The following is a 1,153,433-nucleotide window of genomic DNA, read 5'->3' as shown; positions in this document are numbered from 1 at the left end:
CATAATTCCTTTACTATGTGCCCTATGAAATTTATATTGTTTACTCACACTTTCCTCTCAGCTTCTCGTATATAATATGACATAAATTTCTCTCTTCTTCAATTTATGTATAATCTTTAGTACATGTAAAAAAGTTTCTTCCACTTCCGCTCCATCTACCATGGTGGTGTTTCCCTCATACTGTCCCACCTAACAGTGTAAACTAGAGGAAGAGATCAAACCAGAATGCACAATTTGCCTGTGCCATCCCAAGTGCATGAGATACACAAACATGAACTATAAATTAATGTGTCGATGCTACATATAAATTATTATGCCTGCCCTCAATGTTTTACCCCTCAAAAGAAGATGACAAATGTCCATGTAAAAGTTTCAAGAAACAACAATAAGAGAGAAACGAAAAAGAAAAGAATACACAAACGAAAATCTATAAAATGACAGTAATGTTAACTAACACCAGGAACATATCAGGTTAATAGAATAAAATGTTTTTTAATGTAGCGTTGTTAATATGTTGTTGTTGTTGACGTCCTCAGTCCAGAGACTGGTTCGATGCAGCTTTCTATCCTGCGCTAGCTTCTTCCAGTACCCACTGCAACCTGCATCCCTCTAAATCAGCTTAGTGCATTCATGTCTTGGTCTCGCTCTACGATTTTTACTCTCCACGCTGCCCTCCAATACTAAATTGGTGATCCCTTGATGCCTCAGAAGACGTCCTACCAACCGACCCCTTTTTCTAGTCAAGTTGTGCCACAAACTCCTCTTCTCCCCAATTCTATTCAATACCACCTCATTAGTTATGTGATCTACCCATCTAATCGTCATCATTTTTCTGTAGCACCACATTTCTCCGCTCAGCGACTGGGTGTTGTGATGTCCTAATCGTCATCATTTCATCCCCATCGACACGCAAGTCGCCGAAGTGGCGTCAAATCGAAAGACTTGCACCTGGCGAACGGTCCACCCCACGGGAGGCCATAGTTACACGAAAATGTACTGGCGTGAGACACTTCTTTATAGACACTTCACAGCTCACTGTGCATTGAGAACTTAAACCAGCGACATGGCATGATACACAAGTATACCAGAGACACAGGTCAGCACATCTGCGCCAAGTTTCATCGGATTTTCACTGTGGTTTCCACTTCGCGATCGATGGACCCCTAATAAACGAATAGCTCTCGTAGTAGTCCATACACTACAACTGAATTTTTTTTTTTAATTTTTGACTGTGGGGACAGTTGCGGATTGTAATTAGACCAAGCAGAAAATCAGAACAGAAGAATCGGCTTTTACCTTTACTTTGCAAAGGCCATTAATATATGTTGCCATCAGGCACGGAATCGAAGCGACATACATCAGCCGAACTCTCATTAAAACTTGTAGCGAAGTTGAGAACAAGCGCTTCGTGCCGCGATCACAATGCGCACCGGCTAGGATGAAAGACAATGGAAGGCAGCGCAGTCTGTCTGCTTTGTTTGTTCGGCGCGGCCCGCCCTGGCGGAACACTACCTCAGTCCCTCATCGATTCGTGCTCTGTCGATGACAGGTCGGCGGCGAAAGGATCGACCGCGCTGCTCGACCGCTGATCGATTGCGCAGCGGGGCGCGCTAAGGAGAGGCCAAACCGTGGCGGGCTCGCTTCGCTGCCTCGAGGCAAACTTGACTTAGAGTTTCCAGATATCCGACAGTATTTTTCCGCCGTCCATTTCTCTCCGTTCACTTCCACAGGATGAAAGAGCCGAGGAATTTATTGGAAATGTCGAAGAGTTACAACACCCGCTGACTTTCTCTTTCTTTGCCGCCGTGTTCTGTACGTGACTTCGGGTGGTGTCGGAAGATCGCGTTGTGTATTTTTAACTCAACCTCTTCAGACAGCTGTAATTCTTCCCATTCAGCTTAGTAAAAATTTGAGGTCACGGTTTTATCTTTCTCCCGTCTATTAGCGATCAGTGATTTGTTGCAAGCAATGCGATCAGTTCCATTCTTGACATTTTGGCGTTTTACGCTTCATTTTTCTGTGACATCTCTTACTCCTGGATTCCTGCACTCCAGTCTTTTCTGTTGACACATTCATGACGCTGCATGTCTCGTAGATAAGCAACAATCATTTTGCAAAGAATTTTCACGAAGTTTTCCTCTTGCAACCTCTAGGGATGCCGTCATTTGTGATTTTATCAGTTATTTTCACTTTCAGGATGTACCTGTAACACGAACACCTGTAACTCTCTCAGGGCCAAGCCCGTATGCTGTACGGGCCAGCGTATTTTGTTGATTAAAAAGCGCTGACATCACTTACTCCTGACATATCTTAGTCCTGGAATCCTGCACTCCAGTCTTTTCTGTTGACACTTTCATGACTCTGCATGTCTCGTAGTTAAACAACAAGTATTTTGCAAAGAATTTTCACAAAGTTTTCCTCTTGCCGCCTGTAAGGATAGCCCATTTGTGTTTTTATCAGTTTTTTCACTTTCAGGATGTACCTGTTACACAACACCTCTAACTTTCTCTCAGCGCCAAGCCCGTAGCCTATAAAGGGCCAGCGTACTTTTTGATTAAAAAGCACTGCGCGTTGTTTTCGCACTTCTGACTACCGATGTAAGAGGTTTATACTCTTATTTAGTAGTTGCACGGATATAAGGCGAGAACGTGCGTTTTGTTTTCGCGGTATTTTGTTCGTTATGAGTCACCGATTTCGCCTGCGGATAGAGCGCACTATAGGTATTCTGAGTTAGAGAAATGGCGCGCCGTGGTTTATCTGATGGAGAAATTGCCTATTTGTTGAATTTTGGAGAGATTGTCGATGCTCTAGACAGGGAAGACGATTTGGACGACTCGGGTGTCTTTCAAGGCAACTGCAATACACCGTTCTCAGGCACAGAACTGTAAAGTGGTGGCGGAAACTGTTTTTTCACTCGCTCTTATTAGGAGTATCGAATGCATCTTAGCTACACAGTTCATTTCAGATCAGGAAAATGACCATAACTGCTTTCCTGACCAATCGTGTCAATAGCTGCAATTAATCAATACGTACCTGTAGGCTGACTGACACAGACACACATTTCGTGCAACACTTACCACCCACAAGCAAAAAGTTTTACTTGCCGCTTATGTTATCTTAGTTCAGTAAAATCAAAGACCGCGGGAAAGTATCTCGCAGAGGAGACACGTTGTCAATGCGAATTGTTCGACAATACAGTATAAACTCATGTGGAAAGTACTGTTGTATTTAAATAAGATATTCGGCACTGATCATTATGTATTTATGAATGTATGACTTTTTTAATTTTGCGGAAGCAGAGGTATGTATGATAAAATAATTTGTCCATGTTATACTAGACATGATTTTGTTCACAGTTAAATATTAAAAAAGACAAAATGGGCTTAAAATAGTGTTAATTTTGTACACCATGTGACCTAGCTGAAAATGCCTTAGAAGTTCGTGGCGCCCTCCATTGGTTATGGTGGAATGCAATATGGTGTTGGCCCACCCTTATACTTGATGGCAGCTTCCACTCTCGCAGGCATACGTTCAATCAGGAGCTGGAATGTTTCTTGTGGATTGCCGGCCGCGGTGGTCTCGTGGTTCTAGGCGAGCAGTCCGGATCCGTGCGACTGCTACGGTCGCAGGTTCGAATCCTGCCTCGGGCATGGATGTGTGTGATGTCCTTAGGTTAGTTGGGTTTAAGTAGTTCTAAGTTCTAGGGGACTGATAACCACAGCAGTTGAGTCCCATAGTGCTCAGAGCCATTTGAACAATTTTTTTTTTCTTGTCGATTGGTAGCCCATTATTGAGAGGTGCCGATCTCGGTCGGTGCGGCCTGGCACGAGGGCGGCGCTCCAAAATATCCCAATGGTGTTCTATGGAATTCAGGACAGAGCTCTGTGCAGGTCAGTTCACTACAGGGACTGTTGTTGTCGTGTAGCCACTCCGCCAAGGGCCGTGCGTTATGAACAGGTGCTCGATCATGTTGAAAGATGCAGTCGCCATCCCCGAATTCGTCTTCAACACTGGGAGGCAAGAAGGTGCCTAAAATATCAATGTAGGCCTGTGCCGTGATAGTGCCACGTGTTTCTCCTATTATTCTGCATCTGTTTACCTGTAAATCTAATTTTTAATTCTCCTAATTTCGTGTAATTCCTAGGAAAGTTCAAGTCTTTCTAATTGGATTGTATTTTAATGAAGGCCAATCCGAATTTGCGTTGTGTTAGGCGAAACGCGCCCCATTAATGAATAAATAAACAGTATTTCCAACATTGTAACCAACACTGCTTTCAAGTAAAGAGTACAGCAATCAGTTACAACGGTGTTTTACTTCATATCTACGTTTTCGTCGCTGTGTGGCTATCTTCAGTGCAGAAATATAAGAGAAACTCAGCTTGTGACGTCAACAGTCCAGTGCTGACTACAACTGTTTCCCTGTCGAACTACAACTAACGAAACTCTTTTCTTCTCCTCGTCGCACATAAGAAATGCGAAGTCTAAGAATGTGTGTGTGTGTGTGTGTGTGTGTGTGTGTGTGTGTGTGTGTGTGTGTGTGTGTGTGTGTACGAGTGTATACAGGGTGCTCGGAAATACCCGTTTCAACTTTTAGGACATGTTGATGGTAGTGAGTACGTACCATTTTGTATAGGAACCCATGCCGGCAACATATCGTTTCCGTTCTACGACAGTTTCAATGCAGATGATTATCTCATCCCACGTGAAGAATGCACTTAGGCGAGACCCAGTAGAATTGTTGCAGTCCCTTTGAAAAGGATACTGACTCGTTCCGTTTCTACATACGCATTTGCATTACAACTTACACCTTATAGTTTACATTAGTCGACAACAACAACAACCCAGCATCTACGGTACCAGCCGCAAAGTACCGATGCATTACAACAGCGGCTCGATGTGGCGACCAACAACGTTGTTACACACTCTGTGCCTCCGAAGCATGTTCTGGTACACTCTCTCCATCCCACCTCGTGTCTCTTCAATGTCTTGTGCAGCGGCCAGAATTCGTGCCGGTAGATCTTCCTCTTTCCCTACAGGTGTCTCATAAATTAGGCTCTTCATACGACCCCACAAGAAGTAATTTATAGGGGTTAAATACGGCGATCGTGGCAGCCACGCGGTTGGACTGCCACGGCCTACCCATCTTTCACCGTACCGTCTGTTGAGATGTCTCCGGACAGCCAGTGAAAAGTGAGGTGGTGCTCCATCATTCTTAAACCACATTTCCTAACGGACATTCAATGGCACAGCTTCCACGAACGGGTCATTACGTGACGTAGGAAGACTAAAGCCGTCGCACACGGACGGTGCTGTCGAACGTTAACGTTGAGCGTGCCAAGTTCAACGTGCTGCTGAACGATCAGGAACGATGCGACTTGTGCACACGGTACGTGGGCCCCAACGTGGTATACGCGATCGCAAGGCACTCCAGCGGCAGTTTGAGGGATGTTTCTAGTTCGTAAATCAAACTTTTACCCAACGGTCGCGCCTAACATTCCCAAGTTAGCTCTATTAAAACGCACATTTCCTCCATCGTCCACGAAAAGGAAAGTACCATGTCCAATCAATAAGGACACAGGCTTACAAAAGATCCATCACATACAGTGCGGTAAAAATTTGGTATACTTCTGACCCCAATGTCATTCTCATTTGATCACTGTTCCTACCCAATAGCAGAATCTTTGCAACATTTGAATTACGAAGCTTAAAAGAAAAAGGAGCAAAATATCTTTATACAAGTTGTCCTGCAGATTAGGCCAATCGAACAAAGTCACCCCTCAAAAAAAAGTGAACTTATATTTACGTAACCTGAAATATTATAGCGTATACTTACATTAAACGAATAGTTAAGTATCAGAACCTAATAAAAACGCGAATGTTAGGGAGAAAAAAAATTGGGAGTGTTAAGACGCGAACCTCTCCGCCCCATCAAAGACTCATTGCTGGACAGAGACTCTACTCATTACTCTAAACCATCAACAGACTCAACTTCCTTAATCGTATTTTAGTACCCCTTGCTAAAAACGTTGATTAAAATTTAATTATAACAATGTACCAAGAACAATGCGTTTTGGGTGTATCTTCAGTGTGTCGCTGCCTTCAAATGGCCTACTCTCATAATACGCTCGTTGCAATAGCTATTTTGCCACGAATGTGACGTTTCTCATTATTTTATTGGAACAAATCACACAATTAACAACGGGTTTTCCAGTGATTCTCAATTTGCTGGTGCTCAGAAACGGCATATATACATATAGGCTTGAAATGAATGCCAATATGGCGCCTCACAACTCTGGACTTAAGGGAGACGGCGTGCGTGTGACGTAGGTGGCGTTGTGCCATCCCATTGGTAAACGCTCAGACGCACGCTCAGAATATCTGACATGCCAGATATTGCTCTGCACGTTCGGAAAGACTCCCGAGCGTGCTATTCCACGCTATGACGTCAGAAACTGGGCGCGCTCAACGCTCAGCGCTCGCATGCACGGTCCGTGTGCCGACAGCTTAAGTATGCGGGAGCCGTGAGATAGGATGGGAGGAGGTATGGTCCAATCACATGACCGTCCAGAATACTTCCCCACACGTTAATCCCAAAGCTATCTTCAAATCCCTGAACATTCGTGGCATGGGGGTTTTCCTCCGCCCACACATGACTATCTCGAGCATTCTGAACACAATTCCTTGTGAACCTACATTCATCTGTGAAGAGAACTCGACGTGGAAATAGGGGTGCGTCGATGGAACGGTGCAGGAACCGTGTGCAGAAGGCGACGCGTTGAGAAAAGTCTGCTGGACTCATAGCGTGTACACTTTGTAAGTGGTACGGATGTAATTGTTGCTCATGCAGTGTGTCCAAGACGGTACTGTGACTAACAGCCATTGCACGCGTAATTGTTCGTGAACTCGTTGACGGGCTATCTTCAGTGCGACGCAGTACACCACCTTCATATTCTGAAGTGCGGCGTCGCCGTGGAGCACCACCGTCCTGCCTCCTCACGGAGCAGGTACCCGTTTTTCGTTACCGTTGTGTAACTTGGGCAAACAGTTTTTGCGATGGAGTGTGACGGTGTGGAAAACGTTCGTGAAACAGCTGACTAGCAGCTCTTCCGTTATTTCCAGCTTCGCCACACACAAGGAGCACGTCTGTGTGTTCCACAAACGTGTACTGCACCATGTTTCCTCTATCGGTGATGCATAGGTACTGACTCGGTCTTACAGCAAAGCGGACAATAAGTGACATCCGGGGATCGTTTGGCATAGTACACGTCATCGTGTCTACCCTGATGCGTGCCAGGACAGGCAACTTTGGACGTTTCACTTACCCCTAAGTAGAAGTTGAAGAGGTACACATCTGAACTGAAACTGTCGTAGAACGGAAAAGATACGATTACGGATATAGATTCCTATTCAAAATTTCCTCTACTCTCTACCCTCTAAATGTCCGAGAAATTTGTAACGGGAATTTCCTGCCACAGGGTGTTAGAAAAAGGTACGGCTAAACTTTCAGGAAACATTCCTCACACACAAAGAACGAAAATATGTTATGTGCACATGCGTCCGGAAACGCTTACTTTCCATGTTAGAGCTCATTTTATTACTTCTCTTCAAACCACATTAATCATGAAATGGAAACACACAGCAACAGAACGTACCAGCGTGACTTCAAACACTTTGTTGCAGGAAATCTTCCAAATGTCCTCCGTTAGCGAGGGTACATGCATCCACCCTCCGTCGCATGGAATCCCTGATGCGCTGATGCAGCCCTGGAGAATGGCGTATTGTATCACAGCCGTCCACAATACGAGCACGAAGAGTCTCTACATTTGGTACCGGGATTGCGTATACAAGAGCTTTCAAATGCCTCCATCAATGAAAGTAAAGAGGGTTGAGGTCAGGAGAGCGTGGAGGCCATGGAATTGGTCCGCCTCTACCAATCCATCGGTCACCGAATCTGCTGTTGAGAAGCGTACGAACACTTCGACTGAAATGTGCAGGAGTTCCATCGTGCATCAACCACATGTTGTGTCGTACTTGTAAAAGGCACATGTTCTAGCAGCACAGGTAGAGTATCCCGTATGAAATCATGATAACGTGCTCCATTGAGCGTAGGTGGAAGAACATGGGGCCCAATCAAGACATCAGAATGCCTGCCCAAACGTTCACAGAAAATCTGTGTTGATGACGTGATTGCACAATTGCGCGCGGATTCTCGTCAGCTCACACATGTTGATTGTGAAAATTTACAATTTGATCACGTTGGAATGAACCCTCATCCGTAAAGAGAACATTTGCACTGAAATGAGGATTGACACATTGTTGGATGAACCATTCGCAGAAGTGTACCCGTGGAGACCAATCAGCTGCTGTGCTGCACACGCTGTACATGGTACGGAAACAGCTGGTTCTCCCGTAGCACTCTCCATACAGTGACGCGGTCAAAGTTACCTCGCACAGCAGCAACTTCTCTGATGCTGACATTAGGATTATCGTCAACTGCATGAGGAATTGCCTCGTCTATTGCTGGTGTCCTCGTCGTTCTAGGTCTTCCCCCAGTCGCGAGTCATAGGCTGGAATGTTCCGTGCTCCCTAAGACGCCGATCAATTGCTTCGAATGTCTTCCTGTCGGGATATCTTCGTTCTGGACATCTGTCTCGATACAAACGTACCGCGCCACGGCTATTGCCCCGTGCTAATCCATACATCAAATGGGCATCTGCCAACTCCGCATTTGTAAACATTGCACTGACTACAAAACCACATTCGTGATTAACACTAACCTGTTGATGCTACGTACTGATGTGCTTGATGCTAGTACTGTAGAGCAATAAGTCGCATCTCAACACAAGTAACGAAGTCAACATTACCTTCCTTCAATTGGGCCAACTGGCGGTGAATCGAGGAAGTACAGTACATACTGACGAAACTAAAATCAGCTCTAACATGAAAATTAAGCGTTTCCGGACACATGTCCACGTAACATCTTTTCTTTATTTGTGTGTGAGGGGTGTTTTCTGAAAGTTTGGCCGTACCTTTTTGTAACACCCTGTAGGAAGAACAGTATGGCAGTATGGCGCTAATTTTATAAATATATGCCATAAACAAGGTTGGTAATCTCACAGTATGTGGAATGGCTGTGCGGTTGTAGTATCATTGCAGAAAAACGCACAAATCACTTTACTGGCTGCCACACCGGTTGGGACGGCAGTAGGCCTGCCCCGTGTTTTCCCGGCCTCGCAGAGACGCCACTGCAGCGGATAGAGACATGAGCCGGCGCCGTGGTCGTCACTCAGCGCCGAACAATGGGCCACGCCGGGGATCCCCCGTACATCTCACAGGCGCGGCGCCGAAAATAACAGTCGCTTACACGGCGGGCCACGCCCTCCTGGCACTCCACGGCCCGTGTAGCCGCAGCCGACTGCGTCTCCTGTCGTTACAGCCGCCAGCCGGCAGACACTCCCAACAGCCACCAACCACCGACATCCCTGCTGCAGTCGTGCTCAACAATGCTCAGCACAGTGTGCCTACTTGCGCTACCAGTATTACGCGCAACACCGTTACATCAGCTGGCTCTCTGGTTTCTGCATTCCCCTGTCCGCGTTGTTTCCACTGAAGCCGTCAGCATTTCGTAACACTGCTAGCAGTGACCCTTTGCACGTTACCCGACTCAGAATGTTATTTCCCTGCAGTTCCCTTCGCACCGTTCGACAGACAACTGCATTCACTGACAGTGGCAGTTCATACTGAGTTTGAAACCGACTGTCAATGACAGGATCTGACACCGCTTTCCAGTCCCCGTCTGTTAGGGTCTTTTTACAACCACTGTGACCGGCCGGGGTGGCCGAGGGGTTCTAGGCGCTACAGTTTGGAGCCGCGCGTCTGCTACGGTCGCAGGTTCGAATCCTGCCTCGGGAATGGATGTGTGTGAGTTCCTTAGGTTAGTTAGGTTTAAGTAGTTCTAAGTCTAGGGGACTGATGACCTCAGAAGTTAAGTCGCATTGTGCTCAGAGCCGTTTGAACCATTTTTGAACAACCACTGTTCTTACCCAGTGTTACATGCTTGCAATGGTTACACAGTTCCTTACAGATACATTCCAAACCCATTTCACACACCAACTAATGAGGGAAGTTGATCCACGGGGTGTTCATGGACGCGTCCACACATGATGGGTCGCGTTGACCCTCTTACTGCACCACATCTTGACTACGTGTAACAACTCCCCCCCCCCCCCCCCCCCAAGAATACCCTAACACCATCTCCCGCGTACTTCGATACGATAGTTTATAATTCTCTCTAGACATTCTCCAGAACCATACCCTCTGATTGGATTTCCACACGGTACAGCGTGATTCGTTGTCCAAATCACTCGTTCGCAGCCATCCACTGTCCAGTTGCGTCGCTCTTTACTCCACCTCAACTTGGTACCAACTCACCTGGTCGATAACTGTACTCCATTCGCTGTAGCTCCCTACCCAAAGTCACTGTGCTAGGTGGACTGCCAGTAGCAATTTGATTACAAGTGATTCCTTACAGTGATTTCATGCGATATTTTACATTTTCCCATCGATAATCTAGTCGGTCCGTGTCGGTGAGTAAATGAGGTCTGCCGGGTATTGGTTCAGCAGTAGTTGTTCCTTCGCGTTTCCACATCACAGTCGCTCCACCAATAGCAGAAACGAGTAACTTTTAGAAGGACTGAAATGTGTTTGTCCCTCAGTTGCCGTCCAACGACTTATCCACATTCATTGTTACTGAGCATTCCTGACTGGCCCATTCTGCTGCTGGCACTTCTCTGCTGACAACACACTACTCCCCGCCTCGTTTTATATGAGCACACGCCTCTCTTGACGGCTAGTGGTCCATGCCGCGTTAGATGGGAGTATCGGCATACTTTTGATTTCTTTTTTGTCTTGTCAGGTCAATGCGACTCGTCAACGACCTTGCCGCAGTGGTAACACCGGTTCCCCTCAGATCACGAAGTCATGCGCTGTTGGGCTGGGCTAGCACTTGCATGGGTCACCATCCGGTCTCCCGAGCGCTGTTGGCACTCGGGGTGCACTCAGCCCTTGTGAGGCAAACTGAGGAGCTACTTGATTGAGAAGTAGCGGCTCCGGTCTCGGAAACTAACATACGGCACGGAGAACAGTGTGCTGACCACATGCCCCTCCATATCCGGAGCCAGTGACGCTTGGGGGCTAAGGATGACACGGCGGCCGGTCGGTACCTTTGGGCCTTCATGGCCTGTATGGGAGGAGATGTCTGTAGGACGAGTAGAAATTTTTGTTCTGATTTGTCACTCTTTATTATCGTTGTGGGGAAATACTGTGTTTTGTTTCCATTCTGTTTCTCGTGGACTACATTATGTGAACCTCTCTCTCTCTCTCTCTCTCTCTCTCTCTCTCTCTCTCTCTCTCTCTCCCTCCCTCTCTCTCATCCCGGTGGAGGTTCGAGTCCTCCCTCGGGCATGGGCGTGTGTGTTTGTCCTTAGGACGATTTAGGTTAAGTTCAACATGGCTCTGAGCACTATTGGACTTAACTGCTGAGGTCATCAGTCCCCTAGAACCTAGAACTACTTAAACCTAACTAACCTAAGGACATCACACACATCCATGCCCGAGGCAGGATTCAAATCTGCGATTGTAGCGGTCGCGCGGTTCCAGACTGTAGCGCCTAGAACCGCTCGGCCACTCCGGCCGGCTTAGGTTAAGTAGTGTGTAAGCTTAGGGACTGATGACCTTAGCAGTTAAGTCCCATAAGATTTCACACAAATTTGAACATTTTTTTGTCTCTCTCTCTCTCTCTCTCTCTCTCTCTCTCTCTCTCTCTCTCTCTCTCTCCCTCTCTGTCTATCTATCTCTATCGCTCTCTTTGGTGGATGTTCACACTCTGGCATTCGTCTTACATGCTCAGGGAAACTACCAAAACCTCGGCTAGGTTGCACAGTTTCGTTCAGATGGAATCTTCTCTTGTTCGATATTACTTAAGCAGACAGTTGGATTTGCAGAAATAGCATTAGTCTGTTACGTGGTCATTGCTGTGTTCATTCACCTGTGAGATCTAATGTTACACTTAACATCTATGGTTCTATACGTTCACATATGCGCTACGATCGTATCGCTCCTGAGCAAGAACTGCGACACAACCAAAAGATGCGGTACTTGAGAAATTTCGACTCGAAGAACTAATTCTATAAAACTTATATTGGAATACTATAAGCTGCCTTTAAATTTCAAGTACTGTCGGCAGTAAATTCCATTGCATTTTCCTGCACGTTTGGACACTTCATCCGTATTTTTCACTTACCACTCTTCTTGCTAGAGTGCAACATTTGAACATAATAAATATTACGTGTTGTTGTAATGAGACGGTTTGTTCTTAAGCTAATGCATACAGTCTAGTTAGACTTGATTCTAAGATATCTGTTCTTCACATGTGTTCTGTTTATGTTAGTTATTCTGATCTGGTGACATCAATGTATAATTCTTCATCGCTTTACTGGTTTTCTGTGTCTACTATTAAGCTGATGAGGCTAGTCGCTTCATTCGGGTAACGTTCTCGAATGGATTTTGCTGTGCTGTAGGAAGGTAAAGGGTATCTGAATCTTGGAAATCTGAAAATTCAGTGTCTTAAGGAGAGCCTTTCCCCGACCCATGCTTTGAGAGTCTTGGGATTCCGCAACAGGCTACTGTGTGGCGGCCGTTGTGGCCGAGCGGTTCTAGGCGCTTCAATCTGAAACCGCGTGACCGCTACGGTCGCAGGTTCGAACCCTGCCTCGGGCATGGATGTGTGTGATGTCCTTAGGTTAATTAGGTTTAAGTAGTTCTAAGTTTCAGGGGACTGATGACCTCAGATGTTAAGTCCTATAGTGCTCAGAACCATTTGAACCATATGAGCTACCTGTGCTTGGCAACCGGTACTGAGCGCAGTCGATTGGCTGCTATTGTATACTCCCTCAGCACCGGTACTGGGATTAAGGTGGCCTGCTAGACGCAGATTGCGGCTGCCGTGTTGAGTGAATCTTTCGGACTGCGTCGCCTCGGTTCTCCAGCTGATTGAAGCGTCCTCCAGGACGGATCGGACGAGCAGTTATAGATTTGCGAGGTAACATGCGAAGGAGCTCCATGAGACCTGCCTCCATTTAACTCTACCAGTTTCACTCGAGCTCTGGCCTCATCCGTGATGGCCGTTGTATGTGCCTGTCAATTGAGGGCAGAGTTTATGGAAATTCATAAGCTGTTTGCTGTAATCACTGGCTGAATTTTCTGGTCCCACACTCCAATACTTACGTCAGTTCCCTTTTGATGAACTTTTCATGTTAGATTTCTGTGTCCGAGTAGTACTAACTCGTTTGTGATGGTTAGGTTTGGTCTTCCACTTTTTCATCCACAGAGAGAGCTGTTTGGCTTTTCGCATTTTGTAAGGTTGTTTACGCACATCAGTAGGCCGTGTAGTTGGTATACATGGCGAGACCTTCGCGCCATGTTTTTGATTTCGGTACATATGCGTTGTACAGGTGGTACGAAGTGTGGCAGAGAGTGTAAGCACGGCTTCAGTGTAACGACTTATAGCAGTTCTACACCAGCTGCGAAGCGACAAGTGTGCTCTTCTAAGAGTGCAAGTAGTATTTTGTCTTGTGAGTTGATATCCCGCTCAGCTGCTCGCGAGAGAAATGCCCTGTTGATAAGTATTCACTTTCTCCCGCAGAACAGATGGAGGAAACCTCAGAAGTTTTTGACTCTTGCGGTGTAGTCACCACGGCAGTTTTGAAACTGAGGATAACGTGCTACCGGCGAGAGAATTAGCTGGTAGTAAATCCGCTTGCGGGAAGTATTAACGGCCCCCGGGGAGAAACTGCAGGCGCGCCCATTTATCCCGCCGGGGACTGCTCCGCAAGCGTAATCAAGCAAGTGTCGGGGCGGCAGTGAAATTCCGCGGCGGAAGCCGTACCTCAGCGGCGGCGGGCTGCGTGCGGTTGCGTACACGCACCGAGTGGCTTGGCCCACGCCGCGCTCGCCGAGCCGGTAATTGGATACGGCCAAAATAATTGGCCGTTCCTTATTTTCGGGACTTGCGCCGGGCCGAGATTTACGGCCTCCGCTGGCCTGCGGCCGAGACCAACAGCGCCGGCTGGGTTTACGCCCGCGCCCTATCTGTCGCATCTGCCGGCTCTCGTGTTGCGCCGCTGCGTCTGCGCTCCGGCGCTCCCGTCTGGAATCTCCTCGCAGAGTGGGCCGTACCAGCGCATGTGCCAGCTTACCTTGGCGGCTGTCTTAGACCACTGTCTCAGCAAGGAGCTCATCAAACTTAAGAAGAGGTTGCTAGTATACCAGTCCCAAACTTCCTTCTTTTTTGTACATATTTATGCGTTCGTTGTTCAGAAGCCTAAGGTTTCTACAGATCCCAAAGTTTAAAGTTCAAGGACTACTGGAAGGGCCGTACAGTCGAGTGGCTTGCTGGACGGTACAGCGTAATAAAAAAAGGGCTACCCACAAGGCTCGATATGTGGACCAATAATTTGGGACACGATGTCTCCAGTCGCTGCCGGAACTACTTGATAGCAGTACTGAAGCGAATGGAGTTGTCGCCTACGCAAGTGATATCATGGTGGTGGCTCAGAAGATTTCAGATGGAAGCGTGAAGAAAATTTGAACCACAAGTTCTCAAAGATGCATCTGTTTTGGAGCAGGAACAAAGTAACAATAGCTGAAAATAAAACTACAAAATATTCCCTAGACAGGAATCCAAACTTCATGTTCCAAAACAGTCTAGTTGCACGAAGCACTGTATGCAGATAGACAGCTGGAAAAAAAGATCCCCTGGGAAGACTTGAGAGGTGGTAAGAGCCCCCCCCCCCTCATATTTCTATCTTACTTTGAGTAATTCGATTTTCCTCTCTAATGCGGTGAAAAGTTGCTATCCTTCACACGCGGACATCCCATGCAGCGTCTCGTCACCCGTGTGGTCCGGTGACAGGTGGGTTCTGCTGATCTTGAAAGGGTTAAGCCGACGGGTGTGAGGGAGTCGAGTGGATGCTTTCCAGACGCCGACATTGTCATAAGAGCGGCGGCGACACGCCCACAGGGGCCTGACGGAGCGGCTGGGCTAGAGATTCCGTTACTTCGCAGAAACTCAGTGAAAAGCCTTTCTGGCGGGCTACGAGCGAGGCGTGGGAATGACTGGTGTTCCCAGGCAGTCTTGGCAGGCAAATTCTCGAGTTTTCTGCAAAATCGTGACTGGGATTGGCTTGCTCAGGGGATTGCTCCATGACATAGCAAAATTGGCGCAGAAATTGGCGCCAAGTATCTCCATTGGTGGAATAGTAGTGCGTCGATAATACAGTGGAGAATTTGCCGCCGGTTTTCAAGTTGCTGATTGGGACGTTTAACCACGGCCACTGTCGTGGGGGCGGGAATGTTCTGTGTTTGGCTTTTACGGGTGCTCTTGAGAGAGTCGGCTGTCGCCTTTAGGTCGGAGGAGGTTACAAGACTGCGCTCTCGCTGCTCTGGACAGCCTGCCTCCCATTGGCCGTCTAATATACTTTTATTTAATTGTAACTGTTTGACGAAGTTGCTGAAGTTTAGACTTCAACGTAACTTTCCGAGTACAGTTGGCAATTGAGCGTTCTGCGTACAAGCGTCCAATGTTGTCCGTTTTGAGCAGTTTTGGCTAAAGTTGACTGTATCGGAGCTACTGTGTGACTTCGCTTGTTAAAATCAATCTTCGTCTCCCTCAGAGGCGCATTTGTGTTGCTAGGATGTCTTTAGTCTAGAACAGCCAGACCAGGATAATTTGTTTCGATCTATACTCGCGACATTATCATCACCACGACGGGACGTCTAAGCAACCAGCCATCTCCTCCGGTACGCCAGATCGTTAAGAAGACAGGTTGGTAATACATGTCCACAGCAGTGGCAAATCAGGGAATTTTGCTATGTGACGATCAGAGCTCAGCAGAGCGCGCCTGTTCCCGTCTTTTTTAACGTGGTTCTGTCTTCGGTGTTCATTGTCTGAGTTCTCACTACTGTATCGGCAATTAATGCTAGGTTGCCTGGGTGTTTCTCTTAAGATCTGAGTTGCAAGGAATTGGCTCCACATAGAACTTGGTCATAAATGTCAAAATCTAGTTTATGGACAATTTCAACTTCACAGGATTTATTTGAGTATCCAATTTGATCCCCCCATGAACCATGGACCTTGCCGTTGGTGGGGAGGCTTGCGTGCTTCAGCAATACAGATGGCCGTACCGTAGGTGCAACCACAACGGAGGGGTATCTGTTGAGAGGCCAGACAAACGTGTGGTTCCTGAAGAGGGGCAGCAGCCTTTTCAGTAGTTGCAGGGGCAACAGTCTGGATGATTGACTGATCTGGCCTTGCAACATTAACCAAAACGGCCTTGCTGTGCTGGTACTGCGAACGGCTGAAAGCAAGGGGAAACTACAGCCGTAATTTTTCCCGAGGACATGCAGCTTTACTGTATGATTAAATGATGATGGCATCCTCTTCGGTAAAATATTCCGGAGGTAAAATAGTCCCCCATTCGGATCTCCGGGCGGGGACTACTCAGGAGGATGTCGTTATCAGGAGGAAGAAAACTGGCGTTCTACGGATCGGAGCGTGGAATGTCAGATCCCTTAATCGGGCAGGTAGGTTAGAAAATTTAAAAAGGGAAATGGATAGGTTAAAGTTAGATATAGTGGGAATTAGTGAAGTTCGGTGGCAGGAGGAACAAGACTTCTGGTCAGGTGATTACAGGGTTATAAACACAAAATCAAATAGGGGTAATGCAGGAGTAGGTTTAATAATGAATAGGAAAATAGGAATGCGGGTAAGCTACTACAAACAGCATAGTGAACGCATTATTGTGGCCAAGATAGATACGAAGCCCACACCTACTACAGTAGTACAAGTTTATATGCCAACTAGCTCTGCAGATGACGAAGAAATTGAAGAAATGTACGATGAAATAAAAGAAATTATTCAGATAGTGAAGGGAGACGAAAATTTAATAGTAATGGGTGACTGGAATTCGAGTGTAGGAAAAGGGAGAGAAGGAAACATAGTAGGTGAATATGGACTGGGGCAAAGAACTGAAAGAGGAAGCCGCCTAGTAGAATTTTGCACAGAGCACAACTTAATCATAGCTAACACTTGATTTAAGAATCATGAAAGAAGGTTGTATACGTGGAAGAACCCTGGATATACTAAAAGGTATCAAATAGATTATATAATGGTAAGACAGAGATTTAGGAACCAGGTTTTAAGTTGGAAGACATTTCCAGGGGCAGATGTGGACTCGGACCACAATCTATTGGTTATGACCTGTAGATTAAAGCTGAAGAAACTGCAAAAATGTGGGAAATTAAGGAGATGGGACCTGGATAAACTGAAAGAACCAGAGGTTGTACAGAGTTTCAGGGAGAGCATAAAGGGGAATTGACAGGAATAGGGGAAAGAAATACAGTAGAAGAAGAATGGGTAGCTCTGAGGAATGAAGTAGTGAAGGCAGCAGAGGATAAAGTAGGTAAAAAGACGAGGGCTGCTAGAAATCCTTGGGTAACAGAAGAAATATTGAATTTAATTGATGAAAGGAGAAAATATAAAAATGCAGTAAATGAAGCAGGCAAAAAGGAATACAGACGTCTCAAAAATGAGATCCACAGGAAGTGCTAAATGGCTAAACAGGGATGGCTAGAGGACAAATGTAAGGATGTAGAAGCTAATCTCACTAGGGGTAAGATAGATACTGCCTACACGAAAATTAAAGAGACATTTGGAGAGAAGAGAACCACGTGTATGAATATCAAGAGCTCAGATGGCAACCCAGTTCTAAGCAAAGAAGGGAAGGCAGAAAGGTGGAAGGAGTATATAGAAGGTTTATACAAGGGTGATGTACTTGAGGACAATATTATGGAAATGGAAGAGGATGTAGATGAAGACGAAATGGGAGATACGATACTGCGTGAAGAGTTTGACAGAGCACTGAAAGACCTGTGTCGGAACAAGGCCCCCGGAGTAGACAACATTCCATTAGAACTACTGACGGCCTTGGGAGAGTCAGTCATGACAAAACTCTACCAGCTGGTGAGCAAGATGTATGAGACAGGCGAAATATCCTCAGACTTCAAGAAGAATATAATAATTCCAATCCCAAAGAAAGCAGGTGCTGACAGATGTGAAAATTACCGAACTATCAGTTTAATAAGTCACAGCTGCAAAATACTAACGCGAATTCTTTACAGACGAATTGAAAAACTGGTAGATGCGGACCTCGGGGAGGATCAGTTTGGATTCCGTCGAAATGTTGGAACACGTGAGGCAATACTGACCTTACGACTTATCTTAGAAGAAAGATTAAGAAAGGGCAAACCTACGTTTCTGGCATTTGTGGACTTGGAGAAGGCTTTTGACAGTGTTGACTGGAATACTCTTTTTCAGATTCTGAAGGTGGCAGGGGTAAAATACAGGGAGCGAAAGGCTATTTACAATTTGTACAGAAACCAGATGGCAGTCATAAAAGTCGAGGGGCATGAAAGGGAAGCAGTGGTTGGGAAAGGAGTGAGACAGGGTTGTAGCCTATCCCCGATGTTATTCAATCTGTATATTGAGCAAGCAGTAAAGGAAACAAAAGAAAAATTTGGAGTAGGTATTAAAATTCATGGAGAAGAAGTAAAAAGTTTGAGGTTCGCCGATGACATTATAATTCTGTCAGAGACGGCAAAGGACTTGGAAGAGCAGTTGAACGGAATTGACAGTGTCTTGAAAGGAGGATATAAGATGAACATCAACAAAAGCAAAACGAGGGTAATGGAATGTAGTCAAATTAAATCGGGTGATGCTGAGGGAATTAGATTAGGAAATGAGACACTTAAAGTAGTAAAGGAGTTTTGCTATTTAGGAAGTAAAATAACTGATGATGGTCGAAGTAGAGAGGATATAAAATGTAGACTGGCAATGGCAAGGAAAGCGTTTCTGAAGAAGAGAAATTTGTTAACATCGAATATAGATTTATGTATCAGGAAGTCGTTTCTGAAAGTATTTGTTTGGAGTGTAGCCATGTATGGAAGTGAGACATGGACGATAACTAGTTTGGACACGAAGAGAATAGAAACTTTCGAAATGTGGTGCTACAGAAGAATACTGAAGATAAGGTGGATAGATCACGTAACTAATGAGGAGGTATTGAATAGGATTGGGGAGAAGAGAAGTTTGTGGCACAACTTGACTAGAAGAAGGGATCGGTTGGTAGGACATGTTCTGAGGCATCGAGGGATCACAAATTTAGCGTTGGAGGGCAGCGCGGAGGGTAAAAATCGTAGAGGGAGACCGAGAGATGAGTACACTAAGCAGATTCAGAAGGATGTAGGTTGCAGTAGGTACTGGGAGATGAAGCAGCTTGCACAGGATAGAGTAGCATGGAGAGCTGCATCAAACCAGTCTCAGGACTGAAAACAACAACAACAACAACATCCAATTTGATGTATTGTAAATGTTTCATGTGTTTTGGCTATTATTTTGAGCTATAATAAATCAAATTGTTATTTTGGACAGAACTTTAATTCTGAGTATCAGTAAACTAACCCTTTCATTTCTCACTACGTTAATGAAACTTCCTTGTATCAAAATTAATTTCTATCAAATTTAATTATTGCATGTGCCAAACTCTTTTCTACTCCACTTGCAAGGTCGATTACTGTCAGTTCGCGTTTCTTCTTAAACGATGTGCAACAGCAAAAATCGGAGTTAGATGAGGGGGGGGGGGGGGGCTTACAGCATCATTTCCTTATGAATGTTCTAGAAGAATTTAGTGTTAAATACACTGCTAGCCCCGGCACCTCGCAGACTATGTCGATTTTTATACTATGACAGTATATGCCATCTGGGGGATAGTAGATCTACTGAAACGGTTTCAACGTCGTCCACCAATAGATAGCGTAGTGCCATAGCTACCAGAGAGCTGCTGCTGCTGATGTTCCAAACGAGCCTACCTGTCCCGCGTTGGTGCAGGTTAAGCGTGGAACGCTATTCCTGCCGTTTCTGTGTTGCTGGTGTGCTTGGCACCGGCTTGAGGAGATGCTGTTGTTGGCACCTTGACTCAGTTACGGGTTATTAGTCCCGCAGCTGGTCAGGCCAACAAGCAGTTGGCCTGTGATGGATTTGGTGTCCCAGGTCCCTGATGAGCCGGTTGTGGGGCCGTTCGGTCCTCCTGTAGAACAGCCGCACTTTGTGCCCCGTAGTAACGGCATAGCAGTGTGCTCGCGAAGACGAATTGTAGAATATATTCATGGCAGGTGCAGAGCCGGCTTATTTTCTGTCTATCGATCGTCTGCTGTGTCTCTAAAGCTAGGTAATGGTACAGTAAACAGTATCAAATGCAAAAGCCGACTATTGCGAATCACCCATACAACAACCACCTACTTATACGACAGTTGCAGTTCGTCATCGATAATGAATATAGTGAGACGGCATGTCTCTTCGTTCACGCTGGCGCTTTTCATTCGCGACATGTGAATCATGTAAACAAGTTGAATGTAGGGGGCTGTGCCAATGGCCTGGCCGCCGTGGTAACACCGGTTCGTGTCAGATCACCAAAGCTAAGCGCTGTCGGGTTTGACTAGCTTTTAGATGGCCATCGTTCGTGTCTGCCTAATGCCATTGGCAAGCGGGTTGCGCTCAGTCCTTGTGAGTCCAATTAAGGGGCTACTTGACTGAGAAGTAGCGGTTTCGGTCACCAAAAGTAACGACGACCGGGAGAACGGTGACCACATGGCCCTCCATATCTGCATCCAGTGACGCGTCTCGGCTGAGGATGACATGGCGTTCGGTTGGTACCGCTAGGCCTTTGAAGGCCTATTCGTTCGGGGGACTGGGGGACTGCGCTGAGTGCGTGTGCGGTTTTTAGTGTCGTCTTTGTGTTGTTGATGACAACGCGAGCTGCAATGGAGAAGGTAAAACGCAGTGACAGCATATAGACAACTTCTCTCGAATTAAACCGAGCGAACCACCAACCTTACCGTCGCCATCCGACAAACGGAATCACCAGTACAGTGTCACGTGCCTTCACCCCATGAGACACTGCTTAGGACCATGTAATTTAATCCAAGACGTTGATGCAAGGTCCGGTCATCAGGACCTTCATAACACCACCTGTGTTTCCCGCCAAATTCTAGCGAAGAAAGTTTCCAAGAAGTACTGGTGTACATACGGCACGTATTAAAACAGTCCAAACGTTCCTACACGCTTTTGCGTTGCGGACGTTTGCGCCCTACTGTATGAAGAAGCCGAGAGAGAACCGGAAAAAGTTGGTTCAGAGCTCGGCTCCAGCTGACGGTCTGGAAATCCTGGACGCTGGACAGTTGTTTATGGCCCCGGATCTGGCACTGGTTTATCTGTGCTACAGTGGCAGGGTGAGGGGGGGGGGGGGGGGGGGGGAGACTGGGGTACAGCACCGCTCTGCGCTCGCGAGCAAAACGAAAAGCGCGTAGCGGCAGAACGGATAGGAACGTGGCGTACGGAACAGCACACGGGACGGCGAGCGAGCCGACAGCAGGGAGGTGAGGTGCAGATAGGTGGAGGCAGATAGTGGGAAAGGGTGACGCGAGGGTGACACTGCTCCAGCAGGCAGCGGCGGAAAGAACAGGGCGATGCGGGACGCACTGCACCAGCAGAAGTACTTGCTGTTTGCAGGGACGTGACCTCACGCAGATAAGAGGTCCTTAGAACTCAACACACAATGTACAGTACGAAACGGATCGTCGAACTACGCTGAGGTGGCACGTCATGCAACTGAATGCGTATACGCCGTTAATTATGATACACCCTATATATAGGGTGTGTCATAATTAATGGAGTGAACGCATACAGTTGAAAGTACACAATACAAGAAACAAAATCATGTCACTACACATAGGGTCGAAAATGCATAGCTTAACAGCTACGAGCAATTTTTCGTCTTCGATACTGTGAAACAAATCTCTTCTACTGCAACTTCTTTGCTTTCCATATTTTGGGAAGTGGTAATGTGGACGAACATAAGAAAAAAATGTCCAGCAAACATGTGGCCTAAAACGCATACCTTAAAAGTTACGAGCACTTTATCATTAGAAGAGTTGTGTTTCAAAGCAGCAAAGATGAACAAGTGCTCAAAGCTCTTAAGGAATGCGTTTTAGAGCACATGTTTACTGGACTTCTTTTTCTTGCACAGTAACAAATATTTTATGTGATTCTCGTTTTTGCAATGGTTGAGTTTCGTGAACAGCTTGCGGTGGTTAAATTGTGTTTTTTTTGGTCGGAAAAAGTGGAACAGAAACTATTGCAACGTTGCAGACGGCGTACAAGGACGATGAGGTTGGGTTGTTTTGGGGATGGAGACCAGACAGCGAGGTCATCGGTCTCATCGGATTAAGGAAGGACGGGGGAGGAAGTCGGCCGTGCCCTTTCAAAGGAACCATCCCAGCATTTGCCTGGACCGCTTTCGGGAAATCACTGAAAACCTAAATCTGTACGGCCGGACGTGGGACTGAACCGTCGTCTTCCCGAATGCGAGTCCAGTATCTAATCGCTACGTCACCTCGCTCGGTCAAGGCAATGATAAGGTTAAAACTCAAGACTCTGAATGGTTTTCCCAATTCCAAGATCGTGAAATGTCAGTTGATGACAAATACAGTTCTGATAGTACTTCCAGGTCCCGAACATATAAAGATGTTGAAAAGATATGTATAGTCGTCAACGATGATCGGTAACGGACCATCGAAGAAATAGTGAAGCCGTTGGAGGTGACTAGGACTTCAGTGCAGCGAATTGTGACAAAAGATTTGGGAATGAGAACGGTGGCTGCCAAATTCGTGCCACGACCGGTGACTGCTGAACAAAACCTAGGTTTCGTGGAAACGTGTTGTCCTTTGTAATAAGAATCCCGAAATGATCGAAACATTTTTTTCCAAAAAATGCCACAGGTGACGAAACTTGGTGCCATGCTGTAAGAGGTCCATGATTAAAGAATTTGTTGCTAGCGCACTCGAGCTGATGTAATTTCGATGGATGGCTCACGTGCTGCCTGTGATATGTAAGCTGTAAGAGAATCTGAGACCAAAGAGCAGTGTTGACTGCAGTAGGAACTGTGTAGCAGTAGCAGTAAGTAGTTGCTAGCAGACTAGTGCATCGTGTTGGCTGGGCCGGTCGTGGAGCGATGGCAGAGCCTGAGCTTTGTAGGATAAGGTAAAAGCAGCCTCGCGGATATCTAGTATTGTTATATCAAGTCCCATGTAAATGTTTAAATAATCTGTTAATAATAATCTTTCTCATAAAAAGTAACTTTTGACAATTCATTTCAATTTAAGGAATTTACAAATTTCTCCACTCCATGGTCATCCCGATTATTGTAAAGAAAAATTCGGTTTTTCTTTTTATACATGGGAAATCTATCGGGCAGCATTCCAATGAGCTGCGCCAGAAAAAAATTATTATAGGAGCAGATATATACGCGTTATCCGGCTACCTAATTGAGGTAAGAGTTTTCAGTTTATTCATAATGAATTTTCAGGGCCATGACGCAGCACTGCTGACGTCCAAAATTTACCAGTTTAAATTCACAGTCAAGTATTGAAAGGTTATTTAAGTGAGTCGCAATTTAATTGAGAGGTTAGTCACACTCTGTTATTGGTAGTTTACGGAATTTATTTATTGGGAGGTTACGCTAAATGTCAATGTTATAATTATATTTTTTTACAAGTGGTAGGTTACGGAAGTTTTCTATTGGGAGGTTACACTGAAAGAAAGAAATAATTACATTGTTTTTACTGTTGGGAGGTTACGGAATTTTTTCTGTGGGGAGGTTACACTAAATGTGAATGACATAAATAATTATTGTTTTTACTGTTGGGAGGTTACGGACATATTTTGTGGGGAGGTTACACTAAATGTTAATATTATTCAAATTATTTTATTGTGGAGAGGTTACAATGCTTTCGATCCAGAGTCAAAGCAAGAATCAAACCAGTGGAGGACTTAAAGTTTGCGTCGCCCCAAGGAACCTCGTCAGGTGATACCAAACATTAAAACAATCCTGACGTCTTCAGGTATTCCTACTACAACCAAGGAATGTACACTACATGATCAAAATTATCCGAACACACCCAAAAAATACATTTTTCATATTAGGTGCATTGTGCTGCCACCTACTGCTAGGTACTCCGTATCAGTAGTCACTAAACATCGTAAGAGAGCAGAATGGGACGCTCCGAGGAACTCACGGACTTTGAACGTGGTCAGGTTTTTGGGTTTCTCTTGTGTCATACGTCTGTACGCGAGATTTCCACACTCCTAAGCATCCCTAAGTCCACTGTTTCCGATGCGATAGTGTAGTGAATACATGAAGGGACACGTGCAGCACAAAAGCCTACAGGCCTACCTCGTCTGTTAACTCACAGAGACCGCCGATAGTTGAAAAGGGTCGTAATATGTACTAGGCAGATATCTATCCAGACCATCATACAGGAATTACAAACTGCGCCACGATCCACTGCAAGTACTATGAAATTTAGGAGGGAGGTGAGAAAACTTTGATTTCATGGTCGAGCGGCTGCTCATAAGCCACACATGACGCCGGTAAATGCCAAACGACAACTCGTTGGTGTAAGGAACGAAGACATTGGACGATTGAACGCTGGAAAACATTGTGTGGAGTGACGAATCACGGTACACAATATGGCGATCCTATGGCAGGGTGTGGCTATGGCGAAATCCCGGTGAACGTCATCTGCCAGTGCGTGCAGCGCCAACAGTGAAATTTGGAGGTGGTGGTATTATTGTGAGGACGTGTTCTTGGTGGAGGGTCACTACCACAGCACAGACCTACATTGATGTTTTGAGCCCCTTCTAGCTTCCCACTGTTGAAGAGCAATTAGGGGATGGCAATTGCACCTGTGAACACGATCGAGCACCTGTTCATAATACACGCCCTGTGGCGAAGTGGTTACACGATAACAACATCCCTGTAATGGACTGGCCTGAATCATATAGAACAGCTTTGGGATGTTTTGGAACGCCGACTTCGTACGAAGCCCCACCGACCAACATCGATACCTCTCTTCAGTGCAGCACTCAGTGAAGAATGGGCTGCCATTCCCCAAGAAACCTTCCAGCACATGATTGAACGCATGCCTACGAGAGTAAAAGCTGTCATCAAGGCTAAGGTTGGGCTAACACCATGTTGAATTCCATCATTACCGATGGAGGTCGCCACGAAATTGTAAGTCATTTTCAGTAATGTGTCGCGATACTTTTGGTCACATGGTGTAGATCTTGTGACGATCTTCGTAGTATTATTTCGAGACCTATCAGCCAAAAAAAGTAACAACTTTTAGGCTACCACGCCTGTCTTTAGTAAATGATTATAACACTAATAGGCCGCTGTTTCCTGAAACAACGTTCCAAAAAATTTTAAAAACTCCATACGCGAGCGGCCCTTAGTATATTCTGACTTCATGGAAGGTGCACGGTATGTGATGTTCTGTCCAGACATTTGATGGTAACGTTCCGTTCCGTTTTGTTGCTGTTCCGTTGATGTTCACTGTGAAACGACTGTCAGTTGCAAATTGGCCAATGGCAGGCAACGATGGAGTATTCCAGTTGCATGGCAGACGGACGGCATTTGATGTACCATATAGTGTGAAGAAAAGGCCATCTGACAGTGATCTTTTCTTCTGTTCTGTCAAGTTTGTTTGACGACCGTTAATAATCCTTTGGTTCGAAAATTAGGATGGAAAACACCACAGGCGAGCCCCAATGACAGTATTCCGACCTAATGGTACTCGGACACTATTTGAAGTTCCGTTTAGTCTGATCGCACAGCCATTTGATGGTGACGTTCCGTTCCGTTTCGGTTCTGTTGTATTACATTCCGCTGACGTTCAATATGAATGGTTTTTCAGTTACAAGTTCAGGACAAATAAATCCCATGGGCGAGCTGCGACGGGTTTGTTCAAATGAGTGTGAAATCTTGTGGGACTTAACCTATAAGGTCATCAGTCCTTAAGCTTACACACTACTTAACCTAAATTATCCTAAGGAAAAACACACACACACACACACACACACACACACACACACACACACACACACACACACACACAAACACACATCCATGCCCGAGAGAGGATTCGAACCTCCGCCGGGATCAGCCGCACAGTCCATGACTGCCCCGCCTTTGACCGCTCGGCTAATCCCGCGCGGCTGCGATGGTTTATTCCAACTTCGTGGAACGTGGATGCTGTCTAACATTCCATCTAGTGTCAACACACAGCAGTTTGACGTTATTATTCCGTTCCATAGCGTTACATATCCGTTGGCGTCCAGTACAAATCGATCTTTAGTTGCAGTTTTAGGCAGCAAAATCTCTAATGGCAAGTGGCGACAGGTGTATTCCGATTTCACGTAAGACAGATGATATCTTCCGTTCCATCCAGTGTGAACACAGTCACCTGACGGCGACATCCCGTTCGCTTCTATGACGTTCCGCCGACATCCAGTGTGACTCGAACTTTAGTTAGTAACGCAACGTATGAAACCACCATTGGCGAAGTTCGACGAGCATATTCTGACTTCATGGAAGGCGTGCGGCATTTGATATTACTCCTAGCTATTTGACGATGATGTTCGTTCCGTTCAGTTGCGGTTCCGATGACTTTCACTGTGAAACGACCTAAGTTTCAAACAGTTAGTTGGTGGGCTATGGTCGCTGTATTTGAGTTCGATGGGGGACGGATACCATCCTATCTTCCATCTAGCATAAACACATTCTCATTTGCCAGTGATCTCGGTTCTAGGCGCTACAGTCTGGAACCGCGCGACCGCTCCGGTCGCAGGTTCGAATCCTGCCTCGGCCATGGATGTGTGTGATGTTCTTAGGTTGTTTGTTAGGTTTGAGTAGTTGTAAGTCTAGGGGACTGATAACCTCAGATGTTAAGTCCCATAGTGCTCAGAGCCGTCTGACAGTGACCTTCTCTTCTGTTCGATGACATTCCGTTGACGTCCATTGATGATCGGTCTTTGGTTGGATACTTAGGGTAGTAAGACACCACTGATGAGCCACACTAGCTATAGTCCAACTTCACAGTGGGCTGACAGTATTTGGCATTCCGTTTAGTCTGAACGCACAGCCATTTGACGGTAACGCTCCTATACATTCTCCTCCGTTCTATGACATTTCGTTGACGTCCAGTGTGTATCGACGTTTAGTTGGAAATTTATGGAAAGAAAACCCCACTGACGAATCGCGATGGGTTTATTCAGAATTCATAGAAGACGGGCGGTATCTGACATTCCGTGTAGTGTCAATGCGCAGCCATTTTACGTTGATGTTCCGTAGCGTTCCGTTGAAGTTTCGTTAACGTTACGTTGGCGTCGAGTGTGAATCCACCTTTAGTAACAAAAACGTTCAAATGTGTGTGAAATCTTATTTGACTTAACTGCTAAGGTCATCAGTCCCTAAGCTTACACACTAATTAACCTAAATTATACTGAGGACAAAGACACACACCCATGCCCGAGGGAGGACTCCCGCCGGGACCAGCAGCACAGTCCACGACCGCACCGCCTTCGACCGCTAGGCTAATCCCTCGCGAATACGTTTAGTAAAAAATGGTTCAAATGGCCCTGAGCACTATGGGACGTAACTTCTAAGGTCATCAGTCCCCCAGAACTTACAACTGCTTAAACGTAACTAACCTAAGGACATCACACACCCATGCCCGAGGCAGGATTCGAACCTGCGACCGTAGCGGTCGCGCAGTTCCAGACTGTAGCGCCTAGAACCGCTCGGTCACCCCGGCCGGCCTTTAGTAACAATTTCAGGGTACAAAGACCCCATCGGCGTGCCGAGGTGAGAACAGCCCGCGAAGCACTTCGAAGTGAGCTATAGTAATCATAGTATTACTCTGAAGGCTCAGAGAGTCGACAAGTGAGCGTGAAGACAGCAAGCGGAAGAGGCGTCGGCCAGGCCAGGGTGTCGCGAATGCGCAGAGCGTAGCTGTCGGAGGTCAAAGCGTTTGTAGCAGGTAGGCCCGGGCTAACAGCGTAATAGCAGGCCGCGCGCGTCCTTGGCTGCCAGCCTAATAACAGGCCCGCCTGTACTCCGGTACAGCACGGCGCAAAAACACGGACGGGGGCGGTTGGTTTAGTCCGGCGAAGACCGCAGGACGCGTCACGTCCGCTCACCGCGTTTACACGGCAGCCGCCGGCGCCACGCTATACACAGCAGACGGTTTCGCTTTTTTCTTCCCTTTCCTGTGTCCGATGCCGCGGCGAGACTGGCCAGCCATTCTGCACACTGCAGACTTAAGCGGCCCGCATACAGTTCATGTATAACCCGTGCGAAAAATACCTCTACCATAGCACAAAAAAGGCGTATATGCCCTGGGCAGAGTTAGGGATGTAAAAGAAGGAAACTAACTTTTCCTTTTATCTGGCAGCTTCAAAGATATTTGAATCAAAACATCTTGACATAATTGTGCTTTCGGCTTCTTGGTGTTATTACCCATGTCACGTAATATAATGCATCGTATCAAGCGATGGTACTTGAATTACGTAACCATTACGGCACGTAAATACTAACGCGTATTCTTTACAGACGAATGGAAAAAACTGATAGAAGCCGACCTCGGGGAAGATCAGTTTGGATTCCGTAGAAAACTGGAACACGTGAGGGAATACTGACCCTACGACTTATCTTAGAAGAAAGAAAAAGGAAAGGCAAACCTATGTTTCTAGCATTTGCAGACTTAGAGAAAGCATTTGACAATGCTGACTGGAATACTCTCTTTCAAATTCTGAAGGTGGCAGGGGTAAAATACAGGGAGCGAAAGGATATTTACAATTTGTTCAGAAACCAGATGGCAGTTAAAAGAGTCGAGGGGCATTAAAGGGAAGCAGTGGTTGGGAAGGGAGTAAGACAGGGTTGTAGCCTCTCCCCGATGTTATTCAATCTGTATATTGTGTAAGCAGTAAAGGAAACAAAAGAAAAAATTGGAGTAGGAATTAAAACCCATGGAGAAGAAATAAAAAACTTATGAGGTTCAGAGACAGCTGTCAGAGACAGCAACGGACTTGGAAGAACAGTTGAATGGGATGTACAGTGTCTTGAAAGGAGGATATAAGATGAACATCAACAAAAGCAAAACGAGGATAATGGAATGCAGTCGAATTAAGTCGGGTGGTGCTGAGGGAATTAGATTAGGAAATGAGACACTTAAAGTAGTAAAGGAGTTTCGCTATTTGGTGAGCAAAATAACTGATGATGGTCGAAGTAGAGAGGGTATAAAATGTACACTGGCAATGGCAAGGAAAGTGTTTCTGAAGAAGAGAAATTTGTTAATATCGAGTATAGATTTAAGTGTCAGGAAGTCATTTCTGAAAGTATTTGTATGGAGTGTAGCCATGTATGGAAGGGAAAAATGGACGATAAATAGTTTGGACAAGAAGAGAATAGAAGCTTTCGAAATGTGGTGCTACAGAAGAATGCTGAAGATTAGATGGGTAGATCACATACCTAATGAGGAGGTATTGAATAGAATTAGGGAGAAGAGGAGTTTGTGGCACAACTTGACTAGAAGAAGGGGTCGGTTGGCAGGACACGTTCTGTGACATCGTGGGATCACCAATTTAGTTTTGGAGAGCAGCGTGGAGGGTAAAAATTGTAGAGGGAGACCAAGAGATGACTACACTAAGCAGATTCAGAAGGATGTAGGTTGCAGTAGGTACTGGGAGATGAAGAAGCTTGCACAGGATAGAGTAGCATGGAGAGCTGCATCAAATCAGTCTCAGGACTGAAGACCACAACAACATACGGCACCTCACCTCAACCTCTCGATACCACCAATATTCTAATGTGTTTCTGTAAAATAATTAACATATTTGTGTGACAACTTTCAGATATGATTTCATTAATGTAGAGGTACTTGGATACATCGATATGTTTACATAACAATGATATTATTCTTATGTGTATTCGTTGTTTTCTCACTATGATCTTTGAGGTACTTGTAATTCTGAATTTTGGGCAGTTAAGCGGTTATTAGAGAGTCATGTCTTGATCGACTTGTTGAAAAGACGCAAATTGTAGTCAGTTTATGAAATGTGAACCTTAACAGTGAAGAAGATATTTTCAAGTATTTTTTATATTGTGAAGTGATGTTCCAACAAAAGTTATAAAAAAGGATTGTAACTTAAATTCGGAGTGCTGATTACTTTTTTACATCACCATTGTTCTAACTTGCAAAAGTTAAATCTTCAAGAATGGTTTATGAAACACATCTATAAAACGTTTAAATATCGTAGAATAACACCTAGGCCTCTTTGCATCCGATCTGGGAATCATCACTACCTAGATTTTCGACGATTGAGCCATGAGTTCACAACGAGACAAGTGTGGGAAACACGAAAAGATGAGTGCCTAGTTCATGTTTGATTTCATGAAATGACTTTATTAGCTGTGCCCTAATGACACCTGGAGATAATGTAACTTTGTTGTGGCCCGAAAATGCAATATTTAGCAGCGTGAGCAACACTTAAATCATAATTAATTTTTTACTTTTGTTGTGGTAGGGTTGTTAGACTTGATACATCTCATCCCAGAAGATTCAGTTCCACCCCCAAAAATTTTATCCCCCCCCCCCCCAAGAAAAAATTGTTTTGGCTACCACATTCCACATTTATATTCCCCAGACATACTAAACACATCAAAAATGTTATACATCACCCCGGTTCCTAGAACTCCTGAAGATGCACGTTGACTGTGGATATTGTATCACAGACACAGTCCCTTTGACTATTCAGAGATGTCACTAAACCCGCCCAAAGATGTCAACCATCATGCATGAGCTGCGCCTATTAGACGGAGGGGGTCCGACAGCCGATCAGTTCCAGTCATTCCACGAGGAAGGAGGTACACGGTTCGTCTTGTCTGTACTTCAACCGTGCCTAGACGGTCAATATCGTGGTTCGATCGCGTCCGCATTATTACTTTGCGCCAGGAAGGGCTCTGAACAGCGGACGTGTCCAGGTGTCTCGGAGTGAACCAAAGCGATGCTGTTTGCACGAGGAGGAGATAAAGAGAGGCAGGAACTGTCGATGACATGCCTCGCTCAATCCGCCCAAAGGCTACTACTGCAGTGGATGACCGCTGCCTACGGATTATGGCTCGGTGGAACCCTGACAGAAACGCCACCATGTTGAATGATGCTTTTCGTACAGCCACAGGACGCCGTGTTACGACTCAGACTGTGCGCAGTAGGCTGCATGATGCGAAACTTCACTCCCGACGTCCATGGCGAAGTCGACCTTTGCGACCACGACGCGGTACAAGTGGGCGCAGCAACATGCCGAATGGACGGCTCAGGACTGGCATCTCTTCACCGATGAGTGTCGCGTATGCCTTCAACCAGACCATCGTCGGAGACGTGTTTGGGGGGGAACCGGGTCAGGCGAACGCCTTAGACACACTGTCCAACCAGTGCAGCAAGGTCGAAGTTCCCTGCTGTTTTAGGTCGGCACTGTGTGGAGCCGACGTACGCCGCTGGTGGTCATGGAAGGCGCCGTAACGGCTGTACGATACGTGAGTGCTATCCTCCGCCCAATAGTGCAACCATGTCAGCAGATATTGGCGAGGCATTCGTCTTCATGGACGACAGTTCGCGCCCCCATCGTGCACATCGTGGAACGACTACCTTCAGGATAACAACATCGCTCCACTAGAGTGGTCAGCATGTTCTACAGGCGTTAATCCTATCGAACTTGTCTGGGATAGATTGGAAAGGGCTGTTCATGGACGACGTGACCCACCAACCACTCTGAGGGTTCTACGCGGAATCGCCGCTGAGGAGTGGGACCAGTGCCTTGATGAACTTGTGGATACTGGGCCACGATGAATACAGGCATGTATCAGTGCAAGGGGACGCGTTACTGGTTATTACAGGTTCCGGTCTGTAGAGTAATCTGGAGCACCACCTCTGAACTTATCGCTGTATGGTGGTACAACACGCAATTTGTGGTTTTTATGAGCAATAAAAAGGGCGGAAATGATCTTTACATTGATCTCTATTCCAATTTCTTGTACAGGTTCTGGGACTTTCGCAACCGAGGTGATGCAAAACTTTTTTTTGATGTGTGGATATTATGGGAGCAGCGCTCAATTTGTAATGCGACATATTTCTTCCGTTAACAGAATCGTTTTATTCAGGAGTCCAATACATCTTCTTATTTTGCACTCTTTTGGGTACAAAGCCCAATTTTTCAACACAAACTCCGTTCAATGCGACGGCCTTACGCCGCCTTACTGTGATGGCCTGTATGCCCGCATAGTACCAGTCTACTGGTCGATGTCGGAGCCAACATCTTGATGCATCAATAACCTCGCCATCATCCGTGTACTGCCTCCCGCTGAGTGCTTCCTCCATTAGGGCAATTAGATGGAAATCGGAAGGGCGAGGTCCGGGCTGTAGGGTGGATGAGGAAGAACGGTCCAGTGGAGTTTTGTGAGCCTCTTCTCGGGTGCTCAGACTGGTCTGACGCCTCGCGTTGCCATGGAGAAGAATTGTTTGATTGTGATACGTCGACCACGCCGAATGAGTGTGTCCGCACGTTCCAACATTACAGGAGGCAAAGCGGTGTGCGACGTCCGGCTATCACGTGGGAGATCGGACAGCTGTGCGCGACTTTATTGCGACTATGATAGACGTCTCGCCTAGCGACCCAAAGTGTTTCGCTCACTGCCAGGTCTCTGTAGACATTCTGCAAGTGCCTGTGGATATCTGTGCCGCTCTGGTTTTCCTCCAAGAGGAACTGAAAAACATATCTCAGCTTGGAACGCAGCCCCTTTACAGAAGCCATTATGAAGGCTACGCATAGTGCCGCAACCTATCTGCATTTCATCAAACTATAGGGGGGTGAAGCGGGAATATTCCGCGACGTGCCACAACAAATTCTGATTTTCTACAACCGAAATTGGTCGAGAAATAAAATGTGTTGTTTTACTTATCGAAAACCCCTCACATATTGTGTACCATCGCTGGCGAATATCCTACATTTTGGTCACATGATCAGGGACTTCAGCTCAAAAATTGCAAGATGTAGGTGTGCGAACACTTTGCTGCCAAGAGAGCTCATGCGCTGAGGAACCAGGGTTAACTCGAAAGAAAGAGCGAATGTGCTCAAGATGCTTCGACGTAAATGTCTTCAATGCGGTCAAGGAAGTCGAGAAGCTAGTTCCCTTCTTTCGCATCGCTAACTCTGCCCAAAACATATTCGCATTTCTTCGTGCTATAATACGAGCAATTTTAAATATGGTTCCAAACTTTTGTTCTGTCATAATTTTGACATTAGACAGCCATGACTTGGCTACTGATATAGGCCGTTCTTCACACGGGTAATGGCTGATACGGTATCGGTTTTTTTTTGTCGTCTTTCGAAGCATGTTGCTTATATCTTGGCACCCTATAAGGCTTTCACTAAACAAGAGGATGACGATTAATTGCATACATTTGTGTACTTCCTTAAGAATTTGAGCCGTTTCGCAAAAATTTTGAACACGGTCGTGACCCGCGTAAAGGAATTCTCAAAAAAATTATTGTTTGCTCGTACAATCCGAATACAGCTGGATTTGTAAAAGCGAGTTTTCAATTAAATAGTAAAAGTGCATCTTTTACTTATTTGATTCATTTTAAACGGTTCACACATTCAGTCAACGCAAGAACGGAATTCTACGTGCTGCATTTAAATCATCATATTTCGACAAGGGTTAAAGATCTTCGGAGTAAAAAAAAAAAAATCATTCTGACTTCACCCATTTCTACTTACTTTCAAAGTTGCAACCAATTCTTACAGGTTTAAAGTAAAGGAGTGGCGGGCATGAAAAACCTCCCAAGAGGAAAAAATCAGAACGTTGCACATTCATACGGTACCATTATCTGAGAATTAGTTTCATACGATTTAATATGCTTTACGAAAGAGATCTGCATAGTTTACTTGGGTGCCAGTTCCGGTTCGTCCTTCAAACCTTGATTAATCCACTGTAACGTAGCTACAGTAAGACAGATGTTCGAATGGATAATGGCCGCTGGTCTGGACTAAACCATGTGCCTATCCGCTGCAGATCTTCCTGCATTTCGCTACAATTTTCTAATGCTGCAACTTATCTGTATACTGCAGCATCATTGGCGAAAAGCCGCATGGAGCTTCCGACACTGTCTACTAGGTCATTTATATACATTGTGAAAAAGCAATGTACTCATAACACTCCCCTGTGGCGCGCCAGAGGTTACTTTATCGTCTGTAGACGTCTCTCCATTGAGAACAACATGCTGTGTTCTGTTTGCTAAAAACATCTCATTCCAGCCACACAGCTGGTCTGTTATTCCATAGGCTCTTACTTTGTTTATCAGGCGACAGTGCGGAACTGTATCTAACGCCTTCCGGAAGTCAAGGAAAATTGCATCTATCTGGGAGCCTGTATCTAATATTTTCTGGGGCTCATGAAGAAATAAAGCGACTTGGGTCTCACACGATCGCTGCTTAGGAATCCATGTTGATTCCTACAGTGTAAATTTTGGGTTTCCGTCTCTGTCTCATGAGTTTTGTCACTGCAATGTATGTTGCGTTTAGAGGTTTCAAGGCTGTGTGTACTATCTTCAGACGAGATATGTTTTGCTTTGTGATGTGGCACTTTGGTAGCTAACTGGCAAAGTCAACGAGTGTGAAAGAAAAAAACGTCTCCAGGGTTGTTTTTAGTTCCACAGAAGTCATTTCACATTTAACCCGCCAGGTTTGCCAAGACCGCTAATGCGCTGCATCCTGGAATCGGGTAGGCGCGCTGGCCCCGGAGCGAATCCGCGCGGCGGATTAACGACGAGGGCCAGTGTGCCAGCCAGCCTGGATGAGGATTTTAGGCGGTTTTCCACATTCCGATAGGTGAATGGCTGGTCCCCACGTTCCTCCTCAGTTACACCACTCGCAGACATTTGAAATACGTTCGCACTATTTCATGATTTACACTAGATGCAGACAACTAGAGTAGAGGGGGTCTGGGGTGGCAGCAGGAAGGACACCCGGCTACCCCTTCAAATTAACCTTGCCAAACCTGCTGTAACCACGCCGACCCGGCGAAATCTGCAAAAGAAGAGGAAGAAGAAGAAGAAGTGAATATACATTTCATGTACACGGAAATTGAACTCTGTACAACTGCCGAAAGCTCCTTGACATAAGCAGCTTATAAAAACAGCAAAGTAGCTGTTCGGCCAGGGAGAAAATGTTCTGCTCCCGCAATAATCGTGATGCAATGTAATCGAGAAAATACAGTCGTTCAAGGCTGTTAGCTGTCTTGCATATTACGTGATTTTTTACGCATGACAAGTGGAACGTGGTACTGTGGCTACAGTACGGGCAGTAGCGACGTTTTCACGGTTCCGTCTGAGGACGCCTCTCGGCGTCCCGCCTGACCGAGATGCCACGAGTCGATAAGAGGATCGAGACGGTGGCCGAGATTATTCGGACGGCGCCGTGGCCGCCAATGGGAAGAGCGGCGCGCGTATTTCACGAGCGGCGGCGCCGGGGTAGCAATTAGGCGCGCCTCGGCCGCCGCCGAGTGCAGGGGGCGGTTCCTCCCCCGGGCACTGCTGCTCAGGTTGTTACCCTCTGCCCCGCGATGCCTTGTTTGATCTCCCCGGGAACCGATGCACTTGGCGCTGGACCCGGATGGTGCTTACAAGATAAGGACGGCGTTTATCTGCAGCGGCGGCGGCGTGACTTCACTGTGAGAGATGCACAGTGATCCGTTTGTCCCTCAGTGGAAGTGGGGAAATATATTTTGTACTGAGCAAGAAAGTGAGAGTGAAACTAGTTCACTGGTCTCACACAGCACTGGGATGGTAGTTTGACTCACAAGACATGAAACAGTCCACCTGTGATATTTTTGTCACATAACAAAGAGTTTACTTTCACCTCCTCTAAAAACACAAAAACTCCATGTTTGTAGTGTTGTATACTCATTAGGGGAACACTGCAAGTGCCAAATCCCAATTTCTCAAAAGCTTCGCTCATTGGAAGAGGGGCCAAAATAAGTGTACACGTGGCTCTCCTTATCCGTGCCGGCCGCGGTGGTCTCGCCGTTCTAGGCGCGCAGTCCGGAACCGTGCGACTGCTACGGTCGCAGGTTCGAATCCTGCCTCGGGCATGGATGTGTGTGATGTCCTTAGGTTAGTTAGGTTTAAGTAGTTCTACGTTCTAGGGGACTGATGACCTCAGAAGTTAAGTCCCATAGTGCTCAGAGCCATTTGAACCATAAGAAGATTGGAAATACACACACACACACACACACACACACACACACACACACACACACACACACACATATATATATATATACATATATATATATATATATATATATATATATATATATATATATATATATAATAAATGTGTGACACTTATTGCGAAACCCAGTTATAGTTTTACAGTTAATAGAGCGTCCTTGTATGTCTTAACTTAGTAAAAAATATTCATGTAATTACTTTCTACGAATATGGGTACACAAATGAAAAAATATAACATTAGAAATATAAGCAACCATTGTGTTTCGATCACGGGGCGCCAAACTGCGAGACGTCCATACTTACCACTGTGTCGCGATTTCGATTCACATTGTTGCGCGCTGAAAAGTATCTTAAGTTACGTCGGAAACTTTGACCGTCGTTTCCTGAGAAACGATTGAATATCTACGGATAAGTCGAGCCACGTTGTTCGCTTGTTTTGACTCCTCTTCCGCTGAGGGAAGTTCTTGGGAAATGGTACTTGCCCTGTTCTCCTCATCAGTGTACAATTCACCAAGTGGAAAACGTCGAAGATTCCACGATGAACTTGGCGGATAATGCTGTTGTAGACATAGATGTGGCGACGCCAGAAAATTGTAGTGAAGTACAGGAAGACGTGCAGAAGACCGACACTTCTTGTAGGTACTGGCATTTCGGCCTCGTCGTAAACAACTGTAACGACTACCGTAAATAGAGGGTTGGATTTTTGGGGGAAGAGACCAGACAGCGAGGTCATCGGTGTCGTCGGATTAGGGAAGGATGGGGAAGAAAGTCGGCCGTGCCCTTTCGAAGGAACCATCCCGGCAGTTGCCTGGAGAGATTTAGGGAAATCATGGAAAACCTAAATCAGGATCGACGGACGCGGGATTGAACCGCCGTCCTCCCGAATGCGGGTCCAATGTGCCAACCACTGCGCCACCTCGCTCGGTACGGTAGACTGACTCCTCACTGTTTCATTATACGATAACAGAACAATTACTGGAAGCAGTCGTAGCCATTAAATACGGGGCCATGCCGAAATGTAATGCCTCCGAATTTTTTTGCGTGGGAATTGTTAAAGCTTTTGAAACGAAACACAAACACATCTGACATCGGTGAACTTGTTCTGTTTGATGTATTTGACACCTCTTTGCATTGATAATACAATTATGGGTTTTATTTTAATGTAGCAAGAGTTGCATGGGTGCGTCTTTTCTGCAATGTAAACACTAATTCACTTTTGACGGTGGAGTCGCCATAAACATTTTAGCGCTTCCTTTACGTAATATAGGGCCTTTATAATTCCCTTATCCGACGATATCTAAAACTGAATTAACGTTTTTTTTAAATTACATATAATAATTATAGACATTGTCACATATTTCTAACATTTACAGATCGGATGATAGCAATATAACTTTGCGGGATCTAATAATCAGGATAAACTTTATGAACATTACACATATTTATTCTTCATGTCTACAAACTGATTTCTGGCCATAGTGACCGTGTTGACGAGCACAATCTTAGTGAGGAACGAGTTTGCTGATAACCTGCTTTCACCGCTTCAACACTGTCAAAGTGAAGTCATCGCAGTTTTTTTTGGGGGGGGGGGAGGGGGTTGGAAACAGATGAGAATCACAGGAATTCTTTTTATTCCATGATCACCGGTTTCGGCGAAACTAAAACCGCCATCATCGGATCTAGGGAAGATAGACACTACTATAAACGTGGACTTGGATTCCACTTATATAACACGTATACATATAAATTTAGGTACATTCCTTAGGGCACATACAGGTTAAACGTCAAGGCAGACAGTGTCGATATTAATAGTCCCCTGTAACACACAGGCCTTACAAAATTGCCCTACGTAGCACGTAGGCGTCCAAGAGATATGACATTATTAATGTTAAGTGTCTCCATCACACACAACCAGAAGCTAGGTACTACCGTAACTTCGTCAAGACTCAGCACATCCAAGAGCACCTCCGAAGATGTCCGAAGTAGCCTTGGACGAAACGTCAGGGATAGAAGACTTCCACAGACCACGGCCATACAACCCGGAAGAATTCTCGGCAGCTGAAACATCCGGTCGTGAAAGCCTTCATTGTATGTTCGTGTGAGGTGTTTTCCGGTTATACATGGTGTTCGGAAATTCCCGTTGAAAACTTCCAGGACTTGTAGAAGGGAGTGAGAACATGAGATTTTGAATAGGAGTCCATGTGCGTAAAGGTACTGTTTCCGTTCTAAAACGGCTTCAGTACAACTGTTTAACTCAGTCACTTGTGCTTGACGAATTGAGTTAGGCGTAACACAGTACAATTACACTCCTGGAAATGGAAAAAAGAACACATTGACACCGGTGTGTCAGACCCACCATACTTGCTCCGGACACTGCGAGAGGGCTGTACAAGCAATGATCACACGCACGGCACAGCGGACACACCAGGAACCGCGGTGTTGGCCGTCGAATGGCGCTAGCTGCGCAGCATTTATGCACCGCCACCTTCAGTGTCAGCCAGTTTGCCGTGGCATACGGAGCTCCATCGCAGTCTTTAACACTGGTAGCATGCCGCGACAGCGTGGACGTGAACCGTATGTGCAGTTGACGGACTTTGAGCGAGGGTGTATAGTGGGCATGCGGGAGGCCGGGTGGACGTACCGCCGAATTGCTCAACACGTGGGGCGTGAGGTCTCCACAGTACATCGATGTTGTCGCCAGTGGTCGGCGGAAGGTGCACGTGCCCGTCGACCTGGGACCGGACCGCAGCGACGCACCGATGCACGCCAAGACCGTAGGATCCTACGCAGTGCCGTAGGGGACCGCACCGTCACTTCCCAGCAAATTAGGGACACTGTTGCTCCTGGGGTATCGGCGAGGACCATTCGCAACCGTCTCCATGAAGTTGGGCTACGGTCCCGCACACCGTTAGGCCGTCTTCCGCTCACGCCCAAACATCGTGCAGCCCGCCTCCAGTGGTGTCGCGACAGGCGTGAATGGAGGGACGAATGGAGACGTGTCGTCTTCAGCGATGAGAGTCGCTTCTGCCTTGGTGCCAATGATGGTCGTATGCGTGTTTGGCGCCGTGCAGGTGAGCGCCACAATCAGGACTGCATACGACCGAGGCACACTGGGCCAACACCCGGCATCATGGTGTGGGGAGCGATCTCCTACACTGGCCGTACACCTCTGGTGATCGTCGAGGGGACACTGAATAGTGCACGGTACATCCAAACCGTCATCGAACCCATCGTTCTACCATTCCTAGACCGGCAAGGGAACTTGCTGTTCCAACAGGACAATGCACGTCCGCATGTATCCCGTGCCACCCAACGTGCTCTAGAAGGTGTAAGTCAGCTACCCTGGCCAGCAAGATCTCCGGATCTGTCCCCCATCGAGCATGTTTGGGACTGGATGAAGCGTCGTCTCACGCGGTCTGCACGTTCAGCACGAACGCTGGTCCAACTGAGGCGCCAGGTGGAAATGGCATGGCAAGCCGTTCCACAGGACTACATCCAGCATCTCTACGATCGTCTCAATGGGAGAATAGCAGCCTGCATTGCTGCGAAAGGTGGATATACACTGTACTAGTGCCGACATTGTGCATGCTCTGTTGCCTGTGTCTATGTGCCTGTGGTTCTGTCAGTGTGATCATGTGATGTACCTGACCCCAGGAATGTGTCAATAAAGTTTCCCCTTCCTGGGACAATGAATTCACGGTGTTCTTATTTCAATTTCCAGGAGTGTATTAAGTAACATTTCGAAAGGAAACATAACGAAACATCCACATATCAATTAAGCACATTTGTTGGCATTAACAGTTGAACATTACGAACCAAACAAAGTGTACATCCGGAACAGTACTGATGTATTATAACAGCGGATGCGGCGACCACCAACGTTGTTATGCCCATTGGTACCTACTAAACGCGTTGTGGTACACACTCTGCATCCCACCTGCTTAATTTCTAGTGCAGCGACCAGAACTTGTGCTAGTAGATCTTCACCTGACTCTACAGGAATATCGCACCAAGGCCGACGTGATATCATGTGACCGTCTGGTGTAATACCCGTCAACCTGTCTATCCTATTCCATACCAGGACAGGCAACTCTTGAGACTTTTCGTATCACCAGACGTGGGCGCGTTACATATCTGAGTTGAAAGGAACAGAAGCGGTGCGCTGCCGGACGTGAGTTCCTATTGAAAATATTACGTACACACTCGCCTCTGTAAGTCCTTCCCCTCTTGGTTACAAGACGCGGCTATTAATAACAACTCTTCGGCCAGCCGAGCGTAGAACTCGCTTAACTCATTATCTTCCCACTCATTAAACAATTTTACAGGAATTTGTATGAATATGCAGTTGTTTTTCTGTCCTTCGTAAATGTGTGGTTGTGTGGTCCGTCAAAGGACATTTGTATGTATTATTCATAAGGCTTTGTATCCATCTGTTTTCATAAAATTTGTGTTTCTTATGGAATTACTTTTGCCAGTCTCTTAATTATTCAAAAATCCTCAGATGTGCTCACTTCAACCTCGTTCATGAAAATCGTTTCGAATGAAATATATTCAAACGTGGGAAAACAAACAGCCTCCAGCAGAGAGAGTATTTCCTGTTTTAAGCAAGATTTCCAGCTAACAAGGTGATTTTGGTCGCAATATGTGTCTTTCGTAGCGACTAAGTTGTGTAGACTTTACCGTTGGAAGAGTCCTTTTCAATTTTGTTAGTTTTGTAGAATACAGTGTACGTCTCTATCAGCATTGCACGAATAACTTGTTATAAGAGGTGGTACATTACATCAGCTATTCCATTATATTTGTTGTAAAGATTATGGGTTTAGTTCATCTTGATTTAACTTTCGATAAACACCCCTTCAGTATTTCCTTTGAGCTGCAAGAAAGCACGATTTACTACAGCATATTCACTAAAATCAATGAGGTTGCGTTCTTATCCGTTTCCGGGTCAAACTCCGTACAAGGGGAACTTTTCAGGACATTAAAATTGGATTTATATTGTGTTAGACTGCCGCTGTGGCCGAACTGTTCTAGGCGCTTCAGTCCGGAACCACGCTGCTGCAACGGTCGCAGGTTCGAATCCTGCCTCGGGCATGGATATGTGTGGTTCAAATGGCTCTGAGCACTATGGGACTTAACTTCTGAAGTCATCAGTCCTCTAGAACTTAGAACTACTTAAACCTAACTAACCTAAGGGCATCACACACATTAATGCCCGAGGCAGGATTCGAACCTGCGACCGTAGCGGTTGCGCGGTTCCAGACTGTAGCGCCTAAAACCGCTCGGCCACTCCGGCCGGCTTGGATGTGTGTGATGTCCTTAGGTTAGTTAGGTTTAAATAGTTCTAATTCCAGGGGACTGTTGACCTCACATGTTAAGTACCATGTGCTTACAGCCATTAGTACATAATGTGTTATGAACTCACAAGATGAAGTTTAGAGGTGGTGACGCCTTCGAGAGTAATTATCGTTCTCACTAAGGCCGTATGACGCTTTGCAGTAAAGATCCCACTACGCGATTATTATACACTGGAGTTCTCACAGGAGCCTTACGACAAGCAAAAACATACAGCAGGGGCAATAACCTTGCATGTGGCGCTTTGCTGCCAACATCCAAAGATGTAACTTTGTAAACCGATACTAGAAAGAGGTAAGGTTGTATGTCCAGCGTTAAATATAATTTCGGTAGTCAGCTTGAAGGTAGACAACATCTCAACCAAACTCGCACTCGCAAAACATTTATTTACGATGACCGATTTCGGTAAAACAGAGCGGGAGCGTTCCTGTATCAGTGATGTACTGTACTCTACGACTTGTAATACGGGACGGCTGCACTTGGAGAAACACATTGTAAAGACTGGTTTTAATGTTGACAACGCATCTTGTAAGACGTGTATATTTTTATTGGCTATTGTTAAACCAAAATTTTTGAAAGATGTTTATATTTTATTAATAGGATTTAGTAGGATTGTCATGTAGGAAGTAATTTTGGTAGCAGGGAATGTCTGCACCAAAGTATTGTTGGCGGGAGAGAACGCACATTGATATAATTTTAAAAAGGGCGGGAGAGACCGCGTATGGATACATTTTAATAAAAGAGACGTAAAGACCGCTCACTGATACATTTTGTAATGGTAGCAGGGATTTTCTGCACCAGAAAGCATTGTTGGCGGGAGAGACCGCACCTCAGCGTTCGTAGGAAGTCAGTAACAAGCGACGAGTGAAGCGAGTCGGTAGCAGGTCTGAAGCGAGAGGTTGAGAGGAGCGGTGTGCCTCCCAGCCACCAGCTATGATTTACGAGAGATTATAAACGGATGTACAGAGTCATCTGCTAACTATTATCATAAGAGGAACTAATATTATTGAATTATTTATTTGAGAAACTCAAGACTAATGAAGGTATGTTTGTGCAATGTTAGTTGTAAGATTATTGTAAAAGGTAAGTCCCATTTGAACGTTTGTAAAATCATTTCATTAGCAACAGTAAATATTTGAAGAAAGTTTTCAGAATATAATTAATTTTTGCCAGCAATTTTTGGCAGCAATATTGCATTACTGATTGTAATCCATCCCAAAAACCATCAAAGTAAAAGTTTGCAAAATGTTATTGTTGTCAAGAAAAAGTTTAACTATGAATTACTTAACTTCAGTCAAATTAATCAAAGAATAACGTCAACTTGGGTAATCAATATAGCGACTTATTATGACAGACCACCAGCAGCTAGTAAGAGTATAGTAAAACAGAGTAAGTAGGCTATATTCCTGTCGCAGTTCGATGTAGCCGTCAGATGGCGATCCAGTAACAGTAAAAAAGGTAAGGAACGGTTTTGGGTTATTGCAGGTAACGCAACGACTGAGGGCCACGACGAAGAAACATTCTATGTTTCGTCAAAATAATCAGAAAATCACTTTCAATAGGCACCATTTAAATTTGTATGCTAAGATTGAGAAAGAGAATTAATTTCAAAGGGAAGGAATCATTTGTTATTATTAAGCAAGACATAGAAATCCTAAGGGAAGGTTTCATAAGTTATTGTAGAAGGGAAGTTTGCGTAATTAAAGAGATAGAGAGGAGACGGGAAGGTTTCAATCTTACATCAACTATCTGGGTAATTGATATGAACTACATGAGTTGCCCTAATTGGCCACTTGCATCAATATTTTCCGATATCGTATGATGATGATGAGCCTACTTCGCCGAAACCGGTAATCATAAATAAAGGTTTTACAAACGCAATCTTGGACGAATTTACGTCTTCTTCAAGTTGAACATTTCCATATCAGCCCTTGTTACTCAGTGTCAGGAAGTTAACCAATTTCAGTATGTTAGCTTCAGGTGTTTTGCACTATTGTCCGGCCCGAAATGCACCAAACTCAAACAGACCAGAAAATGCAGCTTTGCTGCAAACTTTTAAAAATTTGCACTGTGTTTTACTCGATTTGGAAGTATAACAATAGCTATGGACAACAGCGAAAAGAAATTCATTTCGTTATCAAGCTGTGATAACAGACCATAAGAAGAAGAAGAAGAACAGAATCTTTTTATGTAATGGTTTACTCAAAATAGGAGTAAATGCTGCATACCGGAGCATGTGACCCAATCCTAGAACACAATTTTTTTTATGAGAAAGGTAAAAGTCTCACTAAGTAACTAACTACAAAACCGAATTTAGCACTGCTTCATCTAAGTAAAGCCAACTGTCTTGCCGTAGTGGTAACACCGGTTTCGGTTAGATCACCGAAGTGGATGGGTCACTATCAGGGACTGTCGAATTGTGCCGAGTGCTGTTGGCAAGCGGGCGGCACTTAGCCCTTGCGACGCCAATTGACGAGCTACTCGATTGAGAAGTAGGAGCTCCGGGAGAGCGATGTGCTGACCACGTGCCTCTCCGTAACCGCATCCGGTGACGCCTGAGGATGACCCCGCGTCTGGTCGGTACCGTTGGGCCTTCATGGCCCATTCGGGCGGTCTTCCTTTGTTTTTTCGTCCGCATAAAACAACTTTTTGTGCATATCAGATGACCTGAAATTTCCCTCGCGTGTATCATACGGTACAGTTACGTGGAGCAAGCAGTTTCGTATCGATGTTGTATCGCTCTTGTCCCAGTGTGAATCGGCAAAGTACTAGGGGAGGTTCAATAAGTAATGCAACACTTTTTTCTGAAAGCGGGTGGGTTTTATTGAGAATTCCAATACACAAAATTATTCCCCACTCTCTTATCTACGAAACTCTATTTTCCAACATTATCTCAGTTCAAGTACGCCCCATTACCTGAATGGTCAGCGCGTTGGTTTGCCACGCACCGGGGCTCTGGTTCGATTCCCGGCTGGGGCAGGAGATTTTCTCCCCTCAGGGACTGTGTGTTGTGCTGTCCTCATCATAATTTCATCCTCATTGTCGACGCGCAGGTCGCCCAATGTGGCGCCGCTCTCAATAAGACCCGCACGTGGCGGCCAAATTTCCCGACTGGGATCTCCCGGCCACTGACGCCATACGCTCATTTCCATTTGCATCTCCGTTCAACGAGACGGCGTTACGCCACCTTACTAAGTGTGGCTACATGCCGTCTTGCTGCATCAATAACCCCCGAATACTTCATGTACCGCTTTACGCAGAGTGCATTCTTTATTGGAGCAAACAGAGTCCCGGTCGGGGCACACATTTTCAGCTGTCTCCATCGAGGTATATCAACAACACGTGTGGGCAGGTGAGGGTGCCAATTAATTATCACATATTGTAGAGAAGCTGCACGGTCATCGATTGTATCTGTTCTTTCGAGAACAGAACAGTTACTATCTTCATATATGTAGTTAAAGGCTGCCCTGCCATTGACATTCGTCATTGCAAATGCGCACAAGTTGCCCGAACTCTTACGGGAATCGTCACCTTAGGGTGCTCGAGTAATTAGTGGATCGGCAAATATCTATTAAGTACATTGCGTTTGTAGACTGTGGACAGTTGGGAATGTGGGTCTCACGGGAAGCGTGCTAGGGATAAGTCCCTCCAGTCGCCCTATTCATCTGTGTCCTCGGTGGCTCAGATGCATAGAGCGTCTGCCATGCAAGCAGGAGATCCCGGGTTCGAGTCCCGGTCGGTGCACACATTTGCAGCTGTCCCCGTCGAGGTATAACAACAACGCCTATCGGTAGTTCAGGGTTTCAGTGACTTGATTTAAACAGATTGAAGTCAGAATGTGCAAGATCTGGTACGTACTGTAAAGTGGATGAGGAAGAAGAGCGCAATGACGTTTTTTGAGCTTCCCTCGGCTGCACAGATTTCTGCGAGACCTTGGTTTGTCATGGTGAAAGAGAAATTCGTTCGCATTTCTTGAGGCGACTAGCACGTTGAATCCGTTTCCTCACTTTCCTTAGGGTAGTACAATACACTTCAGAGTCGGTCGTTGCACGACGGAGGACATCGAACTGAATAACTCCTTCGCAGTCCCGGACGAGCGTCGACATGACACTACCTCCTGAGGGTGCGGCTTTTAATTTTGTATTCGGAGAACAGGTGGCGTGGCGCCACTCCAAGGATTGTCGTTTCGTTTCCGGTTGCAAGCGGTGAACCCAAATTTCATCGCCTGCGGTTGTATTCGACAAAAAAAATTTACGGTCAGCTCCGTAAAGCGCAGATGGTCCTTCGTTGCCCTCTATGGTCTTCTGGTAGGCGGCGAGGAACCCAACGGGGACACACATTGGAGTACCCAACTGGTGAACGAATGTCTCAGCACTACCAACAGACGACCAGTTGTTCAGCTAGGAGTTTGATTGCGATCCGTCGACCACCTCGAATGAGAGTATTCCTACAGTGCTATGTGCGGCTCGCCAACACTTAAGAGATCAGACATGTCTGCGCGGCGTTGCTGCGATGACCATCTGCGCCTCGCCCAACGACTCACCGTGCTTTTGTTCGCCAACAGGTCACCGCAGACACACCGCAAGCGCTTATGACCATGAATATTTGCAGTACTCTGGTTTTCCACCAAAATAAACTCAATGGCAGCTGTCTGCTTTGGATGTACCTCCGTTACAGGCTAAGTAAAGAGCCGCTACCTGTCGGAACTTGTAAGGTGGCTCTTACGTGAGGAAGACATTTCTTACCAGTTTTAATATATTAATCTCTCTTACTGATGTATTCACGATAGTTAGGAAGTGCTGTAGTCCGTAGCCGGCCATGAGTCGGAGAGCATTTTCCAGGCTGGCTGGCTGGCTAGGTGACGAAGCGACCACATGTCGCGCGTAGTGGGGTGGGGCTCGGTGCTGGACCGTAGCAGCAAGCGTTAGCCTGGGAAATATACGTGATGGGAAGTACCACCATCTTGGCGCCAAAGTCACCGATTTTGTTTATTTATATTTAATAATTAAAGTCATTTATGACAACATCTGGATGTTTATGATTATTTATCATAATTTTGCCTCGTTAAAATTCACACCCGTTCATTAAAAATGCGTATCTCAGGAAGTACGAACTTGATCGGAAATCCACGAACTGTGACGAAACTAGTAAGAGATACGGACTGCGCGCCAAAGTCGGCAGTCGGCGTTAAGAGCTCTTCCTGTCTTGTTCGATGGTAGCCATGTAGTTTGTGACATTAGTGTTTCATTATTGATCTAATAGGAATAAAAGTGATTTTACGGCATTCTGAATGTTAATTTCGAGTAAATAGATACCCCAACGTTGATCGACAGCAATTTCGGATAACTAGGTTCCACAGACAGAGACATCCAATGCGCCAATGAAGAATCTGCGCAGGACGACATTTACGAGAGCTGCACCGCTCACAGGTAGGAGGAAATCCGACGACACGACACACCGAGGAGCATGAAGGAAGTTCCGACCTCCACTCGCAAGCCGACTTGAGTGGCCGAGCGGTTCTAGGCGCTACAGTCTGGGACCGCGCTACCGCTACGGTCGCAGGTTCGAATCCTCCTTCGGGCATGGATGTGTCTGATGTCTTTAGGTTAGTTAGGTTTAAGTAGTTGTAAGTTCTAGAGGACTGATGGCCTCAGAAGTTAAGTCCCATAGTGCTCAGAGCCATTTGAACCATTTTTTACACTCGCAAATTCCGGTTGGAAATGCTGACCTGTTATACTGTACGTCACACATACCACCCTCTACGGACTCGCGGCTAAGCTGAGTAATAACAGTATCAGTTTAGAAACGGGGGATCTTGCAAACTCCAAACCGGGAATATTACACGATATCCCACACGAGATTCCTCATTATTTCAACCGGAATTGACCGAGAAAAGAAAAACATGTGTTGCATTGCTTACTGAACGCCTCTGGTACTTTTTTTCTACGGGCTCCACCAGTGGGGGTTGCTTCTGTTTAGCACTGAGAGACGCATCGTGTATCGGTGTCGCATATCGAGTCGCCTCAGTGAGAACCACGCCTGATGGGGCGGAGCGGTGTGGGAGTGTTTCGGACACGTGGTGGACGGCGCGCCTCGCCCCTGGAGTTGTACCGGCCAGCCAGCCTTGCTGTCCCTTTCCGCCTCTGCCGCCGCTGTTCCGCGTCGCCCACGCTGCCGCGCGTGGGCCGCTTGTTTAATTTTCCGCGTCGCAGGCGAGCCATAAAGCAGCGCGGGGCAGCGCGCGCCGTACATTAATCAAAGCGGCCGGTGCTGCGCCGTGCTGTGCACTGTGTGTGCCCTGCTGTTGCCATGGTGTGGGTGGGCTCGGGGGACGCGCAAGCCGCGCGCAGCCGTAAACAACAGCTGCTCTAAAAAACGCACCCGCTGCGGCTGCGTCCGGCGTTGGCAGATGCCCTGGGCGACGAGTAAATGGCCAAACTTGTAATAAGCTCCTCCTTGTCCTGTTTACATCCGAACGGAAACAGACAGGCAAAACTGGAACATCGGTTCCCTCAGGGATCAGCTTTAGGTCCCATATTACTGTGTCAGTACGTCTTTCTCCTTACTAAAGTTTATCCAGTCGTATTGTGTCCTCTGTTGCCATGCTTTGGTAAATTTACCCTTCCTGACAAGAAAAGTGAAACAGCTGAAATACGTGGTCGGATGACAGTGTGGCCTTGAATTGTATTGTAAGGTATTGTATGTTAACCAGGGACCTAGAAACGACGGGGAGGCTCCGTCCCCGCCGCAGCCGCAGTGGTCCACAACCCCGCGACGACTACCGCAGTCCACTTCACCCCTCCACCACCCCCACACCGAACCCAGGGTTATTGTGCGGTTCGGTTCGGCCCCCGGTGGACACTCTCCTCACCCCCCCCCCCCCCCACCCCCATGGAACGTCTCACACCAGAGGAGTGTAACCCCTATGTTTGCGTCGTAGAGTAATGGTTATGTAAGCTTTCGTGGAGAACTTGTTTGCGCAGCAATCGCCGACTTAATGTAACTGAGGCGGAATAAGGGGAACCAGGTTGAATTCGCCGGGGCAGATGGAAAACCGCCTAAAAACCATCCACAGACTGGCCGGTTCATCGGACCTCGACAGAAATCCTCTGGGCGGATTCGTGCCGGGGACCGGGCACTCCTTCCCGTCCGGAAAGCCGTTGATTTTGAATACGTACTCACCGGAGGGGATTTGCATTGTTCGTCTTTAGTGTTTTTACCAAGCCTAGCACGGTATACAAATGACGTGCACAGCATCAGATGTTGAGAGATCGTTCAGAAGGGCAGGAGGATGCTGCGTATCCAGAACATGAAACGGGCCTCATTGTGGACCTCCATTTGGCCATTTGGTCGAATCGTACAGTATCCAGATTTCAGAGGCATTCTGATGTGACAGCTGGCGAGAATTATTTCGGGTTGTATGGGCGTGATCCATGGAACTCTCCTATCCTTGACGTTTCGTCCAAAGCTACGTTGGACAACTTCAGATCTCTGGTTGTGCTGAGTCTTGCCGACTGCAATGTCGACTCAGCACAACCAGGAGCACCTCCGAAGATGTCCAACGTAGCTTTGGACGAAACGTCAGGAATAGAAGAGTTCCATGGACCACAGCCATACAACCCGGAAGATTTCTCTGCAGCTGAAACGTCCGGTCATGAAAGCTTTGCTTGTACGATTTTGATGTGACAATGGGCTGATGGGGGCCGCTCGAGAAGGTGAGGCACACTCATCATCAAGGTTCCAGTCGACCACATCTGATGACCACAAAATATCGCGGTGCTGTGCACCAAGCACGTCGTCACCGCTTCAGATCTGGTCCTACCATCCGAGAAGAAATAATGGACTCCCTGCAACATTCTACGTCTCCCTGCTTCATTGGTTGAAGGCTGTCAACAGCTGGGCTACGGGATTGCCATCCTACTCATTGGCTGCCGTTAACATCACGAGGCAAATGGCTACCTTAGGAATGGTGGTGTGATTGGGAAACATGGACTGCAGATGAATGACGTCGTGGTCGTCCACTATTGCGGATGACCATCGTTGGCAAGTACGGTGGAGAGGATCCACTCTTCACGTTACTTTGCAGAGGAATAGCAGTGTTCCTGCTGGCCATATGATCCGGGGAGACATGGCATTTGACTTCAGAACATGGTTGGTAGTGTTAATGAAACATTCTCGGGTTTCAAGCCGTGTCAAGTGGTTTACTGTCCACGAGCTTTCGGTGTCAAAATTTCAAACCGACAAGTCAAAACCTTTCGGAGATTTGCGATTTGTAACATCTACGTTTTCTAGGTAACTGTAAACATCTGAAATCACTGGTTCTCCATGAATTGCTTTAAAATTTTGCATTCGAATGCTCGAATTTTTATATATCCACTGGAACGCCATATTGTGTGTGTGTGTGTGTGTGTGTGTGTGTGTGTGTGTGTGTGTGTGTGTGTGTGTGTGTGTGTGCGGAAACTTTAAAAAATATATAAATGTTGATTTGTTTAAATCTATAACCTCTGAAACCAGTGAAAGTTCTTCGCCGATTGTTTTGAAATTTTAGCACAACCAGACACTGGTACACGCGCGAGTATTTATTTACCTTTTTTTTAAAAAATTATATGTAATACGTTACATATAAATTTGATGGAAGGGAACGTTATAAAATAAACAATACTGAAACGTTGACTGCAAAGAAGAAAGTTGTATTTATGGTTTATTGATCTATGATTGGGCTATTACAACAGAGTTTGAATTTGCAATAACAATAAACATGACTGAAGGTCAGAGAAAGAGGAGAAGGAGAGATGGACAGAGAGGGGGAGGAGGAGGTGGAGGGAGAGAGGGGGAGGAGAAATTGAAACAGAGTGGGCAGGAATATATATATATATATATATATATATATATATATATATATATATATATATATATAGAGAGAGAGAGAGAGAGAGAGAGAGAGAGAGAGAGAGAGAGACGACGTCAGCCGATAGCAATCTGATTAGGAAGTCACCACTTCTGGATTCAGAAGCGTCCTCTTCAAGAAGAGAATATAACCGCCACTCCTGCCAGTCTCGGGCAGAAAGTAGAAGACGGACACCAGCAGAGAGGTCTAGAAGAGCAGTGATATTAACCACAGCCGTGACTTATGAGCGTGTGTGACATTGCATGGACCTTGTATATAGCGAGGAACATGGATTATTTGCATGTCGCCCATCGTTTGCAACAACTAGTTGTAGCCAAAGTTAAGTATTGTCAGACTACTTTATTGTAATAAAAACCATTTAATGTGATTTTATTGAATTGTCATATACCTATCCGAGAAAGTAGCATCTTTTAGGCACACTATATGAAATGTTCAAATGTGAGTGAATTCCTAAGGGACCAAACTACCTAGGTCATATCGAGCATACAAGGTATAAAAGGCAGTGCGTTGGCGGAACTGCCATTTGTGATCAAATGATTCAGGTGAACAGGTTTCTGACGTGATTATTGGTGCATCCCGGAAAGTAAAATGCTTTGAACGCGGAATTGTAGTTGGAGCTAGACACATGGGACATTCCATTTGGGAAATCGTTAGTAAATTCAATATTTCGAGACACACAGCGTCAAGAGTGCGCCGAGAACACCAAACCTTCGATAATAGCAGTGACCGACGACATTCACTTGACGACCGAGAGCAGCCGCGTTTGCGTAGAGTTGTCAGTGCTAACAGACAAGCAACACTCCTTGAAATAACCTCAGAAATCAATATGGGACATACAACGAACGTATCCGTTGGGACAGTGCGGCGAAATTTGGCAGGAAGCGGGCAACCCGAGTGCCTCTGCTAACAGCACGACATCGCCTGCGGCGCCTCTCCTGAGTTTGTAACCATGTCGGTTACACCCTAGACGACTGGAAAACCATGGTCTGGTCAGATGATACCCGATTTCAGTTGGTAAGAGCTGACGGTATGGTTCGAATGTGGTGCAGACTCCACGAAGCCCTGGATCCAAGCTGTCAACAAGGTACTGTAGAAACTGGTGGTGGCTCCATAGTGGTGTCGGCAGTGTCCACACGGTATGGATTGGTTCCTCTGCTCCCATTGAACTAATCATTGACTAGAAATGTTTATATTCTGCTACTGTTAGACCATTTCTAGCCAGACCGAGCGGTTAGTTAGCGTACTGGACTTGCATTCGGGAGGACGACGGTTCAATCCCGCGTCCGACCATACTGATTTAGGTTTTCCGTGACTTCCCTAAAATCGCTCCACGCAAATCCCGGTAGGTTCCTTTGAAAGGGCACGGCCGACTTCCTTCCCATTCCTCCTCTAATCCGATGAGACCGATGACCTTGCTGTCTGGTCTCCTTCCCCAAACAACCCAACCAACTTCTAGCCAGTCATAGAAGTCACGTTCCTAAACAAAGATGAAATGTTGATGTGCCATTTCACCAGGCCGCTGTTCACTATTGTTTTGAAGAACATTGTGGACAATTCGAGAGAATGAATTGGCCACCAAGACATCCCGACACGAATCACATCGAACATTTATGAAACATAATCGAGAGGACATTTCGTCCACAAAATCCTCCACAGGCAACAGTTTCGCAATTATGTATGGCTTTAGAGGCAGCATGGCTCAATATTTCCGCAGGGGATTTCCAACTACTTGTTGACTCCATGTCAGTGCATTACGACGGGGAGAACAACTCCGACACGTTACTAGAGTGTCTTCCATGACGTTTCTCGCCTCAGTGAACAAACGAAACATTTTTTTTGTAGAAAAACTGTGAGATACAAATTTTACAATCTTACTTTTGTTGTTGTAGTCTTCAGTCCAGAGAATGGTTTGATGCAGTTATCCATGATACTCCATCCTGTGTAAGCTTCTTCATCTCCCAGTACCTACTGCAGCCTACATCCTTCTGAATCTGTTCAGTGTACTCATCTCTTGGTCTCCCTCTACGATCTTTCTCCTCCACTTTGACCTCCAATACTAAATTGCTGATCCCTTGATGCCTCAGAACATTTCCTACCGACCGATCCCTCCTTCTAGTCAAGTTGTGTCACAAATTTCTCCCCAATTTTATTCAGTACTTCCTCATTAGTTATGTAATCTACCCATCCAATCTTAGGCATTCTTCTGTAGCACCACATTTGGAAAGCTTCTATTCTCTTCTTGTCCGAACTATTTATCGTCCATGTTTCACTTCCATACATGGTTACGCTGCATACAAATACTTTCAGAAACGACTCCTGACACTTAAATCTATACTGGATGTTAACAAATTTCTCTTCTTCAGAAACGCTTTCCTCGCCATTGCCAGTGTACATTTTATATCCTCTCTACTTCGACCATCATCAGTTATTTTGCTCCTCAAATAGCGAAACTCCTTTACTACTTTAATTGTCTCATTTCCTAATCTAATTCCGGTAGCATCACCCGATTTAATTCGACTACCTTCATTTATCCTCGTTTTGCTTTTGTTGATGTTCATCTTATATCCTCATTTGAAGGAGGGCTTAAGAGTCGTGAATATAAACATATGAGCATAAATGGAAGTCATGCAACAAAGAAACTTATTACTCTTATAGGTACAAATCTCACGACACACCTGCAAGATGCAGACGTGTTACACGAATTCCTTGTATTTGGAACTCATCATTTTTTTTTATGTCGTTGCGTTCTTCGTTGTTCCTGAGAGAATAGCAAGAATGTAACTGGCAAAAGAGAGATCAAGTTCACCGATATTTATAAATCTTTTTTTTATTGTTGAGACTCCTGTTCAACTGTTGTTGAATGATGGATCCGCTATTTTTATTGCTTTACTGTATCGCATGGCCTTCTTTTTCTACGGACACCATGGGAGTACATCACGAGTTCACAACGGGCGAAAACATAAACCGATTGATGGTGCTTTCAGTCGCAGCCCCCAGGCTGCAGTAGAGTGATGCTAATGGTTGGGGAAGTCCAGTGGAGTCGTAAAGTTAAAACGGCTGGAAATATTAGTGGCACGGGGAAAAAGTGACGCCTCTCGACTGCCGAGGCGGGAATACGGGTTCTCCACATGCAACTGTGATGCCGCTCTACTTCCATGAAAGGTCTTTAAGCGCATTATTATCTACATAATGGTCAATGTAGAGTGTGATAAATAGGAGTAGAGTTAAAGACCATATCGAGATTCTCACATGTAGTATTTACTTTTTCGTGTCCGGAAACTACAATTTGTTTTCCCAGTATTGGGCAATGTCCAGTGCTTCTTCTTTAGCCACCCACAGATCGTCGAGGGTGCATCTGTGGGGGCAGGCGGGGCATTGTAGGAGATGTTCCATGTCCTGTCGAGTGCCGCAGTCGCATTTGTCGTCGTTGTCGTCCAACAGACCCCATTTGATCAGATTAGATTTCACAGGAGCCACCCCAGTTCTGATGCGGTTAAAGATTCTCCAGGTTTTCCAATCACCAGAAACGCCGGTTGGTGGGTCCTCTCTTAGTGGATAGTAGATGGGGGGCGTCTGGATTTGAGTCTGCTGGGGCCACACTCTAGGCCAGATACTGAGTCACGGGCATCAGAGGTTTGTTTTAGCTTCTCGGTATGTTCATGGGCTTTCCTACGTGAGTAAGAGTTTGTGAAACCTTCGGCCCTGTGAAGATTTTCTATGGGGGTTGGTTTCATGCAGCCTGTCATTATCCTCCATCTTTCATTCAAGCTAATATCTACCTTCTTTGCGTGGGCGGATCTGCACCATACCGGGCAGGCATATTCGGCAGTTGAGAAGCCTGAAGTTCTGACTACGGTAGGTTTGGCACCCCATTTGCCATTGGACAGCCTTCTTATTAGGGAATAGATGTAGTAAAACTAAACATCGTAATTTGGAAGACTGAAAACTTCCTTGGCCGTTGTTACTGAAGGGAGAGTCTTGTAGGTTGTAACTCCGGGTCATGTTACTCTTCAGTTTCTTCTTACACGTTCGATGTTTCGACCCCTGTACCGGGATCTTCTGGTGTTCCCGGTCAGCTACAAGATGTGTGGGAATTAACTCAGTTGGTACGCCGCGATGGCATTTAGACACTTTTACTGTCCCAAGATGACCGGTTTCAATAATCTTTTGCTGCCATCATCTGATCTTATGGAGCTTGCTATAAAATTGCCATGTTCTATGTCTACATCTAGATAGATACTCCACAAGCCACTGTACGATGCGTGGCGGAGGGTACCCTGTACCATTAATAGTGGTTTCCTTTCCCGTCCCACTCGCAAATAGATCGAGGGAAAGACGGCCGTCTGTATGTCTCCGTATGAGCCCTAATTTCTCGTATCTTACGCGCGATCTATGTTGGCGGCAGTACAATCACTCGGCAGCTACCTTCAAATGCTGGTTTTCTAGGTTTTCAGAATAGTTGTTTCTCGAAAAGTCCTTCCTGGGACTGCCATTTGAGTTCCCCAAGCATGTCCGTAACACTTGCGTATAGTTCGAAGTTACCCGTAACACATCTACCAGCACGCCTCTGAATTGTTCGCTGTCCTAAACGAGCTCTCCTTTATAGTTCAACCACTCTTTCCTAAAATTCTCCCATTAAACCGACCATTCGCCTTCCCTACCACACTTGTCATATGCTCGTTCCACCTCATATCGCTTTGCAACGCTATACTTAGATATTTAAACGACTTGACTTACCGGTTTGATCTTCATACTCATCCGCATTAAATTACAAAATGTTCAAATGTGTCTGAAATCTTATGGGGCTTAACTGCTAAGGTCGTCAGTCCCTAAGCTAACACACTATTTAACCTAAATTATCCTAAGCCCAAACACACACACCCATGCCCAAGGGAGGACTCGAACCTCCATCGGGACCAGCCGCACAGTCCATGACTGCAGCGCCGTAGACCGCTCGGCTAACCCCATTAAATTACACTTTTCCACATTTAGAGCAGGATGCCATTGATCATACTAACTAGAAATTTTCCTCATTCACGAACATAAGCTCCTGAGTCTCAAGAAAGTTGAGTATATTATGTGAAGTCAGAACACAAAGGCACTCCCCACGTATTCATGTCTTGATGGAAATCCAGCTGATAAACTGCACAAAGTTATGAGATGCACAAAGTTGATAAAATCCTCCTCTCGTCCACGCATGTTGGCAGCGAACGTGAGTGCACAACACTTCGCTGCCGACGGAGTGAAACCGGTCAACTTGGAACAATAAAAGTATCTACACTGCGATCGCGGCTTTCGAAATGTTTTGATTTCCAGTCATTCCGATCACGTCACAGCACGGCATGTGAAACCTAATATGAAAGGTCATAGTCTCATTCACTTATAAAATGAAGATTTCCTGCGCTTTTTCTGCAAATGGGACGCAACTGGGTGACATTTTTTCGCCTACTATTGTGGGGCTGTCGTCACTGGGTAGTTAGAACCAAATGGCTCTGAGCACTATGGGACTTTACTTCTGAGGTCATCAATCCCCTAGAACTTAGAACTCCTTAAACCTAACTAAGCTAAGGACATCACACACATCCATGCCCGAGGCAGCATTCGAACCTGCGACCGTAGCGATCGCGCGGTTCCAGGCTGAAGCACCTAGAACCGCTCAGCCACTCCGCCCGCCGGGTAGTTAGACAAACAGGCAGAGAAAGAGAGGAGAAATATCTGTCAAAATATTAATTACATGCTGCGGAGATGCTTTTCCGCTAGATGTTCGTCTCTCTCGCGCCCCGTGGCTGGGTATTTACTTCCTAGAGGGCGGAAAGCCAAGAAGCTGGAAGCCCATGTATGTAAAATCTGTGCCGCAAGGCGGTGGCTGATCTATTGGCCTGACAGCAAATACAGTGCAGGCTTTCGTTCACGGCGGCACTAGGAGTGGGAGGGTGGCGGGACTGGCGTCCCAGCCGTCTGTGACTTACCTCTGCTCCTCCCCCTCTCCCTCCCCCGCGCAGGAAAGATCCCTGCTTCTCATAGCGGGCTGAGTGGACAAGAGGCCGTCGTGGCAGGAATGGAACGAGGAAAACTATCGGCTAAAAATAAAATAAAAGCGTCCTCGATCACGTTTCCACATTTTTCATTTGTTAGCAACCAGTTTCGGCCCATTCCTCAAGACAATCATCAGGCTTTTCACCGCCGCACCATTTTATATCGATCGCTGTGCTCTACTCAAAGAATGCTTTCTAATATAAAAATATCAACGCTTCTGTGCGGTCTTGAACGCCTAATCTCCACAGATAGTCAAGCACTCAGCTCGCTGGACCCAGGAATGAGAAAAACCGACCAGTTAGAATCTCTATCTGCCTATCTACCTATATCCGGATCCCGCTCCAGGTACTCCCGGGTCTGGGTGCTGACGAGTCCTCTCCACTTGGCTCGGTCCTCCCACCACTTTTTTCCTCCACTTGCTGCCAAGTCACACACCGGAAGGCCCGTGGTCACGAGGGTGCACCACCTCGTCGTAAACAAGATCTGCAGGCTTCAAGATGAGTGCATTTCAACCCAAGTAGAGAAACCTCCACCATTGTGACATCTCGCGATTCTACAGTGACTTGGGTTCGTGTTGCTGCTCGTAGTGTCACAGGTGAAGACCAGCGAGTGGAGTGCTTGGGGTAGGTGGATCTGATTAGCTTTCCTGTACTTCTGATTACTATTTATTGCGTTCACTTTGTTACTATTCGTTAAGTTCAACCAGCGGTATTTTTCCTGCCTCATGACCGCTGACGCCCCAGTTACCTGCCCTGAGGGTTAGTGTATGTAACGGCAGTGTACGTTTCCTCGCCTTGCCGCTGCTGTCCAGTAAGGCGTGTAGTTTTGACAGCTTTCTTGATTATAGGCCGTTCGTGATTCTTCTACTCTGGTGTTAGTGATTCCTTCTCGTTCTGGGCGCTCAGCACAGTATTCTGGGGGCGTAGTGCAGTTAACTGAAAGCTGGTTGTTTCAGCGATAACCACCAGCCCGACTAGACAAACATGAAAGCCTAGAGCCGCCACTGAAAACACTTCCGTTGTTACAGACCTCACCTCCTCCTCCAACTATCCTTCTGTAATGTTCCATTTCTTGGTTAACACTCGTAAGCTACTGAAATCTTTGTCTTAGTCGCATTTCTTCTGATGTACCGCAGATTTCACATTTTGTTTTAAACGCGATTGGCGTTCGTGCTTCTTAATACTTTCTTATACTGACCTCCCAGTTTTGCCAACAAACACTTAGCCACAGCCCCGTGTCACTTCACAGACTCCCGCAATGTGGAGGTGATGAAGTTCGTCGGGAAAAGTGTTTTCTTTTTTTCTGATTGTGATTAAAAAACTAAGTCTTGATACAGTTCGTCCGAAGAATTCTGTTTATCTGGGCAGTAGCTCTAGATGAATGCAGACTTCCGCGCCTGCTAGTCAAACTGTACATCGAAAAAGTAATGGGCCGACCAGTGTGACCGAGCAGTTCTAGGCGCTTCAGTCTGGAACGCGCGACCGCTACGGGCACAGGTTCGAATCCTGCCTCGGGCATGGATGTGTGTGATGTACTTAGGTTTCAGTAGTTCTAAGTTCTAGGGGACTGATGACCTCAGATGTTAAGTGTCATAGTGCTCAGAGCCATTTTGAAGAAGCAATGACGGAAGTTAAAAGGAAATCCAAAAGTTGGATTGCAATTTAGGGTGAAAGGATAGCAGTAATAAGATCCGCTGTTGACATTGCTATCGTCAGTGAAGAGGAAGAAGAATTACAGCATCTGTTTCATAGAATGAACAATATAAGAGTGCAGAATACGGGCTGAGAGTTAATCGCAGAAAGACGACAGTAATGAGAAGTCGGAGTAATGGCAATACCGAGAAACTTAACATCAAAGCTGATGATCACCAAGTAGACGAAGGTACGGAATTCTGCTACCTTGGAACCAAAACAACCCATTGTGGACGTGTCAATCCGGCTACCACAGGTAAAGACGGCATTCCTGGCCAACAGCAGTGCAGTAGTATCAAATATAGGTTTTAATTTGAGGAAGGAATTTCTTAAAATGTACAGTTGCAGCTTCGTGGAATGGACTGTGGAAAAACCGGAACAGAAGAGAATCGAAGCATTTAAGGTGTGGTCCTACAGAAGAGTAATGAAAACTCGGTAGATCGATAAGGTAGGGAATGAGGAGACTCTGTACAGAACTGGCAAAGGAAGGAGCATAGGGAAAACACTGACAAGAGGAAGGGATAGGATGATAGGACATGTCGGAAGATATCTGGGAGTAACTTCAAATGGCTCTGAGCACTATGGGACTTGACATCTATGGTCATCAGTCCCCTAGAACTTAGAACTACTTAAATCTAAATAACCTAAGGACAGCACACAGCACCCAGTCATCACGAGGCAGAGAAAATGCCAGACCCCGCCGGGAATCGAACCCGGGCGTGGGAAGGGAGAACGCTACCGCACGACCACGGGCTGCGGACTGGGAGTAACTTCCGTAGTACTAGAGGGAGCTGCAGAGGAACACACACATCGGTGTACGTCCAGCAAATGACGGAGGACTTAGGTTGCAAGTGGTAAGTCTGAGAGGAAGTAGTTGACACAGGTTTGGAACTCCTGGGCGGCCGCATCTCACCTGTAGCAAGACTGATGACACGAGACAAACTTCAGGAAAGGACAGTATCCGTACAGACTGAGAAGGTGTGTCTCGTACGTCTTGTTAGTATAATTAATGCCATTTCACTTAAAAATCCCTGTCCATGGCCAGTGCACCACAGCCGTCGGCGTTCAGTGTCTGACACAATCTATAAGTTTTTGCCTTGCATAAACTTCATATTACGTGGAGATCCTGTTTAACGTATGAGAGAAATAATAATTTAAAGAAAAGTTTTTTATGAATGTAAGTGTCAAGATCGCTTGATATATTGCAACGTTAATTTTTCTACTAATAACGATTTGGAAAAAAAACTTTATTCATAATTTACATCATATGCGTTCCCCTTTAGAAAATTCTGGTGTCTACAAAATTGTCTGCGATACTTGCTCCTCTTATTATATAGGACAAACAGGCGTGCCTTCACTACCAAATCTAAAGAACACTTGCTAACAAAAAATGGCACTAGCTCCCAAAATTCGTCTTTTGCCGACCATTTTCTAATTACAGGTCATTCACCTAAAGCCATCTGCGATAGCAACATTTTGCACACCGAAAAGAACGGCCGTGGACTAGATATTCTAGAATAATTCGAGATTTTCAAGCATTTTGCTCGAAAGGTTAGCCTCATCCTTAACGATCAGCTACAGCTAGGCAACAAAAAAAATTTTCAACGGTATAAAGACGTTACTCGATATCTGACTTCGGGTCTCCTTGTGCAGGTTGCCGAAATGTTCTTTTCCTTCTATGGTTGTCCTATGTTTTTCAATTATCAAATGTTTCTTGGCTTCACTTCACGTCAATATTGCTTTGTATAAGCTCTCATTCAGTCCTATCTACATTTTCATAATGGTGTTTTCAGGTTTTATCTTACTGTTATAAGCTTTGATGTAGACAAAATTTTACGTTGTATGCTACTATCAAGCAAACATTGTTCTCCATTATGTACCAAATACTGTTAATTGATAATCAGTTCTGCCCATATTTCATTGTGAAGTAGCCTAATTGTATCTACGGCCACTAGAGGGGGCGCTCGTTGCAGTGCCATGCTCACCTGGCCGCATTTGTTAACGCGGGCACCTCAGTCCGTTTGCAATCTGCACCACGCAAGTAACGACCAGCCCTTAGTGGCTCGCCATCGCAGTTTTCTTTATCCTAAATATCGTTGTGACTAATGCCCTTTTACCATATTTATTATTTTATAAATGAGATTAATATTGCCAGTCTTTCACGATGATTACGTACTTATACTTTATCATATGTTTTTAGTCATAATGCTGTAACCATGTTATAGAATATAGACCATTCTTTGATTTAAATTGTGAGGAAAACACTCCTAGCAGTGTTGAAACCTGGTTAATTCGTTAAAAATAGTGACCGAGGGCTGTTTTTCCTTCAATTGTAACTATTCATGGCCTCTGAACGTGCAGCCATGTACAAAATTTTGTGATGTATTTATTTATTACATCGTTTTGGCATCTGTCACCATCAGATCAAAACTTAGAACTTCGCACTTAATAAACAAGTAAATTAAGCGATATGGTGTGTTTTCACTAAATATTCACCATGATCGTGCACTCACACACGAATTTCATTGGTTCATTAATTTAACAGAAGTGCCAACTGAAGATGGGTAAAGGTGTCGAAACGTGTTTGGGTAACTGATAATAAAAGAAAGAATGTACTGTTTTGCATAAGACGGTAAGCTGATGCATAAGGGCAGTGAGAGAGGAGCTCTCCATTCCGTGAGGAGGTGGAGGGTGGAGGGTGGTTGTGCATACGGGGAGGGGCAGCGGCGCCGCACGCAATGGCGTGAAGCTGCGTGTACGCAGGCGGCGGCCTCAGGATGCGTGCGGTTGCGTCTGGGGCCGGGGAGAGGCGGGGTTGCCAGACTGCGCTGCGTGAGTGCGTGCCACGGCGCGGTGCACAGCCCCACAGCGTACGCACGTTTGTCGGAAGGCAAATGGATGCGGTGCGAACTGGGGCACTCCTGTTAGCGATTTGTATTCGCAGGCGACGCATTTATGTGCACGAAAATGACATTGCAAGAAACTGGTTACGGAATCAAGAGAGACATTCAGCTGTCAAGAGCCCAGGAGCGCGGCCAGGGTTCGTATCTGCGGAGGGGGGAGAGGGGGGAGGAGGTGGTGAGGGGGGGACAGCTCCTCTGCCCCCCAAATATAGCCTAGCACAACATCCAACCGTAACGCGACACAAATGTCTAGAATTTTAATAATAATATTAATAAACTATATAAAATGTTTTTAATGCAGGTATAATAATTGTACAGTGCTTTCGCTCTTTTCTTAGGACGGGGGGGTGTCATGACTCTCACGACCTCCACATTCGATCTGCATAACACCTAGCATGGAGACTGTCAACTGACCCTTAACATAAACAAATGGTGAGCTTCATTCCTAAACTAATATTAATGATTAATTTGTCGCATCCACTTACTGCTCGCCATGTTTCAGTCAGGTGTTCGGCAGAACGCTTATTTGATAGTCATTTACAGATTTTTGCTCTAACGCTGCGTAAGGCAACTAGACGTCTTAAATCATGATATTGGCACAGCTCTGCGTGGAATTTGCATAAGTAGATCCTGGATTTCCATGCGAATGCCTACGGCATGCATGTTGTACGCATTCTTGCACGTTTTGGCCATTTGAAGAGCAAATGCCTCGATATAACTGATTTGGTGTATATAACTGGATGAATTTAGACATTTACAATGCACAATATTTAATTTTCTGATCTCGGTGCCTATATTGCAGTAACTTACGTGATACTGCCTTTATTTATCTTTTTCTTTTTCTCATATGAATTACGAGGAAAGTGGAGAACATGAGTAATTTCGCGAATTTTGTCACCGTCTGTTAACATCATAGGGAGCTCATGCGTCCTACTTTCCACTGACGGACGCCGGTAGAAATCAGTATACTTCGTGTGAATAAATTTAAATAAAAAAGGGTCCTATTGCTCCTAAGCGATGCTGCCCCATAAACAATGAAGGCGTGAAAAGCAGTTAAAATTTTCTACTATAACTTAAAGTACGTTACATGTTTACCCCATGAGCTACGTTGTATAGTTGAAACATACTTCTGAAATAAGACAATGCGAACACGTTGATATCCTCCACTTTAAAATTTGACAATGTGAATGCCCTGATATCTTCCACATTAAGGTAAATAAACGGACAAAATACGATGATTTGATGATAATTCTGACAGCATTAATTAAGCCATACTATGGCTGGTTTCCCTATTGATAGTGATTTTGAAAACACCTGCCACGCGGGATTAGCCGAGCGGTCTACTGCGCTGCAGTCATGGACTGTGCGGCTGGTCCGGCGGAGGTTCGAGTCCTCCCCCGGGCATGGGTGTGTGTGTTTGTTTGTCCTTAGGATGATTTACGTTAAGTAGTGTGTAAGCTTTGGCACTGGTGACCTTAGCAGTTAAGTCCCATACCATTTCACACACATTTGAACATTTTTTTAAAACACCTACCCGTGACGCCGATTTAGAGATATATTGTTAGATTTAGCTTAACCACCACAACGTATTTTAAACAGTTGGGGTATACACTGTCATAGACTGTGATAATTTTGATGAAGTCGGTAGGAGTCCGCAAATTCTCTCAGCTTAATCTGACTTTGCCTAAAGTTTCTTGTCTTTAAGTATGCAGCTGTTGTTTATTGTCACGTAGAAATGGCTGTCTCTACGTAGCGAAGTGTTATATCTGATAAACGTTTGAGGCTAAGTGAAGAGAATTTGGAGACATTGGTTGTTGTGCACTTCTTCAGAAGAAAATAGAAACATGGAACTGAGTTTTGATACCGCTTATTTTAATTGTTTTGCTGTCTCACTGTGCATTGACATTGAGCGGATGGAAGCATGGTTCAAATGGCTCTGAGCACACCTGAGGTCATCAGTCTCTTAGAAGTTAAAACTACTTAAACCTATCCAACCTAAGGACATCACATACATCCATGCCTCTAGCGGTCGCGCGGTTCCAGACTGGAGCGCCTAGAACCGCTCGGCCAGACCGGCCGTCCATCACAAGACAGTCCCAACGTGATCCACAGCCAGCGTTAATCGTCCCTGTATTGCCCGTCGAAGTGCAACAGGCATCGATATCCACCGCAAAAACTGACAGCCGGCACTTGTGCAAGACAATGCACACACGGTTGTGTGCTTGGAAGCAGCACGCTAGCGGTAACACAGGTTATTAATATACTGACATTTCACATTTGCAATGGCTTATTTCGTGGTTACATTAACCTGTGGTTTTGCAGTGTTAGTCACTGAAATCTGTTTTCTAGATAAATGTATTCCCCAAAAATTTCATTACTCTACCATAGTTAATTATTTTCTCATGCTCCAAATTTTTTCCCGTGAGTGTATTTTACTAGCATTCGTAACATTCAGTTATTCCGTGTCAGAGAAAACGATGTCTCGAAGGTTCGTGTGGCTTCACCGACTTTACATGCCGTCCTTGGGTTACTTTGCCGGCCGGGGTGCCCGAGATGTTCTAGGCGCTATAGGCTGGAGCCACGCGACCGCTACAGTCGCAGGTTCGAATCCTGCCTCGGCCAAGGATGTGTGCGATGTCCTTAGGTTAGTTAGGTTTAAGTAGTTCTAAGTTCTAGGGGACTGATGACCTCAGATGTTAAGTCCCATAGTGCTCAGAGTCATTTGAACCATTTTTGAAATTGGGTTACGTTAGGTTCCAGCAGTCGTTGGTGCACCGCCAGTCCAGCCCCATGTTAGACACACACGCGCACTCGACGTCTGCTACCTACGTAGATGTGCTGCGCGCGGGTGTGTAAGGGGACTCGGACCGCCTCGCTTTGACCCGGGGCCATCAGTCAATGGCTCCCGCGGTATGAGTTGTGTGCGCCAGCGGTGCGGCCGGCCGCCGCCAAATAAGGACATAAATCTGGAAGCGGCTCGCGCTCCGCATGCACAACACAGTGGCCGGGGCCCGCGCACGCGCCCAGCGGCTCTCGCTGGCATTGTGTGTGTGTGTGTGTGTGTGTGTGTGTGTGTGTGTGGGTGGAGGGGTTTTGGCCCCGCGCACGTGCTGTGGCAGCCCGGCCGATATGTGTCGTACGGTGAGCCCGGGAGAGCTCAGTCAGCTACCGCGACATCAGTGTAAGTCACTTAGGTATGAAACATGTACGAGGTGCATTCAAGTTCTAAGGCCTCCGATTTTTTTAAATAATTAACTACTCACCCGAAGTCGATGAAACTGGCGTTACTTCTCGACGTAATCGCCCTGCAGACGTACCTATTTTTCACAACGCTGACGCCATAATTCCATGGCAGCGGCGAAGGCTTCATTAGGAGTCTGTTTTGACCACTGGAAAATCGCTGAGGCAATAGCACCACGGCTGGTGAATGTACGGCCACGGAGAGTGTCTTTCATTGTTGGAAAAAGCCAAAAGTCACTAGGAGGTCAGGTCAGGTGAGTAGGGAGCATGAGGAATCACTTCAAAGTTGTTATCACGAAGAAAATGTTGCGTAACGTTAGCTCGATGTGCGGGTGCGTTGTCTCGGTGAAACAGCACACGCGCAGCCCTTTCCGGGCGTTTTTGTTGCAATGCAGGAACGAATTTGTTCTTCAAAACATTTTCGTAGGATGCACCTGTTACCGTAGTGCCCTTTGGAACGCAATGGGGAAGGATTACGCCCTTGCTGCCCCAGAACATGGACACCATCATTTTTTCAGCACTGGCGGTTACCCGAAATTTTTTAGGTGGCGGTGAATCTGTGTGCTTCCATTGAGCTGACTGGCGCTTTGCTTCTGGATTGAAAAATGGAATCAACATCTCATCCATTGTCACAACCGACGAAAAGAACGTCCCATTCGTGCTGTCGTTGCGCGTCAACATTGCTTGGCAGCCGTGTGGTCGTCCGTCAGCATTCGTGGCACCCACCTGGATGACACTTTTCGCATTTTCAGGTCGTCATGCAGGATTGTGTGCACAGGACCCACAGAAATGCCAACTCTGGGGGCGATCTGTTCAACAGTCATTCGGCGATCCCCCAAAACAATTCTCTCCACTTTCTCGATCATGTCGTCAGACCGGCTTGTGCGAGCCCGAGGTTGTTTCGGTTTGTTGTCACACGATTTGTTGTCACACGATGTTCTGCCTTCATTAAACTGTCACACCCACGAACGCACTTTCGACACACCCATAACTCCACCACCACATGTCTCCTTCAACTGTCGATGAATTTCAATTGGTTTCATACCATGCAAATTCAGAAAAAAAATGATTGCACGCTGTTCAAGTAAGGTAAACGTCGCCATTTTAAGTATTTAAAACAGTTCTCATTCTCGCCGCTGGCGGTAAAATTCCATCTGCCGAACGGTGCTGCCATCTCTGGGACGTATTGACAATGAACGCGGCCTCATTTTAAAACAATGCGCATGTTTCTACCTCTTTCCAGTCCGGAGAAAAAAAAATTGGAGTCCTTAGAACTTGAATGCACCTCGTAGTAGTAAAAGGAAGCCGAACCGAAATGGCAGCAGGAGAAACATGAAGGCACCAATAAAGAAATGGTCCCCTGGAAGAAGTGATTCGTCATCTACACTGCTGAAAAAAAAAATAGTACACCATTTTACAGGTTCCCAATTCACTCAAGATTTATTTATGGAGTGTATGAAATGATGGGATTTACAGATAAATAGCACAAGTGGTTATGAGGTACCAGGTGTCGACCGATGCTGATGGTTCAAATGGCTCTGAGCACTATGGGTCTTAACATCTGAGGTCATCAGTCCTCTAGAACTTAGAACTACTTAAACCTAACTAACATAAGGACATCACGCACATCCATGCCCGATGCAGGATTCGATCCTGCGACAGTAGCAGCAGCGCGGTTTGGGACTCAAGCGCCTAGAGCCGCTCGGCCACAACGGCCGTCTCGGATAATATCTTCGTGTGGTGTGGTTCTTCTTTTCTTTATTTTTAATAGTGGTGCATGGCTATATTAGATTGTTAAGGGTATAAGCGCTGGTACCGTAATATGTACCCACTTCAATGAATTGGTTATTTTTTGTCTGGATGTAACGGTCTTCCCGCAACGTGTAACATAATTTGCTATCTGATGTTTTCCGCACGGTCATAAATCCATGAGTAAGGGTTCTAACCTTGGGATCATTATAGACGAACCGTTTTCCGTACACTTCCGTACCTGACTTGGTGACTAGGGGCAAATAAGCATTAATTGCTTGCTCTTGCCATATGTACCACGAGGTACTAACCTACTTAAAAACATGTTACTTGTAATAGCTATAATTATTATTCTGCAAAGGAAGTAAATACTGATTAATTTTGTTCAGTACACTTCCCTCAGTTATCAACAACAGTATTTGCACTTACGCCTGTTAACACTTCGTACATATATCGCATATCGGAGAATTTCTATGAAATATTTATAAATGACGTAGAAAAACCGTCCTTCTGAATCAGTACACTATTAGTGAAAACCGTATCAAAATCCCTACAGCAGTTACTAAGATTAGCCTGAAGATAAAGGCAGACATGAGTATTAATAAAGAAGAATTATTGGCTTGTAGATCACACCCTGAGGAGCATTTCTAGTTCATCTGTAATGAGCTACCTCGAACAGAACGACGTTCTCCATTCCAACCAGCACGGATTCAGAAAATATTGGTCATGTGAAAACACAATGAGCGGTTTTTTGAGAAGGCATAATAGAAGCCACCGATCAAGACAGACGGATTCAGCACCCTTATTAATCAAAGTACGTTCGTGCGCCGTTTCAAGGGATATTGCGACTGGATTGAGGATTCTTTGTGGTAAATCAGTACTGAAGACAGAAGGCCCTGGGTTCGATGCACAGCACGTTTATTCTTTAAAATAGTCCAGTTGGCTTACTGATACGTATACTCCTATAATCTCAGTCCAGTAGTTGTGATATTTTGACTAATTACACATGCTGGAGACGGAACCCAGAACCTTCCAGCTTCATGGCTAGCATCGCTAACTTGGAGTGGGGTTGAGGAAGGGGAGGGAAATTATGGATGACCTAGATACCCTTATGACACTGACGTAAACGGACCCAAAAAGTCCTCATAACCGAATTACTACACAACTTACCATTTCTGGATGCTCACAGCATGGCGCCCTGGACTGAAGAGTACAAACTCGGTTGCGAATAATCCAGGGGCGTTGTGGTGTCTCAGATTTTCTCGGTGTACTCCCGGATGTCGCAAAAAAAAAAAAGGTTCAAATGGCTCTGAGCACTATGGGACTTAACATCTAAGGTCATCAGTCCCCTAGAACTTAGAACTACTTAAACCTAACTTACCTAATGACAGCACACAACACCCAGTCATCACGAGGCAGAGAAAATCCCTGATCCCGCCGGGAATCGAACCCGGGAACCTGGGCGCTGGAAGCGAGAACGCTACCGCACGACCACCAGCTGCTGACGGATGTCTCTATTTTCTGCAAAGTGCTTCGATGACCGCCCCACTCGTCGTCTTTAAGTGCTGCGAGTTGTACTGTTCTCTGCTTTTCCCTGGACTCCATCCACTGTTGTTATGTCGATTTGCTTTAAATTAGCGTGCGTAATATTGTGTGATGTTGAGGTGCGCACTCCAGATACTCAAAGCAAGTAATTGATGATGGAGGAAAACTGGCAACAGCCTATGCGGTACTCTGTATTACCAGTTCTCTCTCTCTCTCTTTCTCTCTCTCTCTCTCTCTCTCTTTCCACACACACACACACACACACACACACACACACACACACACACCAGCTGTTCTGACGAGATACAATTAGGTCGAAGGGCATCGACGTAACAATTTCCTGCCAGACGACCGGATGTGTGGGGAGATTAATTATCGGCTTGTAGATTACGTCCTGACGAGCCTTCTTGTAACAATCTAAAAACGTACCAAATATTTCCCCTAGACATGCGTAATGACGCTTTGCAACTAGGTTTCACACGTTCTAATTTCGAAATTGCGGGCGTGGCGACTGATACAGATGACAGATGAGCGCATAGGCCCCCACTGGTGAGTAAGTACACACACACACACACACACACACACACACACACACACACACACTAGGCCTCAATATTTTTTGACCTGGATGTATTCCCCAAGAACCAGTATTAATCTCATCTTTATTTACTGTACGTATATACTCCGCAAGCAACCATCACTGCGTGGTGGGGGGTACCCTTTACCAATGCTATTCGTTTCCTTTACTTTTCCACTCACAAATAGAGCGATGGAAGAATCACTGTCAATACGCCTCCGTATGAGCCCTATATTTTCTTTTCGTGTATTCGGAGTCCTTAGGTGAAATTAATGTTGGCGGCAGTAGAATCGTTCTGCAGTCAGCTTCAATTGCGTTTCTCTAAATTTTCACAACAGCGTTCCTCGAAAATAACGTCGGCTTCCCTCTAGGGATTTCCATTTCAGTTCCCCGACGCATCTCCGTAACACTTTGTTCGAACCTACCAGTAAGAAATGTAGCTCACCTCTGAATTGCTTCGATGTCTTCCTTTAATCCGATATGGTGTGGATCCCAAACACTTCACCACCATTCAAGAACAGGTAGCACTAGCGTCTTAAATACGGTCTGCTTTACGGACGAGCCACAGTGTCCCAGAATTTTCCCAATAAAACGAAGTCGACGATTCGCCTTCTTTACCACAATCCTCACACGCTCGTTCCGCTCCATATCGCTCTGCAACATTACGCGCACATATACAAACAACGTGACTGTGTCGAGTAGGACAGTATCTATGCTCTATCCGAACGTTATGGGTTTGTTTTTCCTACTCATTCTAATTAACTTTTCTACAGTTACAGCTGTCTGCCAGTCAGCAGAACAACTGGAAATTTTGGAATGAGATTTTCACTTTGCAGCGGAGTGTGCGCTGATGTGAAACTTCCTGACAGATTAAAACTGTGTGCCGGACCGAGACTCGAACTCGGGACCTTTGCCTTTCGCGAGCAAGTGCTCTAGCAGGTGGTACAGCACTTTCCCGCGAAAGGCAAAGGCTCGGAGTTCGAGTCTCGGTCCAGCACACAGTTTTAATCTGTCAGGAAGTTTCAAAAGGAAATTTTGTCTAAGTCATCCAGTATTCTCTTAGAACCACTCAACGATGACGTACGCAGTGCTGCCCACCCTTTCCGCTAGATCATCTATGTATATGGAAAATAATAGCAGTCCTATCACACTTCCCTGGGGCACTACTGACGATACCCTTGTCTCAGACAAACAGTCGTCGTCGAGGATAACGTTCTGCGTGCTATTGCTTCAGAAGTCTTCCAGCCACTCACATATCTGTGCACGTATTCATCGAGTTTCCAACCAAGGTTATTGGGACGTTTGCTTTGGTTTGTAAGATATTCGTCGGAACATGTTCTTTCTACCCGTTCGCAGTCAAGAACACCTGTGCCCCACTACGAGCTTTTTTATACTTGAATGTAAATGACCCAGCTCTACTATAGGCTGAATCTCTAAAAATGAACCCTGATCTTCAGGACTGATAGCGAAATGTAAAAAAGATAAAGTCCTCTGTATGCGATCTGGTATGAAGTATCCAGAACCACTGTGTAAAACGGAATTAACCTCTAGACTAATCAAGCTGCGGACCAGGCAGTACAAAATGAAGCGGGGAGTATTTCATTGTCGACAGACAAGCGGTAATGGCAGAATGAATCTATCTGAAGATCACGGTAATTTCTAACCGGGGCTAGTCATTTGAACTGTGTAATAAATCCATTAGGGGTATTGCATCATTCATATTGGTGCTCAAGTCGACTGCTGGTGATATGACTGTGAAGTGGGAAAGCGAACCAACAACCACAGCAATTTTCAAATGCGTGTGAAATCTTACGGGACTTAACTGCTAAGGTCATCAGTCCCTAAGCTTACACACTACTTAACCTAAATTATCCTAAGGACAAACACACACACCCATGCCCGAGGGAGGACTGGAACTTCCGCCGGGACCAGCCGCACAGTCCGTGACTGCAGCGCCTAAGACCGCTCGGCTAATCCCGCGCGGCGCAAAACCAATACCAGGCAGACTTCATGTAGTGACGCACAGGAAGCGTCGAAAATCGCTGAAGCATGGTTGTACAAAACAGCATGAAATAGGGGGGGGGGGGGGGAATCATTCATGAGTTCCAAAGGGCTACCAACAGTCGAGTTAGCACAATCACTGTTTATAGGGAACTAGAAATAATGGAGGACATCGGTCCTGATAAGCTGCACATTTCTATACTTCAGGTGGTATGAAGAGCAATGAGTGATTTGGAGTGATGAATCATGCTGTACCCTGTGAAAATCAGACTGGAGGATTTGGGTTTGGCGATTGTCTGGAGAACGTCAGCTGTCATCATTTGTAGTGCCAATAGTGAAGTAGGAAGGAGATGGTGTTGCGCTGTGGATGTATTTTTCTCGCCTTATTGCGGTTGAGAAAACGCTAAATCCGGAAGGATACGAACATGTTTCAGAGGACAGTGCAGTGCTTGTAGTGGAGGAACAGTTCGGAGACAATCATAGTTTTGATCAGCATGACAACACACCTTGTCTTAACGTAGCAACTGTGGGGCAATGGTTTGTGGACAATAACATTGCCGAAATGGGCTTGCCTGCCCTGAAAGCAATGGACCATGTTTGGGATGAACTAGAACCTCGACTCCCCTTTTTGATCCCAGTCTCCAACATCACCAGCTTTCCTGGTTTCGGCTTTTGAAGCTCAATGTGCGTTTCTCCACAGACAGACAGACACCTCACTGACAGCCTTCAAGCAAAGGGCGCACACACCACATGCTATTGCCCAACTACGGCACGCTCAACCGGGGCGTCAGGGAGGGCGGTGTTGCCCCCAGCCCTAGCTCCAAGAGAAACGAAAAGAAGTGTAGTGAGGCTTTTTTCTTACAAGAAAATGATGTAGGAGTCAATACTATGCTCATTTTCAGCAGCGTCGAAACTATGCTTTTTTAAGGCTACAGGCAAAATACACGGTTGGAGAAAAATTGCAACACCAGGGAGGAATTTTGCAGCATAAACGAAAGTTGGGAGGCGTGTTACTACATCTGAGAGGTTGGTTGAAATGGCTCTGAGCACTATGGGACTTAACTTCTGAGGTCATCAGTCACCTAGCACTTAGAACTACTTAAACCTAACTAACCTAAGGACATCACACACATCCATGCCCGAGGCATGATTCGAACCTGCGACCGTAGCGGTCGCGCTGTTCCGGACTGTAGCCCCTAGAACCGCTCTGCCACCCCGGCCAGCCATTTGAGAGATTATTTATTTACGAATTTCGCGCCAGTAGCGTGACAGTAGTACTAGCAGCTTCACGAATGCTCTTAAGGTGACAAAGACGCCATTGTCAACACCTCACTGACTTTTAACTACGTCGTGCAATAGTGTTACAGGAAGCTGGATACTCGTTCTGAGCTACTGTGGAAATGCTCGACAGATATGTAGTCACTCTACATTACTACTGGCAGCGGTGCTCATAAAAATATACTGTCGGAAGAAGAACGGGCTCTAGAAGGCCACGCGGAAGTACCGAGAGGGAAGACCATCGTGTTCGGCGTATACCTCTCGCACATCGTACTACATCGGCAGCAGCATTTCGAGTAGCAGTTGGCACCGAAGAGATTCGACGAACTGTTACTAAACGACAGCTGTAAGGAAGATGCCCTGTAACGTCCATTTCGCTGACCTCAAACCACCACCATTTGCGACTCCAGTGACGTCAAGGGAGTCCTCATTGTAGGGCAAGGTGAAGGCCTGTTGTGTTTTCTGATAAAAGCTAGTTCTGCCTAGGTGTCAATGACGACCGTGTGTTGGTTAAAAGGAGGTGAGCTGAGGACTTCTAACCGACCTATCAGGATCGTAGGCGCTCTGGACCTACAGCTTGAGTTATGGTCTGGGGTGTGCTTTCGTACGACAGCAGGAGCGTCTAACTCTAAATATAGATAAATGTAAATTAATGCAGATGTATAGGAAAAAGAGTCCTGTAATGTTTGAATACTCCATTAGTAGTGTAGCGCTTGACACAGTCTCGTCGATTAAATATTTGGACGAAACATTGCAGAGCGGTATGAAGTGGGACAAGCACGTAATGGCAGTTGTGGGGAAGGCGGATAGTCGTCTTCGGTTCATTGGTAGAATTTTGGGAAGATGTGGTAAAGGAGACCGCTTATAGAACGCTGGTGCGACCTATTCTTGAATATTGCTCGAGCGTTTGGGATCCCTAACAGGTCGGTTTGAGGGAAGACATAGAAGCAATTCACAGTCGGGCTGCTTTGTTACTGGTAGGTTTGTTACTGGTAGGTTTGATCATCACCCGAGTGTTGCGGAAATGCTTCAGGAACTCGGGTGGGAGTCTCTAGAGGAAAGGAAGCGTTCTTTTCGTGAATTGCTACTGAGGAAATTCTGAGAACCACCATCTGAGGCTGACTGCAGTACAGTTTTACTGCCGCCAACTTACATTTCGCGGAAAGACCACAAAGATAAGAGATTAGGGCTTGTACATAGGAATATAGGCAGCTGTTTTTCCCTCGTTCTGTTTGGAAGTGGAACAGGGAGAGAAGATGCTAGTTGTGGTACGAGGTACCTTCCGTTCCGCCCCGTACGGTGGACTGCGGAGTATGTGTGTAGATGTAGATGTAATGCAAAATTTTACGTCAGTCTAGTGATTTGACCTGCTGTGCTGCCATTCATGAACAGCATTCCAGGGGGTGTTTTCCAACAGGACAACGCTCGCGCACGCACAGACGTTGTAACCGGATGTGTTCTGCGGAGTGTCCAACCCTAGACCTGATCGCTCACCAAATCTCTCTGCAGTCGAGTACATGTGGGACACCATCGGACGACATCTCCAGCGTGATCCACAACCTTTGCTGTATTGCTCGATCAAGTGCAAAAGGCACGGTGTTCCACCCTACAAACTGATATGCGGCATCTGTAGAACACAATTCATGGATACTTGCATATTTGCATTCAACGTTTTAGCGGGTTCATCTGTTATTAATGAACCAGCATTTCACGTGTGCAAAGGCTTATCTCACGCTTACATTAACCTGTGATCTTGCAGTGTTAATCATGCAATTCCAATCTGCCAGGAGGTTTCATATCAGAGCACCGCGCTGCAGAGTGAAAAATTCATCCTGATGGTTCTGTTACGTGTGGAACAGAGAATTGTATCTATGCTTTATAGATCTAGAAAAGGCATATGACCGGGTTCCTAGGAGGAAGTTATTGTCTGTTCTACGAGATTATGGAATAGGAGGCAAACTTTTGCAAGCAATTAAAGGTCTATACATGGACAGTCAGGCAGCAGTTAGAGTTGACGGTAATTTGAGTTCATGGTTCAGAGTAGTTTCAGGGGTAAGACAAGGCTGCAACCTGTCGCCACTGGTGTTCATATTATTTATGGATCATATGTTGAAAACAATAGACTGGCTGCGTGAGATTAAGATATGTGAACACAAAATAAGCAGTCTCACATATGCGGATGACTTAGTTGTGATGGCAGATTCGATTGAAAGTTTGCAAAGTAATATTTCAGAGCTAGATCAGAAATGTATGGACTATGGTGTCAACTTTCGTTTTGGAGATACTTATTTTATCTCAGTGGAAAAGAGATATAAACGGATTGAGTGCCAAATAGGAGGAACAAAGTTAGAATAGGTGGACGGTTTCAAATACTTAGGATGCATATTCTCACAGCATCGCAACATAATGAAAGAACTGGAAGCGAGTTGTGACAAAGCTAATGGAGTGAGCGCTCAGCTACGACCTACTCTCTTCTGCAAGAAGGAAGTGAGTACCAAGACTAAGTTATCTGTGCACCGTTCAATCTTTCGACCAACTTTGTTGTATGGGAGCGAAATCTTGGTGGATTCAGGTTACCTTATCAATAAGGTCGAGGTTACGGATATGAAAGTAGCTAGGATGTTTGCAGGTACTAGTAGATGGGAACAATGGCAGGATGGTGTGCACAATGAGGAAATCAAAGAAAAACTGGGAATGAACTCTATAGATGTAGCAGTCAGGGCGAACAGGCTTAGATGGTGGGGTCATGTTACACGCATGGGAGAAGCAAGGATATCCAAGAGACTCATGGGTTCAGCAGTAGAGGGTAGGAGGAGTCGGGGCAGACCAAGGAGAAGGTATCTGGATTCGGTTAAGAATGATTTTTAAGTAATAGGCTTAACATCGGAAGAGGCACCAATATTAGCACTGGATAGGGGATCATGGAGGAATTTTATAAGGGGGACTATGCTCCAGACTGAACGCTGAAAGGCATAATCAGTCTTAAATGATGATGATGATGATGGTTCTGATACTGTGTTGGATTGCTGTTAATACCCAACGAATGCTGAACGGATACTCGGCGCGTACTGATTGAGTGGAGAGTGGACGGTCTTATATCCGTGTCTGGAGGATTGGTGTCCACTTGGCAACTACATGAGTGACGTATGGCTGAAGCGCAACATAGTCCGTGTCGTTTGCGCCCTGTTTGCGGTCTGATCACAGCTGTGTTTCGCCTCTCTTGATGCTGACTCCGCCAAGTTCAAATGGTTCAAATGGCTCTGAGCACTATGGGACTTAACATCTTTGGTCATCAGTCCCCTAGAACTTAGAACTACTTAAATCTAACTAACCTAAGGACATCACACACATCCATGCCCGAGGCAGGATTCGAACCTGCGACCGTAGCAGTCGCGCGGTTCCGGACTGAGCGCCTAGAACCGCTCGACCACCGCGGCCCGCACTCCGCCAAGTGTGGAGCCCTCTCTGTGTACAGCTATGTACCGTACGTCCGGAGGACACAGCAGATACGAAAGCAGAGACTGCATTTTTGTATGGGTACTTCTTGCCTTGAACAGAATAGAGAGGACGAAGGCGAGGGGACGGAGAATGATACAGGTACACTGTGTTTGGTTGCATTCGGAGTACTAATGACGTTCTACATTTAAAAAACACATATCTTGCATTATTGTTACTTCATTACCCAGCACGTTACGGAGTAGACCGGTGGGTGAACACATTCTTTAATACACTTTAAGAAAAGAATGACACACCACGAAAGAATTATCCGAATGAGACGAAAATCGGTAGATCTCAAGTACATGTCATCATCATCATCAGTGTTCTGCTAAAAGGCAGGTTTTCACTTGGTAGTTGTCCATGCTGTGCGGTCTTCTGCCATCCTCTTCAGGTCTGCATAATTTCCTCTTCCCTTTATATCGTCTATCACTTTGTACCTCCTTCTTCTTCTCAGTCTTCTCACACAACCAGTCCTTCGAAAGCATCTGCTAGCAATCATTCCCTTCTCAATGACTGTCCCAACCAGTTCTTTTTCCCTTTTCTTACAACCTACTGCAGACATCTTCTCTCACCAACCCTTTTCTATACTGTTACATTATTAACTCTTTCCATCCAGCTTATTCTCCTCCACATCTCAAATGCTTCTAGCCTTTTCTCATCCTCTAGCCTCAGCGTCAATGTTTCTCTCCCATATAGTGTCAGATTTCAGACAAAACATTTTCCAAGCCTTTCCCTTAGTCCTTTATCTAATTTGCCACATAAGAGTCTCATGTACATATACAGACAAATGATTACAGTTGCAGAAAAATTGATTAATTCAAGAGACAGAGCTACACAAGTTGAGCAACTCAGTAACGCATTCGTATGCCTCTGGCCCTTATGCAAGCAGCTATTCGGCCTGGCATTTATTCTTAGAGTAGTTGCATGTTCTCCTGAGGAATATCGCACCAGATGTTGTGCAATTGGCGCGTTAGATCGCCAAACTCTCGAAATGGTTGGAGGGCTGGCTGAGGTAGCATTTGGGAAGCAACAGAAATAATAGTAGAAATTATGGCCGTCTGTGGGCAGACGTTATCTTAAGTGTACGCCCAGGATGGCTTATCGTGAAGGGCAACAAAACGAAGCGTAGAATATTCGACGTACTGCTGTGCTGTAAGGGTGGCGCGAACGACATTCAAAGGAGCTCTTCTATGAAAAGCAATGCATTGCAGCCCATCACTTGCGGTTGTTGGATCGTGTTGTGTCGCCTACTGTGGAAGTCAAACCGACACGAACAAGGAAGAAGAGAAGTTGCGATGACCCGTGGCAGGAACCCAACATCATCTGTACAAAACACTTCCAAACTGATAGAAAACGTTATTTCTGTTAAGAAAAGAAACAATTCTTAACTTCATCTACTTCCTGGGCTCCCTACAAGCAAGTACCGGGTGATCAAAGAGCCAGTATAAATTTGAAAACTGAATAAATCACGGAATAATGTACAAGAGGGGTACAAATTGACACACACGCTTGGTCTGACATGGGGTTTTATTAGAACCAAAAAATACAAAAGTTCACAAAATGTCTGACAGAAGGCGTTTCATCTGGTCAGAATAGCAATAATTAGCATAACAAAGTGAGACAAAGCAAAGATGATGTTCTTTACAGGAAATGCTCAATATGTCCACCACCATTCCTCAACAGTAGTTGTAGTCGAGGAATAATGTTGTGAACAACACTGTAAAGCATGTTCGGAGTTACGGTGAGGCATTGGCGTCTGATGTTATCTTTCAGCATCCCTAGAGATGTCGGTCGATCACGATACACTTACGACTTCAGGTAACCCCAAAGCCAATAATCGCAGGGACTGAGGTAAGGGGACCTGGGAGGCCAAGCATGACGAAAGTGGCGGCTGAGCACACGATCATCACCAAACGACGCGCGCAAGAGATCTTTCACACGTCTAGCAATATGAGGTGGAGCACCATCCTGCATAAACATCGCACGTTCCAGCAGGTGTTCATCAGCCAGGCTGGGGATGATGGAATTCTGTAACATATCGGCGTACCTCTCACCCGTCACGGTAGCAGTTACAAAACCAGAATCACGCATTTCCTTGAAGAAAAAAGGCCCGATAACTGTAGATGTGGTAAATCCAGCCCATACCGTGACTTTATCGTCGTGCAATGGAGTTTCCACGACAGTTCTAGGATTTTCGGTAGCCCAAATTCTGCAGTTGTGGGAGTTGACAGACCCTCGGAGCGTGAAATGAGCTTCGTCGGTCCACAACACGTTACTCAACCCATCGTCATCTTCCGCCATCTTTTGAAACGCCCACACAGCAAATGCCCTCCGCTTCGCTAAATCACCAGGTAACAGTTCATGCTGCCGATGGATTTTGTGCGGATAGCATCGGAGGATACGCCCAGGTGCCAACCAATCAGTAGTGTATGGAATGCCGGTGCGACGTGCGACTGCACGAGCGCTGACTTCTCCGTGCATAGACGAACCCGCTACAGTCTCCATTTCTTCCTGAACTGTCTCAGAAACATTACGCCTTGTGTTGGGTCGGCCACTACGGGGTCTATCGTCTAAACAACCCGTGGCTTCGAACTTCGAAATCATTTTCGCCACAGCTGCATTTGCCAGCTGATCTTTACCTGTTCGAATCCCCTTCCTATGGCGATAGGATCGTAACGCTCAACTAGCACATTCCCCATTCTGATAATACAGCTTCACTAAAAGAGCCTTTTCAGGTAACGTCAACATGCTGCGACTGCTAGCGCATCTGATTCTCTCTCTTCTCTCTGTCATTACAGCTCCTTTTATACACGATTGTCATACGCAGTAACTGACGTTTTGCTGTCCAGCGCCAATGGTCGGACATTTAGTGAACTTTGCTTTGTTTTCGGTTCTAATAAAACCCCATGTAATTCCGAGCATGTGTGTCAATTTTTACCTCTCTGTCTACATTATTCCGTGGCTTATTAAATTTTCAAATTTATACTGACCTTTGGATCGCCCGGTACTTTACTCTCTATTACTACTCGCAGAACGCAGGCTAAGTAACCTCTTCCTATTACTCAGTACTTATCCTCTCGAAGTCTGCGAACCAACTGGGGCTGATCAACAATGGACGACTGGTTAAGTTAGCGTTGATGGGGGGCGCTGAACCCCCTCTTCCTGGGAGTGTGGCGCTGCCCGCTCTTTCCATTGACGTGTGGGTCAGCGCCTTCTTGACGCTGTTTCGCAGCGCTGCCCTGGCCGGTGTGCAGTCGATGGTTTAGGACTGCATAGTTCGAAGCGGGACTTATCACTGAAGACAATTCTACTCCAGTCAGTAAGATTCAGACCGAAGACGTTTCTGGAGACGCCGCAGACGACGGTGGGATATCAACCTGACTACCCATACCATACAGCCTGACAACCAGGACTGATGGTGTAGACTGACATTTCATTTCATGGCAGGATCAATTAGGTTGTCATCCGCGGACTTTTATAGCACAATGGCACGTCGACAATATTATACGCTGCGTTTTGTGGCCACTCGTGGCGGGGCATCCTGGGCTTACATTTCAGCAAGATAACATCGGACCGCACACGGCGAGAGTTTTAAATGCGTGCTTACCAAACCGTGCCTTTCCCAGTTGAGGACGTTTGTAGACAGGGTCCTCCACCCATTCCGCGATTTACACGATCTGACGCAACTATTGGGCAGAATTTCTCACTATATATCTCGGGAAGACATCCAATAAATCTATGTCAATAGCTGGAGGACGAGGGTTCGATCCCGCGTCCGGCCATCATGATTTAGGTTTTCCGTGATTCCTCTAAATTGCTCCAGGCATATTCTGGGATGGTTCCTTTGAAAGAGCACGGCCGACTTCCTTCCATAATCCGATGAGACCGATGACCTTGCTGTTTGGTCTCTTTCCCCCAAACAACCCAACCCAACCTTGCTGGAGGTCGACCACCACCTTACTGACCTGCTCAATTCTTTTAAAAAAAGTAATCATTAGCTTTTCTGAACATTTACATCACATCTACCAATTTGCACCCCATTCGGATAATTTCTTCGTGATGCGTCGTTACTTTTTGTCTGAGAGTGTATGTGCCGTGATTGGAGTGTTTGACTATGTTTACCGAAGACAGCTGTGCCGCGTACATTTCTCGGAAGAATGTGACGCGTCACATACCGAAATGCGGTGTGTGTGAGATAAGGCAATGGGAGGGCGGTCGAGTTAAAGAGAGAATCGTCCGGAGGGCGGGTGGCCTGTAATTACGGGGCTCGGGGCCGGGCGGGTCCGCGCTGAATATTCAGCAGCCCGGCTCGTTCCTTATTCCCGCAGTTAGGCGGGTATTTACAAACAACGGGCGCGCCGCTCTGTTTACCCTGACCCATCGACAGGTGGACGGCGATCTCTCTGCCACCGAGCGACGTGGTGGGCTGTGTCTCGTTTACCTAGGCGCGCTCAACTTACACAGTGTCTGTGATGCAAAGCAGAGAGACATATGGCACTGTTGACTGGGACACACTGAGGAGTAGTTTCAACTCCCTAATTCGAATGATTTTAATCCTTTTCACACATGTGCTGGGTGAGTCCTTGATGTTACAAAGTTTCACAGATGATGCAGAAGGATAAATGTGTCATTTTGTGATTAAGATCCATGGTCCAGAAGCGCCCACTTGGCCGGCCGCTGTGGATGAGCGGTTCTAGGCCCTTCAGTCCGGAACCGCGCGACTGCTACCGTCGCAATTTCGAATCCTCCCTCGGGCATGGATGTGTGTGATGTCCTTAGATTAGTTAGGTTTAAGTAGTACTAAGTTCTAGGGAACTGATGATCTCAGATGTTCCATAGTGCTTAGAGCCATTTGAACCATTTTGTAGTGATCACTTGGAAGATACAAGCGAAAATCGTTCTGATACTCTGACGGTGTACCTCTACTCTTCCAAGCTCTTTGCTTTCCATTTTTTTGGGAAGAGAATCCTGTGTCGTCCGAACAAGACACAGCTAAGGGAAAAGCACCACAGGCACAATGATGCAAGGTGGACCACTGCCATAGAGATACGCCACTTGAGCGAGTTCTACCAGCGAAACGGGCGGCGCTGGGGATGAAGGTATCGACTTCGCCTCGGCCAGCAGCCGACCGAGTACACTGCTGGCCATTAAAATTGCTACACCACGAAGATAACTTGCTACAGACGCGAACTTTAACCGACAGGAAGAAGATGCTGTGATAAGCAGAGCATTCACACAAGGTTGGCGCCGGTGGCGACACCTACAACTTGCTGACATGAGGAAAGTTTCCTACCGATTTCTCATACACAAACACCAGTTGACCGGGGTTGCCTGGTGAAACGTTGTTGTGATACCTAGTGTAAGGAGGAGAAATGCGTACCATCGCTTTTCCGTCTTTGATAAAGGTCGGATTGTAGCCCATCGCGATTGCGGTTTATCGTACCGCGACATTGCTGCTCGCGTTGGTCGAGATCTAATGACTGTTGGAAGAATATGGAATTGGTGGATTCAGGAGGGTAATACGGAACGCCGTGCTGTCCCAACGGCCTCGTATCACTAGCAGTCGAGATGACAGGCATCCGTTACAGGCATGGCTGTAACGGATCGTGCAGCCACGTCTCGATCCCCGAGTCAACAGATGGGGACGTTCGCAAGACGACAACCATCTGCACGAACAGTTCAGCGACGTTTGCAGCAGCATGGATTATCAGCTCGGAGACCATGGCTGCGGTTACCCTTGACGCTGCATCACACACAGGAGCGCCTGCTATGGTGTACTTAACGATGAACCTGGGTGCACGAATGACAAAACGTCATTTTTTCGGATGAATCCAGGTTTTGTTTGCAGCACCGTGATGGTTGCATCCGTGTTTGGCGACATCGCGCTGAACTCACATTGGAAGCGTGTATTCGTCATCTCCACACTGGTGTATCACGCAGCTTGATGGTATTGGATACCATTGGTTACACGTCTCGGTCTCCTCTTGTTCGCACTGACGGCACTTTGAACAGTGGACGTTACATTTCAGATGTGTTACGACCCGTGGCTCTGCCCTTCATTCGATCCAGGCGAGACACTACACTTCAGCAGGACAATGGACGACCGCATGTTGCAGGTCCTGTACGGGTCTTTCTGGACACAGAAAATGTTCGACTGCTGCCTTGTCGAGCACATTCTCCAGATCTCTCAGCAACTGAAAACGTCTGGCCAATGGTGGCCGAGCAACTGGCTCGTCAATATGCGCCAGTCACTACTCTTGATGACCTTTGGTATCGTGTTGAAGCTTCATGGGCAGCTGTACCTGTACACGCCATCCAAGCTCTGTTTGACTCAGCGCCCAGGCGAATGAAGGCCGTTATTATGGCCAGAGGTGGTTGTTCTGGGTACTGATTTCTCAGGATATATGCACCGACATTGCGTGAAAATGTAATCACATGTCAGTTCTAGTATAATATATTTGTCCAATGAATACCCGTTTATCATCTGCATTTCTTCTTGACGTAGCAGTTTTAATGGCCAGTAGAGTACAATCCGCCAGTGACCGGACGACAACCGGCAGAAGCCTTCTCGGAAGATAAAAGAGCATCTCTCGCCCCCCTTTGTTATAGGTCATCGTCCAGGGCTGACTTAGGCAGGGAACGTCGCTTAGTGAACTCTTAGAAGTGAACAGAAAATTGCTGTAAGTTGCATTTGCTATGTACTGTGAAGTCTACATACGATTATTTGAACTTAGTAGTTGAGGACCTTCTTTGCGGTATATTTCAAGCATTGTTGCAGGCTTAATCATACTTCAGTTATTCACAAAGATATGTAAACCTTTTTAACTCATTTTTGTGACTCTGTTACTAATTTGTTGGACTGTTGTAGAACCATCGTTCCTGTTACTTGACCCTGGGGCATAGTGTGATAGTGGCAGGGAGACATTGTCTTAGCGGTGTACTGCAACACGAACTCACAAGCTCCGCCTACCATAATAACAGTGGCAACGCGGACTTCACATCTGTAGCGAGGAGATCTTTACAAAACTGGCGACGAGGATTTACGAAAAAGATACTGTGGAGCTAAACAACTAAAAAATGTCCAGTAAACATGGACTTTAGAAATCTCTCTAGCCGTTTCGAGAGGTAATAAAAATATTATCATGATATTCATCGAAATTAACCATTTTTATGCCCATGTTGTAGTTTTGCAACATCCCATTGAAGTCTCCAAAAGTAATTTTTCTCGTACATTAGAGCATGAAATTCTCATTGTTCCAGTGATCCATTTCACATCTTTCTCTCAGAGATTCCGCCCAATAACTCTACTGCGTCAACCTTTTTCCAAGAAATATATACCTGATGTCAGCTGTTTTTGAAGCGCGAAAAATCGGAAAGAAGAGCTACGAAAGAGTGAACTGACAGTGTATTTGATAGGTATGCTTCCATTTTAAATATTATAATTGCCAGATTTGTGATAAAACCGACTATTTCATGCAAGACGCTCAAATGAGAGAGCTCATCCATTTCGATTTACTTCTTGCTGCAGATCTTGGATGTGATACAATGTTCAGAATAAGACCTGTGCAAAACTAACTGAGTGAAGTATTTGGTAAAGCGCCCGCTGAACAATATCTGGCTGTTCATGAACGGATGTTTTTAACGACACCTCGTAATAACAGGAACCAGTACATGCCGAACAAGCTACACTAGTGCAGTTATAAAAGGAGTTCTGTGCATAGTCTTGTACCAGCGTTTGCTTAGAAGTTTGAGGTCGAAACAGGCAAAGAAAACTTTGTAGAGACGGAGAACCAAGTACGGGAGCTTCTTCAAATATAGTTTTATGACTGGCAAGGGATAATTCAAGATATCAGAATTATCGTATGTTTCTTGATATTTACTTCGCGTTAATTCCTTCTTTAAAGTACCTGCACTAAGAGGAGTACTACTAGACGAAACCAAACTATGAACTGTAATGTACCAGCTGTGAAATAAATGCAAAAAAAGGATATGAGCGGCGCAGAAGTTTCGGTGGTTAGTTGGAGGGATATTAAGACAGCAAATATACGAGGGTCACTCCAAAAAAAATTCACACTATTTTTGTAAAAATACAGTTTTCATTCGTGATGAAAGCGGGCAAGGCAATATTAAGGATTGTCCTTGCAGCGGCAGGCCTCGTACTGCACACACTCCAGGCAATGTGCAGAGAGTTAACGAATTGGTGACTGTTGACAGACGCATGACAGTGAACGAATTGTCACGCTACGTTGGAATCGGGGATGGAAGAGTTTGCAGAATACTGAAAGTGTCGGTGTTAAAAAAAGTTTGTGCCAGGTGGGTTCCCAGAATGTTGACAGTGGCTCGCAAAGATACAAGAAAAACGGTACGCAGCGAACTTTTAGAATAGTACGAGAGTGGTGGAGATGAATTTCTGGGCTCCGTCATTTTTCATCAGAGACGAAGAGGCAATCAATGGCGTGGCATCATGCAAATTCACCAAGAAAAGAAAATCAAAACCACACCTTATGCTGGAAAAGTGATGGCTACGGTGTTTCACGATTCCGGAGGACTCTTGCTTGTGGACATCATGCCAAGTGGAACCACCACAAATTCTGATGCATATGTGACGACACTGAAGAAACTTCAAGCTCGACTCAGTCGTGTTCGACCACATCGGCAAAAGCAGGATGTTTTGCTGATGCACGGCCACATGCCAGTAAAAAAAAAAGAAAAAAAACAACATGGAAGCGATCACAAAACTCGGATGGGCTACACTGAAACACAGCTTTACAGTCCTTACCTGGGTTCTTGTGACTACCACCGCTTTGGGAAACTGAAAGGCTCTCTTCGTGGAACAAGGTCTGAAGATGATGACTCCCTTGTGCGCACTGCCAAACAGTGGCTCCAACAGGTTGGTCCAGATTTTACCGTGCGGGGATACAGGCGCTGGTTCCAAGATGGCGTTAAGTGTTAGTTCCATCTCCTGTTACCGCTGTTTGAATCTTTGACTCCTCTATGGAGTGTGAACTTAATCGATACTTCCTTGGAGACTGAAACTACGCGTTAGACCAAGCCTCGAACACAGACCCTTGTCTTTCAGCCCCTGAACTGTGGGTAAGCTATTTCTCCGTGATATCTTTCTTTCCAGGAGTGTCTTCGGGACATCTGCTATGGGGAAATATGCACGGCCTAGAGATGGTGCCTTGGGGAATCGCAGTCACCGACTTAGCTCACGTCTATGCGTATTACACATTAAAGTCTCCCACCGCGTTTTCTTCTCTGCGCTTTAAGCTAATCTCTGCAACTTCTGTAGGGATTTTGATAGTGCTTTTACTAATAAATTGACTGATTCATGAGGAAGGTTTTGTTTATATAATGTATAGTTTATAATAAACATGGGTATGTAATACCTGTGTTGTTTTCTGTTCCATATTTGTCGTTTTGAAAAAAGCGCAGATGACTCCGGTGTGTAAGAAGGGCAAAAGAACCGACCCGCAAAATTACACAGCAATATCCCTAACCTCGGTTTGCTGCAGAATCCTTGGCCATATTCTCAGTTCGAATATAATAAACTTTCTTGAGACCGGGAAGTTTACGTCCACCAATGAGCATTGTTTTAGAACGCATCTTTCGTGATAAACTCAGCTTGTAGTTTTCTCAAATGATGTACTGCGAACCATGGATAAAGAGCAGCACACAGATTTCATATTTTTAGATTTTCGCAAAGGAATTGACACAGCGCCCCATTACAGGCTGTTAACGTAGGTACCATCATAAGGAATAAGTTTATAGGTATGTGCGTGGTTCGAAGACTTCTGAAGTAATAAAAGCCAGCATGTTGGCCTCTAAGGCGAGCGATCATCACAGACAAGGATGTAGTCAGGAATGCCGGCCGGGGTGGCCGAGCGGTTCTAGGCGCTTCAGTCTGGAACCGCGCGACCGCTACGATCGCAGGTTAGAATCCTGCCTCGGGCATGGATGTGTGTGATGTCCTTAGGTTAGTTGGGTTTAAGTAGTTTTAAGTTCTAGGGGACTGATGACCTCAGAAGTAATGTCCCATAGTGCTAAGAGCCATTTGAACCAGTTTTGTAGTCAGCAATTCTCCAGGGAAACTTCATAGCACCGCTGTTTTCCCTAAGTACATGAATGATTTGGCGGAGATGGTGGGCAGCGATCTGCGGTCGCTTGCTAATGAGACTGTGGTGTACGGTAAGGTGTCGAAATTGATTGAGTGTAGGAGGATACGAGATGACTTAGATAAAATTTTTAGTTGGTATGATGAATAAAAGCTAGCTCTAAATGTGGAAAAATACAAGTTAATCTGGATGTGTAGGGAGAACATATCTGCAATTTTCGCTTACAGTATTACTATTGTTCTGCACTAGTCAAATTGTTAAAATATCTGGACGTAATGTTGGAAAGTGATATGTCATGGAACAAACTAGCGAGAACAGTAGTGGGGAAGGAGAATGTTCGACTTCGGATTATTGGGAGAATTTCAGGAAAGAGTGGTTGACCCATAAGGGAGGCCCCTTATAGGACTCCAGTGCGACATATTCTTGAGTACAGCCAGAGTATTTGGGATCCTTACCAGGTCGGAGTGAAGGACGACATCGAAGTAGTTCAGACTCGGTCTGCTAGATTTGTTACCGGAACTTTCGAACAACCCATAACTATTAAGGAGATGCCTCGGGAACTCAAGTGGGAGCGTCTGGAGGAGACGCAACGTTCTTTTCGAGAAACACGACTAAGAAAATGTAGAGAACTGGCATTTGAAGTTGACTGCAGAACGATTCTACTGCTGCCAATATACAGTGCGCGCAAGGGGCACTAAGATAAAGACAAGAGAAATTAGGGCTCATACGGAGGTAGACAGACACTTATTTTTTCTCTCTGTCTATTTGCGAGTGGAACAGGAAAGGAAATGATAAGTAGTGGTACAGAGTACGCTCCGCCACGCAGCGTTCAGTGGCTTGAGGAGGATCTGTGTAGGTTAGGCGTAGATGTAGATGTAGTGACACTTGTTGGCGCTGGTGAAAGCGATGAATTGGTCAGTTACAGAGGAGGCGGTATATGGCGGGAAAGCAGTGAAGTATACAGACGCCGAAACACAATAGAGCAACGAAGTTTGACCAGAACGTTTATTTATTACAAATCGAAGTCTCCCATCGCGTTTTACATATGTATATGTGAAAGGTAATCTCGGGAAATACCGTGGGGATTTTAATAAGGCGTTTCACTAATGGATAGACAGTTTGGATGGAGGCTGCTTTCTATAATTCATAAGTGTTTCACGCAGACTGGCTGAGCTACGATGATGTTTGTTACAAGGAAATGAATACCCTTAGCTGCATACAGGCGTTGATATAAGTCAACGGGGGCAGTTGAAAATGTGTGTGTGCCCCGGCAGGGACTCGAACACAGGATCTCCTGCTTACACGGCAGACGCTCTATCCATCTGAGCCACCGAGGACACAGATAGTGTGACTGAAGGGACTTATCTCTGGCACGCCTCCCGTGAGACCCACATTCGCAATCTATTGTCCCGCACAATATTCATAGTGTCCCTGCACATCATACTCATTATTCGCGCTGAATAAGATGGTTCAAATGGCTCTGACCACTATGGAAGTTAACCAATGAGGCCATCAATGCCCTAGAACTTGATGAGGGGAGCGGGGTGGGGGGATTTTTTATTTTTTTGCTTAACCATTCGGCCAATTTTTTTTACTACCCCCAAAAACCTATCTAGCCTAAAAACAAAAACAAAGCTAGTGCCACCGCCACTTTCATCCTAAAGCTAACCAGGACGGCGGTTCGCCACCACTTCAGGTTCCTCCAACGAAACAAAAATTAAATATGCCTCTGAACTGTTTATAAAAAAAAATAATAAAAGGAGAAAGGAAAGGGTATAACACATTATTATATTTTATTTGTTGTTCATTTTGTTCTTGTGTATTTATTTGGATTCGAACGCAGGTCTCCTGCCCACTTTTTTATCTTTTTTTTTATTTATATAGGTATCAATGTGCGAACAGTCATAGTTAATCAAGCCTGGAAAACTAAAACAGAATGAAGACACCATCGAATATATTAAACGTAAATAACACGAAAAGAAAGCTACCACGTCGTAGTTAGGCTTCCCAGCTACTGCGTCCACTGATAAAGATTGATACGCTCTTTTGCAGTTCGTTCTGACCTCATCTGCCACTGCCTGCAACATTCCAGCTGCACGGCGGGCTGTGAAAGGCACTCCATAGGTAGTTTGCGAAGCATTGTCGCTATCTGGTATGTCTGGAAATAGCATTATGTCTCTCTTGCAAATAGAGCCAGAAGTCAAGGAAATTATTGTGTCCGTCACGACAGAGGTAATGGACTGCATGTCCACGTATACAGGTGACGGAGTTGGTTCGAGCCTTGGGGTAAAACGTCTCATCTGGAAACAATAACGTACGTGCAGTGTATGCTCCGGCCTAACTCGCAAGAGATAAGCCAGCATCTGCCGCACTAGGTGCCAAACCGGTTACGCCTCTCCACAGCTGAGGCGGTGCTCGTCAGAATCTACTGTATTATAACCCACACAATTGGGAGATTCTCCCATGTGGATATTTTAGAGACGTTCTTGCGTCACCAGCTTCCCACTAACGACTACGTACCATTGGGAAACAACGTCGGAATCAAGCATGGCATCGTGTACAGTCTTCCACACCACGCGCCACCGTACGTCAGGATATTTTAGTTCGACCACATTTAGGGGGCGGCGTTGCAGCATGTCGTGATATAGGCGTCGAGTCGTGGCCATTTGTGGTGTCGTGATCGCCACACTGCAATAACTTTGTTCTAAATAGAAACGTCCTATATAAAAGAGGGGCGATGGGATGTCCTGTAGTGGCACCGGCGCTCTTAGTGAAGCAGGTCTTAGCGCCGTCAGAAGCAGACTCGTGAGGCTCGTAGGACAACGGCGCAGCAGACATAAATGTGAACTAACATAGAGGGCAATGGCCCTATAATGTACGTTGACTAGGCCGAGACCACCTTTTTCCTTGGGGAGGGTAAGAGATACGTATCTGATCTTCAGTAACATACCAGCGGTGACGAAGTATCCTAACGACCACGACGCTGTAAGGACGCGTTCCACGACTCTTCGGTAGCACCTTTACATGACGATGATGGTCCGCCCCCGGTAGCTGAGTGGTCAGCGCGACAGACTGTCAATCCAAAGGGCCCGGGTTGGATTCCCGGCTGGGTCGGAGATTTTCTCCTCTCAGGGACTGGGTGTTGTGTTTTCCTAATCATCATCATTTCATCCCCATCGACGCGGAAGTCGCCGAAGTGTCGTCAAATCGACAGACTTGCACCAGGCGAACTGTCTACCCGACGGGAGGCCCTCGTCACACGACATTTCATTTCATGATGATGATGATGATGATGATGATGATGATGATGATGATGATGATGATGATGATGATGATGATGAAGTCCCATCTCCGAGGAGCGTAGGGGACGATGTGGGAGACACGCACCACTGTACGAGGCAAGGTCCTAGTGGAGGTGATTTGCCATTGCCTTCTTCCGATCGTAATGGTGATGAATGATGACGATGATGATGAAGACGACACAACACTCATTCATCTCGAGGCAGGGAAAATCCCTGACCCCGCCTGGAAACGAACCCGGGACCACGTGCGCAGGAAGCGAGAACTCTACCGCAAGACCACGAGCTGGGGACCCCTGGAACTTAGAACTACTTAAACCCAACTAACACACATCCATGCCCGAGACAGGATTCGAACCTGCGACCGTAGCGGTCGCGCGGTTTCAGACTGAAGCGCCTAGAACAGCTCGTCCACACCGGTCGGGAAGAAGATGGTCACATGGCCGGTGAGCCTTAACTATATACATACACTCCTGGAAATTTAAATAAGAACACCGTGAATTGATTGTCCCAGGAAGGGGAAACTTTATTGACACATTCCTGGGGTCAGATACATCACTTGATCACACTGAGAGAACCACAGGCACATAGACACAGGCAACAGAGCATGCACAATGTCGGCACTAGTACACTGTATATCCACCTTTCGCAGCAATGCAGGTTGCTATTCTCCCATGGAGACGATCGTAGAGATGCTGGATGTAGTCCTGTGGAACGGCTTGCCATGCCATTTCCACCTGGCGCCTCAGTTGGACCAGCGTTCGTGCTGGACGTGCAGACCGCGTGACACGACGCTTCATCCAGTCCCAAACATGCTCAATGGGGGACAGATACGGAGATCTTGCTGGCCAGGGTAGTTGACTTACACCTTCTAGAGCACGTTGGGTGGCACGGGATACATGCGGATGTCCATTGTCCTGTTGGAATAGCAAGTTCCCTTGCCGGTCTAGGAATGGTAGAACGATGGGTTCGATGACGGTTTGGATGTACCGTGCACTATTCAGTGTCCCCTCGACGATCACCAGAAGTGTACGGCCAGTGTAGGAGATCGCTCCCCACACCATGATGCCGGGTGTTGGCCCTATGTGCCTCGGTCGTATGCAGTCCTGATTGTGGCGCTCACCTGCACGGCGCCAAACACGCATACGACCATCATTGGCACCAAGGCAGAAGCGACTGTCATCGCTGAAGACGACACGTCCCCATTCGTCCCTCCATTCACGCCTGTCGCGACACCACTGGAGGCGGGCTGCACGATGTTGGGGCGTGAGCGGAAGACGGCCTAACGGTGTGCGGGACCGTAGCCCAGCTTCATGGAGACGGTTGCGAGTGGTCCTCGCCGATACCCCAGGAGCAACAGTGTCCCTAATTTGCTGGGAAGTGGCGGTGCGGTCCCCTACGGCACTGCGTAGGATCCTACGGTCTTGGCGTGCATCCGTGCGTCGCTGCGGTCCGGTCCCAGGTCGACGGGCACGTGCACCTTCCGCCGACCACTGGCGACAACATCGATGTACTGTGGAGACCTCACGCCCCACGTGTTGAGCAATTCGGCGGTACGTCCACCCGGCCTCCCGCATGCCCACTATACGCCCTCGCTCAAAGTCCGTCAACTGCACATACGGTTCACGTCCACGCTGTCGCGGCATGCTACCAGTGTTAAAGACTGCGATGGAGCTCCGTATGCCACGGCAAACTGGCTGCCACTGACGGCGGCGGTGCACAAATGCTGCGCAGCTAGCGCCATTCGACGGCCAACACCGCGGTTCCTGGTGTGTCCGCTGTGCCGTGCGTGTGATCATTGCTTGTACAGCCCTCTCGTAGTGTCCGGAGCAAGTATGGTGGGTCTGACACACCGGTGTCAATGTGTTCTTTTTTCCATTTCCAGGAGTGTATGTTCGGATATGTCCGAAAGAACAGAATCCATCTTCGTGTATAGATTATGTTGGTCGCTTAAATCGTGCATCTTGAGAACTTTACCGTGTGTACTGCTTAAATCGTCTAGTATTTGAAGTTAATATTCAGTTACCTAGCGTTGTTCCCTGAATCTTAATCGTAGCTCTAAGCAGTGGCCCGAACACGAAATTACAGCTACACCAGACAAGTCGTCAGACCCTAGACAGTTAGAGATACCTGTGCGAATCTCGACGGGGAAGAGAGGGTGGGGTGGGGGGGGCGGCGGCACAGTGGTGTTTAAGTAAATGAACGTGCCGGAACAGGTCCTCACCCAATATATCGTGATGAACGAAAACATTGTGACCAATGCCTTGCGTGAGAATGACTTCCTGTTGACGTGGTAGGGAAAGTACGAGGAGAAGGCAACAAGTAAAGGAACGTTTGAGAAAACAAATACTTATTCTAATGACAGAAAACTGAAACATAACTTATTTTTGGAGAGAGCCTCCCTGCGCTTCAACGCACTCCGTTCAACGTTTCACAAGTTTTTTTGATTCCGTTGCAAAAAAAAAAAAAAAAAAAAAAAGTTTTGGTTGCGCCTGTAACCAATTTCCCACCGCATCAGTAACTTCGGCATCAGTTGCAGATCATCTTCTCCTGAGCGCTTCCTTCAGTGGTCCAAACATGTGGAAATAGCTTGAAGCGAGTTCTGGACCGTGTGGCAGGTGTTCCAGCAATTCGCATCCCAACTTCTTTATTGTTTCTTTCGGTCGTCCGTTTGGCAGAATATGGCCGAGCGTTATCTTGCTGCAACATGATACCTTTCCACAGTTTTCCGCGTCGTTTGTATCTGATTGCTGGTTTCAGTTCATTCCGCCACACGTTACAATAGTTCTCATTGTTCACAGTTTCGTCATTTGGGGTGATATGAATGGCTGCAACACCTTCCACGTCCAAGAATTCTGTTAGCAAAATCTTACCAGTTGATAACTGGCGTTTAAACTTCTTAACTTCTTCTGTTCTGCTTAAGATGAGTGTTTCCAAATCATGCTCGTAGCCTTATTTTCCGGTTCGTGGTGATGCTCCCACGTTTCGTCTGCGCTAACAATTAACTGTAGAAACCCATCTCCCTCGCGATGATAACGGGCCAAATGCCTACGAGTGGTGTCAATTCCTTGCGCCTTATGCTGCGCTGACAATTCTTCGGTGCGCACTTTGCAAACACTTCCCGAAAATTTAGCCTCTCGTGTGAGATGGAATACACTGAACCATGACTGATATGTAAAGTATTGGCGGTTTCGTCCACTGTGATTCGTCTGTTTTCCATCACCCTCAACCACTTCCAGATTGTCCTCAGTTGACGAAGTCGATAGTCTGCCCGATTTTTCCTCTTCACATAGAGAAGAACTTTTCTGTATGAGATTTTCACTCTGCAGCGGAGTGTGCGCTGTTATGAAGCATCCTGGCAGATTAAAACTGTGTGCCGGACCGAGACTAGAACTCGGGACCTTTGCCTTTCGCGGGAAAGTGCTCTACCAAGGTAGGAGACGAGATACTGGCAGAAGTAAGGCTGTAGGACGGGGCGTGGGTCGTGCTTGGGTAGGTCAGTTGGTAGAGTAACTTGCCGCGAAAGGCAAAGGTCCCGAGTTCGAGTCTCGGTCCGGCACACAGTTTTAATCTGCCAGGAAGGCTCAACATCTTTCTAGTTTGAAGTGCTCTACCCGCTCGTAGGTCTTGTTTCACGGTAAACAGCCGTCGCCATACTGCGCTCGGATTCGACGAATAATTTCGGTATATTTTAAACCTTCCGCAAACATATCACGTCCCTCATTTCTTCCTTGGTGCAGATCGACAATAGAGTTGCCATGTTCCACAGTCTGCTACAATACAATGACTAACACGAGAATAAGAGTGACACGTTGTATAGAGTTGTTGCAGGCGACAATGCTTCAGCTCTGAATACTAGCGGTGTTAGCAGTCCCAACGGCTAGAAATTGCAGAAGTCCCTTTAGCCTACTTTTTGACTTCCCCCTCGTATGTAAGCGGAACGGGGACGAATTAGGGAACCACTGTAGCGACGATACGGGCGGCGGATGGGGAGATTCATAGATGTCACCGACTTTGACAAAGGTCAGATTGTTATGGCGTGGCGCCTGTGAACGACCAATTCGAAAACGGAAAAGCTGACCGGCTTTCCAAGTGCTCCTGTCGTGAGTAACTGTGCAAAGTAGTTGAAGGACGGTGAAAGCATGTGTAGGTAACGAGGTGTTGGACGTCGCACCTCATCACGGAACGTGGAGGTCGTAGGTTTGCCCGCTCGGTAAGGCAGGATATGTGGCGATCTGTGGTAGATCGGACGGTACTGCTGCAGGGACAAGTGTTATGGAGCATGCTCTTCAACGCGCATTGTTGAACAAGCGGCTCCGCAGAATGCGACCCCCATGTCTTGACGTTGCAGTTGACACGGGTTCGTCGAGATTTGGCACCGGATGAACGGAAACCTGTCGTCATTATGGATGGAAGACGTTTCTCATTACATCAAATCGACGGCAATGTCCGGATACGCCGTAAGCTAGGCGAACGGCTGCTTGAAGAATACACCGTGTCCCGGGTGCACGCCGGTGGGGTACGAATTAGGCTACGGCTGACTTTAACCTCGGCTGTCATGGAACCTGTGCTGGAAATCGATCTTAACAGTAGTGGATGACGTAAGCATTATTTGGGACCACTTGCTTCACCGAGGCGACGGCATCTACCAACAGGACGACTGCAGGTGTCACAAGGCGAGATTCTTTCCTGCAGTGTTTTTAGGAACCCGATATTGAACTTAGGGCGATGTCTAGCCCAGCAGATGTACCCCAACATAATCCTGTGGAACACATCTGTGCCACGCGGTGTTGCCGAGCGGTCTTAGGTGCCATGTCACGGACTGTGCGGTCCCTCTCGCCGGAGGTTCGAGTCCTCCTCCCTCAAGCTTGTGTGCGTGTGCGTGTGTGCGTGTGTGTGTGTGTTGTTCTTCACATAAGTTAATTTTAAATGTGTTCGATCAGCACCAAGTATTACGGAAGTGCTACGTGAATTGAAATGGGTATCCCTTGAGGGAAGAAGACGATGTATTCGCGACACGCTATTGAGAAAGTTTAGAGAAAACCCATTTCCGACACACTGTAGAACAGTTCTACTGTCACCAACGTACGTACTGAGTGTGAAAGACAACATTAAGAAATTAAGGCTTGTACGAAGGCATATAGATAGTCGTTTTGCCCTCGCTCCAAAAGGGAATTACTAATAATGGTAGAAGGTACCCTCCCCCATGCACCGGATGGTGGTTTGTGGAGTACCAGTAGATGCCGATGCCCGTTTAAGGATTTGACCTACACCTCCTTCGAACGTGAATCCGCTGACCTATTGGTTTAATTGGTCTGCCAGACAAGCTTATGTATGCAGCATCAGCTGCTAAATTTATAACAATAAGAAACTTTACATTAACTCACTAATAATCAGAGGCATTCTCCCCACTGTTCGTAATTGAACTACTGTAGAGGTATATGTACCACTAAGCTGGTATATTGAAAATACCCGCTCCTTTTCCGTCTAAACAGTTCTCTATTGTTTATTAGAGTATGGGTGATATTTGTGCAAGTATACCAATACATCCCACAAAGAAAAGATAGCCGCAGAGTGACGATGAAAGTCTAGTCGGAATATCACCCAGTCATGGTTCATGGGCATTTGCAACGCTGTAATTCAGACTCTTATTTCACATAGATGCCCTAATAAATGCTTTTCTTCCTAATTATGGATATTTTTACAGTCTAATCACTGGACCACCTGGAACCCACGAAAGACTTGTGAATAATACAGAGATCCCTCGTGAAAAAAATTTCAATTCCCCGAGTCTCTCCATATACCAACGCAAATGCAGGAATGTCTCCTCGGTGATTAAAGACTTTTCCACAAAGAATCCAAGGCATTGCTGCACCTACGTTGACCTGGACAACATTGGCAGATGCCTTCCTTCCATATTATCAACGTGAGACATGAACAAGAACATGAGAATTAAACAATCGAACTTCGTACCAGTAGTAGACGTTAAAAACGCAACACAAATTCTCATGGTAGGGGAAATGACATGTTTTTCATTTATGCCAGTGCGCTGTTTAGATGAGAGAACTAAAATTTCTCGTGAGAGGTATAATTGAAAGTGAACTTTCCAGTTTCTGTTCTAGTAACTGTGAGAGTTGTAGGGAACCGTCATAATTTAGTTAAGAGCGTCTGTTTTTACTCGTCGGCTGTCCAGAAGTACATGAATCGAGGTCTTACATGAGCTCGAATGTCGCTGTCGGTAATTTTCGACGCTTCGGATATATTCTACTTCTTGATCACCACATTTCAAAAGCTTGTATTGCGTTTACTGTGCCCGCATCTCGTGGTCTTGCGGTAGCGTTCTCGCTTCCCACGCCCGGGTTCGATTCCAGGCGGGGTCAGGGATTTTCTCTGCCTCGTGATGGCCGGGTGTTGTGTGATGTCCTTAGGTTAGTTAGGTTTATGTAGTTCTAAGTTCTAGGGGACTGATGGCTATAAAGTCCCATAGTGCTCAGAGCCATTTTTTTTTTTTGTTTACTGTCTGAACTGCTTGTCGTCGCAGGTTCGAATCCTGCCTCGGGCATGGACGTGTGTGATGTCCTTAGGTTAGTTAGGTTTACGTAGTTCTAAGTTCTATGGGACTGATGACCACAGCTGTTGAGTCCCGTAGTGCTCAGAGCCATTATTTTGCTTGACGTCGACGTTTCACTTCCGTACTAAACTACGCTCCATGGAGGCGCATTCAGAAAACTTTTCCTGAAAGTTAAGATATTTCTCTCTCTCAGAAATGCTGTACTTTCTATTGCCACTCTATTTTTTCATCCTCTTTACTCTGCTGTAAATATATGTGCTGAAAATACTTCATATTGTGGAAACAACACGTCCTAAGTTACATACGTACAGTTATCACTGAAATGCATATAAAGAGGTTTAAAATTGTTCACTTTTGCGTACTGATGGAGAGGCTAATCATACGTGCTATATTATTCTCTGCTGGATGATTTCTTTGGGGCTTAAAAGATTGGTCAGTAATTTAAATGAAAGACACATAAATATTGATGTCCAGTTCGCTAAGGTCATTAGCTGTAACCATGTGTAAATAGCTTCATTTTCAAATGCATAGCGTAGAAACAAGTAGATCGTTGAAAGTTACTTATAGTTGCTCATAAGGAAGTGCGAAGTGGTTGGATGTAGTTTAAGCGTACTAGGCGAAGCTGGTCACTGTACGGTCGTACGTTTGTAATGTCGTTACAGAAATTTCCTATATACTCAATTAATTTACGTTCTGTTATGCTGTTCGGCATTAAGACCTAGGGTTTGGGGTACCTTAGGCTGTTGCATTGCACCTACACACGCGAGTTAAGAAACCGGAACGTGATGTTAATACGCTAGCTGTGCTTAAGCTCCTGTTGAGGAATACCAGTGGAAGAGAGGTAAAGCGCCCCGTCGTAAGCGACATGAGAAACGCATGCCTGGATGGGACAAAAAGGAGAAAATAGCCCATGATGTTATCAAAGGAACCATTCTGGCTTCGCAGTAACTGATTTGGGGAAATACAATGAAACCTATATTCCGATGGCCGGAATCGGATATGAACACCATTCCCTACTAAATCGAATGTTGCATCCTTGTCCGCTAAATGTGGGCCAAATAGGCGTTCCGCGTCAGTACATTGTTACGGACTCACGACGTTTACTCCTGACAATGCGAACTTGTTACGAAGGAATTTCGACGTGCAGAAAACAGAAGAAAAATGTCAACTGGACAGTACTCACACATTCTCTCCTATAATATGTGCTGGAGCGCATTTACTGTAGCTTTAAGAAGACACATCACGAACTTCGAAGCTCGCAACAGTTATTTCTGCACATCGTACCATCTTCTACAAGAATTAACAAGCTGCCGCATTTCTCTTCTTTGTTCACTACGACTCAAAATGTGCAGACTGGTTATAATGTCCGAATAAAGTAAGTTATTTGCAAATACAGTGACAGTCGTTTTTCGCTGGCTCCGTTTTCGAGTGAAACAGGAAAGCGAATGACTAATAGTGGTAGAAGTACCTTCCACCGTGTACTGTATAGCGTCTTTCGGACAGATGTAGAAGAAAATAAAGCACGTATAAAATGACATTCTACTTACTAAAGCCATGATTGTACCACAAATGATCGCCTCTTTCGATTGTTACACATATCTCTGACTCCAGCGCGACTGACATGGTGTTCGATAGATAGATAAATAAATTAGCGTTTAAATGTTAATAAATCGATACATATTATTAGTGCAGCAGCCACTTGACAAATGTTGTGTAATAACTCAGTGTGTTTATCAAGGTCACTTGATAGAGCGCACAGCTCAGCGAAGCATGTGCCTTTTTACAAAACTTATTTCGATACGACTAACCTCTGTGTAGGCAAAACTGTAAACTTGCAAGGGGTAGGAGCAATCTCGACATTATATAACTGGTCTGAATTTTTCAGTAAACTTTATTTTATTTTGCTGTCTGTATGCAGCAACAGGACAATTTTTACCAATGTCATTTGATATGTTACGTAAGGTGTTTCACAACGACTTAGTAATATATTCATCAGGGGAAACCTGTTACTTGTTTCTCTCTGATAACAATCGTCGGTTCTGTTTCTTTTTCTACAACCGTTGATACAAGTCTAGGAACCTATTCGAGCATTTCGGTTTAAGACGTATGTGTTGTCCTTATTAAGACAATAATCTTGTTAACATACCAATAGAAAGTATTCATTTATTGAAAACAGATCTCTGTGAGGAGAAGCAGGCTATTTTAAAGAGAGTTCTGCATTTGTTGACAAAATAGCAGTTTCTCCCACTGATCTGCAGTTGTTTTGCAGGAAATCATAACTTCTGTGATTCGCCAGAAATTCTGTAGCTTGTTGTTCCGTCGACTGTCGTAAATACGCTTCATGTTAATCAGTACGAACCGGATCTGGTAGGTACGTTCTAAAGACTATACGCGCTCAGTGGCCTCGCAGTTACCAAGGTTTACAACTTATATTTAAAAGTTGCCCCTTTATGATTTAGATTTTATGAAGCCGTATTAAATCGTGTCAGGTGTCACTTGTAGCAAATATTAACAACATGTTTTAATTGTAGAGTGAGAAGTGGTTCAGAGCCAAAGCTGTTAAATATCAACAGGTTTGTTATTGTCAAGAGACACTTTACGCAAAACACGTTAGATTGTTTTGGTGCTTTAGTTACTCCATAAATCAAGTTATTATTCAGTATTCCAACTCTTCATATTTGTTCCTCGCGTTTATCTTCGGTTAATGAGAGTAATGCCAGTGTCGGCACAGAAACAAACTTATTTAAAAAGGAAGTTAAGAAGTAGAAATTGGCCAGTGCCTTCTGCACAATGAACTTAAACAACGCGGAGTGGAGATATGGTAGAAAATATAACTGCAACGGAACACTTACGTCACCTCAGAACTCTTTTACGCACTATAACGTTTCTCTTTGGTTTTCTTGTTTTCTTCTTTTCCGAAAAACTTTACACCAAAGCCCTGGAATGTAATAATAATAAATAACATATCCTGTGTCAGAGCTCAGTCTGTATCTCATTATGGAGGGATGTTGAATCACTTTTTCAGGCTAGCAGACGAGAACTGCAGAACACAAAATGGAAACCAAACATTGTTGTGACAGTCCTGAGGTCAGATGATAGGGTGTGTATAGTGCGTACAATGACTGTGGTTGAGAAATGATGGGACAAAGTAACACTAATTCTCAAAAATACGAAATAATTTGTTCATAGTGCGTGAAGTGATGAGTCTTAAAAAAGGAATCAACAGTATAGCAGAGGCTTTTTACATGATTAAACATGTTTTTTGCCACAAAGCATAAATAGAACACTATTCCACATTAGGGATAAACCAAGTGCGATTGCAATGTTTTTAATCTTTTCGTGTAAAATTTATTTTATATATATATATTTGAAAAATAAAAGGTCAAAACCTGTATTCCTTTGTGATAAAAAATACTGAATATGAGTGAAGTGGGCTACATAAGTCCCAAGATTCTATCTAGATCCACGTTTCCATTTTAGAATGATTTTTATCAGGATATAAATTACAGAAAAACTCGACAAATCAAAAATAAAACAAAACACTTTTAGTCTCCTGATAATGGCAAACGTGAAATGTCGCACACTGGTTTTCAACTTACCATTTGAATATGGCTTTGGTACACCACACACCAATGTTTTCTACATTCTGTAAAGTTTACTGAGGTATATCGTGCCATTGGATACACATTATGTACAAACCAGCTGAATTACTGAGGTGTATAGTAATGTTTAAACGATGTCTATGATGCATAAGAAAACACAGTTATTTACTTTAGACATTCTGGTAGTGGAGAAGATAGTGTTTGATCTGATTTTCGTGAATCAGGCACACTATAAACACACTGATTGCCCATAGCCTTTCATATATCTACCGTAGGGTCCGTAGTATTTTTCTCTACGTTCCGAAAGCACCTCGCTACTTGCTAGCAATACACAGATATAAGGTACAGACTGTCGAATATTCAATAGTGCATATCATGTTAGTGAGAGATACGTATCCCGACAACCACGAACAGTTTAGGAGACAGACTTTGTATACAGAAGGCTGTAGACTCCTATCTCTACTTGGCGATCCTGACTTAGGATATCGGAGGTTTCCGTAGCTTACTTCCTGCAAATCCTGCGATGGTTCCTACTATAAGGCACTGGCCGACTATCTATTCCATCCTTAATCAAACTACACCTGTAAGCACGTAAGTGCCTATATTTACGAATAATGTTCTCCTGTTCTTAAATTGTTATTCTATGACATGTCCAGTGTCGTTGTAAATCTGATCCACAGACGATGAAAACTGTTTCTGTCCCTTTATTTGTAGCTTTTGTATACATGTTGTTGTAAGCGTTAAACGGTTAAACAGAACAGAAAAGTGGAATAACAAAGAAAATGGATTCCTGTAGGGCAAGCAATGGTCTCAAATTCTGCTGCGGCCATTCTGATAAGTTTTTTTGTAGCTATCCTAAATAATTTTCAATGAATCTCAAGGTCATTGCTTCAGTCATGTCGCGCTATATTCTACTGCTAAGGTTTTCAAGTCAACTAGTGCTCCGTCACAAATGACCCGAATATCGACGGCGCATTGAAAGTTTCAGCTTTAACAAAAGAAAACGATGAAACAGCGACCTTGACTTCAGGCCACGGTCCCGAACAGACAAACACACGCCGTAGAATGCTCTCATGCTGGTAAATATTTCACAGTATAGGCTATACGCAGCCTAATTTTAGAGTTTCAACGGACAAACTATCCACGAAAATTGCTGTTATTTTCTTAAAACAGAAACCACCAAATCTGTATTGGGTCCTCGCATCACATTTTACTTTGTGTTATTCTGAAAGCTACATTGAAAGTATATGGTATTGTAATCACTGAAAACTCTTTTTGATAGCTTTTATCTTGTTTCGTGATAAAGTTTAAATCCTACTCAAGAGTGAAGATTGAAGAGATTCTACCAAGCACAAATTTTCTAATTATCTTTAATTTCTTTCAGTGACACAAAGTAAAATTGTACCAGTAGCATGAATGTACATCAAAATATACCTGTGTGTACTTTGCAGCCATGACTGAGTTATAGATCTGTTTATTTTTGCTGGTGACTTCCATAAGTGACAAAGACCGCCCTGAAACTGCTTCCCATCAGACTGCAACTAATATTATGGATTTAAAAAATGTTGCATGTGCACTGATGTTCTCAACGTGTATTGACTAGGAAAATATCATTCAGCTTTGCTCTTACGCAAGGGGAGGAAAAACAGAACCATTCTACCACATAAGAAAGAATACAAAATACCCAACAATTCTTTGCCACGGACTCCATTGTGTCTTTAAGTAATACTTGCAACATATGTTTATGGTTTGTACTTTTTCAATTCCTGTTTGAAGTTAGATTATGTTATAGTTCTATAGCAATGTGTACTGCAAGGCAAATTGAAACATTCAACTGATGGAATGCCCTTACCAACATTATGAAAGAGAGTAATGGTGAAATGCGAGGTATTAAGATTCTACTTTGTAGCTACTTTCTAAACAAAAGTCATGGCCAGGAAACACATAAGAACGGCATTGTTTGACGGTCTTTTATAATATTTTTGGAGTTTAGTGAGACGCAATATTTCTGTAACATAGATAAGTGAGTAACCTTCGCGAAACGAGGTTAACACTAATTTTTTCCTACTTGATAGCCTTATCTCACAAACAAATACTGACGAAATATTTGATACAAAATAATCATATCACAGGTATTTGTCGCCGTAACATTCACAACCAGCGGAAATTTGTGTGTGCTTTTTTTCTCGGAATGAGTCCAAGTAACATATTAATTGATTTCAATTGGCATATAAAATTACATGTGTGTTGCCGTCGTAGAGAAGAAAAATTTCTGTTGCTAATCCTCACGTCAGTAACACGTAGTGTTGAAATTCATAAATTTTAATGTCATTTTATGATGCATCGCACAATAAACAATTTCATTAGTCACACAATTTCAATGACATTTTTTGTAATATTCTAATCGTGATGTGAAATTATTAAACAGCCTAAATATTTACCTCCACCAGAAAACACATTAATTTGTTTCATGAATGTTATGGCAGCCATAATTTCATTGAGGTTACAAAAGAAAAGGGAAAGAGAGTTCTTTAAAAACATTTAAATGTCTCCACAAAAAACTTAATTCACTTGTCGTCCAATCATGATGTATGCTGCAAATGCTTGTTTTCAACAGTAAAATCGGCGGCATTGAACGTAACATCGATGAGACACTCGAAACTATTTACTGCATGCGAATACAGCAGAAAATTATAGCTGGACAATTCTTTAATTATAGAAAGAATTAAACAGGTCTTTGGAAGACCTACATTTTGTATTATAGGCACGTTTTTATTACGACATAGAATACACAACACATTTAATAATTTATGTGGGCATTTGTCTTTCTCCGAACGGTGGACGGCATTTGGACCGAGGAAAATACACTTGTTTCAAACTTACAAACTACATGAACCAATACTTTTTATTTGTATGTGATATTCCGAAAAAAATTAATTTATTTTGTCACAAAGTTGTTCATTTGATTATCTGGTAAGAGAGAATCATTTTTCGATCACTGGCAATTTCAAGATGGCAGCCTCCACGCGCCGGTGTTGGAGGAAGAGGGCATGCAGCAACTTCAACTCAGGCACAAATACTACTGCAACAACATTACCAAACCATTCTAGCCATAATGTTTACTCATTTCTGCCACTTACCGCGCTCACTCAACATAGCCGAGACCCTACCGCTATGTAATTACGCTATTTCGAACGGAAACCGGCAATTATTTTCGGTTAGAAGAAGGCCGAAAAACGGAAACGATTTCGCTGCTGTTGCCCCGCTTGGGTCCATCTTGGTCGTCCGCCCGAGGGGCGGTTGCGGTGGGAGGGGAAAGCCGGCCTGCCTCTATCATGGCGCCCGCGTCCTTCCCCCACCACCGTCCGGTCACGTGACCCGCCGCATCCCCCCTCTCTAAGCGATTCCCGTATCCGCTAACGGCCCCCACCATTGCGTATGACGAGCCCTTAGTCCAAAAACTTTAGGGGAAAGAGACGGCGAAAATTTCGTCCGTGTTGCCGACGCTATAAGGTGGATTTTTTCGCGGAGGATCTTTGGGCAGGTATGTAGGAATCAGATATACGTTTTCTTTGCATTCTGTTCAAGAACTGTGTCCTCGTTGTGCGGGGTAGCCGTATAGGACGAAAAGTCCAGCGTTAAACGCTGAGCTAGCGGCTGGGTTGCCGTGCGTAAGCTTCTCTGAAGACCGTGTGGCGTATTCTGCTGTCTGCAAGCTGGCAGTTGAGAGAATGCGGCAGTAGAGCCGCCTGCCGGCGGCTTAGTGAACTACGCTGGCCCCGCCCCCTACGACGCGGTCCGACGTTGACAAATGCCGACGCCATCTTGCTCGCGCAGCATGCCGGGAAGCGGCAACCTCATTCCTTCTCTTTCACTCTCATTGAACGTTCGCATCTTCCGTTCCTGTTCTTATTATTTCTTTGTTTTAGTTGTATATATGTACTACCTTATAGAAATGGCTGAGACTATTCACACAGTTCTACATTTTCTACGTGAACTTTGAGCTTCCCAAATGAGAAAGAAATAAACCTGTTTATATTTTGCAGGCAAATTCATCACAATAAAATTATTTAGCCTTCGAACGGGATAGTGCCTGAATAAAAGTGTTAGAAACAGGTGCCGCATGCCCGGGAAATACGTCGCCATTAACGCAGAATAGCCTTACTTTCTTGAGGGTAGATGGTATCTTCCATTTTGTGAAGGAACAGTGCTTAGTTTACTTCACAATGTATTTACGGGGATCTGTCAGTGATGTATAGGTACTAATTGCAAAATTTCAATTAGCTGAGTGTGCCATCAAATTCCATTTATTGTAGTAAGAACTGAATACTATATCTGCCCTATGAACCGTGCTGTGGCCGTATTTATTCTTGGCGAGTTTCTCCCGACAATGCTGAAATTAATTCAGTCGTTCTCTCGATGTAAGTATATTATTTTCCAGTATGCTGGTGAACTTAGGCCAAAATTGCTTTCGGTGGTACTGTCAAATTATGAACGTTGTTACCCCACGGAAATACACATACCTGAAAGAAAATTAAGACATTATGTCTTACTCTCGAGGAAACTTTCAGTTGAGATTGTTTTCCCATTCGTCTATTCGTAATGCACATAAAGGGACCATAGAACGGATATATATAGTAATCCTCCGATACGTAGTAAAGAGCAGTCGTCATTGGAAATAATGCGGGCAGGCTAAGTTTCTGTTTCTAGTCTTTAGAGTTGCTAAAATAACTCTCTGGTAATTAAAACCAAGGTTACTTGGAGATTGCTTTCGAATTTATTTATATTTATTTTCCTTTGAGGAATCTGTTTTATTACTTAATGTATCGAAACTTACAGTAGATATGGGCTCGAAGAAAGCTCAAGAATTTTTCGAAAAATATTTGCCCACGAAATATATTTTTTCTTTGGTGCGTTACTTGAGGTGATGCTGCTATTTCAATATCCGTTTCGTCTTAATTGCTTCGAGTGAGAAATATACAGCACTGTAGAATGTGTTACGGGAACATAAAGTTAATAGCCAGTTAGTTTTTGATTTTTCAGCATGCTGCAGTTTAAGAGATTTTTATTTGCAAATGATAAAAGTGAATATACAGCCGCAGCAGGAAGTAGGACATGTAAACAAATTAATTTAATAGGCCGCTACGTGGAACTGTTGACATTAGCTTGGCACATGAATGAAACAAAAGTAAGGATATCCAGAACTAATTTCACATAGAAATGGGGTTGCAAGGTATAAACGGACACGCTAGTGCTTTCAACAAAAGCTACAAGAAAAATTGTATAACTCGACGTTAGATCTCTTGGAACCGCAATAGATAGCTTGTTGTTAGACAGACTTAATTATACGAATGTAAGAAACGAACCGCTTAGAAAGAATATACCGACATCGCCTTCTCGAAATCACTATAATTCAGACGCATTGCAATAGAGGACGTCGGAAGAAAATACGGTTTTCAGAGCTTGCTGTCTGGGTGAATGATTTACGCACAGGTGATGGTAATAATTATTTTTCCTCGACACAGGAAAGACATGTTATTTAACCCATTTCCAAGTGAGTGACCGATACCGATCATTGTTCTGTATTTACTACAGTTTTGAATCACGCGAACTCTAACCACCTATTAAAAAGTAGACAGCAAACAAAAGTTTAGACTTCTTGCCAACTGAAAATTCCGGATATTTTGAAATGACATTAAAAATGGCACTACAATTTTATCTGAATAAGATTTTAAACTTATACTGTTCGAGCTACCCTATGTATTGCTGTGTTCCCCAATGTTTACAGAAATAGGATATCAGTCGAGTGGAATATGACGAAGCAAATATGATTTTCTTACCCAATAGGTATGTAATTTTTAACAGTGTTTCATAGTCCTTTAAAATATGAGAAACAATTAGAACCCATTACAAGTACACAGTAAATCTTTTTGCAGGAAGAGTGACGGGGTATGTTAAAGTTACACAGAAAGTGAGACTTCTTCCTTTCAAGAGTTTTCTTACGGTGTTACCGTCGACGGAACGTTAAACCGCATCTTACGTTGTTCAGTGAAGTACGTAATTCCAGGAGACACAATCTTGGTACAGAGAGAAGTTGCGAACAATGGTCATACGGCATAATAGCAGCTAATTAGCTTTGTTACGCTTGTCAAAAGGGTTGTTTAGAAGTGTTGTGCCACTTGTGGAACATCAGGTGTGCCAATGTTACGTGTGTTACCTAGTACGGAAAACTAGAGAGAAATCAGAAGCCGGATTTTGCATTAAAGAAAGACTTCTTAACATGTGAAGTTAGATCATGCGTTAGGGATAGGAAAAACCCACGTTTTAAAACCGATACCGGTATTTTACATCTGAATAAGCGGTATTATTCGGTAGTTGTTTCTCCTCGGTTTTATAGGCGGTTTTTTATTTTTTGTACTATAAACCGAGTAACCGATAGGAATATCAAATGGCCATAACGGCAGTGCTGAAATTTTTCGTTTTTAAATAAATCTTTTTTTTAAGGAGTAATTTTTATTCGTAAGATTTACATTGGTTTGAAATTTTGCTTTGTTATAGAAAATAAGTACGGCGCTTAGTCTTATTTTAATACCAATGTCGACAGAAAAATCCAACAAACAAATGGCATGAAGGTTAATACAGTACTGCTAATACAAAAATGTCCATGTTGCCGGGTGTAGGGGCTTACGTTCGCATATACGTGGTGTGAGCAAGTCTTGCCTTCCACCTGTATATACAGTAGTTTCTTGCTGTTGTCGCCAGACGCTCATATTGTAGAAGTCGCCAAGCCTGAAAACATATATACGTATCATTGAAGTTCAATCCTCCAATAGCTTTTTTTAAAAAAATAGAGATTTCTGTGCCACTTCTTTGTAATAATACAAGAGGAGGGAAATTACGGTAATAGGAATAGTAATAGTAATAAATTCTAAACTTCACAACAATTCATTCGCAGTAGACAGAAAAAACAGAGCTGGTAAACGAGATAAGTGTTCAACGTCCCGTTGACATCGAGGTAATTACAGACGGAGCACAAGCTCGGATTAGGGAAAGACGGGGAATAAAATTGGCCATCCCGGCATTTACCTGAAACGATTTAATGAAATCACAGAAACCCTAAATCACGATGGCCAGACGCGGTTTTGAACCATCGTCCTTCCGAATGCGAGTCCGATGTCTTAACCACTGCGCCATCTCGTTCGGTAACATAAAAATAGGATGTAGGTGTTCCACCTGTCTCTAGATACTAAGCATTTATTTTCTTGTTGTCCTTGAAAATGACAAATTAACACAAAAAATAGTTCTTCAACCTCAGTTTTCATCCTTCAGCAGTGACTATCCGTAATGCCCAAACAGTGCTATGATACTCGATCGCACCATGATGTTTGAGCCGAGTTTCTAAAAATCAGAGTTAGTATGAGAAGATTGCGGATGTTTTGTAGTATTCAACCACTTGCGGCTTTTCGAGAAAAGCGGGGAATCGTGAATGGACTATGCTTTCTTTTATCTGCCTGTTTATCATTCTGAGTCTGTGCATCTCGAAACTGAACGAGTCAAAAATTTTCAATGTTCGTTAGATTTCCACGTTTATAACGGGAAGTAATCGTAATGTAAAAAGCGAAAATCGGGTATTTTATAAACCGGTTATTCTGAGCCGTTTCGAGAGTCAAGTTAAAATGGCTTGGAGAAAAACGACATAACCAAAATCGATTGTTCCAGCGATAACTGCTGTATCTATCACACTTCCGCCCAAAAAATATGCATCGTCATCGCGTAATACGCGTTATATGCGTGTCGGTTTTACTGATCACATGGAAGAGCTATCAATCTGCGTTGTTGACCTTATTAAGAATGCTGCGTGAGTCACTGGCGTAGACAATAGGACGACGTGTTCCCGCAGCGACGAAATGACGCATTGAAGCCCACGGCGCAAATTACCGCATTGAATCGGCGATTAATGTGCAAAAGAAAAGAAAAACGAGGTGGGCACACAACAGTTGCGAAAAAAGAACCCCGGCAACGAGACTAAAAAACACTGCGAAGCGGAGACAACAATGGCGACAGAGTTTACTCAGCGTATCGCCGAGTTTCTGATTAATATTTATAGCGAGTGTGTTGCTCGCTACTTCTGCTTGTTCACGACGTTTAATTAATCAGACCTCGGCGAGGAATCTCATTTTCTCGACTCTGCTGCAACATAATGTGAATTTATTACTGAAATTTTCTGCGGCTGTGGGTTAACTTGTAGCTACTTCGTCTTTCTTACTATCTTTGACATGCGGAAATAATCGGCGGTCTCCGTTATGCGACAGTCATTTGGTCGCACGTAAACCGGCTGCGCCATCAATTTCGTATTTGGGGACTCGCCGCGAGACGAACGAACGGGAATAAAGCCCTCGGCATTCGGAAAGGCGTAAGACGTTCACAAGCAGAGGTATTTGAATTGGTTTCTATCGCGGCTTGGCTTTACACTTAAACGCTCCTTGCTGTAAAGCATTGTATGTGTGTCAAGCATTTACCAGTGATCAATGTGTGTGTGTGTGTGTGTGTGTGTGTGTGTGTGTGCATGCGCAAATTTGAGACGTCCCAAGTCTCTTTACTGCGCTGTTGAAGTACGGCTACCTACAATTTTCTTTTACGATTACGTTCTTCTATTAAGCCACTGATTATGTTATAAAATTTGCGCATAACATTTGCAGTAATAACATTTTCTGTGTGTCAACAGCAGACATTATTTTGCAGACTACTTTGTGAATATCACCGTTCACAGGTCAGAAAATATCGCTCTTGTGAAACACAACTAGCTCTGTATCCTCGCGAAGTAGTGATTGCTATTGATATATATTTTTAGACTTCCAGAAGACTGTTGACACCATTGCCCATCAGCGACTTATAATCAAACTGCGTGCCTGTGAAGTATCGTCTCTGTTGTGGGAATGGAGTCGTGATTTCTTGTCAGAAAGGTCTCAGTTCGTAGTAAACTAATTGTGAGAAAGTCATCGAGTAAAACAGAAGTAATACGTGGCATTCCCCAATGTAGTTTTACATGAATTCTGCTTTTCCTGATCTATATAAGCGATTTAGGAGACAATCTGAGCAGTTCTCATAGATAGTTTCCTGTGCTATGAAGCCATCAGATGATCAAAACAAATAGCAAAACGAATTCAAAGAAGTGCAGCTTGTTTCGTACTATAGCGAAATAGGGGAGAGAGTGTCACAGACATGACACACGAATTGAGGTGACAGTCGTTACAACTACGGCGTTTTTCGTTGCAGCGGGATTTTCTCGTGGAATTAAAATCAGCGGCGTTTTCCATAGAATGTGCATACATTTCGTTCGCGCCCACTACATTCCGAGGAGTGAGATTCCTAAAAAAATAGGAGAAATTAGAGCTCGCATGGAATGGTTTAAGACTTGGTTTTTTCCCCCACACTGTTCGAGAGTGGAACTGTAGAGAAATAGCTTGAAGGTGGTTCGATGAATACTGTGCCAGTAGTTAACTGTTAATTGCAGAGTTACCACGTAGATGTAGATATTAATGATCGAAAGCGAAGCGTGACTGCGTACAGGAATAGTACAGATAATCACGGAAATCTCCGACAATACTTCCGATGTTGTTCATGGTATATTTTCTGGCTACTTTGATAAAATGCTCGGTATTCTTGTTTGATGTCTTATCTCCATTTGTATCTGCACTGCACTGCAAATACCTGCAGAACAGTTGAAATACCTGCACAACAGTGCAAATATCGATGGTATGCACTGTGTGTCGTGTTTTTGAAAAAAAAATTTCATTAATTCACTAGGATTTTTTCTTAGAACAGTAACACGCCCCCCCCTCTCCTTGACACTTTACTCTCAAATATCTAATTAGTACAACTCGATAGCTCTATTCTGTTTCAGGTTCGTTTTAGCCACAGTGATAGTTAAGCACCCATACTACTTAGAAGATGCGCCAATTTTACAATTTTGAAAATACGACAATGAACCCTTGTACCATGTTTCACATGAAATTAACAAATTTCCAAGTTCCTTGGAATATATGTATATTTAACGTTCTTTATGGTATAAAGAATTATTTTAAAATTATAATATATATCGCGTTTTCTCAGAAACTATTCAAGAGATTTCAACAGTAATTTCAGTTTAATCTCCGTGAGATTTTCTGAATATACCGAATGAGAGAATTTTAATAATTTTTAATTATATTTCTGTAAGTACAACAAATTCAGGCAGAAGTCCAAGCACTTTGCCCCATATCTCAGCTTGAACTAAGAATTACAAATTTAATCTTGAGATATAATTTATTGGGTTTATAGAAATTAGTGTACAAAATTTCCTGATTATAGCCGTCACAGATTCTTGAAAAAAAGTACATCAGCTGTAACAAACATAATTTTCAGCGAATGCAATTTAAGGTTCAACCTAGCCTTTTTTTCTTAAGTCACCTCTTCAGAAGACTACAGATTTTTATTCAGACTCCTCTTTCCCTTTCAAGATTTCTCTTCTGGTTTCTCGTTTTCTATCTTATTTCACTTTCGAGATCTCCAATTGACTTTTCAGGTGCAGAGAGGTGTAACGAAAAAATAATCATAAATTTTTGGAGTCATTGTATCCACCTTTTTGTGATAACAAGTAGAGGTAATTTAATATTCGTCCGATCCTTAACACGACAACACGGCTTCATCTCGCACTGTTAATTATCGGGACATTTCATTAGAGTAAATATTCGCTTAACTCGTCTTAATATGCTTTGATCAGGGGCTTCAGAAAACTTACTAGAAATTAAATTGCTTCTCAGGGGTGTTAGTTTCAAAAAACTCACTACTTCCTTCTTTGTGGACCGTCTGAAGACAGTAAAGCCAGCCTTTGTGTGTCTAACATTATTGTCTTTTTTGAATGAGCAGCACTATCCATGTCTAATGTTATCATTTTATTTTAAGTGGTCATTTAGTTTTCTGACCTCAGCATTCGTAAACCTGTTTGTTAACACCATAAATACAAGCACGTAACTTTTTCCTGCGTAATACCTATTACTTAATTTAACTTCAATACTGCAATGAATAAAAAGTAGCTATGCGACGCTTTCTTCATTAAGTTTCATACCGTTACGTCAATATCTTCATACATAAAATATCAACGTTGCAGTGGTTATCATTGCATAAAGTGGGAAATCATCATAGAGAATGGCGGTCGTTTTTAGCACCCAAATACTAAGTGATAATAATTACTACATACAAAAATATTTAAATTAAATAACTGATTACTAATATCTATGTCAGAAACATTTTGTGTTGTGTGTGTGTGTGTGAATTAGGTTCGTCAACATTTAGTTGAATATTAATAGCTTTGAGGACAGAATTCAAAGCTCGGCGATAAATATTCGGTAGTTGAACTATATTAGTCGATATAGCTTTATTTTGTTAAGATTAAATAAAAACAGATTTCTTTGTTAAATCAAGGCGCTGATGGATCAGTTACATTCATTCCTTTTTATGGCATATTGTGTTTCAGACGTACAAAATGCGTATCACGATGTTCATCATATTGACGATAAGAAAGAAATGTTATCCACAGAGAGAAAACTTTCGCTTCAAATTTTTCTAATCATTACGGTATATTTTAGTAGTAATGTGAATTTTATAAAACGTTGTCGGAGTTCTAGTCCCATAAAGTGCAGAGCTCTAGGTTTCACCCTGAATTAAAGCGCTAAGAAGTCCTAGAATTTTTTGTACAACAGTGCCGTCCCGAAAGACCGTTCACCAACCGAAGTAAAATTCACAAAAGTATTTTAAAGTTGAATATACTTCAAAAGGAGCATTGCCTAACTAAATTTAGTAGATAATTATTAAATGGTAAGCAATAGAAATTTACATAATAAGTACCTCCATCTGTAGTCATAAGACTAATCTATGGGTTTATAACCTTCACAAAATTAAAACGACTGAATTACGTGTGATCGAATATTTTGGATGTAAACCTTTATGTGCAGTCACAATAAATAAATTTGCTAAATAAATATTTTTACAAAAGTAAATGAATAAAATTATTAAAATTATAATACAGTCCTCAGTTTGGATTATACAAAGCAATACAGAAACGAAACTTAAACTATCAGCTCATATTCGCGCAGTAGTTACTTAAACAGCGAAGTTATTGTGTTCGTTATGGCCGGATACAAACTCTACAGATGTGTTTGTGAATTTTTAAAATTTTCAAATTTATCAATAATGCAATTATTCTGCATGTGTATTTCTCACAGTTGGTCAACACAATGTTCGTTAAGTAGAACTAGCTTGGTTGACGTTAACTGCCTAATGGTGGTTCAGTCTGTTATGTATGTAAACGGGAAAATTTCCGGTTTCGAAATCAGCTGTACCTGTGATGTGCATACTCATCAACCACAAAGGTAATTTAGTCGTATGTTCATTGGGCCATAGAGGTCAATGTTTGTCATAACTGTAGTTTAGAATTGTCGTTGAGAACAACTTAAATGAGGGTGTCGACACACAATTCTCAATTTGTTTTTCACATACAGCGAAATATTAAATTTTTATTGTTATTAAAGTAACGAGAGCAGTTTGGAAAACTTAAAGTGTAGATTTTTTGTGTGCAATTTCTTGAAACTGTTGTTGTTATTGTTGTTTTGTCCTTATTAAAAACTGTTTACTTATGTAAGAAATGAAGAAATGTTTATTATAAAATCGAATATTGCAGCTTTCCTTTGTCTGCCGTTTATAGGTTGTAGGAACACTATGTTTGCACGTAAAATTACAGCTGTTGACATCTGCGAACCGTAAAGCAATGCGCATATTATTCGCATGCATGAAATATATATGAATGTATTTTATTACACACAGGAAACTTCTGCTGTGGTAGGGACCTAATCAGTACCGTTACTCTGATATTGGAGTTACACTTGTTACCGTACCTGATACTGAACTCAAACTGTATCAGTGCGGCACTGATGAACAAAACGATTCGAGTCTTCTGATTCAGTTTTTGCTTGTAAAGAACAAACATTGGTCGTCATTAGAAATTGAACCCAAGTATAGTGAAATATTTCAGGACGTTCACTGTTAATTTTCCTCGTGAAACGTATTGCATTTGACTATAGTTATGAGTATGTCTCATTGATCAAAAACTGTGAACTGTTATGCCTCTTCTCTTAATTCTTCTGCTGATCTAACTATAATTATTAAAAACTAATTAACCAGTCGATTAGAAGGCTCTGTGTTCGGAATGTTTCGGGGAAAAATGTCGTTCTCTATGAAGACTGTGAATTGCCTTGTAGTCCCTAAATGCTGCTACGGTATTACGAAACAGTGATGTAAAATGACAATGTGTTATCATAGCCCGGACCAGATTCATTCAAGCAGTTTCACTACGTCGCCCATTGTGAACGTGTATTGAACATTTTTATACATCATTTTAACGTTCCTGTATATAAAGTATTTTTGCCTTGTGTGTGTAAACGCCGGACGATAAGCAAATAAATGCCGATACCATTTGTAGCATTTATCGAAACTGGTCAAGTGTTTTTGGAGAATGAGGACTTTACAAAAGATTTACTCAGAGAAAAGTTGCAGTATTTCTTCAGTTTATTTTAGTTGCAGACAATCTGTTTACAATTTTAGGAACAGGAAACATAAGGCAAAATAGTGACAGTGTATTCGGATAGCTACTGCGCCTGTAAATTATTCGCATTGATCTTTACTAACAGCCTAGAGTCAATAACAACTTGGTTTCATTGTCTGTTGTTGATTGCGGGAGCAGTGATCCATCATCAGATTCCACTGCAATATTTGTATCGCTGTTACTTGTCTGCAGTAGCCTACGAGAGACGAAGGTAAACATTTAGTAGGAGCTTATATGATTACAATTCCAAATAACATGAGCTGTTCCAGGATGCATCGCAGATGAAAATAAACAGAGAATTTTGCAGTCTGAGCATGGAGCAGTACCGTAGAACGTGTGGCGATTATTAGAGCAGTCGAAGCGCCCAGTTACTGGAGTGTACTGGGCGACATAACACACTATCAAGCGACGTTTCTGGGTAGCGTCTCTAAAATGAAATCGACGTTTACATCTGCGTTCCACACGCCATTTTGTGTGACATGCGCGACTCCTAAAGGAGATAGTTGAGTGAGGCATTTGCAGTCATAATGCTGTGTGAAAGAGTTCCTTACGGAGATTGATTCTTGGGCAGAGAAATATTTCGAGCGTTCCTAAAGTATGCGTGTTGTGCCTTGACTTTTCATCTTATATGTTAGTTGCTCTATCAAGATTTTTCTCAATACGAAAAAGGGCTAGGTGATAAAAACTGTGGCATCAAACGTTCATATCTGAACATGTTATCAGCTCTGTCCAAAGATGGGAAACTAAATGGTAATGCAGAGATATGTAAAGTTCTCAATTTACTGAAACGTAAAAAAAGGATCTTTGACTGAAGGAATTATGTGTATCAGTTGGAATCAGTATATGCCAAATAGTAGGAGTAACAATAGTTAGGGATAAAAGGTAGTGCGTAGACACACCAACCAATTTCCGGACGAGTTTTTGTTAGAGTAATGAAGTCAGTTGCGGTTTTTCTAACGAAGATACCATTTAAGTAACTGGCTACTTTGGAAACATAATACGGTAAAACTACGGGATGCATGTCGCAGGCGATACTTGAAGATATCGACTACAGGCAATAAATGCAATGGCGATGGGCAAATTCTTTTGACAGTACAATACAGAGTGAAAATCCCATTCTGGAAACATCCTCCAGGCTGTGTCTAAGCGATGTCTCCGTAATACCTTTTCTTCCAGGAGAGCTAGTTCTGTAAGTTTGGCAGAAGAGCTTCCGTGAAGTCTGGAAGGTAGGAGACGAGGTACTGGCAGAACTGAAGCTGAGAGGACGGGTCGTGAATCGTGCTTTGATAGTTCAGTTAGTAGAGCACTTGCCCGCGAAAAGCTAAGGTCCCGAGTTCGAGTCTCGATCCGGCACACAGTTTTAATCTGCCAGGAAGTTTCAATACAAAGAAGTCTGTAACAAAATATCGTCATACATTTCCGGTAGGAAACGGACGTCAAAGAATGATCATTTCACAGCAGTATAATGGCGACTGCGACAGGTATCTGCGTTCAGTGAAGTGGTGTATGACGATATAGCTGAGTGGTATGGTGTGATTCCGGCGGAGGTTCGAGTCCTTCCTCGGGCAAGGGTGTGTGTGTGTGTGTGTGTGTGTGTGTGTGTGTGTGTGTTTGTCCTTAGGATAATTTAGGTTACGTAGTGTGTAAACTTAGGGACTGATGACCTTAGCAGTTAAGTCCCATAAGATTTCACACACATTTGAACATAGTGATACGGTGTTGCCTTCGGTAGAAAGAGACTTACCTAGTAGAAAGATGAATGAAATAGTGGAATGTGAGAGAAGCAGGGTTACACCAGAGAAGTAGGTAAGTGAGGTTGGCGTTTTCACTTTGAAGGAAGGCGTAATGTGAAGAAGAAGTACTGAAATCGGATCGCAACACGCTCGGGAGCGCAGTGCATGATAAAAAACAGGATGAATATTTCAAAGGTAAAATACTTGTGGCTGAATTAAAGCAGGTGAAGCTGAGGGAATTAGATTAGGAAAAGAGACACTTAAAGTAGTAGGTAAGTTGTGCTATTTCGGCGGCAAAATACCCGGTGACGGTAGAAGTAGAGAGGATATAAAATTTACACTGGCAGTGGTCAGGAAAGCGTTTCTGAGACATAACGGGATCACAAATTTAGTACTGGAGGGAAGTGTGGAGGGTGAAAATCATAAGAGGAGACCAAGAAATGAATGCAGTAAGCAGACTCAGAAGGGTGTAGGTTGCAGTAACTATTTGGAAATGAAGAGGCTTCCACAGGATGGAGAAGGAAGGAGAGTTACATCAAACTAATCATCGGACTGAAAACCACAACACAACATATTTGAAACAGGAATAATAAAAATGATTGTACTATCACGTCTGCGTTAGTGTTGCGTTGCTGGACGCGTTTCTGCACAACGTCTGCTGTAACTGGTATACGAGGCTTACGAATCCAGATGTCGTACCAGTTAAGTTAATATTATCGAGTAGAAATTAATGACGTCTACATTTGGAATTGAATGCTTCACCTGGAGTGTTGTAACCCAATACGGTACCCAGTGCCTACTGCACTCAGTGGAAACGCTGTCATGATATCTTGAGTGAACATATGGACTGTACTAATGATTACTGTGTAGTCCCACTGCGATATTTTGACGTCCATATGATACCGGAAATGTATGCCGGACGAAATGTTGTCTCAGACATTTTTTCTATGAGTCCTACAAAAAATGAACTGTGAAGCTTGAACGTGCATAATTTTTTTTCACGCTGTATATTATGGCAGTTCTGTTGTGTATCTATGTTTATACGAAGAGGAAAAGTTCATCAATATATAAATGCAAGTGTCAATGATTTCATGTTGATTTAGTTTTACTTACAACATTATGTCCGTTCGGTTCCAGCGAGCGTCAACATTATGGTGATACTAACAATTCAGCGACTTCGAAAACTGTATATTAGATTGTTTTTGGCCTTTTTCTCTTGACAAACACTTTCCACTCTTACCTCTAGAGACATTTTACTCTCGCCGAAGTCCCTTCTGTCGAGAAGGTCTATATATCGCAAGTTTCATTCAAATTGCTCCGTGGGTTCCATAACGTAAGTTTTCCTTTTTCAACCTACCTGCTAAGATACACTGTAAGATAGCTGAAAAGTATCTGGAGACCTACATTAATATTTAGTGTGTACACTTTTGGCGTTTTGACGGCTTCTACTCGGCTGGGTACACTTTCAGTGACGACTCTGAATGTCTGTGGGACAAATGGAAGGCCATTCTTCCTCAAGAGTCGAAATCAGACAGGATAGTGGTGTTGGACTAACAGGTTGCGTACGATCCCGACGTACTAACTCAACGCAGAGGTGTTCCACTGGCATGAGGGCATCTCCAGGCAGGCTAATCGATTTCAGGAATGTTATTGCCCACCAACGATTGCCTCACAGGTGCGGCTTTATGGCAGGGTGCGTAGTCACGTTGATGGCTCTGGGCACTATGGGACTTAACTTCTGAGGTCATCAGTCCCCTAGAACTTAGAACTACTTAAACCTAACTAACCTGCGACCGTAGCGTTCGCGCGGTTCCAGACTGTAGCGCCTAGATTCCGCAGCTCGTGGTCTCGCGGTAGCGTTCTCCCTTCCCACGCCCGGGTTCCGGAGTACGATTCCCGGCGTGGTCAGGGATTTTCTCTGTCTCGTGATGACTGGGTGTTGTGTGATGACCTTAGGTTAGTTAGGTTTAAGTAGTTCTAAGTTCTAGGGGACTGATGACCATAGTGCTCAGAGCCATTTGAACCATTTTGTAGCGCCTAGAACCGCTCGGCCACTCCGGCCGGCTGTCACACTGACACAAACAGTCATCGTCTCCGAACTGTTGCTCTACTGTTCGCAGTAAACACTGCTTTCGAATGTGTTCATAACCGCATTTAGCGTCCTCTTAAGCGCCGTAAGAGCAGCAAGCCATAACCACGTAAAATGGGCCCACACTGTAACACCACCTTTTCCATGCTCCACTGTTAACACTACATATGATGGCAGACAACGTTCTCCCGATAATCGAGAAGCCCCTCCACCGGATTAGCACACGAGGTATAGCGTGATTCATCATTCCAAATCACTCGTTTCGTGTCATCCACTGTTCAATTACGTCGCAGTTTACATCACCTCAGGCATCGCTTTGCAGTGACTGCAGAAATTTGTGGCTTCTTAGCAGCTGTTGGACCATTGTACCTCAGGCTTTTGTACTTCCCACTCACAGTCATTGTGCTATTGGGACTGCTGGTAGTAATCTGAAACTCATGAGTGATTCTTTCTGTTGATGTCATGCGAGTTCTTCCAACCACCCTCCACAGTACTGTCCTTCGGTACTTGATGTGATGGTTCCTTCGCGTTTCCACATCACAATCACACGACCAATAGTGGACATGGGCGGTTTTGGAAGGGTTGATGTGTCCCATATGGGTTTCTTACTCAGGTGACATCCAATGACTTGTCCACGTTCGAGGTCACTAAACTCTCCGGGATCGAGGTTGTTATTGATCCTGTATCGACAATACTCACCGCCTCCTATTATACTAACGGGTGCCTTCGTGACATCTAGCGCTCAGTTTCACCATTACATAGCCGGCCGCTAGGGCCGAGCGGTTCTAGTCGCTTCAGTCCGGAAACGCGCTGCTGCTACGGTCGCAGGTTCGAATTCTGCCTCTGGCATGGATGTGTGTGTGATGTTCTTAGGTTAGTTGGATTTAAGTAGTTCTAAGTTCTAGGGGACTGATGACCTCAAATGTTAAGTCCCTTAGTTAGAGGTCTGCGCGGATGCGGATGTCCGCGGTATTTGTTATTTGACGGATAAAATCGCGACCGGCGCGGATATCCGCGGGTCATCTGCGGATAATGAGCAAGGCATCTGCCCAGTCCGTATGTTGCAATGTTAGTTGAAAACTTCAAGTCTGTTGGCATTCTTGGAATCTTGCAGGGCCCGGGTAGAGCGGATGTCTGTTGTTCTCAGCCCCTGGCTACGACCGACGTAGCTGTACCTAAGAGACCTGCGCCTAACCAATTTACGCGATCGTGTCTTTTGTGTGGCCTGTGAAGTGCTGTCTGGGTGGCAAACGTGCCCACTGTCTACCATCAGATGGATAGAGCGTCTGCCATGTAAGCAGGAGATCCCGGGTTCGAGTCCCGGTCGGGGCTCACACTTTCATCTGTCGCCGTTGGCGTATGTCAACGCCTGTAAAACAACTAAGGGTGTTCATTTCATTGTAATTTCATTCTAACGAGCTGCATGGTCACCGATAGTATCAGTTCTTTCGGACATGTCCGAATGAACAGAGACCATATTAGTACATATAAAAAGTAGTCAAGTTGTCGCAGAAATGGCACCCTAACTATAACTATGTCATTACATACTATAATTCTAAGTACTACTGTATATTACTATTAATTACTCATTCAAAACGTAAATATATGAGGATGCGGATAAAGAACTTACGGATGCGGTTGCGGATTGCACTTTTCTTGTCCGCGCAGATTTCTACCCATAGTGCTTAGAGCCATTTGAACCATTTTTTCTCAATTCATAGGAGTATCTGGATACTTTTGACCTGATAACATAAATCGTACGGTCGGAATTGTCTCGCTTGACGCTGCATTTCTCCGTAATCCTCAATGACTTCCCCGAGGTCGGCTTCATCTGTGCGTATTGCTAAATGAAAATTGACCTCCGCCATACACTTTATAGTTGTGTCCTGGTAGTACAGAAGTGAAACAAACACGCAACAATCATTCTCGCGCGTATGTCATGACATCTAGGGTGTTTCTTTAACAGCGAGGTTTTGCAGCTGGGTAGATGGATGGTCCAGACACACCACTGACATACGAGCTATAAGCGTCCGGCCTCTGTGCAGGGAGAACGCTACTAACCTTTGGTGTCCTGAGGTCAACCGGCGTCCGACGGGCCTCGAAGAGCGCCAACTGCCAAACAACCGGCTTGTTTACAAATTCCCGCCGGCCGGCGCGATAAGCGCGTTTGACCTCAGGACTGTTTCTCAGATTAATTGGACACTCCTTATTAATACGGGCGACTTTTATTTGACTCCAAAACACGCTGCGGGAGATTTAAGAGGTGCTTTTTGTATCGCTGAATGGCGTTCTTTATAACGCCAGATTCTCGTCCGCTAGATAGGCGACATCCCGATCCTGAGGTTATTCACTTGTAGTCTGCTTTTATTTTTGTCGGGAGAGATACCGTCTCTCTGCGATAGCGTAGAACTGCTTCGATGGTGATACATTTTTCTAGTCAATCTCTTTTCCTCCTGTAATTTTTCTCGCTCTACTTTCTACAGCCGTCTGGAAAGTTTCAACGCTCCCAAACGAACGAGTCAGGGAATCCACTTTCACAGATAGATTATAGTACTGCGTGTCAAAATATGGTGTTATTACTAGTTATTGAACCATTTCGTAAGAGTTTACATTCGCCATCAGTGAACATCAGCCAGCACTATATGAAAGAAGGAAATTTGAAGTTTCTTCGCCGGGCTTTGTGGCCGAGCGGTTCTAGGCGCTACAGTCGGGAACCGTGTGACCGCTACGGTCGCAGGCTCGAATCCTGACTCGGGCATGGATGTGTGTGATGTCCTTAAGTTAGTTAGGTTTAAGTAGCTCAAAGATCTAGGGGACTCATGACCACAGCAGTTATGTCCTATAGTGCTCAGAGCCATTTGAACCATTTTGAAGTTTCTTCGCCGAAACTTTTTGTCCCCAGGCTTGTGAAACGTTTGATGTCCCCCAATACGAATTTATCTCCCTTACTAATCTCTTCGTCAAAGAGTAACTCTTGCACCCTACGGGCTCATTTATTTCTTCGATTTCCAGCAGTCTCCCTACAGCTTCTACTCTCTACACCTCTCTCAAATGCTACGGAAGGAATTACCTGATGTCTTAGCATATTTAGTTTCCTCCAGTCCCTTCTTCTTGTCGTTGCTCTCCAGCCGTTCGTTTCTTCAGAGATTCTACGGAGAACCTCTTCATTTCTTTTCTTATCAGTCCACCTAATCATCGATATTATTCTACAGAGTGTCCATGCTAAAGGTCCACACAAACAAAACCTTATAAAGAAAGTGCTCGACATGTTATGCTGCTGGGTATGTGTACAATCTATGAAACACTCTCCAAGCCGGCCGGGGTGGCCGAGCGGTTCTAGACGCTACAGTCTGGAACCGAGCAGGTTCGAATCCTGCCTCGGGCATGGATGTGTGTGATGTTCTTAGGTTAGTTAAGTTTTAGTAGTTCTAAGTTCTAGGGGACTGATGACCTCAGATGTTAAGTCCCATAGTGCTTAGAGCCATTTTTGAACCCACTCCAAGATGACGTTTTAATCATTTCATGAACTGAACTGAGTCGCACGGCGCATGCGCGCCAGAGGCAGGACACACCCATTTCGATATGTTGGCGAACTATACACAGTTCGACAGATACCTCCTGCCGTAATTTTGTTCAAAAATGGTTCTAATGGTTCTGAGCACTATGGGACTCAACTGCTGTGGTCATTAGTGCCCTAGAACTTAGAACTACTTAAACCTAACCAACCTAAGGACACCACACACATCCATGCCCGAGGCAGGATTCGAACCTGCGACCGTAGCAGTCGCACGGTTCCGGACTGCGCGCCTAGAACCGCGAGACCACCGCGGCCGGCCGTAATTTTGTAGCAGGATGGTGTTCCACTACCATTGCGATGTAACCACATTTCTCAGTGAGACGTCCCCTGAACGTTGCATCGGAAGGGGACTCCCATTTCTTGGCCCCGTTGGTCTGCCGATCTCACCCCGCTGGATTTCAGTGCATGGCGTTTAACAATAATATGTTTTTGTTGTGGTCTTCAGTCCAGAGACTCGTTTGATGCAGCTCTCCATGCTACTCTATCCTGTGCAAGCCTCTTCATCTCCCAGTACTTACTGCAACCTTCATCCTTCTGAATCTGCTTAGTGTATTCATCTCTTGGTCTCCCTCTACGATTGTTACCCTTCACGCAGCCCTCCAATACTAAATTGGTGATCCCTTTTTGCCTCAGAACATGCCCTACGAACCGATCCATTCTTCTAGTCAAGTTGTGCCAGAAGCTCCTCTTCTCCTCAATTCTATTCAGTATCTCCTCATTAGTTATGTGATCTACCCACCTAATCTTCAACATTCTTCTGTAGCACTACATTTCACAATCTTCTATTCTCTCCTTTTCCAAACTATTTATTGTCCATGGTTTACTTCCATACATGGCTACACTCCATACAAATACTTTCTGAAACTACTTCCTGACACTTAAATCTGTACTCGATGTTAACAAATTTCTCTCAGAAACGCTTTCCTTGCCATTGCTTTTCTACATTTTATATCCTCTACTTCTATCATCATCAGTTATTTTGCTCCCCAAATAGCAAAAAACCTTTACTACTTTAAGTGTCTCATTTCAATAATAATATTGTTGACAGAATAACAGTTCGAGATGTGATAGATTTGAGGCAACGCAACTACGCCGCAGTAGAGGTCGTAACACCTCTCATGGTTATGAACAGTAGGCAAGAAATGAAGTACCGTTTCGATATCTGTCGAGCTACTACAAATAGTGCCCACACCGAACTGTACCACCATTTATAAAAATGTTTGAAATCCTGTGTTCAGTGTTGGACACACAAATTCATAAAACATTAAGTTGTAAGGTTCTGAAATACAAACAAATGTTTTCTGTATATTTTAACATCATGGGCGTCATGTATAGCATCATCTGCATATACATCTACATGTACTACTGCATACATACTCCGCAAGCCACCATATGGGATGTGGCAAATGGTATCTCATACCACTACTGGCTACAGGGCAACGTTCAACGTTACCACGTTATAAATAGCGTATGTGAGTACTTTCTTATCTCATTCAAAAAACTGGTTGTTTAAAAGTTCAGTTTATACCTCAGAATTGAGGTATATTATTCTTTATACACATTGCCTGAGGATGCACCGATGAGTGGTGCGAAACCGGTCGCAGATTTAATAAAAATATTGATACAGCCAGTACGAAACTTTCTTTGGAAAAAAAATTTCCTGTTCCATTATCAAATGCAGCGAATGAAGAACGGACTGTCCACACCGGTATATGCCTCCGTAGCAGTCCTAATTTCTCTTACCTTCCCTTCGCTGTCCTTACGTTGACGTCAGTAGAATCGCACTGTACTCAGCTGGAAATGCCATTTCCCTAAATTTTCTCAACACAGTTTCACCAAAAGAACGTCGTCTTGCCTCCAAGGTTGCCCATTTGGGTCCACGAAGCATCTCCGCAACACTCGCGTGTTGATCAAAACAAGCGGTAACAAAGGTACCAGCACGCCTCTTAATTGCTTCGATGTCTTCTTTTAACCTGATATGGAGGGGGTAACAAATACTCCAACAATATTCAACGACGGATCACATGTCAAACAATGGATTCAAATGGTTCAAACGGCTCCGAGCACTATGGGACAACATCTGAGGTCATCAGTCCCCTAGAACTTAGAACCACTTAAACCTAACTAACCTAAGGACACCACACACATCCATGCCCGGAGCAGGATTCAAACCTGCCACAGTAGCAGCCGCGTGGTTCCGGACTGAAGCTCCTAGAACCTCTCGGCCACAGCGGCCGGCACTAGTGTTCTATACGGAGTATCTTGTATACATCACATACACTTTCTCTAAATTCTCTCAATATGCCGAAGGCAACAGTGCGCCTTCACTACTACCTACCTGAGTTACTCATATCATTTCATACTCCTTTCCAGATGTGCGCCTGGATATTTAATTGTTGTGATTGTGTCACGCAACGTACCACCATTTAAGCATTACCTGATAGTTTTTTTTTTGCTCATATGCATTAACTTTAATTTTTCTACATTTAGAGTAAGATTCATAATCACATCAAATAGAAACTTTGTCTAACAAGGGGAAGGCCTCAGACACGGCCAGCCGATTCTGCTCAGATTTGGCAGGTCGCTTCTGTACGACCTAAAACGAAAGGCTGTAAGATATTTTGGGTCAACACCCCCGAAATTTCGAGAAAATCACCCCTGAAGGTTATGACGAGCAATAGCTTCAAAATTGGAGGGCTCGATAGATAATTGTAAATAGAGCATTTTTCATCTTCAGGTATCGGGTCCGCAAACGCAAAAGTTTTCATAAATCGAGGAAAGAAACTTTTACAACTGCCGCTTGTGTGCCCGCATGGTAAACGCTTTTCGCCGACAGAGCCGATAGCGCAACGGCTAAGGTAAAAAAAAAAACACTGAGTGGAAGAATCAACAAACAAACTTGAACGGATGTCATGTGACTTCCGCAACGACCAAACCTAACGATCAACAACGAACAAAATGAAAAAAAAAAGAAAACAAACGTAACTGTCTGGGAATCGGAATTCCCGGGTTCGAATCTCGATTAAACCTAGCGGATGTTATTCTTTTCGTTTGCATCTTTTCCATATCTCAATTGATAGGGATAGGAGGGTTATTTGCCCACCTTATCATCATCATTCTTTATTGATTTACTTATTTTATTAACCCTCGTATCCCTATCAATTGAGACAGGGAAAAATACAAATGAAAAGAAGAACATCCGCTAGGTTTCTTCGAGATTCGAACCCGGGTTCTCCGATTCCCAGCCAGTTAACTTGGCCTTTGCGCTATCGGTGCTGTCGGCGAAAGGCGTTTACCATGTGGCTACAGAAGAGTAGGTTGTAAAAGTTTCTTACCTCGATTTCTGGGAAAGAGTGCGTTTTCGGACCCCATACCTGATCATGAAAAATAATTTATTAACAACTGTCTATCGATCCTGCCAATTTTAAGTCGATTGCTCGTCATAACATATAGGGCTGATTTTCTAAAAAAAAAAAAGCGGGGGGTTGACCCAAAGTATCCTACATTCCTAAGTTTCAGGTTGTACACAAGTGACCTGCCAAATCTGAGCTGAATCGGTTTGCCGTGTCTGAGGCCTTCCCCTTGTAAGTCATCTTGTAACCACCTACGGTCACTCAACGACGGCACTTTGCCGTACGACTACAGCGCCAATAGCAAACAGTCGCAGATCGCTGATCACAATATCCGTCAGACCACTGACGTATACAGCGAACAAGAGCTGTCGTATCATACTTCCCTGGAGCACCCCTGGCGATACGCTTTTCTCTGAAGAAGTCTTTCCGGTTAAGGACAATGTACGGGGTTCCATAACTTCAGAAGTCTTCGTCACTCACATCTCTGAGAAGCCATTCTTTAAGCTCAGAGGTTCATTAACAATCATCAGTGGAGCGCTGTGTCGTTCGCTTTCCTGTAATCTAGGAATGATGAACCTGCGTGTTTCCTTTCACCCATCGCTCGCAGGTTATCATATGAGAAAGACCAAACTGAGTTTTGTACGAGTGTACGGCTCTAGAGAGATCCGTGCTGATTTGTGGGCAAAATATTTATGTCTACAAGAAATTTACTATATTCTAACGAAGACCATAATCAAGAGTTCTGCAGCTATCTGATGTTACCGATACTGGTCAGTGATTTTTTGGGTCAGTTCTTTTGACTTGGCCGTCCGGTGTGGCCGAGCGATTCTAGGCGGTTCAGCCTGGAACCACGCTACAGTCGCAGGTTCAAATCCTGCCTCGAGCATGGATGTGTGTGATGTCTTTAGGTTAGTTAGGTTTAACTTGTTATAAGTCTTGGGGACTGAGGACCTCAGATGTTAAGTCCCCAAGTTCTCAGAGCCATTTGTGAACCATTTTTGATAACTGCAGTTCGGTTTATCTACAAGTTCCACCGTTCACTTCCTGTATTTCATGCCTACTACCTTCAGATTCTCAAAGAGTGTATTCGACTTAATACTGTCAGAATAAAATGCATGTAGACTGCTGTAGTTATTCTGAGGTGAAGAAGCTTCCACAGGATAGAGTAACGTTGAGAGTTGCATGAAACTAGTCTTCGGAGTGAAAACCACAATAACGTCTTGAAAACTACAATATTTGCGCAGAATGTAACTTAGCGAAATACTCTAGCCTCTGTTCACTTAAGTAAAATAAGTTTACAGAGATGTGTCATACAGTTGCTTTTGGTTGACAGTATGTGCGTCTCAATGATGAAATTCCTCGCACCATTCCTTCAGTTGTCGTTATACTGGATACCTTGTAGACTGAACAACTTGTTCGGTAATTTATTGCAGTGAGCCCATGCGTGTCCCCATCTGATCGATTCCATATACCCCAACATGTACGTTCAAATCTCCTTCACCCCAGTCGCTCGTTGCAAGATGGTCTCACGTGAAAGCGGCCCAAGGACGTGTGTTAGTAGGTAACCGCGGTGCACTTGATAAACTGAGCGTTCTCTTCTGTGGACGCAAATTTCGACACTCCAAACCGCAGCAGGTCACATTTCTATCCCCTGTAAAGGGTCCCATCAAAAGGAGATTCCGGCATTCGTTGCCCGAGCGTTGGAATAAGATTTTCATCGGAGAAGAATCTCTTCATCGTACCCCCGTAAATCGAGGAGTAGAGGCAGGTGTTTGCTGAAGGCTCCGTCCTTCCGCCGGTAGCGCGCGGTCTGAAGCGACGCGTGACAAAGGGTACCTACCCACTGTACCTGAGCCTTTTGGCGTTCTTACATGTGAAAACGCATCCTTCATTCCCACCTCGCGGCGGCAACCGGACAAAGGGGTGAATGGCCGTAACTCACCCCTTATTGTTGTCTTGGACGCCGCCACCCCTTCCACAGTTAGACCAGAGGGGGGGGGGGGGGGGCATCTTTGTCGCCAGGACACAGGTTCGTACAGAGCGCCACCCACTTTGCGTCAGAATAATGGGCCATTGTTCCCCAAGTTCGCCTCGGTGGTAAAACGAAAAAAAAAAAAGAAAAACGCGTGCCTTTCTTGGCACGTAAGGCTCGCTGACCCAGATCCTCCCTTTATTTTATTTTCCGCCCTCTGCTGTTGCTTGTAGCTTTGCTGACCAGCTGAATGTCCCCGCGGGGGTGCGTAGTCCCTCTCTACGATCGAACTCTCCTGGCCGCGGCACAAACCATTTCTCGAAACAGCAGTCCCTTCAGAACTTACTCCCAGCGAGGTCCAGTCGCTGTTCGAACACGATTCGTGCCGTTCCTCGCATCTTCACTGTGCCGCGGTGTCATTGTTCATTAGTTTGTCGACCGTTTAAGTGAGTGTCTTTTACTTGCGGATTTCGTACGTTGTAACCCGTCTTGTTGGCTGAAATCATCAGGAGTGAAATGGGTACGTAGTTGAGACCCATTTGTCTCAGAAGAACCTGTACACTGGAGATATGTGACACATTGGCCCTCACGTAGCTTTCAGGTGATTTCCCGCAGAAGAATGCCAGGTTGTTCCCTTCAGCAAGGGTGCTGTCATTTTGTCCTTGCTGAGTTGCTAACTCGTTTCTGATGACGTCGTTCTCGACTGTGTGTTGAACTCACCTCTCAGCACCTCTACACGTGTACAGGGTGTTCGACCACTATAGGTACAAACGAAAAGTTCGCGTAGAGGACAGTGAAACAATCAAATAATTTTTCTAACCATAGATCAGGAATCCGGTGGTTTGCCCGATACGACATGTGCACAGGTCCAGTCATGTCATTGTGACACCACTGTTAATCTGTAACGTCGTCATACATGTGAAACATGGTGGGGACTACAGCTTGTGAAACGAATATATTAAGATAATCTTTCTCACATAGTTGTCCCACTACAAATGTACTTTATAATATAGACGTCACATGTAATCAAATATCTCATTGAAAGGCACTCTTTGAGCCGTTGATAGTTCTCATGGTACACCAGCTGCTTCATCATTCACTTTGTAATAGATGAATCAACTAACTGACAGCGCAACAGAACGGCAAATATGTGACGAATGTTACACTGCTCTATTATTATTATTATTATTATTATTACTAGCTGACAAACCTGGCAATGCAAATTTTAATTAGAAATGAAAACAAAAATCGAAATGTGTTTTTTGTGACAAAGTATCGAAAACAAATCGTGTATATGTGTTCGTGAATTTATCTTTGAAATTATGAAACATGCTAAATGTGCGTATCTACAATAACAGTATCCTTTTAAATTGTGAAACACTCTTACAAAGAAACATGCATTATGTACGAATGTACAAGTTGGTTGGTTGGTTGGTTGGTTGGTTGTTTTGGTGGAAGAGACCAAACAGCGAGGTCATCGGTCTCGCTGGATCAGGGAATGATGTGGAAGGAAGTCGGCCGTGCCCATTCAAAGGAACCGTCCCGGCATTTGCCTGGAGCGATTTAGGGATTCACGGAAAACCTAAATCACGATGGCCGGACTCGGAATTGAACCGTCGTCCTCCAGAATGCGAGTCCAGTGTGCTAACCACTGAGCCACCTCGCTCGGTCAGATGTACAAGTGCAGTATCCAAATGAAGAAACACGATTCCGGACAGTTTCTGTACGCTGGGCGCAGTTGCTTCGCGAGTCTACGACGCGATTTTGTAAACGCCTGTGTGGGACTGCATCCTCCTAGCTCTGGTGAAGTCTATGATTTTCGTCTACAGCCGTTTGCGCTTAGCAGTTCAAAGTTGTCAAAAGCGATGTCTAATATCAGGGATTTCCATAAGTTGACTCGACTGTTGAACTGTGTTAGTAGTGAAGAATGAATGTATTAAAACTTTGTGAATGCTGCTTCATTTTTTTCACTTATGTCAGTGATTATGACGTCATACCTCTTCAACTATCTGACGAAGAATGATATAATTTTTCCGGTACGTTCAGGGACATATGTGAATACTGTTTGCGAAATAAGTTGCGAATAGAGATAATAGCAAAGAAGTAAAGAATTTAAACGTTGCATAATGGAACAGTTATTCAAACAGCAAGTGTTTGTGGCGCCATATCTACTGAACTGTGTGTGTGTCACCTTTACATAATTTTTTATCATCATTTAGTGGCATATTTTGACACCATGTGCAAAATGTATTGCGAACAGTGTTAGTAGCACAAATGTAATAAATTTCAACGTCGTGCGTGTTGCGGCAGTTTTTCACATGTCTATAACTCGTATCTCCTCAACTGTAATAGGCATGTCGTTGTGGTACATTGCGGTCAGCCGTAATGGTCTCGAAATGATTGGTGTCCACTGGTCAAAGGCTATATTATCGATGATTATTATTGTGAAGGTGGAAGGATGCGTATGTATTATGTGCGTGATGGCGCACCGGCACACTTTGATGTGGGTGCTCGGGAGTACTTAGCACGAATCTTCGACAGCATGTGTATCGGTCGTGGATCGACAGTAACATGGTCTCCCAGGCTCCTCGACTTAAATACGTTGCATTTTATTGTGTTGGGGATGTTTAAAAGTTCTGGTGTATTCCAGCTCTGCTGATAATGTCGATGACCTCCGGGAACGCAGTTTGGACGGTTGCCATTCGCAAGACGCCTGGGATTTGTGAACATGTACTGACACCGATGAATAAACGTGCTGACTCCTACCTACCCATGAACGGCGTATGTGTGGAACACTCGTTGGCATGTTTGTTCTCAAGTTCATTTCTGTGGTTTGGATCCTCAGTGATTCTGTTATAAGGTGTTCATATACTCAGTCGTAATGCGTTGTATCGAGGAAACCATACATTTCTGTACCTACGTTTACTGAGATAACTTCGTTATTTCATTATCCTCTGCTCGGCACTTCCGTTTATTCAGTGTAATAGCCTCACACTCCGTGTGCATACTCCTGCAATCACTGTACAGAGCAAGGCGGAGGGCACTGTATTCCAGCATTAAAAACCTGTCCTTTTCGACTAACGTATGGAGCGGAGCTGAAGTGAAGTTCTCTGTACACATCTCACCTATCATATGTTCCTTACACGAGATGCTTGATAGAAGGACCAGAAAATTAATACTCCATCTTCTGAAATACCCGATCTCTAACGTAAACTTACATACGTGGGTTAGCGAGAACATCGATGACAATTTTTCAAGGATTCTTAATTATCCATACAGAATATCTGACTCTGCTACGTACTGTACCATGTTTCGAATGTTCCTGACGTGTTAAAGCTGTATGTTACACCGGAGTCGTACCCAGAACCTTCGTCTTTCGCAGGCAATGTCCTTAGCGACTGGGTAATTAGCGGTCCGTTTCAAGAAAAGTCAGTTTTCTACGCATGTCAGTGTCAGACATCATACCTCCAGAACGAAATGTCGTACAGTGACATAAATTTTCAGGTTCATTCAGTGGCATATATGGACACTGCCTACTAAATGTGTTGCGAATAGAGATGGTAGTGAAGAAGTAACAAATTACCTACATCCACGTGGATACTCTGCAAATCACACTTAAATGCCTGCCAGTGGGTTCATCGAATCACGTTCAGAATAATATTCTATTATTCCAATCTCGAACAACGCGCGGGAAAAAAGAACAACTATATACCTCCGTCCGAGCTCTGATTTGCCTTAATTCATTATGATGATCGTTTCTCCCTATGTAGATCAGAATCAACAAGATATTTTCGCATTCGGAGGAGAAAGTAGGGTATTGAAATTTCGTGAGAAGATTCCGCCACAACGAAAAACGCTTTTCTTTTTAGGATGTGCATCCTAAATCCTTTATCATATCCATGACACTCTCTCTCCTATTTCACGTAATACGTAACGTGCTGCTCGTCTTTGAACTTCCTCAGTGTGCTTCGTTAATCATGTCTAGTAAGAGTCCCACGTTGCGTAGCAGTATTCTAAAAGAGGACGGATAAGGGCAGTGTCGACAGTCTCGTTAGTAGATGTGTTGCATTTCTAAGACTTGTGCCAACAAAACGCAATCTTTGGTTTGCCTTCCTCACAACATTTTCTTTCCAATTCAAGTTGTTCGCAATTGTAATTAATAGATATTTAGTTCAGTGAACGGTCATTAGATTTGATTGATTTGTCACCGAAGGTTAACGGATTTCTTTTAGCACTCATATGAATGACTTCACGCTTTACATTACTTAGGGTCAACTGCCAGTTTTCGCACCATAGAGATATATTTTCTAAATCGTTTTGCAATTTATTTTAATCTTCTGATGACTTTATTAACGGGGGAACGGGGAGGGGGGGAGGGGATAGGACGTCAAATGGGCCGACGTGGAGCAGGAGAGGCACCACAGGACATTTTAATTTCCACTGTCTATATTTTTACAAATAAATTCATAAAACTTTGTCAGCATGACCAGGGAGGATTCAGGATTCATACTCATACGAGTGGAAGCTCAAAAACGTAACAAAACACATTTTTATTTACATGTGAAATTTTATCATTTTTGCTCATATTACTGGATGCATTTGCTGCTGTAGGTACACTTTTCTTCCTAAGTAAGAGAGATTCTTCGATGACTTTTGCACAGTATACAAACCATAGTTACATGTGTATGAAACGCTAGAAGTTATTTAATTTATGAAAAAATGAATGAACTGTTACAGTTTAAACTTCATGTTTTAAAAATTCAAGTTTTATAGTTAATTAACCCAATTCTTTCCACAGTTTTTTAATAGATTTGGGAAATTCTAGAGTTTCATACACCTGTAACTACCGTTTGTATGCTATGAAAAATTCATCGAAGAATCTCTCTTACTTAGGAAGAAAAGTGTACCTATAGCAACAAATGCATCCAGCAATAAGTGAAAAAATGATGAAATTTCACATGTAAAAAAAGGCATTTTGCTACGTTTTTGAACTTCCACTGCGGTGAGTGTGTGTCCTCAGTCCGTCCTGGTCATGGTGACAAAGTTATATGAATTAATTTGTAAAAGTATAGACAGTAGAAATTAAAATGTCCTGTGGTGACTCTCCTGCTCCAGGTCGGCCCGTTTGTGATCCTTCCCCCCTTAAACGATAACTGACAACATCATCTGGAAAACCTTAAGCCGGCTGCTCAGATTGCCTCCTAAATCGTTTATATAGATAAGGAGCCGCAGAAGGCCTGTAACATCACCTTGGGGAACGCCAGAAATCAGGTCTGTACGCCAGTCACTACTCTTGATGAACTGTGGTATCGTGTTGAAGCTGCATGGGGAGCTGTACCTGTACACGCCATCCAAGCTCTGTTCGACTCAGTGCCCAGGCGTATCAAGGCCGTTATTACGGCCGGAGGTGGTTGTTCTGGGTACTGATTTCTCAGGATCTGTACACCCAAATTGCGTGAAAATGCAATCACATGTCAGTTGTAGCGAATACCTGTTTGCCATCTGCATTTCTTCTCGGTGTAGCAATTGTAATGGCCAGTAGTGTATCTGGATTAATGAAGTTAAACGTGGTCGGACAGTCAACGAACAGGAAGCGCTGCGCCGTGGCGCTGAGGTCAGAGCGACGGGAACTAGTGTCGAAATCGGTGATACGTTAATTGAAGACCTCCGAATGACAAGTGCTCCTGTGGTGAGCTCGGTGTACACCGGAGCGCCCGCCGTGCCCTCGGCCTGCCGCTGGCGGCAGCACGCTCGTTCCGCCGCGGGGAGCCGCCGCCCATCCGCCGCGTCTTGGCGTGCCGTGCCCGGGCCCGCCTCGCGGCGCACAAAGGAGCCGCCCTTTTGTCTGCGCCGGGCCAACCCAAGCACGCGAGTAGGCCGGCAGGCAGGCAGGCGGGCTGGCTGGCTGGCGGCGGCCGGCACTTTGCGCCGATAATGTAAGCTGCTGATTAGCGGCCGCGCCGCATAACTGCTAACGAGTCTATACGGGATCCGGGCGGCGCAGGGCGTCTCCCTCTGGCCGCGGATTCCACGGCCCGGGCTGTGCTGTGGCTGTGGCCGTCTGGGAGGCAAAGGGGCCGCGCCCATCTGCAGCCTGGCGGCCGGCGCTGGTGGCTGTTCACATCCCTGTGGTTGGGCAGGCGAGCCGACGGACTGTGGCCGATCACAGGTCCTGACCGCCAGTATCTTGTTCTGTATCCCAAACGCCGGCCGGGGTGGCCGAGCGGTTCTAGGCGCTACAGTCCGGAACCGCGGGACTGTTACGGTCGCAGGTTCGAATCCTGCCTCGGGCATGGATGTGTGTGATGTCCTTAGGTTAGTTAGGTTTAAGTAGTTCTATGTTCTAGGGGACTGTTGACCTCAGAAGTTACGTCCCATAGATCCATTTGAACCATTCGCATTCCAAACCTCTCCAAGGAGTCTCTTGTGATACTGTTTCTGAGATTCCATCCGGCGGATGGGGTCTTCGAGCCGTGTGGCCTCCTTTGCTCTATCTGCATCTACATTCACATCAATGCCGAATGGTTCAAATGGCTCTGAGCACTACAGAACTTAACATCTGAGCTCATCAGTCCCCGTAGAGCTTAGAAGTACTTAAACCTAACACCACACACATCCATGCCCGAGGCAGGATTCGAACTTGTGACCGTAGCGGTCGCGCGGTTCCAGACTGAAGCGCCTAGAACCGCTCGGCCATCACGGCCGGCCATGACTGCCGACCAGTTTACTCTCCCATGTTTTGGCAGAGGGTGCATTGTACCACTTTCAGACTACTTCATGACCACTCCAATCTGCAGTTCCACGGCGGGAGATGAGCATCTCCACTATCTGTTCAAACATACAGAGTGACAGTTAATGAACTATATGAAATAAAATCGTCGTAGATTCTGAACGGTTTACGTCAGGACGTTGAAACTGCACGGTTGGCCGTGGGGTATGATGGGAATTCTATGGTTTACAGTAGGGATGAAGCCCACTTTCATTTGGATGGTATCGTCAATAAGGAAAATTGCCCCATTTGAGGTGTCAGTGTGTGGGTGTTATGGTGACGAGCTGTGCGACCGATTGATCTGACGAGTACCCTTTGGCTCCAGCAAGAAGCAATTTCCACCCCACACTACTACAGAAGTCAGATAGACGCCCCTAATGTACCAAAAAGAAATGCCTCATAATCTTTTACCAACAAATATCTTCTGGAGTCGTCTGCTGCAAGGGAAAGACACAAAAATATTGTAATTTCTTACTTAACTACTGGAATACTTGGGTACTGGAGTATTGCTAGTTAGTGTAAGAAAAACATTAAACGAATGGAAAATATTATTTATTGCAAAATTCAAGAAAAATAAAATGAAACCTTTATTTATGAACTGATATAAAAATTTCCGGAGTCTTTTCGGAATAGGAGGTTACATTACTTCACATGGATAGGAATCCTGTTAATGACATTTATATACAATGTGTGGGAAAACTCTTTTATCCCTTTTCTTTACGAATGTTATTTACTCGCCAGAATGGCTGAGAACCGCGCCTACTCCACTTGAACAATTATCCGATTGAATTTTTCTAATCACGGTCGAGGCTGTCGCGTGATTAATGGAGTGACGTGAATGAAGTATGTTACTTCTAATGGAGGAAAGACGGGGCTCGCCTACGCTGTAGCGCACAATACCGTGAGCTGTGACGACTGCTGCCTGCATCGTTCGACATTGAAAAATAACACAACTGTATCTTTCTATCTGGACTGACCTTCGCCAATCAAACTCTCCCTACGCCTTGATGAAGTCGAGGATTCCTATCCGCCCCTAGGCTAACTTCTGGCGTGTGGCGTAATACTCCGGTCAGATAACCAGTCCACCGCAATGCCACTCACTGTTTGCTCACAGGGGCTAACTAATACTCTGTCTGTGTTCACAACGCACATTGTCGCGGCCAACACAGTGAGCAAACGCTGCGACTCAGTATTGACTATCACTCCCATTCGCTACCGACAGAGGTGCTCTCCCAGTGCAGTACTGAGCAGAGACTTTGCTGCTCGCTCTCTGCCTACACGCAAGAGCGCACTACCTCCCGCTACATGATCCCGCTACAAGAGCGTCACCGGAACGACTTTCCTCCCCGCAAAAAGCAAAAGGGTATATCATCCGTTGCCTTTCCCTCTCTCCGCCGGCTCATTGCGTCAGAAATAGTCCACCAATCAGCCTTACTCTTCCAAATGGGAGAATGGCTAAGTCAAGCAATCCGGAAATATATAGCATCTCCGTTATGCGTTTGCTGTCCACTTGTAAGAACTCTGAAACTGCGCACTAGATGCATCAGAAAATTGCATATGTTGGGGCTCTTCCAAGCAATACAGCGGGTTTTGCTTCTGACATGAACACGGAGGTCATTATCCCTTTTCTCTGGCAAAAACTTACAGGGGGAATGATAATCCACTTTTCGAGACCGAGAAGTCTCTTCACCCTCAACGGGTGGCTGCGTGATGTGCAGTGACCAGTCTCGGAATAATAGCTCGTAGGTCTGCTGCTCGTGGTCTCGCCGTAGCGTTCTCGGTTCTTGAGCACGGGGTCCCGGGTTCGATTCCCGGCGGGGTCAGGGATTTTCCCATCCTCGAAATGACTGGGTGTTGTTGTATTGTCTTCATCATGATTCATCCCCATTACGGTCGGAGGAAGTCAGTTGGAAACCACCTCCACTACGACCTTGCCCAGTACGGCGGTGCGGGGCTCCCGCATCGTTCCCCTATGCTCTGTAAGGAAGCATGGGACTTCATCATCATCATCATCATCATCATCATCATCATCATCACATTCCTTGATAGCACAGTGACAACTGAACGTTACGTGAAAGTTTTGGAAGATGTTTTCATCTTCACTATCCAAAGTGACCCTGATTTCGACAAGATGTGGTTGATGCAAGATAGAGCTCGACACCATCGAAGCAGGAGAATGTCGTATGTACTTGAGTGGCACTTTGGGTACCGCATTCTGGTTCTGGGGTACTCAGAAGCCACTGGCATGAGCTTCGATGGGCCGCCATATTCACCAGATCTGAATACAGGCGACTCCTTTTTGTGGGGCTATATTAAAGACAAGGCTATATTAAAGACGAGGTGTACGGCAATAACCCTCAAACCATTGCTGAGCTGAAAGCAGCAATCGACAGCATTGATGTTCCGACACATCAACGGGTCATGCAAAATTTCGCTATACGTCTGCCCCACATCATCACCAGTGATGGCAGACAAATCTAACATTTCGTAACCTGAATCCGAATATCTGTAGCGATGTTTGATATTGAATAAAGTGTGTGCACGCCAAAGTTAACTAATTTACTTTTTCTTTTTCAAATAGATCAATAATTGTCATACTGTATATGCATCGTGCATACTTAAGTCAAAATGGTTCAAATGGCTCTGAGCACTATGGGACTTACATCTATGGGCATCAGTCCCTTAGAACTTAGAACTACTTAAACCTAACTAACCTAAGGACATAACACAACATCCAGTCATCAAGAGGCAGAGAAAATCCCTGACCCCGCCGAGAATCGAACCCGGGAACCCGGGCGTGGGAAGCGAGAACGATACCACACGACCACGAGATGCGGACGTCCGCAAATCATTCCCTACCAGATGGTTTATGAGAGACTGTATTGTTTTACTGATACAAACAGTGATCGTCTCTGAACTGTGCCTCAGCTGTAGGCAGTACGCAGTGCTGTAAAATAATTTCGTATGTTTCCGGATTTAGCGTTTTCTTAAACGCAATACGGGTGCTACACCCTAACCTTCTAGAATAACCCCATACCGTAACACCAACTGTCCCGTATTTCACTGTTGACACTACACACGGTGACAGGTAACATTGTGCATTCATTCGCCAATGCCAAACCTTTCCATCGGATTGCCACAGGATACAGTGCCATTCATCTCTCCAAATAACTCGTTTCCATCCATTCACTGTCCGGTGGTGTCGGGTCTTTACGCCATCTTATGTACAGAAATGTGTGATATATAATAACCTGCGCGGCTGTTCTACGCCATTCTGTCGAACTCCCCATGCACAGTCATTGTTCTTGATGGACAGCTGTTTGGACTTAGCGACTCATGACTGATTACTCCCGCTCATTTCATGTTTTATTTTTGCAACCACGGTCCGCAGCGCTCGACGTCTTCCCAGTCCATAGTCATTCCATAGTCGCATCACAAGCAGTAGACTTGGGCAGCTTTGGAAGGACTGAAATATGCCTAATGTCTTTGTTAGTAAGGTGACACCCAATGACTAGTCCACGATCGAAGTTATTTCGAAGTAATTGTGGTCGCTCCTCTCCTGCTCTTACAGGTTGTTTACTGGCAACACAGTACTACCCGCCCCTGTTTGTGGAGACACGTCTGCCTCTCGTGAAATGTGGTGCTCAGTTCCGTGTAACGTACAATTGTTCGAATACTTTCGATGGGGCACTGTATTTCGCGCATCTTAAGAACGGCCGCTAAACTTACATTTACCGCACCCGTGGCAGATGACGATCAGTTGGGTTGCCGATCTTAAGGTCTTATTTTGCTCTTCTTGTATTTAATGTTTATTGCTTAGCTTTCTGTGGGACGCTTATATTGGTTCTGCCAGTCTGTATTTTAAATCCACTCTGCTCCGGCCGCCTCCAGTTATTTTACTGCCCAGATAGCAAAACTCGTTTGCTGCTGTCTCAAATGGCTCTGAGCACTATGGGACTTAACATCTGAGGTCACCAGTCCCCTAAAAGCGCCTAGAACCGCTCGGCAGTTTGCTACTGTTCGTGTTTCATTGCCTAATATGATTCTCTCAGCATCACCTGATCCAATTCCACTAAAATCCATTACCCTTGTTTTGGTTTCGCTTATTTTCATTTTGTAACGTCTTCTGAAAACACTATCCTTTCCATCCAAGCGTTCTTCCAAGTTCTGTAACTTTTATGACAAAATTACAGTGTCACTTGCATAACTTCTACATTGTTACCTCTACTCTCTGTACTTAAACGGTCTTTCCTAATTTCATCTCGCTTTCCTTCACTGAGAGTTCAAATTAAAGACAGGATAAGGGTTACTGAAGTTTATCAACAATCGTCCTTCACACACACCGTCGACGGATGGGAGTGGAATGGCGGCAATTGTTAGTTGTACTAGAAACACCCTGCACGACATACCGAAATGTGGCTTGAGAAGAATAGATTCAAATGTAAATGTCGATGAAATCACATTGCCGTTGAGTGCTGCTGCAGCTACTGTCAGTCCTTACCGGGTGGGGACGACAGCAGATGTCTTTACGATACGGACACTTGTTACTTGGCATCATGACGTCACTGGGATGTAACATTCATAATACGCTGTAGTTAAACTAAGCCTTGAAAATACTTTATACATATAACTTCAGCGAAACTTTATGTCCGATGCTCGATAAAAAGCACGAAACACCCAAAACGGGAGGGGAAAACGAAATGAAACTTCACGCCTCGCGAGGGCATTTGATGTTATTTCAGCGATTTCATAATCGAGTTAAATTTGCAAAAGTCACTGCAGTATGGTGCCACATGCCTTCTGTCAGGGTTAGATCTTTAGATCCTGCTGGCGACGGGTATACGTCAAAGTGCTGCAGACAGTTCATACGATCACGTGCCATTTGTGGGCGAGCATTGTCATGTTGAAAAATGGCGCCACAGTGCTTCGCATGAGTCGTAAAAACTGGCAGGAATCCCGTGACGCATAGCTGTGTTCTCAGACCAGTTGTGACTCGGAAGTCATACCCTATGGCTCACCACACCATGACGCAAAGAGTAATAGCGGGTTGCCCCTCAAAAACATAGGAAAAATGGGACCCCTACCCAGCTAACCACCGTATTAGCCGACGGAGGTTGTCCCGTTCAGCGCAGAACCGTCAGTGATGACTGAATACAGTGTGAATACAGTGTGATGCCATCAGCAGTCCACGCTTTCCGTTAGCGAGCTCCAGATGCAGACTTTAGTGTTTTATTGTTAATGGTAGCCTGCGCTTGGGACGAAAATTCACTAGTCCGGCTGCTGCTAGGCTAAGACCAATGGGGTAAGATGACACAGAACGCTATATCGAGTCCATTACTTCTTCTCGGATGTGGAGGGGCTACGATATGCCTGTTGCTCTATGTGGTGATCCGCACTTGTGGCGGCCACACGCGGTCTACGGGATCTTGACGGTGAGTATGCCTGCTTTCACGTTCCCATGCAGTATAACACGGGACCACTGTCACATCCAAATGCCTCAGAAATGTGGATATTGTATTATTCGACCAGACGGCCAGTTGGACACACACAATACGCTCCTTTCAAACTGTCAGGTGAGGCCTCATACGTGTACGTGTCGTCTCCTTCACAGTGATCACTAGGCATCTGACACTGTTCAACCCCACTAGATACCCAACCAGGCCTGGTGACAGTAGTAAACACGAATGACGCTAATCCACTCGGGTGACCATTCTAACTGGTACTCAAAATTGTAACTCTAATCATTTACATCCGGGCCAATGTGTTCGTCGACATCTCATGGTGTCTTCTGGGTCCTTCACTCATTTTGTCAAGCAGTGTATGTACTGGCTTCTCAGAACAGTCTAGAAAAGTTTCCCAGTAACGGTCATACGACAGTGCTTATCAGCATATTAATTGTGGGTTTCAGTAGCGATGTGCTTCACATGCAATGCTGTGGTTGTGCTATTTGTTCTCAGTGCACATTCTATGCACATTAGACTGTGCATTCCATTCTAAGTATGAAAAATTTCTTCTTTAGTTTCATAGAGGTCCGTAATGTCACCTGTGAAAATTTTCAGTGATACTCTTTCACTCTTGATCCCGCTTCTGAATCTATCTATTGTAATGGTATTGCTTTTTCGATTTATAGCCAATCTTGCGAAAGTCTGCATCCGTATATTATCCTATTTTTAATCGACTTCGTTCTTTGTTTCCCGCTCTTATTGTTCTCTCTTGATTCTTGTACGTATCGGTATGTATGGGACAGCATGTGTACCTCTTATTTTCAAACAAAAACGCCGCACATTAAAACGGATTTTTCCAATGCTCATACCTCGAGTTGTTGCTAAAAAGGTGGGTAAAGTGTTTTGGATAGCACTTGAGCTGTGGACCATTTGTACGCCGAACAGAAGGATCGTTATCTAACTGGTCATCTAACAGATACCCAAGTTTGTTTTCCAGGCGATACGTCAACTGATCTTATTAGAAACTGCTTCTATTGTTGTGGGGTGTGCAACCAGTTAAAATGATATTGGTTAAAATGATATTTCGTCATGTCCAGGCGATACTGCTAGTATGAGCGCCTTTGCAACATCGCGCCTCCTTCATATGCTTATCACTCCACAACCCCCTCCCCACTCCGGCCGCACCCCTGGTGCAGCGCGGCCCTACGGGGGGGGGGGGGGAGGGGGGGTAGAGAAGCACGAATTTGCCGAATACTGGGTGCGAACTCCGGTCCCTCAGTGATTGCGGGCAGCTATCGTAGGGCGCCGAGGTCGCTTCTCGGCCGACGTTGTGACTTCATTTGACAGACCGATTGGTCACACGTTTTACTGAGAATAGAGCATCTGTCTCTGTTGATCAAACCGTGGGTCACTCGGTATTTAAACAGGCCGATATCTAACATAATCCCAGAACGACGAGGTCTGTCTCGACACTGCCGCATGTTTATATTTCATTGCGTCCCCACTTGCTAAACACTTTTCCGCAGCCGCAAGATTCGTTTATTGCTCGAATTCGGTGCGTGTCCTGTGCATCCGACACTTTACATTGACTGGCCGAACAGTCAGCCCCACGTATTCCTTACTGCATTTACACGGAGTGCAGTAGACACGCGGTTTAAGGGGCCCGAAGTCGTCTTTCGCTCTACCTAATAGCGCACTCGTTCTCGGATGTGGGCGGAATGGTAAAGAATCCAGTGGCATCGGAACTTCTACTCAATTAATGAGTTGTACGATGCCACATAAATTTTGACGAAACTTGAGTTGATATTCCTGCGCTAATTTTATGTTTCTTATCTGATTGTCAGATTTATATTTTTATTATTTATATATTCATTTGTTATCACGTATCGAATATACATCATGAAAATTAGTGGACGCATTATTACCATCAAATGATCTGAAAAGAAATCTTCACCGTTTATAATATTTTTGTTGTTCGGTTTTAAACACAAACAAGATATCTCCTTTTTATATTTTTATATTGTCGTACAATCGAAAGTTTCTAATTTTCATCTTTTAAATTTTATAACCTTTGCTATTATGAGGTTTCTCTAAAAATCATCAATTACTTTAAGACCTTCAAAAATAATATATTAATTAAAACTGATAATTTCCAAAACAGAAATTACCTTAATCTTATTTTGACTTACGGAATGTTCTGGAACATCTAAACGTTCTATAATACGCTGTTTTCGACACCAAGCGCTTGAGAGTCACTGTAGCATCAGTCAGTGGTTTGTCATATCGTTTTGCGATTCTATTTAGAGTTGATTTACATCAGACTTGTACCAATCCACTTCAAAAAAATATCTTTGCACTCCTCGATGAGTTATAGTTGGTTTTTATCTCTGGTCTGTTGTAAAAACTATGAAATGTTAGATGAAAGTATTAATAAAAAAGAAAGTTATTAAAAGTCTCAGCCTTGTAATTTCGAAGAACCCTCAACTGTGGAAGTGGATATTAAATCTTAATATTTCCCTAGCCACTGAAGCCGTATTGAAAAGCTAAATAAAGATGTTGACTAGAATGAGATTTTCACTCTGCAGCGGAGTGTGCGCTGATATGAAACTTCCTGGCAGATTAAAACTGTGTGCCGGACCGAGACTCGAACTCGGGACCTTTGCCTTTCGCAGGCGCACAATTTTAATCTGCCAGGAAGTTTCCTATCAGCGCACACTCCGCTGCTGAGTGAACATCTCATTCTGGAAACATCCCCCAGGCTGTGTCTAAGCCATGTCTCCACAGTATCCTTTCTTTCAGGAGTGCTACTTCTGCAGGTTCGCAGCAGAGCTTCTGTAAAGTTTGGAAGGTAGGAGTCGAGGTACTAGCAGAAGTGAGGCTGTGAGGCCGGGCCATCAGTCGTGCTTTGGTAGCTCAATTAGTTGAGCGCTTGCCCGCGAAAGGCAAAGGTCCCGAGTTCGAGTCTCGGTTTGGCACACAGTTTTAATCTTCCAGGAAGTTTCAAAGTTGTTAACTAATATGTAACGTCACTTACTATGAACCTAGGGAATTATTTCTTACGCAATGGTGAGCATTACTTAGCCATGTTATTTCAGCATTTAGAATTTCGGAATAACTGAGTGAGGTACATTATTCCGTTATGTTCGGTAGTATGCCAGCCTACGCCAGATACCCCATTGTCGTACCCTCCTCGGAGTGAACTATTTGCTGGGCCTGTACTTTCCGGCTGAAAGCAGATTCGTCTCCCTCTGTATCCGATCTTGTTCAACACTCCCTTGACAGAGTTAAATCGTTCGATATTGAAGGGACCGTGAATACCAGTGTACGTAGCACAGCCTCATGCTAGACTGGATTGTGGTAGCTGGAGGTGCGGGAATACGAATCAGTGTGAGTCGATTTCCTGTGCGCTCTGTGTCCAACAGTGACCCCACCGTGCGCTTGTCTCGGACGTCCAGTCAGCGGAGAGGTGATTTAGGAAAGACGTTCATTCTGAATGTAACACCTGAAGATGACTCGAAGATACGCTGCCGAAATATCGTACTGTGTACAAGACTGCACTCGGCGGGGCAGGAGAGAGCTATGCGAACAACTGAAGACCCCAACAATCAAAAACTACCAGTGTATGTTTGTGGGAGTGAGTGAGCGCCGCCGGGCAGAATGGGACGCCCACTGCTGTGGTGGCGAGGCGCTCATTGTGCAGCGGCTGGACTGGCATTCCCGGCTGGCTTTTTCTGCGGCCGAGGCGACACGTCCGAGCGGCGGCGCGCGGCGTCACATTCCACGCGCACCGCCGTCCCGCCGGCTGGTCGCTTCTCCACTGCTGGTGGCCTCTGACCAGCCGGCGTCGCGCCGAAGGGAATCCTTTTGTCTCCCGCGTGCGCTCTCTCTCTCTCTCTCTCTCTCTCTCTCTCTCTCTCTCTCTCTCTCTCTCTCCCCTCCCACTCTGTCCATGCACACACTCTGCTTGCGAGGCGCCTCGAAAGCCTCAACTTCAATTGCGCCAGTTGTACACACTTTGCGTCGTGAATCTGACCTAAGCGAATCAAATAATTGCTTTACGGAGTACTTGCCACATCAGACGTCTATTCAGTATCAAGCTTTCCCTTACTTTCTCCGTCTTCATCGTCAGAAGGTTGTCGAAAGCCGTTAGATACGTTACTCAGTTGTCCGAATCACCGTATCTGATCAAAAGTTGACATCAATAAGGGGAGCATCCATACTTCATCTTTATGAAGACTAGAAGCCCCATTGGGATATTTTCATTTATATCTCTGAATATCTGTGTAGGAATAGCAGTCCATTGAAATGTTCCTTTATAAATACACTACTGGCCATTAAAATTGCTACACTAGAAAGAAGTGCAGATGATAAACGGGTATTCATTGGACAAATATTTTATACTACAACTGACATGTGATTACATTTTCACGCAATTTGGGTGCACAGATCCTGAGAAATCAGTACCCAGAACAACCACCGCTGGCCGTAATAACGACCTTTATATGCCTGGGCATTGAGTCAAACAGAGCTTGGATGGCGTGTACAGGTACAGCTGCCCATGCAGCTTCAACACGATACCACAGTTAATCAAGAGCAGTGACTAGCGTATTGTGACGAATCAGTTGCTCGGCCACCACTGACCAGACGTTTTCAATTGGTGAGAGATCTGGAGAATGTGCTGGCCAGGGCAGCAGTTTAACATTTTCTGTATGCAGAAAGACCCTTACAGGACGTGCAACATGCGGTGGTGCATTATCCTGCTGAAATGTAGTGTTTCGCAGGGATTGAATGAAGGGTAGAGCCACGGGTCGTAACACATCTGAAATGTAACGTCGACTGCTCAAGGTGCCGTCACTGCGAACAAGAGGTGACCGAGACGTGTAACCTATGGCTCCCCATACCATCACGCAGGGTGATACGCCAGTATGGCGATGACGAATACACGCTTCCAATGTGCGTTCACCGCGATGTCCCCAAACAAGGATGCGACCATCATGATGACGTGTTTCCATTCGTGCAGCCAGGTTCGTCGTTGAGTACACCATCGCAGGCGCTCCTGTCTGTGATGCAGCATCAGCATCACAGCCATGGTCTCCGAGCTGATAGTCCATGCTGCTGTAAACGTCGTCGGACTGTTCGTGCAGATGGTTGTTGTCTTGCAAACGTCCCCATCTGTTGACTCAGGGATCGAGACGTGGGTGCACGATCCGTTACAGCCGTGCGGATAAGATGCCTGTCATCTCGTCTGCTAGTGATACAAGGCTGATAGGATCCAGCACGGCGTTCCGTATTACCCTCCTGAATCCACCAATTCCATATTCTGCCAACAGTCATTGGATCTCGACCAACGCGAGCAGCGATGTCGCGATACGACAAACCGCAATCGCGATAGGCTACAATCCGACCTTTACCAAATTCGGAAACGTGATGGTACGCATTTCTCCTCCTTACACGAGGCATCACAACAACGTTTCACCAGGCAACGCCGGTCAACTGCTGTTTGTGTATGAGAAATCGGTTGGAAACTTTCCTCATGTCAGCTCGTTGTAGGAGTCGCCTCCGGCGCCAACCTTGTGTGAATGCTGTGAAAAGCTAAGCATTTGCATATCACAGCATCTTCTTCCTGTCGGTTAAATTTCGCGTATGCAGCAAGTCATCTTCGTGGTGTAGCAATTTTAATGGCCAGTAGTGTGTATATAACCCCAATTTTAATTAACGCCTGAAGATATTACGTATCCTCTTACACATGTAAATAAATTTGTTATTAATTGTGAGAAACGATGTACCAGCGACATTATGTATTTTTAATTATTCATGAATATTTTGTAAAGAAGTATCTATGAATTAAACTGTGTTAAGAAAACTATGTGAAACAGATCGTAGTAGGAACATTCGTTTGTCCAACGATATGAAAAAACCGAACTCAACTTGTTCGCTCTGCCTTTTGTCCTGCGCTACCTAGGAAAGCTGTGTAAGCGCTGTTGTTGAATAATTATCTTAATTTGAGGTTAAGTAGCCGTTTTTCGTTTGAAGATCCTTTTCCTTTCTGTTCACTTAACATGTGATTTTCTTATGCATCGTTTTCGATGCAGTTTCAGGCTGCGTGGCATTAGGATGGTACTGAAAAATTAACTTTTGTCACTTATGCTTACATAATGAAATTATATCTTGCCTTGAATAATGCGAGTTGTACAATGGCATAAAATTTGTTATTTGAAGTAACTTTGCTCCGATAACTTTAGTTATACCAAAACCGATTTCAAACCAGGAACTACACATATACGAGTACATTGCATGGAGGCCTCATTTTCTTTACATTCTTTAATTGGTGGGTAATCTTACTTTACCACTCATTTTCATATTCAGTACAAGCAAAGGATGTGGATTATGATTCAGGCTGTTAGATTTAAACATGATGTTGATCTCATTATGTATATTGTTAAAATTTTAAGTCATACACAAAACCTACCATATTCAACATTTTTGTAGAACGAATCACTCTTCCAAAAAACTCTACAAAGCGCTTACTGCGTCAAACCTTCGACATACAAATCCTAACTCTGAACATTATCTAACATAAACCATTTTTGAAATCATTATATATCTTCTCTCATTTACGCGCAAAAGTTTGTTCAGTGTAACTGCGCAGCGAGCGCAAGTCCTACCTTAAAGCTGTCCGCACACGTCTGCTTCCTCCGGGCACCTAGCTGCGACTCAAGAGTTTTTACTGCGAGCGCCCGTCTCTCTTAACATCAAAGATCCTCCTACTCAAAGATATTATAATCATTCCAATTTGCGGTTGGCAACTACCGACTTTATTTTCTGTATGTACCCTGATCAGATCTCAGCACATACCTTTCACTTTAATTTTGTTGTTGCTGAGAAACGCTACACCATTATTCAAAAAATGTTCGAATATGTGTGAAATCTTATGGGACTTAACTGCTAAGCTCATCAGTCTCAAAGCTTACACACTACTTCACCTAAATTATCCTAAGGACAAACACACACACACACCCATGCCCGAGGGAGGACTCTAACCTCCGCTGGGACCAGCCGTACAGTCCACGACTGCAGCGCCGTAGACCGCTCGGCTAATCCCGCGCGGCGGTACACCATTATTCCTCAAGAGCAGAAACTAGAGGTGGTAATGATGACAGACGTTAGGGTCTGTGGCGAAAATGACATTCCAGCCCTCAGAGGTGTTCCATTGTGGCCAGGTCGGCACTCTGGGCATGCCAGTCCAGTTCCGGAACGCTGCTGTGGACAAACCACTGCCTGATTTACGACAGGGTTTGCATTTCCATGCCGCTACTAACAGTCATCGTCTCCGAACTGTTCCTCTACTGAACACAGCACACAGGGCTGTAAAATGTCTTAATACCCTCACACATTTAGCTTTTTTTTGCGCGCAATAAGAGGACCGCACCACTACACTCAAAAACATCCCCATACCGTAAGGACACCTCCATACTTCAGTGGCTGCACCACACAAGACGGCAGGTAAAACACTCCACGCATCTGCGAAACCCAAACGCTCCCATCAGGTTGCCACAGGGCATAGCGTGATTCATCACTCCGCGTGACTCGTTCCCAGCCATCCACGGTCCAGTGGCGCCTGTCTTTAGGCAACTCAGAGCGCCGCCTAGCGCTAACTACAGCAATTTGTGGCTTATGAGGAGCTGCTCGACCACTGCGTTGTCCGTCATGCTTTCCAACTCCCTACGTACAGGCGCCGTGCTGGCTGGGCTGTTTTCAGCGAAGTTACTGATTTTATGAGGTTTTCTTGGACCACCCTCTGCAACGGTCGACGGTCGTTGTCCTCCAATTCATGGCTTTCGTTTAATTTATCTGTGGTTGTCCCGTTGCGTTTCAGCTATGCAGTCATATCACGAACAGTCATCCTGGGTAGCTGTAGAAGGTTTGAACCAGCCGACTGGTTGTTTGCGTTGTCCTCGTCACTTCCTTGTCATTCGTGAGTGTGACTTGATTGGACTGTCTAAAGATTAGGACTTGGTACGGGCGCTGATGACCGCCCAGTTGAGCGCCCCACGAACCAGTCATCATCATCATCATCATCATCATCATCATCATCATGGTTGAAATCTCTCTGACGGATTTGTTACTCAGGTAGCATCCAATGACTAGTTCACTAACGAAGTCACCGAAGTCAGGTGACCGAGTCTGTTGTGTCACTGCTTCTCTACTAAAAACGCAACACAATACTCCCCGCCTCCTCTTATGCCGACGCATCGACCAATGTAATAACACTGTGCCAACAGCCGTTATTTTTATATTGTTTTATTAGGCAAGAGAGGCACTCCCCTTCCACCCTCTCCACTCCGCTCCCCGGAATCTAGAGTACAGATTTTCTTTACCGCAGAATTTTCGTATACTTCAGAAGGTTTTTGCGACACCTATAATATTTAGTTTTTGTGGCATGACACGTCACGGATTTGGCCAATACCGACCATTTTAGATACTTGCTTGGAGATGATCATGCACGACAACGTTCTTGCCTGCATTACGTACTCTTATATGGCTAGAGATGGGAAATTGCACTGCACCCAAGAACGCTGTCGAACATGGTGGTTTCGGTGGTCAAGGTGTTACAGTGTGGGATGGCATAATGCTGCGTAGTGTACTGACCTCGCACTCCTTGGACATGGTACTCTCACTGGTCAGAGTGATTGTGACACCGTACTACTTCCTCACGCGCGTCTTTTCTGGAGTCCAAACGGCGGCCAATGTGCGGCTGCATCGAACAGCACTAGAAGAAGTAACTGGGTAGGAATATTGGGTTTAACGTCCTGTCGACATCGAGGTCATTAGAGACGTAGCACGAGGATGGTTCAAATGGCTCTGAGCACTATGGGACTTAACATCTGAGGTCATCAGTCAGCTAGACTTACAACTACTTAAACCTAACTAACCTAAAGACCTCAACACACCCATGCCCGAGGCAGGATTCGAACCTGCGACCATAGCAGCAGCGCGGTTCCGGACTGAAGGGCCTAGAACTGCTCGGTCACAGCGATTGGCGTGTTAAGGATGGGGAAGGACATCGGCCGTGCCCTTTCAAAGCAACCGTGCCGGCATTTGCGTGGAGCGATTTAGAGGATCATGGAAAATCTAAATCTGGCTGGCCGGCTGCGTATTTCAACCGCCGCTCTCTAGAACGTGGATCTAGCGAGCTCTCCAACTGCCCAAAATGAAATTCGGCGATTGGACTGTTATTCCCGTTTCGCCCACTTAAATCGCATCAAACAAGTATGGCATACTTCGGAGAGATGTATTGAAGCATGTGCGTACCCTTCAATGACAATCCAAAAGTCATCAACCGCGCTGATGAAGCAATCTGACGCCACACCACAAGAAACGTTTACCAACCTTGTGTCGAGCATGGGATCAAATTGCAGAGCATGCTTTGCTGTCCGTGGTGGTCACACACACTGTTTATAGCCGTTTCCCCTCTTTTGTAATGTCCAGAAGATCATCATAAATTGTGGCGACTTCTGTGTAATTTTCATTGAGTAAAAAGTATTGTCACTGTTCGTCCCACTGTGTGTAGTGTAGTAGAAGTTTTATCTGTCCAAGTTTCATGTTACTAGACAGTGACCCATCATGCGAAAGTTACTTTTGAAGTATCTGGAACTTGAAACACTTCCGCAAGAAAAATGCGAGTATGAAGTTCATCCTCTGCAATTAAGAACGCAATGAATTCAACGCATATGGTCTTCGTTGACCGTCGCAAACAAGTAACAAACTTTGTAACTACGTCCTAACAGGGAAAAAAGTTGACGACTAAACACAAGTACTTGGAATAAAAGTCTCTTTGAGGAAACAACACAGTGAAAGCTTCTACATTAAGAGTTCTTTCTCCGCTAGTTTAACTACCAAATGTTTAAGTCCTACCTCCCCTTCAACGGAGCGCATTGGAATAGATTAACACACACCTACGACCTGTACGATCTCACAGTTTGCACTCTTGAAAATAAGTCTGACAGAATACAAACAGGCCCGAGAGCACATTGCTGAGGTTCCTCTGCAGCGAAGACGGCGTGAGGTGGAGGCAGCGCTGGATCCGGGGCAGATTCTTCTCTCGGCTGGCTGCGTCATAAATGTCCCGATCGGCTAGGGCGCGGTCCTAAATACCCTCACAGGCGGAGGTACTCTGCCTCCTTATTGGCTGCACGTGACATTAGCAGAAGCGACCTGTCTTGCGGATTTACACGTCCTCTGTGCTTTGCTCCGGTGTACACGAACGCCCTCTGCAGGTCGCGCTGCTAACGACGGCGCCGGAACGTCCTGTAGTCGCAGGGGCAGAGTTGACAACCAGCCCGACATTTCTGTGTTGCCGAGTGGCGTCGGCGCCTGAAAGCTTCCGCGACGAGCCTTCTTTCCTCCTCAAGTTTTGCACACCAGTGTACCTCCAGGCAGGCATGTCTTCACTCTGGTAGTCCAAGACTGTGATACATGCAGTAAACTGTCGTTTTGTACAGAATATCTTTGTAATATGCTCACCATTCACAAAACGTATCAGAAAGAACAATATTGAAACTTGACTTACTGACAAGCAACTTTTAACTTTACGTCTCGTGAAATGATCGCAACAAGAACATAATTGATAAGAGAGCTCATAGAGAAATCGTCTACAATCATTCTTCCCATACGCCATTCAGGAATGGAACAGGAAAGAAAAGAGAAGATCTCGGTACCAATATACTCTCAGCTGCTGAGCATCGACGTAGATGTTCAGGAACGAACAAAAAATATGGTGACACCAAAATAAAACACAGTGTAAGGAAACTGTTATCAGCTACCTATAGTCTCGGAAAGGTTAAGTAAAGACCCTGTATAGTTTTGAAGAGATTACTATATCATTCTTCGTGCAATCACTGGCAAGTTCATACAATGATGGCGTACGGCAGCGATCGTGCACTTTTCAAAGTAGACCACAAACGATCAATAATATTAAGATCTGGTGACTTTGGTGGCCAGAGGACGCGCGACAATTCATACTTGTGCTCACATAACCAGCCCTCGATGATGCACGATGTGTCAACATGACTCCTGTCATCTTGTCACAGAACATCACCATTAGGAAGCAAATATTGCACCTCGGGATTGAGCTGTCGGCCAAATTAGTCCTTGGCAGCAGTGCGTCCTTACAAAGTAATCTTGCGACCCATGCAGTAACACGATATTGCTGCCAAAGTCATCTCTAACGCCCGCCATGTTTCACTCTTGGAACGTAAACTCGACCAGAAGTTGCAACGGTGTGAAACAAGGTTCATCAGATTAAATAAATTCCTTGGATTGCTCCATACTACGTGTTTTATGGCTTAGACACAATGTTCTCCTATTACAGGCACTTGCTTCACTGGTAACTGGTTCTGGAATTTCAGCTCACCATGCAAGTTCCTGATTTTGGAGTCTCCTTCGTGTTGTTTTTGTGTGGTCAGGGTTTGCGAGTGAGACATTCACTCCTGCAGTGACGTACACTGCTGCCGTCCTCTTATTTTTTCATTATGAACCTCTTCAATGACCGTCCATCACTATCACACAACACACACTTTCGTCCGAGGTATGACTTATCAGATGATATTTTACCGCTTTCCCTATACGTTTTATAAATCTCCGATGCACGTCGACTACCTTGGTTACGAAAGCACTCACCATACGAGCAGCAAAGATTTGCTGTCGTTCGAATGCACTAAATCTACATGGTTACTCTGTAATTCTCACTTAAGTGCCTGGCAGAGGGTTCATCGAACCATTTTCATACAACTTCTCTACCATTCCACTCTCGAATGGCGCGTGAGAAAAAGTAATACCTAAATCTTCCCGTTCGAGTTCTGATTTCTCTTATTTTGTTATGATGATCATTTCACTCTGCCTAGGTGGGTGTCAACAAAATATTTACGCATTCGGAAGATAAAGTTGGTGATTAAAATTTCGTAAGTAGATCTCGCCGCAAAGAAGACCGCCTTTGTTTCAGTGACTGCCACCCCATCTCGCTTACAATATCAATGACACTCTCACCCCTATTGCGCGATAACACGAAACGAGCTGCCCTTCTTTGCACTTTTTCGATATCCTCCGTCAATCGTACCTGGTAAGGATCCCATACTGCGCAGCAATTTTCCAGCAGAGGACGTATAAGTGTACTGTAGGCGGTCTCTTTAGTGGGTTTGACACATCTTCTAAATGTTCCGCTAACAATGCGCAGTCTTCGTTTCATCTTCCCCAAAATATTATTTGTGTGGTCTTTCCAACTTAAGTTGATCGTAATTGTAATTCCTAGGTATTTAGTCGAACCGACAGCCCTTAGATTTGTGCGGTTTACCGTATACCCAAAATTTATCGGATTTCTTTTAGTACCCATGTGGATTACTTCCACTTTTTTTGTTTAGTGCGAATTACCACTTTTCGCACCATACAGAAACTATCTCTAGATCATTCTGTAATTGGAATTGATCGTCTTATGATTTTACTAGACGGTAAATTACAGCATCATCTGCAAACAATCTAAGGGGGCTGATCAGTTTATCATCTAGATCATTTATATAAATCAGGAACAGCAGAGGGTGTATGATACTACCATGCGGAACGCAAGGTATCACTTCTGTTCTACTCGATGATTTACCGTCTATCACTACGAATTGTGACCCCTCTGAGAGGAAATCACGAATCCAGGCACACAACTCAGACGATACTCAATATGCTCACAATTTGATTAATAGTCGCTTGTGAAGAACGGTATCAAAAGCCTTCTGGAAATCAAGGCATATGGAATCTATCTGAGATTCCTTGTCGACAGCACTCATTACTTCATGGGAATAAAGAGCTAGCTGTGCTGCACAAGAGCGATATTTTCTGAATCCGTGTTGGTTCTGTATCAATAAGCCATTTAATTCAAGGTGATTCATAATGTTCGAGTACAGTCTATGCTACAAAATCTTACTGCAAACTGAGGTCAGTGATATGGGTCTGTAATTCAACGGGTTACTTTCTCGAATATTGATGTGACCTGTGCTACTTTCCTCTTATCTCCGACGTAACGGACAACCATACAGAACAATGTTGTGACCACGACTGACACTAGCAACGAATCGAGGTCATTGCGCAGGTACCGTTGGTGGTCGAACACAACAGCGCAACCTGCAGGCTTAACTACCACTCCACTTGTGTCGAAGCATGCATTTATAGCGGTGTCTCTGTATTTTTATCCACTCCTGAAGATGTATGAGGGGCGTTAAGTGAGTATTGAAAAACATTTTTTTTCCTGAAGTCAGGATGATGATAATTTTGAATACATTGTGGGAGTGGCAGTTTTCAATGTGTTACAAATATTTATTATTGAAACAGTCTTGATTACGATTTATTTATCAAGGTGATCGGTTTCGACCACTGCTGTGGGCATCTTCAGACCATTGAGTAGAAATTACTACAGTGATTCTCCAAGAGAACGAGGTTACTGCTCAATGGTCTGAAGATGACCACAGCAGTGGTCGAAACCGGTCACCATGATAAATCAATCGTGATCAAGACTGTTTTTAATAATAAATACAGGATGATTTTATTCAGGATTTCGCCTTATTATTCTCCACGCTTTTGGCCACATAATGCGACGATGTTGCACCACCTTACTTGGAGGGCCAATATGGCTACAGGGTGCCATTCCACTGGGCGACGCCGGAGCCAACGTCCTGTGTCAATAATGGCCCCATTACTCAGATGTTGCTGCCCGCGGAGTGCATCCTTCGCGGGGCCAAAGAGATAGAAGTCGGAAGGTGCGAGGTAAAGGGTATAGGGTGGATGGGGAAGAACAGTCCAATAAAGTTTTTTCAGCTCCTGCCGGGTGCGCAGACTCGTTTGAGGCCTTGCGTTCTCAAGCAGAAGGAGAAATTCCTTTGCAGGTTTGTGGCGACGAACATGCTGAAGTGGTTTCTGCAATCGCCTGAGGGCAGCACAGCGTACTTCAAAGTTGATCGTTGCACCATAAGGGAGGGCATAAAACGCTGTAACCCCTTCAGAGTCCCATAAGGACGTCGCCATGACTTTTCTGATTGAGGGTGAGCTTTGAACTTTTTCTTCGGAGGAGAGTTTGTGTGGCACAACTCCATGGATTGCCGTTTTGTTCTCGGTTCGAAGTGACGAATCGATGTTCCATCATGTGTGATCATGTTCGACAGAAATTGTCATGATCAGAATCGTAACGGCGAAAGTAAATCGGCACAGGTGGTCCTTCGTTGCTCGTTTTGGTTTTGTACTCTGCTGTGAAGAACACAAGAGCAGGCACACACCTTTGAGTGCCCCAGCAGCTGGTCGGGTGTGTTAACACTACCAGCAGACACATCCAATTCAGCAGCGAAGTGCTAGGTTACGATCCACTCGCACTCGAAAGAGCGTGTCCGCCCTTTAAACCATTTAAGGGGCCGCAACTGTGTGAGGCCGGCCGGCAGGCGGCAGTTCGGGCAGGCTTGTGCGACCTTGTTGCCATGATGACAGACGGTTCGCCCAATGACTCACTGTGCTTTTGCGGACCCCCAGGTCTCTGTACACATTCTGAAAGCGCCTAAGACTCTCTGAGACGTAATAGTTTCCCGCCAAAGGAAACCCAGTAACAGTGAGCCGTGTCTGGCTCAAGCTATGCATTGGATTAAACCTTGGTTGCTATTCTGTGCTTAGTCTCCCACGGTTATCGCGATTGTCATCCTATTTTCCGCGGGTGGCAGCAGCGGTGTGTATCGATATCGGCACCTTGGACTATCTTTGGCCTGGCGGTTATAGTTTCCGGCTGGGCTGTGTGCTGGCTGTTGGTCGTTTGGTGTGGAGCAGCGAGGGACTCACCACGGCGCGTGGTTTGGCCGGGCCCGCTGGCGGCCTCTATGCGGTGTCGGAATGTGTGGCGCTGTTCCCACTGCTACGAGGTCTGTGTCTCACCTATTCTGGACATGAAAGTTGAGTTTTTACTTAATCTACCAGCAAGTCAAGACTGTTCACATTGTTGTTTGGAGTTCGTTGACAGCTGTTGGGATATTCCCACGAGCAACAACATGTATTTTCAAGTTGGCAAATTTTAGGCACCCTCTGGTGGAGTTTAATTGAACTTAGTTATTTTATTTGAAGTGCACCAGCGGAATCTTCAGCCTTGTGGCCGTCAACATTCCGGTTACCTGCCCCGGCCGTTGACGTAAATTCACGTGGTGTATTTTCCTCATCGTGTTGTCGCTGTCCAGCACGGTGTGTAGTTTGACAGCTTAATGTATAATTGGTTGTGGGCGCCAATACCTTCTACGTCGTTCCGTTGAACTTCCTGTTGTGTGCTGGTCGGGTGAAGCGGAGGTTAGCTTGCCGGTGGGTCTGTTGACTGACTGTCGGCTGGGTTGTCGTCGGATGGACAGTGGTTGGGCCGACTGCCTGCCTCACCTAAGCGAGCGTTAGTGTTTGAATTCTGGGCCCACCCGCGGAACTTCTGAGTGCCCTTGGGTGTACTGCATTTCTTTGCTTGTCCTTGTCGTTTGTACTAGTATGGGTTCTGGACGATTTTTAGATTAAGGTTGTTTTGCCCTTAAGGCGTCACATGGTTTGGGCCTTCAGCCTAATTTAAGAACTCTTTCTCGTAAGGCCTTTGGCATTTTTAAAATTAATGTTATTGAGTCTTAAGTGTTGGGCCTTCAGCCGATTTTGAATTAAAGTTGTTCTGCTCTTAAGCTGTCAGATTCTTTCGGGTTTCAGCCTAATTAAGGAACTGTTTTATGATAAGGCTTTGCCCTTTAAATTTCTGATTTTGGTTTACCTTTATTTGCTATCTACATCGATTCTCTGCAAATCGCATTTAAGTGCCTGGCAGAGGGTTCATCGAACCACTTTCACAGTTCTCTATTATTCCAATCTCGTATAGCTCGCGGAAAGAATGAACACCTATATCCTTCCGTACGAGCTCCGATTTCTCTTATTTTATCGTGGTGATCGTTCCGCCCTTTGTAGGTCGGTGTCAACAAAATATTTTCGCGTTCGGAGGATAGTTGGTGATTAGAAACTCGTGAGAAGATTCCGTTGAAACGAAAAACGCCTTTCTCTTAATGATGTCCAGCCCAAATCCTGTATCATTTCTGTGACACACACTCCCATATTTCGCGATAATACAAAACGTGCTGCCTTTCTTTGAACTTTTTCTATGTATTCAGTTTTGAAATTAAAATGGTCTAGCCCTTAAAGCATGAGATTGTACGGCGCATTCAGTCGCTTATTAAGTTCCAAAACTAAAACTGTCTTTTTTTTTAATAAGATTTTTCTTGCCTCTTGTAATGTTTGATCAAATAAATGGTTGTATGTTAGAGTGTAGAGGACAGCCGCTTATTTTGGCCCCTTTTCACAATTTTAACTACCAGTCCTGTCCTGCAGGTTTAGCAGGGTGTCTCAAACAACTCTATGCTCGGAAAGAACCTCCGTTACAAAAGTCATTTTGAATGCTGTGTATAGCGCAGCCAGCTATCGTAATTTCATGCAACTACAGCGACTGAAGTGAGAATATTCCACGATATCCCACAACCGATTCCGCTACTTTCCAACAATAATTCACCGAGGTAAAAAAGTGCTGCATTGCTTACTGAATGCCCCACGTAGATCTGTTGTCATTGTTCGGCCCCTTAAGCTACGCTACCCGGCGAAACGTAGCAAGCCGCCCGCCGACTGCAGAGGGGCGGCCGAGCTGACCGTTCAGCCGGGCAGTAACGCCGCGCTCGTAGACGGGCCCTCGCCGTCGTCGTCGCCGCCGGGAGAGCGGCGTATTGATTCATCCCGGCCCGCGCGGCCATTCTATGGGCGGCTCACCCCCGCAAAAGGCTTGTCCGGGCTGGTGACCTGGCGTCACGTAAGCGCAGCCACGGACAGAGCTATCGCCGTTCAGGAATGTGTCCTCTAGATTCGGGAGAACTAGCCACGGCACTTCGGGTCTATGAAATATGCACCCAGTGAAATTTGAACCCATACAAAAACCTGTGAAATTTGCACTCAGATTTCCAGGAAAGTGGCTGCTCACTAAGCAATGGCCTACCTGGACCTAGAGTGTCGCGGTCCAAATGAAGTGGTCTCTGACTGCACCTGTACTGCAAAAGTTCTGTCCGCAATTCGATGTCTCGCGGTCGCGTTCTCACTTCCCGAGCACGCGATCCCGGGCTCGATTCCTGGCGGGGTCATGGATTTTCACCTGTCTCGAGATGACTGGGTGTTTGTGTTGTCCTCATAATTTCATCATCATTCATGAACTTGATGAGTTTGGACTGAGCAAAGATTGGGAACTTGTACGGGTGCTGATAACTGCGCAGTTGAGCACCCTACAAACCAAACATCACCATCCAAAAGTTCTTGTCGTCCCCAGTTGATCACAGCTTCAATAATCACCCTTGGTATGATTCTAACTTTCGTAGCGTTCATTTTGTGCGCCGTGCCTTGAAATATAGAGTGTGCGAGGAGGGGAGAGGGGAGGTAAATTTCAATAATTCTTTCGGTACTTGATCAGTCCATCCAATTTTCAGTTTTCTTCTGTAGCAAATCATCTCCAATGCTTCGATTCCTTTCTGTTCCAGTTTACACACAGTCCATGATATCCTTTCACCCTGAATTTTAATCACACTCCTGAATCCTTATTTTATGTAATACTTTATCAATATGTAGCAACTAAAAGTATGTTTCTCGAAAACAAAATCGGCAACCAGTTGTACAAAAGAAATCTTATTTGTTCACGTGTTTCAGTGTGCTCTTTTGAAGGATGGCAGTAGGTGCCTGAAAACTTAAGAAAAAAAGAAAACAATTTTTTGAGACTGTTGGCTGATTTTTTATTTTATTTTTCTCAACAACCCTTATTTTACTTCTGGAATTGCTTCTTTCTAAATCTTCAATGTAAACAGGCTGAAGGCCTTAGCAACTTAATTTTAATGGAACTCCGCTGGAGCCCGCGTATTAAGCAGTAAGAAGAATTACAATCAAAATGCAGATGGACTTAGCTTAAAACATTCCACGCAAAATTCGGCTGAAGGACCCTAAAAGTAGTTTTGAAATACAATTACTTCACATTCAATGGGAAAATGTATTTACAACCAGATAGTTTAGCAATGGGTAGTCCCCTCGCTGATATTTTGGCAGAGCTTTTCATCAACGCTCTGGAAATAACGTTCTTCAGTTCCAGTTCAGAATTACGCCACAAAATTCGTTATTATGCACGTTATGTTTACGACATTATCATTGCTTTTGAAGGTACTGGTCATGAGTTAGAGCTTCTCTTCAGTACTTTCAATGGTTTACATGAAAAAAATGTCCTTCACGAAAGAACTTCAGAATGAAAAAGGTGAACTTAACTTTATTGATTTAACAATTTCTTTTCAGAATAGTTCCTTCAATTTCAACATTTTCCGTAAGGAAACGTATTCAGATAATGTCATCCCTGCTGACTCAACTCATCCAAAAGCTCATAAACTGGGGATTTTTCATTCTGCCATTGACCGTATTGTAACTATCACCTGCCGATCAACAAAAAGAATTGAATATCATCAAAGCGATTGCGGTTAATAGTGGGTACAATCAAAATATGACCGATTAATTGTTCAGTAAGAAAACTTCCCAAAACTGTTCGACTTTGAGCAACAACCTCCCCACTGATAGCATAGAAGCTAAAAAATGTATTTATGTTCTTTTCTTAGGCAATATATCATATAGCTTAAAATATTAATGAAAAAATTGTATCGTCTCCTTCTGTACAGATAACGGTTTAAAGAGAAATCTTGTACATTCATTAGAGATCCAATTCATGGGTTTACAAACTAACCTGTAACAACTATCCTTCATATTATATTGGTCAAACAGGCAGAGCTGTGAAAACAAGAGATAAAGACCACCTATTAGGTAAAAAAGGAGCGAATATACACAATTCTACATTTGCTGAGCACCTACTGATAGCCAGTCAAACGACAAAACATTTAGAAAACACTGTTATCCTGCACAGAGAAGACAAAGGGCGTAGATTAGATCTGTGGGAAGAGTTACAAATTTTCAAACATCTTGAGCTCAAGGACGTTAATATACTGAACGACCAGTTGAACCTTGCTTGTAGACAATTTTGCGAAGGCTTTAAACCTGTACTGTTTATGGTATAACATTAATGCCAGTAACATTAGTGGTTTATTTCCTCAGGAAGCTATGATGCACCTTCAGTGCTTTTAGCTCACTACCCCTTCTGTAATGGTGGTTTTGTCACGATGTATGTTTGCTACTACATCGGCCCTTACGTGATTTTGTTTGGCTCTAAAATTTTATTTTTCCTGTGAATGTGTATTAACAAGATGGTTTACCAGTGTTCTTAATTCTTTCTTGACGAGAGCCATTATTGTCAGTTTTAAAGTTCTGACATGTATACCGTTTGTGGGCTTCACTAATAGAGTAATGTAATTTTTTATATATTTTGGCTGTATATGCCACTGGGCATAAGTTTCTCGGTGTAAGCGCCACCTGCCATTTTGATATATAATACATTATTTGTACCAATGCTCCCATACTGTTATAACGGAAGTGTTTTTCCTTTCCTTTTTTTATTGTTACTCTACCTAAGGACGTTATTAATACTGACAATTTACACGTTGCCTTTGCTCGCCAATTGGCACGTTTTTCGGCACGAGCGCCACCTGCCCTGTTTCCAGAGTAGCTACGCTCGCCGATTACACTCAGTCGGTTGTGAGCTCTGCAAGATCCATGAGCTATTTTATATTAAAGTGACAAACCCTAATTCTAGGACTATACACGGTGTTACAAAAAGGTACGGCCAAACTTTCAGGAAACATTCCTCACACACAAATAAAGAAAAGATGTTATGTGGACATGTATCCGGAAACGCATAATGTCCATGTTAGAGCTCATTTTAGTTTCATCAGTATGTACTGTACTTCCTCGATTCACCGCCAGTTGCCCCAATTGAAGGAAGGTAATGTTGACTTCGGTGCTTGTGTTGACATGCGACTCATTGCTCTACAGTACTAGCATCAAGCACGTAAGTACGTAGCATCAACAGGTTAGTGTTCATCACGAACGTGGTTTAGCAGTCAGTGCAATGTTTACAAATGCAGAGTTGGCAGACGCCCATTTGATGTACGGATTAGCACGGGGCAATAGCCGTGGCGCGGTACGTTTGTATCGAGACAGATTTCCAGAACGAAGGTGTCCCGGCAGGAAGACGTTCGAAGCAATTGATCGGCGTCATAGGGAGCACGGAACATTCCAGCCTATGACTAGAGACTGGGGAAGACCTAGAACGACGAGGACACCTGCAATGGACGAGGCAATTCTTCGTGCAGTTGACGATAACCCCAATGTCAGCGTCAGAGAAGTTGCTGCTGTACAAGGTAACGTTGACCACGTCAGTGTATGGAGAGTGCTACGGGAGAACCAGTTGTTTCCGTACCGTGTACAGCGTGTGCAGACACTATCAGCAGCTGATTGGCCTCCACGGGTACACTTCTGCGAATGGTTCATCTGACAATGTGTCAATCCTCATTTCAGAGCAAATGTTCTCTTTAAGGGTGAGGCTTCATTCCAACGTGATCAAATTGTAAATTTTCACAATCAACATGTGTGGGTTGACGAGAATCCGCACGCAATTGTGCAATCACGTCATCAACACAGATTTTCTGTGAACGTTTGGGCCGGCATTGTTGGTGATGTCTTGATTGGGCCGCATGTTCTTCCACCTAAGCTCAATGGAGCACGTTATCATGATTTTATACGGGATACTTTACCTCCGCTGCTAGAACATGTGCCTTTACAAGTACGACACAATATGTGGTTCATGGACGATGGAGCTCGTGCACATTTCAGTCGAAGTGTTGGTACGCTTCTCAACAACTGATTCGGTGACCGATGGATTGGTAGAGGCGGACCAATTCCATGGCATCCACGCTCTCCTGACCTCAACCTTCTTGACTTTCATTTATGGGGGCATTTGAAAGCTCTTGTCTATGCAACCCCGGAACCAAATGTAGAGACTCTTCGTGCTCGTATTGGGGACGGCTGTGATACAATACGCCATTCTCCAGGGCTGCATCAGCGCATCAGGGATTCCATGCGACGGAGGGTGGATACATGTGTCCTGGCTAACGGAGGACATTTTGAACATTTCCTGTAACAAAGTGTTTGAAGTCACGCTGGTACGTTCTGTTGCTGCGTGTTTCCATTCCATGATTAATGTGATTTGAAGAGAAGTAATAAAATGAGCTCTAACATGGAAAGTAATGTTATGTGGACATGTGTCCGGAAACGCTATTTTCTTTATTTGTGTGTGAGGAATGTTTCCTGAAAGTTTGGCCGTAACTTTTTGTAACACCCTATATTTTTCTTTCCTGCTGGCTGTTCAACTAACTTCCAAGCCATAAGCCGTCACTGCCTCTTACTACTCAATGCTAGCTCGCTACCGGAGTGGAGACGTGGACTGCGCGTCCCCTGTGTCATTAGCTGGCCGAGCGCTGGTGAAGAGAGCCGGGTTCGCACGCAGACAGCAGGCGCCTGCAGCGGCCAGGCGTCCTGAGTCGTCAGGAATGCAAGGCCGGCGCGCCGGCGGGTGCGAGCTACGCAGTGCGGGCGAGTGCTAGTGCGTGTCCGCCGCGCCGCCGCTAAATCTCTCCGCACGCAGCAAGCGGCACGCACCGCGCTGCGCCGCTGGCAGAGACGGACGGCGCACTGGAAATACACGCGCGCTTCAGCAAGGCCCGTCCCCTACCGAAATATTCTGCGCCTGCCGCGTCCGCGGAGAGTGCACATCACGAGCGCTTCACAAAAATCTCTCTTACTTAATACACGCAAAGACTACAAAGGCAGCAATTTTTTTTCCTGCACGGATTCAACTGAGCTTAAACACCAATAGAGGTGGAAGAAGAGCAGATTTGAGTTACTGGGGAGAAATCAAGGAGTCCCACAGGGTTCAATTTATGACCCACTTCTACTGTACCATATTACGTGACACTGACGCAGCCTCCGATGTTACTGCCGTCCATTAGTTTTACACACTACTGAAGTAATATTGTAATGTCCCTTCTGAAAAATTAAGAATGACTGTGCTGGTAAACTTCTACGTTATTTGATTTTCAAACAGCTGAGGAAAACTCAACGTCTCCTCTTTCTTCGTTACTCGGCATACTGCAATACAGTAAACGCCAATACTGCCAACTAAAAAAAAGAACTATTGGATGCACCAACTACTGATACGTATAGTTTGCAAATGAATGATTTTGATAGAGAACAAATGATGTATTTACCTTCATAGCGTTCTAAAGTACACATACACACACACACACACACACGCACGCACACACACACACACACACACATATATATATATATGCGATGGCCCTTCACCTCTCCTTTTCAATCTGGTGTTAGAGAAGGTAGTAAAAGAATGTGAAACATCACAACAGGGGATAACCTTAAGGAACCTACAGATTAAATGCCTGGCTTTTGCAGACGATTTGACGATTCTCACGAAAGGGTATAAAGGAAACAAAAGGCGCTATTGAAAAACTGCACGAAATCGCTTCCAAAACTGGACTACAGATCTCTTACAAAAAGACACAGTTTATGAGCACAAAGAAGCTCTCATCTCTGAACACAAAGTATGGCACGATTTACAAAACGGCAAACTTCAAATACCTCGGTGAAACATTACAGATGAGTGGACATAACAGAGACTCAGACGAACAAAGAAAGACTAAACTGGACAAGGCATACAAAGTAGTGTGGAATCATTACAACAAGAAGTCTATCTCACAAAAAGCCAAATTACTCCAGTACGACACGGTGGTGCTCCCCGAGGCACTATATGCAGCAGAGACCACACTAATCTTAGGGCCTACACGCATCAGACAACTAGAAAAAGTAGAACGGAAAATACTTAGGAAAATATCTGGCGCATCTAACAACAATGGAATATGGATCAAGAATCCTACAGAGGAACTATACAAACATACAGAGACAGTCACCGAAAAGATTAGAAAACGCAGACTACAACTCTATGGACACCTATACAGAATGCCATCACACAGGCTGACCAAACAGATCTTTGACTGGGTAACCACTAGAAACAACAAATGGGTGGCAGAGGTAAAAACCGACCTGAACCAACTCAACATAAATGCAGACACAATAAACGACAGAATAAAATTCAGAAATATCATTAAGAAAAGTAAAATACATGAGATACAATGTGACAAACGAACAGGCGTAAAATGGACCGCAGAACGCAAGCAAGATCACAGCCGGAAGATGAAAGAAATATGGGCAACCAAAAAGGCAATCAAGGTGAAGCGGAAGACACAAAGCCGACAAGATGCATGGACAGAGGACCGGAAACAGAAACACAGCGAGCGAATGAGGGAAGTTTGGGCAGCAAGGCAGCAAAAGGAACGGGCCATGTAGTTTAGTCCAAATGCCCTCTTTAAGGGCAAACCACCAATAATAATAATAATAATAATAATAACATATATATATATATATATATATATATATATATATATATATATATATATCTCAAGTCATGATATACATCTTTACATGTTTCAGTTCCTTTTTCTGGCGGACACACGTCCACATCGTCCACTTACGGTAACCTCTCAAAACTCCGCCATCTCTCTCCCCACATCCACCACTGCTGGCGGCTCACCTTCAACTGCGCAATGCTACGCGCTGTTAGCATCCAGCTGCCCAACACTACAATAGCGAATATTCCAACAATAACCCCAACCAGCCACAGACAGCACACAGCGCAGTCAGCGATTTTCATACAGAGAACTACGTGCCATTACCAACATAAAACCTGAACAGCCTACTTACAATATAAATTATTCGAATACAGAGTTTACAACTATTTCTGAAAGTGCTACAACGTTGTATATAATATACACGATCAGGTGGCTCTGGTGCCAGACCGCTTGCTAGTAAATGTGTTCGATTCTGATTCTGATAAATATTTATAACTCGCTGTGTGTAATCAGTTGTTACTTTCTTGCGTAGAAAGAATTACTATATTCGTCAGGATTCTGCCTCTTTGCTGCTGGTAAACTTTTCGGAGTATAAGGTCGTGGTCCACGAAACTCTCCTGTTCCAAACGATTCGTCCCTAACCGCGCCGGACATCTTCGGAGGCGTTGCTCCTCCTTTGAGTCTTGCCAAGTCGGCAAGACTCAACGGAGAACAACAAATTCAAATGGCTCTAAGGACTATGGGACTTAACATCTGAGGTCATCAGTCCACTAGACTTAGAACTACTTGAACCTAACCAACCTAAGGACATCACACACACCCATGCCAGAGACAGGATTCGAACCTGCGACCGTAGCAACTGCGCGTTTCCAGACTGAAGCGTCTAGAACCGCTCGGCCACAGCAGACGGCGGAGGACAAACACTTCGGAAGATTTCCAGCGCAGTTACTGACAAAACGTTAGGAACAGAAGAGTTTTGTGGAGCATGACCTTAAACTCCGAAGCTTGAGAAAGCTTTCATTCTATTATTTGTCTCTTTGTTACAGGTGAGTGACACTCCGTGCATAAACCGCATTTTCTGCATCCGGTATGTAAGTAAACTCAGTTGTCTGTACTGTCCCTGGATATTCTAATAGCAAAGTAGGTATTACCTGTACAGCAGGTGCAATATTTGTTTTAAAACTTATAGACGTTGTAATTCAATCTGTCATAAAATGCAGGTTAAGAACATTTTCTCACACCGAAATCGGTTAAAAAAGGAAAACGAATTTGAAAAAACAAGCGCTGTATTGCAATGAGGCAATGTCCTCATTAAAGTTGTGCTCAGAATTAAATGTAATGGTGAGCATAAACAGAATCGGCCCCCTCCCCTCTTCACTCTTGCCACTGTCTCTCGACAATCCCACTGTCACCCGTTACACTCGATTGTCAGCATGCTGGTAAATAAAATGAAGATAGATAATATTAGACAGCTGTTAACATAGAGTATACCATTTTATTCTTACGTTCCTACAAATCTTTCCAAACAAAATCAACTCATTAAATTATTATTTATGATTTTGAATACAGTAACAATAAATGCCCTCGTCTGTATTTAGTTCATGTTGTGGAAGCATAATTTATTCTGTGTACAACTACACAAAATAGACCGCTTTAGCTATTCTCCGTATATCATCCTTAGACTTGTGTCATCTGGCACAAGGCGATAACTGAAACAGACTGATCATGTTTCGAAATGCGATTGCAAGATCAGTGTCGAGCAGCTCTTATCTACATATAGGCCTAGAGTCCGCAAGCCAGAGTACTGTGCATGGCGGAGGGTACCTTGCGTTACTGATAATCATTTTCTTTTCCGTTTCAATGGCAAATGGTACGAAGGAAAATAGCTTTTCGTTCGAGCCTTAACTACTGTTTCTTCCTGGTGCTTACAGCAGATGTAAATTGGTGGCAGTATGGTCGTTCTGAACTCTATCGCAAATGTCAGTTATTTACACATTCTCAGTAGTATTTCGCGAAAAGAACGTCTTCTTCCCTCCAGGGATTGCTATTGGAGTTGGCGAAGCATCTCCGTAATACTCGCGTATAGGTCAAACCTGCATTCAGTTCAGTTCAGTTTATAGCCGCGAATGTTAGACGTGTTATCTAGAAACTGTAAACAGGTCGAGACGTATTCAATAATCACGGTGGCGTACGATGTTTTATATCATGTAGGTAGTAATAAATTACGATACTAGCAACCACTGATAATACCAACACAGAAATACAACAAAATAAGAACCAGTTAAAAAACATTAAATATTAACTCAAGTACCAAGTAAAATACTTTAAGCTTATAGTACTAGGTAAGTTACAGGCGGCGTCGCAATAACTCTCGGTCTGCCGGCTAATTATAACTCTAACGACTCCCAGACCGATAGCTGCTATACTGCTCTCCATTGCTGACACTGTTCCACATTGCTGACACTGGACAACTATGTGATGAAAACTATCCTGACACGGCACACCCTTAGCCTTGATGAAAGCTTCCACTCTCGCAGGCATACGTTCAATCAGGTTTCTTCGGGAATGGGAGCTCATTCTTCACGGAGTGCTGCACTGAGGAGAGGAATCGATGTCGGTCGGTGAGGCCTGGCATGAAGTCGGCGTTCCAAAACGTACCGAAGGTGTTCTGTAGGATTCAGCACAGGACTCTGTGCAGGCCAGTGCATTACAGGGATGTTATTGTCGTGTAACACAAGCCGTGAATTATGAACAGGTGCTCGATCATGTTGAAGAAAGATGCAATCGCCATCCCCGAATTGCTCTTCGGCATTGGGAAGCAAGAAGGTGCTTAAAATATCAATGTAGGCCTGTGCTGTGATAGTGCCACGCAAAACAAAATGGGGTGGGAGCCCCATCCATGAAAAATACCACCACACCATAACACTGCCACCTCCTCTGAATTTTACTGTTGGCACTAAACTCGCTGGCAGATGACGACCACCGGGCATTCTCCATACCCACACCCTGACATCGGATCGCCACATTGTGTACCGTGATTCGTCAGTTCAGATAACATCTTTCCACTGTTCAATGTTTACACTCCTTACACCAAGCGAGGCGTTGTTTGGCATTTACCGGTGTGGTGGGTGGCTTAAGAGCAGTCGCTCGACCTTGAAATCCAAATTGTTTCACCACCCGCCTAACTGATCTCGTTTGGAATTCCTGTGTGATGGCGTGGATACACGTCTGCGTATTACACATTACGACCCTCTTCAACTGTCTGTGGTCTCTGTCAGTCAAGAGACGAGGTCGGCCTGTACGTTTTTGTGCTGTACGTGCCCCTAGACGTTTACACTTCACTGTCACATCGGAAACTGTTGAACTGGGGGTGTTTAGGAGAGCGGAAGTGTCGCGCACAGATCTATGACACAAGTGACATCCAAATCATATGACAACGATCGAATTCCGCTGGTTCCGCAGAGCGTCCCATTCTGCTCTCTCTCGATGTGTAATCACTACTGAGGTCGCTGATACGGAGTTCCTGGCAGTAGATGGCAGCGCAATGGACCTAATACGAAAAGCATATGTTTTTGGGGTTGTCCGGTTACTTTTGATCACATAGTGTATGTGCGTGTCTTGGCAATTCTTGATCGTGCTGTTGACACCATGGAGTCTATATATACTCGGTCGGCCGCTGGGTCCGAGCGGCTCTAGGCGCTTCAGTTCTGAACCGCGCAACTGGCGACCTTAGATGTTTTGTCTCATAGTGCTCCGAGCCATTTGAACCATACGAACATATACTCCTATGGGTCGCCATAGCATCCTTTCTTTTGTTTTTTATTTTACTTTTCGTATATATTTTGTGTGGGTATTCTTAAGTTGCTACTATATATATTGTGTGTGTATATTTTTAAGTTTCTCGTAATTACTTTATATGTGCTTATCATACCTTATAACTAAGGAAACGCTTCTTCTGATGGTGGACGTTATTATGATAAACAGAGCGTCCACTTGAACTTATAGACTGAAAATTAAGTGGTTGAGGTTTATATATTCCATGTGCAGCCACAGTGACTCAGCTCCACATGTTTTGGTCACTTCCAACTTTTATGAGTCACAGATTCAAATGGCTCACTATGGGACTTAACTGCCGTGGTCATCAGTCCCCTAGAACTTAGACCTACTTAAGCCTAACTAACCTAAGGACATCACACACATCCATGCCCGAGGCAGGATTCGAACCTGCGACCATAGCGGTGCCAGACTGAAGCGCGTAGAACAGCTCGGTCACACCGGCCGGCGTCTTTTATCAGTGAGATTGGTTACTATGCACTCGTACACACGATGACATTTTTCAGGTCCCAGCTAATGAATCGCTGCTCTGTAACGTACCACTATATCCATCGGACATATCCCGAGAATCACCGTAATTCCTCGTATAGGTGTAGTCTGAAAGTCTCACAGCTCCGCTCCGCTGAATTCGTGTCTCCCAAGTCGAAGGCTCTGCACCCAGTCGCTGGCAGTGAAGCTCACAATTGCCTTGACATGACCACACCACGCACAACGATAATTTATCGTCAGCAGTGCCAGCTCGGGTAGTCTTATGTACAGTTTAAGCCGTTTTTTGAGTAACAGATTTTACATGTTCTTCAAAGTGTCTTTTAGCATCTAGAAGAATTCCTAAATATCTACAAACAGCACTACGTTGTACAGATATTCCGTCAAGTTTCAGGGAAGGTTTTCTCGCTTGAGAAAGTCTGCCCCTCATGAGTATATATGTGGCTTTATGAACAGCTATAGACAGTTTGTTGCTCTTGCGTAAGTGCTGCACCTGGATAAGCACTTCATTCACCTTTCCCTCAAGTCTCTTGCTCGAGTCTGCAGATACAGCTGCTAGGATGTCATATGCGTATGCGACACATCTTTAGTAGTATCGGCCCCGTCTAACGGAAGTAGGAGGGGTTCAACATTAAGATCAAAGAACAGTGGGGCCTAGAGGACAGGCCTTGATAATCTTTCTGATTACTTTCCTCTACACTGCAAGCCAATGGACTTTATGTCCACTAAAGTAATATAAAGGCTCATATGGGGCCACTGAGATCTCGGAGACGTGCGAACATTGCAGGTTACCGGAGAGCGTCGAATGCGATGTGAAGCATGAATGCTCGAACGTACGAATAACGAATCTAGCAACAAGCGTTTGACATACCTGGGTGTCTTTCTTTAATCCGACCTGTTTGGGATAAAAACATCGAACAGGCGTCATATATACATGAACTACACATTCCCAAAATCTTCTCGATGAACCAAACTCGACCATTCTCCTTCTCTACAATCGACCTTACATGCTCGTTTCATTTCACGTCGATTTGCAACGTTGCACGCCAGTATAATTGCATTGAAGCATTACAGGACTGATTTTCCTACTCATTTCCATCATCTGTTCCTTATCTGTATAAACGATTTGGGATACAATCTGAGCAGCCATCTTAGGTTATTTGCAGATGACGCTGTCATTTATCGATTAATAAAGTCATCAGAAAATCAAAACAAATTGCAAAACGATTTAGAAAAGATATGTTCGGTGCGAAAATTGGCAAATGACCCTAAATGACGAAATCTGAGAGGTCATCCACATGAGTGCTAAAAGGAATCCGTTAAACTTAGGTTACACGATAAATCAGCCAAATCTAAATGCAGTAAATTCAACTAAATACCTAGTAATTATAATTACGATTTACTGGCAGAACACTTAAAAAATGCAGGAGATATACTGAAGAGTCTCCGTACACTACACTTGTCCGTCCTCTTTTATAATACTGTTGCGCAATCTGGGATCCTTACCAGAGAGGATTAACGAATTATACTGAGAAAGTTCAAAGAAGAGCAGAGCAGCACGCTTTATATTATCGTGCAATAGGGGGAAGAGTATCAGAGGCATGATGCTAAATTTGGGGTGGACATAATTAAAACAAAGGCGTTTCTCGTTGCGGCACGATCTTGTCATGAAATTTCAGTCACCAACTTTCCCCTCCGAATGCGAAAATATTTTGTTAACACCAGTCTACATAGGGAGAAACGATCATCATATTGGAAAGCTGGGCTCGCACGCACAGATATAGGAGTTCGTTATTTCCACAAGCTGTTCCAGAGTGGAATAATAGAGAATTATTGTGAAGGTGGTTCGATGAGCCCTTTCTCAGGCGCTTAAGTGTGATTTGCAGAGTGTCCATGCAGTTGCAGATGTAGATGTACATATCCACGCGCAGTGGGCGGATGTCATCTTGGAACCTGATTGGGTGACGTGATCAAAAACATGAAATAGTCCATGTTTTGTGTGCCCTCTGTGGCGCCTGACCATAAGTGTGTAGCGACCCATTGCAGACTGACGTTCTCCTGTGCCGCCCTCTGTTTGTATGACAGTGTACTGCATCTAAGGAAGGACATATCAGCACATATGAAAAATGCCAAGGTGCACCTTCTTTAGGAGTCCATGTTAAACTGTAGGCTTCTCTCGAATTCCCCTGACAAGTCAGCTTAAAGTTTGGTGAAAGCAATAGAATACCCTATCCAATACGACCATGTCTGACAAAGCAGCTTGTTGTTCAAACTACCCTCCAATTTACTTTTCCGACTTAAGGCAAAACGTAGGGATGACACTAGAAAAGTAATCACGGTCGATTTCCAACTCCAGCCTTGTCCTGTTGGACTTCTGCTCCACATCCACATACTTCACAGATCACTGTAAGCTTCGTAGTAGAAGGCAGTCTCATTGTATCACATGTTAGTGTTTCTTTCTGTCACAGCCAAATGCGGAGGGCGAGAATAATTATTCCTTAGAGGTCTCTGTGTGTACTGTAATTGGTATGGCTTCCGTTTGCTGTCCCCATTCGAGATCTAGTATGTTCCTGGACTCCTCGCTTAATAGGGGTTCCTAAAACGCTGTAATTAGAATTTGGAGGGAAAATTGGCGTTTTCCAGACAAGGCTATTCAGAATACCCGTGACGCTTCTCCCATGAGTCACACAAACCTGTAACCATTCGTGCTGCCTTTCTCTGTACACATTCTGTATCCCCTGTTAAACACGTCTGGTGCGAGTGTCACACACTTGAGTGATATTCTAGAGTGGGTCGCTCGACAGACCCTATGTCATCGTTCCATTTCATATCCTCACAAATTATTACACTCAGATATTTGCATGAGTTGATCCGTTCAAACTGTGAGTGAATGATGTTGAAATCATAGGATACTAAGCTTTTTTCCTTTTTTTGTTTTTATTTCGTGAAGTGCATTTTTTTAAATTTCTAAACATAGAGAACTAGACGTCAATCTTGTACCACTGTAAAAATGTAAATGTCATATGGCTAGGGCCTCCCGTCGGGTAGACCGTTCGCCTGGTGTCGATGGGGATGAAATGATGATGATGATGATGCTGATTAGGACAACACAACAGCCAGTCCCAGAGCGGAGAAGATCTCCGACCCACCCGGGAATCGAACCCGGGCCCTTAGGATCGACTTTTTGTCGCACTGACCACTTTTTTTTTTTTTTTTTTTTTTTTAGTACACAAAGCAACAGTTTTTCAAGGTACCAGTTAAACATATACAAATGAGTGTTAGGTAAACAAATTATTAGAATAACATTAAATACAACAAAATATAACAACCTTTTTTTGTTTCTTTTTTTTGTAATAATTTGTATTGAAGAAACTAAAAGTACATATATATTCACTATGCAAGAGGTCTTCAAGGTACCATTCCATTTAAACATATACAAATAACTGTGAGTTAAGCAAAAAAATAAATAAATACATTAAAAAGAAAAACATTAAATACAACAAAGTATAACATATTCTGTTTTTTTTGCTTTTTTAATTATTTTTTTATTATTATTTATTTAATATATATATATATATATATATATATATATATATATATATTTTGGTCGATGCATGGGAACGTGGATAAGGGTGTTGCATCATGTGACAGGTATGCATGGTACACCCCAGCTTTGAGGGGGGTCAAGGAAGACGCTGCGGAGATAACCGGCAAAAGTTTGTCGGTAAGATGGTTTGCGGGTGAGGGTGCTATGCGAGGTCACAACTTTGTACCAGAAGTCAAGGACTGTATGCGGACCATTTTCAAAGAGGTATTCTAAAACCAGTCCTCGGAACCAGATGAGAGTATGGTGCTTAGTAAGAGGGTAGTGAAATGTCTGGGGCAACAACAAGATATCCGGGGTTACCGTCGATGGCGGGGCACGGAGGTAAAAGCCCACGATTCGTTGGATGAGGAGCCATACGTTTTGTTTCAGGGGGCACGTAAGACGGTGCTCGTCGGTGTCTTCGAGCTGACAATCGGGGCAGAGTGGGGAGGTGGCCAGTCCTATGCGATAAAGTCGACTGTTAGTCGGGAACTTTCCATAAACTAAAACATACCAGAGTGCAGACACAGACGACGGTAAAAAGGGTGCATGCACACACCCCCAAACTGTGCGCCAGTTAATGTCAGGATGCCGTAGCACCATGGGGTCGCAAGGGTTGGACAGCATAGACAAACGATAATAATCTTTTGTACGGGTAGGACGGGCGACTGGAAGATCGGCCCGAACGTAGCTGAGTTCTATGAAACAATTGGCGACGTGGTACAATAATGGAGAAATAGGTGCCACATTGATCGGTGGATCGAGAGAAGCTGGTCGGAGGATATCTAAGAGACTGCGTGTTAAGGACGGGACCGTCCCCTGCCAGTGCCGCAACAGAGTGTGGACAAAGAGTGCAGAAGATCGTGCCCGCACGTTGACGAGTCCGAGGCCACCTTTTGCAGGAGGCAATGTTAAAGTGCTGTAGCGGACTTTGAAAAGTGCCCCTGCTGACACGAAATATCCAAAGGCTGATTGGATGCGGCGGCCAAGGAGTAACGGCATTGGGAGGATCTGGGCGACGTGTACCAGTTTAGGGGCTACATACATGTTGACATAGGACACACGTTGGAGTAGGTTTAAGTTACGGTGCACTTGACCGCGGACATGGTGCCGAATCGACTGCAAAAGCCGCCGGTATGCCAGGGCCACTGTGCGGTGTGTGGAGCTCGTAAATTCGATACCCAAGTAACGAAGGGTGGTACTGACTGGGAGTGGGTTCGGCACCATAGCCGGGAGGCCGCGCCCAATGTGCATCATAGTCGATTTACGGACATTAAGAATGCTACCAGAAAGATGTCCATACTGGTGGATCCATTGGATGGCGTCATTGAGTTCCGTGGAGGAGCAGGTGAGAAAGAGGAGATCGTCCGCATAAGCCCTACAGTGAAAAGTGTAGTCACGCAAAGTGAGGCCCTGCAGTCTAGAGGTAAGTCCAGTGATGAGGGGCTCAAGTGCAATGGCATATAGTAAAGTAGACATAGGGCAGGCATCCTTGACGTACAGAGCGGCGTATAGGAATCGGTCCTACAAGCCTCCCATTGACTTGTACCATCGAGACGGCGGGAAGTAGTAACCGGCGAATGGCATCGACAAAAAGTAATGGGAACCCCATACGTGTCGCCACCATGAGGAGGAATGGGTGTCGAACGCGATCAAAGGCACTCGTGAAATCGACGGATACCAGTGCTGCACGAAGGCGACAAACCGACGCCAGTGCAATGAGGTCACGGCATTCTCCTAGGGCTGTTTCTAAGGTGGCCCCACAACCACGTGCAGTCTGCTCAGGTGAAAGGACCGTAGGTAAGACGGTGCGCATGCGCGCTGCTAAGAGGCGTGCATAGATTTTATAGTCTGCATTCAGGAGTGTAAGGGGGCGATATGCAGAGACATGAGACCCTCAATTCGGTTTAGGCACAGGTAAAAGAATGCCAGTGACGAATTCAGGTGGAATTGGGAAGGATGGAGTAAAGAGTTCCTGAATCATTTCCGTCCAGCGAGGAAGCATCAACGTGGTGAACGCCCGGTAAAACTCCACTGGGAGACCATCTGGTCCTGGTGATTTGTTCTTGGCCCCTCTGTTGATCGCATCTACTACCTCTTCTGCGGTGATTGCAGACATCATGGACGTTGACTCCGCTACGGTGAGTGTCCGGTCAGGGGAAGGACGGAGATCATCAGGAATGGGCGTCGCCATCTGTTCATCATCATAAAATTGGCGATAATGTTCAGCAAAGGCAGACACCACCGCCGCCTGTGTTGTGTGGTGCACACCATCGGAGGTCGTGATGTGGGAGACGAAGAGTCGACGTCGACGACTGTGGTCGGATGCGGCATGGATTGTGGATGGGGTTTCGTCGTGGAGGAGGTCTTGTCGTCGGGAACGCACCACGACACCATGCAGTCGTGCACGTTGAAGAGCGAGGAGACGAACTTTGGTACGTTGTCGTTCCCTATGGGTGTCAGGTGATGGAGGGAGTGCATCGAGCTCACGGAGGACGGCGTAGTAAAAATTTGTGGTGTCTCGATGCCATGCTGCTGCTTCCTTGCCACATTGTATGAAGGCCTTTCTGATCGCAGGTTTGGCACATTTGAGCCACCAATGGAATGTGGATGTGTACTGCGGAAGGCGCCTTTCGCAAGACGCCCACGTAGTGGCAATACATTGTCGGCAGTGTGGATCATTAAGGAGGGAGGTATTAAGCTTCCAGTAACCTCTGCTGCGCCACACTGACTGAGGTGGCAGAGCCAGGGAGCAAATGACGGCGCAGTGGTCCGAGAATGCAAGGGGCCACCGTTCAGCTTGGGCGACGTCATTGCCAAGGTGGGCAGAGACATATAACCGGTCCAGTCTGCTCGCAGAATGTGTTGTATAATGGGTGAAACCGGGGGTATTGCCATGAATTTTCTCCCAAACGTCCACTAGGTGAAATTCTTCGATTAAGGTGAGAAGCGCCGGGCATGGCGAATAACCAGGCATTTGGTCCTGCGGATGGAGGACACAGTTGAAATCGCCTCCCATGATAAGGCGATCATAGCGTCCAGAAAACAGGGGCGCCACGTCATGTCCGAAGAAAGTGGACCGCTGCCGACGGTTTGTGGAGCCAGACGGAGCGTAGATATTGATGACGCGCGTGTCGAAGATGGTAACAGCCATGCCTCTTCCACAGGGAAGGATTGTCGTGTCCTGGAGTGGGATTCCTTCGCGTATGTAGAAAGCCACTCCACGCCCTGATTGATCACATGTGGACGTGTATGAGTCGTAGCCGTAGACTGGTGGTAGTGTGGCAACGCGTACTTCCTGAAGAAGGGCGACGTCGACGTCAGAGGCCCGAAGCATGTCACATAGGAGTTGTAGCTTGGGTACAGTGCCGATCATGTTGATGTTCAGCGTGGCAAACCGATACGTTTGTTTCAGTGGTGGTGGACGCGCATCTACCATCACCAAGGCAAGTAAGAGGAGGGCACCGACAGGAAGTCCCGTCCCATCAGGTGCAGGGCCTCGCTTTTGATGTTAACAGGCAGCCTTGTCCGGCGGAGGCAACTCATCCGGAGGAGGGGGCGTATCTTCCTCAATCTCGTCGGCCCATGCTCCTATGCCATGGGTCCGTCCAATGTTCATGGGAATTGCGTCGTGGTGAGAGAGATCTGGAGTTGTCGGCGGGGAGACAGGCGTCTCAACCGGCGCACCGATCGTTACATTGTGCGGGGCGACCTCCATAGAGGTCCCGTCCTGCGAAATGTCTTGATTATCGTGAAAGTTGTCCGCCGACCTCTGCATGGAAATGTCGGTTGGTTGGGTGTCGTCTTCGTCGTCGCGGGTGGCGACGCTTTGAGAGCCCGTGGGTGAACGGCGACGGCGCTTGCGCCTACGTGGCGAGCGTTGTTTGCGCACGTGTTCCTCAGTGTCGGACGACGGCAAGGAAGAGCGTCGACCTGGTTCGAATGCGTCGGTGGGTACAATGAAATTGTCAAACAGGTGTTGTGAAGAAGTACTGTTCTCCTCAGCGTCCGGTGCGGGAGCCTGTTCGGCGGCAAGGTTGACAGGTGGGACGTCCGCACCGTCCATAGGTGACTGGGACGGTGGGACGTGCCGATCGGAAGGAACGGGCGACGGACTGGACGGAACTGTAGACGTGGCAAGAGCCGCTGCGTAAGTGACCGGTAGGGCGGTCATAGTGGGTGTGACGGACGCTTCCGACAACGGGAGCTGCGCGACACGTCGTTGAATGCATTCAGACCGTAGGTGACCTTCTTTCCCGCAACCGGAACAGGTTCGAGGTTGGCCGTCGTACATTATAATGGCACGGCAGCCTCCGATACGTAGATAAGAAGGCACGTGTTTCTGCAACTCGATGCGGACCTGTCTAACACCGTTTAAAACGGGATAGGTCTGAAATTGTACCCATCGTTCGGCAACATGTTCCAGAACGTTGCCATAGGGACGGAGCGCCTCGATGACGACGTCTGCAGGTAGTTCGAACGGCAGTTCGAATATTCTTATCGTCCGTGTGCCGAGACCTGCGTGATCGACGGTAACGGGTCCGACGTTGCCGTCGGAATGGCAGAAGCGCAGTCCACGTTTTGCCTCTTGAAGCACCTTGTCGCACGCCGCATCGTTGATCATTTTGACGTAGACGGTACTGCTAACTATCGACAAGTGGATACCAATTAGATCCGTTGGTGGTATCTTAACTTCATCGCGAATAAATCGTTCTACCTCCAGGGCCTTGGGTCTGGCAAAGTCAGAACAAAAGTTGAAACGTAATGTCTTCTTCCGATAGTTGTGCGCCATGGTGGTCTATAAGGGAAAACGGCACTTAACAGCGGCCGAAGTAAACACAAACACACCGTGCGCGCCTCGCCCGCAGCGCTCTGGCGCGTGACCGCCTCACAGCACTGCCGGCGGCAGACTGTGACCACTCAGCTACTGGGGGCGGACTTGTGCTACTGTGGAAACTTACCATGATATGACTGGATACTTGGGTACCCTTTTACACATAGTATAACTGTGTCATCTGCAAAATTTCTGATTCGGTTTTTAGTTTAGTTAGTTTAGTTTTTAATTTAAAAAAAAAGCACAAGGATCTGAGTTAGGGAGGGGGTTTGGGGGGGGGGGGGGGGCGGAGGAGGAGAAAGGGGAGGAGGATGAGAAGGATGGGATACCGTAAAATTTTCACGCCGAATGGCGTAATAGTTCACGACAAATGGCTGTGGGCACTTTTTACTGCTCAGTAAATATCTTCCTTCCTTCCTTCTTTCTTCAAACTGATAAAATTTTGTCGAGATTCCATACAATTAAAAATCAAAAAGCTTTCGGCCGAATGGTCCTTGGACATTATAACACTTGATAGTGATGGAGGAACACTGAGACGAAGTCTCGTGGGTTTGTAAGAACTCGACACGGCTGGAGCCTCGACATTATGAGCATATGTCGCCGTGAAACCATGTATTGGTACCGGAGTGATTGTTCTGTCTGTGTCATGGAGCAGTAACCAAATTTGGTTTCTGCTATTCATTTTCCTCGAAGGAGTTGACGATCCCATCGTACTTCTCCGGATATGCCTGATGTTAAATCGGTCGCTCTCTGACCCTCTCAGACAGTTAGCTCCCTCCTAGAAAATCCTTAGCACAGTCATTAATTTCGGTAAATCCGCCATAGAGCCTTCGTGGACGGGTCCTTATATGCAGATCTTTCCTTTTTTTCTTTTTTTCTTCTTTTCTTCATTGTAATCATTACAGCGAACCCCTGTGTGCACTACAATTGTTTGGATCCAACGCGTCTACTGTGCATGTCACACTGAGACAGCTGGATGACTTGTTTCGGGTGAATCACGAGGCACGGCGCTTGTCCACCGTGCGTTCCATCCGTCCGGCTGCCAGCTTTTGCAGTCACCTCGCTCTTCTTAACGGGAATTCCTCTTCTTCTGATCTTCGGGGAAGACTCAGCCACACAGCCTCCTGGCGTCGATCTGAAACACACGAAAAAGTGACATCTCTGTGATGTAAGGAACATGTTATCCTGCCGTCAGATGGCGTTGAGGGGCCGCGCCCTGTCGCCCAAGTTGCGGATAAATCGGTCCTCTGACCTCACCCAAGCTCAGGTCGTGCGCTCTACTCTGTTGTTGCTTCCAGAGATTTCTGAGCTAAATTTGGCACTCACTCATACCGTCACATCGCTGATAAAACACATTATTTGTGTGTATCATTTGTAAGTAGGCTGTTTAGGTTTTCTTATTGGTAACGCCGCTTAGCGCTCGGTATGAAAAATCACTGGCTGTGCTGTGCGCAGTGTGTGTTTGGTTTGCATTGTTGTCTGCCATTGTAGTGTTGGGCAGCGGCAGCTGGATGCTAACAGCGCGTAGCGTTGCGCAGTTGGAGGTGAGCCGCCAGCAGTGGTGGACGTGGGGAGAGAGATGGCAGAGTTTTGAAATTTGTAGGAATTGGTGTCATGAACTGCTATATATATTATGACTAGTGAGGTAAATACATTGTTTGTTCTCTATTAAAATCTTTCATTTGCTAACTATGCCTATCAGTAGTTAGTGCCTTCAGTAGTTTGAATCTTTTATTTAGCTGGCAGTAATGGCGCTCGCTGTATTGCAGTAGCTTGAGTAACGAAGGTTTTTGTGAGGTAAGTGATTTGTGAAACGTATAGCGTAATGCTAGTCAGGGCCATTCTTTCGTAGGGACTTTTGGAAGTCAGATTGCGTTGCGCTAAAAACTATTGTGTGTCAGTTTAAGCACAGTCGTGTATAAATTTTTCTAAGGGGACGTTTCACATTTTAATACTATTCGTCATATTAAAACTGTTACTTCTTAGGAAATGGCGACGTAAAAAAGTTTCTGTATTTGTGAAGCCATGGTCCGATGTAGGAGAGCGCCGGATGGCTGTAATCAGATCAAGTTAAAGACATGAATAAATACGATGTGAGACAATAAAGTAATGAGACTGATTTTCTTTGCAAGACGTTGCAACCCTGCAGGCTTGCGCAGGCACAATATCTTTGACCTTGGTCTATAAGCTGTTCCTAGTTCAAGTGGCACATCGATGCAAGTGCTCAGTCGTGAGTTGTTCTGTAATAAGTTAACAGGTGTTCGTGTCTCTCGTGGCGGAAATGGAACCACATAATATTGCGCAACGGTATGCCATTTATTTTTACATTAAATAGGGTGAAAACGCGACGACAATTTACGGTAAGCTTCAGAAGTCTTTTGGATAGGAGGTTATGTCAAGAGCTCACGTTTTTCGATGGAATAAAATGTTTATGTGAAGGCAGAACGAATGTTGAAGATGAAGACCGAAGTGGGCGACCATCAACCTCACGGGCGGATGTCAACTTGGCCAGGGTGCGTGAACTCGTACGGTCTGATCGAAGATTATCCGTGAAAATGATTGCAGAAGAACTGAACATCAATCGACAGACGGTTCGTCTAATAATAACTGAAGCTCTTGGTATGAGAAAGATTAGTGCAAAAATGATCCCGAAAAATCTCACACCACAACAGCAAGAAACACAGAGAAATGTGGCAGCCGATCTGTTAGACTAATCGGAAATCAATCCAGAATTGTTGAGCCGTGATATCACTGGTGATGAAAGTTGGTTTTTGCAGTACGATCCAGAGACGAAACGCCAAAGTTGGCAATGCTTCTCAAAGAGATCAGCCAGACCAAAAGAAGTTAGCATGTCAAAATCAAAAGTGAAATGCACGCTTGTGTGATTCTTTAATTCCAAGGGAATTGTTCATAAAGAGGGGGTGCCTCCTGGACAAACAGTTAACCAATATTACTACAAAGAAATTTTAGAAAGATTTTGTTAAAGAGTTGTTCTTATCCGTGCCAGTATTGCTGATAAGTGGATTCTGCATCACGATAATGCGCCATCCCATTCTGCTCTGTCAGTACAGCAATTTTTAACCACAAAACAAATTTCAGCACTACCACAGCCACCTTATTCACCAGATATCGCTCCCTGCGACCTTTTTGTATTTCCAAGAGTCAAAACGGCGGTCAAGGGACACTATTTTCAAACAACACAAGATGTCCAAAAAGCTGTCACGAGGGTCTTGGAGGATATTACAGGGGATGAGTTTCAGAAATGTTAGTGTCAATCACAGAAGCGCTGGAAAACGTTTGCGCAATCAGAAGGGAACTACTTTGAAGGAGACAACACTAAACTTGTCCGCCGGCCGAAGTGGCCGAGCGGTTCTAGGCGCTACAGTCCGGAACCGCGCGACAGGTGCGGTCGCAGGTTCGAATCCTGCCTCGGGCATGGATGTGTGTGATGTCCTTAGGTTAGTTAGGCTTAAGTAGTCCTAAGTTGTAGGGGACTGATGACCTCAGATGTTAAGTTCCATAGTGCTCAGAGCCATTTGAACCATAAACTTGTCCAAAACGGCAAGCAAAATTACTTTATTGTCGCACCTCGTATATAGATAAATACAAGGCTGGTCGTTTACCGATACCGAACTACACGTTCTAGCCAGGGGCCCTATAGGATATGCGTTAGAATGAAATATATTGTTTCATGGTACATGGTATATGTTTTGAGAGTTTGGCTGTGTTTACAAAATTCGATATTTTGCATTGGTATATCTAACACTAGTATTTTATATTTATGCCTTCTTACTTTTTCACAGATGTTTAAGGACATGCTTCATTACTTTTATCTCAATTCCAACACATCTTCCTATTGGTATCTACATGTGCATCTATATACATACTCCACAAGCCACCGTACGGTATGCGGCGGCGGGTAAGATGTATCTCTACTAGTCGTTACGCTTCCTGTTCCACTCGCAGATAGAGTGAAGGAAAAACGACCCTCTACATGGCTCCGTATGAGCCCTAATTTGTCATATCTTATGGTCATCGTCCCTTCGTGAAATGTATGTCGGCCGCAGTAAGATCGTTCCACACGCAGCTTCAAATACCGGTTCTCTAAACTCTCGCAGTAGTGTTCCTCGAAATGAGTGATTTCTGCACTTCAGGGATTCTCACACGAATTCCAGAAGCGTATCCGTAACACCTGCATGCTGATCGAACCTACCGCTAAGAAATCTGGTTGCTCACCTCTGAATTGCTTCGATGTTTCTTTGAAACCAACCTGTTGCGGATCCCACGCGTCCTATATGCGGTCTCCTTTGTAGACGAACCACACTTTCCCAAGTGACTCCCTATAAACCGAAGAAGACCATTCGCCTTCGCTACCACAATCCTCACATGCTCCTTCCATTTCACATCGCTTCGCAACGCTACGTCCAGAGACTGAAACGACGTGACTGTGTCAAGAAGCACACTACTGAGCTGTGTGCTGCTCGCGTTTGATTCCGTTCATTGCTCGGCCTCGCGATAGTGCCCTCTCGTTTTCTTAGTGTGTTCACTGGCGCCACTACGTTTGCTCGCCTTGTCTGTCCGTGAGTGGCAGCAGCAGCAGCAGTGCTTATCGATAGCTCGTACTGTGGTGCCATCTTTGGAGCAGTATCTAGTATTTTCGGGTCGTCGTGTATCGAGATAGGAGACTTAGGACGGAGCAGCAGTGAGGTCCGGACAGCCAGCACTCACCCGACCGCTGGCGACACATATGCACTGTCCGACGAAACCATGTGGTCGCGAGAGTGCATGACCATGTGGAGGACCGGATTCAGCGAGTTTTGGTTGAATGGACCGTGATATTCGAGTAGTGCAACTTTCACCAGTGTGTGTGTGTGTGTGTGTGTGTGTGTGTGTGTGTGTGTGTGTGTCCGCTCGTCAAAGTGTCATGGCAATAAGTTGTCAGTCGACGAATTATACTGTGATCTTTCCCTTGCCTGACCAGAGTCTCGGTAGGTCGTCGCGGCGGACGACGTGCATTTGGTCTTACACCACTTCTGGCTTCTCTGTGTTTGTGCCGTCTGGTTTCAGTATTGTGAGCTGTTCGTAGAATTGTTTTCCCAGATCCGTGTGTAGCTTGTGGTTTGTAATGAGCAGTTATTTTAATGCTGTCTCCGTACTGGATTTAGAGTGAGAGTTGCGAATGGACATCTGTTCGATTCGGGCGGGCAAGCGAGGGCCGCCGGCGGCATGCTGCCATTGCCGGTTCGAGGAGGGGTGGCTGCGAGAGCGACGACTTCGTTGCACACCGAACCCTGGAAGTGTAAGTTCAGTGAAGAGTTAACTGCTAATGCAACGTCGACTATTCTGAGATCTCGCCTTCGGTCGGCGGGTTGTGGCTCCCAGGGCCGCTGAGCCTGACGGCAACAAGTGAAGTGTTTCGAGACGGTTTAATATTGTAGCCGTCTTTCTCTATTTGTTATTCGCCGTTGAATTTAGTATCATTCTTATTAGTGAAGTGCAACCAGTGGTATTTTCTCCCTTATGGCCGCTAACGTCCCAGTTACCTGCCGTGGAGATAACCGTACTTTTCGGCAGTGTACCTTTCCTCATCGTGTTGTTGCTGTCCGACACGCCGTGTTGTTGGACAGCCTCTTGTATTGTACTGTGCATATTTTTTGGGAGGTCTACCTTGGTTCTAGTGTTTCCTTCGACCTTGGATGTTCTCTGAAAATGTAGTGCTGTCTGTCGTTTCGCCTTTGCCTGAAAATATTCCATCGTTGGATTGGTGTTCGGATGTTAGTTGGATTGGTTAGTCGGCCGGTCGGCGCTTAGGCTGCCCCTAGTTTGAGTTGCCATCCTGTTACGTGAGGACAACTCTTGGCTGCCTGTCTCACCTTACCTTATGTTTGAGTTACCTTCCCAGGCCGACCCTTGCAACACTTGCTGTGAACCGCTTGCCCTGATTCTTTAGATTGTGATGTTTGTTTTAAAGATGTTTGTAATTTTCTAATTATTGTTGGTGTGGCCTTCAGCTGAGCAATAATTTCACTTCTTTCCTGATAAAGCCTTCAGCCGTGTTACAGTAAGCTTTTTTTTAAGCAAACTTGTTTTAAAAGCAAGATATGTATTTTAAAAGTGCTATTTGGAATTGTTCTTCTCACTTCTAATTCAGGCCTTCAGCCGTTTGTTGTTTGAGGTATTGTTGGTGGCCTTCGGCCCTAAAATTGTGGGATTCTTTTTTTCTGTGATTAGGCCTTCAGCCGTCATAAAGTCAACTGTGTTTTTTAAGAGACTCTCTTAAAATTTTAATTTCTCTCTTAAAATTTTAATTTCTTTAAATAAAAATTATGTATTTGTTGTGCAACCGAGAGTAACAGATGACGGCCCCATCCACAATCATGACCTTCTCATGTCTTATCCTGAGAAACCAGCTCTCAACTTCCAACGCTATATCCGAACATATGGGTTCGTTTTTCCTACTCATTCGCATTAACTTACATTTTCTTATAATAAGAGCTAGCCGCCATTCATGACACCAACTAGAAATTTTGTTTAGGTCATCTTGTACGATGCTACAGTCACTGACGTTCGACACGCTCCCCTACATCACAGATTGCTACCCACCCTGTCCGTCAGATCATTTACGCATAAAGAAAATAGGGTTCAAAATGGTTCAAATGGCTCTGAGCACTATGTGACTTAACATCTGAGGTTATCAGTCCCCTAGAACTAAGAACTACTTAAATCTTACTTACCTAAGGACATCACACACATCCATGACCGAGGCAGGATTCGAACCTTTGACCGTAGCGGTCGTGCGGTTCCAGAACCACTCGGCCACAGCGGCAGGCCGTCGTCTAGTGATTTCACTGTCTCACCTGTGTAACGAACGTTGACAGACTTTTTAACTAGCGCTCGTGCCAATACGATGGCGAGCTAGAGACAAAATAAGATTAATAGAACATCTTAATAAAGATCTGTAAAAAATAAAATATAAGTAAGTGCTAGATATACAGGGTCACGCAAAAGCCAATTATTGGAAAATTCAGTACTTCACGGGATAATGTCGGTAGTGAGGTAAAAATTGACACACGTACTTGAAATGACATGAGGATTTATTTTAAGTGCTTTATCTGAAAACTACCTTGAGCAGTTAAACAGAAAACCGACTCGTGGCGATAATATATTAGACCTTCTGGTGACAAACAGACCCGAACTATTTGAATCAGTTAATGCAGAACAGGGAATAAGCGATCATAAAGCGGTTACTGCGTCGATGATTTCAGCCGTAAATAGAAATATTAAAAAAGGTAGGAAGATTTTTCTGTTTAGCAAAAGTGACAAAAAGCAGATTACAGAGTACCTCACGGCTCAACACAAAAGTTTTGTCTCAAGTGCAGATAGTGTTGAGGATCAGTGGACAAAGTTCAAAACCATGGTACAATATGCGTTAGATGAGTATGTGCCAAGCAAGATCGTAAGAGATGGAAAAGAGCCACCGTGGTACAACAACCGAGTTAGAAAACTGCTGCGGAAGCAAAGGGAACTTCACAGCAAACATAAACATAGCCAAAGCCTTGCAGACAAACAAAAATTACGCGAAGCGAAATGTAGTGTGAGGAGGGCTATGCGAGAGGCTTTCAATGAATTCGAAAGTAACGGTCTATGTACTGACTTGGCAGAAAATCCTAAGAAATTTTGGTCCTATGTCAAAGCGGTAGGTGGATCAAAACAAAATGTCCAGACACTCTGTGACCAAAATGGTACTGAAACAGAGGATGACAGACTAAAGGCCGAATTACTAAATGTCTTCTTCCAAAGCTGTTTCACAGAGGAAGACTGCACTGTGCTTCCTTCTCTAGATTGTCGCACAGTTGACAAAATGGTAGATATCGAAGTAGACGACAGAGGGATAGAGAAACAATTAAAATCGCTCAAAAGAGGAAAGGCCGCTGGTCCTGATGGGATACCAGTTCGATTTTACACAGAGTACGCGAAGGAACTTGCCCCCCTTCTTGCAGCGGTGTACCGTAGGTCTCTAGAAGAGCGAAGCGTTCCAAAGGATTGGAAAAGGGCACAGGTCATCCCCGTTCTCAAGAAGGGACGTCGAACAGATGTGCAGAACTATAGACCTATATCTCTAACGTCGATCAGTTGTAGAATTTTGGAACACGTATTACGTTCGAGTATAATGTCTTTTCTGGAGACTAGAAATCTACTCTGTAGGAATCAGCATGGGTTTCGAAAAAGACGATCGTGTGAAACCCAGCTCGCGCTATTCGTCCACGAGACTCAGAGGGCCTTAGACACGGGTTCACAGGTATATGCCGTGTTTCTTGACTTCCGCAAGGCGTTTGACACAGTTCCCCATAGTCGTTTAATGAACAAAGTAAGAGCATACGGACTATCAGATCAATTGTGTGATTGGATTGAGGAGTTCCTAGATAACAGAACGCAGCACGTCATTCTCAATGGAGAGAAGTCTTCCGAAGTAAGAGTGATTTCAGGTGTGCCGCAGGGGAGTGTCATAGGACCGTTGCTATTCACAATATACATAAATGACCTGGTGGATGACATCGGAAGTTCACTGAGGCTTTTTGCAGATGATGCTGTGGTGTATCGAGAGGTTGCAACAATGGAAAATTGTACTGAAATGCAGGAGGATCTGCAGCGAATTGACGCATGGTGCACGGAATGGCAATTGAATCTCAATGTAGCGAAGTGTAATGTGATGCGAATACATAGAAAGATAGGTCCCTTATCATTTAGCTACAAAATAGCAAGTCAGCAACTGGAAGCAGTTAATTCCATAAATTATCTGGGAGTACGCATTAGGAGTGATTTAAAATGGAATGATCATATAAAGTTGATCGTCGGTAAAGCAGATGCCAGACTGAGATTCATTGGAAGAATCCTAAGGAAATGCAATCCGACAACAAAGGAAGTAGGTTACAGTACGCTTGTTCGCCCAATGCTTGAATACTGCTCAGCAGTGTGGGATCCGCACCAGGTAGGGTTGATAGAAGAGATAGAGAAGATCCAACGGAGAGCAGCGCGCTTCGTTACAGGATCATTTAGTAATTGCGAAAGCGTTACGGAGATGATAGATAAACTCCAGTGGAAGACTCTGCAGGAGAGACGCTCAGTAGCTCGGTACGGGCTTTTGTTGAAGTTTCGAGAACATACCTTCACCGAAGAGTCAAGCAGTATATTGCTCCCTCCTACGTATATCTCGCGAAGAGACCATGAGGATAAAATCAGAGAGATTAGAGCCCACACAGAAGCATACCGACAGTCCTTCTTTCCACGTACAATACGAGACTGGAATAGAAGGAAGAACCGATAGAGGTACTCAGGGTACCCTCCGCCACACACCGTCAGGTGGCTTGCGGAGTACGGATGTAGATGTAGATGTAGATGTAGATAGCACAGCACAGCACAGCACTCCATCATCAGGCCACAAGTGGCCCAACGGCACCATCCGACCGCCATGTCATCCTCAGTGAGGATGTGGATAGGAGGGGCGTGTGATCAGCACACCGCTCTCCCGGTCGTTACGATGGTTTTCTTTGATCGGAGCCGCTACTATTCGGTCGAGTAGCTTCTCAGTTGGCATCGCGAGGCCGAGTGCACCCCGAAAAATGGCAACAGCACATGGTGGCCCGGATGGACACCCATCCAAGTTCCGGCCACGCCAGACAGCGCTTAACTTCGGTGATCTGACGGCAACCGGTGGATCCACTGCGGCATGGACGTGCTAATTGAAAGACAAAAAGTGAACAAATGATGATCAGATTGCGCTTCATATGATACCAAAGCAATACATAACAATTGATTTTTAGCAAAGACGATGCTCTTTATAGTATTTCGGCCCTCATTCATTAGCAGTACCTCTAGTCGATGAACAATGGTGAGAAACTGCCGACGGGCTTTGGATGTTAACATCCATAATAAGGCCGGACGATCGCGGTACACTTGCGACTTCAGGTGACCCCACAATCAATAATCACACGGACTGAAGTCTTGGGATCTTGGAGGCCAAGAATGACGGAAATGGCAGCTCAGCACGCGGTCCTCGCCAAAACGATGTGCGCAAGAGATCTTTAACACGGGTAGCGATATAGGCTGGAGCGCAATCCTGCGTATAATTCGCACTGTCCAGTAGGTGTTTCTCAGCCAGGCTATGGGTGGTCTCATACCCACACTCACTACAGCTCATTTTACACGATTCTCATGTGGCGTCACTAACGTGTTGCTGTCCAGAGACATCTGTCTGATACTTTCTGCACTCATTTTAGATTTCAGTAAAACCCTGTGTCATTTCAAACAAGTGTGTCAACTTTTACCTCTCACCTCACATTAACCGTGAATTAATCAATTTTCAAATGTTAACGAACTACCCTGTAGCAATGACTTGTGAACACATCCTAAATCCCATAACACATGTACTGTGGGACCCGTGAGAATGACCATGTTGTTCGATACTGGTACGGAAAAACAAAAATATAAAAAGCAACCAGTCTTGTGCATGTCTACGCAAAGTGTTAGCGGTGTAAGTACAGATATTTCTGTTCATAATTGAAGGCGGGTTACTAAAAACCGTTACATCACTATTTACTTCATTTTCAGTCTTAAGAGTTATGGCTAATACGTGTAGTGCGGTGATAAGTACGTCAAGTACGTGTGGCGCAAGTAATCCACCAATGTTTATTTTCCCCTGGGTCGGAGGTCAGGTACTGCAGTGTCGACGCATGGACGCAAAATGAATTTTCTATAGCGGCAAGCGTACTCCATTTCATCGAACTTTTACGACTGTGCAGAAACCATCACGTAGTAAATTACGTTGTGTGTTTGTGGGAAGACAGTTAAACGATTATTGGGAAAAATATGGCCAGGTACCAGTAGGACTCGAGCACTTCATTTTGTATAGAGACACTTCGTCCATTCCCGGAATCGATTATCTTGACGATTTTTTCTTGTAATCGGCATTGCGCGCTGATACGAAACTACCTGGTGGATTAAAACTGTGTGCCCGACCGAGACTCGAACTCGGGACCTCTTTGCCTTTTGCGGGCAACTGCTCTACCATCTGAGCTACCGAAGAACGACTCACGCCCGGTACTCACAGGTTTACTTCTGCAAGGTTCGCAGGAGAGCTTCTGTAAAGTTTGGAAGGTAGGAGACGGATACTGGCAGAAGTAAAGCTGTGAGTACCGGGCGTGAGTCGTACTTCGGTAGCTCAGATGGTAGAGCACTCGCTCGCGAAAGGCAAAGGTCCCGAGTTCGAGTCTCGGTCGGGCATACAGTTTTAAGCTGCCAGGAAGTTTCATGAATATACCTGATATAAATGACCGTATGTGTTGACTGTATTGACTTGGAAGAAAATTTTTGTTATACCGCCAAGCGACCATATACCTTAGCATCTGACGCAAATTTCAAATTGATATGTCTACCCGCTGCTGAGAAATAGGATTCAGGGCAATTGGATAGACGAAAGGATGGGCAACAGAGTGATTCTATGTGGGTCCCGTTTTTACCGGCTGAGGTACGGAATTCTACAAACAGCTAACACACCGAATTGGATACATACTAAGGTACCAATTATCACAATACGTGTGTATTCAAATGGCTCTAAGTATTATGGGACTTAACATCTGAGGTCATCAGTCCCCTAGACTGAGAACTACTTAAACCTGACTAGCCTAAGGACATCACACACATCCATGCCCGAGGCAGGATTCGAACCTGCGACCGTAGCAGCAGCGCTGTTCCGGACTGATGCGCCTAGAACCGCTCGGCCACAGCGGCCGGCACAGTACGTGTACTTATACCCATAACACTCTTTATATACAAATGATGTTTATCTGCTACAGGAAGGCCACAAGACACTTTGAATAGATAAGACACATTAGCTACAAATCTAATCGAATATTTTCCATACTACACTGTGTAGGCACAATTAGTAGAAGTTCATTGTTTGCTGTCCTTGCTGGTTTTGGCAAATTTTAATGGCGATCAGTGTAGATCCAGACGCTGCCAACCAACCGAACGACTGATACTGATGAAATATGAGATGTACGAGCAACGAGGCCAGCACTGGTTGCAGCGCAGTGATGCCAACAGACGCAGCTGCAAGTGCGAGCAGCACGCGGCCGCCTGCTCGCCTCTCAGCGACTTCGGCGCCCTCCTTGCCGATACTACAGGGGCCAGCGTGCATTCCTGCGCCGCGGCAGCTGCTGGCTGGCTGGCCGGCCGGCTCACTGTTCCTCGCTGCCCCCGTGGCTCTCTGCGAGCTATTTTTACTCGCGCCGCCGTCTGTGCGCTCGGCGAGATTTAAGCCAGCGTCAAACCCCGCTGCACACCGTGCGACTGCGGTCACGGCGGCATCGACATCGGCCGATCTTTTCAGATCAGTACGTCAACATGAGCGCGCTTTATACTCAGGTGGTGAAAGCCATGAGATACCTCCTAACTTCATGTCGGACATCGTTTTGCCCGGTCTAGTACAGAAACTCGACGTCGCATGGACTCGACAAGTCGCTGGAAGTCCCCTGCAGAGATATTCAGCCATGCTGCCTCTATTGCCGTCCATTATTGCGAAACCGTTGCCGGTGCGGGATTTCGCGCACGAACTGACCTCTCTATTACGCCTCATAAATATTTGATGGTATTCATGTCAGGAGACCTAGGTCGTCCAGTTACCCATAAACATTCCGTCGTTGTTTAGGAACATAAATGGCTGCAAAGTAGTCGAACATAAACGTTTCCTCCCAGATGGAGCGGAGGGCCCAGTCCATTCCATGTGAACACAGCCCACACCATCATGGAGGCAGCAGTGCCTTGCTGACAATTTGGGTCCATGGTTTCGTGAGATCTGCGCCACACTCGAACCAATAGCATGTTTTGCTAATAAAACTGCCTTTTCCTGCTGCTAGTTGCTTTATTTATCCCACACGCGTTTCGCCTTCTCCTGTTCTAAGGCATCATCACTGGGATCTATAACGATGCTGATTTGTTACTTTTAGTTATTAAACTGCTCACTTTGCGATTTTCTGTAAAAAAAAAGTAATTACTTACGATTTGCTGATCTGCGTTTCCTCACATCTGGTCTGTAGGTCGCACTACCTCTTTTATCACTGCCATATAATCATATCTTTGTGTTCTCGCCTTCCACGTGCTGTTCACCATGCTTCTCCCTCTTTTTTGTCGTGGAAGGCGAGAACACAAAGATGTGATTATATGGCAGTGATAAAAGAGGTAGTGCGACCTACAGACCAGATGTGAGGAAACGCAGATCAGCAAATCGTAAGTAATTACTTTTTTTTTAACAGAAAATCGCGAAGGGAACAGTTTAATAACTGAAAGTAACAAAACAGTATCGTTATAGATCCCACTGATGATGCCTTAGAACAGGAGAAGGCGAAACGGGTGTGGGATAAACAAAGCAACTAGCAGCAGGAAAAGGCAGTTTTATTTACTAAACAAGTATTTATTTACTTGCTGAAGAGGGTGGCCACACAAACAAACTTGTTACTACCAATAGCTATTGCCACTTGAAATAGTGACTCAGCTGACCACGGCATGGTTTCCAGGTTGTCTAGGGTCCAACTGATACGGTCAGGTGCCCAGGAGAGGCGTTTCAGGGAATGTCGTGGTGTTAGCAAATTGCATTCGTGTCGGACGTTTGCTGACATAACCCACTAACACCAAATTTCGCCGCACCGTCGTAACGGATACGTCCATCGTACATTCCGCACTGATTTCCTCTGTTACTTCACGCAATGTTGCTGGTCCGTTAGCACAAGCCGACTCTACGCAAACGCCGCTGCTCTCGATCGATAAGTGAGGGCTGTTGGCCAGTGCAATGTCCATGGTGAGAGGTAACGGCTGAAATTTGCTGCACACGGCACACTCTTAACACAGTGGATCTCAGAAAACTGAATTCCCTAACGATTCCCCACATGGAAAGCCCTATGCGTCTAACTGTAATTACCATACCGCGTTGCAAGTCTGTTAATTTCCGTCGTGCGTCCATAATCACGTCGGAAACACATTCACCTGAGTACAAATAACAGATCCGCCACTACACCGCCCTTTTATACCTCGTGTACACGATACACTACCGCCATCTGTATATGAGCATATCACTATCCCATTACTTTTGTCTCCTCAGTGTACAATGTCGCCGTTCTCTTCACCCGAGAATGCAGAATTCAGACGACAATCGGTGACATTCAGATCAGTTTTTGTTCAGTCGAATCGGCTGACATTCTCACACGCAAACTATGAACTTTGTCAAACTGTTAAGTTTTGCCCAACAGAGAAGGAATTTATGGCACCCCGACGAAGAACAATATGATAGTAACTTTGGAAACAACAAGTGAGCAAAACATTTATCGGAAATTTTAGACGTAAATCATAGCGTCAAGGAAAAATTTGTTCAAATGACAAGGCTGTCGTATCTTAAGCCTAAAGATTCTGTAATGGATCTTTCGTGGTTAATGATAAGTAGATATTGTCAACGATTTAATTTTTAAGACAAAAGGAACAGACGCCCAACGGAGGAATTATCCCAATGGGACGTAAATAGGTAGATGGGATCTATATGTACAGATAATCAATTGATTACAATTTCAGATAAATTGGAAGATTTATTCAAGAGGAAGAACCACGCAAACTGAGCAAGTCAGTAATGCAGTGTTCCACCTCCGACACATACGCATAAAGTTACTTGGCTGGCATTTAGTTTTTGTATGTCCTCCTGGTGGATATTGTCCCAAATTCAGTCCAGTTCTCGCGGTAGATCTTCAAAATCCCCGAGATACTTGGTGGCGCTCCAATCGATCTCATCTGGGGAGAGATCCGGCGACATTTCTGGCCAACGTAGGATTTGGTTAGCACGAAGACGTTGCACTGCTGCCGGGGACGCCTCCAGACACATCCTGGGCCTCGCATCTCACCAACCGGAGTAGAATTCCCTTCAGTGATGAGTCCCGCTTCGAACTGATCACCTATCACTAGCGACGGTCCTTGTAACGCGCTGGATCGATTTCAAACAAAGTTGCTACACGTATTGCTACCGAGAAAAAAATAATGTGGGAGTACATCTACATACATACTCCGCAATCCACCATACGGTGCGTGGCGGAGGGTACGTCGTACCACAACTAGCATCTCCCCCTGTTCCACTGCCAAACAGAACGAGGGAAAAATTCCCTATATGCCTCTGTACGAGCCCTAATCTCTCTCATCTTATCTTTGTGGTCTTTCCTCTAAATTTTACTGCAGTCAGCCTCAAATGCTGGTTCTCTAAATTTCCTCAGTAGCGATTCAAGAAAAGAACGCCTCCTTTCTTCTAGAGACTCCCACCCGAGTTTCTGAAGCATTTTCGTAACACTCGCGTGATGATCAAAGCTACCAGTAACAAATCTAGCAGCCAACCTCTGAATTGTTTCTATGTCGTCCCTCAATCCGACCTGATAGGGATCCCAAACGCTCGAGCAGTACTCAATAATAGGTCGTATTAATGTTTTTAAGGGGGCTCCTTTACAGATGAACTACATCTTCCCAAAATTCTACCAATGAACCGAAGACGACTATCCGCCTTCCCCACAACTGCCATTATATGCTTGTCCCACTTCATATCCCTCTGCAATGTTTCGCCCAAATATTTAATCGACGTGACTGTGTCAAGCGCTACACTACCAATGGGGCATTCAGACATTACGGGAGTCTTTTTCCTAATCATCTGCATTAATTGACATTTATCTATATTTAGAGTTAGCTGCCATTATTTACACCAATCACAAATCCTGTCCAAGTCATCTTGTATCCTCCTAGAGTCACTCGACGACGACACCCTCCCGTACATCACAGCACCATCAGCAAACAGCCGCAGATTGCTATCCACTGTATCCAAAAGATCATTTATGTAGATAGAAAACAACAGCGGACCTACCACACTTCCGTGGGGCACTCCGGATGATACCGTCACCTCCGATGAACACTCACCAACGAGGACAACGTACTGGGTTCTATAGTACGAACCAGCAACCTCATTTTGTGGTCGGGTTGATAACATGGAGGAAGAATATGGGATGGTGGAGACAGACAGAAAGAGTGGAATGGAGGAGAACCATGAACAGAACTGTAATAAATACATACCGAGGCAATGAGTCACCTAGTATTCTTACGAAATACGACTGAGAGTCGCTCACCGCACGAATATTTGCATCGGAGTTCCTAACGCCCCAAGGACAGGAAACCCCAATTAACAAACTTTGTGGAACCCGACGGTGTGACCGAGCGGTTCTAGGCGCTTCAGTCTGGAATCTCGCGACTTCTACGGTCGCAGGTTCGAATTCTGCCTCGGGCATAGATGTGTGTGACGTCCTTAGGTTAGTTAGGTTTGAGTAGTTCTAAGTCTAGGGGTCTGATGACCTCAGATGTTAAGTCCCATAGTGCTCAGAGCCATTTGAACCATTTCTTGAATGACATATCGGTGTGCGTGTGTTATAGGGACAAACAATTAATTACAGAAACAACAATAAAATCTGAGTCAAAAGACAAATCTTACGTGTCGCGTAACTCATTAAAGGGACAGTACAATGTGTATTAATGCAATTTGATTGACTCTTTAAACGTTCTAAGTCCCTAAGTGAGTACTTGAATAATTGACAGTGAAAACTGATAAGCTTAAATCAGTATTGCGGCGTATTAAAAAAACATTTACCCAAACGTAAGTGATCTATGATGTTACGTCGGACCGTTGTTAATAACTTGACGTAGCAACGGCATAGCAACGGAATAGTAGACAGCAAAATTTCATCCTCACTATGCATGATGTGAAAAACGACCGTAATGGTGAAATCAAGAATCAAGATTATATTTCATCACGGAACTAACCGGGCATAAAAATAAACGATTACAGTTTGCCAGTTCGCACGAGGTGAGAAGACTGTTGCGGACAGATAACAGAATGTTTCTAAGCCACGCGAGGAGTTGTGTTCTTACGAGAGTTACAGGTGCTGTTCCACGTCATACTGGCGGGGACGAACACCGTTACGAGTCGCGTCTCCTCCCGGCGAGTGGGGAAGGAGGGAAGGGACGTCACCAGTTGGACGGCCACAGTTTCAGAGGGTTTCGCAGCTTTGTGAGTGAATTTTTGTGTATGACATTGTGTACCAGGTCCTTTTCTTTTGTGCGGTGTGGTCTGCATGTGTATACGGTGCCTCTGCAAGGAACGTACCAGTTTCTGTACTTCCCTATTAATAGCAATTGAGGAGTAACAGATCAACAACATTAATAATGTTACGTGGCCTTTATGACTAACCATCGAAACAGCGCATTCCCATCGATCTTCGATCGGAGACGCTGAGGGGTTGTGGAAACCTGGGACAGTAGCGTGAGTCGGAGGAAGGGTGGAGCACGGGCGGCGCCGCAGCGTCTGGGGGTGGCGGGGGCGGCGCCGGAGGCAGAGGCGGGGGCGGGCGCCGCGCGACGAATCGAAGCGGCCCGCCCGCGCCGTCCATAACGATAAGGCGGCCATCGGCGTAACTCGCGGCTCCTCGGCGCGTCCTCAGTCCTTATCTGGCGGCGCTGGCGCAGCACGGCGCGCCAATACGTCACCGGGGCCCGCAAATGGACCCGGCGCCGGGCGCGGGCGGCGGTCGCCGGCCTGCGAGACGGGGGCGGCGGCGGCGGCAGGGGCCGCCCCCGAGAACCTCTCCCGTGTCGTCTCACTTCACTTTTCTCTTTGTTTATTCCTGTTCGTTAGAGACAGCGACAATGTCTAATGGTTACTCTGCTGACCAGCTAGGGTCTGTAACTAGCATCTCGTAAGGGCACACATATTGGGGCTTCGGCTGGTGTTGCTCGCTCCTTAGGCAATTAGGGTATGCACTGTTCTGTTTAAAAGCAGTAGCTCGATCAGATCCTAGGGTCGTGCCGTATACATCTTCATTCATCCCAAGTAGATAACTCGCTACAAATAATAACTTCTGTGATCATGGGATGAAACGGCCTCTGCATTTGCTCTAAACGCGAATGAACAAAGTATACAGAAATATTAAATGCCAGATACATGAATAATTAATAAGAAGGTTTCTATTTTAATGTCAGTAATGACATAACACTGAATTGACAATAAAGTCGCCAGCCGGGTTTGGCCAAGCGTTTCTAGGCGCTACAGTCGGGAAGCGCGCGACCGTTAGGGTCACATGGTCGAATTCTGCCTCGGCCATGGATGCTTGTGATGTCCTTAGGTTAGTTAGGTTTAAGTAGTTCAAAGTTATAGTGGACTGATGACCTCAGATGTTAAGTCCCATAATGCTCAGAGCCATTTGAACCATTTTTCACAATAAAGTCATCGGATACCGATATGCACCTATACACATGGCGGTAGTATCTCCTATACAAGGTGTAAAAGGGCAACTCACTGGCGGAGGCTGTCATTTGTACTTATGTAATTCGTGCGAGAAGGTTTCCAACTCGATTCTGGCCAAACGACTGAATTAAGATTTGAACGCGGAATGATGGGTGGAGCTAGACGCATGGGACATAGAGAAATCAATATTCTAGATCCACAGTGTCAAGAGTGTGTCGAAAAATACCAACTTTCAGGTATTACTGCTCACCGTGAACGATGCAGTGCCTGACGGCCCTCACTTAACGACGGAGAGCAGCGGCGGTGGTTTTTTTTTTTTTTTTTTTTTTTTTTTTTGCGTGGTCGGTGCTAATAGACAAACAACACGGTGTTTAATAACCGGAGGAATCAATGTGAGACGTACGACGAACGTATTCGTTAAGACAGTGCGCTGATATTTGGCGTTATCGGCTATAGCAGCAGATAATCGACGCGAGTGCCTTTGCTAACAGCACGACACCGCCTGTAGCGCCTCTTCCTGGGCTCATGACCATACCGGTTCGACCCTATACGACTGTAAAACCGTAGCCTAGTCGGACTGAGCGCGATTTCTCTCGGTATAATAACTGATGGTAGTGTTGCAGTGTGGCACAGACCCAGGAAGATGTAGACAGAAGTTGTTGAGAAGCACCGTTAAAGCTGGTGGTGGCTCCCTAATGGTTTGGGCAGTGCTTCCACAGAATGGGCTGTGTCCTCTGCTGCATCTGAACCGTTCATTAGTTGGAAATGCTTATCTTCGACTACTTGGAGACCATTTGCAACCACTGATGGACTGCGTTTCCAAACAACGGTTGAGTTTTTATTTGTGACAATGCACCACCTCACCGAGCCACAATTGTTCGCTATTGGTTTTAAGAACATTCTAGACAATTCGACTGAGTGATTTGGTCACACAGATTGCCTGATATGAATCCCATCCAACATTTATAGATCGTAATGGAGAGTTCAGTTCGTGCACAACATCCTACACGGCTACACTTTCGAGGTTACGGACGGCTGCAGAAGAAGCAATGTTCAGTATTTCTGCAGAGGACTTCAAATGACTTCTTAAGTCCATGCCAAGTGGAGCTGCCGATTACGCCGGGCGGAAGGAGGTGTCACACGATATTAGGAGTTATGCGATGACTTTTGACGTTTCAGTGTAGACGACATGAGAGAATTCTGTTGAATATTGCTTTCACAAGAAACAATCACAAATGAACGGAAAGTGGTCCTACCATGACCAGTTGTCTTGCACACAAAAGGACAACCTTATTAAATGCAGCAAATTTGCTTTGCTGGACTTAAGAGAATGCTAGCAGAAGCCCCCCCCCCCCTCTCAAAATACTCTACTGGCCATTAAAATTGCTACACCACGAAGATGACGTGTTACAGACGAGAAATTTAACCGAGAGGAAGAAGATGGTGCTGGTGGTTAGTGTTAACTTCCCGTCGAGGAAGAAGATGCCGTGATATGCAAATGAGTAGCTTTTCAGAGCATTCACACAAGGTTGGCGCCGGTGGCGACACCTACAACGTGCTGACATGAGGAATGTTTCCAACCGATTTCTCGTACACAAACAGCAGTTTACCGGCGTTGCCTGGTGAAACGTTGTTGTGATGCCTCGTGTAAGGAGGAGGAATGCGTACCATCACGTTTCCGACTTTGATAACGGTCGGATTGTAGCCTATCGCGATTGCGGTTTATCGTATCACGACATTGCTGCTCGCGTTTGTCGAGTTCCAATGACTTTTAGGAGAATATGGAATAGATGAGTTCAGGAGGGTAATACGGAACGCCGTGCTGGATCCCAACGGCCTCGTATCACTAGCAGTCGAGAAGACAGGCATCTCATCCGCATGGTTGTAACGGATCGTGCAGCCACGTCTCGATCCCTGAGTCAACAGATGGGGACGTTTCCAAGACGACAACCATCTGCACGAACAGTTCGATGACGACGTTTCCAGCAGCATGGACTATCAGGTCGGAGACCATGGCTGCGGTTACCCTTGACGCTGCATCACAGACAGGAGTGCCTGCGATGGTGTAACTACAAACCTGGTTGCACGAATGGCAAAACGTCATTTTTTCGTATGAATCCAGTTTCTGTTTACAGCATCACGACGGTCGCATCCGTGTTTGGCGACATCGCGGTGAACGCACTTTGGAATCGTGTATTCGTCATCGCCATACTGGCATTTCACCTGGCGTGTTGGTATGGGGTGCCATTGGTTACACGTCTCGGTCACCTCTTGTTCCCACTGACGGCATTCTGAACAGTGGACGTTACATTTCAGATGTGTTACGACCTGTGGCTCTACCCTTCATTCGATCCTTGCGAAACCCTACATTTCAGCAGTATAATGCACGACCCCCTGTTGTAGGTCCTGTACGGGCCTTTCTGGATACAGAAAATGTTCGATTGCTGTCCCGGCCATCACAATCTTCAGATCTCTCACCAACTGGAAACGTCTGGTCAATGGTGGCCGAGCAACTGGCTCGTCACAATACGCCAGTCACTACTCTTGATGAACTGTGGTATCGTGTTGAAGCTGCATGGGCAGCTGTACATGTGCACACCATCGAAGCTCTGTTTGACCCAATGCTCAGGCGTATGAAGGCTGTGATTACGGCTATCGGTGGTTGTTCTGGGTACTGATTTCTCAGGATCTATGCAACCAAATTGCGTAAAAATTTAATCAGATGTCAGTTCTAGTATAATACATTTCTCGAATGAATACCCGTTCATGATCTGCATTTCTTCTTGGTGTAGCAGTTTTAATGGCCAGTAGTGTAGTCATCCAGGACTCGCGAAAACAATCTATTTTGAGATCACAGTTCACGAAATATTCAACAGGTGAACATAACGATTTACAAATTAGCACACATGAGATAATGACTAGGAACGCACGCTCTATTCATACTCCTGTAATGCAAGCGAAAATTTAAAGCTGTGAACCTGGACCACATTCGGACCTCCAGAGTATGGCAGTGGTCGTTCACTGCCCAGAGTCTATCACCTAAACGAACAAATAACTCACGTTACCACAGGCAGGCCCGCCTTGTTCCAGAATTGGGCATAAAGTCTATTGTTTCTTTGAGCACACCACTCGACTTTAGCAGCATTCCGCCACTGTCTTCGTCTACGTCGACTGAAGGTCATCTCCACCAAAAGTACCGGGTGATCAAAAAGTCGGTATAAATTAGAAAACTTAATAAATCACGGAATAATGTAGATAGAGCGGTCACAATTGACACGCATGCTTGGAATGACATGATGTTTTATTAGAACAACCCCATAGACGCATGAAAGACCTCTTGCGCGCGTCGTTTGGTGGTGATCGTGCGCTCAGCCACTACTTTCGTCATGCTTGGCCTCGCAGGTCCCCAGACCTCAGTCCGTGCGGCTATTGGATTTGGGGTTACCTGAAGTCGCAAGTGTATCATGATCACCGACATCTCTAGGGATGCTGAAAGACAACATCCGACACCAATGCCTCACCGTAACTCCGGACATGCTTTACAGTGCTGTTAACAACATTATTCCTCGACTACAGCTATTGTTGAGGAATGACGGTGGACATATTGAGCATTTCCTGTGAAGAACATCATTTTTGCTTTGTCTTACTTTGTTATGCTAATTATTGCTATTCTGATCGGATGAAGCGCTATCTGTCGGACATTTTTTGGAACTTCTGTTTTTTTTTTTTGTTCTAGTAAAACCCCATGTCATTCCAACCATGTAAGTCAATTTGTACCTCTCTATCTACATTGTTCCGTGGTTTATTCAGTTTCAAAATTATACTGACTTTTTGATCGCCTGGTACTTTATGGTTCAAATGGCTCTGAGCACTGTGGGACTTAATGTCTGAGGTCATCACTCCCCTAGAACTACTTAAACCTAACTAACCTAAGGACATCACGCTCATCGATGCCCGAGGAAGGATTCGAACCTGCGAGCGGAGCGGTCGCGCGGTTCCAGACTGAAGCGCCTAGAACCGCTCGGCCACCCCGTCCCGTAAAAGTACTTAACGCTATGTTCTACAGTCAAGGTTTTGACTCAGCTTGACCACTTTTCGCACTAAACTGATACATTACAACCATATTTAAGCAAAGAAATGTTCCAAACTCTGGGTCACACTCAGATTACTTGCAATAAATATAAGTTTCTTCATGCATAAGTAAGCTAGTATTCTTGTACAAGTACACTCACGTTAAAAGACAAAAGATTTTAATTAAATGTTGTTTAAACAATTATTTACTTCTGCTTGATCTTTTGGTATCAACTACACGTGTGATTTTTCACTTTCAAATTACGTTGGCTTTTTTATATTGGGTTAAATAAAATAATCGGCAAAACATTCATTAAATTAGTACACAAGTAGGCCAAAATATGCGGTGGTTATGCTGTATTAAGTTGCTGCTTTATGGTAGAGGATACGATGTTCTGACTGACATTTGCAGAATCAAAAAGACACTAAAAACCTAAATTGCTAAGTCAACAAATAGATTCAGATATGTAGCTTTGAGGGGTGTTTAAAAATTGTTACTTCTAACGTTCATTCAGACAATATTTAGTCACTGAAGATTATTAACTTTCGTGCTTTTTAAAGATACTGAAAATATTATTGTTTCAGTGGATGCGCCACCCTTTTCTGAGATCGCCGATTTATTCAAATTTGCGTTTCAATATGACACTGATTTATTGTTGAATTTCTAAGAGCCGAAAGTCGCCATCTTTCAGATTGTCTCTCACTCCGTCATTTCTGGTGCACCGTCCATTCTTCTGCTAACCGAGCTACTGCTGTCCACATGCTTTTGGGATTTAGTCTTTTCCTGACAAGCGCTGTTTTCCTTTGTACCTGGGCGGGCAGGGCCGTACCGATCGTTTTGGTGCTTCGGGCTTAGCGCGCATTCTGCCCACCGTTTGGTGTTCAGCCTCCTGCCTCTGGCATGGGTGTGTGATGTCCTCAGGTTAGTTATGTTTAACTAGTTCTAAGTCTAGGGGACTGCGAGTTTGACAAGAACGAGAATGATTATCAAGGGTACACGATACCCTCCGCCATGCACAGTATGGTGCGTTGCGGAGTTCGTGTGTAGTTGTAGATCTAGAAAGTATCTACCTTGTACTTCCTCGAAAATTTAACGGGAGAGTGCTCCATCCCGTTTTTTTTCTCTTATACGGCGCCCTGCTGCGCGTGGCAGCGATCGCTATTTGCGAGGAAATACCGAACACACACTCTACACGCACTTAACAAGCTCTTCGCACCCCAGGAATTGCGTGTTGAACGCGGACCGCGTGTGGCGATGGCATATTGCAGGCCGTGAGCGCTGGTGAGCTCTGGCGGCGGGAGGGGAAAGCTACCCCTGTGCCGCTGCCTAACAGCAGAATTTTCAGGACCAGGCGAAAGCTTCATTTGGCCGCAATATCAGCATGTTTTCTTTTTTGAGTATCACTCCTCTAATTGGTGTGATGCAGCCTGTCACGAATTCCTCTCCTGTGCCAACTTCTTCACCTCAGAGAAGCGCTTGCACCCTACGTCCTCTATAGTCCTTACCCTCTACAGTTCTTCACAAACCATGACAGTTTTTCTATAATGTCATAGCACATGCTCCCTTCTTCTTGTCAGTATATGTTCCTCACTTTACCGATTCTGCCGAGAAACTCCTCATTCCTTACCGTGCTGTCTACCTAATTTTCAACATGCTTCTGTAGCGCCACACGTCAAAAACGTCGATTCTGCTCTAGCATCGTTTTCCCATTGTGCGTGATTCACTGCCATACGACGCAGTGCTCCAAACGTATATTCTCACAAATATCTTCGTCAAATTAAGGTCTGTGATATACAGGGTGAGTCACCTAACATTACCGCTGGATATATTTCGTAAACCACGTCAAATACTGACGAATCGATTCCAAAGACCGAACGTGATGAGAGGGGCTAGTGTAATTGGTTAATACAAACCATAAAAAAATGCACGGAAGTATGTTTTTTAACACAAACCTACGTTTTTTTAAATGGAACCCCGTTAGTTTTGTTATCACACCTGAACATATAAACAAATACGTAATCAGTGCCATTTGTTGCATTGTAAAATGTTAATTACATCCGGAGATATTGTAACCTAAAGTTGACGCTTGAGTACCACTCCTCCGCTGTTCGATCGTGTGTATCGGAATGCACCGAATTACGTAGGGATCCAGAGGGAACCGTGATGGACGTTAGGTACAGAAGAGACTGGAACAGCACATTGCGTCCACATGCTAACACCATTTCATTGGTCTTTTTCACTGACACACATGTACATTACCATGAGGGGTGAGGTACACGTACACACGTGGTTTCCGTTTTCAATTACGGAGTGGAATAGAGTGTGTCCCGACATGTCAGGCCAATAGATGTTCAATGTGGTGGCCATCATTTGCTGCACGCAATTGCTATCTCTGGCGTAATGAATGTCGTACACGCCGCAGTACATCTGGTGTAATGCCGCCGCAGGCTGCCACAATACGTTGTTTCATATCCTATGGAATTGTAGGCACATCACGGTACACATTCTCCTTTAAGGTACCCACAGAAAGAAGTCCAGAGATGTAAGAATAGGAGAACGGGCTGGCCAATTTATGCGTCCTCCACGTCCTATGAAACGGCCGTCGAACATTCTGTCAAGGGTCAGCATAGTGTTAATTGCGGAATGTGCAGGTGCACCATCATGGTGATACCACATACGTCGACGCGTTTCCAGTGGGACATTTTCGAGCAACGTTGACAGATCATTCTGTAGAAACGCGATTTATGTTGCAGCTGTTTGGGCCCAAGCAATGAAGTGAGGACAATGTTTCAAGCGACAAGTTTAAGTTACAATATCTCCGGATGTAACTAAAATTTTACAATGCAACAAAAGGCACTGTTTACGTATTTGTTTATATCTTCAGATGTGCTAACAAAACTAACGGGGTTACATTTTAAAAAACGTAGGTTTGTGTTAAAAAACATACTTCCGTGCATTTTTTATGGTTTGTATTAAACAATTACACTAGCCCCTCTCCTCACGATCGGTCTGTGGAATCGTTTCGTCAGTATTTGATGTGGATTACGAAATATATGCAGCGGTAATGTCAGGTGACTCATCCTGTATATTAGAGTTCTTCTTTTGGCCAGGAATGCCCTCTTTGCCTGTGCTATCTACTTTTTGTGGCTTCGCTTCTCCGTCCATCATGGACTACATTGCTGTCTAGGTAGCTGGATTACTTAATTTTTCCTACTTCACATCACTAATTCTGATGTTAAGCTTCTCGCTGTTCTCTTTTCTCCTGATTCTCATTACTTTCGGTGTCTACATTGTTCACTTTTTCTAGGTCGACAAATTGTATGTAAGTATCACGAACTTACTTCAGTTGTGTTTCCATCATGAAGCGCAACGTCATGACTGCTTTGTCCTGATCGTCATGTAACGGATTCTCAATGTTTAATTGTTATTCTGTATACAGGGCGTTACAAAAAGGTACGGCCAAACTTTCAGGAAACATTCTTCACACACAAAGAAAGAAAATATGTTATGTGGACATGTGTCCGGAAACCCTTACTTTCCATGCTAGAGCTCATTTTATTACTTCTCTTCAAATCACATTAATCATGGAATGGACACACACAGCACCAGAACGTACCAACGTGACTTCAAACACTTTATTACAGGAAATGTTCAAAATGTCCTCCTGTAGCGAGGATACATGCACATCCACCCTCCGTCGCATGGAATCCCTGATGCGCCGATGCAGCCCTGGAGAATGGCGTATTGTATCACAGCCGTCCACAATACGAGCACGAAGAGTCTCTACATTTGGTACCGGGGTTGCGTAGACAAGAGTTTTCAAATGCCCTCATAAATGAAAGTCAAGAGGGTTGAGGCCAGGAGATCGTGGAGGCCATGGAATTGGTCCGCCTCTGCCAATCCATCGGTCACCGAATCTGATGTTGAGAAGCGTACGAACACTTCGACTGAAATGTGCAGGAGCTCCATCATGCATGAACCACATGTTGTGTCGTACTTGTAAAGGCACATGTTCTAACAGCACAGGTAGAGTTGTTGTTGCTGTGATCTTCAGTCCTGAGACTGGTTTGATGCAGCTCTCCACGCTACTCTGTCCTGTTCAAGCTCCTTCATCTCCTAGTACCTTCTGCAACATACATCCATCTGAATCTGCTTAGTTTATTCATCTCTTGGTCTCCCTCTACGATTTTTACCCTCAACGATGCCCTCCAATGCTAAATTTGTGATCCCTTGATGCCTCAAAACATGTCCTACCAACCGATCCCTTCTTCTAGTTAAGTTGTGCCACAAACTTCTCTTCTCCCCAATCCTATTCAATACCTCCTCATTAGTTACGTGATCTATCCACCTTATCTTCAGCATTCTTCTGTAGCACCACATTTCGAAAGCTTCTATTCTCTTCTTGTCCAAACTAGTTATCGTCCATGTTTCGCTTCCATACATCGCTACACTTCATACAAATACTTTCAGAAACGACTTCCTGACACTTAAATCTATACTCGATGTTAACAAATTTCTTAAATCTATACTCGATGTTAACAAATTTCTCTTCTTCAGAAACGCTTTCCTTCCCATTTCCGGTCTACATTTCATATCCTCTCTACTTCGACCATCATCAGTTATTTTGTTCCCCAAATAGCAAAACTCCTTTACTACTTTAAGTGTCTCATTTCCTAATCTAATTCCCTCAGCATAACCCGATTTAATTTGACTATATTCCATTATCCTCGTTTTGCTATTGTTGATGTTCATCTTATATCCTCCTTTCAAGACACTGTCCATTCCTTTCAACTGCTCTTCCAGGTCCTTTGCTGTCTCTGACAGAATTACAATGTCATCGGCGGACCTCAAAGTTATTACTTCTTCTCCATGAATTTTAATACCTACTCCGAATTTTTCTTTTGCTTCCTTTACTGCTTGCTCAATATACAGATTGAATAACATCGGGGAGAGGCTACAACCCTGTCTCACTCCCTTCCCAACCACTACTTGCCTTTCATGTCCCTCGACTCTTATAACTGACATCTGGTTTCTGTACAATTTGTAAAAAGCCTTTCGCTCCCTGTATTTTACCCCTGCCACCTTCAGAATTTGAAAGAGAGTATTCCAGTCAACATTGTCAAAAGCTTTCTCTAAGTCTACAAATGCTAGAAACGTAGGTTTGCCTTTCCTTAATCTTCCTTCTAAGATAAGTCGTAAGGTCAGTATTGCCTCACGTGTTCCAACATTTCGACGGAATCCAAACTGATCCTCCCCGAGGTCCGCATCTACCAGTTTTTCCATTCGTCTGTAAAGAATTCGCGTTAGTATTTTGCAGCTGTGACTTATTAAACTGATTGTTCGGTAATTTTCACATCTGTCAGCACCTGATTTCTTTGGGATTGTAATTATTATATTCTTCTTGAAGTCTGAGGGTATTTCGCCTGTCTCATACATCTTGCTCACCAGCTGGTAGAGTTTTGTCATGACTGGCTCTCCCAAGGCCGTCAGTAGTTCTAATGGAATGTTGTTTACTCCCGGGGCCTTGTTTCGGCTCAGGACTTTCAGTGCTCCGTCAAACTCTTCACGCAGTATCGTATCTCCCATTTCACCTTCATCTACATCACCTATAACCCTCTATATACTCCTTCCATCTTTGTGCTTTCCCTTCTTTGGTTAGAACTGGGTTTCCATCTGAGATCTTGATATTCATACAATTGGTCCTCTTTTCTCCAGAGGTCTCTTTAAATTTCCTGCAGGCAGTATCTATCTTACCCCTAGTGAGATAAGCCTCTACATCCTTACATTTGTCCTCTAGCCATCCCTGCTTAGCCATTTTCCACTTCATATCGATCTCATTTCTGAGACGTTTGTATTCCTTTTTGCCTGCTTCATTTACTGCTTTTTTATATTTTCTTTCATCAATTAAATTCAATATTTCTTCTGTTACCTAAGGATTTCTAGCAGCCCTCGTCTTTTTACCTACTTTATCCTCTGCTGCCTTCACTACTTCGTCCCTCAGAGCTACCCATTCTTCTTCTTCTTTCCCCCATTCCTGTCAATTGTTCCCTTATACTCTCCTTGAAAATCTGTACAACCTCTGGTTCTTTCAGCTTGTCCAGATCCCATGTCCTTAAATTCCCACCCAGGCAGAGTATCCCGTATGAAATCATGATAACGTGCTCCATTGAGCGTAGGTGGAAGAACACGGGGCCCAATCAAGACATCACCAACAAAGCTTGCCCAAACGTTCACAGAAAATCTGTGTTAATGACGTAATTGCACAACTGCGTGTGGATTCTCATCAGCTCACACATGTTGATTGTGAAAATTTACAATTTGATCATCACAATCGAGGAAGTACAGTACATACTGACATTTTTGCGAATGTCCGACGGTATTTCGCCAGTCTCACACATTTAGCACCTAAACTTCAATAGTTCCTTGGTTGTTACTGCCCCCAGTGGTCCTAGAAATTCCGAAAGAATGTTATCTATCCTCCCTTCTTTATTTGATCTCAAATCTTCTACATCTACATCGATACTCTACAAATCACATTTAAGTGCCGGACAGATTTTTCATCGAACCACCTTCACAATTCTCTATTATTCCAATCTAGTGTAGCGCGCAGAAAGAATGAATATATGTATGTTTCCGTACGAGCTCTGATTTCCGTTATTTTATCTTGGTGATCGTTCCTCCCTATGTAAGTCGGTGCCAACAAAATGTTTTCCCATTCGGAGGAGAAAGTTGGTGATTGGAATTTCGTGAGAAGATTCCGTCGCAACGAAAATCGCGTGTCTTTCAGTGATGCACATCCCAAATCCTGTATCATTTATGTGGCACTCTCTTCCATATTTCGTGATAATACAAAACGTGCTGACTTTCTTTGAACTTTTACGGTGTACTCAGTCAGTCCTATCTGGTAAGGATCCCACACCGCGCAACAGTATTCAATCTATTGTAAATTCTGACTCTAGTACTAGATCCGTCATATCTTCGATGTCGACTTCAGTATCTTCTTCTGTCACGTCATCAGACAATTCCTCCCACTCATACAGAACTTAAAATGCAGTCTTTTCACCTGTCCGCTCACTCCCATGCGTTTGGCAGTGTATTTCCCATTGCATTCTTAGTGTTGCCGTAATTTCCGGCCGCGGTGGTCTCGCGGTTCTAGGCGCGCAGTCCGGAGCCGTACGACTGCTACGGTCGCAGGTTCGAGTCCTGCCTCGGGCATGGATGTGTGTGATGTCCTTAGGTTAGTTAGGTTTAAGTACTTCTAAGTTCTAAGGGACTGATAACCACAGCAGTTGAGTCCCATAGTGCTCAGAGCCATTTGAACCATTTTTGTTGCCGTAATTACATTTCATCTCGCCGAAGGTTGTTTTTTCTATACGCTTAGTCAGTGCTTATGATGTTCATTTTTTTCTTTGATTTCTTCAGATTTATCCCGCAGCCATTGCACATTGGCTTCCCTGCAGGTCCTCTTCATTTCATTGCTAAGCGACCTACATTGCTGTATCCCTATCATTTTTCTTCTGCTACTCAAGATTTCTTCGCAGTTACTTACCTTATTCCAATGTTGGTCTGTCCGACATCAGTGAGTGCTTTGTCACCTACACCTACATACATACTCCGCAAGCCACCGTACGGTGAGTGGTGGAGGGCACTCTGTACCACAACTAGCCGTTTCCTTTCTGTCCACTTGCAGACCTAGAACGAGGGAAAAACGACTATCCGTATGAACCTAAATTTTTCGTACCTTACCTTCGTGGTCCTCATGCGAAATACATGTTGGCGATAGTAGGATCGTTGTGTAGTCAGCTTCAGATACCGGTTTTTGAAACTTTCTCATTAGTATTCTTCCAAAAGGTTGTCTTCTTCCTTCCAGTAAATTGCCGCTTCAGCTCCCGAAGCATCTCCGCAAACTTACCTGTTGTTCGAAACTTCCGGTAACAAATCTAGCTGCTCGCCTGGGAAATGATTCGATGTCTTCTTTCAGTCCAATCGGGTGCGGAACCCAAACACTGGAGGAGTACTGAAGAATACCTCCCACCAGCGTCCTGCATGCGGTCTCCACAGATGAAACCACACATACCCAAGATACTCACAACAAACCAAAGTCGACGATTTCGTTTTCCTGCCACAATCCTCACATGCTCGTTGCATTTCACATCACTTCGCACCGTTACGTCCAGGTACTCTACTGGCCATTAAAATAGCTACACCACGAAGATGGCGTGCTACAGACGCGAAATGTAACCGACAGGAAGACGATGCTGTGATACGCAAATGATTAGCTTTTCAGAGCATTCACACAAGGTTGGCGCCGGTGGTGACGCCTAAAACGTGCTGACATGAGGGAAGTTTGCAACCGATTTCTCATACACAAACAGCAATTGACCGACTTTAACTGGTGAAACGTTGTTGTGACGCCTCGTGTACGGAGGAGAAATGCGGAACATCGAGTTTCCGACTTTGATAAAGATCGGATTGTAGCCTATCGCGATTGCGATTTATAGTATCGTACCATTGCTGCTCACGTTGGTCGAGATGCAATGACTGTTAGCCGAATATGGAATCGGTGGATTCAGGAGGGTAATACCGGACGCCGTGCTGGATCCCAACGGCCTCGTATCACTAGCAGTCGATATGGCAGGCATCTTATCCGCATGGCTGTAACGGATCGTGCGGCCACGTCTCGATCACCGAGTCAACAGATGGGGACGTTTGCAAGACAACAACCGTCTGCACGAACAGTTCGACTACGTTTGCCGACGTTTGCAGCAGCATGGACTATCAGCTCAGGACCATGGCTGCGGTTTTCCTTGACGCTGCATCACAGACAGGAGCGCCTGCGATGGTGTACCTAACGACGAACCTGGGTGCACGAATGGCAAAACGTCATTTTTTCGGGTGAATCCAGGTTCCATTTAAAGCATCATGATGGTCGCATCCGTGTTTGGCGACATCGCGGTGAACGCACATTGGAAGCGTGTATTCGTCATCGCCATACTGGCGTAGCACCCGGCGTGTTGTTATGGGTGCAATTGGTTACACGTCTCGGCCACCTCTTGTTCGCATTGACGGCACTTTGAACAGTGGAAGTTACTTTTCATATGTGTTACGAGTCGTAGCTCTATCTTCCATTCGATTCCTGCGTTTATCATCTGCATTTGTTCTTCGTGTAGCGATTTTAATGGGCAGTAGTGCATTTAAACTACGTGACTGTGTCAAACAGGATAGTACTAATGCTACATCCGAACACAACGGGTTTAGTTTTACTTGTCATTTGCATTAGCTTACATATTTCTACAGTAAGAGCCTGTTGCCATTCAACACACCAATCTGAAAATGTCTAGGTGACCTTGTATCAACCGACCGTCACTTAACTTCGACAACTTCCTGTACACCACAGCACCATCAGCGAAAAACTGCAGATTGCTGCCCTCCCTGTCTGCCAGATCATATATCTATATAGAAAGCAGCCGCTGCCCTATCAAACTTCCCCGGGACACTCCTGATGTTACTCTTGTCTCTGGTGAACACTCGCCCTCGTAGACAACGTACTGGGTTCAGTTACTTAAGAAGTCTTCGAGGCAGTCAAGTGTCTGGGAGCCTATTCAATATGCACGTACCTCCGTTAACCATCTGCAGTGGGGTACCGGTTCGAATGCTTTTCGAAAATCTAGAAATGTGGAATCTGCATAGTTTGCAGTATATTAGGTGAGAAGATATCAGGCTGGGTCCCGCACGAGCGATGCTTCTAAGGCCATACTAATTCGATGACATGAGCTTTTCGGCCTCTAATTCTATTCGAATTCTGCATCAAACTGATGTTAAGAATATTGATCTTTAATTTTGCGGGTCCATTCTTTTACCTTTCTTCTACAAGCAAGTCACCCGCTTTTTTCCATTCGCTTGGCACTTTGCGCTGGTCGAGAGATTCGCGAAAATACAAAACTAAATTATGGGCCAGTGAGGTAGAGTGTTATTTATAAAACCGAATTTGGATTCCATCCGGATCTGGCGGCTTAATTGTTTTAATTATTTCAGTAACTTCTCTACGCCAGGGATGTTTATTACTATTTCATCCACACGGGACTCTGAGCTATCGTGAAACGACGTTAAGTTTGTACGATTCTGCTGCGTGGACGAGTTCTTAAATCTGGAATTTAAAACTTCGGTCTTCCATTAGTTATCTTCTACTGCAAAACCTGAGTGGTCAACAAGTGACGCCATCAGAGAGGTGCGGACTGTCTTTACGTACTACAGGAATATGTAATAAAAATTGGGGGTTCCTATTAAAAAAACGCAGTTGATATCGGTTTGAACTATGGCAGCGCCATCTAGCGGGCCAACCTTAGCGCCAGCTGGTTTCCCCCTTCAAGCTAGACCAGTATCGTTCTTTGTAGTTTTTTTCGTTTTATGCTTGTTTCGTGAGATTTTTGGCCTCGTCACTATCAATGGAGCACCCTATGCTGTCGTCATTTGTGTTACTATATGCTGGAGTGTTGTTTTCAGGTGTTGACATGTAGTAGTTCTCCAATCTTTGTTCGTGTGCTGCCGATGATAAACAAATAAAATCTGCGGAATACGTTGTATACTTTGATGCCCAACTGTCAATTACTGCACGAAGCATGGCTCGTTTGGATCTTCCACTTCGCAGATCTTTGTTCTTGATTTTTGCACTGTGCGTGGTTCACACGATCTGCGAACTGTGCAGATTCCGCTGTAGGAGTTTGAAGGGTGCAAAAACAGGCGGCTGCCCCGCAGAGCTTAGCGGCCCAACGGCGGGAGCCAGTCTTCCAGCTGTGGGTCTAACGAGTCGCAGCCCGGCCATGCGTCTCTGGCGTTTGTTTTGCCACTCCTCCCCCCTCCCCCTCCCCCTCCCCCACCCCCGTCTCCCCCTCCCACAAACCTCTTTAGCGATGCGCTCCGCGTCGCCCGCTGTTGCTCATCTTCGGAATTTCTGCTCCGCGGCGTTCCTCGCTTTTTCTTGTTTCCTGGTCCCCGGGTCCTACTCCTGGAGGGGTGCACAAAATCCTACCCTTGCTGTCCGCAGCGAAAACTCTGTCAGCTACAGTCCAATTTGGTGCCATCGACACTCACACTTACTGTAGAAAGTACCCGCATCTGCAAAACTTAAGGACGAGAAAGATAATGCAATACAATGTACGAGAACCGTTCAATAAATGATGCATTAGATTTTTTTAAATTCAAAATTTAAGCGGTGGCGGGATTCGAACCCGGTACCGAGGACACATTGATTACTTTGATGACACTAGCTCACCCTTTTTTTATCTAAAGAACCGCTGAGTTAGCAGGGCAACAAAGCTCCAGAACATGGGTCTCTATATATCATCAGCATTGGCGGCCGAAGACTTCCGGCATAAGAAGTAACCTCTCATACATCTAACAGCCTTGTCAAAGAGGGTGGAGGAGCGAGTAGACGTTCAGAGCACTAGCTTGCCCTTTAGGTACGAAACTACCCCTAAAGGCGGAAAAATAAGCAGTCATCAACGGCATGGGGATGCAGAAAGCAATGCAAACCACTGCATTAAAGACACATAATGTGTATCCATAGGACATGTGCCCTGTAGCTGAAAAAGTGTCTTCGTGATCTTTCCATTGGCAAAAGATTCCGGACTGCCCTCTATTCTGGTCTCCAGGAGGGAACTGTCAATAGGGAGGTGACAATGAGAAATAGATTGAATAACGAAGGAAAACGTTCTACTAGTAGGGACGTGGAACGTTAGAAGTTTGAAACTGGTGTGGAAGCTACAAAATCTGTAAATAGATGTCAGAAGTTTGAACGTGGTGTGGAACCTAGAAAATCTGAAAAGGAAAATGTTAAGGCTCAATCTAGATATTTTGGGGGACAGTGAAGTGAAATGGAAAGAAGACAAGGATTTCTGGAGTACAGAATAATATCAACAGCAGCAGAGAATGGTAGGATGAGAGTAGCAATCGTTACGAGTAGGAAGGTAAAGCAGATAATGAGTTATTTTGAACAGTTTAGTGATATTGGTGTTCGCAGAATAGACAGCAAACCAACACCGACAACGATAGTTCAGGTATACATGCCGACGTCGCAAGATGAAGAGACACAGAAAGTGTACAAGAATATTGAGCAGGTAATTCAGATCGTAAAGAGAGATGAAAATCTAGAAGTCATGGGGACTGGAATGCGGTTGTAGGGGAAAGAGTAGAAGAAACAGTTACAGGAGAATATGGGCTTGAAACAAGGAATGAGAGAAGATAAAAACTAATTGAATTTAGCAATGAATGTCAGCTGGTAATAGCAAACACTCTATTCAAGAATCACAAGAGGAGAAGGTATCGTTCGAAAGGACCTGGAGATACGGGAAGAGTTCCGTTAGATTGTGCCATGGACAGGCAGAGATTCCGAAATCACATACTAGATTCTAAGGCTGATGTAGACCCAAATGAAAATTCAGTAGTAAGGAAGAGTAGGCTGAAGTTAGTAGACTACTCAGGAAAATCAGTGCGCAAAGAAGTTGGATACGCAAGTACTAAGAAATAAAGAGCTACGTTTGAAGTTTTTTGAGACTATAGATACTGCCATAAGGAATAGCTCAATAGGCAGTTCAGTTGAACAGGAATGTACAGCTGTGAAAACAGCAATAGCAGAAATTGGAAAGGAATCAGTAGGTACAAAGAAGGTAACTGCGAACGAGCTATGGATAACCGAAGAAATATTTTGTTAATCGATGAGAGAAAAAAGTACAAAAACATTCAGAGAAATTCAGGAGAACAGAAGTACAAATCACTTAGCACTCAAATAAATAGGAAGGTCGGGCAAGCAAAGGTGAAATGGCTGCATGAAAAATGTGAAGAAATCAAAAAAGAATTGATGGTCGGAAGGACTGAGTCAGCATATACAAAAATTAAAACAGGATGCGGTGAAACTAAAAGAAAGGGCGATAACATTAAGAGTGCAACGAGAAATCCACTGTTAAATGCAGAAAGCTGATACCTGCTAAGAGTAGGTAAAAGAAATGTGGGGCAAACATTCAAAACATTCTGGTAAATTGGCGACTTTGATGTTCATAATGCATATGGCCGTCTGTGTAAGGAATTAATGCAGAAGACTCCTGAATACTCATCAGCTTTATTCATCACTGAGACGTCACGTCATCTCATCTGACGCGAAGCAAGTTTCGGGTAATGTGGAAGGCAAAACGCAGATCATACTCTGTGATTAAAGGACGACGAATCCAGACTCACCGAAAAGCGTAAAGTTGCTGACGGCCTGTCCCTCTTAAATTACATCCCTCCCGTTCATCATGGATTTTTCTTGCTAGAAAATCAACACAATTGTTACATTAGTGATGAGTCATTAATTCTGTCAAGCAATGAACGATAGAGTTAAGTCTTCTAATAAGTCGGTGTAAATGTTCTCATATGATATATATCACTACGTTTTGTTGTTACCTTATATGATTTGGGTAACATAATGGTCTCCGCACTACAGTAATATGTTTATTTTTGTATATTTGACGTGGTATGGTCTGTTACTGGTTCTTTTTATGTCTGTATGTAGCAAAAACGAATGATAGAATAAAATTATTCAGATATGTGAATGAATTGGAAACTTAAATCTTTTGTGCCTCCAAACTCCCATTTTGTCTTACCGTTTTGTCCCTCCGAGCAGTCCATATCTTTGTGAGATTTCTATTTCCAAAGAAAAAATTAGGGAGAAGGAGAGAGAGAGAGAGAGAGAGGAGAGAGAGAGAGAGAGAGAGAGAGAGAGAAAGGGGAGGGGGGAAGGAAGTGCAGAAACAGACTGCCAGAAGAATAGCTGGACAATTGTTTTCGAATGGCAGTCACTACTTCATCAACATTAAAAAGCTTTTCGATGTCCCCCTTGTTAGTAAACGTAATGAGTCTGTTAAAAAGATATGTTGCTAATTTTATTACTAACTACACTTCAATTTCTATTGCTTACCCACATTTGAAATTAAATTCATCTCGTATTTCCTAGAAATGGAAGTTTATAGGAACTAAAAAATTGTAACATTTTAAGAAAAGCTCCCTGTTCATGTCCTAGTTTCTTTCGGCAGTTCACAATAGGATTTTAAAACAGTACGGTAGCTTAGAAGCTTCGTAAGTTTGCCGACCAGTGCACTAAAGTTTTCTCATCTCATTCTCCATTTCAGCAACACAACAGAAAAACAAATTACGCTGTAAGCTGCCTCTAATTCAAACAGCGATCACGCACCTCTCTCTCTCTCTCTCTCTCTCTCTCTCTCTCTCTCTCTCTCTCTCTCTCTCTATGCACACCACGAAGGATGAGTAATATTGTAATGCGGGGACAGTGGTGGTCAGGAGTGATATTACATTTTACCCTTGTGCACACAAAACCATTCCTGGACGATGCCAACTGTGTGAAATAGTGTTCTGTCGCGTCGGAAAACATCACCGCCTTTGGAGAAAAAACATTGTATGAAGAGATGGACCTGATGGGTCGCAGTGGTCACATAATCCCTGACAGTCATGTGACCTTGCAGAGTAAGCTTGGGACCTATGGAATACCACAGTGTGGCCGCACAAATCATCACCGAACCCCAGCCGTCTTTCACTCTTATTACGTAAATTCCACCAGAAGTTGGAAAGGTCGTGGAGCAAGACTCATCTGGCCACATTACTTTCTTCCAATGTTCCATAGTCCAGGTTTTATGGCTTTGTGCTCACATTTTCCTGTTACGAGCATTTGCATCACTGATGAGTGGTTCTGGAATACGAGACAGCCCTGTATTTCCAGCTTATGGAGCTCCCTTCGTGTTGTTTTGGTGCTGACGGGGTTTCGAGAGTGACATTCAGTTCTGCAGTGACTCCTGCAGCTGTCCTCTTATTCTACATCACAATCCTCTTCAGTGACCATCCGCTACGATTCTCAACACACACTTCTGCCCGCATTGTGACTTAGCGTATGATGTTTTGCCAGTTTCTCTGCAACCGGTGTAAACCTTCGATACGGTGCCTCGAGAAACACCAAACACTTTGATGCCTCGGTTACGGAAGCACCCACCATGCGAGTAGTGATAATTTGCCCACGTTGGAATTCGTTTAGATCCGATATAATACACTCACAGCTACAGGGAACGTTGTCCTTACGACTGATACTTGTAGCCCATTGAGGTTATTGCACAGGTAGCTTTCGTGATCAAATATAAAAGTGAATAATGCAGCACTGGCTAGCATTTCCATTGACTTTCAAGTATCTGTTTCTCGTGGTGTTTTCAAATTTCGTCGAAATCCAGTACATTAATAGTTTTATTACGGTAACACGAGGTTAACGTTTCAGTAATCTACATTTTGCTGTCAGAGAGACCGGGTATTCAGGTGACAAACCGAAAGCATTCTGCTTGCGATATGATTCCACACGTGCACAAACGAAGAATAGGATTTAAAGCTGAGACAGAGCAGGCGGTGAAAGCTTTTTTTCAACAGAAGATCGTCTCTGTTATCAAATACACTTTGCAATAAAAAATAAAGTAAAAAATAACGACTTACTACGAAGGAATTATCCAAAAGGGACGGAAATCAGTAGACTAGATGTATGTGTACAGACAAACAGATGACGACAATTTCATGAAACTGCTTGATTTATTCAAGCCATAGGTTGAGTATTACCGAACTATCTGTTCAATAACTTTTGGTAGGAAAATACTAATACTAATTCTTTACACAAGCATGGTAAAACTGGTAGAAGCAGACATGTGGGAGGATTCCAGAGAAATGTATAAACACGCGAGAAAATACTGAGCATATGAGTTATTCTAAAAGATAAGTTACGGAAAGGCAGACCTATGTTTATAACATTCGTAGACTTAGAGAAAACTGTTGACAATGTTGACTCGAACATTGTATTTGAAACTGTAGAAATTTAGAACGTAACAGGACTAAAATACAGAGAGCGAAAGGGCGTTTACAAATTGCACAGAAAAGAGACGATAGTTAGAAGGATCGAAGGAAATTAAGAAATGATTGAGAAGGGAGCGAGACAGGGTTGTTGCCCAGTCCCCGATCTTGGTTCTGAGCACTATGGGACTTAAGTTCTGAGGTCATCAGTGCCCTAGAACTTAGAACTACTTACACCTAACTAACATAAGGACATCACTCACATCCATGCCCGAGGCAGGATTCGAGCCTGCGACCGTAGCAGCAGCGCGGTTCCGGACTGTAGCGCCTAGAACCGCTCGGCCACCCCGGCCGGCTCCCCGATCTTATTCAGTACATCGAAGAAGCAATAAAGGAAACCAAAGAACTATTTGGAGAAGGAATTAAAGTTCAGGGAGAATAAAGAAAACTTTAGGTGTACCTATGACACTGTAATTCTGTCAGAGACAGCAAAGGACTTAAAAGAGCATTTGCACGGAATGGATAGTATCTTCGAAGGAGGGAGGAAAATGAAAATGAACGAAGCACTAGTTGGAAGTTTCTTGTAATACTTCTAAACTCGTGTGTTGAAGTGTCTGCTTAGTATCCGGGAAATGTAAAAAAACTTATTTTGATATCGAAGTGTGTTAATTTCGATGCAGGGGAACAGAACTACGTAAAAATTTGATTTTGTAAGCGAAATATGAGGATCTTGCGGTATACGATGCGAAATCCAGGCTATCAAGCACGTCAGACAATTCGTCTGTGAGAATCAGACCGTTTTCAATGAAATTTATATATAACGTCTGATAGCAAACAAAATGACCGAGATTAAAAGTCGTCCCTGAATGTTACTAATCTTTATCTTAGCTCTGATACAGTGATGGTGTGCAAGACTATTATTGTAATTAAAGAACAAATGAAAATAAACTAACACTTCTCACTTTCTGATAACACTTCTTGAAAATTCATTAGACAGCACTTTACTGAAATCGTTTGCTGGTATTAAGCCCCATAACTGTTATTGATATTTCAAAAAAACACAGTCAGTAAGACTTACAATGCACTTGAGCTTTGAGGATAGTTAAATTTATTAGCACACATGTGCGCAAGGAACGCTCGTATTTTCTGCTGCCTGTCACTATCAGGATAATGATGAGATTGTTAAAAATCAAATTTCATTCACCGTACTTGCGATGTTCAGTCCGAGACAGTATCTTACCAATTTTCATTAAAATGCTTCCTAGTACAAAACTTGCAGTGTACTCTGCGAGTATGCAAATAGAAGTATGAAAGTAAAGAGTGAAAAATGAGCATCTAAACTTAACGACCAATAAGTGAGAACATAGACTTCAAGTATAGGTAAGTTTCATTAAGCCATGATAATAGTACACCTTTTCATAAAGTTCTGAGGCAGAGACAAGTAAGTAAAAATATTTCTTAATAACTCTCATGTGTACAATTGCTTCCCTAGACACTTGATTCAACTATGAGACAAATCCATGTGCTTCACTATAAAATTTCTACAGCAGATTTTTAGCATACATAATGTCCTAACAATAATGGACAACACAGTTACAAATATTAAAATACTGGATTACCTTAAAAATTAACTTCGTCGTTCTTGCGTTCATATCATCTCATTTCCTCAATTTTTTCTCTGAATATATTATTACAAAATCCGTTTTAAATAATGCTGCCTCCACTCCACGGAAAGCCGGCTTCCATCGTTTTTAACCCAAGTGCATAGCCTGACTGTCCGACACACACAGCACATTGCTACTCTTTGACTTATTCTAAAATCTCTGATCTCAAATACAAACTTATAAAGAATATAATTTTATCGATACTACAGACGAGTGCACATGTTTTTTTTTTTTTTTTTAGGTTAGCGAACTCCCTCCCTAGGCCCGAGAAGACGCCTCCTGAGACGCGGCAAGGTAGGAGTAGGCAATATACAACAGGGAATAACAATATTAATGTGCTAATAGTAAACTGCAGGATCGTCTATGGAAAGGTCCCAGAACTGCTCTCATTAATAAACCGTCACAACGCCCATATAGTACTAGGGACAGATTGTTTGCTGAAACCAGACGTAAACAGTAATGAAATCCTAAAATCAGATTGGAATGTATACCGCAGAGACAGGCTGGACAGTGAAGGGCTAAAATGGTTCAAATGGATCTGAGCACTATGGGACTCAACTGCTGTGGTCATTAGTCCCCTAGAACTTAGAACTACTTAAACCTAACTAACCTAAGGACATCACACACATCCATGCCCGAGGCAGGATTCGAACCTGCGACCGTAGCAGTCGCACGGTTCCGGACTGCGCGCCTAGAACTGCGAGACCACCGCGGCCGGCGACAGTGAAGTGTTTACAGCGATAAGAAGTGCAATAGTATCGAAGGAAATTCACGGAGATCCGAATTGCGATATGATTTGAGTGAAGGTCACGGTTAAGCAGGCTCAGACATGGTAATTGGATGTCTCTATAGGCCCCCGGGCTCAGCAGCTGTTGTGGCTGAGCACCTGAAGAATAATTTGGAAAATATTTCGAGTAGATTTCCCCACCATGTTATAGTTCTGGGTGAAGATTTTAATTTGTCGGATATAGACTGGGAGACTCAAACGTTCAAAACGGGTGGCCGGGAAAAAGGATCCAGTGAAATTTTTTTAAGTACTTTATCTGAAAACTACCTTGAGCAGTTAAACAGAGAACCGACACATGGCGATAACATATTAGACCTTCTGGTGACAAACAGACTCGAACTATTTGAATCAGTTAATGCAGAACAGGGAATCAGCGATCATAAAGCGGTTACTGCATCGATGATTTCAGCCGTAAATAAATATTAAAAAGGTAGGAAGATTTTTCTATTTAGCAAAAGTGACATGAAAGCAGATTTCAGAGTACTTGATGGCTCAACACAAAAGTTTTGTGTCAAGTACAGATCGTATTGAGGATCAGTGGACAAAGTTCAAAACCATCGTAGAACATGCGTTAGATGAGTATGTGCCAAGCAAGATCGTAAGAGATGGAAAAGAGCCACCGTAGTACAACAACCGAGTTAGAAAATTGCTGCGAAAGCAAAGGGACCTTCACAGCAAACATAAACATACCCAAAGCCTTGCAGACAAACAAAAATTACGCGAAGCGAAATGTAGTGTGAGGAGGGCTATGCGAGAGGCGTTCAATGAATTCGAAAGTAAAGTTCTATGTACTGACTTGGCAGAAAATCCTAAGAAATTCTGGTCCTATGTCAAAGCGGTAAGTGGATCAAAACAAAATGTCCAGACACGCTGTGACCAAAATGGTACTGAAACAGAGGATGACAGACCAAAGGCCGAAATACTAAATGTCTTCCACCAAAGCTGTTTCACAGAGGAAGACTGCACTGTAGTTCCTTCTCTAGATTGTCGCACAGATGACAAAATGGTAGATATCGAAATAGACGACAGAGGGCTAGAGAAACAATCAAAATCGATCAAAAGAGGAAAGGCCGCTGGACCTGGTGGGATACCAGTTCGATTTTACACAGAATACGCGAAGGAACTTGCCCCCCCCCCCCCCCCCCCCTTCTTGCAGCGGTGTACCGTAGGTCTCTAGAAGAGCGAATCGTTTCAAAGGATTGGAAAAGGGCACAGGTAATCCCCGTTTTCAAGAAGGGACGTCGAACAGATGTGCAGTACTATAGACCTATATCTCTAACGTCGATCAGTTGTAGAATTTTGGAACACGTATTATGTTCGAGTATAATGACTTTTCTGGAGACTAGAAATCTACACTGTAGGAATCAGCATGGGTTTCGAAAAAGACGGTCGTGTGAAACCCAGCTCGCGCTATTAGTCCACGAGACTCAGAGGGCCATAGGTACGGGCTCACGGGTAGATGCCGCGTTTCTTGACTTCCACAAGGCGTTCGGTACCGTTCCCCATAGTCGTTTAATGAACAGAGTAAGAGCATGTGGACTATCAGACCAACTGTGTGATTTGATTGAAGAATTCCTAGATAACAGAACGCAGCGTGTCATTCTCAATGGAGAGAAGTCTTCCGAAGTAACAGTGATTTCAGGTGAGCCGCAGGGGAGTGTTGCTATTCACAATATACATAAATGACCTGGTGGATGACATCGGAAGTTCACTGAGGCTTTTTGCAGATGATGCTGTGGTGTATCGAGAGGTTCCAACAATGAAAAATTGTACTGAAATGCAGGAGGATCTGCAGCGAATTGACGCATGGTGCAGGGAATGGCAATTGGATCTCAATGTAGACAAGTGTAATGTGCTGCGAATACATAGAAAGAAAGATCCCTTATCATTTAGCTACAAAATAGCAGGTCAGCAACTGGAAGCAGTTAATTCCATAAATTATCTGGGAGTACGCATTAGGAGTGATTTAAAATGGAATGATCATATAAAGTTGATCGTCGGTAAAGCAGACGCCAGACTGAGATTCATTGGAAGAATCCTAAGGAAATGCAATCCGAAAACAAAGGAAGTAGGTTACAGTACGCTTGTTCGCCCACTGCTTGAATACTGCTTAACAGTGTGGGATCCGTACCATATAGGGTTAATAGAAGAGATAATCCAACGGAGAGCAGCGCGCTTCGTTACAGGATCACTTAGTAATCGCGAAAGCGTTACGGAGATGATAGATAAACTCCAGTGGAAGGCTGTGCAGGAGAGACGCTCAGTAGCTCGGTACGGGCTTTTGTTAAAGTTTCGAGAACATACCTTCACCGCAGAGTCAAGCAGTATATTGCTCCCTCCTACGTATATCTCGCGAAGCGACCATGAGGCTAAAATCCGACAATCCTTCTGTCCACGAACAATACAAGACTGCAATAGAAGGGAGAACCGATAGAGGTACTCAGGGTACCCTCCGCCACACACCGTCAGGTGGCTTGCGGAGTACGGATGTAGATGTTGATGTAGAGGATGAGTACATTTATCAAATTTGCAACTCCATTCTCATTTACGGACAAAACATTTAAAAATCGTCATAACAAGTAAGACTCCCGTTCAAATGATAATGGAATTTAGTCATATGAAATCTGGGGAAGGTGATGGAATTAGATTTGGAAACGAGACACTTGTAGTAGTAGATAAGTTTTGCTATTTGTGCAGTAAAATAACAGATGACGGCCGAAGTAGAGAGAATATAAAATGTGGACTAGTGGCGAGAAAAAAGTTTCTGAAGAAAGGAAAGTTCTGTTAACATCGAATATAAACCAGTGGCCATTAAAATTGCCCCACCAAGAAGAAATGCAGATGATAAACGGATATTCATTGGACTAATATATTATACTAGAACTCACATGTGATTACATTTTCACGCAATGTCGGTGTATATTTCCTGAGAAATCAGTACCCTGAACAACCACTTCTGGCCTTAATAACGTCATTGATACGCCTGGGCATTCAGTCAAACAGAGCTTGGCTGCCCATGCTGCTTCAAGACGATACCACAGTTCATCAAGAGTAGTGACTGGCGTATTGTGACGAGCCAGCTGCTCGACCACCATTGGTCAGACGTTTTCAATTGGTGAGAGATCTGGAGAATGTGTTGGCCAGTGCAGCAGTCGAACATTTTCTGTATCCAGAAAGGCCCGTATAGGGCCTGCAACATGCGGTCGTGCATTATCCTGCTGAAATGTAGGGTTTCGCCGGGATCGAATGATGTCGTAACGCATCTGAAATGTAACGTCCATTGTTCAAAGTGCCGGCAGTGCGAATAAGAGGGGACGTAGACGTGTAACCAAATGGGATCCCATAGCATCTCGCCGGATGATACGCCAGTATGGCGATGACGAATACACGCCTCCAATGTGCGTTCACTGCGCTGTCGCCAAACACGGATGCGACCATCTTGATGCTTTAAACGGAACCTGGATTCACCCGAAAAAATGACGTTTTGCCATTCGTGCACCCAGGTTCGTCGTTAGGTACACCATCGCAGGCGCTCCTGTCTGTGATGCAGCGTCAAGGATAACCGCAGCCATGGTCTCCGAGCTGATAGTCCATGCTGCTGCAAACGTCGGCAAACGTAGTCGAACTGTTCGTGCAGACGGTTGTTGTCTTGCAAACGTCCCCATCTGTTGACTCAGGGATCGAGACGTGGCTGCACGATCCGTTACAGCCATGCGGATAAGATGCCTGTCATCTCGACTGCTAGTGATACGAGGCCGTTGGGATCCAGCACGGCGTTCCGTATTACCCTCCTGAACCCACGGATTCCATATTCTGCTAACAGTCACTGGATCTCGGCCAACGCCAGCAGCAATGTCGCGATGCGATAAACCGCAGTCGCGATAGTTTACAATCCGACCTTTATCAAAATCGGAAACGTGATGGTACGCATTTCTCCTCCTTACTCGAGGTATGACAACGACGTTTCAGCAGGCAACGCCGGTCTGCTGTTTGTGTGTGAGAAATCGGTTGGAAACTTTTCAGCGCGTTTTAGGTGTCGCCACCGGCGCCAGTCTTGTGTGAATGTTCTGAAAAGCTAATCATTTGCATATCACAACATCTTCTTCCTGTCGGTTACATTTCGCGTCTGTAGCACGTCATCTTCGTGGTGTAGCAATTTTAATGGCCAGTAGTCTAGATTTAAGTGTTAGTGTCTGAAAATATTTATGTGGAGTGTTTCCATGTACAGAAGGGAAACATGGAGAATAAACATTTTGGATAAGAAGATAAGTGCTACAGAACAATGCTGCAGCTTAGCTGGGTATCTCAAGTAACTAATCAGGAGGTACTGAATATAGCCGGGGAGAAAAGAAATTTGTGACACCGCCTTACTGGAAGAAGAGAAGGGATAGATTGGTTGGAAACATTCGAGAAATCAAGTGGTCACCGTGGGGGCTATAAACGGTAGAGGGAGACCATGAGATAAATACAGCATGCAGTTTAGAAAGATGAAGGATGTAGTAGTTAATCGGCGTTGAAGCAGCTTGCACATGCTAGAGTAGCATGGAGAGTTGTGTCAAACCAGTGTTCGGAATGAAGACAACAACAAAAACAACAACAACATCAACATTCAAGAGAAATGCTGAAATACAAGCGCATGGTGCCTTGATACGATCGGCGACAGAACGAGGCGTAGAATATCGTCGACGTACCATTCTGTCATAAGGGTGCCGCGTATGACAGCCAAAGGGGCTCCTGCTAGGAAAAGAATGAGGTTCCAGGATGAAGACTTTTCAGCAAGATAATGCCCGCCCGAAGTCGGCGATAGTTTCTACTCCCTAAAAACACGTAATGCATCACAGACGTAGGCAGGTGGAGGTAATGTTATGCTATGAGAGACATTCACCCGTCCTTCTGAGGGAATGTGTGTGGAAAAATTGTTTAAATGGCTCTGAACACTATGGGACTCAGCTGCTGTGGTCATCAATCCCCTAGAACTTAGAACTACGTAAACCTAACTAACCTAAGGACATCACACACACCCATGCCCGAGGCAGGATTCGAACCTGCGACCGTAGCGGTCGCGTGGTTCCAGACTGTAGCGCCTAGAACCGGTCGGCCACTCCGACCAGGGTGCAAGAATGGTTGTGGTTTCTTATGTAATAATGTATCGCCGAGTATCCTCATCGAAATCAGCATGAATTGTCATTATTATTTGTTACGTCTAGTCTCTCTGATTTTATACTGCCGCTTATGAGATGAGAGAACTTCAACAACAGATAAATATTTATTTCATCGTAAAAGAACATCTGTGTCACAATAATAGAGCTATCGCCAGTCAGAGTGGTAGTAAAATTTAAATTGGAAGAGCCTTCTGTTAGGGGTTGCAGCGACCTCCACGTAGTTCCGCCGCCCGCCCACAGATGGCAGCGCCGTGGCGTTACGGCCACCACGGCCGTCCCTAGCGATCTGGGTGTGTATGTAGGTTGTGACTTTCCAGCACTGCAGAAATTAATGCAGTGTACGTTCTGAAACAGAAACTGTTGCTTTCATAGCTAGGAACGAGCTAGATTACAGGTTCTCAGCTGCATATTTTCAGTACGTTACTGACTTCTGGTGACTGATGGATTATGCACCAAATAGTTTAAACGTTTTAATTTAGGAACGTCATCAGTTCATCGCCGGGAACATCGTCATCTAGAATGACAGTTTATACTCCCCTGACAATTGCAGGAGAATGAAAAAATTATAATATTTAATATTTACCTTGATTTCAGCCAGCAGACAGCTGGTGTGTAGTAGCGTTGTAAAACTACCGTATCGTACAATAGACTACGATAAGTAAGAGTAACCTACGGTAGTTTTCCTAGTAGCTTTATGTCACTAAAGGAGGCACTCGCGTTGCCTGTCCATTAGGTGTATTGCATAGTTTTCGGGCGTCAGCTCATAACGACCGCTTTCATTACGTAAGCTATTACCCTAGAAAACGTAAGCGGCGAACAGTCTAGAAAGTGAGTGAGGACATACAAAGACCCTTGTAACCTTTGAAACTTTTTGTTCTGCATAGTTAGTCTTCGATTTGTTACGTAAAAATAAATAATATATTTAGCAAAATTGAAGTTGTCAATCTTTAATTCAGGTTTATTCGAAGACCGTTGATTCGTAATGTGAAATAGAGAGCTGTTGTAAAAATAAAGAAAACAATAGGGATTGATCATATGGTGCTAGAAAACGCAATTTGCTCACACTATCGAATAAAAAAAAGTAAAACAAAAATGTATCACACATCGCTTCAATACCTCGTCGAACTTATGTAAAATATTTTCTTGTTACACATAAACGAGTTTTATGAATAATAACAGGAAACACTTGCCTTTGATCGTGTATTGAGTACAATACTTGTCCACATAAAAGTAATTGCTTTGGTTACAATAAAGTGTAGAAGTTACACGATCAAGGAATTCTTATTACTTATAAAATGCAATTTACATTCTATAAATATATAAAGTAGATAATGGACTAACATTGAGCGATGTACAGTTCTAATCATGTGCAAAACAAACACCTAAACAAAAAAAAAAGTAATCTTTGGCACTCTGTCTCTCACACAGCTGATCGTCATCTCTCTAACGATTCTTCAGGCACGTAATGTGGCTCGTATTGCAAGTCAAATTGTGAGTTGTTAACCATTAAAATACTAAAACAGGTAGGTATAACATAACCACACTAAATAATAACTTAATCCACAGATACGTAAAAAAAGTAATATTTCCGATACCTTCCACACAGCAGACCCTACCATGAGAGCACACACACACACACACACACACACACACACACACACACACACACACACAGACTCGCGCACGCACACACAAGGGAATGTAAAACTACGTACAGACACCACAACAAAAAGAAGAGTCAAACGTAAGATTGCACAGCGACAGTTGGCATCAATGTACAGAGTAAACACACACAATCAGTATACAGTGAACGTGAAGCTTTCACGGGAACATATTCGAAAACGCAGTGCAACTAAGTACAACTACAGGACAACATAGATAAGATGACATCACAAAATCGTAACCAGAACCAAGAAATAATTTTAACTTTACACTCCAAAAAGTCGTTCTTAATTAACAACAAGGGACGAACAAAAACTGCAGTACAGTAACTTACCTGAAATCATCTTATAACTCACTGTAGATGCTTCATAAATAGAAAGGAACGAAACGCATGTGGGACAAAACAACAGCCGTTCATTTAGTTGCGTTGACGGACCACATATCCATCAAAATAGAACCGACTAAGGAAAGATTGAAAACGTAAAAAATGACTTATATTTTTCTTACGGTACATTGATTCCCAAAATTTTCGGCTATTTTTTGGGGAAGTCTCGAGAACGACAAAGAATTCCAGGAAACGACCTATGTTTAACACAGGAAACTTTTTCATCTGAATTGATTTGCAGCCTGAGTGAGTGAACGTTGAAAAGGGCGTCGGGCGTGACCGTAGCTGCAGCCAGCAACAAATCTGACACTGCTCCTGGATATAGAGGTAGGTGGGCCTAGAAAACCCCACGGAACAAGGCAAGACTGAAGGTAACAAAGCTCAAAATTAAAAAATTAAAGAAAATTGAAAAACTGGCTTCTCCTAAAATGATATCGACGGAGGCAACCAACATTCCCCACAGTCATAGTCTGCAAAATTTTGTTCAGAGTCGTAGCACTTAGTGAAATAGCGACTGCGTACCTCGATCTTATATCGTGTAAATTATCAAGTCAGAGTTGTGCGACTTTGTTGCTTTTATCATTCTTAAATCAGTTTCGTGAGTATGTATTTCTCCCATTTTTGGACGCATGCTTTTCAAATTATGTATTTCTCTGACCTGCAGTTTCCTTCTTTTATGCTGGGTGCTCCGCAACTTGCATGTATTTGATTAAGATGATCTCGCTGTACACCACGAACTGCTATTCAGAAACACTTGTACGGAGCGTTGGGCTCTTGCTGGGTTAAAAGGCTTTTCACGGGTACAGGAACACCAAGAAGTCTAGCAGAATAGCACAACGTCTGCAGACGGAGGAGGAATGAATGGATGTAGTTGCATGACTTCAGCTAGCGTTTCAACTGCAACCATCATGTATAGATATATGAAAATGATATCTGTTTTTTCGGGCATGTCCGAATGAACAGATACCAACTTCATATATAGTTAAGGCTAACCGACCATTGACTTCCTTCTTCTGTGGAGATGCACACACATTGACCGAACTCTTACGGGACTCGTAAAGAATGTCTGTCTCCAGTAATGAGTGTAATGGGCTGGGGCACTACGAATGTAGTGTGTGGACATAACGTTGCGAATGTGGGTCTCACGTGGGGTCGTGCAAGGGATAAATCCCTGCAGTCGCTCTATTCTCGGTGATATCGGTGTCTCAGATGGATCGAGCGTCTGCCACGTAAGCAGGAGATCCCGGGTTCGAGTCCCGGTCGGGCATACATTTTCAACTGTCACCGTTGATGTATATCAGCGCCTGTCCACAGCTTAAGGTCTTGTTTTAATTACCATTTCATCATGTATAGAATCTCTCAACGGCAATGCCACGATGATTCCCTAGTAGAGGCGTGGTTTTGAAATAATCTTGTCGGACTTCATTAGCGAATATTTTAGTGAGTGCTAGAGAGTTTGTATGGTTTCTTAGAAAAATCAGGAAGATACTTTCAGTTAGTCCCCCATTCAACTTGTAAAAGAAGTCTGACAATGAGGGCGAAATGCATTAAATTACATCTCAATATTTACATAATTTCCAGTGCTTCCGACATTTTCTTCTTCACTGTAATTTCTGTGCATAGGTCACACAACTCAGAAAAGATTTTTAGTTTAATTACTTTCGACTCGCCTTTGCAGTACGTCAGTCTTAATTGATCTCTTCTTTCTTCTTTTCTCACTAAAATTTGAAATCAGTCAAACTGGTGGCCATGGTACACTGCATCTGCTCTGATAAGTGAGCATTTGGATGAACTTTTGGTGTTAGTGTGATTATCTTCCATAGACGTTTTTTTACTGCGATGGCGTTCCCCACTCCAGCTCCACATATCTCTCGGAAGCTTTTGGCTTTCAGACGAGCTCTCCAGCACAGACAGCCAGGGGAAGATATGCTAGGGCTGAACACACTCTTACATAGCAGCTCATTTCTTCGTTTTCCTTATAGGCAGGAAAAGAGCCACAAACATTGGCTAAAATGATAATTGCAACCACCTGGACAGTAGGAGACTCTAATTCCATCACGAGAGAAGGAAGGTCTGATCCCAGCACGTTGCTCTTAATAGTTATATAGGAAGAGTACATGAAACTTTCTGGAAGATTAAAAATCTGTGCCAGACTGAGACTCGGACTGCGGACCTTGGCCTTTCGTGGGCCAGTGCTCTACCATCTGAGCTACCCAAGCACGCCCCGTCCTCACAGCTTCAATTCCGAGTACCTCGTCTCCTACTTTCCAAACTTCACAGGAGCTCTTCTGTGAACCTTGCAGAACTAGCGCTCCTGGTAGAACGAGCAAATGTTTTTCCTTTTCTGATAGGTACAAAAACGTACACAGTGAAACTTCCCCTTTGAAAATTTATGAATGATTGTGCTGGTAAACTTATACGTTATTTGATACTGAAACAGCTGAGAAAACTGAACGTGCTCAGACAGTTTCCTCTTTACTTATTCTAATCATCACTAAACTCACTCACAATATTTTTAGCGCAACGTAGTCTCACTTTCAATAATCCCTACAAAAGAATACCACTGACTAACAATAACCTATTCCTTTCATGAATCACTTACGTCACAAAAATCTTCCTTACTCGAACTATTGCAATACAGCGAGCGCCAATACTGCCAGCTAAATAAAAGTTTCTAACTACTGAGAGACATAGTTAGGAAAGGAAAGATTTTGATTGAGAACAAACAGTGTATTTATCTTAATAGTGTTCAAAAGTCATATATATAGGGTGAGTCACCTAACGTTACTGCTGTATATATTTCGTAAACCACATCAAATACTGACGAATCGATTCCACAGACCGAACGTGAGGAGATGGGCTACTGTAATTGGTTACTACAAACCATAAAAAAATGCACAGAAGTATGTTTTTAACACAAACCTACGTTTTTTAAAATGGAACCCCGTTAGTTTTGTTAGCACATCTGAACATATAAACAAATACGTAATCAGTGCCGTTGGTTGCATTGCGAAATGTTAATTACATACGGAGATATTGTAACCTAAAGTTGACGCTTGAGTACCCCTCCTCCGCTGTTCGATCGTGTGTATCGGAAAGCACCGAATTACGCAGGGATCCAAAGGGAACGGTGATGGTCCTGAAGTACAGAAGAGACTGGAACAGCACATTACGTCCACATGCTAACACCATTTCATTGGTCTTTTTCACTGACACACATGTACATTACCATGAGGGGTGAGGTACACGTACACACGTGGTTTCCGTTTTCAATTACGGAGTGGAATAGTGTGTGTGCCGACATGTCAGGCCAATAGATGTTCAATGTGGTGGCCATCATTTGCTGCACACAATTGCAATCTCTGGCGTAATGAATGTCGTACACGCCACAGTACATCTGGTGTAATGTCGCCGCAGGCTGCCACAGTACTTTGTTACATACCCTCTGGGATTGTAGGCACATCACGGTACACATTCTCCTTTAACGTACGCCACAGAAAGAAGTCCAGAGGTGTAAGAATAGGAGAACGGACTGGCCAATTTATGCGTCCTACACGTCCTTTGAAACGGCCGTCGAACATTCTGTCAAGGGTCAGCCTAGTGTTAATTGCGGAATGTGCAGGTGCACCATCATGCTGATACCACATACGTCGACGCGTTTCCAGTGGGACATTTTCGAGCAACGTTGGCAGATCATTCTGTAGAAACGCGATGTATGTTGCAGCTGTTTGGGCCCAAGCAATGAAATGAGGACAATGTTTCAAGCGACAAGTTTAAGTTACAATATCTCCGGATGTAACTAAAATTTTACAATGCAACAAAAGGCACTGATTACGTATTTGTTTATATCTTCAGATGTGCTAACAAAACTAACGGGGTTCCATTTAAAAAACGTAGGTTTGTGTTAAAAAACATACTTCCGTGCATTTTTGTATGCTTTGTATTAAACAATTACACTAGCCCCTCCCCTCACGTTCGGTCTGTGGAATCGGTTCGTCAGTATTTGATGTTGTTTAGGAAATATATCCAGCGGTAACGTTAGGTGACTCAATTTGTGACATCCCATGAAACAAATTTCCTTTTCCTGACGGACGCACGTCCAGATCGTCCGCTTATAGTCACCTCTCAAAACTCTAGCATCCCCCTCCCCATCACTGCTGGCGGCTGACCTCCAACTGCCCGACACTACAGTAGCGAATGTTCCAGCAATGAGTCCAACCAGTCACAGACTGCACACAGCGCAGTCAGCGATTTTCATACAGAGTTCTACGTAGCGTTAGCAACAAAAAAACCTTAACATTTTACTTGCAACATTGGGAATAGTGTTTGTTTTCTCCCAAGAACTTGCAAGATCGACGTGAACTATGAACAACTATGCGAACTACTTGTTCGAACTTCTAAAAGTTTCATCCACAAAGTATCGTGCGCAGCTTGATAAACACGATTTTTCCTTTTCGCTGGCAGACACCAGTATTCTCTAATTCCATCCCTAGTTGTCATCTACAAATGAAAATTTGCTTCCGTCACTTACCAGTAAATTATTTTTCTGAAAGAATATCCCTGTAGAATTCGTCGGATCTTCCGTACGTCCCCTGTATTTTCCCCTGAAGCCATGCAATTACTGTTCCGCACCTCCATGTGATGGCAACGATACTGCTACTCTGAAGAGCCAAAGAAACGTACACTAGCCTAATACGGTGTAGCGCCCCCGCGAGGAGGCAGGAGTGCCGCAACACGACGTGTGATTGGACTCGGCTAAAGTCTGAAGTAGTGACTGAGGGAAGTGACACCATGAATCCTCCAGGGCTGTCCTTAAAGCCGTATGAGTACGAGGGGTGGGGACCTCTTCTGAACAAAACGTTGCAAGGCACCCCAGATATGCTCGTTCATGTCTGGAGAGTTTGTCGGCAAGCGGAAGAGTTTAAACGTAGAATAGTGTTCGTGGAGCCACACTGTAACATTTCTAGACGTGTGGGGTGTCGCATTCTCGTGCTGGAATTGCCCAAGTCTGCACTAATCTAATGTTTCCCTTGCTGCACCCGCCATGCTTTATTTCGCTTGTAGTAGGATTCTGTAACTTCGTCTATTTCGTCGCCCCCAATTTCGATGTTAACTTTAACGCTAATCGCATTTCCGGTACTCATCATTACTTTCGTCTTACTTCCGTTTGCTCGCAATTCATATTCCGTCGTCAGTCCATTCGAAAGCTACTCTAATTCTTCCTCACGTTCACTGAAGGTAATAATATCATCAGCTAATTATCTCATTGGCTTGTTTTCACCGTAGTTTTATTCTTGACAGATACGTCGTTTGCTGGATGCGTGCACACTAAAGGCCATTGGTGATCTGTTGCTTGCCCAAATACTGGCCTGAAAAAAAAATGCAATATAAGAAAAAAGAGGAAATTATCCGAATCGGACGTGATGTACGTGTATAAACATACAAGTATTACAATTTCTGAAACATTGGGTGCTTTATTCAAAATAAAGAGCTTCATAAACAGAGCATGTCAGTAATGCGATAGTCCACCTCAGATCGTTAGAAAAGTTATTTTGCTTGGCACTGAGTGACAGATTTGTAGGATGCCATCTCGAGGGATATCGCGTGAAACATTGTTCAATTGGCTTGTTGGATCGTCCAGATTGGCGCTTCAGTCTGGAACTGCGCGACCGCTACGGTAGCAGGTTCGAATCCTGCCTCGGGCATCGATGTGTGTGATGTCATTAGGTTAGTTAGGTTTAAGTAGTTCAACGTTCTAGGAGACTGAGACCTCAGATGTTAAGTCCCATAGTGCTCAGAGCCATTTGAACCATCGACCACATCCCCAGATGATTGGACCCTGCCCATAATGCTCCAACCGTTCTCAGTTGGGGAGGGATCCTGCAATCTTGTTGGCCAAGGTAGAGTTTGGTAAGCACAAAGACAAATATCAGAAACTCGCTTCTTGTGAGGGCGGTTGGAGGGTATTAACTTGCTGAAATGTAACCCTAGGATGGTTAATAAAATGGTGACTAAAATGGGGAATAGAAAGTCGTTGACGTATCTCTGCAATCAGGTTGATATCCCACCACTTTACAGATAGTCCCCAGACCAGTTTTCGTCCTAGATTCTCATTGACTGGTATAGAGCCATCTTTGGTAATGAGCGCCGCTCCACAATGAGCCCCAAGGACCAGCGTGTCTAGAGACGTCTACAAAGCGGTGGGCTACCAAACTGTCCCCAACCATACAGCCAGAAGTGATGGTCTGGACTGCCATTTCACTTCGTAGCAGGAACCCTTTGGATGTCTTCCGCGGCGCCCTTACAGCACAGCGGTACGTCGGCAATTTTCTACCCCTCCTTTTGTTGCCCTTCATGGCGAACCATTCTGGGCCTACATTTCAGCAAGATTCACACACGAAGAGAGTTTCTGTTGCTAGCCTTGGTGCTTGCAAACTCTACTTTGGCTAGCATCGTCGCCGAATCTCTCACTAACTGAGAACGTTTGGACCATTATGAGCAGGACCCTACAACCAGCTGAGGAGTTTGACGATCTAAGGCCCCAATTGGACATGTCATGATATCCCTCAGGAGGAGATACAACAACTCTGTCAGTGTCAAGTCGAAAAACTGCCTGGATGAGATCCAGAGGTGGATCAACGCTTTATTGACTTGCTCAGTTTGTGATCATCGTTTGTCTGTACTTGTACATCACATCTACTGCATATTTTTTTGCCGTACTTTTTATTTTCTAGGCGCTTCAGTCTGCAACCGCGAGACTGCTACGTTTGCTGGTTCGAATCATGCCTCGGGCATGGATGTGTGTGATGTCCTTAGGTTTGTTAGGTTTAAGTAGTTCTAAGTTCTAGGGGACTGATGACCACAGATTTTAAGTCCCATAGTGCTCAGAGCCATTTGAACCTTTTTTTTGTTCTTCAGATGGCTTTGTACAACAAGATGTTCTTTCTCAATTCTTTGACTTTTTTACAATCTTATACATGTGCGGCTCGTTAAATGTGAGGGTGAGGGGAAGTTATATTTGCGAGGGCGGAGAGATGCACAACAACAAAGTAGATACTTCAGCCCCTCCTCCCTCTTTCCGTCCCCCTTCCCCAGAACCGTTGTCTGGATTTGTTCGTGTTAAACAACGTACCTCATGAAAGTTTGGTTTCAGTCGTTCCCGTACATGACAGTTTCTTCCACTGGCGACTAGCTATCGTGATATGACGCACGACTGTAAATAACTTGGTGGACTGAAAATAGGGGCTGTTGTTTCTCAGTTCCAAATTCTTATCGCGTGAAACACATACACATAAAAAAGTGCCCCTGAGCTAATGGGGAAGACTTTAGCGATCGGAAACGAACTTTAAAAATGGCAAGACTGAGTAACGTCGTCTCCTTTTTTGGCTTCCTCTTTGCATATTGGAGCCTTACAGCTGAGCTGACTGGATAAGGGCTTATCTGGCTGCAGCGACGACCAGATATAAGAAGAAGCTGGTACTGCGGCGTAACGAAGCGCCGTTCCTACATGCAGCAGATAAGCGACAGCTGGGCGCTGCGAGGCCGGCAGACCCTGGGGTCGGGTCGGGTCGGGTCGGGTCGCGACTGGTCGGCGTGGGAAGCCAGATACTGCTGGATGCACGATTCTCCCTCCTGAAGACGTGCTGGTCGGCGGCGAAACTCTGCGACACTGCAGCTCAAAGAGAAAGGCGTCGAGCATAGACTCGTCCTTCAGGCTCTCGCAGCGTGACTGGACGTCGTCTCAGGAGACTGGAGGGCTAAGCTGGAGGCAAAAGCAACGAGTGTTGTGTCTTCTTAAAGACGTCCATCTATGCAACTAAATGGCAGAACGTTCGTTTTGTGGCTTAGGCGTTTCTGTTCTTTTTGTTTACGACGCATCCTCAGCACCCTGCAAAATATACAGGGTGTTACAAAAAGGTACGGCCAAACTTTCAGGAAACATTCCTCACACACAAAGAAAGAAAATATGTTATGTGGACATGTGTCCGGAAACGCTTACTTTCCATGTTGGAGCTCATTTTATTACTTCTTTTCAAATCACATTAATCATGGCATGGCAACACACAGCAACAGAACGTACCAGCGTGACTTCAAACACTCTGTTACAGGAAATGTTCAAAATGTACTCCGTTAGCGAGGATACATGCATCCACCTTCCGTCGCATGGAATCCCTGACGCGCTGATGCAGCCATGGAGAATAGCGTATTGTATCATAGTCGTCCACAATACGAGCACGAAGAGTCTCTACATTTGGTACCGGGGTTGCTTAGACAAGAGCTTTCGAATACCCCCATAAATGAAAGTCTAGAGGGTTGAGGTCAGGAGAGCGTGGAGGCCACGGAATTGGTCCGCCTCTACCAATCCATCGGTCGCCGAATCTGTTCTTGAGAAGCGTACGAGCACTTCGACTGAAATGTGCAGGAGCTCCATCGTGCATGAACCACATGTTGTGTCGTACTTGTAAAGGCACATGTTCTAGTAGCACAGGTAGAGTATCCCGTATGAAATCATGAAAACGTTCTCCATTGAGCGTAGGTGGACGAAACTAAAATGAGCTCTAACACGGAAATTAAGCGTTTCGGGACACATGTCCACATAACATCTTTTCTTTATTTGTGTGTGAGGAACGTTTCCTGAAAGTTTGGCCGTACGTTTTTGTAACACCCTATATATGAGGCAGCTCAGACAGGCCACTCCATATATCACCGCCGGCCGGAGTGGCCGAGCGGTTCTAGGCGTTACAGTCTGGAACAGCGAGACCGCTATGGTCGCAGGTTCGAATCCTGCCTCGGGCATGGATGTGTGTGATGTCCTTAGGTTAGTTCGGTTTAAGTAGTTCTAAGTTCTAGGGGACTGATGACCTCAATAGTTAAGTCCCATAGTGCTCAGAGCCAGATACCATCAGAATAAAAAAATATATCGAGATGCGATTTTCGTTATTAGGTACAATGCGGTGAATGTCTTGAATTTTGCGATTTTTGTCATTTATTTACGCCTAATTATGACACGAACATTTTTTCCCCTAATGGAACTATGTGCTTTGTTCTGTGCTTTGTTCAACTTCACGACTTTCATGAAACTTGATCAAATACACTGAAGAGCCAAAGAAACTGGTACCCGTACCTAATATCGAGCACGCAGAAGTGCCGCAGCACGACGTGGCATGGACTGGACTAATGTCTTAAGTGGTGCTGGAGGGAAAGGGAACCGACACTATGAATTATGCCATGGCTGTCCATAAATCCGTAAGAGTACGAGGGGGGTGGAGATTTCATCTGAACAGCACGTTGCAAGGCATCCCAGTACTGTTCTATAATGTTCATGTCTTGAGAGTTTGGTGGCCAGCGGAAGTGTTCAAACTCGGAGGAGTGTTCCTGGAGCCTATCTGTCCTGCTGGAATTGCCCAAGACCGTTGGAATGCACAATGCACAGGAATGGATGCAGGTGAGCAGACAGGATGCTTACGTACGCGTCATCTGTCAGAGTCGTATCTAAATGTATCAGGGGTCCCGTATCACTCCTGCTGCACACGCCCCAGACCATTACAGAGCCTCCACTAGCTTGAACAGTCACGTGCTGACATGCAGGGTCCATGGATTCATGAGGTTGTCTTCATACCCGTACACGTTCATCCGCTCGATACAATTTGAAACGAGTCTCGCCGGAGGAGGCAACATGTTTCCAGTCAACAGGCCAGCGTTCTCGCTTCCCCCGCCCGGATTCCCGGGTTCGATTCCCGGCGGGGTCAGGGATTTTCTCTGCCTCGTGATGGCTGGGTGTTGTGTGATGTCCTTAGGTTAGTTAGGTTCAAGTAGTTCTAAGTTCTAGGGGACTGATGACCATAGATGTTAAGTCCCATAGTGCTCAGAGCCAAAAGGCCCAAGCGAGGCGTAAAGTTTTGTGTTGCGCAGTCATCAAGGGTACACGAGTGGGCCGTCGGCTCAGAGTTTCCATATCGATGATGTTTCGTTGAATGGTTCGCGCATGGCCCAGCATCGAAATCTGTAGCAATTTTAGGAAGGAACGATTCTCTTCAGTCGTCGTTTGTCCTGTTCTGAAAATATCTTTTTCCGGCCGCAGCGATGCTGGAGATTTGATGTTTTACCGGATTCCTAATTTCATGGTACATTGTGAAACGGTCGTACGGGAAAATCCCCACTTCATTGCTGCCCCGGAGACGCTGTGTCCCATCGCTGGAGCGCCAACTATAACGTCACGTTCAAATTTACTTAAAACTTGATAACCTGCCGTTGAAACAGCAGTAGCCGATATAACTGCGCCAGACTCCTGTTGTGTTATGTTATATAAGTGGTACCGACTGCTGCGCCGTATTCTGCCTGTTTACATATCTCTGTATTTGGATACGCATGCCTACACTTGTTTGTTTGGCGCTTCAGTGTAGTATTAAGAGAACAGCACCGCACACCACCGTTACGCCGCTAGAAGGTGAGAGTCCACAAACGACTGCCTTATTATAACAAATGTGAGCAAAGACGTAACTCAGGCGCGACTCTTGTGTTCACCTGAGCGCTTGAAGACTATGAGTCTGTGTTCTGCTGTTATAGCATTCAGGTAACTTGCTCTTAAAGCTGTTGGTACATTCAGAGTGTATGCGATAGTCAAAAAAGTGAATGCTTATGGTGAAAGTCGCCAAACTATTAGAGCAGCAGTGAGAATGTATGCTGAAGAGTATCCAGTTAGTGACAAGTATTCAAGATCTGTCTTTGAGAAGATCGTCAACGGAAGGTCTGCAGCCTGGATGTGTGGAAAGCTAAACACGTCAAGGAAAAAGAAAGAGCAACTGTCGAAAGAAATCAAACTAATGTAGCAGATGTACAGTAGCATAGAATGCAAATATTACTAAGAGGAGGAGAGGGATCAACCAAACATGTGTTCTGCCAACACCACATTAGAATACATTTCATCTTCTTCACATTTGGGTGCATCTACATCTTCTTGGCAGTGACTTCTAAAAGTGGTTACAGTTCGCCGATTGTTATTTACGAGAAGTGGAAAGTGATGCGGCATATCTATGCAAAATTTTGTTTAAGGATGAAGCATCGTTCACAAACAATGGGGAAGTTAGCTTTCGCCATACAAGCTCATCGTCAGTTGAACATCCACGCTGACTCAGATAAGTGGATAAAAACAACGCTCTTGGTCTATCAACGTTTTATCCTTGCTCTTTCAAGAGTCACATTATTGATCCCTATTTTATTGCTGGGAATCCAAAGACACTCATGTATCTTCAGCTCCTACGCTACGCTGCTGCTGCTATTGTTGGTAGCCATCCCAGTGGACATAAGACATTGTTGTGCCAACAAGACGGATGTCCATCCCATTCCGCAAATGTAGTGACTCTCTCAAGAGGGGTTTTGAACAGTCGTACAGAAAACACAAAATAGCCTTGCACGCTCACCGTACTTCGTACTTACTAACTTAAGAACTGTTGATACCTGTGGGACACTTTCTTCAAACATTGTTCACCCAGATCATGCATAAAGACCGTGATTATACTATGAGCGCTGCATAGAAGAAATACATATACGAGTTCGTCGAGAGCGTTATAAATATTACTGCCACGGTCTGTGACAAATGTAATTTTGACAGTGTCTTCACGAGAAACAGCTACAGTTTCTAAACCATCTTCCAGCTCACTTCTAATGTTTGTTCCAGGTTTTGGGCAGTCTACAAACGCCGAGCACGTTAACAGATATTTATTGGAGCACCAGTCTGAATTTGTGTAGCGCACTGTGTCAAACATGTAGTGCTTCCCTTTATGATTTAGACATAAATCATGGTACTTGCACAGATACCAGAGTGAATTGCATGCACCATGTCGGAGAGCATTTTGTCGCGCACTGTATCGGTTTCCTAGCTATTGGCACTCGAGAAGGTGTAAAATTTTTAATATCCACTGACAAGGGGAAGGCCTCAGATACGGCCAACGGATTCGACTCAAATTTCGCAGGTCGCTTGTGTACAACGTAAAACGAAGGAATCTAAGTTATTTTGGATCAACACCCCCGCATTTTTGAGAAAATCGCCCCTAAAGGTTGTGAAGAGCAATCGACTCTAAGTTGGAGGTATCGATAGATAATTGTAGATAGAGCATTTTTCATCATGGGGTGTGGGGTCCGCAAACGGAAACTTTTCCAGAAATCGAAGAAAGAAACTTGTGTAACTGCCGCTCCTGTACCCACATGGTAAGCGCTATTCAGCGACAGCGCTGATAGCGCACCGGCGAAGGTAACTGGCTGGGACTCGTAGAACCCGGGTTCGAATCTCGAAAGACACAACAAACAATAACTAATTACTAGAGCATAAACAGACGAGCTAATTACTACAAACTACATAAAGTACTCGTCATATGTCACATACGGAAGGGCATTGTATTCATTCACAAAACGTATTTCATTCGGTGCATTAACGATTGAGAAATCACGACATGTATCCGCGAGGTTTGCGACAGCCTAATGACGGGAAACAACTCTTTCCGATTGACTTCTATAAGGCTCCTGCTGGACACATTCACTCTTCCAGGTTCACGACTATGGTATGACGAAAAGGCAACCGGGACAACATAATTCTCCCCGCGTGCGTTCTGTCCCGTGCCTCGCTGTAAACAAGCGTCGCGCGGTTGGCTGTCTGTGGTCCCTAGTGAGGAATTCGCAGCACTTTTACTCGGAGTTGTTTTCCTGTGACAAGGCTTAAGAGTTTAATATTTTACTAACTCACGGCGTTTGGGAAATTAGTTTACCTACCTTATTATTATTATCATTCCTTATTGATTTACTTACCTTATTAACCCTCGTATCCTTATCAATTGAGATATGGAAAAATACAAACGAAAAGAATAACATTAGCTGGGTTTCTTCGAGATTCGAACACGGGTTTTCCGACTCCCAGACTGTTACCTCGACCGTTGCGCTATTTTTCTCATTTTGTTCGTTTCGTTCTTTGCATCTGCTCTGGGCGGACGTCGTGAGATAAACGTTTAAGTTCGTCGTTGATCCATAAACTCAGTTTTCTTTATTACAGTGGCAGCTAACCCTCTGACCGAACACGCTGAGCTACCATGCCGGCGTGAAAAGCGTTTCCCATGTGGGTACAGAAGCGGCAGTTGTAAAAGTTTCTTTCCTCGATTTCTGGGAAAGTATGCGTTTTCAGACCCCATACCTGATGATGAAAAAGCTCTACTTACAATTATCTATCGATCCCGTCAATTTTGTGTTGACTGCTCGTCATAACCTTTAGGGGAGCTTTTCTCAAAAACGAGGGGGTGTTGACCCAAAATATCTTAGATTCCTTCATTTTAGGCTGTACGCCAGCGACCTGCCAAATTTGAGCCGAATCCGTTGGCTGTGTCTGAGGCCTTCCCCTTGTGAGCCATATTGTTTTCAAGTTTCAGTCAACGTTGCCCTAAATTTAAAGAGCCTTCTCCCTCTATACTATTTAATGGCCTCAAGTTGTTAGCACATGTTTCCACACATTTGTCAGGCACTAAGTCTTTGCCCTCTTTTGAAATACACTGACAGAAGAAACCCACACATAAATATAATTAATAGAGAAATGAAATCTATGGAATAAATTTATGTAGGTGACATATTTAAGTGAACATTGCAACGTTATATGTTAATGTGCGAGATAAGCCATGGAAAATGTGAATTGCTGTTGCATTAATAATCCTTGTAACCACCAGAATGTCGAATGCCAGCATACAAACGTGCATGTACTGTGTTGTACAGATGCCGGAGGTCAGTTTGTGGAATGGAGTTTGATGCTTGCTACACTTGGTCAGTGAATACAGGGACGGTTAATGTGGTTTGTGGATGACTCCTGAGTTTTCGTCGGATGACGTCCCATATGTGCTCGATTGGAGACAGATTTGGTGATCGAGCAGACCATTCTTTCTGTCCGAAGCTGGTGGTCTTTCTGCAGCGTTCTCGCTTCCCGCGCACGGGGTCCCGGGTTCGATTCTCGGCGGGGTCAGGGATATTTCCTGCCTCGAGATGACTGGGTGTTGTTGTGTGGTCTTCATCATCATTCATCCCCATTACGGTGGGAGGAAGGCAGTGGCAAACCACCTCCAATAGGATCTTGCCTAGTACGGCGGTGCGGGTCTCCCGCATCTTCCCCTACACTCCTCGGAATATGGAACCTCATCACCACCATGCTGTCTAGCACGTAGAGAGGTTGTTTGTAGGACCTCTGCTGCCTTCCTTCTAAGCACCACACGCCATCGCTGACACCAAGACAGAACCAGTTTTCATCAGCAAACACAACAGACCTTCACCCCACCTTCCAGTGAGCTCTCGCTTGATACCACTGAAGTCGCAAATGGTGGTGGTTTGGGGTCAATGGAATGCGCGCTAAATGGCGTGTGGTTCAGAGCTGTCCATGAAGTAATAAATAACACTTCCTTTTTTCACTGTGGCGCCAACTGCTGCTCAGATTATTGCTGCACATGCAGTACGATGCTGCAGAGCCATACACCGAACTTCATGGTCATCCCTCTTGGTAGCACCTCGTGACTCACTCTCTGCAGGCCGGTGTTCTTGCGACCGCACATTCCAGTGAATACCGATGCCACGCCAGCGGTCATGTTCAGTCTCTACATTCAGTGTCTGCATTCTGAGCAATATCCCAGAAGAAACATCAAACTTCTCAACAAAAAAAAAGTTCAAATGTGTGTGAAATCTTATGGAACTTAACTGCTAAGGTCATCAGTCCCTAAGCTTAGACACTACTTAACCTTAAGGACAAACACACACACCCATGCCCAAGGGAGGACTCGAACCTCCGCCGGGACCAGCCGCACAGTCCACAACTGCAGCGCCCCAGACCGCTCGGCTAATCCCGCGCTTCATCAAGCTTCTCGTAGCCTTGTTACACGATCTCGTTCTAACACAGTGGGATGCTTGTAATGACGTCTTCGGCGGCTTAATAGCATTCTTGATTAAAATAAAGTCATTATGTCCATTCTCAAAAGTAACTAACGCTCACGACCGTTACAGCCTGCATTTAGAGGTAACCTGATTTGCATCCTCATAGTAGCGTTAGTGGCGTGAAATCTGATTAGACATTATCTTTCATGTGCAGAAACACGCCTATCAACTTCAATTTATGTCGCACAACCTCTTCTTGTTGTGGTTATTTTTTCTGTCCGTCAGGTTAGTTATCGAGTGAGGGAACTGGGCAAGTTTACAAACATGTCGTAATGTTATCGTGGTTCCTATATGAATGCTTAGAACCTGTTTACACAGTTTTCATTGCGAGAAACCTTGTATTGTGTATGAAGCTGCCTCGTAAACATATCAACACAACCTGAGCTACCCAAGCACGACTCACGTCCCGTTCTCACAGCTTTAGTTCCGCCAGTATCTCGTCTCCTAAACCTTGCAGGAAGAAAGGATATTGTGGAGGAATGGCCTAGCCACAGCCTGGGGGGCGTTCCCAGAATGAGAGTTTCACTCTGCAGCGGAGTCTGCGCTGATACGAAACTTTCTGGCAGATTAAAACTGCGAAAGGCAAAGGTCCCGAGTTCGAGTCTCGGTCGGGGGCACAGTTTCAATCTGCCATGAAATTTCATATCAGCGCACACTCCGCTGCAGGGTGAAAATCTCATTCTGCATTTGCACACAGTTTCTATGGTGGACCTGAGCTCCGTTCTGTGACTAGTATATATTCCCCATTTCTCAATTTCTCTTCAGCGTCCCTGGAGTTCGCTTTGTTCATTTCGCTGCTCCCAGCCATACCGTAGGATATCCAAACTGGAGTGAAACTACATATGCGAACATACACGAGATTATTCTGTAGTACGCTGGTTTGACAGCGCAACTTTTTCTCAGATGCAGCAGGTTAACAATCCACGTGAATGTAGACAGGCTTGCAGAAGCCCACGCTGGGCAGCGTTAACCATTGAGCTTTTGTACAGCTTATTCTTGGGCTTCCGTCGCGACAGGTTGAGCTGCTCTTGTGGTTGTTGCGGTGGAGTTAAGTGAAGGCGGGCTGGGAGGAGGATTTGTGCACCCTGCAAGAGGCATGGCGATTTAATTTATTATCTTTTTCTAATAACTGTATTTGCAACAAATTCTGCCGACAGTATCCACATATACCACCAAATGAACGTGCAAAATTATATAAAAGTGTTTCCCTGATTACATAAATTGATAACTCAGGCTAGAAGTAAGATACAAATATGAAACTGGTGTCTAATCGTTTACACACTATCAAAGTTTTAGTTTCACACATCAGTAAACATCCACATGAGCACCCTTGGTAGCATGTAGCACATCTGGGCGATATTCATTTTCCGCCCACACATTAGCCAACATCACTGGAGGGATCGATTCAACGACTGTGGTTATCCGTTGCCGCACGGCTTCAAGATCTGGTATGCGTGTTCCGTAGACCTCGTCCTTGACACAACCCCATAAAAAGAAGTCTAATGGTGTTATGTCAGGAGAGCGTGGAGGCCAAACTGTTGGCCCATCACGACCAATAAACCGCCCAGGGAAGGTCATATCGAGATAGGCACGGACGTCCAGACCCCAATGAGGCGGTGCATCGCCTTGCTGAAACAAGACATCGGGCTGATTCTGAAGCAGCTGAGGAACAGCATACATTTGCAATATGTCCAGATACACTGCAGATGTGACGGTAGCCTCAGCGAAGAAGAATGGCCCGATAATTCGATCGTGCAATAGCGCGCTCCAAACATTCACCTTTGGACTGCCTCTGGTGCACTCCATGATCTCGCCAGGGGATTGTGGACCCCAAATATGCGCATCTTGGAGATTCACTACTCCACTGACAATAAAGGTCGCTTCGTCGGAAAAGGCAATTCGTCTGAGATAACCATCATCGTCCCCAGTACGTGATAGCATTTCGACCGCAAAGTCCTATCGACGTGTACTGTCATTGGGCAACAAGGCCTGAAGGATTTTCACTTTGTATACACGAAACAATAAATGTTTGTGTAAAATGTCATGGAGAGAGCTTTTTGGCATCTGTAATTCACGTTAGGACCTGCGCACCGATTCCTTCGGACTTCGCAGAAAAGACTGCCTTACAGCTTCCACCCTGTCTGCTGAAGTTCTTGAACTTCTCATACCAGGCTTTAATGCTCTTGACATCAGCTGGATTCCTTCCAAATGTTGTCTGGAAGTGTCTCTGCACTGTGGTTGGTGATCGTGTCTCATGGTACCACAGGACACACGGTGCCTTCTCCTGACTGGTTAACATGGCTTCTTGGGCACTGCTCCTCATCCACTACTTACGTACTGCGAACCTAAAACAGAAAAAAAGTTTCATAGTTGTAAACAATTCGACACAAGTTTCATATTTGTATCTTGCTTCTAGTTTGAGTTATCAATTTACGTAATCAGGGAAAGACTTTTCGTACACCCTGTGTTACTGAACGACACTTTGTTCAAGACTTTGAGATGCGCGAAAAACTAGGTGTTTCGTAAAACGCAAATTGCCCAGAATAGAGTCTGCTGTGTTTGATAATGAGAGGACTTGGCGACTTGCAACAAACTTAAAACATAATTTCAAACCTTTTGTAAACATCTTCTCACTCACACTCTTAACGTCGGAAATTTAACACGTTAACTCATTTGTACAATAATCAGAGGATGGAGATCTTCTTTGGGAGCTCGATTCTTTTAGTCCCTTGAGTCCCAACACCATGAAAAACTCTTAATTTTAATTTTTTTACATAATCAAACTTTATTACCATAGTAAACAACAAATACAAGAAGCAACTGGCAAAAACTAAACAATCATTAGTTTATCGACTACGTAAGCGACGAATCTAACATGGAACTCGAAAACGGTTGTTTTAAGAAAGTGGTTTCACTTTGGAAGTCCGCAGCTCGTTGTCTCGCGGTAGCGTTCTCGCTATCCGAGCACAGGGTCCCGAGTTCGATTCCCGGTGAGGGATGGCCACCTGCCTCGAGATTACTCGGTGTCGTTGTGTCGTCTTCATCACCATCATTCATCCCCGTTACGGTCGGAGGAAGGCAACGGCGAACCACCTCCACTGGGAGCTTGCGCAGTACGGCTGTGCGAGTCTCCCGCATCGTTTCCCTACGCTCTCTCAACAAGTATGGGACTTCATCATCATCATCCACTTTGGAACCACTGAGACATAAGTTTTCCAACCAACTTTCGTTTCACGCGACTTACTTGAAAGCAAATTCGTGTTTTTCCTGGACAAAACTTGAAACTTCTGTAAAATATCTGGGAGTATGCGTATGGAACGATTTGAAGTGGAATGATCATATAAATTTAATTGTTGGTAAGGCGGGTACCAGGTTGAGATTCATTCGGAGATTCCTTAGAAAATGTAGCCCATCAACAAAGGAGGTGGTCTACAAAACACTCGTTCGACCTATACATGAGTATTGCTCGTCAGTGTGGGATCCGTACGAAATCGGGTTGACGGAGGAGGTAGAGAAGATCCAAAGAAGAGCGGCGCTTTTCGTCACAGGGTTATTCGGTAAGCGTGATAGCGTTACGGAGATGTGTAGCAACCTCAAGTGGCAGACTCTGCAAGAGAGGTGCTCTGCATCGCGGTGTAGCTTGGTTGCTGTCCAGATTTCGAGGGGATGCGTTTCTGGATGAGGTATCGAATATATTGCTTCCCCCTACTTATACCTCCCGAGGAGATCACGAATGTAAAATTAGAGAGATTCGAGCACGCACGGAGGCTTTCCGGCAGTCTTTCTTCCCGCGAACCATACGCGAGTGGAACAGGAAAGGGAGGTAATGACAATGGCACGTAAAGTGCCCTCCGCCACTCACCGTTGGGTGGCTTGCGGAGTATAAATCTAGATGTAGATGAACTTACGTGAACTAATAAGGCCTGAAACAAATTATAGTAGTAAATGGGGAGCAAAAACGGCCCACAAACTTATTAAATTTGGTAATACAACTACGTATGTCACAGTCGTTTCACTTCACGAAATCAGTAGTACAGATTCAAATTTACGTTTCATTAACTTCAGATGTGCTTACACGCACTGTCAGTTACTTCCCCTACAGTCGCGTAGCACAGTCGGAGGAAGAGGAGGAGAAGCAGGAGGAGAAGGAGGGGATTAGCGTTTAAAGTCCTGTCGATCAGGTCAATAAAGAGGGAGCACAAGCTCGGACGAAGGAAGGACGGAGAAGGAAAGCGGCCATATCTTTTCGAAGGAACCATCCCAGAATTTGCGTTAAGTGATTTTGAAAGCTGTAGCTGACAGCTACAATTCACAACATTCGTAGAGGTATCCCAGTGTGCCCCTGGAAGTTTCTGCCTTGCATTAGCATCGGTACTTTCATGCGATAGGCACCGGTACCTCAAATAAAAAATAAAAACGGCGGTTTCACGCGGAAACTGCCGGAGCTCAAAGGGTTAAAGAATTGGGGATTCCGTGCGTGAGTCACAACGGCATAAACAGCGGAATAACGAGCTCGTCAGGCCGCTGCCTAGTGTTCAGATGTTATCGCCGGTGGCCGACGAAAAGATCTCGAGTTCTAAACGTAAAACGGAGAGAGAGAGAGAGAGAGAGAGAGAGAGAGAGAGAGACACGACCAGCGCAGTTAGGTGAACAGAGACAGTGTGCGAGGAAATGTGTGAGTGAGTGAGAGGGAGAGAAGGATAGTTGAGCAGGGACGGCAGCGAAGCCCATAAAAGTTTTACGAGCGCGCGGGGAAGTGGAGAGCGCGCTTTTACAGCCGGACAGGACCGCCGCCAGATAACAAAACAAACGGCGCGCACTAAAGCTGTCGCCGGCGCATCACGGCGGAGCGGTCGCGTGCCGCTGAGGCACCGCTTGGCCGGCTGCCCTCTCCACGCACTCACTTAGATTTTTATGCCCTTCTTACGCGCACCTCCCGCTTTTTTTCCCCTTCTCACGTTTTTCCCATCTCTCTCCCACTTCGCCTCCTCCTCCCCCCTTTCCTCGCACCGGTGCTTCGGTCCGTCTAGAGGCCGTCTCGCGAGACGGCTGCGGAGTAAATAAACACTCATCGGAGCCGTTATGGCCACTGGAAGCGTCGTAAACGGAGCTGCTTAGCGGGCGCCACACACACACACACACACACACACACACACACACACACACACACACACACCGCTTAAAAAGCCGTCAATCCCGGCCGTAAAAGCCGCCTCCTGACACCTGTTTGCGCCTCACTGTCCCGGGACGGTGGCGCGCCACTGCTACAAGTCCCGCCACGTGATCAACAAGACGACTATGAAGTTCCCGAGATTACCTGTCCCATTTATACAAGGTGTAACGAGTATAACTGCAGATACTTTTGTGGGTGACTGAAGACGGGGCACTGAACAACATTACAACAGTATTTATGTCATTTTTCAGATTAATAGTTACAGCTATTACTAGCCTGATGTTTTTAGATTCGTTAGTACCTCCAAGTACGTGAACAACTCTTTAATGCTTATTTTCTGTTCGTCAGCAGGTCGGAGGACCTTTATACTTATACAACTTCATATATGAGCTTGTGTTTGACAAATAATAGATAAGGAAGTTGTAAGTGTTGGTGTGCATGAACAACCCAACAGCCCACCAGAGTGTAGTATCGCTCCTGTACACCATCAGCTAAGTAAAGAGGCCCACCACACTACACTGTCTCATCAAAAATGGTTCAAATGGCTCTGAGCACTATGGGCCTTAACTGCTGAAGTTATCAGTCCCTTAGAACTTAGACCTACTTAAACCTAACTAACCTAAGGACATCACACATATCCATGCCCAAGGCAGGATTCAAACCTGCGACCGTTGCGGTCGCGCGGTTCCAGACTGTAGCGCCTAGAACCGCTCGGAAACTTCGGCCGGCACACTGTCTCATCGAAAGTATCTGTACACCCTTATGTAATGCAGATTTGGCCACTAGATGTCACCAATATGAAACGAGGTGGAGATATTGTGTTGTCAGTACAGAAGAGGTTACATTGGAGTATGTCGATCGGGAGTGCCTTCGAATGTGGACTAACCGTTATGTGTCGCTTGAGTAGCATATCCATCAGAGATATTTCAACCGTTCTAAATCTGCCCAAGTCGACTGAAGGTGATGTGATTCTGAGACGGAAAATCGAAGGAACAGTCATATTTAAAACAAGACGAGACAGACCTCATATGCTGAGGGCCACTGGTAATCGAGCACTGGGGAGAATGGATGCAAAAAATTATACGAAATTATACTATAGCACTCCCATCACTCCAGCTAGGTCAACGGCTACACTATGTGATCAAAAGTATCCGGACACCCCCAAAAACATACTTTTTCACTATTTCATGTTAGGTACATTGTACTGCCACCTACTGTAAGGTACTCAATATCAGCGACATCAGTAGTCATTAGACATCGTGAGAGAGTAGAATGGGGCGCTCCGCGGAACTCACGGACTTCGAACGTGGTCAGGTGATTGGGTATCACTTGTGTCATACCTGTGTACGCGAGATTTCGACACTCCTAAATATCCCTAGATCCACTATTTCCGATGTGATAGTGAAGTTGAAACGTCTAGGGGCACGTACAGCACAAAAGCGCACAGGCCGACCTCGTCTGCTGACTGACAGGGAGCGCTGACAGTTGAAGAGAGTCGTAATGTGTAATACGCAGACATCTGTTCAGACCATCACACACAAATACCAAACGGCATCAGATCCACTGCAAGTACTATGACAGTTCTGCGGGAGGTGAGAAAACTAGGATTTCATGGGCGAGCGGCGGCTCATAAACAACACATCATGCGGGAAAATACCAAACGACGACTCGCTTGGTGTAAGGAGCATAAACATTAGACGACTGAACAGTGGAAAAACGTTGTGTGGAGTGACGAATCACGGTACACAATGTGGCGATCCGATGGCAGGGCTTGGCTATGGTGAATGCCCGGTGAACATCATTTGCCAGGGGACTTGTACACCTTGTTGTTTTGCGCGGTACTATCACAGCACAGGCCTACATTGTTCCTTTAAGCACCTTCTTGGTTCCCACTGTTGAAGAGCAATTCGAGGATGGCGACTGCGTCTTTCAACACGAACGAGCACCTGTTCACAATGCACGGCTTGTGGCGGAGCGGTTACAGGACAGTAACATCTCTGTAATGGAGTGGTCTGCACATAGTTCTGACCTGGATCTTATAGAAAACCTTTGGGATGGTTTGGAACGCCGACTTCGTGCCAGGTCTCACCGACCGACATCGATACCTCTCCTCAGTGCAGCACTCCGTGAAGAATGGTCTGCCATTCCCCAAGAAACCTTCCAGCACCTGGCTGAACGTACGCAGGCAAGAGTGTGTTAGTGTTTGCAGAAAAACAATAATATGGGATTGTGGGTGCAACTTGATGCAAAATCTTTTGTAATTTATTTATTCATTTAATTCCAAAACTAATTTTAGTGACAATACTGCATACTTACTAACATTTGTAAAACATTATTACATGTGTATTGTTTGATTCTAAATAAGCCGCCCAACGAACTTGAGTACATAAAAACCTATGTAACATACTAGTACACACCATAACTTTATCCGCGACACTACCACAAACATCCATTAGTTCACTTTTCGTAGTTGTTTACTAACAGCCACTCAGATGGCAGGATGTATGCCGAGAAAAAAGGCAACAAGAAAACATTGAAAATATGCTGGAAACAGCGGTAACAGTCGTAAAAGCCATGCAGTTACGAATAATAAATAAGGTAACATGAAATTATTCACAGAAAACAGTATTTGAAACCAAACAGTACAAATGTAATGTTTTACGATGTTCACAAGTATGCTATGTTTGCTTGTTCTAGAATCAAGGAACCCACTGTTGATGGCGGTATTGTAAATGAAACTAGTTTAGAAATAAATAAAGACGTAAAAAAAGGTGTTTTGGATCAAGGCGGACTGAAAATCTCATCTTGCCGAACATACGACTTATAATGGCTATAGCCGGCCCGTGTGGCCGAGCGGTTCTCGGCGCTTCAGTCTGGAACCGCGCGACCGCTACTGTCGCAGGTTCGAATCCTGCCTCGGGCATGGATGTGTGTGATGTCATTAGGTTGGTTCGGTTTAAGTAGTTCTATGTTCTAGGGGACTGATGACCTCAGATGTTAAGTTCCATAGTGCTCAGAGCCATTTGAACCATTTTCGTAATGGTTACAGTAATTAGGCTGAAAATGACGTAAATACTGATGTAATTCTATTCAGTACACAGCACTCACTCACAAACAGAAAAATCATCACTTACAACTGGTACACCCTGTGTACACACAAGAAACAAGTATTACACTTCGATGAGGACGTTTGTAAATAAAAGTTAGTGTATGCGGAAAAAAGAAACAGCATTTTATTTGATTGCAAGACCCACAAGTTCAAGAAGTAGATAATAATAATAACTATAACAGACTGAACAGATGGAGGAAGGTACTGGTGCAGGTATAAGGGCAGATCAAGAGTCGTCGTATCTGCGCAGTTCAGACGGTAAGGAGACCCACTGTAGATTGCAAGGACCCCTAATTGAATCCTAGACTACCATACAGTTTTTATCTGGGTGGATGTTTCAGAAAATACATTTCCTGACATTCTTACGAGGCACTTCTTGTCAGATCTAGCAATACATAGGCACAAAGATAACTCGGTGATCAAAGTGTGAGGGAGGGAGGGAGGGGGGATAGAGGGCGAGTGTGAGTGTGCCAGTGATTGATGATTCCTGAGCGTAAGCCCGCCGCGAGCGCGGGCTGTCGGCCGCAAGCGTAAACATCGCTTCGCGGGCAACCGCCGCCTCCGCCACCGCCGCCCCCGCAGGGCTAATGAGGCCGCTTACCGCCCCCGGAGGCCCACTAGCAGCCGCGCCCGGTCCCAGGGCCAATCTGCGCGGCCACCATTACTCAGGGCTGCCAACCCTTCAATAATGGAGGCCCCATTACGAGCACGTGCGCCGAGCGCGCCAGCTCAGGCTGCACCGGTAGAGTCGACGACTCGTGTGTCACGGGATCAAGCTCTCCCCGACTCTCCAGGCCTTCTGGGGCCAGCATCTGGCTGCGTGCGCTCTGTGCCACTCCATGGATTGCGCGAGAGCAAATCCAATTTGCCACTAGGGTTGCCAGATTGAACTGACAAACTTACCGGGTCAACCAGCTTTTGTTACGCCTAATTTTTGGGTAAAAGTCTTTGCATGTTGCAAACTTCAGATGACAACGGAGCATATATCTGTTTTTTACGATATCGAAGCTCTTATTTACTTTATATATAGGGACTGAAACGACGAATGAAAATTTGTACGAAGTCAGGATTCGAACCTACATCTGATAGTCACAGGGCAGGTGAGCTACCCACTACACCACCCTGCCTCACTGGCGCTGAACATCAGCACGGACTACCCTAGCATGCCTCCTTCCTTAACCCCCAAATTCCCGTACACACCTCGGAGCACTCAGGTGCTATTCCAGTACAGTTGGAAAGCGTCTGCAATGCTGTTCGAGCTTAGGAGGAACACCAAAAGGGTTGAGGCGTGAATGGGAATTTAAATTGAGGAGGGAGGTAAGTTATGGTAGCCCATGCAGTTCTGAAAAGCCACTGTGACAGGGTGGCGTAGTGGTTATAACATCTGCCTGGTGAGCATGAGATGCGGGTTCGAATCCTGTCCTAGGTCCAATTTTTCATTCATCACTTAAGTCTGCGTATTTACATCACAGATGTTTGAGACTCGAAAACGTCTCTGCAACCACACAGTTTCATTCTATTCGTTTCTAGCGTCAGACCATAAGTGATTTAATTGAGTGAACACTTTCCACGTAGGCTTCGCTGTATGGAACCGCTACTGTCACACTGGACTCGCATTCGGGAGGACGACGGTTCAATCCCGTCTCCGGCCATCCTGATTTAGGTTTTCCGTGATTTCCCTAAATCACTTCGGGCAAGTGCCGGGATGGTTCCTTTGAAAGGGCACGGCCGATTTCCTTCCCCATCCTTCCCTCACCCGAGCTTGCGCTCCGTCTCTAATGACCTCGTTGTCGACGGGACATTAAACACTAATCTCCTCCTCCTCCTCCTCCGCTACTGTCATTCTATATTACGCGATCTTTCTCCGTTTGCACGATAACGAGCCTGGTTTTGAAATTGTTCCAAAGTTTTAATTAATATACGCATTTCTTCGTATAAACAATCTTTACCGACGTCCTCTTCAATATTCATCATCTTTGCTGCCTGTACATATTTTTCATACGTTGGACTTCCTAAATCGACCTAACGGAAAATCTTAATAGGAGAGGTTTCGTAGGCAGACCTCTTTTAAGATAATCTTCGGCTCTTTCGCACGCTACGAGTGAAATGATTGGGATTCTAAAAATTGCGAACCACTCATACTTCAGTACCGAACACCGAACATGTGACTGAAATATCGAATATTTCGGTAATAAAACGAACATTTGGCAACCCAGGTCATCACTGATATTATCAACGTGTAAAAAAATGTACGTTGGTATCAAAAATGGACACGAGCTTGTACGCGATGCGCTTTAGAGACTGAAAGTCGGTACGCCTAAAATTCTTCTTTCCACTCGTGAAACGCAGGAAATCGCAGTTAGAGTTCTCGTTTGGTACAAAATGACATTTGCCACCTGTAGTGATTTCTACACGTAATGTTAATAGGCTATTTCTTTACTGTTGATCATTTATTGGATGTTCGGTTACACAGTGTACTGCTTCATGTATACCACCACTTCTTTATGTTTATTACTTCCCAAGTTCGTCTTTTCTGAGACAGAATAGAGGCGAGGAAGAGTGGTAACTTGATAACCCTCAAATGGAGTTGTGGAATCCTTTCGATACGAGTGAAGCTGTACACCCCTGTCATTCCCTCTGTTGGTCATTCTATTGATGTCGCTCCCACATTCCTTGTCGGCAGTTGATAACAGACCTGCAGACAAACTAGAAATATTGTCGGATCGTACTCTTTCTCACTGCACAGCTGTGAAGTTTGGGTGGTGGCATTATCCATTCTACGACACCGTAATTGTTATCTGTTCTCTACGTGGCCATAATTTACTTTTCAACGAAATATAATTTTATTTTTCGGCTGAGTTAGTGTTCTCATTTATTTTCAGCGTTGCTATGGTATCGAGCTCTCGTTCATGCATGTTACGTGCTTGATGCAAATCTTTTTCGGACTTTATGAGGGGAAACGTTTGAATAAGATGAAGGTAGCGATGCAAATGATCTCCAAGATGAAAATTACGCTTCTTACAATAGTGAACATCAAACTCCTTCAGAAGATAGGTGTGTCTGTAGTGAATCAGATAATGGAGAGAGAAATGAATGCAGCGAGGAGGCATCTACTTTTTAAGGCAGAAATAGGTATTAGTGGTCCTCCATGGAACCTCAGAGGAGTGTGAGATAACCAGACAACAAATTGAATATGAAAATTCGTACACTCATTGCCCCTGCAAGCAGATTGGAGCACTGGTACACTTCATTGACTGCATGGGAGTGTTTGTTTACCAGACATATGTTATAAAACATTTGACAAACCAGTCTTTCAGTGATGCGTAAAGAGGTGAAGAGAAAAACCTGGAGGAATAGTGAATATTAGCGTAAATTGTGTATCAGTTCATATATGAAGTTCATTATATACCGCTAATTTTTCAGTTCCTTAAATGAGTATAATCTACTATTGCAAGGTAAAAGGAAAACTGTTAAAATTCATTTAGAGGAAAATAGCAAGGAGATACGTTGAAGTGCAAAATATTTTCTTTGAAAGGCAGTGCAGAATCCGGAGATCCTGTCTATTTGGGTGTTCTTTCTAATACAATAAATTAGACTGAATTCTTATGTTTCATTTCACTTCATTATTACGGAGGATTGCATACACCTGTTTTCTTTTGTGATTGGTTCTCAGTTCTTGGTGTCAAACGGATGTTTCGTATTTTTATATATGCAAATATGAAATTTATTTATAAACGTTTGTGAATAAAGTAAAATAAATTACTTTTCATGGCTGAAACAAAGCGGTGTCCTTTTGGAGCCCACAACCTACCGTTTATGACATGAAGAAGTCGTAAATCCGTTTGAGAGTTAAAAGATTTTGGATTAAAGTTGTCGTAGTTTATTCGCTGATTGCTGCGTTGCTCAGAGAACGAGAGATAGTATTTAGTATAACGTTCACCTAAGTACACTGGACCTCTGGATTATACACTGTCGTTCCAAGATAAGCTTAAGTATTTTTACTTTAAGGTACTTCGTGGTTATTTTCAGCTAAAACGAATCTGAACAGTTTTCCTTCGCCTTACAGTAGTAGAATATACCGTTCTTTAAAAACACTTCGAACTCAGTTCGAAGTATATTACGTCGTTCTGTTTCAAAACTAACGATAGAAATATTCTTCCAATGCATTACTTCAATTGGTCAAACTATCATAGAGACGCATTATGAAAATTACTTCGTCATTTTTGGATAAGGATATATGTACAACTGAATTATTGCTTTTTATCTTCATATCACCTCAGAGTCCAGAAATTTAAGTAAATTAAATGCCCGAAGACAATGCAGCATCCTCAAGGACGTTTTAATGTTAAGCGATATCACAGGTCGACCATCATTGTAGGAGTTTGCGATAAGAAATTCAGACCAAATGAAACACACATGACACTGTAAACGCTGCCCAACACACAGTGTATCCCCTCCAGCGTCAACGCAGGCCGTATTTTCGTTTGCAAACGATCATAAAGGTCCAGAATGAGATTTTCAGTCTGCAGCGGAGTGTGCGCTGATATGAAACTTCCTGGCAGATTAAAACAGTGTGCCGGACCGAGGCTCGAACTCGGGACCTTTGCCTTTCGCGGGCAAGTGCTCTACCTAGTAAAGCTGCGAGGGCAGGGTGTGAGTCGTGCTTGGGTACTCAGGTGGTTGAGCAATTGCCCACGAAAGGCAAAGGTCCCGAGTTCGAGTCTCGATCCGGCACACAGTTTTAATCTGCCAGGAATTTTCAGATCACAAAGGTATCGAATGACATTTTGCGTCTTCTGTTGCAATCCAGCAATCGTTCTTGCAAACGCTGGTGCATGAATAAGCCTCCATTTCATTACGGCCCACACGTGCTCAATTGGCGAGATATCACGTGATGTTGCTGGCCAGGTCAGTTTTTCTACGCCCCGAAGGTCACTGTGCGTCGCAGCAGCCGTATGTATGCACTGTCCTGCTGAAAATCTGGATCACCTACCTGTCGAATTACTTCGAGTACATGACGGTTAGTGTTGAAGTCCCATTTTTGCTTTTCCAGATTTTCCAGTGCACTCCTCGAATCCGTGATAGGGACGTCGTTTAAGTGATTTGCCGCATATTGAAGAGCTTCCTTAATTGCAAAGACTTCGGTAGCGAAGAAACGGGCTTCCGTCGGTATCCTAAACATAGCGCTAGATAGCACATTTCCGTAGAAGTAAGAAAACCGGTGCCCTCTGTTGTTTCAAGGCCGTCGGTTTTCGGTTTTGAAGCTATTTTGACCGATGAAGACCACATTGATGGAATCAAATGGGAAACGACAGTAGAAGTTCGATCCGACCCTCTGAGCTGATAGAAGATTGTGGGCTGGCAGTTTAGTACGTCATACTTCAAACGAAATGTAGGAGGCAGAGACTTCTCTAGGACGAGTGGTATCACGTATCTTAACTGCCTGAAACTTGGAACTTGTAGGGGTACCCTCCTTCGTGGAATCCTATCGACGTACCCGTTGTCCTCAATAGAGGGCAGCGCCTCGTTCTTCCATTGGACGCCGGCCACACCTGGTGGAGATCTAATCCGGTGTCGTGAAACTCCCCGTGCCACCCGAAGAACTGTCGTCAGCTCACAGCCCGAACTGTGCGTCACTCATGCAACAAAGAAAACACAAAACAAAACACTTTGTAGTTTCCACACCTTACAATATCTTCATCTACGTATACGTGATGACTCTGTAGTTGAAATTAATGCCTGGAAGAAGGTTCATCGAACCACTTTCAAGCTATTTCCCTGCCGTTCCACTCTCGAACGCGGTGCAGAAAACACGAGCACTTAAATCCTTCTTTGAGTGCTCTGATTTCTCGCATTTCACCATGATGATCATAAATCCGTAGACAGATGGGCGCCAGCAGAATACTTTCTCAGTTGGGGGAGAAAACTGCTGGCCGAAATTTCACGAGAAGATGCTGCTGCAACGAAAAACACCTTTGTTTTGATGATTGCCGCCCCAATTTAAGTATCATCTCCATGGCAATCTCCCTTTATTTATCAATGACACAAAACGAACCGCCGTTCTTTCAAATTTCTCGACATCCTTCTTCAAGTCCATCTGATGCGGATCCCACATTGCATAGCAGTATTCCACAACTGGACTGACAGGCATGGTGTAAGGCAGTCTCTTTAGCAGACCAGCTGCACTTTCTAAGCGCTGTGCCAATAAATCGCTGTCTTTGGTTCGTTTAACTCACGACATTACCTATGTGACATTTCCAGTTTCAGTTATTCGACATTGTAACCCCTGTGTACTTAATTGAATCTAAAGCCTTCAGATTTGCGTGATTCATCGTGTAAACGAAATTTAGGTAACTTCTTTTAGTAATCACGTGGATGACTTAGCGCATTTCATTATTTAGTCAGTTGCCACATTTAACACCATAGAGATATCTTGTGTAAATAATTTGGCAATTGGCTTTGATCATGCGATGCCATTACAAAACGGTAAATGACAGCATCATCTGCGATCTAAGAGTGCTGCTCAGTTGTCACCTAGATCTAGATCACGAACACAAGAGCGCCTGTAACAGCCATGGCAAACACCAGATATTACTTCTGTTTTACTCGACGACTTCCGTCAGTTATAACAAACTGTGACGTTTCAAACAGGAACACACGAATCCAGTCGTAGAACTGAAACGGCGCTCCATAGGCACGCTATTTGAATAGAAGACTTTGTGAGGAACGGTGTCAAAAGCCTTCTGGAAATCTATAAAAAGGGAATCAATTTGACTTCCCCTGTCGATAGCACTCATTACTTCGTACGAATAAAGAACTAGCTGTGTCTGACAAGAGCAGTATTTTCTATGGTGTCTGGTTGTAAATATATTGTTTTCTTCGAAGTAATTCATAATGTTCGATGACAGTGTATGTTCCAAAATTCTACATCTGCATGGATACTCTGCAAATCACATTCAAGTGCCTGGCAGAGGGTTCATCGAACCACCTTCACAATTCTCTATTATTCCAGTCTCGTATAGCGCGCGGAAAGAATGAACACCTATATCTTTCCGTACGAGCTCTGATTTCCCTTATTTTATCGTGGTGATCGTTTCCCCCTATGTAGGTCGGCGTCAACAAAATATTTTCGCATTCGGAGGAGAAACTTGGTGATTAGAATTCGGTGAGAAGATTCCGTCGCAACGAAAAACGCCTTTCTTTTAATGATATCCAGATCAAATCCTGTATAATTTCTGTGACATTCTCTCCCATATTTCGCCATAATACGAAACATGCTGCCATTCTTTGAACTTTTTCGATGTACTCCGTCAGTCCTATCTGGTAAGGATCCCACACCGCGCAGCAGTATTCTAAAAGAGGACCGACAAGCGTAGTGTAGACAGTCTCCTTAGTAGATCTGCTACATTTTCTAAGTGTCCTGCCAATAAAACGCAGCCTTTGGTTAGCCTTCCCCACAACATTTTCTGTGTGTTCCTTCCAATTTAAGTTGTTCGTAATTGTAATACGTAGGTATTTAGTTGAACTTACGGCTTTGAGATTAGACTGATTTATCGTGTAACCGAAGTTTGAGTTCCTTACAGCACACGTGTGGATGAACTCACAGTTTTGGTTATTTAGGGCCAACTGCCACTTCTCGCACGATTTAGATATCTTTTCTAAATTGTTTTGCTGTTTGTTTTGAACTTCTGATCACTTTATTAGTCGATAACCGACAGCGTCATCTCTAAACAACCGAAGACAGCTGCTCAGATTGTCTCCGAAATCGTTTATATAGATACGGAACAGCAAAAGGACTATATCACTGCCTTGGGGAACGCCAGAAATCACTTCTGTTTTACTCGATAACTTTCCGTCAATTACTACGAAATGTTACCTCTCTGACAGGAAATCACAAATCCAGTCACATAACTGAGACGATATTCTATAAGCACGCAATTTCACTGCAAGGCGCTTGTGTGGTAAAGTGTCAAAAGCCTCCCGGAAATCCTGATATACGGAATCGATCTGAAATCCCTTGTCAATAGCACTCAACACTTGATATGAATAAAGATTCTTCTAGAAATGGGAGTTTATGATAAGGATCGTACTTAAGCGGATTATTCTTATTTGTTGGTTTGACTTTCGCAGTTTTCCAGTCTTTAGATACGGAACTTACGATGAGCTAGTGGTAATTTTGTTGCTATTTTATCGGCATACTCTGAAGGGGACCAGATTGGTATACAATCTGGACTGTTATTAAGTGATTAAGCTGCTTCACCACGCCGAGGATATCTTCTTTTATGTTACTCATGTTGCATTTGTTCTTGATTCGAATTCTGGTGTATTTCTTTCGTCTTCTTTGAGAAAGTATGTTTTTACTATTGTATTTAGTAACTCTGCTTTAGTGACGTTGCTATCAAAATTTTTACCGTGCAACGAAAGTACTGTTTGCGTCGCGTGTACTTTGCTCATGACCGGAAACTCTTTAGGCTTTCTGCCAGATTTCAAGACAGAGTTCCACTCAGGGAACTATTAAAAGCATCTCGCAAGTGATGTTCGTGCTAAATTACAAGCTTGTGTTAATCTTAGCCAATACAACGTAGAGGCGGGAAAATCGACAGTGGTTCAATCTGAATTCTGTATCACTACACACGATACATCCAGAACAATCAGTATTTCCCACCAACTTTCCCTGGCAAAGCTAGCGGAGAGATCGACGACAAACAATATTCATGTTTTAGTCTGAATTTATGGCGCGATAACTGAGTAGAATCAATGACAGCAGCGGTCTTGGATGCTAGTAGCAGAATTACAGTCAGCTGGTGGCCGGTACGTCTGGGATAGGTTTTATGGGTCTGGCGGCGTGGGTCGTAAAACGGGTGTCATAAAACACTGGCTGGCTCCATCCACTTTCGCCACAACAGCAGTCAGCTGAGGCATAAAATGCGTACTCGAACACTGCCACTCTGTTCACTCTGTGAGGAAAGAGGTCATAAGTGACAGTTGCGAGTGATATCTCAGGGAGATCGCATTCCAGACCGTGGCGCTACGTCGAAAGATTCATCAGACATAAGAGGATTCCTGTAGCAGACACTAGTTGGAGGGTTAACTTCGCACAAGTTTTATACAGTAGCACCTCAGTCAAAATTTCACCATGTGCTACACAAATTGCTATTCCGAAGATGTAAAATGTGTCTAGCACACATCTTTATTGCCGCGCGGGATTAGCTGAGCGGTCTGGGGCGCTGCAGTCAAGGACTGTGCGGCTGGTCCCGGCAGAGGTTCGAGTCCTCCTTCGGGCACGGGTGTTTGTGTGTGTCCTTAGGATAATTTATTTTTTTATTTACTTTATTAACGTATTCCTATACCAGGTTCGTTTGGCTTAAACCGATCACGGTTATGTATGCATTTACACGTAATTACCTTGCTGTCCCCACATAAAACACTTGAGGCACTGCAAATGCTTATGTCGAGGCTTGTTTTTAGCGACAAAAGAAAGATGAGTGTCTAACGTCGCGTCGACGACTAGGTTAGTAGAGTCGTAGCACAAGCTCTTCTATCCCTAACGAGAGAGGAGGATATTGGCACTGAACCTTTGCGAAGGAACCATATTGCCATTTCTCGTGACCTTGATAAAAGATTTAATACTGGATTACTGGACGAGAGTTTGAGACCCGGATCTTCCGAATGTAAGACTGTGTCGTAACCAGTGCGTAAACATCTTTTACCTTTGAGTGACGCCGTTCACTGTCGGCGACTGAAAGAAGTGTCAATCAAACAGGGGCACGGCTTCGACACAATCTACAGAAGATAATATGTCCTCTTCGAACACTTCGTAGCTGTGTAAAACGGATATTACGATTAAGTAAGGAGAAAAATAGGAAAAATAGTGTGTAGGTACCATGATGAACCTCTGTGTTACAGTGAAATTGTTGCGAGCTTTGTCTTGCCAATCCGATGAATGATTATTATACGACTATGATAGGTCGTGTCATAAGCTACTTACGCTCCATCTATTTTTCTCTTGTTCCATGTTAGACGACGACATTTTCTGATCGTAAAATTTCAAAGCAGACTATCAGTGGCAAAACTGGCCTTCCTGTCTAAGTGTAATGGTATCAAACATACGCCTTAATTTGAGGAAGAAATATCTGAGCACGTACGTTTGGAGCACATCATTGTATAGTAGTGACACATGAACTGTGGGAAAACCGGAACAGAAGAGAATCGAAGGAGAAGGAAGAGGATGATAGGACATCTGTTAAGACACCAGCGAGTTTCTTCTATGGCACTAGAGGGAGCTGTAGAGGGCAAAAACTGTAGAGGAAAATAGAGTTTGGAATACATCCAGCAAATAATTGAGGATGTAGTTTGCAAGTGCTACTCTGAGATGGAGAGTTGGCACAGGAGAGTAATTAAAAACAAAAAAAATTGAAGTAGCACTGAGGTTTATCCGGCTGTATTGTTCAGTAGATGAGATGTGTTTCACAATGGCAAAAATGAGCAATTGCTCGTAATTCGAAAGATACGTATTTTAGAACCCATGTTTACTACTTTTTTTGTGTGTTTCGGTCGATACTAACACATATGAAAGTTTGTGATTGGAGTTCTGTTAGGCACTAATTATCCTGTGGGATATGACTTTTGAATCACTCTGCATATACATTTTGTTCAGCTAATTTAACCACTACAATAACAAATATAACTTCAGCAGCTTTTTCCATGCCTCTCTGTCTCCCACTATCATATGTCGGTTGAAGTCTTTGAAGACTTTGTTCAGTACTGTATCGCAACGGTCAGTCTGTCTTTCTCCAACACTCCACTCTGGTCCTGCCTCTATGTATCTTCGGTCACTTATTCGTACGATGTGTCCTGCTCATACCCATTTTATAACCTTTACCTTTCGCACAACATTCTTAACGCCTTAGGTCTTAACTTCCTCTCCGATCTTTCTTAACGAGACCTAGGAGAGACGTTTCTATAGTTCTCCGAGACGTTCGAAGTTATCTCTTGAAAAAATCGTTTTACACCTAAGTTTCAGTCCCATATGTTCGTACGGGAACAACACACTGTTCGAAAACAACCCTTTCTAAATATTTCGGCGTTTCAGATTTAAAGACAGTTACGTTTATTTCATGTCCTCTTCCCTTGCTTCACTTGGCAGAAAATTTCAAATTTTTCCGTTCTCTTTGATTACAGTTATCTGCCTGAGTTAAACATAATCTTTAACATTTTTAGGCTTATTGTCATTTATTATTTGTCTTGCAGGTACCCTATTTTTGTACATAGTACTTATTTTTGATAAATTTATTTGAAGGCCTACTTTCCACAACCATCTGACAAATTCTTTATAGAAGACTGTAGTTTTTATTGCTGGATAGGAGTACTACGTTGTGTACAAATCGCTGGCCCTGTCAATGTTATCGCATTCATTGTAATTCCCCTTTACACGCAAATACTTTTGGGTCTAACCACCTTAACGACTGCTATAAATAATTCCGGGGACGCATGGTCATTCTGCTTTATTTCTCCTCCAATGGTAAATTCACTCGTGTGTTTTCCTGTGGTGACAGAAGCCATCAAGCTGTCACAGATATTAAAGAATACGTTTATGTAACGTGTTTTTGTACTTTGTTCGGCCAGTGCCTGTATAATTGCAGTGTGGTTCAAGGGCTCGGAAGCATTTCCAACATCTGTAAAAGCTGTGCTTAGTGGCTTTTCATACCCACTGGGTCCAGCAATTGTGCTACAACCACTGCAGTGTCCAGGTTGCTCTAAGGGTAGTCTTTTCACAATAGCAGTGACGGGACTAGTCAGGACTTCAGTGAAAACTTTACAGATAGCAGGCAATGAAGTGATGGGACGCTAATTCTTCAAATTGTGAATGCTTACGTTTTGGCGTAGAAGAATTAACTTTACTGTGTTCAAGGAGGCGGAGATTCTACCGTTCTGTAAACAAATAGTACAGATTTTAGCCAGATGCTTTTCTCCTTCCTCACCAGTAAGCTTACGTATATCAATCGCCGAACTGCATGAGACCCTGCTTTTCCACTCTCCATTTCATTTACAGATTTCCTTATTTCTTTTTTGGGATGATCTGTGGGGGCTCCTCATTTTCCTTTGCATAAGGTGTTCTCAGCGGTTGATGTGTTGTTTTCGTGTAGTTTGCTGCGGTAATACTGTATGCTCTAGGGTTTCTTCCTTATCTGTATCCGCTTTTTATCACTGTAATCTCTTTTCTACCGATCATAAGCTTTTATATTACTTTCTTGCCGGCTGCTTTGGCGAAACGGTTCTAGGCGCTTCAGTCCGGAACCGCGCTGCTGCTACGGTCGCAGCTTCGAATCCTGCCTCGGGCATGGATGTGTGTGATGTCTTCAGGTTAGTTACATTTAAGACGTTCTAACTCTAGGGGACTGATGACCTCAGATGATAAGTCCAATAGTGCTTAGAGCCATTTCAACCATTTGAATTTCTCTAGTGCTAATTTTAAGGTATTTTCATTGTCCCTTTTTATATCCACTTTTATTTTCTTCCTTACGCACATCATAGTTCTGAGTGTCCTATATTCCAAACACCTGCTTTTATTTTCATTTGTTGTCCTTCTTAACAGTACGGGCGTCATTTTGACCGTTAACTTCCTTCATCGTTTAGTAATTTTCGCTGATCCTTCTATTTCTTTTTCAGTTTTCATTATTTTTTCTCTAGTTTTTCTTCTGCTGATTATTATAATCTCATTCGGAGGGTCATCTGGAATTCCCTTTCTTTTTCGTATAATTTATCCATGTCCATAGTTTCTTTTTGACTGAGTTTCCTTTACTGCTTTCCTGGTGGATATTTGTGTTTACTTTCGCTGTTATCGGTCTGGAACTTGGTTTAAAAGTGAAACATGTTTGCTTTGTTTGTTCTGGTTTGCAATAATAAAATGTTTTCCATTAATGAAAATTGAATGTGGAAGAGGTTCAAATGGCTCTTAGCACCATGAGACTTAATTGCTGTGGTCATCTGTCCCCTAGAACTTAGAACTACTTAAACCTAACTAACCTAAGGACATCACACACGTCCATGCCCGAGGCAGGATTCGACCCTGCAACCGTAGCGGTCGCACGGTTCCAGACTGCAGCGCCTACAACCGCACGGCCAAACTGGCCGGCTGTGAAGTAGAAACAATGTTGCTAGGTCGCCTCCTCGGTATCAAATAGACTGAATCTGGAGCGGAGCTCGTAGACCTGAACGGCACCGGCTAGAGGGCGCTGTCGTCGGTGTCGGTGTCGTACTGCCACCCTACGAACTTGCACCTACGCCGTGGCATCGTAGCTGTCGATACCACACTAAGAGCCTCGTGATACAGTATTCTCCACGTCCATTTTATATTTCGCTGTTTCATAAGAAAGGTGTTTGTGATCAATAAATTATTTTCTGCAGAAAACTGATAAAACCTCCTGCCTCTTTCTTATGTCTCATCGGTTCCATGGCATCCTACAAAAACACCTTGCACTTTTGGTGCCAATATTGGCACTTACATCCTCAGTTACAAGTTTGATGTGAAGAATAAGTTCTGACTGGACGCAGAACCGTCAGTGTCGCTTTCGAAGGAACCGCCCTGCCGTTTGCCTTAAGTGACTTTGGAAAACCGCGGAAAATCTTACTCGAGGTGGGCGGACGAGATTTGAGCCCAGCGTCTGTGGAATGTGAGTTCAGTGCGTTAAACACTGCGCTACTGCACTCGGTGACTGTAATGAAACAGTACATTTTATCACGAACGAACGGAGCTACGAAACACGCAAACAAATATCACTTGTTGATATACTTTTGAACGAATAGGACCACGAGTCCATCAACAAGGCAAATACAAAAAGTCATTGACCAACTTCGGCTATAAGACACTTAGCCTTACTCCTACACGAGATACCACGTGCTGCCTGATGTCCCATTCATCCTAGTGAGGACTAAAACTATGTATTCGCCATTATTATTAATAATTTCTTGTCTTTTTATGTGTCATCTTCTTCTCATTCCTAACTACATCACCAAGCTGCTAAGTGCGTCTTAACAAAGTTCTTTGTTCCAGATCATAAGTTTGGTTGAAATTATGCTAAGCGTTCGAAAATTTAGCTTTTTTTTGTATATTAATCTCGCTCGCATCTTCTCCCCTACGAATCCTTATAATCAGTCACCCCCCCCCCCTTTCCACCAACACACACACACACACACCTTCTCTCAGTATTTTCGTATAGTAAAGCACGTACGTCACAAACTGCTCCAGCCATTGTACGACTCCCATTACATTTAGATAAATAGCATAACATAGCCGTCAGAATGCAGAGAAATTTTCTTCCGTAATTCTCATGTGAAGAACCTCGGAAAGCAAAATCCACTTTCTCGCGAAGTAATAAGTGCTATCGACAGGGAATGTCAAACTGATTCCAATTTTTAGGTTCCAGGAAGGCTTTTGACGCCGTTACTCGCAAACGACTACTTACCAAATTTCGTGCCGATCGACTGTTGCGCAACCGGATTCGTGATTTCCTGTCGTTGTAACTGACAGGAGGACATCGAATAAAACAGAAGCAAGCCGCCCGGTGTGGCCGTGCAGTTCTAGGCGCTTCAGTCTGGAACCGCGTGACCGCTACGGTCGCAGGTTCGAATCCTGCCTAGGGCATGGATGTGTGTGATGTCCTTTGGTTTAAGTAGTTCTAAGTTCTAGGGGACTGATTACCACAGATGTTAAGTCCCATAGTACTCAGAGCCATTTGAGCCCAAAACAGAAGCCATATCGGCCGTTCTCCAAGTGTTACAGGCCTCCTGCCATTCCTGCCCCACTTAAATGGTTTACATGATAATCTGAGCAGCTCTCTTAGCGTGTTTGCATGTGATGCTGTCGCTTACCATCTTGTAAAGTCATCAGATCATCTAAACTGCAAAATGATCCACGCAACGCACCTGTGTGGTGCGAGAAGTGGCCGTTGACTCTAAATATTGAAAAGTGGAAATTCATCCATATAAGCACTAAAGGGAACCCGCTAAATTTCGGCTACTCGACAAATGACACCACTCTAAAGGCTGTGAATTCAACCAAATACTTAGGGATTATAATTATGAATAACTAAAACTGGAACCATCACATAGATAATGTTCTGGGAAAAGCGAACCAAGGACTGCGATTTATTGGCAGAACACTCACAAAATCTAACAGGTCTACTGTAGAGACCGCTTACACTACGCCTGTCCGTTCTCTTTTTGTGGTGTGGCATCCACATTGGATACGATTGACGGAGAACATGGAAAAAGTCCAAAGAAGGGCAGCTCGTTTTATGTTACTTCGAAATAGAGAAGATATTGCCACGGATTTCATACGCGGATTGAATCATTGAAACAAAGCTGTTTCTCGTTGTTGCATCCTCATGAAATTTCAGTGAGAAACTTTCTCCTCAGAGCGTGAAAATATTTTGTTGTTGCCAACCTACATAGGCAGAAATGGCCATCAACATAGAATAAAAGCAGTCAGAGCTAGCACGGAAACATTTAAGTGTTAAACATTTAAGTGTTCGTATTTCCCGGGCGCTGTTCGAGTGTGGAGCGGTAGAGAAATAGTTTGAAGGTGGTTCGATGAACCCTCTGCCAGGCACTTAACTGTGAATGCCAATATAATTGTCTAGATGTAAATGTAGATGAATGACTTGTCATCGAGGTCTCTAGCGGTCGATGACGACGAGCTACATTCTTGTCGCCTAGCGTCTGAGGATGAAGACGTTGAATGGGACTGACTGTGAGACATTCGCAGGCTGCAATAACCGTTTACTACTGTACGATCGTGGCTGTCTCCCCTGGAGAGGTGTTTCGTCTTGCAGCGACCTCTGCTTGTGAATGGAGGCAGCGAGGGTGGATTTCGGAGCGCTGCGATCCGGACAAAGGGTTAACGCCCCTGTTTTACGATCTACGCTTTACGGTCTCTGACGTCACTGCAGTAAACCTCACGTTTGTAGCTGAGTTGCAGCCCCTCTAGTTGTTGCACAATCCTCCCCCTCTCCCTCTCAATCTCCCTCTCCCTCTCCCTCTCAATCTCCCTCTCCCCTCCTCCTTCCTCCTTACCACCACTCTTCTGGTATACACGTGAGCGAAAGAGAATTCAGGCGAGTGCCCTTGTCCAGAAGATTTACCGAAGTACTAATAGCGTTAATTTATCTACAAAGGACCCTGGTAGAGCTATAGAAACTCACCACACTCTTAGTTATATAGGGCGTATCATTTTAATCCATGATGGGGAATAACTCAGGACAGAGCTGAGACACAGCAATATGGTTTAGATAAAAGTTGTAGGTAGCAAAGAGGGTCACACATGTCTACTAATGACCTTGAACTTGAACGTGATTTTCAAGGTGGTTTAGAGGAGCGATCTTTCTTTTGGCATTGGGACCCTACATGAAAAGAGCGGCATGTTTTAAAAATAGAATATTATATTATTCAATGTCATGGCAATATTCTGTGAAGATCAAATAAGGAAATACGTTTTTAGTTCTAGTGGGGATTGTTTCGCAATAAAGGAAGGATACAGCTAAATACAATGCTACATACCAAGTGCATATCATTACCAATAGTCATGATCTGACCTTCTCAAGGATCTCAGTACTTCTGAGGGAATATAGTCTACTCCAGCGTATTTGCTTCGACTTCCGTCTTTCAGAGGCCACTCAAATTATTTTCACATCGTATGTATCCTCCTGTCTCCATTTACTTCTTTCAATAATACTTTACTATCTTCGCGTTTGTTTCCCTTAGCTAAGGAGTCTCTTGATATAACTTCCACCTTTCAGCCTTCTCGGCATAATAATGAGCTTCTGCCTTAGCAAATTATTATTTCGAAAGGTCTCTAACTTTCCTACACCCTATATTTATGTATAATGCATTGTCTACAGCCGTGCATTTCTCATTTATCCATTCCGACCTTGCCATATCGCTCTAGTTGTCAACCTCATCTTTTAGACACCTGCATTCTTTTCCATCTGCTTCGTTTTTTAATATGTTCGTTTCGTCAGTTACATTTAATATCTCGTACGTGTTCCAGTGATTTATACTAGTTCCTGTCTCATTTTTTAATAATTAAAACCACATGATCTTTCTGGAGCTCTAGCTGTCAATTGTAGTCAGATTTTGGACACTTTCACATATGTTTAAGGGAATCGAAACTCTCCTACTACCTCTTCTTGCAGTTGCCACTGTTAACCAACCATTACCAGTACTATTATTATTACTAGTACCAAAGTTAAATACGCATCCCAGAAAAACACGAGAACCATCAAGGATAGACGTAGAGGCAACTCATTGCAGTTTATTTTTCGCAAGAGCAACTTAAGTGCCACTGTTCCTTTCAATAGTATCAGTACTCTTGAACACCGGCAATGCCCCTCGACGTCCGTAATGTCCTATTCCGTTGGCGAAATGGCTAATGATTGTGAGTGCACCGTCACATGTAATGCTGTGATACATTTAATGCAACACGTTTGTACTCAGACGTGTAGATGTTCGTTACTGAGCGAAATTGATTACCTGATTACAAATAAAAATATTATGATCTAACACCGGAATTATAATAAAGCAAATGTTTTCTTGGATCGCTGCAACGTTTTTCGTGATTATGTCACAACGTGTTCACATACCACTTTCTATGTGGTATGTATGAGATGTGAAGGGCGAGTTAAAGAGGGAGAGGAACCAGTGAAGGCCTACCTCAACTGCTGTGGTCGCTGCCGCTGGAATAGTAAGCGCGAGGTTTATGGTTGTGACGTCAGCGATCGTAAAACGTGGATCGTAAAACGGAGACGTTAACCCTCGTTCCCTTCTCCTTCCTCACCGACACCGTCAGCTGACTTGGGAGTACGTAAAAGACACCAGCAACTCCATTCACTATTTGAGCGCGTATCAGTACAGATGTAGATATCATATGAGCAGACCAGAATTGAACACTACGTCGGCAGCGCTGACAATACATGGCTGCCAATTTCTTCCGTCCACCGTGTTCATCTTAGAGTTTTCCTAATGTCGTGTCTGTTGTAAGGGGTGTCAATCAAGGTATTAGCCTTAAAATCCTATGTGTTTTCGGGTATTTTACGAAAATTGCAGCGAAATGCGGGAAGATCTGTAGCGGATAGGCACTTGGTGCAGGGAGTGGCACTCACTCAAAAGAAATGTATTTGGGATCAGTGGTAATGAGATACACGCACTCAGTGTTGTTATTCACATTCACCCTGTGGGACAATCATCAAAACGCTCAACGTGATTGTCAACACTGTTGTTATCTGGAGGAGACCTACAATTTGGAGGTAGAGTTGGCTGCGGCGTTGTTTCCTTCCCCCTTACCGCGAAGTCACCAGTACTGTCAAATATTGTCTTCCTCTTACTGCCACGTTTCTGATGAAATGTAGATAAATGTAGATCTCAGCGTTTTTTTTCTGTTTCAGTCTCTATATTGAGCAAGCAGCAAGGTAAACCAAAGAAAAATTAGGAGTAGAAGTTAAAGGCCAGGTAAAAAAAAATAAAACCTTTGTATTTCTTTCAGAAAACAGCAGGACTTGGAACAGCAGGTGAACGGAACGGCTAGTGTCTTGAAAGAAGAATATAAGACTAACATCAGCAAAAGCAAACGAAGGCTAAGGCAATGTAGCGGAATTAAAACAGGTGATGCTAAAGGAATTACTTTCGAAAACTACATAATTAAGGTAGCAGGTGAGTTTTCTTCCTTGGGCAGCAAAATAACGGACGATAATCGAAGTAGAGAAGATATAAAATGTAGACTGAAAATGGCAAGAAAACCGATTCTGATGAAGATAAATTTGTTGATATCGAATAACAATGTAGCCCGGTCTCGAAGTGAAACAGTTTACACAAGAAGAGAATAGAAGCTTTTGAAATGTGTTGCTGAAGACTGTATTGGCAGATAACGTAACTAATAACGAGGTACTGAATGGAACTGGAGAGAAAAGAAAATTGTGGCTCAACCTTACTAGGAGAAGGTATCGTTGACAGGACACAATCTGAGACATCAAGGAATCATCGATTTAGTACTGGAGGAAAGAGATTGGTGTAAAATTCGTAGAGGGACCAAGAGACGAATACACTAACCAGATTCAGAATGATGTAAGTAGCAGCATTTATTCCGAGATGAAGAGGCTTGCACAGGTTAGAGTGCCGTGGAGAGCTGCATCACACCAGTTTTCGCACTGAAGGCCACAACAGCAACATTAACGCATGTCTTACGAAATTTACGATTACAGCTATTTTGTGTAGATATGGAATGTTGACAATTATATCACGAAATATGGCATATTTCAGTATCTTCATCAAGGGGATCTGAAATCCTGAATGCAGGATTTTTGTCAATATTTTTATTTGGTCTTATCGTTTAGCTTTTTAGAGAACATATTTATCAATAGCTGCTGCAGTTATTTGGAGGTTACGTTCTTGTTTGGTTGAAGATGATGGGATTTTGAGTTGCAATCCTGGAGTGCACAGATTTTTTTTTTTTCCTCAGTAGTGCAGACGGGTGGTATTTTAGTCAATGGGTCATTGCACAGTTTAGATTTAGACTGTGTAAGTTCGATGACTAGAGGAGGAACACATTGTTTCGAGCTGCATACGTCTCGCCTCATATAGTCTGTCTGTGAACTCAAGAGCGAGCAGCACTTTTGGTGGGGGAAGTGGCACTTCCCGGAAGAACCCTGCCACCGGTCTGCAGGGGCACCCAAAATCTCTGTTGCCCGTTACCTGTGTAGATCGCCGTGCATGATATACGTCGCTCCTGTTCGTTGGATGTTAGTTGCCAGTGTCAGTGAGTTAACTTCGTGTAATTACTGATGTACTTCGATATCCGGAAGTAATAGATAATCGTCTAGCATTGCAAGTAAATGTGCAGAATACTAAGAAGAGGAGGTATTTGGGGAGTAACGAGCATTCGATCGTCTCTAATGTTGTTACAGCGTGCATTAAAGAGGCGACCCAAAAAAGAACTTTTGGCTAATATTACCACTCCCAATCACAGGATACAATTTATGCGAACGTCAGCTTCACCTAGTAGGAAGCATAAGTAAGGAACGGAAAAATAAGCCGCATGGTTTACTGGAATCGCCACGAAAGAAAACTAATAATTTTGCGAGGAAACCCATCGGTATAGACAGTTTCAAAATCACGTAAAACCTTTGATCCGCCGGCCGTAGTGGCCGTGCGGTTCTAGACGCTACAGTCTGGAACCGCGAGACCACTAAGGTCGCAGGTTCGAATCCTGCCTCCGGCATGGATGTGTGTGATGTTCTTAGATTAGTTAGGTTTAACTAGTTCTAAGTTCTAGGGTACTAATGACCTCAGAAGTTGAGTCCCATAGTGCTCAGAGCAATTTGAACCTTTGATCCTTATGGAACACTAAATGTCTGTCTCGGTCACTATTCACCTGATTCTAAGACATATTGCTTAAAACCTGCGCAATAGTTATTCTAAACACTGCCCAAAATTTCCTGCGAAACATGTACACCGATTCTGGACTTCTGAGCAAAAAGCTCGACATACGAGGTGCGTTCACATATTAATTTTTATTTTTTCGGTAAGAACTTTATTTGTTTATCTACAGCAATGTTATCCTCTTCAAAATATTCCCCATTACATCCTATACACTTATGCCAGTGCTTTTTCCAATTCCCGAAACACTTTAGGAGCCGTTCCTTCGGGATAGTTTATAGGTCTCTTAACTGTGCATTTTTAATCTCATCCATGCTTGTAAAACCGCTGTCGTTTAAGGCCTGCATTGAAATGTTTATACCACTCGTCTGCCCTTGGTTTACTCATAACAGGCTCACCAAAAGCAATATTTACCATTTCTAAAAATGTCATACATTTTATTCCATTCGTATAACAAAATTTAATATAGATTCTCTAATTTATTTTTATACAAAACAAATTATCGTTGATGCTACCAAAGGACATGTAACCCTTCTCTCAGCTTGACAACAGAGTAAATACGTAATATGCATAACACTGAACGCATACTTTTGGGGCATGTTTATGAAGACAGTGACAAGAAAGTAGTGCAAATCGTACTAATGCAACACACAAAATTATAAATTTCTGCTTTGTTTTTAAACACTCTTCGTGTTGCAAGAATTGTTAAGTTTCAATGCAGTACTTCAAAGAAAACTTCTGCCTTTTAGTAGAGAGACAAAATAAGAACAAGCCTTAAATTCTACAGAAGGATTGCATTATATGGGGTTCGTTTTACGAATAGCAATAGAGGAAAATACATTCATATGAACAGGCATTTGGTTCTATGTTCCTAGTAGAATCCTGACTTGCGTTCTTATGTAACTATGTACTCTACAATGTTGTGTTTCGGAAGAAGCTATCGTTTTTTTCTATTCGTCGCAATAAAGGAAACAAAAAAAGTTCGGAGTAGGTATTAAAATTCATGGAGAAGAAATGAAAACTTTGAGGTTCGCCGATGACATTGTAATTCTGTCAGCAAGGGACTTGGAAGAGCAGTTGAACGGAATGGACAGTGTCTTGAAAGGAGGGTATAAGATGAACATGAACAAAAGCAAAACGAGGATAATGGAATGTAATCGAATTAAGTCGGGTGATGCTGAGGGAATTAGAGTAGGAAATGCACACTTAAAGTAGTAAAGGAGTTTTGCTATTAGGGGAGCAAAATAACTGATGATGGTCGAAGTAGAGAGGATATAAAATGTTGACTGGCAATGGCAAGGAAAGCGTTTCTGACGAAGCAAAATTTAACATCGAGTATAGATTTAAGTGTCAGGATGTCGTTTCTGAAAGTATTTGTATCGAGTGTAGCCATGTATGGAAGTGAAACATGGACGAAAAATAAATTGGACAAGAAGAGAATAGAAGCAAAACTAGAAAACTTAGGATGTTGCCATGACGCAGCTTTTAATAGTTCGGTTATTAACTGTAGTGCGAAAAATACTGTTCAGCATTTCTTGTAGATCTATACAAGGACAGTGGCAGGAAAGGAACGTCAGCGACCTAACGTGACCCGCTCAACAGGCGCGCCGTTGAGCGTGGATTCGACGCGGGCCGCCGTGTGGACCGGGATGGGCGGGCTGCCCGGCGCTCTCTTTTACGATCGCTGACGTCACAGCCGTAAAACCGTGTTTACTATTCCGGCGGCCGCCCAGACACCTGGCGTGACGTCCCGTGGCTCGTCTCTCTTCAGCTCGGAGCACACAGAGAGCAAGCGAGTGTATTCGAACGTTCGCTGACTCATTCAGAACCCCCCCCCCCCCTCTCTCTCTCTCTCTCTCTCTCTCTCTCTCTCTCTCTCTCTCTCACTGACTCACACGCACACACAGACACACACACATATAATTATATATATAGGGTGCGTTTAAAAAAATGTATGCACACTTTGAAGCGTCATAGAAAATTTATTTCCCGTTCTACAATGTTAAATTTCTGGAAATGGAAAGCTTAATGTCCAATTGGAAAAATAAATGTACTTTGCAAATGTGATTAATGTTCAAACTGGTGGCCTTTAGCATCAATACATTTCTGAGTACGAGTCGCCACTGATTCCGTACATCGTGCCAAAGTGCCCAATGAGATTTCTGCGCACACCGCCTGAATCTCATTGCAAAGTGTGTCCAGGTTACGTGGTTTACGTTTGTACACATCATCTTTTACTGTGCCCCGTAAGAAGAAATCCAGCGGCGTGAGGTCTGGAGAGCGTGCAGGAAACTCGATTGGTCTCCTACGTCCTATCCACTGGCCTGGCACATTGTGATCCAGGTATGCTCGTACGTTCCTATGATAGCGAGGCGGGGCGCCATCTGGTTGGAAGTAAAATTCATAATTACCGTATAATGCACGAATGGCAGAGAATATGGAGTCAGCAAGTACTGTTAGGTACGTTTCTCCAGTAACAGTACCTTCAAAGAGGAAAGACCCAATGAGTCCCCTTGCAGACATACCACACCACACATTTACACCAGGCAAATTCACAGCCTTTTCAACTGTAATGTGAGGATTATCTTCAGCCCAGTACACACAATTGTGCCTATTGACAGTTACATTGAGTTTGAATTGGGCTTCATCCGACCAAATTATGCTACCCATAAATCCCGGTTCACGTCTCACCATCTCCTGAACCCATTCACAAAATTCTAACCTTCGATCTGGATCGTCGTCACTTAGCTGCTGCACCAGTCTTGGAATGTACACACGAAACTTACCTTTCTTATAACGCGTAGCACACTACTAGCACTTACATTACCCTCACGTTCCGCTTGCCTTGAAGATTTTTGAGTCGCACGCTGAAACAGTTCCAAGACTGCAGTTGTGGAATCATCACTTGTAGCTGTACGAGGTCTCCCTGATCGACCTTTATGCACATCACACACTGTTCCACGAGTTTCGAATTTGTGTCGTGGACGTGTAATTGTTAACCTTGAAGGTGGTTCTGTACTAGACTCACTCCTCCACTGTCTTCGAACCGCTGCTAAATTCTCAAACTTCCAGTACCGCTTAATTATTTGCTTCCGCGCTTCAAAGCTCAAACGCACGTCCGCCATGTTGCAGTTACTTCCTTGCCACTGCTGCCACCTCTTGAAGAAACATAACATTACTTTCTCACAGATATTTAACCTTGTAGAACAGGAAATAAATTGTCTATAACAGTTCAAAGTGTGTGTACCTTTTTTTGACGCACCCTGTATATATTATATGAGAGACACGTGAAAGATTACAAAGAATGCTCAAAAGAGGCAGAATGCCTTTCTACAGGATCTCGACGAAAACTTTTTATATATACATTGGTTTAAGTACAAGTACATTGTTAATACTAGCACTTCAGTATATTGGTTTTATTGTATTGAAAATTAAAAATACGTGTGAAGTGGTACAGATGTAAGTACTCTCTACATCCGTTACGGAATGGCGTATCACACCAACTAGCTATCTTGCTGATATCTGGTGCCATCCATAAACTATTCAGTAAGGGGAACAAAATTCCTCGTCGCGATGATTAAACAAAGAGAAAAATAGTACAAAAGATAAATATTTAAATGTAATCATTTACAGTAGGCGCGGCATACACATTTGGCTTCTAGTGCTTTGCAAACATATAAAAAAAATTAATAATCGGAAGTTACCTATGTGTTTTCGAAGAACATGAAAAGAACTGGCTCACAAGGAGTGAATGTGGTGTTATTTTTACATCTTCCAACGTTTACTGTTAAATGTGGCAGTAAGTCAGACAGCATCTTAAATAGTTTCACCTTATTTTTTATTTTGTGCTACTCCTATGCAATTGAAGTATTTTAGTAGAGACCATAACTGCTATACTATGAACGTTACGTATTACGTAGTTCGTATAGAGGGCGCAATACAGTCGAGCGATGTGTTCTCCGCAAAGCCTACCTTTATTATGCAATAGTCTTCAATGAACTGTGGACCGGAGCCTGAAAAACAGGGGGTTGACGCACTAGGGCATGTATTAAAATTCTGAAATACTGATATGTAATCTAATGTATAAACGATATCGGTTATACTACGAGTTGTTACTTTTTGTACTATCTGCTGACTACGAACTTCTTTATTTTTTTGGCTACTTGCTAGCGAAATGTAGATTTGCTTTAATAAATCCTGAAAGGAAAGGACGACTGATATATATATATATATATATATATGAGAGAGAGAGAGAGAGAGAGAGAGAGAGAGAGAGAGAGAGAGAGAGAGAGAGAGAGAGACGTCGTCAGTCAAATTTTCTGTAGTGTTTCGGTAGGGTGTATCTGGAGTCAGCCTCAAACAATTAATGCTCATCACGATTTTCGTGCGACAGCCAGTGTCGACAGGAACCGATGGTTTGTTTCAAACAAAATCATTTTTAACGCATGTTTACGTGCCCATTCAATCAAAAATTAGTCTAGTGCGACATTCGCTTTATCGGTTTGTATTAACGATAATAGAAAAACCGGAAGAAAATCGGTGCGCCAGCAGCGAGCGATGGCACCGCCGCGACCCTCCGTGGTTGCTGCCGCCGTGCAGCAGCTCTGCTCAGTCGCTATTGGAGTACTGGTTTTGTCTGTAATGACAGAAGAATCGGCGCTTTCTACATCTACATGGATTCTCCGCGACTCACACTTACGTGTCTAGCAGAGCGTTCATCGGACCACCTTCACAATAATTCTCTATTATTCCAATCTAGAACAGTGCGCGGAAAAACCGAACACCTATATCTTTGCATGCGAACTCTCTGATTCCCATTATTTTAATGTGATGATCGCTTCTCCCTATGTAGGTCAGCGCCAACAAAATACTTTGACATTTGGAGGCGAAAGTTGGTGTTTGGAAGTTCGTGAAAAGATTCCACTGCAAAGAGAAACGCCTTTGTTTTAATGATGACCACCCCAAATCCTGTATCATTTCAGTGACATCCTCTTCCCTATTAAGCGATAATACGAAACGTGCCGCCCTTCTTTGAACTTTCTCGATGTTCTCCGTTAATCCTATCTGGTAAGGATCCCAGACCGCCCAGCCGTACTTTAAAAGAGGACGGACAAGGGTAGTGTAGGCAGTCTCTTTAGTAGATCTGTTACATTTTGTAAGTGTTCTGACAATGAAACGCAGTCGTTGGTTAGCCTTCTCCAAAACATTTTCTGTGTGTTCTTTTCAATTTAAGTTGTTCGTAATTGTAATTCCTAGGTATTTAGTTGAATTTACTGCCTTTGGGTTTGACTGATTTATCGTGTAACCGAATTTCAACGGATTCCTTTCAGCACCCATGTGGACGGTGTCACACTTTTCATTATTTAGGGCCCAACACTAATTTTCGAACCATACAGATATCTGTCTGATCACCTGCATCCATTCATGCCCAGTGTGGATTCCGGCGGACTTGGACAATCCCAGCAGGACAATTTGACACAGGACACGTCCATAATTGCTATAGGGTGACTCGAGGAAGACATTTAGAGTTTAAACAGTTCGCTGGCCACCTCTGGTATTCTTAATGACTTATGGACAGCCCTGCTGGATTCAAGGTGCTAATTCCCTCCAGCAATACTTCAGACATTAGTCGAGTCCTGTTGCGGCGCTTCTGCTTGCTCGCGGGGGCACTACAAGATATTAGGCAGGTGTACCAGTTTCTTTGGTTCTTCCGTGTATATGGTTCAGCTAAGCTGTTGACCTAAAATATTTCGGGTAAGTTTTAATGTATCATAATTCTGATTTCACTCAGGTAGAGTGTGAACAAAGTCAGTCCTTTTTTATAGCTCTATTGCTATTTAGAAATGGAACTAAACTAATTTTCGTTGATAGTGTCGTAGTTTCAAAAGGGACGAATACAATGGCGCTTCACTCTCCACCCTTGGTGGGTTCAAATGGCTCTGAGCACTATGGGACTTAACTTCTGAGGTCATCAGTCCCCTAAAACTTAGAACTACTTAAACCTAACTAACCCAAGGACATCACACACATCAATGCCCGATGCAGGATAAGTACCTGCGATCGTACCGATCGCGCAGTTACAGGCTGTAGCGCCTAGAACCTCTCGGCCGGGGCACCCTTGGTGGGCAACACCGGCAATCCCTTGGCAGAGCATCAGCCGAAAACATCAGCAATGTTCGCTGATACGAAACTTCCTGGCAGATTAAAACTGTGTGCCGGACCGAGACTCGAACTCCGGACCTTTGCCTTTCGCGGACAAGTGCTCTACCAGCTGAGCTATCCAAGCACGACTCACGCCCCGTCCTCACCGCTTTACTTCCGCCAGTACCTCGTCTCCTACCTTCCAGACTTTACAGAAGTCCTCCTGCGAACCTTGCAGGACTAGCACTCCTGAAAGAAAGGATATTGCGGAGACATGGCATAGCCACAGCCTGTGGCATATTTTCTGGAAACAGCCCCGAGGCTGTGGCTAAGCCATGTCTCCGAAATATCCTTTCTTTCAGGAGTGCTAGTCCTGCAAGGTTCACAGGAGGAAAGTAGGAGACGAGGTACTGGCGGAAGTAAAACTGTGATGACGTGGCGTGAGTCGTGCTTGGGTAGCTAAGCGGTAGAGCACTTTCCCGCGAAAGGCAAAGGTCCCGAGTTCTAGTCTCGGTCCGGCACACAGTTTTAATCTGCCAGGAAGTTTCATATCAGCGCACACTCTAATGCAGAGTGAAAATCTCATTTTGATCAGCAATGTTGGCTGGCGATTCCGCGAATTGCCGTTTATTGCAGCCACATTGCAGCAGTGTTGAGGGCAACGCTACTGCCGCCAAATATTGCCGTTAAACGTGCCCCTTGCGCACTGAGGTCTATCTCACCTGACACTGGTGAATAGAAGTGAGTGAAACATACATATGAATACATTCATAAGCTTTTACTAAGACGGCAGAGAGTTATCGCAGCAAGGTCGGCGAGGTTCACGGGTGCCGTCGTGAGCCAGATGAAGACGGAGTGGTTTTGCAGGTGTTCCGCGGTTCGAAGTCGCGACCGCTCGGCCGGCAGCGGACAATGCGAGCGCGCCGGCCCGCCAGCTGTGTGCAGCTGCGGCACCTGCCAGCTGCCAGCTGCCGGCAGGCGTCTCCACCGTTGCTGCCCGGGGCAGGTGGAGCTGGCCGACTCCCTATTATGCGGCCACTTGTGTTCTCCTCAGGGCCCGCTCGGTTGGCTGCAGGGATTTACAGCCCCGCCCTGGCCGCTGCCGTCGGCTCGCCCCTGCTCGGCTATTCACGGGCAAGCCCCGCCCTGTTTGCAGAACCTTCACCCCACCCCGCGTGTGCGACTCCGTCTGGGTAACTGAACTCGTATTAAGACGTCTCGCGCCGGCCCAGCTCACCCTGCAACCAGACACTTAAAAGAATTGTTATTACAATAGCGTGAACGGTGGAGTCACCCCAGGGTCGTCCTAAATAAATTCAGCCTCAGACAGGTATGCCGTAATAAGGTTGAAATACGCATTTCTAAAAGCGTCATAAACTATGAAGGCACCTGGGGAAGGCGACATTCCCACAGAAGTAATATCCTTGGGAGAACCAATCGTGCTGAACTGTTCCAGATGGTATGAGGGAAATCTGATACAGGCGAAATACCCTTAAACTTCAAGAATATAATTATCTTGATCTACTTTATCACTTCAGGTCTTCTACATCTACATGATCATTCCTACCTATGTAGGAAGACTGCGGAAACGGAAAGTCGCAACAGCACTAGTTAGAAGAATCCAATGATCGAAAAGAAGACCGTTGTTGTTTAATATCGGACAAAATCGGATTCCATATCGTACTTAGAGGAAAACTTTTATCCCTGTTAATAATATTACTTGCTAATCTAATTTCAATGGATTCTTGAAGAACACATTCCCAATAGCGAGACGCAGGCGAGATCAATTGTGTCTTGTCGTACATCACCCTGTGTCCTTCGTTAAGGCAGTGCTCCGCCACTGCCGACTTCTCATGGTGGAAAAACCGAGTGCGCCGATGATGTTCCACACACCGGTCCTGAATAGTTCCAATAGTTTGACCAATATACTTCTTTCCACAGTGACATGAAATTTCATATACCCTGGGCTTCCTCAAGCCCAAATTATCTTAACTGAGCCAAGAAGGGCTCTAGTCTGCGCTACCGGCGTAAAAACTCTTTTAGTATCATACTTTTTTAAAATTCACGAAATTTTGGATGATTTACTGCCCACAAAAGGAAAATAAGCAACAGCTTCAAAAGCATCCTCTTTTGGCTCGCGTGACGGACCAAACTCAAGATCATCGCATATTTGTCGTTCCGTAGATCCATTCTGTTTAAAAACAGTCTTCAAATGATCACCTCATCTTTCATTTACATCTACATGATTACTCTGCAATTCACATTTAAGTGCTTGGCAGAGGGTTCATCGAACCACAATCATACTATCTCTACCATTCCACTCCCGAACAGCGCGCGGGAAAAACCAACACCTAAACCTTTCTGTTTGAGCTCTGATTTCCCTTATTTTATTTTGATGATCATTCCTACCTATGTAGGCTGGGCTCAACGAAATATTTTCGCATTCGGAAGAGAGAGTTGGTGCCTGAAATTTCGTAAATAGATCTCGCCGCGACGAAAAACGTCTTGGCTTTAATGACTTCCATCCCAACTCCCGTATCATATCTGCCACACTCTCTCCCCTATTACGTGATAATACAAAACGTGCTGCCCTTTTTTGCACCCTTTAGATGTCCTCCGTCAATCCCACCTGGTAAGGATCCCACACCGCACAGCAATATTCTAACAGAGGACGAACGAGTGTAGTGTAAGCTGTCTCTGTAGTGGACTTGTTGCATCTCCTAAGTGTCCTGCCAATGAAACGTGACCATTAGCTCGCCTTCCCCACAATATTATCTGTGTGGTCCATCCAACCGAAGTTGTTCGTAATTTTAACACCCAGGTACTTAGTTGAATTGACAGCCTTGTTTATCATCTCACACTTCCCGTTATTTAGCGTCAACTGCCACCTGACACACCATACAGCAATCTTTTCTAAATCGCTTTGCAACTGATACTGGTCTTCGGATGACCTTACTAGACGGTAAATTACAGCATCATCTGCGAACAGTCTAAGAGAACTGCTCAGATTGTCACCCAGGTCATTTATATAGATCAGGAACAGTAGAGGTCCCAGGACGCTTGCCTGGGGAACACCTGATATCACTTCAGTTTTACTCGATGATTTGCCGTCTATTACTACGAACTGCGACCTTCCTGACAGGAAATCACGAATCCAGTCACACAACTGAGACGATACCCCATAGGCCCGCAGCTTGATTAGAAGTCGCTTGTGCAAATACCTGCTACGACACTCCACTCGTTACTCTCCGCGATTCTTCCAGTGCATTTATAAACCAGAGCCTTTAACAAGAGTATTTCTCCACCGATGAAATATACACTTTGTGCCGTTTCCTCCACTTTCCTTTTATTTTTTGGTATTCCGCATCTCAGTGCGTTGCACAGAACGTGCATATGATTAGTGAAACTGAACAGTTCAAATTTCTAGGTGTTTACATAGACAGTAAGCTGTCGTGGAAAACCCACGTTCAGGATCTTGTTCAAAGACTTAATGCAGCCATTTTTACTATTCTAACGGTATCAAAAATGAGTGATACTTCGACACCATAATTAGTCTACTTTGGTTATTTTCATTCGCTTATGTCGTATGGTATTATATTTTGGGGTAACTCTTCCCATTCTCCAAGGATATTTGTGGCTCAGAAACGGGCGGTTCGGGTAATAAGTGGTGCGAGTTCACGAACCTCTTGTCTGGGTATTTTGACATTGGCCTCTCAATATACACATTCCTCACTGTCCTTTCTTGTTAACAATATTAGCTTATTCCCAAGAATAAGCAGCTTTCACTCGGTTAATACTCGGCAGAAATCAAACCTGCATTTGGATCGGACTTCCTTAACTCTTGTGCAAAAAGGTGTGCAGTATACCGCTGCATCCATTTTCAATAAGCTGCCACTCGAATTCAAAAATGTTAGCAGTAATCCACGAGCTTTCGAGTCGAAACTGAAGAGTTTCCTCATGGGTATCTCCTTCTGTTCTGTCAAGGAGTTCCTTGAAAAATTAAGCTTATTCTTAATGTGTTGCTGATAGCGTTTCCTTAAACTTATGGACTGACTTTTTTCAGGTTCATGAACCTTTATTTTTATCTCTTATTACTTTTATGTTGTTATTTCATGTACTGACACATTCCGTGACCTTGGAGATTTGCTCCTTAATTTGGCTCTACACTACTTGACGTGTAACTAAGTAAATAAATAAAAAGGGAACCCTTATAGGATTACATCGCTTTCCGTATGTCTGTCTGTCTGTCTGTCTGACTGACAAAAACGTTTGTTTCTCGATAGCGGTTACGTGTATCAAGATGAAATTTATATCGTATGCTAAGGTCTACGGTCTCTTGGCGGTGTAGTAAATATAAGCTAAGTCAATGCAGCCACAAGAGAGTAAATCGAAGAAAGATGAAAGTGATAAGAGATAGCAGCAATGAAACAGCTATAAGCCTAACATCATAATTGTTGATGTCAAAGTGGGTGAAGTTAAGGAATTCTGCTACCTATGCAGCAAAATAGTCCATCACGAACGGAGCAAGGAGCACACAGACAGCATGGTAGCACTACAAGAGGGACGTTTCTGGTAAGAGAAGTCTAATAGTATCAAAGATGGGTTTTAATTTCAGAAATAAGTTTCTGTGAATGTACGTTTGAAGCACAGGATTGTATGGGAGTGAGACATGGACTGTGGAGAAAACCGGAACAGAAAAACATCGAAGCAATTGAGATGTGGTGCTGCAGAAGAATGTTGAAAATTAGGTTGGCTGATAAAATAAGAAATGAGTACGTTCTCCACAGAATTGCCGATGGGAGAAATACAGGGAAGACACTGATAAGAAGAAAGGAGAGGATGGTAGGACTGCTTTAAGATATCATGGAATAACTTCCATTGGTACTAGAGTGGAGATGTATAGGGTAAAACTGTGGACGAAGACACAGATTGGGATACAGCCAGCAAATAATTTAGAATGTAGGTTGCAAATGCTACTCTGAGATTGAGGGGTTGGTACAGGAGGGGAATTTGTTGCGGGCCGCATCAGACCTGTCAGCAGACTGATGACTCAAAGAAAGTCAGATTTTTTTATGCTCGCAAACATCCCGTTGACCTGGAATCATGAAATTTGGGAAGAAGCAAGGTTTCACAGCACAAGTGAAGGAAAAACAAATCCGAAAATTGTTAATTTGTAATTACAACGCATAAAAAATTTACTTTACGCATTAGAACTTTAGGCATTAAATTCACCATCCGTCAGAGGCGTAATAGAAAATTATTACTGCAAGGGAAGATAAAATTTAAGCTATTCGTCCACGAGACTCAGAGGGGCCATAGACACGGGTTGCCAGGTTGATGCCGTGTTTCATGACTTCCGCAAGGCGTTCGATACAGTTCCCCACAGTCGTTTTATAAACAAAGTAACAGCATATGAACTATCAGACCAATTGTGTGATTGGTTTGAAGAGTTCCTAGATGACAGAACGCAGCATGTCATTCTCAATGGAGAGAAGTCTCCCGAAGTAAGAGTGATTTCAGGTGTGTCGCAGGGGAGTGTCATAGGACCGTTGCTATTCACAATATACATAAATGACCTTGTGGATGACATCGCAAGTTCACTGAGGCTTTTTGCGGATGATGCTGTGGTATATCGAGAGATAGTAACAATGGAAAATTGAACTGAAATGCAGGAGGATCTGCAGCGAATTGACCGATGGTGAAGGGAATGGCAATTGAATCTTAATGTAGACAAGTGTAATGTGCTGCGCATACATAGATAGATAGATCCATTTAGCTACAATATAGCAGGTCAGCAACTGGAAGCCTTTAATTCTATAAATTATCTCGGAGTACGCATAAGGAGTGATCAAAATGGAATGATCATATAAAGTTTGTCGTCGGTAAAGCAGATACCAGACTGAGATTCATTGGAAGAATCCTAAGGAAATGCAATCCGAAAACAAAGGAAGTAGGTTACAGTACGCTTGTTCGCCCACTGCTTAATACTGCTCAGCAGTGTGGGATCCGTACCAGATAGGCTTGGTAGAAGAGATAAAGAAGATCCAACGGAGAGCAGCGCGCTCGTTACAGGATCATTTAGTAATCGCGAAAGCGTTACGGAGATGATGGATAAACTCCAGTGGAAGACTCTGCAGGACAGACGCTCAGTAGCTCGGTACGGGCTTTTGTTAAAGTTTCGAGAACATGCCTTCACCGAAGAGTCAAGCAGTATATTGCTCCCTCCTACGTATATCTCGCGAAGAGACCATGAGGATAAAATCAGAGAGATTAGAGCCCACGCAGAGGCATACCGACAATCCTCCTTTCCACGTACAATACGAGACTGGAATAGAAGGGAGAACCGATAGAGGTACTCAGGGTACCCTCCGCCGCACACCGTCAAGTGGCTTGCGAAGTATGGATGTAGATGTAGATAATGTTTCAATAATTAAATAAAAACATTTCATTAAATCATCTCCCTCTAGATATGTAAACTGGAGTCCCCTGCTTGCTTCTTTTTATATGTCTGGGGTAGTCTCTTCGATTTCCTGGGGCCAATATCTTGCCAGTATCGATATTGATAACAGACGAAACTCGTCGAGAGTCTAGATTCCCGTAACGGATGAACTCTCTGTATCAGAACTGTCTTTATCAGAAAAAGAGATTTGTATGTGTGTGTATGTAAGAGTGTGTGTGTGTGTGTGTGTGTGTGTGTGTGTGTGTGTGTGTGTGTCACTTCGCCTCCTAAATCACTGGAGCCATTTCAGCTAAACTTGGTACACATATCCTTCATTCTCATGCAACAATCGCTGGGAGAGTGAGATCCACATACCCAGCGTAGTTACGGGAATAAGATTTCATAAACAATGATGTTTGTGGAAGACTGCCGCATCATCCATAACTTTTGCATTTGTTACTTTTTTCTACTAACTCCATCTTCAACTAATTTGGCAAATAGTATCCACATATGCCTCCGAGTGTATGTACAAAATTATATTGCTCAAGAAATACGACGTCTTAAATACTGTGGTGCGTGAGAAACAGCGTAACGTCCGACGTTTGAATTTATTGCCCCTTCGTTACTAACTCTATCCGCAAAATATTTCGCAGGTGGATCCGCTTATTCTGCTGATTGGGCCTATACAAATACGTTATTGCACGACACACAGATCAAGAGATGTGACTTCTTTGATTTGCGTGCAAAAATTCCACATAATGCTTGAAGTTTAAATACATTTATTCTTTACTATCAAGACACTGGTACGGATTAGCCAAATTCAGGAAATCCCGTACACCTGGCAGCGCTTTTAGCAATTTTCGCAAACGGCTGTGGCCAAAAAAAGTAGCCATCTATAGGGGTATGAAGAGGCGTTGCCACAGAGACGTTCATAAAATTGACACGCTAAACAGCTACACCCAGCACACAGAAACTGCTCACGATCATGTTTCTTAGGTTGTATACTGTACCTATGCATTCGAACATCGTTTGTATTTTTGTATACTACTGTTTCGTAATTGCAGAGGTCTTTCCACGAATAGATAGAGACAAATTTTTTTCGATACTTCGCTACCAACAAACAACAGTTCTTTGTTTTGGTTTCTAATAAAAAAAAACAGGCAAAATAACAATGCTGGGTTTGTCACGTAGTAAATATATAAACAGCTATACTGTTTATTGATGTCCACCCAAAGTGGGTGTTTAGCAGCTACCGTCGGAGCACATACGCCAAAAATCCTCGCATGTACTTACTTGCCTCACTGAAATATGGTCATCACAGACTGTTATCCAAAACCCAAACGAAAACACTTTCTGATCCTGCGCTCAGATGAGCCTAGTTCATCGGGTTTTCACATCACTGGAGATGAAAAGAATGAACTGTTCAGAGATTAGCGCCAAAAGCTGTATCTTTTCAAAATAATAGTGCAATTCGAACATTGACAGGCTCATCAGATAAGTGACTTCGCAATATTTCACGTACACTTCATACATTTTCTCGTCCCCTTATTTGCAGTAGAAATCGATAATTTAGATACTCTGTTAGCCAAATTTTTAAGTACTCGTGATTCGTAAAATCAAATATCGTAAGCAATGGAGACACCTTTCGAAGAAAGTTCATGTTCTTTGCTCAGACATGCCACAACGGATGATAAAAATTACGAATGAACTAAGAAAATCTGGCTAAGTATAAGTTGATGTGGATGGGCAGCTCCTTCACAGTGTAAAGGGAAATACATGAATACACACTTGCTGTCTACAGTCATGTATTTATGTTACCATTCAGTGCCCTACACACACATACTGCGAAAACGACAGTGTATTACTCTTAATAGGACGTGAAATATGTGTTTACAGGAACAATATTAGTCTCCTATTCCCGTTAGGGATGGGGAAGCTTAAATATGCGCCGGTTAGTTTATATTGGGTTTTTCGATTATTTAAATGAATCGATTAATTGTATCCTAATACTTGATTAATTCGTTTGATTGTTGTACCGTCCTCACTTTTAGGTCTACACAACATTCTCATAAAGTTATTTTTTACGATTAAAGGATTTGTTGTCTTTTTATAGCTGACAATCGTTGCTCATTTTTAGAAACTGTATTATTAGCGTATTTTATTTTTAGTAGAAATATACACATTTTTACACTTATTAATAAAGCTAATTAATATCGTTGTTTTTAATACAGATACTATACTGAACATGTTTACAAACATCAAAATTATTCAAGATGTGAGCCGATATACAATAACTATTATAATTTATGCAATCTTCTTTCTCTGAATGAGAGTGGCATGGCGTACTTCACATGAAGGAAGGAACTATTTTGGTTTTGTTGACCCCTCTTAAGCAAGTATCGCAATATTTAGTTGATCCGATAGTTGCCTATTTGCGACACCAGTACAGTAATACGCATAAGTTCATATCTAGAAATATGTTGTTCATCGAAAATCAAGCACAGACCGAAGAACTGTTTCGCCTAGTTACATGTAAGTTGCAAGCGACAGAATTCTGCAGGCACGTTAGGGTTCTATGCTCAGAGCACAGAGTTAGACATACAAGTGGTATAGAGATCAGTGATAACTGGCAAAAACAAGAACAAAATGAAGAAATTCCAACAAAGGATTTAACTTGTAACACTATATATGCAAAACTATATATCAAAATCTTAGAATACTGAAATAATATTAGCAAAACCCATTTATAATTGGGAATAACTTAACAGAGAGGGATTGGGCGATGAGTCAAGTTTTTTCGTTATCTAATTTCGGAGTGTTTATTCGTAATGCGCAACTGACGAGCGCAGTTCCGTTTCTACATTCGGACCTGTAGTCTACAAACCATTGTGTAGGGCACTGCAAAGAGTACTTCTTACTGTACAACACAGTTCGGTTCCCCGTCCTATCTTTCACGTATGAATCACGGTAAGAATGCTTAAGTGCCCCTTTGTGGTCCATAAATTATCAATTTGTGATCTTTAGGGGGGGGGGGTTAGTTAGTTACTTGTTTCCTCCCTGACAGCGGATTCTTGAAACTTTGTAAGTTGGCTTTCTTGGGACAGTTTAAATCGTCTGCCAGCACGGCTTTCTCGGCGTCTTCGTAACACCCACCAGTGTGTCAAAGAAACCTGTGACCATCCACGCTGCGCTTGTTTCTACACATTACATAATGCCTGTCAGTCCTTATAGGTGTGAGTCCCGAACACTTAAGCATCATTTCAGGAGGGGTCACATTACTGTCTTGCAAGCCGTCTCTTTTGTAGGCTATTTACATTTTCCCAACATTGTTCAAAGTAACGGGTCAGTCACCTCCGTTGCCTATGACTACTCATTCTACTTCGTATCCTTATAAATTGTTACACCCAGGTACTTGAATGACTAGACTGTACGAGTTTGTACTAATTAATAATCACTTTTCTTATCTTCCTCCAAATATCTGTTATTCCGTTAACACATTTTCTTCTTCTGTTCATGTACCTATCTCGTAATTTTTCGACCAATCTGTAATTTTTAATCACATTTCTGAAATGTATTCTGTATTGAATGCGTTCTTCATGTATGCCTCTTTCCTTTAGATCTCCTCGAGTTGATGGTAGCCCGTTGATTCGCTTCTTCATCTACATGAGTAAACGCAGAGTTTTCTGCGTAAATTTTTCGTTAATCGTTCCACGCCAGTGGGCTCAAAAATGTAATCGCATTTCGTTATTGTATTGGCCGTTTTTTCTGTAACTTGGTAGATCTGCTCTGACTACTCCTTCACACAAATTCAATTTGGCCCAAGAATTTCCCTCAGAACTCTTCTTTCCCAATTTTCAGTGTCTTTCATTTGAGATCTGCCTCGAACTATCGTAGTTTCAGATGCGTTAAGTGTTTCTATTTTAACACAGGTGTTCTAATGCCATAGTTTTTGTGACAGAAATTTTTAATATTATTGTTTATCCGATATGAGTCCATAAGCTCTTTGTTGTTATGGAATTACTTCCTTGTTTGGTTTGACAAGGTGTTCAGTCGTAAGCCTGCATCAAAATACTATCGTCTAGTTCAAGATGAAATAATGTCTGACCTGTTTTGTTCCACATTTTTTTTAAAAGTCGGAATACTCTATATATTGATACCACGTGTTTGGTTTCGCTACCTTGGCACGCGCATTTTCTTTGATGAACGAGTGTCATGCTGCTGAATTACAATGTACTTTACAATACTGTATTAAACTTGGATCAATAATTAATGCGGTTCCTTGTGTTTTTCTCATTTCAGGTAAGGATGGCGGATGCAATTTGAAAATATCTTGTGGTAAGTTTTAATTACCTTTCATTTCCGTAACGTTATCTGCGATTCGAGAGCTTCTCAATGTTTGGTTTGGTTGGTTAGTTTTAGGGGAGGAGACCAGACAGCGAGGTCATCGGTCTCATAGGATTAGGGAAGGAAGTCGTCCGTGCCCTTTCAAAGCAACCATCCCGGCATTTGCCTGCAGCGATTTAGGGAAATCACGGAAAACCAAGTCAGGATTGCCGGACGCGGGATTGAACCGTCGTTCTCCCGAATGTGAGTCCAGTGTGCTAGCATTACGTATTTTGTTATAGCTCTTTACGCACTAAGAACGACATAACACACAGATTTTTACTTTCCCTTATTTCCATGTTCTTCCATGAATTTTTAATCATGTATGCTTGTATTTCTGTTGTTAGTTTCTCAGCCATTACGAACAATCCGTATTTTATTTTTTGATGAATCAGTTTGTATCGAAATATAAAAGACCATTAATTTAAACGCTCCTATTCAGTCGCTAAAAAGGATGCTTCATATTGAGAAATGCGCTTTGAATCGCTTTACATCTCTGTGAAGCAGTGTAGTAGTTTCTGTTCCCGTACTTCTTCTACATTGAGACTCCAATTTACAGAAACAAATTCCCGATTATCCCTTTTCTTCTGGTATTTGTTGAATCCTAACATCCGTATGACATGAAATTTATGACACTACCCAAATTACTACCTGGAGGCAGAAAGGATTTCTGTATGCCGGACACAAAATTCTGCTTTTGTACAAGGATCGGAGCCGTGACTTTCAACTGGTAGGATGACAAATAACCAATTAAACTTCCATTGTGAGATATGGGAGTTACTGTCCCTGCCTTCGAAAACCAGTTAGTCTGCAGCTATGTCACTGTTTGTATTACTAATTGTGTTTAAACACCCACATCATCTCGCATTTTTTCTAGTTTTTCGCCAAGGTTAAGCCGTCGCAGATTCTAGGAACACGAAGGTAACTGTCGTCAGTTTTGCTCCTCGAGACACATTACGTATTATTTACATTCATTTCCAAAATGCGTCCAAAGAACTCTTTCGTAATTACAGTATCTCTTCGATGTTTACCGGGCGAGATGGCGCAGTGGTTAGACACTGGACTCGCATTCGGGAGGACGACGGTTCAATCCCGCGTCCGGCCATCCTGATTTAGGTTTTCCGTGATTTCCCTAAATCACTCCAGGAAAATGCCGGGATGGTTCCTCTGAAAGGGCACGGCCGACTTCCTTCCCCATCCTTCTCTAATCCGATGAGACCTATGACCACGCTGTCTGGTCTTCTTCCCCAAAACAACCAACCAACCAACCAAATCTTCCCTGTTTAATGCATGCTGCTGAACAGTAAAATATCGAATTTGCAGTACTATGAAAACTTCTGTCACTTTTAGAAACTATAATCCCTAGTTCTGATTGTAATTTTGTGTCTCATTTCATCTAAGAACTAATATCTGGCGATATTCCTTCAGTACTTTCGTCTTTCTTGGGCATCAATCTTGTAAGCTGATATAGGCAAGCGATAAACTGCGCATGAGACATCATTGTAAATTACGTCCGTAATGCAACACCTACAATATTTCTCTGTTCTTGCGAAATCTATGGTGTTTTCTTGTATTTTCTTTTAAAATACAGTCTAAGGGGGGGGGGGGGGAAGCGACAAACCAGGGCGGAATTATCCGCATGGAACGGAAATCCGTAGATGTCAGGTACATGTACAGGCAATGAAATGATGAGAACGAAATGAGGACCCCTAGCTGCATACAGGCGTTGATATAAGTCAACGGGGACAACTGAAACTGTGTGCCCCAGCGGGGACTCGAACTAGGGATCTCCTGCTTACATGGCAGATGCTCTATCCATTTTTCTTTTTTAATCTCATTGTGTTCGTTATAGTTCGTTGCAATTGTTCGTGGTGGACGTCCCCTGACGCCCGTTGAACTTCATAATTGATCCATTCACTCAGTTTTTTTATTACAGAGGGCAGCCAACCCTCTGAACACGCTGAGCTACCGTGCTGGCGGAATTTTGTGGGACCAAACTGCTGAGGTCATCGATCCCTAGGCTGACGCACCACTTAACTAACTTAAATTAACTTACGCTAAGGACAACACACACACCCATGCCAGAGGGAGGACTCGAACCTCCGACGAGGGGAGACGCGCGGACCGTGACCAGACGCCTCAGACTGCGTGGCTACCCCGCGTGGCATCCCTCTGAGCCACCGAGAACACAGAGGATAGAGCGATTGCAGGGATTTATCTCTAGCACGCCTCCCGTGAGACCCACATCCTCAACTTATTGTCCGTCACTATATTCATAGAGCCGCTGGCCATTGTACTCATTAGTCGCTGCTTTTTGCCGATTCCCGTAATATTTCGGGCACTGTTTGTCCATCCGCACAGAAGAAGATTGTCAAATGGAGTTCAGTGAGCCTGGCTAGGCATTGATTGACAGAGTTGTTGGATGTGCTGCTGTATGATATCGTGTTAATGTATGTCCAATTGGAGCGCCAGATGGTCAAAATCCCTGGCTAGTTTTAGGGCCCTGCCCATAATGGTACAAACGTTCTAAATTGGGCAGAGATCCGGCACATTGCTGGCCAACGTAGGGTTAGTAAGAACGAAGACAAGCTGTACACATTCTCGCCTTGTGCGGGCGGGCATTATCTTGCTGAAATGGAAGCCCAGGATGGATTGCCACGAAGGACAACAAAACGTGGCGTAGAATATCATCGACGTACTGCTGTGCTGTAAGGGTGTCACAGATCATAACCAAAGGGGTTCTCCTACGAAAAGAAATGACACCACAAACCATTACTCCTGGATGTCGGGCCGTTTGGCGGGCGACTCAGGTTCGTATCCCACCGCTGTGTGGGGCATCCCCAGACACGTCTTCGCTGCTGATCAGGGTCAGTTCGAAGCGGAACTCATCACTAAAGGCAACTCTACTCCAGTGAGTAAGATACCAGGCCGAAGGCGTGTCTGGAAACGGCAGAGCGCCAGAGGTGGACCATTCCGTTACTGAAGTGCTCAATTTGTGAAGCTTCCTCTTGGCTAAAACATTCAATTTTTCTGAAATTGTAACCATTCGTTTATCCGTAAGAGAACATTACATCCACCGATTTGCGTCCTACAAGATAATTCCTTCGTTGGGTCTCGTTTTTTTGTTGTCCTAGTGTGACTTTTGCAGTGAGCATTGCTATCTCACCAACGATAAATCGAAGAGGAAATTGGTGTTTAGCTTTCCGCTGACAACGAGATCATTATAGACGCAGCACAAACTCGGATTAGGGAAGAATGGAGGAGGAGAGCGGCCGGAGGAACCATCCGAGCATTTCCTAAGCGATTTAGGGAAATCACCGAAAACCTAAGTCGGAATGGCCGGACGCTGGTTTGAACCTTCGCTCTCCCGAATGCGAGCCCAGTGTGCTAAACCACTACTCTCCCTCTCTGGTGGCCGAGCGGTTCTAGGCGCTGATGCTACGGTCTCAGGTTCGATTCCTGCCTCGGACATGGATCTGTGTGATGTCATTAGGTTTGTTAGGTTTCAGTAGTTCTAAGTTCTAGGGGACTGACGACCTCAGATGTTAGGTCCTATAGTGTTTAGAGTCTTTTGAACCATCTTCAACTCTCCCTCTTCTTCTTCTTCTTCTTCTTCTTTTGCTGCTGCCTTTATCCCGGATTGTGCGCAGGGTCGTCAGGGTTAAGTACGGATTTAGCATGGTTAATTTTAAGGGGTGGCCGGATGGCCTTCCTGCCGCCACCCTGTACCCCCCGGGACGAAATTAGTGTACCCTCAGCTGTCTGCGCCTAGTGTAAATCGCGAAATAGTGTGAATATGTTTCAGATGTCTGCGATTCGAGTAACTGAGGCGGGACGTGGGGACCAGCCCGGTAATCACCTAGTACGTCGTGGAAAACCGCCTAAAAACCAAATCCAGGCTGGCCGACGCACCAGTCGTCGTCCTTAATCTGCCGGGCGGATTAGATCCGGAGCCGGCGCGCCAACCCGAGTCTAAGAAGCAGCGCGTTAGCGTTCTTGGCTACCCTGGTGGACACTTTGAACTCTCCCTCTCTCTGTGATAAATCGAGAGGAATCCAGATCGACTCCTCTGTTTCGAGTCCGTTCCCCAAATCACCACCAGCAGCCTTCGCAGCTGAGACACTCTGCTGTCTCTAAATACTCAGTATCGCATTCCGTAACCCGTGACTCGTGTCTGCGCATATTTGAAGAGTCGCTTTGTTTACCGCCACACTCACTCACATCTGAAATAAAGAAAGCTTTTATCAGGCATTCCACAGTATTCGTACACCCTTCTTTCACTGTTTGCTTTCTTACATTCCAGTGCAGCTGCGACGTACTGCAACCTCAGAACGCGGCTGGTGCGTCTGCGGACGCGTTTATCTGAGACGCTGTCCTCCAGCACTGACCCCCTGGTCCGCTCCTGCCGGCAGTGAAAATTCCAGCGGATCGTTGGACAGCTCTTGATGGGCCGTAAAGGAGCGCGCGCGCCGATTCCAGACAGACAAGAGACGCAGCTGGTGGCTCGCAGGCGGGCCGGCAGTCTGTGATTACGGAAGGTCGCGGTCCTAACAACACTCCGTAAAAAAACTCCTCGTAAGCTCCTCCCCCACTACCACATTTCTTGTTCACGCTATTGCGCCGTATGTTCGGCAGCAAACCTGGTGTTCTTCAGCATTCATTCACAAAAAAGGAACATTAAATTATGGCGGGCGACATTTCTCTGTGCAACAGAATTAAAGGGTCACTTTTTAGAATCCTCGTAATTGTCTCCCACTGTGACACATACAGAGGGCGACCAATTATTTTCTGACGCAACGGTACACCACAGCGTGTTGTAACCGGCTGGGGTAAGTTGAGGGGGGAGGGGGGTGTTAGCCGGCAAGAGTGACCGAGCGGTTCTAGGCTTTACAGTCTGGAACCGCACGACCGATACAGTCGCAGGTTCGAATCCTGCCTCGGTCATGGATGTGCGTGTTGTCCTTAGGTTAGTTAGGTTTAATTAGTTCTAAGTTCTAGGGGACTGATGATCTCAGAAGTTAAGTCCCATAGTCCTCAGAGCCATTTGAACCTTTCTTTGGAGGGAGCTCCGAAACGCTCTTTGTCTCATTCGGCTGCGAGCTGCCGGAGAGTGAGGACATGCGTTTCCGTGAGCGACGATTTGAACATGAGAAAGGTGGGTGCCAAACTCGTCCCAAAAGTGCACATGCACATGTGATTGGTTCGGTGCCGAGAAATGTTGGAAATGTGTAAAAATGATAGTAATTTTTTAAGCTGAGTTATCACTGGTTATGAGTCGTGGATTTTTGAGTAAGACCCTGAGACAAAAAGGTAGAGTTCAGAGTGGCACATCCCATCGTCACCCCATCCCAAGAAGGCACGTATGAGCAACTCTACTACATCTACATACACCGCAATCCACCATACGGTGCGTGGCGGAGGGTACCTCGTACCACAACTAGCATCTTCTCTCCCTGTTCCACCTCCCAACAGAACGAAGGAAAAATGACTGCCTATATGTTTCTGTACGAGCCCTAATCTCTCTCATCTTACTTTTGTGATCTTTCCGCGAAATGTAAGTTGGCGGCAGTAAAATTGTACTGCAGTCAGCCTCAAATGCTGGTTCTCTAAATTTCCTCACTAGCGATTGCCTTTTCTTAATCATTCATCTAAGATAAGTCGTAAGGTAAGTATTGCCTCACGTGTTCCAACATTTCTACGGAATCCAAACTGATCCTCCACGAGCTCCGCATCTACCAGTTTTTCCATTCGTCTGTAAAGAATTCGCATTAGTATTTTGCAGCTGTGACTTATTAAACTGATAGTTCGGTAATTTTCACATCTGTCAGCACCTGCTTTCTTTGGGATTGGAATTATTATATTCTTCTTGAAGTCTGAGGGTATTTCGCCTGTCTCATACATCTTGCTCACCAGCTGGTAGAGTTTTGTCATGACTGTCTCACCCAAGGCCGTCAGTAGTTCTGATGGAATGTTGTCTACTCCCGGGGCCTTGTTTCGACTCAGGTCTTTCAGTGCTCTGTCAAACACTTCACGCAGTATCGTATCTCCCATTTCGTCTTCATCTACGTCCTCTTCCATTTCCATAATATTGTCCTCAAGTACATCGCCCTTGTATAAACCTTCTATATACTCCTTCCACCTTTCTGCCTTCCCTTCTTTGCTTAGAACTGGGTTGCCATCTGAGCTCTTGATATTCATACACGTAGTTCTCTTCTCTCCAAAGGTCTCTTTAACTACTTAGCCATTTTGCAATTCCTCTCATTTTTGAGACATTTGTATTCCTTTTTGCCTGCTTTATTTACTGCATTTTTATATTTTCTCCTTTCATCAATTAAATTCAATATTTCTTCTGTTACCCAAGGATTTCTACTAGCCCTCGTCTTTTTACGGACTTTATCCTCTGTTGCCTTCACTACTTCATCCCTCAGAGCTACTCATTCTTCTTCTAATGTGTTTCTTTCCCCTGTTCCTGTCAATTGTTCCTTTACGCTCTCTTTGAAACTCTGTACAACCTCTGGTTCTTTCAACTAATCCAGATCCCATGTCCTTAAATTCCCACCTTTTTGCAGTTTCTTCAGTTTTAATCTACAGGTCATAACCAATAGATTGTGGTCAGAGTCCACATCTGCCCCTGGAAATGCCTTACAATTTAAAACCTGGTTCCTAAATCTCTATCTTACCATTATATAATCTATCTGATACCTTTTAGTATCTACAGGATTCTTTCATGTATACAACCTTCTTTTATGATTCTTGAACCAAGTGTTAGCTATGATTAAGTTATGCTCTGTGCAAAATTCTACCAGACGGCTTCCTCTTTCATTTCTTAGCCCCAATCCATATTCACCCACTATGTTTCCTTCTCCCCATTTTCCTACTGACGAATTCCAGTCACCCATGACTATTAAATTTTCGTCTCCCTTCACTATTTGAATAATTTCTTTTATTTCATCATACATTTCTTCAATTTCTTCGTCATCTGCAGAGCTAGTTGGCATATAAACTTGTACTACTGTAGTAGGCATGGGCTTTTTATCTATCCTGGCCACAATAATGCGTTCACTATGCTGTTTGTAATAGCTTACCCGCATTCCTATTTTTTTATTCATTATTAAACCTACTCCTGCATTACCCCTATTTGATTTTGTGTTTATAACCCTGTAATCACCTGACCAAAAGTCTTGTTCCTCTTGCCACCGAACTTCACTAATTCCCACTATATCTAACTTTAACCTATCCATTTCCCTTTTTAAATTTTCTAACCTACCTGCCCGATTAAGGGATCTGACATTCCACGCTCCGATCCGTAGAACGCCAGTTTTCTATCTCCTGATAACGACGTCCTCCTTAGGAGTCCCCGCCCGAAGATTTGAATGGGGGACTATTTTACCTACGGGATATTTTACCCAAGAGGACACCATCATCATTTAATCATACGGTAAAGCTGCATGTCCTCGGGAAAAATTACGGCTGTAGTTTCCCCTTGGTTTCAGCCGTTCGCAGTACCAGCACAGCAAGGCCGTTTTGGTTAATGTTGCAAGGCCAGATCAGTCAATCATCCAGACTGTTGCCCCTGCAACTACTGAAAAGGCTGCTGCCCCTCTTCAGGAAACACATGTTTGTCTGGCCTCTCAACAGATACCCCTCCGTTGTGGTTGCACCTACGGTACGGCCATCTGTATCGCTGAGGCACGCAAGCCTCCCCACCAACGGCAAGGTCCATGGTTCATGGGGGGCAGAAGTTCATATGATGTGTAAAGTGAGTTAATGATCTCGTATTTCCCCACAGTTCTGCCCAACGACACCGTCGACGTGTCACAGGATGGGAAGGCTCTCACAGACCCTCTTAGCTACATTTCACTCCTTCTTTTGACGCCTCTGCGACGGATGTCAGAACTGCGATCACTAGGGTTTAAATCACCCTGTTCTCTTATGAGTGGCCGGGGAAGTTTTTCAGGCACACCGACGCTCCGAATCGAAATTCAAAGGCCTCAAGGGATGGCATAAAGGGCGTTAGTGAAACCAATCCCTTTCCTTGGGATGTCGATTGCCAAACATTTCGCCGCCGAAAACGACCCTTCGCAGTGCGATGAGCAAGAAGAAGACATTCTTGACGTTCTCTGACGCAACTGACGTACTCCGACGTTTCAGCCCTGCTCTAAGTACACTAAGGGCCTTCATCAGCATTGAAAGTGGCCACACCCCTTTGGGGTGCTGCGCAAACGTAGTTTTTGCTCTCTTATGCAGGCTGGAACCACTAGGGATCGTTCAATGCTATTCGCCAAAATTTCAAATGGGTCAGAAACAGCAAAGTGTTTCTAATACCTCTTTATATTTGATGAATTATTCTGATACAATTCTACTCTTGAATGACGCTTACTAATTTTCTATCTTCATACTCGCAGAATCCATGCTGAAAGTATTTCATACAATAGTTATGCCATAAGTGCATAATTATTCTTTGTAGTACTCTCTCCGGTGGTTGTCAAAAAAAAAGAAAAAAAAAAAAAGCTTCAGGGATTGTCTTCGTGCCGATTAGCCTGAGCTTTGTTTGAATAATTGTAATCTGAATATTGAGTGATTGAGCTATGACTGTGTTTCCTATTATGAATGATTGATTGCTCGAACGAACTACATAATTACATAGATAGGAGGAAAAATTGCATGTTCAAATGGCTCTGAGCACTATGGAACTTAACATCTGTGGTCATCAGTCCCCTAGAACTTCGAACTACTTAAACCTAACTAACCTAAGGACATCACACACATCCATTCCCGAGGCAGGATTCGAACCTGCGACCGTAGCGGTCGCGCGGTTCCAGATTGTAGCGCCTAGAACCGCAGCAAAGTGTCATGCTTCCGTAGTGCTCCTGTTCCATGCCCTCCTGTGGCTTGATCGCCTTGATGGTGTTCTCTAAGCATTAAACTGCAAAGTAACCCTCTAATCCCTCTCTCCCCCCTCCTCCCAAAACCCTTGGTTGCACCCACCCACATTCATTGAGAATTTTAAAAAATTTACCTTCACACATAAAACCTGTGAAGTAAGCTGAGATTCTAAGATGGTTTGTCTCAGCACCCACCTGTTTTCGAGAAAAACCACGCGTAAATGTAATGGTGCGCAAACGATTCAGAATTGATGGGCTCCACAGATAATTAAAAATTACCCATTTTTCATCATCATCATCATCATCATCATCATCGATGGGGTCCGCTGACGCACTTTTTCCAACTAAATAAATATTAGGCACTGTTCATCGTAAGTGACGCTAAAGTAACGACCAAGGCATCTGCCTAGGGAGCAGGGAACCTGTGTCGATTCCCAAATGCACTGCGCATTCGTTGTTTTTATTTGCATTTTTTCCGTATCGAAATTCGTAAGAAAAGGAGGGTCAATAATGCAAGTAAATCAGTAATTACATTACAAGTAGTAACCATCTAGTTCTTCCAAAAGAAAGTGAGGACATTGCAAAGCGATCAGGATTAAAATTTTAATTCCTTGCTGATCCACGTTGCTAGAGAAACTTATTTACCTACCTTGTTACTATTTGCTACCTCACTAACATTCCGATTCCTACCAATTTCGACATGGAAAAAATGCAAATGGGGAAAAAGACGACCGCTGCTGGACGCTTTTGGTAAACGAACAATGGGTCTATGCTCCCCAGCCCCGCTTTTGATGAACAGCGTTTACCATATGGGTAGATAAGCGACCGACAAGAAAGTTTCCTTTCTCGACTTCTAGTGCTGTTGTGTGTATCATGATGAACGCTCAGTTTTGAGTTATTTATGCATCCCGTCAATTTCTAACCGACTGAGTGCAAAATATTTAGAAATGGTTTTCTCCGAGACATGGGGATGTTAAGCCTAAATACACTGTAAGGGAAAATAAAAAGAAATTGAAAATAAAAAAAAACGACGCCCCATTAAGGAATAATCCGAATGGGACGAAAATCGCTAGATCTGACGTACATGTACAGACAAATAAAAGACAAAAATTTGAGAAAAATTGATCATTTACTCAAGAGAAAGAGATTCACAAGTTGAGCAAGTCAATAACGCGTTAGTGTGGTTCAAAAATGGCTCTGAGCACTGTGGGACTTAACATTTGAGGTCATCAGTCCCCTAGAACTTAGAACTACTTGAACCTAACTAACCTAAAGACGTCACACACATCCATGCCTGAGGCAGGATTCGAATCTACGACTGTAGCGGTCTCGCGGTTCCAGACTGAGGCGCCTAGAACCGCTCGGCCACGATTGGCCGGCCCGCTTTGGTGTGTCTGCCCTTATGCAAGCAATTATTCGGCTTCGCTCTAATTGACAGAGCTGTTGGATTACTTCCTGAGGGATATCGTGCCAAATGCTGTCCAATTGGCGCGTTCCAACGTCAAAATGCTGAGATGGTTGGAGAACCCTGCCCATAATGCTACAAACATTATCAGTTGGTTTGAGATCAGACCAAGGTCGGGTTTGGCAAGCAGGACAAACTCTCGCTGTGGGCAGGGTGGCATTATCTTGCTGAAATGTAAGCCCAGGATTGTTTACCGTGAACGACAACAATACGGGGCGTACAGTACTGTCGACGTACCGTTGTGCTGCAACGGTGCCGTGGATGACAACCAAAGGAGTCCTGCTATGAAATGAATCGGCACTCCAGAGCATAATTCCTTGTGGTCGTTCTGTATGGCGGGAGACCTCCAGACGCGTCTTGCTGATCATCAGAGCTGCCTTCGAAGCGGGGCTCATCAGTGACCACAGTTCTACTCCAGTCAATGAGATTTTCGGTTTACATTTCAGCAAGATAATTCCCGCCTGTACACGGATAGAGTTTCTGCTGCTTGTCTTCTTGCTCGCCAAACCCTACCTTGGCCTGCGAGGCCGTCGGATCTCTCCCCAATTGAAAATATTTGGATTGATCCGTCTGGAGGAATCCAACAACTCTATCACTCAGTGTCATGCTGAACAACTGCTTTCGAAACAGCCAGAGGTGGACCAACGGGTCATTGACTCACTCAATTTGTGAAGCTGTTTTTCTTGAATCCCAACTTTTCTGAAATTGTAATCATTTGTTTGTCTGTACATTCACATTACAGCTGATGCTTTCCGTCCCAAAAACCTATTCAGATAATTCCTTCGTGGTGCACCGTTTTTTTATTTATTTTTCTTAGGATGTGTCTTGACTTTTCATTTCACATTGTACACAAGCGGCGTGCCTGTTGCCTTCCACGTCTAACTTTTCTGTTTTTCCTTTTATGAAGCACCACTTTCAGTTTGAACCAATTGTGTTACGTGTATCGTATGTACAGTACAACAGTCGCAAAAAAAAAGGCAAAACCGTCACTGCGCGATAGCGTTGGAAATGTTACCGATGATGGTGCCACTAAAGCGGGGTACTAAATACAGTTTCCAGTAATTGCTTCACGAAAGAAGAGTAAATATTCCAGAATTCGAAACCAGAACAACTCCGAGTATGAGTGACGGAAGAGGAGATATCTTAGGAGTTGAGAAGCTACTCAAATCACTTAAGAAAGGCAAGTTTTCCGGTCCAGATGGTATACCAATCAGGTTCCCCTCAGAGTATGCAGACACAATAGCACCTTTCTTAACAATCATATACTTCCGCTCACTTGACGAAAGGTCTGTTCCTAAAGACGGGAAAGTAGCACAGGACACACCCCTATTCAAGAAAGGAAATAGGAGTAACTCATTGAATTAAAGACCTATACCACTGACCTCAATTTGCAGTAGGGTTTTGGAGCATATACTGTTCTTGAACATTATGAATCACCTAGAAGAAAATGACTTCTTGACACATAACCAACACGGATTCAGAAAATATCGTTCTTGTGTAACACAGCTAGCTCTTTATTCTCATGAAGTAATGAGTGCTATCGACATGGGATCTCAGATCGAACCCATATTCCTACATTTCAAGAAAGCTTTTGATACTGTTCCTCACAAGCGACTATTAATCAAATTGTGTGCATATGGAGTATCGTCTCAGTTGTGTGACTGGATTCGTGACTTCCTGTCAGAGAGGTCACAGTACGTAGTGATAGACGGTAAGTCATCGAGTTAAACAGAAGTGATATATGGCGTTCCGCAAGGTAGTATCATAGGTCCTCTGCTGTTCCTGATTTATATAAATGATCTAAGTGATAATCTGAGCAGATCCCGTAGATTGTTTGAAGATGAGGCTGTAATTTACCGTCTAGTAAATCATCAGACGATCGGTTCCAATTTTAAAATGATCTAGGGAGAATTTCTTTATGGTGCAAAAAGTGACAACTAGCGCTAAACAAAGAAAAGTGCGAGGTCATCCACATGGGTACTAAAAGAAATCCGATAAGTTTGGGTATACGATAAATCTCACAAATATAAGGGCTGTCAATTTGATCAAATACCTAGGAATTAGAATTACAAACAACTTAAATTGTAAAGACCACATAGATAATATTGTGGGGAAGGCGAAAAAAGGACTATGCTTTGTTGGCAGAATACTTAGAGGATGCGTCAAACCAACTAGAGAGACAGCCTACATTGCACTTGTCCGTCCTCTGCTGGAATATTGCTGCGCGGCATAGGATCCTTATGAGGTACGATTGACGCAGGACACCGAAAAAGTGCAAAGAAGGGCAGCTCGTTTCGTGTTATCACGCAGTAGATGTGAGAGTGTCACTGATATGATACGCGAGTTGGGGTGGTAGTCACTGAAACAAAGGCGGTTTTCTTTGTGGCGAGATCTATTTGCGATACTTCAATCACCAACTTCCTCTTCCGAATGAGTAAATATTTTGTTGACACCCACCTACGTAGGGAGAAATGATCATCATAATAAACTAAGAGAAATCAGAGCTCGAACGGAAAGGTTTAGGTGTTTTTTTTTCCCACGCGCCGTTCGAAAGTAGAATGGTAGAGAAGTAGTATGAAAATGGGTCGATGAACCCTCTGCCAGGCACTTAAGTGTGAATTGCAGAATAACCATGTAGATGTAGATGTGTTCGGTGGCAATTGATGTTCCGCCGTTTCTTTGCTTCGGAACGCTGGCTTGCGTTCCTACACTCAGTGTCATTTTCCAGGCAAGCAGCAAGCCGCAGATATATGTAGTTCGACGCCGAAGAACCTGCTTTGGAAATCGCCGAACGCCACACTGTAACACTCCGGCGAAAGAAGACATACGCACATTGCGTCACGTACGCCGGCATCACCGTGCATCGGCACGCGGGAGTAGTTATCGCCGCCTCTTGAACGCCAGTAGTGGAGTAAAAGCTTTGCTTTGTAGCGCGGTTAGTAATACCGGCTACAGGCATGACAAGGGTTTAAACGATGATGTATGATTCGGAATAGCTGCGCAATCTGTCATTGTCTAAAGAAGCACACCGAACAGAAAATTTGTGATCCGTGGGATACATCACGCTAATATCATTTAGGTAGCTCTGCCTCTAGACTCTACAGTGACAGCGATTTTCTGGAGGACGACAATCCACAAGTTTCATTAGCTTTGCCGTATTCGTATCGAGCCATTCAGTGCTGATTAAACTACCAAATTGAGGGGGTGTTGACTGCTACGATTTACTCGCTATTCTATAGGGTTCCCAACATGTTCTCTGAGATTAAGATAGGGTGATCTAGCGGGCTAGTTGATGTGTAATAGTCTTGTTGAGTGTACCTCAAGCTGGGAACATGTATGTGCACCGCTGTGAACATAGCCATTGTCATCTTGTAAAATGGAGGAGCCCGCAGAGCGCTGATAAAGGTGTAAAACAAAGAGCATCCCATCTTGTAGCTGAACCTCGTGTGTTCTCCATGTTTGAAGCTGATATATAATTACTAGCCTTTTCCCCATGGCTTTCACCGCATGTGCATTCGACATATATGCAGAATACACTTCCTCTTGCCAGTCTCGATCTCTCTGACTGGCCACCTTATCCTCCCTGCCTATCTCCTCCCAACTCTCTCTGTCTCATCTTCTGCTCATGTCTTTGCCCATTTCTTCCACCCCTCTCTCTGGTCATACCTCCTCTGACCATATCTTCTCCCATCTCTCTTTCCCATCTCCAACTCTCCCCCTCCTTCTTCCATTTCCACCTACACACTACTCCTTTACACCTACCACCTGCCTCATGCATTTCCCATCCACTCCTTTATCTTTTTTTCTCCTTCCCTCACACTATTGCATTTTCTATTCATTTCATCATGTCCTCAGCCGTGTTCATCAGGACATGTAGCCCCTGCAATACAGTTCAATAAAGGAGGCTGATACTACTCTCACAATATGCCTTTCATTCAGGGATGTTACACATCAGGGATTTGAAAATCACTTATGTGCCCCTGATGACAAGCTGCCTTGCAAAGCAGATCGATAAAGCAAGTCGACACACATCATGAAGGGCAGCCTACATGTTGGGCTCAGAAAACCTTGTCCCTGACAGTAAGCTGTCTCGCAAAGCAGGTGGATATGGTAGGCCAATACTGTTTCAACATGCGATTTGTGGAAGTTAGCCTATATGCCAGTATCTGGGAAAAATTCGTTTTCGCCCATTACTCCGCTCCTATTGGAGCTAGTAGACTATAAACCCTACAGTGCTGATACCTATGAGGCCTGTTGTTTCTGTGCAAAAGTTGCTTTAAATCGATCGAGGGGTTTTGGAAGCATCCTGGGCATACTCACACACACATATACACACTGCCTTAAATGTGTAAGAGACCAACTATATGTGAATGCTTCGCAGTTGCTGGATACATATGGGAAGTATCTTCTTCTCCCCGCCCCTTTCTTTGTTCCTTTCATTGCCCCCTCACTTTGTCCATCTTCTCGCCCTCTCCCCTCTCTGTCCATCACCTCCTCTCCCTTCTCTCTGCCCATAGTATCCTCCCACCTCTCTTCTTACCCCTCTCTCTATCCATATTCTTCTTCCCTCTCTGTATGTTCATTTCCTCCCCTTTGTTTTTCTGTGTACTCCTCCACTTTCCACTGACTTTGAGACTCGTCGGTTGGTAGGGCATGTTCTGAGGAATCAAGAGATCACCAATTTAGTACTGGAGGAGAGCGTGGAGGTTAAAAATCGTAGAGGGAGACCAAGAGATGAATACACTAAGCAGATTCAGAAGGATGTAGGTTGCAGTAGGTACTGGGAGATGAAGAAACTTGCACAGGATAGGGTAGCATGGAGAGCTGCATCAAACCAGTCTCAGGACTGAAGACCACAACAACAACAACAACAACAACAACATATGGTGTGTATAGTTAAAAATGTATAGCCTAATATAGCCTGTAATTGTCCGAATGTTCATTTGAGTCTCGTGTAAAAATTTGATGTAAATCGGTCACGTACTTTTCGAAATTTTGGGAAGCAACGTTAAACAATGACTTTTACTTGTACAGCAGTATAGATGGAAATACTCTGTCTTGAACAAGCACAGTTTATACACCCTTCACAGGGACGAAAAATCCGAATCAGCAAAAAGTAAGTACACTTAATGTACAGAGTTCACTCATAACTGACGACAGTTAAAGCATAAAAGAACAAACCAGGATAGACAGCAGAATATAACGTCAGTGTAGGATTATAACATTAGCGAAGCGAGGAAGAAGTAACATTTTCGTATTAGACCTAACATTCTTGGTTCCGTTCTGATGTTACAATCTTTGATGAGTGATGGACAAGGATAAATGCAACAATTTGAGGTCACAATAAAAAAAGTGAAAAGTTATAAGGGAAAGTCTTCATCCCCTTGAAACAGCGCATTGCTTGTTTTGGAGCACTGCTATGGGTAATAGTGTCGCTAGGATGTTACGTGACCATCGCTGATGAAAGTCATAATAGTGAAGTGAATGAAATTGTCCAATTTGTAGTTGTGTCAACGAGATCGGTCCAGCGTGTCTGCAAGGGATGGTGTATTACTTCGGCAAGTTCTTTCAGGTTTGTATAACTGCTTCACCCTACACCCATCTGAGCGTGAGCGTCCAAGTGCGTGTGTAGGTAAAAGCCCACGTTTCGGCCTGTTACCAAACTGCTTATTCCATGATGGCCAGGATCTCTGCTATCAACCTGTTCTTCATTTTCATTGAGCCACACAGCTCTCTAACGTGCAGTGCCTTCCAGGTTTTCTGAATAAAAATGAATAAGTTGAATTTTTAGCACTTTTATTTTCACGAGTCCGTCTTGATCACGTAGATTTCTTTACACTTTGTGACCGGTTTCGGCTTATCGCTATCAACAGATCGCTAAAATATACTAATATAAATCATCGTGAAGTTAAACAAGTGCACACACATTTTTATATAAAACATCGTCAAGTTAAACACGTGCCGATGATCCATATCAGAATATTTTAACCTTCTGAAGATAGCAATAAGCCGAAACCGGTCATGAAGTGCAAAGAAATCTATGTGATCAAGACGGACTTGTGAAAACAAAAGTGCTAAAAATAAAATGATCACGGACATATAGAGGCCTTTCGTCTTCAATTGATTGTTGTTGTTGTTGTTGTGGTGGTCTTCAGCCCTGAGACTGGTTTGATGCAGCTCTCCATGATACTCTATCCTGTACAAGCTTCATCATCTCGCAGTACGTACTGCAACCTACATCCTTCTGAATCAGCTCAGTGTATTCATCTCTTGGTCTCCCTCTACGATTTTTACCCTCCACGCTGCCCTCCAATACTAAATTGGTGATCCCTTGATGCCTCATAACATGTCCTACCAACCGATCCCTTCTTCTGGTCAAGTTGTGCCACAAACTTCTCCTCTCCCCAATCCGATTCAATACTTCCTCATTAGTTATGTGATCTATCCATCTAATCTTCAGCATTCTTCTGTAGCACCACATTCCGAAAGCTTCTATTCTCTTCTTGTCCAAACTATTTATCGTCCACGTTTCACTTCCATACATGGCTGCACTCCATACAAATACTTCCAGAAACGACTTCCTGACACTTAAATTTATACTCGATGTTAACAAATTTCTCTTCTTCAGAAACGCTTTCCTTGCCATTGCCAGTCTACATTTTATGTCCTCTCTTGAATTGATAAATACAGTAAGTTGAATGTTGTGATTTACAGAATAACTGTGCTGGACTGTATTAGGAATGCAGGAGGAGGGCGTAGGTTATTTTCAGCCATAAAGATACCCAACAATAAGTAATAAAATGATATTTATTAAATATGAAGAAATATTCAACTTAAACGATGCTGCTTCTTGCGAAATGTCCAGCATAATTGGCCGTCTGAAATTATTACCAGTGTTGCGACCGCGGCTTATCGATAGTGATGGGATACTCTCTGGGGCAGTGATACCGTCACCACAGACTGAACTGGTTTCCTTCCTTTAAAAAATGGTTGAAATGGCTCTGAGCACTATGGGACTTAACAGCTGAGGTCATCAGTCCCCTAGAACTACTTAAACATAATTAACCTAAGGACATCACACACATCCATGCCCGAGGCAGGATTCGAACCTGCGATCGTGGCGGTGGTTACTTTCATCTGCTATACTCGCAAGGGAACCTCTCCATCGCACCCCCCTCAGATTTAGTTATAAGTGGGCACAGTGGATATGCCTTGAAAAACTGAACATAGATCAATCGAGAAAACAAGAAGAAGTTGTGTGGAACTATGAAAAAAATAAGGAAAATATACAAACTGAGTAATCCATGCGCAACATAGCCAACATCGAGGACAGTGCGAGCTCAGGAGCGCCGTGGTCCCGTGGTTAGCGTGAGCGGCGGAACGAGTGTGTGTGTGTGTGTGTGTGTGTGTGTGTGTGTGTGTGTGAGGTTCCAGCTTAGTACTGCATTTCCTTTCCTCTGCTGTGTTTCTTTGTACCTTGGAACTCTGTTGTCCGATCCACTTTCATTTGGCCCACCCTGGAGTACTGCGATTGTGAATTTCACAGTTCATTCTAAATTTATTCTCGTTATTAATTCGAAACATCGTTAAAAGAGTAAGTGGATTGGCACGTGAGTGTACGAATACCGTGAAGAGCCTTTCTTGTGATGTTCAGTTAGCAGCTTCATGTCATATTCTACATATACACCAATATTCCGTAAGTCACCTGTCGGTGTGTGGCTTAGGGTACTTTAGGTACCATTAACTCATCTCCCCTTATGTATTCCAATCCCGAACTGCACCTGGACTGAATGATCGTCACTAAGCTTCTGTATTAGCTCTTATTTCTCGAATATTCTCGACGTGTTCATTCCGTGAGATGTGTGTGGGAGGAAATATGTCGTCCGAATATTCACGGTAAGGACGCTCTCGAAATTTCAATAGAAAACCTCTCCGTCATTCACATTGCCTCTTTAGCAACGTCTTGAGCACCTCTGAAACAGTCTCGTATCGGCTAAACGATCCCGTGACGAAATGAGCTTCTGTTCGTTGTGTCTTCTCTGCCTCTTCTATCAGTCCTCCCTGGTATGGGTCCCAGACTGACGAACAGTACCCAAGAATCGGTCCATCAAACGTCTTGTAAACCATTTCTTTCGTAGATGAATTACATTTTCTTAAGATTGTATGGATCAATCTGGCCACTGCTTTGCTTACTATTTGTTTCATGTGGAGATTTCGCTTCATGGCTATGAGCTCTATGGGACTAAACATCTGTGGTCATCAGTCCCCTAGAACTTAGAACTACTTAAAACTAACTAACCTAAGGACATCACATACATCCTAGCACGATGCAGGATTCGAACCCGCGACCATAGCGGTCTCGCGGTTTCAGACTGTCGCGCCTAGAACCGCACGGCCACTCAGGCCGGCGAAGCGGAGCAAGTTCCTTCGCATTATCTTACTGGTATCTCATGAGGTCCTGATGCCTTTGAGCTAAAAAGAGATTGTAATTGTTTTTTTTTGTTCGGCGATCGGTTATCTCAGTATCGTGTGATAATTTTAAAGGAGGACAGTGTTACGATCTTCCACGGTGAAACAATTTCGGAAGATCGAATTAAGTGTTTCGGCCTTCTCTGTGTTATTTTACGTTTCGGTGCCAATGTATAGGTGGTTTCGAACTGCTTACGGATTTTTCATGAACCTCGCATGGCATCCTATTTAGTCAAATCGATTGACAAAATTTTAGCCGGCCGCGGTGTTCTCGCGGTTCTAGGCACGCAGTCCGGAACCGTGCGACTGCTACGGTCGCAGGTACGAATCCTGCCTCGGGCATGGATGTGTGTGATGTCCTTAGGTTAGTTAGGTTTAAGTAGTTCTAAGTTCTAGGGGACTAATGACCACAGCAGTTGAGTCCCATACTACTCAGAGCCATTTGAACCATTTGACAAAATTTTACTTTCAAACTCAGTGAAAACTTCTATCATTGCTTTTCTTACTCTGATTGTCGCTCCTTTCTAATTTTGTTTGTGGCCTTAGCTGTTCCGCTCCAAGCAGTGAAGTAATGGAACAGTGCTGACGGCGGCTGTAAGTCACCTTTCCTTGGAAATTTGTAACATGTGCTTTATTTTTAAAATTAAGAGTCAGAATTTTTCAGCCAACCAGTTCCAGCTATTCGCAAAATTCTCCTTCCTGTACCTGATATAATTGTGTTTCATCCCTCAGTCTTTTATCAAAAAGAGTCCTCCAATGTGTCTGATGAATCACTACCCTTCAAAGAACGCAACACATGAAAGAGGTCGATATTCTGTATATTAAACTTAACATCCCCATTTTTAGATCCGCAGCAGGGATATGGAATTGTAGGTTTCGCTATAATAAGCATGGTACAAGAGAACAAATTTCTAAACGAAATGTCCTGTACTGTTGTATTTTGAACTCCTTAGATTGAATTTTGAACCTTTATTTAATGTCACAGTGGATAAAAATAAGAATGGAATGCGCGCTACTCCCATTAAACTTTGTCCTCGTGCTCTTCGTTTCCTTCAGCTCCACAAGAAAATATTTCGCTCTGTCTACCGTGAAAAAAGTGATTTCAATACCTTATCAGACTAATAAAAATATATTAATAACGCAAATTTTTAATCGTTCGATAAAATCTTGTAGCAGTTTCTCATGTGAAGCTACAGGAAATTCTACAACACTGCTGCAATAGTATTATAAGCATAACTTATTCTCGCAGGTGTAATACTTTGACGTGGGTTTTAATATGTTAGTTTTTACCCGAGTCGTGATAATATGCAGAGTAAAACATACGTGTAAGTAGTAAGTGATGTTGGTAGAGTGGGGACGTGTAGTGTGATGTAATACGTTGCGTATGTCTTCAGGACAATTTGGGTTATTGTACATATTAAGTCGTTGCTACCATTAACGTAAGGGTATATAGTGTGGTGTTAACCGTTGCATACCTCATGACGATGATCAGGATTTCTCGTGTGATTTGCATTCTTTGAGTTGCGTTGTGAGCTGGTTTCGTCACATGGTGTTTTGTGGACTTTAGTCTATTTGTTACTGCTTACGAATCTGTGTGTGAACTACTCGATTTAAATGTGTTGTAAGTGTGATAGTTAAGGTTTTCTTTTAAGCCTAAAACTTTTATTACTTACCCCATTCCCTTAAATGGCACAAAATTCATATATTATACCTGTAGATTTATTTACTCCTATTCAAATATTCATCTGTGGTATAAAAGGAGTTCTCAAGGAGATATGATTTCAATTTATTTTTGAAACTGTTAGTGCTGTCTGTTAGACATTTTCATCTCGAAATTTATCGAAAAGTTTTACAGCAGCATCTTTTATCCCTTCCTGTGCCAACGATAGGTTAAGTAAACTGTAGTGTAAGCCTGTCTTTCATCTCGTATTATAATCACGAAAGTCACTGTTGTTTTTAACCTGGTCCACGTTGCTGAGAACAAATTCATTACTGAGAAAATGTACTGTGGAGCTGTTATATGAATTCCTAACCTTTCAAAGTAATACCTACAAGATGTGCGACTATGAGCACCACTCATTATTTTAACCACTTTCTTTTGAGTAGTGAATACTTTTTGTGTAAGTGTTTAGTCACCCCAAAATATTATTCCGTATGACAGTGTGCAAAGCATGTTGTTATCTTGCTAATTTCTATATCCTCAAAATTAGCAATTATTCTGATTGCAAAATATGAATTTTCCAATTAAGATTCTCATCTGTATGTACATCCAAAAACTAAGCTTACTCTGTCCTGGCTACTGACTTCTGTTTATGTGTTGTATTTACTAAAGGAAATGTGGTCCTTGCAGTAGAAAATTGAATATACTGTGTTTTTTCAAAGTTCACAGCAAGCCCATTCGCAAAAAACAATCAATAACTTTTCCAAAGGCATTATGTGTATCATTTTCTATTAGTTTTCCTTTCACTGGATAGTAAATTATGCCCTTATCGTCAGCAAACAGTGCCAGTTTAGCTTCCTGATTCAGATAAGAAGGGAGGACATTCACATATATCAAGAACAAAACATATACGAGTCAAATGAAAACCTTAAGTTTGTAATAACTTATCGAAATTTCGCGCCGTTGTCCTGTAAGTTCCTAAGAGTGCTACAAACAGCGTGCAGAATGAGCTGTAGGTGACAGCATAGTGCAGATGCACACATATCGTCGCAGTATCAGTATAAAGATGGCCGCCCCACTTGCGACTTGCACCAGGGAAGAAAAGCGTTCTGTTGTTCGGTTTTGCGTAGTGAAGGTGTGAAACCTACTGAAATTCATCGACGAGTGAAGCTTCAGTACGGTGATGCATATTTGTCACAGCAGCAAGTCTACGAATGAAGTAGCAAGTTCGCAAATGGTTCGACTTCAGTGGAAGATGCTCCTCGCCCAGATCAGGCACGAGTTGTGACTCCACAGAACATTGCAGCAGTTGAAGCCATAGTGACGGAAAACCGCCGAGTGACACTAAATGACATTGCAGCATGTTTACAGATTAGTCATGGGTCAGCACAGTATATTGTGCATGATGTGCTCCAGTTTTACAAAGTGTGTGCAAGATGGGTGCCACGGCAGCTGACTCCTGACATGAGAGAACGACGTGTTGATGCTTGTGAAGAACTTCTTCGGCGCTTTGAACGAGAACGTGATGGCTTCTTTGCAAGAATCTTTACTGGGGACTAAACCTGGGTTCACTTCCACTAACGGGAAACGAAGAGAGCGACCAAGGAATGGCGCCATTCCTCATCACCAAAACGAAAGAAGTTTCGAATAGAACCATCAGCAGGGAAGGCTATGCTGATTCTCTTTTTGGACGAAAAAGGCGTCGTTTTTGAGAATTACATGCCGAGAGGGACCACTGTCACCAGTGCATCGCACACAGATCTCCTAAAAAATCATCTGCGTCCTGCAATCAAATCAAAGCGACGTGGATTGCTGTCAGCAGGTGTCCTTTTTGGAACACGACAATGCAAGGCCCCACACTGCCCGTACAACAGTTGCAACAATCACAGACCTGCATTTTGAGTGTCTTCCTCATCCACCATACTCGGTGTTTGGACCACCCGAAGACGCAATGGGAACAAAGAAGTTCAGTTCTGACGAAGAGGTACGTTACGCGGTGCATGAGAGGTTGCGCGGATTACCAAAAGAATATTTCTCTAAAGAAATTTGTGCACTTTTTAAGGGCTGAAGGACTTGCATTGAGCGTGGGGGAGAATATTTTGAATGGTGATACAGCTTTGTACCACTTCTGCACAATAAATAACATTTTTAAAAAATGTTTAAGGTTTTCATTTGACTCACCCTCGTATATCAAGAACAAAACAGACCATTAAAATTGCTACACCAAGAAGAAATGCAGATGATAAACGGGTATCCATTGGACAAATGTATTATACTAGAACTGACATGCCATTACATTTTCACGTAATTTGGGTACATAGGTCCTGAGAAATCAGTACCCAGAAAAAACACCTCTGGCCGTAATAATGGCCTTGATACGCCTGGGCATTGAGTGAAGCACAGCTCGGATGGCGTGTACAGGTACAGCTGCCCATGCAGCTCCAGCACGATACCACAATTCATCAAGAGTAGTGACTGGCGTATTGTGACGAGCCAGTATCTAGGCCACATTGACCAGACGTTTTCAGTTGGTGATAGATATCGAGAATGTGCTGGCCAGGGCAGCAGTCGAACATTTTCTGTATCCAGAAAAGCCTCTACAGGACCTGCAACATGCGGTCGTGCATTACCCAGCTGAAATGTAGGGTTTCACAGGGATCGAATGAAGGGTAGAGCCACGGGTCGTAAGACATCTGAAATGTAACGTCGACTGCTCAAAGTGCCGTCACTGCGAACAAGAGGTGACCGAGACGTGTAACCTATGGCTCCCCATACCATCACGCCGGGTGATAAGCCAGTATAGCGATGACGAATACACACTTCCAATGTGCGTTCACCGTATGTCGACACACACGGATGCGACCATCATGATTCTGTAAACGGAACCTGTATTCATCCGAAAAAATGACGTTTTGCCATTAGTGCACCTAGGTTCGCCGTTGAGTACACCATCGCAGGCGCTCCTGTCTGTGATGCACGCCAAGGGTAGCCGCAGCCATCGTCTCCGAGCTGACAGTCCATGCTGCTGCAAACGTCGTCGAACTGTTCGTGCAGATGGTTCTTGTCTTGCAAACATCCCCACCTGTTGCTCAGGGATCGAGACGTGGCTGCACGACCCGTTACAGCCATTCGGATAAGATGCCAGTCATCTGGACTGCTAGTGATACGAGGCCGTTGGGATCCAGAACGGCGTTCCGTATTACCCTCCTGAACCCACCGATTCCAGATTCTGCTAACAGTCATTGGATCTCGACCAACGCAAGCAACAATGTCGCGATACGATAAACCAAAATCGCGATAGGCTCCAATCCGACCTTTATAAAAGTCGGAAACGTGATGGTACGCATTTCTCCTCCTTACACGAGGCATCACAACAACGTTTTACCAGGCAACGTCGGTCAACTTCTGTTTGTGTATGAGAATGGGGTTGGAAACTTTCCTCATGTCAGCACGATGTAGATGTCGCCACCGGCGACAACCTTGTGTGAATGCTCTGAAAAGCTGTTATTGTTGTTGTTGTTGTTGTTGTTGCGGCCTTCAGTCCCGAGACTGGTTTGATGCAGCTCTCCATGCTACTCTATCCTGTGCAAGCTTCTTCATCTCCCAGTACCTACTGCAACCTACATCCTTCTGAATCTGCTTAGTGTATTCATCTCTTGGTCTCCCTCTAGGATTTTTACCCTCCACGCTGCCCTCCAATACTAAATTGGTGATCCCTCGATGCCTCAGAACATGTCCTACCAACCGGCCCCTTCTTCTAGTCAATTTGTGCCACAAACTTCTCTTCTCCCCAATCCTATTCAATACTTCCCCATTAGTTATGTGATCTACCCATCTAATCTTCAGCATTCTTCTGTAGCACCACATTTCGAAAGCTTCTATTCTCTTCTTGTCCAAACTAGTTATCGTCCATGTTTCACTTCCATACATGGCTACACTCCATACAAATACTTTCAGAAACGACTTCCTGACACTTAAATCTATACTCGATGTTAACAAATTTCTCTTCTTCAGAAACGCTTTCCTTGCCATTGCCAGTCAACATTTTACATCCTCTCTACTTTGATCATCATCAGTTAATTTGCTCCCCAAATAGCAAAACTGCTTTACTACTTTAATTGTCTCATTTCCTAATCTAACTCCCTCAACATCACCGGACTTAATTCGACTACATCCCATTATACTCGTCTTGCTTTTGTTGATGTTCATCTTATATCCTCCTTTCAAGACACTGTGCATTCCATTCAACTGCTCTTCCAAGTCCTTTGCTGTCTCTGACAGAATTACAATGTCATCGGCGAACCTCAGAGTTTTTATTTCTTCTCCATGGATTTTAATACCTACTCCAAATTTTTCTTTTGTTTCCTTTACTGCTTGCTCATTATACAGATTGAATAAAATCGGGGAGAGGCTACAACCCTGTCTCACTCCTTTTCGAACCACTGCTTCCCTTTGATGCCCCTCTACTCTTATGACTGCCATCTGGTTTCTGTACAAATTGTAAATAGTCTTTCGCTCCCTGTATTTTACCCCTGCCACCTTTAAAATTTGTAAGAGAGTATTCCAGTTAACATTGTCAAAAGCTTTCTCTAAGTCTACAAATGCTAGAAACGTAGGTTTTCCTTTCCTTAATGTTTCTTCTAAGATAAGTCGTAGGGTCAGTATTGCCTCACGTGTTCCAATATTTCTACGGAATACAAACTGATCTTCCCCCGAGGTCGGCTTCTGCTTTCTTTGGGACTGGAATTATTATATTCTTCTTGAAGCCTGAGAGTATTTCGCCTGTCTCATACATCTTGCTCACCAGATGGTAGAGGTCAGGCCTGGCTCTCCCAAGGCTGTCAGTAGTTCTAATGGAATGTTGTCTACTCTCGGAGCTTTGTTGCGACGTGTATGGGTATGGAAACAACTTCTTGAATCCATGGACCCTGCACGTTAGCAGGGGACTGTTGAAGCTGGTGAGACTCTAATTAAGTGGGGCGTGTGAAGTTGCAGTGGTATGGGATCCCTGGTACGTCTCTGACAGCTGACAGATACGTAAGCATTCAGTCCGATCACGTACATGGATTCATGTCCGTTGTGCGTTCCGACGGACTTCGGCAATTCCAGCAGGACAATGCGACACCCTGTACTACGAGAATTGCTACAGAATGGCTCCAGGAACTCTCTTCTGAGTTTAAACACTTCCGCTGGTCACCAAACTCTGCAGACGTGAACATTATTGAGCGTATCTGTCTTGCAACGTGCTTTTCAGATGAGACGTCCACCCCCTCGTACTCTTACGGATTTATGGACAGCCCTGCCAGATTCATGGTGTCAGTTACCTCCAGCACTACTTCAGGCATTAGTCGAGTCCACTCCACATAGTGTCACGGCATTTCTGCGTCGTCACGGGGGCATTACACAATATTAAGCAGGTGTACCAGTTTCTTTGGTTCTTCAGTGTATATGATGGCAGGCGACGTTCTTCAGACATTCGCCAAACCCAATCTCTCACATCGCATTGCTGCAGGGTATAGCATTATTCATCACTGCAAATCATCTATCTCGAGTCTCAAAGAAATGGTTCAAATGGCTCTGAGCACTGTGAGACTTGACAGCTGAGGTCATCAGTCCCCTAGAACTTAGAACTACTTAAACCTAACTAACCTAAGGACATCATACATATCCATGCCCAAGGCAGAATTGGAACCTGCGAACGTAGCGGTCGTGCGGTTCCAGATTAAAGAGCCTAGAACCGCTCGGCCACAGCGGCCCGCAGTCTCACACAGTCCCGCAGCGACTCTTTTGCATCACCGTATTGGCTGCAAAAATATGTGGATTATGAGAAAGTGCGTAAACACATTCTATGTACAGTCTACATCTACATCTATACTCCGCAAGCCACCTAGCGGTGTGTGGCGGAGGGCACTTTACGTGCCACTGTCATTACCTCCCTTTCCTGTTCCACTCGCGTATGATTCGCGGGAAGAACTACTGCCGGAAAGCCTCCGTGCGCCCTCGAATCTCTCTAATTTTACATTTGTGATCCCCTCGGGAGGTATAAGTAGGAGGAAGCAATGTATTCGTTACCTCATCCAGAAACCCACCGTCTCGAAACCTGAACAGCAAGCTACACCGCGATGCAGCGCGCCTCTCTTGCAGAGTCTGCCACCTGAGTTTGCTAAACATCTCCGTAACGCTATCACGCTTACCAAATAACCCTGTGACGAAACGCGCCGCTCTTCTTTGGATCTTCTCTATCTCCTCTGTCAACCCGACCAGGTACAGATCCCACACTGATGAACAATACTCAAGTATAGGTAGAACGAGTGTTTTGTAAGCCACCTCCTTTGTTGATGGACTACATTTTCTAAGGACTCTCCCAATGAATCTCAACCTGGTACTCGCCTTACCTACAATTAATTTTATATGGTCATCCCACTTCAAATCGTTCCGCACGCATACTCCCAGATATTTTACAGAAATAACTGCTACCAGTGTTTGTTTCGCTATCATATAATCATACAGTAAAGGATCCTTCTTTCTATGTATTCGCAGTACATTACATTTGTCTATTTTAAGGGTCAGTTGCCACTCCCTGCACCAAGTGCCTATCCGCTGCAGATTTTCCTGCATTTCGCTACAATTTTCTAATGCTACAACCTCTCTGTATACTACAGAATCATCCTCGAAAAGCCGCACGGAACTTCCGACACTATCTAATAGGTCATTTATATATATTGTGAAAAGCAATGGTCCCTTAACACTCCCCTGTGGCCACAGACCTGGTCTGGTATTCCGTAGGATCTTACTTTGTTTATGAGGCGACAGTGCGATACTGTGTTAGCTGGACTGTTAACAATACATTGGAACTCGCAAGTGATTCCTTCCGCTTGTTTCATGTGACTTTTTTACAGACACCCACCACAACGCTCGACGGTCCCTATCCGTCAGTTGATTAGGTGTCCCTGGTCTTGATTTAGCTGTAGTTGTACCTTCGCGTTTCCACTTGACAGTCACATCAGCAAAAGTCGGCTTGGGCAGCTTTTGGAGGGCTGAAATATCCCTGGTGTATTTGTTATTCAGGCGGGCGTTCGAACTCATGGAGCTTACCTGACCGAACCATTCCACTGCTTCTGCACCTCTACTGACAGCAAAAAACTCCCTGCCTTCTGTTACACTGGCGGTTTCGCCTGTCGTGACATCTCGTGCCCAATTCCCATATTACATAACGGTGTTTCGAAAAGTTTGGTCAGATATTGTTCCGAGCGAGTTGGCGCAGTGGTTAGCACACTGGACTCGCATTCGGGAGGACGACGGTTCAAACCCGCGTACGGCCATCCTTATTTTCCGTCATTTTCCTAAATCACTTCAGGCAAATGCCGGGATGGTTCCTCTGAAAGCGGTCGGCCGACTTCTTTCCCCATCCTTTTCTAGTCCGGTGGGGCCGATTTCCCCGCTTTATGGTCCACTCTCCGAAATAAACCAACCTGTTCATATATTGTATCCCTGTATTACTCGCCGTTTCCCATACATTTATTTCCACGCATTATCTTTGTTTTACATTTGTTGCTGTTCTTCTAGTACCGTATTTTCAAGACATTATCCATTTCATTCATCTGATCAGTCTTTCCTGTCTCTAATTGAATTACAGTATCATCGGCAAATTATATTTCTGCTTCCGAATTAGATTTCTTGTCCCTAAACTTCAGTTTGCCTATCAATTTCCACCTTAGTTTCATTTGCAGCTTGCTCATTGTACACACTGAGTAACGTCAGAATACACTACAACTCTCTTTCATTCTCTTCTCAATCATAGCTTCCGTTTAATGTCCTTCGCTACAATAGCAGTTTTAGACAAACTTTCGGACCCTGCATTTTATCCTAGCAACCTTCAGAATGTTGTGTGTTCCTGTCAACATTGTCAAAATCTTTCAGTACACCTACAAATACCATAAATGTAGCTTCGATGTATTGAATGTGTCTTCTGTGTCAATATTACCTCACATATTTCTACATTTTGACAATGTTGACTGCAATACTCTCTTTCAAATTCTGAAGGTGACAGAGGTGAAATACACGGAGCGAAAGGCTATTTACAATTGGTACAGAATCCAGATGGCAGAAATAAGAGTCGAGGGGCACGAAAGGGAAGCATTGGTTGGGAAGGGAGTGAGACAGGGTTGTAGCCTCTCCCCGATGTTATTCAATCTGTATATTGAGCAAGCAATAAAGGAAACAAAAGAAAACTTCGAAGTAGGTATTAAAATCCAGGGAGAAGAAATAAAAACTTAAGGTTCGCCGATGACATTGTAATTCTGTCAGAGACAGCAAAGGACTTGGAAGAGCAGTTGAATGGAATGAATGGTGTCTTGAAAGGAGGATATAAGATGAACATCAACAGAAGAAAAACGAGGATAATTGAATGCATTCGAATTAAGTCGTGTGATGCTGAGGGAGTTAGATTAGGAAATGAGACAATTAAAGTAGTAAAGCAGTTTTGATATTTGGGGAGCAAATTAACTGATGACGATCAAAGTAGAGAGGATATAAAATGTGAGTGGCAATGGAAACCAAAGTGTTTCTGAAGAAGAGAAATTTGTTAACATTGACTATAGATTTGTCAGGAGGTTGTTTCTGAAAGTATTTGTATGGAAGTGAAACATGGACGATAAATAGTTTGAACAAGAAGAGAAAAAAAGCTTTCGAAATGTGGTGTTACAGAAGATTGCTGAAGATTAGATGGGTAGATCACGTAACTAATGAGGAGGTATTGAATAGAATTAGGGAGAAGAGGAGTTTGTGGCACAACTTGACTAGAAGAAGGGATCGGTTGGTAGGACATGTTCTGAGGCATCAGGGGATCACCAATTTAGTATTGGAGGGCAGCGTGGAGGGTAAAACTCGTAGAGGGACACCAAGAGATGAATACACTAAGCAGATTCAGAAAGATGTAGGTTGCAGTACGTACTGGGAGATAAAGAAGCTTGCACAGGATAGAGTAGCATGGAGAGCTGCATCAAACCAGTCTCATGACTGAAGACCACAACAAAAACATTCCTACATTTCCCTGGAACCCATCCTGATCTTCCCATAACGTAGCTTCTGCCAAACTTTCCATTATTATGCAAAGAATTCGTATCAGTATTTTGCAGCTGTTACTTATTAAGCTGGTAGTTCAGTCATTCAACTGTCAGCACCTGCATTTTTTGCGAATATGGTTATTACATTCTTTTTTGAGATCTGAGCTTATTATTCTTGTCTCTCACAGGCTTGGCACGCACAGCACATGAAATAGTTTCTTCGTGGTTGTTCTCAAAAAGATTTTAATACTGCTGAGCGAATGTCGTCTACTACGGGTGTTTCATTTATACTTAGTTGTAGCAGTGCTCTGTCAAATTCTTCTCCCAGTATCATACCTCGTATCTCATCTTCGTCCCTCTCCCCTTTATATTGCTTTCAAGTTCCTGTCCTTTGTGGATCCTTTCAGCTCCTTCAATATTTCAGCATTCACTTGTTTGTTTCATACTGGCTCGTTATGTTACCACTTGTTATTCATACAGACGCTTCTCTTTTCTCCAAGGGAGTACCAAATTATGCTGTAGGTGGCATCTATCTTCCAGACACTCATGCATCCACCTACAGCTTTGCATTTCTGCTCTAACCATTGCTGCTCTGCCATTTTATACATTGTATCGACCTGTTTTTGTAGACGTATGTATTCACTTCTGCGTGCTTTAGTTATTGAATTTTTGTATTTCAATGTGTAGTCTGTTGGTCAGTGATTTCTTACAGGATTTTCCTTTGTACCTATTTGATCCTCTGCTGGCTTCACTATATCAGCTCCCGTTGGATTTCTATTTTATTCCTTTCCCCTGAATAAGTGAATCGTTGCCTAATTCTTCTTTTGAAACTTTCAGCAAGTTATGGTTGTTCCAGCTTACTGAAACCGCAATTCCTTCATTTTTAATCTGCATTTCGCAACCAATAAAATCATGGGCAAAACTCACGTGCTTCAGGAATCGTTTTTCAGTTTAAAGTCCGGTTTAGAAATTATGTACGCTATCCGAAACCTTCCGGTGTCTCCACGTCTCCTCCACATAATACGTGACATCTTACTATTCTTTAAAAATTAACTGTGTTCTCCGTATAGCGTTTATTAATGATTCTGTCAACAGTTGCAGTATTTATGTTAGACGTCTAGCTTCAAACCTCACAGGTTGATTCCGGGCTTGCAAAGGAATCTATAACTTTCAAAACAAGTCGCCGGATGTAAATACTTCAACTGCTGACAGAATCATTAATAAACGCTTTAAGGAATTTTACTTTGCTGGTTTTCTGTTGACAAGGTGTTGAAACTGAATTGCTACGAATTGACCATGTTGTAACTCTTACGTGTAACCTGCGCTTTTTACTGTTACGTGTAGTTCGTTATGTTGCGCAGCTTTTATTGACTACAAGTTATTTGTTTTGCCTCTATATTTGTGATGTGTTGCTGATACAAAGTATTTGGCAGTTGGATGCAAGGATTCTACAAATAGGAAATGATGCTAAAAAATTGAACGAGATCTGTAGTAATTACTCGAAGAAATACAGTACCAGCATTTTGTAAAACTTTAGTTACGACAAGAATTATTCGGAAATTTCACCCATCTTCAACTGGCGTCATACATTTATATGTTAATAGAAATAGATAAATTTTAATCAGTACCTTTCGACTTTCGTATTGAAACGCTACAGATGCTCTGGAAAACGAAGTATCTAAAGGAATTGTTATTCTGCACAGTACAGCCACTGTATTCAGAATTCAGTTAACAAAACCGCAGTACTCATGAAGACACAAATGTTAGATAGCTAGTTTCATGTTCCTCGCATTATTTGCGTGGTTAATCGTAATGATATGTGTGTAATCACATGTAAATACGCGGACATTCAGACCATACGGAAGAGATTTTTTTTTAAATACAGATGTGACTAATTCTTAGCTGCCATCTTTTACACCTTACAGAAATAGAAATTATTCTACAGGAGTGAAGAGACTGTCAACGGGAATCGTTTTTAGTTTGTTTCCAGATTTTACGCTGCTGTCTGTCAGTACATCACTGAGGAAGTGACCAAAGATTATTTTTGTGGTAAAAACAACACTCATTTTTTCTTCTGGTAATATAATTACGCACATGTTTGTTCTCTTTCAACCGCGGTGGACTATTTCCAACAAACGTCCCCTAAAACTTAGAACTACTTAAACCTAACTAACCTAACGACATCACACATATCTAAGCCCGAGGCAGGATTCGAACCTGCGACCATAGCAGCAGCGCAGTTCCGGACTGAAGCTTCTAGAACCGCTTGGCCACCGCGGCCGACTTTTAAGTTACCTCGTAACATTGTTCAATACGACATGATTGAATGAAAATACGCAAAGTATGTCACTGATCTGTCTCTCACCAAAAATTGCAATGATTCGAAATGCAAAAGTGTCTGAACTAAGTAATAATTTAGGGACTTTATAGATGTGTATGGATACAAAATTTGTTTGAAGTTTCCTCCCAGTAATTATTTCCTCGCCATGTGTTATACTCATTATTCGTGTAGATTTGTACAACTGAACACGTTGCGTCCTTTTCGAAATTGCTGATGAGACCATCTACAGAAAACCAAACAAAACAACAGTACAATTAAGAACATTACTTTCCTTTTCTTCTCTTGCTGTATGTTTATTTGGATTGAATACAATACCAGTGTCACCTTCAAAATAAGCGAATTCTGTTTGTTGTGTATTATATGGAAGTTTATGCTGGTTGTAACAGGTGCAGATACATTTATTTGTGGTATCTAATATGCACACACGTCAATGTGTTGGTTGTTTTTCTCTGTGTCGCACTGTCATCCCAAAACAAAAACACATCGAAACTTCATGACTGATGTTTCTGCATGGGCGTAACTGCACCAGTAAGTGGGCTACACATGTCAGTATATAATCATTTTGCGACAATCTGTCCACACTTCAGCATCTGAACCCCTACACATGGGAAAGAAAGCATTTATATCCTCCTCTCGCCACATGTACTTGGAGGTGGTGGTGGTTGTTGGGATGTTTAAGGGGGACTAAACATGTACTTGGAGGTGCTAACAAACTTAAAAACGTACAATTTGTACTGGCTATTATCATTAATATGCAAATGATGTTCAGTACACGACCCTCAGTCACCAATAGAAATATCTGTTCTTATATCCCTTGCGCCGGCAGCAGTGGCCGAGCGGTTCTAGGTGCTTCAGTCTGGGACCGCGCGACCGCTACGGTCGCAAGTTCGAATCCTGCCTCGGGCATGGATGTGTGTGATGTCCTTAGTTAGGTTTAAGTAGTTCTAAGTTCTAGGTGACTGGTGACCTCAGATGTTAAGTCCCATAGTGCTCAGAGCCATTTGAACCATTTGAACCCTTTACATTCTGTATATGAGAGTAACAGTAGCGGACCTATTGTTGAGTCTTCTGAGACCGCATAAGTGATTTCTCCCCAATTAGATTCTTTCCTGCTTACATTGCCTGATTTATTAAGTACAACTTTCTTCATTCTTTTCGTTGGCGGTGATATTTTCCATAGGATGGCTGTACCATCAATTCCATGAATCTCCAATTTCAGCTGAAGATGTGTTTAATGTCGAAACGCATCTTGGTATAAATTAAGCTTTGGTTGATGCAAGTATATTTTCGAGCAGTTTTATCTATGGGCAGTGAGCCCAAGCAGCATCATTATGGATAAAGTAATATCTATTAATTAAATTACGAGGAGCGCAAGGCGAATCTTAACCATGGAAAAGGTACTTTGGCGCTGACGTACGTGCCAGTGCTTGTAAGAGCAGGTGTAGAGCCGTGTCGTACAAACGCTACAGCCGTTCCGGAGGCATCAACGCGTGTCTAGCTATTGTTTGCCCCGTTTGTCGGGTATTCGTGTCGCCCAGATACGATCGGCCGATAGCGCCGAGTTTACCCACGTGACTCGAGCGCGGTTACGGCCCTATTAGCGTCACTTTTAAGAGCGCGCCGCGGTATCCAGGGCCTTAACTCGACTTTTAATGCTTCCGCGCGGCGTAGGAATTCCGAAACGAGCACTTAGTTCACGCGTATCTCCACAGCTGGCGCTAGCGGCAGTGTTTTGGTGCCGCAGCAGGGGGGGAAGAGGAATCGGACGGCTCGGCGCAGATAAAGTGAGCGCGCCGGGTGGGGGAATATCTGTGGCCGGGCGGTCGGCGCGTGGCGCGGCGCGGAGAGAAGCGGAACTATTTGGAGAGGCAGAGGCGTGACGAATTCTCCTCCCATTGGCTGGGCGGACAGACCGCCACCCCTCTCGCTCCGCTAGGCAGTATGCTCGAGAACCTGTCACAAGGCGGAATGATGGATGGCTCTTCGACCTCGAAAATGAAGCAGGAGCCAGTCGCACTGCGTTATCTGAACTTATTGGTTCAAACAGACACAGTCAATGATGTTTACTCAGTTCTGCGACACTTTCTGACACACATCTATTACTTTAAACATAGCTGCGACCGTGTCAGAATTATGGTAGAAAAAATAAGCCCCCTGTCACAAATATTAAGTCAAAATTGATCAGGTTTCGACAGTACCATGAGCGTCGTCTTCAGAATTAAACTAACTGTTCTAAAACATAGTTTGTACTGACTGGAAAGAGATGCAGTACTTACAAGTCACATTTAAAAAAAATCTAAGCTGGAAAGGCGACGTCATGAATAGTTGTAAATAAGATGGCGAGCCGCTAAGGACTGCTCGTACTTGAGTGAACAAGGGTTGCAACAAGACTGAGGTGCCCACGTTAGAAAGTGTGGGCGAGTAAACATGGTGCCATCTAGCAGCCGCAGAAACAAGTAGGCTACTGTACATTCAAAATTAGATATATGAAATTGTGATGCAGCTGATTCAGCCATAACGTAAGCACTAATAATAATAGGATGAAGTTACATATTTATCTGCTTTAAACAGAGATACATTTTGGGACGTAAAGAACGTCAGTTATGACATACAAGAAAAAGGCAAAGATGTAACAGGGAAACAACATTTCGGTAAACTGCGTGAGGAAATCTGAATCAAAGATCAAGTCGAAAATGTTTTTATTTCGCAGCTGCAGCTGTTTGTTGAGAATGAGGCCATCATGACGAGAGAGATGTTTGAAAATCTACAACTCCTCTGAAACATCTAACCTACGCCCCTTCTTTCCGGTATGCAGAATATTGTTATCGCCTCTGGCTTTAGGCGCGTGTCCAGTAATTAAGAGATGATCGGCAAAGGATGAATTTAGGGGACTGGTGCCGTTCTTTCTCAAAATGATTGGTTCAAATGGCTCTGAGCACTATGGGACTTAACTGCTGAGCTCATCAGTCCCCTAGAACTTAGAACTAGTTAAACGTAACTAACCTAAGGACATCACACACACCCATGCCCGAGGCAGGATTCGAACCTGCGACCGTAGCGGTGGCGCAGTTCCAGACTGTAGCGCCTAGAACCGCTCGGCCATCAAGGCCGGCAGTTTTAAAGAACGTCCCTACGTCTAACTCAGCGGTGATACGTAGTCGACCTCTGTCTCATAACCAAACTGCTTTTGTAGGGGAAAATAATGAGCTAAGCACGCCGCTCCACTACGCTGATTTACCCGTTATTACTAGAGTCAAAAAAAAAAGTGAGGTAATGCTGGTTCACCCAGTATATAACTGTCTTCGTTTCAAAATCTTTATTTTCAAAATATGCCTTTCTCCCTCTGAGTCAATTGTATTTAGTGATGTTTCATTCAGTGTTTCACTGACAACAAATGGAATTTTATTCATGATTTTTGCACTGACTGCTACTGGGTTCAAACATGACCCCCAACTTAAACTTTTTTTTCTTTTTACTCATGTATTCTGACATTTATGGAAATACAATAATGTCATGTTGAACAGTTGTTATATTAAACTTGTGCAACAACAAAAATATTTTTTTGTTCACATTTGTAGGTTCTTTTGCATCAGCTGTTGTTGTGCCCTTCCTAGTACGACTGGGGTCAATCTAACCCCATAAGCACATTGGAAAATCATCTCTCTCTTGTTTTCAAAGCTATTTTTTTCAAAGTATATCAGACTGTCTCTGACTCAGTTCTATCCATTGGTGTTTTGTATAGTTTTATATATAGGGCATATTAAAATTTATCCCTGGTTTCTTGCACTGAATACCATTGGGGTCAATATGACCTCAGTCTAAATGTCTTTTACTTTGTTGAATGTAATATTTATGAAAGTGTAATCATTACTGCTATACTGAACAAATGTATGTTTTTATGTTTTTTTGGTCATCAGTCTACTGACTGGTTTGATGCGGCCCGCCACGAATTCCTTTCCTGTGCTAACCTCTTCATCTCAGAGTAGCACTTGCAACCTACGTCCTCAATTATTTGCTTGACGTATTCCATTCTCTGTCCTCCTCTATAGTTTTAGCCCTCTACAGCTCCCTCTAGTACCATGGAAGTCATTCCCTCATGTCTTAGCAGATGTCCTATCATCCTGTCCCTTCTTCTTATCAGTGTTTTCCACATATTCCTTTCCTCTCCGATTCTGCGTAGAACATATTCCTTACCTTATCACTCCACCTAATTTTCAACATTCGTCTATAGCACCACATCTCAAATGCTTCGATTCTCTTCTGTTCCGGTATTCCCACAGTCAATGTTTCACTACCATACAATGCTGTACTCCAGACGTACATCCTCAGAAATTTCTTCCTCAAATTAAGGCCGGTATTTGATATTGGTAGACTTCTCTTGGTCAGAAATGCCTTTTTTGCCATAGCGAGTCTGCTTTTGATGTCCTCCTTGCTCCGTCCGTCATTGGTTATTTTACTGCCTAGGTAGCAGAATTCCTTAACTTCACTGACTTCGTGACCATCAATCCTGATGTTAAGTTTCTCGCTGTTCTCATTTCTACTACTTCTCATTACCTTCGTCTTTCTCCGATTTACTCTCAAACCTTACTGTGTACTCATTAGACTGTTCATCCCGTTCAGCAGATCATTTAATTCTTCTTCACTTTCACTCAGGATAGCAATGCCATCAGCGAATCGTATCATTGATATCGTTTCACCTTGTATTTTAATTCCACTCCTGAACCTTTCTCTTATTTCCATCATTGCTTCCTCGATGTACAGATTGAAGAGTAGGGGCGAAAGGCTACAGCCTTGTCTTACACCCTTCTTAATACGAGCACTTCGTTCTTGATCGTCCACTCTTATTATTCCCTCTTGGTTATTGTACATATTGTATATGACCCGTCTCTCCCTATAGCTTTCCCCTACTTTTTTGAGAATCTTGAACAGCTTGTACCATTTTATATTGTCGAACGCTTTTTCCAGGTCGACAAATCCTATGAACGTGTCTTGATTTTTCTTTAGCCTTGCTTCCATTATTAGCCATAACGTCAGAATTGCCTGTCTCGTGCCTTTACTTTTTCTAAAGCCAAACTGATCGTCACCTAGCGCATTCTCGATTTTCTTTTCCATTCTTCTGTATATTATTCTTGTAAGCAGTTCGATGCATGAGCTGTTAACCTGATTGTGCGATAATTCTCGCACTTGTCAGCTCTTGCCGTCTTCGGAATTGTGTGGATGATGCTTTTCCGAAAGTCAGATGGTATGTCGCCAGACTCATACATTCTACACACCAACGTGAATAGTCGTTTTGTTGCTACTTCCCTTAATGATTTTAGAAATTCTGATGGAATGTTATCTATCCCTTCTGCCTTATTTGTCCGTAAGTCCTCGAAAGCTCTTTTAAATTCCGATTCTAATACTGGATCCCTTATCTCTTCTAAATCGACTCCTGTTTCTTCTTCTACCACATCAGACAAATCTTCACCCTCATAGAGGCTTTCAGTGTATTCTTTCCACCTATCTGCTCTCTCCTCTGCATTTAACAGTGGAATTCCCGTTTCACTCTTAATGTTACCACCGTTGTTTTTAATGTCACCAAACGTTGTTTTGACTTTCCTGTATGCTGAGTCTGTCCTTCCGACAATCATATCTTTTTCGATGTCTTCACATTTTTCCTGCAGCCATTTCGTCTTACCTTTCCTGCACTTCCTATTTATTTCAGTCCTCAGCGACTTGTATTTCTGTATTCCTGATTTTCCCTGAACATGTTTGTACTTCCTCCTTTCATCAATCAACTGAAGTATTTCTTCTGTTACCCATGGTTTCTTCGCACCTACCTTCTTTGTACCTATGTTTTCCTTCCCAACTTCTGTAATGGCCATTTTTAGAGACGTCCATTCCTCTTAAACTGTGTTGCGTACTGCGCTATTCCTTATTGCTGTATCTATAGCGTTAGAGAACTTCAAACGTATCTCGTCATTCCTCAGAACTTCCGTATCCCACTTCTTAGCGTATTGATTCTTCCTGACTAATGTCTTGAACTTCAGCCTACTCTTCATCACTACTATATTGTGATCTGAGTCTATATCTGCTCCTGGATACGCCTTACAATCCAGTATCTGATTTCGGAATCTCTGTCTGACCATGACGTAATCTAATTGAATTCTTCCCGTATCTCTCGGCCTTTTCCAAGTATACCTCCTCCTCTTGTGATTCTCGAACAGGGTATTCGCTATTACCAGCTGAAAATTGTTACAGAACTCAATTAGTCTTTCTCCTCTTTCATTCCTTGTCCCAAGCCCATATTCTCCTGTAACCTTTTCTTCTACTCCTTCCCCTACAACTGCATTCCAGTCGCCCATGACTATTAGATTTTCATCCCCCATTACATACTGCATTACCCTTTCAATATCCTCATACACTTTCTCTATCTGTTCATCTTTAGCTTGCGACGTTGGCATGTATACCTGAACTATCGTTGTCGGTGTTGGTCTGCTGTCGATTCTGATTAGAACAGCCCGGTCACTGAACTGTTCACAGTAACAGACCCTCTGCCCTACCTTCCTATTCATAACGAATCCTACACCTGTTATACCATTTTCTGCTGCTGTTGATATTACCGGATACTCATGTGACCAGAAATCCTTGTCTTCCTTCCACTTCACTTCACTAACCCCTACTATATCTAGATTGAGCCTTTGCATTTCCCTTTTCAGATTTTCTACTTTCCCTACCACGTTCAAGCTTCTGACATTCCACGCCCTGACTCGTGGAACATTATCCTTTCGTTGATTATTCAATCTTTTTCTCATGGTAACCTCCCCCTTGGCAGTCCCCTCCCGGAGATCCGAATGGGGGACTATTCCGGAATCTTTTGCCAATGGAGAGATCATCATGACACTTCTTCAATTACAGGCCACATGTTACTTCATTAAAATAGTCCCAATTTGCGAGGTATGCATTACTGGGGGTCTATTTGACCCCAGTAGTACTCAGCAACACTACCAAATACTGACAGTAGGAGGGTTAGTTTGTAAAATGGTGTAGTCTTGCCAGTTGTTGGGAAAACGGGATACACTGTGTCCTAAAATAGAACAGAGGTTGTAAGCCCCATAGTCCATCCCATAGTAGGACCACAAGAGGCTGAAACTCCCTTCTCCACCCACAAGGGTGCGTTGGTCAACCCCATTTGGGAAGAGTTGCCTCTTATGCCAGTCCCATCGTTCTGGTTTACCACTGTTGTTAAGGGGGCCTTAGAAAAAATACATGGGTACATGTAAGCTAATGTAACATGTGCTATTTGAGAGAAAATTGAGCCATATTTTGCACATGATGTCAAAATGTTATTGAATATAATCTGAATTTTTTTTGGTGAAGATCAGGATTTTGCTTGCTTCTTTTAGAGTACATATTATCACGCGAGGAAAATTTTCTCAATGGGTACTTTCGTGCTGTTGGTGATGGCATAGGCGTTTGTGTTCCGGTGCATTTCCTCATTCCTTATTACATTCATTCTCTTCTTAGTCACTCTGTGCTTGTTCTTACATTCTCTCGTGTGGATGTGACAGTGTAGGTTTTTCCTTCGTGGGGGACCACAATCACGCAGATTTTTTTAAACAAATTTCAGCCATTTGAGTGTAAATTACTGACAAGTCATTTACTTAGACATCAGAATGGCTATAAAGCTGAAGCCATGACTGAGTGATATAAATGAACAATGATTTATTGTCAAAGGGTGGAAATTTCTTTAAAAAAGTACAAAGTGACCATAAATTATAGCTTAGGACTTTGATACCATTGCAGCTATTCAAGATATTGACAAATGGTTTGCAGCATGTGATAATGTACTCATGAACTTTTGTTTCCTCGTTCATGCACATCAGTGTGTGCACCATTAGAGGCACGGATAGCGTCTAGTCGGAATTCCATTTCTCTGCAGTACGATTCAAGGTCTACACCGTGACATGTCCTAATGCATTGCGAATGCGTGCCTTCAAATCCTGTAAACGTTGGTTCAGTTTACCAGATCCTTTACGAAACCCCACAGGAAGGAGTCTAATGGTGTGAGGTCAGGGGTTTGTGCCGACAATCGAATTGGGCCATCTCATCCGATCAACCTATCCAGGAACTTTTAATCTAGAAATTGACGAACATTAGTGGAGCAATCCAATTGTGGCACAGGAAACTGTCGTAACACGTCCAAGTAAAAACCACCGTTGACGCAAGCTTGATGAAAAGGAATGGATCAATGATGTCATTCTGCATCAGATCACACCCAACATCGACCTTCGCGTTTGTTCTTGTCATTTCACGTGCAACAAGAGGATGCTGTGGCCGCATATACGCGCCAAGGTTTTACCGAAGGCCTTAATGCGTGTAACAGCAACGCCTTAGAGGGGTATAGCCGTCACCTCTCATGCGAGATATTATTCGCTGTCGATCGTCTAAATTCAAACTCTCTGGTCACCGTACGGACCGATATCGTGGGACTCTCGTTAGCGCCTGAAATATATGGGCGATCCGCCCCCTTCCTCCGGAGAACACTACTTGTTTCCATAAATGACGTGTGCCAAGCCCGAATAGCTAGTGTGCTTGTCTTCCACACTCCGTCCTAAAGTTCCGTAGCATTGGGTATCGGGCGTCGTCTGTTTGAACCAGCCCACAAACTAAGCTTTAGCCTGTACCGTCCATATTTTATCTGGTTTTCAAGTTCAGTTTTGCCTCAAAATTGCGTCATCTAGAAGGAAAAAAAAGCCTTGAGTTACCTTTTCAATACTGAAAACCCTTTGTTAATATCTGTTATAGTTTTCAAACTGTTTAATTCGTAAGTTGTTAAGATAATTTATGGACACTCTATATAGCTGCTGACGAACGTCGCCCCAGTGCTACATCGAAGAACAGTTTAAAAAATGATAAAATAAAGAATCACTTCTTCGCTAGTGCAGTGTATATTAGCATATTACAGCATACTCCGAAGAAACTCTATTTCAAAATTAGAAAAGGAACAGAAGTTAGTTTCCTCAAACCAATAAAATAAAAAAAATCGTTATTCGTATCGTCCATAGTTTTTTTTAATCCGATTAAGACGAAGACCTTTTTCTTTTCAGACAAAAATTTTCACTGTGGAGCGGAGTGTGAGCTCTCTTGATGTTACCTAGCAGATGGAAAGTGTGAGCCGGACCGGGAGTCGAACCACGAACCGAATTTATCGTGAATTGTTGTTGCTGTTGTTGTTGTTGTTGTGTGATCTGAAGCAGCCACCGCGCTATTCTATTTCGTGCAGGTCTCTTCATATCCGAATAATTACTGTACGCTACATCCAGTTGAACCTGGTTAGTGTAACCAGGTCTTAGACTCTCCCTCTACAGTTTTTACTTCCAGCTCTTACCTTTGTTGCCCAAGTGACGATACTTTGATGCCTCGGACTGTCTCGCATAAACCGATACCTTCTCTTAGTCGACTTGCACCACAAATTTCTTGTCTCCCCAGTACCTTGTCGTTAGTTCCTCGCTGTACTTATCTACATAGCACGACAAAAAAATTTGTGCACCAAGAAGGGAAACTAATTAAAAGTTATCACGTTGAGAGGCAATATGATGTTATCTCAGTGATGACGAAATCTAGTCAGATAAAAAACGGGCAGTATGAGTCCAGTTAATAGTTGTGATGTCGCACCATATTGCGTCTGGATGTATGCACTAACTCGATTGGGAAGTCCGTCATAAAGTGGTCGTATCCTTCCTCGAGACAAGCTGGCCCACAACTGTTGCGACTGGTCGATGGTATACTGGATGCTGGCACTGAGACGGAGTTTACGTGAGGGCTCCACACACACGCGTTCTATTGCGGACAGATACGGGAATCTTGCTGACCAGTAGGGTACCTCTACATCCAGTAGACTGAAGGGACAAATGAAAATTTGTACCAAGGCTCCTGCTCACTAGGGAGATGTACAAACCACTACACCACCCCCGCATAATGGCTTTGCACAACAGTACGGACTACTCATACAGTGAAGACTTTCACGACCGGATGTTTCAGCTGCTGAGAATTCTTCCGGGTTGTATGGCCGTGGTCCATGGAACTCTTCAATCCGTGACGTTTCGTCCAAGGCTACGTGCAACATCTTCGGAGGTGCCCCTGGTTGTGCTGAGTCTTGCCGACACAACCAGGGGCACCTCCGAAGACGTCCAACGTAGCCTTAGACGAAACGTCAGGGATCGAAGAGTTCCATGGACCAAGGCTAATACAACCCGGAAGAATTCTCAGTACGGACTACACCAGCACGCCTGTCTCCACGCCTCAGCCCACTTGGACTGAGGTGGGAGAGGCACTGGTGTTGTCCCATGGAGTTGCGCGAACCTTCGATGTAAAGGTGATGTAGTGGTTCGTGCTCCTGTCCAGTGAGCCGGAGATGCGCGTTCGAATCCCAGTCTTGGTGCCAGCCAATGTGGCCAAGCGGTTCTGGAACCGCGCGACCGCAACGGTCGCAGGTTCGAATCCTGCCTCGGGCATGGGTGTGTATGATGTCCTTATGTTAGTTACGTTTAAGTAGTTCTAAGTTCTAGGGGACTGATGACCTCAGATGTTAACTCCCATAGTGCTCAGAGCCATTTGAACCAGCCAACCCAGTCTTGGTACAAATTTTCATATGTCGCTTCATGCTACCTACACACATCACAGATGTTTGGGACTTGGAAAAGTCTCTGGAACGGTATAGTTTCACTCGATTTGGCTTGTGGTCTACAGAGGCATATCCCATTTGCGGAGAAGAACTGCCCTGCATCAGATGCTGCCGCCTGACAGGTAACACGTGCAGACTCAAGATGTCTGTGACGTACCGTCGTGGCGTCAGAGTTCTCTGCCACTGCCAGCAGTGACCTGCAGTCATCCCTGTTGGCTGCCCATCCCATGAAATCAGAAGTAACACCGCTGTCCGCCTCCAAAATACTGGCTCAGTGAGACTTCTCTGCCGATCGCCGCTATATGCGCCGACAGTGCTCGTCCGGAATAATGCAGAAACGCGATTCGTCAGCACCATATTGCTAAATTTTACGTTATTCTACTGTAGCACAATCAGCTTAACAGCTCATCTATCCAAGTTGCTTACAAGAATAATATACAGAAGAATGGAAAAGAAAATTTAGGAATTCTCTAGATGACGATCAGTTGGCTTTAGAAAAATTAAAGGCACGAGAGAGGCAATTCTGATGTTGCGGTTAATATTTGTGGACCTGGGAAAAGCGTTCGACAATGTAAAAAGGTGCAAGATCTTCCAAATTCCGAAAAAAGTGCGGGTAAGTTACAGGAAGAGGCGGTTCATATACAAACTGTACAACAGCCAAGAATGAATGAATATGAGTGGACGACCAAGAACGAAGTACTCGTCTTAAAAAGGGTGTAAGACAAGGATGTAGGCTTTGGCCCATACCGTTCAATCTTTACATCAAAAAAGGAGTGAAGGAAATGGAAGAAAGGTTCAGGAGTGGAATTAAAAAAAAGACAAGGTAAAAGGATATCAATGGCACAATAAGCTGATGACGTTGTTATACTGAGTGAAAGTGAAGAAGAATTACATGATGTGCTGAATGGAATGAACAGTAACGAGCACAGAGTACGGATTGAGAGTAAATCGAAGAAAAACAAAAGTAATGAGAAGTAGTAGAAATGAGAAAACCGAGAATCTTAACATCGGGATTGATGATAATGAATTAGATGACGTTAAGGAATTCTGCTACCTAGGCAGTAAAATAACAAATGAAGAACGAAGCAAGGAGGTCATCAAAAGCACACTAGCTATGGCAAAAAAGGCATTCATGGCCAAGACAAGTCTATTGTTATGAAATATCGGCGTTAATTTGAGGAAGAAATTTCTGAGAATGTACGTCTGGAGTGTAGCGTTGTTATGTCAGTGAAACAAGGACTGTGGAAAAACGGGAACAGAAGAGAATAGAAGCATTTGAGATGTGGTCCTACAGACGAATGTTGAAAGTTAGGAGGACTCATAAGGAATGAGGAGGTTCTACGCATAATCGGAGAGGAAAGGAATATGTGGAAAACACTGATAAGGAGAATTGACAGGATGGATGGGCATCTGCTAAGACATGAGGGAATGACTTCCATGGTACTAGAGGGAGCTGTAGAGGGCAAAAACTGTAGAGGAAGACAGAGATTGGAATACGTCAAGCAAATAATTGAAGGCGTAGGTTGCAAGTGCTACTCTGAGATGAAGAGGTTAGCACAGGAAAGGAATTCGTGGCGGGCCGCACAAACCAGTCTGAAGACTGATGACAAAAAAAAGTAGCACCATATTCCTAAAAATGTTACCAGATCCATTTCCTTACTTCCCATCCGACACACAGGCTCTCTTACCTGTCATGGTGAACCAGAATTCCTCGCCGACAGGTAAGAGCATTTGTAGCGAAGGCCAAGGCTCAGAGTTCGAATCTTGGTCCGGCGGACATTTTAACCTGCCAGGAAGTTTCACTTGGTTGGTTCCTTCCAACAGTTTACAGTCTATTTTCTCTTTTCCTTCATCTGACTACGTGATCTATCTCTAATGACCACTCTGTCGACAAGGCGTTTAGCCTATTATTTGTTCACCCGAGAGTTGTATGCAGCTGGAGACAATACGTCCCTGCTTGGGACGTTATTGTTGCTGTGGTCTTCAATCCAGAGACTGGTTTGATGCAGCTCTCCAATCTACTCTACCCTGTGCAAGCTTCTTCATCTCCCAGTACCTACTGCAACCTACAGCCTTCGGAATCTGCTTAGCGTATTCATCTCTTGGTCTCCCTCTACGAGTTTTACCCTCCACGCTGCCCTCCAATACTAAATTGGTGATCCTTTGATGCCTCAGAACATGCCCTACCAACCAATCCCTTGTTCTAGTCACTTTGTGCCACAAACTCCTCTCCTTCCCAATCTCCTTCCTCCTCATTAGTTGTGTAATCTACCCATCTAATCTTCAGCATTCTTCTGTAGCACCACATTTCGAAAGCTTCTACTCTCTTCTTGTCTGAACTATTTATCGTCCATGTTTCACTTCCACACATGGCTGATCTCCATAGAAATACTTTCAGAAACGACTTCCTTACACTTAAATCTACAGGGTGTTACAAAAAGGTACGGCCAAACTTTCAGGAAACATTCCTCACACACAAGAAAAGAAAATATGTTATGTTGACATGTGTCCGGAAACGCTTACTTTCTATGTTAGAGCTCATTTTATTACTTCTCTTCAAATCACATTAATCATGTAATGGAAACACACAGCAACAGAACGTACCAGCGTGACTTCAAACACTCTGTTACAGGAAATGTTCAAAATGCCCTCCGTTAGCGAGGATACATGCATGCACCTTCCGTCGCATGGAATCCCTGACGCGCTGATGCAGCCCTGGAGAATGGCGTATTTATCACAGCCGTCCACAATACGAGCACGAAGAGTCTCTACATTTGGGACCGGGGTTGCTTAGACAAGAGCTTTCGAATGACCCCATAAATGAAAGTCAAGAGGGTTGAGGTCAGGAGAGCGTGGAGGACATGGAATTGGTCCGCTTCTACCAATCCATCGGTCACCGAATCTGTTGTTTAGAAGCGTACGAGCACTTCGACTGAAATGTGCAGGAGCTCCATCGTTCATGGACCACATTTGTGTCGTACTTGTAAAGGCACGTGTTCTAGCAGCACAGGTAGAGTGTCCCGTATGAAATCATGATAACGTGCTCCATTCAGCGTGGGTCGACGAAACTATAATGAGCTCTAACATGGAAATTAAGCGTTTCCGGACACATGTCCACATAACATCTTTTCTTTATTTGTGTGTGAGGAATGTTTCCTGAAAGTTTGGCGGTTCCTTTTTGTAACACCCTGTATACTCGATGTTAACAAATTTTCCTTCTTCAGAAACGCTTTCCTTGCCATTGCCAGTCTACATTTTATATCCTCTCTACTTCGACCATCATCAGTTATTTTACTCCCCAAACAGCAAAACTTATTTACTACTTTAAGTGTCTCATTTCCTAATCTAATTCCCTCAGCATCACCCGACTTAATTCGACGACTTTCCATTGTGATAATATACAAACATATGTGTTGTGTAATAAATGAGTCGTTAGTTTTGTGTTTGATTACGTAGATGTTGTTTTACTTTTGAGAACAAAAACTGAGTATTTTATGTTTATATATTTACACAAATAAAAACGTATTTGTTAGTTTGTTCAAAACCGTATATCTCCAAAAGATCTTCACCGGTAGCTCTGAAATTTTGACACATCGTTTCGTTCGAATGCGCTCGACTTTTTATATACCTGTTCCTAATGTATGTAATATATAAATGAATATATAATACATGAAGTGGAAACTTTGTTACTAAAAATTCTCAATAAGTACGCGACTCATTTACTTCAAAATTTTACTGTTTGGTGTAATAAACATTTGAAGACGTACAAACTATAGATTTTTAATGTATATATTATATAACTGTATATGCATAATATATAATAGTGAAACGATTTTAGCGAACAGAAAAGTTGTATTAATGGCTTATCAGCTTATAATTAGAATGCTACTATAGATTCTGATATTGTGGTAACAATAAACAGGACTCAGGGTCAGAGAGAGGGGGTGAAGAGGAGATGGACATAGGGGTGGGAGGAAATGGGTATAGAGAGGCGAAAGGAAGAGATGGAGAGATAGGGAGAGGAGAAGATGAACATCGAAAGGAGGAGGAGGTGGTAAACAGAGAGAGGGGCAGAAGGAGATGGAGACAAATGGGGAGGAGGAGGAGATTATAGACCGAGAGGAAGGAGGGGAGATGGACAAAGGGAGGGGGAGGGGTAGGTGGAAAGATACAGGAAGGAGAACGAGATTCGAACGTATATCCAGTTCCCATACATATTAGGAACGTTTGCTTTGTTTCTTTCTTTTCCTTTTCACCAGACTGAACAACACCAAAACATATCCGGAAACAGCTAGCATTTGTACAAAATGGTGGAAATTCTGAGGAATAGGTAAAAATAAGAATACAAGAGGAAGAGCGAAGTGCTCGGATTAAAATGGTTGTTGGACAAGGATGCAGTGTTTCGCCATACTGTTCAATCAGTACATCGAATGAATAAAAGAAATGTTCGAGAGTGAGATTAAAATTCAGGGTGAAAGGGTATCAGTGACAAGATTCGCTAAAGACGTTGGTATCCTCAGTGAAATAAGAATTTCAGGATGCCGATGAACACACAGTTTGTATTGAGAGCGAACGGAAGGAATAAGAAAGTAACGGGTATTAGAAGAATTGAGATTAACGATGAACGTAAAAATCTGGAGTCACAAAGTATACGAAGTGAAGGAGTTCTGCTGCCTTGAAAGCTAAATTACTCAATACAGAAGAGGACATTGGAGGCAGCAAACGAGGGCTCTGATGACGTAAAGAGGTCTACTAGTCTCACATATAGGCCTTAATTTGAGGAAGTAATCTGTGGGAATGTACGTTTGAAGCACAGCGTTACGTGTTAGTGAATCATGAGCCGTGCGTAGACGGGAAAAGGAGATAATCACAGCGTTCGAGACATGGTGCGGTAGAAGGATGTTGAAGATTAGGTGTGCTGATAAGATAAGGACTGAGGGTGTTCTCGGCAGAATCGGTGATGACAGGCACATTTGGAAAAGACTGACAGTAAGAAGGGATAAGATGATAGCACATGCGTTAATGCGTCGGGGAAGAACTTTCATGGTGGAGCGGACGTCAGTAACTTCCATGGCACTTCAGGAGGCGGTAAGGGACAAACTCTGTAGGTCTATACAGAGACTGTGATACATCCCACAAATAATTCAGGACGTAGGGCTTTCCGCTGAGAGAGAGAGAGAGAGAGAAACTTCTTATTTATTTTTTACTTAAACTGAAATAACTAAGAAGGTGAAACTTCTACGTTTTTACTTAAACTGCTGAGTGAAACTGAACCTACTGTCTTTGCTTTGTTCTGTCATTTCATTTCAAACAGTGACCTACAGAATTTTCCCTGAAAAAAACATCTCAATCATATTCTGTTCATTAATGACCCCCAGTATACGATTAATTAACACAATAGAATGGCACTGAACTGGAAGAAATTTTAACGATAACCCATACATTTCATAGCTCACTTACCTCACAGAAAATCTTTATGACACGAACTATAGCAGATACAGCAAGTATACAGCCACCTAAATAAAAAGATTTGAACTACTGTAGGCTCTAACTACTAACAGGCATGTGGTTAGCAAAGGAAAGATTTTGTAGAAGTGCAAACAATGTATTTAGCAGAGTCAGCCTTAATGAAGTGACATCCAGTTCAAAAAATTATATAATCTTCGGTGAAATCCAGTTCTAAAAATTATATAATCGTCAATAATTCCATTGCCCACATTTTACAATCCATGTCCAACCAGTATTAAATCTCCATGACGGGCACACGTCCAGACGGTCCGCTCCCGCTGCTTCTAACCTCCATCACTGCTAAGTATTAACTTCTAACTGCAAGTCTGTCAGAGAGAGAGAGAGAGAGAGAGAGAGAGAGAGAGAGAGAGAGAGAATAAAATAAAACAAAACTCGTCGTCGCAATGAAGTTCCCAGCGTTCCAGATGAGGTTTATGCAGCTGACTTATTCTAGCACTACTATTAAGTTAACAATTTGACAGTCGATAAAAATAATCATAGGACGGCTGCGAGTACTATGAAAATACGCTCACGGATCTAAAGTGTCCTTTTATAAAATGCTGCAATGAGGTCGATGTATTTCTAAGAATTGTGCACTAAATGGGCTGTGTCTCACAATTTTTTTTACAAGCTTTCCTTTCTTTCCATCCGTCTCGCATTTATGGCTTTTTGTTGCCAGTCTCTCCTTCTGGCTGTAGTACGAATCCTCTTACGTCTCCTCTTCATCGATACTCGTGCGGCGTAGGGACTCCGAATCAGCGTTGGATGGTAAGAAAACAATGGCAAGAATAATCGTTACAGCGCGAAAGCGAACCAACAGATATCTTTGGGAAGACAGGGCGCAGAATCACCGTTTGTTGGGGGGGGGGGGGGGGGGGGGGCGAGACTGTCTTTGAGCTCGGTTCATATTTGAGGTAGGAACACTGGGTAAAAGATTTTGGTTTAGGCCGGACCATTTGCCACATGTATAACCATTTGAACATACGTTTTACTGCAGCTATGTTATAATACATGGTGAAAAGTATTTAAAGCGACAAACTCTGGGAGGTTGTAGTGACATCAAAACAAATATTTTTCGCTAATGTCATTTTCTCCTATGAGGATTATTTAAACCGGTGGCGGCCGTATTACGCTTTTCAGTTCTACGCAACTGCTGTCCACCGGTGTAGTAGTGCATTGTCTCTGTTTACTATTGGAGCGATACACCTGGAGTGAGTACACCGATATTATTGGTGCGTACTACATAGCGCACCACAACGGACGAGCTGTACAGCGGGTTTATCAACAACAATATCCTAATCGCCGTATCCCGCATCCTACGACCTTTGCTGCTGTGTACCAACGTCTGCTTGAGACCGGGTCATTTAACAGATTACCTGGACAGGGACGCCGTCGCACGGTAAGAACACCGCAATTTGAGGAAGCAGTCTTGCAGCATGTGGAGCGGGATCCTTCAATCAGCATTCGTAAAATTGCACATAACATGGGGACGAATAAGACGAATGTAAGAACAGTCCTTCGAGAGCAATTGTTACGTCCGTTTACATCGTTTCCACAACCTGGAACCAGTTGATTACCCAAACAGAACACAGTTTTCGCAGTGGTACCTGGAACGAAAATGGATCCTACATTTCCATCCTCGGTGTTGTTTACCGATGAAGCAACGTTCGGGGGTGATGGAGTCTTCAACATTCACATAACCCACATGCCACAGTTACTAGAGCTAATCAAGTGCGCTTCTTCGTTAATGTGTGGGTCAGTATTGTTGGGGGCTGTTTAATTGGGCCGTATCTGCTACCTAGGCCATTAAATGGCAGGCACTATTACAATTTTCTCAGCAGAGCATTTCCAGACTTGCTGGAAGACGTCCCGCTCCGTACAAGACAACGCATGTGGTTTCAACATGACGGGGCGCCGGCACATTTCAGTCGTCGATTCCTGGACCGACGATTCCGAGTAACGTGGATTGGCCGAGGCGGTCCAGTACGATGGCCTGCTCGATCCCAGATATGTCCCCTCTGGACTTTTATGTGTGGGGAGTGATGCGCAACCTTGTTTACGCAACTCCTGTTGCATCAGAAGAGGATCTGGTTGTCCGGATAGTAGCAGCAGCAGGAACAATTCAGGATACTCCTGGGGATTTTGTCTTTGCCAGACAAAACATGACCTGACGGTGTATCCTTTGTTTACGTGACAATGGAGGCATTTTTCAAAATCTACCGTAATTGAAACTGGGTTGTGTTAATCTGTTGTCACTTGGTCATAAAAAAATGGAAAAGTGTTTGTGGGTTTAATTGATTTGCTGCCACATAAATCTTCCTCTACTGGTTTAAATACTCCTTATAGAAAAAAATGACATTAGGGGAAATATTTGTTTTGATGTCCCCTCAACCTCCTAGAGTTTGTCGGTTTAAATACTTTTCACCCTGTATATTAAGAAAGGTTTGAACGACAGTCAGGACCTGAACCCATGGAAATCGTACGAATCGATTAATTCCTTTTGCAAAGGATATTAATCTGGATGAAATTAATGCCCAGCTGAAGGCGTCATTTGTACATGCACTGTTCGGATTTTACATGCAAATACGTACAAAAACCCGTTTTTCTGGGAGATTTTTGAAGCGCGCCGCTTCTGCATTTTAAACTAGTACGTATCGGTTCAAACTTTGCGCTAAGGTAGATAAATGGAAAAAATCAAAACGATTTTCTTTATCCAACAATCTCCATCCGGTGTTGAGATACGATGGTTTAAAGGCAAGGCAAATGTAGCGTGTAAAATTCGTTAATGAGTGAATTGAAGGCTCGGAAACGTTTAAATTGAATCATCATATAAACATGCGTTATTACGATAAAATTGAAAGCTTGTTTTCAAAAAACTACTTTCATTCTGATTTTTTGTGCAAAATCACGCTTTTTGTGAGACATTTTTTTACGCGTACCCGTTCTATGATTCAAACTTGTGCGAATCGCTTCAAATTTTCGTAACAAATTAGACAAATACATGGAATAATGTCCGTCCTGTTCTGTGAAAGCTTTATTCTTAGCCACGATATTAGTAATATGGTTCGAAGGACAGTAAAAAAAAAAAAAAAAAAAGACCTGTACCGGATTAGTCATCTTCCGAGTCAAGAGAAATCTACATCGGTTGCCAAGCTCTGAAGGTCTACTGTCAAAATTACGGTAGAGTAAAAGTTGGGAAGCAGACTGTAAAGGCGAGGATAACCTGGGCAGAGTTAGAAACTTAGAAGAAGAGGACTAGCTTTTCGACTTACGTAGCAATTTCAAAGTCGTTTTAATTGAAACAACTTGACGTATTTTTTACAAGTTAACCCTAGTTCACCAGCGTAGTGAACTCTCTTAGCTGCAGGTTGTTGGTACACCTCCACCTTGTAGTTTATAGGTGAAGGTTCCTGATACTGCGCCCAAAATCCAGATGAGTAAAAAAATATAAAAAATAAACATGGTTCAAGTGGCTCTGAGCACTATGTGACTTAACATCTGAGGTCATCAGTCCCCTAGAACTTAGAACTACTTACACCTAACTGACTTGAGGACATCACACACATCCATGCCCGTGGCAGGATTCGAACCTGTGACCGTAGCGGTCGCGCTGTTCCAGACTGAAGCGCCTAGAACTGCTCGGATGAAGAACATATATGTAATAGCTAAAATAGTTTTCGAGGGGGAGTTAACTTTCTTAGAGCGGATTAGTTCCTGCGGGAATGACATCCTGTAACTTTATCCTTCACTTGATACGATACGTTATATTACATGACATAGGCACAAATACGAACAAGTATAAATGCATGAATATATCAAGATGCTTTGATATAAATGTTTTTGAAGATGCCAGATAAGCCTAAAAGGTAGTTCCCTTCTTCTACATCTCTAACTCTGTCCAGGACGTATTCGCGGGATGCGTTTGAAAATTGCATTATTTGCAGCGGCTGTGAAATAAGTTGAAACCAGAATTAGTATCGCTTACAGCTGAGAATTCGTCAGGGACACTCTGACATCAACGTAGTCAAAGGAAGAAAACACACAGTCTGTGATGCCTGTGGACTGAAGGTCTGTGCTGCGTTTTTCACCCGACATCGGCTTCTGCACCGATACGCCCTCACATTGTGAATGGAGCCCCAGACGTTGCCGTACTCCCGTGTCAGCTGGCGACCCTGGAGCGAGAGTGGCGGAGAAAGGGGGGGGGGGGGGGTGTAGGGGTTAACGTCTCCGTTTTACGATCTACGTTTTACGGTCGCTGACGTCATAGCCATAAACCTCGCGTTTACTATTCCGGCGGTAGCGACAGCGACCTCCGGAGTTGAGGTAGGTCCCTCATGTTGCATCTCTCTCTTTCTCTCTCTCATATCTGAGAGCGACAGACAGACGGACAGAGAGGGAAGCAGTGTGTGAACATTCTCAAAACCTGACTGCTGTGAAAATCTATATGAATAAAAATGTGAGTGTCCGTTGTTAAAAATCACAAATCCTCGAAAGTTGTTGGACGATTGCATTGAAATATTCACACAACGTTGCATTCTAATACAGGTTTGTTTTGTGATTGTGCGTGTGCGTGTGCGTGTAACTTCTTAAGATTCTTTGTAACAACGCTACCCTACTATTAAATTTATAAGAACTGTATATTACATATATTTAAGAAATAGATACGTAGAAACGCACACGTATTTCAGTGAAACGTTGTGTCAAAATTTCAAAGCATTCGATCGAGAATTTTAGGAGATTTTTTTTATTAGGAATATTTATGGTTTCTGTATAACTACAAATGTACATCATCGTTTCTTCAAAATCGCGAATCTACGAAAGTTCATCACGGATTTGCTTTGAAATTTTGACACAACATTGCATTCGAATACTCAAGTGTTTTGTATGCCTGCTGGAACGCAATCTCGTATACGTGTAATATGTATCTAACAAAAGAGGAAACCTTATAAAATTGTTTGATATCCTTAACGGTTCAAATGGCTCTGAGCACTATGAGACTTAACTTTTGAGGTCATCAGTCCCCTAGAACCCAGAACTAATTAAACCTAACTAACCTAAGGATGTCACACACATTCATGCTCGAGGTAGGATTCGAACCGGCGACCTTAGCGGTCGAGCGGTACCAGACAGAAGCACCTAGAACCGCTCGGCCACCTCGGCCGGCGATATCCTTAATCTCCGTAAATTCTTGATCAGTTTCTTTGAAATTTTGACACAGAGCCGAATTCTAATATGGGCATGTTTTTAGATATCTAATTAATATGTTATATATAGGGGAAACATATTGTTACGAAAATTCTGAAAATGTACCTTTCCGATTTACTTCAAATTTTTAGATGTTGATGTAACAAACGTTTAGACACAGTGTGTGTGTGTGTGTGTGTGTGTGTGTGTGTGTGTGTGTGTGTGTTGGGTATTCGAATGCAATGTTGTGTCATAATTTCAAAGCAATACGTGATGAACTTCGTAGATTTGCGATTTCGAAGAAACGAAGATCTGTTTGTAGTTATATAGAAATCATAAATTTTCCAAAAAGCATCTCTTCGTAAGTTCTCGATCGAATGCTTTGAAATTTTGACACAACGTTTCACGCACACACACACACACACACACACATTATATATATATATATATATATATATATATATATATATATATATATATATATATATATAATGTGTGTGTATGTCAAAACGTTGTTAGCAAACAGGAATGTTGTATTTATGGCTTATTGATCTGTGATTAAAGTAATAATAGTAGCAGTAGTAATAGTAGTACGAATAGAGAATCTGAATTTGCAGTAATAATAAAGAAGTCTCAAGGTGAGACAGAGGGACGGAGGAAGAGGAGATGGACAGACGGGTGAAAGGTAATTGACAGCCCATATCTCGTGGTCGTGCGGAAGCGTTCTCGCTTCCCACGCCCGGGTTCCCGGGTTCAATTCCCGGCGGGGTCAGGGATTTTCTCTGCCTCGTGATGGCTGGGTGTTGTGTGCTCTCCTTAGGTTAGTTAGGTTTAAATAGTTCTAAGTTCCAGGGGACTGATGACCATAGATGTTAAGTCCCATAGTGCTCAGAGCCATTTGAACCATTTGAGGTAATTGACATAGAATTCAGGAAGCAGGAGATGGAGAGAGAGGTGGTGCAGGAAGAGACGGAGAGAAGGAGAGGGATGAGAAGATGGACAAAGGAAAGGGGGAGAAAGTGACGGACAGAAAGAGGGGGAAGGAGGACGAGATGGGCAATGAAAGGGGGAATGAGGAATCGACAGAGGAAAGAGGAAGAGGTTAGGACATACGTCCAATTCCCATCCACATTGGAAACGTTTGCTTTCTCCTTTCTTTTCCATTTAAGCAGGCTGGGTCACAGCAAAACGTGGCCGAGGTGAGATAGTATTTACAATGAGACTGACCGGCCGTTAACCCTTGTTAATGAACACTACAGAAAATGATGAAAATAGCTACTGCTGACGTCGATTAAGAGGTGTGCTCGATTTACCAAACAGGAACACGTCTTTAAGGTCTAAATGAAGGATAGCAGCAAAGGTGTCTTCAGTGTTCTGCTGTAGCTCTTACCCTTCAATTTACCCTAGACATAAAAGTCAGAGGCTATCGAGGTGGCCAGGAGGTTGCACTGCGTCCGCTGACTTTCCTCTCCTCAAAAACCACCTCGTGTGACAGCAACCTAGTGGTGCATGGAAATGACAGATTCTCACATTTTCTGTGGTAGGCAGTTCTCCTCTCAGTAACAAGGGTGAACAAGTGTCGCTCTTGTAAATATGTTCCAGGTCACTTCTATTTCGTTCAGCCTGTACATACTTATACAAGTACATTTTCCGCAGTATAAGAGCTTAAGTACGATACTATTTAAGAGATGTTTCATTTTTTTATAATGACCAGGTGGTTACAATTAATTTTCAGCTCCAATTTTGGCCACCAGATACACATCTGGGGCTGTGAATGCTTGGCAGATGTATAGAGGTATGTCCATATTAAAGTATTAGGAACTGCACGTTAGCAAGCCAAAATGTTGATCTTTCTATCAACCGCCGCTTACAAAGTTAGTTCAATTTCAGCACCTGAGACGTCGACGAAATTCAGCATCCGTTAAACGACGTGAGCAACGGCTGCTCACAGCAGTGCCGGTGGAATCTGAGCAACGTGCTCCGGTATACTGGCCTTCAGACGAGGTAAAGAACGAACGTTATCCTGGTAAACCCGTTCGTTTAGATATCTCCTGAGCCGAAGGTAACATGGATTCAGCCGAGGTGATATTACAGGCCATCCATCTTGAAAACCTCGAGACTTCCTCTTTGTATTTAAAAAAGAAATGACAGTGCTGGAAAAACTTTTACGGTTTTTGATTTTCAAACAGCTGAGAAAAACTGAACGTACTCAGACAGTTTTCTCTTTACTTATTCTGATCATCACAAAACTGACACACAATATTTTAGCGCAACGCAATCTGACTTTCAATAATCCATACAAAAGAATAGCCCTGACTAAAAATAACTTTTACCTTTCATGAATCACTTACCTCCCAAAAATCTTCGTTACTCGAATTACTGCAATACAGCGAGCGCCAATACTGCCAGCTAAATAAAAGAAGTACTCTAGGCGCTAACTACTGATAGGTATAGTTAGCAAATGAAAAATTTTGATGGAGAACAAACAACGTATTTACCTTAATAGTGTTCAAAAGTCATAATATATATTTAGCAGTTCATGACATCCTGTCTTACAAATTTCCTTTTTCTGACGGACACACGTCCAGATCGTCCACACATAGTAATCTGAAAACTCCGCCATTTCTCTTCCCACATCCACCACTGCTGGCGGCTCACCTCCAACTGCGCAACGCTACGCGCTGTTTACATCCCACTGCCCAACGCTACACCAGCGAATATTCCAGTCCCACTAGCAACAGACTGCACACAGCGCAGAGCATTACCTGGCGTTACCAACATAAAAACCCAAACAGCCTACTTACAACCTATGTACATAACACATTCGGGAAAGGTAGCATTAAGCAGATCTTCCATTGGACGAGCCACATGAGGTGTTGCTCCACCTTGCATGAGAGCAGTCGTTTCCACACGGTGCAGACATCACAACACGCTAGAAAGACCTTCGTGTTTTGGCTCCAAAGAGAGAATACACCACTGAGTCACATACGATGAGTACAACGTTTTCAACACATGGCTTAACAGTGCTCAAGATTCGGCAGTTTTGCATATTCACTGCAATCTACAGTGTAAAATGTGCCTCGTCACTACGTAGAAGTTAGGCACTGGACTCGCATTCGCGAGGACGACTGTTCAATCCCGCATCCGGCCATCCTGATTTAGGTTTCCCGTGATTTCCCTCAATCACTCCAGGCAAATGCCGGGATGGTTCCTTTGAAAGGGCACGGCCGACTTCCTTCCCCGTCCTTCCCTAATCCGAGGAGACCGATGACTTCGCTGTATGGTCTCCTTCCCCAAACAACCCTACTACATAGAATGTTACTAACTTTGATCCGTGACAGAATGCGAAGATCAAATTCATAACGTTGCTGCAAGTCATGCGATTTCAATTGCTGCACCACCTGGATCCTGTGCGAGACGAGTGTAAAATACACAGCAAAATTTTCCGTACCGTTGATCAGGAGATAGAAAGTTTCGTGACCCTGCAAAGAGCATTAGCACTTCCCGGGCCACGTGTTGTGTGGTCAGTTAATAGCAGCAACTACCATTTCAATAAATCACTGTCACTGTACGCCTTCCTCTTCCATGTCCCGCACCAAGCTCACCCGTGTTTCATTATAATCTTCCTTAAACCATTTATTGATATCGGACCTCTGCTCAGTCCTTGGTGATACTGTCTCAGTGCGGCACTGTAACTGCTACCGTCCACATAAAACACTGTCTCTTCTCTGTTCACTCATATTGTGGCTTTTCAGATCATAGCGTGGATGTCATATAGTCAGACATATAGTATACAGCCCCAGATTCCCACCTGCAACTGCAACTACACTCATGCTCTTAAATTAAGGATAATTGCAGAATGTGGTGCCGCACTACGTGGCACTGCAAGAAACTGGCGCTAATAGCATAGGCACATATGGAACACACACGACACAGATCTTTAAGTCCACGGTATTGGCGATAAGTTGAGAATACCGTCCCGAAACACATCTACTACAAAACGCCACTGTTTCCGGCGCATGTACCCCGACACCAATATGGGATATGATTACCATGCACACGTACACAGGCCGCACAACGGGTTGGCATACTCTGGATCAGGTGGTCGAGCAGCTGCTGGGGTATATCCTCCAATTGTTGCACCAGTGCCTGTCGGAGCTCCTGAAGTGTTTTACGGATTTGTGCAGCGATACGTCGACCGAGAGCATCCCAGACGTGCTCGATGGAGTTTAGGTCTTGGAGAACAGGCAGGCCACTCCATTCGCCTGATATCTTATGTTTCAAGGTACTCCTCTACGATGGCAGCTCGATGGGGCCGTGTGTTATCATCCATCATGAGGAAGGTGGGACCCACTGCACCCCTGAAAAGGCGGACATACTGGTGCAAAATGACGTCCCGACACACCTGACCTGTTACAGTTCCTCTGTCAAAGACATGCAGGGGTGTACGTGCACCAATCATAATCCCACACCACACCATCATACCACGATCTCCATATAGGTATCTTTCAAGGACATTAAGGGTTTGGTATCTGGTTCTTGGTTCACACCAGATGGAAACCCGGCGAGAATCACTGTTCAGACTGTACCTGGACTCGTCCGTGAACATAACTTGGGACCACTGTTCCAATGACCATGTACTGTGTTCTTGACACCAGGATTTACGGGCTCTCCTGTGACCAGGGATCAGTGGAATGCACGTTGCAGGTCTCCGGGCGAATAAACCATCTCTCTTCAGTCGTCTGTAGACTGTGTCTGGAAACAACTGTTCCAGTATCTGCGGTAAGGTCCGGAGCAAGGCTACGTGTAGTACTCCGTGGCCGTCTGCGAGCACTGATGGTGAGATATCGGTCTTCTTGTGGTGTTGTACACTGTGGACGTCCCGTACTGTAGCGCCTCGACACGTTTCCTGTCTGCTGTAATCGTTGCCATAAACTTGAGATCACAATTTGTGACACACGGAGGGCCCGTGCTACGACCTGCTGTGTTTGACCAGCCTCCAGTCGCCCTAGTATTCTACCTCTCATAACGTCATCAATATGTATTCTTTGAGCCATTTTCAACACAGTCACAGAGCGCTGTTTCACCATGTATCAGCATTATCCTTAATTTATGAGCATGAGTGTCATTTGTTTTCCAGCGTAAATCGCTTCTGCATTAACGCATTAGAATATATACTTAGTTCCACTGCCATTCGATAGTAACAGTCCACACGATACCTCCGTGAGAAGCTGCACTTGAATTATAAATACCTGGTTCATTGTACTTGTATGGGTCACATTTATTATTTGAGTGGATTCTCACTTCTACGTTTTAAATGTGTTTGTATATGGTTTTATAACGATTTAACTGTGGCAATTATTAGTATGAAACGAAGGAGTTAGTAATGCAAACTCTGTTTCGTGCTATGGTTTATTGAAGCTTAGACGATTGTGTCGTCTTGGATATGTTTTAAGTCATAAAATATCATCAGTGAAAAAGTTTAGAATATCTGAAGCATATAACATAAGGACTTTGGGCAATTATAGAAGCAGACAAGGCACTAGGTTTCGTACTGGAGTAGTGACAGTTGGCATTGGAAGACAGAAGTACATGGTAGGTATTTAGATATTTCTTACCATCTAACTATGGTGTAATTAATTAAATACCCTAAGGAAAAAAAGACGCATCACGAAGGAATTGTCCAATTGGGACGGAAATCGGTAGATGTTATGTACATGTAAAGAGAAACAAATCATTATCATTTCAGAAATAATTTACTCCAAAGAAAGAGTTTCACCGATTGATCAATTCAGCCGTTGTGGCTGAGCGGTTCTAGGTGCTTCAGTCTGGAACCGCGCGACCGCTACGCTCGCACTCTCGAATCCTGCCTCGGGCATGGATGTGTGTGATGTCCTTAGGTTGGTTAGGTTTAAGTAGTTCTAAGTTCTAGGGGACTGATGACCTCAGATGTTAAGTCCCATAGTGCTCAGAGCCATTTGAACCACATCTGGCAATTACGCAAGCAGTTATTCGGCTTGGCATCAATTGATGCAGTTGTCGGGTGTCCTCCTGAGCGGATATCGTGTCCGATTCCGTCCAACTGCCGCGTTATATCGTCAAACTCTCGAAATGGTTGGAGGGCCCTGCCTAAAACGCTCCAATCTTTCTCAGTTGGGGAGAGTTCCGGCGACGTTGGTCGCCGAAGTAGGGTTTGACAATTAAGAAGACAAGGTGTAGAACTGGTATTACCTTGTTGAAATGTAAGCCCAGGATGGCTTGCTGTAAATGGAAACAGAATAGGGCGTAGAAGATCGTCGACGTACAGGTGTGCTTTAGGGGGCGCCGGGCATGACAACCAAGTGGGTTCCGCTGTGAGATGAAATGTCACCCCCAGACCATCATTTCAGGTTGTCGGGCCGTATGGGGGGCTACAGTCAGGTTGGTGGTCCACCGCTGTCCAGGGCGTCCACAGACAAGCCATTGTTGGTCATCGGGGCTCAGTTCGAATTGGGACTCTTACTCGATAAGAATTCTACAACATTCAGTGAGATTCCAGGCCGACTGTGCCCGACACCACTGCAGACGGGCTTACTGGTGCACAGAGGTGGTCGCCGCGAGGGCCGCCCTGAGCTCTGTCAAATTTCTGTGAGATACCTATTAGTGGCCTTCGTGGTCACGGAAGCACCAGTCGATGATAATGAATCCAGGGTTCTGAGTACCTCCAGACGACTGCTAAGTCCCCTCTAGGTTGACGCTATGTTCGGCCATGGTTCACCCATTCCAGTCATCATCGTTGATCAGTGGCATCACCCCATTGGAATGTCGAGCGATTCGCCGATTACTCTAACCGGCTACTTTGACCCCAATTACTCGTCCTCTCCCAAATGCCGCCATCTGTGTGTATCGTTCACGCGCCTGTCTGCGATGTATAGTGACAGTCCAACTGGGTACACCGAATGAAATTCGCAAAGACTTTGTATCCTGGTACTGAGATGTCCTCTATTTACTGTCCTTGCCGGCTGCGCGGTCAAATCACACTACAGGGTCACACATTCACCCATCGGCGACCATTGTTTACCGTTTTTCATTTTCCGATCTTACCTCTGTGATGGTCAATTTTTGACCAGTTTGCATACGTCCTTCGTATCACGTTTTTATTTCTCTATTTTTTGTCTTTGAGTGTATGCGAAAATGGAGAACTTAAAAATTTTCATTATTGTTGTTGTGAAATCCACAGTTAAATTACTTTTTTGTGAGTATGTTCTTTGCAAGTTCAGTGACACTTCGTCCATAACGCAAGTATACATGATGAAAAGTGATTTACGAGGCACTTTGTACGTAAATGCATGCACATGCTTTAAGAGTATAGTAATTTTTTCATAATGTGGGCCACAGGCATAATATATTTCTTTAAATATCAGTACCGCCGTTTGATTATTTTTTATTTGCAGTGTTACATTTACACGATCATGATTTGGGCTTCACAGTGCCATTGTCAAATGTTTTAATGTTATACAGTGCCTAAGATGACATATTGTCGTAATACACTACTAGACACCGGGTATTTTAAATACAACAGTACGCCATCTTAGGCACTGTATAACATTAAAACACTTGATAATGACATTGTAAAGCCGAAATCATGATCGTGTAAATGTAACACTGCAAATAAAAATCAGTCAAATGGAGGTACTGACTTTAAAGTAAGAATATACTGTTTCTCCTTTGATTGATATACGTGGCCCAATGACAGTATTTGACCGATATCAGTTGCCAAAATAAAAATACACTGTCTGACGAAAAGAGTGAAACATCTAAAGGGGTGAGACAAACCGATATGGAACTTCATGGCTAGAGGGTTTGTTTTATGTTATTTCAGTGATTATGCAATGGAGTCATTTTGCAAAGAATTTGCCATTCAATGGTTCGATTTGGGTAGGGTATCATAAGGCCGTTGTACCCTCTCCTGACGCAAGGTGACCCGCAAATTGTTGTCTGGACCTTGACATTTCCGGATATTGGCATTCGTACACTGTTGACATTCGAGCTGGTACCACACACGTTCTGTAGGGGGCATACCTGATAGAACTTGGTTCTGGCTGGTCACAGGAGTACACCAACACGAGCATTGTCCTGTTGAAAAATGGCAACGCAATAATGTGGCACAAAATAGTCCTTTTGATTACTTCACTGTTCTTCAGTTTGTCAGCCTATTTAATTTTCATCATTCTCCTCCAAACCCTTACCTCCAATTTTGTTTCGAAATTCCCCAGTGCCCAGTTTTCACAACTGCACAGAAAAATCGCTTCACACGAAGCATTTAGCCTACCTTCTTTTAACCTACAACTTCTTTTTGCTGCATAATAAGAGTTTCTTCTTCTGGAAACCTTCTTTTGTCACTGCAGTTCTTGATCTTATTTCTTTTTCACCCTTTGCGTTATCAGCTAATATGTCCCCAAATTTCTGCACTGTACAATTTGACCAGCTGTCTGTTTCACCTTTTCCTCCCCTACTTCTAGCCTCTTCATTATCAAATAAACATCAAATAAACATGATGAAGTCCTAACATAAAATGGCGAAAGTACTTGATTATTAAGTAGTGCGATGAGGATAAAATTTTGGATGTGATGGGGCTCCGTCTAGTGGAGGACGGTTTTCAATAATTACGTTGGGATGGAACGTGTTAAGCAACGGATGGACATTGATGTCCACAAACATTAAAGGGTCATACCCAAAAACCGGCGCAATGAAATTCACCAATCACAGACGTTAATATACGCGGAAATTCCTTGATTACTGTACATGCAATTTTAACAATAATAAATAATTCACTCTAGCATTATTGCTATATTAAAAGCTACATCGACGTAATTCACCTGTGAGAACTATATATCTTAATACTCATACAACATTTAGGAATTTAATCGTATACAGTAGATGTTCTCAAGATAACTTTAGCCTTATCCTTTTTTACTGGTATCTTGCCACTTACTTGTATTGAATGACGCCAAATGCATTTAGTATTAGGGCAGCACAATTTTATGATGACAGTTTGCTATTTGCCTCTGGTATCTTGCCACTTACTTGTATTGAATGACGCCAAATGCATTTAGTATTAGGGCAGCACAATTTTTATGATGACAATTTGCTATTTGCCACTAATACAGATAAACGTAAACAAGGAGTGGAGAATTCGTAAGTTGGCCTTTAAAGACTGAAATTCTATTATGTTGAACACACAGCAAAAAAAGGGTAGGAATTTTCAGTTACGTTGTACATTTAATTTATCAGTTTTTATAATGTTCAGTGGGTGGCAATCATTCGATGAACTGCCAGTACAGTTTTATTTCTTATTTTAGTTCTGATAGTTTTTTCCTTTTAATACAATTAAATCTTTTTACTTTATTTTGTTTGTCACTTCTGATCACTAATTATTTTGCAGGGATATGGCTGCAGGTTCCTGAAAGTCATAATTTTTGTTTTCATTGAAGATACTAATAGATTGTATAACGTTGTTGTTGTTGTGGATACAATAACGACAGCTCTTTGTAATGTGTTCTCACTATCAGCAATCACAGTTTCATCACCAGCAAATAATAATGTCACAAAATAATCTCGAAAAACTTAATATCCGTATCCATTTTCTCACCATGTCGTCAATATAAATACTAAAAATAATCTGAAACTGGCCCCGTTGATATTTATCAACGCCTGTATGCAGCTAAAGGTCTGGATTTCATTATAATTTCATAAACTACATCCTTGTCTTACTCCCAAATGCATCCACTATAAAATTCCCAATTTCTTACAGTGATTATTTCTGATTCTTGGTAGACGTTTTCTGCAACCTTTCTTATGAGCGGAGGTATTCCCCTTTTGTTCATTATCTCCAACAGCCTTTCCTTATTTACCACATCGAAATCTTACACATAGTCCATGAATAGTAAACGTGTCTCTCTATCCAACTCACTGTGTTTCTTAATGATTTGCCTCGTAGAGAACGTATTCTCTTTGCACGATCTACCTTTCCTAAAGCCCTTTCTCTCTATTAACAGAATATTTTGAAGAGTTACTGCTAGTGTTTTAGAATATATTTTATACCCTGCGTTTAGCACAGACATGCTATTTTAGTTTCCTCATCTCTTTCTCCATTCTTGTAAATAGGTATTACTGAAGGTAATTCCCATTCCTCTGCAATTTTCTTATTTCTCCAACATCTGTTAATTCCACTTCCTGAGTGCCCGTCATAAAAGATAATTCCCAAAGCACTGTACACAAACAGTAAGAATTAGATTATGTTTTTTTACTACGTCTGCAAGTTTTGTACATTATATATTTTATTTTTATTTCTGTGTTTACTGTAATGTATTTGCAATACTAACATTGTTAACAAAAAATGACAGTAAGATACATGTTTGAAGAGGCCAATGTCAAAATACGCAGACTCGTGAACAGGGTTCGACAAGAGGTGCGTGAACCTACACCACTTATTGCCCGAACCACCCTTTTCTGAGACAAAAATATCCTTTTGCAAGGGGAAGAGTTACCAGAAATTTTATCCCTTTTACATAAGCGAATGAAAATAAGCAAAGTAGACTAATTTTGTTGTCGAACTATCACTCACTTCAGATACCGCTCGAATAATAGAAATGGTAGCATTAAGTCTTTGAACAAGATCCTGAACGTGGGTTTTCCACGACAGCTTACTATCTGAATATCTATAAATTTTAACTGTTCGGTTTCACTAATCTTATGCCCATTCCGTGAAATTAAAACTTCAGGTTTTGTTGAATAGTGTGTTAGAAACTGTAAAAACTGAGTCTTACTGTAATTCAGCATGAGTTTATTTTCTACAAGCCATGAACTTACTTCATGGACTGCACAATTTGAAACTGGGCCTATGTTGCACAGAACATCCTTTACTACCAACCTAGTGTCATAAGCAAACAGAAATATTTTAGTTACCTGTAATACTTGTGGGCATGTCATTTATATATAAATAAGCAACAGGAGTGGCCCTAACACTGATCCCTGGGGCACTCCCCCTCCCCCCCCCCCTCAACTTCTTGATGTACCCACTCAGACTGAACATCACAGCCATTCTCAATATTGTGAATAACGACCTTTTGCTGTCTGTGGCTAAAGTAAGAGATGAAACAATTGTGAGCTACTCCCCATGCTCCGTAATGGTCCAACTTCTGGACCAATATTTTGTGATCAACGCAGTCAAATGCCTTACTTAAATAAATAAAAATTATGCCCTGCTTTTGAAACCATTTGTTTAACCCATCCAGTACCTCACAGAGAAAAGAGAACATAGCATTTTCACTTGTTAAACGACTTCTAAAGCCGATCTGTACAATTGATAGCTAGTCCTGTGATACAAAATGATCATCCCATACACAGCTTTTTCATTAACTGTAGCAAACACCGATGGCATAGAAACATGTCTAAAATTCTCTAAATTACCCCTTTCTCCCTTTTTATAAAGCGGCTTTACTACTGAGTATTTTAATCTTTCAGGAAACTGACCATTCCTAAAGGAAAAATTACAAATATGGCTAAATACAGGGCTAACATGTGCAGCACAGTACTTCAATATTCTACTAGACACTCCATTATAACCATGAGAGTCCTTAGTCTTCAGTGATCCAATTTTTGACTCAGTCTCCCCCTTGTCTGTGTCACAGAGGAGTACTTCAGACATCAGTCTCGGAAAGGCATTTACAAGGAAAGTTATGATTCCCTGTAGACACCATGTTTTTATTTAATTCACCAGCAATGCTCAGAAAAAGATAGTTAAATACTGTAAATATATCTGATTTATCAGCAACAGAGATATTTTCACTACGAACAGGCTTTATATCGTCGACCTTGTGCTGCTGACCAGACACTTCCTTCACAGCTGACCATATGGTTTTAATTTTATCCTGTGAATTAACTATTCTACTTGCATACCACATACTCTTTGCCTTCCTAATAACATTTAAGCACTGTTTGTAATGGGCTGCTGTCGCTTGATTGTGACTGCTTCTAACATTTTGACGTAATTGCCACTTTGTTCTACATGATATCCTTATCCCACTAGTCAGCCAACCGGGCTGTCCATTGCTGCTAGTACCCCGTTAGAATGTTCTAATGGAAAGCGACTCTCAAGGAGCATGAGAAATGTGTTAAGGAAAGCATTGCATTTATCATCCATGTTATTGGCACTATAAACATCTTGCTACTCCTGTTCCTTGACAAGGTTTAAAAAAACTCTCAATTGCTCTTGGATTAACTTTCCTACATCATTTGTAGTTAAATATGACATTGGATGGAGTGCAAAAGCCTTTTATTGTTAAAATTTGTGCATCATGGTCTGAAAGGCCATTCACCCTTTTAGTAACAGAATGCCCATCTAGTTATGAAGAATGACTAAGGATATTTCTATGGCTGTGCTACTGTTCCCCTGCACCCTAGTTGGAAAAAGCATAGCTGCATCAGATCATATGAATTTAGTAGATCTACTAACATCCCTTTTCTTGCACCATTCTATACAAAATTTATATTGAATGCACCACATATAACGAATTCCTGGTATTTCCTACGAAGTGAATCAAGAACCATCTCTAGCTTGAGCAGAAGTCAGAGTTAGGGGATCTATAAACAACAGCAGTTACAAGTTTAGTTTCAATAAATTCAACTTCCCCTGCACAACGTTCGAATATCTGTTCAGTGCAGTGCAGTGATATGTCTATGGACTCAAATGGAATACGGTTTTATATGTACATAGTCTAACAACCTTACCACAACAACGGTCAAAAATTAATTATGATTGTAGTGTTGCTCACGCTGCTAAATATTGCATTTTCGGGCAACAACAAAGTTATATTATGTGGCAGGTGTCATTAGAGCACAGTTAATAAAGTCATTTCTTGAAATAATGGATAAACTAGGCACTCATCTTTTCGTGTGTCCCACGCTTGTCTCGTTGTGAACTCATGGCTCAATCGTCGAAAATCTAGGTAGTGATGATTCCCAGCTCGGATGCAAAGAGGCCCAGGTGTTATTCTGCGATATTCGAAAGTTTTATAGATGTGTTTCATAAACCATTCTTGAGGATTAGACTTTTGCAAGTTAGGACAATGGTGATGTAAAAAAGTAATCAGCACTCCGAATTTAAGTTACACTTCTTTTTTTATTATTATTATTACTTTTGTTGCAGTATCACGTAACTCGTTCCAAAACATCACTTCACAATTAAAACATACTTGAAAATATCTTCCTCACTGTTAAAGTTCGGCGGCCGGAGTGGCCGTGCGGTTCTAGGCGCTACAGTCTGGAGCCGAGTGACAGCTCCTGTCGCAGGTTCGAATCCTGCCTCGGGCATGGATGTGTGTCATGTTCTTAGGTTAGTTAGGTTTAATTAGTTCTAAATTCGAGGCGACTGATGACCTCAGAAGTTAAGTCGCACAGTGGTCAGAGCCATTTTGTTAAAGTTCACATTTAATAAACTGACTACAATTTGCGTCTTTTTAACATGACGACCAAAGCTTGACTCTCTAATAACCGCTTACGCACCCAAAAATCAGAGTTACAAGTACGTGAAAGATCATAGTGACAAAAGAAAGAATACACATAAGAATAATATCATAGCAATATATAGATATCGATGTAAGGAAGTACCTCTACATTAATGAAATCTAATCTGAATGTTGTTACAGAAATATCTTAACTATTTTACAGAAACACAGTAAAATATTGCTGGTATCAAGAGGTTGAGGTGAGGTGCCGTAATGGTTACGTAATTCGAGTACCATTACAATAGCCACTCCACCACCTTGCAAGGAACTCCTTCAAAAAACAGCCAGTTCTCCTTATCTTGGTAAAGGAAGCCTCTGAACTGTCAAATTATTCAAGTGGTGCTCCGATATACCAATAATTTCAGAGTCAATGTCTATAAGCAGTTAACTAACTTTATCTCTAAAAGTGAATCGGTTAGGAGTCAGTGAAATGTGACATTACAGCACACTGTTGCAGATGACATGGACTGGCCGAGAAAGTACGGGTAACGTCCTGCAATGACTCAACGTTACGAAAATCATTGTATGTACGTTCGGCTCAACCAACTTGGTGCACATATAATTTACTATTTGGAGAGAAGCAATTTGGTGGTAAAGAACCATTTACGTCCCATTTGGAAGTTAAGCTGAAGCGTAGCTCAGAACTTCCTGGAGCAATTTTAACTACATTATGTATATACACAACTAATTATTTGTATAATTTGTACCAAAATACTGTGGGAGCAATGTATTGCTACCTCCCATAGAGGCGGGAGTGAGGTGAGAGTCTATAACATGTAAAATATTCAATAATGTCCGATATTCAGTTGTGTTGATGTACTTTAAAATATGTAGTGACATCTATAGCTTATTTGTGTTGCTCATGTGGCAGGCAGGTAGTAAGAATGAGCAGTGGAGCATGGCAGTAAGTCTGTGAGCAAGTTTCGGCACCAAAGATCATGCCACACGACGATACATCTAATGTTGTTTCTGGAGTCACAGGATACAAATTATTGGAGACTCAGACAGTACCAGCGACAGTTTTTTATCTCAAGCCAACAAGCAGTTACTGTTACCAATACGCCTCAAACGAAAGGGAAGAAAACAAAAGCGAAACTAATGCGACAGTATGAAACGCATTACCGACGTCTCCATCGACGTCAGACTGTACGAAAATGTGTCAACACAATGCAGGGTGTTGAATCTGAAGACGAAGGTCATCGTTGCTTACAGAACAGCAGGCCCTCGTAAATCTGGGGTACGATGTGAACGTCGCTTACAAAGAGTGAGGGGAGAAGTAGAACATTGCAGGGTGGTGAAGGTGAAGCATGATGTGAACTTCACTTAAAAGGAATCAGGGATTCAGAGAGCACATCATGTCCGGGTGAATCTGAGGTACGACGTGAACGTCGCTTGCGAGGAATCAGAGAGTGAGCCAGCTCAGATGCACTCTGGTGGATCTCATATATGATGTGACCGTAGATTACAAGGAATGTGGAACGAGCCAACACATCAGAGGCTGGTGAAACTGAGGTTCGATGTGAACTTCACTTACAAAGAATGTGTGGACGACCCAATACCCCACTGGCTGTTAAATCTGGGGGTCGACGTGAATATAACTGTACAGGTATGTGGCAGTTTGGCACGAGTTCACATACTGGTGAAGCTTAGGCAGGACATGAATGTCGCTAAGAAAGAATGTAGGAACGAGCCAGTGTATCACAGGCTGGTGAAGGTAATATCTGATATGAACTTCAGTACCAAGGTTGGTTGTTAGGTTAGTTGATTTCGCGGGAAGGGACCAAACAGCGAGGTCACCAGTCTCATCATACTGGTGAAAGATGGGGAAGGAAGTCGACCGTGCCCTTCTAGAGCAACCATCCCGCCATTTGACGGACCCGTTTTAGGAAAATCCCGGGACACCTAAATCAGGATGGCCAGGCTGGTCTGAACCGTCACCCTCGCGAATGCGAATCCAGTGTGTTAAGTACTGCGCCAACTCGGCCATTTACAAGGAATAAGGGGACGAGTCAGCACATAGTGGGCTGGTGAATCTGAGGTAAGACGTGAACATCAATAATAAAAAATAGGGGAAGTAGCCAGTACTTAGCGGGCTGGTGAATCTGAGATATAACGAGACCCTCACTTACAGGGAATTAGGGAATAAGCCGGCACGTCGGAGGGTGGCGGACGGGATGTACGACGTTACGACCATTACAAGGTATGAGGCGATGATAGGACATCGCTTAAGAGGAATGAGCATACATCACATGGTGAATCTGAAGTAACACGTCAAAATCGTTGACGAGGAGTAACAGAACAAGCCAACCCATCACAAGCCGTCGAAGCTGAAGTACGACGTGGACGTCATATGCAGGGAGTATGGGGACGAGCCAGCATGTCACAAGCTGGTGGAGCTGAGGCACGATGTGGTCTCCACTTATGAGAAATGAGGGTATGGGCCAGTACGTCCTGGGGTGGTGAATCTGGGGGACGACATGAATGTTGTTTACAAGGAATGAGAGACTGTGCCGGTACATGGTAGGTTGTTGAACCTGATGTATGAGTGAATGTCAATGAAGAGTAACGAGGGGACGAGTCAGCATCTCACCGTCTTGTGAATCTGAGGTATAACGTCAACACCACGTGCAAGGAATTGCGAAGGCTGCCTAATTTAAGGTATCAACGTCACTTACAAGGAATATGAGAACAAGCCACACATAACGGGCTGGTGGAGCTGAGTGTCGACATGAACGTCACTTGCAAGGAGTTTGGAAATTATCCAGTACTTCACTGGATGGTGGACAAGCTGATGGACGACAAGAACTTCGATTAAAAGGAATGTGGGAACGAGCCATCAAATCACAGGCTGGTGAAGGTGAGGTATGCTGCGAACTTCGCTTACAAGGAATCTGCTGTTGAATCTAAGGTAAAACGTGAAGTCACGTGTAAGGGGTGAGGGAGTGAGCCAGTACATCTTGAGCTGGTGAGTCTAAGGTACGTCGTAAATGCACCGTACAGAGAATGGAGGAAGGAACCAGCACATCGCAGGTTGTTGAATCTGAGGTAAGACGTGGTCGTCAGTTTCAGGGAACACGAGAAGAGAGCAGCACATCACGGGCTCGTGATTGTTGCTAACAAGAAATACGGGAAGAACCTGCGCAATGGAGGAATAACACAGCACATTGTAGGCCGGCGAATCTGAAGTATGGTAGTGAACATTGCCTACTGGGAATGGTTGATACACAGGAAATGTTTGTACAGATATGTGCGAAATATCTAAAATACATGTATGTATGTGAGAAACGTCTCTGCGCGCAGTCACGGGCATATAGCAAATCCTTAATTAAAAATATAATTAATCAAAGAGAGGAAATGTTTAATCATAAATTACGTCAGTTGCTCTGAAAACTGTAGCTGAAGGGCTGTTGGAAAGCGAGAATCACAGAAACGGGCCTGGATATGAGTATCGTAAGTAAGGCGTATTCTTCACGATGTGGGATGCTGCAATAGGTGGCAAGCAACAGGAATGGTGAGTTGCGTCACATCAGCCTTAGCATTGATAATTAAAACACATTACGAACGTTTTCAATGACCGTTACAAGATGAGAACGATGCACAAGATTGATGGTTGGTGACAATATCCTTCGCAATATACTATAAATTTTTTACTACCATGCAGTTCATCAATGAGTAGAAACTCAACAAGACCTAGTCTGGCAACAGGAAACTTTGCGGTAATAAACATCATGGATGCTGAAGTATTCCAGCACTGTACCATTTTGTTCTTAGGTATAGTGAACCGAACAAGAACGCGACATCGGTTGTAAATATGGCAGACATAATCACCTGTCTTCGTCTCAGTGTAGCTCGTGGTCCAGCATCCCACGTATCTTTGTATCGGACCTACGTTTATCTGCATCTCTACTAGTATATATGAAGGGCTTATTCGAATAGTGGTACAAGTCCGGTCTAAAGGCGCTGCAGTCATGGACTGTGCGGCTGGTCCCGGCGGAGGTTCGAGCCCTCCCTCTGGCATGGGTGTGTGTGTTTGTCCTTAGGTTAATTTAGGTTAAGTAGTGTGTAAGCTTAGGGACTGATGACCTTAGCAGTTAAGTCCCATAAGATTTCACTTTTTTTAGATACAGAGTCCTAAAGTTAAATGAGCGCTAGAAATCTGCAGTTGAGATACCAGAAATATACAAGCATATGGCTTCTTGTTAGATATGAACCTTTCTTTCTGTTTGTTTCGACCATTAATTTCAGAAGCATTGTAGACAGAAAAGTGGAGGTAATGGACTTCTACCAGTATTGAAATAAGCCCTTCATATGAAGACACGCCGGTCTTTAAGGTTGTTAGAAAATATGTCAAGAAGTTGTTGACCGATTTAATTCATATTTTTAAAAGACACTAACAAATGTCCGGACATAAACTGAGAAATGTTGTTAACAAAAATCTCGAAAAGTTCTTCACTGATTTACTTCAAATATCTACACGATGCCCTAATAAACTTTCAGACAGACCTAAGTTATATATTTTTAATATTTATTTATCGAAGTATATATAATGACTAAAAGATTTCGTTTTCGTTTTAACTACTATAGCAGGACATTTAGACCATAAGAGAGAGAGGAGATGGACAGAGGGACAGAGAGAGAGAGAGAGAGAGAGAGAGAGAGAGAGAGAGAGAGAGAGAGAGAGAGAGAGAGAGAGAGAGAGAATGAACAGAGAGATGGGGGAGGAGGAAGAAGAAGAGGAGGAGGAGGAGGACGGATAACAGGGTGGAAGAGCCGAGATGGGGTGACAGAGGGGTGAGGAGATGATGGACATTCAGACAGGGGAGAAGGGATTATACCATTGCCAAGGTCGCTAGTCATGCATAAATGAAAACTTTTCCTGTCGTAAGTAAATTGTATGATCATTGTACACAACGTGTCCCAAGTACTTGACCAACCTATATAATTTTTTTGTCCAGAACCAAAGCAAATATTGCGTAACTACCAAGTGGGCATTATCTAGCACTGTTCCCTCTCAATAACTTCATTCGTAGCCAAGATATGAACAGCAGCACGCGTTTTTTTTCTTTCTTCTAGTTACAGCCTATGTTGTTAACTGGGCATTTCACTTTCTTTCCTCAGGATCTGTTTAAACCCGCATCAAAGTGCACCATTCACGTAAACAGGTTGTTATTACATTACCCAACCACACTAATGTGACTACCTCTGGAAAGCCTGAATAGACTAACCACCTTTCGCTGCGTGGACCGCTGTGACACATGCACGAAGAGAGTCTTTGTCGTTCTAGAACGTACCGACAGGGATCTGGAGCCATTCCGGCTCCAGTGTCTTGGCAAGCTGCGCCAGATTTCTCCGCTGAGCCCAATTGACGTGGTGTCGTAAATTCCCAATTGGGTCTAAATCCGGGGAGTGTGGTGTTCAGGGGAGTGTTCCTCGAAACACGTACGTACACTGCGAGGTGTGTGACGCGTTGCATTGTCGTGCTGGTAGATGTCATCGTGCCGAGGAGAAACAAACTGCATGTAGGAGTGGACGTGGTCCTCAAGTACAGATGCATGCTTGTGTTGATCCATTGTCCATTGCAGAATGACCATCACCCAGGCAATGCCCAGGCCATGTTGGTATCCCGGGCAATGAACATGTTGACGGCCTGGCCAAACAGGCCACCAGTAAACTATCTCTGGACATTGGCCTCCCGGAGACCGATTTGCGAGCAGTCTTCCGGCGCAAAGCGTTCGCGGTTTGGGACGCTGAATAGCGCAACCTGACCACACCAAACAAACTCCGTGCTATCAAGGAAACGACGAATGTGTGGCGGTCATCCATGCAAGCCACTCGCAGGGAATCAGTTGTCCATTGTCGACTCCGCATTGCCCACACCCGGCTGACGCACAGCCATTTACTGCGCCGTGAGGACCCGCCTCTATGTCGCTGCGGGTCGGCTTTGACGGTGGTCCAGACTTTGTTGGCCTGTACACTTTAAGCGTGCTCAGGCAGACATTTGCGCTGCCTAATACTCTCCCTGCCCTTTTAACAGATGACACTGCCATGGCAGGCTTAGTTTTGCGGGCTTTTACTACTTGATCGTTTGTCATTCTTTGTGTTGAGTCTGGCCTCTGGCCTACGATTTTAGACTCGGTTTTTTTAGTGCGTTTGTAGGTGGTTGGCTTTTCCTTTTTTGTCTGTATAGTTGGCCAACCGCTGTCAGACTCTGCGTGCTTTTAATTCCTTCTGTCTGCTCTTGTCTGAGTCTTTCCTGTTCTGTGTCGTCTCCTGTCATCTCCATCGTTCGTTTTTATTCTTTGTGGTTGTTTGAAGATTTTGGAAAAAGGGACCGATGGCCCTTGCAGTCTGGTCCCTTCAATCCCACAAACCAACCAACCCAGCGACTGCCATGAAAACATTCCCCAGACCATAACGATATCCCCTCCGGCCAGAACACGTCGTACGATTATTGGACGATGATTGTTTTCAGTCTATTCGTGCCGTACACGACAACAACCATCTGTCCGATGGAACATGAAGTGTTATTCATCTGCAAAGGATACCAGTGGACGTCCAGTTGCAGTAATGGCGTGCAAACTCCAGCCTTCGTCGCCGATGGACTGCATCAGCGTGGGTGTATGAACCGACCGCCTGCTGGAGAGGCCAAAACGCAGCCACGTATGCTTAACGTTCGGAGACATTTCTGGAAGCCCGTCGGTTCATCTGGGCGGCCAGCTGCTCAACGGTTGCACGTGTGTTGGCTAGTACACATCTCCGCAGTGGTCGTGAACCCTTGTCTGCATATGCATCTACATCTACATACATACGACGCAATCCACCATACGGTGCGTGGCGGAGGGTACCTCGTACCACAACTAGCATCTTCTCTCCCTGTTCTACACCCAAACAGAACGAGGGAAAAATGACTGCCTATTTGCCTCTGTACGAGCCCTAATCTCTCTCATCTTTGTGGCCTTTCCACGAAATATAAGTTGGCGTCTTCAAAATTGTATTGCAGTTAGCCTCAAATGCTGCTTCACGAAAAGAACGCCTCCTTTCCTCCAGAGACTCCCACCCGAGTTCCTGAAGCATTTCCGTAACACTCGCGTGATGATCAAACCTACCAGTAACGAACCTAGCAGCCTGCCTGTGAATTGCTTCTATGTCCTCCCTCAATCCGACCTGATACGGATCCCAAACGCTAGAGCAGTACTCAAGAATAGGTCGCACCAGCGTTCTACAGGGTGTTACAAAAAGGTACGGCCAAACTTTCAGGAAACATTCCTCACACACAAAGAAAGAGAATATGTTATGTGGACGTGTGTCCGGAAACGTTACTTTCCATGTTACAGCTCGTTTTATTACTTCTCTTCAAATCACATTAATCATGGAATGGAAACACACAGCAGCAGAACGTATCAGCGTGACTTCAAACACTTTGTTACAGGAAACTTTCAAAATGTCCTCCGTTAGCGAGGATACATGAATCCACCTTCCGTCGCATGGAATCCCTGATGCGCTGATGCAGCCCTGGAGAAAGGCGTATTGAATCACAGCCGTCCACAATACGAGCATGAAGAGCCTCTACATTTGGTACCGGGGTTGCGTAGACAAGAGCTTTCAAATGCCCCCATAAATGAAAGTCAAGAGGGTTGAGGTCAGGAGAGCGTGGAGGTCATGGTATTGGTCCGCCTCTACCAATCCATCGGTCACCGAATCTGTTGTTCAGAAGCGTACGAACACTTCGACTCAAATGTGCAGGAGCTCCATCGTGCATGAACCACATGTTGTGTCGCACTTGTAAAGGCACATGTTCTAGCAGCACAGGTAGAGTATCCCGTATGAAATCATGGCTGTGAATCGAGGAAGAAGTACATACTAACGAAACTAAAATGAGCTCTAACATGCAAATTAAGCGTTTCCGGACACACGTCCACATACCATCTTTTCTTTATTTGTGTGTGAGGAATGTTTCCTGAAAGTTTGACCATACCTTTTTGTAACACCCTGTATAAGCGGTCTCCTTTACAGATGAACATATTCCCAACATTCTACGAATTAACCGAAGACGACTATCCGCCTTCCCCACAACTGCCATTACATGCTTGTCCCACTGCATATCGCTCTGCAATGTTACGCCCAAATATTTAATGGACGTGACTGTGTCAAGCGCTACACTACTAATGGAGTATTCAAACATTATGGGATTCTTTTCCCTATTCATCTGCATTAATTTGCATTTATCTATATTTAGAGTTAGCTGCCATTCTTTACACCAATCACAAATCCTATCCAAGTCATCTTGTATCCTCCTACAGTCACTGGACGACGAAACCTTCCCATACACCACAGTATCATCAGCAAACATCCGCACATTGCTATCCACCCTATCCAAAAGATCATTTATGTGGATAGAAAACAACAGCGGACCTACCACGCTTCCCTGGTACACTCCAGATGATACCCTCACCTCCGATGAACACTCACCATCGAGGACAACGTACTGGGTTCTATTACTTAAGAAGTCAATGTGTCGTACATGGTCCTTGTTGCACCACACTAGCCTCTGCGCTGTTTTGAAATAGAGTCATTTAACCACAGATATCTTAACCATGTTGGCACGCGAACAGTTAACAAACTTAGCTCTTTCGGAAACGCTTCACTTCTTGGTCAGAACACCAATGATCATGCCCTTTTGGGCGTCAGATAAATCGCTCCGTTTCTGCATTACAACAACAAATGCACTCTTTTTCCACGGTCACCCTGAATCGCCATATATACCCTCCAATGCTAGTCTGCCACCAGCCGTCTGTCAGACACTGCCATCCTCTTCGCCTCAACGACCGTTCATCGAACTTTGCTACGTACGGGCCTCCGCAGCAGGCGCCCTGTTTTTGCACGCATTGTCCACTGAGTGTCGAAGGGTGCCGTTTTCAGGTGAATCATGTTTTATGCTCCACCTAACAAGTATTTTATAAGCTACTCCGTATGTTGATGGGCTATATATTAAGAGGATGTTCCAATGAGTGTCGCTGTGGCATGGGCCGAACACGCGATTAATTATGGAGGCTCGACAACAGTTACATGTTGTTGTAAGTTTCAGTCCAGAGATTGGCTTGATTCAGCTCTCCATGCTACTCTATCCTGTGCCAGCTTCTTCATCTTCCAGTACCTACTGCATCCTACATCCTTCTGAATCTGCTTAGTGTATTCATCTCTTGGTCTCCCTCTACGATTTTTACCCTCCACGCTGCCCTCCAGTACTAAATTGGTGATCCCTTGATGCCTCAGAACAAGTTTTACCAACCGATCCCTTCTTCTGGTCAAGTTGTGCCACAAACCTTTCTTAATTCTATTCAATACCTTCTCATTAGGTATGTGATCTACCCATCTAATCTTCAGCATTCTTCTGTAGCACCACATTTCGAAAGCTTCTATTCTCTTATTGTCGAAACTGTTTATTGCCCATGTTACATTTCCATAAATGGCTACACTCCATACAAATAATTTTGCCCGCATCTCGTAGTAGTGCGGTAGCGTTCTCGCTTCCCTTGCCTAAGTTGCCGGGTTCGATTCCCGGCGGGGTCAGGGATTTTCTCTGCCTCGTGATGGCTGGGTGTTGTGTGTTGTCCTTAGGTTAGTTAAATTTAAGTAGTTCTAAGTTCTAGGGGACTGATGACCATAGATGTTAAGTCCCATAGTGCTCAGAGCCATTTGAACCAAATACTTTCAGAAAATACTTGCTGTCCCTTAAATCCATACTCGCTGTTTTTCTTCGCCAGAAACGCTTTGCTTTCCATAGCTAGTCTACATTTTATATCCTCTCTACTCCGACCGTCATTAGTTATTTTGCTCCACAATTAACAAAACTCAATTACTACTTTAGGTGTCTCATTTCTTAATCTAACACCCTCAGCATCCCCTTATTAAATTCGACTACATCCATTATCCTCGTTTTGCTTTTGTTGATGTTCATCTCATATCCTCCTTTCAAGACACAGTCCATTCCGTTCAGCTGCTCATCTAGGTCCTTTGCTGACTGACGGAATTACAATGTAGTCGGCAAACCTCAAAGTTTTTCTTTCTTCTCCATGGAATTTAATTCCTACTCCAAATTTTTCCTTTGTTTGCTTTACTGCTTGCTCAATATACAGATATGTAAAATCTACCATAGGATGATCAGGCGCCTTGCGGCTGGTTCCACCAAGTGTCCGCTGCTAAGAACTCGCCGAAGGCGGACGTGGCTGGCACGTGGTACCCTGTAGATTAAGTGGGCTGTTGGAAAGAAGTGTGATGATGGCTGCACACTCAAAGTTCCTGCCCTATTCGGATCTTGAATACAAACAATAAAAATGAGCTCACAGATTTTAGGGCGTGGTAGGACGGTGCAATGGTGGGTAATTTGGGGGGGGGGGGGGCGTTTAAAATTAGATACCGGCCGGTGGTTTCAGGTAGTGGAGGCGCGCCTCCTCACGGCAAAGGGTGGAATACGGGCCCCTGCAGGTGAGCGAACTGGCGCTCCGTACAAGGGCGTTAAATCAAACATCCCTTGAGCTTTTCTGGCAAGCGGCCAAGGTTGTAGCCAGAAGGACTAATTTAAAATACACGGAACGGTAAGTAGCTGACAGTTGAAAAAAAGCTGCTGAGTAATTTTAATGAGAAACTACAGGATTTTAGCGTCTCATCGGCGAAGGAGAAATTATAGTCTGAAGTCTAATGAAATCTGTAAAACTTACGTATACGTTCTTCAGTATAGGCTAGTAACTATTGATTGCACTCATAGACACATCGTTGAAACGGAATCGAAAGTTTTCCGTAAATATTGAAAAAATGTCTCTGCTATTACACTTTTGAATTTGAATAGAATATTTCTTCCTAAGTATATGACAGTGTTGTATCCTGAAACCTCTTATCACGGCCGGCCGGGGTGGCCGAGGGGCTCTAGGCGCTTCAGTCTGAAACCGCGCGACCGCTACAGTCGCAGGTCCGAATCCTGCCTCGGGCATGGATGTCCTCAGGTTAGTTAGGTTTAAGTAGTTCTAAGTTCTAGGGGACTGATGACATCAGATGTTAATTCCCATATGCTCAGAGCCATTTGAATCGTTTGAGCCTCTTTCCATATTTCGAGAAACTTCATTTTTCCGGAGCAGTTTTTATAACTTGAAAAAACTCCGCAGCACATACAGCGTGAACGCTGCCACTTGAAAATAGGATTAAAAAAAAAAAATAGAGTGTTCAGAAATTCCCGTTACAAACCACTAGGGCTTGTATAGGACAGTGAGTACATTTTATTTTGAACAGGAACCAATGTCCTGAAACCTACTATTCCCATTATACAACGGCTTCGGTTCGCATGCGGAATACGTCCACATCTTTTGAGGGAAAGAGAAAAGTCTCAGAGTAATGTTTAAGGATTATTACAAACGAATAATAATAAATTTATGTTTCGTAACGTGTCTTTTGGAATTAATTCCTAATAATTTATTGTACTGCGTCATGCCTAACTTAATTTCTTCAAGAAGAAGTTATACATCTGAATTGAAACCGTTGTAGAATCGAAACGGCACGTTTGCGGACACGGGTTCCTAGATGTTTGTAGCGGGATTTTCGGAAGACCTTATGAGACCAGTGTTGGCATGGTGACACTGTGAACAAAAGCTGCCCAAATATTTCAAATCCTGATAAGATTTCGAATTGGCACGTAAATTGGGAACTTTCTTTGAGTGGTCAGAAATGTTAAATTAGGCGATTCACTAAACGTTAAAAAGTAGTATCGCGGAACTCCAATACCAGCAACTCACAACTGGAAGCAATCAACTCATTGAAATACCTGGTGTAATAGTTCGCAGGGGTACTGAATTATATACACTCCGTCATAGGTACAGCACGTGGCAGACTTCAGTTCAGTGGTAAAATACTGGGAAAATGCAATCAGCCAGAAAAGAGGATTTCCTACAAAACACTCCCGAGACCCAGTCTAAGGACTAATAAGGAATATTGAACATAGACAAAGAATGGCAGATTGAATCTTTGCAGGCCGATTTAGATGTCGACATATTACCGAGGCTACTTAACGAGGACAGGAGAATTATATATCGATGAAATTTTGCACCCTTTTGATTTCACGATAAGATATAGTAAACTGACTTGAAACATGTATGTATGAAATATGCAATGGGGATTGGTTGTTACCAAAAATCTCTAAAGGGGCGTGGCAGATTTACTTCAAATTTCTACATTCAGATGAAACAATGAAGAAACCGAACGAAAAATTAAATGCCTAACAAACGAAATGTATCGTGGTAAACTGACTGTAAGTCCTATCGCGAGAATAAATTACAGTGGCAATACCCGTCTACCACCAGAAGTCACTAAATCGTAAAACGAGCGAAAGCGGGAGAATTCACAGAAATATGATTACAGATTCTTGTTTATTGGTTAGATGCTGTTGTTACATACGCAACGGACCAAGTCTGGCTGTAAAGAACATACTGCGGAAAGTAATAGAAAAGGCCACCATCATGACGGAGTAAGCGGCAGATGAAGACGTATTCATTTTTCGCATTCCGTCGACACCCAGTGATTCAAATATGCCCATCGATTTAAAGCGATTGCAGTTTCCGATGCGACCTGCATTCTCTATGAGCATCAACGAGGCACAGGGCCAGTCACTTTATATGGAAGATATTCAACAAGCCGGGCACGGTGGCTAGCGTTTTGTAATGAAGCAACGTATCGGTCACCATCAAGAGTCGCTTCTTCGAGTTACGTCACTCATTAATACGCTATCCCCATACAAAAAGAAACACGTTCACTCACTGTGTTAAGGAAATTTCCATCGCAGTGTACTTGTGTACGAAGTTTATGTACCTCGTTCTGTTCTCTTACACTGTCAGAAGTTAAATCGAAATCGATCAACTCAAAGGCATCGGACCACCAGATGAAATATTCACTCTTCCATTGCTCAAAATATTTCTGCATGGCTGCTTTCCGCCACATCGTAAGAAGACACCCATAGTATACTGCTCGTTCACCGCAGCTGGGCTGATAAACTTTCGTAAAATATGTTCGATGACGAAAAACAGTTCGGCATCAGCCAAAAGACAAACAGATGCTTAGTAACAACTGGGCTGTTCCGTTTATTTTTATTTTATTTTATATATATATATTTTTAACTCGTATATCACAATATGAAATATCATTATTTGTGGCTTGCGGTTGTACTGCAACATTGGTTAATCTCAAAATTTCATGAGACATGAGGTAACGTAGGTTTCATACATCCTTGTACGTTCTTTAGTCTTACCAAAATACTTTTCCGATAAGTGATCCAATAATTTCTAGAACTGACAGTGGCTCGTCACGGTAAACATTATCTACCGACGTTTGGACTACATTACGAAAAGGTTTTTTCTTGACAACTGACCCACTAATGTCAATCTGATGTGTTCCAAGCTAGGTGGTACAAGATAATAGTACACTGTTAACCACAGGGTAATTTTAGGTGATTATTCAAATGGCGGAGGAGGTCAGAATAGTTTAAAAACTTGTTTTGTCTGATAACGCCTTGGGAGGTTTAAGCCTAATACGAACACACAGAATTTTAGGGTATAGAATTTAGTCAAAGATTCTTTTCAGTTTTCCTCGGTATGTCTGACTAGCTTATAGTGCCCGGCATGTTTACTATCTGCCACACAAAGTGTTGGGCCCCCTGTCTTGTTGATACTCATAGTGAATGCAACACGCGTGGAAAACTACAATCGCTTTAAATCGAAGGGTGTATTTGAATCACTGAGTGCCGTCGGAATGCGACGAATGTATACGTCTTCACCGTTATGCAAAGGTGATTTGTTGCGCCATCTATTCTTACATTTTGGGATAAGTATCTCATTGTGTTTTTGGCGAATTCGTCTTCTATTATTTCAGCTCAGTTTGCACTGCTCCAACTTGGGCTGTGTTTGAGTACTACTCGAACTGTTCGAACAGTTTACGTCAGAGTTCGTGGAAATTTCGGGTTTTATTCGATCTTTTGACAGGCCCATGATCTGGTGAGTTTTTAGCGTTTGTAAAGTAACTGTGAAACATGAAGTAAAATATCTTCTGGGGTATGTGTTGATTGTGAAAACGGCAAGTAATGAATAAATAGGAGTTTAGAGTCATGTTTCTGTCAAATTCCCGAGCTTTCGCACGTCCTGTGATCTACTGACGTTTTGTGGGAGGATCTCCAAGACAGGCAATGCCGTTGTTTTGACTGAATGTAGACATTTGGAATAAATTGGCCAAGAAGTTCAAGATACTTTTGGTAACAATGATTCCACTTTATATATTACATACATCTATTTTTCAAGTCAGTTCACGAAATCTTATGGAGACAGTGATAGTCCTCTTGTCTTTAAGACAAAGTGTGCAAAATTTACTCAAGATCGGATTAATATTGTGTATTTGTATGAGCAAACAAACAAACGGTTACTCTTCATTTTATATAGGCCTATAGAAGACAGACAGCTAACTTTGTCGGCTGCATTTGAGCAGCGCAGACTGTAAAAATGGAACGTTTAGAACTGGGACACCTTGTTTCAGATTGTGCGTGGAAAACGTAGATGGCGGCAGTCGATTTTAGTTCACTGCTGTCGCAAAGCAGTCTGTGATTATGTGCGCTGACCACCATGGTATTAAGTGTACTGTCAGACTCATGAGGAACTTGTTTCATGAAATGATGTTGCCTGGGACAGAACGATGACATATTCTTTACCTGAAAATGAAATAAAATTGCGAAGTGCTTGTGGTTCACGTACCTAACTTGAACACTACAGAGCGTTACGCCTACACCTACATCTATAATCCGTAAGCCACCTTTTCGTATGTGACTGAGGGTAGATTTCGCTCTACTGTCGCACTACTGTCTCCGTTGTAGAAGTGGATATTGCTCAGGAATACCAGCTATTGGTAAGCCGGTATTTCAATTCGAATCCCTGTAGTTTTACCGTAATGGTCTTTTCGCGAGATTTACGTAGGAGGAATAAATATATTCACTCACTCTTCTTGTCAATGTATAGTTCAGGTTTTATTCCAAAACGTTGATGTTTTAGTACAAAAAAGAAAACAGTACACGTATTTCATATAGCACTAGAAAACGCTATACTCAGCGAAAAGGTAAAATAAAACGTAAAACTAAAATGCGTCAAACGTCATTTCAGTACTTCGTCGAACTGATATACAACACGTTTCTGATAAACATATTTCGCATTTATCCACAATAACAGGAACGCTTGCCTTTCTTCGTGATTTAGAACGCTCTACTGAGTGCAAAATAAAAATACTAAATATAATTTTGTGTACGTGAAGTGTACTTGCATCGCAATTGTTTTGGTTTCATAAAGGCGCAGAAGTTACGCGATTAACCACTTTTTATTACTTATAAAATGCAATTTATGTTCTGAAACGATATAAATAAGTAATTGACTACCGCTGAATGAAGTACGGCTTTAATTACGTAAAAAAAAAGTAGTAGTGCTCGGCTGCCAGTTTCTCTCACTGCCAGTTTCTCTCACTGCCAGTTTCTCTCACTGCCAGTTTCTCTCACACACATCCATACTACCGCTAATCATACAATTTGCTACGTCACTTATTTAGCGTACCAAAACTACTGAACCGTAGTTTTTGTAGAGTGGAACTCTAGACCACACAGATCAATGTGCAACGCGAATCTCACCGGGACTTGCCGCTTTTATTATTCCCGAGAAGCGATACGAAAGTAGGTAATTTGAAGTGGGGGCGAAAGCCATTGAACTGACACCGAACGGAATTCAGAAACTGTGAATTATTTTACTAATGTCATACGGACTCGACGTCAGTGTGTGAAATGATGGAGTTCTGCCTTGATCGGTAAAGACAAAACTTACTAAATTAGGCGCTTCCATCAATTTTGTGACGTGAGAATTGCATGCTACAACTGCAGTATTTACGCTCTGAAAAATTTGGTGACCCTGTTTCGTGGATTGCGAACAGAAAAGATCTGCTGTCTGTGAGATTCTCAATCAGTATGAGAATTCGATACTTTACCCAAAATGCAAAGGCGAGTTGTACAATGAACATGAAATAGATTGACGAGCCCTGTTAAAGAAAATATGTGGCGGTCATAATAGCAAGAAACCAAATGGAAAGTTTTTCCCTTGCCACGGAACAGAATTTTAATCAGTTTTGCAGATTTCTACTACTAATGAGACCAATCATGTATTTCCCACAGTTTTCATCCCCATTTTTATATTGGACCGTTGTTAGGTATCTGGTCTTGTCGCGCTGTGAATGAAATTTGCGAGGTATCTTCACAAAACTTACACGGGTATAGCTGATTTCGGTCTTACATGATATCAAATCAGAAACGTGATGAAAACGACAAATTAAATATTAACAAGTTAATAACAATATTATTAACAAGTACGTCTGAATGCCTCTGAAGCAGCTGACAAGAACACCCAAAACCACTCTAATTGTGTCTTCAATTTTGAATTTTGTCGCTAGTCAAATAGTTCCGCTTAATTAACTGGTTACATTTACTTTTACACACTCTTCTAGCCAGGGTGGTTTCTTGAAAGTGGTGCGAACAAATCTTAGATTTACGTTCATCACCGATTCAATGGGAAATGTCTGTCGTCTTGCATGAGACTTCACAGGAAAGAAATAGATGAACTCTCGTCTTCATATGAAAGTCAGCCGCACATAATTTTGCTTGTCCTTGGACTGTAATTCAGACTACTGTACATAATTTTTATCTGGATGCGTTGACTTACTCTAACAGACCTACTGCTCAGTTAAACTGGAGGAGAAATTCAGTCTCTCGGAAGGTGATGTAGTGAGATTATAACTTCCCTGGCTTTAAATCGACGATTTGTCAATAATTTATGCTGTTGCACAGTGATCGTCTTTCTGTAATTCAGCATTTACTCATACAGTACAGTTATAACAGCGGACATCAGATACTACTGTGATGCACTTTCACACAAAAAAATGGTTCAAATGGCTCTGAGCACTATGCGACTTAACATCTACGGTCATCAGTCCCCTAGACTTAGAACTACTTAAACCTAACTAACCTAAGGACATCACACACATCCATGCCAGAGGCAGGATTCGAACCTGCGACCGTAGCGGTCGCGCGGTTCCAGATTATAGAGCCTAGAACCGCTCTGCCGGCAATTTCACACAGACTTCTTCGTTGTTTGAATGTTAAAAAAAAATAAAGTCGATGAAAATCAGTAAAATTGGTAGATAAGGTCGTGAGTTGGAACTTCTCTGACGACATTTTTTAGTTTCACTGACCCAAACTTTTACAGAGCAGTATATTATATTTTCATGAGCACTGAAATTAAAACATGTGGTGACTATTCAGTGGTGTAATATAAAGCAATGGAAGTCAAAGGCATAGCATGCGTGTGATGAGATGTAATGTACAATGTGTGAACCATTTTAGAAGGTTATTAATCTTAGTTGTCTGCATGGACTTGGTTTTCAGTGGCGTGTAAATAGAAAAAAGTTACTCAGTGTTATAATATTATTTACAGTTGCCGCCACGTCAATTAGGGATGGGAAAATGAGACAGGTTAAAACCGATACCTGTATTTTGGTTCTGGATAACCGGCATACTTCGGTATATATTTGGTGCCGGTTGTAACATGTGTTTTTTTTATTTTTTACAAATAACCGAGTAAAAAACTACTACCCTTAGCAGCAGTGCTATTACCTTTAAAATAAATCTTTTTTAAAAAAGGAGTAAATTTTGTGTGTAATGTTGGTATTGGTTTGGAATATATCATTATTATAGAAAATGAGAAAAGCGATTAGTGCCGACAGAATCGGGTAACAAACACTTGGCATAAGAGTTGGTACATCGTTGCCATGTATCGTGGCTTAAAGTACGTGCAGTGTGCAAGAACCGTTCCCACCTCGTCTGTAAGGTAGTTTCTCGCTGTCTCATCGCCGGATACCTATGGTACAGCAGAACAGCACCAACACTAGTCCGGAAATACATTTACGAAGTAATGTAGCAATGACGTACAATGCTTCATTTGCTTTCAGAGATTATGCACATCTGCCACTTCTATGTAATAATAAAAGAGGAAGGAAAGTATGGGAACAGTAATAATCGAAAAACTGAACAAGAATTCATTCACAGTAAACAGTAGAAATAAAGAAAGGGGCTGATGTGTTGTCTGTGCCCACATAATATACATTTATCTCCTTATAGGGCATGAAAACGGACAAATTAACGTGAAAAATAAAATTGTCGAAATGCCCAAATAGTGGTATGATCCCTGATTACAACGTGGGTTTTTTAGTTTCAAAAAATAAGAATCAGTAGGAGAATGCTGGTGCCTCACAACTTTTCGAGAAAAGCAGCCAACGGTGGACGGGCAAAGTTTTCTTTTATTTGCATATTGAATTTAGTATTTTTTTCTATATGTGTTGAAACTGAGTGGGTCAATTTTTTTTCAATATTGGTTCCATTTCTGCGTTTGTTACGTGAAATGATATCGGGTATTACAGAGAAAGAGTATTTTTATCGGTTTTAACAGTCACATTAAACTGGCGTACAGCAAAAACGGTATAACAAAAACCGGTTGTTTCAGTGATAACTGCCATCCCTAAGGTGAGTAAGCAATGTCCACTTACCCCAAATATGTTACACGTTTCAATCTGAACCACGTCACTTGTTGCAGTAAAATTCGCCCTCAAGTCTTCTGCATCCATCACAGTATTTTCACACTTCTCATATATCGAAATTTTATACTTCAACAAATTCCTTAAGGGGGTCAGGTCGTCAAACGGACCGACTTGGAGGAGGAGAGGCACCAGAGGACATTTTAATTTCCATTTCGACACTTTTACAAATAAATTCATAAACCTTTGTCAGCATGACCTGGAAGGAGTCAGGATTCACACTGATAGCAGTAGAAGTTAAAAAAAATAACAAAATAAATATTTTTTACATGTATAATTTCATCATTTTTTTCATTTACTATTGGCTGCATTTGTTACTATAGTGCACTTCTCTTCATAAGTAAGAGCGATTCTTCGAAGAATTTTGACAAGCATGCAGGTCGTACTTACAGGTATATGAAACTGTAGAATTTTTAAATCTATTAAAAACTGTGTTAAAATTGAGATAATTAACTATAAAATTTATGTTTTTTCTAAACATGCAGTTTAAAATGTACCAGCTCATTCATTTTTTAATAAATTAGATAAATTCTGGAGTTTGATACCCCTGTAAGTATGGTTTGAATGCTGTGCAAAATTCACCGTAGAATCTCCCTTATTTATGAAGAAAATTGGAACTACAGTAACAAATGCAGCCAGTAGTAAGTGAAATAATGATGAAATTACACATGTAAAAAAAATTATTTTGTTATTTTTTGAACTTCCACTGCTTTGAGTGTGAATCCTGAGTCCTTCCTGGTCATGCTGACCAAGTTTTATGAATTTATTTGTAAAAGTTTATACAGTGTAAATTAAAATGTTCTGTGGTACCGCACGTGCTCCAAGTCGGCCCGTTTGACGTCCTGTCCGCCTTAAGAGTCAAAGAAGTTAATTGCTGATTTCATAAGAGACAGTGCTGTGACAGTGTTTCAGCTTAGTTTTGGCAAACAACGAGTTTCTTCGTCTGCATACGTACTACGCAAGCTACTGTACAGTGCATGGCGGCGGATGCTTCGTACAATTGTTGGACGGTCCTTTTGCTGTCCCGCTCGCAGATGTTTTTGGTTGCGATTCGCAGAATTATTTATTTATGTTAGTGATGTTTGCATCTGTTAAGGAGCGCTACCATCGCTCTGGTCACGTCGGTTTATTACATTTTAAGGGATTGAATATTTTGAATAAGCGGGTAGAAATGTGAATAGTTTACTGTTTCCGTAACCGGATTCTAGCTGTTGTATTAGGACTCCCATTTTCGTGACAACCTTCCATTTTCAGGCACCTTTGGCGAGTCTTATGCAGTGGTTCACTTCAGAATGGTAATCATTTCTTTAGAGAGACCCGCCACCAGGCGTAGGGGGTGGTGCTTCTCTTCTTAAGACGCTCAAGAGAAAATATTACGACATGTGTTCGAAGGAAGTGCACCTTATGATACCAGTGAGCTGAATAAACGCGAACTTGAATAATGCGATCTTCAAACCTGGAAAATTTCTCAGTAACACCCATAATTTGGAAAACAACGATGTTAGTTCAGATCTTTCCAAGATAGGATACATAATCGTCAGTATCAATAATGCATGATGAAAGGAAATATTTACTAATGATTGTTCGAAATCCTTTTATTTGCATGTTAACCAGAACTTGAATTAGATACTCTTTATTATAGATGTTGACTCCTGACTTCTTCAGCGTTACCTCTAGATCTAATTGATAATTTCATTGACGAAAGTACCAGAATATTGATTTCTTTTTCATACTTCCGTAAGTAAATGTCACATGGAAGTTGTTTTTTTTTGGGACAGTCCTACACACAGATGCAAAGTATCTAATGCACAGAAACGTGTAGGAATGATAATGCCATGTGCTCGTCCCTTACCCGCATGTAGGCAACTGTGTATAAATCTAGAAGTACTAATAACGGGCTCACAATATGAATGCTCTCTTAAGAACTCTATTAATAACCAGCCACGATTTGAAAATAATACTACCACTTACAAATATAACACCAGTAACTATCCAGATCCTTTTGCTGGCACTGAAAGGAGCGAAATATGAAGCCAGGAAACTATATGGCCACCTCCCTTGTGAACTACAGGAGTCTGAAGACAATAAAAATAGTTTTCAAGATAAATTGTACTGATTTCTGCTTCACTGATCCTCCTACTCCGTAGATGAATTTCAGAATAGATAATATCTCTATGTGATTGAATTAATTTTTTTAAATTTTACAGCAGATGGAGTTTTTAGCGTAAATCGCCAATATGTTATCAACAGAGAAAAATCTGTCATATTTGTAGTTCTTCCTACACGTTGTGTTGCTAGCGAGTCGCCTGCTGCAAATATTGTCAACGGAACATGCAACGGACTTACAAGAATTCTTTTAATATGTTTTTTTTATTTATTTTTATGATTCCTTGCCTCAGTGTGCAAAAACGGAACCCTTGTAGGATAACTATGTATCAGTCTTTCTGTCTGTCTGTTACACTGTCAAGGACCTTTTTTTTTTTCAGGAACGAGAGGACTATGAATTTGAAGTTCACTCACGAGATACTGCCATTAATGTTACATATTTAGATTCTCGCAATCTCACTCATCATAACCGATAAGGTAGTTCCCACTGACGTAGAACTATGAAAATTGGCAAGAAGCAAGATTCAATAGCATAGGTAAAAAACCTAAAAATCGTTGAATTGTAATTCTATCATATATAAAATGTATTTTTGCCATTAGAAAGCACATTGAGTTCATCATGCATCGAAACATAATAAGACGATCATTATTTCGTGCAACATGAAATGTAATTTGTGGTCATGTTTTAGTAAGTAAATAAAAAAATATTTTATTAGATCTTCTGTACCTACATATATAAGCTGCAGTGTGTCTGAGGAACTTCTGTTGTGATTTTGGCATGGTCTTGGAAGTCCTGGGACCGATATCTTGCCACTATTTACATTGAAAATGATTGTGTTTCTTAATTCCCAGGGTGGATTAATTAAGTTTACACAGAACCCTCAGCATTTGGGCTTTTTTTACTTCGGTTCGCTCATCGATCAGCCACACAATGCTTTGCTTGAATATTTTAGCTGTTGTTTTGTTACACTCTTTGTATCATGACAGCGCATTTTTTTAGCATGACATTTATGTGAACTTTAGTGTATTTAATGCTTCTTCATGAAAGCGAGTGAAACTGACCTGAAGGTTATCAGGTTTTAGAGATTCTGAATTTTAGAAACTAAAATTTTCAAACTTTTTAAGCACATTCGTGTTCAAACATTTCATCTAGTGCGTTGATAGTCACCTTCTTAGCCCCATAGTCCAACAGAACCAAAAAAAAGTCAAACTATCCTACTTACTGTCCATTTCGTTTTCTATACCACGGGTTTCCATCAAATTTCATTCGTCTGCATAATGATTGCTGTATGCGCCGAAATCAAGGCGTGATGTACATGCAGACATATCGCCACGCGTGGAATATTTTTGCAACAAACCAAAACATAGCGTTGTACAGGAACTGGAAGTGCGACAAAGTAAAAGAAATGCATACTAAGTGTGTGTGCCATATCGCGCCATTTCTCTTGGCACTAGTGTTTTGCGTAACCATAATCAACACGGTTTGTCAAGTTACGTGGTATGATGATAAGTTTTCGCTGACGCGAATGCGGTCTTGTGAACTGTTGTTGTAAGGAACTGAAAAGGTTGTACGGTTACGTTTAACGCTTTCATTCTGCAGTGTCGTGTTTCACTGCTTCTTTCAGCAGCATCGATTCTGCACTGTTGCAACGTCTGAAATACCCCATGTTCGAATTACTTTAAGTGTAATTTCATTCAAACAGTTTTAGCCGTTTTTTTTATATTTTTCGCTTAAGAACTACATGCACGCTTCTGGTACTAACAACACGGATACTAAAATACGATCAACGGGTTTTACAGAATTAATGGACAAGAAGAAAACTTCAGTGGTATTACAGCAGACTTCGAAATGCGAAAAGTTTGTGGTTAACTGAGATGGAAGACCCCGTTATCTTCCTCATTGCAAAATGTATAAGTTTATGTATTGTATAGTCTGTAAGTTTATTTCTTCCAAATGGGAAACAACAACTTGTATAAAATTATTAAGTGATGTAATTTTCCTTTATTTAGATGCAGCTCTTAATTAAAGCCTTTATTCCTCACTGTGTGCGTACTGACAGCTTGAAAATACTCGTAGTTGCAGGAATTAACTGATGATGTTAGACATATAGGCTTTTCCCTAATTATTACAGCCAATTACAGGAAAAATGATTTTACTTCGTAATTTTATACTTAAGAGTCGTTTCCGCGTCAGCCAATTCCAGTAAGATGACATTACCATTTAGTGCTTTGCTATTAATTTGTAGCATGCGAATAACTATTCCATTAGTGGATGGGGACATAGCGTTGCACATTCTGAGGCTAATTTGTGAATTAAAATCTATTACTTCATGACAGTAATTAAAACGAAATAGAAAACTCTTGTAAGCTGAACACTATCAGAAACTTTAAAGTATGCTTTATTACTGTCGTAGATAGTGAAAGAGAGGCATAATTACTGGTTTCAATCAATAGAATATGTGTGAATGAAACAAAAAGTACAGTATTAAGAAAAAGAACGCTACCATGCGTATCTCGATAGAATGCTACGTTTTCCCTTTCTCAACGCAATGTGTGTCAGGCTTACAAACGCAAGTATATTATCATTACTGTTCTTGGTACACGAAGCAAGGGTTCGTCTCTTTCATATGGAAAGGTCAGTGATCTCGAGATTGAATCACACAATATTGTCATTCATCTGATACGTGAAAAAAGTTGTTTCGTAACGGCGATCGACCACAGCAATCCAGAAACGTAGGAAAGATTCCTTATTACTGTATTAGATCCTGAAAGTAGCGTATAATACCGTTTTTAGTCAGTGACGACCGTTTTCATACGTTTATGTAAAGTACAGGAATACGTACTAAATTTCTACTGATATCAATAGCATCTAACCGACAAGGTACTTTTAACTTGTAAATTTGACGGCGTTAGATATTTTCTCTTCTTGGGTTGCTGCAGCCGATTGACATTGGCAGTAATTTTGTACATATCTTGACATTTTACTCATAAAATTTGTTTCAAAGTATCAGTAGGAATAGTATTGTATGATGAGATGTAGTGAACCATTAGTTCACAGCATTGAGTGGAAGGGGAAATGGAAAACACTACTCTACAGCACTTATTTGTCCTACTTATGAACACCTGCAATAGCGCGAGGACTTTTTTTCTCACGGCTACAGTGGCGTAGTAGAGGATGGACGGGACGAGGTATCAAGCCAATTCGTAAGAATGCAGTCACATCATCAAAACATCTTTTTAAAAGCACACACTATAACAGATGGATAGAAACCATGATGGAAGTGAATTTCAGTGTAGATGAAGTACCACACAATAGGACAACTGTTCAAGGAGAAATTTTTCACTTTACTTCCTGCTATCAGTTACGATAACTCAAAACATAATTTCCACTATAATTGATGAGTTTCTTTTCTTCAATGTTCCTCCAGTTCTCCGGAACCGAAACTCATTATACCTAAGATCGGTTCTTACCAGTCTTAAGTCTTATACGGAGGGTGAACCCGAACTTCGAAAACAAAATTTCATACGCTGTTCAGAGATATTTTCTGAGTATTTTGCTATAAGGGAACGATGGCCTCCGGTTCGTTATAGAGTGAAAATATAATTATGATTTATTGTGTGTTACCCCTTTTATGTCTGTCTTTGCTGTGGAACCTTCGCAGCAGGTAAGAAGCTTGTAATATGCAACCACCAAAAGGTGAAACACAAAGGACAGAATAATGTGTAAGTCTGTAAGTACAGTGATGTTTTTGCGGTCGCCGTGGGAATACTTGACCGGTTTCACACAGTTTCTTCTACCTTCTGAACATTTCTCGTAGTTACAGAGTTTTACTGTCACATAGTGAAACTGATAGTATTCCGTTAAGCTTGCTTACTGTGGAGTGACTACGAGAAATCTACAGACGATGCGCGACACTGACCGAAACCGATCAGCGTGAAATGGTAAAAATAGCGATAGACAGGCGGAAAATAAGCCCTTTCTTTTCGGGAATTATTCTCGTTTTCAAACACTTGATAACCAAGAAAATTCTTCCAGTAACTGTATATTAATCAAGGTAGAGCTGCGCAACTGGTCATTCCACGAAACTACAATTAACTGTAAAATTTATACAGTGTTTAATAATCTTCATCATGATGTTGGTTTGAACACAATGCTGCTGTATAAGTGTATGTCTAGGGAGGAAAGTTCAGTCGTGATAATGCAACTTTTTGCCAAATCGCGTTTACGGTGCATATGTGTTGTTGAGTAATATGTTGCATGATGTCGCTAGATTTTTTTCCAAGCGGCAAATCACAGACAAAATGTTTCAAACATTCGTTAGGGGAGAGTTTTGTATCCTAGGAACACCTTTCAAACATTCTACTCTAGCCACCCCTGTAATAGAACTTTAGTACATTTTCCTATTCCATTTTCAAACGATAGCGTTCACTTTATACCTGCTGCAGTCTTTTCCTAAAATTACAAAAATTACTCCGAAAAGGCTAGATTTTTCCAAGAAGCCATGTGCTTAGGAACACAACTGTATTCAAATTTAAAAGTGTTTCAATCGAGAAAATCTTGACCGTGATGTATTTAATAGTCTACTTGCGGCATTATTACTCTACTGCATACTAATACTCAGGAAGTGAAATCTGATTAAGATGAAGTATGATCAAAAATCAGTTACAAGCTTAAAACATTTTGTAATAGAAGATATTGGCCACTTACAGAGAAAACTGTTGAGAGACTGAAGAAACTGTTCATTTGGAAGTATCACGCGTTCCGTGGTAAAAACATTTTCCGCTTCGAGGTAAAAGATGGTGCGTGACTAATGAAGTACGTGTTAACATGCTAAACGTTCTGAAACTACTTTTAAAAATATATAAAATTTTACGCACCTTGTAACTATATATCTGAAGAATTACAAATCTCTTCAGACTAGTTATAAAATACTGTACAGCATTTCAATATGTAGGACTCGTAACATTAACAACCGCTGCACAAAACACAACTTCGTGTCTCACGACGACAGCAACATCAGTAGAAAATTGTGAAAACTGCAAAAGATTGAAACTCCAACCAGCTAAAACTGTAAAGCCATTCCATGTAGTTGGAGTGTATAAGACTGACTTCTTTTATTTGCTGCTGCAATATTATCATCAAAGTGTCTCATACTCACCCATCTCAAGTAGTCAGTAAAATTATTAGTGTGGACAGAAGAAGGGTAAAACAGCCTACCATTATCGTCAAAAGAGGAAAGACCTATTGACGATGATGTGATTTCTTCCTAAACATCGTACTAATTCTGCAGTAAATTTCGCAACATCTAATCAGAAAGATGGAGGTGTGTAAAAACCATGAGTCAATACTAAAAATATTTTTTCTTGAAATTAACTTTGTTGTTCTCCTGTAAGGAGGTATGTGGAATGGTATTTGTTCGCTACAGTTCTACAAGTTAAAATACTACTGCTATATTTCTGTACTTGTATTGCCACAAATAAAACGTAATGCTTGTGTATTAATGCCCCTCGAAACAAAAACTTTCGTGTTGGCACATAGAACCAGGCAGTTACCTGGTATGGCACTTAGAACCTCCTTTATAGATTATTTATTTTCTATTTTGTCTATTTTTGCGATGATGAGATGAGAATCATAAATTGTGGATGCAAATAAGTTGCATACAAAAATATATACATCGTTTTTTGACTCTCTTGACTAATGTGAGATCTGGTACTTAGAACGTTTGACTTTTCTACTCTTCATAAAGATATTGTAATGGGTCACAATATCATAGGATGAACGATTTATGTAACTTTAACTTGATCAATATTTAGGCGCTAGTACACCTTTCTTAATTCTCACGTATGTAAATAGCAGAATAAGCCGGTGTCTGAACATGGGTTTTGAGTCGAAATTCGTCACGATTGAATAAGCACTTTAAAATCAGCCTTACATTAGTGGTTTAAATTACTCTGAGCACTATGGGACTGAACATCTGAGGTCATCAGTCCCCTAGAACTTAGAACTACTTAAACCTAACTAACCTAAGGACATCACACACATCCATGCCCGAGGCAGGATTCGAACCTGCGACCGGAGCGGTCGCGCGATTTGAGACTGAAGCACCTAGAACCGCTCGGCAACTCCAGCCGGCCCTCACATTAGTGTTTACATTAGTGTCTATTAGCGATGCATTCATATAAATACATTTGCAGAGACTTAAACAGTCTAGAAATATTGCTTTAGGAAGCACAGAAACCGTCTTTTAGTATTTTATGGTGTCATTACAGTTTCGATTGGTTACCAAGTGATCGTCAGATGCCCGAATACGTCGCAAAGTGATTCAGCACCTGAACAGAATCGACAAGGCCCTCTCAATTTCCAACACTCTGACGCATTACCGATCGTTTCCTCTACCTGCACCTACCAACTACACATTTCTCACCGGGAGCGAAAGTCACTGCTTCCACTAAGAATCCAACTTCAGACGCTAGCTTGCGAGGTATGAACCCTGCCGCCAGACTATATAGACAGGTCACCGAAATTTGTCACAGAGCTATGCACAGTAACGAACAAGACTTGTCAATACTTGTTTCATATGTACACACACGAGCCAGTTCGTCACCGACACGGCAGTAGCGTGCTATTGGAGTTATTCAGTCTTTCGCGACTATGTTGAAGCTTTTTTGTTTTTGGAACAGGCGTGTTTCGCTTTTATTTGAAGCATCGTCAGTGGTGAGCTGTTTTTTCTCCCACATTATTTTCAAGCTCTCTATACGCGTTCGATTTATAGCACACGGCATTACAAAAGTTTACTACAGTCACAAGACGGAATAACTCTCATATTACTTCTAAAATTGCGACTGCGGAAGAGAGTTCCTCGAAAACGAGAAGATAACATCGCGTATTGCAAAAGAAGAATATTCTGGTGTCTGAAAATGGAATCATGAGCTTAGGACCAAAACTATCTGCCGTTAAATAAATATTTCGTTTAACAGAACTGTTTTTTACAGAATTTTCCATACCGTTGTAACTCAAAGTCTGCATAAATCACAAGACTGCTTCCTCATTCTTAATCCCACACACACTTAACGATGGCATTTTGTAAGTGAATGTACAATAAACTCACGATTAGCAAGCTGAACATCTCCTGATGCCTGTACCTACCGACTCCGCGGTTCTCAACGAAGCAAAAAATTATTGCCTCCACAAGGAACCCAACCAGAGACCTTCACTCGCAAGTCACTAAACATGCCACCGGAGCGTATAGCAAGGCGATATAGATTACTGCACTCGGCCTCCGAAATTTGTCGTACAATAGGGACCACATATTAGAGCCTTCCTGACAACACTTGCTTCACACTTGGGCGCAAACGCACACACGCAAGCGCAAGCGCGCGCGAGTTGCTAGGCAGTCATCTACACAGCAGAAGAGTTCTGTTTGTTGTATATTTGAAAAGATAAATATTTTTATGTCTGACGATGGAATTAGGAACGAAACTACCCGTGGTTAATTAAATATTTCATGTAATGAAACTGCTCTAAGCGCTTCGAGGTCGATCACATCCCACAAGAAAAAAAGACTCTACGAATTACGTGTCACTGTATACCCATACGAAAACTTTCCTAGCGGCTGAACGCATTATAATTTAGTTAATGCATCTACAAATTAACGTAAATATTCTATTATATGAGAACGAAGTTTTTCGCGACGACACCCTTATATAAAATATTGTTTCGGACTTCTTGTTGTAACTGTTCTTGGTAAAAACTCGAGCTTTCGATTATTACTATCACTGACATCGTCAGGAGCAGTTGACGGAGGCGAAGATGGTAATCGTCGAAAGCCGTAGGTTTTATCTAGACCCGACGTAGCAACAAGTCCGAGAATGTTTTCAATATTTATCGTATGATAGGAATGTGAGTAATGAACGCTCACGCGAGCGGATTTGTGTATGTGTGTGTAGTTATGTTTCTTATTTACTATGATAGCCGTTGCTCACTATAATATGTAGCATGTCATGTATCGAAAGGTGACTTTATGGATCATGTCTTGAAGACCACCACCAATAATACTAGTAATGTTCAAATGTGTGTGAAATCTTATGGGACTTAACTGCTAAGGTCATCAGTCCCTAAGCTTACACACTACTTAACCTAAATTATCCTAAGGACAAACACACACTCCCATGCCCGAGGGAGGACTCGAACCTCCGCCGGGACCAGCAGCATAGTCCATGACTGCAGCGCCCAAGACCGCTGGGGTAATCCCGCGCGTCATACTAGTAATAATAATAGTAACAATAATAAATAATTTTTTGTTAAGTTATGTTCGTGAGATTTAATCAAATTTTCTGTATAGTGTGTCGTGGTTAGATGAATTTTTTTATTGAAATACAACGTTTCGTCCCCATTTGCGGAGGACATCTTCAGAGGGAATTGTAACTTTTAAGAACGTCCGATACACATCCCGACGTCTGACAGAGTCAGAGACGTCAGTAGCTAACTAGGGAGACTGTCGGACGTCCGATAAAGCTAGATCCCCGTTTGAAGATATTTTCTAAGAACGTTGGCTTTCAATAAGTGATAGATCCGACCAGACATAGTAGCCCAGAACATTTTAACAAGTCTGACATTTCCGCCCTTCAAATTTTCCTTTTTGCGATTTTTGTTATCGTTACAACTTTAAAATCTGCCTGTCACACTAGAGTGGTTCTCGTTCTTCCCCACAAGAGCCTTACTGCCACCTGTACCTACCGATCGGACGATTCTCACTACAAACGAAGATTATTGTTCCTACGCCGACTCGAACCAGGGGCACGAGAAGCGCGAACGTCGCCACCGGACTCTATAGACGGACGACAGACAGTACTGCACCCGTCAACCGAAATTTGTCCCATAAGCAGTTGCGATAAGGAGCTGGCACACATGTCAGAGCCCACATGTCAACACCTGTCACATGCACACGGAGCAATAAATCATATATTTGTCTAATAGGGGGTAGTTTCGGTCCTAAGCCCGTCCTCAGGCACCAGAATATTTTTCTTTTGAAGTACGAGAGGAACAGCAATCTCTCGCTGCCTTCGTGAGGTACTGCTAGATGTGATGCCCCTGTGTAGGCGCGCGCCCAAGAACATCTAGCAGTACCTCACGAAGGCAGCGAGAGATTGCTGTTCCTCTCGTACTTGAAAAGAAAAATATTCTGGTGCCTGAGGATGGGCTTAGGACCGAAACCACGCCCTGTTAAACAAATATATGACACACGGGCGCGCGCGCAAGAACATCTAGCAGTACCTCACGAAGACAGCGAGAGATTGCTCTTCCTCTCGTACTTGAAAAGAAAAATATCCTGATGCCTGAGGATGGGCTTAGGACCGAAACTACCCCCTGTTAAACAAATACGATTTAGTGCTGCGTAGATGACAACTTCCCACCTGAAGAAAAGCGTGTACCTACCGACTGCACAGTTCTCAACACAGGTGAAAATTACCGCCCCCGGTACGAATCCAACCGGGGACCTTCAGTAGCTGCCGCCGGACTGTACAGACTGCAGCTGCTCACGACCCGCCGAAATTTGTCACAGAAGCGGGAGCGATAAGGAACGGACCACACATCTCAGAGCCGGCCTGTCAACACTTGTCTCACACAGTACGTCACCAACACAGTGAGGGACGGAGATAGATTGACACAGACACAAACGCACACAGACGCAGACGTACACCCCCACACAGGGGGTGATACGCCGGCAGGTAGCGAAGCGGACGGACGGACAGCCCAGCACGCGAACGCAGCGCGCGCGCCGGAGACGCGGAGGTTGCCGGCGTGGTGGGGATGGAGTGGCGCCTGTCGCTGCCGGCGGTGGGGGGAGAGGGGGGAGGAAGGTACGGCCCGGCGGGGTGCAGCGGGGTAGGAGGGGCTGCCGCCGGCTACCGGCGTGATAGCGGCGGCGGTGGGGGGCAGATAGGGGCGGCAGGGGCGGGTTATGCCTCACCGCCGGCGCCGCGCCGGTTCAGTCTTGTGCGTGCGCGCGTGCCAGGCGAACGCCATCGCAGTGCTGTGTGCTGTGCAGTCGCAACAGGAAGCGAAGCGGTCGCGCTCACCGACGGCGTCGACGACGACGGCGTCGACGCTCCCATTCCGGGCACCTCCGACTGCTGCCGGCGAGACAGCACAGCCAACTCAGTCCCTCCTCCGCCCACATCGTTGCAGAGGAGGCGAAAATAACAACAATAATAATAAAAAACAGTGACGATTTTACGTGTTCTAAAACGTCAGGTCCATAGCGACGCTACTTGCCGACAGAGCACAGTAGCACGACCTCCTCAGTGGACCTGTACCACAGTTGTGAATCGCGGAAGCTGTTATAAAACGAGGACACTTGCATTTTTGATGTCCCTGAGCAATAATAACAAACAATAACAATAAAATACTGCCATTATTACTACTGCATAAACTTTTACGCTGTCTTGGCCGCAATACGTCGTAATTACCGCAATTATCACGTCGTTATGGACTATAAAGAGGTGTGTCTACATTAATAGTCACTGTTATTACGGTAGTTATTCCTCATTTTTTTTATTCGTGTCATAATAATTGAAATACAAGCCACGGACTCTTCAGACAACTGATTGCGAGTTGGAGGGAAGCTGCTTTGCGAAATTGGCCGAGACTCCACGGTTTATTCGCGGCGTCGGTGACTACTGGCTGTGATGGAAACTGGTTGAAGCTGTGTGAATTCTACCGCCACTCTACACGACTGCACGCGTTTCGAACTGCCAGTGAAGTCTCAGCCGTGTGACAAAGTGTTTATTTTTCCTGTATCGCTCTTAAGTAGAGAAAACAGAATAGAGACAAGAGAGAAAGAAGAGGGAGACATTTGCACTGATTACGACCGTCGTTTTCTTTTTTGTTTTTCCCCCCTTCCGCTGTGGAAGCGTCTTGCTCTCTTTGGCAGATGTTGCCGATCGCGAACTGCTTCGGCGAGGACTTGTCACGAGGTGTAAACAGTGCCACGATGTGTCGCCACGAGCCCAGCTCTCGACTGCTGTGACAGTCGGTTACCACTGCTTTTATTCCGCTCGCGGCGAGTGACTGAGTACTGAGGAGCAATATTGTTGACGTCGGTTTCGAAAACTGTGCTTTTGGATTCGTGTCCAGTTGCGGCAGAAATTCTGTGGCACCGTGGAAGAGTTGCTGTAAATTTGGTGGTGAGCTCTGGTGTTTGATTTGGAACTGAGACGCGAACGTGTATCGCGGTGCGGTGTGTGCGTCAGAGCGGCCAGCCACACCCCCTTCCGGGCAGAAGTCTCTCAGCGGCAAGAAGGGGCCCACGGACTGCACAGTGTCGTCTCGATGACGGCGTGAACGGCGCACAGAGAAGACGCCCAGTGAGAATTGTATGAGTGTCTCCGGCAGCCGGGAAGCCAGAAGCTACCGGAGGGAGCCCTGAAGGCGCGCCAGCTCTTCGGGGATCGGCGCTGACGAGGAGGGGAGGTCACTGACTCGGGGTTCGCGCGAGCCGGAAAAATTTTCTCACTGTACCAAGGCAGACCGCCGAGGAGCGACTTCGTTTCGCTCCCCGCAGTCGCCGAGCCCGACAGATCCGCGACGGACTTCGCCACGATGAACTCGTACTTCGAGCAGTCGGGCTTCTACGGGGCGCACCACCACCAGGCGGCGTCGGGGGCGGCCGGGGGCGGAGGGCCCGGCCACCACCACGACCAGACGGCGGCCGCCGCCGCCGCCGCCGCCTACCGCAGCTTCCCGCTCGGGCTGGGCATGTCGCCGTACACGTCCTCACAGCACCACCACCACCACCACCACGGGCTGCACCAGGCGGCGCGCCCGCCGCAGGACTCGCCCTACGACGCCAGCATCGCCGCCGCCACGTGCAAGCTGTACGGCGCCGGCGGCGGCGCGGGGGCGGCGGGGGCGGCGGCGGGCGCCGGCGACCCGCAGGCGGTGGCCAACTACAGCGCGGGCAAGCCCGACTGCAGCAAGTCGGAGGCGACGACGCCCGTCAGCGGCGCCGGGGGCGGCGGCCACCAAAACGGCTACGCGGCCGTCGTCGCCGCCGCCAAGGACGTGTGGCAGAGCGGCGGCGGCGCGGGCGGCGGCGGTGGAGGCGGGGGCGGCGCGGGCGGCGGCGCCGGGGGCGGAGGGCTCGTGGGCGCCCCCGTGCGGCCCGCCGCCTGCACGCCCGACTCGCGCGTCGCCGGGGGCGGCGCGGCGGCGGGCTACGCGGGACTCGTCGGCGGAGACCCCGCCGCCTCTCCGGGGGCGGCGTCCGGCGGCAGGGCATCGGCTCCCGGGGGCGGGACGCTCGGCTCCTGGAACCAATGCTCCATCAACAGCTCCGTCGCGCAGCCGGCCGTGGTGCACCAGCAGCCGACCAACCACACCTTCTACCCGTGGATGGCCATAGCAGGTGAGTCGCACGCCGCCGCCTCCTTCCTGGACCCACCCTTATCACGAAACCTTGGCGGTAAATCCGTTACAAAGTGCAAATTTACTTCCCCTGAAATCTCGTGCGCCACATCTGTCGATGTAAACCCTTCATTCCCATGGCACCAAAGTTCTCTGCTCACAAACATACTGCGTCAGGTCACTTTGCATTTCCAACTGCGTTTCTTCATCACCAAACCTTGTTAGTATACGTTATCCCGTGTCTTTTCGCCTAAAACTAACAACTGTACGAGGCAGTTAAATAAAACCCCATGACTGCAACGCAGACACCTTCTTGTCCCAAAACCGCGTTATTTAAACATCAACGTACTTGCCAGTCAGGTGTATGCAGTGCTTAATTTATGACGGTATGCACCGGTATACCATACAGGTATCTCCGACGAAATTAAATCAGAACCGCAGAGTTTGAGAGGTGGTACAATAGCATTTTCCCTGTGGCTGAAGAGATGTAAAGCAATTGTTGTATACACACTTTTAAAATACGCAGAAGAGTGTTAAAGTAACGTTTTAAGAAGTGTAAATTTTAAAAACAACAGATCACAGTACCGGAATTTCTTTTTCTGCGATTTAACCACTGGGCATATATTTTTTCCCAATGTTGCGTACCTTTTTTAACCCCCATAAAAATAATAATTGCCAAGTTCTCAAAAATACGCTTCTATCTCAGCGATGACAATGTTATTTAAACAAAACTTTCTGTCTGCGAGTCATAGCTTCTTTACGGAAAAGAAGAAATGAAAGTTATCTACCGCCACACCTACTGTCGTAAATATTGTGGGGACAATCAAAGCCGAAGTTGCCTGCTCACAGAATGTCGCTGCATCGCAGTTGTAATTTCTCCCAAAAGTTCTGCGTCTGCGCCTCCTAGGCTTTGGCCCGTTTGTCTTATCACTAAATCTTGTAGAAATCATTTTACGTCCAGTGAACACTTCATGGCAATTCTCGTGACGGAAACACCTGCTGAGGTAAACATTTCGGCTAGAAAACAGCATCAGACACTGTGTAAATATTCGGTTTTGTTTTCCACGGGCCCTCAAGTGCCGGTCAAAGCCGAAGTCACCACCTCGAAAACGTCACGACGTGCGTAGATCACATAACATTATGAGAAGGTAGTTTTCCGCGCCAAATGTTCTTGGATAATTTTTTCTTGTTTTTCTTGGTGCGACAGATTTGTTCGTCCGCTCAGACTTTCGACGACACACCCTTTCCTCTCCGTTAAATCATTCGACCAACAATTGACAAAAGTAGCTCATGGCATATAAGAACGACAGTGGTGACGATAGACTAGGTTGTTGAAAGTGCACAAACGAACGTCAAATGAGAAGAATACCGATAAATATTTATTCACAGAATATTGATTAAATCCATTTCTGTCTTTTCTTACCGCCTAAAAAAAAATCATAAGAAATTCTACATGCGCGTACAAGTATTAGGATGAGCTAAAGCTTCTGAACTACTGCAAGGAAAGGTAATCACATAACATTTGCAGAGCTGCTGGGAATCGCTACATTTTTTTTTCATTTCTTTTGGATACGTAATGAAAACACAATTTACAATTTAGTACACAAGGTTCTGTACGATGGAGGAGGAAGAGCTATGTAAGCCGCTATTATTATTATTATTGACAGAATGTCGCAGTTCGTTACGAATGAATCTCTATTATGCATCACAAATCTTGTGCGAATGACAATCAGAATCACGAAATCCTTGAAAAGCTGCTCAAACAAAGTACGCAAACATTTTTAGGTTAACACCATCGCTGTCGAATGCGCAGAAGTACCCTACAGGGTAATACGTAACACACAGTTGAATGAAATTAAAACATTTCACGAAATTCGTGTCATCAGCGTGTGTTGCTAGTCCCACATTCGTATCATTGCGTGCGAGATATCATCGAGCTGAGCCGTGTCAACATTATTACTCGCAGTCATTGTGTGTGTGTGTGTGTGTGTGTGTGTGTGTGTGTGTGTGTGTGTGTGTGTGTGTGTGTGTCACCCAACTCGGCGACGTTTCCCAGAGATGTACCTTTGCGCTGAGGCACGGAGCTGTCTTTGAATTCTTACCTAACTAGCTCCGCTGGCAGTAATGCACAGAGGTTAGCCTAATAGTGGAAGTAATTAGTGTCTGCCTTATTCGAGAAAACCGCTGGCTTAGAGAAGCGTGCACGCTCTCTCTCTAGTCTAAGAACGTGCCCGGCATGTTTAGCTGTCTAAGACGCCACGTGATAAGTAATGTTCTCGGCAAACATTTAAACACAACTGCCAGTGTCTCGTATACGTCTGTGGTGCTGCGTGTGTGTTATTCTGATGTCGAATGGCGGCACACCAGTCGGCAGAAACAAACACTACGCTGAGGAGTCACAAAAGCGGTCTCTACGTCTTCAGTGGCGAGTCTAAATTGCGTTCCGTGAGCCCTAAATGACCGTTCCCGCATGAGAGTCGTTATATTGAGAAGGGAGAACGGACGATTGTACTAATTTGGTTCCAGCGATGATAAGAACAGTGGTTCTGTTGTTAGTGTCACCCTCAACGACCCGCCGAGTCTTATCGGACAGAAACAAGCATCTTCATTCACGCAACAGTCGGTTTTTGAAATTTCTACAAATGTCCAAGCGGAGGAATTTTCCTGGTATTACCTCAATATAAATGTTCTTTTGTAATACTGTATCCTATTCGTCACAGAAAAACGACGAAGAATGAAATTTAAGTAAAAGGTTGGAAAGGACCACCTTTTGTCACGGCACAGTGTTGTGTGCATGGTCAAGTAATCGCGCAAAAGCAGCCGTCCACCTGTTTAGCGTACGAAATCACAATATACAAGACAAGCGGAAACGTGTTTATGCAAACTATACCGAGCTTGTGGGTTTACAGATAGCAAAAACAAGTGACGAAGCATTCGGCGCTGGTTTGTATGTTTTATATCTCCTTCCTTTTTCTAGACTTTCCTCTGTGCGTCCTAAATAAGAAATTAATGTTTTTGGAAGAAAAAAATAATCAGTCCTGCATAAAACGAATGGAAACATTCTTCCGAAAATCTTTCAACACATTTCTGTATGAGTGTTTTAAAGTTAAATTTCACTCTTACGAAGTTTGGCCTAACGTGCTGTACAAGAAACACCAACTGCTGTACAAAGTTATCTTCAGTGTAACATTTCGGGTGTTAACTTTTCTATATTTGTCGCTCGCCGTTCAGGAAGTAATAACGTGAACGCAAGTTCGAGATCGAGAATGTGTGTTGCGCTCATTCACGTGGTTTTAGCGTTAACAGATCTAGTCATAGCGACAGTCACTTGATCTCCGTGAGACAACGTTAAAGGAGAGAAATAACGTAGTGGTGGCACGGTTTTACGAGAGAATTTTGGCGTGTGTTGAAAGATTCAGCGAAATCACTAAGTTCGAAACCTGCACCCTGATGAGGAATGCTCCAGAGAACGCTAACATATCATCGTCAGTGGTCTAGAAGTTCGGGGCATGACAGTTTCGGGGGGAAAAAAATAAAAATAAATAAACAATAAAAATTGCTGTATTCTGGTGATAACTCCCTGTCGGTTTATAGGGAGTATTTTGGTTAGACATTCTACTCTCGAATGAACTGCATTTTGCCGATATCATGTAAGAAACGATTTCTTCCCCTATATTTTGAGTAACAAGTGAGCATTAGATTTTAGGTACCCTAGATATGAAGGTTCTGACGTCTTCTGCGCAAATAGCACTGTAGTTGCTAATCTGGAATACAGGTGCCACAAATGTCAAATGCAAGCGTAGCTTCCGTCATCCCCACCCACTGAGAATGCATACGTCATGATACACACGTTCGTAGATTGGCGACTATGTAACAAACATTTCTGAAATACTTGGGAAGGGGGGGGGGGGTGGAGGGCAGCTAAATATTTTTTTAATTTACCTTCTGGAAATAATGATACTATCAGGTTTATTCTGTCACAGCGAAATAGTAATACCATATAAAGAAATTAGAAGGTTGTGGATGGTTGTAAATTGGCAAATGTACACTAAGTTTTTTCCTCCACTCAGGGTGTTGGCATAGTGGTCCTAACACCCTGGTATCTTCTACACTTCCCTCATACTGCCGCAACTGGACAGGGAGGAGAAAAGTTGGTGAACAGAAAACGCGAGTTAACCACCACTGGTCGGGGGAAGTTCATTTGCTAAGTATTCACTTATACACACAAAGTTGGAAAAGGAATCATAACTAGCTTTAGTACTTAAAAAATCCGCTGTGTGTTTCTTTGTTAGTAGAAAATGTACAATGGAAAGCTTCAGCGTCAAGACTTCAGATAATTACAATGTGGGCTGGATTGCGTTCTTCAGCGTTGGAAACAAGCGTCCTGATCTCGTTAGCACCTCAGTGAAGTTCCCTCAGAAGCAAGCTGAAGTAGTAAGGACGATGATTCCCACTTGAACACTTGTGGTTAATAATCAAGAAAATATAGTTATCTAGACTGTTGACGAAATTTGTAACTGCAATATTTAATTTAGCCTACAACCTTTAGTTCACGAGAAATGTGCAGTATGAAGAAATACCATTACTGCTTTCCACATTAATTGCGAACACATATACTTACGAATGACGGAAATTTTTGGTTAACGTGCAACATGTGTATTTTAGTTGCTAGAGAAGTATGTAAAGCTTATTACAAAGATCCCTCTGGAAAAAGAAGTTTTGTGTGTGTGTTTTTTTGGGCTGACACAGAAGCCTGTGGTTGTTATCATTAAAAAAGTTAGGAATTCGGTAATTTGTTGCAAATTTGAATTATGATGAAATCAGCTGCATTGTAGGAAGTAGTTACATGTATAAAAATTACGCTTGTTGTCAAACACTTTGTTAACTTGCTTTTGTGTCTAAGACACGAGCTCGCGCTCTTTCACAGGAATTCAGGAAACAAGCTGCAGTAGCAAGAACCTATTCGTAATGTCGCAGGAAAACCCCTTTGTTTTATATCTGTATCATGTTGAGTAGCGTCTAGTGTTAAGTGCTACTGCTTTTTCTTTGTCTCACCAGAATGTCGTAACCACTACTCCTGAAGTTGAAGCCAGAATTCGTGTTCAGAGTCATTTAAGAACGTCATCGTCTGGAGGGGATCCCTCAAGGTGGTAAAAGTCATTGTGCGTAATCTCAAATACCCAGAAAACGAATGCAGTACGATGGTAAGAAAAACAACTTAAAAAATGGAATAAGAAAAAAAAAGTTTGTGACAGACATGGAGTTCGTCGTTACGTTATTAAAATTTACTACTGTGTAGTCACTATCGAGTAAGAATTATTGGGTAGAATGTAAAGAAAGAGTCACTCTTCCAGAGCCAGGAAATGCCCCCTGCGACGAAAGAGGGTGGAAGTAAAGAGAGGGAAATTTGTGGTTCATAATCAGTGAGCATGCTTTTCTGAATGACGCCAATTCAGCGTCCAGGGTGTGAATGTTGCCGCTTCGTTCTTCAAACGGCACATCGTTTTCGCTCGAACCCCATTACAACCATTCCATCATCACCATTATTCTAAATACCAAGCCTTAACTGGGCGACTACTTCTTTGTTCGTCTGCTTCTATTCTCATGATCTGTTATCCATATATCTTCGTCAGATATCCACTGAAGTCTTTCCTAGGTTTACATCCGGCAATATGGGCCAATATTTCGTCTTCAAAGGATTTTTTATGTCTATTTTCACCTCATTGTACGACATATAAGTTTTATCTTTGTTCTATCTGTTTTTCTTTTATTTATTTATTGGAGGAACTGATTCGTTCCTCTCACGACGCTCATCCGTGCCCACATTACTGGCAAAAGTGCAGACCATTCCGCTCCAGTGCTAATAAAATTATACTTATCGGAGAACAAACTGAGAGCCAGAGTCGCTAAGAATCACTTCATGGAGGCTGTCGAGGTAAGGGGACATTCTTCAGATCCTGAGGTAGCTGGAAGAAAATTTTTTCATTTGCTGAACATGGTCGCTATTACCTCTTTCGCAGCACCTTCGTAACTGACACAGGAAAACGCCAGATTTCTAATTTCTTTGAAGGAACTATTATCGTTAGAAATGACTATTCCCAAAAAGAACAACTCAGTCAGTTCCACTATTTCCTTCGTAACATATATCCCGTCTTACATGGTCTACATCTGCATCTACATAAATACTCTGCAATGAACGCTTAAGTGATGGTAGACGCGCTTTTAGGATATTCCTCTAACGTTCCACTATCGAATAGCACGTGGAAAAACCAAACACTTCATCTTCCCAATGCAATCTCTGATTCCTCTCATTTTATTACGATGCTCGTTTCTCCCCATGTACGCGGGAGTCAACAAAATATATTCACATTCAGTGGAGAAAGTTGGTGACTGAAATTTCTCGCAAATAGCTGCCACAACGAAAAATCATGTTTGTTTTTAATATTTCCTACCCTAAGTCTCATATCATATCAGTGGCACTCCCTCACTTATATCGTGATAATACAAAACGACCGGTCTTTCTTCAAACTATTTCAGTGTACTCTGTCATTAAGGATACAAGGGTAGCAGCGCTCCAGAACAAGACGGAGAAGTGTAGTGTAGGCAGGCTCTTCATAAGACATGTTACAATGTCTAAGTGCTGTAGGAATAAAACGCGCTCTTTGGTCCATCTATCGCACGACACCTTCTTTGTAATGGTTCCAATTTAAATTGTTCGTAATCGTTATCTCTAGAATTTAGTTGAATGGAGAACCTTCAAATTTAACTCATTTCTGTTGAAGCACCTCGTACTTTTTATTGTCCAGGATCCAACGCCATTTTTCGCACCATACAGATATTTTGTCGAAATCATTTTACTATTGATTTTGATTTTCTGACGAGTTTCTTAGACGGTAACAGCAACACCTGTAAATAATCTAAAAGGGCTGCCCAGATTGTCCCATAAATCATCTATGTAGATTAAGAAGAGGAGAGAGCCTGTCAGAATTCTTGAAGAACGCCAGACATGAAATAAGTTTCACGCAGTGACTCTCGGTCAGTTACTAAAAACGGCGATCTTTTTGACAGGAAATTACGAACGCACTCGCACAGCTCGGACGATACTCCATAGGAAATCGTTTTCATTAGAAGTCGCTTGTGAGAAGTGGTGCGAAAAGCCTTCTGGAAATCTAGAAATGTGGAATCAGTTGGACATCACCTGTCGGTTGCACTCATTACTTCGTGAGAATAGCCGGCCGAGGTAGCCGAGCGGTTCTAGGCGCTACAGTCTGGAACCGCGCGACCGCTACAGTCGCAGGTTCGAATCCTGCCTCGGGCATGGATGTGTGTCATGTCCTTAGGTTAGTTAGGTTTAAGTAGTTCTAAGTTCTAGGTGACTGATGACCTCAGATGTTAAGTCCCATAGTGCTCAGAGCCATTTGAATCATTTTTTGAGCTTCCTGAGAATAAAGGGCCAGAGTGCTTGCGCCATCCGTCGGTGAATCACGTGAACTTGTCTTCTGTGTATTATCGTATTTCAACTGCTTTTATCTCGTGTTTCAATGGTTCCCGTCAGATCACCGAAGTGACATCGGGTGTGGCTGGAAGTTGGATGGGTGACCATCCACTGCAGTGTCGGCCTCTCGGCGTAGAGAGACTCGTGATGCCGACTGAGGAGCTATTTGACCGCGCAGTAGTGGCTCCAAGTCACGAAAACTGACAACGGCCCGGGAGAGACCTGCTTTTGCTTACAGCGCGCCCCCCTCCGTATTCGTACTCGATGGTGCCAGCCTGCATAGGATGACACGGCGGTCGGTCGGTGGCTTTGAGCATTCGGAGACTTGTGTACTGTATTTCCCGTACTGGAGATGGGAGCCAGCCCTGCTTTTGCCTAAACGAGCGAGGCGCGACGACCAGGCGACAGACACAGATATCCTTTGTTGAGAAACCAGCGATGCTAAGCAGTGGAGCTCGGAGCCCTGTAGCAGCGCTAACAAGACGCACTCCTGAAACTCGAGGCAGCGAGGGGGACGTGCGTTCCTAGTTTGCAGAACCTCCGTCGCTCCTCGCGGCAGCGCCGCCGGCGCCGCAGACAAACGGCGCGTGGCTGAAGACACGCACCGGCGCGGCAGTCGGACGCACCTGTCGTGTGAGGCCAGATAAAGCGGCCGCACACATCACTTCGCCACGCGCGCGCGTCGCCACCCGGGGGCAGCCTCAGTCGTCATTTAGCCTCCTCTCCCCCACCCCCTCCGACCCCTCCCACCACCCACCACCTGCCTCTGCCGTCCTGCTGGGGGACGATCTGCGCAAATGTGGACGCCTGTAGCCGCTACAAGGGACACCGGAGGAATACCAACACCTTGCCGGCCAGGTGGCTGAGCGGTTCTTGGCGCTACAGTCTGGAACCGCGCGACCGCTACGGTCGCAGGTTCGAATCCTGCCTCGGGCATGGATGTGTGTGATGTCCTTAGATTTAAGTAGTTCTAAGTTCTAGGGGACTGATGACCTCAGAAGTTAAGTCCCATAGTGCTCAGAGCCATTTGAATCAACACCTTAAGGGGGTAGCACTCTTTCGAAGCATTAACAATAGATGATCTTATTAATTTTTTTCAACAAAATTAAAATTTAATGCAAAGTCTGATGTTACAGTTCCATTCCTCACACTTTTGTTATTACGAAATTTTTGTGCCAACGTTGGACGCTCCCTGTAACCGCTGCACCAGGAGGAAGCACACTGTGCTGCCGGAACATTGGTGACCATCGGCAATTCCAGAAAACGTCCTATCGCACCTGTAACAAAATAATTTTGTAGACGTCATCTCCCATATGTATGTTCAATCAGCGTAGATAGCGTACTTGAAAAATATTAGGTTCTAACAAAATAGTGACGTGTTGAAACAAATGTCTGTTTTCCGCCCACTAAATCGAGACAAAAGCGTGCATCGAAAATAAACTTCTAGATCTACATCCACGGGGTCCCGGGTTCGTTTCCCGGCCGGGTTGGCGATTTTCTCTGCTCGGGAACTGATGGCCCTCATCATTTCATCATAATCATTTCTGAGAGTGACTAAATTGGGTTACTATCAAAAACAGTCTTGATCACAATTTATTTATTACGGTGACCGGTTTCGACCACTACTATGGTCATTTTCAGACCAATGAGTAAGAACCTCCTTCTGCTGGAGAATAGCTATCTGCGCCTAGGCTCGCTGTTTGGTCGCCTCCCCCAAATCATCCAACCGATCAACTTATTACTTACTAAATAAATTGGCTCAACGCGCCTGTAGGAAAGAACAGCGTTGCATTAAATATTTCCCGATAAAAAAAGCAAATTGTGTTTTTTTTGCGCGTTCTTTTTTGTTATTGTCAGTTTAACGTTCGTCCCAAATCGAAAAGGAACGTGACGTGTATCTTAAATACAACGAATCACTGATCAGCTTTTTAATTACGGTGATCGTACATGGAACATATTGAAGAATTCTCATACACTGCACCTGTGAAGAGATTACCTAACGAAGTTGATGACTGCACGCGCGTATATAATTAACATGTGAATTACACGCTTTTTAATTGATACAGTAACTGTTTATGAAACATATTTTACGTTTCTTAATGAAAATCAATCAGACTCTTCCTATGGTCTTCTTCCTGAACTCATTACACTGCATGACGTTGTTTCTGCGCTAACTCGTTACGCTGTACATTTGCACTGGCGACATGCTTCATGTCCATACCCGTAAAAACGTCAGAACTGTACGAAAAAAATAAGAAACAAGATGTAATAGTTGTAACTGTAAGAATCAGAAGTGTAGCCACGTCGAAAAGTTTTGGTGACCCGTAGCGGAATCTCAGTTCGCTATAAGGGACTCCTATGTATACGTCAAACACGTGGAGACGAGCCGTCATTTGTGAAACTAACAGAGTACTTAACAAAATAATCTGAAAACAGAAAGTGTGTGAATAAATTTACACTGCTACATGTAGGCTCTATCTGATTAAACAGATCCGTTTGTACTTTCTATATTAACCGAAGTACACTAGCAATTTTTTTCTATTATCTGCCGCACTGGATAATACCTTTTTAAATTACACAGGTTTGTAGAAGGAGACTACTATCGTCCTGTTATTACTGTTATCAGGGCTAAAAAGCCTGCCTTTTAAGACAACATAACTTGCGAGAACACTTTTAGCACCGTATCAGCTACCGGCAGGCGTTTTCGAATAGTCACGGATACGAATTGCTTGGTATCTCACCAGAACGTGTCATTACGTCGGTCCCCTTACGTAGTCGATCACTACATGATTAATTCGATGCGTACACGGGATCTAAAAAACCTTTTCACTATTAGTGTACGACCTTCCGAAGGCGTCGCTATCATTTGTTTCTTCGTTGCGGCGACCGCAAGTTAACCAAAATTCCTTAAGCAGGTGTTGTGCGAAAGTAATTTAGAGGTACTCGAAAATTACCAAGGATAATCACGCTACCTTGACTGACTTGTTGGATGAAATTGCTGCTTCGAAGCGAAATGAAAGGTATCTGCCCTTTCTCTCTCTCTCTCTCTCTCTCTCTCTCTCTCTCTCTCTCTCTCTCTCTCTCTCTCTCGAATGACGGCCAGTGTGGCCGAGCGGTTCTAGGCGCTTCAGTCTGGAACCGTGCGACCGCTGCGGTCGGAGGTTCGAATCTTGCCTCGGGCATGGATGTGTGTGATGTCCTTAGGTTAGTTCGGTTTAAGTAGTTCTAAGTTCTAGGGGGCTGATGACCTCAGAAGTTAAGTCCCACAGTGCTCAGAGCCACTTTTTTCTCTCTAATACTAAGCTGGGAAAGTGGAGCTGAAAAACAATCGTTCCATGCGGAATAACACACTGGTTAAATTGCTTGTATGCTGCAGGGATGATTTTAGAATGCGTACCAGCTTTCTGACAGAGGTATCTTCCTGCTTTCTTTCAGTCACTCAATACTCACACTCAAATATTGCTTCAGCAGCCCTTGGAAAATATCTTTCCGTTTAAATACTTAAGAATTGTTTGTGTTCGGGATGACGACATCGTGTCAAAAAATTAAACTTGTAGAAGTGGAAGAATATCACAGTTTTATTTTCAACTTTATTGTTGCTTCAAATCAATCTACCAATACAGTTAGCACTTCCCACAAAGACACAATCTTGATGTGTGCTACGCAAACAGCCTGTAAAAAAGACGAAAATATTTCGCCAGTTAGCGGCGGAGTATGGTTTGCTCTCATTGAAATTGCAATTGTCAACATACGGCTCACTGGCTCATCGTGTCTTACCATCCACAAGACACCGAGCGAGGGCAGATATTGATATGGGAGGCGGTATATTCTTGTAAAATGCTTCTGTTGGTTGTCGATAATTTAATTTTCTGGCACAGATTTAGCGAGGACAGCTCTGCTATGAGTAGAGAAGACCGCAGATCGTGGTCTCGCGTTCGCGTTCTCCCTTCCCGAGCACGGGGTCCCGGCTTCGATTCCTGACGGTGTCACGGATTTTCACCTGCCTCGAGATGACTGGGTGTTTGTGTTGTCATCATCATTTCATCATCATTCATGATGAAGGAAACGCTTCTATCCTCTTATACGACGAAAGAAGATCGGCGTGAACGGTCTAACAAGGTACACTGTATTTACCAACGAAACGATGTTAGACACCTATATCGCCTTGGAAAGAAAAGAACACACTATATTGGGCTTCTGACCAGTAGATGTGAAAGAGATTCAGCTTCGCGAAAGACTTAGTACAGGTTTAGACTGCAACTGGAACAGAGTTATCGTTGATCTTCTGATGGTGATGGTCTGTATGAAGTAGACAATATTAATTATGCAAAGTCTTTCAGTTAAATTTGTCCAATAGTGACTTGGAAAGATAGTAGACACACCTTCAGCAGACTTTTTTAGGCTCAGAGAATAAAAGATTATCAGTTTTCACTGCTGGGACTTTTGAAACGACGTCACGAATAGGAAAATTTTTAAAAAAGCTTCATTCCCAAATATATTTGCAAAATGGAGTAACAATAGAAATATTGTAGTTGGCCACATGGTCATCCTGATGAAGGCCTGGCGTATTAGCTGTCGAAACGTTATTACGCTTATGACGTGACACAGTTAGACACAGGAAAAAATTTTGTGGAAAGCAAATAACCAACCCGCGAAAAAATTATACGATTTGTAATGTGGTTCTCCCTTCGGACGAGAATGTTAAAGAGAAGAAACTATGGATATGGAGTACGTGCACACTGCACAGTTACTAAAAAATAAACCCCGTCCTAGCAGGCCTTGGAAAGCCCATCGGTACAGACCGGCCGGCGTCTCGTCCTCAGCCCACAGGCGTCACTGGATGCGAATATGGAGGGGCATGTGGTCAGCACACCGCTCTCCCGGCCGTATGTCAGTTTCCGAGACCGGAGCCGCTACTTCTCAATCAAGTAGCTCCTCAGTTTGCCTCACAAGGGCTGAGTGCACCCCGTTTGCCAACAGCGCTCGGCAGACCGAATGGCCACCCATCCAAGCGCTTAACTTCGGTGATCTGAAGAGTAGCGGTGTTATGACTGCTGCAAGGCCGTTGGCACTGCACAGATATTACAGTGTCCAAAGTAGCTGAAAAGATGTGGAAATGGAGTAGGGAGTTGAATGTAATCTGCAGGCGTCAGTGGAGATTGCTGTCATACGGAAGCGAACCATGCACTGTAGTTGGGATTGTTAGGGGTAAATTTAGTTGGTAACACCCCGTAGATTTGTCGAATACGTCTTAAGTGTGTTGTACACAGGCAGAGGACGGGCAGATTTTGCACGTGTGTATCCGCGCGGCATTCGAGAGGACACGTGGCTGGCACGCGCCGCGGAGCCCGCGAGGCGCAACTGTGTCTGTACGGAGAAACTCCAAAGCGCGCGGTCCCGCCAAAACAAACACCAGCTGCTCTTTCCCGACCCACCTGCTTCAGGCCTTCGGTCTGTGTATCTTCCCTCCACGCCGCTACTTCTACATACAGTATACAGTGACGAGCCGAAACATTATGACCACTGCCCTCCCGCCCCCCTCTCGAGATGTGATGTCGCTTGGTGGCAGCTCGTAACACGGTAAAGAAGATATATAAATGGATGAAAGGCGGATGGGGAATCATTACATCAACGACACCGACCGCAAATGGGGAAATCTGCTGACACAAGCAACTTCGACAAAGGTGATATTATTATTACCCAGAACCTGTGAACGAATATCACTGAAACGGCAAAGCTGGTGAAGCTGGTCGAATGTTTTGTTGCTGCTGTAGTGAGCATCTATGCTAAGTGGTAGAACGACAGTGAAACTACCACTTGACGATAAATGGTTGGAGGTCCACGACTCTTCACAGAACCTGTCATTTGGAGGCTTGCCTGCTCTGTAAAGCAGGATGGGTGGCACTCTCTGGCATCTCTGCAGAAAGAGCACAGTGCTGGTGCACGCACAAGTATTTCGGAACACACCGTTCATGGCACACTGTAGAATATGGGGCTCCATAACAGGAGACCCCTGAGTGTTAACATGTTGGTCCAACGACATCTTCAGTTACGAATGCAGTGCCCACGGGATCGTCGGGATTGTGCTGTGGATGGAAACGTGCTGCCTCATCAGATGAATCATCAGGTCGATGGTCGTCTCCACAAACGCCGTCATCTAGGCTAGCGGCGGCTCGAAACTTGTGGAGGGCCATGGACGCAGGCTGGTGGTAACAGTATTATGCCATGGGTGACATTCTGCTACGCTCGCATGGGACCTGTGGTAGTAATCGAAGACACGCTGACAGCTGTGTCACATCTACACACTTCCGTGCTTGAGGTCTTGCCCGCCGGAGATGTCATCTTCCAGCAAGATAACGATCTGTGTCTCACAATCAGAACCATGCTACTCACGTTGATGTCTTGGCCACGAACGCTATCAGGCGCCATCACAGCGTACACAAATCAGCTGTCCATTGTTTAAGAAAATTGCATGACTTGCGCGTGGACATCTGGTGCGACGTACATCCACAAACCTACCAACACACTGTCGAATCCAGAATCGGTGACGTATTGCGTTCCAAAGATGGAACTAAAAGTTATTACGCAGGTGGTCATAATGTTTTGGCTCTTCAGTATGTATACTCCGCAAACCACTGCACATTGCATGACCAGAGAGTACATCTTCCCAATATTATCAATTTCCTTCCCCATTCCATTCGCATATTAAACGAGGCATGACTCTCGATATGCCTCTGAACGTGCCCTAATCTCTCTTATCTTCAACATTACCTTACGATGGTATTTTCGAGAAATTGACCGAAAATGTCAGTTTTCAATTTATTTTTTATTTGTTAGTAGAACTCGTGGGCAATAAGTTCGCAAAGTGAAAGTGATGACATCGCACCTGAGGTGTCTGAAAAATAGATAAATGTGTGAAGAGACTTTCCTGTCACACCCACTGCCTAAACAGCGCTTCAGTACGAATTCCGTGAACAACGATTCCATGGATTACTTTCAAAAAGCTTGCACGGGATACTTCTGGAAGGCTGTATTTTATTGATCATAAGTGTCTCTGTTCCTTATCTTAAACACAAATGCGTCTCTAAATTCACTCATATGGAAACGATGCCCTAAAACCACATTTTCATCTACTACAGTTGTCACAATTACAACTTATACTTAATGATGGGAACGTAGGGAAGATGACATTGTTACAGAGAAAGGGCTTCTAGATAGAAAAGACATCATGAGAAAAATTGACTAACAGGGGAATTCGATGTATAAAATATATATGAAATTCTCGTCTTAGCGAAGCCAAATTCTGTTTCTGGCGCTAGGTCAGAACAGAATTTATTCTCCATCACCAGCACAACGAATAGAAAGGAAAAAAATCACTATCAGCGAATAACGTCTATGCCGATGTACATTTGTTTCTATAAGAAATTCTATGGCACGGAACGCTCCGCTAATGACAAAAGCCCATCGTCTAACTCATGTATTCTTTGTAATTACGATGCAAATGCTTATACACCAGAGAGAAACAGCCGCAAATATTGGGAGCGGCGTTGTGATGTCTCTAATAATTGTTCATTTCGTGCAAGCGCATTTTTTCTTACCTAATTTCCTCAATGGCTGAATAACTGCAGATTAAATTTACAGCGATCAACCACAACCAGTTGATGGCAGTTACTTTCACTTCGTCACCTTCTTGTGTCTTCACCGTGAAATGTCTGATGTCTATAATCGTCCCAGTAAATCTTTCCTTCAGGTCCTTAGTCACTTGTGACGCCCCCACATAGTCTCTCCACTCTGACTTTTCCTATTCTCGTAACTAATAACTGGCAGCCTCCTACAGGTTGCTGACACTGTGTTTATCTCGTCTCCGTAAACGTTACCAACTTGACGGCGAAATATGGATTTCTGTCGAGTTCTCTGCATTCAAAAAAAAAAAAAGAGGACTGCTCGAATCTCACATACGACGTAGCTACCAATCCGCTCATCGCTGTAAAACTGTATGTTTGAGCAGAGAATGTTCGAAACGAGTGACTAGTTTCAGTGACATCAACATCAATCGGGGGGCGGGGGGGGGGGGGGGGAATTGTTTGCTGGATGACTTACGGCGATATGCTAAAGCAGTTTCACATTATATGTCATGTTATGAAAAGACTATCAAATGCAAAGTTATTGATTGCACACATTTTGCCCTACAAGACCTTACGCCAGAGATGGCTGACAAAGACTAGAAGAAACGACAAAGTTCGATATTATTCGTTTCCTCGTCCAAATGAAGCTGTGCTTTTGCATTTTGTCTCCGACCGCTGTAATGTATCCAGGGTAGAAGTTTAAAACAAAAATGAAATGTGTCACGCTTTTCTCAGAGGCCTTAGTTTTCAGAATTTGGGTCATGGTTTCGTACAGTCTTTTCTGGTAAATGAGCAGTATTTCATTCTGCAAACTACGGCCTTTTCCGTAAACTGTTTACCGCGCCTAGAGTCTGTAATGTCTGGAGTCGGGCTATTAATCTGCTGGCCACCTGCGAATAAACTGACCACCCTGGTGAGTCACCATGAAGGAAAGTGCTGCTGGAACACCGTCATAATAAATACCCGTTTAAGAAGCTGCACTTTCTTTTCATCACTCTTTCAAGTGGCTTGGTGCGGCCCTGCACATCTTCCCCCCTTACTTCTTCATCCCCTTTCTACTTATGGTAGCTCTTGCACTGTACGTCCTCAAATATTTATTGAATATATTCCAGTCTCTGTTTCATTTTCGATTTTTACCATCTACTGCTTCCTGTAGTTCCATGGAAGTTATTCCCCGATATCTTTATACATGACTTGTCGTTCTGTCCCTTCTATTTTTTAGTGTTTCCCATACATTAGTTTGTTCACCGACCCTGCGGAGAACTTCCTCACTCCTTGCCTTATCTGTCTATCAAATTGTCAATATTCTTCTGTAGCAACCTGTAACTCTTATCATCTTGCTCTTCTCTCTGATTTTGCGGAAAATTTCCTCATTCCGTATCTGTCCGGCTAACTATCAACCCCCGTTTGCAGATCACATCTCAGACTCATTTTTCAGTTTTCCCACTGTCGATGATTCACTACAATACAATTCTGTGTTCGCAGCGTACATTCTCAGATATTACTTCCTCTGACGTTTGATACTAGCAGATTTCTCTTGTCCAGAAATTCCCTCTTTGCCTATGCTAATCTTTTTTTCATGCCCCCCCTGCTCCACCTGCCATGTGGTATTTTTCTCCGGAGCTACCGGAATTCCTGAACTTCGACTACTTCGTGGTCCCTAATTTCGACATGAAATTTATAGCTATTTCTCATAAGTGTCGTCATTCTTCGATTTGCTCTCAATCTATAATCTGTGGTCACTATCGTGTTCTTCATTTCATTCTTCAGATCTTGCGCTACTTCTTCACATTCACTGAAGACAGAAATGAATCAGCGAATCTTATCATCCATATCCTTTCATCCTAAATTTTAATCTTACTCACAACCTTTTATTTCCTTCATTGCTTCTTCCACATCGAGATTGAACAGTAGGGGTGAAAGACTACATCCAACTCTTTACTTTTAATCCGTGCACTTTGCTTTTGGTTCTCCATTTTTCGTACACATTAGAATATATGCTTGGAACCGGCAACTTCATTGTTTGGTTTTTTTTTCGTTTCCTTTCCGACGCTGCTGTAGCTTTCTCTGACTTCCGTTTTCTGTAATTCCGACCATATTTACGAGTAATATGAGATGCCATCTTTCATTATTTCTACTTCCGATTTTTATTTATAATCCGGTGAATGTTTTTACTGTCTGACTTTGCGGTGCTAGTAATGTTCTTCACAATGACACCAGAATCGATGCCAAGCTTAACGCGTTGCCGCGCGACTCCAGTTTATAATTTCACACAAAACTAATTCGTAATAACTACGCACAAATGTGTACTGTTTTGTCTTGACGTCACAAGCTAAACACACACGTCGTGACAGCCACGTACAGACACCATCTATCCGTACTGGGCTCAACCGTTGTTTACGCATTATTACTCTAGTAGTTGAAACCTCCCAGCATGTTCAAACTGTGTGCCGGATCTGGAATCCTTACGGGACTGGTACTTTTTACAGAGAGGACATTACGTAGACATGGCTTTGCCACAGCCTGTGGTACTGTATGCAGAATTAATTTTTAGTCTGTAGCGGATTGTGCAATGATATGAAACCTCCTGGCACATTAAAACTGTTTGTCACACCGGGACTCGAACCTCGGATCTTTCCCTTTGGAAAAAATGGACAATATCAGGAAAACTGAATGATTTACTCAAAAGAAAGAGCTACACAAACTGGTCCACCCTCTGGCCCTTATTCAAGCAGTTATTCGGCTTAGCACTGATTCACGGAATTGTTGGATGTACTCTTGAGTGATTTTGTGCCAACTTATGTCCAATTGAATCGTCTGATCGTCAGAATCCTGGTTGGAATGTCCTGACCATGATGCTCCAAATATTCTCAACTGGTGAGAAATTCGGCGACATTTCTGGCCTAGGTAGGGTTTGGCAAGCACGAAGTCCGGCAGTACAAACTCTCCCCGTCTCTGGGAGGGTATTATCCTGCTGAAATTTAAACCCAGAATGGATTGCAATAAAGGGCATAAAAACGAGATGTATAATATCGTCGATGTGAGTAAGGGTGCCGCGGATGACAACCAAATGGGTCCTGCTATCAAAAGAAATGGCACACCAGACCATAACTGTCGGTTGTCGGCCCATATGTCGGGTGAGAGTCAGGTTCGTACCCCATTGCCCTCCAGGGCGTCTCCAGTCACATCTTCACCAGGACTCTCATTGACTGGAATCGAACTGTCTTATTGATGAGTCCCACTTCGAACTGGACCCCGATGACCAGGCAAGATGAGACTGGTGACATCCCGGACAGTGTTGGAGTACCAACATAACTGTGGCCCGCCGTATGGTCCGATAACAAGGGCTGATAGCCTGGAGTGCCATTTCTTTTCATAGCTGGACCTCTTTAGCTGTCTGTCATCTACGGCATTCCTACAGCACCGTTGTACGCCCCGTTTCGTTACCCTTCATGGCAAACCATCCGGGGCCTACGTTTCAGCAAGATCATGCCTGCGCGCAGTTTCTGCTGCTGGTCATAAATCCTCCTGAACAGGCCACGAAGGCCCAACGGTATCGGCTGGCCACCGTGTCATCCTCAGCCCATAGGCGTCACTGGATGCAGATATGGAGGGGCATATGGTCAGCACACTGCTTTCCCGGCCGTATATCAGAGACGTGAGCCACTACTTCCCAGTCAAGTAGCTCCTCACTTTGCCTCACAGGGGCTGAGTGCACCCCGCATGCCAACAGCGCTCGGCAGACCAAATGGTCACTCATCCCAAGTGCTAGCCCAGCCCGACACCACTTAACTTCCGTGATCTGACGGGAACCGGTGTTACTACTGGGCAAGGTCGTTGGCACTGCTTATCTTGGTGTTTGCCAAACCCTACCTTGGCTAGTAAGGCTACCGGATCCTCCCCAACTGAGAATATTAGTAGGGCCAGGGCCCTCCAACGAGCTCGGTACGTTGACCATCTAAGCCGCTAGTTGGACAGAATTTAGCGCGACATCCAACAATTGGATCAGTGAATGACAAGCCGAATAACTGATTGAATAAGGGCCAGACGTGACTGAACGTGTTGTTGACTTGATCAGTTTGTGAAGCTCTTACTCTTGGGTAAACTATCCAGTTTGGCTGGGTCGTGCGCTGTCAGTAACTGATAGAGTGAGCTGGTTTGGAACCTTCCGCTGCTTTACTTCGGTGTACAAGTGAGCCACACAGTGTTTGCAGTTGTATGCTGGACTGCCGGCTGGGCGTTTAAGCGCAGTGGTCGGGTCGGGTGCAACAGGCGGCGGCACTGCAGTTCGCTGTCTGCTACACGCGTAGCGAGGCGCGCATTAATTCCGGGGCAGTCGCATAAAGGAGGCGGCAACAAGCGCGCACAACCGCCACCTGCGCGCTCGCTCCTGACGACGGCTAACAAGTGCCGGCCGAAACGCCACGGTCCTTAATGACGTGGCTGGTGCTCTCTGACAAAGAAGGAAGTGGCAGTGAGTATATAGGCTCTCATGCCGTCGACGTCGGCGTTATTACAGGTGGACTACAGCTTCAAGAGGGAAGCGATGGGCAATATATTTCGTTGTGGTCTAGTTCAAAAAGCACTTTGTCTCCAAGATGTGCTGGAGCAAATCAGAATTTTGTGGAGTAACGAGTGGCACTTATCGTTGCTGTGGGCTTCATTCCAAAGACTGATTTGATGCAGGTCTCCACGCTACTCTATCCTGTGGAAACATTTTGATATTCGCACAATTAACCAACCTGCAGCCACCCGAACCTGCTCACTATATTCATTCCATGATGTGCCTCTAAAATTTTAAGCCGACCGTTCTCTCCATTATCAAAGTGACGACTCCGTGGATAAATCACATCATCCGATGTATTCTTTTAGTCAAGTTGTCGCATAAATTCTTTTTCTCTCTTTCGTTCGATTCAGTGCTTCCTCATTAGTTACTCACTCTACCCATGCAATTGTGGGAGCGCTAAGAGCCCTAATCACATTTAACTGCAGTCTTGCTCCCACTCACTCATTTCTTCGCTACTCCTCACATTTGCTAGTGTGTAGCTGTTTAGTACGTTACTTTGTTACTAGATGGCACATGCACGGTGGGTTGTGTAAAAGCTGTGAGCTATCGAATGGGACACGACGTTTTTTAATCGATTCTTTTATGTCACGATTGAAAGAATGCATTCATTCAAGCAGACGCTTTTGGATCGATTTATATTTACATGAACTGATATTTTAGGCAGTGGTATGAATTAACTGTTTCCGAGCACAATTCTATATTTGATCATCAAGTGAAAGCAGATCTGTACAACAGACTACATCATCACATTCAAGAAGACTGATTTACTCCCAAAAGAATACGAAAGTATTTTTTTCTGCCGGCCGGGGTGGCCGAGCGTTTCTAGGCTCTTCAATCCGAGACAACGCAGCTGCTACGGTCGCAGGTTCTAATCCTGCCTCGGGCATGGATGTGTGTGATGTCCTTAGGTCAGTTAGGTTTAAGTAGTTCTACGTTCTAGGGGACTGATGACCTCAGAAGTTAAGTCCCTTAGTGCTCAGAGCCATTTGAACCATTTTTTCCAACTTTTTCGTTTCGCGGACGATGGCCATTTGAACTATTTTGATTTTTTTTTCTGAAAATTTGAAATAATGCCTAATAATGATTTATGGCCTTTGCAGAATATATAGGAGAGTATGTAAGTGACAGAGTAAAGAAAGACTGAGTAGGTGAAAGAGAGAGAAAAAGAAGAATGTAGAAGTAAGATATAAAGTGTGTGTGTGTGTGTGTGTGTGTGTGTGTGTGTGTGTGTGTGTGTGTGTGTGTTTTTGTGTGTGTTTTTGTGTGTGTGTGTGTGTGAGAGAGAGAGAGAGAGAGTTAGAGAGAGAGAGAGAGAGAGAGAGAGAGAGAGAGAGAGAGAGAGAGAGAGAGAGAGGGGGGGGCGGGGGAGGAATAAAATAGTCAGTGAAAGGTGAAAGACAAGGTGGAAACAAAGAGTGAATAAGTGGTTGGTTGGTTGGTTTGTGGAAGGGACCAGACCAGACTACAAAGGCCATTGGTCCCTAAGTAAGTGGAAAGGAGAGAAAAAGACCAGTGAGGAAGTAAGAGAGAAAGGAGAAGAGGGAGAGAGAGAGAGAGAGAGAGAGTGAGAGTGAGAGAGAAAGCGGAAGAACCAATGAACGTCTAGGTCGTAATTGAATGCTTTTCGCTGGAACAGAGCGATAATGCTGTTTGGAACTTCTAGATGACGGTAACCCGCCTGCACAGCTGATACCGCTGCCACTAGTTATCGTTATGAGCCTCGATCCCAGGTGCGCGGAACGAGTCCTCTTGGCGCCTAAAATTTTCAGCGGCATAGCGTGGTCCGAAAGGCGACGAGAGATAGTTGTGTATGTGCTCGTGATCACCACGCTGTGCGTCCGTCTTTTGGGTTTCATCTCGAACCTTGTCTTATTGCCTAAAGGAAAGCAGCACGCAGTAGTATTACAAAGGTGTCAGCCAGTTCTCCCAAACGTCTCTTTGACATCTGGACGAAATGCTCTAGCTATGGATACCCCGTTGACGAAAAGAGGTGAACTTCAAGAAATAAACAGTGTTTCCCGACAGGTGCTTGCGGGTTCTGTGAGGAAGTCAGTTTTCGTAGTTTCACAGCACGGGGAGTGATTCCACACGTAAAGGGTTTCCCGTACGAGCAATTTTCTTTCACTCGTGCTGCTTTTTTTGTTTGTGTGTTGCTCTGCTCATGCAGTTACAGCTGCGTTAAAACGCAAAGGAAAGGTAAATTGTGAGATAAGCGGGGGTAGCAGGAATTCGGCGAAGAATGCCGCGTCCTGTCTGCGATCAGCGCAGTGCGCCCGGCGTGGCGTGGCGCGGCTGTTCTCTGCAGATAAATCGGGACCGTTGGCTTCCAGTCTGATGTGTCTTGGTGGGCCGGCGAGAGGAGGCTGGGAGGGTGGGAGGAGGACATTCCTGCCGCGCCTGCGCCTTCCGGACAGCGGGATCCCCCGACTGACGCCCACGCAAAGCGGGTAGCCAGTCCGGCTTAGCTCAGGTGCGTGAGTATCGGATCAGAGACCAGCTCAGCTACTGACTGGTTAACACCGAGCGAGCGCGGCACAGTGATTAAGGTGCTACACTCGAGTTCAGATCTCTGTACAGAACTCGTAATTTCATAGTTCTCTAAAATCTTTGTAATCGAGATGTGTGATGATCCTATCAAGAAGACGGCACACGCTTTCTTGTTCAATTGTTATGCAACCGACATAGTGCTCCCTCTATAATGACAACCATGTCAACGATGCGTTACTACAACGTCCCTTCGCTTCTTATCCTCTCGCACTCTTACACTGTAAATATTTACTAATGCTTCTCTCTTTTTTATATATATACTTTTCTGCCACGAAAGTACTTCTACTCAATTTCTTCCACTGCGTCGTCTAATTTTGCAGTGTTCAGAACCTTCACGATGGACTCCTATGCTGTAAATATTTACCATAGCTTCTCTCGTTTTTGTATACTTACTCTGTCACTTAAGTACTACTACTAAATTTCTTCCACTGCATCATCCAATTGTTTATTTTTTAGTAATTATTCCCAGTATTCCCAACTGCAAAGATTTAGCATTGCTTCTTTCATTTTTGTGTAGTTTTTCTGTCCTGAAACCGGAATTACTCAATTTCTTACATTGTATGATACAATTTTTTTTATTTATCAGAAGTTTTTCCTCGTGCTATTTTTCCAGATACGGATCCCTATCCTCTATTTGTTCCTCAAGACACCTTCTACAATCTCTCGAAGTTTGTTGCAACATTTCTGGGACGCCCTGTATAATTGTTGATACGTTGTTGCTTTTAGCTGTGAACAAATTGGTTTGCAGATAGCACTGACCCGCCTGAGAGTTGTAAATTGGACACAAGTCAGGCTACACCTTGCAAGCTTAAAAATGTTTTGACATTAGTTCTGCTTGGATGACTGTAAAACTACCTATTTAACCCGTTCGTTTGTCAGTTATCTCTATGAGGCTTACTAGTCCCTCTCGCACCGATAAAATACACAAAAATCTTTAGAGTCATGGATCAGGTCTTCCGTTGATGGTCAAAAACGTCTTCTACATAAATTTCATATCGAGAAACATAAGTAGCCTCCAGCCCTTGCAGTTCCGCTGCCAGAAATAAACATTGATACGAAAGTAGATATTCTCCAGCTTACGAAGAGCATCCGATCAGGCTCTACGTTAGCCCGGCGACGTCTATTAGGTTCAGGAAAACGGAGGGAGGGGGAAGAACGAAGGGGTGATGAACAAGAAATGAAACAGAATTTAGTCATTGACCCATCAGCGCACCTGACGACAAGAGTTCGCCTCAGAATGCTACAAAGTAGAAAAGTGGGCATGTTAACAAGAATCTCACTCGTCATCTCGGATTCACTTCTCAGCACATCTAGAGTGGCGGCGACACGGAGACGGTCGGAGCTGTGTCCACACAGGGCTTTCTCGTGTAGGTAGGCCCACCAACCCCGGAATCGGCTGCCTGTTGCTTAGCCGTTCCGCCAGCCAGCCCTCACCCCTGCTAATGGGGCGCGCAGTTTGACCCACTCCTGAGTTTCCTGAGAGGGTGGCGATGTCAGGGGGGCGGAGTGTGACACGGCGGTCAGCTGATCGTGGCTCATCCACGAGGGCGTATCCGCCGGCGTCGTGTGGCTAATAATCGAGTCAGCGACGCACGGAGTGCCTCCAACGTACGATATCGGATCAAAAGATTCCGGACATCTCTTTGTAATACGTTATTCATCACTAGATGTTACGACAGGCTGGCCAGGTGGAATAAAAGAAGGCGAGGTTTACTGCTTAGTCTGTGGTGAAGCAGTAACAGTGGACTGAGTCGGTCAGGTTAGGTCATTGAGTTGGTGTCCGCCCGGGTAGCTGAGTGGTCAGCGTGACAGACTGTCAATCCTAAGGGCCCGGGTTCGATTCCCGGCTGGGAGTTGTGTTGTCCTAATCATCATCATTTCATCCCCATCGACGCGCAGGTCGCCAAAGTGGCGTCAAATCGAAAGACCTGCACCTGGCGAACGGTCTACCCGACGGGAGGCCCTAGTCACACGACATTTCCATTTCCATTGATTTGGTATGTGGAGTACCCGAGTAAGAGATCCATTAGAGATGTTTCACTGTGAAGTGGAAAGCCGAAGGAATAACGGCAGGGAAATCGAGTCCGTAGAGTACTGCGGAGGGTGACTGTAAAAGATCGTAAGGCACCAGCTGAAGGAAGCACTCTTGTTCGTTTTACTCTCACATGCACAAGATGTCAGACGGATAAAACCGCTACGGTCGCAGGTTCGAATCCTGCCTCGGGGATGGATGTGTGTGATGTCCTTAGGTTAGTTAGGTTTAAGTAGTTCTAAGTTCTAGGGGACTCATGACCTTAGAAGTTAAGTCCCATAGTGCTCAGAGCCATCAGCACATTATAAACGTTTGTCATGGCTAACAGCTAAAATATTTAAACACAGACAGCGACTTGTCCAAAAGGCCACCTCCATATACATGTTGCTCACAGGTGCTTCTTACATGATAGGAATACTGTACACAGTAGCACATTTGTGTATATTTGCTTTGATTTCTTTGTTGTCAGTAGGGATCACAAGGCTCAAAAAAGTAAACTGTGCCAATCTAAAAAAAACTTTAATTAAAACTTATAAGATATTCCTTAAACTTAGAAGTAACATGCATTAACTGTACTAATATAATAAAAAACACGACATTTGTTGTAGAAAATTAACTTCGGTTTGCTTCAGTGTGATTCTTGAGCTCGCGTCATCTTCTCTACAAGTTTGGTAATTCTCGGGCTTATATTTTTGCTTAAAGCTATTTGCTTAATATCAGTAATTTTCAGTTTAAAAATGATTCAAATGACTCTGAGCACTATGATACTTAACATCTGAGGTCATCAGTACCCTAGAACTTAGAACTACTTAAACCTAACTAACCTAAGGACATCACACACATCCATACCCGAGGCAGGATTCGAACCTGCGACCGTAGCAGCAGCGCGGTTCCGGACTGATGCGCCTAGAACCACTCGGCCACAACGGCCGGCTTATTTACAGTTGATTGCTGGACTTTTGTTTCAATTTCCATCAAAGCAGAAAGCCCTTGTTCGCATAAATAAGTTGCGAAGATAAGCATAAGATAACGCAATGGGATTTCTCGTATTTTAATTTAGGAATTTTTTTTTCACCAAAAAGTGCTCAAGAGCGTCAGGTTCAAATGCGTCCTTACAGTTTCTTTCATTTTGAAATTCTTGTGAAGCTTTTCAGGCATTAGGGCTAAAAGGGTTGCCAACCAGTTTTTGGGCAACTTCAGCTTCCGTTTTGTTATGTTATGATTACACTCGTCGGGCAACTTTTGGTGTCTTCTTATATATCTGTCCTGATCGTGTCATGATTTTCATCGTCAATGAATGCTTTTAATATCACGAACGCAGAATAATTGTTTTCGCCAATTTCATGTAATCATAACTGAAAATTGCATGTAACGGCACGAAGCTGATCCTCAAAGACAAATATGTTTGAAACGACTCCACTGAAACAAGTGATCAGGAGTGATTAAATATGCTCTGTCTTGTGACAGTTCGAAGTACGGAGGAGATTGTGGTATGGTATGAGGGTGTTTTCCGTGGTACGGGTATGGTGCACTTACTACGCTTAAGAAAATAGACTGAAATTTTAAAAACAATTTTTTTTTTAAATGTATACTCTCTTTAAAGAGCATTCTGGAGATCACTGAATCAGTCGAAGCGCGTCATTGGTCAATAAATAGTAATTGCAACTCTGACAGCAAGACTTTTTTTCTTAATCGTATATTGTGTACCATTTTCGCTGCGAGTTGGAAAAAGTTGTACGTATGTCGTCTGGTTTGGGCTCTTGAGGAAGAAGGTGTTTGCAAGTATCCTGAGACATTCAGACACCTTAATGAATGTGTCTCCAGCTAAGTTCAAGCTGGCCAGAAGGCGAAAGGTGGACACAACCTATATTAATGTCCACTGTAGGTATCCGGACACTTTCGTTCAGATAGTGTTCAGGTTATCTGTATCGCTGCCAAAAAGCAAAAAAATAAAAGTGCTTCGAGAGACAGAACCAATCTGCTGGACCTCCGGCCGAGTTTTCGGTCGCCGCTAACAACCTAAAATGAATTGGTAGAGCACATATATAACGCCTGTCAAAAGAGGCAGAGGGAAGTAAAAAAGGGAAAAAGAAAGAGAAACAATGAGCATCCAGGTAAAAGGCGCGGTTAGAGAGATGAATCGTAGAAACGAAAGCGACAGTGTTGGGGAGGGTAGGGGGAGTGGCGCCGGATCAGATGGGACTCGCAGGGAACAGGTTATGCTAATCGATAAATAAATTAATGGCATTGACGGTCCCGCGCGGCTCGGGAATCGTTCCGAAAACAGACCGGCCGCCCGGCCCATTGTGGCTGGGGCGATCTGTTACGGAAACAGCGGTACCCGTTGTAGCCGGGCCGCGGCATCAGCTGACGCTTGCGTGATTGCTCGCGCCGGGGAACGATCTGCGACCAGTGGAAAGGAGGACGTTGTCTGATTGGGAGGCCCCCTCTGGATTCAGAGTACGAAACACCTTCCTGGCTTCCTGGTAGGGGCTCTGCCCAAATAGCTGCAGGCGGTTCCAAATGCCCCTGAGCACTATGTGACTTAACATCCGAGGTCATCAGTCCCCTAGACCTTGTAACTACTTAAACCTAACTAACCCAAGAACATCACACACATACATGTCCTAGGCAGAATTCGAACCTGCGACGGTAGCGGTCCGCGCGGTTCCAGACTGAAGCGCCTAGAACCGCTCGGTCACTCGGTTCTTCTTTGTCATTACATACTCGTAACAATACGACTGGGAAGAGTGTTTCCAAACAACCTGTCACTGTCCGATTCCGAAGGTATTCCATGTCAGACGAATACACCATAGTTAAAAATTGTAGGGTTCAGATCAGATGAGAGTGGGGACAAAAAAATTGGACTATCTCTGCCTGTTCTTCTGCTAGTAAAGGTGAACAGTAGGACCGAAGTGTGCTGAAGCGGCACAATGCAATGTGTGAGCCTGTTAACGAGTGGTCAATGGACTATTTTCAAAATCATGACCAATGGTATTTTCTAGGAAGTCTGTGTACTCCTGCTTCGTTAGTCTCGTTTACAAGTGCATGGTGTCCAACTAAGCGATCACTAATTATACTGGCCTACATATTGTGGGAGCACTGCACTTGGTGGTGAGAGGAAGCAATTACTCTTAGGTTCTCACACTCCGATACATGCTGACTGTGGAAGCTTATAATGGGGCAACAATTTACAGTGAAAACTTGTTCGCCTCTGAGGGAGACGTACAATGATACGAAATTCAACCCCCCCCCCCAAAAAAAAACTCTATTCCCCCCGTGAGTGGAGAGGGGCAGCTTTGAAATCTAAAATGGGAACCCGCATTTTCTATTTCTGATCCGCGTATCACTGAAAAAGTTCTGTGGGAACCTTTTTGCCAGCCGAGGTGGCCGAGCGGTTCTAGGCACTACGGTCTGGAACCGCGAAACCACTACAGTCGCAGGTTCGAATCCTGCCTCGGGCATGGATGTGTGTGATGTCCTTAGGTTAGTTAGGTTTAAGTAGTTCTAAGTTCTAGGGGACTGGTGACCGCAGATGTTATGAAACGTCCCCTTTGAAAAAATTATACAAGACTGTGCTTAAAATGACACAGAATAATTTCAGCGCAACGCAATCTGACTTCCAAAAATCCCTACGAAAGAATGGCCCTGACTAGCATTAACCTATACCTTTCACAAATCACTTACCTCACAAAAATCTTCGTTACTCGAACTACTGCAATACAGGGAGCGCCACTACTGCCAGCTAACTAAAAGATTCAAACTACGGAAGTCACTAACTACTGATAGGCACAGTTAGCAAATGAAAGATTTTAATAGAGAACAAACAATGTATTTACCTTTATAGTCATAATATATATATCAGTTCATGACACCAATTCTTACAAATTTCAAAACTCCGTCATCTCTCTCCCACGTCCACCACTGCTGGTGGCTCACCTCCAACTGTGCAACGCTACGCGCTGTTAGCATCCAGCTGCCGCTGCCCGACACTACAATGGCAGACAACAATGCAAACTAGCCACAGACTGCGCACAGCACAGCCAGTGATTTTTCATACAGAGCGCTACGTGGCGTTACCAATAAGAAAATGTAAACAGCCTACTTACAATGTTAAGTCCCATAGTGCTCAGAGCCATTTGAACCATTTTTTTTTAACTTTTTCGTTTCGCGCACGATGGCGATGTAATCGAAAAACTCAAAATGGGTAGCAAATCACATGTTTCAAAATGCTATCCAGTGACACTTGAATTAACTCTCTCCAAACGCTGCGAGGGTAGGAGAGGAAACTATTTCGTGACTTCTAATGGGAATCCCCAAACTCAACGCTGTATTCCTCCGTAAAGACGAAAAGGGGACTGTCGGAGCGCCACGGTGGCCGAGGAGCGAACTACGACTTTTCATAAGCAACAGTGCAGTCGCATTAAAAGTTACAAAGTAATTCTCTCTACTGCCCTCGCACCGTGGAGTAGGGTGGTGGGAGGTTGTTCAAAAGTCTTTGGGTAACATTTTTAGACATACGATTTTCCACCCATCTTGATTTTTCTGATTACAGCGCCATCTGTTGCGTACCGGAAAATATGTTTCTAACGAAACTGATGTATTTTCTTTCGTAGAATCCGAATGTGCAATAAAAAGTAGTGGTTCCGATTTAAGATTTCAAAGCTGTCCCCCCCCCCCCTTTCCCCCTACCCCCACACATGGGTTGGGGTGAGATGTTGAATTTGGTATCAGTGGATTTCCGCCTCCGAGACGAACAAGTTTTCGAGATACTTCAATGTCTTCAGACCACCAAATACATATAAATATGGTGCGATGATCAAAGATGCATTCTTTCTGTGCTGATGTGCACCAAGACCGATCTCTTGCGAAAAGCCGAAACGGCGAGTGAAGGATTTATTGGTTCAAATGTCTCTGAACACTATGGGACCTAACTTTTAAGGTCATCAGTCCCCTAGAACTTAGAACTAATTAAACCTAACTATACTAAGGACATCATACACATCCATGCCCGAGGCGGGATTCGAACCTGCGACCGGCCACCCCGGCTGGCGTTTTATTGGTATGTGACGCTACCTTGCAAGTGTATAGCAGTATGAGAATTGCAAGAGTTGGACGAAAAGTATACTCCGATGGCCCATGTGGTTAATGCGTCAGCTCGCGTTAACAGGGAGATCGTGGTTCGAGTCCAAGTCTGCCACAAAATTTCTCCAATTACCCCTGATTCATTGCAAAGCACAATATGGATAACGTAATTGAAAATCGTAAAATAAGTATTTGTATGGCCGCTGCATCGGTAAGGTGTCTGTTCCTTCAGACGTCCGAATGAACAAACGCAGAAATATATATTAAATAATGTTATGTTGTGGAGTTTCTTATTACTTTTATGATGGTAAATCATTTGCCCCAATACTTTGATATTAAGGCAGTTATACAACATGTTTATGTAGGTGGGGCGGAACGCCATAAAAAAAGTTAAAAAATTGTTGTTATTAAAGCAAAAGAAGACGAGTAAATGAATAAATAGAGAGAGAGTATTTGAGAGTGCTGTGCGTGATGTATAGGCAGTGGTGTGATGACAGACGGCAGCCGACGCCGCGAGACTTCTCCAGAGTTATGGCCTGCGGTGACACGCGGCGACTGCCGTAATTGGCTCAACTGAGTCGTGTATCGGGTGGCTGAGACGGCGCCGCGGGATGTGATTCGCCGCCGCTGTGACGTCAGCACGCGGCCGCCAGTTTCTTTATTTGCACCAGCTGAAGGCAGGTGGACCAACTGTTCGGGAGGTCGCCGGTGATAACTGTACCGGGCTCGACGTCTGTCGCGGTAACGAGAGCCGCGCAGGTCTCGTACAGATCAGCTGGCGGGCCGACAATTACGCCCGCTTTCTGCCGCGCCAGTAAGACGTCACACGCCCTCCAATTACAGAGCCTGTCTTGTTTTCACTATGTAAGAGTGTGCTAAAGTTTTGCTCTGCTGCAGAGGGAGGGAGGCCGCTTTAGTGTCCATAGGGACAGGCTATGTCGCCTGAATAAGTGGGGGTGGGACGGAGGAGTATTGCTCAGTTTAGGGGGAACACCCTCGCATTCGTCGTGAATAATTTGTAAACGCGAATTCGTAATTACCTAAGAACATGGTAAGTAGTAACTACCTCCACATGTATTCTGGCAATGAGAGGTGCAGAGTATTTAAACTATATGATGGTTACCTCAAGGATCAGCTTCGGTTTCTTTCCTTTTCACTCTGTGCTCACACATCAAAAGTTTCTTCAGAACAATCCCTTTACGATGATGTTTGTTTTGTGGCCCACAGCTCCTAGTTCTCTGAGTCTAAAACCACATGATCCACTGGAAGTCGCCAGCCATGGTGGCCGTGCGGTTCTAGGCTCTACAGTCTGGAACCGCGCGACCGCTACGGTCGCAGGTTCGAAAACTGCCTCGGGCATGGATGTGTGTGATGTCCTTAGGTTAGTTAGGTTTACGTAGTTCTAAGTTATAGTGGACTGATCACCTCAGAAATTAAGTCCCACAGTGCTCAGAGCCATACGAACCATTGAAAGTCTTGGGTGTCCAATTCAAGAAAAGGTGCCACCGCCTCAATCCTCGGAAAACAGTTATATTTACATGAAATGTATTTGCAGCTACGAATACGAACAACTGACAGTTGTGTAAGGAATGATGACAGTGATAATGTGTGCCGGACCGAGGCTCTAAACCGGATTTCCCGCTTTACGCGATCGGTCGCCGTAATCGCTTCGGATATCCGTGCACTAATCACATCCAGACCCAAACTTCCATATGTCTTCGTTCCTCAGTCACAGCCTGTACTCGAACATACATTATGTAATTCCAGTTCAGTGGAGGTCATTTTAATTGAAAGTCGCTGCCTGCTATCGACGAATAAATTGTCGCTGAATCTCTCCACCAACAGAGAACGTTTGGAGCATTATGGGTAGGGCTGTCCTACCACCTCGACTAAATCATTCAGTTTTTCTGAAACTGTAATTACGTGTTTGTTTACACATTTATATCACATCCATCGACTTCCGTTTCTTTTAAATGTATATTTTTGTTACTGCATCTAGGAAAATTTAGAAGAAAATATGTTTATAAATATTTTATCTATATATAATTTCGTATTATTAACTTCTGATCATATAACCTTTTGATCACAGCAACATATGAAATACGACATTTTCGTACATATTAATTTTGTATGAGATTATTGACTTACAAATGAAGTCACCGATACCCATCGGTATCCGAAAGTTCATAATGTACATTAGGCTTGGTTACATCTCAGAAATCATCGTATAGAATTTGTGAATCAACATTATCTTAATGCCGTTTATTTACGCTTTTGTTCATAAACCGGAGACAGAAAATTTAAGAAAAATAAGAAAATGGCGATGGCCAGGCGAGACTTAGACCTAAACTACTCCTGGATGAGCGTCTGTCTACTGGACGCAACGTGGATTCTCGTTGTCTCGCATTCGGCCAGTCGGAGATCGTTCTTTGAGAGGAATTCACATACTGTCGATAACGAACGTCACGGAAAGACTACGTAAATAAACATGCCGTCTCGTGGCCTATCGAATGTCAGTTAATGGAAGTTACGGCTCGTTCATAAATATAATGGGCATAATTCCGCTGCCAGCCGGGACAGCCAATAATCTTGTTAACAAGTTCTACAGCCACTAAGTGATCAGCGATTTCTGTTGCCGCAGATGTAGATCTTGTCCTGCCATTGCTCTGGCGTCGTCATACTTAATCGCAGCTACAAACTTTCTCCTTGTGCACGCTTAAGTGGAATGTAGCCAGTTTGGACTTTGTATTCCAGTATCGCAGATGTGTGTGTATGTGTGTGTGTGTGTGTGTGTGTGTGTGTGCGCGAGTGCGCGTGTGCGTGTGTGCGTGTGTGACCCCAGGCGACGACGACAGAACATAAATTTCTTTCGTAAATCACAATTACATTCGGTGACCGTACGTTTCTCTGGTCGCGCGTGATTTACTGTTCTACTTGCTGGTTTGCAAGAGATTCTTTTGTCACGTTTCATAGGGATATGTATCACTTATGATTACGAAGTTTGTTGTTTTCTCTTTCGGCGTTACTGTTAGCCAAAAAATTAGTACGTAAGCTTTAATTGACATCTAGCTATCAATTCCGACAAGCATTTTATTTACGCAGTTGCGTCACTAACTTGGAGATCGGCGTTCCTTTTTTAAAATTTAAAATTTTATATTTTATTGAACGTCATTAACGTATACATTTGTCAGCATTTTGAAGGAGTGTTTATGGATGCACGTGTAACATTTGTTCAATCTGTGTTTTCGTAGTCAAATGAATTTTAATATATCACTGCTGTATAATGTTTCAAACACTTTCTGTCATCTTCATTCAGTGACGCGTTGCAAATGAACAGTTTGGTAAGATTTCTCGTTGTTTTTGTGACACCAACAACGCTATTCTTCTTGACGAACATTCTCATCGCCTATTGACTACATTTATCTAAATCACTGATTTCACTGTGTGATGTTTCTGTCTGTACAGCTAAGTGCTTCCCTCATTCCGTTCCATGTTATTTATATTTGTGTTAATTTTCTCGTTTCTTCTTTTTGTTATTTTTTCTGGATTTACTGTACTTTACACAGCAAAGTAGTTACGTTAACAGAATGGACTTTAGGGTAGGAGCGATCTTACTCCAAGTACCATTCAGCGTTAGTCCGAAAGCAGTTTACGGAAACATCGACAAATTAAATCCGAAGATAAGGAGAAATGTTTGTAACAACTTTGTGATTAGGCTGGAATTGTCTAGAACAATTCAACATCACTACACTTTTGTCCTCGTTTCTGTGGGTTCCCCTATTCTGTATTTTCTTCTTGCTTGCATTTAAGTCAGCTTAGGCTATTAATTATTTAATACGCCTCTTGTAATTTTCGAAAACGTGTGAAGGAATATCAAGATTGAGACTTTGTCTAAAAGAAGTGTGCATCTGTTTTTCAATTAAGTTCAGGTGGATGTTCTTGTCATTTAAAAGAATTTTTTTTTCTATGCGTGCAAATAAGTTCACAATAGCATCTTTCAGCAGAAGCAGCCTAGTCGCCCAATAATATTCTTGACGGCTTTACTTTCAAATATGTGGGACTAATTGAGCCGTTCGTTACGCATTGTAAAATATTTTACTATTCTGTAGGCCTACTGTCTTCAGAGCAGACATGTTATGGATGTGAAGGCTGTGTAAATGAAAATTACCGACGTGAGGACAAATAATAAAAACCTGTATTTTTTTGCATTAGTTAACTAATGAAAGGTAAGGGAACTCTGCTGCCAACGTCTACAAAATTTTAGTGATATCCAATACATCAAATATAATTCTATTCACAACCATAAATCAACTTACTACTTCTTCCTCAATTCAACAGAAAAGGATGTCTCAAGTTCTTGTCATATTAGTTGTCTCCTCCTTCTTCTGAATCTCTCTCCCTCTTTTTTCTAATATCTCATCTCACTTTCCAAGCCTTTCTCATTTACCCTCTTATTACGTCTCTCGTTTCTAATCTCTCCCTTATCCTTCAAATCTCTTTCCAACTTCCTCATTCAGTTTTGACAATTTTTCGGTGCTTTCGTCACTCTACCTTTTCTATTCCCACATTGTCGAGGCCGGTAGTCCAGATACAGCCTTCTGAAAAATCGATTATACACTGTAGGTACTTGTCACTATTATGATTACTATTCCTTTCCTTACCAGTAGGACCATAAGTCTTGTGGTTGTTTCTTATTAGTTTTGTCAGTTGCATCATTCGTGTTAAGAAATAAATTATGTCACATTTCCTGACAGCAGCAGTGAAGGATGCCTGGTATTCTTACCAACTGAGATAAATAAAATAACACAATCCTGCGGTCGTCTTTGCGCACGTGTAGCTTTTGCCTCCCACGCCACGCGAAGTTGCGCGAATTATTGCACGGCGCTGCAAATTACCAGTGATACGCTGTTACCCGTCAACAGATCCGCCCGCTAAATCATCTTCCTCGCCTTCGTGTTCCGCCTGACCACCGTAATGCTGACGTGGACAAGACAAGGCGATTATCATCTCCCCCACACGGCGCCGTGCCTCTAATTTATTTTTGCTCAACCCGCGGCAACAAGTGACAGACCGCGCGCTCGCCGTCCGGTTTTCCCTGGTTTTCCTTCGTCCCGTCTCGTCTATCCTCGGCGGAGCTCGGTTCCCGGTTGCGTAATGGCGCGCCCTTTACCGACGGCCCCAATGACGTATGGCCCCAAAACAAGGCCCCATACCTCGCTACTGGCCGTCCGGAAAACATCGTGTGCGCCGCGCCAGCTTCCTCGGTAATTAGCGATACTGGACACCGGAAACGTTTCCACCCAAGTACGCGAGCGGCGTCTTCAGAGAACTGGCGGACAGATGTAGAACCATCTCCTTAAGATGAAGACCAAATTGACCTGAATTTAAAAATACCCATATTACGGTACTTTTATGCCCTTCTAATGTTTCGTAAACTGTTACTGCAGTAAATATACGTGCGATCCTGTTATCGAAAAAAATTGGGATTCGATTTCCAGTCGCTTCTAGGACTACTTGCTGTAGCCATTTCTTTCCATTCCGCCAACGATTTTTAAGTATGTTGAATACCTAATTGTACCGTTGTCCTGGTCGTTTTAGATGAGAGGCCATAGTAGTACGAATGCAGCTTGGAAGAAATGTCCACATTAAGCAGCTGTTCACCCTCCTACTGGCAGAGTAAATCAGTTTACAGGCCAAAGCGGTGGCGCTCCATCAGGCCAACTAAAGCATCGCAGTGTTCCAACCACCTTTTTAGTCTACCATTATCTGCATAGTCGCAGAAAATGATGATTTATAAAACAATGTTTGCCACTATACATGTTACAAAAAGGAAACAGCAGGTCAAAAAACTGCACCATTGACATGAGAGTGCTTCGAACCCTGGTCCTATGCTTTACCACGTAGCGATGCGCTACCCCAGGATGTTTTATTCTATTTTAATTTTTTTACCTTCTACCCTTATTCATAGACAGTCAAACTCTAACAAAACTCGCTGTCATTGGAGATAATCCTAGGCTGAACAATTCGTCAGCTCAAGACGTGCAATTTTGTTTTTCCACTCCATTCCCGGCCCAAGTTCAGCAACAGTAATCCAATTTTCAAACACTTGCTTTTGCTGTTATTTGACACAGTTTTGCTTGTTTATTAGCACTGACAACTCTACGAAAATGCCACAGCTCTCGGTCGTTACGTGAAGGGCGTCGGCCTTTGCGTGGTGAAAGGTAACACCTCATATTTGGTATTCTCGGCACATTCTTGAGACTGTAGATCTCCGAATATTAAATTCCCTACCGATTTCCGAAATCAAATGCGCCCTGCATCTAGGTCCGTCTACCATTCCGCGTTCAAACGGTTCAAACGGCTCTGAACACTATGGGACTTAACTGCTGAGGTCATCAGTCTCCTAGGACTTAGAATTACTTAAACCTAACTAACCTAAGGACACCACACACATCCATGCCCGAGGCAGGATTCGAACCTGCGACCGTAGCGGTAGCGCGGTTGCAGACTGAAGGGCCTAGAACCGTTCGGCCACTGCGGCCGGCAATGTACATGTAAATAAATAGCACACTACGTGTAACCTTGGACGCAAGTTAAATGTTAATAAGCTGGAAAAGATTAACGATGATGTTTGGTTTTTGAGGCGTTCGACTGCGCGGTCATCAGCGCCCATACAAAGTCCCAATATTTATACAGTCCAATTTTTAACCCCTTCCAATCTAGTCACTGTCACGAATGATGCTGATGATGATGATGAAATGATGAGGACAATACAAACACCCAGTCCCTGGGCAGAGAGAGAAAAACAGTAATGCTAGACAAAACAGTAGACAAGTTTACTTTCACATCTCCTTAAGCTGGCTTCTCCGAACCGAGGGTCCCTATGCCAAATTATTCAGTGGAGCATCCTCTATGTACTGTTACATACCAAGCGAGGTGGCGCAGTGGCTAGCACACTGGACTCGCATTCGTGAGGACGACGGTTCAATCCTGCGTCCGGTCATCCTGATTTAGGTATTCCGTGATTTCCCTAAATCACTCCAGGCAAATGCCGGGGTGGTTACTTTGACGGGGCACGGCCGACTTCCTTCCCCATCCTCCCCTAATCCGATGAGACCGATGACCTCGCAGTCTTGTCTCCAACCACAAAACAGGCGCCCAGGTCCTGTTACATTTTTGCACACTGTTACGGAAACACGCTGTGTGTGCATATCACTATAGACGTTTTTTCGTCACCTAAGTCTGTGTGTGTGTGTGTGTGTGTGTGTGTGTGTGTGTGTGTGTGTGTCGCCAACCACGAAAGGCTTAAGACACAACAAGTTTTTGTAATACCTGTCACATTGCGTTCTAGGTACAGTATACGTCCTCGATATATCAGGCGGATAAAGTTTAGCTATTTTACAGTCTTGTCCCTTGTAATGGTTCTTTATTTATGTGACCATTACGGCACTCCAACCCCAGTTCTCGACACCAGTAATATGGTACTACTTTTCTGCGAAGTAACAGACATATTTTTGTGACAATATTCATATTTGGTTTTATTAATGTATAGGTACCCCGGATGTATCGATATATTACAGTGATAAGGTTCTTGAGTGTATTCATTTCTGTGAAACTGTCGTAATCTTTGACTTACTTGTAACCGTTTTCGTGCGAATGCGCACAGAGCAGTCTTTGTTTCACTTTGCAGAAGTTAAGTTGTTAATTCTCTTTGTAAAAGAACAGTCAAGTCTTGTGTCTGGTTTAAGTGGAAATTAAATATATGAAGATTGATACCAAAGTATTTTCTTGATGATGTGACCGTTAAGAAGACGTATATGTGAAATTACAAGAAGTTTAATAAAAATGTGGATCGTGAACACCAAGTCAAAAATTACTTTAACCATACCATTGTTCTGATCTGGGCTTGTTCGATTGTTAAGAATTTCCTGAAAAACGCATTTGTTAGGTCTTCAAATATTGCTAAAATACAGATCTGGACGTCCTAGCAGTCAAAGTGGAACCACCCTAGAATCAACAAGATGAGCCATAACGACTTCAACGAAATCAACGTGGGATCCATTCAAGATAAGTGCCAAATTAATGACTTTTTTCTACGGTGACCTCATTATCTCCATTCTGACAACACCAGCCACACTCAATAACTTTGTTGTTGCCCGATAAAGCGAACATATGCCACTTTGCAAGTGGTGGTATTGTTAGACCCTATCTTGGAAAAATTCCTGTAGGCAGCCACGCGTAGCGTTTGTGTCCAGTTTGACAGAGACGGGAAGCCACCCACCTCTCTGCAACACACCGGAGAATCACCGTGGGCAGTGCTGACCTACGGCATCCCAGAAGACTGGGGGAGCTACTAAACGCCCCGTCTCATTCACTGCGCCGCGCGTCTCCAGCTGACTTTTACGGCTGCCGGGCAGGTGATAATAGTAATTGCGGCCCGCTTTACGAGTATCGTTCACTTCGCCAGAGCGCGTGAGCTCCGCGGACCGCTAATAAGCTCGTAAAGCCAGCGCCGCCGCGTCGTAAAAATGCCGCCGAGTGTCGAGTTTTATTTAATTTCCAGGCGAGCGGGCGCGAGCGCGCAAACCGTGCCGCTTAGTATTTCATTGCCGATCCTCCGCTTACAGGTCGTTTTTGTTTCAACGGAAGCGTACAGCGAGCGGCACTCTGTGTCCCTCTGCGACGCTGGGACGCGCGTGTTCTGGCCGCTCGTGTTATGTAACGGGCCAGGATCACGGAGTTGGCGGCTAGCTCACACACACGCGCACGCGCACGCACGCACGCACGCACGCACACGCACGCGCGGCTCGGGCGCCAGTATTAGTTAGCTATTAACTTCACCGCGGCGATAAACAATTGGACTCCTCCTCTTCTTTGCCCGCGTCCCTCCCCACCACTTTGGCTCAGTGACTTTTACGACTGTTTAATGAGAGTATGAATTACTGTAACGGGACGTTTTTAAGAGCTGCTTACGGTGATAAAGTGACCGCAATTAATGCCACGAGGAATATATATATATCAGAATACATTTCGCGTATCAATGCAATTAAAAGTTTTACGACTCGGCCGGCACTATATAATGACATTTTACTGCCCCTTTCTCTCTTATTTTCCTCACACAAATACCGCACTTCTTTATTTCGGCATGATTGTTAAGTGCCCCGCGAATCATTTCGTACGGGTATGTCTGTCGTGTTGATACGTTCTTTGTGAATGGACTTGTAGGAAGCGTCCGACGAGCAGGAATGAGTGCAGCAGGTCTTATCAGCCGGGCAAAATGTTTGTTATTGTTCCGGAAGAGGTCATAAACAACTACACCCACGATAAGACTAAACCGGCGCGTGTCCAGAGCACGTCAGTAGCGGCTTCTCAGACTGCACTGACACTATCTCTGCCCTTACTAAATAAAGTTACCCTGAGTGGCAGATTTTCTCCGCTCAGGGACTGGGTGTTGAGTTGTTGCAAAAAATGTGCAAAATGTGTGTGAAATCTTATGGGACTTAACTGCTAAGGTCATCAGTCCCTAAGCTTACACACTACTTAACCTAAATTATCCTAAGGACAAACACACACACACCCATGCCCGAGGGAGGACTCGAACCTCCGCCGGGACCAGCCGCATAGTCTATGACTGCACCGCCTTAGACCGATTTTTTTTTCATTTTTTTCGTTGTTGATCGTTGTGTTTGGTCGTTGCGGACCGGCAGATTAGCCGAGAGACCGCTTGGCTAATCCTATACGCAGCGTTGAGTTGTTCTCACGTTCGTATCGTCATAGTTGACATTCCAGTAATGAGATGGTATAATGGGCACGTCCGTAAAGCCGATATATATAAAAATTGCAATAAAATTCAATGATAATTAAATCAAGAATGCCCACTAATCCTAGATGCTCTACCTGCCTACCGACTTTAACTAAAGCCCCCATGCCTGACCAAGCAATGTGATTAAAAAAATTAAATTCAACGTTCTCTGGATAGCTGTTTCCGTTCTGTGTGATGTCGTACCTCATAAAAACAAGACCTAACCATTCACAAGAGCCTCCTTCTCAGTCAACAACTCGAGCGAATATTGTGTACGACTTATCGTCCAGTTGTTGACTCAGCTTTTTTACATATATTTTTATTGTATTCTCTAGAGCCGTATTCACTTATTCATGCTGATGAGATGCTCACACCTAACATTGTTCTTTACTTGGAAGTTGAGAATAAGATTATTTTATCTGTCTCACATTGCAATAATCGGTTTCTATAAAACAACTGTGTTTTCACGCACTAGTATGTAGCGCTGTGATATATCATCCTTCTTATTCAGCTGCAGTAATTCGCTTAAACAGTATATGCGGATTTCTTATTACCCAGGTAATAGCACATTTTTATCTTCATTGCCACTTTTTTAATGCCTTTCTTGAGCAATTTTCCAATCTTTCTAAAGATTTCTAATCGTAAAACTAAAAATAATTTCTAAAAAAATTGTTCACACGTCGTAATTCATAAAACATTCGGTTAATACGTAGATCTGATGAGTATATTGGTAACTGATCATAAATGGTTGACTATATTAACGGGATATTTCCGGTTTCGTTCAGTGCACAGATGAGAAAGTAATTCTGTCCAAAGCTGTGATCTGCCAGCCTTAGCAGTGTTTCAAGTTCTTTTTTAATTTTTTTATTTATTTCTTATTTTTTACGGGAAGTTTGGCTGCAAATGTCTCCGTGGGCTTCATCAGTGTACTATAACTCTTGTAACACTTCGAATGCCCTTATAAAAATCTCATAAAGTTTTAAAGGTCACCGTGCTGTGCAGAAAAATTTACAAATATCAAGCGTAGGAACCAAAGACACATTCACCCTTACATCCCCTACCACTGATCAAAATCTCGTTTGACGCTTCGAACTGTGTGAGTATTGGGCGGAGTGTATTACTCCATTTGCAATTTTGTTTGACTTGGTACAAAATATTTCATCCTGAAGAAATAAATAAGTTGTAAAGTGAAGTCTCTACAACATTCTCTCTTCCAGAAGGGGTAGACCCGCACGCTGTGCCCTTCTGTTAAGGTTGGGGGATGATGTATTTGAGGAAGTAAGGCTGTGAGGGCACTGTGTGAATCGTCCTTGGGTAGCTCGGCTGGCAAAGCACTTGATCCTGGAAGGCAAAGGTCCCGAGTTCGAGTCCAGGCTCAACACACTTTTAATCGCCAGGGAGCTCTACATCATGTCATACCTCGCTGCAGACTGAAAATTCGTTCTGGAAATAAGTTGTAGTTGTCATCACGCAGCCAAGTAACCTACTTGTTTTAAGCAAATTTTCTGGCCGCAGTAACGCTGTCTCTCATTGATGTATTTGTACCAGGTCTACGATCATCGTTAAGATGATTACCAATGCGGCATTTGTCTCAGAAATGTGCACGTGGATTTTTAAAAGAAACTTACCGCTATTCGTTTCCACGATAATTATTGCAGTGAAAACGGTTACAAGGACAGGCAAAAAAGGAAAAGAAAAACATTACTTCGAAGGTTAGCCAGTTATCGAGGCGAAATTCGATTGGTCGGCAGCTGCAGTTGGTGGCGGAAAAAGAACAAGACGTGGGATTCCGGCTGCAGCGGTGATAATAGCTGTCCGCCTGATTGGAGGTCACCAACCCCTGAGAGGCGGCGTGCATGACGCACCCGCAGCTGGAACACGCTGGCGCCGCTCCAGCGGCCTTCTGGAGCGGCGAATGCAGATCGCGGAGCTGATTTAGTGCGGCGGCGGCTCCAGGAAGCGACGCTGCGTGTGGCCGGGCGTGGCCGCCGTCAGCCTGGAGTGCTGGAGGCTCCAGGAGCCGGTCGCGCCATCTGCTGGAGGAAGCTGCTGCATTGAGCTGTCCGGAGCACAGGGTCGAAGCAGACATTACAGGATTCTCTTGCAGATACGACTCAGCACGTCGTTCTTAATAGAACAAAATCGATTAATGGAAAAATAATTTCTGGAGTACCCACTCTCCTGGTTTTACGGACTCATTGGAACCCTACAGTCAAACATTTTCTGCTAATCTTCTTCAATAGGTTTTCTTTCCGACTGCCCAATATCTTTTCATTCGTTCTGATCCTTTGTTGTCGTTCCGTATTTGTAAATAGCGTTTCTATCGCTTGTCGTTTGTCTGTTTTTTGTTTAAATCTTATTTTCATGTTTTTCATTTTGTTTAGATTTTATGTTTTGTTTTGCAAAACATTCAGGGTTAATTCTACTTCTTTCATATCCTCCTTGATTTCCTTTATCTATCCTACTTGTTGCTTCAAGTTCCAAAGTTCCTGTAAAATTTTTCTTGGTAATCTGGTTTCCGGTGTCCTGATAATATTACCAAAAAATTAATCCTTTTTTTACCGTATAGTATCTGTAATACAGGCCAACATATTTGCCGCAATAATAACACTAGTTCTCATCAGATCACCGAAGTGCTGTCGGGCTTGGCTAGCACTTGGTTGGGTGACCATCAGGGTCTGCCGAGTCCTGTCGGCAAGCGTCCTTGTGAGGCCAATAGAGGAGCTACTTTACTGAGAAGTGGTGACGCCGGATACGAAAACTGACAACCATGGGGAGAGGCCCTCCGCACCCACTTACAGTAGCACCTGTCAGGTGAGGAGGACACGGCGATCGGTCGGTCGGAGAACAGGATTTGTAATGCATATTAGTCGTATAGTGGTCAACATTGGAGTGTGTGTAGTCATTTAGTGATCATCGTTGCTGTCTCGATGAGGCTATTCCTGAATGACGCTGTTGTGTGTTGGAAGATCCAACCCCACAATACTGTAGCAGAACGCAAGCGTACATGCATTGTATGGACGATAGGTGAAGGGACTGGTGACAGACGCTGAACGTAAATGAATGTAACGCGTTACGTGTAAGTAGTCGAAGATATCCACTAGCCTAAGAGTACACTGTTGGCTAAAAAATCACTTGAAATAGGAATTTTTACAAAACACGCGAAGAGTACCCACCTGGAGCGACCTCAAGTGGAATCGTCACGTAAAACAAACACTAGAAAAAACAGATGCCAGTCTGAGAACCATTTGGAGAATCTTAACGAAGTGTGGTTCATCCATGACAGAAGCGTCTTATCAAAGACTTGTTCGACCTATTCTTGAGTATTTGTCATGAGTGTGGGACTCTTCCGTGATGTGATTAATAGGCGTTGCATTTCGTTAAGTGGTCCTTTAGTAGCTAGGACACGCACAACAAACCCCAGCCCTAGTTGCCACAGCAGAGACACTGCGTGTCACGGAGAAGTCGGAGAGGTTTGTTGCTGAAATTCCGAGAGCGGACGTTGCAGGAAGAGTCGCGCAACAAACTGCTACCTCCTACAAACTTGTCGTCAAATGGCCATGTCGAGAAAGTCAACGCTCATGCGGAGATCTGTAGTCTTTCAGTATTCCCTCGCTATATTCCCTAGTGGAATAGAGAAGGGGCAATGAAAATAGTGGCCCGGAAAGGACCCCCCCTCCACACACTGTAAACGAGCTTGCAGAGTATAAATAAAGACGTAGATACACATCACAGCATCGCCAACGACCAACTGAGGGCGATGCTCGTTCTGCGTGATTAAATTAAGAGTATCAGCGGTCATGTATGCTTCTACATTTGTATCGGTCGTACATGCAGCACCCAGTACAACATAAGGAGCTCTATTAGCAAAGATAAAGTATGTTAGAGATGTGGTTCTCTTCTTCTTCTTCTTCTTCTTCTTCTTCTTCCTGCGCGATTAGGTTGCACGAGAAATTAATGCTAGTTCGATTTCCTTTCAGCCTAGTAATCATTCATGTGCATCGAGTGAGTACGTCACCGCTGCTCCGCCCACTCCCTCCTCACCCTCCTCCCTTCGTCCAACCACTTGATAGACCTGATTACATTCCGATTCTCTAAAATTTTTGATTCTAATTGTTTTAGGGCGTTTTTGTTTTTGTTAGTCAGAGTTGAACTTAGTAATGGTGTTTTACATATTTGAAGATTTACGATCTTGCATGATTCAACTTTAATAGAACTAGCGTTGTCGTCGACATCGTGTATGTGAAAACGCTCTAGACTCTGAAGAAGTCGTCACCGCCTACGCCGGAACGCTCAAGAATATTTCAGCCAAAATTATGTGCGACCAAATGTTTTAAAGGTGTTCATCGTACACCCCCAACTGTTGCGAGTGCGCATACATAGTAATAATAAAATCTAGAATGTATTTGGCAGTACGTCACACTATTTTGGGTAGGCTCTGGATGAGAGGAACAGTGCCTAATGGACAAAGAGACAGTCGTAAAAACGGCTTCGTTACTGTGTAACGCTAGACATTGACTGAGCAGCGAACTGGGCGCCAAGCGCGTAGCGGCGGACCGTGCTGTGTGTGATGTGCGCAGTGAGAGACACCGCAGCCGCTAGGATGAAGCAAGGCGCCTTTTTGCGCCCGAATCTTGGCGCTGGCTAGGAATCACGGCCGAGCCAATTCCGGCGAGATCGTGCGCGCAGTCGCGGTCTAGGAGAAGGCCCGCCGCCTCCACAATCTATTAACGGCTAGGGACGGCTGTCGGCTAGCCAGACGGCGTTGCCAACGGGCGACGGCATGTCTCGTGTCGGAAGCTGAGGGGTCGCTGCCAGACAGCACGGACTCTCTGGGAATGGCAATGCAGTCGACTCGCCTCACAACGCGGGCCGGCCACGCTTTGTCCACGTCACACCGCGTCATGCAACGAATGCGTCCGTCAGACTGCGCTAAGAGTCGTAGGTCTTGGTTGGCTTGTCCACATCCGTACCTAAGTGGTCGGGGTGGCTGACTAGTATGCGAAGGACCCGAGTTCGATTCCAGGCACTGTCTCGGTGCGAGGACTGGCACGGGGTGCGCCCAGCCTAGTCATGGCAATTGAGGAGCCACTTGACTGACAAGAAGCAGCACCAGGTCTGCTAACCCGACAGTGGTCGGTTGAGCGGTGTGCTGATCCCCTGCCCTCCATATCGGATAAATATGATCCTATTGGTATAGGATGACCTGGCGATCGGTCGGTAGCACCAGGCCTACTAAGCCGACAATGGTCGATAGAGCGGTGTGCTGATCCCATGCCCTCCATATCGGATCCATATGATCCCATTGCTATAGGATGACACGGCGGTCGGTCGGTAGCACCAGGCCTGCTAAGCCGACAATGGTCGATAGAGCGGTGTGCTGATCCCGTGCCCTCCATATCGGATCCACATGATTCCATTGGTATAGGATGACACGGCGGTCGGTCGGCTCCGGCTTGCCCGTCTGCCACCGCAACTGCGGTGCTTTTGGTCCGCTTGGAGACCTCGAGGAGTGAATTCAGCAGCCTAATTGGGAAGGCATTTTCTCCCTTCCGGAAGAGTAAGTTGTGTATTACGTGTACTCGTATCTGTTCAGTGTACATAACTGGAATGGATGCATGCGAACTGTGGCGTCGTTCTTGTGTTGTATGACGTTACATGCCTCCTGGTGCAACATACTCCCTGCATCCCGGCGAGAATGCGGCAGAACTGCTAGCGCCGTTGGAATACCTGCATTGGCAGACGTCTCTTGAACAATTACTGTGAGTTACGTTGTTGTTATGCGGCGTATAATAAATATGCGTGATCTGAGTTTTTCCCGGCGTACATTAATCTTGAAAATTTCTCGGTTATTCATCCGGATGGCGTCGTCCAAAAGCGATATTTCGGCAAGAAGACTTCTTGCCAAAATATCGCGTCTTTTGGACGACGCTACCCAGCTGAATACCCGAGAAATTTTCACGATAATTAAAATGCAAAAAATGGTTCAAATGGCTCGGAGCACTATGGGAATGAACATCTGAGGTCATCAGTCCCTTAGAACTACTTAAACCTAACTAACCTAAGGACAACACACACATCCATACCCTTGGCAGGATTCTAACCTGCTATCGTAACGGCAGCGCGGTTCCAGACTGCAACGCCTAGAACCGCTCGGTCACAGCGGCCGGCATTTAATGTGCATTTCCGACCATTGGTCTGCTATCTCAATATAATCGTTGGTGGACCCATTACCACCCTACATCTCTCGCTGTCAGTGAATGTTGCGCTAGTCAGCCGTTGAGACCCATGGGTCGCTGCAGGCGGTTCACCGTTGCACCAGCTGACCCACTGTTGGAACTCTCGCCGCGTCCTCTTGCCAGCGCCCGCCTCGGCTGTCGATGCTGACGCGGCTCGTCTTGGCACCATGAGTGGCATTCAGTGGCTGCCCGCCGTGCGTCGTAAATCGACTGTCGTTTAGCGGACGACCGCCAGATGGTATCGCACCGGCAACCGCCTCCATACGCGATGAGCCAGCGTCGATTTGCACACGTCTCCACATGTCATACACACGCAGAGAGAGAGAGAGAGAGAGAGAGAGAGAGAGAGAGAGAGAAGATGATGACAGACAATGGGCAAGCTTCCTGGCTTACGGTATCCACACAGACACAGAAGAGGAGGACAGAAAATGATGATAAGGAGGCAGAAAGCAAGGAAAAGAGATCACGAAACGAAGGAATTGAACACATTAGCAGCCAGTGGGCACTGATCTAAATCAATGAGGAAAGTTGAAAATTTGCGCCAGAGATTCGAACCCGGGCCTTCTACTGCATAAGCAGTTGCGCTGAACACTACGCCATTCGGATACAGTGACCACCACAACCGCGCGGACTACCCTAGCATACCTCTCTCGGACGTATTGGTATAAATCAATGCCCACTGGCAGCTAATGTTTTTAATTCGGTAGTGCCTTTTATGGTTATCAGAGAGCTGGTAAAAGTAATGAGGCTAATGAGCAGGGGCACTACATCAATTGTGTGTGGTACAAGTTGAGAATTTGGATCTGACAGCCAGCGTGTTAGGTTATTCCGCGTGGCTGTTGTCACCACTGTCTCTGGATGGTCTAGTGCTCAGCGCATCTGCCAAGTAGGCAGGAAACGCGGGTTCGAATTTTGATCTGGCACACATTTTCAACTCGCCCCATTGATATGAAGTAACAACCACTGGCAGCTCCTTTATGTTCAAATGGCTCTTTGCACTATGGGAGTTAACATCTGAGGTCATCAGTCCCCTAGAACTTAGAACTACTTAAACCTAACTAATCTAAGGACATCACACACATCCATGCCCGAGGCAGGATTCGAACCTGCGACCGTAGCGGTCGCGCGGTTCCAGCCTGAAACGCCTAGACGAGAACTGCACAAAGTGAATATTCGTGCACGAGCTGCTGTACGGAAACCAATAGCAGGGACAGCCAACGCAAAGGAGCATAAATCCTGGACGGCTGATCGGTGGACACACGCCATATGGTCCCACGAGTCAACGTTTTCGTTACTTGTAACATCTGCCCAGGTTTACGTCTGGAGAACGCCAATAGAAGCCTACAATACCGATTGCTAGAGTCCAACGCTTAAACATGGAGTTGGAAGTATCATGGTGTGGGCAGCCGTATCGTGGTATTCTACTCATCCCATCATTACTCTCAAAGGCCGTGCGAAAGCCAACGATTATTCTAACGTTTTAGGTGATCAAGTGCACCCCATTATTCAAATGTTGTTCCCCAAGGATGATGCCATATTTCAGGACGATAATGCACCCATTCACACAGCCAGGACACCACAGTCATGGTATGAGGAGCATGCAACTGAACTGCAGCATCTTCCCTAGCCAGCACAGTCTCTGGACGCGAACATTATCGAACCGTTGGAGGGTTATTGGAGCGCAGACTCCGGAGCAATTTCCGCCTCCCTCGTCACAGGGCTTAGAAGGGGTACTGATGAAGAGTGGCGTACCATTCCACTGGAGACTATGCAATCGTTATATGCCAGTATTCCAAGCAGAATCGCAGCTGATTTACGGGCAAATGGGGATCCAACCCCTTATTAACAATCCATTCTCAACTAAGTACAGGTGTTCACATTATTTTGTCTAGCTCCAGTATGCCACAAGCTCCGCCAGCTTCCTCCGTCACCTTCTTCAGCTCCCACAAATACAGTTGCGCGCCAGTACCGGCCACTTTCTAAACCATCGCCTCGGATTGTAACTGTGCGTCGTAATAAGGAAGGTGTAAGTCAGCGCGGGCCGGCGTGTGTCCCCGGGAGCTACGGGTCGACCCCTCCCGGTTTTTGCGAGGCACTTCGTTAAGACCGCGCGAGCATCTGGCGGAGGGAAGATAGTCCGCGATAAGGCGGCGCGAAACCCCAAGAAAATGGCTCATTTAGCGGACGCTACAGGACCTGGCCGCAGGTCCTCCCCCCCTCCCCCCCCCCCCCCCGCCAAGACTTCCTCCCCCTCCTCCACCCCCACCCTCGCAGCAGCAGCAACAGACTTTTGTGCTATCTGCGTGAGTTATGGCATTCCTCCGCGGGCTACGTTCTGTGCTGCTACCATACCGACCCGCCCGAAACATTCCCCGCTCGACCACCGGCGCCACACAACCTCTTCCTCCCCGTCGAGAGCAAAGTCCGAAATAAATAAGGACGGACTCGACGAAAAATCTGTTACCTCTCTCCGCGAGAGCGCGCCGCCGTCTTTTGTTGGCGCTGTTCGGTTTTTCCTCCCGGAGCGGACGTCATACGCGACCGACTGGTGCCGTATATTAGTAACTTGTAACAGAACACACACACACACACACACACACACACACACACACACCCTCGCTCCCTGTTTCTTCCTCACGCTGTCCGGACGGTGACGGATGACCTCCTGGGGAAGATGTTTAATTTTATGCACCAGCCCTGAGATGGACTACGCCGCGCGGCTATAACTATCCATCATCCCCAATAGGGCGCTGTACCGATTCGGAGAACACGAAGAGACCAGGGAAAGGCAGCGGTGCGTACTGTTCTTGCTACAGGACAAATCTCTCGTTACGAGTACGGATCACCAGCCGAGCTGACACAATCAAATGCAAAAATAAAAAAAAAATAATCAGGCAGCCAGTGAGATGAAGGTACGGTACGTAATAAAATAAAATAAACACCTTCAGCCGTCGTTTTGGTGTTGTTTCATTATATTCACGCCTGTATGGCGGCAGTAGAAGCGTTCAGCAGCCAGCTTCAAATGGCGGGTCACTAATTCTCCTCAGTAGTTCGCCTCGAAAAGAGACTTCCATTTGAGTTCCGGAGGCATCTCCATAATACTTGTGTGTTGACGGAACCTGCTGGTAAAAGATCTAGCACTTCCCTAAAGTGCTTCGATGTCTTCCTTTAATCCGACCTGCTGCGCATCCCAAACACTCGAGCACCAGCGTCCTATATGCGGTCTCCTTCACAAATGAACCATACTTTCCCAAAATTCTCTCAATAAGTCGAGCATTCACCTTCTCTATATCAATCCTCACATGCTCGTTCCATTTCGTATTGTTTCACAAAAGTATGCCACGGTATTTAAAGGACGTGACTGTCTCAAGTAGCGCAGTGCTGATGTCGTATAGCCGGCCGTTGTGGCCGAGTGGTTCTAGGCGCTTCAGTCTGGAACCGCGCGACCGCCACTGTCCCAGGTTCGAATCCTGCCTCGGGTATGGATGTGTGTGATGTCCTTAGGTTAGTTAGGTTTAAGAAGTTCTAGGGGACTGATAATCTACGATGTTAAGTCCCATAGCGGTCAGAGCCATTTTAACCATTTTTTTTTAAAGTCCTATAGTGCTCAAAGCCATTTGAACCTTATGATGTCGTATCCGAACATTACAGGTTATTTTGTCCTATACAGCCACATTAACTCATATTTTTTCTATATGTAGAGGCTGGCGTTATTCATCAAACCAATTAGTAATGTTGTCTAAGTCATCTTGTATCCCCCTGTAGTCACTCAACTTCGACACGTTCCTGTACGCCACAGCATCATCAGTAAACAACCACAGATCGCTGCCCACCCTGTTCGCCAGATCATTTAAGTAGATAGAAAATAACAGCCGTCCTGTCACACTTTGTGGGACACTCCTGACTATACCCTTGTGTCTGACCAACACTCACCGTCGAGGGGTAGCTTATAATAAGAAAGTGAAGGCACCTTGATACACATGTAGTAGTTCGCCCTTTGATTCTACGTCACTTCAAAAGTAGAGAGCGTATACCATTCGTGGTGGCCATGGAGCGCTTAACTAGCAGAAGAGGAGAAGAAATGAAATACGAGAAAAACATCTTGTCGGCAGCGAGCACCACTGCTTTACACAAATACGTGCAAGTGGTACGAGCACCGGTAATAAACGCGAGCTGTCCGTAAATCGCTTGCATGTGTTATTGCGGGCAATTCGTTGTGTACGGCCACCGGATGAGGTTAGCTGCAACACGGGTAGCGCAGCCGAGAGCCAAGCAAGAGGAATGACAGCGTGGTAACGGGCAGGCACGTGAGGAGAGGGCGGTAATATTAATTAGAAAAGGCCCCGTGATTTAGTGGGCGCCTGTCTCTGGGGGTGCCCACGCAAGTCTTCAGCCACAGCCAAGGACGCGTGGAAAGCCGGGCCCACGGCCGCCTCCCGTACACCAGAAAGCGGAGATCCTCCTGCTCTGTGAGCTGGCCGACAGTGGATTAAACGTCGCTCAGAACCGAGAGTACTCTGCGTCCCGTACCAATAAAAATCGTGGGTGCTTGATTCGGCACGTGCCGTCTATGACGAGTTGTCTCTGTAGATGACCACTGTTTGGCCCAAACCGGAAACCTTTGTAATCGTGTTCTGTAATTCCGTCTAGAAGAAACGAAAATACGTCTATAATTCGACATACTGCAGTCACCGTGTCCAGTCGAAAAAATTGATTGATGCAGGTCTCTAGGTCAATGTACCCTGCGCAATCCTCTTTACCTCTGCGTGACAACTGCAAGCTACCACTGAAGGGTCTGGCAGAGGGTACATCCAACTATACCAATTATTACATCTCCACATCCATTTGCATAGGAGCGGGAGGTGAATATTTGCTAACGTGGATCACTGCGCGATGTAATTACTCTAATCCGCCTTTCCCTCAATCGCCAGCCGGCCGGTGTGGCCGAGCGGTTCTAGACGCTCAGTCTGGACGCGTGTGATGTCCTTAGGTTAGTTAGTTTTAAGTAGTTCTAAGTTCTATGATACTGATGACCTCAGACGTTAAGTGCCAAGGTGCTCAGAGCGTAAATCGCTTACGGCAAATTCTGGGGTGGTCCCTTTGAAAGGGCACGGACGCTTTCTTTTTCCACTTCTCCACCCTTGCCTAATCCGAGACTGAGCTCAGTCTCTGATGACCTCGGTATCGACGGTACGTTAAACACTAATCTCCTCCTCCTAATCTTGCATTTAGCCGCGTGGTCTAGGTCGCCATGTCACGGTTCGTGCGGCTCCCCTCATCTGAGGTTCGAGTCCTCTCTCGGGCATGGGTGTGTGTTGTCCTTATCGTAAGCTTCAGTTAGATTAAGTAGTGTGTAAGCCTAGGGGCCGATGACCGCAGCAGTTTGGTCCCATAGCACTTACTACAAATTTCCAGTCTTGCCTTTGTGGGTCCTACGTGAGCCATACGTTGAATGTTTCAGTACACTCCTCGATTCCTCAGATTTTTAAAGAAGCCTTTCGCTGAATAGCCGGTGTCTTATCTTCAAGCCGGTGCAGGTTATCAGCAATCTCAGTCACGCCCCCACATTGCTCAAACAAACCTGTGATCCATTCCTGTTGTCCTTCTCTGTATGCCACCAGTTTCCCCCTATTAGCTCTCTTTGATATGGATCCCACACAGCTGAGCAATATGCGTCGCTCGGGTATTTTGTAACCACTTCTCTTCGTACAGTAAGTGCATCAGCCCAGTGTCCTACCAGCGAAGAGAAGTCTACCATATACCTGACTTACAGCTGTCATTGCATTTCATATTCCTACAAATTGTTACACCAAACTAGTTGTATGAGTTTTTTTATATTATTCAGACATGTTTCGACACCTATCGGTTATCTTCTGTGGGTCAAATTAATATTTCTTAAAATTACATCGCTAAATGTAATGCATTACCTTACACCGTTTTTGTACTCTTTTTTGCGAGTATAATATTGCAGTTCATTTAGCTATATAATTTTAAGAACTGTCTCGGTAAATACAAAATAAGTAAACAAATAAATAGAGTTTGCGTAAGGCTGATTTTCAAAACAACCCAGTTTTAAATCGCAAACACGGAATAACATCAACAGGAGCTTCAGACCATAGTAAAATGAGTATAATGAACGCAATAATGTGGACTAAAAACATGGTCATAGAACCACATCGAAAATTATACATAAAATTAATTAAAAACGCATGAACAATGATTTCAAGTGGAGAAAGAGTGATAGGAAGAAAAATAAGAGCTAATGAAGAAGCTGATATTGTGAAACTTTCCTGTTAGATTAAAACTGTGTGCCGGACCGAGACTCGAACTCGGGACCTTTGCCTTTCGCGGGCAAGTGCTCTACCAACTGAGCCACCCAAGCACGACTCACGCCCCGTCCTCACATCTTTACTTTTGCCAGTATCTCGCCCCCTACCTTCCAAACTTTACAGAAACTCTCCTGCGAACCTGCAGAACTAGCACTCCTGAAAGAAAGGATATTGCGGAGACGTGGCTTAGCCACAGCCTGGGGGATGTTTCCAGAATGAGATTTTCACTCTGCAGCGGAGTGTGCGCTGATATGAAACTTCCCTGGCAGATTAAAACTGAGCACTTGCCTGTGAAAGGTAAAGGTCCCGAGTTCGAGTCTCGGTCCGGCACACAGTTTAAATCTGCCACGAAAGTTTTATATCAGCGCACACTCCGCTGCAGAGTGAAAATCTCATTCAGCTGATATTATGATAAAATTATGTGACAAAGGAATGGAGTTAAAACATTACATTTAAATCAATTAATTGGATTAAAAAAATGATCAGTCTTTTTTCGATAAAGATTAGAAAAATAATTTATGCACCTGATGAGAATCGAGGCAACAACCTCCTGCGCACGAAGCTGTTACGCTACTGAGTGACACAAATATCCGTTTTTTTATTTTATTATAATTTTTTTTGTCAGTTATTCGCAAACGAGGGCCCACTAGGATGAATGGATGCAGTGTGTGATACCACCGTGTAGATAGTTTCAGAAAGTCGATCACACCGCTGCGGACCTTCACTTTTCAGTACACTCCCTCTACGCTCGAATTCTGACTTCTCCCAAGAAAAACATGCTCACAGTGCGACGGTCACAGACAGGTTACGAGTCCGGCCAACAAAATATTCCACAGTCACCTCTTCGCCAAACGCCCCCAAGACTTTGTTTGCTAAGGATACTGTGACGCGTCCCCGGCTAATGACGGAAGGCTCTTCTTTGTCCCCTCTGCCGATGCAGATCTGCTGCGACCTCCAGATAGGCGCGTGCCAGGCATTAAGGCCGTGACTTACTGCCGCGGCGCCGGTCGGAAAAGCGCTTTCCCTGTTTGTCTTGCGGGAATTAACCTGCTTATCATCGGCCGCTCATCTCGCCCCCGCCCTCCCCCATTTCATCATCCCCCTGCACCCAAAATATTATTTTTCCCCTCCTTCTGCTGCTCCTCGTCCTCTTTTATGCAAGACAAGCTATTACCGGGGTAATTAATGTCAACACGCAGGTTCCGCGCTGCTTGTTTGATAGATGGACGATTCCGATCGCATTTATGGCAGATTAATTATCGTATTTCAGATAGGAGCACAGCGTCCCGCGGTGCCGTGAAGTTAATAGCGGTTCCAGGTGCAATATATAATCTTCGTATCGCTGGTACTCGCGTCGAGGCGTGGATACGCCTACCTAGAACGTTGCTTCAGCCTCATCTTGTGTACAGATGTATCAGTAGCGATTTTTTTTCGGTATTTCGCGTCACTCTCATCTCCGTGTAACTATCAGCTCCATCGCACTGTGTATGTAATTGAAAAATATCAAGTTGCAAACCATATACTGCTTGTCCCACTGAGCTCTGTACGTTGTAACTAGAAGGTCTCCCATCTCCTGTTGTTCTTAGCGTATTTTAACTGCAGACCGCTTTGACCGAGCGCTTCTAGGCCCTTCATTCCGGAACCGCGGTGCTGCTACGGTCGCAGGTTCGAATCCTGAATGTGTGTGTTCTCCTAAGTCTAGGGGACTCATGACCTCAGATGTTTAATCCCAGTGCTTAGAGCCATTTGAACCATATCTTAATTCGACGCATGTTACGAATAACTGCTAAACCTTCACATGCGTATCTTTAGGTTTAAGTAGTTCTAAGTTCTAGGGGACTCATGACCATACGTTCCATAGTGCTCAGAGCCATTTTAACCATTTTTTTGCGTATCTTTAAAGGAATAAACATAGCTTTGGAATTGAAAATTACTTAGTTAGGAGACAAACAGCATCCACGGAACTTTTGGTGAAGCCGACAATACCAGGGGGAGTGCATACAAAACAACCACGAAGTCATCATTACTGTACGAACAACAAGTTTGTTTGCGTGGCCATCCTCCGTGGCAAGCACAGAATACTTGTTTTTTAAATAAAACTGCCTTTTCTTACTGCAACTTGATTTATTTTTGCCAGACGCGTTTCGCGTTTTCTTGCTCAAAGGCCGTCTTCAGTGGGATCTATAACGATACAGTTTTGTTATTTTTAGATTACCGAACAGTTTCCTTCGTATTTATGACGTAAATAAGTGATTACATAAAGGTGGCTGTGATCTGTGTTTCCTCTGATCTGACCTGGAGGTCGCACTACCACTTTTATTTCCGACTAAGCACAGTTTTGTATTCTAATTTTTTTTGCACTGTTCTCCATGTTTCTCCTTTTTTGTGGTGTGGTATTATTATTTTACCACTAGAAATAGCTATTTGTTCGAAACTGTGCTTTTAACAACGGAAATATTGTAGCTTCGTTATGTGCTTCCTCTTTGGTTTGTTGGGTTGGGAGCATGTAGGTAAACAAAGTATTTGTTCAATTCCAACTTCTTTTCGTGTTGTTTATGTCTGTGTGTGGGGGGGTGGGAGGGGGGGAGGGGGGGGGGAGCTGAATCGAACCAGTCTTTCGACTGAAGACCACAACAACAACAACAACACGGAGACATATAGATAGTCGTTTCTCCCTTACTGTATCTGCGAGTGGAACAGGAAAGGAAACATTTAGTAATTGTACAAGGTACCCTACGCCATGTACCATACGGCATGTTGCGGAGTATGTATGTAGATAAAGATGAACCATGTTTCCTCGGTATAGTCTGTGACTGTTTTCAAGTTCTGTCAGTTCAGGTTTTTCAGCATGTCCTTGACACTCTCGCATGGGTCAGACAAACCCGTAAGCACTCCTGGCGTCCTCCTCTGTATTATCAATATCCGGTGTTTGTGCAATTTGATTGTGGCCCCCATATTTGAGCAGTATTCTAGGAAGGGTCACAGGAGGGATTTGTGATCAATTTCCTTTGTAGACTGTTTTGCATTTCCCCAGTATTCTACCAACGAACTTAAGTCTGTCATCTGCTGACGGAGTCTATGTGATAGCTTCATTTCATGTCCCTATAAAGTCTTACACGCAGTATTTATATGAGTTGACTGATTGCAGTTATGGGTAGCCATAGGATACTATGTTGTTTGATTGTACGAAATACATAACTTTATATTTCTGTACATTTAAAGCAAGCTGTCTGTTTTTACATATCAGTCCACAGTCTGTCGTTGCATTTTCACTTGTACCTCAGTATCGCCTTGTTCTGACAGGAAATCTTTTCTCTCTTTCTGTTCCAGGTAAGTCGGCTTCGCATACGCCCGCTAGCAGCTGCTTCTGCAATCGCGGTGAGTTCCGCACCTGCAGTTGTCTGGGATGTTCCACTTGTTGCCGCGGTCGAATTTGTTTTGGAAACGTCAGTAGGAGTCTCGCACCCAGCAAAGCTATACAATTTTAACTTTGGCATCACTCTTACACGACGGTGAGCTGTAGCCCAGATGGCTGAAAGGCGATATGAAATGTGAAAAACCTACTACCACGATGTGATTTGCACGGAATGACGTGAGAGTGCCTTCAGCATTTCAAGAAACAGTAAAACAGCCGAATGAGAATGAAAACGAAAACAATATTAGTAATAATAATAATCATAATTTACGTAATTACTGTGCTGTTCTCAATAAAGTGCCTGGAAGAGGATTCAGTGAACCACCTTCAAGCTGCCTCTGTACAGCTCCATTCTCGAACGGCACGCGGCAGAAACGAGCACTTAAACTTTGCGTGTGAGCCCTTATTTCTCTCATTTTATCGTAATAATAATATTAATAATATTCGTGAACATCCTTGTATTACATATACAGCCACAGTCTATGGTATTAAAATAAACGCTTCCGGCCTTTAGCGCCCATCTTCAGAAATGAGCGGCAGTTTGGAAAGCATACATTGAATCACCAAATTCCACACACGAACAATAGGTATGAATCACATACATTTCAATTTTAAGTTACTCAGTTGACAAGTAGAACAGGCGATAAATGTTTACCGGTTTTAAGGTATTATTACAGGCTTTTATCTTTTTTTTATCTGTTCTAGCTTCTGCTGACGAACATTGAAGGCTGATACTGCTTATGACACAATCATAGTATTGTGGTTGTAACTGAAATGCAAATAAAATATTCACATTACGTCATTCAGTGTCCTCTTCAAAAATCGTACGTAGTTTACATTCGGCAAAGTAGTTTACATTCGGCAAATAATGTTAATACTTTCGTTAGTAATGGTTGAGCCTGTGATCATTCTGCCCTTAAGTATTCGTTCTACATCCTCTGTCAGTGCTGTGTGGTATGGGTTCCATAAAAACGATTAAATGACTCCGATGTTTTCCCACGAGAGTTTTGTAACCAGTGTTCTTCGTAGGCGGATTGCATTTTGTCAGTATTCTAGCAATAAACGAAATCTTTCTCCTGCTTTACATATAGGTACTTACGTTGATATCGACGTTTTTCATGAGAGCATCCTTGTATAAAATCTTGTGTGTGTTCAGTCCGTAGTTGAAACTCGAGCTTTCAAAGACTGACACCATATCCTTTTTCAAGAGAAGACTTTCTGCCAGGAGCGAAGTCTACTTCCTTTATAGTGGTGTTCAGGCTCTGATTCGTATCTACTATTATGTCAGCCAACCAATGACAAACTCGAACATCCCTGTAAAAGAAGCTGACTTCGCTCTTGACAGAAAGACATCTCCTGACGAAGAAGGTCTACATCGACATCTACGTGATTACTGTGCTAAACACAATAAAGTGCCAGGCAGAGGGTTCAATGAACCACCTTCAAGCTGTCTCTCCACAGTTCCATTCTCGAACGGCCCGCGGCAAAAACGAGCACTTAAACTTTTCTCTGTGAGCCCTTATTTCTCTTATTTTATCATGATGAACATTTCTCCCTATGTAGGTGGGAGCCAACAGAATGTCAGACATTGAAAGCTCGAGTTTCAGCTATGATTTGACGCCGTCTGAACACACACAAGATTTTATATAATCAGTTACATTACTTCGATTGATCGTACTGCCCCCAGTGACTGTTACACTCCTGTTGTGAATCGATCTTCCTGGATTATTTTCTGGTTTATAGGAAAGTATTGGTTAAAAACAGTCGTGGTTGCAGATTTTTTTTTCGACGACGCTTTTCGCCTTATTTAGGCATCTTCAGGTTATCTTTTCTACATGGATTCGAGAGGCACCAAGATCTGCATAACGGGTTCCCGTTCACAAACAACAAAACAAAAAAACCTATAACTGCAATCAAGACTGTTTTTAACCAATACTGTTGAGCACTGGTTTGCTGTTATGCCACATATGGACTGGAAAATCTATAGGAAAGTCCAATGACAGCCCACTGATATGTGGAGGCTGTGAAGCTGGTTGTCCATGGTGGAAAACCTGAACGAAACTCTATCTAGAATTAGTTACGGGTCTATTTACAAAATTACATTTTTCCAGTGCTTGACTCACTGTATGCCCGACACTTGCGTGATGGACTGTGTGACTGCGTTAGCTTGTGCCACAGAGAGACCCCTCGCATGACGACGGTAGAGCAGGTACGGAACGTGGTGTAGGCGGCAACAGCCTGTTGCTTCCAACTGGCCCGGCGACGCCGTACGCAGAGCACGGGGGCGGCGGGGGCGGCTACGGCGCCGCACACGGCGTGCGGAAAGCCGGCGGGCCGAGTGCGCTATAAAATGGAGCCGAATAGTCTATAAAAGTCCAATATCGCCGCCGTGTCTTTATAGCGCGCCGGGCCGCACGCCGCGCCGCTAGTTCCGCACGCCGCCGCGCAAAGTGTGGCGGCGCTGGCGGCGCGCCGCCTCAACCCCTCCCTCGAGTTGTACTGGCAGGCCGAAGGGCGGCGCGCCGATCGCTTGCCACTTTACTCCGGATTGCCAATTACCTCACGTCCTCAAAGGGCCAAAGGATAGCCCTTTTTTTCCCCTCCCTCGTTCTTATACTTTTAGTTCTCGATCGCAAGAAGTTTTCACTGGCTTATTAGAAGTATTGCTACATCACCTCTGTTGTTTTGTTTCGTGTTAGACGTTCATATATTTTCCTCTATGACTGGGAGGAAAAGACAAGCTTCGATGAAGTGATTTTGCCATACACTGTATCTCCTATCACGAGGGGCGTTCAGTAAATAATAGAACACATATATTTTCTGAAAGAAAATTTGTTTCATTCTCCATTCCAATATATTATTATCCACACTCTTCTCCACAGAAATCTATTTTTGAACGTAATTTCTGTTCCGAGCCACGGCCTTAATGGCACTTTAGTGGGAGGTCTTGCATGCCTGCATGTTACCAATTTACTGCTGGACATCGGAGCCAACGTCTTGCTGTATCAATAATCTTCGCTTGATCCACATACTACTTTCCGTGGAGTATCTCTTTCATTGGGCCAAACAGATGGAAATCGGAAGGCGCGAGTTCCGAGATGTATGGCCGCTGAGGAAGAACATCGAGTGAAATTTTTTGAATTCCTCTAGGGTGCGCAGACTTTTGTGAGGCCTTGTGTTGTCGCGGAGAAAGAGAAGTTGGTTTGAATCTTTGTGACGAAGATTATGCTGAAGCTGTTTCTTCTTTTTTCTGAGGGTAACACAATACCTTCAGAGCTGATCGTACCACGGTGACGGGGGACATCAATCAGAACAATGATATTCAATAAGTAATGCAACACATTTTTCTCGGTCAATTTCGATTGGAATAAAATGCGGAATTTGGGAATTTGGTGTGTGACATGGTGGAATATTCCTGTTTCAGCCGCTGTAGTTCAGTAATTTCCGATAGGTGGCCACGCTGTACGTAGCCTTCAAAGTGGCGTCTGTAACAGGGGTGCGCTCCAAGCAGCGAGCTGCCACTAAGTTCCTTTTGACGAAGAACCAAGGCACAGCAAATTCATATCGCTCGCAGAAGGTCTACGGTGACCTGGCTGTGAACAAAAGCACGGTGAGTCTTTGGGGGACGCGTCTGTCATCGCAGCAAGTTCGTGCAGACCGATCTGCCGCGTGCCGGCAAACCGCACACAGATGCGACCTCTCCAATGTTGGAACGTGCGGACACCCTCATTCGAGGTGCTCGAGGGATCGCTGTCAAACCTCGCTGCTCAACTGGACGTCTCTATTGATAGTGCTGAAACACTCATCCACAGTGTACCTGCACCAGTTAGGATACTCAAAGGTACGGGTTAGTTGGTTTCCTCGCTGCCTAACAGAAGACTACAAAGAGCAGCTGGAGTCTATGTGTGCGGCGTTGCTTGCGGATTTCGTAGCCGATCCTGGTAAGTCTGCGCGCCCGATGGCAGTTCACAAAGCTTCAGTGGACTGTCCTTCCTCATCCACCCAACAGCCGGGACCTCACACCTTCCGAGTTCCATCTGTTTGGCGTAATGAAGGTGGCATTCAATGGGACGCAGTACGTGCATGACGGGGATGTTATGGATGCACCAAGACGTTAGTTCCGATGTCAACCACTAGTGTGGTGCTACGCAGGTAATCTGACTAATTTCTAATCTCATCATACGGTCTTCATTGACTCCATCATCTGCGGATATAGTACGCTTATGAACTTGTGGTACTGTGGTGGTTGTTGCCTTCTTTGGAAGAATGATTGATTAAACGCTTCCGCTGTAGCAGTAATTAGTGTTTCTCGTCTTCTCTGCGATACTTATGAGGCTACAGTGTATTCAGAAACTTCTCACTTTATACTCATTCTTGAAAGTTTGTAAATATACTTTGCTGGCAGGGGTGGCCGAGCGGTTCTAGGCGGTACAGTCTGGAACCGCGCGACCGCTACGGTCGCAGGTTCGAATCCTGCCTCGGGCATGGGTGTGTGTAATGTCCTTAGCTTAGTTAGGTTTAAGTAGTTCTAAGTTCTAGGGGACTGATGACCTGACATGTTACGTCCCATAGTACTCAGAGCCATTTGAACTAAATACACTTTGGCGCGATAGGCGTCTCTTAGATTTATTTTTTTTTAACCAACTCGACCCTAAATAAACCTGTGACCACTCCTGCTGTCCTCCTTTGCACACGCTGGATTTTCCCTTTTGGTCCTGCCTTGAATGGGTCCACACACAACGTTCTAGCAAGGGTCACGGGAGTATTCTGCAAGCACGCTGTTTTGCTGCCTAAACGACAGTTCACTTGTTTATTTTTAGTGAAAAGCGAGCTTGACAACATTTTATACTCCCTTTCTACTTCAGTCATCAAGAAACGAAATAATAGCTATCTCCTTGCTGAAGCAAGACTACCTCCGCGTGGTGGGTTATGTATCACTTTTTTGTCCTCGGTATGAAGAAGCAAACCAGGACTGGTATATGCGGCTCTGGAAAATCCACACTCGCACCTTTTTTTTCCTCGCGCTGTCGCCATTTGTCACGCCTGGATCACTTGCAAGCTCTGCTTCCACTCCCTCGCCTGGTCAGCGGGCGGCTTCGCGTCTGCAACCCTTTTCCCCCCACCCACCCCTCCCGCCAGAACCACTCGGCAACACTAGTTCTCTCTCTCTGTCTGTCTCACGTACGTTTTTGGCTGCTTCGTTGAGTGTTCCTCGCCCTGCCGCATTTTTACACACTATCCCTGTCGCCCTCTCACTCCCCTTGCAGAAAGAGTTGCGGTGTCCTGCGGGCAGGGGCAGCGACACTCCAGAGTGGAGGTTCTCGTCGTGACGGATTGCCTCTCAGTGCCATCTGTGGGCGACCCACGCCAACTACTCGTGCTCCCCTGCCGGCGGCCAAAAAATACAGGGGTCTCCGCCGAGCATGCGTGCGTTTTCGCATCTCTTTTTGACTTCGCTACCGAAGAGCAACGGTGGCGAAAGTATAGACACGGAAATGCGCCTTCTAGTAATGTGTCAATATTTCGGGAGGTAAGGGAGAGTTGAGTTGAAATTGCCCGAAAATTTCGATTTTTAACGAGGGCCTAACACTCTATGAAAGAGAGAGAGAGAGAGAGAGAGAGAGAGAGGGGGGGGGGGGGGGGGGGACTGCCCGCATTACTGAGAACGACTTGTCGTGACGTATGTATGACCTTGGTATACACCACGACTGCGAATTGACTTGGAAACCTCAGCTACTATGTTGTTGTTGTGCACTAAGGTCCGAAGACTGGTGTCAGGCATATCTCGCGCCTGTTTCTCCTGTGCAAACCTCTTCATCTCTGCATAGCAATTGGCCCCCTACATCCATATCATTCTGCTTTCTGTATTCAAGCATTGGTCTCCCTCTACAATTTTTACTCCCCTTACTTCCATCTATCACCATATTGAACCTCTCATATCGCATTACATAGCCTGTCAAACAGTCCTTTCTTTCCGTCAATTTGTGTCTTAAGCTTCGTTTGCGCCCCAGTTTCTATCAGTGGCTGTTCATTAGCCGGCCAGTGTAATCATCGAATTTTTGGCATTCCTCTGTGGGACTACATTTCGAAAGCATGTATTCTCACCTTGTCTGAACTCTTTTTCGTCCACGTTTCACTTCCATATTTAGCTCTCCTGCCGTAGACTGTTAACGCAAAATTTCACCGCACCGTCCTAGCGGATACGTTCATCGTACGTCGCATATTGATTCCACGTTTATTGCACGCAGTGTTTCTTGTTTGTTAGCACTGATAACTCTATGCAATCGCCAGTCTTCTCAGTTGCGCCGGCCGCTGTGGCCGAACGGTTCTAGGAGCTACAGTCCGGAACCGCGCTGCTGCTACGGTCGCAGGCTCGAATCCTGCCTCGGGCATGGATGTGTGTGATGTCCTTAGGTTAGTTAGGTTTAAGTAGTTCTAACGGGACTGATGACCTCAGATGTTATGTCCCATAGTGCTTAGAGCCATTGGAACCATTTTTTTCTCGGTTATTAAGTGTCCGTGGTGACAGGTAACGCCTGAAATTTGAAATCTGATATTCTTGGCACGCTCTTGACACCGTCGATCTCGAAATATTGAATTTCTTAACGATTTCGAAATGGAAAGTCCCATGCGTCTAGCTGCTACCATTCTCCGTTCAAATTCTTTTAATTCTCCTAATCACATCGGAAACCTTTTCACACGAATCACCTGAGTACAAATGACAGTTCCGCGAAAGCACTGCTCTCTTACATGTTGTGTAGGCAGGACGGCCGCCATCTGTATACTGTATATGCATAATGCTATGCCCTCACCTTTTGTCACCTAGGTGTATACCGGCATCGGAATTACGGTGCGTTGCATATACGCTGCAGCACTGCTATGAAACTGCAAGTTTCTTATCGCCCCCAATAACAGCCGTTGGAGTACATAGCATCCGTATTCGTTCCACTCTTAGAATCTACGCTTGTAGGGATGACTTACGTTAAAGATAGAAAGTTTCGGTCGTCTCAATGCCCATCTTCAGATGTGCTACATTCGTGAGAGTCACTCAGATACAATCATTATTACCAGTAGTTCTCCTTAGTAACATCAGATGATGACCACTCCTGCTGAGTAGACTGGTTTCTCGTTTACATGTTTCCGTACGACAAGCTGCTCCCTGAGGATGAACAACTTGCGCGAAACGCTTGTGACTTACGAAAGTGATTTTCAGTCGAACCGCAGTTTGCTGCGAGGTGGTGATGCCCGCTGAACTCGCGTGTCGCTGCCGGTGTGACTTCTTTATCTGGTGACGAGGCGCTGCCGCCTGGGGGTGCGCTCGGGGGTGAGTGGCCTCTGAATGGGCGCCCCGCCGGGCCGCCGCCCCCGCACGCGCGCGCAGGAGACACTGGCCCTTTTTACCTGCCTTCGCAACTTCTTTGTCCTCTTTCCGAGGTCGCGTTTTTCTGTCCACTGCGAGTAGGTGGACGCGCACAGGTGTTTGCTAGTCCACTGCCGCTCCGACGAGCAGTCCGCCCGCTCCTGATGATGAGCTTTAGACGTAGAAACGTCTGTCGATTCAGGAACTCATGACCTCTTATGTGACTATGAGACAGCAGTATTTAGTACTTAAATGTCGAACGTGACTGTAAACAGTAACTGTAAAACCGTAGTTCAAAAGGTTCATATAGCTCTGACCACTATGGGACTTAACATCTGAAGTCATCAGTCCCCTAGAAATTAGAACTACTTAAACCTAACTAATCTAAGGACACCACACACAACCATGCCCGAGGGAGAATTCGAACCTGCGCCTGTAGCAGTCACGTGGTTCCAGACTGAAGCGCCTGGAAAAAAATGGCTCAAATGGCTCTGAGCACTATGGGACTTACCTTCTGAGGTCATCAGTCGGCTAGAACTTAGAACTAATTAAACCTAACTAATCTAAGGATATCACACACATCCATGCCCGGGGCTGGATTTGAACCTGTGACCGTAGCGGTCGCCCGGTTCCAGACTGTAGCGCCTAGAACCATACGGCCACTCCCGCCGGCAAGCGCCTAGAACTGCTCGGCCACAGCAGCCGGCTAAAACCGTAGTCTTGGGAATAAAAACCAGCCAATTAGCTGAGTGAAACTGATTTGTTAGAGAACCCTTTACCTAAGTTTCGAAAATTCTAAAATTGTCTTCTTCAAAAGGAGATAAAACGCTTAGAAATTACAATTCCGTTACAAAATATTCAAGCAAAACAGAAGTAACAAATGCGGATAAAATACTAGTAGCTAAGAGTACACATTTACTTGCTACAACTTGTGTAGAAAAAGTGCATTAAAATAAAGCCTTTTGCCTCTTGTCAAGTAAAAATTCACCTCAAAGTTGACTAATTTCATTCGTGAAGCTCTCCGTATGACTTGTTATTGTATGGTTTTTGAATTTTTACTTGACAAGAGCCAAACAGCTTTATATTAACATACCTGTTCAACACAGAGATGTAACAAGAAAGTGTGTACCAGTCGCTTCTGGTATTTTATCCGCATCTGTTATTTCCTTTATACTTGAACTTTTCGTAACCAGTATGTAAGTTGTAGACGTTCCATCTCCTTCTGAAGAAATTAATTTTATAATGATCGAAACCTAGGTGAAGTCTTCTAAGAACACTGTGTCACGCAAGTCGTTTGGCTGCTTTTTTTCGTCCTTTCCAAGGGTATTCAGCGCCAGTGTTTTCTAGTGTCATTATTTTGTCGTGTGAAGCCCACATCGAAATCCAGTACAGCGATGCGGCACTGGATAAAAGTGCTAGATAGCTATCCGGTTAATGGCAAGTTCTGATCTATACATTATTGTTTCTCCTGCTTACTTTTGGTATGTGCCGTGATAATCTTCGTAGCCCGATCCATCCTTGGCAATTCCCCCGACAGAGCCCTTACACGAGATTTACACAGAGTGGTATTTGAGAGAATCTAATCAAGATGCCAGAGTGGTATTTGAGAGAATCTAATCAAGATGCCAGTCGGGTCTTCCTCACGTAACATTTATTGAAGCTGGTTGCCAACAGATCTTACTCTTTTCTCTAAAAGCATAAGTGGCAGCTGTATAAATTTCTTGTATTGTAAATACCATTTACGGTTTATAGCATCATCACCGTAGCTGTACGTGTCAGAACAGAGTATGAAACAAGAAGAAATCCATTAAGATCAAGGTGTTATACATAAGTGGCCACAGAGCAAGGTGGAGCAGTGGTTAGTACACTGGACTCGCATTCGGGAGGACGACGGTTCAAACCTGCGTCCGGCCATCCTGATTTAGGATTTCCGTAATTTCCCCAAATAGCGTCAGGCAAATGTCGGGATGGTTCCTTTGAAAGGACATGGCCTACTTCCTTTCCTGTCCTTCCCGCATCCGATGTGACCGATGACCTCCCTGTCGGGTCCCCTCCTCCCAAGTAACCAGCAAACCAACCCACCATAAATGGTAAACATACCAGTATGGCAGTTACTGCCTCACCTCAACTGTTGGAAATCTACGGAACGGAATAGATACAAGACGTGTGGTGTCTCCAGTTTCAAATCACCCTTACGCCTTATCGTTAGGTGAATCTAAACATATCAAAGGATAACCAACCATACATGTTTGTTATGGAGAACAAACCAAAGTAAAGACTGTGGCTCCTAAACGCGCTGGGCCAAAATGACAATGTAAAGCAACCGGCAACCAAAACAATATAATCCACAGCCATGAAGCTCAACAGCCAGTAGAAAAGGAATATAAAATATTGTGACCGAAGAGAAATGTCCGCCCCCGGTAGCTGAGTGGTTATCGCGTCAGAATGTCATTCCTGAGGGCCCGGGTTCGATTCCCGGCAGAGTTGCTCGAGGACTGGATATCGTGTTCTAATCATCATCATTTCATCCCCATCGGCGTGCAAGTCGCCGAAGTGGCGTCAGATCGGAAGACTGCACCCGGAGAACGGTCTACCCGACGGGAGGCCCTCGTCACACGACTTTTTACATTTTATTACCGAAGAGAAATGGCCATCGTACTAACTTGTCGGATATCAAAATAGCAGATTTCTAAAGCCCATTCATGTAAATATACAGACGATGGAAAAGGAAAAAAAGTCTATGAATGACACGGCTAGCCAAAACTGATTTAGGGCTTAACTTGTAAACGCGACAGCGAAGAAAAAAACTGTTTCTGAAATTTGGTTTTCCTCTTCGGGAAGTTGTGCCGTATGTAGACTCAGGAGGTAGGCCTACGTCATCGGAGGAACTTGCTCGCCGTGCCGTGTCGGGGTGAATGTTCGGCCGCTTGCTCTGCCGCTGCCGGTTGCTGCTGAGAGGGCGGGCGGACGATCCCCTACGTTCGCCGCTGAATGGCGTCGCGTTTCTTTTCAGCGGGCACGGGACCCCCATACAGCGCTGGCCGCCTGGCTTTTTGTGACCCTGCCGCCGCCCCTTCTCTCGCGAGTCACCTGGCACCGCAGACCCCAGTCGGGAGTCGACGTCCGTAGCGGTGGCACCGACAACCCCGTCTCGTCACCACGCCAGGACGCCGTCTACGCATGGATCGCACCGCCTCGACCATCAGAGACGCCTGCTGCAGTGTTACAGTGCTCGCTTAAAGTGCTGTGTGCGACGGAAACTACCAGCTGTCCGCGGCAGCCGACGAGTCTCTCCGGTCACCTGCGACAAGATGCGTTATTGTGGTAGGGCGATCGACCGTAAGCTCGACACTCAGGCCTCAGTTACAAGGCATGTACTGGTCATAGCTCTTGAAGTCTGGGTCAAGTATACCTGTCAATTGCATTTAAATCTTTCTCAGTGTACTGCAGCGTCATCTTAAAAAAATTCCTAACGTGCAAACGTAGCCGACGTTTCGGCCGTGTTTTAAGAGGCACTCATCAGGAGACCGATCCAAAAGGTGAGTGGGTACCACAGCGTTGCGTTTCTAACCGTATCATAATACCAACGACGTCAAATTCCTTAAATGTTTCAAAATTTATCGTTTACTTTGCCGTCTCAGTAGCAAATATTTTTTTGATATGGCTAGTTTTGATTAAAAGTTGATCATCTTCATCTACTTCTACATCTACATAAGTACATCGCAAGGCACCATGCGGTGCGTGACGGAGGGTACTCTCTACCACTACTAGTCGTTTAATTTCCTGTTCCAATCACAAATAGAGCGACGATAAAAACGATTAATTATATGCCTTCATATGAACCTGATTTCTCGTATCTTATATTCGTGGTCCTTAAGCGCAGTGTGTGTTGCCGGCAGTAGAATCGTTCTGCAGTCAGCTTCAAATTCCGATTCTCTAAATTTCCTCAATATTTGTAGAATGAAATTTTCACTCTACAGCGACAGTGTGCGCTGATGTGAAACTTCCTGGCAGATTAAAACTGTGTGCCAGACCGAGACTCGAACACGGGACCTTTGTCTTTTTGCGGGAAAGTTCTCTACCAGCTGAGCTACCCAGGAACGACTCACGCCCCGTCCTCACAAGGGAAAGGCAAAGGTTCCGAGTTCAAGTCTCGGTCCGGCACACACTTTTAATCTGCCAGGAAGTGCCCTGAATATTGTTCCTCGCAGACGTCGTCTTCCCTCCAGGAATTCCTATTTGAGTTCGCGAAGCATCTCCACAACACTTGCGTGTTGTTCAAATCTACTGGTAAGAAATGTATCAGCTCACCTCTGCACTGCTTCAGTGTTTTCCCGGGGCGGATCACAAATAGTTTACTTTACATGTGGCAAGGGCCTTATCGACATTCGCCTGCTCTATGAGCCTCTTCCACTCCTGCCTGCCCAATGCGCTGTTTGTGCAGTTGCTGTTGCTGTTCATCCTAGTTGTGTCCTCCCGAATGTTATCCCGCCATCTGATTATGGGTCTCCCTCCTCCTCTCGTTCCTTCTATTGTTCTGCTGAATGCTATTCTAGGTAGTCCATTCTCTGTCATTCTTGCTATATGGCCTGCCCAATTCAACCTTCTCCTCTTGAGCACTTCGACGATGTTACGGTGTTTGTACAGCCCTCTTAATTCTTCATTTCTTCTTGTTCTCCATTCCATGCTATTTCCGTCGTATACAGGTCCAAAAATTTTCCTTAGTACTTTTCTTCCGAATGGTCGATTGATATAAGCCGATTTTGAACTTACTGCTAAGTGATCTTTTTCTTAGAATTATGATGAAACTAAAAAGTGTCTTGTTTGCTTTGGATAAACGGCCATCTATTTCTATATATGTTCTGTTGTTATTACTAAAAGTACTTCCTAGGTACTTGAAGTGGTCAAGTCTTGAAACTGAATCCATCTACAGTCAGAGGTGCATCTTTTCTGGTTTTCTTCATTAACATGTAATCCTCTTTTCTCAGCAATTTTATAGTAATTTTTCATCATTCTGATTAATTCTCTTTTGGAACTACTTACTAGTGCTGTATCATCTTTATAGTCAAGTCTTGTAATGTTCACATCCTGTAGCTGGATCCCTTGTGGACTGGTTTTAGAAAATTCTCTGTCGATCTTCCTTAGGACAGGGTTAAATAAAGTAGGTGAAATCGCATACTCGAGCAGTATTCAGGAATAGATCGCACTAGCGTCCTGCATGCTATTTCCATTATCGATGAACCACACTTTCCTAAATTCTCCCATTAAATCGAAGACTATTCGCCTTCCCTACCACAGTCATTGCATGCTCATTCCATTTCATATTGCTTTGCAACGTTACGCCAAGATATTTAAACGACGTGACTGGGTCAGGCATGATGCTATAAATGCCGTATCCAAACATTACGGGTTTGATTTTCCTGTTCATCTACATTAACTTACATTTTTCCTCGTGAACAAGCTGCTAGAAAGTTTGTCTAACTGATCTTGTATCATCCTCCAGTCTCACAATTGCGACAGCTTCTCTTACACCGTAGCATCATTAGCAAACAACCGCAGATTGCTGTCAACTAGGTCGTTTACGTATACAGAAAACGAGAGCGCTCGTATCACACTTTTCTACCAGGTTTACGTAGCCGCACATGAATACGACAGGTTGTATTAGCTACTTCATAAATCTGAAGATGATCAACTTTTTTCGAACCTAGCTATATTATCACCTTCAGATTGCGTAAATGGAATGTAAACAATAAAACTTGTTTGATAAATTCACCGCTCCCTGTCCACTGGTTTGTCAAGCAAGCGCGTAACGCACCAATAAAGTCTGTCAATTCTTCAAGCTTTCGGGGTGAGGCGTTGTCATGTTGATTGATCTGGTTTCTGATGGTTATTCGGGTCTTTACTGCGAATAACCGGCAGAAATCCGATTAATCAACATGACAAAGTTTGTCAGATTTAACCTCACTTTTGAAGCAACTGTCACAGTGTGCGTATCGCGTCGCGAAGTATTTTGATGCCTCTGGGAATCGGTACCAATGGAGATAAAGCATTTTAATGTGTATAAAGAAGAAAAAAACAAGAGCTGAGATAAGTTGTAATAGAAACTCCTTCTCACTAAACGTGCGCGGCGCAACATGAACACAACCATCATTTGACATCTTATAAAATTGATTGTCAATCAAAATTTCCCTCAATTCAAACAGTTTGTTTGACAAACACATTAAGCAGGGTCCCACACTACCAAATAGTTCGACAAAGAAGTTAAGTTTGTCAAATTGATTGACGTTTTCAGGGGCCTTAAGCAACCCATCGTTTCATTACGGATCTACAAAGAATAATACACACCGGCGTGTTGCTTACCCAACTAGACATATCTTAAAATGATCAACTTTAATGGAGACTAGAAATACGGCAAATACACGATCAAATTTAAATATGAAAACGGATACTAACTCTCTGGCAACAAATGCGTCGGCAATAATGTCTTAAATTTGATATAGTGAAGCATCCACTTCCCAGCTAAAGTAGTCTATGAACTGAGGAAGGCCAGTCGAAACGTTGGATATTTTAGAATTTTAAGCATTTTATGAGATGACGTGGAAGTACACGGGCAGCAGAAGCCTATGTATTTAACACCTGGCAATTTCCCATCCCAGTTCGACACTCCCCAGTCGAATATTGAATAACCGACCATTTAGGGCAAATGCTGTTTCAACGTCATTACTACCTTCTTATCATAATTATAACGTCTGTCTGCGGGGCTAAATAAAAGGCTGTTGATTAGAATGTCTTACGTGTTGAGCTTCTTTTATTTCTGCATCCCTCTCAGTTCTAGTTTGTGTGGCTTTTTTTCACATCTTTGTCCCCAATGGTTCTATATTTAAATATCCTTCACAGTTCAGGATCTCCTACTAAGGAAGTTTGGGTTGGCGATTCACTATAAACACTTCGCGTTTTCACTAGTGTGCTCATTTTATTTTTTCTTTTTTAAATAAAAGTCTTTTTACTGTCTATACTTTTGTAAATTATCGTGGTGCGTTTGTCTGAGCTATTTCTCATGCGAGATGATAGCAAGGGTCTACTTGCGCATTCGCTTGATACCTAATACTGTCCCCCTTTAGAGAATGGAGCTATACTTTGAAATACATTTTCTCTTACGTGTAACGTCTCAGCTGCAATATGAAATGATGTTTACAATGTGGACAATTATATATATATATATATATATATATATATATACTTATTGCTCACACAGGGCCTTCGATTTTTCTCATACAGTTACGTGGAGTCATAGCGACAACGAACAGGTTGTAACTAAAAGTTTATTTGCAACGAAAGCATCTGTTCCTCTTTACTACTTACTGCTTCGCACTTTATCACTACTTCGTGGTGCAGCTGCGTTAAGAAAGGGGAAAATAGTTTCATCTTGAGCGTCAAAATCAGTTTTAAACACCGACTGAATAGGTTTTGTTCTGAGTAACAGATTTTTTTTTTCTGTTCATTTGGTTTAGTTGTTTACACATACAATACTTTAATACTTCTATAAGCTACATCATTTATTTCTGATTAAATTTATGGAGATCTTTCATACTCTTGCAGCGAACACCCTTTGTTTTCGTCGTTAAAATGCAACAAAATGTCTAATGAGAGAAATATGTAAAATGTAAGTAAGTAAAGCGATAGCTTACGAATAGTTGCTAAAGGTATAGTCCCGAACTTCTTGTTGTATCTTAGTGGACAGCTTTCTGAAATCATTCGGAACCTTTATAACAACCATCACTTTTCAAAATCATTGACAACGAATGACTAAATGATATGACGTTCGAAAGCAGACTTCGTCGTCGTATTCTGTCGGTGAAATTTTCTCTATCAGGCGAATATCAACGACTACTTCATGAAGAGAGATTTAATCTCTGACCAATACATGACAACTAGAGATTTCTCCGAAACGTCGCATTCGTACAGAACTGTTTCTTGTCTGATTTCGACCGATATTATTGAATGTTGTCCTTATTGCGAACACTTAGGACACGGATATAGGACCAGGGTAATAGATTTCTATTAGCGTTTGTCTAGGTCTTTTCTGTGAGTTTCACAGTTTACTTGGAAGTCAGTCTGTGATGAGTTGCTTACGAAAAAAAAGAAAAAGTGAGTCCGGTTAATGTCTTCGTCATAGGTCGAGAACGTCCGATTGTCAATCACTGCAATATTAAATTGATGCTAACATGAACGCCAGGCTTGTTGCTTGTGTGTGGTTTAGGGACCACAGACGCAACTTCAAGGTCACACCTTGGCGTCCCAGCTGAGGTTAGGCTAGATGGCCGGAACGCGGGGTTGCTGCGATTGCTATGGACCAGCCTACCCCTGGTGGAGGGGTGGTCCCGTTGGGTAGGGGAGGAACCGAGCATCTGCCTCAGCTGCCGCCACCGCCGCCATCTTTGCGAGATGGTGGACCTCTCCCGGCTGTGGACGAGAAATCCAGGAATTCTCAGCAGTGCTTCTCCGCGAGTGCAGTTTACTTTGCTCCAGTGCAACGTCGTTGGCAATTGTCGTGCTACGAAATGAAGGTATCATCTGCGGCCGTGGTACGTTGTACCGATGGCAAGAAATCTGTGTTGCGTCGTTTGGAGCAGGCCGTACTGGCCTAGTACACAGTCTGTTCGACGACAGTTTATTGCTATCTAGGTTTGCATTCTCCAGCACGTTAGCCAGTAGAGATAAATCCCACAAAGTTTATTCAAAACAGTGACGATACAGCAGTTGTCAAATATTTTAGTTCGCTTTTGCAGATGAACACTGGCATTGTTTGTTTGTATTTTCAAGCTCTTTAATACTGTCTGATTCATTCGATCTGTTTTCTGTCTCAGGAAAGTAGTAAGTATTTTGATTATTAGCAAGATTATAGCTGTCTTAGGATCCCGTAATCGGGAAATCTGTAAGGGAGATAATCAGCTGTCCATGATAAAATGTTCTAGTAATAAGTGTATCAAATGATTTTTTTATTGTCATGTGTGGTTATCTAGTTTCGTTTCCATCTGCATTTCAGTGTCCATTGTGAATATTTTAATGTCCTCCTTATTTGTGGTAATATAATCGCCCTTTATTGCCTCATAAATTTCAGTAAGTAATTACTAATTCTTGGCAGTCTGTGTTCGCTAAATGATGAGGACTATTATTATTATTATTATTATTATTATTATTATTATTATTATAAGTGTTAAAGTAGGGCGGTGAGACGCGGAGGGGAAACCCCAAGGTTTGATCTCATTTTTTGTTGCAATTAGTACTTACTACTCCCAGAAAACTCGTTTTTTGTGCCAGTGAAAACAAAAAGATTCTCATGTGCGTATTCCAATGTGTATTTACTTATTACCTGTTGTGCTTGTATTATTTTACCACCATCCGGTTTGTCATTACCAAAACGAGATAAAATACCAAGTATGTGGTAGTTATAAAGAAAAAGGAACAATGCAAATTGCCTCATCAAGTGTTTAACGGGTACGAAATAATGTGTGGGTACTTAACACTTACATTTGCATATTAACTTGCCGAAGTAATGCGGTGTAGTAAACAGTGAATGTAAAGAGTTTGTTGCACTGATCAGTCGAAAAGAAGACGCAGAATATTTTTTTTCTTGTTATTTGGTATTTATTATGACTAATAGTGCTAAGTTACATTAAAAATCTGTAAACATAGACACTATGAAACACACAAATAATGTAGGATTGTTGCATGATTTTCATTTTTATCGTATCACCAAATGTTTGTAACCAATCATACGTCACACAGTAGTTGCAAGAATGATACAGACCGACAGAAAGAGAGAAAATTGAAATCTTTCACTAGCAATTTCCACAACGTACAGTTCTTTCGAATAAATCATTTTTTTAACGTTCTTCCCTTTTGGTTTTTGTGCCAATGAAATCCTCGCAAAACGTAGGGAATGTAAGTTTATAACAACTATCTGATTATCATTTGTTGCTTGTAATACAGTGCAAAGCGTACTGTATTGATGGACGTGTTGCAAGCCGAAGACGACAGCCTTCACTCTCTGCCTTTTTTTTTTTTTTTTTTTTTCGATAGTGTCAGACATGGACTATACGAAATAATTTCAGTTCCTACAAAAATCTCTCTATTTTGTTGTTTTATTTTTATCCAATATTCATTCTTTTTTTTCACCCGTGTCTCTTTTTACCTTTCTTCAGGTCCTTTCATACTTATTCTTTTACTCATTCTACCTGTGAATCGATCTAATTTTAAGACTTTTCTGCTGAAAACATTTCTTTCTTCCTCTAACTGTTGTGTGTTTCTAAATCCTTCTTTCTCTTTTTTTTAACTTCTGTCATCCAGCTTGTTGCTAAAAAAAGTTTGATTACTCTGTTGTCCTTCATTCTATTGAAATATGCATGAGTCCTACGATTTTACATACTCCGTCAGTAGTTCTCAATTTCTTGTGTATTATTATTATTGTTGCAGACTTTGGCCAGTTCTAGACCGCTTAGAACCTAAGGCTATGGCACAGTCTTCTTCTTTACATCTTCCCAAAACTTTTTCATGCCTCTATTCATTTGATGGCACAGTCGTAGGCTGTGATTTTTGTTGTTGGTTCGCAAATTTTGCAGTATTCATCACTAGATTAAAATTTTCCCGCTCTTGTGTGGCGTCGTCTGTGATGTTAGGTATCCTCAAATGCCTTCTTGTCTCTTTCTCTTTTTTATTTGGAAGTGAAACTGAAAATTTTCTTGCTTACCTACTGTCATTCATTCTGTAAATCTGACTGAAAACATTAATCTCCTCTTCCTTATTCTTAATCTCCTCCTCTTCTATATCTCTGTCTAAATATCCATTTTTTCCCCTTCCTCCAGTTTTACCTTTGATATTTTGTGGTACTGAACTTTTTCTAAGCGTTTTCTCTTTTCCAGTTCTTGTTTTTCACTCCTCTTATTCGCTCTAAGGCACTGAAATCCGTATTTTTCTTATTCTTATTATTATTTTGTAACACATATATGATATTTATGCTCTCCTGATTTACAATAGAATACTTAACACCTCCTTTCTCTTGTTTCTCTGACTTCAGAGGGGAGGCAGTTGCATGAACACGATACCTAACACGTTCCAGTCTCGCCCTTCATGCTATTTAAATTCGGGTTGGAAGACTGTGGGTTATTAGTACGAAGGTCGCAATTTTGATCACGTGTAAACGCGTGCGAAACCTTGCTTATTTCGTGCTGTCTGTCCCGATAATTGACTCAGAATTAGCATCTCCGTCTCTCGTAGTGATGACGGACGGCTCCCAATAACGTGTAGACGGCGTACTCCTATTTAATACGACCCTGTTAACAACGGCATCGGAACATCGGTTCAGAGGTCGCCTCGTATAGTTAGGTGTGGTCAGTTTTCCGCGCTGCTACAATCTTATGTTTAACGCGATTTATTTCTCTCATTCTCTCTCTTTGTACGTATCTCTCCCCATATGCTCCACGTCTTAGGGCAGAGTAGAAGTCGGGTCCCGTATTTCAAGACGCTCACAAGCATACGCGGCCGACCGCATCGTTAATTAAATTGATGCATTGCTGCCTAATCGCTTATCGACTCTGTAAATTAGCGCGGTGGCTATTAAATCAAACTGATATACTGGTCGTCCAAATCCCGGGTGTGCCGCCAAGCTTAAGGAAACCGCTGCGGCTCAGGGATCTTCATAACTTACACGCCATTTCGCCCTGCCTCCTTTTTTTATTCGTAGATACACAGCCACACCCTGCACATAGCTTACCGGGTATTGGAAAAGGGATGTAATGTCGTCCATACAAATTAAATATTTACTATCGACTGGATATTATTCCAGTAATGTGCATCCACCAGTTTTCATATTGTCTGAGATCCATTTTCTTCCGCTGGAAATCCCATCTAATTTACGTTTACCGCGATGTTTCTTGAGCTTTGTTTGAGGAACCAAACTACATCGATGCCACCTCTACAACACGTAAAACAGTAATTATTCTTTAAACAATAAAAAAAACTCATATGTTGTCCTTATTTGGGAATATCGCTTCTTCTTCCACTTCAGCGCCGGATAAAAAAATAAATAAAAAATCTTCCATCAAAACTATAATGTCTCTGTCCTTCAGGTCTGAGCGCTTTTCAATGTCACGCAAACTTATTACGTCTGTAATACGGGGAAAAAATTGCCGTAGTATTGCTTTCGACACCCCCAAGAAAAGCTGAGATTTGTTGTATTGTGTTGAGCGAATTTCTTTCGAATTTTTCCTTTTTCTAGTACAGTTTTGTACTTAGTTCTTTTTCAACCTTCAAACTACGTAATTTGTTTTAGCCTTGTTTTGTGACGTACTAATATTGTGCTCTGTTAATGTAACTTGGATTTTTTTTTTGTAAGGATTTCTCGCTGTCAGAAATTACGTGCTTATTTATCGGAAAATTTCACAGCTTACTAGCAGTAAGCATAATATTAGACACAGTGGGTAAAATTATTCCTGCAAGCAGCTTACCTTTTATTGGAACAGGTGCCGTCAAAAGAAATTAAATATTTATGGTTGATTTCTTAGTCTTTCAGACTGATTGTCGACTGGACCGCGGGTTGAAAATTCCGCTGTTGTAACAATTTGAGCGTTTGGTACTCCTGGCACAGAACGAGCAGCGGGAACGACATTGAATGCAAGCCGCATCAGACGAGGGGAACACTTTGCCTTATCGGTCGCCCTCATAGGTCACGGGTCACATCCAGTCACGACATTTGTTTCGATTTCACGTTCCTGACGACTGCAGTGGCGTTGTTACTCGACCGAACTGTAAATCGAAATTCTGCAACATCACAACCAAAATCCTCATAATCTTTTTTCTTCAGCACTCACAAAGCATCTTGTTAACCACTTTTGTACGTAACCTCTCTACTCTACTTCGTAAAGATGCTTCATGCCCATTTTTTTAATCACACCTTTTTTCGTACTTTCGCAGGGATAATTTATTCAAATGGGGCCCTGTGCTGAACCGTGTTGTGTAATTACCTGGCTTCTGAGACCGGGCAAACAATTTTTCATTTTCTATAATGATTCAGTGACTAAGCATAAAGTAAATGTAATATTTTCTAAAACTGACTCTGAGTCTAATCCTACTATGGGAATCATTTTCTTTTTTTGTTGTCAGATTAATTTTTTCCGCTATAGAACTTCATTCGAGGAGTGAAATAGTATTCCTTTATATCTATTCTTCAAATTTTAAGCTAATTTCACATATCAACCTTCCTCATAATTTTCTCTACACGAATTCTTAACTGGTCAAAGTACGCAGCTACCAAGATATGTTTTCTACAGACTTACTGGATAAATAAAAATATACACCGAAATTTAAGAAGAAATTATTCGGACGAAATAAATCAAAGCAATAAAAAGTTAATTTATATGAGCTGCGAAAATAGTATGCGATAATTTGCAGCGGTAGCAGAATCTTTCGCAACAACGTACCCCATCGACTTACAATTAACTTTAAAATTATCATGTGTTTTCTGACTTCCACAAGTTTCTTCAGTAATTAACGGAGTCTTTTGAAATTTAGCTTGCATTATGTCTCTAATACATAGTAGCTCCTAGTGACGAAGTAATTCCGCATTTAATGATGTTTTTCGAATCTCGTCGTCGCAAGCACGGAATCATGACAGTAGATTCGTCCGACTGTTCATAGCAAACAGGAAAACACTGTAGGTAATGATGAACCCGTATCATCAATATTTAAGTTAATTACATTTCATTTAGTGCAAACGCCTTTTTTTGTATATTTAGGTTCATAAATGCTATCAAATACTATCATAAATTGTTACTTTACGTGTTTTTGTTTATGAAATTCACAATGCACTGTGTACTTCCAAGTTTCTCCCATCGTGTAGTGCCTCAAAACATATATATTTGGTGTAGAGCCCCTTATTACATACTATGTTCAATGTAAAGTAGTATGCTTCATTTCACCAGATGTTGTAGAAAGACTGTAATGGGTATTGTTGAGGGAATTAGATGAGAAGCATGTGTGAATTATTGACTGATGTTTCTGCTTATTACCACATACATTACGTGTGGCAGAGCGGAAACAATAAATTACAATAGGCTAATGAAAGAGATTATAAGTAGAATGAAAGTCAACGGTAGTGGAATGTAGTCGAATGAAATCAGGCGAAGCTGAGGGAATTAGATGAGGAAACGAGACATTAAAAATAGTATTGCTACATGAGGAGCAAAATAACTAATGGTTGGATGATGGAGAATGTAAAATGTGCAGTAGCAAGGAAAGCTTTTTTGGAAAACAGAAATTTGCTATCACTTAATGTAAATTTTATTGCTAGGAACCCTTTTCTGAAAACTCTGAAGTGTATGCTTGTGCGGAAGCGAAACGTGAACAATACACAGTTCGTACAGGAAGAGAATATCAGTTTTTAAAGTACCGCACTACAGAAGAGCGTTAGGAGTTAGAAGGGTGGACCAGATGACATAAGGTACTGAATCGAAGCGGGAAAGTTCTTCTAAAAGAAGTGATCGGTTGATAAGGCACATCTTGGGGCATCTAGGACTAATCAGTCTGGTAATGGACGTGAAATTTTTTTTAAGACATCATGCTTTTTAATGGTTTGATACGGCCGGCCACGAATTCCTCTTCTGTGCCAACCTCAAGAGTAGCACTTTCAACCTACATCCTCAAGTATTTGTTGGATATATCCCAATTTCTGTTTTTCCATACCGTTTTTATCCTTTGCTTCTTCCTCCTGTACCATGGGAGTTATTCCCTGATGTCTTAACAATGTCCTATCTGCCTGCTCTCTCTTCTTGTCTGTACTTTCCATATATTCCTTTCCTCCCCGATTCTTCGTAGAACTTCCTCATTCCTTACCGTATCAGTCAACTCAATTTTCTATATTCGTCTGTAGCACCACATCTCAAATGTTTCGCTTCTCTTCTGTTCCAGTTTTCCCACAGTGCATGCATGCTTCACTATAATTTAATGCCTTGCTCCAAACGTGCTTTCTCAGAAATGTCTTCCTCAAATTAAGGCCTATATTTAATAATACTAGACTTCTCTTGGCCAGAAATGTCATTTCCGCCTGGGCTATTCTGCTTATTATGTCCTTGATTCGTCCGTCATAGGTTATTTTGCTGCCTAGGTAGTAGAATTCCTTAACTACATCTACTTCGTAACCGTCAAACCTGGTGTTAAGTTTCTCGCTGTTCCTATTTCTGCTACTTTTCGTTACTTTCGTCTTTCTTAGATTTACTCTCCATCCACATACTACGCACATTGAACCATTCATCCCCTTCAGCAGATCTTGTAATTCTTAGTGTAGAGGGGTAAAAATTGTAGAGCCTGACCAAGGTCTGACGATGGTAAGGAAGTGGCTGTACAAATAGGTTGCAGTAATCACGCAAAAATGAAGAAACTTGCACGGGGTAGACTAGAGTACTGTGCTGCATCTTTGGACGAAAGATCACAACACACAATATTGTGGGTATATCATAATGGTTCTACCGTTGATGCACGCCTCACTTTTTTTATTAGTGTTAAGTAAAGTATCCTTCATATTCTGACGATGTTATAGAGAAACGCTCGTAAATCATTATTCCTTGCTACTTGTCAAATACTGACTCAGCGATGTCGGCCTTCACCGATCCAGCACGTCTGTGCTGAGAACTCCGCCGCCCCCCCCCCCCCTCCCCCGCGGCCGTCGTCCTCCCCTTCCGCCACGCACACACAGACACACGCGCACACACGCAAACGCACACAGGCAGCTACGGACTAGTGTGTGCATGAGCGCGCGGGTGTGTGTATATGCGTGCGCCTTGTAAGTGCCGACCTCTCCAAATGTTATGTGCGGGCACGAACCCGTTTACGACAGCACATTGGCGACAAACACCCGGGCCGCTGAGATACGGCGCAAACTGCGCAAGGGGGGGGGGGGGGGGGGGGGGAGGAGGGAGAGGAGCGAAAAAAAAATTATAGCGGCCCGGTTATTTTATGCTTATCTCCAACGGCATTGCTTATTTTGGGAAGGGCGTGTTTGCACGGCTCGACGCCGCTGTTGGCTATCGGGTTAAGGGGAAGGGGTTGGCCCGGGGGTACAAACGCCACTGGCGGAGGTGCCGTCGCCCGGGATGTGAAGGTAGCCGCCAGCTAGCTCACACCTACTGGCCAGTTTTACTGTTCTCCGCTATAAACTATATATGGCTGACTGAAGTCTCTATGGAGCCGAGACGCAGGCCACTTCGTAGAGAGACAAACGGTGGTCGATAATTTTTTTCTAGTCTGCATCCCTTCACATTATCCTGTACCTCCTACGAGGGGCGTTCAGTAAATAATGCAACATATTTTTTTTTCTGAAAGCATACTGGTTTTATTTGAAATTCCAATACATCATACTAATCCCGACTCCTTAGGCTACAACACCATATTCTTCTACATAATCTCCGTTCAAGTTGACGACCTTATTCCACTTTACTGGGAAGGCATCAATGTCCCGTAAGTACGATTCTACTGTTCTACCTCTTGCTGCATCAATACGCTTCGCATCAACAACATATTGTTTCTGGCCGAGAGCCTTCTTCATTGCGCCAGACAAATGGAACTCGGAATGCGCGAGATGTGAGTTGTAAGGCCGATGAGGAAGAAGAGTCGCCGCACGGGATTAGCCGAGCGGTCTCAGGCGCTGCAGTCATAGACTGTGCACGGATGTTCGAGTCCTCCCTCTGGCGTGTGTGTGTGTGTGTGTGTGTGTGTGTGTGTGTGTGTGTGTGTGTGTGTGTGTCGGTACAACTGATACGACTGACAATCTGTATGTATCCGAGACGAGGCATTTCGTCCAGAGAAAAACAGTGATCGTTAATATTTCTTTTCGTCGACATCCTTCCGCTATATACCAATCTAATCTTCAGCATTCTTCTGTAGATTCGCATCTTACAAGCTCCTGTCCTCATTTTCCCCAGTGTACTGCGTATCGTCCACGTTTCATTTCCGCACAGGTTTTAACCCTAGACAGATACCCTCATAATATTCGATGTTAACTAATTCCTCTTTTTCAGTAATCTAATTCTCTCAGCATCGCCTGATTTAATTCGAATGCATTGTTCCATTAAGCTTGTTTTATTTTTGTTGATTTCATCTTATAATCTTTTCTCAATACATTATTCTTCCTGTTCAGCAGCTGTTACAAGTCGTTCGTTTGCTGTTTATGACAGAATTACAATGTCATCGGCGAAATCCTAAGTTTTTATTACTTCTCCTTGAACATTTATTCCTTCTGCAAATTTTTCTTTGGTGTACTTTACTGCCAGCAGATATCTACAACAGCACGAAAGTGAACGGTATGAGCTGTTTGTCCTGTTTGGAAACCAACTTGTTTCACTCACTGAAGGTACTCGTTGGTTTCTGCTCGCCATCCAGCTTGGCATTTTTTTTTTTTTTTTTTTTTTTTTTTTTTTGTAATGGTGACACAAAGCAGTATGGATAGCCATTACGAATGAAGAGATGGCAGTCGATATTAACCTCTTGTATGAATCCGGTTTTGAGGACTTCGGAGCCCTTCCTTGTTATGATACAGTTAAAGTACGAGCTTTTGTAAAATCACGCCAAGTTACGACATGTTCCCATAAACTGTTTTTGTGATGACGGCTGTTCTTGTCTGCAAATTGTTCGTTCTATATACAGGGTAAGTCAGGAGGAGAGGAACATGCTTTGAGGGGCGACAGTACTCGTCATACTGAACAAAAAATGCCATATAGACGTATGGCCTATTTAAAATGGTACACATTTAATATCACTTTTGTACGTTTTTCTTTAATAACTCGAAAACCACACCCTCCAGCAAAATCATGTCGCAGTAGAAAATTAAGCTACATTACATTTCCTATAAAAAAAGGTCCTGTTCATTTTTTCTCTAGAACTAACTGTTAGTGCGAAGAGAGCGCGAGAATGTAGAAAACCTCGCGTGACGCCCATGCGCCGTGACTTACGTAGTTTCTGTAGGCCAATTTGAGGTAGTTTCCCGACTTGAGAGATAAACATGCGTCCCGTATCAAACTCTTAGTTTCAACTTGCTAAGAAGCACTTCGTCTTCAGGCCACGAGTGGCCTACCGGGACCATCCGACCGCCGTGTCACCCTCGGTGAACGATGCGGATGGGAGGGGCGTTTGGTCAGCACACCGCTCTCACTGTCGTAAGATGGTGTTCTTGACCGAAGCCGCTACCTGTTCGGTCGACTGGCTCCTCAGTTGGCATCACGAGGCTGAGTGCACCCCGAAAAATGGCAACAGCGGCCTGGATGGTCAACCATCCAAGTGCCGACCACGCCCGACAGCGCTTAACTTCGGTGATCTCACGGGAACCGGTGTATCCACTGCGACAAGGCCGTTGCATATATATATATATATATATATATATATATATATATATATATATATATATATAGAGAGAGAGAGAGAGAGAGAGAGAGAGAGAGAGAGAGAGAGAGATATTTGTCACTCTTACTAAATGATCTGTCGTCAGTTAACAGAGAATCAGTAAGGCTGATATGACTCGTTACTTTTCGACACGGGTCTGCGCGCTGGGTGTTTCCTTAGCCCTCCCGACGAACTCAAAAGCGCTGCCACCTTACGAGCACGGCGTAGCCGATGACGTATCTTGAACAAGCGTAGGATGCCCGCCGTGTGACGTGGCATCACTCAAAACCTGCCGCTATCGCCGCCGCTTCCTGCTTCCCTTCCGCCCGGCAGTCGTTGACGGGAAAGATACCGCGGGCATGTGTCAGCTCGCGAGCAGCCGATAAACACGCGCGGCGACGCGAACACTGCACCTGACGATGAGTCAAGGCAGAAACGTCTCCGCTCGAACAAAACAACATGTTACTTCAAATTGGTTAGCAACGATGAAGCAATACTCACGCAATCACGCCCGGTATTTATTTCAGTTACAACTTCCATAGCGCAAGTCCCGAACTGACGAGATGAAGTGGATCCAGATTTTTAAATGTGATTCTGATAATGGCTGTGGCTGAAACGCATTAAGCTGTATATTTTGTTAAAAATAAAAATATGTAAATAGCAGTCAAGGGGAACAGTTTTATTGAAATGCACGCCTGTTCCCTTCTGAATATTGTTCCAAATAACGACGTTAAATATCATGGGAAAGTCTATGGCGACGCTACATAGACTGTCTCACACCCTGTGCTTCACATCGCTAAGGGAACAGTTCACCATAGCGATTCTTAATGCACTGAATTCCAGTTGCTTCCGTATATGAAGAATAGTCGAAAACACTCGAAGACTAAAATTCTACAATAATAAAAAAATAACGAAAGAATGACAGCTCATACGGCAGCAAATCATTGAAGCCTTCTGGAGGCTGCTCGAGGGGTGGTCATAAAGCTTTAATTATCACCCCCTAAAAAAGAAATAATGTTAGGGAAATAACTGATGAAATCTTCTCGGGTGTCGGCCCAGTCATGACATCGTCTTCTCGAGACGTTTCGACGAGTTTTCTACCCGCCATCTTCAAGGCAAGTGTCGGGCTCATGTCCAATTCGTTCCTTTTTAGCTTCTGAACCGCAAACTACTTCCGATAACGTCACAGCCCATGTGGAGCTCAGCTGGAAATAGCTCTCCCGGTTGACAAGATCATCATTTACTCTTAATACCACTGTCCATTTGATGACCGAATACCAGAACCTATTCGTCTATTCAAAAACAAACATGTGTCCTTCATTGATAGCCGGCCTTTGTGGCCGAGCCGTTCTAGGCGCTTCAGTCTGGAACCGCGCGACCGATATGGTCGCAGGTTCGAATCCTGCCTCGTGCATGGATGTGTGTGATGTCCTTAGGTTTGTTAGGTTTAACTAATTCTAAGTTCTAGGGGAGTGTTGACCGCAGGAATTAAGTCCCATAGTGCTCAGAGCCATTTGAACCATTTTCTTCCTTCACTGATGCTGCGCTCTTCCACTGCAGAGAAAAACGCTTCTCACTCGTTCTGAGCAGCGCTGCAAGTTGCATGCCGCATTCCAGCGGTTCTAACTAATTGAACATAAATCTGGTACTTCACCTGAAGATGACGAGCAGCAAACTCGTCGAAACGTTGCGAGATGACAATACCACGACTCGGCTGTTAACCCCAAGGGATTTCATTAATAAAATTCCCCAATACATGTACATCTACATTTATACTCCGCAAGCCACCCAGCGGTGTATGGCTGAGGGCACTTTACGTGCCCTTTCCTGTACCAGTCGCGTATGGTTCGCCGGAAGAACGACTGCCGGAAAGCCCCCGTGATCGCTCGAATCTCTCTAATTTTACACTCATGATCTGCTCGGGAGGTATAAGTAGGGGGAAGCAATATATTCGATAACTCATCCTTTCCCATACAGGTAACTAATTTTCATTTGCTTTCAGTTGTGGTACAGACTGATACCCCGCGCCCAAGTACAGTAGCACGTCTCTAGGGGAGTAACATTGTTTCTGCTGTTCCACCAGCGTTACCTGGGCACGGGGATTTCAATCTGTACCTCGTCTGCTGTCATGTACCTGGAAACAAAGGAAAATTAATTGCGATACTTTAATTTTTCTGAGTGATAATTATTACTTTGTTCTCCGTACAGTGGTCGTTGCAGGTAGCATTTCTGAACGCGGGAACACGTCAGCCTCTAGTGTGTGGGTGGTGTATTCCGCGCAGGACACGGGAGCACTTTGCGCCGGCCGACATTACGCAGTGGCGTGGCGTGCGCTCGCATCTGGTGACGCGCCGTGTGTGCGTCTGGTCTCCGCTACGTCTGCCGCCGCCGCCGCCTGCTTTACTGCGGTCACGTGACACGCGTGCGTAAGCTGCGCCGCGGCGCGTGCGACCTGCGGGAGGCCGCCGCACGGTGGACACGCACGCCCACGCGATTCGTGATCCGCGATCTGCCGCGTCTGGCCGGCGGAAGCCAGCAGCCCGCCTCCGGGAGGGACTCGGTTCGAATCCCTGTCAGACAAACGTCCGGCAGCATTTTACTCATTTCCGCGTGTCACACTAGCTCCACTGTCGGAATTGTCTCGTTCCACGATCGTAGCATGCACTTACCCCCATATAAAGCTCTGTCTGTATCCGAGAAGTATACTCCATGTTGTGTAGCGGAGGGTATTTGATACTACGTTTGCGGTTTCTAATGTACAAAACGATGTGAGAGGGAGAGAGAATGGGGGACTCCCGCATTCGGGAGGGACTTGGTTCGAATCCCCGTCAGACAAACGTCCAGCAGCATTTTACATATTTCCATGAGTCACACTAGCTCCACTGTCGGAATTTTCTCGTTCCACGATCGTAGCATGTACTCACCCCCATATTCAGCTCTGTCTGTAGCCGAGAAAGGTGCTCCATGGTGTGTGGTAGAGGGTACTTGATACCTATGTTTACCCTTACTAATGTACAAAGCGATATGAAAAGGAACGAGCATGGAATGATGAGGAAAAGCGAATAGTGGACTTTGGTTTAATCGAATAGTTCTAGGAAAGTGTAGTTCGTCTAAGGAGACCGTGTGGAAAACATTTCTTGAGTACTGTTCAAGTGTTCAGTGTCAAAGAAGACCCGAAACATTTCCGAAGCCTACTGCTAGATTATTATTATTATTGTTATTTTGCAGTAATTTCGATGAACACTCGAGTGTGACAGACTGCGCGGCTCCTCCCGCCAGAGGTTCGAATCCACAAAAAATGGTTCAAATGGCTCTGAGCACTATCTGAGGTCATCAGTCCCCTAGAACTTAGAACTACTTAAACCTAACTAACCTAAGGACATTACATACAGCCATGGCCGAGGCAGTATTCGAACCTGCGACCGTAGCGGTCGCGTTGTTCCGGACTGACACGCCTAGAACCGCTCGACCACTCGAATCCTCCCTCGGGCATGGGTGTGCGTGTTCTTAGTATAAGGGACCGATGACCTCAGCAGTTTGGTTCCTTGGGAATTCACACACATTTGAACATTTTCTAGTTCTCTTATGCTCTCATCTATTCGGTGGACGTGGTGAAAGATGATTAAGCTTCTTTTTTTTTCTTAATTGTCATTTGGCTGGCAGCAGTACAACAGTATATTATGCTCTGTAGCTGAGAGGATGAATAAAGTATACAAAAATCTTTTCTGAAAAATTATAGAAAATGAAATGTAAACTTTTTACAATCATTAAAATCGTTGGTTGTACGCTGAAGTTTTTAAATAGAATATTGTTATCACTTTTGAAAATAGCCATTTGTCGATAGGTTTTTTATTTTTTATTTTTTTTTAAAGGAGCAGTTGCATTTACAGGACATAAGAAGCAGGTGAGATGGGGTGTTAGAGGGGAGGGTTTGGGAAACGATGTGAGATGTACTAGTTGGAGTGGATGACCCCGGGTGAGTCCTAAGAAACTTGGGGATGAAAGGAAGGTATGTACAGTTGAAGCTAGAAAAATGGGTAGATGTCTGCAGAGATTTCGAGGTCAGCTGGGAAAATGTGGATGAAGCTGCGCTAGAATATGTTGTGGGGAGTGTGTGAGTGGAAGGGTGGTTAAACGGAGATCGGGATTTCAGGGGCACATGCATGGCAACAGTAACAGGGTTGGAGATGACAGAGGGAACGATTGGAAAGGCTTGTAGCAAGTGTAGCAAATCTGAATGCGTTCAGTGTAGAACACTAGAGGGAGCAAGGATCGTAAAATAAAAAAGTTAGCCCAGGATTAGAAAAGAAAGGTAGATTAGTGTTTAACGTCCCGTCGACGAGGGATTTATTAGAGACGGAGCACAATCTCGGATTATGGGGGTGTGGGTGAGGTTGGAGAAGAAAATTGTCCTTGGCCTTCCGCAGGAATAGTTCCGGCATTCGCCGGCTGAGGTGGCCGAGCGGTTCTAGGCGCAACAATCTGGACCCGCGCGACCGATACGGTCGCAGGTTCGAATCCTGTCTCCGGCATGGGTGTGTGTGATATCCTTAGGTTAGTTTGGTTAAAGAAGATCTAAGTTCTAGGGGACTGCTCAGTCATTTGAACCAGCCATCCCGGCATTCGCCTCAAGCGGCTTCCCGGGAATGGCAAAAAACGGAAGTCTGAAGGGCCAGTCGGGGATTCGAACCGCTGTTCTCCTCAATAGGGATCCTGTGTCTAAACTGCTGCCCCGGGGGGGGGGCGAGCGTTGTGCAAGATTTGATGGGAGTGATGGAAGTGTGGCCGGATCGGATATTGTAGATGACGGTAGGAGCCCAGTTTGGAAATGCCGAGTTCGCAACAGGATGTGACGGGGACGGAGCGGTGGCCGGTGTTTCAGAGGCTGGTAGTGTGGTGGACGGCCGAGGTGGAGTAGCCGCGGCCCACCAATCACCGGAGCGGCCGCTGAGGCGCGCGTTTATTTATTTACAGAGGCGCGCGGTTCGCTTCTTCCGTGTGACGCATGGCCGCTCGTCGCGTTTGTTGCCGTTGGCGTGCGGGGGCGGCGGCGGCTGCTCAAGGGAGGCTTCCAAGACGCATGGCGAGAGGAAGGAAGGGAGAAAGAGAGAGGGAGGGAAAGGGGGAGGAGAGAGGTTTGGAACGCTGCGTTCTGCGCCCGCCTCTGCGTGCGATACGCACCCGGGGGGCAGAGACGCGGGATATTGTTTATACAGCGACACCCAGCTGCCTGCGTTCCCACGTGATCCTTCCGACGCGGAGCAAGTAATCGCTCTGGCGAGAGAGCGCTACTTAGGTCCCCACTTCACAAAGCGCAATGTGAAGCCGCCGCGGATACCGAAAGAAAGGTATTATTATTACTTTTGCCTCCGGGACTTAAGTTAACTTGAATGTTAAACAATTATTCATTCCTTTCTTATTACCTCCTCCTTTTTCTCTTCCCAAAATCTCTTCATTCTTTGAGTTTCTTGCTCTTTCTTTTGGTCTATCCCTATTTTGCCTTTTTTCTTCTTCTATTTTACTTTAAATTTTGTGTTCATAATTTTGTTTCTGAATTTATCTCTTCTATTTACCATTCCACCACTGATTACTGCTTGTTGTAGGTATCCTACTTCTTGAAACGATTTTTTAAATGTTTACTACATCAAAAATCCTCTTTGTGAGTCTCATGTTTTTCATTCTATGTATGTAGAATGTTAGTCGGCGTTCTCTGATCATGACTGTTAGTCTTTGTGTCCTTTCGTGTAATTCTTTGGTTTGTATCTTCATCCACATACCGTCTCTGCCGACTGTTCCAAAAATGTTTCTCAGGAATTTTTTCATTCCTTTTTTTTTCTGTCATGCCTGATGCTCCGTTTATGGTCGTTTCCGAAACGTGGAGTGATTCTGGTGGTACAGCTGAACTGTAGTACCTGAGTTTGTCGTCTTTAAAATTTCTTTTATTATATGTTGGATGCTTCGTTTGGATCTCCCACTCTATTAACCTTTTGTGTTTTTTTGTACATCCCTTGGTTGCTGTTCCTTCATTCCATGTAATGAATTTTCTCATATAATATCTGTAGAACTGTATTAGCCGAGACTTCACGGAAGTATTCCAGTGTTTCTTGTCTATTCTTGCTGAGTACTGGCAGGTCATCCGTAAATGCCACGCATTTATTATTGTTATTGTTATTACACGATTATTATTAGTGATAGGACTATTAGCGAATTCTCCCAGTAAATGGAAGACGTTAAGCAAATAACTTAATCAACTTTTCTTTACGTACTTCTTCTTGTTTCAATAGGCTTCCATTCTTTGCGTGAAGGCTTGTTCATGTTCTTCCGAACACTTTGGTCCGTACTGTTTTTGTTTTTGGTTGTTCTGATGTTAACTTCCAATTTGTCTAGTTTGTTTCTGAAGGTGTCTTTAAAATGTCGGTTGCTGTTATTTTGCGTTTTGGTATTTCTAACAAATTACATTCAGCCAAGGTGTTGACTCCGTAAGAGACGATACTTAGTCTCTTATTATTTTTTGTATGCCAGACACGTTTCGCTGAATCTTCAGCATCATTAATGGGGTTTTATAATCTTTCTATAAAACAGGAAAAATTCTCTTCAGTACTTATAAACATATTAATTTTAGTTCTTAAAACATTATTTACAAATCTGAAAAACAGACACGGCGGTCGGGCGGTCCCTATCAGCCCATCCGAGTCATAACGCGCAGCTCCTATTTGCCGCTTTTTCTTAGTATAAGACACCGGCCACGCTTCGGCATTAGTGCCCTCTGTTCCTCATGGAAATGACGGCAACGGGAAGAGATGACATTGCGGTCGGTCGGTGCCATATGTGCCGGAGCTTTCCTTTTTTTACTTTTTCCTTGTGGACAGAACCGGCAACCTCTCCGCAATACGTCGGCAACAACAGCCTTCAACATTCTCCGACCATACTTCAAAACTGTTTTGCAGATGTACTGTATCAATGTTGAAGGAAGCGCTATTGCCGTAACATATGACGCGCGTAATAGTACCTTTAAGAGATCAAGTGACGCGAGCATCAGAAGGAGTCGGTGTTTATTCGTTGGAGTAGCGCGGCCGTTGGCGCCGGGCCGGTTCGTTGCGCGGAAACGTCGTTGCGTGCCGGTGTCTGCGAGCGCTGTCACTGGATGATGCATCGCATCCGCCGGGCCGCGCCGCGCTGTGCGACCAGACGGCACCAGACGAAACGAAACGCAGCGGGCCACATGCGAGCATATTCGCATGACGCCCTCGGGCCGCCTGGCGTGGCCCGGCCGTCGACGGAATCTCGTGCCTTTCTTCTACACGGAGTCTTTCTAGTCTCGTGCTCCGAACTACAGAGGCACTGCACGCCGCCTGGTTCGGGAACTCTAAGCCGCATCGGAGTACGGCGGTCTGTTACCAGCCTGCCCTCCTTCTAGCTCCAGGAGCTGCCGTATACTCCAAATAGACCTTTCAGTTTTTTTCTCCCTTACTGTTATTTCATACGCCTCGACCCATGTGGGACGAGTGCGGAGTGCTCTCAGCGGTACAATACTCCGCTCCAGCCAAGTGGATTCTTAAAAATATAACAGAGAGAGAACATAATATGAGGTCCGCTTTCGTATTAAATTAAAAATGACGGACAGCTGAAAGGACGAGAAATATATACAGTTCGAAAAACAAAACTGCAAAGTGGTGACATTCTTCTATGAAAAGGCACTAGAGTACTATACATTTGCTCAAAATCTTGAGTGCCTGCATTAGGTGAGAAGTATTGTGGGAGGAGAGAATATGTTCCCTAGAGGTGAGGGGTGTGAGTGTGAAGCTTGTGGTAGGTAGGGAAACTATGGAAATGATAGGTAGGAGTTGAGACAGATAGTGGGAACAGTGATAGTGAGAAGTTTAAGGGTGTGTTAGGTAGAGAAACTATGGAAATGATAGGTAGGAGTTGAGACAGATAGTGGGAATAGGAGGAGGAGGAGGAGGAGGAGGAGATTAGTGTTCAGCGTCCTGTCGACGTCGAGCTCATTACAGACTCAGCAATTCAAATATACCCTTCGGATTAAAACGATTGCTCTTCTCCATGCGGCTTGCATTCGCAGTGGATGTCGATCATTCCTCGTGTCAGATATTATGTAGCCCGAGCAACGTTGCACATTTAATTCTGATTCCTACACAAGCTGTGAACAGTAATAGACTACAATTACAGACATAAAATTATGATTCCTTCATCAAAGTATGGAAATGTAAAGCAGGGACGATGCGGATGCCAGAGGGAACGGCCGCCCGCCAGGGCCCATCCCGAGCCCAGCACGCAGTTCTGCCACGCACTGTACACCCTCACGCATGCACGCAGTCCGGCGCAGCTGTGGCCCGTTTAAAACGCCATTCGCGGCGCGAGTTTGCCCACGTGTATCGACCGCCACGTGGGACGAATTGCCTGTCCTGCACAGCGCAATGACGACTGCGTGGCCGGCCGCCTAGCGGCGTTCCGCCCCGCCCGCTACACGCGCCCACACTTCCTAGTCCACGCGCAACAACTAACCCGGCAGCAACAATACGAAACAGTTGGCGTTTGTGTGCTACGTCGTAATTTTCGCGTGCACATACAATACTCCACATTGGGGTCTGCGCTGTCAGAACGAATGTTTGTGCCCTTTACTTTCGCCAGCTACTCTAATCGTACCTTAGACGTTTTCATGGTGCACCCGAGACCTCTTTTCGTAACCCCTTTCCTAATACCACTTCTGATTCGTAAAGCAAAGACGCCAATATATTTCAAAAATCACGATTTGGCCCAATAGCTGTACGTTACATTATCAAAAGTAACAGTTTCCAACCAACAGCAGATCATCATCTGGGTTCTGCATGGAGTGAGAAAGGCTGTAATTATGCAGAGTGATCGTTTAGCAACACCAATACCTTTCAGATATTGTATATAGTTTTTATCTCTATACATAAAAATTAAGCTCGCGTATGTTTGCATTTGTAAAATTCGAATAGTAGTAGGTTTATTGACCTGAAATTCGAACACAATACTGAATTTGAATACTAGAATATATATATATATATATATATATATATATATATATATATATATATATATATATATATGTGTGTGTGTGTGTGTGTGTGTGTGTGTGTGTGTGTGTGTGTATTCGGATCTTCATGAAATTGTACACGCTTTACTTCAAGACAAGAGAAAGAGAGGAAGATCGTTGTCTACATGAGATTTCGTAATCTGACTTGAAAAAATATGTATGAGAAGGAAAGGCTGTTACCAAAAATCTCTAAATTTTCTTGGCCGATTTACTTCAAGTTTCTATATTCATATGAAACAGCGAAGAATATATGTGTGTGTGTGTGTGTGTGTGTGTGTAAATGGAAACGTTCTTGCTAAAGATCTTAATCGATTTACTTAAAAATTTTATACGAGACTGTAATGAAATGCAAAGGGACTTACGCTCCATGTTTTCAATATATGTAATATACAAATCTCGAAAAGTTCTTGAACTATTCACTTCAGATTTTTAGATGATAATCTAATGAAGATACGGACGGGCGTACGCTATATGTTTTTAATATGTGTAAAACATAGCTCTCGAAAAGTTCTTAGACATTTTATTTTATTTACACAAGACCCTAAAGAAAAATTGGACTGATCCAAAATACTTATTTTTATATACGTAATATATAAATATATAAAATGAAAACTTTCTTAACTAAATCTCGAAATGTTCTTCACAGACCTACTCAAAATTTTGCACAGTACTAAATTTAAAAAAAAACTCAATGTCAGAAGGAGGTTGGGCTCTGAGGACTATGGGACTTAACATCTGTTTGAGTCCCCTAGATCTTAGAACTACTTAAACCTAACTAACCTAAAGACATCACACACATCCATGCCCGAGGCAGGATTCGAACCTGCGACCGTAGCAGTCACGCGGATCCCGGCTGAAGCACCTAGAACCGCACGGCCACACCGGCCGCCTGTCGGAGGGAGGGGGAGAGGATTAGACTGATAGAGGATTTGGAGAAAATTGACATAGAGAGTGGATGGGACAAGAGGGGTTACTGAGATATGTTGATATGTTGCTGTCTTCCCTCTCCCCAACTGTAGAGTGAAATGTCATCGTGAGCCCCACCATGAAGTCTAGCGGCTCCGAAAACGTCGTCATTCGTACCTGCGGATGAGTTAAACATGTGTGCGCTGTGTGCGTACAAGCTTCAGCGCATCCCGGCACGGCGCGAAGCTTCACGGTGGTGTCAGATCTCACAGTCATGCCTGTGCGAAACCCCTTCCGTGGGTTACTTTGTAAAGGAATTCGCAGAATATGAACAAACAAATATCAATTTTTTTAGAATTTTTTAGATTTTTTTATTTGCTATTAAGTAGCAGTGAAACCACTTTCAGCCCGCTCGGTGGAGCGATGAGGACGGGCCTCCAATTTTTACCCGTCGTTCTGTGTGTGGCGCGCGGCTGCCTGGGTGTGCACCATTGGCTGGTCATTAGGGGCGCCCGCGGCCCCCGCCGCCCCCGCAGCAGCAGCAGCCGGCGGCCGCGGCGGCAGGCATTAGCACCGCCGGCACATACGTCGGCGCCGGGCGCGCGCCCCGCATACCAAGCGGCTGACGGACGCTGCGTGGGTGCCTGTCCGTCCCTCCGCGATCGCGCCTGCACAGTGGGGCGCGCGGCACTCGTTGAGAATCTCGCGCCGAGACTGTGCGGCCCGCGTTGAGTGTCTCCTCCCAGCTGTCACTGCGTCATCCGTCCGCTGCCGGTATGGCTACGAAGTCTTTCGCGACGTATTTCTTGAGTAAAAATCTCTCGGTGTACATGCCGCGTCAATTAAGGATGAAACTCCAAGCTTTCGACCACTGACTCCATGGTCGCCGTCAGGGCTAAAACTGACCGCCTTGAACTAGCGAGGTTCCCGCTTTTATATGCAAAGGACGGCTCCTGATTGGCTGGAATACGTCATAGCAACAGCGATATGGCGCGTAGTGAAGTGGTGTCCCCTACTTCCATAGATGTTGTTTCCATCACGCGTTGCTTGCAGCGCCATCTCTTGAATCAGTAGGTAAAGTGCGGGAGGTTTTTCTCTACGGTTTTTCTTTATCCAGTGCACTCTTCCAAGTGTTTCTAAGTGCATAGCCGTTGTCTCTGTTAAAGTTATTTTCGCCAAGTCTAATTTCGACTGCCTCCCGGATTACAGAGTCCCAGTAATTCGATGCGTGGGCTATTACTCTGGTTTCTTCAAATAAAATCTTATGCTTGTTAAGCAGGCCAGGTTCAGCCACAGCTGCTTTTTACAAGTACCTGTATTTCAGGTGCCGCTAGTGCTCGATGCAGCGGTCGGCAACGGTTCTTACAGACTGGCCTGCGTAATTCTTGCCGCATTCACACGGAATAGTATAAATTCCCGGCACTCTTAAGCCAAGACAGCCAAGACTATCTTTGACTGGTCTCCACATTCCCGGTATATACAGCGTGCACCTTTGAACATGGCTGACGTTTGCAGCAACCGTATACACAAATTTGAAAAATAAGAAAAAATCTGCCAGCCGGTTGCATAGATTTTCTATATACTTTGACAAGGTTTCGTCACCTCTAAGGGTGATTTCATCAGAAGGTAAGGTAATTACATGAAGAACATATCGTCAAAGATGTATAGGGATTAAGAGCAACTTTCACGCTCGAACATCCTTTAAGGAACTTCCTTTCCGAGTGAACATGAGCTGCGAACATGGAGGTGAAATCTACACAGCTTCATCTAGTATGCACAATTCAAGGTTCTGTAAAATTTCAAAGTAACTTAAGACAGATCCGCAGAGCCCGAAACGTCACTGTAAGTCTAGTTTCAATTAAAGCTATTGTGAGAGGCTGAAATCTGAGTTAATATTCATTTATTTATTCATCTGACAGATAACACGTAGGTAATACTTCCCCTGGTGCTGACAGTTTCCCCGCAATAAACACATATTGTAAGGATATGACACACACAGCCGGCCATTGTGGCCGAGCGGTTCTAGTCGCTACAATTTGGAACCGATGCGACCGCTACGGTCGCAGGTTCGAATCCTGCCTCGAGCATGGATGTGTGTGATGTCCTTAGGTTAGTTAGATTTACGTAGTTCTAAGTCTAGCTGACTGATGACCTCTCCCATACTGCTCAGAGCCACTTGAACCATTCTTTTTTTTTGTGGATATGACACACACACACACACACACACACACACACACACACACACACACGCATTGCCTCATGGTTTCGAGGGTTGCCTTGTGCACGCTATTTGGTCTCAGCAACGAGACATCCCTGGTGATTTCCGGGTTCGGTAGGTGCTAGCTCTATGGCCGGCTGCCGGGTCCATTGCTTCGGTAGCCGCCCTCCGCCTTTTAGGGCAGATTTACGGGGTCGCGCGACCTGCCGTGTTTCGGCTGTCCCGCTGCCCGGCGCGATGTTAAATGCATCAGCCGCGCTCCGACTCACACACACCACACCGGTGGCCGCAAGGAATCGATCGGTCGACGCTGCCCTGTCCGCGCTCATCCGGTCGCCCTGTGGAGTGTCACAGTGGCTGCTTGCCTATCAGCAGGACTGCGGCTAATTCACTGTGTAGGAGACTCTTCGACAAGCACAAGTGTGTTACCACGATGTTCTGACGTCGTCAGGACTGGATCAGATTTCGCCGATGGCGCGTCTGGCCCCTGGCGGGGACACTATTGCGCTGTTTCTAGACAGAAGCACTTCCTTATGTAGTGAAGACTTACAGCGCGTTGCTGGTACTTTCTCTTGGCCTTGTTTGTGAACGAGTGTCAGGCGGTACACATTGGATATTACTGCTGGCACATGTGATACTGTGGCTGTGAGATGGGTTAGAACACCACATCCGAAAATCGTTACCATCAGGAGATCTTCCTGTTAGATTAAAACTGTGTATGAACCGAGACTGGAATTCCGGACCTTTGCATTTCACGGGCAGAGTGTTTCATATCAACGCACATTCCTCTGCAAAGTGAAAATTTCATTCTGGAAACATCCCCCACTCTGCAGCTGAGCCATGTGTCTGCATTAGCCTTTCTTCCTGGCATGCGGATCTAACGTCCCGAGTTCGAATCTCGGTCCGGCACACGGAAGTTTTATGTCAACGTACACTCAGCTACATAGTGAAAATTTCGTTCTCGACCATCATCTGATTTTAACATTTCAGGTGGTTTATAACTCCATTACTAATGCCGTCGTCCACGATCTGAAATCTCTTCCTCTCCAGCCTCCTTTTCCCTTCAAATATCCTTTTTTTTATATAAGTCCTTCTTTCCTCCCTCATACATACCGTATCCACTTTCTCTTACTGCGGTTTATTACACTCAGTATGTGTCCCAGATCTTCGACTGCTAGTAGTATATCCTCATTTTTCGCCTTCTCCATCCAATTTATTCTTTCTATCCTCCGTCACATCCACATCTCAAAAGCCGCTAGAGTCTTGCTGTAACTTCGTTCTTCATTGCGTACGTATCAGCACCATACTGGAGGACACTCTGCACAAAGCACATTGTCAGTCTATCCGTCAAACCTATCTACATCCGGCCTTAGAAAACTCTCCTCCTCCTGTCTGTATTACCGTCCCGGTTTCAATTTTTGATCTGTATTGCCAGTCGCTTTCTTTCCTGTATCATATGTATTTAAACTGCTGCACATGTTTTCAATCCTTCTCCACTCAGCATTGTCTTCACACGAACATATAATGCAAATTACAACATAAGTGACAAAAATCAAGCCGGTGTTTTGCGAAAATCACAGTAACTGAGCTAACTGGTGACCTGATATATGCCATGGACAACCTTGAGGTCACCATATTGATGGTACTTACCCAAAAAAATGCTTCAGTCAAAATTTTCAGATTTTTCAGTGTCGTAGTTTGATAGCCATTTGAGAAATACATCCTATTAATTTAAAAAATGTGTGGTTTGCCAGGCTGCTCTGATCACATATGAGTTGTTACTTCTTTTAACAGTCTAAAATAGCATAACCCTCATTAGTTTTCTTCCAGGCTCAGCCCAGTGATTATATTTATTCATTCGTTTTCTGAGTAGACAGTGAATATGGTCAACTTTGTTAATACGATAATGTATTTAAATTTTTATTGATGTGTTTTGTGTGTGTGTGTGTTTGTTTGTTTGTTTGTGTGTGTGTGTGTGTGTGTGTGTGTGTGTGTGTGTGTGTGTGTGTGTGTGTGTAGAGAGAGAGAGAGAGAGAGAGAGAGAGAGAGAGAGAGAGAGAGAGAGTGAATGAGAGTGAGAGAGTCTGTGTTGGCTGAGTGATTATAGATTACTGAAGATACAAGAGGCGTTAGATGTTGCGCTGAGATGCGAGTGTAAGGGGAAGGGCGTGAGAGGTGATAAGAGATCGCGGGAGAGGAAAGGAAAGGTGCAGGGGACACATTATAGGGAGAGCAACTGAGAGGAGATTATAATGGGCAGCGGGAACTGAGTTAGGGGGAGAAGGCATAGTGAGTGAATTAACAATTTTATACTAATATAATAACACCGTTATATTAAGTCATCTATTAATATAAGTTGGTTGTTTGCGATCCAAGAAAAAAAATGTTCAAATGTGTGGGAAATATTATGGGACTTAACTGCTGAAGTCATCAGTCCCTAAGCTTACACACTACTTAACCTAAATTATCCGAAGGACAAACACACACACACAGCCATGCCCGAGGGAGGACTCAATCCTCCTCCGGGACCAGCCGCACAGTCCATGACGTGTTTGCGATCATTTATGAATCATTTCCTTAATGGTGGCCATGTAGATGTCTAGAAAAATGCTACAGCGCGTCAGAAGTTTTCAATTACCAGTCACAGATGCGGTTTTGTGGTTCAGTCAGGGATTTCGTTCCCTGTGTTGTATCATATCCCCATTCTGATAATACAACAAGTGTAAGCATGTAAGAGCTGAGCACCTTTGTTGCGTGTTTGACTCGCTGTTCGGATAGAGTGGCAGTGATGAATATCTACAACCATACTGATTTGCCATCATATAAGACGATTCTGTTCGAGCAGACCTCCTTGCTTCCGCTATCTCTGTAGAAGTCATTTTGCATTATGTACATATATACAATCATTTGAAACTTTAAAATATGTCACTAACGTTAGTCGTGGTCATTTTATTGAACTGCAACATTTCTGAGCGATACTTCACTGATATCGTTTATTGTAATTGAATCTCTCACTGGTATCGTCCGATCTGCGTGCGTTCATTTCATGTCACTGAAAGTAATTATGTTGGTATACCTTATATCATACGAGGTTTTCGTGATTTGACTCAGGCGGCTGCCAGAAAGATAGAGCATTACGACAGTTTCTGTGTGTGTTATGCACACTCGCAGAGTGTAACAGCTGATGAGGTCTTCAGTCATTTCGCATTAGCGTAAACACGGAGACGTGTCACATCCAGTGAATAAGGCGTCCTCTGGCTATGAAAGCGGCGATGGCCGGGTCCATTACCTGCCCGTGGACCACTGACGGGGTGGGGTTGGCTCGCACAGTAGTGGGGGCTCCGCGTTTCTCTCAGCCGTGTTGCCGCGTCTACAACCCCTAACGAATACGGAGCGTCCATCGGACTCACCCCTCCGTCTCACACAGCTGTTCGCGCTGTCAGAACGGGCTACGGAACAAGTGAGCGGGCTTGGCAGCGTAGGGGACGATGGGCAGCTAGCAGTGAAACGTAGGCACTAAATAAATCAGCTCGCCAAAACTCACGTAGGTATGGTGCAGACTGGATTATCCGGACCTCAGTTACATGGATTCGCGATTAAGCAGATTGTCAACAGAAAGAAAATATCTCCGTACTGTCTATACCATTGCACTACTACCCGGAAACAGTTGCAAACGTAAATGCAGAAAATGATGCAGGACCATCAGATGCGGAAGCATATGAAGATGTGGAAACAGCTTTCAAATGGTTCGAAAAAAAGACAATGTGTGATCCCATTAGCTACTACAATTAAAACGATTTCGTGATGCAGCAGCAATGAAGAAAAATTGTGTACGTCAGATTACAATTACCAAATATTTTAAACAAAATTAAACTAAAGTGGCCGTCCTATGTGACTTTTGTTACATGATTAATAGTGCAGTGTTCCACTTATTTTTAAGAAAATATGTACTGTGTCTGAAAACGTTTGCTTGATTAGCAATTATACGAAGAGCAGAAGCGGCTGAAATTAATTGTTTGAGAAGCTCAATTATATGCTTCTTCCAGTTCAAACTTTTGTTGGTATGTATACCCAAATGTTTGGAGCATTCTACCCTGTTTACTGACTCCTATTTTCGTGCTACATTGTTTGTTGTTATAACTCTATTCCTTGCACAGAACTGAGTATTTTGCGTTTTGTCAATATTTGGGGAGAGACCATTTTCAGAGACTCACTTAATAAATCTTTGGAAACTATAATTTACCAACTATACTTCTGCTTTCTTTCTAATTCAATTTACTCAGACACTATAATCGTCTGAAAAACGTACCAATTTTGCTTGTTGAATGTTAAGTGGAACGTCATATACATATAAAAAGAATAGGAGTACACCCAAAATTCAACCCTGTCGGACTGCCTTCACGATTAGTTTTTTCTCCCCTCGGTCACTAAAATTTACTATCTTTCCGGCAACGTCGGAATCGTTCAGCACTATCTTTTGCGTTGTGTTTGTTAAGTATTATTAAAAGCAGCTATGCATGAAGCCATTAACCAAAAAAGTGACGCTTTACTGTCGTCTCTATTCAAGGACATGTTTCTTTGTCTAATGTTTCGTCTCCCAATGCTTGAGACATCTTCAGAAGCTTTAGGAGACGAAATTTTAGACACAGAAACATCAACTAACGTCCTTATAACAAAAATCGACAAGAGTGCGAATAGCGACTGAGAAAGCCTTGACTCGGTTTGCGAGTTCAAAATTCTGAACTAATGTAAGAAATGAAAATATATTAAGCGGTCAGGATGGTTTTAATGGTAAAATCATATTACGGTGAATTTTCTTTTCGAGAGAGACGTATTTGTAGTGATCTCGACGTCGACTGGGTTCCAATTGTTTACCTTCTTCGCTACTGGCCATCCCAGCGCACGAGTCTGCACAAAAAATGGTTCAAATGTCCTACACTTTACCTGAACCGCCGCACATCCGCGTCTTGAGGCGCTGCACAGGCTGCACCGGGCCAAGCCAGTCCGGGCCGTTTGATTTAGGGGCGGGCGTCGCATGCGGAACAAGTGTTAATTCTCACATTTACATAAATTTACGCGGCCCGCCGCGCGGCTCTAACTGCGGAACAGATTAGATATCTCTCTCTCTCCGTGTTTCTCTTTGCGGCGCCAGGCGCACTGTGTGTTGCTTCGACCGCGGCGCCCGCCCTCTGGTATATCTTCACACCGAGATCTTTGCCTAGATTTTTTTGCCCCGCTACTTCCTCTCTTGTTGATTATCTGACACTTCGTCTCCCGTGTTGGTTATTTGGTCACTTTGCTCTTCAGCTTTCGCCTGTAATTTTAACCTACGTAGTGATATAATTAGACTGTATTTTTACCTTTTCCTTTCGCCAGCACTGGTTTACATTGCTTGTCGGCAGTTTTATGACAGGCTCGGTTCTTGCGCTTTATTACGGTGCAAAAAGACCCAGTTCGAGTCACTTACTGTATTTGATGTGGAATATTGGTTTCGTCTCCAATGCATGCCATCTTCACATCCACATAAATATTACCGACAGGGACAATTTGTCAGCGGGACAAGGCTTCACAGAATATCGGTTCGCTGCCGAATACGTGAACGTGTTCCCAGTACGAATGTAATAAATTTTCTAGACGCCGAGGAGCTTATGTCCACGAATCAGCGTGGTTTTAGAAAGCATCACTCGTGTAAAAATCCGCTTCCCTTTTTCTCACATGATGTACTGCGAACTATGGATTAACGGCAAAAACTTCTAGATTTCCGGAAAGCCTTTACCACGGGGCCCTCTGCAGGCTATTTTTTTCCATCTGTCTCATTTTCATTTTACTGTCCGATGCGCAGGCGGGACTTTAGGGATTTGCCTGCACGTATCAGTATTGTAGTTTTGGATCACGGGTTCTGACTTTTAAACTCGCTCGTAAAATTCTTGTAATTTTACATTCTTTTACTTCTAATTTCTGATAACGAGAAATATTTTAACGTTTAATACAAATTTGCGTGTTACTATGTCTTACTCCGAAGGCAGATAAGGAGGTTTAAGGTTAGATGGGTTGGTCGTGTAATTCACTTGAAGATCAAGAATCGAAATGGGGTGAAAAAAAGTTCTTGGCCACACCCTGAAGCTTGAGGTAGTTCAAAATAGTTCAAATGGCTCTGAGCACTCTGGGACTAAACTTCTATGGTCATCAGTCCCCTAGAACTTAAAACTACTTAAACCTAACTAACCTAAGGACATCACACACATCCATGCCTGAGACAGGATTCCAACCTGCGACCGCAGCGGTCGCACGGTTCCAGACTGTAGCACCTAGAACCGCTCGGCCACCACTGCCTGCAGCTTGAGGTAGTGATCAGTTTCGTAATGCAACATATTCTTATTACAATATATTCTTCTCGTTTTGGGTGAGAATAGATGTAGGAACAGTCGAACGTAGCGCTTTTTAATGAAGCGCTATGTCTTCTTCGGTATCTAAATACATTGGAATATTGGTGAAATGTTTTCACGTTAGAAACGGAGTCATGGCGTCGTCTGCTCGCGAGGTTTCTAAGTGTTTCTTTCTCGTCACCTTCAGGCGAAGTCTGAAGATGACGAGTCGAAAGGTCGCCACCACAAGACGTTAACGCATCTGACGATAGCCGTGAAGATTTTGTGAATGAAATGAACAGAGAATATATTCTTCTCGTCTTAGGTTGAAATAGTCTTAGAAACCATCGAACGTAGCGCTTTTTATAGAAGCACACAGAATTTTCCCGTAACTAAATAGATTTAAATATTGGTGAAATGTTTTCGCTCTATAAGCTTAGTTTTACCGTCTTGTGATCAAGAGGTTTCGACGCGTTTCCTACACATTAGCTTCAGAGGAAGTCTGAAGATGACGAGTTGGAAACACGTCGAAACGTCGCGACCGCGAGACGCTACGCATCCGCCTATACCCTAGCAGATTTCATCGATGAAATTCATCGAGCGTGACAGTAATCCGATTTATATGTTGTGCCGTCAGCCGTCCTTTGTTGCAATCGCTAGACGCCTATGCCGCATTTTTTCGCAGCACCGAAGCGCACAATACGGGTCTGCACTCGGTAAGTTTGTCGGAGCGCGAAGAACATCTTTTTCCGGAGCGCCACAAATCAGGACGGGCTCTCGACAGCTGAGGCCAATATAGCATCCCGGCGCCTCTTCTGCCGGATGCGCGTGGGTGCACGGCCGCGGGCCGCAGTAAAAGCGGGCAGCGGAATTTCTCGAAATAGCCGAACCCAAGAGGGCGGTCAGTACAGACCGTCATAGATGGCCGGCTGCTTGAGCACAGCTGCACTTTCGGAAGACCGAGACGTTAGCCAACATTCAGTGTCACATAAAATTTCTGTTTGACAGGAACCGTCGTTGCACTTACGTCACAGTTACCGTAGATGGCGTCCTAGTTGCTTAATTGTTTACTGGAAGTCATCCAGTCCAAAGATTCGTTTCTTTTTTGTCCATCGTGTGTACACACACCGAGGTCGATATTTCCCCGTGCCATTTCCTTGTTTTTGGAGTCCTGAAGGTAGATATTCCTGGCCGTCGGTTTTCTTCTGACAAAGAGATGCGTGCCTGGGTACAATAAAATTTCTGTACACAAACGCAAGGATTTTTCCATGAAGGCACAGTCTGTATTAACAGTTACGGCTATTATGTTTGAAATAATAAACAGTTTACTTACTCTTTTTGTTTTCGTCTGTCTTATTTTAATTTGATTACCGTTTACAGAAAGAGTAGGACGCAGTAAAGCTGTACATTCAGCAGGCGAAGAATATTTTTCGGATTCTTCCTTAAAGACAGCTTTTTAGAATCTTCTAATTAGGGAGGTGTACCCACATAATCAGTCAAAACTTCAGTACAGGCCGACGTGTTTTCTCAGCAGTCTCTTTGGTAGTGATAAATTTCGCGGTATCCTACCGTTATCTGTGACGTGCAACAATTTTGATTAGGCTCAACCGTGACTATTGTAGAAATGAACTGAAAGGAAAACACAGATTACTCTAAACATCCATTTTACCTAAGTTTCCACCAAACGTTTCGCAGCCGAATACTTCACCATCACATGAATTTATTTAAAATTAACGTAAGACAAAGAGTTATCATGAAGTTCTTGGGAGCAACCTACGGTATTACCTGGAAACGCAAGTATTAAAATAAAAATGTTAGTTACAAACACATTTTCCACTGTCGACAGCGTGATAGTAATATGTTCGTTTGTGGTCATTACCGTGTTGTGTACAACCTCTACCTACGTCAGTTCATCAAGAGTGAAGTTTCCAATTCAAATATAATTTGGAAAGCAGATCTTGATCACTGAAATGTAAATGTATTGCTGTTGAACGGTGCACTGAACGCAACCACATAAACGTGAAATAGTGCCTCCAGTTGCTCAAAAAATTTTGGTCTCGCTTTCTGCTCCAAGACAGCTGCAAAGGTAACCCAGAAAATCATGGGTGCAAATCACATATGCGACAGTAATTATATATGTATGAGGTGTTCCACAATTCATATTACACGCATCCAGAGGCTGCAGAGGGGACTTAGTTCAAATGGTTGAAATGGCTCTGAGCACTATGGGACTCAACTGCTGTGGTCATCAGTCCCCTAGAACGTAGAACTACTTAAACCTAAGTAACATAAGGACATCACACACATCCATGCCCGAGGCAGGATTCGAACCTGCGACCGTAGCAGTCGCACGGTTCCGGACTGCGCTCCTAGAACCGCGAGACAACCGCGGCCTGCAGGGACTTAGTAGACCACGTCTTAGACAGAACAACGTTTTCGCAGCAGAGCGTCGTTGTTGTTGGCGCTGGCGCCTGTAAATGAATGATGGCGAAGTATGAATGTATCAGTTTGAGTTGGGTCCCTGTACCAGAAGGAAGAGTAAAATTATAAAAGCGAAAATCATGGTGATACCTCTAAGAGTGGAATACATGTACTGGTACTGTTGGTGCCAAAATCGTAGGGAAGGCACATTTCAGAGGTGGCATCAAGGACAAAAAAAAGAAAACATGTCCAGTACACATGAGGTCTAAAATGCGTACTTACGAGCCCGCACCTCAATGCTTCTTCTTTTTCTTTTTTTTATGCTTCCTCAGCCGTCGTATTCGCCGGACATTGCCCCCTGTAACTTCTTCTTATTCCCAAGGCTGGAGGGAAACATGAAAGGGCGTCGTTTTGCCACCATTAATGAGATAAAAAACAGACTTGCTGAAAAAGTTGAACGTCATGACAAAAAGTGAATTCCAGAAATGCTTCAGAGAATGGAAAATGCGCTGGCACAAGTGTATTATATCTGAAGGGAATTACTTTTAAGGGGACAAAGTTTATCGTGCGGAATAAATGAAGAAAATTCCTTTTTGATAACACATTGTGATGGAAACGCTTTGTAAAAATATAGTGTTTGACACTGGTTGTGTAGTTCACATCTACAAACATGGTTACTGCTAGGTATCTGAGTGGCGTGATTGACTGAATTCAGCCAAGGACACCTACAAACATGGTTACTGCTAGGTATCTGAGTGGCGTGATTGACTCAATTCAGCTTATGAAGTAGGCTAACAAGCCGTGCCTAATTGAAAAGTTCAAGTGTTTCAAGCGGTCGTCCATCTCGCTCTGGTCGAACGGCTGCGTGGGTGGCAGAGGAATCGGTAGATACACATGTAGAACCAGTGGAACAGAGCAGCGGCCAGCACAGGTGACAGTGTGGTGTAGGCGGACCAGATCCAGGTCGAGACATCCAGCCAGCCGGCCGGCCCCGTAATGCCCGGCCGTCACGCGAGACTCTGACGGCGGTCCAGAGCCGCGCAGTCGCCGCCAGCGCCGCGGCTGGACTTGGCGGGACCACCCACGCCACGGGCGGCTGCGGACGTTAGTCATCGGCTGGCCCGCTGCCGGGGGACCGCCGATCGCCGGCCTGCTCGGTCGGGACTCGAAGCGGGGACTGCGAACAGACCTTGTCGTCGTGAGGTCTCGACACAGTATTCTCTCGATACTTCTCCAACCACCACATCAAACCGCCGTTTATTGTGAGGGAAACTGTGCTGTATTACGACTCGTACTTCCCACTACAAGACGTTCACACTATCTGTATTTGCATCATAACGCTACTGAGTGGTCAAGATGCTGGTGTTGTAATCCTCACCCGACCATCCCGATTTAGATCTTCTGAACTTCCAAAAAGTGGCTATTCTCAACCTACTCACGCCTCCAACTTTGTCCAATGAGCAGGTACTTCGTCTCTAATGACCAGTACAACGACGACCCACTGAAGTTCGGCCTCCTCTCTGCGTGGTTCCCCAGAGTCCTCCTCTGGACAGGAGGTCACGGCGATGGTGAGGCATCTCGCTCTTCCCCTCCCCCCCCCCCCCCCCCTCCCCCTACCTGCCGTCGCCTGCCAGCCCGTATTTCACTCCTTATCGAAGAGTGCGCCCATTCGTTTCATTCCTCTACCTCACGTCGTCTTTTTTTCTGTTCGTAGCTCCTGGAATTCCCTGCCCGCCCCGAAAGTCGCCGGCGTCTGCCTCAACGTACAAGACGGATGTCCCGCTCCCTGCAAGGACGCTTTTGAGATATTCCGTTCTCTGTTAGCTGGACTCTGAAGTATCGTCCAGAACTCTTCGTGCATTTCAGTCATTTCATCACGGATACGGCGGTTCTCATTAACTACACACACCACACGTTCGTTACCTAGGTACGAGTGTTTTACTCAGTTTTTACTGCTATAGCGATGGAAGGGCGCGGCTCGAAGATCACGACAAGCAGAAAACCCTTGAAACACAGGCAAAACATGGTTACTTTATAATTCGCATTATTTAAGAAATAAAAACTCTTCAACTGGGTCAGGGATTAATATGTAAACATAAAATCAGTGTTTCACTGTCTGGATTACAAAGTTTCTTTTTATCTACCGCGACCGGTTTCATTACTGTTTGAAAACCATCATCGGAGCTACAATAAAAAAACTACAAAGAACCTGCAGAGAACTTTGCGTAACTCAGAAGTGTGATGAAGCAACATGTATACTCACTGAAATAAGTGTAATGCGATATTCATTGAGCTAACAGATCTTGTGAAGTAAATTATTTAGGTTAGTAATCAACAAAGTCACGTTGTTGTCTGTTGCTTCACACGTCCCTGAAGTTTTACTACACTCATTACGGCCGGCCGGTGTGACCGAGCGGTTCTAGGCGCTTCCATCTGGAAATGCGCGACCGCTACGGTCCCATGCCTCGGGCATGGATGTGTGGGATGTCATTAGGTTAGTTAGGTTTAAGTAGTTCTAACCTCTAGGGGACTGATGACCTCAGATTTTAAGTCCCATAGTGCTCAGAGCCATTTGAACCATTTTTTTAAACTTTTTCTTTTTCGTTTCGTGGACGGAAACAGCACCACAAAATTATAAAGTAACACTCGGCTTGCATTCGAGAGGAACGGCGATGAAACACCAGTCGGCCCAAACTGATTCCCTGCTTCCTCTAAATCACACAACGCAAATATCGGGATGGAAGCTATGGGAGAGTCGCAGCTGACTTTTTCACAGTCTGTGTCCCTTGCCACCTTGTGCTCTGTCTCTGATGCTGTCGTCGTCGAAAGGTCGTTTGACACCAATTTTTCTTCTTTCCCAACGTTAAAAATCTTTTCAGTGATTTGTTAGCGTCATACTCCTCTTTAAACTTAAAACATTGGCGTTTGCATCCCTCTGGTGGAAGCATCGTCAACAGATTTCTGGCGTCTCTAGTTGGTTGAGTACTGACAGCACCCAGCCTCACTGGACCACAAGCATTTCTGAAGAAATCCTATAAGAAGGTTCGAAACGTGAAGTGAACTTCACTCAGCAGAGAAAATCATAAGGAAGCTTAAGAGAATACAAGCACAGGGGTTAAAACGTGGAGTGTTTATGTCGGTCATCTAGTAACCTGGGACACCAGAAGACTCCTGAAGAAGATCACAGCAGAAGGGTCGAAACGTCGAATTTTTAAATCAGTATTCAGTGACAAGGAGAAACCAGAACAATTTGGGCACATTGGATAGAACGTAAATTTTTGCACCGGTCTCCTGAAGAAGATTTCACCAGAAGGGTAGAAAATTCGAACAGGAAAAATCAGAATAATCCTAAAGACGATTTCGGTTCAAATGGTTCTGACCACTACGAGACTTAACTTCTGAAGGCATCAGTCCCCTAGAACTTAGAACTACTTAAACCTTACCAACCTAAGGACATCACACACACCCATGCCCGAGGCAGGGTTCGAACCTCCGACCGTCGCGGTCGCTCGGTTCCAGATTGTAGCGCCTAGAACCGCTCGGCCATCCCGGCCGGCGAAGATTTCGGCACGCTGGGTCGAAACGTCGAGTATTTACATTGGTCTGCAACCTTCCCAGGAGACGAGAAGACACCTGAAGAAGATCCCAGCAGAAAAGGAGTATGATGCTGTCAGATTAGGGTGAAGTTCCTATCTTCGACGAGAATAGCAACAAAAGTCTGTAGGCTTCTTTCCGTCTGGTTCCACAGAAACGTTCACAAGCGCCTAATGTTAATTATTGTGTAAATTCGCTAGAGCTACGTTTCGGAAGCCGTGGTTATCGCGTTTCGCCGCCGCAGATGGCGTGTGTGAATTTTTTACATCCCGTGTATTGTAATGGTCCGGAAAGCGGCGTATCTTGACATTGGATGAAATATGGGCGTGTAAGCGGCTATCTGGAAGGCACGCACTGCCAGCGCCGCCACGGAACGCGTGTTTATCTGGAGGCGCGGCGCGTCGTGTCGTTCGTGTCCGGTGACCGAGGACGACAGCACGCAGCGCGGCCGAAACTACTTGTCGCCGCCGAATGCGCCGGCACTGAGCGAGCAGTACGGCGTAGGCTGGTTGTAGACTGCGCCGCTATCGCTGGACGATGTTGCTATCATGCCTCGATTATCAGTCAGCTGCCGGCCAGAGTGGCCGAGTGGTTCTAGGCGCTTCAGTCTGGAACTGCGCGACCACTACGGTCGCAGGTTCGAGTCCTGCCTCGGACATGGATGTGTGTAATATCCTTAGATTAATTAGGTTTAAGTAGTTGTAAGTTCTTAGGGACTGATGACCTCAGATGTTAAGTCCCATAGTGCTGATAGCCATTTGAGCCAACCTCGCTGTCTCGTTCCTTCCCTCGAACCAACCAACCAACCCACCAATCAATCAATCATTTCAAACGCTTCAATTCTCTCCTTTCCCAATTTTCCGTGGCCCATGGTTCACTTCCATACAATTTTGTGCTCCAAACATGCGTTCTCTAAAATTTCTTCCTCTAATGAAGGCCTGTGTTTGAAACTAGTAGACTTAATTTTGATCAGGATTATCCTCGATGCCTACGCAAGTCAGCTTTTTTTGTCCCGTTTGCTTCATCTGCTTTGTGCTGTTGCGATTTCAAGATGGCACAACTCCTCCACTTCGTCTACATCGTGGTCCCCAACATTCATGATTAGTTTATTGCTAATTTAATTTCTGCTAATCTTCATTATTTTAATTTTGCTTCGTTATGCTCTGAGTCCAAAATTTTTGCTCATTGTACTGTTCATTTCTTCTATAGGTCCCTCTATTCCGCCAATCTTTTACCGAAAATAACACTGTCTAGTCGTTGACATCCTTTCACCCTGAATTTTAGTTCCGCACCTGATACTTCGTTTTATTTCCGTCATTGCATCTTCGATGTATAGGCTGAACAGAAAGGGCACTTCATTCTTGATTTTGGACTCTTATTTTTCCCTCTTGGTTCTTGTACGCATTGCATGCTACGCCACTTTCCCTGTAGCTTTCACCTGCTTTCCCGAGAATTTCGAATATTTGGCATCATTTCACTTTGTGGAACGCTATTTATAGGTAATAAATCGTATGAAGATGTGCTGGTTTTTCTTACTTCCGTTATCACGCACATCGCAGAACTGACTCTCTGGTGCCCTTATCCTACCTCAATACAAAAGTGAGTGTCATCTAACAGATACTCCCCTTTATATTTAGTTGTTCTGTAAATTATTCCTGTCAGCTACCTAGTTGCGTGAGATGCAGAGTATATGATAATTTTCGATCTTATCTGTCTTTGCAGTATTCGGGATTGTGTGGGTGATATTGCTTAGAAAGTCTTATGGATGTCTCCGGACTGTTTGTGTTGTGACGGATGAAGGTGAGGCACACAGCCTTCTCCCCCGACTGAAAAATGGTTCATATGGCTCTGAGCACTATGGGACTTAACTTCTGAGGTCATAAGTCCCCTAGAACTTAGAACTACTTAGACCTAACTAACCTAAAGACATCACACACATCCATGCCCGAGGCAGGATTCCAACCTGCGACCGTAGCGGTCGCGCGGTTCCAGACTGTAGCGTCTAGAACCGCTCGGCCACTTAGGCCGGCCTCCCGACTAGCATTAAGGGGCTGCCGAACTTAACATCTCCTGCCGACACCATCAACACTGACGCACATCCTCACTTCATGGAATACTGCATTTGGTTTGGAATGTAACGAAGGACATTGGCGCAAGGACTGGTGATCAGAAACTTCACGCCACCACTTCTCTTCCCGTTGATGGACAAATACTGGCAGCGAAAATTTTCCTCCACCTCTAAACGAACTAACTTACCTCCGAGGTAAGCGTGCGTTAGCGACCTCGCTCTACAGAGGCGGTTTGTAGAGATGATCAAAACATCCGAATAGGCCTCGGAATACCCAACGGTGCCGATTGGCCACTGTCTTATCCTCAGAAGGTGGGCGTCACTGGATGCGACTATGCAGTGCCCTGGCCTCGGCCACTTTTCGTAACAGCAGCCGTTACTTCTCACAAGGGCTGAGTGAGCGCCACTTACTAACATTGGTCGGCGGACCTGATCGGTCACCCGTCCGTGTCCTAGCCATGCCCGAAAGTGCTTAACTTCAGTGACCTGACGGCGAGGCTATTTGTCTCAGAGGTGATTAAGCACTTGAAATACCCAAAACAACATTTCCCAAGTACTAGTCATGAAGTATGAACGAGTGTCTGCAGTTTTATTTACTGGCTGCAATGTTGAGAACGGCAGCGTTCGTCCCGATTCTAGACAGTGGGTGGACGCTCAAATATGCGCAAGCCACGAGACGGCCAAAGTGCCGGAGCGGGCGGCAGCCGGGCTGCTAAGTTACGCAGCGCAGAGGCAGCTATGCTAATGACGCGTCGGCTGCCTTCCTGCGCGGGCCCGTCGCCTGCCAAATCCCTCGTCAGCGTCAGAGTCGGCGTCCACAGGTGGAGGGAGGGAGGGAGGGAGGCTGCATGACGCTATGCCAGGCGCGGAGCCCATTTCCCGGTAGCCGCAGACGGCGCTGGCCGCCGGACAAGGCGCTTTCCCCAGCTGCGCTGCTTCATCCGGCCCGGCTGTGAGAAAGTCAGTGGCACGTAGCCGCAACGCATGACAAATTGCACCTCTAACACCTCATCTTTCCATATGTTGAGATAATTCAGAAGTGGAAGCAGAAATGATATGAGAAAAATTTATTATTTTCGCAGCCATGGGAAAGTTTTCTGATCATGGATACCTGCCAACAAAAATAAATGCAGTTAAGTCCTGTCAGGGTCGCCAGAATTAATTCGCAAGTGAAAACAGAAATGCTATGCGAAAAATATTAATTTTTGCGCAACCATGGGAGAGTTTTTCTTATCAGGGATACCTGCCAACAAAAATAAATGCAATGAAGTCCTCTCAAGGTCGCCAGACGAGCACTCCGCGTGAGAAACGGCACCTCACACACCATACCTTTTGAGATTTCTAGAAACTCTCTACTGAAAACAGAAATGATATGCTAGAAACACTATTTTTTCACAGCCATGCGACAGTTTTTCTAAACAGGTATACCTGTCAACAACAATAAAAGCAGTGAAGTCCTGTCAAGATCACCACTCTAGTGCTTCGCATAAGACATTTCATCTTTTACACCACACATTTGCATGTTTCGAGAGAACACACGTTTGATAACAGAAAATATGCGAAAAACACTATCGTTTGCAGTCCTGGGAAAGGGTTTTCAGTAAGGGATATATGTATCAGCAACAACAAATACTGTTAAGTCCGGTGAAGATCGCCAATCTAGGTTACGCCACGTTTCGCAAACTCCTGGTTACAGTACAAGGCATCTGTTAAAGCGACTGCCCACAGTGTGCTTACCTGTACTCTTGTGGAGTTCAGCTTTGTGGTACGGAACCCTTACAATACACGGTTGGTGGAAGATACCGCAAAAACTCAAAGGTAGTTAGCTCGTTTTGTATTATTACTAAATAGGGGAGAGAATGTCACAGATATGATAGGCGAGTTGGGGTACCAACCACTACAACGATGGGAGTTTGTTAACTGGTTCTTCCTTCACTATTTCCTAGACCATTTACCATATTGTAAATGAAAAGCACAAAACTGTGGATGTTCTACAGTTGAGGACGATAGTATAAGTGGGAAACCGGTTAGTGATACTAAATAATAGTGTAGTACTCCCGTAATTCTGTGCTTTTCATTTCAACATCAGCATTTTTCGTTGCTGCTAGATTTTTCACGAAATTGGAATCCTCCACTTTCTCCTCTATTTTGTTGACTCCCACCCTCATAGGGGAGCGTGACCATTGTAATGTAATAAATTCAGGTCTCGTACGGCAAGATTTAGGTACTGGTATTCATTTTTTACCATGTGCTAATCGAGAGTGGAATAGTAGAGGAAATGAAAGTGATTCTATGACTCCTCTGAAAAACATTTAAGTGCGAAATGTAGAGCGAATGTGCAGATATAGATAGTTTGTTAATATTTCGCTATCGATGATGGTCATCACTACGTGCAGTAGCTGAAGAAGTGTGCAAAGCGGAACTTCACTATTTCTTTTATAATTTTTCATAATTGTCCATAACATTATTGGCTCTGTAAACTCATTCAGGTGGTCAGCTGCAGTTTATTTTCTATTCTTGTAACCACACTTAGAATGTTGCAGCTGCCCTTAGTGCTTCTGTTTCCACTTTTAAGTTATTATTATTATTATTATTATTATTATTAGTAGTAGTAGTAGTAGTAGTAGTAGTAGTAGCAGTTGTTGTTGTTGTTATTGCCTTATAATGCTAACAAAGTAGTCACCAGCATGGGATTTGATCTGAGTAATTCTTCATTATACTATGCATTTTCGTGTCGACCACAAATAGATTTCATACCTTCTGTTTCCTTATATGCCACATTCGTGTTCATTCGCAAAGTCACACAGCAGTGTTGCGAGAAAGTCTCACAAAGGATGAATATTAGTCTCGAACTCTGTAGATAATTTTTTAACACCAGAATAAACTATACAGTTTTAAACGTGGCTGTGAGACGGCAACTGGTTTGTCTAATACAGCCAACCGGTTGTCACAACATATTACTTTAACCTGGTTTCGACACATACGATGTGTATCACCAGAAAATCCAAAACAATTATCGAAAAATATTACAAAACAATTAACACACAGAAAAACCAAGAAAAGATTGTTATTATATCAAACAGATTTATCAGGAGACATTACTCACATGTAGCAACAGATGAACAGATTGACGAGCAAAATATTCTGGTCATGTAAAATATTATTTAAACCATATAAAGATTACAGTCGTTGGAACTGACATAAAACTGGTAATATATTTTGAGTAGCATGTAAATGTTCCTCTCATAAAATATGTTTGTAAAATATGCAGCTGACTTCTTCGGCCCTTAACTGACAGCTCCACTTGTTTCTTATCCACAACGTGTAACGCCACCTCCAGTGTCTGTTTTCTCTCACAACTCTGCACGGCATTCAGTGTGGTACGCCATGAAGCTACAGTTTTACTGACTATTGCCAGATTAATGTCGGTTTAAATGTCTGTAATTTTTGTATGGCTTAATATTATTTTCTTCTGAAGTATTTTATGTGACCATAGCGTTTTGCTCTTAAATCTGTTAATCTGTTACTATGTGCGAGCACAGGGTTCTCATAAGTCTGTTCTGTATAGTATCTATTCTTGGTTTTTCTCTGTGGTAACAGTTGTGTGATCTTTTTAGGTAATGTTTTGGATTGCCGATTAAGACTCCCTAGTCGGTGTCAACACCAGGTTAAAATAAAATCTTGCTTCAGCCAGTTGGTTGTGTTACACAAAATATACCAGAAGAAATGATATCGCTAATTTCATTGAAAACGAATTGAATTGTAAACACAACGGTTTAGATCAGCCTGTTTTCTCACGCGCTATGGCAGATGGAAAAAAAGCGCCGGCCTGCCTTTTGGGGAGTGCGGGTTGAGGTCCTGGCACGGTCGCCAGCTGGTGGGCGCTCAGGCAGCCAGCCACGGGGGACGCTAATTAATTTCCCGCCGGCGGCGGAAGCCAGATCGCCAGATAGACGAGCGCGACAGTCGAAAAGCGGCTTCATTTCCGCTGCACTCGGCGACTTCTTTCAGGCCGAGCAGCGAGAGCAACTGTATAATATCCGCTGCAACTGCGCAATAGAGAGTAACGGGGAGCGACCGAGCGTCTGTCTGTGTGGGTGGTGCACACAACCAGCAGGAACACTGTGCCACATCGCTTGGCCAGAGACAGCGAGGCCCTTACTTTTTGCTATACGAAAGATTTATTTGATTTAAAAGTCTTGTTATGGTAGAATTTCAGATAATTTTTTTTTCAACATAAAGGTTTCCCAGGAGGAATGATCAGTATTCAGGGAGATGATAGGAAAGATTATTCGAAGCAAAAAAGTATAGTAAACGTGGGCTTTAAAATGCATGTTAGGACCATGAGCAAGTCTTCATCTTCGATACTGTGAAACAAATCTCTTCTACTGCGCGCTTTTCGGTTTACATGTATTGGGAGATGGTAGTGTGGACGATAACAGGAAAAAAAAATGTGGTGGACATGGGCTCTAAAGCTGCATAACTTAAGAGCTGTGAGCACTTGTTCAGTAGAAGAGATGTGTTTCACAGTATTGAATATGAAGATATGCTCATAGCTTTGAAGTTATGTATTTCGGAGCCCATGTTTATGACACTCTTTTGCTTCGAATGATGGTCCCTGTCATATCCCTCAGTGCTGACTACTCACCTGGGAGAGCCTGTATTTGGTCAAACTGTTCTCGTTGGTCCATACTTCATGAAAATTTCAGTATTATATTTAAAATTATTTATTTTTGTGATTCACTTGACTGTCTTGTTCTGGAAGAGACGTTTTGGAGAATTGGCCACTATATAAAATTTTCTACAACGCCTCTGACAAAAAATGGTTCAAATGGTTCTAAGCACTATGGGAATTAACATCTGAGGTCATCAGTCCGCTAGACTTAGAACTACTTATATCTAACTAACCTAAGGACATCACACACATCGATGTCCGAGGCTTTATTCAAACCTGCGACCGCAGCAGCAGCAGCGCGGTTCCGGACTGAAACGCCTAGAACCGCTCGGCCACAGCCGCCGGCTCGCCTATCACAGCCACAAATTTATGAAAAGACAGTTTCATTTTCAGCACTCTCTGTGTTATCATGATGTCTCTTTCTCTACCTCGTGATGACTGGGTGTTGTGTGATGTCCTTAGGTTAGTTAGGTTTAAGTAGTTCTAAGTTCTAGGGGACTAATGACCCAAGATGTTAAGTCCCATAGTGCTCAGAGCCATGATGATGTCGTTTTGAAATTTTTCATTGATATTTTTTTTGTGAAGCTGTTGTGCTGAATTTGGCATCCAATTAATTTTAGTATTTGTTCATAAGATTTTCCTTCAGATCAGCATGATTTTCTGGCTCTTGTCCATACCCACAATTGAATTATGATGACAGTCATCCATTTTCCAATCAGCTGATTTCGGTGGTTTTGCTTTTTCAAGTTCTTACTCAGATCTTCGTAATACATTCTGTACACCAGCACAGAGTGACTGTGTAATATTACGGGTATTTCAGTACCAATTGAAAATGGAATGTTGCTGAAATCAGATGACCACATGAAATAAACCACTGTGTCGACGGTATATGGGAATGCAGATTTTGTGGAGGAACTTCTGTGATGAAGCCTTATTGGGCTATCAGCCGAGTCGTGTCGCCATGTTGTCGCATTGTTTCGACTAGTTTCCTGACGGTCATCTTCAGGTTAAGTGTTGCACTCAGTCATGGTGTCGTGTTATCCCAAGCACCTTGACGTTCAACTTCTGTCTTAAACTGTAATTGATTGGTGAGCTGGTTCTGAGTTTGACAAGACAAGGCTATACCTTTCCAATAGGACGACACACTGTTCAGACCAAACCTCAGGCTAGTGACTGTTTTGCTAATATTATAAGGCTACTACTACCGCTACTACACTGAGAGGTCGAAAACTCGTCGAAACGTTGCGACAACACGATGCCGGTGGCTGATACCCCGATAAGATTTCGTTAACGAATTTCGCCGAGGAGGCTTCCATTCTCGTACAGTAGACCAGCACGGAGACGACATCCAGCGCACGCTTCACCTGAAGATGACGACTCGAAACGTTGTGATAACACGACGTCACGACTCGGCGGGTAAAATTTGAAGATTTCAGCAATGAAGCTCGCCGAGAAAGCAGGGCATCAACAAGTGTAGGAGAACCAGCGAAGTGCTTGGCTGAAGATGGGGGTAGGAAACTGGTCGAAACGTTGCCGAGAAATCCTGTATTCCAATAAAGTGCCTGTAGAGCCTATAGGCGCGCTAGGGTGCCCGCGGGCGGACCGCGACCTTGTCCAACGTGGCCGGATTGCGCGCGCCACGTGCGTGCCGCCGAGCAGTAAAAGCGACGCCCGTCAGCGCCGACGTTAAAAACGACGCCGACGCCGACGGCGGCGCCGCGGCCGGTCGATGTCCAGCTGCACCTGACTGCCCCAGCTGGCCGAGCTCCGCACAACGTACGCCAACCCCAAACAACCCATTGCTTCGGGACAGCCTCAACTCCCTCAGTGGACAGCTGGTTACTCAGTCTTCGCTGAGATGCGATCGAAACCGTCCCACGTAGGACGGGTCTAAATTTGTTGTTGTTGCGGTCTTCACTTCGAAGATTGGTCTGACACAGCTCAAAAATCAAATACTTCAAATGGTTCTGAGCACTATGGGACTTAACTTCTCAGGTCATCAGTCCCCTAGAGCTTAGCACTAGTTAAACCTAATTAACCTAAGGATATCACACACATCCATGCCCGAGGCAGGATTCGAACCAGCGACAGTAGCAGCGACGCGGCTCCGGACTGAAGGGCCTAGAACCACTCGGCCACAACGGCCGGCCTGACAGAGCTCTCCCACCTCGTATATGATGTGCAAGACACGTAATATCTACATAACTACTTCAAGTGTAGGCTCCTGCTGAAGCATTGGTCTCCCTCTGCAACTTCTACGGCTCACACTTGCTAACAGTACCAAGATGACAATTCCTTGTTGCCTCAGGAGATGTGTTCTCCTACGGATTTCTTCTTTTAGCAGAGTTTTGCCACAATTCTTGATTAGTTATGTGATCCTAATCTTGCACCGAGCGAGGTGGCGCAGTGGTTAGACACTGGACTCGCATTCGGAAGGACGATGGTTCAATCCCGCGTCCGGCCATCCTGATTTAGGTTTTCCGTGATTTCCCTAAATCGCCCCAGGCTAATGCCGGGATGGTTCCTTTCAAAGGGCGCGGCTGACTTCCTTCCCTAATCCGATGAGACCGATGTTCTCGCTGTCTGGTCTCCTTCCCCAAACCAACCAACCAACCAACCTAATCTTCCACAAATCCCTAAAAGATGCCAACCACCGTGCTATCTCGGTCGGTAAAACGAGGCTGACATGATTAGAAATGTTGTACTATCCCCTTGCTTGCTCAACCGCAGCCATAGTATTATGTAATACCTCACAGAAAATTAGATGTCAGTTATCAAGTTCATTGAAGTTAATGAGCGGTAGTGTAAACAGTTCGCTAACCGAATTGTAACCGCATCTTTCATCACCGATTCCCAAAAGACGAAGTCCACTCTAGAATTTCCACATTTATGTACAGTATATAGCAGTGGTTCCCAACCTTTCTGAGATCATTACCTCTGAGTGCAGTTAGCTAGTACCCCTTCCTCCCCAAACCAAGATTATCATGTAACTTCGTTTTAGAATCAAAAAGAAATTCTATGAACCCTCACCCTTTTAAAATGACAGATCATAAATAATATTAAATTTTTTGTAAGTATCTGTTGCATCACGAACAAATGAGTCATTGAGGCTGTAGGTACGACTTATTTCGAACAATCTTTTTTTGTCTATAGAATGATGAAGCAGTTCTCAGACCATTGCAGGTGTTACCCAAAACTACTTCTCAGAAAAGAGGTAGACATTTGTTAGAAAACGAGGTACCTCTGCACCAGTCCTCTCCCTAGCGACACTTCCTTCGCCCATCTCGTGCACTTTAATTTAAAATCCACCGAATTAAAATGTGTACACTATACTGAGGAGTAATGTTTTTAGACCATCTGACTACTGGACTCATTACTTCTGAACTTGCTGCCACTGCTTTGTGTCACTAATAATAATAATAATAATAATAATAATAATAGTGTGTAGGTCTTATGACAGTGTAGTACCCATTACATAGTTGGTGTTACGTTGTCTGTTAGTGTCGTTACCATTGGGGACGGGCATAGGTTTCACGCGTCGTCCCCGACCATGACAGCGCTTGTCCGAGGCTTCATTAGTTCTGTCATGAACTAACTAATCACACTAAAAGAGGGGATAGCCCTAATAGTGGTTTGTTCTCTTCGTCACCTTTTACGACTGGCAGAACATACCGAGGGCCTATTCTTTTCCTGGGCCTCCACGGGGGATAATAGTGTGTAGGTCTTATAGCAGTGTAGTACCCATTACATAGTTGGTGTTGCGTTGTCTGTTAGTTGGCTTACCGTTGCTAAGAGAATAACGAAGCAATTCCTCATCTACTGCGCAAACTGCCTACTACTAGGAGGAGGCATTTTCATGAGATATTTAAGAATATGGCACGTACAGGTCTCAATTTTACTGTCACAGATGGAAGGTACAAACTATGTCTGTAGTGGGTGATCTCCCTAGCAGTAACCCACACAACAGTGTGTCATATGTTACAAATAATTTGGTTTCATGATCGTCAGCCAGAGTGGCTGAGCGGTTCTAGACGCTACAGTCTGGAACCGCGCGACCGCTACCGTCGCAGGTTCGAATCCTGCCTCGGGTATTGATGTGTGTGATGTCCTTAGGTTAGTTAGGTTTAAGTAGTTCTAAGTTCTAGGGGACATGACCACAGCAGTTGAGTCCCATAGTGCTCAGAGCCATTTGAACCATTTGGTTTCATGATCGAAACACAGTTGAATCCTTTTGTTTGTACTCCCTAGAAAATTACGTTTTATCCTCAGGTTTGGAACTATAGCTCTAGCTAGTCCTGTAGTGCCGTCTTCTCCGTGGTCCGGCCGGATATCGAAATGTGACAGACTGGCCAGCACTTTGCGTGTTCGGTGATTCTTCGTCTAAGCGGTTCCGAGCAGCGAAGGCGACAGAGATACAGATGTCAGTCAGTCACGCCGTGCTCGGGAGAGCCGTGTCGGCGAGGCGGAAGCGCACGACGCAGGAATCCGGCGGCGATAACGGGACGACGCGGGAGCGACACCGAAAAAAAGGTAAAAACGCGTGACTCGGGTCTCCGACAAAAAGGAGCAAGGACGGCGGCGGCGGTGGCTTTTTAAGCCAAGGCCGCGGGTGCTTTTGTCAGGTCAGCGCGCGTTCGTTCATTCTGCCGCCGGTGGGCACTATTCACGAAGCGGACGCGACTCCAGGGGGTGCCAGTCTGACCTCAAGGTCACGCAGAGTGAAACAGTCCACCAGCTAGGTTCTGGTCAGCGCTGCGTTTTGTCGCGCCACTGTGAGGGTGCGTTGTCCACCGGGCGACGTTGTGTTCATACACACACACACACACACACACACGCACAAGAGGGTGGCAAGGAGAGACAGAGAGAGAGAGGTGGGGGGGGGGGAGCAGGTGTACGGGGACTTAACATCTGAGGTCATCAGTCACCTAGAACTTAGAACTACTTAAACCTAACTAACCTAAGGACATCACAAACACCCATGCCCGAGGCAGGATTCGAACCTGAGACAGTAGCGGTCGCGCGGTTCCAGACTGTAGCGCCTACAACCACTCGGCCACTCCGGCCGGCGGAGCAGGCGTATACGGAGTGTGTTGCAAAAATACTTTTAAAAACATTGCGGACAGGCTCCTTACACCAAAATGAGGAACGCATGTCCAGAAGACATTGGTAGTAAAATGCATAAATTTAGCACTTGTTCATCTTCGGCACAGTGCAACACATCTTTTCTTTTGAACAAGCTGGGTTGGGTTGTTTGGGGGAAGAGGCCGAACAGGGAAGTCATCGGTCTAATCGGATGAGGGAAGGATGGGGAAGGAAGTCGGCCGTGCCCTTTCAAAGGTACCATCCCGGCATTTGCTTTGAGCGATTTTGGAAAATCACGGAAAACCTAAATTCGGATGGTGAGACGCGGGATTTGAACAAGTGCTAATAGCTGTAAAGATACGCATTTTAGAGCCCATGTTTGCTGGACTTATTTTCCTGGTGTGGATTAAGGATCCTCTGGTAGGACCGTAAAGGCCTGTAATTGTAATGGTGACCGAAAGAAAAATATTTGGGAGTGAATTTCTTGTACGCATACTATCACCAGAAAAACAGTGCGGCCGCGGATGGATAACATTTAAGCTGCGATTAAAATCTGTGGTATTTACCGTCGCTTAAGTGGTGGTGGTGGTGGTTAGTGTTTAACGTCCCGTCGACAACTAGGTCATTAGAGACGGAGCGCAAGCTCGTGTTAGGGAAGGATTGGGAAGGAAATCGGCCGTGCCCTTTCAAAGGAACCATCCCGGCATTTGCCTGAAACGATTTAGGGAAATCACGGAAAACCTAAATCAGGATGGCCGGAGACGGGATTGATCCGTCGTCCTCCCGAATGCGAGTCCAGTGTGCTAACCACTGCGCCACCTCGCTCGGTTCGCTTAAGTGTTGACGGGAGGATACATGTGGCAGAGTCTGTTTCTTAAAACTTACGATTTTCTCCTACACCAGCCAGCTGTTGTCGTCGTCGGTCGAGTGAGCCAGCAAATGAGCAACCTCGGATCGACCAAATGGGACTGCTGGATTTTTCGTGTTGGCCGCAGACTCCAGTGTCTCAACCGTTACACCACATGGCGCTGAGTTTCTTTATAGGACACTGGTAGGCAAATGCGTAAAGACAGGAACAGTACATTGAGCTCCCCGTTTTCGTCGTAGACATCTCTTTGTTAATGTTACCGTATGTGGCGAATGAACATTTTTTTTCTCGTGAAGTAAATTTTGCACTTACGACCAGGAGGAAGGACGCGCCTCTTGAAGTGGAGTGGAGGCTGCTGCAGCCCGAGGTGGCGGAGGCCCCTCTTCCCGTCCTCTTGGAGGCGGGGTTGCCGCGCTCTGGAGACGCTTGCGGCTGCAATATCGATTCCGGCAGCGACTGTTGGCCGCCACGCCGCGTAGTCTTGCCGGCTGGAGCTGTGGTCGCAGGTGGGCCGCAAGCCCCGCGTTTCCCAGCTCCAACTGAGGTTGGTGAGGGGCGAAGGGTGGACGGCGTTTCGGCACACCTTCCCATCTTCAGGCTCTCAGTCTCTCTCGCGAAGTACGCCGTACAGTCGACTCGATAGTTCGGAGTTCAATGCACCTAAATAAGTGAATGTTTGATCCATACTTTTGTATATGATAGAATAAAAATTTAGTTATTAAAAAATCTTTGACACAGCATAGTTACGTTCTACAAATATTACCTCTGTTAATCACGTGTAAACATTTACCACGCGCTTTTACAAACCACTTAAAGCGTTCTTCGTTCCATGAATCGGAAGGATGAAGCTGTACCAGGACTCCTATGAAGGTGTCCAATGAATCTTTGGACGAAATATCAGGAACAAAGAAGTTTCGAGGTCCACGATAATACAAGACAGAAGAGTCACTAGTAACTAATGACGCGCCGGCCGTTGTGGCCGAGCGGTTCTAGGCGCTTTAGTCCGGAACCACACTGCTGCTACGGTCGTAGGTTCGAATCCTGCCTCGGGCATGGATGTGTGTTATGTCCTTAAGTTGGTTAGGTTTAAGTAGTTCTAAGTCTAGGGGACTGATAACCTCAGATGTTAAGTCCCGTAGTGCTTAGAGCCATTTGAACCATTTGAAACAATTGTAAATCGGGAATAACTGGTACGAAACTAGCTTGAATGTTGGTACATGGTCTCTCTAGCCTAACGAAGCCAAAAGTTGTCACTAAGAACCGGCTACGGTTTTCTCGCTGTTATAGACTGTGTATTAATAGCATTTTGTAAACACGTTTTTTAAAAATGATAATTAATTGAAACCGTCAGCTGCCGACTGGTGTTGTTGAAAGACGTCGATGTGGCAGCTGAAAATGAGTGCCCCGACCGGGACTCGACCCCGCAATCTCCTACTTACAAGGCAGACGCTCTATACAGCTGAGCCACTGAGTACAGAGATGAATAACGCGACTGCAGGGACTTATCCCTTGCACGCTTCCCGTGAGACCCCCATTCCCAACCGTCCGCAGTCTACATACGGGAAGCGTGCAAGGTATAAGTCCCTGCAGTCGCGCTATTCATCTGTGTCCTCGGTGGCTCAGATGGATAGAGCGTCTGCCATGTAAGCAAGCAGGAGATCCCGGGTTCGAGCCCCTGTCGGGGCACACATTTTCAGGTGTACCCATCGAGTTATATCAGCAACACCTGTCGGTAGCTGAGGGTTTCAATTAATTATCATTTATTCTAGAGAAGCTGCACAGTCATCAGTGATATCTGTTCTTTCGAGAACAGTTACTATCTTCATACATTTTTTATTGAGTTCAGATTATCGCCTGAAGATACAGCTATAATGATGTCAAACCAGTTGTGTTACCTAATAAAGTAACCTCTATACAGCTAATGCAGCATTAAAAAATTATCATTCGTTTTGAAAAAGAAATTAAGGATTTTTAAACATTGTTTTGGCAATTTTTTTGGAAATTTCTTTACAGTATTAGTTTTTTAACATATGCTTTGGTTGTCTAGCTACAAAATAGAAGATTTTTAAACTTCAGTGAAAGGCAATAGATTCACTTAGCTGTAGTGCGAGCTCAGCTTGTGTCACACGCTGAAGGCCCCCGTCCTCTTCGTGGAGCCGGCAGACGAACTGTTCAGCAGGAGCCAATGGGAAGCGAGCAGTGCTGGCGGAGGTGTTACAGTCGGTGCTCCCACAGTCGCTCGTCTTCGGGAACCGGTCGCCGGCGACCTTTGCTGCGTCCGCGGGTGCTTCTTCACCGACCTGGCGAAAGCCGCCGCATCACTCCAGTCGCCACTAATCCTGAGGAACGGGCGCCTCTGGATGCCGCTGGCCGTCGCTTCCGGTTGTCGCCGACTCGCTGGGAAACCCGCTCCCAGCAGCAGCAAGTGTTTCTCGCGGGCCACACATTGCATTACACAAAGCTTGTCATCCCACACCTGCCTGTGAACGGCGCTACACACACGCCTTCGAACTAATCTATTTTCTGCCAGCGCATGGTTTCACGGCAATGCACATCGGTAATTTTTTTTGTCTCCATCTTCCAACAGCATCAAGTTGTTTAAAATCCACGAGCTTCCGGCCGAGCACTCATCGCCCTTTGTCAATGGGTGACTGTCGTGTAGTTGTTGCTGCCTTCTGTGACGTCAGCGGTGCTCTGCGCCGTACGTGGTAACGATTTCGACCCTCACCTGTCGCCACGCCCACTTCAGCTCACTGATGGCCTGTCTCCACGTATTGTTTAGCTGTAGGCTACCGTTCTTATTGAGGGTGCTTTCTCAGATTTTTATCTTGATCGCTTCTGAGGCGTGTGAAAGACGATGTAGATGCCACAGCGTCATGGGCATAGAAAATAAAGTATGGCCAGTTATATGTCGTAGTTGCTGGTGGATCTCCAGTGTTGTATGGCCGTAGTCCGTGAAACACTTACGGCACTAACGTTTCGGCCAGAGTTACACTGGACATCTTCAGAGGTGCTGTTTGTTCCGTTGAGTCTTGTTGCTAACTGACGGGTCGGGCGTTGGGAGGAGTCAGAAATGCTGTGGAAAAGGCGGAAGATAAAAGTCTTTGTCGACTAGGGAAAATAGCAAAATCAGTTGTAGCAGAGCATCAGTCAGGACATGTTCTCAGAAATCAAAATCTTGTCTACAGCGACGAACTATTAGCCACTGTGATATAGAGAAATCTGTGATATATAGAAATCTATAAAAATGTGGATAATTTTAACAGAAAAGAAGAAGCCATGGAACGTAGTGATATGTGGACGGTTGCACGCGGAGGGGTTCAAGGTGCTTCACTCCGGAACCACGCTGCTGCTACGGTCGCAGGTTCGAATCCTGCTTTGGGCAAGGATGTGTGTGATGACAGTTAGGTTTAAGTAGTTGTCAGTTGTAGGGGACTGATGACCTCAGGAGTTAAGTTCCATAGTGCTCAGAGCTATTAGAAACCTTTTTTGAATCTTAATAATAAACATCAAAATGGCAATACTTGCTTTATAAAACGTTCCCAGTGTGGTGACGCTCACAATCCACACGTGCCTCTTAGCAACCCAGAATCAAACTGAAGGTCAACATAACCAGTTTGATTTTGAGTTGCTAAGAGGCACGTGTGGATTGCGACACTCACACTGCAAACGTTTTATGAAGCAAGTATTGCCATTTTGACGTTTATTATTAAGATCAGGCACTTTCACTGCAGGGATGTTTGAATGCAATAACTAACTTCTGTTACATGTGAACTGTTAATTGTATTTTCGTTTTTGTATTCACTGTTGACTGACCACTACGTACTTTATTGTAGCCTATGTAGGCCAGGCTTGAAGCAGTTGGTTCCACACAAGTCGCCAAACATATGTACTGCAGCTGTTGACAGATTCGTTAATAAACGCTTCATGAAATATTAAAAAAAGTTGCTGGTTCCACGTCAGCAAAATGTGAAGCTGAAGAATTATTTTGCGGTGTTGGTGGTCAATGTAACATCGAGAATATGGTTACTATGGACGCGGAAGCTGACATTAGACTCTATACCTTAACTATATTTTACTTAAAACAGAAAATGGGATGGAAATTCAACTGTGTTAACGAATAACTCTAACTGGAATGTACCTAAGATCGTTGCACAGCATTATTCAATGCATCGAAGAGTCCAGAATCTTCTCCGCCGATTTTCTCGCTCTTCTTCGACAATCGCTTACAGATTTAACGCGACTATTTTACCCTCGACAGATTTCGTAAACAAACTGTGTGGTTTGCGAGCCAAACAAAGCCGACAGCCGCCACCGGAGAGCGCTGAGAGCGCAGATCACGTTATTGCAGCTCGTCCCGTGTGCCGACGGTGCGTGTCTGTCCTGTGCCCGTCCACGTCAGCGTTAGCCGCCTCTTCCCGTGTGAGGACGGCAGCAGGAGTAAGAGGTACGAGCTGAGATGTAGGTTGCGCCGCGGCAGAAATCCACGGCACCCGCGAACAGTTGCGCCGGCTGGCCTTACAGCTTCGCTCAGCTCGCGGTTGGCGAGGCGGGCCTAATGAGACCCCGACGGCTGATCCCGTGATTTACGCGCCTCGCTAATTAAGTGGCCAGCCGAGGCTACGTGCCGGAAGCGCACCTCCACACACGCGCACGCACACACAGAGCGCGCGTAAATTCCGCTTCGAGCCCCAGCCTTGCCTCGCGAGTATTCGGACCACTCCGGTATCCTGACCTGAGCCACGCCAGGCCGCTACGGCGGAGCGAGTCGGCCGCTTTTCTTTTTTGTCACCGCCTCGGCTACACGGCCGCCGCAACGGCTTCGCACTCCACCGAGCCGGTCACTTTTCTCGGAAAACACTTCCACCACCGCGTACCTTTCTCCGGTTCCGCAGTTCGACACTGCAGTGTCCAGTTAGGCAGCCGCTGCTCCTTCTTCCGCTTCACGAGCCACGTCTGCTGCAGTCCGCTGGCTCCGTTCAGAGGTTCGCCACCGTAAGAAGAAAATATCTGACCGTGGCTCACTCCTGGCTGGCACTGCTATTTGGTACTCCACTCAACCTTTCCCCTTACACTCTACACTATCTAAGGAAAACAAAATAATGCACTCAGAATGAGATTTTTCACTGTGCAGCGAGTGGGCGCCGACATGAGCCTTCCTGGCTGGTTAAAATTGTGTGCCGGACCGAGACTCGAACTCGGGACTTTTGCCTTTCGCGGGCAAGTGCTCTACCAACTGAGCAACCTAAGCACGACTCACGCCCTGTCCTCACAGCCTTACTTCAGCCAGTACCTCGTCTCCTACCTTTCAAACTTGACAGAAGCTCTCCTGCGAACCTTTCAGAACTAGCACTCCTCAAAGAAAGGATACTGCGGAGACATGGCTTAGCCACAGCCTGGGGGATGTTTCCAAAATGAGATTTTCACTCTGCAGCGGAGTGTGCGCTGATATGAAACTTCCTGGCAGATTAAAACTGTGTGCTGGACCGAGACTCGAACTCGGGACCTTTGCCTTTCGCGGGTAAGTGCATGACTCATCCGTCAATGCGAATTCCATTTGTGGAGACCCATTTTTTTCTAGAAGTGGAAGGGGTTAGCAACTGAAACCTAATGATCCGCAGCCACGTAGTAACTTTGCTCTTTGTTTTCTGCCACGAATCGAAGTTGATGACTTGTGGTCAGGCAATATTATATGGAGCGATGAGGCACCTTTTATACAACTGGGAGCAGTGAATACACAGAATTGCCTAATTTCGGAGAAGGTTCAACCGCGTGTTGTGCACTAAGGCCCATTGCACTTGCCGTATATGACTGTATGGATTCGCAAGCACCTTTATTCTCAGTTCGTTCTTGTTTGAAGAAGATAATTCCAGAGGTCCTGTCGGCTAAACCGTAAGGGCTGCACCTTATCGAGCCCTCATTATACGGAATGTGAACCTTGCTTTGAAAGAGTGCTACGGTGTGGAGACCGCTGTGTTTTTCGGCAAGATAGGACAGTACCTCACGTCGCCCACCCAGTGAAGAAACTGCTTAATGCAACTTCCAACGAATATGTTACTCCAGAGGTTTTCCAGATGCGTGGAAGACCACCTGATCTGAGTCCATGTTACTCTTACTAAACTAAACTTTGTGTCCTGCATTAGGGCAGGTCGATTCATGTGGGAAGCCTCGTCAGAGAGGTCCATCACATCAGCGTCTAGGGATGTGATTCCATTGGTGATTTCCCGTTGCCTTTCACTGATGATGATGATAATGAGCACAACACAACACCCACTCCCTGAGCGGGGAAAATCTCCGACCCAGCCGGAAATCGAACCCGGGCCCCTTGGCGTGACAGACCGTCGCGCTGACCACTCAGCTATTGGGGGTATGTGAATCTGGAGATACCTAAAAAGAACTCGTCTACCAGGGACACATTCGATCTCTACCTGATCTGAATGTCGGTACACAGGAACACTTTGCTCAGATTCCGCCGGAACTGCAGCCAGCAACTGTTGATAACACCGTTTTACGGATGCAGCATCTCGTCTACGTCTCCGATGTTCATACTGAACAAACTGTTGCAAGCGATAGTTAAGAATGAAATCAACATTATGCCTTTCCCACTTGTTTGACGTTTTATGCCCACTTCCCGTTCCTATCCCGTTACTTATGGAAATATTCCTATTACATATGGAAACATTCCTATACGTCATTAGTGCACTCACAGCGCCAGATTTGCACCTGGTGGCCAAAACTGGAACTTTATTTTTAAAATTAATTTATTATTTTTTCAGCATTTATCGGTTCCACATTAGCACGCCCACACTGGACATCGGAGAGTAGCTGCTCTTTAATTATAACCACCTGTTACTCCACATGCTTACTGTTGTGTTACTCACTCGCAGCCTAGCGCACCCACAGTGCCTTACAGCTCATCTCACAAACGGCGCTTCACTCCTATGACGTCAGCGCGAGGGCACTTCCGTGTGTTGTCTCCCTGCAGAGCCGCGCGTATCTCACCGTGGTACGGTGCATCCATCGCCCGCTACGCACTGACCGCCGCCTCGGTGCGCCGGAGAGCCCTACAAAGTGCGCCAGCGCCCACTGCGGCTCTGCCCTCGCCGGAGGCGCCCTTCCTTGCCTTGCCGCTCCCCGGAGGTTGTGCGGTAATGCCAGCGCCGTCGTACATCACGCTTCAAGACAGCCTGCCCGGCCGCCATAAATCCGCGATTTTTCCGCTGCTCGTAAATATCCCGCGGCCGCCTCTAATGAAGTGCTGTGTTGCCCCCTCCTGCCCCCCCCCCCCCCACCACCACTTCCACCACCTTCTTCCCCACCCCCACTTGCCATCAGCCATCCCACAACGGAGTTTCCAGTTACTTCTGCAATAGCTGCCGGCTAACCTCTCCCAAGAGCCGCAGCTGATCAGTTGTAGCTCTCGGAGGACACTTGTGTTTAAGCGATCCAGTTGCACGAGAACCGTTTTCCTCCTCTGGAATCTGTCTGAATATAATTCTTAGTAGTATGGATCTACCCACCGCCATTTTGATGGTAACATACCGTAATAGTGGCGGAAACCTTGCGATTTACTATGGCCTGAACTCGATTACACGTCGTCGTCCTGATGATGGCCACCTTCGAATGTGCCGGAACGTTGCATTATTTTATCTGACGGCTCGGTGACCCACAGGTGAATTTGATTGTTTTCGCAATGCTATGCAGTTGTGTTTTGGCGAGTTTCCTAGTCGTCATCGTCTTACATACAGATATTTCGATTCTATCTACTTCGTGCTCACGAAGTTTTTGTCCACAATTTCCTTGGTCGATCTACATCTTCACCTCTCTTCGGGCTGTAGTTCAGCATTTTACCGCGGGATTAGCCGAGCGGTCTAGGGCGCTGCAGACATGGACTGTGCGGCTGGTCCCGGCGGAGGTTAGAGTCCTCTCTCGGGCATGGATGTGTGTGTTTGTCCTTAGGATAATTTAGGTTAAGTACTGCGTAAGCTTAGGGACTGATAACCTTACCACTTAAGTCCCATAAGATTTCACGCATATTTGAACATTTTTTTCTTTGATCTTCCTCAACAATTTCACCTCTGCTACTCGTATTTTTCTGTAATCTTTCTTTTTATTCATCCAGCTCGCGCTTCCACACAACATTAATGGTACTGCCACAGGTTCATGAAATTAAATTGTTCTAGCTGTTGTAGTTTATTTCCACTTTCCTAGCAGTACAAATAAGGTGAATAGATATCCCCCAATCGCAATGGGGAACAACTGCATAGTGAAAGCAAGGTGTTCGTTGTTGTTGCTATCGATACTGGGTGTACGGAGTCTGATTTTACCGATACGTTTTGACAGCCCGTCTACCATGTGGTTATAAACAAAGTACCGCTACTCGCACAAGTCCGCTGTAGGCTGAAATTATAGTATGGCTGCGAAATTTGGTAGATATTCTAAGACGTTAATGTGGACACTATTTGCACTGGGAAAGATTATCTTGGTCGCTAGATGCAAATCTGGCACTGTGAGTGCAAGTAGGACGTATAGAAGTGGATTAGGAACGGACGTGGACAGAAGAGGTCGAACGAGTGCGACTAATAATTGCAGTTTTTAGGAGTAGTATGTTTTTAGGTTGGTTAGTATCCCCAAGTAAGTGTGTCTAGAGCAGGTTATTAATGATTACTTTACTCAGCGTGGCAGGTCAGGTGTTGAAATGTGGATGTATTGACGCAGAAAAGTTAGTCTGTACTGACAGGCACAGTCCAGTTAGTAGGGCAGTTACGGTCACGCAAAGTGACCACCAGTGTGCACGAACTTTACGACTACATGTTTTCTGCATGGCCTGGCAGTATAGACTAACCGTTTTGCGTCTACAGGTTCTGACTTCAGTAACCGACCTGCTGCCCGGTGGAAGACAGATAATTGGCTTGCTTATGCCACACATCGTGGAGGTACTACCCAATCTAAAAACATACTACCTGTAATAGCCATAAATATTAGTCTACTAATTACGTAAATAGTGATTTAATGTTGTTCAGTACACCGTCCTCCGTCACCAACTGAAATATCTGCAGTTACACTCATTATAACCTGTATGTAAGGTTCAGACTCGATCACTGTAACTAATTCAGACTTGGCAAGATGTAGCCTCTTGATGTTAAGTTAACAAATACAGTTTCAATCGCTGTGCTCTTTGTCTCCTGTTCTTCTGTCCTCTGCTCATCAACCCTGCGACTGTTTTTCAGTTCTCTATCCCAGCAAGCGCGTGGTCAGCCATGTGATCTTCGTCTTCCTTTGGGACTCCACTCCACTACTGCTTTCTTCCATTTCCTGTTGTTTTTTCGTGTAACATGCCACGGTCGTTTCTAATACAGAACTTTTACTCTTCCCACAACATCCTTAAGTCCAAGAATGCGGAAATGAACTTTCTAAGGCATGTAGGAGGATACAAAATACTGATTGCCTAACCCAGGTTACTCACCCATTTGGGTGAGAGACATTCTTTGTTATCAGATTGTAACGTCGAGAAATCTTTCGTAACGGTAAGTGACTGTCTACTTCGGAGGTTTTATGATCTGCATGAGAAGCGACTTGCCTTCCAACGGGGTAAACGTCTCAGTCGTTACGTTAATTACCGGTGAGTCTTATTCCATCCGAAGTTCTAAGAGTAGACAAGCCCGGATACCGTACTGTAAGTCTTTTGCCATGGCAAGCGCGTGCGAAGGTGGTACCATCAAGACGAATGATACAAATCTTTCTTCCAGCAGTCTTGGTTATTCTCCTTGCCTCCACGGCCTCACCAGCCGGCGTGACCGGACCTCTCGGCGTTTCGGCATTTATCGGCGGCGACACCTTCAGGACTTTATTAGCGGCAATAGCTCACGCGCCGACAGCTACCGAGGCGACTTTCGCAACGCAAACTGCGCGACGCTTCCATCAGAAACCAGTTTCCCCTCCGCGGCGGCGGTTGTCGCCTGTAACTGCCTCCGCCGTATGACGTATGGCGGTCCTAACTCTGCGAAATTGGCCTTAGCGTCGTGCCGCTAATGTGTTTAAGAGTCTCCGATTTAATATTCGCCGCTCGGCTTACCGCCAGTTTACAACGTGTTTTTCAGTGTAGTATAGCTGTGTGCTTGTGCGACGTCATTTTAGAAAGACTTCACATACATTACGGCAAAAAAAAGAAGAATAAGAAAGAAAATACCCGCGTAATGGTATTAAAGAGCGATGTCATTCGGTGCTGCTGATTAGGCTCTACGGAAGGGCGGACTTTTTTTACACTTCGGTGCGTAACTGAACGAGTCTGAGCTACCACGACACTTACCAACTAAGAAGAAAAGTCTCGCGAAAGGAGTTCGTTTGGGTGGAGAAAGTGAAACGAGACCAGGTATGTAAATTTTGCGCTTCCGTTGCAGCTCGGAGGCCTTCGAATCTTACAACGCTTTTTCGTCCTGATAGTTTGCATTTTAGATGTATATAACACATCATCCACCTGACAAGGTCTTCCCAAATTCTTATTTGTTTCTGTATATTTTCATATAGAAAAATTTGCTCTAATTCTGACCTTATTTCCGTATTTCGCTTTCGATCCTGTATTCCTGTTTCGGCCGGATTACAACGGCTTTGCTCAGGGCATGTCTTGCCCTGAGGAGGTCATTTGTAATCTGGCTGAAACGCTTTACATTTAATGTATTTTATCCTCTTGACACGGAACAACAACCAGAAAATTTTTAATCATCACGACAGTCCTCTGGAGCCTACGAAGTAAGTCCATCAGTTGTTGGAAGTTCGGTGAAGCTTTAGTTCTGTCCTTACCGACGCAATATGTCGTGGCTGCGACATAGCGCTGCTTTCGCGATGCCACAAAACGTATCCACAGAAGGACTAATACCAGCGATGATAAAATATAGCCTATGAGACGGAGTTTACTTTGTGCGCCTTACAATGTACGCGTGACTTCCGCTCACAAAGTGGGCTGCGTAAGGCGGACACAGCTGATCGTAACAACATGATGGGCATGGAATAAAGGTTTCGGCAGTTCTTCGATGTATGGAAGTGACGCTGTGAACTACCCGTGACCAGACTGTCTACTGTGACTCATTACCTGCGTTCCCACGCTGCGTCCGAGCCGTCGCTTCACCTAATTAGTGGCTCCTAATCTTCCGGCTGTAGCGTTCTTCGGATGCCAGAACCAAGTGGCCGTCTTGTGTTCGGGTGGTCTTCCGGTCAAGTCGAACAAGGCTCTTCGAGTTTTCGAGACCAACGACTGCCCACAGATATACTAATCGCTGCGTGTGCTATTCGTCCCGAGCAATCCATCAGCTTCTTCATTCGTGTGGCCATGTTGTCCGTAGTTGCTTTATAATTCTTGAGGGTACTTTTGTTCTGTCGTTGCAACTACAAATATGTGTGATTTTTTTTCACCAGACGCGTTTCGCTTTGTCATCTGTGGTCTGTAATTAAGCTATTTACATTTCGATTTGCTTTAAGATCGAAAACCAGTTCGGTAAGAATAAGTTGATTTGAAACTTACTGGCAGATTAAAACTGTATGCCGAACCGAGACGCAAACTCTGGACCTTTGCCTTTCGCGGGCAAGTGCTCTACCAGCTGAGCTACCCAGGCACGACTCACGCCCCATCCTCACGACTTTACTTCTGCCAGTACCTCGCCTCCTACCTTCCAAACTTTACAGAAGCTCTTCTGCGAACCTCCGCTGCAGAGTGAAAATCCCATTCTGGAAACAAGCTGAATTGTGCTTGATTTTGCCGTAAGTAATATTGCTAAGAGAAATGGACCTAGCATAGCTCCTCAAGGAACTCAATATTCGTTCTGTTTGCAGTCTAATTTGTGTCTGCACTTGGAAGTCCTTTTTACTTTATTGTTACTTTTATTTAATTATCTATTTTTTACGAATCAGGAAAATGAAACACACATTTCAAATGATACCGGGTGTTAAAGTCTTCCACCTAACTTGCTGTCCATCTATAGAAATGGTATCTGATTTATGACTTTCTTAACTTCAGGCCAATTTTTGTATCCTAAGTCAAGTAATGTAACGATTTTGTTAACTGAGATGGATCGAGAACAGCCCCTTAAGAAACTCTGTTTTCTCTCTGTAAGCGGAAGTATTATTTCTTTAAGAGTCAGGAAAGAGGGAGCACACAATTGAAACGATGTTGGGCGTTAAATTTTTCCACCTAATTTACTGTATCACACCGCGACAGTGAATAATTTTTGTAGCTTGCAAATTTATTCTATGCTATGGCTACACAGGAACATTTAGCAATCATTGTGCATTATAGACGAGCGTAATGAAACGACACAGGGGTGAGAATCATCGCTCATTTGGGACACCTCCGTAGGAGGGCAAGACTTAGAAACATTGTAGCGTTCGGCGTTGTTCGCTGTGCCCCACTGCGAGCATCCGTTTCGAGGTTGAGCGGAAGCTGTGTTGTGCGTCATGATCCCCGGACGTTCTTCAGGCCGTTGCCGCTCAGCTGCTGCAGAAGGTACCACGGCAGCGGACTTCCTCCGCATCTGGAGATGATGAACGTCGTCCCAGCCCCCACCAGACCCCGCAACAAAACACTGCCGTTCTCCCCCCACTACACTCCACCACCCCCCTCCCCGCCCTCTCTGCAAAGCTATACAGCACCGCTCGGGCCGTCAGCAAATCGCTACCACGTTCTAACCCTTCCTACATTCGTAACTTTGCTTTACGCAGTACTGAAACGTATGAGATCAGTCGTTCACGACATCATTTTTGGATGCACTGCAATGTACACTGAAGAGCTAAAGAAACTGGTACACCTGCCTAAAATCGTGTAGGGCCCCTGCGAACACGCAAAAGAGCCGCAACACGACGTGGCATGGACTCGTCTAATGTCTGAATTGCCGGCTGCTGTGGCCGAGCGGTTTTAGGCGCTGCAGTCTCAGGTTCGAATCCTGCCGCGGGAATGGACGTGTGTCATGTCCTTAGGTTAGTTAGGTTTAAGTAGTTCTAAGTCTAGGGAACTGATGACCTCAGATGTTAAGTCTCATAGTGCTTAGAGCCATCTGAACCATTTGAATGTCTGAATTGACGCCGTGAATGCTGCAGAGCTATCCATAAATCCGGAAGAGTACCAAGGGATGGAGATTTCTTCATAACAGCTCGTAGCAAGGCACACCAGATACGCTCAATAATGTTCATGTCTAGGAGTTTAGTGGGCAGCTGACATACCGTCGACATCTAGGTCATTAAAGACGGAGCCACAGCTGGTACTGGAGGGAGATGACTGATCGTAGTTTATTCAAAGGAACCATCCCGGGGTTCACTGTAAATAATTTAGGGAAAGTACTGAAAGAGGTTAGTTTGGTCTGCTTGGTTCATAAGAACAGATCTTCGCATACATGCCCAACGTACTGGCATAATAAGGAAAATGTGCATTTACAGCACTGTGAAGAAAACTCCTTGACATTCAGTGCAGAACTTTTATGAGGGATAACAATAACGTGATAGATGCCACTATTTTTAAGGTCTGTTATGTAAGAATTGAGTACGCTACACTCTGTTGCTGCCTAATAAATTCCAAGATAACTTAAATATAATGAAATCAGAAGTCACGGTGTCAATAAAAGCTTACTTATACATTTCAGAAGAACGGGAAGTCGACGCGTCAATTGCAAAGCGGCCGTTCCAGTTCGAAATTTTGAGGACCTGTGAATTAGTGAAATATTCGTGTGAAATGTGCTGTGTATTTTGCGTCAGTGACATTGACTGTGCAATTAGAACACTCGCGATGGATAAAGAGTGTAAAATATAAGAAGTTCAAGCTGTAAAAGTAACTAACTGCATCCCTCTATTGAGATGGTGCCTGCGTACAGATAAGAACGTAGGGAATAAGTGTGAGAGTCCAAAGCAAAAACGATTTCATTTAAGATTTGATGGGATTTTTATGAATCATTTAGTACAAACGTATAAAACGGCTCGCAACTAAGAACTCATCAGGTAGAATGATTTCTTCAGCGCATGTCTAAAGCTGCGAAAAGTAATATTTCGCGTAGTGATTCTAGACAAGCAATGAACACGACTTGCTTACCAAATTGTCCTTTAGTTTGTTGGGATATGAGATCTGGCACAGCGGGACAGCATCTCACGCACTGCGTGAGCCTTTGCATACGTAATCAGTCCGCAGCTGCGACGGGAACGAATCAGAAACGAGACGTGACGTCACAACCTGCATAATTACCTTGTGGTTTCCAGTCCGGCTCACTTGATTTCTTAGAATTGCTGGAGAGTTGTTTTCAGATTGTCTTTCCTCCTTTGTATGTTTCCACACTCCTATTTCGCAAGCCACTATTCGCAGTGATATGAATAATTACCTGCAGAACCGTTAAATTCTCGGCATGTTGCAGTGGCGTGGGAATCGCATCTGATTTGTATACTTCTGTTCCTCTTGCGTTGTCTCGACTAAACGCAGTGACGAGCTTTTTTTTTTACCCGCATTCAGAACTCAATTTCATTGTTTCGCTAGTCTGTCCACCTTCTGTTTGTATAACCTTCCACGTTAGCTGCCATTTCCTCACATGTGGGCTCATTTCAATATAGTTGATATATTTATCGTCGACGTTTTTCTGTGGTATGTTTATCGCAGTGTGAATACCTCCTACTTTTGCAGCCTGTAACGTTAGCTGCCGTTATCTTAATTGTGGGCAAAATTAAATACTGATGATATATTAAGGCTCAAAGCCTGTACTATGGTCTGTTTATCGTAAGTGAGTGTAGAGCAGCGGCGTTTTTCATGTAATGAATTTACACAAAATTATTATTATTATTCCTTGCAGGAGTGCTAGTCGTGTAAGTTTCGCAGGAGAGCTTCTGTGGATTTTGATAGGTAGGAGACGGGGTACTGGCGGAAGCAAAGCTGTGAGGATGGGTCGCGAGTCATGCTTGGGTAGCTCAATCAGTAGAGTATTTGCCTGCCACAAGCAAAGATCCCGAGCTCGAGATAGTTTTAATGCCTCACGAAGTTTCGTATCAGCACACACACACTGCTGCACAGTGAAAATTTCGTTCTTATAGGTTTATCAAAAAAGCAGCTACGTAAAACCGAGATGAAAGTTGCAAGCTAGATTTATGTGTCTCGATCTCTACGTATGACCGCAAGAAGAAGAAAAAATCTGAATTGACTGAAGGATTTCGTCGAATCAAAGGTAGTTTGAAGTAGTATGATCTCTGTGTACAACGACCATAAACAACTATAGTAACGTTGGTCCAAATACAATACTATTGATGACAAACAGCTGGAGACAGCGTTTGCCGTAAAATACCTAGGCGTAACTATCCAGAGTGGAATGACCATATAGAACAGATAGTGGGAAAAACAGACACCAGACCTAGATTCATCGGAAGAATCTTACAAAAGTGTAACTCATCCACGAAAGAAGTGGCTTCTAAGGCACTTGTTATCCCGATTCTTGAGTATTGTTCGTCCTTCTGGGATCAATATTTGGTAGGACTGACAGAGGAGATAGAATGAAATGAAACGAAATGATCGTATGGCATTGTTGCCCAAGAGGTCCCATTCGGGTTCGGCCGCCAAGTGCAAAGTCTTATTTCAATCGACGCAACATTGGGTGACTTGTGTGCCGATAATGAGGATGATGAAATGATGATGATAACACAACACCCAGTCAACGAGCGGAGAAAATCTCCAATCCGGTCTGTAATCGACCCGGGCTCGCTGCGTGGGAGGCAAGCACGATACCACTCAGCTAAGCAGGCGGACATAGAGGAGATCGAGGAGATCCAAAGAAGAGCGGCGCCTTTCGCCACGGGATCGTTTAACTGGCGAGAGAGAGTTACGGAGATGCTAAAAGAACTCCACTGGCAGGCGTTACAAGACAGTCGTTGTGCATAACGGAGAGATTTACTATTGAAATTTCGGGACAGCACTTTCCAGGAGGAGTAGCACAACATATTACTTCCCCTCACATACATCTCGCGTATTGACCACGAGGGGAAAATTCGAGACATTAGAACCAGTACAGAGTTATACTGACAATCATTCTTCCCACGCACTATTCGCGAGTGGAACAGGGTTGGAGGGATCAGATAGTGGAACCGAAAGTACCCTCCTCCACACACCATTAGTTGGATTGCGTAGTGTGATGTAGATGTAGATGCACAGTCTCCTGAGGCACAGCGTTTTATCACTTTTTTCTTTCGAAGGAGTCACTCTTCCGCGAAAATTCCAGTACAAATGCAAAAGAAAATACTGTACATACACCGTAGTATTTTGTTGTGTAAAGTGGAATTTCTTGTACCTGAAATTATAAAACGGAAAACTTGAGTACTGCAAGCCTGCATATAGCTGGCAGTCAGTATTCAGTTCATTTCGTATTTCCTTAGCGTACTCTCCTTTTCTTATATTCCCTTCTGTCTGTTGTTGTTCGCTCGCTTGCAAGTTTTCCCAAAGCCCCACAGGCGGACCCTGAGGCCGTACACACAACTATTGCGCCAACTGGGACGCCCCCGCCCTTCCCCCCCCCCCCCCCATGCCCTCCCCCCTCCCCCCTCCCCCCCCTAGCCTTCCAGCGGAATTAATATCGGCAGCCATAAATTAGGCGCTTGCGACGTCCGGCTGGACCGCGAGCTCGTAATTAATTAATTATTAATTGCCAGCCGCAGATCTCGTTCTGTCCGTCTGTTGCTCGGCATTGACACGCGCACTGCTTCTCGTAGAGGCTCATTACTACTCGCGGCAGATTGCTGATACTGCTTAACAGGTTTTTCTTCTAATCGTCTGTTTTTGTTTTTTCATTTTTATTTTTTTCTCTTTTCCTGTACCGTCTGCAGCAACAGCAAGAAACGCAGTCGCGTGACGTGGCTGCATCACGGCGATGTTTACCTACACATACGACAACTTTCCGAATTTTCAGAGATATGAGAAAACTATTTTACTTGTCACTGTACAAAGAGCAATGCTTCAATTTCGTCATGCCTTGAGTTTCGTTATTAGTGTCTGCGCTAACCTATTTCATCAAACTTTTCGATCAGGTATGTCTACTTCTGTTTTTGTTGCAATTGCGAAATAGATTCCCGAACTTAACAACAGGCAGTGACATCTCTCGTTATTCAGTGCGATAAACATCTGCTGCCGCATAGGAATAGCGTGAGCTTTGTGAAACAACATGTCTTACTGATTTTCGTGCAGAATGCTTCTAGCAAAAGCCTTATTGGTATTCTCTTTTACGCTCCTTTGCAGAGACGTTAGATGTTTTGTATGAAATTGCCCCGTTCTGCGCGGAAGTATTACGTTATCTCACAACTAAGCGAGATCTATAATGAAAGACTGTATGAGTACCAGAATGTCTGTTAGTAAATACTACTAGGTTTCTTTGGAAATTTAGATGCTACGTTCACTACTGCTCAGTCTTTTTTTGACGAAGACCGGACACTTTCCTGCATGTAGTATTACGGGTAGTTAAAAATCCGCATTGATGAAGTCCTACATTTCTCCGTATACCCCAACAACCTTTCCATCTGTCGAACGTGTTTATTACATACTCTAATCTCAGCGTGTCTCAAGTAGTTTTTAAATTCTACTGCTGCCTCTGTCAACACATACTTAAAACCATCTATTCTTCGGACATTTCTTCTTCATTCGATCGTTCTCTGTATTATTTCTTCCTCCGATACTTTAGTTGGGCACTTAACTTTTAACACGCCTCGAATCGGATCGTTTCAAATATTCCCGTTCCCCTTCTTCATTTCCTCTACGATGCAAATGCTAGTGCCATTCAACTGAAGATAGTTTTCCCTCGCTTCTATGTCAGAGTTTGATAATAGGAGACTTATTATGTTAAATGAAAGCTTCCTTATCTGTGTTAATTTTTTTAGAATATCCTCGCATCAGCCATCTTATCTTACTTCCTGGACATCAGTTTTACCACACGCATACCTGAATATCTCTGTTTACTATAAATTACGTTCCCCTGCCGCGTTTTTCTTTCTGTATGTTCAGGATAATCTCAGGAACTGCTGTAGGAATTTTGATATGGTTTTCATTACTACACTTATTGACGCGGAAGGTTTGTGTTTATAATTACAAATCTTCCGTGCAAATTAGGACTTTCCTGCTATGTGCTCCTTAAATCTTTTAAATTATAGAATTTGGAATTAATATTCACATACCTAACGTTATTCTTCGAATTTTAGTTACATGTCTGCGCAGTGGTCCGTAAATGGTCTACATATTCAAAAGCCCTTTCAGTCACTCGGATTCAATTTTCAGTGGTTTCCATTGAATACTTCATGTGATGTGCTGGAATGATACCCTTAAGTGGCCAGGATTGCTTTCTTCCTCCACACAACTGTAGCCGTTCTGAGGTAATGACCCAAATGACTCGACGTCCATGACGACTACTCACTCACCTCAAACTCATAGCCGTCTACTTATGCAGGGCCATTCAATAAGTAATACACATTTTTTGGTGAAAGCAGAGTGGTTATATTCAGTACCCGAATACAGCATATTATTCCCCATATTGGGGACAGAACCCTATTATTCAACATTATCTCCGTTCAGTGCGACGACCTTACCCAACCTTACTGGAGGGGCCTATGTGCCTGGATGGTACCGCTCTGCTGTTCAACGTAGGAGCCAACGTCTTGCTCCATGATTAACTTCCCCATCATCCACGTACTGCTGCCCGTGGAGTGCTACCTTCATTGGGCCAGATAGATGCAAGTCGGAAGGTGCGAGATAGGGACTTTCAGGCAGATGAGGAAGATCATTCCAGTGAAGTTTCATGAGCTCCTCTAGGCTGCGCAAATTTTGGTGAGGCCTTGCGTTTTGAACAAGGAGAGGTCCGTTTGCATTTTTGTGACTATGAACACGCTGAATTCGATACTTCAGATTAGCCCTCCACAGACCCAGAAGACCGTCGACATTACTTTTCCGGCCTAAGCTGTGACTTAGAACATTTCCTTCTGAGGACAGGTGGTGTGGCACCATTCCATGGATTGCCTTTCGATTTTTAATTCCAACTGATGCTGCCACGTGACACTTGTAACGATGCTAAATAAAAAATGTCACGATCTGCCTCGTTTTGCCCAAGCAATTCCACACGGATGGTCCTTCGTTGCTCCTTATCGTCTTCTGTTACGCAGCGCGGAACCCAGGGGGCGCACATCTTTGAGTATCCCATCTGGTGGACGTGTCACCACTACCAACAGATAATTCCAGTTGATCAGCGAGGCGTTTGACTGCCATCCGTCGATCACCTCGAGTGAGAGTGTCCGCACGTTGCAAGAGTCAGAGCTGTGTGCAGCAGGCCGACACGCGGGAACTCGGTTAGCACGACCTTATTGCGACGATGACAGATGCCTCGCCTAACGACTTGGTTCAAATGGTTAAAAGCACTATGGGACTTAACATCTGACGTCATGAGTGCCCTAGACTTATAACTACTTAAACCTAACAAACCTGAGGACATCACACACTTTCATGCCCGAGGCAAGATTCGAACCTGCGACCGTAGCGGTCGAGCGGTTCCAGACTGAAGCACCTAGAACCTCTCGGCCACAACGGCCGGCTGTCCAACGACTCACGTGCTTTTGTTCACTGCCGGGTCTCCGTGGGAATTCTACGAGCGCATGTGAATGTCTGTTGTTCTCTGGTTTTCCTCGAAAAGAAAATGACAAATCCCTCCTAGGAGCTCACCAAATTTCATGAAACAAAAATATTCAACGATGTCCTACTAGAAAATCCACATTTTTCAACCGAAACTGGCCGTGGAAAAGCGATCGTTGCGTTACTTACCTAACGCCACTCGTATGTCAGAATCCCATTGCTTCGCCCCCTGTCCCCCCTTCCGTTTTTACATCTAATCTCTTCCCGCTATTATCCATCTGACAACTAGCCATGCACGGACGAGACGGTGGGACTCTGCGCACGCGGTCCTGACGAGATGGGCAGCCGCGGTGTATATACTCGGCAGTACGGTAGGAGGCAGCCCAGCCGGAGACTAGGAGTTATTTATCGCGTGCCGATCGTGAATGGGCCATTAATTTCAGCCCGACGTCGCGGTCCGCGGCACCAAATTAATTTAGGGCCGGCCACGGAGCCTTTCTGGAGAAGAGAAGAGAGGGTAGGAGGAGGCTGGCATGGTCGGTAGGGGAGCGGAGGAGGGACACGGGTTTGTGAAAAGTCCCGCCGCCTAATCTGCTAGGCACATCTCGGCGGGCCCAAGCTGAAGGACGCGGGCATGGCAGCACACACGTGGCGTCTGACGTCACACAGTGATTACACAGCCCAGAAACGTTCCTAGAGGAACCTACGATAGCCGTCCACTGACGTCAAAAGCAGAGTGTACCAACGCGACGACAGGTTATCAGAGAACCGATTGGAATTTGTTGCTTGGTATTGCTGCATATCACTGTCCCACTGGTAAAGGGAAGCCTACTAATAGTTGGCACGAACCATATAGTTACAGATTACACCCGCAGGTTGTGTTGCCTTCAAATTTCATTGTTAACCCTTCTCACCGTACTGTCACATGAAATTAGTTCTCACCTGCAGATAGGCAACCCAATTACCAGGTTCGCGAAGCGGGTTGCCTTCGTGCCTTCCCGGATACATCGCGTCAGCGAATTGCACCCACGAATTGACGCGTGCCACATTAGAAACGAAGACAATATTCAGCACCTGTTTTGTGAGTTACGTTTTTGGAGAGATCCTCCTTCCATTACTGTGTGTCTCCTACCAGTATGCCTTGTAGTTTTTGCACAGTCGTCTTTCGAAACCCTGAACGGACTTGTGAATAATCACCTTGATACAATCATTTACCAACAGCCGTATGTATTGTGGAGATTTATTTTATAAACTTCTTACATGCTACCAGTATCAGCGTTACATTGATGCCGAAACTGGTAGCATATAAGAAATAAATTTCTACAATACATACGGCTGTTGGTAAATTATTGTATCAAAAAATACATGCGAGCCGTTGTCCCCACAGGACTGTGAATAATTTTCTATGGCCGTCCGCTCTGGCCGAGCGGTTCTAGGCGCTTCAGTCCGGAACCGCGCGACTGCTACGGTCGCAGGTTCGAATCCTGCCTCGGACATGGAAGTGTGTGATGTCCTTAGGTTCAAGTAATACTTAGTTCTAGGGGACTGTTGACCTCAGAAGTTAAGTCCCATACTGCTCAGAGCCAATTGAACCAATTCTCTATGTCCTATGTTCCACCCTCTCACAACCCACTTGGAGAACGGAACGGCGGGAAATATACTTTTAATACTGTTACTTCTGAAGAAAATATTTATTGAAATAACCATTAATGTTTTCGGAATGAAATTGGAGGTCAAACGGTTAAACCGTTTTCTAATTGGGACTCGAAGCTGGAACTTCAGGATTTCGTGGCCAAGTACTCTACCGAGTATCTAGGTACGACTCAGAAACTCACCCTCAACTCACTGCTTCACTCAGGCTAGTACCTCGCTTCTCTCTTCGAAGCTTCTTCATAGAAGTTATGCATACCTCGCAGGACCAACATTTACCCGCAAAGGACAAAGGTCACTGTTTCGAAACCGGGTATGGGGCATGCCGTTTTAAGCTGCCAGCAAGTTTCAAAATAACAGTCGTCATTAGAGAAAGAAAGAGTGCAATTCCACATCGGGGTAAACTGCGGAAGGTAAGAGAACGGATGCTTTTCAAAGGAACCATCCCAGCGTTCGCCTGAAGCTGTTTCGAGAAAGGAAGCAAAACATAATCCCGACGACCTGACTGTGGTTTCAGCCCAGTTCTGCGAAACTGGCGCCTTACTTACTGCTCTGCATTTCTCTGGCTGGAAAACCGTACACTCAGCCGAGACAGCTGCGGAATGGAAGCTCCCCCGGTCTGCGAATGCAACCCTCCCAGTGCCGGGGGAGCGCGCGGTGCCTCCCTTCGATGGCCGCCTAATTTACATTGGCAGCCCTGCGCGAGCGCTGTAACCTGTCACTGGCCTTTTGTTTTTGCGCCGGAAGAGTCCCGCCGCTGGAATTAGTCGATACTTGCCGCAGCTGGCTGCCGGTGGGTCGGGGGTCGGCGGGGATTCCCCCTCGCTCCGCGCACAGTAGTGCCACCGCGACTTGGCGGCCGCAAATCTCCCGGTCGTCCGCACCGGCCGCCGCCGCCGCCGCCGCCGCCACCGACGCCGCCTCCAGCGCCGTGCCGCCCAAGCGAAAAACACCTGTTACTGCGTGGGTGGTGGACGCTCTCTCTGCCGGCGGCGAGCGTGGACGCTGAAGAGCCCGGCACCGGGAAGGGCCAACGAAACAAAACAAAAAAAGAAAAACTGTGCTCGCCCGACACTGACGTACAGCCCGCGGTAAATTATCGACGAGATGTTCGATATTTTCCGGTTTTGTCCCTTTTCTCTTTTTACGTCACTCTTACTGATCGTTTATTGGGAGTAACTAATGGCTTGACCCGAACTCCCTCTCTCAGCGAAGTGACACGGGCAGATGGGTCGGTCGTTGGTCACTTCCAAAGAGGACGCCACCAGAACGGAAATTTCATTGCCGCAAAACGTGCCCAGTGATACAGCATGAGGACGAACGAGGCACAATGTTGTGAGAAACAGGGCTAGACTATAGCGTTCCGTCGTAAACGAGGCCAGGAGAGACGGAATACTAGCTCGGTAGGAAAGAGGTCGGGGAGAAAGAATCGGAAGTGCCTTTGTAGAACACATTCGGATAATTTGGGGGACACGACAGGAAAAAGGGAGCCGCAGTATTCTGAGGAGGGGGGCTAGACTGTAGTGTCATATCGACGTCGATGTCGTCAATAACGGAGCACTAGGTCAGTCAGAAAGAGGTCGAAGTGATCTTTTGAAAGGAAACATCCCAGTATTCGGATAACTGGGGAAAGTACGGGACGAAAAGAGCCACAATAACATGAGAAGAGTTTAGTGTCTCATCGATGTCATTAGGGACGGTGCAATTGGTCACCCAGAAAGAAGTCTATGTGACCATGTAGAAGGAAACATCGCTGCATTCCGATAATTTACAAGAGAAAACGAGGAACAACGTTATAAGAGGGAGGACTAGACTGTAGCGTCTGGGCGACGTTGATGACTTTGGAGACGGTACACTAGGTCACTACGGAAGAGGTCGAAGTGACCTTGTAGAAGGAAATATTCCAGTATTTGGATAATGTGGAGGAACTAAGAGACGAAAAGAGCCACAATCATATGAGAAGAAAGGCTAGACTGTAGTGTCCCGCCGACGTAGAAGGCATTAGAGACGGAGCACTTTGTAAATCAGAAAGGGTTCATGTCGGGCAGAAGGCATCGGAACAGTCCCCTAGAACTTAGAACTACTTAAACATAACTAACCTGAGGACATCACACACATCCATGCACGAGGCAGGATTCGAACCTGCGACCGTAGCAGTCGCACCGTTCCAGACTGTAGCGCCTAGAACCGCTCGGCCACTCCGGCCGGCTTCTATATAGTTGCATAGTCATACCATTCTCAAATATAAAATGTGCAGCAGAAGCAGAAGAATAAACGATGTATATATATTTTTAATATCAACACAGTTTCTCCTAAAATTTCTTCCACTCCTTTACGCCGTCTGGTACAGCAGCCGTATGTGGAACATTCGAATTAAAACATTCTTGGTTGCAACTTATTCTTTTATCAAAAACGCGTTTCGCGTTGGTGACACATCTTCAGGATATCAAAAGGGTTAACAAAATAAGCGTGCACGTATACCGACAGTCACATAACTGCTTTGAGCGCCACCCACGTACGTCCTCCGCAGACATTGTATGCAAGCCTGAGCCCATTGCTTGCCTGTGCGCTCTTTTGACGTTCCTGTGATGAGTTACTAAGGCGGCTACTCTGTATTACGTTTCAATGTGTACACTTTTTGTATGTCTGGTTCTACCAGTGCGCCATTCTGACTTGTTGGTACGGCTTCATTAAGGTACGTCTCGTTCATTTTCATCATTTATGTAACATTCTATCCCGCGGTTATACGTCATAGTAGTTCCAGAATAAGATTTTCACTCTGCAGCGGAGTGTGCGCTGATATGAAACTTTCTGGCAGATTAAAACTGTGTGCCGGACCGAGACTCGAACTCGGGACCTTTGCCTTTCGCGGACAAATGCTGTACCATCTGAGCTACCCAAGCACGACTCACGCCCCGTCCTCACACCTCTACTTCTGCCATTACCTCGTCTCCTAACTTCCAAACTTTGTAGAAGCTCACCTGGGAACCTTGCAGAACTAGCACTCCTGGAAGAAAGGATATTGGGGAGACATTGCTTAGCCACAGCCTGGGGGATGTTTCCAGAATTAGATTTTCACTCTGCACTTTCATATCAGCGCACACTCCGCTGAAGATTGAAAAGTTTCATTCTAGAAGCGTCCCCCAGGGTGTGGCTAAGCCATGTCTCCGCAATATCCTTTCTTCCAGGAGTGCTAGTTCTGCAAGGTTCCCAGGTGAGCTTCTACAAAGTTTGGAAGGTAGGAGACGAGGTACGGGCAGGCCGGCACGGTAGCTCAGCGTGTTCGGTCAGAGAGCCGTTTGGCCTCTGTAATAAAAGAACTGAGTGAAACGATTAACAAACGAATTTAACCGGATGTCATGTAACGTCGGCAACGAACAAACACAACGATCAACAACGAACAAAATGGAAGGGAAAAAAATGGTAGAGCACTTGCCCGGGGAAGGCAAAGGTCCCGAGTTCGAGTCTAGGTCCGGCACAAAGTTTTAATCTGTCAGGAAGTTTCATTATTGTAGTTGTTATTGACTAGATCCCTGCGAATTCATCTGATTCCACGCTTGTTTCTATCTTTAATAAGGTGTAAAAGGAAAAGTGTAAGGTCAGTATCAGTTCCTTAGTCACATTTAGAATCGGGTAAGATAGGACCATACCCTAATTTCTTGTCCCTATAGATAAACTGAAGATTTTCGACGAAGGCGAAACGCATTGTTAATAAAAGAATAAGTTGCTATATAGACTGTTTTTAATTCAGATATCAACACAGCTATTGAATTCACCAGCGAAATTTTTTTTCCTCGTCTTATCATTATTTTTGGTGCTGTTGATACGAGACCAACGTGTTCAGGGAGCGATTTGTTTCGCCGCGGCCTACTGCTGCTTGCGTCGCAGCGCTGCGACCCGTCAGATCGAATCCCGCAACCTGCACGCGCGCGGAGAACAAAGCAAAACAAAACAAAACAAAGCCGAATACCAAAACACGGGGCGGGGACGCCGACAAAGACGGATTGCGCTGCTTCAGACTCCACCCCCACCGCCCTCCGCCATTAATTACGCAGTCGTCCGGTGAGTCGAGAGCGCGAAAAATAAAATTAAAAAGAGGCGGAAGGGACGCAGGAGTCGAGGGGCGTAGGGGCTGGTGGTTAGCGGAGAGAAGTGGAGGGGTGAGAGCGGCTGTTTTTTGGCACACTGCCCCCCCACGCGCCGTAAGGTCAGGTGTGCCAGCGACAGACTGAGAGGTCACCAGTTGGAGGGTGTTGGACGCGCAGAAGTGGGGCGCTGTGCACGGCTGGTTGGCCCAGAACGTCGGCCAGTGTTGGCAATGAACAGCGTTTACACCGATGTCGACCTAGCGTCTCTGGTCAGTCTGATATCACCGGATCACGCTCATCTCATTTCCAGTAGCCGAGCGCGAACTACTTTCGAGCTTGTGACTTTTAGCTTCCAGCGTGGTTGCTGGTCTTTCGATTTCATGCCACTTAGCGCTGCTCATTTTTTTCAAGCACCCCCTCGTGTGTCCTCACGGCACTGAGTGGACACCATTCCATAACTTCTAGCCTATGAAAAATTGTAGGTGGTCATCGGGAATCGAAACCGATACGTCCGCGTCTGTCACCAGGATCGGTTGCCACGAAGGCGGACTTTTGTGGGGTAAAACCATCAGTGGGTTAATAAGTAATTTTTATGACTACGTTCGCAAGCATTTCTCTTCTGCAATCGTATCGCATCTCGCGCATCTCATTTCCAGTAGCCGAGCGAGACCTACTTTCGAACTAAATTTATGTAACGTGTAGCTTCCAGCTGAGTGTACAATGTTGCTCGGGTATACATTTATTCCAATCTTCTATTAGTTTATTTTCTCCTTCTCCCCATCCCTGTGTGTCTCCTCCTCAACTTTCTGTCTGTCCACTGCCTCGCCCCGCAACTCTCTGACCATCTCCTCCTGCTTCTCTCTCATTCCATCTGTTGATCTTCTCTTCTCGCTAGCTGTTCTTCTTCCCTCATTCCATCTGCTTCTCCCCCCTCCATTTGCTCCTTCACCTTCTATACATCTCATCCACCCCCCCCCCCCCCGGCCTCTAACTTGTCCTCACACTCACTCCTCACACTCTCTAAGCCCATCTTATCCTCCCATATCTCCTACTTTCTCCTCACACTCTTTCTCTCTATCTGCTGCTCCCCCCTCTCTCTGCCTACCTCCGCCAAAACACATCTCCTCCTCCTCCTCCTCTGACTATCCCCCCTGTCTGATCTATCTCCCCACTGCCCCTCTCTGTCTCTCCAAGTCCTCCTCCCCAATCTCTCTCCACATTGTGACCTGCATCATTCCGAAAACAGTATCACATTGTCATATGATGTAACACTAGACGCAGACAGATGGGGGTACTCAAAATTCCGTGCCGGGAATAGGGATGGGGCGAAGGGGTGGCGACGGGAAAGATATTTGGTCACTGTTTAGCGCTAATGTGCCAAATTCGCGAAGACGATACCAGCTACTGTAAAATAAATTGGGGAACTGTTCGGAAATTACGAAACGTCTGGAGCAGTGTGAACAAAATTTGGTGTTCATATTAGTAGCTAAAAAATAAAATCACAGAGATGACTCTGTTTCTTTAGATTTTCTATACACAACGCGTTTCTGAGGTTTTGTTCTATCATCAGGTGCCCATATCGCGTATTTGTAGATGTTTTAGCAACAGCCAAAAGAGAGAGAGATAGGCAGAAAAAAGTAAGTAAACTGTTCATTATTTCAGAAGTGATCGTCATAACAGTTAATGCCACTGTGAGACAAGATAGTCAATGGCTTCATCGAAAAATGTCTTGTTTTGCCTTCGTAACTCCTGCAGCATAATCGGAACAACCTTCGCAACAAGTGGACTCGCCCACACGATGCTGTAGTTTCTCCGGGAAGCCCTTACACGTCCTCCACACAGTCCGATCCCCATATGTTTGGAAAACTGAGGAAAGACATTTGTGTCCGTCTACATGCCTCGGACGAAGATTTGCACGCCTGGGTACAGTCATGGCTCCGTAAGCAATCGCAAACATTTTCCTGTGAAGGCACTGGCCGTCTTGCCTCAAAATGGCATAAATGTAGTGACAGATATGGCGATTAATTTTGAAATAATAAACAGTATACTACTTTTTTTCCATATAACTCGTTTTCCTTTGACGGCCCCCTGTAGGCTACCAAGAAGATGAAACGATCACATAATACCAGTACTGGAGAGGTAGAGTGGACGTGTTAAATATGTGATGGAAAGGTTTTGAGCAAGTGCAGTGCATCTTTAAAAGAAATTTTATGCAAGGTGATTCTAGAGTAGTGTTCCGGTGTGTGGAGTCCTTATCAAAGGAGAATGACAGCAGACAAGGAAGGAATTCAGAGACACGCTGCCAGGATCGTAATAAATGAGTATATGCCATACGAAAGTGTAACCGAAATGACTGAGAAATCCGTGTCTCTGCTAGAAAAACGGAATAGATATCGTGAAACTCTCTTGGACCATTGTGCTGCGTCAATCGTATACGTCGCTTAGAGAATATGGCAAGAGAGATTTTGGTGCGTACACAGATGTATATATCATGATTTTTTCCATCGCTCTGTAATGGAGTGGGACAGAAAACCGATAATATTGGTAGGAAGAATCCTCCGTCATTCACTGTATAGCGGTTTGCGAAGTGTAGCTGTAGACACTGCCGCATAAATCTGCGATACGGATGCAGCAACATTCGAATAATGTTGACAGATTGCGCGTGATAACAGATTGACACCTCTCGAAGGCGTTCAGTCGCGGTGTGGAGGGGAAACGGCGAAGCAGCTGTTTGCATAGCGCGTCGGGGGAGGAGGGGGAGGGGAGGAGGGAGAGAGAGGAGCATACGTGTCCAGAAAAAGAGCTGGAAATCTGCGCTGGAGCGACGCGATTACCATGCGACGCAGGTCGGAAGAGAGAGGGCGGCGCGCTATAATTTGTGTGACCTGTTTGAAGAACGGCCCTCTCGAGGGTAATTATTGCGCACCTACGCGTGAGGGGGATGAAAAGGGCTCGCTGGCAGTTTGCAGCACATGGTCACCCGTGCCCGCGCCGTCCGGCTCTGGCCGTTTTTAAGGTCGTTTGCCACTGTGTCTCTGCGTGCGCTCCTACATCCCTCCCTCACTGCACAGTGCACCTGATGCTGCTGTAAAAACATCCGAGCAATCAGCGTCCTAATAAACCCGTTTGTCCCGTACAGGACGCGCGGCTGCGTTTATTAGTGCGCTATTTTCCGTCAAAGGTACAGTGAACGATAGCACGGGAATTTTGTTGTGAGTGTCTATCTACAACGTTTCCTCCTTAAGCTTTCTGACGATACGTGAACAATATAAACAAACAATCTTGAGGAATTTCGCTGTGAGCCATCAGTGAAGCAGTTTCTCACAACATGCTTGTACGACTGATTCTCCAGGTCCAGACGGAAAGGCTCATGTGATGATTATTACTTTCATTATTAATTATTTATTTATTGCAAATTTTAAAGACCTGTTACCCGATATTTTAAAACGTGTCGCACACATTACGATTTTCGTTTGTCACGTTTTCCTGTTTTGTTGTTTTTCTGTTTAGTTTTTACCTGCAACAACTGACGCGGAATAAATACCTTTTTGAAAAATAACAAATAGTTCGAGGGTCTAAATAAAGTTTGATTGTTTTAAGAAGAATGAAGCAATCGCCGATTGTGAGTGGCGGTGAATACCGCGGTATGGTTGCTTCGAGTTGTTGACAGCCAGTCACAACGAAATAGTTCCTAGTTAGTAGAAGAGAAATAGTATTGCTAATCTCATGCCTTAACGTTAGGTATTCATCCATGTACAACACTGAGTGCTTTATTAATTAGATTGCTAGCACCTTCCATTACATTTATTCTAATAATTGCTGTCCTTAACTATTGTTTGACTAATATTTACAATTTGCCAGTGCATTTTGGAATGTTGCGTCTGGTTCATTATTCTAGGTGTCTTCCTTACTGTTACATCTCATCTTTCTCCTCCTCCTCCTCCTCCTCCTCGCCTCCAGTTCACTGTTGCAGCTGTCACTACTGGTGTCAGCCCTGATGGTAAAAGTTCCTCGCAGATATAGAGTTGCTTCTCTTCTTCTTCTTCTTCTTCTTCTTCTTCTTATTATTATTATTATTATTGTTTTCTTCCTCAGCCTATCTCAATTCACTGGTGGCTTTGGCCACTTCCATATGTTTCCTTTGTTTTTGAGACAGCTGGTAGCATTATGTTCCACCCACAAGTTTGACGTCATCAATCCATAACTTTTGTAGTGCTCCATTGCGTCTCTTGTGATACAGTGGTATCCTGTGAACAGTGCTAGGAGACCGATGTCATCAATCCATACCCTTTGCGGTGCCCCGATGCCTATCTTGTGGTACAATTTTATCATGTGAACAGTGCTAGGGGACCGTTTGCTGTAATCTTGTCACGCCACGTGTCCGACAAATTCCCAATTCAATTTCTCAGTTTTCTCTAGAACTTCTGTTACCTTTTTTCTCCTCCTAATACCCTTTGATCAAATCCTGTCCCTGAAGCTGTCTCACAGTACCTGTTGCGTCATCACTCGTTTGCGTGGGCTGTAGTTTACAAGCACTTGCGTAATAGTTTCCTGGCGGTAGGCTGTGACTGGTAGGTTGCACGTTTTATAGGTCTTTGCCTTTAGATTATTTGGGATATCCTCGTTGGATGAATCTTAGTTTTCGGAACATTGCTGAGATCAGTGCTATTGTGCCTGGATTTAATTAGGGTTCCGCCTCACCATACGCTAGTGGAATAAGGCATGAAATCTCTAATACTGGTACTAAGTACTCTCGGCCATGCACTGTACTGTTTTAAGGCGTAGAAGCAGACGTAGAACGAAACGCCCATAGGTCATAGGTTCGGAGGATCAACTACTCACCATTCCTCTGTCGACTGTTAATGAAAATGGGAAAAGAAAGAATGAAGATTAGAATTTAACGTTCTGTCGCCGACAAGGTTATTGCAGGAGGATTGGGTTAAAGTCGTGTTCTGTTTCTAAAGGAACCGGTCTTCTGTTTCTAATCGAACCGTCGCGAACTTTTCCGCAAGAGAGGCAAGCCACGGGAAACCTACGACTTTCTGGTTGGACGAGGATTTGAACCAACCGCCGTCCAACGTAATGCATGTCCTGTGTATTCTCACTGCACCATCCTTCAGAGTAATGGCGCTAGGGGAGAAAAACAGTTTTTTGTCAACAGTCGCTGTTAAAATGTTACACAGTAATTACGTGAGTTGGAGCCCGACTCTCTGTATTGCTGTTGTCTCTGCGTTCATTATACCAAACTAGCTGTAGCCTTTAAAACCATTTCGTAATTGCCTACGATGCAGTAAGCAGGCACGTAGTAAGATGAACACCTGATGATGCTCCGATAAAAATGGGTCGAAACGTTTCGTGTTTTCTGCGCCATCTCAGCTATCTGCTTTTGGCCTAGAATTCAGTATGACGACGTAACTACTTTTCAGTAGCTTTTAATGATGGAGTGCCTACTCAATAACTAGAAATCGGACCAGCGCGTTACTAACGATTGGAACATAGCAGGTTACATCCCGCATCTTTCTGCTATACCGGTTTTGCTGCCGATGGCGGGCGGCGAGCATCAAGAGACGGAGCGCAAGGATGAATCCAGGAACGTCACTCCGCTAGTGTCGGGAGTGTAACTCCGCAGTGGGATGGCAGACGCGGCGCGCGTAATTAGCTAATCGCGATCTAATCGCCCCGTCTGTTGGCGCTCACATAAAGCACCGCCGGCCGAGGAACGCGGCTGCCAGTTCTGCGGCCTTGGCTCTCTCCCTCTCTTCGCAGCGACTGACTCAGCCGGGCGCTGCAGCGCGAGACCTCTCCGCCGTCTAAAGCTGGCTGCCGCTGCATTCGAAGGAAGACGAACAGCTGATGACTCCGCGAAAAACAGGTGTCGAAACGTTCTTGTGTTCTCTCGCGGCAGCTATGCACCAAACAATCTGTTGATATCCTTTGTACTCATTGTGACAAATTAGGTGTAGCATCTCACACTTTCGATAGCTTTCTAGGACTCAGCGCTCAGATACGAATTAAAACTGGCGCCTGATGATGATCGGAAAAAGATGTGTCGAAACGCTGTTGCGCAGCACGCCTCTGGTGCTAACTATGACAAATAACGTGCAGCATCTCACGCATTCGATGGATTTTTGTGAAGCAGTGCCGAGATACAAATTGAAACGAGCTTGATGATGCTCTGAAAAGAGGTGTCGAAACGTTATCTTGTTTTCAGGTAGGAGTTACGCACCAAGCCTTGTCTCGTCAATGTATGACAAATTAGATGTAAAATGTCACGCATTTGAGAGCTTTCTATGATGCAGTGCCGAGATACGAAACGACCGCCTGATGGTTCTCCGAAGAAAAGGAGTCGTAACTTTCTTGTATTTGCTTGAACCAGCTATGTATTCACCAACACGCATTTCGTCAATTGTCTGTTGCCTCTGCATTGCTTATGATAAACTAGCTATGGCAACAAACCGTATTCGGTTGCTCCCAGTAATGCAGTGCCTAAACGCGAAATAAAACAAGCCCCTTATGATACTCTGAAAAATAAGTATCGTATTTACTGGGCCCAGTTACGCAACATAAACCTTGGAAGACGTCTCAACATACGGAAGAGCACAGACGAAATACCAAATAATTTCATATATTATTATAGATCTTATACGAACAACAACGATCGTTTGACTGTTGACATTCTGCTATCCAACGACTTTTGAAACTTGCTTACAACATATTTAATTAACGACAGCCGTCATTCTGTCGTCCGTATTACCCTTTTTAACAGGATCTCTACGTTCTGCAGTTCATTGTGGCATATCTAAAGATCTGGAAGAGCAGTTGAATGGAATGGACAGGGTCTTGAAAGGCGGATGTAACGTCAATATCAACAAAAGCAAAACGAGGATAATGGAATGTAGTCAAATTAAATCGGGTGACGCTGAGGGTATTAGATTAGGAAATGAGTCAGTCAAATTAGTAAATGAGTTTTGCTATTTGGGGAGCAAAATAATTGATTATGGTCGAAGTAGAGAGGATATAAAATGTAGACTGGCAATGGCAAGGAAAGACTTTCTGAAGAAGAGACATTTGTTAACATCGAGTATAGATTTGTCAGGAAGTCTTTCCTGGTAGTATTTGTATTGAGTATAGCTGTGTATGGAAATGAAACATGAATGATAAACAGTTTAAACGAGAAGAGAATAGAACCTTCCGAAATGTGTGCTACAGAAGAATGCTGAATATTAGATGGGTAGTTCATGTAACTAATAAGGAGGTACTGAATATAATCTGGGTAAGAGGAATTTGTGGCACAACTTGAGTAGAAGAAGGGATCAGTTGGTAGGACATGTTCTGAGGCATGAAGGGATCACAAATAATACTAGAGGGAAGCGTGGAGGGTAAAAATCGTAGAAGGAGACCGAGAGACGAATATACTAAGCAGATTCAGAAGAATGTAGGTTGCAGTAGATACCGGGAGATAAAGAGCCTTGCACAGGATAGAGTAACATGGAGAGCGGCATCAAACCAGTCTCTGGACTGAAGACCACAACAACAATCTGAGCGTTTAACATGTCACATTGCCTTAGCGCCAGAATACTGAAGTTCTGCGGTACGTTGGTCAAGGTCTCGCGCAGACGATTTTGAAGGAGAGCGCAGGAAGATATGGAAGTGTCGATTCAGACCTCACTTTTTCTCGAACGGACGGCCCATAGGTCGCCATAAGCGAGATTTTCAGTACAGTACTTTTGTATTGGCTGCCACCATTCACGACAGAAATTCACAGCCATGTTTCGCATACGTACCTGGGCTTTTAGACTGACTTAGGTGTGATGCTACAAAATCTCTGCTGCCATTTGTCACTCTCAGTTTGCTTCGTGGAGGCGTGTGGGAGAGACTGCAATGCAACCTCCACCACTCGCCGCCGCAGCACCTGCCGTTTCGCAAGTGGCCGGCCGTGTCGAAACGGAATTTGCATGGCGGTTTTCTAATCGATTAGCGCGCCAGCCCGGCCCTTACATACGGGTACCCGGCACTGGCAAAGCTTCGCAACAGCTCCGCCGGCCAAGTGGCAAGCAATAGGCGATGGTCTTCCTCGCTGCTTCTCGTTTCGCTATCTCGCCAGTCAGCTGCTGTTCTCTGCGCACACTACGACAAATTAGCTGTCGCATCTCAGGCATTCGATGGTTTTATATGGTGCAACACCCATTTACGGAGCACCTGATAAAGGTGCGAAAAGGCGTCGAAACGTTTCTGTATTCTTTTTGTCGGAGCTACACACCAGCCCCTGTCCCGTTAATCTGCAGCTGACCTCTGCACTCATTGTGACAAATTAGCTGTAGAATCTCACCCATTCCATAACTTTGTATGATGCGGTGTCGAGATACGAACTGAAACATGCACCTGACGATGCCCCGTAAAAAAAGGTGTCGAAATCTTCTCGTAGTTGCAGGAACCAGCTGCGTATGCACTAAGCCATATTTCGTCAGCTTTCTGTTGCCGTCGTATTGATTGTGATGAACTAGCAATAGCTATGAAAGTTTTCCGAGAGCTTCTCAATAGCTCTGACAACACAACGGCTAGCGAGAGACGATGCTATTTCTCAGTGCTTCCTAATTGGCTGCGTTTTTTTTTTTTTTTTTTTTTTTTTTTTGCCACGAGGCCGACTGGTCTAACTGATTCTAAACTTGGAACCCAGTAGTTGTTAAAAAAAAAAAAAAACTCGGATGGGTATATTGTAGCGGCAGGAGTGAGATTCCCAGAGTCTGCTGTATGTTATTTATTTATTTATTGTTCCGTGGGACCAAATTAAGGAGAAGTCTCCATGGTCATGGAACGATTCAATAGATGAAATTATAACACGATAGTAGAAACAGATAAAATGAAATATAAAAAACATATTCAAGCGACAAGTCGTAAGTTTAAATACAGAAAATCAACAAAGTAACACTGGAATTTGCTTAATTTTGTAGCTCTTTCAGGAGCTCCTCGACAGAATAGAAGGAGTGAGCCATGAGGAAACTCTTCAGTTTAGACTTAAAAGAGTTTGGGCTAGTGCTAAGATTTTTAAGTTCTTGTGGTATCTTATTGAAAATTGATGTAGCAGAATACTGCCCTCCTTTCTGCACAAGAGTCGAGGAAGTGCATTCCACATACAGATTTGATTTCTGTCTAGTATTAACTGAGTGAAAGCGCTAACTTTTGGGAATAGGCTAATATTGCTAATAAGAGACGACATTAAAGAAAATATATACTGTGAGGGCAATGTCAGAATTCCCAGACTATTGAGTAGCAGTCGACAAGAGGTCCTCGAACTTACACCACATATAGCTCGAACAGCCCGTTTTTGAGTCAAAAATACCATTTTTGAATCAGAAGAATTACCCCAAAAAATAATACCATACGACATAAGCGTATGAAAATATGCGAAGTAGACTACTTTTCGTGTTGAACTGTCACTTATTTCATATACTGGGCGAGGGGTCGCCTGGATAGGTAGAAGGGAGCTAGAGGATGCTCAAGTTCTCTCCTCGGATCTGCGAGACTGGGTTTGGTTATCATTATGTTCATCAATTTTTAAAATTGAAAAAAAAAACATCGTATCGACTTGTCAGCCATCTTGCGGCGTCGTGTTTTCGCAACGTTTCGAAGAATTCCCTACTCACCATCTTCAGGCAAATTTTGGCTCAGATCTTTCAAAAGACATGCTGCCAACATGCCATTTTCTGTTTCGTTACGCTTACGTTTCTTCACAAGACAGCTCTAATGTCCATCGTAGATATTGACCTATCAGTCTCGTTCGCTTCTAGAACCTTGTAGCTTGATCGAAGAATGAGATTTTCATCGTGCGCCCGGTGTTATTAATCGCAGGTGCGGCAGAGAATTTCCTCACTGAACCGCGGTGTAGTGGATCGATGGAGAATAATTACACCCGAGTGTAAGATCGTTCCTCTGTCAAAAACGGGCTCCCTGTAGGTCGCTAAGGAATGTTAATGGCAGCTCCGCGCTCTTAAATCGCCACCCGCTGACAGCCTGAGGAAATCAGAAACAAGGAGCTCCCGTTTTCCCCTCGCTGGTGAGACAGTGTTCCGCGGTACATTAACCGCCGAGCGAGACCTGCGACAGCGGCGGAATTCCGACGCTCGCGGTGTGTATTAAGGAGCTGTAAATACTGGTAATGTGCCGATACATCCGGCCCGAGACAATTGGGAATCCACCCCCGCGGTTCATCCCTCCCAGAGGCCTCGGGACCACCACCCTCTCGGGAGAGGCGCTTCTGCCGGGACTGCGCAATCTGGCCGCGAGATACCGGCAGGGGTCGGCGCGGTTTTTACTAACCTCTGCTGCAGCGCCCGGGCGGCGCTAGCACCCCTTTGGGGCCTGCTCTCCAAACTGGGTGGGAAACTGCCAATATCTTTAAATTCCGGCTCCCACCCCCGCTCTTACTCGCCGGGCAAAACCCCTTTCTGGTACTTAGGGCGGCTTTTTCCTTCCTGCACGGCGCGCCGTACGACGGCCGGTCCCTTTCCCGGCAACAAGTACCGCAGGAAAGGAATTGAGTGTGTGGTGCGCTGCGGGTGGAGGAGAAGCGGGGAATCCCCTTGGCCGTGTTAGAGCAAGAGAGAGAGAGCGCGGGGAGGGGGAGTGGGGGGAGTGTGTTAGCGTGCGGCTGCAGGAGAGGGGAAAAGGGGGGGGGGGAGGAAGAAGAGCTTCCGCAGCACCCTCTCAGGATCCCCAGAATAATTCGAGAGCCTGCTGGAAGTGCGTGTGAAACAATTCCCTGATTCCCTCACCCCCTCCTTTAACGAATGAAGCCAGCAGCGAGTCGACTACCCCTCACTTACTTGGCTTCAGGTATGACATTCACAGCTCATGAGCTTCAGGAAAAATGCAGGGAACAAAACAGGTCTCTTTACGTTGCCTTTAATGACCTCACTAAAATGGTCTTCACTCACTCAATATTTATTGCGCAATAATATTGTATCCATATAAGGCAACGAAGCGCGAGACCAAGAAGGGCACAATATCATGAACTTCGCGAACATATCGGCGTTCGACGATGTGCATCTATCATGTATTGCGATTGAGTTGCTTGCCTTGCAGAACATAAGCATATATTATGCAGAACGGACGAAATGTCTGAAATACTTCCAGTAAATATTTCAGTCGACCAGGGGCTCATCCGCTGCAGGGTGAATTTGTAAATCACTGTAACAACTAATTACAAATTAAACGAGTGAACTGTGTGATTTATCATGTACATGTGCTATTTTCTGGCCTGCAGTTGTGGCCGAGTGGATGTGGGTGCTTCAGTCCGAAACCACTCAGCCTTTGTGGTCACAGCTTCGAATCATGCCTCGGGCATGGATGTTTGTGATGTCCTTAGGTTAGTTAGGTTTAAGTAGTTTAAGTAGTTCTAAGTTCTAGGGGACTGATGACCTTAGCAATTAAGTCTTATAGTGTCAGAGCCATTTGAACCAACCCACTCCCGCTCCATTTTATGATTCTATTACAGGCGGCACCTTAAAAAGTTGGAACAATATCACCAACGATGCTCGGAGGATGATTCTACATAAAAGTCGCGAGAGTGGCTCCCAGGTAGCTGTTACTGCTGATTTAGCCGTGTAGCCTAGACGACAATCACTCTTTTGCTTTAGAGCCTGGGAGCTGAATGCATCTTTTGGTAGGAATTATCTCAACCACAACTAAAAAAGGAAGACAGGCCTTATATGGGCGCATTAAAAGAGTGAATCGAGAAAGGGGTACGAAAAAGATAGTGTCTTCCTACAAGAACAGGAAGATTCAAGTCGAATGGGTGAAAGAAGTACATCAGGATCGAGGGAAATAAGGGAACAGTAAACAGGGTATAGCAAATAGAGTGACAGTGGATCGATGAGATCAGAAGGCAAGGAGAAATGCAAGAGTATTCTTGAAAAAATGGTTCAAATGGCTCTGAGCACTATGGGACTTAACATCCGTGGTCATCAGTCCCCTAGAACTTAGAACTAGTGAAACCTAACTAAGCTAAGGACATCACAGACATCTATGCCCGAGGCAGGATTCGAACCGGCGACCGTAGCGGTCACGCAGTTTCAGACTGAAGCGCCTAGAACAGCACGGCCACACCGGCCGGCCAGTATTCTTGAAAGAAGAGCAGCCGAGATGATGAAGTATACTGGCGAATTAGGGTAAATCTTAAGAAATGAAGGTAGGGTGTAACAGTAGCCCACATCTGGCTGAAACAATCAAATAAATAAAAAGTGACTCTTTGAACTCTGGCCCCTCACAATAATATGTACTCTTAGGTGTGATAATTTTTGTTAATCTCGATGGCTTCCGAAGCTTTCAGTAACTTGTTTTTGATATCGTGATAATTCTTTGCCGCCGTGAATCCAGGGCCAAAGAAAACCAATCGTATCACTGCGTTGCCAAGCTCAGGGTTAAGCGTTGCGTTATCGTTACAGCGACAAGAGATGATATCACAGTCTCTGTACCAAACTCCCACAAATCATATCTGGCATGCTCCCGTGCAAATGGCCAGGACGATTAGACTATCTAAGGCGCACACAGAGACGTTTAAGCAACTATTTTGCGTATGTGAATGCAACGGGATGAAGCCCTTAACTGGTAGAATAAGTGCCCTCTGCCATACATTTCACGGTGGTTTGTGGGTGTGGACTGTCGTATCGAAACAGATGCAGAAAAGAGTTTTCTGCTTCTCCCCAGTTCTCGCATATGTGTGTTAAAAGGTACCAGAAACACCATAATGTCATGGTGATGACCACAGGGTCTATTCACTGGTTGGGTCCCTACGGCGAAACTCACGGCTGTGGGCAAGCCGGCAGTACAGCCCCTGTGTACAGTGGCGAGATCCTTCCCTTCCCCTAGGGCACATCCATTAAGGGCACGACGAATCGCTTATTAATTCCGAGCCTCGCGAGGAGATAGCGCCAGGGCCAACTGGCAGCGTATGTGTGATCACGAGCTAGGGGCGGGCTTGCTGAGCTGTCTAATTAGCCACAGACAGTGCGGGGGGGGGGGGGGGGGTGCACCAGCCGGGAAAGTAGCCGGTAGGCAGCTCTTCACAAAAGTTCAGTAAGCCCTATCTGGCCCTTTTCTCGTTTGCTCCAATAACCTGGAACGAATAAATAAAGTGGTATCATGCTAGAGTCGCATGTCCTGCAAGGCTCTGTATTGGGGCCGTAGCACTGTCGAAAGTTCCACAAAGATACAACCTATCACCAGTTTTCTTTTAACTAAAGTAAACGATAAAATGAGCGATCCTTGATGTTACACACACATTTGTAGTACGTAAACAATTTTACTGTTTTGACACGCGATGCTTACAGTTGGTATATTCCAGAATGATGTTTTCACTCAGCAGCGGAGTGTGCGCTGATATGAAATTTCCTGGCAGATTAAAACTGTGTACCGGACCGAGACTCGAACTCGGGGCCTTTGCCTTTCGCTGGCAAGTGCTCTACCAACTGAGCTACCCAAGCACGACTCACGCCCCGTCCTCACAGCTTTACTTCTGCCAGTACCTCGTCTCCTACCTTCCAAACTTTACAGAAGCTCTCCTGCGAACCCTGCAGAAATAGCACTCCTGGCAGAAAGATGGTAGAGCACTTGCCCGTGAAAGGCAAAGGTCCCGAGTTCGAGTCTCGGCCGGCCACACAGTTTTAATCTGCCAGGAAATTTCATATCAGCACACACTCCGCTGCAGAGTGAAAATCTCATTCTGGAAACATCCACCAGGCTGTGGCTAAGCCATGTCTCCGCAGTAACCTTTCTTTCAGGAGTTCTAGTTCTGCAAAGTTCGCAGGAGAGCTTCTGTAAAGTTTGGAAGCTAGGAGACGAGACACTGGCAGAAGTAAAGCTGTGAGTACCGGACGTGTGTTGTGCTTCGGTAGCTCAGATGGTAGAGCACTTGCCCGCGAAAGGCAAAGGTCCCGAGTTCGAGTCTCGGTCGGGCACACAGCTTTAATCTGCCAGGAAGTTTCAGTTAGTTTATTATTTTACTGTATTCTGTCACTTATATAAAAAGTGTTTTTTTTTTTTTTTGGTTAAATGGCTCTTTCCTTGGTTCGTACATAATAACTGGAAAACACACGACACTTACCTAATATTCTACAACATTTGTTATTTAAGTAATCATTTTTCGATCGTTAGTCCACCATCACGTACAGGTATCTTTGTATCTGATGATGGGCTAACAGTTAAAAATGTTTCTGTTGAATTTGATACAAGTGTCGCCTATTTTTCAGTGATAATTAAATATTTATCGTTCCTTCCATGTAACATCAATCCAGGAGCATATAGCTAGATGCAGATATAAAAATTTCCTCTCTTCAGCTTCTAATTTCCTTTTGTCTGATCAGTTTATTTGGTCCAAAATGGCTCTGAGCATTATTGGACTTAACATCTGAGGTCATCAGTCCCCTAGAACATAGAACTACTTAAACCTAACTAACCTAAGGACATCACACACATCCATGCCCGAGGCAGGATTCGAACCTGCAATCGTCGCGGTCTCGCGCTTCCAGACTGTAGCGCCTAGAACCGCTCGGCCACTCTGACCGGATCGCAGTGAAACGAAACATTGACTTCAACTATAACATCGTTTACAATTCACATAGAGAACTACTTTATATTAGACCGAAGTGAACGTTTTAATTAGATAACTCGAACTCAACTCTAGTTAGGCATTGAACAGTGATAGACAATTAACTTCATTCATAATTGCAAATGGACTCTGGAAATTGGCAATAGCTTTAAAGCTGACAATTTATAAATTCCCCTCTACCACCTGTGAAAGCTGCTTCCTCACGGCCTTGTTAGGAAGTGATTGTTATTGTGAAATATACCACCCTTTCGTGCCAATTTACACATTTTGATTCCAAATTACAAAATTGTTTAGAGACACAACCGTGATCTTTTGCGTGCTGCGATAATATTTGACTGAAACGGCACCTATATAGAAACTCTTTGATGTTAGGAAGCAATCGCAATGTTACGACTTATTAGAGATTTGAAATTACAACCAAACTATGGGGAAGTTGGTGTCGGTGGAAGTGAATGGGATTTATCATTAATATTTCAGTAGCAACTATTAAACCATCGAATATAATCGAGTTAATTACCACGAGTAAAGCAATATTGGTCACAATTGGTGAAGTAAATATCACGCACACGTCGAGAGTTGAGGTGAGCACTGTTTTTTGTAACGTCTTCTTTACCTAATAACAGTATCATCGCTCTATCGACTATCGCCGAGATTTAGCAAGGGCCGATCAATACTAATCTATCAAGTACCAGCTAGATAAACCGGTGACGTTACAATAGGCAACTTGAAATTGGGAGCATGTACCTCCCACAGGCGTAGTAGGTAAGTAGTGAACACGCGAAAGCTATTACTGCAACGATTAGCTTGTCTCCCAGGGGGGAGGGGGCAACTGAGGGCAATACATCCTCAAAGGAAAATTTCTCGGTTTTTTTTCCCAAAAACTTAGTGTAGTTATGTGACGTTCAACGCAACCTGCTGGTTGAGATTACACCGGAGGCAGCGACAAGGTGATACGCGTCGGGGAGAGATAGAGGATCGCGTGCGGTAAGGTTGGTTCGCACGCCAAGAGAAGAGGGTGCCGAAAATATTTATCGCACCTGCGTCGCCCAATGAGCCCCATAAAGCAGCCTGCGAGAGTGGCCGTGTGCGAAGACGCGACAGCCGCCTATGTGCGTGCACTCACGCACGCGTGTGTGAGCGCTCAGCGCTGAATGCCGCACGTCACGCACGCATCACGTACGGCCTTCGAGCCGGGAGCTGATTGTTCCGCTTCGAGTTACCAGCAGCGCAAATGAAAAACTTACTCTTCCTGTGCGTCTGCAGTTGAGAGAGCGGGGACCTAGAACAATGCAATTGTCGTAGCCTACCAGTTAAACGCCGTTCCAGAGGTTGGAAGATTAGGATTTAACGTCCAGTCCACGAGGAGCTCATTACAGCCGCGTCACAAACTGTGATCGAGGTAGGATGCGGAACTGCTGTCTCAAGGGAACCTTCCCAGCATTCACCTTGAGTGAATAGTGAATATCATCCAAGTAAGCTAGATATGGTGATTTGAACTGCCGACTCCTTGAATAACAGTCCACTGTTTCCTCTTTGATATTGTCACCACGTTCTGTGGAAGACCAACCTAGAATTCAGTTTCTCCATTCCAAGCTCGTGCTCATCTTCTATGATCTGAACGTCGACGGAACCATAAACTATAATGGTGTTCAAATTTTAGCACTAATCTTTTCGTGAGAAGGGCGTCCTCCTTCTTCCAGCAATTCCTCTGTGACGTTCTTTATCACTTTCACAAGCTGCTCATGTTATACATCTACTTCTACATACATTGTCCGCAAGACACCGCATGTGCGTGTCGCAGGGTACTACAAGTCATATCTTTTCCTGTTTCACCCGCACACAGAGCGAAGCACTTTGTACGCTCCTCCCTACGAGCTCTAATTTCTCTTTTCTTTTTTCGGATGAATCGAGGCTCTGTTTACAGCATCATGATGGTCGCATCCGTGTTTGGCGACATTACGGTGAACGCACATTGGAAGCATGTATTCGTCATCGCCATACTGGCTTATAACCCGGCGTGTTGGTATGGGGTATCATTGGTTACACGTCTCGGTCGCCTCTTGTTCGCACTGACGGCACTTTGAACAGTGGACTTCACATTTCAGATGTGTTACGACCCGTGGCTCTACCCTTCATTCGACCCCCGCGAAACCCTACATTTCAGCAGGATAATGCACGACCACATGCTGCAAGTCCTGTACAGGCCTTTCTGGATACAGAAAATGTTCCACTGCTGCCGTGGCCAGCACATTCTCCAGATCTCTCACCAACTGAAAACGTCCGGTCAATGGTGGCCGAGCAACTGGCTCGTCACAATACGCCTATCGCTACTCTTGATGAACTGTGGTATCGTGTTGAATCTACCTGTACACGCCATCCAAGCTCTGTTTGACTCAATGCCCAGGCCTATCGAGGCCGTTATTACGGCCAGAGTTGCTTGTTCTGCGTACTGATGTCTCAGGATATATGCACCCAAACTGCGTGAAAATGTAATCAGATGTGAGTTCTAGTATAATATATTTGTCCAATGAAAATCCGTTTATCATCTGCATTTTTTCTTGGTGTAGCAATTTTAATGGCCAGTAGTGTAGAAAACAATTGCGGTTCTATCAGTTTCTTGGGAACCCTTGTGTCAGACGTTCTCTTATTTGGATACTACAACCATAGCAAATCTCCTTAGTTTCAAGCCATTGTCATTCATTGAAAGATCCCAAAGTCTAGGAACTCGAACGCAGTATCCTTTCGCAGCCCGCTACACTCGTTCACAATCCTCTCCAGCAACCGATGCCTTCCATTCTCGTATTACGCAACAGAATCCGCATGTATGTTCCCATGTTACTACGCACTCCGCTAGCTAACAGCGGGATACTTAATCAGCGTGACTTAGTCCGGAGCGCAATTACCGAGTCCCTAATCCAATTAAGTCTCAGTTTCTTATGCAGACTTACTCGCATTCATCCATATTTAAGACGAGCTACTAGTTACTGTAACAAAGTGATATTGTGTCTCGGCCGTTCTGAATGCGATTACAGGTCTGCTCAGGACAACTGAAGCAATTAATATGAAGACCACTGCCCGCTCTTATTAGAAGGAGTGTAAATCAACGGCCTAGGCAGTTTTCCTAGTTTACAAGAAACAGGTTGATCCGGAGGCGCACTTGCTTGTCAGTTATCAGTCTCGTCGATGCTGGCTTTTCATTAGGATGCAGCTCGCGTGCCAACGCGACTTAAGTGCCACTAGCGGCTACACTTTCGTCAAACTTAAAACGCCGCTCATTCCCTTCTAGAAGTGTTGAGCGACTCAATAAATATCGAATTCAGCCATGAATATATTACAAGTAATTGGTCGATAACGATCTTTCACACCTATTCAGTCACTCATTAAACTTTTACATGAACGTGGAAGCGTGAGAGGACGGCAACGGAATTTCCTTGAACAGCACCTGTTTCTTCAGCCGGCTTCACGACGGCGAATCATGCATTCTGGTTTTGTTCCGCAGGGAAATTTTCTTTCGTACAGGTATTCAGATACGCTTGGTTCTTTTGATGGTTCCTACTTATAGCGAGGCAGTCAGATTAATTTATATTTAGACTCACGTCTTTCCGTAAATATTCTACGTTGCCGGCCGTTGTGGCCGAGCGGCTCTAAGAGCTTCAGTTCGGAACCGCGTGACCGATACGGTCACAGGTTCGAATCCTGCCTCAGGCATTTATGTGTGTGATGTCCTTAGATTAGTTATGTTTAAGTAGTTCTAAGGCTAGGGGACTGAAGAGCTCAGATGTTAATTCCCATAGGCTCAGAGCCATGTGATTTTATGAGGTGGGTGGCGTTGGACACTAGTGTCCAGCTAGCTTCATGCGGATGTTAGCGGTCACCTGAACATTGGCTCCGAAACCTGATCAGCGAGCGCCACCACGGAGACCATCGAGGTGTTCGCGGGACACGGCAATAAAAAAGTCGACTTGGCCACGGTCGAACGGTTCTCTCGTGGCAGGGCGGCGCTTTTAGAGTGCTAAACGCAGCGTGTCTGCAATTAAGAGCAATTAGCTCCAGTGCAGGCTTCTAGAAAGCGAGCGACCGCGGCGGGTGGCGCTTTTGCATAACTCCCCGTCGGCATAAGTCACGGGTGCGAAGCGTAAAATGTTGCGAACCCGCCTTTCGTAACCAGATTTCTCAGGACCGCCGCTGCATCTTGTAAATCTTTGAATTTTTCCCAACCAAATGATTAATGTAGTCAGGGTCCTACCGTTGTAACAACCTTGACACAGTTACAGTTCAAGAGATGAGCCATGACACGATTTAAGTTACCAGGTACCTACTTGTTCGTTGGGAGAATTCAACTCTTGGCTCAGATACCGTAGCTAAAGTACGAGTTGTAGCTACAAAGTAATTATTACAACAACAAATAAAGGCAATACCACTACATGTAGACTTAGGGGCGGACGTGATATGGTGGGTCTGTCACAGCGATATAGCCACTAGGCGCAATCCAATCCTTCTTCGCACCTGTACCCATGGACAACAAAGTGTGTCTATAGTTTCGTGGTGGCTTTTTATAGCTGCTTGTTAAATTTATAGTAAGCGAGTTACCCATTCATGCAAACGTGAACGTAAACTCCGTCCACAGTTCCTGCTGGGCATATCGGCACCGACCGCCCGCCCTGTCATCCTCTGGCAATGACGTCATTGGATGCGGTATGGAAAGGCGTAAGGTGACCAAACCGTTCTTCAGGTCGTTGTGGGTTTTCGTGGCCTGGAGCCGCTACTGCTCAGTCAAGTAGCTCACCATGTGGCCTCCCAAAACTGGACGCACTCTATACCAGTTCTCGCACCAAGGTAAAATCTCTGGGAGTACCGGGAATCGAAGCCAGGTCCACTGTATGGTAGTAAATTGCAATGGCCACCGAGCTGCTGAGGTGGACAGCCATTCGTATACCTAGTACAAAATACAGAGTATTCCGGAACTATTCGTTCAAACTAATACAAAAGGTGGAAAACATAGAAACAAATATATTCAGTTATAAAATGTCGTATCAAAACATCTTCAGCCGTCTAAATTTCCACTTGTTACATTTGTGACGTCACTGGATGCGGTATGGAAGGGCGTGAGGTGACCACACCGTTCTTCAGGTCGTCCGAAGAAGGTTGTCCGAGCCAAGAGTTAAATTCCCCCAACGAACAAGTAGATACCTGGTAACGTAAAGCCTCATCTCTTGAACTGTAACTGTGTCAAGGTTGTTGCAACGGTAGGACCCAGGAGTCGCTGAGCTACTTGACTAAGCAGTAGCGGCTCCAGGTCATCAAAACCCACAACGACCTGAAGAACGGTTTGGTCACCTCACGCCAGGGTGGTCGGTCGGTGCCGATATGCCCAGCAGGAACTATGGACGGAGTTTACTTTCACGTTTGCATGAATGGGTAACACGGCTACATGAGGCCATCTTCAGGCTCCCTGACTGATGTGTCGGTAGATTCCCACCTCTGGTCCAGTCAAAACAGGCGCCGAATTCAGTTAATAGTATCCGTAGTTTTCTTCTTGACACAGCGATCCCTCCGATCATGACTTGCCAGTGGCGTAATGTAGCTGTGAAATTGGTTGCTCGAATAAAATGACAACTGGAAATTGAGACGGCTGAAGGTGTCTTATAATGAAAAGCTAGGTCCCGCAAACGTCTATATAAAGATGGACGTACAGATATTTTGTGATGCTATTTAGATTGCGATTTAGAATGTCATTTACAGCGCCGGCATTCAGAGGAACTACTCCAATGCGCGACTATTGGCCTGTATGAACGAAGTACATAGATGGACCATTGATAGTCGTGTCCGTTCCAAGACGCCTGGCACTTCCGCAATGGTGCCAGCTGCACCACAAGCTGCCAGAAGAAGAAATCCAGACACGTGACTTCAGGTGACCTAGTTGGCTAGGCCATAAGGCCACGTGGTCCGATCCATCGTTTCCCGAAGGTGGCTGAAAGGTGATTCCTCACAGCCGTGCTGAAACTGGCTGGCATCCTACCACGATGGAAATGCATGCTTTGTCTGACACTCAGAGATACCCCTTCAGCAGGCCGCGATGATGCGATATCTCCTTCCTTTGAGGCGAAATCGAAAACAGTATAGTCCAATCAACCCGTCCCCGAGAATACCGGCCGACACTTTATGGGGAGTAGGACGTCAAACGCGCCGTGTTGGAGCAGGAGAGAGACCACAGGACATTTTAATTTCCACTGTCTATACTTGTACGAATAAATTCATAAAAATTTGTCAGCATGACCAGAAAGGATTCAGGATTCACAATCATAGCAGTGGTAGTTCAAAAAAAGTAACAAAATAATTTTTTTACATGTGAAAGTTTATCTTTTTTCACGTCTGTTGGTTGCGTTTGTTGCTATAGGTACACGTTTCTTCATAAGTAAGAGAGATTCTTCGATGAATTTTACACAGCATACAAACCATACTTACAGGTGTATCAAAATCTAGAAATTATTTAATTTATGAAAAAATCTATGTGCTGTTACATTTTAAACTTCATGTTTAGAAAAAACTCAAATATAATAGTTAATTATCTCAATTTTTACCACAGTTTTTAATATATTTGGAAAATTCTAGAGTTTCATACACCTGTAAGTATGGTTTATATGCTGTGTAAAATTAATCGAAGAATCTCCCTTACTTTCGAAGAAAAGTGTACCTATAGCAACAAATGCAGCCAATGGTAAGTGAAAAAAGGGTGATATACAATTGTAAAAAAATAAAATTATTTTCTTATATTTTTGAACTTCCACCACTATAAGTGTAAAACCTGAATCCTTTCTGGTCATTCTGACAAAGTTTTATGAATTTATTTGTAAAAATATAGACGGTGGAAGTTAAAAATTCCTGTGGTGTCTCTCCTTCTCCAATTCGTCCCGTTTGACGTCCATTTACACGGGCCCAAACAGGTGATCTGTGGATATCTGAATCTCAGTACACATTTCCAGTCAGCGATACCGACACAACAGCATATGTCAGCACCAGTAACAAAATATTCCCTAACTTTACAAGTTGACCTCATATTTCTTATCAAAATACATTTGTTTCTGTGTTTTCTACCTCCTGTATTAATTTGAAAGAATACTTTCGGTTAAGAATGCTCTGTCAATGACGGTTAGGTTACCGTTAAAGAGAGGGATAAATGGCTCGTCCTACATGTCTTCAGACACCATGAAAGTTTTGAGGGACTGACAACCACGTTGTTGAGTCCCTTTATGTTCACGATCACCATCTGGACTCGAGACTGTCTCCCGCTGACGTGCTGACATGACCCTCTGCCCCGCGACCCCGCCACTCCCCGGCGACCAGCAAAGCCGTTGCTTGGGCGAGTTCAGCTGGTGGATACCGGCAGCTGTTGCTTTTAGCTCGGCCGGCAGCTGAGCTCCGCCGCGTCACGGATGGCCGCCCGAGACGCAGGCTGGCTCCTGCTGCAGCTAATGCGGCCACAGGGCGCCGATATAATTGCCGAGCTCATTACGTGAATGCCGGAACATAAAAACTTCCGAAGCGTTCGGTACGTCAGCAGTCGCCTAGCCACCGCAAGAAGTACCGCACAAGGCACGAACGTTACGGCAAACTCGTGCAGTTATCCCTCACAAGCCTCCCATCCCCCTCCAGACCCACCAAAAAAAGCAGAGTAAGCCGTTTAGTTAAATATTGCTGAATACTATGTAAATCCCGTATCTGAAGCCACTGAGGTGTAAGGCGAGGATCCTTCGAAAAGGTCTGAGTGAGGTGGCGCATTGGCTAAAAATCCAGGAGTCGCTTGCAGAAGGAACTGGGTTCAGATCCCCAGGTGGGCCATCGTTGTGCTGCGTCTACAGTCATCTGTACTGCCTACAGTAGTTAAAGCCTAATTTTTCCTCGCTTTTTTCCTTAATTTCTCCTACTCTCTCTCTCTCTCTCTCTCTCTCTCTCTCTCTCTCTTTCTTTCTCTCAGCCATCCAGATTCATATTTTCCGCAGTTTTTGTAAACAGAATTTTAACTTTTAAAGGTAAAAGTCTGGTCGGTTTCTTTGCAAGGCTAAGGCCGATTTCCCTCCCTATTCTACCCAGTTCGAACTTAAGATCTATTATTAATGACCTCTTCATGGATAAGTTGTTGAACGCTAATCTTTCTTCCTGATGTTTTTCTTTTTTTCTCCATCTCCCCCTCATTTCTTCTGGTCTCTCTCTCTCTCTCTCTCTCTCTCTCTCTCTCTTATGCTGCCACTCTATTTCTCGCTCTGCTCCATACAACATTTCTTCTCTTTCACCTAACATCTCTCTCACTTCGAAAGTATATCTCTCTTTCTCGAGCTCTACTTTCTACTTACTATCCTACATCTCCTTATCGCCTTCAACTTTTCTATACCTGCACTTCATTCCTTACCTACCACCTCTTCTGTGGCGCAGCCATGGCCTAGAGGGGGCTGGCGCCCCACGCCACCCCCGGACACAACTGAGACGCGGCGCCCTCTGGACAGGGGCAGACAAATGCTCCCAGCAGGGGGTGGCAGGTGGGGGTTGCTGCCCTGCTGTCGCCGGACGGGCGGTAGCCCCGCAAAGACGTCATTAGCCTCCCGCCGAGACCGCGGCCATTGCTGTCTGACTCCCGATGGGGGGAAGCGGGTCACCCTATTCCAGCTTATGCTTTACCTTTTTTCCCCTGAGCATCTGTTGCTCTTATTGCGCTGCGTAGACCTTCAAAATATCTCTCTATAACTGCCTGATTAATTAGAAACTGTTCATATTTTATTATCCAACTGACAACTTGAAGGTCCCAACGGAAACAAAACTGTATGTGAACTTCGTTAAACCACCAAGTGGAACTTATCTTAGATGTAACGCCTAATGTGTTTCGTTATTGAAGTATAAAGAGTAAATAATACTTATTGAGGTAAGTAAACTTTATAAATATAAATAATATGTGTCATAACACATAGACCAGTAAGACAAGGTACTGTCTATGTGAACAAGAATGGCGACTGGCTTTTGTCGAGGGGACCCAGTGAGTAATTTAGTGTCAACTTGATGCAGAGCCGAAAAAACCAGGAGAGAAACGACATACAGTGATAACCCATTCCTTTGTGTCCACTAAGTTACCAGTCAAAACTGCCATAACATATGGACGCAGAGACAGTGTAAGTTGAAAAAAAGTCGCACATTAATAAGTCAACGAAAAAATAATTGCACACTCAACAGGTAAATGTGTTCCCGTTGCTCAATCCATGGCTGTTGCTGGTCCTTCTGGGTTATTCCTGGAAACCTCAGTCTCTGTATGTATCCCGATCCTAAAATTTTGATGATCCTGATTCTGTAGCGTCTTTTTCTATTTGTTTGCACCCTTTGGAGTTATCATGGTGTTTATTTGGCATCAGTTTCACAGTTATTTAGTCAACACTAATCGTATTTCTGAAGAATGTCTGAATTTGGTGGGTTAGCCCCTCTGGATCTATTGTTTCTACCTGTCACACAAGCTGAATTCTTTTCGTTCGCATCGTAGGCATGATAACTTCATTCTATTACTTATGTTTTTCCTTATTCACCGGTAGAGTTTTGCATTGGGTTTGGGGAGATATAGTCTGTATTTCATCCTTGGTCCTATGATTTATCATGCAACAAAGTTCGATTTATAGATCATCATCACATTTCATAAAATATTTACAGCAGCTTACATGGGCAATATAAAATCAGTTGCGACAAATAAAATAAAATTCGTGATTCGTCAGTGTTGTCAAATAGTAAGGTAAATCATATCGACGTAGGTTGTGTTCCAAAAGTGAACAGCATAGAGACAGAAGTGATGACACTTTCTGCAGGACCTGACCATCATCTTGCAGGACAATGCTAAAGCACGTACAGTGCAAGCTGTTACTGATTTGTTTGATTGTTGGGGCTGCTAAGTGCTATACCACCAACTGCACTCCTCTGACTTAAGCTCTCGTGAGTTCAATTCGATTTCTAAACTGAAGGAAACACTTCATGGCATTCGTTTCAGAACTGCTACAAACTCGTCGAGCAATAGACCGTGCAGCTCGGACTGTCAACACAATTGGCACTGCTAAGAGTATCCTAAGACTTCCGCATCGCTGGCAACGGGTTATACACAATGTTCGTGACTACTCTGAAGGTCAGTAGAACTTTGAAACACGTATCTGTTTTGTACGAGCGGTAAATAAATAGTTACCACTATTAAAGTTTCAATCCTCGTATTTGTGTTTGTACTTTTTCCGTTGCTTCGTTATCAGAGCGTACCGCCAGGTCATCTGCCGAAGATAGGTTTCCGATTTCTATCTTGTCCCGTAATCGTCGTATTCATGTTGGTTTCCATTGTCTTTGAAATTACGGTTGTTTTCTCCATTTCCTCATTACTTTGTTCAGGACTGGGTTGAACAATAGTGGCGATAATCCGTTGTTTCGGCGTACTGAGCAGAGATTTTACCTATGAATTTGGTTGGTTGATTTCGAGGGAAGAGACCAAACTGACAGGTCATCGGTCTCATCAGATAAGGGAAGGACGGGAAAGGAAGTCGGCCGTGCCCTTTCAAAGGAATCATCCAGGCATTTGCCTGAAGCGATTTAGGGAAATCACGGAAAACCTAAATCAGGATGGCCGCACGCGGGATTGAACCGTCGTCCTCCCGACTGCGAGTCCAGTGTGCTAACCACTGCGCCACCTACCTCGGTCCCATGAATTTAACTTTCGATATAAATTACAGAAATTCAAAAGAAAAACATCTTTTGTATATTGCACATTAAGGTTACTTTTTTTTGTTGTGCACCGAGACACGTTTCCCCTTAGTTACAAGGCGTCTTCACTGGTGTCAGATCATCATTTACTTCATTGTTTTTAAGCCAAACAGCTTTCTCTCAGGTGGCAAACTGGTTGAAAGTTTTCAGGTTTTCCTTTTGGTCATTGTTTCCAGCGCACAGCTCTTTCAACCAGTCTGCCACCTGAGAGAAAGCAGTTTGGCTTAAAAATAATGAATTAGACGCTGATGTTACACACACTGAAGATGCCTTGTAACTAAGGTGAAACGCGTATGGGTGCTCAAGATAAATAGACTTAATGTCAAGTATAGAAAAGGCATTTTTCTTTTTTGAACTGCTTGAATTTATTTAGAGCTGATGCGAAAATGGTCAGCCCAAGAAACTTGAAATCTTTCGACTTTCGATGTTGTCTGCCAGCCAGTGTCTGATATGTATATGGACTTACTTCATGTGAGCGACCGCTTAAACTTTGGCTGAGTAATATGTATATGCATGTAACACGAAAATACGAAAATTGGCCAACATTATTCGGTTGCTACCTAGTCACTCGGTGACTTATCCGTCGTCATCAAGTATGGGCTTCAGCCACACGACCCAAATTGCTCACCAGTGTAAACGGCAGAGGAGGCGTCTTCGGCAGAGCTCGAAACTGAGGGGACGCTCAGGAGTCGCACAGAAACGGGAGCTTCGCCCCTTAAAAGCGATATCCGGCGGCGAGGCACGTCCGATTCTTTAAATACTCGCTATCTGCCGCCGGCATCGGTCTCGTAATAAGCGAGCGCCTGCGCCTATAAATTAGGCCCGGGCCAGCGCGCGCGTATAAATCACGTGGACGCGTACTCTGGCACGGCAGAGAGGAGAGGAGCGGAGCGGAGAGATAGCCAACAGTGTAGCTGCAGCAAGGGGGAGTTGGAAGGTGGGCTCTAGGCGGTCAGGGTCCGAGAAGAGCCGGGCCAGCAGCGAAAGTCGCCGCACCGCCGGAAGGAGTGGTCGCTCGCTTAAATCATTGTCCGCCGGGCGAGAAGATTATCAATTATTTCGGTCTGAATCAACACCCACTTAACGGGCGGCGCGCCGCTTCAAGCTCGCAGCCAAAGCACCTGCCCGGCCGGGCTTAACGAGCTCACCCGCAGGGACACGCGAGGCGAAGATTGGTTCCTGCCAGGCTACTGCCAATGTGCACCGAAACTGCAGCTCTGTGGGGGTTGAGGTCGCTGTTGTAATTTAACAATATTTCTGACCAGCCGCATTAATAATCATCTTGAGATGGAAGCTTATTTTTTGCCCATTTTTCCTTCAAATAAACATGTTTGGAAAAGCGATTCCGCCTTAACCATACACAATTTTCTTCTGTACCCAAGGCAATACATTGAAAAAAATATTTTTGGTCCCAAATTGGAGCCTTGTGGGAAACGTTTTTCATGTTTTTCTTACTCACTCTGTGTACATGTTCATATATATTTTCCGTTGCGGGGTGGTACCTTATACGACGCCTTTTCCCTACATCCGTTTTTCCCGTCTTTGCTTTCCAATAAACATATTTCGTAGGAACTACTCTGCCTAGAACAAGCACAATTTTCTTCTATATAAATGCTAGTGTATTGAAATAAATAATTTTGGTTCAAAAATGGAGCCTTGTGGGACGCCTTTTCGCACGTTTCGTTACTCTGTATACAAGCTCATTTGTAGGTTGAAACCTTTTCAGCTGTAGGATGGTACCTTGTGTGACGCATTTTTCCTATATCTTTGCCTACCTTGATGGCCGTGCGGCTCTAGGCGCTTCAGTCCGGAACCGTTGGACTGCTACGGTCGCAGTTTCGAATCCTTCCTCAGGCATGGATGTGTAGGATGTCCTTAGGTTAATTAGGTTTAAGTAGTTCTAAGTTCTAGGGGACTGGTGAACTCATATGTTAAGACCCATAGTGATCAGAGCCATTTGAATCTATATCTTTTTTTTTTCCCTGAGTTTGCTTTCAAACAAAAATGTTTTGGGGAAAGGACTCTGCCTTGAGCAAACTCAAATTTCTCTGAATACATGCTAATATATTAAAAGAAATATTTTTGGTTCCAAAATGGAGCCTTGTGGGAGAACTTTTCCCATGTTATTTACTCAATCTCAATACATGCCCATACGTAGGAAGAAATATTTTTGGCCACAGAATGGTGCCTTTTGTAGCGCCTTATCGCTAAATCTTTTTTTCGCTGTCTTTGCTTTCAAATAAACATGTTTTGCAAAAACGATTCCGCCCGAGCAAACTCCGTTTTCCTCTTTATGTATGCTAACATACTGAAAAAATTACTTTTGGTTCTGGCATTTGGTTGTGGGACATGTTTTCGCATGTTTCCTTACTCACTCTTTGTACATGTTCATACGTAGGGAAAAATATTTTTGGTCGCAAAATAGTGCCTTTTCCCTGAATCCTTACATTTCAATTCTCTGCCTTACATGTCAAGTATTAATTGCTCGTACGCAGGAACAAATATTTTTAGTTACAGGGTGGTGCCTGGAGGAATCCATTTTCACTGTATCCTTACATCCGGTTTCTCAGACTTACTAACTCTACCCCGTATACATGCCCATACTAAGGGCGGAAAAAGTAGTTTGCGCTGCTGAATGGGACCATGTGCGATATGTTTCGGTAAAGTTTGATCATCATCAGTGGTGATAAATGAGATTTATTAGATGTGGAGGTGACTGGCCACGGAGTAGACGCTTCGACCTTAGATAAGAGGATGAAGACCCACTGATTTGCTTGAATGAACGTCCTATAGTTCATTTATGATTATAGAGCGATGACGGGAAAACTAAATGCGGACTGCGAGACCCGATTCGAACCAGTCTTCCAGCTATCAGTCTTTCCATGCGGATTAGAGGTGTCACCAGCACAGCGGCTGGGTGCAGTTGATCTGTCGCGTATAGAGAGCTCACCGGGCGCCAACAAGACGATGGCTATCTGGCCAGTATTTCCCGAGGCAAATCGCGTTGCGAAAGCTGCAACTTGCGCGCTAACCGCCCACGGCACCGCTGGCGACTGGCTACTGGCTAGCTAGCCAACCGGGCAGGTCTGCACGCACGTTGCTGCCGTATCTGATTACAGCCCTACCGCCGCGCGTTTTGATGCACGAGGCGCCAAGTCAGTGTAATCGCCTAATTAAATAGGCGTCCATTATGTAACGCGCCGGGGCGCAGCCGTGACTTATGGGGCACACTGTGCAGTCGCCTCGACTGGGCTGCCGGAACAGACTGTACTCCTCGCTTTTGCCGATCGTCTTGGAGATGCGCACGTGGACGTTCGATCAAGGAAACGGCTGCGTAGAACTCGTTGGCAAGAATACTTCCCCACTTCTCCAAGTCAGCTACTGCTTGTCACCTAGCGCAGTGGTCGGCAAAACGCGGATCTTCGTCCCCAAAAGTGTGCCTCTTCCAGAAAGTACCACCTGTGGGCGTTTAGGAATAGTGCTAAAGCTCTTGATCATCGGCAGTTTAAAGGATATTTAGTTGAACTGGAGAGTGAAAAATGAGGTATTCTGCTGTATAACAAGGTACGTTGATTTTAGCACAAATTAAATCGTTTCTCCTTGAGAAGAGTGTTCACCACGCAGGTCTGACGAGCGATAGGTGTGTTAAAAAAATTGTTTCCTAGCAGACGTTGCGCCTCATGTACATCAGCTTAATCGTAAACTGCGGGGTAAGAGAAACACGATATTTTCATGTTAGAAGGAACTATTTCACTCGCAAACAAAATTATGGCTATTTTTCTCTCTAGATTTTGAAAAGGATAAGATGATTAACTTTCGAAGCCTCTTGAAAAATCACAAAGAAAGTAATATTCTGATGCTGACGCTTGCTGTTTCGAGACAGCAGCTTTAAATATGAGGCAAGCTTTTCTCAACACGTTTCAGAAATTGCTGGATTTAAAAAGCAAAGAATTGTGCAGCTCGAAATTTGAACCCCCTTACGCTGATATATAAAACTTGGGGCGAAACAAATGTAAAGTCACTTCACAAGTCGTCTGCTTTAAAAGAGCTACAGAAGGAAAATACGTAAATTTTTATCACATTGAACAGTGTTTCTGGCTCATGTCACGAATTGTCATTTAGCTGTTATTGGTCTACGTACTTACGAAAACATTTTCAGGCATCAATCTTATGAAGAGTAAACTGATCGGTCGTTTTGATTGATGAGAACCAGGAATTGCGCCTAAAATTAGAAACCATGTAAAGTTTATTTAGATATATCAGTGAGCGTTGGTGAGTGAAAATGGGGATAGTGTCGAGTATTGAGAAAGATATGTTGAGGTTATATGGACATATTTAGGGGAGAAACAAAAAGAGTCAGACGAAACAAGTATACAAGACGAGTGCGAATGGGAGAGTTGGAACGGATCGATTTCAGCGAGCGTACGTCAATCAGATTAAGGATGTTTTTAGCAAAGGTCAGCTTACGAATGTCATAATAACAGTGTACTTGCCCATACAGTATCAGTTGAAAAAATCTGGCCCTCTGAACGAATTTCAATCGTTGAACATAGCTCTGTTGGCTAATGGATTTGCAGACCACTGACCTAGCAGAAGAACTTTTGTTGATACCCTTCCGTCATGATAGGACAATGGATTTCGGCGAAATAGCACTTCAGAGCAGTGAATTGGTAAGATGATGATCAGCTGGTTTCATCATCTTTGTTCCAAAGGAATTACAGTCTTCTTACAAAAGCGGTCGTAAAATCCAAACAGGCGATTAATCCAGCAGGGAAATAAAAAAAAAAGGCTAAGAAACCTGATGAAATTTAAGTAAGAGAAAATTGCGTCCATGACAATGAAGTGGAAGTATTAGCCCTTTATTTCGTGGAATGCTTTTTTTTCCGTTCCACTGTTTCAGCGCTTGATCTGTTGCTCTATAAATAAAGATACTCCTGGCATAGCACCATATTATGCAACTGCGGTATAAGCAATGTATTTGCCTGCACACCTAGTAAGTTTGAATTTGGCGTGTGCAAACGATGCAATGGGAAGTAAACAAACATGCATTACGTAAAGTAATTGCTGTAATTGGAACGGGGCACAGTTCCAGGCTCATAGATTCATCCTTTGACATGCTTTCCAGTTATTTTTTTAATATATATCTCTCTCCCTCTCTGTCTGTTAATCTCTCTCTCGGTCTCTCTCCCCCTCCCCCCCCCCTCTCTCTCTCTCTCCAACTCCTCCCCCCTCCCCTCTCTTCTTCGAATTGGACCTTCTTCGTCACGAACTCTGTTCATTTCCTGGTTTCCTCTCATCTGTGTGGGAAATAAAGTTACTTGTTGACCTCGTCACGGTACTCGGCGTATCACATCAGTAATGTAGCGACGCTCACTGGAGTATTCAGCGACTGTTTACTCGGCCACAAACAGTTCAGCAGGTGTTTCGTACCATTACCGCATGAAATAAGGAGAGAACTGAACAGCTCAACACTCCGTCGACGACGAGATCAGCAGAGTCGGAGTGTTAGCTCAAGTGGCATAGCGTACTGGTTAGTGTACATTCCTCGCAGGCAGAATGGTCTTGGTTCTAATCAAATTAGGTACTTTTAAATTATTATTTTTAAACCTTTATCGAAATGAGTTTCCACTTTTTTTTCATTCAGTTAATTGATTTAAATGTAATGCTTTTATTTCTGATCCTTTATCACGGTATTTTGATCATTGTATAACTTCTTGATTTGCTCTCAATTTTTTTTCCTTTCATTCTACTTTCATTTGGAATGTATATGCATGTAGCTTTATTTTTGCCTATCGTATTACATGTTTAAGAATGCTGCGTTATCGGTTAATAACAAAACACGAAGTAATCCATTCTTATCGAACGTGCAATGGTGTCAGGAGTGTATTTTTCGTTACATGATGTATTTTTTTCGGTGGCGAACGTCATGGAAGCATTTCAAAAGTAAATTTTTCTTGCAGTGTGGATTAAATAACGCAGATGAATTAATGGAAAGAAGGAATTATAAATAAAACGAAAATAATGCAAAAAGGAGAACAGAAATAGTTGGTGCAATAACGGGGACGAAAATATAAGATGATAAAACGGATTTATAGACAGTCCTGTAGCATTCATGGTGTCAATTCCCTCCAGCACTACTTCAGACATTAGTCGACTCCATGCTACGTCGTGTTACGGCACTTTTGCGTGCTCGCTGGGGCCCTACACGATATTAAGCAGGTGTACCAGTTTCTTTGGCTCTTCATTGTAGTTCTCTCCAGTGTACTGGACAAGTTCGAACTCGCCCCAGTGACAGACACATACTCAGGAAGAAACGTATTTGCTTTTAGAATGAATGTTCCGACTCATCTGTAAGCGTGCTTACTTACAAGAAGAGTTTTGGTCCCAGGGTGGAGCCTTGTGGGGCCTCGCGTTCACATATTGTAAGCTATTTCTGTGACCGGCGGACGTATTGACACGTGAGGTCTAGGTAAGGACGGAGTCTCGGAAGCTTGCGAGCCGGGCCTAAGCGCCTTGTGCGGGGCAGCAGAGAGCTCGCGCCTAATTCGCAGCGGCGGCGCGACCCCGCTCCGGACGGCCCCCGCGCCGGTACACGCCGTATACAAGCCACTGTTAAGCGCAGTAAGTCACGTATGCCAGCTCGTAAACATTTCAGGCGGCCGGATTTACAGCGCCGCGTCGCCCTGCTGGTTTTATTGCGCGTCACGCGGACACACAGCGAGCGGCCCGCCTGTCCGTCTGTCCCGGCCGGCAGCGCGCTGGGAGGGGCCGCTCGCCGCACTTGTTGTTTTCAATCGAATTCGCTGTCGCTTAGCGGGCCCCGCATAACAAGCCGCGCGTCGCTCTCGATTATCGCCGCGGTTTCAAATCGAGCGTGCCTCGGCAAAACTGTTCACCGGGCTGGGTTCTCGCAGCAGTGGTAAGGCATTCGTTCGGGAGGACAGTGGTTCAGATCCTCGTCCAATCATAAGAAGATAAGTTTCCCGTTACTGCTCGGCAAGTACTGGGGAAGTTCTTCGCTAAGCTGCTGAAATCCTGATGATGAACCTGCAGTCCGAAACGTGCAGTCATGAAGTAAAAACCTATAAAAAGTGAAAGAAAAGTCAGATACTCGTCCGGTCATCTAAAGATAAGTTTCCCGTTACTGCTCGGCAAATACTGGAGAAGTTCTTCGCTAATCTGCTGAAATCCTGATGATGAACCTGCGTTCCGAAATGTGCAGTAATCAAGTAAAAACCTGTAAAAAATGAAAGAAAAGTTCTTGTAAACAATCGCAAATTATGAATACATTTTGAAAGAGACAGACTGCAGGGATGGATCCCTGGGTGGAAATGGAGGAAAGAAGCCCTATGAAAATGTGTGTGAAAGTGTGTGTGTGTGTGTTAAATCTTATGGAACTAAGGTCATCAGTCCCTACGCTTAGACACAGTCCATGACTGTGTGGAAGTGCATAGTTGCCACGGTAGATGACGCTGACGAATAAGCAGATGGAAACAGTCAGGAGGGTGCGTTTATGGATGAGGTATCGAATATATTGCTTCCCTCTACTTATACCTCCCGAGAACATCACGAATGTAAAATTAGAGAGATTCGAGCGCGCACGGAGGCTTTCTTCCCGCGACTGGAACAGAAAAGGGAGGTAAAGACAGTGGCACGTAAAGTGCCCTCCGCCACACACCGTTGTGTGGCTTGCGGAGTATAAATGTAGATGTAGATGTAGAATCAGGCTGGTTATACCAAAACGAGTACCCTCACAGACACCAAATACATCACAATATATTTCAAACCATTTTAGGTCATTTGTGTGATCATGGGTCGTTTGAGACAGACATATTTGCAGGGAGGTGGCAGACTGTGCACGCACCAGATTTGGAGAACCGCCTTCTCCCGCTCCAGGCAAGTTGTCCGCCAACATAGTGTAAGCCAAAGTACGAAAGGGTGCGGCAACGCGTGATGCGACGTGTGAATGCGTGCTTTGCGTCCCGAGGAGGCCACTATGAACTTCTGTTGTGACGTGGTTGCGATGCATTCCTGTACTGTGTTCTGGGACAATTTGTTATTGCACAAGCAGCATCGATTTCTGGACTCATGTTCATAAGACCTTTTTACTTCTATTTCCAGTCAGGAATTCGTCCCTGCAGCCGGCCGGTGTGGCCGTGCAGTTCTAGGCGCTTCAGTCTGGAACCGCGTGACCACTACGGTCGCAGGTTCGAATCATGCCTCGGTCATGGATTTGTGTGATGTCCTTATGTCCTTAGGTTAGTTAGGTTTAAGTAGTTCTAAGTTCTAGGTGACTGATGACCTCAGATGTTAAGTCCCATAGTGCTCAGAGCCAATCCGTCCCTGCAGTTTTTCGGTAACACTCACCCTTTATATACAGGGTGGATTGGATATAAATGCAGATAATTTTATATGTATTACCTTTATGTACACACATAGGTGTGCTGGTTATTTTTCCTCTGTGTCAAACAGTCTTCACACGAACACGGCATATAATTAACGACCTAATGTTAACTGCATGCCCGTAGCTGCACCAGTAACTGTACTACACCCGTCAGTACAGACTAACGGCTTTGTGCTCACGTGTCCATGCTTCAGTACCTGACCTCCTGCCCGGGGAAAAATAAGCATTAATGGCTTGTTCTTGCCATACATAGTTTGAGGTTCTAAAAAACCTAAAAACATACTCCTTGTAATATCTGTCATTGTAGTCTGCAAATGAGGTAAATCGGACGCAATGTTTTTAAGTACACAGTACAGCTTGGGAGTGGGGGCTTTTTTTCGGACTGTGATGTGGGCTTCTGCTACCAAACAGTGGTACAAGACACTCAAAAGTCATACATACATTACGTATACGTGATGTTAATATTGATATAAATCCATCAGTTGACATATTGAACACACTTAACAGAAATTTAATTAAACTGTATCTTGCAGTTTCAACTGATCCTCGCAACAGTCACGATAAAGGCTGCAGGTGTAAATCGCCAAGAAGGAAGTATTTTTGGTCCTAAAATGTAGCCTTGTGGGACTCCTCTTTTAATATACCAATGTGGATGATTTCCCTGACGGGCGGACAGTAGAACTAGTTTCCCTCTCTTGGATTTGGCAAGAATAGCCACTTCGTCTATCACGAAAATGCCTGGTGGAACACTCGAAAATGAGCGAGCAGTTCGAAACTGATCGCATGTGTGAACAATAAAGAAGAAATGTAGCCAGACGAAGTTTGTATATTTACACGGGTAACAACGACCTCCTTTCACAGTCGCAGGTGTGCGAGTGACCAGCGACGCAGCGTGCCACGTGGTTGGACACCCCTGGTGGCTCCTTGCACGCTCAGGAACGCAAGCACTCGCACGTACGGCACCGGATAATTCGGGTCTCTGGCCTCCACCCTCCCCCTTCCTTTATATTACCTACCCCCACCCTCTCCGTCCTTCTTGACACACTTCACCAAACCGCTGCCTGTAGAGCAAACATGCGCTGTCTGAATTAGTCGTAACTGTGACGCCGGTGTCAGCTCTGACCACAGGCAAATCAGTGGTCTAGGAATCTACCGGGTTGTTATAATTAAAGAGCAGATGCTCACAGAGGTCCAGAGTGTGCCATAATCATCCTATAGCAGTGAAAGTAGGTAGATACTCTAACGCGTTATTGCGGGACCGATTCAGACAGGAAAAAAAAATTAGTTCCAACTTTGGCCACTAGGCGCAAATCTGGCGCTGTAAATGCATGAAAGATGTATAGAATGTGCACATAATTATGTAATGGATTAGGAACAGAACTTGGTCAGAAAAGATCAAACAAGTGAGAAAGGGATAATGTTGATGTAATTATTAACCGCCACAAAACACAGTTTATTCAATATGAGCGCCACAGAGGCCGACGAGATGCTGTAGAGCGCCAGATTTGCACGTGGTGGCCAAATTGCAACTACTGTTTTTTCCCAACGTAAATCGGTCCCACGTTAATACATTAGAATATCTGCTAGGTTCTGCTACATACGACAATTAAAGCCCACATTAGACCTCTATGAGTAGCTGCTCTTTAATTATAACCACACAGTACTTCATCACAGACATTAATATTGCTACATGATCCTGAGATGAGGCAGATAACCCACTTTTTCCGATCCTCACTATCCACAACAGACGTTGTACTGTTACCTCCAGAATTGCTACTTCTAAGGCCAATTTTAAAAAGGACGCTCCGAACCGAGACATCCATGAGGGAAGTGTGGTGAAGGAACAGGGGACGTGCGAGAAGAGGTTCTTGTCTCCCATCCCTCCCATGAAATCTGGGGTACAGAGTTGTTATTATCATATTGAGTGAATAACCATCAATTCTCTGTGATATTAAGTTTTTTGTATCATCTATAAAATTTAGTTCCTGTGCCATGCCATATCCAGAATCTAACCAGTTCATTTATATAAAACACGGGAATTTTAGGGCCTCCAGCCCTTCCACGAAAAAATTTCTGTTAACGCCCATGACTCGGAGGTCCAGATAAAATTTCCCTTACTGCAGCAGAGTGCAAACGGTAATTTGAGAGCTTCTGAATAGTATGAGATAAAAGCAAAATTGGATTGGTTCTGCAAGCAGACAAAGAATTTGTAGAGTGTTCTCTAAAGACTGGACAGGGAAAGATGAGCGCGATGACAATATGCGAACGTGGAGATGCAGACGGGAAGATGGCTATACAGGAGACAATTTCAGTTTTCAGTTGAGGGAAATACTTGAGAAGCAAGGAATGAAGCCAGATACAAGACAGTATCAGATGTAATTCTGTAATCATCACCCTTCACATGTCAACTGTGAATTATCGTGACTTGGTTTTCCTACTTCATTGAAACTTAAATATTTCGGGTGTTGGGTACCAAAAACGAAAGTGGCTTCCTACGACTTTTAACTGCTATATTTATCACTTCTGTCACCACTGGCAATATTTATCTGTGGGAAAACTGTAGTTCCTCGTAGAACCGACTGGCTATGGCACTTCAATCGTCATAAGAATGCAAGGACAAATCATAATCTCCTACAGGGCACAGTAAGGCAACGCGGTATTCAAGGAATAAAATGTAACATCTTGATTCTCTGACTGGAATAAGTATGTGTGTTGTGCAGAGCTCTTTTCACGTCGTTTCTCTGAGACTAATCCAATACCTGCTTAATTTTTCATTTCTGAATTGCAGTCAAGTTTAACTGTGTGACATGCGGCCCATTATATGAATTCAGTGCTTTTCAGTCATATATCAGCTAGCTCCAGTTGGGCCAGAGTTATTCCCAAAGGAGAATATTTAATTAGAAATCAACAGTTCTGGCACCTTCCTGACACACCAGGAACGTATCGAAAACTTTCTTTTTACCAGTACGTCACAAACAAAAGACAGGGCTCCTGTTGTGTTTTGGCGTGTTACTTAATTTTTCTAACAGAGTTAAGTCTATGATTTGGTAGACACATGTTGCAGTGAACTTCACCATCTACATGTCCGGCCAAACAGTAGGCCACCGTTCAGCAGCCAATGACTTAAAAAAAAACTGCAGAAGTTTTCTAAATAGTCCCAAGAAGTTGTATTAAGCTTGAGGGAGAAAAGCAGTAACGTCAATGTCGAACAAACACTAGCAAATGCGACTGAAATCTATGCAGTGTAATATTATTCCATTCTATTCAGTAGTTACAGTTATGAACTAAATTTACCCAACACTTCAAGGTTCTGAAACAAATTCGCAATGATACTGTCTAGAGATCAAATATGTATCACTGACTAGAAAAATAGAAGAAATTTCCAGAGTTTACAATCAGTAAGCTAGGTGGCTATATAAAGTTACCACAATTTTTCGAAGTTATTGTTTTTGCTATCGCTTGTCTGTTTATTTATAAAATCTACTTGAAAATGGGTAATGATCAAAATTGTGAGCCTATCGAACGCAGGGAAAAAACCTTCCTCTTTTTTCACACATTGGAATGATAACCAGAAGTGCTTCATAAAAGATTAGGTGAGCTAGGTACTTTTAGATACTATATGAATATATATTTTCATTTCATATTACGTGAGCAAATTTCTACCAGCAGCTCTCCGCAGTAAGACCATCAATGTACACTTAGTTTACGGCAGTTTCGTTTCAGGATTACTCAATTATACAATAGAATAGCATACTTCAAACTAAAATTATAAATAAAATAATAAGTCGACAATTATAAAACCAAATAATATTGGTGGACATATGTTTTATTTTAGAAAAAATTCCTGACTTTCTGCACACAAATAAATTCTGATAATTAAAACCACAATATTGTTTGTATTCTAAGATTTTAAGGTAGTGTTACGGTCAAAAGAGCTGCAGTATTCCGAAACAGCATTGAAAAATATTTTACCCATCTACACTGAGACACAAACATACAAACCAGGAAAAACATAACAAACTGGAAAAATAGTGTTTTGTGACAATTTAAATTGACAATACCAATAACATAAAATTAGTACTTGACAAAAATAATAAAATATGAATTTAACAGGCATTACATATGGAAAGTGATAAAACGGACGTAGTAAAAGAACTGACAGTTGTAAAAAATTACTATATTAAGTATACAGGCAATCAATAAATAAATATTTCATTTGTTTTTTTGTGATTTCCTATGTACTTAATATACTCGTGTTTTTAGTGCAGTCTGTTGTTAAAATTGTCAGTTCTATCGTTTACTCTGTGTGTCTATCACTACCCATATGTAACACCTCTTACAGACAGTCTTATTACTCTTGTCAAGTACTAATTTCATTTCAGTGAGATTGTAAATTGAAATTGTTACATAGGGAATGTATTTAGTATTACTGCTTTTCCTGGTTTGTCCCTTTTATATTCATTTACTGTTCAAATTTTTATTTTTCTAGGTGTAAGTGTTATAACCTAAAAACTGGTTAAGTAAATCCTGCAGAACATACACAATGTTGTGATTTTCATTTATAAATGTGTTCTTCTGCCAAGAAGCGATGGAACAATCAGTTACTGAAATACATTTTTCTTCTCACTGTACTGTACAGAACAGAATTCTACAGTTTGCCTGCACAGTAAAAAGATCTATTATCAATGTAATACGCAGCAAAAATGAACTATCAGTATAATTAGTTTCTCCTAATATGCAGATAAGTAAGTTGTTTCATTGTAAGCAATTGCTTGTTAGTAGTAATTAATTTTGTGTATGTACACTGAATCAGATTAATCAGATCTGGCACATAGCTGTTCGTATAATAAACGATTACTTTATCTGTCCCAAACATAAAGTGGTCTTTATTTAATGTCAACGAACCGAGGTACCATCCTTTCCTCTCCACTATAACATTAAGAGCGTACATTTTCAATAACCTTGCTTTAGAATTAATTTTATTTCTGAAAAGCATGGCCCTCTCAGGAAACCAAATCTGTATTGATGAAGTTGGTATTCCTTTTGTAACTCAGTGAGTACTTCCGCATACTGTAGTGGATTACATGTATTTGCACTAATTGTTGTGGGTAGTAATAAAGCTGGTGTACACTAAATGAAAATTGCAATGTAGAAAATTTTTGCATTTGAAAACAGAGGCTGTCATTAATTATAGACATATATCTAGGGTTATTTTAGCTTGCTCGTTGTTGTAATTTTTAGTTCATGTTGTCAAGCAAGGTTGACAACTGTAGTTGAAGGTAATACGAGAGTGTTGTATACTGAGGTAATCTGCGTTGGCAACATTTAAATACTGAAAGGAAATAAAAAATTAAAACGTCTGTTTGCATAGTCCACATCATTTCACCAGTCAAACCCTGAGCATTATTCTGTGAAAGATTCGAATGCAGAAGCAGTAAAAATGCAATGTGAAGAAGATGGATTTAAAAGTTGTGTGTGTAAAGAATTTTCTGTGGTCACCATCACCTCATTTAGTCTTTTTATTTACAGCACGAGATGTGGGTGGAATGCAATTGGCAGGAACATCGAAACAAATCGACGCAACTTGCATTGCTTCGGAGTTGCAAGGCGCTGCGTAATTTAGGCGCGTTGCTGTCAGCTGGATGGCCACGTCATCTCTCTCTCTCTCTCTCTCTCTCTCTCTCTCTCTCTCTCTCTCTCTCCTCTCCCCCTCTCTTTTCAACTCGCCGGGCCGGTAGCTCCAGTTTACGCGACGTCACAGCAGTAAGAGCAGACACCTGCAAAAATGGCACGGTTCAACTAATTCGCACCTCATCAGGCTACCACACGTTAAAACGGCGAGCTCATTCCAGAGTGTAATTACCGCCGCATTCATCAAAGCAGCGCGAAAGATAAACCACACAGCTCTCTGGCGACGTCCTTGGGTCCCTGCAGTGGGTTACGCTGCTGCGCCCTGGCGGCGCGTCCTTGAACTACCTTCAGCGCGGCTGGAGTAATAAAATAATGCTCCTCGCATCGCGTTGTCCCCTTTCACAACTGCATTCTACCTTGTCTACAAGACGCGGATACACGTCAGTGCAAACTAATCTCATTACCAGACACACAGACGACTGTTCCCCGTACAAAAAGGTACAACAAAAAGATACCTGGTGTGCTAGAATGTTGTAACGTGCAGTACAGAGACAAGGTCATCACACAGTATCATCAAATATGTGTGCGGTAATTTACACACGCAATGCTGATGAGCACTATACATTTTTCTTCTTAAGTCGATTGTTCCAGCAAACATAAATAAGATAACTGAAGCATAGACTGACTCTTTTGTTGAATTATTTCGTTGTTTTCTCCATTTAATTAAGTTCAAGGCATTTCTTTAATTGTTTACTGGAATGCAGGTAAGTAATGTTATTACAGCACAACAAAGACATGAAAGACATAAACACTGACTTAGGAATTGGTAACATTCATTGCTGCATACACAAAAAGTAAACATCTTACTGCAAGGTTTGAGAGTATTCTATGAATAAAATATCGCATACCGAAGACAGATAGTAAACATTTTTACCACAGAAGGGAAAACAAATCATGGTGCAGACAAGAAAATACATCTACAAATTATTAACCAAAGATAACTAAAATATCACGTACTGAAGATCAATGGTAATAATCTCACATACCGAAGGCTAAAAGTTTTTGCACCATAAGAGAAACGAAAGATACTACACAGAGGGAAACGTATCTTACCAAAGGCAACTAAAATACTATATACTTAAGATAAAGTAAAAATCCATTCAACTGACGATAAACAATTTCTACTGCGTAGTGAAGAACACCTCACAAATTGTTACTAGTCACAGCGAAAATTTTTGCATTTACTGCAGAGCCATTGAGAAGGTAAGAACATTTTATGTAGTTTCTGTGAATACATGTATTGAAACTTCACAGCTTTGGGGTAATTATTGGCTCATATTTGCAAGGCAAGAGAAATTAAAAGTATACTCTAATATTTAATCCTGTCAAAAATATGTGGACGTGTCATATCGGAGGCTAAATTTCATCATTAATTGGCACGAGAAAAACAAGGACGTTAATTGATTATTTGCGAGACCAATATTACTTGTGCATATCAGCCAGACAAGAAGCTTGCGAATTTACAAAACTGGAAAGAAAACTGAATTAAAGCAACTGGGCAGGATATTTCAGCATATTTTTCTTGTTTTTGTATTTTTTAATTTCGATTCTTTCTGTCCTACTAAGGTGCGGGTTTGACATTACTTGCCAGTTTTTTTTTTTTGTTTCATCTATTCCTCATAGTTCGCTAAATTTCTTTTTACGTTCTCTTATCAACTCTAATTTTTGTGAAACTTGTCCAGCACCAGTAAAATCGTTCAAACAATTACAAAAATCGAGGTGGAAAAGAATAATCCAACAGAAAAACTGAGTTCACGATCCAAGCGTGGTACTGAAAAATAGGTAGTCCTTGTATCGTCAGCTCCAGGCTCCACCCTCACCCGTGAACTGAGACAGATGTTGGAGAATGCAGTTCCTGTATTTCGCACGTCAGCCCTGACTGCAGTGCAGTCGGGACAAAACAGAGCTGTTGAAAGCGAAAGTGGGAGGCGTCGACATAATTTTCGTCTTTACGAGGCACTCACCTGGTTTGTGCTGTGCCGTTTGCGGCGGAAACGACATGGCACCGACGGCAGTGCCATCTCTCGGCGGACGGAGGAACTCGATGAACTCCAGCTGCTCCGGAGGGGCGCCCCGTGGAGGGGATAAAGGCTCTCCGCCGGCCAGTGGAGGGGGAAAGTGGCGCGGTGGTGGGGAGCGTCGGCTTTGCCTCGGCAGAGTGGTGGGGGAAACGAGGAGTGAAAACAACACAGTTCCGGCGTGGCCACGTGGTGGCAGCTGTTAAAAGTCCGCGTCAAGTGTCAACAAGCTTTTTTAGAATGCCTACTGACACCTAATTTACAGATTCAGATATTTCATGTTTCCATACGCACACACAAGAATTTTTGCCCCATTTTAACGGCAGCCACCATTCCATCAAGTGTAATTTTATTTGACATCTTTGACGTCAATACTTCGCACATATGCATGCTTGTACATACAAAGAGTATATAATATATATAGAAGATGTCACTAAGTTTTTCGTCGTTTGGCCCATGACAGCAGCACATACACAAAAATACAGTAATAGGAATAAAACACATCAAAGCATTTAATTTCTAGGGTTAACTCATTTTGAATCTGTATACAGTCATAAAACGCCCTTTTATTTCTTCTTTGGGATAATCGTATGATTTGGTAAAACACATTCAGCTGTAACTATAAAGAAAACTGCAGTAACACATTCATTTGATGGGCATTGCATAGATGGTCGAATTAAAAAAGGCTCAGAGATTTAGACTCAGGTATGGGACACCAAAAGAAGCAGATGAATCTTACTGTTTGGCCAGGAAAATAAAGAGGACCTAAATTGCAGATTGGCGATTGCGAGAAGAGCGTTTCTGTAAACGAGAATTATATTGTCATCGAATAAGGATGCCGTAGAAAGTTGTGTTCTGAAATTATTTATCTGGAGTGTAGCCTGATACACAAGTAAAACGTGGACGGTAAACAGGAAAGACAAGAGGAAAACAGAAACTTTTGAAATGCGGTGCTGCAGAACAGTGAAGATAGGTGGATAGATGGAGTAACTAATAAAAAAGTAGAGGTACATCTGTAGTCCACAAGTCCCTTCTTTGAAGAATAAACATACATTGTTTTCGACCAAGAGACATAATTAAATGAAATGAAACAGCTTTATGTTTTACTGAAGTTCAATATGTTATCCACATTAGTTCATTTAGTTCTCCGCCACACAAACATATCTTTACATCTTCTTTGTCTTCTGCCATAAATGTTTGCAATTGTACCTGATTTATTGCCACACCGAATAGATGAAACAGTCGTCATTAACAACCTGTTTATTTTAACACTGGATAAATGATAGAGACCTTTTTAGGAATATTTTTTAAGCCTAGGACCAACTTTTGTCAGTGGTGCACCAGCAAAAGCGCAATATTGGACAAGGTAATTGATCTGACATACTACACTACACTGAAGTTGTAGAGATGGCAACGTGAGGAACATATACAGGTGAAGCTTAATGATAGTTTCGTGTGGGCTTTACAAACAAGGCACTCAACTTGTACACAAAGTAAACCTAAGGAGGATTACCCACTCTACATCATCACAGTAAAAGCATTATATTGTGTACCAATTACATTTTTTGTATGTTTTGTCTCATCGTAGCGTGTTTAGTGTTGAAGACAACTGCCGTTATTTACATAGGTATATATAAAGTTCGTATGACATACATGGTGATTCCGTGATGACGTCACAGACCTTCAGGGATGATGGAGAAGATTGTGTCAATTTGAGGCAAGGAACTCTGCTCCAAAAATTAAGTTACAAACGAAAATCGTTCTGATAACTTTTTCTTATTTACAGGAACTGTCGTTGCTAAGGTTATAGGGTAGGAAACTTGTAGACGCGGCAGTGTGCAGAAGTTAAGGAAAAACTGTCCTGTAAACATGGGCTGTAAAATGTATACCTTAAGAGCTATGGGCACTAGTTCACCCTCTCCACTGTGAAATACGTCTCATATACTGAATATGTGCTCATAACTCTTATAGCGTATATTTTAGAGTCCATGTTTAGCAATCAATTTTTTCTTGTTTTGTACCGTAGTACCTCCTCCCAAAATACGGAAGACGAAAAGCTTGCAGTAGAAGAGATGTGTTTCACAGTGTCGCAGATCAACAAGTGCTAAAAATCTCTTAAAGTACGAGTTACAAAGCCCATGTTTATCGGACATTTTTTCTTGTTTCGATCCATATTTTTCTTTTTTGGCTGGTTTGATACGGCCCACCACGAATTTCTCTCCTGACAACCTTTTCATATCAGAATAGCACTTGCAACCTACTTCCTCAATTATTTGCTGGATGTGCTCCAATTTCTGTCTCCCTCTACAAGTCGTACCCTCTACAGCTCCCTCTAGTACCGTGGAAGCTATTACGTGATGTCTTAACAGATATCCTACCATCCTGCCTCTTCTTCTTGTTTGTGTTTTCCTTATATTCCTTTCCTCGCCGATTCTCCAGAGAAGCTTCTCATACCTTTCCAGACCATGCCACCACCTCTGAAAGTTACCTATCATACAGTCTTAGCAACAACAGTACTGGAGCGTGTATTCCATTGTCAGAGGTGTCACCACGATTTTCGCTTATAACTTGCGATCCGTTCGTTTCGGATGCTGTTCCTTACCTTAAGTTGGCTAATTTGCTCTTCTCCATTATCCTTGAAAGTTCATAACGTTATCTCGTAATCACCTCAAAACAATAACCTGGAAATCTTTCCCCTAGTTTCCATCCATAGATTCAGCAGCAGCCCTCGAGAAAACTTATACTCTAGTTCTGCTCTGCTTCCTTTATCTACAATAACTTTGCGTGCCAACAGCCCTACAGCCTCCAGTAGAAGAGATGCAACGCCTGCAAGTTATTGGCTACAGTGCATTGCTGGACAAGCCTAATACGTTATCCATACTGGATGAGAGGTCGTGGTTGTGAATATACATGTTAAAAAAATATATCGGCTAAACCACTTGTTTATAGTGTAAAACACTAAGACTGACGCGTTATGGAAGTCAAGCTTCCATCATCAGAATAACAAAATGTAAAAGAACCTGTTAAAACTCGCTAAAATGGAACATGCACCAGGCACAGTAAAATTGATAATAAAATTAAAACATCGTGGCTACTTCCCTTGTTGCAGCCGTGTCTTCCAAGGTGAATCTCCACGTAGTCGTCAAATTATAAAAAAAAATTCTAAAATGGTGTCGTCTATGGTGTTCAACATCTAACCACATGGCTCTCTTCTCTATCGTCGTAAACCGCCCGTGCGTCTTCGTTGATACCATACACCACGTAGCCAAACACGACACTGAAACGCAAGTGAGCTCACGCGCAAGTAAACAAGGAAGTCACAGAGATGTCTATACAAACAGATAACGTATACATGTTCCAAGGACCTCATGAAAAGATGGTATCCTGCCAATTGCTAAAAATGTAGTTACTAAAAGAAACCAGTGAAATGTTTAAAAAAGTAATTTGTATCACCAGTTAGCTGTTCATTCAGTGTGTTCTGATTATCCACGCTATGTATCGTAATTTCCAGCTGTTCTAGTCGATCCAGCTTTTTGCCTTTTTGCCTTTGTCTTGTCTATGTAAAATAACGAGATCCTGATCTATTCCCAACATGGGGTGTCCCGTTCCCCAAATAAGCGGGGTAACAGCTGACTTTCCGACATGTCGGAAAGCATCGCTATGTTCTTTGTACCGTACTTTAAAGGACCTACCAGTTTGGCCTACATATCTTGCCTTGCACGTGTTACACTGAATTTTATAGGCCACAGCTCTCTCATTTTAGAGGTTTTTTTTTTTTTAAATATTTTGACGACTACGTGGAGATGCACCTTGGAAGACACGGGTGCAACAAGGGAATTAGCCACGATGTTTTAATTTTATTATCAATTTTACTGTGTCTGGTGTATGTTCCATTTTAGCGAGTTCTATTAGGTTCTTTTACTTTTCATTATTCTGATGATGGAAGCTTGACTTCCGAAACGCGTCAATCTTAGTGTTTTACACTATAAACAAACGGTCGAGCCGATTATTTTTTAACGTGTTGGAGGAAGTTTGTAAATTCTCCTCCTGCAATATCGCGATTCTAATATCTTCCCGTAGCCCTTTGTACGGTACTAGACAGGTTCGACACGACAGCGTAGTGTCGCAATGTCTTGTAAAACGGCTGTAGAAAAATAAACGCCCCCGGGCGAGCAGCGATAGGGACCAGGGAGAGCGAGAAGGAGGTGTGTCTGTGTGTACCTGCTTGGCGCATGCGCTCTAGCGCGCCTAATCTCAGCAATTATTGTTAATCACGGATAATAAGCCTGCCCGGCTTAGCACGCACCGCTGCGGACTTAAACGTAGGTTCCAACCCCCCCCCCCCTCCCCCAAACTCCGCTACTCTCCTCCCCTGCTCAGACGGAATACCCCGGCTGGTGTAGAAGAAGGCCTGTGGCGCAGATTAAACTTTTCACAGCAATTACGGCGACAATACGGCCAGCACTGCCGCTCATTACCAGGCTCGCGTTGCGTTCTGGTTGGTAATAACAATGGACGCATTGCCTTCCTGGGAGGGGCGTTTCTAACTGGCAGAGACTGTCGTCATTTTGCCGCGTTTCTAAGACTGCTATAAAGTTTAGAATTAACGCAGTGTATCTCAGTTAAGTTGTAATGCCCCACAGCTAAGGTAAGTGTAATACCATAATAGCCTATATTCGATCTGTACATTGAGCAAGCAGTAAAGGAAACAAAGAGGAATTTTGAGTAGGAATTAAAGTTCAAACAGAAGAAAAGCCGATGTCAGCGACAGTAAAGAGCTTGTAAGAACAGTTGAACGGAATGGACAGAGTCTTGAGAGGAGGAACATCAAGAAAGGCCAAACAAGGATAATGGAACGCAGTCGAAGTAAAATCAGGTGATGGTGAGGTAACTAGATTAGTAAACGAAACACTAAAAGTAGTAGAAAAGTTTTGCTATCTGAGAAGAAAAGTAACCAATAATGGCGGAAGTGGACAGGATACAAAATGTACACTGCCATTGCCAAGAAAAGCGTTTGTGACGAAAAGAAATTTGTTTACATCGAATATAGATCCAAGTGCGAGGAAATCTTTTCTGATTGTGTTTGCCCGGAGTCTAACCACGTATGGAAGTGAGACATGGACGATAAACAGTTTACACAAGAAGATAATAGAGGCTCTTGAGATAGATGATATAAAAGAATGCTCAAAATTAGACGCGTAGATCACGTCACCTAATGGGTAGATACTGAATAGAATTGGTAAGAAAGAAATTTGTGGCACAACATGACTGAAAGAAGGGTTCGGTTGATAGGATACGTTCGTAGACATCAACGAATCATCAGTTTAGTATTGGAGGAAAACGTGGTGGGTAAAAATCGTAGAGGGAGACTAAGAGATGAACGTAGTGAGCAGATTCAGAAGGATGTAGGTTGCAGTTGTTATTTGTAAGTGAAGAGTACTGCGCAGGATAGAGTAGCGTGGAGGGATGCATAAAAAAAAATGGTTGAAATGGCTCTGAGCACTATGGGACTTAACATCTATGGTCATCAGTCCCCAGGATGCATCAAACCAGTCTTTGGACAAAAGATCAAAACAGCAACAACGCTCCATACCTACTCTGTTCCATCGTTTCCAAGTATTTTGGTACAGGACAACCCAACTTGCATCATCTGCCCCCAGATGCGGATGAAATAACTTGGGCTGCTTACCTTAAGGTGCATGAAGTATTTTCAGGGCGTTTTATTTTGTTCAATCCGTAACTCCTCTTGTTGCGTGTCGTGCAGCCAAGAAGATACTGCAACAACGCCGATGTCCGACTATCTGCGGGGCCAGAGTGGCCAGTTGCTAAGTGAATGGTCCCGGGTTCGATTCCAGGCTGGGTCGGATATTTTCTCCGCTTGGGGACAGGATGTTGCACAGTCCTTACGTTCGTACTGTCATAACTCACATACCGCTATTGAAGTGGCTGAATTTGATCGGCTCGCAAGCCAATAAAGTGGAGAACTGGAGGAATGCGATGACTTGTTGTAAGTACGATAACGTCTGAAAATTAATATCCACTCTAGAGACGATTCCAGGGTAGGAGGACTATGGGGAGGGGGGTGGCTATTCGACCTGCAGCCCCCTCCCTGAGAAATACACCTGTTCCTTCTTACTCTAAAAAATAAATTCTTTGCAACATAGCTTTCAGACTTAACAAATTTCAATCTCTTCCCTATTGCACTTGGTATGGCAGTGATTAAAAAAACACCTTCGTTTACCCTAGAGAACTTGGAGACAGCATAGTGACACAAAATTGCTATGAGCTCAGCCCCTCCCCATTCCAAGACCAAGCTCTTGGATTCGACTTTCGTCTCTGATCAGGAAAGACACTCATGAACCAATGTTTCGTTTTACTGCTATAGTGCTTTCTTAGCTATGATTTTGTTCGATATGGTTCCATTTCCTTGCCGCCGACCATAGAATCAACTCAAATTGGGGGAAAAGCAAAAAGTTTTGTATGAAGTGAGAATCATCATGTAACTTAACATTTTTCGAATTATGGCAAGTAGTGTAATTTGCAGTAGGGTACAGAAACATTCTGATTTTAACAGCCTCTCCAACTTCCAAATCTTAAATTTCCACTGCCGATATAATTTTCTTCCTTAAACCGAAACTAAACACTTAGAAGCCCAGGAATTATTTTCTGGATGCCACACCGATAGTCGAATACCACAGAAAGAAGCATAAGTATATAACCATCTCTTGATCATGTACTATTCACACTGCCTTACACTACTTTTTCTTCCAAATACAAAATCCCAATACCGCTTCTGAATGGTCGTGTAAACACTCCAACAAATAGGCTGTAACAGGAATGAGTGCAGATATTTCTGTTGGTGACTGAGGATAGTGCTCTGAACAACATTACGTCAGTATTTACTACATTTGCAGACTAATAACTGTAGGTATTAAAACCTGTATGTTTCTAGGGTTGGGTAGTACTTGCAAGTACATGTGTCAAGTGCAAGCCATTAACGCTTATTTTCCCGAGGGCAGCAGGCCAAGCATTGAAGTGTGAATGCGTGAATGCAAAACAGTCTATACTTACATGTGTAGTCCACTAAGTGGTGCAGTTACAATCTTGCTGAAAACATCAGGTAGTGATGAGGTATGTTTGTGGAAAGACAGTTCAGTGGAGAGAAAAAAACGACCTACACACTGATGTTTGTACATATTAAGGTGACACATATAAAAATATCTCCACTTACACCTGTTCCACCCTGTATATTCTGGAAATACACGTGAGAGTGAAGAGATAAAGAACGTCAATAATTGTATGAAATGGTGAAAAAATGGCTCTGACCACTAAGGGACTTAATTTCTGAGGTCATCAGTCACCTAGAACTTAGAACTACTGAAACCTAACTAACCTAAGGCCATCACAAACATCCATGCCCGAGGCAAAATTCGAACCTGCTAGCGTAGTGGTCGAGCGGTTCCAGACTGTAGCGCCTAGAACTGCTCGGCCACAGCGGCCGGCATAGGGAACCAGTAAGTGGAGCGGGTGAGGGTTTTAGCCCTCGAGTAACGTAGATTTGTTTGTGGAAAGTAGTATTCTCGAAACAAAACTTCAATCGCCAAGTCCTTTCTTTCCTCTTACAGCGATTCCTACACCTCACTTATAGTGGTGCCACAAATGACGAGAATCTTCGCAAATCAGCAACTGTGTAATACGTCGTAACAAATCGACAAGCGAGGCACAGGACTAATTGCGAGAGCAAAAGGAAGTGGCGCAAGTATGAGAGAGGATTTCTTGCGCTCCTTAGCCCACAACTTGTCCCTTATAATCTGAGTAAGAGCTGGCCTCCGAACACACACACACACACACACACACACCTACCTACCTTCACGTGTACATACAGGAGAAGATCACAAGCTAACCAGCTAGCAGCCTTGCGTAACAAGTCATTTCCAAGTGCAGGCAGGAGGAGGCAGAACTCACAGATATTGCGATACGGCGATAATGGCTGAGTAATTAACGGTGAAATCTCCATCGGAGCGGCGCGGAATGAAAATGGGAGGAACCTGCCGGCCCCGCTACAGGCCGAAAGGAAAAGACCGACAGCCTCAGCGAGATATAGGAGGAGGTTGGGAAGGGTTTAGGGGGGAGGAAAATCGAAAAGAAGCTGGAGGAGAACCGGGCGGCAGGCTCTCGGGTTTAATAACAGGCCCGGGGGGCCACACGAACAAACGGTGTGTGTGTGTGTGTGTGTGTGTGTGTGTGTGTGTGTGTGTGTGTACGCGCCCGTATTATACGTGCGTGAACGCAGTCGCTCGTGTGTTGCGAAAAGAGCGCGCGTGTGCATTACCGAGATAATCGGCCCCTTGCTCGCCCCGATCTTTTGCCTTCGTCTCGTTGTTGCGAAGCGGATGCAGCCCGCTGCGGTAAGACCGTTATAACGGCGCGATCAGTCATTAAACTAAAGCTCGCTCGCAGCAGTCTTGTTTTCGTTGCCGCTGCAGCTGCTGTCGTGTTCGCCATCTTTCGTAGCCATCGTTGTTGTTGTCGGTGGTGGTGATGGTAGTTGTGGGCGTGAAGACGTCGAGAGTACTGATCATTAACTAATGAGCCATTTGAGACAGCCTGTCAGCACTGCATGTAAAGGTCACGGGGTTCGTATCCGGGTGACGGTGTGAGCCCCTACTCTCGGCACACAGATTTCAGCAAGTTTCTTGCTTTGCTATGCAGAATGACTGCTACAGATGTTATTCCCCATGTGTGTTTCGAAACTAGTCCGTCTACTTACATTATCTATTTATAGTTCTGCATCACGAACGAAATGTGCAGGTGCCCTATAATGCTTCCGCCGCGCGGGATTAGCCGAGCGGTCTGAGGCGTTGCAGTCATGGACTGTGCGCCTGGTCCCGACGGAGGTTCGAGTCCTCCCTCGGGCGTGGATGTGTGTGTTTGCCCTTAGGATAATTTAGGTTAAGTAGTGTGTAAGCTTAGGGACTAATGACCTTAGCTGTTATGTCCCATAAGATTTCACACACATTTGAACATTTTTTGAGGACACGGTTAAATGATTTCTTATGCGTTTACTTTCTCCTGTAAGATTCTCCAGGAACGTACTAGCTAATCATGTTCGAAAATGGCGCCCCCCCCCCCCCCCAAGTTCTATACCTTTTGATACAACATATGCAGATGCTCTGCAAGATATGCAGATGCTCTGCTGTTTTTCGCTATCAGCGAACACTTCTGTAAAAGTAAAAAGTGATTGGTATGGCATGATTGGTTGTGGAAATCCCTCAAGACAAATGTTGCGCCGTCTGTTTGCAAATATTTTGATCGGAGGGCACTTCGATTACTTGCGTGTTCCTAACCCATGCCAGCAATCCTGCCGGAAAAAGGGGATCCGTAGTTTAACGTGGAGTACGAACTGTGTGTCGTTCCCAGCTTATCGTAACAATGCTGAGAGGTGAAGGCGAGCGTAAAGGCAGGCTGAAAAATTCTAGTTGCTGACCAGGATTCGTTCACGCGACTATACGGTTTTCAGGGCCTTACGTCTGAAGTAAACTGTCTATACACTGCCTCGGAGTTGATCGATTTTGATGCAACGTGTGAAGGCGCAGGGACAAGATTTACGGTCGAGAAACAGTCATGCAATTATATACCACGGTAAGTAGTCCCTTGACAATGGAAGCATTCAGTTCCTTTTTTGTCAAGCCCCGTCTGCAAAAGTTTCCTATACGGAGTTCTTCACTACGCTTCTTACCCTACTCGATCTGTTGTATGGGGTATACCTAAATTCGGTCTCTGATACAAATGTTGTAAACAGATAACTGACTTGAATATTGAGACATTGGTGAGTACAACATCAGAACTCTCACTCTCTCTGGCCGCTGTGGCCCAGGCCCTTCAGTCTGGAACCGCGCGGCCGCTACGGTCGCAGGTTCGAATCCTGCCTCGGGCATGGATTAGTGTGGTGTCCTTAGATTAGTTAGGTTTAAGTAGTTCTACCTTCTAGGGGACTGATGACCTCAGATGTTAAGTCCCATAGTGCTCAGAGCCATTTGAACCATCTCTCTCTCTCTCTCTCTCTCTCTCTCTCTCTCTCTCTCTCTCTCTCTCTCTCTCTCTCACACACACACACACACACACACACACACACACACACACACTCGTCGAGAGAGAGAGAGAGAGGGGGGGGGGGAGGAGAATTTTAGTTGTCTGTCTTTCACATTGACGATTAAGAAATACTTGTTCTCTACCTTAGTTAGAGATAATACCAGAAGAAGCAAAACTACGAAGATTTCATTTTTAGTAAAAAAATAAATTATGCTTTGTACCCGGGAAACAAAGAGCTAAATATGGGAGAGAAGAAACGAAGCCGATAACTTAGAAACAGTGCAAACAAGTACGTGAATAGTGATTCATTATATCCCAAGGCCGTTTACTTTTTTACTACCTTGTCGATTCAGACAATAATTTAATACATCTCGTAATCACCTTAGTGCGCAGTATTACCTAAACCACAGCTAGACATCCATCTCAGGAAAAAAAAGAAATAATTTGCGGAAATAGAAAGCTGTCTCTCCGAGATTAAATATGTGTCCTTGGAGGTGTTCGTAAGGAATTTAGGAGAAGAAATCCACGCGTGTCCGACCGCAAAACAGACATCCTCATCCTCCCCTCCTCCCCCCTCCCCCCTCCAATCTCTCAACAGACCTGCAAAGTTCTTGCCGTATCTCGAACTACAACCTTTTCCCGTCGTCACGTCTTTTCCAGCCCGCGTACGCTTCAATTTAAGGTACGAAACTGTTACGCCATAAATAATGGCCGGTTCGGAGTAATAACGAGTCAGAAGAAAATAACACATCTCGCCGATTAGCAGGCTACGCTAGATTGCGGAGCGGCTGTGCCGCAGCGTCGCCGGCGTCCTGCAAGCTTTCTCAGCTGTTGCAAATTATTACTTCTCCACATTCACTGCCACCCACCTTTCTTCCCCCTACGCCTCCGTCCACCGCCGTACCTCCAACCCTCTCCCCTCTCGTAGGACTCCCTATGCAGTTCCATTCCCACTTCGTTTGCGGCGACTCGTCTCGGCCATTTAAAACGTCATTTCTGCAACTGCGAAATTGCAGTGGTATTCCTGGACGCGTGCACTACCCGCTAAACTTGTCATTATGTCTAACAGCGGAGGCACGGTAGAAACGAGGATAATCAATCTGCAGTTAACGACATACGATGTCGTGACGAATGGCAATGAAACGCCTGCCTTACTGAAACCTAGCGTGGTGACCCTGAAAGGTGTGGGCTCATATCCCCGCCCTGCGTTCAAAGTTTGTGTTTTTGCGTGACTGCCTCAAATGATTTACAGTGAATGTAGGGAAGGTAACGTCGACGGACCATGAACAGTTTCTTCTTCTTTATCTTCAGTGAAATCCTCCTGCTCTAATAACAGTTAGAAGATATTGTAAACTCCGACCGAACGGGCCTCAGAAGGCCCAGCGGTACCGACCGACCACCGAGTCATCCTCACAGGCTTCGCTAATGCGGGTACATAGGGACACACCGCTTTTCGGATTGTTGTTAGTTTTCGCGACCAGATCCGCTACTTTTCAATCAAGTAGCTCCTCAGTTTGCCTCACAAGGGCTGAGTGCACCCCGCTTGCCGACAGCGCTCGGCAGACCGGAACGGTCACCCATTCAAGTGCTAGCCAAACGGTGATCTGACCCGAAACGGTGTTACCATTACGGCAAGGCCGTTGAACACACATTCTTTGGGCCTTTTTGTGTGAGCGACGGTTATCGAGGGAGCCATCGTGAACACGATCTCTGCCGACGGAATGCCTACTGAGGTAAGCATATGCTGCAGTTGTCAGTCTATGATGGCTACGAATTAGTTCCTCGATTGCCTAGACATTATCGTCTGTGGTCGATGTCAGTGTCATTCCTTCCCGGTCAGCATGACCTACGTACAGTATCCATCAAAAGTATTTTGTAGACATAATAAATTCGGAAAACAAATTTTTTAGGAGAAGCGTAAAGTGAAAGAATCTGACTACCAAATGTCTGTAATGTGTATTATATTTTCTTAGACTTACCATACAGTTATGATCTTTGCATCAGTAAAAAAACAGAAACGAGCAAATTACATAGGCTCAAAAGAGTTTTGTTAAAATTAAACAGGGGAAAAACCGTTATGAAATATTGACTAATGATGTTCTTGTCTTGATACTTGGTTGCATAGCCCTTCGAGTGTGTTTTGTGCAGCACACCTGAATGATGCACCTCAGGAATCTAATTCCATTGCTCATAAAAAGCCTCGTCGTTGAGGCATTTTTTGCCAACCTGACTTTCCAGTTGACCCCAAAAATGTTTTAAGGTCTTTCAGTATGGACTTTGTCTTGGGTATTCGAATACCTTCATTTTGTGCTGTTTCATAACTGCCTTAACATGGCCAGAAGTGTGCTTTCGATCGTTGTCGTGCTGTAATTGCCAGTTATGAGACGTATTTACTTCTCCACGAGGAATGAAATTGTCTGTTAATGTTTTACCGCACTTCAGACTATCCATTACACGTTAAATTTCGACGAGCGGATCTACACAACTTCGATAGAAAGAGCCCCACACCATGCTGCTGCCCTCCTCCGTTCTTCATGGTGGTTACTTGTTTTTCGGCCACCGATCGTACTGTATCCCACCTGAGGAGAACAGATCACGCTTGCTGTTATCCACAGAATTTTTTACCAGCCATCAGTGGTCCACGACGCGTACTGCGTGGCAAATTATAGTCTGACTTTCCTATTTTTCACACTTACCATAGGTTCTTGGAGAACGTCGGCTGCCATTCACTTCCGTAGCTGCTAAACGACGTTTAACTGTCGAAACATGGACCTTCAGTCCGCATTTTACGTGCAGATGCGCGTAAATTGCCGGTTTGATCTTTTTGGGCTCAGCCATCGAGTGCCTTTCGGATGTTCGTATCTTTTTTTTTTTTTTTTTTTTTTGGATGATTATTCGCTCCTCTCTTTTTCTCTGAAGCTAAGCCCAGACATAAGCTGTTTTCAGATGCCAACCGCCTTCAGATATTGAATGACTGAGTTTGTCCTTGACTCAGTACTGTTAAGGCGGCTTGTCTGAAATCTGCTGAATGTTCTCTAGTTTAAGGCATTTCTGTAAGCAAATAAAATATTAGAACTGGATTCTTTTTGTGCAGTTGGATATGATGCAGTATTCTTGTTCTAGTAAATACTGATAAGCCCCTTGGAAACGCTGTGGACGGCTGAAGTTCGTGCTAGGCTGCACACAGCAATCAATACCTGTAACTGCGGCGAAGTCAAGGATTCTTCTGCCTAAGGAAACTTCTTATCTTTTTCTTTCCGCGTGTAGATAAACACGCCTACCAACCTACTAATTGAACTACAAAACACTTTCAAGCGATAGCCTATGTGTGGTCTTCGTCACATTGTCGACACCGTTTCACTACTGCAATCCGCGATTTTATATTTGGTCCATGTTGTTGTTGTGGTTTTCAGTCCTGAGACGTTTGATGCAGCTCTCCATGCTACTCTATCCTGTGCAAGCTTCTTCATCTCTCAGTACCTACTGCAACCTACATCCTTCTGAATCTGCTTAGTGTAGTCATCTCCTGGTCTCCCTCTACGATTTTTACCCTCCACACTGCCCTCCAGTACTAAATTGGTGATCCCTTGATGCCTCAGAACATGTCCTACCAACCGATCGCTTCTTCTGGTCAAGTTGTGCCACAAACTTCTCTTCTCCCCAATCCTGTTCAATACATCCTCATTAGTTATGTGATCTACCCATCTAATCTTCAGTATTCTTCTGTAGCACCACATTTCGAAAGCTTCTATTCTCTTCTTGTCCAAACTATTTATCGTCCATGTTTCACTTCCATACATGGCTACACCCCATACAAATACTTTCAGAAATGACTTCCTGACACTGAAATCTATACTCGATGTTAACAAATTTCTATTCTTCAGAAACTGTTTCCTTCCCATTGCCAGTCTACATTTTATATCCTCCCTACTTCGACCATCATCAGTTATTTTGCTCCCCAAATAGCAAAACTCCTTTACTACTTTAAGTGTCTCATTTCCTAATCTAATTCCCTCAGCATCACCCGACTTCATTCGATTACATTCCATTATCCTCGTTTTGCTTTTGTTGATGTTCATCTTATATCCTCCTTTCAAGACACTTTTCATTCCGTTCAACTGCTCTTCCAAGTCCTTTGCCGTCTCTGACAGAACTACGATGTCATCGACGAACCTCAACATTTTTATTTCTTCTCCATGGATTTTAATACCTACTCCGAAATTTTCTTTTGTTTCCTTCACTGCTTGCTCAATATACATTTTGAATAACATCGGGGAGAGACTACAACCCTGTCTCACTCCATTCCCAACCACTGCTTCCCTTTCATGTCCCTCGACTCGTATAACTGCCATCTGGTTTGTGTACAAATTGTAAATAGCCTTTTGCTCCCTGTGTTTTACCCATGCTACCTTCAGAATTTGAAAGAGAGTATTCCAATCAACATTGTCAAAAGCTTTCTCTAAGTCTACAAATGCTAGAAACGTAGGTTTGCCCTTCCTTAATCTAGCTTCTAAGATAAGTCGTAGGGTCAGTATTGCCTCACGTGTTCCAACATTTCTACGCACCACCAAAACTCCACGGTGAATCAGTGTGCAGTAATGACGTTTTGCCCTCCAAGAATCGTGCTGTCCTGCGTGCTTCAATTCTGGTGTACGTCTGCCTCGTCAATTCCCCCTCCACGCTGCGATTGTTAACCGTACCGCAGCAGAACTTTGTCTACAGGAATCCCTGTACTCTCTTCTGTTGTCCAATGGCTTTAGCGTGGGACGACCCGTTAACGTAATTTACGAAGTCCGTAAGCATTTCTTGCGACAAGAGTTTGCGATTGCTCCAACGTTGTCCCAATTGTCGCACCCAGCCACAGTCCCCCCGCCCCCCTCGTAGTTCACTATCTGAGCAAGCTAGTGAGGGAAGTGATAACAGTAAGAGAAACGAATTAGGTGCAGACATCAACTTGGGCTTCGTTGCTATCGACTCTGGCGGCAGTTGTGCCTTGGGGGTGCAAAATGTCCGCGCGACATCGAACACGCGCGCGGCCACGAATAATCCCGCGTCGGCCAACGCTATTCACGGTCTCGCCTGCACATTAGCATTTTTATGCGAGCCCCGCCACAATAAAAAGATAAAAGAGTCACACACGTACACACTCACACCAAGATACAGTTGGCGTGAAAAAAAAAAGACCGTAATGAGCATAGCGGTGATTGTTATTCAGATTGGGCCGTGCAATGAAGTCTTCAATGGGCGGACTAATTTACATGGTCGCCGATCCGGGCTGTGAACATTTGGGCAGCTCGTGTACTCTGCATGTATGTATATATGTGCCTGTGTGTGCATATATATATTATTCTTTCGACACCGTCCCACGGGTTTCTCTTTTGTGGCGACCGTAATAATCGCCACGATCGTGTTCGCTCTGAAATGTGGAGGCGTTGACGACGAATAGAAGATACTGTGCTTCGAAAAAAAAAAGTTTTGTACCCAGCGGCAAATTGCTGTGCAGTCAGTTTCGCCACGTTATATCCTCCTGGGGTATACACCGAGGGAGGCCTCCGTTTCCTGATGCCGCTATCACTGATGTGACGCGCAGCTTTCGGCAAATTTCGGTTTCGAGTGACACGCAAGGCAGCGCAAATAGTTTCCTTTGACTGGAATGCAAACACGGGGGAGACTACATGAGATTAAAAATCACCAAATGAAGTCTGAAAGAGGACTGCAAAGCATATAATGAAGTTATTAGTGTACGAATCAGGAGAGCTGACCTGTAATTCAGTTCTCAATTTTCATATTTCCGTTTCGACTGACACGCAGGGCAGCGCAAATAGTTTCCTTTGACTGGAATGCAAACACGGGGGAGACTACATGAGATTAAAAATCACCAAATGATGTCTGAAAGAGGACTGCAAAGCATGTAATGAAGTTATTAGTGTACGAATCAGGAGAGCTGACCTGTAATTCCGTTCTCTCCTGTAGGGCGATTTTTGTGGCCAGCATTGCACTGGTCTGTGCCAGAATTTTTTTTTATAGGAGCAGATATGTACACGTTATCCAGCGACTTCAATGAGGTAAGAATCTTCAGTTTATTTAGAATGACGTCCCAGGGCCATGGCGCAGCATTGCTGACGTCTAGATTTGCCAGTTTAGATTCACAGTCAGTTATTGAAAGGTTATATATGAGTCACATTTTCATTGGGAGGTTAGTCAGATTTTTACACTGAGGTTCCGAAAATAATCTGTTGGGAGGTTACAAGTTGCTATAGCCTATTACCACTCTTTTTTTTCTTTTCTGATCATCCTCTCTTTTGCCGGTAATTATAAATTCATAATCCGAATCTGAGTCATCAGTTTCCACCTCGGTTCATCACTGCTCTCTTGCAACTGCTCTGAAAGATTCTTCTCAATATTGGCATCACTGCATTGTATTGTCTCGTTTCTTGCAGATTTACGGGCCATCTCTGAAGCGTGGCCCATTAAAGCGTCTCTTAAAGCATTCCAAAAAATACACATCACAAAATAAGTAACAGAAAAAATAAATTACATGTAATGCGAAATATCTGGTAAACAGACCGAACCATTTCATGCACAGTACGAAACAACTGGTCGGACTGATCGGTACATTTTATTCAGTTAATACACACGTGACAACGTGAAGCCACAAACCGAATTGCAATGCTCCTGCTGCGTAAATGATTTGTCAGTGATAAAGTGCTGCGGTGGTAAACAGAACAGTGTTGCCACATGACACATTTAGAACACGCAAAAGGTCTCTGACCGATGTTTTCGGTTTAGATGTTAAAGATGCGATTAATTATCATAAAACCGGTTGTACCTTGATTCCACAATGAAAGAGGATTAGTAGCTATAAACGGACTCTAAATTCCTTAGAAGATTTTAGCACTTTTTTTTGGTTTGAGTCATCACTTTTCTGACTGGTTGGATGCAGACCTCTTCATCTGAGCGTAGCACTTACAACTTACATCCTCTATTATTTGCAGGACGCATTCCAGTCTCTATCTTCCTCTAAAATTTTAGCACTCTACAGCTCCTTCTAGTACCATGGAAGTCATTCCCTTATGTCCTAACAGGTGAGCTATCATCCTGTCCCTTATACTTGTTGGTGTTGTCCACGTATTCAAATGGTTCAAATGGCTCTGAGCACTATGGGACTTAACATCTACTGTCATCAGTCCCCTAGAACTTAGAACTACTTAAACCTAACTAACCTAAGGACATCACACAACACCCAGTCGTCACGAGGCAGAGAAAATCCCTGACCCCACTTGGAATCGAACTCGGGAACCCGGGTGCCCACGTATTACTTTGCTCTGCAATTCTGCACAGAAGTTCCTCATTCCTTACCTCATGAGCAGACCTACTTCTCAAAATTCGTCTGTAGCACCACATCTCAAATGCTTCGATTCTCTTCTGTTCCGGTTTTCCCTCAGTCCATGTTTCACTATCATACAATGCTGTGCTCCAGACGTACATTCTCAGAAATTTCTTCCTCAATTTAAGGTCTACACTTCATACTAGTAGACTTCTCTTGACAAGGAATTTCCTTTTGCCAGTGCCAGTCTGCTTTCGATGTCCTCCTTGCACTGTCCGTCATTGGTTATTTTACTGCCAACTCAGTAAAATTCCTTAACTTCATCTACTTCGTGACCATCAATCGTAATATTAAGTTTTCCGCTCTTCTCATTCCTGATACACCTCGTTACTTTCGTCCTTCGTCCTTCTTCACATCTGTGGTCATCAGTCCCCTAGAACTTAGAACTACTTAAACCTAACTAAGCTAAGGACATAAGGACATCACACACATACATGCTCGAGGCAGGATTCGAACGCGACCGTAGCTGCCGCCCGGTTCCAGACTGGTGCTCCTAGAACCGCACAGCGACTCCGGCCGGCGATTTACATTCAATCCAAATTCTGTACTCATTAGACTATTCATTCCAGTCAGCAGGTCATGTAATTCTTCCTTCACTTTCGTCCCAGGATAGCAATGTCATCAGTGACTCGTATCATCGATAGGAATATTAGTCCACCGCCAAACTTTTCTGTTATTTCCATCATTGCTTCTTAGATGTAAGGAGTGAGCAGTAGGGGCGGAAGACTTCAACCTGTGTTATTTAAGGACGTATAAATACTCGCCGCCCGGTATTAGCCGAGCGGTCTAGGGCGCTGCAGTCATGGACTGTATGGCTGGTACCAGCGGAGGTTCGAGTCCTCCCTCGGGTATGGGTGTATGTGTTTGTCCCTAGGATAATTTAGGTTAAGTGGTGTGTAAGCTTAAGGTTGGTTGGTTGGGGAAGGAGACCAGACAGCTTGGTCATCGGTCTCATCGAATTAGGGAAGGATTTGGAAGGAAGTCGGCCGTGCCCTTTCAGAGGAACCATGGCGGCATTTGCTGGGATGATTTAAGGAAATCACGGAAAAGCTAAATCAGGATGGCTGGACGCGGGACTGAACCGTCGTCCTCCCGAATGTGAGTCCAGTGTCTAGTAAGCTTAAGGACTGATGACCTTAGCAGTTAAGGCCCATAAGATTTCACACACATTTGAAATTTTTTTTTTTTAAATACTCCTTGTCCCGTAGCGCCCTCTCTGGATGGTGGCCTTAGTTGCGCCTGAGAAGCAGGCAACCTGGCGCTCTTCCATGTACGCTCTGTCACATATCTCCCTATCGAAGCAGCGCATACCATTCAACGAATTCCGTAATTGTTTATTACATTCACTGAGGATAGCAATGTGATAGCGGTTCGGCGCCTGTGCCTATAGACCTACAGCACCACGCCCAGGCTCACACAGTGGTGAGTACGGACCAGGGCAGAGACTGGGAGTGTTTCCCAGGCGGACGGGCGGTGCGCGGCTGCCGGGCCCGGCTGCGGTCGGAGCGTTGCACTCGGCTCGCTGCTCGGTGCTTTTTGCTCGCACCGTTCGTTTTCTTTGGCCGCCGCCGCTGCCGCTGCCGGTGCCGCTGTCGCCGTCCTTGTTGCTGTCTCGCCCCGGCGCAATCGGCCGGCCGGTCTCACGTTCGAGCCCCGGCTGCGCCGCTGTCGCCGTCTAATTAGCGGCCGCGCACGACCCGGCGACGGCGGGCGGGGGCGGGGCGTGCGCGTGCGTAGCTGCGTGTCTGCGTGCGTGTCGTCTTCCTCTCCGCTGCATACAGCATCACCAACTGTGATAGTGAGAGCTTCGTGGAGGGTCACGCTTACGTGTGTCACTACACCGTACTGACAGCAAGCTGTCGTGGGCAACTTGCCTTGCCAGACGAAACTCTAAGCAACGCAGACAGGACTCATTTGATGTAAGTGTTCATGACACTGTGGAACTCAAACACTGCGTTGGCAAAAGGATCAGCAAGTTTATTCAATGCTCGTCATCTGCTGTGAAGCCATCGTACAAATGTATCACGAGTCAGGAGGGAGATTATAACCCACCAGCTGTCCATAACTTGTGATTTACTTAACACAACATGACTGTGAAGACTACATAACATCATAAAATTGATCGCCAAATGGCATATTAATTTTAAGCACTAGTGAATAGCAGAATGTAATCCCGAAACGTTTTGTATTAAATTTTCGACAATCGGTGATTTTTCACTGGTCACTCTTTCCGAACGTGTCTGGTCGCTATCGAAGAGTTACTTGACTGGTTCTGAAATGCTTAATGAAATAACATTTTATGCGTTTCCAGCTACAACTTGGTGCTTAGTAGGTACATTAAGGACATAGGTTGAACAGATATTGAGGTAATCGTGCAGTGATGAAGGGACATGCTTGAAACTAGTCACCATTAACGAAGATTGTGAACGCAACTGTGACAGGAAAATTAAGAAAAGATGTATTAATTACTTTGGTTTTTGACACACGCAAAGCCAGATATGGATGTTTGCAATCAAAGTCCGACGCTCTCTATCGGAACGAAAAAACAAAAATGTCTCGAGTGATATAGGCCAAATAATTAATATCAGCAATCTAAGCTGGAATTACCACGTGAAATATGCTTTAGGCAAAGCAGATGTCGATCTGAGATGTACTGGAAGAGTCATTTCGGCTTCTTGTTGCGGCTGACAGCTATCGACCAGGTGTGGTGTCTATCTGGTGACGTGTAACATTCAAAGTGTGCCAAGTTTAGCGATTCTCTGCCCGCAGTTGTTCGTCGGCGTGCATGAAACAAATGGCACAAACCCTTTGTAATACGTGTTAAACATATAACAGTAGTACACTCATAAAACAACAACATCAATAGTATACTGTAGCATACTGCTATATCATGGAGCCTCTCACTGTTTGTCTCTCTCTAGTCGTTTAATCCAATCCGACTCTCCATCACCCTGTGAATTAGCACGCTAATTTCTTCTGAACTGCACAGTCTCTCCAGGTCTTTCCAGTTTCTAAGCCTCTACTTCTGCGATGCCATCAGTCCATCTCATTCTTTGCCGCCCTCTCCTCCTTGTGCCTTCGATCTTCCCTAGTGTTAAAACCTTTCCCGGCGAATCACGCCTTCACATAAGATCCTTCTCATAAAGTTCCCTAAGTGCCAGATCTTCCAAGAAGCAACCTGGTTCTATTTGCTACGGTACTAACTTTTGCCGTTCATGGATCTCTAAGGCTTCCCTCCAACAAAATTCAAACCAGCCTATTCTACGCCATTCAATCATTTTTATGGTCCAGTTGTCACTTCCGTAAATCACAACTGTAAAGACCATAGCCGTTACTATACTGCCTTTATTGTGGAAGTTACGTCTGTGCATCTTAAAAGACTGTCAAGGTAGGACGTAGCCTTTGTTCCAGGTGACAAGGGAGTCTTGATTTCGTGGCTGTAGTTGAAAATAAAAACTACCTCCATCTTTCTCCTCGCACGTGCCATGTAGTGATGGCTGTAGTGGCGACAGTTTTCATCTCTTTTTTTTGGCATTCAACGTTAGTCCAGACTTTGGACGTCTGTCTTCAGGAAGATTATTTTTAATCAATCTATAGTTGTGGTGGCGACAATTTTCATCGCTTTTTGACATTCAACGTTAGTCCAGAGTTTGGACTTCTGTCTTCAGTAAGATTATCTTTAATCCTTCTACACTTTCTGTCATCTGGATGGTATCATCTGCGTAACTAAGGTTATTTATCCCAGCTATTTTAATTCATGTTTCTTCGTCATTTAACGTGACAACCATCGTAACATGTTTTGCATACAGTCAGAATAAATAAGGCTACAATGTGCTGGTTTGCCGTATCCATTTGTGAATTTTGGCTTCTTATTCTGAATGCGGCAAAGGAGGTGATCTGATACTCCAATGTATTTGAGTACTTCCCGTAATTTACTAAGGTTGATACAGTCAAAGGCTTAAAGAGTCGTCAGTTGATGAATGAAGGGATAGTTTCCTGTAAACCAGAAGTCTGCGGACACCGGTTATGTAATACTGGCTTGTGTTATGATTGCAAACAAGGTAGGATACCTCACAATTTACGCTAGTCAAGCGGCCTGAAGGTGGTGTAATGGAGCACCGAAACTGAGATACAGGTTTTTAATTTTCATTTCGTAATACCTGAATGGTGCTTAGGTTACTAACTGTGCGAGTTGAGTTCGACAGCCTGGTAACGAGAGAGCATTGTCTCTCGAAACGCGTTGTGTACACTGTAAAACAGTTGAATGCTAGCAGTTATTACAGTCAAAAATGTAGCAACCACTACCTCACATCCGTGAAGTAGATGATGTTAAATAGATTTTGAACAATGTTGCTGGTATTCCCCCAGCGTTGTTTTTAGCACTGTTTTCTAGGGACTGTTTCACTCCAGTTTCTAAAATATCTGGTTCTTTGTTGATGATCACTTTACCGAATTTTTTTAAATCATGTATATGATATCAATACTCCACCCAGTGTACAGTTAGGTAATTTCGCTTTACGGGACAGTGTTAACGGTATGAGAGCTGCTGCTATTACGGCGCCGCGGCCCTCCAGGTGGCGACGTAACTCCGGAAGCGGACCAGCGGGCGGCGTGGGTGGTCCCATCCTCCTCACAAGTATGCAGCCGGTGAGGGAGCGGGCCCTTTAAGGTCCTCCGCGCACGTCCTGCCGGCACCGCGTCCCCTCCGCTCATCGGCGCTCCACACACTCGTTATCCTGCCGCCTTATCCTTAAACCCTTACCTCAGCTCCTTGGCAGGTGATTATTCTTGACGGGCCTGTGAGGCACCACTCATGCGGGCGTAATGAGCCAGTCCTCCACGGAATACCGAACACCTGCCACTGTAGCCATCCACCGCAGTGTCTTCCCCTCTCTTCAAATGGTTCAAATGGCTCTGAGCACTACGGAACTTAACATCTGTGGTGATCAGTCCCCTAGAACTTAGAACTACTTAAACTTAACCAACCTAAGGGTATCACACACATCCGTGCCCGAGGCAGGTTCGAACTTGCGACCGTAGCGGTCGCGTGGTTCCAGACTGAAGCGCCTAGAACCACTCGGCCACTGCGGCCGGCGATCCCCGCTCTGGTCTCGCTACAGCTGTATAGCAAATCTCTACTTTTGATCCCACTAATCTGGCGGCGTTAGAGCCACATCTTGAGGGATACACATTTATAACTTACTCCAAAAGATAAGCAGTAGGTGACACAACATTCTCTGTCGCATCGAGTCATCTACTGCTTGTCGTTTGGAATATATTATGAATCTGTACCGCTGAAGATGTGGCTCTGACGGTACGAAACTAGTTGGCTCCAAAATAAAGATTTATGATACAGGTGAAGCAGTGTTATTCATCTTGGTTCAATTTTACAACTGTGGTTGTCCACAATAAAATCTCGCTGCATTCTATTTTATTTATAGATCGGGTTCTGTGGAATCACTGCTAGCCAAAGCTTCACTGGAATGGAACGAGTCAGTACATAGAGAATAATACGATGACTAGAAAATTTGTAGCCGGCCTATGTGACCGAGCGGTTCTAGGCGCTTCAGTCCGGAACCGCGCTGCTGCTACTGACGCAGGTTCGAATCCTGCCTTTGGCATGGATATGTGTGATGGCCGTAGGTTAGTTAGGTTTAAGTAGTTCTAAGTCTAGGGGACTGATGACCTCAGATGTTAAGTCCGGTAGTGCTCAGAGCCTCCCTACAGTAAAAATATAATTATTTATATCATTCACATTCAGCGTAACATAGTTGAAATACCTCCCAACAGTAAAAAATAATTATATCATTCACTTCTAGCGTAACCTCCCAATAAATGAACTCCGTAACCTACCATTAATACAATGTGACTAATCTCTAAAAAAAATTGTAGCTCACTTATAACCTTTCAATAATTGACTGTGAATTTAATCTGGTAAATTTTGACGTCAGCAGTGCTGCGTCATGGCCCTGAAACATCATTCTGAATAAATTCTTACCTCAATAAGGTCGCCGGATAACGCGTATATATCTGCTGCTGTAAGAAATTTTCTGGCACAGCGCAGTGAAATGCTGCCCGATAGATATGTCATGTATAAAAAGAAACAACTGATTTTTCTTTACAATAATCGGGATGACCATGGATTGGAGAAATTAGTAAATTCTTTAAATTGATTTGAATAATTATCAAAAGTTAATTTTTATAAGAAAGATTATTATTAAGATACTTCGTTGCTCAGGCTCCGCCATCGCTCCCCACGACCGGCCCAACCAACTTCATACACACGACTGAAAGCTACTACTACTACTACTACTACTACTACTACTACTACTACATCTACATTCATGCTGTCGTTGCGCGTCAACATTGCTCTTTACTGCATACAACACTGGTCTCTGGTCTGAGATTCTCTTACAGCTTACATATCGCAGGCAGCCCTTGAGCAAACCATCGAAATTACGAAGTGCTTTCAAGTTCTAAGGCCTCCTATCTATTTTATAATTAACTACTCAGGCGAAATCGATGATCGCCCTGCAGACGTACCTATTTTTCACAACGCTGACGCCATGATTCCATGGCAGCTGCGTAGGCTTCTTTAGGAGTCTGTTTTGACCACTGGAAAATCGCTGAGGCAATAGAAGCTCGGCTGGTGAATGTGCGGCCACAGAGAGTGTCTTTCATTGTTGGAAAAAGCCAAAAGTCACTAGGAGGTCAGGTCAGGTGAGTAGGGAGCATGAGGAATCACTTCAAAGTTGTTATCACAAAGAAACTGTTGCGTAACGTTAGCTCGATGTACGGGCATTTTTGTTGCAGTGCAGGAAGGAATTTTGTTTTTCAAAACATTTTCGTAGGATGCATCTGTTACCGTAGTGCCCTTTGGAACGCAATGGGTAAGGAGTACGCCCTCGCTGTCCCAGAACATGGACACCATCATTTTTTCAGCACTGGCGGTTACCCGAAATTTTTTTGGTGGCGGTGAATCTGTGTGCTTCCATTGAGCTGACTGGCGCTTTGTTTCCTGATTGAAAAATGGCATCGACGTCTCATCCATTGTCACAACCGACGAAAAGAACGTCCCATTCGTGCTGTCGTTGCGCGTCAACATTGCTTGGCAGCCGTGTGGTCGTCCGTCAGCATTCGTGGCACCCACATGGATGACACTTTTCGCATTTTCAGGTCGTCATGCAGGACTGTGTGCACAGAACCCACAGAAATGCCAACTCTGGAGGCGATCTGTTCAACAGTCATTCGGCGATCCTCCAAAACAATTCTCTCCACTTTCTCGAACATGTCGTCAGACCGGCTTGTGCGAGCCCGAGGTTGTTTCGGTTTGTTGTCACACGATGTTCTGCCTTCATTAAACTGTCGCACCCACGAACGCACTTTCGACACATCCATAACTCCATCATCACATGTCTCCTTCAACTGTCGATGAATTTCAATTAGTTTCACACCACGCAAATTCAGGAAACGAATGATTGCACGCTGTTCAAGTAAGGAAAAGAAAACGTCGCCATTTTAAGTATTCAAAACAGTTCTCATTCTCGCCGCTGGCGGTAAAATTCCATCTGCCGTACGGTGCTGCCATCTCTGGGACGTATTGACTATGAACGCGGCCTCATTTTAAAACAATGCGCATGTTTCTATCTCTTTCCAGTCCGGAGAAAAAAAATCGGAGGCCTTAGAACTTGATTGCACCTCGTGCATCTGCTCGAGTGCGCTAGCAACAAATTCCTTAATCATGGACCTCTTATTACAGCTTGGTGGCCAGAGCTTCCACTGATTCTTCTCGTTCTTCTTGAGCAAGCTTGTGGCCACCTGCCTTCCATTATCGGTTGAAGAAATGGTACAGCTATCGGGCTATCGATTCTCTTTTCCATAGGGTCGACTAGAGGTCTTACTCGCCACCGCTGTACTGCCTGGTGGCTATCGTTACGCCTTGCTTTTTCAGAAAAGTAGGAGGACAACTTGTTGCGAGATGAGGGAAGCGCGCTCCGTGTCGAGTCTGTCTGCAGGACCAATCGGATCGGAGCCGACCTCCGCGGACTGGTTTAGAAACCTTTCAGCCGTCAGCGGCGCGTTCGGCCGGCGGCGGACACCACAACAATGAGCGCGCGCTCGCAGCCGCTGAGGCCGGGTCGGCCATTAACATTCCCGGGCCGGCGACGTCGTCGGCGGAGGCAGCGGCCAGTATACATATATCGTGTCGCGGCCAGCGCCTTTGGGCTGTCTGCGCGCTGAGCAGATGCCACACCAGATAACCTGATTTGCGGACCCGCGGAAACCCGACCCGCCGATGGGAAACTGAGTAAATAACGGCCGCCTCCGCGGCGCGGCGCTGCGGTCGCCGCAGGTGCCAGGGCGGGTGGCAGCAGTGGAGCGGCGGGGAAGTCCCGGGCTCTTTATAGCGCCACGCTCCGGATAATGCGGCCGCGCTCATTTGTACTAATTTGCTGGGTCGCCGCTCGTAAAGTTTTCGGGTGCGCTCCGCAGCCGCCCTCTTGCCGCTTCTGCGCCCACTTAAAAACAACGAGACGCCCAGCCGGCCGGCTGATGCAGGTGTTAAAATCGCCATGACAGGCGTCGCTTTCTTTCCCTCGTCTCGGCAGGGCTCCACTATTTTCCGTTCTCACTTCAACAGGTGCTGAAGTTTTTTTGTGTAAGCGAAGCTACCGATACCGCTTTGATCTGTGAAGAATTGATGTTGTGACGTTTGACATTATCTACACCTACATCTACATACAGGGTGACAATTATTGAACGACACGAAATAAAATCGTCATAACTTCAGAACTGTTTGCGTTAGCACGTCCAAACTGCACGGTCGGCCTCTGAGCTCGATAGGAATTAGTATACATATATTGTTTAGTTCAGTGACGAAGCCCACTTTCATTTAGATAGGTTCGTCAAGAAACAAAATTGGTGCATTTGGAGCATTTAGTATTCGTATTTCACGATCGAGAAGTCTGTTCATCGTCAGCGGGCGACTGTGTGATACGCAATGTCCAGTCACGGATTAGTTTGTGTAACGTTCCTTGGTTTAACGGTGGCTACCGAACAGTACGTGAAGATTTTGGAAGATGATTTCCTCCCCATTATCCAAAGTGACCAAGGTTTCGACGAGAGGTGGAGCATGCAAGATCGGCCTCATAGAAGCAGGAGAGGGTTTGATGTACTGGAGGAGCACTTCGGGGCCCGCATTGTGACTCAGAGCTACTAACATAAGTCTCGATTAGCCACCATATTCTGCATGCAACTACTTTTTGCTCGTCTATATTAAAGACAAGGTCTACAGGAATAACCCTATCTGAGGATGGTCATTAGGGACTGAAACTGGTCATGGTCTAAAAAATTCATATTGTCCTCACCGGAGTGTGCGCTGATATGAAACTTCCTGGCAGATTAAAACTGTGTGCCGGACCGAGACTCGAGCTCGGGATGTTTGCTTTTCGCGGGTAAGTGCTCTACCAACTGAGCTATCCAAGCACGACTCACGGCCCGTCCTCACAGCTTCACTTCTGCCAGTATCTCGTCTCCTACCTTCTAAACTTTGCAGAAGCACTTGCCCGCGAGATGCAAAGGTCCCGAGTTCGAGTCTCGGTCCGGCTCACAGTTTTAATCTGCCAGGAAGCTCCAATTCATATTGTGATCAAAGACTGAAATAAAAAAAAACATTTGATCACTGTTTGTATAGGCGACCATGTCGCAGTTGGTGAAAATGTTCTTTTATAAATATACGTATATAATATTATTGCATATGGAAGTGAGGATCGGATTATTGTTTTTATCACGATGTTTTTATCATGATAGTTCAGGGGGCACACTGAAGTACTTGATAGTTTATGTGCAACCGTCTTGAAATCATTCACAGGGCCGTGCGTTTTCTTTGATCACCACCGTACTTGTTTAACTGCAATGGCACAGCCACGGAGGACCAAGTGCAATAATACCGTGGTCAGGTAATACTGGGTTCTGGTTCTTCACTCCACTTTCATTCGTGCTACAATCACATACGCGTACCTGTACTGCTGTATTCTGATTACCGTGCTACTCAAGGCCATTCCACAATAACTAGAGCCTATGCCACCAAGCCATGCTGTGTATGAGTACTCTGAGCTATTGCGATAGTACACGGAGGCAGGATGAAGTGAACTGCCAACAGCACAGTCCACTAAAAGCGCGGTAGATGTACGGCTTAGCATTCAGAAGACGCAAGTTTTTTTCCTGTCTCGATGCCTCGCGGGATCCTCGACTGTCAGGCGGCCACCGGGTTGACATTGCGCATGCGTGCATCACCCCCGGCGCTGAGTGGAAGCGGTTGCGCAGTTATCACAGCGCAGTTATCACGGCGCAGTGCAGCGTGGCTCCCGACCTGCTTTATAGGCGCCGAGCGGCGACAAATTCGCCCTCTGGCTGAGCAAAACCAGGCTCGCTAAGGGCTGAGTGCTCCAGATTCCGCGTTGCTGCTATGCGTCAGCGTCGGCTCGGAAAAAAAAAGGGATGGGCCGAGAGAGCGAGGAACAAGTGTTTGTGTGTCTGCGGCTGCGCGCTGGAGGGGCAACGCGCTTGTAAACACACTTACCGCTGCCGCCGAAAATATATATAAACACACCCACACACACAAGCGTAAGCACACTGTGTTACAAACTGCAGCAATGCTTATACCTCGATCGGAGTAACAAAGCAATTGACAGCTAGACACGGAAAGGGCTGATGTTGATTGTTTCACGGCATTCGCATGCACAATATGGGAATAATCCAGTATACACATGACTCGGTGTGTAGGGCGACCGATGGCGTGCGTTGCAGAACTGTGTCGAGAACGTGTGGGTTGTCTGGGAGACTGGGGCGCCGTAATTTGCCGCAGCTCAGAGCTCCACTGCCCCCGGGCGATCGCACTCACTGCTCGACCGCTCCAGTAATGACAGGTTGGCCCGCGGGCTGGAGAAAGTGGCGCGGCGTAGAAAGCCACACCGCCCTCCTTCTGATGGCGCAAGGCTCGTGCCGAACTCACACTCCACCCAGTATAATCTCCCTCTCCCGACTAGAGGCAAAGGTACCTCACCCTTTAACAAACATTCACAGTAACATCTATGTACTGTTTTGCCTCACAGATATATAGTGATCTTTTGGCTGCCCCGTGGATGACGTGCATAAACTGTTCACCAGTGCGCCGGTCTCGCCGCTTCCATTTTTGCAGTTATACGGGATGTTTCACACGTTATGCTCAATATTCGGGAATGTGACAGGAATGATCGTCTGAAACGAAAATATCAAGTAAACATGCTCTCTAAAACTCATACCTTACGAGCTATGGCCAGTTCTTGATCTTCGATACTTCAAAACAAATCTCTTCTGCTGCAAGCATTTTTCTTTCCATATATCGGGAAGTGGTAGGATGGACCAAGGCAAGAAGAAATGTCCAGTACACATGTGCTCTAAAATGTATACATTAAGCGCTAAAAGCACTTGTTCATCTTCACTACTTTGAAACACTTCTCTTCTAATGGACAAGTGTTCGTAACTTGTAAGGTATACATTTTAGGGTACACGTTTAGTGGACTTTTTTTCTTGTTCTGGTCCATACTATCACTTCCCAAAATACGGAAAACAAAGAGCTTCCAGTAAAATATATTTCTTTCACAGTATCGAAGATCAAGAATTGGTCATAACTCTTAAGATCTGCGTTTCAGGGCCCACGTTTACTTGACTTTTTTTTGTTTCGGGTGATCATTCCTCTCACATCCATGACTATTGACCATCAATTCTGAAATACCATATACACGGCTCACTCGCGATTGTGGCGTAACACCCGTAATCCCTCAACATCTGAAGAAACCTACTAATTCGAAAATTAACAAATCAATTCCTGAAACTGGTGTTTCCTCAAGGACCCTGTTGTTTTTTAAATGGCCTTTCCACATAGACTCTTGAACTATTTTACTTAGCCCGGTATGCGTCCATTATTTTACTGCTTCGTGGACTGGATGCAAATACCAAAGGTAGACGTCCGAAGACGTGTAATCGAGAGCGTGTGGGTCACTTCTTAACTAGGCTCTTGGTTACCTGCTTCCGTAGTTTTGCGGTCCACAGGCATGTGTTATCACGCTATTGCTACCTCAGCTGAAGCTACGCCTGCCTGAAATTATTTTTGTTTATTTATAGACGCAATTACACTCTTATGACAGAGCCATAACCGGTTTCGGCCATATAATGACCATCTTCAGATTCTGAAGGCGGCATACACTGAACATAGGTTCATGCGTTGTCTAACTTTTTCATCAGATGCCAAATGTTCCGACCTGTACATTTTAGAAATCAAACTATTTTTTTCGTTCATAAAACTCTTGTGACCTGCCGTCTACATTTCTCATGTCGTCTTGATTCCTAGACACTTGATCTCTGTAACTTCTACCACTGTGTTGCCTACTTTAACTGTTTGGTGTATTTCTGCTTTCAGAGTCTAATGGTTTGTTCTCCTTTGTTACAGGTGAGTGCAAACACAGGCAGGAGTCCAGAACGAGTACCTTCCCTTTTCGGGTGAGTGACTTCGCAACAAATAAAATCTTGAACGAATATATTTCGTAGTTATGGAGCTGTCTAAAAGAGACAATGGAGGTTCTGTGCGTCTGTTCCCGACGTATAAAGTATGTTGTTATTTGAGCGGACAACAGTTGCACTGATATGTAAAGCAATTTTTTAAATTTTTTTTATATAGGTATATAAAACTGTCTTTCCGATGAGGGGAAAATCAGGAGGGAAAATTAAGGTTTACATCCCGTTGACGACGAGGTCATTAGATATGGTGAACAACCTCGGTTTAGGGAATTATATGGGGAACGAAGTCGGCTGTCTTATTTTCAAAGGAACCACTCCTCCATTTGCCTTAAGTGATTTAGGAAAACCACGGAAAACGACCTAAATATGAATTTATATTAAAAATTAAGAAATTCCTCCAGCTGCATTTAAGGTGTCGATTTTATTTTTGCAACTAGTTTCATCGTTGTAACAACGTCATCTTCAGGACCATACACTTTTACACGTCAACGGCGTGCGGCTGATACTAGAAGTCACATGGTGAAAGGGAGATCAAAGGCAAAACTAAACGGCTGCGTCTCCTTTATTAAGAAAAACTCTGGGATTCTCGTATTTTCCATTCACCCACATAACGTCTTCTTGGTAGCGCTAAAATGGTTCAAATGGCTCTAAGCACTGTGGGACATCTGAGGTCATCAGTCCCCTATACTTAGAACTACTTGAACGTGACTAACCTAAGGACATCACACACATCCATGCCAGAGGCGGGATTAGAACCTGCGACCGTAGCGGCTCTGGACTGAGGCGCCTAGAAAAGCTCGGCCACAGCGGCCGGCGGTAGCGCTACTTTTACGAAAATTAATGTAATAGGTAGGCATGTTGCGGTATCAGGATCCTCATTCGAGACACGTTTCGAATGCCCCATCGAGTGTCCTGTGACCGTACACAGTGCTGTGAGTGGGGAATCCATGTTGGTTGCACCGAATGCTAGGAGGTGTCCGCCGTTGTAAGTTGTGGCGCGCTGCAGCGCTGAGCTGGGATGTGGCGTCGCCGGCTTGCCTTGGCGTCGTTCCAGGAAGCGACGCCGCCGCTGTGTGACGGACGGCGCCGCTGGGGCGACCGACGCCGCCGCCACCGACGCTCAGACGGATGGCCGTGTTTTCTCGACCGAAAATACTGGCGCCGCGCCGCTGCCATGCGCAGCTGTAAGAGCGAGCCAGGGGCGAGTGCCTACCATCAGTGCACGCTGGAAGCTGCCCTGAGCCAATGCCACTGCCTGATCTGTACGCGGCTGTTTCCTCTTATCTGTACAATACCTGCGTGTCCTCAGAATCGTGGTAATGACTGAATAGCCTCAGCGTTGAGAACGGCTCCTGTGTTTACTCTGATATATAGCCAGTGTTTTTATGGCGACCATGACAGGACATTTAGTATTTAGCATGACAGAAACGAAAGGAAGAGTAGGGTTACGTGTCTCATCAACAGTGATGTCATTAGAACCTGGCAGCTTTATCACTGTCAGTATGCTCCCATGTTTTCTCAGATACGTAGCTACAGTAATTATGGCGACCATGACAGAACATTTTGGTTTTAGGAGGGAGAAAGCAAAAGGAAGGAAGATATTTAGTATGTAGGGTAACGCTGCTATCGGTGGGCCAACTCTAATGGTGGGTTGACTGGCTTTTCTGTGAATACTGACTAAAGGCGGGGGATAGATGTCAGTACGTGTATTCCGTTTTGCCAAAGATTCGTCCTTTTAGTGTTGAATTGTTCCACAAGGACGCTAAACAACAATGAAAATTGTAAGATTTGCAGTAGGTTCTTAAAATTGACTGTGTGATGGTTGCAGCGACTTAGTGTTATAGTAATAGTGACTAAATTTGCGCAGCCATCATTGGAGATTATGAAGAATTCACACCATTTAGTCATTTGCGCAATACAAAGTCACGTGCTCTGCATAGAGATTAGGTGGTGTTAAGTGAGTGAGTTGCCTTGAATGAGCAACCTTCAATTTTGTCTATTCTTAGGCCTGAGTAGCCCACTATAGACAAAATATAAGTAATTTCATTTTCATTGTATGTTTTCTAGCAGTTGTAAGTGTTTTGGTAATCAGGAGAACGTGGTTTTTTCCACCTTCGAAAATATTTCAATTTTTAGCCTCTTTAGTTCCGAATACATGTTATTTGGTTTCAGGTGCCAACATAAAGCTCCTAATAATGAATATGTGAACTGTATTGATACTTATTTAGATGGAATTTAACAGCTATTATACTATAGCCCATTGACAAAAACCGGCTGGCGCAATTGAGGAAACCAGTCCATTTGACTCGGCTCGTGACACATCTTTTTATTTCTCAAATATTTCATTAACAGTGACTATTTAGGTCTTCTATATCTACTGTAGTGAAATACCAAAGATAATATTCAAGTTAACGTGAAAATAAAACATTTAATGCAATGACGTATTTTCTTTAGGCAGCCCATCGGTAGCAGCCTTTCCCTAAAATAAAAGGAAGGAAAGGCGACCAAAGGATAAGTGAAAGCAAGCGTCTCATCGGCCTTGACATCGCTAGAGATTGAACAGTCTTATTTCTGTCAGCATGTTATTAAATAGTCACCCGCTGCATTTTTCTGCGTGTATGTCAAGGCTACTGTAGAGATTTTGATACGGCTTTCACTAGTAGATAGGGGTTTCTTTATATAATTTTGTAAATATTTGCGCAAGTGAACTACACTGCCCCTCCACGTTTTTTCTGTCTGTACGTGACCACTAATTTCAGGATCTACTGTGACAATTTTGATATGATTTAAGTAGCTCACGCCAAGGAAACTCTTAGTAGGCACGACGTACTCGATAAATATCATGAACTATTTGCATGAAATATTTATAAATTATGTAAACAAACATTCCTCTCCCTTTGCATGAAATATTTATAAATTATGTAAACAAACATTCCTCTCCCCGCGAGTCTGTTTGTAAATAACTCGCCCTGTGAACGGTAGTCTTCCTTCATTGTTGTTGCTGAACTGAATGGAGACTTAGAGTGCAACATCCTATTTGACACAGCTCCTCAGCGAACATTTCTGCTATGCATCTGGACTGCACTGTCGTAGAAACCATGAAAACCATTCGCGGCGGGTCCTTTATCTTAGAGCAAAACAATATTCAGATCGACTGGTGCAGAGAGATGGACAATAAATTTGATACCAAGTACGCACATCTGATGCTGAACTGTGTGTTCTGCAGCTGAGATTATAACAATAGGTATACAAGCGGGAGGACGTATACAGCTGATGAAAGAGATAGGTGAAGCAAATGGTATCGTTAGGTGTCGTCCTAGCTTCACCATAGACACCTCCGCAAGGTGGGACTCCATAGCATGCTGTAACCGAGTCTATGGTTCTGGTACGTTAGTTGCGGTGTGGATCATTCCCAAGCTTTCCTGCGTTCCGTTCATAAAGGACAGGCCGGAAACACTCATAACCGAGACGCGGAGACTTGTCATTCGTCCTCGACGCCTGTCAGCACAGCGTGTAGGCATCTCCGCAGTACACGCCAGCTCTGCAGGTTGCCTGGTTGCGTTGACTGCCTCCTTCAGTCTAGTAATATCACGGGGTTCGTGTCGTGAATCTGCAACATACGCTGGATATTACCGGAAGTTGAAACAGGTTCAGAGCTGCAATCAGCGTACATTGCAGAGTTGACAGCCGAGTTGCTTTACTGTGCTTGTAGTCCTGGGGAGTTACGTGAAACGTTACGAGATCGCCGACTTACAGGGTTGCAAACGTATGATAATTTGATATATCAATAAAAATTCATAATAAAATACCATATAGAATCATTGTTTGTCAAGAATTAGGCGACCACATAACAAAACAAGAGACTTCGATAACAGTTACGAAAAAATAAATAAAAATTAATGTTACATGTAACTCGCCAAAAAATAATTTTCTTGGACCTAGGAAGAATGTTAGGAAATAATCTTGGCACATTCTCCAAAGTTTACAGTTGTACACATTGGATATTTCATAAAAGAAACGTAAAATCTTTTAGAATAAAGAGTGAAATATTTTAATAGTGTGAAATTGTTTTGCTGTGTAACGATAAATATCATTTGTGTTCTGTAAGGCCTCGTAGAAAGTATTGTTAAGAAACTGATGAAATCAGTTTTGGTTATGTGTGAATGCGCATTAATAGTTAAAGCTATGGCCTTGCCAAAAAGCTCTGATTGGCACGGTGATCTGATTTTTTCCATTTTTCATGCCTTACATGGCTTTAATGACAACAACATATACATCGAGAAATCCCTGTTTCCGTGGATGTCCCATTAGTTAGTTAGTTTCCCAACTTTTTCGTGTCATCAATGGCGTCACCCAACGGTCGTTTCCTTAAAACTAGGGATGGTGGTTGTAGCAGAAACAAAAGGTTTTCGGTTATACCAGTTTCTTTTTTCACGCCAGTTTAACATGATTGCTCAAAATAACCGGCTTCCGAAATAACCGATTTTCTGTTTTTTATTATTATTTCATATAATAAACGTTGTAATTAGATTGAAAAATGTTGACTTCTCAGTTTCAAGATACATAGAATCAAATTATTAAATTAAATAGGCAAATAAGAGGAAAAATTAATCCGTCCACCATATGGTACCTATCTCGAAAAGTGATAATTGTGTAGAACTTTTATTTTCACAAGTCCGTCTTGATCACATTAATTTCTTTACACTTTATGAGCGGTTTCGGCTTATCGCCATCTTCAGGTCGTTGAAGTATTCTGACACAAATCATCGTCAATTACACATCTGAGTGCATGGTACGATCTGAAGATGGCGATAATACTCAATTGGTGTACCTTGATGTCTCAGAACATGTCCTACCAACCGATCTCTTCTCCTAGTCAAGCTGTGACACAAATTTCTCTTCTCACCAATTCCATTCAATACCTCCTCATCTAATCATCAGCATTCTTCTATAGCACCACATTTCAAAAGCTTCTATTCTGTTCTTGTCTAAACTATTTATCGTCCATGTTTCACTCCCATACATAGCTACACTCAATACAAATACTTTCGATGTTAACAAATTTCTCTTCTTCAGAAACGCTTACCTTGCCATTGCCAGTCTACATTTTATATCCTTTCTACTTCCACCATCATCAGTTATTTTGCTCCCCAAATAGCAAAACTCCTTTACTACTGTAAGCCAAACAAATGCCGAGAAATATCGGTTATTCAGAACTGAAATACGGGTATGTTTCAACACGTCGGTTTTTCCCATCCCGACAAGAAACTCGTATCTCCGACATTTTGGCATGTCGGCGCGGTATCGCATTGTTCATTAATCGTGCGCCGCGCGGTATACAGTAACAGACGCGGTGCGCGGCAAGTTGAAGCACCGGCAGCGGCAGGGATCGGGTCGCCTCGCCACCCGGGCGCACCGCGGACTTCCGGCGGAAGCGGCCGCCGCAGCAGACCCTTCCTCCCCCCCCCCCCCCCCCCCCCCACCGCGTCACCGCCCCCACAGCTCCGCTCCCGCCGCAGAAGACGCGAGACGCGGCGCAGCGCCTTGAGCAAAGTTTGCTCGCCGGCGGCGGCGGCGGCAGCTCTTGCCTCGGAGTTTGCGCCGTACATCAGGCACTGCGTGGGGCTGCGGCGGCTGAGTTATCCGCCCCCACCGCCCCCGCAGCCTCCGGGAGACACACCGCCGGGCCGCTCTGCTCCACTGCGTTCTGTAGCGCCGACCCACTCCACAACACGGCGCCGCTGCCTCGCCACATACAGGCCTACGCTGCCGCACCCACCTTAAGCATACGAGGCTCTGTCGTAAATTTTCAGTTATCACGACGAAGAAAAATTATCCGAGAAGGCAGCAAAGAGTGAAAAGTCTGTTCGGTGTAGTCCCCACTATTTCAACGGAAAGTCCTTCGAAAATCCAGTCCTTAGGAAGGAGATTGATGGCCGATTGCGCTAACCCCGATCCAAAAAGCAAGACAACCAATGCCTGTGCTCACGGTTGAAAGTAAACCTCGTTAAAAATGTCTCTGAGGTGCAGGACCGCAAACGTCGTCAGCCAACCGTACATTTGACCGCTGTTAACTCCGGGTACTGCCCTGGAGGTCCAACGATGTTAACAGAGATATGAATTTGCACACGGCAGCCAACATACATAGATGTTATATAGAATCACTGGTGAGTGACGTCATTGTCACATGTTCTCACCTTCGTCAAGAAGCAGAACTGTGTTTATAACTCGCCATTAGTCCGTTTATGTTTGAAGGAGTGGATAACAAAAGAGGAGCTCAAAATTTATCTAAGTAGGAGATGGCTATACTTCTCGAATTGGTCGGCGTGAATGCATTAGTTCTTCAAAGTAAAAGAACTGACGGCTGCATTATATAAGAAGAAAAGTACAGTGTCACGTCACGATCTATTTTTTTCTTTTTTGTGTTCGTTCAAAAACCTATGTCATTTAAATATAAAATTAATCAAATAAATTTTAATTATCTCATATAATTGTCATTTTTATGAAAAGCTATAAACGTAATTCAAAAACCTTGGTTTCAGTGCAAACCGAAAATTCGGAATTAACGATCTCTTCAAAACATTGTTATCATTATCATACAGTGAAAAAACTGCAAATTAAGTTTATTCTACATTTTTTAATTTTTTGGACCAAGGCTCCCCCACCCCCCACCCCATGCAACTATCAAGAACGCTAGCACAGAGCCACACTGCCTCTCAAAATCGGTGCATCATATTTTTATACATGAAACACGGGTGGAAAACTTAGAAGTCAAATTTCTCGACAGTCTTAGAGTTTGGTCAGACTGCTTTGGAAGACGTACGCTGATGAGCCAAAACACTATGAGTACCTGCTTAATAGCTGGTTTGTCCGTCTTTGAAACGAAATACTTCACTGATCATGCGTACCAGCGATCCGACAATTTCTTGGTAGGTTTGTGGAGGTTTGTCGCATTAGATACCTATGCACATTCACGTGAATAACGGGCCGCTGATTGGCATACGGCTTCCGCGTGATTTACTCACTAACGTGAGTTCACTATAATGCTCCTCAAACCAGTGTAGCACGGTTCTGGTTCCGAGACACGGACGAAACACTACTGAAAGATGGAATCGCCGTCGGGGAAGACATCAAGCATCAAAGGATACAGCTGGTTCGCAGTTGTCAGTGTATCTTCGATTACTACCACAGCTCTCACGCAAGTTTACGAGAATGTCTCCTATAGCATACTACTGCTCCCACCAGCTTGCGTCCTTATCGCGCTGCACGTTTCAAGCCGCCGTTAACCTCGATGACTTTTGTGGAAACGGGTATCTACCTAGAGTAGCAGGAATGTGATTCAACCGAAGAGCCGACGCTTTTCCAATGGTCGACAGTCGAATCTTGAAGCGCACACACACACACACACACACACACACACACACACACACACACACACACATGAACAGTATAAAACCATACACACAACACAAAAAGAAGACGAAAGATAAACGTGCAGCGACAGTTGGCAGCACTACACACTGTAAACAAACATGTTGATCACAAAGTGAAAAATGCAAGTGAGGTAAGTGATGTGTTGTAACAAATTTAGTAAAAAACGCTGAAAATGGGCCACCTGGTGCGTGGGGGATAAAGAACACATCTCCAGGACCACACATATGGAGTCTCGCGGTTAAGGCGCTCAGTCCGGAACCGCGTGACTGCTACGGTCGCAGGTTCGAATCCTGCCTCGGGCATGGATGTGTTTGATGTCCTTAGGTTAGTTAGGTTTAAGTAGTTCTAAGTTCTAGGGGACTGATGACCGCAGATGCTAAGTCCCATAGTGCTCAGAGCCATTTGAACCATCACACATATGGACTAACGGACTGGAAATCGTAGCATAGAACGATAATTTCACCTCACGAAATTTGTGCTACAATGGTTATTTATGTTCTGAAAATCAAGACAGAAATCTGACAAAATGTAACAGGGTAATATATTATAACTATTAAATAATACATCCAACGTGTGTATAAAAAGGAACATGTATTACAGACCACTGAAAATGATTCACAAATAAAAGAACCGAAACGCGTATGGCAATAAAGAAACTGCCTTTCATATAGTAGCATAGACGGAACACACTTCCAAGAATTGTGAAGCAATAAGAAACGACGGAAAACAGAAGAAATAACGATTCTACGAAGGGTTGCACGAGTGTTTTGTAAGTAGTCTCCTCCCAAACTGCTTGCGTTTCCTAGTGTTCTACCAACGAATTGTTTTTCTGCATCTGCTTTATCTTCCGCCTTAGTAGTTCCGTGGTCAGAGCGGCTGATTGAAATGCACAGGAGATTGGTTCGATTCTCGGTACCGCCAGGGATTTTTCCTTGGTCTAAAACGAGGTGCACTAAACCTCGTACGGGCAACTGAGGTGCTACTCGATCGAACAGTAGTGGTTACAAGGCCCAGAAACCCGGCACCTTGCAACAGAGCGTAGTGCTGACTGTGTGGTCCCCCATAATGCACCGAGTGACGTCATTGCCAAAGGATGACCCGGTAGTAGGTCGGACCCGGCAGGCCAGTGTAGGGGCAGAAGGCAAAACTTTGCCTCTTGTTTATCTGCTTTACCTAAGACTGAACTTAGGTGACAATTCCATTTCACGTCCTCCTCCTATTTTAGCACACAGGTAATTGTACGAATTGACCGACACCAGTTGTGACTCAGAGATATTGCAGTAATAGGATAATGTGTCTCTGCGTTTTGTGAAGAGCTCAGTTTTATATTGGTGAATATTTAACGCAATCCGTTTACCTTTGCCAACGCACCTCTCTTAAGGTACTTCATCATCTGTCCTCAGTTATAAATATTGTTTGTCACACCATCTGATCGTGCAATGTCGATTCGGTGAATATTGTATCTTGTATGTTAAAGAAATCGACTGTCAATCTGAGCGAGTTGCGACGGAGAAGGGTATGGACTGTAAAAGCTCCCGCAGTAGTGCGAATAAATGCAGCCGCTATCGGACGGAGAACGGTCCCTCGTTATTCTCAGGTTTGGCCATGACTGGGGGTTGCCCTACCCCTTTCTCCCGGCACCTCTCGCCGTGAATCCCTCCTAGCGCCCCCTTCTTTCTTACCCCTCCCTCTCGCCCTTGCCCCGTTTCCCTCACCCTTACCTCCCTCAGGGCTCTGTTCCCTGATATCGGAACTAAATTTAACTTTTCCCAGAATACGCCGTAAATACATCACGCGGGGATTTCTGGCTGGCGCGTATAATATGAGCCGTAGATCACGCGTTGCTGGCAGGGTTTGGTGGGAGGGTGGTGAGGAGGGGGGGGGGGAGGGTAACCTACGCCGCGCAGCGCAGCCGGAGTGACGGATGGCGTGGGTGGATGGGGGTGGAGGAAGAAAGACCGGCGGTGGGAGAATGGAAGGAGGAGTAGAAAGAGGCTGGAGGAAAACGAGGAGAAGGGGGGAGAGAGGGAGCAAGTAGCGGCTGTCCTCTCTCTGCTTGCGCAGTTTGTGAGGGCGGGAATTACAAGAAGACGTGCTGCAGTTATGCCACACAGTATATATGAAGGCAACAGACGGGCACTGTATGTTCTAGCAGCGTTTCAGTGTGTCAATGACCACGATTTGATTTCATCTCTAATGCAGAACTGCTGTGCTTCAACATCCTGTCCAATTGCCACATATTCAGAACTCAAACCTCAACAGAAGCAGTAATTGGTAAACACCAAGGACGTTCTCGGCTAGGACGGCCAACCGTATATCACATCTTCGTTCTCTACCAGCTCACTGAAAAACTGAGAGAATACGGTTTCAGAAGCTTATCAGACTGGTAAAAATCACCCTGCCTGAAACATTAGATAAGATGAAGCTGGAAAACCGAGTAACTTTGAAACTTTGACAGGGCTCAAGCCAGGAGGTGGTTCATCTTCTGCCTGTTCAGTTTTTCCCTTCGTGAGACTTTCAACTCTCCAGAATTAGAATTTCACTCTGCCGCGGAGTGTGCGCTGAAATGAAACTTCCTGGCAGATTAAAACTGTGCGCCGGACCGAGACTCGAACTCGGGACTTTTGCCTTTCGCTGGTAAGTGCTCTACCAACTGAGCTACCCAAGCACGACTCACGCCCTGTTCTCACATATTTATTTCTGCCAGTACCTCGTCTCCTACTTTACAAGCCTTACAGAAGCGCTGGTAGAGCACGTGCTCGGGAAAGGCAAAGGTCCCGAGTTCGAGTCTCGGTGCGGCACACAGTTTTAATCTGCCAGGAAAGTTTCACTTTCTACTCTACTGTAACGAGCTAAATAATGGTGTTTAAGACACTACACCAGCTGACCGTTCTGAGTAAGTGGTACCTCCTGTTTCCTCAGATGTACAGCGACAGCGTTTATGGCGGCCGTGACAGATCGAAGCAAGTCTATGAATCGTTATGTTATACGAAAGCAAATGCGCTGGACCCTTATATACTGAGGCTGAAACATACGCCAGTATGGGATGCAGGCTAATAATCCCTGAGAATGGCTGGCTTTGAGCACTATGGGGCGTAACATCTGTGGTCATCAGTCCCCTAGACTTAGAACTACTCATACTTAGCTAACCTAAGGACATCACACACATCCATGCCCGAGGCAGGATTCGAATCTGCGACCGTAGCTGTCGCGCGGTTTCGGACTGAGCGCCTAGAACTGCTAGACCACCGCGGCCGGCTGAGACTGGCGAAATAAATAATTTTCAATTAAGTCAAGGCCACAATAGACATTTCAGGTGGCGCACGAGTCGATCCTCTGCAGCTCTTCATTTCGCTACAATTTTCTAGCGTTCCCAGTTTCTTATATACAATGTCATTATCTGGGAAAATCATCATGAAATTTTCAACGTTCCCATTTATAATCGACATATACCAAAACTCGATCGACAGACTCACAGAGATTATTCAGAGATACCTGTACTTTGCCATGTTCTCCAGCAGCTCGTTCCAGGGAATAATGTGATCACGATTTATTCGGTTCGTTACCACAATCACCTTTCTATCTGGGAGAATACATCCACATTAAAACAAATAATAACAATACGGCTAACGCTGTTCGAAAACCGAGCCCGAGATATAACTGAGCACTCCAGAATGAAAGGGTCTCTCTTTTCCTGACTTACTCGAGATCAAAGTCAGCTCACTCATGATAAACAACAAGTTCCTACCTGCGACCTGGAGAGGGTGTCACAAGGTGACTACTGAAGTAAGCAGGACTGTGTTGAGGGATTGTCGGAAGCACATTGGTGGCCCGCCTGACGAGGTACATATTAACACAGTCATCAGTCTTTTGATATAAGACTAATGAGGTGAAACGAGATGGAAGAGGAGGTATAGTGGCTAAGACGTCAGACCACAGCGCCCTCAGTTAGTGGTATCTCCTGTTTCCTCAGATATGTAGCGATAATATTTATGGCGACCATGACAGGACCAAGTAGGTGTGTAACTAATCCCTTTCGATGACAGCAAACGCGATTGGTCGTCGACTGGGGCTGACACATAAGTAAACAAATAAAGCAGGTAAATAATCCGTGAGACAACGGGAATAAATTACCTTCTATGCAAGTCCTGACCATGATGGATCTTTACGGTGATGACGAATTTTTCATTTGATACCGTGCAGCCCATCGGTCTCTCTTTTCCTTCCTTATTCGAAGGCGTAACCAACTTGTATTCATGGTAAGGTGTAAGGTTCAGCCCGTGACTCCTAGAGAAGGCCAGGAGGTCGGTCAGCGATGAGTTGAGGGACGGCCAACAGGCACAGCGTTGTCTCGCCTGACGAGGCGCGTGTTAACACAGCCGGCAGCCGCGGCCGGCGCCGGTCCGCATAACCTTTTGACCCCTGGCGGACTCCCACACCGCGGGCCGTGTTCGCTATTGATTGGTTTGCTTAATTGGACGGTGTTTGGCCGGCGGGCTTGATTGCTCTGGGGGCGCCGTGTCCGCCGGATTAGGGCTGCCTGGGGACGCCACACACACACACACACACACACACACACACACACACACACGGGGGCTGCCCCCGGGACCCGTGGCCGCCGCGCCAGTGAGGGGCGGCGGGGGAGGAGTGACAACTCGCCGGATATTGCCAGTGGCGCCTGGCGCCGCCCACGCTGCCGTGTCCGACGCCGCCTCCGTTGGGGGCGGCGCCGCCGTCACCGCTGCTGCTGCCGTCCCATCACTGGACGCCGACGTGGCGGCTTCTGCCGACACAGCGCCGCCTCCCGTCGCTAGAGGTGCTCTACTGCTTCCCTGGCAGTGCGGAAGGCACCGAATGCAAGAACTCGCGTCACTGCGAAAGATAAAGAATGTAACACAGTACTCTGGGCAAATCACGTAAGGATGTCCCATTTATTTGACCACCTGAAGTCGTCATTTGCCCAGAAATAACGTAAGTAAGAAAACATAACTGCAGGTAGTGTTCTCCTAACTTATATTCTCAATAAGTTAGTAGCAATTCTACATGACCTTATTAGCAACTGAACATAAGATCCGAGTTGACAAGGATACAGTAGGAATATGTCCATGTCCTATTCATAGGAAACATCTTTGGACTCACCGTAAGTGATTCAGGGTAGCCACGAAATACCTAAAACCGATAGGCCAGCGTCATTTTGAAACTATCTCATTTCGTATGCTAGTCCAGTGTCTTAACCACAGCATAATCTTGATTCGCCTGAATACGGGGTATATCGTACTCACACAAACCTTCAGCTGAAGACCGCTCACCGAAAGGAAAAAAAAAAAAAAAAGCACTCAGTCTTCAGGCCACAAGTGGTCCATCGGGACCATCCGACCGCAATCCTCAGATGTATTGTCAATACTAACGCCGGCCGGAGTGGCCTAGTGGTTCTAGACGCTACAGTCTGGAACCGCGCGACCGCTACGTTCGTCACCACTAGCAAGTGGACGATTCCATTTGCGGCACTGTGTGTTAGTGCAAGATGGCCAAAGTCAGCTCTGTGTTACGATTTTAATAACGTCATGCTTACGATTATGGTACACTGTGATTCGATTTATAACAAGTGTTGAAGAGAGGAAGTGGATTACCGAAAAAATCATCGTGCACTCAGGATTCTGTACAAACTTGAGTATGTATGCAGGAGTACTGCGCAGTTGCTGTATTGCTCACTATATGAGAAACCACCAAGTAGGTTGCACCTGAAAAGTGTAAAAATAAAGTAATTGGCTAACCAGCTCGTGGGTTCTTATTCAGCGACCAAAACAGCAGTTGTGCAGCACTTCTATTGGTTTCCGGTATATTTGTATTCTTGCTTCGTGAGTTTATGTCACATTACAAAAATGCATTGACTAAGAAGCTCAAACTTTCTACACCGACAGCGGACCGTAGACCTTAGTATCTGAGATAAATTTCAATTTGGTACCTGTATCAGTTGATGATGAAACGTGATCTCAACAGATGGACAACAGACGGTAGAAAATAATTTTATATTTGATATAATTACAGATTAACAGTTTTAGGATTTTTTTCTTTTCTTAAACTGTGACACCCTTCTTCTTGCCAAATTTCACGATTCTAGTTCAAAGAAAAGTGAAGTATAGATTTTGTTGTTTGAGTTTTCGAGTATCAAAATACGTGACATGAATGGTCGTCGCATCCTTTGATTGCAATGACTTATAACCTTAAATTTTCTACTCCGCCGTGGAAACTTGGGCATTAGTATTTGACATAAATTTCAACATCAAACCTCTATCGGTTTCTGAGAAACAGTGATCTCAACAGGACGACAGACGAACAACAAACGGTAAAAAATATTACGTTATATAATTATAAATTAACAATTTTCGGATTATTTGCTTTACTAGCACTTGCTTCATGGCAAAATACATGATTCTAGATCAAAAGGACAGACTTTGATGACTGAATTTGTATCATAATATATGACAGAAATCCCTTATCGTCTGATATCATTGACTAAGAAACTTAAATTGTTTCCATCTGCAAGGAACCGTAGACCACGGTATTTGCCATAAATTTCAGCTCGATACTACCGCATTTTCCTGATAAGAAGGGGTCAAGGAACAGACAGACAGATGAACAACCAAGTGATTCCGTAAGGATTCCGTTTTTAGGGACAGAACTCCAGATCGCGAAAAAGAGCTACTGCTGTTAGTATATCATAAGAAAGAAAGTTACAGGAAAACATTTCATGCTGGTTAATGTCGATGTGGTAGCTAAATAAGTTGGTTAATGCATAATACATTTTGAATGTAAAGAAAAATGTATGTGGGGTGATCATCTGGGACTCCCTGTCTACAAGGTCTGTAAGTGTTATTTAGGAGACAGCGCGTTGACAGTGGAAAGACTGTACAGCTCGAGTGCTCTGCAAACGTAGTTGAATGTCCCTATCTCAACTCACTGTCAATAGACTCTATTTTCAGGTGGAGATGGGAATGTCAGGGAGAAAAGATGGACGGAGATGTGGTAAACTTTGGACCAGCAGATTCTTCACTAGTATTTTTGTGTGTTGACCCCAGTAGCTAAATGGTCATAGCCAAGTAGCGAAACGAATTACTTGCTGGTCTTTTCAGGGTCGTCCTAAATATTGGCACTGTACATGTGGGGAATATTGTTGAGATCACAGTGGCAGCGAAAAGGCTGTTCTCTTAGAGTTAACTGCAGGTAGAGTTGAGTGTCTCCGTTGGTTGGTAACAGACTCTTGTTTCAGGTGGAGACTGAAGTGTGTAGGGAAAACAAAACAAACTGAGATGGCGTGGTCTCCAGACAGTCAGGCCCTTGTCTACACATTATTGATATGTGTTGTTTACTTTTGTGTGTGTGTATGTGTGAGTGTGTGTTTGCCTCAAGTAGCTAAATGATCAGCATTCTCGTAGCCAAGCATAAAAACGAGTTAGCGCATGTCCGGTCACGGTCGCCATAAATATTGTCGCTGTGCATATGGGGAAAATAGGAGAGACCACTTTGACAACGAAACATCTGTTCAAGTCGTATAAGGTGCAGATACTGTTGAGAGTTGAGACTCAACTAAGTGCTAATAGACTGTAGTTTCAGGTGGAGCTCGAAGAAAGTCTGGAAAGGAATGTGAACTGAGCTGGGGCCGCTCTGTAGGCAATCAGGCCGGAAGCCTACACAAGGACCGGGCAGCGGACAGTTAATCTTCACATCCTTTTCCTGGCGCGGAGCTGCGCAGCGCGGATTATTGGAGCGAGAGCTGAGCCGGCGGCAGCAATAATTCGGAAACGAATTATCTGCGAGGCGCCCGCATAAAGCGCTCTCCTTCGCCCATTTTTTTTCCTACCCTCCTCGCTCGCTTCGTTTCATCTATTTCTCTTTCCTCCTCCTCCTCCACCACCCCCTACTGCTTTTTAAAATATTTTTTTACCCTTTTCATTCTTTTGTGCCCGCGGAGACGAGCGGGCGCAGATTAATCCGCTCGCTACAGCACGAGCCTGAGTCCTCTCCCGCCTGCCAGATAAGCAAATCCTGGCTCGGCGCCCTGCGCGTAGCGCCGGCTGAGTTTCCATTCCGTTTCACCGGCTGTGACTCAAAACTGGCGAACACCGACCGCCACAAAGGAAAGCTTCGGGAAGGGGAGGTTGGAAAAATACAGGGACGAAGGGGCGACCCTGCAAATGCTAAAAGAGTGGCTGCTTTTCCATCTTCCTCCCAGAAACTCCTCGACATCTCTCTTGTGTCGACCGCCATCTTCCTTACACAAACTCTTCGAAAGACACTGACTATACAAAACTCAAAACGCCGTCCGAAAAAGCCTCGGAAGGCCTAACGATACCAACCGACTGCCGTGTGATCCTCTGCCGTCACTACATGCTGGAATGGACGGCACCCCACACCGTTCCTCCAATCGTTGTCAAATTTTGCCGCCAGAGCAACTACGTCTCAGTCAGGTAGCTCCTCAATTGGCTCCACAAGAGCTTAGTCCACCCCATTTATCAGTAGCACTCGGTAGGCTCTGACGGTGACCCATCCAAGTGCTAACGAAGCCCACAAGCGCTTAGCTTTGGTGATCTGATGGGAACCGGTGTTACCACTTTAGCAAGGCATACTGAACTCACTCTGCTCACAGTCATCATCATCATCATCATCATCATCGACATCAAAGGTTAGACCTATACCCATTGGCCTGTTCCGCCTGCTCTGCAGGAATCAACATGGGTTCCGGAAACAACGGTAGTGTGAATCCCAGATCGCCCTGTTCGCCTACGAGACCAGGAACGCAGTAAAAACAGGCATCCAGGTAAATACTGTGCTCCTAGACTTCCAGAAGGCATTCGACACAGTTCCGCACTGCCACCTAACGAACAAAGTAAGAGCGCACAGACTATCACGCCAGCTGCGTGATTGAACTGAAGGGTTTCTAGCTAATACACCATATGTCATTTTCAACGCTTTGAAATCTTCCGACGTAAAGGTCATTCCCGGCGTACCCCAAGGGAGTGTTATAGGACTATTACATTTCACAATATACAAGTTGAACCAAAACTCCACCGACAAGCTTTCAGATGTTGTTCAGAGATACCTTCTATTTTCGTGTAAGGCCTGTTAAAGAGTTATTGCGTTTTGTTTGATATCTTTCCGCAATTAACTCTAAATGCATAGAGTGCACAACACTGCAAATGTCGACGGTTTGTGTCTTGTCTGGAAACAAACTTGTCCCAATCACTCAGGGCATTTGCTGCTGGCGGTAGTAATGGCCACTGTCGTCTGCGCGCACACCTTTTCATTCCGGAATGCTCAGTTATATCTCGGGTTCGTTTTTCGAACAGCGTTAGCTGTACTACTATTGTTTGTTTTAATGTGGACGTATTCTCCCAGTTACAAAGGTGATTGAAGTAACAAACCGCATAAATCGTAATTACATTACTCCCTGTAACGAGCTGCTGGAGAACATGCGACCCTTCTTGCAAAGTACTCAAGAGGTATCTTTGCCTATCGAGTTTTGGTTCACGTCTTACAAAAATCAGAACGTCGAAAATTGAATGATAGTTTTCCCAGATAATGACGACCGGCCGCTGTGACCGAGCAGTTGTAGGTGCTTCAGTCCGGAATCGTGCTGCTGCTACGGTCGCAGGTTCGAATCCTGCCTCAGGCATGGATGTGTGTGATGCCCTTAGGTTAGTTAGGTTTAAGTAATTCTAAGTCTAGGGGACTGATGACCTCAGATGTTGAGTCCCATAGTGCTGTACCAGTATTGATAATTTATTTTCCTGTTCCACTCACAAATATAGTGAGGGGAAAAGTGACTATCTATATGTGTTCATACGAGCCCTAATCTCTCATATTTTATGCTCATGGTCCTTACACGAAATATATGTTGGTGCCAGTAGGATCGTTCAAAGTCAGCTTTAGATGCCAGTTCTCTAAATTTTCCCAGAGGTATTACTCAAAAAGAACATCATCTTCCAACTAGGGACTCCCATTTGAGTTTCCAAAGCATATCCATAATATGTGTGTGTTGACTGAACCTATCCGTAACAAATTTAACAACCCACCTCTGAATTGCTTCAGTGGCTCTCTTTAACCTGACGTGATGGGGGATCCCAAACACTCAAGCAATACTCAGTAATGGTTTGCGCTAGTGTTCTACATTTCGAGCTAGCTGCCATTCATCTCATCAATCAGAAATTTTCTCCAAGTCATCTCGTACCCTCCTACAGTCACTCAGTGATGACACCTTCTCCCGTACCCCACAACATCATCAGCAAACAGAGCAGATTGTTGCTCACGAAGTCCACTATCCATATCTCTGGGGCATTCCTGACGATGCCCTTGTCACTGATGAGCACTCACTGTTGAGAACAGTGACTTCTCACTGTAGAGAACAGCGAGTTCTGTTACTTAAGAAGTCATCGAGCAACTCACAGACCTGGGAACCTCTTCCATATGCTCATATTTTCGTTAATGATCTGTATTCGAAGTTACTGATATTTAGATTCATATGGGGGATTGATTTTAATCCTAAGTGTGCTCTATGGAGCCTTGCAGACTTTAGGAGTGCCACAAATCAGCTGGTGTGTAACAAGGAGTTTCCTGTCAAGGTTTCATACTTTGGTAAACTTATTTTGTAATAAATGAATGAAGAAGTAAATGAATGAAACTGTGGTTTTCTGAGTATATAATGACGTTTTATGCAAGAAATTGGGAACGCTAGAAAATTGTAGCGATATGAAGAGCTGTAGAGGATCGACTCGTGGTGCAGAAATTTACAATTGACCCCCAAAATAACCAGCTATTAGATTTTGTTCTTAAATAGACAGCAAGGTTGATGGTCACACGACTGCAAAACCATAACTGGAAACAACCACATTCTAGGAAATCTAGAAGTGTGTCTGCCGATCGATTTATAGTAGAATGAGCGCACTGTTCACTGTTGGTTGAGCGTACATTCCCCAGATTTTTTCAAGTGGGAGTAAATTTGCATTTCTTCGTATATATCCATAAAAGATCCTTGCTTCAAACGTGTAGAAACTAATAGCTGCACATGTGTACTACACTAGCGTGAGAAGGTACGCTTCAAAGCGATGGACGTCGCTGTGCCCTTCGGTCTGATAACAAGACTTAATCAAGGACACAACCAGCTCCTGACCCTTCTTCCTTTCTTTTCCGTGGGGTTGTTGTCCGAGACACCCCATCCCTTAAGAGAAGGGCGTGCGCCACATAATAACGCTACTCAATGAGAATCGCTCCTCCGCCCTCACGCACTGTGTAGTTTCTCTTTCCTTACCCGGCAATGGGAGGGACTTACAAGATAGACCCGCCCCAACCTCCGACTAAAGCACCCTCCGCCAGATAGCGACACGGCCCGTCTCTGTTTCCTGCCGATAAGGAGCGGCGCGCCCGAGCAGAAAAGTGAGCCAAAAGGGGACTGAAGAAGGAGAAAAAAAAATACTCGGCCACCCTCTGAAGCTAGTGGACGCACCCTCTTCTTTCATCCCCCCATGAGCTCAGTCAGCTATTGATTTCGATTCGTCAGTATAACCTCTGATCTGGGCTCCCCAACCCCCTTCCTCACCCTCTGAGGGGTGGGTAAACATTCGAATACACACGGGGATCTCGTCAAGTTTTTATTGGAAAAGTTGGGTGAGGGAGAGATGGCGAGGTTGGAAAGGAATGGGAGGGGGAGGGGGGGGAGGGAGGGAGAGGAGGGGATTTCTCTCGATTTGATTCCGTGATGGATGTGCATCATTTTCCATTATTGGCCCGCCATCGCGGTCGTTTAACGAGGTTATGAATCTACAGCGACGGCCAGCGTATCGTAGCGGAGAGGAAACGCAAAGATTACAGTGCTGTCGGAGCTTTGGAAACTAAAGATAAAAAACACAAAAACAAACAAGAATATTTATGTGCTGTTGTACGCGGACTGATGTAATTTATCATATATTTTCTTTCAGACACATAATGTAAGTGCCATATTTGGCATGTTTGAGCAAGTGTAAAATACTATGCCATAAGGATTGTTGAGGATTCCTTGGATTACAATACTGATCACATTAACATTGTTGGTTCTCCAGGTCCTTATGGAGTTCAAGGGATTACACGGGAACTCGATAGAAACGTTCTTCAAATACTCCTGGGATCAAATTTAGTTTCTTTCAATCCAAATGTGGCATACAGCAAAACAGTGCTTACGAGTATTGGTTAAAAACAGTATTGGTTGCAATTTTAGTTTATTTTTCAACGACGCGTTTCGCCATATTTAGGCATCTTCAGGTTATCTTTTCTAAATGGACGCGAGAGGCACCAAGATCTGGCAGTTGAAAAATAAACTAAAATTGCAACAAGTTTTTAACCAATACAAATTTAGCTTTTTGTGGTTCTATATCAGCTGAGACTAATGGTTTTTTGTGCTGAATTCGTTCCTCAACCGATCTGGCGGTCCATCTTTAATAATATCTACGTCGAATGGGTGGCAAATTGCAACCACCACCCCATTTTTTCCTTGCACCATTGTTTATTCTTCATGCATTCAATATGTACGCCAGTACAGGTACTCAACACATGGGCGTCAATAGGGGGAGGAGAGTGAAGGCTTTAAAAGTACCGTTTTCGCTAGAAATGAGTTTGTGAGTTTCGAGACATGGTATGCCATAGCAATGGTATGCCATAAGAACTGATTCTTTTTAGGTGGCGCAATAAACTTGTTATATCCTAGACAACTGACGGCTATTCACTCGGTGTATGAATAAAAACTCTCTAGTGCAGGTTCGGGGCGGCAGGGAGGGGGGGGGGAGGAAGACAAGTGCCCCTCCCCTTGCTCCTCCTCCCCCTCACTTGCGCCCTTACTGTTTTTATGAAAGATTATAAGAGAAAGAAACGTCCATACGTAGTTTGGTTGGTGCATGGCTGACTATAAAGTGTTGTGGGTGAATTCGCAATTGGTCTCTCGAGTTTTTGTGCTGTGCATCTGTGTTTAATCAGCTTGCTTTGAAAACAAAAAAATTAATCGACGTAGGCTGCCGGACTTACAGAACCATTTATAAATTTGATCTCTATTGCAGTTGACGTTTACTTATTTATAAAATCTACATTTGCGATTTAGTGTTTAAATCATTATCAAGTGCAACACAGCGAAAATTTTGTGTTTCAGTACACGTCAAAATTTTAAGAACATCAGACCTTTAAATGCTAATAATACAGGCTTCAATCTCCATTTCAGTTCTTGGCTCGTTTTATATAAATAACATCACACTATTGCACATTTTCACTGTTTGACAGCAGTTAAGTGGAGAAAAAGTATCAAACAACGAACATTTGCGTTAGTTTAATTTTATTAATAGCAGCGTTGCCGACAACGCAAATAGAGATGACGTATGATGACAGGTTCGATATTTTTAAAAAGTTTGACGTACGCTCAAGGATGAAATTTTCGCTGTAGCCCATTTGGTAACACCATAAGGCCGAAACTGCAAACGTGGATTTTATAAATCAATACATTTGAAACAGTCAGTTGAATGTTTTTGGGTACGGATTAGCAAAATGTGCAAAAAATAAATATAGTGGTTGTGGGAGGCACGTGGGACCGAAAGAAAGGAAATGTGGGAGAAAGTGTGCTCGGCGCTTAGCGCGGAATCATAAGCGCCGGCCGTTCTCTTATTTCCAGTGGTTCGTCTTTTCTTGCGCTGCTCCGCAGTATTTCGCGGAAGGGGTGCAAGACGAAGCCGCTGCCAGGGCGCGGCGCGCACCCCATCCATCTGCGCTGTCGGCCAATGGGAGGCCACAAACGGCAACCCCCCAACCCTCCAACCCCCTCTCGCAGCGCGCAACAATTCTTCAAAGCGTCCGTGGGGTGAAGGGGTGCGCGCGCATCCACCCCGCCTGCGCTGCGCCCTGGCGGCTGGTGGACCGACTAGCGTCGTCTTCGACGCTAAAGACTCCGAATAACTTGCAGTCCACATGCATGTGTACGATATCGGCCAGATTCGTGGGACTATGAGACAAATATCCTGTCACTGTCTCTAAGACTTACCCCGCACAAGCTGCGACATCGTCGCGAAAAAACACAGTGACCCTTATATGTAATAAGTTTCCTTTAATTTACGTCTATGGTCACAAGATTACCTGTTACGGTCTTTAATGACCATCATCAGATCTATTTCATAAAAACAAAGTACGCATTTAACATTTGACGACGCCACTATGGTTGCAGTACATTAGGACTTTGTTTTTGTGAAGCAGACCTGATGATGGTCATTAAAGACCGAAACCGGTAATCTGTTAAACAAAAAAGATTGTGACCATAGACGTAAATTAAAGGACGCTTATCCCGCAATTCTCCTTACTAACTGCGAAGTACAAAGGCGCTAAAACCTCACGAGTCAAAGAGTTCTACGCTTCTTCGTTTACTACCGCGAGGTGTCTTTGCTATAAGCTTTTGTTGGTCGCAGTGTTCACTCAAAGAGCAGAGACTACTTTCATTTGTCACCACCTCTACGGTGTGTATAGCGAGAAACAGCACAACTGGTGAACTGTTTACCGTTTCACTTTCAAAATGGTTCAAATGGCTCTGAGCACTGTGGGACTCAACTTCTGAGGTCATTAGTCCCCTAGAACTTAGAACTACTTAAACGTAACCAACCTAAGGACATCACACACAACCATACCCGAGGCAGGATTCGAACCTGCGACCGTAGTGGTCTCGCGGTTCCTGACTGCAGCGCCTAAAACCGGACGGCCACTACGGCCGTCTTTACCTTTTCACGCAGCGTTCGCTAAAGAAGGCTGTACTCAGCAAGACAGGTTCAGGAATTATCACCAGAGTTCCGCACTAGACTCAGTATTTTATACCTCTTCCTCCTGCGCTAAATCAACTTGTAGGAACCAGGACCTTGCTGATGAGACAACCTCTTCACGCCTCAGACGAACTCCTCTGTGTACCTTCTTAGTTACGTCTGCCACTTAAAAATTGAAAATGCAGATACACAAAAACACCTGGGGTACCAAAGACTAAACCACATTTTATTTGTAGTAGCCAATACGATAGGCTATAGCGCTGACTCTTATGATGGTTCAATGTTAAATGTTCCGTCAAGTGTCTTATATCTTACAGGTTCAAATGGCTCTGAGCACTATGGGACTTAACATCTGTGGTCATTAGTCCCCTAGAACTTAGAACTACTTAAACCTAACTAATCTAACGACATCACACACATCCATGCCCGAGGCAGCATTCGAACCTGCGACTGTAGAGGTCACGCGGTTCCAGACTGAAGCGCCTAGAACCGCTCGGCCACACCGGCCGGCTCATCTCTTACTGTTGAGTTTTTTTTCCAAACATATTTTTAAAAACAGATTTCTTGCTGAAGCTCATAGAACGTATATACCAAGTTTCAGAGGCAATAAACGAAATGAGTATTTGCGTTTGTGCTTTAGCGATCGGCAATTGACTTCTTCTTCGTTACAAATTTAAAATTTTTGGTGTAATCCGTTTTTTATTTGCATATTTGAACAATGTTGCAACTATTTAGTTTTTATTAACATTCATTTGCTGTCACTATGTTGTAGTTAAACAAATACACCTTTTGTTTACTTAACGTTAAGTTATAGTCCCTATAATTCTAAACTCAGGAGTAATAAGTTCAGTAAAGTCTTCCAGACACTTAAATTTAAATTCGATTTCAACATTTTTTTCTTTTACGAAACGGTTTTCTTGCTTTTGTTAGCCAGGTTTGTACATCCTCTCTATTTTTGCTACCGTCAGTTATTTTGGCGCCCATGCAGCAAAACTCATCAACAACTTTGAGTATCTCATTTCCTCATCGAATGCTCTCAGCTTCTCCTCATTTAATTCTACTACTTCCGCTAGCTATTTTTGTTAACGTTCACCACATGCTCACTTTTCAGTACACCGTCCGTTCCCTTGAACTTTACTGTTTACGGCCCACATTTGCTTTTGTACAAGGCTGCACTTGAGACCAACACTATCAGAAGATAATTCCAAACAAATTTGTATTAGGACTTAACACATTTTTCTTTATGAGGAAAGATTTCCTTGCCATTGTACGTGTGCATTTTATACATTCATTGTGTTTCCTGTCGTCATTTCTTTTGCTGAGCAGAATATCAAATCTGGTCTACTACTTTCAGTTCTGTCATTTCCTAATCCAATTTCCTTACCTGATTCTGATTTAGTTCAACTGTATTCCATTATCCTTGTTTTACGTATTTTAATATTCATCTTGTACTTACTTTTCAGTACACTGGCATTCCATTCAGCTGATCTTCCAACTCCTTTTCTGTCGCTGACTGTATTATAACGTCGCAGGCGAACCGTCCGTACACATTATATCGTTTTATATGTTTGCGCACGGGATAGGTGAGACCTACTCAGCAAAGCATTCCACAAGCGGACACACACACACCAACGCCCACACACGCACACTAATGCGTGCCACTTAAAGCTGAGACTTGCCCCAAACGCGGTGACCGTACGCCCTCTGCTAGCCGGTAGAGGCCGCGGCTATTCTGAGGCCCATTTAAGGCCAGACATTAGCAATTAACAGCCATTATCTCGCTCGCGGAAGGTGTGTGTAGCATGAATGTAAAGTTGAAAGGCCGCTTCCGCGGCGAGGCTGCGAGGGTTGGCGAATGAACCGTGCTCACCCCGACGCGCGAGGGGAGGCGGAAGAGAGGCATTCCGCGGAAGGGTTGAAGGGTGTGAAATTCGAAAAGGGGTGCGCTGGAGGTAGGAATTTGTCAGCCGGAGGCCGATTTTGCTTCCTCCGCCCCGACGCTTAGGCGGGGGGTTAATTTAGGCCTTTATACGGAGGGGGCGCCGCCCTGTAATGCAGAAGGGGTTGACCGACGGAGAGAGGAGGGGTTGAGTCTGTCGTGACGAAATTGGGAGGGAAAGCCGTGGCACGCAATTATCTGCACAAGTGAAGAGCGGCTCGGGAAATTGGCGACGCTGTCTCTGCACGTGTAGGGCACCGGCGTGTTTACAGAGTTCGTAAACACCATAGCAGATCCATTTTAGAACGTTGATTTTCTGCTGGTACCGAAAAGAAAAAGTCATGCACTCGTATCTTCCCAAACAAACTTATCCTGTGCTGAGTCGGTGAGCGACGAAGCTCATAGCGATCGGACAGCTCCACACACGCTCCGGAACTGCGCAGGGACCGCCAGCGGACCCAGCCGACTGCACCGCGCTGAGATATCCTCCCTGGTCCACAACAACCGACCGACTACCCTCAGAATGCCGACAACATCTAAATAAGTTGTCAGTGGAAATAACGCCAACTACACACACACACACAAATTGACAACCACTTGCATGAAGACCTGAACGATACCCAACAGTAACTAAGCACGCACGGAGACAAATCGGGAGTCGATGCACACACACACACACACACACACACACACACACACACACACATACACAGCCGACTCATGAACGACCGGCGAGCCAAAACGCGTCGTCCGGTACGACGACCGACCGACGATCCACCAAGACCGTGTCCCGGCTCAAGTGATGCGTGGCGGCAATGGTGGGGCGAGCCATGTCCACGCACACCGCACTGCTGCTCCTACCCTACTGCACCAGTGCTGCACTGCAACTCCCCGTCTGGCAGGTCCGGACTGCGCTCCAGACGCATTCCAACTGACTGGCAGCCAGAAATCGCGAACCCAACTCGCTTTACGACAGACAACGTTCGGGAAGCAATAGCAGTCGAGCAAAGATACGACGAGAGGGGATATATTGATATGCGCTGCTAGCGCCGCCCACGGCCAGGCAAAACAAACACTAGTCATTTAAATTAACGTAGTGAGGTGGAAGTATGTTAAATGGTTCATTTTGTTCTGAGCACTATGGCACTTAACTTCTGCGCTCATCAGTCCCCTAGAACTTAGAACTACTTAAACATAACTAACCTAAGGACACCACGCACAACCATGCCCGAGCCAGGATTCCAGACTGTAGCGCCTAGAGCCGCTCGGCCACACCGACAGGCGAAGTATGTTAAGAACAGGGTGTAATATACGTACATGATGGCGGAAACATGAGCCACGCACGGCTCACCACTGTTCCTCGGGAAACACCATACCTTTTTCTCGCTACTGAAAAAATTTCGATGCCACAGTTTTCTTGCTCCTGCTCTTCACATCTCCAGCATCATGCAAAGCAGAGAAAAGGGCAGTGAACGTGGATGGCATTCGCTTTACATGCAGAGTGAGGAAAGCTCGTCGAAATGGTTCCTGCATAAACAAAGCCTGTGAGCCTCTCATAGTCTCGGGGTTGTGCCGCAAATTAACTGTGCGCTCGAATAATAACACGTAATTTAGCGGGGCTGGTCGGTCCCTTAACGTGGAAGACACAGGCGACGGGGGGGAGTAACTGCTGTGAAAGGGTGCAAATCTTCAAGGAGAAGGGTACGATAAAGAATGAAAAAATAAAAGGAACCGTCGAATAACATGACATAAAGCGAAAGTAATTAACGGCACTGTGTTGGGGGGAGGAATTGAGCGTAATTTCGCCGGCAAATTACAAACGCAATAATTTGCCTTTTATGTAATATGTGCAAGGGCGCAGGGCGCGGCTGCGTCCTCAGGGGAAGTCTGCAATTTAATACCCCGGAGCGCGGGCCACCCTCTCCCTACCCCGTCTTGCGTGTTTTCTTACCCTGCAAATTCCTCCTGCCGCACGCCGGCTTATCTTCGAGTCCTCTTCCTCCTCCGCCCTTAGGTCCTCCCCTTGTGAAATAAGCCTATTAAAAGACGAGCCGCGCATATGAATTAGGACATCGTCTGCGAGTGTGGACGCCGGCCCGGAAGGGTTTCTCTGTCGGTTCGCTGTGACTGCGTTTATGTTGTACTGTGCGCTGTGTAATGGCAAGCTGTCAAGGAGCTACCCGAGAGCGCCAGGGCTCGGTGGATCCACCCCCGACGCGGCAGTTTGGACAAGCTGGTGCGCCCACCAGGGATGAGGCAGATGCTGCGAAAATATTGCGGATCCGCTGGATGGCGGCGGGGGTGCGAGGAGGTGGACCGACGAAACTTCGCCCCCCCCGACGGCGAAACTTCTTCAGTAAGGCGGACTGTTCCACAAGGAAGAGTACCCCGACCAGTTACACTTGAAGCCTGCGCAAACATGTAACTAATACATTCTGAGTGTCTGGTGGTGAATCTGTGGCTGTCAATAAGGTGCTAAGAGCGGGACGTGTTCAAGCGCTGAAATAAGTCGGAGTGTTCCACAATGACGCATGCTGGGACCAACCATTCTTTTCCTTTCCCCAATTTTTTTGTCTGCAATGCGTCCAGAGTGTCTGACTTGTAGAAAGGGAACAACGGCGAAAATTGTAACGTTTTCGGAGGAACTCTGTGGGATCCAAAAGGAAGTGTACTAGGGCCTTTAATATTTCATTTCGGTGCAAACAGCTGAGTAATAGATTCAGAATATCTGATAACGAGTACGTGGTTCACAAAAATGGCATTCGACGTGAAACCTTTAAAGTATTTAAATTAAGAGGGGATTTTCGACTACGGCCACTTACATTTCAAATTTGTACGAACGCAAAACTGTCGATGGCAGAAAGGTATTGACTTTGAAACTTCTTGAAGCGTTTAAGTAAGTTAGGGAGCTCCACAAGGGAACGTACTAGGGCCATTTATATTTCAGATCTGTATAAAATACTTCGTACCACGTTCCGCGTGTCTGGTGACGGATCTGTGGTTTGCAAAAACCTGCTAACTCGAAACGTTCTCAAATAGTTGGCGTCGGACTGGTTCACAAGGAAGTGTACTAGGACCACTTATAAACCTTTACGAACGAGTGACTAATGCGTTTAAAGTTTATGCTGACGGAGCTGCAGAAAGATGTTAACGCTAAGATTTCTTCCAGCACTGAAGTAATTCGGAGAGTTCTACAAAGAAGCGTAATCGGACCAGTAAGGTCTGTACAAACGACTGACGAACACGTTTAGAGTGTGATTTGCAGAAATCTTTTAATGCCAAAGCTTATGAAATGGTTAAATAGGAGAGTTACGCAAGGAAGTGTATTAGGACCACTTAAATATCAAGTCTGTATAAAAGACTGAGTAATATGTTCACACTCCCTAGAAATGCATCTGTGGTTTGCAGAAAAGTACTAATCTGAACTACTAAACAATTCGGTATAAGGTGCAGTGTTCCACAAGGAATCGTTCTAAGACCACTTATGTTAAAAATTCGTATTAACGACTGACTCCAACGCTCGGAGTGCCCCAGAACGGAGCAACAGTGTGTGTTCACATTCTGATTTGATACTCTTCCGTCCGAATCTCGTGTTCTCATAGCAACATTCACATCCAAAGTCCTGTTTTATTTCTTGTATATATTCGAATGTCTGTCTAGTGGTACAGTTTTTGCCTTCTGTGGCCTCCTCCTAGTATCATGATGGTTGTTTCCATCATCCTGCCCATTATTCTAGTTACGTGTTTACACATATTTTGTAATCGCTTACTATCCGATTCCTTCCTTCTTTACAGAAAAAATTGTTTATAACTTTCTACACGTCTAACCAATTTTCGCAGTCTGTCAACATTATATGAGTATGCATGGTTTCCTCCTAGAGTGGTACTGTTCCTTACGCGTGATGCCCTAGCGCCCTTTCTTGCCATAGTAATTGATTGATAATTGGATGCATCTCAATCGATGATTCCCAGCTCGATGGATCGGACAAGGGGGTCCAGTTGCACGGCCTGCTCGTTCTTCGCATCTCAACCCGTGCGATTTCTGGTTATGGGGCAATCGGAGAAGTATCGTATATGCAGAGCCCATTCCAGATGCGGAGACACCACGCTGGCAATATCTGCGCAATTGTATTAACTACAGTGCCAGGGTGATGTACCGGATAACAACACATCTGCTAGTAAGCAGCGGCCCCGTGTTCCAGTCCCAGTTTTGGCAGAAATTTTGAATCATTACTTCAGTTTTTAACATTATTGAATATAAAGCTTAGACTCATATTTTGCTCATTACTTGTCTTCTTTCTCTATTGCTTACATTTTTTTGAGAGAGAATTTCGGACATATTTAAAGTAAAGGATAGTCCTAATACGTACTTCTTTTTCTTATTGGTGCTTGAACGATGAAAAACTACGGAGCACACCTTTTTTTTTTTTTGGGAGTTCCCCGAATTGACGCAGACAGTTAGACAGTGTGTGATTAGAAAGGACGGGAAGGCAATCCACCAGGGCGTCTGAGAGCGTAGCTTGTCTGCGGCACAAAGGGGCTGCCGTTTCCAATCACACAGCGGCCGGGAGTTCATTACGGACCGGCGAGTAGCAAGGACCGGGCGGGCTTACTTAACTCCAGAGGAACTTCTGTCTTCTGCAGAGCCGGCGATGGGTTAGAGGGGGGAGGGAATCTCCGGAAGGAGGGAGGGCGAGGAAGAGCGGGCGCCAAGAGAAACACGCGCACACACACACACACACACACACACACACATACACACACAGGCCGGAGGATGCTAAGAGAAAAGCAGGGACGCCGGACCGGCGCTCCTCCGAGATTGCAGAAATCCAATCTGCGCCACTGTGTTAACTTGCCACCCCCACACGCCCTCCACCACCACCCCCATCCCCACCGCCGCCTCCCATCCCCATAGTTTCGCAGACTGCTCGCTCCGGATATAGATTGGCTCCACCAAGGGCACGGCCGGTCTGTGTGCCTCCTTTGTGGGAGCTCTCCGAGTTGGCCTCTGGTAGTCGGTCAGAGGGCGCTGGGGGGCGTGTGTGTGTGTGTGTGTGTGTGTGTGTGTGTGTGTGTACATACGCCAACTTGTTTATCTGTCGGTCATCCTGATTGATAACTGCATGTGGCTTACTTCCGCATTATGCGTGTAAGACCCGCATAGCATAACATATTGTACAGTGAAATCTAGAACAAAACACTCGCACTTTCGACTGTAGTCTACGCCATCGTCATTGCATTTAATGTATGCCACTGCACAAGACACGGAGAACAAACATCTAGTTCAGTTCTTCTCAGAGTGTACCATGGACGAATATTTACTATTTAAGACTAAATAAATATACATTGAATGTCGGTCTTCCCTGCTTGAGCGCATCAATTTGTCAAAACCGAGCGAGGTGGCGCAGTGGTTAGACACTGGTCTCGCATTCGGGAGGACGATGGTTCAATCCCGCGTCCGGCCATCCTGATTTAGGTTTTTCGTAATTTCCCTAAATCGCTCCAGGGAAATGCCGGGATGGTTCCTTTGAAAGGGCACGGCCGTCTTTCTTCCCCGTCCTTCCCTAATCCGATGAGACCGATGACCTCACTGTCTGGTGTCCTTCCCCAAAAACAACAAACAACCAACAACAACAATTTGTCAAATGTTACTGAGTTGGTCTAATTTCACAAAACTTGGCGCAAAGTAAGCAGGCAGTATAAAATCACAAAATATCACGTACTTACATGTCACTACTAATAAATCCTTGGCATCTTCAATGAAACGCTCTCTTTCAGAAAAGCCGTGGCCGCGTTTCTACATCGGCTCTAAAGACCAAGATATCGACAGGTCGTATGGCTATATGTCACCATCACGTCACATCATCATCATCATCATCATCATCAATTCGTACCTAGATAGATTTCCCTACTATACGAAGAGAAAGTGGCAGGCAGTACCTATGATTCTGACTAACTTTGCATGGAAGGATCGGTGCATGTTTGGTGCTGGCCTGAACCTGCTATTGCGACCCGTGTCGCAAAGAACACGAAGACGCGGCGAAAGCAGGGATTTCGCCACTGGAGGCTTGCGTGTTCTCGACAAGTGTCCCACCGGCTGGGCATCTTTGGTCCTTCGCCTCAGTCGAACCTAGGCGAGCCCCGCGCACCTCCTGGGTGGTGGATGTGCGCCACTGCGCGACATTAATAATTCATCGAGCAATAAGGCGCCGCCGCCCAAATAGTTGCGCGTATGTCGCGCGCGCAATATGGGTGGCGAGTCACGCCTGTGTGCGGCCCGCCGCGATATTAAAAAGCAGGGGGCCCGCCAGGGGTGCGTGCCGCCAGCACCTCACGCATTGCGTATGAGCTCCAACTCACACGCATATATACGCTACTGGCCATTAAAATTGCTACACCCAAAAGAAATGCAGATGATAAACTCGTATTCATTGGACAAATATATGATACTAGAACTGACATGTGATTACATTTTCACGCAGTTTGGGTGCATAGATCCTGAGAAATCAGTACCCCGAAGAACCACCTCTGGCCGTAATGACAGCCTTGATACGCCTGGGCACTGAGTCAAGCAGAGTTTGGATGGCGTGTACAGGTACAGCTGCACGTGCAGCTTCAACACGATACTACAGTTCATCAAGAGTAGTGACTGGCGTATTGCGACGAGCCAGTTGCACGGCCACCATTGACCAGACGTTTTCAGTTGGTGAGAGATCTGGAGAATGTGCTGGCCAGTGCAGCAGTCGAACATTTTCTGTATCCAGAAAGGCCAGTACAGGACCGGCAACATGCGGTCGTGCATTATCCAGCTGAAATGTAGGGTTTCGCAAGAGATCGGATAAAGGGTAGAGCCACGGGTCGTAACACATCTGAAATGTAACGTCCACTGTTCAAAGTCCCGTCAATGCGAACAACAGGTGACGGAATCGTGTAACTAATGGCATCCCATACTATCACGCCGAGTGATACGCCAGTATGCAGATGACGAATGCACACTTCCAATGTGCGTTCATTAAGATGTCGCCAAACACGGATGCGACCATCATAATGCTGTAGACAGAACCTGAATTCATCCGAAAAAATGACGTTTTGCCATTCGTGCGTCCAGGTTCCTCGTTAAGTATACCATCGCAGACGCTCCTGTCTGTGATACAGCGTCAAGGGTAACCGCAGCCATGGTCTCCGAGCTGATAGTGTATGATGTTGCAAACATCGTCGACCTGTTCGTGCAGATGGTTGTTATCTTGCAAATGCCTCCATCCGTTGACTCAGGGATCGAGACGTGACTGCACGATCCGTTACATGCGGACAAGATGCCCGTCATCTTGACTGCTAGTGATACGAGGCCGTTGGGATCCAGCACGGCGTTTCGTATTACCCTCCTGAACCCACCGATTCCATATTCTGCTAACAGTCATTGGATCTCGAGCAACGCGAGCAGCAATGTCGCGATACGATAAACCGCAATCGCGATAGGCTACTATCCGACCCTTATCAAAGTCGGAAACGTGATGTTACGCATTTCTCCTCCTTACACGAGGCATCACAACAACGTTTCACGAGGCAGTGCCGGTCAACTGCTGTTGGTGTATGAGAAATCGGTTGGAAACTTTCCTCATGTCAGCACGTTTTAGCTGTCGCCACCGGCGCCAACTTTGTGTGAATGCTCTGAAAAGCTAATCATTTGCATATCACAGCATCATCTTTCTCTCGGTTAAATTTCGCGTCTGTGGCACGTCATGTTCATGGTGTAGCAATTTTAATGGCCAGTAGTGTATTCAAAATATTTGTGACAGACGTGTAGAAGTGACAAAAAAAATGACTCTGAGCACTATGGGACTTAACTTCTCAGGCCATCAGTCACCTAGAACTTAGAACTACTTAAACCAACTAACCTTAGGACATCACACACACCCATGCCCGATGCAGAATTCGAACCTGCGACCGAAGCAGCAACGGCGGTTCCGGACTGAAGGGCCTAGAACCCTCGGCCACAGCGGCCGGCTTTGTCGGTATAAGAGCACACAGTGAGCTCCTACATACTGTATATACAAACATTTACGAAACTTTTTTCGCTCACAACCCCCACAAAATAATGAAAGGTAAAAATTTTACTCCATTTACGTTCTACAAGCAGTGAAACTTCAGTTTCAGACATGCGTTTTAATTCAGTATATCTTTACAGCCAACTCTACTCGCAACACGTTTTTCAAACAGTATTCCTTTATTCCACACAAAGTACTAGCAAAATTATATCATTGTTTAAAATACTTCAGGAGATATGACGTCATAAACATTAAAATACTTCAAAAAGTAGCTGTTTCGTACGTGGAAGTTCGATTCTCTGTAGAATCGGAGACGGTGTGGATTACCGGTTCTGAAGAAGAAGGGGTCCGAAAGCTTTTGACTGTTACTGATATTAAATGAAACAACAAGTTTACTGTTACCACTCACTGTTTATTTACCTCCACGATGAGTTTCAAATGTTTAAACCTCCATCATCAGGTGGATTTACATTTGTTAGTGTGACGTGTGTGTGTGTGGGGGGGGGGGGGGGGGGGGGGGGAGGGTGTTGTGTTACGATTTTTTGGAGGAACTTGTGGCTCTGTCTCCAGTAGTCACATGTTCCTTTCACTGTCGTAACACATAACAAGTATACTTTCATATTTTGTTTCGAAAAGATGACACAAACAGCGCGAGTAAATAATTAAACGCAATGCAGTGGTGCCGTTTCCAGGAGTTTGTTCGCTCGCACTGGATAACTGTCTTCCCCGAGGGGGTGTTTTTCGTCATACGTTCTATTGGTGCAGCTCATGGTAATGACGATCATGAGTGGTTTTCGCGCTGTAGGAATTTCGGCACGTGCCTGCTGCGTGCGGTGCGAACCCGGTGCAGCCCTCATTTGTACGTCAGCGCCGCCACAGACGCGTGTGGTCTGGGATGAGAGAGAGAGAGAGAGACAGAGAGAGAACACGGCCACAAATTTTGGCGGCGCACACGGGAGTTGTCGCTTCCTTTACTGCCGCAAACCACGGCCGCAAATGAGAAATTCCTGGCCATCCACAACTCAGCCGCACCGCGGTGGTCCCGCGGCCACCGTAAACACAGCACAGCCGCGCGCCGGCGCCGGCGTCGTTGGGTGACGTCGGGCGACCCGTCGTCTCCGCCATCGCAGGTGGCTCTCCGGCAGCTCCAGCGCTGGAGCGATGCTGCCGATCACTAGGCGACTCTTCTGTACGCCAACTACTCAGCGAAAAAACATTGCAACTTGTTGTATTGCACTGTTGATACGTAACTACAAGAACACTGCCGACCGGAGTGGCCGTGCGGTTCTAGGTGCTACAGTCTGGAGCCGAGCGACCGCTCCGGTCGCAGGTTCGAATCACGCCTCGGGCATGGATGTGTGTAATGTCCTTTGGTTAGTTAGGTTTCATTAGTTCTAAGTTCTAGGCGACTGATGACCTCAGAAGTTAAGTCGCATAGTGCTCAGAGCCATTTGAACCATTTTTTTTTTTGCAAGAACACTCCTCTCTACCATAGCGGAACTTTCCTGTGTATCAACGGTAGTTGACAGAGAGAAACTTCTTGTCACAAATCGGCACGGATTTAGGAAGCATCGCTCGTGTGAAACTCAATTTGCTGTTTCGTTATAACATGTCTGGCGAACCATGAACGAAGAGCAACAGACAAATACGTTCAAATGTGTGTGAAATATTATGGGACTTAACTGCTAAGGTCATCAGTCGCTAACCTTACACGCTACTTAACCTAAATTATCCTAAGAACGAAAACCCACACACCCATGCCCGAGGGAGGACAAAACCTCTGCGGGGACCAGCTGCACAGTCCATGACTGCAGCGCCTAAGACCGTTCGGTTAACCTCGCGCGACAGCAACAGACAGAATACATATTTTCGTAAAGCGCTACGTACATTGCCCTGCTGCAGACTGTTAACGATTGTTCGAGCATACAGTATAGGTTCTCATATAAGCGAGTAACTCAAAGATTTTGTAAGTGATTGGGTGATTGACTTGGGGGGAGGGGACCAAACATGGAGATCGTCGTTCCCATCGGATTACGGACGGATGGAGTCGGCCTTGTCCTTTCAAAGGAAGAATTCCCGCGTTTGCCTGAAGCGATTTAGGGTTGGGTTGTTTTTGGGGAAGGAGACCGCACAGCGTGGTCATCGGTCTCATCGGATTAGGGAAGGACGGGGAAGGAAGTCGGCCGTGCCCCTTGAAAGGAACCACCCCGGCATTTGCCTGGAGCGATTTAGGGAAATCACGGAAAACCTAAATCAGGATGGCCGGACGCTGGTTTGCACCGTCGTTCTCCCGAATGCGAGTCCAGTGTTCTAACTACTGGGCCAAGTTTGCTCGGTTTTTAAGTGATGGAACCCAGTACGTTGTCCTGGATGGCGGCTGTTCGTCGGAGACTAACCTACCAGGATAGTACGACAGGGCCGCTGGTGTTCCCTATACATGGTGAACTGCAGAGACGGTTCAAATGGCTCTAAGCACTGTGGGACTTAACATCTGAGGTTATCAGTCCCCCTAGACTTGGAACTACCTAAACCTATTTAACCTAATGACATCACACACACATCCATGCCCGAGGCAGGATTCGAATCTGCGACCGTAGCAGTCGCGCGGTCCCGGACTGAAGTGCCTAGAACCGCTCGGCCACACTGGCCGGCTTAGTTATAAACGCAATAATCACTTGCTCTATTAGTCTGGTATATGACTGCAAGAACTGTGATACAGTCCATAGCACAGCTCACGTGTATACCAGCATAATAATTAGTAGAAATTTCTCAGGTTGCTTTACACTGTCACAGTGGCGAGAGCTTAATTTCTCCCACAGGTCTCCTATATGTTGAGGTAAATACCAAAAGAATTATCCAATGCTGGTTTCTTTGCTGATAGATAATATCTATAACGTTACTTTCGGTTACTGCGAAACTCTCCAGTGTGTCAACTCCATTCTTAGAACAATCGTTTCGATATATCACTGCCTGCTCGTTAGAGCTGGACGGGATGTTAGAGAACTTTGTACATAGTTCCATTGGACTCCATTGATACGTGGTGTCTATGCCGCTGTTCTTAACGCGACACTGAGAACCATGAAAAAACTGTACAGAAACGAAAATGAGATTTTCACTCTGCAGCGAAGTGTGCGTTGATATGAAATTTCCTGGCAAATTAAAACTGTGTGCCGGACCTTTGCCTTTCGCAAGCAAGTGCTCTATCATTTGAACTACCAAAGCACGACTCACGCCCCGTCCTCATTTCTTCACTTCTCCTAGCACCTCGTCACCTACCTTCCAAACTTTACAGAAGCTCTCGTGCCATGTGTCCGCTATATCCTTTCTTCTAGGAGTGCTAGTTCTGCAAGGTCCGCAAGAGAGCTTCTGTGAAGTTTAGAAGGTAGGAGACGAGGTACTAGCGGAATTAAAGCTGTGAAGACGGGGTGTGTGTCGTGCTTGAGTAGCTCAGTTGGTAGAGAACCTGCCCGCGAAAGGCAAAGGTCCCGAGTTCGAGGATCGGTCCGGCACACAGTTTTAATATGCCAGAAATTTTGTACAGAAATGGTTTAATGGAACGTACCGATACCGGTTGCAGGCTTTGATCCGTGACGTGACGATGATGATGTGGTGTGCTACGTTATTGGTGCACAAACAGAAAGAGAACACTATCTGCTCACTTTTGACGTAACACACCACATCAACAATACGTCACGGGCTACAGCCGACATTCGCTATCGCTATGTTCAATTGACGTGTGCCTGTACTGCCGAGGGGCAGAGCTGTGGTACTGTGCTATTCAGCCGACCAGCGCGTCCCCTGCGCGAAACGGCCATCAGGTGTCCACACACAGAGTAGTGAGCGGCGAAACGCGCTCCGGCTGTTTCGACCCTGGGGCGGGAATTAATTCTAAGCAATGCAAAGTGCTGCGCCGTCCGCTCGGCTTCGGCGCCCGGGCCATTCCGTGCTGCGCGCACGCCGGGGGTTCCCCGGGGCGGTTCGTGTCCGCGCTCTGACGTGACGTCACGTCACGTGACGTGGAGGCGTCGTTTGTATGCGGCGCCCGGCGCCCTCCTTTCTCCACCGAAGGAGCTCCACGTCGGCCCGGAATGTGCGCGAGAAATCGCTGTGTCCCCCCAGGCGCCGTCCGGATAGCACCGTGGCGAACGAATTTCACGACGGAGTGCGATCTAAGTGTGGCGGGGCAGGTAGATGGAACAGTGTATCGGAATGACGAAATTATTTACGAGGGGATGAGAAGGAGGGAACGCGGTTGCCCTTGAGCTATCACGACTTAACTCTGTAGTCGAGGTTTTTTTAATACATGAATTTCGCAGGAAATAACAATGTAACACTTGCTGGGCGTGAATCGTAATTGGCAACAAGGAAGAAATAGTCCTTCCGTCATAACTGCTACTGAAGTACCTTTTCATTGACCTTGAACTGGAATTCCCTTGGTAGACTGGCAGAAAAGTCGACCTAATTCATATAACTGTTGCTCTATGTATTTTTTAGGCGCACAGCTAGGTAGACGGTTCTTTCTTTCTTTAACTGAAGCCTGTGATATACCCCATCGGTTTTAACGAAAGAGGCCATCAAAATGGCGGACATAAAGACCCATGGCAATTCAGCACGTGCCACAACAACAATTACAGTTATTCTCGTGACATCACATTCGTTGGCTATCAGACTGTCAGCTTTTTACCCAACCTAGACCCCGAGCTATGCTAGGGATTACTAATTCAAAAACTCTAAGATTTTGTCTTTTTTTCCGGATTCCGCGTTCCTTAGTTGCTACAAATTTAGTGGAGATTTGTTTCGTCTCTGCAAATAAATGAAGGCAGTTCGTGTTATACCATACTCGCTTCGCTTCTTTTATTTATGAAAAATCTTCATTGACCTGTAATACATGCTTGTTTATATTTGAAACAAATAAATTATGCAGTAGTTTGAAATATTTTACCACTCTTACTTTCGTAGCACAAATTTCATAAGGCTGTCGATTCTGAAGAACAACAGAAAACGGTAGGAAATGTAACATAGTAACATATTTGTAACTGCTACATAATGAATTCATTATACATATATAAACAATCATGTATAACTGGTCACTGATGATGCTTCACAAATAAAAGAAGCGAAACGCAGTGGCAAGAAACAAACTGCCTTCATTAAGTTGCGAAGACAGAACATGATGTTGTTGTTGTGGTCTTCAGTCCAGAGACTGGTTTGATGCAGCTCTCCATGCTACTCTATACTTCGCAAGCTTCTTCATCTCCCAGTACCTACTGCCTACATCCTTCATAATCTGCTTAGTGTATTCATCTCCAGGTCTCCCTCTACGATTTTTACCTTCTCTCCAATAATAAATTGGTGCTCCCTCGATGCCTCAGAACATGTCCCACCAACCAAACCGATCCCTTCTTCTAGTCAAGTTGTGCCACAAATTTCTTTTCTCCCCAATTCTGTTCAGTACCTCCTCATTAGTTATCTTATCTACCCATCTAATCTCCAGTATTCCTCTGTAGCACCACATTTCGAAAGCTATTGTCTAAGCTATTTTCGTCCATGTTTCACTTCCATACATGGCTACACTCCATACAAATACTTTCAGAAACGTCTTCCTGACACTTAAATCTATACTCGATGTTAACAAATTTCTCTTCTTCAGAAACGCTTTCCTTGCAGTTGCCAGTCTACTTTTTATATTCTCTCAAACTCGGCCATCATCAGCTATTTTGCTCCCCAAATAGCAAACCTTCTTTACCACATTAAGCGTTTAATTTCCTAATCTAATTCCCGTAGCATCACCCGATTTAATTCGACTACATTCCATTATCCTCGTTTTGCTTTTGTTGATGTTCAACATATATCCTCCTTTCAAGACACTGCCCATTCCGTTCAACTGATCTTCCAAGTCCTTTGCTGTCTCTGACAGAATTACAATGTCATCAGCGAACGTCGAAGTTTTTATTTCTTCTCTATGGATTTTAATACCTACTCCGAATTTTTCTTTTGTTTCCTTTACTGCTTGCTCAGTATATAGATTCAACAGCATCGGGGAGAGGTTACAACCCAGTCCCATTCTCTTCCCAACCACTGCTTCCCTCTCATGCCCCTCGACTCTTATAACTGCCAAATTGTTTCTGTACAAATTGTAAATAGCATTTCGCTTCCTGTATTATACCCCTGCCACCTTCAGAATTTGAAAAAGAGTATTCCAGTCAACACAAAAGCTTTCTCTTGGTCTAGAAATGCTAGAAATGTATGTTTGGTTTTCCTTAATTTATCTCCTAAGATAAGTCGTAGGGTCAGTGTTGTCCCACGCATTCCAACATGTCTACGGAATCCAAACTGATCTTCCCCGAGGTCGGCTTTTATCAGTTTTTCCATTCGTCTATAAAGAATTCGTGTTACTATTTTGCAGCCGTGGCGTATCAAACTGATAGTTCGGTAATTTTCAAATCTGTCAACACCTGCTTTCTTTGGCATTGGAATTATTATATTCTTTATGAAGTGTGAGGGTATTTCGGCTGTCTCGCACGTCTTGTTCATCAGACAGAACATGCCTCCACGAAATCTAAGGTTTCGTCCCCACATTCGTTGGTTGTGCGTTCTGCCAATTTACAAAGTCACCTTTTCAACCTAACCTAGGGTTGGGGCTACGCTACAGACCAATCTGTCGCCGGAATCTACAGTGCAATAAATATTATTAACAAAACAAAATATTATTGGTATTCTGTTGCCGTCCGTTGTGGTCGAGCGTTTCTAGGTGCTTCAGTGCGGAACCGCGAGACCGCTACGGTCGCAGGTTCGAATCCTGCCTGGGACATGGAGGTGTATAATGTCCTTATGTTAGTTAGGTTTAAGTAGTTCTAAGTTCTAGGAGACTGATGACCTCAGATGTTATGTCCCACAGTGCACACAACCCTTCACGCCATTTGAGTCAGTATCCTGTTCTTCTCACACAGGTATGACCTCGTACACCACATCATCATTACGTCAACAGTCAAAGGGTACCTCCTGTATCGGTTAGTTCAATTCACCCATTTCGGACGAACCTCTGCAGTAGGTTTGATACGCGTGTCTAGAGTGAAGCAAACAAGTTGACTCCTCTTTGCTAGTCCTTATACGTTTTCGTAGCTTAACAGTTAGAAAATAATAAAGAGCCAGTACTTCAACTACATCTATGCTGACAGAATCAACACCTGTCAAAGTGTCGCATATCGTCTTAACTGAATATAATCATGGCTGTATGACCTTTTTCTGGAGCCGTGGAACACTGAATCCGAGTCCCCCGGCACTGTGCAGACAACAAACGTTCTGTCTCTGACCACAGCCTCTTCTGTCCCCGCTGCGATGAAAACACGGTCTCAAATCGTAGCTACCACACTTTTATGTGCAGATTATTACGTAATTGTCCGACAAAACACAATATACGGCGAGCGGACATGTTATATATTTTTTCTCCTAATTACGAAGCTGGTTGCCTACCTAGCAAACGTAGCAAGCCGCCGAGCATAGCCGAGGTGTGGAAGCTACCGAAAAAAAAAAAAATGTTGTAGGACCAAAAAAAAATTTCGAGAACGCCATCCATCGACGCACATTTTTATTTTTCCTTTCGGCTTATGGAGGGAAAAGGGCTACGAGGTGTAGATGGTAGTAACATACACTGCAATAATATACGCACGCACACACGCACACACACACACACACACACACACACACACACACACACACACAGAACAGAGGCGTGCTCGCCCACCCACATCACGCATATAAAACTCTTTCGCGAAATTAAAACGTGGACCGAGCGAAAGGCAATTATTTTTCCCACCCCCCACCCTGATTCGCCCCGCCCGAGCCCCCCCCCCCCCAAAACCCACCCCCTTGTACCCCCTCCTCTCCCCCTACTTTTTTCGATATTTTTTAAAGCGTTCGTCGCCACGCCGGCTATATATAGATGTAGCGAAGAGCGGACGGCACCATTTGCGCCGACGCTATATACACATATATTTGTAGCCAGCGTTTTCTGCAGGAGGAAGGGAGGAGAGAGATGGGGGCGAACTAGTGGATATGATAAAATGCGCGAAACTTCACAGATTATTAACTTCGAACCGGTGATAAAGTACGAAAGCTGTGCCGCGAACAATGCAGCGGCAGAGAAATTTTTTTGGCTCACCCAGCGGGCACTCGCTCCGTAATACTTACGTCCCTGATACACGGCCATGTACAGCGGAATGCGGCAACTAGAAAGACAGTTCGCTAGTTCCGACGTCTATATTTTTACACTCTTTTTCTTTTCCTGGCGCAAATGTGTGAAAAATCCAGTTTTCAACGGATTTATTTTAAATGTGAAAAATTTCATACAAGGTGGAATTCTGTGGTGTGACAGTAGTGTATCTCTTGGTGAGATTTTACAGGATAATTACGATTCGTGCAGCAAATTCAGTTTTCAAAAATGCGTATAAATGTGGTGAAGAACGTCTCAGGCGAAAGACAACGGAAAAAAGTGACAGCTAGAACAAGGGAATTGGCATATGTGGATGAAGACTATACCGTTCTATGTTGAAATGGAAGTGAAAATTACAGGTTTATTGTAAATGATTGAGGCGATTTCTCAGATTTGCTGTGACATATTGTCACAAGGGTTTGCACCTACACTGAAGAACTGAAAACTTTTTTTCGACGTATTACAAGTTCTCTTGCGTGCCACGCTACTGATACCGCAGATATCAAGTCGATAACGAAATTCTTCCCAAGCACGGAGCAGCATGACCCTATGAATGATTATTGTAGGGAGAATTTAGTAGGACGAACCGTGGAAACTGTTGAAGTAGTGTCAACGTCTAATCCATCCGCCACCTGGAAATAGCGACAGAAGTGCGAAGTTATCTCAGTCTGTCTTCTAGGAGCAATTGTAGGATCAGTACTGGCTAGTGTGTTGCTGCATACCTCTATAAACTGATCTTCTCCGACGCCGGCTTCTACAAGATTTTCCATTCTTCTGTAAATAGTTCGTACCAATACTTTGTAACCGTGGTTATTAACCTGATGGTTCGATGCCAACGACAGATGGTGACTCTCTTATGTTGAACCCTCTTTAAACGGCAAGTGCATACGATCAAAACACTTGTAAATAAGAAAGTATTTGGAATAGACTCTGCGCTCCAGTTCGACGATATGCTTCACTGAGGAGACTCATGAGGAATAAAATATCTTCGGTATAGTTTCTTTCAAGAGGACTTGTCTAGTCAAAGCTCTGGTCTCTAATGGGTCCATCTCTAATGGCGTGACTGTCAACGTCCCTCCCTCTAGACGTCACACGGATACCATAGTGTGAGAACGGCCGCAGTTCGTGGCTTTTATTTTTCCTTCTCCGGCAGACATCACTCCAGCGTGACTCTTCTGAACAAATCCGGAGAGGTTACAGTTTCTTTTAAAGGGGATGCGTGCCAAGAAAGCGCCATCGAAACCAGGCCGAGCTCTCTTTGCTGCGTCACAACCGCTGGACGCCGTCTTCTGGAATGTCGCCCCTCCTGTCCAGGTGAGAGACAGCGGTGAGTAAAGATCGTGCTAGCTAGACAGCCGCAAGTGAGCAACAAAAATCGCGAAGCGTACTAATATTCCAGAATGAGATTTTCACTCTGCAGCGGACTGTGTGCTCAGATGAAACTTCCTGACAATTAAATCTGTGTGCCGGACCGAGACTCGAACTCGGGACCTTTGCCTTTCGCGAGCAAGTGCTCTACCACCTGAGCTACCGAAGCACGACTCACGCCTCGTCGTCACAGCTTCACGTGCCAGTACCTCGTCTTCTACCTTCCAGACTTTACAGAAGCTCTCATTATGATGTAACACATTTGCTAATATCATTAACAAATGAAAGAAAGAATTTCGAACATATTATACACTCCTGGAAATGGAAAAAAGAACACAGTGACACCGGTGTGTCAGACCCACCATACTTGCTCCGGACACTGCGAGAGGGCTGTACAAGCAATGATCACACGCACGGCACAGCGGACACATCAGGAACCGCGGTGTTGGCCGTCGAATGGCGCTAGTTGCGCAGCATTTGTGCACCGCCGCCGTCAGTGTCAGCCAGTTTGCCGTGGCATACGGAGCTCCATCGGAGTCTTTAACACTGGTAGCATTCCGCGACAGCGTGGACGTGAACCGTATGTGCAGTTGACGGACTTTGAGCGAGGGCGTATAGCGGGCATGCGGGAGGCCGGGTGGACGTACCGCCGAATTGCTCAACACGTGGGGCGTGAGGTCTCCACAGTACATCGATGTTGTCGCCAGTGGTCGGCGGAAGGTGCACGTGCCCGTCGACCTGGGACCGGACCGCAGCGACGCACGGATGCACGCCAAGACCGTGGGATCTTACGCAGTGCCGTAGGGGACCGCACCGCCACTTCCCAGCAAATTAGGGACACTGTTGCTCCTGGGGTATCGGCGAGGACCATTCGCAAACGTCTCCATGAAGCTGGGCTACGGTCCTGCACACCGTTAGGGCGTCTTCCGCTCACGCCCCAACATCGTGCAGCCCGCCTCCAGTGGTGTCGCGACAGGCGTGAATGGAGGGACGAATGGAGACGTGTCGTCTTCAGCGATGAGAGTCGCTTCTGCCTTAGTGCCAATGATGGTCGTATGCGTGTTTGGCGCCGTGCAGGTGAGCGCCACAATCAGGACTGCATACGATCGAGGTACACAGGGCCAACACCCGGCATCATGGTGTGGGGAGCGATCTCCTACACTGGCCGTACACCTCTGGTGATCGTCGAGGGGACACTGAATAGTGCACGGTACATCCAAACCGTCATCGAACCCATCGTTCTACTATTCCTAGACCGGCAAGGGAACTTGCTGTCCCAACAGGACAATGCACGTCCGCATGTATCCCGTGCCACCCAACGTGCTCTAGAAGGTGTAAGTCAACTACCTTGGCCAGCAAGATCTCCGGATCTGTCCCCCATTGAGCATGTTTGGTACTGGATGAAGCGTCGTCTCACGCGGTCTGCACGTCCAGCACAAACGCTGGTCCAACTGAGGCGCCAGGTGGAAATGGCGTGGCAAGCCGTTCCACACGACTACATCCAGCATCTCTACGATCGTCTCCATGGGAGAATAGCAGCCTGCATTGCTGCGAAAGGTGGATATACACTGTACTAGTGCCGACATTGTGCATGCTCTGTTGCCTGTGTCTATGAGCCTGTGGTTCTGTCAGTGTGATCATGTGATAATTTGACCCCAGGAATGTGTCAATAAAGTTTCCCCTTCCTGGGACAATGAATTCACGGTGTTCGTATTTCAATTTCCAGGAGTGTATTTTATTAAGATATCCTCTGTTTGTTCTCAGGCTCATCATTCAGTAACTTGGAACGTACTGGTAGTTGTTGTTTCCTTGCTTACTTTCTTATTTTGTGACACCGTATTCGAAAAACAAAACTGTTCAGTACAAGAGTGAGAGACGTTCATTGTTTTAATTCAATAAATATCATAATGTATTTTCGTTAGGTCATTTAATGAGTTAATACTGTGTTTTGCTCGCCTACATAAAGGTTGGAAAAAGACAAGGCCAATTAACAAAGTTTTCCAATTTCTGGACTGTTTCTTTTGTGCTTTACTCGAAAGTTTGTAAAGATAACGTATCTAGTTACTACACCACTGCCTTCAGTTCTAGTCGTGATGTGGGTATAAGGGGGTAATAACAATGGAAACGCAGTGGACAAGTGGGGCCTTCTTTACCTTATAGGTCAGCTTCTCGCCTGCTTCTTCCAGCATACACCAGCGGCTATACTTTCGGCCACATATGGTTTCCGAAAGTTGCTGTAAAAAACATTAATTGTAGTAAACAACATTAATTATAGTCTGAACCGCTGGCCAAACAAAATTATTACCAAAGGGACTGTCGGCTACAAATTGGACTGTAAATTCTGCAAGCTGCGTTTACACACTCGCTGAGGTAACCCTTCGTATTATGCAGTAAAAATTACCGTTTGCAAGCACTTCAGAGTTTTCCACATGCTACAAATACAGATAGATAGTATTGGCAACTTTCGAAGCGTAGGATGCTGGTACCAGAGTAAAATACCATAACACGCTAAGTCATGTATGGAAGTTGGCGGTGTAATGGCGAGGGCGTATGCGTTCTTTTTACGCTACCTGCCGGGTCAAGCATAGTAGAATACCTGCCGCTGGAAAGAACAATGGGCGCCGCGCCTGTTACAAACAGGCCGGCCCGTTCAACAAGTAAATCCGTGCAGTATAGCATAGCACAGCCATGCCATAACTCGGGGGAGTGGAAGACTTTTTGGCGCCGGGGTACCGGCTATCGTTCACGGCGCGCACAAAGGCCGCCACTGCGAGGACAAAGGGCAGATGAAGCGGAGCTGCGTTCGGTACTGAAGGCCCCTGGTGCTCCGCCACCCGCCACACACCGCGTGCCAACATCGTGTGTGTCCTGTCCCGGTCGCCAATACAGTGCACGCGGCAGTATTGGTCTGTGATGCAGCGATTCCTGCGAGGGGTTACCTGTCCCTGTAGAATAACCGACCTGCATCTGTTACTCCCCGTTGCCGTAGTTGCGTTCATTACGGAGCTCCTGGTCGCAGACGTTACCCAGTAATAGCCGACGAGTGAGATGTCACACTGGTAAGACCCTCGACTCATATATGGAAGGAGAATGGTTCAACTCCCAGTCAAAACAGCCAGATTTATATTTCCCTAAAATTGCCTAGGATAAATACCGGGACGAATTCTTTGAGTCGGCCGTAGCGGCCGTGCGGTTCTAGGCGCTTCAATCTGGAGCTGCGTGACCGCTACGGTCGCAGGTTCGAATCCTGCCTCGGGCATGGATATGTGTGATGTCCTTAGGTTAGTTAGGTTCAAGTAGTTCTACGTTCTATGAGACTGATGACCTAAGATGTTAAGTCCCATAGTGCTCAGAGCCATTTTAAACATTTTGAATTCTTTGAAAAACAACTCGGTCGGTCTCCTTTCCAATCCTTCTCAATCCGTCTTTCTGCTCAATTTCTAGTGACCTCGATGGAACTTTGAACCGTAATATTCCACGTCTTCGTTCCATCAGCTACTACACGTTAAATGCTAGCCATAGACTTTTATATGCATTAGATATTTAGTGATTCACACCGAGTTATATCCAGGCAGTCTCTGATGTCATCAACTAACCTTTCAATACTCCACTTCGCTGAAAGAAACCTAGAGACAATGGTATTTCAACAAAGTTGGAAGCTCTATCAAAAGGAATACAAAAGGAACTCTCGCTGACCTAAGTATGTTTCCAGTGGGGGTTGTTTGTCGTGCACGCTCCCCAGACTGGCTGATAACTTCCATAAGTCACACTGTCTGCATCCTTACATCGTATTCCCTGTTCTGAGAATCCAAGTAATGTTGCGAGCATTAAGTTGTAGCTAGAGGTCGTATTAGCACTTCGGCTATCCGTGCACGATGCCTGGACTGACCCATATTTCTGTATGTCATACCTTCTGCATCCTTATGTCGTATCCACTATTGCGAGAGTCCAAGTAGTATTGCGAGCATTAGGATATGAATTTATAGGACTACGATATAAGGATGTAGGCAGTGTGAGATATGGAAATTTGTGTCGCCCAGATGGGTGCACGGATAGCCGAAGCGGTTAAGGCAACCACTCGAGATAAGCTAGAAATCCGGGCCCGGCACGAAGTTACCTATGTCACTGTCGTGTAGCAGTTGTATACTTAATGCAGCTGATGTCAAGGATTCCGCAGTTAGCGAATTAACTCCGAAGAGTTTCGCACAGATGTTCAATGTCAACAGTGTCTTTTCTTTCAGATGTACATGTAAGCGTAAAAGAAACTTGCAAAATTATTTACACAGTATAGATATGCGGGTTGTGATGGCTGTTGTCATTTATGGTCAATTTTTGATTTGTCGGTCAGCATCATATTCCCATCCAAACTTTTCCAATATTAGATATTTCGACCGCTTTGCAGCAATCTTCTTCACAAATCTTCTGGTTCCACCAGGTTGCTGAATTCTAGTGATTTCACACAGTGTCATCCCAAATGCGAGTCCAGTGTTCTACCACTGCCGCAACTCACTGTGTGTGTGTGTGTGTGTGTGTGTGTGTGTGTGTGTGTGTGATATGGTATAAAGCGAGCGGAAATGCCTTTCATGTTTTACTATAGTTCGAACGCCCAAATTCTATGAGGCATACATTTCTATTCTCCCCGCACCATCTTCCTGACATTTAATGAACTGGAGACTGTTTGATACTGAAACCAGTAGAACACTTGTCTGCATCGAATCTGTTGATAACTGCTACGATACAACATTCTTACACCGTTTCACAACGTCACCGACTCGCTTATACACACACTCTTTCAACTATAGAGCAGTTAACCTATTGCGAGAATTTTTGCCCGCATTTCTTCAGTTCCGCGTTGTACCAGCTCTTACACGAGGTAAGGCGGGGGGGGGGGGGGGGGAGGTGGTAGAAGCGATCAACACAAAAGATAAGTTGCGCTACGGCCATCAAATTGGAATCAAAAGGCTACCGGGGTTGGATAGCGGAGTTAACGACCTTCGAACTGCTCCCGCGGCGAGATAGGGGTTCTGTTCCCGGTGTCGGACACTATCAGCGAGATCTCGATGCTAATCGGTAACGGATTTTGCTGCCGCGGATTTTGCTGGCGGCTCCTGAGGCCGCGCGAGAGCGCCGTTCGGCCGACGCATTAATTACTCGCTGCGCATGCGCGCCGCCGATGTCGGACCTGTTCTTTCATTACCGGCCGCTTCCCACGTGCATCGTTAATAAAATGCGGAGATTAATGGACTCGATAAACTCGGGAGCGTTCCGCGCCGCCTTACACAGCTCGACACTAACGCGCCGTGTACCGCGTTATATCTGGATTTCTCACGTCTGCAACATGGCCGTCCATCACCTGAACATCTACAACCTTTGTCCTCTCCACCGTGGCTGGCAGGACTGACGCCATTCCCGCTCTCCCCCTCCCCCCATCCTCCCGAAAATTGCTGGCCAGGCGCTTCTCTTGCCGTACCTATCACTGACGGATCCTGCTACCTTTCTGTCTAATACCTAACGCTGCTGCTCCACAGGGATCCGTTTTTGGTCCTCCCTTGATCGAGGTCTGATCACTCCCTGCCTCCTACTCACCCCAACCCAAAACACTACTCACCCCACTTTCCTCTTGTCATAACTGTCTCAGCCGTACTTCGCTTCCATCTAACATAATTTTGCTACTTTATGATGGTGTTCCACAGGGATCCGCTCTGGATCCTCATTTGATTAAGTGTGATCGGGGCCGCAAGATCTTGGGGCTCTTCACTTCCCTCTCCCCTCCACTCCTTTCAGAAACTAAACTCCTAGAGTACCACTTGCCGCATTTTTCACAGACCCATCTTACTTACTAACCGTCTGACCCCATATGTCGGTACTTGTGACATCAATCAAGCAGGATCAGTCCTGGTTCTTCCCTTCATAGTCTTCAGCGGAATGATAAACCTTTCGTCCCCTTCTCTCGATACAGTGCCTCATCTTCGACCAACACGAACACGACACTCTTCTCCACATTTATTTATTGCATTTCCAAACTTAAGACACGGCACTCATGCTCTGCAAACGAAATGTGGCCTGTGATTGCAAATAAAGAAAGCGTTTCCCATTGGTTGGTTAGCTGTTTTGGGAGGAGGGGACCAAACAGCGGGGTCATCAACCCCATTGGATTAGGGAAGGATACGAAAGTAATTTGGCAGTTCCTTTTCGAAACAATCATCCCGGCTTTTGCCTGAAGTGATTTGGGGAAAACCTAAATCAGGATGGCTGGATGTGGGTTTGAACCGTCGTCCTCACATGAAATAATTCCGTGTGACTTTTTCCATAGTCATTTGGCCTAGGGTGGCACGGCATTCACTGTTAACAAACTGGAAATGGGCCGTGGTTGTGAATATAGAAAGCCTTTCCAATTTAAGCTGTTTAACAACCATAGAAAATCACTTCAAGTTGCCTTGTACCCTTTTCCATGGTCACTTGGTCTCATATGACACGACTTTCCACGATTCACATCAGGAAGGCAGCCATTGTCTCCGAACGAGGGAAGTCTTCCCTGCTGAAGCGAGTTAATCTCTAGGGTAGAGCCGAGCAAACAGTGTCATTAGTCATTGACCATGGTCATCTTATAATACTACTTCATGCGTGGCGAAGCTACACGTTTGCCTTACAGTAATACCGAGTCGTCTTGAATAAAGTGGAAACGAAGTTATATCCACAATACAGAAGACAATTGCTGTAAGTGTGCGGGTCATGGTGTGTAACACGTGCTGCAGACAAATACGTTGTGTGTGTGAAAAAAAAATAAGAAAAAGAAACCACCAAATTATATTTTTACCGCCAAGATAGCATTCCTAGCAGCCATTTGAAACTTTGGAAACTCATTGCCGAATAGGGCACTTTTCCGCGTTGTAGTTGCTCTTGAGCACTAGACTGGGCTTTTATGTCTGATGTTTCGAGAGGACGTAAACGCCTTCTCGCAACTTTATTCTCTAACGGCAACTGAATGTTGTGGAGGAGGACGTATTGAGAAAGTTTGCTGGAAGACAATTTCCGTTGGTATTCCATCATACACTTTTTTTCCCCCAACGTTGAAAGAGTCAAAGCAGACACGAGTCCACCGACCACTGCAGATAGCTCGCACGCGACAGTCCCGCACCTGCCGCCGCCCACGGCAGCAAAACAAATATGGCTAAAGTTGGAGGCGACGCCCACCGCCGCCGACACGACACACGGGGATCGGAGATGAGATATTCCAGCACGGGATGGCAAGCTCCGCCCGCCCGCCTCCCGATTCCAGATAAAAACGGCGCAGCCCAGTCGCCGCGGCAGGAAAATTGTTTTCCAATTCTTCCGGCCGCGATCACGGAAACATCTTACGGCGCAAAAGGCCTGGTGTGGCGCATCTCTCAACCGGCGCGATTGCTTTGCCGATAGGTTTGAGAGAGGCGTCCACCCAAATCTACTTCCTCCCACTGCACTTTAAAAACCCTCTGCCACCACCCTCCGCCACTAAGCGGTGATGTACGTCACCCTGCAAAAGGAGTGAGGGGGGTGGGGGAGCATCCAATCACTTACAGACGTCAGCGAAGCGAGACAGCCAATCACTGCCTGATATTATCGGACCTACAACGGAACCCTGTGGAACATCATCTCAGGCAACAGCGTTTGAGGTCAGACGGCGAGGTGCGCCTGTGACAGGTACGGAAAGAGGAACGCTGAGGGGGTGGGGAGGGGCGGTAGGGGTGGAGGGAGGAGTGGTGGAAGTAATTCGGAGTGAAATGCTGTGGGAACTTCCGCACTAGTCAATGCTTCTCCCACACAGCGAAAGCCTCGCGGATACTAATTTCCATAACAGGCACGTCGCCTCCTCCCTGGTTCTCCCTTCCCCCACTACCCTGCCCCGCTGCTACTACTACTTAGACACCCAGCCAGTTGTATATGTATGTTCTATGTGTATCTTTCGCCAGTGACAATCGAATGCCAAGTGTTTTGAGGTCTCACTCTTTATATCGTTCATGCTGCAGGGCCGACGGACAACGTCACACACAACCACACAGACACACATATGCACCACACACGTAAATGTGTGTGTGTGTGTGTGTGTGTGTGTGTGTGTGTGTGTGTGTGTGTGTGTGTGTGTGTGTGTGTCGGAAGCCTCGCGTATTTCCAGCAGCGAGGCCCCTTGCTCGCAACTGCAATTTAGGAAATTGGCTCTGAATTGAATTTAATTTTTATGCAAATTGGGTAGGCAGTGGTAAAGTGGACGGGCCCCGGTAGTTGCACATTTATGAGAGGCGAACCGCGCTACAACGAGCCCGCAGGCCACGCGAGCGCGCGCCTCTCTACCCTTTTCTGTTTTTTTTCGTGTTTTCTTCGTCGCTTTTGCTTCATATATATATTTATTCTCTTTATAATTTTTGTTTTTCGTTTCGTTCCTTGGCCGCAAGAGGTCCGGCCGCCTTCGCAGCGAGCTCTGGGAAAATTGGCGGAGATTGGTCTCGGCAAGAGTTGTTGGCAATAATGCGGCAATCTGGTTGTGAACGGCAGTGAATTAGCATCTCAATTACACGGCAATACGTCTGTCCCCTTTTTATTTTCTCGTCGCGCCGTCTTTAATCAGCGCACGGAACACGAGAGGGGGAGGAGCAGCGTACGGCCTTGGGGTAAACACTCGTCACATTTGCTACACGCGTAATTTGATACGCTCCAGTGGAGAGAGTAACGTGATGCCTGGAATGGTTTTATAAAGATGTGACTGCCACCTGTGGTGCCACAACAGGGCAGCAGCTATGACTTTCGTGTCGCTCTGCTCAGTTTATTTTCCCATTTTTGCCTTCGTTCTGTTTGTGCACAGGAAGGAATAATCGTTCAAATCTTCTCGGGTTATGAGCCGGGCCGTGGTGTCGTTTAGCTACAATGTAACGACGTATTTCCTATCTTGTTAGCCTGAAGATGACGTGTAGGAAACTCGTCGAAACGTCCAGCAACACTACACTACCCAAAGGCTGATAACCTGGGAAGATTTTATGAATGACATGCGCTGTGCAAGCCTGCATTTCCCTATGGCGTTTACTGAGTTTAACCTCCCGTCGAAAATGTGGTGTTTGGAAACGGAGAACAATTTTGAAAAGCGGTGTGGAAAGCGGCCTTGTCTTTTCCTAAGGAAATGCCCAGGCATTTCCCTTAGGCTGTTTCGGAAAACGACGCAATATCTAAATCTTGATTAGCAGGCAGCGAATCATACAGCCTTCGTTCCGAATGCGAGTCCATTATGTTGCCTCTGTGCCACTGCGTTCGACAGGTGTAGGAAGTTTCAAGCGGTCGTATTATCCTTTTATAAACAACCAAGTCTTTCACGTCAGTTACATTTTAATGTCAGTATGCAATTTTCGAACTCAAATGTATGTTGGTTGAATTAAACCAAAACTTCGTTTCATGCACGTCAGCGAATATCGCACAATTCCACATCTGCAACAGTGGATAGATACAGATTGTGTGTCTGGCTCGAAATGAGGAAGTGCAAGTGGAAAACGTCGAATGACAAAATGTATTCGCTACCTCACTCCGTGTCACTAACTACATTGCTCAGTCATATTAATGTGACCAACTGTTAGAAGGCTGAGTAACCAATTTTGGCAGTGCGGACCGCAGGAGCAGAGTCTGTGAGTTTCTGGAAGCTACCGACAGGTATGAGGAGCCATGCCGACTCCAGTGCCTCGGCCAGATGCCTAGGTTTCTCGGTTGAGGACCCACGGCACGTACAGCCCGATATAGATGTTCCCACACAGATTTTCGATTGGGTTTAAGTCCGGGTGTATCGTGATCAGGCGAACAAGGTAAATTCGTCCTGGTGCCTTCCGAACCACGACCGTGCACTGCAATCTGTGGCACGTTTCATTTTCTGCTGGTGGATGCCATCGTGCCGAAGAAACGCAAACTCCGTGAAGCCGCGCGGGATTAGCCGAGCGGTCAAGGACGCTGCAGTCATAGACTGTGCGGCTGGTCGCGGCGGAGGTTCGAGTCCTCCCTCGGGCTTGGTTGTGTGTGTTTGTCCTTCGGATAATTTAGGTTAAGTAGTGTGTAAGCTTAGGGACTGGTGACCTTAGCAGTTGAGTCCCATAAGATTTCACACACATTTGAACATTTTGAACGACTGTACTGTTTTCCGCATCCCCCGACGTGTTTTATATACCCTCCACTGTGTAAGGGATCCGTGATCCCACGAACATAGATGCTAGTATCCGACGCCCAGGTCGATACTAGACAGGAGTCGATTGTGACAGAACGCAGTGAGACGTGTGTTGAGTGCAGAGTGGTACTAGAGAGTGTCGAGCTAGCGGTGGTGCTGGAGAGACGAGCAAGAATGGTGGTCGAGTAAATTCACCGAAGTGTGACAGATGAGCGCGTCCCCCTGATCGTCGTGGGGTGGACCCTCATCGATACAGATTCGCGAGTGACAGGACACCAAAAGTGACAAGTGCCGAATTTCGTGTTTCGCGTCAACCGCGTCGGCCAGCAACAACCATGGATTGCAGTGAGGATTGTTGTGGATGTTAACCATCACCATTGCGTGTGGCGAAATACCTAAAGTCAGCAACCAATAAGAGATATAACCGTAATTAGATGTATAAGGCGAAGGTAGCAACTGCCTCAGAATTTGTGTGTTCGTAGAAAATATACAGTTTGTACATCGCAACCTTTGTGGTCCTTAATAATAGACAAACTTTCAATCATTCCACTATTCAGTCTCAGAACAGCCGCACTCGGTTGAAATACCCCCGAAACCGCACTAGGAAAACCGATCGCCTTCATCCATTAAGCACACGGTCATATAATCATAATAACTAGCTGTTTGGCGGCTTCGATAAATTACACGAAATCGGGGGTGTTTCACCTGCTAGTGCTGTCACCTGTCGTCTGTGAATAGTGACTGCATATTGACGTCGTACAGAGGCGGTGGTACTTGCTCCTCCCAGAGTATGAAATAAGGACAGTACAAAGACTGCGCGAACGTGCAGAAAAGGAATGCGAGTAATGAAACGTTTTCGTTATTCCGAGTCCGCTGACGGTAACGAATTGGAAGAACAAGTACGTTGAAGGAAAAATGCGAGTAACGAAACGTATCAGACACTAACGAATCTTTACTTCGGGTTTGGCAGAACACTCGTTACTCAGTACCGAATAAGTACTCTGCGCAGCGGTCCGAGTCGCCACTTGCTGCCCCGCGTTGCTCTCCTGCGATCGCTGCGGCCGCGTTGTCCTCGCAGGGCCGTTCTGCGGCGGCCGCACCGCGTTGTTTACGACGCGTTCATTTGGGGCGCCATGTTTAATCTGCCGCCCCACGGCGCATCTCCCCCACCCCCGCACGCCGCCCCCGCGGCCACAGCGCTATCTCGCGCTCTCGCTGATACCGGCCTCGCACAGTGCGCTTGTGTGTGTGTGTGTGTGTGTGTGTGTGTGTGCGCTATGCGTGTTTCAGCTGACTGCCCTGCCGCCGCAACCGCTTCGTGAGTTCGCAGTTCGTGTACGCGTCACTTCTCTTCAGCAGACTCGGTTTTTCCACCCAGTAAATGCACTGCTTGCCATACTGTCAGGAGATTCTCAATTTCGAGACGGTCTTGTCGCGTCCCCCGATTGATTGTAGCGACAATGAATTGTGGGCTGCCCCCTTTGTAATGTAAGAAGTGAGGGGGAGTAAAGGCCTTCCTCAGTTACTTAGCAACGACAAGTGGGACGGAGAGGATTGTTACCAGACTAGGAAGTTTTGAAGCACGTAACTTTTAAATCGTTCAACAATTTACTTCGAACTAGATCAGCACTTGGCATTGCCTGGGTACGTATTTATTCCAGTTCTATTAGACCATCGCTGTCCACCATCGGTAGGGTGAATGGTCAGCGTCACGGATTGTAAATCCTCTGGGCCCGGGTTTGATTCGAGGCTGGGTCGGGGAATTTTCTCCGCCGAGGGACTGGGTATTGTGCTGTCATCATCATCATCCTATCATCCTCATCGACTGTAGGTAGCTAAAGTGGGGTCAACGGTCTGTCCGACAGGGGGCCCTAGCCATACGATTAAACAAAAGTCCATCCTTCCTCTTTCACAACACATCTCCTCCTCCGCTCTCACTTCTTTCTCCCCTCTGTGTCTGTCTCCTCCTTCACCCGCTTTCTGACACTCTTTCTGCTCTTCTCTCCGCCCATCTGGTCCTCACAACTCTCTCTGTCCATATGCTCCTCCCTCTCCTGCTCTATCTCCTCTTCACCCCCTCTATCTCTTCCTCCTCACTCTCTTTCTTCATATCCATCTCTCCCTCTCTTTGCCCATCTCCTCATCCCCCTCACTTTGTCCACTTTCTCCTCCATCTCTCTGTATCCACCGCCTTCTTCCCCTCACTCTATCTCCTCTGCCATTTCTCTGTCAATCTTCTCCTCCCCTATATCTGTTTCCACTGTCTCTGTTTGTCCAATTCTTCCTCTCCTTTTTCTCTCTCCACGTTTCCAGGCCCACACCAATTGCAGGTTGCTGGTTCTTACCCCCAAATTATTTCTTCAAAGATAGTAGGCAACAAATTTTTTTGAAATCCATCCAGTGGTTTAGGAGGATATGTGGAACATAAATACATATGTACATACATACATTTATATAAAATGTGTGGATATACAGATAACCTACTCGGCGAGGTGTCTACAATGGTTTTTCTCTTGTGGTTCACATGTGACATTAGCACTCCATCAATGCGTCCCACTTACTCTGGTAAACTAAAGTCTAGTCACCGGAGAAACATACCGAGCGAGGTGGCAAACTGGTCTCGCATTCGGGAGAACGACGATTCAGACCTGCGTCCGACCACCCAGATATAGGTTTCCCATGATATCCCTAAATCGCTCTGGACAAATACCGGAATGGTTCCTTCGAAAGGGGCGCGGCCGATTTCCTTCCCTACCATTCACACAATCCGAGCTTGTGCTCCTTCTCTAATGAACTCGTTGTCGACAGGACGTTAAAGCTAATATTCTTCCCTTCCAAAAACATTCAACAGTCTACATCGCATAAATATTTATTTGTTTAAGACAGCTCGTTTCGACAGACTTCCCTGTGATCTTCAGGTCTGTGACAAAGCGCATGGAATGTGTCTTATACCATGGGATACTTGAAATAAAAGTTTTAGTTTGTCATATTTCAAATATTACGTCTTAAGTTATGAGACACATTTCATGTACATACCCTTTGTTACAGACCTGAAGACGACAGGGAAGCCTGTCGACACCAGTTGTCTTAAATAAAGATATATTTATGCGATCCAGGGAGCTGAATGTTTCTGCAACCAAAATAGCTCGCTCCTTCTCAAAATGAAGAAATTGAATTTGCTTCCTTCCTTTTGACGAGACAAACACTATTATCCTACACACGAAGACGACCAGCTCTTCCGTCGCTCTGCTAGGTCATTCAGTTGCTCACCGAAATGAAACTTAAGTCTTCCTCACACTTTGCCCGCTGCTGAATCGTCAGTCACCCCCTTGATGTCGACACTTTACATGGGCGCTCCAGATGTCTAGGTGCGTTTTCGACCTTCAGCTGCTGCTTTACTTTCAATTCTACACACTGCTGCTGATTCTGAGCTATCCTTTGTGTGTAATTCCTGACACCAAAATCGTAACAGTCTTAGTGACGCCATACTCGCTTCGTAAACTGCCGCCAACTGGCGATGAACTGCAGCGGTGGACGTTCTCTTCTAAACCTAACAATCCTATTACCCATCTCACCTGAATCGGGGACCTTGTAGCCGTCAACGTCTCCATCTTGAAATTGAATTCCGAAACGCAACGGTACCTCTTGTCGCCATCTAGCGGCTACCTTTGAAGCCTTCTATCGCCTTTTGTATCCAGATGTAGAATTTAGTTCGGACTCCAGAATGAGATTTTCACTTTGCAGCGGAGTGTGCGCTGAATTGAAACTTCCTGGCAGATTAAAACTGTGTGCCCGACCGAGACTCGAACTCGGGACCTTTGCCTTTCGCGGGCAAGTGCTCTACTACACAGTTTTAATCTGCCAGGAAGTTTCATATCAGCGCACAGTCCGCTGCAGAGTGACAATCTCATTCTGGAAACATCCCCCAGGCTGTGGCTAAGCCGTGTCTCCGCAATATCCTTTCTTTCAGGAGTGCTAGTTCTTCAAGGTTCGCAGGAGAGCTTCTGTAAAGTTTGGAAGGTAGGAGACGAGGTACTGGCAGAAGTAAAGCTGTGAGTACCGGGCGTGAGTCGTGCTTCGGTAGCTCAGAAGGCAGAGCACTTGTCCGCGAAAGGCAAAGGTCCCGAGTTCGAGTCTCGGTCGGGCACACAGTTTTAATTAGTTCGCACTGTTTGTTTACGCAGCCGTGGGAGCTCTTGTTACGTTACTGGACCACCCCGTGGATGGCAGTGAGAGTGAAGACCGCGTTCGTAGTGGGATGTCGCTCTGGACTCCTGCAGCCGGAAAGTGTCAGCCGAATGAAGCCGCGCGGCCGCGGACTAAACAAGCTGTGACACGGCATCATCCCCCGCCACCCCCACACACTCCCGCACTGCACACAAAAACACACACACACACACACACACACACACACACACACACACACACACACACGCTCGCGGGCGCGGGGTAAAAATGGAGCACACAAAGCCAGGCGATAAAGAGACCTTATCATATCTGGCGGCGCGTTTTTCACCCGTCGCCTTGTTTTGTTCACGTCGCGCTGGGATTTAGCCGCCCGCTACGCCAAAAGCCTGCGAACCACCACCGAATCGCCAACACCCTGCGTGTTTGTGTGTCCGTGTGTCCGTGTCATAGCGTCACTTTGTCGGCCCACTTATCATGCTGCTCATTCCCATTTACCGTTTCTCACACGCGGAAATACAACTGATGACTCCGTCACTCGTGTCCATTTCACAAGAACCGCCAACTTTCATAGTAATACGCTTCGTTGCGCAAAACACCACACGCGCAAGTAACAAATTTTTCCAGTCTTCAGCCGCGTCCAGTGTGTAGATAGCCACGAACCTTCGGGTGAGTGCTCCTCAGCCATTGTTAAGCGGCAACCGAGGAGCCCTCGACAGAAACTTCGTGTGATGGAAGTACGAGAAAATGTTATCGAAAGCTGGGAACTGTGTCATGGAATTCTACGGTATGCATTTTAGATTCCATGTAATGAAAGATATTTTGGGACCTTTTTCACAGTATCGAAGATGAGAATTATTCATGTATGTTAAGGTGCGCATTTTAGAACCTATTTTTTCGAGACTTTCATGATTCGAATGATCCCTCCTGTCATACCCCTGAATATTGATCATTCATTTTGAGACACACTGCAGTAGGGACGGACTACCTTACGACGCTTTCTCAGTATCCATTTTTGTAAAAAGGTACTCAAATCTATATCACCAGATTGTAGCGTGAAAGAAAAATGTAACAAGGCACTTAATAATACTTCATACCAATTTATTTGCTCAAAGAGTTTAAACTGAGTAGAATGAGATTTTCACTCTGCAGCGAGTGTGCGCTGATATAAAACTTCCTGGCAGATTAAAACTGTGTGCCGGGCCGAGACTCGAACTCGGGACCTTCGCCTTTCGCGGGCAATGCTCTACCAGCTGAGCTACCCAAGCACGACTCACTCCCCCTCTTCACAGCTTTACTTCTGCCAGTACCTCGTCTCCCACTTTCCAAACTTTGCAGAAGCTCTTCTACGAACCTTGCAGAACTTTCACTCCTGAAAGAAAGGATATAGCAGACACATGGCTTAGCCACAGATGTTTCCAGAATGAGATTTTCGCTCTGCAGTGGAGTGTGCACTGATATGATGCTTGGGTAGCTCAGATGGTAGAGCACTTGCCCGTGAAATGCAAAGATGCCGAGTTCGAGTCTCGGCGCGGCACACAGTTTTAATCTTCCAGGACGTTTCGGTTTAAAGTGAGTGTCCACACATGCCGATGACATACGAGAGTAGTTGTTACTTGTGAATCTCCCACCTATTCTGCTGCTCAGCGCCTTAACTAATTAAACATTTGTTTCCGAGTAGCCGGTCAGCTACTTTAACAGCACTGATTGTTTATTTTTGTGTTTGTGTGTTGCAGGTGAGTACCCTCATTCCACACCGGCAGAGGACGCTCCGTGTGTGGTATGTAGCAACATATGTGTTTTTCTTATTGTATCTGGACCACATGTAGCATGAGCACTACCAAAGTCTGTACGGTGCCACAGATGGAGACGGGCTTTTGGATTTCAGTTTCTATTCAGCTCTAGAATATTGTTCCTAACAATTCTAGAAAAAGGTCTATAATCTGATTATACCAAATCTGCACTATACTTCAGATTCTGTTCGTGACTGCACTGCTAATCTTCGTGGCAGATAGGAGAGAAGCGCGGATGAACTGATTAATACAGCGTTACTGTTATGTCTACAGCGTTTGGTAAAAAAGACGTATTGAAAGTCTCATTTCCTCCACAATCACTATATATTGATGAGTAAGCGAGGAAAGAATGCAAAAGGTGAAATAAAGTTTCCAGATTTCTCAAGAGCTTATCATGGAGTCTTTCTTGCCACAGTCTAGCAATCTTCCAGTCTTTACTACTAAGAAATTTATACACCGTTTAATTACTAGTTTACCGCTACGCTGTTTTGAATGCAAACTGTGTTGTTTTGGGCTTTTTCTTTTGTGTCGCCGTTCAGCCTCCTGTTTTCATCATTGTGAAGTTCTTAAGACTAGCCAAGGTTGTCCTGCAAGTCTTATACTCTGCTATCGCACTCATTACTTCGCGACATGCTTTAGAATGACATTTGGTTTGAAAGTCCCGACAGTTGCTGGGAAATCCTGTCAGATTTCTCCATACCGTACGCACTAGTGTTCGATGTCACCTCATGTCTTTTCCAGTGTCCTGCTTTTCAGCTCATCTTTCCGTAACTACTTATCTCATACTACTTTCGTATTTTTGTTTAATCCTCCCACTTAATTCGCTTTCTAAAAATCCATGTATAGCACCGCATTTTGAACGCTACCACTTTCTTCTTCTTCAACTTTTCCGTCATCGACTCTGGCATAGGAATGTGAACCATTATTGAATTTTTTTTAAAGTAAACTGTCAACTATTGCTTGTTGTGGTCTCCCATCTTCTGTGTATACCTACTGCAACCTTCGTGCGCTTGAACCTGCATTCACTGACTGAAGCCGTGGTCCCGATGTACGATGTTTTCTGCCGCAATACTTTTGGTCGAGTCGGGCAATAAACTGATTTTTTGCCTCGATTCGATTCGTCACTTCATAATTAGTCATCCGATCTACCCATCAGATCCTTAGCATTCCTCTGGAACGCCACATTTCAAAAGCCAGACCCACCTTAAAACGGCCAGATCAGCATTTGAGATGCTGCATTGTGCTGAAAACCAAATTTTTCTCTTGATTATAGCTGTCAACTCATTCCGTAATATGGACTATGTTTCTGTTCGTCCAGGGCTTCATACGAAGTATCGTGTTGCCTAACAGTAGAAATACTTGCAGTAATCCTGGAAAGAACAAAGTTGGAAAAATGTACCACCCATTACGAGTTTGCTGTCTCATAGTTTCGTGTGTGGCCAACTACAAGAAGTGATGGGAAAAACCGACCAGTGAAAACCGATACCGGTAGTTTAGTTCTGAATAACCGGTATTTTTCGATATTTGTTTGCTCTCGGTTATAACTTATGGTTTTCTTTTTTTTTACTTTTTATTAATAACCACGTAAGAAAACTCCAAATATGAGTAACCCATAGCAGCAGTGCTAAAATTTATCATTTTCAAATAAACCTGTTTGAAAGAATTGTAATTTTTACACTTTGGTGTGAAATATTTCGACCGGCCGTGGTGGCCGAGCGGTTCTAGGCACTTCAATCCGGAACCGCGCGACTGCTACGGTCGCAATTTCGAATCGTGCCTCAGGCATGGATGTGTGCGATGCCCTTAGGTTAGTTAGGTTTAAGTAGTTCTAAGTCTAGGGGACTGATGACCTCAGATGTTAAGTCCCATAGTGCTCAGAGCCATTTTAATCATTTTTTTGAACCTAACAAGAGCTTCAGCGCCACGGAATAACAACATCACTCAAGAGCTCCCGTGCGAGGTGTTGACTCCGAGGCGAGGTGACAGCGGCGGTGGGGCTACAGAGAGCGTTAAATCAGAATACGGGCAGAGGCGGAGCTGAATTCCTCAGCGGCGGTGTCGCCGGGACAGCCGCCGTTCCCGAAAGTGGGCGAAGGGTTGGCTCGGCCGGTGTTGTGTCTGCGTCGCGGCGCTGGGCGTTCCAAGGCCCGCCGCGCGACGCAGACACATCGCGCCGCCGTTATCTGGCGGCCCATCTGCGCAGGCGCGCCGTCGCGGCCGCCGCTGGCCGAACCGACACGACACGGAGTGGCGCGGAGCTGGGACCTCTCCGTTCCGCTCCACACCTCTCCCTTCTACTCTGCCTATCTTATCTTCTTTCCCTCGTTCTCTACTTCTGTTTCTTCTTCTTCACCTGCTCCAGCATAAATTCAGACAATCGGCGTGTCAGACCACTGTGCAACTCACTCCTCACAGCGCATTGCGGGACGTGTACCGTACAATGCCCATATTTTGATGAAGTTAACCTACCGATACCTGACATTGGTTTCGTTCCTGGACCTTATTGTGGCGTGTGACGTCATACACGTGCAAATCAGAAGATAACAGATCACTGTCAATATCTGTTTTCCGTCCCCTTCATTTTTTAATATGGGTTATTGTGACAGAGCGATCTGTCGCTTACCCCGATGTCTAGGATAGGTTGGAAAGTGGCAGTTTGGTTGTTGGCAAAACCAGCGAATGTCAACACGAAATCCTAGTTGTGATGAGAGATCTGTGGCGTAGCGCTAGGTCTGTTTTAGGGTTAAAGGTGATATGGCGAAGCGGTATCGAACGCTTCTGTTAATATTCGTGATCTCCTTTTTTCGCTTTCATCCATTCTACAGCCAAATGCTTGTTTCAATATGTTAAAAATGGAGAACAGTGGCTGTACATATTAAAAACATATGTTGCTTTCAGCAAAGATCATAATTTTCACTTTCAGGTACTCGTGTTCAGTCCTAATGCGTTACACTTACTTGTGTCATCTCCTCTTGGTTCTTGCAACACTCTTTACGCCGTGCAGAACGTATTTGATGATTGCAGTGGTAATCCTCGCCAACGGCCTTGTCGCAGTGGTAACACCGGTTCCTGTCAGATCACCGAAGTTCAGCGCTGTCGGCTGGGCTAGCACTTGCGTGGGTGACCATGGAGTCTGCCAAGCGCTGTTGTCAAGCGGGGCGCATTCAGCCCTTGTGAGGCCAACTGAGGAGCTAATTGAGTGAGAAGGAGCGGCTCCGGTCTCGTAAACTGACACATGGCTGGGAGAGGGGTGTGCTGACCACATGCTTCTCCATATCGGCGTCCAGTGACGCCTGTGGGTTGAGGATGACACGGCGGTCGGTCGGTACCGTTGGGCCTTCATGGCCTGTTCGGACGTAGTTAGTTAGTTAGTGGCAATCCTCACACTGACGTTATTTCTGCACGGTCCTTCCATTTACCTCTATTCAAAGGATGATTTGCTGCAATGAGGGCGTATTACTGATACAAATTCTTCGAGAGGTACAGCCTTTCCACGCCAAATTCGACGCCCTTAGTTTGACAAGGACAACACATCAATCTAAAAGAAAAACACTTCATGGCGACGCGGAACTTCAGTCAGAACAAAGAGTATATACAGTACTTAAAGGCAGAGACGATCAGATAATACAGTTATCACATCCTTTGAAGAAATTGAAAGACACATGAGAAGTGGAAGGGTACACTCCTATTTACACCGGATTAGAAAGCGAAATGGACGCTTGCTGCGGCTTAGCTATAGTGAAGGGTTGTGTGCACTACGGGACTTAACGTCTGAGGTCATGAATCCCCTAGAACTCAGAACTACTTAAACCTAACTAACCTAAGGACATCACACACATCCATGCCCAAAGCAGGATTCGAACCTGCGACCCTGGCGGTCGCGCGGTTCCAGACTGAAGCGACTAGAACGGCTCGGCCACACTAGCCGGCAGTGAATAGGAACTGGAGATCAAAAACATACTCCTAAACATTCGTTTCAGCAAGATTTTTACACAGATTGAAGTGCTAATAATACATTACAAGCAAATTTTGAAAATAATGAGTTAGTTGAAGGAGGACGGAAAGTGTTAACTGCAAACGCTTTATAACGTGAAAAAAAGGATATAGTAGTATGGAAGGAAACCAGACAGTCCCACCATATATGCCAACCAATACTATTTAAATGTCAACGTAATCGCAATCGCCTGCACCACTTATTACAGTATCTACCATTGCGATTCCGACCTTACTTCATTTTCAGGTGATTAAAGGTACTGAGAACACAGCAGTCGTTAACACAGATGAAATACATGAAAAACATGTGTAACTCTGTGGCTTACGTCAGCACTCGTCACATAAACCATCAGTTGCACTGAATGGGATTTTTTATTTTTTTTAATCATTGGTAGTCTTCTGACTGGTTTGATATGGCTGTCACGAATTGCTCTCCTGTCCAAACCTTTCTTCTCAGAGTAACACATTGAACCGACGGCCTAAATTTTTTGCTAGATGTGTTGGTTGGTTGGTTGATTTGAGGGGAGGGGACAAAACATCGAGGTGATCGGTCCCACCGGATAAGGGAAGGATGAGGAAGGAAGTCGGCCGTGCCCTTTCAAAGGAACCATCCAGCAATTTGCCTGAAGCGATTTAGGGCAATCTCGGGAAACCTAAATCAGGATGACCTGACACGGTTTTGAACCGTCGTCTTTCCGAATGTGAGTCTAGTGTTCTAACCACTACGCCACCTCACCCGGTCTAGATGTCTTCCAGTCTCTGTTTTGCCCCACAGTTCCCTCTGCAGAGCCCTCTAATACCATGGTAGTTACTCCCTGGTGCCTTAGCGGATGTCCGATTACCATTTCCCTTCCTCTTTTCAGCGTTCCCCATGTATTCCTCTCTTGGCCGATTCTGTAAAGAACCTCCTCATTTGTTGTCCACCCAATTTTCAACATTCTTCTGTTGGGTAGGATTAAAACTTATCAAACTAGCCCAGTGGTTACTGAACCTGGCGGAAAAAGAACACCTGCGAAATACCGAAATGTGCCATAGAGACTCACATTCTTCTTACTTATGCTATTAATGTTTACAGCTGCTGCGATTTCACCATCTTTACCTACTTAAAAATGACGTACGCTCGAAATTTGAATCGTAGATACTATAACATAAGTAGTGCAGTCGATGGCGAACATGTCATATAAATAATTGTACACAACTGAGGGTAGATGGAAGTTTTGGAACGGAACATAGAGCTCTGGACTCTTCGGTTCGGAACCTCTTACTCAGATTTAGCGCAACGCTTCCAGTAACGCGTCCACTTTTCCTTGCCATGGCCAAACGATCCCTCTGTCCTTACCTACCTGCTGTGTGTGGGGAAGGGTTCAGCCTTCAGACACCTGCTGCAGCGACTCCCCGGCCAGCGTACCGCACCAGCGCCTCCTGACAGCCGCCGCTGACAGCTCCGCTGACTTCTGCTGTCGCAACCTCGGCCAGCTGTGCGTCTCCTAATTGGCGGCTCGCCTTGACCTCTGACCGCGGTGGCCGCGCGCTAATTGCTCCCGCCTGGCTGTGCGGTCCGGCGCGGTTTCGCAACGGCGCCCTCGCAACGAGCTGCCGAGACCGGCACAGGGCACAGGACACAGAAGGCGCGCGCCAACAGGCCCTTCTTGTTACGAGCATCGCGCCGGGGCAACGCCCTCGAAGCGTAATCCCTTCTCCAGAAAACTCGCCGCATCTGGAGGCCACTCGGCAGCAATCGAGGTACTCTGGACTCCCCGCTGCCCTCTGACCAGTACGGTCGCATACGGACGAGCCGTAGTTTTCACTGACATATTTCTCTAGTTCAGTGGTTCCCAACCTTCCTTAGACCATTTCCCCTGAGTGCAGTCAGGTAGCCTTCCCGCCCTCATGCCACCAGTCTCTCCCCCCCCCCCCCTCTCCACAAAGACACACATTATCACCTACTTTAGCACCTAACTACACTGTAGAATGACTTTTCTTGGAACACGTTTAATTTTTAAAATGATCAAAGGTGAATGATATTCAGTTTGTGTGTGTGTGTGGGGGGGGGGAGGGTGTCTGTGTGTGTGTGTGTGTGTGTGTGTGTGTGTGAACGAGAGTGGGTGGAGAGGGAGGGGTGGTGGTGGTGGTGATGGTGGTAGTGGTGGTGGTGTTAGATTGAATGATGAAGGAATTCGTGGTGCATCGCAAGTGCTTCGCACAACTCTTTCTCGGATACGAAAGGTAACTGTCCACAGTGATGGCAGACACTTGTTATAAAACGTACTTTCCTTACATCACTCCTCCCCATTGCGGCACTTGCTTCACCTGCTCAGTGCAACCCCATTTAAAATCAACCAAATTAAAATGTGAGCACTATACTCACTGTTCGTATATCACTTGATTTCTGGCTGCACTCCTTACTTCAGGACTAGTAGAAATTAGAAGGCTTCAGGCTGTTAATGATTTGTTTCTGTTCACAGCCTCTAGTGATAATAATGGTTCAAATGGCTCTAAGCACTATGGGACCGCCCGCATCTCATGGTCGTGCGGTAGCGTTCTCGCTTCCCACGCCCGGGTTCCCGGGTTCGATTCCGGGCGGGGTCTGGGATTTTCTCTGCCTCGTCATGGCTGGGTGTTGTGTGATGTCCTTAGGTTAGTTAGGTTTAAGTAGTTCTAAGGTCTAGGGGACTGATGACCATAGATGTTAAATGCTCAGAGCCATTTGAACTATGGGACCATCTGACGTCATCACTCCCCTAGACTTAGGACTATTTAAACCTAACTAACCTAAGGACATCACACACATCCATGCCCGAGGCAGGACTCGAACCTGCGACCGTAGCGGTCCCTCGGTTCCAGACTGTAGCGCCTAGAACCGCACGGCCATTTCAGTCCTAGAGGTGATATTTCCTAAGAAAGTTTCATCCCCTAAGACATATTTCTTTAGACGTCAAATACCAATTTTCATAGATCGGGCGTTAAAAAGGTTTTATAAAACAAGATTTATATTGAGCGATCTAGACGGTTTGGTTCACAGACATTTTCGCTAAACAGGTTGTCTGCAAAGGCACGCGTTCCCTATTCTAATTCTCCAACTTCTGCTGTATTATTTCATGCGGGTGGATATTTTCTTGCCCGACTGGCCTATATCGAATTAGCTAGAAATTTTAATAAGTGTAACGTGTAGTACCAAGGGCGTACGCAGCATCTGATCTACGGGGGGAGGGGAGTTACTACTGCATTTAATGTCGATACATATAGGAGTTTTCATGACAGCCGCGTGTAGCTACACTTGCTTCTCGCCAGTATGCATTACATGTGTGGGCTTCATCAGATTGATTGGAGGTGATACGTCTGTCTGTCTAGCTGGTCAAGCTCGGTGTGCGAAGATTTTTTTCCTTGGCAGGAGAGGAGTGTCGGGACAGACACGTTGGCAGAGGAATAAAATAACTGAAGCGTTCGATACCGCTTCACCTACTCGCAACTGAACTATCACCTTTCTGCCTAACCTAGACGTCGGGCTACGCTGCAGATCATCTGTCGCCACATGTGCGTTCTCAAAAAGGTGATGTAGACGCAAAAACAAAAAGAAATTGTCAGTGTTCTGTTCTCTGCGGGTTTATAGATGTATGGCATCAAGTGCTACAACGTCGTTTCGTTCTGGGATGAAGCCGACGTCCGGTACCGGTAGGTTCAGTTGACACAGGGCACCTGGTCCAGCTTGGATGAATTACAGAATTTGCGAAAATTTCAACAAAGAAAGATTTATGTGTGCTATAGAGCTACCTCATTCCTTGTGCACTTCCCATAGGTTTGCGGATCTTTGTCCATTCATCGTACTTCCATCGTCAGAGTGTGAGTAATGTACCATACAATTATGGCCGCACGTTTCCACTACATCCTGCACGTGTAGAGGTCTGCCCACATATGGCGTTTAGAGCATTGCGCATTGATGACAGGAGCAGATTAGCAACAGGGAGTGGTGGGGAAAGTGGCACATCTGAAGTGGACCGGGTGGGAGGGTTGGACTGCCGCGAGGAGGATCGTAACAAGTAGAGGATTGCTGCGAGGTGTCCTGGCGAGACAGCGACTACCGGCCGGTCGTGCCTCTGCCGGGGTCGTGCGCCACGACCGCTGCCTCCGGCCGGTCCCGTTCCCAAGCAGCGGCGCACTGGTGCCAGCAGCCCGCGGTCGTGGGTTCGCATCCCGGCAAACGCCAGCTGTTCTTGCCTGCGTTCATACACGCCCCAAACAACAACTATAGTACACTATCCTCTTGTGTACAGTAGCTGCGAACTAAACGGTGTGGCGTAGGTAACTGACTCTTTGGTCAGTGCCTCGTGTACTGACTCTGCCACGCCTGTTTCTGAGAGCATCCAAACAGCGTGAACCGTGAGCAAGGTTTCCTTCACACCTTAGGAGCCACATCTCACATCTCGCTCACTGTAATCGCCTAAGGCCTAACCCAAAAGATAGTATACAGCATTGGCTTATTCTAGCATGATAAATAAGTAACATGCACAAACGGTTTCGTCGCAAATGCAAAAGTTTGTCTTTAGTCTGCTTCAGTATTTGCTTCTTCAGCAGCATGAACGATGTCTAACCAAAATCAACAAGGTATACTATACCCGCAGGGCGTCACTATAGCAATGAATCGTTATTACAGCGCACAAAGAACACTCAGATTAACATCAGCGGTGCTGGCTGCAAACAGTATACACCAAGAAAAATAATTCCGTCTATACAATAAGCATGAATCATTTCTGAAAGATATCGCCACGACTACTGCGACCTTTAAATTAGTCACAGCTCCTGACGAACGACCAAATTCCTGCAACAGTGAACTGGAAACAGCCTAGTATCACAGCTAGACATCCATCTTTGTGGAATGCTGCTACTTCATGGTAACGTACGTTCCCACATCGCGATTCTCGTAACGCTGATGTTACGCCAACTGGAGTGGAAGACAGTTCAACACCCGCCCTGTAGTTCTGATCTCGCCCCATGGCATTATCACGCCTTAGGTCCGTTACAAAAGGCCTTGAAAGGTCGACGATTCCTATCGGACGAGGATGTGCAGCAGACAGTAACGAAGTTCTTCACGCAACAGGACATCGTGTTTTACCAAAGGGTATCATCAGCCTGCTGCGACGGTTGGATTGTTGTCTAGATGCTGGCGATTTTGCCTGATTGGCATACCGCATAACCACCAGCCAAAAGCAAGAGGGTTGCCATGTGCCACTGCCTCCGCCAGATATTCATGGTCTGAAGATGGTCTGATAAAAAGATCGAAACCGGTCACCATATTAAATACGTTACGCGGTCAAGACTATTTCCAGTATAATTATACCGATTCTGGACTGTACGGTCTTCGAAAGGAAACTTTTTGACTGTTCCTTATAACTTCTAGAGTATCAGTCTGCAGGGAAAAAGAACTTCGAGTGAAGACGACGAATTTCAAATGTAAATACCGCTAGTAAATTAAGGAAACGTTCCACTTTCAAATCACTTTTGAAAGTCACTCAAAAAATTCCGGCCATGCGATGGGCTCTACATCCGAGGAGAGGTCACTTTGACTCATGTCATGAGAAAATGGCAGAGGCATGGGGGAAGGCTTTCGACAGAATTTCATATCTCAAAGAAGTAGCTCTAAATCTACATCTATACTCCGCAAGCCACCCAACGATGTGTGGCGGAGGGCACTTTACGTGCCACTGTCATTACCTCCCTTTCCTGTTCCAGTCGCATATGGTTCGCGGGAAGAACGACTGCCGGAAAGCCGCCGTGCGCGCTCGAACCTCTATAATTTTACGTTCGTGATCTCCTCGGGAGGTATAAGCAGGGGGAAGCAATATATTCGATACCTCATCCAGAAACGCACCCTCTCGAAACCTGGACAGCAAGCTACACCGCGATGCAGAGCGCCTCTCTTGCAGAGTCTGCGACTTGAGTTTGCTAAACATCTCCGTAAAGCTATCACGCTTACCAGATAACCCTGTGACGAAACGCGCCGCTCTTCTTTGGATCTTCTCTATCTCCTCTGTCAACCCGATTTGGTACGGATCCCACACTGATGAGCAATACTCAAGTATAAGTCGAACGAGTGTTTTGTAAGCCACCTCCTTCGTTGATGGACTACATTTTCTAAGGATTCTCCCAATGAATCTCAACCTGGCACCCGCCTTACCAACAATTAATTTTATATGATCATTCCACTTCAAATCGTTCCGCACGCATACTCCCAGATATTTTACAGAAGTAACTGCTACCAGTGTTTGTTCCGCTATCATATAATCATACAATAAAGGATCCTTCTTTCTATGTATTCGCTATACATTACATTTGTCTAAGTTAAGGGTCAGTTGCCACTTCCTGCACCAAGTGCCTATCCGCTGCAGATCTTCCTGCAATTCGCTGCAATTTTCTAATGCTGCAGCTTCTCTGTATACTACAGCATCGTCCGCGAAAAGCTGCATGGAACTTCCGACACTATCTAATAGGTCATTTATATATATTGTGAAAAGCAATGGTCCCATAACACTCCCCTGTGGCACGCCAGAGGTTACTTTAACGTCAGTAGACGTCTCTCCATTGAGAACAACATGCTGTGTTCTGTTTGCTAAAAACTCTTCACTACAGCCAAACAGCTGCTCGGATATTCCGTAGGTTCTTACTTTATCAGGCAACAGTGCGGATCTGTATCGAACGCCTTCAGGAAGTCAAGGAAAATGGCATCTACCTGGGAGTCTGTATCATGTGAGTGTGTGCAGAGAGACGTAGAGCGTTCTCGTGGGGCATAACCACCTCCTAGGACAGCGTCTGTGTTAACAGCCTCCCGTAGCGTTGTCGAATTACTATCTTCACTGTAACTAACAGCTATCACGGACAGGTCACATACGCTTCATCAAGATCGCTGACCTCATGTCGTAACGGGACAGAGGGAAATGGACAATATCGTGAGGTTGGCAACCGCACCACTAAGTGCTGTTCGACAACATTAAAAAATCATTATGAGGCGGTGGAATTAACCGCCTCCGGCTAAGAGGTTGGCTCGCAAGCCCAGCAGCAGCCGCGCCCTTCGAAGGGAGTGGCAAGAAATTCGTCTGGCAACCGGCAGCCGCCCCACGCCGCCCCCGCAAGCCGAGCGTAAAGTAGCCGCCGCTATGATGGCGGCGGGGGCGGTGCCAGCACAAAAGGGGGATGAATAAATTTGCATAGATGGGAGACACCGCTAGCGACTGCCTAGCCCGGCGACGGAGAAAAACGTGCGGGTCTGCTGGTGGATGTAACCCTGAGGAGGAGCAGAGAGGAAAAAGGCGGGCAGGAAAAAAAAAAGAAATAAAGAAGAGAGCGAGGGGAAAGCTTCGGCCAACCACCGACCAAGCAGCACTCGCAGAAGGAAAGTAATCAAATAAATGGAAAGAAAGCGAACTTGTTGGGGGGTAGGGGGCGGTGGTGTCGGTAGAAGGGGTGGTCGGCACGCAGTAGAGAATTTGGTATTCGCACAGAGAGTGGAAAAAAAAACCTTCGGCTTTTATATTTACAACGAAGCGAGAAAAAGGAGGACGTTGAAGGGGGTGGGAAGCGGGGGGTGCGTGAGGCGGAAGCAGCGTTGCGAAGTGCGGACGGCGGCGGAGAATCGCGAGTGGGGTAAAAAATTACTTCGCGAGGGTAGGATTTCGGCGGTCGGTGCGTAAGGGGTGGTTTAGGAGGTTACGAGATGCCGGAGGGGCGGGAAAGAGGAGAAGTGGTGGGGGGCGGAGGGAGGGAAGTGGCCGCAGTAAATTAAGCCCGTAATGCTAATTACAGCTTGCTTTATGGATTCCCCCCAGTGCAGCTTTAACAGATGAAGCCAGGCTCCAGCAGGTTCTTCTCTGGAGTGGTCGGTGGGGGTGGGAGGTTTAGGGGTGGGGCGGAAAGGCTTGCAGACCACTTCCTTTTACCCGCCCACACACCCTTTTCCCCCTTCTCCCAAAATACCAGTAGCCTCAATTGCGAAAAAATTGTTCACTTCTTCACCCTCACACGCTATACCTATCCCCTCTCCCTCTTCAGTTACTTTAGGCGATTAAAACATGGCCCTTGCGGATAAACAATATGCTTCCTTTCTTCTCCGCGGAAACAAAAGAGGTCGCGCTGGTTAAGTCCCCCTGAGGTAGGCTTATGTGAGGAACAGCTCCGCGAAAATGTGCTTATGCTTCCCCGCATTTTTGAAATTGAAGAGAAAGTAATTACGCATTCATAGAACGTCATACTGCATAATTCACACGATGTTTCGGTACAATTTTCCATCGTCAGTTGCACACTTCTGTATCGCCGTTTTAGCACTTCTGAGGCACAGTTCCAGTGAATGAATATCTATTATTGAGCAGGAAGTGTACTGTACATTGGTGATGAAGTGCTGAAAAGTAGCAGGCAAGGGGTAAACCAGACGACCGTGTACGTAACTACCACTGTACGCATTACCCACAGTACGTAACGGACTCATTACCGACAGACATACCTCCTCGGAGACGTCTTGTCACTGCCTCGACTGACAGGTCACAACAGTACTGGGCTTTCTTTCCTCCATTCTACTCACAGATGAGATTACCTTTACGAGTAGTGGTCTCGTGAGGCTTTCCAAAACACACATGCAGGCTACGAAGAATCCCTGTGGTGTGGTGGCAGCGAACCACCGGCACCAGTACAGCCGCAATGTTTGGGCCGAGATTACTGGCGACTGTCTCGTTGGTCAAGTCATCCTACCACAACCCTTCATAAGCGGGGCACACCAGCACTTCCTGTGAGTGAACCTGCCTCCTCTGTTGGAAGACGAGCCTTTGGAGGTACAAACGGTAATGTCGCTGCTGCGTGAAGGCGTTCCAGCTCAGTGCCCTCTTGACTGTGGAGCTAAAATGCCAGTACAGGCAGAATATTTCCACTTGCCTGGCGTGCTTGCTTTCAGCCATTGACACCTACACTGTCAAAGATCTTTTTTCCTACCTTCAAGTGGGTGTACCTACCTTGGAATGCATTTCCGGCCATATGTCAATATGACCATTTTAGGCTTTTTCTGTCTGACGCAGTTGTTAGGTCGGTTATTGTTGCAACAATGGCAGATTATCAACTTTTAAGTGAGTTTGAACGTGGTGTTACAGCCGGCGCACGAGCGAAAGGACACATTATCTCCGAGGTAGCAATGAAGCGGGGATTTTCCCGTGCGACCATTTCACGAGTGTACCGAGAATATCAGGGATCCGGTAAAACACCAAAACTCCGACATCGCTGCGGCTGGTAAAAGATCATGCAAGAACGGAACCAACGACGAATGAAGAGAATCGTTCAACGTGACAGAAGTGCAACCCTTCCGAAAATTGCTACAGGTTTCAGTGCTGGGCCATTAACAAGTCTCAGCGTGCGAATCATTCAACGAAACATCATCGATATGGGTTTTCGGAGCCGAAGGCCCCTCGTGTACTTTTTATGCCAGCACGACACAAAGCTTTAAGCCTCGCCTGGGCATGCCAACTCTGAGACAAGACTTCTGATGGTGAAAATGGTCACTTGGCTCTAAGTACTATGGGGCTTTACATCTGACGTCATCAGTCCCCTAGACTTAGAACTACTTAAACCTAACTAAGGACATCACACACATCTATGCGCGAGGCAGGATTCGAACCTACGACCGTAGCAGCAGCGTGGTTCCGAACTGAAGCGCCTAGAACCGCTCGGCCACAGCGTCCAGCAGACTTTGATCACTGGAAACATGTGGCCTGGTCGGACGAGTCTCGTTTCAAATAGTATCGAGCGGATGGACGTGTACAGGTATGGAGACAACCCCGTGAATCCATGGACCCTGCATGTAGTCAGGGAACTGTTCAAGCTGGAGGAGGCTCTGTAACTGTGTGGGGCGTGTGCATCTGGAGTGATATGTGACCCCGGATACGTCTAGATACGACTCTGAAAGGTGACACGTACGTAAGCATCCTGTCCGATAACCTGAATCCATTCATGTACACTGTGCAATCCACGACTCTGACAGGTGAGATGTACATAAGCTCTGCATTCCGATGGACTTGGGCAATTGCAGCAGGACAATGCGACACCCCACTCGTCCAGAGTTGCTACAAAGTGGCTCCAGGAACACTCTTCACTTCCGCTCGCAACCACACTCCCCAGACCCGAACATCATTGAGGATAAGTGCGATGACTTTCAACGTGCTTTTTAGAAGAGATCTCCACCCCCTCGTACTCTTGCGGATTTAGGGAAAGCCCTGTGGGATTCGTGGTGTCATTTCCCTGCAGCACTACTTCAGATATTAGTCGAGTCTATGCCACGTCGTGTTGCGGCACTTCTGCGTGCTCGTGTGGACCCTACACGATATTAAGCAGGTGTACAAGTTTCTTCGGCTCTTCAGTGTATATACCAAGATAGCTCTTTTGCCGTCCTGTGCTACTCCATCATTGATTCGGCTTGAAAATGCGATATTATTAAACGAGAAGAGATGATCGTCATTTTTGCCTCACTCACTAGAGGCGACCCATCAGCGCGTGGAGTTGGCGTGCCAGCGCGGAGAAGAAACACGAGGCAGCTATGCAGCTGTCTATCGCTAGAAGAGGGACCGGACTGCGCACGCCGGCCTGCCATCATAATAATCCCGGCTGCTTTTTTGCTGGCCGCGTGTACAAAAAGTCTGTCTTCCCGGCGCGGTTCTCCGCCCGTGCCCCGACGCGGCGCCGGCTGCTGCGGATAGCCGGCCGACCGCTCGTCGTGGCTGTTTTTCGTTATTACTTATTCCGCCCCCCGGCCTCGGCTGAAGCCGTTGCTCTTATTGCGGCGACGGCCGTCACTCAAGATCCCCGGCGGGAGATTGAGGGGCCTCACCGGCCAATCGGCGCCTGCCGCCGCCCTGCCGCTGACAGGGTTGTACAGCAAGCGTCCTGGCCGAACTACTGCACTGGGTAGCAACACGTCAAAAATGTGGGGACAACAAATATGCAGCGCAAGAATGCTAAGATTCGCGGCGGTAAAATCGGATAAGTGGTTGAAATGACTCAAGCTTTCGACTGGGCACTCCCTGACCCTTTGTCAAGTGTGATATTTCCACATGACAATGTTCAAAGAAGAAGCTCAAGTCATATCAACCTCTTGAGAAATCTGTGTAGAGTGCGTAAATGCCATGAGCATACAACTGAACACTCTGTGCCCATTGTCAACTGGAGACATCACACTTGACAAAAGTGCTCAGTCGAGAGCTTGTGCCATTTTACTCACTTGAGGGGACTGAAAACCAGTGAACGCTTTATTCATCCAGCACAAAAAGATAAAACTTTCACTCTTCCGTGGAGATCCATAGTTTTGAATGTTTCTATTTGACTAATAATTGTGTGCCTGTCTAGCATTCGAACCTGAGACCTCGCCTTTGGAGTGGAATTCTGTTACCAATGAGTTATCCAGTCACAGCCTGTCCTTCATCTACATCTACATCTACACACATACTCCGCAATCCATCATACGGTTCGTAGCGGACGGTACCTCGTACCACAACTAGCATCTTCTCTCCCTGTTCCAGTCCCAAACAGAACGAGGGAAAAATGACTGCCTATATGCCTCTGCACGGGCCCTAATCTCTCTTGTCTTCTCTTTGTGGTCTTCCCGCGAAATGTAAGTTGGCGGCAGTAAGGTTGTACTGTAGTCAGTCTCAAATGCTGGTTCTCTAAATTTCCTCAGTAGCGATTCACAAAAAGAACTCCTCCTTTCCTCTAGAGACTCCCACCCGAGTTCCTGAAGCATTTCCGTAACACTCGCGTGATGATCAAACATACCAGTAACAAATGTAGCAGTCCTCCTCTGAATTGCTTCTATGTCCTCCCTCAATCCTTACAAGTTTACTGCCAATGTCGCCCTTCTGACTTCGTTTCAAGAACGTATTTTCATTTTTACTAGAGTGTGAGTTCGCGGCAGATTAAAACTTTGTGCCACATCGAGACTCGAGCCTTGGATGTAGTACGACTAACAACACGCCATCACAGCTTTACTTCAGTGAGGGCAGATAAGCCATATCTCTGTACTATCCATTCATCCCGGGGGTGCTAGTCCTGCGAGGTACGCACAAGAACTTCTGTCAAGTTTGAAGTTAGGAAGTGAAGCTGTATGAGCGGATCGTGAGTCATGCTTCGGTACCTCAATTCGTAGAGTGCTTGGCCGCAAAAGGGAAAGATCTCTGGTTCGAATCCCGTTCTGGCACTGAGTTTTAATTTGTCAGGACCTTGTACGTTGTAAATTTTCGGAGAAATAGGTGCAACCTGTAGAGAGAGGCGGGTGACATACGATGTGTACAATAATCAATACGGAACCATAACACTGGAAGAGCAAATGAGAAGGGTTCAGTTTAAAAAGCGTGTAAGACCCCACTGCAAGTCTTTCAGCTCTGCCGTTCAACCTATACAACAAAGAAGCAGTGACAGAAGTGGGGTCGAAAGTCTGTCTGAAAAGATACTAGTGCTAAGATTCGTTGATTAGATGTCCCTATATCCAGTCAAATTTCCAAGAATCATAGGACATGTTGAATAGCATGAACAATCTAATGACAACACAATCCGGAGTGTAAGGGAAGCAAAGAAAGACCAAAGTTATAAGTAATAGTAGAAATGAGATTAACGACAGAGTACGATAGACTAAACATGGAAACTGGGGAGTTAGGTAGTAGACAATGCGAAAGGATTTTGCTACCTTGGAAGCAAAGTAACACGTGACTATCGAAGCAAGGACAGTGTGAGAAGTGGACTAGCGGTAGCAAGGAGGTCAATCCTCCCTAAAAGAAGTTTCCTTCTATCAAACATAGGCCTTAGTATGAGGAAGAAATTTCTGGGAACGGGCGCCTACAGCACGCTAGTGTACAGAAGTAAATTATGGACTGTGCGGTAACCGTAAGAGAAGAGAAGCGTTTTGAGACGTAGTGTTCGAGAAAGTTTGTGTAAATAATGTGCCGATGTTACGTAAGATTTTCGCATGAGATTACTAGTATTAATGAGATGGACTGTAGTGAAAACTGTTGTGCGTCGTCGGTAATACACTGGAAAAATAATGAAGCAAAATCTCTGTGGTTTCGGCCCGCTCACCAGGGGTGATCCCTCCATTACATTAATTAAAAAACCGAACTGTTGTGCATTTGTAGGCCGTCCCATTAAATGATTGCTTGTTCCCCGGAGAGGAGGTGGTACATGTCCGTTCTGCCGGTATCTACTGTGTTAGGGTTTCGTTCTCCGGTGTCGAAGTATAATCTTTTGTTTTCGCCGGCCGGAGTGGCCGAGTGGTTCTAGGCGCTACAGTCTGGCACCGCGCGACCGCTACGGTCGTAGGTTCTAATCCTGCCTCGGGCATGGATGTGTGTGATGTCCTTAGGTTAGTTAGGTTTAATTAGTTCTAAGTTCTAGGCGAATGATGACCACAGATGTTAAGTCGCATAGTGCTCAGAGCCATTTTAATGAAGACAGAAACTTGCGATAAATTTTAACTTAGGTGTAGGACTATAAAGAACCATACGACTCTAGCAAAGAATCCCTTTAAAGTATATGCGCGTACAACCTTGTGATACTTCTTATAATGACGTTTAGGATGAAAGTTTCCATTTACCTTTAACAAATATACAATGCACCCTCCCCGGGATGCACGTCGAAAACCCAGACAAAAATAAAACTCGTCCCATACATTTACGATCATTGGTACTTGAGTTATTGCATTCACTGCTGCTGCTATGCAGCTGATTCCCTCGCAAACCCAGCAAAAAAAATTAGAAAAGTCAGATGATTTTCGAAACCAGTGGTGAGGTAAAGCTCTTTTGCAGATACTAAACTATCGCCGGAATTCTCGCAGCTCTTCGCTACTACAGTAACGCGAGCCGGCACGCAACCAGTTATAACCGGCGTCACGTCCCCTCCCTGCTTAGGCGAGGGCGACGCAGACGCGTAAATTACGCACAACGCCTCCAGACGCAACAGAGGCGCCGCCACCCCCTCAGAAAACTTGCGTATCGCCTCCCCTCCCCCCCCCCCCCCCAAACTTTCCCTAAGGGGGTCGGAGCGCGGCTAAGACGCGCGGGAGCCTTACAGGTGCGTCGCCTGGGGGACGCATCCGTCACCGCCGACACACGCACGTGCGTATCGCAGCAGCCGCGCCGCGCACCAGCCGTGGGGGCGCCTTCCGCCCTTATCTCCCGCGCTGCAAGCACGCACTTTCCGAGGGGGAGGGTGTCGTGCAGACATTTCGCAAAGGCGCCGTCCACGTTGCGGAGAATACTGCTTAATGCTCAACGCTCAGCTACCTGTCTACTTGACCTTCAGTTACCTCAGCAGAGAGTTTTCATTGACCTTGGGTGTGGGTCTGCACACGTGTCTTGGGCGAGGTCTTTCTCAGATCAAATTCAAGCACATTAAACCTAATTCAGGTTGACATTGCCGCTTCTCGTACTGCGAAAATTTCTTTTGATCGAACCAGGATTTATGTGGCAACTCCCTATTTTTTTTCTGTGGGTCGCTCTCAATCTTTTCGACTAGGACAGGGTTTCTTCTTACCACAACATGATCTTGACTGGTCCGTGGTTTATACTGTAGCTCACTATGCTTGTGACTGGCCTATGATTTACGTCGTAGGTCTCTATTTTATTTATTTATTAATTTTTTGACTAGAGTAGGGTTTATATCGTAGCTCACGATTTGACTATGGCTGGCTTCACTATTTTTGGACTCAGCTGGGGTCTGTACCATAGCTCACTAATTTTTTGAGTGGGGCAGCGTTTATGTCGCAGCACACTATCTTTTTTGACTGGGCTAACATTTGTATCGTAGCTCACAATTTCTTCGTCTATGACATATTTTGTAACATGGCACACTTTTTTTTTTAGCAAGCCAGGGTTTGTATGCCAGCTCACTATTTATTCAAAAAAATTGCTCGGCCACACCGGCCGTCACTATTTAGTCGGTTGGATCAGAGTTCACGACATTGCTCACTGTTTGACTATTCGCGGGTTTACATCATCGTTCACTATCTTTCTGACTGGGCGAGCATTTATATCTATTTTGTTGACAGGCCCAGTGTTTAAGTCGTATTTCACTATCTTCTTGTGACTAGTGCAGCGTTTATATCATAGCTCACATTCTCCTTGGAAGTGGAGGTCTTATTTGGCACTTCAAAATCAAGACATCATTGCTCTCCGATTTCTTCATTATTCCATCTCATTCTGTCCTTTTCTATTGTTTTAATCTGTGGGTATTTATTACACGGAAGACTGTCTGCCATCCCACGAAAGGCAAGATTCTGGGATTCAAGTCTACCCCCCGCCATCCGGACAGTAGAAACGGCCTACGTGTCCTTTAAATCAACTGATTGTGAACGTTAGAATGAAAAGACGTTCCCAGTTCGCAGTTGTAATTCAACTTCTCAAAGATTTATTAAGCAACTGTACACAAATGCTGGGGCAGTTCCCTCATTACGAGCAAGAAGGAATCTTCACCTCTGTGTCGAACTAAACTCATGCTTCGCCTCTGCGTATAGGGCAAGTCACGGTTAACGGGAAATATAGCTGGTGGATTCAGTTTTTCAGCTCCTATCGTAAATCGTCTTCTTTGAGGTGGTTCTAAAGGTCTAATTGATGAGTCTGTGGACAGTTTTAACACGGGCTGACGAGGTAACCCTCTCCACCTAACACGCTATGGCGTACGGAGCTAATGATTCCTGAGGAGACACCACAGTTCAAGTTTCAAACATTCGGAGCACCTTCTGCGGCCCTCTGGGAGGTTTTATTTCCTCCACCCACGCCTCCCGCGACTCGATGAAATCCCCGATGAGCTGCGGCGGCGTTTCTCCAGTTTCGGCAGTGGGCGTGTCTCGCCGGCGGCAGATTTAGGGTGTGGCCAGACCAGGGAGCGTGGCGCGTGCCGAGCGCGCCCTCAGGGCCCTTCAAGGGCCCGTTACTGCCGCCGCGAGCGACAAAGGCTCCCGCTTCCGTCTGTAGGGTCGGTCCGACGTCGCCCTGAGGACCTGTCTTGCACTGCATAATCTTAGCGGAATAAATCACAGCCTTGCCAATATAACTCTGACAATAAATTCCCTGCATACAGCGGAAGCAGTAGAATTTGTCTCAGGAGGTGTGATCAGTATTCAGCGAAATGTCAGGACGACTATTCCACGCAAAGAAGTCTAGTAAACATGGGATCTGAATAGCTGTGAGCAACTGTTCATCTTCACTAGTGTGAAGCGTATTTGTACTACTGAGCAAGTCTTCATAGCTCTTAAGATACGCGCTTCAAAGCTCTTGTTTATTGCACGCTTTTTCCTTGTTTTGGTCCACACTACCTCCTCCGAAAATACGATAATCAAAGCGCTTGCCGCTAAAGAAATGTGTTTCGCAGTATCGAAGATGGAGAACTCACAAGTCTTAAGATATGCATATTATAGCCCACTTTCACGAGATTTTTTGCTTGGAATGATGGTCCCTGTCATATCTCAGAATAAATAGTTCAAATGGCTCTGACCACTATGCGACTTAACTTCTGAGGTCATCAGTCACCTAGAACTTAGAACTAACCAAACCTAACTAACCTAAGGACATCATACACATCCATGCCCGAGGCAGGATTCGAACCTGCGACCGTAGCGGTCGCTCGGTTCCAGACTGTAGCGCCTAGAACCGCACGGCCACTCCGGGCGGCTATCTCCGAATATTGGCCGATCCTCTTGGGACATCCTGTATTCTCCGGAGTCCTTTTGAGTAAGCTACCATGTCATTACCTGCAATCTAATAGTGTGGGCTGTGTTTACATGGAATGGCCTGACTGCTAGTTATAGTAGGCCGCTTAGAGACAATCTGCTGCCGTTCACGGGCTGCATGTTGACAAACAACGATGGAATTTTTAAGGATGACAATGCTTCATGTCATTGGGCCATAGTTGTTCATGAATGGTTTGAAGAACATTCTGGACAAGTCGAGCAGTGGTTTGGTCAGCCACCGAGCTTTTATTGGACTTAATCAAGGGGTGAGATTGTGGGTAAAATCCCGCGCTGGAAGGCTGTAGAGGCAGCATGTCTCAATATTTATGGAGTGCTTCTGACGACTTGTTGATTCCACGCCACGTCCAGTTGTTGCACAAAGCAGGGCGAAAGGAGGTCCGATACTGTATTGGGGAGTATCCCATGACTTCAGTGTGTGGTACAATGTACACATACGCGTCGCCGTTTCGCAGTTCCAATCTTGTTTCTAGAGGGTGAGTCCAATGAAAATCTTAAATTTTTTTAAAAATATTATTCATTGCGCAGAAATGGTACAAAGCTGTATCACTTTTCAACATAATCTGCCCCACGCCCCATGCAAGTCCTCCAGCGCTTACAAAGTGCATAAATTCCTTAAGAAAAAAATTCTTTTGGTAGTCCGCGCAACCACTCATGCACCGCGTGGCGTACCTCTTCATCAGAACGGAACTTCTTTCCTCCCATTGCGTCTTTGAGTGGTCCAAACATATGGAAATCACTTTGGGCAAGGTCTGGTGAGTATGGTGGATGAGGAAGACACTCAACCTGCAGGTCTGTGATTGTTGCCACTGTTGTACGGGGAGTGTGGGGCCTTGCATTGTTATGATGCAAAAGGACACCTGCTGACAGCAATCCACGTCGCTTAGATTTTATTTCAGGCCGCAGATGATTTTTTAGGAGATCTGTGTATGATGCACTGGTGACAGTGGTCCCTCTAGGCATGTAATGCTCCAAAATGACCCCTTTTTCGTCCCAAAAGAGAGTCAGCATAACTTTCCCTGCTGATGGTTCTGTTCGAAACTTCTTTGGTTTTGGTGATCAGGAATGGCGCCATTGCTTGCTCGTCCTCTTTGTTTCCGGTTAGTGTAAGTGAACCCAGGTTTGGTCCCCAGTAACGGTTCTTGCAAGGAAGGCATCACCTTCTCGTTCCAAGTTGTGAAGAAGTTCTTCACAAGCAGCGACACGTCGTTCTCTCATTTCAGGAGTCAGCTGCCGTGGCACCCATCTTGCAGACACTATGTGAAACTGGAGCACATCATGCACAATGTGTTGTGCTGACCCATGACTAATCTGTAAACATGCTGCAATGTCATTCAGTGTCACTCGGCAGTTTTCCTTCACTATGGCTTCAACTGCTGCAATGTTCTGTGGAGTCACAACTCGTTGTGCCTGACCTGGACGCCACGCGGGAATATCCGAGCGGTCTCAGGCGCTGCAGTCATGGACTTTGCGGCTCGTCCCGGCGGAGGTTCGAGTCCTCGCTCGGGCATGGGTGTGTGTGTGTTTGCCGTTAGGATAAATTCGGATAAGTAGTGTGTAAGCTTAGGGACTGATGACCTTAGCAGTTAAGTCCCATAAGATTTCACACACATTTGAACTTTTTTTTTTTTTTTTTTTGCTTGGTTGAGGAGCATATTCCACTCAAGTCACGCCATTTGTGAACTTTCTACTCCATTCGTAGACTTGCTGCTGTGACAAACATGCATCACCGTACTGAACCTTCATTCGTCGATGAATTTCAATAGGTTTCACACCTTCACTACTCAAAAACCGAATAAGATAACGCCGTTCTTCCCTAGCGTCGTATCGGTCGCGGCACAGCAGCCGTCAACTCGGCGCAGGGAGCTACAACACGCGCTGCACACAGCGAGTACCGCTGGCGCCGCACACGATGTCAATAACTGGCGCAAGTGAACGCGTCGTCGCGGGGTTAGCGGCAGCGCACACACCGCTCTCGATACGGATTACCCTGGCGGCGCTGCCCTTGCCACCAGAGTGAGCAACCGTATAAGGGCGCCAACACTCTGGTTGGCCGGACCTGCGGATTTAAGCGAGTTCCCTGAGCCCGTTTAACCAGTTCAATCTTGGCCGATGACTGTTTTACTACCCGGCTGCTGGATTCACGACGACCGAACTGTACTGTGGCTTCCCTGGCTGGAAATTTGCGACGCGTCGGCATCGACCGGTTGGCAGTGGTTTGGACTTGTATTCTCTACTAGTGACTCTCATTTCTCATTGGCGCTACAGGCAGCGAAGTGTTGTGTAGTCGAGCTTAAGTTTCGTTTTGACTGACAGAAAGTCAAATAAATTTGGTTATCACGGAATATTTGTTGTGTTACAGTGCGGACATAACACAACAAGTAGTGCAAGTCGCAAGTGGGGCGGCCATCTTTGTACTGATACTGCGACGGTATGTGTGCATCTACACTACGCTGCCAGCTACAGGCCATTGTTTGTATCACTCTTAGCAACTTACAGGTTAACGGTGCGAAATATCGATTCGTTATTACAAATTTAAGGTTTTCATTTTACTCACCCTCGTACTTTCTCTGGATAGCAAGAGTTTCCTTCGCTGCATATAAGGGCGTGTAGTGTTGCGTTACGAACGTCGGTCTGTGGCGAGTGTTTTCGCCTCCAATCACGCTGCGGTTGCACCGAGGAGGGGCGCGGTTGTGAAACCGTCGGGCGGACATGTGCATGCGGCGGGTAATGAGCAGGTAGCGGCGCGGCCCGAGTCAGCAGGTGGCGAAAGCCCGCCGCTGCAGCACGCGCCTGGACCCAGCTCCGTGCGCCCGCGTGTCCGACGCCGCAGGGCTGCAATTTGGCCGGCGCCGCGGTGCCGCTAGAAAGCTACAGCCAGCTCTCTGACTACACGGGGCCGCACCTTCAGCGAGGGAAACACCTGCGACGTCTAATCAAATTGCGTGCCTATGTAGTATTGTCTCAGTTGTGCGACTGTATTCGTGATTTTCTGTCAGAAACGTCGCAGTTGGCATTGATTAAAACACAAGTAATGTCTAGCTTCCCCCCAAGGGAGAGTTACACGCCTTCTGCTGTTCCTGATCTAAGTAAATGATTTAGGAGACGATCTCAATATCCCTCTGCATGTCGTATAACTTCACGACGCAGTTTTGAAGCAACTGCTAGGTCGCTGCCGTTTGCAGAAATGAAAAAAAAGAAAAAAACAGAGAAGTAGACATGAAATCCTCCGAACAAATCCAGTATGTGACGAAATCAAACGACGGACGCATCAGATTTCTTTCAATGTGCCACTTGCCTGAGGTTACCATTCTTAGCAAAGTAGTTACTGCCAAGCGTGAAATTGCAACGTTTTCTTTTAAATTCTTGCTCGATGCGGTATAAGCAGGTTACTAGCTTATTAATGTACAGAATATCTGATAATAATGCAATACTGAAATAGACACCTCTAAAACTGGCAGTATGTTTCCAATGTGCAGCCAACGTACTGGCAAAAAAAAACAACACAGAAACATATATATTTTAAAAAATATCTGGGCAACGGCCTTGCCGCAGTCGATACACCGGTTCCCGTGAGATCACCGAAGTTAAGCGCTGTCGGGCGTGGTCGGCACTTGGATGGGTGACCATCCTGGCTGCCATGCGCTGTTGCCATTTTTCGGGGTGCACTCAGCCTCTTGATGTGAATTGAGGAGCTACTCAACCGAACAGTAGCGGCTTCGGTCAAGAATACCATCATAACGACCGGGCGAGCGGTGTGCTGACCCCACGCCCTTCCTATCTGCATCCTCGACTGAGGATGACACGGCGGTCGGATGGTCCCGGTAGGCTACTCGTGGCCTGAAGACGGAGTGCCTTTTTTTAAAAATATCTACAGTCCTAGTCCGTACCACCGTAGACGGCTTTCCTTCACCCCCTCAACGACACATGTCACTCCATTGAGCCAGCCAGTTTCAACGCTGGTTACACGATGGTGAAGTCTCAGGCTAGATGTCCATCGGAGCGCCCGAGGCGACAGCGTCAGAGAAGGCCACGAGACGGGCGGGAGACTGGAGGCTCTGCACTCCAGGGAGCGGCCCGCGCGATCGATGAGGCGAGGAGTCGCTGGCCGTCTGAGGCGAACTGTGCACTCGGCGCTCGGGGACCGTCCGGTCAGCCGCGTCTGTCGCCTCGCCACGTCTGGAGGAGACAGCGACGGCGACGGCGACGGCGACGGCGACAGAGCGTTGGCGTCCGGCCCGCACCGCAAACAATGAGGCAGCGGGCGCACAGTAGCCGACACCTGCCACCGGGGAGCGCCGCCGGGCGTGGAGGGGAGATGGCGCCGGTCATTGCTCCCAGCAGCCTCACTGGACACTGTGGCTAAGACCAGAGCTGTTTGAGTTATGCACTGTGAGGAAGCCTACGCAGCATGCCTTCACACGCGCAGAGTAGAATTTTTTTCGAGTTGCCACTTAGCCACAGTAGGCTTTTCTAGTGGTCCATGAAGTAACAGGGTGACACAGAAAAACAGGAACTTCCGAAATGCTTAGTGGCAGCCATGAGCTGTAAACAATCTCACCATTAAGTAATCGTCAGCCAGTGGGACGGTCAGGAGCATAGTGTCTTGTACCGTAGGGTGCCGGGTATCTTTCTACAACACAAATGCACACTTGCAGTTCCACGTTATTTATTTACTTGAACATATAGCTGCCATTGATAGTTATGATACAAGCTCTTCAATAATAGTCCACGTTAGAGTGTGCGTTTGCCATAAACGTGCTAGTTTGGAAAGTGCACAAAGCGAGTTGCGATGGTCTTTCAGCCTAGACTGTAATGGTCTGGTTCCCTCGACTCAATAACAAGGTACATCAGGGCTATATAATTCCTCAGGAATGAAGAGGCAAACATTCATTCTTAGTATTAACTACTGTTGTCTGCCCCTGGCAGCTAAGTGGTCAGCGCGACAGAATGTCAATCCTAAGTGCCTGGGTTCGATTTCCGGCTGGGTCGTAGATTTTCTCCGCTCAGGAACTGGGTGTTGTCCTACTCACAATCATTTCATCCCCTTCGACGCGCAAGTCGCCAAAGTGGCGTCAAACCGAAAGACTTGCAACTGGCGAACGGTCTACCCAATGGGAGTCCCTAGTCACACGACATTTATTTTACTACTGTTGTGATTCTGTTTCTCTAGAGGTAATGCGAAGTGGTTGTGACGCTACTAGATAGATTGAACTCTTTCCTTGACGCTCAGACCATAGTATTATTTAAAAATATCGTCTACGGTATACCTTAGGCTACATGCTTGATACTAGTATCAACCTATTTTTCCACATCTAGTTCCTTTTAGTATGTGCATCTCAAACATTTACGAATGTCCGAGAGAACACTGCATCGTTCTCCTTAAAACTCGGGCACTGCAGTATCACAATAAGCCGCCGTTACCAGGCAGCGACTGTCAATTAGAATGTCGTCCACTGTACGCGAACTGCATAATGTGTATACGAGTACAGTTTGTAAGTCAGAAACTACAACATATGGTAGTTTGGGGTTTGCCATGGGTCTTGTACTCATAGGCGACCGCTGACATAGAACGGGAAATCTGGATTTGAGTCCGGTCCAGCGCAAATTTTGATTGCAATCATTCCCTTACACAACTGATGGTTGTTCGTATTCGCAGGTGCGAATGCTTTTCATATAATTCAATAAGTATAGCCTCTATCGACGACTATATTTTCCACCGATCAGCTCTTTATATGAACGATAATCGGTTCAACAAGAGAATATAAGCTTTTTAAGTGTGGCGACACACAAGAATGCTGAAGAGTAGATCGGCAAATCACGATTTGCTGACTAGAACTGGGTAGAAGAGAAATATGTGCCACAGCTTGACTAAAAGAAGGGATCTATCCATCAATTTCCTTGAGTCTTTGTTCACTTCAACGCGGGGTCGGCCTTGTTACTATGGATTTGGCAATGTTAGTGTTACAGGGTGGCGGGCTGCCCTTCCCGTCGCCACACCATACCTCAGCTGTCTACGTCTAGTGTAAGCCATGAAATAGTGCGAACGGTTTCAGATGTCTGCGAGTCATGTAATTGAGACGGGACATGGGAACCATACCGGGATGCACCTAGTGGGATGTGGAAAACCACCTAAAAACCACATACAGGCTGGCCAGTACACCGGCCCTCGTCGTTAATCCAGCGGGCCGATTTGATCCGGAGCTGGCGCGCCCACCCGAGTCCAGGAAGCAGCGCATTAGCGCTGTCGCTGACCTGGAGGGTGACTAGAAGAAGGGATCGATTTATAGAAAACATTCTGAGACATAAGGGATCGTCAAGTCTAATATTCGATGGAATTGTGTGTGAGCTGGGGAGGAGAGGTTAAAAATTGAAGGAGGAGACCAACAGATGCACAGAGTAAGCAGGTAGCGTGGGGACCATAACAACAATCGTATATCGCGAAATTGTTGAATGTGTGTGGAAGTGGACTGTACTAGGGTAGACAGAGTTGCCTCTCGTCTCGCTGACGACCTCAAACGCAGGAGGTGTAACCTGGCGCTATTTGAGAGAGCGGATGTTTTGCAGGTGTTTCTTGCCGCGGGGCAGAGGGCCTTCGGAATTTTGGCAGGCGCCACTTCCGCCTTCACTGGCCGCCCTCCACGTCGACGTCTACGTCTTCATCGCGCTCTGCGCCTCGCCCGGTGTCTAAAACTACCTGCCCGGGCAACGGACCGTAAATTAGCGTGCCCCGCGGCCATCACCTGCCACTCTCGAGGTATCCGCGTTTCTCTTTCGGCGAACGACGCCGAGGAGAGGGGAGAGGGAGGCGGAGGGAGAAGGCAGACACAAAATGAGCGTCGATTTCCGCTGCGTCTACCGTTGCCAATTGGGCTCCGGCGTCATTACGTACGGTGCTGCAGCAGCTTTCACTGCAGCGAACCGACAACAGCCTCATACGATCGGCCGAGGAGATAAATCTTAATCATACGCGTGCTGTGTGTTTTCGTTTCGGTCGAGGGTGGGATTCGCATGAAGGAAGAGGCTGTTCTGTTCCGCTTTCGGCCACCTAGATTTATGTTTTTTGAAGTTCCTCTAAATCGCTTAGGAGGAATTCGGGGTGTTTCCTAGGACAAGGACGCACATTTCCCCTAAATAAAGCGCGTGTTCCATCTGTAATGGCAATGCCGTCCACCTTCCTCCACTTTCCTCATCTGTATTTCACTCCACATTTCAGTCAGTGTCTACCAGTGAGGGGTTGTTCGTTGAGCAGAACGAGACGATTTTAACCAAATGTGGCCTGTCCAAGTGCAACTAACGAAGAGTGACCTGTGCGGACTCCGTGTGTAAGACAGCGAAGTGGAAACTGAGGACACTGCGCGGTCATTCTAAGTGCAAAAGACGCCGATCAACATGGACGATACGAACTGTGTACTCTGTTATTAATGCGGAAAATGTTCAAACGGCTCCCCTTTCTCGTCAAATTCTGGGCAATCTTCTGAGAAAACGATGCCGGTTACTGTATCTATCAAACCCACTAATCTCAGAAACACATCCCTACATTTTTCAGTTAGCCGAAAAGTAAGTCACTTTAAAAGTATATTTTGGTTAACGAAACGGGACTGCAAATTTGCTTACCGTATACTTAATTTTGAACAACACGATTTCCCTTGGTACTTACAAATGAAGATCGAAGTATGCAAATTCAGGGCCATATCGGATGTAAGTCTAGGAGCGGATAAAAATCAACTGAAAGTGTCGCCGCCGGTTTAAGTAATTCTACTTTCTAGGGGACTGATTACCTCAGAAGTTTAGTCCCATAGTCCCTAGAGCCATTTGAACCTAGACAAACAAATCTTTGCATAATATTCCCCTTTGTCTTCCCACACGACAGCGTATAATGTTCTTCGGAAATTTCGTTTCTATTCACTCCATTCTTTTTATTTACCCAATTTTACGAGTACATAAAAAATCCAATCCACTGACGGTAAAAAATAAACGTTGGTGTGTTGTTTCCGCTACCTGCTTTGCCTCATCCTCCTTCGTGAGTGCTCATGGCTCCTCTTACCCTCTCGTATTCAGCACCAGATCCGATGATTGTGAATGAAACATCAACTGACAGTATCGCTAACTTTGAAATTCATAATTTCCCTCTTAGATTCGTTCTCTGCCAACCTAGACAAACAAATATTTGCACGGCATTCCCAATTGTCTTCCTACCGGATGACATAGCACTTTTTTGGGAGTTTCCTTTCTAATCACCCCCAACGTTTCTATTTACCCAGTTTTACGAATGCATCTAGAAAAACATCTGTTCCAGTGACGATAAAAGCATTTGCGGGCGTGCTCTTTCCACTACCTTACTTCGCCACACCGTTTCTCGCGTGTGTTCGTGGCCTCTCTTTCCCTCTACTCCCCTGCCGCCAGACGCCGTTCCACTGACCAGTGGCGATGCAGGCACATTCCGGGCACGCGGAACGCATCAGAGCACATCACTGCAGGCGAACGCCTGACGGCTGTCTTCCAGCATAGCTGGAATCGTCCGTCCAGCGCTGGAGAGCTTCCCCGGGGTAAACGTAGCACAGCGCTGTTGGCGTTAGTTGCGCTACACTACCCGGCCCGTCTCGTTTCTTCGAGGGAAAGGCGCAGTAAAAAAAGAGCGTGCATTCCATTTGATCCAAAGTAATCTGATATAGTTCCCCGCCACTGTCGCTAACAGGAGCACTTACGCTTCCTTTCAAAACGCACTGCATACACGAGGTGTCTCTATTCAGAGCAACCAGTACTCCAACAGCGACTAAGTAGAGCTGCTGCATGCCGCTAACAGTCAGTGCAGACCATGGCGGCAAGTAAGTCGTTTCTAGAATAAAAGTTCTCTACTGTCCCTGTTAATAGAAACAAATATCCCATTAGACTATTGGTCGTCCAAAGTTTTGCTCAAGAGCCAATACTGGAACTGCGGGGCGACGTCTCGGGCCACATATGAAAATACTGACACAAATTATCGACAGGTAGAAGCCGATCTCGGAGAAGATCAGTTTGGATTACACAGAAATAAGGGGGAAACGCGAGTCCATACCAACCCTGCGACTTCTCTTAAGACAGGTTAAGGAAAGGCGAACCTACGTTGGTAGACATACAGAAAAAAATGGTTCAAGTGGCTGTGAGCACTATGGGACTCAACATCTGAGGTCATCAGTCCTCTAGAACTTAGAACTACTTAAACCTAACTTACCTAAGTACATTACTCACATCCATGCCCGAAGCAGGATTCGAACCTGCGACCGTAGCAGCAGCGCGGTTCCGGACTGAAGCGCCTAGAACCGCACGGCCACATATGCCGGCGGACATAGAGAAAACTTTTGACAATATTCACTGACCTTCTCTCTTTGAAATTATGAAGGTAGCAAGAAGAAAATACAGGGAGCGAAAGGCTACTTATAGCTTGTACAGAAACAAGACGGCAGTTACAATAATCGAGGAGAGTGAAAGGGAAGCATTGCGTGTGGAGTTGTAACCTGTTCCCGATATTATCTAGTCTGTACACTGAGGAAGCAGTAGACGAAACCAAAGAAAAATTCGGAGTAGGAATTTAAAGTCCATGGACAAAAAATAAAAATTATGAGGTTTGCGAATGGCACTGCAATCCTGTCAGAGACACCAAAGGACTTGGAAGAACAGCTGAACTGAATGGACATTGTCTTGGAAGGTCGATATGAGGTGTACATCAAAGAAAGCAAAACAAAGATAATGGAATGCAATAGAACTAAATCAAGCGATGCTGAGAGAATTAGATTAGAAGACGAAACACTGAAAGCAGTACATGAGTTTTGTTATTTGTGTGGGAACCAGTGTCACGCATTGCCAGTAGGCGAACACCAAGGGTAATTTTTTCCGATTTTGTTTCAACCTTTTTTTGTATGGACAACATATTTGCTTTGAGGAACGGAACAATTCCGATGAGCACCTTGCCAGCAAACTCAACGTAGTGAGGTAGCAGTGTACACAAGCGGAGCTGCGCGATGTCTTGTCTTCGCTACCGTTTTGGGTAGCGAGGGTTGCATATCTGGTAGGCGCTACTGTATGCCTCACCCAAAGCAGATAACAAGGTCATGGTGTATGGTAATTGTATGAGTGTTCTCGCGAGAGCTTGTATTTAGGATGCATTTTGCTATAATCCGACTTATTCCGTGAGAAAACCACCTCCTCGCGCGAATAAAGCTGTGAAATTACCTCGGTGAGCCGGGTTCTCTGTATTTTTGTTGGATTTTCACCCACTGTTTGTACTGTACCCTTGTATTTCAGAAGCCCGGTTCAGCTAAGTGCTACCGTGTCGTAAGGGTTTGTCGTTAACATTAGCACTTAGGTACACTAAGGCAGAATAAATCCTCGAAAATTCGGAGGCGAAAAGTCCTTGTTAAGGGAACTTTCTTGTTGTTCTTTTTCTTTGGGCCAGTTGAAAACGTAATAGAAAGTGACAGTTGAAGTAGAAGTTCCGGGCTATCATACAGACGACGATGAAACGGTAATTCTAGGTAGTAATATATTTTAAAAAATCCTTTCTTGAGTGACACTTCGCCTGGTGATTTTCATGCTGGCCTCAACTTATCTTTCTTCATCAGCCAAACCCTTTAGTTATGCACAGTTCCTGTACTCATATTCACCAATTCTATCTAACCTCTCCGACATTTTACGATTATAATCGCCGTCTCAGCTCCCCCCTCCCCCCTCCCTCCTCTCCATCAGTAAGTATTTTTAAGATATTTCTTTCTTCATCAATTTTATGCACACCTTTCCACTTGTAATGAATTCTGTTATAATACAATCATGTTTTAGTTTGATGCAGGCTGTTTCATATTTTCATATCTTCTGAACTACTTTATCCTACATCAACTGAAACGTGCTTACTGTATGATTCGGTGTGGAAACAGAGGGACACACTTTCGAATTTCATGTTGTATGACTAATTGTTTACTACATTCGCCATCGTGGTATTGCACGGTAAGTAGTCTACCCCTATTCAAAAGTAACTTGGTCCTGCTCCACTTGGATCATATTTTCTATATCTACCTTTTAAATTTTTACGGTTTATTTATAACTATGCAGATTCATATCTACGCAGATACGTATCTGTTCTCTGCAGCACTCCCTAACTTGTGTTTCTAGGATAATTTTACCGCTATATTTATTACGCGAAATGTATGTACATCGACGGTGGATTGTAGTGGGTGTAGAATATGTTACATGACTTGCTTCCACACATCCGCTCTCTAAATTTTGAGGTTCGTGTCTTTATATGACTCCCAGTGGCCCTCTTGCAGAGTCTGTCACTGCAGTTTGTTGAGCTCTTTGCTGCCAGTCTAGTACTGATCACACAAATCAGTGATCAGCAACGCTACAGTTACAAAATATTACGCCCTCTCCCCCAAACAAACAAACAGACACACACACACACACACACACACACACACACACACACACACACACACACACACACACACACACACACACACACTCACTCACTTTCGCCTTCCCTTCCCTACCCCAATGCTCACAGACAGATTACTAATATTTTTGAAACAATTCTCATTTATGATTCTGTGTCCGCTGGACATTTTTTAATATATGGCATGTTTTGATCTATCTGCATCGTCTTCAGATGTATGCAGTTCCGTCAGCACCCTGTCGTGTGTGTGTCACAACTTCATATCACTGTACTACAGTACGATGTTCTGACACCGATACGACGGATTGCTGACGTAACTACATAAATCGAAGATAATCGAGAGAGAACGGAGCATGTCAGCTAATAAAAAATGTGTATCTGAGACTGAACAATGAATCAGAATTGTCGTAACAGTTTCTGTTCTCTCGCGATCAATATGTCGTCTACAGAACTCATTTTTCTATGCCACATCAACTTTTCGTATACTGGTCTACAGACAAGTTATTAGCTCCACTCTCCGTTTTAGTTATCGATGTCCAAGAAGCAGTTCACGAAGATACAGTACCTCTGTGAGTAGCGTGACCAGAAGGAAACGAATCATTTCTTGGTTTGTACTGCACGCTGTCCACTGCAGTTGTAAACACGCCGCGTCGGTGCTGCGCGGTGAAGGAGGCGGAGCAGATAAGAGACAGATAATACTCCGACCGCCCACTGCATTTCACATCAAATGCCACTCCCGTCTACCGGGAAGTATGCGCTAGGTGGCTCTGGGGGCGCCGATCGTATCAGACACGGAGCCCCCCCCCCCCCCCCCCCCCTCCTATTCCGCGTTCTGCAAAAACCTGCTAGTTACTGCCTGCGCCACAACGCCGCACATACCTGGCGTCTTTTTCTACCTCCGCCTCGCTGCTCGCGATAAGTTCTTGCACGCCACGGTAAACAGACGCCGCCGATCATAGCCGGACGCACAGTGCCTGCCGTGTTTTTATTTTCAGTCACGCATCCTTTCAGGGTCGCCACTTTTGCGACGCACGCGCTTCTCATCCGACGCTCGTAAAGCTCCGAGGTATGTCCACTTTTTTGTGTGTAGAGTGATGGCCACTCGAGCGTGGACTGTGTAACTTCAAAAGAAGTCCCAAGCACTGTAGATTAATGTCACCAAACCGCTCTGCCATTTTTAGTGTTTCTCCCTATACGTATTTTACGTATAAGGCTGTTCGCCGACAGTACTGTTATTTACAGAGAAGGACCGTCATCTGACCTCCACAAGCAATTACAAAGCGACTTGAACAGAACTGCTAGTCGGTATAACAGACTGCACTTCTTATTAAGTGAGGATAAATGCAGCATAATGCTTATAACGAAGAAGAGGAATACAATAGTATCTGATGACACGATGGCACCTCACATCCATAAAATAGGACTGGTACTTGTTGCAGACGATATTAGTGACACAGTCGTATTTTTTCTTCAAGGGCCTATTCAAATGTTTTTTGAAAAATGCCTTTCCGTTCATTTCGAGAGTTCTGAGAGGTATAGTAATTCCAACAACTGATATAGGGCGTGAGTAACAGTCAGTAAACAGGTAGAATGTGCTCTGTTTTTGGATATACACATTGATGAAAGCTGTACTGGAAAAGGCTTATTACTGAGCAGCTCAAATAGTTAAATTGAGCTGTGTTCCTCTTCATATAATTTCCAGGAAGAGTAGAACAAATATCTTTTATTTCCGTCAGTGATCACAAAACGTTTGGTCCTTAGACTACCGGTTTCCCTCAGCAATGACCATCTTCAGATCTGTTTTATAACGTGTCCTAAAATAATAAAGCCGTAGAGCCATCGTCACAAAATATACACAAAATCAGCCTAGCTTCGTCGCATAATACGCTGTAAACTAGACCACAGTCCTGGCGGAGTCACACTGTATATTTAGTTACGATGCCACTATGGCTTTATTATATTAGAACATGTTTGAAATCAGAATTGAAGATGGCCATTACTTACTGAAACCAGCAGAAATGGTTTGTGATCACTGACGGAAGTAACAGAAATTTATTCTTTGAGTAGCAGCTCGTCTTGGAAACACACGAGTCAACCTCTCAAAATATTTTGCATATTGCTGCTCACTAATCCCTTACGGAATAATTTTCTGGGCTAACTCATCACTTCCGAAGGAAATACCGACTGTACAAAAGCGAGCAGTCACCTTGTCACTCTTCAAAAAGTTTGGCTTTTTAAGTTCACCTCAATCGATAACGAAATTCCTTAAAAATATTCACCACAGATTGAGAAGAATTACAGTGTCCATACCTACAACACTACAGGAAAAAAATACCTTTATCACCCATTATTAAAGCTGTCAGTGGCTCCTAAAGGAGATCAATATGTATCAACAAGAAAGGTTGGTCATGTGACCAGTAACATAAAATTTTAAAGCAAGTTTTAAATGTAACGTAAAAGCAAGCTTTAAATGTAAGGTAATTTCCTCTGGACAACTTGCATTCCACTGAAGAATTTTTATTTGCAAGTGATAAGCCCGAAAAGATAGTTTCTGCTGAAGATGGCGTGCATTTGAATGTCAACATCATGCACGACTTGTTAATTTATTGCTTGTTTACTACTAACGCTATTTCTAACACAGTTCGCTGTGTTTGCTTATATCATTGAAAAGTAGCTATAAAATCAAATAATGGTGCGACAGATAGCTGAGGAAATATGACGTCATAAACATTGACTTGCCCGAAAAACTTGTTTTTGCTTAAAATGGAGCTCAAATTACCCACACTGTATTCATTTAGTGTATCATAACGAGAGCACTTAGAGACTTCCAACAAACTTAAAGGGTAATTTCAAACCTATTCTCAAGTTTTCTCGCTTACATGCTTAACGTCTAATATTAGACACGCCATTCATTTTTTAAGTAACCGTACGGAGGGACCTGTTTTATATATGGGAGTACGAGACTTAAAAAAATCGGCGGTTTACTGGTATGTACATATACAGTAAACTAATTCGTTCCTCATCATTTCGATAAAAACATCGTTGAAATCATCCGCAGAACTTGTAACTAACTATAAGAAGCGATATGAAATGTGGCGATTACGTCAAATCTCCATTAGGAAGTCGAATAAATGAGTTTGATTTTTAGAAAAATCGCGCAGAAGACGCAACAGTCATCAGTTATAGAGAGGTGTTTCAGTGTTTGGAGTTCTCAAAGAGTAGGCATGACATCAGCTGCTCCAGCTCAGCATTTTTGTTCTGGTTCTCCATATGTCATTATTATCCTAGCTGCCCTATATTTCCTGCACCGCACCTTACATTGAAACAGTAATCGTTAACGTCACATCCGTAGCTTCATAACAAATGGTTCAAATGGCTCTGAGCACTATGGGACTTAACAGCGGAGGTCATCAGTCCCCTAGAACTTAGAACTACTTAAACCTAACTAACCTAAGGACGTCACACACATCCATGCCCGAGGCAGAATTCGAACCTGCGACCGTAGCGTTCGCGCGGTTCCAGACTGAAGCGCCTAGAACCTCTCGGTCACTCCGGCCGGTGCTTGATAACAGCCACAGAGGTTAAAGTCAGCTGACCGCAGACTGACACTAGAAAGGAAAAGCTGTCCTGAGGAAGTGAAATTTGTTAACACCAAAGACAAAATTAAGCGTTGGGATATCTTTTCTGAAAATTATGTCGATGTCGTCAGAAACGTTAAAGCCACCGATTTTTTTTCTTTTCTTTTCTCACGCTGGCCAGTACGCGAATTCGTAGCGCTTATGAGAATATCCCTTCGATAATTTTCTGATCTCAACCAGTTTTTGGCACGTCGCCCTGCCAGTGTAATTTGATACAACCCGTCCTTTATGATCAACGACTTCCACGAAGTGTAAGCACGCTGGTTTGAATGCAAATTCCTCAAGGAACCGGATAGTGGATCAAGTCTTGCGATTACAGGAATCGAGATACATATCAAATTACTTCTCGTGAAAAGGAACCATTTTAGCCCGCGGATTTCGCGGAGATCTCAAATGGCAGTTATTTCATTATAATACGTTCTGATATTTGCCCGGAATACGGTCATAAATCTTGTACTAAAGTAGCATCCATCAGCTCTGTCCGCTGTACGCCTCTTTATCATGAAACTGCGATCGCTCAAGTGTAGTTATACACAAGATACAGCGAGCGGTATCCATACAGAAAATCACTTCTTGTCCTGCCTCTGGTGCTTCAGCCGTTGACGTGAATTTCAACCCTATTGGTGCCCCCTTGTACTCGACCAGTTTCTGAGATGTGCTGAACTGCCTGTACCAGCTCGCGACTGATTCTTTAGAGGATAAGACTTCCACGTGCAGAACAGCTTCAGACGTGTTATTGCTTTACAAGTGAGTTATTGTGTTAAATATTTGACGTTGAGAAGGCAAGCGAGAAAAGTTTAAGACTTTTGAAATTATATTTATGGTATTTTGTATGTCGTTAAGTGTTCTAAGTATCAGATACTGGATGAGTATATCCTGACTATAGAGGTATAAGCTTCTGTTCAGTAAAATCGAAGTTGCAATCAAGCGATGATGAGAAAGTGCCCATGGTTCGTAAGATACACACTTTAGAGTCCTTTTACTACACCTTTTTCCTTCGAACAATCGATCGTATCATGTCCATGAATACTGAAAATGCTCCTGGGACTACACTCAGATTGGGTTGGCTCTCGTTACGTGAGATTAAACTACTACCCACAAAAGAGCAATTGAAAGATGACCCCTATAGAATATTAATTTCTGATAAAGGTAAAAGAGTGTTTCTTTTGCTATATGTTGTTTATGAACAAACATTTTTGCTCTAGCGTACTTAGGATACACACGAGTGGCTTTTTTCCCCTATTACACTGGTTTGTTTTAATGTACAGCGCAGCGTAAGACCCCGGAGGAGACGAAGCCTGCTTTGTAGTTTGCCGGAAATCTCTTCTAGGAACAGCTTTTGCCAGCACCGGGTCGTAGCGACACAGGTCTATAGGGGACAGCGCGACAGGCAGGGCTGCCAACGTGCCGGTAGTACATACATCAGTGCCAGTCCTCCGGGGCTGGCGGTACATGCGTCAGGGTCCGACACGGCTCGTGGACAATCCTCCATCTCTCTCTGCATCTCTCCCTCTCCCTCGCTCTCCTCCCTCCCCAAACTCACTCTCTCTCTCTCTCTCTCTCTCTCTCTCTCTCTCTCTCTCTCTCTCTCTCTCTCTCTACAGGTCTCCTCTGACAGTCACCCCGAGTGGCCGGCCGAACAGGCGCTACACACACAAACACACACACACACACACACACACACACACACACACACACACACACGCACGCAGGAGAGCATGCACGACGCTCCCCACGAACGTGCGTGTGGATATACGCCCGGCTCCTGTCGCTGCCTAATTGCTGTCCCGGCGGAGTGGTGGCGGGAAGTCAATGGCCCGTTTGTTGGCAGCCCTGTTCGGCCGTGGTGGAGCTAGCTTCTCCGTCGGCCACAGGTCACGAAGCACTGCCGCCACCCTCGCAGCAGGTGCCGGCCGACAGAATACACCTTCCATAGAAACGATGTTAGTAACGGAAGTTCCTCAGGGCTTAATATTAGGACCTACACTATTTGCATTTCATACAAAAAACAATATTGTCAAATTAAGTCGTGTGATGCTAGGAATGTTTATCGGGAGATTGGGGGATAAAACATGATAGGATGGCGGTTTTCCAAAGGATGGTCAGGTGTATCTGATTTTTCGGGGTAGCTGAGAAAGCGGTGTGCTGGCCTTACGCCCCTTCATATCTTATCCAGTGATGCCTATCGGCAGAGAATGACGTGGATTTCCGTCGGTGTCGTTGGGCATTCCGAGGCCTGTTCGAAGTAAGTTTTCTTTTTTTTATGTGCGCGATGGTGCCTCGATGCTCCATGCGCTGTTTCAAAATGTGTACTGACGTCATTGCAATCGTTGCCATTTGACAATGACCGTAGAGTACTTGGACGAAAGCTCATGTCATCTCCAATTTAATTATTTTTATAGTATTTCATTATTATTTATTCAGTGTGTGGCTCTTGCAACAAACGTGTGGCGATGTTTATTTGGTCTAGTGGAATAAAAAATAGAACTGACAGACAATAAACACGAATCACTTGATCCATAAAATAGCGGTATTCATCCGAAATGAAACTTCGTCCTCTGCTAATATCTCTCGTTCTGCCATCTTAGGAGCGAACTCTGAAGAAGTTTCGTTACATATGAACTGTCCAAATATACTGGTTCAAGTAATTCACCGTGATAACATGAAGATTCATATCGAACCACATTTTTAAAACGAATTATATATCAGTTGGCTTATATTTCCTCTCACTCTTCTCATTATGGTAACTATTGTAGTTTTTATCTATGGATTGCCTGTTGTAAATGTGAATGAAATAACCAACAGTTGACATAAAAGTTTTCTGAGTACTGTGCCACGTCATAATGCAAAAAAACTATACGGCAGAAACCAATGTTTCGGTCAGTAGACCTAGAACAGGGCCACTGTAGGAGTGGCCGAAACTTTTGTTTCTCCAGTATAGTTCAATATTCAGAAAATTTTTGTATGAACTTACTCTGGACGTGGAAGCCTACGCAGTTATATAGCCAACATTACTCTCCCATCGTGAAGATATTCCGTCTTGATTAAAGCACTGACCTGGTTCCTAAATGACCTGAGACCAATTTTCTGAGGAAAAAAAGTCGTGACTATTAGAAAAAAAAAACGCTTGAGGTGCATCAATTATCTACTGAAGTTTTCCAGCGTGTTGCTTGCAACAGAAGTACGCTGTGGATTCTGTTTTTGCTAAACACTTAGTTACAGTCTCCTTTAATGAGACAAAAGCACATATGCAGCGAAGTCCTTCAACAACCCAGGCGCAAGGCGACGAGGGTCTCAGGTCACTGTGGGCTTCATCCATCCGCCGTCGACAATTTTCTTGCCTCCTAAGGAAAACAAAATGGAAAGAGAAGTGCAGAGAGAGAGAGAGGAGGGCGGGGATGTAGGGTAGGACAGTGAAAGAGAGAGGGAGAATAAAGCAAAGAACAGAAAAGGGAAAAACAGGGACTACTCGTCAGAGAGATGGGTTTGCGAAGATGGACCGCGAAGGCGGCGGTTTGCGGGTGACCCCTGATCCGCTGGGAACGCCGTCCATCAGCGCCGCCGGTGCAGTACTGTTATTACGGCGGCTGCGTCTTCATTAGCAGGCAGGTAGCGTGCGCTTCGAGGAAGCGTCCTTCGAGGGTAATTACGGATGACGGGGAGGGGAGGAGGGAAAAGGGGGGGGGGAATAGAGGGACGCATGCGCCTCTTCTCTCGGGCGCCACCTCCATTTGCCACTCTGTTACCGTGTGGGGTTTCAGCAGGTGACAGCTTTAGTGGAGGTTAACCCCATTCTCTTGAGTTGCAGTCGCAACGCAGAAATATCCAATGAGATGTATCACAGTTTGGTTGACAAAACAAAATCGATTGACTCTAAGGATGAGTATGTTTTAACCACAGTAGAAGATATCACAACCGTTGTCGTTGCTGTCTTCAGTCCGAAGACTGATTTGACCAAACTCTACTAGCTACTAAGTCCTGTGCAAGCAATTCACGATGGGGCCAGATGTAATGGACAGGAAGCCAGTACTTCTCCTGAAGATGAGGGGAGAAAACTAGTTGAAACGTTGCGACAACATGACGATACGTCGACTTGGGTGATAAATCGAGAAAATTTAAGTGGTGTGCAAGCAATTCAGGTTGTGGCCAAACATAATGGACAGGAACTCAGTACTTCACCTGAAGATAAGAGTAGAAAACTAGTTGAAACGTTGTGACAACATGACGGTACGTCGATTCGGGTGATAAATCGAGAAAATTTAAGTGGGAGTGGTTTTAATATGGGTGAAAAACACATGGCCAGGTATTCACGTAATGGTTGCAGGACATAGGTTAGAAATAGAATTGAAAATAGCTCAACAACGACATTCATAAGCAAGGGAGAGAGTTGGGGGGGAGGGGAAGGTGGAAGGGTGGGAGAGCTTACAGTTCTACCTAAATAATAATAATAATAATAATAATAATAATAATAATAATATATACTGATTCACTTGGGTTCTTGTAAGGAAAGGACATTCTTTAACATACAAACATTTTTTTTATCATAAGAAAAAAAAACACAATCTGGTCTAAAAGTACCCAAACACTCGTGTGGAATGCTGAGTTGGCCACTAGATGTCACCGGAAGCGGACCCGTCAGTATGAAAATAAGTCAGTTCAGACGTCGTAACAGCAGAATGGGTCGATCGGAACGTGGACTAGTCGTTGGATGTCACCTAAGTAACAAATCCAGCAGAGTCATTTCTTCCCTACTCGATTGTTGATGATATGGTTGTGAAGCGGAAATGCGAAAAAACTACCACAACTCAACCAATTGTAGGCAGACCTCGTGTACTGACGGACACGGAAAGTTGAGGATTTCACAGGACGGTTGTAAAACTCGTATGAAATCAGCGGAAGGAATCATTCGTGCATTGCAATGTTCTAGCAGCAATTCGGCTAGCACAATAGATGTGCTTAGGAGGTTAAAAATGGACTACAACGATCGAAGGGCTAATCATAATCCCTATTTAAGACTGGTTTGATGCGATCCTCCACGAAATCCTCTTGGAACCCATGTCTTTAGCTGTTCGCTGATTGTGTCCCAATGTCTCTCTTCCTCTGCAGTTTTTATCCTCTACACATGTCCTGTCCTCCCGTCTCTTCATCTCGTCCGTGTTTTCCATTTACCCCTTTGCTCCCAGATTCGGCAGAGAACCTGCTCACCCCTTACCTTATTAGTCCACCTACTTTTCAACATTCTTAAGCAGCGCCTTATCTTAAATGCTTCGAATCTCTTCCGCACACGTACATTGTAGATGGTGGGTTTCCAGAAATGACATGATACGCGAGCAAGAAACGTGTTCTAAAATTCTACGACAGATCACTCTCAGAGATACAGGTCTATAGTTCTGCGCGTCTGCTCGACTGGGATCACCTCGAATTGCTGCACAGAGGCGTGCGATATGAGGTCCGACACGATATTAGAGAGTATGCCACGACTTTTGTCACCTGAGTGTAAAGGCGTAGGGTCGACACATCGTATGCTGGTGTCCAGCAGTAGGTGACCGGATACTACCCACCACATAGGCTATACGGTGGCAGCTGGACGATAGTTTGCGTGTGTTTGCTGCCTCCATCTCGTGAGGTGTTTGCCGCTGTTCGTTTGCGGGGTCATCAGACTGAACCCAGAACGCCGGCGGGCTCTACCACGTTCGCCTTCCTGAGATTCCCGGCTCAGCACGACCGCTTCTCCCAGGACTAGCGTACTACTCCTCCCTCCCCCCCCCCCCCCTTTTCCTCCGCCAGCTACCATGTAAGCGCGCTGGCGAGGCAGGGCGACACGCACGCTTAAATAAGCAGGAATCCGGTCCGCCGTAACTCTGGCAGATCCGGCGAAACAGAGAGATCACGCTCGGCCCGGACCGACACGACGTCTGTAGTCTGCCGTGGCGGCGGCGCAAACTCGCGAGCTGCGGCGTTCGGCGCGTTCCCGAATAAATAAATACGTCGAGCGGGCGGGCGAAACGCTAGCGGGAGGAGGAAGAGGCAGGTGGGCGGAAGAGGACGGCCAGAGGTAAAGGAGAGGAGAGGAGAAAATGATTTGTGCCTTAATTGCTCGGCACTGCGCTGCGTAGAGTAGCCACGCTCGCTTACCGACTTTTCATTTTTTTCGCCCCCTCCTGCCCCTCTGCGTCATTACTCTCGCTTTGTCTCTCTCTCTCTCTCTCTCTCTCTCTCTCTCTCTCTCTCCCACACACTATCGTCTTCTCTCTTACATCCCCTCCCATCTTCCCTCCCCGTACGTGAAGGCATCGTCGGCAGCGGGCCCACACGCGTGGAAGTGTACGAAATAATTAACTGTTGAGATTATTACAGGCTGCAAGTCTTTGAACGCTGTATTATAGACTGCTCTCCCGTATGTATACGTGTTTCCCGTGTGTGTGTGTGTGTGTGTGTGTGTGTGTGTGTGTGTGTGTGTGTGTGAATGTGTGTGTGTGCGCTCGTGAATGTGTGTGTGTACGCGCGTCTTCAGACGTACATAAGCTGCCAGGCACTACAAAGCTCTTCTAAACTTTATTTTCATTTGTCTTCGATTTTCGTAACCTCTCTCCCCCCTCCCCTTCCGGTAAGACTCTTCCTCGGCGATGATTACAATAATTAGGGAGCAAAGTGATTCGGTTACCCCTCCAGCGTAATCGCCACGTACTTGGCCGGCACGGAACGGCCACCGAATGCTATTGGCCGCTTGAGGGATCGGTTCCAAGTGAAGTGCCCTGAATGCTCTGGTACAGGACGAGTAATTGTTTTATTTTCTTACGTGTAGTTGTAATCTTCTTTCGCCTTTTTTCTCTAATACCAGTTGCTGACCACCTCTTGGTTACTTTTTTTTTCCCTGCCACTAACTGACCGCTTGTCGTTTCTTTGCAACTCGTGAACTCATTTACCCGTATTACACCGTTTGCTGCAAGCACCGTGTAATTTCCCTACGAACATTTCATCTTACATTTTTTTCTCACACTAGTTCATTTGCCAGTTATTTCTGCTTTGGAGAATAGAATTACGACAAATGATCGTTCATAATGGCCAGTTTTCGATGCTTACTAATTTGTCCTGCACTGTTTCCGCTCTGGAATTTGTTAAAGAATCTGCGATTTCTTTCAGATTAAAGTTTCTCTTCTTCTTGTATCATCAAGCTAACGCTATTCTGTCCGCTTTCGGGAATAAAAGAGCACCAATAGGAGTACTGGGTAACAGCTGTAGTCTGTTGGTCAGCAAATAAGCAGGCACCAGCTGGTAAACCTATGAATTTACTTCACCCGTTTGGGGTAGGACCCATCTTCAAGTTGTATGAACATCTTGGTGATTAGAAACATAAAGACAGCATGTAACCAAGAGAGCTGTTATCTGCTGTAAGACCTTTGTCGCATACTGTCTTCATGTATCCATTCACCAAGATATTCACGACGATGTGAAGATGGGTTCTATCCGAAATGCGTCATATAATGACATTGATTTTTCGGCTGGTGATTTCATATTTAGTGACCGAGACAGTGATTGTGCAGTACTCCCATTGATTTTCAATATGCTTGCATTCTGCCTGCATGACCGTCTCAGAAATAAAATAAAATAAAACCATAGCATCTCACAGTGACATGTAGTACAGTATGAAAAGAACAGGAAGAAAATAAAACACTAAAAATTTTACGTTATTCTTTTGTTCCCACGAACAGTATTCTACCAGCTATGTCGCATTTGGGATACTACGGAACAACGCTGAAGATTAGATAAGTACAACGAGTATGTAATGACGAGGCAGTGAATAGAATTGGAGAGACAAGAGATTTGTTTCACAGCTTGACTAGAAGTAGGGACTGGTTGAGAAGACACATTCCGAGACATCAAGGGATCACCAATATAGTGTTGGAGTGACGTGTGGGGTGGGGGTAAAAGCCGCCATAGATCGAGACCAAGAGATGAACACAGGAAGCAGATTCAGAAGGATGTAGGTTGCAACAGTTATTCGGAGACGAAGAGGCTTGGCCAGGATAGAGCAGCATGGGGAGCTGCATCAAACCAATCTCAAGACTGAATACCATGACAACAGCAGCACCATGTCGAGCTCTGACTCCCTTATTGTTCCGTTTAAATGCAGCTCTTACTTACGTCCTGCTATAAGTTCCTTTTCTCCACAGCTCGATTTATCACCTTTTCATTATTTTGTTGAACAGCTTGTATTTTCTTCGTATCTTAGCTACACTCCACACAAATACCCTCAGAAAAAACCATCAATTGCGTTGTATATCTGATGTTAAAATTTTTCAATTTTTCAGAAATGCTTTGCCTGCTATTGTCAGTCTGCATCGTATATTATCTCTTCTTATTTTGCTGTCCAAATAACAAAATTCATCCTCCTCTTTTAGTATGTTATTTCCTAATAGAATCTAATTTCCTCATCATCGCCTGATTTAACTCGCCTGTGTTCCGTAACATTTTCTTCAATTTTTTAAAACTTTTTTCTACATCTACTTTTTTATTTTTACGCACAAAATTTTTGAAATGAAATTCTGCAATAGTTGCATTACTTTTCTTCGTGTCCTTTTTCCTACTTTTTATTTTTTATTTTTATGACCATGTTATTACGGTTACTTTAATTTTGTCATTTCCCTTCCGCTTCTACTTTTTAAATCTACACCCAGTATTACCGAAATGAAATTACATTACAGTTGTTTTACTTCTGACATTTACTTTTTCTACTTCTACTTTTTACATCTACACCCAGTATTACTGAAATGAAATTCCATTACAGTTGTTTTACTTCTGTCATTTACTTTTTCTACTTCTACTTTTTACATCTACACCCAGTATAACTGAAATGAAATTCCATTACATTTGTTTTACTTCTGTCATTTACTTTTTCTACTTCTACTTTTTACATCTACACCCAGTATTACTGAAATGAAATTCCATAACAGTTGTTTTACTTCCGTCATTTACTTTTTTCTACTTCTACTTTTCACATCTTCACCCTTAATTAATGAAATTAAACGTCTTTACACTTGTTTCAATTTTTTTTCTTCTTGTGTTTATTACCTCTACACCCAAAATCTTTGCAATGAAATTTCGATCTAGTTAACGTAGATGTGTCGGTAGTGTAGTTCGTACGATCCCGCCGACTCGCCCGCCACGCGCGACATACAGTCGGATAGCCGGCGCACACTAGGCCGGCCCTGTGTTCATCCGGCCCTGGGCCCTTGGCAGCGCGCTCGCCGAGGCGGAAAGGGTGGCCACCGGCGCCCAGATTTATTCCCCGGCAGGACGGGCCACCCTATAAATCTCCCCGAGGAGCGGCGCTCCACCACCCCCTCCCCCTGCCCCCACCCACGCACACGCGGACCCGGGATTAATGCCACCCCGTTCAACCCCCGGCCGCTGTCCGCCAAATCCTCTCCGCACCACGGCCCGGCTGGCTATCCACACGTCGTTGCTACCCGGCAAGCCACTGCCTTCTCTGCTCGAAGACCCAGGCTCGGAGTCTAGCACTCGCTTACGTCACGCGCAAATCCAGAATTCGTCATCGTGCACCACTGTCCACTGCCACACGCTTCTTACATACTAGATGGAGAGAAAAATTCGCACCCTAGTACTTCAAAAACACGCACGGATCAAGTGGGTGGGATGTCATGACAACCCCCTCCTAAAATTACAGTGTGATTCAAAAGTAAACGTACACACTTCGTGGTGGTAATGTGTGCATCAAAATGAGGGTAAACTGTCAAAAAAAGTTTTGTCTGAGACTGCTTTATTTCCGAGTTCTGATGCATAATGTCATTTGTGGTAGGCATTACATCATGGGCCAGCACAAGCTTTTGACGTGTCGTGTTCGCCTGCGTATCGACTGATGTTGCTTTTTCGACGGTGTTCCTGCACACTTCTGTCGGAAGCCACAGAATATATCAAAATTCCTTACCCTGGTAACTGGACAGGTCGAGCAGGAGCAGTTGCTCGGCCCGTCACATCTGCAGATGTCAATCCCTGGACTTATACCTTTAGAGCCGTCTCAATGAGATGGCCACTGAGACTGTAACTCAACTACAGCAGCTAACTGAAAATAGCTGTACATCTATGCACGATAAGATGAACGGAACCTGCATCATTCCGAGAACGGTAAGAATTCGAGCACGTCACGCGAACAATATTTGGAACATGTCCTCGGGTGAAAGTACAGTGTGTAGTTAAAGTGATTTTCGAGTCCCTTTGCGTCTTTGTTTTCTGAGAAGAATTAATTTTGGTTTCGTTGCACTTGCGATCCCTTCTGAACTGCAAAACTCTGAAATAAAGCAATTTCAGGTAAACATTTATTTGTCGCGTTACTCTTATTTTGACTTATGCATTACGTGCATGGAGTGTGTACAGTTACCTTTGAACTACCCTGAAAATTAATAAACTGGCAAGGATATCTACGAATTGCTAGCGAAATTTAACACAGTTACTTTTGTGAAGCGGTCGGTGGACCTAAAAAAAATTAAAAACCCGCGTCAAAGCAGTTATGCGAGGTCCTCAGAGACTGTTTGCAGTAAACATGTGAGCCGTAATCTTGGACAATTGCTTCGGTCCTACGTGTTGTTTTCTCCATTCAGGTGGGCAACGTAAGGGCTGTTCTGGCAAGAGCCCCTGCCGATATTATTGGAGGAGGTATCCCTAGATATCAAAAAGAAGATGTGGCTCTAGTAAGATAGTCTTCCCTCGTCCACTTCGCAGGGCCAGTACGCGCAGCATTGACTTCTACTTTTGGCTGTTGGTGGCTCAACCACGGAGGAGCTGAACATAGGACAGCAAAAGACCAGGACATCACCCAACCAGACTTTTTTCTCTGTGTCTACTAGAAAACGGAAGTGTATTGTACACCTGTGGACTCTCAGAAGGAATTAGCTGCAGAGAATTCTTGCAGTACTCACACACGTACAGAAAAGATCTTACATTTTACATCAAACGCAGGATGATCTTATATGTCGATAAGTGCTCTCCACTGAATCCAGTGGGTCTCATTCTCAACATTCATTGTAACAGTGTTCGCAGTAATAAAGGACTGAAACACATTTTACATTGTTTTACTGTCAACCATTCCCACTCACCTCGCGGGTCGGTGTGGCCGACCGGTTCTAGGCGCTTCAGTCTGGAACTGCGCGACCGCTACGGGTGCAGTTTCGAATCCTGCCTCGGACATAGATGTGTGCGATGACCTTAGGTTAGTTAGGTTTAAGTAGTTGTAAGTCTAGGTGACTGATGACCTCAAATGTTAAGGCCCATAGTGCTCAGAGCCATTTGAACCATTCTGAACCACTTACCTCCTGGATATTCTGTACTCATTCAGTATGTGTTTCTGACACCTCGCTGCTTAACGAAATGTATCTGATGGTGTCTCCATCGACATATCTGTCAGTTTGCGCATGAATTCTTAATCACGCTGTGTATATACTTTCCTTGCTACTTGGCACTTTTTTTTTACTGTGAAACATTTGAATTTTGGGGGAATGAGTCACGTGTATACTGACAGTACGGGCCGTCATTTTTGTCTAGCGACATCCTACGTATAGGGTCACATTCCCATGGCTGTAGCTGAACATTTAGACCCGTTCGACGCGAGAACAACTGGGAGCGAGAGCAAATGCTATACGACACTGCGGAATTACGTTATATGAGCTCGACGCTAGGCCGTAATAATATACAGACTACACCTGGGCGGTTCCTTGTATCGGCAGAAAGGCGCCGCCGACAGGAATTTTGAGCTGTGGCCGCTAGCCGCCTGGAAACCGCATACTGCTGTAGCGGCGATCTTAATTACAGGCGCCGAAAACCAGTATCGGTGCAGGCCACTGGAGCCTGGGAGGGTCGCCAAATAAGAAAACGCGGCAGTAAGTCATCGTACAGTGGAAGATAAAGAAACGGCGACGAAACTGGTTCGCGGGGAGATGAAGGACAGCCCAGCGTTTAACACGGACTTTGCCAGTGATCCATCCTCCCGTATTTATGCTGCTCCGTTTTCAGCGATGTACAGTAGCCAGTCGTTACTATGTACCTCATCCACCAGGTGAATTCCGTAATTTTATTTTCTGCTGCCTCTTAGATTGAGACCGTCCTTTATTACCTTTGCTGGCGAGTTTTCCCCTCTTTTTGTTGTTCGTTTGACAGTGCCCATCTCTCCCTTCCTCCCTCCCTCCCTCCCCCCTCCCTCTCTCTGCCTCCCTCTCTCTCCCTCCCTCCCCTGCTCCCTTTGCGAATGCGAGCGAGGTGCACACGCCCGGCGAGATATTTAGTGGACAAATCCGCCCTATTTACGACGTCGAGCTCTGCATCAGTAGTGCTGGCGTCTCCATTGGGGCGCCGTTCGTGCTCGCTGTCCACAACATAGTGTACACTGCGTAGGAAGAGAGAGAGAGAGAAATAGAGAAAGGGAGGAAACAGGACAAAAAAAAAATACTGCTTTGAAATTTTAATCACTCATCGCGTGCATTCGAGTGTTTGTTTTACTGTGACCTCGTTCATTCAGAACGGCTGTCAGCAGCTCTGTAGCTGGCGAGCGAATATTTACACGCTCCCTGATCCCGTACTGTATAGTTCAGTGTTTTTTGTGACGCGCCGATGTTTTATCGCCACGCCGGGCACGAGCTCCGAACAAGCGCCAGAGAAATGACGCGAAAAGGACGATTTTCAGCTGGTTCTTTTTCTACCTGGAATTCGCTAGTGTTTTGCGCGAAAGTGGGATAATTTCAGTATACAGTAAAAATGGTCTAGGGTCATGGTTTATTGGTGAACTGCGGACTACTTACATTCTGTAAATAGCGTTGAGATGTTAGTTGTGTGGTTTGGTTCGCGGGACACCAGAAATCAATCGAGAATACGCAAACGTGGGAATTATTGTATTAACAAAAACAAGTAAAATTCATACCTTAGGTGAATTTTTCTTGTGAAAAGGTAACTGATGGAGAGCGAATAAATATTTCCATCTACTGGGAAATTGGGTCTCACTTACGCCGGTTGTCCTGTTCTTGTTGCTCATTCCCTTGTACAAATTGTACCAGAGGCAAGCTGATGACTGCTAGAAGATGCGATACAATTTGTAGTAATTGACGAAAAGCCATAGAGTAAAGCAGAACTTATATCTGGCGTTCCCGAAGGAAGCGTTGTAGGGACTTTACTGTTCCTGATATATACAAACGATTTAGGAGACAATCTGAGCAGCTCTGAGATTTGTTTGCAGATAACGCTGTCATTTGCCGTCTTGTTTAGGCCTCATATGGATTAGAACACGGTCAAAACCAATTGTGAAATAGTTTAGAAAAGATATCTCTGTGCTGGCAAGAGTGGCACTAGATTGTAAATAGTGAAAAGTGTGAAGTCATCCCCATGAACACTAATTTTGGTTAAACGATAAATCGCGCAAATTTAAAGGCTGTGAATTCAGATAAACACTTTAATTGGAACCATCACATAGATACTATTGTGGAGAAAGTGAACAAAACACTACGATTTTAGGCATAAGACTTAGCAACTGGAACAGGCCTACTAAAGAGACTGCCTACAACACACCTGTACGTTCTCGTCTGGCGTACTACTGTGCGGTGTGGGGTCCACGTACGATAGGACCGACAGACGACATAGAAGAAATTCGAAGAAGTGCAACTCGTTTCGCATTGTCATGAAGTAGGTGAGAACGTGCCAAGGATATGATACGCGAATTCAGGTGGCAATCAAACAATGGCGGGACTTTTTCACGAAGATTTCTCCTCCAATTGAGAAATAATTCTTTTTTGGTGTCCACGTACATAGGGAGAAACGATCATCACAGTGAAAAAGAGAAATCAGATGTCGCATGCGGAGATCTAATTGTTCGTTTTTACCGCGCCTTTTAGGGTGTGGAACCGTAGAGAAATAGCTTCAGAGTGTTTCGATGAACTCTCCGCCAGGGTGTAGTAAATTTACAGAACTTTTGCGCCCGAAGGACGTTCCAAGCTCAAAAAGTTATCGACTAGAAATCTCAACTGATGACAGGTATATTTATCCGAGTGAAAGGCTACCGTTATATGAGGTGTTGGAGCATCGTTTAGGACAGTCCGCTGAAATTCGGCGTTAACGGGGTATGGGAGCAGACGAACGGTGCTAATGCCCCTACGTCGCCTGCAGCGCCTTGTGACCATGTCGGTTGGATCCTAGTCGACTGGAAAACCGTGGGCTGGTCAGATCAGTCCTGATTTAAGTCGGTACGAGCTGATGGTAGGGGTCGAGTGTGGTGTAGACCCGCCTAAGCCATGGACGCAATTTGTCAACAAGGCACTGTGGCAGCTAATGGTGGCTCGGTAATGGTGTATTGTGTGTTTAGATGGGATGGTAGTCTGGTCCAGCTGAGCCGATTATTAATTGTAAATGGCTATGTTCGGCTACTTTCCAGCCATTCGTGATGTTCGCAAACAGCGATGGAATTTTTATGGGTGACACCAGACCACAATTGTTAGCTATTAGTTTGAAGAACATTCTGGACACTTCCTGGCAGATTAAAACTTTCTGCCGGACCCAGACTCGAACTCGGGAACTTTGCCTTCCGCGGGCAAGTGCTCTGCCAACTGAGCAACCCAAGCACGACTCAAGACCCGTGCTAACACCTTTAATTCCGCCAGTACCTCGTCTCCTACCTTCCAAACTTCACACAAGCACTCCTGCATACTTTGCAAAACTAGCAATCCTGGAAGAAAGGACGTTGCGGAGACATAGCTTGGCCACAGCCTGGGGTATGTTTCCAGAACGAGACTTTGCAGCGGAGTGTGCACTGATATGAAACTTCCTGGACAGTTAGAGCGAATGATTTGGTCACCCAGACCGCCCGAAATTGGACACAACAGAGAGGTTAGTTCGTGAACAAAATCCTCCACCGCCAACACTTTGGCAATTATGGACTGCTATAGAGGCAGCATGGCTCAACACAGATTTAGTGGTAAGTTCCAATAGGACAAAACTGCTGAGGTCATCGGTCCATAGGCCTACACACTAGTTAATCTAACTTATGCTAAGGACAGCACACACACCCATGCCCGAGGGAGGACTTGAACCTCCGACGGAGGGAGCAGCGCGAACAGGACAAGATGCCTCAGACTGCGCAGCATGGCTCAGTATTTTCTGCAGAGGACGTCCAACAAATGGTTGAGCCAATGTCATGTAGAGCTGCTGAACTACGCCGGACAAAAGGAGGTCTTCAGTGTACGGCACGATCTACGGCGGTGACTGAACCCGAGCCGCGAGGGCCGGTGTGGTTGGGCGCGCTTTTAACCCAAGGTGTCTTTGCTGTACCGTGTCTGCAGCTGCCAAGGAGGAAGAGGGACGGGGAGGAGGAGGAAAGAGAAGCAGCGTGGAGGGGAAAAGAAGTACAAAAAGTTATAAAAGAAGGAAAAAATCGGTGGGAAGGGGCGCTGGTCTCTAGACGGCTGCCCACGCTGCCCGAAGAGCCGCCAGGGGTGGCGAAAGTGGCCTCCAGCGCCACGCATTGCTCCGTGTTTCAGTACCGGGCTGGACAACCATGCGCTAAAGCGACTACTCGCCGCGACAATTGTTCTGGAATGTCACCTAATCCTAGTGCCTGTTGTTTGCTATTGCTACGCCCTGCTGCATTGTATTGGGCTGCTAAGGCTCTGCAGATACGGAAATGGTCCATGGATGTGGCGATGAAAACAATCGGATGGAAACAATCGATTCAGTCGCTCACTTGTATTTTTACGTATCATTTGAATTATTCATGTGTTCTTTTGAGTGAAACCAATCCGTGCCAACAACCGAATGAAAATAATTGATTCAGCTAGTAGCACAGTCATGTTATCCCTGTTCCCTTCAGGTCTTTCTTCTAGCGCATCGACCCGTCCTGTTGCTTCATTTTTAGCTTTACTTCGAGTTTTGTAGAATTTCACAACCCTTGTAATTGATTTGGCTTATTCCATTCTTTTAACGTGCCCATAGAAGTTTAGTCTGCATTTTTTCTTATCTCACTACATGTTTGAATATTTTTCAATGCTATTGTTTCCTCTTAGTCTGCTCTTTCAAATGGTTCTAATGGCTCTAAGTGCCATCAGCTGCCTGGTTCCACCTAGAACCGCTCGGCCACAGCGGACGGCAGTCTGCTCATTCTTCAGTAGATTTTAGACAACTTTTTCGGGTACTTTTCCTTCTCTCTTGTTCGGAGATGTAAGTATATTTACAATAAACGGAATGTGATTGCTCTTGAGTGACACACATCTTCGTGCCACACAATTCTGCGAGCCAGAAAAGTGCTACTGTTGTAAGGTGAGTGTGTCATTTTGATTTTTGTTAAGTTACCGATGTGCACGTCATAGACTGAGCAAGTTATGTTACTGTTAAACGATCATCGGTCTTGTTGTGGCACAGTCTATGCCTGTGTGCAGTCTGATACATTCGAAGTCTGACAGATGTAGGACGTATTCTGTAGTGGTGTCTTGACTTATGATATCTGTTTGTTGAAGAAAGGACAGCATGGATGAATTTGATGTATAAGTCCTACACTGGAAACCAAAAAGAATATACATATAGCATTGCGCAGCTAGTATGACAGATTGATTACTGTCTGCTAGTTGATTTTTTTAACTTGCTCAGAGCTTAGAGAAAGACCATTCCACTTCCCTGAGTCACGCTTTAACATATCGGGTTGGTTAAGTTGTTTGCTTTTTTACTAAAATTCTCTGGTAACGTTATACCCTTCTTAAATAATTGTTCACTTTGTTTAGCATAGTACTGTTCAGACCAAGTTTTAATCTTTCTTTTTGAGTACATACTTCATTCTAAAATAGTTGTCGTTGAATATAATTTCATAGGAACAGCTACTCCCGTCATCCCACTTTTTACAGAAGGTTTGTCAACATGCATTACCTCATTGCACCGTATGGTATGCAACAGGTTGAATATTGTTTGGAAATTACAAAAATCTAGCTTGGCAGCTGTATGCTTGTTATTTCCCGCTGTGTTTTCGAGAAACGATGTTGCCAAGACGCGAAGTAAGCTGAATTTTACAATAGGGCCAGATGATTGCTTTACTACAGTTGCGCATTTGATATAAAGACAGATTGTATTCACACCAGGTTCAGTTCAATCCAAATTAGATTCTGTTTAGTCAAGATTAGCTTACGAGTTTTAAGTTGGATAAAAGTTTGTGAGTACATAGTTTTGATAATGCGAAGGCCTTTTCTAGAGAGGGGGGTAAATTAGGGCTAAATTTCATACAGAAACACGTAGTGGGAAACTTGCACTGTGTTAACGATATTAAAGTCTAGCGCTTGCACGCCAGTCGCGAAGGATGGAGCAGTGAGGGCTGTGAAGAAGACGTCAGCCAATTGCACACTGACCGACCCATCTTCAGGACGACAACGCAACAGCAGCGGACTCTTTGCGAAGATGGTCGAGGCCCAGTCAAACAGAAGCTTAAGACTAGCGACCTGAATAGAAGCGTTAAAGCTCATTACCTCGCCTGCATTAGAATTGTTATGCTGGAGAAGCATGTTTATTTCGGATGTCGCACTTTCCTTGCGGCACATCTATGCAATTCTCAAAGTTAAGTACTGCCATTTACTTTTCGTAATAAAACTCATTAATACGATTCGTTTGACTTGTTTATGCCGCCCGGTGTGGCCGTGCGGTTCTAGGCGCTTCAGTCTGGAACCACGTGACCGCTACGGTATCAGGTTCGAATCCTGCCTCGGGCGTGGAAGTGTGTGATGACCTTTGGTTAGTTAGGTTTAAGTAGTTCTAAGTTCCAGGGGATTGATGGGCTCAGATGTTAAGTCCCATAGTGCTCACAGCCATTTGAACCATTTTTAATTGTTTATCTAGCGATCTAGGTTTCCTAGACACCACACAATTGACGACTAGGCAGGATTTAACAGAATAGTGAAGCGCCCGGACAGGACACGGAAATGCGTGGAACGCGCTGGTGCTTGCGTCACAGAGGCAGCAGGTAGGACCTGGCTCGGACATCCCTGGCGCTATTTCGAGGTCCTGAGCCTCTTGTTCGGCGCACCCCTTCCGCCCAGCCCAACCCAGCCGGCGATGGCGCTTAACACGTCATAACACGGAGGGGGTGCGGTCTGGCTCAAGTGGGGGCGGACTGTTGCGGCACTTTGTCGTCCACCTCGGAATATTTCTGTCTGACCTCACCTCGTCCGTCGGTAGCGTGTGTGCTTCCCTGCGTGTATGCATGAGGAGTGGGAGACGAGGCAGGGGCAGGAGGGAGGTTTAACTTTCCATCGACGTTGATGTCATTAGGACCCCATTTGGGCGAAGACAGGAAAAGAAACGCAGGTCCTTCCCTTATTCTAGGAATCTTCCCAGCATTCGTTTGCAGTTTTTTAGGGAACAGGCTGGACAGATGTAAGCATCAAAGGAAGGACAGGTGTAATATCAAACTTCCTGGCAGATTAAAGCTGTGTGCCGGACCGAGACTCGAACTCGGGACCTTTGCCTTTCACGGGCAAGTGCTCTACCGACTGAGATACCCAAGCATGAGCTACCCGTTCTCACAACTTTACTTCTGCCAGTATCTCGTCTCCTACCTTCCAAACTTAACAGAAGGTCTCTTGCGAACATGCAGAACTAGCACTCCTGAAAGAAAGGAGCACTTGCCCGCGTATGGAAAAGGTCCCGAATTCGAGTCTCGGTTCGGCACACAGTTTTAATCTGCCAGGAAGTTTCATATCAGCGCACACTCCGCTGCAGAGTGAAAATCTCATTCCGGTGTAATATCCATTTTATTACGGAGATAGCTGCGTCAGATACTGCGCTGTCTACGGGCAACAGAGACATTACTCCTTGCATAAGAAAAGCGAACATTATCATTGCATTATCTCTGATATTATCTTTGTCGCCGAATGTTAATGACTCCGAGTTTGTTATTGCTCTAAAAATGGCTCTGAGCACTATGGGACTTAACATCTGAGGTCATCAGTCCCCTAGAACTTAGAACAACTAAAACCTAACCAACCTAAGGACATCACACACATCCAAGCCCGAGGCAGTATTCAAACCTGCGACCGTAGCAGTCGCGCGGTTCCGGATGGAAGCGCCTAGAACTGCTCTGCCACCGCGGCCGACGTTCTTCCTCTGATAAAGACGAAGGGAACTTAGAATTGTGAATATGAATATTGCGTATTATAACTCGATAGTAAGAGTTGTATTCAAGGAAGAAATAAACGAATGGTCGTCTCTGATAAATAATTAGGCGAGACTCGAATGTAAATATATTACTCTTCGTATTCATTCTAATTACTGAAGAAGGTTTCACTTACACTACGCCGACGAGGAGTTGAACATTGGAGACATTAGCGAATGAACCTGCAGATAAACACGGTGGCTTTCACCGAACTCATCTGCCACAGCTCTTTACAAACATATAACGATCTGACAAAACGCACACAAGGTGAGTATAGTTTTAATGGACATTTCAATACACAACTTGAAAATCAAGAATACATGCTAGTCTTGTCTATAAAACCATAAAATACTATTAAAAGTAACAAAATACGGAGATTAGCAACCTGCCACGCCCGAATAAGACGCCAGTGTGTCGAACATTGCTCCACATCGCTCTAATCTATGTCCCAGGAAGGATGGAGATGACAGGAACATTTAGTCGGAGCAAGAAATTATAGTAAACATGACCACTGATATGAATGCTTCAAAAGCTGTGAGCACTTCTTCGCTTCCAAAACTAGGAAAGAAATCTCTTCTACTGCAAGCTCTCTGCTTTCCATCTTTGAGGATGTGGTAGTATGGACCAAAACAAGAAAAAAAAGTGCAGCAAACGTGGACTCTAAAATGAGTACCTTCAGAACTATAAGCATTTATTCCGTATTGTTTCACAGTAGCGAAGATGAAGAATTGCTCATAACTCTTAAGGTACACATTTCACGGAGCATGTTTACTAGATCTTTTCGCTTCGAATGATCATTGCTGTCATATCTCTCGATACTGAACACTCAAAAATTCAAATGGCTCTGAGCACTATGGGACTTAAACTTCTAAGGTCATCAGTCCCCTAAAACTTAGAACTACTTAAACCTAACTTAACCTAAGGACATCACACACATCCATGCCCGAGGCAGGATTCGAACCTGCAACCGTGGCGGTCGCGTGGTTCCATACTGTAGCGCCTGGAACCGCTCGGCCACTCCGGCCGGCTATTGAACACTCTTCCAGAGGCACCCTATATAGCAAAGTTAATGAACTCAGGTTTATTTTCGCGTTAAGTTATCGAAAACAAAGAATCCGAAGACTGTTTTGGACACAGCAGTGCTTTGCTGCCAATGGTACTATTGCAGATGTTTATGCCCTGACCAAACCAGGTATAGAGGGAACCTGCAGTAAAGTGGACTCCGAACCATGCTACAACTGGGTATTTCAACATCATCAAACAGCAGCAGAGGTGAAAGAAGCGACAAGTGTCAGGCAAAAATCCTAAAATCGTCAGAAGACCTGTTTAAATTTTTTTATGGGATCAGAGAAACCTCATGTGATTAGAAGCTATTACGTGACATAACGATACAAATGATAATAAACCGAAGAAATGTATTAGTCCTACTCGACCATTAGATTATTAAGGGAGACTATTTTAAATATAAAATCTGCATTTGTGTACAAAAGTATACATATGAGACACAGGAATAGCTTGTAAAATTTCGTAGTTCCTCTGTCTCAGAGAAGTAGAAAATGGCCACAGACTCTTCATGGGGCTAAGGGCTAGGCCAACAAAAAATATAAATAAATAAGTAATTTTTAAAGCACTGTGGCAGAGAACTGAATCTCGGGCATTTTCGATGTCGTCTTGAATGCTAAGTAGGAACTGCCGGAGACTTTTCCAAGAACACAATGTATGTTATATTTCTGAACTAAATTACATTGTTTACTACTGATTCCGTAGTCAAGTATTAGAGTTCATGTTGTTTCTTTCAGGGATAATTGTAGGCGCAAGCGGCCAAGCCTCTTGAGCTTACCAGCGACGATTAAATCGGGCGGTCGACATTAATAATTATAGAGAGCAATAGCAGTCGTTCGTTTTTCTCGATGCACAGTGCCGATATCGTCAAAATTGCTACCGGTATCGTGACAGGACAGAACTCGTACTTCATCGGCACAGATGTTGTTGCCGGCCAAGGACACGCGCCACTTCTATAATTACTCGAGTCCTGTCTTTATTTATTTTATTTCTTCTTTTTTTTTTTCCTCGTTCTCCGCGACATGAGGTGCATACCTGTGGTATTGCGGCATCCGCTAATGGCTGCCGATGCCTCTGGAAGGCTGGGGACGGGACAACACGCGAGGAAATGCATCCGTTAACGAGTCCCGCGCCTAATTAGCCACGAGGGGCCGTCATGGACTTTACTTCGGGCGCGCAAGTACTAGATGGTGTCCAGGCGAACGGTAGGGAGATGTGGTGGGCGTAAAGTGAGGTGCATGAGTGGGTGTGCAGGTGACGGAATGCTATTAAATCTCGCGAGAGCGCCAATGTCGACCACAGTAGAGTATCGCGCACCTCGCCAGTTTATTAGTTCTCGTTGGGCGGAATCAAACCTCTAAATCAGTTTGGGGTGGTCACTCGATGGAGACAGAATCCCAAGCATCAAAGATAATGTGCTCTTATCGACGGCGTATAAACCCAGAAGTGCTAAGAAGCTCTCTTCAGTTTCAATGGCCAGCTGTCTCATTTTTCCACATTAGCATAACTCCACACCTTCTGCTTTCCACTTGAACACAACAGCACAGGCGCAGCGCTCGTCCGTCTCCGCACTACGAGATGGCGCTGTCTTAGAGACGGACCAAATTCTGCTTCCTCCGATCCGCGTATTAATATGTAACGCAGCCAATGAGATTGCTGCTAACGTAGAACCTTTTCTCGTCGCGGATCACACTCGTGTAGTGATACATGAATGCGCGAGGTATTATAATGAGTATACAGACCTCCGATTAGTCAGTCTGCATCAGGGTGCGATTTGTGATTTTACCAGTGGCGGGGATGTCTTAGGGGGTTGGTAGAATGATATATGTTACCAGCTTGGACCGTGGCGTTACGCATTGTTAAACAGCTATTTATAAATAGATGTTAATGCCGAAACTCACTATTCACGCGTATGCACTATCAGAAAATCCATCCCTTGTTATAGCTTTAAAAGTACATAATAGGTAAAGCTTATTTACAAAATCATCTACATACAGGTATACGAGAGGAATTCAAAAAGTAGAGGCACATTTGTGAAAAGCTGTACTTACTCTGATGTTAGAAAACTGAAACATATTAATAGAAAGACTTACTAAAAACTTTCAGTGTTTGGCTCCACAAATTTAAATTATATGTAAAGTTTTACTCCAGCATGTGGGAAATAAACATCCCAGGTTGGGATGCATAAAGTGAAACCAGAGGAGGGGATGGTCTGATGCAGAGGGGGGGAAATCCCCCCCCCCCATCCCCCCCTGCAAATCGCACACTGGTCTGCATTTGTCTGTACCAGTCTATAGTCAAGTTTCAGTCTGCACCTAATAAGATTATCATATTCCGGCACATAACCATGAACAGAAATGTATAGACACTTTGTCAAGTATCAGAGATATGTGAGAATAAGATTAACGTACCAAGACCGAAGGAACTTCAGATTCCCAATTGTAAACAGCATCCAGAATCAAGTTACGTTATGTCTATGCTTTTTATTATTTTAATAAATGTGTGTGAAAATTAATCATGTTCTGTTTAAAGTAGGTCACCGTCAATCTGCTACTCTAAGCGTGCAAGTGGCATTTCTATCGTCTGACCCAACGGCTGAAGATAAACACGCCACGATAAGACCACGAGACATATTGCTGACACTCGCCTACTTCGTTAGAGCGACAAGTCACACGATCTGATGGTGTGTGTACCGAGGGTCTTACAGTACGCACACCACAGTGCCTCAGTCCGGAACCGCGCTGATGCTACGGTCGCAGGTTCGGATCCTGCCTCGGACATGGATGTATGTGGTGTCCTTTGGTTAGTTAGGTTTATGTAGTTCTACGTCTAGCGCACTGATGACAGATGTTAAGTCCCATAGTGCTTAGAGCCATTGGAACCATTTTTCCAGTTTCCCCATCATGTGTGGTACTGGTCCCACAAGCTCACTGCAGACAAACACTTTGCTGAGCTGCCCCTCCCGGATTTTGTCTTTCTTCGCACAGAATGTCGCCTCGCCGACGCAGAGGCTTCCATAGCCGTAGCGGCGGCCACGTTTTCTGTCGCCGCATATATTTTCCGCCGACCGGCCGGCAGCTGGGAACGGCCACACGATTTACGGCACGAATAATTTTTTCGGGCGGCGAATAAATAAATGTACGAGGCCGGTTTTTTCTGTTCTTTTTTCGAAATTCTAAGGCCGACGCCTTGAGTCCACAGGCGAACACGACAAACGGACGAAAGAGCTTTCTCGTCGTTTCGTCCGGGCCGACACAGCTCAGCGGATCTCGCCTCCTTTAGTTGGCTTGCCCAGGGCCTCTACATCAAAAGCCGGCCAGCGCCACAATGATGGGCGGTATTGTCTTCGGGTCAACATCTCGATTTCAGTCCCAGTGGAAGAGTCACGACCTTTTTTTCACAATAGCGGCTGTTCTCGCATACGTTTCGTACAGCACTCACAAATCAGAATACAGTTACCTGTTGTTAAGTAGTTCATCGCTTCTTACTTCGCTAACCTTAACGGACCAGACAACAAGTAATAAACAGTAAATGCCCTATTATCAGAGGTCATCGGTACGTAGCCGGCTGGGGTGGCCGAGCGGTTCTAGGCGCTACAGTCTGGAGCCGCGTGACCGCAACGGTCGCAGGTTCGAATCCTGCGTCGGGCATGGATGTGTGTGATGCCCTTAAGTTAGGTAGGTTTAAGTAGTTCTTATTTCTAATGGACCGATGACATCAGATGTTAAGTCCCATAGTGCTCAGAGCCATTTCAACCATTTTTTATTATTTTATCATAGAAACACTAGATACCTACCGTCACCTCGTTACTGCAACTTGGTCAGAAATGGCTCTGACCACTATGGGAATTAACTTCTGAGGTCATCCTTCCCCTAGAACATAGAACTACTTAAACCTAACTAACCTAAGGACATCGCACATATCCATGCCCGAGAGAGGATTCGAACCTGCGACCGTAGCGGGCGCGCAGCTCCAGACTGTAGCGCCTAGAACCGCTCGGCCACTCCGGCCGGCAGCTTGCTCAAAGAAAGCCCCTGATGACAACATATTAATTTTCTTAATCGACATACTTTTTTGTGTACGACATGTATCTTGCAGAGGCAATACCAGATATTACACGGAAGATGTAGCAGCTGCGCAGGTATCACTTCACCAGTAAAGGAAATGACTAATTGAGGTATTGCCCTTTTATTCATCCACATTTTATGCTTTTTCGATATTATCACGAATGAAAAGGAGGCTACGACGACTTTACAACGTCTGGAATACTAAGCTTTGTAGTAGATTTGTTGAAAAAAATAGAGAATTTACACAACTTGTGACAAAATTACAAGGCCTCGGTAAATTACACATTTTACATCACTGACTCGTCGCTGCTAGTAGAGGACTAAAATTGTATTTGTAGTCGTCGACAGGTATGGTGGTCGCTATCAGATGTCCATCTAACTGGAACTATCGAAAACTTTTTTTATATATTTTCTCTCTCTCTCTCTCTCTCTCTCTCTCTCTCTCTCTCTCTCTCTCTCTCTCTCTCTCTCTCTCCACTTCTTCCTTCCTAAAAGTAAACCAGTCACTGAGGCTGCCGTTAAGACGCAGATTTCCTCTTTTTGTCAGGTTTTTTTTGTTCTAGTTTCAAACGCCACTGTAGGTACCTAACGTCAAAAGACTAAACAGGTGTAGCAGCCCGCGAGGTAGTGTCGCACACGCTCCTGCACCGCCGTCAGAGTACAGGGGTGACTATTTTACCAGCGCTGGAGGATCTACACCCTGTGTGGGTGCTGGCGAGATGAATGCCGTTCACCATTAATTGCGAGGGAGCGTAAATCACCCGCTTTCGTGAAGCGCACGTGTGTGTGTGTGAAAACAGAGCAAAGGGTTGGTCGTTATGGTGGGACGGGTTTGGGGGAAGGGGGTGGGGAGGCACTCTCTCCGAAATAAGCTGTCATCGATTTTTAGGCCGGTCGCCATGACGGCAGTGAATTAACGGCTGTGCCGGTCGGAGGAAACACGTCATGCGCGAGAGACGCCTATACTAATCCACAGAGGCACGGCGCGACGAAAATCCGCCCGTTCTAAGCACAGAATGCTAGAGTTATGAGGGCAAGCTCGCTACTGAGACAGTTCCTTAGTCGACTAAAAAAGGATGGCGAAGGCGTAAGTAAATATCGGGTGCTTACTTTTTTTTTTCGATGTGAAGTGCGTCCTAACAGCAAGATGCATCCTTTTCAAAAACAGTGCACGAGAATCCTCGAAGAGAGAGTAGAAGCGTTATGTGGATTGTTTGGGTGGGATTTAAATTCAAAACACAATGCAAGCCATGGAGGTATGGGGCTCAAATCAGGAAGAGGTTGATCAGAAGGCTTTGGATTTATTCTTAAGATTGATCGGAAGACTTCGGGTTTATTCGTAAGACTCTGGTTAGTTAGTTAGTTTCGTGTTCCATGTGCCGGAACAATGCTACCCCAGAACAACTGAAGATGCTTTACATGTCTTCCGTGCCACCACGTTTTTGAACAGCACCGCAACATCTAGTCTGCGCCTAGTGGAAGAAGTTCTGATTCAGTGTACAAACGTGGATCAGCAATATTACCCAGCTGAGAGTATGGTGCAGAATGACAAGCTGTTCAGTATGTCACATATGCATGCCCAAAACTAATTTTTCCTGGCAATCCAGAGGAATTAATAATGTAGCAAAGACATGTGTGCCTTTTATTTTGTAAATATTGTAAATTTATTGAACTTGGAAGTATGATATTTTTACTGTGTGTTCAAAAATGGCTCAAATGGCTCTGAGCTCTATGGGACTTAACATCTGTGGTCATCAGTCCCCTGAACTTAGAACTACTTAAACCTAACTAACCTAAAGACATCACACAAATCTATGCCCGAGGCAGGATTCGAACCTGCGACCGTAGCGGTCGCGCAGTTCCAGACTGAAGTGCCTAGAACCGCTCGGCCTCTCCGGCCGGCTACTGGTGTTAAATATGTGTATATGTATTGTCAAAGAAAATATGTTTTATTATGTGATGTGATACTAGCCAATAAATAAATAAAGTAAATACCTGTACTCATCGTCATGTTTGGACAAGAAATTGATATTTCCGTCGGATGATGACCTCAAGACTGAAACTAGTTTGAGAATTAAAAAGAACCTTGTGTGGTTTGTTACAACAAAATGTCAGGTATTAAGAGTTCACTAGCGGAGTTTCATTGACCTTGTGTCATTAACGACAATTCCTGTGAGAGAATATACTTACACTGCCATAGGATGTAACAGAGGGAAAGTATAAATAAGCTGTAGTGATTCAGTGTCGGTGACAGTGGAGGCCAATCTTACGGCGAAAAGCAACATCAGTTACTGATGTCTGCTTCCAGCATTAACAGTTCTAGCCTTTGCGACTTCACTGATTATTTGCTCTGTCTGCGACAGCAAAAATTTCGCTTTGCCGTGTCTTCCACGTCAGTTACTATGTTTGTTATTGTGAACCGATTATATAGTCACTGTACGGTCCTGACTAATGAGACACATTATTTCTTACATTATTTACACAATTTTCGAAATATTTCCTTGTAACTCTTGCACTTCAAAGGGCCCATGAGTCATGTTTAGGAGTTGACCACTAGTATGCATTAATAACAGTAGTGATCCTGAAACAGAACCCCGCATTACCCGTTAATTTAAGCACGCGCTCAGGTAATATTTCTTCCTTGTTTGTGAACTCTGGAGGACAACGAATTTGTCACGCAAATCAGATGCTTTTTGCTTCAATCGGTGATGATTCCTGTCGCCAACTTACCAGATAGCACGTCCAGCCTCCCATCTATTATTCATAGATGACGTCAGCTCCTTCACTGTATGGCGCAGACACTGAAATGATGACGTCACGCCGCTGAGGCCTCGTTGTGGAGCAAGACATGACAGCTTACTGCGACTCGGCTGACAACTGTGATTTCGTAAAAAAAAAAATTACGTTAATTTACTGCTTATTCCCAACAAGGGAGCTAGTGCATAGTTATTGCAGTTTCGCTGTACGCAACTCGGCCTACCAACAACAGCTGAACATAGAGGCGAGAGTTGCCAAAGGCAGATGGGTCCCAATGCAGATGCGCATGCGGAAGACGTTAAGCGATGGACCCTATACGAGAATAGCCTCCATACGCTTCCAGTGCTTCGGGGTTTTCTGTTCTAGAGAAATGTAAGTGGGCCGCACTTTAAACGTTAAATAGTAGACGCCATGTTATCATGTTTAGCACTTTAGGCGAGGTCTTGGCTGCTTCAAAGGCGACGGTCAGCGTCTAAGAATACACGCCGCTTGGTGCATTCTGCTTGGCGCTCCTGGCGTCAAAACTTGACCTTTGATCTCTCGGGTCGGAACTGTTGATACTAATGCAGCGACATTCGCTCGACGCACTCCGGAATTAACACATATCGGATGACATATTTCTTCTCTGAAAGAGAACTGCATGAGTCTACATATATTTCGGAATGTTGTTGTTGTCACTTCAGCGTGGAATTCTTCTTCTGACACGATGTTAACAAACGTCCAGTTATTTATTGTCCTTAGCTTTGGCAGTAGCGGTCTAAGTACAAATCATAAACAACAATAATTCTCTCCCTCTAGACTCAATTATAAAAAAGTAAATACAGGTGTGATAGTTTTACATAGATGAGGTATATCGATTTTCCACATCTGCGATATTTTTAGACGCACATTTCCTTGTAAAGTCACCTTTTTATATTTTTCTCGGGCAATGTTTGTGAACCTGGTTGTTGTGTTAAGTAGTTTTGCCTACATACATATGGTGAGTATCAAACGCTCGTCTGAAGAGAAGTAGAAACTCACAGTTCTCTCTCAAAAGAGAGAGAAAAACCTACTGGGGGTCCTGTGTGTGTTTTTTTTTAATAACCACAAAGTATTTCATCCGTCTTTTGATAAAACTGAAAATTATCAAAAATGTCATTGTGTGTGAAATATCTCTGATACTGAATCAGATTTTTGTCTGGAAGCTTTCTTTTGTCAAGTGACATGTTTTACGGTATTGAAGGGCGAAATTAGTAGTCGGACGATTTATAAACCACTATTTATCGTTGAATGCCATCTTTTTTCTTTCTCTATAGCATTTTATGCCTCCTATACTCTCCTGACTTCAGGCTCTACTTCGTCTCGTCTCATGATCTCTTCATCAAACAACTCGGGCTCCAGTATAAATTATTCTTCTGTTGCTGCCGTTTACGCTGCACTTTATCCATCACTGTTAGCTAATGTAAATTCTGCGACCATGTAAACAGCCCCGCACATTTCATTACTGTCACTACCATTCTATTTATCTAGGAGTAATGTTTTCGCATTACGTGTAATGTCATTTGTAAAGAGTAATTTTCAAAAAATGAAGTCCAGGTATACGACTGCAGAATTGCATAATAAATAAATATTGCTTCATCTCCGGGGGAAATAGAGGAAATGAATGCTTTACTGGCATGCACAAGAGGAGTGCAAACCAGAAATTTGACAGAAATAATATCCGAAAACGATCTTATGTAAAGTTTATACATTGGGAGTATATCAGCTTTTGAGAATTGATGGTTGTCCGCAAACAGAATCTTTATTTCACAAATTATAGCGAAATTTAAGGCTGTGTGGGCCATACTGAATTATTACGTTGAAACAGGATAAGACATCGTAAAAATTAGTTCTGTGTTGTGAAAAAGCTCTACTTCCCTCATTTCATGTTTCCAAACACACATCCCAGATGTAGGAACAAGATTATAATCATGGGTAACCATTTAGTTTCAGTCTTTTGTCCATAATAAGTCGTTAAAGTACTAAGTAATATACAAATTACCTCTTTACTGTAGATATAGTATCTACTTTGGTAGAGAAGAGTAATAATCAGACAACACTACAATTACACAATGTTTTTAGTCTGCATTTGCGGTAACGTGCTCCCGCAACTTACATCTGAATAACCTCTCGTTATAAAAAATGTGCGCCAGGACCACTCAACTTCAGTTTGCAGACACTAATAAAATGGTACTTTCCGCCCACGCCTGCATGTTAAATTTGATACGTTTTGGTAACAGACAGCTTCTGCATTATTGATCCGTTGAATAGCTCTACACTTTCATGGCGCAGAACAAAGGACACACACAAATAATTAAAGGTAGGTTCCAACTTGTTATATTTGAAGAAAACTTTGGAGAGAGTTTTAGATTTGTACTCTACTGATGCTTCCCAAATAGTTTCGTGTGTAATACGGTCTCTTTACTATAGATTTCATATGTTTTGTTTGTTTAATGCAGTCAGTAAAGGAATCGAGTTATTTATTATTGTGAACGGTATGCCACTTGTATGTGTTTGCTGAATAGATATATTCTTCGTTCAACATCTTAAATGCTAAACAGACTAAACACTCACCTGCTTGAAGTTACCATTACGTCACCAACAACTGCAGAAGGTATTCCGATGTGCTGCTTCTTTGTTATTGACGTTAGATCAACAGTCGCCTATTTTCTCCCTATTTTTGCTGTATGTAAATGGTATTTGTCTTAGTTTCTGCATCCAGTTTCCTTAGGCATAATTAAAATATAATAATAATAAAACGGAGAGGAGAAGATAAAGCGTCTCTATCTGGACGTTATTTTCTGAACATTTACAAGATTAATGTTAATAAAAACATTAAAAACATACTTTTGCCGGGACACAAATGTATCTTGTACGTTCAATATGGCAGTTCCGTTTGATATTCTGTGTGCTGGTGCTCGTTGTAGGTAGTATAGCACAAAAGTAAGTAAATAAAATACGGTAAAGTTGTTCGTTGCAGCTCATAAAAATAATACAGTTGCTCTTCTTAGATCTGGCGCTAAGACCACACCCAAAGCTTATCCCCCCCCCACTCCCTATAGGCGCACAGGAAGCAGGATGCTTAGATACTAAAATAAAGTGAAACAAACAATTCGTTTTGCCCTACTGTCAATGGTGTACACACCCTTTTAAAAATGGATTTACCACTGCTGACGACTTCAAATTAAACCAATATGATAATTTTTAGCAGTAGCACACTTCATGTAACTACATTTTCGTCTTGTCACATCATCAATATATTACTACTATAGCAGGAGTTCCGAAGTTATTCTGAAGTGATTCTAGCTTTAGCCGGTGACACAAATTTCAGTGCTCTTTTAACCATAAACAACCAAATTCCCATGTATATACAACTCATCTGATAAATTAAGTAAAAGAAACTATAATACGATTTATACTGCATACTCATCCTCAGACGTTATTGTTCAGTAAAGGTCGCTAGTTTTCTTGAGTAACAAATACATTTTAAATATTGCCCCTAGAGGAAAGCACTAATGAGGATGTACCGTCTCCAAAACGTGTGAGTTGAGAGATACAAAGTGTTTCACTGTAAACAGTCCTCAAAGTGTATTTATTGTTTAACTGAAGATAAAATTATCGTGACTATAGGTAACGCAAAGAATAATTTTCTACAATTAACATTATATTCTTACATATACGACACACTTAATACCGAAATTGTTATTTTCTAGTGCACTCGCACAGACATCTTTGCAATAAGTTTCGATGAAAAACATAAATCAGACAAATTCGACAAGCTTCTTGTAATCATATTCCGAAACAAAGAAGAAATGCAGTTTATAAACTGAAATGCTCCTGCCTTGGTGCAATAAAATATTTAATTTCCGGGTCCATTTCATCTCTTTCTAGTAGATACATCTTCAGTGGTTTGTTTCAGCTGCTTGTGTGAATAATGAAATTCGGTGTTTCTCTCATTTGCTGATAGGTTGTACAGAGACGAGACAACAAATAATCAAACAGAACTTAGTGTCCAAAATCGTAACATTTCTCGTATTGTGTTGGTCGCGTCGATAAGAATAAATATTATCTCCATTTTGAAACTGAATTTAAGGTATATTTGTTTTCAACCAAAGATGTTTCACCTATTCGTATTACACATCGAGTGGTCTATAATATGAAATATAATTATCTAACTATATATATTTTTGTGGGACTGAAATCAGTTTTTGGTCACACAATTTTTTTATTTACTTTAAAACCGCTTCCAGTTTATAAAAGCACCATCAAACCATCAAATCGATCTGTCTTATTAAAGCAGCAAACAAAATTTTCTAAAAAACTTGTAGCCAAGACAGTCACCGTCGAAAGCTGTACAAACATAATAATACGTGTGTTAATTGTGTCAGCTTTTTTTCATCACAGTTTCATTCCGTTCTTACATTTTTAAAATTTTGAACGTGGGTCGCTGTATATCTTAACGTGATTATGACACATTTTATATCCATATTATGCAGTGATAAATGTACAGTTTCCTAGCAGCTCATTCAGTGTGAGGACAGTGTGCTGCCAGAAAACATTACATACTTCACAACAATATATATATATATATATATATATATATATATATATATATATATATATAATTAAACAAAGTTGTTGAGTGCTGAGAATGTTTTAACAAGAACCGGTAAACCATGTTTTGTAGGAAACGAAATGTATATTCAGTTGCAACAGACTTATAATATGTGCTTCTACCTACATGGTAAACAAAATTGAAGTACCGGCGGAGAAATAATTATGGCTATGGCGACGGAGGAATAATTATGGAAATAACATTTCGATCGAACCAGACACCAAAGTAATTTATTTTTAAGAATATATTGTAATTATCCGGCATAGTCACATTTATATATAACGAAATGGGCGATTCTTAGATCTACAAAACAAATCAATTCAAATATTAGAAGTGAGGTTCCGAAGATGATAATCAAATTTAAATAGATATAAAATGCATTAAAATAAAGCGATCTCATACCATAAAATACAGACCGAGGTTCAATGCCACAATTGCTAGATTCACGTTGTGAGCGAATATATTCAAGGAGGGACCCAATTGCATTCATTCACTTTACTGTTCTTTTTGGTAGAATAATTTATGCAATACGAATTGAAAAATATATGACACTGTCTTACGTTCTGCAATATTTTTTATTTTTATTTTTAGTAAACTAATTCCTCTCCTTTCAGTCATAAATTAAAGATTAATAATAGTCCGGTTTGAAAATCAAATGAGATACTCTCTGATGCAGTAGTTTAAAATGTTTTACTTTGCAAAAAATTCAAAGACAAGCGTAGGCCTATTTATCTTTGTATGTGACATGGCGCAACAGCGGAAAACAGATTTACTAACTTGGAGCATGCTGCACATGAAAAATAGATCCCCAGCTTGTTTTACAATTGAGTTCTCCAATGTCTGTCCTATGTGGTCTCTTTATTGTTATTGAGTCGGCCATAGTGCCGCTTTAACAGTCACTGCGGGAGAAATTTTTCTACATAGGCTTTCGCCTGTATTATTACTCTTGCGCTACGAATGGATTGAAAATGAACATGTGTGTTCGAAACTACTCACACCGAACTTAACGCAACTTATGACGGAGCTACAACCATTTATTTCGAAAAGAGATTTGTGAAATTATAAATATTGTTTTCATTAATAAAGTAAAAGGTCATTATATTTCAATTCTGCCGTAATTTGCGAAAATTTTCTTTCAGTGTTGGCATTTATTTGTTTTGCAGATCTGAACCCGCCCGTGGAAACATGTCATTTCGAAGGAAGTCAAAGTGATTATGCCGGAAAATTAAATTATTTTGAGGAATGATGGTTACAAGCGTTAAGAATATTATACTAGGAAATAAGTTGTGGAGTGTTTTACATAATGTAGTTAACGAAAAACAAAATTTTAAACAAGAAAACCAAGAGATAACGACGAGATTTTCTGCCGAATTTTCGTGAGTGGAAGGGCCTGTCTCGATCTCTGTGGCCCAAATGAGGGCAAACGTTGACTCTGCGATGACAGACACGAGAAATTAGAACCTCTGTAGTTTCTTTTAATATAAACAGGTGAAAAGCATCTGAAAATTAAATACTATACTGCATTTCAGTGAGAAAACCACTGTTTGTTGAGTTCATAAAACGCCGTGAGCGCGGATCGTTGTCGGCGCAGGCAGACTTTTACGCACAGCTGACTGGTAACCGATTCGGAAGACCCCGCCACAATAGGAGCTACATCATCGAAGACGAGTTCGCAGTGATTAGAGGGCGCATCCGTTAATTATTGAGTGATGTGGGGGCGGCACTGTCGCGCTTGCTTAATCACGGTGTGTTGCGCCGCCTTCGCGGCTGAGCAGTGCGGGCGCCGGCCAATGGCAGAAGCCGGCCGGCGGGCGGTCGCTCGCCGGCAATGGCCGCTGCGCGCGCCCGGCCCATCCGGACCGCCCATACAGGCGCACTCGCAAGTCTTCCGCACTCGCTAAATTCGCCCGCTAATTTCCTCGTTCTAAAAAAAAAATCACAACGAAATATACGTTAACCTTCATGTCATGAGGCGACTTTTCTGTAACGTATATTATGAGGTGTTGTCTCTGACACCCCTTATGTTAAAAGCGAGATTTAATGAATGAATCATCTGTAAATTTTCAAATTTAGTTATTTAACATTTATTTTTACAATTATTTCAATACTGTTTAAATACTCCTCGTCGATTTTTGTTGTATTAAGTAAAATCTGTAGTATTTTACTTTTTATCATACAATGTCACGTACTTTCATACAGATTTTTTTTAATAGTACATGTAAACTGGAGGATTGAAATTTACATTTTGAAAAATTTATAGTATCTTTGCAGTTGTTAAATTTTCATATAAAACTAAATTCCAGCGTTTAATTATATTTTAACTAAAGTTCAGTCTTGATCACAACACTTATGTCTCAATAACTTAGGTGACCGGTTTTGGTTGTATTTATGTAACCATCTTCAAACCTGTGAATTAATTTTAGAAAATACTAGAGACCAATCTTAAAATAAAATGAAAAGTGTGTAACGACGACAAAATTTTATCAAGATAAAACTTATTATACCCATGGCTTCCTCGGAGGATGGTAGGCGGAGTTCTGCTCAGCTGCTACGAAGTCAACTGATGGTTATGAGTCCGGAGCATGAGCTTAAATATGCAGCGGAAGCCACGGGTAAAATAAGTTTTATTTTATGTTTTAAAATTTTGTCGTCTTTACACACTTTTAATTTTATTTTAAGATTGGTCTCTAGTATTTTCTAAAATTAATTCACAGGTCTGAAGATGGTTATATAAATATAACCGAAACCGGTCACCTATGTCATTGAGACAAAAGTGTTGTGATCAAGACTGAAGTTTAGTTAAAATATAATACTCTATTGATCACTGCTTCCAAAACTGTTTCCAAAAATGTTTACTGAAATTGTCCAGCGTTTAAGCTTGCACATGAAAATGGCATTCGATAGGACAAGAGAAAGTTTGCAAAACCGACGTTCATTGCTGGCATCTACATTTTCTTTCAGTATAAATCAGAATACATTTTTTCTATTGACGATCATTTTGAGTATTTTATTGTGCCCGACACCACTCTCCTGAAGTTCGTCCTCTTAATAATACTCTCGTTAACCAGCAGAACTGTGATCACCGGCTGTTTCAAAATCGTCGTTTCTTTTTCGTCCATATCTTGAACTATATCACTGACATGTTTCCCCGTTCACCGACTAACAACTTCATCAAACCTTGGACTGTTGAAACTGACACATTCCTGCAAAAGTATTTTGTGCTATTGTAAGAAAAAAAGATAGGTATTTCACGAGGTGCAGTCTAGCAGACCCCGAAACGTGTCAAAAACATGTGTCAGCAACAAACCAAAAATGGAGATTATGCAACCCAAAAATGAAAAACTATAGAGTTGGCGATTTAAGGAGGGAAGGTGGAATCTAGAAGCACTCAGCCAGAATATACCTTCTAGAGCGAGTTCTAAAATTCTCGCTAGGTCTGGGAGAGCACATTTCGTGATTTAAGGGTTAATGTGGATACTTGGACAAAGATCCTGTATAGCACCTATTAAATTTTAGCAAAACGAAGATCTTTAACAATGGATGAAAAATTACAGAGGAGTGGCCCTAGACATATATGGGGATTACCTGCCGAATTTACTATTCTCTCAAAATCAAATAATAACAGTTGCACACGAATATGATACAGAGTACATCAAGAAGGAAAAGTTAGAAACGTAGCTTCATAAAATAAGGCTGAACTAACAACATTTCCTACTAAAACAAAATATCTGTATATGGGACGTAAATAACAAGACATTCTCATTAACTGATATACTATTGAGGCACGTAAAATCTACAAATAACTTGGAGAGCAGCAAAGGCAATACAAGTCGAGCCTAATTGAACAAATCATTGAAGAAAAAAGGCATAGCGACTTTCCGCTACCCTATGTAATCAGTAAAGACTGAACTGAAGAACGATGGATACTACCTGTAGAAATCAGTAATATTTCTTTTATCCACAAGACGTTTCCAGTCTCTTAATGCATCATCTTCTGCTCATTCTCGAATAGTTTCTTTCACATAATGTTTGCAAAACATAGTGTCTATATTGTGTAGGTACGGTATAAAATTTTCGTAATAATATTCAGCCATTTATCAGTCAGTGCTTGATTCCGGATTTCTACGTAACTCTTGATGTATTTCGAATTTGCCACATGTTCTCTACTGTCATATCATTAGGTCGTTGCCGAGGAGAAAAAATGTTGCAATAAGCCCGTTATAACATAAATCATACGTGCTCTTTTCAAGCAAAATATTATGGTTGTTTACTTACAACATTTAGGAGAAAATGTCACTACTGTCACAGTAAACGCCTGTATATGTTTCAGGTGCCCCTATTAATTGCAGAGCTCCTCGTTTTTTTCTGATATATGATGTCCGAAAAGAAAGATGAAACTGCGATTCGTATGCACTACAGATCTGTGACAGCAGTAATATCTTTCATGGAATATTTCTCAGTTACATTATAAAGTATAGAATCAATGTATTACGAAAGAAACAATTAGGGTAGCAAAACAAAATGATGTCCTAAACCTCAGTGATATAAATTCTTTTTGCCACCTTCAGATGAAGGATTACGTTCTATATGGCGCGCATTACATACTAGTCACTGTAAGTTACGTGTCTGATTTTTAACCGTCATAGACTTAACTGCACGTTAAAAGCAGTAGCAGTAGGCCATTCACAACATTCTGCATCGTTAGTCTGTATTACTTTTTGTCGTTCACTGATCTTATGTTAGGAATATTTTATGTATGCTTCCACACTTAATTTACATTTTATGATCGGCATATATTCCTCCAATATGAGGTAAGACAGCACATCACTGTGAATTTATTACGTTTTGTGCAGATTTTGCTGCAGATAGTTCAACATGTCGACTGGAAAACAGGGCTGAGAATTTCTGCCAGCTGACGCTGGAGGCTGGAGAAACAAGAGAATCAATATCCAAACCAAATAAAAAAAGGGGTAAATCATTCTGGGCCAACATTGTTGTAAATTGATATACACGTAAACAAATGATACGATCACATTTGCTTGATGGAAGTATAACTGAAACGATGGGAAATTTCTGACAGTTCAGCAACTAGTGTATGGTGATATTTGTTAAGTAACAAAATTCGCGTGTAAACGTCTACTATATTGGTAATTTCACACCAGTGGAGCATGAGTTACAAACATAAATAAATATTCAATGAATTCGTAGCGATTTGTCGTCATCAGTTTACTGTAAAAGTCCACTGTGACGTCTCCCATTCCTGTGATTTTAAACGCTCGTGCAATAGGCGTAAACTGAAAAACCAGCATGTAGCTGTGTACTGACGTTATTAGCAAAATTTTTATTGTTGCGTGTTCCGAAACTTGCGAATTCTTTCACGGCACTAGCTAGTAATAACGCTCTAGCCATTTGTTAACCACAAACAAAATCATGGAAGCAAAATTTTTGCCAACAACGCGATGCACATTTCGTTGCCACAGTGTCAGTTTAACATCAGTATTGCTTGGAATATAAATGAAATTTGCGTCCTTCAGTGTTCTTACAGAGTGATCTATATTAAACTGAGGGTAGGCTGAAACTAATATGAGTTTATAAGACGTACAGGAATGTGCAATAACATTCAGGTGTGTAGCATTGCCGAGCTACAGAATAATTTCTGCCGTCGTGTATTTGCGTAATAGTCAAATTATTTATATCTTCTCCATTACCATCCCCTTTAAAACTGGGCAGGCCGCATTAACGGACTGCGTACAGATTACATTATCGAACGACTGTTGACGGAGATGATTTCTACGTTTGTAGAAAACACTACTTTCACTAATGAGACATTCATTCGTTATAAAAAAAAATGGCGAAGAGTAGAAATTTCAGTGAAAGCGGATGGAATAACATTTCTTGAACAACACAAGATTAGTGTTCTGTGAGAAACTGGAGAGAAACCACATTCACGAAAGCAGAAGGATTCGAATTTTTAAATTGTTCGTGACATATCAAGTTATATCACCAGCTCTTTCTTTTTTTTTTTTTTTTTGGTCTCTGTCTTTTCCTACACCTTTCTCCTCTTAGGAGAATCCGAAACCGTAATGAAAGAAGTGCCAAGCAGACGCCATGCAAATTGATGTAAATTTATGTGCAGCTCGGGAATGTAGGTTTAATTTGTAAAAGAAGTGCTTTCTGTTAATCCTGCCTTCCCCCCTCCCACTCGCAAGCAGAGCCAGCACTACCGATACGTTAATTAGACCCCTTATACCTCCGCTCGAGTCTACATAATTAATCCGGCCTGTGTTTGTTTTAATGTCCTCTTGATTACATTTGCATGCGTCGTGTGAGAAGAGTTGCTTCGCTCGCCTCTGCTTTCCACACTCTTTTCTGATACTTCTCTCCCGTTCTCCTTGACTTACTACTTCGCACACTGTCTTTCTTGTCCGCTTCGCTTCACTGTGCGCTTATTCCCGAGTTTTGTGGAGGAACGGCAGCACGAACCAATGCGCTTCAGTAAGTGCAACATTTCATTATTACGATCCATATAGCCCACGTATTGTTGTATTCTGACAGCGCAGTCAGCAACTAGTGAGCAATTTCATTTTCTTCTCACCATTTCTAGTCTTAGAACATTAGAACTGATGCTGAATTACGCGTTATAGTCCGTCTCGTACGAAAAACGAGTTTGAAACGGTGAAACAACTGAAACAGATGGTGGAACTTACAGGTCTTGTAACACGGTGTAGATCATAATGCAGGCAAAAATTGGTTTCCGATGAAATGGGGTTCATTTTTCTTAGTCGAAATCGGGGTCATTCATCAGAACTGCTACGATGAGACCCATCTTACAAAATTGAACAGGGGTGATTGCTATTCCAGCAAACAATTATGCCAGTTCAAGAGAAATTATAGTTTGAGACCTACAGAGACGATTTTTTTTAATCTGAGGAATGTCCTTGCGGAACAAATAAAATAATATGCAATTGTTATTACCTCTTAACAGTAGCGCATGTCAAAATCTATTTCGTGTCCATATCATGTATAGCTTACAACAGCTTTGAGCATCGCTGTCGTTCAACAACCGTATATAAATTTCAGTGAAGAAATAACACAGACAGCCGGTTGCAAATAATTGATTATCACATGTACCTAGTTTTCGACGACTCTAAGGATATCTTCATCAAAATGAAAATTTAAAAGCCTTGAAGTTACATTGTGAGAAGGCAACCGTCAAAGTTTAGAGCAGACGTGCTCAAGTCAAATATTAAAAATTAAAATCGTTCCACCTTTTGGAACGTACGCCTTGGAAGGAACAACTTCGTGCTACGTAACTTACCGGCTTTTAAGTTTTCATTCTGGTGAAGGCGTCCTTAGATGTGTCGAAACCTAGGTAAATGTAGTAAACAAATATTTGCAACCGGTTGGCTCTGTTATTTCTCCATTCAGCTAATAACTTCATCTTGAAATATCCTATATCCGGGGGCAAACCCGTGAAAATTATTTACAACACATCCGCCGGGAAAGCTTGAAGAGTCATATCCTACTCCTTCCTCAAATAATACTGAATCTGTTCTGACGGCAGAAGTAATACGTTACATTTTCATGTCATTTAATACAAAGTAGCTTGAAAATCGTATTCACGCGATCGTTTCAGAAGAAATACCAATCTTCCCACCTTTTTCAGTTCCAGTTTAGAAACGCTGCCATTGATTTTTATTTTTTAATCAATATAAAGTCACTGTAGTCAATGGAAACATTAATTTATTGAAATATGAGACATTTACAGAATTTGCAGGCTGTGGAGCATTACATATACAAGACAAACTTTCATTTACATTATAGGGCCTAGTGCAAATTATGTTTCTTACGATAAATGGCAAGCAAAAATCTAGGCGTAATCACAAACTGGCAGGCCCTGTTTATTCAAGTTTAGAACAGGTCAGTTGTTCATCTTCAGGCTACTAAGTGTTTTTACTTTTCGGATATTACTGATGGCAGGCAGTGCCATGAAAAAGAATTATCCCATAGATACTATTTCTCTTCCATCAATAATGCTAGTAAATATTTAACATGTTTACCAAACGCATTCTGCTAGGACCAAAGGAACTGATTCGTTCCTTCTATTTCCTTCAAAATTCGCCCGAGAAAATATTTATTGCTGAAAGCTCCACCAAAGCACAAATCTCTCCATTTCGCACTATCACCACAAAACATCTGGAAGAATTTCAGGGAGATTGCTCTCTACCAGAGATATTTGGTTGAGGCAGCAGCATGTTTCATGCGTCATGAAGAGCATTACTGACGACGAACATCGTCCAACGCTTTTGCTCGCCTCTTCCGAGGTATGACGTCTAACGTCATGCAAGGAACGAAGCGAAGGCTACGAAGGACCGGCGGTAAGAGGCAGACATGGACCAAAAAACGCCCCGAGGACGAGCACTTAAGTTTTTGTTGTTCGCTGTTTCTGTCGTGGCCACTAAGAGCACACACTATTTCATCTTGTCAAACAAGACGCACAGTACACATCTGTCTGGTGTTGCGCATCACCTCTGATCTTTAACGCGCAAATTCTACAGCTGTTCTCTATGTTATGCATCGGAAATAGCATGTGGGAATTGACTACAGTCTTGGCTATATATTCATAACGCAAGCCGCAAAACATGCCTCTTCCTTTCGTCATCACACCCACCGTCCCTTAAATTATTTGGACCTTATGTAGTGACATTGCAGCTATTAAAATTTTAAAATTTGCTGCGTATTGCAAGGACAGTTTTGGAGACAACCTTTACGTCTTTGAATTTTTGGTACTGAAGTGAGGCCCCATTCCTTAACAACGCAGAATTACAATAACCAAATCTAACTTCAGCCATCAAAGCCAGACCCACATTGTTTATTTTTTCGAATGGCTCATATGTTTCTGCTGCGTGTGTGTAGGAACTGAAGAGGTTTGCGCTGGCTTCCAGTATCCATTTGGCCTCTCGTTTTAGGCATCTCGAGTGACAGAGTTTAGGAACAGTATCCTTTCGGCAGAGGTTTTAAATTTGATTTGAACTTCAGCGATACGCATAGGACAACTTGCGAAACACATAAATTGGGCTGATCGACGAAATCTGTGAACAGGGATGTTTGAATGCGCATTCGTATGTATTATTTGGGTTTGTGTTACTCTTCTTGGACCGATGAAAATTACAGTGACACCTGTTTTGCAACAAACAGCAGCCTCATTGGTAGTAAATTCTGAGCTCTGAGAAAGTGTATTGTAAAAAATGGAGAGTATCCTGAAAGAACAATTAGAGGGAAAGACGGATACATCTTCATACCGAAAAACACATTTATTTGCCACTTCCATCATTATTTTATTTTTGTCACCTAAATTTCCGTTTAGTAGCCCACTATCCAGCAATAATTTCGTCTAATAACCGGAAACTCCGGACGCAAAACGAAATAAATAATGATGCAAGCAGCAGATGATGGCGTTTCTTTTCACATAATAATGTTTCATCAAGTACCCACAGTGAAATCTACAGAAACGATGATTTATTTACTTTCTTGAAGCTCTATCGGGCTCTGGAGGAATTTCCATTTACAATTCCGAGAGTATGCAGTTGCTTTTTGCCAAAAGACTGCCTTGCACTTTCGTAATGCGTTACAGTGAACTTAGCTGTAAGCTGTTAGCTGATAGTTTGAACATGTCATTCATCAGCCACTCCCCTAGCGAGAAGCTATAAGGTGAATTAAGATTCATGTTTATCAAATGGTTCAAATGGCTCTGAGCACTATGGTACTTAACATCTGAGCTCATCAATCCCCTAGAACGTAGAACTACTTAAACCTACCCAACTCAGGGACATCACACACATCTACGCCCGAGACAGGATTCGAACCTGCGACCGTAGCGGTAGCGCGGTTCCAGACTCAAGCGCCTAGAGCCGCTCGGCCATTGTATTTATCAGTTGGTATGAAATGCTTGTATAGCATTATTAACAAGGGTTGCTTGGACACCTACAACAAGCCTTTCTCTTTGACGGTACTTTGGTGACATATGCTTCGATGATTAATATGTGAAGAAACACACACACACACACACACACACACACACATTATATATATAAACACAGACCCTTCGAAGCAACAACCTGACCCGACCAGAATCAAATCCGGAATCCTAGGATCTATGGGTAGCAACGCTAACTGCTAGACCACAAGTCGCGGACATAATTTGCAAAAACGTATCACGAAAGAAAATCGAACTACAGTGTTTGTTTAGTGCCGATAAATGCCACAGACGTACCTTGTAAAAAGCTGAGGATATCTGATACGGACCCATCTCGTCCCACTGCCGGGTAAGATTATATACCGGTATTACACTTGGTAGACAGTAACGCACTTAACATCGAAGCACACGAAACGAGACATTTCCACATTCACAAAACACGCAGTTGTGCGGAAAATAACATGTATTTGAGCCACAAAACAGGTGATCAACCGCCTTCCCTGAGAGCACCAATAAGCACGTGTAGTACTGGGGAAAACGCTAGAAAACCTGAATACGGGAAAAGGCTCTCGGACACGTGGAAGACACGTGCTAGACGGAGGTCGACGGCGGACTGCCCACTTTGCGTGGGCGTAGCTTACACCTGCACCCTCGTGGGGCTTTTACTTCTCGCGTTTGGCCCGGCCGTCGCAGCGGGGTGCGAACGGCGCGACGACTTTCTACTTCACCTCCTTTGTGTCTGCTGCTCCACGCTTGTCTCCTCAGAGGAAGAAACACCGGAGCCTCGTCTCACGTGAGTCACCGGCAGAAGTCCACGGCGAAACACTGCATGTGTGTGTGTGTGTGTGGGATGGGGGAGGGAAGTGGTTATTACCACATTAGCGCCTCATTCAGCACAGTATCTGGGAGGAGTGAGTGGAGTTTCCCTATTCTGCTACAAAGGCAGAAGTTTCCTTCTGAACAAATTCAGCAATTTTATTTAACAGTCCGTCTTGATCATACAAACTTTTACACTGCACTATTACCGCAAAAAACAGGGTGTAACCAACTAAGTTTAGTTTGCTGACGCTAAATCTATAAAAGGCGTAGTGGTGTATAAGAAAAATAAAAATTATTTACGCGATTAATAGCCATGTATACAGGACATACATACCATGAAATATTCTGATGTAGTATCAGTGTCAAACTAAACATGTAGGTACATAGTTAGTGCTGGTGATGTTCAGAATGCGTCTAATATTTATACAAAAAACTGAGTCCAGCAGTGTGCACTATAGCTAGGGTACATGATTAGCCAGTATCGCAAATGAAGCGCTCAAAATGCGGTGTGCATAATCATTAATTAAAATTACCTCACCGGCCGGAGTGGCCGAGCGGTTCTAGGCGCTACAGTCTGGTCCCGCGTGACCGCTACGGTCGCAGGTTCGAATCCTGCCTCGGGCATGGATGTGTGTGACGTCCTTGGGTTAGTTAAGTTTAAGTAGTTCTAAGTTCTAGGGGTTTGATGACCTCAGCAGTTAAGTCCCATAGTGTTCAGAGCCATTTGAACCATTTGAAAATTACCTCACATGGCAAAACGAGCATGGAATTAGATCCATACTTACCCACATAAAAAGTGTAAATACTAGCAAAGTGAAGCTCCTATCCTGACAAAGTAAAACATACAGTTGGGCAAAAGCCAGTACAAGAAGTTTAAGAATAAAATCACATCTATGAAACTAAATCTTCCAGCGTGACAAAACAACTACCGTAATCGCACGTGTAAGGTAACTAACGAAACAGTGATTCGTAAGTAAAAAATCGATAGTCGATAATACGTCCGGAGTGCGGTCTCAATGGCGACGCGTCGTTGCTTCTCTGTATGATGTTGTTGTTGTTTTCCTCCGGCGGAACTAGCGCAGTGAGGCCCAGTCTCTCCGTCGCCGGCGGCCGGCACACACGACCGGCCGGCACACACGACCACCCGGCAAACCGCCGGGGCCCTCTACGCTGCTCAAACTATCAGGTTTCTGAATACATCCAAATAAGCATTCGTTCTGTTCAGTCAGCAGTAATTCCGGTTGGCGTTTTTAGTGTACATAAATATCCATTCCCTCGACTATGTTTAGTAACTGCCGCTTTCGCGCCCTATGCAACACTTTAAATTATACTCTACATCTCCTCCCGAATGTTTTTTTCTGTCCAAACGTTTACCGAAAGCTCCGTTATTTTGGTTATACTTATGCTCTCCAAAATGAGTCTTGGTATGCTCCCTGTCTGGCCGATGTAAAACTTGTAGTAGTCTTGGCAGCTGATCTCACAGACATTAGATTCTAAATATATGGTGCTGTTGTTGCCAACTTAGTGGCGTAGCCTACAAATAATTGTACATTTAGTTTGAAATCCTCTGTCGAAAATGCACCATTGTACGACATAGCTTGAGCCGGCATTAGCGACCGAGTGGTTCTAGGCGCTTCAGTCTGGAACCGCGCGACCGCTACGTCGCAGGTTCGAATCCTGCTTCGGGCATGGATGTGTGTGATGTCCTTAGGTTAGTTAGGTTTAAGGAGTTCTAAGTTCTAGGGGACTAATGACCTCAGATGTTCTTCTTACCCTCTGGTTCTATTGTCTCCTTCTTGTTACATATTTTTGACTTCAGTTTATTATAAAGGTTCATTACGTCGCGGTCATTGTATCCGTTTGCCTCGGCTACTTGCCTAATCACATTTAATTCTTCCACCTCGTCATTTTTCGCAGACGTCACGACTTTGTTCAAAAGAACTTACTCTCTAGCCCATTTACAAATATCTCATTGTCAGCTAAAGTACCGGACAAACTGTTGCCTATTGCGAGTCCGTCCTTTTGATAAATTGAGCAGCAATCGATATATGATGCTAATTTTCTATTAGAAACTAGAACAAAAAATGACCTGGGTTTGTAGAGGCATATCGAAAAACCTCGATTTACTTGTATTCGTGAAAATACCTCTGAAATTATGGATCAACCGTAGAAAGATCACGGACAGTTAATGTATGCTGGGCGCAGCTGATAGAGTGTCGACGACGCGGTTTTGTGTCTCCGTGGCATTTTTTCACGCATCTCAGCGTTTATGCCATCAGATCTCTTGAACTGTTTGTTGTACAATGACACAGGCCCTATTTGGGTAGGTACCTTCAGCGATATATGTGGATAACCTGCGAAATATTTTGCAAATAAAGTTAGTAGCAAGTAAGGAATACATTTAAATATCACGCATTATGTGGCAGTTTCTCACGCACCTCAGAGTTTATGACGTCACATTTCTTGAACTATGTCTGCCACCGTGATATAATTTTGTTAGTGCATTAAGCGGTATATGTGGATGCTGTCTGCGAAATTTGTTGGGAATAGAAGTAATATCACTGAAGTGATCATTTTAAAGGTCATGAATAGTACGGCAGTTTAATCACGCATCCCATTGTGTATGTTCAGTTTGGAACCGCGCAACCGTAACTGTCGCAGTTTCGAATCCTGCCTCGGACATGGATGTGTGTGATGTCCTTAGGTTAGCTAGGTTTAAGTAGTTCTAAGTTCTAGGGGACTGATGACCAAAGATGTTAAGTCCAATAGTGCTCAGAGCCGTTTGAACCATTTGAATCCATTGTTTGACATCCTATCTCTTGAACTATGATAAGTAGGTAGTTCTTACTCCCAGAGCCTAATCGATATCCGTCCAGTGGTTTAGGAGGAGATGTGGAATGCAAACAGACATTCACATAGATACGTAGACTTTAACAATAAGTATGGATGTCAAACGTGCTACCCAAGTATAACGTCAGGTAAGTTGCCACCCAACCAGTTGTCATAGTGAAAATCTACAGTGTGCTTGTCAATTTGACCAATGGTTAAAATGCACCAACTTGTTCTTACATGTACTGTAAGCTGCAGTAAGGTAATTAACATAGCCCTGCGGCAGACAGACGTAACGTCAGACACTAGTGATGTGGTGAGAAAGGGGAAGGGGGGGGGGAGATATTGGGTGGGAGGGCGCGGCTTATGTGTCAGCAAAGCAAGGAAATCACGTACGAGATGCTAGTGAGATCAGTTCTAGAGTACTGCTCCAGTGTCTGGAGTCCTTATCAGGTAGGAGTGACATCGGACTTTGAACGAAGTCAGAGTAGCACTGCGAAGATCGTAACACTTGGGCACAGCTATGAGCTGGAAATCATTAAAAGAAAGGCGTTTTTCGTTGCGACGGAATCTTATCACGAAATTCTAATCACCAACTTTCTCCTCCGAATGCGAAAATATTTTGCTGACACCGACCTACATAGGGCGGAAAGTTCACCAGGATAAAGTAAGGGATATCAGAGCTCGTAAGTAAAGATATAGGTGTTCATTCTTTCCGCGCGCTATACGAGATTGGAATAATATAGAATTGTGAAGGTGTTTCGATGAACCCTCTGCCAGGCACCTAAATGCGATTTGCAGAGCATCCACGTAGATGTGGATGTGAAATTGTAACAACTAAGCTCGAGAAACAGTAATGGGAAGCTTTGCGCTAATGACAAGTTAGTTTTCTTGAAACCTTGTTGGGTAAATTCACGGATCCTGCATTCAACAAAAAAGACTGTCACCTGCACCTCACTTTGGACTCACGAGGATTAAGGTGCATGCAGAGGCATATCAAAGTCAACGTTGGCCCATACTCGGGGAATGAGAGTAAGGAGTAGGTGTGCGAAACCCGCTTCGTCTTCCTGGGCAGTGTCGGAGTGGAGTTGGTTTTGCGTCGCCTTCCTCTGAACTGTCAAATGCGTGTCTGTGTCGAGGGGATGACTTTATAGTGTAGTATTGTGCTTGTGATGTTATGGGTGAACATAAGGGAAAGGATGAAACCTATTGCTGGTACAAAGCGTACACCTCGGGAATAGCATCAAAGCAGACGCCGATTTTAAAAGTTCCCACCAACGGACGGAACACCATCAAGTGTCAGGTGCCCCCACTTCGTGAGACTTCCGCCCCGATAGCTGAATGATCAGCGTGACGGACTGCTGTCCTAAGGGGCCCAGGTTTCTATTCCCGCCTGGGTCGGGAATTTTCTCCTTTCAAGGACTGGATGTTGTGTTGTCTTCATGATCACTTCATCCCCATCCGGCGCGCCTGTCGCCCAATGCGGCATCGAATGTAATAAGACCGGCACCAAGGCGGCCGGACCTGCCCCGCAAGGGGCCTCCCGGCCAATGACGACAAACGCTCATTTCATTTCCCTCTTGAGACACTGTGTAGAGATTTGAAATTTAATCCAGGACATTGGTGCTAGGGCTGATGATCAGGAACTTTAAACCACCGCTTATGCTGCCTTTGCCGGCCAAATACTGATAAAGTTTCATCCACGATCGGGATTCGAACAAACTTACTTCCGAGTTGAGCGTCCGCGGAGACGCATCCTTTAGTGACCTCGGGTGCAGTGGTGGATAGAGAGAGATACAGAAAGTCATTGCATCCCCCCCTTCGCTACACGAATGGAATATAGCTGAAAATCGATATTGGTGTGATGTAACACAGCCTTCCACTGTGCAGTGTCTTTGGGAGTACACATGTGGGTGCAGAACATACGGATCGAAGCAGATGCTAATAGACGGCCTCTGTGGTTGATCGGTTCTAGGAGCTTCAGTCAGGATGCGCGCTGCTGCTACGGTAGCAGGTTCGAATCCTGCCTCGGGCGTGGATTTGTGTGATGCCCTTAGGTTAGTCAGGTTTAAGTAGTTCTAAGTCTAGGAGACTCATGACCTCAGATGTTAAGTCCTATAGTGCTCAGAGCCGTTTTTGAATCAGATGTTAATATGTGAGCCAGTATTAAGACAAAGTTTAGAGTTTAGGACTTGGCCGCATCTAGACAAACGGAATTGGTAGCTAGGCGGGTCGCTGGCAAGACAGTGGCGCACACAGGTTCGCCGGGGCTTTTCTGTCGGGTCCCGCAGAACTCGCGAAAGCCCCCCGCTTTGGGCGCTTCCCGCAGCCTCTAAGCGGCCAGCGCGCTCTTGTAAGCCCGCTAAGGGCCCGCTCGTGTGCGGAGTTCCCCGAGAGCACCACCACTCGTTGTTTTCTTGCCTGCGACTCCCGCGACCGAGGCCGAACTTGCGCGTCTCTCCCTCCCTTCCTACCTCCCTACTGCAACAAGCCACCACCGCCTGCGCCAGATCTCAATGCGCACTGCATCTGTTACCGGACGAACCACGACTGAGGAATAAGATCACTTGGCTTGGGACTGTACCTCGTGGGGCTAACTAGTGGTAGAAAGGAAGTTTACATGTAGGCCTTGAAGGCAAACCATCTCTCACGAATTACTGATGATGATGAAGAAGAAGAAGAAGAAGAAGAAGAAGTCCCATACTCTTGGACAGAGCGTAGGAGAGCGATATGGAAGACCCGCACCGCCGTACTAGGCAAGATCCTAGTGGAGGTGGTCTGCCGTTGCCTTCCTCCGACCGTAATGGGGATGAATGATGATGATGATGAAGACGACACAACAACACTCATTCATCTCGAGGCAGGGAAAATCCCTGACCCCGCCGGGAATCGAACCCGGGACCCCGTCCTCGGGAAGAGAGAACGCTACCGCGAGACCACGAGCTGCGGACCACAAATTACTAAAGATCATAAATTACTGAAGAAAACGATACTTCGGACCAGTAAATTACTCAATACTCCCGTGTTTATTTCTCTAAAACTAATATTAGTTATTTCAAACTCTTCGGACAAACTGCCAGCTACAAGCAGTAAACCGGCAGCAGTGGCCGAGCGGTTCTAGGCGCTACAGTCCTGAACCGCGCGGCTGCTACGGTTGCAGGTTCGAATGCTGCCTCGGGCATGGATGCTAGTGATGTCTTAAGGTTAGTTAGGTTTACGTAGTTCTAAGTCTAGGGGAATGATGACCTCCGATGTTAAGTCCCTAGACATTAGAACCCTTTTTTTAAGCAGTAAACAACTTACAGAGAGAATATTTAAAAGCAGACTTTCAAATGAAACTGTCCCAACCAGAAACTACTGAAGAATACGCCATTTTGGACTAGCGAAGTATTCGATACTGGCATGTTACTTATTTAAAAATGGAAAAGTTATTTTTAAGAACAATTAGTGTTTTTTTCTGTAGTAACTATATTTGATGTAGACCGGATATTTCTGCACACATCTGAAATTATTTAAGTCGGTATAAAAGTTAATAACGTGGAAAATAGCATGCAAGTCGTGGGAAGTTAGTTGCTTGTGGCATATACCATTCCAACTTCTATACAGAATTTAAAAAATCTTGATAGAGAAAATCGAAATGTACACTGCTGATTGTAGTGAAAAACTGATGGAAAACTCATTATCGGGTACTGAAGCCTTTCTTAAGAAAGAGATGTCGCATTTCAAACATACACACATGTAAGATTTTTTTAAAAAAATCGCGTTTTATGTTAAAACAAAGTAAATTTTACAGAAGATTTTATGTTCTCAATTTTAGACGGAAATATTGAATAATTTCCTACCTGAAAACTTTCGCAATATTGTTTGCGAATGATAGTCAATTTGTTTACCGATTTTGTAGCACCAAAGTGAACTATATCAATTGTCGTAAATCTGTAAAATGCTTCATGCCAGTAACCTTACAGTAAAGTGCTTTTGTGATTGTGATGTCGCATGGAGGAGGTCTCATGCATATTTATCTTTTGCTAGATGTCTTCAAATAAACTAAGTGTATGAAAATAAAAGTAACTGACTGGACAGCCGTAGGAATCGAGGACTCAAGACGTAATATTTAAGAGTAGCTAGTAAATTACATCGGTATTGCTGTTCATATAAATAAATGTAGTCAAATTCAAGACATCGAAAACTAAATAGCACAAATTAACAGTGCAGTGAAAGAAGTAGTTGAGAAGTTTCTGTACTTCGGACAATAGAGGAGAACCCTTAAATGGTCAGCAAAACAAACTGAGTGAAGAGTTAAAACTGGGAGCGAAGAGAATGTTTAACTGTTTAGAAGGCGAGCGTTAGACGTGACGAAAAGTATTTAATCTATTCATCAAAATATTAGATATCACTATCCAACAGTTCGTAGAGTTATACGTCTTATATGAGAGAATTTGCACAACAGTGGGTAATCAGGTCTACAGTTTTCTTTAACATTCACTCGCGACCCCTTACTTTGAGTTCATTTACTTATTCATGCGATACCTTACCGGCAGGAGAGTGGCTACCTTGATGATAAAACCGATATCTGGAATAAAAAAATACACACAAACTCACCCACTCCTGTCGCACCCCCTCTACCTACTCCCCCACCCCTCGGATCGCAGAGTACTTTGCCAATACTTGATGCGGGGGCAGTTGGGGGTGGTGCCCCTCCCACAGGTTTTTGTCAGCGTGACTCTCGGAAGGTGGACCAGCCTGAGGGGAAGGGGTTGGGTTGGCAGGCTTGGCGGCGGGAGGGCTTGGCACTTAGTGGCCACCCTGGTCGGTGATTTACCGTCGCTGGAAATGCAGAACCAATAAGATATTGGCATCCCTTGATTTACACCCCGATCCCCAGACATTGCTGTGATCCCACGGGAGAAGGAACTCTGTATCCCCCAAAACCATCCCAGTCGTGCACACCTGCAATAATTCTCAATTAATTCGCTCTCTAGACTAGTGCTGTTGTAACAAGACACTGCCAACGAATCGTCTCATTGTAGGAAGAACAGCTTTATGGCCTGTAGTTATATGTAGCTCTAGCGACCATCACCTCTTGCATCTATCTTGGCAGATATAAACGATGAACTACGCCTTTCACCGTTATCTCATTACATTAATTCTTACAAGTCTCTTTCTCTGTCGACATTGAAACTCATAATAATTGTCGACTGTTCTGCTGCAATTTATGCTGTTGCAGCACTTACAGGATTTTGTCAGAAACGATGACAGAAGCTTTGAAATACTGATCGGATTTTAAGTACTGATTCTCTACATACGTAGTTTCGCAGAGCACTATAGATCGAATAGCGACTGGTTTCACAACCCTTTGAGAATACAGAACAACATAGGATTCTCTTTTATGATGATTATAGTTTGAAATGAAATAAGTGTGATTACTATGATACAGCATCTCCAGTACACCGCTGAATGCGAATATTACTATTAATTTTGTAATGGGATGCATCTTCTAATTCGCTATTGGATTGAGCAGACAACAGCAGTGTTAAGTCGAGGAATTCACAGTATCTAATGTTTCACGGTTATTTCACATGAAAGATTGCTCTGAACAATAAAAGACATAAATTTAAAATAATCAGCTCTCTTAAGCTTTACCCCAATCTGCCCTTCCCCCCCTAGCTCCTCAAAAAAAGAAGAAACTACTTACACACTGTCGAAGGGTGTGGATAGATGTCAAAGACGTGTCATATTTCTCTAAGAGTTTAGCAACAGTTTCCGAAGTGCAAGAACAGATGTTATGGTAAGTATCAACATTTTAGTTCTACGTATTACGTTATATATTCTACACATCTACTTTGGAGGCTAAAAGCAGTCATCCTGCTGTTTTAAAACACAGATGCACTATAGGTGTATCTTTTTTTTTCTTAGCCTTCAGTGTTCGATAGCGAGGTAGAAGAAAAAGCAACACCAGGAACGGTATGAAATTACACTGTGAATGTGTACTACGTCATATCCAATATCCCTGCTCAGTTTCGTCGTTGTTTCGCTGATGAACAGTGTTCCCCCATTACCGTAATACCCGGCCAACATTAGAAACGTATTTCTGAGCGAACAAACAGCGAAACATTGTTTCACTACCGAGTCGGAAACAGTTCACGATTGTAAAGTGACAGCAGAAGTCCGCATAACGTTCGATAACGCCTTCAAATCACGCTCTATCGCCACTAAAAACTTTACTTTCAGATAGAAATGAATAATGTAGGCCATCTTACAAACGGATATTCAATAAGTCAGAGTACGGGCCCGTTTTGTCGAATCGACTTCGAATAGGTTGTTCCATGAGCAGTTACAGTAAAGTCTTTGGTCATTTTCAAACATAATCTTATTTCTCATTCTTTACCCAGTCGCGCTCTGATGCTTGCTTAAATCTCACCTCCAATTTATGTCTGTAAGTTCTCTGTTGATTCAACATTTATTGAACAATAATCTGAATAAATTCAAACGGAAAGAAAATCAGTAGCTTTCCTCTACACATGGGTTTTACATGATACAGAATAAAAAGCAAATTTCACTTCTGTGAGTAAGGCAGCATTCGTGTGCAATTAGTGTGTCCATCAAAAAGGCATTAGTGAGGATATTTTTCGAGAGCAAAATCAATGGTACAAATAGTGACAAAGTATCACGTTTCAGAAATCTTGAAAATGATGAACTGATTTTGTAGTAGCAGAGTCCATACTAGTAGCTCTCTTTAAGTGGAACCTGTGTTTTGTAAGTATATTTGCGTATTTAGTGACGTTATTAACGTCTTACTCAAAATACAAAACAAAGATCATGTAAATGAAAATCTAAGTGTTGGTATTATCACTTTTGTTACGTCACTACATGTCTTACTAGTTCTCATAAGTGTTTTTTTCTGGGATTGTACATTATTGCCTTTATAACATTGTAAACAGCGTACTAGAAGTATTCAAGAGCGACTCATAAGGAATTAACGAAAGACGATTAGTCAGCCATGTAGGCTATATTGTACGGAACACAATAGGAAAACAGAACACACGCTGTTTCTTTACTCGTCCAACAACGGATAGTTATTATTCTCTATAGGGCGTCAAAGCATTAGAGATATCAAGTAACCAATTTCTATAATATCACTAGCGCTGTGGAGATTCAAAACTGTGAACGTTACTTTATAACAGTTACGTTAATAATTCTTCTGTTACATTACACACGCGGAAAATCAGCATTGTTTACAAAAATATGAAGCAATGGCACAGTTCGTTCAAGAAGATGCGTGTTGTCAACCTGTAAGCAAGACTGTTTTCGACAGGAGTAAACACGCTATAGTGCGTTGAATGCTTACTCGGTTGTTCTAAGGGTATAAATGCAGGATATCAGACACCACTCAATTCCGTTTTCTACACTATAGAAACTACACCAAAATGTGGATTTTGCTTATACTTACATACTAGCCTTCTCTATAACAAGCTCAATTTAAATTCGCAATTCAGTTACACGTTTAGTTGTCTCCAAAAGGTACTCTCGCAAACAACGAATTTCATCTAATACGTAATAAAACTACACCACAGTACGAATAGTAACTTTTTATACAAAATAATCTACATTCCCTTTGTACTGAGGTAAATGGACAAAATAATATCGATAAGTGAGTCCTTTACTATCTGGCGAACAAGGTAGTATTAAACTCGTATCTTTTATTCAGCACAGCTGCAGGGAAACTCGTCAGTATTTCACTAGGAACACCTAATTGCGTTGTGTATCTGATATTGGAATCGTATTCGACTTTTATTGGAATTAAGAGAAGCTGATTATCTGCTCCCTGGGATCTTGTGTCCACACACGTTCTCATTAACGTGTGAAACAATAATAAAACACACATCGTCTAATCATCGGCAGCTCGGGCAAAGAACGTGGCTGAGATATTAATTTTCGATAAATCTCGCACTAAAAGAGAATTCGAAAAAGAGGGTGAGTTCTGAAGATTCATCTCTGAAACGAAGAAACAAAAATCTTGTCTGATTTCCTCTTTGGCGGCCAGTTCACACAACAACTGCTCCAGAATTTTTTTCTTTTCTTTTTCCCGAGGACTGCCCGATTTGAAGCTCGTTTCTCTGTAAGTGTAATTTTTGTAATTAAGATTTCTTCCTCCCGGTGGCCTGCAACGATCTGATCTCCGATCGAAGATAACTGAATTTTTAATTACTAATCGTGAGCATGTTATAGACGGGACTATATATTAGTGAGCCTCGTTTGTGATATAATTAACGGCGTGTGTGTTTGTATGCGTGTGCGGTAGCCTTGGAGGACGAAATCTGTGTTATTTATCTTCCACGGGGCGATCCAGTTTAATATTACTCGATTGGGTAGTCACGATTCGTAGATGGAAAGTACCAAACCCTTGATCACTTCGTAATGAAGGTAGGTGCGTCATCAGTTCGCTTTAATCATTCATTTCGAAGAAACTTTTGTTCATCTTTCTGAATTTTCACGAAAAAATGTGTACGTTAGTTCAGAGACAAAAATTTAAAACTTTGCATTACGTTATCATGATAAGTAAAAAACATAAGAGCGTGTAAAAATGGCTGATGGGCTAGTAAAGAATTAGGGCATATGTAAAACAAAGAAAACTGTACATTTTTAGATGCCTAGTGTACGCAGGTTTATTCATCGATAATTGCTTTTAACGGAGCTTTCATCCTCTGAAGACAGTGAGTTTAGGCCTTTTGTATTGCTAATAATAGTATCTTTTTTCCCTCCAAAATTCAGAGCAAATTTGTAGGTCCCTATTCCGTCTTCCCTATCAACTATCGTGCATACATACGCTACCTTTCATGCACTAACGAAGAACAAACAGAAATGTAAATAGCGCACAATTTTTAAAGGAGCGTATCTGTATGTAAACATGCAGTGGCAACTCTTTTACTTACTAGGCCAAACGTACAACGCCTCGTTATCTTGCTTTGTTGTTTTTGGTAGCAGCAATTATAAGCGGCTTAAAAGCGGAAGCGGAAAACATAATGAATAATAAACACCTCTTAAAAGAAATATTTGTACGAAAGCACATTAAAAGCTCACATACGCTCACTTCACTTTCCAGTCTGCATTGCACACGAGATTTTTCAGCACCTTATATAACTTGCGAAACAAGCGACATAAAGACCACAGCCCAAGCAGAATTGCAGATATTGCACCTATAAAGCTCAAGCACATTTCTTGTTTAATGCAGCACTACGGGAATTCTGAATTTTGATATTTCGTTGCTGGGGAAAAAAGTTAAGTTTCGTGTAAGAGGTACACTGTGAATCGATGGGTTGCTAATTAGCCGCCGTTGTGGAAGCTTGCACCTCTAGCACAAACGAATCATTTTTTTCTTTCGTGAAATTGAAGGAAAACGTTTTCCGACGAACATTTTCACGCCTTTCGTTCCACCTTGCACGAGAAGATACTACTGGGACGCCGAGATTCAAGATGGCCGCCACAGCAACTCGGAGATGCTGAGCGCAGTGCATTGTGGGCTCGCCGCTACGGGGTCTTCGCCCGTGGAAACACGGACGCGATCAGGCGGGTCGATTCTCGTGCGAGGAGGCCGCTGCAGTGCTCGGCGCGACAATTGGTCGGCAGCTACAGTGGTGGGGGTAACATGCAACGGAAACGGCCGAACGCTACTTCGGGCGCCGCCGAGAGTGGGAGGTTTAAGCCGAGCTTCGGCAGCAGCCAGCCAGACGGAGCCCCAGGCGGGCCGTGGCATGGCCGACAGCGGGCGGGGCAAACAGCTTCATCCTCACAGACGCTCCAGCGTCCTCGGCGGAGGTTGGCTGTATCTTTCCCTACACATTCACAGTCCAGCATCTTGGCCGAAGCAGTGTGTTGCACATTTAGCGTTCCTTCTGTTGTGAAATTAAATATTTTCGTAGTTTTCAGTTTACTGAAACTTACGGAAAGGATCAACAGAGAATTTACTGTTGAAATATCGACAAAGCGTGCGTTCGAAATAAATCTCTACATAGGTGTCAGAAAGTTGTTAATTTGGTGTAATGATCGACCGTGTTCCGTTTTAACCCACTGATTAAAACTATTCTGTCATAAATTCTCTTCCATTTTCTGTTTGCCACTGTAACTTAATCTTGTGGTGTTTGTTCTATACTAAGCTTAGATTTTTTAAAATTAATTTTATCTTGGAGTGCTGTGGGGGAAAAGCGAGGACAGTTTTGGATTGTGGATCTGTTTTTCCCCTTGCCGTCATTTAAATGCGTTTCGCATAGACTGATGATAGTATGAAACTAAATGAACTTCGTAGGTTCTAAATCGTTATGAAGTCCACCATGATTGTGGAATTAGAGAATCGTAAATGATCGGTGAAAGGAAAGAGGTTGCTACAGATCAGTAACTGTTAAACGAATGTTCAAGTACTTATTCGGTCAGGCTAAGCCATAGTACGACACTAACCGACAGTCTTCCGAGAGTTTCGTCTTTATTGTGTGTTACAAAAAAATCAATATTTTTACTAGTATTAGAATTTCTAATATGAAATTCTTTTTTTAGTACACTGGAATTGTGTTGCTGTTCACTGAGAGATTAAGTAACACTGGATCTTCATCACACAAGAAAGACGTCTGGAACATTTCGACATTGTTGCGACGGTATTTTTGCAAACAGAGACTGACTGTCATTGGTGTTGCTAGACATCCTTTTCATTGAAACAATAGGAATCAATTCCAAATCTGAGAGAATAACCTCATTGGAAGTGTTCTGATCTTAGCGTCTTACGAACTTTGACCAGGACATTGCAGTTTATGGCGTTCCAGGTGAAATATGTCTTTTCCACACGAACCGTAAAAGTCATATATGAGATAGGTGCCGACGAGTATTACGATGGATCGGTGGACGAACCCACGACCATCAGATTATTTATCTGAAGCTGTGTACTCAATAATAGGGGCTACCGCTGAAAAACTTTTTACCACTGTTGGCTATGATTGAACAGCAGATTAGATATAGTCTAAGTGGCAAGACTGGTCTAATTTAAATTCAGCCGTAATCTCCCATCGGGATTAATGCGACAGGTTTGGAAAGTGCTTCAAGCCACAGAAAGATAACCGAATTAGTTGTATAGCAATAAATTCTGAATGTGTTTTAGAACAGTTACGATACATCAGCCTTCACGTGACGGAATTTAACGGTTAAAATTAAACATTTTCAAGGTAGCCCAAACTTATGTACACATAAGCTGTATAGAGTTCTGAAAAGCAGCTTTAAACGTAGATGATAATTGGTAAATTTGGCTCGTTGGTGGAGACACTGCATATTACACATTTTCAGAAGCGTGAAAAGTATACCACGTTGTAATAGCAAGAAGTGAAAAATTGTTTGGCTAGCTGAGGAATCGAAGTTGTGACCTTGCTATCTCTAATTGCGCAAATCTCAAGCACAACGTTTCGCTACAAATAAATTACTAAGTGTTACTTATTGTAAGGCAGCATTAAAGGGTTCCATTATTGACAACAGCATTATAGCTTAAAAAGTTCCAGTGGAATGGACAAATAGGGTAAATAAACTTTTCTATAGCTGAATAGCACAAAAAAGGAGAAAATAATGGAGAGATCGTACAAGTGCAAAAATTGAGTGCTACCTTAATCTAAGTTCATCACTAGAGTAGACTGCGAATCAAAGACGTGGACAAAAATCACACACAATTGTCTGCATCCTTAGAAAGTATTCAGATAAATATAAACCTCGGGACACTTTCTGGTTTTGTTATGTGTTTTTGAGTGCTATTCAGTGACACACGTGTGTTCTCTTTCCAGGAACATCTAGAACAGCATCTTTGTTATAATGCTATGGTTTTGTTGTTCATAATGTATTGTTTAAGTGCCATATTATCATTAAAAATGACACAGAATAGCTTACTTGTAGCGAAATTAAGGTTGAGACAGATTAATTGTTACATCCAGAAATAGAAATTGTAATATATACCGCTGATCCACTTCAAGCTGATGATGTAAGCTCTCAAAATTCGTTGTAGAGAAAATAAGTGACTGGGCAGATAATCGTTTTAAATTGTCTGACAGACAATTATCAACAGTCATAATTTCTAAATTCCAGGCCAACAAGGACTACTTAAGGCCATTTCAGCAGTTGTTTACTTAAATATTTTGTATATTCCGAGGATCATATTCGGGACAGTTGGCCGTTAGTAGCTTCACACATAAGACACATTCTCTCTGTGAGAAAAATAGAAACAACCGGAACCTCTACATTGCTCCATTTTAAATTTTAATATCCAACAAACCACGTACACACTATCTCCTAAGTAATAACACATCTGTGGTGCAGTAGGAAATCGAAAAACGAAGTTTTTTTACCAGAACTATCAGAAGATGCAATAAAGCTACCAGCGACACTGCCAAGTCTACGCTTGTTCGTCGTCTTGTGGAGTACTGCTGCGCGGGATGGTATACTTACCTCATAGGGTTGACTAAGATATCGAAAAAGTTCAAAGAAATGCATCTCCCGCACTGTTATACCGAAATAGGGATGTGGCAAAGGGTTTGGAGCGGCAGGTAAAACAAATGCGTTTACCGTCGCGTCGAGATATTTCTGCGAAATTTCAGTCACCAGCTTCTCATCCGAATTTCAAATTTTTTTTGCCCGCCGCCTAACTAGGGAGATGTGACCAGTGTGATAAAATAAGAGAAAGCTGTGCAGACGCGGAAATATTTTGGTCTAAGGGCTCATTTTTTCCCAAATAAGTTGTACAAAGCCCTTTTTTGTTTTACTGTAGGACCCATACGGGATATTAGTATGTACTGTCTGTGGTTGCTAAGGACTCCAATCGCCAAGCGTATGCTGCCCAATTTCTGTTTATATAAAGTAGAAATGATTACAAATTGTTTTTAAAATGTTCGTTATCTAAATGGTTCAAATGACTCTGAGCACTATGGGACTTAACATCTGAGGTCATCAATCCCCTAGAACTTAGAACTACTTCAACCTAACTAACCTAAGGACATCACTGACATCCGTGCCCGAGGCAGGATTCGAACCTGCGACCGTAGCGGTCGCGCGGTTCAGGAATGAAGCTCCCAGAACCGCTCGGCCACCGCGGCCGGCTTTCGTTATCTGCCAGCATCTTTGTTTCACAAGGGAGGTGGTCAAATAATTTCATGGCTGCATATTTTACTCCTTCCTGTGCAAGAGTAAGGTTAAGATGTGAATAGTGGAGCCTATTTACTACAGGGCAGCAATGAAGAGACATAGAAGATTGTTGATGCAACAAGAGCACTGGTATATCGTAACGTGTCCGAACAGAAACCGAACCAGGGCAGAAGAAGAGGTTCGGCATAGGATGTGTGACCTTTAGTGGACACAGCTTTGCTTTGTAACCAGCGAAAAGATCGGCTACGGCAAGTGGCCCAGCGACTAGGGCAGAACAAGACGTCTCTGCTGGTTAATTATAGTATCGGCGCCGTTGCCAGGCGATGTTTTCATTTTTAAAGCTACTCTCTTTTTTCTTTTAGTTTCCTCCTCGTCTTCCTCTTCTGTGTTGTGCGCCTCCGGCAGTGCCCCAAGCAAGCAAAGCTCTTGATATTTCTATCCCAGCTATAATTACGGGCCTCGCTCGCGTCTGCAGCGGCGCCCGAGGCGCGGGGCCGATGTCTTCAGGACGGGTAGTACACGCCGTCTCTCCCTCGACGGCCCTTTTTCAACCCCTACGCTCGCGCCGACAGGGGGTTGCTGCGCGCGAACCGAGACGGCTGTCTTTGCTTGTTTGGCTCAGCCAACGCGTCGATTCTAAGTAACTACAGGGAACTAACACGCCCTTTCGACGCCTCGCGGGGTCGCCAAATTGCGGGTATGTTCGCGACGGTCACCGAAAATCGGCAAAATTCGGAGAAGATTGAGGTAGGCCGCGAGTACGGCGCCGGAATGCAAGTTTGTTTACCTCACTCGCGACAACGCCTCCGGAAGAAGCGACTGAGGACTCTGCTACCGCCGTCATTTTCGGAAGAACAGCACATTCAGGTAATCGTTTCCGTAGTTTTGCCAGCCGTAGCTGTCGTAGGGTAGGTTAGCAATGGTCGCTGTTTTGTGTTCGGTAGCGCCTAAGAGGCTTTCCGTTCCCAGCATGCCCGTCACCAAATATGGCGGTCTACATCTGTGCTGCCACCATGTAAACTCGCGACTTGTCTTTGGATGCTGTCGAAATTTGTTGCTGTTGTCGCTTTTCTTATAGTCACTGGACAGCACGGTCATTAGCACCCAATAAAAATTAATCTTTACTTGCAGTAAAATATAATTATTCCATAGAGCACTGAAATAATATCCGATGGAAAACGTTATAAAAGCAGTCGTGATTAGAAATAAACTCCATGTTGGCTCCATTACCTGCTTATTTGCGTATTAAAAGCTACGCCATTTACTTAGCTAACACAATGCATTAGCGAGTTAAAATAGTCTTTATGCATTTCATTAGAATTAAGACCCTACATTTTTATATCGAATGATATTTTGTAAGATGAGGACCTTAAAGAGCTTTATACAGTATTTATCAACCAGCTTTCCAAGCTTATATAATTTTATGCGTTGTTTTCTGTTCAGTTCATGTTATTATGCAGAGACATTGACTGTCTGGAAATAATGTTGTGGCAAAATGTAACATGGCACTTTTCTGTCGTCTTGAATGCTGATCGCCATTAAGAAACCAACAAATCATTTACGTATACTTTGCGTGTGGTTGTAATCAGCTGCGTGTGTAAAACAAGGAAAAAAAAGTCCAGAAAATGTGTACTCTAAAATGCATGCATACCAAAGAGCTATGAGACTTTTCCAATGGAGGAGATATGTTTCACAGTAGGGAAGATGAAGTATTGCTCATAACTGTTAAGGTATTTACTTTAGAGTCCATGTTTACTGAACATGTTTTTGTTGTTTTGCTCCACACATCCATCACTGATAGTATGTCGTTGGAATTCTTGCTCACTGTGTGTAGGTTAAAAAGAAATAGTTTTGTTTTCTATTCCAGTGACAAATATCATAAAAGCTTGGTAGTACATTTCTTGAAGTGAACAAACATTTCAGAAGAAAAGTTTAAGCAATACAATATAGCGAAAAATAATATCTGTGAAGGAGATACAGGTTAACCGAACGCGTACTAATGAACATCGTGTAGCCTATACAACAGCTTTAGGGAGTTATAAACGGAAAAACCCAGCCCAGGCAAACATCGAAAGCTGGAACTCTCATAACATAGGCCTTGTGGCGTATAATACATCGGTTAGATGAAGTAGGGAAGTAATTGGACCAAGATAATGTAACAGATATTCAGCTGATTATGAAAACGGTTTTTCTTTTTGCTCATTTGAAGCTGCAGATCTCTCTCTCTCTCTCTCTCTCTCTCTCTCTGTGTGTGTGTGTGTGTGTGTGTGTGTGTGTGTGTGTGTGTGTGAGTTTTTAGAGAGGGGGAGAAGTTGTGTGCGTCCTTTCTCCTAACAAAGTATTTGTAATGTTACGAAAAGAAATTGTTTCTCACATAGCCTCCTGATGAAACAAAATATTTTTGTTGATCGTTTCTTTCAGTGACGTATGTTTTACAACCTTATGGGCACATGGAAATTTGTACTTCCAAATTCATTCCTTTTTTATTCGTCCTAAAAGATGACAAAAAGCGAGGCGACTGGGCAACAAGAAAGAAACTTAAGTCATTAATGTCCGTTCTGTGTTTTTAGCTGATACCGGCTTCAAATTGCGATTCTGTTTCGAACAGGATGAATGTACACACATCTCTTTCGGCTGTTAACAGCGTATAAGACGTCTCGGAGGAGAGAGGGAACTAAAATTAGAAGTATGACTGTGGAATCATAGGTTTTTCATTCATGTCGAACTCTAAGCAATGTGCGAATGTTCCCCATTTTTACGACCAGGTTATGTAGGCCTGTTATGTTTGAAATGCTTAAGACGCCACTGGATTATGTAAATTTATATTTTTATTGAGCAAAAATTTCTTTGATTCTGGAAATCAGTCAGATGAAGTTTCCAAATGGGGAGCGTGACCTAGTCGCATTTTGGAGCGGATTTTTCAATTTTCAACTGTAACCACAAAACAATAAGCCCGCTTGCCTCGTTATTCATTATCAGGTGCTTTTCGTAAGGTCGACGTGTTTTTCAACGTGGTGATATAAGACATGCAACTGTAAATGTGAAGATCTCGTTCGTTTTGTTCGAATTTTATCAGCGTTAGTGATAAGTCAAGACACTTCCTGATAGACATGCCCGTGACAGGAGCCGTTTGACGACAGAAATGTTGCTCAAAACGAACGTAAGCGTTTGGATGTGGGCTGCATTACCGAAGGCTAGATGGTTGTTCATGAAAGATTTTATTTGCTCTGAACTGGGCAAACTAAGGCGTCTTTATGCATACAGATTTTATCTTTCCGTTACGGAGAAAGATAAGATTTTCTATTAACAAGGACATCGTATTTCAGTTAACTTAAACGTGAACCACTACATGTGTCCAATAGTTAGAAGTAGCCTCGAATGTTGACGTTTTGAAGTTACAGAGTCGTGTTAAAGAAACGTGAACGGGTGGTTGTTGATGCAACTATTTGTACTTGGAAGGCAAAATAAATGAATAGTCCAGTAGTTAAGTGCTTACATTTTACACTGCTTTGAAAGTGGAGCTGATTCCAGTCATCGTTTGTAAGTATTGTATATGTGTATTATTCGATACAATACAAGCGCTAAAACTTGTATTATTTTATATTGGAAGTATATAAGTGTCACTTCTAGTGTGTTATATAAAAGGCAAAGCATTTATCTCATCTTAAAGTCTATGCGACAAAATTTAACTTCATGGCTTTATTGATAGTGTATGATTGCATGTGAAATGATCCAGGCACTCTTAGACAACAAGGTGTTTACTTTTTAAAAAGAGAAGAAATAATACGATGCTGGTATGAAATAACTCAATTATTTATGGTGGATACCCAGAGAGATTGAAAAAAAAATATTACCACAAGCAGTGTACGCCACGTGAACATTGATTTATGCTTGAACAAAACAAACAATACATGATATCTTTAACAACAGAAATTATTATAATGCAAAGGGATCAGAAAGGAAAATTAAGTCGAGCCTATGACGAAGACAAGTACACAGACCTACAAGCCATAATCTTGTTCTTTAAAGGGATACGCGCATAGACGTACCGCATATTAAATTACTTTTATTGGAAATCGCATCCATTTTGCGCTTTCCATGTTGCTTTAAGACGAGTTGCGGAAGCAACTACTTAGATCCGAAGAAGATCCACAGTGATCGAAACATGTAATATAATTAAAAATGTGTGACCCATGCGGAACAATAAATGAGAATTATGTTAATAGTTATTTATATTTTTCTTGTTTCCTGCTTAGTTTTTTTCCTGTATTTCGAAAAGTGTACAAAATTAATTCCGTCTTCGTGAAATTTGACTCTGAAATCCGAGTGGTTGGCACAGCACACAAAAGGCAGTTTTGTCTGGTGGCGAGGTCTTATTATGTCTCCTCTTATGCACTGTTTTTTCCTAGTATGTCTTTTGCGATATATTTTCCGCGTTTAACACCGAGGTTGATCAGTTTCCGTAGGTCAAGCATATTTTAGAAGCAATCCAAGGAAGTTGCACGATCTTCTTTTTTGCCGAATAAAATAATCACTAATTGGTGGATGAATGCCGTCTTGCATTTCGGCCTATTCATTACGGACCACATAAATCCTTCGTTTTCCTTTGGAAAGCAACATGAATTTCTCAGCTCGGATATTTTTTCTATTTGTATCTTAGGTGAAAACGCGGCATTTACGTTTTCCTCACGGGCCACCGGAAAGAACACACCTTCATCAGATTCGTCGTAGTAGGCGCAAAAAGTAAGTTAGAAATAGATAGTCTCAGTATTAGGAAGAAACGGAGTAGAAAGTTAATTATACCGACGCCCTGCATTAACTCAGCTTCCTGCAGAAAGAATTCCTATGCCCGTTAGGATGACAGATAACCGGCAAGACATAAGCACTGAAAAAAAATTGTAGGACTATATTATACCCAGTAAATGAAACCCTTTTAAATGTTTTCATGTTTCTCGCGGAAACTTGAGAACTGCTCATCATCATATATGGGACTCCTTTTATCCTCAGATGTCTGCCATTATAGTATTTTCTTAACGTATCTGTGATCAAATTAAACTTAATGTTTTACAAATTCTAGACCTAGAGCATCTATTTGCTTTCGTCATTTACCCAGTAGGATATGTAAACAGTACCAGAACACTATTTTTTAGGCCTGAAAATTGTGTTTCGGAACTTATTTCTCCTTTTTCAGGCTCAGTGTGAAACAGAACTCTTTATTAATTAGAGGGAGTAGATCACTATAACCTGTAATAACGAACTAAAATCCACAAAAGCGTGTAGGAAATGTGTGAGTGCGGTTAGTTACCGGATTTTTTCAGTTTTCATACCGCTGTTACGGAATGTTGTTCGAGGCCTAACTTATAATTCTTCTACTCAAAAAAAATCTTTAATAAACATCAACATTAGATTTAAAAATGATTATCATTTATGACACTAGGTCTTTATGAATTTCTAAACGTTTCTCGGGTTTAAACACAAGCATATTACGAACGTCATGCCATCGGCTGTACATTGCTACAAGATAGAACACAATTTCCAGCATGTGATGTTGACACTCTTTCGTTAGCCAGAAAGAATGATCTTAGTCATCTGCAAAGAAACTGGTTTTGTATATGTACTGTTTTCCAACCACTAAAAGAAAAGTACTAAAAGTAGAACAGTTGCAGAACACCTCTAGACACTCCTACAATTAGCAGAGGGCAAAAAACATGTGAAGTAAGCTGTGTCTCCCAGCACCTTCAACAACAATGATCACTTATGGTTTTTTTTAATCTTGTGAACGTTGTATTATTATAATTGTGTTAAAAAAGAGGCTATTATCGAACAAAATCGTTGCCTAAAGAAAATCTATAAACGTTTTCAGTGCGTCATATCTTGTAGTTCTTAGATATTGAAGAGAATACACTTTTAACTTTATTGTGAGTCGCTGTATCTAACGTGGATAATAAAGGTATCAGTGATAATATGGTTCATTACGTATTTCGCGTATTTGGGATACGTTTGGTGTGGACAGTTCTGTTTACATCACACTTCACTATATCTGAGATCTGGGTTGGAGCATGTCATAATTGTAGTCTCAGTTTACTGTAGCATGTTAATGTTACTTGCGTAATATATACGTATTTTATTATCCACATTCGACACATGACAACATCACAAATTTTATTCTGTGTAATAGGTGGCTTGTGAAAATGGGCAAATCCGGAAACTAATAAACCAGTAAATAAACAGCACCTTTGGTGTTAAGTATGAGCCTTTCGTTCTGTAGAGGCAAGCGTTAGAGTGAAAATAAGCCGGTTCCCGCATCCAATTATTTATGTGCCGTCCGCAAAAATGGAGTTTTGTACGTCCGTTGGCCCCCCCGCGTTTCACTCGAACCGGGAACTTCTCACCTCATTTGTACAATTTTCCGCTGGATGGAGCTGTGCAAACATCTCTTCGTAAAATTTAGCATGCTGTTTGTCACAAGTAACCGTAACGTACACTTAGTACGATAAATTTCTGTGAAGCATTTCCATGTCTGTTCGTCTATTGCGTGCCGAGAATATCGTAAACACTCTACTTCTGTAATTCTTCAACAATCATCTCGACTCTGCCACTTCTCAAAAATTTTCCCTTTCTGTCTCCTACCCAGAACGTTTTAAAACGGTGCATAATGTTGTTCTACATTACTCCTTTGCCTGCGAACAAATGTACACCCTAACTAGGGGAAAAATAAATTTAAATTTACTTTAAAACAAAGGTGATGTAACAGTGAACAAGCTGCATTTATGCCCGTTGAGCGAAAGGCTATTTTCGAATCAAAAAAATTTTTTTTTCTTCAGACATTCTTGCTGACTGTCTTGTGAATACTGCGACTAAAGAAAGACAAAAAAAAAGTAAAATATTGTACGTGTTTGTAACGGCGATTACAGTTTGCACGATAAAATTTCCAGTAGCAGTCACATATTTTTCGTTTGTTTGCTCCCTGTTTAATTCTTAGAAGGACGCAAATTTCAGTACTACATGCCATGCATGTATTAATCTTGAAGTAAATAAAACCGTAAAGTTAGAATGACGACTTGATCACTAAAAGGCATAGTGCACAGATAAAGCACGTGACTAAATCGCTCAAGCACTGTTTTCTTTGAGGGTGACGATGCGACATTTGTGAATCAAGGAAACGATTTCCTTTTTTATGACCAACCACCACTATAGTAACGAAAGCGGCACTGTCGTTGTGGCCCACACTATCAAAAAATAAATAAAAATAAAACAACGATACGCTTCGGGTAACATTTCATACAGAAGCCGACTTATTACATGGTTTAAAGGATATTCAATGTCTTTCTCAATAATTGTAAGTAATGAAGATCCAAGAGACTGATTTTTTCGAACTACTGTCATAGCTTCAAAAAAATGAGGAAATGTTTTTTACAGCACTGAAGGCAGTACATCTGGTAGTTTTATTTGCAAATGGTCAATGTGGCTACCTTTTGAAAAACGACAAATGTACCCTCAGAAATCAATTTCCTGCCTAATACTATTAATACTCGCGACTCGTCGACATTTCCTGAAAACTGAAGAATAAACAGTCTCTCTCTAATCTAACCCTGTACATTGAAGTTCATTCGGGTTACCCTGGTGGCCGACATAGCATTCCACCATGTCCTATCCAAGTCGGCACGTTTATAAGGCGTTAGCCGACAACTATACGATCGTAATGTGGTAGCGCGCCATCTTGACGGGAAACAAATTCTGTTCTACTATCCTGTTGCAACTGAGGCATTAGATAATGATCACTCATCTCCTGGTTACAGATGACTCGGTAAAAAAGAAAGGACCGCAAATTTCACTACAGCTAACAGCGCAAAAAACTTTTACGTTTGGCAATTTCTCTACATGTCTGATTACGTGTCGTGGTTTCCTCTCAACGCATATTTGAACATTTTGCTGATTCACTTTATCGCAGGTACGGAAGGTGCCTTTGTCACTGTTCACAATTTTATATAAAAAAAGGTCATCTTAAGACAATGTCTTAACTAATTGTACGCATAAGTCAGATCGTTTTTGTCACTTTATCTTAGAGTTTGCAACAGTTGCGATACTTTTCACACTGTAACACTCTGCATATTCGGTTTCAAGCTGGCACGTCTCATTGATTGACCCGCACTACGAATGTAAGACAATTTCGGTGAAATAATTCTACCAATTAACAACAGTTTGTCTCTGAGCCGGTGGCTTGCTAGATTTAGTCCTACATTCTCTCTGAACTGTTGTTGTGGATTTGGAGTCGTTGTTGTTGTTGTTGTTGTGGTCTTCAGTCCTGAGACTGGTTTGATGCAGCTCTCCACGCTACTCTATCCTGTGCAAGCTTCTTCATCTCCCAGTACCTACTGCAACCTACATCCTTCTGAATCTGCTTAGTTTATTCATCTCTTGGTCTCCCTCTATGATTTTTACCCCTCCCCCACGCTGCCGTCCAATACTAAATTGGTGATCCCTTGATGCCTCAGAACATGTCCTACCAAATGATCCCTTCTTCTAGTCGAGTTGTGCCACAAACTCCTCCTCCCCCCCCCCCCCCCCTCCAAATTCTATTCAGTACCTCCTTATTAGTTATGTGATCTACCCATCTAATCTTCAGCATTCTTGTATAGCACTACATTTCGAAAGCTTCAATTCTGTTCTTGGCCAATTCTGTTTCACTTCCATACATGACTACACTCCGTACAAATAGTTTCAGAAATGACTTCCTGACAGTTAAATCTATACTCAATGTTAACAAATTTCTTTCTTCAGAAACGCTTTCCTTGGCATTGGCAGTCTACATTTTATATCCTCTCTACTTCGACCATCATCAGTTATTTTGCTCCCAAAATAGCAAAACTCCTTTACTACTTTAAGTGTCTCATTTCCTAACGTAATTCCCTCAGCATCACCCGAAATAATTCGACTACATTCCATTACCCATGAAACAGTAAACAACACTGCACAAGTTCTGCACCATAATACAACTACGTGATGATTGCTGGAACAACTCATTCGCTCATTCCACCTAGCAGGAATTCAATGCTGTGTCAAACATTTCTGTAACTCATTTATCCTTTACAATTAAAGGCTACTTTTGTGTAACTGTCAACGGCGTTTCTGCAGTTGTTACCCCGGTTCCCGTCACGACACCGAAGTTAAGCACTGTCGAACTTGGCTTGGGAGGGTGACCGTTCGGGTCTGCCTAATGCTTTTGGCAAGCAGGTTCTCTCAGCCCTTGAGAGGTCGACTGAGGAGCTATATGTCTGAAGCACCGGCTCCGGTCTCGATAAATGACAACTGCCGAGGGAGCAGTGTGCTGCTCCATATCCGCATCAAGTGACGCTTATCAGAGCTGAGGAGGACATGGCGGTCGGTCGGTACCGTTGGGCCTTCTGAGGCCTATTCGGACGGACATAGCTTCCTTGTATAACTGATTTATGAACACCAAGTGCTCAGAAAATATCCTGGACAACCTCCAAAATGTTGTTAGTCGATTTCGTGTTCGCGCTGTCTACATATGAAGGTGTCCACACGACAATTCTCTGCCAGTGTTTTTTACCTGGCGTACTACAGCCGCATCTTGGGTGGCTGCACAGACGAAAACGATGGACAATCTAGAAGGGCGGAAAAATGAAACGCTTGAGGAGTTTTCCGCCGCGCGAGGAGATGTCCCCTGTTTGTCCCCGCACTGGACCGGCGGGCGACACCACAAAAGGCGGTGGTCGCCAACTTTCACATTCCTCGGCATTTTTCGTGGTCGGCCAGCTCCTTCCCCCCATTGACGCACGCGCCGACAAAAGCGAAACCCTCGGCCGGTCCACCTGCTAAAAAAAGGCACACCTCGCCGCCGCCCCCGCAGGTCTCCAGACTTTCCCTTCTGGTCCACCCACGTCGTCGTCTCCCCGCGTCCGGAACTCCCCCCGTTCGGACGTAGAAAAACGTCCTTTCTTTGTCGAAGGACCTAACGGCACTTCTTTCCCGTCTCTTGCTCTGCGGTAACGCGGAGACGACCTGGTAATCTTCGGACGCAGCGCAACTGTGTGGCACCGGGTTTTTCATAGACAAAACTTGAAGACAACGTTTGTTAATATTAGCTTCTGAAGATAATCACTGCTGTCGGAACGCAGTGATGGAGTACCGGGCGATAGGGACCGATATGATAGTTTCTCATATTGAGAAATGAGGAGGAGCGGACGCAGTATAACTTGTGTAATAGCGGCTTTTTCACAAGCGAAAACGGAAGATACCGTTTTTAAATATTGACCTGTGTAGATGATCTCTGTTGTCTAAACGCATTGTTCCTGTGCCTTGTGATAGGTATTCACATGATAGTTTCTCATACTGTGAAAATGAGAAGGAGCGACCTTTAAGGAATTTTTTTACAGCCAAGATCGCCTTCAAATGGCTCTGTGCACTATGGGACTTAACTTCTGAGGTCATCAGTCCCCTAGAACAGAACTACTTAAACCTAACTAACCTAAGGACAGCACACACATCCATACCCGAGGCAGGATTCGAACCTACGAACGTAGCGGTCTCGCGGTTTCAGACTGTAGCGCCTAGAACAGCTGGGCCACAGCGGCCGGCACGATCGCCTTGAAAACTATTTTTATTGACCCATTTCGAGAGATAAAATTATCATCTTCTGATCTTTAACATTATGCATTTACATATGCATCTGCCATCGTTATTTTTGTTAGACGGTGCAAATGAGAAAATGCCAATTGTATAGTTACAAACCTTCGAAAATATCTTTGGTTGCAAGTCATGTGTCATTGTGCGTTCAATAGTCATGTCAAGTCAAGATGTATAATGAAGACAAAAAGCTATGATTTTTGTTAGTTGGTCATTGATGAAATCTGCGGTTTGACTAGTATCTAGGCGTCGCACCATAAATTTCTTGAAAGCAAATAAATAAGCAGTAAAGCACTAGGCGAATAACGTTCATCTAGAGTCCGAGTCACATCATATTGTCTTGTTCATACATGCAGGGTCCTTCACTGTCGTAGATGCAAACTAAAGGAACGAATATAGGACAAAACACAACCAAATAAACTTAATAAAAGTAGTTCCAGACATAAATGCTTTCACCCTTACGGCAGGTTAGACTGAGTACATAGACACCTTGTAGCAGAGTCGCTGAGGATGCAGACTGCAGATACGCACTTTGAAGACAAACACCAAATGGACAACAGCAGGAGTGCTCCGAATACATTGACAACGATATACGATGCGTTCCAGGAGACTGTCTCAAGGGCTGGAATAAACTAATGTTTTAAAGGTGCGATAGGAATAAAAATCCGGCTGGTTGAAATCGTGGGACCGGGGAGGCCATGATATTGACGAACCACGACCGATACATTTGTCGTCAAAGCGCTGTTTACCAGTACTTAGGTATCGAGAATGATGATAAAATAGGAGGCGGGCGGCATATCACTTTATAATTTGCGGTATTCGAAAGAAACCGAGCCTTAGACATTGGCAGTGTCGTAACGTTCACACGGCTGCACTTATGCATGTTTCCAGATTTACGTTTATTAACTGCTTGTTTTATTGTCCTCCAGCTGCCCGTCCCGTTTGTACACATAATAGGCTAACATATTCTATAATCTAAGCATAATATGCAGTATGTCTTTTACGTATACGTTTTACAATATTCTGTAGTACTCCTGGTGCATTGCTCTGCTTTGCTTTATGACTAGTCCTCATGTCCTCCTTACTTGACGTCACACGTCACCTGTTGTTCACAAGCGAAAGTTTAAGAAAAAGTTTATTTTGAAATCTAGCAACATGGGGATAAATACTGCTTTGGAACTGCAGTAACGAACACATGAGGTGCGTCTCAAGCGCTGAGACACATTTAATATGCCGCATTCAGACATATACATGTAGACTTACATATATGAACTTGTCGGTCCAGTCTACGCACCACATGTAGATACACTTACGCCTACGTTTTGTGACATTCTTTGTCATCTCACTCATAGATTAGGTGTTTTGTTTTACGATTGATAGTCATATATTTGTTACGCACAGAGAACTAGTTTTTTCCTTATGGAACGACGAACATTCTGTTAATAACATCCCACAGCTCCGGAGGTGAGGAGTACAGTGGTACAAGTGTCTGAAATCATCCTCAGTGACTTCTTCCGCAAGGGCAACTAGTTTACGTCCAAAGGCAAGGCCGAAATCTGTCAAATTTTGTCATTTCGTCTTCACTGTCATGTAAACGGTGCTGAAATTAGCTACACCTTTTCTAAACCGTTTTTTCGCCGGCCGGGGTGGCCGAGCGGTTCTAGGCGCTTCAGTCTGCCTCGGGCATGGATGTGTGAGATGTCGTTATGTTACTTAGCTTTAAGTAGTTGTAAGTTCTCGGGCACTGATGACCTCAGATGTCAAGTCCCATAGTGCTAAGAGCCACTTGAACCATTGTTTGACAGTTTTTTCGAAGACCTGGGCGGACAATATTAACATGTGTTACGTTATTGTACTAATCACTTTGGGTACCATCAAAAGTCGAAAACGTTTGGTCGAAGTCTTGAAATCTTTAAGTGGACTGGACTTCAGGATACACTCAAGGTATCTTATCAGTTATTTGAAAAGCTCTGTAGACGCCGTTTCTGTCACACTAGTGGTCCAATCGATTGGCATTAAAAATGGCGGCAAGAAAAACAATATACTGCGATGTCATCGCAAGACACTTCGTTCACATACATTTAGTGGCACCAACCACTGCTCTGACGCGTAAGAGAAGGCCTGATTGTTTGAGGCGTAATCTTTTTAATTCATGGACGTGTAATCTGCGCACCTTTGTCTCGCTCGGTGTTACAGCGCGAATATATATTTCACTTTGCAGGTGGAGGCAGGACGCGCAATCGAAAGCTTTCGATAATCTTAACCGATGTCGCTCATAGGACAGTAAGCGCCGGCGGGCGGGGGCAGATCTCTGCTTGCTGGGCCGGCCGGCTCCCTGCTGGTCGGCTGTTTATGGGGCGGCGAGGTGCTAATCCTGCGGATCACGCCGCAGCCGCTTTTAGTGGCGCTGCAATCGCGGGGGTAGCCAAGTACCACACGGCTGCGCTCTGGGACCATTCTTAATCATTGCGCGCATAAAGCACACGCGACGCGACCAGAGGAACGTAACACGCTTGTCGTGTCATGGAACTTGCAACCGCTCCATCTGTATCTGTACAAACGCTTCGTTGTATACTGCATGGCAGAGGGTACTTCATTCTGTAATTCCCCCCTCAGTTCCTACTTCCACTCGCGAGTGGACAACAGGAAAAATGACAACCCGTATATACTCCTCTCCAATTTTTTATTATTCTTATCTACGTTTGGCTCTTGCTGGACAATATTATCTACAACCAATGGGCATTTTCAGATTTTTGTTTCAAATTTTCTCGGTGCACGTATTACTTTCCTTTGCTTACAAAGAAAAGTCTCAAATTCACCCCTCTCAGAGTCAATGTTAAGATGATCCAGTGGATATCCTGACAAAAACTGAACACAGATCAAGCATAAAACAGGAAGAAGGTGTACGGAACTACGAAAAATGAAGCAAAACGATTCAACCTTAAGATGTACAAGGTAGACCGAATTTGGAAAGCCAGTCCGCTGGGTTACACTGTTGGACTACAGAGGGGATATCCGTTTTCCATCCTTCCGTGTTCCCCATATATATATATATATATATATATATATATATATATATATATATATATATATATAGAGAGAGAGAGAGAGAGAGAGAGAGAGAGAGAGAGAGAGAGAGAGAGAGAGAATACAAAAATGAAGGGCATGATCCAGCCAAAATATGGTGATGTAGGGTTCTTATGCTTCCTAGAAAGTGTAATTTGGAGGAAAGTACAGTAATTTGATAAATTAAGGGATAAACAAGAACATATTTCTACTAGAATGTATATAAAAGAATGTGAAGAAGAAGGAAATTTTCGATGGAAGTTAAATAGGTGTTGGCGTTACTAAGGTTAATGTATCAAGTGAAAAACTAAGAGAGTATATTGTAATGGTGGAGTCATAAATCGGTGGCCGATGTGATTAACATGTGTTAGCAAATACTATTTGTCTTTTCAGTAGCCTGAAGGGTTACAGGGTAACAGAGTACGTACTGCGAGCAAATTAATTCATTCGACGAAAACATTATTTATCTACGACAATATATTTTCGAACATGCAACAATTAACCGCTGGCTTGATTGTAACTGGTTAATATGAATTTCCTACTTGTGGTGTAGTTTTCTAACGACTTGCTGTGTACGTTACCACTGACTAAGCGGACAGGAAACAAGATACAGATACTTGACAGTGCCAAAGTAATAGCAAAATGTGCTTAATGCACCGTCTCAGGGGGCAAAGAACGTTTTGTGGGAATAAAAACCAGTTGCGTTAACGAGCTTTTGAGAACTGGCGTTTAGCGAACGGAGCTGTCCAAATTGGGTGATATTCGTTATCACACCATGCCTACACTACCACATTACGGCCAAAAGACACCAGCTGTCAAAAAATTGCGCGAGTTTGTTTATTCGTCTGCCAACGCGCTGCAACGTTCGTCAATTTTCTTGACGAATGTGCAGTAAATTTAAATGACAAGCGAAACAATTATCACGATTGAAGCACGGGAAAATACTTCACTGTTCGCCATAAATACATCTGGAGAACACGCAATAATTATTGCAGTTCTATCAGTGATCCCCTCTCCACGACTGTGACCGAGAAAGTAAACAAAGTATGCATGTCGTGTGAGTCGCGCCGATTCCTAACCGTAAATTCCGCGTTTCCGGGGAGGACTCGATTTTCAACGATGAAGTAAAAATAAATTAAAGAAAATAGTTTTACTGGTTTTATAATAAAAAACGCCTTTTCTTGCTCCACTGTACTTTATTTCTCCCAGACGCTTTTCGCTTTTCTTCAGTGGGATCTATAAAGAGAAAAATGGCTCTGAGCACTACAGGACTCAACTGCTGTGGTCATCAGTCCCCTAGAACTTAGAACTACTTAAACCTAACTAACCTTAGGACATCACACACATCCATGCCCGAGGAAGGATTCGAACCTGCGACCGCAGCAGTCGCACGGTTCCGGACTGCGCGCCTAGAACCGCGAGACCACCGCGGCCGGCTCTATAAAGACACAGTTTTGTTCTGATATGTGTTATTTGTAGATTATAAAATAGTTCACGTCTCGTTTTTTATGAAAATAAGTGATTACTTACAGTCTTCGCGTTTTTGGTTGACATCTGCGTTTGTATCGTGAAATTAACGTTTTTAGTTTGTATATGCTACTGGCGTTCTCTGCATGATGTCAATGGAGGATCATTATTATTATTATTATCTCAGAATAAAATTCAGCCACCATTTACAAATATATTTTTATTTAGCTTTATAGTTTCGACAAATTAATTTGTCATCTTCAGAAGCTTAGTATTGGTTTAGTAGATATCAGTATCTCCTCCATAGAAGCATAATGCCAGTGATTTGTCCAAAAATGTACATATTGTATGTGATTATAGTAAACACAGATTGACAATTTACAATAACTGGACGACATCTATGTACATACCAAGCTGTTGCACTAACGCAACAGCTTGACATGTGCATGGAGGCGATTCGCCCTGTAAATTTTCAATATGTTGGCCTTAGTTCTCAATAATTAAATGCAATAGATACATTTTTGGATATATCATGGCATTATGTGTCTATGAAGAAGATATTGACATCTGGTAAACAAATACTAAGCTTTTGAGGATAACAAATTAATTTGTCGACACCGGTAACGCAAAGTAAAAATATATTGGCAACTGATGACTGAATTTTATTCTGAAATATATAATAAAGTTGCTGAAAATTACAGCCATGAATAAAATGGCAACTGATGACTGAATTTTATTCTGAAATATATAATACAGTTGCTGAAAATTACAGGCATGAATAAAATATTGTTATAGTTATTATTATTATTATTATTATTATTATTATTATTATTATTATTATTATTGTGATGAGCGCCTACCTAGACTTAAATCACCAACTGCTCCAGAGATGTTTTCTCTTTACTGTCCTCCAAATTGTTGTTTCTTTATCATAGCCCGACACTTGAATAGAAGCAGAGATGAGGGAATTTATCTGCATCTTTTCCTTGCGTCGTTTGACCAGCCTGAATTTTGCAGGGACGAGTTTACGATTAAGACTTCAAAATTTGTGATATGTAACGCGTAATTTTCTTAAATGGGGCGTACGTTGTGTTCTTAAATGGGCAGCCTTTGGTGATGAAAAACAGTCGTGATAAAAATATGAGAAAACGAGCAGCTAGTTTTATTAGACACTACACTAAGTTTGAAACATTTCCACTCATAATGACTCGTTCTAGGTAATTGGCATATTCAGTTAGAGTTGCTGATAAAAAACAAGGAAAAACTGCTACACAAAATAGCCTCACTGTATTTGAATACGCCTGCTAGAGGACTACCCCGCTTTAAAATACGCATCGACGCCAAGCGGTGTGAATGCGCTGAGTGAGAAATCAATACGGCAATCCCTCTGTACACACACACACACACACACACACACACACACACACACACACACACACACACACACAATTTACGCACACGAACGCGGGCGTGCGTGCTCTCACGCTCACGCAATTGACTCCCAGCGCACTCGCCGTCACCCCTGCCTACGAATTTTATGTTCCGAAATAACACAATATTGAAAACGGCTTTAGAAATTATTTATATGCAACAGTTCGTAAACATCGGCTGCCAAAAACGTCGCGTAAATTTACGTACCTGGAAACAGGCGTTGCTATAGCGATGACTTTTATGAGACTGGCGTGATACAGAATGTCACATCATTGCTACTTAATACCCGCGTATGCAACATAGAAGGCGGAGTTTTCTTTCTATTGAAGTTGGTCCTAGGCTTAGTAGAAACTCGTTGAAAAGCAGTTATCACGCCATTGTTGGCGGACAGAATTACTAGCAATTAAGAAGATTGTGTTGTTCGAAAAATATGATAAATCTAGTTACCGCAAATGATATCAGTTAGCGGCTGTTATGATCATCTCCTTTTTCTGATAAAGCGCGTCTGATGCGGCATTCAATAGATCTGATGATGGGCTGATGGAAGCGGATACCGGTAAACGAAATAAAACTTTAATCTGTTATTGTGTCGAAGAAAATATTAAGTGTACAGACAAAAAATCCCGATCACTAATTCTACAACAAACTGACAATTTATCCAACTACTTGTCATTTTGTAGCCATCCAAGTATATCTCAAATTTATTACTCTGAGAAATTGTGAACAAAGCGTTTTTTCGTAACTGGTATATTCCAGTGGTAGATATTTTCATTGCTTTGTAGGAAACGTCAGATGCAGAACTTACTTCGTTATATTGCTAGTCGTATTATGATTTACACTCCAGAAACAGTGAAGAGAGGGTTACTCTGCCTTAAGGTCCCTCAAGACGCTAAATTGGTTCGTTTGCGAGCTGCAGTAGTAAATCCGGTTGACCACCATTCCAGGATTTATATTCTTCGATGCTCACATTGATTCCTGCTGTTTTCGGTGGTCTTACGACATTTAACGTCGATATTCACGTCATGTTGTCCTGACCCAAGAGCTGACGATCATGTTATAAGTCCTGTTTTTTGTTTGCATCCACTGGCCTTTTATTCAGTAGACTATTACAGGATTTATATACTTCTTCCCTCATGCTTCTTAAGCTGTTTAGCCTGGCCCTGCGATGTGGAAGGTTTTCATTCACATCATTTAGTCCAGCCCCAGCGCTTTACTACTTTGTCAGTGACAGCACTAACTCCTCCAAGGCACTAGATCGGTTTGTTTGTGTTCAGTGGTGCTGAATCAAATTTGTGATCATTTTTGGTTTTACATTCTTCTATTCTCATGATGATCCAGGGTGTTTTAGGTGGCCCAGAGACGTCTGAGGATTACATTCACAGCGTTTAGTCAAACCTCAGCACCTCACAGCTGAGTCCAGAACAACATGGCGTCTATCAAGGCACTGGATCAGTTTACTTGTGTCCACTGGTATTGTATCCAATCAATGATAATTTCCGGATTTATATTCTTCGATCCACATGATAATTCCAGCTCTGAAACATCAAAATCTATGTTCACATCATTTACTCGAACTCGAGAACCAGGCGACCCTGCCAGGAGCACCTATCGATTTATTTGTGAGCAACAGTATTGTATCCAATTGATCACCTTTTCAGGACTCACGACCCTCATTATGATTCAAGTTGCTTTTGGTGGCCCTATGACATGTGAGGCTTGCACTCACAACATTTAGTCGAACCTCTGGACCTGAAGACTGTCTCAGGAACAGCATGACATCTATAAGCCACTATAGTGGGTGTTAGCATTCAGTGGTAGTGAATTGTGTTGAACATCATTTCAGGATTTATGTTCTTTGTTCCACGTGATAAATGCTTTTGGGTGTCCCTGTGGCATGAAAGGTGTGCATTTGTGGATTTAGTCCAGCGCAATGACCTGGCGACCGTGTCAGGAGCAGCAAGACAGAGCGGCATCACAACTCTGCGGATGCGGCGTACCACTGCTCACAGAGGCGCATGTGGCCCGCGCAGAGCCTCGCTAAGATACGGCAGATTAACTCGTGCTTTAGCAGTCGTATATAGCGGCGTTATCGCGCGCGCGCCATCTACAAGCCATTAGAAGCCGCGGGCCTACACGCGCACACCACACCCCGCGACGCACAGTGGCGACAAAACAATATCGCCGGCCGTGCGTTACCGCCGCTGATTGGCTTGTCGCAAGAAGCGACTCGCCGCCTCTCGTCGGACCCTTCTTCTTGGCCGAGTGCTTGACTCCACGGCAAGAAGTATTGCACACTGGGAGAAATACTCCTGTTCTACACTAAGGTTCACTTCTCTCCGAGAGAGAAGGCAGGGTGGTTGAGAACTGTTGTCGTCACTTTCCTGCGTCATTAAAAGTGAATGCTGGGCTGGTTCCAAAATTGGTACAAGGTGAATTTACTCCCCAGTCTCGTCTAACCCAATCATATTTTCTGTCTCTAATGACCCAGACTTCGACGTAACCGCAAACAGTGCAGTGTGGCAAGAGGGAAGTAGAGAATTTGGGTCTGACGAAAAGTGCGTCCGGATGGCTGAGGAGGTTACGAATCCTGCCTAGCAAAAAATTTTGTACTCTCGCCATTGCATTGCCGCAATACTCTGTGTCTCTCTCTGGATGTCATTATTTCTTTCTTCTCTCCTTCCTATCCCATTTCCTTTCTATTCATTTCACCCTGATTATTCATTAAGCTTCTAGGCCTGTATAAGCTACCACTCCCCTCCCCCGCCACGCCCCGACCCCCCCCCCCCCCCCCCCACACACACACACCTTTCTTCTACTTGCCTTCCTTACACTGATTTCGTTCTAAGTTGTATTCATCTGTGAGAAATTCATTAGAATCGTGCAACACAGGTTGTCTTCAACTGTGCAGCATGGTAGAGGTTCGGTAATGGTCTGAGTTATCTAGTGATTTTTAGTGCGTACTTTCACAACTCTGAAAGAAACTTATAACACCTGCAAAATCATGTTTGGTGACCCATTTCTCTCATTGAGACAGGCATTGTGCTCAGAAGAAAATTGCACTTTCTCTCCCTAATAACCATGACGTTACACAATCATGAACTGTAATCTTGCCACATCTCTTACACTCCAGCCAATAGTCCTGCAGTAGCTACCATTTCCTGCTGTTCTCACCTCTGCACATTTCACATGGATATCAGTCAGCTCCGACTCCTTGAACCTAATCTAATGCTCTCTTCCTCGCTTTCTGTATTCATTTACCCTCCCCCAGACGTATGCTGTAACAACCGACCAACTTTCCATATCTCCATAAACACTGGAATACCTTTACCATTCCCATTTCCTACCACCTCACAGTCCACTCATCCTTGACAATCCTAGTCCACGTCCTTTCCCAGGGTAGTTTAAATGCCCTTCCCCATCCGCACTATGAAATCTGTCCTGAGATCTATCCTGCCAGTCAGCTATAATCTGCCCCACCTGTTTCATTCCAAATGAACTCTGCAACCAACCTTTTCCCTGAATAACTGCTTTCCTATCCGCGTCTATCCCTTATATCTCGTTCCATGAACCTTCGCAATACTCACGTCCAGCTTTCGCATATCGTATCATACCATCCTCAGTCTACCTTGCGTTCAGATCCCGGATCCGCAACACTTTCACCACACAGTTTCGGAGACCATACAAATCACCACCGTCACAGCAAGCTTGAGATCGTCCTTTGTATCCATACAATGCAATTTTTCGTATTTTTAATTACTTTATTCACAGGTTGAACAAGGGGAAGTGGCTGGGGCCAGCACGCCCCCTATTTGGGGAAATTAAATAACAGAAAACATTCCTTTAATCCGTCATTTAGAAGCTCTACTAAAATTCCTCCCACGACGCAAATATTTACCGATACGCTCTTACGTTCGATTAAAACTTGTTGTGGCGTCGACACCGAAATCATTTGAGACAGTGTGATAGTTGAATTAGAGAGAGGCAGGTAATGGATTTGACGGTTTCCTTTTTGAAGCAGCTGGAATAACGGAAAACCTACATACTGCGTTCATGGATTATGTTCCTCTCGAATATGTAGGAGTTCAATGTGTCTCGTCGACATAAAACTCTTCAGCGACAAATTTCAGGATCAGTACGAAAAGGATAGAAAAATAAATAGACCTTGAACATGTGGAAAGAGCTGTGCCAAACGGTAAAGGCAGCACTAGCAAGAGACCACCGTTCCATCCCTATTGGCGAGTTCATTATTTTAAACCAAATGACACATTTTCAGATGAGGAATTGCATTTAACCTTGCGCTGTTATGTGCAGCTAAGGATAATGCAATTTGATAGTTACTTTCCTCATTCCAGTTTGCGCTTGTATGTAGTATACACGGATTTGTTGCATATCAAAATTTCCTGTGGGTGATAAAACGAAATGTAATGGCAGTGAATAAAGTGTCGTTATGCTTATCAGATTACTCTAGTTGATGATGTAAGGTAGCAAAAAACTATACTTCCAAACTTAAAGAAGTAAGATCTCGAAATGATGTCATTTGTCGCTTGTGGCAACAAGGCAGCTGAGTTAGGACTGTGTAAAGGAAACAAATAAGTAAAATATTTACCTGGTTGATTAATAAATGTTGCAGAAATCGTAATTTATCTGAAAGCGATCTATGCTTCTAGAGACATATTTAGCTATACTAAACCAGAAGGTCGACTGAGAACTGTATTCGAAAGCTCTACTGCGGTCAGAAATTACTTTTCTCTCAGTACAACGAAGTGCGAATTTCGTGTACCGCTATATGATCAATAATGTACGAATGACGAACTGGTGATTTAAGTTACCTAGCGTAGCAGATTTTGTGTTAGAGAGATTGATGGGGAAAAGAAATTAGTATAGACACGAGTATCAGCTGAAGTCGGAACATAACAAACAACGTGCAGGAGAGAGGAAGAAGTGAGCAGTATTGAGTTATTTCTGCGATGAAAACTTCGCACTTGTCGTTTGCTTGGCAGACTCTGGAGAACGCAGAGCTTGCGAAGCCAAGAGCCGCCGACACACAAAAGCTCCAGAAATCAATACCGAGCAACCCATCCCCCTCCTCTCTCTCTCTCTCTCTCTCTCTCTCTCTCTCTCTCTCTCTCTCTCTCTCTCTCTCTCTATCCGCTCCCCCTCTTCGTCTTCTGCGGGTCTTCGTCTTACAGACGATTCTTCATATCGGATGAAATTACGACCAGTCAATGTGATTCTTACTTGCTTAATGCCGTGGCAACGTTCAGAGATATAAATGCAAATGCTTAACAGGATTTTCCCACGCGCAAAAGTTTTTTCAGCATTCATCGTGAGAGGTCACTACATAAAGCTGACTTGGAGATTTGCCGATTCCTCTCAATCGCAAGTCCTGCATACTACACGAAATTAGGGTAGCGATACTAGGAGACAAAGGTACGAAGGATACCAATGCGGAATTAGATTCTACTAAGAACAACCCATTTTTTGCCGCGTGGACAAAGTTTTCGTCCCTGCGAGAAGCTCCAAAATTTGGTCAGTAGAAGTGAACTCACATATACAATGTTCTATAATATTGTCGTTGATCTAGTCACCTAAGAACTTAAGGATTTTTTGTCGCCTAGGGCAACCATTGCGGTATGTCACACTGCTCCGAGTGTAATGTATTCAGTGAGTGTTACTAGTGTATGCACGTCTTTAATAGAAATGCGACTTCGATCATGGAACTCCCAATTAGGATATTCGAGAAAGTGTCAAACATTCCACTGCCTCCATTCTGTTTATAGCGTTGGAGCCATGATAGCACAATTACGGGAATCTGGACGAGTTCAGATCTGCACAGGTATTTTTCCGTCGTTCCGTACGCAAATAAAAGTTCAAATATGTGTGAAATCTTATGGGACTTAACTGCTAAGGTCATCAGTCCCTAGCGAATAAAAGAAGATACAGAAACTCCATAATACTGACACGGATAATCTAATCTACGGCGGGAACCTCACAGCGTGCATGTAGATGTAGATATTAACTACCTGAAGATGTGATTCTGATCCATCAGAACGAACTGTAGTAAATATTTTCACTGTGCTTGGTTCGTTAAATTCGCAAAAGAAGTTGCCTAACTGGGTTGCCACCACAGCTCGCTGAAACATAAAAAATAGCTGTGATTGCATTTTTTTTTAGAATTCTTTTTTCGTACGTAATGCTTTCGTATATCTAAATTGAAAGCCGTTTTCAGAGCTAAGGAATTCACGCATGAGACTGACTCGAGAAATGTGTGAATAACAGATCCCAGCACGATATCCTGAACGGAAAATGTTCCGCAGAAACAAAAGTACAGTCAGGTGTGCCCCAGGAAGGATAGTATGTCCTACAAAGTCCTCAATATCAAATGTATCAGATAGGAGCATGAGCATGCTGACGATGTAGTTGGCAGCAGAAACATATTGTCATCGGGAGATCGGAAGGAAATTCTGAAATCCGGTGGAAAAAATTTCCACTTGTTGCAGTGGATAAATGCAAGGTAGTGCCTATAAGTAAAACCCGACAGAATCCGATAACAAGATAAACGCTGAACACTTTTAGCACCTCAGCTGTAATAAGTATTTCAGTATAATATTAAGAAAGGAGGGTATAATACTTCGAAATGAGATGAATCCCTCCGTTCACGTAAAATCATTGTTACAGAAGGTGAGTGGAAATCTTATATTTGTTAGAAGCGTTTTGTAGAGCTTCATTGCATCAGTATGGGAAATCACATACAAAACGCTAGTACTGTTCCATTGTTTGCAGTCCTTATCAAGCAGGCATGACAACCAGATCCCTGTTACTACTCTGGAATAGATGCCCATGTTTATGATGCTTGGTAACAGACATCGAAGTAACGCAGAAACTCCCACCTAGAAACGAAATAGGCCGGTATAGCCCATCGAAAGCGTAACAGATACCATGGGAAACACAAATGGCTATCCTTGAAAGAAAGCCGGTGTAGCCAACTCTAGTGGACGAATTTAAGAGAACTTCTATTTGAGGAACTCTGTACGACAGTTCAGTTGCTAACATCATTTGTTCCTCGTAGGGACGATTGAGAGTAAGGTAAGAGAGATTGGGACGTCTACAGACGTATAGAGACTTGATACGCAAGTGAAATGGGAAAGAATTTCGGTAATACTAACACGATGTACCCTCTGCCGTACAATGTGCAGGGTCGCCCGGGGTATGGATGTAGATATGTAAACGTTAAGATGTATAGATAGTGACAGGTGTAAGCGCAAATATTTTGTATTTTGTGCCTTAATATGTGCACACATCAGTGTTTGGTTATTTTCTCCACGTCAAACATGCTTCCCGCAAACAGTCCCATAATTTACTGCGTGATGTTTTCTGCACGGTCGTAACTGCACCACTGAGTGGTCTGCACCTGCAGCATAGACTAACTCTTTTACCTCCACGTTTCCACGCTTCAGCACCTAAGGTACTAACCTATCTAAAATCGTATTCCCCCTACTAGCTATAATTATTAGTTGGCAAATGAAGTGAATGCTAGTAAACCACGGAATAATATAAATAGAGAGGTAAAAATTGACACTCATGCTTGGAATGACACGGGGTTTTATTAGAGCAAAAAAAAAAAAAAATAATAATAAAAAAGCATTGCTAGACGCGCGAAAGATCTCTTGCGCGCGTCGTTTGGTGGTGATTTCGTCATGCTCCCAGGTCCCCAGACCTCAGTCCGTGCGATTATTGACTTTGGGGTTACCTGAAGTCGCAAGTGTATCGTGGTCGACCGACATCTCCAGGGAAGCTGAAAGACAACATCCGACGCCAATGCCTCACCGTAACTCCGGACATGCTTTACAGTGCTGTTCACAACCTTATTCTTCGACTGTTCACAACATTATTCTTCGACTACAGCTATTCTTGAGGAATGATGGTGGACATATTGAGCATTTCCTGTAAAGAACATCATCTTTGCTCTGTCTTACTTTGTTATACTAATTATTGCTATTCTGATCAGATGAAGCTCCATCCATCGGACATTTTTGAACTTTAATATTTTTTTGGTTCTAATAAAACCCCATGTCATTCCAAGCATATGTGTCAATTTGTGCCTCTCTATCGACATTACTCGGTGATTTATTCAGTTTTCAAATTTATACTGACTTTTTGATCGCCCAGTATTGTGTGTGTGTCATCATAGATAACATTCTCGCAAATTAAAACGCAAATTGCAGTTTTTTCAGCAATTTGCAACACCGTCGTTAGCACTGTGTGTGTCTTGAATAGTTCGTGCAAATCTCCTTCTTGGATAGTCCATAGCCACGTGCTAGGTAGTATGGCGCATATTCTCGCACTCGCTGAATGGTTTTTCAGTTTTTCCCCACCTGCGAAGCCACTACTTTCTTGCTATAATGAAACCAGGCAGAGCTCTCTGTGAATTGTTGATTAAGCCTAGTTGGTCAAGAGTTGAAAAGGTCCATTCTCCAAGTCATATCTGATAAGCATCCGAATTCGGTTAGATGAGTTTCTGACCAAGCTTTTGTGCTGGATTCCTGGATTTGAATCTCTCTGTCTTCGGGTAACTGCAGTCCTGATGTAATGACAGTTCAACTTAAGCTGCGAAGTAGTGGATCGTAAAGGAACAAAATGTGTTGCCTGACGCGGCGATGCTGTGAGTAAAGCAAAGTCACATTGGTGAGAAGTTGGGTCACGAATTCTAGGGGCGTTTCTTCGATAACGACACGTCGGAGCCTGAGCCACGTCGCTAATAACTCCGTCGTCGACGGGACCTCTTCCTCGCTCCTTTAGCACTAGATTTTCGTTTCGGTAGCGCCGGCTGTGGCACCGGCGCCGAGCTGCAGAGTGGCGAGGATAAATGGCAGAAATGAGTCGCCTGTTGCCACCAGGCCGGGCCTGCACCCTAAATGTCAGCCGCCGCTTCCACTTTAAAATGGCACCTGCCGCAGGGCTACCAACACCGCCGCACCGCCAAATACCACCGCGGTGACCCGCAGCTCGTTGGAGGGGGATCGCAGCGACACTGTTGCGGTCCCCGAAAAGGCGAGCCGAATTTCACCGCAAACAGAAACAGAGTGAAGCGACAGGCCCCAGTAATTTGCAATCGTACTACGGTAGTAGTGGCCTAAAAGTGTCTCCCCCTCTTGCAAGAACACCATTCTGTATTATTCCGCAGTCATGTTTCACCACAGTTGTGAAATCTTCATTGGCTTTGTTTATTTTATATATATATATATATATATATATATATATATATATATATATATATATATATATAGATCCATTTTTATAATATTTATGGATCTTTTAAAATAATAAACAAAGCCACAAAAAAAAACTTCGAACATACTTGCTAAGGTTCTGTTACCGTGTCAGAATTACATTGGAACAAACTCTCTTTTGTGTTTCAGCGATTTGTGGTGGCAGACAAGTTAGGCAACTCATTTTGTGAATTTAACGAACCAAGCACAGTGAAAATATTTACTGCACTTCGTTCTACTGGATCAGAATCACATCTTCAGGTAGTAGTGGGCGAAGTGTCTCCCCCTCTTGCAAGAACACGATTTTGTATTACTGCTCAGTCATGTTTCACCACAGTTGTGGCATCTTTAGTGGCTTTATATTGGAACAAATAAGCCCTCGGTCACAAATATTAAGTCAAAATTGACCAGGTTTCGAAGCTACTATGAGCGTCATCTTCAGAATTAGACTGTTCTAAAACATATTAGGTATATAGTACACTAATAAAATTAAAGTTGCAACCCTTGTTCACAGTACGAGCAGCCCTTAGCGGCTCGCCATCTCACAACTGTTCATGACCTCGCCTTTCCGAGGTAGATCTTTTTTAATATGTGGCTTGTAAGTACTGCATCTATTCCAGTCATTACAAACTGTACTTTTATTAATGTACTACATACCTATTACGTTTTAGTACAGTTAGTCTAATTCTGAAGAGGACGCTTATAGTAGCGTCGAAACCAGGTCAATTTTCACTTAATATTTGTGACCGAGGGCTTATTTGTTCCAATATAAAGCCACTAAAGATGTCACAACTGTGGTGAAACATGACTGAGCAGTAATACAAAATCGTGTTCTTGCAAGAGGGGGAGACACTTCGCCCACTACTACCTGAAGATGTGATTCTGATCCAGCAGAACGAAGTGCAGTTAATATTTTCACTGTGCTTGGTTCGTTAAATTCACAAAATGAGTTGCCTAACTTGGCTGCCTCCACAAATCGCTGAAACACAAAAGAGAGTTGTGATGCGTCACATGCACATCCATCCATCCATTTTTGTAATATGTATGGACCTTTTAAAATTTAAAGAAAGCCATGAAGATGTCCCATTGTGTAATACATGTCTCGGAGTAATGCCAATTATACACGTGTGTGTGTGTGAAATTAATAAGGTGATTTATATATGAAAAACTACCACGCTGCATAGACCCATGTAATTTCTTGAGGACACTCCATTAATAGTCGATTAATACTAGTAGTATTCATATGCTATGTTCTTAATGGATGTATCAGTCTCCAAGGCTTGTATGATGAAAGACACCGCACATACAGCGTAATACAAAATTTCTGCGTTGTACTTGTACACATATTTTATGATAGAATCACTGTATACAGTGATTGTGAAGTCACCAATACTGAGTGAATAAGCGTATTTGGATGGATGTACTTTGTAAAATGTACGTATATCGACAGCTGTTTAAGGTTCGAAGGTGAAGCATTTTACGGTTGTTATTCACTTTCTCAGTGACCTTTTTGATAACTGGGGGTTTGAGTCTGACAACATACACATACAGGGCTTAATGGAAACTTGTGATCCTCTCCTAAGTAGCTACACACGGCAGGAAACTGCCTGTTACAGTACCAGTTCACTGGGGTCTGGCTGGAAAGATCGAAGCTCTGAAATGTGGAGAGATTTCAGACAGCCCTCTTGACCATTATAGCAAGCAATGAAAAAAAAAAGCTATGTATGTTCGCTCCATATTTGACCTGAGATTGGCTGTTCCACCGACTATACGAGACTGCTTTACAGTTACTAACCAGGACTGGTATCGTGGGTATACTGAAATAAAGCAGTGTGTAACGTTGGAACAAGAAGTGTGTAAGTATCATAATTGTCACTCTCAGTCCACCTGACATATTGGTGACTTCCATCAGAGACTAGTTGAGCATCTGATGCACGAGGATCGAGGCGTCATCCAGGCACGAATTGCTTTCATGTTTGGAATTCTACAAGAGCGCGCGCGTGTCATTGCCAGTAGTCCGCAGTAGTGTGGCTAGCCTCGCAGGCGAACGTCTCACCAGCGCACACGGTAAACCTGAGCGTATGCCGTCGCCGTACGTAGTTTTCGGAAATTTACGGCGTGTTGTGCGTTAGACGTGGCTGGAAGCCGTGATGGGACTCCAGGAGCCTCCAGCACCGGCGTGGTATTCGAAGTTCAGTTCGCGTCGCCTTGCATAGGACAACAGAATGTAGTCCTACAGAAAAAGAATTTATTGTAGCATAAATAGGCAGATGAATTTGGCGTACAGACACGTTATTGGTATCTGAAGTAAGAAGAATCATAAAGTCTGAACCTTCTAAGAGCAGAATTAAACAGGACGCTAGGACTTTATTGGGACGTCGAAGAATGGAAGACGGTCATCATAGAAGACGAGCGAGTCAAGAAGTGAATATCCAGATAGGGGCAATCTCGGACATCATTAGGGAAAAACGAGCGTTCTCTTTGGATTCATCCTCAGAATGGAGCGAGGGAGGATGAGGCATCAGATAAAGCAATCTGTTGCGAACAAGAAAACCAAAGTATGTTGGATCCGAGAGGGATCTGAAATAAACTGAAATACAGGAAACGGAGATCGGCAACAGGCTGACTCACAAACAAATGTCAGGCTGCCGCAGGTTTCCAGGGAGGAATTAAATCCGAGACGAAAACTTACAGATTATTAAGAGAAGAGCGAAGAAGTTCGTGAAATATGAGGATGAAAGAAAATTCAATAAGGATAGAGACCAGAGGAAAAGCAGTTGATACGATTGAACTTGGTACTCATAAGGGCCAAACAGAAAATGACAAAAGAGAACGGCTTTCTGTTCTTGTTGACTGAGCAGTTCAGCGTTTATTTGTTGGTCTTGCATAGAGGTACTCTTTCACCATCGGCTCTGCTATAAGAGTGGCTTTACGACGGGATTACGCCACAGGCGGTGTAAATTTTAGACATGTTTACCGCCGTAAACTAAACTCTATGACTTCTAAGGCATCGTTCCAAGGTTAGCAGTCAAACGCAGCGAGGTTATACATACCACCGTTGGGGTATTTATTATGCTTTAGCATCAATGTTTCCAACAGCATCTCCTCCTCAGAGACGTTCATTCCCGCCAATTCCAGATCCTACCCTCGTCGCCTTAAAACTACCAATGTAGCTGCTCATTCTTACCTGTCTCTCTCTCTCTCTCTCTCTCTCTCTCTCTCTCTCTCTCTCTCTCTAGCACTCAGCTGCAGTGTTAAATAGGTGTAAGGTATGTTTGCATGGTGCTATTGGTCACTTACAGGGCGTATGTTAGAAACGTAAGAACAGCTTCTGAAGGCTACGTAGATTTCACCAGTATCTCATACTGAACGACTTCATACAAAAACGCCAAAACGCCACTTAAATCGTTCAGCATCTTGAGTAATTTTCCTTTCTCATTTTTACATCTAGGAAAAGGACATAGATCTATCCTTTGTTTCTTCCAAAACATAAAATTTCAGTTAACCATTTACGCCCTAAAATGTTTCCACACTTCTATATCATTATCAGTCGGAGTTTCTCTAGTGTCTCTTTGTTGCAATCAGTAATATTTATTACTGCTGCTTTTTATTTGAAGGTAAAGAAACTAAAAGCGGTGGAAGACTGTGTAGTGACCTGAAATAAAAGAAGTCCAACAAATACCGTTCAATGTAGCAATAACATATCGCATAACAAGTTTCTGATGATAAAATGCAGAAACTTTCACGTTAACTTATTTTCAAATAGGTAAATGACTCTTCACAATATGCTATCTGCTTATTTGGCCCGTTAAGTAGTCTTTCAAGAAAAAGTTTTTTTTTAATTTATAATTACTACCATTTATATGCGACTTACCACCTAGCAGCTAAGACTCTGTCCTCTACGCAGAGAAACTTCTAGATTAGCCTTCCTATTGGTTCTTTCGCCCCTCTTCCCCTCCAGCACTCAGCTATGTTACAACTGAGGACTCGTGACGGAAGCCGACGTTGTTATTCATCCCGAAGCTGTTCCGCTGGGTTCGGTTTGGGACTGTGCGCAGCCCAGCCCGTTTCAGGAATGTTAGTCTGGTGTTGTCACAATATTAAATATACAAATAAAATGAGTGAGATTGTAAAAGAGGTAATTCTCTAGCGTTGTAAAGTGATGGAACTCTGGGAGAGTGTAATGAAAGAGACCAGAATATGAACGTACGGAAGGAATTGGCAGCAAGCGAATCTTTCGGCGATTACGGTGAGCTATCAATCCGGGAGCGGGATAACTCTGATTTAAGGAGCCGGGATCGGGCGCTGCGTAGCTCGCGCGGCGTGTACTTTGCATGCGGAGTCGGCGCTCTCATTAAGCGGGCTGATTAACCGCGGGCCCTCCTGCCTGCCCAGTGACAGTGTGCAGGGTGGGGGTGGGGGTGGTAAAACCTTTCCCGCCCCCCTCCTCCCCCACCCCCACCGCTGCAGCCGCAACGCGCCGCCGCTGTACATCGCGAGCACAGCACGTGGCGCGCGGCCTTTTGTTCTGGGGCTGATTTAGTGCGAGCCGCAAATTCCCGCGGGCCTCTGCTGCCGCTGTCCCCGTGGTGGTGGTGGCGGCGGCGGCGGCGGCGGCGGCAGCCCCTCTGTTCCCCAGACCAGAGCAGAGGACGACCCCGGCCACCAACACTGTTGGTGGTATAGCTGTGCTGCACTGCTCGCGAGCCCCAGCGCGCTGTCGAGAGTCCAGTTCCGCGCTGCTGCCGAATATGCACTGAGCTGACAAGAGCCATGGGATAACTCCTAATGCCAGCTGGTGTGGCCGAGTGGTTCTAGGCGCTACAGTCTGGAACCGCGCGACCGTGACGTCGCAGGTGCGAATCCTGTCTCCGGCATGGATGTGTGTGATGTCCTTAGGTTAGTTAGGTTTAAGTCGTTCTAAGTTCTAGGGGACTGATGACCTCAGAAGTTAAGTCCCACAGTGCTCAGAGCCATTTTTTAACTCCTAATATCGTGTCGGACCTGGCGTAGTAGCAACTCGACGTGGCGTTGACTCAACAATACGTTGAATCTCCCCTGCAATAATATTGAGCATCACTGCCTCTATAGCCCTCAGTAATTATGAAAGTGATGCCTCTAGATTATGTCGCATAAATGATCCATGGGATACATGTCTGGCGATCTGAGTGACCCAATCATTCGCTCGAACTATCCAAAATGTTCATCAAACCAATCGCGAGCCATTGTGGCCAACTGTGGAGGCCCATAAGCATACCATTGTTGTTTGGGAACATGGAGTCCAAGAATAAACCTGTCCTGTGAACGAGTGGACCAGAACACCCAGTCCATTCCATGCAAACACAGTTCACAATATTATGGAGCCACCACAAGCTTACACACTGCCTTGTTGACAATTTGGACCCATGGCTTCGTGGGGTCTGCCCCCACTGTCCAACCCTGCCGTCAGCTCTTACCAACTGAAAATGGGGCTCAGCTGACCAGGGTGTGTGGTCTGTACGCTCAAGAACCAGGAGCGGCGCTGCAGTCGGCATCGTGCTGTTGGCAAAGGCACTCGCGTCGATCGTTCGCTGCCGTAGCCTACTGACGCCAAATTCGCCGCCCTGTCCTAACCGATACTTTCGTCGCACCTCTCACATTGATTTCTACAATTATTACATGCAGTTTTGCTCGTCTGTTAGCACTGTCAACTCTACGCAAACGATGCTGCTCTCGGTCGTTACGTGAAGGCTGTGGGCCACTGCATTGTCTGTCGTGAGAGGTGATGCCTGAAATCTGGTATTCTCGGCACACTCTTGGCACTATGGATCTAAGAATATTTAATTCATTACCGATTTCCGCCGTGCAATGACCCCTGCGTCTACCTCCAGCTACCAATCTGCTTTCAAAGTCGGCTAATTCCCGTTGTACAGCAATAATTACGTCGGAAATGCTTTTCACATTCATCACTTCAGTAGAAATGACAGTTGTGCCCTTTTATACCTTGTGCACCTTATAGTACCGCTATCTGTATATGTGCATATCGCTAACCCATGCCTTTTGTCACTTCACTATACAGATAGCTCCTTTGTCTTCTAATTACAGCCAGTCTGAACTGTTTCAACGATGGGACCCTCTTTTGCTGTATTTGGAGGTACTGTTTCACTTGCAATCAGTTAATATGTCATAAAAGTAAAACATATATATATGGTGTTTCAGAAGTAATGGTCAATAATTCACACTTGGTAAGTACAGGCCAAAAGTAGCTAAAAGGCTACAGTAATCATGGGTCCACAAATCTACCGTTGTCGAGATACCACACATTTTCTGTTGCAGTTCATCATTGTCTAGGAGGAGCGTTATAGCAGGTGTTCGAAATGCTGTCCATTCTTCTGAATGAAACATTGAGCTCCTCTCTGAAATGGGTTGCGAATCCTCTCACAGTCCTGGGGAATTCTGTAAATGCTGGAAGGCTGCTATAATTCACAAGCGTAATTCCTCAAGAGAGTTGTTCTCGGTAGCGTAGACCAGGTTTCTGACATGACGCGACACACTGGAATCCATATGTATCAGAATACGGCAGTATACATCCAGAAAACGGCAGTTATTAGAATTTACCAAACCATCTTCCTCATGAATCCGTAACGAATTTTGCTATCGTCATTACTAAACTTCGCTGCTGCTCCTAGTTCCTTAACGTTCCACTCTCTCAATGCTGATAACTTATATCCTGACATCATACAAGACTAGTGGTCAATCCCTACGTCATTTCCACCACTGAGCGACGCGACATAACGCCGACAGTCTACGTTCCCTGACGGAGGGTAGCCAGCCGAGGGACGTAGTCGCTCTGTTGCGTTCTTCACGTGTCTGGAGCACCGGTAGCTCCACTTGTGGCACACAGTCTTCGTGGAGGGTGGGAGGGCGCCCAGTTTACGAGCCAAAGCCCGCAGGTGTGGCCCGAACAGCGACGACTCAATCGCCATTAGAAACGCACAAGCAACCGCCGGCCAGCTCAAAACGTGCTTATTACGCCCGCGGCAGCGCGTCCCATACATCCTCCGCAGCGGGCTACCAGCGGTACAGCCGGCCGCACCTCTCAACCGGAGGGTAAGCCTCTCCGCGACCCTCCCATTTCTTCATTCTTATCTTTCGACTCCTCTCCGCTCTGACGTTTCTTGTATGTAGCCAGTGTTACAGAGTGAGATGATGCGTCGCTGAGGAGGCTCTAGTTGTATTTTGGAGTTCCAAGGTTCAAATCCGTGTCATGACAACAAGCTTTACGTTTGCCTTAGTTTTCCTATATGTCTTAAAGTCATTTGTTGTTGTCTTCAGTCCTGAGACTGGTTTGATCTAGCTCTCCATGCACATACAGTAAAGCTGCATGACCTCGGGAAAAATTACGGCTGTAGTTTCCCCTTGCTTTCAGCCGTTCGCAGTACCAGCACAACAAGGCCGTTTTGGTTAGTGTTACAAGGCCAGATCAGTCAATCATCCAGACTGTTGCCCCTGCAACTACTGAAAAGAGTGCTACCCCTCTTCAGGAGCTACACGTTTGTCTGGCCTCTCAACAGATACCCCTCCGTTGTGGTTGCACCTACGGTACGGCCATCTGTATCGCTGAGGCACGCTAGCCTCCCCACCAACGGCAAGGTCCATGGTTAATGGGGGTACCTTAAGTCAATACAAGATTAATAACTGACATCTATGTCATTAAATACGGAGTACAGACCTCATTTCATTGAGGACGAGATTGGAAATCTTTGGTAAACTTCTAGAAGTACCCAGTCTATCGTATGTACTTTATAAAAATGTACAGAAAAGCAACATCCGGATGTCTCGATGGAAATTTGAATGCACTTGTTTTTCTGTTGACTTTTTTTTTTGTCTTCAGCCCGAAAATTAGTTTGATGCATCTGTCCTGCCCTCTTTATCTCCCTCTAACTTCCGCAACCTACATCTATTTCATCCTAGTTATTGTATTCAAGCTCCGGTCTTTCTCTACATTTTTTTTACCCCCTACGTTTCCTTTCAGTACCAAATTGACAGATATCACACGATGTGTGGCATCAACCTATCTCTTCTTTCAATAAAGTTGTGCCACAAATTTATTTTCTCCCCAGTTCTGTTAGATACCTCCTAGTTAGTTACGCGATCTACTCTCCTAATCTTCAGCATTCTTGTACGGCACCGCTTTCGAATGTGTCTGTTGTCGTATTGTCTTAAATGCTTTTTGTTTATCTTTCACTTACGTACAAGGCTACAAGCTTGCCAAACACTTTAAGAAAAGACTTCCAAACTCTTCAACTGATATTAGTCCTTAAGGAGATCCTCTTTTTCAGAAATTTGGTTTTTACTATTGCCACTCTGCTTTCTATATCCTCCGTACTGCCTCTATGATCAGTTATAAGCCGGCCTCTGTGGCCGAGCGGTTCTAGGCGCTTCAGTCTGGAACCGCGAGCCCGCTACGGTTCTCAGGTTCGAATCCTGCCTCGGGCATGCATGTGTGTGATGGCCTTAGGTTAGTTAGATTTAAGTAGTTCTAAGTTCTAGGGGACTGATGCCCAAATAACAAACTCATATAACACCACAAGTGGTTCATTTCCCAATCTAATTCCCTTAGCATTGCCTGATTTAATTCTGTCCCACGCCGGTATCCTTGATTTCCTTACCTTATAACTTCCTTTCAAGATATTGTCCATTCCTTACACTGCTCCACCAAATCGTTTGCTTCTCTGACAAAATTATAAATTTATAGCCCAATTTCAAAATTTCCATTTATTCTACATGAATTTTTATTCGGTCCTAATTTTTCTTTGTTCCTTTCATCTACTGATATATATACATACATGAATGGCCCGCAATTCACAGTTGTCTGGCAGAAGGCTTATCGAACCACCTTGAAGCTATTTCTGAAACTTTGCGTAAAAAAACGAACACTCAGATCTTTTCGTGCGAGCTCTGATTTTTCTTATCGTAGGACAGTGGTAATTTCTCTCTGTGGCCGGCCGGGGTGGCCGAGCGGTTCTAGGCGCTACAGTCTGGAACCGCGCGACAGCTACGGTTGCAGGTTCGAATCCTGCCTCGGGCATGGATGTGTGTGATGTCCTTAGGCTAGTTAGGTTTAAATAGTTCTAAATTCTAGGGGACTGATGACTTCAGATTTTAAGTCTCATAGGGCTCAGAACATTTGAACCACTTTTCTCTCTCTTTAGGCGACATCTAAAAAAATATTTTCTCATTCGCAGCAGCAAGTCGTTGAGTGAAATTTCTTGAAAAAGATCTTGTCACAACGAAAAAGGCCTTTGAGTTAATGACTACCACCCCAATTCATCCATCATATCCGTTGCATTCTCTGCTCTGTTTCGCGACAGTACAAAACGAGCTGCCCTTGTTTAAACTTTTCCTGTGTCCACCGTCAATCCTGTCTGATGCGGAATCGACAACATGCAGCAGTACCCCAGAAGATGACGGACGAGCGTCTTGTAGCCAGTCTCTTTAGACCTGTTGCTTCTTCCAAGTTGTCTGCCAATTAATCGCATTCATTAGTAAACTTTACCCACAACGTCTTCTATATGATCGTTCCGGTTTAAGTTATTTGTGAGTGTAATCTCTATTTATTTGGTGAGCTAGCGAACTCGTTCTCCGGCATAGGAAAATTTAGTCCATCGCCTGACACCGACTCACATAGAATACGTCTCCGCTGGCACCTGGAGGAAGGGGTTCTGGAACCGGAGAGGGAGTCAGCGGGAGGTAGGCCTGCCGACCGCTGGTCCATTGCGGACGGAGCCTGTTGTTATTTTTCAATAAGGTCGTATTTCAGGAACAAAGAGGCGGCCGTGTAATTTTCCCCGGCGCGGCCGGCTCGGTGCGCTAACAGAAAGAGCCGTGTTATCTGAGGGACACCTCGCGTCATTGTATGGTAATGGCTGGCCCGCGGCCGGCCGGCAACAGTCATGTCGGCGTGTGTAAGGCGCGCCTCGGGAACACGCCGTGTTCACAGCGGTCCGTGCCATTACCATGCCCACGAGAGCGCACGCCCCGCTGCCAGCGCACACGTGGAGGAGCGGTCTCAAGCCCTCGGCGATCCTCTACTCGCCGCGAGGCGTTTCGACATAGTTTGCCCATCTTCAGTGGAATTTTTCCTAACTTTCCATTTTTCAGTTTGTAACACTTCTTAAACACTCTGAGGCAAAGAAGAAGAACGACGCACCACAAAGGAATGATCTGACTAGGACGGAAATCGGTAACTGCTTACATAAGGGCCAGAGATGAACCAACGCGTTATTGACTTGCTCAATTTGTATTGCTCTTTCTCTTGAATAAATCATCCAATTTTTCTGAAATTGTAGTCACTGTTTGTCGGTACATGTACAACACATTTACCGGTTTCGATACTATTCGCCGTTTTTTACTTTTTTTTTATAATGCGCTTACCGTGAGGCGTTTCGGCATAGTTACACTATCTTAAGTGAAATTATTCCTATCTTACCTATTTCAGTTTGTAACGACACTTACAAGTAGGACAATACGATAAAGGCTTCCTGTGGGAAAAAATAAGGTCTAAGGTTGTAACAAATGGAAAAGAAACGTTAGAGACCACATAACTCTAATGCGACGTCTGGATTGTGATACACCGTAAGGTAGCGGTCGGCAAACTCATTAATCAAAAGAGCCAAATATCAACAGTACACCGACTGAAACTTTTTTTGAGAGCCAAATTTTTTAAAGATAACTTCTATAGGTAGGTTATCATCGTTTAATTAATTAGAGAACACCTAATTTGGCCTTTCACTTTTGGTAATGTTCGTGCTTATTCCGCAGCTCGTGGTCCAGTGCCTCTGTGTCACGGGGTCCTCGGTTCTATTCCCTGCCGGGTCGGGCATTTTCTCCCCCTGGAGACTGAGTCTTTGTGTCGTCCGCATCATTTCATCAATCTTCAGAAAAGTGGCGAGACTGAAAACACTGGAATTTGTACGGCCGCCAGTAACACGCAGTTCAGCGCCCCACAAACCAAATATCATCATCATCGTATCAAGGCTCGTGGTTGAAAATGATGGTTCGCACAAATACGTGGACCCAAATAAGGAATCAGTAGCAAACGCAATTTTTTCAGTTGATTATGACTCAAGAATGCTAACATGTCTTCGCTTCAGAGCTTTCGCCTAAAGATAAAGACACACCAACTATGTGTGTAAAATTACCAATAAAAAAGCAAGTCATATCTAAAAGTATTCAGTTTATATTTCCTTGTCACTCTCATCACTTCAGTAGAAATTTCTGTCACTACGTGCTTCAGTTCGTTGTGACTCTTCTAAGATGAACACTTCGATATGTGTTTCCTAAGGGTAAAATAAAATTATGTCGAATATATTAGAAATTATGGAATAGACTTTTCGACAATGCATCACCATCTTCATTGCACATTTTTCTCTCTCTGTATATCTTTCGGTTTGTAGATACCCTTGTAAGTTGGACTCTCGGGTAACGGCATACGGAAAAAGATTCGAAGAACTGGGACAATAACACAGTAAACAAAAGTAGTATTGTCTTTAAACTGAAGGTTGGTATGGACATCATGGTACTGCACTACGCACGATCCTTTTAGTTTTGTAATGCCGTTGCCTTCTTCCAACCACTGAGCTGACCGACTCAGCAACGTACAGGGGCAGCCATACCTATGCTTTAACGTGGAGCCCGGACCACGGTGCAATTTGTAATACTTCACATTAACAAATCGTTACTATTGGCAAAAGAAGCAGTAAGAGGCATACAAATGATTTAGGCCCGTCCGAGGATTGTATCTCTACCATTGAACTCTTATTCTCTCTCGTAATTACTTAGCCAACGAGTCATAAAACAGAAAAATTAAGCCAAGGTTCTGTCACATCATCATCTAGATCACAACGATGACTGCCTGGTGAATGTTCAAATGTAGTGTATTTAGCAAACTGCTGACCTGTCAGTCAAAATGCTGTCTTTGGAGAGATTTACGTACTATGCGCTCTTACGTGTCGTGGCTACTTCCTGCCTTCACAATGGCAGGCACTTAATCTGTTGTTCTGGCTGCTCTAATGTTGCTATCATCATTCGAGAAGTATGTGCATATGTAGTGTTTTCATAATGTCTGGACAAGACGTGTGTCTGGTGACGAGAAACTCATTTCCTGTTTAGAACAAGGTCACTTCGCCTTATTTTTGCAGCGTGGAGACCCTACTCGAGCCAGATACTGCGGAGAGAGATGTTGGAACGCCTGTCAAGTGCGTTGAAGACGTCCTTTGCTCGAGACGAAACGTTTCACTCATAAGGAATGTGACGAAAAGCTCCGAAGTATGTACCAATCTCTTCGTGACCCACAGACATCAGGAACACATTCGAGATGCTTATAAAACTTCCCCGGCTGCCTGGGCCATAAATAACCCTCACCTGCTCATTCCTTCCTCTCTTCTCTCCTACTGCCAGTCCAGATTTTTATTCGTCCACCCTCCCCCCTCCCTCCCGCCTTCTACAATCTTTCTTTTATAACGGTGGCCTAGTCCCTCCTCCCAGGATTCTCTCTCGTCCACTGCTTGAAAAAAAAAATTCTTCCCCCCCCCCCCCCTTTCTTCCTCCTCTCCCTGCCTGCACGAAAATTATAAATGGCCGACCGTCAGATACTTTTGATTTACGGCGAGCGCAGCCGTCTATCGTGCGAGGAATGCGATGCACACGAGATAAGGTAGCGCGCTGGACTCCAGCCTGCAGGTACCTTTTTTCTACCTTTTTCCGTCATTGTTGTGCTTGTTATTATTCATCCCCTAGTTATTATTTCGGGTGGACAAGAAGCGAGCTGGTCGTCACGGGCGAGTGGCAAGTAACAGAAAGAGAGTGAGAGGGAGAAGACTGTAAATAGGAGGTGGAGCAGAGGGAAGATTGGTGAGGATACGGAAGTGGTGAAGAAGACGTAGTAGCGAGATGGAGCGTGTTAGCAGGAGAGGGGGGGGGGGGGAGGCGGGGGAATAGAAGAGATCGGAGCAACAAATTATGAAGGCCAGAGCTCGCTAATGAAAGGACAGACGCCGGATAAGCCGTAATGGAGACGTTGCGTGTGGCTTGGCTAGAAGTCGTGGTCCGCGATTAGCCGTGAGCGAAAGCGAGCGTTCGGCCATCTGGAAGCATGTAACAGAGCCGCGCCGCACCGGTGACAACCTCTGACAACAAAAACGCCGTGTCGCGAATGTTGGTGTTTGAAATCGCAACGCCCGCATCTACCTTGCGGCCGAAATTACACGGCAGTTTCGCTTCGTAGCGCCACCTACAGAAGTATTCGGACCGGCAGTGAAGTCGAAAACTGACGAGTTGGTTTTATTGCTGAAGTGAATGATGTCAGTCGGTCACCGGCATAAGACCTGAGTCTGTAGGCCATATTGTTTATCAAGCACAGAAGTCTACGAAACTCACTCTCGATATTGCGCAAATGTATTGTTGGATTACAGATAATGCGTACAGAATACTACATTCTACACATCGGTGTGGAGATCCGGAAGTATGTGACGGCGTAGCTAGTAGAGAGTTTCGCACAGCGTTAATATGAACAGGCATAACTATTACAGATTGGTTTAGTTTGTTCAGGGGGAGGCGACCAAAGAGGAAGGTCATAAGTCGCATCGGATTAGGGAAGGATCGGAAAGGAAATGAGCCGTGACGTTACAAAGGCGATTTTTTTTTTGAAGCGATTTAGGGAAATCACTGAAAACCTAAATCGGGATGGCTGGACGCGGGTTTGAACCGTCGTCCTCCCGAATGCGAGTCCAGTGTGCTAACCACTGCGCCACCTCGCTCGGTCACTACAACAGATGTGAAGTCCGTGCGCACAACGGAGAAAGCGCAAATATTGTCCGGTTTTTGTCGCTGTGCCAGCATACGTAACACCCTAAAATGAGTTTGTTTAGCTTCTGAGCTTGGAACTTTTACACCATCATATGAAAAGTGTCTGGACGCATATTAGTACACGGTGACATGGGTGCGTCCGCCTTCGCCTTTTATGGTGGCCTGAACTCTGCTGCGGTATGAATGTATGCGAAGGAAATGGCGGCCAATTTTTTCTTAAGAGCAAAAACCAGGGAAGTTAATGATAGACGCTGGAGTTTGGGTTGAGGTAAAAAAAAAATGGTACAAATGTCTCTAAGCACTACGGGACTAAACATCTGAAGTCATCAGTCCCCTAGACTTAGAACTACTAAACCTAACTAACCTAAGGGCATCACAAACATCCATGCCCGAGACAGGATTCGAACCTGCGACCGTAGCAGCAGCGCGGTTCTGGACTGAAGCGCCTAGAACCGCCCGGCCACACCGGCCAGTTGGGTCGAGGTCCACCTTCTAATTCATCCCAAGGTGTCCCATTGGATTCATGTCCAACTCTGGGTAGGCCAGTTAGTTTCGCGAAAGTTGTTATTCACAAACGATTGTCTCACACATGTTTCTTTATGCCAGAGTGCATTTTCATTCTGATACAATGATCGTCTCCGAACTGTTTGTGTACTGTACAGAGTGCACATGGTTTTAAGATGTGTTCATGCCATTCAGCATTTCGTGTTTTCTTAATTGCAGTAAGAGAATTACACTCGAGCCACATAACACAACCACCTCCGCACTTCAATTCGGGCACTACACATGATGGCAGAAGCGTTCTTCTGAACCAAAATCTTCCATCTTTTGCATTCAACCACTGCTCGGTGGCGTCACCCTTTTCATCATATCGGGCATGTTTTAGCACTGACTACGGAATCTTTTGGGTTATGAGGAATACCGATTTTCTTAAATAAATGCTTCACGGACTTGATCTCACGTCAGATTTGTGAGTCTAGAGCTCTCCGCCACTCGTACTACACCTCTGGAAATGTCTCAGCTTAGCCAGTAAATTCGTACATGGTGGTATAAGGGGCGTACAGTATCACTGATCACTCTTTCCCACCCGAGTTTTGCGCTAATGAGACCATCCTTGAACTGACTTAGTGAGCCGTCGTGTAGGAATTCACCTGTTACGTGGAGATGCTCTCGTGGTTTTATGGCCCAATGCAGAGCCGTAGCAGTGCTGTCGGACCCTCAGAGTGCAACAGTACTGTCTATTTGTAGGTAATGAAGCGAGAAGAAGGTTTTTTGCGTAAATAACTTATGCACGGAATACCATTATGGTGCGTTTATTTAAGAGTTTGGTCCGGTCTCCAAACCAACCAACCAACCAACCAACCAACCAACCAACCAACCGTCTGTAACTTCAGCGTACAAACAATAAATTTCGTATAAGATCGTACATACTTGGTTATGCAAAGTTATTCATTTACTTATTAATATCAATGTTTCCTGAAATTGTAAAATTACTGAAACAAAGTATATATGACCCATAGATTCCTCATAATATCTCAGTGGTAAAAGGCAACTTTCGCTAGCAAATATTCATTAATAACACATATTCGATTCGCGTCAGAATGTATGTACTTTCCTTCCGCATCTCTTTGCGATTTCTGGATCGGCACCTATTTCAATGGAGGGAAGCACCAGACAGCCACCGCCTCTGCAAGCCAGCGTAGGAACCTACCTCTCGCTCCTTACTCCAGTGCTGATACAGTCTCATCACGTATGTGAAATAGCAAAATTGTAAATAAATTAAAATGCGCTCTCTAAGTAAGAGGCACCTTACAGACTTCGTCCGTTGTCATAGTCAGGAGGTTAGCTTTCAGTAGGCCGTTAGGTACTTTAGTTGATCAAATGAAATCATCATCAGGAGATTACCTCTTTCAAATGAAATCATCATCAGGAGATTACCTCTCAGTAGGTTGTTACGTACTTCAGTTCACCAACTAAAGACGCCTAAAGAGATTAGCTCTCAGTAGATTGTCAGGAAATGAGGCCGACCAACTAAAGTCTCCGGGAGATAGGCTTCCAGTAAGCCCTTAGGCGCTGCAGCTGACCAACTGAAGTACGTACCAGCAAAAAATGGCTCGGAGCACTAAGGGACTTAACTTCTAAAGATATCAGTTCACTAGAACTTAAAACTACTTAAACCTAACTAACCTAAGGACAGCACACACATCCATGGCCGAGGCAGGATTCGAACCTGCGACCGTAGCGGCCGCGCGGTTCCAGACTGTAGCACCTAGAACCGCTCGGCCACTCCGGCCGGCGCCTAACAGCATACCAAAAGCTAATCTCCTGAAGATGACGAAGGAGTGCATTGCCAAAAGCACTAGACTGACAAATGGGACCCGGTAAGAACTCAGTGAAACGTTTATGCAATTCCTGTGGACGTCGTAATCCGCGTCCTCCTTGGAATTAACGAGCCCTGGACACGTACTGAATCCTCTTGCGTTCAGGAAGCAGAAAAGAGCTGCCGTTCTGGGCTGGAAGCGCTACACTGCCTGAAGCCGTAACGCGCCGTGTAAACGCTGAGTGAAAAGGGGCGGCGCTAAGCAAGTGCTTATTTTCCGCCTGGAGTCTCCAGTCGCCCGGAACCCGTGACGGTAGCTAGAAAATAAACGCGCCGCCCGCTAAATCGCAGGACCGACCGTCTTCTGTGACTAAACACAAATGAGAGACGCCGCTCGGGAAGAGGGGGCGAAGGGAGGGGGGGAGGGGGAGATATAAACGCTCGCTACCTAGCTGCGGGTCTCGTATTTGGAGGATCTTGGTTCGAATCGTCGACGCCTCATCCAAAAAATGGTTCAAATGGCTCTGAGCACTATGGGACCTAACATCTGAGGTCATCAGTCCCCTAGAGCTTAGAACTGCTCAAACCTAACTAACCTAAGGACATCACACACATCCATGCCCGAGGCAGGATTCGAACCTGCAACCGTAGCAGCAGCGCGGTTCCGCACTGAAGCGCCTAGAACCGCTCGGCCACAACGGCCGGTACCTCATCCAGATTTATAAGTTTTCCGCTGTCCTCGCGAATCGCTCGGATGGAAGTGGCGGCACGGTTGTCTCGAAAAGGACGCGAACGACTCGAAGCGAGCGACATCCTGTTTCTGAAGCCAAAGTTTTCTTCCCGAGCGACGGTACTGTGGCGAGCGCACAGTGGAGTGATGAAAGGTCGGCGACGCAGACCGAAACAATGCGGCGAGTAGCCGAAGGACGCAGAAGTCCAGCGGACAAGTCTGGAGCGACGCCAATCAGAAGCAGCGAAGTCGCGCGCCGTATATAGCTCTGTAGTTGGTAACGGTGCGGTCGCGCGCGCGACGGCAAGAAGTTGGAGAGAACTCGTGGCCTGCCGAATATGAAAGCAGACGCCGAGACCGCGACAAGCGCGGGGGATGAATTATGTAGCGGGTGGCTGCGCCCTTGTGGAGTACCGATCACCCGCCTTTCCTCCTCGTCGTGATGCATCTCGCTAATTTACGCAGGCCGCGAGAGGTCCTACTACACCTCCAGTGCGCGCAAAAGGGGGCGCACGTCGTCGTTTGCTAATTTTTAACCTTTTTAGTACACTACTGGCCATTAAAATTGCTACACCAACAAGAAATGCAGATGATAAACAGGTATTCATTGGACAAATATATTATACTAGAATTGACGTGTGATACATTTTCACGCAATTTGGGTGCATAGATCCTGAGAAATCAGTACCCAGAACAACTACCTCCGGCCGCAATAACGGCCTTGATACGCCTAGGCATTGGGTCAAACAGAGCGTGGATGGCTTGTACAGGTACAGCTGCCCATCCAGCTTCAACGCGATACAACAGTTCATCAAGAGTAGTGACTATCGTATTGTAACGAGCCAGTTGCTCGGCCACCATTGACCAGACGTTTTCAGTTGGTGAACGATCTGGAGAAAGTACTGGCCAGGGCAGCAGTTGAACATTTTCTGTATCCAGATAGGCCCGTAAAGGACCTGGATTCATCCGAAAAAATAACATTTTGCCATTCGTGCACCCAGGTTGGTCATTGAGTACACCATCGCAGGCGCTCCTGACGGTGATGTAGCGTCAAGGGTAAACGCAGCCATGGTCTCAGAGACAATAGTCCATGCTGCTACAAACGTAGTCGAACTGTTCATGCAGATGGTTATTGTCTTGCAAAGGTCCACATCTTTTGACTCAGGGATCGAGACGTGGCTGCACGATTGCACGATCCGTTACAGCCATGCGGATAAGATGCCTGTCATCTCGACTGCTAGTGATACGACGCCGTTGGGATCCAGCACGGCGTTCCGTATTACCCTCTTGAACATTCCGATTCAATATTTTGATAACAGTCATTGGATCTCGACCAACGTTAGCAGCAATGTCGCGATACGATAAACCGCAATCGCGATAGGCTACAATCCGACCCTTATCAAAGTCTGAAACGTGATGGGACGCATTTCTGCTCCTTACACGAGGCATCACAGCAACGTTTCACCAGGCAACGCCGGTCAACTGTTTGTGTATGAGAACTCGGTTGGAAACTTTCCTCATGTCAGCACGTTGTAGGTGTCGCCAACCTTGTGTGAATGCTCTGAAAAGCTAATCATTTCCATATCACAGCATCTTCTTCCTGTCGGTTAAATTCGCGTCTGTAGCACATCTTCGTGGTGTAGCAATTTTAATGGCCAGTAGTGTACTAACCGGGATCGTTCTTACAATAACGTGGCATGTGTTTGCGGGTATCGCCCATAGTGTACGATCGCCTCTCGTTCTACGTACACGAGAAATCGATCCTCGCGTGAAATCGAAATTTTTCGCGACGCCAACCTTGTGTAAAACCTGCGACCAGACCGCACCAAATCTGAGTTAAAACTCTGGCTATCGAAAATTATCACCATCTTCTTCGACGTCAGACGTTTTCGGGGAACGAAGTCCTTCATAGTGGCGTTCACGCTTGTCATTGGTCGGGCGACGTCACTTTGCATTATAACTGCTAAAGGTGGCCTGACTTCACATCGAGGGCGCGATTCGCGTGCGCAAAGGCGGAAAATCGGCGATGAGGTTGCACATTTGATCCACCACACACGCTTAAAAAAGAGATGAGACGGTAAGCCGTATGTGTCTCGCTCCTGGCCGCGATTGAGGGGTGGAAGTTGAACGGAGACCACCACCAGCTTCACCTTAAGAATTATACGCTATGCTTTCGTTTTACTTCTCTGAAGACACGATGTTGGGATGTATTGTTTCTGTGTGGTCCAAGAACTGATGCATTGCACCCTTCCTTGAGACCAGATTAAAAGTGTTTCTATAATGTTACTTAAAAACCGTCTTGATTGCAAATATTTTTATTCAAATGACCGGTTTCGGTTCATTCAGAACCATCTTCAGATCTGATATTTCAGTTACAGGAGTAACCCGTCCAAATCCAGCAGTTTTCACGTGATGTGACGTAGCATGTGAAAACTGCTGGATTTGGACGGGTTACTCCTGTAACTGAAATATCAGATCTGAAGATGGTTCTGAATGAACCGAAACCGGTCATATGAATAAAAATATTTGAAATCAAGACGGTTTTTAAGTAATATTATAATTTCACTGATTGCTGTTGTCCCATAAGACATTATGTCTGTTTTTGTAAAAGTGTTTCATTTATATATCTTCACCACCAGCGGCATCGCCTGTTATCGGTCCTAACTGACTAACAACAATGCGTGACGTAACTCGAGAAACGAACGTACGAGGTACGACGAACGTGTCCGTAAGTACAGTGCGGCAAAGTTTGACGTTAATGGGCTATGGCGGCAAGCGACCAAGGCGAGCACCATTGCTAATACCACATCCCCTGCAGCGCCTCTCTTGGTATCGTGACCATATAGGCTAGACCCTAGACGAATGGTCAGATGAGTTCCTAGCCAGCCGTTGTGGCCGAGCGGTTCTAGGCACTTCAGTCTGGAACCGAGCTGTTGCTACGGTCGTAGGTTTGAATCCTGCCTCGTGGATCGATGAGTGTGATGTCCTTAGGTTAGTTAGGTTTAAGTAGCTGTAAGTCTAGGGTAGATGACAAGTCCCATAGTGCTTAGAGCCATTTGAACGACGAGTTCCTATTGCAGTTGGTATGAGCTCATGGTAGGGTTCGAGTGTCGCGTAGACCCCACGAAGCCACGGCACCTTGCAAGATGGTGCTGGCTCCATAGTGATGGGGACTGTGGTCACATGGACAGTTGTGGGTCTGGTTATGTTCAGCTACTTGGAGAGCATTTTCAGCCATTCATGGACGTCGTAGTTCCAAACAACGATGGAATTCTTATGGATGACTATACGCCATTTCACCAGCCCACAATTCTTCGCGATTGGTGTGAAGAACATTCTGGATACTTGGAGTGAATGATTTGGCCACTCAGGTCGTCCGACATGAATTCCGTCTAACATTTATGGGATACAATAGAGAGGTCTGTTCGTGCCCAAAATCCAGCACCTGCTACTCTTTGGCAATTACGGACAGCATATTTTTGCAGGGGACCTCTAACGACTCGAGTCGATACCATGTGGAGCTGCCGCTGGACTATGCCGGACACCTCAGAGTATAACGTCAACGGTGTAGAGGCGAGCCTCGCGGGATTATCCGAGCGGTCTGAGGCGCTGCAGTCATGACCTGTGCGGCTGGTCCCGGTGGAGGTTCGAGTCCTCCCCCTGACGTGTGCGTGTGTGTGTGTGTGTGTGTGTGTGTGTGTGTGTGTGTGTGTGTGTGTGTGTGTTTGTCCTTAAGATAATTTAGGTTAAGTAGTGTGTAAGCTTAGGGACTGATGACCTTAGCAGTTAAGTCCAACAAGTTTTCACACACATTTGAACATTTTGTAGAGACGAAATGGCCAGCTGGTTAGCCTCCCTGTTCCGTTTTAGCAGTATGGACTGTGGTACTAACAGGGGGAGAATGTTCCGTGCAGCTGGTGGAGCACCATTTGAGGAAAATGGCTCTGTGGTGGTGCACAGAGACGGGGGGGGGGGGGGGGGGGGGGTCAGACAGGCCGATGCGGCGACCAGCGACTGCATGCACGTCCAGCTGCCGGAGTCGAGGACCGTCGAGGACGCATCGCCGAGCAGGCGCGTCGCCGACCGTGATGGCCCATGCGTCACTGTCGGCCGAAGCGCGCAGATTAACGGCGCCTCATCAGCAAGCAAGGCGTCGCGACGCCGAGCCGTGCCGAGCCGAGCCGCTTCACGGATTCCGCACGCGCGCGGCTGCGCATTCAGGAGCGCCGGCAGCCAGCACGCGAGTTCCCTCTGCCCTCCGCACGCGACAACGATACACACGCGCACACACTCAGGCTGCCACCAGGACAGATGGTATCGGCAGGTGGGAAGAGGCTGCCAAGAGGTGCTGAGTCGGCCGCTCACGCGTACGTACATGATTCGCATGCGCCTTCAATAGCAATCCGCATCTGCCGGCGGCGAGCTGGCTACGTCACACACAGCAGGCCGCGATTAGCTCAGGTCACTCCCAGTTCAACGTCAATACAGAGTGCTTCACCATTAATAGCATAAACTCACACAGGTGAATGCGTACTACTGGCCATTAAAATTGCTACACCAAGAAGAAATGCAGATGATAGACGGGTATTCATTGGACAAATATATCATACTAGAACTGACGTGTGGTTACAGTTTCACGCAATTTGAGTGCATAGATCCTGAGAAATCAGTACCCATAATAACCACCTCTGGCCGTAATAACGGCCTTGATACGCCTGGGCATTGAGTCAGAGCTTGGATGGCGTGTACAGGTACAGCTGCCCATGCAGCTTCAATACGATACCACAATTTATCAAGAGTAGTGACTTGCGTATTGTGACGAGCCACTTGCTTGGCCACCATTGACCAGCCGTTTTCAATTGGTGAGAGATTTGGGGAATGTGCTGGCCAGAGCAGCAGTCGAACATTTTCTATATACAGAAAGGTCCGTACAGGACCTGCAACATGCGGTCGTGCATTATCCTGGTGAAATGTTGGGTTTCGCTGGGATCGGATGAAGGGTAGAGCCACGAGTCGTAACACATCTGAAATGTAACGTCCACTGTTCAAAGTGCCGTCAATGCGGACAAGAGGTGGCCGAGACGTGTAACCAGTGGCACCCCATACCATCACTCCGGGTATATACCAGTATGGCGATGACGAATACACGCTTCCAATGTCCGTTCTACGCGATGTCTCCAAAAACGGATGCGACCATCATGATGCTGTAAACAGAACCTGGATTCATCCGAAAAAATGACGTTTTGCCATTCATGCACCCAGGTTCGTCGTTGAGTACACGATCGCAGGCGCTCCTGTCTGTGATTCAGCGTCAAGTGTAACCGCAGCCATGGTCTCCGAGCTGATAGTCCGTGCTGCTGCAAACGTCGTCGAACTGTTCGTGCAGATGGTTGTTGTCTTGCAAACGTCCCCATCTGTTGACTCAGGGATCGAGACGTGGCTGCACTATCCGTCACAGCCATGCGGATAAGATGCCTGTCATCTCGGCTGCTAGTGATACGAGGCCGTTGGGATCCAGCACGGCGTTCCGTATTACCCTCCTGAACCCACCGACTCCATATTCTGCTAACAGTCATTGGATCTCACCCACGCGAGCCGCAATGTCGGAAACGTGATGGTACGCATTTCTGCTCCTTACACGAGGCATCACAACAGCGTTTCACCAGGAAACGCCGATCAAGTGCTGTTTGTGTATGAGAAATCGGTTGGAAACTTTCCTCGTCTCTACCACATCCGCCAAACCTTGGGACATGGCTGAAATACGAGCCCAGTTATACGGGGACTTACGAGAAAAGTTTTGATTTCAATTTCGTCCATTTCTACAAGTTTTGAGCATCGTGACCCTATGAACGAGTCGTCTCCATCTCGGGTGATTACCGTCTTCTCGTAGAACCTGAGACCGTCTTGATTTTGTCTGTCCATGTGACTTAAGGTGTGACAGGATGTCACACATAAGGCCCGCGACCGTGACGTAAACTTCAGAAGACTTATCCCACTGCTGAACAGCTCGCTATAATAACATGTGTGGACAGCAAGTAACGATTTATTCCAGCGACTTATTGATCAATGGTGTAAGTCTCCTCAAGTCTATCGACTTGTTTGCTGTTCTTCCCCTCTGTCTCTTGCCTTCGATGTTTCCTTCCGTGATTGTTTTGTCTAGATTTTTTACCATCTCTTCTCACAGTGTGGCCAAAGGAATGAAATATTTTTGGCTGATGCGAGAAGAAACGGGTCTGGAAATAATGAGTTTCTCTATAATACACACATTTGCTATCCTTTCCGCGGACCGAAAGATTTCATGTTACATGCTACGTAATAATCATACAGTACATCTCCAAGAATGGTAAGTACCCATATGCCCCGTTTAATTCGCATATGGAGCAAGGGTAAAATGTCTGAAACTGCAATTTTTTTCCGTCTCTCTAGATCCACTTACGACTGTTCTTTCACTGAGGAGACACCATGAAAAAAAATCACAACATTTTTTTTTTTCCGTCCTCGATCATGAGGCGAAGCAGACGTCGAAAGTCCGATTCAATTTCAAGAATCTGACCAAGTGTCAACAGTGATGTATGTAAACGCTGCCGTCGGTATCGTCGCGACCGAAGGTGATTTTCGGCTGGTGCGAGGTTCCCACCCGCCGATGCGATTCGTCAGCGAGGGCTGTTGATGGCATATCGGGCTGTCCGGCCGAGACACAAATCAGACCCATCCATCGCCTGCCTCATTACCAGGGACCGCTGCCAAACAAACGGACGGTCCCATAAAACTGCCTCCGCCACGCGCCGCGAGCGTCATCTGCAGGGCTGACAACTTGCCAGCGCGACGCAGTTATGGCTGCCAGGCAGGGCGGAGTCCTGGCCGTCATATTTGACCCCAATCCCGCTACATTATTATGTACGAGGGTCACTCCAAAAGAAATGCACACTATTTCTTTAAAAAATCCATCTTTTATTCTACATGTTAGAAAGTTTTACGGAGTGTAGATACAACCTTTGGGAACAATATTTTCATTTCTCCACATAATTTCCATCCCTCTCAGCTGCCTTACGCCATCTTGGAACCAGCGCCTGTATACCCGCACGGTAAAATTCTGGACCAACCTGTTGGAGCCACTGTTCGGCAGCGTGCACAAGGGAGTCATCATCTTCAGACCTTGTTCCACGAAGAGAGCCTTTCAGTTCCCCAAAGAGATGATAGTCACACGTAGCGAGGTCAGGACTGTAAGGCGGGTGTTTCAGTGTTGTCCATCAGAGTTTTGTGATCGATTCCATGGTTTTTTGACTGACATGTGGCCGTGCATTGTCGTGCAACAGCAAAACATCCTGCTTTTTCAGATGTGGTCGAACACGACTCAGTCGAGCTTGATGTTTCTTCAGTGTCGCCAATCGAAAAACATCGTAGCTATAACTTCTCCAGCAGAAGGTGTAGTTTTGAATTTTTTTTCTTGAGTGAATTTGCGTGATGACACTCCACTGATTGCCTCTTCGTCTCTGGTGAAAAATGATGGAGCTATGTTTCATCGCCTGTCACAATTCTTCCAAGAAATTCATCTCCATCATTCTCGTGTTGTTCCAAAAGTTCGCTGCATATCATTTTTCTTGTTTCTTTGTGAGCCACTGTCAATATCCTGGGAAACAACCTGGCACAAACCTTTTTTAACGCCAACACTTTCATTAATCTTCAAACACTTCCATTCCCATTTGAGTTCCCGAAGTACCTCCGTAACACGTGCGTGTTGATCTGATCTACCACTAACAAGTCTATTAACTGCCTCTGAAATGCTGCGATGCCTTCTTCTAATCCGACCTGTTGTGTAACCCAAACACTCGAGCAGTAGTCAAGAGTAGGTCACAGTAGCGCCCTATATGCGGTCTCCTTTACAGACAAACCACACTTCCATGAAGTACTCCCAATAAACCGAAGTCAGCCATTCGCCTTCCTTGCCACTATCCTCAAATGCTCTTAGATCTCATATCGAGTTGCAGCGTTGCTCCAGCATATTTAGAAGCTGTGACTGTGTCATACTGTATCCATAGATTTGTTTGCCTACTCATTTTTATACATTTAGAGTAAGCTGTCATTCGTAACACCAGCTAGAAATGTTCTCTTAAGTCACCTTGTCTCAACCTACAGTCACTCAACGACGGCAGCTTCCAGTACACCACAGCATCATCAGCAAACAATCGCAGACTGCTGCCCACCTTGTCTTCCAGGTCATTTATGTGTAAACAGAACAAAATAACAACGGTCCTATCACACTTCTCTGGCGCACTCCTCACGGTACCCTTGCATCTGATTAATGCTCGCGGTGGAGGACAGCATGCTGGGCTCTTTTTTCATTTTTCTATTTTTTATTTTTAAATCTTATGGGACGTAACTGCTAAGGTCATCGTCCCCAAGCTTACACATTACTTAGCCTACATTATCCTAGGGACAAACACACACACCCATGCCCGAGGGAGGACTCGAACCTCCGCCGGGATCAGCCGCACAGTCCATGACTGCTGCGCCCTAGACCGCGCGGCTAATCCCACGCGGCATGCTGGGCTCTGTTTTACTGCATCATCAACAGTGTAATCGAAGAGTGGTGTAATTATGCGCCATTAAGTTACATTTATTTACGTTCATGGTCAACTGCCAGTCTTCGCACCAATTTTCAATCGCCAGTAGCTCATCTAACATCTCCCCACTGTATTCTGGCGTTTAGAGCTTCCGATCGACGACATCATCTTCTTAGAGCAACTTCACACAGCATCGGGCGTCATCTACTAGATCCTTTATAAATACTGCTAACGGGGCAGTCGCCCTATAACACACTTGTGATACACTCGAAATTTCTTCGGGCTTTTCATCTGCTTATTTGACCTCTTCATTCGTAGACTGACTTTCCATTTCCCATTCGATGACGTTCAGGACAGTTCTTTTGTGCTTCATGTTTCTTCTTGTTTGCACCAAATACTCTTCATGAATGAGATTTTCGCTCTGCAGCGGAGTGTGCGCTGATATGAAACTTCCTGGCAGATTAAAACTGTATGTCCGACCGAGACTCGAACTCGGGACCTTTGCCTTTCGCGGGCAAATGCTCTACCATCTGAGCTACCGAAGCACGACTCACGCCCGCTCAAGTTTGGAAGGTAGGAGACGAGATACTGGCAGAAGTGAAGCTGTGAGGACAAGTTTGGAAGGTAGGAGACGAGACACTGGCAGAAGTGAAGCTGTGAGGACCGGGCGTGAGTCGTGCTTCGGTAGCTCAGATGGTAGAGCACTTGCCTCGAAAGGCAATGTCCCGAGTTCGAGTCTCGGTCCGGCACACAGTTTTAATCTGCCAGGAAGTTTCAAATACTCTTCATGTTCATACTGAACTACCCTAACTCGCAACTCCTTGAAGGGTACTATCACATTCCGCCTGCCATTTCGCCAGGACAGAGAGAGGTAAACTGCAACCACCGATATCGTCATGGACAGTACATCATCCCCACCCTCACTACAAATTACAGGGCTGCCGACGAACCCTGGCCACCGCACAGTTCGACTCCTAATCCACCCCCTCTGCATGCCACGTGCCACAGTTTACTAACGGCCCCCGTGTGCTACCCCTACGCCTGCTGCTCTTCCTTAATAACGTCTCTGGCAAGGCCGCTGGAATCTGCAGACCTCCGCGCTGCCCAAAAGAAACTCGAAACAACTCGCGAGGTACACGCCTCCGCTGGGGAGGAGTTTTGGGAATTGCTCCCCTCGTCTTCTGCTCCCCCTTTTCTCGCATTCCTTGCCTTCTACGTCACCCTCCTCACTCCCCCCGCCACACGGCATGATTCTCTTTTCTCGTCCTCTCTCGCGTCAAGACGCTTTCCTTCATTTCTGCCGATGGCTCACCGCCCCGCGGGAGCCGTACGTCTCAAGGTGGGCGGTGGCGCCCGGGGAGTCCCCGAAGTCCAGACGGGCAGATGAGCGTCTTTCTTCTCGGCTTTCTTCTTCTCTTCCTTCTCCTCCACCTCTCCTTCGTCTTCTTGCCCGCCCCCGCGGCACTGTCAGCATAACGCGGGACATTACTGCCGCCGGACACGTGCGACCGCGGCCGAGATATGGGGTGCGTGGCGGAGGGTGTTCGGCAGGTGGCGCCGGTGGAAGCGACCTCTCCGTCACGGACGGGAGATAAATCCGGCGTCGTCGTCTTATTGAGACTGATGTCGGAGCGTGTGGGTGGGGGGAGATTAGGGGATTCTGTGCTGCGGCTGCCGTTCTGAGGCACCGCTGGATATGAGGCGCAGCTTCATCAGCAAGTAGATTCCACAACGCCTCTGTAAGTTTACACGTCTCCCTAAATACAGGGCGCATATGCACTATTTGATCCGAAGTATCTGAAACTCACTATGCGATGCTGAATTTAAAACTAGGTTACACAAGAAAGAGATTCGATGGTATAGAAGGAGGTGGGCAGTATCGTCAATAGAGAATCAGGCAGTAACAGCGGAATGGTTCAGTCATGAGACCTCAGTCGCTTCGAACGTGGTTCAATCATGAGTAACAGATTCACTTCAACCCTTCCAAACCAAGCCACTTCAAGTGTTGGCGATATGACAGCGAAGTGGAAATGTGAAGAAACAGCCGAAGTTAAGTAAAGACCAGGCAGTGTTCAAAAATGGCTCTGAGCACTATGGGACTTAACATCTGAGGTCATCAGTGCCCTAGAACTTAGAACTACTTAAACCTAACTAACTTAAGGACATCACACACATCCATGCCCGAGGCAGGATTCGAACCTGTCACCGTAGAGGTCGCGCGGTTCCAGACTGTAGCGCCTAGAACCGCTCGGCCACCCCGGCCACCCCGGCCGGCCCAGGCACTGTTCTGTGCCTGATAAATAGATTTACACTACAGGAGTTTCTAATCGTTGTGCTTGTATATTCTGTCCATCAATACGATACGATACTGCAGTGCCTCTGTCGTTCAGAAGTACGTCGAGACGTTGCTTAGGACACGCATGCGTGTCTCCTCTGTACCGGAATATACATAATGGATGTTGAACTGCGAGCTACGCAACGTTCAGAGATATGGAACTTCAGGTGTAGCCGTGAAGTGTGTAGATAGCTTCATGGTAAGGCCACCGCTCGCAATAAGCGGGAAATCCAGGTTCTATTCCCAGTCCGGCACAAATTTTCTTTGTCGCCATTTAATCATACTATTGATGGTTTCCATATTCGCAGCTTCGAATACATTTCATGTAACTGTTCATCTATGTTGAGTCCTGGTGTGAAAAAACAAATCCTCTGGCCATTGGTCTTCGGCCTTAGGATTGGATTGTTTGGGGGAAGAGACCAAACTGCGAGGTCATCGGTCTCATCGGATTAGGGAAGGACGGGGAAGGCAGTCGGTCCTGCCCTTTCAAAGGAACCATCCAGCAATTTGCCTGAAGCGATTTAGGGAAATCATGGAAAACCTAAATCAGGATGGCCGGACGCGGGATTGAACAGTCGTCCTCCCGAATGCGAGTCCAGTGTGCTAATCTTCCGCCTTACTTTCGTATTTTGCAGTTCTTACAGCACCAATGAAACTCTTGCATACGCTGAATCACCGAAAGTACGAACTACAGTAGCTGCCATATACGATTAGATATAGATTTTACTGCACTTTCATGCTTTTTAGGAAATTTATACAGTTTGTAATGACTTACTACAACGACATATTAAATTTGACGTATGCTCTAGTTTTCATCAACAAAGTTAATTTAAGTAATTTTTTGGAATAATGCTTAAACGTAGATACAAAATTATGAATTCTGTAATCTGCTTAGGGAAACATTGCGGAACAGTGGTTTTGTGGGTAAGGGTACAATGGTGGAGGGGGTGGGGGGGGGGGGGGGGAGTGAGGTGGGAGCAGCTCAGCTTCGGTAGTTCTCCCAGTGGTCCAGGATCATCTCATTACGGATTTGACCGATCTCACTGTTACACACCAAAGTACATGCTTTTAAAGAAGCAAGTCAAGTTCCGCTGCTCTGGCCACAGACTGCCAATCGGGACCGACCGACCACCCTGTCATCCTTAGTGGCGTGACTAGGGTGCGAACACCGCTCAGACAAACGTTGTTAGCTTTAGAGGTCTTACATGCTGGTAAAGCATTAGATAAAATGTTTCATGTCCACTATCTTTCTTGGGATGTGACAAAGAGAACTGGACAAGTCTGCCGTGGCAGCATACTGGCTGGAGAATGGCCACAGGTATCGTTTGAGGAGATTCGGATCTTGGTCTGGGTGGTTAAATAATGGTGTCCTGTCATCAGAAAAATTATCCGAGAGGAAATACCCTTGGTTTTCGAGCCACGTCAGCTGAGATAGAATTTTCGAGCCTTCGACACCATTCACTGATATCGCCATCGTTAATGGCTGAGCCGTGGTGTGGAGTGGACAAGGAGAGGGTACGAAATTGGCCGTATCTTTTTCAGAGGCACAATCCCTGCTTTTGTTGATTGGCGACTGCATGCAGTACTGTATGCACAACGACCATATATGTTAAATTAAAAGGAAGGTCAGCGTTGGCCGTAATATTGATGTTTTATTGATGGTTGAATCGGTTTTCGATCATATGGTAATCACCTGCAGTGCTGTACAAATTAACCATGTCTAATTTGTAGAGCACTGAAGATGATCACCATATGATCGAAAATCGATTCTGGTATCATTAAAACATCAATATTACGGCCAACGCTGACCTTCCTCTTAATCCCTACTTTTGCCGTCAGCTATTTAGGCTAACTGCGCCAACCAGAAAAACTGGATGGGCAGACGGGGATTCGATCCCGGCTCCTGTCAAGTGCGTGTCTGGTGCGTGAAGAGTTGTGTGTAGCGTCGCTCGGTTAGAAAATCTAAAATTAGTGATACGAAGGACTGGCTTACAACGACATAACGACATCTCGGGCATAGTGTTTGGAAAACTGACACCAAATTGCGTGTTTTTAGACAAGAGGGAAATATTGTAGCACTAAGCAGAAGACTGCCGGGTTTAGAAGAATTACACTCATCTCACACATCAGTGACGCCAGAGATGGATGTCAGCTTCGCCCCTGCAGAGAAAGGCGTATGCCAACCCGCAGGGCATATCAGCAGCTCGCGCCCCCAGCGCACGTTTTCCGACTAGACGTCTCATCACGTACTGGAGTCCTGTCCTACGGGGGACAGGGTGTCCCGCTTCCAATATCCGGGATACCTCCGCTCGCTTTATGCAGTGCGGCGGAATAAAGAAGAGATGCGCTGGAGGAGATGAACGCGTGCGGGGATAGCGGCAGAGTAGAACGGCGTGGCGCTGTGTCTCCAGCGCCCAGAGGTATTTTATTTTCGCGTTATTTATGTTCCCAGCGTGACGGGCTGGCAATGAAGCGGGGGTCCTGGACCCCCACGGGCAGATATTGGCAGAGGGACCCAGCGCGACGGATGCCTCGCGCCGGTGGAAGTAATAACGTGGACAGCGAGGGATGCTCGGGGGTGGCGGGGGAGGCGAGTTCTGTGAAGCCCCACCCCTACGTGGGATGCACAGTACTCGGTGCGTAGCGGAGTGGACAGTCTTGCTAGTTTTCCAATTGCCGTCTACCACGAATTTCTGCAGCCAATAAAAGTACGTCGCCCCAATCAGGAGCCCGACAAATACTAGCAGTAGGTTATAATTGGGCAGCGCGGGATTAGCCGAGCGGTCTGTGGCGCTGCAGTCATGGTCTGTGGGGCTGATCCCGGCGGAGGTTCGAGTTCTCCCTCGGGCATGGGTGTGTGTGTGTGTGTTTGTCCTTAGGATAATTTAGGACAAGTAGTATGTAAGCTTAGGGACTGATGACCTTAGCAGTTAAGTCCCATAAGATTCAACACACTTTTTTTTTAATAATTGAAGTGCAGCCACTCACAGAGGTCCATTGTGGGCTATAATTATCGTATGGGAGCCAGACTTGTAGATATGCTAATAGGACAATGCGGAACAGATGTACACTGGAAAAAATAGTTCTGAGTTTGGCCGCCAGGTGCAAATCTGGAGCCGTGGATGCAGGAAAGACGTATAGAAATATTGGCATATCTAATGAATTACAAACGGGTACGTGGGCAGCAAATGTCATACGAGTGGGAAAGGTGTAATGTTGATTTTATTAACATCTTCAGGTTGTACAGTTTTTTGAATATGAGAACCGGAGAAGTCGACGAAATACACGGCCGTACAACGAAATGATCCAAAGTTGCTCCCGACAGTTCCGATGGAATCTGAGCAACATGTTCCTGTAAACATTTTACAGTGACGGTATCAAGAAACAGGTGTCTGTTGGAGAAATGTATTCGTGGCCAGGGTGGTTATGTTGAGAAACAAATATGTAACCATGAAGAATAAAGATGTAGAATGTTAATAAAGTTTGTTTTATTTTAAGAGCTAAGAGAGACTATACATAAAAAGTTTCGAGGTGTAACTCTTCAGCACACCTTCGTAATTTTAAACAGCCATGATTTCAGATATAAATGTAACTGTGAAATACACGGATAATACAACAATAATTATGTTCTTCATAAAATAATAAATCTTACTTCAGTGTCATCCTTTGCATGTATCTGTTTGCTTGTTTCTCTGTAATTCATATAAATCTACAGTTTCATTCCAATCTTGATAAAATTTTGCACACTTCACCTTCATGACAAGAATAAAATCACTGTCTACGTAATATATGAAGGGGAGGGTTGTTACCAGAAACGTGGAAAAGTTCTTGCCAGTTTAATACAGATCTCTACACGATCCCATAAAAAAACACTTGGATGGACATGGGCTACATTTGGAGGGACGTAGACTGTATCAGATGATAAAATTTTCTCTGGCTTCCAGCCGCGTATAGCGGCCTAAAAGCCACGAGTTTTCGGTCGTTCTCCTCAGAAATTGTCAAGTGGCCACGTCACAATAGCTGACGAGAAATCGGTCGCAAGCTTGTGGATTTTAAGCCACTGGAAGCGGCAGGAAGCCGAACGAGAAAATTTTATAAGGAGATATCGCTCCGAAACGGTGCATATATAACAATTTACTTCAAAGTTCTTGGCCAATTTACCTCAACTTTCTACGTTCAGATGAAACAGTGAAGAAGATTAACAATAAATTAAATGCTTAACAAATTAAATATTTGCTGATAAACTGAATGTAACTCCTGTTGTGAGGATAAATTACAGCGGCAAGACCCGTCTTGGAGATAGTACCATCAGATGCGACATGATCGCGGCACCAGCGGAAGCTCAAGATTTCGACAGAAACATGATTGCAAACTCTGATTTATTGACTGGTTGCCATCGTTACATGTCGAGTGTGCCCTAGAAGATATTTTAGTCCGTGTTTCTCAGGTACTTATGGTATTAAAATCCACAGTGCTATGCAAACGCTAAGGCAGGTCGTGAATATGGTACCAACAAAAGTCACTAAATCCCGGGTCGATCAGGAGATCAAACAGAAACCGAGATTTGCCAAACTGTGACGTAAGCTGCTCGGACAGTGCTCAAGCACAACTCCACTTGAAACAGTGAAAACTGAGCTGAAACAATAGGAGGCGAATGCTCCGAAAATGTAACAACAGATGGAGCAACTAATTACCTTTTCGTACAGGGAAAATACAAAGTTTTGCGAAAATTAACTTAAGGAAATGAATTAAAAATGCTAATAGAAAACCATTTACTTCTTATCGAATTTTTACCGAGCGAGGTGGCCCAGTGGTTAGCACACTGGGCTCGCATTCGGGAGGACGACGGTTCAATCCCGTCTCCGGCCATCCTGATTTAGGTTTTCCGTGATTTCTCTAAATCGCTCCAGGCAAATGCTGGGATGGTTCCTTTGAAAGGGCACGACCGACTTCCTTCCCCGTCCTTCCCTATTCCGATAAGACCGATGACCTTGCTGTATGGTCTCTTCCCCCAAATCCTATCGAATTTTAACAGATATATCGTAGTTCTGATGACGAACGCTAATAAAAGAATCACACCTCAAATATCGCCTTAGATAAGAAGCGATTGCAGTTTTCCATCCGGTTTCCCTTCCCTGGAAGTATCAGCAAGGCACAGGGCCAACCACTATGTGTGTAGCAGATTTTAAACATACCGCGCATCGCTCGTCACAGCAGCTAGTCTGTTTATAAAACATAATAATATCGCTTTGGTTATGACATCAAAATTAAAGCAAACGTAGAATCACAATTTGGATCTCATTGGATCTTGTTTTGAAGTAGTCTGTATCGTATTCTCCAGCAGTGCACAGAGGCAGACTGGCCAGTTCCATTGCAATGTGAAACTGTGTTAGGATGTCTGAAGAGGGCGAGTTACATAGCAAGTCTTTCTTTTCTGGCGGCAACATTTCCAGTGTTACGCCAGCGCTGTGTTGATGGCGGTCATAATCTTAGCTGCCTGCCAAACCCACAGCGCGTGCTGCCTGGTTGACACAGCAGTCCGGAGCGCCTCCTATTCCGCGTCTGCGCGGGATTTCTTGCCCTCGGCCAGTCCGCTGGCTGTCCAATATCCTGCGACGCCACCTGCGGCCATCAGCGTCCCAGATGCCGGACTCCCCTTCTGTCCTTCGGGGCGTCACAGATGTTCCCTCGGGGGCCCTGAGTTTACCCCGACCGCCCTCCAGGAACGGTTCCTCCCTCTCCTACACCAGAATACGGAACGTCGAGACCAACTTCCCGCAATGTCCCGTCCTCAGAAGACAGCCCTCGGGGGAAGAATGGCAATCAAAGTGCTCCTTATCCAATTAACTAGAGCCTCACCTATCTGCGGCAACGGCCTTGCCGCAGCGGTTACACAGGTTCCCGTGAGATCATCGAAGTTAAGCGCTGTCGGGCGCGATCGACACTTGAATGGGTGACCATCCAGGCCGCCATGCGCTGTTGCCATTTTTCGGGGTGCACTCAGCCTCTTGATGCCAATAAATGATGAGCTACTCGACCGAATAGTAGAGACGTCGGTCTAGAATAGCATCATAATGACCGGGAGAGCCGTGTGCAGACCCCACGCTACCCCTATCCGCATCCTCAACTGAGGATGACACGGTGGTCGGATGGTCCTGGTTGGCCACTCGTGGCCTGAAGCCGGGGTGTTTTCACCTATCTGCGGTACTCGGAATGAAGAATTAGTAAAGCCACTCTCTTTTTCACAACTGCCGTGACCACATTAGGTGGATATACTATACTTAACCGGTTTCATTTCAAATGATTCGCCATCAGACCCAGTATCTTGTTACGAACTTAACCACAGAGGCTTACCCCTGTGACATTGTCAAACGAACTGTACACACAGGGTCACAGTGGCTCTCAATTATTTGCTGGAGACATCGCATGAGTATAGAATATTTAACGCTGAAGAGGCTGGTACACCTGCCTAATATCGTGTAGGGCCCCCGCCAGCTCGCAGAAGTGCCGCAACACGACTTGGGATGGACTCGACTGTCTGACGTAGCGCTGGAGGGAACTGACACCATGGATCCTGCAAGGGTGTCCATAAATCCGTAAGAGTACGAGGGAGGCGGTGGGGGGAGATCTGTTCTGAACAGCACGTTGCAAGGCGTTGCCCAAGTCGGAATGCACAGTGGACCGGAATGGATGCAGATGATCAGACTGGATACCTACGTACGAGTCATCTGTCAGCGTTGTGTCTAGACATACGAGGGGTCCCATATCACTCCAAGTGCACACGCACACGCCTCACACCCAAGTCCCTTGCTAACATGCAGGACCCATGGATGCTGCAGGTTGTCTCCACATCCGCACACCTCCGTCCACTCGATACAATTCGAAACGAGAATCGTACGACCAGGCAACATGTTTCCAGTCATCAACAGTCCAATGTCGGTGTTGACGGACCCAGCCGAGGCGTAAAGCTTGACTGGGTTTTTACACTAAATAAAGAAGCAATTTTCACTTATTCCTTTCCAACCGTACCATATTTTCGTATGTATGTACTCAGTTCTTGGAAATAGTCATCGCACACCAGAATTAATTACGAGGAGTAAGCTATTGGCATAAAATTTTGCGAATTTTGCGGGAACTATATCGCAACGTCTGATATCCAAAACCTCACTGTTGCGCCACATCACGTAACAGCTCAAGTTCATTCCGGAGGTGTTATTTCTTAGACTATCAGCCTGATGTCAACGGAGGAAAGAGAAGTAATGTTTAAATATTGTTGCACCGCACTGAACTAACGACTCCTTGAATGTTTTTGTATGTCGAGATTCGTAAGAAAAATTCAGACCGTATTTGCATAGCAGATCCTACGTATTATTGGCAAACGATGGTATTTGCTTGTGCCACAACAATGAGCTACACGCCAACTAATGTGTAAAACTGTATCGCAATCTCTAGCTATTCTCTACATCGCGTTCTGCGGGAAAAAACAACGTAACCATAATCTCGGACAACGTGATTTAGTGACCTGCAAGCAAGCTGTTGTACACTCTAGTTTCTCGTTGCTCGTTTTCTAAAGAAATCATTCCCCCTCAAATCGGCGATAAATAAGACCGCTGGGAGCTTGTACAGGTTAGAATATTTTACGTAATAACAGTGTACGATCACGGTGCAACGCACGTTTGCATAGTATGAATATGTAAGAGCCTTGTCCGCGCTTGTGTGCCATGCTATCGATCGGTTGTGTTACAAGTGAATGACGGGTCGGCCTAACGGAGCACCCGTTGGATGATGGCTCTTAGCGTGTGTGTTCCGGCTATCTGAACGGCATCTTCAGGGCAAACTCAGGTGATGATATGCTGCCGGAAGCCCGTTCCCAACGTTCCAGAAGCAAGACAAGAATGTGCCTTGAGGGAGTGAGCGGAGTCTGGGGACGAAATATTGTTGCGACGTATTCAGTAACATTACGATTCCTTGTTGCGTTCTCTGTATGCTCACGGTTGTAATAGTTCTTTACTACTGGCCAGTGTAACAACTTGACCTAAAAGCGGGTAGAGTAATAGTCTTAAGTTTCAAAGACGGGTCTTCAAATACATAGCAGTTTTTCTGATTGTCTTTGACGTTTCCATACAAGTAACCGATATGATAATATCTCTGATGTTTTCTTCACGGAGACCTTCACTTCATAAAGGTCACAGCAGCGTCCTGCGTTTAATGGCATCGACCTTGACCGAAAGTGATAGAAAGACGTGCACAGTAACATGCTCCATTCAGGCAGTAAGAGACTCTGTTCATTTACTTACCATATGCTGCGAAATACACGGTGTATCAAATAGAATCATCCGACTTACGAAAATCGTAACTATTGTGTTATATGAGATACGTGCGTAAACAACGTACTGTTCGAAAGAGTGAACTCTCGAGGTTTAAACGGTTCCCGCTAGTTAGCTGCAGTGTGCGACCACATCAGTTCTAGTAAAAATGGTGTCGGGACAAGAGAAAGCGTTTTCCGTTTTGCGCAATGCGGGTCAGTAATACCTGTTCAAGGTGACTTTCGTACTATGTATGGTATGGATCCTCCTACAGCACAGAGCATTAGACAATGGGATGAATAATTCCGAGAATCAGGTTATTTGTGTAAAGGCAAATCGCCGGGCCGTCCCTTAGTGTCTGACACAGATATCGAACGCATTCTCCATAGTTTCACGAGAACTCCGCAGAAATCCGATCGCCGTGCAGCTCGACAGCCCAAAATGCCCCCGATGTCCGTCTGGTGTGTGTTGCCTGGACGTTTACCCATGAAACCATACAAAATTCAGCTACTGCAAGCTCTTCGTGAAGGTGACAAACAACGACGAGTGGAGTTCTGTAAACTCGTTCTTGGCAAGATCGATGATTACAGTTTTCTTCCACGCTAAGTGTTTAGTGACTAGGCAACATTTCACTTAAATGGAAAGGTGAACCGTCATAATGGGAGAATATAGGGTACGGAACAACCACGTGAAGTTGTACAATATGAGACGGACTCTCCAAAATTTAATGTGTTTTGTGCAGTTCTACATCTACATGATTACTCTGCAATTCACATTTAAGTGATTGGCAGAGGGTTCATCGAACTACAATCATACTATCTTTCTACCATTCCACTCCTGAACAGCGCGCGGGAATAACGAACACCTAAACCTTTCTGTTCGAGCCCTGATTTCTCTTGTTTTATTTTGATGATCATTCCTACCTATGTAGGTTGGGCTCCACAACATATTTTCGCATTCGAAATAGAAAGTTGGTGACTGAAATTTCGTAAATAGATCTCGCCGCGACGAAAAACGTCTTTGCTTTAATGACTTCCATCCCAACTCGCGTATCATATCTGCCACACTCTCTCCCCTATAACGTGATAATACAAAACGAGCTGCCCTTTTTGGCACCCTTTCGATGTCCTCCGTCAATCCCACCTGGTAAGGATCCCACACCGCGCAGCAATATTCTAACAGAGGATAAACGAGTGTAGTGTAAGCTGTCTCTTTAGTGGACTTGTTGCATCTTCTAAGTGTCCTGCCAATGAAACGCAACCTTTGGCTTGCCTTCCACACAATATTATCTATGTGGTCTTTCCAACTGAAGTTGTTCGTAATTTTAACACCCAGGTACTTAGTTGAATTGACAGCCTTGAGAATTGTACTATTTATCGAGTAATCAAATTCCAATGGATTTCTTTTGGAACTCATGTGGATCACCTCACACTTTTCGTTATTTAGCGTCAACTGCCTGCTGCCACACCATACAGCAATCATTTCTAAATCTCTTTGCAACTGATACTGGTCTTCGGATGACCTTACTAGACGGTAAATTACAGCATCATCTGCGAACAACCTAAGAGAACTGCTCAGATTGTCACCCGGGTCATTTATATACGTCAGGTACAGCAGAGGTCCCAGGACGCTTCCCTGGGGAACACCTGATATCACTTCAGTTTTACTCGATGATTTGCCGTCTATTACTACGAACTGCGACCTTCCTGACAGGAAATCACGAATCCAGTCGCACAACTGAGACGATACCCCATAGGCCCGCAGCTTGATTAGAAGTCGCTTGTGAGGAACGGTGTCAAAAGCTTTCCGGAAATCTAGAAATACGGAATCAACTTGAGATCCCCTGTCGATGGCGGCCATTACTTCGTGCGAATAAAGAGCTAGCTGCGTTGCACAAGAACGATGTTTTCTGAAACCGTCCTGATTACTTATCAGTATATCGTTCCCTTCGAAGAAAAGGTGTTTGGTTCATTTTTCTTTGCCGAGATCACTGTTACAGGAAGCACGTATGAGAACTTTCTTTTCCCGCAGTTGGAGACTGATTCGAACCACTTCATTTGCCAACAGGATGGGGCACCGTTGCAGTGGGATCTGAAAGTGCGAGAATTTTCAAATCAGAGGATTACTGAGCAATGGATTGGTTGCACTGAACCAAATATTTCAGTCTGATATTACTGGCCTCCAAGGTCGCCAGACCTTACTCTGTGCGATTAGTTCTTGTGGGGATTTATAAGAGTCACTGTTTATGTGCCCCCATTACCAACAACAGTGAATGAACTGAGACATCGCAAACAGCATCTGTGGAAGCTGTAACTCAGCACGTGCTCGCTGCAGTGTGGTAACAGTTCTAATACCGCATTGACATATGCCATGCATCTCAAGAGGGGCATATTGAACACCTAGGAAAAGATATGAAGCAAAACTTTTTAAGTTTCCCGTTCATCAAAAAACTAGATTCATTATATATGTTTACTAGTTTCAGAAATACAGACATGCAAAATCGGATGATTGTTTTTGGTACACCATGTATTCGTGTGTGGACACGTCTGTGCAAAAGGGAGACCAAGAGTTGAATACACTAAACACACTCAGAAGGATGTAGGTTGCAGTAGGTACTGGGAGATGAAGCAGCTTGCACAGGATAGAGTGGCATGGAGAGCTGCATCAAACCAGTCTCAGGACTGAAGACCACAACAAAGCAATTCTGTCAGCTGGCCGAAATATGTTGCCTGCAAGAAGTAGTGGGCGACTTGGTGTAGCTTCAATCTAAAAATTTGTACTTTGGGAAGACTGCATTTTTTGTAGGAGGATATAATAAGACTACAATGTACTGTATTGTGTTTGAGTCCACATTTTGACGTGCCTTCTTCTTCCTCTTGTGTTCCAGGTGAGTGTGGTCACCATCACGGCAACTTCTCTTGGTTAAAGGATAGCGCAGGTGCACCCGTGCCTTACCAGTGGATCGCAGGTAGGACATTTCCTGTCTCTTTTTTTCATTTTAGTCATAGTTTCGCCTGTACTGTTTCAGTACAGTGTTTCAACGTCGAAAGGTACTACTGCGCAAAGAGAAACTGCCGCAATTTCACTGTAAGTTGAAAAATACTTCCTGCTAATTGTCGTTCGCTAAGGCAAGTGGTCAGTAGTTAACTTCCCAGAGTTCCTCCGTTGGTTTACTGCCAACTCCTCCGGTATGTTTTGCTGACAATTTCATTAGCTTCACCGACAGATTTAGGTAGTGTATTACTTTTTCCCCTTTCTCACATCTTCACTATCCTGTTAAGGTCCAGAAAAACATCTACCTTGAGACCAGAAGGAGGGTTCGAAGTAGCTGGCTTTAGAGGAGAGCTATCCGCATCGAAAGCGGGAAAACGAGAAGGCGGAAATGAAACGGCTAGAAGCCTTTACACTGAGGTAACAATAGTCACGTAATAGCGATATGTTTATGTATAAGTGGTATAAAACGGCAGTGATTGCTCACCTGTCACTTGTGCTCAGGTGATCCATGCGAGAAGGTTACCGATGCGACTACGACCGCACGACGGAAATTCATGGTCTTCGAACTCGGAATGGTAGTTGGCGCCAGGCGCATGAGACAATCCATTTCGAAAATGGTTCAAATGGCTCTGAGCACTATGGCACATAACAGCTGTGGTCATCAGTGCCCTAGAACTTAGAGCTACTTAAACCTAACTAACCTAAGGACAATACACACGTCCATGCCCGAGGCAGGATTAGAACCAGCGACCGCAGGGGTCGCGCGGTTCCAGACTGTAGCGCCTAGAACCGCTGGGCCACCGAGGCCGGCCATTTCGGAAATCGTTAGCGATTTTAATATTCCGAGATCTACAGTGTCAAGAATGGGCCGATAACACTAAATATCAGGCATTGCCTATCACCTTTGACAACGCAGTGACACATGGCATTCACTTAGCGACTGAGAGCAGCGGCGTTTGCGTAGAGTTGTCAGTGCTAACAGACAAGCAACACTGAGTGAAATAACCGCAAAAGTCAGTGTGGGACGTACGACATAATTTGACATAAATGGTTTATGGCAGCAGACGACCAACGTGAGTGCCTTTGCTAACAAAACAACGCCTGGAGCGTGAACATGCTGCTTGGACAGTAGACGACATGGTCAGATGTGAACTGATTTTAATTGTTAAAAACTCATGGTATGGTCCGAGTGTGGCGCACACCATGCTCAGCCGTGGACCCAAAGTGTCAAGAAGACACAGTGCAGCCTGACGGTGGCTCCATAATGGTATGGGCTGTTTTTACATGGAATAGACTGCTTCCTCTGTTCCAACTGAACCGATCATAGACAGGAAATGGTTCTATTCGGCTACTGGGATAGCATTTGCAGCCATTCATGGACTTCATGTCCTCAAACAACTATGAAACATTACACAGAGCCACAGTTGTTCGCGACTGATTTTAAGAACATTCTGGACATTTCGAGTGAACTATTTACCCACCCAGATCGCTGGTCTGAATTTATAGGACATATCGAGAGGTCAGTTTGTACACCAAATCCTGCACCGACAACACTTTCGCAATTATAGGCCGCTATAGAGGCAGCAAGGGTCAGTATTTCCGCAATGGACTTGTTGAGTCCATCCCATGTCGAGTTGCTTCGCCACACCGGGAGCAAGCAGGTCCGACACTATATTAGAAGGTGACTTATGACTTTCGTTACCTCAGTGTATATACGGAATGTATGGAGTGTATACACAGTGCATGTGGTGTTGTATATAAAGTAAACACTGCAGGTAAAGGAGAATGTCACCCAAACGTTTTACACGCAGCACCTACACTTCTTATTGGTTGATCTGAATCGACCTGATGATGGATGCTTAAACTACTGAAACGTCTAATGGAAAAAAAGTTACATGCGACTTTTATTAATAAATTTGTAATTTATCTCCGTTATTAGTGCATTGGGTGTAGTGTTGCTTCATCCCACCTTTGTAGAGGAGGTCGCCCAGTGTATAAAATATACACTGAAGCGCCAAAGAAACTGGTATAGTCATGCGTATTCTAATACAGAAACGTCTAAAGAGGCAGAATACGGCGCTGCGGTTGGCAGTGCCTATATAAGACAACAAGCGTCTGGCGCACTTACTAGATAGGTTACTGCTGCAACAATTTCAGGTTATAAAATTAAAGGGAATCTGAACGTGGTGTTATAGTCGCCGCACGAGCGATGGGACACCACATCTCCAACGTAGTGACGAAGTGGGGATTTTCCCGTACGACCATTTCAGGAGTGTAAGTTGAATATAAGGAATCCGGTAAAACATCAGACCTCCAACGTCTCTGCGGCCGGAAAAAGACGCGGCAAGAGCGAGACCAACGGCGAGAAAAGAGAATCGTCCAACGTGACAGAAGTGCAACCCTTCCCCAGATTGCTGCAGATTTCAATGCTAGGCCCTCAACAAGTGTCAGCGTGCGAACCATTCAACGAAACTTCATCGACATGGACTTTCAGAGAGGGAGGCTCACCCACATACCTCTGATCAATGCACGACACAAAGCCTTACACCTCGCCTGTGCTCGGCAATACTGACATTGGACTGTTGATGACTGGAAACATGTTCCATAGTCATACTGTATCGAGACGATGGACATGTACGGTTATGGAGAGAACCTCATGAATCCATGGACCCTGCATATCAGCAGCGGCTATTCAAGATGGTGGAGGCTTTGAAATGGTGTAGGGCATGTGCACTTGGAGTTATGTGGCACTCCTGACATGTCTAGATACGACTCTGATAGGTGACACATACGTAAGCATCCTGTCTGTACCCAGCGTCCATTCATTCATTGTCCATTCCGACGAACTTGGTCGATCCCAGCAGGACATTGCGACACGCCACAAGTCCAGAATTCCAGAATGAGATTTTCACTCTGCAGCGGAGTGTGCGCTGATACGAAACTGCCTGGCAGATTAAAACTGTTTGCCGGAGCGAGACTCGAACTCGGGACCTTTGCCTTCCCCGGGCAAGTGTTCTATCATCTGAGCTACCCAAGAACGACTCACGCCCCGTCCTCACAGCTTTGCTTCTGCCAGTACCTCGTCTCCTACCTTCCAAACTTTACAGAAGCTCCCCTGCAAACCTTGCAAGACTAGCACTCCTGAAAGGATATTGCGGAGACATGGCTTAGCCACAGCCTGGGGAATGTTTCCAGAATGAGGCAAAGGTCCCGAGTTCGAATCTCGGTCCTGCGCACAGTTTGATCTGCCAGGAAGTTTCAAGTCCAGAATTGCTCCAGAGTGGCTCTAGGAACACTCTTCTGAGTTAAAATGCTTCCGCTGGCCACCAAACTCCAAAGACATGAACATTATTGAGCATATCTAGGATGGTTTGCAACGTTGTGTTCAGGAGACATCTCCACCCCTCGAAGTCTTACAGATTTAAGGACAGCCCTGCAGGATTCATGGTGTCAGTTCCCTCCAGCACTACATTGGCCGAGTCTATGCGACGTCGTGATGCGGCACTCCTGCGTGCACTCGGGGGGGCTCTATGCGATATTAGGCGAGTGTACCAGTTTGTTTGGATCTCCAGTGTAGATCATACGCGTTTGCCACAGCCTGAGGACGGTGAGGGGTTCCTCAAGAGTAGCGCCGGTGTGACGCTCCGCCACGCGAGCGGGGCTGTGCGGTGTGGCACGGCAGGGGTCTCCAAACTACGGCCCGCGAGAGCCGGCAATCCGGCCCGCGTTAGCTGACCGGACATCCCCCGCATTCGGCCCGCCAAGGACCGGGCGAGGTGCCGTATTGGTTAGCACACTGGACTCGCATTCGGAAGGACGACGGTTCAATCCCGTCTCCAGCCATCCTGATTTAGGTTTTCCGTGATTTCCCTAAATCGTTTCAGGCAAATGCCGGGATGGTTCCTTTGAAAGGGCACGGCCGATTTCCTTCCCAATCCTTCCCTAACCCGAGCTTGCGCTCCGTCTCTAATGACCTCGATATTGACGGGACGTTGAAGACTAACCACCACCACCGCCACCGGCCCGCCAAATAGTTGAGGTGGTACCTATACTGCCAACAACTGAGTTTCGAGACCTATCGTGACCAATACATTGGCTAAACTTATTGTTGCGCCGCTTGAAATAACAATGCGTTGACATACTCTACCTCTGTTACTTCTTGCCACAATAGTGTTGGTAACAATGATTTTGAGATTTCGTTAACTTTGCAGGACACTTTCGTGAAGAATGTGCAGTGACACACTTTTTTTTGTCGGTGAAACACGCCAGAATAAAATACGCCAGAATTTCGGTCAGGTAAGTCCACCAATCAAAATTATCTAATTAAATAAAACGGCGATCGTGGAGTGCTTTAAACCCACCAGGTAGATCTTGGCCCTTATGACTTCGTGGAGGAGTCAATGTGACCCGCGGACTAAAAAGTTAGGAGACCCCTGTGGTACGGCGTGGCGCGACGCGACGCGACAGGTGCCCGGCGAGTGGTCAGCCTCGGCGCTTCCTTTCGCAGTGCGGCCACCTTGCCCGCGCCAAACTTCCCCCTCCGCCGCGGTACTTTTCTTCCCTCGGCGGTGGTCGGGTTTCTTGCTGCAGCGCCGCTGCCGTTTGCAGCTCGTTGTTGAGACGGGCCGCGCAGCTCTCGGCGACGCCCCATAAATAATACATCTCTCGCCGCCGGCGATTACTGGGAAGCCGACCGTCGCGGCGCGGCAAGAACACGCCGGCTCCGCTAGCTGCCGGCTGCCTGCGTGCCTGCATTCCTCCGCTGCTATCCGCCCCGCCGTCCGGCCCACTTTAATGATCTACAGTCCTTTCTGCACCTCGTTCCGCGACGTCGCCGCAAAACACTCCTCCTTCCGTGCCGCCTCCTCCTCCTCCCTCCCTCCTTCATCTGCCGTCCTCTTGCTCCGGTTTCCGTGCGCGCACACACCTACCTCCGCCGGTAGCCACGCATGCCGGACGGCGAACTGCATCGCTGCGCGACAACGCAGCAACCCGACACTTTACACTCCTGGGCTGCGCTGAACCTGCCGATTCCGGTCGTCCGATTTAATCCGTGACTCTTCCCACGAGTCACGGCACTCGCGCGCAAACTGAGCCTGACCACAGCACTGTAACAAGTTATTCTGCTTCTACATATAGACCGAAGAGCCAAAGAAACTGGTACACCTGCCTAATATCTCGTAGAGCCCCAGCGAGCACGCAGAAATGCCGCAACGACATGTGGTACGGATTCGACTGTATGATGGTCCAAATGGCTCTGAGCAATATGGGACTTAACTTCTGAGTTCATCACTCCCCTAGAGCTTAGAACTACTTAAACCTAACTAACCTAAGGACGTCACACACATCGATGCCCGAGGCAGGATTCGAACCTGCGACCGTAGCGGTCGCGCGGATCCCGACTGTAGCGCCTAGAACCGCTCGGCCACTTCGGCCGGCGATAAGACACGTCAGTTTCGTAGTTGACAGAAAGTATGCAGTGTAGAGGGAAATCAAAACCTACATACAGTAAGGACTGTCCAATGGATGTAGGTTGCAGTACTTATTCGGAGATGGAGACAATTACCCAAACTGGGCTAGCGAGCGGAACTGCATCAAACCAGTCTTCCAAGTGAAGACCACAACAACAAACAAGTGGTTGTCCGTAGTTATTGTGGCCACCTGTACACAAAATATCGTGTTAGACAACGTTCCTTTGTAGACCTCACTGGACACATCGGACACCATTTGAGAGTGTACAGTTTCTACTGCTCTCTACACCCAGTACATTGCAGTTGACAAAAGAAAACTTTCAAACACGATATTTTTTGTGCTTGACGCTATGATACTGGTGATTCGTGACCTTCCACGGAAACAGCACATAGCGCTATACTCATCATTGTAATGTTATGATTATTACGCAGTGCCGTTTCTGGCTGCAAGAGAAGTGATTTCGTAATGAATTAAAAATTGGGTGTCAGTCTTTGAAAGACCTAAAGTTCAAACTGGGTCAGGTAAGATTTTTTGATCCAACAGCCGCAGTTGCACAAAAATAATATTCATATCAATAAAATTTGTTCTCCTGCATTGCAATAAATACAAATAAAGTTGCGTAGAAGATACAGGAATGCTTGACACGGGCAACTTTCTATTTTGAAATGTATGTCTTAGAGGTGATGGAAGCACTGATGGGACAACATGCGTCTACTGGAACTTCACTCTAAGAATGAACGGACGCGAGTTACAGAAACAGTGTGGACGTAGACACACTTTACGTCAAAAAATTAGCATCATTTGAGGATATGCGAAAGTAAGACACTGAGAAGAGAGAAGAATTTTAATCGGGACCAGGGAAGGATACACGTGGTAGAGCAAAAGATGAAGGATCGTCTAATGATACCAGAAATAGGGCTTATAATCAAAGACGGACCGGTATCGACAATGGATTCTGCTTTTGCAAGAGGGTGATCTGGGTAGCTCCTCTCAGAGGGAATGATAGCACTCCCTCAGCAGGAACAGAAAGGATCATTTCTTGTCGGAGTGAGCATTGCATCATACTTCTGAACAACGCAGACAGTGCAATATAGTATTTTTCCGCCAAAACTGGGCAAGCAATTTTCAATTAAAATTTTTCCCCTGTGCGTGAATATACATAATGAACATACGAGTGCAGGTTGCAGACACACGATTGACAACGTATGGAAGTTTGGGTATGGCCGTGAGTTGTCTTTGAATAGCGTAATGGTAAGGCGACCGCTTGCGATAAGCGGGATATCTGGGTTCGAGTCCCGCTCCGGCACAAATATTCATTTTCGGCATCCCGATATGCGGCTGATGTTTGTCAATATTCGCAAAAACGAATATATCTCATGTATAGGACCAACGATGGTCATGTGCGCCAGAAATAAGAGTGATATCTGGTCCCACAGTGTGTTGATGATGGTACTACTGGAAGTTCATCCAGCAGTCGCCATCGAATAAATTTCTGCAAGACGTTATGGTGATTGCATCACCGCATCTGGGTTGGAATTTCGTCCATTGGACGGAAAGAAAGAAAGGACCCAGTATGGAAACTTGTGGTGCAATGCAGAATAATAACCTGTTACACAGAATGTTGTTAGTGGCGACGACAACATTCCTGGTACTGAAATCTGGGACAGCTAGCGCCATGGAATGCTCTTCGATAAGAGAACGCCGGAATCATCGACTCATCTGGGCTGGAATCTCGCCCACTGGAGGAAAAGAAAGAAAGGATCCAGGATGGATGCTTGTGGTAGAACATAGAATACTAACCTGTAGCACAATACTATAATGCTGAAGAAAACCATCTTAATACTGGAGTCTACGACAGTTGCCGCCATAGAGTGTCTTCCGATAAGAGGATGAGGAATTATGATCAACACATCTGGGCTGGAATCTCAGCTACTGGTTCGAGGATAGAATGTTGTGGAAGAGCTTAGAGTACAGTGTGAAGACACTACCGAAGATGAAGGTGGTAGTGAAGACCGGAAAGCCTTTCGCGTGTGCTGGAGTGGCATCGGCGCGCCTGGACTGGAAGCTCGGCCGCTGGAGGCTGAGGCTGCTGGATTGAGCCGTCGCGGCTCGGCGCGGCGCGGTGACGCAACAGCGCGCCCTCCATCTTGCGCTCGCGGCCTCTTCCCACATCCTTTTTCTCTCACCTCTTCCTCTTCTCCTCCTCCTCCTACTCCTTTGCTTTCCTCTTCTCTTTTCTCCTCTCCGGCTCTCTGTTTTTATTTTCGTGCCCCAGCGCGCGCTCGCACGCACGCCGCCGCCTTGTCCTTCCTTTTTTTCCAGCCGGACGGCCTCCCGCCGTCAGGAACAGGTCCTGGCAGCGTTCTCCAGTCTCCAGGCCGGACGCTGGAGTCTGGAGTCTGGAGCCTGGAGACTGCGATGGCGTGCCCGACACAGGCTAGGCCACTGCTAGCCTCCAGTGCAGTTTATGCCCAACTAGCCGGTGCTGGAGAACTGAATTACTGGAATCTTATTGACTGTCATCATAAAATGCTTCCAGGATGTTTAAATGAAGTGTCTAATATTCCTACAGATGGTAGTATTGGTAGAAACAAGAAGGAAAACCCCTATAATGATACGTCTGGAAACGGAAACCCTTTTGGTATAAGCACCAGCTTATCCTCTCACTGCCATCTGTCTGTTACGTATAAGAAGACCGTATAGGTAGTGCTGCATGTGGTTACTACGCATCCAAACACATCCTTCAGTCCCTGTCTTCAAATACACCTGGCTGCATTGGAATTGCGTCACATCTGTTGGTCACTCGCGCTTTTAACGTCTGCCCGATGTCGATGGATTGGGTATGCGACAATGCTCTAAAATGTTCTTATTGCCAGTAATCCAACGGAGATGAAGGTGGAGGCCATGGCACTGCACCCCCTGTATCCATCCATTGCACATGAAACCTTTCGTACTCGGGCTGTTGAACGATCCGTGAAAAATGTGATGGTGCCCTGTCTCGTTTATACCACAGCTGTTATGTTCCTGCGCGGTTTAACAATATCAGAGTTAGTAATTCATTACAATTATTCAGGCATGCGTAGTGAACAGCAACAGTAAGTGAGGCTAAACCGCCGAATACCATAAATTTCTCGTCACAACAGGTATTGGTTTCCGGACACACAATCAAAGTGACTCTTTTTCTAGTTTTGCCCAGTACCACCTCCTGTACGAATACGTGACGCGTTTTTAGGCTTTCGTGCCTAAATTAGTAGAAGCGGACCCTTAGATAATCACTTCGTTGTCTGTCTGTCTGTCTACAAGTCTGTTAAGGCCCCTTTTAGGAATGGGTAGATGTGTCCAGTTGATATTTATCTCAGGTACCAAGGTATACAGTCCCTTGGCGATATGCGAAATTTAAGTTTTTAATTCAGTGGAATCAAGAGATTCTTTCTTTTATATCAAATATTTTCATACGTGCAAACTCACTCATCGACACCTCCGGGCCGGCCGGTGTGGCCGAGCGATTCTAGGCGCTTCAGTCCGGAACCGCGCTGCTGCTACGGTCGCTGGTTCGAATCCTGCCTCGGGCATGGATGAGTGTGATGTCCTTAGGTTAGTTAGGTTTAAGTAATTCTAAGTTCTGGGGACTGATGACCTCACATGTTAAGACCCATAGTGCTCAGAGCCATTTGAACTTTCTACTTAAAACTGTATTCACTGTTGACAATTCTCTCTTGTCCTTTTTACTATTGTCTGAGAGCATTTTACATCCTCTACTTTGAACGTCGTCAGTTATTTCACTGTCCAAATAGCAAAACTTATCAACTACCATTAGTGCCTTTTTTCTTATTCGAATTCCCTCATCATCATATTTAATCCAGCTACTTTCCATTACCCTTGTTGTGCCTATAATCTAATTCCCTCACCGTCCCGTGATTTAATTCTACTAATTTTCCGGTGCTCTTGTTGTACGTACTTCTGTCGATATGGGTCTAAGGCATTCTAACTCTTAAAATTATATTCGGTGTTAACAAATTTCTCTTACTTTCCTTTTTATTGTCAATCCACATTTTACATTCCATACTTCGGTCGTCATCAGCTATTTTGTTGCTCAGACAGCAGAACTTATCTAATGCTTTTAGTGTCTCATTTCGTAATCTAACTCCTTCACCGTCGCTACACTGAATTCGACTACTTTCCTTTACACCTGTTGTACTTCGAATATAATTCCTTCACCGTCGCCTGATGTCATGCAACAACTTTCCATTGCGTTTGTTGTACTCGTAATCTGATTCCCACACCAACGCGTGATTTAATCGTCCTACTCCATTACTCTTGTTGTACTTCTGGCGATATGCATCTTATAATCTATTTTTGAAGACACTGCTCATTCCGTTAAACACAATTATTTTTGATTCTCTATTCTGACCACATAGCAAATTTGAAAATAACGTTTTCGGTGAAGTTACACTGAAGAAAGCGCCTCTTTGTGGCAGATTTACGGTGAGGTCGGCGACCTGTTTCCACTCTATCCAGGGGCCGCTGTGACGGGCACGAGGCCTCGGTGCGTTCCTGACGGTACGCCCGCTCCCAGAAAAAGAAGCAGGCAGAGGCGGCGAAAGGTGAATCGGGAGACTTGTTTGGACCGGCATTCCAGCGCCGGCCGGCCAGCCGGTGCCGACCAAAAGCTGTAATTAAAGAGAAAATATCCCGCCGCCCGGGCCACAGCACTGCTCTCGCGGTTCGCTCTTTTCGGTTGCCCTACAGGTGCTGCGAATGGCGGCCCAGTCTTGCTGGGGCAGCAAAAGCCGAGTGTGCTACTTCTGTACTCAAACACAGCCTCTCTAGCCCCCTTAAGGCCAACGGAGGACGTATTTAGACACGCAGTCAGCGAGACTGTCATCAATGTAGTGAGAGTAGCATCTTGTCGAAAGGCCGTGAGCGCTAGCGTACCGAGCGAGTTGGGGCAGTATCTAGCACACTGGACTCGCATTCGGGAGGACGACGGTTCAATCCCGCGTACGGCCATCCTGATTTAGGTTTTCCGTGATTTCCCTAAATCGTTTCAGGCAAATGCCGGGATGGATCCTTTGAAAGGGCACGGCCGATTTCCTTCCCCATCCTTCCCTAACCCGAGCTTGCGCTCCGTCTCTAATGACCTCGTTGTCGACGGGACGTTAAACAATACTAACCTAACCTAACCTAACTTGCCAGTGTTCCTGGAGTGTTTTTACCCTCTTTCCAAAACTCAGGTCGTTGTTTTCAGTTGCTTTATTTAAATGACAGAATAGCTTTATAGTTGATTCGTGGCTCATAAATTTGTATTGAGGTAATTTGTTCCCCCCCCCCCCCCCCCCCAGATGATGCTCTTATGAGAGTGGAACGCATTAAAAAAAAAAAATGGCTCTGAGCACTATGGGACTAAACATCTGTGTTCATCAGTCCCCTAGAACTTAGAACTACTTAAACCTAACTAACCTACGGACATCACACACATCCATGCCCGAGGCAAGATTCGAACCTGCGGCCGTAGCAGTCGCGTGGTTCCGGACTGGGCGCCTAGAACCGCTCGGCCACCGTGGCCGGCGGAACTCATTACATATTAAGTAAATAAAAAACAAACCATTTTCCAACCGAGACTGCCTATTCTTTCTCGGATCGGCAAATTTGTAACACCAGGCTGTCGAAAGAGCACTGTGGCGATGAGACAAGTGTTCCATCTTGCCGGATACTTTATGTGGAGGAACGGCATTGTATTTCAACGTTGCAATGAACAGGAGTAGCATACCCCTCCCCCCCTCTCCCCCCCTCGAGTGGATTGAAGAAACGTAAACTAAAAACAGAAAAAGGTACTTGGAACAAGTCTCATTAATATGCGTTTCGGAGTATTGACGTGTCTTCAGGAGCACTGACTTACTGGTACTTTACAGGGCATGATGCTTTTCCCTTTTTTGTGTTTCTTCTATAGCGAGGGAATCGTGGTTGATTTTTCATAAGTAGTGCTAGAGTAGTGCTCTGTGTGTGTGTGTGTGTGTGTGTGTGTGTGTGTGTGTGTGTGTGTGTGTGTGTGTGTCTGAAGCTGTGAGGTGAGAGTAATTGACGGCCGTATCTGTGATTTAGTGTACGACATACCAGTACCTTGGTTACGCTATAACGACTGCGGTTGTACAGTGTTTCACATTTCTGCTAGAGTATTTATTAGAAATAGCGTGAAATTGTTAGATTTAGTATGGTTTTTTATGCTACCGAACGGAAAGAAGAGCACTTACTTGAGCTCTATTCCCTTTTTCAATTTTGAGCCAAGACTGAATTCCGTCTACAATTATTTCGTTGTCGACCTGACCGCAATTTCGACGACTCCCATTCTTCTGTTTCACACAGTCAGTAGATTCTTGAGGGGCGGAAAGGGCTGCAGAAAAAGAGATTTAGTTACAAACGGAAACTTAAAACTGAGTTGAATTTACATACAAATGGGCACAGATATGGTTTGAAACAGCATGTGAAGAGAACGAAGACTACCTGAATGACGTACGTCGAGCAAAGAAACTTCGTGAAGACGGAATAGCCAGGTGTAGAATGTGTGTATTACAAGAAATAGATTTTATTGAAAAAACTGTTTACATATTCGGCGTGAGTGACCTGGGAAACGCACAAGATTGATTTTACTTAGGTTTGCCGGATTTGAATGTGAACCCAGGCCCTAACGGCAACGTGTAGTATAGCTTGCGTCTCGCGACTCCCGTTTTTAAAGAGCTACGTGCTGCTGTGACATTTTTCTTGAAGCTGCGCTACTTCTACTTATTAATTGCCCAAGATGTGAGTTGCGATCTCAGGTAATTGCGCAGGAAGGAAAGAGCGAAATTGTGTTACAAGCAGAGCGAAACGAGAATGGCTTTTGGAGAATGCTAGGTATGGAACTATACTGTGCTGACGCCTGTGTGTGTGTGTGTGTGTGTGTGTGTGTGTGTGAAGCTGTGAGGTGAGAGTAATTGACGGCCGTAGCTGTGATTTAGTGTACGACATACCAGTACCTTGGTTACGCTATAACGACTGCGGTTGCACACAGTTTCACATTTCTGAGTCTCGGCAGCGAAGAATGCCGTCGCCGCCTTACTTCGACGCGTAGTAATTGCGCAGTACCTCAAACTATAACGAGCTGCGAAGCAGTCTGAGGTCTGAAGACATTGCTGTGGTTCACAGACATAAGAGGTGAAATTTATACAAGCGGAAGGGAAACCCAAAATGGAGCATTTTGAAAGAGCTTGAGGTCCGCTCGTAATTACTCACACCGTGCACCCTATAGAATTAAGAGCGCCTGGGGAATAGTGCCAGAAGAACAAAATTATTCAAATGTAGCAGATAGCAGAAGGTGACGAAGAAATGGGAATGGTCTGTAGCGCATAAAGTTGGGCTGGAAGTCCAAGGGAAGGCGAGTCGGCTGCGAGGGCGGGCCAGCTGCTGTCTCTGCGACCAGTGCAGCAGGCAGAGAGAGAGAGACATGAGACGGCAGATTCACGGCCTCAAGGCCACCAGAGCCGGCCGGCATGCAAAGCAGGCGACGGCCCGGCGGGCATTCCGTGCTGCGACCGGCTCACTCATTACTGCCCACGTGGGGTCCACCCGTAAGAGCCAGTTACACCTCGTCACCGGTTGGCGGGCACAGTAAGTGATGAGAAGAAATGACGAGCGGTTTGGCTACCTTAAGAGAGGGCACACGCAGTGGTGCATTTGGGCACCCTGATAAATTGGACAAGTTGAGGACTCGTTCAGCTATGCACAAATGATGAGGCACTTGGCCATCTTAAGTGATTGGACAAGTGGTGCTTCGTTTGGCTACCACAAGAAGACACAAGTGTTGAGGAACTTGGCTACCATTATAAATTGATGAGTCGTTTGGCTACCTGAACAGAGAGCATAGGTGCTGATGAACGTAGATGCAATAAGAGTCTGCACAACTTATGAATCATCTGTCTGTCTAAAGATATGCCCCACATATTAAGACATTTACACAGTGTAAGAGACTGGAGACTTGGACAGTCGTTAGGCGACCTTTGTGGCGTGGCGCTTAGCAAACTTAAGAGACTGGACACATTACGACTCGTTTCTCTATCTTTAGAGGGGTACATTCATTGGGGCATTTTGCTACCCTGATAGTGGGCAACTCATCTACATTGAAGTAACGAGGCATTTGGCTACTCCAAAAGATTGGACAAATGGCGCTTTGTTTGGCTACCATGAGAGAAGATACAAGTGATGAGGGACTTGGGTACCATTATAGGTTGATCACATTAGTCGTTTGGCTACCTGAACACAGACCACAAGTGCTGATGCACTTTGATACCTTAAGAGACTGGACAGGTTATGAATCATTTGTCCACTTTAAGAAAGAGCATATGTGTCCAGACACTTGGATAACGTAAGAGGCTGGAGACTTTAGGAGTCGTTTCCCTATTTGTAGACAATCCGGAAGTGGTAAGAGCCTTGACAACTTTAAGAGATTGGATACATTATAAGCAATTTGTCCACCTTAAGAAGGGGTAAAAATGATGAGCCAGATGACTTTCTTAACAAAGGGCACACGTGAGGAAGCATTTGAGCTGACGACCTCTCACAATCCACGGGAGTAATCGTTTGACTTCCATAAGAGATGATTCATCCTCCTTTCGCCAGGATCCAAGTTTATTAAAAATAGTTTCGTCTGGCTCTTTCGATAGACGAAACTCATTAGGCGCGTTCCAGATACTCTAGATAGATCTGCAGTGTAGCACTGTTAGTGGCAGTTGAATTCAGGTAACATTGATCCTTTGTAGGCAGCTGTATTTTCTAACGCAGGTAAAACCTAATGAAACTCTTCACACAAATCTAGCTACAGAAAGGTAAGATTTCTTTACTTATGGTGGAATAAAAATACGTATTTTCTTGAAAGTTAGTCACTTCCTAACCTGCATCTGCAAAGCACATGACTGTCTAATAACAAATCTCCACTATTCAACTACATAATACATACCATACAGCGAATTTGCTTTTGTTTATGGTTGCTCATTTTTTTATGAGATGCCTGTTTAGTATGTATGTGCAGTGGGTTTATACCTGTGGCTACATCGGGACAGAAGAATGAAACGTGACAAGGGAGGGAGAGAGTGAGAGAGTGAGTGAGTGAGTGAGTGAGTGAGTGAGAGAGAGTGAGAGAGAGAGAGAGAGAAAGAGAGAGAGAGAGAGAGAGAGAGAGAGATCATTTCTCTATACAAAAAAAATGACAGTCCCTGAAAAGTTGAGGTTTTTGGAAACTTAAGCTCATGTTTTGCATGATGAAAGATGTAGTAAAACGACGGTGTCCTATTTTTTGAGAACTTCACTATCATTCGCACCATCGACTTTGGGAAACCATGGAAAATATTAATCTTCGTGTGCCATACCTTAACCACTAGGCCAGGGGTTCGCAACAAAACTTTCTCGAGGGCCCCTCATCGAGCGTGATTGGTACCTTGTCATATCACAGTATCAAGTACCTAAAAAAAGCCAAATTAAGAGTATTTTTAAACGTTCTCTGTTTTTAGTATTTAGAAAAAACATTGACATGTTCATTATTGAAAAAATATTGAGCTTAAAACTTTTTCATTTTTAACTACGCGAACTGTAGCTTCCGCGGAAAACAACGCTTTACAAATACTACTGTTTTAATACAGAATATTGAATATGTAAACAAAAGGGTCTGTGAAAGCACTGGTAATAAATTAACAATGGCCGATTGTCGTCTCAAATGCGAGTTTCTGTGAAGTGAGTGTCAGTTGTCAGCTGCAATGAGGCAACGCGCGCAGTCTAACCGCATACAGCAGAACTATTGGCCTCTATCTAATCCTAGTTTTGCGCTAGAGTGTGCTAATGTCATTTGGCTCCAAGGAAGACGCTAGACGCAAAAGTTAGTGTTCGCTAAAGCTCTGCTCATGCAGGAAGTGGCCAAAACAAAAAAGTCTGTTATAATACGGAATATATTTAATATATTTTTTGTTCTAATAGCACCTTGCGATCCCCACCGGCATAGCTCGCGGACCCCCTGGGGGTCGCGAATCACTGCACTAGGCCATTTCGCTTGTTGATGCTATTGTCACAGCTATGCTGACTATCCCCAGTCATCCTACCATGTCAGAGAACCCTCAACTGTTCCATTCTGTAAACCGGTCACATTCACCTGCCAGATGTCAGCAGGTGACTACCTTAAGATAATCAGCTCATTATACGCATCGTGGCTGAATTTAGAGTCTATGGCACTGAAAGAATTACACCCTACCTCTGATGGGGACGTGATGGGACCTCAGACTCCGATAGCGGCAACTGAATTTTCGATCGCCTCCCGGATCAGCCAGGTTGGACGTATAACTACTTCCCGTAGCGGGTGTTGACGCACCTGTCGCTGACGTGTGACAGTTTGGAGGCTGGCCACCTGTTACCAGCGCGCCCTATCTGCCGGTGAATCGCTGCCGGACCGCGGAGGACATCCGTGGCCGCGGGCGGGCGCTGTTTTGACGCGGGGGGATTCCCCCCCTGCCGATGCTCGTCGCTGATTGGCAGGCGCGCCATCGGCAGCTCTTATCAGCCCCGCAACGGCGGCTTTCGCTCCTCTTAAATTAGAGGCGGCCGCGTCGGACGCCCGGGGGTCGCGTCCGTTCCAGCTCCAGCCGGCCCGTCAGGAGAAACCGGTGGAGCGGCGGGCAGCGAGGGAAGCGCGGACGAGTGGGGGAGGGGGAAGAGGGGGAGAGAGAGGGGGCGGGGCGGACTTGAAGAGTGGGCCGTCCCGGGCGAGCATCAGATATGTTATTTGTATAATAATCAGCCAATAATTGGACATGATTGTTCCTGCCCCACCGTTCAGGCTCTTTACAATATTATATCTTCCACCCCGGGACGTTTTGCTTCCTTTGCATTCCCCCCACCCCCCTCTCCCCCTTCCCCCTTTGCCTCCCACGGGATGCAGCCTGTTTGATGGCGCCGCCCCCTGATGCGTGTTCTTAGGTTCTTGAACCCTGCTGGTTCTTATTATCTTATTTTCACTTCGCTTTTCTGTCCGCGTCCTTCGCCCCTTCTCGCTCTTGCGTCCTCTATTCCCAGAGCCGTCAACGTCACCCTCTCTCCCACCCCCATGCATACCTCCATTATCTCTTACAACTCCCTTACACCCCAACCACAGATCATTCTTACTCTGTTTTCATCGCTCAGTAGCTTACAACTGCTGTAACGCTAGGATAAGATGCTGTGTGTTGTAATGTGTGGCCCTGTGATCCAGAACCACACACAAAATCTCTAAGTCCATCTTTATACAGATAGTATGGCAGGTGGCAGTTGACGCTAAATAACGAAAAGTGTGAGATGATCCACATGAGTTCCAAAAGAAATACGTCGGAATTCGATTACTTGATAAATAGTACAATTCTCAGGGCTGTCAATTCAACTAAGTACCTGGGTTTAAAATTACGAACAACTTCCGTTGGAAGGACCACATAGATAATATTGTCGGGAAGGCGAGCCAAAGGTTGCGTTTCATTGGCAGGACACTTAGAAGATGCAACAAGTCCACTAAAGAGACAGCTTACACTACACTCGTTCGTCCTCTGTTAGAATATTGCTGCGCTGTGTGGGATGCTTACCAGGTGTGATTGACGGAGAACATCGAAAGGGTGCAAAAAAGGGCAGCTCGTTTTGTATTATCACGTAATATGGGGGAGAGTGTGGCAGATATGATAGGCGAGTTGGGATGGAAGTCATTAAAGCAAAGACGTTTTTCGTCACGGCGAGATCTATTTACGAAATTTCAGTCACCAACTTTCTATTTCGAATGCGAAAATATGTTGTGGAGCCCAACCTACATATGTAGGAATGATCATCAAAATAAAATAAGAGAAATCAGAGCTCGAACAGAAAGGTTTAGGTGTTCGTTTTTCCCGCGCGCTGTTCGGGAGTGGAATGGAGAGATAGTATGATTGTGGTTCGATGAACCCTCTGCCAAGTACTTAAATGTGAATTGCAGAGTAGTCATGTAGATACAGATGTAGTTGCGACATCTCGGCTATTCGGTATGAAATGTCGAATGGAAACATCTTCAGCCGCCAAAATTTTCAGTCATTATCTTATTTGCGCTACCAGTTTTAGCGCTACATTACGCTATCTTCAACCTCCCTGACTGACGTGTGGGAAGAATCCCGCCTCTGATCCAGTCAAAATATCTATCTAGTATCTCCGGATACGTCACTGAATTCTTACTCCGATTTAAAGTCAATCAGAGACGGGATTCTTCCGATTTGTCGGTCAAGGGCATGAAGATGGCGTAAGGCAGCGCTGAAATCGGTTGCTCAAATAAAATAACGACTGGAGATTTAGACTGCTGAAGGCGGTTTGATTCGATACTTTAACACCTAAAACATTTTTAGTTTATATCACGCCTCTATACCAGCGTATGGGGTCGACGTGAAAATGCCAGACGAAAAATTTAAAAGCTCGATGTTCAGTCCTTGATTGGTCAAACGGTTTTTTTTTCTGCCACCGTTCCCTTCATTCACCTCTGGTCATGATATGTTAATGTGAAAATTTCCAAATAGTACCGTGCTTGGTAGTTCCATGTTAGAATATAGCTCCCCTATGAATGGCAGCGGTAAGTCAATTTAAGGATCAGAGGAAGACAGGAATATATCGCTTCCAATATGACCATGTCTAGGAGAGAGGTAAGGAATGAGGAGTTTATCCCACGTATCGACGAAAAAAGTAATATATGGAAAATACTGAGAAGAAGAAGGGACGGCTTAGTAGGACATCTGTTAAGACATAACTGAATAACTGCCATAGTACTGGTGGGAGGCAGTAGAGGGTAAAAAGTGTAGAGGAAGCCAGATATAGGAATACATCCAGCAAAGGAGTGATGACATAGGTTGCAATTGCTACTCTGGACTTCAGGAGACGACGGTTCAAACTCGCTTCCCGCCATCCAGATTCACGTTTTCCGTCATTTCCCTAAATCGCTCCAGGAAAATGCCAGAATAGTTCCTTTGAAAGGGCATGGCCGATTTCCTTCCCCATCCTTGCCACAGTCCGAGCTTGTGGTCCGTCTCTAATGACCTCGATGTCGACGGGACCTTAAACACTATCTTCCTCCCCTTATTTGACTTCCATTTATACTCTATATCAACATATTTTTATTTGTCTGGAAAGTCTTACTAATTACTGGGAGCCTACATTTTACCTTCTGTTTACTTCTCCCTTCCTCACCGCTGCCAAGAACCTCGTCTTCTGCGCTTAGTCTCCCATTTCCTGATGTAACTACCCGTAACTTCTTTTGATTTAATTCAGCTGCACTCCATAACCTTGTTTTAATTTTGTTGATATTCGTATCATAACATCTTTTCCAGGCAATGTACGTTCCATTCAACTGTTCTGGCAAGTCCTTAGCCGTCTTCACACATTGACAGTATCAGATCAAAAACACTTAACATTTCTGTTTTTCTCCCTTGACTTTAAATCTCTTTCCGAATTTTCTAAATGTTTTCATTTACTGTTGCCTTTTCTGTAGAGGCTGAATAACGATGTGGATAAGCAAGAACCATGTCATACTCGCTTTTCAACTTCGCCGACTCTTGAAAAATACACCTTCAGTGAGCTATTTTATTTATTTAACACACTGATCCACCACTTACATGAGTCGAGTCTTCTCTCTTGCTACTAAATTAAGGCTCGCAATTATGAATTTCAATATTGTTCGTCTGTTCAGGGGTATTGTAATGATTGGATCTGTAACGGAAGTACAGTTTCGGAGAAGTTTGTTTCGTGGTATAGTGGCCGCTCTAACGCATCTTTCATTGTAGCCTCTGACTATGGCTTGTACAGTAGTGTATCAGCCGATAGGTAGAAAACTATCGCTAATAAAAAGAAAAAGCATTCCGTCGTCAGGCCACGAGTAGCCTACCGGGACCATCCGACCGCCGTGTCAACCTCAGTGAAGGATGCGGATAGGAGGGGCGTGGGGTCAGCGCACCGCTCTCTAGGCCGTTGTGATGGTATTCTTGACCGAAGCCGCTAGTATTCAGTCGAGTAGTTCCTGAATTGGCATCATGAGGCTGAGTGCACCCCGAAAAAAGGCAACAGCGAATGGCAGCCTGGATGGTCACCCATCCAAGTGCCGATCACGCCTGACACCGCTTAGCTTCGGTGATCTCACGGGAACCGGTGTATCCACTGCGGCAAGGCCGTTGCCCTACAATGTGCCTAATAACACGACCAAAATCTTGGCAGCTGTAGTAGGTCGCTATAATTGTCTGAATTATGTGACTTGTTGCTATGGCAACGTTCGGATTCGCAGTTTTGTACCGACCTTGAGGCTGCGTTTACTTTTGGCGTGAAAGTGCTGGGAACATAGGCAAAGAGCGCCAGGCGTCCCGGTTTGGCAACGGCAGCAACCTTTAATTCCGTCGCCCGCTGGTGGCATTTGCCGGTGGCATTTGTACCGCGCCGGCATTTTGCCGCTACTGTGCTGTTGCTGTCTTTTGTTACGCGGAACGCCGTCTGCCGCCTCTATGCTCGCTGTTGGGAGGGCGTACCAGCGAACAATCCGGCTGCTAGCACTGCGTTCCCGCCGTCGTGGAGTGTCTTCTGTACCGCACCTACATCTCCTTACAATAGCTGCAGAGACTCTTGTACACTCTGTATTATCCGCAAGACACCTTACGGTTTTTACTAACGTGTGTTCCATATGCGAATGACACATGGGAAGAATGGTTGTGGGTCAACATCTGTATTAGCCCTAATTTCTAGGGTTTGCTCTTCGCGACCTTTTCGCTGTACACATGTAAGTGCCCTGTTGTACGACTCTGCCAGAAATGCGGTCCTCCGGAATTTCATGGTAATGCACAACGTCGGCAGGCCCGGGTGGCCGTGCGGTTCTAGGCCCTTCAGTTCGGAAACGCGCGACTGCAACGGTCGCAGGTTCGAATCCTGCCTCGGGCATGGATGTGTGTGATGTCCTTCGGTTAGTTAGGTTTAAGTAGTTCTAAGTCTAGGGGACTGATGACCTCAGATGATAAGTCCCATAGTGCTCAGAGCCATTTGAACCATTTGATAATACAAAACGAACTGCCCTACTCCGAACTTTTTCGATGTCCTCTGTCAATCGTATCTGACGCGGATCTCACACCACACAGCAGTACTCCGGAAGGGGGTGGATAAGCGTAGCGTAACCAGTCTTTTCAGTAGACCTGTTGAACCTACTAACCGATCTGCCAATAAATAGCAGTCTTTGGTTTGCTTTCCCCACGGCATTATCTATGTGATCGTTCCTCTGTAAGATTTTCATAATTGTCATAGGTATTTAGTTGAATTTACAGGCTTTAGATTTGTGTGATTTATCGTGTAACCGAAATTCAGCTGATTCATATTAGTACTCATGTGAATGACTTCACACTTTTCATTATTTAGGGTCTATTACCAACATAGAGAAGTCTTGTCTAAATTGGTTTAGATCATCTTACGACTTTACCAGACGGTAAATGACAGCATCATTTACAAACACTCTAAGAGGGCTGCTCAGATTGTCTCATATGTCCTATATGTAGACTAGTAACAGCAGAGAGCCCGTAACACTTCCTTAGGGAACGCCAGATATTACTTTTGTTTTAGTTGAAGACTTTTCATCGACCACTACGAAGTAACCTTCAGCCAGGAAATCACAAATGCAGTACCACAATTGCGACTGTACTCGAAAGTCGCGCAATTTGATCAGACGTCGCTTGTGAGGGACGGGGTCAAAAGCCTTTTGGAAATATAAAAATATGGAATCTGTTCTACATCCCATGTCGGTATAACTGATTACTTCTTGAGAACAAAGAGTTAGTCGTGTTTCACGAGAACGATATCTTCTGAATCCGTGTTGGCTGCTTGTTAATGAATCGTTTTCTTCGAGGTAATTGATTATGTTCGTAAACATGATGTGTTCTAAACTCCTACTGCAAATCGGCGTTAGCGATATGGACCTGTAATTTAGCGGATTACTCCCATTTCTCGTGTATTGATGTGACTTGCGCAGCTTTGCAGTTGTTGAGAACCTTCATACCGCTTTCGCTTCGATTAACGTGCCGTGACGAAACGCACCACTCCGTTTGATCCTGTCTACTTGTTCCATTAATCCTAATTGGTAAGTGTCCCAGACTGATGAACGGTATTCGAGAATCGGTCGAACCGGTGTTTCGTCAAGCCTCTTCTTTCCGTCATTAGCATTTCCTTAAGATTCCTTCTATGAATATCAACCTGGAATCTGCTATTCATGCTTTTTGTTTTATGTGGTCTTTCCATTTTAGTCCCCCCAACTGGTATCTCTTAGGCATTTTACGGTAGCCACTTTTTCCCGTTGCCACCAACAGTATAAGCCTAATCGTACTGTTGTGCATTTCTTGGCCTACTTGTGGCCTCTGCATTACATTTACGTTCAGGGTCAACCCTGCACCAGTCATCAACTCGCTGCAGGTCCTTCTGCAGCTCTTACAGACGACCACATCATTTGCGGACAGTCTCACGGAGCTCCAACATCATCCACTTTATGATTTATATATACATTATTGTAAACAGTGACGATCATATGTCGCGGTTGCAGCGGAACCCACTGAGATAAGGCTTACCCGTGTCGTAACGTGTTCCCGGGATATATTCAATGCAGTAAATAAAACCCCATCTCCGCTACAATTTGCTTTATTTAAATAGGTCAGTTTTGAAGGATCAACGCTCCATATTCAGGTATGTTAATGTCTACAACTACAGCGACAGGGCGGAGAATAACCTTGCGTTATTAACAAACATTTCGTCAAGGGCAATCTATGTCTATAACTCATAGCTTTTGAAAATTTTTCTTAATGATGCTGTGCCTGCGGTCCGTCTGTTTTAGTTTCCTCTTTTTTTTATTCAACTCGTTTTGTAGCTACAAATTCGTTCTCAAGGACTACGCCGAAACTTTTTGGCTGTACATTCGTCACTTATAAGGAAACGAACGAAATAGTTGTCAGTTTTTAAGCTGGCAAGAGATAAACGGAACAGGTAAAGTATTATTAATGGTTGTCGTATTTGACCGTGAAATATCCGATAACACTGTACACTAATCAGATTTCTTCCTAAGTATGCTAATGGAATAGCGCTATTTTTAGCGGTAATATATTACTGCTTAGTCACCGAAAGATCAGTATCTACAGGCATGCAAGGATGGCTCTCACCAATACACGAGAAAGGAAATGGAGATGATCCGCTGAATTATACATAAATGTCCTTAACCTCCATGTGCAGCAGAATAGTAGAACATTATGAAATATCTCTATAGTCTATTGTTACATAACGGGTTCTCAGAGAGCAAGTGTTTTGAGCCCAAATGTACGCCGGCCGCTGTGGGGCCGGGCGGTTCTAGGCGCTACAGTCTGGAACCGCGCGACGGCTACGGTCGCAGATTCGAATCATGCCTCGGCCATGGATGTGCGTGATGTCCTTAGGTTAGTTATGTTTAAGTAGTTCTAGGGGACTGATGACCTCAGCAGTTAAGTCCCATAGTACTCGGACCCATTTGAACCATTTTGAACTGGTTCGTGCACCCATGTCGACTGCTGTCCAGCAGCGACGAAGGCTCCGGGCACGCCAGTATCGCAACTGGATGCCCACTGAATGGCAACAGATAGCCTTTTAAGATGAATCACATTCTGTGCTCCTCCGGGCAGATGGTCTTTGGCATGTACCACCCTTCAGCAAGTATCGGGAGGGCCCAGGACGGAGGTTGGGAATGTTCTCATGGCTTTCCGTGGTTAAGCTCCTCATTCTGGAAGGTGAAATGGATCAACCCAAGTGTGCATCTATACTTGACGACCACTTCCACCCCCACATGCAGTTCCTTTTTCCTTTCCTCGATGGCATCTACCATCAGCCAGTGTAACGTGTCAAGCAGATCGCAATGTACATGTGTGGTTCAAAGAGCATCAGGATGAGTTAACAGTACTCCCTGATCACAGAACTGCCCTCATGAAAACCCAGTCGATAATCTGTGCAACCACTTTGATCGGGGTATTCGTGCCCATGGATCTTCAGCCTGGCGTAGGTGGTCGTAGCATTGGAGTCGATGTGGTTGCACATCCCTGTTGCTACCTTGCAGAATCGCTGTGACTCTTCCTGCAGTTGTCGCTGCTGTCAACTCAATGTAAGGTGGATATTCGGGCTTTTGACAGGTGGTCACATAAATGTGGCTGGTCAGTGCTGAGCCGTCTACGATGCACAGTGGTCACACCTGTAGATAACACCAAACTCACACATCGATTGTTTAGACCACAGGGAATTAAGAGCGCGACTGCCTAACCGATCGTTGGGGCGCACGCAGCTGTAGTTAGCTGTATATGCGAGCCGCTGCTAGGAACACGGGAGAGCTGTAGTAGCTCCCGGCTTCTTCCCTGTTCCATAGTCGGTACGCTGAGCCGGTCATGTCATGTGAGGCGAGTAGCGAGCCCTAATTAAAGCGGCCTGCTAATTAAGCCGCGCTGTGACGCGACCGCACCTGCAGCTCGTTAAGGCGTCTCCTGGAAACACCGCCACCGACGCCTCAGCGACGCCCACTCGACGCCTGGCGTCTCGCGCGTCGCCTGCGCTGACGGTGGTTGTGACCGACGGGGAGGCGACTGTCTGGAAAACGTTTCTGGTGCAGCTTCTCGTGACAAGGACAGGCCTTAAAAAGAATTAGCCCTAAAATTTTAGCTGTCACACACGAAACCTGGTGATTGTGTTATTCACATACTCACTCTGCAGTACGACCCATTTATCCCAACTCTCGATGACATGACAATTTTTTTTAGTACAACCACATACAAATGAACTACCACCTAGTGACTTACGACAGGTTGTGTATTTACACTACGAAATTGTGCATATGGCTTGAATAATATGGAGGTATTACCATTTTCGCGAATTTTAAACGATGTTCCAGCATTAGAGGTTTCTAAATTTTAGAATAGTTGGTGAACAAAAGTTCTTAAAATTAACAATTTATGCTATAAGAAGACAGGAAAATAGGAGTATAGAGAAGAGGTTAGATTTGTAGAATGCCACCACCGATGCTGTCCAAGAGCGAGAACCTCAAAAAGAGATTGAGCTTATCGCTCCTGAGTAGCCACTGGCCCATCAACTACTGCTCGCCAACCGAGGTCCAGATGGCTCTGAGCACTACGGGACTTCATGAGGTCATCAGTCGCCTAGAACTTAGAACTGCTTAAACCTAACTAACCTAAGGACATCACACACATCCATGGCCGAGGCAGGATTCGAACCTGAGACCGTAGCAGTCGCACGGTTCCGGACTGCGCGCCTAGAACCGCGAGACCACCGCGGCCGGCAATCCTGCTTATCGTTTCCGGACTGAAGCGCCTAGAACCGCTCGGCCACAGCTGCCGACGAGGTGACCTCAGCATTATTTTGAGACCGTCACCCTCAGATGGCATGGTCCTACATCTAGGTTAGGGTCCGCAGCTCGTCGTCTAGCATCTAGCGTTGCTGCCTGTGGATCATGGGGTCCTGGGTTCGATTCCCAGGCGAGTTGGGGATTTTCTCTGTCCGGGGACTAGATGTTTGTATTATCCTCATCATTTCATCATCATCATCTTCATTTGTGGCAGTGACTAGATTGGATTCTGAAAAAATTCGACTGTGTAAAAATTGGGACTGTGTACGGACGATGATGACCGCGCAGTTGAGCGTCGCACAAATTAATCATCATCATCTAGGTTAGGTACCGTTTATGTTCATTAGCGTAAAATAATGTTTGCTTATTTGTGTATGTGCTTCTATTATCTATTAACTACACTCTAAGACAATGAGAAACTGTGAACCATGAAAGAATTACCAGAATGGGATGGAAATCTGTAGATGCCACTTACATGCGTTGATGTTGTGATCCTCAGTGCGAAGACTGAGTCTCAGATGAGTGCAGCCACCAATGTTTGCGTGATAGAGTAATTGTGGTGTACAAGTACAGAGAAACAGTGTTTGCGCGAGAAAGGGGGAACCAGCCCACATTCTCTGGCGCAGATGGAAAACAGTCTGAAGAACCATCCACAGACTGGCCACCACACCGGACCCCGACACTAATCCGCCTGACGGATTCGTTTAGGGACCGGCACGCCTTACCACTCGGGAAGCAGCGCGTTAGACCGCGCGGCTAACCGGCGGGCGAGATGTTAGGTTGCTGATGCTCTGAGAGAGCATGGGCGCAGTACAATATGCCTTTGCTAGTGCAATGGAATTAATTTAAAAATCGAAACGAGAAGCTGGATTGCCGGCCGCGGTGGTCTCGTGGCTCTAGGCGCGCAGTCCGGAACCGTGCGAGTGCTACGGTCGCAGGTTCGAATCCTGCCTTGGGCATGGATGTGTGTGGTGTCCTTAGGTTAGTTAGGTTTAAGTAGTTCTAAGTTCTAGGGGACTGATGACCTCAGCAGTTGAGTCCCATAGTGCTCAGAGCCATTTTTGTTCTCGAAATATGAATTTCGAGAAGATAGCGTGAATTAAAGTGGTTGGCTGGAGTAACTTGTGTATGCTACATAATGGAAATAATATTGATCTGTAGCTTTTCATTTCGCCTAACATGGCCAGCAAACCAATCAGATGGATTCTTCTAATCGGCTTTTGGCTCAGGAGCAGAAATTACATGGTTGATCGACCAAAGTTTTGGAAGTCACTGTAGACTTCCACAGCTCACTAGAACGAGTTACTGGAAAAAAAGTGTCGTATATCAGGCGCTGTTGTTTTAATGCAGCAGTGCAGTAGGTTGAGTATCCGCGGCTACGACGTGATACTGTGTCGACACATTTTTTTAAGACAACTGATAGGCGCCGCGCATAATTCGAAGCCACCGCCACCACAAGCGGCGTGCAGCGGCAGCGGCTACGTCAGGAACGACGTACATAATGCTTCAGGCCTTGTCGGCGGGCTCGGCGTCTCTGTTTTAATACCGTGTCAACTGCGAGTAACACGGGCCATTACGCTTAACTACAATGTGCCGGGGAATTAAGGGAAAAATTAAAGAAGCGGACGACAAATAATAGTAATAAAAAAAAGGCGGCGGCAGCAAAGGGAAAACAAGAAGTGGAGATCAGCTCCGCGTGGCGTGGCGCAAGGCGTGTTTAATATTCAGATCGTACGCCCGCCCGACGGGTAGCCCAACGCGGGAGCAGGTTCTCTGGGAACTCGAAGCGCAACGAAATACGAAAATAAAAAGAAAAGAAAGTAGAGGAGGAGTCGGTGAAGGTAAAAGAGGGTCAAACTTGTCTGAAATGGAGGAAGATTGGTTTTTGGTTGCGCGCTGCAAATTACAGGTTACAGGGGGAGAAAAAAATTGATGGGGGAGTCGCAAGTCATGTCAGACGGGCGGTGAAAAGGATTAAAAAGGAACGCGATAGCCGTGGAATTTCGATTTAATAACAATAATCTGAGCGGCGGTTAAGGAGATGATGGCCGGACGCGCGGGGACACCACGTGACACGGTCGCCAGTGGAATCCCGAAACACCGAGGCGACCATGTAGGCGAGCAGCGGTACAGAGGTTCGATCCCCAGGCCGGCGATGTTCATCAGAGAATTCCACATCTTCCGAAATCGTCACGGAATGTGACTAACAACGTGCCAGCTATGACAGAACCAGCAGAAAGAATAGGAATGTACACACACACACACACACACACACACACACACACAAACACACACACACACACACACACACACACACACACACAAACACTCACACACACACATCAAAAAAAAGTTTTGCGTCATTCAGGTTCCCAGAAGTCCTGAAGATAGACGTTGACTGTGGACATTGTATCGCAGTCACAGTCCCTTTGACTGTTCAGAGGTGTCACTCAACCCGCCCAAAGCTGTGAATAACCATGCATGACCACTGCCTATTAGACGAAGGGGTCCCACAGCCGATCACTTCCGGTGTTTCCACCAGGAAGGAGGTACACTGCTCGTGTTGTTTGTAGTTCAACCATGCCTAGACAGTCAGTACAGCGGTGCGATCGCGTCCGCTTTGTGACTTTGTGCCTGTAAGGGCTCTCAAGAAGAGAAATGTCCAAGCTTCTCGGAGTGAACCAAAACGATATTGTTCGGACATACAGTAGATACAGAGAGACAGGAACTGTCGATGACATGCCTCCCTCAGGCCGCCCAAGTGCCAATACTGCAGTGGGTGGCCGCTACCTACGGATTATGGCTGGGAGGAACCCTGATAGCAACGCCTCAATAATGCTCTTCGTGCAGCCACAGGACGTCGTGTTACGACTCAAACTGAGCGCAATACTCACAACGTCCAAGGCGAGGTCTATCTTTGAAACCAAGACACCATGATGCGCGCTACAGATGGGCCCAAATACATGCCGAATGGACCGCTCTGGATTGGCATCAAGTTCTCTTCAGCCATGAGTGTCGCATATGCCTTCAACCAGACAATCGTCGGAGACGTGTCTGGAGGCAACCCGATCAGGCTGAACACCTTAGACACACGGTCCAGCGAGTGCAGCAAGGCGGACGTTCCCTGCTGTTTTGGGATGGCATTATGTGCGGCTGACATACGCCGCTGGTGGTCATGGAAGGCGCCGTAACGGCTGTGCGATACGTGAATGCCATCCTCCGACTGATACTGCAACCCTATAGGCAGCATATCGGCGAGGCATTCGCCTTTAAGGACTACAATTCGCGTCCCCCATCGTGCACATCTTGTGAATGATTTCCTTCAGGATAGAGACATCGCTCGACTATAGTGGCCAACATATTCTCCAGACTTGAACCCTATCGGACATGCCTGGGATAGATTGAAAAAGGCTATTTATGGACGATGTGACACACCAACCACTCTGAGGGATCTACGCGCAGACAATCTGGATCAACAAGTGCCTTGATAAACTTCTGTTCGAGGTTAGAATAATGGAGAATTATTATAAAGGTGGTTCGATGAACCATCTGTCAGGCAGTTCAGAGTGATTTACAGAGTATCCATGTAGATGTTCGTGCTTTTTGAGCCATTATTGAGCACCTGTGTTTCTTACCGCTGGGGGCAAGCGCTGCTGTATCTTCAGAGAGACATAATGTAGTTCATAGCTGCTGACACCCCAGTACGTAGTCTTCGCGCCTGCGGAGGCGAGAAATTCCTCCGCCATTGACGGCGTCGCAAAACGCTGCGATATCCGCAGCGCCACCCCCTGGTCCGGTCGCAGCAGCAGCCGCAGCCGCGCGGGGGCGTGCAGGGGTGGTGGTGGCGAGGCGAGGGTGGGACCGAGGAAGAGCGGACCGCGCCGGGCTGAGAGAGAGCTGGTCGCAGCAAAACACGGCGGCCGGCGCTGTCGCTTGTCGACCATCGATTTCCGATGCCGCCTCACACGCACACACACACGCTGGGGCCCTGGGGAGCTGGCCGCCGGCTCTCGGCTTTTATTCATTGGCCGCTTCCATCACCCGCCGCTAGCCGAGGGCTTTTCACACACAGCGCTGCAGCCGCGGCACACACGGTCCCGTGTGGAGCTCCTAGCAGCCGCCGCGCTATATAGGCTAGAGTAGAGGGCCGTGACTAATTACGGGTATTTTTCAGAGCGGGTCCTTCCGGCACTACACCTGTCGTGTTTCGACACGATGGACCTCTCGTCAGTCAGAAGTCAAGAGACCCTATATTACGGCCCTCGAAAAGCCGCTAAGTGCATTTGTCCGCGCCGAAATGGCTGTACCGCTTCACTCACCTTTTAGGGGAGCGAGGTGTAAAACTTATGTGGCCTCTTTAGAAAAATGACATTTCATTTTTGTTGCAGTACTGGAAATCAGTATAGAGGCGTGAATATTTCTAGCAGAACTAACATCCGCGGTTGGACTGGGTAGTTTTTTTGATTGATTTGGGGGAGGGGACCAAAGAGTGAAGTCATCGGTCCCATCGGCGTAGGGTAGGATGGGGAAAGAAGTCGGCCGTTTCCCTTTCGAAGGAACCATCCCAGCATTTGCTTGAAAAAATGTTCAAATGTGTGTGAAATCTTACGGGACTTAACTGCTAAGGTCAACGGCCCTAAGCTTACACTCTACTTAACCTAAATTATTCTAAGGACACACACACACACACACACACACACACACACACACACACACACACACACACACACACACACAAGCGCGCACGCGCGCGCGGAAGGATTCGAACCTCCACCGTGATCAGCCGCACAGTACATGACAGCAGCGCTTCTGACCGCTCGGCTAATCCCGCTTGGCCATTTGCCTGAAACGATTTAGGGAAATCACGGAAATCCTAAATCGGGATGGCCGGACATGGGTTTCGGACTGCCGTCCTCACGATTGCGAGTCCATTATTCTAACCACTGTGGACTATTTGTGCACAGTGTGTATGCGGTAGTATGAGATGCAGGGTAGTGACAGATTCAGTCAAATAGCATCGCATTTGATGTCAGTCGAAGAGTATATAACAACCACTTACTAAATTCAGTAAACTTACGCGTTACGGCACTGTAATGTCTTTATGGATCAGTAACTTTAGTTTTAAATAGAAAGAATGATATTGAAGAAATTCAAAAGAATGAAAGATTATTAGGAAAATATTAGGACACAGAATTACTGATGGAGAAACTTAAAGGCTGAGAGGTAATAAAGAAGTAGAATAACACAGAGACATGAGAAAATGAAGACTTAAATTTTATGGACACATTAAAAGAGAGGCACCCACTACATTGATAAAAGAAATAGTAGAATTCTACGAAAACAGAATTAAGACCAAAACTCAGCCAATTAAATGGATAGCTGCGATTAAGGAGGGTCTTAAAGTAACCGGTATAGCTCAGTCAGACGTTACAGATAGAAAAACATTCAGGCAAAATATATTTGCTTGGAACGTTGGGCAGAGAGAAATTAGAAAACGGCCTAGAACGTCGTTGTCTGATGAAAGAAAAATTTCATTATGAAAGGAGGGAACAAATTTGGACTCAAGGGAAGGGCAAACATCAAAAGTGACAGTGGTGGATTGTACCTAACTTGGCCCTATTGGCCCATACGTGAATATTATTATTATTATTATTATTATTATTATTAATAATAATAATAATAATAATAATAATAATAATAATAATAATACAAGACATCAACGATTCAGGTGCGGTCTTTCTGTGCGCGTACGTACCTTTCCTGCAGATAGGAAACAAACATAGTTAGTTGACAGCGTATGTTGTACATAAATTACAACTGTACCAATGCCACGCACAAACAGTTGCCATGTGATGAAAAAGTGAAAGTAGGCGCATACAAGGAAATGGGACACTCTGTTTATCAAATCGTCAAGAAGCCGAACCGCTCACGTGCAGTCGTTTATAATTTAATTAGGTTTGGCATACGATAGGGACAGAACGGAAAATATGGGCAGAGTAGGCACATAAACGGTTACTTTCGCGCAAAGCAAGAGCCACAAATTGTTATCCTTCTCAACTTGTTGCTGATTTAAAATTTCCAGTAACTTGGAGACGTGTACGACAGATTTTGCCAAATGACGAAAATTATGCATTCAAGAAACGACTCGGGTACTTGATATAGCACCCAAGCGTAAAAAGGCTAGATTACAGTTTAGTGAAAAACATGTCATGGACTTGAGGATGGGCTAAAGTGATCTTCAACAATGAAAATAAATTTAATTTAGGTGATCCGGATGGATTTCAGTTTGATAGGTATGGTCTGAGAACAGAGCAGCAGGTAAGAATGAGCAGAAACTTTGGTGGCAGAAGTGCCTATTGCACTAATGGTAAGTGACGTATTGCTAGAAAGAACTCTTAGCATGTACACTGAGGCAGAATGGAATAGAAAGTATGAGGAACCAGGGGACGAAATTCTATTGTCTCAACACGATAATGCATCTGTGTGTGGTTCTGCTACAACCAAAAGTGGTTTGAAGATAAAAGTATCGATGTATTGTCGTCGTCTGCACGTAGCCCGGATTTGAACCCCGTGAAAAACGTTTGCAGAATACTTGTAAGGCGTGCTTAATGCAATGGAAGGCAATATGAGACCGTATGTGAGCTGAAAAGAGCGATAATTTCACTGCAAGAAATGCAAACCCTAACAAAATCAATGCTGAAGAGAATTCTTGAGGTAATTAGGAAGAACGCAGGTTGGACAAAGTACTAATAATGCAATAACACAACAAGACAGTGAGTGCCATTATACCAGTTTCCATCCGTGAAATGGAAACATCTCATTTTGTTACTTGTGTTATGAAAGAAACTATGTAATTCCGTCACGAGTTTGTCTTACGTTTATCTACTACTTTCATAATAAATTCGATACATTCATGCTTCAGACATTGGACATTACTTTTGTAGCATCCCTGCCTTCATAATAATTTCCACTACTGTAAGTTGGTTCTTATTATGCAGCGCGTTAAGTGTATATGTCCGTTCTCTATCGGCCTTCCATAGGGGAGCAAGATAGTGTGTTCTTTGTCTGGTTACACCAATGAAATTTCAGTTTTTTTTTTTTATATTGGTACGTGTTGCGCAAGCCACTAAGTGCATTCTTTCACGGAGAAACTGCTGTACCCTTTCTTTCAACATTAAGAGAGGAAGGTAGAAACATCTTGGTCTGCCCACAGCAATTCAGATATGTTTTTGTTAAGTTCACACACTTTGCGCAAGACACTAAGTGCATATGCCCACCATCAGGAAAAGAAGGCGAAAAAATTCTTCACACACGTACATAAATTAAATTTTCATTCTGTTAAACAGGTACTCGTTGCGCAAGCCACTAAGTACACTTGTCCGCCGCGAAAGAATTATCCGTCTTCTGTCGCTCTTAGGAGAGCGTGATAGGAAGTTGATGGCCTGGCTACATAAATTAATTCAGTTTAGTGTGTTGGAACACGTTGCTTAAGCCACTAACTGCATTTGTCCGCAGCGAAGTCGCTATTCCGCCTTGGTCTCCCTACATCTCACTTACCAGGCATCATCAGCTGACACAGTAATTCGCTGAAAAATTTTAACTCTTGTCGGATGCCTTTTATTTCGCTGCAGTTGCGAAATATGAACTGCACTACATTCAAAGATGAGAGTACTTCTCATCGTAATACAAACAATAATACAATTTACCTCCTTTAAATATTACGTGTAAGTAGCCACGTTTTTAACAGACAAATTAATTTTTTTCTTCATATGCGTTCTTTATTTGGCGACATTCACCTCCGACAAAGACCTTGATACAACAGCCAAATCATAAAGGCGGTGTTCTATAAGGTACCTGCCGCTTTATATGTTATAGATATTCGATTAGTACATTTCACTCCTTTGTTGAAACGACAATTAAAACCATTTTATAAACGTTTTCATGTGACAGCTTATACAATATTTCCACTTACAACTCACAAAATTGTCATCTTTTGGGACGTTTTCTTTTTTCTTACATAGAAACATGTTTCTTTATTTTCGGCTGTCTCTGTATTTGACATAAAGCTTCCCCTTCCAAAGCGCTTCAACGCTCTCCCAAAAGTTTTTGTAGGCTTTGTGTTACAATTAGTCGTGTACAGTTTGTTTTCATCCAGTAGTCTGTATTTTATATTGAAACAGGAAATTGTTGTTACCTAAACAATGACGTACTCTATACCTGCCTATTTTTATCCAACAATATTTAAAAAAGTAATTTCGGTATGAAGTAAAATTCTCGCACTTGCATCCAAAAATATTATTCCAGTACCCAACAGGATATTATTAACACACCATATTCCAGAAACGACGTGCTCTTGGCCATGGGGTACGCAATGATTGTGTACTTTATTTATCCAGGCTATCGTATATTTCGATAAGCTCTAGAATACTCAGTTACATTTCGTGAGGCCCGCGCTATTAGCCGAGCGGTCTCGGGCGCTGCTGTCATGGACTGTGCGGCTGATCCCGGCGGAAGTTCTAGTCTCCTTCGGGCATGGCTGTGTGTGTTTGTCCTTAGGATAATTTAGTTTAAGAAGTGTGTAAGCTTAGGGACTGATGACCTTAGCAGTTAAGTCCCATAAGAGTTCACACACATTTGAACATTTTTCACATTTCGTGAGCAATGTGGAAAGTTCTTGGCCTGCCTGTGCCAATAAAATTCTAGTTTCTTCATGTTGGTACGTATGCTCAAGCACCTCCCAAATGCATTTCTCACACTGAAACAGCCATTCGACTTCAGGTACACTATGTGGTACGATTCATATTTCTTCAAATACCGCATGTTCTCCAGAAGTAGGTCGATATAGTCTAAAATAGACACTTCCGCTGCACAAGCAGAGCCTCTATTGTGTTGTGGTAACAATTTACCAGACACCGCTACGTGAGAGATTGAGATACCCGCTTCCGGCCATCAGACACAATTAGCGTCCAGAGCGCTAATTGTAATTGCTCATTCTGCGGTGTTGTACGCGTGAAGAGTTGGTTTAACCATCGACAGAGGCATACATCAGCTGCCGCAGGAAAGCTTGTATTGGCCAGTGTCCGAGGGAGGCGGGGGAAAGTAGTTTTCGATGCGCTCGTTGCTACAACAAGACCCTGAGCGAGATACCATCGCCATCTGCTATCGGTGACTCCTGTTTCCACGCAGCCTATTTCCGCAGCCATTAACCAATTAATTTTAGGCTAGTTTCTTACATGACTAGCCACCGTGACGGTGCCCTCCGATAGTGCGTTACGCGTGTAAAAGGCACCAGAGCGGTTAGTTCTGCCAAAAGCGTGGTGCGCACCTGCGGTACTGCAATGTTACGGTAAAACGTAAATGTCGTGTAACTAGCGCCTCCCGTTGGTTAGACAGTTCGCCCGGTGCAATTCTTTCAATTTGACACCAGTTCGGCGACTTGCGCGCCGATGGGGTTGAAATGACGATGATCAGCACGACACAACAGCCAGGCCCTGAGCGGAGAAAATTTCCGATCCAGTCAGGAATCGAACCCGGGCCCTTAGGATTGACATTCCGTCGCACTGACCAATCAGCTACCGGGGGGGCGGACAATTTTACGGCGACTATGTTACTACCACTTTCGCGTTTTCCGTAATTTTCTCCCCGCGTAAATACACTGAGCCTGTTCTACTTCAGCATGCGACGATCGATCTCTAATGATTTATTTTACGTTCCGTTGTACCTGCAGCATTGCATACGTCACTACAAGGGATACTCAAAATGAAAGCTCCAAAATTAGATGTATTGACGCACTATATTTAATATTTTACACCACAGTTTTGTTTCAGCTTAATAGTATTCACCAACTGACCTTGAGAAAATAACACTGGTAAAGTTACCTATACGTAAACCGTTGCTGTTTCACGTTTACATTTGCAGTGGTCCTTTAGTTGGAATTGACGACTATACTGCATCTGTAGTAAGTTTATCACAACTTGGCAGAAAGAAATTGCTATTGGTGCAGTACGGTCGTCTCACAGAGCCGGCCGGTTCTAGGCGCCTAGCGGTTCTAGGCGCCGAGCGGTTCTAGCGCTACAGTTTGGAACCGCCGCACGACCGCGACGGTTGCAGGTTCGAATCCTGCCTCGGGCATGGATGTGTGTGATGTTCTTAGGTTATTTAGGTTTAAGTGGTTTGAAGTCTAGGTTACTGATGACATCAGATGCTAAGTCCCATAGTGCTCAGAGTCATTTGAACCTTTTATTTATTTATTTATTTTTAAATACCATTCAGAAGAAACAAATTTATCAGGGACAGCAAATGTGTGTGATCAATTAACTTTGCCGTTAATAGTTGCAATCCATGCCGCTCCGCGTAGTGTAACTATTAACAAAGTAATCTAGGTCAAGGTTTATTCCTGTTTTGCTCTGCTACGTTAAACAGATTCAAATGCTAATTGTACTGACTATCGTTTAAAATGTAAGCAGGAAGAGATTGGCAATCTGTATTCAGCGGTGCGGAATCGACGGGCGTAATACAGGGAGCACAAACAGCGTGTAAAGTTGTCGTCTTTATGGAGCATAAAATCTCCTCCGCTGATCGTCCCCATCGTAACACCATTACTGTCCTTAACTATCCGATATATCTCGCCAGTTGCTACTTTTTTTTATTTTTATGTTTTATTTTTCTTTTCTGGTCGCACAGCCAGCTCGGCGATCGTCCCACTCAATCGGCGATAAAAGCGGCAAAAGGTGTCGAGTCGGACGCCGTGATAGGCGACTAGGCAGCAGCGCCTTTAACCGGGCCCCGGACGGCTGTTAAACTTTTACGAGCGCTTTTTACGGTCGGCCCCTTGCTCGTAACTGTGCCACGGTATACTACAAGAGGATGGCCCGTAGTACGAGCAAGGCGCCGGCGTGAATGAAACGGACGTTGGCGGGAAGGGGGACAGAGCACAAGGCAAACACACGTACAAGGGTGTGTGTGTGTGTGTGTGTGTGTGTGTGTGTGTGTGTGTGTGTGAGAGAGAGAGAGAGAGAGAGAGAGAGAGAGAGAGAGAGAGAGGAGACGCCGTGGACATTTAGAGGCGATCAAATTTACGGTAACGACCGGGCGCGCTTAGAGATCGGATTTCTTTGTTTGCACAGCTGCTCGGAGCTGCTTAGCGTACGGGGCTCCGACCCGAGCCGAAGACGACTCATTTTCTTGCAAAACTCTTGGCGTTTATTTTCCGACACCTGCTGCTCTCCGTCTCTTTATGTTTATTAGTTTCCCCACGGTCGTAGCGGCACAGTTCTCTCAGCCACATTATTTACAATATTGAGCAGACTACTTGCTACAAGTAGCTGTAAACGTCTCCCTTCTGCGGAACACAGCCCATGTTTACCAGTATGCGAGTACATTTCTTGAGCACTTTCCACTCGAAAAGGGACGTTCCGGAACATCATTTCTACGCCTCCCCCGGGTCAAACAGGCATTTCTACTGTGTTCAAATAGTTCAAATGACTATGAGCACTATGGGACTTAACATCTGAGGTCATCAGTCCCCTAGAACTTAGAAACACACAAAACCAACTAACATAAGGACATCACACACATCCATGCCCGAGCAGGATTCTAACCTGCGACCGTATCGGTCGTGCGGTTCCAGGCTGTAGCGTCTAGAACCGCTCGGCCACATCGGCCGGCCTCTACTATATTCCTGATTATTGTCGCGGACCCGTTAGCCGTCTTCCGTCGTTTGATTCACGATCGCTATCGCGTCTCCCAGAAATCAACCTGGCTGGTTGATTCGGGGGAGGGGACTAAACGGCTAGGCCATCGATCCCATCGGATTAGGAAAGGATGGGGAAGGAAGTCGCCCGCGCCCTTTCAAAGGAGCCATCCCGACATCTGCCTGAAGTGATTCAGGGAAATCACGGAAAACCTAAATCTGGGTGACCGGACGCGGGTTTAAGCCGTCGTCCTCCCGATTGCGAGTCCAGACCTTTTGTGTAAATCTATTCTGACAGCAAGGATAAAGTACAAAAAATAAGCACAAAATGTCACACAACCAGTCACTACACCTGATTTTTCTTATATAAGATGCGTTTCGGAAGCATTGCTCCATCAGTAGGTAGCAGTTCCTGCTTTACTTCCACTCAAACCCGCGACGTCGAAATATGTAGTGTTTTCAGTTTATTAATTTAGTAGCGTAATGGTTTTGATGGACGAATACAAATAAATGTTTTATGGAGCTGACGTGACATATAGCCACTCCTTTACTTCACGTTCAGTACTTCGTTCGAGAGCTTTGAGTTTGGGCTTCACACATCAGTTTTTTTACTTATCCATCGATTCCTGGCTTACGTAGTTGTTACAGGTCTGCACACCATAAGATGAAAAAATATATGTATATACCAAAAAAACATATAAGTTTTCTGCAAGCCTGGAGGCTCTAAATATCTATAATATCTCTTCGTAAAGATTGAAAGCAGCAACAGTGTAAAACTCGAATGCAGAGCATAGTAACCTTTTGGATATTTCAGCATCTTTCGATTTCGCGGGTGGAATGCACCTGAGCTAAACAGCCGAATTGTTACCTGATGGCGGAGCAAAGCCTCTCAAATACGCCATGAATAAAAAAAGTAACTATGTGTATGGTGAGTGGTTTAACTGTATTTTTATACATGTTTTAAGCAGACTGTCACGAAAACAACCCATCAAACAACTGTACGTGTGAACTTTCTTCGTGTATTACCTATCGGCTTCACTGCAATCGGAGCCGTCTCCATACCGTTGAATAGTTGCCCTGTCGAAATTTTGGGACACTTATCCGAGGCAACGTCTCAGTTTTTAATGTATTTTCATAATTTAAACGGATAGTCATGGAAACAGCACGCCAAACATATGCATCACTCGTCACGTTTTTTCTTCAAGCACTAAACTGTTCCGATGGTAAACCATGGCCGTAAGGTCAGGGAGCGGTTCGTAAGTGCAAGAACAAATGTATGTATGTTTGACATTGCAGGGTAGAGGGCATCGGCTGTGGGACAGAAAAGCGACTGGAAAAGATCACTTCTTTTTTGTTTTATAACGAAACATGGGAAGGATATTGGTCGCCTAATAGTAGCAGTTAGTGCTCAGCACTCTATCTTTTCTTTAATTTCATCACTACATTTTTAATATTATTTCTTTTTAATTTTGAACTTATAATAACTTGACGTTAAGTGCCAGAAGTCCCTCACACGCCGATTTCAATGCATACCGGTACATTTCGGTTCAAATGGTACAAATGGCCCTAACCACTATAGGTCTAAACATCTGAGGTCATCAGTCCCCTAGGACTACTTAAACTTAACTAACCTAAGGACATTACACACACCCATGCCCGAGGCAAGATTCTAACCTGCAACCGTAGCAGCAGCAGCGCGGTTCCGGACTGAAACGCCTAGAACCGCTCGGCCCCACAGCTGCCGGCGTACATTTGGGCTCAAAACACTTGCTCTCTGAGAACCAGAAAATGAACTGGTTGTGTGCCATTATTGGCCGAGAGAGCTCATATGAAATGATTAGAATAACACAAAGACTCACTTCGCCGATCCAGCCGCGAATCGAACTCGGGACCCCGCGATCTAGAGACAGAGACGCAAACCACTTTTTTTTTAGTTTATTTACGTTAGTCCCTTTTCTCCCTCACATCTTCCAGTTCAAAGCCTGTCTAACCTACAGACAAAAACAATGCCTAATGCCACCGCCACTTTCGCCCTTATAGCTGAGTAGGACGGACTACTGTGACTACTACAGACCACTAGACCGCGGTTTGAGAATGAGGTCTGGCACAGATTTTACTGAGGCTGACGCTGAACTTTGTTTTATACGTTCTGAACTTTTGGTCTGGGGATAGCAAAAGGCGAAGCGTCGTTTTAGACAGGCCTAGTGTTCAGCCTAGAATGACCAGATCGGCGGCAGGACATTCCTTTTGAAACTCACGGTCGCAGCTGCGTTCGTCTGTTCTGCAAGCGGGCCCGCTTGACGGACGGCAGAGAGCGATTGCAATTCACCGATGACAATATCGCCCTCGGAATCGAACCGGCGACCCCCAGACGCGACGCGACTGGTAGCCGAGGTGGTGGGGGCGGGCAGGAGGCGGCGTGGTGGCGCCAGTAAGGGGTTGGGCGCCGGCCGGCGCCGTGGTGGGGGCAGGCTCCACCCCCGCCGCCCGCCACCCCCGTAATTATCACCCCCTGGGCAGCCGGGGCCCGGCTCGCCAGCGCCTCATACATACATATAGACAGCGGAGGACGGATAGCGGCCGCATTAGCCATGCTAAATACGCGCTGCCCATCTCTGGCGCATAATGTGTACACTGCGCGCCGACACAGCCCCTGGCGCCGGGGACGGACCAACTCCCCTCGACCCCTCACCCCTCCACAATCCACCACCCCCTACACAGGCAGCGAGAACGCGTCGCCGGGTGCGGTAGACTTCCGACACGCCACCAAAAACCACGTTTGTGTGTATGTGGGGGGGGGGGGGGGGGGGGGGGGGAACCGTATCACACGTCATGTAGCCTTCCACTTCGCACCGAGGAAAAACTCACGTCTAGCCGTGACGCTTTTTCTTCGCGGGGAGTCTAGGGTGCGGGACAGTACCATCAGAAATACTTACCTCGTTTCATTCACACTGCAACAAGTGTGACGCTCAAATTACGTCACGATCGATAGTGTGTCCACCCTGTAAACCGCAGCTCGGTTGTTTAAATATCTACCCACCGATCGGGAAAAAAATGCGTTGGGCTGCGTGTACATACTGCCACCGCCGCTTGTTGGTGCATAAAAATGGATGCGCAGTTATATATGTATACAAAAGGTGTATAAAACTAAACTTCACAATTTTGAAAATTCGTGCAGACTTCTTCATACAACTTACAGACTTAGTCTTCGAGTCATCTTCACGGAAAATAGAATTACATGAAGGAGTGGCGTATGTTCTTTCGGACACCTAAGCCGGGGACCCTAGGTTCGAGTCCCTGTCTGGCAGTCATTTTCACTCACCATTATTCCTCATAAATTTCCGATGCAGTCGATATAATTTGTTCCTTTCTTCTCTTCTCTTCCCTTTCCCTCCTGCCCCCACCACTTTCAGTTTACATAAAAGAGTTCAAGATTTGACTGTTTGGTAAAACACCTCGTATTTCCTAAATGTCCGCTTTCCACGTAAGTGAATGTGCCGAGATGCGGAAATTGCGTGAAGTCCAGGTTCACTGGACCCGACTTTTTTTTGGTAGGATGGAGGGGGAATCATAAAGGGTACCTTGTTTATTAGACCCTTACAACTTTCTCCACCAGCCAGGATCTACCACGCTAATCAATACGTCACGTCTGACATGCTGCAACGAGTTCGGAAAGATATCGAATTCAGATGCGATTTTCGCCACACAGCCAATGGAATTCACTTCTTTAAACTGTTTTGGTGTTTCTAAGGAACTTGAAGAGTTCTACGATTAAACGACACCAAAAGCATATGTGTAGCTTGAATGAATAGAGTTCTAAAGTCCTTTTTGATATACAGCGTCTAACGAGTATAGCTGCAGATATTTCTGTTGGTTGCCGAGGACAGTGTACTGAACAACATTACCCCAATATTTACCTCACTTCCGGACTAGTAATTACAGCTATTAGGAGTAGTATGTTTTTGTGTTGGCTAGTACCTCCTAGTACATGTCACAACAGCGAACCATTAAGCATTATTTTCCCTCGGGCAGCATGCCAGTTGTTGAACTGTGGTCACGTGAGTCTGCACTTACAGGCGTAGTCCACTTGGCGGAGGAGTTACGACTGTGCTGAAATCAGTAGGTAGTAAATCATAGAACTTTTTGTTCAAAATGATTCAAATGGTTCTGCGCACTGTGGGTCATCAGTCCCCTCGGCTTAGAATTACTTAAACCTAACTAACATCACACACATCCATGCCCGAGGCAGGATTCGAACCTGCGACCGTAGTGGTCGCGCGGTTCCAGACTGTAGCGCCTAGAACAGCTCGGCCACTCCAGCCGGCGACTCGTATAGGGCACCCTCCTTTGATGGTGAGTTGTATACAGAACAAGTGGGGAGAAGAGGCCATACACAGCTTGACAGGGTACTGGACGAGATACTGTGGCCACATCTTGTCCGCTTGGCTGTACTGGACACAGCAGCTTCGTCCACAGCGTTGAAGCGACGTTGGAGCGTCGCAACTGGTGTACACATGTCTGCATAGACGGTTCGACATCGTCTTGTGCGACCTGAACTGATGGCACGCATGCCATTGCGTGGGCTTACGCCGGCCAGAGCTCACAGACGCCGCAGACTGCAATAACACTGGCGTGCTGAGTGGCAAAATGTAGTGTTTTCCGACGAGTCCCGTTTGAGCCTGTCCTACATGCATTCGACGCCGCCATGGCGAACGCAATAGGGCAGAGCAGACAAACGTCAGGTGTGATGGTTTCGGGCGCCATTGCCTGTATGATGCAATCTCACCTCCTTGAGGGCAACCTCAACAGCTACCGCTACATCAGACAGTTTCGTAAAACCCGAGACACTGCCCTTCCTGCGGGCTGTTCCACATCACATACTTCAGCAGGACAACGCCCAGTTACCTGGTTTTGGGAATGTGGAAGCCCACTTCGACGGGTGCCTGGCTGTTCGGCTAACGTGTTGCCGTCGAACCATAGCTGGGATGTGGTCAGTCTGCAAATTGTTCCTTCAGGCCCTCCTGCAGCCACAGTTGAGACTTTGTGGACGTGTCTGAAAATTGTGTGGCACAGTATTCCTCACCAGCATATTTAGGCGCTGTTTGATTCCATGTCATGTCGTCTAGCGGCTCTGGTTGCAGCACGCTGAATTTTCACAGTTACAGCGAGTGTCCAGGCCTATAATCATCATTTGTGCAGTGTCGTGTCCCCGAAGAGGCGTATTGAATTTCATTGTGATCACACTTCTCTTTTTTCCAAACGGTAGCGTAGACTCTCGCTATATTTCTAACTGTTTTTCCCTCGAAGCAGGCTCCAGACGGAGAGAAGGCGAGCAACTCCCACGCAAAGACTCAGAGGGGCTACGCGCTTGTCTCTCGTCGGAAACAAGGCCGGCAGCGCTGGCTAAGGGCGCGCCGGCGCACACAACACCGCAAGGCACCCACCGCCACGCACCACTCCCCAACGCGCCACACACGGCCGCTCGCTGAGCCGAGCTGCCCTCCGGGGGAGCAGACAAATGAGACGCCCTTGTTAGCGTTATTAATTATAAACGCACAGTGCGGCAACGCTACCCCAGGGCTAGCGGAGTCTCTCAAGCACCGCTTCTACTCTCCTGCCTCGGAACACCGCTAAAGAGATTAACTGCTACGCTTCTCACAAAAAGTGCGTGGCCAAAGAAACCAAACGGGCCCCAGATTTTTTTTCAACTGTCACGTGACTGCTGAAGTGGTCACTGCCGCAAATAACTAGTAATACCAGTATATTGAGCAAGCAGTAAAGGAAACGAAAGAAAAATTCGGAGCGGGAATTAAAATGCATGGAGAAGAAATAAAAACTTTGAGGTTTTGACATTGTAATTCTGTCAGAGACAGCAAAGGACCTGGAAGAACAATTGAATGGAACGCATAGTGTCTTGAAAGGAGGATATAAGATGAACATCAATAAAAGCAAAACGAGGATAATGAAATGTTGTCGAATTATATTAGGAAATGAGACGTATAAAGTAGTAAAGGAGTTTTGCTATTTGGGGAGCAAAATAACTGATGATGGTCGAAATAGAGAGGATATAAAATGTACACTGGCAATGGCAAGGAAAGCGTTTCTGAAGAAGAGAAATCTGTTAACATCGAGTATAGATTTAAGTGTTAGGAAGTCGTTTCTGAAAGTATTTGTTTGCAGTGTGGCCATGTATTGAACTCAAACATGGACGATAAATAGTTTCGACAAAAAGAGAATAGAGGCTTTCGAAATGTGGTGCTACAGAAGGATGCTGAAGATTGGATGGGTACATCACACAACGAATGAGGAGGTATTGAACAGAGTTAGGGAGAAGAGAAATTTGTTTCACACCTTGATTTGAAGACGTGATCGGTTGGTAAGACATGTTCTGAGCCATCAAAGGATGACCAATTTAGTACTGGAGGGCAGCGTGGTGGGTAAAAATCGTAGAGGGAGACCAAGAGATGAATACACTAAGCAGATTCAGAAGGATGTAAGTTGCAGTAGTTACTGGGAGATTAAGAAGCTTGCACAGGATAGAGTAGCGTGGAGAGCTGCATCAAACCAGTCTCAGGACTGAAGACCACAACAACAACAACCAGTATTGCTGGACCCTGTTTTGATCACAAATGAGGTCGATTATACCTACACGTCGCGTCGATCTTGGGTCTGACGATTGGGCGTACTAAAATTCTGAAACTGGTTGTCAAATAAAATAAGTTTGAATATTGACGGCGCCGGCCGGAGTGGCCGTACGGTTCTAGGCACTACAGTGTGGAACCGAGCGACCGCTACGATCGCAGGTACGAACCCTGCCTCGAGCATTTATATGTGTGGTGTCATTAGGTTAGTTAGGTTTAATTACTTCTTAGTTCTAAGCGACTGATGACCTCAGAAGTTAAGTCGCATAGTGCTCAGAGCCATTTGAACCATTTTGAACTAAAATTGACGCCTGAAATCTGTTTGACATCATCTATCGAACAGCAGAGTCCCGCAACCATTGCGAAAGAGATTTACATACATTTTTCGAAATATGTCTAGCCGAAATATACCTATTCACCAGCATCTATGTCTTTGTAAGATCCGTGGTTGAACGAAGTAAGCTGTGTTTCGCACGACTGCTTTTTCGTGCATCCGCGCCGATTCTGTACGAGAAGCTTGTGCTCCTGCTGGAACGTCCCCTAATGTTTCCATCTCGTGGCGCCCACATTCTGAGGGGAGACTACACAGCACGTACTCGGTGAGGCGAGGCGAGGCCTTATCTGCTTCCCAGCGTCCACCTCCACAGAACCCAGAAGACCTTCCTCTTTTTCTTTCCCAGCAGCATCAGAGATGAAAGACGCCGTATCGTGTGAGAACCGCGCCACCTGGTGTGTTTCAAGCAGATAGCGGCGGCGCGGATGCTGTCCAGGACCGGGCTGTTTGATTTCAGGCGCGGGATACGGCGGGTCGTAGCGTTTGCCTCTGATACTTAATGTCTAGCCACACACCTACTCTACTTGAGAACTTGAGATCCTGATCGTACTCCTCTACTCCGTATTCGAACAAGCTGACCTGTCTTATTCTTGGGAAGCAGCCATGGAACACACACGTGAATTAAATCGTGAAATTATCCCCTTACTGCATAAAGTTGCAAAACTTCACCCCACTCTGCAGAAAAATATCTCCCTCTCATCCTGATCATCATCATCTTCTTCCACGTCAATCTTTATAGTGAAGTAACTTCTGAAATTTTGCCGGCGTATTTCTTGTTCTAATGCTTTACGGGTGTGCAGCTGGATTCCGCCGAAATTCGGCCACAGCGTTTCGCTCCAGAAACGTTCCGCCATCTTCAGGTGAGTAGACTAGCACTGAAGAGCCCAGGTGCATTCACGGCTTGCGAGATGTGCTGACGTCTTTCGGCGCGTGCGTCAGGTGATGACATGCGCAGGACAGCCGAGTTCTGTGTGCGGCTCTCGGTGCAGTTGAAATTTTAGCTCTAGTTTTTGGAATTCGGTAATCAAGGAATCGGTGAAAATGCGTCTCGCCGACAGTCTTATAAATCGTGACAACGGCTTTCAACTTGGTAAGAAGTGGAATCGTGTGATGAAAATCATCCATTTACAGCGGAATCGATGGGGTCATTCGATAGATATAGGTCCAGAATAACTAGATCATCTCTCACTTTGACCACCGAAGGCTACAGACAGAACTGGCAGTATGCGCACGGAACGGTATGAAGTGGAATGATCATATAAAATTAATTGTTGGTAAGATGGGTGCCAGGTTGAGATTCATTGGGAGAGTCCTTAAAAAATGTAGTCCATCAACAAAGGAGGTGGCTTACAAAACACTAGTTCGACCTATACTTGAGCATTGCTCATCAGTTTGGGATCCGTACCAGGTCGGTTTAACAGAGGAGATAGAGAAGATCCAAAGAAGAGCAGTGCTTTTCGTCACAGGGTTATTTGGTAAGCTATTGTTTAGTATGCTGATGGAGTCCTCTTCGTGTTACTCAAATGAATACCTCGATGCTGACGTCTGTTGCTAAAATTTTAGGCAACTCAAGACAAAGATAACAAAAGGAAACGTATGCCATCCGTAGTTGGGAAGTGATTGGCCACAGGGACACAGAGATAAAAGTTATAGTTGAAAAAAATTTGTTATTGAAATTAAAAATATGAAGCCAACAGCCCGTCGACACCGCAGTCATTAGAGCAGTACTACTTGTTCACTGTCATAAGAGAGGGCAAGAAATTCGCCTTAAATTATTTATGGGAACCACACATATGTGGAATCAGAAACTCTTTTAAAAACGACTAATTTTGTATGTAACTTCTAGTTACAAAAGATGGATGCAAGACTGATTTGTCTCCATGCGTACCAAATAAAAATAAAATACGTTGCCTGGGTCATGGCGATTCATAGTGAACGCCGTTACATGCATGGAAACGAGATAATCACCTAATACTTTGAAGGCAGAATATGTTCCACAAAATCGAAGCTGGGACTGAAAAATAGTTTACCTCGTAGTACTGCTCGTAATGACGGTCATAAGTTACAGTTTTAACTTTAATAAGCATGTAGATGTCTTACCCACTGCAACCACAGATCTGTAGGAAACACTGGAGGTAATACTTAGAAAGCAAGGAATCGCGAGTAGGAGGTAGTGGGGTAACGAGGGGGGGGGGGGGGGGGGGGGAGCGATTCATTAAGACTTGCCACGTACTTCGCAGTGCGATAATGTGCTTCTCGCGATCGTTAAGTACTTCAGGTTTACGAGATTATTTCAGGTTTCTAAACAGAAGCACGCGAGCTCAGAAATCACTCGCTCCTACCTGCTGGAACGCAGTAGTGGTAAGGTAAGGGGTCCTCGAATACTCTGAGTTACACGTGGGGCGCGTGAATTATTCTGTAAAGGCGGCACGTGGCATCCGTTTACGACGAGACGTGATTTCCTCCCCCCCTCGTCTGGGCAGGAGCTCAACGTGGCCGCGGACGAATCCAGTCGGAGCGAGGTGTAGTAGCGGCTGCTTAGGCACCCACTCAGTGCACGAGAATTCAGTCTCGGCACGTAGCTACAGATAAGATTCCAAATCGCACGCGTTAATCTTCCTGGTTATGTGAATCGTTAAAAGTTAAGGACCTTAAAAACGGCGTATTACATTTTGATATTGGGATGAGTAGCAAGAAATCACTGTTCGTGCCCCAAAGTGAGCTTCAGTAGACTCTTCTTCTGTTGTACAGTGTGGAGCATTTGTAGAACACCTAACGTATTTCAATAAAACTGGCATTTCACAATATTGGAAACTGCTGTGCCAGCTAGCCAAGAAAAACGACGTTTGTAAGTGTTCTCTAGCCAGACCATCATACGTCTACTGCCTCCACAGTAAGATATCCGTCACTCAACGCTTTCAACCTGTGATCAAAAATATGATTTTAAGTCTTCCGCGTTGACAAGTGTGCTAGAGCAAACTGTTTCCTTCCCGCTGCCTCGTAAGGATTGAGGAAATCTGCTCAACGATTTGGGGGAACGAAATGCCCATAACGAGATACTACGAAACCCGAAAGGCTTAAAAAAATTTCGCTCTGTACATGTTCTGCCGATCCATGTGCTCTGCAACATCGTACTGTAGAAACGACGAAATCTGCAGCGCTGTCATGGCACGCTGAAGGTCTTGCAATATTGCCGTTGTTGTGGGTCACTGTATATGGAGATCTGCTGGAAAAAACTCTTCCAACATTCCAATGGGCCGCCCCGCATTAACTATTGTACGTCAATAAAGTAAGCACATATAATATGCACAGAACCAGACAAAATTACATTTGTACTGTACTTGTACCTTCAGTGCATTCAAGCAGTACTTTCACATGTTACAGAAAGCACTATTAGCAGCTGTACAGAACAGAAAAAATTCATATGATAAACTTGAAGTCATGAATTCATAGCACTTTCATCCTTAAAATAATTTTTCAGCAGAAGCTGAAGAACAGTAATTTAGCCGGTGCCAGCTCACCTCCTATGAAGAGGAATATGACTAACTTATAAATAAATTTAAAAAATATATTCCCCCGTCATCAGAACAGAGTCAATAAACTCTGGATAATTTCGAATCTCGTAAATTGGCGATTATCTTTGCGCTAAACGGACGAAAAATAGTTGCAGGAAAGTGTGACACTGAAGGTAAATGAAAGAGATGCGGAAAGAAGATAAATGAAAAGAAAGGCGATGACAGTAGAAGGCATTAAAAGGCTACATATAATAGTGAACAGAGAAGCTTTACAAGTGCATAGCTTACAAAGCTGAATAGGAAGCGACTGAAATGCAGTACAGTAGTTAAAAGCAGAAGAGCAATGGCAGAGGTGGGTATAATAAGAAACAGGAGAGTTTTCTGCAAGCAGTATGGTGAAAGATTTGAGGAAAAGCCTGACACAGTGTTTTGTATTGAGTGCCCACCTGTACGATGCTTGAGTGTGGACAGCGCAGAAGAAAGATGGAGCAAAGATGGCGGCTTATGGGATATGGGCGTGTTGAATGATACAGAGAATAAGTCGGATTGATAGAGTGAAAAATTAGGAGGTATTGCAAAGAGTCAGATGGAAAAGACAATGACTGAGTGTAATGAAGAGAAGGAAAACGAATTGTGTAAGAGGTGCATTAAGATAGGAGGAAGCGCCCATGAAAACGGACTTACGAGGGTATGTTGGAAAGAAGATGAGGTGAAGGAGGAATAGCTTTCACATTTTTGACGGTATACTGCACGGGAGCATTGAGAAAGAAGCGATGGACCACCAAAAATAGGGACACGAAGAAGCAGCAAGAAAACATAGGACTGCAACTGATGATATCTCAAACCCTTCTCATTTGCCCGTTCGCTTACTATTCGCTTACTACTTGGGCGTTTGAATACCATGCGAGTGTAATTGTCAAGTTGACGCGTGAAATACGAGCACGACACACTGGCGAGAAATTTATGACGTCACGACACGACGACGTTCTATGCCGAGTCGAAATTTTTGCAATACGACAGCAACGGCAGCCAACACGGGCCAGAATTTCTCAGATGTACTCCTGTCTCAGACTGCCTACACAGTTTGTTTATTACTTACCATAAATCCGGCGCGGGGGGGGGGGGAGGGGGGGAGAGAATTAGCCACTAGTCACATTCCAGTCCTTATCTCGCGAGCTGGAGTACTGCTCTCGAGCGTTTTCAAGCTACCTTCTCGTAACATCAGCGCAGTTAAACACTGCTAGATCTGAAACGTCGTTACCAACTTCCGTATTTGGCTCTCGCATAGACGTATGCTCGGCGCGTGGCTCTACTGTGCTGAATTGCGGTACGTAAACCTCTCAGCGATCGGAAATGTCAATCTCCAACATTGTTTTTTTGTTGTTTTTACATTTCGACGCCTCTTTCTGACACCGATGGCCTTGCTAGACAGTGGAGAACAGGACAACGTCAGCAGCGGCTCAGCTGTTAGCAGGCGGCGGCGCGATTCGAAGGCCAAAAGAGGCGTGGAGGTACTTTCAAAACCGTGGCGTGGCCAACGCCCGACGGAGTAGAGATGCTATCTAATCCGTCTTCCGCTTCATTCGGCTCTCTCTCTCTCTCTCTCTCTCTCTCTCTCTCTCTCTCTCTCTCTCCCTCCCTCTCCCCCTCTCCCTCTGTCTCTCTCTCTGTCTCTCTCTCTCCCTCCCTCTCCCCCTCTCCCTCTGCCTCTGTCTCTCTCTCTGTCTCTCTCTCTCTCTCTCTCTCCCTCTGTCTCTCTCTCTCTCTCTCTCTCTCTCTCTCTCTCTCTCTCTCTCTCTCTCTCTCTCTCTCGCGCGCGCGCGCGCGCGCGCGCACACACACACACACACACACACACACACACACACACACACACACACACACCTTCCTGTTCTCGCCCATCCGGAGTACCTTCGCTTCGCCTCTTAATATTAACGTCACGAAATATTAAAATTAGGTTACCTCACCTTGAATACCAAATGAATTCCCGTCTCGCCACAAAACTCAACTTCTCTTCTCACCGTATCACACAAGCCCGGTACAAGAATTTTTCTCCGTGTTTAATTTTTATTTTTACGAGCTTCAGAAACAAAAAGAGCTCCTATCCACTCCATCCGCCTCACTTTCTGCTCTTCTTCCTTTTATTTATTTATTTACTTTATTTTATTTTCCTCTACATCAATCTGCCTTGCTCGTCTTTTCCCCCATCCAGCCTCCACCCCCTTCTCACCACACCTCCCCCTTGCCCACTCCCACCAGCCCAGCTATCACTCGAACGATTCTCATCCATCCAGCCCGACACGAAATAATTTTGTTAATGATAACGAAAGAGGTCGAGCAGCTGAGACAGGAAAATTACAAAAAATAGTAATACAAGTAGAATAGAGAGGAGTGGATGCGGGCCCGTCGCATCGATTTCGTGTGGGAAGAAGCCGGCAGCGGAGCGGGCCGTAATCAGCAGGTAATTTAGAATCGCTCGGACCGGACCGCGCCTATCACCGTGTCCGCTCGTCTCTCGTAAGAGCGGCCCGACGGGCTGTAAATTTTCCCGTTCGGAGTTTACGACGGGCGAAGATGGAAAGGAGCGCCGGTGCGCGCGCACACACACACACACACACACACACACACACACACATACATACACACACACACGCACACACAGACAGCGCCCAGTATCCCTGGCCGACGTGCCTTCCACGGGCGATGATTGAGTTACGACCGATCGAGATCACAATCTGAGATATCGACTGCCGCTGCTCTCTATTCGAGGGCATTGCGAGGAGTCCGGAGCGGGGTGATCGATGTGATGCGATGCCATGTGATGCGGTCCCGGAGATGGACGATGCGAATTGCTGATTACGGGGAATAAGCGCCCCGACGTTCCTTTGCCCCTACTTCACTTCTCCTCACCCCTACCCCTCTATACCCCTTCCCCCTCCCTTTTACAGCGTCACCCCCAACACCAACGCTACTACCACTATCACCCACCTCAGCACTATCTGGCAGCCTACTTTTTTTATGGTTTTAGGGCGCAAAACTGCTATGATCGTAAGCGCAATTGTGTGGCTTAGGGAAGGGTAAAAGCCGGCCGGGGTGGCCGAGCGCTTCTAGGCGCCACAGTCTGGAACCACGCTACCGCTACGGTCGGATGTTCGAATCCTGCCTCGGGCATGGATGTGTGTGATGTCCTTAGGTTAGTTAAGTTTCAGTAGTTCTGTTCTAGGGGACTGATGACCTCAGAAGTCAAGTCCCGTATTGCTCAGAGCCATTTGAAGGGTAAAAAACCGAATGAGAAGTCAGCAGCAATGGGAATAAAACTGAAGGAGGGAGAGTAAAAAGGGAAGGAAATCTTAGAAATCTCCTACTGAAGGGGGGGGTTGTATTCTCCAAAAAGGAGCTTCAAATGACCGATGTCAAATATACAGGACGCGATCGGCTGAGCGCGTGTCGTCTGCTAAAAGAGAACATACGTCGGGCGACAACAGTATACGGGCGCCTAGCGGATTAAAATAGGGGCACTGAAGTAGGTGTCTCACTGTCCACGGTTGAGAGCAGTGAGGACAAAGCAGGGGAGGATCGCCAGTTAAGAAATGTCAATGGCTAAAAAGACAGTGCTGTGGCCGTAGATACAAACCTTATCGCTTCTCTCCTAGCTCACGCTCCGTGCAGTACAGTGTGATAAGACGAAGTACGACATACGAATAAAAACACTACAGGCCATTAAAATTGCTACACCAAGAGCAAATGCAGACGATAAAACGGTATTCAATGGACAAATGTATTATACTAGAACTGACATGTGATTACATTTTCACGCAATTTGGGTGCACGGACCCTGGGAAGTCAGTACCCCGAACAACCACCTCTTGTCGTAATAACGGCCTTGATACGCCTGGGCATTGAGCTTGGATGGCGTGTACAGGTACAGCTGCCCATGCAGCTTCAACACGATACCACAGTTCATCAACAGTAGTGACTGGCGTATTGTGACTAGCGAGTTGCTCGGCCACCATTGACCAGACGTTTTCAGTTGGTGAGAGATCTGGAGAATTTGCTGGCCAGGGCAGCAGTTGGACATTTCCTGTGTCCAGAAAGACCCGTACAGGACCTGCAACATGCGGTCGTGCGTTATCCTGCTGAAATGTAGGGTTTCGCAGGGATCGAATGAAGCGTAGAGCCACGGGTCATAACAGATCTGAAATGTAACGTCCACTGTTCCAAGTGCCGTCAATGTGAACAAGAGGTGAACGAGACGTGTAACCATTGGCACCCCATGTCATTATGCCGGGTGATACGCCAGTATGGCGATGACGAATACATGCTTCCAATGTGCGTTCACCACGATGTCGCCAAACCCGGATGCGACCATCATGATGCTGTAAACAGGATTCGTCCATTCGTGCACCCAGGTTCGTCGTTGAGTACACCATCGCAGGCGCTCTTGTCTGTGATGCAGCGTCAAGGGTAACCGCAGCCAAGGTCTCCGAGCTGATAGTCCATGCTGCTGCAAACGTCGTCGAACTGTTCGTGGAGATGGTTGTCGTCTTGCATACGTCCACATCTGTTGACTCAGGGATCGAGACGTGGCTGCACGATCCGACACAGCCATGCGGATAAGATGCCTGTCATCTCGACTTCTAGTGATACTAGGCCGCTGGGATCCAGCACGGCGTTCCGTATTACCCTCCTGGACCCAGCGATTCCATATTCTGCTAACAGTGATTGGATGTCGACCAACGCGAGCAGCAATGTCGCAATACGATAAACCGCAGTCGCAATAGGCTACTATCCGACCTTTATCAATGTCTGTAACGTGATGGTACGCATTTGTCCTCGTTACACGAGGCATCACTAGAACGTTTCACCAGGCAACGCCCGTCATCTGCTGTTTATGTATGAGAAATCGATTGGAAACTTTCCTCATGTCACCACGTTGTAGGTGTCTCCACTGGCGCTAACCTTGTGTGAATGCTCTGAAAAGCTGATCATTTGCATATTACAGCATCATCTTCATTTCGGTTAAATTTAGCGTCTGTAGCATGTCATCTTCGTGGTGTAGCAATTTTAATGGACAGTAGTGTATATTTTTTTAATACCCTGACATCAACAATGTCGATTTCGACACGTACAGCTTAAGGCCCTTGAAATGACCTAACAGTTCGTCAAACTTCATTAGTTTATCAGAGTTTTCGGCTGTGCGCTGTTTTAATTAACACGTTTGTCAAACGTTAGGTATGTTTGACGTGTGTGGGACAAATACTGATTGACGGCCGTTTGGCGACCAAGTTTGTCCGTTTACGCATGCTTTTGGCAAATAATTTCCAGTTGCTTTCCGGGCTATTGCCTATAAATTTGAGGTTTTCGGTAGCATGAGGAGACGCTACGACCATCCTCGATCAGTTCATCGCCCATTACGGGGAATAGGCACCACGACGCCTCTTTCCCCCATCTCACTTCTTCTCTCACCTACCGCTTCTATAACTCTTCCGCCCTCTCTCTACAACGCCACCACCAGCACTGACGCAACTATCACCATTATATCGCCTTGTTAGCTGATGGGCCGTGCGTTTCTAGGAGCTTCAGTCTGGAGCCGTGTGACTGCTACGGTCGCAGCTTCGAATCCTGCCTCGGTCATCGCTATGTGTGATGTCCTTAGGTTAGTTAGGTTTAAGTAGTTCTAAGTTCTACGGGACTGATGACCTCAGATGTTAAGTCCCATAGTGCTCAGAGTCATTTGTTAGCTGATGTAAGTGTTTTATGACACCTGGTGGTGGTCTGTGGACCGATACTCGTTGTATTGTAAAGACATTTTTAGCAGCAGCTCCTGCGGGTGAATCGTGACTCTTTCGCACATTTACCAGATGTGGGCATCTCTACACGGACCGGTGAGCCAAGAATTTGGACCCTGACGGCAAGGGGACAGAATCGGTCCTGAGAGAAACTCTGTCGGAGGGCGCGTCTGCGCACGGGAGGACAGCGAAGAATTGCCGACCGCGTTTTGTTTACTCGCCGGTCCAGAACTTAAAAAAGAAACAGCCCGTCGGGTCCCGTTAGACGCGGTGCGTGCGCGAGAGCGTGGTCTTTGGGCTGCGCGGCTGCACCGACGGAGACAAAAGCACCCTCCGCGGACGTTACCTGGCCGCCCACCCCGTCAGCGTTCGCAACTTTCGCCGGCGCTGTCGCCTTTGCATTGTGGCGAGACCGCCCGTCGTGGCCAAAAAACGGACACAATCAGCCCTTTAGAGAGGCGGTAAAAAGCCACGGGAGACCCCCCAGCGAGTGTGGCCAAACTCTCTCCCCCTCCGTCTGCAGGGTGTCCGAAGGCGGCGTGCGGAGGCTGTGAACAAGGGACCGAGTTAAAAACCTCTGAGCACTGTGCGGCCTCGAGCCGTGTCGCAGGTCGTAAGAGGGGTGCGAGCCGGCTTGGGTGCGTACTGCAGACTGTAACTTTAACCCTTAACTACTATCGACCGTCTCTCAGACCGCTACTAAATTTTGTGTCGAGATATTTCTCACACCCCTGCAAAGCCAAATGGACTCTTCCATGTACCTTCCTACTGGCTGTCAAGCTACACGTGCCAGGATTCTTACATTGTTGCTGCTCTTTGTTTCGTAATTATTAGCCTTGAGAGGTCTCTCAGACCTACCATAGTGTCTGCGTGCCGCGTTTTTATTGCATGCTACTGTTTCTCCATGGCGGGGAAAGCTGGGCCTTCTGTGCAATGTGTGTGAAGGGAGACAGATGTCTTAACTTGCAAGATGAGCCTCAGACATTGAAGAAGTATTCGAAAATCGAAAAATGTGCACCTTTTGCCCTCCTGGTCTGAAGAGGAAAACAAGGTATCCACATCAACAGCGTGTTCAAAACGGTTCAAATGGCTCTGAGTACTATGGGACTTATCTTCTGAGGTCATCAGTCCCCTGAACTTAGAACTACTTAAACCTAACTAACCTAAGGACAGCACACACATCCATGCCCGAGGCAGGATTCGAACCTGCGACCGTAGAACAGCGTGGTGTTCCGATTTGTTTGGAGTGTCCCAGGAAGGTTTGCGTGAAGTGTTTGCAGGTGGAAATTGACTAAAATATGATTCAGTGGCACATGAGAACAAGTATTTAGTTTTTACTTGTAATTTTAGAAGTGAAATGGTGGCAAAGTTTCTCCATTCATAGACTTATGGACTGAAATATTCGCACTACATTGCGAAGTGAGTCGTAAAACTGAAAGCTGACTTCGCACACAATTTATCATAAGTCATGTCCGATTTTTCCACCTAGTTATGTTGCCAATTTGTAATATAATCCCTCTGCTGAAAATCTGTGTGTGGCTAGAGCGCTAACTATTTGCTGTTATTTTCGTAACTCATGAAATAAAAATACACTCCAGATTTCGCTTTGTTTTAATTGTCGAAGTGTTTAAAATACCGCAGTGTTTGAAAAAAAAATCAAATTTCTACAAAAGCCACCTCTAAGAAGTGTAATGAGAGACTGGAAGTCAAACTATATATATTCAGCAAAGGTTCTGGTTTAATATATCAGATAGAAAAACGCGGTCTCTGAGACCCCTCCATAGTAGTTGTGTTCCTGTGAATGACCATGGTAGTTAAGGGTTGAAGTGGAAAACGACAGCTATACATGTGCAATAGTTAGAAGAACAAGTCTGTCAGAGTACCCATTTTCCTCAGCATCTACACTACTGGCAATTAAAATTGCGACACCACGAAGATGACGTGCTACAGACGCGAAATTTTTCCAAATCCTTTATAGCAGGGGCCTCCAAACTACGGCCCGCGAGGACCGGCAAACCGGCCCGCGTTAGCTGGCTGCATTTCCCCGGTATCCCCCCCCCCCCCCCCCCCCCAATATACTGCCAACAACTTTCGAGGCCTATCGCGACCAATACACCGCGACATTGTCGAAACTCTAACTTTACAAAGCTGAAGGTCATGGTTAAAATTGTGGCTATCCACAATAGACGCACAGGGAATTCTTCGTGCGATAGTAAAAAAAAAAAAAGGAATAGTTAACAGACTAATTTGGCGAAAACATTTTAAGTAAAAAAATTCTTTTCATTTTATTCTACTCACGACTCGCGTGCAAGTCTTTCAAATGGACGCCACTTCGGCGACTAGCCTTAGTAATCAATCATTCTGGAAGACGCTTCTTAAGAGAGGTTTCACTTTCTTTTAATTACGTAGTAAAATACACATAGGAAGTAAATCGTATAAAATATTTTTATTTAAAGGCAGTTACTCGCTACAAGACTACATTACTAAACTTATTGTTCCGCCGTTTGAAATAACAATGCGTTGACATACTCTACCTCTGTTACATCTTGCAGTAATAGTGTTCCTAACAATGATTTTGAGATTTCGTTAACTTTGGAGGACGCCTTCGTGAAGAATGTGCAGTGACACACTTTTTCGTCGGTGAAATTCGCCAGAATAAAATATGCCAGAATTTCGGTCAGGTACGTCCACCTATCAAAAGTATCTAATTAAATAAAAATTGTAGTTCGTTTCAGTGCTAGCTATTCCCACAACCTCAGATTTTTGGAATTTCACCTTTCCTTTAGCCTTACATTACGGTGATAATGGAGTGCTAGGGTGCTTTAATCCGACTAGGTAGATTTTAGCCCTTATGACTTCGTGGAGTCAATGTGGCCCGCGGACTAAAAAGTTTGGAGACCCCTGTTTTGTATAAATAAAATTGTACTTACAGTTTTTCTTTTACTCTCTAGACGGTTTTCGTGTATACTCTTATGTGGCCACATCTTGAAAGACGCTCTTGTAAGTCGCAAACGAAAATTCGTCCAATTTTGTGTTGTGACTGTTTCCTTCCTTGCTTTGCCCGGTCTTGGACAGTGTGTGTTCACTGATAATTTGCTACCAGTTAAAATGTTTAATACTAAATTGTGGTAGTTTAGATGGCAAAACTGTTTATTTACTTGGTGAGTGTTCAAAGCTATACGAAGAGCTTGAAAAAAAAAAAAAGACAGTGCGCAGTATTTCGAGTGTAAGACTCTCGTCCCGACTTGGGATAGAATAGAAATTATTTTCAGGACCCACAGTGAAGGCAGCAGCTCGTTGTTAAGCTGTTCGTCTGCTCTATTGAGAGCACAGAACAGTCTTCCGAGACTGAGAAGATTGCCTTCCATCCGATTCCCAGCCGGCGCCAAACACGTCGCTCCATTAATAATTCAACAGACACGACGCCAAATTATTGGTAATTTTCGGTGCGATTTATGGCGGATTCAGCGCATGTGAACTTGAAAAACGACTAATGAAGGCTCTCTAGGAGAGGGAGAAAGTTCCATGAAGTGGAAGCCGAGACGTACCACGAAGGCGCCGAACAGAAGAACGGCGATCTCACCTGTGATCGTGTAGATGCCTCTTGTCTGCCGAGGATGTTGCTCAGACATTGTTGCGTAGCAGGTAAAAAGCACGCAACTTCGAGGACATTACACCTCTTGCTAGACTTCTATGCTTGTGAAAATATTAAGTACCGTCGTAGAACGTCAGACCAGTAGAAAATCTGAAGGCAGCATGTTATAGTAAGGAAAATAAGAGCTGATGTATGTTTGCTGAATAGCTTATGCTTTCATTCCTCCGAAAGTTACCATTGGAGCCGTCTACATTATCTGTACCCGAGACACTGTACATTGTACTCGTATTATCATCGGCGGGGTCGACCATCTATTTCGAAGATGTCTCATACGCTCTACTGAAACACATTTGGATTTTTTGAGTGTCCATACTAATTGATATTTCAGCCTACTTGCCATTCCTGCGGTCCACCTACGGCCTTAAGTTATAAGAAACTAACCATAAAATTTTTAAGTTTTTCGATGAAACTTCTGTTCTCTTCGCAGTAAAGCGTTGTTTCTTGTATACCGCTCCGTCACAGCGATATCAGTTGAGTAGTACCAGTCTCATCGTTCCAGCTTGCTCAGGTATAGCTCATCTTCTGTACCAACGTGACTGACGAAATTGGGTTACGATTACTCTAATTTTGACTCTCAATTCAATGCGAAGTATGAACGTACAACATTACGGTACTGCCTACAATTCATTGGTTTTACATTATTTTTTGCGCCACATTTTATCGGCACGTGTTACAGATAAAATACAGCGCGTATTGTTGCTTCATTGTTGTTATTGCTGTTGTTGTTATATTCAGTCCGAAGACTAGTTTGATGGGCCTCTGCATACTAGTCTATCCTCTTCATCTCAACATACCTTCTACAATTTACAGCCGCGTTTACCGTGTTACTGCGAGTCTGCATTTTTACGAGGCAGCTCTAGAAATTGAGACTTCTCAGTCGTTTAAAAATCGCAAAACTGAAGTATTAAGAAAAAATTTGTAAATTCACAGATAACATGAAGCACTGTTTTTTGACGTAGTCTCCTTCGTTCTCAAAGCATTTTATCAGCCGAGGAATAAGCTTTCTGACATCTTCATCAAAAAACTCTCACACCACCTCTTTAGACCATTGTTTGACAGAGCTCTGTCCCTCACCGTCCGTAGAAAACCAATTTCCACCAGCAAACAACTTCAGACATGTGAAAAGATGAAAAGCTGGAAGTGCCAGATTAGGAGTAGCGTTTAAGAGCTGTCAATTCTAAAATGGCTGTTATGCATCGGGAAACTATACAAAACAAATACAGCAGGATGTGTCAGATCGTGAATATACTGAAGTAACCATTGGTAGCATAAAAGAGATTACTGATTTCTTGAACTCTTCCGGCATGGCCGGCCGATGTGGCCGAGCGGTTCTAGTGGCTTCAGTCTGGAACCGCGTGACCGCTACAGTCGCAGGTTCGAATTCTGCCTCGGGCATGGATGTGTGTGATGTCCTTAGGTTAGTTAGGTTTAAGTAGTTCTAAGTTCTAGGGGACTGATGACCACAGATGTTAAGTCCCATAGTGCTCAGAGCCATTTCTTCCGGCATGTCATGTGGGTCACGATTAGCGACCTTGTATGAAAAACTTTAAGTACTGGAGAGGAGAGGCGACACCTGGAGACAAAGAGTTACTAATTGAGGAACAGTAACATGTGAGAAGAGCTGTGAATTGTTGTGCCAATGAAATGGCACTTACATTCCCGTGTTTTAAGACAGATGTATTTAATCTAACATTATTTGTCATTATGTAAGAGAAGCATAGGCTTACCCAACAGAAATGGAAGAAATTGGCTTTTTCAAAATGACATCCTAAAGATTATGCTGTTATTTTAGGATGCTCTGTGAGTATGAACAACTGCATTCTTTAGTCAGAAAGTTATCATTTTGTATATTTTTCGAGAAAAAGAAAAGTTGAGATAGTTAATAGAGCCCTTACCCGCGGAAGTCAAATACCCCAGGCTCGAATCCCGGCACGGCATATAGTTTTAATCTCTCAGGAAGTTTTATTTTTGATTTCGTTAAAAAAATTGGAACGGTGCGTTTTCCTTTGTGAGAAGAAATCGGATTACGGACCTCACCTCGCAGCTGGCGGGTTTCGGAATAGGGACACTTACTTCAGCACAGCACTGCAAGAGCTTTCGGCCATTTAGGGCCTGAACGCAGGGCATCAGCTTTACTGACAAAAGATCTCTTTGAGAGTCGTAGGATTAATATTCTTTCTTTCTGGTCATGTCTCGTACTTTCATTTCGACAACATTCCATTACCGTTGTTTTAATTTGTTGATATTCATCCACTAACTTTTCTCAAGACATTATCCAGTCTCTTCAACTGACGTTCCAAGCACTTTACTGTCTCTGTCAGAATTACAATGTCGTCTGCGAACCTCAGAGTTTTAATTTCTTCTTCTCCGACACAGTAAACAAGAAAAGGAATGATGACAGTGTGTTATATCCCGACGACGATGATGCGAATGCACTGAGCTAGCACTGCTCCGCCTCAGTCGGTGAAACAATACAGGGGGAGGAGGGTAGGCAAAACAGTTTCAGTCTTCATCTCGAAGAAACAATGGAGGTACGAAATTAACCTTTCGTTTGTTTTGCAGATACATGTCTGTACTGATGAAGTGAATATAGGCTGGGCTATTTTGTTTCGGCTGGTCTAGGGCCGTGCTAGGATACTGTGGCACGAAAATTCCAGACAACAATATTAATTAAGTAAAAATATTTTTCCGAGACGATAGCGAATACTTTAGACAACCCCTGGTATGCAGGCGGTCTGCTGGTTTGTTCCGGTACTAACGTGGTTGTCGACAGGTTCCCAGCTAATGATGCCAACGTTGTCTACATCTACATTTATACTCCGCAAGCCACCCAACGGTGTGTGGCGGAGGGCACTTAACGTGTCACTGTCGTTACCTCCCTTTCCTGTTCCAGACGCGTATGGTTTGCGAGAAGAACGACTGCCGGAAAGCCACCATGCGCACTCGAATATCTCTAATTTTACATTCATAATCTCCTCGGGAGGTATAAGTAGGGGGAAGTAATATATCTGATACCTCATCCGGAAACGCACCCTCTCGAAACCTCGCCAGCAAGCTACACCGTGATGCAGAGCGCCTCTCTTGCAGAGTCTGCCACTTGAGTTTGCTAAACATCTCCGTAACGCTATCACCCTTACCAAATAACCGTGCGACGAAACGCGCCGCTCTTCTTTGGATTTTCTCTCTGCCAAGCCGACCTCGTACAGGTCCCACACTGATAAGCAATACTCAAGTACAGGTCGAACGAGTGTTTCGTAAGCCACCTCCTTTGTTGATGGACTACATTTTCTAAGGACTCTCCCAATGAATCTCAACCTGGCACCTGCCTTACCAACAATTAATTTTGTCAGTACGCAAGCAGTGAAATACTTGGAACAGTTCAGAGCGCCGCACTTTGCTTCTCGCCTGTGTCGGCGCTCAGCTAGGGACGTCTTACCTTACAGCTCCGTGACTTTTCCGCAGCGGCGCGCTCGCGAAAAGTCGCCGAAACTTCTCTCTCTCTCTCTCTCTCTCTCTCTCTCTCTCTCTCTCTCTCTCTCTCTCTCTCCGGGGCCGGCGACAGGAAAGAGCTTCGCGCGGTCGACACTTGGCGGCGCTCGCGGCGGATGTGAATCTTTTTCGGGGAACCCCCGTCCGCCTTTTCAAAAGAGACCTACAGCACCGGCGGTCGCCGGCCGCCATTTTTTCCGCCGTCCTTCTCGAATCCCTTTCCTTTTTATTTTTCCTCCCCCCCCCTCCCTTTCCCTCCCCCACCCTCCTGCTCCTCCTTCCTCTCGCAGCTTGCCCATCCGCCTGGGCAACGCACCCTTTCCCTCCGCGGTGCGTAGCGCCAAAGGAAGGACCCTCAACTTTCTCTCCCTTCCCTCTCCACACTTTTTTTTATTCCTGCCGCTTTTCGAAGTACGCCTCCGCGGGCTTTTCCTCTTTCAGAAACTCTCCGCCGCCCGCTTTTTGAAGGACTTTGGAAGTTTATTTTGCGAGTATTTATTCCGCACCTTTTAGCGTCCGCTGCTCTGCGACTCCTTGCGGTCTGCGCCCCGCCGCTGTTGAATATGGAGATCTCGTGTGGTCGGGCTGGGGTCTCCCCGTATCTGGGGGCGGCTTCATCCCTCAAGGCCCCGCCTACTGGAGGCCAAGGAGAAAACCCTTATTATGAGGTATCTCGCATGGGTTAACTTCCGCGCTGACCAATAAGCGTCCTGCAACCCTCGTGTAACTACTTTGCTCCTCATATAATAACTGCAGTAACTCCTTCCAGCATCATGAACACGAGATGTGCACTTCGTTGAAAGTACAAACCCACAGGCATACTGTACAGTGCAGGGGGACGGGTATTTTGTACCAATAGTATAGATTTTATTATCTACTCCACAGGCGTATTGAGCTAGAGACAAATGACTGGCCACGGATATGTGCCTCTCATGGTCCTTACGCGAAACTATCTTGGCTATCACTCAATAGCATAATGGTTGCAGAGACTTCTCTACATGTACTCTGTATAGCCTCCGAAGGGTTACGATGTCTTATGTTCCAAGGTTTCCGATTTCTTTCACTCCAGCATTTCTGTTACCCTTAAGTATGGACTATACCTACCTGTTACGCAGGGCATCTCGGTGTTCAATCGAAACCGAGTCCAAAGCTTTCTCAAATTCGGTGCCTCGTTCTACACCTACATCTGCATCCATACTCCGCAAGCCACCTGACGGTGTGTGGCGGAGGGTACCTCGAGTACCTCTATCGGTTCTCTCCTCTATTCCAGTCTCGTATTGTTCGTGGAAAGGAGGACTGTCGGTATGCCTCTCTGTGGGCTCTAATCTCTCTGATTTTATCCTCATGGTCTCTTCGCGAAATATACGTAGGAGGGAGCAATACACTGCTTGACTCCTCGGTGAAGGTATGTTCTCGAAAATTCAACAAAAGCCCGTACCGAACTACTGAGCGTCTCTCCTGAAGACTGTTCCACTGGAGTTTATCTATCATCTCCGTAACGATTTCGCGATTACTAAATGATCCTGCAACGAAGCGCACTGCTCTCCGTTGCATCTTCTCTCTCTCTTCTATCAACCCTATCTGGTACGAATCCCACACCGGTGAGAGATATTCAAGCAGTGGGCGAAAGAATGTACTGTAGCCTACTTCCTTTGTTTTCGGATTGCATTTCATTAGGATTCTTCCAATGAATCTCAGTCTGGCATCCACTTCACCGACGATGAATTACACGTGATCATTCCATTTTAAATCACTCCTAATGCCTACTCCAAGGTAATTTATGAAATTAACTGCTTCCAGTTGCTGACCTGCTACATTGTAGCTAAATGATGAAGGATCTTTCTCTCCACATATTCGCAGCACATTACACTAGTCTACATTGAGATTCAATTGCCATTCCCTGCACCATGCGTCAATTTGTTGCAGATCCTCCTGCATTTCAGTACAATTTTCGATTGTTACAATCACTCAATACACCAGAGCATCATCCCATGTGCCGCGCGGGATTAGGCGATCGGTCTAAGGCGCTGCAGTCATGGACTGTGCGGATGATCCCGGTGGAGGTTCGAGTCCTCCCCCGGGCATGGGTGTGTGTGTGTTTGTCCTTAGGATAATGTAGGTTAAGTAGTGTGTAAGCTTAGGGACTGATGACCGTATCCCATAAGATTTCACACACGCCTGAACATCATCATCATCCGATGTTATCCACAAGGGCATTTATGTATATTGTGAATAGCAACGGTCCTACGACACTCCCCTGCAACACATCTGAAAGCACTATTACTTCTGAAGACGTCTCTCCATTGAGAATGACACCCTGCGTTCTGCAGTTTCTCTCTCGACTTGCCTTAATAAACTTGCGGATAGTATGCCATGACGAATACAGGAATGCAAGAGTGCAAGAGGATGTGCTGCTGGGTATTACAGATACCGGTGTGTACAGCAATCTGGACAACCACCTCTGAAGGTCTCGCTGTATGGCGGCACAACATGTAATGTGTGGTTTTCATAAACAATAAAAATGGCAGAAATGATGGTTATGTTGATCAAAATTTGTTCAAATGTCTCTGAGCAGTATGGGACTTAACATCTATGCTCATCAGTCCCCTAGAACTCAGAACTACTTAAACCTAACTAACCTAAGTACATGACACAACACCCAGTCATCACGAGGCAGAGAAAATCCCTGACCACGCCGGGAATCGAACCCGGGCGTGGGATTATGTTGATCTCTAATCCAGTTTTCTGTAGAGGTTAAGGAACTCTAGGAACCGAGGTGATACAATACCTTTTTTGATGTGTGTGTATATATCTACACCTACATCTACATCTACATTCATACACCGCAAGCCACCATACGGTGCGTGGCGGAGGGTACCTCGTACCACAACTAGCATCTTGTCTCCCTGTTCCACTCCCAAACAGAGCGAGGGAAAAATGACTGCCTGTATGCCTCTGTACGAGCCCTAACCTCTCTTATCTTTGTAGTCTTTCCGCGAAATGTAAATTGGCGGCAGTAAAACTGTACTGCAGTCAGCCTCAAATGCTGGTTCTCTAAATTAGGCATTTACGCTGACGCTGAACTGCCAATCCCTGCAACAAGCATCGGTCCTATGCGTGTCTTACTGCGTTTCCCCACACAATTTTTGTGAGAACTGCGAATGCCTTACGGCACTTAACGTTGTCGAACACGGGCTGTACCCCTCTAAAGCCTCTGCCTGCAACGCAGAGCTTCGCTGGGTCGGGCCACCGTCCACAAACGGACCCAGCAGCTTTAGCGGGGTCCGACCTCCCTGCCACTGTGCGCCAACCTTCCCAAGACGCCTCCCGCAGATTTACACTGCGCGCGCACGGCCGAACGGGGCCCGGTGTAATATCCAGCCGGCCTTATGAATATGCAGCGCTTGTAAGACGGGAAGAGCGCGGTTCCGCGGCCTGTTTGCTTATTCCGAAATTCCCTCCGTATCTGCATTGATTAATATTTATGCATAACACTGTGGCCCTACACTGCCGGCGCACTCCGCCTGCCAATCCCACGAATCCGTACTTCACCTTAGTCAAGGCTGCGCCGTCAAGAAATATCTCCGATATCACATCCGTCGCGAACTATTCGTTTCAGTATGGGATCATGTCTCGATTACGCTGGTTGCCTCTCCGGGGAATCGTGCAAAGGCTCCATTCGTCACTACAGCCGAAAGCGTTGGTTCAGATGACTCTGAGCACTACGGGACTTAACTTCTAAGATCATCAGTCCCCCAGAACTTGGAACTACTTAAACCTAACTAACCTAAGGACATCACGCACATCCATGCCCGAGGCAGGATTCAAACCTGCGACCGTAGCAGTCGCGCGGTTCCGGACTGAGCGCCTAGAACCGCTAGACCACATCGACCGGCAACACATTTTCACTGCGGTGTTCTACCCCTTCGTCCGTGAAAGACACACCGAAATTTAAAATATTTCTCATTTATTGTTTGGTCTCAGTTGCATATTTTTAATTAGATTACACGTTTCGATCCGCAATGATAATCTTAAGATCTAAATATTTGTTAGCAACCCATCTTATCCGCTCAGAAGCAAATATATGAGTAGAAAAGACGGATTACTGACACAACTATTTAGGTCTGAAGATGGTCCAGAGGGTTGGAAATACGTAATGTAATTAAAAAATGTGCAACTGAGACGGAACAATACATGAGTGTTATCTTCAATCTCAATATAGTTGCTGAATCTCTAAAGACGATTGTGTTGCCAAAAGTGAAAACGTAAACAAAAATCTTGATACGCAGCGGATTAGGAACGGCACGTGGACAGAAAAAATCAAACAAGTGTGGAAGGCACAATGTTTATATTATTATTAAATGCTGCTTGCACAATTGTTCAATAAGAGCACCGAAGAAGTAAGTTTGATTTGAACAGTATTACTGCTGACAAGATGACTCTTCATGCTCGCGCTGATTTTGGATTTAACATTTGACGATGCCACAATGGCTCCAGTATATTAGGACATGTTTCTGATGTTTCTGTAAAATAGGTCTGTAGATAGTCATTATAGACCGAAACCGGTAGTCTGATGACAAAAGTCTGTGAGCATAGACGTGAAGTAGAGGAAGTTTATTCTGTATTCGCGTCACTGTTCAATTCGCGACCGAGTCGCACCTTGTGAAACTAATCCCTCTGGCCTGTTTTTTTTTTTTTTTTTTTTCCTTCTTCTCTTGTTCTGATGATTCTTTCACGGGATCAATAGCAAGCCTAAAGCCATTGTAGTACCTTCGGAGCTCCACTGAAAGTGTTCGAACTTATCGGGCGAGGTATCGGCGCAAGAGGATGAACAGCGGCGATGGCGCAGCCGACTGGACGGAGAGGGAGAGTACGAGAAACAGATAGAGAGAGAGAGAGAGAGAGAGAGAGAGAGAGAGAGAGAGAGGACAGAGGACTGGCGGGCGAACAGAAAGCGCGTGATTTACAACCTTGTCAATGGGATTGAGGCTACGCGTAAATCAGGACCGGCGCTCACGTACATGGGTACACGCACACACACGCACACAGGCGGTACCGACAGGGTTGGCGGAGGGATTAGGCGCCGCTGATAAATCGGCTGGCGTTGCGCTTTGGTGCCAGGACATGGGACGACTCTTCCCAGTTGGCCCTCGCAGCACCAAGCACCAACGCCAGCACCAAATCCATTTACCTCCCTCGTGCCAACCCTCTGCTTCCCCCACCACCCCTCCACCACTTCCACTCTGGCCAGTTCCCCTCACCCCGCAGCCCCACCTCTCTCTCTCTCTCTCTCTCTCTCTCTCTCTCTCTCTCTCTCTCATTTCTGTAATATCACAGCCGGCATACGTCGCCAAAGCGTACGAAATCACACACACACACACACCCTCAGCCCTTTTCTCTCCTCTCCCCCTCTCACATCCCCCTCCCTCTCCTCGCCTTCTTTTTTTACTTTTTGTTCTGTGTGACAGATTAATATTTCGGAGCGAAAGGGACGAGTGAGTGAAAAAATCTATATAATTTTTATTTTTTATTTCCCGCTTCTCGAACCGATGGCTTTCGACAGGATTTATTTATAAAAGCAATATATGCAAAGCACTCTCATCTCATTCCTGCCAGATTGAACCGACATAAAACAAAACAAAAAAAATCTTCGTGATATTAAATATATTGTTTTCTACACTTCTAGATTCGTGATAAATGTGTGCCTCATTTATCTTCCTCGAAACGCGTAAATGATTATCTCCAAGTGCTGCGGCTCGTTTGACTTGCAAGCGCGTGCTTCTCCTCAGATAATTTCGAGGTTGAAGTGAAATATTCGCTGTAGTGAAACCCCAAATTTGCTATGGAGTGTAAACAATATTATACGGAGAGATAAAGTAATGGTTGTTTCTTGTGTTCGTCCTCACGAGAGCGATGGTACCCTTCAGTGCAGACATGGACACCATCTGTGGCAGCATGACGTAACGATGACGTTCGCTGGCCAATCACAAACCGTCTATGGGGTACAAATGTTCTCTGCAACAGCAATCACTATAGTCAGTTTTTTCTGATGAAGACGGCGGTGCATTTCGTCGAAGGCTCGACATTACAACAAGATGGAACGCATCAAGTAGTCGCGAGAAACTTCGATGTCAAAGCCGTATGCCCCCAGATTCTCCTTCGGGGACGGAAATGTTGTTTATGTAGCAGTCAGAGTGTATATGGTGCCAGTATAGTTTGAGAGACAGAAAGCGTACTGACCGCTATATGTGAAGGGGCCTCTCGCTACCTGGGCGATATCTGGGGATTCCCCGAAAGCAGTAGTTCGCTGGGCAGCCGCCAGGATCCCCCGCGACTGGCCGTCCCGGTCTTTACGACCCGGGGATTCGCCACCCTCTGCTCGCCGCACGCCGGTCATGCACTTTGCACCGGGAAGGTCCCAGCCTGCTCGGGAAATCTGTCCTTGCACTTCCGTCTGCGAGGAGTTTCTATTGCAACTGCAGTGCAATTTCCACCTTTGGACCCACGCTTCCAGACTTTACTGGAAGAAACCTCGTTCTCTCTACACTTGTCGAGGACTCTCAGTAACGAGGAACGCTTGTGTATCCAGACATCAACGTCTGCTTCTATTACTCCGCGAGCCACATTACGGTTTCTGGAAGGGGGGGGGGGGAGGGTTCCACTCTCGCTTCCACCGTTTCTTGTTCCACTTGCTGCGAATGGTGGGTGGCAAACATCTGTACGAGTTCATTTCTCCCTCATCTTACCTTCATGGTATATCACAAGAAGAAAGAAACGTTGGGTGAAACTTCTACGGATGCACAACCATCACTTGTAAGGCACTGTGTTACTCAAATCAGTCTGCGGATTTTACATTTTTGCTAATTTACTCATCTGTATCAATCAGACTAGGGGCTCTTACCACAAGGAAAATAAGAAAAATGTTACGTAAAACTGAAAAGGTGGATGGAGGTTAACGTAGGTGCCCAATGTTTGAGGTGAATTTCCTTAGACTACAGACTGGTCTATAAGGATATAATGGGAAGTAGAGATACTTTATTGCTAAGATAAGAGGTGATACGTTGGCATAATTTTGCAAATTAGAAAAATATGCAAATGTGTATATCCTCCTATTTCGTGTACGCAGTGACCCACAATGTTTTAGATAGCACAATGTGCTGTATATGACGGTGCTATTATAATAAACTGGCATAGTTAGCTGCCGGCTGAAGCATTTCTTATCTCCACTGCGCCTCATCATTTGAGCACACTTAAGTTATGCGACAGATAGCTCTTGAACAAAATCTAACTGAATGAAACAAACAGGAATTTAATGCAACCCTTTTCAGGTTTGCGATGTGCATGTATAAAAGTCCTAAAAATTATCGACTGAAAGTGTTTCACAATTTCGTTCCAGCTCGTGCGGTGTAGTTACGTATTGAGTACCAAATCGTATTTCAAAGTTCGACCGATATTTGATGCGGTATTGTAAGAAAAGTTGCTCTCTACTCTTCAGAAGCTCGTTACGAACATAGAGCTATTACCTTCTCCAGAACGAAAAAAAATATATTCAGGAAATAGGATTACTCAAGTATTTGGTATAATGGAAGACAAATCACATAAAGAACGGGTGAGGTAATCTTTCAGAAATAAAAGTTGTGTTGGCTGCATTAACTCACAGAAAAGATTGGTGGCGTCAGCTGTTCGCTGTATTAAGACACAGAAGAGAAGTTAGGTGACGAGAGGAGTTTGGAAATAAAAGATGTACATGGAGGCTGGAATTAAATATAGTAGCATTGCCAGAAACATCAGACCGCTTGTGCCATAACTATGTAAGCTTTTGCTGCTGGTGTCATGACGATTAAAATGCTTCTGAGTGTTGTACCGGCATTGTATAAAATTAATTATAAACTTAAAACCAACGTTTCGACCGTATTACAACGGCCCTCTTGCTTATGATTAAAGTATTTTGCACAATGACGCGGTACAATACCCATAAAAATTTCATTCATCAAATCCATAACGATTTCCATGACTGTATAATGTGTGTGATGGAAAACTGAAAACGCTTTTCTTTTCTCATTCTTCAACTTAAGGTATTTGTTTATTCTGAAATTCCCCTGCCTCAGTCCATTTTTCTTTCACCTTTCTTATTCCCCCCCCCCCCTTTTTCTTTCTGACTAATAGCAACATGCCAATTGAACAATATTTTCTAAACCTATGCTTATTTACCTCAACAGCACAACAGGTGATCCACAGAACAGAAGATAAACGTCGGCTTTCCCGGCGTATACTGTTGACGAAAAGCTCTGGCGTTTCCAGCAGTGTGGCATTGTTAATATACAGCGACGTTTTGCAAGAGTGTCTCATACATCAACTTCTGGCGAAGGTGCAACACGGATGGAAATGAGAGCTTTTCTTCAAAATAAATAATGCTCGTGAGAGTAACATGATGACTGCCTTTAAGTCGATAGATAATTAGCTCTTTAAAAGCTATACAAATGGATCGAGGTCAAATATTTACGTAGTGTTCTTTATAAAACTTTTTTGATAATTTGTAATGCCATCATGCCGTCATAGACAAACATTAACACGCTATGACTAATGCGAGACACTGAACGTGGCACTTCCTATGCTGAACGTCGGCTGGAATAACGTCGTAATTATCTTTGAATGTTGACAAGTCGAAATATTTGCTCGGTGTGACCATACACCTCTTGGTACTGGGTCTTGTTTCATTTAGTGACAGCACAGGAAATACGTAAGGCGGACACTTTGATATGAGAAGAAACCGTTCGTCGGTGTCAAAGTGAGCGTCTGAACGACGACGTTCCGTCCGGTATTTTTTTTTTAACCATCGTGAGGACGGCGCCTGGTGATTGGAGCGGCCTCTAGCGAGGCACATCCCCTACCACTTGGGCGCGCGCTTACTGGAAAATCCCAGCAGGGAAGCGACTTTGACGAATGGCTTTTCGTCACGGAAGCTAGCCAGCCCCCCGAGTTCCCTCGCCCTCTCGTTGTCCGGAATGTAATTACTGCCGTTTCGACGCTTTGCCCCGTGCGTGCTTTGGGAAATTGCCTCCCTTGATCGACAACAATGAGAAAATAGCCAATCTACTACACAATGCACTCCAAAGTTTTCGTAGAAAAGTGATACATGCTACGATCGTCAGAGGTTCCTGGTACCGGAATTCGGATTATCTCGCGGTTGTATTGTGGCCTCTTGGTAAGTCAGCACAGGTGACCACCTAAATGGCAGACCTCTCAAAATTACTAAAATTTGCCAGTCAACTATTTTGCACGTACTAGACTGATGAACCCTTCTTCATTTACCGGTCTAGTAGTGGTATCGTGCTGTCTCAACGTTTCCACGTGTTTCCTAACACTCATATTCAGGATATGATAGCCCGAAAAACCTCTGGTCTGTGAAATGCTCCGAGAAAGTTTACATTCCCTCGTATCAGGTTGTGAAAGTTTTCGAACATCCAACGTTGGAGCCGAATGTTGCGCGTATAATTCGTGACGGGAAATTAATCTACAAACCTATCTTAAGTATATGTTGATCTGAATGTATCTGCTAGGACTGCGGACTTCGCAGTGTCTGTTAGTTTATTAGTGGAATCAGAAAGAGCTGTAGAGGATTGACGCTTAGTGCAATTGAGTAAGCCGGCCAGAGTGGCCGAGCGGTTCTAGGCGCTACAGTCTGGAACCGCGAGACCGCTACGGTCGCAGGTTCGAATTCTGCCTCGGACATTGATGTGTGTGATGTCCTTAGGTTAGTTAGGTTTAAGTAGTTTTAAGTTCTAGGGGACTGATGGCCTCAGAAGTTAAGTCCCATAGTGCACAGAGCCATTTTTGCAATTGAGTAGTTGGTAAATGAAAATAGCTCTAAGCACTATGCGACTTAACATGTGAGGTCATCAGTCCCCTAGACTTAGAACTACTTATACCTAACTAACCTAAGGACATGACACATATCCATGTCCGAGGCAGGATTCGAACCTGCGACCGCAGCAGCGGCGCGGTTCCGGACTGAAGCACCTAGATCGGCTCGGCCACAGCGGCCGGCAGTTGGTAAATAACCTTGCTTCATTCTCTCCATAGCTGGTCCAAGAAGGAGAATAACTTGTTAGATCCAATATTTTCATCCATGGTGCCACATATTATTTTAGTCTACCTTTAGAACATATTATATTTTCTAAGACAGAATTATGACCTACGTTACTTAATGGTCGAAAATTAGATCAGGGACTCCGCTGGTATTCACTCTGTCTTATGCTCGCACTTGCGAACAAAATAAGAAACACAGTTCTGTTTGAATAGCACTATGGAGTTAAAAGTCTTAAGGATTAACCTTGACGTACAAGGACGGCTGCTAACATTTTTACCTGTTTTCCTTCACTAAAGTGACGAAATGGCGCAATGAGAGACGCATTTCTTCTTTAAATGAGTGACAAATAGTCTAAAACGTAGTCGATCAAAGGCTTCAAAGTTATAACGAGGTACGTTTCTCTTCTTTCTATGAGGTGCTCGCCTTATCGAACACCTTCATGCAGACACGATATATTAGAATTTGTGTTATTTTCTGGAACTACCTTGGTTGAATTCTGAGATATTCCCATCGACATAACCAAAGTTAACTCATACTCTAACCTCGCTTCGTTGGAATTACTACTCGTTTCCTTCGCTTTTTCCTAAAATTTCCTTGCCGTTCAGGTAGTGTTGATTTGGGGCGCAATACCAGCTGACGTGACAAGACAGACGGAAATGAAGCGGGTGTCTGCCTAGCTTAGGGGACATGCCCGACGTTCCATTTGATTTCATTTATGAAAGTTCGAAAAAAAACTTGGAATAATCGGCTGACATTTGAGCCCAGTAGTTCGCACGTACAGAAATAGCTGTCAGACTGCGTTACATATTTCGAGTGAAACGAAAGAAAAAACATGAGAAACTTCAAGAACTGCGCTCTTCCTTACTTCAGTGAAAGAATTGTCAGCACACAAAAATAATGTTTTTGTCGTTTGTTATCTGCCTGCCTGTCCGCCCGTGTGTTAGCACCACTTTTCTCGGTAAGGGAAGAGGTATCACTCTGAAATTCATGTCACGTTCTGAGTCCTATGGTCCCTTGGCGTTGCAAAAGTTCGAAGCTTTTAAGTCTGTCACAAATTTTGATACTGACGAAGTCACTCATCAAAATCTGCGAGGAACTTCCCGTTGGCCTAGAATCAGGAAATTTGTCAAAAATGAAGGTTTCATAGTACAAAAATCATGAAATTGTAAATTTGTCGTTATATTACACGAAAATTTTTTTTGGTCATTTCTTACCTGACTCGCTGTCCGTTTCTCCTTCTGTGAAGACTCCTTGTTCTCGGGAACGGACAGAAGCATCCCGTTCAAATTTGTGTGACATACGAAGATCTGTAGGCCTTTGGCGGTGTAATAAATGTAAGGTTCTAAGCCGGTGCAATAAAAAGATATGGATATTTAGGGCGCCTATTTCCATATCCGCAAACGCATTTATCAAAACACATAGAGTTCTTTCCGTTTGTCTAGAATAATGAAATTTGGCAAGAAACAAGATTTCACACTACAACCAAAGGAAAAAAAATTGAAAACTGTAGATCTATAATTATATGACAAGGAAAAGAATTTGTCTTTTGTTATCAGACTGTTTGTCTGTCCGTGCATCTGTTAGACCACTTTTTGCCAGGAACGGGTCTGAAAATGTTTGTTCCAGATACAACTTGAAACGCCATATCTACCTGCAGCAATCTGGTCTGGATAACTGATGATGAATAAATTCCGAAACGCGTCATATGAGCAATAAAGTCGTTACTTCCATGATATTCGATTTTTACCATTGCGGCCCTGTCAGCTTAAGTAGAGAACTACTGGTTATTCTAATAATGGTTGCCTGCCTCCTGCATGCCTCCTTTAGTCACAGTTTATGCTACTGACATTACCATATTCTCGAAAGTCTGGTGGTCTCTAGGACCGACAGCTAGCCAGTATCAAAGTCGGTAACCTCAATTGCAGGAATTGATGAGCTTTTTGGATATATAAACCACCTCGAAATATTGTCTCATAACCATTAGCAGTGTGTGGCCTTGCATGCTGTTGCATGAAATAGCCTTAGATCCTTTCGTTAGCTGATGAAACCGTCTCGGATTTTCAGCCGAGTCCTGGTGTCGTCTTTCCACAACGTTTCGACAACTTTCCTACTCGTCATCTTCAGGCGAAGGTTTTTGCTTGAAAATGGCGAGTAGGAAACTCGTCGGGAACGTCGCGACAGCACGACGTCAGGGCTTGGCTACTAACCCAAGAAGACTTCATCAATGAAATTCACCGATAAAGCCTGCATTGCCTTTAGTTAGTTTGTTCTCTGACAAAAGGATGCAGTACGTTGTTGATATGTGCTACCTGTTAAAAATTGTGGTTTATGTGAAAGAGCACTTCAGTAATTCGTGTTGAACTGACTGCCCACCACACTCCTGTTTTTCACAATGCCGAACTATCACAATGCGAATCCTACTCGCTCCTGGCTACTTTTTTAAGTTTTCCCTTATGTCCAAACAAGGAAAAGATTGCAGACGTGTGCATTGCGGGAGTTAAGGCGCACGTCTCGCGCCGTTGCCACGGAGAGGTGGTCGCTCTTTCCTTTCGCTCTCACTGCTCCCTCTCAAACGATAGGGGGATGACAAATGCTACGCCTCCTCTCCAAGCTCCCCCTGTCCCTATCTAACTCGGTTTCCTTGCCCGCCGCGAACTCTAAGTGGAAAGCCTTGTCAGTCTACCGGCAGCTAGCGCCGCCAGACCCCACATACGAACACGGTGCGGCTCGGTCCGAGATGTGTGTGTGTGTGTGTGTGTGTGTGTGTGTGTGTGTGTGTGTGTGTGTGTGTGTGTGTGTGTGTGTGTGTGGTGGGAGGGGGGGGGGGGGAGGGAAGATCCACCTCTCGTTTCGGAGCTGACGTCCCTCCGTACAGGTTTGTGTTTCAAGTAAGAAGCGAGAGCCGCGTATCCGCCGTCCACTGTACCGAGCAGAGCGAGCTCCAATCGACGCATGACGCACCGCCCAGTGGCTCGGACTTTGTCCGGTGGCGTATCGGCTCTGAAAGAGCTGGGCGACTTAGGAGCAGCTTTGGAGAAAATTTCGAGGAAGTTGTTGCGCCATTTGGCACTCTTCAGGCCGGTGCGTCGGCAGCATCTGGTCATGGAGGTGGGCAAACTCAACACGGAGACCATACACAGTGACGGTAGCGTCTCGACTAATCGATTCAGATACTGTTGCTGGACGTCAGGTCTGCAACTGGCAAGTGCATTCTGTGCATGACAGATAGAGCAACCCTGAATTGCTTTCTTTTTCTTCCCATGTACCATGGCTGCATATATATGTGCACGAGAAGAAGCAGAATAATCAATGCTGGAGTTCTGAAAAATCCTCGTCAGTCTCACAAAAGACCCCGCATCGTGCGAACAAAGGCTGGTTAATATAGCCGAAACCACTTCGTAATGCTATCTCAGAACCATTAGCAGTGTGTGGCCTTGCATTATGTTGCATGAAATAGCCTTAGCTCCTTTCGTTAAATGATGAAACATTCTCGGGTTTTCAGCCGATTCCTGGTGTCGTCTTTTCACAACGTTTCGACAACTTTCCTACCCGTTATCTTCAGGCGCAGGTTTTCGCTTGAAAATGGCGAGTAGGAAAGTCGTCGGAAACGTCGCGACAGCTCGACGTCACGATTTGGCTGGTAGCCCAAGAAGGTTTCATCAATGAAATTCACCGACAAAGCCTGCATTGCCTTTAGTTAGTTTGTTCTCTGACAAAAGGATGCAGTACGTTGTTGATATGTGCTACCTGTTAAAAATTGTGGTTTATGTAAAAGAGCACTACAGTAATTCGTGTTGAACTGACTGCCCACCACACTCCTGTCTTTCACAATGCAGAACTTCTTGGTATAACTACAGTGGATTTTCATAGCTGCAAGTTCGATTGTTCTGAGACGTGAAGTTTCCCGACAAGTGCAATCATGTTTCACCGTAAAAAACCCTACTTTTTCAGCATGCACCTCTCCATTGTGTGCAGACTACGGTAGACAGTTGCTATATTGACATTGTGTCTGAATCGGTCACTCGATGAGTTATCGTTACCTCGCCAGGTTGCGGGTTCATTAGATGCTACCTACACAACCAGTCTGGAGTGCTAAATGGCGCAAAGATTATGTAGGGATTTCTACGAACCCTGTTGCTAACCCCTCTGGTTTGACTAAAACTGATATGCCGCTTGTCCAAGTCGGAGGGACGCTCCGGAGTGTATGCATCTCTCGAAACTCGCTTCGCTGAAAATGGTTCTGGGGCTACGCCGGAAACATCACTTGTGTCATATGCGACGTACTCCGTACACGGAGAGAGATGTGGCCTGCAGAGATGAGGGAACTCGGTATACAGCTGGAAACGACCAACTGGAGTTTACAGATATGAACACTGCGCAACGAGATCCCCTTTCTGAGCAGAAACTATGTCGCTGAAAATAGTATCTCTGACAGATTAGTCGGAGAATACTCTGGCACACGACGCAGAAGAGGCCCTCTGCGATTCACATAACCGTGGTTTGCAGAGAACGGATACAGATGCAGGGGACGTGTCAATGATAACGACTGCATTTCAGACGGAGCATAATCTCGGTTTCCACAACGATGAGCAAAGAAGTGGATTATCCACTTTTGAATATTAAAGGAACCAATAAAATTTTAAAATCCAGGAGGCCACATGGCATTCTACCGTGTCCCTCGTCTACTCTCTTGTTTTCACCACTAAGTCAATTGTGAGACGAAATGGTTACACTTAAGGAAAAAAACACTTACCTGTACAGCCACGCATGGCATAGTGGGCTGTTTACATATGAGGGCTATTCGGCTCGTTGTGTGTGTCAAAATGTTCTCTTCATGGGCAGCGGTAGAAGTGAGCTGAGAAGAAACTCAGGGGGAGCCAACTACGTGCTGTGTTGTGGTGATGAAACACTTCTCATCGAACGCCCTGAAAGAGCATCTCCATTGCCCCTGCAGTGTGAGGTCGAGAATTGTCAAGAAGAAGAAACCGTAAGACAGTTACGTTATGTGGGCTGCATCAGATCGGGCGAAGTCTCTCACGTGTCCCTCATACTTGGCGGAGACACTGTTATTCTAGGCGTCTTTACGTGATCACTATGTGCTCAGAATTGAAGAGAGCGACGTGACGCGATCGACGAGGCATACTAGAGAGACTACCCAATACATCTGTGCCACACTTCATCGAATTTTTACAGTGGTTTCCATTTCGCAATCAATTGTAACTTACTTTCCGAATAGCCCTCGTATTTCGGCTGTAAAACAATTACCCGTTTCTTCGTACAGAACATTCTAAATTTTCCACAATTAATCTACCTTCTTTGTTCTCCGAACAGGGCACTGTCATTACGTTCTGCGCCATGTTCGGCATTTAAAAAAAAAAAATAGTGTTCAGCAGTAATAAGACATGGAGGGCTGTCCATTACAGACTTGAACATTGAATTCTTTAGTATTTGCCAATAATCTTGAGTTGAGGACTTCTCCTTTCTTTCTCTTCTTTTTTTTGGTGTGTTTGGGTGGGGAAGGGGACGGGGGTAATAGGTGGGAGTAGAAAGAAACGCGAATGGATTATAGTATTCAGATGTTTGTCTCATTACACAGCAGTTATTATCGAGCCGCTGATTGGTAGTTCCGCTAGGGAGTAGTTAAACTGGCATTTACATCTGAAACATTCCGAAGTTCCGCCTGAGTAATAGGAGGCCGTCATCAAGAGCCTCACAGCCGGCACTAATAACGCGGCCGGCAGCATCGCTCAGGGCCGCCTGGCTTCGCGCCAGCGCTTTTAAGCTCTGCCTCCTTAATAAACCTGCGACAGAATTATCATATTTGCCGAGGCGCGATTCATTCCGGGTCAAGCGATGATACTCGAAATCCTCTTTGGCCGTCAATTATTGTGCCAGTTAACCCAATATTCCCGCAGAAAACTGTGCTGTCGTATAGTAATGGGAAATGTAGACTCAAATCGCAAATCTTAATCCTAGGATCGCGCGGGATTAGCCGAACTGTTTAAGGCGCTGCAGTCATGGACTGTGCGGCTGATCCCGGAGGAGGTTCGAGTCCTCCCTTGGGCATGGGTGTGTGTGTGTGTGTGTTTGTCCATCGGATAATTTAGGTTAATTAATGTGAAAGCTAAGGGACTGATGACGTTACTGTTAAATCTCATAAGATTTCACACACACATTAATTCTAGGAAGGAATCGGAAGCTCTTCTCTCCAATGTGGCTCGTATTTGTGTTTGGGATAACAAATCCAAAACAGACTTAACCAAAAATTCTTCGCATGGAGGTGGTGAGTAGGAAACTCGTTAAAACTTCGTTTTAAGTCGATACTGTGGGAGAAGATTTCATCAAGGAAATTCACCGAGAACTCTCTCGTTGTAACTTCTCTACTTAAAGGAAGGTACTTGTTATTGTCAACGGAGAAGAGAAGGGACGGGGTGTAACAGACGGCGGCATCTTTGTTGATGAAAGACCCTTTTCCGCACCAGTGGACTTTCATTTCGTCCCACGACGTTCACAGAAGAAAAGTCGCCGAAGTGGAAAGACAAACTCTAAGTGGCCTCAGATTAATTCTCCTGTTTTGCCCGAACATCGAAGTAGCCATTTCGATCCACTTCCAGTTTTTCCCCTCCTTTCCTCTATATGTCTCCGATGGAAGGAGTAAATTCCTCTTTTTGCCATCGAGGTATGACGTGTGGGGAGGAAGCAGCCGTGAGATATTTGGCAGCCAATGACAGGGGAGCAGCGTTAAGAGATGGAAACGGCTCCCACCTCTCACAGCAAGAGACCCGTCACAGTCCGTTGCGGCATCGCGAGACGCGGAAGCTTATTGACGCCGGGGGGACAGAGAGAGAGAGAGAGAGAGAGAGAGAGAGAGAGAGAGAGAGAGAGAGAGAGAGAGCGCAATTGAGCGCTTCGTTTCGTAATTTCCGGTTCCAGTTTGTTCACATTTGTCAAATAGTCGCCATATAACATCAACGTGCACACTAAATGTAACTGTTGAGGTAGTCGGTCAATGTTCACGTACAGTACATTGTTTGCTAGAGTAGCAGACGGCCTCACAGTCCAGCCCAAGCGAAGACCAGTGTACGCCGAGGTGAAATAATATACCAAAATTGTGTTTATTTTACTACTTCATTTTCTTCACCCTTGAGACGCCCACTTTCTCGCCAATCCTGATTAGATACGCCTTAGAGTCTAAAACGTATATGAATGAAGCACGAAAATTTTGATTAATTTCTACATTTCTTTTACAGCTGTCGCTGTTTTATTGCGATAAAAGGGAAAAATGACGTCTCTCAAAGGTTTTATAGACTCATATTACAAGAAGTGAATTCCAGTTTACGCGTAGAAACTGAGAAATTGCGTAGGTGCCAGCTGTAATCAGTTGTTTCCTTGTAGTTCTCCTCACGTGTTTTCTTGGTGCACCTAGTTCTTTCGTTCGATTGTGTTCTTGTAGGCGAAGTGAAGAGATACACGCTTCAACTACATTCTGACGTAGCCGTAGGCTAAGACGTAATATGGACCATCGACAATGTCATGACGTATTGTAGGCAAAAATCAACAGATTCCTCAAAATGTGAATGTATCAAAAATGGGGTCCCACAGGGTTCAGTCTAGGACCCGTCATTCTTTTTAATATATGGCAATCACTTGGCACTCTGTGTTCAGGAAGATTCATAGCTCCTTTTCCCTGATGATACAAGTATAGCAATCAATCCCAGCAAATAAGAATTAGCTGAGGAAATTTTAAATGACGTATTCCACTAAAGTATTAAGTTGTAATCTGAAACTCGGACTTTCATTAAATTTTGAGAAACCAGTGTTTATACTGTTCTGTACAGTAAATGAAATAACACCATTAACAAATATAGACGTGGAAGTGAAGTGTGTTTCTAAGGCAGAATAGTGACGAGAGATTGCATTTGAAGAAACTCACTGCTGATCTGCTGAAACATTTGAGTTCAGATACTTGTGCTATTAGGGTTATCGCAAATTTTGGCGATAAACACATCAGTAAATTAGATTCCTATGCCTGCTTTCATTTCTGCTGTCGTATGGCGTTATATTTTGGTGTCATTCATCACTGAAGAAAAAAGTATTCAGGATAATCGCTGGAGGCCATCCAAGATCATCTTGCAGAGATTTATTCAAGGAACTAAGAATAGTCATGTAGCGTCATATATATAAACTATCTGAGAGGGTGATCTTCACTGTTTTGAGTTAAATCTAAATTTGGTGCACAAAGGAGTGAAATGCAGTGAAATATGCTGCCAAAAAAGTCTTTGGTCACTTATCAAATAGCATCAAAAGTCTGACAGCCAACGAGCATTTAAAAACAGATAAAAAGTATTTCTGAATGACAGCCCCCTAGCACGCAGTAGACGAATTTCTAGAATAAATTAATAATTTTACAATTACTTTTAAAAAGCTGAATTATCACGTGTAAAGAAACCTTTTGTGAACGAAATCTTCTGTGACAGAACTGTTGCATGAAACACTCCAGGGCTTCTTGCATCGTCGATCGAGCGTAAAACGTCAAACTTTTCGCAATTAACACAATAGTCTTCGTCAGAGGCAGCAGTCACTTGCCCCTGACGAAGAAGACGGAGGTCGTCGAAAGAACGAGGTTTTGCAGTGGACTGACGTGGCGAGAAGTCCAAGAACGTTTTATTTATTTCTTTTATTTAGCGTATGGCTCATAACATCGCAGCAAAAATTACAGAAACAACACGATTTAAAAAATAAAATATATATGTATAAACAGAACAATAAATAAGTTTGTATATAAGGACACCACCAATTGTAAATTTACACAAGCAGAAGAGCAATCACAAACAACCGTCCAGCTTAGATAATATATAGTCGATTGCCTCTTGGGTCGCCATTAGGATATCCTGTGAGCCACCCTCATATGCCCTTAGTGGGCATTCCTGAACGATGTGTTTGACAGCCTGTCTCTCAGCGCCACAGTCGCAAGCGGCCGAAGGAAGTTTACCCCATCTGTGTAAGGAGTCGGCGCATCTCCCACAGTTGGTTCTGATGCGATTAAGAGTTGACCAGACTTTGCGAGGGCAATCGAATCCTTTTGGTTTACAAAAGATGGATGGCATACTGTGGCAGTTTACTGCTGTTCTGCTCTCCCATTCCTCTTTCCATTGGTCATTTATTTTGAAGTTGGTTTGGTGCAGCGCCTGTGCGGTCTTTAGTGGAGGATGCCTAGACCTTATGTGAAACTGACACGTTCCATATCATTACGACGTGTCGTATTAATGATCTATGGACCAAGTATTAATCTAATCTAATCGGAGCTAATCTGAGGAAACCGCTGGACGCGTAGTTCAAAAAGCATGAGAAATTTACAATGCAGTGTTGTACCAAAACACTGAAATATTCCCGGACTAGTTAGCCGCCCCGATAAGATAGTCTTATGAAATGGGATGAACCTGTTTGGAACTTCCTGGGTTTTCCAAGCCGGGAGACGACGGCTGCGGAGCAAGTGCGCGCCGGGGGCGTCGCCGGCCACGCACCTACGCAATGTGGGCACCACGCGGCAGGGCGCCACCGTATTGCCGCACACGCACGCACGCACGGGCTGCGGTCGCGGGCCAACAATGCGGTGGTCATAACGCAGCGCACCGCACAGTGGCTGGCCGGAGCGTAATCCCACAGATCAAAGTTCCGGCGAGGACAGGCCGGCGGCCCCACCTAGGCAAAACCGGCGCCGCCCTCTTTGTCCACCGCCCTCTCTCCTCCGTTCCTCCCCCGGTCCTCTCCTCTCCGCTCCCCGCTCTCTCTCTCTCTCTCTCTCTCTCTCTCTCTCTCTCTCTCTCGCCAGCCAGCCAGAGGGCTGATTTAGTGCCTTGCGGCCGGGCGCGCGCTGCGCAAATCCTGCAGATATAAGCGCCGGGCCTCGCTGGGCCACGCCCGCTACCGCCGGCGAGAATTCGCAAACAAGCCCGGCCGTCCGCCACAGAGCCGCAGAAAGCCGCAGGCTCCACGCACCACCACCACCACATTCCTCTTTCCGCATGCCACACATTATCTCGATTTTTGTCCAGCCGTACTCGCAGCGTAACTCACTGTACTCCTTTCCTCTCTTCCCCAGTCATGTTTACGCAAGGACACACTCCGTCAACAGCTTGTGCCGGGTGACCTGGCTTGTGGGAACTGGAAGAAACGATCGAAGCAAGAAGGCCCTCTAGGGATCACAACGAGACCGTGACGGTGTGCTGCTTTTTTAAATGACCCACCTCCTCATTACTTCCCCAGAAACTTCGCTCAGTGGCTCAAATTATACGAACGCGTGTCTCGGCTTAACCGTAGATACTTGGCACCAGGCCTTCCACCACGGAGCCGCAGAAAGCCGCAGGTTCCACAGCTCCACATACAAACCACGTTCCTCTTTCCGGACGTCACCCATGATCTGGATTTTTGTCCCGCCGCACTCTCTTTTCCAGTCGTTTTCGCAAGGACACACTCTGTCAACAGATGGTGAGATACATATTGTGCTGGGTGACCGGACTCGTGGGTACTGGTTGTTGTTGTTGTGGTCCTCAGTCCAGAGACTGGTTTGATGCAGCTCTCCATGCTACTCTATCCTGTGCAAGCTTATTTCATCTCCCAGTACCTACTGCAGCCTCCACGCTGCCCTCCAGTACTAAATTGGTGATCCTTCGATGTCTCAGAACATGCCCTACCAACCGATCACTTCTTCTAGTCAAGTTGTGCCACAAACTCCTCTTCTCCCCAATTCTATTCAATACCTCCTCATTAGTTACGTTATCTACCCATCTAACATTCAGCATTCTTCTGTAGCACCACATTTCGAAAGCTTCTATTCTGTTCTTGTCTAAACTATTTATCGTCCATGTTTCGCTTCCATACATGGCTACACTCCATACAAATACTTTCAGAAATGACTTCCTGACATTTAAATCTATACTCGATGTTAACAAATTTCTCCATCAGAAACGCTTTCCTTGCCATTGCCAGTACACACTTTATATCCTCTCTACTTCGACCATCATCAGTTATTTTGCTCCCCAAATAGCAGAGCTCCTTTACTACTTTAAGTGTCTTATTTCCTAATCTAATTCCCTCAGCCTCACCCGACTTAATTCGACTACATTCCATTATCCTCGTTTTGCTTTTGTTGATGTTCATCTTATATCCTCCTTTCAAGACACTGTCCATTACGTTCAACTGCTCTTGCAAGTCCTTTGCTTTCTCTGACAGAATTACAATGTCATCGGGGAACCTTAAAGTTTTTATTTCTTCTCCGTGGATTTCAATGCCTTCTCCGAACTTTTCTTTTGTTTCCTTTACTGCTTGCTCAATATACAGATTGAATAACATCCGGGAGAGGCTACAACCCTGTCTCACTCCCTTCCCAACCGCTGCTCCCCTTTCATGTCCCTCGACTCTTATAACTGCCATCTGGTTTCTGTACAACTGGTACTGGGTACTGGGAACTGGTGGAAATGATCGACAAGGCCTTGCACGAATCACAAGGTCACCCTGTGTACTCACTTACTGATGTTTTCATGACCCTCTTCCTGATTTCTTAAGGTAACTAACGAGGAGAACACAGCAAGTGGCTACCTCAGAATTCTTTCTTCGAGGCGTTGACTGTCAGTCACGCCTCTTAGACATGTTTGTTGCCGAAGGAACACCGAGCAGTGTGAGTATAGTTGACTCTGTTAAGTGTTCCGTTAACTGACTTAATATTACTGGCCTGTCTTTCTTCCGTCTACGTCTTTTACGTGTGTATGTAAAGTTTTAGAGCGCACTTTTAGCTTCAATGTGCCTGCACCTACTAATGCTATCTACCCTACATTCAGATATAATGTGTCATGTGGCGTTTGCATCAGGGAGTCGCGCAACTGTTAACAGGAGGAAGAGCAGACGTTCTTCTGGAAGGCGACGGTTCGACATAAATGAAAGTGACATGGAGTGAGATCCAAGAAAGCTTAACACAATCTCTTATCTTTCGAATAAACAATTTAGACAAGAGGCACTGGCCCGCAAAGTATTTCATGCACCTGAATATAGGCAACACAACTTACATCTTCTGTATACTGGGTAGCGGATGTAAGTTGTGTTCCCTATCTTACGGTGCGTGACATTTTCCGTGACAGGTTTACCTTGCCTGTTCTTTACAGAAACGATTTACCGGACAGGATCAACAGGGCTACAACATTCTTCGCCAATCGTGGTTTTGTGTACAGGAAAATGTCTGCGTTCGACGATGGCAAGGAACTGCGGAAAGACTTAGAGAAAATTTCCACTTGAAGTCATTAACGTCGCCGAGTCACGCCGTACAAGTATTTAGGATTAATGTGACTTGTTTTCTTGCGCATAATACTAGGAACCGATATGAAACGGGACGATCACTTAAAATCGGCATTAAAGAAGTCTGACCTTTTAATCTAGCTGTAAATAGCGTGCTTGGTAACCGGAAGGTCACGAGTTTGAGTTCCGTTCGGACCAGGGATTTTTCATTCTGGCTTTAATCTAGACTCCACCTCGCAATGACGTGAATATTAACCAGAATTCACACGTGGTAAGGGTACACAGTAAGTTCTAGGTTCCCTTTCTCCGGTGGATAACTGGTGTCGGTTAAGGACGCGTAGTTCGTTGAAGTGATGTAAGACTGAAGGACTTGCAGCGGTTCACTGAGCCACGCCAAGTCGAATGGAAGGCTTACATTTGTTGCAAGGGTCCTGGGAAAATACTTTGCACAGGTATAGGGAATCGCACAGACGACAGTAGTGCGATCAGTTACAGAATACTGTTTCAGTGTTTGGGTTGCTCATCAGGTCAGCGTGGCAACAGACGTGGAAAGGAATTCGGAGCGCGCTGCTAAGACTGTAACAGCTGAGAGTAATTCATACTCAGAGTGTAACAAAGTACTTGGGGAACTTGGAAGAAAGACGTGATAGTCTTCGCGAAGACCCTGTTGGGTAAACTTCGAGAAGCTATAATTAAAGAAGACTGACTATTATGATGCCAGTGTCTCTTACCTCACAGAGGTGTCATAACAATAAGATAACAGGCATTAGGGCGGTTACAGATGGAAATGGACTGACTGTTTCTCTCCTTGAATACAGAAATGGAATGTGTGGGAATGCAGGCTGTCTCGGCGAATTTCGTTGATGGAATGTTCTCGGATTATCTGCCGAATTGTGGTGTCGTGTTGTCGGTACGTTTCTACGAGTTTCATACTCGTCATCTTCAGGCCATTCTGCCGCTGTAGTACCACATTGCAAGATTAGTGTTAAACATCTTCCTCATCTTTTTGTAAACCCTCGTCACCAGTTTTGTAAACCCTCATGGCCAGTTTTGTAAAGGCCTCGTCGTTTCAGCTATGGAGGCCGAGTTGCCAATGTTACAGTAGGCCGAGTTGGTGCACAACTATGCCCCAGGCTGAGGTAACAGGATAGGGGAACGAAGGTTCTATAACACTGCAACAATTAGTAACAAAGTCACACAAATGAGTTAGACGGTTTTGATACTAGTTGAATACTGGAGTCTGCAACGCTGCCTGCAATATAACACAAAAAAGGCCCTCAGTGGCTAAGTGCAAATAATCGTAGGCAAACTTCACCACACGTGGCAAATGCAATTTACAACAAGTGGCTGTTCACTTCTAAAGAGCTTACTAAACGACGTTCCCTGTCTAAGTCAGGCCTGGACGATGACCTATAAACAAGTGCGTCAGAGCTCTTGTTCTATCTTCCGAATAGAGTTCTCTCCGTTGTCGTCCGGTCCTTGGCGAATTGTACTCGACCGGGAAGTCTTCATCCTCAGCGCCGAACGTGGCGCTGGTGGAAGTCGCGCAAGTTTTCGCCTGTGGGGCTTTTCTCTGGCTGTGTCTTGTTCGGACGATAAAGCGCACCTGAAGATGACGAGTTGGAAACACGTCGAAACGTTGCGACAAAACGGTGCCACGTTTCGGCTGATAACCAGAGAATAAATCATCAACGAAAAGGAACAGATCAAAACATCGACAATACTGGATCGAAGTATTCTTCGCCACTCTTTGTCCAGTGGCTTGCGGAGTTTCCTATGTGGATGCAGATGTAGATCAGGTTATCGGGGACGGCGAACTGGCTGTCTCGGAACAGGCGGCTTCGCGTTTTGTTTCACGTGGCGAGTTGCGTACTTGCGGGATAACACGTGTCCGCGGCGCGGCTACAAGGGCGTCGCGACGCCGCTCAGCATACAGATGGACGCCGCGGCGCATGCATAACGCAGCGCTGACTGTCAGCATGCACGTACAGCGACACATGTCCCCGGGGCCGGTCGCGCTACCGCCGAACACAGACAAACACGAACATAAAGGTGTGCTGTGGAACTCCTGCATCTCAGCTGGACACACTTTGGCAGGATCGCCAGGTCTTATAGATCTCTGCCTGTACGACTGCTTATGGTGACAGTCTGCACCCAATCCGTAGCGACCACCGGGAATTCAATGGAACGTCATTGCACTCGCAGCTTTCCTGGAGGAGAAGATAACTTCTGAGAGGCTCCATCTGCGATCTCGAGGCATCCGTCCGCAGCTCGCGGTCGCGTTTTCGCTTCCCGAGCACGGGGTCCCGGGCTCGATTCCCGGCGGGGTCAGGGATTTTCACCTGCCTCGAGATGACTGGGTGTTTGTGTTGTCCTCATCATTTCATCATCATTCATGCAAGTGGCGAGATTGGGGTTAGAAAAGGTTGGGAATTTGTACGGGCGCTTATAACCGCGCAGTTGAGCGCCGCACAAACCAAACATCATCATCATCATCATCATCATCGTCGAGGCATCAGTTGTACAGTCCCACCTACACAAGTGTCCCGAAGTAAACACTACGGGGGGGGGGGGGGGGGGGGGAAATCAGAGAAACTATAGCAGCTCTGCCAGAGGCTTACCGACATATGGAGGATACGTTACTGGTACTGTTCAGAACACTACAATGATACATGTTACCCTACTACTTATTCACATTAGTGAGTCCTAAATTTAAATTTGCATTAAAATTGCAGTTTATCTTGTTATTTACTACAGGTGTGTTAATACTTCAACTATTGTTCCAGTGTGGGCATTTCTGAGTTTTACTACAAGGTGTACAACTTTGCTTCCGCTGTTTTTCCCCAAAATTTGAGGCTTTAATGAAACAAATTGGTTACACATGTATCATTCAAAGTATTTTCCATCGCTGGCCAATACTTTCTCCCATCTTTCGGGCAGTGTACGAATCCCGTGTCGAAAAAATTGTTCATCTTTTGAAGCGATCCACGAATCGATCCCATTTGTGACTTCTTCATGAGATCGGAAGTTTTGGTCAGCCAGGCCATGTGCCATTGATCTAAACAGGTGATAGTCAGACGGAGCAGTGTCTGGAGAATACGGTGGGTGAGGTAGGACCTCCCATTTTAACGTTTCCATGCACGTTTTGACATCTTTTGCAACGTGGGGTCGAGCGTGGTCGTGCTGCAAAATCACTTTATCGTGCCTCTCGCTGTATTGCGGCCGTTTGTCTTTTAATGCTCTGCTCAGACGCATTAATTGCGTTCGATAACGAGCACCTCAGATTGTTTCACTTGGTTTCAACACCTCACAGTACACGACGCCGAGCTGGTCCCACCAAATGCAGAGCATGACATCGGAGCCGTAAATATTCGGCTTGGCGACGACAGCCACTTAATTAGTTGCAGGTGGAACAGTATGTCCTCCTCACATTAGCCAGCTTTACCTGTGGGCACGCAGTTCTTCTGTGGAGTTACACAACGGTGACATCCACTTGGGTAAAACATTCAGGAGATAAAATAGTCCCCCAGTGAGAACTCTAGGGGGATACAACTCAGGAGGAATTGTCATCGGGAAGAAACGAAATTGGCATCCTACGGGTCGGAGTGTAAATGATACCTTAATTGGGTGGGGATAGTGTAGAAGATAAAAAAAACGATGCAGGTAGGTACAGCAATGAACACAGTAAGTGAATTCAGATGGATGTAGGGTGCAGTAATTATTCTCAGGTGACAACGCTTGCACATGACAGAGTAATGTGCAGAGCTACATCAAACCATTCTTTGGACTGAAGATCACAACAGCAACATAAACACACTCCAGGAGCCGGCCGATGTGGCCGAGTGGTTCTAGGCGCCTCAGTGTAGAACCGCGCGACGGCTACGGTCGCAGGTTGGAATCCTGCCTCGGGCATGGATGTGTGTGATGTCCTTAGGTTAGTTAGGTTTGAGTAGTTCTAAGTTCTAGGCGACTAGTGGGCAGAACCATTTGAACCATTTTTGAACACTCCAGGAGAATAAGGTAGTTTTAGAGATCGCCATTTAAGCTCATGTATAGTTAAATGATCGCCTAAGATGTGTTTGGGTAGTGCACCTAATACGTATGTTAGAAAATAAACGAGTAGAGACTCAAAGGAATCTGCTGGTGTATTGGCCAGTTTACTGCCTAGCTGCACTACCGAAATGCGCCACAGAACCGGGCACCTAAACGCACTGTTCATCAGTTTATAAGTACTTCATGTGTGTGAGAAAATAGTATCCCTTGACTTGTTGTTGTTGTTGTTGTTGTTGTTGTTGTTGTAGTCTTCAGTCCTGAGAGTGGTTTGATGCAGCTCTCCATGCTACTCTATCAAGTGCTAGCTTCATCATCTTCCAGTACCTACTGCAGCCTACATCCTTCTGAATCTGCTTAGTATATTCACTCTTGGTCTCCTTCTATGATTTTTACCCTCCACGCTGCCCTCCAGTACTAAATTGGTGATCCCTTGATGCCTCAGGACAGGTCCTACCAACCGATCACTTCTTCTAGTCAAGTTGTGCCCCGAACTCCTCTTCTCCCCAATTCTGTTCAATACCTTCTCATTATTTATGTAATCTACCCATCTAATCTTCAGCACTCTTCTGTAGCACCACATTTCGAAAGCTTCTACTCTCTTCTTGTCTAAACTATTTATAGGCCATGTTTCACTTCCATACATGGCTACACTCCATACAAATACTTTCAAAATCGACTTCCTGGCACTTAAATCAATACTCGATGTTAACAAATTTCTCTTCTTCAGAAACGCTTTCCTTGCCATTGCCAGTCTACGTTTCTTCTCTACTTCGACTATCATCAGTTAATTTGCTCCCCAAATAGCAAAACTCCTTTACTACTATAAGTCTCTCATTTCCTAATCTAATTCCCTCAGCATCACCCGACATAATTTGACCGCATTCCATTATCCTCGTTTTGCTTTTGGTGTTCATCTTACATCCTCCTTTCAAGACACTGTCCATTCCGTTCAACTGCTCTTCCAAGTCCTTTGCTGTCTGTGATAGAATTACAATGTCATCGGCGAACCTCAAAGTTTTTATTTCTTCTCCATGGATTTTAATACCTACTCCGAACTTATCTTTTGTTTCCTTTACTGCTTGCTAAATATACAGATTGAATAACATCGGGGAGAGGCTACAACCCTGTCTCACTCCCTTCCCAACCACTGCTTCCCTTTCATGTCCCTCGAATCTTATAACTGCCATCTGATTTCTGTACAAATTGTAAATAGGCTTTCGCTCCTTGTATTTTCCGCTGCCACCTTCAGAGTTTGAAAGAGAGTATTCCAGTCAACATTGTCAAAAGCTTTCTCTAAGGCTACAAATGCTAGAAACGTAGGTCTGCCTTTCCTTAATCTTTCTTCCAAGATAAGTCGGCATAAAAACTCGGAACGACTGAGCAGTGGCCCACAGAATTGCCGAAACCTCCGTCCACGCTGCGAGAGTGCCGGAAGTAGGAGCCACTCGGGCGGCGACGGCGGGCACCGTGTGAATTTTGGGCTCTGACACTTGCACCTCACCCGCCCCCTCTCTCTTCCCTCGCACGCCTCGGCGCGGCCTGACATTTGAGCCGCACCAAAGGTCAGAGTTGAACCCCGGCCCGCCTCACAATTGGCACCTCCTCCACGGCCAGCTGATCCGTCCGACCTGCGCCGCCGTACGTGCCCCGGAGAGGTCAGCCTGTGTCCGAGACACGCTTTCTGACCGCTCCGACGCGACGATTTCTCAAGAGTATAAATTCCAGCGCACAGCCTTATCGCAGTTTTCGTGGTAGTAATAGCTGGACCCTCCTCCTTCTACATTGTTCCCCACTGAGATATTGTCTTCACAAACACAGATATTATACCCATGGAGAGAGAACCTTAGATTCAGCCATAGTGCAACTAACATGATCGAAGTCAGTACGTACAGACACGCACCAGTTCAAAGTGGAGCATAGAAAATGATTTCCGAAATTGCCTATGCGAGCACCAGTGCTCGGGCACCTGAGGAGGTAGTTAAATTTGTTGACGACGATAATGAGAAAGGTGCCACAATGCCGAAGGACAAGGTGAGGGAACAGGCAAGCAAAGTAAAGTAGGTGGAGTGCAGACTACGCCAGGAGGGACACGATGGTGGTGGAGTGGGATTCAGGTGTTGTCAGAAGGCAGTAAAATCGAAATGTACACAGTAAAGGTCACAACACCTGGCCACATGCAAGCGGACCTCTGGGGCGGGCCAGAACCGAGGACCACTCCATTGGATGTTTTTGACGTATCTGCTCGCCAAGCTGAGGCCCGTCGTTTTCTACCAAAGTACAGACCGCCTCCTTCTCACGTAGCCCCTCAGGTCTGTCCAGAGGCCGGGTCCCTTCGTGTGTGGCCTACATCGCCCGATCCTAGTCATTCACCCACGGGTCCGGGACCGAGGTTTTCAGTAATAGCGTCTGTCTCGCCGAAAGTACACTTTGTAGCTCGACGATTTTTGGCATTTTTTTATTGTAGTATGTTTCTAGTTGAGAGGACGTTAGTATGTAATCTAGTAGGAAGAAAATTGTTGCAGGCGTCAGTAGTTTAGATTAGGAAATGAGACGCTTAAAGTAGTAAAAGAGTTTTGCTATTTGGGGAGCAAAATAACTAATGACGGTCGAAGTAGAGAGGATATGAAATGTAGACTGGCAATGGCAAGGAAAGCGTTTCTGAAGAAGAGAAATTTGATAACATCGAGTATAGATTTAAATGTCAGGAAGTCGTTTCTGAAAGTATATGTATGGAGTGTAGCCATGTATGGAAGTGAAACATGGACGATAAATAGTTTATACAAGAAGAGAATAGAAGCTTTTGAAATGTGGTGCTACAGAAGAATGCTGAAGATTAGGTGGGTAGATCACATAACTAATGAAGTGTTGAATAGGATTGGGGAGAAGAGAAGTTTGTGGCACAACTTGACTAGAAGAAGGGATCGGTTGGTGTGACATGTTCTGAGGCATCAAGGGATCACCAATTTAGTACTGGAGGGCAGCGTGGAGGGTAAAGTTCGTAGAGGGAGACCAGGAGATGAATACACTAAGCAGATTCACAAGGATGTAGGCTGCAGTAGGTACTGGGAGATGAAGAAGCTTGCACAGGATGGAGTAGCATAGAGAGCTGCCTCAAACTAGTCTCTGGACTGAAGACCAGAACAACAACATATATATAATGAAAAAACGCACGAAAAAAGGGGGAAATGGACTGCTGAATGCTACCATTTAACTCATTGGAGTATGACTCAGAATCGTGAAGTTTCGGTGTTCTAGAAGTAGGGCATATTTGAGCCTTTGTAAAGTACAGTAACTCGTAGTACATGTAAAGTAATGGACACGACGCAGTTATCGGTAATACAATGAACAACATAGTACAAGCATCCTTTTAATGGCACTAACAATAGTGTTGGCTTATACAATTCATCCTATCCTAGCCCTCTTCTTTGCAGAGGCTCTGTTCTCTGAAATTTGGTAGCTTGGTTTCTGTCGCACCTTGGTCAAAAGTTGGAGTACCGTCTGCAGGTGTTTAAAAACCTTTCTATATTGTTCACAGAAACCACAAAACGTAAATGTAAACGGCAGGCCTCGGAAATGAACCATACCCCTCCTGTATCTGATGCGGGGCGGTCGCTGGATTCTGCACAGCTAAGCTGGTAGTAATGTATAAGAGGCGGTCTAAAGTTGCCGTTGGAGACCGCTACTGTAACGTATACGCAACCTCGCGTTACTCCGATGCTGGTATATAAGCATCGACATGTGGGTAAAGGATTGGTGTGGCATTTGTGTCTTTGCAACGTGGGTGCGGTAAATGCGGAAACGTGAACTAAGGTGACGTTATAAAAAAATACGTCCAGGCAGGAGCAACGTGCTGTCATTCTCTTCTTGGTTGCCGGAGGACAAACACTGCTAGAAATCCGTCGTAGAATTAAGAATGTGTATGGGTCAGGAGGTCTGTCGAAAATTACCGCTGTGAAATGCTGTGCGAGAAGGTGGACTGCTGCTTTATGATAACGCACGTAAATGTCGTAACGCGAAAGGTACGCCCTATAGTTCTTGTCTCTCCCCATGCGATCATCACGCCTTAGATCTCCGAAAAAGGCCTTGAAAGGTCGACCATTCTCGTCGGACGAGGATGGGCAACAGGCAGTTACGAACTTCTTCACGCAGCCGGACCGAGGCTTAACCAAACTGGTGTCTTCAGTCTGGTGCGCCGGTTGGATGATTGTCTCAGTGCTCACGGCGATTTTGCCTCATTGGCATACAGAGTATGGACAATAAGGCCTTCGAACGGAAACTTTTAGATCGACACTTACCTCATTTGGCTGCCAACTTCGTGTGAGCAGTTCGTCACTTTGTGTTATTAGTTTCGCGTCTTGTATTATCAGGTGGCCCCTCGTCCTACCTCACGAGGCGGAATCTACAACGTCTGAAGCCTTCTCTCCGCAGGAAAATTTGAATTGTGTTCAGAATCTAACCCGAGACTCTGACTTTAGGAGCCAGCGATGCTAACCACAAAACAAGTGGACTGTTCTATCTCTAATGGTGATGACATTGCTAAGACGTTAAAATGTAATGTACCCCATGCCTTCTGTGTGCCTGTTATCTCTTGCCTCTAGAGGAGGAAAGAAGTGACACCAGAGGATTGGGGTGAAGTGGTGTCAGTGATTTGAGGGGGAGGGAGGGACATGCCCTCTCCCTGCCACCAGTTGGACTTAAGTCCTCATGTATTTACCGGTTCTTTAAACTCTCAGCCCCGCTGATGTTCCGCTCCGCCTGCATTTCAGATGGTAACTACATCTCCCGCAGGCGGGGGCGGAAACTGGCAAGTCTTTTGCGACTAAGTTAGTGCACGGTGGCCCCCTCCTAGCTCTCTTTGGCTGCCTGTTTTGCCTTCTTTATTTCCTCCGCTCCCTTATATTGGTAGGCCTTCGCACAACTACGCACATACGCACGCGCACTGCTGCGAATCCCCGCCAAGTCGCCGCGAGAGCTAGGGGAATCCCCCCCAGACAAAAAGAGAAAAAATATATAAATTGCGGGCCAAGCCTTGAATTTAAATGTCTGCAGATGGAGGCGGGCTGGCAGCGTCTTGCATAGACAGCTGCGATAGGTGAGTGGCGGAGGGTGGAGACGCCGCGGGCTCTGGCAGGGCGCGGTGTAGGAGGAGGAAAAGAAAAAAACTGGCCGTCGGCGTCGGAAATGAAGTGTGACGCGTGGGAGGCGTCCCTGGAAGATATGGAGGTGGGGGCTCAAGAACATAGGGAGTAGAGAAAAAAGAGACGAAAGTAGGAAAACTCCGACTAGTGGTGGTGGGGAAGGGCACTCAGGATTTGTGCATAGTAATTCAGCGGAGAGCTGTCTGTTTTGAATTTCATGAAGAGTCGTTCAGCTAGCGCCTCGTGCGAAGCTCTCCGCGCCTGTTTTCTGAGTACGGCAGGGGTAAAAAAAAAAAAAAAGTGTGAGAGTGTTGCGGAAAGGTGTGGAGAGGGTGCGAAATGGGGGGAGGGGGGGGGGGAGAAAAGGGCAAAGGAAGTGAAATGAGCAGGCGCGGAAAGAGAGGGATGAGGCAGGGAGAGTGTGACGGTGAGGAATGTCGCAGCCCCGTTCCTGCAGAGCGCAAGAAGTGGCACCCGGAGAAAGAGGCTGCCAGACTTTGCATACGAGACGGACGGCGGGATCGCCAGACGGATGGCAGCGCGGGGCTTTAATCTCGCCTAAGTGGCCCAGCCTGCGCGGGGAAGCCCCGCCGCCGTCGGTTTTTGTTTCTGGCGGCGTCAAGGGAGGGCCGACCCTCCGAAGGCGCCGCCGCTCGCCGGAGAGTGCGAAATTTAATTCGCACTCTCGCTTAAAGCGATTGATACGTCCGAGAGATAGGCGCCGAACCGCCGGAAATTTGCGTACAGTGTGGAAGTGGGACTGCTGTGGCGTTATTTATAGCTACTCGTCGCAAATGTGTACTCCGTACTTTATTAGACACATAGGAAAATTCACGTCTGTCATAGGAATAAGCGTTGCTCTTAATCATTTCAGCCGCACAATGGTAGTTTAACAGAACTTATTTTCCTCGCAGACATCTGACGGAAAATAGTCATTCATGTCGATGAAGAAATGAGAGCATAATATCCCTAAAAGTAATGTCGTATCTTCTTACAGGACGCTGTAGAGGATTTGAGCCTTCCTCCCAAAAGCCACCACGTATGACACCCTGTTAATAGGACGTGACACAGGAAGTGTCACGTGAGTGGTCTTGACGTTTCTGCCAATCCTGTTAAAGTCATCGTCAGGTATGATATTTTACTGTTCAGTGTGGTATATGCAAAGACCATTTAAAAGTATAGCAGATGTTTCGGTAACTTCTCAAATGTTATATAGTCATAGTTCACGTCGCAAGAAACGTTGGCAGCCGCCCGGGATTAGCCGAGCGGTGTTGGGCACTGTAGTCATGGACTTTGTGGCAGGTCCCGGCGGAGGTTCGAGTCCTCCCTCGGGCATGGATAAGCTTAGGGACTGACGACCTTAGCAGTTAAGTCCCATAGGATTTCACACAACACATTTTTGGAACGTTGGTAAACATAGTACAGACCTTTCATCCGATCCTCCCAAACTCATGCCACATAGGATTACAAAAGGTGTTTCGGTATTTCTCAAACATTAGGACAGAGGAGGTACTGCATATGAAGTCTACAAATTAGAAGAGCTGCGTAAAAGAACTGACTTAGATCGTTCCTCAAATTGACACAAAGAACGATGTCGATCGCGACATAGGAGTACACAAAACGTTCTGACCATTCCAAAATCTGTTATCACGTCTTACATCACGACATAGACTGAACGATCCGGGGAATTTACGTAAGAGCGCACCAAACGTTTCGGCCATATCTCAAATAAACATGAGAAAGATACCTTGTTTGTATCCGACGACACACTCAAAATAAATCGTTCAAATGGCTTTGAGCGCTAACAGACTTAACAACTCAGGTCATCAGTCCCCTAGAACTTTAGAACTACTTAAACCTAACTAACCTAAGGACATCACACAAATCCATGACAGAGGCAGGATTCGAACCTGCGACCGTAGCGGTCGCGCGGTTACGGATTGTAGCGCCTACAACCGCTCGGCCACACCGGCCGGCTTACACATCCTATATAACGCGCTGCTCAAGTACAGAATCGCTCCTCATGATGACTGACTGAGCAATCACCAAAACGCCGGCCGGTGTGGTCGAGCGGTTGTAGGCGCTACAGTCTGGAACCGTGCGACCGCTACGGTCGCAGGTTCGAATCCTGCATCGGGCAGGTTAGTTAGGTTTAAGTAGTTCTAAGTTCTAGGGGACTGATGCCCTCAGATGTTAAGTCCCATAGTCCTCAGAGCCATTGGAACGGTTTTAGGATGTGTAGTCTCGAAACATTTCAGCGGCTCCGCCAAGCGTCACCGTCAGATATTGTGCCCGGCATCTATAGAGTGTGACACAGGAAGCGATGCACATACGAGGAACGCAGAAAAGCATTAAATCAATGCCCAGCTTTAACTAGTGCCTCCGAAATGTGAGCGGTCACACACTGAGACCTACAACCGCCAGAGAATGACATGATTAACGTGGCCCGCGAACATTCATTCTGAAAATGGTGCTCGTAGCAAGTGGGTGTGGCTATTTTCACGCAGCTGTCCGCCGCACACCGTGAGGTGGTATGCGGAGTAAAACAGCGGCGGCCAGAAGGTACGGGCGGGCAGTCACTTGTTGCGGTGGACTCGGCGAGTGGACATCGGCCCAGGGGACTCGGCAGGCCGGCCAGTGCATTTGTTATTCCGATCGAGGGGAGAGCGCGTCCGGCGGTATCTGGCGCCGTATCTGTGGCGCGGCTTTGATGTGCTGCGCTCCGGCCGCGGCCCGCGCGACCTATCCCCAGCGGCTCCTTATCGCGCCTGCTCTCTATGCCGGACGCGCCGTCTGCTGCAGGCGCGAGAACGTCCCTCGAGGAAGCCGCGGCCGCAGGCACTGCCGTGCGTGCGATTATTGCCCGGGGAAAAAGAAAAACGAGGCAGCGGAACATATTGCGTCGGCACGGTGACGAGGTCGTGTTGCGGAGACAGTCACAGGAATCTCGTATGGCGTTGGAGTCCGTATCATGTAGGCATCAGCTGCAGGGACCAAACACAGAGACATGCTCTGACAGTTGTAACAGGCCCGGTAAAGGCATGACGAATCGAGAATTATCCCAGAATGAGATTTTCACTCTGCAGAGGAGTGTGCGCTGATATGAAACGTCCTACCAAGTGGTAGAGCACTTGCCTCCCGAAGGCAAAGGTACCGAGTTCGACTCTCGGTCCGGCATACAGTTTTAATCTGCGAGGAAGTTTCGAGAATTATCCTCTTGGAAGATACAGTTTTTAATGTACACAGTGTCTGTGTTCTCATCATGTAATCATGGCTGTAGAGTCTAAACAAATTCAGAGAAAAGCTACGAGAGCAGTAACAGGTCCCGTAAAGGCGTACTGGATGAGGCATTATCCTCTTGGAAGATGCAGGTTTGTACTGGTCAGTTGTAACAGGCCCGGTATAGGCGTCGCGAATCGTGAATGGACTTCCTATACAGTTTTTAATGGACACAGTGGCTGTGTTCTTATCATGTATGCAAGCCTACAGAGACTGAACATTTCAGGAGCACAGTGCGTCCATTATAGCAGGTTCAGTAACGTAGTGATGAATGTGGCATTATCCTCATGGACGATGCTGTTTCCTACCAGATTCAGCGTCTGTGTCATTTATCGATTACGTGATTGGCTCTAAAAGTATTTGACTAAGAAAATCTAGTAGTCATACTGGACGGGAAAATTCAACAGGAATGAAAGTATCATCAAATAGACCCCAAGGAAGTGTAAGAGGGCGTCTAACACTGTCAGAAAATCTAGTAGTCATACTGGACGGGAAAATTCAACAGGAATGAAAGTATCATCAAATAGACCCCAAGGAAGTGTAAGAGGGCGTCTAACACTGTCATTAGACATTAAAGACTTATCATACAGGGTCAATGGCACTGTTAGATTGGTTGGTGACTCTGCTTTTCTGTATAGGATGATATTGTCGTTGGAAGATTGTAAAGAAATACAGAAAGACTCGAATCAAATTTCTACTGGGTGTAATGAATGACAGCTGTCCGTAAACGTGTATGAATGTCAGGTAATGAATATCATTAAAGAGGAAGAACCCAATACTCTCTGAGCACGTCACACTGCAGATCCGGAAAATGGAGGTGTCTAACATAAGATCCATTTTCCGAATTTTCGAATTGCCAATGATAAAAGTATGTTTGTTGAAAAGTTTGTACTTCGAAAATTATTGGTTATATATTGCCTAAATATATTTGTTTTTCAAAAATTATCATCTTTCAAGAATTTAAGCGATCGTAGTGTAACCAACTTCGTTTTCTTCTATTTTTCAGGTAAGGACTGGCGCTTCACCCACGCCGCTGCCGTTACTGCTGTATGCAAGGTACCGTGCCAATGTGAATATTTTTCAAATGCATCAGTGCGTACTATTTCTTTCAGAGGCGGCCATATATCGTTACCTGTTTCTTACGACTAGTCGCGTCTTTACGTTCAAGCAAGAGTTGCAGATTAACATGAAAAAAAAGATTGTGCCACAAAGACGCTGTCTGAGTAGGAGCAGGTGGAATGGTCGCCGGCAGACGAGCGCTCTACATTCGCACTGGAGGGGCTGTAGCGGCGCCCTGGAGGAGGGATGAATCGATAGCGACGCTTCCGCCCTCTCGGCGGCGATAGCGTCGAGTTTGGCGAGAGTCCACATCGCCGAACTGCCGTATTACACACACTCGCGGTCGCCCGTAGTCCCACCTCGGCACATCATGTTCGCTTGCTCTGATACAAGTGACGGCTTTGCCCTGTAGCCTACCTTTACGTTTCTGCTCTCTCTTTCCTTTAACCGAACACGTCGTGGGGTTCTTTCTTTCTCCTCCGCCTTGGGCAAGGCGTAACGAGCGAGGTGGCACAGTGTTAAGACCCTGGCCTACCGGGACCATCCGACCGCCGTGTCACCCTCAGTGTAGGATGCGGATAGGAGGGACGTGGGGTCAGCACACCGCTCTCCCGGTCGTTATGATGGTATTCTTGACCGAATCCGCTACTATTCAGTCGAGTAGCTCCTCAGTGGGCATCACGAGGCTGAGTGCACCCCAAAAAATGGCAACGGCGCATGGAGCCTGGATGGTCACCCATCCAAGTGCCGACACGCCCGCCAGCGCTTAACGTCGGTGATCTCACGGGAACCGGTGTATCCACTGCGGCAAGGCCGTTGCCTAGTGGATAAGGAAAGGGAAGACTTATTTTCCTCCCCAATCACAGCTTTTGCTCCGTCACCAGTTACTGTGTCGTCAAAACCTAATCTCTTTCTTCCCTCTTTTTCGGGGAACTTTAACTGCTTTTCTTACGATGTCGTTGACGTGTTCGAAACCACACTGTCTTTTTGTAAGCTTCTTTCTGATACAGCTCTTTCTTTCCACTATTTTTAGAAGGGGGAGGGAGGGGGCGATGGAGGAGATACCATCCGCCTTGTGATTTGTTGATTCAGTCCACGAAATTTGCGTCTCCTGAGTACCAACCTTTTAATACCAGACCAGCAGTTACACACAAGTTCCCACGTTATTTGTCGTATTAATTGTACTTTCTGTCCTCCACTACTGTTTTTTCACTCTGGTGCTCCCTTCTAGTAACAAATAATTAGTTCCTTGATGTCCTACGCTTCCCGCGCCCGAGTTCCCGGGTTCGATTCACGGCGGGGACATGGATTTTCCCTGCCTCGTGATGACTGAGTGTTGTGTGCTGTCCTTAGGTTAGTTAGGTTTCAGTGGTTCTAAGTTCTAGGGGTCTGATCACCATAGATGTTAAGTCTCATATTGCTCAGAGCCTTGATGTCCTAAAACATTTCCTATCATCCTACCCCTTTTTACAATTTATGTTTTCCATATACTACTTTTCTTTTCCCTTCGATTTTGCAGAGAAGTCCTTCTTTGACTCTATTATAACTCTACCTAATTTTCATTATCATTCTGTAACACCACATGACAAAAGCTTCGATTCTCTTGATTCACGATATTCCCAAAGATCTTAGATTCGCTTTTATGCAGTGCTGTACTCCTGACTTACAGTCTCAAAAACTACTCTTTAAAATTAAAGCTTGTGGATACTGTCAAAATTCTTTTACCACAGAAAGGTCTCTTTGCCTGTGCTTTTCTGATCCCTATACCCTCTTTGCTTTGCTCGTTGTTCTTAGGTGGAGGAACTCCTTTCCTTCCGTCTACGTCTTGGACCTCAATGTTGGTCTTGAATGTTAGACTAATCCGGTTTGTTCTACTTTCCATTACATTCAGCTCTCTTGCGTTTACTTTGGGTCTGTATTTTGTGCTCAGTACACTGTTCGTGCTACTAATCCAATTCTTCTTTACTTGCACAAAGAACAGCAACGCCTTCAGAAAATCTTCTTATTATTTCCTTTCATTCTGAATTTTAATCCTTGGATTGTGGAGAGAAAACCGGAAAGAAATTGAAGAAGTGTTTGAGATCTGTGACTTTGCAAATGGTTCAAATGGATCTGAGCACTATGGGACTTAACTTCTGAGGTCATCAGTCCCCTAGAACGTAGAACTACTTAAACCTAACTAACCTAAGAACATCACACACATCCACGCCCGAGGCAGGATTCGAACCTGCGACCGTAGTGATCGCGCATTTCCAGACTGTAGCCCCTAGAACCGCTCGGCCACCCCAGTCGGCGATGGCGTTACAAAAGGCTGTTGAAATTTAATGCTGCCGCAGGAAGACGCAGAGGGCAAAAGCTGCAGAGGAAGATTGTTGTTGGGCTATGTCCAACAAATACTGGAGGACGTCGGGTGAAAATGCTATTCTACGATGAATACGCTGACGTAAGACAGGAAGACATGACTGGTTACATCAGTCCAATTTGGGGATTGATGACAAAACTCTGAGTAAACCGCACGGATGCGACATCAGACGCTCGTTGCGTGCTAATCAGTCGTTAAAACAGATTTGAAATACAATTGGTCCTAGAACGCTTCCTTGTGGAACATTCCATCTTATTTCTACGACAGAAGAAATTGCCATGACAGTACTTTTCAGGCTGGGTGATGGCATCAGAGAAGACAGAACAGAGCTGACACACACACACACACACACACACACACACACACACACACACACACACACACACACACCTTCTGTTGCTCAGAGCCTTATATTCGCTGGCGGCGTCCACGGTTTGACCTGCCGTGTTTCCCCGACGCGTTGGCAGCTATTAGTCAAGCCAGAAATGACTCCCGAATGAGGCGCATCTCCCGGCCGGCCGGTTGGCATCCCCGACCGCAGAGCGGCAGCCCATCAAATATTCAGACGGCGCCATCAGTGCTACCACCGGCCACTCGCGCCGACGTTTACGACGCCGTAAAGAGCCCCTGGCGGGTCCGCCACCCGCAGCGCACTCCAAGCGTTCTGTCGGCGTGTCGAGCTGCACTGTAGACCGCTTGCCCAGTACAGCTACGAATAGAGCAACTGTCCGCAAGACTCCACGTGTCTCCAGACATGTTACTACGGGTGACGATGAAATAAAGCGGGTGTGAATTACAAGACCATCGAATTACAGGCTCAAGCTTTAAAACTTTGAAAAAAGGGCGCACCACGGAGCTACAGGTATTATCCGAATGGGATGGAAAATAGGTAGATCTGATGCACATGTACAGAAAAACAAATGATTACAATTTTAGAAAATTTAGAAAGTGTTTTGAGGTGAAATAGCTTCACAAATTCAGCAGCCATTACGCAAGCCGTTATTCGGCTTTTTATTGATCGATAGTGTTGATGGACGTCCTCCTGAGAGGCATCGCTCTGAGTTTCGTCCAATTGGCGCTTTAGATCGTAAAATTCCTGACCTGACTGGAGGGCCCTATCCATAATGCTCCAGGTGTTTTCAGCTGGGGAGAGATCAGACGAACTTCTTGGCCAAGACAGGTTTCGCAGCCACGAAGACCATCAGCAGAAACCCTCACCGTATGCGGGCGGACATTATCTTGCTGGAATGTAAGGCAATGATGGCTTGCCATGAAGGGCAACAAAACGCGATTTAGAACATCGTCGAAGTATCGCTGTGCTGTAATCGTGCAGCAAATGACAACCGAAGAGATCCTGCTATGAAAGGAAATGGCACCTTACACAAAGACTCCATGTTGTCAGGCCGCATAAAAAGCACTCCGTCTTCAGGCCACAAGTGGCCCATCGGGACCATCCGACCGCCGCGTCATCCTCGCTGAGGATGCGGATAGGAGGGGCGTGTTGTCACGACCGCTGTCCCAGTCGTTATGATGGCTTTCTTTGGCCGGAGCCGCTAGTATTCGGTGGAGTAGCTCTTCACTTGACATCACGAGGCTGATGGCACCCCGAAAAATGGCAACAGCGCATGACGGCCCAGATGGTCACCCATCCAAGTGCCGGACACGCCCGAGAGCGCTTAACTTCGGTGATCTGACGGTAACAGGTGTATCCACTGCGTCAAGGCCGTTTCCTGTCAGGCCGTATGACGGTTGGCAGTTGGTACCCCACTGCTATCGGGGGTGTCTTCAGACACGTGTTCGCTGGTCATTGGGGATCGGAATTTCATTGAGTGGAATAGAATTGTTTTAGTCGTGAGACCCACTTCGCACTGAGCCCCGATAACCAGCTAAGAAGTGTCTGAAGACCACCCGGACAGCTGATTGTCGGCCACCGTAGGACCCAACAACCAGAACCAGGAATGATGGTCTGGGGGTGACATTTCTTTTCATGGTTGACATTAGAGCTTAGCGGTACGTCGACGATGTTCTACATCCCGTTTTGTCGCTCTACTGGGTTTACATTTCAGCATGATAATGCCCGCCCGCACACGGCTACAATTTCTACAGCTTGTCTTCGCGTTTGCCGAACCCTAAGTTGAGCAGCAAGGTCGCCGGATGTCTCCCCAGTGGAGAACGTTCTGAGTGCACCACTTGGACATAGTTTGGTACGATACCGCAGGAGAAACATACGACAGTTCTGTCAATCAGTGTCAGCTGTTTACGTAAGGGCCAGAGGTGAACCAACGCGTTGTTAATTTCTTCAGTTTGTGAAGGTCCTTTTCTTGAATAAATCATCTTCCTCGTCTGTACATGTACATCACATTTATTGATATTCGTGCCTTTCGGATATTCCTTCGTGATGAGCAGTTTTTTTTTCTATTTTCTTCAGGCAGCATAAAATCTATGTCAAACCTTTCCCTCATTCACGATTAACTGTCAAGTAAAATGCATTCATATGGTTCGCAATCAGATGATGGCTATTAAAAATGAGTGTAGCTTGGGCGCCAGTTTGTCAGTTAATTTTACAGCTTCCATAGTGCCCTAGGCGACGTTAGCTGCTGAAACTTTCTCAATGGGAAATATCGCATAGGTTTCAGGAGCAGAGACTGAACATCACAGTTAGTACCTTCACGTGATATCTGAATGTACACACACCCCTGATACCAGCAGTGTTACTTGACAATATCAGTGTCCAATACCATATGCATTCTAGGGAAAGACAAGAGCTGTCTGATTACAATGTTACCCCTACTTTACCCGCCCCGGAGAACGTTCCCAGCCGTGATTAGGTCAGGAGACACGTGGGTTCTGTGACCCAGATGCTATCGCTGGGCTGGTGACCCTAATGGGTGTCGTCCCTGCCTGCCCCCCACATAATGAGCCACGCCACGCTCCCGCCTTGCTGTACTCCTCCGCTCTGCACAAAGGCCCGGAATTCCTGGTGCGCCGAGCTAAAGCAGCGACTCGGCAGGGGCTGTTAGCGGCCTAATGTTGCGGCCGTTAGGGGTTGTCCCGTCTCGGCGATCCCGTCTCCCCCGCAACACACGTACGGCGGCGCGCTCCTGTCTCCCGGCCACTGTAACAAGTACACTTCCCGAAGTTAATGACGCTTGAGGAAATTCACTAAAGATTATTCTTACTATGGACAGAGTTGTTAACGTTTCTAATTTGCAACCCGCTTATCCTTACACTGGTAAATCGAATTTAGTGGAACGAAATCAAGCGATGCTGAGGGAATCAGATTAGAAATGAGACACGAAAAGTAGACTGTTTGGGCAGCAAAGTAACTGACGGCTGCCGAACTAGAGAGGATGTTAAAACGCACGCTCGTAAATGTAAGAAAATTGTTTCTGAAGAAGGAGAACATGTTAACATCCAATAGAAATATCTAAATACTACGAAAATCATGTGCTGATTGCTCAGGAGTGGGACGTGAGCCCGTACATCCCACTTCGTGGCTGTGCACTCTTACCGGACTGACCTGAAGCTCTGTACGCCACATTGTCTACACGTCGTAATGCTCACATAATTACCTGGACTCCCGCCAATGGGAGACTGAGACTACAGTGAAACAAAAGCACTCGCTCCGTCTTCAGGCCACGAGTGGCCTACCGGGACCCTCCGACCGCCGTGTCATCCTCAGAGGAGGATGTGGATAGAAGGGGCGTGGGGTCAGCACCGCTCTCCCTGTAGGTATGATGGTATTCTTGACCGACGCCGCTACTATTCGGTCGAGTAGCTCCTCAATTGGCTTCACGAGGCTCAGTGCACCCAGAAAAATGGCAACAGCGCATGGCGGCGTGGATGGTCACCCATCCAAGTGCGAAACAAAAGCACTGTCAGTATTATAATATATAGAGACTTGATTCGATCTAGGGAGTTTGCACGGATAGCCGAAGTGGTTAAGACGACCGCTCGCGATTTGCGGTAAATCCAGAGTGAACCCTGGTCCGGCGCAAATTTTCATGTATCAGTAATAGCTTGCAAATTTATACCTAATATATTCAGTTGGCGCAAAAGTTCGTAGTGTTTTTGTTTTGTTTCTAAATATTCCGGTTGGTATGGATTTATTTTTCGGTTGTCTTTTTTTCTATTTTTATTTCACAGTTGCTGTTTGAATTCACGTATTGTCATTTGGTGATTGTGGATGGAGATGTGGACGCTAGAAAATTGATTGGCGAGTGGAGAAATCGCAGTATTTCCACCGAGCGAGGTGGCAAAGTAGTTAGCACACTGGACTCCCATTCGGAAGGACGTGGTTCGAACCCGCGCCCAGCCATCCTGATTTAGGTTTTTCGTGATTACCCTAAATCACTTCCGGAAGATGCTGGGATGGTCTTTGAATGGGCACCGTCAAATTCCTTCCCCAATCCGATGGGACCGATGACTTCTTTGCTAGGTCCCCTCCCCCAAATCAACCAAAATTTTTGACATACTCTCCTCTTTCAGTTCAATAGAGGTCGCCTGAAACATCTGCGCCATGTATGGAGATAATGTCATTGAACAGAGAACGGCAAGAAAATGGTTTTCTCGTTTCAAGGAGAATTCTCGAGGGCATTAGTGATTCTCCACGTTTAGAAAGACCTTCGGGGTATGAATATGATCGTTTAGACGTATTAATCCTCAATGATCCACGTCAGTGTACCCGAGAACTAGTAAATGCGATGAGCTGTTATCATTTGACCATCGTGTGCCATTTACATGCAATATGAAAGGTTTAAACATAGAGTGTATTGGTACTGTAAGGTTAAGCCACAATCGCAAACGTCAGTGGGTGGCCGTAATCCATTTCATCTCGCTCGTCATCAGTTGATCCGTGAACAGTACCGACTATTGCTATCCTGTACTGTTACTGGTGACAAGAAACGGTGTCTTTAAGCTAACATAAGGGAAGCAGATGAGTGGCTGAGTCCAAACAAAACAGCATTTCGCTTTATTAAGACTTGAAGGCAACTACAAAAATAATGCTGTGCGTCGATCTACAAAAATAATGCTGTGCGTCTGATGGAACGGCGATGGTGTTGAGGACGAGGAATTGCTTAGTCGTGGTATAACCATCACTGCTGACATTTACTGTCAACAACTGAGATGTCTTGCAGACCCAAGAACAACAACCAGTAAGACTACGTGAAGTGATGCTACTCCATGATAATGCCCGCCTACATTCTGCGAGACTGGCCAAAAACGCTGTACAGGAACTGCATTGGGAAATCATTCGCCTGATTGTGCGCCCTCAGATTTCCACCTTTTCCGCTCTCGATCGACAAACCTCAGGAACTTCCTTTCCTGATCAAAATGCTCTCCTAACGTGGCTTGACGAGTTCTTCGCTTCAAAACCACTTGATTACTACGGTCGCGGAATCGAGAAGTGACTGCTGTAAATAGTCAAGGAGATTACTGTCTCTGTTATGTGTTTGCAAAAACAGACATAATGTCTTTTGGGACAACAGCAATCAGTGAAATTATAATGTTACTTAAAAACCGTCTTGATTGCAAATATTTTTATTCATATGACCGGTTTCGGTTCATTCAGAACCATCTTCAGATCTGATATTTCAGTTACAGGAGTAACCCGTCCAAATCCAGCAGTTTTCACATGCTACGTCACATCTGTTATGTGTATCTGTTACATCTATAAAACTTACGCCGGTTCTAGGTTATAGGCGCTTCAGTCCGGAACCGCGCTGCTGCTACGGTCGCAGGTTAAAATCCTTCGTCGGGCGTGGATGTTTGTGATGTGGTTAGGTTAGTTAGGTTTAAGTAGTTCTAAGTTCTAGGTGACTGATAACGTGAGATGTCAAGTCCCATAGTGCTCAGAGACATTTTTTATAAGACTTACGAAAACGCGCTACGAAGTTACACGGCCAACCTAATACTTTAAATCGGATTGTAAGCCACTCAACTGTATCTGCTCCTTCAGACGGCCAGACAACGCCCGCCACACCTGTTTCCGTCCGCGAAGGGCTGAGCGTTTTCTGGCCTCGTTTACGTCTGCGACATCGGTCTCTCTGCAGGTAACGCTGGAGTGATTTTTACCCAGGACGGCACTCGCTCTCTCAGGCTAAGCAGCGGCGAATGATGAGGCACCGACAATGGGGAGGTAACTCAGCAAGTGTGGCCGACATTCCAGGGCGTGGTGGGGGTGGTGAAGGGGGTGGCGTGGGGGCAGGTGAGAAGCAGGCGGGGCTGGGTGGCAGAAGCCGGCGCGTCGTTCCTCTCCAGGACTGGCGCGCCAGCACACAATGGACGATAAAACGGCACGCAACTGGCGCCAGCTGTCACGCACAATGCGACATGACCGCCCGCTGGTTATGCGTCACGATTCCACCTCCATCCCACCGCTCTGACTTCTACCATCTTGGATATCTGCCTCTTAGCTGTCACCGTGTCCGTAACAGTGCACAGCATCTCAACTACCGTCTTCTGCGCCGGGATACTGTACCGGTGAATGGAAATCTTCTACTGGGCCAACCATGCCAAACCGGTCACAACACTTTGCTCGTGTACCTCTAAATGCGATACTACCACCATCCACAGTGATCCTCCGTCAGCCCTCACCCTCACCCTCACCCTCACCCTCACCCTCACCCCAGGCCCTCCTTAGTACATACATTTTATATATATATATACATACCAGAGGGAGGACTCGGACCTCCGGCGAGAGGGAACACGTGTCATCGGAGGGAATTACAGAAGGCTTCGTATTACACATGTAACAAAATAATTTTGCATGAATCACTTTCAGTATATTTTCTATCAGCGTACTCAGGATAATTAAAAGATACTAAGTTCAAACAAAATGGTGAGGCACTGAAACAGATACCATTTGCTTCGCCATAAAATCGAACACCGAGGACAGACTATTGAAATTAAGCTTATCCATTACGTATAACTTCTGAAGATATCCTGAAAAAGCTACGTACCCTGATAAAGAACTACATTTAGATTTTCGGCATCAAATTCCGATCAAAATTATGTGTAACGATCTCAAGCTGTGTTCCCACCAATTTGAAAAAATACTATTTCGAGAAAAACGCGTTTAAATTTTTAAGTTTTTTTTTGTTTAGTTGAGTTGCGAGCAAACACACCTCTAGTCAGTGATCCCTCGACCATACAGAAATCCGTACAGATCCAAAAGGAGGTCCTCCTCCACCTTCTTCATGGCGACTGTGGTCCTAAGAGCCTCTTTGGAAGCTTCTGTCATCCGTTTCTCTTCCTTTTCGACGCTTTTTCGTCCGCTTTTGTGCAGAAGTTGTAACAGGCTGGTACGATCTCAAGCTCGAGCATGTGCATAAGATCCATAGTGCCTGTTAGGCCGTCGCTGAAATTACATGCTACCATGGTGGTCGCAATGTTGAATGATTTTCGGAGACACTTTTTCACCAGCCTCCTTGTACTTCGACAACGGAGTTTCTGCCGAATATTGGATGAGCGCTGCAATAAAGTGGTCATTGCACAGAACATTTTAAGCAAAAAAATCTTTTTTTTCGGAGGACTGCCTCCTAGAGCGAATTGGTGTGAAAATCCGCTGTCGTTTATGACATATTTATTTCATCGTCGTGATGCACATTTTCGTGTTAAGACAGAGATCTTTGTTCGTGGCCGACTTATCATTCTTTTACCCATAGGTTTTTCTTGGCGTCCGGCTTTTACTTTATTGGAAAATAAATACAAGCAACTCCTTTTTGGGAAGAAACTGTGAAACAGATTGCTGTAGTGATACGTAGGGACTTAAGAAAGTTAGTTACCATGTCGTCCCACGCTAAGACCATTGCGCTACCTATGTGGCGCATTGTCAGAAGAGAGTGCATGTTCCGGGTTTTTTGCAGAGAAATTTCTGTTACGCTACGGATAACAGATGGTGAGGAAATTGGGAAAATTTAGACCTACTCCAAGGTTGAAGTACGAATGACAGCACGATTCCTGTGGGCAAAACGTCTAAATTACACATAGATGCGGGGTGAAATGCTGGGATATATGGATCAGATGCAATGCCGCGTCCAACCGTACTCAAATGGTTCCGTACAATTTTACCAAGGCGGCACAGACATTGGTGGTGCAGACAAGAATGTCCATATCTTGCTCCATACAATTTTCATCATTTCGGGAAAAATATAGAACAGCTTTGGGGAAAAAGGAGTTTCCCAACGATGAAGACGTTCACCACAGAGGTTCTCCAACGAGTTGTGACGAATGATGGGGTTTATGTCGACGAATTCAACGATTCGTAGAAGATTCTGCCAGTGGTTTGCACAGACTTAGTGACGACGTTGAAGAACAGTGCTATGTATGTCACTTCGAAAGGTTATATTGGATTCAAAAAAAGTTATGTGCTCTGCCATAATAATGTGTAAGATACTTTCTAAAGTCCACCAGTAAAATGAAGCCAAAAATACTTTCTCTCGCAGGTAGTTTATAAAAATTATGGGTTTATTTAATAAGGCCACGACTTAGAGTATAAATGCTACTGCAGAAATAGTAAATGTTTTAGGACAGATTCCTGCTTGAATTGTATCGTTATATTACGCCATTGTAATAAGTTTCGAGTAATGTTGTTCTATAATTTCTTCTATGTGTTTCAAACCTATGTTGGTCGGTATGTGATCTGTTAAGTTCATACACAAATGAGCGAGGCAGATAGTTAAAAGTCTGCTGTCACCTGCTTTTACTGCACAGGTTACCTGAAATCGTCTGCTAGTGTTCTGAAGTTCGATGGATGCCAAGTTTCACATTAAAACAGATTTATTATCCGTCTTGATTACATTAATAAATCATTGTTAAAACCAGAGATTGCGGGAATTTTCTTCAAGGACATAATGTCAGTTTTTGCAAAGTTTCACTTGTAGCATTATTACTACGAGAACCTAGTCAGATGCTAAAACGTTTACGTAATTTTTCAGTAATTATTATGTTCGTAACAAAATGCTCTGCCTCGTATACATGCCATGTGCAGAATTGGCCCGAATAGTGGGACGATGTTAGGGCTGATCTCACGAGTTGGGAATAACTGATTAAATAATTATTTAAGTGAAAGAACCTTTTAATACAACATGTTTCCAAAGCGGACTAGAAGGTATACGTATTCTTAGCACCACATAGACAGTCCTGAAAAGCTCTGTTTGGGAATGTTTAATAGGTGTGAGACTACATGTACAATTTAAAACGAAGAACGTAGCTCGCATGAAATAGATGACAATGAGGAGCTGAAATATTCATTCAACAATTATGTACCGCATGTGTTCCATTTTAAATTCTCCAAATATTTTAATATCTATTAAAAATTCACAAGCACTAATTTACAGGACTACCGGTGCGAGGATTGTGAATCTGTATGGGGCTAGAAGAAATTAGATTACACATTTTAGTTCCTTTTAAAAATATGTTATATTAAAAACTTTATTTAAATAATTATTTTCAGATTATTAAGCCTCTGCGTGTCGAATTTTTCAATCGAAAAATGGCTCTGAGCACTATGGGACTTAACATCGGAGTTCATCAGTCCCCTATACTTAGAACTACTTAAACCTAACCAACCTAAGGGCATCACACACATCCATGAGCGAGGGAGGATTCGAAGCTGCGACCGTAGCATCAGCGCGCTTCCGGACTGAAGCGCCTAGAACCGCTCGGCCACGATGGCCGGCAACTTTTCAATTGGTTTCGGGCATGTCGGTGAGATTAAAACAGAGACGTGTGATAAATTTCCGTATTATTTCAGTTTCTCTTCACCGGTGCCAAACAACACATTGCTTCCTCCCAACGAATACCTCAACAAAAGATCTCGAACGCAAAAATTACAGAGAATCGAGCTCACACGGGAACTTAGCAGCGACCATTCTTACCACGAAACATTCGCAAGTGGAACAGAAAAAAAGAGGGAAATAGTTGGGGTTCGCAAACTACCTTCCGCCACAAGCCAGACTCGAGTGGGATAATATTGTACTGTCATCTAGTTCTGAGCTATTTTAAAACTGTGAAGTTTCTAACGCATAGGAAAATTATAGTGGTTAACGAAGTACCTACCGCCACGCACCAGGCAAGAGGGCTAGTTGAAATTGCATTGCCATCCAGTTCTGAGCGATATTGAAAGTTTCAAGCCTCTAGGTCATCGGGAAGACAGTTTAAAATCGGGTACAAAATTTGTACCGAGCGGACAAGAAAGCGACGTAATAAAAACGTGTTGAAAACTGCATGACTATTTCGGTATTCGAAACCAGTAGTTCCAGGATGCATCACCACTGTCGTATCCACTGAGCAATATTTCTCCATTGCTGCTCTTAGCCGCAAACATTTAAGCAGCTCCCCCCTATTCGTTTCTATGTAACATACGACTGAAACGCTAGAATCAGGAGTAGACTATAAATTTAAGCTACGACAAGAAGTGGTATTATAGTCACTGGTAACCTCGCTCAGTTTGGGCGCTCTCGTGATTCCCGTGTGCCAGAGAAATTTTAGTCTAGTAGCGTTCCCTTACCACAAAAAAAAAAAAAAACGGTAGGCCAGCCTTTTGAAGGCGTATGCCAGAAGTATTTCGGCCCATCGGCGCAAGGAATACGTTAAAAGGTTTTAGCGCTCCTCCCGTCGTGCTTTTCGCCAAGAACTGGAACAAGGACTGGAAGACAGTAGAGGAACTGGAGTACCGAGAAAAAAAAAAAAAAAAAAGCGTCTCTCTCTCTCTCTCTCTCTCTCTCTCTCTCTCTCTCTCTCTCTCTCTGTGTGTGTGTGTGTGTGTGTGTGTGTGTGTGTGTGTGTGTGTGTGTGTGTGTGTGGACGCCGTCGGGTTCAAGGCCCGAAACGACGCGCGCTGGTCATTTGCATGAAAGTCCCGAGGCGGTCCTTAATGATGCATGGCCGCCTTGGGCAGCAGCCGGGGAGCGCACAGAGCCGAATTAATTCCAGTCTTCGCTGCACCTGCAAAGTGTACTCCTCCCTCCCTCCCCTCAACACACACACACACACACACACAAACAAACAAACAAACACGGGCACATACATACACACTTTTTCTCTCGTCGTTAAACGTTATCAAAAATCTGAAAAAGAACTTGAACGATTTACTTCAGATTTGTACGTGCTACTTAATTAACTTTCTGACGAAAGAAGGCTATGTATTGTTTTAACGTATGTAACGTGTGTAATATAAGAAGGGGGAACAATCTTACCAAAATCTCGAAAAGTTATTGACTGATTTTCATCAAATTTTTTACTCTATCCTGTAATGAACATTAGACAGACACGGCCATATTTTTTATTATATATAGTACATAAATATATATGTAGTATATGAATGGGAAACTTTGTTACCATAATCTCGAAACTTTCTAGAACAGTGTACTTCAAATTTTTACATGATACTTAAATGTCCGTTCAATGTGGTATAAGCTGCACATCTTTCAAAATATATAATATATAAAAATACATAAAGTGGAGACCTTTCTACCAAAAGTCTCTAAACTGTTCTTTTGTTTATTAGCAAAAAATTTGCGTTTACAGTAAAGCCTTGAAGAAGGTATCAGTTGATACACTGGAGTAGATGGCCAGTTGTGTGTGGATCCGACCGTACATTCTCTCCCTGTCGAAAATGAGGCTCATTCTGGAATCATTTAATGTCGGTCAAGCACTGCATTGCTACTGAGTTTCCTATTCGATCTACTTTTTGTTTCTTTTCTCACCCAGTTCGTCATTGGACTTAACCTAATCGTTTAATTATTTTTTAAATGTATGTTATTTCAATTCGATCATTATTTTCCACCATAGCCCCAATATTTCCACACCAGTTATCTGTTAAAATCAACATCCATCTTTCTCCTTATATTTCCATAATCTTCTCGCACCTGTTACTTACGACACTCAACATTCACTCGGATACTGTTTTACCTTTGCGAGGGCCCTAAAATATTTTCACCATCTACTGTGGAGTGCCAGGTTAATCGTTTGTGGACGTCTAACTGATGTTTCACATGCCTCTCCCTATAACAACTTATTTCCCCACTTGTTCCTTCTAATACTCCTCCATATTGTGCTTTTACAGCACAACGTTTCTTCTTTACCCTTTCCTATAACACACGTTCCACTTAACTCACACTTGAGCAAAATCCGTAGCTCAACAACAAAGCTAAGATGGTTTTATTTGATATGTGTTATCGAGTATGGTACATCGCCCACGCTTCTGTCGTAAAAGAGATTACACGCAATAGAATCTGTTGTTCATGAATTTGCGCATATGAAATGTCACCCCAAATTGTTTTGCTCCTGTTCTTCGATGCTGAACGATCCGTTACTGAAAGTTTGCTGCACGTTTCGTCACCAACACCTGAAGACAACGCCAGCTCCAGCTACAGAAACGTTCTAGTTTCTTAGACGAGCAATCGCCTGACTTGTGCTCGTTAATAACTGGAGACAACAGCGCGGCCAACTGCGCTAACGTTTCGGAATTCTCAGTTTGTCACCGAACAAATCATTTCTGCCCACGCCACCTGACCTTTTCATGTTTTGTGACACGCCTGTCAAGCGGGAACGCGTCTCGGCGTGTACGCCGTGTCTTGTCCTCGTTTCTACGTAGTGACACGAGCCCGTCCTCGTGCATCATCCTGCTCCGACAAACACCCGGCTCTCCCACGTCTTGTCCTCCCAGCGGGGCATTTCCCTGTAACCTGACGCCGTGTTCCTGTGCCGCCTCCCAGGTCTCAACCTATCCCTTTTTTATTTAACTCTTCGTTTCTTCTCCCTCCCCCTCGTCCACAGCCCTCCCCACCCCCACTCCACCCTCATCGACTTCTCGTCGTGCGTGCTTCCATGCGCGTGCATATCACCAAACTAGGGACATCTTCAACGAGAGAAAAAAGGAAGGAAGGAAGGAAGGCCAGGGTTATTGTCCAGTCCACGATGAGGCCATTAGAGACGCAACACAGACTCGGATTGAGGAAAGAAAATTGGCCGTACTCCTCCAGAGGAACCATCCCGCCATTTGCCTCAAACGATTTAGGTAAATCATGTAAACATTAAATGGTGAGCCCCTGTGCTACGTCACTCAGTTCTCCGCAAGGAAATTCGACAGTACATCAAAGTGTCCAGCATCTATATCTGTGGTTCCCAAACCTTTCACAGATGATTAAACCTGAAGTCAAACCGAGCGAGGTGACTGTGCGGTTAGCATACTGGACTCGCATTATGAAGAACGACGGTTCATACCCGAGTCCTGCCGTTCTGACTTAGGTTTTCCTTGATTTCCTTAAATCGCTTTAGGCAAATGCCGAGATGGTTCCTTTGGAAAGGCACTGCCAATTTCCTTCACCATCCTTTCATAATTCGAGCTTGTGCTCCGTCTCCAATGACCTGGTTGTCGACTGGACATTAAACACTAATCTCCCCTCCTCCCCCTCACCCTTCCCCCCCCCCTCCCCTCCCCCTGAGGGCGGAGCTTGAGTCGTGCTTGGGTAGCTCAGGCGGTAGAGCACTTGCCCGCGAAAGGGAGAGGTCCCGAGTTCGAATCTCGGTCCGGCACACAGTTTTAATCTGCCAGGAAGTTTCACAGCATTATAGTAGCACTTACGTAGTTACTGTTGTGTCGTGCTGTCGATTAATTCATTTACCTGTTTCGAAGTGACTAATGAAGCAATTTCTGGCCTTTTGCTTGAAATATCCACTTGGAAAAATTATTTTCAGCATACATCGTGCATTTGTTACGTATTAGCCACCATGCCTCGTTTTTACGGTCAGCGATGTATGGTAGGAAGTACGAAGTGTTTGTGTACTTGGTGGAGTATGTGAGGAGCCTGCGACCTCTGCCACAGTGTGTCACGCATTAATGCGAGTGATTGATTAAAAGCTATTATTGATAATTTATGTAGTCGATAATATCTTTTTAAGAAATATAGTTGAACGACTGAAATACAATCAAACCTATTTCGTCGTTACTCGTCAAGGGGTAATCATCCCCAAGTTGGGAACCGCTGATCTACATGTACAAGATACGATCAGGAGGATGTGGACACCTGTGTGTAATGTGTATCGTGCCACTAGGTTTCATGAAAGGGGAACCCGCCAGTATAAAAGTAGGCAGTGGGCAATTAATAAGTTGCGAGCAGAGAAATAGCAATAGCAGAATTGGCCTTTCAAGAGAGCACAGTGTCTTTGGACGTAGACTAGTCACTGGATGTCACCTAAGTAAGAGGTACATCAGGGACATTTCAACGCTTCTAAGGTTGCCCAAGTCGACTGTTGGTGGGGTGATGGCGAAGAGGAAACGTGAAGGAACGGCCATAGATAAACCAAGACTGAGTAAACATCATGTACTGACAGACAGCCGCGGTCGAGCGACTATCGATAATCAAAACAGAACTGCCAGTTTGTTGAAGAACAAAATTCTAAATATCGATTATCGATACATAACTACCGCTTCAACATTCACATGTGGGAGATTTGGGTCAGATTGGTGACAGTAATAAAATGCCGGCAATGCCTCGAAATGCTAAAACTAAGCACTAGTCACAGTGCCCACGCCGGTTCCCGTCAGATCATCGAATTTAAGCGCTGTCAGGCTTGGCTGGCTCTTGGATGGGTGACTGCCCGGAGCGCTGTTGTCCAGCGGGTTGCCCTCAGTCCTTTTGAGGCCGATTGAGGAGCTACTTGCTTGAGAAGTAGCGGCTCTGTGAGGGTTGGTACTGACAACTTGCCCTCCACGTCCGCATACAGTGATGCATAGGGGCTGACAATCACACGGCAATTGGTCGATAAACTCGGGCCTCCAAGGCCTGTTCAGGCAGAGTTTGGTTGTTTTCTGTTGGACATAACAGAGTTATTAAACGCCGGGCCTTAGCGACAGAACTCAGAGGGTTGACAGCCCTCGCACAGCCGCAGTACATTACACTTATTTATGAATACGCTAACAGATGCAGATATCGGCCGATTGGTTTCTCGACAGTTGAGTTTACAAAGTCGTGGTCACGAACGGTGTCTTGTTGACGGACAAAGGCAGACTGTTGGCAGCCCTGCGCGGTATCGCCCATCTGGAGGCGGCGCCTGCCGCGGGTGGCTGGCACCCGTCCCCGCCGCCTCCACCGCCCCCACCTGTTTCCCAAAGCAAACCCCTCCTTCCCCCCTTTTTCCCTTTATTTGTGGACGCGACAGGCGCGGGCTACGAATTTGTCGCCCGCCCTGGGTGTCCTGCTAGGCGTCGCTACATCATCCCTTTTATCTGCGGAATGTTGGTACCGCTGGCCGGGAAAGGCCCGGCGCGGCTCCTTGTCTGCTTCGCCCGTGAGTTATTACCGCGCGAGGGTGGAGGCCCTGACCGCAGGTGATTTACTGATTGGGAGACCGACCCGTAAATCACCGCTATAAAGGTATGCGCGCCACTGAGAGGTCACTATATTACTGCCCATGCCTATCGCCCCGAAAAAAAAACTAGCTAATGCAACAATGCTTTCAGTACCGTGAGTCTCAGTCGGAAGAAACGTAACCGATGCTCCGATACACCAGCTTAGCTTATTCACGACTACACAAGACCGCATTTTTAAAATTTTTGTCAAACAATTTCTCAAAATAACTGTACTAAAATTAATTTGTGATACGGATTCAAAAAAATTACTATCATTTTTTTCTTTCACGTCGGGATTTTTAATCGAAGCGCAAATACTCAAATAAAATTGTAATCGATATCTGTAGTTTTATCACTGCCGTTTTTCCTTTTAGGCGTATCCTAAACATACAACAGTTGTCTTGGCAACATTACGAGTACTGTGTTACATTCAATTTTCTAACTTTCTCAGTTCTTATTTTCCTCACACAACCTTCATCCTTACTGCCCTCCTCAACATCGAATAATAATTGGGCGTCACAAGATCGAACAATAAGTGGGCGTCGCACTTACATTCCATCTTTCCTGGCACCTCTTCTCCATCTTCATAATGTCCTGGTGGAAGAGTTCTCCCAGCTCTTCATCATTATTTACGAGGGTTTAGGAAATGCACTTGTACGCTCAAGATAGAACTGAACATCTCGAAATGTCACAACATGACTTTGGCAGTGTTTTAGTAATTTGAATCTTTTTTATTCCTGAGAAGGTTTTCCTTCTTCGCGTATTTTTCTCTAACATTCATCGTACTCTCAATTTCGTTGTCCTTCATCAATTTGTGAATTTGGGGACCAACAGAATACCGAATTTTCAATTTTCCTTGACCCTGATGAAGAGAAATTTCATCGGAGGGTTGCCGAAGCGTGATCCATCTTAACGAAAGAGTTCTTACAAGTTGCTTGATCAGTCGCAGTTTCATATATTGTTGCGGAAGGAATATTCTCTTCTGGTCCAGTTTTTAGTCCCTGGCACTGTCATCAATACCTGTACGCTAGAGTGCTTTGCTTTGCCCAGCTACCCAAATCACATAAAAAGCTGGGCATTTTTGTATACCTAGCTTACTTTCCGAATAAATTTTTCATAAATGAACGTAAAATAAAATTTTGTTACCTTATGAAAAAAACTGCACGTGTCAGAAGAAAGCTAAGAACAGTTTTGAAGGCAAGGTAAAAAAGTTATTTAAGAACTCCTTTTCTTTTCTCAATCATCCGATAGCATCCAGGCGGGTGTTAGCCGAGGCTTTGCACGCATATGCACTAACATCCCATCCGCACCGAGTTAGGTAAAATTATTCGTATAAACACCGTCTTCTACTACTCTACATACACGCAAACTCATCACGTGGCCTCTGCAATTTCGTGGTTACTTTCTCCTAGCACTGCTTTAGGTTTATTCCATGAAAAGTGAAGATTTCTTAAAATCTGTAATACACCACGTTCCTTTTGTTTATTGGGAACTCAACCCGTATCCCATGATCAATCCTTCGATGTATATATGCAGGTCAGCCTGTTTTTTTTTTATTTTTATGTTAATCTAGGACTGAAAATTCAACAGACAGTGTGAGTATGATATAGTAAAATGTGACGCAACAAATGAACGTAAAAACAAAAACTCTGCAACGATATTTTTCTAAATTATTTTGATCATTTGAACCATGAGAAATGTGAGAGTCGGCTTCAGGAATTAGCCCCCTAGACATGAAGGACTGTAGCCAACTGTGCAAGAAAAGATAAGTAAAAAAAAATTGCTGTAAATCTTACTCGTCTCGAATCTTCTGAAAAGACTTTACCATAGAAGACGGTAGCAGCAACAAAGAACGAGGCGGTAGAGTGCACGTACCCTTTCAGCAGGCGGGACGTACTTTTGTGAAGGCTAGTGACAAACTGATACTTCTACATTTACCTTAAAGTTCACTGCATGAAATTTGTCTTGTATAATTCTTCGGGACTCGCCGCTTACAGCGGACAACACTACGTCTGAAAATGCTAGCAGACCGCTTACGTTACCGCTTTTATGTAACTGCTATAGTATGGACTCCAATGCTTCGTTCCAAACCTTTGGCCCACACACTGGTACCTGTGGACAGCGTTTCTTCGGTATATTACCATTAGTTGAAGCAGTGTTTTGCTCGTAACTCTTGCTCCTCTCAATCTCCTGAAGAGATTAAACCATAGTGGACAGTAGCAATGATAAAGAAAGAGGGGATAGATTGCATGTTCCTTGCGAGGTACTCTTTCAGCACGCGGTAGTTACTTATGTGAGGTGCTAGTACAAACGGACACTTATTCAAGTTCACTGAGCGCTGCATTACATTTGTCTTCTACAATTCTTCGGGACTTACAGCGAACAACAAGAAGTCTACAAATCCTAGCAGACCGCTTACGTTCCTGTTTTCATGTAACTACTATAGTATGGACTCCAATGCTTCGTTCCAAAACTTTGGACCACACACTGTTCCCTGTGGACAGCGTTTCTTCGGTATATTACCATAGGTTGAACCAGTATTTGGTACTGGTCTACAAAGCTATTGTTTACCTGATTGGTGAAAAGCACACCGGCCCGTTTCTCGCCCTGCTAGAGATACACCGAGTCAGCAGCTACGAGCCGGATCGGTATCACCAACGAAGAATGGCTGACGTTACTGTTTGTCGATGTTTATCGATACACCGCCTGTGGCAGCCATGAAATCAGACGCTGGGACTCTCTCCCTACGCGCGTGTGTGTATGTGTGTCTCCTTGTGTCCTACTATTTACGCAGTCAGCCGGCAGGGCGCGTGTAATTTGACCTCGGGGCGCCGAATCTTCCGCGTGACCTCGTCTACCCCCTACCCCTTCCCACCAACAACCAACCCCCCCCCCCCCCCACATGCACCCCGCGTCAGCTGCCACTCCTCCCGAAATAACTCACGGGGCGTCACTCGGGCAGCGTCGGTGGGAATTTGAAATTCAAATCACTCTGCCCAGGTCGGACGAATCCTGCGCTCATAACAATAATTGTCCCGTAATTATCCAGATTTGAATTTTCAAGGCGCTCGCCGCGTATTATACAACGTGACGTCCTTCTGCTCCTCTCTCTCTCTCTCTCTCTCTCTCTCTCTCTCTCTCTCTCTGTTTCGACTTCCTCTCTCCTTTCCCTCCGCGGGAACGTCCAACCACTGTATCATCCAGAGTCTCTCATCAAACCGTAGCCAGGCGCCAGGACTTGCTACACGACGGATTTATTATTTCCGTTTCGTTTTGCTCCACTTCTCCCTCCTCGGGAGCCAGTAAATTCTAATTCGACGCTGTTTTTCCCATTACTTTATTGCGGTGCCCTTCCCTCCCACTGCACCACCTCCGATTTTATATAATGATTTCCCTTACGGATAGCTGCCGCTGCTTAATGTAACGTAAAGGGTTGTTTGGATAATTGTCCCGTTTAACATAACTCTGGTGCTACCGAGTCGACCGTAAAGTAAAAGGAGTACTTTTTTCCCCGCCTCTGTCTTTTTTTTTCTCGTTTTCGTCCTCTGCAGTGGTGACCTCAAGTTGCTCCGCTAGTCTGCGGTGACGGAGACGCCGCAGGTACGTTTTGCGATATAGGCTGTGGTCGACGGCGGCTCTTTTGCCGAGCGTATGAAGTGGAGGTTCACCGCGCTTCGCGAAAAGCGGGGCGCTTTGCGAGAACCCAAGCGGATGCAATTTTTTTCTTTGTCAGTATCGTGACTCCAGTTGGAGAACACAACCTAAGCTGGAACACCTTGTCATGGTGGCTTGTTGGCCAAGTGGTTGAGTCTCAGAGCGCCGATCGATAGGTCTGTGCTGAAATCCCCACCCTAACCTACAAAGTTTTTAGTTTCTTATTGTCCTTTCATTTTTAGGCTTCCGTACTTTAATCAGTTAAAAAGGATCCTTCATAGGATCACTGTGCTGTCTTCCCCCCCCCCCCCTCCCCCCGTCTGTCTGTCCGATTGTTCGGATTCCTTTTTTTCAGAAACTGGTAGACGTGTGAAGCTGAAATGTGTGTCGCATATTGAGGTCAACTGTCCCTTGGCGGTAAAATAAACATTAGCTTCTAAGTGAGTGCAATCAAAAGATAGGGAGATATGTCACGTATTTTGATACTCGAAAACTCAGTTTTCAAAATCCACAGGCTACTTCGAAACGACCTAGAATCTTTAAACTTGCCAAGAAGCAAGGTTTCACACTATAACCAAAGAAAACTATCCGCTCACGGTTAATTTATTATTATGTCTCAGAATCAAATTCGTCATTTGTTGTCACACTGTCTGTCTGTCCGTTCGTCTGTTAAGACCCCTTTATGCTCAGGAACGGGTAAACATGTCAGGTTGAAATTTGTCACATACTAAGGCCTATCGTCCCTTGGTGGCATAACAAACGTTAGCTTCTGCAGCCAAAAGATACGGCCATTTAAGTCACGTATCTTGGTACCCCCAAAATTCAGTCATCAAAACTTGCAGGTTAGTTCCCGTTGCCATAGAATCACGAAATTTGGCGAGAAGAAAGGTACATATATGAAATTGTAATAGTAAATATATTCGTAAGGGAATTCGTAAGTGTATTACCAAAAAAAATTTTTTTTATCGTTTGATGTCTGACTTTTTCCGTCCGTCTGTCTGTTAAAAGCCCTTTATCTCATGAATGGGTAGGTTTTACTCTATTGAATGGGTAGAGTTTTCAATCTGAAATTTGTGTCACATACTCCCAATTATGGTATTTTGGAGGATTAAATATGTTAAGCTTCTAAGTCAATGCAATTAAAAGATACGGCCGTTTATGTCATAAATTTTGGTGTTACCAGATACACTCACTAAAACCTACACGGTACTTACCCTTGACGTAGTATCATAAAATTTGGCAAGAAAAAATGTTTCACAGTTCAAGTAAAAGAAAAATACCAGAAAATTGTTAATTTGTAACTTCTTGGCAGATTAAAACTGTGTGCCGGATCGAGGAAAGTGCTCTACCCAATCACGACTCACTCCCCGTCCTCACAGCTTTACTTCCGCCAGTACCTCGTTCTCCTACCTTCCAGACTTTACAGAAGCTCTCCTGCGAACCATTACTGAAAGAAAGGATATTGCGGAGACATGGCTTAGCCACAGCCTGGAGGATTTTTCCAGAATGAGAATCAGCGCACACTCCGCTGCTGAGTGAAAATCTCATTCTGTTAATTTGTAATTATATGACACAATAAATATTTGTTCTGTCACTTGGTTCAGCCGGCCGCGGTGGCCGAGCGGTTCTAGGCGCTTCAGTCCGGAACCCGCGACTGCTACGGTAGCAGGTTTCGAATCCTGTCTCGGGCATGGATGTGCGTGATGTCCTTAAGTTAGTTATGTTTAAGTAGTTCTACTTTCTAGGGTACTGACGTCGTCAGATGTTAAGTCCCTTAGTGCCCAGAACCATTTGAACCATTTCACTTGGTTCCTACTTCAAACTTGAAATTAAAAACATTCTCGAATGTCTGAATCCCTGTGACTGGTCCTTTCTAGTGTTAGTGTTGATAACAGGCAAATACCTCGAGATTCTCCATTCCCCGGATGTCTGACCTGCCCTGTAAGTACAGCAAGCTCTCGATTATCCGGGGTAACTGGGGTCTTGAAGATAGCGGATAATCAAATTCCGCTGAGGCTCCGGAATTAAAAAAACGCAGTACTGTATTAGGGATGTTACTTACAATGTCATATTTAAAAACATTAACTAACGTAATAGTGAATTCTACTTCAATCATCGTAGTGTATATGAAAATAAACCGAAGTCCGTCTCTTGTTTTACATGCTACTGAACCTATGTGGTCGTTCCGTTTCATATCTCTAAAAGTTGTTACACCCACGTATTTGTATGATGTGGCCGATTCCATTTGTGACTCATGGTACTCTAGGGTAATTTGTTTTTTTCCTTCTGAGAAGAGCTCAGTTTTACATTTCTAAAGGTTTAAAGCATGTTGTCGATATTTGCAGCATTTTTAAATCTTATCTAGATCCGACAGTAAATTTGTACAGCTTTACTCAGACAGTACTACAGAAGGGAAAACCGCATCGTCCGTGTAGGATCTGAGGTTGCTATTAACGTTGTCTGCAATGTCGTTAATATACAAAACGGATAGCAAGGGTCCCAACACGCAACCCTGTGGCAGACCTGAAGTTAAGTCTACATCCGCCGATGACTCACCATTTACGTGCCGGATTGCAGCCAAGTAGGGGAAGTCAGTAGGTGCATAGACTTAGGAGTGGGGGGGGGGGGTAGGGAAGAGTTGTGGGGGAGGTACGCAGGTATTATAATTAGGTGGACTTTTCCGGCTGCTCGTGTTCCAGAGGCGCTCCAGGAATTTCCGCGGCTGCCGCGACAAGTGGAGGAGAAGAGGCCGCCATTGTCCCTTCCCGCATGGCGGGCCGGTAAAAACACGGCAGACTCGCCCCTAATATATTAATACCCAATTAATTAGGGGCACTGCAGAACGCGGGGCTAATTGCGTGCCTTGGAGTACAGGGGGGCATTCCTTGGGGGAGGCGCCGCTGGCAGTGGATTTTTGATACTTTTTTACCAGCGCCCCCCTCCACAGCTTTGCTTTGTTGTCGCGTCGGGGAGTCTGTTTGTTGTGGCTCTCTTCATTTTTCGTCCGTGTCAGGCCGCTCTTCGCGAAGTGGAGCCTTTGACGGCTGCCAGCGGAGGGAAGCGCGAGGGAAGTTCGATTCGTTTACTTTTTCCCCCTTTTGTTTACTTTTTTCTTCTCCTTTCTGTGCAAAAGATTCTAGCCAGCCAGCACTGGAATGTTAGCGTCGTCATAACGAGTGACCTGCCGGCGACATGTTTTTACGCGGAGAATTGAGAGGAGTTAAGGAACAATATCAGGTGTTTTGTAGTGAGAGCGAATTTTATGAGGCTGTTGGTGGAATGACAGGTTGTCAGAGTTTGCAAAATGAAAAACACGTCTGAAGAGAGGTGGAGGACGTCTGTTAATGAGGCCGCTGACGATGTTTCTACTGACATACTGCGTAACATGTTACATCGTTAATTGGTTCAGTCACCCCTTTGGTCTCACCGACAAAGCTCACTTCGGACAGTCCCTTTAAACACAACTGTCCCACCTTTTTTGGTAGCTCACGTGCGCTGTTTACTGTGAGTGATAATGAATGTAAAGAGTAAACAGGCCCAAGTTCAATAAAGGGCTGAAAATCACCTATAATACGAATGAAATACAGTAGACGAAGAAAAGGGGCTGGCCGCTGTGGCCGAACGGTTCTAGGCGCTTCAGTCCAGAACCGCGCTGCTGCCTCGGGAATGGATGGGTGTGATGTCCTTAGGTTAGTTAGGTTTAAGTAGTTCTAAGTTCTAGGGTACTGATGACCTCAGCAGTTAAGTCCCATAGTGCTCAGAGCCATTTGAACCTTCCCCGAGTGAAGTCAACCAAAGGTCGTCCCCAGGTCATATTGTAATGAAGACCACCACCACAGCTGTCCGTGATTGCTCCCTGATTGACTCACACTATGTTTCCCAGTTCCCTCAACTGCCTCGTTTTGAGTGGCCAGATCATTTTTGGCGCTATAGTCACACTAATCGCACATCATGCTACATCAAGCTTCCTGTGTTCGACTGTGAGACCCTTGGCAACATGCTCCCGCCCTTTCAGAAACTTACACCAAATTGTTCATATGTTACATTACTTTATTTATCTCGTCCTTACGTTCTGCAGAGCAGTGTATCTGTAGTACTGACGTGTAGCCTCACACATCTGCACTGGACTCGCATTCGGGAGGACGACGGTTCAATCCCGAGTCCAGCCATCCTCATTTAGGCTTTCCGTGATTTCCCTAAATCGCTCCAGGCAAATGCCGGGATGGTTCCTTTGAAAAGGCACGGCCGACGTCCTTCCCCATCCTTCCCTAATCCAATGAGACCGATGACCTCACAGTTTGGTCTCTTCCCCCCAAACAACCCAATCCAACCCACTTCTGGCTATATCATTCAGTTGAGAAGTCTAACAAGCGTTTGGTCCGATACATACCTGGCACGACGTTTCACAGTCATGTATTCGGTTTGCATAGGGGCGGAGCGAAACTGTAGCTACTTTGCCACCTTCTCTATTCCCAGGCGCTGTGGCTAGCAGCTCCCATCTTTCTGGTAGACGACGCTTCTTTACCCACCTGCTGCGACGCCACACGTGGTGCGTGCGCGCTAATTGCGTCCCCTGTCGAGGCCCTGGTGTGAGAATAAATCCGGCGGCACCTTCTATTGTGCCCCAGACGGCAAGAACGCCGAAAGCCGGCGCGGTGCATTTACCGAGCGAGCTCTCCAGCGCCTGTCCGCCACACTGCAGCTAAGCTATATCGGACGTCCCGCCCAGACAATGACGCGAACCGGGGAGGGCTTTGTCTCGGTTAATGAGCGCGAAATTCCGATGGCCTTAACGAAAGTCTCTGAAAGGTCCAGTACATTCCCGCGGAGGAGGGGCCGGGTCTTCTTGGCGGATTATGCGATAGGCTCCTCCGACTTTGCAGCTGATCTCATTGTGTCGTACTGACAGTCTAGACGGCACAGATTCCAGCTGAAAAATCATTCTGATGCACTGTGTTTGTTGAGGTTCTCCTTAATCGATGGAGGAGAAAACTGGGTTTGTTCCTAACACAAGGGGGCATGACTTTGCATCAGATCATAACCATCGTCCCATAAATCTGTCTCCATCCGCACAGGCCACGGATGGCCCAACGGTACCCACCGACCACCGTGTCATCCTAAGCGACAAGTGTCACTAAATCCGGATATCGAGGGACACGAGGTCAGCACACCGCTCTCCCTGCTGTTGTCAGTTTTCGAGACCGGTGCCGCTACTTCTCAGTCAAGGTGCACTCCGCTTGTCAACAACGCTTGGCAGACTCGGTCACCTATCCAAATGCTAGCCAAGGCCGACAGAGCTTAACTTCGGTGATCTGACGGGAACCTGTTTTACCACTGCAGCAATGCCGTTAGCATCATCTCCTAAATCAGCCATTCAGCGACTGTTCACTTCTGCGCCAAACAGGGGAAAGGAAGAAAGTGATTGCAGGCCGACCGCCACGTCATCCTCATTCGTCATCGGAACCTGTATGCAGGGGGCTGCAGCACCTATGGGCCATTGTCAACGTTTCGACCTTGGAACCACTTCTGTCAACCACGTAGCTCCTCAGTTGGCCTCACGTGGCTGAGTCCATTCCTCCCACCAAGGAAAAAATCCATGAAAGTATCGGGACTCGAACCCGGGTCACCTGTATTAGGGCCTATCGCGTTGACCACTGGTGTAGGCAGGCGGAGACTTCAAATAGTGATAACTGAAATCTGAGCTCGGTTCCAGAATGCACCGTGAACCAAGATTTAAGAACAATGAAGAACTCTTCAACTGGATGGATCAACGTTGCACGGTGTGTAGAAGGTAGATCGTCATCTTTGTGAATCTGATTGTATCTTTGGTTACAGCGAGCCGTGAGCGTATAGCGAAAATTAAATTTTATGACTTCCGATCCCAGTCGTAAAATAAGTATTGTTTCATGCTCTTCTCCTTTCATACCATTTATCCTGGTGTAGTGCTCCGCGCCGACTTCGTAGTTCACCTAATTTATTTTAACTTTGTTGCCGGATATCTTCTGTCCCAATCCTCTATTAGTGAGGGACGGAAGACGTATAGCCATCTGTCTGTAAATCGTGTAAACTTTTTTCTATCTGTTGTCGTTTTTACACTCTGTGTATATTGCGTTTTCTGAGGGGGATTTTGGGAATCGGCCCAGCATTTGACTAAAATAGCGTGCAAAACCGCCTTAAAATCACACTCACGGTGGCTAGTGTACCAGGCAGATGGTCGTTAATAATTCCTGTGTATTCGATTGGTGTCTCCCTTACCACCGTATATCGCAAGCGAGTGCGCTGTGAGTTAACCTATGCGAGCAGCTCTTGCTGTTATTTTCTGCTGCGAAGTATTTACTAATTCAAACAATCAGGATGAGTATGTTTTAGGATGAGGTCCGGCTTTGGCAAAACACAATCTTGTTCCTTATCGCCAACATGTGTCGCTGCAGTTGCAGTATCATCAGTGGGCATTTATTTTATGGCTGTGAAACATAAAGAACATACTTTATATTTAAGAGCAATAAAATTAATGCCCACTGATGATACTGCAACTGCAGTGGCACATGTTTGGGATAAAAAACAAGATTGTATTTTCCTAAAGGCGGACCCCATCCAAAAACATATGTATTGTTAAAGCAAACACGGACAAAAGAGCTTCAACCTCAAGATGATTATCATTCAGGATGCGTTTCGATTCTCTCCTCATCGTCAGTCAACCATTCAGAAAACGTAATACACTATCATTATCCTTCATTTTTTTAGGCAAAAACCTTCCTACGAATACCAGCAGTGCGATATCAGCAACATTCCTCAGAATGCCGCATCGCTAACGTCTCGGGATTCATGCTGAGCGGACCAAATAATGTGATGTGTACTTTTTAATGTTCACCTGACGATGAGCAGAGGTCCGAAACGCGTAGTAAGATATGTAGTAATAATATCTGGCATGGATGTGTGATGTCCTTAGGTTAGTTAGGTTTAAGTAGTTCTACCTTCTAGGGGACTGATGAGCTCAGATGTTAAGTCCCATAGTGCTCAGAGCTATTTGAACCTTTTTTGCAACTCGGGCTTTATGCCTCAACTACCGCGAATAAAGGGAAAGAAGGAGAGAAAGAAAGGTGACTTGGGAGTAACAGCAAGAAGTTAACAATCGCCTTGACATGCCTGTGGCAAATATTTCTTGCGACTACCACCGTTGATCAGCTTTTTTGTGCTCAGGCGTCGTAAGATACGCTGGCGGTTTCATTAATGGCGAATATTGTTACGGTCTGTCCGCAACCTATAATTTGGATAGTTTTATTGTGGACCTACCCGACAGGTGTTGTAAAGCGAGAAATTACTCGTAAAGCGCCCCCGACACACGCACACACACACACACACACACACACACACACACACACACACACACACACACAGACTTGATCTCTGCGAAGCAAGAAACTGGCAGTGGTGAACAGTGGCTTGTTCAAGAGTACGGGTAAGTAAAGAAGAACACATATACGCATGACACACACACGCACACGTACACACACGTACACGCACGCACACACACACACACACACACACACACACACACACACACACACACGCGCGGTGGACACGGTGGGGCGTGTGTTGGTGCTTTTTTTATTTTTCTCTTTTTTTCGCCAGAAGGCGCTCTTATTTAGTCCGCGGCCTAAGCTGTAATTACAAGCGGACCTGCGCTGCCGGCTACCGAGTGTGTAGCTCGTAATTCCTACCTGTTCCGCTCCGGCAACTGTATCGCCCCGTGGGCGTCTTTATTATTGCCTCCTTTCAAATTTACCTCCGCCATCTGTTGACCGTGATAGCTTTTTTTTACTTTTCATTTTTTTTTTGTTTCGTTGGCAATCGGCTGCCGTGCGGAATTTTCGTGTTCTGATAGGCGGAATTCTGACAGTTACCTAATACTTAAGTCCTGACAAGACAGCATCACGCTGCCACCGAAATGGAAATGTCTCATTACTGCACTTCTCATTGCAGTGCCAGTAGCAGTCTGTATTTCCCTGACCTGTATGTCGCCCGTCTTTATTTACTGCGTGGCAGATAACATCAAGTTTCCTTAACCTCTTCGCTTCGTGGACTTAAAAAAAAAAATTATGCCGGCCGGTGTGGGCGAGCGGTTCTAGGCGCTTCAGAACGGAACCGCGCTATTGTCACGATTGCAGGTTCGAATCCTGCCTCGGGCTTGGATGTGCGTGATGTGCTTAGGTTAGTTAGGTTTTAGTAGTTATAAGTCTAGGGCATTCATGACATGACCTAAGATGTTAAGTCCCATTGTGCTCAGAGCCATTTGAACCATTTGATTAAAAAATTCAAAGGAAGTTTTCCTTTTCCTGTTTTCCAACAAATCAATTCACAAGCATGGCTCGAATGCAGAAAAAAACATTTCATTGATGACTGACTTGGGTATAAATAGTTCAGCTGTGTCGATCTTCATTCTCATTTATCGTGAAAACGTACTAGCATTTGCTTCGTCTCTTTTCTTCCTGTGTTACAGTAAAAATAGTGATTTTATTTGAAACAGTTTACTGTGCACGCTAATCTACTTTGATTTCATTTGAAACAATCAACTGCATTTGCTAATTTACCCAGAAAATAGGTTTCTTAACGTTCACATTTTCGAAATACGTGATTTCCAACACAGGTTTTTATTGGTGTTCTTGAATAGCTTTATAAATGCAAGGAAATTAGAATCATACAATAATTCGTAGATGGTAATAATTTCCTAACGTCAGTAAATATATATTTATTTTTTTTACTTTCAAAAGAGGTATTTTTGAAAATATATAAATAGATTATAGATCTGATGCACATGACTCGGAGTTGCAGCTGGGTTACCTGCATTTTGAAACATTCTTTGCGTCACGAAATATTGGTAGGCGCTCATCATTGTCAAACTACATTTCTGCAGTAGGTTGCAAAAGAACTCTAGTTGGTTGTTTATTCAGATTTTCTGCATCATCTACATCTTAACTGTCACAGAAATCCACTGTACAAGAATGTCTTCTTCTAGCAACTAGTACACATTTGCAGTTTATTATAGCTTTGCCATCACGTATCTTGTAGTTAGCCACTAGCAGTCTTTTTTGTTCAGGTGTTTTGATTGACTGAACACCATCTGTGCTACATCACCCAACAACATGGTCCATAACTGATTAAAAATCCATGCCGGCCATTTTCCTGCGGGGAATGTAACATCTGTAATACGATAAACATCTGCCACAAAGATCAACATCCCCCATGCTTTTGTTACAGGGTATCATTATCATTAGTTGTGGAACATCTCAGCTTCCTTTTCTGTTATCTGCATTATGACCCAAGGTCCACTTACGGGGACGCTCAGATAGTGTGTTATATTGTTGACATCAGCTGAATTTATGCAAACGAAAGCTAATTGTCACCATCCAGAATAGCAGATAAAAACAGATTCTTAGTGTAATGCTTGAGGATAATAATTATTTATAAGTTTCTTCGGTTTTTAGAAGCAGTCACATTCAGAGTATGACCAACTCTAAACTTAGACACGAACGTTCTTTGCAAGATTCTGCGTTCTAATGTTAAAAACTAAGAACTAGAAGGTACTCATTTGTGGATCATCGTTGTACAAGCTGAAAAATCCGCGTATTTAGGGAGAAAAAAAATGAACTAAGGTCCACATATGTCGACCGACAAAACGAAGAGGTTAACAATGCTGTGAAGAGGTTAACAGTTTTGTGGTAATTGATTCGGGACCGGGTGAGGATGCGGAGAAATGAAAGATGTAAATCGGGAACAGTCCATAACGAATAACAAACCTCTAAGTTAATATTGTGTTTTTTAAGTCAATAACTGAAAAATTCACGTAGTCTGTAAAAGTCCTGTATGTGGTGACTTTCAAGAAATTATTTTGTATTCAAAGTTCTTCTTTTCTTTAATTTACTGGCTTTCGGGATGCGTCCATAGAGCCATCTCAACGTAGGCAATATTATATTACAATTTGTTTCAACAGTTCATGGTACATGTTAGTGTAATTCATACCCTGCTACGAAGTTAGAAAGACTATACAAACAGACTGATTCGCCACAAAAAAAGATTTACGACCAAAGTACACGAAAACGAGTAAACGAGGCGGAAGAGTAACACAAGATACACTGTGGTTGTATTCTTTAAGATTCCTACCCGTAACAGAATAAGGAAAGATAAATCGCCGTTCATGTTTTTTTTTATGCTGGTTTGACGCGGCTACCACGAATTCCTCTCCTGTGTCATATCCGAGTAGCTCTCGCAGCCTACCACCTCAATTATTTGCTGGATATTTTTCAGTCTCTGTTTTCCTCTACAGTTTTTGCCCTGAACAGTTCCCTCTAGTACCAAGGAAGTGATTCCCTGTTGTCTTAACAAATGTCTTATCATCCTGTCTCTTCTCCTTGTCAGTCTTATCCACATACTCCTTCCTCCCTGATTCTGCACAGAACCCCCTCATTCCTCACCTCATCAGGCCACTTAATTTTCAACATTCGTCTGCAGCATCACACTCAAGTTGTTCGATTTTCCGTAATTCATGTTTCACTACCGTATAAAGTTTTGCTCCAAACACTCTCAGAAATTTCCTCCTGAAATTAAGGGTTATGTTTGATATTAGTAGACTTCTAGACTTCTCTTGACCAGGAATGCCCTTTTTGCCACTGCTAGTCTGCTTTTGATGTCCTCCTTTCTCTGTCCGTCGCTGGTTATTTTGCTTCCTAGGTAGCAGAATTCCTTACCTTCACCTATTTCGTAAGCATCAACCCTAATGTTAAGTTTCTCGCTATTCTCATTTCTGCAACTTCTTAATACCTTCGTCTTTCTTCGATTTACTCTCAATCCACATTCTGTACTCATTATACTGTTTATTCCATTCAGCAGATCGTGTAATTCTTCTTCACTTTCACTCAGGATAATAGCAATGATGGCTCAAATGGCTCTGAGCACTCTGGGACCTAACTTCTAAGGTCATCAGTCCCCTAGAACTTAGAACTAATTAAACCTAACTAACCTAAGGACATCGCACACATCCATGCCTGAGGCAGGATTCGAACCTGCGACCGTAGCGGTCGCGCGGTTCCAGACTGTAGCGCCTAGAACCGCTCGGCCACCCCGGACGGCGATAGCAATGTCATCAGCGAATCGTATCATTGATATCCTTTCACCTTGAAATCTAATCCTGAATATTTTGTTTACTTCCATCATTGCCTCTTCGATAGGGGTATACATTTCGAATATTCCCAATTAAATAAATATTAATGACTATATATCTAAATAAACAAGAAATGTTCTTTGCATGCTCTGTAAGAACCGTTTCAAAAACTACGGACAGATATTTGAGTTACTGTGCCGTTCTATAAGCGCTATCTAGACAGAACAGGAGAACAGTTTACAAGAACCAAGATTAGTGTATTACAGCCACACGCTTAGGTACACCAGCATTCAGACACAGACATATAGGAGGTACATAGTGACATACTGTGATCCCCACTACATAAAGATTGGAGTTTTTCGTGTCTGTGTCTGCGAAGTAACGATAATAAAAAAAAGTGGTTCAAATGGTTCTGAGGACTATGGGACTCCACTTCTGAGGTCATGTCTCGATTACGCTGGTTTCCTCTCGGGGGAATCGTGCAAAGGCTCCATCCGTCACTACTGCCGAAAGCGTTGGTTCAAATGACAGTGAGAACTACGGGATTTAACTTCTAAGATCATCAGTCCCCCAGATCTTGGAACTACTAAAACGTAAGTAATTTAAGGGCATCACACACATCCGTGCCCGAGGCAGGATTCGAACCTGCGACCCTAGCGGTGTCACGGTTCGAGACTGCAGCGAATAGAACCGCACGGTCACTTCGGCCGGCTAACGATAATCAGTCTGACGAAGTGTCTGGGGTCGTCTGCGGTACACGCTTCCACGCACGTTCATTGAGGCCGTAGCTGGGAGACACGGGAGAGAAATGTTGGTTTCTGTGTCTCCTTGCTCCCCTCCCGTTCCCTCAGCGCCCCTGTCCCAGCGAGCGAGCGCGAGATATTGTTTATGTGGCGGCGGCCGCGGAGGCGGGTCCGACCGGGCGGTGCCGTTGGTCGTTTTGGGCGAGCGCTGTGCGCGCTGGCAGGACCCCCCAGGTGGAGTCCCCGGCCGCTGCTGAGGAATGGGTCATCGCCACGGCAACCACCACCGCGTCCCTTCTGTGGAGCCGTTACCGTCACCACGTCATCCCATCCACAGGCCTGTAGATACCGGCAAGGAGATACCTGTTGACATTCTATTAGGGCATGTTTGGCAGGCGCCGCTGCCGATCAAAAGAACCTGTCACTACCCGTAAAGTCCGTAGTGTATCTTACAGTGTGTGTCGAAGGGTACTTATCCGACAACCGTCTCCTGTTCCAGCCCGCCCCCCCCCCCCCCCTCCCGCCGTCACCTAATCACATTCGCTAATCGTCAGAAGAACGAATGTCGAAAAGCCATTTGCATCTACACTACTGGCCATTAAAAATTCTACACCATGAACATGACGTGCAACAGACGCGAAATTTAACCGGCAGAAAGATGACGCTATGATATGCAAATGATTAGCTTTTCGGAGCATTCACACAAGGTTGGCTCCGGCGGCGACACCTGCAACGTGCTGACATGAGGAAACTTTCCAACCGATTTCTCATACACAAACAGCAGTTGACCGGCGTTGCCTGGTGAAACGTTGTTGTGATGCCTCGTGTAAGGAAGAGAAATGCGTACCGTCGCGTTTCCGTCTTTGATAAAGATCGGATTGTAGCCTATCGCGATTGCGGTTTATCGTATCCCGACATTGCTGCTCGCGTTGGTCGAGATCCAATGACTGTTAGCAGAATATGGAATCGGTGGGTTCAGGAGGATAATCCGAAACACCGTGCTGGATCCCAAAGGCCTCGTATCACTAGCAGTCGAGATGACACGCAACTTATCCGCATCGCTGTATCGGATCGTGCAGCAACGTCTCGATGCCTGAGACAACAGATGCGGACGTTTGCAAGACAACAACCATCTGGCCGAGCAGTTCGACAACGTTTGCAGCAGCATGGACTATCAGCTCGGAAACCGTGGCTGCGGTTACCTTTGATGCTGCAACGCAGACAGGAGCGCCTGCGATGGTATACTCGACGACGAACGTGGGTGCACGAATGGCAAAACGTCATTTTTTTCGGATGAATCCAGATTCTGTTTACAGCACCATGATGGTCGTATCCGTATTTGGCGACATCGCGTTGAACGCATATTGAGAGCGTGTTTTCGTCATCGCCATACTGGCGTATCACCCGGCGTGATGGTATGGGGTGCCATTAGTCACACGTCTCGGTCAGCTCTTGTTCACATTGACGGCACTTTGAACAGTGGACGTTACATTTCAGATGTGTAACGACCCGTGGCTCTACCCTGCACTAGATCCCTGCGAAACCCTACAGTTCAGCAGGATAATGCACGACCGCATGTTGTAGGTCCTGTGCGGGCCTTTGTGAATACAGAAAATGTTCGACTGCTGCCCTGGCCAGCACATTCTCCAGATCTCTCACCAACTGAAAACGTCTGGTCAGTGGTAGCCGAGCAACTGACTCGTCACAATACGCCAGACACTACTTTTGATGGACAGTGGTATCGTGTTGAAGCTGTATGGGTAGCTGTACCTGTACACGGCATCTCAATGTCCAGGCGTATCAAGACCGTTATTACGGCCATAGGTTGTTGTTCTGGGTACTGATTTCTCAGGATGTATGCACCCAAATTGCGTGAAAATGTAATCACATGTCAGTTCTAGTATAATATATTAGTCCAATGAATATCATTTCATCATCTGCATTTCTTCTTGGTGTAGCAATTTTAATGGCCAGTAGCGTAGTTAAAATATTAAGCCTTTGTATAGTGTATCTAATAGCAAATCCACATGTTGTTTCCAATCCCAGGCCACAAATGAAGGTAAAAAAACAAACAAAGAAAGCAAAAGAGAGAGAGAGAGAGAGAGAGAGAGAGAGAGAGAGAGAGAGAGAGAGAGAGAGAGAGAAGGGGGAGGGGAGGGCTTGGCTGTGGAGGGAGGGCTGGAGGTAAGTCTTCGTCAGTAACATATAAATTCGCTACCACTAAAGACGTCAGAGTGAAGTAGTTTGGCACCAACGCATCACACGGGACAACAGAGCGGCGCCGCAGATTCGCACCCCCTTCGGCACCCCGGTCGCCATAGCAACGCAGCCCCGCACCCCGCACCCGATCGGAATCCGCCATTAGCGGGCGCGCTGATCCAGCGCCGTCATACATCAGCGCCGCCGGCGCACCACACACGCAGATAGCGGCGCCGGGCCCGTGTGTGGCGGCGGGCTGATAGCGCCGACACGCCAGATACTGTCGTTGCCGCAGTAAACAGTGACGCGGCCGAGCTCCGCAATTAGCACCGCCCACTGTCCGTGCGCGCCGCTCTGGCGTGACGTCACGCGGTGCCGCTGCGTCCCTTGAGCCGCCGCTGATACCCGCTGAACATCGCGTCCCGCAATTCTGCATCGTACTCACCACCATTACGCGTCACTACCGGCTCCCAGAGACTCGCATATACATCTAGTGAAATGACCATGCCGAGGGAAAAGAATGAGACAAATTATGCTCACCGTCAATCGTTCCTCCACGAATGGAACAAAATGAAGTACCCTCCACCATACGTTGTAAGGCACATTCTGGGATGCAGATAATGTTATGGTCTTCAGTCCAAACACTCGTTTGACGCAGCCCTCTACGCTACTCTGGCCTGTACATGCTACTGCATGTCTGCATAAATGCTCCATCCATTTGAACTTGCTTACTGTGCTCAAGTTTTGCACACACCGTACACTTCCTTCTGTTACGTCAGTGATGATTCTTGATGCCTCAGGCTGCGACATCAGTTTCTGTTTTTTCCAATTCGATTCAGCACTTACTCACTCCTCATTAGTTACGCAATCTTCCCACCAGATCTTCACCATTCTTCTATAGCTCTACATTTCAGAACCTTCTATTCTTTTCTTTTCTATGTTCATGATTTGTATTTGGGTCTCTTGTATTGATTCGTGTTTTCAGTTAAAAATACTGGATATACGTTCCTCCTTTTATACAAGACACTGTGGGGGTAAGGACTACCTACCTATGTGAGAGGCGGGGGTTGGGTTGAAAAAGAAGCGTAGCCCACGACGCGTAAATTCCCAAAAACAACAAACTTAACACACAATTTCAAACCTTTACGAATTTTCTTTCTTTTCACATTGGCCCCTATACAACGACGAAAGCAAAAATATGTATTACTTAAATTTTTCCGCTCTTCGTGCAGTTAAAAGTATTGCGTGGGCACGACGCTATAATTCATTACTTACTTACTGCTATTACTATTACCGACACGTTTTGCAGACAGTATCTGCAAATATCACTGAGCCGGCCGACGTGGCTGAGCGGTTCTAGGCGCTTCAGTCTTGAACCGCGCGACCGCTACGATCGCAGGTTCGAGTCCTGCCTCGGGCGTGGATGTGTGTGCTTTCCTTAGGTTGGTTAGGTTTAAGTAGGTCTAAGTTCTAGGGGACTGATGCCCTCAGAAGTTAAGTCCCATAGTGCTCAGAGCCATCTGGATGAAATATCACTGAATATACTTGCAAAATTGTATCACTGAACGGCACGTAGTTCAGGGGCTCTGACGTCATTAACAATGACATGCGAGAAAAACTGCCGCATCATGCATGATATTTAAATTTATTACTTCTTTGCACCTACGTTAGTGTTGTTCGTTCATGAAAGACGATAAACACAAACGTTCGTAGCGGTAACTTCACGGTAACTCACCTCTAAATCAAAGTGCACGTGTTTATCAATATAAGCATGTGCGCCTACTGAAGAGGTAGGTGGTTAGTTCCAGCTGACGTCATCGGTCTCTAGGCTTACAGTCTACTTCATCTAAAAAAGACTGATATCAGAAAATTGAGTCCGCCTTGGTGGAAAACACCTTGATATTTGTTTATTTCTTAATTCTCCCAAACTAGTTTCGGCGGCAAATATCACCATCATCAGTGGTTTTTTTAATTGTATGCTACAGCATGTTTTAAACAATTATTGTCGCTGCCTGCGACATATTTTCTGTGCATTTTTTTTTCTATTTCCTTTTTTCACTTAGAGAACATCATGTCCTCTGCAGCGTGACATGATGACATTTATGTGGCGAACATTAATACCATCAGCCGCTTGCAGGTGAAACGTCTCTGAGATGCGCAGCTCGCCCAAGACCGCCGCCGACAGTTCTCTGTGTGGCAGCCAAAGCGCCGAAGCGGAGTGTACCTGACGATTGCGAATCACTTGGCGATGAAACGCTCGCGGTTACTGCCGTAACAGGCTATTACCGCCGCAAAAAGAACAGGAAGCGGAGGCGGTGGTGAGAGAGAGAGAGTACCCGGAGCAGGGGAACCTCCGGGGCTAAGCGTGATTTCATTACGCCTAATGCCGGGCCGGCAGTGGGCGGCGAGCGGTCACGTGCTCCGAACACGTCCCGGCCATCGCCGTCCAGAATGCACTCGCTTCTCCGGCTCCAGCCGGCTCCAGGGCATCCGCGAGGAGAGTCCGCACCGCCATGCTACTTACGAGCGCGCACCCACGCTGCCCGAGACTGTTGCTGGCGTTCTGTGGGAATTACAAACTCTGCGATATTTCGTGCAATTGGCCGTCGACCTCTGCGTGACCGTCACACTTCCGTAACTCACGACATCGTAGCAACCACTGTGCAGTCTTTCGGCTATTTATGCACTTTTATATATGCTCTCACAGTCAAGTCGGGCGTCAGACATTGTCGAAGCTACGCTCTTGGCGATGAATGTACTCTGAAGCGCCAGAGAAACTGCTATAGGCATGCGTATTTAAATACATATATAACCAGGCAGAATACGGCGCTGCGATCGGCAATGCTTTTATAAGACATCAGGTGTTGTATCGGTTACTGCTGCTAAAACGGCAGCCTGCCAAGATTTAAGTGAGTTTGAGCGTGGTGTTATAGTGGTGGACGAGCGATGGGACACAACATGTCCGACATAACGACGAAGTGGGGATTTTCCTATACGACCATTTCACGAATGTACCGTAAATATCAGAATATCAGAAATTCGGTAAAGCATCAAATATCCGACGTCGCTGCGGCCGGAAAAATATCCTCCAAGAATTGTACCAACGACAACTGAAGACAATCGTTCAGTTAGACAGACGTGCAACCCTTCCGCAAATTGCTGTAGATTTCAGTGCTGGGACATCACCGAGTGTCAGAGTGCGAACCATTCAGCGAAACATCATGGATATGGGATTTCGGAGCCAAAGGCCCACTCGTGTACCCTTTATGACTGCATGACAACAAAGCTTTACCCCTCGCATGGGCCCGTCAAAACAACAGTGGACTGTTGATGACTAGAAACATGTTGCCTGGTCGGACGAGTCTCGTTTCAAATCGTATCGAGCGGATGGACGTGGATGGGTATGGAGACAGTTGTCACACACATACACAGTTTTTATAATATGTACAGATCTTTAACGCCTCTGGACGATGGCCAATAGTGACTGAAACGTGTAATACTGAAATAGTAAAGAGCAAAAAATTAAGATCTATGTAAGTAGGTGCAGAAGTCCTTAGACACTATACACACTTCTTCAGCCGGCCGGGCTGGCCGAGCGGTTATAGGCGCTACAGTCTGGAACCGCGCGACCGCTACGGTCGCAGGTTAGAATCCTGCCTCGGGCATGGCTGTGTGTGATGTCCTTAGGTTAGTTAGGTTTAAGTAGTTCTACGTTCTAGGGGACTCATGACCTCAGATGTGAAGTCGCATAGTGCTCAGAGCCATTTGAACCATTTTTGAACACTTCTTCAGAATGAGCCAATGCAGACTGACAATGGAGATCTTCAGCTACATCACCTACATATAGGGCGATCACAAAATGGGTTGAGGAAGTAAGAAGGGATGTGAAGGAAGCTGGAATCAGCCGGAAAGAGATCTTACATTAAAAATGTATTTTTAATGAAAGTTGAAAATGGGTTCCAAGTAAAGGAAAGTTCAGGTTGTGTAAAATGAGATTGGTCCGCAGCAAAATATTTCATGCGCCTTAACTTATGCAACCCAACTTGCAACATCCACACCGAATGTGGATGACGTAAGTTTGGTTGCATAAGTTAAGGCGCATGACATATCTTTTCCCGGACCAGTCTCCTTTTGCGTACCCTGTGCATGGATTAAGATCATCTGTGGAGAGGAAGGGAGGTAAAAACTCAGTGGAAGAATGGAGAGATTCTGGAGAAAGAAGAAAAGATTAACTAGCAAACCAGATGTTTCCATTGACGCACAGTAGTCCGAAAAAATAAACTGCTATCCACAGACCTCGAAAACAATGTTTTGTTTCTAGAAATAGGGATGGCGTATCACTCTTTACTAACAAGTGGGGACAGTTTGGGTAAAAGGAAAATGTTCACCCGGAGGCTGCTGTGTAGTTGGGAGAGACAGCAGTCGACTCTGGTGCTGTTAGCAACACAGCCGATCCATTGTGCGAACTGTAACGGTGATCTGCAGCTGCGAGTTCATCGCCATGCGGCTGGCGAGCCTCCGCGGCGCTACGTCATAACGGGTATTCCCCCGCAGCACTCGCTAAATGAGTTTCGGCGCCGTCCATCAGCATTGTCATCGTCAGAGGCGACCGGGCTGGGCCGCGCCGCACTCGGCTGATGGAATTCTTAACGCGGTCCGCCTTGCGCAGCGCCTAATCCGGTTTCGGCTCATCGATGAGCGCCCGGTATAGGCTGCTACCGAGTGTGTGCATATGTCGGACCGGCGCGCGGGATCCGGCCGGCGTCGGACGAGTGTAATATGCAGATCCCGGCCATTCGCGCCGATCCCCAGGGAACGTGCGGACGCCGCGATGACAGACGGTCAATACCGAGATGGGGAGTCCCGGAAGCGGAGGCTGCGACAATTACCGCGAGACTTGGCAATTCCCCGATGCGGTTCCGTTCTGCTAGCGTACATGGCGTCACAGAGACGATGGAGAGGATTTCCGCACGGCATCAGTAGGTCAACAAGCAAAGCGACTAGCGGGCACTGAAAAGTCCAGTATCGTTAGATTCAGTTGATACATACATGCAGACTGTAGCGACGGACCAGAATTTGTAACAGGGCCGGGGTAAATACGTCATCGATGTTTTGGACTTGAAAAGGTCTCCGGAACCTTACAGTTTCATTTAATTAAAATCACCTATAACTGGGTCTCGGGCAGGATCCCACGTTTCGTCCGGTGCTGAGGTGCTGTTCCAATACAGTTGGAGAGCCTCTAGAATGCCGTTCAAGTTCAGGGGGGATACTAAGACGGCTCAGAAGAGTGAATAGGAATTTGGAGGGAGAAGCGAGGCGCTCTAGTGTAGTCCGTGCAGCTGCATCAGTTCCCATGCACTATAGGAAACCCATATCAGCACCTGCTGAATCTCTTCCAGCTCGTCTAGTTTATCAGATAGATTGTCTCGATACATCATTGGAGCTCCAACAACACGTGCTGAATCTCTGCTGACTTTTCTAGCTGCAGAGGCAGTATGTCTTCATAGTCCTTTGGCAACCGATGACATGTCCTACAACTTATCCAGGTGCTTAAACGGTGTGTCTCCCTGCTCTCATGGAAACCCGTATCAACACTTCCTGCATCAGTTCCCGTTTGTCCTCTCTGTTGTTCCAGCATTTACCACGACAAGTGACTCTCCACTGTACTTCTGGGTGGACAGCAGGTGGACTGTGCGGCTGGTCCAGGCGGAGCTTCGAGTCCTCCCTCGGGCATGAGTGTGTGTGTTTGTCCTTTGGATAATCTAGGTTAAGTAGTGTGTAAGCTTAGGGATTGAGGAATTTAGCAGTTAAGTCCCATAAGATTTCAGACACATTTTTTGGACAGTGGTGTAATGGGTTCCTTCTCGTCTAGCTGATTCTACAGTTTGTCACCATACACTCCTGGTAACTTGTCAGTACCTGCTGTATCTCTTTCCAACAAGTATAGCTGCAGCAGACAAATGTCTCCATGCACTCTTGCAAACCCATATCAGAACCTGTGGATCTCTTCCAGCTCGTCTAGCTGATCAGACGGAATGTCTCCACGCGTCGTTGGAGGCCCAGCAACACATGCTGAATCTCTCCCAACTTTTCTGTCTGCCCAGACACTGTGTCTCCAAAGTCCTTTGGCGACCGATGACAACTCTTACAATTTATCCAGTTGCTTGAATAGGGTGTCACTGTGCTTTCTTGGAAACGTATATCAACAGTTTCTGCATCGGTTCCAGCCTATTCAGCCGTTCACTCTCCACTGTACCCAAGGATGGAGGGCGGTGTGTTTCAAGGTAACCTGCCTCAGCCAGCCAATGTCTCCTATTGGAAACGCGTATCATCATTTTCTGCAATGCTTCCAGCTTGTTCATCCGGGTGTTCACGCTACTATCACGACAAAATGACTCTACACGGTATACTGGGTGGTGGTGGTACGGGGGGGGGGGGGGGTTCAAATGGTTCACATGGTTCAAATGGCTCTGAGCACTATGGGACTTAACTTCTGAGGTCATCAATCTCCTAGAACTTAGAACTACTTAAACCTAACTAGTAGCCTAAGAACATCACACACATCCATGCCAGAGGCGGGATTCGAACCTGCGACGGTAGCGGTCGCGCGGTTCCAGACTGTAGCGTGGCCGCTCTGGCCGGCTGGAGGGGAGGGTCGAGGGGGGAGGGGGGGTGCTGTTTTGAGAGGAACACTATCGCAGCTGGCGGGTGTTTCCGTGCTCTCTAGGAAACGTATATCAACAATAGAATGAGATTTTCACTCTGCAGCGGAGTGTGCGCTGATATGAAACTTCCTGGCAGATTAAAACTGTGTGCCGGACCGAGACTCGAACTCGGGACCTTTGCCTTTCGAGGGCAAGTGCTCTACCAACTGAGCTACCCGCCCCTTCCTCACAGCTTTAGCTCTGGCAGTACCTCGTCTCCTACCTTCCAAACTTTACATCTATCCACATTTATACTCCGCAAGCCACCCAACGGTGTGTGGCGGAGGGCACTTAACGTGCTAATGTCATTACCTCCCTTTCCTGTTCCAATCGCGTATGGTTTGCGGCAAGAACGACTGCCGGAAAGCCTCCGTGCGCTCTCGAAACTCTCTAATTTCACATTCGTGATCTCCTCGGGAGGTATAAGTAGGGGGAAGCAATATATTCGATACCTCATCCAGAAACGCACCCTCTCGAAACCTGGCGAGCAAGCTACACCGCGATGCAGAGCGCCTCTCTTGCAGAGTCTGCCACTTGAGTTTGCTAAACATCTCCGTAACGCTATCACGGTTACCAAATAACCCTGTGACGAAACGCGCCGCTCTTCTTTGGATCTTCTCTATCTCCTCCGTCAACCCGATCCGGTACGGATCCCACACTTATGAGCAATACTCAAGTATAGGTCGAACTAGTGTTTTGTAAGCCGCCTCCTTTGTTCAAATGGCTCTGAGAACTATGGGACTTAACATCTGAGGTCATCAGTCCTCTAGAACTTAGAACTACTTAAACCTAACTAACCTAAGGACATCACAAACATCCATGCCCGAGGCAGGATTCGAACCTGCGACCGTAGCAGTCGATCGGTTCCGAACTGCGCGCCTAGAACCGCTAGACCACAGCGGCCGGCACCTCCTTTGTTGGTGGACTACATTTTTCAGGAGCTCTCCTGCGAACCTGAAGAACTGGCACTCCTGAAGCACTTGCCCGCGAAAGGCAAAGGTCCCGATTTCGAGACTCGGTCCGGCACACAGTTTTAATCTGCCAGCAAGTTTCGTACATCAACACGTCCTGCATCACTTCCAGTTTTTCCAGCCGGTTGCTCTCGCTACTACTTGGACAAAGCGACTCTCCACTGTGCATCTTGGTGGGCAGGGGGCGCTGTGCTGCGAGGCGCCTATCTGTGCCCGCAGTCCCCGGCGCGCCATTACTCGACGCCCCATCCCCAGCGTGGCGGCGCAGCGCTGCGCATCGCCCAATCAATGCGAGCGTGCGTCACGCGTGATGCACGGCCGTTAGGAGCTCAGCGCCGTCGCTGGACGGCCTGATAATAGCCCGGCGCCGGATTAGCAGCCCCACATACATGCCCGTGGCCGGGGGCCGCGCTTCGATCCCCGATCTGCGCGCCGCAGCACAGCCCCGACCGCGGTCGGCGCCGGCGAGCTCCGGCGGCACGTTCATTACGTGCTCCGAGTAACGCGCTCAGTACCTCCCTCTTTATCTGCACAAACAAGAAAGGAATACTGAACTCTTTGACGACCCGTCGGTGTCGAGGTGAAGGTAATTTCAGGAGCGATGTGTGATAAGGCCGTTACTGTTTACAATATACAGTGAGGTGACAACAGTCATGGGATACAGATATGCACGTATACACATCAACGAACCAATTTCCATGCACTATAGGAAACCCACATCAGCACCTGCTGAATCTCTTCCACCTTGCCTAGCTGATCAGACAGAATGTCTCCATACATCACTGGAGATCCAACAACACATGCTGAACCTCTGTTGACTTTTCTAGGTGCAGAGGCAGTATGTCTTCATAGTCCTTTGGCGGCCGGCTGGTGTGGCCGAACGGTTCTAGGAGCTCCAGTCTGGAACCACGCAACCGCTGCCGTCGCAGCCTCGATTCCTGCCTTAGGCTACTAGTTAGGTTTAAGAAGTTCTAAGTTCTAGGGGACTGATGACGTCAGAAGTTAAGTCACATAGTGCTCAGGGCCATTTGAAATATTTGAACTGCAGTTAATGCGTACATTCTAAATCAGCAACAAAGTGCTGCATGCCTTCATGCCAATATCTTAGCATCCTTTTCTATCATAAGTGTAATTTCTTTTCCTTTGGTGCCACCGATCAAGAGACTTTGTATGGGAAAAAGGAGTTTTTAAAACAGCTTCTTCAGATTTAGAGCAGATGAAGTGAACTCAGTATGGAAATTAAGACTACAAATCACCTCAGAACATTTCCATTTTCAACTCGTATGAATGCTTTATATAGTGACTTGCGCAATATGTACAGTATGTTTGTTATGGGTGCAAACTGAAGGGTCAAGTAGTAATCAGTGATAGAAGCAAATAATCAAATTACATACATGTCTGGGAATCAATGGCTTCATACCATTGCAACACTGTTAACGACTACGGCTTCATTTATTTCGAAACACCTCAAGTGAGGCGTAAATTACAAAGTGATGAACTGTGCTCCTTTGATTTTATCATCGTTCGAGGTACCCAAGTGCAGGTAAACAGCGTTTGTACGACAAGTGTTGCCTCGTTCCGACTTGAATTCATTAGCTTTTCTGTGGCCGTATTTAAAACTTCGCTGCATTGCAGCCCGGCTGAGAATGTCGATGAACTGTGGGAACCATTGTGGGTAGTTCTCAGTGGTTTGGGACCACGCCTGAGATTTTTGGCCGTGTATCGGCATTAATAAGGAGACGTTGTGAAGCCTTCTACTCGCATGCATTGTAGCCGTGTGGAGGACTTGCTGTGATGTGAAACTTCCTGGCAGATTAAAACTGTGTGCCGGACCGAGACTCGAACTCGGGACCTTTGCCTTTCGCGGGCAAGAACTCTACCAACTGACCTTCCCAAGCACGACTCACGCCCCATCCTCACAGCTTTATTTTCGCCAGTACCTCGTCTCCTACCTTCCAAGCTCTCCTGCGAACCTTGCACTTCCCCGGAAAGGCAAAGGTCCCGAGTTCGAGTCTCGGTCCGACAGACAATTTTAATCTGCCAGGAAGTTTCATATCAGCGCACACCCCGCTGCAGAGTGAAAATCTCATTTTGCTGTGATGTGTTTGTCCTCAAGTGAGTATCTGCAGTTTGGATCCCAGGGTCCTGTGTTTTAAGGTGATAATGTACTCGTCGTGGTACAGTGTATCAGGTGACTTACTGGTTTCCAGACCTTCGTTTGTTTGGGTTATTTGATTTTCGTTGTTGTTTACTCGCCACTTTCGCGTATGTACCGATAATAGCTACCCGGCACTGGTGTAGACTGGTATTATTGCAGCCCGTCACGAGTTTTTGTGTAAGTATTTTGACTATGTTACAAATCTATGTCCACAGTTAGGTCTCCTATGACGACATTGCAGTATGGATGGAAAATCAGTTAAAACAAGTCTGAAGGGGTTTCAGTATTGGTATAAGCGACTGTATGGTACAGTGGCTCTCCTCAGATTCTGCCCACAGGATGAGATGAACAGGCAGGAAGTATGAGAACGCCTCTGGCGTCGTTTCTCAGAGAATGACTCATAGCGTGGAAGAAGCGACTAATATTTTCCTGTAACGAGGCCCCACGCCCGCCTCGCTATTACGCCCTCAATCGCGTCTACGTGCCGCGCGCTCCAGAAAAGAAGAAGAAGAAGAAGATCCGACCACTGTGTGTATGCTGTGGCCGACGTCACGTCCGCGACGGAGGCTTAAACTGCCGCTCGGCCGCCGTGGCCGTAATGATAGGTTTGCCGCAGCGCCGCTTAAACGGGTAATGAGAGAGTATAGTGTCGGTAGGATCCCGCGGTCTGCGCTACCTCGCCTGCAGAGATGGGCACGTGCACGTGAACGCTCAAAAAGTGAGGTTATGTTGCGCGGGCTGCGTCCGTGCGGCCACCGGCGAGAACCCCGTGCTCCGGGAAGCTGGCCCTGTTAGTGGCCGGCGCGGCAGCAGTGCCCCCACCACCGCGGCGGCGCGGACCAATCACAGAGCCGGGACAGCGCCGGGCAGCGGGCGTCGTGCGCATGCGCGATCCGAAGACCCTGGTCGCTAGCTTTGAAATTGCATTGTTGAACCCAAAATTTTACAAAAGCTGCCGCTTTTTCTTTTCACGAAATTACATTCATACTCAGTTTCGGCCTGCCTGATTTAGCAAAGCAATTCGATTTCATGCGTTTCAAAAACACGTTTCCATCTTCAGGATACCATAGATTGCATTGTGTAATATGTAGCTTGAATGTTTTTGCTTCGTGTTTCTGCGAGGTTAGCTGTCGAGTTATTCACGTCCATAATAACAAAAAAAGCTAGTGAATGTAAATACACTTCGAACTGATATTATTTTGTGATTTTAATTATAAAGCGTTAGGGTCTACACCTGCATTTTGTAAACACACATTCTTCTTAATTTTCTTATCCAGATATGTTTCAAGAAATTTGTAATATCTCCAAGGGGGCGTTATATAAAGTACACACATGTGAATATTAAATACTTGAACAAGATGAGTAATTATTGATACATGGGATTAACTTACTGTTGTTTGACATCTGCTATTTTTTCTGATTTAGTGCTAATACTCTTCTACTTCTGGAAATAAGGCCTTCCAGGAAAAACTTCCTAAGTCCAGTTCTTAATTCTTCATTGTTCTTTCTTCTTCTTCCAGTATTCCTTCATTGTTCCACAATGTTTCCTTGTCCTATCTTAAGAGCACTTGGTGCCAGTTTTCATTCCTGCCTTGGTATCTTTCCATTCTTGGCGAATTTTCCCTAAAAATACGTTTTTCCAATTCTTCTTCTTCTCTTTCCAAGTCTTTCCTAACCTCTTAAGTCCAACCGGATGTTAATTTCATTTTCCAACATATTTGAAGTTCTACTTGGTAAGTATTGTCATCCCTTCTGTAAATATGTCCAAAAAATAGTAATCTCCTCTTCCAGTTTCTGATACGTTTTCTATGTAACTTTTTTCCCAAAATACTGCATTTTGCCGGCAGGTGTGGCCGAGCGGTTCTAGGCGCTACAGTCTGGAACCGAGAGACCGCTACGGTCGCAGGTTCGAATCCTGCCTCTGGCATGGATGTGTGTGATGTCTTTAGGTTAGTTAGTTTTAAGTAGTTGTAAGTTCTAGGCGAATGATGACCTCAGAAGTTAAGTCGCATAGTGCTCAGAGCCTTTTTGCATTTTCCTGAGCACATGATATTTTTCGTGTAATTCTTCTTTTTAATATTTCTTCTTTGTCAAGCATACAGCTTGGTAATAGACATTCGCTAGTATATAGGCGCTCTGCCTTCACAAGTGTGTTGTATTGCTTTAAGTTTCTTATATAAGGCCATTTGTATATTTAGCCACACCATATACGTTTTCCGTTAGTGTATCCTTTCCTCTACAGCGGATTTTTCCAAAGCATTTTCTTGTAAAGTCGCACCCGAGTATTTGATTTTTTTTTTTACCTATTCTATTTGGCCAATATCTGTTATCAAATATTTTGGAGCACTTTTCGCATTTGTCTTAAATTTTGTGCAGCAGTGTTAAAATCTTATACACTGGTGGCACATTAGATGTAGGGGTGACAGCAATTTATGCTAGGAAGAGGGGGGGGGGCGGGAGAGGGAGAGAGAGAGAGAGAGAGAGAGAGAGAGAGAGAGAGAGAGAGAGAGAGAGAGAGAGAGAGAGAGAGAGAGTAACGAACAGTAGTGACACCAGCCTCAACCAGAACCAAGTCTTACATCCGTGTCTGGTCTTCTCCTGTTTACTTCACTTCACGGCCATGCTTTGATGGCAGCGTGAACATCAATTGAACTACGACTCGTCAATGTTGACGTTCCACGCTGCCTGTTTCTGTGGCTTCTCGCCGTTCGCGAGCGCAGAACCCGCAGCGCCGGCGCCCACGTGTGCCGTATTGACGCGCCGTCCATCGGTTCGCGTGCGACCACCGTGGTGCCAGGCACAGCTCGCCAGAATACACGTGGGAAGCACGTGGGTCCCTCTATTCCGCCGTCTGCCCAAATCAGCCAGCCGACTGCGCTCCACACTTCCAGCTGTTCGGACACATCTACACTCCATAATCCGTGGTGGAGGGTACTTCGTGCCAACATTAGCGATTATGTGCGCCTATATGTGCCCTAATCCCTATTATCGTAGTCTCTCGATCACTACGCCGCATATATAGGGTATCAACATGTAACTTCCCCTGATTTCTGAATGCAATTAAAAAAAACTAAGACATAGATACTAGCGGTTTGCGGATTCATGTAAAGAAACCCAGAAAGTTTTATTCAAAAGAGCACCTTTCTATATTGGCTCCTTTCGTAGCCGCTGTGGCCGAGCGATTCTAGGCCCTTCAGTCCAGAACGGTGCTTCGGTCGTAGGTTCGAATCCTGCCTCGAGCATGGATGTGTGTGACGTCTTTGGGTTGGTTAGGTTTAAGTAGTTCAAAGTCTAGGGGACTGATGACGTCAGGTCTTAAGTCCCATAGTGCTTAGAGCCATTGTAACCCGTAAAATGTCGTGGTTAGGATAGACAATACACTGTCTCAAACCATGAGCACACAAGCATTACTAGGGTGATGGAGGCTATTTCATCTGCAGTTATTCTGTAGAGACTGCCAGGGTCACACACAAGCGAGAAATACACAAAGTCTTTCACGTTATCTTGTAGGAATAAATCCACAGAGGTTATGTCCACAAATGACGCTGGCCACTTGGCTGGACCATCCCGGTCTATCCATCACTGTGGAATTGCTCGCTCCAGGAAGCCACGAACTTTAATACCCCAGTGCCGTAGTGCACCAACCAACTGGAAGGTCACATTTCGTTGAAGGGGACTGCTCAAGCTCATGTCCAGATACAATTTACCTGTTGCTACATACTCGATGAAAGAAAATGGTCCTACTATGCCGTCTTTCAGCAGCGCACACCACAAATGCACTTTTGTTGAGTGCGTTAGAAACGTATTTACAGAAATTTCGACGCCGAATCAGTCGCCAGCCGCTTGAAGACTAGGCAGCCCCTTCGACACTCCTCCGGTGAGGTATGTGTTGTTTTGGCTGAAGAGCCAACACCGTGTTATTAGAGGAGACCAAAAGGCACGCGTTTTAGCTCACACAGGCTGGCGTGAGGAGGGAAGAGCTATCCTGACGTGAGGTCTGGAACATGACAAGGAATTAGAATTCAGAAAGCGGACGTAGCTAGTTTGATAACTTCAATCCATTAATGATGAACGTCTCTCTTCATGGTACATGAGTCACAATATCATCGGTTCAGACGCCATAGTAACTGAATATGGCGCCTTGCTAGGTCGTAGCAAATGACGTAGCTGAAGGCTATGCTAAACTATCGTCTCGCCAAATGAGAGCGTATGTAGTCAGTGAACCATCGCTAGCAAAGTCGGCTGTACAACTGGGGCGAGTGCTGGGGAGTCTCTCTAGACTAGACCTGCCGTGTAGCGGCGCTGCGTCTGCAATCTTGATAATGGTGACACGCGGGTCCGACGTATACTAACGGGCCGCGGCCGGTTTAAAGGCTACCACCTAGCAAGCGTGGTGTCTGGCGGTGACAACACAGTATGACTACCTTAAGGTATTAGAGCAGCCGCCAGGCTCAATTGGTATAAAAGTTGCATGTGTGGCAGAGGGACCCTTCGCCGTTTTATTCAAGCGCATGTTAATGTTGCACTTCTGTGTGATCATCTCCCAGAAGAGCAGAATAAAGGACGGTTGGAAAAGCACAAGTACTCTTTGCGGCTTCGAATCACCAGCCGCTGTGGCCGAGCGGCTCTAAGCGCTTCAGTCCGGAACCGCGGGCCTGCTACGGTCGTAGGTTCGAATCCTGCCTCGGGCATGGATGTGTGTGATGTCCTTAGGTTAGTTAGGATTACCTAGTTCTAAGTCGAGGGGACTGATGACCTCATATGTTGAGTCCCATAGTGCTCAGAGCCTTTTGAACCGTTTTTGCAGATATTTCATCAGTCTAAATGATCGTCCAGAATTATCCCCAAGTTCTTTGCAGAAGGGGAAGATCTTATTTTTGAGCCTTTCATCATTATAGGTGGAAGATATTCTACGAACTGAGGAGTAATAAACTTTTTGTGGGCAACTATGATTGCTTCCGTTTTAGAGCGGTTAAGTTTCAAACGTAGGTTTTGCGGCCACTCTGATAGGGCAAACAAGGCAGCATTTGAGTGCTGAATGGTTTTCCACAAGTCTTCTGGGCTTGTTAGGAATAAATGGAAGTCGTCTGCGATTAAGTGTTATTTGCAGTTGGACACAACACTCTACACATCGTTTACATGTTATAGTGAAAAAAGTATTAGACCAAACACTGATCCTTATGGGACCCGTGATACTATCTCCCTTCATTGAGGCTATTTTATTCCGATTGTTGTGCATTATTCGTGGCATGTAAGGTATGAGTGCCAAGTGCGGCAGTGTCTTGGAGATGTATGCTTTGGTCCATTTTTATTTTATTGTGCTCTTGGAATGCCACTTCGTGCGGGCGTTGCAGCGGAGGCTGAGGGGGTTTCGGGTTTGGCCAGGCCTCCTGGCGCGCCATTTGCAGGTGACTGCGGCATCGCCCGGGGCAGCGCCGGTGCGGGGGTGGGATTTTGGAGGGGGAGGGGGTGTTGCGGACGCCGGCCGCAGCCCTATTGTTCTGGCCGCCGCGCACAAAGGACGCCGCACAATGGGCGCCGGGACGCCTGGGCCGGCGCCCAGCCGAGCCGACGCGGCCGTCGACGCCGCATGCGGCGCCCGCGGCCAGCTCCGAGCCCGCTGCAGCGCTGCCAGCAAACGGCCACTGCACAGCGGGGAGTAAACGACCCTCCACAGATGCTACTGTGTACCATACCTTTCAGAGCCCAGGTTGCATTTTATGTTTCATTTTTTTAAAACAGAATCTACTGGGATGTAAAACCTAGTCAGAAATTATTAGAAAAATTAAAACAAATTGATTTTCGTAAATATCTAGATGTGGGGTGGGCTTTGTCTCAGTTTTTTATGATACACAATCTAACTGCGTCAAGTTTTCAGTCTCCCTTTTTTATGTGATACAACCGAAAACAGTTGGCATCTTCTGATAAACAGACAGCTGGCCGTGGTGGCAGAGCGGTTCTGGGCGCTTTGGTCCGCAACCGTGCGACTGCTATGGTCGCAGGTTCGAATCCTGCCTAGGGCATGGATGCGCGTGATGTCCTTAGGTTGGTTAGGTTTAAGTTGTTTTAAGTTCTAGGGGAGCCATTTGAACCATTTGAACCTTCGTTCGAGAGTTGTTGCATGTCACCTTCAACGTACTGCAAAGTGGATGGTTCTTAAAATTCTTCTCCTGAGGAAAACGAACCAAGGGAATCTTTCTACGAGTTTCCAACATTTCTCTTCGCAATTAAGAGCCAAGTAGAATGAAGTTGGACTGTGCGGCTGGTCCCGGCGGAGGTTCGAGTTCTCCCGCGGGCATGGGTGTGTGTGTTTGTCCTTAGGATAATTTAGGTTAAGTGCTGTGTAAGCTTAGGAGCTGATGACCTCAGCAGTTAAGTCCCATAAGATTTCACACATTTGGATTGCGCACTTAACGTTAATATAGACTGTGTACTTGTTTCATTGTCCTCTGCTCGCTCCTTCCGTTTGTATTTGCAATAATCACATACCCTGTCTATTTGAAAGCAAACATGGACAAAAAGTCAGCTTAAACTGCAAGATGAATACTTCTATCATTGCTCTTTCTGATTAAGAGTGTGAAGAGGCTAAACGTCGAAGGTATTTATTCTTCTAGTCAATCCCCAGGACGGAATCAGTGAACCCCAACTGTATTGGTCTAGGTTAAATCGAAGGGTAACTCTGAGGAAGTTTTTTGATTATTTTCCAAGCGTGTGAATGAGGACGTGGATACTAGCCCGGTATTTGCCTTGTCGGATGTGGGAAACCGCCTAAAAACCGCAACCAGGCTAGCCCACTCACTAGTCCTCGTTGTTAACCCATCAGGCGGATTAGATCCGGGTCTCTCTCGCCTCCCAGTGTCCAGGCGAGATCTTCAGGCGGATCTGTTTTGATCACATTTAATCACATTGGACACACAGCTGTTTCGAGACGAGATTTTCGGAAATACTAGGACTTGTCCCTCTCCCCAGAGGTCATATTCCTGAAATCTGGATCACCGAGTCTACCAGCTGGTGTGTGGCGTGGATACGCGTATTCACGCTGTGCAGAACCCACCCTCCGCCCCTGTGTCTGGCTGGCCTTTTATTCGACGATACGGGCGTGAGAGGGAACCGTAAAATTTGCAGTCGCGAGGTCGGCCGCGCACTTTACAATGGGGCGTGCCGCTCGCTTGCTTTTGAGCGCTCCCAATGGCAGTTTGAGTGGTTACCAGACCAGACCGGGCCGGCTGAGGTGGGAGTCGGCCGCCCTAACGAAGAACCGCTCGCTGGATTCGGCAGCGCTCGAAAAATGGCAGCAACAGCAGCCGCACGGGTGCGTATTGTGCGTGGTCGCACATGCGTGAGGCGACGCGCCTCCTGTTGGGGTGAGATCCTCTGTCACTTCGCTACATGCACGCACGTCCCTGCCATCGATTGTCCCCGTGACAATTCATCGCATCGATATGATAAGTGAGGCCGCCTGTCACAATTTGGTACCCTATTGTAAATGAAAGTGAGTCGTCACAGATGAATACGACAATTGAATATGCCAAAGACACGCAGAATAGGAGATCCTGTACACAACTACTATGAAACTGTTTGTATAGACCACGTATATTGGCGTCACCAGAGCGAAAAGCAAAGTAATCGACATCTGCATCTACGTTACGGTTACGTGACCTCATCATTCAATGCAGGATTTGACCTATAATTTTGTATTGTAGTCTTCGTTAGAAAACCAGTCTATTTGCTAAGATCTCTGTGCTTACTAGTTTCGGCGATGTGTATTGCGTCCTCAGATTCATAAACATAAAATATGTATTGATTACAGACTAACTGTCAGAAATAAATAAAAAATGTAATAGGGCATACACAGCAGCTCAGTAACAAAAATTGCATATCCGTAAAACGGGGCAGTGGTACTGTATAATTTAACTACCGCTGTCCAGTTTACATTCTTAAACATTTGACTTCGCTTCATGACACCACAACAAAATGTATACTTTTGTTTTTTCGTCTTTTCTTTGCATTTATATCGTTCATGTGTAAAATCAAATTTTTTCGCATCTTTACCCCTACGGTTCTGTTTCGTAAAATATTAAATGTTCATTCTATCATTATCTAAAGTGTTTGGTTCCATTTACAACGTCCGTTTCAGATTCCAATAGAAAATGGCTTGTATATGTAAGCTACAACTGTTTGTGCAGTAAAATAAGCATCTTCTTTGCAAATGGAACACATATTCATTAATTCAATACACTGCTGCCGCCCAGCAGCACTCTCCAAACGTGGAGAAGCTAATAACTTAGTAATTCCACTTCGAACATTATTATACGAAAGGCAGATCGCGTCTAAAAATATTATATTTCGGCAAGAAAAAGGGTGCTTGAATTTGTAATGTGTACTTCAATTTTGTTAAATAACTCTTGTAAGTACCTGGTGTCCCACATACTTCGTACTGAATGGTAATTAATTTTCACATCGTGATATTTAAATGGCGGTAGAAATCGTGCCTATGCTGCTCCACGGGAGAATTAGTAATATTCAGGCTGCTACTAAGACCTGCTTGACTTTCTTGTACGAAAGAAGAGCAAGTACATCGGTTATTTTTCCGTCTCATTTGCCCATTTTTTAAAAAATATGTTTAGTTTCGATCACATTCGATGATCTTCAGATATGTGTAATTCGTAACTTTTCTAAATAAAAATATTTTTTGTTGTGAACTGAAACTGTAGTAAAATGAAGTGCTATTGTTTGTAACTCGTAAATCAGCGCTATAATCCTGAACAAGTGATGTAGTTACGGAAACGTTATCTGATGAATGTCTGATAAATGAGTCGCCAGAACTAGAACTCTCTAACTGTAGTTTTTAATTAATTTCGACAGAGTGATCAGAAAACCCAAAACCGCAGACTAAATAAGCTATCTCATAAAAATGTGTTTTGAACTTCTTGAATGATTAAATGGAATCAAACTTTTGAAATTAAGGTATGTTGATCATTTTTTACTTTTGGTCCGTCTAACTACAACAGAATGAAACCAATTTTCGTGCCATGGAACAAATTATTCCGCATTTGCAGAGCACTTAAAACACCACTACCTCCACCCGACAAACATGGAACAAGATATGAAAATAATCAGAATAAACAGCCGTAACAAATACTTTAGGCCTATACAAATACAAGAAAATTTCGGCATCTACAATGCTATTACTAAAAGCAGACATATGATAAATGAGCAAACACACATCGGTATAGACTCCCTACTACACTTACTAAAAAAAAAAGACAAAAAATCATCCCTCTTGTACATGCGGCCACATAAAGCCTAAAATAAATACACATCTCTCTCTCTCTCTCTCTCTCTCTCTCTCTCTCTCTCTCTCTCTCTCTCTCTCTCTCTCTCTCTCTCTCTGACTTTTAATCACACACATAAGCCCATAAGTGCGCGCGCGCGCGCGCGCACACACACACACACACACACACACACACACACACACACACACACACACACATCTACAGCTATCTCAAACATTACATTCGAAAGTTGGCAACAACATTCGATCTTTGGCAATAACTTGACAATCGGTAACACAAACCAAAACGTAGCATCAAAACAAGTGTTTAGTTCCTAGCGTTTTGGAGTGTGGAAAACAAAAACCAAAATGGCAACTTTAAGAACAAGAACAAAACCACAAAATGTAGAACATCACCCACTGAAACTGTAAGTAGAATTTAAAATAATATTATGCTATAGAAAAGCGAACAACCAGAACTGTTTGTAACCTACATATACATAGTCCAAAAATGTAAACTAGATAGTAAAAATTTGTACACATTAAAGACCACTGAAAACGCCTTGCAAAGAATAAAGGCGTTCGCTATTACACGAAAATTGTGTTTCATTTAATTGTAGTTAGACGGCCCAAAAGTAAAAATAATCAACACAACGCAGTGTTACAAGCAACTGAGGACGGTAGTACGACAAATGTTGAAGATGCTAAAACTTTGAAACACGGTATTTCAAAACAACTGAAATACATTGTACACCTCATAACAATTTTTACTGTGTCAAATGATTAATTACTGCAATGGTAAAGGAGCAGGAAGTCTGTCATCCTTGAGAGCAAGCCATGTGAATAGAAAACTTTACTTATTCTCGTCTGAGCAATGGAACGAACTAGCCCAAACCAATGTACAAAAAAATCCTCTTAAAGTTTCCCAAACGCATCACAATTACGCATGAGCAACGAATGCAGCAACACTTAACCCCAGAAAATCTTCGCTTGTCCAGTTAACCATTACAAAATTGTATTTCACAATTCTCCATCCTCTGTAATTTTCTCCCTGTGCTTGCTCCGCAAGCTATTTCAGAACTGCTTAGTAGCGTAGCCAAAACCCGACTCTCACACTAGCTAGCCGGTCGGGGTGGCCGAGCGGTTCTGGGCGCTACAGTCTAGAACCGCGCTACTGCTACGGTCGCAGGTTCGAATCCTGCCTCGGGCATGGGTGTGTGTGATGTCCTTAGGTTAGTTAGGTTCAAGTAGTTCTACGTTCTAGGGGACTGATGACCTCAGAAGTTAAGTCCCATAGTTCTCAGAACCATTTGAACCATTTTTTCACACTAGCTTCTCTTAGAATGTTTACTGTAATGACAGTGCTGTTGACAACCAAAGGTCACGTTGTTTGTGCTCATAACCTGTGTGGAGTGACATATTGACTATTGAAAACTACTGTTCGGAAAATGTTTAGCGTACAAGTATCAAATATGACATATCCAATGAAAATATAGAGGTCACATCACTTTTCTGCAATAACAAAAATAAATTAAAACCTTACCAGGTACGTAAACAACAGGTGTTGGCTCTGAGCACTATGGGACTTAACTTCTGGGGTCATCAGTCTCCTAGAACTTAGAACTACTTAAACCAAACTAACCTAAGGACATCACACACATCCACGCCCGAGGCAGGATTCGAACCTGCAACCGTAGCGGTCGCTCGGCTCCAGACTGTAGCACCTAGAACCGCTCGGCCACCAACAGGTGTTGTCCACACAGGGACTACACGTTATGTGTAGTTCCGTGCAGATACGACGGGTTGCTCATGCAGTACATAGATCTGAAGATGATGATATGAGGTGCAATCTAGGCGTACCGTTAAATGATGAATAGAAAAATAAACGATATACGTTTAAATATCGACAGAGCTGCTAAAGTGTTTCGGGACGAATATGTTAACTACAGTGTTACTTTCAAGCTTCCTAGCGTGGCTCATACAGTAACTGTCGTGTAAGCTCGAGCAGTTCGGAAAGAGACAGGGCCAATCCATCACGACCTGAGCATGTGGCCTCGGACAGCCAGCTATCCAACGGCCCGCGCCTCCCCAGAACAACAGATCCCGCCACCTGCTCTTTGCCACCGGCTGCCCGCTTCCGCCTCGCCATTCCCCATTGTCTCCCGGATAAAAGCGCCTTCTGCCTCCTAGAGGCACCCAAAAACTTGGCGGGCACCACCCCTCGCCGGTCCAGCGTGCCTTTTTGCCCACCTGATCTGTCCTTTTCTCCCCCCCCTCTCTCTCTCCATCCTTTGTTGTTTTGCTCTCACTCTCGGACTTCCTAACCATCCTGGAGGGGGCGGTAGGTTTTTCGGGGGAAGGTCGGGCCTAGCCGGGGCTCGTAAAACTGTCGAAGAGGGCAGAGCCGTATTCCGGCCGCGCCGTGATGTATCGCGCCTCGGGATGAGCCCTTGAAGGGCTTTTGTCTGCGCGGCCTGATGGATCGCTCTTTGCTGCTCCTCTGGAGGGTGGGGTGAGGGAAAGTACTCCGCCTTGTCCGTGAGAAGCTGGCTGGCTAACGAGCTCCACTCGAGAGTATAACGTGCAGGACCAACAAAAGTTTTCCAGCGGCGCGTCGCCTGTATCAACCCAAAATGGAACTACTGAACCGACCGATACCATCCTTCTATTCTCACCCACTCTGTCATGAAAATGTCAGACTAAAATAGCTCATCGGACTCCAATGCACATAAAATACGGGCCTGCTGCTTGTACCAGAAATCAAAACGAACGTACTGAACCTACCGTAGTCCATCTGCCTGATGTTTGTATTAGTAGGCGAAAAAGAAGTACTGAACGTACCGACACCACTCGTCTGCTCTAGCCCATGATGTCATCAAAATGGCACATCTCAGAGTTTCAACCAATTCCGATATATGTAAAATACGCTTCGCAACAAAAGTTACATCTACTTATAGTCTTAAGTCCTATTCTTAGTCTTTGGCAGATTTTAACAAAACTATTGCCTTTAAACATAACCTAGACCCAAGGCGACGTGAGAGATAAGTACGGCAGTTCACATTTCGTGTATATGTTCATTGGCTTCGGCAACTCACAACCAGCGTCGTCTTATAACCTGCCACAACTTACAGGTCAAAAATAAATCAGAAACAAAATTAATATTGTGACTGTTCCATTCCGTTTGCGCAAGTGTCACGCATGGCAGTATCATTGCGCGACAAGGAGTGTATATATGTCAATATTCAGTCGATACTGTACTACGATGTTCAGAGAAGCCACCGAAATTCGTAAGAACCAAGACAATTTTAACAGCAAAGGAGGAGAACTGAATTTAAGTTAATTTTGACCTTACTCCTAAACAAAGCAAACAGCGCCAACTTTCGTATACTATAAGCTCCGTAACACACGCGGGTGTGCTTGCGCGATCTTACGCAGTGTTCTGATGATTCTACTGTTACGTACATAGTGGGCATAAAAAGTGGCCCGGACGATTGGATACAATTGGACGTGAATGTATACATACAACCACACCCACAACAGTCACTCCCAATAGGCTGGAGCAACTAACTGCCCATATGGCTGTCCAAACGTTCGAACACATTTACACAATCTTCATGCTTGACAGAGTTATTAGCAGAGGTCAGTCTGGTCGCGGCTTTAGCTTGGCACCAAGGTCACCTGATCAGTCAGCGTGCGATTACTTTGTGTGAAGAGTCTTCAAGTCTAAGGTGTGTCACAAAACCCTCATAGTCTTCAAGAATTGCAGCAGAAGATTTCGGATGAGACTGCAGCAATTCCATCAGTCCAGCTTCGATCCGCCTTCAGCAGCCTGCTGACGGGGGCTCAAAAGTGCCAAGAGGTGAATGATGGTCACTTTCAAAATACCGGCCATGAAAGCCTTCGTGTTACGGGGAGTGGACCCACTCTGCGACGGACCTGTGTTCCGATTGCGTCCATCCATAAGGATTTACGAATTGCGTGCTTCGTATAAATTGATCGCCAGCCCAAATTTTGCTAAAGCATAACCATGAGCACTTCCGCTATCTTGTTCATATTTATGAAATCATCTCGGGTCGTTAGACTGTCGTGGCGTGGGATTGTCGCAACGTTTCGACGAATTTACGACTCGTCATCTTCAGGCGCAATGTCGAGTTGACGTGCAGTTCGTTCCTTGCAGGGCCACAGACTGCTTTGTCAAAGGCCCAAAGGGTTGGCTAGGCACTTGCCTCCTGCTCATCATTCTCCTAAACTAATTTCGCCTCCGTTAGTTTCTAAAGTTCTCCTCCGAAGCTGTCCACGTAACTTCGGCCTTTTGCGTCAATTTGCAAAGAAATGAGAAATGACCGCGGCGGTTCAGAAACGTGCGTCGGCGGCGCCGCTTTTGCGCAGATGACGACGGCCGCCAGGTGGCGGCGCAGCTGCTGCGCCGGGACCCAAATTACTGCGCCGACTGCGCCCAGATTTACGGCGCCATACGTCTCTGTCATAAGCCCGGCCAACACCTGAGACCGGCGCTCTTTTCCCCCGCGCTCGCAGATGTGAAATAATTGCCTCTCTGGCGCCGCGGCCCGAGAGGGCGTCAAACGCCATCTGGTTCTCTTTCGGGAAGGACCGTATTTACGAGCCTCCCGGTGCTCGACATGTGTCAGAGAAGTGTGAACAATCGTTGGTTGTTCACGTGTCGGCATCTCTTGTTCTAGCCCGCCGCCCTACACCGCCAAGAAACGCGGGGAGATTCAGGGGTTCCGCAAGGTTTCATCTTCTGACCTAAATCACTGATAATCGTTACGAATGGTCGATTAAATGGATTTAACTTCACTGTCACACGGTAATTTGATAAGCATGCTTTCCACCATCTTACCTGGGACGCATTAACTATCAGCGACAAAGGTTAAATGGATAGAAGTGTTAACCAGAAACAGAGGCCATTTCTCCCGTCAGTCGTTCTTCTAAAAATCGTCGGTCATTTACAACTGGGCTCCTCTTACCAAAATCTGTCACCTTGCGCCGCCCAGTGTCTATCTAGCATGTTTGCTAGAGAAAAGCGTTGAAAATCAAAGGTTCCACAAGGATTCATATTGGGACCTATATTACTGGTAGTCATAAGGAAATGTCGATTAAACCCATTGAACTTCACTGTCACGCGGTAATCTGATCATGCTACACACAGTCTTACCTGCGGTCTCTTAACTATCACTGTCTACGCAAGAAGAGCGTTGAGATTCAGTGCTTCCACAGGGATTCAACTTGGGAGTCGTATAAGTAACAACTGACGTCACTTGTCACACTGTATCATCGTCAACTGACGTTCATTAACGCATACCGCATTGGCTCTTAACTGGATGGAAATGTTTACTAAGACGCAGCATATAGCGCATATATCACACCAGTGCACCTGCGTAGCTGAGTGGTATCGTGGTTGCCTACCACGGAGCGGGCCCGGGTTAGATTCCCGGCCGTGTACTGGGTGCTGTGTTGCCATCACCATCATCACCATCATCATCATCAGCGTCGCGCAAGTCGCACTGTGCGGCGTCACCTGAAGTAAGACTTGAAATCCAGCGGCCGAACTTCCCAGGATGGAGCCTCCCGGCCATCAGTGCCGCACGACCGTTTCATTTCATTTACATCACACGAACAAAATATCACATTTTTTTATCCGACTTTGAATTATAAATTAAAACATTCTCGGAAGTTTTGACATCCTTGGGATCGATATCTGGCCAGTACCAATGTCGACAACAGGCAAAAATCATCGAGAGCCTCCACTCTGGGAATTGATAAATGGTTTATGTACATAACTACGATTGTATGGAACCCCTTCATTGCGCTAGTCGTAGTGCCACCTGGACAGTTTATTTTTAAATTAGAACCTTTTTCTTGTTACAAAGAGTAAATTTACTTTTATGATTAACATCGAATACCTAAGAGGAAACGTGCACAATAAAAAGTGTTGAAATCTCATTACAACTCGTTAAAGAAAGAGGAAACAATGAAAAGTGAGAAAGAAATACTGAACGCTTTTGCGAACAGTACAGTGGACGAAAAGTGTACTTTAAGATACATTAGAAATTGTGGTACACATGTAATTACAAAAGAAAGGAATGGAGCTTATAACAACAAAATAGAAAGGCACACAAATAAAGCGACGCCATATCTGTAGTTTTTGAATAAGCACGTATTTTTTCAATTGTATATTGTCAGTGCATATTTCAGAAGAAAACATGAGAGCAGTGTTCACTAAAAAAATTCTTTCGCGCTCGTGCTAAATGGGAAAAAAATAGTTTCTCACCCTTTTCTGAATGTAGGATGAAAATTCCTCAGGGTCTACGTCTCATTTTTACCTCACTACAGAGCGTCTGGAGGAATTCGCGGAGGGTGCTTTGTACAGTCGGAGAAGCGAATAGTTTGACACTTTCACCAGGGCGTTGACTGCATGGCTGCAATAGCACTCGCCCTAATAGTCATAAAAAACCACCTTTTTACGAGAATGGTAACTTGACAGATATGTTCGTAACTTTGAAGATGCGTTTTCTCACCTCTACTGCCCCCTGCATCCCCCTTCCTTTTTATGCCAAACCAGTTAATTCCACAGCAACGGGACCTGCCCTCGGTCCGTAATAATAGCTGCGATAACGATCTGATGTAGCCAGCATCACCATTGTGTGTGTGTGTGTGTGTGTGTGTGTGTGTGTGTGGTGTGTGTGCGCGCGCGCCATCTGTCGGACACGGCAGGGCAGGTAGAGGCGCCGATAGGGAGGTGGGTGATTTCACCCCCCTCCTAACCCCGCACCAACCCCCTACCCGAGCACCCTCTTTCCACCAGACCTGGGAGGGTGGTGCCGACCCCGCGGGTCGCGCCGAGGGGCGGGCGGGTTGCAGAGGGAGGGCAGCTCCGCCGGCGCTGCTTTGGGAACCCAATTTAGTATATTTTAATTGGACGCGGGGGCGGTGCTTCCGCGCGCCACGTGCCGCCGCCATCTTTACGAGCGCCCCCAGCCGGCCGCCCCCTCGCCCCTTCCCGCCCCTGTCCCCCGCTTCCGGTGATCACTCTTCTAACACTTCCGGCGCCACTTCCCCGATCCCAGCCTACAGCATATTCTGTAACCGCGGCCGCTTACCCACGCCGAGTTAACACCGACGCCTGTCCTCGTCGTACAGGCAAGGCGCACCCTCCCACAACAAGTGTAATCACTAACGTCTCGCATTCGGTAGGACGACGGTTCAATCCCGTGTCCGGCCATCCTGATTTAGGTTTTCCGTGATTTCCCTAAATCGCTCCAGGCAAATGCCGGGATGGCTCCTTTGAAACGCCGCGGCCGACTTCCTTCCCCGTCCTTCCCTAATCCGATGAGACCGATGATTTCGCAGTTTGGTCTCTTCCTCCAAAACAACCCCAACCCCACTGACGTCTTCGCGAGTGCCATAAAGCGAACTCACTTTTACTGTCTGTAAACAGAAGAGCGAGCAGTGCTAGCGGTGGAGGAAATCGCTCGTCCAGGTAAACGCTACAGTTGCCGAACACGCACAATAATAATAGCAAATGCCAGGAACCGCATTCTATAGCGTACAGCTGTACCTAATTTTGTTTTAAATACCTATTTCGGTCACACTCTCACCATCCTGGAATCACCTCTACCAAAGTTGTACAAACATACATCAAACGTATATAGTAACTGAACATACCGTTCAATATGACATTTTTATTGACTACTATGCGTGTCGTCGATGATACAAATCCGCTGTAGTAAAAATTATTTATTTCTAAAAAAAAAAAGCACAACCTAGTTTGAAGACGTGTACCTTTCTTCAGGTGCATATTAAAATGAGAGTCTACAGAGCGTGCATAACTGAGGTTAAAAAAGAATTTCAAAAATGTGAAAATAGTGCATCGTGATACACTTACTATTTTAACATATTTTAAACTCACTTATACTTTCTGGGCTCATATTTTAATATGCACCTAAAATGGGATACATGTCTTGAAAACGGGTTTTTCTTTACATTTTAGAAATCAATAATTTTTACAACCATAGTGGACTTTTACATTTGATGATGAACAACAGTTGTCCCGCCAAGAGAAACTTGTGGATCCTATGCGTGTATTAGACATATTAAATCCGTGTATACGAAGTGAAAAATTTTTATGGGACAATATGTACAACACGGGTGTCCAACTTCTCAGCTTACATGCCCCACACTGGAGCCACATTCGAAGAAGACGACGACTATTGTATTTTTGGGTCGCACATAATATAGTCTTAACACAAACACACTGAGGGGGGAAAAATGGAGAGAGGAACGATCGGAGGTATGACGGAGGTGTGCTAGGATTTCCAAATTGAAAACAAAATATTGATTTTATCGTAAGTTTAGGTAACTGGACATATAAAAACCGATTGTATGATACTCTCAGTCCATGGGCCGCACTGATACTTGCTTTGAGCCACACGCGGTCCGCGGGCCGATGGTTGGACACATCTGATGTGCAGTTACGATCTGCGCCTTTAAAGAATTTTTTACTATTATACGAGGGTGTGCTGCAATGTAGTGCCTCCGAAATTTTTATGTGAAAACTCGTAAAGCTTTTTAATCTAATTTTAATAATATTCTACATCTTAATCCTCAAATCTTCAAATGCTGCCTCTGACACGGATGTGTGTGATGTCCTTAGGTTAGTTAGGTTTAAGTAGTTCTAAGTTCTAGGGGACTGATGACCTCAGAAGTTAAGTCCCACAGTGCTCAAAGCCATTTGAATCATTTTTGTTCTTGTGAGATCACACCGTCGACTAACAATAGGGATGATGGGAAACATTTAGACTTGAATACGTTCACCGTACATCAGATTTTGAACAATGATACACACAAGCAGAAGGCTCGTGCCAAAATGATACACAAGAACCTCACAACTGAACGGAAGGACAATCTAAATGTGTGCGTTGATCTTCTCGGGAGGATTTCCAATGACGACGAATGGTTCAGTTGCGTGATTGTAGGTGATGATTTCACGATTTCTGAATACTTTCCTGAGACAATCCGACAAAGTAAGAAATGGCAGACTGACATCTCCTAGACCGAACAGAGCTCGAATGAACAAATCAAAGATCAAAACAACGCTCATTTGCTCTCTTTACAGGATGGTTATCGTGTATAAATAATCTGTTCCTCCGGGACAAACTGTCCACCAAGTGCTTTACAAGATATTCTTGATAGGCTCAAGGAAAGGGTAACAAGAGTGGGACTGGACATTGCACACAAGTGGAAAGTGCGTGATGACAACGCCTCATATCACACGGCCACTTTCATCACGGGATTTTTCACCTCGAAAGGCATTCCTGCTGTCCACACGCCCCCTGTTCACCTGATCTGAGTGCTTTTCTTTTCCAGAAATTGAAAAATGTCAGCGAAGGACGCCGTTTTGGGATTCTGGAGGACATTCAAAGTAATACGACCAACATGTCAAAGGCCCTAGCAGTTGAAGCCTTTCAGCCCTGCTACCAAGATGAGAATCATCGGCCTATGCTGTTAAGGGAACTGATTTGAAGTTTGAAACAAATAAAAACATTGGTAGACAAAAAAATTTGCCTCATTACTTTTCTCACACAGCTCATATTTACGGCAGCATGCATTCTGATACAGCACAGGTATTGTTCCAGAAATCGAGACGACACCTTCGTTGTGTTGTTAGTGCAGTGTCGGAAAGCAAATCGTGACGTACGCCATTTACGAGAACCACTGGACGCCGGTTAGTGGTAAAACAGACGAATCTGTTGACGCCAGTGTAGTATTTACGTGCATATCGAACGCGTCCATAAGGAACTAATAGACGCACTGCAGTCGGTAGGCGTACTGGTCTAACGCCAATGAGCCACTGCAGGGTTAAAGGTGGAGCTCTCAGAAACAATAGCCGGTCCATCAGATTCCAGCCTCTTCTCCAGCCGTGACCGCCGTCACGACTCCATCCAGAAGGGGTTGACGTATGGCGCCGGCCGGCTGCCATCTGTTTATTGGGGTCCTGGAGGATTAGCTGCGGCGATCACGACGCAATCTGTTGTCCGTAGCGGCGGCGTGTCCCGGCCATCTCGGCAGACGAGTTCATTAATCCCGCCCAGGTCTCTGGCTCTTGACTCCTCCCCCCCCCCCCCCCGCCTCCCTGCGCTGCACTCGCAACCCCCGCGACGTCGTCGCCTTTGTCGGGACGCCTTTTGTAACCCGCGGCGTCTCGCCGGCTCCGTCCAGTACTGCAGACGAAGTTTACGGGGCACTCCGTTCCGAGACGGGTAGGTACTGGTCGCCTTCGATTGTCCGCGCGTCGTGGATAGAGCGATCGGCCGCAACGTGAGTTCCTGGCTGCACTTCGTCATTGGCCGAGTACCTCTGATGAAGAGCTCTCGGGCTGGCAGGTGACTTACTACTTCATGGGGTCTCTCTCTCTCTCTCTCTCTCTCTCTCTCTCTCTCTCTCTCTCTCTCTCTCCCCCATCTTCGTCTTCGCCTGGCTTTCTCCCTTTCGCAAGGAGAGACCTCGCCCTTCACTGTACGAATTGCTTAGCAAGACCGCTCTGTTGCAACTGTGTCTTGCTTTTCTCGTTACCATCTCTCGTTCCATCTCTTCAAGTTGTAAAGTAAAATCCTTGACTGTGCACGCCCCTGAAATTGACGGAAAACGTCAGTTTTCAATTTATTTTTTATTTATTAGTAGTACTCGCGGACAGTGATGAAATGGCATATAAAGTGCCTGAAAAATAATTAAACGTGTGACGCTACCTTCCTGCCAGGCCTACTTTTTGAAGCAACACATCAGATGTAACTTTGTGAACGACGACTCCGTGAGTTACTGCCATGCAAACTTGCACAGAATATATCTAGAAGGCTGTGATATGTACCCTTGGATTTGTAAACCACCTGTAGCATCTCTAGGTCTCTAAATTCAATCATAGGACAACGTCAACCTAAAAACACATTTTCATCTATTACAGTTGTCACAACTACAACTATTAATGCTGTATTTAATGATGCGACGTAGGGAGGACGAAGGTATTATAAAGAATGAGCTCTAAGATTGCGAATTTCACTCAAGATAACTCGAGAAAAATAGATTTACAGCGCCTCTCTGCAGCTGGAAAGTCAGTCGAAGACCTGGTAAAAGAATGAAACGCAGAAAATAAGAAACCACAAGAGAAGGTTGAACCTTAGTCTTTCTTTAGACTTACATGGATGCTATTACGACCTACGTGTATAATAATATGATTTTATATAGATAGCGCGAAAGTTCTTCCAGCAGAAGTTTGTTGTAGGTCTCTTTGGCAGCAAGATGTTCCGAGCTATCGGGAAAAAGGTACGTTCTTCAGAACGTTCAGTGGAAAGATGCCACAAGCGTCAGCAGGTTTTGGAATAATAGAGCAAATTTTGGTGCATTTCTTGAGTACAGAATTGTTTATATGTATCGACATGGATTTCGGAAACAGCAGCCTTTTTAACTAGCTCTTACACCGCAAGTGCCAGAAGATGTTGCAACAAAGTTCGAGCGGTCGTAGAGGGTGTCCTGAGGAACAAATGGAGGATAGGTACCCTTAACTGGAAACTTCATTCATCAACGCTACAGTGTGTCGAAATTATAGGGGCCAGCGCCTGCCGCTAGGCTACCCCTATGGCAGCAAATGTGACTTTGTGCAGTGACAGACTGTAGGCGGAACATCTCGCACTGTTGTTTGTAACTCAGTGATCGGACTGACTGCGACGATCGTCAGTGGAGAAGATGGAGCTAGCTCCTGCGTAGACAGACCTTCTCTCCTAAGAATGCAACAGTCTGTTGCCTTGGTGGATGGCAGTAGGCATAGTTACGTGTTCCATATTTAATTGGCATTTGGAGTGATATCTAGCGGCAGTGGTGGAATTTACGAGATGGTCAGTTACAGAGAAGGCGCTGTCTCGTGGCAAAAGCAGTGAACAACCGCAGCGACTCCAGAGAGCGACGAAACGTGACCAGAATCTACACACATTACAAATTAAGGACCGCTTTACGTTTTTCTGCCTGTATATCAAGGCTAATCTCAGGCTCCCTGGAGGATTTTGATATACTTTGCACTAATAAATGGGCTGATCCATGAGGAAGATTTGTGTATATCACTACGTGGTATTCACAAGTAGTGTAGCGGTAGATACTTAGGGTTTCCTATGGAAAGCTGTGGTGGGTCGCCTGCATTTGGACTATTAGAAAAGGTGCTTTAATATTGTAACATTTTACCCAGCTTGGTGTTAATGAAATCGGCTCGTACTGTTCCCCCACGAGTTCCAGAAGCCAGTTCATAGCTGCATCCAGGCTTATGTCAGGCCATATCCACACTGCCTGGCTTGTCAACAAAACACGACTCTCCAGGTTATTACACTAGTTTCGCGTTTTGCTAGAAAAGCTGACTGGATGCGAAACTTAGGCCTTCATCATAATACTGCCTCGCAAGATAAAATACTGACGTTACCACGCGCAAATGTTTATTGCAGAAACAAGTTTCAGTTCTACGTGAAAGGGCTGCAAGGGTCATGAAGTCTGTGATGCTGATTGCGGTGACTCTAAAGGGGGAAGGGTGTATCTTCGCGTGCAGACAGAGAACTGACTTTTCGTCTGAGCGATGGGGACTCAGCGATTGCCCTGGTGGCACGTGCAGTGTGTTTTCTCTTTTCTCTCTCCGCACGCCCGTATCTGTCGCCGCGCTGTCGGACGGTCACCGACTACTGTTCGTCCAGAGCGAGAAAAAGGACGCGGCGGCTGCCTTTTCATCCTACCCGTCCTGCCGCCCGGGTGCCTTTATTTACGTCACTCAGTCGGCGTTTCCAGTTTTTCAGTTTATCGCGTTTCCCCTCCACTGTCGAGACACACACACACACACACACACACACACACACACACACACACACACACACACACACACACACACAAACACGGGACACGGAGGGAGCAGCAGACGACCTCGAGCTGTACATAGCCTATCTGCGGGCTGTCCTCGTATTGGGTGCAAAACGCTTCGACCGGAGACGACTCCCATTGCGAAGCATACATCTAGTCTCGCTATGCACCGCATATGGATGCTTCACCTCCATACCCTCCATCAGAAAAAGGCCACAGACGTCGAGGAAGATGCCAGTTATTAATGCTCTTCAGAAAGCGAAAGAGCTATCAAAATTTTGAAAAAAAAATTGTGTCACACAGTTGTGTATTTCAGGACCAGTGTTACTTACAAAATAGATGAATCGTAATGAATATAACATTGGTATTGTGCCAGGAAACAAATTTGTGGACAAAGGATGATGACAGAGGTTGATAGCATTTTGGAGGAATAAAGAAAACATGATGACAAGTAATTCAGAGTGGAGTAAAGAATTACTACAACGCAGAGAGAGACAAGAAGAGGAGGATGAATGGTCGCTATAAACGGAACGTTGTACGACTGGCAGGTGTGATGTCACAATGGTCATTCCTGCAGAACAGAGCGCGTTATCCGTAAAAAGCGTGGACGTATTTTAAGAACAAAGTATCGGAAAGTCCACGCGAGCGCAGTACTGGCACGATTGGTGCACTGGAGCATGTGTGCGGCCGTGGAATGCAATAATTGCTGGCCGGGTACGAGTGCAGGTCGCAGATGCTGGATTCCTTTCGCCGTCAATTCGCTCAGCAGGTGGCCTTCCTCAGCCAATAGGAGGTCGCGGTTTCCACTGGTGGCGATCGACAGCAGGGCAGCAGCAAGTAGCAGCTGTCGCTGGTCGTAGCAAATACGACTCTGCTCTGTTCGCTTCTGTAACATGAGCGAAAAAGGAAAGGATGAAATAATAAACCATCGTTGTCGTAGTACTGTCTTGGAATGCGTAATAATTTTGGTAGATAGTTCAAGGCAGCTCCTGTCTCTCAAAGATCGCCTAACAGAGCGCGTAGTGCAAGGCTGGGCGAAATGAAACTATCCTGGAAAATATTTCGTGCACCTTACAATAGGCTACCCTGCTTACATCATTCGCTACAGTTGTTGAATATGTCAACTGGGTTGCATATCTTACGGTGCCTTGAATATTTTCCAGGTCGGTTTTATCAAATGAAAACCTAATGTGTCTACGCAGTTGGGTGTGGGTGGGAATGGAGTTCAATATAAAAATAATCGCAAACGGCACACATTATTTTGGAATAGCAGTCAAAAACGACAGATGTTAGTGTGAAATTCACAGCTTTCGGATTGGCTAAGCTCGATGGTTGTGATCAGTTTGAGCTTTACGTCGAAAGACTTGGAATCGAATCTCTCTCTCTCTTGGTAAATTCTTAGAAATGGCTAGAGTAAAGAACGGTACCCCGAGACATTGCCTCACGCCTTTGTGTTTTGAGAAATCATTCATTTTCGTGTTCACGTTCGTTTACCATGTGAAGGATTGATGGGTCGGTAGAAGGGGTGAAACATGTAAATTTATGCCGGGCCGGAACCCAAACCCGGATTTCTCGCTTATCGCGAACGGTCACCACAACCACTTCGGTTATCCGAGCACGCCTGCAGAACCGATCCTAACTTCAGTGTATCACATAGTCACGAGCCCTAGGCTAATACAGTTCGAGATTCCCGCACGGAGAGACAAATACATATAACGTTATAGCCCATCGACGCATGAATACTAACACAGGCATTGTAACCATCAGATATTTTTTATTTTTTTATTTAAGCGTCTGATTCCCCACCACCTGAAGCTCTCAGTTACACTGCCTGACAAAAACGTGAATGGCCCCCCAAAAAAATTATCATCGGATTCCAGTGTAACAACATGGCGAGACAGGCGCCATCGGCAGTTACGTAAATGATTAGAGCTGCAACTCTCTGTGACAGAACATCCACCAGAGAACATTACTGATGTTCGTGTTTAATGTCTTTACCAGGCTTGGTAGGGTTTATAGGGTCGTGGGCGACGTTAGATTTTGAATGATTACTGTGAAGGAAAGGGAGATGCCTGCCCACTCGTTTGAGATAGCGTTATCAGCACCTGACGTTGTTCGAAAGGGAGCCAATTTCACCAGCTGGTCGAACTGTGCAGCATCCAGATTTGTCGACATTCGAATGTGTTAGTGGCTCAGCGTTGGACTGGGTGGGAACGTGAGAGCAGGCATCCCTGTCAAGATTCCAGTCGACCAAGTTTGACCACAACACGGGAGAATCACCGTATTGTGCTTCAAGCCCTTCCACATCGGCACCTTCCACCAGAGATCAAGTACAGCACCAGATGTCTAAATTTGTGAAACTTCGTCAGGTAATTGCAGAGTCTCGACTGTGGGGTCACTGAGCGTGGCGTCAGCCTAAAACAAATGACAGTCGACACGAAGTGTTCCGAACATTGCCAATTTCTAACGATCTGTATTTGGGGACCGGTGACCAAATTATCGCGCTCTTGAGATAGATAATCTATTAGGGGCTCACAGCATGTATGTACTCTGAAGCGCCAAACAAACTAGTAAAGGGACAAGTTCTCAAATACAGAGATATGTAAACAGGCACAATGCCGTATTGCGGTCGGCAACGCCTGTATAAAACAGCAAGTCTCTGGCGCACTTGTTAGATCGGTTACTGCTGATATAATGGCACGTTATCAAGATTTGAGTGAGTTGGTACGCGGTGTTACGGTCGACGCACGAGCGATGGGACACAGCATCTCCGAGGTAGCAATTAAGTGGGGATTTTCCCGCACGACCATTTCATGACTGTACTGTGAATATGAGGAATCCGATAAACTATCAAATCTCCGACATCGCTGAGGCCGTGCTGTCCAGAGGAAGTCTCTACTCCTTTCTACTTTTACGGTTTTGTGGACAGTCCTGCATCACTCATGGTGTTGGTTCCCTCCAGTACTAGTTCAGACGTTGACTCCATGCCACGTCGTTTTGCGGCACTTCATTGTATTCGCAGCGGCCCTACATGGTATTAGACAGGTGTTCAAATGGCTCTGAGCACTACGCGACTTAACTTCTGAGGTCATCAGTAGCCTAGAACTTAGAACTAATTAAACCTGACTAACCCAAGGACATCACACACATCCACGCCTGCGCCTGAGGCAGGATTCGAACCTGCGACCGTAGCGGTCGCTCGGCTCCAGACTGTAGCGCCTAGAACCGCATGGCCACTCCGGCCGGCTAGACAGGTGTACCAGTTTCGTTAGCTCTTTAGTGTAGGTTACCGGTTAATAACAAGATGGGTACACATGCGGCCCGACGAGATGCCATGCCACATTGTCAGTACTGCCTCTTGAACAAAAAAATTTGGCGACCACTACTTTAGAGAAAACCAGCCCCTAGCGCCCCCCCCCCCCCCCCGACCACCGTCCCCAGCATCCCCTCCTGTCACTCTCCCTCCCCCCTCCCCTCTCCCCTTTAGAACTTCAAAGCTAGACCAAGACAATTTCTGTCCTTTGTAGTGCACTGGGCAAGTGTTTCACTGGAGTGTGCAGACGTCTACAGCGTCGGGTATCTCCGACTGTCTCCCGACTAGCTGCCCCCATCTCCGAGGCGGATCTGTTTCGCTTTTTGTTCTGCCCACTCGTCGACCCTGCCCCCGGCCGTTGGACGGCGCGATCTCTTCCTCCCTGCGGACTTCCGAATAGGGCAGAGCCGGATCAGCGAGGCGAGCGAGCGTCCCTGTTTTGAGTGAAGGCGAGACGCGGAGGCCGGCGTCCAATTAGGGAACCGCGCGGCCGGCAGCGCCGATGGCGGCTTTTTGCAGAGACCACCGGTCGAGGCGGCGGCTGCAGACGCGGGGCGCCGCTGGCTTTCCACAGGTGCGGGATGAATGTCGATGCCGCCCGCCGGCGCCTAATGGGGTGGACCGCGTCTACAGTGACCACCGTCCACCAGCTACCAGTAGCCAAAGGTACGGGGAGAATGGGGGACGAGCAGTTGATTCGTTTGTATTGTCAAAAAGACCACATTTTATCCACTTCATTCTGCAGTATCACGAAGGTGATCGAACTGCGAAGTTCCAGAGCAGTGTTCCTGAGCCCAGAGCGAAGAAAGCGTATGACCATCTACAGTGGTTAGACGGCGGGAGGGGGGTACATCAACTATGGCGAGGCAATTTTTGATGAGTGTGCTGGCATAACGGGTACCGTGCGTAACTTGGGTGGCCTATGAGGGGCCGGCCGGTGTGGCCGAGCGGCTCTTGGCGCTTGAGTCTTGAACCGCGCGACCGCTACGGTCGCAGGTTCGAATCCTGCCTCGGCCATGGGTGTGTGTGACGTCCTTAGGTTAGTTAGGTTTAAGTACTTCTAAGTTCTAGGGGACTGATGACCTCAGATATTAAGTCCCATAGTGCTAAGAGCCATTTGAACCATTTTCGAGCCCATTAGGGTCCGTCCACCAGCTACCAGTAGTCAAAGGTGATCTTATAAGCCATTGTGCAAAATACAAGATCGAAGAAAGCATGAGGTGCAAACTGGGAAGATATTAAAAAGTGCTTTTTAAGGCAGGGATGCAGTCTTTCTCCGCTTCCGTTTGTACTCTACATCGAAGAAGCAATGAAATAAATGGAACAAAATTGTACAGGGGAAAAAAATCACTATGGAGGCACATCATTGATAAGATTCACTGAAGGCATCAGTGAACGCCACAAAGAATTTGAGCTGAATAAACAATCCAAAAATCACCTGGTATAGACTGAGAGTAAACCAAATAAATACCACGTGATGACTGCGTGTTGTGTGATATCCTTAAGTTAGTTAGGTTTAAGTAGTTCTAAGTTCTACGGGACTGATGACCATAGATGTCCCATAGTCCTCAGAGCCAAACCAAATAAAGACGAAAGTAGTGATGAGACGTAGGAAGAAGATCAGCGATAGACTTAACATCATAACTGTGGGCTGCGTACTATACGAACTGATGGATTCCTGCAAATTTTAAGTAAAACTTAAAAAAAGACGTAAAAAGGACAAAAAACAGGGCGGCACAGACAAACAGGGCATCCGTCGCTGAAAGAAAGCTGCTGGTATCGAAGATAGACATTGATTTTAGAAGAAATATCTGGGAATGTGCGTTTTGAGCACAGAATTTTATGCAAGTGAATGGTGGAGAAAGGGAAGAAAAGCGAATCTAAGCATTTGAGATGCGATGTTACGGAAGAGTACTAAAAGCTGAGTGGGCTAATAAAACAAGAATGAGATGAGGTTTTTCTCCACAGAATGCACGAGGGAAAGTGTATGAGGAAAATACAAAAACTGGTTCATGATGTACGGAATAATATACTGACATCGGGAAATACTTTTATTTTACTGGACAGACCCGTAGAGAGGGAATACTATGGAGACAGACGGAGGCTACAGCATTAGCAACAAGTAATTGAGGAGATTCAGAGTAAATGCTACTGTGAGGTAAGCAAAGTGACACGGGAAAGTGTGGCGGCTGGATCAAACCAGTCAGAGAACTGATGACCCAAAATATGCCTAAGAAAATCCGTGACATGATACAGTTACTCATGACGAAAATGTTAACGACACGAACGTGAGCAGGCAGCAGCCGAGATGTAGAAGCTGAAAGCTTCGATATTACTGTGTCAGTCCCAAGGCTTCCATATTTGGATGGATCTTTCCACTTCTCTCTCCATTGAAGTGTATTGCAGACTTCACCAGCTAGTCATACCTCTGTTTTGGTGACGTACTATTTCGACATATGGGTAGGATGGAAAGTTCGTCTCTTCCTTGCCGTTGTTTCAGTGCCGCTGTACAGTTGTTTTTCAAATCAGAAGGTTCCTTGCGCATTTGTCTGGGCCCGTGAGCTATTGTCATTGTATGCCGGATGACGGCTGTACAGAAGCAGTATGCAAGTAGTACGGGAATGCTTAACGAACTGCATGTGAATGCTACTCAATTTCTTTATATTCTACACACATCTCTTCACCCACGGTACGTCTGACACCCATATTCCGAAAAAATCCTATTTAGTATTTTCCTCCTATCTACAATTCCCTCTAATCACCTCCTACAGTGGCCCTAGTTAACCTACAACTCGTTTTAACAAACCGTCTTCGGTAAATTGTATCCCCTGTTGCCTTACACCCCTTCACCTTCACCCGCAAGTAGATATTTTCTTGCAATTTTTTTTTTTTTTTTGCTTTTATTTAAGAAAGTGCAGAAACTCGCTACACTCCTCTTTTTGACCTTTCGGACCACCAACCACATCTCTTACTGATCGAAACAGTAATGGCGCCCTTCCGCTGGCATATTACTCGAAGCTTTTACGTCGCTCAAATAATGGTTCTCAGGCTGTCGTAAGTTATTCGGAACGGCCTCGCGTGAGCGTTTTGCCGGAATTTTCTGTGTTTTCCTCGGACCTGTTATTTCCTCCGTGCGATACAGTTTCCGACAAATTATTATAGCGTGGAATACGATGGACTGCAGCGAATAACCAGCTACTTCGTGTATGCTTCCTCTACCAAACCCCTCGTTCCAAATAAGTCACAGTGTCCAGAGATTACATGTTCCATGCAAGTGATCTCTGTCTCGCATCTAATTTTAGATTTTTTAGGGCGAGAATGCTGGAGCCTTGAACTGAAACAAACTGTAAAAGCCGAATTGATGGGATCATGATAACTGTCTCTTAATGAGACACGTTACACCGTGTTACACGTAATGTAATTTAAACAGGATGACTCACTTCAGTTTTATAGGACTTTAGCATATGGCGCTTTTAAGATCAAATCTTCGGAAAAATCTGGAAGTTCAAAAGGAAAAAGAATTTTTTTCGTATTTAATTAATCTTAGCATAACCCTACTCTGTTACACTTGACAATGTTTTACGCTATACGTTATGCTCATGCCATTCTGCTCATTGCTTCTCCACGTATTCTTTCTACTCCCCCCACCTCCCCCCGTTCCCCTCTCTTCCATCCATCAGCTACCTATTTTAACCATAATTCATACCTACGTGCCACAGTAGTGTTATGTGTAGTTGCTTACGAAGCTACGTAAATAAATACACGTTATATGCAATAGTTTCCTACTGATTGTAAAATACTATGCTTATTTAGTTTTTCACTTTGTTTAAGGCCTGAAAACGGTCAACTCTGTTCGATATAGCTTTACGACAAAGGTAAATGTGCAGGTGAGACAGCAAAATCAACAGTAAATTTTAAAACAAGATGAGCATGGCGTATGTTTCAGTGAGAAAATGTGGAACTATGAATTGTATGATTCGTGGCTGAAGCGTCAGATCGCCGTAGATTTTTTTTTAATTTTCTTCCAATATTCGTCACATTTGCGATAATAGTCATTTCTCTGCGGTGAATAGTTCCGGGCCATCACAGTCATTTTCAACCCATAGCCTGAGAAGTACGTGTTATCATACAGTACACCAGTTTACGTGAGAGTAACATGATGTTCATTATTCACCACTAGAAATCATTGCACAAATACAAAGCGAGCGAGGTGGCGCCGTGGCTAGCACACTGGACTCGTATTAGGGAGGACGACGGTTCAAACCCGCCTCCGGCCACCCATATCTAGGTTTTGCCGTGATTTCCCTAAATCGCTTCAGGCAAATGCCGGGATGGTTCCTTTGAAAGGGCAGGACAGACTTCCTCCCCCGTCTTCCCCTGATCCGAGCTTGTGCTTCGTCTCTAATGACCTCACTGTTGACGGGACGTCCTCCTCCCTCCTACGTGAATTTGAAATACTAAACTTCATCTGAATATACAGTACAACGCAGCAATTTGCTTTAGACTGGAAAGAAATCGCGATGTACGCTCATGTGAAGTTTAATATTTAGTATTCAAGTAATTATTTCTAATGACAAATAATGGATATTTGGTTGCTCACATGTAGGCCCTATATTGAGGCACTGTATGACTACGCGTATGTCTAAAGCTGTGGTTTGGAAATGGACATGATGATCCGAAACTAGTCACCACAAAAAAATGACTATTCTCTCAGTTGTGACAGAAATTGGAAGAAAATAAAAATATTTAATACCCAAGTTGTTGGTCCTATCCTCCATCAGTGTGCTGGAACTTCGTAAGTCATAAAATTGTTTTCAGTCGTGCGTCGCTAGTTTCGTTTCTGCCAATGAAATGTATTCAGAGTGTTTAAAAAAGGTGTCACATACTCCTAGAGTAAAAGTTTCTACAACTATTTGTCCAGAAACCGGTGCGTGTTGAGATATGCACCGTTTTAGTGGCGACAGGTAATTTGTGTTACGAGGCAGGTTGCGCAAGAGACGGCATAGAAAATTATCATAATACTTGGACAGGTCGTTAGAGGGAGTCTTCTTCTAGTTTTGACCAATGTTGCCTCTTACGGGAATACGTGACATTTAAGAAAAAAAACACTTTGTATATGAAAAACTCAGCGTACCAATGTGGTACCGGAGTCTACGTTAAGCTGTAGGTCCGCCTTCAACTGGGTGGTCAACTCAGTTGAGAAGTCGAGGGAGGGCAACGGCAAACCACTTCCAACAGCACTACACGCACTAAAGAGCTGCCGTACCCAAACCAACCTCACGCCTCATGATCAATTTACCTGACAGAAATTGTGCCAGGATTCGCTCGGATTGGGAAAGGACAGGCAAGGAAGTCGGCCTTGCCCTTTGAAGGAAAGTATCCGGCTCTCGTATTTAATCTATTTATGGAAGCCACGTAAAATGTATTGCAGGATTTTCAGACAGGGATTTGAACCACAGCCGGCTGGGGTGGCGGAGCGGTTCTAGGCGCTACAGTCTGCCACCGCGCGACCGCAACGTCGCAGGTTCGAATCCTGCCTCGGGCATAGATGTGTCTGATGTCCTTAGGTTAGTTAGGTATAAGTAGTTCCCAGTTCTAGGAGACTGATGACCTCAGAAGTTAAGTCCCATAGTGCTCAGAGCCATTTGAACCATTTGTTTTGAACCACAATCCTCCCGAATATGAGAGCGGTGAGATAACTGCATTGTTACTGCTGTCTTGATACTCGGTCAGAAATCGCTCGTACTGGAAAACTGCTCTCATCCTTAAGTCTAAACTCCAGTGCGCGAAATTGTAGTTACTTTCAGTGAAATTGATTCTGACATTATGATGTGTATCTTGATTTTTATGCACCGTCTGTTTTGTTGGCAAACTCTCTAATTGTTCTCTTTCCGTCTTTTTTCAGGTGAGTTTTCGTGAGTTACATACACTGCAGCGTGCTGTTTGGTGAGTCATAATTACTGGGACTTAATAGAAAACTTCTTGCAGACTATACTTATTTAGCCGACACGTCCAACTTTTAAAGCCATCCTTCCACGACCAATGAACAAGCAAACCGTAGCGTGAATTTGTGAGCCACTTTTTTCGTGGATGAGTTACATTTCGTCGAGAGTCTTCCAGTCAATCTGTCTGGAATCTGCTTTTCGTACATCTAGTTTTATGTGGTCGTACAGCTATAGGTAGCTCTGGAAGATTACTACTAGGTATTTCGTGATAGTTACTGTTTCCATTGATTCGTCGCCAATAGCATAAGTTAACAGTAATGGATCTCTCCGTGTATTTGTCCACAATGCGTAACATTCACTTACGTTCAGGCTCAACTGTCACTTCCTTCGCCTATTTCGCTACAGTCTTGCGGCTCTGTAATTTCCTGTAGACAAAAGCGTAGTTACCATGACGAACACCTCGGTAACAATCGTGACAATTCGTGCCCGTATGAATTCGTACGACAGTTTCCTAATTTTCGAAAGCAAGTTGCCTTAACTCCTAGGGAAGCCCACAGGTGTGACATACTGATTACACTGCAAGTAAACCATATCTGATCGGTCTGCACTAATATCATTTCATGTCGTTGCATCCTCATGTATCCACGCATTTTGTTTCAGATCAAGCTATTTATGACATATATTCAAACGTTTCATATGGTAAATAATATATATGTTTCAGTCTACAGTAGCAGTTTTTCATTTTGTTACGCTTAAAAATATAATCGACGTGACTGTGTCAAGCACTACACTACTAATGGAGTATTCAAACATTACGGGATTCTTTTTCCTATTCATCTGCATTAATTTACATTTATCTATATTTAGAGTTAGCTGCCATTCTTTACATCAATCACAAATCCAAGTCATCTTGTATTCTCCTACAGTCACTCACCGACGACACCTTCCCGTACACCACAGCATCATCAGCAAACAGCCGCACATTGCTATCTACCCTATCCAAAAGATCATTTATGTAGATAGAAAACAACAGCGGACCTACCACACTTCCCTGGGGCACTCCAGGTGATACCCTCACCTCCAATGAACACTCACCATCGACGACAACGTACTGGGTTCTATTACTTAAGAAGTCTTCGAGCTACTCACATACTTGGAACTAATCCCATATGCTCGTACCTCCGTTAGGAGTCTGCAGTGGGGCACAGAGTCAAAAGCTTTCCGGAAGTCAAGGAATATGGCATCCGTCTGGTACCCTTCATCCATGGTTCGCAAGATATCATGTGAAAATTGGCAGTCCATCGCCAAGCGAGTGGAAGCTGTCTGGGTCAGACCCGCGCTCGTGCAGACCGCCGCGGGCCGCACCAGAATCTCCATCCCTCATCTCGAGATTGAAGGGCCGCAGCGGCCGCCATAATTGGCCCGTCAGTCATGGCGGTGAAAACGCGCAGCCGCCATTATGCAGATGGCGCCAGATACGGCGTCACGTGATGCAGGCGCGCGGGCCCCAACAATGCGGCGCATGTCAGCTGTCGGCGCCCACGCAGTGCGCCATCTGTCACCGCCCTCTGGGCTGCGCATCACGCAAGACGGAGAAAGTCTCGCGACGTACCTTCAGTCATCATCATCATCATCATCATCATCATCATCATCATAATTCCGTCTGAATGTTGCTGTAAGGAAAGGGGCACAACCCGCTTTTCTCCTCTGCTGTGAAACCCATGTATCAAACAAGAACTGAAGAAAGTAAGGGAAATGTGGAGAACAGTGACCAAATAGTTAGACACGAAGAGATATTGTTTGAAAATATTGGAAGTGAAATGAAATGATGGCTGGGAGAAGTGTGTCACAAAGTAGGTGGATCAATAAGTTAAGAAATGAGTGGAGACTCCGAAAAATGTATAAAGAAACAATACAGGTCTAAGAAAAACGGTTAATACATACGATATAAGGCATTGGGGAATAATCCCCGCGGTAAAACTCTAGAAGGCAAAGTTTGGAATATGTAGGGCAATTTAGTGAGAACTATGGTCTCAGGTGCTACTCTCAAGTGAAGAGATTGGCGCAAGAAACGAAGTCGTCGTATGTCACATTAAACCAGTCACAAGACTGACTGACATTTCTAGATACGAGAAACAAATCCCAATAACATATTTTCCAGTCATCTCACTGGTTTGATGCGATCCGCCAACGAATTCCTCCTCTGTGCCAACCTCTTCATCTTAGAGTAGTACTTGCAACCTACGTCCCCAATTATTTGCTGGATTTATTCAAGTCTCTGTCATCCCCAATAGTTTTTACCCTCTACAGCTCCCGCTAATCCCATGGAAGTCGTCCTCCGATGTCTCAACAGATGTCCTGTCTTTCTATCCTACTTGTCGGTTTTTTTTCCATATATTGCTTTCCTCGCCGATTCTGCGGAGAAATTCCTCACTTCTTACCTTATCAGTCCACCAAATTTCAACGTTAACTTGTAGCACTATCTCTCAAGGACTTCGATTATCTTCTGTTCCAGTTTTCAAAAAATGGGTTCAAATGGCTCTGACCACTATCGGACTTAACTTCTGAGGTCATCAGTTCCCTAGAACTTAGAACTCCTTAAAACTAACTAACCTAAGGACATCACACACATCCATGCCCGAGGCAGGATTCGAACCTGTGACCGTAGCAGCAGCGTGGTTCCCGACTGAATCGCCTAGAACCGCTCGGCCACACGGGCCGGCATGTGAACACTACCTTTTAATATTCCGCTTGGTTACTTGGACTAAATTTAAAGTTCACAAATTCACAATGTTCGTACCCCCTTTGTTGCATTATTATTTGTTGCTTGAAATAAGATAGTTTGCCCTTTTAAAAACTCGTCGCTGGTGATACGGAACTGTAAGAAGGCGTGGAACGCAGCTGTCTGAGGCGTGGACAGAGACAATAAGGTGGGGGACAATGGTAACGATGTAATGGCGCGATGTACAAAAATAAGCTGGCAGACAGCTGAAAGTACTACGATCTATAGCTCGACGAGAAAAGAAAAAGAAAAATAAAGGAAAGAAACCAGTGGTTTCGATCCAGAACGCAGCCGCAGTGCGTGTGTGCATGCACGCCAGTCTGCGAGACGGTGGGTTGCGTGATTCGATTCCGTAAAAGCGAAAAACCTGAATCTGTGCTCTCGTCTGCTCTCCTCGACCTTCGTCCGATCAAAGACGCGTTTTTTTTTTTTTCAGAGCCGCGCACCGCGTCAGATCGGCTCGAATGACCTCTATGAGCTGCAGTCGGAAAAAGAGCGGGAAGTCGGTAGCAGCAGAGTGAGACAGAGAAAGGCTGAAGTATGAGGAGAGATAGGGACAGAAATAGAGTGAGTGAGTGAGTGTGTGTGTGTGTGTGTGTGTGTGTGTGTGTGTGTGTGTGCGTGTGTGTGAGAGAGAGAGAGAGAGAGAGAGAGAGAGAGAGAGAGAGAGAGAGAGAGAGAGAGAGAGAGAGAGAGAGGGAGGGAGGGGTTGAAGGAGTGAGGGAGACGCTGGGTAAGAAAAGCGTGTGATGGATATTATTATTCCGGCAGTAGGGGGGAAAATAATTAAAATAATTATATGCTGCCGCTCTGAACACGATTAAACCTCGCTGCCGTAATTTGCTCGCTCGAACGCGGAGAAAATAATAAAATTGTGTGGCGGTGTAATTGGCGGAAAAAAGGGCCCGCTTCGAGATGAGGAAAAATAACAAGAAAACGAAGTGAAACAAAAATTGTAAAAGTTTGGAAAAAATGTGTAGGGAGCTACTCAGTGCAAGGATAGAAATTCCAGAGCACCACGCTACATTTTCTCATAAATTCACTCCATCTGTCCATCGTATACTACTCTAGTTCAGTGTAGCAAATATGTTCTAACTAGCACGAGCAGGAAGAAAGGTGTAATAGCAGGGAAGATTGGCGAGTTATAAGGCAAACGGGTGGCTGTAAGATTTTTAAGATGTGCGGCAGCCAGATCGCCAGGAAAAAGATACTGCCTATTAAAAAGAAACGTATTTAATATTTTGAGATTTGGAAGTATGAAGATTAAAATCTTCAGTGAACATGATCTTCGCTAGTCTAAAACACATGTCTTCTACTGCAAGCTCTTTGCTGTTACGAACAGTATAGGGACGTTAGTAAACAAATGAGGACATATTCCTCTGTTGTTGTCCGTGGATAGAGGGTGCAGCAAACATCTGTTAGTGTTGTTACTGTAATCTGCATTTACAGTTCGGCGTAAATACTCTGCGTGATCAAAAGTATTTGGAGACCCCCACTTGCGTCATACGCCTATACGTGAGATTTCCACACTCCTAAACATCCCTAGGTCCACTTTTTCCGGTGTGATGGTCAAGTGGAAACGTGAAGGGACACGTACAGCACAAATGCGTATAGGCCGACCTCGTCTGTTGACTGACAAGAGTTCTCACCCGAATCCAGTAGGACACTTTTGGGATGTTTTTTAACGCCGACTTCGTGCCAAGCCTCACCCACCGACACCGATACCTCTCCTCGGTGCAGTACTCCCTGCCATTCCCCAAGAAACCTGATTAAACGTATGCCTCCGACAGTGGAAGCTGTCATGAAGGCTAAGGGTGGGCCAACACCATATTGAATTCCAGCATTACCGTTGGAGGGTGCCACGAACTTTTAAGTCATTTTCAGCCAGGTGTCCGGATACATTTGATGGCATACTGTACTTCGCGTACCTAGTTCTGATGGGACCAAGTTGTTTTGTGGTAAGTTTGTGAAATTCGTTCTAGATCCAGTTGATCCTACTGAGTGCACTCAAACTTTGGTCTACAATTTATATATCCCACACTTCTCACTATTAATAAAATGAAGTCCCATGCTTCTTGACAGAGCGGAGGGGAAAGATGCGGGAGACACGCACCGCCGTACTACGCAAGGTCCTTATGGAGCGGTTTGCCGTCGCCTTCCTCCGAAGCATTGGTAAACTAACTATTATTTGAAGTCTCAGTTGGTAACGTTTATTTTTTCTCCAGTTAGATACAGTATCTTTTCCTTAGTTATTCGCTCCCTCTAACAGATATCATGCATCTGTAGGACCATATTTTACAACGTCTATTCTCTTCACTTCCATAGAAGATTACGCTCCAGACAAATATCTTTAAAAAATTGTTCCTAATACTGAATTTGTATTGGATGCTGAGAAGTTCGTTCCTTGCTCTTGCAATTTATATCCTCTGTACCCCGGCGCCGGCCGCGGTGGCCGAGTGGTTTCAGGCGCTTCAGTCCAGAACCGCGCGACTGCTACGGTCGCAGGTTCGAATCCTGCCTCAGGCATGAATATGTGTGATGTCCTTAGGTTAGTTAGGTTTGAGTAGTTCTAAGTTCTAAGGGACTGATGACCTCAGATGTTAAGTACCATAGTGCTCAGAGCCATTTTTTTTTTTTTTTTTTTTTTGTATTTCGGCCTCATAATTTATTTTTTGCCCGGAAAGGCACAACTCAACTACTCGTTAGTATCTAATGCAATAAGCATCGCCACATTGGATTCCACTTACATTCATCCGTTCCCTTAACCAGCTGTTCTAAGTCCTTCGCTGCCACTGAAATAATTAGAATGTCATCGGAAAACCTCAAAGCTTTTATTTTTACATCCTGAACTTAAATTACCTTCCAAAATTTCTCGTTAGTTTCCTTTACTGCTTCCCAATATATAGAATGTGAATATTCACACACACACACACACACACACACACACACACACACACACACACACACACACACACATATACAGGGCGATTCAGCAGCTGTCATTTTATGCAATCCCGCATCACAGAACAATGTTGCTGGCCATTTCGCTCTGCAGATGTGAAGCGCATTGTCAGAATGTCGTAGAATAACGCAAAATATACGAAGACAGCTTCGCCCTATTGCACAATTTTTGTATATGAAACTACTTCATAACATTAACGTGGCTAGTCATATACTGATCTTTCACTGGATTATATACCGGAAAGTTGTTACTTTCAAGCCGCCCATTTTGATATCTCCTGTTAATTGCGTTGTTTCTGATGGTGAAACAGACACTATAAGGCAACGTTTCTGAACCATTTACGAAAGACTGACTGCTATGTAAGGAATAAACTTACAGAGATATTCGAAACTAACGCCACTAAATACACAAAGAATTGAAGTATGTCTTGGTCCAAAAACACGTGTAACTCATAGTCAATCCTCACTTGTATTTTTTATTATATGGTTCTGTTTGCTAAGAGTCATCCAAAGCTCTGGCAGGGAATCTACTGTGCATATCCATTATGTGGCTGCCGCCTTTCTGAAAAGCTTTTCTGTTACAGTAGTAGTGCAGCTTGTACAAAACGACATTCGTAGCAGCAGCTGAAATATATATATATATATATATATATATATATATATATATATATATAATTGTTTGTGTGTGACATATTTCGACGTCCCTGGTTTCCCAGTTGCAATGCGCCTGAGCTAAACAACGAAACGAGCAAAGGCTCCGAAACGCATTTTAAATAACGAAACTTAAAATTTTGTGACTGGTTTCGTTGTGCGAATTTCAGACAGACGTCACGGAAACAGCTTACCAAATACAAATATGTGTGTAATTTCCAGGTATATTACGTACTGGCTGCAGTGAGCATCGTCGCGTAAAGATACCGAAAAGGTGACCAGTGGAAACCTTTTTTACGTCCATCCGAGGCGACTCCCAAACGTAACTGAAGTTAATGTGCGCATAGTTTGCAACATCTTCCAAACAGCCACACACCTGCGCGAGCAAAATTGCCCGGCGGTCGTATTATTTATGGAGAGTCGGGCAGTGTTGATGGACTGTGGAGAGAGCGAGCACGTCCAGCGAGTTGGTCAACGGTTTGTGAATAGCCCTGCGCGCGCGCCGTGGCGCGGTCAGTCGAAGCGATATTTACATAAATGGAAATTAACGCGGGCGTATATCTGTCGTGCCGTCGCCCCCCGCTAGGGCGCAGCAGCGCTGCCGGGGGCTAATTTACCCCGCTGCCGGAGGCGGGCGTTAAACTGCGTTTAGCGGTGCGGCCACACGCGCAAAAAGGGGAATCCCCGCATACGCGGTCAAAGTGATACCGTCGGCTCTTCTCTGGCGCAATTGCTGACGGAAAGAGTGTGGTCCGACTAGCTGATCATGACAGAGAGAGAAGCTCACTTCTGAATATAAACATTTTCTGGAAGGGTCGTGAATACTCGGTGTGCTCTCTTCAGCTTTGTGCTGAGCTAATTAAGTCCCATGGCTGACTGTGATAACTGCATTATGCTGTGGCCCATCGCTCGGACAGCGTAACTGGTACTGTAATTGTTCCCAGTATGTCATTATGGCCACTTATCCAAACTATGTAACAGAAGGCGTTTAGGGTTTTACGGTATAACATTCCAGCCAGTTGTTTGGCTAGTGCGACAGGTGTGGTATCGGTTTTCACTAGTTGACAATCTGGCCCTTAGTTTGGGCAGTGTGACAGGTATTGTATCAGTTTTTACCGCATGTCGTTCCAATTCGTTGTTTGGACTGTTGTGGCATTTCGAGTTTTGCTGCGGGACGCTCTGGTATATTGTTTAGACTACGTGACAGGTATCGTTTGGTTTTTACCGCATGAAACTCTGGCACATTACTAGATGACAGTCTGCCTTCTTAGTGTGGTATGTGGTGCACAGCTATATACTACGTGACACGTTATAGAGACTGTTCGCCCGATGGCATTTCCATTTTCACCTCTTTACGCACCATTACCTTGTTTGGATTAAGTGACAGGTGGCGTTTTAGTTCCTACCGCACGATACTCTGGCACGTTGTTTGGACAATGTGGTATGTGGCATATCAGTTTTTCCACATGACTCTTTGGCCCGTTTTCTGGACTATGTGATAACCGGTGTTTGTTTTTACCACATGACACTTCGGCCCATTGATTGGATAGTGTGGCAAGTGAGATACCGGTTTTTGCCACATGAAATCCTGGCACATTGTTTGGACAGTGTGCAGCTGGCCTATCAGCTGCTACCACAGGATCCTTGAGTCGTTTTTTAGACAACATAACAGAAGGCGTTTCGGTTTTTACAACATGACTCTGCAGGTCACTGATAGGGTACAGCAGCAATTAGCGTACCGGTTTTTACCGCATTACACTCCGACCCATTGCTCTCACAGTGTAGCAGGAGCCATGTTGGATTTTTGTTAATAACATTCTAGTTCGTTGTTTGTATTACGTGGAAGAGGCATTCTACTTTTATGATATAATGCGCTGTACCATTGTTCGAGCTGTCTGGAGGTAGCATTAAGGTTTTTACGGCGTGATGCTCTGCCCTCTTGTTTGGACTATGTGGCGGGTGGTAATTTGGTTTTTACCGCATGATGCTCCTGTACGTTATTCGGACTATGTGACAGGTGGTGTAATGGTTTTCAGTGTATGATGCACTGACACACTGCTCAAACATTGTAAAAAGTGGCACAGTGGTTTTTCACATGTGATTCTCCAGCCTATTACTTGGACTGTATGGCAGATGTCATAATTATTTTCAATATGGCGCTCCAGCCATTTACTAGGACGATGTCACAGATGGTGCAAAGACTTTCTTTGTGTAATGTCCCAGCCCATCGCTTAAACTATGTGACAGGTGGTTTATCGGTTTTCGATGCGTGATGCTCCAGCCCACTGTTCGGACAGGAGGCTTGTAGTCGGTGACAGATAGAGTAACAGTTTCCAACGCTTGGTGCTCTAGCCGTTGCTCAAACTGTCCTATTGCTACGACTGTGCTGCGCGTACCTGAGAAACTGTACCAGTTAGAAGAGAATACGGAATGAAGTCTAGTAAAGTTTGGGGCCATTTAGCACTTCAGCAATCATGAGTCAGCAGCATCTGCATCTTAAAACTCACCAATTCAATTACTGTCGCTCGACGCTAATACTGCAACTGAGTATTGCAGTCTCTGTGCAATAGAGAGAGGCTTCAAGAATTGGCTCTGAGCACTATGGGACTTAACATCTGAGGTCACCAGTTCCCTATAACTTAGAACTACTTAAACCTAACTAACCTAAGGACATCACACATATCCATGCCCGACGCAGGATTCGGACCTGCGACCGTAGAGGTCTCGCGGTTTCAGACAGAAGTTCCTAGAACCGCTAGGCCATACTGGCCGGCTATCTAGAAATGTCGATTTTCTGAAATGAAGTGAGTTAGCATTTTACTTGGGTGCAGTTCAATCGACTCAAAAGACGAAATCTGCTCACTACCGTGCATAAAAATTTAGCATATGTTTGCGTGAACATTCTCAACGCCGAACGCCTGTTTCGCAACTCTGGTACTGGGTTATCAAGACGTTGTTCAGCTCCGGTGCAGCCAACATCCACAGCAGACCAGGAGCAACACCCTAGCGGTCTGTTATTATACCTCCCCTGACCGCGTTCGCCGGATCTACCGGATTTATCCGCCTCTCATAAATCGTGCCAGCCAGCGAAAGGGGAAGGAGGGAGGGAGGGGAAAAAGAGAGAAGAGAAAATCAAGACGGAGAAAGTAAATTATCATCCTTTGATTGCGTGCGGCTCTGGCAGGTAACTTAATTGATCGAAACTTCCCTTTCCTTCCCTCCCCTAATCAGCTCACTTCGCTACCACCGTTCTTTCCTCTCTTCTGTGCACCATTAATCTCAGCAGGTCCGCTCGCTTTCAAAAGTACATAGTTGTGGCTCAGACTTAGCTGGCGCGGAAATAGTTTGCGGAATACTTGCACCCGTGTTTCTCGAAGAGACATAGTTTTGTATTATAAGTACCTTGGTAGAATATGTAGTCGATCATTGCTTTTCGTCTGAAGTTCGCTCGTAGGGTACGTGAGATCGCTGCTAACGAATTAAAAGTCGAAATTTCCGTACTGAGGTCTGTAATTTATATTTTTCAATCGAAATGATGGTCAAATTCGTCACTTGCGTCATTATTGCCTTCAGAAGTGCCGTTTTCGTGTTCACCACTGGGAGATAATTCGAAAAGCACAGCTTAAGCTTCCTGCGTATCTTCAGATAACCGACTACTCTACAATGGAGCACCTTCTATCAAGGAATATCCGTGCATCGAAACTATGTAGTCTCATTTCGGCATCGGATATTATTTCAGAACGTTGTCAGTCCAGTGAACTTGGCAGCCGACTATATCACATTTTTTTCAGAATTATTGGTAGAAATGATTTAGTTCTAGATTTCGTTCTACAAAATTTGACTAGTGTTTCAGCAATTCGGAAAGAACAACAATATTTAAAAAACCAAACGACATTTTTGGTGCAGATAATATTTTATGACATAAATGAAATAATGAGGGACCTATTTTTACCATTCAGCAGTGTCGCACGGTAGAAAAATGACAGTTCACTGAAAAGCGAAAATATGTGCATGCAGACACATTTGAAGTACTATTAAGGTAGTTAGAAGAAATGGAGCCACGCAGTTGAAATTTTGTAACCAACGATTTCTGATAATATTTTAATTCTATGTACATCATTACACCGGTTAAAAGGTCATAAACATACCTTCTGGAGTGCCCCCCCCCCCCCATCTTATTCTATACTGACATCTAGGCTGGATTGCTGTCATATATTAAACAGTCGACACACGAAATACGTCAGAAATGATCGTCTTCCGATTCACTGTTTACCGTCAACTGTCGCGGCACGTATCATATCGACTTGAGACTGGAATAACACCGCAACATTGGGCAACACGCCCTAGAGAAATCTACGCAAGATTTCGCGGAACTGAAGTCGGAACGCGCACCTTTGTTTTATTCTGTTCCGTGTTTTGAAGCGATATGGCCCACTGTGCGGCGTGGAGAATCACAGGAATGTTAAATGAACTCCAGCGGGAGACGCTACAGCAAAGAAATGTGTCATGAAAAAGTTAACGTTCCAAGGCGAATCGATAAACGGCAGAACTGCTCCCACAAAAATTCCACGTAAGTGTCGTGAAGATGAGAGGAAGTCGAGGACGTAGGCGGACTTTCTTCCCGAGAAAGGAACATTTGGTGAGTGAAATAGTAGTGGTATAATCAGTTCCCTCTGCCACACACCACGCAGAATTCGTCTGTAAACGTAGCGATTCCGACAGCCTTACTTTGATTACATTGTTTTAAGATTGTCTAAAATTTTTACGAGGGCAACGGAAACCGAATTTGCGTGAAATCAGGAAGCACAAAAACATCACCTAGATTTCCAGTAACTTCTTTTTTTTTAATTTAGAGTCGCTTTAAATTTACTTGCGCCATTAATACCGTCTTTGGCCACTTACGTCTGTGTGTGAGAAGTATAACGGAGCTAAAATGTGCATTTTAGTGTCTAGAATGTTGTCGCTATGGCCATATGCAGATCTGAAGTCGTATGAAAAAGGTATTGCACTTATTTTTTAAAAGGAATAGAGTATGGTAGAGGTACAGTGGAAGTTGATACACATTTTGAGCAAGTCGATCTCTAGAAATTAGAAATTCTCCTTCTTATACTGAACGTAAAACCGCGTGAACTCGTATATGTTTTAAACTTTATAGACTCATTCTTTGCAGGAATGATTTCTTCACGATTTGCAGGTGCCTGTAAGAACTAGGAAGGCAAGGGAACTGATCACTTAGCAAACAGCTTCGGCCACCGTTGCGCGCTACAGATTGTCACCTGCGCAAATTGGAAAAAGTGTACGGTCACGTTTCAGAGAAAAAAATAAAAATGTAATGAAAAAGTTTCGATCTCCGTTCTGCGTTGTTCATATCTTTTTTTTTAAAGTAAAGTGAAATTACAAAGAACGTGGGGTATGGTCGTTAAAGGGACTAATTAATCATAGAAATAAATAAAAAAGATTTTTAAAAAGTCATGATTTATTCACAATAGCTGTGCCCCAACAACAGGGGTCCTTTGCTACAAGGATCATTAATTCTGGACACGAGTCCATCATGATTGGTATCTAGATCAACACTACACTTTAACTGCAACAACATTATAGAATGCAGTAAAATGCTCAATTTATACACTGGGCAAGTCTATGAATGGCTGCAAATTGCCTCAAAGTAGCCGATCATAACCATTTCCACTCATTCCATACAAGCATTCCATTCATGCCATTACGGAGCCATTACCGGTTTTAAGAGTGCCTTGTTGACAACTTCAGTTTGTGGAGTTTGCGCCGCAGTTGAACCTACCATCAGCTCTTACAAATGGAAATTGGGGCTCATTTGACTAAGTCACGGTTTTTTCCAGTCGTGTAGGTTCCAACAGCGTTGTCATAATGGATACGTTTCTCGTACGTCCCATGTAGGTTTTTATTTGACGCAGTGTTGCTTTTCTGTTAGCACTGACAACTCTAGGCAAACGTCGCTGCTATCGGTGGTTAAGTGAAAGCCGTCGGCCACTGCGTTGTCCGTGGTGAGAGGTAATGCCTGAAATCTGGTGTTCCTGGCAGATTTTTGACACTGTGGATGGCGGAGTACTGAGTTCCCTAACGGCTTCCGAAGTTGAATGTCCCTTGCGTATAGCTCTAACTACCATGCCGCGTCGAAAGTCTGTTAATTCCCGTCGCGCGACCGTGATCACGTTCTTAATTTTCCACGTGAATCACCTGAAAACAAATAACAGCTCCGCGAGTGAACTGCTCTTTTATACCTTGGATGCCCGATATTGCCGACATCTGCAAATGTGCACACCGCTAGCCCCCGACTTTCGTCACCTCAGTGCAAATTATACGTATACAGAACCGGTATCTGTTTAGCTCCTCTCCCAGAATTTCTCTGGTCGCATACGAGTTCCAGATTCTCTGCCTTTACTGATGAACATTAGTCATAGCAAAGGGAGGGAGGGAGAGAGAGAGAGACGACGTGGTGCGGGTGGGGGGAGGGGGGGGGGGCTGTGGGCACATCAACTCGGGCAAGTTGCCGGTATTAAGTTGGCGGCCCTGCCACTGCAGACTTGTTATTAACGTCGGGGCGGCGTGCGTTTCTTACGGGCTGCATTCGAACCTCCTCAGTAATTGCGATGGGTGGGGCATGTCCGCGGAGCGCGAGCTCGAGGCACGCAAACGATCCAATTTGCCGCCGTCTTTTTGCTTTTCTCCTCGTTTTTTATTGCCCGATTGAGGAAAAACAAAAAAAAAACGAAAAGAACTGTGGAAGAGGAGGCAAAATAGGCGATTTCCGACCCGGCCGCCATTCCAAATAATTAAGTCGTTTAATTGCTGGTGTCCGCCGAGGCGACACATACACGGCACACTGTGTACTCTTCAAAACTGCGGGGAAAAGATTAATTATTTGTTAAATGCTAATTAGCTGGCTGAAATAACTGCCCGTTCTGGTTTGACCGAGTAGGTCGTCCGGTTTTTATTCCCCCCCAACCCTTCCCCCATCCTCGCCCACCCCTCACTCAGTCACACAATTTTAAGCGTTATTTAACTCCGTCTAAATTGCTCTATGCTGCTCACACATACGCACACGTAGACGTGCAGAAAAATACTCGCAAATTGTTACTGAGTGGGGTTTATGTTTATGCCGCCCTAAGCCTATATCGGGATGGTGCTGCTACCTGTAAGGCTAGTAAGAGTTTCCAATATTGTGTAATTATTTTCGTAACTAGCTTTCACCATACAAGGCGTTCTTCAGGTGAAAACTGAATATGTTGTCAGACACGACAGTTATGCATGAAATCGGGAAAGGACGCGGCAAAGTGGATGCACTTTTATTGAAACATCGATATGTTTTATGGTTTTGACAGCTAAAGAGTTTTCTTCTGGAGGAAGGGCGTATCTTGTGCGAAGAGTAAGAAAAGTAAAGTACATTTACTTTTATCTGTATAATTCCGTCATTTTTGGCAGTTTTGCCATTGTCTTGACAGCGCATGAACACGTCTTCCCTGATCTGTAGGTTGACCCAAATGCATTTTAACCGTAGATTACTTATCTGACAAACGGAACCAGCAAAAAAAAAAAAAAACTTTTTATTTGTTATAAGGTTTCATTATGTGCTATTTAGTATTTTTCCTGCTGTAGCCAGTGAAGGTGGCCATTGTGAGCCAAAATAGGCTACGGTTGTGTCATAAAAAGTGTCTTTGTCAAAAACCACAGATTTGCTCAAAAAAAGTCGTTATTTCCAAAAAGCCTTTAAAACGTCTTTTGACCAAATGACTCACGAATGTGATCAGAGGTCAATTATTACGCATTGTATGACACCGATGCTCAACTTTCTATCATTACTGTTTGAATCAGTGATATCCTTAACAATCCTTTGTTACAGATTGTGTGACTTCGGGTCTATTCATTACAGGTTGGGTCACATATATGTTCAGGATTCAGTCGTTTAGGGTTGTGTCAGAGATTATTCAGTATTGTGTTATTGAGGGTTGCGTCAAAGATACGTTCAGGTTGTGTCATGTGTCATGTTTCAGTTATTGCAAGTTCTGTCATGGATGTGCTTAGCGTTCTGTCATTACAGCTTATGTCTTGGATATGATCAGGATTTACTCACTATAGGCTGTTATGCTTACGCCCATGATACAGCCCTTACAGCTTGTTTCAGAGATTTGCTCAGTATTCTATCATTAAGGGTTGTATCACAAATGTGATTATGGTTTAGTACTCTCCAGTTATGTCATGGACATCCTCATGGTCCAGTCATTAAAAGTTGTGTGGTAGATAAGCACAAGGTTAAAATTTTGGGTTGTGTCACGGGATATATGCGCCCTTTATTTCTTACATGCATATGTGGCATTGATGCTTAAGTATGTCCTTGCAACACATGCACTCAGGGTTCAGATATTACAGGTTGTATCGATGCTCTGGATTCATTCGCCACACGTTGTCTCACAGGTATGCTCGATATTCTGTCATTAAGGGTAGTCTCGTGAATGTACTCATAGTTTACTCTATACTGGTTGCACCACGAATATCCTCAAGATTCAGCCATTACATGTTGCGTCACTGACACGCAAAGTGTTTCAAATTTTGGCTACCTCAAAGATACGTGCAAACGTTTAGGTCTTACATGAATGTATCACGGATATGCTTAGGGCAGTCCTTGCAGATTGTATCGCGGATATGCTCAGGGTTCATTCATTACAGGCTGTATCACAGATATGTCGCTGGATCTTACATGGAAATCGTTGCAAGAACAATGCAGTTTGTCTCGAAAAAAGTCTGTTAGGGAATGTTTAGAGAATCTCTACGGAAAACTCTCTGTAGAGTGATTCTGCTAACACAGTGCACTATACGCCTCAAAACAGTACGCGGCACATCTGAACGACACCTGGAGACATGTCCAGCTCCCATAACAGGCCCTGCGGAACGCAATCACACACACATTCGGTGTGATTACCTTGGCACTGATGCGTGTGACGCTTTCGTACATCGTTCAGACTGCGTTGGGAACGTTTTTATGGGGGTGGCTCGTCGCCTGCCGTGGAATGCGGAATGTGAATCGCAGTTCTGCAACTGTGACAGCAAACTCGTCTCTCCACGAGAGCGCGCTTATGAATTTATTCATACGCGACGTACGTACATACATACATACATATATGCTCACACATACACACACTCGAGCGCGTATACACTCTCTCTTGCTCTCGCTTTTTTTGTTTTATTTTCGTTTCTGATAAATTTTCTGCCGAGCGAGACAGAAGTTGAGAGGGGGTGAGGGGGTGAGGGGGGAGGAAGAGTTACTGGGATGTTAATGATCTCACGAGCGCAGTCTGGGAGCGCGTAATGGCCGCAGTTAATAGCGTTCGGCGAATTATCCGCTCGCTTTGTTGCGAAGAGGTGTGCGCTGCACTCGTAGATAAATATTAATTGAAATTGACGTAAACGTTTTAATGAGGCATTAGCATGTCACCGGTTGTAGGAGTTTGCCCCGCTTCGGCGTAGAGCGATAGAAACTACACTCTAAATCTAGCGATTGTTTCTGACCGGGCGGGTTTCAGGACGCATCGCACGCCGGTTTCGGTAATTTACCGGTTTTGCTCTGTGGTTCTGTCCAACTGTGTGGAAATTTTCCGGTTCGTATCTTTCCGTTTTTAATGAGTTCTCAAGCGATGTTCACAGAAAGAGCTTGCCAGATTCACGTGTTTGAGCTGACTTATATGGGGGCATAAAATTGCGTCCTTACGAGATGTATTGATCGCCTCATGCAAATTACGTTCGGGTAATAGGATTATGAACGACGCATTACCGAGAACGTTCAGATACCGTAATACAGCGAAATGTACGATGGAGTAGGTGACGTACATCACTTAATATTTCTGAACACCTGATGCAAGGCAGAACAAACAACTTTTGCTGCCAATATCGGTTGGAATTTTATCATCACCTTACGTGTGTGGGTTTATATAAAATATGACGTTTATCTGTTTAAAGATGTGCGGTATGGATACTTCCAGAGATTGTGCTGGTGATGTATAGTGTGTTAATAGCGCTGACTGGCAATAGTCGTTTCTCCCATCTTTTGTAAGTTGCCAGTAATGAAAAGAGTAGCACAGGATATACTTGAATCATGAGACTTGTGTTTATTGCATAGGGAAAAATGTTAGTGAAGGGACAAAAGGTGTAGACCTAATTTATAGCAGTCGCTGCAAAATATTTCAAATAAGATCACAAGAATAGTTGACAGTTTTGAAAGTAAGTGCACAATTTTTATGTAAATAGATGACAGAAATCGAGCAACATAACCAGCCGCGGTAGCCAAGCGGTTCTAGGTGATTCAGTCTGCAACCGCGCTCCTGCTACGGTCGCAGGTTCGAATCCTGCCTCGGGCATGGATGTGTGTGATGTCCTTAGGTTAGTTAGGTTTAAGTTCAAATGGTTCAAATGGCTCTGAGCACTATGGGACTTAACTTCTGAGGTCATGAGTCCCCTAGAACTTAGAACTACTTAAACCTAACTAACCTAAGGACATCACATACATCCATGCCCGAGGCAGGATTCGAACCTGCGACCGTAGCAGTCGCACGGTTCCGGACTGCGCGCCTTGAACCGCTAGACCACCGCGGCCGGCTAGGTTTAAGTGGTTCTAAGTTCTATGGGACTGACGACCTCAGATGTTGAGTCCCATAGTGCTCAGAGCCATTTGATTCGCACGTCAAAATGTCACGCATCAGCGTGCCTGACTGTATAGCGCTTGTGAAGGCCTACAACGCGAGCAATAACAGCCCAACTGCGGCTTATGGATGTTAGCGACCGACTTCACACTGGAGACAAGCGGTCCAAGTCTGCTAACAATCAAGAATCTGGTTCGAAAGTTTGAGAGAACGGGTAGTGTTCGTGATGACAGTTTCGGCAATATCGGTCGTCCAAAAAGGTGTGAATACGCCTGAAAACATCAATGAAAACTCGCGCTGTGTTTCAAACCAGCCACGTGAAATGGATCAGACGAGCTGTCGAACAGGTGGGAACGAACTGCGACACACTATGACGAATTGTTGTTGAAGACTTGCATCTCTTCCCACAAAATTGAAGCCCATCACCCATCAAGCCCTAGGGCCACGGAACGGCAGTGTTTCGCGAACGCTATTTTCCACAGAACTGACGAACAGGGCTTTGATGTGAATATGGTCCGATTTAGCGACGAAGCCCAATTTTATTTGGATGGGTTCGTCGATAAGCGAAATTGGCGCATTTGACGGACTGTGAATCCGCATTCGAGATCGGAATGTCTCTTCACCCTCAACGGGTGACTGTTTGGTGTGGAATGTACAGTCACGAAATAATCGGTGCGATATTCCATAATGGCACTGTGACTACCGAACGGTACGTGAAGGATTTGGGAGACGATTTCATCTCCATTATCCGAAGTGACTGTGATTACGACAAAATGTGGTTCTTGCTAGACACCGCTCGACGCCATCGAAGCAGGAGTCCACAGCTCGTGGTCGCGTTCTCGCTTCCCGAGCACGGGGTTCCGGGTTCGAATCCCGGCGGGGTCAGGGATTTTCACCTGCCTCGATATGACTGCGTGTTTGTGTTGTCCTCGTCATTTCATCATTACTCGTGAAAGTGAAGCGTTTGGACTGAGCAAAGGTTGGGAATTTGTACGGGCGCTGATAACCGCGAAGTTGAGCACCCAGAAACCAATCATCATCATCATCATCACCGAAGCAGGAGCGTGTTTGATGTCCTGCAGGAGGACATTGGGGACCGCAGTATGGCTCTGGGGTACTCACGAGTCACCAGCATCGGTCTCGATTGGCAGCCATATTCTTCCGGTCTGAACGCATCCGACTTCTTTTTCTGGGGCTGTATTAAAGACTAAGTGTGTAGCAATAACCCCAAAACCATTGCTGAGCTGAAAACAGCCATTCAGCGGGTCATGCAGAATTCCGCTATTCGCCTGCGCCAGATCATCGCCAATGAGGACAGGCATATGGAACATGTCATAATCTAAACCCGAATCACTACAGTTTACACGTTGAATACAGTGTGTGCACGCCGTAGTTTATAATTAATTTAAGTTTTTCTTCATGTAGTTCAATAATTGTCGCCCTGTGTAATACACGGGCATAGTGAGGCAACAAACTATCGCGCGCACATAGTGGATTAGTAAAAGTTCGAACAAAATAACAGAAGTGATGAGAGAGAGGGAGAGAAATATGTCGAAAAAGAAAAATATGAAAAGTCTCCAACGAATCGAGCGCAAACAGATGGGCAGCAGCTGTGTCTTTTCTCGTACAGTCGCAGCGGCACGATAGGCTCATCGTAAGCTTCACGCACGCGACATTCGGTCACGCGAACGCCGGGGAATTGAGTCCGCAAGAGATGGAGGACCGCTCCTCACCCCCGGGCCTCGGGAAGAAGTTATTCCGCGTCCGATTTACGAGCGCACTTTCCATTTTACATTCCGTTTCTATCATTGGCGACCGAGCCAGCGGAAGTTTTATGTAAGACACGGCCCGGGGACTTGTACACGCGTGCGTGTGTACCTCTGTACGTGTACGTCCGCGCGCGCGTGTGTGTGTGTGTGTGTGTGTGTGTGTGTGTGTGTGTGTGTGTGTGTGTGTGTGTCCGGCGTTCCCAGCCGAATATACCGGAGCTCGTCACGCGAACACTGTGTGTCCTGCGTGGGTGGAAACTGACTTACATCTGTGTGTGTGTGTGTGTGTGTGTGTGTGTGTGTGTGTGTGTGTGTGTGTGTGTGTGCGCGCGCGCGCGCGCGTGCTTTCTGTTACAGAACGCTACGTTCTCGTGTGTGTGTTTGTGTGCGCCAGGGTACGTGAGTGAGTCGTCCCCTGCGCTTCCTGTTGGCCAGTACTGGGGCAGCGGGCGTACTGCGAGCGACATTCAAGCGCGAAACGCGCAACAAACCACCTCGTCACCTGTTTTTCGCCCCGCAGTGTGTGGCGTGCCAGACGGACAACTTCATAGGTTCGGCAGAGATGGGCACTTCTATGACATGTCTATCTGCACTGCGCGCGTTTACAAACCCAGGCGTATGTATCTCCGCGACAGTGTCCGTGTGTTTGTGCATGTTTACGTACGTGTGTGTGGTCCCCCCCCCCCCCCCCCCCCCCCGGCACTGCTGCCAACTCTGCGCGCTATCGAAATCGGCCGCCCTGCCGCGCCCAGAACCAGACGCAGATACAATCTTTATGGTGCCATGTTGGCAGCCGTGTTGTCGCTCCATTTTTCGCCGTCGGAAAGGGCTTTATGTAACCGCCCCCCCTCTCTCCTACCCCTTCACTTCCCTCCCCTCTCACCTTTTTTTTGCGTACTGCCGCGCGCGAATGTATGTATCTATGTATGTTTGTCCTCTGCCCCACTGACTTTTTTTTTCAGCCTTTTCCTCTACAATTTTTTTTCTGTTGCCCCCAACTGTGCGAACACTTTTTTTTTCCCCGTTGCTTTGAGTTACAGCCGCTGATATTTTTATCGCTGTATTAGAGGATTCTTTTGCAAACACGCCTGTGCGTGCGCCCTAACAATAATACGGCCCTATCATTATTTTGTTTCGGGAGATGTGTTCATTCTTCACAAAAGCCACCTTTTTTTTTTGTGCCTTTCGGCCGCTTCCATCTCTTTCCATAGCAGAAGTATTATTCTAATTCATTTAATACAGAAATGCAGCGTGAAACAATCGCTGTAATTTTTTTTCGTGTCGGCAGGCAATTAATTTTTATCTGTGTATTTTTTTCGACGAGTAAGGCCTCTTTTATTAAACAAAAATGTGTCGACGGTCCGCGCGAGTTTTGTCATGTACCGTTCCATTCGTTATAATATTTATCAGCGTTATAAAGTGACAGTATTAAAGCCGGGATATACTGAACATATTTTGTAAATCCTCTGCGACGAACGTTTAAGAAGGGTATCTGATAATTTATTCAGGTCTGTATTCCAGCAACCAAATTACTTTTTTCTCTTCAGTCAGGAAATATGATAGGGAGCGATCGTTCACAGTGTGTCGAAAACTTACGTAAGAGTCTTTCTTTACATATTTTATTTTTTAACTTTGCCATTTCTTGAGACATACTGAATTCTGAGTTTTATTATTGTGGTACGTAACATGTATTGGGATTGATCTCTGTCGCTACAAGGTATTTATATCGCGTTGTAAAATGCGAGTCCACTTTTTAAATCTTGGAACTGTGAATTCCATTGTTTCTATTAACACGTGATCAATTAAGCACGCATTTTTCTGTCCTAGTGACTTTGCTAATTAAATTAGTACGATACTTTTCATCAACTTATTTTTTTTTTATTTTGCATTTGACTCCTAACACAAGCTGAATTCGTTCACATTATAGAAATCACAACAGCTGTTAAATATTTATTTATAAATAAATACTCATTTACAGGTATCCTTGAAGTGTTTCATTTAAAAAAATATGATTTTAAAATCTTCTTTCACTCATGACTACACTTCAGAATTACCAGCAACATGTCGACAGAATATTTCAAAACTATCTCGGCTGTCTTAGTACCTTCATTAGTAAATAATTTAAGAGAAGCATTTTTATTTCAGTGTTAATAAATCGTTTGGCACTTTAGCACTGTAATTAAAGACGGAGATAAAGACGGAACGATGCTGTAAATTTGTGCAGCGTTTTGATACTCTCCACACTACTACTTCTGGTTAACACTAACACTGCACACTTACAGAAGAGAAATCCTATGTACCTCCCAACATTTTTATTGATATTGTACGGGAAGCTGTGTGGCTGAGTTGGAAAATTGCGGGCAAAACGAGTATGGTTGTGCTATTAAGGTGTAGTGAGAAATAAGATCTAACGCACGTTATAGAACGTTGCATTGAGAAAGTACAATATGCAGAAATTTAGTGTCATTGACATTACGGTAATGCTTCCATGGACGCTAAGCAATTTTTAGCACATTGCTTCCAGAAATTTGCCTACAAGTTTTGTTCTCTTTACTGCAGTTTAACGTCGCACTGTAATCAGGGTCTTCCGTCCGACGAATAGTTTGATGCAGCTTTACACACACGCTAGTCACTGCTGTGGAAGACTCTTCGACTCTGCATAACTGCAGCGACGCACACGTAATTGCGTCTGCTCGCTGCATTCAAACCTTATTATGCTTCTACAATGATTACAATAATTTATATTTTGTCCTTTATTAGAATCAGTACACAAGAGTGATTCAGTAGTAGATGCCTTTGGGTTTTATGCAACTCGCAAAACCTTCAAAAACCATTCACGAGATATTCATATTATCTCGTTCGCTATGCGCAAGCTGTTAGTCCTACAGAAGAATCGAACAGGAGCTTTTTACGGTAAATTTAATGTATTTACACATTGTATTGGGATACTTTTTCGCTAGAGGCCATGGATTTCAAGTTAGTCAAGGAAAACGTGTTTGTAGGTCACTTTTTGTGCGTAATTCGAAAATTAGGTCTTCTAGAGAAAACATATCGCAGTACAGAATTTAACTACGTAAAATATCCTACAAAAAGGTGCTCTTCAGTTTTTCTGTACAACTAATAGTCTGCACATAACGAGCAACAGAATATGAAAATCTTGTGTGTGGTATTTGCAAGTGTTAATAGTTGCGTAAAAACACATCGGTAGGCACATCTAAAACACCATACGTACTCACTAGTTACTCGATCTACCGTTATACTCTCAGCGTTCATCTGTAACAGCACTTCACAAAAGCTTCTTTTGTATTTATTTCTGCTCTGTTTGTCGTTCACGAATCACTTCTATACAAGGCTACACTGTAGGCAAATATTTTCAGGAAAGACTAACTATTATTTGAATTTATATTCGATTTCGCAAAACTTCGCTTTACCCGAAACGCCTTTTATGCTATTGCCAGCCTGCGCTTTATTCCCTGCCTACTTTGTGCATCTTGAGTTATTTTGCCGCCTAAAATAAGAAACACATCTACTGCCGTTAGCGTCTCATTTCCTAATCTAATCTCCGCAGCATCTCTTGCTGTAATTTACCTACATGCCTTTGCCCTCTTTTCATTTTGTTTGATATTCATCTTATTATCTTATCTAATAACCAAACATTCTTTTCAACTCAGCTTCCACGTCCTGTGCTGTCTCCGACAGCCTACAGTGCTTTTTAGTTTCGCAACATGTAACCATATGCTCATAAGTATTTAGTGGTGTGTATAATCTTTTGTTCAGTGGACACCCACCTTATTAAGAGTTTTACTGTGAATATGAGTTATGAAACGTGCAACCAGCTAACTGATTAGCTGAGACGTCGGCTGTACGGCCAGTTAGCAAAAGAATGTATGTGACAAAACTATATCTACATATAAAGGGTGTCCCAGGAGGATTACTCAGTACTCATGGGTATGACAGGGGCGATTATTTGAAGCAAAATGCTGTATACGCTATTGCGAATGGTTTGCGAGATAGAACACATTTAATGTACATAGTTATTTATTTTCTGTATTATTCAATGCATTGTCAAGTTTGCACAAGTATTATCAATTGAAAAACATGAAATCTGAGCCGGCCGCTGTGGCCGAGCGGGTGTAGGCGCTTCAGTCCGGAACTGCACTGCTGCTACGGTCGCAGATTGGAATCCTGCTTCGGGCATGTATCTGTGTGATGTCCTTAGGTTAATTAAGTTTAAGTAGTTGTAAGTCTAGGGGACTGATGACCTCAGAAGTTAAGTCCCATAGTGCTTAGAGCCATTTGAAGCATTTTTTTAATGAAATTTGAATCTGGTGAATGCTGTACGATCAAGAACTTCACGTGCCGGAAAGGACCTACCGTATTTTTCGACATCACCACGAGTACTACCATCCCAGAAGCCGTAAACGTACGCTATATCAGCATATTCTTCACCAGTGTAGACAGCGCGTGTACAAACAGGGTTAACCGATGCGTCTCCCTGGTAAACTCTCAGCCTATCGCAGTATTTCACTCACAACACGACACGGACAATTATGCGTTCAATTTAATGGTTGTAAGAAATCCTGAGCAAAGAAGATTGAGAGCGATGAGGTACGTTGGGCTGAAATAGAACGCCAAGGAGGTGGGATGAATAAGACACAATAGATACGAGCCACTGGCCAAGAAACAAATGTACGTTAATAGTGCTCCACGTCGGAAACCATTTGTCATAGGCCATATTTCCTTATGTGGTCTTTTGGTTCACGTGAGCGCTCCCGTCATATTCTTGAATACTGATCATTCCTTCTGGTGCGCCGGCCGAGGTGCCCGAGCGGTGCTATGCGCTACAGTCTGCAACCGCGCGACCGCTACGGTCGCAGGTTAGAATCCTGCCTCGGGCATGGATGTGTGTGATGTCCTTAGATTAGTTAGGTTTAAATAGTTCTAAGTCGCATAGTGCTCAGAGCCATTTGAACCTTCTCGTGCACCCTGTACAATCTGCAACGCAATGTGCTCTGCTTGGCAGCTTATTAAATTTGTCGTGACATGACATGTGCAACGACTCAAAATCGAAGTCGAGAACGCTTATTCTGAACTTCATTTTTTCCCGCAGTACCTTAGATTGTACGCCACCTTCTTCAGTTAAAAAGAAGTAAAAAAGCAACAGCCGCAGTGTTTATGCGCTGCATAGGAAAGCTGTTGCGGACGACGCGATATCGCGCTGAATGGCAAACTAAACGGGACAAAACAGTTTACTTTCAGCCGTTTACCCCACTCTTTCTTTCTCTGTAGAGAAGCCCGTTTGTCGGACACAGGGAGTTTTCTTCCTTCCGGCAGCTCCTTGCACGCGCCTTATTCCGTCCGACTTCCGTCATTACCATTCCAAGGGAAGAAACAGAAAGAGAGAGAGGTATATAAAAAAAGAAGAGAGGAAAAAGTAGGACGAGGAAAAGTTGTTTGCGTAAACACAGGCATGCAAGGCGGCGGGTTTCCGGAGAGGAGCGCTAGAATTGGAATGGCTGTGCAGACGAGTTGGTAGCCGTGTATATGGCCGGCGGGCTGCGGACACGGGTAAACAAGTTGTAAAAGCGAGGACGGCAAGGTGGAAAGCTACCGCCTAGTGCAGACCTGGGGTAAAATAGTTCCTTATTTTTAATTCAGTGGTTTTTTTTTCGATGAAGTGTTCACTCTTGAGAAATGGAGGAAAATAAATCACTTAATATAAATAGGCAGTTGATCGTATTTTCTTTTCGGTTATATTGTAAAAATCACACACACATCTAATTTTAATTCAGGGTAAGAAATTAGGATTTGAGTTACATAAACGTAACACCTGCAAAAAATTTGAAACTGCTGTGTATATATGTATGACAGACTGATATAGGTAATGCTGGATATATGGCGACGGCGCCAGGACTGTTATTTTTTTTTCTCCCAGGACTTAAATTGATCTGCAACCAAGTAAATAATTTTATTTCATTGCTATGAGTACGATAATTACATCTCTCCTGCTCGAGTCATAACAAGCACTTGCACTTTTAGACTGAATGTGTATCGAAATTTAGTATACCTCTTGACTATATACTAACTATTTTTTGAGTATCTGTCTAGAATATGTTAAATGAACTGGATGGCAGGAATGTTTCTATCACGTAAACCTGTTTCAATTCTGATATTATCAGTTGATATATTGAATAATCAGTGGTACGTATATGAAAAGGTGGTATCTTCATGTTACAAGCTATCGTTTGGGCAATTAGCGATTTTATAGTTTTTTCGAATATACAATTATTATGAATGAAAAGCACCAGTTTCCATTTGTTCTTCAATATTACTTTTTTTGTAAACCGGTTTTCGGTTTACAAGGCTATCTTCAGACTCAGTAAACGTCTGAAGATGGCCTTGTAAGCCGAAAACCGGTTTATAGTAAAAGTAATATTGCAGAACAAAAGCAAACTGGTGCTTTTCCTTTATTATAATGTTGTTCTACCAAGAACAGACGGAAGATTCTGTTAATAAGACAATTATTAGTGTAATTATATAACTTAAATAGACCACAAAAGGCACATACTGTTCGCAACATTTCTCTTTTCTGGCAGTACATCGGATACGATTTTCGATTAGACTAAAGGAAGCCAAACTATTGTCGTCAGAAATGAAGCTTCTAGTAATACTAATAAAGACAGTAACTGAAACTGAAATTTCACGGAAAAGTCATGTCATTTGACTATTCTGCTGTTTTCCAAAGGTTTCAAAGACGTTAGGCTACCGTTGTGGCCGAGCGGTTCTAGGCGCTTCAGTCTGGAAGCGCGCGACCGCTACGGTCGCAGGCTCGAATCCTGCCTCGGGCATGGATGTGTGTGATGTCCTTAGGTTAGTTAGGTTTAAGTTTTTCTAAGTTCAAGGGGACTGATGACCTCAGAAGTTAAGTCCCACAGTGCTCAGAGCCATTTGATTATTAGGCTACTATTCGGGAGAAACGTTGCTGATATTCCTGTGTAGCCGTCCTAATTTAGTTTCTTCATGATTTTAATAAATCAAGAACAAATTAACGGCTGAATTCCTTCTCTATCCATATCGCTCGTAAGGTTGAACTCTGTTTTTACACACCACAGCTTCGACGAGGTTTAAGCTCTAGCTGTCCCTATTTTCATATATTTATGAGTAACTAGAGTCTGAGAATCATTGCAGGAAATATGGAAGAAAAATTTCTCTCAGACGGGGCATCAAAAGAGTAAAAATGGTCCTATCGAAAAATGCAACAAAAAAACCTGAAGAGTCGAACTGAACAAGAAGAAACGCATTCGAAACTAAAGAGAGAGTTAGGCGGAAATTAAAAGCCAGAGAAAAATATGGGTCAGGAAGAAGAATTACAAGAATATCGATGTGGCAATGATTAAAAAACAACTATCGAAACCGACTGCAGTCTATGATTGAACTTTTTACTCGAACTGAATAAAAGGGAAGTATATCACAAATTCGGGAACACTGCTCTGTCGACGGAATCCGAGGAAACAGTTCAAGCGACAGGTGCCTTTAGCTCAACGAATGGAAGAACATAATGCTACTGTGAAGCTGACGCGAAAATTAATAGTATGGAAAATGACTGCATACGGGATTCGAAATCTACATCTACATTTCGCAAGCCACCCACGGTGTGTGGCGGAGGGCACTTTACGTGCTACTGTCATTACCTCCATTTTCTGTTCCAGTCGCGTATGGTTCGCGGGAAGAACGACTGTCTGAAAGCCTCCGTGCGCGCTCGAATCTCTCTAATTTTACATTCTTGATCTCCTCGGGAGGTAAAAGTAGGGGGAAGCAATATATTCGATACCTCATCCAGAAATGCACCCTCTCGAAACCTGGATGCTACACGGCGATGCAGAGCGCCTCTCTTGCAGAGTCTGCCACTTGAGTTTGCTAAATATCTCCGTAACGCTATCACGGTTACCAAATAACCCTGTGACGAAACGCGCCGCTCTTCTTTGGATCTTCTCTATCTCCTCCGTCAACCCGACCTGGTACGAATCCCACACTGATGAGCAATACTCAAGTATAGGTCGATCGAGTGTTTTGTAAGCCACCTCCTTTATTGATGGACTATATTTTCTAAGGAATCTCCCAATGAATCTCAACCTGGTACCCGCCCTGCCAACAATTAATTGTAAATATCATTCCACTTCAATTCGTTCCGCACGCATACTCCCAGATATTTTACAGAAGTAACTGCTACCAGTGTTTGTTCCGCTATCATATAATCACACAATAAAGGATCCTTCTTTCTATGTATTCGCAATACATTACATTTGTCTATGTTAAGGGTCAGTTGCCACTCCCTGCACCGAGTGCCTATCCGCTGCAGATCTTCCTGCATTTCGCTACAATTTTCTAATGCTGCAACTTTTCTGTATACTACAGCATCATCCGCTTAAAGCCGCATGGAACTTCCGACACTACCAACTAGGTCATTTATATGTGTGGGGGACTTATTGGAAAGGCACGTAAGCCATTTTTGCCGGCATGGCCGTTTCTGTCGAGCAAATACAACAACTGCTACGATGCTGGCGATTAAAATGTTGCAGTGGAAGTAAGAGGGGCCATATTTTATGGCAGCCATGCGACTGTACCGTGTCGAACTGCGCTGACGTCACTGGTGCCCAGTCGCTGGTGGTACGCCTCGCGGCCGGTGTTTAGTATTCATAGGGACCGCTACATGCCAAACGGGCAGTCAGCGTGGTTTTATTGCCCGGGACATCTTCATCGCCGTTAATTACAGCGGCGTGCCGCTTGAAACGAACGCCTGGGAACGACATAAAACTTGGCGTCTCCATCTTTCATCCGCCGCCCTCTTCCACCCACCAGCTCTGTCTTCATTCCTTACCGGTTCCTGCGTCGCAGCTCCGTTCCCGAGAGGAGGCTTAGCCAAATAAAAGGCAACTGCTCAGAAGCCTGCATTGGGCAACATCATCGGAGACACTGTATCTTTCGGAGGCTGCATCAGGCGTTTCACCACTGTTCCAAATGTTGTGCATTTGCCGCAACCGCTGGGGACATTAAGATGCGGCACATTTACAAAATAGCAGGGAATCGTGAGTGAAAATTATTTGCATCACTTCCTTAAGTGACACAATGAGTGTCGTAACAGCGCCGTTTGTGCAGCAGCACAGCAAAAGAGGTAATGTGGAAAATGTGGCAACCGTGACAGGACTGTTTAAACTGATTTCCACAGTTCAGAAATAATGTCTTATTCAAATCACTGAACGAAGTGGTGCAGACACTTCAACACTGTACTCACACTTGCGCAGAGAGGGTTCAGTTCCTTGTCCATTTATCCAGAATTACAATCCATGTAATTTCCTCACATGGATTAAGGCGAATGTCGGGATGCTTCCCTTGAAATGTGGCTTATCCAATCTCAGGTCGTGCTCTGCCTCTACTGATAAAGCCATCGACGTAACGTCAAGCCCTAAGTATCCTATTTTTCCTCCGCCAGTTGTTGCCTACACTGACACCAGACGCATAACTGTATTCACATGTGTTCTCCCTTCAATTTCGGAAACACTTGTTCTTAATCTACTCAGACATTAATAATGAAGCCATGGCTTCAAGACACGGAGAAATCTGTCATGGAAAAATAGGTATGAAACAGTTGTAAATACAGGACAAACGGCAACTGCATCGTTCAAAATGTCGATAATAGAAACTCTATACTGACAAAGATATAAACATATTACTCTAACTGAAGGTAGGTAAAAGCCCGAAACGCGCCTTGCCATGAATAAAGGTATAAAAAAAAGTGTCTGGTTGCTGTATTACTTTAAGGAGGACAGTGATTCAAGAAATGATGTTTATATTTAATCCAGTTACAGACCGTAATATTTTGCACCAGGTGGTTAACTTCGGTCGATGATTACCGTCTTCGAAACCTGATTTGGGTATGTTGGTCATAGGCCAAAATTAATGGAGTGTTGTGCAATATTGTAGTTCATAACTGGAATAAATAAAAAAAATCTCAGTTAATTGACCCCGCAGCCATTGAGCGTTCATACCTCCATTACAAAAAATTATTTAATGCAGACAATACAGGTGTCTGTCATATGAGCGATCAGGTGATGTTTCCCAGATGTTTCGAAAAATATTTTGTTTAATTTTTACTATGTGTCAGTACCTGTAGAGATTGCTCCTGGAATAATTATGGGCCAGACGTTGTTAAAGGAAAAATTAACTTGGTTTTGGTTTTAATTTTGATACACGGTGCACTGTTTGGCATGTTTCATTCTAAAGAAGTTTGCAGAAAAACACCAAATAATTTAGTCTTAAACCGGAAGTCTGCAAATCTATGTTGTAACCTTTACTTACGGCACGTTCCCTCCACTCGGGCTTTTCTATACACATTTCGAGTTTCTAGCACTACCAGCACATCTTACTGTTCCTTGCTTGATTTTCACTGCAATATCCATTTGTCCTAAAAAATTGTAGTTCTGCATTTGTTCTCATTCTCCAGCTTTCGTACTCTCTCCCTGCCCAAAATATCGTTCTGAAAAATCGTCCTTTCCGTTCTGAAAATCTTCCATTCCGTTCTGAATATGCACCCTTCTTCTGTTATACTCATCACCCAGCCTACCGAACCGTACGTTTGGTTGCGTCCTGGTATTGGTATGAGTTGATTGGTTCCCGTTGTGGATGATCGTTAATATTACCGTCAAGGGATACAACGTTATTTCGTTTTATGAAGTGAACAATTTGACGTTTCTGAACATGTAAAGTAGGTTGCCCATCGTTGCACAATTTCTCAGCTGCACCACAGATAATTTCGGTTTCATCTGGCCTGAAGGGCATTATGGTCAAATCTATGTTTTATGTATGGGAAGGTATTGCCGGTGAGTGTCTTCAGGAGGATAAAAGATGACCTAGAAAGAACTTCTAGTTGGTGCGATCAACGGCAGCTAGATCTAAATGTACATTAATGTAAGTTAATGCAGGTGAGTAGGAGAAGCAAACCCTTAATGTTAGAATACAGAATTAGTAGCGTGCTGCTTCACACAGTCACATTGATTAAATATCTTAGCGTGACGACGCAAAACCGTAAGAAATGGAATGAGTATGTGAACATTTTAATAATGAGGGCGAATGGTCGTCTTCGGTTTATTGAAATAATTTTAGAAATTTGTGGTTCATCTGTAAAAGAAACCGCATCTCGGCTACTAGAGCGACCCGTACGGCTCGAGTGTTTGGTATTTGCGCCAGGCTGCAAGATTTGTTACCGGTATGTTCGAAGGACACGCTATTATTACGGATATATTTCAGGAATTTAAATGGGAATCACCGGAGGGAATGGGACCCATCGTTGATTAGTGTTCGAATGTTTGGGAACCGCAACAGTTAGGATTAAAGAAAGATAGCAAATCAGTCAGGGGAGGGCTTCTAGATTTGTTACAGGTGGGTTCGAACAAAACGCAAATATTACAGAGATGTCGGGAACTCAAGTTGGCATTTCGAAAAACAGTATTGAACAAAATTGAGAGAACCGACGTTTGAGGCTGGCCTCAGAACGATTCTACTGCCACCAACATACATTTCACGTAAGTACTATGGACAAAAGATTAGAAAGATTAGGGTTCGTACGGAGGCATAGAGACAGTCGTTTATCCCTCGCTCTTTTTTTAAGTAGAATACAAAACGTAATGACTTGAAACTTCCTGGCAGATTAAAACTGTGTGCCGGACCGAGACTCGACCTCGAGACCTTTGCCTTTCGCGGGCAAGTGCTCTGCCATTTGATCTACCCAAGCACGACACACGCCCCGTCCTCACAGCTTTGCGTCTGGCAGTACCTCGTATCCTACTTTCCAAACGAAAGGCAAGGGTCCCGAGTTCGAGTATCGCTCCGGTACACAGTTTTAATCTGCCACAAAGTTTCATATCAGCGTACACTCCGCTGCAGAGTGAAAATCTTATTCAAGGTAATGAGTAGTAGTGGTAGGAGGTACCCACCGTCACGCTCCATACAGTGACTTGTGGAGTATGTACGTAAATGTAAATGTAGAAGTAGATGTAGACGTACTTAAACAGCGGTCCCTCTACAATTATCACAACCTCGCTATGATTTTAGAATCTCAGTTGTTGTTGTTGTTGTTGTTGTTGTCAGTCCTGAGACTGGTTTGATGCAGCTCTCCATGCTACTCTATCCTGTACAGGCTTCTTCATCTCAATAGTGCCTACTCCAACCTACATCCTTCTGAATCTGCTTAGTGTATTCATCTCTTGGTCTCCCTCTACGATTTTTACCCTCCACGCTGCCCTAAATGCTAAATTTGTGATCCCTTGATGCCTCAAAACAAGTCCTACCAACCGGTCCCTTCCTCTAATCAAGTTGTGCCACAAACTTCTCTTCTCCCCAATCCTATTCAATACCTCCTCATTAGTTACGTGATCTATCCACCTTATCTTCAGTATTCTTCTGTAGCACCACATTTCGAAAGCTTCTATTCTCTTCTTGTCCAAACTAGTTATCGTCCATGTTTCACTTCCATACATGGCTACACTCCAAACAAATACTTTCAGAAACGACTTCCTGATACATAAATCTATATTCGATGTTAACAAATTTCTCTTCTTCAGAAAAGCTTTCCTTGCCATTGCCAGTCTACATTTTATATCCTCTCTACTTCGACCATCATCAGTTATTTTGCTCCCCAAATAGCAAAACTCATTTACTACTTTAAGTGTCTCATTTCCTAATCTAATTCCCTCAGCATCACCCGACTTCATTCAATTACATTCCATTATCCTCGTTTTGCTTTTGTTGATGTTCAACATATATCATCCTTCAAGACACTGCCCATTCCGTTCAACTGCTCTTTCAAGTCCTTTGCCGTCTCCGACAGAATCACAATGTCATCGGCGAAACCTTAAAGATTTTATTTCTTCTCCATGGATTTTAATACCTACTCCGAAATTTTCTTTTGTTTCCTTCACTGCTTGCTCAATATACATTTTGAATAACATCGGGGAGAGACTACAACCCTGTCTCACTCCATTCCCAACCACTGCTTCCCTTTCATGCCCCTTGACTCTTATAACTGCCATCTGGTTTCTTTACAAATTGTATATAGCCTTTCGCTCCCTGTATTTTGCTCCTACCACCTTCATAATTTGAAAGAGAGTATTCCAATCAACATTCTTAAAAGCTGTCTCTAAGTCTACAAATGCTAGAAACGTAGGTTTGCCTTTTCTTAATCTAGCTTCTAAAATAAGTCGTAGGGTCGGTATTGCCTCACGTGTCCCCATATTTCTACGGAATCCAAACTGATCTTCCCCAAGGTCGGCTTCTACCAGTTTATCCATTCGTCTGTAAAGAATTCGCCTTAGTATTTTGCAGCCGTGACTTATTAAACTGATAGTTCGGTAATTTTCAGACGTGTCAACGCCTGTTTTCCTTGGAATTATTGGAATCGCAGTACTGGTCAGAAGTAGAAAGAGTGAAAATTGAAGACACCAATGTGGTAATTGCCGCAGTGTCTGATTTTCCTGCTTCTGTCATTGGCGGTCCGTTGTAGTGAATATGTGGCCACTCGTTTGGGTGCCAACGCTGGGGCGATAGGCTGGCGCGCTTTCTGCATATAGGAATAATAAAAAGACGGAACGCCAGCAGAGCGGCGGCCGGCAATAAGAAGACGGCGAGCCCGGAAAGCAGCGGCCACGGCGCACCGCACGTCGGTGTAGAGCGGCGATCTCCATCGGCGGCGTGGCCTGTCCGGACGCCCGCGGGTTCGATCCTTGTCTGCGGTGGACGCCTGTCCGTAACGAGTGCCCCGCAGCCGCGCGCCGCCCACTTGTTAAGGCGAGGAGAATGCGCGCCCGGAACAGCGGGGCTCGGCCTGCGGCGAGGACACAACCCGTTGTGGGGATAGGCCGCAGCGGCCGCGTGTGTGTGCACAGCACCCCCACTTCACCCGTCCGCATTTATCTCGAGAGAGCTGGTGCTCACTCAGGATACCCTGTTCCGAAATATATTTCGTTACGCTCTCGGGTGTGAGTAAAATACGAGTGGGTCCTGACAGGGTCGCCAATAAAACGTTTATCTTCAGATGCATTGTAGAATGCCCAGTGGAAAATGCTGCAGAAACTCCGAGCAAAAGGATAAGATAACTGCTGAAATATTTACTTTGTGTTCCATCCAACGCTCAGTAGGCACTGTTAGGCGCCGGCCGGAGTGGCTGTGTGGTTCTAGGAGCTACAGTCTGGAACCGCAGGACCGCTATGGTTGCAGGTTCGAATCCTGCCTCGGGCATGGATGTGTGTGATGTCCTTAGGTTAGTTAGGTTTAAGTAGTTCTAAGTTCTAGGGAACTGATGACCACAGCAGTTAAGTCCGATAGAGCTCAGAGCCATTTGAACCACTGTTAGGAAGGTGTTTTTAAAGTACATAGTACTGTCAGCTGTATTGCGGCTATTGAAACACATAACATGTTATGGATCTTGAGTACATGTTCTGTTACGGCACCTACGACGTTTTTGTATGTTGTGTAAATAAACCAGTTCAAACTGACCTTTTTGCTGGCGTCTAACGACAAAAATGTTTACCTTGTCTGCTAAGTTTGCAGAGGAAAAATTTTCTCAAATGGCTCTGAGCTCTATGGGACTTAACATCTGAGGTCATAAGTCCCCTAGACTTAGAACTAGTTAAACCTAACTAACCTAAGGACATCACAGACATCCATGCCCGAGGCAAGATTGGAACCTGCGACCGTAGGCGGTCGCGCGGTTCCAGAGTGAAGCGCGTAGAACCGCTCGGCCACCCCGGCCGGCCCACTCAATTTTAGATTCTCCGTTTTGCTTCCCAGCCACCATCAAACAGACCTTCTCTTCTTAATTCGCATCATCCGCACGATATTTTTGGAAAGTTCGCCGCAAACTGCACTGCATTCCATCGCCGGTATTCGAACGGGGCTCCGTCAAATCGAGAGCTAAGGCATATCCTCTCTTTGCAGCTGCCCAATCGAAACGTATCCGAATAAAGTCTCACGGGCTGTAATGATGGCGTCAAAAGGAAACAGACAGTTAAAACTGAACGGGAAGGCGCCCGTTAGCTCTGCTTTCTACACATTCTCCTCCGAACGGTACCCCTGTCGATGCGAATGTCCAGTTCGCAATATGTTTGCTTTTTTTGCGGCAGTCGTTCCAGATGACCGCGCGGTCGAATTCTTCGATACGTGTGCAGTTGGGTTTGCGAGTCGAACGTGTAACGAGGCGCCGCGTATCGCACTGGCTATCGACCTGCTCGTCGACAGCGGGCGTTCCGGTCGATTTGCACGCGCGCGCCCGTGGCCCCTGGAGAGTGTCTCGTTAGCCGCCGCTACCAGTGTTCGGAACACAGAGAGTTCGGCTTCCGGGGAGAGCGTTCGCCATCCGCCGCGCTTGTCTGCCCAGCTCGCGGGCCAGATGCATCTCTGGAGCCGCCTGCACCGATTTCTCCTTCTCTCGTATCCCTTCGGTTACGGCTAACAGTAGTACATCGTTAGAGCGGCGCAAACCTAACGGAAAAAAATATCGGCGATGGGACTAGTTCGCATAAACGGTATGTGGGCCGGAGAAATTTTCCGCATTTACCGTTTGCGTTAGAGCAAAACTGACGCTTATTCCTTTTTGTTGGCACTGTCCACTCACAAAGACTCCACTCACACATTCCAGATTCCCCATATTTACCGAGCGAGGTGGCGCAGTGGTTAGCACACTGGACTCGCATTCGGGAGGACGACGGTTCAATCCGGTCTCCGGCCATCCTGATTTAGGTTTTCCGTGATTTCCCTAAATCGTTTCAGGCAAATGCCGGGATGGTTCCTTTGAAAGGGCACGGCCGATTTCCTTCCCAATCCTTCCCTAACCCGAGTTTGCGCTCCGTCTCTAATGACCTCGTTGTCGACGGGACGTTAAACACTAACCACCACCACCACCTCCCCATATTTATTTAGTGAAGTCTGGCAGTTACGTTGATTAAGTCCGATCATCTCTTACCCGAGAATAATCCGCAACGGAAGTTGGTCGAACAGCGACGAATATTACTGACCGGGGGACGAAATCTGTTCTTTTTTAGAGGAAAGTTACTCTTCCCTGATAAGTGACAAATGAACGAAAAGCCACACTCTGACAAAGCATGACCATTAACGAAATAAACTTTTTTAATACGTATTGATGGCTACCCTTATTATCTACAAGACTATCAGTTGCAATCGCAATTTTGCACTCAACCTGTGGCCGTACAGTGCTTAGAGAAGTAAGTCCTAGCCCGACTCAATCGACTACACATGACGTGCGATATTCAGGCTTTCTCAAGTCCAAGTGTGTAAAATATATGTTGCCTGATTTGTAAATAAAGTGGTTCTGGTACAACGACCTTCCAGGGGAGATTCTTGAAACACAGGTTTGTTAAAATACATTTTAACCTTTTTCTAAGCATTTTTAAAGTGTGCATGCGACGCACGTTTTGCACCACTTCAACTACGGCAAAGGTTCTATTGAATTACATCTCAAAATCTGCAATTGTAATTTTTTTTATCAGAAATACTGGTACGTCGTACCGGTGCGTACTGTCGACAAAAAATGGTTAGTCTATGCTGACAGATGTAGTCCATTTATTGGTGCAGTTACGAACGTGCACAGAATATATCAGTTCGTAGAGTTTGTGAAGTGTATGTGGGAGCCGGCCGCGGTGGTCTTGCGGTTCTAGGCGCGCAGTCCGGAACCACGCGACTGCTACGGTCGCAGGTTCGAATCCTGCCTCGGGCATGGATGTGTGTGATGTCCTTAGGTTAGTTAGGTTTCAGTAGTTCTAAGTTCTAGGGGACTGATGACTACAGCAGTTGAGTCCTATAGTGCCTAGAGCCATTTGAACCAATTTTTTTTTTGTATGTGGGAAGAATGTTCGACGCAGGAAAAAACAGCCAACACACCGATGTGTGTACATGTTACAGTACCACATATACAAATACCTGCATGTATACCCGTTACGCCCTGAATGCAGGGTAGTCAAAAACTGTCTGAAAAGCTTGAAAGGCTGTTGCAGGGTAAGCTGTGCTGAGAAATATTTGTTAAGAAAACAGATTAGTTACGTTGCCCTATTTCTGAGTTAATTAGATTGAAGATAGCCAATCAGTTCGCTGCACACGCAAATTTAAGCGCCTGGCAGACATGAAAGAATCTACACATATACCCCTTAATATATACAAAACACATTCACGCACGCACACTATATATATATATATATATATATATATATATATATATATATATATAGCTTCTGAACGGTTTGCGTTAGGACGTCCAACGTCCAAACTGCATGGTTGGCCGTGGGGCATGATGGAATTAGCATGTGGAGTATGGTTCGGTTTAGCGACGAAGCTCGCTTTCATTTGGATGTGGTCATTAATAAGCGAAACTGGCGCATTTGGAGTACTGAGAATCCTCATTCTGCGATCGAGAAGTCTCTTCACCCTCAACGGGTGACTGTGTGGCGCGCAATGTCCAGTCACTGAATGATCGGTGCCATATTTCTTGATGGGCGGTGACTACCGAAGGGTACGTGAATGTTTTGGAAGATGATTTCGTTCCCATTATCCGAAGTGACCCTGATTTCGACAAGATGTGGCTCACGAAAGACGGAACTCGACACCATCTAAGCAGTAGAGTGATGTCCAGGAGGAGCACTTTGGGGACCGCGTTCTGGCCCCGTGGTACCTAGAGACCCCTGGCATGGTCCTCGATTGGCCGCCATACTCTCCCTATCTGGACGCCTGCGACCCCTTTTTGTGGGGCTATATTAAAGGCAAGGTGTATAGCAATAACCCCAAAATCAATACTGAGACGAAAACAGCCATTCAGAAGGTCATCGACAGCATCGATGTTCACTTTAGGTCGTCACCCAAAATTTTGCTATTCGTATGCGTCACATCATCGCCAATGATGGCGGGCATATCGAACATGCCATAACCCAATCCAAATATCTGTAGTGACGTTTACGTGTTGAATAAAGTGTGTGACCGCCGTAGTTTGTACCTAATTTACGTTTCTTTTTCATGTAATTCAATAATTGTCCCCCTGCATATTCCAGTTACGCATTGCATACGAGTATATTAGCAAACCAGCCGCTGTGGACGAGCGGTTCTAGGCGCAACAGTCCGGAACCTCACTGCTGCTACGGTCGCAGTTTCGAATCTCTGCCTCGGGCATGGATGTGTGTGATGTCCTTATGTTAGGTAGAAGTAGTTCTAAGTCTAGAGGACTGATGACCGCAGATGTTAAGTCTCATAGTGCTTAGAGCCATCTGAAGCATATATTTGCCATAAAAAGTACACTCTGCCACGCATTTCAGTCTATTTCGCAGAGTATTGAAGTTGATGTAGAGGTAGGTAATGAAGAGGTTGATGGAGCAGATTGGGGAGGACGTGAAGGAGAAAATAGAGTCAGAAGAGGGCAGAAAAGTTAAACGATACACTGTGTCTCTCTCCAGCAACAAAGCCGCGCGACTCACACAAAGTGGGTGCGGGCCGGCCACTTCGTCATCGCTCGGAGACAATAATGGCGAAATAATCAAGAAAGAGAGGTGTTTCGCTGCTGGCCCGCCGGGGCGAGGATCGTTAATAAAGCCGACCGGGGACACCGCACCGCACCGAGCGGCGACTTGGAGCTGGCCGCTCGTTTACCAGGCGACCCGCGGTCCCTGTAAATCGTTCTCGCGCCGCAATTAATTGGCGCTCGCGTATTCCCGCCTCCGGTGGAAAATTAAGACGGACCTGCCTGTGTGCGCCTGGATTCTTCGTAGCCCGCGGATCTGCGGCCGGAGACCCGGTCGATAAATCCAGCCGCGGTGATTAAGTGCTACACACATCACGCCAGCCGCCTCTGCTCAGCCGTAATACGATATTAATAGAGACAACTCCCTGCTTTATGGATCCAAGGACCCTGCGCGAGTTGACGGCCCTGAGGGAGGCGGCGGGCTGGAATGTTTTCTGGAGGGACGCCGCTTGTAGTATCCGCTGTGTCCGGTCTTACATGGGCTGCTAAGTCGCTTATTGAAAGTAATTATGCTTAATGAGCACTTTAAAAAACAGCTGCATCGCAATTAAAAGGTGCACTCGCATCCACTTCTCTGACTGGATGTACAAGCCACATATAGGATGTAGACACTCATATAAATACAGGAAACTGCTACCATTGGCTTAAACTACTCTTCAAACATTTTCAAGCTGATCTTCAGATGGGGCATTTGGAAGTTACATGTGTGTTGCAGATCTGCCAAATAAAGATATGTTTGGAGACCGTGACTGTTATGACATAAAGTGTTGACGGTTTACAGCTACCAGCCTCAGATTAATGTTTTGTTACTTTATTCAAAAAAATACCGTTACCTGATCTTAGGATGGAGGCTTTCACGACCGGATGACGTACCCGCTGGTAAACATTCCTGGATGTGAGGCCGTCGTCCAAGAAAATCCTCCGTTCCTGACGTTGCTTCCAGGGCTGTGCTGGACATTCTCAGGGGCGCTTCTCCGCTGACCGGTCAGAGGTCCGAGGGGGAGTTGTATACTGTAGCAAAGGGGGCGTAGTCGAAGTAACACGTGATGACCACAGATAATCCTTGTCGAAGATAAAATTTAACTATCGATTGTCGTCTTATCAAAGATAAAATTGTCTAGCGATTCTGCAGAGCTACTGTCACTAAGTTTCATTGCCTCCTCTATCATATTAAAATTATCCTGATGCTTCTCTACATAGTCGTGGATAATAATTTGACGTTGCAGATAAAATTTCTGTTTCAAAAAACTTCACCTCGTGGTTTCCTCAATGAAGACAATGTTGTGCTACAGCTGATTTCTCAATTTTTCCTAGTCGGCATAGACTATCGTGCTCTTTTAACCATATATTTACTCTCCTCTTGGTAGTTCCAGTGTAAACTTTACCACACGTACACGGAATTTTCTATACACATGTCGACAGAGGAGGGCGTTCATCCTTCACAAGTCGGAGTGCTTGACTTATTTTCTTTGTTTGTCTAAAGACCAGTCTGATGTCATGTTTCTATAAAATATTGCCAACGTGATGAATTACTTTTTCTTTTAGTAAAAGGGGAAGAAGCTGTATTTTTGCGTCGTTGTGGTTCATCCTTTTGTTAGTGAGGGCCATTCTTTTGTAGGGATTATTGAAAGTCTGATTGCATTGCGCTAAAAGTATTGTGTGTCAGTTTAGTGATGATCGGAATAAGTAAACAGAGAACTGTCTCAGTGCATTCAGCTTCGCTCAGCTGCTTGAAAATCAAATAACGTATCAGTTTTTCCAGCACCGTCATTCTTCACATTCAAAGGGGACGTGTCAAACTTCGCCTTGGACCAAAAAGAGGAAAGTTCTGCTGAGTAGAAAAAACAACAGTAATTTTGCAGATTCTTTGACATTTGTTCCTGTTAACTGTACTTGTATCAGAAGTAACTGCCTTGGTTACGCAAAACAAGCAAGCAAGCAAACAACAACAAAGAGATGTCACCCGTTTCCGTTTTCTCTCTCACACATTAATTTTTGTATCTTTCCCTATCAGTACTATCTATACTACCATTTACTACGTCATGCATGTACCGTACCTAAACCACCGAATCGTAATTTTGGTAGTGCGATGCTGTATTCGCGCATCGAAACCTAATGTGGGAATCTTTTTTTTTTAGGTAGTCTGCTCAATGTACATACTATTTCTTTTACACCCGGTCGTTCTATTGTGGCGCTGGCGTCCTTACCGCCAGTGTCAACGCGCTTCAGACGTAATGAAGCCGACTGCTTGAACATGAGCCAATAAGCGGCCGTTCGGAGCCCTTTGTGCGCGCCGGGCACATGATATACTGCCGCCGAGCCGCTTCCCTTTCCACGCGAGTTCCATGCGACATGTCTTTTGTTTTCTTCCCTTTTTGCCGTGGCTCCCGGCTTTTGATCTAAGGCCTGCGCGCGCTGACGACGCGGTATCTTCGTGATCTGTCGCGCTGCGTCTCGACCGGCCGCCATAAATATTTCATGAGAGCTGCACTCGGCTGTACGCGTTTTATTAAGCACCGAAAAATTTTAACGAGACCGTCACCGAATTTTGTTTACGACTCGGAAAGACCAGCCGGACTCGGTAAGGGCTGCGTTCGACCACGGCTGACGGCGGCGTTTAACGCACACGCCGGGCGCTAATTTAATATGGCACACAGCGGCTCGCATTTCTTTTGTACCGTCCTCCAATTTCAGCTATGGAACGATGAGAGAATTTTCGTGGTGAGGGCAAAAGCTCCGGTTCGTCGTGAATGGAAAAACTGCAGGTATCTTGAGAATAAAATACCAAACGTTACGGTATGTACAGAGTATATGCACAGAAGCGCCAAACAAACTGGTATAGGCATGCAGATTCAAATACAGGGTTATGTAAACAGCCAGAATACGGCGCTGCAGTCGGCAACGCCTATAAAAGACAGCAAGTGTCTCGCGTAGTTGTTACATTGGTTGCCGGCCTCGGTAATCTAGCGGTTCTAGGCGCTCAGTCTGGAACAGCGCGACTGCTACGGTCGCAGGTTCGAATCCTGCCTTGGGCATGGATGTGTGTGATGTCCTTAGGTTAAGTTAGGTTTAAGTAGTTCTAAGTTCTTGGGGACTGATGACATCAGAAGTTAAGTCTTATAGTGCTCAGAGCCATTTGAACTTTTTTTTTGTTACATTCGTTACTGCTGCTACAATGGCAGGCTATCAGGATTTGCAGTCGGCGCTAGAGCGTTGGGACACAGTATCTCAGAGATAGCGGTGAAGTCGGGATTTTCTCCTACGACCATTTCACGAGCGTACAGTGAATATCAGGAATCCGGTAAAATATGAGACCCAAACAAAACTTATCCGAATCTGCGGAAAAAATTAATACTTGAGTAAACATTTGTAAAACTCTAATTCATCTCTCTCAAACCTAACCCTATGGGGAGAAAGGGAGAGTTTTAGTTTAACGAATCAAAATTTACGAAGTAAATAAGTATTTTAATTTATCCGGAACCATTTTCCACGCAAATATGAGAACACGGATTTTCTTGACTTACAGCGCCAACTACCAAGAATCAAAACAAACTTTTAACACAAAATGTACGTAGTTTCTTTTATGTAGAATCTGATAGAAATGAGGGTTTTCATTTGAAATTTTAAAACTGCATCCCGTCCCACCCCCAAGGGGCTGGAGTGGCGGGTTAATTTTGGCGCCTGCAGATGTCCCCCTCGAAAATAATCAACTTCGTATTCTACCCGTTTTTTCGTGTGGAGCTTATCTTTCGAGTTATACTGGTTGGTCAACTTAAAATCTACACCCTGTATACAAAACTTCGCCTCTATTTCAGATCTGTAAATACTTTCTTACAAGCTCAAATTTATGTGTCTACAAATACAAGTAAAGAGCATTTATCCTGTTTTATAGAAAGATAATAAAAGTCCACTGGTTATTGAAACTTGAGCGATACATGTCTGGGAACTAAAGGAAAAGATAAAAACTAGCTCTTGCTCAAGGCTGATCGTCTCCACAAACAAATCTGTTTCCAAACAAAGACGAACAGAAGAGCTTCAAGGTCAAGTAATGTTTAACTATACTGGCATCGGCGTCGATGGCACGATATAATCTATTCTTCCTCTCACTTACAGGGCTCTGATACTGGTTTGCTGAGGTGATAAAAATCTAACAAGTGGCATCTGAAATCAGTAGCTCGTCATTTAAAAGGACGTTACTCAATACTTTGACAAAATCGCGCTGTTATTCTGGTCTTAGCTCCGGTAATCGTGCAGTCGTGTACGAGACAGCGCACTGAATGACGTGGGAAAGAGTAAGAGCGAGGAGCAGAGACACAAAGACCGCATTCAGTTAGTGGCGCGGTCCCTAGGTCGCGTGTGGACGCGGCCGACTGTAAATATTCGCAAGTACTGCCGCACCACCGGGGCATAAACCAAGGACAGCGGCGCCGATGTAATCGCTGCTCCTCGGCTCCGGGTTTCTAATGGAGCTATCTCTGGCCGCGGCGGCGTAACTCACTGCTCTGCTCCTCTGATACAGGAGTGCCTGGCATTTTCGAGCCACTCTACAGGTCGTCGGAAGTAGCGCAATGGTTTGAAACACGGCAGTCGTCTGGGAGAGCGACATCGTTTGACTGCCTTCAGCTCGTCGTAACAGCTACCGATGGCGATGTGTTATTGTCATCTGGACGTCTGTTTCGACTACTTAATCCAAAAATCAGCGACCGTAGTTTGGTACACAGGTCCGTCTGAGCAGTTTTTCAGTGGTTTCTGACGGTCTTTTAGGGAAATGCTGAGCTGATTTCGAAACTGTAGCTCAGAGAACACAATACATAAATAGTTAAAATACAATAACACACAGAACGAAGGTTACGCAAGTCGCACACAGGACACGCACACAAGTGGCTGTGACGTCACAAATAGCATCCGGCCACAAAGTTAAATTAATAAAATTAAATTTGCCAAATACTGAAAAATCAGACCCATACAGGACAAGATAAACTCGGGGGAAAAGTAAGAAAGTCTAAAACGGCTGTCTCCGCAAGTATGCGCTCATATGGCGTAACTTGTTTGATCCATAGCACTCTAGCAGCGTCTGTTATTTACATTTGGGTAATGCCCGGGAATAGATAGATTTAACGTAATGCTAAGGAAAGATGGATCACCAGACGAGAATCTAACAGAGATGCTCCTCCTCCAAATGCGAATGCAGTGTCTTTAAAAACCATTACAGTGTGACAAATTTGAATCAAAAAATAAACAGGGTTTTGACAATAGCTCGAACCAGCTCTTCGCCTTCATAAAAACCGAGAAGTAAGAGAGGCAGGTACGAAGTGTAGTTCGTGTGTCAATAACAGAAAAAATTGTACCGGTTAGAGTGAAAGTAGAGAAAAATCGAAGCCAATCGACGTCTTTGCTTTCCCATCCATCTCCCATTTCCTGAGAATGGAACAGCTCCTGTACAATGTCCAAAACATTCCGTAAAAGACGCAGTTTTCACTCGAAACGAAGAGTGGCCGAGCGGTATATGATGTTTGTGCGGCGGTCAACTTTCATGAGTGATAATGGAATGAGGAGGACAACACAAATACGCAGTCCCTCGGCAGAGAAGAATCCCAAAATCGAACGCGGGACGCCTATGTACGAGAGGTAGTCACAAAAATTTAATTATCCCATCGAAACAATAAAGTTCCGTAATTAACCTTACAGGTACATGTCAGTAGGATTGGTATCCATGAAAACCACCCCACAGTATAGTAGTACGTCGGTAGGGGAACCAAAACTGAATGGCGCAGCCCTTTGTTAGTGATGGGCTTCAGTACTGCATTGGGAATTTCAGTGCGTACCTGGACTGCAGACACGTAGCTGTACACAAATAGAAAGTTAATTAAGTAACCCTCTTTTGAGGTGATAATGAAATCGTTGTTGTGGTCTTCAGTCCGGAGAATGAATCTGTTTAGCTCTCCATGCTGGTCTACCCCGTGCAAGTCTCTCCATGTGTGTATAACTCGCCAGTAGTTAAGCCGCGGCCTCCCTGTATTATTTTCAATCCACCGTACTTCTCACTATTACTAAGTTAACGATTTCTCTCTGTCTCAGGATGCGGCCCATCAACTGATCCCTTCTTTTAGTCATGTTGTATAATAACTCTCCTTTTTCGCAAATTCGATTCAGTACCTATCATTAGTTACTCTACCAACCACCTAATCCTTAGCATTCTTCTGTAGCATCAAATTTCAAAAGCTTCCACCATCTTCCTGTCTGCGCTGCTCATCCTTGGTGCTTCACTTCAGTGCAGTGGTATACCCTATCATATTCAAAAAAAGCTGCTTTGAAGATTTGAGTTAGTGTAGCATGTTAATTGTAAGCAAGCACATAGAGAAAATTATAAAAATAGAAATCAACAAAGGAAACAAAAAAATCGTGGTTCTGAAGTTCAGGTATCAGCTGACTACTTTATAGAAACCTACGCTATTACGAAATGCTACGTTAATTTTGTTATGTGTAATATGACATTAAAGTTAACCTGAAGCCCAATAGAGGAAAACATTCTCAGTGGCACACCGATGCCCATCACGATTGAGAACAGAAGTGAATAAAAAAAGATTTATAATTAGAAAAGCGTCTCATAGTATGAGTTCGCCAGCGCGACTGATGATAGAAACTCGTTCTGCTGCCGTTCCGGCATGTACGACATAGCAGCCCGGTCTTTCGAAAAATGGTTCAAATGGATCTGAGCACTATGGGACTCAAACTTCTGAGGTCATTAGTCCCCTAGAACTTAGAACTACTTAAATCTAACTAACCTAAGGACATCACACACGTGCATGCCCGAGACAGGATTCGAACCTACGACCGTTGCGGTCTCGCGGTTCCAGACTGCAGCGCCTAGAACCGCACGGCCACAACGGCCGGTCCCGGTCTTTCGCTAGAGAACATTTTCTTTACTGTTCGCGCGGGGTACGGCAGGTTGTGACGGTAGAAAATTTCAATTTTTATTCTTACTTTTGTGACCATAATAAGAGTCCAGGCTCCATAGGCAGCCAGCCAGCCGACAATAAGAAATAGTCCACCACGACGTACGGACAAGGTAAGCGGCGGAGGCTGCCAAGCATGGCTTGTTGATCAAATAACTTAGTGTTTGACTTCCTGCCAGAGGAAGCAGCACGAATCAAACTTACGCAATTTAAAGACGCAAATACCAGGGCGATAATACAGCAAGAGAGAGTGTCAGTCACGTGCGGAAAACACTCGTGTGGAACCAACTTAAGTTGTGTGCAGCTATAAACGAAATTGTCGTGTGGAACCGAAGTCATTCTTCCAGAAGCCGACCAATTAGAAAGGAGAGTGTCGTGTGGAACAGTAGGCATTCTTGTGCAATCAGTTCACTTATAAATGAAAGGGTCGTGTGAAACAAATTAACTCGTGTGCGCCCAAGTACATAAGATTCATAGCCAGTGCCGGCAGTTTGGAGATTCCGCAGCGAGACGCCAGCGGGGCCGAGTAGGCCCGTAGCAGCCGATACAGCTGATAAAGACTTCAACTACGAGAAGACGGTGGTAGACTCTGGTGGATACTCAGGAGCTGCACGTCAAGTAGGTTTAGAGTTTCATTCGAATAGTGTTGAACAGCGGCTGTCAACTTTGTCTCAGTCACTCAGAGAGAATTCAGTGCTAACCAAGAACAAGTGATTGCTGTGTACTTATTTCTTATATGTACCGGCAGTTAGCTTTGAAGTAGCAAGTCCGAATAAATAGACTGAATCTTACTAAGGGGTTTATGGTCCAATACCTCACATATGTGAGGATAAACTTGATAGAAACTAACCAATCTTTTCTGCCTATTGCAATTCTGTAATCTATTTTCAAGAAACTTACTTGGTTCAAAGCAAGGAGACTCTCTCCCTCTCATCACCGATATAAAGTTTGACAGCAATTTATAACTACCCCATTGTCGGTAACGTCCCGATTGCGGTACGCAGTTCGCACTTCATTCTGGTATAGGGAGGTGAGGCTGTGCTGGTACGCTACAGGCAGCCCTACGGTTTTGGCAACATATTCTGTGAACCAGAAACCCCTCACCCTTGCAGTTTCGAAGGTCAAGGCAGAGAACAACCGAGTCCTTCACTTCCTAGTTAAGTCAACTCTGTTGTTTCTTTTCGGCCCGGCAGTAACTCACTGTGCGTTGCTAGTTGCGGGTGAGATTGTGGGACGCAGGAGGCAGGGGTGAAAGAACTAGAAGAGGGGTGGGGAAGAAGAGAGTTGGAGAGAGAGAGAGAGAGAGAGAGAGAGAGAGAGAGAGAGAGAGAGAGGAGCAGCTACGGTCGCAATTACGCCCCACTTGAATTATTATTCACGCGCGCGGTGTCGGTAACACGCACGGCGAGTGGGGTCCGGCAGAGGGCAAGCTTAAAGCGGTCATTAACTTCTCGCAAAAAACAATAGTAAACTCGGTGGGATGGGCGGTCGATCGGGGCACCTCGTGACGACCGCGCCGGAGGAAATCGATAGAGCGAGAGATCGAAACGTGTACTTTTGTTTATCCGTTCCGCCGGCCCGAGGCAGCCTCCGCGGTGGGGGATAAATAAACGATGAGGAAAGACCGCCCGTGACAGATATACGCCATCGCGAAAGCGAGCGGTAATTAAATGATCATTACTTCGTGACGGGCGCAAAATTACAGAGCCCGGTGCGGCGGAGCTGGGTACCTCGCCGGAGAGCTGAGCTGTCCCGTCCCAGCGCCGCCGGCAGTAAAAAATCGCTGTTGGCAGCCCTGCGCAGATTAATGCGAGTCCCGGCGACGCACTGAGGGGAAAAACAGGGGGGAGGAAGGGCGGGAGGGGCGACAGAAACGGACAAATCACCGGCTCCGGGAATCAGTCACGTAATTCCGATTATCGCGTTGTTGGCTTTCCGAGGCCGGAGTTATTGCCGACCGGACAATTGCTTATCTGCCAAACGCGCTGCCCCTGCCTTGGTTTTCCATTCTCGCCTTTCTCTCTGTCTCCCCTCCCCCCCCCCCTCTCTCTCTCTCTCTCTCTCTCTCTCTCTCTCTCTCTCTCTCTCTCTCTCTCTCTCTCTCTCTCTCTCTCTCTCTCTCTCCTCCCCCTATCCCCCTCCCCATCCTTACTACCGCCATCTCCTTCGCAGTCCCCGCACCGTTACCAACAAACCGAGTTGCTGCTACAGTTTCCACATACTGTGCACTGCTACTGGAAAAAATTTCCACTTGATGCAATGACAGACAGATCTCTCTTAAATGTGAGCAACGTCAAGATAATGCCCATAATAAAGAGGAGGAAACTTTGCCAGTACCCAGTTACGAGATTATACGTTGATCAGAATGACAAAGTGGTTCACAGGTAGTTATTTACAAGAATGCTACAAAAGCTGCAGACAACCAGAAAACGAGCTCGGTCGCTCCTTCTGTTAGTTCGCATTTCACAATTACGGCCGTACAGGAGACAAATGCCGCCAATAACCTAACCAAACATGTGTCAGCATCTTCGTGCCATCATCAGCGGTTACTTTTATTCGCTTCCGTAAATGTGAACATATTTTAAGTGTTTCGGACCCTTTGTGCCACCATCATTGTTTACTTTTCCAACTTCCGTTAAATGTAAACATGTTTTAGGTAGAATGTCATTTTCACTCTGCAGCGTGCGCTGATATGAAACTTTCTGGCAGATTAAAACTGTGTGCCGGACCGACACTCGAACTCGGGACCTTTGCCTTTAGAAGGTAGGCGACGAGATACTGGCAGAAGTAAAGCTGTGAGGACGGGGCGCGAGTCGTGCTTGGGTAGCTCATATGGTAGAGCACTTGCCCGCGAAAGGCAAAGGTCCCGAGTTCAAGTCTCGGTCCGGCACGCAGTTTTAATCTGCCAGAAAGTCTCATGTTTTATGTAATATATATTCTGAGAAAATCACGCCTGAAATAGTTTTCGTCTGTGGTTTTTATTACCTCAATTTATTCTACATTTCTGGATTCTGTAGGACCCTCTTTACGTTAATCTTTATTAATAGCTTGTCACCCACAATTAGATGACGATACTGTGAGTCTGGTTGCCGAGTTCAGTAATCACTTTACCACTATGCGTAATTTTGTGGCGTGAGATTTTTCGCTACTATATTTTGCTCTTAATTTCGTAATACCCTTTCTGAACAAAATTAAATTTATAGATAAAGTGATTTTTTAGTTCACCAACCAAAAACGTAATAAATTAAAACGTCGTGCTTCATGCTGAAGTTCAATTACATGTCCAGTGAGTATTTAGTAAACGGTAAAGTCTTTCCGTTCCATTATTCTGTGGTGCTGTATGCGAAGTAAAGTCTGAAAATGTTTGAAATCATATTTAAAGTTGATTGAAAGTTACTGAGCAGTCTCATACTCAATAACTGGATAGGTACAGTCTCGGCAAATTGGCTCTCAATGTTTATGTTAAGCAAAAGCTGGTTTTTCATGCATCTCAACGTTTACGACGTCATATCCCCGGAATTATGTGTCGCTAAGTGATACAATTTTGCAAGTGCATTCAATAGTTTATGCGGATACTATCTGCAAAATGCGTTGAAAATAAGGTTGTAGCAAAGAATTAATTTATTGAAGTGTAATGCCTGATGCTGAACATTTATTGCACTAACAACGAAAATGTAGTAAATGAAATGTATTTCCTTTCATCATTTTGTGTGAAAAAAAGATTCGTAAATGATTGAAATTACGTATAATGTTTATTGTAAGTCGCTAAGTGCTCTCATTCACAAATCCTGGATATATATACAGTACGGGTAATTTGTGTGCTGTGAGTTACGTTGCCTTAAGACATAGAAGAAGTTTCTAACTGTATAACTTGACCGATAGTACACATGCTGCGAGACAATTCTGCTACCATCACCGTATCCATTGTGCAGTGCTCATGAGAATAAGGTAAGCTGACAGGCACATGCCTCAGTCATCTTTACCCCTCCATGAATACAAGAATGGAATAGGACATAAAATGCCCTCTGCTACACGCCGCACAGGCCATTGCGGAGCATATATGTAGATGAAGAGGTAACTGATAGTGAAAGAAATGATTCGAAACGCAATTGTGAAAAGGAAATACGAGTTGAAGTGAAAAACTAGATAGAAGGCTCGGTTGAAGAGTGGCGGTATATTACCTCACCAGGAGCTATAGGAGTTGATGCCAGTAACGAGGCGAGGTAGTGAGTGAGTGAGAAATCAGAAAATCAATTAGGCTCACCGACACTACTTTCCTGACGATCGCTGTTTATCGGCTCCGGCGCACGGTTTTAATTTAAAGCAGGCTTTTAATTTACAGCTCTCCCCCTTTCTTCCCCCCTCCCCCTCTCTTGGCCACTGTGCGAGGTCCAAGCCGGCCCGTATGCTCGGAGGGTCGTATTGTACTTCGCGCGACAAGAATAATAAAGTTGGCAACAGGCTCGGCCGGCGTCCATTCACTCCGGGTACTTCTGCTGCGAGAGGTAATAAAGAGCAGCGGAAAAAGGCATTCTTCAATTAGGAAACCGGCCTGCTTATCTGATGCATCTGTCATGTTTTACATTTGTATTACACCAGCCGCCTCGCGCACTGAGTTATACGGCTGCGCGCGCGCTCGGCTACCAATGCGCATCTATTGCCGGCGTTAGTTATTCAAATACAACACGCCATCTTTACGTTACGAGTCCGGCCGGCGCGTATTACGTCTCGAGGGCGTGCTTAACCCTGCCGCATCAAACGAAAGCCACCGTGGCGTCATCCCGCCATTGTTAATGTACTGGCTACTGGCTCTCGCGATGCTGCACACAATGTGTCCCTATTGTCTGTTAATTACCTGAGCGAACTCTGTTTGCAGTACCTGGAACGCGGTCTGTTACAAATGGACTGGCTACGCGCTATCGGATACGTCACCAACCTGCGCGTCGTACGAACAGGTCATTCACGTCAATGCCGCGGTCTATGTGCGGTACAATTTATTTATAGTATCTGACCAATTGGATTGGAGTACCACTTGTGGAATTGACAGCTTGACGTCACGACAGGCTGACCCACAATTATAAAAGAAAGCTGGCAGTACTGCAGCCCCGCGGGATTAGCCGAGCGGTCTCTGGCGCTGCAGTCATGGACTGTGCGGCTGGTCCCGGCGGAGGTTCAAGTCTTCCCTCGGGTATGTGTGTGTGTCTAAGCTTAGGGACTTTTTTTTTTTTGTTTGTTGCAGCACTGCGTTCTCATAATAGAGGCAGTAACAACAGAGTGATTAGGGTAGATGAGATGAGCGATTTAGAACGTAGACAAGTCACTAGACGTAACCTGTATAACAAGTCCATCAGGGATGTTTCAAACCTTCTAAAGCTGCCAAAGGTGACTGTGTGTGGTGTTACTAAGAAGTGGAAATGAGAGGGAACAACTTAGCCAAACCAAGATAAGGCAGGTCTCTCATAGACAAGAACTGTCGAGCATCGCACAGGGTTGTTGTAAAGAATCGCATGAAATCTGCGGAGGAAATCACTCGCGAGTTCCATAACACTACCAGCAGTCCAGCTAGAACAGTGACTGCGCATAGGGAGGTAAAGAGAATGCGGTAAAATATTCGAGCCGCTAGTTATACGCCACACATACTGTTAAGCGACTCTTGAAGTGGGGTAAATAGCGACGACACTGGATAACTGGAAACGAGAGATTTTGTGCGATGGATCACGCTAGAGTGAGAGGGAAGGGTTTGGATTAGACGAATCTTTCGACAACGTCATCTGCCATCATGAGTAGTGTCAACAGTGAAGTGCAGAGGAAGTGGTATATGTGTATGGGAGTGTTTTCCTTCGTTGGGGTCTAGTCCCCTTACTGCTCGTAAAAAAACTAAATGCGAAAGGATGTGTAATAGTTTTCCAGCTGTGTGTATCGCGTGCAGTAGAGGAACAGTTCAGAGACAATTGTGTTTCAGCATGACAATGCACCATGTCATGAAATGAGGCAATAGTTTGTGGGCTGCAACATTTTTGAAATGGATTGGCCTGCCCAATGGAACACATTTGGAATGAATTGAAACGTCGACTTCTCTCCAGTCTCCACTGCCCAATTTTGTTATTTCGCGTCATGAGGAAGAAAGGTGCGCCATTCCCCGGCAGACATGTAAACACCTGTTTTGAAAGTATCCGCAGCAGTGTTGAAGCTGTCAGACAGACGAAGGCTGGGCACACCCCAGTTACTGGCCACTGACAGGTGTCCTCATACTTTTGATTAGATAGTGCATCTCTCGCGTGGAGGAAGCTTGCTTAGGTAAATATTCGTACTTACCATTTAACTGGAATTAAATGTAGCACGAGCAGGTGATTTGTGGGTCCGCAGTATGTACTCAGGTGCACTTCGGATTCTTGTCCTTTATTCTGTGGCATCGAAGCGTCTTCCTTCACAAAGTAACCATCCCATCACCAGCACTAAGTTTTTGAACCTGCACCAGGAAAAGAAGTTGGCAGAAGGGCCGTTAAATGGTGATCAAATTTGACTCGTCGTTCACATCGGACCCTTTCCTTCCTTCTCTTTAGTCATGGCGTTGACTTCTTCCCACTCTCATTAACTCAGTCTCTTACCAACCACCCTCCCTCACTACATGTCCCCAGATTCCACCTCCGACACTCTGAGCTTAGAGCTCTGACACTCTGGGCTAACGCCTTAGGCCTCTTCTGACTGGCCAACTGCTGTCTACAGTCCAGTAGAGGGATCTTGGGACATGTAATCAGCATCTCATCAGTCCCTCCAGCCCTTATTGCCGTAAGATGAAAATCTTGATGCCACTGTTCCTTTATTCCGCATTTGGCGTCACAAGTCGGAATGGTCCTCTTTCCAGACCTGCTGACCTCCCTAGCTCAGCAACAATCTGGGGAAATGCCAGTCGTCGAGCCCAGATCTTCCAGCAGCGAGAGCAGCCACGCTATTGAGAAGATCGTCTTCAGTATGCCCACCTACCAAATTCATTGGCACCCCACATCACCACCACCACTTAACCCTCCTATACCCAACTTAGCTGCCTGGTGCAGGTTCCAAAATTCAGATCTGATGTCGGCATGGTTCGTTTGAGACAAACACTGGATATTTCCTTCTCCATCCTTCCCCAGCCCGAGCTCTTGCTCGTGCCGTGATGACCTCGTCATCGACGGTGCGTTAGGCCGCGATCCTCCCAGAACGCCGAGCGCTCGGGATGAGGAGGGCTCGCCACGCCCAACGGCAGGATGTGGTGACGTCACGCGTGGGGCCACGCCCCCGCCTCCGCGCGTCGTGACGGCCGCAGCCGCCGCCGCCGTCGCCGACATCCGCCTCGCCCCCGGCGCCGCTCTCATATTTATTTATTTATTTATTTATGTATTTATTTATTCGGTATTGGCCCCCGCCCGCGGGCGCCCGCCATGCTAATGAGTGACGCCCCGGCTGCGCTATAAACCTTTATCGCGCATTGTCCCGGGCGAAACGCTGCCGCCGCCGACGCCTGCGTCGCCCTCGGCGCTGCCTACCTGCAGTGGCACACCGCTTAGCCACGCCTGACGATTGCCAAGACGCCGCTCCGATAAAACAAGTATGGGCCACCCTCTCGCTGACGGGGCTCAGTTTAAAACATAACAAGAGTCAGCATCCAGAATGATATTCTCAATGGCCAGTTGTCTTCATAATCCTATATAGTATTTGGTATACCACAGGGAACCGTGTTGGGACCAGTTTTGTTTACAACGAAAACTCTACAGATAACAGACCACACTAAAAATCACTGTTTTAGAGATACAGAACAAATGTTAACGAAAGTCATCATGTAGAATAATATTTTCGATAGCCACTTCCTTCCAGGAGCGCATATAATGTCAGATATACCATAAGGAATCGTATTCGGACCGATTTTGTTCCCTGTCAAAAATATACAGGTGATACACAATGACTATTTTAGAGAAACGAAACCAGTGTTATCGAGACTCAACAGCAAGAAAAACAATCTAGAGGCCTTTTCCTCTCAATAACTACAAATAATATCAGATGTACCACAAGGATTCGTGCTGGGACCAATTTTGTTCACTGTGAAAAGCGTACAGGTTACAGACTACAATAGAATTACGTCAGCAATACCAAACACTACTGGAAATGGATGTATCAAGCCCCACAAGGACTGGAATGAGTAACTCCTGTGGATAACCTGTTAGTAATTTGCTTTAATCGTCTTTGGTTGTGCTGGTTTGTAGAGCGATATACAATCGTTTCTGAGGTCGCTTTTCACAGCATTCCCTGCGTCAGAACCTTGCAGAGATGTTTTTAGTGCAGCTAGTGGTTGGAAAGACACACATGTACAGGGAAGGGCCTACCTATAAAGGCCATGAAAATGGAAAACTTGTGTCACGGTCGGTAAGAGCGTTCGAGAGTCTGAATTGTGCGGTTCTCGCTAAAGAACTCATTGCATCGCAGAATTTGAGTAGCTGAGATCTGAGAGCTTGACGCGGATTTATCAATAACCTCCCCTCGACATCTATGTAAAATGCGCTTCCTGAGGATACAGAGTGGAGAACGCGGTTGCATCAATAAATTAATCAGCCATGTTCTACAGTGTGGAACTTGATGTATTCTATCATCCCCACTATGAGGTTTTGGTAAATTGTACAGAAAAGTGCCGTTCTAACAGCTCACTCCTTACGTTTAAGAACTGAGTTTCGTCCCGTCTAGCCGGCCGCTGTGACCGAGCAGTTCTAGGCGCTTGAGTCTGGAACCACGCTGCTTGCTACAGTAGCAGCTTCGAATCCTGCCTCGGCCATGGATGTATGTGATGTCCTTACGTTAGTTAAGTTCAAGTAGTTCTAAGTTCTAGGGGACTGATGACCTCAGATGTTAAGTACCATAGTGCTCAGAGCCTTTTTTTTATTTTTGGTTCTTCATACAGCCCGAACACCTGACTTTCTACTTCTACATCTACATGGTAAATCTGCAATTCACACTTAAGTGCCTGGCAGAGCGTTCATCGAACCATTTTCATACTACTTTTCCACGATTCCACTCTTGAACGGCTCGTGGGAAAAAACACCTACATCTTTCCGTTCGAGCTCTGATTGCTGTTATTTTATTATTATGATCATTTCTCCCCATGTCGATGGGTGTCAACAAAATATTTTCACATTGGGAACAGAAAGTTGGTGATTGAAATTTCGTAAATAGATCTCGCTCCAAAGAAAACCGCCTTTTTTTGCGTGACTGCTACCCCAACTCGCGTATCATATCAGTACTACTGTCACACCTGTGGCGCGATAACACGAAACGAGCTGCCCTTCTTCGCACTTTTTCGATGTCCTCCGTCAATCCTACCTGTTAAGGATGCCATACCGCGCAGCAATATTCCAGCAGAGGACGGACAAGTGTAATGTAGGCTGTCTCTTTAGTGGGTTTGTCGCATCTTCTAAGTGTTCTGCAAATAAAGCGCAGTCTTTGTTTCGCCTTCTCCTTCAATCCCGTCCCCAGCCATCCTGATTTAGGTTTTCCGTGATTTCCCTAAATGGTTTCAGGCAAATGCTGGGATGGTTCCTTTCAAAGGGCACGGCCGATTTCCTTCCCAATCCTTCCCTAACCCGAGCTTTCATTCCGTCTCTAATGACCTCGTTGTCGACGGGACGTTAAACACTAATCACCACCATCGCCTTCCCCACAATATTATCTATCTAGTCTCTCCAATTTAAGTGGCTCGTAATTGTAATTCTTAGGTATTTAGTCCAATTGACAGCCGTTAGATTTGTGCGATTTATCTTATACCCAAAATGTATCGGATTTCTTTTAGTACCCATGTGGATGACCTCGCACTTTTCTTTGTTTAGCGCTAGTTGTCACTTTTCGCACCATACAGAAATTCTCCCTAGATAATTTTGTAATTGGAATTGACCGTCTGATTTTACTAGACGGTAAATTACAGCGTCATCGGCAAACAATCTAAGGGGACTGCTCAGATTATCACTTAGATCATTTACATAAATCAGGAACAGCAGAGGGCCTCTGACACTACCTTGCGGAACGCCAGGTATCACTACTGTTCTACTCGATGATTTACCGTCTACGAACTGTGACCTCTCTGAGAGGAAATCATGGACCCAGTCACACAACTGAGGCGATACTCCATATGCACGCAATTTCATTAATAGTCGCTTGTGAGGAACGATATCAAAAGCCTTCTGGAAATCTAGGGATATGGAATCGATCTGAGATCCCTTGTCGACAGCACTCATTACTTCTTGGGAAGAATGGACTGCCATTCCCCTATATATACGCAGATAATTCACCGAAAACGTCACTAGGAAATTCAAGCAGTGATATAGGCAAAGGGTGGGCCCTGTATTAATGTCCACTGATAGTTGTCAGAAAACTTCATAGCAATTAGGGTACAACTGCTACTTTGTTGCGTTTCTGATGGTTTCATGTGTTCTGGCTGTATGCGGGTACTGTAATGATGGTGATTAATCGATATCGCTAGTGATAACAAAGGGCATGCCAACAGTAGCGTGTCTGCATTTCATGGAGTAAACATAATATTATTCGCCGTATGCCGGACAGTGGCAGATGCTACGGTAGTGGCTGCTGTATGGCGCTCTTCTGAGAGAAACGCCCCTGTCAGAGCGTGTAAACGTAGCGTTGCACTGGTCATGCCTTACCGCAGCGCGGCGACTGAATGGATTATTTCGAGCCGCAAAGTCGAGTGCTTAGTGTCGGCGCTGCCGCAGGCTCGCAGGCAAACACAATTGCTGGCGCGGTGGGATCGGTCAGGTGGCAGGGACTGGGGGGGGGGGGGGAGGGGGGGGGGTGCTACGTATTGTTATGTGTCGCCGCACAGCGTGCGTTACGGCGCGTGGGATCGCGCGAGATTACCGCCCGACGCTAAGAGCTTCAATTACCAACCGCGCGGACGCTATCTGCGCCCGTAAAGCCGTCGCCGGCACGTTGGCAGCCCTGATCGCGTGCAGCGCAGATAGCAGACGTCGCTACCACCGGTCCCCCAGCCTCCAGATGGCACTGCCTGTCAACGGCGCACAACGTATGTCTCTTTCTGACTTGCTCGCTCGTGGTAACTAGCTGGAGGGAATCCTTGGAAATTGAGCTCAGAGGCTGCTACGGGAATCCTGGGTGTCTGTTGGGCTGCACTGACTGGTATGTGCAAAGTTTGCGCTATTCTCTAGGTCATTTGTTCGAATGGCCATTAGGTAGAGCCGAGGGAGGTAATGTAGTTTGAACCCCTGTCCTCTCCAGAACTATGCTGTAGTATTAATATCATCTCGATTCCAAAAGCTTAAATCACTTTGTGCAACATAATCACCAATGAATGAGCAAATAATTTCGTGTTTCCCACAAGGAACGATACTTGGGCCACATGTAAGCTACTGTACGCCTGTTGAAGCGCAGAAGAGCCGCAACACGACGTGGCGTGGACTCGACTAATGTCTGAAGTAGTGCTCGAGGGAATTCCTTCCATTAATCCTACAGTACTGTCTACAAATCCGGAAGAGTACAAGGGGGTGGACATCTCATCTGCGCAGCACGTTCCAGGACATTCGGGCTGACATTTCATATGCTAAATAACGTTCATGTGTGGGGAATCTGGTGGTCAGCTGAAGTATTTAAACTCAGAACAGTGATCCTGAAACCACACTGTAGCAATTCTGGACGTGTAGGGTGTCGCAATGTCCTGCTGAAATTTCCTAAGTCAGTCGGAATGCACAATGGACATGAATGGATGCAGGTGATCAGACAAGATGCTTACGTACGTGCCACCTGTCAGAACTGTCCCACATCACTCAAATTGCGCACGCCCAGCACCATTACAGTGTCACCACCTGCTTGAACAGTCCAACGCTAACATGCAGGGTCCATGGATTCATGAGGTTTTCTTCATACCCGTACACGTCCGTCCGCTCGATACAATTTGAAACGAGACTGGTCTGACCAGGCAACGTGTTTCTACTCATTAACAGTCCAATGTCGGTGTTAACAGCGCAGGCGAGGCGTATAACGTTGTGTCGTGCAATCAAGGTTATACCATTGGGCCTTCGGCTCCAAAAGGTGATGTTTCGTTAAATGGTTAGCATGCTGACACTTGGTGAAGGCACAACACCGAAATCTGCACATTTTGCCGAAGGGTTGCACTTCCGTCACCATGAACTATTCTCTTCGGTCACCGTTGGTCCCATTCTTGCAGGATCTTTTTCCTGCCGCAGCGATGTCGGAGATTTGATGTTTTACCGGATTCCTGATATTCACGGTACACTTGTGAAATGGTCGTAGGGGAAAATCCCGACTTCATCGCCACTTCGCAGATGCTGTATCCCGTAGCTCATGCGTCGATTACAGCACCTCGTTCAACCTCTCTGAAATCTGGATAACCTACCATTGCAGCAGCAGTAAGCGATCTAACTGCACCAGACACTTGTCTTATATCGGCGTTGTCGACCGTAGCGCCAGTTTTCATACGTGTATTTGAATACGCATGCCTGTACCGATTTCTTCAGTGTATAATGCTGTATTACGGGACTGTTTCTCCTAGAACTATAGGAATGTCAGTGAGTGGGACGGATGTGCCCGGGAAGCGCTGGAAGCTGCGGAGAGTCTGGCGGGCAGGACCTCCCTCGCCAGAAGTCCCGTTTAGACGCCGAGATTTACGGCGCGGGGGTGGTCCCTCCCACCGCCGGCTTGTTGCGTCCTGCGCGCGGCATGTATTTTTAATTTCCCCGCAGCGGGCGTCGGTAATCCAATACGGCGGCTCCTCCGGCGACGCCTGCCTCCAGCGCGTCCTTGCGGCGCCCGACAGAGACGGATGGAGCAGGGGTCCGCGGAATGCGCCCCGAGGAACACCGTCCCCTGCTGGCGTGTGTGCGCGCGCGTGTCTGGTCTCAAACGAACCAGCGGCAGCCGATGAAGTACCTCCACACCTGCTACAAGTAGAGGCCGGCTTACGAGTTAGGTGGTTAGTTCAACTGCTAACCGAAAATCAGTGACACGGTGGACTTACCATAAGGTATCAAGAACAGTAGCAACAACGGGTCACCAACAGGAAGGCTGGAAAATCGGGGTGTCATTTCGCTCTTGTGCAGGATGCGCAGAGGTGATAAGTCATGGGATCATACCATGCAGTATCTTGTCGGACCCCCTTTTGCCCGGCGCAGTGCAGAAACTCGACGTGTAATGGACTGAAGAAGTCGTTGGAGGTCCCCTGGAGAAATATTCAGCGACGGTGCCTCTACAGCCGTCCACAACTGCACAAGTGTCACCGGTGCAGGATTTTGAGCACCAGCTGATCTCGTGATTATGCCCCAAATTTGTTCGATGGCAATCAAGCTGGGCGATCTGGCTGCCAAATTGTGTAGAATATTCTTCAAACCAATCGCGAAGGATCGTGGCCCGTTACATGGCGCGTTGCCATCTATAAAAATTCTATCGTTTTTGAGGAACAGCAAGTCCATGAAGGGCTGCAAATGGTCTCCAACTAGCCGAAGGTAACCATTTCCAGCCAGTGGTCGCTCTGTTCCATGTAAACACAGTTCACCACCACTATCGTATCACCAGTAGCCTGCATACTGACATCTTGGGTCCAAGGCTTAGTGGGATCTGCAGAACCAGAAGGCTATAAGCTAACCAAGTGCGCTGTACACTGCCTATCTTTGTAAATTGAAAAGAGTGATTTTTAATGAAGAAAGCCTGAGGAATGCGTGTGTCCAAGCGAATGAGAAGCTTTAATTTTGATGGGCCTGCCCCCTTTCGTACAGAGCAGCTGACAATATTATAACGCGGGATTAGCCGAGCGGTTTGCGGCGTAGAGTCATGGACTCTGCAGCTGGTCCCGGTTGAGGTTCGAGTCCTCCCTCCGGTATGTGTGTGTGTGTGTGTGTGTGTGTGTGTGTGTGTGTGTGTCCGTCCTTAGGATAATTTAGGTTAAGTACTGTGTACGCTTAGGGACTGATGACCTTAGCAGTTGTGCCGTAAGGTTGCACACACATTTGAACATTTTTTGGCCATATAGGGAATACCCAGGTCACATACACTTCCAGCTCTGACGAACATACCCAATACAAAGGGTACGTAGCGTAGCGAGGTAGAGTCAGCGAACATTTCATTTTTAACAAACGTTGTTGCCAGTGACGTGATGTTCACCCCTTCGCGTTTGATGTCAAGTCTGCGAAACATCCTTTATGATGATTACGGTCAGCCCGCATCTCGTGGTCGTGCGGTAGTGTTCTCGCTTCCCTAGCCCGGGTTCCCGGGTTCGATTCCCGGCGGGGTCAGGGATTTTCTCTGCCTCGTGATGGCTGGGTGTTGTGTGGTGTCCTAAGGTTAGTTAGGTTTAAGTAGCTCTAAGTTCTAGGGGACTGATGGCCATAGATGTTAAGTCCCATGGTGCTCAGAGCCTTTTTTCTTTTTGGTTACGGTCAACACTTGCATTGGTGACTAAAATGAAATTTAAAAACACAGTACAATACAGGAAAACAGTTACATACTCATACGCCATGTCACATAGTTTCTTAGGATTTAGTGCCCTCGCGTTACTTTTTCGTCTGCAGAGAGGCACATCGGAAGCACAATGCTGCACATCAGGGAAGTTATATTCGAAAAAACAGATGAAATGGGAAAGGAAACTGAGGGAGAGGTATTCGAAACAGTAGGTATTATCGGTCTCAGTGGAAACGTATAAGACAAAAGCGAGAAAAGAACTCTGATGGATTGCGAGCTGCAGAAATATTTTAAACTCGAAGTGCAGAAAGTGTGAATCGGAGAAGTATTAGAAGAATTTGCGACGGAATGTCTGTTCGGGAAAATTCGAGTTTCTGACACCTGGACAGACCGACGCCTGTGCTGAGATGGAGTGTGTTGCCATTTCTGCTTAATCCAAGATACTCCAGGCATCCTTTTACCGCTTTCTTTAAGGGTGTCTGTACGCTACCTGCAAAAAGACACTTACCTCAGTAACAGACTCAGGAAGTGTCACTCTGCAAAAATGTCCCTTCACCAGAAAACTCTGTGAGAAGCAAGGACAAGTTGGCGAAACTTTTGCTGTAATTGGTGCTGGAAGTAGTAGTATAGAGGACAGGTGTATGGGCAGGCAAGGAGTGCAATATATAAAACTAACTAGGTAATTTGCAACTAAAAGAGATGCTTAGGGGGTCATGATTAAAAGTGAGACAAATATTGAGATGTATGAGAGAGATTATTGAAGATGGAGAGTATGTAGTGCTTTGAGAGGAGAGATTGTTGAAGATGAAGATTATTATGTAGTACGTTAAGAGGCGGAAAGATGGAAAAAGGAAAGACCCAAGTGGACTAAGATGTCAAAATATCTGGACTAAACTTGAAACTTTATGAAAACGTAGAAAAATGAAGAAATGTTTAAGCATGGAATCGCCGAAGTAGCTGAATGCTGGTAGAAGCGAAGCTTGGCTGCGCCGCAGACTCTGCGATCGCTGCCGGGTCGGCCGGGACGGAAACGGCTCTTCGTGGCGACATCCATCTCTCGGTATTTACCATCACGAGCTGCCGCTTTGCAGGCCAATCAAATGCTAATGACACCGCCTCTCGTTACCTCTTTTTTTCTGCCGTTTATTCTCCCCTAACGCGCGCCGTCGTAAACTTTTATCGCACATTGTTCTTCTCTCGCGAAGTCCTCTGTGCTGCTTAGCACTGAAATTTATGATTCCCCGTAAGTGAATCCAGCGTCTGAATATATTACGCCGTACCTCTGTCTCTGTCTCGATCTCTTTCTCTCCGACTCTACCTTTTTTTTTGTTTACTATTTTTTTTCTCTCCCTGGGTGGCCTCTTCGAATCACTCACGATCCTCTTTCACTTGCCACGAAGAATTGTGTTACCGCCGGCGGTTGACTTACGCTTATGAAACGCTAAGCCGGAGGGCACAAATAGGCTGCAGCATCGTGGTCGACCGAGTCCGCCGCTTCGTACGTCTCTATTACACGTCCGCTGGATTTATTTCCAAACTTAATAGCGGCCATAACACCGGCTGGTGAAGCAATTGTTTAATTTTATGACAGTAGAAGTAATGTTCTCTCTTTGTTTGTTGCAGACAGTATTCTGATATTTGAACCCAATTATTTAACTTTCGGGACGTTTCGATCATTCAGTACGTACCTTCAGGCTTAGCAACTGCATCCAACATGTAACGATTCTCATATATACCTGAAATGACTGAAAATGATACCTGAATGAGAATTATGGAATGCAATTAAAACGTTAAACTTCTTATGTCAGGCACATACTAATTATCAAAATAAGTTGAATAGGTCATGTTTATGCTGTGTAAACATTGATCTCTGATTTTTGTCAGTGCTGAAAAAAAAGAGGCTGATGATATTTCCACAACAAAATTACGTGCTGCCTATCGCTGATCCGAATTTCATAGCGGAATCTCTCAGCTTCATATTATAGCAAGCTCGTTGACATGCAGCTTGTTTAATATTAAGGTTCTTTTTTCTGGTTTATTGCGCTCCATCACGATTTTGTCATCTCGGAGTAACACTTGCACTCAACTACCCCTATTATTTCTTGGATGTTACCAGTCCACGGTTGACTACCAAACACAGTTATGGTGCAGACATAGATTCTTGGAAATTTCTTCCTCAAATTAAGGCCTATTCTTCCTTTTATCATCCGCAATGTGCAAGGTAGCAGAATTTCTTTACTTCGTGGTCTCCAATACTGATATCTTTCTTCACTTTTACTGAGGATACCATTGTCATAGAATATTATCGTTGATATCATTTCACTCTGATTTTTAATCCCACTTTGGAACCTTTCCTTTCTTCTCTTCATTGCTTCTTCGATTTACTGGTTGAGGAATGATTGTGTAATAGAAGTTCCGTTCGTCTACGTCTTGTTCCGCAGTGTTATTAAGTTTATCGCTAATCTGCCGGCCTTTGCGAGCGAGCGGTTCTAGGCACTTTAGTCCGGAACAGCGCGACCGCTGCTGTCGCAAGTTCAAATCCTGCCTCGGTCATGGATATGTGTGATGTGCTTAGGTTAGTTAGGTTTTAGTAGTTCCAAGTTCTAGGGGACTGATGACCTCAGCAGTTGTCCCATAGTGCTCAGAGCCATTTGAACCATTTTTTTTAGGCTGTTGAAATTTTTAAAGATATCTGCTGACGATCGGCTGTTGAAGGTTTTCTTTCTAAGAATATCTGCTGACGATCACAAACCAGCGCCACACAGCTAATTAAGAACGTTGTTTCTGCTTTTGAGCGAAGCAATTTTTTTGCTTGTTATGAGGGACACAAACTTTATCATAACATGCACCCAAAGTACCATGGTATTACCTTAGACAGGACACTTCCTTTTAAGGAGCATTTGCTACTTTCAAGAAAGCGCACTGTTTAAGTTGATCGCAAGGACTTTGGATGCATGGTATGGCGAAGTATGTACGCCTCACAACAGCCAACGACTGTTGCCGTCCGTGACATTCCCTGGTCTGGCTAGCGCTAAAGAAGTTATTATCCAAAGCCGAGATGCACAGGCAGCCAGATAATCCGAAAGATCTCCTAACTGGAATGAATTTGTCACGAGACAGACTCCCACCTTCCTCTACAACATCCTTCAGCTACCAGCTTCGGACTTACTCTAAAGATATTTCGACTAGCAGTAGAGTACCCCCCTTCAAGGTGAGTCGGTGGTTGAGTTAAAACCATCTGACAGGCTGTGGAGAATTAAACACGTTCAGGTCAAATGTCTGCAAGTATTGTGATAGTCATCGGCAAGTAAAACTCATTTTGCGGTATTTGTTTCTCACAGACCACCGTCCTCTCCGCCATGGGGTATTCTCGATCGGAGAGAGATGTTCCCCCCTCGCTGACTACCCGCCAATTTGCGAGCGACCACCTCTAATTTTTTCGAACACCTCCTCCTGCCATTTGGAGGAGCGCAGTTGCCTCCGGGAAGGGGGGGGGGGGGAGGGGGAGGGAGGGGCGTCGCAATGCGTCCCAGGCGTACGCATCTACGCAGACACGGACTCGCCCCGGGGATGGGTACTGGACGCGGGAAATGGGGTGGTTTGCGCTGCGGAGGGTGCAGCAGGGGAGATGGATTTAGTGCAGCGCAGAATGAGGGATGACCGTCCGTCAGCATTACGGCGAGCTCCAGGGGGATGCTCGGCGCTCCTGGACCGTGGAGGGGGGCGTGGCAGCGCCGGGGGCTGAATAGCTGGCGGCGCGGGGGTGGGGGAGGGGTGGCCCGCGCGGGGGATGGAGGGGAGAGGTTCCCCCACCGCCCAGGAAATTGCCAATACAGCGGGCTGCGGACGTGTCCCCGATGCGCTCTTCCGTTTTCAGAGGGGTCGCTTTGGACACGGCGATTCTCTGCCGAATATCGTCGAATTCAGTCGATAACACGTTTTTATTTATTTATTTTTTATTTTTATGAATGGATTCAAATACATGGAAAAACTGGTAGAAGCATACCTCGGCGAAGATCAGTCTGGATCCCGCAGAAATGTTGGAACACGTGAGCCAATACTGACCCTACGACTTACCTTAGAAAATAGATTAAGGAAAGGCAAACCTACGTTTCTAGCATTTGTACAATTAGAAAAAGCTTTTGACAATGTTGACTGGAATACTCTCTTTCAAATTCTAAAGGTGGCAGCGGTAAAATGCAGGGAGCGAAAGGCTATTTACAATTTGTACAGAAACCAGATGGCAGTTATAAGAGCCGAGGGACATGAAAGGGAAGCAGTGGTTGGGAAGGGAGTGAGACAGGGTTGTAGCCTCTCCCCGATGTTATTCAATCTGTATATTGAGCAAGCAGTGAAGGAAACAAAAGAAAAATTCGGAGTAGGTGTTAAAATCCATGGAGAAGAAATAAAAACTTTGAGGTTTCGCCGATGACATTGTGATTCTGTCGGAGACAGCAAAGAACTTGAAAGAGCAGTTGAACGGAATGGATAGTATCTTGAAAGGAGGATATAAGATGAACATCTACAAAAGCAAAACGAGGATAATGGAATGTAATTGAATGAAGTCGGGTGATGCTGAGGGAATTACATTAGGAAATGAGACACTTAAAGTAGTGAAGGAGTTTTGCTGTTTGGGGAGCAAAATAACTGATGATGGTCGAATTAGAGATGATATAAAATGTAGACTAGCAATGGCAAGGAAAGCGTTTCTGAAGAAGAGAAATTTGTTAACATCGAGTATAGATTTAAGTGTCAGGAAGTCGTTTCTGAAAGTATTTGTATGGAGTGTAGCCATGTATGGAAGTGAAACATGGACGATAACTAGTTTGGACAAGAACAGAATAGAAGCTTTCGAAATGTGGTGTTACAGAAGAATGCTGAAGATTAGATGGGTAGATCAGATACCTAATGAGGAGGTACTGAATAGGATTGGGGAGAAGAGGAGATTGTGGCACAACTTGACTAGAGGAAAGGACCGGTTGGTAGGACATGTTCTGAGCCATCAAGGGATCACAAATTTAGGGGCAGCACGGAGGGTAAAAGTCGTAGAGGGAGACCAAGAGATGAATACACTAAGCAGATTCAGAAGGATGTAGGTTGCAGTAGGTACTGGGAGATGAAGAAGCTTGCACAGGATAGAGTAGCATGGAGAGCTGCATCAAACCAGTCTCAGAACTGAAGACAACAACGACATATTAAGCATCGTCAACGACTGTTAGCTGTTAAAAACGGAAACAGAAACTGTTTTTCTCTTCATTTCCTCATACGATACATCGTACCTGTGTGTGGTGTGTTGCAGTCTTAATCTTCCTCTTTCTCTTGTTTCCTCAGTCGTTCCTCCGAATGCATTAATCAGAAAGGTATTGTGTCGAAACAGGTGGCCAGTTACCACCGCTTATGTTAGACGTCAATGCAGTAACCACTCACATATGGTAGGTGGGAGCAACTAGAAATTGAGGTCATGTAAAGCTTGTCAGGGGGGACGCGGAAAACAGAGTAGTGGTTGTCGTAATGCGGGAATGGAGCGCTTTATCTGATGTCCCAGAGGGCGTGATAGTTAACTTCCGGACAAAAGATGTAAGCTTTTCCGAAATGTATTAGTTTGCAAACTGTTCGTCTGTCCGGCTTTTGAAAGGTGGTAACGTTAACCTGACTGATCTGAGTATTTACTTAAGTTTGGTTCAAATGGCTCTGAGCGCTATGGGACTTAACATCTATGGTCATCAGTCCCCTAGAACTTAGAACTACTTAAACCTAACTAATCTAAGGACATCACACAACAGCCACTCATCATGAGGCAGAGAAAATGCCTGACCCCGCCGGGAATCGAACCCGGGAACCAGGGCGTGGGAAGCGAGAACGCTACCGCACGATCACGAGCTGCGGACGTTCCAATTGTTACATATGACATACCGTAGGATATATTTCAATTCGTGTTACACAGTTACTTGTATTATCAAAATCCTCACTGCCATAAAAACGGTAGGGCATGTCGTGGATACAGTGCCAGTAAAACTTACAAGAATGCGGACATTTTAGGTACCAAAGTAATCGGAGCATAATCTATGATCTAATATTTATTACTAAGCTTCTGGAATGAAACTGGTGTATATTTTCAATATAGTCAGAACTTGAAGCCTAGGACCTGACGTTTAGGAATGCCGCAAGTGAAGCCATATTGGTTCATCTCATTCTTTTGACACTGAACTATGGCCTTCGATTATTAGGCGGCTTGCGTTCACCCCGGGTATCAACAAGGCACAGGGAAATGACGTTGCGTGGTAGATATTAAACATACCGGGCAACGCCGGGCGCTGCAGTTAATTATGCTTAAAATGGAATCGAGCTCTCGGGTCAACACCCGAAAATCCACCATTAGTTAGTGACGCCGTGAAAACCTGAGTATTTAAGGACGTGCTCAAAACACAGAATAGTTTCCTGTCTAGTGGTTACTGAATAGGCACTGAAGCTCTGTATTAATAGAGCCTCATTTCTTGTCCTAGCGTCTCTTAGCGTATGACTGTTGTTATTTAGACCACTTATCCCTTTAGAAAGAAGCTGGAATTGTGCTCGTACAATCTCGTCCCTCATTTCCTTTTTACGCAGGGGAGGGCTAGGCAGAGAAGTGTCCATTAAAAGTTGCGGCGGGTAACGATGTAATTGCGCTCCCTCGAGATAGTGGCGGTAGGCCTCTGTAATTACCTTTAAGAGCGCTTTCGCAACGCAGTGCTGTTTTATTCTGACGTCGACGCCGTAGATAACGAACGAGCGCGCCAAGGCTGTCTAGGCGAGACTGTCTGTCCGGCTTCATTATGCAAATAATCGGGGGGGGGGGGGGCATCGCCTATCCTCGTTCCCTATTGGCTGAGGGAGAGCTCGGAGATTAAAAACACTGTGCGCACATTCCTAATGACAGGCTGTCTTACCTAGCCAATTGGTGCCTATGCGTGTTCACTATCTGCTTCGTGTGTCGTGAAAATTTCTATCGGAGACGTGGAACTTTGCGCTGTTGTTTAGCTGTTTTTTTTTTTTTTTTAACTTTGCCTACATGGTGTGAAACCAGCTACGTACGTTCGGTGCCTAAGAGGTCATATCAGCTGTCGTTTTCGCGGGATCTATATTCTTCGTAATGCTCCCTTTCGTGCTCCTAGTCTGCTTAAGAGTACTAAAATAGAATCACATTATAATGCTTTATCCCCGTACACTTCATAATAACACCTTCTACAGGCCACAGTAGCACAAAAGTTAATCTTGTATTGAGCATCATCCTGTCTTGGTTTCACAAAAACAGCACACAGTCCCGAAGAAAGCTGAAATGCTGATCTGTGTCACCACCGTCAGCTCCAGTGCCACCTGGAGTACTGCAGCAGGGTATGGGACCCTGCTGGGATTGACGGAGAACATCGAAAAAGTACAGAAAGAAACAGCTCGTTTCTTACTGTTCCGGAATGAGGGAGAAATGCCTCCACCAAAGCGATCTATCAACAAATAACCAACCCTGTGAAACATAACAGTCTGTGTTTACACCAAGTAGTGAGTGTCGACAAGGTATCTCTAGTTGATTCGATATCTCGAAAAAAAATAAATTGTGTGAAATATTATGGGACTTAACTGCTAAGGTCATCAGTCGCTAAGCTTACGCATTACTTAAATTATACACACACACACACACACACCCGAGGGAGGACTCGAACCTCCCCTCCGCCGGGATCCGCCGCACAGTCCATGACTGCAGCGCCTAAGACCGCTCGGCTAATCCCGCGCGGCGATATTTCTAAATTTCCAGAAGGCTTCTCACACGTTGCCTTAAAGCTGTTGTTAATCATATAGCGCGCAGCTGTGCGAATAGTTTGGTGATTTCGTCTCGGGAAGGTCATAGTTCTCAGTACCTGACGGGAAGTAGCGTAGTGAAATCGAAGCTTTATCTGGAATTGCCCAAAGAATTGTTGTAGGCCCTCTGCTGTTCTTAAACTAATGTGAACTATTTAGGAGACAATCTTAGCTGCCCTCTTAGACAGTTCGATGGTGATAATGATTACCGTGTAGTAATGTCATAAGAAGTCCAAAACGATTTCAAAAACACGTATCTCTTAATAGGACATCGACAATTATTATACATCGTCAACGATGAAATCCGCTACCGTCGTAAAAATTAATTTATTTCCAAAAAGGAAAGCCCTAGTCGGCTTCAGGTCATGTGTCCCATCTTCAGCTGCATGTTAAAATGGGAGTCCACAAAGGATATGTAAGTGAGGTTACTATAGGTTAAAATACGTTGAAATGGTACATCCCTGCTACATGGCATGCAAGGTAGTATCCTCTTCAATCCTTTTGAGAAATGAATACTTTTTTCAACTGCAGCGGATTTTACTATTAACGATCAATAACAGTTGCGGATGTTCCGTCAAGAGAAACGTGTTTATGAAATCGTTTTGATCTTCCAATGAAGTTACTAGACGGTAAACGACAGTGTCATCTGCAATGTAAGAGGGCTGCTAATTTGTCTCCTCAGTAGTTTGTCTAGATTAAGAAAAATTCAGAGCATACAATGCTTTCTTGCAGATCTTGAAAAACGACTCCAGTTTCACTGGACGAGTTTCCGTCAATTACTGCGAACTGCAGTCTTTCTGACGAATACAATCGCACAACAGAGACAATATTCCACACGTTTGCAATCTGCTTAGAAGCCGCTTTTGACGAACGGTGTCAAAAGCCTTCTTGAAATGTGGAACTATAGAGTCAGTTTGAGATCACCTATCGGTTCCACTGTTTACTTCTTGCGAATAAAGAGTTACATTCCACAAGAACGATATCTTCCGAATCTGTCAATTGATCATTTCCTTGCAGGTATTTCGTAACAATGGACCACAGATTACCCGTTTTGAATACCTACTAGAAATCGGTATCAATTATATGAGGCGATAAGGAAACTCTATATATCCATCTTTTCTTGGATGATTGTGGTAGCACGGCTGATCAGTAGAGAATGTCAAATCAGACAGCTTTGAGTTGTCTCAATTTCTGAATGTTATTTTATTGGGTATCCAGTTTCGGCGATATATTACGCCATCTTCAGCCCTATGACCGATGTGTAGGAAGAATCCCACCATCGGTCTACTCAAAGTAGGGGACAGCATTAAATCCAGCATTCAATTCAGTCCGTAGATTTTTGAGCGTTCATCAAAATGTTTCAAGTGATCGCTGTTTCAAAAATCTACGGATACCAGTCACTGAATTCTGGCCCCGAGTTTGAGAACCTTCAGACATGTCGGTCAGGGGGCCTAAAGATGCTGTAACATGTCACTGAGACTGGTAGCCCAATAAAATAACAATTTGGAAATTCAGACGGCTGAAAGATGTTTGTTTTGGCATTCTGTAAGGAAACTCCTCGAAACTTTACAACACGACACCAGTACTAGACTGACAACTAGAGACGATTTCATCGATACGAGCAGTAGCTATGGAAGGTTCAAATGGTTCAAATGGCTCTGAGCACTATGGGACTCAACTTCTTTGGTCATCAGTCCCCTAGAACTTAGAACTACTAAAACCTAACTAACCTAAAGACATCACACACATCCATGCCCGAGGCAGGATTCGAACCTGCGACCGTAGCAGTCGAGCTATGGAAGGAATGTGATGTATGTACAGCATTGAAAAATCTTCAGGGGTGAGTTACATCCAGGGCTGTAAACACTGCAAGTGGGAGCCATCACCGCTGACACTCGCCACTGTATATCACTACAACATTCCAGCCCTCTACACTGGCAGGCTACGCTATGCCCGCACGCATTACCGAGAAGCGGCCGTAAGATGAACCTCCACATCTCCCCATCGCCGTATTAGCATTATACGCACGCCTGCCCATTTATCGGCGATCAGCTTTCCCCTCCTCCGTCCCACAGGATACAAGTTACTCGAGCAATTCCGAATAGCGCTCCCTTCTTTTGCGTAATTTTTGCGACGCGACTGGCGTCTTCAGGGAACAGGGCCCTATTCCCTCCTTATATTCCTCCCCACAGGTCCCGCCCCCGCACAGTACCGTAAATCCTGCGACGGTACTACTTCAGCCGGCGCATCCCACTACCGCCCCCTCTGCGAAAACAAAAGGAGGCGGCAAGAAGAGAGACGGAGGTCCGCTCGCGCGCGCGCAATAAAACAGGAAATTTATCCGTTTTACTTTAATTGGCTAAAACCTCTGCGGTAAAATAAAAAAAGGGAGAGGTTTGGAGGGAGGGGGTTTGGACGAGGGGTGCGGATGAATTGATGACGCAGTCCTGGGGGTTGGTGTGGGAGCGGCTGTTGGACGCGCTGACGCCGCTGTCCTGCAATGCTCCATTCTTCTTGAGTTGCTGAAGAAGTACTGGGCGAAGTGGTGGAAACGCCGATATACGAGGTGTAACGGGTAGAAGTGCAGATATATTTATATGTGATACCTTAATATCGACACACATCAGTGGGTTGGGAGTTTTTTCTCTGCATCTAGAACTCTTACCACAAACACGTCACAAACTTTACGACCTGATGTTTTCTGCATGCTTGTAACTGCACCGCTAAGTGGACTACGCCTCTGTACAGACTAGCCGTTTTGCGCCCATACTTCAACACCTGACCTGCTGACGAGGGTTCAAATGGCTCTGAGTACTATGGGACTTAACATCTGAAGTCATCAGTCCCCTAGGACTTAAAACTACTTAAATCTAACTAACCTAAGGATATCACACATATCCACGCCCGAGGCAGGATTCGAACCTGCGACCGTAGCGGTTGCGCGGTTCCAGACTGTAGCGCCTAGAACCTCTCGGCCATCCCGGCCGGCGATACACGTGTCGAATGAGTATTTATCGATGATGATGTTAAAAAATCATGAAATTTGTCGTACAAAGTAGATCGATTAACTGGTGAATGGGAAGGTAGTTCAGAGACCAGTCTATAGACCAATTAAATTAAAAAAAAAAGCTAGGCTGGTATCTAAATACACAATCCGTAAGCGATTGCATAGAGCAGTGTATTGTGTACCTGAATTACTACAGCCGTTGTCTACGTCTACGAGGGGTATTCGTAAAGTAAGGTCTACTCTACTCTATTCCAGATCTCCTGCCGCTTCACTCGTAATACTTTTAATGAGCTTACCCTAACGACATTACTAGGTATTGCGAACTCTTGAGATATCGTGGAGAATGGTATGCTAAGGTTCCGCGGATCTTCAGACATCTGTTAACTACCTGTCATTAATTATTTGTGGGGTATCGTATGTATCAGTTTATTTATGATGCTGCAGCGGTGTGTATAAATCGACGTGGATGTTAAATACACTAGCGGGTAATAGCTGAATACTGAATTTGTTATTACAAAAACGACAATGATTCAAAGCGAGTTTATTAGTTAAGTGTAACTGTTGGGAAATTTTATTGTTGCATGGAATATATTTTCGTAGTTGACAATATGAACAATCATCAGCTGTGTAATGTAAATTTGTGCCGCACCTGGGCTAGAGGCTGGATTTTCCGCTTATCGTTAGCGGTTCTAGGCGCTTCAGTCCTTAGGTTAGTTAGGTTTAAGTAGTTCTGAGTTCCAAGGGACTGATGACCTCAGATGTTAAGCCCCATAGTGCTCAGAACCATTTGAACAATTTGTCCATGCAGTGGTCCTTCGAACAATACATTTCCACATTTCCACGGTTCAATCCCGCGTCAGGCCATCCTGATTTAGGTTTTCCGTGATTACCCTAAATCGCTCCAGGCAAATGCCGGGATGGTTCCTTCCCCGTCCTTCCCTAATCCGATGAGACCGATGACCTCGCTGTCTGGTCTCCTTCCCCAAAACAATACATTTCCGAAAGGACTTTGAGTCCTAATTTTGAACAACACAGCCACTGCTGTATCGTATTCTACGGTTGCGTCGACCATGCGATGGAGAAGTTTAAATTGCGCCATTCCAAAGCGTTTAAGCGGCTTAAAAGGATCGAGAAGTTTGCAGCTAACGCTGTAATTGACCGTCGGGTCTCTTTCTCGCACACAGAGCACATACTGGTCGCTGTGTGTGTGTGTGTGTGTGTGTGTGTGTGTGTGTGTGTGTGTGTGTGGGTAGCCAGAGCCATGATGGACGCCCGCGGTGATACACACGTGGTGTAGAGCCGCCCCCGCACGTGCTTTAGGGCCTGGCGGACACGGCTCGCTAATGAGACACACGTGACGACGGCGTCGCAGTACGTCCCGCGCTGGCGTTCCACAAGCCACAATTCATGGACCGCTGTTACTTCGTCGCGCCGTGGTCCCACCTCGGTAACTCGTGGACTGCAAATAATCGCCGCTGTAGCCAAGTGACAGAAGCAAAATATAATTACCAATAATTTCTCATACAGAACATAACACTATTCTCCGTGAGAAGTGACTCTAATTTTTCGTTTCGTTATTAATTTTTCGTTTCGTTATCTTGCAAACTCTTAAATTCTAGCATCCCACAGCGTTTCCAACATAATCCACCAGAGCAATAAACGCACTGATTTTTCTGGAGTTTAAAATAGGCTTCTTTGTGTGCTGTATGATAACAAGACTTACTATATATTATACAGTCCGTGGTTTACAGGTTTCGATAGATACTGAATCTGTGCATTGTTTGCTCCATTTCTTGTAATACATATGTCGATGATGTTGGGAACGCCCGAAACTATTCCTGTGATATACCGGGTGATCAAAAAGTCAGTATAAATTTGAAAACTTTTTAAACCACGGAATAACGTAGATATAGAGTTAAAAATTGACACACATGCTTGGAATGACATGGGGTTTTATTAAAACCAAACAAAAAATTCACGAAAGACCGACAGATGGCGCTCGACAGCAAAACTGCTACCGTGACGGGTGAGAGGTACACCGATATGTTACAGAATCGCATCATCCCCAGCCTGGCTAATAAACACCTGCTGGAACGTACGATTTTTATGCAGGATGGCGCTCCACCCCATATTGCTAGACGCGTGAAAGATCTCTTGCGCGCGTCGTTTGGTGATGATCGTGTGCTCAGCCGCTTCGTTCGTCATGCTAGGCCTCCCAGGTCCCCAGACCTCAGTCCGTGCGGTTATTGGCTTTGCGGTTAGCTGAAGTCGCAAGTGTATCGTGATCGACCGACATCTCTAGGGATGCTGAAAGACAACATCCGACGCCAATGCCTCACCACATGCTTTACAGTGCTGTTCACAGCATTATTCCTCGACTACAGCTATTGTTGAGGAATGATGGTGGACCTATTGAGCATTTCCTGTAAGGAACATCATCTTTGCTTTGTCTTACTTTGTTATGCTAATTATTGCTATTGTGATCAGATGAAGCTCCATCTGTCGGACATTTTTGAACTTTTTTTTCCTAGTAAAACCCCATTTCATTCCAAGCATGTGTGTCAATTTTTACCTTTCTATCTACATTATTCCATGATTTATTCAGTTTTGAATTTATACTGACTTTTTGATCACTCGGTAGTTCGAGCATCTTGTGTAACCACCTTTCGTAGTCTGCAGAAAATTAGGAGAGGAGGTTCTGGCGGAAGTAGAGCTGTGAGGACGGGTCGTGAATCGTGCTTGGGTAGTTCAGGTGGTAGAACACTTGCCCGCGAAACGCAAACGTCCCGAGTTCGAGACTCCGTCTGGCACACAGCTTTAAAATGTCAAGAAGTTTCGTATCAGCTCACGCTGCGTTGCAGAAAGAAAATTTCATACTGTAAAGAGTAACTGTGTTCGAACGATTAATATAGACGACATACTTACAATTTTTACTATCTACAGAGTACGAAACGTGCAAAACATTCTCTTCCTGAAGCAGCTGATACTGCGCTGCGCGCGTCACACGATCGGCCGCTCCTTCGTGTCTGACCACTGTATGTGGCGCCCGCCATCCGGGGAGTACATAGCGGCAGCAGCCTGTGTTGTCTCAATCCGCCGCGCGCGGCTAGACAAGGCGCCGGGGTACGCATTGTCCGCGGCGCATTTTCGTGTCGACGCGCCGCCGGACAGAACGCAGAACCGCGGCCTCCCGAGCAAAGTGGCCCCTTGTTCCCCGAGTGCCGAGCGGCGGCAGATATGCGGCCAGCAACTCCCGGCACGCCGGCGATTGAGACGCGACCATTGTCGCGTTGCGCGCAACGCGGCTCTCCGCCCGACAAAGAGGCCGCCGTATATAAAACAGCGCGCAGCCGGCCCCATCCGTCTCCGTCCGGGCGAAACGCGCTCCCGACGAGGGAGCGCCGGCCACATGCCGAAACGTCTTTATTCGTGGCAGATGCGCGCGGCTATCTGTCTTTCCCGGCGCGCACGTCTGTGTGAACCCGGATGGCAACCGACGCAGATGTCTGTCCGACCGGAGACGTTCTTGTGACATCACAATAGCGTCAAAGAAAGGATCTCGGCCGTACTTGCGGTCAGCACACAGTGTCATGTCTGGCTACACGTGCCCTCGCTCTTCACTGTGCCCTCATATTCGCGTATCCGGTAGGGGAGCAGCAGTGGTTCTAGACAATCTGCACAGGCTACACATTTCTACGTCTGTGGTCAGTACTCACAAGGGGCCATCAGTCCTGTATATCACTCATTTGATGAGCCGTACTTACACTACTGGCCATTAAAATTGCTACACCAGGAAGAAATGCAGATGATAAACGGATATTCATTGGACAAATATATTATGCTAGAACTAACATGTGATTACATTTTCACGCAGTTTTGGTGCATAGATCCTGAGAAATCAGTACCCAGAACATCCACCGCAGGCCGTAATAACGACCTTGATACGCCCGGGCATTGAGTCAAACAGAGCTTGGATGGCGTGTACAGGTAGATTCAACACGATACCACAGTTCATCAAGAGTAGTGACTGGCGTATTGTGACGATCCAGTTGCTCGGCCACCATTGAGCAGACGTTTTCAATTGGTGAGAGATCTGGAGAATGTGCTGCCCAGGGCAGCAGTCGAACATTTTCTGTATCCACAAAGGCCCGCACAGGACCTGCAACATGCGGTCGTGCATTATCCTGCAGAAATGTAGGGTTTCGCAGGGATCGAATGAAGGGTAGAGCCACGGGTCGTAACACATCTGAAATGAAACGTCCACTGTTCAAAGTGCCGTCAATGCGAACAAGAGGTGACCGAGACTTGTAACCAATGGCACCCCATACCATCACGCCAGCTGAAATGCCAGTATGCCGATGACGAATACACGCGTCCAATATGCGTTCACCGCGATGTCGCCAAACACGGATGCCATCATCATGATGCTGTAAACAGAACCTGGATTCATCCGAAAAAAAACCGACGTTTTGCCATTCGTGCACCCAGGTTCGTCGTTGAGTACGCCATCGCAGGCGATCCTGTCTTTGATGCAGCGTCAAGGGTAACCTCAGCCATGGTCGCCGAGCTGATAGTCCATGCAGCTGCAAACGTCGTCGAAGTGTTCGTGCAGTTGATTGTTGCCTTGCAAACGTCCCCATCTGTTGACTCAGGGATCGAGACATGGCTGCACGATGCGTTACAGCCGTGCGGATAAGATGCCTGTCATCTCGACTGCTAGTCGACGGAATTCCGTCGAAACGTTGCGATAACACGAAGCCACGATTCAGCCTGAAGATGGTAAGCAGAAAACTCGTCGAAACGTTGCGAAAACACGACGCCATGACTTGGATGATAGCCCGAGTACTTTTCATCAGCTGGCAGGAAGTGGATAACGCTGTCTTAGCCCGATCTAGGCTTCTCCTTAAGTCCTCATCTCTTCAACATGCGTGAGTTATTTTCCTCCAAATCCCTTAAAAAAAATTTCCACTCCTCAATACAAACTGATGACCATTTTATTTGCAAGTGTTTATTGGGTTGGTCCACGAGGCTTGATCTCATTATTTAAATACAAATGAGGCGGCGTTTTTAGCCGGTGTCAGATTTTGATAGCTCGGAGGTGTGAGCAAGTGTGTTCCGTTTTCGGCAAACGCATCAGCGAGCTGGCTGGTAAATAAGGAGCGGAGTTATGAGGGTTGCGCCTGTTTTATCAGGCGCGCCGCGCTGTACCGGCTAAGTAAGCAAGACACTGTGCCCCACCCTCCCTCCAGACCAGACTTAAACATAATAACGGGGGGAGAGAATTCCGAGACGGCGCGATCCCGAGTCATCCGTCTCGGCGGCGGAGATACGCCGAGGAATGTGTCCCGGGGGTCCACACAGACACCGTCGTGGACGGGGGTGGGAACGAAAAAAAAAAGCAAACAAAAAAGCAGAGGAGATGCGGAGATGGCGGGCTCGTTATTTGTAAAACAGGGGGTAGGGGTGTGGGGGTGTTCTGTGCAGGGTGACGCGGCGTATGATGTCACGCGGAAAATAGGCACAGGCGCTGATAAAGACGCGCGCGGAGAAACGCAATCTCCAGATATATGGCTCGCCACGTAGCGTTTAGAGAGGAATGCGAGAGGGGGCGGCATGAATAAATTTCTCGCGGAAGATATGGTATTTCCTCGCGCTCCTAACCAATATCTAAATCGTGTTAGAGCCGGATGAAGAGCCGTTTGAGCGATTCTCGTTCGGAAGAAAGTTTCCGGCAACTTCATCCACATTTATTCACTGCCAACCACTTTGAAGTGCATGGCAGGGCGAACTTTCGGTATCATTATTGCTATTATCTTCGAGTCAGAAACACATTTCCACAGCTATCAAACATTACGTTCTGTAGTTTAATGGGTATAACTGCCGGTATTTTCATATATAGTACCTTAATATATAAACACATCTGTGTGTGTGTGTGTGTGTGTGTGTGTGTGTGTGTGTGTGTGTGTGCGTGTGTGCGTGCGTGCGTGCGGTTTCGTTTCTTTCTCTGCCTCGAATGGTCTTTCAACAAACACGTGACAAACATCAGATCTGATGTGTTTCTGCATGGTCGTACTCCACCACAAAGTGGACTATGCCTGACATAGTAGCCGGCCGCTCTGTCCGAGCAGTTCTAGGCGCTTCAGTCTGGAACAGCGCGACCGCTACGGTGGCAGGTTCGAATTATGCCTCGGGTATGGATGTGTGTGATGTCCTTAGGTTAATTAAATATCAGTAGTTCTAAGTTCTAGGGGACTGATGACCTAGATGTTAAGTCCCATAGTGCTCAGAGCCATTTGAACCTGACAGTATAGAATAACAGTTGGACGTCCAAACCCCAACACCTTACATGCCACACAGGGAAAAATTAGAGGCTTTATGTTGTCACATGTACTTGGAGGTACTTCCAACCTGAAAACAAAACAAAAAATAAATGTACAAATGCGTGTTAAATCTTATGAAACTTAACTGCTAAGGTCATCAGTCGCTAAGCTTACACTCTACTTAACGTAAATTAACCTAACACACACCCATGCCCGAGGGAGGACTTCAACCTCCGCCGGGACCAGCCGCAACCTAAAAACATTCAACATGTAATGGCTATAATTATTAATTTGGAAATAACGCATGTAATGGTGTAATGTTGTTCAGTTCACCGTCCTGAGTCAGCATAACAAAAAGTCAGCAGTTTTACGCACTCCAGCTTGTATTAAATTTGGGCAAAATTTGGCCACTTATAGTGCATTGTCCCCGGTGTGATAAAAGTCATCTGCTGCGCAGGAGTTTAAACACAGGCAAGAAGCACATGTCTAGCTTTCTGATGTTCTCCACAGTCACAGTTGACAGTCTTCTTTGTCGTACCTCGAGCTTGCCTTGTTAACCCACTCCTGGTCTCAGAGCATTCAAGGACTCCTGTGTCAGCTACCTCTTGTCATAACCAGGTGACGTAGTTTCACATACTCTCTTCCAATCAGGGGGCAGGAACTTCTTAGTTTTCCCCGGTTGTAATCTGGATATTTCATCTGTGCTTGCGATTACATCTGTTGTTCTGAAAAAACTTTTCCTCCATTTCGGTGATAGCACGTGTATTTGATGCTCATGTAACGGATGGGATACCTCTTCATCCATTTCCTTTTTCCCTTGCTCGCAGCTACTTCTCTTTGAAGGTAAGCTAGAGCTATTCCTTTCTCTTGGTAAAGGTACACGGTTGGAGTAATTTTAAAAGGGTCCTGTTACAGTTTTACATGTGTCGAAATTCATGCTTTCTTGGAAACAGATGTTTCTAGGTATTTTAGAATACCGCATTGTACCAGTTCAACCCCTGACTAGACCACCTGTAATTTCCGAGTCACTTCCAGTTTTACTTTCCGTAGTGCCATGTTTGCGTGTGAAGCCGCTCTGTTATTTTTATCCAAGATAAGATCATAGTACCTGAAATGAATCGGTCCCGACGTAAGATACTCTAAATCTATACATAATATACCGGGAGCCACTGGCGGATGGAACATATAACCAGGATTATCAGCTTTCTTTCCTCAAAGAAAAAAAAGTGTTTCTATATGCGTCTAATTAGCGCATTAGTGACATTTACACGTTGGTGGCCGTATATGATCGCACAGTTATTTTCGTTTACAGGTGGTCTAAGCGCACCGAACAAGTTTTCGTGAGAAGTACATTGCATTTCTTGCAAAGATTATCGTATCCATGACTTTTTTCAGCCGTATAGATTCTGGAGACAGAAATCATTACAGCCAACTTCTTTTATATCTACTGCTAACCGAAGGAAGAATTACATTATTGCCATGAGCGAACGTACGACACAGATGACAGAGCTATAAGACTGAAATATGGCGCTAGTATGACATTCAGCCGCAGTAATTTTGCAGAGCCCTTCTCTACCGATTTATATCCCCAATCCCACCACAGCCGCTTACACCCCTGTAATCACCTCATTTTACATAATCCAAGATGGTGTGTGGCACAACTTCTGAAATTTCGGCCCTCACCGAAAAGATTCATCCACCCTTCTCTCCTTCCAATTTCAAATTATCCATCGCAGCCGGAGGGGTCTAAAACCAAGAATCAGCTTTATATAAGGAGTGAAAGACGGCGACCGAGCGGGAACTGCAGGGGGGGAAAAAAAGATGGACTGAGACAAAAGCGACAGCGCGAATAAAAATTCTAATTAATGAAGAACAATTTTATCAGCAATTATCCAGAGAGTAGATTGCCTCTCCCTCCCGGTTCCTCCTTTCTCCCCCGCTTAATTCACCCTGCGCTCTGCGTGAGCCGATTCGCTCACGATTCCGGGACAGAGGCGCGGTGTTGGGTGGATTTGTTGCTCTCAGTGGGGGTGAGGATGGTGTGGGGGAAGGTAGGGGATAGGGGCTAAAACAAAGCATAGTCCAGGAGAGTATGGTAGGGCGGAAAAAAAGTAAAAGGAAAGAGCGGTAAATGAGGAACAGATGTGGAAGAGCGGAAGCCGGCCCCCTATCGGCGTCCATCTTAATGAGGGCGGCGCTACCTCAGTCACCGCCGCGGCCGACGAACCAATTTCCCGCCCGTGCACGAGCGGTGCTCGATGGCCGAAACGCTGCGCTGTCGGTGCTGACCGACTAGCTGTGCTGTAGCTTGTCAAGGATCGAGATATTTGCAGGTCTTTGGCGACTCGCAAAAAAATGCCTCTGAGCACTATGCGACTTAACTTCTGACGTCGTCAGTCCCCTAGACGTAGAACTACTTAAACCTAACCAACACACATCCATGCCCGAGGCAGGATTCGAATCTGCGACAGTAGCAGTCGGGCCATACCGGCCGGCCTTGTGCTCTTTGGATCCAGTTCCCCTGGACACCCAACTGCTGAAGATCCTCCTGCAGTACCTAGTGCAATCGCTTCCTTTGTCTTCCAACTGGACGAGTTCCATAACGTCATCCCGTGAGCACAGCGTAAGCCCAGCACTTTTCTGGTCTTTTGGTAATGTGACCAGCCAGTCTTATTCTCCGTGCTCTGCAAGATGTTCGACTGTTTCATGAGTTCGTACAATTTCTAATTCTTTCTACGTCTCCATGTGTTCTCGTCACGGATTGATCTAAAGACCTTTCTCATGATTTTCCTTTCAAAGACCAACAGGTTGTCCTCGTCTTCTTTGTGGTGCTCAAAATTTCTATTCTGTATAGCAATACCTGTACTATCACTGCATTGTAGGCTTTAAAGTCTGGTGTTAACAGATGTTTTGATGACAGTATCTTCTGCAGACTGAAACAATATTCATAGACAATATGTTGATTAGTTTCTTGGTTTAGTTTATTTTTCCCGTTGAACCAAGTGTCAGGGTATTTAAAATTTCCCCCTCTGTTTATGTTCCATATCCCAGTATGTAATTGTGCATTATTAGGAGCTTCTCTAGATGCTTCTGCTGCTTAAGTCTTCTCAACATTGTTCTCCAGTGTCCTCTTTAAAAAGCTGACGCTAAAAATTTTTAAAAACCAACTAATTTAGAAATAATTCCAGCGTACGTTTACGTTTTCCTCTATTCGCCGAAAGGTCACCTTACCGCATGCAATTCATTATGGATGAAGCCCTTTTTCCTACGGACAGTAGAAAAAGAAATCCGTTGAAGAAACAACTGACGCCAACAATTTAAAAAAAAGAAATAGTCCCAGCATACATCCGTGAGGTAAAAACGTTTCTGAATGTGCAGATAAACAAAGACGATACATCGCAATTCATGGACCATAGCGGTATCGTACAAAGCAATGCAAAGAAGCAAATAATATCGAATGCTGCTAGAGACTTCCAGACTATAGAAACGGCCGTCCCATAGATTGGTAGGGAAGAGCGTTTCTCAGTGGCAAGATGATCTCGTAGGTTGTGTGTTGCTTCGTGGAGAAATGTAAAATAAGGCAGTTTCATCTAAGACGAGCGTCGAATATCGCGTAGAAAACCGTTGTAGGAATGGGTAAAAAATTCAATGAAAACACAATGCAATCTAAAAATAGGATGACTTGGAAACTGTCCCTAAGAAGAAAAAAAAGTAGAGTAATCTTAACCTTTAACTGAAAAAAAAGAAACTCATTGTGAAATTGTCTGTATTTGATCAACGTATATTTTACGCAACAATGTAGATCTTTGCTTACGAGCAGAAAATTAATGTAATCAGTCAAGATGATGATACCTGACGAACTAATGCAAAACAGCACAGTCGTACCTTGGACAACAAATACTGTTATGTTAAACCTGTTGTGAGAATCTCGAAACCTTCTCAGTGCAATGTCTGCAGTCAGTCAGGTTGTGTAAAACCTGAGGGGGTAATGCAAAAGACTACTGTCGTAACTAACGGAGGACAGTAGTCTCGAAACCTAACAAAAGAGTGTCCATTTGTGTTCTATGGACCTAAGTCACTTAAAATCTTGACTCAACAGAATAAATAAAAATTGTTGCAGTTTGGATGTACAGGACAGTGTGCGTATTAAAACGCAGATCATCTGCAGCCACGTGTAATACACCACGGGCTAAAGCGAAGCAGCGGCTCAAACGGTGGCGAACGGATAGTAGGAAACAGGTAAACCTAACAAGTGCCTCCTTTCTCATAAAACGCGTGAAAATAGGAAGAAAATTGCCCCGTCCCGGATCCCTGATGCAGGGCATTTATAAACATGTGAAAGACACGTAAGGACCTTGCTATACACCGTGGACTAAGCGCTGCGTATGAAACATACTGGACTAAGGTCACGACTTACATGCACCTGTTTCGCAAAAAAAAAAAAAGGAAGGCAGAAGGTACAACTGGTCCCGACACGGATCCCTGAGGTACAATATTTGTTGATTCTCAGAGATTTTTTTGTGGAGATGCGGAGATGCGATAGCTAACAAGCTACTTATGACCCTTGTCACTGTGTCTTAATACTGCGCTCACGAGATGGTGTGAAGTACGGAACTGATGAGAATGCTTTGTCGACATTCCATCGGCTGGCGAACAATATGGTACTGTAACATTCTTCGGTCGTGTGTACGTAGATTAGCAGATGGGACTCAGTGTCTGTTCCGAAAGCATTGGAGACAACAGGACAGGAATTTCTAATGCCGTGTCACTGGTGCAGTATTCAGCTTGTCGGATGGTCCTCGTATTTCTCCACATCCTGTTCCTGTTTAGCCGTCAGACGGAACGGTTACAGGGAAACGGCGTGATCCATGAGCAGACAATATTATTTTTTTTCCGTGCGTCTGCGGCTGAGTGAAAGCTGTCACGATTCGCTCGCGTGATTGTTCTGCATTTGTTCTTTTCTTTTTCGTGTTTCCCATTCCAAATCGATGCGTACTTTAGATTAGGCCCGTTACGACTCCGGTGAAAGGAAACGGTTTTTAATTTGTTGAACGTGATTTAAGGGGCACGACTCTTGCCGGGACCCCTTCGGCGTTCTCGTTCTGACGGTCCACATCACTCCATCTCCAGACTCCAGGCGGAGGGAAAAAAGGAACGGGCTGGAGGCGGCCTCACAGAATTCACCTTCGCTCCTCCTTCTCCAGGTTGAATTATGTGTAAACCTATTTGTCTTTCAACACGGGACTGACCTTGAGTACTCTCAATCATGAAACAAAGGTTATCCTTATATAACTTCTCTTTTTTTTTTTAGCAAATATTTCCTTTTCATGGCAACCGCTAAACTTCCTGAGGCCTGAGGCTCAAAATTACCTGCCAAGTCATATTTGTGCGTCTGCTTTAAGCTATAAATTCATTCTATAAAGACAAACACTCTTTAAAACATCCGCAGAAAAGTTACAATATGAAACTTTTTTTTAACAAACAGGTACCTCAGAACACTATCATAGCCCCACTACTTTTAGCAAATATCGGAAAACACATTTTCTGAGCTGTTATAATACTTTGGACCAATATCAGTGAAATATTTGCTAAGGTGGCTTCGTAAAGATCCCCGCACTAGGCGAGATCTCTTCGTGTATGCTTGTACTGCATAGGCCACATACTGGGGTGATGTGGAGGGTATGTACATCACGTGAACCATACCAAAGCCTCGCCAGATTCTCTATATTGTTTACAAAACATCTCTGTGCTGTGATAAATCTTCTATTTCTTGTATATCTGTACTCTAAGGCCCACAGCATGGGCAGGTACCCTTACCTCTAGCACCCGTTCCAGTTCTGTTTGTAGATCCAATAAGGTGTTGCTGTGTAAGGAACTGCAATCGTTTTAGGAAGCATTGAAGTTCGCGTCCCCACTCACTCATTCAGATTTTGTTTTTATTTGGTTTCCCAAAATGGATTCAGACCTATGCCGAAGCTGTTCCCACGAAGAAAACATGATCACATACCTGTCGTATTGGAAATTGTGTCATCGACTCTCAGCTTATTTGCTTCCGCTTCGATAGTTACACTGGCAGAATTACTGCTTCTCTCTCTCTCTCTCTCTCTCTCTCTCTCTCTCTCTCTCTCTCTCTCTCTCTCTCTGTCTCTCTCTCTCTCTCTATTAACTGGAAATTCTCAAATTTCTCGTTGTGTAATGTGTATATTGTGGAGACTACTGTGTGTGGCTTGGTGGCTGACTTCTAAAATACCACACTGTCGATCCAAGGACGGCGTGTTCGATTCCCAGCTAGTCGCAAGATATGCGTCACTTATCACTGCTTTCATTCCTGGCAGTGTTTGTTAACCTGAAAAATGCCCTGTTGCACTGTGTTTCGGAACACACGTTAAATTGAAGACCCCCGTCCCCCTATAACTGCCAGGTAAATCATTTCAGTGGTCAAAAGAAGGCAACAGCTTACCACCTCCAAGTAGACATGCCTACTGACACTATGGTGTTCACACCAATCTGTGAACTGATGACTGCTTCCCAGTTAAGAGAAGGTTTTCCCTCAAACAGGCCCTTGCCTGATATCCAGCCACATCCTTGTCCATTAAGAGACTGTGCTCCAAATCTACGTACCTCGAAGTCAATGGGACTTTTTAGGGTGAAATATTCTTTTGAAATGAGCGTATTTTCTAGCAAGTTACTTGGTAAATGAAAAGAAGAAATACAAAGGCAACACTTGTGCAGTTTATTGCTCAGCAGTTTAGTGATAATTTCCCTGATGTGGACCTACAGAAACATGCAGTTACCATTATCAAAAGTTCGGTTTGAGAATGAATCACTTATGTAAATGCCATACTACGACTTCTTAGATGTGTTCTGTGTAATGTTGAAGTAAAGCCAAGTTAGCTTGCCCGCACGACTGTGCAGGAACGGCACGCGATGCTGCAAAAGGAAAACTGGCGACCATGACAGGATAGTCGTGTGTGGACACTTGGGGACTCCTGCAGCTACAGTAATACCACGCGAGTTCTGGTAAGGATTCACGACCGAGATATGGGGGAGGAGGGGGGAAAATCTAGAAGAGCAATAAAAAATTAGTAGCGCAAGTGGAAAAAAATTGAGACAAGGTATGTGAGAGAGGCAGGAGAGATAGAAACCGGCAAAGCGAGCGCGTGGAGTTTTGTTTCGCCTTTTTTCCGGCCTCTTCTCGCGGGGGAGGGGCCGGCGTTGCCTTCCTAATCTTGATGGCGGAGGCATACGCCTCAATTAGAGACTTGCGCCGCCGGGCTGGGCAGCGGAGGAGGTCAGTAAAAAGGCTGCCAGCCAAAAGGAGCAACGTGGCCGCGGAATCGCTTTAAGCCCCCAGATAGGCGAGCTGCCGGCGTGCCTGCACTTCCTTTTGTCGAAGATTATGCGCCGCAGATACGCCCCCCACCCGCACCCCGCCACACCCATTCCTCCACGGCGTCCGCAAAGTGTTTGTGTGCTCGCCAGCCGCACTGACACGTCTAGCGCGGAATGCGATGGGCGCTAGCGAGTAACCTCAAGTGCAGGAAACGTCCGTATTGCTGACATCTTAAGTTTGTTCCATTTGAATTTCTAGCAGGCGTATAACCTATAACTGACTTATTTTTCATATTATTACTGTATGGTGGAAACAAAAGAAAAAAATGGGGTAGGTATTAAAATCCATGGAGAAGAAATAACACATTGAGGTTCGCCGATGACACTGTAATTCTGTCAGAGACAGCAAAGGACTTGGAAGAGCAGTTGAACGGAATGGACATTGTCTTGAAAGGACGGTGTAAGATGAACATCAACAAAAGCAAAACGAGGATAATGGAATGTAGTCAAATTAAATCGGGTGATGCTGAGGGAATTAGATTAGGAAATGAGACACTGAAAGTAGTAAAGGAGTTTTGCTATTTGGGGAGCAAAATAACTGATGATGGTCGAAGTGGAGAAGATATAAAATGTGGACTGGCAATGGCAAGGAAGGCGTTTCTGAAGAAGAGAAATTTGTTAACATCAAGTATAGATTTATTTGTCAGGAAGTCGCTTCTGAAAGTATTTGCATGGAGAGTAGCCATGTATGGAAGTGAAACATGGACGAAAAATAGTTTGGACAAGAAGAGAATAGAAGCTTTCGAAATGTGGTGCTACAGAAGAATGCTGAAGATTAGATGGGTAGATCACATACCTAATGAGGAGGTACTGAATAGAATTGGGGAGGAGTATGTGGCACAAGCTGACTAGAAGAAGGGATTGCTTGGTAAGACACGTTCTGAGGCATCAAGGGATCACCAATTTAGTATTGGAGGGCAGCGTGGAGGGTAAAAATCGTAGAGGGAGACCAAGAGATGAGTACACTAAGCACATTCAGAAGGATGTAGTTTGCAGTAGGGACTGGGAGATGAATAAGCTTGCACAGGAGAGAGTAGCATGGAGAGCTGCATCAAACCAGTCTCAGGACTGAAGACTACAACAACAACAACTGTATGATATAACATACCATTCCCATGTCAATGTTTAAATCTAATAATCTAGCTACAAGAAAGGTGTGTAAGATTAATCGGCGACATCGGTGACGCGAACTGGGCTACTAAGTATTTGCTGGTCCCGGCGGAGGTTCGAGTCCTCCCTCGGGCATGTGTGTGTGTGTGTGTGTGTGTGTGTGTGTGTGTGTGTGTGTGTGTGTGTGTGTGAGAGAGAGAGAGAGAGAGAGAGAGAGAGAGAGAGAGAGAGAGAGAGAGTGGATAATTTAGGTTAAGTAGTGTGTAAGCTTAGGGACTGATGACCTTAGCAGTTAAGCCCCTTAAGATTTCACACACATTTGAACATACTAAGTATTTACTCAAAGATTAGTACTGAGCAGTGTCAAACAGCAAATGGGGTGTTTCAGGCAGATGATCTGATTTCAAAACTACATATTTGTTGATCAAGCATAATAAAAGCATGAGAGAAATTCAAAATACTAAATTTTTAAGTCTCAGCTGTGTCATTACATATGCTCAATACGTCCAGCAGCAGCAGCACGATCATCGTCTAGACGATAGCTAAATTCGTCATAAGCTGTAGACAAAGTATGTGCTTTTGCAGAAGTTGCGGGAGCTGTTATTCTGTTTTTTACTTCTTCTATATGACGAGGTAAAGGGCACTGAACATACTTTCCTTTGCATATCGCCACAAGAAAAATCGCTTCGAGTCATGTATGGCGATCTTGGGGGCTAAGAATGGAGGGCATTTTCTCGTGATTCCGTGCGCCCTTTCCAGCGATGAGGCTGAGTGTCAATGAGAAATTGGTGTACGTTGTTGTGAGTGTGCCGGCCGCGGTGGTCGTGCAGTTCTAGGCGCTGCAGTCCGGAACCGCGGGAATGCTACGGTCGCAGGTTCGAATCCTGCCTCTGGCATGGATGTGTGTGATGTGCTTAGGTTAGTTAGGTTTAAGTAGTTCTAAGTTCTAGGGGACTGATGACCTCACATGTTAAGTCCCATAGTGCTCAGAGCCATTTGAACCATTTTGTTGTGAGTGTGGCGGAGCTCCACTCTGTTGGAAAATGAAATCATCGATGGGCTCCTGAAATCGTGAAAAAAAACCACAGTCCGGCAGCATCTAAAGATAGCTCAACGCTGGATAGGGCGCATGGGACCCCGAGACATTGCCCAACACTCCTTTTCTCCAAAATCGGCAAGCGTGACCACATACCATATTTTCTTGTGAGGTACGAGAAGGGAAATGCATGCATCTGCTCTTAACCTCATGACATAGAAGAAGTGAAGAAGCGAATAACAGACGCCAAACTTCTCTAAAGGCAGATATAGAGTGTAAAGTTTATATGACGAATTTAGATGTTATGGTTGCTCCTGCTGGTGGACATGTAGAGCATTTCCAAAGGCAGAGAACTCTAATGTTTTGAGAGTCTTTCGCAAAGTATCCCATGTTTTTATCAATAAATATGGAGTTTTGAAATCCGAAATTCCAGTGAAAATGTGAAATGGGTGCGCGCGAGTACGTCCTCTGACTGACGTTAATGTGGCGACCTTTATGCGAAGACACATAGACCGAAATTTTAAGATCCTATTTTCATGTCATTCCAAGCATGTGTGTCAATTGTTCCTCCTCTGTCTACATTATTCCGTGATTTATTCAGTTTTCATATTTATACTGACTTTTCGATCAACCGGTACATAGCGCGACCAACTAAATGCAAAAGTACCATACGTCCTGTCAATATGAGACAACTCCTGACAATGACCACACAGGAAATTGATGAAACCTTGAGTTAACCAACAAATGTGATGTGGCGAGAAATCTGAGGTACACTTATTCGTGACAGAATTCCGCTTTTGCCCAGAATGGTAAACTTTATCCTTCTTCATAAGGCAACACCGTGCCGTTACTCGTGGACCTCTCGAAGAGACGGGGTAAACGACGAGCCGTCAGATGCTGGCTACCACACGCCCCTCATCACGGCTCCTCAGTAACTACCTCCCGTAAATCATTCCCCGCAGCCAGCGTTCGGGCCCGCGATCCATCAGAGCCCACGGGCGCTGGAGATACCCAGCGATGGCTCATTCCGAAAACGCACTTTCCCGACTCGTGACTGTTGTTGCTGTTGTTGGTGTTGTTGTTATTAACTGTGCGTGCGTGACCCGGCGCCTGGGCAGATAGCCCGCCGCGCGCTGCCAGTCAGTAATTGAGAGATCAACCTTGGTACGGCTCGTTACGCGAGCCACTCCTCATCTCCCATCTGGCCGCTCTCTCCCACCACCCGCGCCTCCAGTAATTACGGGCATCGGAACACGCCGTCGCATTCAAATTAAATTAATCTGGCCGGACCGATCGGCACGAGAACGACTGCGCTAACGAAGCGAAAACTGCCCCGGGGTCGATCGATACCCCGAGGATCCACCACCGCCAGTGGAGCTTCATTTTTTTAATGCTCGGTTCCGTACCTGGGGGGCTTCCTCTTTGCGGGAGCTTCACACAGGGCAAAAGATTAGTACTTCTCCAACATTACAGTAGCGGAAGGTACACGCAACGTCTTTACACAGTAGATTAAGTTCAAAACCTTACCGGACGACCCTTCAAAACCCCAAATACTTCCCTGTTGGGCTTGTTCATTCCATCCAAACATTTAAGTCTCAGTCCCAGGTAGGAAGCTACTGGTACAGCGTAATTACGCAGTAGATCAAGTCCATCGTCACTATGTGGTCCTTCAAGGATCCGAATCCTTTCTCACACGTCACTAGAGCAAGTGTAGAGGGATATCCCAGATCGCAATATACTGGGAGAGCTACAACATTGCCTACAAAATAGACCAGGTTAATCTGTACAAGATGGTCCTACAAAGTTCCAAAAGGTTAGGCGCTGGGTACTCCTGCTCAATACGTGAAGCATCTCTGGCTTAACCGCAGGTGACATTATTTCTACAGTTCCAGTATGACCCAGGAGCAGATCTCTCTACCAGGGGTTAGGTCCTTGTCTATAATTTAACATTAGCTTGGAAGTTGCTTCAATACCAGAGGAGGAGTAAGGATTTCAGGGCGTGCTCTCCCATTTCACTTATGCCACGGGATTGTGGTGATACATGTAACATGCCTGTAGGTGGAACCCAACGAAGCTTCAAAGGCGTGATACTCTGTGATAATTACAGATATGAATGAAGCAGTCAATTTCCATATTGATTAATCAAGGACAGTGAGACATGTGTGAAGGCGAAGGGCCATATCACATTTGTAAGACAGGGAAGCGTCCAAAATTTTGATGCTCTTGGAATAGCTCGAGGCGGGCAGCAGTACAGGTGTATTTTAGGCATTCTGACTTCAACGCCCTGTGGAGTCACTGACGTGAAATGACGTGTACTGCAAACGCCGTGGAACCACTCAATATCTTTGTCGTCGAGTGACGCCACAAGGTCTCATTCTCTCAAGTACTGTGGGACGAGTTTTAAGATGATTTGCTTATTCATCTCGTCCTCAGAAACCTTGTCAGCATAGAAATGAGATCTGTTTTCACTGCGAATGCGCTGCGAGAAAATTACCCGAATCCTTATTGGAGAGCATGAGTCTGACATTGCTTTTGACCTAACTAGAACATATGAATTTCTGTGGTACCAAGTACAACCCTGTAGAAGTACGTTAGTGTAAAAATGAGATACACCTCATCAACAGCTCGCACGAAAATGAGAGCACCGTAAAGTGGCAACACAGTCATTGTGAATTTGCAAGATGCACGGCATCGAATCCGATATACTCGTCTCTGCTGTCGCCCTTCCCAGTATAAAACAGCTGCTTCCTGACGTGGGTTTGGCACGTGCAGAAATGGTAATTGAACATTAGCAATCAGACCCTTTGCCCACTTACCACTGTCCGCCTGGCCACGCATTATGTGCCTTTGGGATGTCTTGCTCATTTAGCTGATACGCTGGTTGTTTTCCAGTCCATGTGCTAGTCACTCCGGATCGTCTGCAGGTCTTACCGTAGTGAGAGAACAGCAGAGTGAGGCGCACAGTGGTAACAAATCTGGAAGATGCTAGGAATACAAAGCAAATATCCTATTTGCTGACGTTGCCTGCTTGCAAATGCTGGTCCAAAATAGCTGCTCCCTATCGTGGGTTTGATACGCACCAATTGACAGTGATGTGCCGATTGGTCCAAGAATCGAACCCAGTACTCCCTAGTCACTGTCAGTCTGATCACCCATTTTGGTGTCATTTGGATGGCCTACGTTGTTCGGTAGTATGCTGATCGATTCACGAACCAGGTTCTTATTCGTTACTGCAGATCCTTAGCAGCCGCCACTACACTGGGAGGCGGAGGGAGATCTGGAAGGTGTCAGGAATGGAAGCTAGTACTCACCTTGCTGCTGTCACCTGCTCGCGTATGTATGGATGTCCCTGACGTGCATTTGCTACACTCTGGAGCTTGCCTGTGTGATTCAGGACTATAACCCGGTTCCCCCTGGTCACAGTCGGCTAGGTCACACGCGTGGCTTCCAGTGGGATTTCCTGCGCCGTCCGGCGGTATGCTGATTGGTTCCCGGCGGCGAAAATCTACGGCCCCATTGGAGGCGCGAATTAGTGCAGGCTGACGTGAGAAAGGCCGCATAATAAACTGGACCGGAACGACAACAAACACAGCCACCTGTGTGTGTGTGTGTGTGTGTGTGTGTGTGTGTGTGTGTGTGTGTGTGGTGATTTCAGTAGTGTTTGTACGGGCGCGGGTGGGAGGTGGGGGTGCGGGTGGGGTTTCTGGCAGCCCAGCCGGCGCTATCATAATTAAACACCGTTATCGACCAGCGGTATCTCGATAGGTCGGACGCCGCGGCGATAGTGCCCGCTGCGAGCTCTCGCAGTGTCCCGGCAGTGCATTATAACGCGTGCGCCCGCCGACACAATTTGTGCGGGGGCGTTATAAAACAGGCGCGGCCATCGCTCAGCCGGCTCCATTATGTGGCGCGCGTCACACAATTGTATCTAAACTCAATTACGCGCGCGCGCGAGCGCGGCCGAGCCGGCCGGGCGCTACATCAGCGCGGCGCAGCGCCGTGCGCTACGGCACAGTGCGGGCGCCGAACAATGACGCCGACCCCACCATTGTTTCCCTGGCACAGTGGCGGCCGGCCCGAGCCACCTGGCCGCGCCGGCGCCCGACAAGGCGTCTGCGACACCCGCGCGGAGCCCTGCGACGCACGCCTCACCCAGCTAAGCACCCGCTACACATTAGCACACCCTCTGGCAGAGAAGTCATGCCGAAAGTACACCTCGTTTCCCGGCTGACGAGGTTCCACAAGCTTCGATGTTGGGACCAGAGCAACCAGGTCAAACTCAGTGTACACAGAATAGCAAAAGGAACTGGTACACCTGCCTAATATCTGTAAGGCCCACGCGAGCACGCAGAAGTGCCGCAAGACTACGTGGTATGGACTCGATTAATGTCTGAAGTAGTCCTGGAGGGAACTGACGTCATGAATACCTCAGGGCTGCCCATAAATCCGGAAAAGTAGGAGTGGGTGATGATCTCCTCGGAACAGCACGTTGGAAGGCATCCCAGATATGCTCAATAATGTTAATGTCTGGGGAGTTCGGTGGGCAGCTGCAATTGCCGAAGTCCATCGGAATGCACAATGGGCATGAATGGTTCAAATGGCTCTGAGCACTATGGGACTTAAATGCATAGGTCATCAGTCCATTAGATCTTATAACTACTTAAACCCAGCTAACCTAAGGACATCAACACATCCATGCCCGAGGCAGGATTCGAACCTGCGACTGTAGCAGTCGCGCGGTTCCGGACTGAGGCACCTAGAACCGCGTGGCCGGCATGAATGGATGCAGGTGATCAGACTGGAATCTTACGTACGTGTCACCTGTCAGATCGTGTCTAGACGTATCAGGAATCAAATAGCTTGAGCAGTACTCTGCTGACCAGCAGATTCCACGGATTCATCAGGATGTCTCCACACCCGTACACGTCCATCCGCTCGATACAATTTGAAACGAAACTCTCCTGATCAGGCAACATGTTATTAGTCATCAACAGCCCAATCAATTCAAAATCTGTATATAAACAGTTGGTTACTTCTTTTGCAACGGAGTCATGCCGAAAGATAGTCACATCTCTGTGCTAACGAGGTATCTGAGAACAGGCCATAACTCGTGCCTGGATAGCTCACTCGGTAGAGCATTTTGCAGTGAAATGCAAAGATGCAGAGCTCGATTTCCGGTCTGGGGACAGTTAAAGCCTTCTAGATAGTTCGAAATCAGTGCAGTCTCTGCTGCAGAGCGAGAATCCGTTTTGGATATTCGTAAGCTCGATTTCCCTACGTCTGCGCTAGATACGTTTCATAGGGTATCAGATGTGGTACATACCTCGAAGCTTATTCCGAGAGACTTGGAGTATCAAATGTAACAGATTTCAGTTCTTTCACCTCAGAGTGTTACAAGAAATTTATGCATTCAAGATATCATAGAGGGAGGAATTCTAGACCAAAGCGTTTCGCTTATTGTATGTTCCAGATAGACACTGGAGAACACTATTCATCCCAAAAAATTCAGAAAAATCTAAGGTTCCACTAGGATGTCTAGCGGTTCTAGGCGCACAGTCCGGAACCGTGCAACTGCTACGGTCGCAGGTTCGAATCCTGCCTCGGGCACGGATGTGTGTGATGTCCTTAGGTTAGTTAGGTTTAAGTAGTTCTAAGTTCTAGGTGACTGATAACGTGAGATGTTAACTCCCATAGTGCTCAGGGCCATTTGAACCATTTGAAATCGCATGGAGTACCTAGATAATTGAGAGTGGTACAAGAAAATTTATGCACCTTAGTTATCCTAGAGGGAGGAATTCTAGACCAACGCATTACGCTTATCGTATAATGCAAACAGACACTGCAAGACTGTATTCACCCTAAAACTCCAAAGTCTAAGGTTCCACGAGGATGTATACGTGATGTGCCCTTTTCACTCGTTATCTACATAGTTTCAAATCGTGTAGAGCATGTAGATAACTAACGAGGTCATAGTCCAGGTTTGTTGTTGTTGTGGTCTTCCGTCCTGAGACTGGTTTGATGCAGCTCTCCATGCTACTCTATCCTGTGCAAGCTTCTTTCATCTCCCAGTACCTACTGCAGCCTACATTCTTCTGAATCAGCTTGGTGTATTCATCTCTTGGTCTCCCTCTACGATTTTTACCCTCTACACTGCCCTCCAGTACTAAATTAGTGATCCCTTGATGGCTCAGAACATGTCCTACCAACCGATCCCTTCTTCTAGTCAAGTTGTGCCACAAACTTCTCTTCTCCCCAATCCTATTCAATACCTCCTCATTAGTTACGTGATCTACCCAACTAATCTTCAGCATTCTTCTGTAGCACTACATTTCGAAAGCTTCTATTCTCGTCTTGTCCAAACTATTTATCGTCCATGTTTCACTTCCATACGTGGCTACTTACATTTAAAAAATCATATTGTACATGGATTTCAGGTCCTGCGAGAAATTAAGCTGCGAGGAGTGACTGGTTGCGAAAATGAGATTTCTGAAATTGCGGATAGCATCAAAACGGAGGTGTGATGCAAGGGTTTTCACAGCAGCCCGGACCCCACAGTAAAGTAAACGATCAAGAGGCGATTTCCAGCTTCTGCTCTGTGGAGCAGAATCGGTTTCGCTCGGGCCTTGCGACAGTCCGACACAGTGGCGCGTTGCCGCAAGCAACCGTGACGACAGTACCCATTCGTCGCAGGGGACTGCAAGCAACTTAATTGATTAATCCGTACACGGGCGGGCCTGCACCGCGGATAATTACACCGTTAAACGGGAAAACGGCGACGCGGGGAAAGGCCCGACGCGCAGAAACAAACCGACGGTCTTAATCTGGCGCCGATAATCGGCAGGGGGCGCCATTACCGGCGACGCGGCGCTGCACGAGCACCGCTCACGAGCACGATCACGACCGGACCGCGATAAGCGCGGGTCGTGTCCGCGGATTTGTTCACGGGGCCGCGAGAGCCAACCTCTGAACCGACCGCCATGGCGGCCGTTCCGCGCGCCATCTGGCGCCGGCCGCTCCGGGCCGTGACGTCACAACATGGCGTCCTGCGGGCACGGTTCCTCAGGGCTCCGTTCAGGCACCACTGTTATTTTTTCACGAGGTGCGTAAATAAACACAAAAAGTAAGGAAGTTTTCACTCCATTTCAAAACCTAAGAAAAAAATATGAAAGCACAAAATGCACTGAAATTGTGAGAGTAGTTAGATAGGGCTGCTGAATGATAACATTAACATTAGGACGAATTTTCTCAGTGCAGCAGAATGTGTTCTGATTTGAGGTTTCCTTGCTGATGAAAACTGTGCAACATACCGCAACTGCGACATGGATTCTTTGCCTTTGGCGATAAGTGCTCTTCAGGCTGAATTATCCTACCATGACTGACGGCCTGCCTTCGCAGCTTTCCTTGCTCCAGAATGCTGAACTTGCAGTGTGTACCAATCTTACAGCCAGAACACATCATTACCCATTATCTTCATTTGTCCATCTATTGATTAGTCAAAAAATAGTGTGTCAGTATTTCTTGTTTCACCATCAACTAATTTTTTGACTCGTTTGAGCATGATCACATTGGAAATGGCAAGAAAAAGTAAAAAAGATGTATGCATTATTGCAATAGAGCTGTTGTACGCATACAGTAATATTGTTGTTGTTGTTGTTGTTGTTGTTGTGGTAGTGGTGGTGGTGGTGGTGGTCTTCAGTTCTAAAACTGGTTTGATGCAGCTCTCCATGCTACTCTATCCTGTGCAAGCTTCTTCATCTCCCACTACCTACTGCAACCTACATCCTTCTGAATCTGCTTAGTGTATTCATCTCTTGGTGCTCCTCTACGATTTTTACCCTCCACGCTGCCCTCCAATGCTAAATTTGTGATCACTTGATGCCTCAAAACATGTCCTACCAACCGATCTCTTCTTCTGGTCAAGTTGTGCCACAAATTTCTCTTCTCTCCAATTCTGTTCAATACCTCCTTATTAGTTATCTGATCTACCCATCTAATCTTCGGCATTCATCTGTAGCACCATATTTCGAAAGCTTCTATTCTCTTCTTGTCCAAACTATTTATCGTCCACGTTTCACTTCCATACATGGCTACACTCCATACATATACTTTCAGAAACGACTTCCTGACATTTAAATCTATACTCGATGTTATCAAATTTCTCTTCTTCAGAAACGCTTTCCTTGCCATTGCTAGTCAACATTTTATATCCTCTCTACTTCGACCATCATCAGTTATTTTGCTCCCCAAATAGCCAACCTCCTTTACTACTTTAAGTGTCTCATTTCCTAATCTCATTCCCTCAGCATCACCCGACTTAATTTGACCACATTCTATTATCCTCGTTTTGCTTTTGTTGATGTTCATCTTATTCCCTCCTTTCAAGACACCGTCCATTCCTTTCAACTGCTCTTCCAAGTCCTTTGCTGCCTCTGATAGAATTACAGTGTCATCGGCGAACCTCAAAGCCTTTATTTATTCTCCAAGGATTTTCATTCCTAGGCCGAATTTTTCTTTTGTTTCTTTTACATGTGATACAACTCTTATTAAATGTTGTGTGTGTAACAGGCAGATTAGTTTACCCCTAATGCTTTATGAATTTCTGACACCATGTCCTTTTTTCTGACCAGGAACTTACATTTTTAGGTGTCTGGATCAGAGTACACTTCCTCGGGGCAGACTGAATTGATTATCCTCACTTTACAAAATTATCTTTCGCTCTTGTTGTTCCAGTCATGGCTGAAGTATTTATACGAATGGCACTTCCGCACAGAGCCATTTGTCTAGAGCCTGGAGTTACTGGTGTTAAGCCAATGTAAGCAAGAATCATGATTGTGGTGGCAGACTGATGTGTAGTTCAGCTGGAAGTCCAACTTAGGCTGGAATGTGACAGTTTGGTTGTGATTTGCCGAAGCCAACTAATACAAAAGCAGCGAACCTGGTTGTGGCGTGGGAGTGATCTGTAGCTTAGTCCGAAGTTGTGCTTAGCTTGGAATACGACTGTTTGCTTTTGAGCTGTCGGAACCTATGAATGCGGAAGAGAAAAATGGTGTCGGACTGACCACTAGTTTAGCTTCGGCCCTAGTTACCGTGGAAGTGACGGTTTCGTTGTGCGTTGGTCAAATTATCTAATGTGAAAACAAAAAAATAAACTATCTGTACTGCTTTGGACGCAGCAGAAACGTTAACACCCTCCATCTCCGGTTTAGTGTCGCTCCGCGAAACTGTCACAAAATTACAATGAAATGAATACCCTTAGAAGCTTGCAGACGTCGACATACCTAAATGGGGACAGATGAAACTATGTGCCTCCACTGGGACTCGAACCCTGGATCTCCTGCTTACATGGCAGACGCTCTATCCATGTGAGCCAAGGAGGATAGCACATCTCCAGGGAGTTACCTCTGGCACGCCTCCCGCGAAACACACATTGTCAACGTATTGTGCCGCACTACATTCGTAGTGCCCTCGCCCATTATACTCATTACTCGCGGCGCGTTGGCGATTGCCGTAAGAGTTCGGGCACTGTTTGTGCATCAGCACAGAAGAAGATGGTCAAGTGGCCGGCGAGCCTTAACTATGTATATACTAAGATGGTATCTGTTCTTTCGGACTGTCAAAAAAGTTCCTTCATGCGTGCTGTCTGCAGAGATATTTCCAGGTTTCCGACTTTTCGTGGTACTCAAGGGGTAGTTCTGCTGATCGTTGTCTCCAGTGATAATCTTTCGAAGTTGAACACTTTGCGGCGAGTCAGAAGTCCGTAGACCTCGGTTATGGTGATAGTGTGATTCTAGAGGCATGCCTCCATAGGGTAATAAAATATATGCTGCCACTTTCTTCCACTGATCTGTGTCCACCTATTTGATAAAAATTCTAAAAGTGACCGGGTTTTGTAGCCTCGTTTGCCACTGTCATTTGTCACTATCTCTTCTCATCTACCTATCGTTCCAACAGTTCATCGGCTCTATATTTTCTTATCACTGGGCGTCCCATTTACGATTTTGTGTCTATAAGCTAGATACTGTAATATCTGCAATATTCACTAGATGTTCTCATAAACGGCTGGGTTTAAGGCGCTGCAAGGCTATTTGAAAGAGACTGTGATTGTCCACTTTAATGAAACACATGCACGCACCGTGGAAGCAAGTCATGCTCTGACCTCTAGACAAAAGCAAAGGTGAAATCAATTTCGTAATTGCTGGCGGCACTGTGTTCCGCTAATTTAATAACGGGACATTAAGGGAATTACGGCCTTATCGAAGGCCAGAATCGCGTTTCCACAAGGCGGACGCGAGTGGTTTTTAGCCCCACAAACACACACACGTGACTAGCTAAAAACAATAAAAAGAAAAGGTTAAATGGTGCAAACAGTGTCCGATCAGACATTGTGCCCAAACTTCCACTACTTATCAATTTGGTGTGTGTGTGTGTGTGTGTGTGTGTGTGTGTGTGTGTGTGTGTGTGTGTGTGTGTTAATCCAGTCTCGAATGCTAGCACGCCGCTCAACTACCGAGAGTGGGGGAGTACAAACGAATAAAACAAAAGGCAAAGTACGTAATCGATGGCGGCAGTAGATTCCGACGTCACGACACCAGATTAAGGGCAGGAGATTAAAACTCCCGTCCTGCGGGGAGTGGAAAGAAATACAGAGTAGAGGGGATCAGAGGGAACATAGCGAAACGCCTTCGGCGTTCTGAGTGAGCGGTCACCGAATGCCACAAACAGATAGATACAGGACGTAAGACAGCGAGTGCGCGCCTTGCTCAATCGGCTGCTGTTGACGCCGTGACTCCTGCGTGGAGACAGCACGATTTGCTGCAAAAGTCGTGCGTGTTCTCGATTTTTCCGCTTCGTTGTTTTCCCTTTTTTTTATTCCGCCGTCTGTGAAGGTTTGAAGGCCGCCGGGAAGGAATGCCGGAATTTCTCCGTTCAGATATCCAGGCAACCACACTCGCGACGCCCCACCCGGACGTTAATTTTTTCCGCGTCTGTGGCGGCAGATTGAGTGACTGTGTGTGCGCACTCTCGTAATTGGCGAGACACGTCTCGCGCTGCTCCGGTTTCCGTTTGCTGTCGGTCTAGATGAGGGTACAGATAACATCCGCTTCTGTTGGCAACAAGTGTTCAAGGATGCAAGGATTACCATCTTCCACATCTGCATCTAGGCTGCTCTGCAGAACTAATGGAGGAGATGATGAAATCTTCTCGATTTACCAGCCCAGTCAAGGCGTCATTCTGCGGCGACGTTTCGACACGTTTTTTACTCGTCATCTTCAAGCGCATTGCCAAAGAACGACGCCACGACTCGGTTAATGATACTAGGAAACCTCGTCGAAAATGGTTCAAATGGCTCTGAGCACTATGTGACTTAACATCTGAGGTCATCAGTCCACTAGAACTTAGAACTACTTAAACCTAAGTAACTTAAGGACATCACATACAATCATGCCCGAGGCAGGATTAGAACCTGCGACCGTTGCAGCAGCGTGGTTCTGGACTGATGCGCCTAGAACTGCTCATCCACAGGAGCCGGCAAAACCTCATCGAGAATCGCCGAGAAAGACTGCATTCCGCCGGCCGTTGTGCCCGAGCGATTTTAGGCGCTTCAGTCTGGAACCGCGTGACCGCTACTGTCGCAGGTTCGAATTCTCCCAGCGCATGGATGTGTGTGATGTCCTTAGGTTAGTTAGGTTCAAGTAATTCTATGTTCTAGGGGACTGATGACCTCAGAAGTCAAGTCTCAGAGCCATTTGAACCATTTTTGAACATCTCTTGCAACGTCTGCCATCCAGTAACGAACGACAGGTGATCACGAGTTCCCCATACTAAAATACTCAAAATGAAATGAAATGATCTTATGGTACTGAAGGGCACTCCTTTTCAGTCGACGCCACACTGGACGACTTGCTTGCCGATGAGGATTAAATGATGAGGACAATACAATAGCCAGTCTACGAGCGGAGAAAATATCCGATCCTGCCGCGAATCGAATCCGGGCCCTCTGCATGGCAGTCAGACTTGCAAGGAGGCGGGCAGTACTCAGAAAGAAATTCCTGAACAACCTTCGGAATTTTGTCGGAGTTCTGATGCTGCAAGGTAGTTCGCATTGAGAGCAGATATGAAGAAAATTATGGAACTGAAGGTAATGAAATACCTGTTATTCGCCGTATGAGACTAATACCAGTGTGCCTTTAAGTGAAATAATAGTTTGCACTATTTATTGAGCCTTAAGATTCTTCCCTTTTTAGATACATCAGTTATCCGCTCCCAGTTTCAATGTCTGGTATCGCGAGGACATAGATCTCGGATTCGATGCCAGGCAGTTACAGGCGAGCGAGCGCAGACAAGCCAGGGGGCATCTACGAGCGTCAGCTACAGCGAACGCGAACAATTGAACTGCGGCCGGGACAAGGGGACGCGCAGGACTTTATCGCCCGTAAAGCCAGCCACACACACACACACACACACACACACACACACACACACACACACACGAGCGCGCGTGCTCACGTTGCTCCCTGGCCTGGACACGAGTGCGGGATGGATTGGTTGAGCAGTGCAGAGGGAGTCCGAGCGTACACACACACACACACACACACACACACACACACACACACACACACACACACAAAGTGCGTGCATGGGTGTCCAGCTACACAGTTCAATTATCGGCCGTCGTGTAGCCGGAGCCAGCACTCCGTTATACGAATGTGTGTGTGTGTGTGTGTGTGTGTGTGTGTGTGTGTGTGTGATGCCGAGAACAAATTCGGGACGACCCGCGTCATGTGGACACACACACACACACACACAAACACACACACAGAGTCACATGCGCACAATTCCAGTACAGCAGTCGGAAACAAGGAGCTGCGCATGTGGTAATAAATAATGAAATATAATACACCCCTCCCCCTCCCCAGCTCCACCCACGACTGACCGCTGGCATCAGCTCATCTCTCCGCCCCTCCCCACCATCTTCCATATCACCCCTCCTTCCGCCCCCTCCCCAGAATCCTCCCCTCCCCTTTTTGATCCTCCTGTACAAAAACAACGCCACCCTGTTTGTTGTGTTGTCGTTGGCCGATGCCATCCATTCGTACGCTACAAGAGCGGGAAATTCAGTCGCTTCTGTTTTTTTTTTTTTTATCACGATTAACTTTCCTCCGGAAATAAATACGACAGTGGAAATGGTACGTACAAGCAGAGTGTCCAAAAAAAAAGGTAATAAACAAAAAAGGAACTGCGAGCTAACAAAGTCCGGTAAAGAAACTGTAAAAATGGTAACGGCGGAACAGTGCGAAGGATATTTTATTATTATCCTGTTTTCTGGTTAGTTGTTATCTTCTATTCAGCGATTGCTTGTTGTCCCTTTCTGTAATTTTTATGTGGGTAACAGAGAGTAGGTGGCACTGCGTGTTTGCAGCGTATTTTCAAATAATAGACATCAACAAATATCTCTGTTCTTACCTTCACCCGTGGGCAGTCATTATATTAGCAAGTATTTGCAGCAAATAGTCCACTTGGATAAAATGGTATTTCTTCCACCAGGCAGAAGACAGAAAGATGTTTTAGTTCCTCCAATATTTGACTTTTTTCATCATCGACCTTTCTACCGTGGCTTTAGGTGTTTTGAATGAGTTTGCTTATGTCGAGAAATGAAAACGAGCGATCGGTTTGACTGGGTAGAAACAACATTCTAAAGTGAAGATCGCATAAATATTTCTTTATCTTCAATAACCGCTTTCGACGGACTTTGCTGTTATCTTGTGGTGTGTGACACAGTGCGCATAAATGGGATGTATCTCATAACATGAATCATGACGTAATGTTTCAGTAATTTTTTTTTATTTGGCATTGAAAGAAACGGAAAAGGAAACTACTCATTTAAATACCTTGAAAATGTTTGCTAAGAAATGTGTTCATTGTGAGGTGGAAATTCACGCCAAGTTACCATGTTAGTGGGTAAAGTGTAGCGACTTATAGAATAGTTTGTCAGTAATAAGACATTTACAATCGAAAAGCTACTTTTGTACTTGTCGATGTCCGTATATGTAGCGCTCACAGATGACTGTTACGTCATAAAAATCACAATACACAATAAAATGGAAAGGAGCACATCTGCTTACGTTAGCTTGACACGTTCAGTTAATTTCTGATCCTCCTTATGTGGCATATATGGTACAACTGCAGTCTAAGGCGGATCAACAGTTAGATGAAGTTGTCACGCTAAAACAGGTGTGCTACTCTGCGTTTTAATCATTGTAATTTTATAACGTAACAATCAAATGTGACCGCTACATATACGAACAAGGAGCTCTGCGATTATAAATGTTTTATTATTGGTAAGCCTTTGTATAGATGATATATTTTATCCAGTAACATGACAACTTGGCGTGAGGTTTTAGTTTGCAATCAACATGCTGTTTAAGAAAAAATTTCAAGATGATTAAAGATATAGTTTCTTGTTATGTCAAACAAAAACGATTTACTCAAACAAGTCATAATTTAGTATAAGAGGTTTGTCCTATCGATGTGCACTACGTTACACCCCTGAAGATGACAGCAAAGTCTGTCGAAACCGGTTGCTGAAAATAAAGAAATATTTATGCGATACGGCCTTTAGAAAGTCTTTTTATTGCGCGTTTCATAAAAATTGTCAGATTACAACAAATACACGCAATCTTAAGGCAGCGGAACCTTCTCGCGAATACATGCGTGTCTGCTTTATTCGTATCCTTACGAGGTACCACTACTTTAGCTGGGTCCCCTGAAAGGCTTCTTGGGTGTCTCGGCAGATGGTAATGGCTAAAGCAGCTCATGTTCCTGCCAGTAGTGAAACTGTATTGCGGGTAGGTATCGTGTTCGCACTCGAAGGGGCTACATGAAAGTGACATCCACACCTGTGCAGGAGGTTTGCTTTTAGAGGAACGTATAGCCTGTAAACAATGTTTACATTCGATCATCTCTAGAAAGGAGGAAAAAAGTAGGAGACATCAGTTTCTGATTAAGGTAAGTTTTCTGATACTTACGAGAATGTTCTTGGAAATTTTGGGTAGCGCCGGGTAAGGACTGGGTGAGCTGTTTAGGAAGGGCGATAGTGAAGAGCTGGTACCGGGGAGAGGTTTCCGCAGAGAGTGCGACCCGCTGAACTATTTCGGAGGCGCTTCTGGAGGAGTGGCAGCGGTGGGAGTCGGCTGGAGATGGTAATGAGCCGCGACCGGTTGCCGGCCTCCGGATTAAGACGTCATTGCCGGCCTCTGCACAGCATGGGGCAGATCGCGTGCCCCGCCGCCGGCGCACGCAACTTGCGCCGCACGCAACGCGAGCCAGGAATCCGGGAGCGGAGAGTCCCAACACGTGTGCTGCGCCCAGCCGAAGCTGCACCGAGCGAGCTCCCAGCGGCTTCGGATGCGGCTGTCTGTAGTGCTAGAAAGCTAGTGGTGCTTTCCATCCAGTAAGAGCGACGACGGGGAAAATGGTATCCTACACGTCTCTGGACTACAGCTAATATCCATCTCGTCCACAAGACAATACAGGGCGAACGTTAATAAAACCGACGAATTCCTGGATAGAAATAGACGAAAAAAGGTCGTATTAACATGTGTCCTGAAACCCATCGTCGTTACCGTAGACGGTGGGGACGAATCTCTGACCACTTCGTTTCTTGTGTGTGTATGACTGATGCAGTATGGTACGGTATTCGTGTCTGGAACGAGGCAAGGTGGTGTATTGTGTAAAGCCAAGCAGATGGAAACAGTCGAGAGTCAGCATGGCTGTACCGAAACAAGTTCTCTCACACACGCCAACCAAATCACACAACATTTTTAGCCCTTCTTGGGAGCCGATGGGCTGTGCGTGCACTAAATCTGAAAGATTGGTTTCTGTGGGATATTGAGACGAACAGTAGTACAAGCTCCAGGCAAGTGGCCCATCAACATGTTGTGAGCCGAAGTACGATTACGTCTATCCTATCCCTGTCCCCTGCAACTAGTGCAATAATTATCAACAGCGTATTTTCCTCTACCGGAAGGCTATTGTCTATGGTTTTTGCACCAGACCGAACCATTATGGGATTTCTATCGCCACTGGTCTTTACCGACAAGGCAACCTTTACCAGAACCGGCATCATCTATCTGCACATGTGTGCTACAGACACGGCACGTGGTCAGAGGAACTTTCATACGTCAGCGCCATCTAGCGTGGCAACGATGCTTTCGTGACATGTTCATAAAACCTGTATTTCCCGTCAGGAATCAGTCGCTGCAGTTTGTCGGTTTTATTAATTTTCACTCTCTTATAGATATACAAGGACGTCCCATTACGTTCATTGTTGGCGCGCTTGCCAGTATCGGAGAGCCCTGGCAGTAGTGACAGTACGTTAGGGAAAAATGAAGTTTGTGTTGGGGAGGGCGCTCAGCTTAGTTAGTTCTTGCAGTAACGCTGACCATCGTACTGCGGTGGCGTACTGGTTAGCACTTCTGCCCAGCAAGCAAGAAGACTCGGCGGGTTCGAGTCCCGGCTGCAGCACAGATTGTAATTCATTTCGTCCGCTTCGATCATTAATGTTCAGTATAGTGACAAAGCGGACGGTGCTTCATAGCACTGCCCGTGGTACCTGTTCCACTCCCAGGTGGGAGAGAAGGAGAAAGTGACTGCTGAAGTGCCCCAGTACGAACTCAAATCTCTCTTATCTTGCCAACAATACACCGTAGAGTGTGTGGCACAGGTTACAATATATGACTGCTAGTGATACCCTTTCGTACTTCGCCCGAAAATTAGGCGAAGCAAAAATGAATTATTGTACACGCCTGTACGGGGACGCTACCTTTCTTATCTTGTCCACAGGACACAGCCTGCAGCGCATGGCAGAGGGTACTTTGCACTATTGCTAGTAGTTCTTTTTAGTGTTCCAGTCGCAGATAGGAGTGACAGGGAAAATGTTGGTCTATATGGTGTTTCACAATTCACGTTACACTCTTCTAGCAGATGAAGTTCTATGTAGGAAAACATGTCCGGGAACATCATCCAACGACGCTACAGAGCGTGTATGCAGGGTGATTTACAGGCTATCACGAGGACGGATAAATATATGAGTTGCAGGGAAAAAAAATGAAAATCGGAAAGATTTCTCTTATCTCTGACAGTGTTATACATGTACTGGCACGGTTGTTGCTAAGAATGTAGGATATCTAACTTTCAGAGGTGGTAGTATGTAGCAAAACAAGAAAAAAATGTCTGCTGAACCTGAGCTCTAAAATACCGACCTTAAGAACTATGCGCATCTGTTCATTAGGGGAGAAACGTTTGACACTAGTGCAGATGAGCAAATGCACATAGCGACACAGGAATGCATTTTGGAGTCCATGTCCGCTAGACATTTTTTCTTGTATTTGTCTGTACTACGACTCCTGAAAGTTGCATATCCTACAACCATAGCAATAACAGTACCGGTATATGTATTCCACTGTCAGCGGTATCACACAGGTGTTCGCTTACAGATTTTCGACTTTTTCGCTTTCGATAGAGGGTCTTCTACCTCAAATTCATACATTTATCCTTCTCTCTCACCCCATAAAGTTTGTAACATTATCACGGAATAGACCTGTGTATACACACATTTACAGGCGCGGGCGCCTATAACTCTGACGCACCGTAGCGTCGTTCGATGACGTTTCCCGACAAGGGCTCCCCTGCCACCGCTAGATGTGTAACAAGAATTGTGGAACACCCTCTACATGCCTCTTTATGACTCTTAACTTCACTTGTCTTGGCCACCAGACACTGTACAGATCATGCCATACGGTACTTACCATTGACAGTCATTTGTGGGGGAGAGAGGGAGAATGATGTGCCTACATATACGCAGAAGAGCTCTAGACCCTTATCTGTATTTACCAGCACGTACACCCGTAAATGAGCCGTTTATTGTGTAAAATATGATATAAGAAACTACTGAACACTACTCTGTATTTCATTTTACCTAAATCAGTACGGCAAACATCGAAGTACATTGCAGCTCTACACAATGACTCTTCCGCAGTTTGTTTAATAACGACAAATGGTTAACACGATATAACACACACGTGTACTCGCGCGCTTGGGGAGCTTCACCTCGTACATCACTGTGCGAGGGGAGTCCCCAGACAGAGTGCGGGGCTTCCCCGCCTGCTCCGGTCCCCTCTTTGAGCCCCGGCGGCGGCTGCGCCAACCCCGGTCCCAACTCCACAAATCACGCCAGCTCTGCTTCTCCGCGCTGCTGGAAAGCTACCAGCGACTACAGCGCCACTTCACTCCACCCCCATCCCCGCCTCCACCCCCGCACAGTGTACGTAAGCGCACAGAGCCTCCGCAGGGCGCCTGGGCGCCTTACCCTTTGCGCCATGAGGGAGCCTCTGCCAAGATTTATTCCGCGGCTTTAATTGGTAAGAGAAGAGCGGTAGCTTCGCTGAGTCGGAGGCAGCAAAACCCTCTTCCCCTCCCCCCCCCTCCGCCCCCCACCGCCACCACCCTCCTTCAGCCCCCGTCCCTGCGCCTCCTTCCGTACCCTGTCACAGCCGAGTATACGCAGATAAATTATACCTCCTCCTCCACCCTTACTTCCGTTCTTGCACGGGTAGCACGTTCGTTGCGCTTTCGTCTCTGCACCACCGTCTTATTTACTGTATCCTATCTTTCAGCATACTTTTTACAGATCCGATAGATGTAGAATTCTTCTCCTTTCCTTGGCCTATACAAACGCCAAAACTAACTCCCGCTGCGGCCAGCTAAATTTCTAGTGCACAAAAATCGTAAATAAATTTGTGGAATTAGCTACTGTAGTCGTTGAATGTATCCTTGCCTTTCGTGTCTCCCCTCATACGAAGCAAGCAGTTGTCGAAAACCGCTTTATCAGCAGGTGAATCTACCGGGTGAACATTAATAAAACTGAGAAACAGCAGGGATGGATTCCTGACTTGAAATGGAGGAAAAATATCCTATATATTGTTGCCACAGCAGACGCCACTGACGAATGAAAGTTCCTCAGAAGATGTGCCGTGTGTTGATTACGAGTTGCCGGCTATGTGCTTGACTCAACAACATAGGGAAGAACGTTGACAATAGCTATTACACTCAGAAACTAAATCATAAGACTGGAATAATGTAAAAAATAAAGTATTTGAACACAAACCAGTCGTAATACTAGCCATAGCAGGCTGTCAATTTGACTGCTCCACTAACCAACTTTAGTGTAAAAAGATGGATTCCTTTGTACACGGAAGATAATCGTGCTGCATACTGCAGACGATCTGAACAAAACTATGATCTGAAGTCAGGTGTACACGTACAGTTAAGCGAGAAATTCCTATGGGGACGAAATTAGGAATAGGGGCGATTGTTTGGCCCCTTACCTTAGTTGTCGTGTACCATTTGAGTCTGTAGATACGCATGTTGAGAGTTCACTTGAAGCGTCTGGGTTATGTGACCTCTCCTGTTAGAGGCTGGGAAGACGGCACGTAAGGAACAAATTACTCAGTCATTTCCTCTCCTGATGAAAGGTACGGATGTGGCGAAAGCTCGCATGTTTGTGCAGAATGTACGACAGGAGGACACCGACAACATTTAATGAAAGAAATCCATCGTGAAAGTGTTGGCTGTTGCACCTTGTGGCCAAAATTGGTACTTACTTTTATTTTCAACGCATATCTATCTGCCCAGTTTCGCTGCCACAAATTAATCGCAGTCCAGCAGTTTAATGACAACCATCCAATACTTAGAAATACGAAACGGCCTTGCCGCAGTGGATAAAACGGTTCCCGGCAGATCACCGAAGTTAAGCGCTGTCGGGCGTGGCTGACATTTGGGTGGGTGACCATCTCGGCCTCCACGAGCTGTTTCCATTTTTTTGGGGTGCGCTCAGCCTCGTGATGCCAATTGAGGAGCTACTCGACCGAATAGTAGCGGCTCTGGTCAAAGAAAACCATCGTAACGCCCGGGAGAGCGGTGTGCTGACCTCATGCCCCTCCTATCTGCATCCTCAGCTGAGGATGACAAGGCGGTCGGATGCTCCCGATGGGCCACTTGTGGCCTGAAGACGGAGTGCTTTTTAATACTTGGTAATAATCATGTTGCTTTACGTTCTGCCGGAGATGAATGTCATGTTACACATTGTGGGTACTGTTAAAAGCCCTGGAGGTTTTGGTTCTGCCACAGATGGATACCACATTACATGCCGCAGGCACTTGTCAATAACCCTGGATTATAGCACAGATGAACGACACGTTATATGCCGTGGGTTAATAACGCTGCAGTTCTGGGTACCGCCACAGATGTATGTTACGTTACATGCCTCGGGAGAGAAGGAAATCGAGGGCTGACTAGAATCGTACAACGTATCTGTGGGTAGGTGGCGTAACATTTTAACGTACCCGGCCAGGGCAGCAGTATCGGAGCTTGCTGGTTCACGCCAGAGTCCGTCGGAGCGCGACCGGAGAGAAGTGGTAGGAGGCGGCGGCGGCGGTGTCAGTCGGGGGCGGCAGTATTTCGCTCAGGTGGTCCGCCCCGTATTTCTGGCGGCGGCGGGCTTAATTCTCGACCCACCCCCGGCGCCCCTTGTAATGGGATTAGCGGGGGCCGGCCCGACAATCAGTCGCGACAACCTGCAGCCGCCCCCGCCGCCCTCTCGCGGAGGCTGAATAATTACTGCGGAGGCGGTCGGCGGACGCCCCCGGCTGCCGCGTTAACAAACAGAAACAACGCGCGCGCGCGCACCGCCCCCCGCTGCCAGTACTACGTCTGTCTGGATAGAGCTAGTGGCCGCAGCGCGAGCAAAAGGCAGGACCTGCAACAGAGGTACGTGAACTGGCGTCTAATATGCTGTAGGCCCGACTGTTACATTCAGTACGTCCACACTTACACGTGCAGAGTAGTGCCAAGGGTATCCCTTTGTATCAGATAATAGGGTTCCATCCCAATCTATTCACGTATATACCGTGGGAACGATGGCTCCTTGAACTCGTATCTTCGTTTTCCCTACAGGAGCGACATGTAGGGGTTGAAACACATTGCTGCACCCGTTTCTCAGTGCTGCTGTTCGAAATTTTTTAAGGCTTTCTCAGTATAGTTGGCATCAGTCTTCGGGCGTTTGAGTTTATTCAGCATCTCGGTGACACGAATGTGTAGGTCAGACAAATCTGTGACCATTCGTGCGGTCTTTCTTTGTACATATTCAGTATCCCCTACTAGAGCTACTCCGTCTTATCAAAAGTACCCGGACACCTGTTAGACGATATCTAATGTGGAGGGTGGCCAACCTTCGTGTTTGTAAAGTTTTGAGCTCTACATGCGGTGCTTTCAATGAATTACCTGAATTTCTACGCAGGATCGGGACCCCATTATTTCTCAAGAACCGAAACCAGAGAATGTAGTAATGTTCGATTCTGAGATCTGGAGCCAAGACGACGTTCCAGCTCATCCCAACTGTGTTCCACTGGGTTCAGGAGGGAATGCTGAGCAGGCGAGTCTTTTTCAGAAATCGTACTGTCAAAAATGTTCAAATGTGTGTGAAATCTTATGGGACCTAACTTCTAAGATCATCAGTCCCTAAGCTCACACACTAGTTACCATAAATTATCGTAAGGACAAACACACACACCCATACCGAGCGAGGTGGCTCAGTGGTTAGCACACTGGACTCGCGTTCGGGAGGACGACGGTTCAATCCCGTCTCCGGCCATCCTGATTTAGGTTTTCCGTGATATGCCGGGATGGTTCCTTTGAAAGGGCACGGCCGATTTCCTTCCCCATCCTTCCCTAACCCGAGCTTGCGCTCCGTCTCTAATGACCTCGTTGTCGACGGGACGTTAAACACTAACCACCACCACCACACACACACACCCATGCCCGAAGGAGGACTCGAACCTCCAGCGGGACCAGCCGCATAGTCCATGACTGCAGCGCCTGAGACAGCTCGGCTAATCCCGCACGGCAATCTTACTGTCCACAAACTATTGCCTCTCATATACTCCCTCACGACATGGTGCATTGTCATGCTGATATATACAACCATCTCCGAATTGTTCCTCTAAGGTACGCAGTATACAACACTGAAAACGTGTTCCTATCCTTCCGCATTTAGCGTTTTCTTAAGCAAAATTAGGGACCACTGCGGTAACGATGAAAAGCACAAGCGTAACGTATCCTCATCCAAACTCCACAATTGGTACGATGCATGACAGCAGGTAGCTATCTCCAGTTATTCACCGGATGCGGAGCTCATCGGATTGCCACGGGGTATATCGTTCCCATTCACCCACTGGCCAGCGACGTCACTGTTTACACCTCCTCAAGCTTCGCTAAGTATTGACTACACAAAAGAGTGGTTTATCAAGAGCTGCTCGGCCATTTTCTTAGCCGCATATTCGTAGTAAATGAGCACCTTTGAGCTCACAGTTTACAACTTCCGGTGACTTCATACTTTTTTTTCCAGCCATCCTCCTCAGTGTTCGACGGTCACTGTCGGTCCGTACGTGAGATGTCTCTAGTCTTGGTATAGCTGTGGTCGTTTCTTTACTTCCGCACTTCACAGTCGTATCACCGACAGTGGATCTGGACAGCTTCAGAAGGGTGGGATTGTCCTTCATCGATTTGGTACTTAGATGATAGCCAGTGGCTAGTCTACGTTCAAAGTCACCGAGTTCCTGTGACCTACACATTCTGCTGTTCCTCCTCTCGTACTGACAGGACACAACACTCTTTGCCTCCTTTACACTGGCAGATCCTGCTCTCGTGGCATACTTTGGTTCATTTCGCATTAATTCTGATCACGTAGCACGCATTTGTGCACTGTTCTAGTGAACTGGAGTGTACCATCTGTTTGAAATACATTTGGGACTGTGTGATCATTACATCCTGTGTCATTTGAAATTGGTATTCCCTGTATTTGTATGAGTTTACTCTTTCTAATAGAAGCTCAATAACATTTCTGTGTTCTGTAAAGAAATGCACAATTTTACTTGTGTCTACATTTGAAGCAAGTCACCAGATTTTGCATCATTTTTAAATCTAGTCAAGATCTGAGTAATTTGTTGTGCACCTTTTTTTAGACTATGATTGACTAACGCCCCGATTAGGTATAGATTGTAATACTGACACTTAACCTTGATTCGCATTTTCAGTTTTTTGGTATGTGGCAATGTAAAAACATTATCTAGCGATTTTCATGGTTATTTTAATAAATTATTCATGATAATCGCGGTCTCATACTGGAGACTTACTAATATAGCAAACAAGTCTTGAAATGACGTAGACAACGTGACGGTTCTCTAATTATCAGTTCACACCACACTTGTTCAGATATTTTCAAATGTCTTGCTTATAAACATAATGGAAGATTTGTTACTTCGGCCTCCTATTCATCTTCCAAAGTTTGATATTTTGAGAAGTGTGGTGGGGGCATTGTCATCTTGGAAAGTTCAGTCTGTTGTTGGAGTTGAGTAGGGCCTACTGTAAGTAACCATCCCAGCATTCTCGAGAAGCGATTTACAGGAACACTGATTTCTACCCAACGTATTCCGAATCTCAGCAAATAGTGTTACTTAACCCGACCTCGCTATATAATTTATTCCCTGTTTCTCAAATTAACTTACTAAATAACATTCATATTTTCGTATTTGTCACGTCGTCTTCGATGGTCTTCCCCTGTCAAATAAATCTGGCTGAATTCCTTGAGTAAAGGATTGTAAGCAAGCTGTACAGGAAAATACTACCATTTATTCATCATTGCGCTACAGCTCCATTAGTAGACCCATTTCAACAGCAAAATGCGAAAAAAAAGAACGAGTGATCTGAACTGTAAATTGCGTGCATATTCTGCTCTTCCCCAGGGACTGCATAAATAATTCAGATTAGCAGAAACGGCCGCCTAATGTTATCCCGCAGCCATTACACGGCCCATATTTTTTTCCGTACTTTTTTTCGGCGCCATCTGTCAGCGGATATTGCGTCCGTGGCAGCTGGAACTGCGCAGTAAACAACCGCCTGAAGACGAGCGGGGACTTCCTGCCGAAACGCCACTATCTACTGCGGGCCCACGGCTGCCGCAGAAGTACATAAAGTCTGGACCGGTACCAAGAATAATTGGCAAGCATTAGAGCTTGTTTTTTATTTTAGTCCGCATTAGTGGGGCGGGTGCCAGAGTTGGTATTGCTACTCGATGCGCCTCGTCGCTGTAGTTTTGGGAATATATCGCCGCTGCCGTGACAAGTGTTTCGGCGCTATGCAAGCGATGCTTCTCATTGAAAGATCGTACGCCTGAAGTTTCAGAAAATCGTTGTCGTATAATGAGGATCGTTTCGTTTCGTAGAAGACGATGTTTACAGTTCAGCGCTAGCCAACTTGAGCAAAGTATGTAACTGTAACTTTGGAAGGGCTACAATACGAGCCGACATATGATACCGACACACTGTCAGAGTTCATGTTTCAGTTTATATTTCTTGAGTCACGGATAGAATATCTCGCCTGTAAAGTGACAGATCTCTAATTCAGAGTACCTGCTTTCGATCAACTGACTGTCACAGACAGAGAATTCAAAAGTGAACTTAAATTTGTCCATGGAATTAATTAGGATTTGGCAGCTGTATTATGAAATTTGTAAAACAACAATTTTTTTAGTTTGAGTCACGTTTGTACTTCGGTATTTACTGGAACGGCACTTTTCGGCACCATGCTGTCATCATCATGTGCCTAAAAGTCATTTATATAGCAACTATTTTCCACACATTACTGTGGATTTCGAAAGGACTTTTACTGTATGCTTTAGTGAGTTGAGAGATACTGTTGCCTCTGCCTACAAAGATTAATTTAGTTCCCACTAGTCTGTGTGTTGTATTATCTAAACAACAAAGACGTTTTAATTACTTGTAGTGGGAGTGCCTGCATATCCTCATCTCTCATACAAAATTCAGGAACAGACACACCGGCATCACTTCACCCTTCCTGATACATTTATTTACGGTGATGCAGTTGTAGTCTGCAAAGATTATTTTATTGTAATTTGCACTAAGGGCAATGGGCATCCATTCCATGATATTAAAAAAATGATCTCCGTAGTTTACATAAAATGGAGAAGGTATATAGAAAGGATTTATATTAAGAACTTAATACGTTCGTCAACGGCACATACTGGAACACGCTACTTAATGGCAAGTTGGAATATAACACTCTTGTTCCATAAATAGTAAAGACACTCACGGAATGCTTGTCCGATAGTAGCAAAGACAGTGAATGCTCGTCTCCGAGGGCTTGCTCAAAAGTAAAGCTTCCGAATTTTTAATGTGAAGGCTCTTAAGGCTTTTCCAGTGAAAAGAACGTTATAAATATTCTACATCTTTATTCCGGCTGTCTACAAATTTTGTTCTCTACGTAGTCACCCTGGCGACGAAAACATTTCCCCGAACGAGAGAACAGCTTGTTGATACCGGTACTGTAGAATGTTTGATAATGGAGCCACAACTTCACCTCTGCTTTCAATCGCTTCATCACTGTCAAAGGAAAGCCGTCTGAGGTTTTTTTTTTGCGTTTTGGACCCAAGGCGTCGCTTGGTTGCAGATGCGGCAGCAGTAGTGTGTGGTCTGGCATTTTTGTACTGAAGTAGTGAGTGCTCCATGTGTGGACGAATTTTCGAATTTGAAACTGCGTAGCAGCACACTCTTTCTCACCTGACATTGTTGCGTTACTCGGCGCCATGTTACACGCTAAAATTGTGAGCCCTAAAGCGGGAGAGGGTTGCAAATATGTACACAAAGAATATAGTTGTAGGTTTTATTTAAAAAGCTTTAAGAGTTCACATAAAACGCGTGCTGGTGTATTTGTTGTGTCAAAATAAGGAGCGCGTTTGGACTTACCTAGCACATTTTTCTTCCTTTCCTCGCAACACTCCTTTATTCGTTCGCTGTGTTTATGTTCTGTCAGTCCCAAACTTGGTCGTGTTGAAATTTCAGCAAATACGTTTTAGCAAATTACGGTTCTAAATTTAGATTTCTCTTGAATGAGTTCCTTCATGAATGCTGACGGCTTTTAAGCGTTTATTAACTTCTGTTAGCCAGTGCTTGTGATTACTCATCTACAAGATTAAGTTTAGAAACTTACAACAACCTACCATTTTAAAAGAATGGTCGTCCAAAGCTGGAGAAACCTACAGAAGTCCCAATTGCACCTTTTCAACAACTATGCAGTCACATTAACGAGATCACTTGTCAAATTCCTGAATAACCACCTTTTGCAGTTGGACCGCTGCGAGACGTGCGAGAACAGATTAAAAGAGATTCTGGAACGTACCGACAGGGATCTGGAGCCACACTGACTCCAGTACCGTGACGACCAGCTGCGCTGAGCTTAAGTTCGGGGAGTCTGGTGGCCAGGGAAGTTCAGTGAACTCATCCTGGTTTCCTTCGAACCCCGCTCGTATTCTGCCAGATGTGTGACCGGATGCGTTGTCCTGCTGGGGAAAGAAACATTCTACATGTTGGGGGTGAACATGGTCCCCAATGATATATATGCATACTTGTGTTGATTCATTGTGACTTTCAGAATGGCGAGATCTCCCGTGGAGCATAAAACGTGATTCGTTTCAAAATGCCAGCTGTCGCCACACAGTGGTACTCGCGTGCAAATTCCAGCCTTCATCGCCGACGAATAGCAATCGGCATGGCAGCGTGAACCAGGCTTTTTGCAGCAGAGGCACATGCCCTTAGAGAGGACAGTGAAAAACGCGACCAAAATAACAATATTAACGAAAAGACGGAAAATATATTTTTAACAAAATAACGAAAGACCAATTTCTGGATGACCAGACGGGTGTTTTAACACCGACGCTCCGGAATGTCGACTTCCCCCACCAGACCAGTAATACACAACCCACACCCTCTCCCTGGGTCGAGCCCGGGCTCCCTCGGACAGTCACTGTTCCTCAAGAAACGCCCTCCTGTCTCACCCTTTGACCACCATAACATCCCACCCCTCCCCCTCCCTTCTCCCCCCCCTTCTTGTCGGACAGAAACGCTCCCCAGAGGCCTGGCCGTCTGGCAACAGCTAACTCAGTTACGTCTCGCAAACTTAATGCGCCGCGCAGAGACGGACGCGCTCTGCGAACCAAACTTGGTACTTTATGCCCCACCCCTCGGCACACAGGAACAAACTCCCAGTCTCGCCTTTCCATTTCGCTTTGTTTCTCCCACTGTCTCCACTTTTTTTTGTCGTCCCTCCTTCCCTCTTACTCCTTTTCGACCCCAACGAGACATTACTCGCCGTTCGCGAGCCCACGGCACGGTTTTAAACCAACGTCAGTTTCGGTTTTCTTTAGTACTGCAACTCCCTCCCCTCTCCACCAGGCCCACAGCATCTTCCGTAGCGGGCTGCGTACCACCAAACTCTCCACTCACACCCCTTATTTCCTCTTCTAACTCACCCCTCTCCTCTCCCACCGCTCACTTTCTTTTTCTTTTTTTCCTTCCGTAAACCTGCTCTAACTTGCTTGATGCGGAGCGCTCGTACAACTTTCTTAATTTATCTGGCGCAGTATTTCACATCTTTTTCTTTTTATTTCTGCCCCCTAACTCACTTTCTCGGTTCTCCCCGCCCGTCCTCTTGTCTCCCTGTATTCCGGGCGTCAGACGAGACGAAGAAACATGGCCACTTCATTGGCTTGGAGCCCTCGGCCATTGTTAGCAGGGTGACAGGACTGAGGGAAAAGAAACTGTCCATGCAGCTATTTTATCTTTGCAAACTACCAATATGAAACGAGCCTAAACTATCGTAAGGCCCTAGTTTCATACATCGCCATGTATGGCAGTAGAATCGAATTGTATCTTACGTCCACACAAAAAGAAGACTTTCGAATGACAAAAAAAGTTATCCATCATTGCATATTAACGCCTAACAGTTTTCCTACCTTGTATCATGCCTCTGCAATGTGCGTCAAATGTCATCAAAACTGATCGTTCTGTAACAGTGTACAAGCAGTTCACTGCACTCCGCTTATTGCGCGTCGCTGGATGTAAACACGTGGAGCTCCCGGGCACTTTCGCTGAAAATTAAGTACAAAAATGTTTTGAGCAGTGGAAATGATTAATGTAAATGTTTCTGGATACAAATGACAGAACGCATCTGCTAAGTACACAGATCTGCAGCGTCAGTCTTCATCTTTTGTGTTAGACATCACACCGGGCTTTTTACAGCGGACGGAAACGTGTGTAGCAGACAGCACATCCAGCGCCACTGAGTTGATCGATTTTGATTAATCTTGTCGCAGGTTACAGTTTAAAACAGACGAATAATTGCATCCTAATACACCGGATCAAAAAAAAAAATGGCTCTGAGCACTATGGGACTTGATATATGAGGTCATCAGTCCCCTAGAACTTCTTAAACCTAACTATCCTCACGACATCACATCCTTGCCCGAGGCAGGAGTCGAACCTGCGACCGTAGCGGTCATGCAGTTCCAGACTGAAGCGCCTAGAACCGCTCGGCCACCCCGGCCGGCACACCGGATCGAATACTTGTTATTACGAGTAACGTTTTTTTCCCTTCCTTTTTGGAGTACATCAGTAAAATGTTGATAAATATCGATTATCAGGAAGGAAAAAAACTGACATTATGAAATCTGGCGATGTCTGCCACAGCGGAAGAGGGAAACGTAAAAAAAAAACATACACATGACTGCTTTCAGAACCAAAAACTAGAAACCATACATTACAGTTAAAAGAAAAATTGTGACTATTTACCAATTTTTTTAGGTTTGTGTTTGGTCATATTGACGTTACAGCCGTCTACGTATTACAAGATTTCTTAACACAAATATGTTTCAATAGTTTTCTTTTCAGACTTACACTCCCGTTACATTCACACCAGCATTTTTTTTATGCACCATCGAATCGCTAGTGGATAGCGAACAGTTGTCAGGAATAATCAGCTTATAGTTCAGATTTATTAAAAAGGGTCATTACATCTTCGTGAGAGCTGTCGTACCGCTTGCGAGAAGAAACGCACACGATTCAAATCTCCCACAGATTTTGTCTCAAACTCATGGCTCTGCCGTATTTTAAGGACAACTCCTCTTACCGACTGTAACTTTCCCACACTTTCAAATTCATGTGTTTTGGCTATGTCATACTGCAGCCGATAGCTTGCTTATCTTTACTGACATGCATAACAGTGACAGTGAATGTACCTCTGAAGTGAAGTTACGACCTTCAACATGCCATAAACGCTAAACCACCTCTGCCGGCACTCTGCTCTGCTGATAACGACCCCAGCAAAATCTGTAGTGTTTGCCCCCCCCCCCCCTTAGCCACAATTAACGGCCGTTCGCTCCGTCTTTCTTGCGACCGGCCGGTAACTAAGTACTGCCGACACAACTCTCAGACATTAGTCACCCGCCGGCGACAAGAAGTGGTGGGGGAGGTAAGTTCTCAAGATGGCCGATGAGGTCTTCCTACACAGCGAACAATGTGTCATCGCCTTAGCTGGCCCCCCTTCCTCAGAGATTCATAGCCGCCCTTGCGGGGACAACAACAACAATGGATGGTAATTAGAGTACCGGAGTAAAAAGACCCCACTCCGTTCGGCGTCGCCGGCGGTACAATTAAGACAGACGGGCGAGCTAAGATGTGTTTTTCGTACGGAACGACCAAGTATAGAAGGCCGTGAGAACGGCGTTATACCTCAGGGGATAAACTCAGTAGGTTAGAATGTAGCGAGTTTGGCGTTACCTGAAGTCCGCCATTTTGGTGAGCCCAAAACGTTCGCTTCTGTGGTAAGCCCCGGCGTGGAACTCGTCCTCTTTGTTTACATTGTTTGGTACAACAGTCACGTCTGAGTGTGTATTTAGATACGACTTACTTTTGTTGAAAAATACAGTAAATCAGACAGTTGGTAGTGTCATTCATTGAGCATGGCCTTCTGCCCGCCACGATTCCTAATCATTTTACTCGTATTGTAAATGAAATCGAACGACAACTGGAGTATGAGCGCGATCAGAAAAGCTTCAGTTCGAAAGCGTTACGGTCCAGAGAAGTACCACGCATTTGGTAATAACATCGCCATAATTCACGTTTCCGCGTTTGTTGCATGCACGTTTCAAAGACTATAGTCACACAACCCCTTACTTACGTGTCAGTGATTATATATATTCGCATCGGAGTCCCGATAGGTTGTCTATACCCCACGGCAACGTCCTCATATGGAAAATTTTTGATCAACACTTATTGTTCCCAGTACAAACGGTACAAGGTGCTTCCGATCATGTCCCTAAAAAAAATGGCTCAAATGGCTCTGAACACTATGGGACTTAACTATTGAGGTCATCAGTCGCCTATAACTTTGAACTACTTAAACCTAACTAACCTAAGGACACACATCCATGCCCGAAGCAGCATTCGAACCTGCGACCGTGGCGTTCGTGCGGCTCCAGAGTGAAGCGCGTAGAACAGCTCGGCTACACCGGCCGGCTGCCCTCTACACTTCCCTCTAGTACCACAAAGTCATTCCTTAACGTCTTAACTGATGTCCTGTCATCCTGTCCCTTCTTCTCCTTAGTGTTTTCCATATACTCCTTCCCTTGATTCGGCAGGGAACATCCTCATGGCTTACCGTATCGGTCCACCAAATTTTTCGACATTCGTCTGTTGCACCACATCGCAAATATTTCGATTCCCTTCTAGTCTGGTTTTCCCACAGTCCATGTTTCACTACCATACAATTTCTTTCTCAAATTAAGACCTATGTTTGATAGCAGTAGTCTTCTGTCGGCGTACTCGTACCGTAAGATGATGATGATGATGACGGTGAAACACTCGAATGACTTTAGAGCCGGAACTGCAAATGCTAGGACGGAAATAAAACAAGTCAAATGTGAAAAGCGTTGTCGTCTAGATAATTCTGCATGTCAGAGTCCCTAAAATAGCTTAAGATTATCAGGATTTTTCTCTTCATTTTCTCCCTTGTCTGTCGTACTGGCTTTATCTGCTACTTTTCGCTTACCTCTGGCAGTGTTTGTAGTAAAAACTTACGAATTTGCACTGTGGTTTAGGGTCCGCTTTAGACAGTAAGTCCTCCGTATATGTGACTGGGTGAGTCAGTTTAAAGGGGTGACCTCCATCAGGTTCACTTCTAATGAATCACTGTTGCGTTCAAAACAACATTCAGGTTGTGTTTTATATTTGAGATGGTGATGTTCGTTGACAGCTTTCGTTGTAAAACGACACCACTTATCACTACATGACTTGCAAGTTCGTAAAGATCGTGAACTTCTGTTAAGATGGTTCATGGGTCAATGATGAGAGTACAGATCTGTCGAAAACGACAATCAGTTAAACGATCTTGGCGTATTTCAGAATACTATAACCTTCACATTCGTGACTGCTTTATGTTAGTTGAGAATGCAGGCTTTCTATGCGAATGCAGCTGATGAAATCTTCTCGGGTTATCAGCCGAGTCGTTGGGGTCGTGTTGTCGATAAGTTTCAGCGAGTTCGCTACTCGGCAACTTCAGGTGAAGATGATCACCTGAAGATGACCAGTAGGAAATTAGTCGAAACGCTACGACAACAGGTCAGCCTTACTCTGGCAGCGGTGATAGTAGTGGTGGTGCTGCCTTGCGGATAGCCGCCGTACTAGCAGCGTAATTACAGAGGCCGCCCTTCTTCGACAGCGCGTGCTCCGCACGGCAGGGCGAGGGGTTTTATTTAGAGCCGGTAGCGCTTGTAACGAGAAGGAAGCGGCTCGGATGTCGATAGGCCAAGTAATTGCCCGGCAGATAAGACGCCGAATATTTCTGGACGGGGGCCCGGCGAGCCCGCCAAAGTTTCCGCCACGCGATAGATAGCGCTGCGGGCGCCGTCGCCGTTCTAAAAGCGGGATCCCACCCCCACACACCACACGTACCACTCACTCGCCGCCTGCAGACGCCGGTGCTGGCACCTGGCGCCACTGCCTCTCTCCCAGTTGTCTGCTTCCGGCATTTCCCATTACCCTCCTTTTCGATCTGCAGCTAAGGAATTAGTACCACTCGGTAATATTTCTTCGAGAATTACGGCACGAATGCCAGGACTCCTACCTGTCCTACACTAGAACAAGCACAGTAGCGAATGTTTGTGTCGTTCTGTCCACAGAAAACCTCTGTACAACTTCTTGCCTGCTGCGAAATTTGGATGAAAAGAAGCGCTTCCCTGTAATGTTTCGTGTCTTCAGATCGCTTACTCAGCTCTTTCGAGGGAAAAAAAAAAAAGATTTCGATCTTCACAAGCCTGATACCACACAAAGGTAAATTTTTCTTTAGGACAACGGACAACAACTTCCAGACATGAATTAAAATATTCCCTGTACCATAATCCGATCGGAGTTTTCAATAGGTTTCCAGTGGCCTTTCAGGAGGAAGCCATACCAAAGAAACCCAGCCTGATGGGACATCTCGTTGGGAAGGACAAAGGTCTACCTTGTTCTTCGGAGCTGGGGTGAAAGTGCGGGAACAAAAAACCAATGCAACTACGTAAGTAGATTGTCGAGTAAGTCATGTGTTCACTATGCACTTTCACATAATCAAACTTTCATTTCTTGCCCGGAACATTTTTCCCCCAGAATTACGTTAATAACTGTAGCAATGCTCCGATTCTGACCAGGCTTTGCAGAACGTTTCCGTTGGTTGTAAGGCAAGCGCGTCTTAGACCTTGCCAGTTGCGACTCCCTCTGTGTAACTGTCAGATGGTCTGGCGTTTGGCTGAAAGGTAGCGAGGCTCCAAAACGAGCGCTATCTTAAACAATCTGACCTACACTTCGAAAGAAATGTCCCGAAAAAATATTTATAAAATGAACAATCCCGCCTCGGAAGACGGGTGGTAAGTAAACGAAGGTCTCTACACAGAAAAAAGCGAAAATCCTGTCTCTTATTCGCAGGGCTTAACTCCGCTGCTCAGTCAGATCAGTGGAATTTGGCTTTTTCCGATAATGATACGTCAGATGCTAAGCGACATATAGCGACCGTGTCATTTGTACATCTAAGTGTACATACATATTTGGCAAGCCACATTAAGGCGGGCGGCTGTACCACTACTAATTACTTCCAATTGTGTTCCACTTGCAAATAGAGAGAGGGGAAAAACGACTGTCCATATGCCTCCGAAACTCATCGGCGTTAACTTTCATTCTCCTAGACTTAGACAAAATTTATAGCTGGTGTGATCTAAGTGACCTATCCTCCTGTACTTACTCAAATTTCCTGTACACCAGAGCATCATCGAACAACCTCGGGTTGCTGCCCACCCTCGGATCTTTTGTATGTATAGCAAATAGCAGCCGTCTTGTCTCTCATACCTGGAGCGTTCCTGAGTATACCCTTGCCTCTGACGAAGACTTGACGTCGAAGACATCATCTGGACTCTGTTACTTTTAAGAAGACATCGAGCCACTCACGTACCTAGGAATCTATTTCATATGCTCGTACCTTCGTTAACCGTTTACAGTGGGGCACAGCATCAGACGCTCTTCAGAAATCTGGAGAACTGCCTGTTCCCCTTGGTTCATCGTTCGCAGTATACCGCGTGAGAAAAGGGCAGGCTGAGTGTAGGACGAGCGATGCTTTCTAAAAGCGTGTTAATTCGTGGATATAAGCTTCTGGGCCTCAAGGAACTTTATTATATTCGAACGGAGAGTATGTTCAAGGATTCTGCAGCAAACCGATGTTAAAAATATTGTTCTGTAATTCTGCGGGTCCGTTCTTTTACCCGTCTTACATGAAGGAGTGACGTGCGCCTTTTTCCAGTCGCTTGGGACTTGCACTGGGCGAGATATTCGCCATTTTGTTACAGCTGATTATCATTCAAGGCCTTGACGCGGTGGTAACATCGGTACCCGTCACATCACTGTGCTGTCGGGCTTGGCCCTGCACTTGGGGTGGGTGACCGTCCAGTCTGCCGAGCGCTGCTGGCCAGCGTGGTCCACCAAGCCCTTCTGACGGCAATTGAGTAGCTACTTGATTGTTTAGTCGCGGCTCCGGTCGTGGCAACTAACAACGGCCAGCAGAGCGATGTACTGACCAATGCCGCTACGTACCCGCATCCAATGGCATCTGCCGGCCGATGATGACACGGCGGTCGGTCGGTTCCGTCGGTCCTTCCTAGTCTTGTTCGGACGGAGAGGAGAAGGACCATCATTCAACAGCTACGTGTTTGACTTCACCAGAAACAATTAGTAAAAAAAAAAAAAAATGAGACCCGTAATAATTTATCGTCTATAGTATGTCGTCACCTCGCGTATGTTCCCCAAGGTCCCTGACTCACGTCGGCAGCTTGCCCGTAACGTGTACACGGCGCGGCTAAACGCCACTTCTTTTTGCGGTACTTGAGGCGCTTTCACGAGGCGATAATAGGATTCCAGAGCCGGGCTGTTCCTTTTTCCCCGGCGGACCACGTGCAGGTGGCGGCTACGCGGCTCTGCGCACAGGCCGCCTCTCCCGGATGCCATCGGGTTCGCCGCACAGCTCCAGCCGCCATCCGCCACCCGCCACCGTAGCCAAGCGATTCCCGCGGCCCGCGCCGCATTTCTCACGCAACGCCGCACCGCGCCACACTCCTGCTTACGCCGCTAATGTCTCCTCCTCCCTCCCCCGCCGAAGCTCTTTTTCTTGTTTCCGACCGGCGCTCGGTCGTGAGATATTAATCTCCATTCGGCGCGCTTGCGAAAATCACGCCGAGGTGCGGGGGCCGGCGAAGAGCGGCGTGAACAAACTGCAGCCCAACACTCCCTGTTCATTCACCCATCGCCTCTCCACACTTCTCTACACCATCCTTTGCTACACACACATTTGCGTGGTACTCCGAATCCGACTATAGCAATAATTCCAGAGTCAAACAAACATAAGCAACGTGGAAATAGTGTTCCAGGGATAAAAATACTGTTGTCGAAGACGCGGAGCTTCGGACCTTGCATTTACAGACTCCCACATTTGACTACTCTGTTAATGTTGTTAGTAGCGCGTACACATATTTGCAAGTAACAGTTTCTGGATGACAAGATAATCATAACAAGTCGGCGAGCTCATAAGACCATTGTGACTCCAGAAACATAGCGTCTCCAACCCATACTGTTACCCGATTCTGTACTGAACAAATGGAATGGAGATCTACATCTATACTCCGCAAGCCACTGTACGGCGTACGGCGGATGGTACCCTGTACCATTAGTCATTTCCTCTCCTGTTCCACTCGCAAAATGGCGAGGGAAAAACGACTATCTATATAGCTCCATATGAGCTCTGACGTCTTATCTTACGTGAAATGTAAGTTGGCGACAATAGAACCGTTTGGCAGTCAGCTTCAAATGCCGGTTCTGTAAATTTTCTCAATAGAGTTTCTTGAACAGAATATCACCTCCGCAAGGATTCCCATTTGAGTTCCCGAAGCATCTCCGCAACACTTAGGTGTTGTTCGAACCTACCTGTAACAAATCTACCAGCCCGTCTCTGAATTGCTTCGAAATTTCCCTTTAGTCCGACCTGCTACTGATCCCAAACACCCAAGCAGTACTCAAGAATAAGTGCTTCCAGCGTCCTATATGCGGTCTCCTTTACATATGGAACAACTTTGCTAAGTCTTCTAATAAACCGGAGGCGACCATTCACCTTCCCTATCACATTTCTCACACATTCGTTCCATTTCATATCGATTTGCATCGTTACGCCCAGATATTTAAGCACGTGCCCGTGCCGAGGAGATCACTACAAGTTTGTTGTTCTTACCCGTGACTTACATTATTCCGCGTTTCTTTTGTATTTGCTCTATTCACCTGTCCACTACTCATACACTATCTCGTACTCTAGACCTTTCCTTCCATGTCGCTATGTCTTCTCAAAATACAGCCAAATAAATGTACAATTTTTTTGATTCACATGATATGGAAGATGAATGGACGTAATGATTTCGTTTATAATGGACACATACTTATTTCAACTCATTTTGTTCTCAGAATCTTGCGCCAAAACCAGAGTTTAATGTAGATCTTCCTCAATCGTAAACGAAGACAGAAAAACCGAATTTTTCAACAAATCTGACCTTTGTACTGTTCATTATTGTTCTATTCTGACAGATCTTGTTGCGTTTCTTCTTTGTCACTCGGCCTAACATCATCCGTGTTAGTATCTCACCTTCACGGCTTCCCTTGTTTACCTAAGATGAAGAAAGAAACCGCGATTCAGTTCCTCTAATTAACTCGTGAGTTGTACGTGCGCACCTTTATCAGTTATGATGAGTTGAGACTTTCAGAGATTGTTGTCTAAGCCATGTGATGAACCAACGTCGTTTACTAACTTTCCCAGGTCGGCAAGCTCGTTTTCGGTGCCAGCTAAAAGTACTGCGTCGTCGGCAAAAGTGTGTCTTATTCCTACAGGAGGTATTATTTGTCCAAATAAGCAGAAAAATTCAATAATTGTATGTCTGGAAATCAATAAGTGCTGTGATATGGGCCGTCTTCTCGTGACGATTGATGTACTTGTGGGTAGATGTAAAGCGTTTATGCATATGAGGCATTGGGATCGCTTCAGTATCAGTCTATGGGCAGCAAATTGTTAGTGACAGAGCGACAGGGCCACACACTGTAGGAAATAGATTTCTGCGCAATGAATTACTGGCGCTGTTTAAGAACGTTACCCTTGCAGAGAAAAGACAGTGGCTTATGCACGACGGGAATTGTTGGACGAAAAGCCGACCCTAGGAAGATGTTAGCTGCTTTCGATATCAAAATTGTCCGAAACCATTATAGGTAGGCGTTGAAACAACGCTGTCGAACCTGTGCGCTAGAAAAAGGCGACCCTGACAGGATCGCAAAACTGATTCCCGTAATCTGCTAAATAGCTCCCCGTACGGTATTTTCTCTTCGGTGCCCAGTAATTTAGGAAAACATGAGGCAGATTACCGGACTGGCGTTTATAACTTAGCCTTATCAGCGTGCATCATCTCTCTACATCCAACAGATCTTCGCCATGGGCGGAAACCTCGTTCGGCAATTTCGCCTTTGCAAGCTGTGATTACTATTTTCTTCCCTCACCCCCCCCCCCTCTTTTTTTAACTCATCCGCTCGTCTCTTCCACTTCCTTTCACTCCGTTGCCGAAGCAGGTGCTTCCTGATATCTGCGGAGGGAAACTGTTGGCGTGCATTAATCACATTTGGCTACCTGAGCCGATACATCAGCTCTCCCACGAGTTTTTCAGCGCAGGGAACCAGTGCTCTTATTACGGACGCATTTAAGACGGCGCTATCTCGCCTCCCATCTCGTTTCTACGTACAGCCCGGCTGTTTGACGAATTAACCTGGTCGCCCCCGGGAGCATCCGCAGCTTTCGGACTCTGCTAACTACCAGTTAGCGACCTTAATACCTGAAAGGCTGTTATTTTCTTGTCAGGGAGATCCTGGTGCATCCTTCCAAGTTCGTTCAGACATTTCTTTCCCGTGTAATCTGCCACTTTTCAGTCTCATTTTTGGTAAGACGCTGTTTGCGGATGAAAGTACTGTGGCCTCCATTCGCAAGTCATTACTGAGATTTTTGCCTCAATTTGCAGTTTTTAATACACCACTTTGTAAGATAATTAAAGTGCAGCTTTGTTAAACTGCCACGCAAATGAATCAGTATCAGTGAATGTTGAATATTCATTTTGTTAAGTAACTAGCTGGAAACAATATGAAACGTTCGTTGAGATGGTAAATGAAGGACACTGGGCTCAAATGCACCAACACAAGGAAGACGACGCTCCACGAAGGAATTACCCGAATGGAACGGAAATCGGTAGGTTTAGACAAATCATTACAGTTTTAGAAAAAGTGGACGATTTATTCAAGAGAAATACCTTCGTAGATTGAGTAAGTCAACAAAACATTGGTCTACCTCTGGCCCTTCTGTGAGCTGTTATTCGGTTTGGCCTTTGATTGATACAGTTGTTGAATGCCCTCCTTAGGATACTGTTCCAAATTCTGTCCAATTGGCCAGTCAGATCGCCAAACTCCTGACCTCTTTGGAAGCCTCTTCCGATAATGCTCTAAACTTTCTCAATTGAGGTCGATCCGGCGGTTTTGTTGGCCAAGGTAGGGAGTGCTAAGCACGAAGACGAGCATCACAAACACTCGCCGTATATTAACGGGCGTTATCTTACTGAAATGTAAGCCCTGGGTGGCTTGCCATGAAGGACAACAAAGTAGGGTATAGCATATTGTGGGCATACTGTTGTGGTGTGTGTCGCGGATGAGAACCAAAGGGGTCCAGCTATGAAAAGAAACGCCACTCCAGACCGTAGTTGCATCAATACTCCGCAAGCTATCAAAAATGGTTCAGATGGCTCCGAGCACTATGGGACTTAACGTCTGAGTTCATCAATCGTAACTAACCTAAGGACATCACACACATCCATACCCGAGACAGGATTCGAACGTGGGACTGTAGCAGTCGCGCGTTTCCGGACTGAAGCGCCTAGAACTGCTCGGCCACCGCGGCCGGCCCGCAAGCCATCACGGTGTGTAGCGGAGTAAGGGGAATGACGCTTAAACTCTCAGGCCGCTACCACGACCATCCGATTCCCTTCGCCAGCTCATGATCTGACCATCCAAGGATTCAACTGAAGTCAGTCAATGGCGATAGTAGCCAGTTGGATAACGAACCCAGCTCGTCAACTGACGCGCCGTTCCGCTCGAATCGGTCTACTCTTTCGAGCCCGCGGGTCCAGGGTGTGGCCGTCCGGCCTCTGATCTCTCTCTCTCTCTCTCTCTCTCTCTCTCTCTCTCTCTCTGAGGTACACCGGTCGTCCTTGAGGAGCTGATCTCGACCCGGCCGGCCGTCCCTCCGCCTCAACATGGCCGAACCTCCGTCGGCGGCCTATCGCTTCCTCTTCCTCTTCGGCCGCTCCTTTATTCCTTCCTTCCTTCCGTTCTTCCTCGTCGCTGCCCGCTCCACCGCACGCTTCTCCCCGTGCGGCCAATAGCGTTCCCGCGCCCCGCAAATGGCGTGCGACCCCAACATCATGTCTGCCCGTTGCTCCCAGCTGTAGATGCTGCATACCGCGGCGCGAGGCACGACTCCCTGACACTCACTAAACTCGTTCTTAAACACAATAGGAATTTTTTTTATGGAAATGATCGTTTCAAAGAGATTTCATTTTGTTGCCGAGCGAGGAAGGAGCTAAAATATTCGGAAGAGAATCGACTCAAAAACACACAGCCCCAGTAACTGGTCACTTATTTTACGATTCCCTGATCCGTCGCACGGTAGAACCAACATCCGTCACCATGCTTAATGTTCTCTGGTTGTGTATGATTTGGCAAATTAGGAAATTTGTGGTAAGGTGTTAAGGGACCAAAATGCTGAGGTCATCGCTACCTAAGCTTACACATTAACTTTAATTTATGCTAAGGATGATGACAAAACACACACACACACACACACACACACACACACACACACACACACACACACACACACACACAGAGAGAGAGAGAGAGAGAGAGAGAGAGAGAGAGAGAGAGGAGGGGGGCGGGGGCAAGGGAGGTCTCGAACCTCTGACAAGACGCCCCACAGCGCAACTACCCCGCACGGCCTGTTCGATTACGAGGGCAATGTCCGGCAGTCTCGGTCTGAGGTCACCAGTGTAGTTTTCGGAATAGTGTACTCCTCAAAGAACTTTCCATCCTCAATCTAGTCAGAGGTCGAGTGTTGACAGGAACATCCCTTACGACATGGTATTTGAGAAAGCTAATTTTTAGTCCTCAAGCATACAACTTCTTTACAATAGTAATAAAATAATGAACATGTTGAAGAGCAAGCGACTAAGATTAATTTTGATGTCTTAGAACTTGTCGATGAGTTTTTATATTTACAGCAGTTTAATACCTTCACTTTATTGCCAGAAAAAAAAATAAGGCAAGAGAGGAAAGTCTCGTGCGTATTTGGTAAACTACATAGGATTTTCAAAATAAAGCTTCACGTACGTTTAAAAACGAAAATTTAAAAATATTGTGTATTACCAGTTGCCATTGTTGCACATTTTGTTCTCGACAGCTTCTTTGACAACGTGAAATACCTGGATTATGACCAAACTGCTCTTACCAACATAGCCTCAAAGTGGAATATGATAGTGTCAGATGCAACGAAAACATTTATCCCATGCTTCTACCTATTGTGATTCTGTCATCAAAGTAGCATTTAAGATCGGAATGTTGAATAACAGTTTTAACTATGACCGTGTCTGTACCTGTAGTGGCCCATGGAAAGGACTCTCGATGGGAGAGCACTAGGAGAAAGGTAAATGTCAGCGATCCTGTGTAAGATTCGCTGACGATCCTGCTTCCCTCAGTTAACCCACGAAGAGCAGCGGGACCTGTCGAATAAAATGGACAGTCATATGAGCACAAAGTGTGGATCGAGAATCGAGAAGTGAAGAAATATGGAAATGTGAAAAGCAGCAGAAGTGAGATTAACGGTGAATTTCATAACAGGACACCACGAGGAAGACGATGTAAAGTCATTGTCCTACCTTACAACCAAGATAAAAGTGATGGATGAAGCGAGGTGGACATTAAAAACAGACTAGCGCAGCCAGGATGGCATTCCAGACTGAAAGAAGCCAACCGTTATCAAATGTAGGCCTCAATTTGAGTAAGAAATTTCTGAGAACGTACGTCTGGAGCACACTGCGGAAGGGAAACATGGTCTGTGAAAGAAAGGGAAAGAATGCGTTTGAGATGTGGAGCTACAGCAGGACGTTGGAAATTTGGTGGATAAGGTATGACGAGGTTCCCCGCAGAACCGTTAATGAGAGGAACGTGCGAAAAGGATCGTCAACGAAAAGGGACAGAATGATAGGACATGTTTTATCGAGTAGTAACTCCCATTTTAGGAGAAGACAGAGTTCACAATACGAAATCAAAATTTTTCCGGGCCTCATCCCTGTATAACATCTCTCGGTTCAGACCCCGTCAAATCGGAGTTGATATTGAGCTGTTTAAGATCATTTTCCTCTGCAGGACGTTACAGTCTTCTCCTGACCATGGTAATAATCTTTGAAAGCTTTAGTTTTATCTTCCGATCTGAAGCTGTCTGTACACCGACAAGATTTTCTGCAGATGCTGGAATACATAGAACAAACATTGGAGGATCTTATGCGCAAGTTGTAGTCTAATGAAGAGGTTGGCACAGTCTACGAATTCTTGCGGTGACCGCTTCAAACAAATCGAAAGACTGATGACGAAAAAAATCTAACGGAAGCAGGATAGCTACTGATGTTTTTAAGCAGAGACATGTTTCTCTGACATAATTTGGCCAACTACACTCGAAAATACCACATAACCTACTACTAATACGACAGGTGAAAATTCGAGTTTGCAAAAGAATGTGACAGGGAAAAAATCGAGAAACATTTATCAACAGACAGCTATTCTTGCCGGAATAAAATGGTGCCATAAGAGCGTCTCCAAAGGACTTCCGGCTAACTCAGAGTAAAAAATTACGTAATACAAGGTTAGTATTTAACGTCGCATCGACAACCAGGTCATTACAGACGGAGTACAAGTTTGCATTGGGGAAGGATGGCGCCGTCAATTTAAAATACAACGTTTTACGTCTTCCCCTTAACCTATTAAGGTAAACTGTGAAAAATTTAGATAGCTAGACGCGGGATTTGAGCAAACGTCCTCCCGAAAGCGAGTCCACTGGCGAGGACGCTGGAGAGCGCTGGCTGATTAACTCGTAGCGCCCACCTGAAACGGCGGGACTATCGAGTCGGCATCTGTGTACGCCGCCCCTAATGGAATACCGGAGCGCCGTCGGCCGTGTACCGCGCACCGGGCTGCTCCGCCGGCGCTGGTTTACGATCCCGGGACTCCGGCAACGCGAACAAGACCTCGGACGGCGCAGCAGCCAGCGCGGCTACTGTGCGAGTTCCCGGGTCGCGGTCCGCTTGTCCGCGGACTCACCTGCAGCTGGAAACCTTGTAACGCTCCGTGCCACTCTTAAGAACGCAGGAGCGCGCGTGGAGCGGACTTTGCTCCACTGGATTCTCAGTAGTGTGCCAGCGATACCTATTGCTTTTCGACATAGTCACTATACACCTATCACATTTCTTCTAATACGCTCTGACACAAAAAAATCGCATCACCAAGGAGGAGTCTACTGAAATTTCTGGCCAGTGGCATAAGAGCGGATCCAGTAAGAGGATGCCAATCATGTTTGCTTCTTTGATGTTAGTGAACAGTTTTCTTTGTGATTAGACGTGATGAGCTGGTGATAGTCAAGGATGCCTTAACGCCACAAACGCGCCATTATCAACACCTCACTGAGTTTGAACGAGGTCGTGCATTAGGGCTACGAGAAGTGGCATCTTGTTCTGCGATGTTGCAGAAAGACTTCGCAGGAATGAAGCCAATGTACGTGACTGCTGTCAGCGGTGGTCACCATTATGTAAGATCACAAGACGACCTGGTTCCGGACTGGCACATGACGTTACCGAGAGATAAGACCATAGTGTTCGGCGTACGGCTCTGTAGCAGCGATGTGAGCAGCAGTTACGGACACATGGAAATGTTACACGTCAACGACAGCACCGAGTCAAAAGCCCTGTAGCGTGCACTCCTCTGGCCCGAAACCACCTTCACTTGCGACCTGAGTGGTGTCAAGGGAGAGCCCATTGGAGGGCAGGTTGGAGGTTTGTTTTTTCCAACGAAAGCCGGTTCGGCTTGATCTCAGTGATGGCCGTGTGTTGCTTAGAAGTGAGCCAGTAGAGGACCTGCAACCAATCTGTGTGTGCTGGACGCACTGGACCTACACCGGGAGTTATGGTCAGGGGTGCAATTTCGTATGGCAGCAGGAGCCATCTCGTGGCTGTCCCACGAACCATGTCTACATATTTGTACGTCAGCCTGGTGACTCGGACTGTTGCGCGACATAAATGAACAGCATTCCATGGCGTGTTTTCCAACAGGGTAACTCTTGCCCACATACCGCTGCTGTAGCCCAACATGCTCTACAGCGTGTGTACATGTTGCCTTGAACTGCTCAATCACCATATCTGTCTCCAATCGAGCACATACGGGTTACCATTGAACAATAACTCAAGCGGTATTTACAGACAGCATTAAGCGTTTCTGTGTTGACCGACGAAGTGCAGTAGGCATGGAACTCCATCCCATAAATTGACATCCGCCACCTGTACAACACAATGGATGCACATTTGCATGACTGCATTCAACGTTCTGGTGATAATACCTGTTATCAATGTACCAAAATTTCACATTTTCAATGGCTTATATGGCGCTTAAGTTAACCTTTGATCTTGCATATTAATCCCTTAAATATGTTACCTATACAAATATATTCTCGAAATTTTGTTACTCAACATTAATAGTTTTTTGATCTTGCGGTTTTTTTTCTATCAGTGTATTTGTAGTGTTATTAGCATCAAGATTTACCGCCAAGAGCTACTCATAAAAATTCCTTTGTCATACAGCCAGTTACGGTCCATAGAACACCATCAGGTGTAAAATAATTAAAACAGCATATAAGTTCGTACAAAACCAAAGGCCTCGAATAACATGGACTTCTCTTTTCTGAAATATTGGGTTTTGTATTATTTCGTGTCTGATTGAAACGACCTTGTAAGCTGTTGTGAATATTTGAAGATACCTGGCGATGGTCTCCGGATCGAAACTTTGTGTACAATAAAGAAATTTTTACCAGCAGCTTTTGGCGTTGGATCATTATTTTTTTTTATATTTACGAGCTCAGGGGTATAACCTGCTTGAAGTATATTATTAGTACATTTGCGACATTATTTTGAGCTGAACTATTCCTGACTTTAGCAAGAACTATAAAAGTGACAACATTAACGATGCCCGACTGCGAATAGTAAGGCGAACTGTGTCCCGTCAACACCTTGCTGGTCTGAAGAGCAGGGGCCAGCTGTGGCGGGTGAGATGAGATATGGAAGCGGCGCTGTAGGCAGCGGCTGCTGAGAAATTCCAAACATCCGGCAGAACCTGTCGGCCGGCCGGGTGCGGCGGCCAATCAAAGCCTCCCCCATTAGGACACAGCGCCGGCTCTCGGCTAAACGCTGGGTGGGGGGACGGGCCATCACGCAGCCATCGCATCGGCGCTCGCCACAAGCCAGCAGCTGAACTATTTCACTCCCTATCTCAGCTGGCGTGTTCACAGAGGTACAACGCACACACATGCAACCACCACATACATAAACATACATACGCATACATCCACTCTTATGCGTATCAATGAATAAAATTTCAGCACAAACAAATTAACTATGTCTCCCATTCCCCCACTTCCTACGAAGCTCTTAGAGTGGTTTCCCTCGATAGTCGTGAAATGTCGGGACTTACGACCCTCTCCCAAGTACTTTTTAATTGAGAGCACTCTTCCCAGTCACAGTCCAATTCTACAATGACCCGTCTTGCCCACTTTGGAAGACGAAAAATATATATAACAACAAAAATGTTTTGCAGTGGAGATACATACATATGACAGTAATGATTCCTTTCCCGTCAGACCACCGGAGTTAAGCGCTGTCTGGCGTGGCCGGCACTTGGATGGGTGACCGTCCAGACCGCCATGCGCTGTTGACATTTTTCGGGGTGCACTCAGCCTCGTGATGCCAACTGAGGAGCTACTCGACCGAATAGTAGCGGCCTCGGTCAAGAATGCCATCATACCGACCGGAACAGTGGTATGCTGACCCCATGTCCCTCCTATCCGCATCCTCCTCTGAGGACGACACGGCGGTCGGATGGCCTTATGACTGAGTGCTTAATGATTCCTTCTCCCACAAGCAATCCCATCTATTGGATGGACAAGAGCCTCAGCGTGTTGTGTCAATAGTGGCTGTCACTTTACTTTGAAATATAGCGTATATGTTAACCCATTCTAACACTATTTTTTACTTTCTTGTAGAGGGAGATATTTACTAACATATCCACGTCCCAACAAAGCTTTCTACACTATTTTCAAATAAGTATATGACTCGGTAGTAATATCGTAAGTACCAAGAGTGTTTCTCGAACAACGCTGCTGTATACAGAAAAGTCACGACTCTGTAAATTTGTAGCGAATGCAGGAATACCTCAGAATCGTCGCTTGGTACTGGCTGGTGATTTACCCTCAAAATAAAGACAAGTCTAACGAAATGCATATGAATAGGCCGAATCACCCGCCATTGTATGATTAAAATACTAAATCACTCTTACCACTCACATGTATTTGATATCTGTAACTAAGCGAAAGGAGCGATGTAAAGTGGAACAATCACATGAAAGTAATCGCGGCTAAGGCAGATACCAGATCTGAGATTCACTGGAAGAATCCTCACCAAGTGTAGGAGGTGGCTCATAAAAGCCTTATTCGACCAATATTGCTCGTTGGTATGGCATCGGTATCGGGCAGGACTGGCGGGGGAAATAGAAGAGATCCAAAGAAGGGCAGTACGTTACAGGTTCATTTAGTAAGTGTGAAAACGCCATGACGATGCTCATCAACTGCAGGGGCACACGCTACGAGAGAGGCGTTCTGCATCACTGTGTTTACTGTTAAAATTTCTGAGACCGTACATTTCTAAAAGAGTCGATAAACGTATCCCCTTTTAAGCGAATACTGTCTCAACCCACGTCTAACTAAACGAGACCACGCGATGCAAGGTGTGTCCCTCAGCTGTGCATGAAATCATTACGAAGCGGAAAGCACTAAGAACGGTATCTCACATAACTCGTTACGGGTGGACTCCTTGCCGCTCCACAGACGTGCAGTCGTATACCGTGTAACTCCCTCCCTTGTTCTTCCCGGGCAGCTGTTGTTCCACGCCGGCCATCCAGATGACGTAGAGCCCCGCTCCGGAATCCTTCACATAATTCCTCGAGCCGGCCGGCCGCTGCTCCCCGGCAAATAGGCGCCAGACACGACACGTGCTCGCCGCTGCCGCTGCCGCGTCGTAAACTCCACACTCCACTGTGCGAGTGCGTAAGCGCGCGCCAGTGCTGGCAGCTTATCTTACGGCCTTGTCAAGGCCCGCCGTAGCTTACTGCGCGCAGTATACGCGCCGGCTGCAACGAGACCTCTCTATAGAGATTTCTTTCACCCGTCTACATCGCTTGTCTCACCCACGCTACAGAAAGAATGCTGAAAAATGACACTTCATACTGAGCCAGTGTCGTCAGCAGAGGAGCTCAAAACGTCTTTCTTAATTATATCGCTTTGGGTGCTAGGCCGTCTCATTCTCTAACACCAAAAACGACCGTAAGCAGAACCGACGTTTCGGCCATATTTGTATCCGTCGTCTTCATACCTTGGAATTGCTACAAAATTTGTACCATTTAAAACCTGAAGATCATAGCTACAGAGGCAGTAGAAACGTCTGTTCTGTGTACGCTTGAAAGAAAACTAAAAACAACCCGTAAACAAAACTGGCGTTGCTACCGTCTCTGTAGCGGTCCTCTTCAAGGTGACTAAACGGCCACAAAACTGCAGTAGTTTCCACCTGACGCTGATAGTTGCAAGGACGGTAGAAACGTCGATTTGGTTTGAAGTTCAATAAAGGCGACATTCAGTTTAAGCTGTAGAATTTATTAGGACAACTTGCGTGGGCTTAAAAAGCCATTGACTGTTTACACACAGCAAGGTGCCACAGGTATGAAAGTAACAACGAAATCAGACTATGAACTACCCAATGTGATTGCTAATTACAATGAAAATGTTACTGTTTATAAATCATCACGAATGGTTGCTCAGATAATGTATTTCGCTGCCTTTTTCCGACTGATGGACTTTGGTTACGGTAAACCCTGAAAAGTAGTTTCTTTACCCCTGAACTATTTATATATTCACGGACAGGTTTTAACAAAAATTACTGCTTAAGTAGAAAAATGTCGCCTTCATTCAACCACGAGCAAAAATCACGTTTTTTTTCCATCTTTGCAGCTGTTATCTTCAGGGCGATGATTCTGCATTTTGTGGCAGTTTTGCCTCCTTGAAAAAGCCAGGCGCTTAGACGCTCAAACTGTCAGTTTCGTTGATTATTGGTATTACTGTTACAAACTTACGAGGCCTAGTGCCCGAAGTAAGTTTACACAAATTAACACTGATCAGAGCCGACACTTCTGTAGCAAGTCATTTGCAAATAATCTGAGGATACACCATTGTCTGTAAATACTTATAGAAATAATCGATGGACACAGACCGCAACGACGATGAATGCGTCTGAAAAAAAGTGAGAACCAATAGGTGCTGCTACATGGTACACATGCTTGCTATATTTTTCCAGCGAAGTGACATAATTGACGTATTTATTATGCCAAATAAACTTCTGTACAATGTAACTGTTCTATGAAATAACCGTATTGTGAGCGTCAATGATGAAATGAAGAAGGTACAGAACTCGATTTACTTGTAATTTTTCCACCCTAGTAAGTGTGGAATACTGTGTGTTAATCAGTTACCTTGTGAACACTACTTGCAGTTTTAGTGGTATTGCCTATACACACAGCAAAATGCAGTGATAACGCTCTTAGGAAATGACTTATGTCTGGTATTAAAATTTACTACACATTACATGTATGCATGTAATATAGTGCTTCTGTTGAGTGAAATTTTCTTCTTAGACTATATGCTAACTCATTTTTAGTGCTTTTCTTTGTTAAAAACTACTTTCAAGAGAAGTCCGTTGTTTATACGTTTCGTGGTCACAAATTTCTGAGGTATCCGAACAGGCAGTACCTCCGTATTTCTGTTTCCTTAACGTATCTTTCCTTGTTTAAGCAATAGTTAGTTTCTTATAGTCAAAAAATTCTCATAATGAAACCATTCTACACCAAGAAAATGAAGAGAGATTCCCCTGTGCAAAGGTCGTGATGCGCTTTTCTGATTAGCTTAGCGTGATTGCATGATTATGTACGCCAGAGCAGTTAGTATTTGATGGTCGAATTTAATGAAGGCTCATTAGGATACCGATTTCTTGGTTAAGAAGTGTCTAAGCAAAGCAGTTTCTCTGTTTGTGCGTTGTGTGTAGTTGGAGACTTCGACGCACGATCAAGAGAGGAACTCCAAATACACCCGCTAATCCCTACGTACGTTTTTGTGTTCACAGGCGCCAACGGGTTGCGCCGAAGAGGCCGGCAGACATACACACGCTACCAGACGCTGGAACTGGAGAAGGAGTTCCACACGAACCACTACCTGACGCGGCGGAGGCGCATCGAGATGGCGCACGCGCTCTGTCTGACGGAGCGCCAGATCAAGATCTGGTTCCAAAACAGGCGCATGAAGCTCAAAAAGGAGATACAGGCCATCAAGGAGCTGAACGAGCAAGAGAAGCAGGCGCAGGCGCAGAAGGCGGCAGCGGCGGCGGCTGCGGCGGCGGCGGCTCAGCAGCAGCAACAGCAGCAGCAGCAGGCGGGGGCGGCGGGTGGAGGCGGCGACAACAACTAGGAGCGGTGGGGCGAGGCGGCGTGGGGCGGCGTGCACTAGCAGGTGAGTGGGCGGCCTCTAGACTCTCCCGTCTGAAAGGGGCTTGCTGAAGCCCCACAGAGATGGCGCACACATAGGTACACAAAACTACCTCTTGTAGTAAACAAGCAGGGACAAGTATCTTGTTCACAATCCGTAAGCTTCACCTGTAACTTCTATCAGAAAAAAAGTCGTAAACCATGAACAGTTCCTGCTGCCTGACTTTATTAATAACACTGTGTTCAGGATTCTGTGCCCCATCTTCATACAATGCAACTTTTGCCCTTAGTGTGCTCAAGTTTCCACTACCGTAGTTGACTGCAGTTCTGTTTACGGTAGCAGCATGACACCATTTTTGTCGCAGCAGACCTGAATGACGACTGCGACTCAGTATTCTGGTATCCTAATCCAATGTCCATAGTGCCTTTCTAGCCCCACACGTCCCTGTTTTAAGAAAGTGACGGCTTTTTGATGCACCAGAAAGTATCCAATGAACCGATACCCTCTTGAAGGCCACAGTTTCTTCCCCACGAGCGAGTACCTCAGCAGTTCGTCGATCTACGCATCTAATTTCATCACTTCTGTGGAACCACATTGAAACGCATCTAATCTGTTATTGTGCAACAGCTTAGGGACCACGTTGCACTCCCGTACAAGACTATCCTGAAAACAATTATCTTCATGGAAGATTTTATAACCCTTGTATTTACAGACGATATTAACAAATTTCTCGTATCCGAAAATCCTTTTCTTACTAGACAAAGGAATTACAGACGTTGGCTGCGAGTAGGCATTAATTAAAATCAATGAGGAAATCTGAAAGTTTATGCCGAACCGGGATTCGAACTCTGGTCTCCCACTTACTGTGCAGATGCTCTGACTACTGAGCCAGCCGGACAGAGTGGTCATCGCAGCTGCAACCCTCTCATCAGACCCAAATTCTCAACGTACACACACTCTGCTTATCCTTATTACTCGCTGGATATCGCCTATTCCCGTGACAGTTTTAGCCTGACGTGCACCTACATTCAAGAGATCATTGGCCTCTCTCTTCTTAAAAGTAAATAAATATATGAATTTTATATCATTTCTACTGTGACCATCGTCATTTTAATATCCGAATAACAAGTCATCGCCTATTTTTAGTGTCTCGTTTCCTGGTCTATCACCTCACCTTGTTGTACTGCTGTTGACATGCACCTTTTAACCTTTTTTAAAAGTGAGTTTCCAGTCCGTTCAACTGCTCTTCCAAGACGTTTGCCAACTCTGACGAAGCTACAGTTTCATCTCCAAACCGCGAAGTTTTTTTTTTCTTTACCGTGATTTTTAATTCCGTTCTTGTCTACCCATACTGATTGCTCAATGTACAGAGTTAACAATCGAGGAGAGGCTAAAACTCCGGTTCACTCCTATGTCAAGCACTGCTTGTCTTCCATATTCAGCGAGTGTCATAACTGCAGTTATATTGTGTACAAGTTGTAGATAACTTTTCGCTGCTTGTGCCTTACCCGTACATCTTGCCTTAGTTTATTTAGTACACCGCAGTCTACCACTGAAGTCGCCAGACCACAACCGAGCCTCGAATTTTCTGACCGCCCGCCGCTCTTGGCGCCTATCGCAATGCTGGGCAGGTCTTCCTGGTAGGCTGCTCTGGCGACACCTGGTCGTTACCTCGGGTAATTGCCGGGCAATAACTCGGCCGTCCGGCGCGTCGTTTGAAATTATAAAACGTCCGTTTCCTGCCCGACCGGACCGCCCAATTAAACGGCTATGCCTGCGCTCCGGTGATTCATTTACCGCTGTCGATCGTGGACAGTACAACCCCACCTGGCCTTTCACAGGCGTCTTCACAACGAACGGCACGTTGCCAGCGTTCTCTTTCCATGTCAGCGCATGCGCTTCATTTTAGACTACCACACAGCATGGTGATGTCCTCTTTCTCGCCGAATTATATAGACGAAGTTATCTACGGTTATCAGCCGTCGTGCACTCGCAACGTTTCGATGAATTTCCTACTCGTCATCTTCAGGCGAAATTGCCTTAACACAAGCAGAAACACGCCGAAAAGTTGTGAAATCATGACGCCACGACTCTGCTCACCATCCCAGATATTATCCAACACAAAACATTTCACCTTTTTACCTCATCTATCACACTTACGAACACACTAAAATAATCCGGACTAACCAATAACTTAATCAGATTTTCGCTCTGCAGCGGTGTGTGCGCTGATATGAAGCTTCCTGGCAGATTAAAACTGTTTGCCGGGACGAGACCCGAAGTCGCGACCTTCGTCTTTCGCAGACAAGTGCTGTACCATCAGAGCTAACCAAGCACGAATCACGACTTGTCCTCACAGCACTTGCCCGCGAAAGGCAAGGTCGAGTCTTGGACCGGCACACAGTTTTTTAATCTGCCAGGAGGCTTCATAACCACTAACGTATTTACTGATATATATATAGACGGAAAACTGGCATTTCATATACGTTGAGGCTGATCCGGTACTGACCATTAGCTACAACCGCGTCACTAAAGCACTTGTAGGTATAGAATATTACCACGTGTTCTCATGTGCGCTTTCAATCACCTACACTTTTAATGTCAAAAGTATTTTATCTCCACCTTTTAGTGGGTGCCCCTCCTTTGGAACGCATTTCTAGCCGTATGTCCATATGAGCTTTTTCGCTCCTTAGTCACCCAGGGATCATTTCCTGCTGGTCATCCTGTATGTAAAACGCTCCAACTCCTCGTCTCCATGATAGCTCACTTTTTTCCATTCCTGATAATTGGCTCGTGATTTATACACAATTAAGAAATGAGTTAGTGCAGTGGTTCAGACTGGGCTAAAATTCAGAAGCAGAGTAGGTCAAATCTGAGTCCTGCAATCCAAATGTATAATTTTGGTACTTCGTCTAATCCATCAATAGAAAAACGCATTTGATACCTTCCGCACCCTTACCGAGTTCCAGCTGTAGCTTCATACTCAATGCCATTAAACCCTAATATTCCTCCCATTCTTTAATGCCTAGGGATCCTGAAAGCTTTTCAGCAGACCTGTTTAGCAGCCATACCTTCATCACGGCTCCACCCACCATTCCGCAATTCATTCAACCCCATGTTCTCTATTTCCGCGAGTTCCTCACGTACCTGGTGCACGTCCTCCCACATAGAATCGACTGCCTTTAGTTACCATCATTCATCGGGATGAAAGCCAGTTGGTTCCTTGAAACTGTGCCCAGCTCCTCCTTCAGATCCTCCCTTCACCCACCCATGATGTCAACGAAACATGATGCCTGCCTCACCCTCTTCGAGCCCTGGTTCAGAAAAACGTTTTAAGTTGTCACGGACATTCAGTTATGTGTGTCAACAGCAGTTTCTTTCCTCGCGAATGAAGGAGGGGTAACAGCACTGATCCTTGTGGTAGTAAATTTTGTATAATTATAAAACTCAGAATTTTCTATAAGTTAAAAGTACTGAGTGTGAGTACAGACTCGAGCTTTCGAAGTTTTGCGTTATCGTCACCAGGAGATACTGAAGAAGGTGGATAACTTTGAAAACTTGTGTCTCTGCTCAAATTCTGCGCTGCTTGTACAGAGAGATTTACACAACACACACTCAAACCTTAATGGTCCACTGATAACTTTTTTCAGCCTGCAGAATTCACTTCGTTTAAATGTACAGAAATGTGACATGCCTCGTTTCTCTTTCACAGGTAGGGTACGCTCGCTTACTCGCTTGCATGCGTGCGTTTACGAGTGCGTGAGCATGCGTGTGCGTGTGTGGTTGCTGCGTACGAAGCGCCAGCGCCGCCACACACATACACATTCACGACCGCCAGCCGCCACTGCCGACCTCCACCTGCGCCGACTTCGCAACGACCACGCCGGCGTCGCCGGGGAACCCCCTCAAGATGCCGACTGTGAGTGCAACGCAGGGACGAGTGCAAAGGCGACACGAACCCCGCCACGTGGTGTGCACGTGCGTCAGGTGCCTCGCTTTGTTTCTGTTACCGCCTGTTACAGGTACCTCCGAGTACCGCACGCCTTGTATCATAGGACTACTATTCCACTGTATACCAATGTTCAAAGCCAGACATTTTAGCCCTTTTTGTGCTGTGCTTCGAGTAGAACGTTCTTTCAAAGCGACGTTCTGCAATTTTTTTTCCACTGTTCGAGCTTCCGAGTTCAGTTTCCCGTGCCGTGGACACACTTACAGCGAAGCGGAACTGTGGAAAAAAAAGTTCAAAGTGTTTTCAGATTACTTGATTTCACAGTACGAAGCGTGGACAATAAGCGCTCAGTTTCGAAGCAGGAGATGTGTACTTAGAAGAGAACTCACAAGTGTAGAAATGTTGTAAAATGTATCTTTCCTCTCCTTCACACTTGTGAACACAAAAGATTCTGCTAATTATTAGCCATTACTGTGTAAGAATGTAATGCATACTGCATGTGTTGTAGCGAAGTATATACTGATAGCTATTAATCGATCAATATTTGTTAAGGTGTGTCTTACATTGTTATCTGGAAGGCAGTAAGGATTCAGTCGTTCCCGGTTGGCATAAGACTTGAACTGATTAAAAAAAACTGTTGAGACAGCTGCGAACATTTGCTCTCGAATGACAACGTTAGCTGTTGATTCTGACATTGCTTGTACCTGCAGACAAAAACTTTTTTACGGTCTAAGCACTTTGCAAAGCTTTAAAATCGTAACCATTACTCCGGATTTTCGTGGTAACTGCGAGATGAACTGTGAGTTCGATGAGCTCTTATCTCTCTACTGCTCACCAAAGTTCTGGGAACCTAGCTTAAAGTCTTTCATTTGCTCGAAAATGGCTGATAAATGTGTAACTTTGACGTAAAGATCGGAGGTGACTGAGTATAATAACTTGAACCACTACTCTAAATGGCAGGACAGTTTGTGTACTTGAGGTGCTGTGGCATATCCGAGCCAAACCACGTCTCAAAATTTTCAATTTTTCCGATCTAGAGGACCTGTGAGGAAAAGACTTTTCTGTATATAAGATCGAGTGATGTCCATACTTTGGCTCTGATATGACCATCGCGCTAGAGATAGTTTTGTGGTGTAATTACAAGAAAAAACTGGCCATTCATTCAGTATGGTTCATTGTGTGAGCATTGTCTTCTTGTTTGTGTGTGTCGTACGGCATTCCCGTTTCCCGCAGATGATGGGGCCGTAGAGCGAAACGTTTTGGTACGTGCAAGAACTGGTGAACACCTAAGTGTCTCCTAAAAAGAAGGCATGTTTCTCATTTTTTCCGCAAGACTGTAGGGGCTAGCAAAGAAAGAAAATTCCTTTTGCAGCGAACGGGAGATTCCGGTTTGCCTATTTGGCCACTAATATTCCAAGGTCGCAGACATCAGAAAAAGCTAGTGGTCTCCAAAGCGACAGAAGACGCAAGAAAGTCCTGTCTCCGTCAGTGGTGGAATCGCAAATGCGTGCAGGCCACCTTAACGGTACGGGCTTCGACCCTCGTAAGGATCGAATTGGCTTCGCTCGAGCCACCTTTTTTAGCGTGGAACGTGGCGAACGGACTTGCTCGTAACAGCTGCAAAGTCTCCTCTTTCTGCTCAACGGATTCCACCAGAAAGAGGGAGGAAGACCAGCGGGGACTATTGTTGCGTTAAGGTTGGCACTACCTGTCCTCACTCGCATCGACAGCGAGAGGGACCGGCGCCGGTGTTGACGTCGAGACGTGCGTCTTCCCACACGCGTAAACTTTGCGTACGCGTGTATTTCCCTCGCTAACAAGCTGGAAGCCTGATCCCCAATAGGAGTTATGTCTCCATTGAGACGCCAGGCGGGAGCGAGATGGTTCAGCTGGAGGGACACCTCTCCCCTCCCACACCTCTCCCCCTTTCGCTGTCTCGTCAAACACGCCTTCCGGTTCCTGAAACTGCCGCCGTATCCAGGTAAACTGCGTACGTCCTTTTCAGAGACATAAGGTCCTCACGACAAAAAAAAAGTAATTTCCTCCCTCTAGTTCATAACATGGTTACTTGCTTCTCCTCCTCGTCCTCCTCCTCCTCCTCCTTCTCACCTCCCCCTCCCTTCCTCTTCCGCAATCATCGTAGCATCAAAATACTATCCAGTTGCCGTAGTTAGTGCTCAACCTGAACAAACAAAAAACCAAGTATTAATATGTGTAGTAGAGTAGGTCTTGCTTCGTATATTTTACTCGTTCAACGTTAGTTAAGAAAACAGTGTTCTCCCAGCGAGGAAAAAAAAAAACAAGTACACGTCTTATATGTTTGTGATATTTATTAAGTTGTTTGTTAAAAAAATAAGTTTTCGTTGTGTTTTCGTTTTACTCTTTTCCGAAAGCGGTTACTGTTAAAAAACCTACGCCTTCGGATGTTAAGAAAAATACTCGTATTTTAGTTTACAAACCAAGAAACCATTCTACAGAAGCTGTATACGACATAAGCATTAAGAAAGTGTATGGTTGTGATGTTTATTTATTGATCGATACGTTTTCTGTACAGTCTGTTCGTTTTGTTTGGGTGTTTGGAGAAAGTGCGTTTTTTTTCTCGTTTTGTAAAAACAAGCGTGTGATTGATGTTACGTTTTCGTTTTGCCTTGTAAATTAGCATGTATATCAGTTCTATAATTACTTTGTTTGGTTGAATTTTACGTAATATTTCGAAGATACTTTTATTGAATAACAGCCTCTTTCTTTACCTTCTTTGGATTAATTTAGATTTTAATTTCATGTATAATTCAATTGCGTTCATTAATTTTTCAAACATTTTGTAATTACTGATGGACAGAAATTTCTTAATTTATTGTCGAAATTTGTACAAGGCTTTTATTTTTTTAAATAAATTATGGCACTGATTTTGAAACGAAACCACATTTGTATTCTGTTTCTCGAACGCACCCAAGTCCTTTTATAAAGTAATTAGTTGATATTCCATAGAGGAAGGAAACAGTGTTCATACTGGAATAAGGAAGAGAATACGCCAGGTCACTGGTATTCTCCAATACAGTTGTAGTTGGTTCTCTTTCAAATCCTTGTCCAAACCTAGCTTGTGCTCCGTCTACAATAAACTTATTATAAAAATCAAGCTAAACTGCAACTTTTCTCCAGATCAAAACAATTCCTTACGCTAGACACGTACGCTTTTTCCCTTTGTCCTTGCCCATCTCAAGTAAAAACCCCTTCCTGCTGATCCCTCTTCCAATACTACATTAATATCTGATAAGGTGACACTGATACAGACAATTTTATTGCTAGCATATAAAATTTTAGTTTTTTTCTGATAATGTGTTGGTTGAGTAGGGGTTTCTCAAACCAACACACATACTTTTCATAAGGAAATCACATTTAACCGTGATGTGTGGTCAGAGTAACATCTAGCTCAAAATTCAACGGGTTTGATTCTACGACCAAAAAAGAGAAAGCAAGAAATAAAACAAATTTTTGATGCACATTAATCAGAAAACTAGACTGAGGACACGTTTCTGTACACGTTTAAACTTAAGATTTATTGAGTTGATGATAATAAGACTGTACCTGAAGAAAGGAGTGCGCATATGTATAAACATTCACTGATAAGCAACAAATGTTAAGCAAGTAATCTCAAAACCACAGATGTCTTTACACACACACACACACACACACACACACACGACACTGAATGAGTATTAATTACATACCTCGAAGCAAAAGAACTTTGCAACAACATGAAGGAATGATCGCTGTCTGGACACTGAGAATGAAGGTAGGCATATACGTAAGCTGGTGAATGTCACAAAATGAAGTTGAATAGGTGATTGTTAAGGAGTGAATTTGTTTAGAAGTAAAATAACGGTAACGTGGAACTATTAGCAGTTCTTCGAGTAACATTCTGGAGCTTTATGATGCAGTAATGAGAAAAGTGGTTTGGAAGGAGAGTAGAGGATTGTGTATGATCTTTTCAACAGGCATCAACGACCCAGGCAGTGGCTGTTTATTAAAAACGTGAGATGTAAGAGGAAAATAGTATATGTAAACTGGAAACGAGGACCATCTGATCTTAAAACTTGAGTTAAAAGACAGATTAATATGAAACCAATGTGGTACTCATAATTTACGTGATTCTTCGATTTTCTTTATTTTCTTTTCACAAACGTTTCACAAGGTTAGAAACAAATTCATTCATATACACACATGCTATTTGGACACCGCATGCTCTACGTCCTAGATGACTGTTCAATCATTTATTTAATATATAAACAATGGCAATTATGTTTTCTTTCTATTCACACTAATACGGAATAAATTTTCTGAATGGTGTTCGCCTGTACCGTACTGAAGTAATTTTGCGTGTTTAGTGTACAATACAGACAGGAAAGAATGCAGAACTATTCTGTGATTCATTTAGCTGGCATATGTTATGGTTTTTAGAGAAGCTAGTATCTTGCACCACACCAGGGAAAATTCCTGTTTCGTGCTATAGCGGGTAATTTCTTGTCCTTTCTCGGCAATGCTATTGTGTGCAATGCTAGTTCTAGGCAATCATTTTACTGTTAATATCAAGGTAATCGCGCCGAAAATAAAAGATTTGTACAAAAAAAGCAAAATGTGGTTCAGAAACACATTTCGTAATAGGCAACTCTAATTACTTTATTACCCTTGGATGTGGAAGACGTGAATTGAGTTACCTGTCTTAAGGTGCATGATACTGATTCCGGCTCAGCTTCATTTTGCCGACGTTACACTAGCAGACATTTCATAATTAAAGATTTGTGTCTGCAAACTGACAACTTTAAGAATAACAAAACAAAGACGGCATAAGGGTCACTTTAGTTTTATTTCGATTTACTGGTTTTAGTGGATAATCCAAATCATCTTTAGGCCCACGTGACTACAAGTCCCATTTCTAGTGTGCCAGGCTAGCCGCGCGGTCTGACGCGCTGCTTCCCGAGCGGGAAGGCGTGCCGGTCCCCAGCACCTATCCACCCGCCAGATCGGTGTCGAGTTCCGGTGTGCCGGTCAGCCTGTGGAAGGTTTTTAAGGTGGTTTTCCATCTGCCTCTGCGAATGCTGGCTGGTTCTCCTTATTCCGAGTCGGTTACCCTATGTCGGCGATTGCTCTGCAAGCACAGTCTCCACATATGTGTATCCAATATTGCTCTACCACGCAAGCATTTGGGGTTACACTCCTCAGGTGTGAGACGTTCGCAAGGGGGAGGAGGGGGGGGGGGGTTCCACATGAGGGCCGAACCGCACAGTAACCCTGGATTCGGTGTGGGGCACCAGTCGGGTGGGTGGACTTCTGTGGTCTGTTGTGAACCACTTAGGGCTACGGCAGGACGAAGCCTCTGTGGTTTCCAAGTCCCCAGGTCAATACACATACACACCCAATTTCCGAAGTTTCCCTGCCACTGAGTCAGTAATTTTGTGACTTATTTGCGTCTCCCTTATCTAGGATACTGCTGAAAATCTTGAGTCACCATTGTGTCTGGATCTGTTCTGGTGTCTTTCGATTTACCATATCCACTGCCAACGATGGTAAAAGGTAGTTATCCACCTAACTGGTACATTAATAACAGCAGTTGCACAGGTAATAGTTTATGTAGCTAAGCGACATGACTCATGGATATTTCGTGAGCAGTTGCCTCTGATCAACGTACTAGCCAGTAGCCTTACGGCCTGTTATAGCCCGCTCGTTTATTTTACTGATCGACAGAGTAATTGTGACAACACACATTTTCAGTAGACATCTGAACAAGAGGATCAAGAAAGTAACAGGTGTAGAGCTGTTCATGAGCCTACATTGAGATCAATTCCGATGTGATAACAAACCAACACAGACAGAACTACTGAAGAATGTCACACCATCATAAACTTTTGTCATATAATGTTACCATTATGAAAAATATCTGGTGATACATCCTCGTTGCTCCTGGCATCTATAAGCAACATATACACCCATCTGACTCTGCAAGTAATTAAATAATGTACATTTTATTGCATTTACGTTATCATACTTTACAACAAAGACATAACAAATATTCATTATTCACTATGGTGAATTCAGCCTCTGACTTCATTGTCAGCTTGGCGTTCTATTTATTACACTGGAGATCCAGAATACCAATTTCGAATCCAGATCTGTAGAAGTTCCACCCGTATTTCTATCTTCCAGAAGACGTCGACTCCAGCTCAACACCCACGCAGTGATGCCGTTCCCACGCACCGTTTCTTTTTATGTGGGTAATACAGCTCCAAGTTTGTTTATGTATTGTCTGAAATGTCAAAAAAGAACAAAACTGATTTCTTTTTAACGAGTTACCTTGCTATCTGTGCCTTCGACACAATCATGACGATCATGTGTCATCTATTATATTAAAGATGACCTGTTCGTAGTAGGGTCTCATCTTTGTAATTCATTATACACTGAAAAGTGAAACATGAACTCTGACAAATGTGAGTGCACGTTTCTCCTTCCTGGGACCATATTACACAGACAACTTGTGCAAGAGGTCACAAACGTAGCTTCTACATGTTTGTTTCAAAGAAAGCCATGAGGCATATATGAAAACTGCAACAGAATGCAAACAAATGTGTGGTTGTTATTTTTGAGTGCCTTTTCTGTATTACTATCTGCTCGTATTAGGGTTATTATGGTTTCCAAGGCATCTTACAAATGCTTCTACACACAGACAGTTTTGTGACATTATGAAAACACTGGCGCCCACAACATTGCAAATCGTATACAGTAATACGCCTTTAACTAATTATATTCAGTATTTGTAGATAAAGTATCTATGCATAGAATATTAATGCAGCACACTTTACAAGAAATATATAAGGTAATATATGGGTTTACGACCACAATCCTGTCTGTAACAATCGTATGAGTAGGTGAGTTTGTTCTAGTAAAGTTACGTCCCTTTATACGAAAGACAAAATCAATCTTCTTTCGCAAGTAACTACTTTTGATACTCAGTAACAAAGTATGTAGCACCAGTCTCACCTTGATACTTTGTCTAATGATTTTTGCTAATTCAGTACAAATACCTGATCCCTTTCCGAAAGAAGTCCTTTCCAGAGACTTTATAGTGTGGCATAGGTTTTTAGTTAATTCTCCATCACATTAATCATTAATTTGTTCGATTTGTTGTGAAGGCAGGCGGAGCGAGGTAATTTAGTGAAGGTTACATAAAGCAAGCTATGATTCTGTGTATGGCTTCTTTTACCTACCTTCAGATTATGCTTATTTAAGACGCTGTGCTATTTTTTAAATGAAGACAGTTCTTGGTGCTGTTGATCTCATTAGGTCAGACATACATACATTTAATAGCAAAATTAAATACCTTTGTCATGCACATTAACAATAATTCTAGTTTTTAATTAGAATTTATCTTACAGGTGTAGTTCATCAGGTGAAGCAATTTCATATCGGATATAGGCTTTTATTTTCTTCGTGTGAGATTTTTTAACAAAAGACGAAAAATTCCATGTCTGCATACTGAACATCTTTGATTTATTGACAGCTCCAGTGATGGGAAAGGAACATTATTTATTTCTTCTAGCGTTACTTAATCTTTTAAACTCTTTTGTAATTCCACTGACAACAAACTCTACTCTGAAATAACAAGTGAAAGTGTAAGGCTTATTTTTCTGATGCATTGTGGCACACTACACTTACAATAGATAAGAGTATCGTGTCATCCAAAACTAGTTATTTGGAGAGCATTTGTATTTTAATACAATACAATTAATTATAAAATTTACTGCAACACAGTTCTACTGGTTTCAAACGTATTGCATTCCGTTACAATGAGAGACACTACTATACAAAACGAGACAGTGCTGTAGAATTTTAAAAACTCGGAAAACTGGTTGTCGCTACTGTTTTTCACAGTGAAATTGTGGCTGTCACTACGATAGGGAGTAAGATGCTAGGGGTATACACTGGCTTAGAAATGAAGCTGTTTCCAGAAGAGTGGGGGGTTCTAAAGCCTGCTCAGGTATGTTGACCTATGTTTCCTATGCTTTCCTGGAGCGACCACAGCTGAATGGTACAAGGTTTCCTTCAATAAGACCACATCACTGTTACTCGAGTTAATGTTTAATTCATAAAAATAATCATGTCCAAGGAGTGATGGAATTTTTAAAAAATAATATTGTAATACATATAACATTGTATTAAGTATATTCATAAAGAGTAGGCAGGCGACAAAGTCAACACTGGAATTGTGGAGCCGCTGTTGAAAACACGCTAACCAAGTCATTTTCGAGACAAATTTCTAATGTTTCTCCTGGTTTGCACTAATCATCAGAACAGTGGGCTGGGATGTTTCTCTCTGCAATGCAGTCGCATATGTGACTACCTTGAAAACGTCTACTTCCATTAACACTGTTAGCCCTAGTTCCTAATTAAGTAAATACTCCTCACTTTGAACAAATAGTGGGTCAGAATTGCGCATTACACTGTATAAAACACTTAATTTCGGCATCTTATGGAAACACAACAAAGCAGCCCGTATTCTACTACAACTGGAAAACGTCGCCCATCTCAGAAACCATTCCTCATGATTAGACTCGAAGGTAACAGTAAGAGCAAAACATTCCAATTGGGTTCTAGGCTCAACTATAAACTAGCAACGAAACTTCAGTGTTGCACGTAATTTGCTCTGTTTCTTGTTACAGATACTTTATCGATGCCTCATTCGAATGTACCTTTTCGCTTATAGCTGTTCAGTTCGCGCGAGCTATCTGCCAGACCGAGGTATGTAGACTTAACAATAGTTTATACGAGAGAGAATCCTTGCTACTATACAGCGTTTAACGGTCATGGAGCGGATAATATGCATTCAGCATCTTCATGGCTTTCCTTCAGTTTCCTCAGCTTTCAGCGAAATTGTTACAAACTGGTTTTTCTCAGTTCCTTTTGGCAACAAAGGCCGTGCTCTATATTGGGAACACTTGCGCTTACGGTCGTAATTCAAGCTTCTCTCCAAATCAACAAGTCACAGAATGAATGTATTTCTTCCATTCTCTTCCGCAACTTTATAGTATTACCTACACTCCTGGAAATTGAAATAAGAACACCGTGAATTCATTGTCCCAGGAAGGGGAAACTTTATTGACACATTCCTGGGGTCAGATACATCACATGATCACACTGACAGAACCACAGGCACATAGACACAGGCAACAGAGCATTTACAATGTCGGCACTAGTACAGTGTATATCCACCTTTCGCAGCAATGCAGGCTGCTATTCTCCCATGGAGACGATCGTAGAGATGCTGGACGTAGTCCTGTGGAACGGCTTGCCATGCCATTTCCACCTGGCGCCTCAGTTGGACCAGCGTTCGTGCTGGACGTGCAGACCGCGTGAGACGACGCTTCATCCAGTCCCAAACATGCTCAGTGGGGGACAGATCCGGAGATCTTCCTGGCCAGGGTAGTTGACTTACACCTTCTAGAGCACGTTGGGTGGCACGGGATACATGCGGACGTGCATTGTCCTGTTGGAACAGCAAGTTCCCTTGCCGGTCTAGGAATGGTAGAACGATGGGTTCGATGACGGTTTGGATGGACTGTGCACTATTCAGTGTCCCCTCGACGATCACCAGAGGTGTACGGCCAGTGTAGGAGATCGCTCCCCACACCATGATGCCGGGTGTTGGCCCTGTGTGCCTCGGTCGTATGCAGTCCTGATTGTGGCGCTCACCTGCACGGCGCCAAACACGCATACGACCATCATTGGCACCAAGGCAGAAGCGACTCTCATCGCTGAAGACGACACGTCTCCATTCGTCCCTCCATTCACGCCTGTCGCGACACCACTGGAGGCGGGCTGCACGATGTTGGGGCGTGAGCGGAAGAAGGCCTAACGGTGTGCGGGACCGTAGCCCAGCTTCATGGAGACGGTTGCGAATGGTCCTCGCCGATACCCCAGGAGCAACAGTGTCCCTAATTTGCTGGGAAGTGGCGGTGCGGTCCCCTACGGCACTGCGTAGGATCCTACGGTCTTGGCGTGCATCCGTGCGTCGCTGCGGTCCCAGGTCGACGGGCACGTGCACCTTCCGCCGACCACTGGCGATAACATCGATGTACTGTGGAGACCTCACGCCCCACGTGTTGAGCAATTCGGCGGTACGTCCACCCGGCCTCCCCCATGCCCACTATACGCCCTCGCTCAAAGTCCGTCAACTGCACATACGGTTCACTTCCACGCTGTCGCGGCATGCTACCAGTGTTAAAGACTGCGATGGAGCTCCGTATGCCACGCCAAACTGGCTGACACTGACGGCGGCGGTGCACAAATGCTGCGCAGCTAGCGCCATTCGACGGCCAACACCGCGGTTCCTGGTGTGTCCGCTGTGCCGTGCGTGTGGTCATTGCTTGCACAGCCCTCTCGCAGTGTCCGGAGCAAGTATGGTGGGTCTGACACACAGGTGTCAATGTGTTCTTTTTTCCATTTCCAGGAGTGTATTTACTAAGTATTTGCCCTGAAGTCACAATTCTTCTTCCTTCTTCTCAGTATATTTCCGAAACGTCTCTTACATAAGCTAGAGCATCTTTCTTTTTTGTAGGCTTTTTCTGCAGACTTATTTGGCGGGGATTTCAGCTGTACTTGGTTAATAGCATACCAGATAAATTTTTACACAGCTGTCTTGATATTCCCATTATGTCATCGATTTCGAAATTTTGAGTTCTGTCTTCAGATATCCATACAGCCGTTCTCATTAATCGAAATCAGCGTTCGCCATTCCGAGTAGGTGGTGGAATACTTGCTGATGGGCACAAACACCTCGTCTGGCGCTCATACTATTATATACTCCATATTTCCCATTCAATCTGGCTTGAATGACGTATACAGATTTTATCAGGGCAACTATGGACATCTGCAGCTGGCTTTTTGCAACGCTAAAATCGACAATGTAATACAAATACCTGAAACAGCTGATTCGGAATTTACCCATTATAGAATTAACAGTAGACATATGCTAGCCCAAGGTAGTTTACAGTTATTTCTCATCCATATACCGTCTTCTAAAGTATGCCATGCTCCAGTTGTAAGAGTCTGGCCATTATTTATGCTGAAATGATCCTTATTGTAGTATTTCGAACATTGGGGGCTGAAGTAAGTTTAAAAACAGTAATTAGTTTCGCAAAAGGTTTCTAAATTGTGTAGTGTTAAATCCATAGGATACAAGGTTGCCATGCTGTTTATGTTTGTGTGTCTGAACTGCTATTTGAGAGGACTAAGTGGCATGTTGCTCCTATTTTCACTCTGTCTTCCTTACACATTCACCATTAACAGCGTACAAGGAATGAAGCTACTGAAACCTTAAAAAGCTTAGTTTCTCACATATCAAGCATTTATCATATCCGTTCAAGTAATACTTATCTGTAATAGTTAGCTAACGATCGAGATGTGTAGTAGTCTAAAAGAAATCATTAAAAACAATGCAAAATTAACTTCATATTCCACAAGCATTTATGTCTATTTACATGATACTCATAAGAAAAAAGATGTAAGGCTCATAAAAAGAAAAAAAACTGACTTTATTAACAGAAATTCTGTGTCATACAACAGGAGAATTTATACTAGTTCAGAAATTTCTTGTATTATTCATTTGTTCTATTAAGCTATACACAGAGTATTAATATGTTAGTGCAGAAGATTATAAACCACATTTAAATTTAATAACAAAGTAACCCTACTTCTCTTTAATAGTACATATACTGCAAATAATTAACATTAAAATTAACAATGACAGCAATGATGTTAAAGTTTTAGACAGAACATGCTACTAATTATATGACTTTTGTACATATTATTGCTTGCAGACAGTGAGTGGGCATGTGTCAAATTCAAGTATATTAGTCTATTGTCTGAGGGTCTGTCACTGTCCAGTCAGGGGATTAGTTTTCCCTTTCATTTAACATTTTGTCCATCTTCTGTATTTCTTATTGTATGCAAGAAATAAGAAACTGAAGCAAACTTTGGATTCAGTGTTAAGCTATATAGTTCCCCATCCAGTTGACTGATAATTCTCAGAGTTACAATAGTATACATTCCATAACTTTTATTAGGCGATGAAGGTAACTTTTTCATATGTGGAACTTCTTGCAAAACACTATCATTCATGGTTCTTTGTTCTTGACTCTTTCATTGTGTATGTTTTTATCAAGCATGTTATGAAATTTAAATAACCAAGGACACTACTAGGCTTCCATACCATCATGTTTCATTTCCTCATGATGTATTTACAAGATTGAATCTATATTGCATCTACAAGGAAAAATTGCATGGGTTTTGTTGCCACTGTAGCGATATTAGGCATTAGTGATGGTGAGTTGCCTATTCATAAAAAACTAACAGACATCCACCATTTCAAATATTGTTTTGCCAAAATTAAGCTACAAAGCTCAGTTCTGCATTTCTGCTCTCTCAAGTGTAAGCATGACATTTGTTAGTTTTAGTGGGAGGTGTAATGAGTTTACATGTTGAAATCACCACCATTGACATGGATAACTGGGTTTAGAAAGCTTATATATTTATTTTATTGGGTTGAAACTTTGCAATGAACAGTGCAGCTGATGTCTTTTACCAAATGAAGAACAGGTAACCTGAGGTTACCAAAATGTAGTCTTTTCAGAAAATTTTGGCACAATTCAAACAGTGTGTACTGATACACTTACAAAAACTGGCAGTTGATATAAATAATCTGTTAAAACTTTCATTGTAAAAAAGTCTGCATTCCAACTATTATAGGATTATGATGCAGTTTTTATACTGGTTTATCATTTAGAGTAATTTTATTCTTTTACATAATTTCTTACAAGTTTAAGCTTGTAGACAAACATGTAGACTTGATGCACAACACATCTCACTTTATGTGTAACTATGTTTTGGCAAAAATCAGCCTTCATCAATCTCTTTTTGGTATTGATGTGTAGGAACTGGTGGATAAGTATCATATTAAAGACAACTTATATATAGACCTCTTTTTGCTGTATAATGCAATTATTCATACTTTTTCTAGTTTCACATTTTATATGTCGGCAGATATATCAGATATAATTTGCTAGAGATTCTAAATCGTGTTTAAGTTGCATGTTTCAGATATTAAAATAAATCTTTGCCAAACATATTTGAGTAAAATGCGGCTTCATTTTGCCTCAAGACAGACTTACAAGCCTATTTTTTTTGTTTTGTCATAATTTGGTTAGAGTAGTTCAGATAGCTATTTCTCCTTGCATCAACTCTAAACGTTTGTTCTATTGCACAGTTTCCCTTATGGATCGTGTTAAATGCAATAGCTCATTTTATTTGCTATTTCATATAATACTTGCAGCTGCTTGTACCTTTAAGTCCTTCTCCACTGTCAGTATTTTTCCTCCAGCTGTGGGGTGAGTAGTCTGCCAAACATGTGACATTGGAGGATTAAGTTCATCACAGCTGGTCAGATTTTAAATTCCAGCTGTTTACATCATGCTGTAGTAACAGTGATATAACAAAAGCACAGTTCAAGCAGGGGCTACACTCGAATGTTATGCTCAGTGTTTGCTGCATTGTTTTACATTCTTCAGATATTAATTTTGAAATAGATATTGTAGGTTCTTGTATCACTTTATTCAGTCTTGAAAACTGACTTACAGCCAGGAGAGAGGTATGCTGACCACATGCCCCTCCATATCCACATCCAGAGATGCCTGTGGGTGGAGGATGACAGCAGCCAGATGGTACTGTTAGGGCCTTCATGGCCTGTTCAGGCAGAGTGTAGTTCAGTTATTTCACATAATTATGCAATCACAAATTTTTATACGATTATAGATTTTACAGAATCCAGTCATCTAAAAGTTTCACTTGTTGAATTAGTATTCCATTTCGAGCAAAAACTTTATGTGAGGTAATGTTGCTGTCTGCATTTCATTTTCATACTTACATCAGATGATTGGCAATAATACTGTACCATTTGTTTACTTGTTATAAAATATTTTTACTTGTTCTCATCCAATTTTTGTAGCCTTATAGATATAAACACTAGGAAATGTAGATAACAGTCGGGACACTAGTCAGTCTCTTCAGATAATATCTATGGAAGCAGTTGCATCTGTCTAAGTCTTTTCCTTATTACCTTCCTAGTATTTAAAGTTTAAAGTGCAACCACTTGGATAAGAGAATAACCTATGACATGTTTTCCTCTGCTTCTTGATGGACTTCATTCCAGTTTGCTGTGGCTCTGTAACCTAAGTTACGACAGGTTTTCAGCACAAACATATTTCTAGATTTAAGACACTGCATGGTGTGTTATTGACACTGCTGCAAGACAGCATTTCGTATTAATAAGCGAGTGAGGTGGTACACTTTTTAAGCTGACCTAACACACTTAATAGAGTAGATACCTTGGGCATAGATATGTGAAAAGTGACTAATGTCTTTGACACCATTCAATGATATAGCAAATATTTTCAACAAGGGCTTGCAATTTAACAAATGGTAATTCTTCCATTCTCTGTGCAGGAATTAGGTATGACTGGTTTAATGAACATGAGGAGGTAAGAACGTGTCTACTCTGGCCTTTCAGGATTTTAACACATTTGTCACATTTTGGCCTAACATGAACACAACTACTTTACATTTCTCCATTTAACAATGTCTGCAACAAACGGTGTAAAATCCCTTTTATCACAATTCAAGAATGATGTATATCTATTCCCAAGTTGACTTGGACTGTCATGAGTAACACCTCATCGAGAGCAAGGTCATGTTATCTTTGCCTACTTTCCCTTTGGCTGTAGTGGCAACAAATTTCCTTTAACTATGGAATGCGGAACTTTTAGTTCCCCTCAATCTAATGAACAACCTGATGTTATCACTGACACCTGCGAACTTTCCATAACAAATTTTAGCTGGCCCTAAATTGTCATGACAAGCGGTTTTACTTCAGAACTTGCTCACTTTATAGAGCTAATTTCTGTGAGATATTTTACAACCTAGCCCTACCATCTGCTCTTCAGCATCCTTGGTTGTACAGTGCTGGATACTTCTCACCATGTCAGGTCCAAAATATCGAAGACTGGCTGATGGTATCATCCACAAGAAGAGTAAGTAACATCCTTCACTGCGACAGATTTTTCATGTAGATTACAGGCTACTGACACAACAACAACCCAAAATGGAGCTATTGAGCCAGAAGGAAATGCAGATAAGGCACATGTTCCATTATCTACCCTGCTCTTCCAAAGAAGTATTGGTCTTTCCAAGTATAACGTTGTCCACAAAGCCCAGTGTTCTAGGTAAGTAAACACACAACTTCACTACAATTAAGATCATACAAATAAGCCATGCTGCTTCTGCTGTAATTAATATTTTAGACCTGACTGCACATGCAACATGCACACCTATCTTTGCAAAATTACACTTGCTAATTTTTTACATGAGGTACGCTTTGTTACTCAAATGTAGTGACTAATTATGTCTAATGGTAATCGTACTGTTCTGTATGGCATAACTGTTAAAGTTAAAAAATAATGATTCTGCACATATAAATGCTTATAAACTGTTTTGGAACCTTTTATTTTTCCTCAATAAATTAATTAATATTGCATAGAATTAATCATTTTCTGACAAAAATAAGATATTCATAAATTAACACAGCCCTAAATTAATAATTATCTATGAGATTTTGGTCTTCAATACAGGGGCTGGGTCGGTGCAGCTCTCCATGCAACTCTGCTGTGGAATCCTCATTCATCAATGAAAAACAGCTACAACCTATATCCATTCAAACCTGCTTACTGTAGCAAGTGTGAGTTTTTACTTCTCATATTTCCCATGATTAAATTGTTTGTTGACATCTCAAGGATTCCCTGTGAACAGATGTTTTTTGTTACACAAGATGTACACTAAATTTATGTTCTCCCCAAGCTCGATTACCATCTAATTTCCCAGTTCTCCTTCAGCACTGCATTACAAAAGCTTGTATTCATTCCTTATCCTGGCTGTTTACAAAGAAACATATGTAACAAATTTAACTTCTAATTTAACAAATTTTGACCGGGAACACTTCTCTTACTATTGACAGTTTGCGTTTTGTAGCCTTTATTTGTGCATCAACAATTTGTTTGTTCATCAGATAGTTAAACTGATCACTTTTGGTTCCTGATTCTGTAAATGAATACCCTCCACATTTTCTGGTTTAATTGTACTACATTACTTATGAAACTTCCTGGCAGATTAAAATTGTGTGCCCAACCGAGACTAGCTCGGGACATTTGCCTTTCACTGGCAACTGCTCTACCATCTGAGCGACCGAAGCACGACTCACACCTGGTACTCAAAGCTTCACTTCTGCCAGTATCTCGTCTCTTACCTTCCAAACTTCCCACTTCTGTCGCATTCTGGATACATTACTCATGTTTTACTTTTGCTGATGTTCCTCTTACAACATCTTCTCAAGACGCTATCCATGCAATTCAGCTGCTCTTGTAAGCACTTTGCCATCTCTGTAAAAATTACTGTCATTTGCAAACCTGAAAGTTATTTCTTCTTCCTGAAATTTAATACTATTGCTGTGTTTGTCCTTTATTTCCTTCATACAATATCCACCGTACAAATTGAATAACATTAAAGTCACAACTATACTTGACTGCCTCTGCAACTATTGCTTATCATTAATGTCTTTTGACTTGATAGCTGCAGTCTGATTTAGGTAGAAGCTTTAAGATTTTTCACAACCCATATTTTCTCTCATCTGCATTCAGAATTTGAAAGAATGTATTCCTTTTAACACTGTCAAAAGCTTTCTCTATATCTATCAATGCTGTAACTGTAGGTTCACCTTCCTTCAGCCCATCTTCTGATGTAAAACGTTATCTCAATATTTCCTTTAACGTTCCTACTTTTCTTTAGAATCAAAACTGATCTTCCTTGTTGATGCACTCTACCAGTTTTTCCATGGTCAATAAATGAGTTAGTAGTTTGTATCCATTCGTTTTAAACAGGTGGTTCAATTTAGAAACATCAATCTACTTTGGAATTGGAGTCATTACACAGTTCTTGTAGACTGAGGATTTTTCCATTGTAGTCTTATCCTGCATATCTGCCAGATTAGTTTTCTCGTGGTTAGATCTGCTAAGGGGAGGGAATGTCATCCATTTCAGTGTTTTGTTTTGACTTAGGGCTGTCAGTGCTCTGTCAAATTCTTCTCACAGAATTCGTCTCATGTTCATGCACTTTCTCTTCTCCATCTGCAATATTGGCCTTGTGATATTATTTCCCTTGTAATTATATGATTTCAGGAAGTAGTGAGATATGTACATCGTATTTCTACATGTAACAGTCCATGCTAAACAGTAAAATCAAGGTAAGTCCATGTCTATAATCGTGCAAGAGTGGATAATGTTCAGATCTGATATTGGAAGTAATTTATATTTGCATCCAAAACTTTCCCTCTTACCTGTCAAAATTGACTCCAAATTCTTTATAATTAAATAGCTAAATGTAACACCCATTAAACTTGTCTACTGTGCAGTAGCTGCTATTGAAGAGAGACATTTCTGATAAATTAAATCAGTATATTTCAGCAACTCTTAAATCCCTGTAACTTACTGATTGAGTCTCTCAGACACATACTGCTATCTTAAGTTGGCGATTATCCTCCTAACAGTTTTATATGGCAATTTGTGTAATAATAATGTTTCAATTTATAGCTGTGTCGTCAGTGCTATTGATATTACTAATAGAACTGGAATTCTCTATCTTAAGTCTCAATGCAACATTTAGTTACTATTCTCAAATCCATTTTTGTCTTGGAAGCTGTACCCACATTCTTTCCATTTAATTCGAAGTCTCCATGCCTGGAACAATAGTATGTAACTGCAAGACAATGGTTGTGGCAGATTCATGTCTGATCTCTATATCTTTTATGTTGGAGCTACGTTATTCATATCTTTCTGGCCTTTCCACTTTAGCTGACTATCATGTGCCATATATGATTAGTAAGATTCTCATTTGACTACTATTTTTATTTATTGCTTAGTTTCTTTCTGATTTCACTACCAAGAACTCCTTTTGTTGTCTGTAGTGTTTATATCACTGGCAAAGACCAATTTTCTTTCAAATAGGGAGGTAAAACAATGCATAATTGGATTGGTACCAGTCTAATTACACTATCCAGATAAATTCCTCTGTGACATTTCCAAAACTCAAAACATTTCACCAATTATTTACCATCATTCAAGGTTTCTCAAAACAACTACATTAGACATTCCTTTTTATCCTAATCATTTTAAATAAATCGATAAAATTTTGTGCTTAACAGAAGGAAATATAGTGGATAGGTCTGTAAAATACATGTTATTAAATCAGCATCAAAGGTATTTGGAACTACTTTTGTAAATGTTGTAGCTGATTCTTCAGTTTAAATGCATTGTTCCCAGTTTGTATTTCGCTGAAAAAGTGTCAAATCAGATAATCTACGTATCTACCATTCACTGACATTCCACTGCAGTGTTTCTAGACTATAGTTTCCTGTACTCTGCGTTACCTTTGTGTATTAAATTCGTTTCTCTCACTTGCTTTAGGTGCTCTTACATGTGACCTCGATTACTGGTTTATTGATTTTACAATAGATATATGCTATTATACAACCAAAAATGACTGCAAATGTGCACACTGATACTCATTAAAAGCTATTAGTTTCTTAAGTATCAGTCCTATATTTTCCAACTTCATGCTTGGTGGCAGAAATTATAGTTTTTTCCCCGAAACTTTCCCTTTGTGTTCTATGTAATATTGGAAAATTTGTTAGCAACAAAACGAACCATTTTCTACTAACTGGTGTCGACTTCCTTTATTCACTATGTTTTATGTCTAAATTTGTCTTTCCAAAGTAGGTCATTGTTACATTGTACATTCTTTTGCTATTAATTCTGCCGTATGTTTTGTATACACTTTTGGCAATTGATATTTATTATTGCAGATAATTGTACTGTTTGGTATACCTATAAATTGGAGCTGTAAACTGTGTTTACCCAGTAAGACTTTCAGAATTTATCTGTATGTACAGAAAACAAAATTTATCATATTTTGGGCTCACCATCTAACTGCAGGTTCTCTGCTTATGACATTTGGAGTTCACAAGTTTGCACCAGATGACATTTTTGTTCCCATGAAGATCATATTCATAAAACAATGAGTGTGCAAACTAATCTTATTGGTAATTACTTTAGTTCTATCATTGTTGCAAGACCTACACAACTCATACAAATGGACAATATAAATAATATGTAAGCAATATAAAGAAAAATAAAATATGAATAAATCATTTGCATGGAGTGCTGGTAGTAAAAATCACTGAGAACGTAAATCTAGATGGATACAATAATAACAGTAATTCAATTGTTATAATATTGATCAGTATGTCAAAGCTCCCAAGTGAAATTAACATTGACCTTCACGAAGCACCCACAAAATGCAAAGAAATGGTTATTTCCACATCTGATTTGGAGGCATTGTATTCAGTTTAGCAGCTATATCTAATGCACTAAGGAAATTAATATAACATCGTTAAGGTATGGTAAATTTTATTCTGTGCACCTTATCTCCTAAATGAAGGTTAACTTTCTATCTAATGAAATAAAAGAATATCACAAAACTATTTAAATATAATTTAGACTGACTTAACAAAAGAATTAAAAATATCAAGATGAAATAAAAATAGGCTATACATGGAATTCATAATAATTTTGTGAAGACATTAGTAACGTCGCACAGAAAACATTTGCGTCTATCAGAAATTAAGATAGAGTAAAAACTTGTGGAAATGAGGAAAACTTTCCAGGAATTAATATTTGCTAACAGTCGTTTAGGGATAGACTGAACAGTTATTGTCAATTTCATAACTTATAACAACATACTTGGCTTAAGGAACAGTGAAAATTCCTAAACAATTGCAAAATATTTCGATCACGTTTTTAATTGTCAGGATTCAATCCATAAACAGGAATTCTTAAACATTCCAGAAATTCTAGAAGAATCCTTAACTATCAAAGAAATTGAGGAAATAATTAAAATGTTTACAACAAAGTTAGTGGAGATAACTATCAGAGCAGAAGTTCTGAAATATCTTCTACCTAAAGAAATTAGTTAAAATTAATCTCAAAAGAAATATACAGAATGGAAATGAATCCCAGGGTGTGGGAGGTAGCCTTGTTACATACACTATATACATAAGAGGTAATACCCAGCATTAACAATTACAGGCAAATTCCTTTCTACCACTTGTGTATGAAACATTTTTCGAGTTCCTACTTAAGATTATATAGACAACATGGGACCGTCATTTAGGTAAATGAAAAAGGTTTTAGGAAAGGCAGAACATGTTGTGGACAATTATCTAACCTGAAGTAAATGTTTTACTAGAAATTACTGACTACAAAAGACATTGTTGTAATGTTTGTTGACTGGAAAAAGATCGTTAGTTCTGTTGACAGGGAAACCCTAGACCTAATTAACTGAAAATGTGGTGTAAAGTGATTTAGCATATCTGTCATGAAACATTTACAGACAGAGTGTAAAGTGAAATTGATGGGAGAAATATTTCAGCCTTTGGGAGCCCTTCAAAATAAATACATCTATATAGCAAGCCAGTAGCACAATGGACTTTCATTCGGGAGGACGACGGTTCAATCCCACGTCGGACCATCCTGATTTCGGTTTTCCGTGATTTTCCTAAATCGCTCCAGGCAAATACGTGGATGGTGCCTTCGAAAGGGCACGTCCGACTTCCTTCCCCATGCTTCTCTAATCTGACGAGACCAATGACCTTACTGTCTGGTCTCTTCCCCTGAACAACCCAACCCAACATGCTTAATTCTTTTGTAACTGTGTTACAGAAGAAGAAAAACATGTTGGAAGCTGTCTCACATATTCAGATGATTTTACTATAATTTCTGAAAGTGTAACATCTGCTGTAATACAAATTATTCTTTCGCAAGAAATAGCCAGTAGCACCTGTTTTCAGAAAAATTTCTGGAAACTGTGTGAAATTAAATATGAGAAAGTAATAGTTTTGGAAAAGCTGATCTGTAGAAGAAAGGTCAGTCTGTTGCATCAGCACATACACAGGGTCGGCTTCACATGTCAAGGTCTACGGTCTCGAGGAAAGCTCTAAGACAGGTGAAGACTGGCAGTGTCTTCAAAACATTTAGAAAATGATCCTTTTAATTCTTTATAGGCCCTAATCAACACTCCAAACGTTGTGTGTTCTGTAACGGCACTGAGCATAGGGAACTGGACTGTGTCAGCATCTGTCCTTAATGCTCGTATAATGCGAATTACCTTTTAAACGAATCACTATCAAATTAGAGAGAGGTTTTTTCTTCACTTTGCAGAGTCTCAATGTAGTGTGTGTGAAGTCAGGTCCATTTTGCCATTTTCCAATTTTCGCTCCAGAACTCTTTTTCCTTCGTAAACTCGAAAATAGCTAGTTTTAAATCGAAAATGCAGCAATAGGTAAGGTCTCCATGTTCTCAATTCAGTTCCATCGAAAACAGTTTCAACACTGAAATAATGTGTACAGTTAAAGTTACCATTCATACCATCAATTTCTTTACATGCGGAATACCACCGCCAGCATTTGGGACTGTGTGGCGGTGGGTGCTATCTGCTGCTGGGAAGAACGCGCCCAACACGAACGCGCGAACCGGTCGGCTATATATTGTGAAGTACTATAGCACTATAGACCAGGGGTTTCTAGACTTCCAGTGCTAACCACTGTTACTACCTCTATGTACGTTTCTCATTATTACAATGGCTGTGGTTTATATTCCGGCGCAAGTCACGTAGTGGTCATCGCCTTAGTGTATACAGTTGGATGAAACACACATCGAAATTTATCACCAAGATGACAGGCCTCGAGGCTGGTCATTGAAATCAAGCATTGCGATGATTTGGAGCTCACTGCAGTGAACCCAGTCAGGAACAGTAGTACTTTACTATTCATGGTGGTTTTTTTCCACTATGTACAATCTCTAGGGATTCATAGATGAGACGATAGGGACCAAAAATGTCTAATGAATTAATGTCAAGAACTAAATGGTTTCGTAGCTAGAGACAGTTTAGTCACCCATGCAGTGTCGGAGGCTGCTGTCTAATACACTGTACCATGCAGACATAGTTATAGTTTGGGTTGGAAATGGTTTCCATGTGCCTCAACGCATGTGTGTACGCGAAGTAACATGTTCTGTCAAGCAAGTTCACATCGGCCAGATTGCATCTGAACAGTGTCCAGGACAGCACGAATACGCTGCTCCAATGTCTCCACGTGTGGAATGGACTCTGCAAACACGCTACTCTTGAGATGGCCACGTAACCAGAAATCGCTTGGGCTCCGTGAACGAGCAGGCCACGCAACTGGACCCCCTCACCTGATCCACCGACCAAGGAAGACGCGACTGAGATGCGTCCGGACGTTCACGGTGAAGCGGGCTGCGTCACCATGTAGCAGCCACATCACCCATCGAATCAGCAATGGCACTTCTTCGAACAGTCACCACCAAGAGATGCAGGTAGTTCCTGCCCGTTAAGCCACGTGGAAAGGAGACGGGTCCCAAAATACAGACGCCAATTATCCCGGCCCAAATGTTCCGAATGCACCGATGCTGATAAATGGTCTAGCATTTAAACGCTGCATTTCCGGACGTAAGTTCATTAGATATTATTCGTTCCATATCCTCTTATCGATCAATCTGTAGAGTTGGTACACCGTGGGAGTAATCACCCTGTAGAAGCAGCTTATTTGCCTGAAACGTCTAGCCGTATTTGTGCTGTGCAGTCACATTCGTTATGACATCACAAAAGAGACAGAGGTTTGTAGAAAGGGTAGAGAGAGAGAGAGAGAGAGAGAGAGAGAGAGAGAGAGAGAGAGAGAGAGAGAGAGTGAGAGAGTGGTGTTCGGCACATGCTCTCAACCCCATACATTCAGGCCAAACAGTTTGTAAAGAAATTACCTTAAGTGCAGCCTGGAATCCGGTAAGCGGGCATAGTTGAACGACAGAAACAAGAAGATGAAGAGCGGAGAGGGCGGCGATTTAAATAATTTCCGTCGCCGGAGGAGGCGGCGGCGGTGATTTCGTGCCGCGAGCGCAATTTGCATCCGAAACGACCGGTGAGAGAAGGAGCCAAATCCTCCGAGCAGAGGCCGGCGCGAGGTGAAAGCGCGGGTTAGCGCCCTTCACAAGGCGCACCGACGACTAAGACGGACGCGTCCCGACGAACAGCCAGGCCGGCGGGGAAGATGAACTGCCTTCCGCGTTACGCCCTGTTGCGTCACAGTTTGGAAGTGACGAAGGAGTCTTCCCCCTGTTCCTCGACTGAGAGTAAATTTCCTACGCGAAGCCGTATTCTGGCGAGGCGGCGCAGACACCACTCGTCTCTTGGGCGCGCATCTACATCTACATCCATATTCTGCGAGCCATCTTACGGTGTGTGGCCGAGAGTACTTTGAGCACCTCTATCGGTTCTCCCTTCTATTCCAGTCTCGTATTGCTCGTGGAAAGAAAGATTGTCGGTATGCGTCTGTGTTGGCTCTAATCTGATTTTATCCTCATGGTCTCTTCGCGAGATATACTTAGGACGGAGCAATACAATGCTTGACTCCTCGGTGAAGGTATGTTCTCAAGACTTTAACAATAGCCCGTACCGAGCTACTGAGCGTCTCTCCTGCAGAGTCTTCCACTAAAGTTTATCATCTCCGTAACGCTTTCGCGTTCACTAAATGATCCTGCAACGAACCGCGCTGATCTCCGTTGTATCTTCTCTATCTCTTCTACCAAGCCTATCTGGTACGGATCCCACACCGGTGAGCAGTATTCAAGCTATGGGCGAACAAGTGTACTGTAACCTACTTCCTTTGTTTTCGGATTGCATTTCGTTAGGATTCTTCCTATGATCCTTAGTCTAGCATCTTGTTTACCGACAATCATCTTTTTATTGTCATTCCATTTCAAATCACTCCTAATGCCTAGTCCCAGGTAATGTATGAAATTAACTGCTTCCAGTTGCTGACCGGCTATATTGTAGCTAAATGTAAATGATGTTTCGTTCTTTCTATGTATTCGCAGCACATTGCACTTGTCTACACTGAGATTCAATTGCCATTCCCTGCACCAAGCGTCAATTTCTTGCACATATATATAGTGAATACCAACAGTCCTCCAACACACCCCTGAGGCACACCTGAAATCCCTCTTTCTTTGGAAGACTTCTCTCCCTTGAGAATGACAAGCTGCGTTCTGTTATCTAGGAACTCCTCAATCCAATGACAATTGGTCTGATAGTTCGTATGCTCTTCCTTTGTTTATTAACCGTCTGTGGGGACCTATATCGAAGGCCTTGCGGAAGTCAAGAAACACGGCATCTACCTCGGAGCCCGTGTCTATGGCCCTCAGTCTCGTGGACGAATAGCGCGAGCTGGGTTTCACACGATCGTCTTCTTCGAAACGCATGCTGGTTCCTAGAGTAGATTTCTAGTCTCCAGAAAAGTCGTTATATTCGAAAATAATACGTGTTCCAAAATTCTACAACTGATGGACGTTAGAGATATAGGTCTATAGTTATGCACATCTGTTCAACGTCCATTCTTGTAAGCGGGGAAGACCTGTGCCTTTTTTCAATCCTTTGGAACGCTACGCTTTTCTAGAGACCTACGGTACACCGCTGCAAGCAGCGGGCCACGTTTCTTGGCGTACTGTGTAAAAACGAACCAGCCATTACCTAAGTATCATTTAAGTTTGTTTGCCATAGTGTAAACAACATCTGCGTGTTGTTGCTGCTATTCAGCCCAAAGACTGGTTTCACTTAGCTCTATATGCTACTCTTCTTTGGGCAAGCGTCTTCTCCGAATAATTACTGCGACATACGTCTTTCTGAATCTGCTCACTGTTTTTATCTCTTTGTCTCCCTCTGATTTTTACACCCCACGCTCCTTTCCAGTGCAAAACTGGTGATCCCTTGTCGTCGCAGAATGTCGCCTATCAACCGGTCTCTCCTACTCACGTTGTATCGCAAATTTCTTTTCCCCCTACTTCTATTCAGTACTTCGTAATTACTTACATAATCTATCCATCTTACCTTCGCCATTATTCTGCAGCGGAAGATCTCCAAAGCTGCTCTTCTCCACTGCTTATCGTTTATACTTCACTTCCATACATAACAACACTCCAAAAGATACTTTCTTAAGAGACTCCCTAACACTCAAATCTATAATCAATGTTAACAAATCTCTCTTCTCCTGAAAAGCTTTTCTAATGAACACCAGTCTACGTTTTCTATTCTCTCTTCTATCAGCTATTTTGCTGCCTAAATAGAAAAACTTTACTAGTATAACTGTTTCGTTTCCCAATCTGATTCTCTCAGCATCACCTAACTGAATTGACTAAATTCCATTATCCTTAACATTATATCCTCTTTCAAAGACACTGTCCATTCCGTTCAACTGCTCTTCGTAGTCTTCTGCGGTCTGAAAGCTCAGAGTTTTTATTTCCTCTCATCGGATTTTAATTCCCACTACAAATCTTTCTTTGGTTTCCTTCTTTCCTTTATTACTTGCTCAATGGACAGATTGAATAACATCGGGGATGGGCCCCAACCCTGTCTGTCCCTTCTCAACAACTGCTTCACTAACCACCGGTAAAAGCTTTTCGCTCCCTGCTACCTTCAGAATCTAACACTAAGTTTGTCAAAAGCTTTCCCTAGGTATGCATATGCTATAAACGTACGTTTGACTTCCCTCGACGTAACTTCTAAGAGAAGTCGTAGGAACAGAATTGCCTCATTTTCCAACGTTCCTCTGAAATCGAATCTCACATTCCCTTGAGTCGATTTTTATCACGTATTCCATTCTTCTGTAAGGAATTCGTGTCACTGTTTCGCATCTACGACTTACGAAACTGATAGTAGGAGTAATATTGACGTAACTGTGCACTTCGCAATCAAGTGAATGGTAGAGGGTTCACCAAACCACCCTTAAGGTATCTTTCTAGCGTTCGACAGTAAGAGGAAGTGGGAAAAACTAACAGTTCCGTGCCAGCTCTGATTCGTCTGATTATGTGATCGTTTCTTCCCATGTAGGTGGGCACCAACAAAATATTTTTAGTCACTGTGGAGAAAGTTGGTGATAAAAATTTCATGAGAACTTTTGGCCACAACCAAAAACGCCTTTATTTTAATGACTGCCATCCCAATTCGCGTACCATACCCCTGTTACTCTTTCCCTATTTCGCGATGTTACCAAACTAGCAATCTTCCTTTGAACTGTTTCGATGTCGTCCGTTAGTCCTATGCGATGCGCGTCCGACACGGCACAACAGTAATCCAATAGAGGGCGGCCAAGCGTAGTGCAAGTGGTGGTCTTAGTAAATCTGTCACGGGTGTCAAGTGTTCTGCCATAAATCGTAGTCTTCGTTTTGCTTTCCCCGCAACATTATCTGCGTGATGGTGATAATGTAATTTATTAATTCCTAAGTATTAAGTTAAATTTTCCGCCTTTAGATTTGATTGATTTATTGTGTAACCGAAATTTAGCGGATTCCTTTTAGTGTTCATGTGGAGGACTTTGCACTTTTCATTAGAGTCAATTGTCACTTTTCGCCCCAGGCATATCTTGCCTGCATCACTCTATAATTTGTTTTGATGTGATGACTTTATAAGAGTAAACGACAATTCTGTCACTTACCGTCATCTGCCAATAGTTTGAGGACTACTCAGATTTCTTCTAAATCGTCAACGTAGATCGGAAACAGCAGACGGCTTAGAACACTTGCTTGGGTAACGCGACGCAGGAAGAAGGCGTACGTTTCGTCGATCTGTGGCATAAGCCGTTCTTAGTTAGCCTACATTGAACAGTTACTGCTCTCCCTGCTTCGTACCCATTTATTTTTTGATTTTCTTCTATTGACACAGTCTACATCGGTTTAGAAAACATCATTCCTGTGAAAACAATTATCTCTTTATTCACATGAAGTCTTGAGTGCTATTGACAAGGGATTTCAGATCGATTCCGTATTTCTGGATTTCCGGAAGGGTTCTGACACTATCACATAAGCAGCTCGTAGTGAAACTCCACGCTTATGGAATATCTTCTCAGTTATGTGATCATTTGTGATTTCCTGTCAGATAGGTCACAGTTCGTAGTAATTGACGTAAAGTCATCGAGTAAAACAGAAGTGACTTCTGGCGTGTCTCAAAGTAGTGTTATATGCCTTTTGCTGTTTCTTATTTATACAAATGATTTGGGAGACAATCTGAGCAGCCGTCTTTGGCTGTTTGCGGATGACTGTCTCGTTTATAGACTGAAACTGTAAAACGATTTAGAAAAGATATCGGAATGGTGTGGAAAGTGGCAGTTGACCCTGAATAACGAAAAGTGTGGGATCATCCACCTGAGTGCTAAAAGGGACTCAAACTTTGGTTACACAATAAATTGGTCTAATCTAAAAGCCATAAATTCAACTAAATACCTAGGTATTGCAAATGCGAACAACTCGAATTGGAAGGAAAGCAAAGAAAATCTTCTTAGCAAGGCTAACCAAAGACTGCGTTTTATTGGCTGGACACTTAGAAAATCTAAGAGACCTTACCAGACAGGAGTGACGGAGTATTTGGAAAAGTTCAAAGAAAGGCAGCACGTTTTGTATTATCGTGAAGTAAGGGGCAGAGCGTCACAGAAATGGTGCAAGATTTGGGCTGGACATCATTAAAAGAATGGCGTTTTTCGTTGCAACGGAATCTTCTCACCAAATTCCAGTCACCAACTTTCTCCTCCGAAAGCGAAAATATTTTGTTGACACCAACCTACATAGGAAGGAACGATCACTACGATAAAATAAGGTAAATCAGAGCTCTTACGGAAAGATATAGGTGTTCATTCTTTCCTCTCACTGTACCAGATTGGAATAATAGAGGATTGTGAAGGTGGTTCGATGAACACTCTGCCAGGCACTTAAATGTGATTTGTAGAGCATCGATGTAGATGTAGTACTGATCAGTAGCTAAAAGACATTAAAAATCTTCAGCAGTCATGTGGATTAATTGCCTGGCGGTATCTTTAACGGGTTCCACTGCCATTTCACTCATGATTTGGTTGCCCTATTGTTATCGTCGGTGGAGAACTTCCCAGCTCCACAAGGGCGAGCTCATCACATAAGCTTTTTCAGATACTGCAGTGTAGTGAGGACTAACACATACGGCAGCCAGATGAGCGACAGAGCGTGGAGACATGGTTCTTTTGATTGATAACCAAGCAGTTTGGTCCCTTTAGTCCCCCCAAACCAATCAACCTACCACGGTTGT

General features: G+C 44.8%; 1 protein-coding gene, 2 non-coding genes and 1 pseudogene across 3 annotated transcripts; 2 read left to right on the top strand and 2 right to left on the bottom strand.

Annotated features, from left to right (window-relative positions):
• The first annotated feature begins 379,750 nt into the window (after positions 1 to 379,750).
• Positions 379,751 to 1,127,340, top strand: LOC126293507 (homeotic protein ultrabithorax-like). Its single transcript, XM_049986758.1, has 4 exons — positions 379,751 to 382,146; positions 814,323 to 814,403; positions 1,120,746 to 1,121,128; positions 1,124,817 to 1,127,340. The coding sequence occupies exons 1-3, from the start codon at positions 381,342 to 381,344 to the stop codon at positions 1,121,084 to 1,121,086; spliced, it is 1,227 nt and encodes a 408-aa protein (XP_049842715.1). The 5' UTR covers positions 379,751 to 381,341; the 3' UTR covers positions 1,121,087 to 1,121,128; positions 1,124,817 to 1,127,340.
• Positions 654,568 to 654,641, bottom strand: Trnas-cga (transfer RNA serine (anticodon CGA)). Its single transcript has one exon. It is a non-coding gene; the product is annotated as a tRNA-Ser (tRNA).
• Positions 679,448 to 679,565, top strand: LOC126293878 (5S ribosomal RNA; annotated as a pseudogene).
• On the bottom strand, positions 952,638 to 952,712 carry Trnas-cga (transfer RNA serine (anticodon CGA)). Its single transcript has one exon. It is a non-coding gene; the product is annotated as a tRNA-Ser (tRNA).
• Positions 1,127,341 to 1,153,433: the final 26,093 nt, after the last annotated feature.

The sequence above is a fragment of the Schistocerca gregaria genome, chromosome 10 (genome assembly GCF_023897955.1).
Source record: "Schistocerca gregaria isolate iqSchGreg1 chromosome 10, iqSchGreg1.2, whole genome shotgun sequence".
NCBI lineage: Eukaryota > Metazoa > Arthropoda > Insecta > Orthoptera > Acrididae > Schistocerca > Schistocerca gregaria.
The sequence above is the reverse complement of the archived record's forward strand: the minus strand, read 5'-3'. Positions and strand labels throughout refer to the sequence as shown.

Bases quoted from the DNA above. Each gene is read 5' to 3' on its own strand.
- LOC126293507 (XM_049986758.1), top strand. From the start codon at position 381,342: ATGAACTCGTACTTCGAGCAGTCGGGCTTCTACGGGGCGCACCACCAC. The intron at 382,147-814,322 runs GTGAGTCGCACG...CTTGTGTTCCAG, and splicing joins CCCGTGGATGGCCATAGCAG to GTGAGTGTGGTCACCATCAC. The intron at 814,404-1,120,745 runs GTAGGACATTTC...TTGTGTTCACAG, and splicing joins GCCTTACCAGTGGATCGCAG to GCGCCAACGGGTTGCGCCGA.